At 44.4% G+C, this 1,080,062-nt stretch overlaps 5 protein-coding genes and 5 long non-coding RNA genes across 50 annotated transcripts in view; 7 read left to right on the top strand and 3 right to left on the bottom strand.

Annotated features, from left to right (window-relative positions):
- The first annotated feature begins 7,614 nt into the window (after positions 1–7,614).
- IKZF2 (IKAROS family zinc finger 2) lies at positions 7,615–123,665 on the top strand. 26 transcript variants are annotated; one of them, XM_072041287.1, is made up of 9 exons: positions 7,615–7,984; positions 9,257–9,292; positions 10,587–10,635; positions 11,360–11,464; positions 65,957–66,145; positions 76,339–76,506; positions 100,064–100,201; positions 107,628–107,771; positions 113,714–123,665. In XM_072041287.1, the coding sequence occupies exons 3-9, from the start codon at positions 10,602–10,604 to the stop codon at positions 114,436–114,438; spliced, it is 1,503 nt and encodes a 500-aa protein (XP_071897388.1). In that variant the 5' UTR covers positions 7,615–7,984; positions 9,257–9,292; positions 10,587–10,601; the 3' UTR covers positions 114,439–123,665. The 26 variants fall into 26 exon arrangements, with proteins under 26 accessions (XP_071897388.1, XP_071897387.1, XP_027316931.1 ...); XM_027461130.3 differs by having other exon boundaries at positions 7,616–7,984; positions 11,357–11,464; positions 65,957–66,223; XM_027461133.3 differs by having other exon boundaries at positions 7,617–7,984; positions 65,957–66,223.
- An 86,774-nt stretch (positions 123,666–210,439) lies between these two features.
- Positions 210,440–774,905, top strand: ERBB4 (erb-b2 receptor tyrosine kinase 4). 7 transcript variants are annotated; one of them, XM_072040460.1, is made up of 29 exons: positions 210,500–210,633; positions 416,838–416,989; positions 494,584–494,770; positions 581,636–581,770; positions 600,521–600,586; positions 607,527–607,645; positions 611,376–611,517; positions 613,089–613,202; positions 614,893–615,019; positions 619,403–619,476; positions 620,444–620,534; positions 621,980–622,179; positions 631,279–631,411; positions 634,050–634,143; positions 635,640–635,794; positions 641,840–641,914; positions 659,012–659,144; positions 661,801–661,923; positions 663,383–663,481; positions 681,863–682,048; positions 743,995–744,150; positions 746,855–746,930; positions 748,865–749,011; positions 752,210–752,307; positions 754,644–754,814; positions 770,762–770,809; positions 771,091–771,138; positions 771,766–772,063; positions 774,297–774,905. In XM_072040460.1, the coding sequence occupies exons 1-29, from the start codon at positions 210,543–210,545 to the stop codon at positions 774,731–774,733; spliced, it is 3,975 nt and encodes a 1,324-aa protein (XP_071896561.1). In that variant the 5' UTR covers positions 210,500–210,542; the 3' UTR covers positions 774,734–774,905. The 7 variants fall into 7 exon arrangements, with proteins under 7 accessions (XP_071896565.1, XP_071896561.1, XP_071896562.1 ...); XM_072040461.1 differs by lacking the exons at positions 210,500–210,633; positions 641,840–641,914; positions 771,091–771,138 and adding exons at positions 313,576–314,156; positions 641,675–641,719; XM_072040459.1 differs by lacking the exons at positions 210,500–210,633; positions 770,762–770,809 and adding an exon at positions 313,576–314,156.
- Positions 216,182–260,169, top strand: LOC140002882 (uncharacterized). Its single transcript, XR_011810467.1, has 3 exons — positions 216,182–216,301; positions 253,493–253,645; positions 255,210–260,169. It is a non-coding gene; the product is annotated as an uncharacterized lncRNA (long non-coding RNA).
- Positions 290,022–300,576, bottom strand: LOC140002880 (uncharacterized). The gene is made up of 3 exons (XR_011810465.1): positions 300,486–300,576; positions 294,019–294,343; positions 290,022–291,754 (listed from the first exon to the last, which is right to left on the bottom strand). It is a non-coding gene; the product is annotated as an uncharacterized lncRNA (long non-coding RNA).
- On the top strand, positions 407,178–408,318 carry LOC110353115 (uncharacterized). The gene is made up of 2 exons (XR_002403178.4): positions 407,178–407,402; positions 408,014–408,318. It is a non-coding gene; the product is annotated as an uncharacterized lncRNA (long non-coding RNA).
- Positions 744,147–860,525, bottom strand: LOC106017775 (uncharacterized). 9 transcript variants are annotated; one of them, XR_003498509.3, is made up of 11 exons: positions 859,749–860,525; positions 855,041–855,248; positions 846,314–846,389; positions 838,288–838,415; positions 826,872–826,956; positions 809,354–809,427; positions 791,618–791,700; positions 788,326–788,511; positions 787,120–787,218; positions 782,207–782,287; positions 780,706–780,959 (listed from the first exon to the last, which is right to left on the bottom strand). XR_003498509.3 is itself a non-coding variant. In XM_072040480.1 (7 exons), the coding sequence occupies exons 1-7, from the start codon at positions 786,179–786,181 to the stop codon at positions 754,126–754,128; spliced, it is 666 nt and encodes a 221-aa protein (XP_071896581.1). In that variant the 5' UTR covers positions 786,182–787,113; the 3' UTR covers positions 749,274–754,125. The 9 variants fall into 9 exon arrangements, 3 of the variants coding, with proteins under 3 accessions (XP_071896581.1, XP_071896583.1, XP_071896582.1); XR_011810457.1 differs by lacking the exon at positions 855,041–855,248; XR_011810455.1 differs by lacking the exons at positions 787,120–787,218; positions 788,326–788,511; positions 791,618–791,700; ... (4 more) ...; positions 855,041–855,248; positions 859,749–860,525 and adding exons at positions 744,147–746,750; positions 752,185–754,215; positions 756,463–756,501; ... (1 more) ...; positions 769,053–769,191; positions 786,096–787,113 and having other exon boundaries at positions 780,875–780,959.
- Positions 860,526–955,533: 95,008 nt separating this feature from the next.
- Positions 955,534–1,080,062, bottom strand: part of CPS1 (carbamoyl-phosphate synthase 1) — a 175,043-nt gene continuing 50,514 nt past the window's right edge. Inside the window, exons 4-43 of one of the 2 annotated variants that reach the window (XM_072040456.1) lie at positions 1,077,097–1,077,175; positions 1,068,309–1,068,487; positions 1,049,838–1,049,982; positions 1,041,724–1,041,833; positions 1,037,503–1,037,647; positions 1,036,553–1,036,642; positions 1,035,843–1,035,899; positions 1,033,369–1,033,461; positions 1,029,240–1,029,329; positions 1,028,109–1,028,237; positions 1,027,595–1,027,701; positions 1,027,082–1,027,223; positions 1,024,853–1,024,930; positions 1,023,350–1,023,448; positions 1,022,577–1,022,672; positions 1,018,872–1,019,061; positions 1,018,151–1,018,308; positions 1,017,248–1,017,376; positions 1,014,529–1,014,673; positions 1,013,941–1,014,151; positions 1,011,201–1,011,399; positions 1,008,802–1,008,978; positions 1,004,991–1,005,109; positions 996,424–996,565; positions 994,515–994,580; positions 993,889–993,952; positions 990,786–990,967; positions 985,214–985,408; positions 984,602–984,669; positions 982,422–982,497; positions 974,917–974,994; positions 973,837–973,944; positions 972,412–972,501; positions 970,975–971,145; positions 968,307–968,381; positions 965,289–965,387; positions 960,514–960,573; positions 959,437–959,549; positions 958,745–958,874; positions 955,534–957,495 (exon numbers count right to left, since the gene is read on the bottom strand). In XM_072040456.1, the coding sequence (XP_071896557.1) occupies positions 957,397–957,495; positions 958,745–958,874; positions 959,437–959,549; positions 960,514–960,573; positions 965,289–965,387; positions 968,307–968,381; positions 970,975–971,145; positions 972,412–972,501; positions 973,837–973,944; positions 974,917–974,994; positions 982,422–982,497; positions 984,602–984,669; positions 985,214–985,408; positions 990,786–990,967; positions 993,889–993,952; positions 994,515–994,580; positions 996,424–996,565; positions 1,004,991–1,005,109; positions 1,008,802–1,008,978; positions 1,011,201–1,011,399; positions 1,013,941–1,014,151; positions 1,014,529–1,014,673; positions 1,017,248–1,017,376; positions 1,018,151–1,018,308; positions 1,018,872–1,019,061; positions 1,022,577–1,022,672; positions 1,023,350–1,023,448; positions 1,024,853–1,024,930; positions 1,027,082–1,027,223; positions 1,027,595–1,027,701; positions 1,028,109–1,028,237; positions 1,029,240–1,029,329; positions 1,033,369–1,033,461; positions 1,035,843–1,035,899; positions 1,036,553–1,036,642; positions 1,037,503–1,037,647; positions 1,041,724–1,041,833; positions 1,049,838–1,049,960 (4,503 nt within the window). In that variant the 5' untranslated portion in view covers positions 1,049,961–1,049,982; positions 1,068,309–1,068,487; positions 1,077,097–1,077,175 and the 3' untranslated portion in view covers positions 955,534–957,396. Of the gene's footprint in view, positions 957,496–958,744; positions 958,875–959,436; positions 959,550–960,513; positions 960,574–965,288; positions 965,388–968,306; positions 968,382–970,974; positions 971,146–972,411; positions 972,502–973,836; positions 973,945–974,916; positions 974,995–982,421; positions 982,498–984,601; positions 984,670–985,213; positions 985,409–990,785; positions 990,968–993,888; positions 993,953–994,514; positions 994,581–996,423; positions 996,566–1,004,990; positions 1,005,110–1,008,801; positions 1,008,979–1,011,200; positions 1,011,400–1,013,940; positions 1,014,152–1,014,528; positions 1,014,674–1,017,247; positions 1,017,377–1,018,150; positions 1,018,309–1,018,871; positions 1,019,062–1,022,576; positions 1,022,673–1,023,349; positions 1,023,449–1,024,852; positions 1,024,931–1,027,081; positions 1,027,224–1,027,594; positions 1,027,702–1,028,108; positions 1,028,238–1,029,239; positions 1,029,330–1,033,368; positions 1,033,462–1,035,842; positions 1,035,900–1,036,552; positions 1,036,643–1,037,502; positions 1,037,648–1,041,723; positions 1,041,834–1,049,837; positions 1,049,983–1,068,308; positions 1,068,488–1,069,268; positions 1,070,998–1,077,096; positions 1,077,176–1,080,062 lie in introns of those variants that run through there. The other variant, XM_072040457.1, reaches the window with a different exon arrangement.
- Positions 977,426–979,115, top strand: LOC140002967 (uncharacterized). The gene is made up of 2 exons (XR_011810785.1): positions 977,426–977,719; positions 977,762–979,115. It is a non-coding gene; the product is annotated as an uncharacterized lncRNA (long non-coding RNA).
- The window catches only part of LANCL1 (LanC like glutathione S-transferase 1), a 17,678-nt gene continuing 8,746 nt past the window's right edge, over positions 1,071,131–1,080,062 (top strand). Inside the window, exons 1-3 of the mRNA XM_005021780.6 lie at positions 1,071,131–1,071,292; positions 1,072,135–1,072,252; positions 1,079,712–1,079,919. Coding sequence (XP_005021837.2) covers positions 1,071,209–1,071,292; positions 1,072,135–1,072,252; positions 1,079,712–1,079,919 — 410 coding nt within the window. The 5' untranslated portion in view covers positions 1,071,131–1,071,208. The remainder of the gene's footprint in view (positions 1,071,293–1,072,134; positions 1,072,253–1,079,711; positions 1,079,920–1,080,062) is intronic.
- LOC106017779 (uncharacterized) lies at positions 1,072,549–1,079,703 on the top strand. Its single transcript, XR_005266945.2, has 3 exons — positions 1,072,549–1,073,859; positions 1,074,004–1,074,079; positions 1,076,716–1,079,703. It is a non-coding gene; the product is annotated as an uncharacterized lncRNA (long non-coding RNA).

Below are 1,080,062 nucleotides of genomic sequence, written 5' to 3' on the forward strand. Positions count from 1 at the left end.
AAAGGAAGAAACTACTTCTTAAAGGAGGCAGTGGGAAAAAAATAAATAAATAAATAAATGGGAAGAACAGTCCCATAGAGAAATGGGAAAATGCCTGGTGTTCTTGCCGTAGCTCAATGTGCTTTAAGCAGTCGCAAATAACAGTTCATAGGGAAGGCTTTGTCTTAGTTTTCCCTCTTTCAGAACCTCCAATTTTAGGGTGATGACAACTAAGTGAGGGTTTTTCAGCAGAGATCTTTCAGCTCTCCAAAGAAAAAGCCACCGTCCACAGACAGAAGAACACTTTATTTCAAAATGCCATATGTGCAAATGTTCCAAAACCTTGCGTGAACCAGTGACGATAACCTCGCAAGAGGGTCGTGATTCTGTTGTTGGCCAGCGAAGGCAGCTCAGCACAGCGTGGAAATCGCTTTATGATCGAGTCAGTGCTAAAGACCTGTGGCTAACTTAGGATACAATGTCCATGGAAAAACATTGTATGTTAAGGATCATTTTCACTGCTATTTTTAACCAAACTTCTGAGCTGAATGCAAAATTATACCCCTGTTGAATTAAAAACCAACAATCCCCAAACAGCAACAAGCCACTACTGAAAGCATTTGACTTTCTAATGCAGTGAGTAAGCTGACACCCATACTTCTATATGGCTTCACAATAAACTCTGTGAGTGGTTTGCACCAGGAAAGTTTTCTTCTGGGAAGAAGTCTTTTGCAGTATAAGGAGGCAATAAGCTGGCCTAAGCAATTCAGGGAAGAATCCTTAACACGAAGATGATGATGATCTTAATATCTGCAAAAGTTTTCTCCCACTTATGTCCTGATTCATAATCCTATAAAATGTGAGTCTTTGTTCTTCACTTTGGTAGGCTTTCGATTGGGTCTTTTCAGCTGAAGTCAGTAAGAAAATTTCTGTTGATGTTTGTGGTGTAAGCTCAGGCCTGTGCAGCAAAAAAAAGATAGCTGATACCGTGACATCTTTAGCCATTGTTCCACCAACCAAAATCTTAATTAAAAGACTCCCTTATGTTGTCAGGAAACAGAAAGTAACATTTGTTCTTCCAGATCTCAGAAAGAATGACAGTGTTTTAGCAGAAGCCAGGAGGGAAAGATTTTATTTTTAATCTATAGACTGAATTATGTCTTTATTGATTTAAATCCCTAAAGGAGAATGGAAAAAAAAAATGGAAACACCTCCCTCTTAAAAACAAACAAACAGGAAAAAAAGAGGCATTTTCAAACCACAAGAATGAAGTTATGTTTTCTTTGCCTGCGCAGTTATGTGCGGGTAATGTCTGGATGTAGAGAAATGTTGTTCCTTTACTGGAGTAAAATAAGAATAATAAATAAAACTTTGAGAAATGAAGAAATCCTTACCACCAAACAAAACGGTCTCTGAAAAAAGGCCATGAGCCACTCGTCAGCTCTGCTGCTGGAAAGAGACAGCAGAACACGTCGCAATAAAAATTAACACGCAGCTCTAAAAGGCTGTGGTCAAACACTGCTTAATGTAACACTGAGAGCAGCATAAAAAGATGCTAATGCTTTATTTTTATGATCTAAATTGTTGCCCGGAGTTAATCAAAGTTAACCCAGCTCCACTTTAAACTGATTATGTGGCCAGTTAATTTAAGGTGACCATATTTTCACAATCAAATATCAAGACACTTGTATGATGACATGGGAAAAAAAAAAAAAAAAAAAAAAAAAAAAAAAAAGTACAAAACCCTGTTTTTTAAATGTTTTCCTCCTATATAGCATTTTGGCCTCCATCACAGCTGTATCCAAGCCTTTGCCCCTCTCACTGCAGTGTTGCAGAATTCTCAGCACAGTTGACAGGGGAGAAGAAATATCATCAGCTTTATTTTCTAGGTGAAGAGCTAAGGGATGAACGAGGATGTTCACCCACTGGAAGTGTAATTTAGCCAGCTGATATCTCCAGCCTCCCCGTGTAGTCACTGGGGAAAGAAATGCTTCTCTAGAGAGTGACTACAGGCAGGAGTCTATTTTTTGTTCTTGGAGTTGCAAGCTGGATGCATCAGTCTTTTTCCATGGACTCCAGAAGCAGCCTGGGAATACAAGGCCAAACGAGGTGCCTGTAGCTGTGTGCCCCTTGGAAATGGAGGGGGAGATGAAAATCTTTCTCCAGAGCAAGGAGCTGATGTTGAGTCCCCCACACTGAGGTTTACGTTCAGTCTCCAGGCTGTGCGTCACCTCCGAGATGACATGGTGTCTGTCAGCCCCTGGCTCAGCTGTGCCTCTTCGGGAGGTGGAGAGCTGGGCGGTTTTGTTTTCTTGGACAATTTTACGCTCTGACTTCATTACTCATGAGACTGACGACATACTGTTTCTGCAGTGATCAGCAGACTGGTCTGGATGGAAGCTTTTCAGCCCTGGTGTTTAACGCAGATGCCGTCCTGTGCTGAGTGGCACTGGTATAAGGTGAAGGCACAGGGGGGCTGATCCCTGCCTGTCCCCTGCTGTGCATGCTGAAGGTGTTGTAGTTTTTGCAAAGGTGGCAAGTGAAGAGCGAAATGAATAACCAGGACATCCCTTGTGTGTTTTGAAGTAAGGCTGTGGGACGCTGATGGAAATCATGCAACCATCCAGGTAGAAAATCGGCTGTTTAACTTCCAGGCAGGTCGGCCAGCACCTGCAGGGTAAAGTGAGATGTGAACTTAAAAGATGCCAGTTACTTCCCTCATGCACAGCATCACTCCAGCAAAGGAGGAGTGGGATGCTCAACAGCCACAGCTGAGCAGAAGCATGCACAATCTGTTTGAGCATCTACCTTCACAGCAGCCTGTCTGAAAGCTCATACCCAAAGTTGCTCGGTGTTGGAAGTTGGAGGCACTAACAGCTCCTAAGGGCCATGACCAGCCTTGGCTGGGGCCTCCACCCACACGCCTGCCACCAGGCCAGGAGCACCTTCAGCTTGTTCTTCGCTTGGGCTCTGCTGGTCTCCAGCCTGGCCCCAGCTGTGGACCTTGTGGATAAGAACTTGCAGATTGACTTTCTGGCTTGGCACCAGACCTGCCTCACCCCTGCAGGCCTTCTCAGAGACCAGGGCTCTTGGTTAAACTTGACCAACTCCCCTTTTCCCTTCCTGCGGGTTGTGGGGTGGGCCCTGGCTGATGGGGTTCCTGCCTGGGGTTTCCCTCCTGGCCCCTCAGGAGCCACTGGCTCATGCTGAACTCTGGCAAGTAGTCCAAGACATCTGTCCTGGAGAAGTCCCTTCAAACCCAACTGGGAACTTAGGGCCATTTGAGATTCATGTGAATTCTGCCACAGAGAAACAGGAGGACTACATGTACTTTCCTGACAGATTTTCAGATGCTGTAAAGCCATAAGTCCAGTCATTTGTCCCTGAATGTTCCCTGGTACTTTGCAATGCCAAACATAACAGAGACCTGGGATTTGTACTAAATTTCAGCTTGAGAAGCAATTGCCCATCTGCCCTCAGCCGCCAGTAATTTGAATAGATCCAGCATACTTTTGTATCAGCTGCTTAATGAATGTCATACTGCTGTGCTGTTCTCTGCTCAATACTGGGTGTACCTAGTTCTGTTGGTACTGAGATTTCCAGTCAAAAGCAAAACACACTTTGACTTTTAATTTTGGTGAAATATTAAGCGGGATGCTTGGTCGCGCATAAATCCTCACTGTGTTTGGTGCTGTACAAAGAAATGATCCCTTGCTCAAGGATTCTCTGCTGGTAGCTTGAGTCATAATTAAATGTTAGGACACAAGAATTGTCCCACCTACCTGGTAAGTGATGTATCCGTATACATTTATACCTCTATAATAAAAGAGAAAACCTGTATACTTTTACTGTTGATAGTAAAATGTAAAATATTATACTATTATCCAAGCAACTTGGATATTGTTAACAGCTACTGGATATAAGTAACAAGTTAACTTGGATATAAGTATCAAGCACTCTGACTATGTGGTGGGGAGGAGAGGGAATCTTGATTTCTTTTGGTTTATCTGCACTTATAGCTGTTCGCTTTGTAGAAGGAAGCAGTATTTGTTGTGAAAATTGTCTCACACGGAGCACGCTGAATTCAGGTGGAGAGTACAGAGCAGGAGCTGGTGCCTTCTAAGAATAAAATACTGTGTCTCCGTGAATAAGGCTCCAACAGTAAAGATAAGAGAAGAAAATACAGCAACCATGTGATATATTAGCGGAATGTTTTACAAAGTCCCCCACAAAGCATCCGCTGCTCTTGAAAAGCCTAACCAGCCCAAGTGAGAAACTATTCACAAATTTAGTATTCAGATTACATACTCTGTCTTTTCAACTGCTCTCTGTACAATGAATGCCTGTACAACTACAGTAACAGACACAGATCTACAGTTTCTGTGGCCTTTGAGCTATTATGAGTATTGTGCTTCTCCATAAATTACATCTGCATGTCCTGAAAATACCAACTGTTTTAATAGGAATTAATCTATAGGCTTTTATCTTGGTGAAATACAAGGGGTGCAGTATGTTGAGTCCCTTTTAAAATTAATAGGGTATGGCCTGAAAATATTCAAGGATGTTCATTATTTTCTTTATAGGTCTCTTTATTGGTGCGTATAAGCATAAAACAGTGCCTTATTGTAGTAAAGAGGAGGAGATGGAATAATGAATAGTTTAGTGCTTATATGGTTTTAGATTGCCCAACACAGTTAAGTAAAGAACGGTCTACATTTGTCCTCTTCAAAGTATATTGGGATTTGGTCCAGCCTGTCTTCAAAGTGCCCCTTCTGTGGGCAGAGAAGAGAGGATTCAGTCCAAAGGCAAGAAAGCTGATCCGGGGGTCTGCAGCTTTGTGGTGTTCATAGGCAACAGTGTAAGATACGCCTTTTAAAATTTTGCTAACTCTAAATAAACCTGGAGTGAGCTTCGGGTGTGATAAGCTGTTCTTTAGGTGAATACCTAACACAAGGTTTTTGGGAGCTAAGTCCTAGAAGACTTTGAGCTTTATAAAAAGGCCCATGAAAAAGGAGAATTAGATAATTTAAGCCAGAATTTACATAAAAGCCTGTTTGTTTTGAGTAATAATTAACACATAAATGCACGCGCGCACACACAAGAGTTAAATGCATGTAAAGTTAAATACTTTGCCAAAAACAGGCTAAGCCCATCACTGGCCTATCAAAGCATGTTACTGATGAGCAATAAGGAATTAATTTCTCCTCCCAGCATCCCCATGAGATGGGGGGAATAATGTTCTCATTGCATTATTCACTGCATTTTAGAAACAGAGAACTGAGATGCAGAGGAATAATGACCTGGCTGAAATTACACAGAGGACCTCTGCCCACGGTCAGATGTGAATGCTGTTCTCCTGATCCCTCAACCATCACTTAGTCCTCAAGATCATCACAGCTACTCCAGCAAGTGTAATTTGGAGGCAGGAGTGTGTGGTCGATGTAAATCGCTGGAGCTCTCGCTGCAGCCCGAGCTGAGGCAGAGCTCAATTTTGCAATGAAAAAAAGTGATTCGCCCCCACGCCTGTGTTGCTGTAGTGAAGATGCTGTCATCTCTGCAGTCCTTGGAGTTAACATATTGATTTTTAACGGTGAACTCCTTCACTTTATTGCCTGTCCCCTGCTTTTCCTTTGGTCACTCTTGCTTGCTTTCACAGCTTCATTTGGTTTTGAGAGCTTACGGAGCAGCAGGATTAAAACCAGAAATAATTACTGTAGAGGATGGGTCTGGCTTTTCCCATCAGCTTCCACGACTCAAGCCGGTTCCAGCAGCTTTGGGAGAAGAGCTGTTAGTTATTAAATTATTACCTGTAAGGAGAGCCAGCTGGAAGCTTTCAGCTTTCAACATTTTGATGAAAAGCATCATAAAAATCCCAACAACAAAACTTCTAGCATTTCAGCGACACTTCTTGCATTTATTCCCACTTTTCAGTGTCCTGTAGAAGCTATCAAAGTCTTCAGAGCACTGTTGAGACCTGTACCTCAGGAATTTTGACCCCCAAAAAGGAAAAAAAAAATGCCAAGACCAAAGTGTTTGCCGTTGAGTGACTTCATTTGGACAGCTTTTGGGAAGTCACCTTCCATCTGGAGGAGAATGTCCACAAGGGGAGTTATTCCGGCAGAGCTGTTATGGTATAATTACACAGCTATAGCTATGCCAGTCTATTTTCTGATGTAGGCAAGCCAAGTCTAGTTGTTGAAACGTAGGCGTGGGAAACAAGAAGTCTGCTTTCTAGGCTCAGCTCTGAGTACAGCTCTTTGTGGCCTTGGGCCAGTCCCCTAACCTTTCTGCCTCCTTCCTATGCAAAATGAGAAGAGTTAAATTAACCCACTTCACAGATGTGGCGTAATGACTAATTGGCTAAAATTTGTAGCGCTGTGGAGAGAGCTATTAACTTCACTCTTTTTGGCTCGCTGAATAATTTAATGTATTTTTGAAAGTGGAGTTAGTCTCCCTCTCTCAGGATAGGGTGGCTCTGTCACTGCAGAGCAGGATGTCATTCGATACGAAGTGGCCAAGCTAATAAGGGAGGGTTTATAGTGCCTCTTGCAATGGGATCTCAGCATTACACCTGCACATAGCTGGAGTAGGAGTTGAGGATGTAGGTAAGATTTTGTTTGAACGCAAGACTTGGAGATACCTACAGCCTTGCCATGCTCATAAATATGCCATAAATACACAGAGAATATGGCTCTTTAGTGGTGGAGGTACTCCAGTCAGGAAATGTTTGAAACTCTGGCAAAATGCGTGGTATTCCCCTTTGGTGACCAGCGTAGGTGAAGGATAACTCCCTGTCAGCTCCCGTTGGGTGTAATGGTGGAGTGTACGTGCAACCTAAAGTCTGATGCTTCCTAATGCTTGTGCACTTGACTTTCCAAATTTAAGTGGCTTTAATATTTGTGTATGTAACGCATGAGACGCAACCAGAGTGCTTGAGCGTTAACCCAGGTGCTTTCTGGCACCCCACACTCGCCCGCATCCCTCCCTTCAGCTTCGATGTCGAGGGGCGACCCTGTGGCACTGGACCGAGAATTTATGAAGGCGGTGGGGTGCCTGTGGTGACATGATGAAGGTAGAGGGGTTCCTGTTGTAACGTGATGAAGGCAGTGGGGTGTCTGTTGTGATGTGATGAAGGCAGTGGGGTGCCTGTGGTGATACGGTGAAGGCAGTGGGGTGCCTGTGGTGACATGACGAAGGCAGTGGGGTGTCTGTGGTGACACGATGAAGGCAGTGGGGTGCCTGTGCCCCAAGTGTTCACCACCACACCTCCGCCTGGGCCCTCCATGATGCCCGGCATGTCACTTGCGACTCGGTGTCCTCAGTGGGGGCGTGAGGTGGTGTCTTTGGGGTGGCTGCTGGGGGAAACGCTTTATTTCTGACTGAAAACCGCTTGGAAACGCATTTATTTCAGCAGGGCTCCGAAGGGAAACACTTGAAAGAGGGTTAAAGCCAGAAGTGCTGAATCATGACTCCGACGACAACCCACCCACCATCCCCTCCCTCACGACGACGGCTGAGGAGAGGGAAGGGGGGGGGGGGGGGCGCGCCCCGCTTGCCGCCGCGCTGCCCTGAGGGGGCGGCGCGCGTGCGCGTGTGCGCGCCTCCGCGGCTCCTCGTCCCCTAATCGATTGCCGAGCGCGCTGAGCGGCCATGCCGGCGCGGGCACGCGCGCGGGTCCCCCCCCTCCCCGCCTTTCCCTCACCCTCTCCCCTCACGCTGCGCGCCCCCGGCCGGGCTGCGTGTGAGCGTGTCAGGGCGCGCGTGAGGCGGGAGGGGGGGGGGGGGGAAGCGCGGCGGCGGTGCCGGCCGGCGGCGGATCGGTTTCTCGGGGTTTGACCAGGCGGTCCCGGGCTAACCCCCGGCTCGCTCGCCGAAGATGGAGGCGGCAGCGCCCGGCGGCTCGCCCCTAGCTACGGCGCCGCTGCCTCAGTTTCCATAGCCGGCCGCCGTGCCCCGCACAAACACCCGCACACACACACAAGGGGGATGGAAGGGACTCGCTGAGGTAAAGCCGCGCCTGCCTTCTCCTCCTCCTCCTCCTCCTCCTCCTCCATTCCTCTTTTTTTTTTTTTTTTGCCCCCCTTTTTCACCTCCCCCCCCCCCTCCTCCTCCTCCCCCTGCCCAGGGGGTCCCCCAAGTGCCGGTCGCTGAGGGGGCGACTTGTTGCTGTGTGTGTGTGTGTGTGTGTCCCCGAAAATAAATAAAATACGACGGTGAAGCAGAGGAGCGGTGGCCGTTCCCCGGCCACAACTGCCATTTCCCTCCGCCACCTGCCTTGAGGAGCCCTCAGGGGAGGGGGGGGCGATAAATAAAATCCCCCCGGCAGGACTTGGGTTACTTTGACAGGTCGTGCTGAGGGCTGCCAGAGGCAGGGATGAGGACCTGTGGTGGATTTTTTTTTTTTTTTTTGGTGCTTTTATTTTATTTTATTTTATTTTTTTAAAAACGCTCCGGGGAAGTTGGCCTGGGCTCGCAGGGCGGGGTGCGGGCGCTGAGGCGCTGAACCCCCCCCCCTCCCAAAAAATAATAAATAAATAAATCCCCAACCCCTCAAACCTTCCCCAAAGCCTCCCCAGGTCCCCCCCTCGCCTCCCGTTGCCGTGCCGATCGGGAAGGAACCGGTGGATCAAGTTTTTCTCTCTCTCTCCCTCCTGGTTAATCGCATTGCTGTAGCACCGGCTGACCTCCCTCCCTCTCCCCTCCCTCCCTCTCTCTCTCCCCTTCCCTCCCTCTCCCCTTCCTTCCCTCCCTCTCCCTTTTTGTTCTTCATCTTCCCTCAAACTATGTGCCATTCCTGAGCGCCTGTCCCCGCCGCCTCACCCCGGGCTGCCCGGCTCCGCATGCCCCACCTGTAAGTGCCGGGGGCGGCTTTCTCCCCCCCCCCCTTTCCTTATTTTTTAAACTTTCCCCATCTCGCTGTGTCCTCAGCACACCCAAAAACTCTCTCTCCGTCTCTTCCCCCTCTCCCCTCCCCTTCATTCGTCGTGCAAAGGAGAGCTTAGCAGCCGGGATTTGCCATCGCAGCCTAAAAATGGTGACCGAACTTTTTTTCCCTCTCCCCCCCCCCTTCCCCTTCTCCTCCTCCTCCTCCTCCTCCCCGCTTGGAGAAATAAAAAATAAAAGCCAAACCGTGTTTTAATTTTGGTTACGGATGTTTCTGTGTTTCTTTTTTGCCTTCCTTTCTCTTCCTCCTCCCTTCCTCCCATTTCTTTCCTTCCACTTCATTGGCTGGGATGATCTTTCCCTGTTGCTTCTGATGTTTCTTTCTTTTTCTCAGTGTGTGCCTGCCTACCTGGACTAGGGGGAAGATAAGGTAATTTTGAAGGGCTTTGAGGAAGCGGCTTACCTGTTTTGGAAACTTTTTGGAGATTTTTTTTTTTTTTTAAGTCATGTGAAAAATCAGTAACCGAAGAGAGTTTGGTAGCAGCCGGGCAGGTTGAAATTTAAGTGTTATGTGCTGAATGCCTTGGGAATTTGATCTGCTTTATACCAAGGAAGAACAGAGAGAAAAGTATTTATTTATTGGGGGAGAGGCGGGGGGGTCGGGGAGGGAGGAAAGCGGGTTAAGGGAGGGGGAGGGAAGTGGTTTTGGAGACAAGAAGTGAAGCTGCCTGTTTTCCAGTAAGTAATGGAGAAATTCCAGGAGCCAGGGCTAAATATACTTGGCGATCAATACAGAAATGGCTCATTGTGAATAATTTAGCTGCCTGGTGCAGTGAGAGTTTTGAAACTAAAGGCAAAAAAGAGGCCATGGAGGGAGAGAGGAAATAAAATTCTCCTCTGGTCATGTCAGTTTCTTAACTTTTCCACTTAAAAGAACATAGTTATGATTATTGATCTCTCTCTCTCTCTCTTTCTTTCTTTTTCTCAATATATATCAAATGATAGCTAGGGGGTGTCATTCTATACAGTTACTTGGGTTTCTGGAAAGTAATAGCTTGTTCTGTGTCAGCAAAGTGCTTCCAGAAACTTTAAGATTGCTTCATGCCAAAAAATGCATGGTCTGGGAGCATCCAGTGTGACGTTCAGCCCCGTGCTGGGGCAGATCAGTAAGGTTAGAAGGAGCAGGTGCGTGTACAGGTGTGTGCGCTGGTGTGAGGGTGGTGGTGTGAGACAAAGGCTCGTGAGGACCCTCTCGAGGGGGCATGGGCACAGGAGGCTTTATTTCGTTCAGAACAGGATGGAGTCTCCCGGAGTACGTGTGAAAAGAGCAATTGTTAAGAGTAGCAATCTCCTCCAAGTCTGTTCTGGCTGTGAGAGCTGATAATTGATAAAGAATTGCAATCCTGTCTTGGACAAAACAAGTGGAAAGTCTGGGGAGGGAAAATTCAAATCAGGTAAAAAGGAGAGTGGGGGACAGCTCTTGGTCAGACCAAGAAGATCCCAGCACAGGCTGCCCAGGGGACAGCTGGATTTCTCTGCTCAGATAATTTGCAGTAAGAGTTCAGTGATTCGCAGATGAGCACATGCACTACACTTGTGTGTTTCTCTAGGCAATGGTTGCAACAGCAGTAAAATGGGTAACTACTTAGGGCTTTAAGTAAGTTTAATCATTTAATGGTTGATACTGACAGGCGTCTTTGAGGGTGTACTTTTCTGCCTTGCAGCACTGCACTTTGACTATGGAAGCAGAGGCTGCTGATGGATATATAACATGTAAGTAGTCATTTTATTTGATTATTCTGAATTACTTTCCTTTTCCCACTATCTTTTTGTCATGCAGACACCTGAAACTTTAGCTTGCTTCTGTATGGGCTTTGCTTTGAGATGCCGCTGAATTAATGGCATTTAAACATAAACTTGGTGTATGGCTGAGAAATGTGTGGGTATGGGCTCATGGGTGAGTACCTCGCAATTTAAATATTTGCTGAGGATGAATGAACTTTACAAAAGAGAGAGAGAGAGCTCATTTTCAGAAATTCACATTGCAGCCAGAAACTTTTAATGCCTTTCACTGTGCATTTCTCTTGTTTTCTGTGTCAGGGCAAAGCGTCTTTGAGTGCGTTGTTTAACTGTCAGTTAGCTGGAGCCTCTGAAGGGAAAGTCTGTCCTGTAAAGTAATATTTCAGCCCATTCCTGCCCCGTCCTGATTCTCAGTGTTTGCAAACAGAGAAGCAGTCCTCGCTTCTGTTGAGGCGAAGCAGCTGGGGCAGGAATTTTCATAAGAGACTGGTGACAGTAGGTTTGAGGGGGGTTCTTAAAATCAGTCAGTCAAATATTTACTTGTGGCCACTGAGAACCCAGTTCGCACAGGCTTTGGAAGGCTCCCCTCGTAGAGGGAGGACGGGCAGGGGCACAGCGAGGCATAGCTCTTAATCAGGGGGTCTCTTTGCGGGACAGCGGGATGGAAACTCATGGGTGACTTGTTTTGTGAAAGCAGGTGACAATGAGCTTTCACCCGAAAGGGAGCACTCCAACATGGCTATTGACCTCACCTCCAGTACACCCAATGGGCAGCATACCTCACCAAGTCACATGGCAAGCAGTAAGTCTCTTTTAAACGTGTTTCTCTTGAGCAGCGTGTTTGGGTTAGTCCGGGTCCTCGGCTTGCTTTCTGTGTCTTAACTGCCGCTCTAGGCTTTGCTAATAAAAGAAGAGGACGGGGTAGATTTTTTTTTTTTCTTGTTCATGCTGGTGTCTCATCTAAACATGAACGGGATTACTAGTCTGAGCTATCCCAAGGTGGCATTTGAGAGCTGGTCCTTACCTGTTCCAGGTAGGAAAACGCTAGGCTTGACGTGTGCTGGCTTTGTTTCATCAGGGTTTGAAATCCAAATGTAAATTGTTGCTGTTATTATTTTTTACTATTTACTGTGCTTCCAGAAACAGCTTGAAGTAGTTTTATTTGAAAACAAACACGCTCTATTTACAAAAAGGCTTTACTCTGGCAAAAGTATAAAGTTAAAATGTCTGGGTTTGACGGCAGGTTGTGTTTTACTGTTCCATATAGAAGCTTCAGCATCCTATTCATTACCGTAGCTTTGCCTTGGCGAGTCCAGGGATGGCTGGGATAATTGGAAATTTATGGCACTCAGTAGCTGACTCGCTAACAAACTGAGAGGATTTTGTTTTAGAGTGTCGAGGAAGAAACTGAGAAAATGCGAAGAGATTTAGGAGCCTTCTGTGAGTGTCAAGTGCTCATAATACTTTCATAATTATTTTTCATGCTGTAGTACTGAGGCGAATAAATGTAGTTTATATATGTTTCGTAAACTAGCCTGCTTTCTTCTTGTGTTTGCTTGTTTTACTTCTGGTAACAATTCTGCACTGAGATACTTACCTTAGAGTACCCCAGTACTTGTATTCAAAAATAATGTGGTGTGCTTTGCTTACAGTATACTTTCAGAAGGTTCCTCTCTATAGCATGTGATACTGATTTTCTTTTTAGTCTGCGTGCTATAGATACGTATTTATCTTTTTAAACTGCCTGTATAATACCCCATCAAAGCATGCAAAAGAAAGAGAGCGCACTTAGAGTTGCTTGCTTTAAAATACAGTGCATTGCCTTCAAAGTCTTTCTTACTGAGAAAAAGATGTTCCTTTCCTTTAAGAATTTCTTTTTTCCTCCTGCAAATTATGAGTAAAACGCAGTTTTTATGAGCCTTTAAAACTGAGGGTTATAATGAAGACCTACCAATTATATACATGTTGCTAGAGAATATGATTGCTAATACTCTGGACTGAACTTTATATGACAAGCTATCATAATTCAGCATCTTTAGACAATTCCAATCCTGCTGCACTGGGATTCTGATATATTTTATTATGTTGTAAAAGTTTTACTACTCACTTTCTTCATTTTCTTTGTTTCCTTTTTATTAATGGGAAGGCTTCATTGGAAGGGGGAAAAAAAAGCTCCCTGTTTTAAATCTTCTTTATAATCTAGACTAAAAAACAGAGTCAAATTAGGGAATAAAAAGATCTAGGATGAAGTCATGCAAAAATACTCTAACGCATTCAATATTTTCATGTTCATTGTGTTAACGTTTTCAATGATTTTTAAGCATCGTTACTTCATGCAACACACATGCGTTTACAGCCTTGGTGAATATCTTTTTTTTTAATGTGTTTTGTGGTATCTCGCAGGTGTCTCAATTGCCTTCGTCGCTGCTGCTTTTTGTTAAGTACATGCTGCTGTTGGAAAATGATGGGCTCTGCCTGGGGTTCTTAAGCCATGCAAAACAAGAGCATCTTAAATTTGTTGTCACTTAGCTGTTCTTTGCAGGCATGGGAATGTTTTGGGGAGAGGCAGTTTCTGTGTTAAACATGGAAGGTATCGATTAGAGGTTGTTGGCTTTTGTGGCAGCTGTTAAGGTGGTTCACTTAAGGGTTTGGGGCAAATCTTGAATCTAGCGTGCACAGACTAACTCACCAGGCTGTGCTTCAGGAAGCCTTTTTAGAGAGAGGAGAGTAAGGAGGAAAGGCAATTCGTAAAACTAAGTATGACTTCAGTTACTGCTACAGGAACGAGCCGTCGTCCATCCTGCTGTGGTGCTGCAAAGGAGGCCCGTGAAGCAGCGATGGGATGTGAGGGGAGGAAATGGCTGTGCTCTACGCAGTGCCCCTTAATTTCTAGCGGAGCCACTGCCCTGCTGTCAGCCTCCCATTCTTGGCAAGCCCAGGGCACGCTGGCCAACTGCGTAGGGTTTGCTGCTGGAGGAGGTGGTATGAAGATGGGGCTCCAAAGGCTTTGCTCCCGGTTCTGTTGCCAGCTGTCCCCAGAAGGTGGATGGCCCTGTCTCGCCGAGCGCTCGGGATATGCACCTGCAGGGCAGAGCTCGGAGTTCTGACCTTTGTTCTCGCGTTCCATTGACTCGCTTTGAACCACAGCTCTTAATTTAGCTTTAATTTGTGTCTGCCTCAAACAGAGACAAAACCATAAGAAGCAAATTTCTTGGATCTGTACCGAAACAATTGAGCAGTGCTCTCCCAGCAACAGTAAAATTATGTGCTAGGTAAAGAGTTTTCTATGCTCATTAGCCCCTGGCAATTCCATGTTAGTAGGAGTTCTGGCTGGGCTACTGATGTTTTCAGGTTCTATTCCAAAAGGTTTCGGGTTAAATATTTTGGCTCGCTGTGGAGAGTTGTCTGCTGCATCCTTTAACCTATTATCATTTTCAAGTATCTAGACTGCATGTATAGGTTATGGATGGGGCCGACACTCAATTTTCCTTGTGAATGAGGTGATCCTGAAAGATAAATCACAGCAAATCGCCTGTCATAGCTAACTAATGATCTTACATATACCTTACGGTATGCATCTGCCTTTAGCAGAACGTTGTATGCATGTTGGCAGATGCTCTGTTCTAAAATACTTTATTGTAGTTTTATGTAAGCAAAGATTTAAAATATGTGTAAATAGTCAAACTGAATAGGTTGATGGATCATCTCGCTTTCTTGTATAGCAAAAGACAAATTAGTGCTATACCTGCCGATTACAGATGATGTATTCACATAGCCCCGAATCTGGAAGTAAAGATTTTCTTCGGACCTTCTGTAGGAATACTCCTTCAAACAGTGATGTGAGGAGCTGGGTGCCAAAGGGCTGCTCAACTAACTCTGCGTTGAGTGCTGAGGAGCTCCCTGGGTGCCCTTAAGCTGCCCGCTGGACCCCACAAAGCCCGAGGGAGTCAGGCTTGTTGCCTCTGCTTGGTGTTGAACTGAGCTGCAAGCCATCAGGAACCTCAGAGTAGGAACTGGTATGCTAATTTAAAGGCTGATGGGGGGTCTCTAAAAAAAGAGGCTTTTATAAGGAGGTGTCTGGAAATCGTTTATTTAATACCACACCAAGTTCTTACTACAGTTATTACCTTTTTCCCCCCTGTAGGTTAAAATGGGCTCAGGGGGTCCCGTGTAGAAGCCTCAAGGCTCTGTTATTGGATACTTCACTTGGTGACTGCTTGTGTAGGGCAAAGGCTGTTCCTCGTAAGACCACTTGCTTGGTGTGCTATGGAAAGTAACAGCAGCTAGTCGTATCTGACAGTCAGGGACTGAGGAAATTTCCTCTTAAACTAGAGACTTTACAGTGGGCGTCCTAGATAACTTTCTTATCTCTGCTTTCATAGACAATAGGAGCCCTTAAACAAAATGGAGGCAGAACAATCATAAATATCAAACCCAACATCTGATGGTTGGAACTGATTAAAATTGTGGTACGCTTTCAAGATGTGTTTATAATAGCTTAGAAGCGTTACTAAGTTATGAGGTATAATTTATAAAGAAAATAGCGTTGTTGGCTGACTCAGTTACCGAACGTAACGAGGCGATTCCATTTTCTGCGTGGTGGGGAATGATCGCGCTATCTGACAAGAGCGCTGATGGGACAGTCACGTTAAGCGTGAGTGGTTCCTCTATCAGTATTCGCGGCCAGAAGCTGTTGTAGGGAGCTCAGGCAAGGTCTCATGATGAAGCAGCAAGTGCTGGATTCCCAGCAGTCAGGGTGGACTGTGGTGGACTCTCAGTTGCTTTTTATTTTTTTTTTTTTTTGTAGCTTCAAAACCCCACGTCTTTCTTGACTACTTTCGGTTTTCCACTGTGAACGGTCATACAAGCCCTGTTTTGTCACACTTGTGTTGCCCCGAGCAAAATATTTCATGTGCCACCGCTGTATCAGCACCACATCTGTATGGATAAAGAAACATAACTACAGAGGCCGCCTTTTGGGATGAAACCGGGAAAAATTAGAGGTTGCTTTATGCATCAGCTATGCGGCAAGCAAGCCTTGCCATCGCCAGCACTACTGCCCAGGCAAGTGAGGCTGGACCTCGTGCTAGGATTCCTTTTGGCTCAACAAGTGTTTTTTCTGTGCGTGAGGTGGCTGAGCCTCTGCAGGAGGATTTTCCTTGGGGCTGGTGCCTGGGGTGTCGGGGCCGGGCTGCAGGGGGAGGAATCGAGTTGGTGCTTTGAGGCAGTCGCTCCCCTGACACAGGCACCGCTGCGTGAAGGATTCTGGCAGCCCGACTGTCGCGCTCTCAACTGGGGATTTGGGTCTCCAGTTCTTCCAAATACATGCAAAGTGTGAAACGCTGCATATGGTGCTAAAAACTCGGGCTGGATTACCTCATGGTGCTGAGGAATCTCTTTCCTCGGAGGCCTTTTTAAGGAGCAGGGTAGGCAACATCTGCTGGTCTGGGCTGTCAGTGCAGGGAGGTGGGCTTCTGACTCTCTCGACACATCCTCCAGACCTTTGTGTCTGCCTTGCCAACCTTGGCAGGGTGACGTTCAGAGAGGTCAGCTGGGGAATTCCACAGTGGTGCCTAAATTCAGATGCACCTGTGGCTTCTCAGGTTGAAGGGTGGCAAAGACATGCTACACCAAGGCAAGCTTAGACATGAGAAGAGCTCGATAAAAGTGCGGCAGGGAATGGGAAGAAGTGAGCTGCGTTGACGCTTACAGGAGCATTGACTTTACTTCAGTCTTGTAACCTCAGACTCCCTGAGAATTGCTTGGGGGAATAATATTTATGAAAGCTTTAGCCAATTACCTTTCTTGAAGTTTAATGGGAGGGGGTAAGGTGAGGATGGGGCTTTAAATATTTGTCCACATATAAGAAACTGAAGCTCTCCAAAGTTGTGTTGAACCCATTTAAATTTAAAAAAAAAAAAAAAAGAAAAAGTACCAGGAAATGAAACGTTTGCTGGGATGCTGTCTGGGCTGTAGTTTCATTCACATCAGCTTAGATCCTTCACAGGGGTATGGTTAAAATCTTGACAAAGGTTCTGCGCTACAAGCCCTGCGTGTAGGCAAACAGCAAGGAGCTGCTGAAACTTCTTTGTATTTCTCGTCTCTTCTGTCAGTGCGTCTCTGGCATTCCCGACGGGATCAGATACTTGGCTGTAAAAACATTCCTCCCTCTCGGTGAGTGTTATAATGAGGGTGGAGTGAACTGATCAGTTAATCTCATTAAATAGGTTTTTATTCATTCTGATGGAACTCTCTTGAGAGGTCATCTGCCAGGGCTTTGTTGCAGCACACACCTTTCTGAGGGAGCTTCTGTTATTCTCTGGGACTGTCAGGTTCGGTTAACTTTCCTCGGTACACACCCTGTTACAACACTCGCTCCTCTGGGTAGCTTCGTAGTCAGCATGTTTTCAATATCTGCTTCTGGAATTTCAGTTCCTTTTCAGACATGCCAACGAAAAGAGCAGTCCTCTTCCTTGAAGCACGGCGCTTTGACAGCGGCTGAGTGACTTGATACCCGCTACGGAGCGCTCCGTCCCTCCCATCCCCAAATCTGGGGGAAGGTGCAGCTCCTGTTGAAATCAGTGGGTATTTTCTCTTAGGGAAATTGGATCAAGGCATCTTTTCCCATTCCTGCGGGCTGTTGGCACTGTCTCCTTCATGAACTAAATGCTGTTTGCTGGGCTAGGCTTTTCAGGTGGCAGCGCAGCTGCCTGTGTTGTCCTTACACATCGCTGAGGGTGAGCAGAGCTTGTCCTCCTACTGCAGAGAGGGAATTTGGAAGGAGTGGTGTTTATCCAGGCGGGAATGATGTACCCCTCCTCTTCATTTTCCTCGGTGAATTGTGGCGAAGGGAACTTGTTGCAGGGGGGCTGCCTTGAGGCAGCTCCGGGAAAGACTTGAGAGCGCGCAGCACGCCTGTAGGGACGAGGCCAGTCGCCAGCCTGTGGCACTGAGCCTGTGCCATGGCGTGTTGTCCCTCGCCCAGAGCTGTGCCGTGCTGGCAGCCCGCTGCTCAGCCCAAGGGAGGGGAGCACAGCCAGGGCTGTCAGTGAGGAGCAGCGAGGCTTGGCGGGCACGGCTCAGGGCTAGGGGATGGGGGGCCTGGTTTTTCTCCCAACTCTTGTCATCGCAGGGGACTCCTCTCGTGTTCTTGTGTGTCCTTTTTCCTGAATTGCAGAGGCCATATATCGCTCAGGGTGGAGGTTTGGATGGCACCTGTTAGACCTCATCAAAAGCAGGAATTCTGTTACAGCACCTCCTTTGAGGTGTTGATTTAAGTTTCATTTCTACAGCCTCACAATTAGGCACAGATAGCTGTACCTCAGTACCCGTGGAGCTTATTTCCTGTCCCACACAGGAGTAACTGTGATAGTCCTAAAGCCCCCTGTTCCAGTGTGCGTACATGGCAGCAGCCACAGCATTTTAACTCTTCTCATCCAGCTCAGCCTGACCAGGTCTGTGCGTGGACAGACCCCAATTACACTGCCCGGCAAAATGTGCCCTTGATCCGGAGCCAGCTCCACATTACCGGCCTCTGCTGGCACCGCCGTGTCAGCCTGTGGCTTCGGAGAGCTGCAAATCCCCCAGAGGCAGAGCGGTGCTGGCAGAAGCTCCTGCTGCGAACACGGCCCCGGCTGGCAGGGTCACCTGCGAGCGCTGTTACAGGTGGTACGCTGGAGCCTGTCGTAAAGCAGGAGACGCCGTTCCTGGAAAAGCACGGGGCTGATTCATCCCCCTCGCCTGCGTGCAGTTCACTCAGCTAAACTTCTGTGAACTGGAACCTCCTGGTTTCTAACTGGCTTTTGATTTCTCTGTACCTCTTCTTTTAGGCTCTGTACTCCAGTTTTGGGGTTTGTGTTCCATTACTCTGTAGACTCCCCCGCTATGGCCAAGCAGCGCACCACCTGTGTGCATTGCATTTGCTCTTTTAGCTCATGATTGCTCTGTCCTCTGCACATCCGGAGAGGTCCCAGAGCTCTTGGTGCCCCTGCGGTGCATGTGGGGACACCTCCTGGTGAAGCTGAAGTTGCTGGGTGGATCCCCTTGTGCCCTAGGAACAGGGCATTCGTTATCTGGAGGCAATTGGAGGTCAGTCCTAGGGTCCCACAGCTCCAGGTGTGGAGCAGGTGAAATTCAGCATCCCCCAGCTGGTGGTGAACAGAAGACAGTGGAGTTGAAGTGCATCACCTCCCCAGATGGGTAGGAATCCCTGTCCTCGGCAGGCTGCGGGTTTTGCACGAGGCACGGGCAGAGAAGCGTGATGCTCTACAGACCGTGGCTTCAGGTTACCTGGAGAAGCTGGGAAAAGACCTTTTGGTGTTTGTTTTTGTTATTTTTGTTATTGTTTTGTGGTTGTTTTTTTTTTGTTTTTTTTGTTTTTTTTTTTTTGTCCCCCTCTTTCTACTTAAGCATTGGTACCACCTGTCCTGGCCACAAGTGTAGCCGCTACAGCAGGGGAGTGAGAAGGGAAAACTTGACATCTCTCCCTTCAGTGTTACTGGGCTGGAGACAGCACTTTGAGGACTCAGCTCTGCTGTCCGAACTGCAGCTTTGTGCAGACCCGGCTGCACCTTGGTGCTGCTGGTGTCACCCTTTGTCCTGCGGGCAGATCTGAAGCAGTTCCCAAAGAAGGTAGGACGCAGTGAAGCGCAGCAGATTATCGCCCTATCTTCCTGTTCCGTCTATCACCTTTTTCTAATGAGGTTTCTTCCCACGTGAGACAGCAAGACAAGTCTGTATTTCATTGCTAGCTATGGAAGCTCTGTGGAGGGCTTACCATAGGGGTGATACATCTGCACTTAAAGCACAAACATGACAAAAACCTGAGTCTCTGAGGAGGAATATTTTAATTTTGTTTTTTATCCCCTTTGTTGTCTTCCCCTTGAACAACAATAAAAATGTTATCCTGAAGATATCTGTGCTCTGACCTTCATCAGTAGGATGGATCCTTCCTGGTTCATTGTTGGCCATGTTTCTGTTGCATTCCCTCAACTTCTGAAAAGCCCTAATTGTATCAGAAGTTGTTGCCCTGTTTTTTCTCAAGGTATGTCTGTTCCCTCAGTCCATGAAAGTTACGGGGGTGAGCAGCACAGCAAGCTGCGTGGAGAAGCCTCTGATATGCCCAAGTCCATACTAATTTTTCCTGTAATTACTTTTAGGTGTGGTGTGTGTGCGTGTGGTGAGAATTCACACCTACTGTCTCCTAGTTCCTAACTCAGCTTCCAGACATTTTGTGATTACCTCTGCAAGCAACGGTGCTCTCTTAAGTAACAGTCCAGGGGTAAAACACAAACTGAATTTTTTGTAACAGTATCTGGGCATCCTTTAAAACCTAGCAGCGTGAATTCAACACCCCCTTCTGTCCAAAGAGCAGCGAGTGCGGTGGTGTGAATTCCCTTCTTTTGAAAATGAAAGAGGTTGCTTCTTTCTGTATGAAAACAGCAAGTGTTTTTACACAGAAGAGGCAACGAAGTCTATTCATCTGAGGAAGAGTAGCTGTTCTCTTGAAGTCATGGATGATTTAAAAAGTTTCCAGGAAAGAGTCGCAGTAGAGTCAAGACCATACTCAGGTTAGCAAACCAGTTGTGTGACAAAGGGAGAAGGATCAGGCAAAAGCAGGCAACCGGGTTTGGTTTTGGTGCTTGGTGGTGGTTTGTTTTTATAATCTCTTAAACTTACATCGTGGTTTCTTAAGAAATTGACATCCTGCAGTGTGTGTTTTGCTTTGTCCAGGTAATGAGTTGAGAAGGGGAGCAAATCTTAATAGCAGTTCTGCAAATGTCTTCTAATTGTCTTTTCCTAGGTTTGGTGTTGTATTTCATGTGCAATATTGTGGTGAGGGGCCTCTCTCTCTGGAGAGTCTGCAATCATCTGGCACGTGTGCTGCGTTTCCCTAAGTGCAGAAATATTTTGAAATACACCTTTGTGCCTTATATTCATATCGTGCTTTAACCCTCATCACTTTCAGATGCAGACGTGTTCTAGACACAGCATGTAATAGTTTCATGGTTGTATCTCCTCAAATTGGGTCATCGTTACCAGGTGTTTTGACCTTGAACCAGCACAGGTGGCTCCTGGGTGAGACGAGTGCATCTCCATACAGCTGCAGTGGAACAAGCTGTGGTATCAGCTTTACTTGAAACACCCTGCTTGAAAATTTCCTCTCGCTTAAATACACAGGCCTCTCCCTCCAGCAGTGTTAGGTATTATCCTTCGGATAATCTAGTCTTTCAGAGTTTAAGGTAATATCTCCTCATTATATCATGCCTTTTCAACAATAAATCTTGCAGAGCTTCACAAAGGGTGCCAGTTTAAGAGATACAAATGGGCGAACAAAATTATAGGCTGAAGAGGTGGAGATAAATTAGAGAAATTAGTGTTAGTATGAATTCAGCTCCTATGGGTGGGAGGCAGTCAGCTTCATCATTCGTGTGTGTGTGACTTTAAAATGGCAGATTATAGGTAGCTCTGGAGTTCAGGAGAAGGATGTGCTAGCTGCCTATCAAAGGGTCAAGTACTTGAGAAATGAGTTTATTCCTGTGCCCTCTGAAATTTGTATTCTATCAGCTGCACGATATCTGTATTTCTCCAAAATTCCCACATGCTCGTATATGTATCCCAAGCCAGAGCACTCTCAGGGTGTAAATGCTGTCACCAGTCAGCTGCCCATAAATAACTAACACCAGGTAGAGGAGCTGGCAGGCAGCTGGCGAAAACAATCTGCAATGTGTCCAGCCCTGGTTTGTGACAAGCCTGTGCATGTGTGATGTGTGTGAATCCACGGTAAAAGCGCTTTTAGAGAGTCTCGGTCAAATACAATAGAGATGTATGGGCTTGAAAAACATTACAATCATGCAAGCCTTATGAAATTATGAAGCCAGAGAGGAGAGATGTGAATTCTGCCTCCGCTGAAGGAAAAGCTATTAAGCACCACCCTTTTCTAATGTCAAAGGATCTTCATGGGAAAAAGTTGCTGGAAGCCAGTCTCTGCGAAGGCTGCTGCTCGCAGAACCTACTTCTGGTGAGATGTTTGTGCAAAATCACCTCGCTGGTGGGACTGTGAGACCAGACATGAGTCAGCCCATCAGCACGTAACATGGTTTCAGGTTGCTGTCTTGCTGCTCTTGGGTTAAAGTCCTGGAAAAAAAGTATTTTGCTTTTTTTTTTTTTCTTTTTGCCTTGCACTTTCAAAGCGTCTCACTTATTTAATGTCATTAGTGCTATTGTTATTTAAATTTAGCTTGTGACTGGTAACCATTAAATATTTATGACGAGATCGATAGCAGTGAGATTTTTGCTGTAGTAAATATATATATCACATCTGTATTCAAAACCAAAGCGAACTGCAGTGCATTCCAGGAAATAATCCATAACGATGCTCTGTGGAGCACTTGCTCATCGTCACGTCGAGACGCTTTAGCTGTGTCCCAAAAGCAACCCCTTCTGCAGCAGAACCCTCTTCTGGGCCGCGTAGCCTAGCACAGCACTACCCAGTGCCTTGGGAAAGGAGTGAAAATAACATTTTCATTGAGGAACGTGAACGAGAGCTGCCATATCCCATGTTCTTTAGTGATTATATGCGGGGAGATCCCTGAATTCTGTGCCGTGTCTGCTCCGCAAGGCTTCAGCGATGGGCTGCCGTGTGCTAGGGTGTCTGCTCCGCTTTGCTGATGCTGATCCTTCTCTCCTGCTCTGCTTTCTGAAGTTCTTGACTGTTGCTTGGTTTGCTGTGGCATCTGAATGCCCTTACGAAACCAGTGGTGTAAGAGATTCCCTCCTCATACACCAAGGAATTTCTGACTGGTTTCCTGTGGTGGGGTCAGAACTCAGATTTGGGTGGAGGAAGGCTGGGCTTGCCAGCAGGAAAGTGTTTTCGAGGACATGCGGTCTGACTTCAGGCTCTCCTACTCACCTCTGGAGGGTTCTTGCAAAACTTCCCACCTGCCGGCCCATAAGGTCTGCCTAATCGCAGGGGAAGCCTGGACACATTGAGAATGTGCAGCACAAAACTTAAGCTGTAAATCAAAAATTGAAAATCTTTTTGAACCAATGCCTGGTTAAACATCGAGGACTTCAAGTGGCCTCAGAGGCAGACTAGGGTTCCTTAGGGAGAAAGGTATGAGAGGTACAGGACTCATGGGGAAGGCAAGTAGCCCATTTCTTCTCCAGCCTGGGCATCTGTGAGACCTCCTCGTGCAGCTCCAAGGGGAGTAAGTCTCAGTAGGTCAGCGAGGGGATGACCTGAATCAGTCGTCCTGGGCAGGTGTTTTGGAAGGGAGAAAGCTTTCGTGGGAGCTGGCGATGAAATGTCAATTTCTAATTACGACGGTAGTTTATAATAATAATTCTAATTATATACATAAATAGTTTAATCTAATGTAATGTGGTAACATTTGCTGAGCTTTGGCTGCTTTCAGATAGTGAAAATATGCTGGTGGTTGTTGGCTAGGGTTCAGAAGCGTTTTTCAGAATTTCATGCACTATGTGAACAACAAAATTTTGTGTGGATTAAGCAATTATTAATTCTCCCCTATTATCCTTCAGATAAAACTACAACTAACTCATTAACCCAAATTAAATGTAAATAAAGCTGATCTGTTGTTGAGGAGGCTAATTAGAACAGTAATTGTGTAATGATGATGCATTTTAATTTCAAAACGCAGCTTTGAAAGCTACCCCTTTTGGCAGCGACAGAGCAAGGTGTAAAGCAGGATGCTCGTTGCTGCCATTGTCCTATTAATTAATACAACCAGGGTTCCCTGTGCTTTCAGCCCTGCTTCTGTGCCCTGTAAAGCACTCAGAAATGTCCTAATTCTGCTGACAACGATGCTGGTGGTTCAGCCGTGCTGGGACTTGGATGGGAGGACGGCGCGGTGTGGCAGGGCTGGCGCTGCGTGTGCCTGGGTTACTGCTGTAGCAGCGCATCCCCGAGCGCAGGGAATAGGGGCCGTGCTTTGGGATTTGCTGCGGGCTTGCCATGGAGATGCATCTGGAGTTTCAGGCCAACAAAACTGAATTGTGAGTCATGTTTTAAAATGAGTGAGTAATTTTCCATGCAGTTTCATTACGGTGTCTTTTGCCCCAAGGATTATTTACCATAGGTTAACTTCCAGCAGTTTTTCACTGTTGTACGTAACCTGGAATTTTAATAAGAAAGGGATTGTTTAAAGCGGTGCTTTTATCCCGAATTGCCCGTTCCTAACGGTAAAATTAGCATCAGTAGTAATCAGCAGTTGTACCTGCTAGCCTGCACACACAGTTTGTTGGATTTTTTCATTTGTTCAAATGTATTAAATACTATTTTGAGTTGCTTTTTAGCATATAATGTGTGTTATTTTAACTATCATTTGAATCACTAAAGAAATAGACATTGGATACAGAGTACATGATTTACCTTTTCTCGTTGCTCTAATCTCTACTGATTTTTTTTATTTCTTTGCTTTAGAGTACCTTCAGTTCTGAAGGACTGATTTAATCTTAAATGTTCCCAATAATCAAATTTGAGGAAGTAAAAACACATTTTCCCTGTTTTCTTTTTAACTTTTCCTATGTAATTTTTTTCCTGTGCTTCCTGGTTCACAGGGGGGAAAAATCCTACAAGCATGTTTTAGTTGCATCACTAATATTAGAACTGAGTAATCGGGTGGCTTTGGCAGCAGTCTCGTTTATAAATTGTTGGTGAGCAGATGGCTCACCAAGTTGGCATGCCAACTCCAAACTTTCACAATCATGAGTCAAGTTTTAAATTGCAAGATTGCCTTACATGCCATGAGATTTTTTTTGTTTGTTTTAATAAATGTGATTTTCAGTGTATCTTCTCGTCTCTGAGCTGCTTTCCACTGAGGCATGGCTATTCAGCAACCTGTAGGGCTGGGAATGCCTTTTTCTTTTTTTCCCCTAATTTAGATCATTTTTATAGTTACTTGGCGCTAAGAAAAAGCAGTACCTAGCGGTCATTGAAGTGAGACTTGGCAATCCTGGTTCATGTCAGACAGATCAACTGCTATGATCATTGATAATTTTAGCAATTCCTGGTTTGTAGGAACAGTAACTCGCTAGAAATTCACTGTTGGTATCTGTAATCCTCAATATGCAAATCTGTGCCAATTTGTTTGTTTCCTGAGCGCCCGGCTTAAGTCGTTAGGCGGCACAGAGTACAAATCTTATGTTTGGAAATGCAAGAGTGAATATTGTCTGCAGGCAAAAAAGTAGCAATAAGAAAGGAGAGCCTGAGTGCTCAGCTGTTCCCACTACCAGCACGGCAAAGTTCCAGAAGGGTCAGATCTTGATCCACTTGAGAATTTGGGCAAATATTAATGGCAGGATTTAAAAACAAACAAACAGCAAAAAAAATATTCCCTCAGCTACGATTACCATGGTATATGTGGGTTATACTGCAGTGTGGGACCTGCTACAGAATGGTAATTAGAAGTTATTTCTAAATGATTCCCCACAAAGTGTGTTGTTGTAAATGCTAAACAACTGTGTTTCATCCGTAATCATGTAATTGGTGTGTGCAGCTAATTAGTGCGTGTGCAGTTTAGGCCCAGATTTTTTGGAAATGTCTCCTGTTCTGGTCCTGATTTAGCAAAGCCCTTAAACAGCTGATTAACTCCCATTGGCTTTAATAGGACTTAAGCACATTCTTAATCAGGGCCACTGTGTCAAATCATGTCTCTCGGTGACAATGAGAACAACCTGCCAGAGCTGGGGGGAAAATATCTCTAGGTCCTCCTTAAATGCAGATTAATATTTCTCGTGAAGCATTTTACTTCAGAATCTGAAGCTGTGTAGATCGCTTTTTTTTTTAAAGCAAATGCTTATTGTCACAATCTAATTGTATGTATAAAGTTTAAAGATTTTAACTAGCTTGGCAGGAGGCTGTTTACATCAAATCTGCTCAATACACCTTTGAGATGGAGAAGAAGAAAATATGCATCTGAGAGTGCCTCACTGGAATATAAATGTCAGCGCTGATAGATATCTGTGATAGAAAATTTGTGTGGGAGTAATAATTTAGTAATAAAATAGGTCAAATTAATTCTTATGCTGAAGGGGATACCTTACAATAACCATTTTGTAATTTTATGTTTGACAGTTTGCTCTGCATTATGTGGATAGGTGGAGCTGAGATAATGTAATCCATTTCCAATTGTAAACAAGATTGCTTTAAGAGCTGCTGTAGTAAGATGCATGTTGGCTGACTTTAAGCTGAAAGGTAATTGCCTCTGAATATTAATGTGCATGTGGGGATTTTGTTTTTAATTCTGGGATTTCATCTTTGCCCTATAGCAGCTCTGAAGAGGCCCTTGTTTTCCCAAACCCCACTTTGCTGCTAATTGAAGCTGATGGCAAGTGTTGCGCTTTGGGCCCTTTGCTTTTATTTTATGTGGCCTGTGCACCTTGGAGAACGCTGCTTTCTGTGACTTTTTTTGTTCTGAAAGAGTGGTAAGCAAACAAACATGATGTGTGTTGGAGATGTTCTTGCTTTCCTGTGGTGGCTGTGTCTGGGTCCAGGGTGAGGGGAGGCGAGGAGAAAGGGGAAGAAGTTGCTGCACCAATTGAATTGTAGCCTTTCAGGTAAATGGGACTTGAGGTGATGATCCTATGCCATGTAGCTGGAGGGCTTCCTCAGGAGTAACTGAGGATCTGATCCCAAGCCCATGGTTAGAGGTTCTCCATCTGTTTCCACCCGCTTTGGAGCAGACCCACACCATGGAGGCAAGTTGTAGGTAGTGACAAGCTTACTCTGGGGGAAACCTCAACTGGCTATGTTTGTATGTGACATTTTTAGGCACAGAAGGGAACAGGCAGATTACAATCAGGTCCTACCTTGTCGTTCCATTTCACTTCTGCCACTTGGCTTCCCTGGGCGTTACCCCTGCTTGCAGCAAGGCTTGGCACTGGGTGCAGTGGGCCTGGTGCTGCACAGGGTGTAACTGGGGCAAACGGTGGTCAAACAGCATGGCAGGCACTTGAAAATAAGCTGGTGTGTGCCAGGGTTTAACCTATTTTAATGGCACCAGACTCGTGGGCTGTCACTTAGTACTTTGAGCAATTCGTCTAAGACAGTTTGAAGATGTTATGGCTGCCAGGTGGCCTGTATGCACTTCTAGCAGAGATGACTCTCCTTAAGGCTTGCATTTAAGGTAAATGCAAGGTAAAATGCCTTGCTCTCTGGCAGGCTGGCTGGTTTGGTTGTTTTTAAACAAAGAAACAGAAATGGGGTATTTTTAGCTCGAATCAATCAGTGTCCTGTGTGGTCTCACAGGGACAAGGTGATGTCTGAGCAGGGCTGGGAGCTTCTGGTGCTGGTGTTTCTGCAGAGGGAAAGGTGGCTGGATGGAGCTCAGAGATGTCCCTGTGGGGCAGGGAGGTGCTGAGTTGGCTGCTCTGCTCCTCTGCCCACTGGGGAGGGGTGGTTGCTCCTTGCAGAGATGGGGCCAGCAGCAGGTCAGCACTGGTTTCACAGCCAGCCCTTTGCAGGTCACTATCAGCCCGGGGGCCACAGGTGGGCTATAACCTCGTGTGATGTCTCTGGTTAAACAGGGGGCGGGAGGTAGGTGATATTCATAGTGAGATCTTGATTATTATTTTTTTTGTTTTAGAACCATTTATGAATTTCTGTAGTACCTGTTTCCAGTGGTTTGCTCTGTCCTCTCTTGAATTTGATGGGAGTCCTTTTGATAATTCAGTAGTTTTTGCAGTGATGCTGCTTGTAGCAAAGCTGTTCCATGGGTGCCTTCCCTAAAAAATACATAAAAAAGCTACAGAAACATTTAACTGTAGGCTGGCAAGCAGAAAAAGTGAGTGTGTGTGGGTTTGTGAATGTATGTTGCCCATTAAGGAGTCTCATTCTGTGCTGTGGCTGCTTCATTACTATGGTAAAAATAACATAAAAGGATTCTAATAACTAATTAAGTTGTTCATTAATGGATCAAGCACAGTCTTAAGGGCAGTCGTTTAAGAGAGTCCGTTTAATGAAAGTTGACTGGAGGTGTGTCCTGTGGCTATGGCAAACTTTGTTTTATAGTGGCATGTATTTTTCAGTAGCTCCTGACTGTGCTGTAATGTGGTTGGAGCGGGAGAAACAGAAAACTGGCCATTTCCCGGCAGATAGCGATAAGTTTCTACTCAGTCAGAAGGCTCTGTGCCCCGTGATAGGTTTATAATTATTATCCTAAGATTGATGTTTTTTGGGGGAGTGTAAATTTGTGCAGCAGTAATCCATTAAGAAATCAATAATCATTCCGTCCTGAAATGCAGCTTCTGTACGACGTTATAAATGCGCACCAAAGGTTTGAAACTAGGCTTGTCTGCCCTTCGCCGCCCCCTCCTCTTCCTGAACTCCAAGCTCGATGTCCTTTGCTGTGTTGGAAAAGCAATTACACGGTGGGACCCTTCTTTCCCACTGGAAGACCGGGGATAAGAGTGGCATCACCCTGTAAGATCTGTAGCGTGACCTCTCCTTTACTGCAGCACCCATTTGATCTTGGGAAATTCCCCAGTTTCTGCCCTGGTTTCATCCCTGCGAGGTGGGGATGATGAAGATTCAGGCGGTGCTCCTCTGGAGAGGAAATGTTATGTAAGTGCAGAGCCGTGGTGTGTGCACACTTCCTTTTCCTCGCTCCCCCTCCTCACTCAGTCTCCGTTTAACATGACATGGGTTGGACCATCCGAGGCCACCGCGTCCTGCAGGGCTTCCCTTTTTGCTCCGAGTTGCACCCGGTTGGGCAAACGCGTTTTGAAAACGCTGTTGTAAGTTATCCTCTGATCTCGAGAGCTGGAAACCCGCTTTATCTCAGAGTACAGGTGCTTGTAGCTGATAAATAATAGACTCTGTAAGGGACGCTGGGAGCAGTGTTTTTGCCTCGCTGTGGAAGGCTGGGCTGTACAGCACGAGGTGCTGAGCTGGTCCAGTTTTGATCTTGCAGAAGAAATTGTGGATGGGGCAAGAAGATGCAATTACACCAGTAAGAAGGCACTTACCTACTGACTTCGGCAGACCTTAGCTAAGAGCTACAAAGCATCGGAGTACTTTAATATTAAATTTCCTTGTCCTTTGTTTTCAACCTTTCTCTACTTTTTGTTAGAACAAGTTGAAAAATCAATTTTAATGGAAAATGCCTCCATTTTTCTTTTGAGTTTAAATTACGATTATTTTTAGCCAGCTCAACTGTTGTTGCAAACAGGAACATTCCTTAACGATAAGCTTTGTGTCTTACATCCATGGTGTTTGTTGTCCAGCTCTAATCTCCCCGTCTGCTTTCTCATCTACCCCAGCAAAAGCCCTGTGTGAGGGGAGGATGTGGTAACTTGGTACCTGCTTTTTATTCTGACACCATCATCGTCTAGCGCGTGACGTTCACCAGCCTTTTCAGCTTTTGGAGGGAGATCAAGACCAAAGTGTTCATCACCTTTCCTTTGGAGATAAGAGTCTCAGGTTGTGGCTAGAGGCTGGCACGTGCAAAGTGTGAGTTTTGGCCTTTGATCTGACTCATGGCTACCTTGGTTGAGCAGAGCAAGCCACAGGAATACCTACGTGGGGAGAATTTTTTGTGTATTTCAGCGTTCGCAGGCTTGTGTCCTAGGTGAGAGATGTGTGGAGGAGCTGCTGGTGAGAGAAACTGGACGTTTAGAGGCTTTGGCTTTTTGTCTGTTGAATTACATATTTTTTTTTTCTTGTTTAAGGCCACGAACCCTGCTCTGGGCTGCCTTCCATCAACCAAGAATACTTCTTCATTTCTGCAAAGCTCTCCCTGATGCTCAGCTGCTGGTGGCATATGCGTTTAGCAAGGGCTGGCACTTTGCTGCGGGTTTTGACTCCCCTTAGTTCAATACCTCGTAACTCGTACCGCTTCTCTATTGGCCCATGTACCGATCAATGTCTTTTATATATCAACACGATTCTTACTATTGAAAATTGCCTTATTTATTTTTCTCCCCCTCTGGTCAATTGGTGATGCAGAAGCAGCAGCTGATTGACAGCTGATTTTTCTGCAATGATTTGCTCCAGTGCTCATGCAAATGACGTGCGGCTTTTCAGCGAAATAGGAAGACTTTATCACATCTTTTTGGGTTTTACCCATGACCATTTTTTTCCAGTGGTTGCAGAATGGTGAGTGCTAAAAGCCCAATATCGGCTCACAGGATGCTGAGTTTAACAGATAGGGCTTTATTGGCGCTCAGCTGCATTTGTCTTTACTTCACAAGTCTCTATTTAGAATTACCTGCAAGGGTTTATTTTCCAGTGTGGTTTTCTGAGACAAACCTCTTCTGCTTCTTTTGTTGTTGCTATTTTTTGAACTACTAACAACTCACCACCATCTATATGACTGCTATGACTGTGTGTGTCCACCTGTAGCTTGAATGGCAGCTCACAGAAATTGGTAAAAGTCGTTCTTTGGAACAAATTCTCCAAAGAGAAACATTTAACCAAGTGAACAATTAAGAGATGTTGTCTCAATCAATAAGTTAGAGTTAATTGGCTGTGTACAAAGCATTTCTAAGCCATTCCCCTGAAGATTATGCATATTAGGTTTAGAGTGCCTTTCTAGTGGACTGTTAAGCTACTTTCAAAGGCCAGTTTTGAAAAACAATTATTTTTCTTAATGATTATTGAAATAAAAAAAATAATTCAATTTTCCTCAATTTCCTAAAACGTTCTGCATTTCAGCTATGGATCTCACAAACTGAATTTAAGACTGTTTAATAGCAGCTTTGCATTATTTTTTTTTCTTTTGTTTTGTGCCCCTAGGATTATTCCATGCTCCGGTGGCTGCAAACTGCTGCTCTGGAGGACAGTCCCCAGCCACTCTCAGCCCGTGGGCAGTAAGAGGACTGCAGATTTAGCATATTCAGTGCCGTGTCACCTCATTTTTCAATTTCTCTTGCTGTGGGCATTATCAAAACCTCCCAAGTGCAACACATTGACCACAGACTGGGGGTGAGGACCAGTGGTCCTACACTGCTAATTGAACGTTAAGCTTCTGTGCGTGGTTTAACAAACCACACTGGAATCAAGAGACAAAGAAGCCCCAACTCTCACGGCAGTGTGAGCAGGCGCTGGTTAGAAAGGGCCTTTCACCCAAAGGTCTCAAAGGCATTGATGGTGAAAGGGCAGTAGCCTTGGTGCTTTCAGCAAAGAGAGGTGGGAACTGAGCTCTTTGGGCAAAAGCCCTTGGTTTTGGGATGCCTTACCGGGGGTGTTGTAGGCTTCCTGAGGTGGCATGGGTTGCTACAAGGTCTGAAAATGGGTCAGGAACACATCAGCCTGGACACAGCTCCTGAAGAGTTGGTCCAAAGTGGCTTGGTCAGTGACATGCCACATGAGTCAGTGCCAGAGCCACAAATAGAAGCTGAAATGCCTGTCTGCCAGCCAGGAGTTGGCTTCACCAGACCAGCATTTCTTGTCCCGTGGGCTGCACACACGTGTTAAATGTGTTTCATAGAGCTTCCTCCACTTTTTTTTTTTTCCAAATGTCACCTCTAAAAGTCAAGGTAAATTGTAAGAAAGAAAAAAAAAATCTGTAACATAAAATCAATAGAATTAAGTAGTTCAAAGCAAAATGCTTTTTCTTCCTTAAATGCTAGTCCTGGAAATTGTTCTTCCAGTTCTTTCCCACCACAGGACTCGTAAGGCAGAGGAGGGTAGGAGCTCCACACCAGATGAGCAGTGCTGTTCGGATGGAGGCATCGTAACCAATCTTATTCAGGCTAATTCTCGCCAGCTCAGTTGGGAAGAGGAGGGGGGAGTAAATCATTGAGTAGGTATATCTTCCATTCAGCAGGAGCTGCACATGATGGGATTATTAGTATTTCTAAACTAAAGCCCCTGACAGATCCTTGGATGCTTAAAGCTGTTGTGATGCTTTACCAGATGGTTCAGAAACTCAGACTGGAATATCTCATTGGCTGGTGCTGAACAATGACATTTCAAACCCACACGTTCATTTGGATTTTAATTTTCAGGAGGATTAAAGCTTTTTGGGATATGGGCTGTCTCTTTCCATATATATGCTCAGCACCTTATGTAGTTGAGATGCTTTTGCAGTGTCTTTGTAATTCGTCGACAGCCGTGTTGCTTAGGAAGGAGCAGTTTGGACAGTCGCACGACACTAACTGGGTACCTGGTCCAGCAAAACGTGGACGGGGTAAGCCTGCGAGTTGTTGGCTCGTCTGATGCGTTTGGTGTGACTCCTGCAGCTGCTTCGTCTTGTATCGGCTAACTGCGAACAGGTGACTGTGCTACGACATGGCATTTTGGTGCTGCATCCCTCTGTTCCTTCCACTTCTCCAAGCTTGTCTTTGAAGCCCCAGTCCTGCAAATGCTGACACATTTGCCTAACTTGGTACAAGTGGGGTGTCAGTGTTTCTTCCTGCAAGGAGCTGAGCTCTTCAGTCCTGACTCTGAGGGAGAAGATCAAAGGCAGTGGGCTGGTTTTAACTCCCTTTCAGTCTCAAAGCATTTTTTTAAAGCAGAATGGAGAGCCCCTCTGGCAAAATGTGAAAAATAAATCAATTCTCGAGCCTGCCAAGTCAGGCAGTCCGTCCCCGGCTGCCCTCGTGGCTGTCCTGTTAGCACAGGGACCTTTCTGCTACTTCCCAGCTGCCTGGGAGAAGGAATGGGAGCATTGCTGTTAAATTCCCTCGTAAACTCCTTAGGGCGAAGATTGCTTTTTGTTGTCTGTAGGTATGCTGGGTGGTGATAGGTTACTGCGTAGAAATGCGACTGCACAGACGATGTTGGGATCAGGGAAAAGGGATTTGAGCTTAGTATTTTAGGAATGCAAAATTTATTTATAACACGTGTTTAAACAACAGTGCTAACTCGCGTTCTGCAGAGCAGTGAACCAGGATGCTTTGCTGGCAAGTCTGGGAGGTTTTGCTTTCTTTCTGCCCTCACTTACCCCCTAGATCTCTACTAAGATAAAAGCATCAGTGGGGAAAGAGTTGGGCTCTGTTGAGAGGAACAAGGACATTTTATGTAATTATTTTGGGGTGTTAGACTGGTACATTCAATCCCACTGCTCTTCACATGATTCATTCTATTTGTACATGACGGCTGCACAGAATTAAATAATGTGGGGGGTGTTTTTTTCTGTTAAACAAGTATTCCCTTGGCTTGTCACAAAAAGCTGACACATGTTCGTTCTTCACTCAGGGAGTTCTGCATCTGTCGACACTTCAGACATAATCAGTTTAGATTTCAGCAGCTGATTAGTGCTCACCTCTAACCAAACTGAGAAGCTGCTCCTCCAAATGGTAACAAATAATATCCTAATTAGTCCTCTGCATATCGCTAGCGGGAGTCTTAGCTGAAAGCGACTGATCTCGGAGGCCTTTCTGTTCAAGTCCGCTGGCTGTACAGGCTGTTGTATCAGCACTTAGCTGGGCTTTTATTCCCCCTGCCTCCCGGTGCCTCGCTGAGCAATTAATTATGTACCTGAAGGTAGGCATTAGGCACGCAACAGTATTCCACGTCCAGTTACAGGCGTTTCATTAGCGCCAGTTAATTTATGGATGCTAACGCATGCGGGAGCAGGAATGCCGGGCAGGGCTCCAGGATTGTCCCGTTGGGCTGGTGGGTGTTACGTGTCCCTGCAAAGCCGGCTGAGCTGACCACCCGACACAGCTCGTGCTGCCTCGAACACCGCTCTGCTCAGAGCAGGATCCTGCACCACGAGGGGAGTAGAAACGCAGAAGGGAGAGCGACACGGGAGCAACTCCTCCGTGCACCACTGCCTGCCTGCTTGTGACAGCACCAGGAAGTTTTCCATGGGTTTATGCTCTTCTGAGTCTGATTAGCCGGTTAGCAAAACATGCCCATCCCTGCCTATTAAACTCTGTGTACTTCCTCTTAGCTGATAGTGTTTTATACAACCCTCTTGTGTTGCTTTTTTTTTTTTTAATTAATAAATGGGGATGAAGGCGTAACTTAACAAGTACCATTCACAGCGATGGCACAGTACCCATTGTCATTTTGCAGAACAGAAGTGAGGTGGGCAGCCTCAGGTGGATTAGTTTGACCACAGTAGGACAAAGAATTGGGGAAAGAAAAGAGGGGGAGAGGTCGCGGTGCGGGGAAACGCCTCAAGATGCCTTCAGCAGCATGCACCCACAGCTGTCCAAAGGCAGGCTCTGAGCAGGCCAAATGTTACAACAGATAAATATCCAATAGTTCAAAAACAAATTTTAAAGTTTAGTTTGGATTTTCAGGTTCCATTCGATAACTTTTTTAAACCCCGCTTAAGTTTGAAATGGAGATAACCTAATTATTTCTAATAAATCAGATCTAACAGAAAAATCACATAAATAACTGTGGAAGTGCTGCTTAAATATTTCTGGCTGAAATGTTTAAGAAAGTCTAGCTGCTAAAAGTAGAGATGCCACGAAATCAGCACGTAAAAGCAGAGCTGGCTGCTGAAAATGCTTTATTATTGTAGTTGCTGCTTTTTCTGGTGGTACAGGGGTATTTTCTTGACTGTATTCAGAGCTCAGTTGAAGCAACTGAAACGGTTAGATTTTTAAAAAAATATATTAAAAAAAAAAAACTGGTTTGAGAGGTTGAGGCCAATTCAAATTTGTGTTCAGGAGGAAGACAACATAAGTAATGAATTTTAAAAATCCTCTAGGAAACATTGTTAATTAATTTTAATGCATTAACATGTAAAACAAATGTGTGACTAAAGGAAAGTGAAGCTGTTTAAATGAGCACAAAGTGGTAACAAAAAGAAGTCTAATCTGCTATGGAGCTGATTTACTTGCAAAATCATTGGTTTCTGTGGCTAATAGTTAATTTTTGTTTAGAAAACAACTGAGAAGCCCTAATGGGAGGCGAGGTTATGCTACGGTATTTAAACTGAAGTTTTCTGCTTGCTTTTTAATCACCAGCTTTAAAAGGTGACTCAAATGACTTGATTATGAACTGATTCATCAGGTCTTTTTCTTTAATAATATACATGTGTGTATATATTAGAAAAAAAAAAGAGTATAGCTAATCTATTAGGGTTTCTTTAGAGCAGCTGATATGCTATTACTGGGAAAGCTGTTAGTTAAACTGAGAAGATAAATTGATGCAGCTATTATAAAGTGCAGGAGAAAATGCCTAAATGGAAGATCATGGCAGGCTCTGATAGACGGGAATTATCAGGCGACAAGAAGGTTGCAAGTTCCTTCTGGTTCAGTCTCAGAACTGATTTATTTCAAATAGTCATTAATGATTTGCCATTACAAACAGTGAGTTACTGATCTGACTTCCAAGTCAAATCAGAAGGTGATATCGGCATGAAGGAGAGTCAGAAAATTGCACGGGAAGAGTTGAGGCGCTTGGGCAGTGAAAATAAGCCGCAACGTGACCGTGCAGGGCTGCAGACACTGGGACTACAGGAATCTGTTGTAACCTGCGTGCCTGGGAGCTGGAAATGAAAGGAGCAGAAAGGTTTGGTGACTTGATACGTCTGCCAGGCGCTGATACGATGCTGTTAGGAAGAAGGCACATGCCGTGCTGCGATACCGCAGGTGAAGTTTTGCAGCGGGGATGGGAAATGCTGACGCTGCCGTACAAGCCTGGGAACCAAGGTAGCCTGGCCCACGCAGAGGTCTGCGCCGCAGTGACTAGACATCTTCCGCTTCGTGAGCTCCTTCTCAGACTTGTTTGGGAATCTCTCTGCTCTGTCTGGAAATGGAGATGCGTTCGGTCAAGTCCTGTCAGCCTGGTAAGGTCAGCCTTGAGAAAGGGCAGGGGGTTGTGCCTGTTGAACAACACAGGAAGGGGGAGATGTCACATCGAGGCACCCGTGCTCTTTATAGAGGTCACCAATCGTGTGGCCTGCCTGGAGCCATGAGAATGCCTTCCTCATCTTAAATTCTCGCTTGAACACGGCTGGTGTCAGCCTCTTGCTACTCCTCGCCCAGGCCTGTGATGCTCGTGTGCTTACACGAGGTCTCGCACAGTTTAACTGTGCAGCAACAGGGCCACCATATTCACATACTTCTCAGGACTTCATTCAGCTCTAGCACAAGTTTTCTACCCTGTCAATTGATGTGAGCACCAGCAGGAAAACCTTATGGCAAAAACTGCACCACGTATATAGAAGGGAAGCAGTTGACTACGAAAAGTGCTGGGCTGCCTACAGGCATGGTTATGAGCTCCCTTCAGCTGGATGACACATCCCATGTTTTACTCCAGAGCTGGAGGAACTCAGGACTTAAGAGTTGTCATTTTATTTATTTTATTTTTTGTTGTGTCATCAGGCAAGGCAGTGCAAAAATGGAAGTCTTCAGATGCTTCTATTTCCCCTTTGTCTTACTTAAGGAAAGTCATCTTACTGAGCATCTGTGACGAGTCTAAACGAAATGCTGCTCTTTTGGTACCACTCAGTTCTTCTCTTTTGTTAGCCACTTCGAGCAAGGTGGGGTGTGACTTCACTGCTCTGTAATAACCCATGTTATTCAGACTTGCCATGCAGCAAGCGTTTTGAGGAGGGGAAACAAGAGAACAACATTGTTTTCAGCAACATGTCTCTTCCTAACAAATGCCATTAAAATGCAGAGATTTTAATCTTTTTTTTTTTTTTCCTTGAAACTTACAAACTTAGTGTTTTATGCCCCTTATGCATGTTTTAGGTTACTTTCGTGTTATTTCCTGTATCCCTCTACTCAGAACCTCGTCTCGGGTACTTTACGAGGAAGAAGTTAGATCAAGATACTTCTCACTGGTGCCCCATGACAGTAGGTGCAGGTTCTGAAAACAGTGCGTGTCCCTGTTTCCAGTCCACTTGGGTGCAGGCTTTTTCCCTGCTCGCTCTGTGAAGGGCAAGGTTAGACCTGTCTTTGATTTTTAAATGTATGAATAGCTGCAGAAATCAGGGCTCAGGAGCACTGGAGATTGAACTCTCCCTTGGATAAATGAAATTCTGGAGTCCATTCAACTTTTGGCCAAGCCATATACTTTTTTTTTTTTGTATATATAAACCTGCTGTAAGCTGTGTGTAAATATTCTGGCAGATTTGCTTTGATTTTTATGCAAGATGTCCGTACAGAACCAAAATGTCAGCTGGTGCCAAATTTTAGCTGATGTAAACTGCCATAAGTATAGATCCAGCAAAGGACTTGTGATTTAGAGCACCTGACTTTTAGTGTACTAACTTGACATCATTTTTATGGGACATAAAGCTCCATAATAAATGATTAGTTGGTTTCTTTTCCTTTATATTTCTCACGTGGAACGGAATTCCATTTTTCTATTGTGTTGGAAATTGTGAATTCACTCCAATGATCAAAATTCAGTTTAACAATCTACCTCTCCTCTGCTGTGAAGTCGGATGCTGTAGTGCCACGTCTGGCAGACAAACCAAATATGCTGCCCAGATAGGCAGTGAGACGAGGGATTAATTGAGGCTGGCTAACTGGATCTTTGGACAAGAGTTTTATTATAAAGAATTAATTATAATGTTTTTTGAGACTTGTATTTATTATTATTTTTTTGTAAATGCTAGAACGCTCTGGGATATATTTTCTAGGTAGTGTTTGCTAATCCTGTTAACAAATAATGGGATTTGTGTGTGTACCTCCCACGGGCTGATATGAAAACATACTTTGAAGTGTCAGAAGTTTTTTGGACGCACGTTTAAGACTGACTACATTCTTTAAAGGCTAAAAATAGCAATTTCTCAATGCTCTAAGTTTTGATCATACCTGCATATTGGGAGAAACTGCTACAGGTGGTTGAAATAAATGTTAGACTACCTCAAAATTACCTTGTAATGCAGAGTCTTCGTGGTTCTGGGCTGCCTAATGTGACAGTGGAAGAGCCTGGGCTTTTCTAGGAGGTAATTACGTTCACTGTATGCATTTAGGAGAAGTTATCTGTAGTGCTTTTCAGAAGAAAAGCTATTCTAATCAGCCTTACCTCAAGATCTTGTCTTTCAGACCTGAACAATAAGAAATTCTGCATGCATGTGTGTTGAATATAATTTTTTTATTTTTTTTTTAAGGTTCACCACAGGTTAGTACCTGCTTGCACTGAGGTTGGTCCTTGGGATATGGTAATTCAGTGTGTCACTGACAAGGTGACAAAAAGGGTTCAGTTCTTGGAAATTTGTGTCCAAAATCTAGCCTTGTTTCCACTGCTGGGCTACTATCTCTACAAGGCCTGCCTGACAAGGGGAAGGAAATGTACATTTTGGTTAAAAACTAGCACTGAGTGAGTTTTTGTCCATTTCCTTTAATAGGAAAGGTGAACCTAATGTTGCTCCTTTTTATCAAGGAACTTTGTTGCTGGAGGCGAGCTACGAAATGGCGTCTGGGGCCTGTGGGGCCCAGTAGGCCTCCGTTTAATACCGCAGCCTTTAAATATTGCTTTAGTGATAGGCAGGTCCAGGATTTTCTGTGCCCTAGGCCTGCGGTAAAGCTGGAGAACAGCAAAACAGTTGACTTAAAAACAAAACAACAACAACAAAAAAAAAAGTGTGTTTGAAAGCCAGGAAGTCAGGAGAAGTGCCTTCCTCTGCTCTCATGGCGGTTCTGCTGAATAATCACTTGGCAAACTGCAGTGACGTGTCGGAGAAGCTCACAGTTGCAATTTAGGTATAGGGTATTTTGGGAGGCTTTGCTGGCTTTTAGCTGGATGTTAGAAAAGCTGTGTGATAAGGACATAAGTTTCCTATTAAGCCGTGTCAGTGGTCTGCAGCGTTTGAGGCTCTTAACCCAGTGCGAATGAGGAAAGTTGATGCTTTTTGTCTGCTTGGTAGTGGTGGTGGAACTGCCGGAACAGAGGGAAGGAGACAGGCTTGGCAATAGGGCTTTTTTGCACTTTTTTTTTTTTCCTGAAGAAAAAAGTTTCAGGTGGCTGGGTGCTCTCTTATATTCTTTCTGAGCCGTTGGAGCTGGCTTTTCAGAAGAGACTGGTCCAAGAGCAAACTGTTGATCCAGGAGCTTAGGTGGATTCAGCCAGACCTGCTCTGTAGTAAGTTGTCTCTAAGCGCAGTTAAAAACTTCAGTTCTCCTCTCTGGGTTACATTTGCCTGAGTTAAGCAGGCAGTGAAGCTAATCTATTTACTTTTATTTTTCTTTCTGCACTGCTCCTTTGTTTCCTAACCTTTTACCACTGTGAAACTGTTGGCATGTGAAAGGTGTGTGGCCCTCCTGTACCGATAAACATTTCTAACATGTCCTAGAAACCTTCTCTTTCTGTGGGATTTAAGCTAGCTCCTTCAATTGTTTTTCATAACATCTGAGTTTTGGTATTTGGCATCTTCCTGACCTGCTTCTTATTGAATTGTTTGAAGGATAGTGATAAAACATCCTCGAGGAACTGACAGAGATGTATACAAGTTCATCAACCCAGGTATTCCTCAAATGTCTTAGATCTGAATTCAGCAGCACAGAGTTTAATTAAGCAGTTGTGCACTTGTTCAACTTTCAGCAATTCTCCCTTTGAGTAATTCACCGTGGGTCTGTAGGTGCTGACAAACCCCTTTGGTGTGAACAGGATTTGAGTGTGCACCCAACAGCCTTGTTGAGTGAAGCCGTCTAGAAGAATAACCAAATACCTCGTCTGCTTTTTACTGGTTCCTGTGCATCACGCTGGAATTTCTCAGTCATGCATCTGTCATGAGCCCTAGTTAGGAACGGAGGAGCCTTTCTGTCTCCTGTGCTCTTCTGGTTGTGAAATTGTCCTCAGCTGTTGTGAAGGCAGCAGTATCTCGGTTTCCTTAAGCTCCACACTGAATCTGATGAGGCTTTTTGCTCCCTCTCCTCCCCAGCATATCTAGAACTTGTGTAGTTTCCAGCAGAAATGTCTTCGTGCCTCATGTACATAAAGCTTCATCTATTTTGTTGACCGGCATGCTGGATTATGGTTTTGGGTGCTCGTGTGTGCACAACTCCCCAGGTATCAGGGGGTTAGGCTCACGTAGCTGTGAACTGATTTAACCGTTTCAGGCTTGCCTCTGTCAAACATCATGTGAGGTACGATGGTTCTGTTCCTTCACTGATCTAGTCCTCTTCCAATTTATTTGTATTATTTTTGCCTTTTAGTAATGGTAACATGATGTGCAGATGTAATGCACTGAAACATGGAAGGGAAGAGCAAACCACAACCACTTCTGCTTATATCAAATGCAAAACTATGTAACAAGAGCCTTATTAAGAGATTTAAACTGACCTCTGGAGTGCCGTACTGTTGATTTCATACCACCCTGAAGTATTTTCACTTCTGGTACCGTTTGGCTCCTGCTCTTAACTCTATTTACTGTATAGGCTCCCACTTTAGATCTTCTTCCAAAGCTCTTCTCCTTAGCTGCTGCTGTCTGGTGCAGAACCTTGTGAAATGCTTTATAACACTGAGTATACAACAGCCCCCGAAATTCCTTCACGTCATTGCAGTGCCGTCCTCGGGGAATTCCAGAGGCTTTGCTAAGCGTGACCTCTTCTGCCTCCGTCCAGCCGGCACGGTCTTGGGCAAGTTGCTTTCCACGTTTTCCTGGTGTATCATTCTTCTGGCATGCAGCTTCCAAAGCTTTCTCCCCGCAGTTGATTTTCAGCCTTCTGGCTAGTAATGCTGCTGCTTACTTCTTGACCTGATACAAAGTGGTACTAAAATGAAGGCTTTTCTAACATAATTCACTAAAGATTAAGTCTGCATTGTAGAAATCTTGATACAGGGTCATTTGTGCATTATTGCGACAGACTAAGAGGAGCTCAGCTACTTTAAAAGAAATAGGAGCCTTTCTATATAAAAGTTTGACATGAATTAAAAAGGTTTTGGCTTTTTACTCAGGGGGATGCAAGTTTGTGGCATTTCTTCATTTTTTTTGGATGGTATTATCTGAAAGCGATGTAATATGGTTATTTCTGGTTTGCAGAGAAGGCATTTTTAGAGCAAGCTGATAGCGAGCCAAACTCTCTGAAACCTTAAAGTTGTGGTTAGCAGAAAGACAGTTTAGGAAATTAGGTCACCATTACCTCACTATTCTCTTATTATTTTTTTTTTAATTTTAAATCCTGTAGTATCTCCTGTAGTTGCCACTGTTGCTGTTTTACTGGTAGCACCAAAGATGGATCGGGTCCCAAGCTGGCAGCAGGAAGGAGGCTGACGGCCTGAAGCTTCGGAGGGGTGAATTCACTGTGTGAAGGCAGTGCCAGCAGAGGAACAGCAGGACCAGTGGGTTATCTGGGGAGGAAAGCCAGAGTACAGACTCATCTTTGACACTGGAGGAGTAGGATGGATTTTAGGGATCAGGTGGGAGCTGCTGCCCTGCTGACAGGCTAAGCACCGAGGAGGCCAGGCAAGGTCTCAGCCCGGGGGGCAGCTGTGGGCAATCCGCCTGCCTGAGTGGGTATTTGCCTCTGCACCATCAGCTGTTACACCTCCACTGCAGCAGAAACCATCCCTGTGTGGGCTGCCGGGATGAGGTGGGAGCAAAAGTAACTTGAAAACCCAGACCTATTTATATAGGCATCAATTTTTATTTATTTATTTTTTAATTTTTCTCCTCTTAAAAAATGCTATTAACAGAGTCTGGGAATAGCTGAAAGCTTTATTCCCATCTGTTACACTGTGCGTGGCTCTTTTAAGGTGTGACCTTATCAAAGCTGGAATCAAAACACAAAGTAAAGCTGAAGGCAGGCTCAATCTAGTTGAGATTCCCTTCAGTAGACCATGGCGATGGGGAACAATGGAAGTGCTGCTGAAGTTCATTCTTTTCCTTAAGTGTGGTTTTATCAGCAATTAGTGTGTAAAAATAGCCCTTACTGCCTTCAGGATCCTTCCCCTTGCTTGCAGACTGGCCTTGGCTTACTTTGCCTAAGAATCAAGGAGGTTTCTACTCCAACCGGAGTATTGACTGAGCCAGTGCAGCCACACCTGCCACACATTACAGGTATTTGTTCCTCATCCCTGGCATTGCTTGTTAAACTCCAGCTGCAGAGCCTTTACTGCCGGGTTTTCTTCATGGGCCGGGAGGAGACCAGTTTATATCTTCATCTTCCAGGCCCAGGGAAATGAATCATTTTGGAGAACACCAACATAGTATTGTGCTGTGCTGGATTTTGGTTGCTTTTCAGGTGTGTTTGGAGTGCTTTTTGTGGTTTTTGATGAGTCATTGGGATTATTGTGACTAACCTGGTCATGATGTATTGTATGGAGAAAAGAGGCTGAAAAGGAAGGAAAAGGAAAGATCCAGTGGGCAGATATTATTTGTATTTGTAATCCCCGAACTCTGGCAAAATAACTACTCAGCACTACGTAAGCAGGTAAAGGTAAAATTGGCTTCTCCCCCATTAGCCCTACTTTCTCAGCCTGCACTTAGACTCCATGCTTACCCCAGAGGTTTGGGTCTGTCCTTTTTGTGAAGGGGGTTGTTACACGTGGAGGGGTTGCAGTTTGGGAGCTGTAATTTATATACTGTTGAATTAGCTTTCAGGACCCTAAGAAACATCGAAACCTCATTCTTCCATCTCTTTTACGACATCACCTGTGACAGCTTCAGTTTACAGACTCCATTCTTTTTGTGGAAATTTTATTGTGTGACCATTTCCTTGTTTAGTAATACAGTGGCTTGGGAGGAAGCAACTTTATACTTTTGATCTAATTTTAAAGCCTCAGAATAGGTCATTCGCTCCTCCAAACAATTTCTAAAGATTTTCAAATAAGCCATAACTTGATTTAGAAGGCGAGGAGTAAAGTGTCAGGGCCAAAACTTTGAAGGAGCTTTTATGTGTAACCTTATTGGGATTTTTAATGGGCTAAATACAGCATTGTAGGCAGAAGCTGTAAGCTGAGAAGCCCTCCATCTCAGCAGATCCTTGGGGATATGCCCTTGGGAGGGTTTCAGACTGCAAGAAAATGTGGAAAAACAAGAAGATTGCTCTGCAGGGATGGACATAATGCAGGGAGAGGTTGGGAAAGATAAATCCTTCTGGCCCCCTTCATTATGAGAGTAAAACGACACTTTTGGCTAGAGGCCAGTGAAACCTGGGAGATCTCGGATGGTGCAGACAGGACTAGCAACAAGTTTTGTCAGGGAATGGATTGGATGAGTGCAGATTTGCCTCAGCCTTGTGGTTTTTGTTCTGAATGCATAGCGTTAACCCTTCCTTTCCTGCTGCTTTCCAGAAGCAGAAGCAAGGCAGACACTCAGCCCTCATGACAGAGCAGGGGAAAAGTGCTGTGGATTTTAATTAAACTTGGAAAAACAAGTGGAGGTAGAGGAGGAGCTGTAGGATTGTCGGAGGAGCTGCCTGTTGCGACTCTGACCCAACGACACAGAGGTTAGCAGCCATCCCATCCTCCCCGTGTAATCAAAATTGGGCAGTGTTGTGGAGAGGAGGGCTACCAGGCAGATTGGTTTACTCACATTAAAAAAAAAATATTGTTTTTTTAATTAAAGAAACTGAAAATGATTTTCAGCAAGAAATCTGCTGTTCTGAAAGGCGATGGTTTTGATGTAAAATTTTGGCATGCCCTTTGGGTTTTAGCTACGTTGGCTCACCAAGATACGGCTGAGGTGGTGTTTCAGGGAATCGAGGAAAACGCTTGTCCTCTTTAACGTCTTAAACTAAATACAGCACCTTTCCTATGGCAATGGGACCTCAGTTATTTGGCTGTAACCTTAGATTTTAGTCTGTGATAGGTAAAAATGTTACTATTTGAAATTAGGCCATTAAGGGCTAGTTCTTTGAAGGAATTTGGGGTCCTCTGCTCCCTTAAAGCACACCTGCAGTTGGAGGGGTGACAGCAGCTGCAGGTTTGCATGGGTTACCTTTAAGTTAGCCCACATATCAGCACAGAAGGGGACAGCACCATACCCTGGCACTGCTGTGATGCCCGCTGGAGCAGCTCGGTGCAAAAGGAGCCGTGGGTGCTGCCGCCTCTCTCCGTAAAGCTCCCAGGCTTCTCCCTCCAGTTGGCTCCGGTCAGCCCGAGCGCGCTCGGGAGGCTGGGTGTATTTGCAGGATCTCGTGATCTTCAGGGGACAGCGTTTAATTTTTTTATAGGAGTTGCGTGTAAACATGGGAGGGTAGAGCTTGGCCCGTAAATAGGATCTATTTGGGAATAAGCCTTTTCCAGAGCGAGGCTCGTATAATGATAGTTTTCATTTCTTCAGTTAGACATAAATGAGGGCCACGAGCCTAAAAAGGCTTCCATGGAGGCTTTATTTTAAGATTCACCAAGTACTGAAATTAGCCTGTAACTTCAGGGCTTGTAAGTTAAGCATGCATCGCAACTTTTTCAGCGCCTCCGGCCATACCGCCTTTCACCTTGGAGTATTTGTGCTGTTCCAACTGCTCTAAGTCTAGGCATGATAGCTTTCTCTTTCCAGAGGCTGAGACTTATTTTCTAAGTCCAACTTGGTGAGGCTGGGGGAGATATCGCTGGAAAGCAGTGCCCCTCGCTATTGAGGTAGAGCAGGGCAGTTTAATAAAGTTTCCTGTTTCTAACTAGGAGCAATTAGCAGTTGTGTTTTAGGAGGTCAGAACCAGGACAACACGCACGAAGGGTAAGTCTGAGCTGGCTTTTGTCACTTGAACCTTTCAGTGACCAAAAACCCTAGGAAATCCACTATAAAAGACTTAAGGACAATAGGATTTAATTGTACATCCCTTGGGTGTCTGTGCTGGCTGTGCCCTAAGGAATGTTGCCATTAATAAAGTTGTTTTTTTTTCCCCCCCTTGAAAATCCTAACTGATCTTTGGCCATGGAGAGAGGGTGCCGAGTTGTTAGCTGGGCATGGTACCAGGGATTTGTGAATGAAATGCCAATTGCCTTGTGTCTGAAGGCTTCTGAGGGCACTGGGGAAGTGAGAAAAGTTGTTTGCAGTCAGGTTGTTGTGCTCAGCCCAGCACCTCTGCCCCAGTCCTCATTTTCTTCTTTTACATACTCACTTTCGAGTATCATCAGCCTCCACCGTTCCCAGGGTTCTTAGCTGTAAATCACGCCAAACCTTTGAATCCTTGAGTCATTTCTCGCTATGACTTTTCCTCCTCTGTGGTATGAAGTACACGTGTGTTATCTGCTCACCTGGAGCAGATCTGAGAGGTGCTGTGGTCTACAGGAATGAAAACAGGGTTGGGAGGCAGGAGGTGGTGAAATCTCATTCTGGCTCATGGGGCAGACTTCAGCGAGCTGCTTCACCTTTCTGTTTCATTTTTCTCGCCTCTGCAAGGAAAGGGGTACGAGTGTTTCCCAACCTGCCTCACATGGCGAGCACTGGATAGAGTAGTTCATTAAATCCCTTCCAAATCTTTGGATGCATGGCATCCTACGGGACATAAATACCTTCTGGTGGCCGTTAGCAGCAGTCTGATAGGAAAGCATGGATTGTCCTCACTCACTCCGTAGTTGGTCCGGAGGATGTATGTGTGTTCTGTGCTTCCTTTGCTCCCAAATCTGTTTGCCTGCAGCTCTGAAGAAGGAGATACAGCAAAGGTCAGCCATCTGTGCCTGCCACTGCAGAGGGACGGGAGCCCCGTTGGCCAGCAGGTCTCCTTTTGCTCGGACACACGCTTTGGTCACATGGCAGAAACATTCATGTCCACCGAATGTGGGAAACTCACTTCAGGGAATCCTGTCTCTTGCTTTTTGCTTTTCTTCTGCAGCGTTGCCTTATTAGCACCTTTCCTCCACCTGGGTACAGACTGGCAAACAAACACCTCACCACCTGCCAGCAAGGACCACACCTCGGGCTTCCTGAGAGTCACAGCCGTCAGTTTATTGCAGGGAGCATGGATCTGTTTTCCAGCACTGAAACCAACTGGTGGTAATGCCTATTAGAGTAGTATCTAACCTAAGACCAGCCATTCTTAATATAAGCCAAGTAGTCATTTTTTTTCCCCTTTAAGTAGCACAGAAAACCTGTTGCTCCATCACATTTTATTGTAGGAAGATTTTTCTTCTAGATTTTTTTTCATGCCCTAGGTATTGATTAGATATTTTCTATAATTCCCTATGTGTTTCTTTAGGACCCTTTTTTCTCTTTTTCTTTTTTTTTCCCCTTTAAGGAAGCAGATTATTTCTTCTCTATTCAGTTTATGGGTCCATTCTACAGGGTTGCTGCTGTTGGGCAGGGAAGCTGTGCGAGCCAGCTTGCAGGACTTGTGCCCTCGCAGTGCTGGTGGAGCTGGGAAAAAATCCAGCTCCTGCTGATGTGCTGCTTTCCAGCAGCAAGCTCTCCTCCTCCCTTGTAGCCTGGGATTAAACCTTGCCTTGCTCGGTGTCCTGGGTGGAAAGTGTGGTGGACAGCCAGGAGCAGCCACAGGCTGGTATTTTCGGGGTGGGTCACACAGCGTGCCTGCAGTGAATCCAGAGCTGACTGCCGTGGTTACACCGTTAGAGCTGGGGACTGTCCTTGGAGGAGCTGTGTACGTAACCTGCTCGTCATTTACAAGGGAGGGAAGCGAGTTGGTAGAAACCTTTGAACTACCTGCGTGTGGCACCGGAGTGGTTTGGGGAAAGGTGACAGCCAGCGGGCTGGGGCTTCTGGGCAGGCACGGGTGGGAGAAGCTCTGTGGCTAGGGAGGGCAGGCGAGATCACAAACACTTCTTCTGACCTCCATGTGTCTGAGTCCTGCCTGGCTCTGGGCTTCTCAAACCACCATACCCGCTTTGATACTGGTAGTTTGCCTTGTGCTGTTTCACAGAGCACTGATGGGAGCTTCTGTGCCATCATACGATGTGTGGTGTGGATGCTTGTAACCTCGTTGTGAAGTTGGAGTATACCAAAGCTTTCCTATGAGTGTGTGCCTCTCCATGGCTTCTCACTTCTGTTTCTCTGTAGTTGCTTCTCTCATGGAGATAGGGAAAAGAAAAGGGTCTGGTTTTTACTTCTGCAGAGCAGAAGAATAGACCTCAGGCATTATTAAAACTAGCATCGCTGGAGGATTTGGCTGTATGTGGAAGAGAAGTGCACATTACCTTTCCCTAGTCGCAGTTTGAGGTAGTTTTTATTTATTTATTCCTCAAAGAATCAATAAAGTAATAGAAATAAGTACCAGATATTTTTTTTCTGTCATAAATTCACCCTGATACCTAATAGGGAATCAGGAATAGCCAGTTCTATTAACATAAAATACTCTGCCTAAAACTTCCTCAAATCTGAAGAGGGCTTATCATAAGGTAAGAAAGGCTTGACTTCAGCATCACATGCAAAACACGGAAATGAAGGTAGGGGCGAGCCATGTCCTTTAGGGTTTTTGAGGGGACGAAATAGGGAATAAAGTAGAGGAGAGGTGGTGGTGGGGAGTCTCAGCCACCTGGAAGGTGAAAAGGCATAGTGATGTGACCCAGCTTTGCTCGTTGTCTAGTGAGGATGGCTTGCTCTGAAGGTGATTTAAGGCTGTTGTTTTAGTAATAAAGGGCTTCAGGTGACACGATGAGTGGAAGATTTTTCCCCTTTCTATCTAAGGCTCTGTGGAGTTGTGTGCTGAGCTGAGTCCTGTCTGCGTTGAATTTGTCTCCAGGAACCTCAGCGGTGCAGAGGCTAGATGGCTGGTTCAAACTAGTCGTTTCATCAGCTCCGGTAGGCTCCTCCAGAAATCATCTCGCAGATTAGGTGGGATGAAATTATTTGCCCTCTGGAGATGCGCATTTATTTGGATTGACTTCACAGGGAGCCTAGAGAGTGCTAGGGGGGACTTGGCTAACCGGCTGTTAGATGTGTAAAGCGAGGTGGCATAAATTTGCCCTGGCAGCAGGGAGCGGGGAGGTGATGGTTAAACTCACCATGGGGAAGGACAAAGATGGGAATGCAGGCACAAAACCCTTCAGGAATTTGAGCGTGGTGAGGCCACCTCTCATGTTGGTAACTTGAAATACAGCGGTTGTTTTGATATGCTCGTTGCTCATAGCAGTAACCACCTTCACAGCTTCACCGGGCGCTGTCTGCGCGGGGAGCTCCTGCGTGTGATGGAGGAGCACGGCCAGATGATTGCACCCGAGATGAAACTGGGGATCAAGGTGACAGCACTCTCCATCATTTCAGGTGGCAGAGACACAGTCAGGGGTCTGGTCGCTCTGGCACACTTCTGCAAGGGGCAGGGAGGAAGACCCTGGTGCGGGTTGTTGGTGCAAGCTTAGGGGATAGCAGTGATGTTGGAGTGGTGCAGGTGGGCATCTCGCCTACCAGGCTACTGCTGCACAAGTTGGATGATACTGCTTTATTCCTTCTGCTTTTGCTGTGGTACAAACAGTCCTTACCAAGGATCAGAGTTGTGAGAGGTATTTAGTGAATGTTATAAAGAAACACTTCTCACTGGTCTCTTTGCTGGAACAATGAACTAAGCTGACCAACCCCACTGAAGCCCTAATGCTCCTTGTGCAAGTACTTCATACCTCTGCCATCTCCCATTGCCTGTTTCTGTTCTGGTTACTTGGTCTGTGGCCTTGGTGGAGCTTTCAGTAATTTTTAAGAGGGAATGCCAGTAAGAGCCCAAGTGTGAGAGGGTCTTACACCTGCATTGTGGTCAGTAACATGCTGAGGGTGCTCCTCATTCTCACCTGGCCCCCAAGCACGGGCTGTGCCAGCTTTTGTCTCCTTCCTGCCTGGGCTGGCAGCACACCCAGCTGCCTCTGGCTCGGACAAAGCAGAGATCCATTTACAGCCGAGTCGATTCAGGAAGGCTTCAGGCTTCATCTGGAGCGAGGCTTCAGCTCTGCCGCCGGGTCTGTAGCTAGGACAGCACAGCCACTGTGCAAAGGGCCGCTTCCACCGACAGGCTGTGTGCTGGTGAAGATCCAATTTGGCGTTTAAAGATTGTTGGGAGGAGGCCTGTAACAAGTAATAGCACAGCCTGATATACAGCAAAGAGCTTATCAGAGCTTAGCTGGAGTGGTCTGCTCTAGATCAGGTGCAGACTTCAACATTTGAGTTATTAGGGCTGAAGCTTCTCAGGTTCACCAGCCTGTAAGTGCTGAGGAGCAGTTTCATTGCAGGCAGCGTACACAACCTGCCACGGCTGGGTCTGCACTCGTGAGCGTTGGTACGATCTGGAGAGAGAGCCTTCTTTTTATTTTTTTTACTTTATTTATTTTAGCTCCTAATGGTGTCCTGCTGTCTGCTGCCAATAGCTACTGGCCTTTTTTTAGCGGAGTTTCTGCTGAAAACATGAAGAGATTGAACAAATAACGTGAGGCCGGTCTGTAAGCAGTACCTTGCCCACTATCTCTGCTGCATCTCGAGACATGCAGTTTTGCAGCCTGGATCTTTCCCTCTTTCACCCCCCAAATTCCCTCCAGCTTTGCCAGGTTGCTGCTGTTCGGAGGTTTTCTGTTGTCGCTTGGTTGTTGTTTTGTTAATTGGGACAACTCCATATTGTCACCAGCAAACGCTCTGCTATTCAGCCGCCAGAAGCCTGGCTACTAGTTCCGTATCCCTTGCTGTAAACTGGCACGAAGCTCCCTCCCTAGGTCCACGCTTCCTCAAGAGAGCAGCTGCTGGTTAATCCTGCTGCAGAGAGCAGAAAGCGAGCGGAGTTTGGTTCCAAGAAGCTGCTGCAGCCTTTGGCCAGCAGCGAGCAGCCCCGATAGCATCGGTTACGCGAGGATGAGGATTGGAAACGGCGAGGCCAGTTTGGGAACAACTGCATCCTTGTTTCTCTACCCTTGAGGACAAGGGGGACAAGTGCCTACATGTGTTGGATTTTGTTAGCTGGATCCAGTTGCTGTGTTGAGTTAATGAAGGTCACGTTAGTGTGTGGGATGCTGGGAAAGCAAGGGAAGCAGAAACCCAGCTGGCCCATCCCCAGGCGAACTGGTTTTAACCAGGAAAGAGTCAGAGAATGCGAAGAAACTTCTTGTACATCACCTCAGGCAGTTATGTATTCTGTTTCCTAGTTACATTTTTTTTTCCTGGTATCAATTCCAAAACAAACAAATGGAGAGGGGGGGAAAAAAGAAGCATTCCTTAAAATAACCCTTTAACATCTTGGGCCAAATTCTGAAGATACAGCCTGTCTGTGCTGATATTGATAGCGAGCACCCCAGCTCTGTGCTGGAACGAGCATGCCATGAAGCTCTGATGCTTTTTTACTAATTTTGAAATAAAGATTGGAGCGGTAGGGTTATGTCATGTATTGGCAGCACAGTGAGTAACAGGATGGATAAATGGGCAGGGCACCGCAGGTACAGACCTCCTGCCTTGCTGCTGCTGCACTTTTTCCTCCTGCTCCCTGAGCAGGATAGGAGCCTGGCCTCGTTTGGGGGCCGTAGGCACAGCTCTGATGGAAGGGGTGGTAGCACGGCCCTTCAAACAGCAGCTTTGGTGTTCCTGGGTAGTAGCTCAGCGCGAGAGTTTCCTGTTGGGCTTCTTTGGAGCAATGGCACAGCCAAACGCGGCTCCCACAGGGCTTCTGTTCGCTGGCTCACGTTGTGAGTGCTGAAACCTTGGGCCTCCCGCATCGACTGCACATTTTCACTTCGCTGGGGCATTTGCAATGCATGATTGTCATACTGCAGTGCTTGTATAAAGCTGCTTTTTTTGTCTCTGGGTGAGCACATCCACTTCCCCCTCCTACTCCGTGTTATTCTAGTCTTTCAACTAACTTTTGACTCCAAAAATTTAGGGAGTTTATCATGCCCCACTTTCCAACTGACCGTTTGATCTTCCTGACAGCAAAAGCAGAAGACATTTCTCAACTTCCCTGCACCACTGCCCTCTATGCCATCCTGTGCAGAGCTCCCCTATACAGCTCTTCAAGTGCTATATAAGGTTCTGAAAAGTATCACGTTGCTTGGCTCAGTGCTGAAGGCAGTAGGGCACACAGTCTCTTTGGCATGCTCCAGCAGCCAGTGGAAACAAGGGTGAGCCAGCTCGTGTACATCTTAGCTTTGGCAAGGATGATCAGAGCCATAGCTCAGCAAGAAATCAGCATTCCCTCTGCGAGTGAAAGGTCAGGAATGCAGAAAGCTCACTGCCTTTTTAAGAAGGTTGAAAGTTTGCCCTCCCTTTTTTCCCCCCAAAAAGAAGGCAGATAGGATAATAATCCCATTTTCTTTTGCAAAGATGGAGCGTTTGGCTGAATGAAGGTTGGTAACCTCTGGTCGAACCCATTTCGTTCAGTCCTGCCTTTTGCTTGACTCACCAGTGGCCGATGGCGTCTGCCAGGTACCAAAAGGCAGCGCTCTGGCACAAACGTCTCTCGCCAGCAGATGAAGATGTGATAGGAACAAAGCCCTGGGGCAGCACTTCTGGTGCCACCAGGGAAAGTAACTGGCAGCTCTTCAAGGCTTGTGTTTTCTGATAACGTACATTGGCAGTATTCCTCTTGATGGTAGCGGGCGGGCTGCAGGAGGAGACGCCAAATGAACCATCACAGGCATTTCTCAGGAAAGCCTGCAGTGCTGGGCTGTAGGGTGGACGGTGCTCTGATGGGTACAGGATGCTGTGATGTTTTCAGGCAGGGACAACCAAACCCAAACGAAGGAGAGATTGTAGCTTCACCAGCAGGAACATGTGTGCATGTATATAAATAGTGTGTGTGTATATATTATCTATCTATCTATATATAAAAGTACCTTTTCTACCCAAAAGCACTGGTGAAATGGGTCTGTTACCAGCCATTCTGCTTGAGTGGGTGGGAAACCACTCGCAGAAGCTTTTTTCCTGCAGGAAGCCTTTGGTGTCTAGAAATCAAAGCGTCTTGCAGATGTGTGCAAGTCTGGGTGAGTTCTAAATTGAGAAGATTTCTAACATCCAGATGGAATTCCTGATCAAAACGCCCTTGCCAGCTGAGAAGGTAGGGGGTGTAGCAGTGCCACGGAGAGCTTGGGCTCGCTCAGTCTGAGCGAATGCTTCAAGTGTCACTGAAGACCCCAAAGGGGGTAGGGTTCTTCACTCTGCTGGAGCTGGGGCCTGCCTTACATCTTCAGGATTTTCTCAATGACAGCCTTGACATTTTCTGTGTAATAAAACCCCCGTTTAAAGCCAGCGCTAGTCGTGCCCTGTGTTTAACTAGAGGGAGAGGATAAAATGTATTAAGGACTAAGTAGGATTTTGTTCCGTGTCTATTGAAATAGATATTTTAGCAGACGTAGTGTTTTTTTCTTGCCAAATTACTATTAATGTCATATTTTGTCTTAAATTAACATCCAGATTCTGTTTTTTATCAATATATTCTGTTTGCAGTGTAAGAAAAACTCGCTGTAGTGACACAAATTAATTTTCCTTCGCGCAGTATCTGGCCATGCTTCCAACACTGGAAATAGTGACTTGTGGATTCAGCACGGTCTTTGTGAAAGACATTTCAACGGGCACGGTCATGTTATAAGATGTTAGTGTTAGAAGATTTTTTTTTTTCCCACTTATTTGAGCAATTTCTCTTTTGTGCAAACATATGTGAAGTCCTGCCTTTCTTTCTTTTCCTTGCAGCCTGTGTTAAACTTCAGTTGTCGCAAGAATTTACATTCCAAGTTGTTCATCAATTCTGTTGAACCCAAGAGTGGAGAACTTAAAGGATGTACAGAGAGATTTTTTTCTGAAGGGCTCATAGGAGAGGCAGGCTGCTACTACTAGCTTGAGCCAAAATATATGAAATGAAAATTGTGCAAGTTTCTTTGCAAGCAGATGTATCTCGTCTCTGATGGAGAAAGCACTTGCTTTACAAATGTTGGGATTCCTGTAAGCAGTGTGTGCCACTTGGGCTGCTTTAGGATTTGTTTCTACTTCCAATGACTTCAGTGCACAAACATTAATCTCCACTGTTAATCAGTTTGTCGCTGAACCTCCATAAGGTAAGGAGTTACAGCCTGTTTTGTAGATGAACTGAGTTGCAAAGAGATCTAGATTCTGGTGTAAAGATTTGTTTAGACATCTCAAGGGGCAGCTAGGTGCTGAGTAAGGCTTACAGAGGTGCCTTAGCTGACTTTCAGTGAGGTTTAAGGTTCAGAGAAGTGAGGGGCTTTCCTAAATGCAGATACTACATATCTGTGCCATGGTCATCATAGTTGAGGACACAGAGATGCTTCACATGTCTGTTTTTCAGTTTGTGGTGGCTTTAATCGTATTTCTGTGATTTTTCTTTCTTTTTATTTATTTATTTATACGATGCCTGTTCCAAAAATTCCTAGACTTAAACACATTCCCTACTTCCTGATGCAGGAGACTAGCTTGAGAGTGGTTTGCATCCTTCCAGCCTGCTGTGGTAACTGTTAGGTAGAAACAACAAGCAATCAATGTGTCCAAAAAGGCAGCCTGCGAGCGGGACCAAAATGAAATTTGAGTCAAGTCTGATGAAAATGTTGGGGGAGAAAACACTTCCCTGACATTGAAATGGCTTTTGCTGCTTAAAAGTAGAAAATGTTTCCATGTTTGCTTGAAGATGATCTATTTGAGCTCTAAAGGGCCAGCCCTTGAAAGGGAGGTTACACAATTTCCAAAATGTTTTATTTTCTCTTTGCTCAAATAAATGTCTTGAGTCAACTCAAGTTATTTTAATAGCAAACTAAATGTTTGCTTTAACCCGTATGATTCGTTCTTTCTTTTTGCCTTCTGTGGTCGATGCAAAATCTCCTCTTTCCTTGTCTCCTACCAGAACTGAAAGTTGGAGACTGGGACATTACCCCCTCTGTGTACACGCAGGGTGCGGGCGCCTAAAATAAACCTCTGAGCTTTAAGTGTCTCAGACTCTGCCTCATGGTGGATGCTTTATTCTTTCCCTTGAGTGAGAATCCCCAGTGGGCGATATCTTTAAGGAAGCCAGTGCTCCCAAAACCCCAGGCAAGAAACAGCAGAGTAGTAACAAGGAATTGGTTATATGAACAAGTCACTTTCTGCAAAGAGCCTTGAGCGTATGCACGTGAATAATAGTGGTTATGAATGTTTGGGAACATTAAAGGAAGTCAATGAATCCGATACACACATGAAAGCAGATAAATGAAGCATCACATTTGATATATAAAATTATACGTCCTACCTGCGGGTATGCGTGCTGCCTTTCTGAACCCCTCTGATCGAATCTGGCACTGAGCTAGCTGGGTCTGGCGTGGTTCTGGCCGTAACCTTTGCAACTAGAGTTGTGCAGGTACCTACGCTTGATGAGAATGTGACAAGAGCAAATTGAATGTAAAGTCTGCTAGACAGCCAATAAATCTGTTTTATATCTTTATCTCATCCTTGCTTGGCAATTATTTCAGCAGGCACCGAACTCCTTTGTGCTCGCTGTGAGCGAAGGTGCTCAAATGACCTACTGTAAATTCTTGATATTTCCTGGACTTAGGAGAAGACAATCACCCGAGGAACTTGGATATTTAGTGCAGGTTAAGAAGAGTTTTTAAATAACGCGTTTTTTTTTTGTTGTTGTTGTTTTTTTCCAAGATCAAGACTGGTCATGGTCATAACTAATGGTTGGTTACCTAGTACAATATAACTGGAAAACATTCATACTGTCACCAAGCCTCTGTGATCTATTTTTAAGAGAGTGGGGCAGCGTTGCCACTCAGGTCCTTCTACGTTATTTGTTGTAATTCAGCAGACCGTTAATGACAGCATATCACTATTAGGTTATAGCCCTCCTAGGTTATGATTTTTAGGACTGTAAAGCAAGAGCTGCAGGATTTCAGGGGTTGGTTATAGAGATAAGTTTATTGTTATTTTTTACACTTAAATCTGCCAGGTAAGTTAAAATAGGCAAGTAGATGCGGAGTAGAACAATGTGCAGTTAAACACACAAAAAATCTCAACCTCCCCTCTGCAGGAAAGCTATTAAAAATGTTTATTGTACGTTAGTATTGTTTGTTATCTGAACTGCTACTACAGGCAGTAGTTCGAGCAGGCTATTACCACCTCTAGCTTCATGCTGCAGTGTTCTCGCTTGTCTGCACAGTTGACCCGATCCTGTATGTCATCAGGGAGGAGATGTTTAACTTGTGACACTACTAATCCTTTCCTCAAGGCTTTTCGTTCTTCCTGCACAATGTCCTTTCATTGCTTTTGTGAGCTGGAACATGCCTGCTCAGCCCAGTGATGAATTCATGTAATTACCTATGTATGTACCAAAGTCCTGTTGACTTTAACGTTAAAGATCGGTGATTGCTTAAGTATTGCACTGAATCAGGACCCCCCAGGCACTTTCACATGTACGAGCTGACTTGGGAATTGGTGTGCCTTGCTGCTTCTCTCTTCCGATGGGAACAAGGCGCTGCTGCAGCCGAGCTGTCTCTGCAGGTACCTGGCTGGGCATGGGGACAGCTGGGAGCTCAGCCCCCCAACAAGGGGTTTGTTCCACCAGGTAAATCTGCAGGCCACGGCTGGCCTGTCTGCATGTGGTTAATCCAGTTGCAGAAAGCTTCATCCCTCTGTGTGCAGTTATCCAAAAGCACACGTCCACGGCAGGAATCTGCATCCCTGTATAGGGATGTGTGTGTGTGTGCACACCTGTGCACAAACCCTGTTTGCGGGAGTGCCTGGTGCAGAGCCAAATTTGGAGCAAATTTCTGTCCCAGCCAAAGTTTCACATGAGGGCACGGATGCTTTTCCACGTGCCTCTTGAAAATGTGCTCACCTCTGCGTTTTTATATTGCTGGTGTCAGTGTGCTGGGGGAGCGTGGTGTGTTGTGGAAAAGGCGGCATTAGTGTCAAGCCCAGAGTCTAGGTTGGTCTTGCTGGCATCGAGCCTTTGTGGAATATCACAGTCCTCAGCTGGAAGGACAGACAGTCCTGGGAATCTTATCCAAAATGAAAAAGGAAAAAAAGAGAAAAAGCCTTGCTCTCCAGCTCCGTTGGCATAGCCCAGCAGGCACGTTGTATATTCCCCGTAGAGGCTCGTTGTGATCCTTGCTAGTGCAGCTTGCCCTCGGACAAGCACTCGCCCTTTGTCAAGGGGGAGATGTTACTGCTAGAGCAGTTCCAGTCGGCGCTTCTGCTGGAGCCCTGTGGCATCGCTTTCTCATGTTGATGATGGAGGAGTGGACTTGTGCTTTCTCCATCCCTTCAAAAGCCATCCGTGCTGCTTCCTCGCTGCTTTGATATTCTGCCAGCCGAGGGAGGGAAGAGCCATTTATAAATATTTCTGGTAATACAGTAAGTACTCTCACATGTTTTGCTCACTCATTTTCCGTATCCAGAAATCTATCCGACCAGAATCGGTTCACTCTCTTTTATTAGCAGAAATAGATCCACAACAATTAAAATTGATTTATATAAAAAAGAAGAAGAAAAAAAAAGAAAAGAAAAAAGAGAAGCAGCAGCAGCAAGCACAACATCATATTGACTTACTGTGCGTATATTCACACTGGCTTCCAAGCCATGGATAATTACCCCTCAGAGATTGTGTGCTATGTACAGTACGGTGATGGAATTATGCACTTTAAAGAGCTTTAGCGAGGCTCTTAGGATGCCAAATTCTTTCCTTTTTTTCCCCCCCCTCTTTTCATTGCAGCGAATAATGATTTTTAAATGCACATGACCCATCCTCAAAAACTAAGTAAGGTATGTCGGTGGCATTTCGTGTCTCTGGACCTCGCATTTCTTGCGTTGATAGAGTAGAAGAGGCGTAATGGTGAGATGAGATTTGGGGAACGGTCAGAGGATCCCCTGGGAGTGCTGGCCCTTGTTAGTGAGGGGAAACAGGGTAGGTTTGGATGCTATTTGTTCTGTCTGGTAGCAGGTACGTGAAGAGGGATTGGTGCAAGGTAAGAGGGGTTGAAGGAGACTGTACAAATCTGTAGAAATTCATTAATTTGGCCGGTCATGGACCAACTCGCTTTAACTGAAGAGCCAGCGGTGGTGTCTGCTCCCATCTGGTCAGAGCCAGGCGAACTGTTGTGATGGCAATTTCACGCGCACAAAAAAAAAATAAAATATTTCCTACAAATTTCAGCCTAAATCATTTTTGGCAAAGAGAGAAGCAAGTAAAAAACAGGGCCTTATCGTAGGAAGTGTCAAGCAGTCTTAATTTTAGGCAGAGATACCAGCTCCTCCTAGAGGAAAGGAGCCAGTACGTAAATAGCTTCCAACAGATCCTTCACCCGGGGAGACAAAAGGTTGGTGTGCACAAGTTGCAGCTAATGCCAGAATGGAGCTTTTGTTGCATTCGTCTGCAAGATGTGGCTTGATGTTTCGGCAGGAGCATTTCCTGGTGTTTGGGCTGTTTTGGAGGTATTAACAGTTCTCCAGATCTGCTGGAGACCTTTGGAGAACAGCTCCCAAGGTGCTATCGTGGCAGGTGAAAAAGGAGGTACCTTATAAAATAAACCAGTCGGGAACGAAGTTGTGGAGCTGCCGTGCTCCTCTGGGGCACGGGCTTGTTCTCTGACCATCCCTGTGGCTGTTCGTGGATTTTATCTTTTGATCAAGTTTTTAATGAATCTTTAGCAACAGTTGATGGTGCTGCATCTCGTTTCACCGCCCTGTGCCAGTGGGCTGTCACATTAAAGGCAGGGATCCCAATGACAGCTCATCGTGTCCCAATGAAACTCCCTTTTGGGACAAGGTCCAGGCTGAACGAGGCTTTACTTGCCACCTCCCTCCAGCCCCTTCCTTCCCGTGGCCCCACCACCCTCTTCCTTGCTCATTCCCTTAAACATGTGCAGCTGATGAACAGCAAATCTTCTCGTAGAGTTCTTCGGGAGTATTTACTGTAGGGTTTTGCTTTTGTTTGCTTTTCTGGTGACTTGGAGATGGCATGGTGAGAAAAGAAACATGTGAGCTAAACCTGTTGGTTTGAACATTGTGTCAGAAAATATCCATAAATTGCAAGTTACTACACAGATGTATAGATTTAATGAGACTGTGCAATGCCATTTATTTATGCTAAAGAATCTGACACATACGGTACTGAAAAAAAGTTAATACTCTAAGAGTTATTTTATATTTTTCCATTGCCATCTGTCACTGCCTACATAATAATGATACAGGTGAAAGCCTAGCATTTCTTTAAAAAAAAATAAATAAAAAAAATTAGAATGAATAGTCATTTAAATATCTTGCTGCTTTAATAGCTGGTGTGTTTTAAGTTGTGGGAAGGAGGCACCAGAGATACCCTTCCCCCCGTGTTTAATATATTAAATTTGGGGCTTAAACGGATTTAGATTCATAAAGTGACTTCTGAAAGGGGAAATTGTAAAACGCTCTGTCCTTTAAATCTGGAAGAGCCAAGGGACTGAGCTGGGTCCTGCAGTCCTTATAATACCACCGGTGGCTGGCTCTAGGAGCAGCCCTTTGATGTGCACCCTCGGATGGAGGGGAATTGCGTGCTCCGGGTCCTGCCTGCATACTGCTGGGGGCTCGGGATGTGAGGGGGTCCCGCTGAAAATCCTGGGCCCCGCCGGGTATCTGAACTGGCAAAGAAGAAGATGTAAGGGAAAGGCACTTGATCGTGTGTCTCAAGTGAAAATACCCGGCTCAAAGCAGCACCGTGCTGACAGAGCGCGGCGCTTACAAAGGCACTGCTGGCTTTTAAGAGTTTTCATTCAACTTCACACAGTCACAGCGTGCTCAGGCAAAACTGTTTTCCCTCTTTGCTTTTCATCGCGGCGGAGCCCAACACGGCAGTGACTGTGAAACACAGGGGGAGAAGTCCCTGTGTGGTGCTTTGGGGCTGCGAGGGGTCGTGGGTTCCCGTGCCTGGGGAGCTGCCCCGGCTTGGCAGCAGTCACCTGCCTCCAAGGGCGCAGACAAGGCTCTGCCTCAAATAAATAAATGAGACAGGTTTCTTTGTTAATCCCCTTTTTACAATTCGGTGACAAAGACAGAAAATATTTTTGTGACAGGTGCTTATCCTATAATTTTCCATGGGCTGATGAGTCAGGGGAGGCGCCTCCTTTGGAGGAGGAGGAGGAGGACATGGCTAGGTCAGCTTGCATTAAGATGATTTAGAGCTGGTACAATTAAAGACAAATGCATCTTTTCCTGAAAGCCGTGAAGGATCCAATAGTGTAGCTGTGTAATCAAAGCCTTTCTCTTGTTTAAAGTAATGTCTCTGGTGCTAAAAATGCAGTGACAATGCCAGAAAATGAAGCAAAGGGCCTGGTCCAGACCCTGGAAGTCATTGCATGTGCTTCAAGGAACTTTGTCGGCTCTATTTTCAAATCCAGTGCAGATCCCTGATGGAAAGTTCCTTATAAACGAAAGAGCCATTACTGTTATAATTACTGCTCCGTGCGTATGTTGGAAAGCATCTTAGGAAGTCGGGCACTTTTTGAGAAGCAGAGATGACAATGAGTGAGCAATGAGGTTTTGGGCGCTTTGAAGGGATGTTGTAAATCACTTTATTTGTGTTTATACGGGATGATCCATATATAGCCGGAGTTTGTCAGCATTTTCCATGACAAACTTCCAGGTTTGGGTACCACGCAGAGCTCTCAGCAGGCTCTTAGAAAATCCTCTTAGAGGTGAATGCTGTGCTGCTGCTCAATGAGTGTGGGTTTCTTCTGCTCCCTCGGCAGAGTCTGAAGCAGCCTTAAACATAAAAAGGTGTTCATGGTCTTGATGCTTTGAGAGACAGAGTTTCACAAAAGGGCTGAGCCTGATTTTGTTTTTTTTTTCCTCCTCTCCCTGCTTTCCAGCATACTTTGGAGGTAGTTGTACTGCAGGCAGAAGGAGCAGTGCTGAGAGAGGAGCCCAGCTTCCAGCATTTATCGTGCGTGCCGCGGGCAGTAAGGGACTGGCTGTAGATTGGCCAGGGGAAGGGCTGTGAGAGACCACCCACGACACTGAGCCCGGCCTCCCGCAGTTCAGCCGAGCTGTGAAACCAGAGTTGACAAAGAAAAGGGGCCCCGGAGAACACCTGCTGCGCACCGCAGCCCCCGTGCCCCCCAGCCATCACCTGCCTGCCTGTAGCAAGCATCAGGGCAGCGAGACAACGGCAGCAAGTCCTCGTGGCTGCGGTACGCAGGGGAGCGCAGGCACTCACCAGGTTTGGCTTAAACGCAGAAAGTTTGCTAGGTGACAGTCGACCAGAAAAGCATGTTTCATAGAGAGAAGGAAAAATAAAATCCCTGTCCTCTGTCCCCACCAAAACAACCCCAAAAGGAGCAGAGCAAACAGGCATCCAACATTTTGACCTTAGGGAAAAACCATCCACAGCTCCAACCCTAGTAACTGGCTGAGCTCAGGCACCGGCAGAGGACGTGGCAGCTTGTAGCCGAGCACTGCTGCGTCCTGCTTTTCTTCCCTGGGGATCAGGTTCTGACATTGCACAGGGATTTACAAGGGTGTGGGGACAAGGAGGCTCTTCCCTGCACCTGAAGGCAGGCAGCAGAAGCCTGGTGTTGTGTTCAGCACAATATTTGTTGCGCCATAGTTACTTGGGAAGCAGAGGGAAAGGAGGGAGGGGGAGGATGGGTCACCAGAAGTGCTTTTGCTACCCTGGGATATGAATACATGACTCTCACTCGTGTAAGTACAAGTTGCATAAGTGCATTTGCGGGTGAAATTTGGCCCGAGGTTCTTCTGGAGAGGAGTCTTGCGACACGGAGCAGCCGTATCTGTTCGGTTAGCAGTTTGTGCCCCTGCCAGGTGCAGGTATGCAGCAGGGCTGGCTCGCCGTGAGCAAGCAGGCAGTCATGCCTCAGCTCTGGCCATCTGGGGCAAGTTGTGGGCTAGACACCGCCGTCCGCACTGGTACCGAGGTGCTGCTCAGGCAGTGTCTCATCCTTTGGACTGGAGCAGGGTTCTTGCTGAATGAGGCTCAAATCATTGAAACCATCAGGGTTTGAAAGTCCCCAAAGCCCAGGTGGGCTCCCCCTGCCCTCCCACAGCCCCCCTCTCCCGTGGTGGCACAGGAGCCCCGCTCCAGCTGAAGAGAGGTGGCTTCCTCGGGAGGGTTGGTGTTGGTTTACCGCCCAGTTCCCTGAGCACTGGTGCCAGCAGAAGGGATTAGCAGGGGAAGGGGTGGGGAACGGGAGCGTGGCAACCATGGCTTGTGTCAGCTAAAGCCTGACTGAAGCTTGGCTTAGCGAGGCAGCCACATCCTAATTTAAGCTCCACTTGGGTGTAACAGACCTGTTAGTCTACACTTGGTGCACGCAACACCTCCAGAAGACATGAAATAACTACTCAGCCGCGTTCTGCGAAGGTTTAAATGGGTTTCAGAGGTAGCAGGCTTAAGCTGAGATCCTTCAACGTGGAAACTAAAAATTTCTGAGGTTGCCTAAATAAGCCGATGATTTCTCGCTGAATTTCTGGCACGTTAACCAGCTCCATGTGGGCATGCCTGAAGGCTCCCATTTGTAGCATGCAGAAAAGGACTCGGCACGGTGCTTTCAGATCTTTGTGTTCCCCCTTCCTCCTTTTTATTAGCTGTGAACTTTTTGGCTCAATCTAACTGTTAGGAGCGGCCGTAGCTCTGCTGCAGTCAGTGTGACAACATGGTGTCACCGGCTAGGATTCACAGTAGCTCAGTGGCCAGAAGCTCGATCTTTTGGCAGCTCGTGACAAACAAATTTGACACCCAGCATCGGGGATGTCCAGGTGTAACGTAAGAGGCCCTGCTCAGGCTTTTGTCACTTGACTCGGGTAATTCCCCTTCCTTTTGCAGGTGACATTCACCCTCATTTGTTCCATCCAGAGACAGCTTCACTTCTGTAGATGTGTCGGTGCTCCCTTGTTTATACATTTAATAGCTCCCAATATGAGCAAAATTGACTTGAAAAGCCTCATTAATTAAGAGCCAAATTGTACCAGCAGCAAGGAACTCAGCGACGGAGTTTTCTATTCCCTGAGACTCCTTTGTACCCTTCCAGGAGGAAAATATGTTGAAACATGCCTTGAAGTCTCACTCCTCTCCTAGAGAGGTGTAAACACCCTCCTTAAGGACCCTTTTTGCTACTGGAGTGCTCTTAGAGTAAGAGTCGGGGCTCATTGTTTCCAGGTTTTGGCATTCCTTACCGTGAATTTTCAAAAAAAAAAAAAAAGTGCTTTTAGTAGTGTGGAAGAGGGGCTGTGTTTCTGAGCGTCGCCGTGTTTAGGGACTAGGTACCCAGGTTGGAAAAGAGGAAGAAGTTGGGTCCTTTTCTGTTTGTGTTGAGCTGCCAATTAGCCGTGTGGTTAATTACTGTGTAGGAGAAGTTTGTGAATGGAGCAGCGAGGCTGGCTGGCCACAGGCAAGGCGATGTGCAGCAGGTTGTGCTGTACCTGCCTCTAGCTGCTGGAGCCTGGTCCCATTTTCCAGAGGGACTGAAATCAAGGCTAAGGGCAGACCCTGGCTGCAAACGTGTTTTTTTGTGGAATCTGCAGCAGCCTCTGGAAGAGCTGCTGCACCATCTGCCCCCTGTGTCCCAGGGGGCTGGGCAGAGAACACATCGTGTCCGCCTGAGCCACAGCCGTCCTTCGCTGCCTTCGCCCACAGAGCCACCCCAAGGCTCTTCGGGGGTGGCAGATTCGAATTTTGCCTCCTCAAGGATGAGGATCTGAAGCCAGGCCAACGCTTTGTTTCCTGCTGGTGAGAGGAGAGGAGCTGGGGAAGAGGCAAGGGTCAGGCTTGCTTTTTCTGCTGCTCTGGGGGCAGCAGGAAGAGGCCGGTGGCGCGCTGCCACTGCCAGGAAAGCTAACCTCCAGCTGGAGACCACAGTCCCTTGGTGACAGCGGCCAGCCTGCTTCTCCGAGCCCACAGACAAAATAAGCAACGACCTAGGACAGCAGACAGCGGAGGAGACGGAGGGGCACAGTCCTGCTGCGTGCGTGCTCCCTGGTGTGTTGGACAGATGGATTTTTGTTCCCAAGCAGGAATTGCCCTCTGCCTTGCTTGCTTAGGACAAGGTGACCAGAGCTGTCCTTTACAGCCCATCTGGGCATCGCATCTCTCAGCAAAGCTGGGAGGTGGTTTGGTTTCCCCGCAAACATCTCACTTTTGACTGAAACAAATTTCTAGGATAGAGGACAAAACACGAGGAACTTCTAGCTTCTGGTGTGTAGCTACGCTAATTTGTGGGTGAAGGAAATAATTTTGGTACTGAAAACTTGCCAAAATGCAGTTTAACAGGGAATTGCAGTTCAATTAGCATTTAGGAGACATTAACAATAATTGTTTTCAATTTGGCCACTCAGGGTAAGGTGTGATTCAGGATCTGCTTGCTGCTCTGGGATAGGAAAAAAGAAAAAGGAAAAAAAAGGGAAAAAAATATTGCCGTGTGGTTTGCTGAACGTGTGCCACTGGCCTCTTATCCACAGGTAGAAGCTTTTGAGACTGCTCGTCTCTCTTTCTGTGTGTTTTCTGTGAGATGTTGCCTTGGACAGGGGAAAAGTGGGAGGCACTTGCATTAGCTGGAGGGAAATGGTTTGACTGCAAGTTCATGCTTCTGCAGCAAGCTGGATTAGAGTTCATCCCTGCTATCTCATTTGCTGTGATTTTTAGGAAAGGTGCCAAAAAATTTTTAAATTTTTTCCATTTACTTATTTATGCTTTGCTCTGCCAAGGAATGAGAAAGCCTGCCACTTTTAGCAAGTGGGTGAGCAAGAAAGGCAAGGGAACCCGGGGTGAAGCTTGACGTGGAGATAGCGAGCGATGCATCGTAGCCGTAAACATCGCTTACATATTTCTTCTCCCTTTGTAGCAGGGTTCATTCCGCTCTCTAAGTTTGCGGCTGGAGGTGCAAACAAAGGCAGTTCTATAAAAACGACTAGTTTCAAAGGCTGGCTGAGAACAGAGAAAATAGTGTGCGCAGTTTAGGCGCCCGTTTGTGTACAGCCGTGCACCAGTGTGATGCAAGGCGGCGGGGATGACCTGATTAGCCAAGCCCTGACAAAGAGCCGAGGAGATCCTGCTGCACCAGCGATCCCCTCCTTGGAGACCTGCGAGCAGTCCCAGCCCAAGGAAACCTTCGCGCAGCAACAAGCTAACAGAGGGCTTTTGAGAATGGCAGAGGCAGTGCTCGGCGTGCGGGTGAAGGTGAGGGGAGGGAGGACGGTAACCAGCCTGCAAAACCTTGCAGAATAGCTGGGATATTAAGAGAGGCGCTTCAGAAGCTCCGTGGGCTTTTTGAGCTCAGTCTGCTGGATTTTGGGAGCGCTGCGTGTTTTTGGAAGGTCGTATTGCAGCAAACGGCTCGCTCCGCTTTGTTGTGCTGCTTGTCCTGCTGGACGGCCGCCAGCATTCGGCAGCGGGAAACGCTGGGGCAAGATAAAGTAAGCGATCTGCCAGTTTTATAAGCTCTTACAGCCTCCCTTTCGTAGGGGCTGAGTGGCCAGAGGTCCACAGGTTTGCATGGGAGCTAGTGGTGCTGGGCATGGCTGCAGGCAAGTGATTGTTATTCCATGTCAGAAACAGAGCTCAAAATCTCTGGAAGTAATGCAAGAAGACACGTAAGATATGATGCTTTCTCTCTCTTGAGGGTACGTATAAATATACACAGTTGGTATGAAGTATTTTGGCTATTTTGTGCGTTACTGTGCAAGGAGAATGCCCGGTGCTGCAGAAGCAAGCCGGGATCTCGGGTGAGCAGCGCCGGCGCTGCTCCTGGCCCTACTGTAGCTACTTGTGTGGCCAAGTGTATTAAATCCTGCTCCTGAGGACAGCGAAGCATTTACTCAGGCTCCATTCTCCGATTTGCTGAATACCCCAAAAGGCTGCTATTATTAGAGAGAACTGCCATTCCTTAGCTCTAAAGTCAGGCTGTCCATAAATCACCAACACGTGCTTCGTGCGGGGAGACAGGGTGAGGACCTCGGCTGCCTCCCCGCCAGCGTCCTCCCTTCTGCTCGGCCTCCTGGCCAGGAGACCAGCGGAGATTGTGCCCGGCCTCCCCTTGGCCTGCTCCAGAGCTTTGCAGTTGCAAAGTGCTGTGATGACGGGGCCTGTGCTGTGATCCGCGGCCTCTTTCGGGCTGGGCTCTGCTGCAGTCGTGCTTCCATTCCTGAGCTCCTATTAGCGCCTCAGTGAGTAGTGGAAGATGCATTTCAACAATTTTATGATTAAAAAGCAGCATCTTAACGTCGTTTGGTCTCTGGTGCCTTCGTCCCTTTCATTACGCTCCGTCTGGTAGTAAGAGCCATGGTTTAGAATTGCAACATCGGTCTCTGAACCTTGTGTTTTCTGTAACCATAAATTTGGGGGCAGGAAGGAGAAGGGATGAAGGAGCAGCTTGAAGCAGTAGGGTTAGTTCTTCCGATACTATCAGGCCAGTTGTTTGAAAGTGTGATGGCTCGCAGTGATCAGACACACTTCTTTCTAATTCTGCTGTGTATTTCTCAGATGTGGTGGGTGCTGCTCTGGGGCACTTCTAGCAGGGCTCTGGGGGACACCAGGCGCTCCCAGGCCACGCGCCTGCCCTCAGATCCCCTGCTGCCATCGGCTAATGGCCTTAGCACCGAGGTCAGAGGCTGCTTAGGTACAAAGGCTGAATCACCTCCTTTTTAAACCCCTCAGCAGGATCAAGGCTTATGGAAAGTGGCACGTGGGCTCGCCTTCTGGCTGGCGGTGCGGGTGGAGAGTGTGACTGTGGGGCAGGCCTTTCGGCAGTTTCCACCGACCATGGAAATGTTGAAACGTGGGTGGCTGGGGGTGGGGGGGTTAAAACGCCCCTGCACTGAGGCCCCCTGCTTAAAAAAAAAAAAGCGTGATTTTCCTCCAAGACTTGCTGATCCCATGAGCTCTTGCTAGTTGTAGGAGACTTGCCCTGTGACATGAGGGTCACAGAAATCAGCGGGGCGCCCATGGGCCTGACCAGGCAGACAAGAAAGCTCTTGACTTGCACTTAATTTCACAGATATACGTAAGGCAGCAGTGTACGTCTCGCTTCAGACCTGTTTGCCTTGGCAGCGTCCCATTTAGGTGAATCAGAAGATGGTGGCAGGAGAGCACTCAGGGCTCCTGTGGCGATGCTCTCCCCTCCGTCAGGAGACGTGCCTGTGCAGGCAGGGTGCTGTGGAGATTACTGCCACGGCCCTGCTCCCTCAGGTCCCTGCATTTTGAACAATCCTGTCTGCAAAGTGTGCTCGTTTCTGTGAGCTGTGGCTTTGGGAAGGTTGGGGCTTGCTGCCCTAACTCGGGGCGGGAGGCATCTGGCTCCGTCCTGCCCGTGTGATTGCGTCCCTCGAAGGGAAGGGGGGCTCCTGTGTTTCATGTTGAGCAGCAGGAGGTCAGTTTTTAAGCCTGTCATGTCTCTGCAGCTTCTGGTAGGTTTCTGGGTCGCTCCGTGTCTTAGTCTCTAAGCTGTAAAATAGGGGTAGAAAACCAGGAATTTAATTTCTTGAGGAAATATTCGGTCACAATGTGTGCAACTGTTACCACCGCAAGGCCTGCGTGTTGCTTTGAGCCTTCAGCCTCTGCTTCAGTACTGGTAATAGTAGCAACGTACCTTAATTGGGAACTTAGAAAGTACACATTTTTAATGTTTTTTATTTTTATTTTTGTTTTATTTCAGCAAATTCAGTAAAGCTAGAAATGCAAAGTGATGAGGAATCTGACAGGAAGCCCCTGAGTCAGGAAGATGAGGTCAGGGCTCATGATGAAGGAAGCAGCCTGGAAGAGCCCCTCACAGAGAATAACGAGATGGCGGATAACAGAAAGATCCAGGAGCTATCGAGCGAGGGAGGAATCCGGCTTCCGAATGGTAAACTGAAATGTGACGTCTGTGGCATGGTTTGCATTGGGCCCAATGTGCTAATGGTACATAAAAGGAGCCACACTGGTAAGCAGCTGAAAGAAAATCTGATGACTGCCCGTGGCGTCTGATGTTGATGTTACCTGACAACTCTTCTCTCTTCCCTTTCCATTCAGGGGGTAGCAGGTGGCTGGGGAGGGGAAAGGCGGGCTTGGTTGTTTTGCTTCTCCCTCTTCTCCTCGGATGCTGGTGATGCTTCCTGATGTCGTGGTGCTTCCTGATGTTGGTTTCCAGCCTTTGGTTCTTAAAAACACAACACAAGTCTGGAAATCAGTCTTTTTACTGTTCTTGACTGGGGGAAGATGGCAAGAATAATTCTCCAGCATGGGGTGTGTGTGTGTGTTTGTGTGTACAAGGTTATTGACCTTTTACAGTGAGTCTCAGAGCTTTCCCTTGGAGCTGCTCACAGTTGGATGAGGCCAGCAGCCTGGGGGACACACACGTCCTGCACGAGGGGCTGGGCTTGCTGCTGGGTGACCTGGCCAAACCCAGGCTTAGCAAACCCGTGGGTGAACACGTTACCTCATGCTGGGGCTGGGGTGGACTTGCTGCTCATCGGGTGACAGCTCCAGCAGGGAAACCTCACTTGAACCACTCTCATGGGCTAGTGCTTCCTCCCCCTGACCATACAGATACCATTTTTGTGGCAGCTTTCAGTGCATACATTCTCTTTTTGCTTATTTTTATTATTAGTACTACTATTGGTTGGAAACCAAAATATCTTACTAGGTGTAAGGGTTTGAGAAGTCAAGTGGCAAATGAAAACCTTTGCCATATGATGATTGAGTGGGTCTTTGGGACTGGAGGAGTTCTGGAGGAGTTTGGGGCTAATCCAGCAAACTGGTGTGCCCAGGGGCTGATACACACTCACCTCTGCTGCTGCTCAGGTGGGAGCAACAGCTGCCTCTGACAGGACAAAAGTGCAGGCATTGCCTCAAGACAGCACTTGGGTCTGGTGGAATCTGCCTGGCCAGAGCCTTTGATGCAAAAAAGCACTTACCCATGCTTAAACCACATGAAAAGACATGCTTAAGTCACCTGAAGTGCTATAATATATGCTTAAATTGAGACCCACACTTAAGTCTTGCAAAGGTTAGGCAGGATTTTATGTTGGAGCCTTGGGGGGTGTTTGTTCTCCATGTTTTTGTGGACAAAATGCAAGATTTTTGTTTTTTTTTTAATCTCTCCCTGCTGTTATTTACTGGGGTGAGTGGCTCCCACTGTAACTGTGAGATATCTGCCAGGATACAAAAAGAAAAGTGGGGTTTTAAGGTAGAGTAGGAAAAGACTTTGTCTAATCCCTTTGTAAACCTGGCAGTTTGCAGTCAAGTAGCGTGCGCTTGATGGGAAAGAAATCAATAGAATTTCTGTACGGAGGAATAATAAATATATATTACATAGTTAATGCCCTGTATATAAGCTGTATTGATAATAACTTAACATAAATGTATAATGCAAAGCATTGCAGTATCGTTTATGATGCAGTCATGATTTTAGACAGCAATTACGACAGGGGAAACGCATTAGCTGTAGGAACGAAATCTTGATTAACAATTTGACGTGCTATTACGAGGAGAGGGGAAGGGAGCAGAGAAGGCAGCAGACTGAGTCCCAGCTTTCAACCTCCTGAAAAGTTTTTCATTGGCGCTCGCATCTATCTGAGCATATGTATTGTAGGTGCATCAGAGTCCACGTATTTGAACCTGAACAGATAAATTAGGCCTGCTAAATTTATATTTAGGTACTTAATTAAATAGTCTGCGTTTTTTGGAGATAGCTTTATCTTTAAATACCGCTGAGCTGCCTTTGCATTTTAAAGAAAACAAGCAAGTTCTGAACGAGTAGGACAAAATGTCATCTGCGTGCAGGCGATGACCACCAGAGATGTGTGAATTGATAGGAATTGCGTAACCAGGAGCTTTTTCCTTCTGGTGGCACTTCGTTGAGCCATGACTTTTCCCATCTGAGCAGAGGAGCTCCGGTGCACTGCTCTGTACAGATGATCTCAAGCTTTATAGAAGTGGCCTCCCTTTCCGTGTGCCGCCTGCTGCTCTACTCTCAGTAAACCAGTTGGCAAATTTTGCGGGGGATTTTTTTTTTTCCCCCGCTTTGTTTGTTTGTTTTTTAATACATGCTGCTACTTCACTGTCCACAACAGAAGGAGAAGCTTGCTTGGATTTCCACATCCTTGATTTTAAGGAGTATTTTTAACCTACTGGTATCTCTCTCTTAAAGTGCAGTATTTGAAAATACATCGCCACTTCCTCAGCAGTTGGGCTCAGCGGGCTGGCCCCAGCTCTGGAATGAGCCCTGACCTGTGGGCAGTCTGGTTTTGCAGCCCAGGGGAGAATGGTGGAGGGAAGGGAGGTTGTCCCTGGTGAGTGCGAGCGGATGATATTCTTTATCAGCTAATGCAACTGGCATGTAAATCTGTACCTCTGAAGCCAGTTCATGGGTGTCTTGGGAGCTGGATCCTGCCTCGCTCTCCTCTTTATCAGCGCACAGCCGAAGCACGGTCTGGCCAGTTGTTTGCACTGGCAAAAAACGAAGTCCTTTTCCCTTCCCCAAAAGCCTGACAGCATTCTATGTAAATCACCCAAAATGCTGTGGTCACGGTAGAGGTTGTAATTTGCATGTATGCTGGGACGAGAGTGTGGCTTCCTTACACCAGGGACTGAGGCTTTGTGAAAAGCTGTGCCATATGGCTTTGGCTGTGTTGTGCATATAAAGGGAGATGGTTTTCTGCAGACGTTATTCATCTGTTGCTGAGGAGCAGTTGTCTTTCCCCTGCCACATTATGATAGTTCAGTCAAACGCGTCTACGGATGGAAAAAATAACCTCTGCCATGGGTAAGGTCAGAGCAGATGAGTTCAGTGTCCCATCTTTCATCCTCATGTGCTGGAGCATCCATTCCCTTGATGCCTGTGGCCGCCCCTTCCCATAATGGAGTCAGGGATTTCCTATTCATCCTTCGAAGCATTGGGTATGTGGTGCAGGGGATGCTCTGCTCCCCGGCCCCTCCGTAGCAGAGCTGCTCACCTGCTAGCACAGAACACATTTCTCTGAAACGCTGACACTTCAGGTGAAGCATTTGGTTAATCTACGTGGCCATCAGCAGAAGGCCTTTCTATTTATTTGTCATCGCTGACAGGAAATAAATGAAGTGCTCGATGTAGGAATTGTGTGATGCACTCCCTGCTGTAGGGAGCTGGGTAACTCTGCATCCCCTTCCTCACGGGCTCGTGTTGGAAAAACAGCAAGTGTCAGGTTCAATTTACTTTCCTCCTCTCCCATACTATCTCCTTTTGGTCCAGTTTTCATACTCCACATCAAGTGCCCCAGGTTGCAGCATCTTTATCAGAGTTTTTTGTTAGTGCAGGAGGTAACGAAATCAGTAATATTGCCACTGGATACTCCAGGGGCTTGTGCTGGGGCATGTTGAGGAACGGGGAGAGAAAGAAGTTCGGTTCAATAATCCAATTTGTCCGAGGTAATGAAAAGGAACACCGAAGACTTCTCACTTCTTTAGGCTTTCTACTAGTGGGTCTGAATTAAAATTTCCTCATTTTTGGCAAAGCAGCAACTATTTACTGTTACAGCCATGCTGTGGCCATGAGAGGTAAGCTCCACATGTTGCTGTGTCAATAGTGATTTTTCTCCAGCCCTTTCTTGAGTCCACTGCTGGATTTGGAAACACCTTTTATTTCTGAGAGGGTTGGGACCATCCTCATTGTTGTAAGATTTGGGAGTGTTAGACACCCGGAGGTTAAGGGATTTGTTGTGCTGATGCAGCAGGACAGCCACTGCGCCCCAAGCCTCGGGGAGAGGACTTAGGGTGCTGGACACGACGCAGCAGGCACAGGTGGTAGCTCTGACTGTGCTCTCTGTTTTGGCTGCTGTTGTGTTATTTTTAAGCTTTTGTGGGGTGCTAACGGCAGGAAGATCTCAGATTTTTGCTTGCTTTCCACATGCATTTCAGGACCATCAAGTCAGTGAAATGGGATTCAGTACGTGCCAATGAGGAGCACCTCCAGGTTCTACCTTAACATTCATCGTGTTATAATCAAACATATGCAACACTGGAACTCTAAATTAAAAAAAATAATAAAAAATCATGTAAAATTTTAAGTCACCATCAATAATGAGGAAAAACCCAGTCATACCTTTCAGGATCAAAAATTTTTCTGCCTAAAGCAGCTAACCAGGAACAAATTTAAACAAATGGTCATATTAACACCTTACGATTAACTCCCTTAAACTGACTAATTCTTCTGGTTGAAAAGTTTTATTGGCTTTAATTTGTGATTTGTAGCCTACTGCAGGTTCCTACCTCTTGCAGTACAAATTGTTGGCACTGAATCAAAAATCATAGGGCCAGATTTCTCAATGTAATATTTTCTACTTAAATTCCTAAATGAATAATCTAACTTTTCTTAAAGTCTCATTTTGTACTTCAGCATAAGAAAGAAGAGCTTAGGTTTCCGAAATTTCTCTCCTCATAAGGATGTGTTTTTCTTGCAGTACTTGGTAGCTGAACCCTTCAGATATTTTTGCCCATTCACTTAAAGGATTTCTCTCCCGTCACAATGCGGTCATAAATTTGTGTACAGAGGACGCTTGGAAATCACCCAAGATTTCCCAGGAATTTTTCCTGAGAGATTCGTCACTAGCGTTTTATAATAAATTGCCCTATCTGGAAGCAGTTTTTTCCCCAACAGCAGCAGCAGAAAAACTTAGTAAAATCCCTGATTGCAAGTGAGGTGCAGCCTGTTAAGTGACTCTAAAAGAAGAGTAAGTAAGTATTTAGACGAGACAGTCCCCAGCATAACAAACACAGAAATGGAGCCAAGTCTGGTGCTCTGTATTTCGTTCGGGTGAAGGCACGATGCAACTCATTGCCTGCCAGGGTGTTAGCAGTGCAACTAATATTTCATTTGTGCTCCTGGGACAGAGCATAGTCCTAACAGATGCAGCATCTGAAGAAACGTTTCCTTTTACCAGAATATGAACAAAAAAATCTGCTACAGAAGGGTGAAAATCTCTGTTGTTAGTATGAGCAAATACTTAAATACTTTCTCATGGCAGCATGAGCATAGTAATGGTGCTTTAAGAGGTTAAAAGAAAATTAAATTCCTGTCTTACAGGTGCCTAAGTTATATTTTATGTATCAAAAAGTGCATGCCAAAAATAAAGGACCACGATCTTAGGTATATATTTAGCTAGGACAGATGTTAAATATAGTCCCATTGGACCTGGTTCTTTTATTTATAAAGACTTTATCCTGGCTTTCATACGTATTGTGATGAGTCTTTAAAAACAGTGTTTTTTTTAAATTGTAATTAAAACATTCATAGGAAAGAGCTTGTGCACTGCTGTGAAAGTGAACAGGCCTATGTTCTAACAAAAATTTGTATACTAATGTGTATTAATCTGTGAGTCACTCCATTTGATTTCAAAGGAACAGAAGTTATCAGGTGAGGGTTATGAAAATCCAAGTCTTCTTCCCTGGGAGGTCTGTGTGTTTGAAAAAGTGGCTCACTTTCCCAAATTATACCTTTTAAAGGTTTTAAGCTGTAGAAAGCACAACAGGACACCTCTGATGCAGGAAGCAATTCATTTAAAATGGAGGTAACTTCAAATATTTTCTCTTTCTTAAAAGAGTTACAAGGGTTTTTTTTGTGCAGATTTTGCCAACTACCTGTAATAGTTGCCTTAGAAGTGTTAGAAAGGTTTTGGACGCGCTTTGTCCTCGCTTCGATTTCTGTTTTGATACAGAAAATGTCACTGGTGTATTTTGCAGCCGTACGAAATTCAGAGAAGGATAACTCATACCGAAACTTCTACGCAGCGCTTCCGTGCTGAGGCGGTAAAGGAGAATCAATGTACAGGGAAGCTTCCAATTAAGCAGAAAAAGGGCTTGGTTTGCTTTTTGAAATAACATTTGACATATACATGGTAAAATATGGCAGCTATTAATAGGAAGTTAATGAGTTCATTCGCCTGGTTTCAGGTTGTATCAGCTAGAAAGCACATGCAGCTATTGCCCTGACGTCTCCAGCCAGGAGCCGTATATTAAAGATACTTGCCAAAGGACCACGTCTTACTAATAACCCTGACTCTGTCTGTCCACATCATTTTTCATCTCAGTATTTGTTTACACCACAGCAAGCCAACTTGTGTACTTTAGACACTAGTGTATCTAAAGAGCAGTGATATTTCATTATAATTTTTTTCCAGAGAAGAAATAGCTGTAATGGATGCATGTTAAGCAATGCACTGTGAAGTTTCATCAGTATTTTACTGTAACTTAGATGTAAGTATGTGAAATCATACCTGCTAATTAATACTTTATTTAACTACGAAATGATAAACTCCCTTGGGTTTTGTTCTGTTTTTCTTTTTAATTATCAGCACTGCTTCTTGGCACAAGCCTTTCTTCCTAAGCCTTTAGGAAAGGTAATACTTGGCAGCTCTGCCTTACCTTGCCTTGTCCATTCCTGAAGTAGCTTTAGATAATTAAATTCTCTGTGCGGGAGAAAGGGGCTTTTTAGGCATTCTTGGTTTTGTCTGACTTTAAGGTCTTAAATCTGGAGCTGGAAAGGAAACATCTTTTTTCTTTGGTTAGCCGTTCTTCTCAGTCTCACAACTCAGTCTTTTTTAATCACTAAGGTTTCGGGGGGGGTTCAGCCATTTTAGCTTTAAAAGAGAGAAGATTTAGTAACATAACAGTAGACTAAAAATATTTTGCAGTCACGTAGTTTCCAGTGTTAAAAAGCAAAAAGCTCATTTAGTTACATTTCAGTACATGCACTTCTTAGGAGTTCTTATTTTAATAAATCAGTACAAGTTTATAGAGTCAAAAGGCAAGTACATAGATAGCTATAAACGGTGAAACATACACCGTGCTTATAATAGTCCATAGCCTCTTGTAGTCATGCATGCAGTCTGTTTAATAGGTCTGTACTTTCTAGTACGTCTGTGCTGCAGTCATCCCTAAGGACTGGAAAATACCTTAAACACAGTCAGGGGGTGCAAAATAGAGAGGAAATGTATTTAGGTGAAGATTTTTCATGAGTCAAGTTTTTCAAGTGGGTGGTGGAGCTGCCCAGGCCAGCATCAGATAGGTTATCCCACGCATCATGCAGTGCCCGTGGAGGCTTGGGGCAGTGGAATCGGAGCGACCCTGCTGCACCAAGATCTCTTGCTGCACAAACCAACACCTCAGGGAGACCAGATTGCTGCTGTCTGATCCTAGACTTACAGCTCTACCTAAATCTGGTTTGATAATCCTTCACAAAGGATGTGCTTTATTTATTATTAACTGAATCTGGGAATATAGCAGAGTTATTATCAAAGTTATTATAAAAGTGGACGTTTACGTAAAAAATTTGATCAATTTTCAGCTTAGAAATAAACAAACCTTATACAGAAGTGTAAGGGAACTGAATAAGGATGCCAGGATTTTTTTTTAATTAATTTTTTTTTTTACTAGGAAGTAATAATAATGCTGGAGAACTGTTAACAGATGTGATAGGAGAAAGCGGCAGGAAAAATAAGGAACAGTCTTCATAAGGCAGTAAAGTGATGACGGTTGGTTTACTACTTATCTGAAGTGGGCATCAGACAGCAGAGTTCTTGGAAAGGCAGCAACATCTGATTATTCAGTTTTTACTTTTGGGGGGCACTTTTCTATTGGGTAATTGTGTCTCAGATTAACTGTACTAAATGTAAAAGCTGCTACTTGACAGCATGAATGACTGAAATTAATGGTCATCCCAGAAGCCTGCAGTTTAATCAAGGAGCAGAAAAGAAGTGATTGGCTGAAAGTACAATAAACAGATCAAAGCAGTTATTTACTCAGAATTAAGCCAATAAGGCAAATGAATTCATGCTGGTTTTAAATAGATTATTGAAGGTTATTGAAGGTAAAACGTGCTATTGTAGCAGACTGTGTATGTGGCAAGAAAGAAACAGACTATTGGTGGCTTTGTGAAGGATGTTCTTGTGTCATCTTGGCCACTGAGCTGTAGTGCAGTGGTTATTTGAATTCCTGACTGAAGGCTTTCAGCACCTCCTTCAGCTGCCTGCTTATTGAGGAATAATAATACCTGCTCTTATGTGGCCTCCAAGAATATCAAAGATCGGTTGGGTAAAACACATTCACTGCATAGCTTTAAATGCAGCAGGAGTAAAAGGCAAGTCTTTAGACTTGGTAAGAAACCTGCTGCAGCCTTTAATGTTGTCATCCTGAAACTGAAGCTATCATTCCTGAGAAACGTGTCAAAGGAAGGGGTTTTGCCTGTTTTCTCAGACAGTGAAAGCAAAACAGAAAAGAAAAAGAAAAAAAACACATGTATTTGTCTACTGCAATCTCTTTACATATCTCTGTTATGGACATTTTAAATGATATAACAGAAGATAATAGCTAATCAGATCCTTTAAGTGTATTGTGGGAGTTTAAAAGGGAAACCACAAACTCTTTATCAATTCCAATGAGCTCGTGTTCAGTATACTGGAAGAAAAGCTTTATGCCGTGATTTTTTTTTTAATTATTATTATTGCTCCATAATATTCTTGGCAAGAATGTAGGAACCTTAGCATTTTCTGCAGTGCATCTGCAGTGGTTTCAGGTGTAGTTTCCAGCTCACGCACATGAAATGAAGTTGCAGAGGGTTGGTATGTATGTGGCACACCTACCTATGGTGCCCTCCTTGCAGGACCACACCGCTGTGGTTTAAACCACTGCAAAGAATTGCTAGAGGACATCTGTAAGAGCTCCCTTCATCCCTGTTTCCATATGAATCAAAAGGCAGATGCTGGAGTTTACACTAGACACGTGAACTACTTTGATAAAAACATAACATTATTTTTGTGCAGCAAGGGAGTAACCATTTTAGGGCAATTGAAAAAGAGTTTGGAGAGATGTGACGGGTCACAGAGCATGTTTATTTTTCATGAGAACTGTGCTTCAGGCCGGTGAATTCAACCTCAAAGTCCCACCAGGATTTGACCGAGGCTCCATGATAAGTGATGTACTGAAAAAAAATGAATGAAAAAATGAATTTCTGCTTACATCTGAAATGTGATGTTCAAGACCTTGTTGAACTGGGGCCCTGGTTGGTGAAATGATTTCAGCATTGAAAGCCTGGCTTCGGTAAAGCACTTGGGCACATAGCAAGTGTGAGCATATACTTGGGCCCTGTTGATTTACACTGCACCCCCCAGTGAGGTATAAGTAGGTGATTACGGATGACTGTGGGCCTAAGGGTCTGGGACAGACCCGAGTGTCCTCAGCAAATGTTGACGTAGAGTATGGTTTTAATATTACTTTACAAAATCTGTGTCAGCTTGTTTTGCCTCTTTAAATTAAGAAATTTTTGCCTCTTTAAATTAAGAAATAAAAATAAAAAATGGATGCTCATGGATCCAATCCCCACTGTCAAGGGCAAATATGAATGATTAACATCAACTTAATCTGTGTGTGTGTGTGTGTGTGTGAATGCTTGGGGGGAAGGGAACAGGTAAGGGGTAGAGTTTCTCTTAAAACTACTAATGATTTTTTTCACCTAGCAAGTCTTTTCCATTAGTTTTACTTAAAATACCAGTTTTCACTTCCCAAAGCTTGTGGGCCTGATCCTCACTTGCATTAATTCTCCTCATGCCACTCCAGTGAGGGAAAGCAGCCTTTAAGAGGGGATGTCAATTAAATTGTAATACAAGTGAAAGATTTGGTTTGAAGCGAAGACCTTAATATCTGTCCAGGTCAAATTGTCATGATGAGTTCTAAATACTCATCTAGATCAGACCGATACTAAAAATAAGTGGAAAACCATAGCGATGAACACCACAAAACCCCAGTCATGGATCTAAATTTTGAGCAGAGCTCATCATTTACGAGGGATGGAGCCTCTGAGGTGGAGAACTTGAGGAAAATCAGGCTGTGCTGATCACCTCGAGTGCTGCAGTATAAGGGGGAGAGCCCCGAGTCAGTGCCAGAGGCTTTGCCTGTTGTAGGCCCGCAAGATGGTGGTGGTGGGAGCGGGCCTGGGTGAGGAGGTGCTGTTACACAGGGTGGGGTGACGGGCTCCCTGCACCTTCTGGCGTTTCTTGACAGCTTTCTTCCTTCCATTTTCCCTTCCAGGTGAACGCCCCTTCCACTGTAACCAATGTGGAGCTTCTTTTACCCAGAAGGGGAACCTGCTGAGGCACATCAAGTTGCACTCTGGGGAGAAACCGTTCAAATGTCCCTTCTGCAGCTATGCCTGCCGACGGAGGGACGCCCTCACAGGACACCTCAGGACGCACTCCGGTGAGCCCACCGTGTCATTTCTATCCTGTCGTTTCCTTTCTTGTCACTGTTGAAGGTTGTGAAAATAACTGTGTGTTCCTGGTGGCTCTGTACCTGCCTCTTCACAGAGCGTAGCTCTGAACTTTGGAAAAGCCTCGATGTGAATCAGTGAAGTTGTGGTTCGGCCACACCTCGCCTTTTGTGTAACTGAGCTCTGCTGATGCTATCGCATTTCCCTTTGAACGTCTCCTTGGGTGTATCCAGACTTGGCTGGCAGATTGCTCTGACACTGGGCCCCAAAGTGGCTGTGAAATTCCAGAGATCTCTGAGAATGAATTTGTGCTTTTGGAAGCCTGCTCTGCAGTTTGTACCCGTTTCTTCATCTAATAAATGCCATATGCTGGTAGAGTTCATACTTGTTCATCTTTCAAAATCCTCCTAATTGCATTTTTGGTTCGGTTATTTCTCGCTGTGAAGTCCTAATTCATGGCAGGCACAGCACTTACCCGAGAGCAGAAGGTGGGGAAGAGAGACTGGGTTTTCCTTGCCATGGGTCTCCTTGGTATAGTTTTTTGATGGGATCTAAAAAAATACCTGTCACATAATTGCATGTTAGTAGACACGTTGATAGCCCTGATGGTCAGGATCTGGGGTGTTTCTGGTCTCTGTATGCTACCCCAAGGTGGGCTGCATTCTGTCTGCTTACTCATTTGTGTAGGACTTGAGTAAGATCTTAGCTTGCTGTGTTTTTTTTTCCTAGGATGTTCAACTTTTTATGTCCAGACCATTAATAGGGGACTATGTTTTTCATTGTTGAATGAGCAGAGATAATTGGACTGGTTAGAAGTGACAGGATTATAGATGAACTTTTTTTTTAAAGGTGTTAGCAAATGTGTGACTACTGAAACACGGTGGTTGAACTGCAGCTGCAGGCAGAAACTCTGCATGTGAAAATGTCATTGTGGAGCTTCCTGACTCTTTATACACATTTCTTCTAAGGGTCAGCCTCACTTCTGTGGAGCTTTCTGTTTTACGAGCATTAGGTTGGTTTTAGGATCCAGAGTTGCCTTTACATTTCTGAGAAACATAAAGCATAAGCTAGTAAATTTCTCCAGGTAGACTTCTTCTCCAGGTAGGCTTCAGAGTATACAGGAGGCTGCATTATTGCAAACCTCCTTCTGACGGAAAACATGAACGTGAGTGCAAGCATGGGACTCGGCTGAAAGAGCATTGCCTGAGAGCTGTCAGCTGAGAGGATTTGATCTGAAAGTCAGAAGGGAAGATGTCTCTGTGGAACAGTGAGTTGTAATTTTCACACATCTGACCATAACTGTAGTTTCAACTTGAAATTTAGTAAAAAAGAGAACACGATAAAAATATTCACAATTAAATTAAAAAGGGAATCGTGACATAAAATAACCCACATTACAAGACACGAACGTTGTGGTTGAAGATTGTTTTCATATTATGAATATAGATTTTTTGTTACCTAGATACAGCCATTGATAGCAATTTTTCACTCTTCCTGTGTGAAAAGTGCATGGCTAATCTTTCTGCTTTTTGCATGAGGATGAAACACAGTTAAGGTGTGGGATTTTCAGAAGGCATCTAAGCTGCTTTGGCATACAAGTCCCCCTGGAGCTCCTTCCCTAACTGATGTAGTTGTGTTCACTTGTTGATTTTTATGTTTTATTTCAATGGAGAGAGAGTCATCGCTCTAAGTTAGAACTGTTTTGAGCAGAAGCCCAGGAGGATTTCAGCTCCCACAGTACTCTCCAAGACAATTCTCAGCATATCACTCGCAGATGAAGAGTTAAAAACCTCGGATATTACCCCCAAACCTACAGCCACCTATACAAAGCTGAAATACCAGACCAATGTGAGCATGGACGCTAAGGTGTCTGCCCATCCCTGACATGTAGATTGGTTAGTTTTATGCCCACATCTGTCAACCTGCTTCATGGAGATGTGTAGATGTTCCCTAGGGATTTATACTATTTCTTATCAGTGTACTATGGAAGCACTTTCTGCTTTAATAAAACACACATCAGGGTCTGGCAGGTAAATCTTGAAGACCAGAGCAAAATGTAGTAAACTTGATCGAATGTGTACATCTGCTATTTCTGACCAGAATAGAGGATATCAGGTAGAAACACTATTAAAAGGGTGAGAACTGTTTTGAAATATGAGACTTCAATCCAGTTTTAATCTGGTACATTTATGTCTGAATTGAGGTGAGTCTGAATATGTTTTTATATGTATAAAAGGAAAGCTCTTTAGATCAGATACTTAGCTAATATAGATTGTAATTACATCTCCCAAGCAAGGCAAGTAGCGTTATTTTGCACTAGCTGAGAATCTGGCACATGATTACATAAATGCAAGACTAATTCATTTTTTGTTGTATGTCCCTTTCCATTTTGAGAGTGCTATTAATAAAATAAAAAATCAAGAATTTTAAGCTGCTCGTCCTTTATGTAAGGCAGAGTATGCAAGAAAGGAATCGAAGAATTTATCTTTTTTTCTGCCAGCTAGTTTGATCTGTGAATTTGAAAGCACTTTGTTTGTGTCACCACTTAGTCAGTTACACCCTCTCAGTACTGCCAGTTAGTCAATTTTTCCTCTGCTTAGTGCAGAGTTTTCATACAGTGAGACAGGGAAGGTGAAAAACTAAGGAAATGTAATTGTGGAGAGAAATTAGCAGAAACATCTTGGAGAGATTTGAAATAGTTGAAACTACTATTAGCTTACGAAAAAAAAATAATTTGACAGCTTTTTCTTTTTCTTTTTTTTTTTTTTTGCTATAGAGGGATTTTTTGCTCATGCTGTTTAATACTATTTCCTACTTATTTCAGGTGTTTCTAACCATCACAATCTACATTTTGCCTACCTTTGTCATACAGAATAGTATCTTTCTATGTAAGTGTTCCCAGGATGAGTGGTTAGCAAAATATTACTTTGCATCTGTAATGCTGCTGCTGTTTAACCCTAAATAATTAAGGACTTATCTTGCAGTTATTTACTCCTGCGATTATTTACCTTTTACTGACATATGCAGTTCTGATGAACTTTGTGTCTATATTTTCCTCCCACATGCAGCTTCTTTGATTTCAGCAATATAATGATGCCTTCAGGACGTCAGCGGGATAATGCCTGGGGAGAGATTCATGCACAGAATTACACTAAGAGTGGGCTTGAGCCTGGAGGTACTGACAGGAATTTCAGATGTTGTTTTCAGAATTAACTCTGTAGCTCCACAACACAGACGATATTGGAGAGGTGCTTGAGTGGGCTTCCAGGACGTGAGCCAAAGGACAGGCTGTAGAGGGCAGGGGCAAAAGCTGGTGACCCCTTTGAGCAGGGTGTGTGTGACCAGACAGCAGGCATTGGCTTCACCTTGCCTCACGTCTGTTCTTTTAGATAAATATCCAGACAAAGCCACTGTCCTGATGGAAGTCACAAAATGCCTGCCGTCTCACTCTGAGACGTGCCTATACCCTCCATCATCTCTAGAACTGCGCGACTGAACGACGGCAGATAGAACACAAATGAGACAAATTCTGCTGTAGGCAACTAAGGAACAAAATATAAATTTTAAGGAGGACAGTTGTTCTGATGGATGGATCTGATGGTTAAAGCACCTAGATGTTGACCTCTGTGCTTTGAAAGATGTGATGTGCAACCTGATGTTCTTTTATCCTGAAAAGCCAGGCATCCTCAGGTGGACACGTACAATTATCAATTACATTTTGACATGAATTTCTCGTGTCTAAAATGGAGCCAAGTCAGCCTTTCCCTCCTAATGCTATTGTAAACAGAGACGCTTTGATAGTTATGAAAAAAGTCAAGGCTGCAATGATGAGCAAACCAGAAAAGCCCATTGAAAACATTAGTGCATTAGTTTTCAGAGCAGGGCTTGGGCAGTAAGCAGTAAATGAAGGATACGATCACTTGCTAAGGGGAAAACAAAACACGGAATAGGTTTTCATGAAGTGGGATGCATCCATCCATCCTTTGCAATAAGCAAGGGTGGTCCTGTGGGCAAATTATTTTGTGGTTTTTTTTGTAATTAAAAGACCGTGTCTCATCATGCATACACAGACAGGCCAAATGAAGCCTTCTCAGGCATCCTTAATTCTGGAACTTCCTGATTTTTCTGTCTTTATCTTGGCAACCTCAATCACATTCCCTTACTGTGGGAGTGTGTAAGTGTTATTCATATATGAAAGCAGTTTTACTGTTTATTTTTTCCTAAAAACTGGGTAGTCAGATCATTATTTTTTTTCCTGTCACAAAAGCTTTTCCTCACAATACATTTTAAAATTTTCTTCCAAGCTACTTCTTCCCTGTCTAGAAAATGATTTTTCCCTTTTCTGCTTGTAAAAAATATTTGCTTTCTCTTCCCTCTCTTCTTCCTGCGTTGCTGCTGCACTTCGTTACTGCCCAGCTCTTCAGTAGCACTGAACTAATGGTATCACTTTATTTGCAAAAGAAAAGCAGTGAAGCATTTGTTTTGAAAAGCAAAGCTTAGGCAAAAACTCCCAAAAGCACAATCTTAGGAGACTATGTACAGTGCACAAGACGTGTCTAATTAAAAAGGTAAATGCCCTGTATACGGAAAGGTAATTGAGTAACTCCTTTTTATATTTCTTGTTTTGCAGTTCTCATCTATAAGGGCTTGCTTCTCAGCTCCTTGTGTTGTAGCAAGCCACGTGAGGTGTCCTGTATGTCTGCAATTGCATGGCTTGTGTCAGCAGATCCTTTTCTTAGGGAATTGGAGCACTGATATTCGTGCATGTGGCTGCTTAGAGGCAGAAGGAACCTGGTTCCTAATTATTATGAAGCGCCTGACTCAACAGATGTTTAGGAGAGACATCCCACCCATGCTTGTCTCAGTCCAGCTAAAGAATCGGATGAACAAGCACAGTGCTGAAAAGCTGTTGTGCTTGAGGCACTGCCTGGCAAAAGCCAGTGAGAATTACTGAAAGAGTGGCAAAGGTGGCTATTGAGAATTGTAAAAAGTCTATGTTTAAAATTGCTTTTTTCATCTTAAAAAGACTTGTATCACTATTAACACCTCCGCTCTCAAAAGACCCAGGTAAAGTCAGTATCTATTCTGTAACCATATTTTTGATGATGAGAACATCATAATTACAACAGTCTTGGGACCTGAAATTCTCATTATACTCTGAGCTGGACTGACTCAAGCACATCATGAATGGGGAAAAAATTTAAATGTGATCAAGAAGGACACTATCTGAAAAATGAAACAAGTATGTGAAGGGGTGGAGGCGATATTTTGCATACAAATCCCAGTTGTGCAAATAGGCTAGCAAACAGCATCTTTGCTTAGATGTGATGAGCCAGTGGGCATTTGTTCTGTTGATCCAATACTTAGAGCTCTATTTAATCAGGCAGAGCTGCTCTTCCTCTCAGGTTTACTTACACTGCTTCAGTTAAACTCGGTGGAATTAATCTCGTCACAAAATCATTTGGTTATTTTCTTATCAGACTCCACATTCTGAAGTGCTTTTAGCATGTGGACAGTACTGAAGCAGCTCTGCTTTCTCATTAAAGCCTCCAGTACCTAGAGGCCTTCAGTCCGTGTTGTAGTCTCTGAAGTCTGCAATATTCTGCTTTCCATGTTGTTTATATGTGCAACACTGGAAGGTGAGAAGATCAAAATACATAGAAGGGTAGGAGTTTGGTATGCAAGGTCTTTCATCCCCTAGGCATCCTCCTTTGAAGCTTAATCTTCTGCAGAACCAACTTGTATCCCATGCATCACTACATCTGAAGCTGGTCCTTGAAGTGGGGGGCTCATTTTCACCTCCAGAGTACTACTTGGACCAGTATCAGTATAAGTTATATGAAAAGATCATCCTTTATGTGCTCAGAATTATCGTAGTGTAGAAGCTTGGCCATGGTAAGCCCTTTCTACAGAGCATAATTATCAATGAGAAACTCTCTTTGATTTCAAGATGCTGTAAGATCATCACGCTCTTTCAAGAAAAAGTACATTTGGACTTTGTGTTCAGGAGGAACTACTAAAAAGATAAGGTTCCACCCAAAGCAAGAAACGTTCACTTTTTGCTAGTCAGACCTTTAAAAGTCTTGAAATTCCATAAAGATTCCCTCTTATCTGCAGCAGTTATGAATCAATCTTTGACTGTTCAACCCAAGAGATCTGTTTCCTGCAGATAAGACGGAGAAATAGGAGAAGTGGTCATGGTAAGCAAAGGTGAACGTGCTATATACCAGCATCACGAATCTCTCTTAGCAATGGGTATCAGCTTTTTCTCCTTTTTCTTTTTTTTTTTTTCCCCAGGGTGTGCAATTGAGATGACAGGGGAACAGATGCTGTACAGCTCCCTGCTTCTTCCGTGTGTAAGCAGGGGATGCCCTGTTCCTGTAGTGCTTTGGGGCTGCTTGTAAAGTGACTGGATAAAGAAAGGCTCACCCCCCTACACCAGTACCGGGGGGATATTCTCATTCCACATGTCAGTTCACAGTAAGATTACTAGATGCTAAGATTTGTTGTATCTGTGGGATGAGTCTTGTGCCTCCTGGCATATCTTGGTGGAGCATGGCCATGATAGGTCTCTGCCACCTGCAGGTTTCCCAGCAAGCCCTCCTTTTTTCAGCAGAGAGAAAGTCTGGAGAGAAGTTTCCCTGTCTCGTCCTGTCACTGATCAAGTTTCCTCTCCTTAATGAGCCAGGGTTGCAGAGTTGTACATGTGGTGTCAGGACCTGTAAGTCTCTGGCCCCTTAGCAAGGAAGAGTTACTGTCAAGGTAGGAGATCCTGCACCCCAAATTGGAGAAGAAAATGGAGTATTAATGTCCCCAGGGCTTCAGGTTCACCATGAGGGAAAGTTCCTAGGGCAGGTTTCTGTTCTGCAGTGTGACAGGATGCTCACAAGGAGGAGACTGCATGTCCTTTGCCCTTTTTTTCAGACTTCCTGAACCTTCTATCAGCATATTCAGAAGGTCAGACAACACCACGGTACTTGGGGGTTTCAAGGTCCTTGTTTAGACATCTTCAGCACAGTGTAAGATTCGCGTGGCATCATCCCTCATTAATTTCAGTTTGTTCCTTCTTCATGTGTAGCACCAGTGCCAAGATGCAAGTGTGTGTTTGGTACAGGACTGCTGATGTCCAGTTTTCTGCCTGTTTTCTGTCTCCCCTCCGTGCTAGCAGTTCATATCCTTCTAGAGGGACAGGCCAGCTTTTGTGTGCTCCAGAGAGAAAATGGACGCTTCTCCACTGCTGAGTGATGCCAATCTTTATATCAGTCATCTTGAATTGCAGCAACAAATGCAATGGTGACTTTCTCTTTCCTCTAGGCATTGATTGTGCCACAACACCATGTGGGATTTCACTAGCACCAAAAAGGCAGATGAACATGATAAGGCTTCTGCTTACAGAGCAGCAGCGCTAAGCAGCGCGCCTAACCTGTTCTTTAAACATCCAGGGAGGCTGTGTTTCTATTGCCTCCCTAGGGAGACAATTCCACTTCCCATCTGCTTTTTATAGCTATGACTCTCATCCTTATACTTAACCCAAACTATCCTTTCTTCTGCTGCAGATTATTGCTCTGGCTAACACCGTCTTCTGTGACTGAGTAATTCCTGTATTCAGTTTATACTGTGACAGCATTTATAGTCTACAGTCATCTGTCCAATATTGATTCTGTTCTAGACTGTCTTTATTTTTCTAATTCTCTCATCTTTTTTATTACTAATTTTGATTTTATTTTTTTTTGCTACTCATTTGTGAGGGACCTAAATTGTGAAGTCATTTTCCTCTTGGGGAAACAAAGATGAGTACAGATGCAGACCCCTTAACCTCATCTCTGCCTCAGTTGCCTATCAGTGAAATCAAAATACGAGAACTTCTCAACCTGGTCGTGATGGGGAGAGGGCAGGATGCACGAGAGATTACAAGGCTCAGGCATATTGCTGCAATGAAGGTCATGTAAGTACATAGCAGAGTACTCCAGCGCTGCTGGCGCCCCTGCTGCATAGCATTGCGTATTATCTCCTTAGTTTTACGTATCCTTTGTTCAATAGTGAAATGAGATAATTACAAAGTGGAAGGAATAATAACTTTGTATTGTTACCGTAACCACTGAGGTATTATACCCTGATACCTGCGTGATTATCTTAGACACAATAGTAAGGTGATTATTAATAATACTAAAGGACTTACTACTTAGCCTGCAATTTTTGCGTCTTGTTTCCTTTATGAACCCTATCTGTTTCATCAGCCCAAAGCCTGTGTGAAGTGGGTATGTGTTGTTGCCTCGCTTTTCAATGATGGGAAAATGAAATAGGAAAAAGCCCTAGGAGACCCAATTTGCAAAATCAGGTATCTAAGCACTGAGGTAGCTTAATTTAGATTACTTGTCTTTCTGCACCAGCACTGCTATGGACAGGCTGTCAGGTGAGGGTCTAATAGCTGAGATGTTTAAAGATAGGTAGTCCCTTAGTTCTTCTAAGCTCAATCTCCAGGGGCCTCTTTTGGGCCTTGTTTTCCCTGTCAGCAGGGATTACTACACAAATCCTACATTTGTAGGCTCTGATTGGCAAAACTGGAATTGAAGGTGCAGCTGTAAACGCAGGCATTGCACAGCCAGCCTCCAGACCTCCTCTGGGAGCTGGGTGTCTCATGGCACTGCAATACCCTTGAGGGACATGGCGCAGTGAATCAGGAGTCCACCTGCTCCAGAAGCAGCCTTCTGAGGTTGTTTTTGCAGAACAGGAGGACCAAGGGGTGACAGAGCTTTCTCGTGCACTTGAGAACACGGTTTTTGACTTGACGAAGCCACATCGCAGCAAAACCAAGACCAACCGCTGCTTGCACGTACTCTGTTTGAGCAGCAAAATACCACAGCAGCCCTAAGGAGGAAAAACCTATTTTTCTTTCCCCTGAGAAAACTATTTTCAGGGGTGAGAAGCTTTTGCATTTTGCCTCTGAGGAAAGGAAATGTAGCATTTGGAAGTGGCCTTTGTCAGTTCTCGAAGGAGCTTGTGAAACCCTCCAGCTTAAGAAAGTTGGAGCTTGGAACCACGGACTGGTTTGAGGCCATCTTTCATTGCTATCTCAGATTTTTTATGGGGCAATGTAAAATGGAAAACTGCCACCAACATTTAGAAAATATATGAGTGCTTCAAGGTGTAAGAGATTTTTTTTTTTTTTTTTGCCATCTGGAAAGGAAGCCAAAAGAAACTGAAGGGGAAAAAAAAAACAAACGTGGTTAACACTGTACCACGGCAGAGCTGCAGAGAGCTGCTACTGCTGTATTCTTCTGAGCTCTCAGCAACCTGTAATTATGAATTGGCTTACAGCTAAGATATTGATGGATATCACTCAAGAAGGAAAATGAGAATGTCTACTTTTTTTTATAGTGAACCTGTACTGAACTCTGAGTGACTCTCCTCCTATTTATAACCCTGTATGAAGTTCAAGGAAACTTGTCCTGGAGGTTTCCCATGAGAGGGAACTGTGTTTTTACCTGACTAAAGCTCTCTGGATATTTTCCCATTTTTTATTTGATCTAAGTGTGAACTTTCTCCACCCTCTGCCCCTCCTTCTTTGCTGGAGTAGTTAGCGAGGCTGATTACAGCGAGGATTACACAAGAGATGCCAGTTGCACACATGTTTTGCATAACTGTGCTGTGTTGATTTCAGACAGGGTGCCCCAAGTTCCCTCCTTGCTTTGTAACAGAGAGACAAGATCTCTATCTTCATTCCTGAAGCTGGAGAAATGCTGCCGAGGCCCTGCCTATTGAAACTTTGACAAAGAGCACCTGGCTGGGACACTCCCCGGCCGCACAGTTATCTGTGTGCTCACAAGCTCTTGCTTTTGGGAAAGCCTCTGCTTTAACGTTGTTCCTTCTGTTCATGTTAAATCTGCAAGAGTAGCCGTACATCTGTGCTGTGAGTTGGTGGGGCAGTGTTATTCAGGAGGCTTTTTGGTGTCAGGCCACAGATTGCCTCAGGATGCTGCTGTCCCAAGACTCCTCATGCCCAGGGAGCCAGTATGACGGCCGGGGCAGCGTGCTCCTCACACGTGCTCTGAGGGCCTGTGGTGAGGATCCTGGCTGGGGATTTAAGAGAAGCTCAGTGCCTAGTGCTGGTTTTGGGGCCAGTTCACCTCAGCCATGGTTTGTAAAAGCCCTGAGGTCTGCTTGTTTTCTGTCAGATTCAGGGGCTGCCTGTGCCTTCTGACAGGCCTCAGACACGCGGGACAGAGCTGCTCCCGCAGGTGGGCAGGGCCTGGGCTGTTTAAGGGCTAGAAAATAAACCACGTATCAAGGACCTGCTGCTGAGAAGTGACGGTGAGATTTTTGTGAGGAAAAGCGACACGGGCCACAGGCTGTCTCTCACTTGGATACCCTTCATCTGCATGCGCTTTGCTCGTCTCCTTGGAGACAGTGGCTCGTCTGAGAGCAGCTCGCCTTGGCGAGGAGAGGCCTGGCGTCTCAGGTCTGGGGGGCGAAGCTGTGCTGCTGAGCTCTCCAGAGGCTGTGCAGGCATCATTTGGTAACAGTGTAAGCGGTTCTGTGTGAGGTTATCGAGTGAGCATCTGTCCCCAGTAGCTCTCTGGGGACACGGCGCGAATCCCTGGTGTGAAAGCCTCGAGGAGAGTCCAGCAACCTCGGTCCCTCAGCAACCAGAAATGTTTGTGAAATTTCTCCCTTCCCTTTTCCTTCTTCCAAAGAGCTGAGTCAGCTGGACTGGCACGTCTGGAACTCGGTGGCACTGCGAGCGGGCGGCCTGCCAGCTGCATTACACACCGCATCCACAGGAACACGTCACTCCCCCCCCCCCTTCTCTTTTTTTTTTTTTTTCCTTTGTAATCTCCACCCTCTCCCTTTTTTTATTTTTCCTTGTTGATCCGTGTAGGTGAGTCAGAGAAACCTGCTCATCCACAACCTGTTCCTTCTTGCCAAATCCTGGAGCAGCACTCCCAGTTCTTGTTAGGTGTCAGGAATAGGTTATGAAAACAAAAGCTGATATAGGCAGTGCGCTGGGTATAGAGCACATACTGTAAATGAAAATTAAATGCACAGTAAATGTGCCACTTAATGCGTTCCTAATAGAGTGATGTCTTTTGTAGGAGGCACTTTATTCTGTGATTCATTTATAAGATTAGTTTTCTTCCTATAAAACACCAGGATGGAACAGGGAAATGATTTGAGGCATAAGTAAGAGCACATTTAGGGAGAACGGCATCTCAGCTGCACTGGATTTTAAAACAACAGGAGAGTGGAAAATTCCAGCAAGAAAATAGGTTGTACACAAATGTGCTTTTGAAAGAAATGGCAGTGCTTTGATACCAGTTGTAGCTGTAGTAATCTGAAGGAACTCCGCTGATATTGGCAGAATTCCTCCGAGTGTACATTATTGATGTGTTTCTAACCCCAGGAATTAAAAAAAGGAAAAAAAAAAAAAAAAGATGAATCTGGATCCTCCAGGTCACAGAGGCTTATAAATGAGAAGCGTGCAAGGTGCTAAATTGCCCTTTTTATTCACCTGGAGACCCTTACTTCATGAGTGGGGGGGGAGGGAGAAAACATGCAAGCTAACCTTTCCCTTTGGTCAACCGACTCCAGGAGGTGGAAGCTGAAGGAAGGTAGTGTCATATCTGACTTGGAGAGGAACTGCAGGTGTTGGTAACGCTGTAGAGTCAGATCTGTATCAATATCCATAGCTACGTTACCACTGAGCAGTTCCAAAGGATGGATTTTTGGCATGTTTTGTTGGAATGAAGCTGCTCAAATTCAAAGAATAGATCATCCACCAGAAAAAGTGCTTCGTTTGACTTTTATGTGCCACAGTAAAATGTCCACGGTAGCTATATTGTGAAAAATGTATCCATTATGTTCATGTCATTAGTCTTCTGCAAACGATGAGTTTGTCCCAAGGGCTAATGAGGAGCCAACTTCAAGAGACTGCAAGTGCAGATTTGGTTCAGATGCATGAGATTTCTGCCTTCATCAGCGTAAACTCCAGGATGAATTTGAGCTGGCTGGCATGCAGTTGCTGGGACAGGATTGCACAGTTGGGAAAGAGACAGGAAAGGACCGCTTTGTGTCAGGTAATCTGTAACAGTTAATTCTCAGAGTTCAAGCCTGAGACAAAAAGACAGGAAGGCTTACTGCCCGACCACATTCTGCAGAGGACAAACCTAGAATACAGGCGAAAAAGGGACTTGCCAAAGACATTCAAGATATCAGTGCTGCAGATGGGAATGAACCCAGATGTCCTAAATTCCCAGTCCCTGACTCTGTTACAAGGCTCTCCACACACCAAGGAAAAAATAGTAGATGTAAGAAAATGAGAAAATTTTTTCTTCCAGGTATTGTGCAATAAGAAGTTTTATAGCCTTTCATTCTTGTTTCAGATTTCTTAGAGAAATTGCTTGTTTTGAATAGTGTAGTGGAGCCGTCAGTATGATTTTTTTTCCTTTCATCAAAGAATGCAATTAAATGTATTCAGAGTTTCCTAAACTCCCTGTTTTTACAGGAAACCTTTTTAAAGCATTTCTGGATGTTTAGAGAGCTGTGTCTTGTGTTTTCCAGCTTTTCTGTCTACTTTCAATCCAAGTAGATGCTTTTGCTTTCATTCTTTTCTTTTACTTTCTTTTGGTTTAATTTCACACCCATATTTAATTTCCTTTCATTTTGCCTGCCTTTCTTTCAGCCAGGATACAGTTTTTCAATCTATCCAGGGCTTGTATTGCAAAACTAATCACACCAAAAAAGAAACACCCTAAAACCCCAAATCTTTCCTTTCTTCCTCTCCCTCCTTTCTCATTCTCTCAGCTGACCAAACCTTCAAAAAAAAAAAAAAAAAAATCAAGGGAACTGCAAGTGCTCTGGAACTGTCATTATTTATTTTTTTCTGCTACATAAAAAGACTAGGGAAGATATCAAGACTAACAGGAATTGCTGGATTTTAATACCCAAAAGAGATTAATGTAACTTCGATGTCAGATGCAGGCATTTGATGTATAGAGGTTTGCAGTAGAACAGAAACTGTCCAGGAGCCTCAGTTAATTTCTCAGCTAAAGGATCCATTGTCTTTTAAAAGGTATTTTAATATTTGTTGTGCTGAGAGTTGTTCTCATAAAGAAATGATCCTGATTCTCCCCCCTGCTAAATGCTGTGGCTGGCTTGGAACGTGGAGCAGTGACCACCACGAGTGTCAGCACAATTCCAGATCTCTGTGGTGGTGGCAAGCGTGGTGGGAGAGGAGCTGCCTGTCCAGCCCTCATGGCATTGAACTCATTTGTCTTAATGAAGCTGGAGTAAGTGTTCTGGGTGTCGGAAGAGTTTTTGAGAGCAGTGAGCTGGAAGAGCCTTTAGCACGTGGTTTTCAGCACCATGCAGCACAGCTGGGCTTAGCACTGTCTGTTTTAGGAAAGTCTCACCCCCTATTTTAAGCTCCTCTGTAATGCTGGTGTTAAATATATATGTTGTCAGGTACGCTGGCAGAAAGCAACACGAGCCGTAGGAAAGCTGCATAGGTAAAAGGAGTCGGTCGGCTCATTTTCGATTTGCCCTCGTTTGACATCTGTGCTAGAGATGACAAAACCTCTGAACAGCAGCTCTTTACAGGACTCACACAGTGGCACTGGTTCTTGGGCAACAGGGAAAGTATGACTAAAAATCTTCATGTCCCAAAGGAAACCATTAGTTTTGCTTCCTGACCTGTTTTTTGGAAGCAAGGTTCATTTCGTTGCTGGCCTTGATCAAAATAAGTGAAAACTCCCAGCTTCAATGGTTAGGAAAAGCAGAGGAGCTGTCAGTATTATTCCTCCCTTGTCGCTATTAAGTTCACAACAGCTTGCTGTTAATGGGCTGCTTCCAAGGCTCTGGTTAAGGCATTGAAAAGAAAAGAGAAAACTTTAGGGAAACGGGAATTTGTCTCATATTAGGATATAGGAAGAACACAAAACTAGACGTCTAAAAGAAATAGATTTCTCTCATATAGTAATGTATAGGTGGAAATCATTGCCATGGGATGAGGAGTTGGCTAGAGTTAAGGGCTCATTTGGTGGTTTTGTGCAGGAAAAAAAGCTCTGTAGTGCTACAGTGCAAGGTAGATGTCGTGTATTCCCTATCCCGTTGTTTGTACAGTATAAAATAACCGGTAACACTATGTTTGGCACTGCTTGCTTCAAATAATTCATAGCTTGTGTTGACTTTACAGTCAAATGCTGAAGGGCTTCTGCAAGATATGCAAAGGGGCTGCACTTGTAACAACTATAAACTGTAAGCAGCTGATGTAAATTGGCTTCGGGGAATCACTTCCATTTACACCACCTATAAATCTAGCCTAACGTCTACGCTTGTTTTCCCCAAAGGGGGGGAAAAAAAAAAAACAACAAACGAGCACTTCTCGAGGGAGTGTTTGTCCAGCAGCATTCCTGCTCTGAAGTGAGGCATCCCCACCCTGTGCTGCGTGTGCAAGCTGCTCCTCTCCCCTCGGAGCCGGCCGCTGCCGAGCGTGACTCGCGGTGACGTCTGGGTCCCCCACCTTCGGCTCCCGCTTCGCTGTGCCGCTGACGGGAGCGGACAGGACAGGGCAGAGAACAACAGACCCACCTAAACTTGTTCTTTTTTTTTTTTTTTTTTTTCCTATTTGCTGTGTCGCTGGAGCAGGTTGAACTGAAGAGAGTGTATTTTGGAAGGCTTTTGTTGCGTAAACGGATTAACACTCGGCATATCAAGTCAACTTTAACATAATGGTAAAGGTCCATAGCAGAGTGGAAAGTACAGAGCCCGTAAATGCAGTTAAGATTTAACCCCCACCCCACTTCCACCCACATCCAGATAGAGGGGAAGGCTCCTGTCCTGAACAGACCATCAAACTTGAGGAGCCCCCCTCTCATATTTTTTACAGGGCCTCTCCCATAGAAGTAAGCTGCAGCAAACCTCATTGCCTTTAAGCAATTTTGAAGCTGGCAAGGTGATAAAAAAACATCCAGTTATTTGTGGACTTCCTGGTTTTTGCTATTTATCTCACCGCCACACTGCTCTTTCAACACAGTGTTTAACCATTTCAGAGTTGCTGTAACATTCCTGGGGACACCCCCCCAGTGCCAGGGGTGCCTGAAGGATTGGGACATGCTGGTGGGGCGTGAGGACAGGGGGCTCGCAGAGCATCTGTGCTGAGATTCCCAAACAAAGAGGGGACCTTAGAGCTCCATTGCCATTAATAGCAGCTAAACATGTTGGGTCCTTTCTGCTAGCTTTGAAGCTCTTATTTTGAAGGTAAGAGAGGTAAGCCAAGAGAAATATGTGAAGAGAGCTGCTATCTGTTGCAATAGATGTTTTATGGGACATGAATTCAGAGCAAGTAACTGTGGATTACATCCTTTTCAGAACTTAGTACAGCCCTGATGTCCTTATCTGTGTTTTCCTTGATTTACTGTGTAATTTATTTACATGGTTTCACTTAGACAAATAGACTTTTCTTCTGTTTTCATACATACATTTACATAGATGCAGCATACAAACCTGCAAAGTAAACGATTTGTCTTGTGCGTTGCAAAGGGAGAAAATGGGGCACAAGCTTTTTGCTTTTCTGGTTTTGATTGATTGAATGGGTGCTGAGAGAGTGTGACAGGAGCCCTGTAAGCGTCTGGATGGCTAGGGAGATTTCAGTAATTATGTGATGGTGCCAATGGAACAGGAGTTTGTTTGTTTGTTTGTTAAACTCCTGGCACAAAAAATGCTGCCTACTTATTTATAACCCTGGTGGCAGATTGGAACATTGTTTTATCTGTAAAACTGTGCAGATCAGTTAATAAATAAACACAATCTGATGAATCAGATTAAACAGTAGAGCCAATAACCACCAGTAGCTGTGAGATAAATCGCAATGAACTAGTGAAGTAATAAAAAAGCTGCAGACAGAACCATCCTGAAGGTACAAATAAGGACCCCAATGCCGTAGCTGTCGGGCGCTGATTTACACCACATTCTGGCTGGCGTGCGTTATACGTAGAGAAGGTATAGTTGCTTCAGAGTTTGCACTGACTAGTGTGTTTGCTTGTCCTCTGTACGTGTTTTCTTGGGTTCCTTCTAGCCAGAATGTGGCATGGATGAAGTCTTTGGAGTTTATATATAATCAGATGTTTAACGCTGCTTGCCACAGGAGATTGAGGAAGAGCTGGATGGCAGCGCAGCACTGCACTGCTAGCCACTTGCTTTACAATACCATAAACAACTGGCAGGTAGGTGCAGGTGTCATGCTGCTGTTTTGTGCCCCGGAGATATTTATAGGAAAGGCAGGCGTGCCTAGAAAACAAGGGGTGTGTAGGTGTAATGTTTTGCCATTGTTTTACTGCGTGCTGACGTACTACAAGCATCCAGTGGTGTTTCACTGCTAGCTGGCTGGGGCTGCCGTAATAGTACGTGGTGGCTGTCGGCAGAAATAACTTACCCTTGGCTGCTACTGTGCAGAAATGCAGGGCGAGCTGTTTTGTAGTTGCTGGGAGGCTCCCAAAATCTGAACAGCCATGTATGTATCAATAGGCAATTGATAATAATCTTTACTAAGAGGCATTGGGCCATGAGGTTGTGAAGTGAGTCAAATGGACTATTTCAGGTGCCAAGTCAGGAAGGTACGAGTTGCTGAATGGTGTGTGTGGAGGCTTCTCCTGTCATCCTGCTGCATTGTGTTTCTTGAACCTGTTGAGGCTTCGAGAGTATCCCAAAATGTTTGGAGGTGCAGATCTATCTCTATGGGCTCTCCTCTACTGCATGACTTGGTGAACCTGGCTGTTAGCACGTCCTCACAAACCCTCATACTTGGCCCAAAATATGATAATCTTAAAAAGCGCTTAGCAAACAGATGTCAGAACTCCGTGAAATCCAAAAGGGAGTCTGCATCTCATTTAGAACAGTGAATCTTTAAGATATAAAGCTTGCTTCTGTTTCCAGAAGTCAAAGAAGCAAAAAATCAGGATTGAACTTCACCAGCTGTTAAAGGTGGGGAATAGTTGGAAGTAGCAACCCCTGTTGTGTTACCTGTAATCAAGTTATTGTTATGTTTTGTCTTTCTTCCCTTCCCCACCCATCACACAATAGGAGGAGGCTTCCTTCCAGTGGATCTACAGTTTATTAGTAAGCACGGCTTTATTTCTGAGCCGTGATAAGGCAAAGTATCTCTGCATTTAGCTGCCACTCAGGTGCTGAGGCATCGACACATACCGCAAGAATTTCTGCTGGTTTGGACTGACAAGCATTAAAAGGTTAAAGCAAAGTTTTTGTAGTATGAATAGAGATCGGGTTCTTTCTGAAACTCAGGCTGCGTTAAGATGTCACAAGCTGAGTGCTCAGAAGTGGAGGTACCTGACATTGTCTGAAGTCTGTGTGTTTGTGTGCTCTGGCAGCCTGCAGACTTGTGTGAGATGTTTACATGTTGTGACTTCTGCATGCAGGTTGTCTTGGACAATCTTGGTTTAGTTGTGGGACTTGCTGTTATTTCTGAACTTGGGTATAGACTGATTATTTTGTGCCTGTACGTTAAAACAAAAAACGTGTTTTTTTTTTTTTAAAAAAAAGCAAAAAACAAAAAACACACAACAACAAAAAAACAAGACAAAGAGCCCCCATGAATTTCAATGAACACATTTACAGTCATTAGGCACAGCAGTGAGATACAGCATTGGAGTGGGAGGCAGTTTCCTTTGTAAAGCTACGTGCTGCTCAGAGCCAGCACGGGCTCACGTCTCACTTGATTTTTTCTGATTAGTTCAAGGGTCTATTCCTCATGTAAATGTTTTTGTGTGTCGAGCTTTGGGATGGGCACCTAGAAAAGCCAAGGTGTGCTGTTTCATTGCAGCTGTGACCCGGGGGACCAGTTGTTGCCCTGTCTCTGCTGCCTCAGTCCTCCTGCCGACACCTTAGTACTACCCCAGCACTCTTTTTTTATCATTTGTGGTGGTAAAAGACACCAAGCTAAATGGCATTTTTACATTTCTCCAGGCTGACCATTTCACAGCCCAAAAGGACACCATGCTTGCAAATTGCTTAATATGCCACCTACTTTTTTCTCTGATTTGATTTTCTTATTCCCACTTGATCCTCTACTCTGTGCTATCCTAAATATCTCCTCCTGCTCTTTAATGTTCACTCCCATATCTAATAAAATCAGTGTATTACTAAGTCCTTAATTTCTCAGTAGAGATATGGGCCATATTTTCCTGTGTCTACCTACTTGTATGAGCTCCACCGAATTAGCCTCTGTGCATCTTGCAAAGTGCCTGAATTCATTTACATGCTGCAAAGAAGGGAATTATTGCCTTAATCATATGTATGAATAATTGAAGCACGGGAAATCAGAGTAACTTGCCTGCAGTCACAAAATTTGTAGCCTAAGAATTGAACCCTAGGCTCCTGAGTCCCAACCCAGTGCCTTAATCATATTTCCTACTGCTGCGTTAAAACTACTCCTGGTATGGCGAGTCCCATTGAAGGCTGCTTTGTGGTAGGTAGTGCACATCCGCAGGGCATCTCCCCTGTCCCAGGCAGCTTCCAGATGTAGGGAAGAAAGGAGAATTAATGAATCAATATTAGTTATGGTTGTGACAGTGGATTCTACAGCCTCGCTCTTGTGTGTCTTAGCCCCAAAGAACATTTAAACTACTTTGAAGCTGCTTCAGAAAGTTGCTTTTGGGGAATATGGAGGTTTCTTCCAGCCCTGAGGTGTTAGGGGCAGGGTGGGAGTTCAGATTTTACAGACCTGCGTCAGGCTGGGTGTGCTGCCATCAGGAGGGCTCCATCGGGTGCAAAGATGGACACTTAGTCCAGAAAACGGGCTTTCCTTCTGAGGAAAAAAGTTGAAAAATACTGATACAGAGCTCAGTGTAAAGGTTGGAAGATGCTTTAACAGCCCTTCAATTGGGCTGACCCGCACAAGACAGCTGTAGTAAGGCATTTCCCTACACAAGCCAGTGCTATTAGTGGTTGAGCTGTTGCAGGGACTCAGGACACGGACAGATGGATGGGAAGGAGTCCTGCTCCACACTGCTGTGGAGAAGCATGTGATTCCCAAAAGAGGGGAATGTGGGAGTAGTTAATCCTGGTTTTTGAAACCAGTGAATGTTTTGTCACTGGTGTTAATGAAGGCAGGGTTTTAGCTTAGTGAACGTGTTCTGTAAGCCTTTCTCACGTTGTCTGCTCATGGCAAGGTATTACCTGGGATGCCTTGTTATTTCCCTTTGACTTACTTTATATTCTGCTATGTGCTCCCGTCTCTTTTGAGAACAAAAAGCTGCACAAATGCCTTACGGGCTCTTCTTCTTGCGCTGACCTTTTTTTATGACTTAAAAGCAGTTTCCCTAGGCCCAAGTCTGCTTTCTGTCTTGAATATTGACCTGAGAGTTGCACCATCTCGTTGTCACTGCTTGCAGACTTCTCAGCTATCAAAGTTCACCCACAGGACTCAAAGTATTCCTAACTCATGAGCACTTTGCCTGTTGCGTCCTCCTCCTCCTCTTCCCCCTCCTCTCTGCACACGAACATTTTAATTTCACGAGCAAACTCGGTTGCTCTGTGAATTTCAGCGAGTGGTTTACCTGTTTCATGGTAAAAATTCTACTTCAAATTGAAATATCTTTTTTCACTGTGACTGTCATAATATTTTCCACTTGAGGCTGAGACTCCACTGTGGGTTTTCTGTGCCACATTGTCATCTGTATGAATCTGAGCTTAAATGCATGGAAACTCTGACATTTAAGAAAGAAATACGAAGTGTGTTTTTTGTATTCTTAAGTCAGCTGTTTCATAGATATGGCCGCTGGGTTTTGCCCGGTGCCCTGGTCTTTCCCAGTTCAACAACAAATCGAAGGTTTCTCAAGATTGCTGGGTTTGTTTGCCTTCGCTGTATTGTGTCATTTTTATGAGAATGAGTGATGGTAATTTTTTATCTGATTACTTACCCTGAAAAGGTGGTATAGGAACAATTGCCCCAAGCCAGGGATTTCCGAACTGTGTTTGCCGACGTGCCGCTGCCATTGGCAGCAGCAGTGATGTCCAGCACTGAACGTGATGTCCGGGCACCAGGGTCCTCAGTCAGGAGCTCAGAGGAGGCAACTAGGTACCAAGCAAGCCAAACCAAACGTTGGGTGGCTCCATAAAGACATGGTTGAAAGAGCTGCCTTCAGTGGGGCTCAGGGAGGTTTTTGGTGGGCTCTGAGGAACTCTTTGCCTTCAAGGCAATGGCCCAAAGACCAGGACCCCCTGAGCCCAGTAGCATAAGCCTTATGTTCTGGGGGCAATTCGTGCCCATTAGCATTTACTTACTACATAATATACAACAAAGGCTGAAGAATCTCTTAGCAGCTATGCGGTTTCATTTGGTGGTTTGTTACGTGGAACAAAATACACTTTTTGTTGTTGTTGTTGAGGAGATCACCAGAACTGAATTCTCTAATAAGCTTTTACAGCTTTCTGTTGGGTAACACAAAATATGGAAAAATGTACACCCACTGGCGAAGCTCATATTCACAAACATGTATTTTTTGTCGCGAGCTGCTTTGATGAGAGCGTGAGGGGAAATTTGCAGCTATTTCAATGTCTTGGCATTTGTCACAACGACCAGGTTCCTAAAATCTAGACCGCAATTGCTTCCACTGCTAGCCACGCTTCTTACCGACTGGATTGCGAGCGTGGCTGGTGACACAACCTGCTGCTACTCAAACCTACTCCGTTGTGATCTGTCTTGATCAAGTGTACCATGGCCCGAGTTGCAGACACTTTGTGTAATTTTATAGCGTAAATCGCGTTTTTCCCAGTGTCACATGCAGTGCTATGGTGTGATTGCATCTATAGAGCCAGGGGACCAACTTGGCAAGTGAACCCAAGGGAGTTATATTCAAGTCTACTGAACTGGAATGCACAAACTTCGCTCTTCCCTGTTGTGTTTGAGCAACTTCCAGTTGTGTATTAGGCAACATGACTAATATTTGTCACATGTTGTTTATTCTCTTATCTTCTCCCCAGAGGAAGGAGCTTGTGTGCTGGAGTATTTCTTTCCTTGGGGAGTTACGTTCCTCAAATCCCATATTGCATGTAGAAATCTTGCCTTTATCATTAGCTTTTATCATCGCCTATGAACCTTGAAATTTGATGGAATTTGGGTGGCTGGCTCTCCTAGATACCACTAGAAAAGCTCAGTGTTGTTGTCTGTGAACAGTTCGTGAAATGGTTGCAAGGCAAGGAACAGACATTTGTAGAGGTAAAATATCAGTTTTTTGTTTTTTTTTTAGTGTTGAATCATTTTTTTTGTACTGCAAGTTTGCAGGAGAATATGTTTCTCTGTGCTAAGTAATCATAGAATCATAGAATATCCTGAGTTGGAAGGGACCCTTAAGGATCATCAAGTCCAACTCTTGACACCGCACAGGTCTACCCAAAAGTTCAGACCATGTGACTAAGTGCACAGTCCAATCTCTTCTTAAATTCAGACAGGCTCGGTGCAGTGACCACTTCTAATTAATAGCAGCTACCTCTGGAAAAACTGAGAGCAGTCATCCATTTCCCTTGTGTCTTACAGTTTGTCCAAGTTGTTTGAGAACCTGGTGTAGCCAAACTGGGTGCGCTAATTCGGCCCTTCTTCAGCTCTGTTAACTTAATCCCTCCAACTGCTTTAGATTTCTTGATTAGACATTAAGCTAGCTTCTAATAAAGGCATCAGACTGACGGATGTTGAAGCCATCTGAATGCATGACGAAACATTTTAATTGTGATGATGAAAGTTTTTCCATTCCAGGGAGCTACCAGTAGGTTATCCTGAAGGAGCCTGCAGGATGAGAAAGATGGTGTGCATGTAAGAGCTGAGGCTCGATCTTGTTCACATCAAGGGCAATTACTCTGGGAATGATAACGAGCCTCCCGTCCTTGGCCTCAGCTGAGTCTCCCAGTAACAATACCAGTTAGGGCAACAATGTGAGAAAAATACGGACCGCAAGAACTGTTTTGGTCTGAGACACATTGCTTCCCTGGGGGTGAACTTGATCTCCAAATAAAGAGAGAGAAATCCACAGTTTGGCTGCTTATTAAAAGCAGCTTTTTCTCCCCTGCGGGGGGAAAAAAAAAATTTCCCTGCCTCTGGGCCTTCCATGTTGAGTGCTTCAGCCCCACCTCAAGAAATCCCCTGTCCCATTTGCTGTTGGTCATGGATGTGTCCCCTGTAGCTCCCATCCCAGCAGGGAATCACCCCCAAGCTTTTTGGGTTGGAAGCCCATGGAGAGCAGCGTCAAGGGGTAACAGAGTCAGCTTTTGGCTGGGTTGGAGGCTCTGGGAGCGGTGTCGGTCCCGTCGTGCCACCGTGTCCCGCAGCAGGAGGAAGGGACCGGCTGCCCCTGATGACGGTGCCTCTTGGCTGCTGTCAGTGCAGCTTGGGTTTCATTAAGTAAATAACAGCGAAAAGCTTTCAGGACTGGGACAAACCCCAGTAGGAACATGTATAGTATCCAGCAGAGGATATTCTCGATTTCTTTGGCTGGCAACTGAAGTTCTTACCAAAGACTTGCAAAACTCTGTGAGAAGTTTGACCTTCCCCATCCCTCAGGCAGCTCTGAAAACCTCAGCCTGTGGTGTTTTACTGGACTTGCAGCGCTGACTTAATAGCTCTTTAGTTATTAGAGAATAAATGCTTGTGTTCTACGAGTTGGAATTATATTAAAAACCTTTATTAGCATGGCTTGGCAACCTACACTTCTGGCTAGCTTTCTGGCCTTGGGTTAGGCCATTCTTGTGGTTACTTAATGACATGCTATGAAAGGGATATACTTTATGGGGATCTGGTGCCAGGTTTTGCATGTATTAAGAGGCATTTGCCATTTAGTCGTATTGCTGCTGAGTGAAACACACACACAAAAGAATTGGAGTTATGTCTTGCGTTCATCTGGCTCGGTTTTTGTTGTACTCGGCCTTTTTTTAATATTATCCGGTCTCTGTGAATTACTGGTGACAGCTCAGCCCTGGCGTGTAACGGAGGCCGTTACCAACGTTACTTTCTGTTGTCTCTTCTGTGTTTTTTTTTTTAAACCTTCCCTTGGTAATTTTGGCCAAGTTGCCTCGATGAAAGAACCCCTCTGTGCCCCGCGATGGCTTCTCCCGGTTCGGAGCAGAATGAGGCCACTGGGGCAGCACGTTTTTGCGAGGGCAGCCGCTTGTACCGTGGGCAAAACATCTCAGAAGTCTCTTTCCCACGAGGCTTGGTGACACACGGGCAGCGCTGGGGTGTGATTCAGCTGTTTGGTTTGCTTTCCCCTCTTGCAGTCTGTTTGTTTGCTTTGCGACCAGCGAGTTCGCCTCTTTTGGCTTCTGCCGATACCGGGCGTTAGTGTGAAAAACTGATGGGGCCAAGTACCCGGCGGGTGGGAGGAGGTGTGTGTGGTGGGAAAACGGGGCTGGAAAGAAGGCCTGGGACTTGAGTAACCTTTCTGAGGTGTCTTTCCATCTCGAGAGTGGGTTTGTTGCGAAGATGCCATGTCGATAGCACAAGTGGGTTGCCGTGGATTTGACCTGAAGCTCTCGTTCTTTCCACAGTGGGGAAGCCTCACAAGTGCAACTACTGCGGCCGGAGCTACAAGCAGCGCAGTTCGCTGGAAGAGCACAAGGAACGCTGCCACAACTATCTGCAGAACGTCAGCATGGAGGCTGCCGGGCAGGTCATGAGTCACCACGGTGGGTGGAAACCGCGTTCTGAGGTCTCTTGGACTTGGAGCATCTCTCGCGTTTTTTTTTTTCCATCTGTTTTTCTTCCTTCCTTTGCGCTTTGCATCGCTTCCGTCTTATAGATTGCTTGCACTTGGATATGCAAGAGGAAAAAAGATGGGCTGAAATCCCCACCCTGATTTAACAGCTATTTTTTGCTGGCTTTTTGTTGTTGCTTTGAAGTCAGTATTTCGCTTTTTTAGTTGTACAAATATGCAGACTTTCAAGTGATCAAAGTCACCTGTGCAAAGTTACTGTAAAAACTAAGGCATGTATAAATTGTCTTCCCCCCCGCTGTGATGGTGACTGGTAATTTTAAGAGGTAAGGATGGTGGAGGTACTCAGAGGTCATTGTTTCTACTCCTTATAATAACATATTCCATCAAGGAAAAAAAAAAGGAGGGGGGAATTGGATGTAAAAACCTACAGAGCAGCATGGAAGTCAACAGTGTTGAAAGTAATTATATATATAAAAAAATGTTTATATGCATTTACATGTGTTGGTATTAATATGCTAACTAACACTACATGTGTTAATATACAGAAAGACTGAAGATTGCCAAAAAGATTGTTGAAAGCAAGAAATGTCAAACTCTGTGAATTTGTTTTCAGAAATCTCTGTAGCTATTGGTATGGGTAATGAGCATAGCATCTCTGACTGCAGGGTTATAGGTGTATCTGTAGTGCTAAATAATAGTAGCTGTCCAAAAATTATCTTTTCATTCAAAATTAGTGTTTTGGAAATTGAACGTCTGTTTAACTTTTGAAGATTATCTTTATTTGGTACTGGAAGTATTTTAAATTTTCACGTTGAAAGAAATATAAAAATGACATCCTTTTTCCATTTTGAGTAGAAAATGATTTATACCTTAGAATATCAAAAAGCTAAAAAGCTAAAAGCTAGGTAAATGAAAAAGGAGAAAACTTTTTCATTTTGCTTTTCATTGTAGAGTGTAGTCATCTAGCATCATTTGGAAATTAGGTAAAAGCTCTGAGAGGTACTTTTTAAAAAAAACAAAAACAAAAACAAAAACAAACTAAAAAACTAAAAAGACAAGCTGAAACAAAACCTATCCGACATTTCTAATGTTCGGTATTTTTTTGATGAAAATAATCACCAAAATATTTTAAAGAGTACCTTTATGAGAAAAATTCAAATCTGTAAAGGCATTCAAAATACATGCTTTATACTTTTAGGTAGGCTACATACTATACTTTTAGGTAGGCTGGGGACTAAAATCAACCCTTAAAATGTAATGGATGACTTCAAAGTCCTTGAAGGTAGTGATTATCTACTTTAGGCCTTACTTTATGCTTGTAAAAGTCAGTGGGAAGACTGATTTTAAGGCTTCACTATTTGGAGGGACCTGTTGCACGCTTCATCTGTTAGACAGAGCACTTCAGGTGGTAGAAGGAGTTTAGCCACCTACTCCATTCCCAACAAAATGTGTGCTCTTTGCTCTGCACGGGTCTGCCTGTCTTATTAACCAGCTAGGTGATGGTATCAGCCAGCCTTTTCTTAGGGAAATAACAGTCGATCAACAGCGTTGCCACAGCCAGACTCTTTCAGAGATCACTTTATGGAAGTTGTGCCCAAATTCCACTCAACTTCTAGGTTTATCGTTAAGTTATTTATTCAAAATGGGATTACTGTTGTTGATAGTGTACTTCTGAGGGAATCTAAAGCTTTTCCCAAGCTGCTTAATGCTGTGACAAGAGGGCTAAGTCCCTAACCTTGTCCACCCAGAGAAGCTGGTATGGCTGACCTTGCATTGATTTTTCCACCGGCTGAAGTTAAAGCAGTGTGAACCCCATGTGGACAGTTATTTTATTTACAGCCTGACTGCCTTTGCTGGGGCTTAAAATAGAAGCCTTCACACAAATAGTTCACTTTTCTCAGCAAAATTAGCTTAAAACAGCACTTCGAATTCCACTAGTGCCTCTTTCTCCCTTTGGTAAACATGCCTAAATGTCCCCTGGTGAACGTTTCAGGGATGTTTGATCCACACTTCGCATCATGCTGCTTAGAGAGGGCAGAGTGAGGATGGGCAGCGACAGGGAGCCGCAGGTCTGGCTGGGCACCGGTAATAAATCTCACCTCGCATCCCTGTACTCCCGCCTGGGAAGCTCTGTGTGTGCCAGAGGGTTGTGAGCACCATACCGTACGGATCTGTAGCCAAGTCCTTCCTCTGGGGAGTATAAAATCACCAGGGAAGGACACACAAATAATTTCTCTCCTGAAAAAAAATCAAAAATGATTTTTCTGCTGAAGTTGGGTCTCAGTCTGACTCTGAAAAATGCCTTAATTTCCTTCTCTCCCGTGTCACACTTTGAAAAGATATTCCTGAGGCTGAGTGAGGGTGTGCCTTAGAGATTTCAGCCGTTCCTTTATTTTACATCATACGAGCATTAAGCTGGCCTTACTCTCTTTCCAAATTCTTTTGAAGAATCTTGTTTTCACGGAGCTCTCTGAGCCCAGCTGGGAGCAGGATGTTCTCCAGCCACTTGAAACGATTCCTAGAGTTGGATTACCTGGATCTGTACGTTCACACCGGCCTCTGAACACACGTCAGTGTGATTCCTCTTCACACCTTTACCACCGTGAAGCACAGAATGGGTGAACTTGGGGATTTGCTCGTTCCTACCAGCATTCAGCTTTAAGAGTGCAGGCAGCAGTGCTGGGTCCCAACCATTTCAGTCAACGTTTAACATCAGCTAAATTATTCTTGTAGAGATTCATTCCGATAGACTTGGGGCAGCCCCTTGAGCGTTAGGGTTTTTTTTCAAGCACTGTATTCTGCTTGGTCAAATTATAGGCACGCTGCAAATATTTACTTTGATTTCAATTATCTTTGCCTTGCAGATGGCTAGATCACCTGACCAAAGCCACAAGGGGAAGCAAGAGGCAGGCAGAGAGGCTTAGTTTCAGCGTGTGGGTAGGAATGTACAAGTTTCTGGCACCAGGGCTCTCTCCATCCTTTTGCAGGGTGCCGGCTGCTTGCTGAGCTGCCCCTACTCGTGGCTGGGTCCTGGTCCCAGCTCAGCACCGTGGCTCGCTTGCGTGCTGCCTGCTGCAAGAGAGCTCTTGTGACGTTGTCGGCGGCAATTCTCAGCTAAGCAGCTCTGGCTCTTGGGGTAGAAATTAGTCTGCAGTCTACGAGCTAGCGGTGTGTTGGGGGTGACACAAGTGACAGTCTCTGAAGGCAAAGAATGTGATCTTTGCATGAACAAATAGGGAAAAAAGGTGAATGCCAGCTATGTTTATACTCAGATATATATTCATCTTCATCTCTACAAAGCAAAAAGTCCAGGGAAATTCTTAAAACAAAGTGGAGAAGAATACTCCTTTTAGGAGAAGGAGAAAGGAGTTTAGCCGTAGGGTGTGAAAGGCTCAAAGGCCAGCTCCACATAAAACACACGATGGCTTTGTGTCCTTCCCTCTTACATACTTGCTTAAAATGTAGTTAAAATGCTAGTCCCACAGGATACTTCACACTAGGGTCCATGGGATTATTGCCTGTCATTTCTCAGTGCGTGCGCACACACTTTTTAAAATAGCAAATATTGTGAGCTTAAGAAAGGAAACTGAGGGTGGTGGAGTAATACTAATTTGTACCAGCTGAGATGTAGCCCAGTGTCTGTTGTCTGCACACAAAAATGTTTATCAGCAAAACACACGCTGGGTAAGTTTTGCCTTGTTTTTTCCCTATTCTTTCCTCATTGGAACAGCATAAACTTTTTTTTTTTTAATAGTGCGTGTGGTTTCTTTTAAACGAGGAAGCAAAAACTAAAAAAAAAATAAAAAAATCCAATTTGAGCACTACAACCCTGAGACCAATCTCTTCAGGAAAATTAAGATTTTGTTCTGAAGACCACCCATATTTGTGTATGGAGACTTTGAGCTTAAAAACCCTGTTTGGTGTTAACTGCAGTTGAGGACATCAGCACTGTCAGTGAAAATTTGCACAGGCAGTCCAGGAGTGCCCCCTGATAAAGGAGGAACATCCTTTAACAGAAACAGGCTCAGGCATGGGTTTTTCATGGACTAGACACTCTCTTTTTCTGTAATAAAAAAGCCCTCCTGAGCTGAGACCGTAAGTTCACAGGATAAAATAAGTTGTTGCATCAAATCTAGTTATAACGTGTCACTTGTTCTTCAGTAGCTCCCACTACCCAAAGTGATGAAATACAATAAAATGCAATGCAAAAGGAATTGCATTTACTGCAGAGTAAACGTGTGCATGTGAGTTTCCATCACAGAGCAGCTGATAAGTGTTAACTGTTGGTTTAATGCTTTTTTTTTTTTTTCCTCCAAAAAGTGATGCAGGCTGGCCTGCTTGACCTTCATCTGTATATTTTGGAACTGAAATGAAAATTAATGCATGTGGAATTGATAATGTGATCTTTAGCTTAACTCTTTGGGTTTATAAGTTGTGACATCTCACCTGTTTGGTCCAGGTTTGCATGTGCTTTAAATAGCTTTGGAAAGTAGCCTATTTCCATCTCTCCCTTATTCCAGGAAATCTACATAACAAGATGCTTTCTGGTAACTTATTCCCATCCTAACGCAAATATTGGTGTGATTGAGCAGTTCTTTTGCAAAAGAACCGTGCCCTGGATTATAGAGTTGAGTTCTGAGGTGGGAAAAAGAGCTTGCAGGATCAAATACAGAAAAGAAAATGATTTTATTGGTGATGCTTTTACTTTTAGAAGTCCTAGCAGAATTTTTGCCTGACTTAGAGAAGAGCAGATGTCTCTTTTAGCACTACTCATTTTTGTGGAAGAAAGGTTTCAAATTCCATCTAGGAAATTTTGCACACATATGCCCAACAGTCAAATTATTCAATTATTAATCTTTATAAGACGTACAAATGTCACTACATTTTGGGCTTAATCACACAGCAATGAAAGTAATTAGGAGGCTTTCAATTGATTTTGTGGGCATGCAGTGCTACAAAGCCTGCAGGTCTTCATAGGAAGGATTTAGAGCCCTCTGCCTCTCCTTATGTGCTCGCCACAAGTCCTGTGCATCCCACAAGGGCTGGAAATCCTTGACGTGGTCCTTGTGTACAAATCTGTCCCATCACAGCGAGGACAGGTATTGCCACTGAGCAGGAATCCAGGGTTTCACACGGAGCGTGTGTGCATCTGCATATGCTGATTTTTGTTAAGCCAAAAAGACAGTCAGACACCAGTTCCCAGTGGAAATCAGCAGATGTAATCACTCCTTTCTTACAAATCTCCTCGGTAAATACTTGAGTAGGGCTAGCGCAGAGAGCTGTGGCCCAAGCAGGGCGTTTACGTAACCTTAAGAATTTAGCCATATCTATTATAATATTTCAGACCTCCCAGACTGTGTGGGGTATTAATTAGGTCACTTGAACACTGCATCCCAGTTTGTTGCAACATTAGATTCATTTCATATTTGTGCTTTTTCTTCCTCTCTTTCACTGATGCCAGCAGGACTGCCTTGTAAATGAGAAACCATTGTGTTTCTCAGGGGGAGCATCCTGTACAAATAAAAAAGCAGCAGAGTAAATCATTTTATAGCATATGGGAGATTCTAAAACTCCAAGTACTCAGCTTTCCCTAGCAGCAGAGGCACAAATGGAATCAAATGAATAAATTGCCATGTTTTCTTATTATGAATGTCTGAACTGAGAAGTTCACCTGAGCAGATATTCTTGTTTTGTGATTGCCTGGTATTTGCTCTTCCTTACTAGAAAGAAGGCAAAGACAAGGCTTTTATCACCTCATTTTTCATATATTATGTGCTAGCAAACAGCTGCATGTTCAAGAACAGGCAAGTGATTATTCCCTATTAGGATCCTAAAGGCAGCCGAGTTCCAGGGGAGGAAAGCAGGCTGGCGGTGCTCACTTACGGCACCATCTCAGGGATAAGGTAACTGAATGAGAAATGACATGCGAGGCTGCTGCAGGAACAGCAGGGAAGAACTAGCAGAAGATGTGGTCTGTCTTCACTACCTCTGCAAGAGCACCTGTGACTTCACTGGAAGTTTGACCTAATAGAGAGAATGTGATGGGAGGTTCACAGCTTAGAAATGGGAACTCTTTGCCACATTATCCCAATTCCTATTTCTCTGCCATCCATTCTTCTCAAGTAATTTTCTTATTATTATACCTTGACCTTCCTATTAGCACGCAGACCTTAGTGGATGATCCCTCTCATGTTTCTCTCGCTGCTTTCTGGAGATGAATGAGGAACGGTCAGGCCGTGTATGAAATTCCTTGCTGCAGAGTGGTGGGAATAGCTACACTTGACATATATTGCAAATGACTCAGGGTTTCTGAGTTTAATCCTCAGCATGTTACCACTGACTCTTCTGGTGTTTATAAGAGGATGCTCAACAAAAACAATATTCTGTAGATATTTAGCGAACAACATGTCAGCAAGTGACAAAAATAAAGTGCTGTTTGCACCCTAGCTTGGTTGGTAGCCCATGGAATTCCTGTACTATTTTTTTGCACTAGCACTTTATTTTCTAACCCAGCAAGCAGTGAGGAGTGAAATGAGGAGACAGAAGAGGTCATTAATTTCTTGTTATTGTTTCAAAGACAATATATGAGCATTCCCCAAGCACAGGTGGCACAGGGATGCTCTCTGCTGGTCCCAAACAGCAAGAAGACAGATGAAGAAGAGTTGCATTTCCCAGCTGTTAAGTCTGCATGTGAAGGGGAAAATGCTAGTTCAAAAACTTGTTAGTTTCTTTCCCTGATTCTAGAGGGAATCTCCATATAATGTTAATCCTGCAATTTCGGTATGGTGTTTGGTGAATTTTTGGTGTCATGTCTAGAAAAAGGGAAACACACCTTAAACGTTGTTCATTCTGTAAGCCTTTGTCTTGGGGAGTGCAAAGCCAGGCCCAGGAAACTCATATCACTAATGCCTTGTATGTTTTCTAGTCATTGAGATTAGCGCGATAAGGAAATAAGATGGGTAAACATAGCACGTGATAAGCTTGATGTTAAATGAATGCGTGAAGAATGTTACTGGTGTAACTTGAAGGCTGTCATGGGACCATACTGGAGGGAGAATAACAGAAAATGGGAGATCTGCAGAGGGAATTTTCAGAAGTGCCGTGCACCATTAGCTCTCTTCCCACCTCGCTGGGGATCTTCGGTATTCAGAACAAAATAAGTTCTTTAATAAATGCTTAAAGCTGGGCTTCTGCAAAATAAGATGGTCCCAAAGAGAGGGAATTGAAAAGCTTGGCTCTGACTGCTCAAGGGTAAATACTGTCTTGATGCCCGTTGTGTTCTTGCACCTTGCTTTATTTTGCGTTGCACTTGTTGCGTGATCAACAAGGCTCAAATGATTTGTCGTCTGTGAAGTGTAGACCGGACTTCTCTGATACGATTTTTTGGTTTTATGTAGTACCTCCTATGGAAGATTGTAAGGAACAAGAGCCTGTGATGGACAACAATATTTCTCTGGTGCCTTTTGAGAGACCTGCTGTTATAGAGAAGCTGACAAGCAACATGGGAAAGCGTAAAAGCTCCACCCCACAGAAGTTTGTGGGTAAGCTTGAGATACGCCTTTTATTATTTTTAGCCTGTAGGTATAGGTTGCTTGTAACTTGTGAACGATAGCCAAAAGAACAAGGGGAAAAGTAGCACTCTCAGAACTTGGATGTGATGGGTAGGGGCAACAGCTGAGATGGTTAAATCACAGCAAGAAATTATGCAAACAACAGCATTAGTTTTGCCAGCCCAGGCTATTCAAAATTGAGGTCCTCATAATCACAAAAATGGATTAGAAGGTCTTGAGCTTTTCCCTGTACCTTAAGTCCATTTTTTTAAACATTTCTCTGACCCTCTGTCTTTTTGACAAAGACTTGTCATCTTTTCCCTCTCTTCACCCCAGCAAGTAAAATATAAAACTCATATAATTACCCATCTAAGTGTGTGTGTTTTAAAAAAAAAAAAAAAAAAAAGTATCACAAGACTTGTAACTTGTATTAAATTCCTGAGAGTTGGAAACAACTGGTCTGATAATATCAGCATGGGGAAGCAAAATCACATCACTTGTATTGGAAGAAGTGCTTGCTCCAAGTGCAGTGTTGTGTACCTGATAAACTTAATGAATATAAAACAGCATCGGATTACTTTTGGTTACCAAATTTAGAATCCTAGCCCCCAAATTTGTATTTTGCTTTGTATCTTGACATCTTAAAATTGTTCTGCTAGTAACGGGAGACAGTATTGACAATTTTACTTTAGGTCCAGCTAAAGGTAATTTTCACAGCTATTGAGGCAGTGTTAAACTACTTATGAGGGGAGGTAGGACAGAGAATTATTTGGGGTAAGTGTATGCTGCTAGACTCTGACCTAATGTAATGTGTGTTTTCCACACTCACTCCCTGTAAGGACAGTCATACAGATTTTAAAGGTGTTGAATACTCATTCTGCCTACACTGAGGACGCTTATGGATAGAGGATCCAGAGGGCTGTAGGCAATTAAGACAGCAATTTGGGAAAGTCATTGCCCCTCAGTTAAATGGAGATTCAGATGGATTTGTTAAATCACCACTGAGGGTGATGTTAAGCTAACCCACATGGTTTTGAGTTGTAGGGGGCTAACAGCATGCAGCTCCTCACCTGAGGGGTGCTGACACACTGACCTGGCTGCTCTCGGTCATCTGCCCATGCCAAAAAATACCAGTGCGAGGCTTCTTTCATGCACTGATTAAAAATTTTCATGTTCTTTCTTTTCCTTATAAGCCTGGCTTAGGTCAGGAACAATCCAACCCACACAAGAAATGCTAGGAGGGCTCATTATTTTTTTTCCTATATTGTTACTAGTCCTCCTGAGATAAAAGCTTAATTCTTATTTTATTGTCTTTGAGTGCTCTGAAGTGAGTTACTGTACAGCTAGTAAGAACCAGAGGATGCTTTAATCTACTGCTGTAGCACTAGTTATGGTTGAAAAGGGTGACAACAGGAGTGGGGCTCTATACTGACAAGCCCAATCCAACTATGTGATACAGTAAACATAGCTCCATCATAACAGATCTCCTTAGTGTTGTCTCAGCAAGTGCTGTACTTTCCTGCATATTGTGATCAACAGTGAAATAGTTAACCCATGCTGACTTTTAATTTATGTACTAGACATCAGACCCATTGCAGCCTTGGAAGAAGGGCAGTTCACACCTCTCACTCTTGCCTTTTTTCCCCCTTTTTTTCCCTCAAGTTGTCCACAGATGTAGACATAATTGTATTTACAACACCTCCTAAAAGTTACCTTTTCTGGGGCTACAGAATTCATCTGGGAGGACTGGAGACCTCTCTCCCTTCCCCCTTAAATTTTGGAGTAGCTATGCTGCTGTCAGAAGCAGCATAGTTTTAGTTGTTAAAGTAAAACTTTAACAATGTCCTTCACAACTGAGGATGATATAAATCCAGTCAATTTTTGGAAGCTGTAGATGATGACCTCTTTTTTTAGACCAGGAAGGTTATTTTATTTGTCCACTCAACGTGCATTTGGCCATATGTTGTTACTGTCTTAAAAGGCAAACTTACTGCTCAGAAATCCTTGTGTGAGATATGCTAAAACTTTTTATTACTCTCTTCAGTATGGTATATTTCTTTGTTTTAAGATGAACCTGTTTCATTTATAGGCATAACAGATGACTTTGTTATTCCATTTTTCTGAGGCTAGGAACTTGGGGTTTCACGTGGCATGCAGCTTTTTATCCAGATTCAGCTGTAGGGGAAAAGTGTCCTCTTTCATATTTACTGTATTGTATTTTTCTGCAATTTCTAATCTTTCCTGGCAGCACTGTCTGAGCTGAAAACCAGCAGTCTCTCTGCTTTGCTACCTTTGTTTTTCACCATGACCTCACTTTTCTTCCCGTTTTCTCCCCAATGAAATATTGTTCAACTCTATCAGGAAGAACTTGTAATGGTTCTCTTGCTTGCAGGAAATTTTCCTGTGCATACTGCAAGTATGGCACTTGTCCAAAACAACTTAATGGTGTTTATGAGAAGGTCATGTAAGCGTAAGCTCAAATCTTTGCATGCTACATCTATCAATGCTTTACTGCTCTTTCTGATCAGCAGTCTCCAAGGGACCTTGGTTATGGACCACAGTCTCTACTCTTCGCTGAAATTTCGGGAGGAGAGGAAGCAGCATACGGCAAAGAGAGTTAATTTCTGATTGAGGAACTTGGTTATATATCTGTCACTGAGGTACTAGTCCTGCTAGCTCCGTTGAGATAGTGGAGGCAGAAATATAACTTAAGATACGCAGCAGTCTGAATACTTTTTGCCTCTCTTTCTATGGAGAGCCAGGCATTTAAAGCTATCTTCAAGCTGATCACATGAAGCAGATTCACGTATTCTTAATTTGAATGTTGTACTCACAGTCCCAGACTGTCATTGAGGTTAAGAACTTGGCAGGATACAAAAGAAGACATTTATACATCTTACGATAAGACCACAGTTGTTATAGTAAGAATTAAAAATGTGCAGGCATCTCAGAACAGATGAAGATCAACCTGCTTCAGAGTTGGTCAGCTTCTAGTTAATGGGGGTCAGGAAGAAATGTACCCAGTGGTAAATTCTGTATCTGATTTCTCCAAGGTTTCTTACAGCTTTATCCAAAGTTTCTGACACTGCAGTTGCTGTAGATACTTGACAAAATGGACTGCAGGTACACAGGACAGATGTGTCTGTATTCCTTGATCTAGCTTGCCATATCTGTTTTGTGGGGTATTTTTTTGGATGTCATATGGTAAGATGACCACAGTAGAGAATTTCTGCTTCCATTTCCATAACGTAGGATAAGGATGCGTAGAATTTGAGCACAGTTTTGAAGAAATTAAAAATGATGACTCTGATTAGTTAGTTTTAAGTCCAGCTTTGGCTGAAGAGGAGCTGAAATAGAAAACCATGTTGGATTGGTTTGCCAATGTTTCTTCTGAGCTCTGTGTTTTATGCCCCCTTCTCTCCATGTTAGCATTTATTTTACTGTTGTGTGTCACATGCCATTTTTAAGGCTCTGACATCTTTGAAGCATAATTAAAGGAATGAATAATTCAGATCACTGTCAACTTACTATTTTCTCTACTCTGCTGTCTGGTGGAGTTGCTAAATATGGAAGGTAAAAGGAATCAAAATAAGGTCTGCATTGTTCATCCAAGTTGCCCGTAAAGGACAGGTGCTATTTCTTCATCTATCTAGCTTACAAAGGACTGACAGCATGTTTGGAGACTGGATTGGACCCTTTTTCACCAGATCCAATTACCTATTCATCACAGGGGCGATACAGTTGGCCTGAGTGGGTGTCAGAGTGCAGCAGCCTCTTCCATTTCCTTTTCTTTCTCTCACTGTGCCGGAGGCATCCCACATCTCCTGCAACTCTCCTCCAGTCACACTTCGGCCCTACCTGGGAAGTAGCTGCTCCCTTTTGAGTGGGGCCGTACCCACCTCCCATTAAAGAGTCACCCAGCCTATCTGTGGCAGGACAGCCGCAACTGACAGCAAGACAGAAATGCTAAAAGGGGATGTTGGATTACAGGAATCATCCTTAAGTCACATTAGATAACAAAGGCCATCACTGCAATACAGTATGGTTCTTCCTTCCCTATTTTTCTCCAAATGTCTAATGTGCAACAAAGGAATGGTTTTCTATGTTATGCTTGCTTTCATTGAGCTATAAGTGTAACACAGCTGGCTGTAGGGAACTATAATGAGATATACAAACGTGGTCCCTAATCAGAAGCACATGAACAGTGCTGCCAGAGAGTAGGAATATTCACGTGCCTCACTTTAAACTTGCATTTAATTACCTTGCTAATCAGGGCTGAGTTCCCAAGCAAAAGTGATGCATCATCTCCAAGGATAACCTGATTGTTCCATGGGTAATGTGAAATTATTTCCCTCTTCATGCATCGCTTTAAGATAAGCCATACTAAATGGGATGAGTTATTATAGTCAAAAATAAAATGCTGAATGATAGCTATGTTGAAATGTACTAATGCTATTTGGAAGAGATTTGGGATTACAGTTCTGTTTCTGTCTTATGTTGGTTTATACACATTTTGTTCCAAGCAATTTTGGCAAAAGGTAACACAAGATTTTTGAGTTTTTGTAATGCTTGGATAGCCAAACCTATTGTATGTAGTGACTCCCTGAATCAATTAGCTTACACTATTGAAGAATAGTGTGCTTTTATGTTCCAAGGCACCAAAAAGTAACAAAGGCAATGAAAACCCACCAAAATTATTTATCAGACTTGTAAAATCAGTTTCAAAAATTAACTCTTAACAATTAACTAATATTAATGCGTGAACATGTGAGTGTGTATATCTTTTATGCATGCAGTAAGCATATAATCTTTTATATTTAGTTAAGAAGAGCTGTTAAATGAACTTTCCTTGTACTAACTAACACACTAAAGCCGTCACTGGAAAAGCAGTGCTGCTAAGCTGAGCCCTGATGTAAGTAGCTGTGATTTTGTAACTTCAAAGGAGATCTGCCATACACAACGTGCCCTGTGACTAGCATAATTTACCAGTTTGTGGTTCTGGTTTTGCGTATCTGTAACGCCATTGATTTTAAAAGGCTACAAAGATTTAAATTTGGATTCACATAGTAATGAATCAGCCAGCTTTCATCATCATTATACATTTATTTATCCGATGTCAATGAAAGATGCTTTTGCCTTTTACTAAATGAAACTAAGCTGTACATGTGGTTTCTCTATTCTGTTTTCCTGCCTAGACAGCCACTTGAAGGTTTTTTTTTTTTTTTTTATCCTTTTCTTCATCCCCAAATGTTGGGGAAGGCTTTGTTTCTTGTTTTGAGGGGGATGAGCTGCAAAAATGCTTTACCCTGAACGCAAGATGTGAGGTGATCACATTATTTGCTGCATTCTGTCTTCAAGTGTAGTCACATTTTAATATTGTTTTTCTGTTGGATGAAGGATTTGCATAACTGTGGCTCTAAAGGTGTTAGGTCCCCACCTTACCAGCCCTCTGTAGCTGTTGCTTAAACTTGTGATTATGCAGCTCTGATGTAAGGTAGGTATGAGGCACTGTAGAGTCGGGGGGGCAGGTGTTACTGCCTCCTTTAATTTGGGGAGAGTATGTCTAAAGGTATCAACTGGTAAAGCTTCGTTGACTTCAGCATTACAATCCCATTTTCTCCCTATTCACATGTGTTTTCTAACTGGAAGCGTGAGCACAGGGAGGCCTACTGGAAGGTTTGGAAGCGGTCTGGAGGTCACTGCAGCTGCTTGCTTCACCCAGAATAACAATAAAGCTGTAGGTGATGGTGCTGTTTTACCCATCTCAAGACAGAAACTTTGTACGAGCTCTGTTAACAAGAAGGAGGCAAATTTTGGGCTCTGGAATGAATTCTACTTCAAGCCAGGTGTTTCTGTCCCTCCCCACCCCTTGTACAGTAAAACCGTGGAGCGATTGCATTGATGTTTCTCACTGATTTGCTCTTGTCCCTTAGGTGAAAAGCTCATGAGATTTGGCTATCCAGATATTCACTTTGATATGAACCTACCCTATGAGAAGGAGGCTGAGCTGATGCAGTCTCACATGATGGACCAAGCCATCAACAATGCAATCACCTACCTTGGAGCTGAGGCACTTCACCCCCTGATGCAGCACACACCAAGCACAATTGCAGAGGTGGCCCCGGTCATCAGCTCAGCTTACGCTCAGGTCTATCATCCGAACAGGATAGAAAGGCCCATCAGCAGGGAAACAGCTGACAGTCACGAGAACAACATGGATGGCCCGATCTCCCTCATCAGACCAAAGAGTCGAACCCAGGATAGAGAGGGCTCCCCCAGCAATAGCTGCCTGGATTCTACTGACTCAGAGAGCAGCCACGAAGACCGCCAGTCCTACCAAGGAAACTCTGCCTTAAATCCCAAGAGGAAGCCAAGCCCGGCTTATATGAAGGAGGACGCCAAGGCTTTGGATGCCACCAAAGCTTCTAAGGGCTCTTTAAAGGATATCTACAAGGTCATCAATGGAGAAGGGGAGCAGATTAGGGCTTTCAAATGTGAGCACTGTCGCGTTCTTTTCCTGGACCATGTCATGTACACCATCCACATGGGCTGCCACGGCTACCGGGACCCGCTAGAGTGCAACATCTGTGGCTACCGAAGCCAGGACCGCTATGAGTTCTCGTCGCACATTGTCCGAGGGGAGCACACATTCCACTAGGCCTTCTCATCCAAAGGGGACTCTTATGAAGTAGAAGAACTGCACATGAAGAAATACTGCACTTACAATCCCACTTTTCCTCAGACATTGATGCGCCTATTTTGTTGTTGTTGCTGTTGTTGTTGTTGCTGTTGTTTAATTATTATTATTAACCTTTTTTTTTTTTTTGTGGACCCAACCTCATTTGCTCTGCCCAGCTTAAGAATGGAAAGAAGGAAGGGAAGGGATAAAAGAAGGGTTTGTTGTTGCTGTCACTTCTTGGTGAGTGACCTGACTTGCTTTCTGTGGGAGTTGAAAGGCAGTCTGTTTCTGTCTCAATCAGCTGTATATCATGTCCTATTTTGGGATGTTGCTCAACCCTGCTAGGTGCTTTAAAGTCACGATGAGTTGCCGCTCATTTATAATTTCAGACAAATAGGTAGAAACATTTCAGAGGAGAGCCTTTTTCAAATGTGCAGATACGGTGGGGGGTTTGGTGGTTGGAGAAGACTGGGGGATCTTTATTCTACAGAATGAACAATTGCATTTAAAGCAAAACTGTTTAGGGATTTAGGAGCACGAATCAAAGTCAATATTCTTTTCAAAATTACTTTCTAGGGTGAGCTGCTTTTCTGGGTTCAGTGTGTGTTGCCCCTCTAGAAGGTAAAGAAAAAAAAAAAGGAAAAAAAAAAAAAGAAATGTATGTCTTAACACTGTACCACGTAACAGCAGTTTAGTTTCATAAGTCCTGAGGGCCTTCTGTGGTAAGTCTGAGGCTCTGTACTTTTATTTTCCTTAACTTATGAAGCACCTTTTTTAGAATTGTTGATTTGCCATTACTCCATGCCTATGTGTTGACTCACTGGCTTCTTAGAGACCCTTGGGAGCCTTACATATTTAGTTGCACCCTATGGTTTAAGAAATATCATTTGCAAATAACATTTAAAGTTGCTTCTAGGACAGTAAGTGGCCTAGGAGTGGGCGAGAGAGTCTGTAGTTTACTCAAGAGGTTCTGCTGCTCTTCTAAAATAATTTTGTTTTAAAATTACAGATTTTAAAATGACAAAAGTACTGGTAGCAAAGTGTTCTTTAAATATAATTATATATCTATATATACCTGTATAAATACTTTCTCATTCTATTATCACAGTGTTAACCTCTTGGCAACAGCCTAAACTTGAGACTTGCAGCTGAGAAAACGCTAGGAGTCAGATCGTCAGCCAGCATTAATCCTCTTAGCTCCATTGAATTTAATGGAACTAACCCAACTATTTCAGCTACGTCAAGGTCTGAGCCTCGATTGTTGTTTTTTTTTCTCTTGCTGACATCTTATTTGCTGAAACAGTGATTTCCCTTTGTTTTCTTGTCATCAATTCTTCTTTAATTTAGGGGTGAAAGTGCAGGTTTTGCTAGATAGCCTTTGCTCCTGGAGAGCCCACAAGCCTTGCAAACAAACAGATCTCATATGAACTTCCCTACTTCTTTAGAAATTGATGCATGGAGATATGCAGGTGCTGTGCTTTTGATTTCAATTCACAGACTTCATTTTTATTTATAATTTATTAATTTCGCTGTAGAGAAAACAAATAAAGAAACAAACTCCAGAGCAATTCCTTGAGCTACAGACTGGACAAGAAAAAAAAAAAAAAAAGAAAGAAAAAACACCAATCTGTTTTGTTTCCTTTCTTTCTCTCCCAAAAAGTAGCAAAGCCAGCAACCACCCAAGTTGCAGGTTGCAGCAGTAAAAACTGGGCTTAAACCTACGTGACAGATTGCCATTGCAACCCAACTGTTTGTACCAATCACAATTGAAATGTTGTTGTTTGGCAACAAGAGCGCAGCTTGAGAATGGAAAGAAATGCATGGGTTTAACCCCCTCCATGCAAGTAGTCCCCATGCACTTGGCGAGACCTTTTCCAAAGTATGAAGTTACTGAAGTATAAAAGAAGAGAGCAAGATCAGGCCATAATGAGTTCCCATCTGCTCGCTTCAATCTGCATACGCTATGCACATGCCAGTTTGCTGTTTGTTTTGAGGGTACTGGGTTTTTTCTTCTCTTCCTAGACCTGGAGCGTTTGAAAGTAAGGAGCTGAGTGGTATCGATTGAAATCTTTTTATGGTGACATTCTTGGCAGCTAGAACCTGTGTTTAGAAAGGATACAGTAGATCATGGCCAGATTACCTGATGACTGCTTCCCAGCACTGAAATGCTATTAAGTAGGAGCTGGTAAAGTCTTGCAGTAGCCTATTAATTATAATACAATATGGAGAGAAATGTCATCTTGTGTAATGTGAGAGCTATCAAGGCTGGGAATATACGGGCTTTGGAGAGACAGATTTAAAGACCTATTCCCAACATTGTTCTTAATGTCGTTGGGTTCCTCCCCCTCCTTCTTTCTTCTTTCTAATGCAGAGGAAACTCAGGCAAACTAACCTCCAGCCCTTTCTCCTTTTCTTGCACTTGGTGTAACCAAAGGAGATTGTGCCAGAGAAAAAGGGGTACGTGCTGGAGGGCAGCGCTTAGGTTTTGTATGGGTGTTTGTCTAGAGCTAGGAAGGTTGGCTTAGGAGGTGGCTGACTGCGTTCTACATCATCCTGGTTGGAAATCAAAAAAAAAAAAAAAAAGGGGGTTGCTTTTACAGCGTGTCACAAAACAAGGGTTGGGGAGAGGGAGGGTGGTTGCGACTTCTTCCGAGGCAGCAAGGGTTTTCTAAGAACCATGTGCAAAGGGAAAGGTGCTGGGCTTGAAGGTCACTGGGCTTGTATGGAACTCCAGATAGCCCCATGTATGTGCAAGAGCAAAGGGTGGCCAAGAATCACTTTAAGTCTCAGGGGGATAACAGTTCATTCTTCCCTCTGGTCAGTGGAAAGAACGGGCTTTGGTTTCTTGGAATAGCTAGCATTAGGGAGAAAGTGTTTAAAAAAAAAAAAAAAAAGCCTATGTATGGAAAACCAGAGGAACAGGGAAAGGAGGAGCATCGTTTGTGTATCCACAAATAAGTTGACTGTGATTATACCCACAGTTTGTGAGTGTGCACTTTCAGTTGCTGATGATTCATTGATACCTCCTGCAGTGTATATGCTGGAGATGTTTAAAAGATGAGACAGGGAGGCTCGGTGGTTTTGTAGCTGGCTTCAGTCAAGCCCAACTTCTTGTTCCAATGGCAGCACTCAAGATCGGTTTGTGAGCAGTGCCCTTTCCTAGTATCACGAAAATAGAGGATGGGAGACACAGTGGGGAGGGCACTCACTGTTTGTCACCTTCCAGAAGCTGTATTTTTTAGAGAGCAAGAAGCTGAATGGTTGCATTAATTTCTAGTATCAGTGTCCTTTTCTTAGGGTTTTCTTAGGGCTCACTGAAGTTTTTCTTCCTAGAACTAGGGAAGGAAGAAAGACTAAATTCCAGTTGAAGTTTTGAACCAAGCTTTCAACTAGCATATCTAGTATATATTTTTAGCATTGAGTTCCCACTTGGCTTTTTTGTTGGGAGAGAGGAGTAGGGAAAAAAAGGCAGTCCTCACTTCTTCAAAATCAGGTGCCTAGTTGATCTAGGTAAAATTAATAGAGTTTTGTATAAATCACTTTGCCCCTACATGGGCGTGTGCAAATCTGGGGCCTTTGAGTTGGTGTTTTTTTTTTTTTGTTCTGTTTCTTGCTCGTTCTCTGCACTTTGCTAAGAAAAGCTCTTGAGTTTTGTCAAATCCATTAGTAAAAGTGTACTAGGAATTCGAGTAGATAAGCCTTGGCCTGCAGATCCATTTGTTCTAAGTATTTGGTGTTTGAAATCAAACCTGGCTGATTTTTACTGGACTCTCTTGAAATTCTTGGAATTGGGTTTCCAGTTAAAAACATGCATTTGCAAATTTAGAATTGGCTTCCTGCAAACATTCCCCATTTTCATTATAAAAAAAAAAAAGCCATTTCTGCAAACATCCCTGCCAGTAAACCCTTTCACTTCTTTTTACATCCAAAATGGCAAGATTCTGACTCAATTTAGAGTAGTACAAGCCTATTAATTTAAATAGAAGTGTGCCTGCTTATTCTCTTCTTGATATGATCCATGTTCTTGGAGCAAAGGGCATTATCTATATATCTGCTGTTATGGCCAATGAATTTTACAGCCACCTTTCTTTGCAATCAGTTAGGAGTGCACATCAAAATATATAGCGTTTTTCAGGAAAGCCAGCTCTTTACTCAGTAACTTATGAGATTAAAACAATTTTTTTCTCCTTAAAAAGTGCTTCCATCTATGAAGTGATGTGAAAGGTGTCTAGGCATTAACCTCTATTGGTCTGTATTAGAGAGAATCTAAATTTGTAAATTGGCCTTTTTTTTTTTTTCTTGTGGTAGTAGTTTCTACAGTCTGAGAGGACAGCTCACATAATAACCACGTGGAAATAAAGTATATTTACTTAAAAGTGAAGAAATTCTCAATTTTAAAGAGTTTCAAAATTTCTCTGTTTACAAGGGTGTTCTTAAATTGCAGCTGTCAGGCAGAGGAGGAGGCCATGAATTCAACCAAACCCTTCAAAAATGATCTTTAATAGGATATTATTAGTGTTGTCTGGGTCCTGAGCTGTTTTTTTTTTGTTTTTTTTTTCTTCATACTTGTGAGTACATTGAAAGAAGCCAGAAAACAATCTTTCCTCCTGAGAGAAACTTTGGAGACAATTTAGGGAAAGGTGCGTATTTCAGCCAAGGACAGGAGCAGCAGTAACACGGTTCCTTCATTAGATGATACTCCTTTACTTACCTGTTTCTGTGCATTATATTATAATGAGGGAGAAGGGAGTCTGCACTGTTACCTGAATCACCTAAACTCAACTTGAGGTTTTTAGGAAAAGTGTGATGAAATTGGCTTTGGCGCTAGAAATGTGCATCTTAGCTTGGCTTAGTGTCCTTTCAGAACAAAGGTGGATGGTAGTGATGGCATGCGGTCAAGAGCAGCTGGAGATTTTGAGAAAGTATATTTATATCTATGGTATCGTATAATTAGATATATGCTTTATTGTATATGTGCCTTTTTCTAATGCATTTTGAAAGTTCATGATGTCATTCGTGATATCTTTCCCTGCCCTTTCAGAATGCACGACAAAAACCAACCCAAAGTAAAAATCCCTTCTTGTACGACTTGGCAAGGCAGATCCTGGTCCCCCCCTGCACCCTTTTTTGCAGCTCAGCTGGGAGGGAAGGCTGTCTTAGTATTTAGCTATGAGATTTTCTGCAGAAAGCTGGCGTTAGGAGTGGGAAGGGCTGGCATTGCCCTAGCGAAGTGCATTCCAGCCAGAGCTGGTCTCGGCGCTGGTCCCAACCAGCACAGCGTTGGACTTTGCTTGACTGTGACGCTGCCTGAATCATTGACATGGAGCAAAGAGAAACCCGCCAGGGGGTGATGTTGTGGGGCAGGTTCACCTCTGAGGCTGGGGTGAGCTCGTTCTCCTCTGCGGGGCTTTATTAGCTGGCACGCTTGGGTGAAAAGTGCAGTATTGTTTTGGTACTTTCCTGGCAGGCTGGTGACCTACTTTCAGGTCTGGTTATTTACCCTGCACGGGTGCAGCATCTGAGGGTGCGGGCAGGGGAGGAGGTCCGGTTCCCAGCGCATCTCCCACGGGGTCCAAGCCACCCACCATCCCTCTGGGCTTGGGGTCACGGCGGCCACAGGGAGGACATAGGAGCAGGAACTAGGAATAGAGGAGGCAGAATTTGCTTGGCCACAGATGTGTTCCCATTCATCCCGTTAAGAATTGTGCTGAAGGATAGGCCAAGGAGAACATTACCGGTTTCTATTCTAGGCTCAAACAACAACATTCCCACTTAACTACAGTTCACTTCCAGCCCTTCTCACGTGGATCCCCGTCTGGGAGTACAGCTGTCCATGCACCCCCATGCTCTAAAAAGTTTAGATAAAAATCATGGGACTTCATTGATGGGAGGACAGCAGCAACCATTTCAGCAAAGATGTACACTGCTGTAGTAAATCCCAATATTATTTGCAATTAAAAAAAAAAAAATACTGTGGTGTAATCACTATCAGTACATGAAGTATTTTACAGAGTGAATGATGATGAAGTTAATCAGATCATGTCTTGAGGGTGTTACATGTTCTCCACTGGGAGAAGGGCAGCAGCTTGACCCAAAGCTTGCTGAAGGCAGCCGACGTTTCCTTCCTGCAGCAGCCATTTGACTCAGCCCACTGCACCAAGCAAGTATAGGAGCACACCATGAACCCCATGTGGACCCCTTCGATTCAGTTTCGAAGTGCATGGCAGCTTTACCATTAACCATGTGCTTAATTTGTTAAATCAGGGCCTTACTTGCTCCTTGGTACAGCATGGCAAGGTCCAAGGTTGATAGCACTTGGCAGTGGGGTTTGGCGGTGAGCATGAATTCACATGCATTGGTGTAGCAGCCTTAATCCCTCGTGCTTGGCAGTACGCGCGTACCAGTAGCCTGTAGTCTGTATTATCCATCAAGGGTAAAATACGGGAGCCTCCTGCAAGGCAGAGGGGACAGCATGACTCCACTGTTGGCACAAAGAGGCCAGTTGGCAGTAAATTGGGCCATTTAGTTTTACCTCAAGTGACATGGAATAAGAAAAGCTTCTTGAAGGGGTAGAGGTCACTGAATCCCCGACTATGCACTTACTGGGATTTGACATTACTTACTGGAAATGGATGTTCGCTTCTGAACACGCTGTAACAAGGGAAGGACTTCTGGTTATTTTTTGTAGTAGTTCAGATTCTGAAACTGTGATCAATTATTTGACTAATTGTCAAGTGTTCTCAGAGCTTGAACGTGTTCACTTCCTCTGTCATGTAGCAGTTTCCTCTGGTTTCCAATTGTTTTCTCTTTCTCCCCCTTTTCCTTCTCTTAGCTTTAAGTCTGGGCCTGCTCTTATCTCCTGTAGCTTTGGGCTGTCTAGGGTTTTTTGTTTTTTGGGGGTTTTTTGTTCATTGGCTGTACAGTCTGTTTACATATTTTTGTACTCAAGTGTAGTTTTATATTAAAAACAGGAAAAAGAAAAAAAGATAGTTGATTTGAGAAAAAAATATTAAGGTACATACTCTTTGTAACACTTTAAAGACCTAGGGTACCTTCAGAGATGACTCCACAGTGATGTAATTATAATACTGTATATTTGCCTTTTTAGTTGGTTTTATTTTCTGGTTGTATTTTTTTTTTCCTAAAATGTATATCTTTTTATGAGAAACTGGAAACTTTTAATGCAAATGTTTAGAAAGATTTAAAAATTGTAAAGTTAAAAAAAAAAAAAAAGTCATATAACTTTTTTTTCCTGTTGGAAGAAAATGCTTTAAAAAGTTTTACTACTGTTGTATTCCAGGGTGGGGGTTACCGACCCCAAATTTCCTTCGTATGCTTCATTCTTGGATCTTGCTTTCTAAAGATGCTCATTGCAGACATGGATGATTTGCTTACATTAGTTTAAAAAAAAAAAAAAGACAAAACCACCTTTTGGGGTTATCTTTCTGTTCAAGTGCAATACTTTCCCTGACGTCTTATTAATGTACAAGGGTTTACTTTTTCTTTCCTCAGTCAATACAAATCAGTGAAATGAAATTCTGTATCTTAAATACATTCAAAGATAAGCATCAAGTAACCATGTAAATTAAGATTGACTGACAAAAGGTGAGAAACTGTAAGTTAAGGCTAAAGCCCAGACCTTAACTCTGGTTTTTATTTGACATTGAAACACATCCAGTGGTCTGAAATAAGGACAAATGTGTTCTTGCCTCTTCCTTCATTTTCTTTTGTAATTGCAGCTTTTTTTTTTTTTTTTCCTCTTAAATAAGCACTTAATATTGATGTTTATTGAAAATAACAAAAAATAAAAAGATCGGTTGGTCTGATCCAAAACCCACTCAGTGGAGACTCTTGTGACTTTGATGATGGATTTTGGATTAGGCCTAAGCTCTTAGCTAGGGCAAAACTGCCATTTACTCTGATGGGAGAGATTTGCCCGCGTAAGAATTACAGGACTCGTGTCCTTTATCTACCTGAGAGACCAGAAAAGCTTCTTTAGAGTTGTCCTTGTCTTATATACGTTTAGATGGGACTTGTTTTACATATCATACATATTTATATATAGTGTATTTTTAATGCCTTTTTTTTCCACCCCAGTAGATTAAAACCGCTGTTCTGTAAATATGTATTTAGGTACGTAATAAAAATCCCATTGAGATTCTTTGAAAGGCAGTTACTGCGCATGCACAGTGGCCACTTTTGTCTTCTAAATTTCTATTTAAGATATTTCTTTTTAATAACATCAAAGGTGAGGAGACTATATCCCATTCTGACAGATTGCCAAAATATTTTCCCAGGTTGGACTGTTTGAGTTCAAGTAGAAAAATGTATTCAGTGGGCGACTGTCGCAGTTGCCCGCGGGGTCACACTCCTAGGGCCAAATTTCTGGCAACCTCCCGCAGGTTGTTCAGGTCCTCCCGCGAACGGGGACCGCACTGAAGCAGTGGGATCGTAGCAAAGCATGTGAGATCTTGTGAGCACTATTTCAGGCTGTCAGGTCTTGACCCATTTGTCAGCATCTTCGTGACTCGTACGGGGATGCACTCTGCCCGCTCTAGTGCCGAACTGGACATCGGTCATTTTCTGGAGCAGGATAAGATTTGGTGAGTAATCTGGCAAATGAAAAACAACAACAACAAAAATAAGTTTTCTCCCAGGTTATGATTTTTAGTTCTGCAACAGATGTTCTGAACTCAAATTGAGGAATCTAAAAGAATAAATATCCGACTTTATTCCAAAACCCTTGGAACGTGCTGTTAAATTGGAGTTCAGAAACAATCACAGTGGTGCATGTGAGCAACCCCAATGTAAACCTGCATCCCCCTGCTAAAGAGTTTTGCCGCTGTAGACTGAACTATGGGACTTGTTATTTTTTTCTCCTTAGCGTACATGCATACATATGGTTCCACATCTGTATGTGTGTACTCTGTACATGTGTGAGTGTTGTACAGCCATGTGAGAGTGTGAGTCTGTATGTGTGTATAAATAAAAAAAGCTGCAGAAACTTTGTAATACTTTGTGAAAAGGATTATATTATAAAGGTTTGTACTGTCTTGAGTGCACAGCTACTGGAATAAATGTAGGGAATCTCAGGAACAAGCATATAATTTGTCCAAGAATTATTTCTTCTCAGAAGTGTAAGTGCAGTTTTTAATTCTGTATATTATTTAATATTTTACCAATAAAAATAAACTTCTGACATGAAAGGGTTTTCCATTCAAGCTTTCTGAAAACATTGGTGTATGCATACATTTTTCTTTCTTACAGCAGGAACCGTGAGTGGTAATTTTGCACCTCGGAGGAATCACATTTCTACCTCGTAACAAATCCTATTAACTACCTAGAGAGGCTGAACGAGTTATGAGTTGGGGTTATGAGTATGCATTAGGAGGCTGAGGAATGGGGCCAAGATCCACTTTAAGAGTATGTTGAGACTTAGGATCTTTCCACCAGCTGAGCACATCAAGTTTTTCAGCATGAGTTAGAGTAGTATTCCCTCTAAGGTGCTGTTACGTGAAATGGTGGCATCAGGTACCTGCCACTTGGTCCACCCTGGTTTTGAAATAAATTAGTGGCCTGAGGTCCAACTTGTGCTGAAAAGTGCTCAGATCACGTAGGCAATGACTTTGACCCCTTCCCTCAGCTTGGGTTTTTGGCTGAGTTCCCTTGTGCCGTGTCCAGGGGTGATCTTAGCCGTATGGATTTATGGGGTAGTTCACGTTGCCCAACTCATTCTTTCTTTCGTAACACAGCCATCAATCTGGTGGTGTTCATGGCTTAAAGGGAGGGGAAAAAGAAAAAAGAAAAAAAAAAAACACTCCAGAATAAAAAGAAGATCTCATGAAGCTTCTGAAGTTGTGTTGTTTGTTTTAAGAATTGTAAATTCTTGGTTAAAGATTAACCAGCCTCTCCCTGGTAATAAAAGTGTTCATCATTGACGTGAGAATGGAAACTCCTTCAGATATCATCTGAATAAAACTTAATCTTTCTTTAAGTTGCTTGATGTATGTTGTTTCTGAGGAATGCCTCTGCTTGCCGGGCAGAAATTCCCGTTTTGCTTCACTCGGGAGTGCCAGCTCACTGGTTTTGCTACAGAAAGACCCAAGATTCAGCTAACGTGACAATCCAATTATTTAAAGCATAGACAAGACATCAGCTCGTGCTGTTAAAGTTTTAAGACTGAAAAGATGGACTTGACCCACTTGAGGTCCTGCCCTAAGACTTACTGCAGATGGTGGTGATCTTTTCCTTGACTTCAGACTCTTCAGAGAAGATTCAAAGACAAGGAGGGGAACCATAGGCAGAAGCTAAATGAGCCATAATTATTAGGGCTACCAAGCTGTTTGTTTGCAGGAGTAAGGTTCTGTGTATGGTCCAGGTACAAGTCACACAAAGGTGTACCATTGCCTGTGTCTCAAGATCACCCTTCAAGCAAAGGGCAATCTCACTCATTTGGCTCTGTTTAGGCAACAGGAAATCATGCATAATCCTTTCCCTGCAGTACTTTTGCTGGAAAAGCCCTCGTTCTATTGAAAATAGCCCTTTCCTGCTTTATTAGTAGCCAGTGTCTGCATGTTCTGCAATTACCAAGCCTTAATTTGGTATAGGTGAGGCAGTTTCAAAATATTTCATGGCTTTCTGTGCATCGTCTTTACTGGATCAGATGCTGCAGGTTAGAAGACCTGCTATGACTGCATCATCACCCTCTGTTCATTGACTGGGTCAGCCTAGTAGTGAGGTAAGCAGTGTGTTTCTGACCCACGTGTCCAGCACGCTGGGATTAAGCTCAAATTCACCTTGTCACCAAGAGGCAGTGACAGCCCAAGTGAGTTTTGACACGTGCCTTCTGCAGCTTTACTGAAGCCAGTATCACCTCCCTGGTTAATAAATATCATGTTCCTGGCTTTCCCCTCAATAGCTCTAATATCTCCAGTTTTATGCAGTACTTTCAAGAAATTACTGAGGCTCTATCTGAGGGTGAATTTGTGTTCTTAGAAATGGGTGAATCAAAGCTGGCTTTCTCCGTCTCTGTGCCTGGATGTGCGATCCCAGCCCTCCAGTGAATCACTCCCCGCTAAGACACAACGGTGCTCGCGTGCAGGAGCGGCAGGCCCTACAAATCACATTATGAAACTCACAATAATTGAGGGGCTAAAAATAATTTTTGCTCAGATTGCACTTTGAATGTGCTTGATGTTTTTTTATTATTTCTTTTTAGTCAATCCTAATGTAGTTAGTCCTCAGTAAACTCAGCTCTACCCTCCTGCCCTTCGGTGCTTATTTTTGTCTCTCCTGGTGCATCGCATAAGCATAGTGTAATTTCCAGCATGCAGTTATTAGTATTTATTCTTTTTTTTTTTCACAGCAGAGCACCTTAGGAGCCACAATGACTTCTGGACACGATGAAATGCAAGGTGAAAGGATTACTGTGTAAGTACTTCGGTTGCTTAAAATTTAAGGCTGACAATGAAAGCTCTTTTCAAATGAATATACTCGTGAATTAATAGGCCTGTGTCCTACTAATTCCTGCTACAGAGATTACGGATGGAGTCTCAGAATACATTTCCCAGAGATTTCTGTTAGTAGAGGAATTGAGCCCTTCTAATGAGACGACATGAATGTTCAATATTATCTCATTATTTTTCATTAATCCATGCGCGCCAGCCCGCCTCCACATGCTGTAATTCCACGTTACCACCCGTGTTCACATTAAAATAGGAACAGATTATTCAAGACTCCCACACAAATCGTGAACCTCTATCCCTTCTGAGCTGTTCCTGCAGCCAAGGCCATTCCTGGGACGGAGGAAACCTCTCCGCAAGGCAAGAAAAAGTCCTTAACCCCGTCTGCCTGGCACTTGGGCGCTCAAAATCCCATTTCTATTCCTGGCAAATGCTCCCCTCGCATCCAGCATCTGAGCCTGGATGAAGCTGCCCTGTCAAAACTGATTTTTAACAGAAAATTGCTTTTTTTGGTGAATGCCTTCTCTATGGAAAGTGTCTGCTTTTCATAGATTTGGGAGGATTTGGGGATTCTTTTCGCAGGAAGAAAGGCTGAAACTCTAAACCCTCTGAAGGTTTCTGGGTTATTTTGTTTGGTTTCAAGAGGAAATACTTCCCTCCCCTCAGCTGTTTTCATATCAGTTCAAATAATGCTAGGACACAATTTGCTGCTCTTTCCCATTATTTTTGTTACTTTTCCTGTTTCAGGCTGCCTGTGTGTAGTTTATAGGGTGTGGTAAGGAATGTAAATTATTATTTTCATGTAGGTGTGGTAGCTATTCAGTTGTAAATCCTGTTTTCAATCCTTCTGACTATTTTATTTGTGATCTGTAATATTGATCTGTCTTCAGGGCAGAGAGCACTGCAATCTATCAGGAGCAGGGACTTTTATTCCTTACTAAAATAAAGCATTCAAAGCAGTCCCTGAAATCTATGAGGCTGGGGGTGGGGGGAGATCTTGCTTGAAGCTTTTCTTTTATTTATTTTTTTCCTATTCTTTGAAATGAGTAGAGGAATTTGTTTCTGTGGTTGATTTGTTTTTATCAGTTCGTTGCAAAATGTGACTGGCCTCTCTTTTCAAATTCATCTCCGACGGTAGCCTGCCAGTGGCTGTCTCTTGATAACTGACTTTATATATATATATATATATATATATATATAAAAAAAAATTAAAAGCTTAAAGGTTTGCCTTTGGACGTGATTCATGACGGTAAAGAAACAGGGATAACTGAGCTCTGTGCTTGTTACTGGGCTTGAGCAAAGCTGTTGAGATGGTCGTAGTAGACACGTCTGAAGCACCGCTGTATTTCGCGTGAACTGCAAAGTGGCAACTTCACAGCCTTCTGTCAGCGATACCTCCAAAGCTCTGGCTCTCCAAAATCGTCTTTCCTGAGCGGGTCTCATCCCACGAAGTACAAGCTGTTGTGTAAGGCACACTTGGGGGTCAGAAGCTCTCCTGGGGCTGGTGTACAGCACCAGATTCCTGGCTGCTGCAAATCTGCTCTTACTGGAGCTAAGCTGATTTATGCTGTGTGAGCGCTCAGCCCAAGGCTCCGTGAGGTGTGCGTGCTCCTCTGAGCCCTCTGGGCCCTTCTTCAATCATCTGCTTGTCACAGGAACTTCATCTTTCTGCGCGTGTTCTTGTGGATGCGCTCTCATATGTGTATGCTCTTATGCACAGGATATGCACGTGTGTCTGTTCTGGTGACAGCCACTATAGCTACCAAAAGCTGGAGATGGCGTCGGCTGGTGTTAGTGCAACTGGACTTCTAGCGGTCAGTTCAGTCCACACCTCCGTTTATGGATAAATCCTGGTGTAGATTTTTGTGATCATTGTGGTGTGCTTGTGCTTGAGGTTGTGCCTCGTGTCACTTTTGGCTCTTCTTGATATCTAAATTCAGGTGTCGCATGGTGTATGTTCCAGACTGGTGGCCGAGCTTACCCATTCTGGCCAGCATGCAACCTACCTGTCCTTGGCAACCTCTGCATCTTGTCGTGCAGCAAAGAGATGCTTAAAAGATGTCAAACATCAGCCTTAGAGAAAAATGCAGGAAAAAATAAATAAATAAATAAAAAGCATTGCGGGCACTTGTCAGTTATAAGTGCATGACCGCACCAGGTTGTATGACCAAAAGAAGAACGGGGTAACAGCAGAGGCTGGGTCACAAGCCAATGAGCCCACATGGGTTGATTCACTTGCCTGCAGACAAAAGCTGAGCTGCATCTTGCTCTAATGGCTGACCTGACAGCAAGCCAAGTCCTACCAGCCCGAGAAGCTGCTCCTTTTGCTGAAGTGGGAGAAGTGTGTAGTGTTTGGGCAATGGTTGCGTTTCCCAAGCAGTGAATGCACAGTTCAGCTGCCTGCAGGATATAGTGCTGCTTTTGGGCCATGATGAGGCATTTACAGTGCTTTTTCTTGGGAATTCTTTTTAAAGAATTAATTTCTCAGTCAAACATCTCTTCATTTTTTGTTCAACTTTTTTTCTTTTCCTCCAGTAAGAAAACAGCAAGTTGTCTGCGGACACTAGAACAGAGCAAGGTTTAAATCAATCCAGGCTGATATTTATATTTGCCTTATGTTAGTTCTTAGAAGGCCTTCAGAGCTAGGTGGTGTACTAGCACCGAACAAAAAATAGGTCCCAGCTAGCACTAAAGGTTTTATAATCTAAGTATAAAAAGAAACCAAGTTCCTTCCCGTTTTCAGAAGTCAAAAGATAATTTTGTAATGCTATTCCAAATCCTTTATCTGTTAAAGCATGGATACTTGGCTTGGAAACAGTATGCCAGTGACTGTCCCTCTAACTAACATCTTGCTGCTTCTTGAGACTATACAGAAATACGTTATATATATACATAATATATACAGGTATATACAGAAATACAAAACTATGGAGAAATCTCTTTGTGTTTCCATGAATTACTTTTCAATTCTTGTGTATCAGGGCGCCGTGCTTTCAATCACATGCCACGTGTGTATATTTTAGCTCTAGGCTTTGCCTTGAATAACTGCTTTCCAGAACACAACCTTCCTCCTTATAAACGTGACCTACATTTCTGGACCTTTGGCGCCTGATCTGAAACTGAGATGTGCTGAAGCACGTGTTGGTCAAATGAGTCCTGCTGCCCAACAGATCTGGATGGGTTTGGATAACTGACTTATCCTAGTCTTTATCATGTTCTCTCAGATCTGTCTCATCTGCGAACGTTGCCAGCTCTATTTCTCCATTTTTGGGTAGATGTTTTGATAAGATACTAAATGATCTGGGTCAAAACCAAAGCTAAATGGGACTCTGCTAGAAACACTGCAGCTGGGTAATGCCCTTTGCAGTTCCTATTGAAAACTCTCAGGTACAGAGAAGGGCTGCCATCCATTTAATACGTGAGAATTGATTTTGCTTTCTCCAGAGGGAGAAAGCGATAACAGTGTTGATAGAATACCATTTTTATGCCGGTCATATCTGCCGGGAAGGAAGTGTTTAACACGAAGCTGATGTGATGTATCCCGTACAAGACATTTCTGCCACTCTTAGGAGACAACCTTCGGTAACAGGTGAAAGGTGAAGGGCTTTCTCTATTTGGGACAGACCGAGTTATAAAAGAAAACTTAAGCTCTTATGGAAGGTATGGTTTTGAAGATAGCATCACTAGCCGGCTCATTCAGCTTCATGTGAAATTCCTGATCTGTTAGTGACCTCTGACTCTCCTCTCCTGCCAAATCCAGGTGAAGGCACTGCTGTGCTTCATTTCACCCCATGTATTGCTGCATTGCCAAGACTACTTTGACACCTGGGCTGCTAGCAGGGGAACCTTGCCTGTTGCTTCAGGCTGACCTGTGCAAGCCTAAGCTAGGCTAAATGAGTCGCAGAAAACCTCTGGTGTGATTTTGTCTTCAGTCACTTGCCCCATTGCTCTGCTAGGCTTGCAGATGGCCAGAAACCCTCATCAAAAAGTTTATTTTTAGGGAAAAAATGATTCACTGCAACATTTGGCTCATCCCGTTGCGTGCAGGACCAAAAAGCAGTTCAACACCGCGAATCTGCCCAGGGAGATGTGTGGGCAGGGGTATTCCACAACAGACATTTTGGGCTGTTTCCCCACGTAGAGAAGCTCTAGCCCTTATCTAGATGGAACGAAAGGCAGGCCTGTTCTTCTAGATAAAATGTTTTCCCTTCTAACTGCCTGATGGCTTATCTCTGGTCTTGCAGCATCTGTCATAACCCTTCTCCTGACCCACTTAACTTCTTGCTTTTAGCAGAGCTGTAAGGATCAGGGTGGGGGTGGGGATGTGATTCATGATTAATATTCGCTTTCTTTTAATGTGAACAACCCTTCAAGTTTTCCCCACTTACATAATTAGGAGTGAAATCTCTATACTTAATCAGATGATAAATTATCTATGGACAAAGCTTTGAGAATGTATTTCTGATGTGGCTGGCATTGCTGGGTTTTAAGATTTTTTTTTTCAAAATCTCCCAACAACTTTTTGAACCCTTTGACACTTGCCACCTTGTTTTCTTTGCCTGTTTAAAAATAATAATAATAGCACCAGGATTGTGTTCTCTTTCCCATAGCCAAAGCAAATTTCTAGGAGATCAATATTTTAGCAAAAATAGCAATCGACTACTGCTCACCTTATGAGCCTAAAAAAAAAAAAAAATAGATAAGGAGTGAATATAGGTAATCAAGGCAGTGAAATACTTTTTCTCTCAAATTTCGGTTTGAACTCAGCCCCCTGGTAGCTACAGCCAGTGCAGGCTTGTTTGTTAATCTTTTTAGAATTAAGCTGGTACATTTAAGCCATTTTCTAGTGAATGATTATCTATCAAAATGTTTTTATCAGCTGTAGCTGACTGGTGTTAATTCTGATAGCTTCTTGGAGAGATACCATGTTCGTAGTTAAGTAAAAATCAGTCCAGTTTCCTATCTGACTGTTAATTTTATGTATTAGTTCTTAGCTCTACAAAGCGCGGTTGGGACCACTCAGAAAATGTTCTTCTGCAAATAAACGCAGTGGTGTGATAGAGATGGTTCTGTTAGTGCATCGCCCCTGGATGGCCTGGCAAAACAAGGTACGATAAAAATTCTGGCAGTTGTGAGTGAGATTATTGAATTGCAGGCTCTGGACTCTCCAGGATAGACTGCTGGGACACAGCCATGGAAACTCGAACATTTGAAGACAGAGTTATGAAGTGGGACTAACGCAAGGGCATTCCCTTTCCTCCCAAAATTTAAGGGGCTGGTGGGGTGGCTGCCAAGATGCAGGTGACAAGATGCTTGGTTGGCCTCTAGTTTCAGCTCAAGGGAGAGGAAGGAGTTGGATGCAGTCATGGGCACGTCCAACTGTAAGGGTTGTCGCCAGGTTTTGCTTTGGGGAAATGGCAAAACAAGCATTTGGTTAGTGAGCATCTTTACATGGCACACAGCCTTTGGCGTTCTTGCCTTTACCTTCATTACTTCGGTAATCGTATCAAGCGTCACCATTACACTCACTGCTTCCCAGAGAGAATTTCACCACGTCATCTTTGAGTTTTTTCCATGTATTCATTCATTCTTGGATGGAGGGGAAGAAGGATACCTGCTTTATTTAGCTAGCGTGGAGCTATGATTTTGCTAGGCTGGCATATTGAGTTGCAGTTGTCACAGATTTTTTGCTTGTCACCTCTCATGTTCTTGCTATTCATTGTCACTTTAAAATTAATTTGTACCTAATTACTTGCTCCACCCAGAGATCTCCTGCTCACAAGGCACCACCTGATGGGTACGATGGAGAGGGAAAAACAAAACCAGACACTCGTGCCAACCAGTATGATTAGTATATCCCATCCGTGACATTTAATTTAAACACTTTTATTAATGAAGCTATCTCTTTAAGCAAGGCATTGGTTCTACACTTATTAAAATGTAATTTGGTCTGTACGAGCGAGTAGAAAGAGGAAAGGTGTAAAATCTTCCTTTCAGAGTTTGTACGGGGTCTAGCCCTCCCAGGTCATGCTGGATGGCTGAGGTGGTTTGGCATTAAAACCATGGGTATGGTGATTATGTTGAAGAGGAACCACCTTCCCTGTGGCCACTTTTGGCAGCTGTGCTCTGAGGCAGGCTGGAGTCCTCTGAACCATGATGTGGTTGAGGTGGGCATGAGGGGGGCGGGCCTTGAGACGGCCTGGTCCAGCCCCACTGCTCGAGCTGGGCCACGAGGGCTGTGTCCTCCTTGAGTATCTCCAAGCTTGGGGACACCATGGCCTCTCTGGGCACCCTATGTTTGCTCATCCACACAGTAAAAATAAAAACAAAGGGTTTCTGGTGAAAACCGAGTGAGCAGAACCGGTCACGCCGCCTCGAGGGACAGGCCTTGATCTGGGAGTGACTCCCTGCCTGTGCTGGAGTTTCCCTCCCAGAGGCTTAGCAGGAAAAGACCCTCCAGGACCACAAACCTCGCGTGAAGGAGAAGGCTGTGAGGAAATAAAACCACAGGCAAGCAGGGCACTGACAGAGGCGGGTTGGGAAAGAGGACGGCCACGAGGAGCTGCACGCGCCGGCGGGATAAGATCAGGGCCGAGCTCCTCGTGTCGCTCGGCGCCAGCTGAGGGGAGAGCCGCAGCGCGCAGCCTTGCTCTCGGCTTGCCGTGTGGTAGCGACCGGGAGCCCTCTTATCTACGGGCCCTGAGCAAGAAAAGCCTCAAACCACAGCTGGGAACGTTTTGAAACAGATTTTTGTCACCCCCGGAGGAAGCACAATAGGAGAGTAACAGGTCCTGGTAGCTGTAAGCCGGTGATGACAAGATAAAGGCACCCGGCTCGTCCCTTGCACACCTCAGATGCTGTAACGGCAATTAATTTTAATCCCCTTATTTCGGGGTGGGAAGAATGGGCTATCTCTATTTCTCTCAGCTCTTCTCATTGTTTTGTTTCCTAACCTAATGTATGTCTACACCTATTATTTTTTTAAGTATATATAGATATGCAGGAAGCCTGGGGGGTCTGTGTGCACGCTGAGAGAAGCACAGTGCACAAAAATAGTGGTCACTGGGGTCACTGGTATGGAAACACAGCCTGAGAAGTCAAAAGAAGTATTTTGGGTGTGTGGAGCACTCTGGTACTGCTCAGGATCCAGAGACGCGGTGCTGAAGGCTTAGTTGGACTTGTTTCACGTGTCACCTCAAGCTGGGCACTGCACAGCAGTGAACTCCAGCCAAAGGCAGCACTTTCCTCTGCTCTAAGGATGCCTTTTTTTTTTTTTTTTTTTTTTTTTTTTTTGTGGAGGAGTTATAGAAAAATGTAGATGGTGGAAAATGCCCGGAGAAGACAAATTGTGATCCAGAAAGGGTATTTCAGAAGAAAAGCTGGACTGGGCTGGACACGCGTCATCAGGCAGTTGGCTGCCATCACTGCTATCCTCATCAAAATAATGGACTGAGCATTGAATCTCTGTGGAGGAGTGAGGGAAGGAGAACCAGGAAACCACCCACAGGTAGAATGGGTTAATCTAAAAAGCTACAGTAGTCCAAATAAAACTGATTTGCTTTACTTTGTCCCAAATAAGCCCCTGAATCAGAGTAAATCAATACTAATTGAATCAATAAATGTATCTTGGTTTAGCATAGTTTAAAATGTATTTCAAAAGAGAACCAAAGGCAGGCATTTTAATACACTGATGCATGAAATACTGCCGTCAGAGAAGTTCAGCTTATGGATAAGAGCAAAACCAGGCTGCAGAGACACACACCAAGTATCTGTTAATGCTGGTTTCATGGGAGCTGTCAAGAACAGTGAAATGAGAAGTGGTGGTGTCCTGGCACCAGGTGACATTTGTGCTGCTGCTCTTTGCTCTGTTCTTCAGAGGTGGCGAGGGAGCGCGGTCTCTAGCAATGCCAAATAACATGATTTTGTTTAAGTCTAGCTTCTACCAATAGGTGAGAATTATGTCTTCTTTTCTTCAAAACTTAGTCATCTCTGACACACTTGGCTCCATTTTTATTTTGAATAAAAGGTGGTATCAATTTCCAAATCGTCACGTCTCACAAATTCTTCGAAACCTAACTGTGGAGTACCTCAACCTGATGTTTTTTTACAGTATTTGCTCATGCAAATTGGTATCTGTGCCTGTTTGTACCTGGTTTGCAACGTGTGCCACCCAAAGAGACGAAGCTAATGTGACAGCCAACCAAAATCAGGATTAATGAAAAGGTCAAATATATTATTAAGCATTAAAATTCTGAGAAATCCCTGTTGTGCAGGAGATTGTGACAAGAAGAGGAAACAGCACAGCGCAAGCGATCTCTTGTGATAAAGATCTCGTGAGCAGTGAAGAGCAGAGGAAGTGGGACATATGTGATGATTCCTGTGGTGGTACGTGCCCCTCCTCATCAAGTGATCTGCTTGGGCCTTGGGCTGAAATAGGCTGGAATTTGGTTAAACTTGGAAAGAATTTTACCTGTCTATTGATTCCATCATGTGAATGGGAACTTGTAGTTGTGAAAAGGCTTCTCAGGATGAAGTGGTCCAATCCCAATAAAACAGCCATTACTCTTCTGGTCCCTGAATGCATCTGTGTTGGGAAGTCAGCCTCACACCTCTCCAATGCCACCATCTCTGTCACATGCCTAATGTGTGACTTGGACCCCTGTTTTCTGAGAACTGGGTTGGACAACAAGTGTTGTCCCACCTGGGCACCAAACAGGTCAGTATCAAATAATCCTGGTGACAAACAAAGACATGATTCAAGTTGCTCTTGTAAAGAACTTTAAAGGTTCTCGCTTCCCTGTTGTAAGGCTTGAGTGGGTCTGCAACATTTAGACGTATCATCTACAGGGTAAACAAAAATTCGTTGAATGACCTCAAATAAAAGGAAATAAATTATTTTTGCGGTTTCTCAGTATAATCTGCTGTGTAAGTCTCCCAGTGGAGGCTTATTTTTTGGATCAGTGTTCATCTGATAATTAGCCTCTGCTTTTACCTGCAGGCAAGCCTGATGAAAAACATGATAATGAAGAGGTCTACCTATGTCCATCTGCACCATGGCTGTACTTCGACCAGCAGCTGGCAGATGCCAAGTCCCAAAGGCTGGGGCGAGATGGAGCCACCCCTGAAGGCATCAGCCTCTTCAGACACCACGCCTTGGGCAGGACCTGGGCTTGGCTCCACAGGTGAGTGGATCCCTAATTTCCTCCTTTGACCAGGACACGCACCAGAGTAGAAGCAGGATGCCCTTCCCTGTGCTGTTAGGTTTGCTGCTGGGGTTTTGCAGCCCTGTTGAATTTTAAAGCAGCAGTGGTGGTTTCTTTTTACTCCCCCCAGGCAGGCACAAGCACACAAGAAAGTTGAATTGAGGAGAGGAGGAAAACAGTCAAATTTCACAAAGTTCACCAAAGAGCTGTAGGTGATTAATAGCTGAAGGTTGCTCACGGCAGACTGGGTGGGGTTGGCTAATTCACCCATGCATGCAATTGCACTCTCGGGTGAGAAGAGGCAATGGTATGGCAGCGTTTCATGAAAGGCACAGGGGAGAGCAGGCAGTGAGGGGAAAACCTGCTCTGTGCTCAGAGAGGAAAGGACTCGACACATCTATTGCATCCGAAAGACCTACGGCGCTGCTGTATGCAGAGGTGCAGGCGTCAGCCAGGGACCTGGGTTGGTTTAGTGGAGATTTTGATGTGAAATCATTTTAAGACTAGTCTCACACACACACACCAAATAAAATAAAATAAATAAATAAAAAGTGACAAAAGTTGCTCCGCCACCTTGCCTCCCCACGCAATTTTTTACCTAGCTCCAACAGTAAGTTAGAAGCAGAGAAGTTGAGGGCTGAAACGGACTGCAGGAGATCGAGCAGACCAACACCACTGCACAGATGCACGAACAGTTTTAACCCTCACAGTTAAAAAATAAAATAATCTGGAAAACATTCAAACCTTTGTTCAGTATGGCTGCAGTGGAGGGCTCCTGTGCCACAATGGACAAGGCTCAGGATACCTGAAATGGGTACTTTCAGATGCTGTCTTGCTAATTATATTCAGCACTCACCAAAATAGCTAGAAAAATAAGTTTGCAGATTGCAGCAGATTAATCTGTAGTTGGCTTCAGCTGGTGCTTTATTCTACAGGGGTTAAAACGTGCAGCAGTTTTAAGGGCCCAGGTTTCTTAAAAAAATGGCATAAAATTTTTTCTCCATCTCTTACTTTCCTTTCCATTCATCACAGAAGGAAAACACAAACTAACAACAGCCTAATTACTGCCTGTGATTTTCCTTTCTTCCATGGTTTTATTTCTCCTTTTTGATTGCTATCTAGTGTTTTCCCTGCCTTTAGAGCTGTGGCTGAAGAAGTAGAAGGGGAAACGAAACTCTGGTGATGCAATATTTTCCAGGTACATCGAAGTTCTGCTGTGGGGAGATGAAAAGAAAAACTCAAACCCCGTTTCACTTTTAGGCCTTCAGATAGTATTCTAATGCCTCTGCGAGCGCTTTAGGAGAGGAACTCTGTTGATGTGTGTGTAGATAGCAAAGACACAATCCTTTTCTGATTGTACTGTGGAAACCCCTCACATTACGCTGCCCTAACAGTCATGCAGCTGTTTTGAAGATCCATGTGGTTTGTCGTCCTCTTTTTTTAATATCATTTTTAATATCTTTTTTAAAAAAAAAAAAAAGTCTTTCCAAAAACAAAGAGCTTCCTTTTACCTTCTTCAGCAGCCTTTCTGGAGAGGGCTGGTTTTAGGTCAAGAGCCTGCCTCTGGTTTCAGGTGGCAGCCTGTCAGGCAGGATTTGTATTTTTTTTTGCCGCCTGGATGAATGATTGGCCTAATTCAGGAATTCCAAAGCTACCATTATTATTCTCTCTGGGCATGAGAAACACACCTGTAATTTCTCACGGAGTACTCTCTCTGGCAGAAAAAAATTGTGCTCCCTCCCGCACCGAGGCATGAGATGTGTCCTTATGTAAGGAGCAGCCGAGCTCACCTGCTTGCTGCTCCATCAGGCCGCGCGTCCCACTGCCAGCCTGCTCATTTGTGTTCTTCATGCTCATTAAGCACCAGGGCTAATAGCACTGCCCAGAGCTGTGTCAGGGTTGGGGCCATCTCCTTGCGCCCCTCTGCCATCCGATGCTCCTCCTGGCCATTCACTGCTCCATTTTCTTCGGGTTTTGCTGGCTGATTTCTCCCCCACCTGCTTTTTGTCTCACATGTGAGGTGGTCATTGCAGAGCCAGTTTCTAATGTTGGTATTTTATCAGTGTTGTCTCGTTCGTGCTTGGCAAGAATTTTGAAGGCTCATCTTGTTTGTGACAGGAGCGATCACAGGTGTGTGGTGAATGCTGGCGTCTGACTTCAGGCAGGTGCTGAGCATACGGGAGGTGGCCCTGAGGTGCTGTGCATCGCTTGGGACTGAGGGAGAGCTTTTCTCTAAGGTTGTGGGGCTCTTTAGAGGGGGAAAGATCTCAACTCTGTCAAGAAAGTCTCCAACAGGGTGGTCAAAGACCATATAAATGAGGTTTGAAGGGGTTGTCCTTGCTGATGGTTGAACAAGTGGTTAAAATGGGGAGTGTTAATGCTAGAAAACCTACACGGTGCTTACAGTCTCCATAGGGTATTTCTATGATAAGCTGTAGGTGGGATGTACGAAAGCCTATTAGGGATTTGGGCACCACAGTCTTGCTCATCTTGTCATCTTTGAGCTTCTCAGCCTTCTGCGAACTTTATTATAATTTGCCTGGATGATGAGTACTTATGTTCAAGTTATTATCCTCAGATAACTTCAAGTCTCACTGAGTGATGGAGGCTGCATCGTGAAAGTTACCTTTTCTCCTGGATGAATTATCCTTGAGTGATAATTTCACTCTTACAATGTACCGAAAAGATGCATCTGATCTTCATTCAGAGGTTGAAATTAGGTCTCATATTGGGCAAAAATGCTTTAACCGGTAAGATACTGAATGACAGCTTCTTTCTTCTCCTTTGCAAGGGAGAGTTACTCTGCTCAAATTCTTAAACTGGAGGATGGAAGTGCTATGTTGAGGAGTGAATCTCAAGCAAGACAAAATCCCAGGAGCATGGAGCTATGGCGAGGCGAGATGACAGATACCTCCATCCTCATCATTCCCCAGCGCAGGTTTCCTGTTCCTTTTGTTGAGCTGGGGCAGCTGCCCTTTGGTGTGATGCTTAAAAGGATCTCATTTTGAGACAAGCAGCTCTTCCTACCTGTTTGCAGGACAGAGGATATCTCTGTTTCTGGTATGGGGACCAGCCTCTTGGAAGCTCTCCCAAAGGCTCATGGTTGCAGCCCTTCAGTTCCTTTGTCAAAAGCTTGACACCAAGTCAGTGAAAGTGCAACCATTGCCTCTGGGAACTGGAGGACTCATCTACATGTATATCTAGGAGTACATCCATTATAACTGATGTACTGAATGCAAAATACAATAGCCCTCATTATATGGAAGAAGACTTGATTTATTTTAACTTGACTTAATTTATTTTCTTATTCTAGTTTAAGAGCATCCAGAAAAGCTCTTCCAGTCAATTTTCAAGTGTCAACAAGCTGTTTTTCTTGGTCTCACAGACTCATCTTTGAAATGGGAATAACTTAGTCTCCCATATGGTGTTGAAAGCTACTTCATAGTGGAAATCTTCTGTATATTCATACAAAATTTTAGAGGAGCAGGTGGAAAATATCTGGCAATTAAAGTTAGTGCTATGGAGCTAGGACTTGGGATGACACAGTCAACCTATTCGAAGTTTGCATCTCCTGCTGTCACCAGTTGGTTACGTGACTGTTCATACTGCAGTGGGGACACAGCCTGTGAAGAGATGGCAAAAGATTTCGGCTGACTTACGATAAATGCACGTGAGCAGGTGATCGCATTTATCAGAAAGGAAACGGTTAAAAGCAGTTCTTCAGCAGTTCTGGCTCTGACAAAGTTCTGCAGACTTATTGGGGTATTAACAAAGAAAAGGAGCTTTCTGTGAATGCAGGAAGTTACCTCTAATAAAGTTGACAAAATTTCACAGAAAAACGGACATAAAAAGGTCAAGACTTTCCTCAGTCCTTCATTTGTAATTTTATTTCGTGCAGCAGATTTCTCAACTCGTTTGAAATACTCAGGCCTGAGCCAGAATATAGGACTGCTGCCATCATCCTGAAGGGGAGGCGTTCGTCATCCTCTTGCAGCAGCAGCTTACGGTGTATCAGTCCCCATTTTTCAGAACTGCACAGTATTTTCACAGCTCTTTGTAGATGATGTTAGATCGCCAATGAAACATTTTTCTCGACTGCAGAAATGGCAGCCTTCGGGATTTTTTGTTTCTCTGGCTTTTTTTTAAATATGTGCCGAATTAATTATTCTCCAAACTTCCTGAAAGGGTTCACTCAAACTTTCCAGGCTAACTTGACTGGAAGCACCAAGGAACTATTGCAGCTCCACAGCGTGTGACTTGTGGAGAGGAGTGAGCATGTGTAAAAGCTGGTTTGGATGGAAATTGGTTTACGATATTGTTTCAAACGATGCCCACAACAGCTGGAATCACCTCTAAACAGCTGCCATCCCTGGAGCACAGGACCACGTCAAAAGGCCCAGAGGCACGATACTGCACAGGAAGCAGGAGAGAGCAGACCAGCACAGACCCTGTGTTTCCATGAGCTGATTTTATCCAGCCCACTTGCAGGAAATCCCAGTGATGGAGCTCCTGCAGCCTCCCTGACCCATCTCCCACCCTGCTCCTTGCTAGAGGAGTTTTCCTCATGCCCATCCACCATCTTCCATGCCGTAATCCAAGTGCATTCCTCCTTGCTCCAGCAGCAGTGGATGTGTGAGGAACAAGTTGTTCTTTTTATGTAATTGTCTTTTATGCTGGGGGGTGGTGTCAGTATAGCTTTCCTATAAGCCACATGGCTGGTGTGAGAGAAGTGCTTTGGGGTTGGCCAGGAGGGTTTTGAGAATGACTTTTCTAAAAACACAAAGCCACGTGCTGGCTTCTCCAGGTGAGTAACAAACTGGGTAGGACCAACCCAGGTGAGACCAGTTCCCCGGGGAGCAGATGCTGGCATTTGGCATGAGCAGGCCTGGAAGGAAGAGGGGATGAGCTGGCCTAAAATGAAGCACTGAAAAATAAAAAGGAGCACAATCAATCTCAGCTGGAAGTTGTTTCATGTTAAATACAGACTGGTTCTTTATTGCAGCCTGTGTACGGGTTTGCTAATGCCCTTGATTTATTATAGAAGCTGAAATGACTTTGCACAGCAGGATAACATGCGTTTGACTTCATTCCAGGTGTGACAACAGCTGAGAGCCATCAAAACTAGGGAGAAAAGAGCTGCCAATGGCTCTGTCTAACTCAGATGATGGGGATTTTCTACATGCCACGTCAAATCCTGCTCTCTTGTTCTTTACTGATGGAGCTGAGGACTGGATTTCCCTTTGAGAGCAGCAGTTTTTCCTGTCAGCATTAACAGCATGTTCTCTGCGGGATATGAAGAGTCCAGGAAAGGAAACTTTCCTCTGCCTCCTTTTGCTTCAACTGCAAGAGCTGCAGGTACTGGGAGGACACTTAGGATGGAGAGGTCTGACCTCAGGGGACCACAAGGTTCATCTTTTCAAAGATTTGCCAGTGGAAAATGCTAAAGGAATACTGTCCCCTGCTCCTGGCGACAGCAACTGGAAATACCAGAATGATTTTTTCCTCCCCTCTTCCATGAAAAGGACAGCGAGAGGCCAGGTAAGCCTTCAGCATGTCTTGGTAAGGAAACATTTGAGGGAAATTGTACGTGTGGAAGGGGTGGATGCTACAAGATATGTGCCGGTAATTAAGGTATGGGATGCTGGTCTGAAGCACACCCAGACCCTGACTGTCTGAGGTTTCCTGCCACGGAAGATGAATAGATTTTTGTGGCTGTTTTCGAGGGGAGCTCTGTGTGTGCTGTGCATTTGCAATGACTTATGCAGACTCCTGTAGCACTGCAACTGGAGTTTTAAAACTTCACACTTTAATAAATCTTCAGAGAAAGAGGTGATCTGGGGCCAGTTTAGGCTCTAGTGCAACATAAATAGAGGAAAGCTTGAGGTGATTTTTATGCAGCTTTGTTCTGGGAGGGGGGGACGCCTTCCCAACCAGATAAAGGACAATTGGGTGACCAATTAGATAAGGTGATGCATGGGGAAAGAACAAAAAAAAATGACACGAACTAGAAAACCATTAATATCAGGCATTTGGGTGCTTTCGTAGTCATTTAACATAACTGGAAATTGGATGGTTAAAATTTGGCTAAGTTTATTTACCCATTGTCACTGGTTAAGCAAAACGTGTATTTATCCCCTTTTTCCCCACCAGGCTGTACTTTTGGCTATGAGTTTTCATGCCTAATGTGAGCTGTGCATTTTTGTTTTCTTTTAAAGTGTAAAATAATTGGATTTTGAGCTACTTTGTAGATTGGAAGCTAGTCAGACGTGTAAGTGATGGTTATGAAACATGAAGGTATTTCTCAGGTAGAGATGAAGAAGCCGATAGTGCTGATGTCCACCACAGGGATCTGTGCAGGTGTGTAACTCGGCGCTTTTGCACCTGAAGGCATTTCTCCATGTGCTCCTTTAGAGACTAGGGCTTAAAAATGCCACATCCAAGTGCAGTAATAATGTTATTTAGGGAAACTGAATGTAGCCTGGCCTCAAAATCCCGTCTCCCCGTTGCTAGATGCTTCTGAAGGCGTGTGTTGTACCTGCCCTTACAGCTGGGTATAATTACAAGCTACATATGGTTATAAACTATAGCTGTAGGTAGTTACAAGCTACTCAGGTACCTTAAAAGTTGAGGAGGTGGAAAAGATGAAATATTTCAGGAGGGCTTGGGCAGGAATAAGAGCCCATGCTTGGGGACGTGTCTCCTCCATTGTGCACAGCTGTGCACAAGGGGGAAAACCACCTTGAAGTGGCATCAGCACAGAGGGCGAGAGAGCTGCTGGGCTTCATTTCTCAGGAGCTTTCCAGGTCTGTGACTCTCACTGGTCAGGATCTATGGTGCAAATCCTATTTCTCTTTTTGCAAGGGCAGGCCGTGTTATCTGCACGGTCATGGTCATTGAGCGCCGTTACCTGGTGGCAGAAATGAAGTCAGCTCGTTTGGGTTTTGTAGGCGGCCATCCCTGTCACCCCAAGACCACAAGGTATGGGAGGAGCACACGCAGGAGCATGCATTTGATACAGATCTAACCCAGCTTTCAAGAAGAATTCCCCTGGGGGTTGCAGTTCCCACTTGACGTTCGCCACTAATATTTATTTTCACATGCAATACTTTGGCTTGAAGGGGAGGCTCCTAATATGGGAAAAAAAAGGAGTCCAACCCCAGCAAATGCAACATTTGATCTGACCTGGATTTCTGGCCAGAAATCCTGCTCGGTGCCAAGCAGCCACCCTGACATTCTTGCTCCCCAATTAGGGGGATGTCAGCGCAAGCACGGCTGAGCAGCAGTCTGGTAAACAGAGGAATGTTTTCATTAAACAGCTTTGGGATACAAAATTATTTATACTGACCTTGTTTTCCAGCTCTTCAGAGGCCCAAGGAGAAAGCTTGAGATTCTGTAAGAAGTAATGCTCCTTCATTATACTGCTTCCCATCTGTCGGGTTAGTTTTTAGGATTTATGTGTATTCATCTCTCGGGGAGTAATGGGGATTTCACAGACCAGGAGAAAAAAAAAAAAAACATGAATGAAACTTTGTTTATCAGTGAAGGGTCTGAGAACGATTTTGTGTATTGTCTGGGCACAAACTTAATTGCAGGTGAAAGGGCTGCTGGCATGCAGGCAAGGTCAGGGTTGTTCCTTGCTCACGTGGCTGCATCCAGCAGCACAACCAGAAGTGGGGTGCCAGGTTCACCTGCTGAAAAGGGTCAAAACCTTTGGGCTGCGGGTTGCAAGAAGAACAGGAGGAGGTGAGGTAGCCTCTCCCCTCAGTGTCTGTGAGGATAACTTCCTAAAGGTGTTGTATGACAATGTGATTCCCTGGCCTGGCTGCGAGTTGTGCCGGGCAGCAATCAGCCTGAGTGAGCCCCAGCCCTGCGCAAAGGCTGTGATTTTCCCAGTTGCTTAAAAGGCTCATCGACATGTGAGTCCTGCCTACTTTTAGACTGAGACACCCCCTTTTTCTGATGCTCCAAGTCCCAGTGTCATTTCAGGGGATGCACCCCCCTTTTTAAAAAAGATTTTGAGTGCCCAGTGAAACGACACAACACCAGCAGGCGCCTGGCTGCTTGTGTTCCCTGTAGTGGAGCTATTTATTACCTTTTGGAAAATGTAATTAAAAGTGAAATCACCCATTTTGACATATGGTTTATTGGGCCCCATCTAATTAAAGCCTGCCTGGGAGAGAAGCGCTGCAGCGAGCGCAGGTGGGATCCCAGGGAAATCCGACTCCTGCAATGCCTTCCCAGGGCATGCAGAGCCGGGGGGGAAAGATGGAATGAAAATAAATGATGCTGGCTGCAGGGAGCAGGTGACACAATTTCCTATTATGCCCAGTGTCTCTCTCCTCATCACTACCCCTGGTGAATAAATGCAGGTCTGGGGCTTTGCGTGCGTAATCCCCAAGCTGGCCAATTTGTGACGAGTTTTTTCCTGTCCTTTTGTGCTGTAGAGGACCCTCTAGATGAGTTTAGACAAGCACATTGTGGATTGGGGATGTGGAACCCATCTCTTACCAGCCTTCTCCTCAGCATCCTATACCTGTCTGGGTGTAAATGCTTAGGTGCCGCTCTGGAGATAAGGGACTTATCTCTGCAACATCCCAGAACAAACTAATTTTTATTTCCATATTGCCCTCGCGTTTGGGCAGTGGGGTTTCCTTGCTGCTCTGTAAGCTTTTGGTGTTTCATCCCAAGCTTGACCTCAGGAAACTGATGGAGCACATGGAGGACTTCTGCTCCTGGTGGAAGCGTGAGCCTTGCCCCGTGCCCTGCGGTGCCAGTGACTTCCTTCCCCAGCTCCTCATCTCCAGGCCAGTGTTGGGGCTCACTGAGGAGCATGTGGTCAGTCAGCAATGGAGCTGCTCGGCATCGGTGCTGCAGCGAGCCTTGGGAGGAGATGCCTTCTCCGAGCTGGCGAGCGAGGGAGAGCTGTGCCATGCTGCTGCACCGGGGCGGGGAGAGCTTTCCTTCTGCTTTCTGCAGAGCTGGGCTCCTTGGCACCCCCCGTTTATTAACCCTTGCTCTCACACCTGTTCTCGCTATCGCACCTCCGGAGCTCCGGAGCCACTTCTTGCACCTCCCACAAGTGCACATGCTCCTGCTCCGAGAGCCTCCCTGGATTTTCGGACCTGTGTGTGATCAGAATGAATTAGACTTGGCTGAGGCATGGGATTATTGCAGACCTGTCACTTCACAGCATGTTCCTGTTACAGCCCACACTCGTGTCTGCTAGTATTTTAAAGTAAACTTTAATTAGCATCTCCCAAAGAGTGTGAATAAATTGTTTTGTTGTTGTTTTAGGTTCGGTTTTGTTTCAAGGAAAGGAGTGTTTACTCACCGAGGACGTGTTTCCAAACTCTCCATCCACTCTAGCCCTGGTTTTCTGGTCTCTGGGTGCACGTGTGCCTGCGCAGCCGTGCGTGGTGCTGCTGCTGGGGGCCAGGCTGCTCAGCAGCAGGCTGGGACGTGCTGCGGAGGCACGTGCAGGTGGCGATGGAGCATTCTAGGGACATGGTGAAGCAATGCTGTCTGCTCTGGACATCACCCCTTTACTCACAAATTGTTCTAGGAGAGTCACTCCAGGTTTAACACACCCATCTTGGGTTAGTGTAGCAGCCCCTTTACCTGAAGTCTGCTGGGCATGGCTTAGGTTTGGTGCTCTCAAAGGTCTTAAACAGCTTAAGATGCTCTGAAGAGCAGTGCTGTGATCCAGGGACACCGGAGGCATCTCCCCCTTACTGCAAATAATGTCTGGTCTGCTCTTGGCAAGGGGTGCAGAACATGTTTTCCTGCCTTTGCTCCAGCAAGGCTGACTTAGGTATCTGCTGCTGTCCAAAGATCTGCTCCCAGAAAGCAGAGGGGTGCCAAGGAGGCTTCGTGCAGGGCTGAATTCCTGCAGAATTACCTCACTGCTGACATTAGTTGTATTGATGCCGTGCGAAGCGATCTATCACTCAGCCCATTTTTAGACCGAGGTTGTGCAAGGGGTGGACTCGTGGATTGGCAGGGGACGGGCAGCAGACGTGTTCGCCCTCTCCGTGGGCTGAGGCATCGCGCCGAGGCTGGGGCGTTCCCTCCGGGTGCTGGCACGGAGCCGTCCCCACCCCATACCATCCCTTTTAAAAGGTGGCGTGTGACACGAGGAGGGTAACCCACTGCCTGGGATACTGAGAGCAGGAAGAAGTGAAATAGTGAGGGGGGTAAAAGGCTAAAATTGAAGGCCTCGACGGCAAGCAATGATTTTTTCAGACGAAATTAGGTGTTGAGCTGGGCAAGCTGCGTGTACTCCATTAGTTTTTTTGTCCTGCAAGGAAATGTGCTTGTGCAAATGTGCTAGTGTGAAGCAGCACGGCACATACATCGCCTCCTTTTAGCTTCATCCATGCATGGCTTCGGTTCCACCCATCTTGTTAAACAAACATACTTGGTTGGGGATAAGGCAAGGAAAATCCTGTTCTCTGCTTGTGTTTGTTCTTCCCTCTGCTCCTCCAGCAGGGACACTTGAAACACAGATGGAGCTCAAGGCGTTAGGTTTTAACAGATCCAAATCAATTTGATGTGCCCTTAAAAAATCCCACAGCCATTTCCAGCGGCATCCACAGAGCTGCTAACAGCCAAGCATGTGCCCAGTGACTAGCTGCTGCATGTATCGGTTTTCTGCTGCCGAAAGCCATTCTTTTCCTGCCATGTGAAGGCTTGAAGTACACCTTTTTAGTGGCCTCAGCAAAAGAGCATCCTTAGGAGTTACAAAATGGCATAATCTGCAGCATCAGCGTGGGGGCAGCAGGGCAGTGGGTGGTCGTCTTGTGCCTCAAAACAAGTTGTTCCCAGAGTTTCCTGGTGAAACCTCTTAATTTGCTGAGTGCTGCATAGAAAAGGCTCCCTGTAGGTGGTCAGAGGAGGATAATGGCTGCAAAGCTCCACTCCCAGCTCTGTCCTTCTGACCTGCCAGTGGAGAAAATGGGCTCCCTGCACAGCTCAGCTCCCAGCTCCTTCCAGCAGCTCCCCGGGCACAACCCTCTGCTGGAAGGGGTACTCTGTGCCTACTGGGAGGAACTGGAGAAGAGCAGACCCTGTTGCTTCCCAGGATGACAGCAGGAGAGGTGCATTTTTTTTATATCTTTGTGTCCCATCTGCACCTTACCAGCCACAAGAAGTGGTTATCACCCCTACCAGCCATTACCAAGAAGACTTTGGCCATCATCACAGCAACTTCCCTTCAAGTCATATGGGCAGGAGTTTGGGATTTCCTTTTTTTTTATTGTGTTTGTGTTCAAGAATGACTCTTTGCAGTCTTCAGAATAGCTCTCAGTGGGGAGAAAGCTGCTTCCTTGCAAGCCCACAGGGCAAGCTCTTTAGCTGAAGAAAAATTCCATTTCTTTCAGGAATACACAACTCAGTAGCTACCAGAATTGATTGTGAAGGATTACAAGGAACAGAGCTCTCATCAGGAAGCCCTGACACAAATTTCTGTGCTGCAGTGAAGTCTTCCCTACTGTTTTCCCCCTGTTCTGACTCACCTGGCTCGTTTGCTACGTGTTGCTCCATCCTGGGGGAAGCAGAGCGCTCAACACGTTGCTCACCTCTCCTGTGACCTCTCTGCTGCCGCACCTTTGTTGGATGACAGCAACAAAAACAGCACAGAGAATTCCCAAAAGGGTGAGGACGCCTTAATCCCTTCAGAAAACCAACCTGATACTTCATGGGTGGGTCCCTGCTCGCCTCAGAGTAAATTAACATCTCCTTCCTCATCCACAGCTCTCTCCCTTGCAGGTTACAGTAAATGCAGGTGCCAATCCCATGTGCCCGTGGCCAACCTGCCTCCTTGGTTGCATAGGCAATGCCTCATGGGGACAAGGGCTTTATCCTCATCAAATCCCAGCTGCTTTCCCTTCTCCGAGCTCACATACAGGTACCTTACTCGTGGCTCGAATTGCCAGTGGAAAAGCCAAGCCATCAGCACTGGCTTACATCAGCTGGCAGTTCTGCTGCTGCTTCGGTGGCCTCCCTTGGTCTGTTCCACAGATGTGCTTCTCCTTGGGCTGAATCCTTCAGCTATTTATTTAGCATATCTCTTCTGTTCCTTGCACAGCCACATCACCATGGTTTCAAGACTGACTTTGGTCGGTATCAGTTCGTTAGGTCATTGAGAGAATTTACCTCCATTTTCAGAGGAAAAGGCTAAAATCACACAGAATCACACACAGAATTTCTAGGTTGGAAGAGACCTCAAGATCATCGTGTCCAACCTCTGACCTAACACTAACAGTCACCACTAAACCATATCCCTAAGCTCTACATCTAAACGTCTTTTAAAGACTTCTAGGGATGGTGACTCCACCACCTCCCTGGGCAGCCTGTTCCAGTGCCTAACAACCCTTTCGGTAAAGAAGTTCTTCCTAACATCTAACCTAAAACTCCCCTGGCGCAACTTAAGCCCAGCTTAAGCCAAAAGAAGCGAATCACCCAGGTTATGTGAGAGTTTGCAGGTGGGACGGGACTTCTGGGCCCCACTGCTGTCCAGTGAGACCATCCTTCCCATGTGCTGCTCCCAGAAAGACGTGCTCCCTGCTGCAGACCTCCAAATCCCCACGTCAAGAGATGCTGAGACAAGCCTTCCTGCCTTTTTCTGGATTTGTAAGGTTGTGATTTATCTAGCAGGAACACAGCAGGCCAACATCTTGTTCTACAGCTTCACCGCAGGGGTGATTCACATGGACTACTGCTGGCATCTGGCACCAGCTTCTGGCTGCTCTGGTAGAAATAGTGAATGCTTTGTGGATATCTGGTCATTAGATGATGAAGGTATTTTTTCAGTTCATTCTCACCTGAATTTAATTTAGACTCAGGTGCCACACATGTTCAGTAATCCTCTTAGCCATGATTTGGTTGCACCCTCTTACCTGGAAGAAAGGAATTTGATAACGCACCGATGAAATGAGCTGCAGCCATCTGATGTTCAAACCCAGACAAACAAAATTCTCTTGACTCACTTGGAAAAAAAGGATAAAAAACAACAACCCACATCAATTACATTGTCAGTTGTATTTACTTTGCACAGCCCTGAACCATTGCAGCGCTGGGACATGTGCCGCCAGCGTCTGCGGCAAAGCCTCCGTGGTTAGGGACACGCTCGGGTCACCAGGATGGAGCCGGGGCCCTGGAGAACCCAGGGGCTGGAAGAGGCTGCAGGAGCGGTGGCTCACCAAGTCTTGGCAAAGCATGTTTTGTAAGCTGGGTTTGCTTTTTAAAAGGGAAAAAAAAAAAAAAAAAAAGAGAGAAAAAAGAAGGAACTTGCTGGAAAGGAGGGGTTTCCCAAGTTTCTGCTTTTTATAACAGGGTGATCTGGCTAGAGGACTAGTGGCTGGAGAACTGCTCTCCTTGTGGGGTTGGTGAGCAGCAAGCAAGGAGGTTATTGTCCTGTCCTGCATGTTCAGTGCCAAAAGTTAAAATAGATGCATGAGCAGATTAGGTGTCAGAAAACGTCTAATTATGGCTTATAAAATTACCAGCTCACTGGTTTATGAATGGAAATGTACAGGTGAGCTGTGTAGCAATGTTGTCTCCAGTCCATCCTTAAAAGCCTTATCTGCAGAGAAAACGGAGAGGAGGGAACCCGCCAGTGCTGTCCTTCATGCCCATGGGAGCTGCAGGCAGTCCAGACCCTCACAGCGTCTGGTTCCTGGGAGCAGCACGTGAATTATGTTTCAGAACGGTCCCTCTCCTGAAGTATAGCAGAAGATACGTTGCTGTTCATCCTTTCTGCCTGCCGTCAGCTCCTCGAAGTGCTAACGTGGTTTGTGTTGTCTCTTTTGTGTCTCTACCAGCCCCTGGTAAGGACGGATGCTGCTTGTTGCGCCCTCACAGCACTTGCAGCCTGTGTTCATGTGTGCAGTTCTTCCAAAAACTCAGACTGAGGCCTTCATCCCTCCAAATTTATGGTTTTGTGGTCTAATGGTTATGGTTTGGTTATGGATTAATGGCACACGGTGATTTAATGCTCCTCACTTGTGGCGGTTTTCCATGAAACCTGTGGAAGTGTATGAGGACGATAGCCAACTACACTTTGCTCTCCGTTTTGAGCACAAGACACTTTTTGGTGCAATCAGTATAAGAGTACAGTTTATACGACAAAGCCTGTCCACAGAGCTGTTTGCCAAGGCTGGGCAGAGATGTGACTCACCAGTAGGTAATGACTTGCTTATCAGAAGGTATTGGGACTTTTTGATGGACTTTGTGTGTGTGTGAGGCATGATCACGAGCAGGGACTCTCAGCGTCCCTCCTTGCAGCAACAGCAGGAAAGGAAGACAAATTTTCTCATAGGCTTCCTGCAAGGTAGCCAAAATCTGTCCTTTAGTAACACACCAGCTGCATCCTAAACTCTGAGAGCATCTGTATCAGGAGCTGACATCCTCTCTGTTTTGTTATATCGATCTTCCTGTCCAACTAAAAGTGTTTCTGCAGAGTCCAAGGAACAGTTCTCGGGAACGAAAACGTAGCTTGGCATCGTACAGGCCGTACATGCAATGACTTTTCCTGCTGGTGACTCATGAAGAAGGTGTGCCCTCGACTTCTTTTGGAGCATCTAGGTGGAATAATTCAAATGGAAAGGGCACGCCTTGTACCCGGCCTTGTGTGCTTGGGCTGGTCTCGCCACAGTGAGGGCCAAGACCCAAGGTGTTGGTCCTGTCCTGAGAGACCCTCGACACGAGGCTGTGGGGCAGGTGTTCAGAACAGGTTCTGTTGTATGGGAAATGGTGTTTGGCTGTTTCACCTTTGAAAATGGATTTCCCTGTGTATCCCTGGGCTTCAAATCTGAGTATTTACCTCTGCAAACCTAACTGTGCTTCGCTTAGCTTTTGTAAGCAACTTCCTATAATGCCTGATTTATTTATTTATTTTTTATTTAAATATATTTTTTATTTAAATCAAAGTAATTTTCCCCCTGACCTACCACAGTAGGCATACATCGCAAGCCAGTACCAACCCTTGCAGCAACACTTCTTGCTACAGAAAATCATAGTAACTTCAAAAAAATTAAGTAAGGGGATGGATAGGGACACAAGGCTTTCCAGTAGGAGCTGGTTGCCCTGAACAGGTTGCTCTGAGGCCTGAGATGAGTGGGGATGCGTATAAATAAAAAACGCATCGCCTTGGACTTGTCTGTTTTCTATTTCCTCTCCATATCCATTACAGATTCGCAGGTTTTAAGAAGTTCATGATGTGAGAGCAGCAAAATGTAAACGTGTTGGTCCTAGTTGTAGTTACGTCATGAGCAGGTTGTGGCGGAGTGCAGGTTGTTGCACTCCACTTTGCACGTGGAGTGCAGGTTGTTGCACTCCACGTGCAAAGTGCAACAAACTGGAGGGACAGCTCGATAGCAGAACTTTTGGTGAGCACAGAGCAGGGCTTAAAATCCTAAATGTCCTGATGTCCTGAGCCCAGCGTGGTGAACAGCAAACATCCCGTGGGGCTCAAGCATCACAGGGACTCACCCAGACGTATAGCTTGCAAAATTTGTGGTCCAACCTTCTCTTTTGTTTGGGCGCAAAGTTGGGTTTTTGACTAAAAGCGACCTTTTTCACGCGTGCATCTGCTTTCCACCCCGTATCATAGTGTTTGTATTATCATACTGCTGGCAACCAGGCTGTTCTGGCTGACAACCAAAGTGTTTTGAGGCACAATGGCATTAGCACGTCTCGTGGGAATGGTGCTTTTCAGTACCTTCTGCTTCCATTCTCCTTTCTGGGCCAGGTTTTGTTGCCACCTGCAGCTCCCAGGATGCGCGCGGACAGAGAGAGGCTGTGTGTAAGCTAGAGGAGTCTCGTGCTTTCGAGGTCTGCTGAATTCCCATGCAAAACCTCAGGCTACAGAACAAAATGTGGGGGAAAAATAATAATAAAAAAAAAAGCCTTAAGGGACAAAAAATGAGACACAGTGACACAGTTTTGAGTCATGCTGTTTCATTGCTCGAGAGAGAGATTTCACTGAAAAATATATTTATTCTGTGGAAAATTCTGATAAAACCCAAATTGCAAGAAAAAAGTTTTGACTGTAGCCGGCTTATGTGGGATTTTGAGAGCCCACCTGAATGCTCTAAAAGCCAATTTCTTAAGAAAGAAATCTCTCCAGTTTCATAATCTGAGGGCTCTATCTATAGCTCTGTGATGCCTGCCCAGCGCTCTAAAACTTGGATATACATTTTTATACCTGGAAAGTTTGTTAATTTGCAGAACCACAGGGTAATTGGGGGCTGCTTAGCACACATTGCTCGAGCTGCTTTTATTCATCCATACAGGAAAAGCGGCACAACAGGGCTGGGACTGTTTATATAGATGTGTTTATTTCTATGAATGAACAGGGTTTTGTTCATTTTGTTTGGTTGTTGTTTTTTTTTTTAATGTAAATATGTCGGCATTAGTGGTTTGCTGATACTAACGACGTTCTGTAAATTATAGCATCTCTGCTGAAATACCAAAAGCTGGGCGTATGTTAGTCCCACCTGAGAAAAATGTGAGATCTTTTTTTCTTTTTTTTTTTTTTTTTCAGCCAAAACGTTCAGAAAGCATGTTCTGCCTGTGGTGATGAGCTGCTACGTGAATCCATGGAAATCACCGCCTGCTCGCTGTGTTTGCACAGCAATTAAAGGGGGATTACAGGCAGGGGGGAGCCCGGTTCCCCTGCCCTGCACGCACCGGGAGCCTCAAAGCCACATTGTTCCCCGTCGCCGGTGGCACTGCTCTGCCCCAGCGCCGTCACCGCCAGCCTGGGGGACAGGGAGGGTTGTGCAAACGGGAGAGGGCAGTTTCTGCCTGGGAGAGCCCTTGTTCTAAAAACAAAATAAAACAGAAGAAAAAAAAAAAAAAACAGGGCGGGGGAAGGAATGCGGTTAGGTTTTTCTTCTCAAGGTGTATTGAGTGGTGTTGAGCGTGTCCCGGCCTTTGGGGGATGCGTTGCAAGCAGGTCTTGGCTGCAGCGGGATGCCGTGGGATGGCCGGGCACCAGCAGGGCCGGATTCCTGCTCCCCATGGAAACCACCTCCCAGAGCGCCCATCCCTTCCCAGCCAGCCCTAATCCTCCCCTTGCGGTCACCCCAAGCAGCCTCCCAGCTCTCTTATCAGCGAGGATCTCCCTTGAGCAAATATTTACGGGAGGCTGCTCCTGGCGGCTCAACCAGAGGGGCAGGGAGCCAGGGGACACGAGGTGGCCTCGTGGAGCCACCAGCCTCCTGTGTTTGGTTGTGGTGGGTTTGTTTGGATTTAAGACCCACCAGAAAACAAAATCTAGTTTTTAAGCTATCCACAGCAGCAAAACCCCCAGGAGATGGATGGGGGGCTGCTTGCAAAACTCATCCTCCCAACACAGCAAGCAGCGGGTGAGACCTCCATCCCTCTCCCATGTGTGGTGCTGGTCTTGAGCCACCTCTTGCATGTTGGTGATGATTCTAGAGAATCTCAAGTAAATGCATTTTTACTTGTCTGTGGGCTAAGAGGTGTCTTGAAGGTGAAGCCACCTGAGCAAAGTGAAGGTGTGAGCTGGGCAAGCAGCTCCTGGTGGGATTTCACATTCTTTGGTGGCATCTGCAGGAAGGACCTGCGTTGTTAAAAATGATAAAGGGATGGCTATGGTACTGTCCCGAAAGCAGTACCCACAGGAGAAGGTCTGGGCTTCAGGGTCAAGGATATGATGCACACACAGTGCTGCTGAGATTTGGCAAAACCGTTCAAAGCATGAGACTGTGAGAAAAGCTTGAGCAGCCGATGAAAGATGGTTCTGGCGGTGCTGTGTTGGGCAGGCTGGCGAGAGTCAAAATTAGTCACCAGGTGCTTCCTGCCTCAGCCTCTTCATCCGCGGGAGGTACGTGTTGATACAGATCAGCCTTCAGATCCAAACCCCAAATCTCAGTTGCTGTAAGTGCACAGAGCCCGGTGGCCGGGTCTGCAGCTGAAATTCACAGCGAAACCCAGGGGTGCGAGGCACCGGAGTGCGCCCTGCGCGAGGGGGAGCAGGGTGTGTGCTGAGATGGTCTCTGCAGAGAATACAGAGACCCTCAAAGGAATTGCAGAAAAATATTTATTTTATTAAAAGAAAAAAAAGGGTTTGGGAAAGCAGCAGCTCAATGTGTGGTCTGGGGACAGCCTGTCCCAGCTTTGGCACAGCCTTGCTCCCGATGATGGCAGCACCTTGGTCCATAAATACCTGTGTGTTTAGGTGCTCTGCTCACTTTTCCTTAATTTTTCTTCTGGAGCATGCAGTCAATCCTGCCTAATGGAGGAAGGTGACAGTTAAAGCTGGAGGGGCTTTGTTACCCTGCAAACGGTATGGAAAACAGATGGGGACCTGGGAACCATTGAGTTGAAAGTAATCATCAGTCTGTGCTACAACATCATTCTCCCTGAACAGGCAGCATCGAGAGCGTCTGAGGAAATGAGCTGATGCTACACAGTGCAGCACAGTAAGTAAATGACACCCGGAGCCTTTCACAGCATGAGATGGGTTTTTGCATGTCCCCATACCGCTCTTCTGCACCATACAAACCAGCTGGTGAAAAGGAAGACATACCTTCACCTGTGCAATAGCACAGCTACTGGTGCAGGTGAAGGTGAAGTGCTGTTAGGATTTCTGGTCTATTCTGAAGTCCCCTTGCACGAGCACCCTACGTCGCTCGATATAACACAGCAGTGCTGGCTAAATGGGCACTGCTCACTGTCCAAAGCCCTGGCAAAGAAAAAAAAAATCCACCTTCTTCTCAGGTTGAGTCTCAGCTTTGTCTCTTCTGCCTGCCAAAACGCACACTGTGCCCAGAAGACTGTGTGGCTTGCAGGGGCATCTAGTGGCTGAATAATATATGAGTAAGTGTGGCATTACAACGCGTTTCATACACGGTAATCTCATCAGCATAAATCAGCCTTCTTGTCTCAAACAGGTTCATCTCCATCATCACACAAAGAAACCCACAGGAGCAAACCTGGAGGTCAGAACCACTGCCAATAACCCGATGTAAAAGGTATCTCTCACTCCACTTCCTCCCCTCCCTGTCCCCAAATAACAGTTTTGGATAAAAAGCAAAACTTTGCTGATGACTTCATTCCTTGTCCTGTTAAATATGTGGAATTAATTCTTAGTGGGGGAGCATAACTTCGTAAATCAGCCTGTCTCCCTTGAACACACCTGACTCCAGAGCTGCTAAGGGGAAGCCTGGAGGCAACCAAAAGTTTGGAAAAATCTTGCTATTACTCCCAAATGTTTGCTTGCATGATTTATTTAGCTCAGGCATGTCTCAGCTCAAACAGAGCAAAGAAATCACAGAACTGGGCAGGAGGAAGGAAAATCTTTGCACGCTGTTTTGCAAAGCCAAACGTTTGTAGCTTGCTGCAGGGATTCAGGACAAAACCTGCTGGGGACAGTGCAGTAATGCTAAGCACTGCAATTGCCTGGGCATTAATAGAGAGGATTTCAGCTCGGAGGTCTGTTAAACTTCATTGACAATGAAAGCCTCCAGAGTCTCCTCAAATGAGACTGAACACAGCCCCTTCGCTTTCTTTAAGCCTTCAGAGGACAATACCTATGGCAAACACTCCCAGAAAGTAAAAGTGCAATATAGCATAGTGAAGGCTGATAAACAAGGCTCTTTTGTAGGGACTAATGACTCATGTCTCCTGGATTTATAAGAAAAAGAGCATAAAAGCAATTACTGGGGTGTGAATTATTTTGTTTTTTTTTTTTAATGGCCTGACAGTTTTGACAGCTCCGAGCTTGTTATCTATCACAAACTCTCTTGATCTTCCAACTTTAACATGACTTTTAATTACACTTTCTTATTAGTAGAAGGACAAACAACCTATAGTCTGGTTTTCGTTCATGTCCAACGTATTTAAACAATAAGGGAACCTTTTCCTCCTAGTAGGGCTAAAAGTGTGATTTGGTTGTCTAATATGGTAGCGGTATAAAAAAAAAATACAAATAGTTCAAGGCTTGTTCTTCACATTAACATTTTGGTATTGAAAGAGCAACAGGGACAGAAGCAGTCCTTCCGTCTTTTCTGTTACTTAAAAACGTGTATCTGCTTTTGCTCAGGTCATTTTCCCTCAGTCCTAGAAGAAAATAATCTGCAAGACTGTCCCATGCCCCTTCTTTGCAGGTGTGTGCTGTGACCCAGCCATGTGGGCTTTCAGCATCAAGTCCTTCTTTGTGCCAGAGCTCCCTGACGGACTTCAGACAAGGCTATGTGAAAGGCATCTCGTGGAGGAGAGCAATCCTGTAAGTGAAAGCACAGCCCTTAGTCCTCAAGCATGATTTGAGGGTGACTTTCTAACCTTAGCAGAGTTTAATGAAGAGGATGGAGTCACTTTGTTACAATGATTTTCTATTGCCAAGGACCTGGAGCTGACAGCCTTTGCCCTGCAGAAGTTGGCTGGAGTTTCTCTTCCCTCACCTCCCTTTTCTTGCCACCAGCTATGTGGTGGGGTTTCTCCTCTTGGTGGTCAACCCGATTTGGCTTTGCTATGCCTGTGTTTGCTCATAGAGATCTGAGTTTTGTTAATTAAAGGTAGCTCCTGACTGGGGTGGGAAGGAGTAGGGGTGCAGAGAGGACATGAGGTGCCCAGTTCTGTGTTGGATGTGTAGGTATGGGTGGTCCCACAAGGCTAGGCAGGCTCAGAGCTCTCTCCAGAGACAGCAGGATTATTTTCATGGTGTGAGAAAATTGCCTTTGGTGAACTTGGTAGGTGTTTGGGTTTCTCACCCAATCCCAAACGTGTGCGAGGTTCCTCGATGTAACAGCAGTTGCTTCCCATAAATCTAGCTCGTTAGTCTCCAGTGATAAAAAGAAAAAAAACACATGAAGATGTTCTTAAAAGACCTTTGATGTGAAAGGAGCAATGTACAGGTCTTCCCATACCCCATGGAGTCCAGCTGGAGTTGTTCATGGGCTTTTCCTACAACAGCTGGACTCCACCCTACTGCTCTGAAGCACAGATCCAGTAAGGGGTGATGTGTTCCCCTACCACTAAAGTAGCATAGAAAGCTTTCAACCGGTGGTTAAAAGAAGTATTTGAAGTGCAGCCAAGCACCATAAAATCCTGAAGCAGCATTGATTTTTCCCTAGTGAAAAACGAACAGAGCGGCCCGCCCAGCCCGCTCCGCTCCCAGGTACCCTGCAGTGCCCACCCCTCCTGTTAACTCACTCCAGGCAAGTTGTTAGCTAAAACCCACTGCTTAAAACTCAGGTTTAAGCCCCAGGTATCTTTCCCAGCCCTTCCCCACCATACAGGTCCTGCTAAGGCTTAAAGTATCGGGTTCTTCTAGGGTCTGTTTAGCACACAGAGAAAAATCATCTCATTAAAGCTATGATGTATTATGTCAAAGACATACCCAGGGGCTGGTTCCAAGTTAATCCGATAAAGTCCAGGCCAAAACCATGTTTCATTTTCTGTGAGATCAGAAATGAAATGTCTAATGAAACAGTTTATCCTGTGCAGGATGACACAGCTCTTGAAAGAAGAGTGAAGGGCAGGAGAGTGTCATGCAGAAAGGTCTGGCGCTTGGTTACCTTATGCTTATGTGGATCAGGCAGAGAGCTTCACCATGCCTCAAGTTTCCTTTTCCAGACCACATGTCCATGCTTTGGTGTTCTGGGGGTGTGGGCTCACTGATGGTGATAAGCCTACTTCAGATTCTTGATCCTGTTTCTATAATTGACCAAGCTAAAACACCTTGAATCATGGGCAATTACTATTTCACCATGACATTCATTTCCCAAAATCTAAAGCTTTGACACAAATGGCTTTTTCCTTCCCAAAACACAGGCTTTCTTTCCCATCCCTGCTGATTCTTGGTACCATTGTGCTGGTCCTCACATTCCTCTTGCAGAACAGGTAGGAGACCAAGTCCATTAAGGGTTGCAAAGAACTTGGAAACCGTGGTGATGGACAGCGTACATACTGCAAGTAGTAATATGTGAGCTGGAAATAAAGTATAAGTAAATGTTAGGAAGATTACAATAAAATGTTGATATGCACTACAATGAGCAAAGTTACAACAGAAGTAGTTTACTGTGTTCCTCCGCCTTTTAAAAGTTAGGAGGAGCCAGGGCCAGGACTGCTTGTGGAACACCTCTTTTTTTTTTTTTTTTTCTCTCTCTCTCCTTGTGTATGTGCATTAAAACATGTTTTTAATGCTATCATTATATACTATTTTTCTCACATGACCAGTTATGGGCATCTCTTAGAGTATTGGAAAGCAACAACATATATGTCTAGAAGGCCTCTGGAGTTGCAGAGATATTAAATAGATCCCATACATCAGTTGTTTGTTTGTCTGTCTAGTGACAGGCCACTGTTTATCTTATGATAAAATAGCATGTTAGGGAAATGCCTATCTCAACTGCATTTCTATAGAAAATGTTTTTGTAAAGAGAAAATATAAGGAAAAGGTAAGATGAGAAAAGTTTGAAAAAAAAATAAAAACTAAAAAAAAAAAAAGTAACTTGAGAAATTCAGGGGCAATAAATCACCACACCAGATGGTATTCATCTGTGAATTCTGTGCAGAGCTATCAATTTAAAAAAATTGCACAGGGAAAAAAAGGCAGGCATGATATCTGCCCGTTTCCACTGCCCATCTCCGTGGTGCCTTTGCAAGTCGCAGGTGACTTGGTGCCACGCGCCAGCACCTCTGGGTGCCTCCAGAGCCGACCTGGCAGCCCCACCACAGCCTCTGAAAATTTGACTCAGCGGATTATGTGTGTATTTACTTAGTAATTCTCTTAATTATAGTGAGGAAGTGCAACTAAATAGGTGGATTCTGAATAGCATTTTAAAAATCCATCAGAACTGATTAACTCTGATCTTTCTGCCAACTTAAATTCCTTCAGAGAAGAACACATTATGTTGAGCTCACACACCTTTCATCCTAGGTTTTAGAGGGCTTTTGGCCCACATATGTGTGAGGAAACAGCTCGTGTTACAGCTGCAGATCAAGATGAAGTCTCCTTTTGACACAAAACCCATCCTCATCATCCTGAGCGGGGCCTTGCAGGTAATTCCCATGGCTGGGGGGACAATGGATGGAAAAATAACCCATCTTTATCTGGTCTTGGGTATGCAAGATAAGAGTCCCATCAGGGAGAAAGCATCCCCAGCTGATGGCTGGGTACCACCTGCTCTCCCAGAGAAAAATGTTATACAGGGACCCAGCTATGAAATGCCAGGAGGGTGTAACCAGCACGTAATCTACAGGGTTAAGCCCCAGCTTTATTGAACTTGGGCAGTTTTGTGTTGTTGTTGGTTTTTTTTTTCTTTTTTTTTTCCTAGCAATTCCCTGAAAGTGTCAGAAAAATAATGAACGTTAGGGAATCCAGGAAACATCACAAGGAGGTGGTGATATATGGATTATGAAGCTTGCGTTACGAGCTAGGGAAATTACAGTTGTAGTGCCTGCATGAGCTGGGACTTCGGTGACAGCAGGAAAAATCCCTGCATCTCCTCAATCATATCTTCTCCCTTCCCTGCCTCGTGGATTGCAGGGCGAGGATAAATTCAGTGGGAGCTTATAGAGTTCTAGCAGTTATTTGGAGATATGAAATAAGGGAGTCCATGACCTCAGTAACCTGAGGTGTGAGCTGCTGTCATTTAAAGTTTGGTAAAGAAATAGATCATAGAGGCTGCTCAGGAAGCCATGGTTCTGATTACAGGGTGAAATTGCCAATCAGCCTCAGCCGTTCCTACCAAAAAGCTGTGCTGCTGCCAGCAGCATTTCCACAGGTAAGAGCTCAGCATGTGCCAGCCTCCCTGAGGGGTGAGCAGCAAATGTGGGTATGGCATCTACAGAGAAGGACACTTTGTTAAAAAATGCACTGTTTTATTTGCCAGTCCTAAAATGACGTTTTGCAAAGAGAAGAAAATTGATTTAAAGGCCACAGGAACAAATCGAGGGGTCAATTTTGACTTTAATTCCAACAATTAATTAAGGAACTCTTCCAGAGAGGTTTGCAAAATGAATATTGATCTCGGATCTCAGGCACTCTGCAGTCGTGCCTCGGTCCTGGTTCATATCCTCGCACTCTGATTTACGGGCTGCGTTTGGCAGCAGAGGAGCCGCTCAACAGGCAGCTCAGCGGAGATGTTGGGGTGCTTGTCCTGAGCACATCATCTGCACCCAAACAGCAGGATGGGTCTGAGCAAGGTGGTGATGGGTGTGCAGTGTGGGATGGGCAGGAGTCACCTTATGCTGTTCTGCTGCTCCTCGCCCTTCTGGCTTCCAGAAAACATCACAGAATGGGCAGAAAGAAATTGTGGGAGGGAAATCAACCCATGGGTGAATTTTTCTTCATCTTTTCTTTATTCTGCCTCTTCCTCCTCCTCACTGGGAGCACTTGTCTGAAGCCAACAGATTGCAGAGTCACAGACGTTTGGTGAAGGGTGTAGCTGCATTTGATGTCAACCTCTGAATGTAACAGAAAATCTTGGGATGAGTTAATCTGGACCATTCCTCTTCATGCTCTACCTGTCATCCCTCTTCTTGCAGATGCACTTTATGCTGACTGCAGAGCACAGCTTTGTGAAATGAGTGATGCCAGCAGAATTTGCGATCATACAGTAAGTGAAAACATCAGACAAGCAGGATTTTCCAGTGCTACCTGAACCTAAAGCAAGCAGCATCAGGGTTAACGCTGCTGCTGCATTTAGAAACCTGGGAAGTGAATTTCCAACATAAGAAACCGTTTCTACCCACTCGGTACAAAAAACGTCCCCTCTTCATGGGAGCATAATCAGATTAAGCAGGTGAGAGAGAGTCAGCATAACTTGGAAAGATTAGGTGTGAATTCTAGTCACAACATAGCTTCAAAAATAGAAATCAGGGTTTTTAACATTGAGAATTACTGCAGGGCTGAGAAGTACCCCTGATGATGAAATACAGCTGATATTTAGATTCTTATTGTTTTATTTACTGCCGCATTTAGAGCGCGCCCAGCTAGTTTGCTAACTACTTACAAAACATATTTAATGTTTGGAGGCACTCAGTATGGCCATAAAATTATTTCTAAGGGCAAGCAAGCACAGTGTGTTAACAGCATTACACGCACTCTGGTTCCCAGTGGAAGGGAGAAAAAATAAAAAGAAGAAAAAAAACATTTTCTGCGTAGGCTCAGTCGTCTCATCCTCAGTTTGGTGGATGGGCTGCACAGCTCAAGCTGGTTGACTTCCCGGCACTCGATGGGAGCCACTTAGAAGGATGAATTGAAGAGATCAATAACTGTTACATGCCATAAGTGATGTAGCACCGAGTACTTCAGGGCCGTTAAAAATTCTGCGATAAAGGATGGCTTGCTGGAAGCTCAGAAATTAAGGAGGGCAAAGCACCCCATGCGGTGGCTGTAGGGATGGAAAGTCTCCCCATGCAGAGATGGGGACAGGCGCTGGAGAGAGGCACCCGTGTGTGTTTATCCATTTATGAAAATCAGGAATCCAGAGACAAATGCGCTCAGCAGTCCCCCAGTGCAGGTAATTGAAAACGAGAGCTGAAAACATGAGCTTTCGTGTTATGCTCCAAGGGTTAATAGTCTTTTGGGGCACTTAAGATGAAATCCCTGCGAGAGTCCACACCATGTCTCCTGCCTGTCCCTCAGCCATTACTTTGTTTCTTCTTTCAGTAAATTTTTATTATTTAGGACAGAGTGATTTTTTTCCCTAGCAAATCTCATGCTGGCTCACCCTTCACATATTATATTCATCAGGAGACTCTACAGCTTTCTCTAAGGATCCTTGCTGCTATTTTTCCTGGTAGTGTGGGGAGGGCTCGGGAGTCCTGGGAGAACCATTAGTTCCTTTTGAAAGGATTGATATGGACTTGGCCCCCTTCCAGTCCTCTACTGTAGAAACTGTAATTTATCACTAAAAAGCATACATTATTTTTGCGAGCCGTTCAGCTACTTCATTCTCTGTTCCTTCAACTTTTCTGGACGGGTGCCATGGAAACCCAAATGATTTATTATAATTCAGTGGTGGGGATTGAGCAGGCTCCTCTTTAGTGCTATCTGTACATCTCCATCAGCAGGAGCAGCCCAGTCCCACGTTGGGTGCAGGAGGGACAGTGGGATGGGGCAGCGTGATCAGCATCACCCGCTGGAGGTGCATGGCTGTGGAATGAAGGCAGCAAGTCAAGGTGAAGTAGGGAAGCTCTGTCTCTGCTTCATGTCTTCCTTAAGTGTGTTGGGTTTATGGGTTGGAGTGGTGAAGGTGTGAGATACCTCTCCTTTCGTGTGCTGCCTGACGAGCACATTCATGTCTGTGGTCACACAACGGTACTCTTGGCATTAGTCGTTTTGGTATCACGCTGAGGTGCCCTCAGTGCCCCATGTCTAGCTGGCTCTGAGCCTTCCCTGTAAAGCTGACATAGGACCAGGTCTGAAACTTGTTTCCCATCATCTCCACAACCCTCACTTCTCTGCTCTGGGGGCCTTCTTGCTGTCCTGTTGGCATGGGAGTAGGAACGAGAGCAGAGAGGGGCTGATTGCACATCAGCTTCTTCTCAGCGAACCCTCCCCCTTCACTGCTGTTTACAAATCTTTTCTGGTCACCTCTGACATTTCCTTCTACTCCTCTCAGGACTATTTATTTCAATAAAAGGCTTAGAAATAACAACTGGGTGCTACCCTATGGCACGTAGGAGTGCTACACAAGTGATATGCTAACAAACGAGCAAGCCGGAGTAGTGCACCAAGGCTGCTGCTGCCTCACATCTGCATGCACCTATGCAAGGTAATATATAACACAAGTAACGCTGCCTTATGTTAACAGCAGGATGGCCAAATAATGTAGGACAGCAAACTTTCTCCCCTGAGATTATTTTGCTGGTGCAGACACCGGGACTGAGACATTTAAACGAGAAGATGCAGATCCCTGAGGCTGAACATAAAATATTTATATGAAGAGACCGTGGACCAATAAATTTCAGTTATAAATGTTTACAGCTGAAGGTAGTAATAAATAACCTTCCAAAAGCAATATTTCAGTTTGCACTTATTGTACTTGTACTACACATTACATTTTCAGGAAACAATAATAATTATAGCAGGACATAGAATTAGCTCATGTTTAATGAATGATTACCCAGTTTACTTGTGATCGTTATAACATCAGGACACAATTAAAACTGTGAAATGTTGTTTATTCTGGAGAGATGTGGGATTGTTTTCTCCATGGCTACCATTTATATGCCCAACCAATGCATAATATGTTCATTAAATTGTGACAGGTGGGTAAGCTTTAATAAATTTGTCAGACAACTGCTAATTCTTGAATTTCCAGACATCTAACTTTAGCCATGCGGACTTCACATGGGCTTTGGCAACTTTTGGGTTGCCTGCCTGACGCATTAACCTCAGACAGGGAGAGGACAGGGTAACTTCACAAGTTAATTTACATGCATGCAACCTGGAGGACTCTGATGAATCCTGATGTGAGCCTTTAACAGGTGGGCTTCATTTTTCCTAGTGGGAGCTGTCTAAAACCACAGTGTCTGGTCAAGCACAGTCCTTAGGCTCCCATGGGCTGTGCACAGAGAGAGAGGCACCTCCTGTGGAGATTTACCATGGGGTGATGCCACAAGTCGTCTCCTAGGGAGGCTTAGTGCTTGCTGTTGGCTATAAACCCCGTTCCACAACAGCCTCTGATTGATCAGCTTTCTCTGCACAACTTTTCACTATTTTTACACTTAATAAATTTATTTTCCAGGCAATCTCTAGATCCACGTGGCAGACGCTACTGCTGTGCTTGCTTCTCTTGCCATTTAGCAGCGATGGGAAGGATGTTTGGATGCTGGGAAGGGACAGTGCAGGACAATAGTGAGAGTTAACTTTTCCTGAACACTCCTTGAGCTAACGCACTTGGTGAGCTACCTTCTTTTTTTCTTTCCTCTCTCTTCTAAGAGAGTACGAGAACCCTGCCAAATTTCCCCCCTGCATCTCCACTAACAACTACCTGAGATAAATTTAGCCGGGGAACCAAACCGGTTGGTTTGCCTTTTGGGGGAAAGCAACCAGTTTGCAGGCTTTGATCTTCACTACAACGCTTGGAATGTGCAAGGAGAGCGAAAAGGAGAAATTGGCAAATATTTGAATGCTGCCCTTTGTGACAGCTCCCCATAGCAATCCTCCTCCAGGAGTCCCCTTGGAGATTTGCGTTGTTTCAGGAGCAGACCAAAAGTAATGATACATGTGGTAAGGATGCAGAGTTTCTGTGTTCCCCTCCACACTTCTGAACAAGCTATTGTATGAAGTTGTGACCTTTTAGGCTGCAAAAACAGTATTTCAGACAATTTTTTAGCAGATAGGTTGGCAAAAGCAGAAGGAATGCTTCCAAAAGCTGTGGTGAGAGCTTGGACCAGGCTCCAACGCCCAGAGCACGAAGGTAGCTCTGGTGAGCTGCTCTTGCTGCTAGAGCCAAGAGTGCAGATAAATGCTTTGGTGGGCTGGGACCTTGGGATAAGGCATGAGCTGGGATGTTCTGCATCTGTCCTCACATAGTGCATCATTTCAGGTCCATGCATGGCTGCCCTGCAGGATCTTTGCACAGCTATGCAGATGGGAGAATGGAGAAACTCTGAACAAATGATGAAAATATTAATGAAGGTTAGAATTCCCATTAATTATTGAACTACTAATTGAATTATTGAAGAATAATTATTAATATTCATAGCATCCAGATTGGTGGTGATAGATTAACCATGATGGCATAATTTAACAAACATTTTTTAAAATAAAACATTGAACAAATAATGTTTCCACCATTTTTCCATCTTAAAAAAATGAAGTGTGACGGGCTCATGAATATATGCAGCCTTTACTGATTTTGAGGCATGCTTTTGTATATTTTATTTTATTATGAATTGTGTTATGGTAGATTTTGTCCTCAAGTTGTTTCCCAATAAACTTCTACACTTCCTGAGACAGGAAGAAACCTATGACAAAATAAGCTTGTGGTAACAGCACTATAAATCCATGGCATAGGGGTAAGAATCATAGTAAGCAAGCCTACAATATGTCTCTATTCCTTTCTACTGATTTCTGTCTGATGCCTCTATAACACAGTGATTGATGTATATGAAAAACCTTTTAACACATATTAAACTGGGAAGTGAAACGTTCTTTTAAAGTTTTCCAAGATATGTAGATCCAAATTGATGCCAGAAACTCCTGAAAGCTTACATCGACTTGCGTTTTGCAATAGTCTTTTTTCATTAAATAATTTCTACATCAGATTTTTCATGGCAGTGGTATTACATTAAAATATAACTTATAATTAAAAAAAAAAAGTTTCACAATTGAATACCAAAATGCAAAACTCTGCAAAGAAAATTTGCAGTTTCTGCAAAATGTAAGATTTTGAAAAGCTTGTTTGTGCTTCTTAATCAAGAAACGATTTGCTGATATTTCCAGTCCAAAAAGATTTCTTCTGTTGGAGAAAAAGGTTTTAGGAGAGACCACTCCACCGGATCTGACTACAAGCCCGTGCCTATCAAATTCTGTCCGTCTCCTGTAGGAACTCTTTAAACAGATGTGTTTGCTGTCTGTGATTTTATCATCTTTTCTCTAAATTATTTAACGGCACTTCATAGGGAATAATGGTTCTTTGACTTCCTACACAATATAACATCATGTCAAAAATAGACTTGAGATCCCGTTATTTATATTACTGAAGTACTGGATGGCCTTGCCTGGGAACAGGCTGTTCCAGCATGAAGTAGAGTACCAAGTTGTGACGGGAGATGGGCTTTGCTGTGAAGAACTGACACTCAAGGCAAACAAAACTAGGAGTAGGGGACATCCCAAGACCACCAGAAGGAAGTGGTGGAATACGAGTGACAAATCTAAGCTGTCTTCCGAAGTATCTCACTGTTTTTTGTTTATTCATCCCCATCTTTCCCTCTCTGGCCTGGGGACGAGAGGTAGAAAATTCCTGCTTTACTTCAGTGGTTGTACTGAGAAATGAGCTTATTAAGGAAGCAGATCCAAAAGTGCCCCGGGTTGTATGTTGCAACTCAGCAGAAGATGAGCCAACAGGGAATGGGGATGACTAAATTTATTCATTTAGTGGGTGGACATTCCTGTCTTGCAAACCACAATGACAGATCCATCATAAAAAGCTGGGCTATTAAATTGTTGTTTAGCAAATACAAACTGAAACACCTCCTGCACGTCTGAAATGATGCATCTGTGCAGGGTTCGAGGTCAGGCTGGCCCACTGACCGGGTGATGGCTTTAGTTACCCTTTTTATAGGCAGAGCTAGTGAGGCTAGTCCTTTAGGGATGAAGCTAAGAAGGCAAACTTACAGGCTCGTTTTATTTAAAGGTGTCTACCATGTTTTATTTATTTTGGGGGGAAATAACTGAAACTGTGCAGTTTTTCCAGAGCACTGGAGTAAGTTTCAATATGTTATGCTATGTTTCTTTGTGAGGATGCACACCTAGCACTGGGTCTGCATCTGTAGCTGTCATTTTATTTATTTTCCATTTCATTTATTTGTTTGTTTGTTTTATATTTTACTTTTCAGCGGAATACAGCCGAAGTAATGACCAAGATTTGGGCCGCAACCTTGAATGGGTTGGCATGTGGAGGCAGAGGTAAGACCTGGGGCTGGTCCTGCTGAGCACCAAGGTGCAGCTGTGGCCCTCACTGGGCTGCCCCCAGCCTGCCCTCGGATTTTGCACCTTTAGGGCTCTGCTGCCTGCCAAATGCCCAGAATTGATTAACATACTTCATCATTTCTCCTCATCAGTGTCATCTTCCAGATGCCACCCTGTGTAAGTGCTCTGGACTTGAGTTTCTTCTGCGTTGCTTCATGTTGCAGCTGGAACCTCCCTGCTATGAACTTACTGGAGAGCTTGTACAACTTGCAAGTAACGTGTTCTTGCCTAAAAGACAAGGCAATGCTGCTTTAGCAGACACTGTTCTTAGAAGTTATCTGAAGTCTTTGTTGGCAAGTAAGCTCTCTTCAGGACTCTTCCTCTGTTACATTGGAGGCTGTTACTTAGTACAAAGCAATTAGAGGCAAGGCAGTTTTGCAGTGGAAGGCATGGGGATGCTGGCTAATCGCAGCCTCCTCAAGTACTGTGCTCTCTGACAAACCCGTCCTTGCTGTTGGGAGTTGTGTTTCCTGGAGCAAATCAGGTCACTGAGATCTGCACTCTCCATGGACAACTTGGGTTGTCGATGGAGAAGCTGCTGGTTTTATCCTCCATCCCCGCTCACCCGAAGGTTGTCAGTGCTCGGTTTAGCCCTGGAGCATCGCAGATTGATGGAGCTGTCTTTTGAGGTGTGCAGCTGCTCAAGGGCAGATGCACGGCAAGGCAACAACTTTCTTTGCCAGGAGGTGTGGGGACAGAGGGAACTGGTGGCAGTAACACAGCAGGTTTTCCTGCTTATACTTTTTCTTATTCTGCAGGTTAAATACCTAACATTTATGATCTGACATTCTCTCAGGTGCCAGATCTGGTGGGTGAGCAGTGCTGATCTGAGCTGGTAAAACAGCATCTTACCCCAGCTGGACATTTGTCCCCTGAGATGGAGGTGCTGGGGACGCCTGGCTTACTAGAGCTTGGTGGCAGGACTAGGGACACGGAGAGGGCAGCGCCAATCCAGCAAAAATTGGTGAAAGTCCAAAACGAGGACCCTGAGAGCACCACGAAAGAGGGGCTCGAGGAGCAGCACAGCACAGGGGCGGTGCCTTATCCTTTGCGTGGTGAGCTGGCAGGGTTACATCTGGAGAGGGGAGGAAACCACAAGAATGGTTTTCCTGGAGAAAAACTGTCTTCCTGGGCAGATGGCTCAGCCAGCCAGCAAGAATTACAAACCTCTTTGGGAATCCTTGCTTTATGGCTAGTGAGAAGGTGATATTGTTAGTGACAGCACAGAAAGATTGGCTGAAATAAAATAAAGAGGTTTCCATGGTGATCCCTTCATATCGCAGTAAATTTCATCCTGCAGTCAGCTGGGTTGCGTCTCTTCCCCCGGAGGAAGAGTCCTCAGCTCCCCCCCCCCGTTGTTAGTTACTAGTTGTGCTGGGAAATGCCGGCAGATCCCAAGCAAAGATAGTGACAAGGATCTCTGCGATGGCCTTGTTGATGATCCCAAAGAGGTTGGGTTGGCCAGGCGGTGTGCAACTGCCTCAGAATAATCCTGCCTCCTATTATAAATAGATAAAGAATAGATATTGAGATACAGATGTGGCTAAGGATAATAGAGGAAAGCAGGAGGCTTCTTCCCGTTGTAACGTGGGGAAAGGAAGCTCTTTGCACCGGGGTGACCGATGTAGTGTCAATATTGGGAGCGTAGCAGGAGCAGGAGGCAAGGGGTCTCCCTGGGTTGGGTGCTGCCAGCCCACTTTGGGACACGAGGATCCCCTCCAGCTGCGTGCTCACGGTGCCACGTCCGTGTGCTGTCTCTGGCAGAAGAATTGAGCAGCTGCAAGATGTGCTGTGCTGCGGGCAGGCTCGGTGACAAGCTTCCCCGCTCGTCACCCCGGGATGACGGCATCTCCTCGTCCTCCCCGTCTGCGTCTGAATTCAGAGCTGCAAACGCAGTGCAAGTCAAGCTTTGCCACCCGAAACATGCTTAGTAAGAGAAGCCTTTCCCTGGGAAGGTGTGGCATTGAATGCAAATGAACGCTGCCTTAGGACTGCGCTAATTTATGCTACAGAGCAAATCCCTTTTATCTGCCGAATGCACCGTGCAACCAAAAACGTGTTGACCGATGCGTGGCCATGCTCAGACCTCTCTAAATGCGGTGTCTTCAGAAGCAAAGAGGGATGTGCAGAAAGGGTGCCCTGATTATTGCCAGCTGTAAGGACTCAGGGTGTGCGGGGACACTCGGGAGAGCAGCAGAAAGGTTCCCCGGGCTCTGGTGTGATGGTGAGGGTCCTCCAGCCACCAAACCAGCTGGTTAGACAGGCTGCTGCCCTGGGAGGTAATTGCACGGGACATGTTACACCCAGAGCCTTGGGATTAATCTGCCTGGCTTTGTTTAGCCCCAGCTGCTTTCCAAGACAACCTTTCATCAGATGGGGCGCGTTTAAAGGAACCTTTCATCAGGTGGATGGGAAAAAAAATGCAGCTCTGGAGCTACCAGGCTGCAAAGAAAAGCTATTTATAAAAAAAAAAAAAAAAAGAGAGAGATCAGGATACATACTGCCTGCTCGAAGAAGCCTTACAAGGCAAAATAAAAAGACCCTGGCTGTGGCTGGAGGCTGTGACTTTTACCCAGGCTCAGCACTGGGGAGCTGGGTGTCAGCCGCTCAGGGTGAGTGCTCGCCCCGCTTGCTCACATCGCCCTCCCCGGGAGTGGCTTGTGTGCATTGTCGGGGTAAATTTGCTTTGCAAATCTACCTTTGTGTCTTCAGATTAGCTTTGTTTGCTAAGGGATTTTTGGAGGTAATGTGGGGGAATATTCATGTTTCTATTAGTTGGAATTTCTGCTTTTCGTTAACATCGTGCCAGCATGTCACTCAAGGCAAGCATACAAAGTGGGTATTTTCAGGATAGCTGACACATTGTGTTTTTTATTATTTATTTATTTATTTATTTATTTATTTTTGCTTTTAGGTCCTTTCTCTCAAAGCTAGTGACCCTGCTGTGGGCAGGTCTCTGCTGCTCAGTGCCCTGACTGCTGGCCATCAGACCCTGCTTTGGCTAGGTGGGTGCTGCTCAGCAGCACTGCCAAAAATTCTCTGTCTTATAGGTAGAGGAGAGTCATCCAAGGACACGTGCAACCATTGCACCCCCTCAGCACCCCCTGTGTGGGTGTGCTCGTGCTGTGCAGTGTGCTGTCCTCTGCTAGCGTGGCTGGTGGTGCACCCTCTGAGCTCCTGCAAGCACAAGTTTGTCCTACATTGAGTCTGATAACGTGTGATGTGTGGCTGTGAAGGCTAAAGTATCATTTCTTGCTGCTTGCATTTATATGTAAGCCAGCATTATAATTTGGGGAATGAAGCAAGTAACAGAAGCTGACTACCTGCCCTGTCGAAGCTTGGAGGGAGGGAAGCAGGAGGTCCCTGGTCACCCTGTGCCGGAGGAACACTGGGAAGCTCTCCCACCAGCCAGTTTTATTTATTCCCAGTATAAGATACTGGTTCATCATAGGCTTCTTCATTTAAAGCAGAAAGAGACTCCTCTCCATAGGAGGTTTTTGCCTCAGACCAGCCCTCCCCATGGGGCTGGGAAATGAGCTGCCCACCAAGCCGCAGCCAAATGACCTCAGCACCTTGGGAACAGGAAGGTTTCAGTCAAAGACCACGGGCAGATTCAGAGCATAGTCAAGGGCCATCTTCAAAGGGGAGGAGAACAATTAATGGTTTTCATCCCATAGTAAAATAATTTGAATTTGCATAAAATGATGAGCTGGGATCTCAAAGCAACATTTGGCTACCTGGAAAATCAAGTTTCATCTTTTCTACCAGTAGCATTTCAAAGAGAGATGCTAGAGATGGTAGAGTAGAACAAGAGATGATATGGAGTGGGCTATTGCCATGAAGGCAATACTGGGCACCACAGAAACCTCCTTGGTACGGTGAGGTGAGGCCGTAAAGGTGTGTGTGTGTTGTCCTTCTTCAAGGTGCAAAGATCAGCGCTCCGCTGGGTCTAGTGCCCAGGATGGGCTGGCTTGGTAAAACGTGCTGCATGGACAGCCTAGACTTTAGGGATTAACAAGAGTTTGTTAACAAGAGTTTCTTTTCAGGCTCAGAAGTTGGGGAGCGGCCATTTCACCTGCTCTGCTGGGTTGCAGGACTCCACAGTTCACAGAAGGAGAGTTGCACCTGATTGGCGTTGGCATCCATCCACCAGAAGGCATTAGCAGCATGCTCAGAAATCACACCAAGGTAGGCAACCACCAACTCCAAAAACGTGGCATCTGCAGGAATTTGTTACTCTTTATTTAAAAAAAAAAAAAAAAGTGTTTTTTTTTTTAATTTTTATTTTTTTACAATTCCCATTCGTTAGGAATGTGCAAGCACCTCATTAACTCCGATGGTATGATATTTTTGGCTAGCCGCATTGCTAAGCATGTGTTAAGCTCTGATGAAGTGCAAGAAATTACCTTTGTAACAGCAGTGGTGTCTTCTGAATGCAGTTAGCGCCTCACCAGTGCTGATAAGGTGCGAAAAATGATCTTCCCATCTACAGTTGTGTCAACTGAATGCAATTAGCACCTTTACATGTGTTTAAAATCATGACCGCAGGTTATACATTTCAGCAGCCTGCAATACATTAGCACTTAATCCTATCTTTGTGAATCAAGGGGAAAAAAAAATCGCTGCAAAACCAGCACAATGCATACAATTAAGTGCCATTAACATTCCATTAACTATTTTTAATGAACTAAATCCCGTCCCGGATTGGTGAACAATGGACTTGGGACTTTGCATAGTTCACTGACAGGAGTTGCTGGCTCTGTAGGGTTGTGCTAAGGGAAGATCTGCTTACCCCTGCTAGACTTTAACTGGCTCTGTTAAAATGGAGTGGCAAAGCCCTGCTTTTGCTTTCCTGGGTATTTAAGAAATAGTGGATGCTAATGTGGAGGACGTGAAATGGGGCAAGGAGCTTCCAGCAGTGGGCTAAGATGCACTGTGTTGGTCAATCCCATGTGGCTCTCAGGATATGAAGCTCTTCTCCACCTGTACTGAAGGTGATCTGACCGGTGTCTCCATATGGAAATCTCTCTGTGTCCAAATAACTTCTGTCAGCAGTCTCCAAGCTCCTCCCTGTTCAAACTTACCAACCCGAGGATGAGTGTGACTGATGCAAGAGCTCCACTCATTTTTTCACGCAGAGGGTGTGTACAGAGTGGTGTTATTCAGACATCACACACTGACCCAGGAGAAGCTTTCTGTGAATATTTGAAAACTGTAAATAAGGAAGTAACAGAGCTACTTCAAAGGTAATTCCATCCCAAGCAAACTTTTACAGTAAGGATTGAACTCACGATCAGTCCGAGCCATTTTCTGTGCTGAGACTCACATTGCCTCCTTGTACAAAGCCATGCTTTTCAAGCGGTTTTACCAAAATTGGTGGTGACACCTCCACGGGAACAAGCATCCCCGTGCTGGGGCTGGAGGCTGGACACCACAGAAGCAGTTTCTGTATTTCACCTTTAATCTTTTTTTTTTTTAAAGCCAGCTATTGATTTTTCACTTCCAAGAGGAGTCTGCAACAGCCATGAGGGTTGTTTGGTTGTTGTTGTTTGACTTTTTGACTTTTATTTCCGTTCTTTGCACCACTTTTGTAATTGCAAGGGAGAGATCCACATCTGAGAACCTTGACAGGGGGTGTTCAGGACTTCTGTCACTGCTGACAGCAGTCCCACAGCAGTGGAAGGCTGCAGGGAGCCTGGGGATTGCCAGGGTGAAGGGAGCACCACGCTCAGCTCGTTGCACTCCTTGCACAGCACGGGACACAAAGCTTCAGTCGAGTAACTTGTGGCTGAACCAGAGCATATCTTTGAGAAAGGCACACTCTAGCGTGCTGCAATTTATTCCTGACTGTCCTTTTTTTTCCCTCTGTATTTCTACAGTGCATGGGCTCTGTATGCAAGATTAACATCTGGAAAGAGCAAGATTAACATCTGGAGAGTTATTTGAAGGTGATGTTGTCCTGTTTCTGAACCTAAATTCAAGCCCTGTCCCTGCTAATAGAAATGTCTACCGGGAATTTAGATGTTTGTTTTGTCGTCTTAAAATTTTAAAACTTTTTTTTTTTTTAAGGTTACCTTTCAACACCAGTGTCTTAAAGCACCATATGAATGTGGGTGTCTAACAGCCTCCTGGGCCAACACTGTTAATGGAAAGGGGCTTGAAGCCTGCTGAAGTAGGGTGGGTGGGTGGGTCTGGCTGATGTTGGCTTTGCTGGGTAATTGTTTCATGTTGTGGTGGGAACTGTATGGGATTTACAGGACCCAGTGAGGTCCTTTACTTCTTTTATTAAGCCTTGTCTTTTGGGGTTTCCTTTACTGTGCTGGGACAAACATCTCACTGCTGTGTGTATGCATGCATGGTGTTACGCCAGAGTCTCAACCCTAATTTTCTGCTCACTGCACTCATTTACAGAGGGCAATCCCTGACCATATGGGCAGCAAGCCCTGAGTGGCCAAGGGTGGGACGAAGGGGATTTATTTCCCTGCTGCTGCCCAGGTCCTTCATCCCCAGGGGGACCCAGAAGCAGTGAAACTCTTCTGCAGCTCACTGAGGGCTGGAACAGCCAGGCTGACTCTGTTTTAAGGGAAAGATCCTAAAACTGGAGGTTAAAAAAAAAAAAAAGAGAGAAATCAGCATTGTTAAGTGGATTTGATGCTGTGTGTGCTTAGTCTAGGCAGGGTAGCACTGCAGCAGCATCGTGCCTGGAGCCAGGGCGTTGTGCATCCCTGTTGGGATACAGCTGGGTGGGACATGATGCTGACAGCCATCCCTTCTGGAAATTAAATTTCATTCCCCTCGGTTGTCCTCAGCTGGCAGCCCTGCTGCTTGCTTGCCAAAGGATTGCTGACTGTGCAGGTTATCATGGGCTGAGGCCAAAACCTGTGAGATCAGTGAGAAGGGGCTCTGGCAGGACCCCAAAGAAAGGTCCTTCTCCCCTGGGAGACACGACAAAAAGCCCAAACCCTCTGAATGCTCAAGGGTCCTGAAATGAGCCGAAGGGTCGAGTGTTTCTCCTTGAATCAGGGTGCAGATCCCCGTTACCATATCCTGGTTCTGGGGGCTGAAGTCCATGCAGGTGGAATGAGTGGAGGAAAATTTGAGCAATAACTGGAGATGGGAGATCATTGCTGAGTAGGCAGGGTCTGAGGGGAGTTTCTGGCCTGAGGAGCAGAAATTAAAAAAAAAAATAAAGGTACAATGCTTGCTCCTGCCTCTAGGTGATTCCTGCTGGGTTTTCCAGTGATGTGCAGAGGGAAAATAGCCTGTGCAGGCTACTGCTCAATGCAGGTGTTTATAAAATTGTATCTATTTAAACAGAGGAATACGCTTTTTCCTGATGAGGTCGCTTTGAAAAAACAGCAGTGTGTCGCTTGACCCGAGCCTTTAACTGGAACTGTCTTGGCAATTTAATGAAATTAAATGGCTTGACTAGGGGGAGTTCATTAGTAAGTAATCCAAAGGCTAAAGCTCTCTGAGCTAGTTCAGCTCTCAAATGCTTATTTGTGTTTGCCAGGTTCAGTAAAGCGAAACCCCTTAATAGGCGCTGGCAGCATTTACGACGTGCTCTCCTCTGATCTGGGGATGGCAGCACACACACGGGGGTGACTTCACGTTTCGGCGTGAGGTTTGCAGAAAGAACCTCGGGAACGGGCACGCAGCCCCCTGCATTTAACCAGGCAGCCTCGGGTGGCTTTGCAGAGGCCGCTCCGTGTCTCAAACTTCTTGCTCCCAGCAGAGCAAGCCAGGGAATCTCATTTATTTCCAACGAGCTTTCCGAGACGGCTGCTGTTGGCAGCAGTGCAATGCTGAACCTGCAAGGGGCTCTGTCTGTCTCATTGCTCTGGGCCACGGATGGGATTACGATCGGTTTTATTTCATGCCAGTTGCCCAAAGGGGACCAAGGATGTGAAGTGTCTCTAGGATTTTGGTGTGCTGTAAAAAAAAAAAAAATAATAATAAGTAAAGGACACCAAATTTATTTCCTTTGAGAAGGGATTCAGAGGAGCAAGAAGGGTAAGGAGCTTTCTCCTGCTGTGTAAAGGGAGCTGGGAACCCAGAAAACAAGTGAATGGGATAAAGTTGAGCAGTGCTGAATTCACCAGGTGTAAACAAGATTTACAGGTGAGTGAGCTGCAGCACCACTGAAGGTTTGGAAGGGGAGCTCGCTAAAAGGTGCCTGAAACAGCTGAAGGAAAATCCTGAATATATCTGGATGTATTTTTTAATGTAGCACGTGAAGATCAACCAAACCTCGTGCTGGTCCTTAGGGAGTTCTCAGCCCTGAAAGTCCCTGGGGAAGGATCTGTATGACACATCCCAGCAGTCCACTCAAGCATTAAAATAAATGAATACATAGCTCGTTAAAACCTCTTGATGTGAATTTAGTAGAAGTCCAGTGCAATCTTGCAGTCAGCCCTTGTGCTGGAGTTACAAACTCTGGATTAGATCCATGCAGAAAAACTTCCCTGACCTGAGTTAAAGCTGGTGACTTCCTGGGAGGAAAGAGGTTTTTCTGTGGTTGAAACCCATTTTATGGAATAATTATTGCTGGGCTTTAGCCTAGCTGCTGTACAAATTCTTCTAACAGTAACTAATACCATCTGCCAGGTGGCTCTTACAAAGAAATTCTGGTATGAATATTACAGAGGGAAAAACATCAATATGACTAATAGATATCCCAAATACTGTCAGATCTGCAGCGGTTTCGGCTGCGTGGGTTTTGCTCTGAAATGGGTAAAACCCCCTCCTGGCGGGCGGGTTTTGAGAGGATGGTTGCTGCCAGGGATTCAGGGGACCTGTGTGGTTTTTTTTAGTGCTGTCTGAATTTACACCACAGGGCATTGCATCCCAGAAAAACCTCGTGTTGAGCACTGCCAAATACCACTTACATGGATTATATTTATGATACGGAAAAAAATGAGATTTTATCCAGAGGTAGGACATGAAAGGTCATAGGGCAGCTACAGGAGACTGTAAGCTCTGCAGAAGCTTATGTAGCAACCCTGTTTTTTCTTCTCTGAGCTGAAGCCAGCTGCCAACCCTTGTGGGCACCTCTTTTTTCCCTTCCAGACTTCCCAAACTGAGCAGAAGCTGGCTGGCGGCTCTCGGGGCATGCGGTCTGTGCTGTAATGAAGTGCAGTCCCTGACCCCTCTCCGTGGGCACTGTGCAAACACGGGCATCCACCCTACAGCATCCTGCGCTGGGATGAGCAGGGAGAGCAAACAGTGGAGCTGGGTGATCCCTCTCTTGAAGGCTGGCTCTGCAGCCAGCCCCAGCCTCTGTCTAGCACCAGCACGTGGGTTTGTACGGGAAAGGCTCCGAGTTTCCCTGCGAGGTGTTGAGCAGGAGGGACAAAAGTGGCACAGCAACGACATCTTGTGCTGCACAGCCACTGCTGCATGTGCTGGGAGCACACCGCGGCTTCCTCCCCTCCTGTGGCACCTATAGCAGCCATACGGGCACAGCTCTTGGTCTTACATCCCTGAGCCTTGGCTGAGCCCAGAGGGAGGGTTTGGGCCCTCTGGGGAGCCCTCCCACCTGGCTGTGACACAATAAGCTCCTGATGGACAAACTGTGCATTTCTCTGCAGTGTGTGGCACTGGGAAACCCCATTTCCCCTGCCCAGCTGGAGCACTCAGCATTTCCTTTGCAAAGGGGACAGGGGAGGGGGAAGCTGATGGACAGGGAGGGACCGGGAGGATTTTTGGCAACAACAGAACGGGGTTGGAGTGAAAAGGATGAGATAGAAAGTCCTGCTTGTTACATCCAGTAGCTTTTTCTCTTTTAGTCAGTGCTACAAAGCACTGAAATCACTCCAGGCTGCACTGTGGAAACCTGCACTCTGCCCATTTTATCTGTAGAAAAAGGCACACGAGTAATTTATTTATTTATTTTTAATAAGTATGCAAGTGTAAATGGTCTGTCTTACATCCAAGGCTCAGCGTGCCTGAAGATCAAGTCTCAAGATGCAGACTGGCATTTTGTCCCAAACAAGGGCTGCAGTATCACCCCCTTAGCTGTAGCCTGAGTTGAATTATGACCATTTTTACACCAAACTCCTGCAAAATCAGCACGTTTCGGAACCGCGGTGAAAGGGCGGCAGCTGAGTTTCTTTCTGAGTCTTTGTAGGGAGCAATGCTGCAGTGCAGGGCTCACCAGACGGAGGCTGTGCTCCGAGGTGCAGCACAGATAAAGGAACTCTGCATGAGGCCCTGCAACATCCATCTGCTGAGCTTAAGGTAATGGCGAGCAGAAACCAGGAGGCTGAGCTGCGGGCTCCCGTCCCACCTGTGTTGCTTTATTTCTCTGCACCTAAGGCGTGCAGCAGCAGAAATTGCTCTTGAAAGTCAATGGGACTGTTCAAAACAGCCTCAGGTGCTTTTTAAAGACCTGTCTTGTGTGGAGCTCTAAAGGCTTGCAAATTACAGTTAATTCATGTTGCTCAAGTGTTTTAGGGGAGCCCAAGACTTCAGTCCTGTCCTGCTTAGGCTCCCACTGCTGGGGTCTCTTCCTGGACATGCTGAGTTGAAGGGCTGGTGGGGCTCAGGAGCAGTAGTTACTGCCTTCAGCTGCCCGAGAGAGCCAGTATTGCTCATGTCCCTGGAAAAAAAAGCAGGGCAGGCTGTGGTCCTGCTCCAGGGCACCTCGATGGAGCCCCAGCACAACGACCAGGGTGTGAAGGCTTGAGCTGCACTAGTGCTTCATGGAAAGAGCTGCGTGGCAGAGGGGGCCTGGGTCCAGCTGAGCAATGCCACTGCTCCTAGGGCACCCCTGTGAGAAAAACAAGAGCGGCTGTGGTTTTGCATGGCTTGTGATGCTGACTTCTGTCTTTCATGTGGAAAGGGAGGGCCCCATTGCACTCAGAATGAAATTAATAGCAGCGAGGAGCATAACTAGGCCACCTGCCTACCCAGCCATCGTGCCATTACGCATCCACGGGGGTTTCCTCATTGACTTGGGTTTCTATTTTGGGTCTATCAGCCCTTCCTGTGCTCTGCACAGATAAGCAGGAAGAAGTGTCCCCCTGTACATGAGGTAGGAGCTTGTCAGGTTTCTCCTCTGACCCTTTATTCAGGTTGGAGAAACTTCTGAAATTGGCTGCAGCTGGCGAACCAGACACAAGTTTTAGTCTGCTCACCTCTGTCTTTTCCAGCCCGGTCTGATCACAAATAAAACCCAAGAGCCTGGCTGAAGCTGTTGGCTCCTGGCAGGTTAAATGATGTCCCATGGGTCTGACGGGTAAAATGTGGAAATGATAGAGGACTGGGAATAGAAGGTGGGGAGGGGAAGACTGATAACAGTCTTTTGAAGAAATAAATGCTGGTTTTGTCCCAAAACCACTGTCATAGCTCATAAATGTTGTAGGCAAGGGTTGGTGCATTCATTTGGATGTGCCTGTGGGGCCATGGGGTTGGGGTCTGGTGCTGGATTGCACCAGAAATGAGGCACAGCTGCAGCTCCGTGCTGGGTCTGGTGGGACAGTTCAGCTTTCAGTGGCAACCTGCGGTATCATGGCAGCATCCCTCAACTCTGAAATTTCACAGAAAGTCCTCAGGAAAACCTTAGCTGCCCCAGTAGCTCCATGGGTAGGTTCAAAATGAAGATCAAGGTTGCCTTCTTCATGCATGCTACGATAAAATACAAATTCCAAAAGACATCCAGGTGGTTTGCTGCTCTAAGTCTTCCTCTGCTGGAATGGAAATGGCCCATATAATTTAATTTGGAGTATCCCAGGGGGTTTGGGGTGAACGGAGCTGAGCAGAAAATGAGGCTAGTGCCGCGGAAAGGGGCTCCAGCCTGCGCCTTGCCTTGTCGTGCAACTCTTCAAGAGGGCTGTGGAGTTTTGTGGGACTTTCCCAGTGTTTGTCAGAAGGTGACGTTGTGTAAGGGTGCTGCACGCCACACTCAGCATGAGGTCTTGGTTTAGGAACAATTTCAGAGGCTGCCTGATGCGCTGCCTCGGTTGAAGGAGAGGGTGAGCAAGAGCTGTGGCTGCTCCCCTGTCCTGTGCCTTTCAGGAGGGTGCTGGCTTCAGAAGGTGGGCTGGCTCAAATCGTCCCAGGGAAGTAGGGTAATTAAAAGGTGAGCCGTGTCACCTCCTTGTTCGTAATCCCTTTGGCAGAAAGCCCAGCTGCTGCTGAATCAGGAAATGGTGATTCATCATGGAAAGGGCTCTGGCACCCAAAAGAACCCGGTACTGGGTCTGCAGGGTGCCCACACTGAAGACGAAAACCTCTTCATTGAAACTGGAAAGGGCAGTCGGATTGTTCTTAGTCATTTCTAATGCCTGTGTGGATGAGGGTGGAGGTGGGTGGTGGCTGGGATTGTTATTTTTATTTATTTTTAAAATTTCTTTGCTCCTACAGATCGACGTGCTGCTGGTGGTGCCCTCAGATGCTCAAAGGCCACCAGTGCTCTCATCGGAGAGGCCCCCCGAGTGCTGAGACTTGCTCTGGGGACTATGAGAGCAGCAGAAATACACGAATGAAGACAGGAAAGGAAAAATAAAAGCTACAAATCAGCCTCAGCACGCAGGGTGCTGTGTAACCAAGTGGGGCTCTGCTGACAGCAGCACGCTTGTCGAGGAGATGTGTATCTGGGTGCAGTGGAAAAAACTTGCCAAGTGCCCGTGAACTATTTTAAGGTTGCAGCCTCGTTCATTTTACAGAGATAACTTAAGTGTCAAACTGCTTGGTGCCTTTGGGATTTTTTTTCCTCTCTTAAAATAGATTTTAGGTGCTACATTTTCTGCTGACGGATGCACACAATGGTGTTGTGTCAACGTACAGTGACACAACACCAGCTACCACAAAGCTCCAGCTACCACAAAGGAGCGGTTGTCCATTGAGCTACAGTGTTTGGGCAACACCTGCTGCTAGGATTTTTGTAAATAAAGAAGTTGTTTTGTGTCCTTATGCAGCCACACTGTCATTTCTTAGGAAGGCTGCAACCTGTTGGCTGATTTCTGTCAAAGCCATGGTTTCTCCAGGCTGTGTGACAACAGTTTAAATGAAGCAGCACTCCCCACGGAGGCTCCCAAGGTGATTTCACCTTCTTTAGCTTCCATGAAGTTCAGCAACGCACAACAACTTAGTAACGGAGACTTGAGGAACCTTGCTGCTTGTGGAACAGGCTCCTCACCTTGAGGAGCAAACTGTATAACTGTACAGGAGGAAAAAAAAACGCTCAAAACCTCTTTGTGTTGATTGCCTTCTATAGAAAGATCTTGACAACCTCTCCTGTAAAAAGCTCTCACGCCTCTGCTCTTCAGCGAGCCTTTGATGCTCAGAATGGGTAGTCCTGGGGCTACTCCACTGCCTTGCCTTTCTCTCCTGCACCGCTTGGCTCCCCTTGGCCTGTGGACAGCTGTGCCCCCTCCGGGCCCTTGCTTCGTTCAGGTGTGAAGGCATTTCTTCATGCTTAAGAAATATCAAAGGCTTGGATCCTTCTGCTTCTAACCACTTGCCTATTCTGGCACTGTAGAGAAAAAACAAACAGACCTCAGTGGGGTATGCTTATCTCAAGCCTCACCCTAAAGCCTCGAACTTGATGATCTTTGTAGGCCCCTTCCATCTGAACTCTTCTCTCGCTGTTAATGACACCCAGATACATTGCTGTGCCTCTGGGCATCTTCTCTGACTTGGTTTGGAGTGGCTGATAGTCTCAGTCTTCCTGTAACTTGCATTGCATTGAACTTGTTCATGGAGATGGCCCCTCTAGATACACCAAGAGCGCTCACCGCTGGTGGTGCAGGAGCAGGAAGGTGCTTGCAGATGTCCTTGTCTTGCTTTGGTACCGCAGGTTTCTTGGCTGCAGTGACTCCCCAGCAACTTTGTGCAGAGCCCAGCATGTCTCACCTATTTTATTTTTTTTTATCCCTTTTGTCCACCTTTGTGACACTGCGATTATGGTTTGTGAGTATGCAGCTAGGGCTTTCATACTTGGTGGTTTTATCATTACCGTTTCCTCTTGTTGGCACTGCCTGTGCATCAGTCTGGAGCTGGTGTGTCTGGCTGGCTTCCTCACAGGACAGAGCTGCTTACAAGCCTGTAGCTGGGGGGATGGAAGAAAGTATTTAGCACTGAAACTAAGCCTGGGCCAGACTCTCCATCCTTGTGTAAGCAGGGGCTCGAGAGCAATCCCTCCTCTGCTCCTCGGCTCCTATTTCACATTTGAGTGATATAAAGGAAGCCTCGTTCCCTGGTGTAATGGGATCATGGAAAAACAATGAGACGTGAAATTATTTTCCTTCCTTTCCAGATAAATCCCTTGTTGTAAATTAAAGCATTTACCCATTTAACTACAGGTGAATCACTGATGCCTGCCTAAGTCTGCTGTTAATAAGGAAGGAGATTATGCAGGACAAACGTTCAGATCTCCTGGGTCTCCCTTGCTAACGATAATGTAATGTTCTTCGCAAGTTATGTTATCACCAAGATAACAGGGAGGCTGGGGGAATGAGCAGAGGGTAAACTGCTCTCAGCATGAGAGCTGGATGGATCCCAAGGGCTGGGTGATATCCCCACGCATTCAGTGTTATCCAGTTCTCCAAGCACAAAAAGACGTTTCCATTGAAAAAGCACTTCTGATTAGCATCAGATCAAGTCGTGCAGGCAGGAAACTTTGCAAAGGGTGGAAGGACAGCTTTCACGTGGCTCTCAGGACATCCCCTTGCTGAGCTCTGCCAGCGGCAGGGCTGTGCGTCAGCAGGCTGCAGAGCGAGCTTTGCATTCATTACCCTGCCTGGTGAGATCTGAAATTACATGCATATCACGGCAAATGTAATCAAGTATAACTAAGCCAATAGGAAGACAGGACTCATCCTATTTTTCACTTAATTGTCTTTCGAAATTAATTGGAAACACTGTTTGTTTTACACAGTGGATACCAATCCTCTTTCAAAGGGCTTGAAGCTTGATGTGTTTTATCCCCGTGTTTTGGGGATCAAGGATGCTGAAATCACAGCCTCGCCAGGGTCACCCCCTCCCTTTCTGCTGAGGCAAAATCAGCCACATAAAACATCTCCCAGAAGAAGGTCTGATGAAGGCTGCTCACCATCCCCAGCCACCCCGTGCTTCCTCCTTCTCCTCACTAGACATCTGTTTCCTAATGTAAGTTTAAGCTTCTCATACTTGTAACCACCTGCAAGCACCTTGAAGTAATTCCCTTCTTCTCAACAACAGTTATGTAAGGATTTTTTTATATCATCTCCTTTTCTTCAGATCGCATCTTCCACCTTCTTCTCATGGATCCTGTGTTCTGGATGCCTGCTCCTGCCTGTGCTCCTCTGCAGTCCACGTCTTTGCCTTCTACTGCCTTAAATTCAGCGCAGAGCTTATCCAAGGACTGCTTTGTTTCTCAATGATGATACTTAAGCTACAGTAATCCTGCAAGAGCTTTTTCTGCCTGATATCACAGTCAATTTGTTCAAATTGTGATCCTGTTGTAAGGACTAACCTACCTCTTTCACAAAAGCTGGAGTCAGCATGAAAGATTTAAGTTAAGCAGCATTTTTCCTGTTACCTAGGACAATTTTCCTTTGGACTGGGAGTAGAATTGCTTCCATGCTTATCACTAAAAATGTATTGTTTCTGCCTAAATTTGCAAAAAAGAATGTGATTCATGCCCTTAATACTCCTGAGTGCCTGTAACTCATGTTGGTAGCTGACAGTGGGTTTGGATCCTGCTCCTGGACAAACTGCAGTGGAAATCCTACCCCACTGCCTTTGACTGCTTTCAGATCATTCCCTGCATCTCAGGTTTAATTTGACCTAACTATAGCTCACTGGCAAATGACAATTCATAGTTAGACAATTTTCCAAGTCTAATTGCACCAGAGTTTTCTTGGTACTTCAGAATTTCTTAATTGTATTAACCAAGGTGAGGATAATTGCTGCTTTCATATCCTTGAAACTTCTCATACAAAAGAGGCTTATGCAAGAATATGCTCATTCTCTCCAATAAATGATCTCTCTGTTATTAAGGAGTGTGCATTGGGGGACTGCTGGGAAGCATTCCACTGAACCATTATGTACTTGAACAAAACCTGAAACTTGCAGATACAAGACTAAATTATAGTCTGGGGCAATCATCAGAAGACACTTTTTTTTTTTTTTTTTTTTTCCTAGAGGTTGCTCTTTCAGAAGAACAAGCCTCAAATCCGTGAATAACCTGGTATTTTACATATTGGGGATGTTCTGGGTGGGGGAAATCTCCTATTTATAGGTCGCTGCTGCTCTGGCATTGCTCCTGGTAACAGGTACCAACACGGTCCTGTTTGAACTGGCTGGTCTGGGCTAACAAAGAGGCCTTATTGTTTGCTTTGATCCTAAACTCCTGGAGCAGGGTCTTTTTTACCCTCCGGTTCAGGGATCTCAAGGTGTATGTGGGGTTTCTAGACATCAGGATATCATAGCTGTGTGCTTGTGTGTACAGTGCAGCAAGACCACTCCAGCAGAAATACAGACATTGTGTCTTTCCTTAAGCTCCAGCTTTAATGTACACGCACATTAAAATGCCATGTACCACTTCTGAGACTGCAACTGCTGTTAAAAAAAAAAAAAAAAAAGGATGAACTCAGTGTTTTCCAACACCAATCCAACAGAATGAATGCAGGAAGGAGGCATGCAGTGAGTCAAACAATCCAAGAAGTAAGTTCTACACAAATTGCTGATAAGGTAGACACATTTCACAGCCCATTCTGGGGAAAATATCACATTACATGGTGCTTCGCAGAGGAGGAGAAATCCTATTAAAATCCTGAAAAATTATGTACGCGAGTTAAACATGGATATTTAAAATGATCCGCATTTTGGATGCAGGGTAACAAGTAAAATGAACATCTCTTAGGGATAATAGCAAGTGCCACGGAGGTTTTACACAGGGTCCTTGGTAAGTAGTAATCTTCTTACAGTTACAGAACCAATTTCTCTTGCGCCACATGAAATAATGCTCAAAACAAGACTAAGTATTTCTTTCAATTGCTAGACAAACTAGGAGGATAAATAGGATGGAGACCCTAATTACAACTGTCTGAGCACTGCGAGGACATCAAACCTTTCAGGTAAGCTGTTTCCTCACTCCAGGGCTTTAAATCGGCATGGGCTGTGTCATCATTCTGAGGCACCTGAGCTATAATTTAGGAGCTTTTTCCACTTACCATGGCTGGCTGAAGTACAGCAGTATGAGTTTTGCTGAGTTTTAAATGACTGAGGTTTAAAATCGGATGCCAGTGCTCTGGCTGCTAAGCTACACTGATACAGCAGACCAGAATTTGCTGTCTCCTGTGTTCCCTGACCATGGGCATGAAGCGGATCCACACCCATTTGCACCCACCTTGGCTGGCATGCATTTTGTGTACCAAATTTTTGTTACAAATATTTTTATAATCTCCATTTGGATTCTGTCTCTCCAGAACCTGGTAGGTCTCAAAGTTGCTCTGAAATTCCTGGCTCCAACATAAAGTTTGTTCAGACCAGGAACAGGCTAAAAACCTTGTTCTACAAATACTTCAGTGTACTTTCCGCTACCGTCTTGTGTGATTGAGCTCGGTTGGTCACCACGAGACTTGCTGTCTGGAGTAGCCCTTATTCTCCTGGGAGTCAGTGCCACAGAATAACCCAACAGAGAAGCTGTGCGACTGAGGGATATGCATTTGCAGAAGCCAGGGGAAACATCTTCGGCAGCCTTCCTGGTGCTCTGGACAAGAGGATAAGCATGGACCCAACTCAGCCGTGCTTCATTTCACTGTTAGAAGCTCTGCACTGCTGAATTCCTGTGGGCTGAGTCCCTGATATCTGCTTTCATCAAACGTGACACTTAGAGAAAGAAGAAAATACTTCAAGGCGTGAATCTCAGTGGTGTGACAAAGACCTTAGCGGATGAAATGGATGGCTCTGTTGGCCATGGAAACCAGAAGAGCCTGGTTTCCTTCAATCTCATTCTGTGCCTTGGCATCTCAGCACGCTCCAAAGTCCAACCAGGAGCTGTTGCTTTCCTGTGACCTAGTATGAAACCAATAGTCTGGAGTAATTGGTCTTGGAAACTTAATGCCAACTTATTTGCTGAACTTCAATGAGAACAATCACTTCTTCATGACAGTTAAGTACTGGGAGGTGCTAAAATGGTCATAAGTGACCTTCTCTAGTGAAGGATGACAAATGATTAGCTTGTGGAGGCTGTGTCACTTCTCAAACACCCAGAAATATCCGAGGGGAAAAATTGCCTCCAAACACAGATTAGTTTACTAAAAATAGCAGCAGGAATGAATCTTATGTCAGATGGTCTGAAATGATGTAAAAAACAAAGCCTTTTTGAGAGCCTCTATTACAAGGGATGTATGGGATGCTGCTATAACAGTCATTTATATGGTTGCCTGCCAGCAGGTCCATATATTTGTTACTGGCAATGAATGTCCACGCTCTTGGAGGGAAAAACGTTTGTCCTCAGACGTTGACAAGATAGGTTATCTACTTTGGATGGGGGGAGAGGCTCCCGAAGGAGAATTATATTCCCAGTTGTTTTCTCTGCTTCTGGAAGCTCTTCCCAGAGCATTTCATGACTGTGCTACAAGCAGGCCCAGCTCCTGTGAGGTTTTTCCATGGGCACATTGACTCTGGGAGTAGGAAGCGGGTTTTAAATTTTCAATTTGACTTTCGGGATTCGGATGGGAAATTCTGGTCAGTGAGATGAGTCACAGAAGCCCACACAAATATCTTCCTGGAGGGAAATTCAACCTGGAAGGACAAATGAAAGCTTTCTATCAAGGAGAAGTGAAGCTGTGCAGGGTAGTGCCAGGGTGTGGAGAGGAGATGGAGGTGGCTTATCCCTGATGTGTTGCAGCACCAGAGAAGCTAGTTCAATGGCCAGTGCCAGAAGAAAAAAAAAATAATATGATGAGGTACCCAAGTACATATGTATGCATTTACTAATGATACAAGAAGCATGTAAGAAGGTAAGGCTTGGAGAAGTCAGTTTTCCTGGGACTGAGACCCCTACATTTTCATTGGCACATCCCTGGAGGTCTTGACAAGTCTCCCAGGTGCAGTTACCTGCTGGAGGGGCACTCCTGGCTCCCAGCCCTGGAGGCTGAGAGCTACTTACGTGGTTTCAATAACTTGCAGCTGCCCTGCGTTGCAGGCATTCAGGACTTTTTCACACACAAATTCGCCTCTTGCCGAGGCGATGGGCTCCGGGGCAGACGCGGTGTGCAGCACAGCGGGGGATCGAGGCGGGCAGGGCTTTTTTTTCGGCATCGAGGGAGCCGCCGGGGCCCGGCAGCCCTGTGAGGGGGGTGGAGGGGCAGCGCGGCGGCCCTGGCGGGGCGCCTGAGGCAGGGCTCGAGGCGGCCATTTGCGCGGGAAGGGCGCGCGGCGGTGGCCGCCTCAGGGCTCTCCTCCAGCGGTCCCACCCACAGCTTCCCATAGGATCCTACCGGACAAAATGTGCAGCATACGGCTAAACAAAAACATCGTGCGGTGAGTGAGCAAAGGTTCTTCGCTGAGAGTTTAAGAAGAGTTTAAGACTTAGCTGTTGGTGTTTAAGAAGCGTTTGGGCTATGATCTCAGTCACATGGTCTGAATTTTTGGGGAGACTTGTTTGGCGCCAGGAGTTGGACTCGATGATCCTCATGGGCCCCTTCCAACTCAGGATGTTTTATGGTTCTATGAAAACCAAGCGCCCTCTCTCCAACAGCGCTCCTGAGCCCCTGGGAGAAATACTGGAGAATTTCTTGAAGCCCCAAGAAGGGCTCACAGCCTTCCCACTGAACCTTTTAATGCTGCAGGTGCCAGGCTTGCAACTAACCAGGTCTGTAGTTGCAGGGAATGACTTTGTCAAGGGTGTTTTCTTTTGCCTTCTCTTTCAATTGGCATTTTTCTTATTCTGCTGGATGTATATCTGGTGCCCCATTAAGTCTCCTGGACTGCCGTGCTCCCCAGGGTGAGACAAGAGGATGGTGAAGAAACCAGGGATGCATGGCCCTTCAGGTGACAGGAGACTTCTGTGACAGGAGAAGGGGAGGAAAGGCCAGGACTTCTGACTGGGAGCTGGCTGCAGGAGAAAATGGTTTGCACATTACCTGATGGGAAGGGTTGTGTGTGGATAAAAGGAGGAGGAGGTGGTCATTCATTCACGTTTGCCTGTGTGAGTTTTAGGTTGGGGGATGTGACTGAGTATTTTTTCTAGACTATATGCTAAGATTTTCAGACTTTTATATATTGCTTCAAAGCTATAAAAGAAAGCAAAAGGTCTCTTCAGCTCTCTCAAGCTCTTTTCAAAGAGCTTGCTGAAATATGAGGCCCTTACCTCTTAAATCAAGTCTGCCATGCCGTAAAGGCATCTCCAGCTGAGGACAAGCTGATACGGAGCCAGCAGCCTGCTCAGAAGGTATGACTGTGAGACAGGAGACATCTTCTTACCTGGTACAAGGTAGGTCTTATGCTAAGGCTGACAGAAATATTACATTATGCCACTGTTGTTGGGAGATGAGCCTCTATCCGCCCACATGGATGTATCCTGGTGGTGCATCTTAAGGGGCAGGGAGCCTACTGATGAGAGCACCCGTTCATAACACTGAGATTTGCAGTGTCTTGCAATGTTTTCTGGAAGTGTTTAGATAACTTAGTGGGCCCCTTATGGCATCTGAGGAGGCAAGGCTTGACATTCCTTAGTCAGTGCTTCGATGAGAAGAACATTTGTATTTAATTAAGACTGCTCCACAGTAATGGGTATGAGGCTGTAGAAAACTGAGCAGGGATGAGAACAACATTGCCCGAATCTACCAATGCAGAAAGAAATTATTAGTTTAACGGGGCATGAAATTATCCATTTTGTTTTCTTCAAAATTAACTGTAGTTTGCACTATAGTCTGCTACGGTTGATAAAACTACATCAGGGTTGCCCATGCAAGAAACCAGAAAACGTTTGCCTTGGCTGTAGGACTCTGATGTGTAGCTCCAGGAGGACTTTGAGAAGATTATCTACTCCTGGACATCAAAAAGGGCGAAACTCACCAGCTTATTCTTTTATAATGCTTTACCTGTGGCAGAGCATTTGGGAGACTGCCAAGAATAAAGTGTATCGTCAAACATGTGGGTTTTGTGCAAGTGGAAATGGCCCCAGGATGTGTTTGCTGCTTGTGCCTGGTGGTGGCTGAGTGGCAAGTGGGAGGAAACGCTTGTTGCTCAGCGTGAGGGTGATAGAGCCAGATGGAGAATCTGGAAAATGCTGAATCTGTCCCCTGCAAACACCAAAGCGTAAGGCATGGGAAATGAGAACCTCCTCTGCTCTCCTGAAGCTGATGGATGGCAGCTGGTAGTAAATTGATTGGTGATAATATGATGCTATAAGAAACTGTTTTTAATATTTAGAGAGGAAAACTAAGTGGCTGGGATGCTGGACTGTTTTGAGCATACAGAAATGGGAACGGTACGATATTTCTGTAAATACTAAAAATACTTCTATGTCTGCATCCTTGTTTTGTCCCATTCAGATGGTTGAAAATTTGCCCAAATGCAGAATTGTTTATGTCCAAGAAATCTTAAAATGTAGCTGATTACATGAATATTTGAAGCTCTGATATTGGATGAGTTAAGAAACAATGTTCTCTCAGTTCACCCAGTCCAATCAATAGTGAAATCTCAGACTCTTGCAGTCGATTTGTGACCGAATGTGAAGTCAAAAGGTGTTCAGGCAGAGTGTTCACGGGGTAACTCCCAACCCAGGTCATATCTGAGGAAGTGATAGATATGCAGGAGACGTGTGAATTAAAAAGGAAAAGAGAAAAAGTAAACTTCAGTGGACTGTTAACTTCTGTTGTGCACTGGAGTGTGCATCACTGGAGTTTGCACAGGGTGTCCATTGCCAGCCCTGGGAACGTGGTGCAGGGATGGGGCCAGGTGATGGTGCTCTATGCTGCAAGATCCTCTTTGGGGTCAGGTTGCAGCAAGGTCTGTAGGTCTTAGCCTTACGTTATGCAGTTGCCCAAAAGGTTCCTTTGCTCCAGGTGAAATGAACACCAGCAAAGCTAGTAGGAAAGAACACATCTGGCTCTGTTTTTAGAATAAGCTGCAGTGTGTGACAGTTGCCAAAATCAAGAGCAAATGAGCTGTACAAAACACACAGGTGGCTTTTCAGAGTGAAATCTATGTGCGTATTTTCAGGTAAACCTTGCATTTACAGGCACCTGATAGTGAAAGGAGAACTGTATAACAGGCTGAAGGAGGTAGGAGTGTGTATGCATCCTGCAGGGAGGTGTGCATGTAAGGCTGGAAACATGATCCCTTGCAGCCAAGTTTTGAAACTGAAGAGCTGAAATTCTTCAATGGCTGATGCAAACAAGGCTGTTCTCCTAAGGTTATCTCCTCTGTTGGAGACTTCATTAGAAATCCTTTGCCATGGGTTCCCAAAATACTCAAAATAAGGTAAGGTCTTGAAATGAGTGCAGCAGGTGAGAGCTAACACAGATGGTGGGCTCCAGCCAGAGGACTAGCTGAGCACTGGCCCTTTGGAGACATTTTCAGAATACTGGTTTTGAGCTCAGCCTTCTGTGTTGTCCCTTTCCCACCCTATTTTAAGCCCCCATCAGCCATTCCTGACTCAACATCTTCTACCTCTGTGGTCTTGTGTGTGGTGTCAGTGGGGTTTCTCCAGCAGAAATGTGTAACAACATGAGAATTGTTCTGCTATCGTGCAGGAAAAATGGCTGCTCATCCAGCGTTAATTAGCTATGGCTACATGGAGAGTGGCCCCTTTCTGAAGTACTGCAATAGAGATGATGTTGAATGTGCTAGAAAGGGGAATAACCTTTAAAGTTAAAATACAAACATAAAACTCTGGCAAATACATAGCAGTTAGCTGAAATTACAGCTGTTAATGGCCCTATGTAAAATGATTGAGAACCCATTGCTTAAGCAGCCTGTCGAGCCTTGCAGTAATTGTTCTCTCATTGAAATCAATGACAAAATCATCAGTGATTTCCCAGGGACCAGGCATGAAGGAAAACACTTGCTGTTTGCCACAAGCTTGAACTGAATCTTGAGTAACACTTTGAAAGGAGAGGTTAATATCCTGGGGCTGATGCATATCTTTTTATACCAGCGTAATTTGAGTTGCATGGAGCAATGCTGATTTTTACCTTTTGCCAACGCAGGGCTTAGTAAATTCTATTTCTTCTATACTTTAGTGGTCTCCAGACTAGGAGATGCTTTTGCAAACAGTGTCTGTAAGTGGTGGGATGGCTGAGCTAGCCTGCTCACAAGGAAAAGCTTATGACAAGCGAGCAACCTGCAGATCAGTTCTGCATTGCCTGCTAGCAGTGGCTGCAAAACCAAAGATGCACAGCTGATGGCTCACTTGTAGGAGGTCTGGGTCCTTTGGTTTAAAAAGAAAGCTTGATGTGGTCACAGCTTTCTTTCAGCAGCACTCTGCTTGGATTTTTGTGTTTTTGGTTGGTGGCGGGAGTTGCAGCAGTAGCAAGCCACGGGCTAGGTGCTGACAAGCAGTTCCCGACGTGGTTTAAAAATAAACTCCCTGTGGATTGTTAAAGTCCTGCAGTATCTGTCTTCTGGCTCTCTCTTTCTCTCCCGGTAAGCTGACTTGACTGTTTGAGGAGAATGGATTTCACCAAAACAAATGGACACTTTGTCCTGCGATTTTAGGTTGATTTATGGTGGATTGTTTGATTTATTGCCTCCAGCCGATACAAAAGTTGAAGCACTAATTTATATTATCTTTCCTTCAAACCTGAATTAATAGCAGCTCTTTGAGACTCTGTTAAAGCTGCAGAACAAAAGCGGCCAGGAGCCACCTCCAGCCACCTGCTGCAGGAGCTGGGACGTTGGGCTTCCAACACAGCGATACAGCATGCTTTTTGGGGTGATCATCCACGTCTTTGGAGAAATTCCCTTGTGTCAAGAGCTCTTTAAATCAAAAGCAGTGCTCTCTGTTAAAAAGGAAAAAAAAAATACCATTTTGCTGTTGCCTCCACATTCTCCTGCCTCTGTATCTTGTTTCCTGCCCAGCATAGGCTTTCCTCTCTGAAAAGCCCCTCTGCTAAGTGTCAGTGATAGGTGCCAAGCTCCCCCAACACGTGTCGGGATATAATATCACGCAGGGTGATCAGATTGGGTTTGACTTGTTCATACTGCACTGGTTCAAGGCCTGGATTCGTGAGGCTGGAGGAACACTAATGAGCTTTCAGCGCTTGAGATGGGATGGATCATTAGATGGTCACTGATAGGGGAGTTTTTATTCTTCAGGAAGTAGACCAGAAAATTGGATTTTCTTTAATTTTTTCTCCTTTTGGCTAGGCTTTATCTAAAAATAAGCCGTAAGTGTAGCATTGTATTTGGTTGTATCATTACCAGCTACCTCTGAAGTGCAAAGGTCCTTGATATATTCTTCTAGAGGGCAGCTTAGCCTGAGATTTAATTTCAAATATGAGGCTATCCCTGTTCTTTCAGTAAAGTTTTCCAGTTTTCTGTACTTGCTTGGAGTCTGGATGACCTCTGCAACTCCTTGTTTATGAGTAGTGACATAACAAGATTAACATTGATCTTTCTGCAGCAAAGGTAGTCCCCTACCTTTCCCCTGAGGGCCTTGTGCTGCTGCTCAGTGCTAGCGCCACATACTTGATGTTCCATATTCAGCATAATGCATAGGAGTCCTTAAAATAAATAAATAAATAAAAATGAAGGGGCTTATTTATTTTGTCATTATATTCACTGGATGCTGCACTGTTCATTGTTAGATCAACAGGTGCAAAGCAAAACAGCACGTACACATACTGATGGATGCAAGATAACACAAGCTGCCCTTGAAATTGACATGTTTTCTTCACTTTTCGTGGAGTATTTTTGTTGGTTTGCAGCTCATTATAGGTCCTACATTTTGTCCAACATCTGAGTACTCAGTGCTGGTGGTCTGTGGTGCTGGTCCAGCACAGAGTGCCCTCAGCAGTCAAAGAGGGAGCTGAAATCCATCTCCTTCAGCCCTTTGTTGGGGAGGAAAAGTAACTGGGGAGAGGAACAGAAAGCTGACGTCAGCTAGGACTGCAACCCACCTGGAAGCCCAGGGGATCTGCTAATTTCTGAAGTTATTGGTGTCTCAGGGGATTGTACAGGTAATTTATTTATTTATATTAATTTTTTATTATTTATAATAGCCTTGGGCTGAAGTCCAGCCCCTAGTCTTAAAAGACTGCGAAATTTGTTTTCAGGAGGATGCGACTTGAACTGGTGTAAGACAGCCATACGCAGGATGTTCTGCAAGGAAAGTGTAATTAAGCAGTAACCTCATGGTGGGTGAGCATCGGTAGCTGCCAGCTTCTTTTTGATAAGAATTTATAACTTTGGACTTAGGCTGGCTGCATATATTTGGATTCCAGTTTGATTTTGTGCCCCCAGGTGCCATTGCTGATGCTGGCTAATGGCAACACGCTTAGCAGATGGCACACATCCATGGATGTTTTTTGGGGTGCTCTTCATAAGGGAGAAGGTCTTGGTAGACCTACCTTGGAGCTCTGCATGGCTCATGGTGGCACAGGCTCTGTTCTGCTGCTGCTTTCTGCACAGAAGCTCACATGCAGCTTCTTCAAAACCCTGCCTGAGCTTCCAGGTGGTGAGTGAAGACATTTCCTTTCCCATTTCCTTTCTCCCAGGCAGGGGGCTAATGCAGTGCTTCTCCTATCTGTAACTGCTATAAATCTTGGCTGAGACCTGAGCTGAGCAAAAGTGGGATGTGCTCCCAAGAAGGGGAAGGCAGGGTGGCAGGTGTGCTGATACATTAATTAAAAAGTGTAAGGAGTAGTTAGTTTTTGAGATAATGGCACAGGTTTGGTGTTGCTAGAGTGTTTTTCTTCCTTTTGAGACAGATGCAAAAGGATTATGAATTATTTTTTTTCTTCCCTTCCCCTGCTTTCCCCACTTTTTTTTACACACAAGTTTCTTTGAAAGCTGGTTGCACCGACAGACCATGTGTGCATGAAAAGGAATAGGACTATTTTAAACCAGCTAAGGTAGAGCTAATCTAGTACTGAGATGATGGTGGGCTGCAATATACTTGGCTTAAAAGTTTTGGATTATTTGGGTAGGGAAAATATTTGTTTTTCTAATTCAATTCACATTTAGAAGATATCAGCTTCAGTTAATATTTTTAATGGCTTTTTGAATCCGTATTCTTATCTGAATTTAAAAGCAATTTCAGGTCTTAGTAAAATTGCCTCAGGCAAAATTGTGGAACTTCTTCACAGAATGTATATGTATATTGACTTTGTTATTCTAGGTCAAAACTTTAATGAATATAATATCATTTCTTTGATTATTTTCTTTTAATTTATGTTACGTTCCTTATATTAAAATATTTGGCTAGATCTGTTAAGCATTTCTTAGCAAATACATGCTTTTTTTTTTAGATCTAGATAATATTGGCAGGTACTCTCTGAAGTAGAATTAAGACACCTTTGGGGTCATGCATTTGTTTAGCTCAGCTACTTTGCTTTAAACTACTATTTACATGCATAAGCAAATTTGGGGTGGGGAGAAGTACTGTTCAGTTCTGGAAGGGAAGGTGGGTTTGTTGCAGTTTCGATGGGGCCTTGGTACAAAAGACACTTAGATTTTTATGCTTAGGTTTATTTACTAGTGATCCTCCTTCCACTCTGACTGGAAATTTCTATAAGTGTAGGTAAAACACTGACATCTAGTGCCTAAAACAAAGCATCCAAACATGCACAGAGACTCCAGTCCTGTTCCTCCCATCACAGACAGGGTTGGCTGTCCAACAATATTCCGGACTGGACAGTGGTATTACGGATATATGACTATGGGCTGGCTCTGGATCAGCCAAAGAAGGGGTTGGTTTGTGCACTCCATGGGATAAAAATGCAGCTGGAAGGTGGCTGGCAGAGAAGGGATGAAAGGGGAAGGGAAGGTCCCTGCCTGCTGGGAGCTGGTTGCTCTGCGATCCCAGAGATGGGGTGTTCAAACAGGAAAGCCAAACCTAGGTGGCATCTGTTGCGGTGCTCTCAGATTCCTTGTGTTAAAAGACTGAAATATAGCACGTCTAAACATGGGATATAAAGAGGAAGGAGGGACAGTGCTCAGGATGATGAAATTGAGCCAGATGCAAGGGAGTTACAGGTCAGGTTGCTCATCAAATCTGCTGAGGCTAATAAGTGCTGAGGTGCTTAACCAAAAAATGGCTGTAGTTAGAAAATAAACCTTGACGTCTAGGTCTGAGAGCTGGGAAATCCTTGCCTGGTGCAGGGAGGAGTGACTTTGAGGGGTCAGCAATGCCCTTCACCTAACCGTGGGCAAGTCCTTATGGTTACTGACCTGGTGGTGTCTGTCATCACCCATTGCAGTGGTGAACATAATGGAAAAAGGGGGGTTTTATTTTTAAAGCAATGGTGGCTCTGCTGATGTTCCTACTTGAACTTTTATTTTAAGGCAACCAAAATGTCTCACTTTGGTTTCAGCCCCATGTTTGCAGACCCCTTTGAGACAACGCCTCGCTGTATGGTGGTTTGGGTGCTGGTGACCCCATGTGTCAGAGGCTTTTCCTGAAACATTGTGAAATTTGAAGTAAAATCCCTGTGGCTGCTTTGGGGAAGCCAGCACATAGGAGAGAGGTGAGCCTGAGATACAGCATCCTAAGCAGCGTATCATTAAGGACACACAGTGCTGGGCCTTGATATCCAGGCTGAAGCATTGCATCAGCTCAAAAACTGGGGCTGGTTGGAGTCACTTCCAGCTGGAAGTAGCTGGTGTCCAACAAAAGACAAACTTTCTCCAGTTCTGCAGCCTTCTTCCTGTATGCCAGTCCCTCAGTGCAGGAGGTAAAGCTGGCTGGGTCTCTCTGACCTGCTCACGTTGTGTGCTGGGTCCCAGGAGCAGGGCAGCTCTGGAAGGCCTGGGGGTGGTGTAGGCAGAGGGAGGTTTGAGTGGGATTTCACCTGCAGGTTGGTATTTGGAGAGAAAAGGGATGTCATGGCAGGGGGAGTGCTCCCCCTTGTTTATGTATACATATGAAGAGGTGTTTTTCATCTCCCAGAGCTTAGGACCTGGCAGTCAGTCTCCAGCAAGCGCTTCCTCGTGGGGCTACGTCCAGCTCCATATAAGAAGTGGCTCTCCTCTGTCCTGTGTTATTCCTCTTAGAGGGCTGCTCCATAAATAGATGCTTCTCATGGCTCTCTAATCTGTTTCTAAGTTCGGGATTAACGTATTTGTGGCTGTGTATGTGAACTTGCTCTTGTGCCACTGCTAATCTTCACTTTCTACAGCACACAGAAGGAGAAGCTGAGCCAAATATCAGCTGATAGACACAGTTCCTTAAAGGGACTTGATTTTACCTCATCCTTTTTACTAGATAAATAGCCTAACAAGTTTTCTTCAGATGGTCTTCTCCTTTCTGTCTCTTCCTAGTAACTGTGAATGCGTGCTTGTTCATCCGTGTGTGCATTTCCTAATGCTCCTTAGGAGGTCTCACCGGGTTTCCCCTCTCAGTTGTTACCAGCTGATGGGCTCCTGTTAGCAGCAGAGGTGTCAGTCGTTACTAAAATCGTAATAATTTATGCCTTTACTATTACATGGGTCTTTGGAATCGCTTTTTTCTTCTGTTCCTGCTAATTTGCCCTAATGGTGCCTTCCAGCAAACCCTTCCAAAGAATCTCTCCAGCAGTGCCAGGGACCAAGGCTTTCAGGATCTAACAGCCCTGCGAGCAGTGCTCCTCCTCTCAGCTGCATTCCTAACACTGCCCATCAAAAAAAAGAAATCATCCGTAACTACAGCTATGCTCCTAGATTTGGTAATTTCTCCTGCTACAAAAAAGCCTGTGTAAAGTCTGCTAAAAGTGTTATTCGTGTTAAGTGTGTCATTTAAAATGCCTTGCCTTTTTCTTGTGTTTCTTTTGCTTTGCTCTAGCTTTTTCTGGTTTATTTATCTGAACGGAAGGGTCATGTTGAGACAGCTTAATAGTAGGAGGGAGTTCACAGGAAGTGTCTCAAGTCCTCCCTTTAAGGTGGGTAGAAGTTTGCCTGTTTCTGGAGAGCCAGTTCCTCCTCCCCATGTGCTTTCCCCTGCAGAAACCAGTTCAACTTATCAGAGACTCAGGCACCATGAGCTGTTCTTGGTTTTGTTTGGGGCATTGGGAATGTTTGGAGAGCAGTCTGTGCACAGATATCTCCCTTAACCTCCTGACTACGTTTTAACCAATATTTTAAATTTAACTTTTTTCTTTAATACAGCATCTTTTAAGGGTAACGTTAAAATGGCAGAAGAAATCTCTGCTTCGCTTTGGTACCACTTCCCCTTTGTGCCCCTGTTTTTATCCTTAATGAGAATTTTGGTCCTTCTGCAAGGATGATGGTGCAGATACACACAGCTCAGTCCAGCATGGGAGAGAAAAGCAGGGGTTTTCAGTGCTGTTTCTTGTAGGTTGAGTTGTAGTGAATGAACCATATAAAAACACTTCTTCCCCTGCAAAAGACCCCAGATTGTAAACCATAATTTGAAATTCACATTCATGCTGATAATACATCTTAAATATTTTATTACAGCTTACATTGCAAATGCTGAGTGAGGCAGAAAAAAATATCAAGTACTTCCATGTACAGAAACCATCTGAAGTTGGTCTTAAAAGGGCTAGTTGTGATGTGAGTAGGAAATTACAGGGTTCCTACTCTTAGAACTTCAATACCATGTATTCTCAGCACAAGTTTAGTTGACTTTTGCCAGTCCTTGCTGTTTCTGCACGATTCTTTCAGAACTGCCACCAGCTTTGTGTCCCCTCCTGCACCAGTGCTTCTCACCCAGGAGAGGATGCAGGCTCCTGAACGGGTGGCTATGTCTGAGCCAGGAGAATGTTAGCTCGGGTGTTATTCCTACGGATGACTGTGGTGTTTCTGGTATGATGATGAATGAAGCCAAACTCCTTTTGTGTAGATGCTGTCCCCCAAAAAGGCTCACCAGACCTCACTACATTACAGATGTCTCTCACCTTACTTACACTGTGCTGTGCTGTTGAGCTGTCAGAAGCAGCAAGATGAGGCTGTAGCATGGGCAGGGAGCCAAATTTAGTGGATTATTCTCATAAGTCTATATACCCGTAGTTAGCTATACATATTTCTTCAGGGGAGGTGGCTCAGTCTTTAAATCAACTTAGGAGCCAGTGTAACTGCCTGGAATAATTACAGTGTTTGTCACTGGTTTTCATATAATCCATTAAGTACATCCTAGATTTCTCTTCGTGCATCTGCAGTCATCTGTCACTTGCAGTTTCCAGTCTAAATAACTATATTTATGGGATTAGCTGACACATAAGCTGCCCATCACCTGAGATTTGGTATCTGGGACCGAAGCTCAGGAAAAAGGCCTTCTTTTGGTCTGCCATGAACAACCCCCTTTGGATTCGTTTGCAACTATTACTTGTTGCATAAATGAAATAGGGAATATTTGCTGGGTATTCTTGTTCTGGCCACTAAAATATAAATTATGGAAACTTTCTGTGCAAACCTGTCTTCTAAGAAACCTGAAATCATAGCTGAGTTATTAAAGTTTAATAGCTAGTGGAGGGGGGAAGTAATTACTTCTCATAACATCTTTCTCTTTCAAGAATTTTGTTGTAACCCTTGATGCAAAATTATTCCACTGGCATTATAAACTGCGGCGTAATGTCTTATAATGTCACCTCTTACTACCACAGAGAAACCTTTATGTTATGACTTAGATTATACTACAGAAATGAAGATGAATATAATGGAAGTAGATAGCTAATGTATCAAGGTGGCATTTGAGGTAAGGACTTTTTTTTTTTTTGCAATGTGTCTCGGAACATGAAGTAATTAAGCATGAATTTTTGTCTCGGCAGAAAAGGAGCCAAACATGATTGTCTTCAATGGTGTTTTGCTCATTCTCTGTCAGCTGAAATGGTGCCAGTAAAGCTCAGATTTGCTTTTGATTCCTTTTGCTGCTGTTGTTGTTGATTTTTTTTTTTAATAGCATCTCAAGCAGGTGTGATATAAAATGCTGTCTGATGCGTCATTGAGAAGAAAATTGAGTTGGTATGGGCCCCAGCAGTGCTCCTTTGGATAGGAGAAGAGCCTGAAGTTGAGTTTGCCCTTCAGTCGTGGGGCTGATGGTCACTGATTTCAAGTCTCCCTTTGCTGTTTTCTCTCTACCCTTCCTCATCTTCCCTCCCACCAAAAACCTACCAAGACTGGAGAGGAAGCAGAAGAGGTAGAGCACTGCAACAGCCTCTCACCCTCATGGGGCTCTGTAGCATCTGGTACACCATAGGGCTGTGCCCAGTGGCAGATGTTGCCCTATTACAGCAGATGTCTGAGAGCAGCTAAAACAGTGACCAATGTCAATTGAGACTTTCTTGCTTTCTCCTTCTCCTAGTATCTTCCACTGGACCACAGAGGCTTTTGAGTGTTGTGGGGCCGTAAGCAGCTGTCCAAACTTCTCTGAATAGGATTTTATTAGTAACTATAAGGAATCCCTTCAGACCTTATTCCTATGAAGTTATGTCCCATGGGAAGTCATTCTTGAGGAAAAAACGTTGGGAATAAGTAGCGTTTATGGGTGTCCCTCAGCATCAGCGTTGACCCCTCCAGAAACACAGATCTAGATTTGATCTGGTGACTCCTGGTGTGTGAGGTAGGTGGTGGTATAGCAAAAGCCACTACATGGCCACTATTTATCTCCTGGCCTGTTTTCAGGAAGCTGCTGGTCTTCAGCTGGCCAAAACCAGTCCGCTACTTATTTTTGTGCATGAAGAGGGCAACTCCTTATCTTACTCCCTTGACTTGTGTGACTTAGGGAAATGGAGCTAGAGTCTGAGCAAGCCTGATTTAATTCTAAAATACTTCCCTTGGCTGATCTGGGGAAAACCAGCTCCTGGCAACCCCCTCGTTTTTAATGGAAGACAGTCCCTGCTGCGGTGACTTGGCAGGAGGGGTACAGGAGATGTTAGGTCCAAACTCCTTTCTGTTTTGCTGGTAATGACGGCGCTGTTCTGAAATCCATGTTGTTCCTACAGTGTTTCAGTGTCTTCCCTCTGAAAAAAATGCTCTCATTGGGCACGGGTGGGATGGCAGTGAGGAGCTTTGTTTTGCTGTTGGAAACAATGGTATTTGTTCAAATAAAATACAACACGAGAGTGTGTCAGACTAAATAACAGACAGGCTGGAGGAGCTTGCATGTTTGACACTCTTCGTTTTCTTATCTGTTCATTTTGCTGTTGAAATGCCGTTCTTGAACTTTCTTTGATTTAGTTTTGACTTTGTGCTTTTAGTTTTAATACTAAGTATAGGATATTACAGCGAAGAATTCATGGGGTTGGGAAATAGGATGATCAATATAAAATTACAGCATTATTAAAAAGGAATGGCATTATATTTTTGAATTAGACTATTCTGTGGGTTATTCCCACTGTCTTAGATTTATCCTCTAATGTTATATTCCTGGTATGGAGAGTTAATTTCTGGCTTCTTTGTGATAACCACACCCATATGGGAGCTGAATTACTTCAAGGGTTTCAAAATGCATCAAATTCAAGTTCTTCAGACCCAAAGCAGCTCTCAGCTGTCAGAAACAGGCTTTTTTTTTTTTTTTTTTTTTTTTTTTTTTTTTTTTTTTTTCCTTTTTATGGCAGGAGTCATATTATTAGAGCAAGGTTGTTTGCCTCGCCAGAACATTTCCTAACTCCCATCAGCAGAGGCTGGTTTCTGACACACGGCGGCTCTGCCGATCGTATTTCAAGTGACCCTTGTAATTGGTGAGCATCAACCGGCAGTGAAGTTCCAGCATTAAACTTTAACTCCTCTCATTTAGGGTCTTAATTGTGCTTTGAAATGTTTGATGGCTTGGCTGACCTTTTTTTTCTGGGTTAGCTGAGGCTGAGATTTGTCTGCCAGAAGAGAAGCCGTGGAGGAAACCTTGAAGCATTGCACCTCATTGGTTTCAGTTGGGTAGCATGGTCTGGTATCTCTTGTTTTAGAAATGTCCCCCAGCTTTTATTGATCGTGAACAGAGCTATGGGGAAAATATGACGCTGTAAATGCAAAGAACTTTACAAAGAGTAGGCAATGAATGTAAGCTGAAGAGCTACCGACGTTAAAAGCAGGAATTGGATGTTGTCATCTGTTTAATCTGGTTTTGCATTTCTAAGTTAGCTCTAAACCTTACTTTCCCTGCAGGGAGTCTCCCAGCGGTACAGCAGATTTCTCTTGCTGGCTGAGAAGTCCTGTGCTAACATTTACACCAAATATTTCCCTGTTCCAGAGACCTGTGGCTTTCTCCAAAAGCAGCAAAAATGTTTTTTCATTAGATCCAATTGAACACCTCCTGTGTAAATGGGAGAGCAGGCGTACCATGAATACCTATATTGCACGTGTCATCTTTTCCCTAACCCCACGCACACTTGACTTTCATGGCAGCCCCGTGGCTCTGTGGTGACATTTGTTCTGCTGCTCCTCGTGGAGCTCGGCACCAGCGCCGTGTCCCACGCGCCTTGGTGGGGACGTTGCCCTCGTCACCGTGTAATTAATCTGAGAGCTGCAAGATGTCAGGAAAGTCACCTGGCCCCGTTTGTGCGGGAGGAGAACAGCAATGTCAAACACAGAAGGCGAGCAGTGGGGCCAGGCAGCCAGATTTAGTCTGAGGAATGGCTGGGGGCAGTGCCTGGACAGGCAGCGTGACTGATGGGGTGGCAGCATGAGGGGGGGTTGCTTGAGAGGGCTGCAGGAGACAAAATTCCCATCTTTTCCCTTTGGATCTGTTCTTCAAATCTCCATTCCTGATGCTAAAAGGTTATTTAATACCACAGGGCTTCCCAGCCTTCCCGGAGCAGCATCCTTGCACGTTCAGAAGTCTCCCTGCTTTGCCTGACACCTTGCTAAATATTGGTCTCTTGCAGTAATATTTTATCACGTATTTATAAACCCGGAGAGCTGCAGAAGAAACACAATGATGAATACAGCCAATTACCTTACCTTCATCCTCCAGAGCATTGGGCTAAACCCAGCCACTGAATAATTACACCTGCAGAAGAAGTTTTATTGGAAAAAAGGAGTGGGAGGACTTGGTGGCTGTGGGGTGGGATTGCAGCGGTTTGGCTGCGCCCCATGGGGTGCAAATGGTCTGAACCCCCCAGATGCAACCTCCAGGAGCTCCTCCATCCTTATCCATCACAAAGGGAGGTAGAAAGAGGATTGTCCGTGTACTAAATGGAAATGTAATTGTGAAATTGATTGCCAAATGCCCCAGTTCTGCTCGGTTTGGTTGCACAGAGCTGCTGTCTGCCTGGTGGGAGAATTCTCCCACCAGCTTTCTTTTTTTTCAGTATTACAAGATTGGTTGCCTTTGGAAAATGCTTCCAAGCCACTTTGCTTGAGGCAACGTCATTAGCTTGCATTGGTGACTTATTTGTGAAGTAAATATTGAGTGACAGCCTATTTATCATACACCCTTCAGCTCACAATCCATTTTACTGCCATTGCCAGCGTGTTGCGTGGTCGTGGGTTACAGCTAGAACTGAACAGGCTGTCCCATGACTTCTTTGCTCGTGTTTTGGTTTTAATCAGGAATGAGTCTGGGAGATCCTACTCTTACCAGCCCCCTCTGAGTTGTTCATTCAGGTGGGTGCTGGTTCTCAGCTCATGGGTGATGCTCCACCAGCACCGTGGCTTGAGCATAATCCAGCTGGAGCCATTGTGGAGAGGACAGTGACCACGTCTGTCAGCTGTTAGGGTCAATTTTAAATAGTATCTTGCACCTTTGCTTTGGTGAAAGCATCTGAGGTGTTCAGGTTGTTTTTTTTTTTAGTTTATTTCCTTCACAGCCAGCACCCACCAGCAGCAGACACCTGCTCCAGACACAAGTCCCTGCTGACCCGGGCTTAGTGCTGGCTCGTTGCTACCAAGGAGAATTTTTTAGGTAAATTAAGAAAGAAATTAAGGAATTGCACCCCCTCTACCCTGCCTTTGCTCCAGGGAGCAGCTGGATGCCAAATCAGAGCACGAATGCCCGTGGTGTGCTTGCCCCCCATGCAAAGTAGGGTGGAAAAAAGGAGCCTCCCTCTGCAATGCCAGAGCAATGGGGGGGGTTTACCCCGGGTTTTGGGGTCGGATTTGCACGTGTGCCCCCGTGCATGTGAAGCTTTGGCAGCGGAGGAGCCGTGAGAGGGCAGTGTTGTATTGCAGGAGGAGGAAGCTGCGGAGGAGGGGGGGAAGCACCTGCAAAATCCCTCAGGCTCGGCACCCCCGGAGCCTCCAGCAGGGCTTTGGCTGCGTTTTGCCGTGCGGGCATGTTTGTGTGCCGGGGCAGAACCTGTGAGAGCTGCGGGAAGGCTGTGCTTTGCCCGGCTTTTCAAACCCAAGTGATGGTGATCTGCTCTTCCCTCCCTCCCTTTAATTAACTGGAACCCAAAACTTGCAGTAGCTGTGAAATACGGGACCTGACCGCACGCGGTAGCTGGCTGCCTTCACCTTTATCTGACATTGCAGGACAGATGACTCCATGCCGCTCCGTAGCACTCGCAGATAATTACCTTTCTTTCACAAAAATTTACTTCTCGGTACAAATGACATCTCAAGTCAGGGAAACAGGAGCTCAGGTACTTCACCCTTCCTTCACAAGGTCGAACAATGAGGAGCTGATGATTTCTCTTGTACTATTGTAGCAAAGCCACCTGCTCATTTTAGATTTCTACTCCGTATGACAAGAATATTAAGAGTGAGAGGGAAAGCTCAAGTTTTGCTGTGCCTTGCAGCAGCTGGAGAGGTGCCTGCCAGGCAGGTGGAAGAGCAGGTCTCACCGAGGTGGATGGTCTGACCATCTCCCCATGTTCCCATAATGCTACATGGGGACCTTAATATTCAAACCAATCTCATCTTTCCCTGCAGCCATCTGTGTTGTAGAGGATTTCTTTAATATGTCAGAAAAAAAGAAGGATTAAACAGCCCCAGAACTGAAGAGAGGGTCTAAAAGGTGCTTCTCATCTAAATTATACCTTTCTGCAATGGTTGTCTGACAAAGTGAAGTGAATGACCAAAGCAAAATGACTTCCCTCCCGCCTTGAATTTTCTTAGGTTAAAGTTTGGAGAGGATAAGGGCTGTTTTGGGGCTGAAATCTTGTTTTTGAGTTGATTAACCCACTGCAGAGAGGGTGCTCTGGAAGGCTGGGGCCGCGTCCAGCCTTTGGTGCTTACCCCAGCCTTGCTCCCATAAGAAAGCTCACTGAGGGCTCACAAGAAAAAGGATGTGAAGCCTCATGAAGATCAGAAGCAGCTCTGAAGGAAGCCCCTTCCAGCACCAAGTTATACATCAGCCCCCTTTGCTGGCAGGTACGGGTTGTTCTACCTGGACTCTGATGCAGAGGGGGAAGGAAAGCTTGGTTGTCTTCATCTTTAAGTCTAGTAAATCTTTCAGAAGAAAGTGATCTGCTTGTTTGTGGTACAATTGTTTTGTCAAAAAACAAAACAAAACACCTACCTCAAAATAAAATGAAGGTAATATCTGGTCTTCAGAGATGCTAAACGGGCATTGCAGTGACAGTGGAGTTCAGCCCTGGGCAGTATTTGCAGGGCGGTTGAAAGAAACAAGGTGGTATCAGAAACATATAACGTTCATCTTAAAGCTTGAGCCTGTGCAGAGAGGATGGGTGAGTTTAATGGTTCCTGACTTTTATTGAAATCCATCTTTGTTGGGTATGGAAGGATTTACAGTGGCTAATGCCTTTCCGTAATGCATCCCTCTATCAACAGAGACAACTGTGTTTGGAGAGCAAGATTTCTCACCTGCTTGTCAGGCAACAACAAACCACAAAACCTCCTTTTGCATCCCGCAGCTAATCATTCACTGATTTAAAACATCATGTGTTGTCAGGAGTGGTATGGGAGATTGGTTGTCACCATTAGGCTTTTGCATACCCACGGAGAGACGCTGAGTGTGTGTAAACAGAGGTGCCACCAGTTAGAGGGAAACACTTCGTGGTAGGCTTTTCCCTGGTGTTTAACCATAGATACTTCAATACATCCAGCTAGCATTTCTTTAAAAATTATGAAAAAGTTGGTGTAATGTTGATGCTGGTGCTTTTCTGCGTAGTGGGAGGCGTAATCTGCTTAATGTCACACAGCAGACAGCCTTTAAATTTACATCTGTTTTATACACAGTGGCAGCAGAGGTTCCCAGAGATGCTTCAAGCTTCATGTTTCATTTCTGAGTGAGTTTTATTAATAATGAAGGAGAAAAATTGATCGGCAGATCCGCAGAAGGGGAAAAAAATCTTGCTAGTGGATAAGTCATAAGAATTCAGACAGGCAGAGAGACTTCTGCAACTCTTAAATGTAAAACCTGCACGTGGTAGGCTCTAGTTATGTGGAAGCTCTCGTTGTTCTGGTTGTATTTCTCCAAACCACAGGAATATTTCTGTTCTTTGGGGGGGGGTGGGAAACACTTCATTTTTGATAAAAGCTCTATAGTGACCCAGTTACTTTTAAAGAAAAAAAAAAAAAGGAAAAAGATGTATTGGCAAGTCAAAGCAGCTGCAACCACCGTCATTCTCAATAATGCAGCAAGTCACTACATCTTAACAGCCACTCATTTCTCCCCATGGCTCAGACTAAATTGTTTATTAGAATTTTTGTGCATTATTAAAAAAAAAAAGGGAAATTGTAGCTCTTCATTTTAAAGAGTGCTGCGATCAAAATTCAGATTATTCAAATTTATCATGTGCATTGTATGAGGTAATAACGACTGCTATTTTTCTTTAATACTGCAAGATATTTGCTGCTTTTTTTCTATCTTGTTTGTAGTCATAAATAAGCAGGCTGTTTACATGGCATTGCTACAGGGGGAAGAAATAATATAAAAATGAAAATTTGATCCAGCCAATGGCTGGAATTGCAATGAAAGACCTGAGTAGGGAGTAAACAAAATTATTGAAAATAAAGAGAGGCTGCCCAAAAGCATGCCAGAGCTCTGCGTGGATTTCTTGTGCCACTTCAAGGGAGGATTCCCAGTATTTCCAATCGTGTAAATATGTTCTGGGGCTGTACTTTTTTTTCCAACTCAGATGCTTGCCAAGCAAATTGAACCTTACAAACATAATTAGCCAGGGGCTGAACGTTTAATCTTAAATTCTGAGTCTTCATTAAGACTTAATTTAAACCTTAGGAGGGAAGTGTGGAGCAATTCCCCGCTTGCAGAGATGGATGCATTTGTGGCAGGATTTCACCACGGAGGAGGAAAATGTCTCCGAGCTTTGGGCACGTGCTGCGTTTTGGCAAACTGGTGTGGTCGGGGTCTCAGAGCCTGGTTTGTGGTAGAAGATAAAGGAAGAAGCCTCCAAGAAATTGCGCTGTAAGTGAATGGGTTGTGTGATGGGTAGTTAGGTAAGGTCTGGGCTCGAGTCTCTTCTTACATGATTAAGGTTGGCTGATTAGGAAATGAGGAGGGTGGTACTGGCGCATTGTGAGGTCTCGCTTTGCTCTAAGATGCAGCCTGCAACACAACTGCCTTGGATGATTTATTAAGTATTTTAACACCCCTTTTTATTGCCTGGCGAAAAGTGTGGCATGGAGCACATTGTTTGGGCTGGAGGGTTTGGTGAGTTGAAACATAACAAGTTTGGGAGTTTTATTCTAAATCTGGGTGGTTTTTTTTTGGTTGGTTGTTTTTTTCGTTGGGCAATTTTCCAATGATGGCATTGCTAATTGTGTTTTAAAAAGGAAAAAGTGTAATCTTCTGAATCTGGCTCACGTGTTGTCTGTCTATTGAGATGAAATAAACTGCTGTTACTAGTGTTAAATTTCTAAGCTGAAAAGTCGTGGAGAAAGGTGATAGGCTCTGCATTATAATAAAATAGTTGGTAAATGTGCAGCACCTCTTTGTCCTGGGGAGGATATCGCTCATTTGCTTTGGTCTGAGTCCATTGCTGTGGCTAGAGGCAATCTCAGTGGGGCTACAGTAAGTCAGAGATGATGTGAGCTGGAAAACCATCTCCACCAGTCAATCCAACGTCCGCTTTCCATTGCCAATGCAATATGCACACAGCTGGCTTTGCTGTAGTCAGTTTTTCAGGTTGTGTGTGGGTTTTTTTTGTTTAAAAAAAAAAAAAAGGCTAAATGACAGGCTTCCTCTTCATGTGAGCACGGGAAGGTTTGTTACCAGACCATCCATTACCTTATGAGAATGTAGCTGGCAAGTTCCTGCTAGAACACCAGGTACCCTCGTCAGTGCAAAAAAGATGCTGGAATTACCCATGGTCGTACGCCTCCCTCTCCTCTTTGTCAGGGATAAGGCACAAAGCAGCATCTCTCTAAGGGATGTGCCAGGATCTCTGTGCACAGGATGAGGCCCAAACTGCAGCAGGACTAATGCTGGTAATGGCTTGTTCCAAGTCTGTTCTGTTGGGTGTTGTCAGGATGGTGGGACATTTGGCATAGCCTGAAGTAGCACACTTCTTTATTTTTTTCTTGCTAAATGAGCAGACAAGCAGCAGAGGATGTGAAATAATAATAATAAAAAGTAGTACATAGTGTTTGCTAAAACTTTTGTTTTTCTAGTGCCCTCAAAAAAAAAAAAAAAAAAAGGCAGTGCAAGAAGAGAGCATTCACCTCTCAAATGGCTGGATTCCAGGAAAAAAAGAAATTAAAGAAATTCGGGAGGGGATTTGCACGGCTGCCTGCAGACAAGGAGCCCCACTGGCCTCGTGCCTGCTCCTGGACTGCCAGCGGAAGCTTTGCCACGGCCTTGGCAGCGGCGTGCCGAAATCCCCCTCGGCTTTGTGCTGCGGTTCCTGGTGGGCTCGGGCGACGGGAAGATGCCGGTGGAGGTGCTCTGCATGAGCAAGCACCCCGCATGTGAGCCGCCTGCTAAGCAGCACCTCGAGGCTGCTGCCGGGCTTCACTGCCCGTTTGCCTCGGCGTAAGTCAGCCCGGCCGCGTTGCCTCTGGCTTGGCCACCCTTCGAGGACAAGCGATGGCACCATCCATGGCAAACCTATAAGCCCGTTTTGTGGTCCTCCCCAGGGTTGTTGGCGAAGTCGCTGGGTGTTGGACTGCTGCTGACTGTGTTCAGCAGGTTCATGATGTGAAAAATTAGGACTTGATAGGACTGCTTGGAACAACAGCCCAGAAGGATGGGGCTGGTCAAGGTAGCTCTTCTTTGCCGCAATTAAACTCAGCCTTGCTATAAGCAAATGGGATGGTCCCCTGGAAGCCACCAAACGCCTCATCCTGGGCAGCTTTATGGCCAAACTTGAAAGAAGTGTTTTTGGCAGCTGGTTTTTGACGATGAGGATGACATCTGTAGGTATGCTGAGCCAATACAGCTGCCGAGGTCCTGGCAGCACCCTTGTCCTCAAGCACAATGGAGAACTCTTTGTGGGATTGCTGTAGCAAGCATATTTGTTGGGCAAATGGTACCACCCGGCACATTGTGCCCAACCAGCAACCTGTGCTGATAGTGCCCCGTTGTTAATTTCCTCTACGGTGCTCTAAGTGGAGCTCACCTTGTCTGTAGAAACGTAAAGATGCCGGTGAGCTGGAGTGTCTATTATTTATAGACATGTTCTGTGCTGTATAGATGAATTTTTCATAGGAAAACTTTGTATGGGGGGGAAAAAACATCGGAACGCTTCATAAATAAGTGACTGGGAGCTTCAAATGTGCGTTGGGGAATTGGCGAGTATCCTTTAGGTGTCATCCCCTCCTTTAATATGATCAAGGTGCAACACTGAATGTACTGAGAAAGTGGGTGCTTTGACCCCAGAGGAGGAATCTCAGCCCAGCTCCTGTCAGTGGAGAGCAGCAGGCTTGCAAAACGCTGACTTGCAGCTTGTGTTGGCTTTGGTTGCCTTGCAAAATTGAGGCCCCCCTGAGCAAATACAGATGCTGTTAGTATGTTGACATGCTTGTGATGTATCACTTCAAAAGTGATGTGTTGGGACCGGACTGAAGTACAATCCACCAACTAGTGAGCAAGGAGAAGCTCTGCTGTTGTCAAGTAGGTAACCTCTGTATTGCCTATACTGCACTCTGAAGAACAAAAAATGCTTTTCTTTTTTTTTTTTTCTTAAAAAAAAAAAGAAAAAGACATGAAGTATGGCAGGGAATCATTGGGCTGCAAGGGCAAGGAGTTGGCAGGGCTGTGAGTAACACAGGCTCACCATCAAGCTCAAGAAGCAGGCAAGGGAGGGGTGGGAGAGGAGGATGCGTGAGCAGTCTAGATAAGAGGATGCTGCGTTTGATCCTGGTGTGAGGAAAAACCCAGCACAACTTTCTGTATGTGGACAGGGATAAAAAAAATGCCAGCATCTCTTATGGAGGTGAGAAGCAGAGAGGAGCTGTGAGGTGTGAGCGAGGCCCTGGTAAAAGCAGGCTCCCAAGCTGACTTACACATGCAGGAGGGAAAAAACAAACCATGCTGCCCTAACTCAGAGAGGACCTCGTAGACCTGTTTTGGGTCTCCTTAAACCAGGAGTGTACTTGAATCCTTTTGCAGTGAATGTGATATAAACAACGTTAAAAATCAAGCGTGGCCTAAAATGCTTTCTTCAGCTGAGTCCTTCCAGAAAACATGGCTATTAAGCCCGTGTTGTATTTGCTATCTACTACTTTTGAAATTTCATGCTACTAGCATAATTTTTTCCACGGTCTAGCTGGCTGGCGTGTCTCAGGTTCCCAGCATACATCCCATGCTCTAGGGGAGTTTTTCTTCTCCCTCTTCTCTGCAGCTATTGTTTGGGGACGACCAGCTACTGTATTGCTCATCCCCTTGGGGTGTGAGATCATCTCCGAAGCCCTGCGAGCACAGCTGACCCCACACTGCTCCCTTTGTGGGTCCTCGAGGCGCACGTGTGGGCTCTGGGGACAACAGCCAAGTGGGGGAGCTTCTTTCCTCCCCCAGGAGGGGGGTGCCACGCTTCCCACTTTTTTTTTATTGTCTTTTTTTGTGTTTTTTTTTTTTTTTTTTTTGCCACCGTTATCCACAAGGGTGATGTGCCTTCAAGGCACTGCTCATGTGGGTATGTGCGCGTAGGTCCTGAATTTATTGTCCTGCTTCCTGGTGTGTGAAGGACAAGGCCTGCGCTTATTAAAACCCCTCAATAATTAACTGCCTTGCATTCCTTCGAGGGGGTCTGGTAGTCTGCAGCAGGCTGCCCGCTTTCAGCCCCACGCTGCCCCACATGTGCTGCCTGGTGCTGAGCCCTCCTCGTTGAAGGAGGCTGACAAGGAGCGTTTCTGTCCCACAGCTGCCACACGCCTGCTTTGTTAGATGACACAGGATGCTGCTGTGCAAGGCACAAGTTCTCTCCCATGCTTGCAGCTGAACAATTTGCTGCTGTGACTTTACACGTCCTCCTCCAGCCCCGTGATGGAGAGGAACCCTGCCTCCTCCTCTGGAGCTGGTGCTATTTTTCACCAGCGTGGCCCTGTTTGTGCCGCTTGACATTGCAACAAGTGGTGAGCAGAAGATGATGCCCTGACCCAAGTACCACTCAGCTGTACTCCACAAAACATCTCCAGGAGCTGCTCTGCGCTCTCAAACTCATGGCCCAGTGCAGCGTGTTTGTTTCGCTGCCTTGTGCCTTCCGCAAGGCTCAGGGATGTGTCTCTGCGCCACTTTGGGCACGTGCAAAGCCAGGGGGTTGGGAAGGGTGTGTGTTTTTGCGGTGTTCTCCTTCCCAAAGCGTGGCACCCTCTGTAAATCTCCTCCTCATGGGCAGTGACACGGGGTGGCACTGGGGATGCGGTGCTCTGACCTCTTACAGGTACTGACGAACTGATGCAGCCCCCCTGAGCTAGATGTCTGTGGCTGAACACGCTAAAAGGGGAAGCAGTAAAAGGCTGATTTATGCTCTGAGCCACAAAAGACTTTTATTGCTGCTATTTTTATTTTTCAGCGTAACCGTCTTGCCCTTAAACGTCTGCTCCCTGTGGGTGCCACGGGGCTCAGGTGGTGCTCTGTGGGTTCCCTGCGCTGCCTTCCAGGAGCGAGGTGTCCACCAGCCCCCCCCAAACCTCAGCATGGGAAGGGGGCAGCAGCAAGCTCCCTGCCCTCCCGTCGCTAATCCCTCAGGACTTTTGGAGGTTTCCCCACTGCCCACACTATTTCCCATACAGTTCTTTGTGTCCTGCCCTCCTTCAGGGGAGAAAAAAAAAATCCCAGGCTGCTCTAAATGAAATGTGAATTTAGGAGCGGGACCCTAGGCATACACGTTTAAAGATATTGCCCAATTATTTGCCCAATTATTGCTTCATTTTTATTAATTACCATTGGTCTTTGAAATCATTTATGGCCCCTTTTTAATTTAACCTCTCAAGAATATTACTTTAGGAAAAAATGTCATCCCATGAACAATTAGCAAAAGCTACAGGAGTGCAATAAAAGGGAATTATGTGGAGCGGGGGGAGATGTTTCAGACGGGCAGGAGCGTGTAAGCTTTTGGGTGAGAAAGACCTTGAAATTCGGATAAAAGTGGAACTTGTATTTAATAAGCACCTAGAGAAAGCGTGCGATGAACCAGAGGGAGCGTGCTGCTGGCAGCTGCTCGGGAGGCAGCCCGCTGCCCACCGGATGCCACTGTTGCTCAATATTAAATCACACGGAGAAAACTCCTGTGGCGAGAGAATATTTGGGGCTTAAGGACACCCCGGCCACCAAACGGAGCCGCGCCGTAGAGCTGCGATTTCTCAGCCGGCTGCTTTCGGAAGCCCCCCGCTAATAGGCGTACGGGGAGGGAGCCCAGGCGAGGTTCAGAGAAGGAGCTCCTGCAATAAATAAACATGAGGTCAGGATGGGCAGCGCAGAAATTGCTCGGCATGACAAGATGTGCATAGCGAGCATTAGTCATTAACGCACCCGGGGCGTTGTGGAAGGAGCCGTCGGTGTGCGAGCTGCACCTTGCAGCCCCAGCAATGCGGCCCAGGGCGAGCAGGGTTAGGGCAAGAGGCTGGCTCCGGGCTGGGCTGCCCCAAACCCTGGTTGAGCTGCAAGTGCTGGGGGGCTGGGGGCTGCCAGCACCCCGCAGCCGCTCCTCGGAGGGGTCCCGCTCGGTTTTTTTCCAGCCGCAAGGTTGGGGAAAGCGCTGGGGTTGGCTGCGGGGTGCGAGGCCGGGGTTTGGCTGGCGCCGAGGCCGCGCAGGGAGGGTGGCAGCAATGCCTGGGGGAAACTGCCCAGCGTGGGGGGGCTCCGAGCATCTCCACAGGGGTTGCCCGTGCTCTGGGAGCACAGCAGGTGCAGGGCGAGTCCCACCTCACCCCGGAGCCGCCTCCCAGCCCTTTTAGCCGGGGCGCCCCTATTGCACACCGGCACCTTGGGGAGGGGGGGGGGGGATGTCAGATCCCCCCCTCTCCCCCCCCAAAGCTCCGTCCCGCCGCCGCCGCTCCTCCTCCTCTCTACCTCCTCCTCCTCCTTCCTCCTCCTCCTCGCCGTCCTCCTCCTCCTCCTCCTCCTGCTGCTGCTGCTGCTGCTGCTGCTGCCGCCGGCGCTCTCGGTGCGCTCCGCTCCGCGCGTCCCGCAGCGGCGGCCGCCCCGTCGGGCCGCGGAGGGGCGGCGCTGGGGGCGGCGGCGGCGGCGGCGGCGGCGGCGGAGGGGCCGGGGCCAACTTTTGGGGAGGCTGCGCGGGGGATGGCGGCGAGGCTGAGGCTGAGGCGGTGCTGAAGGAGGAGGAGGAGGAGGAGGAGGAGGAAGGAGGAGGAGGAGGAGGAGGAGGAGGAGGAGGCGGCGGCGCGATGCCGGCGGCGGCCGGGGGGCTGCTGTGGTGGAGCTGCTGCGTGCTGGCGGCGGCCGCCGGGGCTCCGCGGGCGGCTGCGGCGCAGGCAGGTGGGTGTTTGCGGGCTGTTTGCGGGGGCTGGAGGGGAGCTCCCAAACTTAGCGGCGCAGCGAGGCTCCCAGCCCCCCCCGGCCAGGCTGTGGGGTGCCGCTCCGGGGGGCTGTAGGGCCGGGGGGGCTCGCCCCGAGCCGAGGGGGCGCAGCGCGCTGAGGGGACCCCGCGGCTCGGCCCCCGGTTCGCGCTGTCCGCCCTGTGCCGCGGGGTGTCCCGGCCGTCGTTGGGGTTGGGGGGGGGATCTGGGGGAAATTATGGTTGTTTTGGGGGGGTTTGTGGAATTTCGGCCCGCCGGGCGGGCGCGGGGCGCTGAGGGCGCACGCCGGGCTCGGCTTTATGTAAGCGGCCGGCCCTCGCCTCCCTGCCCGCGATCGCTTCCCAATTCCTCAGATCGGCAGGGGCTGAAGGCTGCTTTCCTCTTCTCTTGCTCTTTTTCTCTGTTTTTCTTTTTTTTTTTTTCTTTTCTTTTTTTCTTTTTTTTCCCCGCGGTGTTAAATGGGGAAACCCCGGCTGGAGGAGCGCTGCGTGCCTGCTTCCCCGAGCCCCGCTCTGGCTTTCCTCCCTCAGCCCCTGACCCGCTACCTTGCCCCTCTCCTGCTTTCCCCATCCCCTTTCCCAGGACTTCCCGCTCCGAGCGAGCCCTGCTGGATTTACACCCCACCAAAGGCAGACAGCATCAAGCAGGGCGAGCTCGGCTGCCAGGATCCCGGTCACGGCACAGCCTCCGGTCCCTGCGCCACGCAAAAAGCCGCCCCGTCCGCAGGGATGCCAGGGCTGGTGTGACCCTCGGCACGGCAAGGGGCTCAGGGCTGCTGCTCGGGGTGACAGCGGCTTGTAAGGCTTGGCTCATGCTGCTTGGTGCTAGCCAAAACAGCAGCGTGGGCTGGACAGGTGAGCTTCGATCTGGGAGCATTTAGGAGCCCCCCAAAAATCTGGGCTCCATCGGCTTTCGGGGGCCCGAGGATGGGGCTCTGGCTGCCGCCTGCATTCTCAGCACATCGAGGGAGATGAGGACCACTGCTCTCACCCAAACTTTTCATTTCCTTCTCCCAAGTCTGTCGACCAAGGCGTGAATACATGTTTTTTTTTCCAATTTTTGCTCTCTCCGTGCTTGGGCATATAATGTTTGCAGCGCACAGCTCGGGGTCACGTGAGCCAAACAGCTTGGGCTGTTACCTGGAAGCTGGCGAGTCTTTGTTCTGCGTGGAAATAGCTGATAAATTAACTCCTTTTTCTGATATATGGGGCTGTTGAGTCGTTAAATAATTACAGCCAAATTAACTTAGCGCCGTTTGAAGTATTCAACTGCTCTGAGAAATTAATTGTACTTCAAATATTTTGGCAGCGCACTATTTTATTTTATTTTATTTTTTCCCCCTCTCCCCCCTCAGCCTGGTCGGGCTGGTGCGTGTGCAGGCTTTAATTTGGAGCCGCTGCTCCTCGCGTGTGCCCTCGGCGAGGTGCAGCCGCCCTCCTGGCACCCCTCCCGCCCCGTCCGCCACGATGTCTGTCCGGAGGTTAAAATTAGGCTGAGCTCCGAGTGCCTTTGCGGAGGCACGATAAGCACTGACCGGGAGCTCCAGCCCGACACTGCCACCGGCTGACTCGGTCCCTGCACAGGGGACATCCCGCGGGACGCTGTGGGGACCCTGCGTCATGCTTGGGGGTCCCCGCTCTGGGGGTCCCTGCGTGGTGGCCAGGCCAAGCTGTCACTATCCCCAGGTGTCCCCCGAGGGTGCTGCCGGCCAGTGCCGCTCACCGCAGGACATCGGGTCCGGCCCCACCGTTTGGGGCATCCCTGGGGACTGGGGACACAACCGGCAGCCGTGCAGCCTGCCCGCGTGCGCCCGCCTCGCCGGCACCGCATAGTGCCCCGCTGACCTCCTCGTGACTTTTTTTTCTTTTCTTTTTAAGGAGACGGTAATTGATGTATATGTGTACGGATGCTGGCACTAAGAGCCGTGCTGGTAATTAACATGAAAACAGTAATAAGGACCTGAAATACATGCCTACGAGTGAGCAGAATGAGACTTGGCAGTAGCAGCTGGCAAAGGGAGAAGCCCTGTCTCTGCTCAGAAGCAGTGCTCCCCTTCTAGTTTTTAGGGGATGCTAGAATTGCCATTATTTTTTAGTTGAGTAAATCTAAGCAAACCACAGCAAGCTCAGTTGCGCCTAGAAAGCACAACCTGTTTGGCAGCATGCATGTGTTCAATGGGTTTATGGAAAAATTCCCCCAAAAGTCACTGTTGGTGACACAGAGCCGCTTGTATGGGTGGCCAAACTTTGTAATAGGGTGCTGTGGGGTGCCGTGGGGTGCGCGGGGCGGCGTGCCCGCAGCCGTGCCGTGCGAGCAGCTCTAGGTGGCAGCAGCCCCCAGGAGCTCCCCGGCAGCGGGACACGCAGCCCGGAGTTGGAGATGGGATTTCCCGGGCCCTGATTCCCCCCAGATTCCCTGTGCTGGGGCCGGGGGCAGCTCTGGGGGGCTCAGCATGGAGTAGGGGGCTCAGGGAACCGGGCATCCCTTGGGGCCGCATCCCCACCGCACGCCCATGGAAAGCATAGCTCCGAGCTGGGAGGATAATTCAAAGACTGCTCAGTGCTTCGAGTACGTGGGAAAGGGAGCTCGGGTGGCTGTGAGGACGGTGGGTTTTATCCTAGGGGACATGAACTGCCCCGTAAGTCGGAACCAGACTGGTGTCTGGGTGCTGAGGGCGGGCAAGTTCACATCAAGTGCGTGCTCTTAGTGGTGTAATAACTCCTGGGGCAAGCTAGGAAAGGGCAATAAAAACGCATGCACTTGCTCAAAAGGAGGGTATAGCTTTTTTTTCCCTCCTTTTCCTTGTTAAATGCTCGAAGTGGTCCTTTGCTGGAAGGGCAGGTGCTGTGGCACCACGAGGAGCCCTCTCTGCGGGAGGTGAGCCCTGCCAGGCTGCACCCCTGGCACGTACGACGGGCCCTTGTTTTTGTTGACTCAAAGACTTCTCCTGCTGCACACACGCGCAGGCTGCTGCTGGGCTTTGCGTGCCCACGCAGCTGAATTATCCCACAGAAGGACCAGGGTCTGCCAGGAAGATTCATCGTTTCAGCAGCTTCAGGTGGTGTTTGTTCAGGAACTCCTCGGTTTGGAGGAGCTGTGTATAGGCTGTGCTCCGTGGCAGCTTCCCTGCGTGCCCACGTGATAAACGAGCGGTCTCGTTTCGGCACCTCTGCTGGGCACACGGGCAGATGCCAAGCCTCCTGAAGTCTTTGAACAGCTGCTGCTATATATATATATCTCCTTTTTTTTTTTTTTTTTTTTTTTCCTTCAGCCTGCCAGGAAAACTCTCCCTACTGCGTAAACGGGATGCAGAGTCCAGGGCAGATGAACATTCACGTGTGCGTTGGTGATACCAGGGGTCTCACGCTGGCAGGCATTGGGGCAGCCAAGTCTGTAATTCAAACCACAGGAGCACGTACGAATGGCACTGTCAGAAAACCAGAATAAAAATATGACAGTGGAAATGCTAACTGTAAGGATTTCGTCGTGTGTTTGTGCTTTCTAGCGGTACCTGCTCTTTGTTTCCATCTCTGAAGCCTATCGAATCTAGCTCCTGCCAGAGCAGTGGATGGGCAAATGAAGCAAACAGCGGGAAAGCAAGCACCTGAGTTTCAGCAGATGCAGTTCTCTGAGCTATACAAAACGTTCAGTCACCATATCTGCTTTCTTTAAGGTCAATGCCAGAGATTTCTAAAACATACCGATTTTGTTTCCTCTTTCTCCTGATGTCTGTGCAGCTGGGTGTATGGTACCCGAGCAGGCATTTATAACTTGGTTGTCCTTAAATTTCTCCTAATAAACCAGGAATGTGTCCCATGCTCTTGTCGCATGCTGATGTGCCTTCTGTAGGCATCTCCCAAAACCCAGCTGGCTGTGCGTGGGTCCTGAGGACTGGCTCGGGAAGTTTTCTCCCAGAAATAGGGGTGTGTGGCCATGGGGTATGTGTGCAGCATGGCATTTAGGGGATTTCCTTGTTGCCCATTGCAGGACAGGGTCCTGAAGGTTGGGGCACGGTGCAAAGCTCCAGGACCTGCCCACATCCCACTGATACCGGGAGCGTGGCGTGGCTCCCGCTGCTCCTTCCCAAGCGGTGTTCCCACACACTCCCATCTGGTCTTCCCGGGACCTTCAGGATGGAGCTGCTCTGGCACACGGACAGGAAGAAAAAAATCATCATGCTTAACTTGATACCCATCCTAATGTTCAATTTCCATTAATTTAAATTACACTGAAATATCGAACGTCTTGGGCGTAAAAGTTTATGGAGCATGGTTAGTACACTAATGGAGTATTTCGGAAATCTTTAAGGTTAGTGTAGCAGCCAGAGAGAGATGCAGGGGTAAGCGTTCCTGAGAGTTTCTTTGCTTTAACCCCTTTCCCAAGAGCTTCCATGTACTGGCGACTCTTTATCCATTGTGCTGTCGCCACCATCCAGCTACAACTCCAAAATCCCTGATCCTCTCTGCAGAGTTGCCCTGTGGATATTTTTGCTCATTACCTTTGGCAGCAAAAATGTATAGATCTAAATTTGAATTTCTGTTTGCTAAGGATATGTGACAGTATTTAGAATTCAGCATTATTTTATTATCTCTTTGAAAGGGTAAAAAAAAAAGGGGGCTCATTTATTTCAAGAGATATTTCTGTAGCGCATAAAAATATCAGTGAAGCAGCGAGCGTTTTCCAGTTGTTGTTGACTTCAAATTTAGCAACCATTGTCCCCGTTGATATATTTGATGCTCTAAAAATGTGCTTGCCATTAAGTAGGAAGCTGAAGTGATTGGTAGGCAGATAATATTCTTTGGTAGCTATTAATAATGCTCAGAGGATGTATGCACGGGAGAGTATGGAAAAAGCCATGGAATTGTGTAGGAAGGAGGCAAAAATAATGTGTGTGGCTGCTTTATTTGAAAGCCACCCGTGTTACTCTGTCTGTACGTATCGCAGCGATTGCTGCCCGAATTAGCTCGTCGCGAGTGGCAGAAACCAAATCCTGAGCAGCGTGGTGTGTGGCTGCTTCTGCTTGGCAAGCAGGGGTCTGAAATTTTCCAAGAAAACAAAAAATTTCAAAGTCAATGGGGAGCCAAAGTCAAAATCTCTCCTTTTGTCTGTTCCTCGAGCCCATCCTTTGTGCCGGCGCACCCGCATCGCTGCGGGTTTCTCTCCATGTTTCACAGCACGAGGCCACCTCTTTGGTTTACAGATTTTAAAGCAGCCCTTAAAATCACGCGTGTTTGGGTGCTCCCAGGTAATGTGGCCAAAGCCAGGACCAGCTCGCACAGCCACGCAGCCCTAGTGTCATCATCCAGGGCTGTATATTCTGCCGGGAAGGTCATATTAGAAAAATATGACATTATTAAAGTCTGAGGAGTGGCTGTAACTTTTGCAGCACTTTAATTGTCCCGGCACTGCCAGACACACCTGAGGTCAGGGGCTGGGTTTGCTCCTAGCAGTGCATCCAGTGCTGCTGTGAAGGCTCGTTACACCGCGCTGTAAGGTGCAGCTGCTGTGGTGTTAATGGGGTGCATGCAGTGCAGGTGGGATTTTTCTTTTTGGGAGTTGCTGAGAAGGACAGGGATGCTTTGTTTGCTGTTCCTTGGTCCAGCACCCCAGAAAGGAGTTGAAATCAGGTCTGTACCGCATCTTTTTGGCTGCCTGAGGGTCTCGGTGTGCAGCTGGAGCCCTTGATATAGCAGCTTCTCAAATAGCCTCTTATGAGCAGGTATGTTCTTGTAGTAAGAAAGGATTGGGGACAGTAGGAGAATATGGTGTGTGTTTTTTTTTTCTCCCGTCTCATTTTGGAAGATTTACAAATCAATTCACGCAGCGTTGTTGGCTGCAAGTTTCTTGGTGTTAATTTTATCCTAAAATCTCAGGGCTGTGTGAATCTCATCCTCCCAGAGGGGAAGAAAAGCGAAGAGGAGTCAAAGCTCCTGTAGCTTAAGAAACAGGAGGGGGAGAGTCCAAGAATTACTGTTTTTGTAACCCATGGTGTTGAACTCATTCACAGGATTTAATGCAGGGGCCGGTTGTCTCGTGGCTTTCCAGCGTCTGGCAAGCATTGCTGGTGACTTTGGGGATGGAAACCTGGGTTTATTAGGAGCCTAAGAGCTGTAGTCTGCCTGCTGCCCCGATGTGTGGTTAAGGCATTAAAATATGTGGGTTATGCCTCGTGCTACAGGAGAACAGTTACCGGGTGGGTGTCCTTTAGTACCGGCAAGTGATCCTGCCGAACTTCTGTTGTCAGCTTGAATCATCTCAGCCATGCCGAAGGCCCACAGAAATGGGGTGGGAGGAGGCATTATAACTAGTGACCTTCTCCATGTAGGGGCTGTCCTGTGGTGCGTGGGTTCTGTAGGGCCTGTCTATCCCAGCCTGGTCCTGTCCCTTTGAGTAAAAGCTTTTTGGCCCTTCCCCTGTCTGCCCTGGGCTTTTCCTGTGTCCACGTTGTCCAAGACTACATGGGAACTGCTGCAATGCTCATTTCCATTTGTTGTTTTGGGTCTAACCTGACTGATGCAGTGATGTGACAAAGTGACATCAGCTGCTGGTACATTCATGGCATCACTACTTGTAAGAGCTTCTTTTTGGCTCATTGATTTTTGGCTCCTTCCTGCAACCAGGGAACTTCTGCATTGGGTAGCGTGTGTTGGGTGTAGGTCTGCTTGCTTGATCTGCTGGGGCCAGCTTAAGGGTTTGCCTTGTGGGTCCCAAGCCTTGACGATGCCAGGGTTTCCTGGCACGTGATGGTGTTTAGTGGTGGGTCAGAGTGCTGGGGCGGTGCTGGGCAGGGAGCAGGGATGGATGTGTGCTGCCTGCCTTGCTGCTCGTTGACTTAGGCAGTGCTGATGTGTGGGCCAAAGTGCTGCGGTGGTGTGGGATCTCATCTCGCTCTCACAGATCACACCTAGCATCACTGAACCTTGTGTTTTCTTAACCTCATTTCTGCTGAAATTCTCTGAGAACTTGGATGAACGCGAGCACTCCTGCATTTCTAGGAATATCTGGAATAAGACCCGTGCTTATCAGGTGGCACAGGCTCAAAGTCTTACTATGCCCGGTGAGATAAGGCTTATTTTCAGGAGTCAAGAGCACAAGGTGCTGGAACAATTTCCCTTCTCAGATCACAGCAGCCTTCTGTTAGGAGGGTGTATGTATCTGGGCACCAGGCAATACAGGGCATCAGCGGCTTGCGGAGGTGCAAGAGAAATAAATGGAAGAGGCAGGAACCGAAGCAGCAGGGAGGGGTGCACAAAGGAGCAAGCCCTCCAAAGAAAGCCACGCAGACGTTTGCAGAAGAAGGGCTTTAAAGCATGCTGCCTTTACTCAGAAATGACATCTTCAGGCTGTAGCTGGAAGACACCTGCCTGGGTTTCCCAAAGAACGGTGCTGGAGTACCACGAAGGTCAGCACACGTTGTCCTGGAGAGGTCCTAGTTCATGGTCTGCATTGCTGCCGTTGAGCTCGGTGGTCCTAGAAACCTGAAGGCTTTGGGGTACTAAGCTTGGAGGGGCAGCAGCAATGAGTGGGATGGCAAAAAAAGTGCCAGCACGGGTGGTGTGAGCCCAACCCTGGGCTGGTGGGTGCAAACCACGTGCAGCCATCCCCTGGCCATCTCTGCCTTCCCTGCCAGCTGTGTTACATCTCCTCCTGTTGCCGTCCCACCGATTTTCTCTCTAGCCTAAATACAGGTGTGATGGCATAAATACAGGCTAGAAAGTATTAGTCACTTTTTATTTATTTATTTATTTTTTTAAACCTCTCAGGTTTCAGCAAACACACATGTGGCTCGAGGACCGTGACACCAGGTCTGGTGCTTTTATTTTCACCACCATGCATCCCGAGGGAGCTGGCAATTACTGAGCTGGTGTTAGGCTTTGTTTTTAACGCTCTACTTCATTTCTTTCCCACCAAGTTTGGGTTTCCAACGATATGATTACTTATGGATTTGTAAGCCAGAAATAGCCTAGTAATTGCTATATTGCTTTGCCCGCAGTAGCAATGAGCGTCTTAAATTTAATGCATCATCCACACAGAAAATTGATATTTGGCCAAAACAGGAGGCCTCTGACAGCTAATCTTAAAGAGCTTGTGCTTGACATGTAAAATAGAGAGTTGTGGATGACATTCACGAGAAAATTGGTGGTCTTCAGGATTATTCCATGAAAGAAAAGTACTCCTTACGTTGGCTGGAAATACTTGAGGATAATTAAGTTTGCATGGAAACCTTTCCTCAGGGGTCAGCAATGCAAAGGCCTGGGACGTTAACCACTCAGATCACATGCCAAGAAAAAAAAAAAAGCATGACGAGTAATAATTCCAAGCCTGAATTTTGCCTGATCTTCAGGGGTCACCTATTGAAACAACGCTCATGAGTTGCTGACCCCCACAGCTAACGGGAGGTTTCTTTTAATGTGGTTTTACTTGAATGTCTCTTCTCAAATACTACCGAAGCAGCAGGAATGCCCAAGAACAAGTCTTCCACGGAAAAAATTACCCACAGCAAGAAACTTCCCAGTGTTTTGGATGAAGGTACCTGCTTGTACAGATACACGTGCCTACGTTGGATTTGTATTTTGCTGCCAGTCCCGATGTGAAGGCCCAGAAGTTTCCGCGGAGATGTTTGCAGCTCGGTTTGTCAGGCGTGTGCCGCTCCGTGCCCGTGCGACATGATAGGCTTTGGGTAAAGACACGCTTGAACGTATTTCGTCAATATTTGGTTTTGAGTCAGTAGGTCCTCGTGATTTTGCTTCAAAAGTAGTCAATATCTATCTATTAAATACAGCACTCGTGTTCAACAGAAAATGTAAGACCCAATTTCAAAATTAGGCCCACACAATTATGCAATCAGGTAATCGCGCGTGTAATTGCTTGCACAAATGGTCAGTTAGATGTGTAACTGTCCATTTGCATGCAAAATTAACCAATTCTGCAAATTGGGTTCTGAATATTCATGGCAGAAAACGCAGCTTTCTGGACATGGCTGCCTTGTGTCACGCCTTCTCACCTTCCTCTAACAGAGGTGTCCTCCCCAGCAAGCCTTGTGCCCTTCTCCTCACTGAAATGCTGGAGGCAAAGGACAGAAAGGCCGTGTGCCAAAGGCTTCCAAGCTTAAAACCAAAGAGCAAAAGAAAAATCAGAGATGCCGAGGAGTGAGGTGGCACAGCCATGGTTGCACAAGCAGGGGGCAAAGCCCAAAGTAGCATTTGACCAGGGACATCTCCTGGTGTCCGGTGCCTTTGGGGTTTTGCTTTCACCTTGGCATTGTGGTCTGAATCTGTGATGCTTGCTTAAAAAGGCCCCGAAGGGCGTGTGTCTTAAATTGAATACACAGGCACAGGTGTAAGACCTGCTACCGCACGTGTAACTTATTGTTCAGGAATTTACTTACTTAAAAAGAAAGTAATGTGATGCTTTTGTCACTGCAGAATTAGTTGTTTGAGGTGTGTATGAGCACTTGAGTTATTGGGTTTTTGTGTTTGTCGGGTGTGAGTCGTATAACTGGCCCATGTGTGCATGCTTTAGCCCCCTGGGATGAGCAGGGATGATCTGTTACCAGAATTCGGCACTGCTTCCAGGGAGGGGGTACTCGTCCGTGCCTTTAGCCTAAGGCAGGTGCTTGCACATCTCCTGGCTGGGCCGAGGGAAGTGCTGATGCCCAGTTCCCACAAAGCAGGGCAGGAGGAGACCTTCGGGAAGGTGAAAGCCTCCTGCCCAAAGCTGGCTTCTCCTCCCAGAGCAGCGCTGCAGCCCAGGAAGGATTAAGCAGGAGCATTTTAAGGTCGCTTTTTATTCCCGAGCGAGAGGTTTATGTCCTCTGTGCATATTAATTTCACAGCTTGGGACGTGGTGGGAAGGAGAGCAAATGCATGTGGGACTGGGAGAGAGCCTGGACTAGAAAGCAGCCTTCCCCTCCCACACTGCATTAACACAACTGCTGTGAAATCGGTGAAAAGCTCCGAGCCTGAAGCTGCAGTGAGCAAGGTTTTTTTGCTTGGTGGTGTATAAACAACTCTCAGTTTTCCCTGGCAGTCGCTTTGGGATGTGATTTCCCCCACAGCATGCCTCGGTGCTTCCTGGGTGCTGTTGGGTTGCATGTGCTGCTCTCCTGCACCACTTTGGCTTGCTGAAAATCCAAGCTGCAACCCTGTGCCGTCCCCAAGTCACACTTGCAAGCTGCTGTCCTTTTAATTTGAAATGTAAACAGAAAGGCTCGGCCTTCCTTGTGGCTTATTGATTCTGCCTTTGCGGGACCAAAATGAGTTACCGCCCGGCTCCCTCCGTGCAGTCAGCACTACAGATGTTATCTGCAAGGCTGGCTTTAAGCCGTGGGTTGCCTTTCCAAAGGTAATTCTGTTTGTTTATGCCAGCCTGCCATTTACTTCGTTTGGGCTGGCAGCCGGGGGAGGTTCGGGGGAGGACTCGCAGGGAGTCGCAGGTTGCTGTGAGCAGAATTTGCATGTTTCTGGCTTGGTGTGCATAAAAGCCAGAGCTCACAAACGCTTCCTTGTGTGTTCGCAGTGGCTTTGATGGTCGTGCGTCCGCAGGGGGGTGAAGGAGATGGCATCAGAGAAGCACAGTTTGCAAGCCCGGTGTGCAGGTGAAGGTTTGCTGCTGAAACACAGGGCAGGTGGGAGCAGTGCTGGGGTGTGTGAGCCTGCCTGAGGTCTGCCTGAGCACCCCATGCACCAGCTGCTCTGCAGGAACTGCTGACACACGCATACATCTACAGATACTGTGCAGGTGCTTTACGAGACAAACGGGGTGTTTCCAAAATCTGATGCAAGGGACTGGTTTTCTTCATTTCTCTGTGTGGAAACCCGTCATCCTGCCCTGCTCTGGAGGGGATGGGGCCTTGGCAGGGGATGTGTGACAGCAGCTGGTGGCTCCCCAGTGGGACACTGATGCTGCTGAGAGCCTGTAGACGTGGCTGGTGGTGGCCGATGAGGGAGTCCCGAGGATGGGGAAATGGTCTTGAAGACTCACAAGCTCTCCAGAGGTTCAAGTTCTGGTCCACAGCCTCGCTTCAGGAGTGGCCCAGTGAGGAAGGGTATAAACTGGGGAAGAATCTCTGCATAGGAAAGGATAAAAAACCGTGCTGTGTAAATTATGCAGCCTGTATTATCAGTGGAAGAGCTGAAAGCTGGGAGCTGTAGGGAGAGACTTCTTGTGTTAATGTGCGAGTCCCTGCCTCTGCCTCCTCCGAAATCACCGCCACAGCTCCCAGCTGCAGGCATGGACTCGCTTACCTTCCGTTCTGGCTGTGAAATGAAGTATTAGATGTGATTGTTAATGATTGGTATTCTTTTCCTAAGGTAGTTCTGGCATGCCATTAGTGGCCTGGAAACAGAGTGTGGGTATTCCTGAATTTCTTCAAGGCATTAGCCTGCCTTTAAGGACAAGGGATGTGCTTTATAGGCAGCTCTCAGCACTGTGTGGGAAAAGAGAAGCGGGCTCCAAAGCTCAGACCAGGAGAATTGATTTATCATCAATTTATTGCTCGGAGCTCTAGGCAAACTCATCTCAGGACGGAACAGAGATCTATAAAATCTTTTCATCTGAAACTATGAGTTAAATTGGGAGGAACTGCTGATGAGAGGCCGGAGCCAGCCCTAGCAGCAGGCAGGCTTTCGGGAAGTGGGCTCCTGCTGCAGCCAAGGTGGTTGAAGGGACAGGAGCCCAATCCCCTATTGCCCTCTTTCTTTCCCTATTATCAGCCTGGTTAATGCCGGAGCGAGCCTGCAAAGCTCCCCCCGCCTCCCCTTTGATTTCAGGGTAAATTTCCCTTTCTTTGTTGGTGCCTCCTGTTAATCTTGCAGTTCCTTCCCCCGGCGCGCTCCTTTCTTTTATTACGTTTTATTATGCGTGCGGCTTCTTAAACCTGATAATGCCGGGGTAGCGACTCGCCTCCTTCAGCAGGAGGCCTCTGAAAACACGCTGATGCATCGGGGTTGTCAGATCACTATATAAATAAATAAAACCCGCTCATATATTCCCTTCAAAGAAGCCGGTAAGTGAGACAATGCTGAAGAACTCTCTCCGCTGCTTTTTTTTTTTCTGGTGTTGGAGGGAGAGGGGGGGGGGGGAAAAAAAGCTGTATTATGTCAGCGACCTGTAATAAATAGCACCGCAATGAGAAGCGACAGCCTCATTCACCTTGCATCCATGCAGAAATAACTAAGCTCTCTTCCCATGCCTTGAAAAAAAGGAGAAAGAAGGGAATTAAAGGAAAGAATTGACCTTGGCTTGCAGTTGCTCTCGTACTCGCAGGGAACAGGCTGCCTGCGAGAGATTGAAGTTTCGCTGGCTGTTCTTGCAGGCGGCGTGTTGCCTGTGTTACTCCGAGCTATTCAGCCCGCAGAGCATGAAGTACGGTCCCCGGCTTTCTCTTGCTGCCTGAAACTGTATTAGCAGAGCTCTTGATTGGCAAAAGACAGAGGCTTGGAAGGCTTAAATATTTTAATGGAAAAATAAAGAAAGGTTTTCACAATAAGGAGGCATAGTGTGGTCAGGCTGCTTTGCTGCAATCTATTTTTTTTTATTTCCTGGAGTAGTCACGTTTTATTAGGAAGTTAAAATAAAGTGGAAGCGTTCTTGCAAATTGAAGTAGTTAACAAACTAAAGGGGAAAAAATAAAAGGCATTTAAGAGAGCTGGTGGAAGACAGACTGATGGAACTGTACTTCTGTACGTTTTCTTGCAAAACTCTGTTAAATCTGTGGCTGGCTTTCTTCCTTACTTTCTCTTTGGAGCATTTGATTATTGTTTATGAAGTTCCCAAGAGGCACTGAAGGAAAAAATCTTACTTTGCCAGGGTTATTCTGCACTGGCTTTGTGTCAGCAGGTGCCTCCCTTCTGCCTGTCTGTTTGTCTTGCTGGGACAGAAGGAAAAAGGTGCTGGGGGCTGGGGACAGGGGGGCAGGAGGAGAAGCAGCACCAGCACCATCACTTCCCTGTGCTGGGGGTGCCGTGCCTGCAAACGCACATTGAGGTGGATGCGAGGACGCGGCAGGGGTGGGAACATGCACCAGTGCTCTGATCTGCAGCAGGTGGTTACAGAAATTGATGTGTGCACCCACCAACCCCCAGATTTCACCTGCAGGCAGCCCCAGTGCTCGAAGTGGTGTTTAACCTTCCTTCCTGAGCTTTCCCAGGCGCAGGAGACCGCAAGGTGTGCGGTACAAGCCAGCCCCCTCTGCTTCTGTTCCCTTGCGGGGCAGTGCTTCCTTGCAGCAGCTCTTTGTTCTGAATTCCTTCGTTACTCAGTCTGTAAGCAGTGGAAAATAATGAAGCCATTTAGCATTCCTGGGGATGCCACGTGCACTTCTGGAAGTGTTTTATTACAGTTCAGCGTTAGTTAATGCGCGCTCACAATAAGCTGTTATCACTGGGGCTGCCTCTCATTTCTTCCCACTGAGTGTTTTTCTCATAACGCAGGGTATCGTGCTGCTTTACCTGGTGGGAGACTTCAGACATGGCGTGGTGGCAATTTGCAGGGAGTGCAGGGTGAGCGCACAGGGCTGGTACTGGAGGGATGCTGCTTACGGCCGTCCTGTCACTGTGACCTGAGAGCCCCGCTCTTCCTCACCCTCTCCCCACTTGGCATCCTGCTGGGCCCCCGGAAAGGAGCAGAAGAGATTCTTTATGTCTCCCAGATCTTTATTATTTATTTATTTGGGGCTCTACAGTGTTTTTGGCAGGTCAGAACCCTGTTTTTGTTACCTATCTCCTCTTCTAGCCCTCCATTGTTGAGCGTTTGTTAATTATCGCTCAACAACTGGGCTCCGGCGGAACTGCGGGAGCCTTATCTGGAGGCACAGCAATTGGCAAACGAATTCATTATGATCAGAGCGGCTCTAATGAATGTTAAATTAATTCATAATAATGTGACACTTAAAATCAAATGTTAAGCATATTGTTAATAATTACGCATGCACTTTTACCTTGTCTGCCTTTAATATTATTTCTTCCGACTGCGCGTACTGGAGGAAACCTGGGATGGGCCGGCTTTCCCCTGCTTATCTCCTTACACCACTAATTCCAGACTCTTATGGCTGCAAATAGCTTAATTACCTATTTGTCTGGTTCGTAGTAAGTAGATACACAAGCGTGAAAGCTAGTAAGTTGATGTGAATATATGTAATTTATAGCGGAGATCCCGTAACTGCAGGTTATTACGGAGAAGTGACAGTAATTAATGAGGATGGGCTCTTGCTTGCCATCTTTCATGGGAGAAAGGGGAGGGGAGAAATGTCAAATATTCCCACACTTATGCTTAATACAGTGTCTATGGTTAGTTATTACAGCTATTTGAGAATACAAAGTGATTTCATTTAAGTAAAACTGTAAATTTGATACGTCTGTTTTGTTGTTTTAAATGCCTGAAACTAGCTTTGCACATCAGACCCCTCTGAGTCCAGGTTGGTGTCTTTGCAACCATCCTTTCTTTTTAATTGAATTCGTTATCTCACCTTTTGTCTTAGAAATGGGAGCTCTAAGGGCAGCAGGGGTGACCTGGGGTGGATTTGTCTGGTGAAACGATTGAGGCGCAGAGGCATGGGTTGTGCTGTGGCTGTGCTCCAGCAAGAGCATAAGGGTTTTGTTTTATAAAAAGAAAAAACAAAACAACAACAGCAACAAAAAAAAAAAATACACTGAGCACCCACAGATGCTGATTCTGTTGATGGAAAATAGTGGCGAGTGGTACCTAATTTGCATCACCTTGTTTTTCCCCCTGTGGTTTGCACGGCCGCAGCGAGCGGGAGATGCTGTGGAGCTGCCTCCTGCCCGGGCTGCTCTTCCCTTTCAGGCTTCAGCAGCAAAATCTGCCAGGAACGTGGCTGTGACATACCTTGAGCTGCAGCTGCTGCCAGGCAGCACCTTGGGAGGGGTGGGTGTTCCTGCTTTTTCTTTTATTTTTTATATATTTTCTCTTTTGAAAATGCTGGCATGGAAGCAAGCGGGAGGGCTTCTTTGGGCTGTGCCTCCAAAGGTCATATAACACTTTCTGTTCTCCCCGACATGACACAGCGTGACAGAACAAAGTATTTATCTTGTGTACTTGTCAGCTCCATTCTGCCGGCTCCCAAATGATGAAATACTACAGAATATGCTGCTGCTTGTTTCCTTTAGGGACTTGCGCTGATTTGTTTAAAGTGTCGTCTGCACCCAGTAAACGCTTCATTTATTACGGCTGACACCTGAAAACGTCTGAGGGAGATGTATCAGGGCATCACACAGATATTATTTTCTTTATTTGCTGCTGTTTACCTGTGTCCCGATATAAATGCAGTCTGTGCTGATGGGTCGTGCTTCTTGGGGGTGCCACCCGTGTGGTTGTGTGCGCTGAACCTGCGTGGCTTCTGGAGCCATGCTCCATTTCCATCAGAAAAATGTGTTTTGACTCCTGATGGGGCCAGCTCGACTGTTAATTACTGCGGTGAGTCACAAATGAGCTCTTGCCTCGGGAGCTTCGCCCGTCCTCTCCTCAAACTTTTGCCCATTACTTGTTCTGATGCTTAAGCAAAAATAAAAATAGACCTCTTACAAAGGGTGGGGTGAGCGTTTGGGACAGTGATGTGACAGTGGTAATTAAAGTACCAGGTGCTCAGGTTTTAATTCTGAGCTCTGTGTTGGATTTCTTGGTTGATTTTATTTATTTCTTTATTTCTTATTACACGATTGTTCGCATCCAGCTGTGCGTGCATCCCTACAGCATCTGTGTGTCAGCGTGGCAAGTGATGGGGTCTGCGTTTGGGGTGCTTTCTGTAGCTCTGGTCCTTCAGCTTCCCACACGGGATAAACCACAGAGGTACAAACCCAGGAGGAAACAAAATGGTTGTAGTTGTCGATTTTGCTCTCCTGAAGTGAATAAGCAGCACTGGGGAAGAAGCGAAGACTTCCTGATTCGATGGGAACTTGTAAATGGCAAATCTACTGCGTGTTTTAATGTTTTATTTTACAGCCGTTGTTACAGTTTTAATTAGCGAAATTAGATTCCTTGCTTGAATAGCATCCTTGCTTTAATTTACTGCGGCGTGCCTTCCGCTCGGTGCGTGCAGGTTGGGCAGGGGGTGAAGAGGAGGGGGGCCTTCCTCCCGTTTCTCGGCACAGCACCTTTGTGCTGATGCTCGTGAGCTGGTCCTCCCAGGTCCCCATGTGTCCCAGTGTCCAGTTCTCTGCTGTCACCATAGCAGTCCTGGCTTCAGCTGCTCCTCACATGGGTTTGTGAGGATTTGGGGTTTGGCCACCAGCTGCTGGAGTGGTCAAGTTGGTGCCCCGGGTGGGGAGGGGTTGGCTTGGGTGGCGGCTGAAGGCAGGTGATGACTCGCTCCAGTCCTGTGGGCCCTGAGATGAAGAAACAGTGTCCTGTCTTCTAGGTGAGTGTTTGACAGTTGGATGGAGCTCAAGAGCTCCTTAATCTCCTAAAATTTGGTTAATCACGGCGAATTAAGAGGTGACCCCAGGTGTCAGGCTGCCCTCGTTGTGCACAGGGCCATCCATCTCCCTGGCAGAAGGACCTGTGCCCTACAGGAGGGTCGAGTGCTTGTTCGAGGCCGTGAGAGCTGAGGATGCTGATCCCAGTAACTTTTAGGTACTGGGAAGGTCCAGTGCCAGCAGGCTACTGGTTTTATGCTCCGTAAAGTTTGGTGACATCCATATCTGAGTGTCTTGGAAGAGAAATTGCCTCCTGTCATGGGGGAGGCTTCAGAGAGGTGCTGAAGTATCCTCTGCTGAGGCGACCTCCTTAGAAATAATTGGTGTCAGTCATTTGTATGTTAATATTTCAGTGTGACTAATTTAACAGACAGATGGTGGTCCGTATTACGGTGTATGAGCGGGACTTTTCCCTGGGCCAAATGATTACCTACACAGTTTTCAATTAGCAGAGCCTGCCAATTACCTGGAGTGGCTTTCCTTTTAATTACGCAGCTATTAGGGCAGCCCGGTGGCCAGGCTGCGGGGAGGAGGAAAGCTCTGCGGCATGGGCAAATCCTTGCTAGGAAAACCCATAAAAACAGGCCAGAAAAGAAAACCTGTGTCATAGGAAAGGCTCACGAGGCATGAGCCCTTCTTCTGGTGGTGTGAGTGATAATAAATAGCTTGAAAATGCCCGGCTGGCGGGTTGTGGCGTGGTTTGCAGGTCTGCTGGCCCCATGCTTCTTGAATGGTGCACGTGTAGGCAGGGCTTCATGTAACACCAAGGAGCTGATGGATGAGGTCTTCAGTTGTCATCTTGCTTCCTGTCCCAGCTAATAACAGCCCAGGCAATGAAAAGACACTTCCTTCATAATGAGACATCTCCCGCTCCCTTTGAGCAACGCATTTAAATCATCAGGCCTCCTCTTCATCCGAGTTGTCTCCTCGAGCTTATCTTCCTCTGTGGATCGGTCTTTTATTGTATTTTATTTCAACGAGACCGTTCGTCTTCCCTCGGCTCTGCTGCTGCCAGGCCCGGGTTCCCTGTTGTCCTCGAGGAGTGGGGAAGGAGATGGAAGAGGCTTTGGGCTTGAATTAGCTGGTGATGAGGTTGGGTCCCCTTTGGGATGGGGATATTAATGCAGCATCATGAAATATGAGGCCTGCCTTCACTTTGGGTGGCTCTGATAATGAAAGAACGTAATTAATCATAATTGGCTCTGCAAAGGATATGTAATCTGGGAAAAACACCTGCCCTATAGGTGGTGGAAGTACGTGATAGGAGCAATGAAAGGAACAGGAGCTGCAGCAGCCCAGGCTACTTCTACAGAAGTATTCAGGAAAGCTTTGGGGAGCCTTTAATGACAGTGAGGATTTTGTTGTGTTTTGATGTTGCCTTGTTCCACGGCGTGCTCAGTGAGGGTGTTTTAGGTCTTAATAAGCTTGAGAATAACAGTTGGGCAGTGGCATGCACACCAGGGGTAAAGCAGGGAAAAGAAGGGCTCTGCAAGTTACCTGGGAAGGAGGTCATACACCTGCATCCCTGCATAGCCTTCCATGTTGGGGCACTTAGCTGGCTTGTTTTTTGTTTTTTTTTCTTTTCCTCTTTCTAAGCCACTTCAAGGCTATGTGCGAAGCCCTGGCATGTTGTAGATGTCTCCCAAATCCTCAGTTTGTTGTTTTTTTGTAGCACTGGGTGTGTCCTCGAAATCTCCCCTCAACAGCAAACAGCTGTTAAGCAGTGCAATTTACCACTTGTGAAAAGTGATCACTTTGCTGGTGTGCAAGCTTGGGGTTATGCGTTTGCTCTGGAGGCACGGTGAGGACACAAAACTCTTCTTCCTTGAGAGCTGGGGGACACAGACTCCACGAGCCTGTCTGTCTGGATAAAGCCAGGATGTGGGCTCCTACCGTCGCTGTTCGATTCATTTGCTTTCCCTGGTAACCTGGGGTTATTCATCTTGTCCACGTTGTGCAAGGAACCATTTGCAGTGGAGCAGGAGCATCCTGTGCTACGGTGAACTTAATCTAACTTTTCCATTGCAGAAGTGCAGCAGCTCAAAGCAGGGCTCACGTTGCGTTGTCATCTTCAGCAAGGAAGACTGCCAGAATGGAGCTGAACTCATGTCTTGGGATTTAAATAAATCCGCATGCAAGGCAACCTTTTTTTTCTGTCTTTGGATCTACAGCTTCTAACGGTTGAAAGTCTTTGACTGGCTTTGAATTTCTAAGGATTAGTGGTATACAAGGCTGCCAGGGAGACCTGAAGGTAGACCAGAGGGGCTCTCCAGAGTAGCCTGGCTGTAATTCCAGATGGAAATGTGCTGGCCAATGTGGCAGGGACTGTGGTGCTGCAAAATAAAGGAACCCGTCTGGCTCTCTGCTGAATCAAAAGGAGTTGTTCTACTTACAGAAGTAGCCAATTCAGGCCTGAAATAATCATCCTTTTATTTATTAGCGTGTTAAAATTCCTTTAATTAGGTTTTGGTGCAGTGTCTTGAATCCTTTGACTTGGAAGTTTTCTTGTTCATAACTTACGCGTCGAGCCTTTGGTGTTGTGTTACAGCTCCAGAGATGATGTGCTAAGCTAATTAAGTAATAATGATTGAGATGCAGGGTATTTCCTTGGGATTAATGACTGTATGGGAGGAGTTGATGGCCCAAGGTGTAGCCGAGGGCCATTAACACCAGCCAACTATTAATTCTAAGAAAATGCCACGTGCCAAGGTCATCATTGCTATTAGAAGTTGAGGGCAATGAGGAGGCAGGTGGGGGGAGAGATGAAATAACATGAAGAATATGGATTTCAAGAAAAGGTAATACAGTTTTAATGGGTGTCAGTGTGGTATACCTGTTGATTAGCCGGTCTACTTCCCTTCATTTCTCACTCTTCTGTCCAAAGCTTAATGACAAGGATCACAGTGATGCTTTTCTCATCTAGTGCCCTGATTGTAATGGTGCCTCATACATTGGTCCAGCTCGAAGGACACTTCATGTGTATTACTAAGTTAATTCCTTTTTCCCTTTACTAGAGGGCTTAACCCAACCTAGCAGCAACTAAAACCATGCAGAGTGTTATCCCTCAGTGGGAAGAGATGCTGAGTTAGTTGTCTGTATGATCAGGAAGGAGAAGGGGCTATTGGAAAAACCCACACATGACCAAGCGCTGGTTTGGGCTGCAGCAACACAACGCACTGCCCTTGGTGGTGAAGGTGCTGCAGGAGTCCCCTCCCCACCCGTGGGTGCTCATGTGATTTATTACTAGAGGGGTTCAAGTGGTAGGCCCTTGCTTCTGGGTGTACATCGGCAAAATTGCAGTTGCTGTGTGCGTTTTGAGTTGTACGGGGGGGGAAAATAAACTCTTACTTGGAAAAGAATCAGTCAACTTTTAACGTGTTTTGATGCAGTTGCCCATTGTGTCTGTGCAATGTGTGCTCAATATGGGGTCAACAGTTGAGATTCCAGAGTGTGTGGTGGGGACGAGAGTTTGAAGACCCTCAGATCGATCGGCCTTCCTTCAATAAAGGTGTGTTTTCTAGGTCGTGCTTGCCAAAGTGGCATTAAAAATGGTGTCATTACCTTGAGAAATGGTGAATAGTGTGTTAGAGCACCTGTTTCTGTAGCAAGGGAATTGTATTTCAAGGCTGAACTGTAGTTGCCATGTGGTATACCGTGTTTTGGGATTCTGGTGGAAGGCTGAACCGAACTTGTCCCCCAGGAACTAAGTCTTCAGATAACTGCTGTGTGTATGTTCAGTTAAAAGCTTAAGAGACTTGATTTACAGAACTCTCATTGTCACAAGTGATGGCTGTAGCTACAATCTTGGGATCTCTGACACACAAAGCAACTTGCATGTACTTTTTCCTTAATGTACTATTCCCTGCACCAAAGGACTGGGGCTCGTGGCTACCTGCAGGTATTACTGAGCTCCGTCGAGTTTCCCTTCTCAGTGACATCGACCCAGCAGTGAATTCCTATGGGATTCAAAGCCTGCTTTGGCTGTGATGGCTTGAATATTACAAGGGAGTCATTAAAAATAAATAAAATGGAGGGGCTGCCTCAGCTGGTGAAGGCGGGAGGGATGGAGATACCTGGGATCTACTGTATAAATAACTGACGGCTCCCTTGGGCGAGCCCTGGCCTTTGCCAGAGCAATGTATTTGCCACAGTTTTAAAATTAGGTCCGGGATGCCTCTGCTGATTGTTTTACTGTTGTTAAGTCCTTGTGGAAGCTGGCTTTCCTGTGGCTTCTTGTTTGGCTGGAGTGCATGAGGAATGAGTCTCGTGGAGGCAGGACTCGTGGGTGCCCTTTTCAGTGGGGTTTGTGGAGGGGCTCAGGTGGGCCTGGGGGAGTTGCAGGCAGTGAGCATCCTCCCCTGCCTTTGTAGGCACTGCAAACCCCCATCAGCAAACTCCTCTCTGCTGGCATCCTTCTGCAGCCTTCAGTCAAGTCTTCAAATCAGTGTGACTTGCTGATAAAAATAGGTTGTATTTTATTTATTTATTTTTTAAAGAATTGTTTCAGGCATTTAAGAGAAGTTTAGACCAGTATGGAGATGGAAGCAATTGAAAACTCATGTTTTTCATAACTTTGTAATTTTCTTAAACGTCGTTGTAATGTTAATAATGATAAATAATCTGCTAAAAGCAATTATGGCCTGAATAATAATCCTAACTAATAAACAGAATGTACTGTGTAATTTTGGTCGTTTTCAGCCATCTGGCTCTGGTCTCCCTAATTGACTTAAAGCATAGTGACAATGTCAGCAACACACAGTGTTCAGCTCAGCTGAAATTCCTGAGCAGGCATTCCTTACAGAAATGGAGATTTCTTTTTTTTAAAAAAAGGAAAAATAAATCAATACATCAAAATTATTACTATCTCTATTACAACAGCACAGATCATGAATCCATCAGCGTTGTCTTCCACTGAGCATAAAAACTTTATTTATAATGATTTGATTGTGTACGCTTTCATTATTTCCTGGTGAAACCGAAATTGGAAGACTCTGAATGTTTCCAAGTATCTAAATTCAGGCTGGCACTCGCTTCTGAAGCTGCCAGAATGTAAATGCCTTCAGTGTTGGCCGGGCTGAAGGCGTCTCTTAAAACTTCGGCGCTCCTTTCAGCCAGTTGCTATTTGTGGCTCGCTTTTTGGGCTTCCAGGGCTCGTGCTCAGTATCTTAGCCCCTCGGTTTCACTTGCCAGCAGGATGCAGCACCTCTGAGTTTTTGAGTTTTTTGGTCTTTGATGTGCCCCGCTCCGAGCGAGTGTTTGCTCCCAGGGAGGACGCGTTTTATTGCCTGGATTTGCTTAATGGAGCACACAGCCTGCGCTGCCGTCCCAGCCGCTGCCGTTTTCTGCTTAGTTTGCTGAATTTGATGATGCCATTTGGACAAGTTTTAATATTTACACACTTAGAAGGAACAATGTAAATGGCTTTAAGAAGCAGCAAGGTATGAAACGTAGTTTCTGCCCTTAATTCTGGGGGGTTCTGGTGCAATAAAGCTGTGGTTAAAGTAGTTTGGGCGCTCCTACAGGGTACACAGCAAGGTGGCTTACAGCAGCGTATGTGAAAAGAAATAAGTACAGTCATAGCTACTCTCAGGTGTCGGCCCCTGACTCTTGACGTGAAGTTGACCAAGGTACATCATCAGGGTTGGGGCTGTAGGTTTTGCATAGATCATGAGCTGAAGGGTTCATGATTAGAAAACACAAATTCTGTGAGATCTGGTGAGGTCAAGATCTGAAGTTCGGGGTGTTCTCTGCAGTCTGATCCATGCTTTGAGATGTCTGCTGATTTAGGGCTCTACACTAATTGGTGACGCACCCAAAACTTTGCAGCCCTCTGAATGGGAAGGAAAAGCTGCTTCTGTTAAGTGAAGTTGTTGGGTCACGGCTAAGGTGGGAGCTGTGCCAAAATCTGGGATGAAAGTCCATTTATTTTGGGCTGAGGCACTGAGCTGCTTCCTGGCAGGATTTTAGGTGGCTTGTGGGTGAGCCGAGGAGAAGGGAGATGGCCACTAAAATCCTCTTCTGGGTTCGGTTGCTTTTTTAGCAAGCCCTGCAGAACTGCTCTCTGCTTGAGGAGCAGACTTTGTTGGTGTGTTTCTGATCAATGTAAGACCAGAGATCTGCTGGGAATACTCTAAAAAAATGGAAAAAAAATGCTGTATTGGCAGTATGTGGTGCTCAGTCCGTGTCTTGTGGTAGCTGGCAGGGAGATGTAAAGCCCTTGGTTAGGTTGATTGCCTTCATGATGTGCTCAATATGAGTTAACTTGTTTTCTCTACCTTCTACCATTTCATTTTGTGGTAGCAAATAAAGCCTCGATGTAGTAAACGTAATGTATACTACTGCTTGATTTTACAGGCCAGTGAATAAATGAACTTCCTCTGATATTCCATATCTCCTCCTAATAAACAGCAACGCCGCAGTGGGATTGCATGCGAGTGACTGGGAATCACTTATCGCTAGCTCGTCTCCGTAAAGTTGCTCTCCTCATGCACTCGCATGTTTTGCAGTTTACCAGCAAAATAATTTTGGACATAAGATCTGGGATTAGTGATTTACAGCTAAATCAAGGCGCTCAGCCACGTGATTGTTGTTGCATCCAGGTCTGCAGCGCTGTGAAGTCGGAGGCATTTGAGAATGAACAGCTGATTGAATCCATTGAAAGGAGAAACAATGGGAAGATGTTAGGAACTTTCTGTGCTAATTGGTAACAAATGATGCTTACAGGTGAGCTGTGGGTGCCCCACCTTGGTGCTGGTGAGCTGCTAAACCAAAAACCTCAGCACCTGCCTGCTCAGCTCCTCGCTGGAGCAGAGCACGGCCACGTTTGTTACCGACACGTGGGTTATGGCAGGAACCCTGTGGGGTTATGCTAAAAATATTCAGGTGGCCATCTGAGTGCCTGAAGTCCTTTTTTCTGAGGCACGGCGAGGAAGGTGACGAAGACTCCTCGTCTGCTGGCTGTCCTCACAGCACAACCTGCCCGCTGAACTGCTGAGTGACAGGCAATCTGGCCTATCCATATGACCATATTGTTTTCCTCCCCTAATTAGCCTGGTCCTTACTGTGCTGATGAGGAAACAGATGCACGGAGCAGCAAATTACCTTCATCTCGCCTCCGAACAAAAAAGACACAGCACTTAATTGACTCATTTGATCTCCGGCAATTCAAAGCAAGGAAAGTGGAAATATTTGAAGGTGGCACTTGGTTTCTGAAAAGTGCATATACGTGCACTGGGGTATGCGTACGGATTTAAAGCGTTGAATGCAAGGGAGATGGTGCTGCTTGTGGTGTAGCTATTTGGTGCCCCTAAAGAGAGCTTCTGACTGTAAGAAAAAAGGTGGAAAAATACTGTATTGCTTCCTTTGTCACCGGCAAACGATTTGCACACCTATTTGCATCGCTATTTCATTACAGTTCCTTGGTAAACATCCCTTTTCCTTGCTGTGTGGTGTGCTGCACCTACCCCATGCTCTAGGCTCTGCTCCTGCCTGGGGGCTTCTCCAACTCTCCCTATTCTCCTTATTTTTTCTGTCTCCTTTTCCTCTTTGGTTTCTAAAACAATGTAAGGTACATGTCTGTCTTTTGGAAGCTGCTGGTGGAGGACTGGTCACGTAGCTGCGTGGGGCTGGGTTTTCCCCAGGTGAAAGCCCCAGGTTGTGGCACGTGGTCACTCCTTGAATTCAGGGGGCTGTCATGGCTGGACTCGCTTCAGAAAACAGAAATCTGTTATTACAGCTGTGGTGGTGTTCATCTCCTTCATCTGGACACTTATCTTAGCAGATCGTAGAGCATCCTTATGCTGTGGGTTGTCCCTCTGCTGCACTTCACTAAAACTTGTCACCCAGACCTGTTGCATGCTATTGCAGACCTTTTCCTAGTTGCTCCCCCGTTTCATTTTCTTATTTTCCTCCAGTTTATAAAGCACAAGCGTGGAAGGAAGCTTTGGGGCTGTTTGGGATGGTTCAGTCGGGAGAGCTCTCAAGTGCGCATCAGATCGAACGCACGCGCCTCGCTAATTTGCTGATCAAAGTGCATTGCGCTGCAAAGAGCGCTGAGGGTTGGCGTAATTGGAAGGACTATTTTGGTTTCGATGTGAATTATATTTGCTAGATTTGGCCATGATAAGAATCCTAACATGCCTGTTAACTTGGTGGTTTTTAATTGCGAGTAATGATTGCTTTTTTTTCTAATAAAAAAAATTGGATGTGCTTATTCCATTTTACTTGAGCGTAATCTTTCCAGGGGGAAAGACGTGGTCTCAGATGCTAGGGTAGGGTTGTGTGTCAGCATTGCACATGGAGGTGGATTTCTCAATCTGTGTTCTCCTCTGATTATCTGGTGTGCAGTTTCTTGTATCTGAAAAGCAGGTAATAGCCTAAATAGAGCCTGCACGTGCCACTGGCTGTTAGCAAAGAAAGTAGAAGCAAACGGGTAAGCTGCAGAATACAAAAGCTATGTGCTTTACTAGAGCAAAGATAACGATACTTATAAAACAAGAATAATGAAAAGATTACTTTAATTACCGATACATTAAGTGGCTCCCTTTTACCTAGCGTCGTATTGCTCATCTATTTAATCATCTGTTGCTTTTAACATTGCATGTGTTTTAACAGAAATGAATAAAGGAAAAATGCGTTTGCCATTGAGTCAGCCCGTTACGTTCATTATGGGCTGTTGTTTGGATTTTAAATAATTTGCTAGAGCAATACCCTGAAGTTTATAGTATTGTTCAGTATTCTGAATCAGATCATCTGAGATATGGTGGGTGCGTTATGCCTGTGCACGCTCCACGCCTTCTTGCAGCAGAACCAAGATCACAGGCAATAAAAATAAGGCTCACCTCTGTTAGCACTGGTTATTTTGGATGAATTTATGTGGTGGCTGTGCTGTGTTCAGTGTCCGTGCCCTGGGGTGATGTATGTGGCTGTGTGGTGTGCCTGGTCTTGGTGCTACCCCGCAGGCACAGGCATTTATAGGGCGGTTCTGGCTTTATGGGTAAGAATCGATAATGCACAAGTCAATAATAATGCACAAGAGTCCTTAAGAGCTAACAGGAGCTTCCCACTGAGAAATGCGTGCAGCTCCTGGGAAATACCCAGAGCCATGCTGCTCTTGTCCATCGTGAGACTCCAGTGATCTGGTGTTGATTAGAGCAGGGCACTGGGCATTGCCTGGAGACTGGTGCCGTTGGCAGTCAGGGCTCTTGTGTCCAAAAGGATTTGCTGTGCTTCTGAACACAGCTGTAGGTCTGGGTTTGGTTGTGCTGGTGAAATGCCAAGGAAAACCTGTGGCTACAGGCACCCAGTGCTACCAGGAGGGAGAAAGCTCAGCCCAGCCCCACTGCTACTCCAACATCCAGCCACAAAGCCTGGGAGAACTCAAGACTGAGTTCAGTCCTTGTTTTTTTTTTCAGGGTTCTTCTCAGGATAATTTTTTTTTGTTTTCATTCTTCTGCTGTCTTGGCTGCCATTGCCAGAGCTAACAGCTCAGTCCATGTCACTGCTCCTAGGCGAGGTGGCTCTTGGCAAGGTCCTCCTGTTCCTCAGTGCAGGGGGAAGGAGTGCCCCGAGCATCCCAAGTGCCTTTCTTATCAGAAAGCTCCCAGATACATGTGTTTCCCTCTGGGATGGATAAACAAAGGAAGAAGGTTAAGAAATCACCGAATAACATAGCAAAATCTTGAAGAAAAAAACAAAACATTGCAAGCAAGAAAAGTGTTACTAGTCTGAAAAATTAGTCACTAAATGTTTCGAATGCCACTGAGGATTGTGGAGCAGGGACCGTCCTGAGGATGCTGGCTGGGCTCAGTGCATCTCCAGTGCCCGCTGCATTGCACCAGGAGGTTAAATAGAGGGGGTTTTCAGCACTCTTCTGCTTGGTGTGTGGAGTGCTGATGGACAGGTATTTCTGTGCATGCCACACCACCCTGCCAGTCCTCACAGAGTGGGAAATTATTTCTTCTGCAGACAAGGTGTGAATGCCGAGTGCCTTCCTCCTTCCCCTGCCTTCTTTCTTTCAATATTTAGTCGAGGTGGTTGAGCCGAAATCTAAGATTTTCCCCATGTCTTCGCATACATCATTGTGCAGCAGTGATTCCATAAACCAGAACAGGCCTCAATTAATCACCTTCTGAACTCGGCGGTACAGCTAATTGAATGAAACTTGCTGGGAAAGACACAAAATAATTAGTTTGTGTCTGTTAGGTTGTCAATGTGTGGCTATTGTAACTGGGCTTCTTCTTTTCAATCACTTTTTTTCCTTCTGTGGCTATGTTTTACATATTTTTAAAGTATAATTAGCAAGGAGAGCCAGGAAATGTTTTCTTTCTTTGTGCTGAAAATGGCTAGTTGTCACTTGTCAAGACTTTTGGGGTTTTAGAAATGGGGAGCGAAATGCTGCATGTGCAGAGGAAGGGCTCATGTTTTGTGGAGGGCTTCCCAAAGGTGCTTCCAAAGCAGTCTGCACACCTGTGGCTTCTCGAGGGCTTAGATGAAATGTGGAGCCTTCATACCACTCTTACCTGTTGGCCTGAATCCTATTCTCTCATAACTCAATTTCTCCGTTCAGTTTTTATAGGAAAGCAAATCTAGGCGACTATCCCAATGCTGTGACTGTGTGTGGTAGATCATCTTGTGGTGGCTTGGGCTATGTGCGGGCTCTGCTGAAGAAGCACGGAGGTGGTGTGCACCTGCAGGCTGATAGTGGCAGGAAAATAGTGTTTCCCTCCGTTGAAAAGCAGGCACTATGTAATTTCTGTGTTTGCCAGCGCTGCTGGAGGGTCTGGCCCCTCGCAGTGCGCGCTGCAGTGTGTTTGCTCATTTGCCTCCCAGCGTTTTGGTCCCCTTCACCTTCCCTCAATAGCACTTTTCTTTGCAGCATGAAAGCTTTGCATAGTAAGGACCTCACAACACAAGAATGAGTTACTTCCTTTTCTTTCTTTTTTTCTTTTTCCCCCCGTTCTGCTCTTTGCATCCATCCAGTTTTGGCTGTCCGCTGCCAAGCCAGAAGCTCCTTTGTTGTATCAATAGGGCTGGCTGAGCTGAGGGGCTCTATCCCGCTTTTACCCATGACGGTTCACTAGGAGTATGTGTGTGTCTGTGTGTGCCTTTTTCCCCTTTTTCTTCCTATTAGCCTCTTGGAGTAATTAGCGTAGCTTTATGCCTCATGTCAGTGAAGAGAGTAGCAGTGAAATCTGTCCACAGTCAAGCACAGCAGAGGCTTTTATTGAGGTTATCAAGAAGAAAAAGTCAAAATGAAAAAAGTAGTGAATTACAAGCAGCAAAACAACTTGCTGTCCCTTTCATTTGTGTAGGACGTGGAGCTGCAAACAGGTGGGGGATCCCAGTCTCGGAAGCATCTCTCGTCCTCAAGGATTCAGGGCTGCATCTCATGGTCCTTCAGACCTTCCCCCCCACTCCCAAATTAATAGTTCACATCCTGAGTGTTTATTTGCATTAATTTTGATTCAAAGCATTGCGCAGTGAACTGTTTTCAGGTACTTTATGGAAAGCCTCGTGCTGTATTGAAAAAAATAAGAGATTGTGGTGAGAGTGGTGGTCTGGAAGACTTTGGCTCGCTCCATTTCTTCTACATGTGGGAGCTTGCTCCTGTGCGAATGCCAACTTTCCCAAGTTGTTGCTGCCCCTGGATTTGAAACCGGATGCACTATTTAGTTGACTTTATGCTTAGATAATTTTCTTGTAAAATACTTAATTTTCATTAGCTTTCTGATTAGACATTTTTTTTTTAAAAGCCTGGAGTTTCATGTAATAATAATTGGACATTAGTTGAACAAAGTGTAAGTCAGCAGTTTTCAGCCTATATAGCACTTTTTTATGGCAGATGAGATGGTTTTTGGTAGAGAGAATTTTTGCAAGAGGGGTGTGCCTGAGTAGGACCACTTGCTGCTGGCTTACCATGGGTCCATGGGATGAGAGGCAGTGGGTTAAGTATTGAGGGTACTGAGCATTCAGGTTGTGTATTTTCATGACCTTGAATAAGTTGATGTCCATAAATCTGTATTTAGAGAACGCTGTCTGCTTTGTTCACTCATTTCAATGGTCTGTTGCCATATTTTAATTGTTTCTGGAGCTGGTCAAACTTCTTTGCATGAGTAACTTCCCCTCTAAGGATATCTTGTTAGGTTTAAATTATTGTCTTCTAGGAAACTTCTCTTCTTGCGTTTGTTTTTCATTTTTTCCCCAACAGTTGAGTTTTCAGACCTAGTTTAACAACTGGAAGGGAACTACTGATGTTTACCCTTTTCAGTCAACTTTGAATCTTTATTCTTAAACAGAAGTGAAATAAGGCATCTTTACATTCTGAAATGGACATCCAAATCTTTCACGAAATTGGATAGCGAGTGGTGTTTGAACATAAACTTAGGTTGTGAAGACACCTTTTTCTTTTAAAAGGGGGGAAAAATAATTTATCTTTCTAAAAGAAAATTCCTTGTGGAACACAGCTACATCTCTATGCTTCACACATGCTTTGAAGCTTAAATTTAAATGCTTCTCAAGTTTGAGCAAATAACTACAACCCTAACCCAGAATGACTTGTTTAGATGTGTGTATTCAGTAAGAGTACTGAAATGCCATGATGTCAGTGTTTTGTCAACGGGATGAACTTGCACTATTTGACTACTTACCTTTTAATTTAAAGGTAATTTAATTTAAAATCTGCTTGTTTGTTCATTAGCCAGGGGCGTGTATCCATGCAGCCTGCATGTGGCTATGTATGATTTTCAGTGCTCCTGTTTCTAAACGATAACTTTCATAAAAGGACAGAAGTTATTACAGAGCTTGCTCTGTGCATACTTAGAAAAAAAAGTAAATAAAGAAGTCTAACAACCCTCATCAGTCTGTAGGAGTTGGGATGAAAAGAGCTAACGATTGCTATCTAAGTGATAAATGGAGGAGCGGCTGGAAGGGCTTTGGCAACAGGAGAAGACAGATGATGGCAAAATGGCTGCTGTCTGCCTGTGTTTTGTTCTTTGAAGAATACTATGATTAAAGCATATTTAGCAGTCTAGCTCCTAACTTGGGTCTAAATGATGTTTTGAATGAAATGGCGCAGCAGTAATAAATTGGAGCAATTAGTGACTAAATACCACTTCGTCGTGTAGAAGCAGCGTGCCAGAGCTTCACATGGAGAGGGACGACCTGTCTTCAGCGTGAGATGAGCAGATACCCATGGGATAACCCACGCTGGGGTGTCTTCACTCTATGGTCCTGCCCTCTCCAGTGGATGGACTTGAATGTTGTTGTGCACGAGATTGGGATCCGTGAGGTTAGGAATAGCCTGCACGGGGCACTCTGTTGTGCTAGAAGGTGTCTGAAAGCACTGGGACAGGACATTGGGGATTTATCTTGGAGAAAAAAATTGATCATATCGAACTGCACACATCAGATTCTCTGAGTTTAGGCTGGTTCTGCTGGTGGCAATCCTTCTGGGGTTGAACATACTCCAAACCCATGCTCCAGCCCAGTTCCCAGTTCAGTCAAGGACCAGTTTCTCCAGAGGCACCTTGTGAAGCCTCCATGGTACGCAAGATGGTGCTTGAAGCTCAGCGTAAGCGCTTCGTATGAGCAAGGATGTGTTTAAGCGTGTGGAAAGGCTTTAGGGGATTGGGCTGCGAGCAGAAGAGGGACGTGTTTTTTCTTCTGTGCTTCTCCTGGAAAGGTCACGGAGGCAGTGGGATCCTGCCCTTGCAGGGACTACAGCTTTTCCCTTTTTCAGATTTACCTGAAGCAACGTTTCTGAACAAAGAGGTCGGATGAGGCATTCCGGCGCGGTGTGACATTTGGGTTGTATGCTCTCTTGTCCTATCAGCACCAGTACGTGGCGTGTGGCTGCACTGGTCCTGGAGGAGAGTTGTGTGCTGTCTCACCTGCTTTGTCAACAATTTGGGAATCGCCTCTTACAGGGTGCATTATCCACAGTGGCTGTTGTCCTCAGTTTGACAGAACTGTGCCCGGGCTTTTCTTCTCCCTTGCTGGAGCCTGTAAAACTGACCTCCTGGCAGGGAAACGCAGGTGTGAAGTTCTGGAGCTGGTGTCAGGAGAAGCCAGGAGCAATGGTAATCTAAGAAAATAAGTCTTAATGAAGAGGTACCCCTTGTTTTTCAAGAAGATGCAGAGCTTATTTATGTAGCCTATAAAGTTTAACTAAGAAGTGGAACGCTAAATTGAAAATGCAAATGCCAACTGAATAGCTGCAGCCTCAGCTGACAGTGGGCTTGTCCTTTAAACTGACTTGATTAAGATTCACCATTCTTTTCCTAAACAAGCAGTTATATGCTGAAAATAGTACAGTGGGGTTGAGTTTTGCATGGTAGTTACTAAATTTCGTGTTCATACACAGTGATACATAAGTTACAAGATCTTGGGGAAGATGCTGCTAGGAGTAGCTGCAAGCATGGTCAAACTCGATGGGTTTTGAACCCGTGTGGATGGGAATGTATTGTTCAAATGGATTTTCACTTATTAATTTTGACCTCCCAGAGGACAAATGGTGGGTCAGAGCTCATGTTACAGCCATGACCTTGCTGGTCCCATAGGGCACGGATACTGGCAAGTTGCTGTCCTGCCCCACTCCTCTCTCCAGGGCTCTGCAGCCTTTTTGGGAGGGAGGCCATCAGCGAGGGCAATTATCTCCCTGAGGGGGGTCTGGTGAGACTCTGAAATGAGAGGCATCTGATTAGCCACACTTCACCTGCCAAGCATTACGTATAAAGAGATGCACCTTGCTGCTCAGACGGAGTGATTAATTTGCAAGCCAGCGAGTCGTTAGGTTGTGCTAACAATTACCAGATTTAATAGATTAAAGCCCGCACCAGGGTATCTGTTGCCTTGGGAGTTTATTTACAGTTCCTGATCTGTGGCAGGCAAAGAACTCATGGTGTGACAATTACTATATAATGTCTCGATGATCCCGTCACGTTTAAAAATAATGTCCAACCAGAAAATTGTGCCCATCTGTTTGTTATGCGGGGACCCAGCCCCGCCAACCCTTCCTGTTGAGAAGCTTAGCTTCTTCCTACGAGAAGTCGTCGGCCAGATGCAAGTCTCTGCAGAAAATCTCCCTTCTGTGAAATGAAAATTGGGAAGCCAGAAAGCCCCTGCTTTGCTCTGAAAGGAAAATGTGGTCTTTTAAATGATAACTAATGTATATACATGCACAAATGAAATGTATATATTTACATGTATGTATAAAGGGGAGAGAGCTCGTTTTTGTACTGTGCACAAGGAACTTCAGTTTCTTTTGTTGGAGCTGCTCCAGTTTGGCACCAAAGATGCTTGATACAGATAAAGAGCAATTTATATAGTCCAGTGGTTTGAGTTTCATAATCTTCCTCCAGAACAGGCTGAAATGGTTGGGGGGGGGGGGTGGGGGTGGCAAAAGGCAAGGGGAAGAAAGCCCGAAAGGCTGTCCTATAAAGTACTGCCAATGAAATTCCCGTTGCTTTCTCTTTGCAGCCAAATAACCCCTCTGCCCAGAGCTGTTGCCCTTTCTGGGCCCGACGTGAGCAGGGTACCTGGTGTTAGCAGCCCTCCCTCCGTAGCAGCAGGCATGCAGACGTGCCCCGTGCCTCCCATCCCTTCAGGAAGCTTTTGACCTGCGTCCTTGCTTATGTAAAGTTCCCATACCTTTCCCCCCCACCCCTCTTTTCCAAACAGCTTTATTCATTCTGACAGGTGATCAGGCCCTGTTTTAATAACTCATGAGCCTGGCACTTTGTTTTTGCCTCCTCCATCCGAGTGGAGAGGGGAACTTTGCCTGCCAGAAACCTCCACCAGCGCCCCAAAGGTCATGCAGCCTGTGTGATTTACAGACCCGGGCCCGTCCCTCCTCCTCCTCATTCCCCGCATACCCTTGTGCCCATGTCATTGCTGGGCGCTCTCCCTCACTCCCCCTGCATTGTTGTTGTTTTATTTTATTTTTTTTAAGTCGAAATGAATGACTGTAGCTGCCCCCAATAACCAGGCCGGGGGAAACAATGTCCCCCTTGTCCCGTGCTCCCTCTTGGGCGGCCGCGGGGCTGGGAGGAGCCACTCCATCGAGTCGGTTTTGGGGTCGTTTGGTGGCTTACTTATTTATTTTTATTTATTTTTTGGTAGTCCTGCAGACCGGGCTTAACGAGATGATTCATAGCCGTTTAGTCTCCAGCGCCGTCGTATTGATTCTGCAATCATCGCTAACACATCTCTATTACTATCTTTTTGCTTTGGCTTTCGGTACATTTTCTGCCTTCCTCCTGGTACAGCCAGTAGCAGATGACAAGAATGCTTTGAAATTACATTACAAGGACCGCAGCTGGTATAAATAGATTTTACTTTGATGGAGCTGCTCTGATTTACATTACCTGGAGATCAAACCTTAACTGTTTGTTTAACTCCTGTACTTCTGTTTAAAAATAGCACTTGGTGATAAATTCCTGTTCATTACAAGAGAAGAAAGGAAATGAAAAGGACAGCATCCTTCCACCTTTGACATTTTGTAGACAGAAAGTGTTTTTTTCCCCCTAGTTCTAAGCTGCATCATTTCTCACTTCTTTAACAGGCGTTAAAATGGTTGTCTTCAGCTTGCACTCCTCTACAGGGAAGGGAATAAAAGGAGCTCTTCTCCACCTGGGTACCTGTGCTCAGCCTAGCAGGTAGTGCCCAGAGGGCACTTCTTGTGCTCTTCCTCACCCATTTTTGCTACCTATAAACAATATATGCCTTTGGCAGGGCTGGCAGGACCCCATCAGTGGGTGAGATGATATGTGAGGCAGCTCTTCAGGAGGAACATGAAAACCAGCTCTGTAACTCAGCATAGAGGTAACGTGGTAGATGGGGCGGGTTGCAGTAAGGCAGTTGTAAATGAAGGAGCAACGTGTCCATCAAATGGAAGTGATAGAAGAGCAGGGAATCAGCACGTGAACACAGGTGGAAAGTGTTACTGAACAACTTGTGGAGAAACAGAAGGGAAAATTGCTTGGAAAAAAAGACGTGGAAAATCAAGTGGGATTTTCTTATACTGCCAAGATGTGGAGTGAAGGTAAAGGAGGATAAGATTACGTTGTTACTAAACTTTAGCAATACCTAAAATGCCATCCTGAGCACAAGCACTCGTTTCTCCTTTGTGCACCAGAAGCCTCCGGTGCTGTCACAGTCTTGTGCTGGTACGGGGTGGGCATCCAGAGCAATTTGGGGAGCGGGGGGAAGGTGAAGATAAAACTGCTATTCTCACGCAGGAGATGCCTGAAGAGATAAGTGTCATATAGATTTGGGTATTAAAAAAATGTTAAGGTGGTAAAACAAGACACAGAAGTGACAGAGAGCTATCACCTCAGTGGCCATATGTTACAGGGGGAAAAACAAAACAGGAGGACCAGTGAAGTGCAATATAAACTGCGAGCCTTCTGCACTGGGCTTAGCAGAACTTAAAATAAGTGGGAAGATAATAGTGCAGCAAATAGATCAGAAAAGAAAAATACTCCAGTGCTGCTGAAGAGGTCAGCCCGTGTCTGCTTTAAGAGCCGTGACAAACAAACTTCTGTCTTCTGAAGTCGTGGTTTTGGGTCCCTGCTCTGTGCCAGGACGCAGCACACACCATTTGCATGCTGCAAAACCAAGAAAGCTGAGGTCTGGGAGTGAATTTCTGGCAGCTTTAAAGTCAGTAGAAAACATCTCTTGGGCTAGATATCGCTGTGTTTTCCATGAAAGGGGAGGGTTTAAATTAGAGGAGCCCGTGGCTCGGTGCCTGGGGTTTTACTGGTGCAAGCAGGAGTGACTCAGTTTCCCCATCTGTAAAATAATACAGGCTTCTTGAGCAATGGGCTTTTGGATGCTTTCCCTAACAGACTCGGTGGTGTTGCTGCAGTGAGACAGAAGGAAATACCTGACTGTACCCATCAAGGGGAAAAAAAAAAAAGAGAAACATCTGGGAGTGGAGCTGAAGCCCTCGAAAACCTACCCCAAATGCCTGTGCTCCTAGAGTGGTTGCAGAAGGAAAGCTGTGCCTTTCCCAACACAGATCATATTCCTGGTAATGCCTTGCAGGGTGCCTGGCAGCGTTTGCAGCATCGATGGGATGTCTGTCAGAGCAGGAAACAGGGGGCTCTTCATTGTAGGTCCCTTTTCCTCATGGTTTTGCTCGGGTCCTCAGTCGTTGTATCGATATTTAGCATTTATCATGAGTTCCTTTCTCAGCTCTGTCACATTTGTGTGCTTCCTCCTTGCCCTGTTGCTGCTTTGAAAAGCACTTGCAGAATCAGAGGGATTTTTCTGGCTTTGTACAGATCTGTGAGTTATGTGTTCTGCGAGATTTTCATGCATCATGGACTATTATTATTATTATTATATTTTGGCTGCAAGTCAGGAAAATGTTCCTGGAGATGATGAGAGTTCACTTTTTCACCGATTTGCTTGTCTCCTAAATGCACCAAGAAGCATTTCTGTCGAGCAGCTGATCCCATCCTCTTACTGGGTTCCAGCTTTTTTTTTCTTTTTTTTTTTTTAAAAAAAAAAAGCAATTATCCAAAATTCACACTTACCTTGTCACCCAGAGACAAGTCGTCTCTTGTGCGTGGTGCAAATGCCTGCCCAAATAGCTCTGAAGTTGGGGTCTGCCTGGCACGGGGCAGTGCTGGCAGCTCAGGGCAGCCGTTCTCCTGAAGGCAGCTTTGGTTCGACTCACTGCAGTTTTGGCTCAGCTCTTCCAGTGTACCAGAGGTCAGCTTATGCCCCGAAGTGCAGGCGTTTGTATTTCTTCCAAAGCTTTTAATCATCGTGGTGGTAACCCTGCGTGGTCTCCTTTTAATTTGTAGATTATTCTCATGTAGGTAGAAAAGGCAAAATGTTGAATAAATGTTTCATGATTAATGGTTTTGTCAAGAATTACTGCTGATGATGATGCAGGCGTACTGGCAGTATTTTTAATTTTTTCTTGGCTGACATAAAAGCAAGGAAAAGCCAGAAATATTTTTTTATTTAATATTTCAGAATCTGTCTTTTAACTGCTATTATTTTTGGGCATATAGAAGGCTGTAAATTGTGAGTAATTTAATTTTAATTAGTTCTACTAAAACCTTTATTACTCTTTTTCCTGTTCTCTTTCTGCACAAGTGATGGCAAAGCTGTGCTGTGTAGTGCTCAGCTCTGTCCAGAAAGGCTGCAGCAAGCAGCACTCACGCCAGGCACTGGGGAGAAGGGGTCGATGTTATTCAAGAATTGGTTGTTGTGGTTATTTTAGGTGTTTTTTCCTCGAGCCTTGTTACCTGAAGCTCAGCAGTGTCCAGTAGCAGGGGGGCTTTGAAGCTGTTGCTGCCCCAAACACAGGGCTCAGCCCTTACAGATGGCACCAAAAAACCCAACTGACCACTTGTGTTTAATGAACCTGGTTGTAGATGATGGCTTTGGAAGAAAAACAATGGAAAAAAAAAATCCCTAATTAGATCTTATCAGGTAATCTCCCAGTGAAGCAACACAAATGCTAATTACTGCTATTGGTGACAGGTAGAATTATTAAAGCATAATGCTGCTTTCAGGCTTAAAAAAAAAACACACTATATTTACAAAAAATAAGTTATTTAACACTCAACAGGGTGCATCTCAGATAGCGTGGCAATGCACCTATTAAATTTTTAGTGCCAGATTATGATTCACAGCCAGGGTACAGAAGTTGGCGAGCAGCATAAGCCAAGCAACAATTATTAATTAATCAGGTGCTGAAAGTGCCTAAAGAGAGAGCAGTAGGCAAATGATAAGAGCCTCCCTGGGATGCGATGCTCTTTTTCTTTTCTTTTTTTTTTTTTTTTAGATTGCAGATTAGTTAAAGCATGTATCATAATGTGATGTCCCCGTAGCAGATATTGCATCCATTATTCTTTCCACCCGTATTAATAAACCTATTGATGAATGCCCTCATTCTTTAGACTGTTCCCAAAAAATGATTTGCAATTGTGAAACCATTTAACTCGGCAACCGTGCGTACTGCGAGGAAACTTTGGGAGATACCGTAAATTATTTTGACAGATCTGAAGATGCTGTTTATATCCATTAGCCGCTACAAATGCCAGGATGTTGTGATTTGACTGCCTCATTCTTCCTTGCCGAGGGAAGATGTGTTAGATCATTTCTGAAGTCGGTGAAGAAGGAGGAAAAATTTCTTTAGGAGGAAAATACCATGGAGTTGGTAGCTAGGTTTAGTTTTTCCCCCAGGGTTATCAGTGAGGTTGCCCTCTGGGGTGGGACCGGCGGCTCTCAGGAGCATCCTACAGAGCACGTGGTTTGGGGACGGGGCTGTGGGCTGAAGCTGGTGGCATGGGACAAAATGGCACCCTCGTGAGCGAGAAATAATGCGCCTGGTGAAGCTTATTAGTGCACCTTCAGTGGTTGTTTCTGGCGTCACGCTGCTTCTGTTTAGCTCATCGTTTCCAGTGTAATTAGTTTGCTTTCTGGGAGCCCTATTGCTTGCGCACTTAAGAGCGGCTTGACTTCTCAGATTAAGGCTTCTCATTTTTATTTTTTAAAGCACTAAATCAAGAGCATGCGTTGATGGGCAGGGCACAACCAGCAGACCAAGGGGAGAAAGTCCTGCTGCCGAGGAGCAAAGCAACGTCTTTGTGAGGACGTAGGAAAACGGCACTGGTGGCAGCAGCACTGCTGAGGCAGAAGAACAAGCCTGAAACCTTCCTCTGTGCTGTTTTAAGCCATTATGATGATCTTGAGGTCTCTTCCAACCTAGAAATTCTGTGATTCTGTGATTAGGAAGTAGGTGGTGTTGTTTTAGGGTTAAAAGCTGGGTTTGGTGGTGTTTGGGTCTTCAGTTATCATGCCATTGTGTCCATGGGGCTGCTCTGGGAACTTGGTGCATGAGCTAACTGGGCTGAAAAAATAACCCTTTTTTTCCTTCTTTGTTTTACCACATCTGTTGCAAACAAGCAGCTCAGGGTAGGGATGGGTAAGTCCTTAATTCAGCGTTGCCATTGAACATCTCCTGCTGTGGAACTGAAGGTGTTTCTGCCCCTGCTCACTTGTGGCATCTGAACCTGGTGGTTAACACCTGCTTAAGCAAGGGTTTCCTGGTGCTTCTCCCTGTGCACAGTCAGCTTTTGTAGTTGCTGTCTGCATGCTTCTCTTCGCCCATCTGCTGTGCCTGGTCTTCTGAAGGCATCGTGTAGCTCCTGGGGAGGGTTTGAGGCTGAGGGCTGGAGATGGGGCATACCTGTGGTGTTACTGGTGGTCCCTACAAGCCCCCCAGCCCATGCACAGCGTTTGTTCTGCATCATCCCCATGCTTCTCCTGGGAAGCTGTGGCCTGATGGCATACCCCACAACCTGGGAAGGTAAACACGGAGTTTCTTTCAGTCAAATTTTTCAAGTGTCATCTTGTGATGTGGATGAAACGAATTCAGAAAGCTTCTAGATGGAGCTGGGGCTGGGTTGGGTTATGCACTTGGTGTCTTACAGGCAATTTTTGGAGCCTCGTCGGGAAGCAGACAGTGTTCAGAGCAGACAGCCTTTATGGTGGTTCGGTAGGTGGGTTTGCTACGTGGGGGTCCTGGGAATGGCAATAGGATCAGTGGTCATATCTTTAGTCTCCAGCTGTCATTCTTGCTTTTCATTTGCAAATGAAGATGCGAGTAACCTGCTTTTTAGCATATGGGCCATTAGCTACCTCCTCCTATTCAGATGGTAATGTGGTGGACCAGTGGTGATTTATGCTCTGACTTGTATGGAAAATAACAGATTGTTTACGCTGGTAATTACGCTCATTTCCATCTCAATTGGTCCAGCTAGACCAATGCCTTCAAATAAAAACTTGTGGCAGGACGGTACTTACCCAAAGTGGTTAATGGAGAAGCTTTGTGTTTGTTTTGGCTACTGCTCTGAATCGTTGGGGAACCAGACAAAGGGAGGAGGAAGGGGCTGCAGATGAATCACATCTTGAGCGAGGGAAGACTTGGGGTGAGCTACCAAGTCCCAGCAGCACAATGGGTGCGAGGAATTTGATGAGGCTGAAAACAGGCATGACTTTGAAGGATTAGTCAGAAAATGCTGTTCTAGATCGCTAGCAGATAAAAGTCAGCAGGGGACTCTGGGGATCTATATATTTTTAATGCCGGCGAGGTTCTGGCCTCTTGACTTCCCTGGAGTGGCAGTGATTCATACCAGTTGAGTGTACGACCAGCTCCCATTAATTATTCCTCGAGTAGCTGTACCAGGAGCAGCTGAGATCCTGCTGCTGTTCTTGGTACTCAACGAGAGCTTGGCATCAAAGCAGAAGCTTTTTATTTTTATTTATTTTTTTTAAGAGGATGAATGATAGGAGTTTAATGCAGGAGTGCCAGACCCAGGATGGGCAGTGACCTGGTGGCTTGTGAAGCCCCACCTGGTGCCGATACCCTCGTGGATTTTGTCAGGGGGGTGGTCAGACCCTGGGGGCTCGGGGATGGGGGCAGCAGCTGTCAGCTGGGGAGGTCAAGGCAGCCGTCGTCTTGGTGCCCCTTCCAGGACTGTCCTAAATTACTCTGTGCCCTTGTTATTTAAGGCTTAGAGGGAGTAATACAGAGAAAGGTGGAGATTTATCTTCAGGCAGCTAGGGAATGTTGTGGGAACAGCAGTTTCCTGGCACTTGGTGTTGGATTTCTGTGGTGATGGGATGCAATTTAAGCATTACTAACAGATGAGGAGAGGTGAGGCGGGGAACTGGTGAGTTGGTAGCAGACTAAGAAAGCAATCCCAAAGGTGGCATTAACGAAGAGCAGAGCAAAGGAGTGGCACGTGTCTCGGGCTTCGTCTGAGCAAACCACCCCGTGGAGCTGTGCAGTGCTCGATGCACCAGGGGAGGTGAGCTTACTGCTGCAGGGCGTGCTGGGCAGCGAGCTGCTAACCCATGCAGTCAGTGAGTGGTAACCATGCAGGACATCTTGTGATCAGAATCAGAGAATCCAGTTCCAAATGACCCAAGGAAGCAAACAGGGGCAAAACAAGACAGAAAATAAAGATGTTAAGGTAGAAAAGAGAAGTTGTTGCTGTGACTTTCTAGCACAATTAATTCCCCAAGATCCCAGGGCCATCTTTACCATGGGTATTATTTGTTACATGCTTTTTGTACAAAACACAGAAATTATATACATATATATATTCCAAATGTGATGGGAACATTATATTTTGAAATGGAAATGATCTAGAGGAGAAATAACACAGAACAAATAGGTATTATAGGACAACTATTATAATTACTGTAACATGCTGTGCGGAGCTTTTTCCTTTTTCTCCCCCATTTGGCTTCACAGCTCCTTATGTGAACAGGAGACAATGACTCAGTGTGACTATTACTGTGAACGAAATAAACATACTTTGTTATTAAAACACCCAGTGGAGTACAGTTGAAATGTCAATAAACATTTGTCCTGTGGTATAATGATACAGGGGGGTACTTCTGAAGCAATGTAGAACAGAAATGCTATTTGCCATGGCAAACATAGGAGCCCGGCCATGCTTCTCTAGCTGAACATGGAGTCTTTATGTGTATCCTCAAAACCAACATGAAAGAATTTGATCTTTTCAACCCACACACTTTCTTACCAAGTTACATTCATTTCATAAGCAGAGCATTTGCTTTTAATCATGGTTTTTGTTATAGTTGTTTAACTACGTTGTCCCTTCTTCATGTTAGTACAGCAGGACTGAAAGGCGGTGGAGTCACACACAGGCTCCTTTAACGCCTGATCTGTTCTGCACATCAAACTGAGGGTGCCAAGCTGCCTGTTTTTTTTTTGTCTTCTTTTTTTTCCTTAAAGAAAACAAAACAAAAAAAAACAACCACCCAAATGTGACCTGAAAGGTGTCAGACTCAAAGAGGTTGGGTAAATCACTTCATGGCCTCTTAAGCAGGTGAATTTGAAGGATCTTGTTGTGGAAGTACCAGAATTGGGCAAGGGCTTGATATATAACAACTTGATATAAAAGTTTTCGTAAACTGCATCTAACGAGGTAAATACCCGACCCACAAATGCTGCTGCTGCCTTGCACCATAGATCTGAGGTCTAGAACAGAGAGAGGGAAGTAAACGCATTCCTTAAAATGACTTGCTGAATAAATAAAAGACTTCATTAATCAGGAGGAACCAGGACAGTTGCTTAAATTTTCTTCTAAGATATATTTTTTTTCCGCCAGTTAGCCTACTGCTTTTAGTAGGAAAAAAAGGCGGATGAGAATTCAGCTTCAGCAGCGTTTGGATGGGGCTCTCTGTGGTAGGCAGCGTGGTGGGGAGAGATTAAACGGGTGCGTTGAAGAACAAGAGGCAAATTATGCTGTTTAATGAAAATGAAGACAAGTAGTGAAAAAGACCAAATGTGCACGTAGAGAGGAAAACATCTGCACCCCAGTGGAAAAACCTCATCCACGTATATAAAACCGATGTATTCCCTCACCTTTCTCTTAGCTGTGGGTCAGGAGCAGCCTGGCAGTGACTAATTGCTCACACCACGTGCATCTTCCTCCCTAAAATCTGCTGTAACCAAACACAGCACTCTGCAGAAACACCTTGATTTCAGCATCAGTGAGCAGGGACTGCTAGGAAGGAGTTTATGGGCTGACCTGCGCATTTCTCTGCATGTTTAATGGGGTTTCCTAGGAACAGCTTAAAAAGCATATTTAATATAAACCATGCATCTGTTGTAACTCTTTGGTGGATGTTAGCAGCAGGGATGCTGTCTTTTAACCCAAGATGGGGCGTAGGACAATACCTGGATCAGGTTTAATAATCCTTAAATTGTTATAATGCCAGATGCTCCTTTGCATTGCGTACCATGATTTTTGCAGCAGCTGATCAGACACCTTTGCTACAGGAGTAGCATGTACTACAGGAGTAGTAGTAGTTTGTAAGGCCATACAGGAAAGAGAAGGAGGTGCAGTTGACGTTACTTTAGGTCTTGATAACCTTTAAGCCACAAATGCGTGGCTCCCCATGTGTTTAGCAGCTCTCTGTGTCTCCGAGTATGTTCCTTGGATGTTATCTTGTGAGAATTACAAGTTTTTAATTTTCCTGTTAGCACAAACAACGCCGTATTTTTCTCTGGCAGCCTTGCTTTCCCTGCAGGAAAAATAATCTGCAGTAAAATCTTATCGGGACTTTTCCAAGCAGTGCCTGGGCCAGAGGAACCTGAAACCAATCCAGCTTTTTATTCCTGGTTCAGAATCAGTGAAGCGCAGGATGCCAATATGCCCATTTTTATCTTGTGCATTAAAGAAACTCAGAAATGCTGCTAGAAAGCAGATCCTCTAGCCATCGTTTAGGAGTTGCATTTATTTCTGCTGTGACTGAGCATCACGACTCGAGCTGTCGAGGAGGGGGCTTCCCCACCACCAGCACACCATTTAACTACAGCATTTTTCAGCATCAGCCCAGCCTGCAGGTGTGGAGCAAAAGGGGTGGAGGGCACTGTTTGCTCGTGCAAAGGTGTTGTGCAGTGGGGTTAGCAGGATAGCTTCAAGCCAATTTCGGATTACATTCTGCTGATGCTTTTGTGGAATTATACGGATTCGTATTTGTCAGTGTAGCTGCTGGTATTCAGATTGCTGACCCCATACGAGAGGTGGTAAGCTGGAAAAACAAACATCTGGCAGGAGAGGTTCCCTTGAAAAGACTGAAGTTCTGTTGAGACCCCTCCCCAACACATACTTTACTGTTTTTATTTTTATTTTTCATATGTCAGACCTGTCAGGGCCTTTGGTTTAGGGCTCCTTATACTCCCTTTCTAGGAACCAAGCATTTTCAACTACAATAAGACTGTTTTTTTCCCTTTATTTAAAAAAAAAAAAAAAAAAAAAAAAAGGAAAAAACAACTTTTACAGGATGAAAGGCTTGGCGGAAATTTTCTTCTCAATCAAGTAACTATATTTTATGGTAAATTAATACCTGCTGTACGTTCCCTGTAGGTATTTATATAATCTCTACCAACAAAGGATTTGGGCAATTTCTCCCACTTTAAGCTCCGTGTGTGTAGGTATTTTTACTCAGGGATTAAAATAGATACGTGCAACTTGCTGCGAGGCTGAGGCTGAAGAAGAGCCTTACCCTGGCAGAGAGTTCATCAGGAGCAAAACCTCAGCAGATGGCACTGCTCAGAAACACGACTGCTTTCAGGGGCTGCTCCTAGCTTCTGGAGCCTCTTTTATGCCGTAATAGTCTTTTTTATTTTTTTCCCCTTTAATATTATTAACTCTTGAACATCTTCTTGGTTGGTTTCTCTGGTTCTGAACCCCCCAGGTCACTTTGGATCTCTGGTCTACCAGCAGCAGCTGCGTCCTAATGGAGAGCATGGGAAGCCTCCTAGTCCAGGACGTTATGAAAGGTTTGTGTTGTGTCCCTCTGTATTTCCTTTGCATACAGCTTGGCAGCTCTGTGCCCCATGGGATCCTCATCCTGCAGTGCCCACCAGAAGCCCACCAGCCCCAGGAGGGCTCTGCCTTGCCACTGCTTCAGTCAGTGTGTCCTGCTGTGTCCTCCACCAGGCTCCTTCCCTGGGCTTCCCTTACCTTCCAGGTAAATCCATTCAATGTGCTTCTCCCTTCCCAGCCACATAAAGTCACTGGAAAATGGAGTGAAAAATGCTGCACTGATTTCCAGTAACTTTACTCTGTGGGAACCAATTTGGAGGCTTTTGAGTGCTTCATCCGAGTCGGAGCGCTGCAAGGTCTTGAGCGGTACATTTCCTTTTAAATACTGTAATTGGAGCCCTGAAATTTCTTCAGGCGCTTTATTTTAGAAATGGCTGGGGTTTTGGAACGCGGTCCTATAAAGTCACATAAAGTTATTGCAGCACTTTACAATTTTAGGGGACTTTTAGCCTGCCAAATTGGAGTTCCGGTATCGGTATGCACGAAGGCTCTTCCTCGGCTCAGCAGCAATCACACCGGCAAACTGCAGCCCCTAAATCACGCCGGCTGTTTTAGCTATCGGTTAGAGCACTGGAAAATGAGAATACAGGTTTTTATGACCTTTTGTGAATAGGGCTATGAACCTGTCACTCGTGAAATTTTACAAAATGTACCCTTAAGAAAGGAAGTCGTGCTGGTGGCGTTTGATGCAGGCAGGTATCATTACTGAGCTCAGCTGCTGGGGCCCCCTGGAAAACTCTCCTGGTGCTTCACATAGAACTAGATTTCACCGAGAATCAGGGGTGTTTTTTCCCTCTCATCTTCCCCTCTTACTGCTTAGGTAAAAGCTCTGGAAAACAGGGCCACGGAGCTGGATGTCTGCTCTCCTTGTCCTACCCTTCAATTCTTTTATGGTTTTAACTTTTGCTTTCTTTTTTTTTTTTTTTTTCTGATGGGAAACTAGTCCTTACTAAGAGTTGTCCCTGGCATTGGCACTCCCTGGTGCCGCTGGCTGGGGCTTGCTTTAGGACTGGGATTGACATAGCTTGGTGGGAGGTACTGGGCAGAGCTCAGCACTGCACAACATTTCCACGTATTTGGGTAAAAACAAAGGAAACCCTTTCTGTTCTGCTGTCACTTAATTCATGCGATGATTCAGGTCTTCATAAATTGGAGGGGAAAAAAAAACAGAAACCAAGACTCTGAGAGAAAACAAATGAATTGGGCGCACCGTTCGCATCCTTTGGTTTCGGCTTCACGAGGAGCAGAACAGTGAATGAAGGCAGTGAAGGGCCAGGCTCACACGTGTCAGTGGTGCCTCTGTATCCAGAGGAGTTTTCCTCTATGGGAGGGGAAAGCCAGAAATGAAATTGGAGAGAAGGAGAATCAGCAGCTAAAATATATATTTTTAATAAAGCAAAAAAGTAAAGATACCTTTTCAGCTCGGAGGATCATTTTGGCTCCATATTTCTGTTTTGTAACGCGTTTGGGTCTCTAACGACTTTGCAAGCCTGTGTGCAGCTATAAATCTGTTTCCTCGATGTACTTGGTGAGCCCGTTTGGTTTTCCTGCTGTGCTGTAGCTTTCGGCTTACATTTTGCTTTTTACACCGCCTCCCTGGTTCGTATTCCAGTAGCGCTTGGGGTAGCATTTTGGTTCAGAGCAGAAGGATAGTTGTAAGGCAGATCCTTCCAGCACCTCTGCTTACAGCATGCTAGTTTGTTTCGCAGCCTGTCCGTGGTGCACGCATCCTAAACTGCTTTTGGAGGCAAGAAGCTTTGATGCTCCACTTTGGGACCCCCCCAGAGATGTGCTCTGTGATGGAGAGAGACCAAAGCCGTCCTGCAGGCAGCTGCAGTCCACGTGCACAGTGAGACTGATGGGTTTGAACCTACTGATCTGCTCCTCTTGTGCCCGACTGCTGGCACATATGGCTGTGACCTCTACTGTCCAGGCTGGTGGCCTTCGGTTTCTGGCGCCTGTAATAAAGAGAGGAAGAGAAGAGCTAGTATCATGCCTCTTCTTTGTTTTATAGGGTGAAAGCATCTCCCAGTATGCTCTGTTCAAGGCACTCGGTGGATGTTGTGATAAACACGGCGCAGCATTTACAACCAGCCGAGATTTTGGCTGAAAGAGCCTTCCCTCTCTCCCTGGTGGCATCAGGCCAACTGCCTGTCAGAGGGGAACGAAACGCCTCAACATTTTATAACCAGGACTCTTCAGAACTTTTGTTCCAAGAAAATAATTAGTGTAATTTGACATTGCGGTCTCTATCCAGGATATACGCCCTGTGTCTGGCTGGCTGGCTGCAGCACTGGAATTTGAGAGCACTAAATTTTTATAATCCCGTTTGCGCGTTCTCTGAGTGTTTATATGTGGGGAGCTTTAGGTGGTGTGGTCTGCATATTTTCTTGATGAAAATTTCTGGTGGTAGGAGGAAGTCAAGTCTGAATTACACTTGACATCTTAAAAAGTAGCCAGGAAGATGCCTCATCACATCATTGTGTTTCTGGAGTATTTATTTTGTGGCAGCATTGTTTATTTTATATGCATCTCTTTTTTTTTCTTTTTTTGATCCTCCGTGTACATAACATCTACTTTGGTGGTTAAAGAAAAAATGATAGGAATATATTTTTATAATAATACAGATGACTTCTGGAGCTTTTTATTTTTTCTAAACAAAACCCAAAACATTTAATTCTGACTCTCCCTTCAAGAAAAGCATGAAATCTTTATATGTCAGACCTTGGATGCCAAGATACCCATTCTCCTAGGGTTAGAAGCCCATGCCTTGCAATCAGAATGATGTTTTTCGGACTTTGCAAAGGTAAAAAGCACCCCATATTTAGGTTTTGTTTAAAATGAGGAAACTTGGGCTCAGCAGGGTGAGGCTGCTGGGTATAGTGGCAGGTCCCTACAAGGTGCTGGCAGGAGTGGCAGAAACATGTATTAGTACGGCCTGTGCTCATTGCCTGGGGGATGCTGCTGTGAGCTGCGGTGGGATTATAGAGTGATGGAATCTGCTGGGTTGGGAGAGGCCTTCAAGATGGTCCCGTGTCTCAGATGAGACCCTTTAATAACTTTGTGAAGTCATTGACACATTAACTCAGCTCCTCCTTCAGCATAAATCTCATGCCCAGCTCTCACTGTACACACACACACACAGAAAAGAGACAAAAAGCACAGTATGCTCATTTAAAATGAGCAATAGCCCTTGGGCTGGGCCTTTTGATCCTGGCATGGTGCTGGGAAGCATTACATGAATAAATTCGCAGTCCTTTTGTGGAAGGCTGCAGTCTCAGTGCGGGTTTGGGGATCCCACTCGGATGTGCCTTAAGACAGAGCTCGCTGCCCATCAGCCAAGGCCATTTTACACAGGATGCCCATGTACATGTCCAGAGAGCACTGCTTCGTTTCACTCTCGAGACCCCTAAGAGGTCTTTAAATCCTTTGCTGTTGATTTTATGCTTTCCTGTTTCTACCTTTCGGTAGCCTCTACATCTTCAGTACTTGTCAAATAGCAAAGAGAACTGCCTTTTCCTGGTGCAGCCCCACACTCGGTTATATTTCTTCTTAAAAAAACCCACAAAAAAAACAACGTAGCATGTACTGGATAAAGCTGAGGAGCTAGAGCTGGCAGAGGGCTGTAGTTTCTGCTCTGTGATATGTATTTAGATATTAAATGAGGCTTCAAGGTTGGAAAGCAAATGCAGTATTTTTAAAATACACAGAATAGCAAGTATTAAAAAAATAATTTGGAAATCATAGGTGTGTATATAAACGGAACAGTATTGAGTAAAATAAATAGAAATATAATTCAAGTAATGTACTTGTCTAAATAAAATGGCAAAGTTGAAACAAAGCTGCTCTGTTCTTACTGAAAAGACATGTTTTGACAGTAGGGAAATGAAAAAGTAGAAACAATGACCTTGGACTCCTACCCGGTACGTTTTTTTTCTTGCTGAGGTTCTATATACCACTGAACTCCTTGCGTTTTGGTGAAGGTGCGTTGTTTTCCGGTGGGTACAATATTAAAATTCCAACAACGTCGGTAGGATTTTAAGTATTTTAGGCATATTAAAGTTCTGCTGCAAGTCTAATAACACTGTGCAGGATTGCCAGTGAATCTCTGCCATTACAAAACATGAAATACAGTTATCATCGTATCATCAGTATTTTCAGGTAGCAACAAGCGTTGGACCTGTAGTAACATTTACCCAAGTTTTTGGAGACATCTGGATATGGATCAGCATCCCTTTACGTCTTTAATAATGTTGTTGATTGAGGGAGAAGTTTTAAGAGTCGAGTGCTACCCTTTTTCCATAAAGATTTTAATGGGACATTTGAAGTTTGTCTTTGCTACCTTGAGATGCAGTCAGGTACTTAATGGGCTTTCAAAGCATGGTGATTATCCTGCTGTAGGTATATCTGCATCCTTGGGCATCTGAATGTTTTTAAAATCTAGCCCTCAAAAATGGAAGGAAGGAAGGAAGGAAGAACACTTTCCTGAATCCTACTGTTGCTGAGTGCATTCTGCTTTAGATCTTAACTTCCTGTGGTCTGAACTTAATTTCTGATTCTGAAAACAAATTCTGAACTAAATCCTGAATGAATCAGGTTGTGTTTCACATTTCCAAATCCCTCCAGTGCTGGTGCATCCTCGCCCGGGAGAGCTGGTGCTGGGGGAGCTCCCTGGGAAGGGCCAGCAGTCAGCAACATGTTTTGGCTCACCCTTGCTATCAGTTCTGGGTGCAAAAGGATTTCTGAACTCCAGTGGTTCAGCCAGGAAGTAATCCAACGGGTGATTCATCAGCGCCTTGCCGGTGTGAAACCTCGCCTTGCTAATATGACTTTTTCTTTCTTTTGAGCTTGACTTTCATGGGATCAATTAATGATAACGAGTTCGAAAAGTGGTTGTTTTACAGAGTCAATAAATGGTGTCAGCGTTGAATGATTGTGTTACAAACCTCTCATTACCGAGCTGAACAAACAATGCAACTTCCAGTCCTGACATTTATTGGCACCGGGGACCCATGGATAACCCAGTATACGTTCTGCTAACAGAAGAGGTATAAATAAAACATCGGCAACGTACAAAACCATGCAGGCAGCGTGATTTGGACTAACCCAACTTGGGACAGCTTTTGAACAGAATATACTAAATTAAAGCTGTGGCTGCCTTCGGTCTGCCTGCCTTCCCCTCCCAGCGAGAAAGGCCTGAGGGCCCCGGGGTGCGGAGGCGTTGGCGTGTGCCTTTCGTGTCGGTGAGTCAGCCTGTGGTGCCAGGGGATCGCCACCTACACGTGTTAGGTGTGTGTGCCAACTTACACAGGGTCTGGTTTACTCATTAGAAACAAATATTAGTAAGAAGCGAGTGCTGGTGGCGCAGGCAGTGAGCTGGTGCATCCGTTGTGTCTCGCCAGGTACTCGCGAGGCTTGGTAGCTGGAGAGTGCCATCAGATGAAGCTATCCAGGGAAAGCTGTCACTTAATGGGGAGGAAAGTTCTTTGTCACTGCAGAGAACTCCTCCAGTAGGAAGCATCCCCAGAGCATTTTGTGTATTTTCATGCTGCAGCCTTTAAACAGTGCACCTGCGATTGCAGGAGATGAGTTTGAAGTTGGGTTTTGTTTAGCGTGGGTATCGGATAGCTAATCCTGTGCACCTTGTCGCTTACGCCTAGGCTGCTGGGTGGTGATGTGCTCAGTGATACATCTGAAAAAGCTGAAAGAAAAAGGAGGAGTTAAGCAGTGCAGAGGCATTAATTGCTATCATATCCTCACGGTGTGAGCCAAGTGGTTCCCGAACAGGCACGCGTTTGTTTGCTCTACTTATGCGCTAGCGAGATGCTTTCGTATCTTTCATTAATAGCAAAGGAAAACAGTTGGTTTAACTGTTTGGGGAAAAGGGAACAGTGGAGGACCAAGGTCCAAGAGCACTTGCCAAATTTCTTTCAACCGAATCGGCTGCCAGTGTGTAGTGTGAATGAAGAAAATTGAGAACGGCAGCTAAGGCTTAAGTAATGCAATCCTCTTTGGGGCTGCAAACAAAGACCTTGGCCTCTGTGAACAGTGGCTGACCTTCCATTTGCGGACTGAAAGCTAAAGGGCTTGTGGGCTTCAGTGCGACCGAGAAAATACCAGGAGAGCGAAACAGAAGCAGGAGCCCCGGCCAGGTGCTGCTGAAAGGACATTTTGTCTGCGAGCAGAAGAACAAAAAGCTCTGTCTCCACATGCAGGTGTGGTTTCTGAGCGGGCTGAGCAAAATCCGCCAGGATTTCCGTCCATCTGATGCCATGGGCATGCTGGGCTGTCACATAAGCCCCAGCCCTTCCAGCCTGGGGGGTTATTAGCCATTGCCACCACTCGCCTCCGGCTCGGCCTCTCCAGGGCATGTTTTTCCCACCAGTAGCTCTTCACACAAAGAGCTCTTGGGTCTTGTCCAGCGTTAGCTCTTCTTTTTCCCTTTTGTTGGATGCCCAAGGAGAGGCTCTCCAAGAGGGGTCTTCCTTTGCTGTATTCACTGGCGCCTCTTGGCTGATGGGCTTGGAAATCCGCAGACAGAGCGAGCAAGCCCATCTGTTCCCTCAAAGCAAGTGACAGCAAGAGCAGCTGCCGCAGTGAAGACAAAGTAGAATGGCCCAGCAGCCTCCAGGTATGGCCACAGCCCTGCAGATGCACCTGGGCTGCCTCCCAGTGATGCTTCTACCTGCTGTGACCACGCTTAAACCCCTGGGGAAAGGAGAAATAATAATTTTCTGGGCATGCCCCAAGGCTGGACCACAGTGCTATGCCTCAGTTCTGGTGTTGGGACTGACCTGAAGCAGCACAGCAGATGGTTTTAGCAAAACATCTGAGGGTTGTGAGTGCTTTCCCACCCTCTTCTTGCTTAATGCTAAGAAAGCCAGAAGTGTTTTGTTTGGAGCGTTGCTTTTAAGAGATTTGCGATTGTAAATTCAGAAGCAATTAATAGCAGGAGTGTGTATCAGGTCCTCCTGCTAGCCAAAGCCTGAACTTACCAAATGTGAAAGCACTGAAACTATTAAAGGCAGCTCTCTTTTTTAGCCTTTCACGAAGCTTTTGCAAACTACCATGATGTTCTCCGGATGTCTTGTAAGGCTGTGCACGTGAGGTTATTCAGGATATACAGGTAGTCCATACTTTGCTGCTGGATTAATGACGCCAAGAAAGCCATTTGCTTACCTAATGACAGCTAATTGCTGCCTTGGCAGCACCACAGAGCCTGTGTCGTACCTGGTGGGTGATCGGTGAGTGTTTGAGGCTTTGGTCCCTGGAGACCCTCCTGTGGGCTTCCTTGCCTTAGCTCAGGTGGGTTGAATGGGACCGATGGGGCTGTGCAAACCCATGTTGAAGTCTCAGTAGTTGGGTTTCAGGGTGTTTTTGTTCTTTATTTCTTTTTTATTCCAAATAAGCTGTCATTTTCCAATGTTTAAGCATTTTTTTTTCCCTCCAGAATGTTTTCCTTTTAAAATGAAAACAAAAGCAAAATGAAATCTGTTCTGACAGGAGAGGGAAAAAAAAAATTGGCTGACTGTATGCGCGCTGGTTTTGATTTAACACATGGAAGATGAGCTTCTGGGCGTCTCCTCAGACGCCCTGTGTGTCACCGGAGGATGCCTGGTACCTGGAGATCACGGCGGAGGAAGCGAGTGGCAGGCACTGGGCTCTGCTCAGGGTACGAGCCGTGGGTAGAGAGGTGAAACAGAGGGAATGCTCCTGGTCCTTGCTCAGGGACGGGGGGAAAAGCAATGGAGAAGGTTTCTTCAGGCTGTATCCAAACTCATTCTTGAGGTAGTGAGGCAAGGCTTTATGTCAAAATGAGTTTTTTTTTTTTTTTGATTTCTTTTTCTTTTATTTATTTTTTCTTAAGAAGCATAAAAATGTAAAAAGTTTCAAATTTGCGTTTTATTTTTATATAGCATTTCCACTCATCCTTTCCCCGGAGATAAAATTAAGAAATATGAATAGTGAGAACCTGTTTAAGAAAATCAGTATTTGATATTCCAGGTAGGAAACCACAGAAAACGCTCTTTAGCTTCCTCTTACTTTCCAAGACATAATTGTGAAAAATTACTCAGCATTTCTTAGTCAACTTAAAAACCTCATGCAGTCCCCAATACCGATGTATTTGGGCATAACGTAGGACATTCTCATTTCCCAGGCCCACCAGGAACCATTTCATGCAATGAGATGTTTGTTTAACTGTACCGTGCTTACTTCATTTGCTACCTGTTTTTTTTTTGTTTGTTTGTTTGTTTTTTTATTGTTTGAAAGGTTTTAAATAGTTGGTAAAAGCACACAGAGACGTGCATGTATGCACAGACACCAGCACGCCAATCTGCTTTCTACATGCTTGCCCGTTTAATGTTTTTTTTTTGTTGTTGTTTGAAAAATCATGTAAACATAATGGGGATAATTAGCTTTGACTATGAGCAAATCTGGCAATAAAACACATTAGCTACAGCTTTAAATCGACATCTCAGCCTGCAGTCTTGACTTAACTCGTAGTCCCGGTAAAATCTAATTAAAACTGAAATGATCATCTAGGCATTTGATTTTAATTGCGTGTGTGTGTGTATGTGTATGTGGGGCCTGTACAGCTGATTTTCTTGAAGTAGCTGAGTTTGCTGGGAGCTGCTTTGAACCTCACGCCGCAATCGCAGAGAAAAGACACAAAAACTGAACAGAGACACGGCTATTAGGTTCAAAGCCGCCAAATGACATTTCGAAAAAACTCCTCCTGTAGGTAGCATGTCTGAGTTGCATTATTAGATGCCTGGGAACATTAGTTATGCATTGGCTCAGACTTGCGGAAATCGGGAGCGTATTTATAAATCCACATTCCTAGGTCAAGAAAAATATGCCAGAAACGCGAGCTGAAACATACGGTAATAGAGCCTTAGATTTCTGCTCCTCCTGAAAGAATAGCTCTGGGTTGACTTCAGCTATGAAAAGCCATTTGTAATGCAGATTAAATCTGTTCACATAGGGAATTTGCGTGGAATTACAAATGCATGTTCAATTCCTGCGCTGACTTACCCCGCGCTAATTTCACCTTGTAGACGAGCTCGTGCCACTTGGAAAACCTTGCTTGGGCGCCTGCCCACACCCCCTCCCTTACCTCCACCTGCTGCCTTTGCACAGACGACCTTAGGTGCTCGCCTCCCCTGGAAGCAGCGGAGCCGCGCTGATTTACTGTGACTGAGAAAGTGACCTCGGCAAACACCCAGGGAACAAACAAACCCAACGCCGCTTGTCCGGGGGGTTGCAGGAGAACAGAGCCAAATGCTGCTCGTGCAAGGCTCTTGCGATGGGGTGGGTGTCAACGGATTTGAGTGAGGTTAATGTTGATGTGCCTTATTCCTGTTTCATTTCCCAGTGCCACCCAAAATAGACAAGAAGATGAAGGAAATTTCCGTCTTTGGAAAAACAAAAGATGCAGCATATTGTACAAGGCGGTGGAGGCAAAGCAGTTCTGCAAAATGTGGGAATCTGGGCTCTGCTCTTGCAATCTTGTTCAAGCACAACTTGTCTCCATTGCCAGTCTTGGAAAACTTGTGTTTTGTGTGAAACATCTTAAAAGCAGCACTGTGATTTTGGCTTTATTTCCTTTTGGGTCTAGGAAGGTCCAAAATGTGGTGCTCCCTCACTTAGGAGGAGCTGATGGTGTAGGACCGTGCGTGGGGTGCCCAGCTGGGAGCGCTTGGTTACCGGCCAGACGTGAATTTGCATTCAGAGCTGCTGCTCTGTCTCCCTCGCGCTCGTTAGGCAATGCTAATCCCTGTCCCTGTCTCCTTGCTGCCTGGCTGAGTGACCTTGTTGAGCTCGTAAAGCAATTTTTGCAAGTTCAACAGCTGTTGGTAGCATGTTGCCCTTCCCATCTAAGGGTTTGTGGGCTTTCCAACCCCACTGGGCTGCAGCCAGGATTATCCAGCTATCAGATGTGGGACCTAGATGCATCAGCTGGTTTGGCCAAGCAAGCGGGGTTGACCTGTCGCTCCTAGACTGGGTCCCGTGTCCTACAGGGGAAAGTTCAGCCTAAATGAAGGGACAAAATGAAGTTGGGTTTGTTTTCCTTGTTATAAAGCTCAGTCACGCAGTTGGTTGGCAGTGCTGCAGAAATGGCACTTTCAGAAGATGGGCATTTATGGGCAGGGGAAGAGTTAGCTTTTAAAGTTAATTTAACAAAGCAAACCGTTCGGTGCACTTCAGCTGATGGTGCACGGTGTTCCCCAAAGAAATGGTAACTTGTTGCCTAAAGCCAGCTTCAGTATGAGTGCTAGCGATTAATGCCTGGGGATCCCAGTGGTCTTGGAAGCAATATACTTAAGTAAAAGGCAATGGGTTGGATAAAAGGTCTTAAATCAGACTAATGTTGGCAAATGTCACTTGAAAGAGAGGGATTTTGGAGGGGAAAAAAAAAAAGGAAAAAAGAGAGCAATTTCAGAATAGATTCAAAGGAAGAAAAGCAGACGCTGCCACAAACTAATAAAATCTCCACAAATGGGAAAATGAACCTTTTCAGAGTGAAATTTAATCACAGAACGGATTTTATTGTAACAAGGAGAATTGTAATTACCACTTGAACAAGGAGAGGTTTTCCTGCCTCTCAGCCGGCGCACGGCTGCTGCAGCCCAGCACTGAGCATGAGAAGATGGTGCTGGGGAGGGGAGGGAGTGCCACAGTGTTTGTCGTACCAGTAATTAACATAGACCCTGCCAAAAACAAAACCAGGTTTGTTTAGAGAGGCTGTTGTGGATGTTGCATGTGTGAGCACTGTGAAAGCATTGACCTGGGAGCGGGCAGGTACCTTCCCCAGCAGTACGGTGCTGTTCAGGGATGGTCCCCGCTGGGTTTTCATGGTGCTCCTCTACCCAAGCTTGTATGGGTGGGTTTGGCTGCTTGGGACAGATTTTGGGGATGGGTGTTGGAAACCCATGGGCTTGTGCCACAGCTGTAGTTATGCTTTTGGATGCAGTATTAGTACAGAAGCATCAATGGCCATTAACAGAGTGCCAATTGCACGCATTATATTTCCTTTTGAAAATTAGTGGGGATTGGTATTTTTGTTCCAAGAAAGAATCTGAGCAGAAACGATGATAAAAATCCCACCTAACGTTTGTAGTTCAGAATTACGAATCCATTCAGGAGCTAGCTGACCATGCAGTTGGGCTTCCAGCTTTATTTAGAAACAATTACAGCCTCCTCAGAGCTCAAAATACGTCTGTAGCTTCTCTTTAACAAGTCAATATTTTCTCAGCTATTCCCCTGTTGAATATGTTGTTGTTTCCTTCCTTATTTTTGTTATAGATGCAGTTCAAGCTGGGTTCGCTTGATTGATATGTTCTGTTTCTTTTCTCTATTTATGGTATTGAGCTCCTGGATTCTCCACTGACTTCATTAGAGTATTTTGGAAAATAGGTATCCGTGGTGTTATTTTCTCTCCCTGTCCCACTGAAAAAAAAAAAAAAGGTACAGTAGAACAGCATATTGAAGTGCTTTAAATGAAAAGGAAGCTGTTGGTGCACACAGTGGCATGGGGAATGATGCCAACAACATGGATCAAGCTGCCATTTCAGTGTTCTGTCCACTGAAAGTTTGTTTTCTTTTCTTTTTTTTTTCTTTTTTTTAAATTAAGATGAACATAATATTTGACAGCTTTTGCCGCATTTAAAATTGCTGCTGAAGTGCTCTGTGGCAAAACTCGCATTCTGCCTCCTTAATTTGGTTCCTTAATAATTATTTTACATCCGCTTTTCTCCTGAATTGTAGAAATGTTGTTCACTTCATCGTGAATGTTCTCGTGGCTGAGCACGTCAGAAGGACGAGATGCATTGCAAATGGCAGGGAACATGCATTAGTATGCGGTCGCACCAGCCACCTGACATGGTGCAAGATAGGAAATGAATTATGATCATTGCTGTCAAAATACATATAATTCCACATTGGTTGGTGCTTGAGTCCTCCCTTGAATGCAGTGGTTTACATCCAGAGGAAATCAAGAAAATGTGTCTCCCCATCGAACCTGTCACGTACTATACAGTCCACAAAAGAACAGTTTTTTTTTTCACGTCATAAAAATTTGAGCTGAAAGTTTGAGGTAGGAAGGTGGGTGCTTTCCCTTGCTGGTTGACTTGTCACCTAATTGGTGTTTCAAGGCAGTTTTCTGTGTTTGAATTAATTTCCATGTAAATATCGTGTTTGGAGCAAGGGCAGTAGACACCTTTTACCCTCGTGGGGGTGGGCAGCACGCTCCCTTTGTCTGGGTTTTCAGAAGAAGAAAGACGCTTGGTTTTCTTGTGGGCAGATGTTCTGCTTCTGCAAACATCCGCGCTGGTGGGAAAAGCGATGTTGGATGTTGGCCTGTTGAGATGGTAACAGGGTGGCCAGCGGGCTATTTGAAGAAGAGCCAGTTAAGCTTTAAAAAGGAACATTTAATGGGAATATATGTCTTTGTGTCAGCACTGGAGGAGTTAAGAAGATGGGGGTTAAAAAAGGAAAAAGATGAAAATTCTTTACTTGGCAAGAATATGCAATGTAGACACAGTCTGTGCTACAGCTCCAGTTTTGTGCCAGCGGAGGCATGCGGCTAGTGGGAATTAAGCAAAGAATTGTGCAAACATTGGGGAGAGTCGCTGAAATTATTCAGCAGTCATTTTTTGCTACTTTAGGATTAATTTGTAAATTTGCTCTTGACAATCATTTGTAAAATAACCATAACCCTGAAATATTTCAGGTCGCAACAAGATGGTAGTTTAAACACGTTGAGCCCGGTAAAATGAAAAGTCAATCAGAATAGAAATGTGATTTCTAGTATTTTATGTTATTCTGAAAAGGATGGTTTCAGAGAATTACAAAATACAAGTGAGTCCCTGGCATTTTCCATGTGTCTCGTGCTGTTATATTCTCTAAATTGTACTTCTAGGAACTCTCTGAGAACATAAATACATGATTTTTATATTTGGAAATACTGTCTTTTTTTTAATTATCTCAACTATTAAACAAAGAGCAGTGAAACATGCTTTTATGCTGTGTATTTTTACAGCAAAGTATTTAAACCGGCCCGTTGAATAATTTCACGGTGCGTTAAGTTCAGTAAGATCTTTTCGTATACATCATTTTTAGTGCTTTCCATATCTTTGGCCATAAGCTTTTTAATTACCATATGAAGAAATGTAATATGAAATTTAATAAGAAATAATTTTTAGGTCGTTTGGCTTCATCTGATTTAGCATTTTTTCACATCACGTAGTCGTCATCAGTCGCGTGTTTTGTTTGGCAATCACTGGATCCCCTTTAGGATAACACCGTCCATCACTCACCAAAAGACACCAAAAGCAGCAGCCAAATGAAGAAAAGAGGTTTTATGAGTGCAGAAAGTTTAATCTCTGGAATCAGAAGAGCGGCACTCGTAGCAAGTCATTAAATCACGATGTTAATGGTTTCCCCTTGGGCGTTGCTTGCAGTGCCGGGGTTTCAGAGGGGACATGTGGGCTGGTTTGGGAACTGGTACCCCAATAGCACAGGGAGCCCATGGCCTGGAGCTGTCTCACCTTCATTTCCTGCAGCAGGCATTACTTTTGCTATCCCACATCATTTCTTGGCACGCAGATGCTTTTCATCTCCACTCTGGTTTTGACCACACACTGCAGTACTGAAATTATGGGCTTTTTCTGATGAAGTTTTCCTGACACCCAGCGTGCTTGGGTTTTGAGGAATCTGCACTTTCAGCAAAAGGAAAAAAAAATGTTTTGTCTAAAAAATTCTTGGTCTAGTTTAGAGCTACAGACTGAATCTTGGCAGCCCTGGGACGCTTTCCTTGGAGGTGTTCTTTAGGTTAGACCTCTACATCAATACTTCACGAGCTGCGTTTCTGAGGCTGACTTTCCTGCAACCTTTATGAATACAAATAATGTGCTCATAAATTCAGCAAAGGGAAACAAGAAATTGAAGCTGATGAGTCTGTCGTATGTCTTAGAGAGGAAAAGGAAAATAAAGGCAAACTAAAGACCTGCTTTTCTCAAGCTCTCAGCTATGCATCTCCTTGTGCCCATTGCCATGGCTCTCCCAGTGGCTGGTGGTGCAGTCCCCTTCCCTCGAAGCTGCTGACGGGCAAAAAGAAGTCTTGAGGGGCTTAATGCTCATTGACATCCAAGTCTGTGGAACAGGGCTTAACCCACGGCTGTTTTCATGTTAGGTTAGGGCTCTGGCTTGGTATTTTGCTATCAACTAGCTTCTACCCCATTTTAAAGATTTGAAACTCAATACTTATACACTTTATTATTATTATTATTATTTTTTTTTTTTTACTTTTAAAATGATGATAATTTGAATGATGATCCATTTTATCCAATTTGTTTGGATCAGCCCCACAGTATTGAGATTTGCATGCATATCATTGATGAATTATACCTGGTTGTGAACTCAACCCGCTGTTATATCAGGAAAGCCTTTGCTTTTTTGTAGATTTTGGTGCTGCAGATCAAATGTACTTGAGAGGTTCATTTAACTCTGTCTTGAATTTGCTAAGCATTACTGTGGCATCTGGTCCTGTGAGTGGTTTGACATGCCCTAGAAGTTTGTGCTCGAGGACAGATCTATTTTTGAAGTCCAAGGCAAGTACCCTTCAGGTGAGCAAGCCTAACTGGGTCTGGGAATGTTGGCTGGGAATGGGCTTAAGCTTCTGTGGATTGTCCTGGTTGTGAAGATACATGCAGATGGCTTCCCTGTTCTCCAGTTGTGTTTTTAATTGGATGATAGCAGAGGGTTCTCATTTGAACAATGCATTTGTTAATTGCTGAGCACTGTGGCGGGGCTGATTAAGATATCAAATCTGAAAGAACCAGATCCTCCCCAGGCTGAAACTGATGTCAGTGGGTGCCAAATCTCTGCTTCCATTTCAGAAGGGAGTTGCTGAGCCTGGAAAAATGAAATTCCAACTAGGATCTCCTCATTGCTCTATATTTCCTTTTGGGATCTGCAGCTGCTCTGAAAGCATTTTGTCAGAGACACTAGCTGAGAGACTTACTAGGGTTTTGGGGATCGGCCTAGTCTTTTATTTTAGCCCTTTATATGCTTTGGGGTCTAACCCAATCCTAGAGGTCTATAGTTGCTGCTCCAATACTACCCCCTTCTTATCAAATATCGATTAGGGAGGAACTTGTGGCAGCACTTACAGTTGAGTTGTCTGCTAAAAATAAAAAATAATAATAATAAAAAAAAAAGGCCCGGTTTGGTGAAACTTTGAGACTTGAGCTTGGAAGTCATCACCTGAAACATAAAAAAGGAAAACTGAACCCTGACTGTGGCTGTGGGACTGGGAGGAGGCTATCCAGAGTAGTCATTTGGTGTTTGGGAACTCCCCTTTTTCATGGCACAAAGGTCCACAGACTCTATATGAGCCCCAGGAACTTGAATTTCTGCTGCAGTATTTTTACCGTGTTTTCCCAGTTTCTCATGGTGTGCTCTTCTGGACATCCTGTATCATTACTGTGTCATCATGTTAGTACCTTATGAGCAACGGTTTAAAAACAAAGCAAAACAAAATGTTAATATTGGGGAATCAGGTTGGGGTTTTTATTACTTATTTATTGATTTATTTTTGAGAGACCCTTTCATAATGTTTAATTTCAGAGGCTCTTTCTTAATGTTTCCTGTCGTGACCATCTTTATCAATAGGAATGTCCAGGCCTCTCTGGTGTCCCACTTAGCTCATGGCGTAAAAATTCTTCTGGGTAATTAATGCAGAGGTTGGTTACAGACTTGCTGGACAGGTGTCGCTTCGTCTTTTAGTGTTGGTAGGTTTTTAAATTCTTATTCAAGTAGGTGGAATATTCCCCATTTTCTTTTATTATAAGGTAAACAAAATTACTATGATCTATCTTCTCCAATTTCAGTTAGGATTGTGCTTTGAAACTAAAACTCTAATCTATTTTTAGCTGAAAATCCTTAGAGAAAGTCTAAAAAAGCAAGAAAATGCTTTAGTAGGAAAGTGATATGTTCAAATAAACCTTACAGAGATGGTGCTCACCCAGCAGATGAAAATATTAAGTCTGGGGATTGTTAGGCGGAAGAATATCTCTGAATCTCTCTTTTCTTTCTATCTATCTGTAAGGTAACCTGATTATCACGGTAATCTCTTTTGCTCTGTCAGTTTGAAAAGACAGTATAATCTGTCATTCTGTAGGAAAAAAAAAAAAACACACAAAACCCTCAAATAATTGTAGGCAAAAGCAAGTATTCCTTATCTGAGCCTTAGTTTAAAAATGAGAGTAATATTTATACAGCCAGAAGCGTGTTATATATGTCTATATATATTATATAGATATCAATATATATATAAAAGAAGGTGGCACTGATTATTCTGAGCAAATACAGTGGCACATGGTTTATGTTCTGTGCAGTTTCTGCAGGTGATTGCTCCACTGTTGGGCCATTACCTATTAAATGCTTTATCTTCTTAGCAGGTATTGTCTGCACAGGGGCATTGGCACAGCCTGAGTGTGACCAAGCATGTATATGCCACTTGGTACATTTATCTTCCAGGAGTGGACCCTGAGCATGCATAGGACTGATCCATTGCAGAGCATTCAGAGATGTGAAATATTTCACTCCACCAGCTAAGTTGTGTATGAAAATCAAATTTTGTTTGGATAGACAATAAATGAGAGGAATCCAATTATTTTTGGTTTGTCAGTCTATCCCGAGAAGGCTGCCAGTAAGGCAGCAATAACCGATCTGCTATAACTTATTTAGCAGAGAACCCATTTTCTGTCTACCGAGTTCAGGATATCTGACGGATTGTATTAAGTAAGCATTTCGTCAAGGCGGCCAAAATCAGCAGCATGGTGGCACCGAGTCCTCTACCATAACCAGGGGGTGTGTTAGCAAGAAGCACACACACATACACACAGTCTGTCCTCCGTGAGCATCCAGCTGGTGGGTGCCAGGTCTCTCCTGGACCTCCTGCCACTCACGTCCCACTTGCAGACACCTCCGAGCATCCGTAAAGCACCTGATGCAGGTTTGGGGCTGGTGAGGCTCAGGGTTTTCTTTGGCTGTGCCCCCGTGGGTGCCAGGATACCTGCTGCAGGACTGTGGGTCCTTGGCCAGCATCAGCACAGCTGGCACCCTCTGGGCGGTGATGGGGGACATCTGTGTGCCCCTCTGAATGAAGGCAGCCTCTCATGTGGGACAGATCCTGCCGATTTTGCTGCAGCAGTGCTGCCCCAAGTGGGAAAGTCCACTCTGCACATTTCTGCTTCAAATACAGCGGGGCAAATCCTGGCCCTGTTACAGTGGGAGCTGGATGGCACGGACTGGGCTTTCCCCAGGACTCCCGTCAGGAGCTGGAGCTGATTTTCAGCCTGTGCTCAGGTGGGCTGGCATGCCCAGCAGTGAGGGAAGGTCAGGGATAATGTCTTGCTTCATCTCCCGTGTCCAAAATTAACTTCAATGGCCAAGTCTAAGCCTGCAACTACACCAGCAAACCTCTAAGACAGCCCTTTTTAGGTGTTACTTGTTTTTGAAGTCATGCCTGTTCTTTCAGTTCAACAGCTCGACAGTACCAGAGCATACAGAGAGCAATGATAAACGTAATTAAGCAAAATCTAACTTACAGGAGGTTAAAAATTAAAGGATACCATTCCTGCAGGGGATGAGATTATAGCTAGTTCCGTTTCGGCTTGGTAGTGAGTGTAGCTGGCGGTCTCTATAGGCTACAGATAATAATGTCACAGATTTCGCTGGCGGGCGTTGACCTCTAAAGACAGAAAGAAAGCTCTCTGGGCCACCTTTAAGCCTGTATAGTCTGGAAAATGGCTTTCAGCAACACTTCAGACAAGTTTTCCTTTTCATTCAAGTCTGAGTCTCCCAGTAAACCACCTGCCTGAACGTCCAGATGATGTACTGGGGGGGAATTAGCTACTGAATATTTATTTTTGTTTGACCCGACTGTGTTTTACACCTTGCTCAGCCACAGAGCAGTTCTGCAGACTGTTTCAATGGATTAAATCTTGTCATAGCATGCCTGAATGTGTGAAGCCATTCTGCAATTTGTAATGACGTGCACCAATTACATGCATTTCCTGAAGGAATCCTCCCAGTTTTGGAGACTTGTTTGTCCTCTAGTTCTTACCCCAAATCCACAGGATCTGGGAACCGAGTCCCAAATACCTAGAACTGGAGCTCAGTAGATTTGGGTGAATTTAATCAGCCAATAACTATTTCTCATTCCTGCGTGATGGACTAGGTGTGAATTGCTTATTTCTGGTCTTGGTTTGTGTAAAGGAAAAATAAAGAGGTGTCTTTCCCAAGATCACGGCACTTTTGCTGAATATTTGCAATGCTTTTTGCAATGAATTAGAGATGAATCAACAATGTGGCATGAATTTAATAATCAAAAAATATCATAGCATGTCACACTACCCTTGTTTTCTCCTTTATTTTGAAGGCCTGGGCGGACTGGTAGGATTGGCAGCATGCAAAGTGTGAAAGAGCTGGTTTTTGATTCAGTGCGTACAGCTTGAATTCCTTCATGAAGAATGTTTTCTCTTGTTTTAAGCTGTCAAAACAGCACCTGACTGAGCCTGCAGTTAGCACGAGCACTCCACAGTGATGTGGAAGCTGTTTTGAGTATTCGAGTCAGAGACATTTCAGCTGTCTTCTCCTCAAACTTCTACATGGGAATCCTCAACCAGGGTTTGCCTCCGTCCCTCTTTCCCTCTAGTCTTGCACCAAGGAGATGACCAGTCTCTCTGGGAGTACTGGGTAAAGTCCTACAAAGGTTGTCTTTCTGGCTGGTAGTTTAATGTGTTAGGTGTGGTTTTGTGCTCTACAATAATGAATTGATGGAAATCCTTTAGTAACGCCCCCAGATCTACTCTTGTTTGCAGCGAGATGCATGGATTCTCCCATAAGTAGCTGGGAGAAAACCCGGGAGGCTCAGAGCCCTCGGAGAGCTTCAGCTTTTGGATGGTGAAGGAGTGGAGCAGCGGTGATGGCCCTGGGGGTTTGAGGTACAAGCTGGGGTTGCTCCTGTACTCAGAGTAGTAAAATAACATCCTTGGACAGGACCACAGGACGTCATCTGGTCCAACCCTGGCCCTTAGTGGGGCCAACATGGACCTGGCATTGCGTTGCTTGGGTCCTGCTGGTCACTGCGTAACTCTGAGATAAAGGCAGGTCTGGGGATGCGTCCAGATCCAAGTGACTCCTCTAAACCATAACATGGACATGATTACTGTCTGGTGTGCTGGGTAGTTTCCTGTTTTAAAAAAAAATAAAAAAATAAAAAAATGTTTTTTTAACCCCCCATTTTAACCAGCTGATGGCTTTCGGGTTGTTGGCTGAGCCATGCAGTGGGGACCATTGAGTTGGTCCCAGACCACATGTGTTAGTGCCTTTTTTTATTATTTATAAATAAATAATTATTCATAAGTAAAGACACATCACCATCTCCAGTGTAGTTTGCCAAGGGCATCCTCAGGTAGTAAAGCAAACAGGGTCTGTTTGTGCAATTGAAAACTAGGTAAGGACAGAAAATCTGTACTGCTAAATCTAGTCTGGGCTGTAATATGCCAGTGATCAGTGTCTGCGTTTCCTAATCGCCTGATGTGAACTGCTGATCGTGTCCTTTCTAAACTCTCTGTGTTCAGGACTTGTGTTTACCTGAACAATTCAGCCTCTTTTTAGTGTAGTGTAAGCACAATTGCAAATCCTGTGCTTTGCTAAGGAGAACAGGGTGAAGCAGAGTGTGTGCTTTCCTCCTGTGTTTGTAATGTAATTACGGCTAGCTGGGATGCAGGGCTGAGGCTGAGGTTCAGGCTTTTCCCAAGGAAATGGCAAGTCGGAAACTCTGATTATTGGTACTTTTTTTGTGATCTAAGTTCCTAACTGCTGTGATTTTCAGGGTGTGGAAGTCAGCAGGAAGTCAGTCAGCCCATCATGGAGCAGAACAATCCTGCTAATGCTGGAAACAGAGAGAAGCTGGTGCCGTAACCCAGCCCAGCAGCCATCCCGCAGACAGCCTCTTGTCTTGGCTAATTGCAAATGCTGCTGCGGCTCTTTCTCAGCTAACTGAATCTGAGTTCCCTACAAAAATACAACATGATGATGGATTTTTTTTTTTGGGTTGTGTTTTGGTGGTGTTCATGAAAAATGTCACTTTAGGAAAAAAAAAAAAAAAAAAAAAAAAAAAAGGTTTTGCTTCAATCCCTCAGTGGTTGTGAAACTTTGGAAAGTTTTCATAGTCAGAATTCTTTCTTTAATCCAATATGCATTGTAAATCAAAGCTCTGTTACTATTCAAACTGTGTCTGTGTTGACTGTAAATCCGAGTTTCACATGGTATCCCTCGCTGCAATAGATGTAAAAGAGCTTTTTCAGCCTTTGGACAGTTAACACAGAGGCAGCCATGCTAGATCAGAGTATACCTCACTGCTTTCTATGTTTATTTTCTCCCTGTGAGCAACGTCAGATTGATTGACTCGTTCCTATAATTAATCCAAAAAATGTTTTGCTGGCATAGTCGCTGAGTTGAAATCCTGTGTGACATTTCCACAGATCATACCAAGTTATTTCCGAAGGATAAAGCTGATTTAATTGCTCACATTGTTGTCGCAACAAGTGTCTTGGATCCTGTCATCTTGTGTCAGCCACAAGATTTGCTTTGTGCTCTCAGAAAGCAGAGAATCCCCAAAGTTGTTTTTTCAATTGTTTTTAATGTCATCTACGTTCTTGACCTTGAATTTCCATGCCTGTATGACCCATATGCTTTGATAGTTTTTTGACCTGGGAAAGGTAACTTATTAAAACAAACCTGTTGTCTGTGGGCTTTGAGGTGATGCTCCAGATCAAGATGATACAAGTTACGCTTATCAGGAATCTGCTGGCAAGGACCTTTATGCAGCTGTTAAGGCCAGAGGAGCCCAGTGTAGGATTTCCCTAGGAGTCTTGGTGACTTTCAGGCAATTTCCAATATTATGCTGCCTGAAATAAGTGAGAAATGCTAGATTTTCTTTTTTTATAAGGAGCCAAACCCTTAGATGCATGGAGGGAGTGCTGCAGGGATGTTTGGGATGGTCTAAAAACAAAGAAAAAAGAAAAGGGGGAGAAAACTGATTCAGACTTAAAACTTTTTATACTATTTTTTTCTGAGCAGTTTTTAGAGTTCTTGAAAGCCCTGTATGCAGTCTGAAATCGGCAGACAGGCAGCTTTGAACTGTGCAGTGGATGCGCCAAGAATATTGATTCCTTTCAGCTTTCTCTAACCTTGGTAGTAAAACACTACAGAGTCCGGATTTTCAGCTGGGTGCAGTGTTCTTGAACAGTTTCTGCAATGTATTAATCACAAACTGGTGTTTCCTCAACAAAAGGCATCAAGACTTCTCTTTCCAGCAACCTCTTTTATCGGTTATGACTGTAGTAGAAATGGTCTTCCTTCATTGTGGCCAGGCTTGAGGTCTTTTCTATGTCCCTTTTCTGCTTAGTACTGTTTATTTGGCTATCCACAGTATTTGCAGGGTGATACTTAGAAGAAAAAATCTGGTACACTACTGAAACTTTATCATCTTTCCTCTGCTTGATGTGGTTAGCTCCCTGGCTGTGTCTTGTGCTGATCTCTGTGCCACATCTGAGTCTCTGTTGCATTTCTCTCCTTCCTGGACTAAATTTGGGAGGAAGGCTGGCGAAGCGAGCCGTGTTTCCCAGACAGCCTGTGAACAAGGCTGTGGCTGCCTTTGCCCCTGCAGCAGACTTCACCAAATCTCTCTGCAGTCGTTGCATTTTCTTAGTGCTGAGCATCTCTCCTTGGATTTGCCTGCCAGATGTTTCCCATTCAAGCCATATTGGTTTCCATTACCACCTTGAAAATTGACTCGAGGTGGAAATGAATATTGCAATTATATCATTTACTTTCGCATAAATTAGTGTCATTTTCTCTTAAATACCCTGCCATTTTGGACAAGCGCAGTTTATTAAAAAATAATAGTAGCAGTTCAAAAGCATCGCTTCTGAATGCAGGGAGGGAAGGGATTTTTCATGGCTTTTCCAAAGTGAAGTGGAAAAAAAAATCAAGCAAAAATCGAGGCAGAAACCTGAACTTCCTCAGAGGGCTGGGAAGCATCTTGCAGGAGCAAGCAGGGCCAGCCCCACAGGTGCCCGAGGTGCTCCTTGCCTCCGTGCTCTTCTGGCTGCCCCTGGGGTGGGGAAGGAGTTGTGGAGGGGACCTGGAGGGTGCTGGGGTGCCTCGGTGGGGGCTGCTCCTGTTCATCAGGGGCAGCCTCAAGCTGCTGCGAAACTGGGTGAGAATTTCGATGAGGTGCCGCAGTAGCGTCGTGGCTCCATCTGTCTGCAAAATGTGCCTTAAAAGAGAAAAGGAAAAAAGTAAAAACAAAAACAAACAACTGTATGTGGGGTCAGAATGGCTGTCACTTGCCTTTTAAGATGTTTTTGCTTCGTGGGGAAGGAGAGGCAGCTCGTGCATTTGTTTAGAGCTTGAAGCTGCCAGGGTTGGGCAGCGCTGTCCTCTGTGGATCATTGGATTAAGGATTGCTCGGGTCCAGGGTTTGATGGAGGCATTTTGGGGGAAGAACTGAAAAAAAGTGAGCAGAGGGCGCAGCTTTGCAATATGCAGATGGACAGCCACTGTTCATGGGTGCCTAGTGCAAGTGCACAAGAGTTAAATCGAACTATGTAAAATCCCTAATACAGTACTGGATGTTTTCTTTAGGAATCATGAAGCATGTAACATCCTTATGTTCTCCAAAGGGTTTATTTGGCAGCCTGTTAGCATCTCACTGTGAAATGACTGAAGGGGGAATAACCAAAATAACAAGGAGGGGGGAAAAGAAGAAAAGGCAGCAGTCTCCAAATTGGAATAACAACTTGGTAGCACAGCACCTTTGAACCTGTGGCTCTTTCTTCCCTTCCCCTGAGAGGGCAGCAGGGCTTAACGCCCTTGAAGACAACGCTATGCCGGTCAAACTGGGACTGGGACTTGAATAATTTTGCCTCAGGCTTCCAGTTGCTGCTGGATTTCAGCATGTTTGAGGATAAGCCAGCCCGTGTAATCCAAGGCAGTGTTTGCTCATTCACTTTGGTCTTCTGCAATTATCCGGATTTTGGGCTGAGGAGCATCTTTGCAGCTAACTCGTAGCAGCAAGAAGTTGCAGGGTAAATACTGCAGGCAGCAGGAAGGAGATCTGCTGTGGCAAAGATTGCTGCTTGTGAAGAGACAGAAAGTAGCTAGGGTAAGAAAATAAAAGAAAGGGGGTGAACAGTGGAAAGGATTCGGGTATTCAAGTAGCTGGTGGATTAACAGAGCACAGTGCGTACCTTTGGGCCTTCGCTCTCTTGATTTGAAAAACAAAAAAGCTTTCAGCTCATCTGTGATACTAGTTCTTATACAGATACCTTTAATCCTGGAGTTTCCATTTTTGGAGCAAACAAAGATGTGTTTGTTTTTCTTATAAGCCCTTTCCCTATGCTGCATGCCGTATTTTTGAAGCTAATGACCTAGATACACGGAAACCAGAGGAAAGAAAGCAGGATCAGGGTGCTAATGACAACCTGCCAAAGGTGTCTCCTCCCGACGAGGAGCTGCAGGCTGGGTGCCCTGCTGGGGGAGCATCCCTGCCCGGCCCTGTGCAGTTTTACTCAGTTCCACTGTTACCTTTCCGTTTCTCTCTTTACTGGGCTGTGGTAGAAATTCACCACATATAGATATAATTTTCAAGTTGTTTTTTATTAAGAGGTCAGCAATGTGAAGCTAAGGGGTATTTTTATGTCTTTTGTGGTGCCTTGGCCTCTCCCCTTAGCTTTTAGGCTGCGAATGTCCCAAGGTGCCTTTGGGAACCCCTCAGGTTTGGGAAAGGATTTGCATTACAGAAAGCCAAAATAGCATGCAATGCAGTGACAGTGATGCTACTATCATGAAAACACAGTAACTGTTTCACAGAGAAGTTCTAGAAACAAGACCATCTGTACGAAGCTTTGGGAACCATGGAAAATTTTCCAGTGCTTCCCCAGTCCTGCTATTTTCTTTAAATATTTTTACTTGCTCTGTTTTCCCTGTTTAGTACTGATCCACCTTTCTCCCTCTCCCCACGGTTGTGCTTTTCCTCTCCTGTTGCCAGAAGCAGCCTCCTCGGCGTTACTCATTGTGTTAAAGTGCAGCCTCTGCATGCAAGTTTATAAGCCTGAAGCATGCAGTCTTGTTCTGCACTGTAGCTGTGCAGGATGGCTGCTTTGGGGCAGGGCTTCTGTGCAAGGGAGATGCCATTTCTGGTTCTCTAAAATGTGGAGAGCATCTGTGTGAATGGATGGCAAGAGGACTTCCAGATTCAGATGCCTGGGTGCTGGATGAAGAGAAAAGCATCCAGATACAGGCCGTGGTCAGGGAGCAGAACTGCAGGGAGAAAAACGTTACCTAAATGTCACAGTCCTCCTTTTGAGCCTATTTTTTGAGTGGTTCAGACCAGAACAGTCTCATGTTTTTTTAGTTTGACTCTGGGAATAAACCTTCCTGGTGACTGAGCATCCTCTGAGTTACTTAACTTGGGGGAAAGATGCCAGCCATCCACTGCAAGCCTTCTCTGTCTCATATATATTTTTCCATGAGCTTTACCAGGAGGAGTACCTAGCGGTATCCTCAAGTGACAGATCGGTGCAGAGGGCTTAGGGACTTTGCTTTGCAACACACTGACCTCTCTCCACGGCAGACCTCGGAGTCGTGGCTGTCCAGTAGCCGTGAGATCAGAGCTTAAATGCTGTTGCTGAGGTTGGGGCGCAGGTCCCAGGGGTGTTGGGGAAGGAAAGGCTGCCCCACTCCCAGCGTGTCTTGCTCCATGTCCCAGGATATCACCGCATGCAGCAGGACTTTTTCTGCAGGTGTTGGTAATCACTGTCATGTCAGTTACTGCTGGAGGGCATTAGCCTTGGGTTTTTGTTTGCTGTTTCTGTATTTTTAAAATTAATTAATCTGTTTATATATATATACAAACTGTTTATATATAATATATATATAAACTAAAATATATATATATAAACACAGTGTATGCATGTGCATTCTGTATATACATCTGTTGTTTCAGGCAGAAGTCTCAGAGATTGATCACTGGAAAATAAACCACCCGACTTTGTAATCTGTGCAACTACTCAGGTTAGCAATAACCATGTTTATAGCATAATAATTAACCGTCCCTTTCCTCCCACCCAATTATTTTATACAATGCTTCAGTTGATTTAATCAGTGCCCTTTCGAGCAAGTGTGTCCTTTTTAAAACTAATGGATTTCCAGCAGGATCGGATTTTCTTTTTGACTCTTTTGTTGCTAGTTTCTTTAGAGATGATTTAATCTCTGTAAAACTGGCATCCATACTTGCCATTCTTGATTATATTACTACTTAACAAGCTGAATTAAATTTGTGGGGAAAAAAAAATCAAATCAGAAAATTGAACACTAGGCAGTAACAAGTAAAACATTTTTTTTTTCTAGTACTGTTTCCACTGATGGGAAGTGTATCTAATCAAGTTATTTCTGAATTATCTTCAAGCTAGGAGAATAAGAAAACTTAGGATAATGAATCATTTGGAAGTAACTACACAGAAACGCCACTACGAATGATGGCCCATAACTTCATCGTGTACAGCACTGTCCTTACCTTCTCAGCAAACCACTTGGTTTTGCTTTTGCCTGCAGTGGGACCTTATCGAGCTGGAATCTGTCACAAGGTGGGCATTTGAAGGTAGTCTGAAGGAAGATGCTGCAGAAGGGTACCGCTTGCTCTAATTTCAGCCAATCTTGTCCAGAAACCAGCCCACATGCAGAACCCAGAATTGATGCTGTGGAGCTGCTGGGTGAAAGCTTTGGGTGGTTTCATGACCTATGAAGTGTCAGAGACCAAGAATAGCCAAGATGTGTGGCTACAGAAGAGCAAGAGAAGAGAGAAGGGCTGCTCCTGTCCCTGGGGATACAGTAGGTGCTTGTGCCTCAGGGCCAGAAGTGAGGGATGTGCTTCCTACCCCTGGGGCCCAAGGCAGTGACAAAGCTTTTGGGGCTCCCTCAGGATCTGTCCAGGCTGGAATAACATCAGCCTCTGGGGGCTGCAGGGTCTGAGCTGCTCTGTATAAACACTGAGTCCTCTGCCATGATTCCTGTCACGATTTTGAGCCTTCCTCAACCCAAAATACCCCCCAGTAGTCTCCTGGGAGGCCAGGCCACACAGAGGAGAAACCCCCTCACAGACCACCCCAGGGCCTCGGGGTGAAGGCCACCCTCCTGTCCCTCCATCGAGAGGACCGCTGAGGCCTTCGCACGGCCCTTGCTCCCTTCCTAGAAGGGGAGAGGAGCACAGGATGCTGTGCCTGGGGATCCTGCTGGCCTTCCCCAGGGAAGCAGATGACGAGGAAGGACCGAGGCCCGTGGGCCTGGGAGGAGGCAGGCAGCGCGAAGCAAAGCCATCATTCTGGAAGCAGGAAAGCGTGCAGCGCCGTGGGGGTGCAGTAAGTTGCTCACCAGAAGAAGTTTCTCTCTAATGTCCATCATTTAATGCTTGGCTTATGCCCTTGAAGTGAGATGTCTTCTCTCCGTAATACAGCCACGGTAATTTCGTTCTAAAAGTACCCTATTTGATTAAGAAGCAGCCATGAAGGCAAATATCAAATCTCTAGGTGGACACTTGGCCCGGCAGCAGTCAATGAGAAGCTCCCATTAAGCGAGGCCAGGCCGGGGTGTCCCCTCCGACCAGGGCACGGTGCTGCTCGGTGCTGCACGGCCCATTTCTCACAGCAGGAGGATAAAGTTGTTTTCTATTACTGACATATATTTGTCCTTTCCTTTATTACCGTAATAATTTCTTCAAAATACCTTCTTCAAAAAAAAAGAGAAAAAAAAAAAAGAGAGAGAAGTGTCGAGAGCATCAAAGTTTAATCTTAATTTTGTCCTAACCTTTTACAAAATAGATGAAATTACTCGTGAAAGTGATACCAGCAGCCTTGTTCACACCGAGCTGCTCCAGCCAGCCAAGGCGAGCTGTGCACCTTGTAATATCTGCTAGCGCATGAAATGTGAGGAGCACCTGACCTGCATGAGGCGTGCGGGCCTTGGGTGCATTTAAACAACACGAACGCGGTGCGGCGTCGTAGAGGAGCCCAGAAAAGTTAAAACAGTCCACTTGTTTTACTAGGCATCCCTGCCACCGCAGTGGGTTTTCTTTTTCACTTGTAAATTTTTACGCTGCTGTCTAAAGTGTGGAGATGCTTTATTATTATCTTGTGGCATCAAATTATCAGGGAACGTGGAGGAAGCAAGGTGTTTTACGTCTGGGATAAATAATTGCTTTTCTCAAAGGCAATTTTATGGGAAAAAAAAAAAAGTCTGGCTGCCTGCTGGTGCTCAGGACAGTGTTGTGTAAATGCACCTGTGCTTTAGCTCTCCTGCTATGGCAATTTTATGTGGCAACCTGTACCCATTAAGCTGTCCCCTGGCAGCAGTTTAGGATGTTTGCTCTTACTTTAAGCTAAGTGAGGGCAAAATCAGGGAATTTTTGTCATGTTGAGGTGTCTGAATCAGCTATGGACTGAGTGCTAACTCAGGTGAAGGCTTTGCCACGTGTGGGGGTAAGCAGCATGAATGGTCAGGCTGTTCATGCCTGACTCATGTGCTTGTGCCTTAAATTTTTACTGGGAGCAGTTCATCAGCTGCTCTGGTGCTTTCAGACAAGACATCCAGCCCCTGCAAAAATAGAAGGGATAGCCCAGCTGCTCACAGGGTCTCTGGAGGAAAAAGGAAAACCTTGTCTCGTTTCTAATCTCTTCTGCAGAGGTTGAGAGCATTTTTCCCAGCCCGTGTGATGGGGTGGCTGTAGAAGTGGTGGTCTTTGCAGGCAGGCGTGAAAAGCTGCTGAGCTTCCCACCCTCCTGCACCTCGCTGCCTGGCAGGAGAAGTGAGCTGGCGGGCTGAGCAGAGCCTGCTCCCAGCCTTGTAATTGTCATCGTGGTCATATTTCAGCCCTGTCCCATCTAAAAAGCCACGCAGCTCTTCTCTCCACGCCTTGTAGACAGTTAACAGTGTATTTTGCCGTAATAAATGGGGGTGATGCACTGGAGGAGCTGATTCAGCTGCAGAAAAAAATAATTGGTTTTGTTGGTTCTTTTGTTCTTCTTTTAAGGGAAAAAACAAAAGAGGAATCTCAGGGGAGGATATATACTTGTTTGTTCATCTGCCTTTTTAGTCCTTCTTTCTGTTTCTTCTTTTCCCCTCCATAAAAGCAGGCTGCCCCAGCCTGCAAGGCTGCTGACGAGGCTGCTTTATTAGCAGGAGTCGGGGGGATTGGGACAGAAATGCGTGGTGGTGTTGTGTTTAATAAATAGAAATAGGAGGTCTGTTTGGAAACAACTGGGAAGGAGCAGTCCCTGGTGCCAGGAACGTGTGAGGACAGCAGGCATGGAGCGGCAGGAGCCCAGGACCTGGTTTTTGAGCCCTCCTTTGAGATGCACCATGGTGCTGCTTCTACTCCGTTGTTTTAGAGCCTGGTTGAACTGTTTTAAGTGCTTTCCATATAAAAAGTCAAACTGTACCTGAGGTGCTAGTCATTAAAAACGTGCCACCGGCAAGTTCGACAGCAGCAGGATCTGGTGGGTCTCCTTTCCTGCTCATAACCATTCATCTTCAGCTGCTCCCCTTCAAAATACAAAGCAAAAAGGCTGCTGAGGTCTGTGGAAGAGTTACCCTACGAGCTGCTACTGCCATTGTGCTGAAACCTGCTGCGTGTGGGCATGCAGGCACGTGCAGCCATGTTGCAGGAGGGTTAAAAACATGCATACACTCATAGGACTTCGAGGGAGGTTTCACCAGCAGAAAAATCCCAGCCCTCCAAAGCTGGCAGTAGACGGGCAATATTTTGAGGCTCTTAATCCCTGTGGTGTTCGCCCAGTGAGAAGCTGTCTGGTAGCTGGCGTGTAGAAACTGGCAGTGATTAAAAATATGTTTATGTAAAACGTCCCTGCTGTTGATGCGTAACTGTTCCTTTTTAACTCCTTTACCAGGGAAGTTAATACGTTAATTATTCAAAGAAAGGTGCAAAACAAGGGGAGTGAATAGAGAAGAGATTTAGAGACTGGTTTCTTCAGCCATGGTTCGTTGACTTCTTCCAGAGTTTTGTGCTGAAGTCTTCGTGTTCTCAAGTGGATAAAGGTGGGACTGCAGTGCGACATGCAAAGCAGTGCTTAAGCATCTTTCAGCATCCTGTAATTGAATGGTTAATTGTATCATCCAAGCAAAGAGGTCTGTGGAATAACTGTCCAGATCTGTGCAAGGAAATGGCTTTTCAGTGAAAGCCGGCTCCTTCCCCAGGGCCCCCTGACTTTGTGGGGTGAGGAGCTGCAGGCTGGGCAGCCCAGGAGCTCGGGCTCTGCCTGCCAAAAGCAAGGTTTGACCTCCAGGCATGGAAAGCCACGAAGTTCAGCCGCTTCTTGCAGGAAAGCTGGCTTGTCTGTCTGCGGTGAATGGCATGGGCCAAATTAATCTCTAACAGGAGTAGGCACAACTCATCGCTGGTATCAATCAGTTATTTGTGTTGGTGACAGCTTTAAGCCCGAGTTCTCGAGTTCATTTAAACACCACTCAAATCAATGACATGTTTTGAAATATAGCAAGGAACACATTCATAGAAGAAAAATCCATAGAGGGTTATTAAATGTGGAGAAACTACCTGTGGCTCGGGAGCTCCCTCAGCACGAGCTGCTGGGGACCAGGAGAGGATCTGCAGAAATACAGCATTTTTGACCTGATTGTGTAGTCTTTCCTTGGGCCTCTCCCAGCTGTAATATATAGTGGAATTATGTTCCTACATTAACTTTGATTCCTTCCGTGACGTGCCCCTGGAAGGCCTTGCCAAAAAGAAAACATGTTCTTTTATTTTCATTTTTATTTTTTCCTTAGAAAGAGATGAATGACAATACCTGCTCCAAACGCGTCCCCAGTGGACTTTCATTGACTTCAGGGTCATTACAACAGGGTAAAGCCAGCCAGTATTCCTCACACACCCTTTTGCCACCTTTTATGCCCATTTTGTATTCCTTAGGTGGGCTCTGCTGCCTGCCCGGCTGGGCTGGTGCCCTGTGCATCCATCCCGCGGCCGTGATTAACTGGTATGCCCCTGAGGTTTCCCCCCACAAAACCCTCTTTCAGCAGATTCCTTATCTGCTATCAAGGGAGTGTTTACAGCAGCTAAAGCTCTTAAATGCCTTGTCTCTGAGACTGATGGCGATAATTAAAGCAGTGCTTTCCAGCCCTCTGCTCTTCTTCGCTGAATTGCTGGAAAGTGGGGAACGGGGTTGTGCGAGCCAACAGGAAACCGTGGAAATCCATGTTCAGCAATTTGGTGTGTATTATTTCTTTGGCTTGTTAGCGTGTCCTCGCTGCTGGGTGCAGATACCTAGCTTGCAGAAACCTCCAGGTAGGGGAGAGAATTGCCCAGCAATTGTAGGCCGTGTTTCGACTCCTCCTGTGCTGAAAAAAATCCATGGCTACGTGTTGTAATTTAATCAGTGTAAGAGACCTGTGTCTGTGGATTTATGAAATGATGGGGAAGAGTAGTGGGATATTAACTTTGGGAATAAAAAAACAGACAACAAAACCAACAAATAAATAAGTGAAACAACTGATTTCTCTTCTGCTCCAATTATGGATGAAATAGCAAAAAAGCAGCATCCAACTAAAACGCCAGACGCAGAAATCATGGCTGGTAATCATAGTGACACCAGGACGAGTTTTTCTAGATGTGCTGTGAAATTGTGCAGTAAATTAAGTTAGACGAGATGTATTATTCCCCGTTTTAGTAAATAAGTCTCCTGACAGGAGGCCCCAGCGAGGAGCGGCCACAAAGAGCTTTGCTGCTGCACGGGGCCGGGGCTCGGCGCGGTGCGTGGGGCTCAGCTGCTCCGGCACTTTGTGAGCCAAGTGCTCCAGGAGATGCTGCCCAGGGCTCCTGGGCGCACACAGCTGCTGTTGTCATCTTCTCTGTCTTTTCCTTTTGTCATCTTGTCAGTCATACTCCTTGCTTCTGTCTTCTGTAAAGGCTGGGGTTGTTTTATGGTCCTGCATCGCCCCCGATGGAGGCAGAGGCTGTGTGGTGCCTCGCGTGGTGTTGCCCAGGAATCAGGGTGCCCTCTGGCAGCATCCTGCAGGTGAGCGAGGACCACATGAGCACCCCACGACTGCTGCCCCAGCTGGGAAGCACCTCATCCTCAGTCCTCGGCTGTCTCATGGCCCACATGTGGTAGGTGTCTCGCTCTCTGGTCCCTCAACCTGCGTGTGGCACAGGCTGATCCCCATTCAGAAACATACCGTGCTTGCACCCCTTCCTACAGCAGGCAGGAGAAGGCAAGTGATTTCATCTTCATTCTTCTGCGGGTCAGTCTCTGCCGTATCTTCTGAAAGCATCTGCTTGATTCCATGCAGCAGCCCCAATCTGGAAGGTGTCATCCCTGTCTGCAGTGGAAATGGTGCTAATTTTTCTCGATCTCTAGACCTAGCTGTGATAAGTTAGCTGCTTTGCAGCAGATGGGCTACGTGGCCTGCTCACGTGTGCCAAGTTGTGATCTGAAGGGAGATTTATTTAGCATGGCCAGCGGCACACGTGCTTGTGTACCTGTAGCCATGCTGTTTTCAGCTGGATGTGTGTTGAAATGAGGAACTGCAGAGCAGGTTTGGATGTGCAGGGGGGTGAGCCTGGGGGCTGCTTGGCACAGTGTGCCAATATCCAGGCTAAACTCAGAGAGCATGTTAAAAAACAACTAATAATACAACTGCATCCTCCTGCACCTTGTAAGTAGTGGGCCACAGCGGTCGTCCCTGCAGAGCACAAGGGCTGTGGGGGAAAGGCAGCACTTGGCCTCGCTGCTTGCAGTGTGGTTTTGCCTGGGTTGCTTGTGGGTAGGACAGAGCTGCTGCTCCTGACTGCATCTAAGGCTGGATCCTAGGACTTGGCTTTGTTTTTTAACCCGAGAAGCAAGGAGTAACTATTAGAAAAAAAACAACTGAACTAAGGCCATCAGGGTCTGACCTCTGTATAAAAATAAGCCAATTTGTTCTGAAAGTAATAACGCAACAGGAGCACCCAGAAAGTCAGCTCACGCGTAAAGCCACAGAGTGCATCAGGTAGAAGCTGCTTCCTAAGCCGCCGATGTCTGTATCCATTACCCAAATTAGCACTTAGCAAAAGAGGGGCTCTTCCCCTGCTGTGCTCGCGCCGGGAGGGGGTAAGCGAGCGGTGCTCTGCCTGAACCTGTTACGTGCTGGTGTGTGGGTAATCGCTGGCAATATGTGCTCTGGGAACCCAGGGTAGTGTTGCAGTGTCTTCAAGAGGTTTAACAACAGCATAAAAAATGTGATCAATATTCAGTTGACTTAAAATTTCAGCATTCGGTTGTAGTATTTGATTACACGTAGCAGCTTTCTTACTCGCGCTTGCTGTCAGCATCATTGGCTGTGGCATCCTCTTAGTACAGCGCAGAAATCCTGGGTGGTAGCTTGCTGCCCAAATTGTATTTTCGCTGAGACGCCCCCGTAAGCAATGAAAATAAATGTTCTGAAGTGTTGATTTGGAGATTTCTTTGGTAAGGAGGTGTTTAATAAGTACCTACCAATGTAAACAAATTGAGTTCCTTGAGTCACAGCTGGAGCTGCAACTTTTTCTCCCTTGATTATCAAGGAATATATTCTGCATGGACGAATTTGCATCTTACAAAGACATCTGGTTGCTAAATAATATAATTAAAGTAAACACAGAATAGCAGAGGCCTAATCCCATGTTCCTAACGAGGGGAGGATAGTTTTTGGGTGAGTGCAACGCATTGGCTGGCTTGTGCTGGGAAGAGCAAGGGAAGAAAGACAGAGCAAGAAAATCTATGGGGAGAAAACTGGAGAAGAGGGAAGGGGGAGAAACAGAAGAGAGGAGGGTGCAAAAAAGAGGAAATAAGAGGTGCCTCTGCCAGACCCTGGACTGACGCGATGCCAGAGGCTGCGTGTGCTAAAAGGGAGATGAGCAAGAGGCAGATCCTGGAGAAGTCACTGCTGATGGAGCTGCGACACCCACAACAGATCCTGGTTGGTGGTTCCTCAAAACTGGCACAGCACCTACTTGTGCTTTGCTCAAAATTTAGAGGCTTTTTTTTTTTTTTTTTTTTTTAGTCTTAAGTGATTGCATAAAGGGCATTTTTCTTCCTAAGCAATTGGCTTTTCCATTTTGCAGTTTTAATAATTTTTGAGCACGGAAAGCCAACTGTCGACAAATCTGTGCAAAGTTACTATGTTTAGTTTTTGACGACAAAACTGCTCACAGGAGCATCTAGGTGGAAAGCAGTTAGTTGATCTCAGCTGTCCTGCTCTTTCCAAGCCATGATGGTCCAGTAGTCTGCTTGGGGCACACCAGAAAGGTTTTTTCCCAAGCCTTCAAGCAAAGGTTCGTGGTGGTGGCTGTAATGTATGCCATCGTCTCCTGAAGGTGCCTTCTCCCAAGGACAAAACCCAAGCACTGCTGTTTTCTAATGCTGCAGGAAGAAGGTGCCCCCCATGTGTCCATGTCCCTTTGCTCCATAGCAAAGCAGTGTGAGTGATATTTGGGAGGGTTTTCCTGTAGGGTCTTGTCCCCACATTTTGGCTCTTTTGCTGGTGCATGGCTATCTTGGCTTTGCTGCGTGATGGGCGTTGCTTGTGCTATCAGAGCTTTCATTCCTCTTGCTTGTCAGCTGCAGTACTGATGGTGGGGTCCTGCTTCTATAACTCATCTCCATCGAGCAATTATTTTGAAGATGTACTCTGAGGTGGTTACTTTCTGGCACTACTGAAGATCTACAGTGAAAGCTGTTCAACCACAAGGGTAAATCTGTGTTTTTCCAGAAAGTTGTGGGGGAATTGTCTGGCCGAGGCTATTTTTCATGCTCCAGCATAGACCTGGCTTACTTTGGCAGAAAAACCTGTTTGGGAGATCCTGGCAGGGCGGAAGATCCCTGGGAGAAATTTCAGGCACAATTTGGAGAGTCTCTGCTGGGCCAGTGAATCACACGTCTGTTTGCCTGCCGGTCACGGGCTGCCCATTCGATCCTCATTGTCTCTAATATTTTGCCCAGCAGGAATTAAAGATAGCGCTAACTTACCTTGCTGCTGGCATCAGCACGTCTCAGATGTTCCCAGCACAGAAAGCATTCGCTGTTGGGGTGTGCTTGCTGTGATTTCCATCACGTTGGTTTGCAAAGACGGAGCACAGGCAGGCTGTCAGGCAGGGCTGCTGGAGGAGATGCGGCATGGGGGTAATTGCTCTTCCATTTTCTTTACTAACTGTAAACAAAATGGATAAAAACTTGAACGCCGGTTGGTCGCATTCTCTTATTAGCTGCTTCTACCACAAAGGCATTCAGCAGCTCCTTTGTTAGAAACCTCTTTGTAAGAAAAGATAATGGAGTTAAATGATGTGCCAGCTGGGAAGAAAAGTGGGTGAGATGATAGTGTCGGAACGAGGACTCTGGTTTCATGAAAACCAGGCAGTATCTACCCTTACCTTTTGTACGTGAGTACATAAACCTTTCATCTACTCAGCTCTAAGGAAGATTTTCCCATCTAACGCCCCGCTAACAAATATATTTTCAATGCAACCTAAGATAATGTATTTCTTTACTTAGTGTATTTTATGATACTGTATTTTTGTACCTCTAGGTTGTGTTTAGTGATGTACTGGCATTGCTCTTAGGCAGGGGTTCCCCGGAAAAGCAATGTGCAGGTATGCAGTAACGTACCAAAATCTTTTTCCTAACACTCTCCTGGGAACTTTAGTATGAAAGGCAAAAAGAACAAACCAGACGCACAAGCATCCAAATAACCACCGCCCAAAACGTTTCGTGGAGGATGTTTTGAGTGTTGTCCCACTGTTCTGGAGTTGATATGGGATGTAAAGATTTATAAGATCTGTTTCCCCTAGCAATATGTGATTTGGTCTGTACCTGAGAGAGAACTTCTCAGCCTCAGAGCTGGGGCAGGAGCAAAGCAGAGATCCCACCGTTTCCCTTGCCAACGTAGTGACCGTGCTGCCGAATATCATCCTTCCACCAAGCTAATATTCCCCAGCACCACGTGCCCTGCTGCTGTGTAGTGCCAGTCCCCGAGGGAAGCAAACCATGGAAATAGAGCCTGCTTTGGCATATCTTTGACTTCAGAGACCCTGTGCTAAGTAAATTCTCTATTAGTGCGTTCCTGCACTGAAACCTCTGTGTGAGGAACGGCCCAATTTGATTTATTTGCTTCTTGAACATGCAGGGCGGTAGCATATGTGAAAACATATGTAAGAAATGTAAGGTGCAGGGTTCTGTTGTTTTTAACGGGGTTGGTTGCACTCGTAATGGAGAGCATTTGTTTGCATGTTGTTCTGATAGCTCGGCGAGCTGCGTGGAGAAAACAATGTGCCTTTGGGGACAAATGTCTTAGGATAAATTAATGTCTTTGTGGTGATACATCTGTATTTTTTTCGAGGGAAAGGAATTTGCTTGTTCCTCTTCCAGGTCACATCTGGAGTGTCTTTTTTGAAGCAAATTTGCAGGCTGTCCCCGCTCACTGTGCGTTGGTTGGTATCACAGAGCTGGGACCAGGTGCTTGTGCTGTTTTTTTTTGGGTGAAACTCCACCAGGTGATGTGCTCTGCTCCAAATCTCCCTTATCTCCCAGGTGATGTGCATGAACTCTGGGGTCAGGTGCTGGGTGCTGTTTTTTGTTCCTGCAGCCCAGGACATGCGGTAAGTCTGGAGTGGCTTGGGCTGTCTCTGCCGTTCTTGTGCTAGGCATTTCCCTCTACTGTGTTGTGGCAGGATGAAGGAAGATCTTTTTATGCTGCCTTTTCACTGTGGGCGGTGTTTCACTGCTTATTACTGCTTTCCTGCAAGATCGTAAGAAAACGTCCATATTAAATCCATCTGGTTTGATTTTGTTTGGGGAAAACCAACTGCTTCCCCTCTTACACCTCCATCTGTTTCTTAAGCCTTTCTTTTTGCTCAAATTTTTAGTTCTTACAGTAGCAAGATAATCACATCTCTGCTTTCTTTCCTCTTCTCTTTTCAACCCACCATGATTCTGCTGCTGCTGTCCTGCCTCATTTGTTTCTTCCTCTGATTCTCCTCATTAAATAAATTGCAGCTGGAATGTCCTGTCAGATGAACAGTAAATTGATATATTGCAGCCCAAACTTCAAAAAGGAAAAAAGAATTTAATTACAGTGACCCGCGTCCTTATTCTACCATGGTCAGTGATAAAATGGCTATCGACTTAATTGGGAACAAAGCACTGCTCCCCCTGACTTCACATTGCTTCTTTATTATCATTAATAACTGGGCTTTTGCAATTTATATGAGGAGCGGTCAGGCCAGTAGGCCAAAACCTTCCCTTTTTGTTGGTTTAATGGTTGGGGAGGTTTTATGGCTATGGGCCAGGGACCTCCTCGATGGAGCTGATGTGGGGAAGCACCACCTCCAACAAGGGAAATAAAAAGAAACTCTGCAATCCGAGATGGGAAATAACATACCGAGTGGGTATAAAATGCGTTCATTTGGCTATGACATTTTTTTGTTTAAGTTCTGAGGAGAAAGCCATATGGAAATTACCTTTCTGTTTTATATATTGAAATAGAGGAGCTCGGGGGCAGAATTGTAAATGATGTGGTTATGAGTTTACTCTGCACTCATAGGTATGTTCCCTTATCTTGTTATACGGCTGCTCCTAGGAATCAAATATTTAAGTTTACATTGCACTACTTCTGATGGCTGGAAGCATTCGGTTTTGTAGATGATGCTATATATCAGCTTTACGGTTCTCTTGGTAGTTTAAAGGAAAGGGAGAACATGCTCTCATGACTCCCTCAACAAGACCTTAAAACTCTCTGGCACTCTCTTTTCCTGGAGGACAAGATTTATTCTGGTCATCTACAAGTGTACATTTTTCAGTGACTGCAATTTTTGGTGCTGTCTGGAAAGCAAGGCTACTTATGTTGATCGAGGGTTTCCGTCGTTCTTGACTTCAGGAGAAAAAAGAAAACAGAGCTTTTGGTTTTCTTTTCCTCTTCAGCATATACCGTGTCATTATGCAGTAATGTGTTATTCGCTTCTGCTCCCAAAACACCTTTCCCTTTCAGTTGTGGAAGTGTTTTTGGCACTCCACACTAGATCATCTTTGTTCTGAAAACAACAATGAACGTGAGGCAACGCTGAAGCTGAATTGTAGACTCTCGGGTAGACAAAGGAAAGGGCAAACCTTACACTTGTGTATTTGTGCAGCCATTGTGATCTGGAGCACATCACAGATATTTTTTTTTCTCCCTAGCATGCTTCTTGACTTTGTCATGTTCCCATGACCTCATCAAATAGAAAAGAAGAAGAAATTGTGTTGCTGGGGTGCTTCGTGGAGCACCTCATCACCCACTGGGGATGCCTTAGCATCTCTTTCTGTGCCGTTTCTGTCTTTCGAGGCATGTCAGCCAGGTTTCTGGATGTCGATGTCACAGCAATCTGGGCTTTCCTTTGCTGCCCTGGAGTGTTCAAATGAGCCGTGTGGGGCGTCTGGTGGCAGGGCAGGGGAGTGCCTACGTGACACAGCACAGCGTGGAGCATTTATTTGTTTGCTGAATGTGATGTAAGGTCTTTTCAGGTGTAAGATGCTTTCAGACTACGTGGAAAGGTTTTTCCCTCTTTCCTCTGTGCTTGAAAAATTCATCCTGCTTGGGGGTGCTTGAGAAATGGAAAAGCCATTTGCTCACCAGCCAACAGAGCCTCAGGGCAAGGGAGTCCCAAACCCACCTTCTGCTGACCCACAGCGGGGGGGCTGGAAGCCACTTGTCTGCATTGGAAATGCTGGGCTGGTGGGAGGGAGCCTCTCTCTCCCTGTGCCATAGAGTCAGACCGTGCTATTAAGAAGTCATTTTGATTATTCAGAGATGTTGCACAACACTGCAAAAATGCGTGTGCTCCTGTCTGCGCCGTGTTTTTGTTTGGAGCTATTCGAGGTACAAGAGAAATGGTGCGTGCAGCTGTGGCCCAGGTTGGATTTCTTGCTGGGGACATGCTGTGCACCCACAGAAACCAGAACCCCCTGAATTGCAGCAGAAGGATTTTTTTTTTTCCAGGTGGGATGGGCTGATGTTGTGGAGCAAGGAGCAGTGCACCTCCTGGGCTTCCCCTGCAGCCGTGGTCAATGTCTGTGTGGCTGTCACCCCGAGCCTGAGCCTAAGGAGCGAGAGGAAATTAATAAATGTTAATATATGCTAGTTTAATTGAGAAGTGCTGTTTTCATCAACTGCTGTTTGAAGAACAGACTTAAGTATGTTTGTCAGCTCAAACAAATGTTGGCTTTTTAAAGCTGTTGCACAAATACTAGGCTCTTGCTGCCTTTAAAGAGGGTTAGAGCTGCGAACTGTGCAGAACCCAGAATCTGGGGGTGAACACTGTGCCCGCAATTCAATAAAGCTTATTAAAGGTAATATTTTCTACTCAGTAGCTTAAACCAAGCTATAGACGGCCTTCAGATCCTGACCCATGCACCTTGTTTTGTGGTTAGCTCCAGCACTGCAGCATTCAGCGTTCTTGTTTATTTGGAACAACCAGGAGTGATTTTGGTCTTACTCCCTTGTTCACGTGTACAAATGTGTTTTAACCCCAGACCTTTTGAAGGCTTCACCTCTGGTTTGAGGAGCAGGAAGAGCTGACCGTACACGACAGTGTGCTGCTGAGCGAGAAGGGCCATCCCTGACCTTCTTCTCAGCATCCCCAGCCCAAAGAAGTCTCATGGCAATAATTACCCAATGTGGAAATGTGATCTCTGTAAGTAAAACTGAGAGACTTATGTTTAAAAATGTTTGAGGATATTCCTTTTCTCAGGGAAACCACCTGAGCCATTCTGGCATTGTAAAGCTGAAGTGACATCTGCCTTACACATCTTTTTAAAATTATTTTTAAGTGAAATCAAGGACTTTTCTTGAAATTAATTACAGCTGGGAGGTAAAGGGCAAGGCAGTTTGAAAGTTAAAGACCTGAGCAGCTTCTCAAGGTTGGTGGAAACGTTTGAGGGCTGCAGACTTGTTTTTAGATATAGCTGTGGTTATTTGGCTCCTGTCTCATTGAGAAGTTGGTGCCTAATCCACCAGGTAGGAAGGAAAAATAAGACCTATCGACCACCAGGAGCAGCTGGAAAGCCTTCAACAGGCATGCTTTGGGAAGGAGTGCACGCTAATAAACTAACATTACTTTGCTGGGCGTGAATTCTCTTCCTAATGTGTATGTCGAGTATCACTGCCTCTTTCTGCACATACCCAAAATAGACTCATTTCTTCAGAGACTTGGTGGTCAAGGCACAGGAATCAGGATGTCCTTGAGTTCAAGGAGAAATTGTTGCTTGGAAGCAGGGGTCCTGAGTTCTGGTTAATTAATTCTTGTGATTTCCTATAGAAATGGCCCGTCCCTTATTTCATCGGTAGCAAATTAAAACGTGTCCCCTTCGGGGTAGTCAGAACAAGAGGCTCATTGTGGTATTAACCTTTATGTAGCACTAACCCTTCTCAAATATGACCACAGATCCAGATCTGTAATACTAGGAATAACACGCAGGCTGAGACCTTCACAAACCAGTTTTCTTGAACCGAGATAAAACCTGGAAAAACAGCCCACCCTATAGCTGTAATCTCCCACGGACAGGAGACAGGCATCCCTTGTCGCGGGGGCAATGCACATATTTGTGTAGTGCCTGCCACCCTCCTCCCTGCCTCAGCCAGGCTCTGTTTTAACCTCCCTGGGGCTCAATAGTGAATTTGGGCTGACACAGGCGCTATTGATGTGGCCAGCACAGATGCTGATTCACGTGGAAGGGGCTGGATGTGAGCCGGGGAGAAGCCCCTTAGCAGTGCGGGTGCACCCGCCCTCGGTATCATCCCCGCTGGGAAAATCCTCTTCAAAGGCCTGCACATCCCACCGCAGCTGAGGGTCAGGGAAACAGAAGCCCCAGTATGGGGGTGTTTGTGTTTTAAAAGTGTGCAAGAAGGGTTTCCTTGTGACTCCGGGCAGATTAATTTCACTTCCTTGGTTTTGGGTGGCATTTTTTTTTTTTTAATAAACCAGTGTATTTAGCGAAGTCAAATAAAAATGCCAAAGGCAGCTTGATGTGGTCATGCTGTTTTCAGATATTTCAGGCAGCCACGTTCCTGGCCAAGAGCAGCAGCGCAAATCTAAACTGTGCAGAGCACCCTCTGTTTGCAGAGGCTAATGGCATCCCTCTAGAGTAGTCTTGTTCAAGTAAATCTGATGTAATTGTTTGTTTTCATCACAAACAGCATCAGGAAACCTTAGAAAATATATCACCCTCATGTCCCTTAGGTGCTTTGAAGTGCAGGATGCAGAAAGACCAGGAGGTGGAGAAGCAGTCGGATGTGTGAGTGCTCTGCAGACATAGCTTTTCTTTCTTTGGTTGCATACGTTTTGAGTAAATATTTTTTCCTTACTAATCTCTTAATGGCTGAAAGAAACACCCCAACAAAGGTAGACCGAGGGCACGGTGCCTTGACAAGGGCAGGAGGGCTCGCAGAGCTGCGTTGTCTCAGGAGTTCTCGACTCAGTGGTTTCTGGAGAGATGCAGGGTGCTTGGCACGAGGGGCTCTGCACCTCCAGTTTTCTGCCTCATATATGTACTTCTCGTATATTTATTCTATTCCTTATGGAGGCATGTGCTGTCCTCTCAGCAATCTTACTTTGTTCCCCGAGTTAAATTAGTGCCATGCTGTCTGCAGCACGTCTCGCTTTTCATGTGTGGTGCAGCATAACTTTAGTCTATGGAGAAATTCAAGGGAATAAAATGTCATATTTTTCCTGAATACTTCCTGAAAAAAAAAAAAAGTGTATATTTTTTTTTTTTAGAAAGCTGTCTTGCAAGGATGCTGAGTCCTCAGCTGCATTTGTGAGAGAGGCAGGAATTCCCTCCAGGTCGATGTTTTTAGCTTGGCTCCTATTCTAAGCAACCACACGCAGCGAAAACAAAAGAAGCCCAAACACATTATGCAGCTGCTGACCTTGATCAGGTTCAAAATTATTTTAACCATTAAACAGTAGCAAGAGTGACTTTTATTGTGGGAAGTATTTTACGCCACATTCAGGCATGATTGCTGGAGTCCGGGGTCTGGCTTTAACTTTATTATGCTCCACGTCTCTCGAGCTAATTTATCAAAATGACATACAGCTCTGGGGGCAGCGCCGTGGTGTATGATTGACTAAATAAGACTCTGCATTTCTCAAACGCTTTTAAAGTTCACTGCTTTCACACGAGGTGTTTTTGTTGTTCCAACACAGGGCATTTCCTCTCGGAGCTGCCCCATCCTCTGAGTGGCGCAGTGAATTTTCTAATGACAAAAATAGGACTGCAGGGCCCACCAGCCACATCGTACAGGCTATTTCTTGTCCAAATGCTGTTGAGCTGGTTGTTTGGACGCACACATCCATTCTTATATGTGATCAAGAGATTAAACTCTGAATTTTGGTGAGTTTTGTAGGCAGTCGTCTGTTTGAAAAAATGCTGCGATCATCATATTAGCCCTTTTGCTTGCTCTGAAATTTACCTGCAGTTTTCAGTATAAAATGAAACAACTTTTTATACTTTTTGAAGTATTACTCATAGTTTTAATTGTTGTCAGTTCCTGGCTGCTAATGAAAGAGCATGAAATTGGAGTGTCCCATTATGAACATATTTGTATTGCAGAAGAGCACTGAAGAGGAAAGGTTGAAGAGGAGATTTAGCCTGGGCAGCGCTGATTGCAGCAGGGAAGTGTGGAAGCCCACGCTTATCATTCAGGTGTTCTGTCCTCAAAGGCATTTTTGATCAAATTATAGTTTTTAGTTTTTGTTTTGTTTTGTTTTTTAGAAAAACACCTGTTTTTTTGTGTTTTTTTTTTTTTTTTTGAAGCCAGCTGTTTTGTGGCAGGGCATTGCTTCTGATAAATTCCCAGCAAAACAGAGGTCTGTCCCAGGGCAGCTGCAGGTGATGGCTGTCCCATGGCCAAACCTCACACCCTGCCATCCCAGTGGGTGACAGGGACCCTGGATCTGGAGCCTGCACAGATGCTTGGATATCGGGGCTTTGGATTTAGCAGACAACAGGATGGGACTCATTTCTATTTCTTCCTAAAGAAAACCAGCATTTTTCATTTATTAAGTGCCAAAATAGGCCTTTAGGAAGAAATTCCACTTTTTGACAAATCTTTAGTCTTTACACTTGAGAAAAGACAAGAGTTTTCCTGTTGTCTTAAGGAATCTCACAGGGTTTCTTCTCCTTCCCTAGCGGTCTGTACTTGGCTAAGTGATGATGACAGTCATATGCAGGGATTTCTTCTTTCCAAAATATATTTCCTAATCTTTTTCTAGCATCCCACATCAAATGAGAGTAGCATCTCACAAATGTGCCAAAGGCAAGGACCAAAGGGAGTCAGGGAACAGGCATCCTAGGAATGGAGTAGATTAGATGGGGGGAAAAAACATGGAGAAAAAAGCTGTGGAGGAGAACTGGGGCTCCCGAAGCTGCAATTTCCTATTTGCTCTAAAGCTGAGTTCACCACCTGGTCTGAACCACGCTGTGTGCTATGTGCTGTATTAGCAGACAACGCTCTGCAAGCACTGGCTGCGTACAGTCGAAGGTCGACACGGCTTGCTGACACGGTGAACAGCTGTATTACTGTACCAATTTCTATTTCAGAAGAGATAATGAAGCGTTTGTGAAGGCTCGCAAACAAGGTTGAGAGGAGAAGCTGTTGGTGCCAGGTGATACGCCGAGTGATAAAGGAGCCGGGGGTAGGGTGACTCGCTGCTTTCAGACGTACCCGGAGCCAAAATGAGGTGCTGAGCGTGCTTGGCACCGAGGTGTCATCGCTTCGGTTTGGAGGTAACTTGTACGTGAGACAAGGCGATGCGAGATCATCCCCGCCTTGGTGAATGTGCCCTGTATTTTGTAACCTGGGTGTGCGTACGAAGCCAGAATTGCGATCATTTGCCAACACAATAATCAGGGGAAAAATATAAGCTGAGTAAGAATCGTAGGAGTACCTCTTGAAGACTGTACGTGGAGATTAAGCCAGCTCAAGCTGACATTAATAGGAGGGGTGTAGTCATTCTTTTCATCCCTTCTCCTAATTACGGATGCTTTTTGAGATGTCTTGACGAAGATTTTTGCAAACCTCCCGACGGTGACATCTGCTCCTGGTGGGAGGCTCCTAAATTGTAGGTTTCCTTTACTGCAACTGTTGTAGAGTCTGCTAAATCTTGCTGCTTCGTTGAAAATAGGAAGTTTTAGCTAGGTGACTAGAGAGAGTGTGAAATCAGTGATGTCACCGAAGGAGCCGTACGTTGTGTCAACCACACAAATGCCTTTGACCACTTTTTCCTGCAAACTTTTCCATGTCTGTGCCTGCTGTAAGTCTAGAAGTCAGTGCCCGTGATGTGCTCCACTTAGGGTCCTTTGGCATTTGCATTGTCTACAACTGCTGTAGTAGACTAGAGCGTATGCTACTCAGCCAGGGAGCGGGGCTAATCTGACAATAAATGTATATTTTTAAGTGTAGCTGTTGCATTGCATTAATGTTGTTTATCCTGCATGTGTAGCCTGCATTGGCACATGACATGAGCAATGTTAATGATGTGTGAAAGGCAGGGCTTTTTTAAGGGCCAAGCTGGTGCAGAGCTGAGTGTGGTATAATTACCAGCAGACCAGATACAGCTCGAAAATACAGGCAGCCTAATTGCCAGCATTTTCACTTTCTGAGCCTCTCTTATCATCAAAGACTTTGCTCAGCTTGGGCCACGTATCCCTCTCAGGATAAGGTGACTCGTGTGAAAGCATTTGCAGGATTAATTTCTGCTTATTCTCAAGAAAATCATGGGAGTTAACAGGAATCTACACAGTTGTTTTACTTTTTTTTGGTGTATTTACCCACTGGGGCTGTTCCTAAGGTGCTGAAGCAGTAGGCAGCGCAGTTACAGAAGGAGAAAATCTCGAAGCTGTCGAAATACAGATGTGGGAATTGCATCACCGAGGGAGGAGGGTGAGCCCAGGGGACTCCAGGGGACTGGTGTCGAGCACTACTTGTGCTGAGACGAGCCCGTGGGCAACTGGGCATCGCGGGAGGCCGGAGCTCAGCGCCTGGGTTGGGACAGACAGTGGCTGGCACCCGGCAGGGTCTGGGAGATGTGATGCCAGATCAGGGCAGGGATGCTGAGATCAGGGGAGGGATGCTGAGCCACGGCAGCAGCCACCTCCCGTTGGCACCCCCTGGGCAGGCTTGACCTCTAGCTTTTGGTAGAAAATAACGTACGGCACACCACCGCGGAAAAGCTGCCAAGCTGCAGCGACCACAGGTGCAGATAAGGAGCCCGGGTGAATGAAGCCTCTGTTTTTTACGAAAAAAACATGCAGTGTGTTGAACAAAGCCGATCTCTTCCCACGTAAAAGGCCCATTAGGAACTTTTCAGCTATTATTTGCTGAGGCAGGAAGTATATTCTTCTTTTACAGTAATTCACTGGCGGGTTTATAAAGGTTGCTAGTTGAATTTGTTGGAGTGGGAGGACAGAAAAATGGACATGAACAAGCAGCTAGCTGAAAAGCCAGCCCTTCTCTCAGCAAACCGTGCTCTGTCCTGCTTTCCAAACAGGAGCATTAGTAACAAAGTCGGTTATTTCTGGGTGTTTTCCCTTCAGCTTCTTGGAAGCCACGTGATCCCTGTGACACTCCGCAGATTTGTGTGAGATTCTGGAAACCCTTGCAAGTTACTCAAAATTTTGAAGTCAGTTAATGTTGTAATTGGAAGGATTCAAAAGCTCGGGTTCGAAAACTGTTTAGAGACACGGATTTAGTAGGCTAAGGAAATAAGGATTATAAATAGAGCACTGTTATGTGACACTCCATGGATCTGTAAAATCAGTTCGTTCCTTTGGAAATAACCTGGCAGTGTTAGCATCTTCCCTTAAGATTGATGCCAAGGATCTGTTATTTACTAGATTTTTATTTTATTTTATTTTTTAAGTTTCAAAGACATTAGAATACAGGATTTTTGCCAGCCTGTGTCACATGTAAGTCTATTAAATCCAATTCCCTGTCTCTCAGAGACAGCATGCCAGAGGCTTGGAGGAAAGCGTTCGACCTGTGGAGCTGATGTATCAGCTAATATCTCCATAGGCTTCGCCCTGATCCCTAATAGCAAGAGACTGGCTTCGCTGCCAAGGTTTGCAGTTTAATATCCCTTCCAAGATGTGCTGTCATTAGCCATGACTTTGGAACTAAATCTTGCGTCTTGTTTTATCTTCGGGACACTTTGAGGACTCTCAGTGTTTGTAGGCTGGAAACCAAAACTTTCATGGCATCAGAGAGATGGCATTTACTTCAGGACATAGATCCTCATGCTCTGTCAGCTGGAGAGAGACAGGGCAGACCTCCTGCATTTCTACTGCACTGCTACTGTATGAAACATGAGTGAAAAATGAATAGAGCCTACTTACAATTAGTGACGTGGGGAAAATGACACTCTTTTCAGTAGCCAGTGTTAAATGTGCTTCTGGGGGATGCAAAATTTCTCTCTGCTCAGCATCTTATGCCATGGTACCGTGAAAATTGATGTTCTTGATTCCTTGGGTTGTCTTTCAGACCTTGTTCTGTGATCTCGGTGGGCGATTTCCTGCACTAAGGCTTATGTACAATTTACCTGCTGTAGGCTCTGATCGCCCATTGGATATGTCAAAGAAAATAACAAGGGTCATAGAGTGTTATGGAGCAATATTTTCTGTCTCTGTGGAGCCTACACGACAAATATCCCATCCATCTTCTACCTTTTTGATCTCAAGAAATGTAAGAGCAAGGATCATGTCATTCAGAGGGGGAAACCAGGTTTGAAACTGTGAGGACAATGTGCTAGGAGGCGAAACGGGGCAGAAGGTGAACAGACTTTGGAAGTGGAGCTTAGCTTTCAGCCCACCATGGGTGGAGGACTTTCCTGGCGGGGGGCAGCAGCCACAGCTGGTGGCATACCTCCAAGAAAAATGGATAAGACCATTTTGCCCACATAAAAACAACTGGTGATTGCCTTTCGTGGACCAGGAGTGGACAAGGCCAGTTACACCCAGTAATTGCTGGACTTAAACGTTCCTGCAAGCCTTCCGAAAAGTCTCCCTAAGCGACTGGGGCTAGTCACATAAGTATGCAGAAGCATCATTCAGTCCAGAAGAAGAAATTCTGGCTCAGCAGAACAATCTGCATAATTACCTAATTCCATCCAGTTTGATACTGAAGTCATTATGTTTTATTTGAATTCATTTACAAAGTCAGTGTATTTTCTATCTGCAGTTTGAGTATGCCCAAGATGTTTGCAGTGTCCACACATGACTACGTGGTAGAAGTCCTTGGTCATGGTAGTGGGACAGTGGCAAGTTGTTTCTTAAGCAGAAAGAAGTAATTGCAATGGCATCTTAATCTCTTCCAGTAATTAAAATGTGAGCCTACACATCCAGTGCCGCTACAGGCAGAGGAGCGAGGCACAAGCTAAGTGATTTCCCAGATGGTGAAGGCAGCACTATCCTCATACAAGAGGTGCTCCAGGCCCCTCATCATCTTCGTAGCCCTCCTCTGGACTCGCTCCAGCAGCCCCATGCCCTTCTTGTACCAGGGAGCCCAGACCTGGACACAATACCCCAGCTGTGGCCTCACCGGGGCTTAGTAGAGGGGCAGGATCACCTCTCTTGACCTGCTGGCAGCACTCTGAATGCAGCCCAGGATCCCATCGGCCTTCTTGGCCACAAGGGCACGTTGCTGGCTTGTGGTCAGCCTGCTGTCCACCAGGACCCCCAGGTCCCTCTCTGCAGAGCTGCTCTCCAGCAGGTCAGCCCCCAGCCTGTACTGGTGCTTGGGGTTATTCCTCCCTGGGTGCAGGACCCTGCACTTACCCTTGTTGAACTTCACGAGGTTCCTCTCAGCCCATTCCTCCAGCCTGTCAAGGTCCCTTTGGGGTACCAGTGACTCCTCCCAGCTTTGTGCCATCAGCAGACTTTCTGAGTGTGTTCTCTGTTCCATCACCCTGGTCATAATGCCCCCCGAAGGTGTGTGAGGCTGGCACTGGTGTCCCTGAAGCATTCAGTGGGGGGTGAGGGAGGGGTTCGCTGGGTATTTTGGCACTGGGTGGCTGTTGTGGGGTGAGAACCTTACGTGCAGACCGACTGCTCTGAGCTCTCCTGAGTAGCCCACAGGATGCACTCTTCTTGCCAAGCTCCCTTCCTTGCAGCCAGTCCAGCGTCCTCATGTAAGAAAAAAGGCTGGAAAACCACAGTTTTTGGCACAGGGAGTGATTGCTCTTCTAAGAGGGTTGGTGCTGCAGTACACCTGCAGCAGGGCAGAGACCTAGGCTCAGCTGGGGGCAATTCCTGTGACTGTGGGAACCTTTTAACTCAGCCCAGTTGTGCCAGAAGCCCTTGTTCCGAGGCTGTGGGCAGGCTGGGAGATGTTCCCTAAAGGAACGGAGAAAAAATATGGAGAAGACTTCATCGAATCACTCTGTGCTTTGAAGCAAAGGGAAATTATCCTGGTGGAAAGCATGGAAAGGAGAAAGAGGCAGCAGACTCGCTTGGAGTGGAGGTCCCAGCTGCCGCGAAGCTGAGAGCTCTGTGGGTAAGTGGGAGATGTTTGCAGACCTGAGGAAGAGCTGTTTTCTTGTTCGGCTGTATGGTGATGGACTGTGATCACAGACTGTTTGTGTTTCGTGGTATGGCTACACCTGGCCTCTGAAGTGTAGCTCAGTGGGTGATGAAACTGGGGGCAGTGTTAGAAATGAAAACAAATTTAGAAGGTCCTGCTTCTTGTGTCATTAGCCTTGATACCTATCAGCAATTAAACGAAGAACCAAGCTCACCAAATCCAAAGAATTTGCCTCAAAGTAGGCGCTTGCTGTTGAGTAACTTCACAAGCAGGCCTTGCTCTCCTTCTGAGCTGGCCCCTGCATTAAACTCCTCCGAGATCTCTCATGGCACCCTGCTTGAAGTCTCAAGGCTGAAGTCATTTTTTCCTGCAGTAGGAAATGGCAGGCAGTGATGCAGTAACCTTCAAAATGTATGAGTAACACCAGTTTTTTGTCAGAAAGCCATATAGCCGAAATGGCTCGGTCAAACTACCTGCAGTCAGAGTGCAGACAAAATGCGGTGGGTCACAACTCAAGTTTTATAGGGGTGTAAAAAGAATAGAGCGCTCTCTGATGGATTTTAAGGGCTGGTGGAGTGAGTTACTGACGAGTCTGCGTGGTACTACAAAGCCAAGTCTGGAAAGTGTCTCTGGACGGGTGATGTTGTATTGAAATGCACTTCTGTTTTGACCAGCTGTGAAAAAAACAGGTGCTCAGTTGTGTGCCTGGAAGCGTGATAGAGAGAAGATCATCCAGAAGGTATTTTTAAGGAGATTAGCTGCATTTTGAATAGTAAATCGTGGGTTTCTGTATTAGGAGTTAGTGGGCAAAATTACAAGGCAGAGAGTTTGCTTTCTTCTGTGAACAAAACCCAGGTTATGGTGCTAAAAATGTATTTACGTATGAAAAATCTGAGATGTTTTCTGATGCGGATGGACCAACCATAAGGCTACCCAGTTCGAGTTGAAGTTTCCAGCTGTTGTATCACTCAATCCCTTCCACACGTTCACTGTGACTTCTTACAGCACTGGGCTGCCGGTTTTGCTTTGTCTGGTAGGAAAGTTCAGGGGTTCCTGGGATGTTAGGAAACCCTTATTTCCAGCCTGGGCGTTACTCTCACAGCCTTACTCTTGTTTGTTTGTGTGAGAGGATTGTACTAAACAACTACTCTGTTTCTGTCTGGTAGTTTTTTGGAAATACACATTTTCTTCTTAATATCTGTGTAGTAAACGCTAAATGTTCCCTCAGCCTGTATTCTCTGAGGCTGAATGAGCTCAGTTTCTGAGTGTCCCCTCTGAAAATGGGCTCCCCTGCTACCTGGGTAGGCTGCCTCTGAGCCTCTTCTCAGCACTGATCATGCCATGCAGGTAGGAGCCTGTGCCTTTCTCATCAGGATAAAGGTCTTCCCCCATCTCTGGAGAGTCACGCTTTGTGATGCAACTAGGTTCTTCACAGAGTTCTTGTAGGGGAAAAAAAAAAAAAAAAAAAATGCTTACTTCACATTGACTTTTCAGCGTGCTCTCCTGTGCAGCCAGCTTGCTCCTCAATTCAGTTTCCCATTGCCTGGATGGAGGGAGCAGGGGACTGGTGCTTTTGTTTGTTTGTTTTGCTTTGTGCCACAGATATTCTGCTTATCTAGTCTGCACATAAGTACCTGCAGGTCTCCAGTTGTCCACATTGCCTCTCTGCTGTTATAGCCTTACTCCTACTGTCTAAGCTCCAGCGTCGTTCCCAGCTGTTTCTGTAGTCTTCATACTTCTTTGATGTTAATCTGCAAGGTATGCTTCACGCGTCATTTCTGCCAGATATTTACTCAGTATGCATCCTATAGGCTCTGTATCCTTTCATGTCTGCTGTAATTCTCAAATGTTTTCTCAATGCTATCATCTTTTTCTCCCTTGTGGTACTTGCTTATCTTCAGAGAGAAATTGAACAGAATCCTCAGATCTTTCCCCTACAGTGTGTCCCATTTTGCACTCTGAACAATCCCAAGCTTCTTGGGCTTAAGCCCTTTTCTTCTTGCCCTCGGTTCCACCATTTAAGCTCATCTCAGCACTGTAACATCAGGCAGTACAGCCGTGCTGCTCGCAGTGCGGCCAACACCTGAACTCACCCAGCAATCTGCAGGCTTCCAAAAGCAACACCACCAACCCTACAGCAACAGAAACATGCTAACATGCGTCCACACCAAAGGAATACAAAACGGGAAAGGAACAAGTCCCAGGCAAACTCCCTTGGTGATTTTTTGTTGTTGTTGTTCTCTACTTTTTAACTGCTCAGCAGGGATATTGGCTTTTTGCATTCCTGCCTGAAAGCCAACAAAATGCTTTGGTAGCTTCGGTTTGCTGTTGGAGAGCCAGCCCCTGGGTCTGATAGTAGTCCTAGAAATCCTAGCAGGTACCATCCTTGCGATGTGTGTGTAGCTATATGTCTGAGTTCATTTCAAAGTGTCTTCCATAATCCAGATAATAATCTACTATTCACAATTAGATGTAGTTCCAATTTCTGAATGCTCAAGCAATCATTTTCTTTGGTAATTGAGTTCCCCATAGAATTCCAGTATTCTGATCTCCTGCTCGGAAAACTAAGCATATTAATTTGAAAAGCTGCATGAATGCCTGGCCAGGATAATGGCAGCAGAATAATTGCAAGGAAATCTCTTACAACAGGCCTATTTTCATCTAATAAAGCCTTCCCCAATGGTTACGCTGCATGCCATGAATATGATGCGAGCTCTGTAGTGTGCATCTGTGTTTGCGTGTGCAAATATTAATTTTAATGTGCTAAGATCTCTTGTTTATTTTTTTATAAGTGCTTAAAGATTGTTTTTTAACCGTTTAGCATTCTGTATCTTTTCTTGTGACAATTTTGGGTGGTAAAGGCAAGGGGGCTGAGAGGAAATCTGACAACTTCTGCCCACAGGATTTGTGTGTATAGTACGTATTCACGCATGTTAGAGTAAAAGTTGCATTTCATTCTCCAAATGAAACCGAGGCCTTCTTCTGCTGGCTATAGGGCAAACACCAGCAGGCTTCACAAAGAGCTTACAGCTCAGAAAGGCAAGGAGAGAGAGGTGAGAGCTCCACCAGTGTCACCCAGCAGGCTGGTGGCAGAGCTGAGTTCCCACCTTGCCAGGTCGCAGTTACTGGTGTTTGATAACAGGGGATACAAACCTACTGGTGTTTGATAACAGGATATAAACTGTGATCCATCGTGCCAGGCTGTAAAGCTGCAGCGACAACCCTGTCTGGTTTAGAGCAAGAGTCTGGCTTGACTAGGTATTTGAGCTTAGCAGTTTTGGATGGCATCAAATATTACTATTATTTTTTTCCTTAAGGGTGTTGCCTACAAGGAATGTCTGTGTACGTGCAGACCAAGTAGCAGATGCTGCTATCATGTGAGGTGTCTAGAGAACGGTTTTCAAACCTTGAGCGTTACCTTATTAATTAGTGCTGCTGAGCTCTGGGCCTGCAGCTGGCGAACGATGGGCTTGCTGCGTTTCGGGTTGCTGGAATTCCTGTCCCCATTCTTTTTGTTGTTGTTCCTCTGTCACTTCACCTACTGGAGTCTTTGGTGAATTGGATGCGTAAATAATGGGAGATGTGAAGTGAGATAATTAGCAGGGATCCCTGATAGGGAGACGGAGTTGATACTTGTCTCATGTATCTAGATAGGATGTTTTTCTTCTCTTAATAAGGTCAAGTGGCATAATCTTGTGTTTTCAGAAGAGCTGGGTGGCCAACTCCCATTGAAAATGACTGGATTGTGTAAATAAGCATCTCTCATGATCCCAAATGGTGTTTTGGGCCCATTCTCGTTTCATGTGTGTTTTGTAGCTTGATGGACGTAACGAGACCGAAGGATACAGAAGAAATGAAATGACTTGAATCAACATAAGGGATAAGACATTAAAAGTAGGGCCCACAGTGGAACTGAAGTACTGTAGGGCTGCAGAGCTAGTTGACAATGAAAGATCTCTTCAGACATGCTGCACCCCTGTTTTCTATGAAGGACGGCACAGTCTGTGGATGCATGACTCCATAAATAGTTGGTGTATGTCAACAGCTATGCTGCACAGCAGTATGAGCGTTTTGTTATTTACAAGTAGTTGCTGTAGAGGTTTCGCACAGTAATCCAATAGCTGGAATGTTTCATACAGCACTGACTTCTTGACACTCAGGTAAGTGATATTTTTGGGCATCAGGATTTCCTAGGAAAATTGGATGTGCAAGTCCTTGTTCAGGATGACTACTACCTTCTGCTTCTCTTTTCCCATACACACACCCCAATACTGAGTAGCTGAAATTTTCAGTCAGTTCAATCAGTCCTTATTAAGGAAAGAGTCTTACTTCCATAGTAAACATTTCAAGCAGCAGCAGGGGAAAGTCTTCTTTATCAACCTGTTTTTAAAGTCTGGCACCTAGTGCATGGGAAAAGCAGGTCCAGACCCCTGTGCTTGCTAGTCTTAATGCCATTTCTTCATGGAAAACGCTGTCTAACCCCTTAGACAGGGGAGGTAGGATTTGGGTCCCCACCTAGAGTCTGTGCACAAAGAGTAACAGCACTTTGCCCTGTAACACAGAACAGCTTTCTTCAGAGTTCTTGATGTTTGCTTTTGTACCCTGTGGAGCTTTCATGCAGTGGTGTGCATTCATCTTCAGCTGTGTTTGCAGCGATGTGGAAGCCGCTCGTGTTTGTTTGCTGATGATGTGGGGTTTTGCACAGCAAGAAAGCAAAAGGGATGTCAGGCTGTGTGGCTGAAAGGGGTTGATTTCCCCCAAGAAAATCTGAAATAAGAGTTCCCTCAGTTTCTGACTGAAGCACAAAGAAGTGATTCAACTGTATGCAATGGCAAATCTATGCCTCTATACCTAACGCCCCTGCCTGATCCCATGTAGGTCCCTCGGTGTATGAGGCGCAACAGGACGAGAGGCTGAAAGCCAAGGGCAGAAAATCTGATATGTAAAAATAAAAGCAAGGAAAATACATTACAGGTACCTAGCCACCACCTTGCTATTACATTTCTGCTTGATAGGTTGGATTAATGTGATACAGTGGTGAGCGGCTGGGTATCGAGGCACTTCTCTTCTGCTCCTATCAGTTGAAGTCGCCTTCAGTTTCTGCGTTGCCTTTCTTCTGCTGGTCATAAATGCCCTTGGCAAGATCACATTCATTTATATATACAAAAAAATATAATTATATATATATCCCTGGCATATTTATTTTATGTTTCCTGCCTCACTTTATTGGATGGCAGAACAAACTCCTGGCGTCTCCTGTGCAGGTATGTGTGTATGTGGGATCATAAATATTTAACTAATATCAAAGGTAGCACTTCATGCAAAGCAGAGGGTAAGCTGCAGAAGCCAAGCTGCAGTTTTTCCCAACGGGGGCTTTCCCTCATTCTCCCTGTCAGCGATGCTGGTGTTTTTCTCAGTGTGTGCCGTGGCTCCTGTCTGTTGGTGTAGGCGATCCATTGCTACCAATCTTTACAAAATGGTTTTGTGGAAGGATCGACTTTTTTTTTTTCAGTGGAATGCTTGTTTTTTTTGGACAAGCGTCACGTGCTCTGCAGGAGCCTTTGAAGGTGATGGTGATCTTGAGGTTTCTTCTGCTTTTCTGTGCACTCCTCCCCCTCTCAGGCCTTGCCTGGGGAGGGGGCAGTGTGCCGAAAATCCCAGGGACCTTTCCATCCGACAGGGCGAGACATGTGAGGCAGCTGGCTCCATTCCTTCCCCGCAGTCACCTTCCTCCTGTGGCAGGAGACATCTGGGCTGCTTGGCTGTTCCGCTCTGCACCAGCTGCTGCCCCAGCCCCAGCACTGCCACCCCCTCACCCATGGCAGCACCCCACAGCTCTCGTCCCCTTGCCAGCTCCTTGGTTGCTGCTTTCACGAGAATTAACCTGTCATGTGGCTGTAATTCTGGTTCTGCATGGATTGCAGTAACATGCATGTTGTGCAGACATGCATCCACCTGTACCTGTGGGTTTGGACTCTGGCTGGTGGCTATGCAGTTTAAAACTGCCAATAATGGGCTCAAATGCCACCTGGAGCAGTTCTGAGAGAGTAGTCCTCGTGTTGAAATGGGAGCTGGCATCCTATTTAGAGTAACTATCTTTCATTTTGTATGAGGGACTTCTGTGACTGTCCCAAATTAAGAGTAAAAGGTTTTCATGTGCTGTGTTTAACTCAGAGGTCGTGATAGGTTAAGAAGACTTTACATTTCTTGTGTCCCGTCTCTGATATATTTATCCCCAGTGATCAAATGAACTGTGGCAACAGAGTTCTCTAAAAAGGGGGAAAAAAAATCTTCTGCATTGTTCCTAGAAGCTGGATGAAGTGTGTGAGGTAGAAAGGGACACAACAGAGGAAAAATAAAGAAAAAAAAATACATGTGCTGAAATAAAGAGGCTAACTAGATGAATTGAGTGAGCCAAGAATTTCTTGGTGTCTGTGGATGTGTCAAATCTCTGCATAAAACACTTGAACTTAGTGATGGGCTGTGGAGCGGTGTGTGCGTTTGTTTTTTTAACACTGCTGTGTTCTTATAGCAAACACCCGAAACTGGATATGCTATGTCAGCAGGATATATTTGTTAATATATTTTAACATTCAGAAGTAATCTGTGTCAAGTATTGAATATCTGCTTTCCACTCCGCTGGCAAGCCCGGGGAGATGGCAGGACATTGGAGAATCATTGATTTTCAGCGTATGTCATTAGAAATGCATTATAGAGCTTGGCACAAGGCTCGTCTTAGTCCATCTTTTCATATTCTTTGGGGAAGACAGAGGTGAGTGTTGTCAAGTCACCACGTGCCCCCTCTGTTCAGGGCTCCCGCGTTTGAATGCCAGGGAGCCCAGGCATAGCTGCTCTTCTGACCTCGGATCGGTGATGGAGATGGAATTGAGACACCCTTCTTCCAGCCGTCTGCTGCGTCCGGAGGGGTGAAGGGTGGCCATCAACATGGATCTTACTTCTTGCGTGATAGGGAATGTCATCGGCTTCCCTAATGTCAGGTAGAGGTTGATTTAGCTCACTGTTTGCTTTCTGTATGCTAACAGTAAGCACTACAAGCATGATGGAAAGAAGTACGGCAGTAAAAGTGAAGGACAGAGTGGAGTGGGGCGTTGGAAAAAGGTGTTCATTACTCTTCAAAATTCTCTTGTTTTGCTTTTGTTAAATGCGGTTTAGTGGGATAAATCTTACAAGGTGTAAAGAGAAATTCAGAGAGCTGCTGTCGTCTTGGTCCTGCCTCAAATGATGTGCACAAACTTAACCCTGCTCAGTTATCTGAGGCAACTGGGTTTGTTTTTTACCTGATTTTTCAGATTTGTTTTTCTATATGAAGTTCTTTCGTATTATGCCTTGTGATTTGCAAGCTGTTCCTTTAGAGGTCTGACACTTTCAGTCATGTCCTGCTTGGTATGTAGTTGTGTATTCCACGTATAATTTTCCAGTTTGAGAGAAATGACATTATATATCCCTTCAGCATTCGTCTCCTTCATGTAAGACAATCAGTTGTCTTCTCACTGTGGCAAATAACTGAAATCAGTGAGCTTATGTCTCAACAAGATTATTAGCTGCACTGTTTCAGTACCAGCAGTAGGAAGATGACTCTTCCATACACATGTGCATTTTGTGTGTATGTATATATAGAATAAATGAAAAGGTGATTAAAAAAAAAAAAAGGCAAAAATTGCAGGTAATGCTCCTTGCAAGGGTTCTAGGCAATTCTAATTATAAAGAGACAATAAGCTGTCACTAGTTAGACTTGTGCCCAGCTGACATGGTAACCTTAATCTTTAATACTCCTGTAACTCAGCAGCAGCTGTAACTCCGAGTTAATGCAGAGACACGGGTCTGTTGTCTCAGTGTGTAAGGTTAAAGCTCGGCATTTCTGGAATGCCACAGTGAAAGGAAAGGCACATTGAAGCCACCGATAGCTTGAAAAATAATAATGCCTGCAGCTACATAACCTGCTAAACATCACCATCCGCTTTCAAACCAAAAAGAAAAATCTCCTGCGCCTCTTCAGAGAGGCCAAGCTGGAATGCTGAAAGAAAAATGTATTTTTTGTTTGGTGTTTTTTAAAAGGAACCAAATGGGCCTGCATTCTTTTCATGACACTTAAAAATTATCCTGTTTTTTAAGGAGAAGCTTGTTGCTCAGTTCCTGTCCGTCAGCTGATGCTACGCACTCCAAGCAGGCAATTTCTTTCAGCGCTTTATTGACAAACCACTTTTATCCAAATGCCAGGGGCAGTGTGGGTGCAATTCTGAGAGAGTGATTGGGAACTTGCTCACAGTCACGGGGGACTCCAAGGTAAATTCACCTGCAAGCTTATTTCGGTGTGAGTGAGAGTTGCCATGCAGCTTGTGTACATGGAGCAGGAGAAATCTAATGATAAAGGAAAGAGTGTGAACTGGGAATTGGAGCGAGTATTTGCTTGCTGCAAGTGTGTAGTAGCTGAATCTGTTGAAAGGCAATGCTGAGGAGCCTTGATGTTTGTCATAGCAAAAGGCTGGCCAGCTGACTTCTGTCAAGAGAGGTGGTGCTGGTGTCCGAGCCAGAAGGGTTCTTCTCACCTGTGTCTTGCTTAAAAGTTGAGATGTGGTGAGATTTATTTAAGCGCAGTAGTTTGCTGAGCAAGGCAGTGAGCACAGCGTTTGTCAACTGCTTTTGCTTATTTAAAAAAAATTGTCATGGCGGTAAAAATAGGAATTCAAGACCCGAACTAGAGAAGTTGAATCATAAAATATACATAGAGCCCTCAGGGGACCTCTCATCCCTTGTAAAAGCTGAGCCCTGCCAGTTTGTGCATGCTTCGAGTTGATTCAGCTTGTTGCTAACTGGTGTACACGACTGGCACTACATTAGGAGCATTAAAAACTATTTTTCAGAGCTTGGGTGACTGCTCCAGGACTTGGAGCTGGGGTCAGCTTAGCCAAGGCTCCCTGCAGGTTGGAGAAGCCTTGGGTTCAAGTCAGTCTTTTACATACAAGTGGCATGTCATGCGGATAGGACTTTTTTTGTACTGGTTACGTGGAGAAATAGCATTTGGGTTGGTTTTGTGCTGTTTAAATGCTCTTGACTGATGAGTAACAATAACTCCAGTGAATGATGGTGGATAAGGCGGAGTATTTTCTTGCTACATCAGATATGACTCTACATCCTTTCTAAAGCTTGTATTTGCATTGCAACATTGTGTGTGTGGTCTTTTCTTCTAGAAGTCTTGGTAATGGCTTAAGGAAACACATGCAGAAATATAGCAGGAGTAATTCTAAAACGCATATATATTAGTGGTGAATTCAGACTTGAGAAAGAAACTGTCAGTTCAGATATGGGACACAACCCTTTGTGGAGAAGTTTGCCTCTTGGGCAAATTTCATACCCTAAACTGAAGCCACCCAAAATAGTTAAACACGGAAAATTTTTAAATCTCGTTATTAATCTGGAGAACTGTGAACGTAATGATTTCTCTTGAGAATTACAGCCTTTTTAACAATTTCATTTGAGGCTCCAGTATTAGCTGACCAGTTGCAATTTTGCTAGATTTATGGTGGATTAATTTAACTAGTTTTAAAACTTCTGGAGTCGAACAGGAGTCGTAATCCTGAATGAAACCAAGCTTTATTCACATGTGCCCTGCTCCTTCCCTTTCCTTTGTGTCAGCCTCTTTTGTGACAGCTTACAATACCTCCAGCAAGTGTCCGGCTGTAAAAGCTGGCAGTGTGCTTGTATAGATTAGCTAGGTGTTATGTGACTGTCTCCCCAGTGGCCAAGTGCATAATTTGATCTATATACTCATTCCTCACAGGCCCAGGGCATCTGATCCACATCAGCTCCGGAGCTTGTATCTCCCAGTTAGCAGTTTACTTGCACAGTTGCCTAAAGACTGGGGTGGTCTTGATCATTTTAATTGTGCTTGAAATATTCTGTGTTTTTGTGCATGTGTGACTTGTTCATGTTGTTTTCTGGAAAGCAGCTGTCTCTTGATATGCAGGAAGCAGTCAGATAGGTGAATAGACAAGGAAAAACGGGCTGTGTGGGGAGACCAGGAAATGCTGAAATGGAATCACTCTACCATGCTCCCAGCAGGGAAATTTAATTTCTGGCAGTACTACTTTACATTGACTCCAGCTACTATCCAAGGCCTGTTGCCACTAAGAAAGTACTTTTGTGGCAGTGGGTCCTTCAATATCCGGCTTATTCTCTTCCTGCAATGCCTGTTTTCTCATTGGCATGCATGGCTAGATCCTGTGACAAAGCTGGAAGCCTACAAGAACACCTCCAGCCATAAGTAACCCCTCAAAAAAACTGCACAAAATTAACTCGGATTTCCTATCTAACTTGGATCATTAATTCATTCTAACTCTGCTCCCATCATACAATTAGAAATATTGCCAGTGTCCAAAAGCGTGATTACTACATCTGTTAGGAAAGGGAAGAAACAGAAGAATTAATGTTGATGATAATTTATACTGACACACCGAGGATGAGGAAAGCACTCAGGGCACTGAAGACCTGGCTGGAGACTTCAGCTGAACATTTGGAACGAAGCAATTATTTGGGCATTGTTCTTCTTTCTTGTTCTTCCTTTAGTTTTTCTCTAACCCTTTTTTTCCCACCTTACCTCCATGGCACAAATGAGTTTTAAAGTGCCCTGACACACTAATGTTCTGTTTACACATCACTACTGAAAAATAGGAGGCTTGTGCAAAGATTTGGTTAGCAGGAAAATCTTTCAAATGGCTTTTTTTTTTTTTTTTTTTTTTAAGCATTTAGGAGGATCTTACAAGGTCCTTCATATAGCGCTCTGCATGTCCATCGGTGTGCCTGCTGAGTCAGACCAGTGATCCAGCCAGCCCACTTTGCTGTCCCTCAGCATGTTAAAAGGGATGGTGCTTTGGGAGAGCTCCTCAGTACCACCCACAGGTATTGTGGGGAGGTCAGGTCCCTGCCTACCCTCCCGATATGTGCCTGTTTGAGCCATTTTGAATCCACTGGCATTGCCTGTTTCCCCAGCCTCATGGGGCAGGCAACAAGTCCTAGGTGTTTACCACCTCCTGAGCAAATCCATTTTTTTTTCTCTTTTAGAAAATCAATATTCTAAAAGTTTTTACCAATTCCCCTCGCTTCTCATTCTGTAGCACTTGGCAAAGTGTAGTTCCTTAAGCTTATCCACTGTATTCATGATTTCTGTAAACCTTAAAACCACAATTCCACTTCAGGTTTTTCCTCATATAATTCATGTTTCTCTTCATGTAATAATAAAGAATTATTCTCCTAATAATTAATTGTTAAGCTGGGTAGCATCTCCTCGCTCAAGCCAGCAGCTCCATTGCCTTTACCACATCAGTTGCCCTTGGCTAACTGCTGCAACCTTCCCGAGGCCAGGACTGCGTGCAGGATGGGGGCATGCGGGGGGTTTGTGAAGTGGCAGAACAACACCTGGCCCTTTCACAGTATCCCTCCAGATGATTCACAGCATTTTGTTGACTTTTTTTTTGGAGGCCACTGCACAATGAGCTGGTGATTTCAGATAACTGTCAGAGATGACTCCAAGATCTGAAGGTGTGACTGCCCTTATTTTCAGCATCACATAAGCATTGTTTAGATTAAAGGTAATGCACATAAGGATTAATGACCTTATCCAGTCAGGCTCAGCTGTTTCCTTCTTGCTCACTCACTCAGCTCTGGGTTTCTGCTGGAGTTCCTCACTGTTGGTGCAGCATTTCATTACCCAGAATGGTTTAGTTTCATCTCCAGGCCTTAAGATTTCACAGTTTACTTCCTTCTCCATGTCTCTGATGGAAGGTGTTGAATTAAGTCCTTGCTAATATGTATCCCTGGAAACCACAGTGCCAGCTTTACTTTATCCCAAAACCTTTTGCTTCTTAACCAGCTTTTAGTCCATAAAAGAGTTTTTCCTTCAGGCCCATGCTAGCTTAATTTAATAATATGATAAAATAACATATAAAATATTTAGAAACAGTTTGAAATTAAGAAATATTTAAAATGATTTTTCATTTGGGGCTTTGTCAAAAGCCTTTTGAAAATTCCTTTCATCTATACACCAACTGATCATCTCATATGCATCCAGGTTCTTAAGGCAGAATTTCCCGTTTTGAGAGACAGGAAACTTGTTTCCCCACAAGTTTCTTTCTGTGTGACCAGGGTTTTATTCTTTACAAAGAGCTCTACCACCTCAGCAGGGCTCAGGGCTCTCCAGCTCCCCGGCGGCCATTTTGGAGGAGGGGCTTGTTCTGTCCAGCCGCCATTACGTGGCCCGGCAGCTGCTGGTGCTGGGGCTGCACCCTTTGGGCTGCTCTCGTGTGTTTTCCCATTCAAGTTCCTCCACAGCTGTGGGGTGAATACCACCATGGCCTCAAGCTGCCTGCTGTAAACTCTTTCTGCTTCAAGGTAGCTTTTCTGATCCATCTGCCACAAATTAGATGGTGGGTGTGGGATTTCCCGTAATATCTTCAGCGGCTGTGGACGATGCAGGGGCTTTTGTGAGCTCTTTTTGGCTTCACCATCCCTGAGTGCAGCTTTTCCAGCCCTGACCTGGCCCCACCATTTTCTGCAGCTTCTCCCTGCCTCTGGGGAGCCCTGCTGAGGGGCTGCCCTCAGGGACAGTGCCGGGCTCTCCTCATGGAGGAGCTGGGAGGAGGCAGGAGGTCTCCGCCTCAGGGGCAGCACCCCGTTCTCCTCAGAAAGTATTTTTGCCTCAAAATGTTGACAGAGAGAAGGGGTTGTATCCACCAGTGATGTCTGGCTCATGGGTGATGCTCGTGTTGAGTTTTTTGGTGGGCATGTGGGCAGCTCCCCCAGCCCACCGCAGCGACCCCTCAGCGGTAATCACCAAATATTTACATACAACGAGGCAGGCCAGGGCCTTCCACAGACTTTGGGAGCATTTGCAAGATTCCCTTCTTCTTCAGGTATGTTGCTAGTCCCTTTTCTTTGCATTTTTTCCTGTGAAAGGGCCACTCATTAAAGTGGGGTTCTTGGGGAGGAAATGGTGGGTGGCTTCCATGCTCTCCTGGGGGGTTCAGCAGGGCCAGGGTCTGCCCCATAGGGACAGAAAGTGGGTCCCACAGCCCCCCTTCCCCTTGGAGAGTGTTGCAGTGGCCAGGCATTGGCCTCCCCTGAAGGGACATGTTGGTTTGGGGGCTTTTTTGAGGCATTTTTGAGGTAAGTTACTGAGGAAAATGTCTGTGGTGGGCAGCCCCCAGGCCTGAGGAGCTTCGGGAGGATTGAGTTTAAAACAGGCAAAACTGGAGCCCAGTAGAAAAATCACCTTTGTTGGTCCACAGGGGAAGGAAATTGTTTGAATCCGTCCTGGAGAGTTTATATTGATGGAGAAAACATGGTGCTGTCACTTTCCTGCCCTTGGTGCTACTGCTTGCTTCCCCCTCAGCCAAAACCCTAATAAAATCGCTACTTTTTTTTGCAGCCCGGATACCTCATGGTAAGGTGCCTAAGCATGTGATGCTGTGGTCAGGTACTGAGTACCTGAAGTTGGGTTCACAGGCACAAAGGTCTGCCGTTAGTTGAAACAAACAAAAAAATATAATAAAGAGCTTTAGAGATGAGATCTTTTTCCCATGTAGCCTTTTCTATAGCTCAGAGAAACATGGAGGGGACGTAAAAAGGGTATGCAAAGCAGGAGCTGCTGCATCTCTACAGCTTTGGAGAAGCCCTAATGAATTATTGCCACCGCTTTAGCATGATGGTTGTCAAAAAATTGAAATGTGACAGGTCTCGCATGTCAGGAGCTCAACAGATGCTACTGTAAATGTGATGTCCCAGACAAAACCATGTAATTAACACCGCTTAACATGATGGCATTTGGGTAAATGCAAATTGAAAAAGCATTAAAATAATGTCATTATTAATGCATTCTCTTAATAGCAGGGGGGGAAGATGTCTCCTGAGATTGCTAATGAGTTGTGTGCTCATACACAGTCAATATGAAAAGGGCTGGTGTGTGTTATTTTGCTGCCCTGCTCCATTGCAGTCTTTTAAAATATTTGGTAACAAGATGGGTTTGTTGAGAGCAGGTGCCTGTTTTTCTTTACCACAGACAGAGCATTTTGTTATCCTCCCACTCAAAGCGGCTTGCTATGTTGTGCTCAGCCGTGTGTAAGCGCTGTCCATGACGCTGCCTCGTCATCTTTGCTGAGTTCATGGAGCAGCACCAGGGAACTTCCCACAGCGTTACCTGTGCAGTGTTGCCTTCTGTCTTACTGAGGTGCTCTCAGTTTGCAACCAGAGACCGAGGGGAGAATTAAAGATGCTCCGCTTTCTCTTTGATTTTTCATTTCTCCTTATCAATAACTCCTCACAGTGCTCTGGCGATATGTATTCCCTATGAAAAATTAATAGCTATGAGCTCGTTGCTACTGTGGCAGCTTTCTGATGTCCTGACAAGGGAAAAACGTAGCAGCTAACAGGCACTGAAGCTGCAAGTCAGGATCAAGGCATTCCTCTTGATACAGAAGATGGCTGCCTGTCTTGCTCGTTTTTTTTTTTCTTCTAAAGTGTAATTAATGCATCAGTGCCATACACTTCTTAAACAATAATACAACTTTGTCTAATGGCGGTGTCATAGATCCTTCATGAGTTGGTTTGTGCATCAAATCATTTTCTTACTCCTTACTGGGTTTAATTAAAGTGGACCTTCTAAGGAGCTTGTCTGATTTCAGGAGATGATGGAGGTTTTGGTACCATGCATGCCTCTTGAGAACATGCCAGGCTGTAGTTCTGGCCACGATGAAGACTGTCATAAGCTTCCCATTGACTACAAAAGGGCCAGGTTCTTACCTATTGTTATTACAAATTAGTATGCTGGCTCTTCACTGTAGAAACGTACAAATGTTCTTTGATCATGTGCATGTCCTTTGCCACTGTATATACCAATACACATAATAAGTCAACTGTGTCAGGTCTTGTAAATCAATGATATAGCACTGTCTGCTGTAGGGATGTATTAATGCTGCGTTGGCTTGGCTGCATTATTTGCTGCATAGGTGAATTTGTTACATTCATAGCTGAAGTTAAGCTAATTGGAGTAGATTTAATTGGGATAATTTCCTTCATTTTTTTGGTTCCTTTCCTGAAAAAAAATATAAGGTAAAATAAATGGGAGTATTGACACCACAGAATACTTGTTTTCTCAAGATCTGCCAGATCAAAGCTTTCGGGGTTCTCTCCTTCCTTTTGAAACTGAATCTGAAATTGATCCATAAAGCATGTTTGCTGTCGTGGAAGCAGAAATGGGTGTCTTTATTCAAACAGAAATTCTGGTCCAGAAAAATAGTCTTCATTTTAGATGGAATACCATTGATTTCAGTGTTGCACATTGCTTCAGTAATAAATCAATTGCTGAAATGCAACCAAGACAGGGTAGGCACATCTCTGTAGGTTTTCAAGGATTAAGAAAATATTTTCCCTCTCACTGGTGCTTGTTCCCTTGTTCCCATGGTGATGGCTATTAGTGGATAGACCAACTCTGAAGTTGTAAGTAATAATAACTGAGTTGTGTGTAATATGTTGCAAGATAGAGTAGTTTAGTAACAGATTTTAAAATGTATCTGCAATTTTTGGGTGGCCAGTTGGAGTCACTGCAAAGAGACATTATTTGCAGAATCCTCGATGCTGTGCAGATTTCCTGAAAGAAAATCCTTTTAAAGTTTCTTAAAAAAAAATCAAACCTTTTAAATATGCCTATTTTATTTTTATGATGTAAGCTCACAAGCAGGCTTGTATACAAGTTTTTTAAAAATCTTTTGCAAAGAGGCAGCCTTGAGTGGAAGATGGGCAAAGGGAGGAATTATTTAGAGCAAACATTTTACACATCTATCACTGTATGTGCTGCCAGACAAAGCAGCTATTTTAGAAAGGAAGCATTTTATTAATCTTAAACAGATCTACAACCTGTCAAATACAACTGACTGCGAACTCTGTTGCTGGAGAGTCTTTCAGGAACAGCAACTCGTTGGCTGTGACCATCTCGCTAGAAGTGTTCAGAGCACTACCAGCTACTAGGAGGGTAAGAAAATAAGTGGGCACTGTCTAACACGCATGAAGAGTGAAAATTATCCCGAAGTACTGGATTCTGTGCAGCGGAAGCAGGGATAACCTAGCCACATGGGAAATGTCCTTTGCACAGTGGCAAGAAATCCCCTCTGCAGTGTTAGATGCAGGCAGACGCCCGCCCCCACCCCAAACACTGTGTCGGTGTTGCGCTGGCAGGAGGTAAGGCTGTGATGGATGGTCGCCTTGCTGGAGGAGTCAATTGTGGCTGCCCCTCACCCCTGTTTCATTATTAATTACATGGTGGTCTGAATGCCGGGCAATAAAACTGCATTTTCACCCATAGCTGATTTCCATTTAGTCTGTCATGTTAATAGTGAAATAAATTGCTCTAATTGCCTGCAAACTTCATCAAATTCATATTTCTTCCCTTTTTTTATTGAATATTTATTAAACTTCATGTCATGTCTTGCTTGGCTGGTAAAAGTGGTCCAGTCCCTGCATAACATTATGCTGTAAAATACAGGGTGTCATATTTTCCTTCTCCTCTTGAATTTTAATTTAGGCTGTAAAGTTTTGCATTTGTCTTCATATTAATCATGCCATTTGGAGAAAGAGGAACCAGTTTTCAAAACATCCTTGTCTTTACATAGACTATTGTTCTCCTCGAGCCTCTTGTCCAAGCAAAGAAGCAGCATCGGGGCCAAATCTGAGCCTGACATGAGTTTGCCAGCAGGGTTTTCTGTTGGGATGCAAGGAGAGGAATGAGAGGCTGTTTCCTGAATACCAGAGTTGGTTTAAATTTTTGGAGTGCTTCTCTTGTTTGAGGTTGTTCAGGTACCTTTTGACTGTGGACGTGTACGAGTCAAGAGCAATGTGTGATGAAACAGGTAGCAGCATCATCGTGACTCCTGCAGGAGCTTTAAAAGAGAAGTGACGGAGCCTGAATTGGTTCTGGATTTACTGCTGGTTTAATGCTTTGGGGGAGCAGTGAGAGGCGATTGCCACTGCATCCTTGACAAAATTACAGTGTCATACAAGTGTTGTTGCAACTAAGTATCAGTCATACGTAATGCTGTTACTGTTTTCCATTCTGTCTTTTTCCTACATCTCGCAACATTTAATTTTCCTGGAGATCTTTGCTCTTGGATTTGTTTCTCTGTGTGGCAATCTCTGCTTCCACTTTTTTTCTCTTGAAACTCATTTCTGGACTTTGTGGTTATGGGGAAAATATGACAGATGAAAATGAAAGGCTCCAAAACCATACGGCAAAAAAGGGAAAAAAAAAAAAAAAAAAAGAGGGGACTAATTGAATATTGTCAATGATGTTTCTAATCTCATCATTTTAGGGTCAGTTTAATTTTATTTTTGAACAGCTTGACTACTGTTTTGCAGACTATCTATTTGTAAGACTGTGCCTTTAGAAACCTCTGAATAGTAGCATAATTATTGCATAATATTCAGTAATATCTGCAATTCTTCCAAAAATTCAGGAAGTTAGACAGGGATAGATGCTGAGGGGGACTTTCAGGTACTCTATTTCCTTGTTTTGCCTAGGGAGAGGAGAGCAAAGTGCCTAGGCTCTCATGAGAGTGAAGAAGAGGAAAGATGTTCCAGTAGTTAGAGCATCATTTGGCTGCTTTGTGAACTGCCATTTTTTTTTTTTTTTAGCTCTTTCATCATTTCTCCTTTTCTTTTTCTTTTTCCTTTTCCTTTTTTTTTTTTTTTCTTCTGCTCCTGATCATCTAAGGTGGCCCTCTTCTGACTTTATTAAGAAGTTTAGCACTGCCTCTTATATCTCTTTTAAGTATTTGCCAGCTCCTCTGTAATTCCCTGGTTTTCTGCTTCTAGGAGCAAGGGTCGAATGCCTCAGACCATGTCCATCGACTTGGTTAGGACCGGGACATGTGGATGTCTGCATGGGGAGATGGTCCTCCCTCTGCTCACCTTCTTAGGGGATCATGGAGCAGTTGTTGGAGCAGTTATGTCTTTGTGCTCTATTCTTTAGATAAATCCTTGCATCTAAGTATGTATTTGGATTGCTATATTTTGCCTTTCTTGTCAGCTCTGCCAGTTACAAAACTCACGGGAGGTAAAACTCAGCCTGCTCGGACTCAGAGGAAAGCAGAATCGTGCCAAGTGATTTCTTCTTCCAACTGCTTTTAGGTTTTCAGTGCTGCAGCCCTACTTCTCTGTTCTGCCCTCTTTTTTTCCCCCCCCTCTTCCCTTTAACCACTGGAAACTGATGTCTTTAAATATTGGAATAAACTATGTCTTGCTTGGGTTATTCTTTTTTTTTTTTTTTTTAATTTCTGCTCCCTAAGCTTCTAACCGTATATTGGTCAAAACTGATATTCTTTATGGGTGTAATGAAAAGCATGGGTTTTGTACATAAACAAGGTGCTGAATGGAGAATGCATATTCATTTAAAAAATAATAGAGAATTAACCAGTCCTTTTTCAACCCAAGTAGCAAATGCTCTGAAGAGGGTTTATCCCTGCGTGAGAGGCTTTTATCAAAATGCTAGTGGAGTTGTGTAGTGGTTTTGTGTACCTTTTCATAGTTGAAGTTACAATGGCATAGACTTGCTGAAGGAAACCTAGCCCATTTAATAAAAAAATAAAAAAAAAAGTTAAAAGTATGATTTGTATTCCAACTAAAGAAATGAATGTGTAAGTACTTATCAACAGGCACAGCTTTCATGTTTATTCATCCAAGGACTAGAGCACATATTTTAGCATCTGAATGATTATAAATATGTTTACTAGCTATCAAAATCAGAGCTATTTAATTTGAGAATGCCAATTCATATTCAGATGTGTTTTGCTTTTCACTAGTAGTGTTAGTTATCCTGTTCAGCGTTTGCAGTTCTGGCGTTCATCATTTTTAGCTCACAACATATTGAAATAAAACTGAGGACCGGTGTCAAAGAGGTTAAGGGACATCGTTGTATGTTTTGATTACTCTTGCGTCAATGCGTCTTGTCAGAGGAATTGGATGGATACGTCGTGAATATATGTGGGATTACTCACCCTAGCAGAAAGGCAGCATTTTTCAGTTTCTCTTGTTTTAAGTAATGTGCATGTCCAAGGGAAACTCAAAGTACAGAGTCAATAAAATGAGCCTGACTCAATTAAAAATGATTGATGCTTGCTTTGAAATGCCCGTTTCCAAAAAGCACCTTCTGTGGCTGGAACAAAACCAGTGATGATGGCTGTGATATAAGAACCCACTGGAGTACATTTGCACAATGCTGCATTCGTTTCCTATTTTGTCTAGCCCAACACCGTGGAACGTTAATTCACTCCTTAATTACCTAGGCTCTCCTTTGCAAAAGTTAGAGGCAAAACCCTGAAGAGGTCTGTTTGGGAAGTAATTTCATCCTTCTCTCCTGCCTCAGTCCTGTCTGATTTCTTTCCTGAGCCTTATTACAGGTTGTTCTAAACTACCGATGGATATAATAATAATAATTAGTGGCTCACTTTCTCCTAAACCACAGGCTTGCTTTACAAATCAGTGCAGAAATCATGCTCAGATGATGGTGTGCCCATTTGTGAACATCACTTCTCATTTCAGCAGCTCTCTGTTGGCATCTGAGCTGGAGGATCTTGGGCAGTTTGTGCTGCTCTGGTGCTGATCCTCCATTTTCCGGGGGAGCTAGTGAAACTGTGAGAATTCGGGTGAGTGTTTATGAAGTTTACCATGGGCTTCCCATTCTGCCTTGAAGAACAGCTGGAAACAGGCTTTCCTTGTGGCTCCAGCAAGCAGAAAGGTCACTCGGAATGCCTTGCGAGCTGGCAGCTGAGGCTCAGATAAAGCCTACAGAGCCCTGCTGATGTTTTATTGCTTTCTGTGATGAATTACAATGATGAGTAAAACGCAGCTCTTTTCACCTGCCGGTGCTAAAGTTTTTTTGTCTGTTGTAGTTTTTTTTCCCCCATTAGGAGCATTTGGACTCAAGTGGCGTTTTCATTGCCCTCGCTGTTTCCTGTAGTAGTGTCCTGCTTGCTAAGTATGGCAAAACTGTTTCTGTTTCCCAACCAGCCTTTCCCTGTTTTTTCTTTCCTTTCCTGTTTCCCCTTCCCAACTTGGCAACTTGTTTTTCCTGATGACTGATTCTTGTCTCAAATTGTTATGCAAATGGCCAGCTCTGCTGTGTTCTCCAGCAGAGCTTCTATCTGGACCTCAGACATAGCATTGGGTCTTCCCTGAGCCCTCTGAGTAGAGCTTCAAATAAACTTAACACGCAACAAAATGCTTTCCATGCAGTGATGTTCTGGCCAGAACTGCTGGTGTTGTTTCCAGACTGTGGTGTTTCCAGGTTGTCTACCATTTCTTGCTGGTCTGAAAGATTGCTGTGGTGACACACTGAGTGGAGGTACAGTGGGAAAGACAAAAACTGAGAGACGAGTTGGGGAAGCAAGTTTTTCCCTATCGTGTAGTGAAAAGTCTGTAGTTCAATAATTTTTCTTCATAAGTTATTTTTTTTCTTACCCAGGTCCCACATTAATCATTTTTGTGTGCAATAGCTTCAAGACGTTTCTCCCTTCCCCTCCATCCCTGGTTCACGTATAGAGTTTTTATATTTTGTGTGATATCAGCAGTCGCTGCAGGCAATACTATTAATTTGAAATCCAGGTGTGTTGCACAAAGGGAACGGGAGGAGAGAGGAGTTTTCTAATGCATTTGCTTTTGAAAACATATGGTTGTCTTGGGAAGCATTACTGCCACACGTTTGTTTTATGGACTCTTGGGAGTTCCTGTTTTAAAGATCTGTCTGGCACTTGTTTGGGCTGGATGTCCCAAAGCATTTGGCATCGCCCTGCTCCTGCTGGGATCAGTGGTGGGCAGAGGGGGAGAGGAGTCCCTCTGGGGCCAGCAAGAGGGTCAGCAGTGCTGTCTGTGGTCTCACGTATGGGATGAGCCTCATGGTACAGACTCCATCTAGTAACCTCTGATGGGTGCTGGATTTGATGTAAAACACCCTATGGGATAATCCATTTAAATGGCTGCAACTGCAGTGATCTGAGCCACTGGCACAAGCCTACTGGAGTCCAAAGAAATTGCATTAGTCCATTATAACTAACTGCTGTAATTTCAATATCCTAACAATATGTGAAATCCCTGTGCTGTTGAAACCTCTGGGTCAGAGGAGAGCTTATGGGGGAAGCTTTGTTGGTTGCCAACAAAGCTTTCAGCACATCTTGCAAATTCCACCTGTCCTTTAAAATCATCTTCAAACTGTAACAGTACTTAAGGTAGCATTGCAGTAGTGTCTTTCCCAGAAAGTTAGCTATTTCCAGAGTCTTGGCGATCAGTGAACAGGGAAGTTGCACATAATGTTGGGGTTTAGCTTTCTTCTCAGGTGAACCTGGTGGTTTGATCTGGTCAGTGGTTCTGAAATGTGCGAATACTCCCAAATGCGGCATCACCCAAATGCGGAGACGTTAAGAAAATGTCTGCTTTATTTTTGTAGGCAGGAGATCCTGAGCGCTTTCTGAAGGCTGTGTCTGTTTAAGTATCACAAGTTGCTGCTACTATTGGAAAAAATCCTTCTCTTTGATATTGCCATTTGAAAGCGAGTTTGCATTATTGAGCTTTAGTTATTTCCCACTTTATTTACCCTTTTTAGATGGAAAATATGGGAGAAAAGCGTCGAGCATTTCTGGAGAGACACTTGTGTTCCTCTGCCGGATGCACAGGAGTGAAAGAAAGCATTATGCATAACAAGATATTCTCAGGAGATCTGTTTAGAGAAAGGGCACAGTGTTACATGTAATTTGTTTACTGACAGTTTCTAACAATGGTGCAATGGACCAGGAAACATCACTAAAGTAATGAGTCCTTTCCTTTTTTAGAGCGATTATGTTTGAGCAGAGCAAATTAACCTGCTTTTTGAGGCTGCTATTTAGGGGAAACAATTTGCTGATGTAAAGACAACCCCCAGCTTGCTCCAGCAGCCAAGGTAGACACAGAGTATGTATGCGCATAGGAGAAAAGTTGTTACCTGTAAATCAGATGTAAGTAGCAAACAAGCTGATCTAATCTAGGACCTACTGTAGCTAAACAGTGAGGCTAAAAACAAACGTGTAATGCTGGGTATAAAGAAACTACTGTAAATAAAGTTAGCTCAACTGGAAGAACAGCATGCTTCCTGGGGGAAGAAAAAAGAATTACTGCAAATACTCCCTGATCTTTTCACACAACAGAAACGTCCGTCAGCTCTCCCTGCTCGTTTGTGCCCGGAGTCCAGGATTTTCACAGCCCATTGTTCGTCCTCGTGGCCTGCTGCACTGCTTGGGCACAGATAGTACTGGTGATGTTATCTCAGAATAATGCCGTGTCATTACTGCTGGGTATATAACGCTGGTTCAAGTAGCTGGCAATAATAAGCCCTGATTTGAGCTCTCCAGAGGAATCACTCAGTATCTTGGGAAGGGCGTGCAATTAATATGAGAACATATAGCACGTTTAGGCAGGTGCTGTTGGCTATTCAAGCCTGACCACAGCAGAGAAGCACATTATAGTGGTTTTAGGTGAATCTGATTTTGAACTGCCTATAAAAGGCCTGAATTTCTTCTTTATTTAAATGTCTTTTTTTTAACATAGGCCTGATTGCCTGATGTGTGAGTGTGACGGCAATGAACGCAACAAAACCCATAAGCTCCTCTGAAATTTAATGGGAAAGGAAGTAGTGGTCCAGCATAACAAGTCATGTGGGAGAGCATCAAGCTTGAGTGGTGGTGGGAACTCAGTGCCCAGCTGCCATGGCTCTCTTAATAGAATTCTTTCCCCAGAAACAGAGGTTGATTACTATTTGCTTGATAGTAAGTGAATCTTTTTTCCCTCTGGTTAATTAAAGGCTCCTCTGAAAGAGGAGCGCAGTTTGGCCTCTTAACAAATCCTTGTAAAATGATGGGATTAGGGTTATAGTTCTGATTTCCTTAAGTACTGGAGCAGACTAAAATCAGTGTGTAGTGGTTTCTGATGTGCTTGAGCCCCTTGATGTAACTGTGCAGCTCGGATCTACAACACAGTGTTTGGTTTGAAACTACTGTGTCTACTGGTTATAAAGCCAAAATATACCATTCACTGGTATATATACTACCAGTGGTAAATATTCTACCACCTCCCTGGGATTGCATGTCTTCTGGTGAAACCTCCTAATTTGAAACAATCACCTGTTTCAGAAAAATTCATCTGCTGTAATCATTTGTGCTATCTCTCGCTTACCTCTTTCATTGATTCCATTTGGGTGACTAATGCCATTAATAACTAACCAGAATGTTTTTGTAATGCCATCCTCTGGCATAACTATACCACTAATATTTTGGTTTTCCATTATTCAATATGTTTTCTGTATCAAAATTACATACTTCTCCTTCCAAAATAGAACAGAGCTCTCCATGATTTAGCACTACGGCTTCTGCTGTGGTGTTAGCAAAAGCCAAATATAGACATTCCCTCTTCTGCTCCTCTTAGTTGTGCCACACAGGAGAACTTGGAAAGCATTAGTTAACCTCATGTGAGCGAGCCTTTGAAAAATGTTCTGCTCAAGGCTGGACTCGGTTTCTTCTACCTCCTGGCATACGGAAGATGATGATGACCTCTCAGCAACCTTTGGAGTATTCAATGACATTTAATTCTCAATTAAAGTCTTTGTGGTTTTTCTGTTTGCCAGCAGATGACGTTACCGCAGATCTCTGTGCTTAGCCTAGGGGCTTGCTAGGGAATGCCAGACAGCATCGTAATGTTAGATCTCTGGAGTGATTTTGGCAGTAGGTGTTGTAAGCCTATACAGCCATTATGTTCTGTAAACTCATCCCTAATTCTTTTTTTTCAGATTTTTTTTTTTTTTTGCATCTTTGTTAAAAGGCCTAGAGGTATGAATTAACTCTGCAAGGAAAAACAGGAAGCTGGCAGAAAAAGCACAAGGGAAAATAGGAAGATAAAGTGAAAATGCACATTCAGTAGATTAATTCCAAGTCCAGCAGCGTATTTTGAGTCTGTTGTGAGCAGACCAAGCATAGACAAAGAGAATAAAAGAAAAGAAAAATACTGTGATATGTCCATCGACAGTTAATAGATATTTTTTTTTGTTCTGCTGATATCTTTTATTATGAATTTCCCTTGGTCTTGCCTTTTGGTAAGAAAATATTCTGAAGCTTTGCAGCTCAGTGCACAGAAATGGCACGATTGGAGTCATCAGGTGTATACTGTACCTAAAAGTTTGTTTTTTCTTTTTTTAAATTCATTGTAGTTAAGGCAGTGGCATCTCATATTTATTTTGATGTATGCTAAATTGCTTCTCTCGGGAGATATCAAAGCTTCTTCCAATTAGAGATGCCACTTCTCTTTAGCAGTAGCTCATGACAAAGCAATATACAAGTGGTATATTAATCTGCACTAGGGCTGGTTAGTTTCTGAGGGTCTGAAAAATGCGCTTCTTTGGGTGATCTGCTTCTTGCTTCTGTGTGCAGAGAGATGAGGATTAGGGACCTAGTTACAAAATATGTCAAAATATTTCTTCCTGTTAAAAGCAAGACTTAAGTAATACTGCCAACTTGCTTTTGAACTTCTTTGTGTTGTTTCCTTATTTAAAAAGGGCAACACAAGATCGCTTCATGTTTTCTATCAGCAACTTAAAAGAAAGGGCATATTAGCCAGCCATTCAGATACTCAGTACCTGCAAGTTGAGGATCACTGATTTTGGTCCTGTATTTTATGGCGTTGTCAATTGCAAGGGCAGTGCTGTAAAATGTGCCTTGTTCTGGGTGTCAAGGCTTTGTTATCTACCTAACGTACTGCAGTCAGCAGCTGGAAAGATAGAAGTGCCTTGTTTGCCCAACTTGGTAGCTGTTCACTGACTTCAGTTTTTGCTTTTTCCTCCTTGTTCTTTCTATTGATAACTCAAAGTGAATCCCCAGCACTTCTGTTCAGAAATACCTGTGTATCTTATTAGCAGTGATGCCAGTTACATGCAGTATGAGTTAGGTGGAAGGCAGTGATCCCACAACGTAACATAGCAATGACAAATGAGTACAAACCCACGTCTGGCTCCAGAGCTTGGGGCTCACTGCGGGGAAGGGAGAGCTGTGTGCTTGCCATGCTCTGTTCTCTGTAGGCATCTGCCTCATTGTGGTCAGAGAGAGAAAGGCTAGCCGGCCCTTTCTTCTGGCCCTTTCTTCTGACCCACAGCACAGGGGCTGCTGTGCAGTGACAACTTGAGTGTGTGGTGCTCGGCCTCTGCCGTCGTTGGTTCCTCAGCTGCACTGCATGGTTTGACCTGGGTTAAGGACTGGTAAGGCTTTGGTGGAAGAATGCCATGGAGTATGTGAAACCCAGCTTACCTGAGTTGTTCAGCCTCAGGGCCCCGAGTTGTAGGACTGGCAGCTGCTTCCCAAAACACCAGTTGTGAGAAGGCAGCTTGGATGTCTCTACCCATGGCTATAGTTAGAAAGATTGAGGTTTTTTTCTACCTACTCTCCTGGGAGTAAGGGAAACACAGTAATGAAGTCTATAATAATTTGTTTTGCCATAGATGCTGCTCTTTTTTCTTCCCTCGAGTTGTTAAACCAAATGTGTCTGAATGTTTTCCTGGATGGTGGCAAACCATGGACCTGTCACCAGGGGAGTTGCTCAGGCTGCTTTGGTGCTTCAGGTTTGCAGCTAACGACCTCTGCAGTGGTCATACCACCAAATGTCACACTCAGAAGCCTGGAAGTCAATGAAGCATCTAGGCTGCTCAATATATCAGCATTTAATTGACAACGCGCAAGACCTGCTTGTGATTTACAGCCCGATAAAGGGACACACTTTTTATGTTCTGCCAACGCAATTGGCAGAATATTTTAGGCACAGATGGCACATTAGCCTTGGACAGCTGGTTCCCTCTCTGCTGTCACATCCTAGGACCATCTAACTAATACTGTCACACACGACCCAGTTGACTGGGTAACCGAGAGAGGTTCTCACACGTGGCTTTGTGTCAGCCTGAAGGCACATGAAAATCAATCTGCTAAAGGACTGCCTTGAAGAGGTTTCCAAGACTTAGCACCCTACCATGCCCTTCTGGCTGTTCACTTGCTGACCGCTCTCTTTGAGCTGCGTGAGTATAACCAAAGAGTTTGCTCCTAGTCGTGCGCTGTGCACATGTGCAGCTTGCAGAGTGGGGTTCTCTCCTTGTAGTGTCCTCTACTCTCTGTCTGCGCAAATGTGGTTTAAAAAAAAAAAAAAGGCAAGATGTAAAATGCCTACATAGCGTCCATTTCTTAAAAAACGTAGAATGGGTAGGGATCACTGAAAGGTGTCTATTTGAAAGGTGTATCTTTAATAGCAGAAAAAATTAAGAATGCATGGGGGAGAGACAATAAATAGTGACATTGTAAATTATACGTAGATGATAGCAGGGATAAAAGAATAGAGAATGAAGTAGGACTTCAAATGCTTGCTGAAAAAAACATTTTCTGAAATGCAGTCAGGCAGGAAAGGTCTGGGGTGGAAAGCTAAAAGCTATGTTTGTTGGTAGATGAAACACATTTTTCACATCAGAAACTTAGTATTTCAAGGTATGATCCCAATAAAAATACAGCAGTTTTATTTTTCTGAGGCATAGGAAATATGAGGTCCATAATTTCTTACTGTTCTATCAGAGCTTCACTGACTTCACTACAAACAAACTGCTGTGTGGAAAGCCTTTAAAATGTGTTTTGTTTTATGGCATCAGATACAGAGTCTGAGAAGTCTTGATGGGATTAGGACTAGCTTTTATTGATGCCAGGCAACTAGACCAGAAAAACTGGAGTTTTGAGTTTGTCTTTAAAGCCATAATTTAAATAAGATAGAATGCAGTTTGTCGTAGAACAATCCTCTTGGATTGTGGAAAGGTAACCAACCGGGGATGTGTGTGTGCTGGAAGGGAGGAAACACCACTGTATCAGGGTGTGCTGAGATAACATCCGTTTGCGTTATCCCAGCCTGCTTCTGGAAGAAAAGCTTCACCCTCTGAGGGTGCAGAGCAGCTCCCTTTGGTCCCAGAGCAGGGAACGCCCAGAGGGCCATGTATGAAACGTGATATTCAAGGGATGACTGGGAAGGATGTCTTGATCCCTTAAGATTTCAGTGAATTGGAGCCCCAGACTGTTTCATCATAATTTCCTAACGTTTTGTACTAGTTTAGAAGTAGTTAAGAACAAGAGGTAGACCAAAAAAACATTCAAATTCCAATTATTTTCTGAATTGAGATTAAAGAAAAAGGCTTTGATTTGGACGTTTCTTACAAAATTATCCCCTGTGATCATGAGGGCTTACACCCAGAGGTGAGCATCTCGTTGGACTGGATAAATGTTTAACGGAGACAACTCCTGCCTGAATATATGATGAGTATCTTTGCTTAACATGCCAGGGAAACAGAATGTGGTACTTCAGCTCCTCTTCCAGTGACTTAAACACTCAAGTTCCTTTCTGCACCGGGGGAACAGAGTTGGGAAGTTGCAAGCTTCAATTTTTATGGATTCTTGAATATTTCTGTGCAGGAGGTAAACAGCATCCAATTTCCGTTTGCAGAACAGCCACTTGCAGGGAGCTGCAGATGGGATAAGAACAGCTTTTCTGTCTGCTTTTAGGGGTAATATTTCTCTCAATTCCAGCATACATCTCTTATATGTGTTACTTGGCTAGTCTTGACTATAACGTTTGTGATGGCTGTGTCAGGGTCAGGTAAGCTTTCAAAGACCGTACTGTTATAGCATGGCAAAGTACATCATGCTGATTTAGTATCCCGAAGGATTTGGTAATCTATAACTAACAAATTAGTGCCAATCAGCGCCCTGTTTGGCCATTAGTGATCAATTAGCATCGGGATTGACATCGTGCTTCTGAGTCCTGGTATTTCATTTAGCAGCTGAAGGCCTTCGTGCAGCAGAGTTCCCAGCAAAGTGGGGAGAGTTGTAGGATTTTATCAGTAGCTGCTTGTTCCCAAAACTGCACTGGGGCAGCTTTCACTTGAATCATCTGTGAAGCCTGCGGCTGAGGTGACCCTTCCCTCCCGTTTCTTTTTTCTGTTTCTCTCCCTCCTGCTTCCCACAGTATAAACAGTGGGGAAACGCTGATCAGCTAGATCCATCAAATGTGAGCTGTAATTTCAAGCCAGGCCATTATCCAAAATTAAAGCATATGTGGCAAAGAAATTAGCAGTCTGCCACGGAAACACACACTCGTACCGTACACCTGGAGGTGTTATCTGCCTCTTGTGTTCTGGGCTTTCAAATTAGGCAGTGAGTAGCCTGAAAAATGTGGACACGGGCTCAAAACATCTTGTTGAGCGTGTTCAGTTATCTTCGATGCTGGAATGAAATATTTTGTCTGCATTAAAAAAAATCAGTTTGTATTTGGTTTAACTGCACCACGGTACATCTGGTTGCATGCAAGTCATAGGTGAAAGCCTTAGCCACTAGGTACGCTCTTCCTTTGTACCTACTGCCCTGGCGGTTAATGCTTCAAGTCGTATCATCCTCCTTTCAGATAATTTAAGAGGTGGCAGAGATCGAGAAAGCACTTGTTCTAAGCTTTATTCAGGAGAGGAATTGCGCTTCTTACCCTTGATGAAGGTCAATCACAACTGTGCGTCGAAGTGCCATAAACCCTACTTGAAAATACCCGTGTCTGAAATGCTCACTTTGCTACCTTTCGAGCAGGAGGTGGGTAATGGAACTGCTGTGCTATGGTCAAGGAGAAGTGTACTTACTTTTAATACTGGCTTATTTTCTGATGCAGTTTCATTTTGAAGTTACTTGGTCCTATCTTTGTTTCTTAAATATGTCAGTTCCTAAGGAAATCAAAAAAGCAAACCCGTTTGCAAATATTTTAATGCTTCAATATTTAGAAAATCAAAACTCATGTACTTGAAACACTTTGGCAATTTTACAATTCCTTCATTGTATTCTTCCTGTTCAATTAATTCAACCAGAAATTGTGCTTTTTTTCTGTATCTAATTACAACTTCTTAAAATGTTTATTTCGTTGGCCACAGTAAAACACTTTTACTGAATTTTGCAATTAGAAGAGACCATAATCGGATAGGTTTGCTTGTTTTGTTCGTTTTCAGGTGGAACTAAATCACAACTGGAAAAAAAAATATTGTGCTGTCTTTGGGACTGAACTGCATTTCTTAGCATGCTGAACTCGGTAGCTGTCTATGAATATTTCTGTCTCTAGCTACTTCTGAGTTGTGATTTGGAGGTTTGAATGTGAGTAAGAAGTGTTGATAGATGAAACCAGTTCTCCCAGATTACTCTGAGGGGAATACTATTGCTGTTTGGGCTTTGTGCTTGCTGAGCCAGGTTTCTTAAATAAACTGTAGTTCCATTAACTAACACTGACTTGTCACTGCATAAGACTTGCATTTTTTCTCTAGTATTAGACTTAGCAATTTTCTGTGCTTTTTACCCTCTCAAGGGTGGCTTCTAACAGAGGAAATGGTTATAACTAGATTGGTTTGGCGTTTTGGGAGTACCCTGGATTGTCTTGGGGGCCGGCAATGTTTCTCTTCCAGAGGCAAAACTCAAGGAAGAGTTGACTCCAGCTGAGCTTTTAGGACTTTTGGCAAGAGGGAGATTAGGTTCTGAATGAGAGTTCACCCCAGGTGAAACTTCAGTCCCATACTGATCACCTCCAAGAGTTTCATACAGACTTTTCTTTCCTCGTGTTACGGTAGTTAGCTGAGGAAAAAGAGCGATGTGTCGGGGTTTGTTTTGTTACAGTTGGGCAGCTTACTCGAGCATTCTTCTCAAAACAAAAAAATGAAGTAAAATCCAGAATAGATGTAGAGCACTCATAATGACAACTTTAAATCAGTGCTCTAATTAGTGAGCACTCCCTGGGGACTCATTAGAATTATAAAAGCATTATTGTCGGTTATGCAGTGGTTGGAACATGTCGAGTTTTGGGCAGTCCAACAATGCTACCTTGAAGAAAAGAGTTTTGCAGCCTTTAAGAATTTTCTGTAGTTCGGAAGAAAGCACAAATTGCAGTGTCCTAGAAATCCTTTATGAATTGGGCCTTATGTTCACTCTTGTAAATAAGGAGGGTTTGGAGTTTATATGCCACAGTCTAATAGGTACATAGTGACTGCTTAATGGGATTTACATTCACTCAAACAAAATTAGGTTGGTAAAAGACAATGCAACATGCTGTAATGTAAATGGGACTGACGGCAGAATTAAATGTTTGTGGAAACAGGGCAGCAGATCTATCAAGAGCTAATTAGACAGAGTTCAGAGACAGACTTGGGAGTAAACATCACCAACAAAGAGAGAAGGAGAGCGAGAAAGAAAATGGGATCTTTGTGTGGTGATGAAAAGGAGTTACAAACAAGGTTATTTAAACTGGAAGGTCTGATGGAGCCTAGCCCGTGAGAAGGGCTTAGTCTTATCTGAACCTGTTGTCTAAGGCAAGTTGAATGGCAACTTCTGATAAAGCCCTTTTATGTGTAAATAGTTCCTCTTTGTTGCGATTTGCTATTCACGGTATCTTCCTGGGATAGACTTTTCACCACAGTATGATGTTTCCATCTGCCGTCCAGCCTCTCTCAGATACCAGTTAAAAACAGGCTTTGGCCAAGGTGTTTCAGCAGCAGGAAGGAGTCCAGAGAGCAGACGAGGGAGGAGGAGAAGGATTGGGCCTCCCCAGAGGAAATATCCCTGTGGGCAGCGATGGGGTGAGAACAATGTGTCGGTACGAGGGCAAACATGGCACGTAGAGGATCCTGTTTGCCTGTCGTGCAGTCAGGTATGGTGTCTGCCATCATTGCTGTGCCTGGCACAGCTGCTGCCTTCTGTGGGTTCCTGTTGTCGGATGAAGGAAGCTATAGCTGCTTGAATACGACACAAAAAGACTGTGTGTAATTCATGAAGGCCAGTCCCTAAATTCAGTGGAACCAAAAAGGGATTAAGATTGATTCATTGCAAGGAAACATGCAAAAGTATTAACAGACTTGAATAATAACAGTATTTCAGTAACTTTTGCTTAGTCTTAACTTCTTTCCTCAAATGCAGCTTAAGAAGTTCTCCCTCAGGGCAAGAGATAACACGGTAACTCTGTTGTGTTTTACATTTATCGAAGGGTAGCTCGGAGCAGGCCAAGGCATTTCTGTCATCTTTGGCAAATCCCAGTTTGGGTTTATTATGTTCTATTTTTTAAACTTATATTTCTTGACGCTGAAAATAGTTGTGCCTTGTTGAATTTTGCTGGTGGATGTTGTGCAATGATGATTATACCGAGAAGGGATCAGAAAAATCCCAGTACTTTTTTGGGTTTTGTTTAAAATGAGAGAATCATCCTCTTCCTTCCAACACCAGATCTGAGACTGTAAGCGTGTACAAATGTGGACCAGAAGCCATGCTGGCTGATCTGACAAAGTGTCATTTTGTGGAGGGAGCTGCAAAACCTTGTTACGAGGGGTTGGTGAAGCAGGAAAAGGCAGCGCCGTGTCTCAGAGCTGCTTCCTGAAATGTGCACATGCTGCCTGAAACCAAAGCCAGCCACTCTGGAGGTCGGATCAGGTTGGAACCGGGCTCTCCGAGTGCGTGAAGCATCTGACAGCGTAACTCCAGTTTCAGCAGAAATACACTGGAGCCTTGCCTTGTTTGCTCAGATGTGCTGACTCTGGGAGGCAGTGTTCTTGTCCCCTGCCCGGAATCTCTTTGATGAAACAAGTCCAGGTTTGTGCCCTTGCTGGGTCCCTGAGCCATGGGGTGGGGAAGGCATGGGGTCAGCTTGGGGCACTCACCCCACAGGGCTCCTCCAGCACTTTGACCTGCATTTCTTCCTTTCACCTTAGAAACAGGTGGGCAGGAGCTGCCTGAACACCAGACTTCAGTTAGCAAATATTTCACTGGAAAATACTCGAAGGAAGCAGCACTCTTATGGAAGAACACTGGATTTGGCAAGCTCACTTTGGGCTGTTTTGGTTGGGCAGGAAAGCAGAGGGCACATTTCACTCTCCTTTCTCCATCCCAGTAGTACTTCTGCGTGAGACCAAACTGGGTTATGATGTGTGTACCATAATGAACTGGTCTACAGGAGGTGATTCTGGAGTGTTATATTTGTTTTTAAGTAACTTAATATCTTGTGTTGCTGTACACCCATGCTGTCGAGAGGTTCAAGTTAACCAAAATGCTACAACCATCTTCTGTCCCTGGTGATACCACTTCAAGGCTTAACATTAGGTTGCTCTTATTTCACCTGCATGAAAGACCTCCCCAGGGAAAGTAACGTTGCTTGGGCATGGTAGTTATCCATCAGAAATCGATTACTTTCTTTTCCCCCACTAAGTGTTCTGACAAGTACGGGTCACAGGTAGTTTCCTTTACCTTTACTGCACGAGAGCAGCGTCCTTGCACTTGAAAAGGTCTGTGAGAAACTATCGACTTTCACATTTTTTTGATTGCAGTTAAAAAACAAAAAGTCTGCATTTCAGCACCAACAATAAAAGCACGTGGACACTTCTGACCATGTCGCTTTAATGGAAGAAGAGAAAGGCAAGCTGGGGTGTTTGAGATGCTTGATGGGACCAGGCTTTCATTAGGGAGCCGTGGGGGTACGAGTGCCCTGCCTGAAAGGAAGGTGGGGAGGAGAAAGGTCACTGAGGTAAGGCAGGCAGGCACTTAGATTTGCCAAGTCCTTGGGCAACCTTGTCCGAAGAAGCGCCATTTGGGAAGTGGTGTCTGTGCTCAAATAGCAAAAAAGAAAGAATCATCAGGTTAGAAGCTGAAACTTACTACGTGGTGAACCTGTGAAAGTGGACAGTGCTAGTTGTGCGGTGTAAATTTGGCAGAAGCTTTAGCATAGGCTGTTACTGAACTGGTGACTGTCACCCAGCCTGTGATTGACTGCAGAAGGATGAAAATCACACACCCTTTTATCCTGTTTCAGCTGGGGACAAATGATTTTCTTTTTTTTTTTTTTTTTGAGGGTATTTCACTACAACTACATTTTTTCACAGCAATCTGCTATTGTTTGTTGGAAAGATGTGGATAAAAATATTAGTGCCTGGTGGTTTTCATTTCTTTTTTTTTTGGAAGAGTGAAAGCTCTCTGATGATGATTTTTTGGAAGAATTACCATCTCTGAACTTGAGGTGCAATGACCACTTCGTCTCGCTATCCCCTGCTGGCCTTGCTGTCCGGACATGGCATCTCTTGTACCGTGTTGCCCTGTTCTGTGACTGTGCAGGACCATACGTGTTGCTCTTTGTGTCTGGTGGGAAGCATAAGTGGTGACTGCAACTCTGCTCTTTGCAGCTTCTCATCATGTGCTGAATGCCTTGTCTGAAAGGCTTTACATGAACAGTCTCTTCTGAAGTCTGCAAAAGGACTAGCCAAAATAAAGAGCAGTATTTTCGTAACCTTCTGGCTTTCAGAGCCCAACTTGAAAACTCTGCTTCAATGAAGTAGGTTTGGCCTAGGTGTCCCTGGTGGTTTTACCTATTGTCTTCTCTAAAAATGCAGCATTTAATCTTGGGCCTGCTCTGGACAGACACTCTCTGGGACTGAAATAACCTCTTGGTCAGCTCATTCTGTGCAATGAGAGGCATGTGTTGTTCTTGCAGGGAGCTGCGTCGAGATCTCTGAGCTTTGCCCACAGCCCCTGTTTGCAGCCACAGGCGCTGGCTATGGCAGGTTCCTGGGGACTCTCAAGTTGTTTTACAACAACGCTTTGAGGTTTTATATGGACCATTTCCATGGGAAGTAAATATGTCCTAAAGTTTCATCCTCAGTTTTTGTACTTTTAGCACATCATGAAAAGCATCAAGAAATATATATGTATTTTTATTAGTTTTGTGCTGCTCTATACACTATATAATTTTCATGCAGAAATATTTTTCCAACATGAGGTTGCTATTTTATGTGCAAGATTCATTTTGCCTTCTGATAGTGAAACTTTGAAAAGTAGGAGTAAATTCTTGGGTGTGAAATCTGACAGTTTGAAAAATCTGCCCACTTTGAGGCTCGACCTCAGAAGGCCGTGATGTGCCAGAGGCCGGAGTTGCCCTGGTGTTATCTGCAGTGGTGGTGTAGCAATACAGAATTGCATTGATTGATTGTGGTTGCCAGATGCAGGTACTGTACAGGCATATTCCTGTTTAAAATTTCACTTGTAAGCAGATTTTAGTCCGTGGCTTCTCATCTCCCTCCTGGCTTGTTTCTCGTCCACCCCCTCCCACCTCGCATCCTTGCCTGCTCCCTCACGTGATAAATAACACTGTCTTATCAAGGTCAGTCAGAGAGGCCCTTTTTACATATCTCATAAATTTTAGCCAGGTGCCACCGATGTGAGATTAATGTAATGGCACTACAGCAAGCACTCAGGCTTGTCTTAATTATGCTAAGGTTGCCGGTTCACCGTTTCTCTTCATCTGTCTCCCGCTTTAGGGAACACTAAACACTATGTCATTAGATTGTCTGTTCCACAACATTGGCCCTTTGCATTTACAAAGTCATCAGATGGCTTATGACCTAGCTTTTCTAAGAAATTAAACTAAATAAATAGTAAAACCAAAAAATTAAGCAGAGACCGAGTCCCCCAGGGGCGAGGGTAAGGGAAGAGCTGGGAAGGGCTTGGGGCAGCTCTTTGGGGTGGCTGGCTTTGAGAGAGCAGGGCTGGCTGGTGAAGGCCCAGCAGTGTGGGGATGCCCTGTGGGGCTGGCTGGTGCTTCCTCTTGAAGGGTAAGTGCTCGCTGCCTTGACGCATGGAAGGTGTGTGCTGGTAAAGGGCTGCAGGCTCAGGCGCTGGCTTTGTTGTTAAAAAAAATCCTCTACTGTACAGGAATGTGGTATGCACGTGAGTTCCCTGAGGCTCAGGCCAACCTTGGATGCTTTTTCCCTCAGCTCCAGGAAGGGGAGAGAGGAGAAGAGAGTCCTGCGGCAGCGTGCCGGTGCTAGCTGTGCATCCCAAAGCCCCTCTGCGGTCGGGGAACTGTTCCCTGCTGCATCTGGGAGGTCACGAGGAGAATTTCTTGGACCTTGGTTTCCTTCTAGCTATAGGCTCAGTTCATTAGCCTGAAAAATGCTGACCTTGATTTTTGCTTTTATTTGTCTTGTGCTGTCCGGCCATGCTGCAAGAGATTTCAGTTTCCTACCTAAGCGTCCTCGGAGGGCTTTTTGGTGAGCAGAGCCTCCTGCGATGGCTCTGTGGCCGCCTGGCTCAAAGGCCGGTGATTGATGCACAAATTCTGAGTTCAGTCTGCATACAAAAAAAAAAAAAGTCCCCAAAAGGGCTGAACAAGGCTTGTGTCGGAGCAGTTGTGTTTTTGTTGGCTGCAGTGGGAGGGGGGAGTCTCAGACTTGATAATAATGAAAAGAGAAAGTGGGTATCTGGTATATTTTGGTAGTAGCTACCTGAGAGCTCATCAGCCAGCTGAGTCTTTATTTTTCTAGCAGTATATGAAAGTTAATGTGGGTGTTGCAGATGAGACAAGCTGATCTGTCAGTTGTGTGCTCAGAATACCGTCAGGTTTTACAGTTGAAGCAAGCAAGGCCTGTGGTAGAGAACTGTACTCCCCCTCCCTCTTCTTCCTGGTACTCGAAAGCATGCTTTGAAAAGAAAAGTGTTTTTCATGAAGAAAGGCATTATGTGAGGCCCAGAAGCCAGCCAGCGCGAAGCGGTCATGCTCTGAATAACACACAGGGCCCACTCTCTCCCAAGCCCACTAAGCAAAGACAAAGGCCCTGCTGAAGAGGTAACGCAAATAATTGAATTTTTTCCAGGGTCGTACATAGAGCTGCTGACTGTTACGGCACCCATGTGTGTGCGGTGCTGGCCAAAACCCTCCGTCTAATTAGGAAAGAGAGGAGAGACTCTGCTCGTGGCACAGATTCAGACAGGAGAGAGCGCAGAAGCACCAGTGCGACGTGCTGACGGGGATGTCTCCTGTCAGCAGTGCTGCAGGGAGAGCGTGGTCCTGCACAGACACCTCCTCTGACGTGTTTCCCAAACTTCCCTGCTGCTGTCGTAGCTGGAGTATGGCAGCTCTTGCCAGGCTCGTGGGGGTCCCTGCCTTGGTTTCTCTCCTGTAGGTCATAAATACAACTGCTACATGCAACACGAGGCATGAAACAGGCAGGCGCAAGCAGTGTGTATCTGGCCTTTCAAAAACCAAGTGCAAAATGCCTTTTAAAATGTACCAAAGCTAATCTGTTCAGTCTGAAACTGGAGTTGTTAAAAACTTCTCAGTATAGACTGTGAATCAGTGCTTACTCCGTCAGCTGTCAGTGACTTGGAGGCACAGATCAGGATCTGTCACTGCGGTATCTGAGTTCTGGATCATACACGAGGCACGGGGTGTTTGCAGTGAGCAGAAATAAATGAATCACTGCTGTCATTTTCCTAATGAAAAAAAAAAAAAAGGCAGATATGAAGTTCTGTTAAGCCAATAGATTTCCCATAGGAAACTATGGAAAAGAACAAGATATATATATTTAAGAGTTCCGTCGAAGGAACTCTTAAATATATATATTTTAAGCCTTCAATATTGTTCTAAATGAATCTGCGCTCTGCGAGTAGGCAGCTTAATTGGAAGTGTTTTGAAAATAACAATAATATCACCTCTGCTCAGGTTCAGTCTCCCACCAGCCTAAGTCCAGTGAACTAGTAACTGTCTGCACTGTTGCATTATCACAGCATTATAGGGAAAATAACGCCTGTCACCACTGTGGGAAGCACATCTGTGATTTCTTCTCCAATATCTATGAGATAAACGTAGCTATGACAAATCTAGCTCTAATGGCACTTGTCAGGGCATGGAAGGTCTTGTGGTATCAGCTTGTTTTAGCAGCAAAAGTTTTGGTTTGGAAAGTGATTTATTAAGGAAAAAATATCTTCCTTTGTGGTTTGAATTTGAGCTTTGTTTCGTTTGTCTGCTAAATCAGGAGAAATGCCACGCTCCTGTTTCACCATGTAACAATATTGCAGAGACATTTAGGGACAGGTTTAGATGACCGTATTCTGGCAAGCACTCCCCCAGCAGCCAGACCCCTGTGCCAGACTATCAGAAATTGGGGCTGGCTGTGTTTTTGTAATAATTCTTCTCCCTGTACTGCAAAGGCTGTGGATAAGTATGTGAGTATCTCTTCTGGGCACCCTCGGAGGAAGGGCCAAAACATTGACTTTGTTGCCTGATCTACCTGCATTTCTTGGAAATGAGTTAAAGGGATGAGAGGAGGAAAAAGGCTAGACAAAAAAGTTGCAAAATGAAAGCGAAATGATGTTATTCCTGGTTTTTGTTGAAGTCAAACTGTTCATAAAAAAAATCAAGTGCTAAGGCAGCGGGGACAGATGTGCTTTAAAATGCCATTATTCTTCACTTAAAGTTGTCAGTCTTGTGGGGCTTATGTCTACCGAACTAATTTACAGCTTTGATTAAGTGCGCTAACTGCATGGTAAAAGAAGAAAATTGCTTCATTTCAACTAAAACTTGCTCTGTGTCAAAACACTTGTGAACAAACCAGCTGAGTCTGGCTCTTCTTGTGCCCCAAAGCACGTTCCCATACTGACCGGGTCTCTCAGAGCTCCTTGCCCTAACAAATGGGATCTGATCTTCCTGCTACCCAAGCCCCTCAGTGCCACGTCTTTGTTTCTAAAGGGAGAAGACGCGGGTAGAGAAGCCTCTGAAGTGCTCTCTGCAGTTCTTGCTCTTGCAGTAGTAGACGTATCCAGCTCAAGCGTTTCAAGGAAGAGGAGAGGAAAAGAAGGAAGGAACTGGAAAGGCCACCTGCTCCGCGTGACTTGGGGTGTGAAACAACCTCAAAAGCACATTGTTCATGTTGAGGGTGTTGGAGTTAAAAAGTTCAAATTGCTTTTGCAGCAAAGTGCACCCTAAGGCCTGCAGGGACCGAGTAGCACGATGGCTCTGTCCTATATAGTAAATGCTGCTTCAGTGGTTACTGTAAGATGGGATATGAAGGTGAGAGAAGTTGAGCTTTGCTTGAGCTCCTGTGGTTCGCAGTTATAATTATATTAAAAGATAGCAGAGCTCTGGTTTTACTTAATTGGCAAAGACAGCGATCGATCAATCAGGCAGTTTAATGTAGAGGCTCCTTTGTGTTGTTGTTGAACTGCTCTTAACTTCATGTGGCGTTTTTATGCAGCTGTGACACAGGAAACTGCTTATTTTCCATTGACGAAATGTATGGAGGCAGAACTGCTTGGATAATGGTCTGCTTTAGTCCTCCCCCATAGTGGGGGGAGGCAGAGGGAATGGGGTGAATTTTGAATCACTCGCAAAGGGGGCAAAGGTGATGGGATTCTGGGTGTGGATGGGAGATGCTGTGTTCCCTGCAGGTAGGGATGGCATTTAGTTCAGAGGCTGCCTTAATTCCCACTGGTGCTAGAGCGAGCCCTCAGCTTAGGAACAACCAGATGACTCCAAATCAGGCCCAGAGCATCCCTGCTCACGTCTTTGAGGAGACTGGAATTGTCCTTCTGGCATCTGGCATCCTGTTATTTCAGAGTACTGATGTTGACTTGGATGGGAATTTTGCACTCAAAAAGAAACCTTGTTTATTATTTTTTCTGAAACAGTTGTCTTGTTTAGCAACACAAACCTGATTTCACCAGTGATCATAAAACAAGAGTTAAATAAGAAATACTGACAAGGAGAACCACCTTTAAAGTACTCATTTAGGTGGTAAATAGAGGCTTTGAACCAGTTGGAGAGCAAAACTCTGGGGCAGAGTCCCATTAGGAGCACTGGGAGGAGGAGTCCTGGCAGGTTTCAGAGGAAGGTAGATATGTGTGAGGCAGATCATCTGCTCCACTGGGGAAATTATTCATGCAAGCACAGGTTATTTTTGGTGCAAGTTACTCAAGGTCCAGGTGTTTCAGGTGGCCTGAAGAGTCTCTTGTCCTCCATCCTCTTCTTGCACCATGGCTCAGGGACATAAGGCCTGAGCAGAGCAGGAGCCAGATGTGCAGGGCTTCCACAAGATGTCACCTCAGGGGAAGCACTTGGTCAGGCACTCTGTGCCAGGGAGCTGTGTCCGCCCACACCTGTCGGAAAGCTGGCAGCTGAAAAGGGGACTTGTATGTGCAGTGAGATCATGTGCATCTGAGAAACATGGGCAGCTGTGGGTCATCTCCCTGAGCAGCCCCGGGTTTGGGCAGGACCTGCCTGCAGGAAACGAATCCTATAAATGAGTTTGATTTTATTAGCAGAGGGGCATCAGAACATATATGCAGAAGAGGAAGAGATTGTGGCTGGATGCGCTACCTTAATTATACTGCCTCGTGACCTGACTTTAGCAAAATGTCTCTTTCAGTCAGGAATATTAGTAACGCATGCATAAAAACACAAGACATGAATGCAAAAACACAAAGGAAATATATGCATTTATACTGCAGAAAAAGGCCTGCTACTGCTTATTTACTCTGTGCAGGCATCACAGGCTCTGCTTATGGGCTGTTTTTGGAGATTTCACTGACACAGAGGCACGTAGGCTCTGCTCAGGAACAGACCTCCTTGTATTTTCCGGGTCACAAAGTCAGTGACCTGATATATGTCAAAAATAACCCAAACCTATACAGGGTATGATGGTGATACAGATAAAATGATATCAGGAGCATGCTGAAACCACTAAAATGCCAGCAGAAGAGGCTCAGATCCTTCCCATCGCCTCCCTCATGTTTTAGTGGGCTGTGTGGTAGGTGCCAGTTCCACCAAGCTGCTGGATCCAGTCATAGTCAGTGTGACGATGGTGCAGGCTGGTATTTGCTCAGCTATAGGTGTGTCAAAGGTGTGAAACTCAGCGTTAAATACTTGAGGTTTTGCTGAGATGGGCTTGGGATGCAGAGGATGCGTGTCTCAATACGTGCTTGGGAGGTTAGATGTTTGTTTCCTTTTAGTCTCGGTCAAACTGAAATGCTTTGAGGAACTTCTTGTACCAGACTGGAGTTACCACAAGCAGCTGAAGCTGGCCGTGCTGAGCTCTTGCTGATTTATCCAGACTCAATAATTGCCTCTTGTTTTCAAGAGTTTGCATGTGCCTGCAGATGCAGGCACAGGAAAGAAGTTGCTTCATTTAAACTGGGGAGGAAAAAAAAAAAAAACACACAACAAAACACCCTTTTTAAAAACTATATGTAGAGAGCCATCCATGTTGCTCACTCCTTTAATCATGCAACTTTTTTTAATCTTATTTTGACATTTGTGCTGGAATTAACGTGATTGGCAGCAGAATCCAATAAATGAGAATTTCAGAGGTGTTTCTGCACTGCTAAATGAACCTTTCCCTGCAGTTTGACTTGGCAGCACTTGTGGAGTTCTGCATCAGCTGGATTTTATTGTGTGGGGAGATGGATAATCAAAAAGGGAATCGCACGTGCCTGCAAATTAAACATTTTGTTGAGTGCTTGCTTGCCATTGAACAGCAGTGTAATGTCAGGGAGAGAGCGCAGGGGCACATGAGCACAGTGAGCCGAGCGCTAAACGCCTCGTCGTACAAAAGCACAATGGCAAATGTTCAACAATGCGGTCGTGTCAAAACAAATCAGATCGTGAGCAGCGCCGCCTTGCTTTGCTTTATTTGTAGGGAAGTTTTTATCATCCCTGCCTCGTGATTAATGCTTGTGATAAGTGCAGGGGGAGTTACTGTATACAGCTCAACGTGTGCTTTAATCCTTGTTTGTGTGCGCTAGGAAATTAACATTCAGTTTTGACATTTAGCCTTTCGCAAGCCTTCCAGAGTAAGTTGTGATGCTGCTACAAGATCCTGTAGCTGATTGCATGGCCCCAATATTTGCTTTTAAAGAAGATGAAGGTTGCTGCCCGTTGTGTCCTGAAGGCGCTGCCCTGCGTGGAGGAGCGATGCATCCAGCAGTGGACGTGCCCTCTCTTGTGCCAGATCAGGAGTGCCAGAATCAACAGAGCCAGTCCTGCTGGAGCGTGCGATGCAAATTCGTCTGAGTATTGATAATACAGTGGGAGAAATCCTCCTCCTCCTCTCACTGCCCCATCTCAGTGGGCCTATTGATCTCCTTGGATTGATCCTGTAATTTATAGACCCCTGCTCTGGCCATTAGAGAAAATTATCTGTGAGCAAGCTGGTTTTCAGTGTATGCTTTTAATTGCATGAAAGAGGGGAAGCAACCTGAAGCTACAGCAGGTTTCAGTCATGTGCAATGGGAAACGGCACGAGCCCCGTGGCTACTGAGCGGGGTGTGATGTGTGGAAACTGTGCGGTTACTCAGCTGGGCATCTGCATGGGAGTGAGGCACTTGGTTTGTTTAAAAAAAAAAAAAAAAAAGCAGGTGGTATCAGTTTAAAGCAATCTGACTGAGTTTTGCTGTTCATATCAGTTGCACGGAGGAGTTTCTTGTGGGATTTGCTGCTCGTGTTTGTCTGATGTTCCCTGGATGCCTGCGGGCCCCAGGGCTTTTCAGGGAGCCAATGCGGAGCCCAAGGAAATGGCACTTTGTAGCACGGCACACACACTGCCTGCGTGCAGGTGCTCTATCCGGTCACATTATACCATGAAAGCAGGCAACCTGCCGGGCTGCTGGTGTGACTGAGTATGGCACGAGGTTTGTGGGGTGTGCTAATGTGTCAGGTGGCTGCTGGGGGAGGTTTTGTGGCTGTTTCAGAGGGGCACATCGAGGTGCTCTGTGCTTCAGCTTTGTCCATGTTTCTAATCAAAGCTACTCATTTAGAAAGAATTAAATGTTTCGGGGTAGTTCAAGTTTGGCCTTTACTTTCTGTCATTTCTACTTAACAAATTGGCTAATTATTAATAAAATTAACAAAAGAAAATGGTTGCAATACCACAGCGCCATGAAAGGCTGCAGGGCTTAAGATCTTTGAATAATTTAGGAGGTATTTGGCTGAGTTGCAATTCCTGAAAACAAACCATATTTAAATTTTATTAAAAGGCTGCGGTCCAAGGAGCAGCTCCTCCTTGCTGCTGCCATGTGTGGAACACTCCGGGGAAATGCCGACGCCGGTTGTTTTAACCCCCGCACCTCCCTCGGGACCCGGCCAGAGGGATGAGTCACCACTTCCACGGCTTGGGCTGGTAGTGGTCAGTCTGTAACCAGCTTTTTACTTTTCCTTAATTATTTCTGGGCAGCAGTACCTCTTTCCCTGAAGAGCCACCCTTTTGCAATTGCTTTCCAGAAAAACACAGTGCTTTTCTGTGTGACAAGCACATCGGAAAATGGTAACATGTTCCTGGCAAACCTCTGGTCTAGGAGGTGGAGGGAGAGACTTCTGTGTTGAAACTCAGCTTCCCCTTGCTGCTGCAGCACCATCCTCTCTGTAGGATGTGGGGAGGAGCTCTGTGCTGCTCAGGTGGATGGGGGTTTGGATGTGCAGCCTGGTAGTTGCTTTGAAGTAACTCGTCCTGGTTGTGGTCTCACCTCGGGGTGAATGTGAGGTGGGGCTGCCTCTGCTCTTGGGTGCTCTGAGAGGTGGTGCTGGGATCCAAGCGCCCAGGCTCCTTTCCCCTCCATGTGGGTGTGGGGGCTTCCCAGCTAGCAGGAAGGCAACGTGGAAGTGGTAACGGGGCTGGTCCCATCGCGTGCTCTGAACAGGATGGAGCTGGGGGAACGAATCAATGAATCGTGCCAGGACGGTTTTTTGCTTGATTTTGTTTAAGTGAGTGGAGGGAGGATGTGCAATGGAACAAATCCACCCCACGAACCTTATTACAAGAGCACTAGGGCTGCGGTGGTGAGCGTTTGGAAAATATTTGAGGGACTGGATTGACCGTGAAGTTCTAATTTTTATTTTTTAACGAATGCAGTGTGAGGTGGTTTTTGACTGCGTGAGTCTTGTCTCTTGAGAAACTTCTTACTTGGGCAGGCTTTAATGTAGCAAGACAGAGAAAATTACTGGCAAAGGCATTGATGAGACGACAGCAGATGAAGGAGCCTGCTGAAATAAGTACACAAACATCCTGATGGTGCTTGACCCCTTATGCAGGGTCTGTAATGGAAAGTGTTTTTATAAGGGTTGTGGTTCCTCGTTTATTTACATGTGCTGTTAGACACGCGTGCATTCTTCCATCAAATATTGTGAAATGATTGTGGTTAATCCTTTTCCCAGTCCCGGCTGGAGGCATCTCTTGAGTGTTACCAGCAGGGATTTATCACGTTACCTGGGGGCTGGTTTTCATGGTGTTTTCTCTGGTGCTTTGCCATCTCCAGCATGTTTCTCAATGGGTAAAGCAAAATAAAATAATAAAACACAGACCATGGATTTCTTCAGTAGTAACATTTTGTTCAGAGGAATAATGCTGAATATAAAATTGCAACCCTGTGTTGTTTTAGCCAACGTGTTAATCGCATGTGATGCAAGGGGATTGAACGCCACTTTTCTTGCTGCTTTCTTACTTAAACCTGCAGCAAAACCACAAATGGCACATGGTAAAATATAAACTGAGGCGTCTCACTGTGTATACAAACAAGCAAGAAAAACAATCTCAAGGCATCCTCGTATGTGTAATCTGGATTTTCCCAACAATAAATAAGTGCCTTTTGTCTGGCTGTTGTGACCAGGCAGTTCAGCTATAATGGGCATGCTGGGATGAGCTGATGGGCAGGAGGGAACAGATTAGACATGGAAATGACATGAGCTGCAAAGAGGATTTAATATTTTCTGGGGAAAAAATAATAATCCTTCATCAAATGTGTAAAATATCTTTAATAACTAGACCTGGCAGAGAAATGCACAGAGTTCCAGCGGCGTTAATCGGTGCTTAAGCTCCCTGCAACAAGCAGCGAACCGAAAGGTGTGGGTTTACCTGCTGCCTCCAGCACGTGTACGAGTGAATGTCCGGCACCCACGGCCCCATCCCTGGGAGAAGGCTGCTGCAAGAAGGAAGGTCAGAGCGTGCCTGAGCTGCAAGGCTGAGCGAGCTGCAGAGCCCAGCACACCTTCCTTCCCCACGCTGTCAGGATCCTCGCTGGGAAGCCTCCGTGCAAATCTTTGTACTTCACCGCAGAACAACAAGTATAGCAGAAATAATTACTCACTTCTGCTGCACACGGTCTCGTGGGTCCTCGGGAAGAGAATCGGCAAGGAAATTTTGAAGCTCTTGTACAAAGAGTAGGAAGTAAGAGTAGACCAGACCTCAGATTTAAAGGCAATTTAGAGCTCCATTGACTTGTAAGATAAAATGGTGATTTGAGTTTATTTCAGTCCTCCCGTGACTAAGGGACAGTGAGCCACTGCATGGGAAATAAGGAGTGTCGTAACCCAACCTTGGTCTTTACTCAGAACTGGAGTGTGAGCCAGCCCCTTGCTGTGTGTGAGGAAGTCACCTGCCTTCAGGTGCACCACGAGGGCAAGTCTGTGCTGTTGGAGGTTCTGACCTGTGCCAAAAAGCACGGCTTGGGATGCTCAAGGGAGAAGTGGAAGTTTACTGGAGAGTGGTGCTCCAGGCTTGAAATACAATTGTGGAAACAGGAGGATGATTAAAGAAGTTGCAGATGCTGTGGAAGTGGTGTTCCACGCCACATTCTTGGTGCTTCCCTCACTGTGGAGTTGGGAGAGTTGGGTTTCTTTCCTTCTGCTGGTGCTGCTGTGTTTATATTTTTCTTTCTCAGGACAAGGAAGAGTAAACTCCAGCAATGACTCCAAAATCCTGGGTTGTTGAATCAATAGTATCTCTGCCCTCCTAAAAAACACGAGCAGCTGGATTTAAAGAATTGAGACATTCAGAAGGCAGGCGAGCCTGCGTTTCCTGGAGCTGCACAACGGGACTCGGAGCAGCACGCGGACACACTTAATTAGGCAGCCTGGGGTTGGGCTGGGGAAATGCTGCCTCTGCTCAACCTGAGCATGGGGCTTGTGAACCTCTGCAAGAAACCTCCTCTGCTTTTATCCAGCCTGGTGCTGGCGTGGAAGGGAACCTGCACCAACCATGAAATGACCCAGGACTTGGTTTGCCACCTTGCTCTCTCGACTGGCAGAGGAACGGGGCTTTGTGTACAGCACTGTGTGACCTTCGCTTCTGTCACTTGGGGAGGTTTGTGCTATAGGTCATTTGTCTTGATAATGAGGTGTTTCACACATCTTCAGACAAGCACAAATGTGGAAACAAATACAATTAGGGAAGGAGGAGGATCTGCAGGCTGAAGGCTTCAAGAGACAAAGAGGATTTTTTTGTTTGGCAGTACATGGAGGTCTTTTGTTTTGGTACCTATCAAGTAGCTGCTGTCCTTGCTACCAAGGAGGAGATGCATCTTGTCCTTCTGCCGCTCTTTCAGACAATGTCAGATGTCTGTGGCTAGCTTGGAAGGCTGTGAGACCTGTGGGGAGGGTAGGTCTCAACAAAATCTCATCAGTTGGATGAACAGTGCCCCAAATCAGGACTCGAGAGAGATGGAGCATTTCTCCTTCCACCCACAGCCCAATGTGCTCAACTAAAGAGAGCCCACAGTACTTCCTTGGATTTTATGCAGTGGAGTGTTTTGGAGACCCCAGTCTGAAAAGTGAGAACTCCTGTGGTGAGGAGTGATGGAGCACTTTCTGGCTAAAATGCAAGCGCTTGAGCGTGTTTGCTGTGAGGCAGGCTGCTGCTGAGCACTGCCGGAGGACAGCTGCTGCTCCTGGTGCGCAGAGAAACTTTGGGGGGGAAATGGGCAGGAAGGGGTGGTGCAAAGCCCTTGTTTACTCATGATATGCACTCACCTTTTCTCTCTTAAAAACAGCGCCAGCAGCTTTACAGGAGGACAGGAGCTGCCAGGACAGGGCTCTGCAGGGAGCCGGCTGTGCCTGCCAGCCCCTTCCCAGGAGCAGCCGTGTGCATTTTGGGTCCTGGGAGGTGCCCCCCCGGGAGGGCATGGAGATCGTGGCCCCCCCGTGTGGCTGCGAATGCTTCTGCCAGCGCCGGGCTCTCCGATGATGGGTTTCTAGGAAACCTGGATCATCAGTCTGCTTTCATTGCGCTCTTTGAAGCGTTCATTAATCTATTTATTTTTATGGCAGCAGGCTTCTGTTGCATTGTCTCTGTCGGACTGTGTGGCAGGTTTCGGTGCTGATGCCTGATGCAGCGCATCTTTGTTCCAGGGCCCAGTCCTCTCGGACTGAGGTCTTGCTTACACTAGTCCCACAGTGACACTTAAAGCTCTTCGAGGAAGGAGTTTATATATGTATGTGTGAATGGGATATACCTGTATGTAACGGGATACGCAAACAGGAGAGCCCTGTCTGTAACATCAGCGTATGGCTGTTAGTGCAGTGGCAATCAGCTCCCTTTCTCCTCTTAGCCAAGCGAAGGCACGCACAATTAGGAGGTCACACAGGGTGGGCCTGCTCTTGCATCTTGAGCACCACATTTACGTGCTCCTGTGTGCAGCGGATCACAGGCGCACCGCTGACAGCGAGCGCTGGGGGTGGGCTCTGGCGTTTGATTGCTGCCTGCGCCTGGTTTCTGCTCGGAAGCTGCAGGGCTGGCTGTAGGGTTTATTTTGGGAAAGTTGCAAAACCTCTCTGGGCCTTTGTTACTGAGAGAACAAGTGGCTTTGTGCTGTCCCAGGGGAATGGCCTGGCAGGGGCTGCGAGCACTGAGCCGCTGCAGGAAGGGAGGCTTGCAGGTGCCGCAGAGGTGGATCGATACTGAGTGCCAGCCGCTCTGCAAGCTGGTCGGTGTCGCAGCTGCTGGAGGTATTGGACATGGACAGTCAGAGCCCTATTTTGTCATGGGTGGTACATCATCCTGAAAACAACCCTGTGGGTTTCCAAGCGAAAGCTGGGCCTTTTTAGGAGAAAATATGCGTGTAGTATCTCATTTTATTATCTCATTTTATTGACCCTTCTTGCTTTTTAGCACTCGGGCTCCCTTTCTGCTGTCGAGGTGGTTATGGGTTGCGAGGAGTCTGTTTTCCACGCAGTCCTGGAGGTCCTAGGGCAGAGGAAGCTTCACTGTTCTCTCTCTGTGTGAAGTGGCCAAGTAAGTTTTCCTGGTGTTTGTTGTGCTCTTCCAGGCTGCAGCACAGAGGAGGAAAAAGCACCCTGTAAAAGCAGTGAACCGTGAACGTAGAAGTCAAGCTGCTGACACCCTTAGTGCCTCAAACCGAGTAGTTTCAAGCTGAGGCTACGTGTTTATTTTCCGTTTTGTTTTCTAAGGGTTGTCAATGTTAAAGATAGGATGTATTCTGAAATAATTTCCTTTTTTTTTTTTTCTAGTAAGGCTATTAGCTGCTTCCTTTTAAACAAGCCATTTCAGAGTGATAATCTCTCCCTATCAGATGATGATTCTGAGCGATTGGTATCTCTCATATTAGCTTCAGCCTTTACTGCATAAGCTCATTAAGATGGAGAAAACACACACAGGGGAAACCGCACGGTTCTCAGCTTTCAGCAAGGAGTCCTTCGTCTCTAGAAAGAGAAACTGCTCAGCCGCTGACTAAACGAGACTGTGGATTCATGAAAAGTCAGTGTCATGTGCCGCGTTGGTAGCCCTGGCTGGCTCAGATGGCACCTGCAGGCTCGGGATGGGGCTGGTGGGCCGTCAGCAGAGGGGCCCGAGCCAGCAAAACCTGGCAGAGCAGGTGGGGGAGAGGAAACAACGCAGCAAGGAAGAGCAAGATGTTTGTTGGTACTGCTGAAATGCTGATTTTGTTTTTTTTTAAAGACAAACACACAGGGCTTTTGTTTCCTTTGTGCCGCGATCTCTGCAGGCAGATCCAGTGCTGCTGTCTGCGTTTCACCCTAATCTGTGCAATGTTGATCTAGATGTTTAATGAGTGGATTGGTGTGAAATCAGGCTTCGGGCTCCCAGACAGCGGCTTAGTAAATACAATAAGCAGCCGCTCTTCTAGCCTGGAGGGGTTGTTATGAATTTTTTATCGCTGATTTTTATGACATGCCATTCAGATGGCATTTGGATTTGTAAAAAGAAAAAAAAAACAACACACCACCACCACCACACTTTCTCAAGAAATCTCCATTTCAAAGGTTCACACAGAGCAACAACAGCCACCTAATTGTTTGCGGGTAAACCCTGGCGTAGCAGCCGGCTGCGTGATTGTGCGAGCCAGGGAGACAGACACTTGAAAAAATCATCCCGCTATTCCCCCTGACAGGCAGAGAGAGAGATGCGGGGAGGCCGATCAGAGGGTGTCAGGCGCGCTCTGACAAACTGCCGGAGCAGCCCAGGGACAGGCGGAACTGGCTGAAGCCCACGTCAGTCCTCAAACTCCTTCTGTCAGCTGGCGGCTGGCTTTCAGCGGAGGCACTTGCGCTATCCGCACTATTTAGCGATGCCGAAACGCCTCCCGGAGTAGCAGGTGGACCGATCCTGAAATTTGCTCTTTAATATGGCTTCAAAACCATTGTCCTGCAGTTAGCCTCCTTGTGAAGACCGAACACCCAGCAGAGGACTACTAAAATGAAAAGCAGCCCCTCAAGGACAGCCCTGCTGCTGGAAAAATAAATCGGGGGTGAAGCCTTTTCAGCAGGAGAGCTGGAGGGACTGGAGGCAGCCCGCTTCTCCAACTTGCACACCATGGCTGCTTGCACTGCAGGGGCACACAGCGCGAGGGCTGTGCACGTACAGCCTCTGTGCCTCTTGCTGGGGGCCTGCCCCGTCCCCAGGGATGTCCGTATGGCTTAGCAGGTCCCAACCAGGCTGCTGCAGTCCCAGCGCATTCATTTAAATTGGGTGAGAAACACAGCAAACTCCATTTGCAGGGGCATAAATCGCTGCCCAGAGGAACGAAGCAGATCCATAACTTGAGAGCACCTGCACCCAGCTGCCTGGGAAAACTCTCCTTATTCCCTGCAGCCAGTGCTGAGGCTCGGGGCCAGCGAGCAGGGGCTGTGGGAGAGCCGTGGGGCTGCTCCAGCTCCAGCTCCCGGCCATCACGTGAGAGCAGCTCCACCAGGCGAGGCGGCCGCCCGCTATTAAGAACAGGTAATGGGCCGTGACGTCCACCAAATGAGGTCTTGTGATAGTCACAACAAATGCGGGGTTTCAGGCAGATGAACATAATTCTGTCAGTGGGATTAAAAGGGAAATGCTGCAAAATTACACAGATGGTTTTCAAGAAGTCGTAAAAAGTTAATTGAAACATTTTTTTTATTAGTTGTGCGCCGTGTTGCCTCCAAGCACTGAGTGTGTGAATTAAAAGGCTGTCTGCGTTTTTGGGAAGGAGTCTGGGGGACCTGCAATAGAGGGAGAAGGGCAGTTTTTTCTTGCCCTGTAGCTTTGTATCTGCCCAAAAGGAAAGGGATGCTCCTGTTTAAATGCTACATTGGTGCCAGCTGAGAGGGAGAGGCATGGGCACAGCGTGCTGGTGGCGGTGGGGCCAGGGTGGGCATGGCTGCTGGGGTGCTGGGGGCAGTGAAGGAAAAAATCCATTTTAAATCGTGTTTCTTTGGTTCTCGCCTGGCCGGTGCCATTTTGCTTGTGCTGAGACGCCGGCCAAGTACACGGCCTCCCCTGGCAGCTCGCGCGGGAGGCAGCAGCGTCCCCTTCTCCCGGCAGCCTGACGATGAAAAATGAGCCCGAGTAAACCTCAGATGCACACAGCTTCCTTGGCCGAGCGCGTCAGCGCCAGCCCTTCCAGCTGAGCTGCAGGCCCTGGCTTTCAGCCTTCGCAGCCAATTTGGCTCCTTGAAAATTGAGAGCATGTCATATTCAGAGCAGCCTGCAGGAGAGCAAGCACGCGACTTTGCTTATTCCTCTCCGACAAGGTGTGCTTGTTGCAGGGGTCTGCGCGAGAAGTTCAACGCTCGCAGCTCCTTGCAGAGCAGGAATCTGAAAGCCCATGGGGAATTTTCCTCTTTGTTGCGGGTCCCAGCCCTTAAAATGGCTAATAATGGTCTAGAGCAACTGCGCTGCCTGTCTGGAGGGTTTGCAAACCTGACAGTTCAGCAAATCAAGGCTGGGTTCTGGAAAATCTGTAAGATGAATGTGAAGGATTGAAAAGTACATTACCTGTTCTAAAAATCCCAGGCGAACACCCTAACCAAGGTGTGGGCTCCTAGCACAGACAGCCTGTATTGCTAAGTGCCTTGCAGACTGGTTGGAAGGAAAACCGAGAAGTCGATGCCCAAAGTCCAAGCAGTTTGCTCAGTGTCACAGGCAGTGTTTGCAGTCAGTATTCGTGTGCCCAGTGCGTGGATGGAGTTCCTGCATCCCATCTGCTCACAGGTGCTCGTGCTGTGGTTGGTGCCTCACAGCGGTGCTGGGGGGACCAGGGCTGTTTCTGCAGTGCTCACCAGCTTCCCAAGGGCTGTCCTGTGCCATCCACCACACATGTATGACTCTGGGATCCAGTGCTAGTCCTGTCCTCTTCCTCTCTGCCTTTAGCAGAGACCCCAAAGGGGAAGATCGTGGCTCTTGAGTCTTGCAGACAGAGCAAAGAGCCAGCTCTCCGAGCTGAATGCCCAGCACTGGCGTTGGTGAAATGCCACTATTGATTTTCTGGATGCAGTTAGTGAGGTGACTCTAAAGCAGGAAAGTTGGGAGGGCAGTAGCACAGAGAAACAAGCTCTGTGTGGCAAGGTTTGGCTGAAGGGGGATGCTAAAAATGAGCAGCAACATTTGCCGAACACCAACAAGGAGCTCTGAAACATGCTGCCTCCATCAGCACCTGCTGGGTCGGTGGCGGCGCAGTGCTGTCTCTCCAGGGACCAGTGAGGCAGGCCGTGGCTTTCAGCACAGTCCCCTTTGCCTTGGGCAGATGTCTGGGGTGAGGTGAGGTGGTCCAGGCCCTCAGCATGGGTCGGATGGGGCCCATGGGCCAGCAGGCAGCTGGGAGCTGCACCTTGCGCTTCAACCTAAATCCTTGCGCTTCAACCAGTGGTCAAGGTACAAAGAGAGCCCAAACCCCAGTGCCTTGATGGGGAGAATGAACAGCGGGTGTAGTGTGGGTGGGCAGCTCACCTGAAGCTGCTTTGTAAGTGTCAAAGCCTAAAGGAATAGAAATACTGCTGCTGCTTGTGAGGGATTATCAAGGAGCCCGAGCTCTGTCTCCATTCAGATGGGCAGCACGGGCTTCTGACCATGCTCCTGTGATGGTCGCAGTGAAGGCAGCCTTGTGAAAAATGTCAGTGTGGTCAGTGAGATGTCTCCCTCCACACAGCTGCATTTTTATTTTTTCTTTTACGGCGACCTGCTTGTGTGCATTGACTTTCTCTGGTCTGTGAACCCCTGTGTGGTGTGTGATGCTTCATGGGAGGGATCTTTGGCTTTCAGTGCCTGGGTCTATTTCAAAGACTTCCTAAACATTACAGCCTTCAGCTCCTACCGTGTCAGAGAGTTAATTTCTTCTTTTAATCCGTACCTGACATTGCTTTGCCTGGCATACAGCTGTAGGAAATGCCAAAGAGATTTGCATCGGATTTGTTTGGCCCTGCCATGTGGCTACCGGGATCAGATTTTAGCGGGTTTATCAGCCTGTCAGCGTGCATCATTTTCTCTCTGGGGAAATACGTGATCCGCTTGCCTTCCCTGCATATTTCACGTTTGACTTGACGCTCCCACTGTGGCAAAGCAACTCTGAACTCTTTTAATCGTGCTCCTTTGGAGATGGCAATAAAAAAAAGTGTGCTCTCTGAAGACGTTTCCTCGGCCTGCGGGCTAATTGGGGCCACCGGTGAATTGAAGTAAGCATCCCTGTAAATGAGCCTCTCGCCAGGTTTTGCATTTCTGTCTCACCACTCTGTCCTTATGTTTCAGGGATTTTGATCATCAAGACCAAGTCTCTTGTCTGAGGTACACGATCTCAGTCCTAGCTGTGTTCAAAGCAACTCTTTTTATCTCTCTAAGCAAACTCTGCTAATTATAAGCAGATAAGGAGGATTAATGCTGGTTAGTAATTTGTCTCTTGCTCTTTAATACGCTTGTAGCCCTTTGGGAAGACACACCGGCCCCAGTGCCTCAGAGGAGGCAAATATCTGAGCGAGCAAGGCAGCTGGAGCTGGAGGTCACAAGTGGCCCTTAGGCAAGAAATAAATCCTTGTCCTGAGTTCAGGTAGCCAACCAGCCTTCCCTCTGGCTCGGTAGCTACAAAATCTGCTCCTGCAGCCCTGCAGCGGTTGTGCTGGAAACTGCTGAAAACTGCAGCCAGACGCCATGCAGGATTGTGCTGTTTTGTCAGAAATTTGTCCTTGAGTGTTCCCCGCATCCATGATGTACCTGGGGGATGAGCTTCAGAGGTGCCATTGTAATTTTGTCAAATTTGCTTTACGTGACGTGCTTTGAGACAGAAGTGGAAGACGCGGCCTTGTCAGACAACTTGCTTGGTGATTTGGGCTTGTCCCAACCTCAGTCTGGAAGGGAAAATGTCCTGTGAAGACACCAGACTTGAGGTGAGCACCTGAAAATGCAGACTTGACTGGTCCCTTCTATGAAGCAGCATTGCTTCCTTTGCCTGTGCTCAGCAGTGCCTTGGGAAGGTTTTCTCAGGTGACTTCTGTATCGCGTACCGCATTAAAAGCAGAATGCAATGCAGGAGAAGTGTTCATGCCAAAATCGTGGGAACATCATGGAATAAATGGCCTTCTGAAGACTGAAGAGGACTTCAGTGGTCTGAAACAATAACAAAGCACTTAGCTGAGTAGGAACATGTTGAAAGAAAGCCTGGGGTTTGCTTCCTTTTTCTTTCTCACACACAAGCACTGACAAAATGAGAGGTTTCATCCTTGCAGAAATTCAGGTGCCAGTGCACGTCGTCGCAATCAAAATACTGCAAATGAAAAATTGCCACATTTAATTGGGGCTTTATTAAACAAGAGCAATTGGCAGCTACCTGCTTTGTTTGAATGATTTTATTAGCATGAATTAGCCTGTTTTCTTTCAATTTCTTCCACTAATGCTTTGTGGGTTTATGCATAGTCTCCTTCCTATACGTTCTCGTCTATTTAAGATGCCTAACGTGGACCTGGAGATGGAAAATCTGTCTCAGTTCCTGATGACTTCAGTCACAGCACAAATTAGGCGGAAGCAAAACTTTTTCCCTTGTCTTTGAGTGACGGCAGGTGAAGGTCCAAGGTCAGTGGCCTTCATCCCTGGTGAGAGTCTGGCCTGCTGGGTAACTCCGCAGCAGAGCAGGGAAAACGACACTGCAGAACTGAGATGGGACAGACTGCAGGTAGTGAGATGGGTAATTCACTGGGCTGGTTGGGGCTCTGGTCAGGGAGCCGGCCTTTCTCAGAGGAGAGCTTCCCTGGTGGGTTGTGCTGACCCGTTGCGTGCAGGAAGGGCTTTTACAACCCTGGTTGTTACAGTTTTCGTGTTGCAAAGATAACTTAAAAGAAGCTGCTGTGCCTTCAGGACCGGGTGGGGGATCCTGGATCAGCCTGAGCAGCCACCAGCAGGCACTGCGGAAACAAACCTTTTCTTTTGAGACCTCCTGGGAAGGGGCATACCTTGCACCCTCCGTGTGCTCTGGCCAATGAAGATTTGGATCCTGAGTGGAGATGTCCCTTCATGCAGAGTCTATTTCTCTTGTAATTTGCTGGTAAGGAGAAAAGCCCCTTCCTTGGATGTAGTGACTGCAGGCTCCTTGTCACTCAGACGTCTGCTGCTGGTGCTGAGTTGCTTCATGTGCACGGAGTAAGAACAGCGGAGGTGGATCACATCTGAGAGTCCAGCTGGCCTTTCATCCCGTCCCTAAACCACATGGAAGCAGGCAAGCAAACACACAGCGTCCTGACGATGGCAGTGCCTCAGGTTATCCAAGACTCGGGTGTTTTCCTGAAGAGCAAATACCCGGGCTGGCAGCTTCACGCTGTTGCTACTGGGAACGAGCAGGAACGGCTGAGTTCCCTCGGTCAGCTCTGCAAGCTGCAAGAAGCTGACGCTGCTAATTTAGGAGAAGACCCTCCTTCTGTTACAGTTTTTCTTAACACCACCAACATGATTTGGAAATGTCTTCTTTTTTTTTTTTTTCCCTCTCTTGGTACTCAGAGTACTTATGTTTAACTTGACTACTCTCTCTTCCCAAAATTTTAATCTTTTCTGCTTTCCACCATAGAGCTCTTGCCTAGCAATAGCTGAGCTGCGAGAACACTTGAACGGCTGCCAAGAAAGTTGAGTGACAGCCGAAAGCTGCGTGGAAAAACATCGTTATGGATGCTGGGTATTTCACCGTGCTGCCTGATCCTGTTATTTTGCCATGATTTTTGAGATGACCCTGTTGTAGCTAAGCTGTAATGGAGCGGTGCTGGAGAGCCCAGGAGGCTGCGAAGGGGAATCAAAACGGCTCAGATGGGCTAATGCGAATTGAAGGAGGAACAGCCAACTGATAGCGATTACCTTGAAGCAGCAATTAAGTTGTCCTGGTTTGCTGTTTTGGGCCAGTGCTTTTTCAGATGTCAGAACAGGAGCTCGGCAGCCCCAACCTCAGGTTGTGTCACTGTGATCATTTTTCTTCCCTTCGTGCTGTCAGCTTCCATTTTGGGTTGTGTCGTGTTCAAGCAGGCAGGGTTCCTTGTGAAAATCCTTGCCCACATGTCTCATTAGCCCTTTTTACAGTCTGTGATTTCTGTTTTTTGATCAAAGACAGCATTGTGAGACATCATCTCATCACTTGGCCATCTTTCTCCAGTGCTTTTTTAGGCTGTCCACTGCCTCAAGGTGCTCTGGGCTTCACCTGAGCTGATGGGCAGTGCTCGGCTCCTTACCTGTTTGTTTCCTGCTCGGAGCTAGTGTTTTTAGGAGGTACAAATTCGTGTCGTCTTCTGCTGGGGGTGATGAAGGGTATGATGTGGGTAGGGCAAGCGGAGGAGGAAGAGCGGGGGGCACTGCTGTGGCATCCTTGAGGGCACTGTGCTTGCCCATCCAGATGTTACTTGTGGCTGCTTCACCCCTTGTAGCTGTGGCTGCTTCTCCTTCGGAAATAAAACCAGGCTTTGTATGCATCAGAGGATGTGCACCAGGTCCGGCTAATGGTGGGCAATTAGCTGGAATCCTGCATAAGCTCTGCTGTCACAAATTGCAGCTTAGCTTTCTTTCCTTCATCCCGCTGTCAGCAGCTGTAATTGGGTCAAACACTGCCGCATGGATGGGACCACGGGGCCTCGCATCCCACTTGGCCGAGCCCCCCTGAAGCAGGCAGGACTGCACGTTGCACCGACCGGTGTGAGTTGGCTGTGTGGCAGCCCGAGGAGCAGGAGGGGGAGGATGGGGCACCAGGTCCGGTGCCTTTATTTGCTCTTTCCCTTCTGTGAAACAGCACAAAGACAAAAGGACGCCCGTGTCATTTGCTATGGGGTTTCTGTGTAATTATTGTCTGTCCCTGTGCTGAAAAGTGCATGGGTTTGTATCGGTGAAGTGGGAGAGAAGCACAGATTGTTCCCATTTTTCCCGATGGGGGAACTATGAGACAGAGCAGTGTTTGACCTGCCCACATCGCATTGCTGACATTTGGCAAAGCTGAGTATTTTGCATGTGGATTTCTTGAATGCCAGGCCGGTGCCCTATAAACACAGGTTGCCTTTTGTTGTGTGCTGGGCACCACTGTATGGGAGAAGCCATAAAGCGGCTCCGTAGGCAGGGCGCTGAGGAATGCTTGCTCAATTTGCATATGAAAACATTTATCCTAATACTTGGAGCTTACATAGCTACCAGTGAGGGGTTTCCATGGGCCTCAAGTCTGGCAGAAAAGAGGGTCACACCACCCTCTTCAAATGAAATGCTTTAATTTTAATTAAGTCCACTACCTCCTGGGAAGTTGCAAGCTCCCGGATTTCTTAATTACCTACTGTGCAGCTGAAGCACAATTGTAATTTAGGGTTTGGAGTTTTTTTTCCTTCTCTTTCCATTTTTTTTAATTGTAAACAGCAGCAGAGCAGGAGCGTGTTCTCCAGTAGATGCACTGGCGTTGATAGATGAGCCAGAGCAGCGACAGAAATAACGTGGCAGATTGGCTGGGGCTTTAGCTGTCGAGGAACGGAGCAGAAGAGCTCCCCGCGCACCATCTGGCCGAGGCAGCGAGAGGTGGCGAGCTTCACGTGAGCGCAGGAAGAGGAGGGTGCTTTTCAGCTGCTGGAGATCGGAACTGACACTCCGATGTGTTCAGGGTGCCATCTACCCTGTCTAAATATTTATTTCTTGTGCTGTGCTCAGTCTAATGCAATCAGACTACAGTGTGGAGTGCTGCCATATCCTTTTAGCTCTGAATTTGTCTTGCGGTAACAGGCTCTGCTGCCCCCAAACTCCGTGCGCGTGTTGCAAGCGAGAAGGGGAGCCGGAGCACCAGCTCGTGTTCTAGCACCTCGTGCGTTGCCTCTTTTAGTGCTACCAATTAGATCCGACAGAGCTTTCTGTACGGACTACCCTAGGGTCTGTCGCGTACAGCTGCAGAGACACTAACTGAGCGACGTGCAAGCTTCGTTCCCTTTATGTTAGTAGGAAGATAAACAATCTAGTGTCTTTCTTAAAAACGTAAAAATGTAAATTGACCTCTACTGATAGTAATTAGTTTCAGTATTTCCAGCAAATATTGAATAATTGATACACGTTCTCCTTGTATTCCTACTACTTCAGGAGCCCGCAGACGCAGCCCGTCAGCGCAATCTCTGTGCTAAGCATTCTGAGCACGCCAGCTCTAAGTGAAATTATCCGTTGTGCACACATGGGCTGTCCTGCGAGGTAGGCTGGCTTAGGAGAATTTAGTTTCTGAAAATCTCTTGGGCCTGGGTGAGAGATACTGAGCTGCTTTTGGTGAGCCTGCCGCCCACTGCTGCGTTATCACCAAATAAATTGCATAGAGGACTGACGTGAAGCTTCTCGCTGTCGAAGAGCTGAGTCAATGAGGAGCCTTCCTGTGCCACATTGTTGTGGCACATGGAGGGGAGGAGCGGAAATACACTTAAGGACCGGCTGGATCACCCAACATCCCTGGCAGATCTGATTTTTGGGGTTTGGAGAGACTGAGGAGGCTAAAACAAGCTTCTGCTGCCTGCTAGGCATCTCGGGGTGCCCAGCCACTGGCAGAGCACCCAGAAACATGGCCCAGGACCCATAGGAGGCCTGTACATTTCTGCGGTGATGGGGGAGGCCAGGCCCAGTGTCTGAGAGCACCTAAAATGTCGCCACGTGCCTGTATCCATGCACCCTGCTGTCACCTGAACTTCGCAAGCCACTTTGTCACCATGTCCCCACAGGGTTGTGCCCATGTGCCTCTTCCCTTTGCCCCCTGGAGTGCGGCTGGGCTCTGCTCTGAAAGCTCAAAAATGACACCAAAATGAGGGAAGTATTCTGATTTTTATTTTTCATTTCTTTTTAAGTAACGTTTATATCCGTTTGTTTTTATTATCTATCCTTATGACATCTTGGAAGCATTTGGTTTAATAAACTTAAACAATGATGGAGGAGAGAGACTCTCCAGTTTTACAAGGGAATGACAGAAGGAATTCCTGAAAAAGTAGTTTGCATATGTGCATGTATAAATAAGGTTTTATGATCATATATAATTTATATATGACTACACACACTCACCGTGGGATTTATAGCATTCACTTCCTAACTGTGCTGAACATCCTTTCAGTTGTGCTTACAACTAAATTCCAGCTAAGTAAATATGCTTGTGGTTTAAGGCACCCTCAGCTGGGTGGGAAATGTGCTTTGCAGGGAGAAGAGGGGATGTCGGCTGTGAACTTGACACCTGCCTGTGTTTTGCTAAGGTGGTGAGTATTTTGTGTGCGAGTGATGCAGCCGTGAGGGCTGCTAGCTGAAGGGTGCTGGGTGCCAGCTTGGCCTTTTGCAGCACTGTGGTCTCACAGCCAGCCAGCCCCAGGAAAGTTTTTAGGGCTTCAGGGGCTGTTTGATCTTGGTGTTGGAGAATAGCCCCTTTAAAATCATCGCACAGGGGGCTGTAAAAGACCTCCATAAGACCTGCATAAAGACCTCCTTCGTCTTTATGAAGTAGCCAAGTGGAAACTAGGTGTTGAAGGAGAGTGGGAGAGCTCGGTGGGTTGTAGAGCACCGGTCCATACAAAGAGGCTCGTGTTGGCCCGCTGAGTGTGTCCTGCCTTGCCAGCACCTCTGCAGGACGAGGTGGCCCGGCTCCCCCAGCCAGCAGGAGGTGGACAGAGACTTGCAGGATGCTCAGCACCGCTGGGGCTTTGCTTGGTGCTTGGTACTTGGGGCATGGCATCCTTAGCAGAGAAGCTGAAATACGGGAGCAAGGAGAAGGAACAGGGCCACGTATACAGCTGGGAAGACTTAGGCCTTGCTGAATGGTCCTTAGGCAGTGGCTGGGTGTTCAACCTTCAGATGTGTGGGTGGACTTGGTATGGTAGATGTGGACGTCTGCATGTTCACTGTAAGTATCCTTGAGAAGTTTATGCAGTTTACCCATTGCTTCAGTCTTACAGAAGCCCAGACCCCCAGCAGATAAAGCTCTTGTGCTCTTACAATTTGTTACCAGAGCCTTTTGTGTAACGCCTAAAAGGTGTTCAGTTATTTTACCCTTCCATCATCTTTGTATCATCTTTGGTTAGCATAGCCCTCAGAGGTTCTTTATAATTTTTACTCTGTTTGCATGAGGGGTATTAAAAAAAAAAAAAAAAAAGCCTTACTCCTTGCTGTGCAAGAGATGTCTGTGCTTATGAAATTGTACCAGCTTGAGACATGATTATCACAAATAATTGCCAAGAGTGCTTGCTCTGAAAGCTAGACTTTCTGGTTATTGTTGGCAATGCTTTTTACAAACTGAAATTGGCTATTTAAGACTGAGAATTACGTGTTTATACTTGGCAATCAGGCACTGAGACTGTGCGCAACAGCAAGATTTTATTATCCGTAAGTGGCATTTTATTTAATCGAAGGAATGGGAGGAACGGAGTTCTGGCCCTTCAGGCGTGGGGACTGGGGAGTCTCCACCGTTGTTCCCTCTCTGTTTTTTAAAAGCTGCCAGACATTACTGCCCCGTTCAGCAAATCCTGCCTGCTCCGGTGTCCTTTCCAAGGCAGCCAGGCAGGTGTCATGGGGACAAGGACTCTCTGGCCAGAGAACCCTGAATTTTTGGACAGAGGAAACGTAGGGAGGCACAGTCCTGTAGCACAAAACCTTCTCCAAGAATTTCTCAGCTATGCCCAGCGCCGCTGCGTTGCCCTACAGCCACCTTTTCCCTCTGTACCATGGCTGGGTGGTGCCGTATGTGCTGGGAAGATCAGCGAACAGCCCAATGGTCTCGATAGCATTTTGTTATCGTTTCCCTCAGTGCTTTTATTTTTAGATAAGGGGTGCTGGTGGGGTCCTTTATCTCACCGCTCCCTTCCCTCTGGAAAACCTTTCGGCTTGTCAGAAGCGCTGCTAAAGCCAGGGTTGGCCATTTCCCACGGAAGGGGATCTGCCCTGAGCTGTGACAGACGAGCAGAGCTGTCGCTGGAAGTGCATGGTTTTAGGCAGGATGCTGAGGGGAGTCGAGGAGAGCAGGAGAAATACCGACTGCCACTGGTGGTTGTGCTGTGTGCTGGGGGACCTGGCTCTTACAAAAGGAGGCCCTGCCCATCACAGAGCTGACATTGTCACTTCACAGCCAAAAAAGCTACTGCTTTTCTGAGGAAGGACGTTTGGATGCAGTGATGGTAAAAGTTTCTGTAACTCTAAACAGCCATGAAGTACAATGCCTGTTTGCTTTTTTTTTTCTTTTAAAATTATTTCCAAGGTACCACATGGCCTCTTATTTAACCGCATGGAATGGTTGCGTAAGCTGTGCTGTGGCAAAGCGCCGGGTCTGATACTCGGATGCTAGTAGCTGCAGATTCCCCTAACTCCAGCTGGTGTTTTATTTCATCTTAAAATCAATGTTGTGGTGTTTTGCATTCTTAAAACCTCAACGCCGGGAACTGTGTGATTTATGAGAATCTCAGCTTTGATAAAACAGAAAATCGCAGAGGAACAAGAAAATGTAAACATCAAATGTCTAAACCAAGCCAAGAGAAACTCCGACTTATATGTGCACGTGGAGTAAGTGATGCTGGGGCACCCACCCCGTGGGCTTGGATCCCGATGTGGGCAGACTTTGCCTCTGGCAACTAAGATGCAGAGATGCTGTGGGACATCCTTAAGAGTAATTCCTGGGTGAAGAGTGACTGGGTTTGCTGCAGGAAGTGTGTCGATTACTGTCTGAAGCCAGGCGGATTCAGAGATACCTTTGGTTACTGAGGTGATTGGAGGGATTAAAGGGTGATCCATTTGGTGCAGAGCACTGGCCGTGGGTCAGGCTGGGCACCCTGTGCGCTGTTCCTGGAGTGAACCTTAGGTGTTCCTTAGTGGAAGGGCCAGAGGTCTTGCAGAGCTGGACCCTCAGTGCACGTTTTCTGGTGGTGTTTTGGAGTTAAATGCCTCGAGTCATTGTGTTTTGAACCGGGGGATCACTTAACCAGTAATTTATTAACTGTCAGGGTTTCTTCTCTTTTCCAAGCTTGCCCTATGCCTGTTCACGTCTGGCTCCCACCAGCTCCGAGGTATTTGTGCATCTCTAAGCATGTGAGCGGCTCCCTGAAATCAAGGGCACTGCTCACGTGCTCTGAATATTTACAGGACTGAGACCCGAGAGGAAACCTGGTCTGGGAAACAGATATCTGCTGCTGCTGCATGCAGTCCTGTTACATCGCACAGGGTCTGTGTGGAAATGTTAGTGCGGGGTGAGGCCCTGGAGAAAAGGGGGGAGAGATGGGGAGTCAGCTGGGGAAGAAATACAAGGGAAAAAGAAAGGAGAAAAAAAATACAGAAGACACAAAGGAATGTTTTTTCTGCTAGTTTTTAGGCAGATCAAGTGGTGGGCAGTTTCCTCTTTTGCATGCAGCCCCTCGTCAGCATAAGGGGGGCCTGGCAGGGAGCCACCAGCTCCCTCTCGTCATCACTTGGGCAGCGCGATGTCAGAGGACGGGGGTCTCATTGCCACAAATCCCGCTATTTATCCTGCTCTACCCTGTGCGGGGCTTCAGGCAGAAGTCATCTTCCGTAAGGAGTTTTTTTAGATACTGGCCAATAATCCACGAGGTCTGCATGCGCTCTCTTCTATCCGCAGTCAACATCAAAAAGAAGTCCCAGCGCGATGAATGGGGATTTTCGCTTCCACCGCGGTGGGCAGGGGCATAGCGATGGGAAAACAGAGCCCAGTTCAAAGCTGCGCGGTACCGAAATTGCCTTGTAATGCTTTATTCATATCTCTGACACTGCCTGGCAGAAGGCAGATTTATTCACTCTCTTGCCTGGCTGTGATAGAGAGCGTCAGTCCTAGAGTGAGTTCACAGAGCCACCGTTAAAGCCTTTACCTCCTGGGCTGCAGGGGCGCAGCGGTGCCACCGCAGAGGCCCTCTTGGGACTACCTCATCCCTCGTCCCCTGCCCAGGGGGACAGGTCTGGGGGCATCACCACGTCCAGCAATGGGTGAGCCCAGGGCTCCCTGGTCCCCCCGTCCCTCCTGCCTTTCCCCAGCTGTCGGAGACCTCCCCTGACCCCTAGTTGTTTTTTTCCCACAGATGATTTTCCTGTTTTCAGTTTTACACGTTTGGATTTATTCCCTTATTTTTGTTGGGTGAGTGATGCGACAAGCGCACAGGGTGTATTACAAGCTGGAAGGTTTTAGGGGATATCAGGAGGGGAAGCGAGCAGATCTAGCCGCTGGCAGCCCGTATTTAAAATGAAGCAGGCTTAGGGAGGATTATTTCTGTCTTTTCCTTTGGAGAAATAATCTCCATTTAAAAGTTAGTTACTAATATGCCCCATGACTGTACATTCATCTTTACCCCTAATAATGGATTTTATCATTAATATGCATGAATTTTCACTTATGTTCTAATCCAATCAGCAGCAAATCTCCTCGGCTAGGTACAGGTATTCGGCAGAGTGGGGACTCTGAAACTTTGCTGTTCAGTAGGACGGCTCCAACGCGTTGGAACAAGTTTAATTTTTGCGATCCTATCTGATTCATCACAAACCTCCTCTCACCAGATAATTTACGTTTCCACACATACAGCGTGTGCACGGGGAAGGAAGCACACCGATAGCCTGTGAGGCCTGAGAGGTCAGGGATTTCTCAGGTAGGCAGAGGGACATGGTGTGGGGCAGTGGGTAACGGGGCGTGCCGGGGAAAGAAAGCAGGCCATGGCCAAGCCAGAGACCTCTGGGGAAGAGAGTGCTTCCCTGCCCTTGATTTGGCTTATCTCGTTATCACAGTCGCGTCCTTGTATTATCTGCATACTTGCCGTGAGCTGCTCTTGAACCTCGGGGTCTTTTAGAAGTACTGATGGAGATTTAAGTGCTTGGCTGGGTGGCACGGGGAGGTTATGCAGCGTCCCTTCTGCTCGGCGCAGCCGGCTTCAGCTCTACGGGGTCAGCAGCACGTCGGTCCTCTGCAGGAGGGACCTGCTGCATGGTGCAGGGCTCGGTGGGAACGTCTTGGGAGGGGAGGTTTCCTGCTCCCAGTTGGAAACAGCGTCTTTCTTTTCTTCTTCTTCTCTTTCGTTTAATGTTGATATGGTAACATAATGTTGATGCGGTAACATCGATTTTTTTAATTATTATTATTTTTTTAGTTTGAATTTCTGGTTTCACCATGACTTTTTTCCAAGTAGAAACCAATTGTCAGCCTGGGCATGGGTTTGGGCTTGTCAGCTCTTTCTTGTATGCTCAACTCAGTATTTTAATAGGTGGACATTGATACTAAAGCTTGCTTATTTGACTTGATGATGCTGGTTTTTTTTCCATTATTCAACATTTTTCCCCCCAGTGTTTGTTCTTAATAAGTCATTAAAACAAATTTGGGATTTGCTTATTGACACAACTGTCTGAAGCGGCTTTTCTTTTTCTCTGTTCTCTGTTGCTCTGGCATTCCTGGCGTTTGAATCCTGAAATGCAGCTGGTGGAATAGACAAAGCTCACACACCCATCACACTGGGAACTATGCTAGCCCAAAGTTAAGGATAACACGGGGGGCAGAGCACATCTCAAATGATGAAGCGATGTTGCTGTTTTTCTGTTTTCAGCAGTTCAGACGTGGTGTGCCCTCAGGACCCCTGTAATGCTTTGGAGTCTCGGCTGTGGTTCATTAAGTGGTGCTAAAGGACAGGAGGAAATGTTGTCCAGGCAAAGAAATACCTGCTTTTGTTAGGGTTTGACCTTCTTATTCCTGAATTAAGCTAAAGGAGACCCACGCAGAGCCAGGCTAAAAGCTGCTTCTTTTTGGGCTTTACCCACAGGGCACAGACATGCTGCTGGCAGGTGTGGTAGCAAAACCACTAGCCCAAAATAAAGGGCAGGAGGTCACGATTGCCCCAAGCTTTGCTCTTTGCCCATGCAGCACGCACGGAACCCCCTGCCACCCCTTCCCTAATACATTTGCATCTTCTTCAGGGCCACACACAGGTGAGCCATCCGTCACTGCCACTTCCTGCACCCTCTGGATGGCCCTCGCCATGGTCCCTGCCTCTCCTGGTGCTGTGGTCAGCCAGCCCTGGCAGGACAGCAAGATCCGAGTGCTTGTTTTGCCTTTTCTTTGCTTGCTCTTCCTTGGAAAGAGGTTAACGCTTTGGACTATGCTCTCCCCAATTTTTATGCCCCCTTGTGCTGAGTTAGCGATTGAAGGTCACTTGATTTTTATTTCTATCGACAGCCTTGGCTCTGTAAGTTGCTCTCCATTCTCACTGACTCACAGCTCGGGTAGAAGTGTTGCTGCTCGGGTCTTGCAGGAGCCTAACAGAGCATTATCTGCGTACTGCGAGTAACTGGCTGCCCTGTATACTTGTTGCACAAAGGCTCTGTTTTAGAGCCTCCGGCACCTAAAGAGTGCAGAGCTGGTACCAGACCTTGCTCACAGGCACCTGGGTCACAGGCGCTGTGATTTCAGCAGCATGCTAGGACATAAATGAGAGAGTATCATGAGCTCGCAGTGAAAATCATTTAAATACACAGCTGTACAGAAGCATTTTGGGGAACTCATCCTACAAAACCGTGCTCTTACGTCTCCTGTTGAGTTGTGTGCCTGGGGTGAGGGTCTCTGTTCATGCAGAATAACCCAAAGAATCTCGGGAATGAAACAAAACTGAATTCCCTGCCAGACTGTAAAAGCCTCAAGGTTTGCACTGAAATGCTTGTGGTGCCACAGGGGCATTGGGCCGAGCTGAGAATGACGGGGTTACCAAGCTGTTTAACATGATGCTCCTTTTAAATCGCTTGTGCCATGCTGATACCTTTTACTTTGCAGAATTTAAGAGTCCTTCAACATTCCTTGTAGTGAGGGCTGGCGACTTACAAATTGAGCACGAGCTGTGCTAAAGTCAGATGGACTCGTGCCATTTTACACAATGGGGTCAAGCTGCACGCAGTGAGAGCATTTAGAGGAAGGTAAAAATAAACCCGCTGAATATTTGGATGAACCTGTAGCTGTTTAAAATGACGATAGCTTGATTATTTGCCTTTGTTGAGTTAAATGCTTTTTTTTTTTTCTTTTTTTTCATGTTTTGCTACTAAATGAGTGATCTCTAGGAGAGTTACAGTAAAAAATACAGATTTGGCTTGGAAAAGCTCTTGCAGGGAGGGAATGTATTTTTTGCTGGTTTGCACAATAAAAGGGCAAAACACTTTTCATTCCTGCTTGATTATTTTTTTTTATTTTTTTGAACTGGAAAAGGCAGCTTTCAAAGACAGAAAATTGTCATTTTGCCATGAAAGGCTGTTTTTGCTGACACAATTGGTAGTTTAGCTCAGCTTTAATTTCCTATTCTAAATATGTTGTAAGATTATAGGGTACATCGTTAGAAATATTCAGCATATTTTTCCTTTTGAATTGCTTAAAAATTAAGCGAATGATTATGAACATGGCATAAGTCTGTGCAAGATGTATTTTTTTCCTCTCCTTGACATTCAGAGTGTGCGCTCTTGGGATGGTGTTTTATTACAGGACATTGATTCCAAGAAGATATTTTCAGTACATTAGCAAAGAATTGAAAAATAAATGTGTGGCCAGATCCTCAGCTGGTGTAACGGATGGCGCTCCTTTGAAGCCAGGGAAGCCGAGCCAGTTTATCCCAGCTGCAGATGTCCCCTATGGGTATTTCTTCTGTTCTGCCATATTTCGGTGGTTTGCCACTAACCCAGCCACCTCTTCCAGGTTTTTGCCTGCAAGCAAACGGTGTGCTCAGAAAGCAATGAGTTTATAGATAGGCACAGGTTTCCTCTGCGGGCTTCTCTGAGCATTGTTATTTTTGGTTGTCCCATATGCACTTGTGTTTTACCTCCTCATGTCATCCTACTGCAGTAGCACTTGGGGGGCTGCCCCAAAGCAGCCCCATTATTTCTGTTGGACTGTTTTTCTTTGTAAGTACGATGGTCGGGCTGGTGTTTGCCACAGGACAGAGCTGTCTTTGCTACTGTAGGTACGAATCTGTATGTGTTAGAGGAAAGAAGAAGCTCAGTGATGTGAAATGGGAAGGGGACTCCAAAAGCCACCTGAATATTTGCCTCTGCATTGTAAGGTAGCGTTGAGGGCGACGTTCAGGAGTAGCTTGCTGCTGCTTTTCCCCCACGTGTCTCTGAGTTAATAATGATTATTCGTAAGAAATCAAGATATCATTTAATGAACTGAATTAATGGGTATTTCCTCAGTGGTTTCCCAAGTGCTTATTATGGGATTTATCCAGAATGCAGAAAAAAATAATTACCTAGCTTGCTTTTTGTGTTGACGGCAGTGGTGCTCATGGGGATAAGGCATTTCCACCCGCCTGTATTTAGCAGGTGATGGCTTGGGTAGAAGCTGTGCCCAGCCAGGGGGCAGCAACCCCTTCCTCCTAATTCTGAGCATCCCCCTGGCAGAGGAAATGGGTCTGGGACTGTGCTGCTCACAAACCCGGGCTTGTACGCACAAAAGTGACTTGTCCCAGCCCCGGGCAATGATTTGGTACCACCATCTCTTCTGGCCCTGTTTATTCCCTGCTGTGCTGCTCCGGGAGCCTCTAATTCATCTCCCCTGACTTGGTGCATCTTTCCAGCAGGCATAGGTCATGCTGTACAGCGTGGCCAGAATGATTTCTTTAATTGAAAACGCATTGCTGGCGCTGCAGTGACCTCTGCGCTCCTTCTGTGCCCTCCCTCCTCCCCGCTTTTAAGGACCCGTTCCAGAAAATGGATGTGGTGATAATTTTTTTTTCGTTTTTGCAGTGAGTCGGTCATAAGAATTATTTTTACAGGTGCAAAGCATATTTTTTTAAGTCTCATTCTTGCTAATGACAAATCCACTTTGGCATTTCCACCATCACCTTTCCAAAAAAAGAGGGGAGGGGTGAGGGGGAAGCAACCCCTGTTGGGGGCATACATCCAGCAAGGGAGGTAGGATCCTGAGTGATGCTGTTTGATCCTGTTTTATAACAGGAGATGTTGCCTTAAAGGCAAGGTAGAGATACTGCCCCATCGGCAATGCCTTTATCACAGTGCTGTCAAATTAACCTTCAGCTTTGACGTGTTCATTACGTGCGCCTGTTTACATCCGCTTTTCATGAGTGTTTTTGTTCAGGAAGAAATCCCTGGCGAGTACTATTTTTGTAGACAAACGGCCCCTCGTGCAGGGTTGGGTTTCTTTCGCCTAGTTATTGATGGCAAGAGCTTGCAAACCTTGATACAGATCGAAAAGTCCAAAAATACAGCTTTTGTGTCTGCGGAGTCACTATTGCAAATGTCATGTTTGCATATTTTTAAATTAAAAATCAATACACCATTACATATCAAGAAAGAGTGTTTCCTCAGCATCTGCTGTGGGAAGGTTATGGATTTCCTCATTAGCAGCAGTTCGTCACGGAGCTGGCTGGGAAGGAGCGGGGTGCGGGCTCTGGTGACTGCAGCGCCCTGCTTGGGGGGAATCGGGCACGCACCCACCTGGGGCTTTGTGGCTTTCATTTTTAAGGCTGTGTCCGAAGTGTTCGTTCTTGTTGTATGCTATGTGCCATGTAGGGGATGTTTTTTTCTTACAGACTCCAGTTCTAAATCTTCCAGGATAACCCTAGGCAGGAATGAAGCCTAAATGCATTTAGAGAAGAGCGGCACAGACTGGAAATTAGAAAGATAAAACTTAAAAAAAAAAACAAACAACCTTCTTTTTTATTTTTTAATTTCCCTTCTGCCCTTGTTTAACCAGTCAAGGCAGCTTAGGACAAGCTATTTCTCTTCCCAGAGTTTCCCTGTACATCGCTACGTGTACGTGGTACTGATTTGAATATTGCGTACAGCTCTTTGGCGTGCATGGATCTGTGTGCATGTTTTCGTTAAGATCGTACACAAACAGCCCTTTTAGTGAAAGAGAAACAAAAGTATGTGCTTACTGGCTGATGAATTATTCTTCTTGAGTTGAGGTTAGCACTAATGTATTGAGGTGAGACTTCCCTTACTGCTACAAGAGTAGTTTGTTCGGGTGGGTAGCACCTAAGATGGATGATAACGATTTGGCTATTAATTTCTTTGGTTATTAAGTACACAAATTTTGTAAATGAAGCCCCTGTAAATGTGTAACTCCCTGGCCCAAAGTTTCCCTTTAGATGAATGTATATGTGACTAATTCACCATCCAGGATGTAGGCAACCCACTCGCTTCATTAATCACAGGCTCCTTATGGGCCACCGGTTCCAAGTGATCTCATTTTTGCTTGCTTTATGTATCGGCCGACTCCAAAAACTTCAAGGATATCTGGAGACAAAACGCTGGATTAGGTAAGCCCTTGGGCTGATAAATTTGTCGCACAGCATCTGTTTGAAGTGATCTGGGGTCACAGTCTGGCCTTTCTTTTCAACCACAACATACCTTATCAGTCTTCACCAATTTTGCAGTCTTGCCCAGCACCAATCACCCTCTTTTCATGTCTGTAAGAAACCAGTCTGGAGACTCTCTGTGATGTGTTAAACGAGAGAGAATGGAAACTAATTAAGTACCGTGCTTGTGCAGTATTCTGAGCAATAGCCAGCCTTGCAGATTGCTCGTCCAGTGTGATTTTAAGTGAGGGGAGGGCTCAGAGGCCCCCAAATTACAGCTCAGAGCTGCTGATGGGCAAGGTGGAGAGCATAAAGACCCATGAGCTCTGTTCAAAGGTGGTGCACTATATGTCGATAGCAAACCGTATGCTCCCTCACCAAGAATGGCTTCAGCCAATAAATCCTGAAGGTCAGCTGTCCTTAACGTACTCTGTCTGGGTGACGGTGCTTTTGAAAGACTAAAAACAGTTTGCAAATATTCTACTCTTTTAAAAATATATATATTTTATGTATACATATAAAATATACAAAAATCTCAAAATAGCTAAGTGGAAAAAATGAATTGTTTCTTTTCTACTGGAAGAAAACAAAAATAAGGGTCCCAACACAATTGGTTTTATCCACACACAGCGCTTGGAAAAGTAGCAGTTGGGTAAAAATGCAAATGACCATTACTCAAAATACTGCTAGAAAGATAAAATGCCTGCGTGTGTTCAAATGGATGGTTGCAGAGCAAAGATCTATTGTGCGCTAAGCTGTGCGGCGATAAAGCTGGGCAGATAAATGCAGGTCAGTGAGAAGAAGATAAGGCAGGCTGTGTAGTGACGAACCCTCATTTGAGGGAACGTATAAATCCGTAAAGCCCTTTACAACAGATGACGCGAAAACTTACAACACAAGTATTTTACGCGCAACACCAGAGCAAATCTTTTTTTTATTAACTGAGTTGAACTTTAAAATTATGTTATGACCAAAAATCAATAAAGAGAAACTGATTTAAGTTCATCCAAGTGTGAAGGGGTTTATTACCAGCGCTACATCACTCTAATGATGTACTCTTAAAAATTTGTTTTTGTGATATATTACATCTATTATTGCTAAAAGGATAAAACTGCAAAGCAACAGTGGACATTAATAAATCAATTTGAAAAAAAAAAATGGGCAGGTAGCCAGGGGAGAACTAAATCCAATTTGCAGTTTTAAAGGTTGTGCAATTGCAATATATGCAAACGGCACCCGCAACAAGGCCACGGGTTCTCACTTGCTAATGGGATTCTCTCCTGTGCTGATGTTGTTTGCTCGGCGCAGCGTAATCCTGCTCGGTGGCTGCGCCGCGGCAGCGCGCTGAGCAGTAATATTTCTAAAGCTCATTTTCTCACTTAACCTTCCAGATAGATCTACACTATAAAAACAGCCCACAAGGCTTTGTTGATCGGGTCGCATGAAGCATTTCTTTGAGCTGATAAATACAAAACATCTGTCTTCCTGTCCCCGTTTCTGTCTACATTTATTTTCCTGGTTGCCAAGTGTATGCCATTCAGACGGACGGAATTAGCGCTGTCTTTGTGCTTGTTAATACAGGAGTCGAGAAGCAACCTCTGTCGGTCTGCCTTTGAACAATACGTTGGCAAAAGTTTCAGAAAATGTTCCAAAAACTTCGTCCTCACCTAGCTGTGACAAATAATTGTTACAGTGGAATGAATCTGTTTTAGCAAAGCAAATTTGAATTTCTACTGGGGAACATTCAGTGCCGCATCCCCTAACGCTTTCTGGTCGCAGACTCTGTTCTTCACAAGGAATTACACGAGATCCCGCTTTGGCTCTGACCTTTCTTATTCTAATGGCACCTGACAGTGAAAAATGCTAGGATTTTCAAAGGAGCCTGGGAATTTAATTGGACGTCCACCTCTTTAAAGCTCCTTTCGCAAGCCAGGCTTATTTATTTTTATTAATATGCTCACAGTTCTGGGAGAGGGTGATACAGTTAAAACTGAACCGCATACATAATTACAAAGAATTTACAAAACGCAGAGATTAAAATAAGGCAGCGGGGAATAAATACGCTTTTGTCATCCCCGCTCTAGAAACTGCTCAATCAACGTTAAGTCCAGGGGCTTCTTCATTAAAGTATGTGGAAAGGCACCGGTCTGATGGTGGCAGCATCAAGCTCAATGTTGATTATTTCTGAACGATTAGCGTACCTGATGTACCTGGGAGGGGAGGAGGCAGGTTTGGACTCGAAAGTGGCAGAGTTTAACCTACTGCTGTCCCGCATCACCTTTACAAGAGGTGCTGAGTGTGCTGGCATCGCACCCTTGCGGCTACCTCTTGCCTTGTGGATGCCTGGTTCTCGTAGAATGGGCAAAGATGAAAAATAGTAATACTACACCTGTCATTCTTGGTGCAGGGGATGAAAGTCAGAATATAGTGGTGTGGGGCAGGTCTGAAGATGGGTATCTTTATTTACTGAGTGCTAGGCAATATTGTGAGAGGGGTCAATGAAATTCTGCTGTTAGGAGAGGGGTTTTATTTCAGTAGGAGCTACGGCTGTACATAGTGCTCAACCAGCATGTGTTCAGATCAGCATCTGTAGCACCTTTCAAGCACTTCCTCAAAGCTTAGGGAAAGTTGAATATGAGAGGGATGCTTTTGGTAGTCATTTTAAGGAGTCAGAAGTACTGGGATCTTTGCATCCTCATATTTCATGTTGCTTTGCAAGGTTGAACGGGTAATACCAAGCTTGGGAGTAGCTACAGCAGCGACTTGCGTATCTTGTATCAGTTTCTAATTTCTTACAATCTTGCATGATAGATACTATGTAAAGTACAGACTGAACAGGCAAGTTAAAAGGCATTTGTACTCGGGAATCAGATTGAGTGACAATCTTGGGGCAAGCGGTGGTTCAGACTCCTACACCGTGCCGATTACCTTCCTGAAGCTGCAAGGTAAATGAAAGCCAGCAGTAAACAGAGACATTGCGACGCTATTGCAGAAGGATCACTACAGTGATACTTGAGCACACATCATTATTAATATTGAAATGTCAATGGTATTTTTAGCCTCGCGTTTATTACCCCTTAGAGCAGGGCTCCTAAATGAATCCAAATGTCTTGATAGATGTCTTTCCTTGGTGCCTGCCCCAGAATAGTTGGGAACCAAACAATAATTACAATCATTTCTATACAGGCGAGAGAATGATAATCTCGGATCTTGCAATTTTCTTCTGTCTTTAGCTATCATGCAAGTCTGTCATTCTTGCAAGTTTTAATTTCTGGCATCTGCTTGGCAGGGATAAATTAGCTTAATTGCTGTAAGATTTTTCAGAAAGTCTTCCAAGCGTAGCTCCAGCAGAAAAATTGTGTTTGCCTCTCCACAAAGAGAAGAGCCGATAGTACGTGTCCCAGAATGTATTACATCCACTTACGAACAATTTCACTGCTAACCTCACAGTCAGAGCACTTCTGAAGCATGGTGCTGCAGAGTGGCAGCAAAGTTACCGAGCAGAAAACTTCTTTGTGAGTAGTGATCTCTTAGAAAATCGTGGAACACGTTTCATTTGATTAAAATGGGCTGACACTACAGGTGGTGCAAGGACTAGCTCTCAAACCATGTTTTCCATTGAGATATGCCCAGTGAAGCGTTGGACCCCCACTTGCAAGCAAGGGTGACTCATTCGAGACAATTCTCAATCTAGTCTTTCCCAAACTGTTGGGGCATTGAAACCTCTCAGGGGCACGCCAGTGATAACATAGCAAAGAGGGTACCAAAAGTGTCCTTGTGGAAGCAGGCACACGCCCACTTACCTGCAGGAAACTTGAAGCTAAATTTGTAAAAACTTCACAGGCTTGGAGGGATCTCTGTTCCCTTGTTCATTCAAATTACTGACAGGGATAGTTGTTTCAAAAAAAGGGTGCTTTGTCCCTGAATCCTTGGCATGATCTCTGACGTTGGGTAATGAGAGGAGGAAGCCAAAGGAATGTCACCATGTTTAGGATTATTGCTGTGCTGCTCCCTCTGCCTCCTCTGGGAGGATTTAACAAGACAAAAGTGGTAAGATGCAAGCTTTATTTTTTTTTTTTATGCCTTAGTGAAAAAATAGATGTGAAGAGGGGGAGAAAGTAATTTTATTTAATTCACAGTTTTTATTTACCTGCTCCTTGTGGCTGAGTTTTCTATCCACCAGGGATCCATTGATGTGTTTGGTTTTTCTTTATGATAGAAACAACTTGGTTATGAGAGTTTATTTAACACAATGTCAGAAATAAATACTGTGCTGTTCAGTAGCATGGACGGGGCCTCAGTGTTCTCTCATTTCTCAGAATGTGCTTTGGATTTCAGAAAAATGCTGTGGAGCTGATGGGGAGCACTTTGGAAATGTCGCCTTCACACTTCAGAAATGCTTGTGTCATTTGTGTGCATCGCTGGCTGTGGACTGCATGTTTTTACAACTGATAAACTCATTTTCATTCATTTAGAAACTGTAAGTTCTGAGATAGGATTTGAAGCATTGTCCTGAAGATACATTTTAAACACTGGTGGAGCTTCTCGACCTCTGTGCATAGTGGAACCGTGTTTCTTTTTTGGCTTATGTTGGGGTAAGTCTTCTCATAGCCCACGTGTGACTGCAGCTGGCAGGATGCTACCGACTGTAAGTGATCAGAGAGCAAAATATGCCTTGTCCTTCTAATCCATGTGTTTTTCAACAGTTTCTGAGAGCTGCGCCTGAAATCTTTGCCTTGGTAGAAAAGACGACACTCCTGGTGTTTTGAGTGAGGGCACATTTTGTGCTGCCTTTCAGAAACCCAGAGCAGCCAACAGATGTCAAGTGATTTTGGCTGTGCTTGAGGATTTGTTAAATTTTGAGCCCTATGGTCCTTATGTCATCGGTCCTTACTGTGTAAGTAGTGCCTCTGAGTTGTCGATAAAAGGGAAGTGCCTGAAATGGTGAGATAATTGCCTCAAACAAGACTGATAGTCACTCTGCTTTATGCAGGCCTATTTCTTGATAAAGACTTCTCTTCTCTCTGTTTGTTTCTGCAAGGACATATTGAGTGAGAATTAAACGGAGCCAGTTTGGCTGGATTTATATTGGCAGGAGATAAATACTGTAGATGGGAAACATGTTTGTCTGGGCCAGAAACCTGGTGTTGCGCAGACCAGTCCAACAATATTCATTGACGTCCAGTTTTCTTGGCATCAATCCGTGCCGTTCCTTCTTTCAAGGCACCTTTTCCTTCCTGTGGCAATTCAGCACGTTTGCCTGATGATAGCTGTTTAGCATTAGCAGGCCTTCAAGTTCAAAGTCGTTAGCTGCAATGAACTCAACGGAGAGTCAAGATTTATTTAACCTGTGTTCTGCCAAAACTACACGGTAAAAGGTAACGTTGTCCAAGCAAGCAAGCAAGCATGCTGCTATTTGCTGCTGTCAGATGAAAAACCTGGGGGTTCTGGTGGGCAATTTAAATTATTCTGCTCATTTGGTCACTTCTGGAAGGACCTGGCCTCTTGTATCAGCAAAACTGTTCAACATCACCCCTCTGAGCCACAAAGCTTTCTTCTTTCTCTGTTGAAAACTCTCCTAAGCTCTTCAAAAGCTCCTTAATGTTGTGTTTAGAAGTAGCTCATGTAGGTAGAAGCTGCTTTATCTGTCATTTTGTTTAAGCCTAAAGACTTTACGGAGACATAGGACTTACTACAAAACTATTCTGAAGTAACTGTGCCTTCATAACCTGAATAATGATCTGGGATAGAAAGGACCAAAGTTCAAGTTTCTGGCTTGCCTGATTCGGCAGCTTTTAATGGAATTTTTGTGCCCTGGGACTATGTAGCTTGCCATTTCCTTGGGAAATTCCCCGTTGTCAACCTGTGATGTTTCGGATGAAATGCTGGGTCTTTGGGGTGTAAAGGTCTTTGTCCAAGTTAGTCTGACCGGTCCTAATCAAATGTGTCTAGAAATGGGTAGTTACTTCCCCAGCCCTTGCGTGCCGTGGCTTATTGATAGCGAAGTTGATGGACACGTGGAGGAGAAGTGGTTGTGTTTGTACGGCCCCAATCAGAGACCTGGGTCGGAGGCCGTGGGCTCCAGACCTCTGCAGGGAAGCCCCCAGCACTGGAGCAGCCCCTCAGCCCTAACCTCCGGAGTCCCACGGACACAATTTAACCGCTGTGCATAGTTCAGGTGCCCAAAAGCTCCATGAGTAGCACGGTTAGAAGCAGCCTTTTAAAACACCAAGCAGCAGCACCTGCCATTGCTTATCCTGACCCATCCCTCGCCTCCTGCCCTGACTCCTCTCCAGTTTTATATCCCAATAAAGCACCCACGCAGCTTTACAGTTTCTGGCTGTTGCTGCTGCTTCGGGAGGTTTATTAAGGTCTTTTAAAGGATTTATAGTTATTTCTGGAATGACCTTTCCTGGTTCATTGTTGATTAGTTTTCTGGCCTGCTGACCAGGAGGACAAGAGCCTGCGGTGTGTTTTCTGCCTCGCTGGCACACCAGGCCAGTCGTTGTGGGGATCAGTTTGGTGTCCAACGCACTAAGTCTGTTACAGTTTCCCATCTAATTTTTCTTCCCTTGGTATTTGGCAGGCGATGCCAGTGCGTGCTCTGATTTTACTTAAATCTTTTCGTCCACAAATTGTGCTGCATTAGAACATCCTTAGTTAGGGTGGCTGGGGTGGAAGAGTTTATATATCCCTAAGAAGAAGTGTGCTCCCACACTTAACCCCTGGCCCCTGAGTTCAGTGGTTCTTGAACTGCAGTAGTCTGAGTGTCTTATCTGGCAAGGTAACATGTGAAGAATGCTGTTTGAAAACAGCTCGGCGAGGATTTCACAGTTGGTTGCTTTTGGCCAAAGTCTGTTGACATAGGTGACAGTATTTTCATAGAAAAGGAAAATAAACTAAAAAAGCAGAATGAAAGGCAAAGTCGCTAATACCCCACAAAGTCTCGTGTGTGATCTGCGTGGGAGTTTTGCTTGTTTTCATCTGATTAGAAAAAGGCAGAAATCGTCTGCGTATTTTTATTTTTAAGCTGGTACTACATGGCAGAAAAACAAATATCATCGTGCCTTGATCTCAAGGCCGAGCAATGCCTTGGCATGGAGCCAGGCCCAGTCCTGCCAAAATAACCTGGCCAGGACACCAAAGGCAAGGCCCGCCACGTATCTGAAAGCAGCTCCGAGCTGGGAGTCGGGATGATGAAATGGTGAGGGCTGCGCGACTGCTGGCATCTTGGCACTGACGTATGGTTCTCGTGTCTCCTGTGCTCATATTCATTTCTGTTACTCTGGTTTTCTTCTGGGCTTTTGGCGAGGTGGTTGTGGAGACTGCCGTGGACTTGGCGAGGTGGAACGGGGAAATTAATCTCCCACCAGCCACCGGGGAGACGGATCCAGCGAGCTGCAAGCCTGGGAGCAGCAGTGCTGCTGGGCAAAGCTTTGTTCTGCCTTCGAGGCTGCTTCTGAAGATGTGTCTACTGTAGCTTTACCCTGACTCAGATGGAAAACTGATGTGGCTTTATTGAGGGTACTGGTTGAGTCTTTATGCACAACTTCTGCTCTGTGATGCACAGGTGGATTCACAACATAGGAACTGCCCAGTAGTGTGCCCTATCTAACATGGTCCTTGGGTGGCAGGACATCAAATGCACTAGTCTGGGGAAATAAAAATGTAACGGCTGCCTGCAGACATCTCAAGTTCATTTAAAATGCTCTCATAAGATAATCAGTGTTTATTATATTTATATATATATATATATAAAATATATGTGTGTGTGTGTGTCCCCAAGACCTTAGGATTGTGCCACTCTGTTGCATGGTGTCTGCAACACTTCTCCATGTCTGTGGCATAGTCGCTGGGATACGATACTCGTTTAGATATATTACAGCTTTACTACTCTCTTTCCATAAGATGTGCTTGAAAATAGATCATATAGGTAAATAACTCTTTTCTGGTCTTCTTTAACTACCAGCAGTCTTGGAAGAGTGCTTGGTAAACACCTGCATATGTTTCTGCAGATCAGCCAGATTGTCTGATAATGAATTACAAACTCTAAAGGAAAAGACTTATCAAGTGCTATGCCATTTATTGATCTAGTAAATCCATTAGTCTTGGAATACAAAAGCAGTGGAAAAAATGAGAATATTCAAGGTTTTATCTGCTAGGATGTGTTTAACTCCGTATTGATGATGGCTGTGTGGCTCACTCATGCTGCGGAGAACACGAGGCAGAGTGAGTTGCATGCTGGCAGTGTTTGACATAATGCTGCTGTTTTTCCTCTTGAGAGAAAAGCTGGGGTATTTTAGGGAAACTGCACGTTAACAGTTTAGTGCCTTTTTTTTCCTGTGAAAATCTCTCTTAGAAGGCTTTTTTTTTTTTTTTGACTTTTTTTCCCCCCCTTTCTGGAGCTGTCCGCTTATCCTGTCGGGGTGTACTGCAATCCCAGCACTGCTCAATCCCAGAACTAAGGTGAAGGAGCCTTGATTGTCTGTTGTTTCCGCCCCACCCCCCCGTTCTCATAGCCCTAAGTCATTTTAAATGCGCCTTTATATCTGTTGTCAGCAGAGTAAGAATGCATATCTGTCGCATAATCTCATTAATAGGAATATTGCTGCTTTCTAATCTCTTTTAATACAAAGCACCACAAACAAACTCCCTATTTGGGCTGCGTTACTTTTCTCTTCTTGCGAATTAGTTGAAATAGAAGAGTTAGCATAATAACTACATTAGTTATGGTCAATTTATCTCATATCAAAACAGGGTCTGCAGTGCTGCAGCTGTTTTGCAGCAAGAACTCTCTGAAATGTTGCTGTCACATGTTGTGCAACGAATTTTCTAACATCAATATATTTATTTCTGATTTACTTGAAGGACTTAACTTAAATCTGAATGACATTATGTGATAACGTGCACTATTTTGCTTCTGAGAGTGGTGAAAGAGAAAAGGAACTCAACTTGAAAAACTTTGTCCAGGCTTCTGTGGTGGTGATTTTCTTCAGTGATCATAGCTATATGATCTAAATGCTGCACTTAGTGGTGACCTGATGGTGCTGTCTGCTCAGCAGAGGGCGGTAAGTTTGTGGAGGGAAACCACTTGGGCCTCAGGATGCTCGAGAAGTTTGGGCCAAAGGCTTTCCAGAACATGACCATGATCGAAATGTGTAATTGATCCTTTGCACTGGGTGGCTATCTCCAGTGTCTTCTGAAGTTGTTCTGATATTGTCCTCAGGTAGGATTTCATGTACTGTAAAGGGGAAAAACAACACACTCCATTGATTTTAACCATTTTAAGGTAATTTGGCATAGTCAGTGCTGCATGTTGATTAGCTGATAATAAAGAGGGAAATTTATCAACAGACGCTAGGTAATTAAACATTATGACAAGTGAAGAGAGACAGGAACTTAAGGAGGAAAGTCAAGAGTCCTCTTTCCTGTGCCTTGTGTTGTTTTGTTTTAATTCCGTCTTCCTGTGGTTGCTTGTTTCTGTTGAAAACAAACACTGTTGATGAAATTAGATTAGATTAAAAACATGCAACCCTGAAAGCTTATTTTGTATGTATTACAGAGAAGTATCCCCTTTAACACCGAGCCTATGTAAGTAGTAATGTAATTAGTATTTAGCAATGTGGAGCTCCAGCTTTGTTTAATTTAGTCCTGGAAACCAGGTAATTTTTGCCCATTTCTGCATTTGTTTTCATGGGAATGGCACTGAGGAGCGTAACAGACATGGTTTCAGGCAGACACCCATCCAGGTGGAGAGCTGGTGACTCCTGCTACCTTTTAGCTCAGTCCCCAGCAATTCAGAGAGGATCCGCTCCTGGAGAAATGCTGTGAATTAAACAGAGACACAGACAAGACGTAGGCCAGCTTAAGACAAGGAGGATGCTGTATGAAGGCGCTGCGCTGTGCATTGGCCATTGTGGACCAAGCTGCCATGAGGAGCTGGTGTTGGAGAGGACGAGGTGTGATGTTGTGCCTCATTGTGCAGTTACCCTATGATCAGTTATCTGGTTGTAATGCCGTGTAGTGTTTCACGCTCAACATTTTTGAGCCAAAGTCTGTATTTACTACGGGACTATGAGCTTCATATCCTTGAAGCTCTTTGAAGCAGTAATCTACTGTTGCTGTGTGTGTAATACGTGGTTTTGTGAAGCACTAGTTAATTTGCCATTTAACCAGCCTGTAGGCAAAATAATGGTATATTTAGATATTCAAACACTTCTGGGCTGGACGCTGCTTTCTTTGAAGCCTGTTTAAAACAGAGCAACGCAGGGCAATCATTTAGTGGGGAGTAAGCAGAAGGAGGGAGGTAATTTTGCTTGTGTGTGTGGTTTTTGAGAAGCCACCGGTGATTTAACATGACCTAGAGTCACAGAATAAATAACAAAAAAAAAAAGAAAATCGAGCAATCTTTTATTGGCGTGGTTGTGTCATTTTTATTGCATTCTTTAGCTGTGCATTTATATGAAGATCTTGAATTGAGAAATGGAGTTTGACTGGCACTTCTCAGTGGTGTCAGCCAAAAGGAGGGAGCCAGAAGCCCGAAAGGCACTGCTGCATGGCAGGGCTCGGCGCAGGGATTTGCACAGCTCTGGGGGCGCTGACCTGAGGCCAGTTGCTCTTGGTGGCGTCTTGATTTCTTACGTGATTTTTACATACAGATATGCAGCGTAAATAAAATGTAGTCCTTTAATTCCCTAGTTCTTTGGTGCCTTCCAAGCCTTCAGAATATTGTGATGGAAAACAAGCATGGGAGTGCTGAAAAGGATGTGTAGTCTGTGCTGCGCCATTTCCTTAGCAGTCCAAGTGCATACACGTTTTTATTCGTGTACATATACACAGAATTTGAAAGAAACTCAGGGACAAAATGTACTACCCATTCACCTGATGAGAGCCTAAAGCCTCGGAGAAACCCTGCCTGGTGGGACTGCTGCGGAGCCACCCTGGATGTTGACTTGTCTCAGCGCAGGTCTGGGGGCCTTTTGAAGAACGGGGAGGGGAGAGGAACAGCTGTAGACATCCACGCTTGGCCAAATCACAATACCAGCACGTTTTTCCCCCTCTTTTCTGAAGGAAGGAAAGGTGAAGGAAGCACCATGGTGGAATGGGGGCGTTGTGACCACGTGAGTGCCCCTTTCAGTTAGTTTTGTCTTTCCCTGGCAGCATACTGTGTGTGGCTTGAGATACGGGGTGGAGTGGTACCGGCGGTGTCAGCAGGGGGCTCAGCAGAAGGGATGTTTCATCAGGCTAATGAAAAATTAAGCTAGTTTTAGGCACAAGTGGTTTTCAGCCAGATTTGCATGGTAGGTGTATGAGTTGTATGGAGACAAATACCCGCACAGTATCTGCAGCATGTTACGGTTGGGTTGTAGTTGGATGACTGCAGGGGAAATGTGGAGTAAAATAATCCCGTTTAACTCGTTTTCATTGTGAAATCATGAATGTGCTAATTCAGTATCAGATTTGGGAGCTAATTGTGATGGCTGGGGGCTATGAAGGGAGCAGTTCGAGTGGAAAGGGGACAGCGTTTCAAGGGAGCCGGAGTACTTAGAGGAAATGGACTCAACTCGGGGCTGAGCCTTCCTTTCCCAACTCACTGTCTACTTTTTCCTCCTGTTATCAGTTGGTCCATTAAAGGCACCGCTATTTTTACTGTTGGGTAGAAGCTGAAAACCTCAGCACACACTTTTGAGGTCAGATTGAACAGCTACTCAGCAGCCATTAATTCACTTAAACGAGCTGATTTTTCAAAATTGCATGGCTCTCAGCAGTTCCCAGATCTCAGACAGCTCTCTGCTAATAAGGACTTTAAAAAAAAAAAAAGAAAAAAAATACAGCTTTTTACTCTGGTGCCCAAATAGGCATTTATCCTGTCTGGGGATGTGTCCTGGCTTAGTTCTTCCTGGCAGCATGGCTTGGGCTGAAGCAGAAGTGTGTGCTCAGGGTGGGACGAGAGGGGTCCCAGCGGCAGCAGAGCTCTCCAGCCCCCGAGAGATGTGATGAGGAGCTGCTAGCATGTGTTGCAAACCCTGGAATCAGCAAAATTTCCTCTGCAAAAGAGCTTTGGATTGTGGTTTACAGCATTGCTACCTCCTGCAGCAGAGAGGAGCTCTTTTGATGCTGGATTCTTGGTCTTCTCTGTCTGGGGCTTTGTGAGGTGCCCATCTGTGTGCCACCTGCGCTACCGAATGAGCATGATGAGGTCTTTCAGTGCTGGAAAGAGTTTCTTGTGGAGTTTTCCATCTCTAGTAGTAACATGTTTTTTGCTATACTGGATGAGGTGCTTCAGCTGACACCGCAGGGAGGTCCCAGCCCCTGCCAGAAGCAACCCAAAAGCACCACGAGCTCATCTCCCCGATGAATTTCTCTAGTTGTATTTCTGGCAACTTGCCTTGCTCTTACCATCCTAAAGGACAGCAAGGTTTGGAGTGCCCTGTCCTTTGCCTGTTGTCACTCCGCATTCCCAAACAGTGATCCAGCAGACTGTTTGTTCCCTGAAATATTCGTCTGTAAATCCTTCCAATCCCAGTAAGTCTGAAGCAATTACAATATTTTCCACTCCTCTGCTAATTAAATTCGTTTGGAAGCAGACGTAGCAGTCCCAAAGGGCCGTCCTTTTAATTTCTTTCCACGTGTAGGAATTAGATGGCTGTTGTTAGTGGCTGAAACAATGAGCACGCTGAATAGGTTGGGGTGTTCGGTACAGAAGGAAACTTGTAGGGCTGTAAGGGGGTAGCAGGGCTTTCCAGGTAAACAAGGCATGGAGGAGCGCTGCCCCTCCGGCACCGTCTGCCGGGATCCTGCTTTAAGCAGCTACAAAAGGAAGAGTCAACTTAGTATTTTTATTTATTTTTTTCCTCTTCCCTTGTCCTCACAATGTATCAGATACCAATCCCAGATTGCCCTGAGGAGACAAGTGTGTGTTTTTTCAGGGGAAGGGAATCGCACAAAGAATTGATATGGTGTGAGTAATTTTTGCATTGTATGGGCTATTCGGTTTTTCATCTTAAAACTTAAATCTATAGACTTTTTAATGCCTTTTTTAAGTCTTTATCACTTGGCAGGGATATAAAAAGTTAATAACAGATTTATAATTTTATTAGCATTTATGCTGCAAATGCAAGAGAGCTCCCCGATGCAAGTTTAATGCATCCTTAAAGTCCCTTTTATTAGCTTGTTAATTCCCAGCCGTACCCTTTTACTGAGATGTGTGTTACATTTGCTTTGGAGGCGAAACAGTGCTTTAGGTCTGGACTAGGAAAACTTTTTTTTTTTTTTTTTTTTTTTTAAGGGGGAGAGGGTAATTCTTCATTTGTACTCACCCAGACGTGACTTCTGTACTTGTCTTGCAAGTGTGTTTCACAGCTCCAGGTGACAACAGACGGTGACAGGAGCAGACGCTCAGGGTCATCCTTTTTTCAGCACAGCCCATGCCTGAGCACTGGGCAGACATGAACATTGCTGTGCACAGTGAGAACGAACAACAAAAAGCCTTTTGGTGACCCAGACCTGCTCGTTCTCTTCTGCTTTCTGCCCCAGCTCGGCCAGGTTCGGGCGTCGTTTTGGAGTTGGTGTGGCCGCTTCAGCAGCATTTGGTTCTTTTTGCGTTGGTCGATCCATCAGAGACGCGCTCCTTTCCCCGTGCCTTTACTTTGGCAAATGCCCTTTATGATCACAAAATACTTTGATTGATCTAAACTTTTTCACGTTGTGAGGGTGAGAAATTATTTTTCAAATGTCTTTTTCCATTCCATCAGCAAACTGAAAACTAAGTCATTTTTGTGAGGAGCTACCTTCCAGCCCTAAGGACATGATAAACAGGGTGTCCTTTTCCCTAAGCACACAGAACAGCGAGAGCATACCAAAGACAACACCTGCTCTTCATTAATATTTTCAGTATATTTGAAATGCCTATCTAATTCTTACTGGTCATTTATAAGGTGGAAAGGATGGCGTAAATGAAAGGCACGTGCTAGTCTGTAGCTGTTGCACTCTTGATGAGCTCTCTCTATTACATCTGTAGCAGTCCATCCATGCTTCCGTGCAGGACGGACAGATTTTGTGGCTGTCAGTCTGTTTTGCACGTAGTAGCTGGCAGCAGACATGTACAGTAAAATAGATTTCAAACATTTTCCATATCGCTAATTGTAATTTCCAAGGTTTCCTCTGTGACTGAGTGAACAAAAGGGAGTTTTAATAAAAACTGTCATTAGCCTTTGGATCAATATGGTTTAGGAAATACAAAACAACTTCAGTTGTTTAAAAATAGGAAGTGCCAGAGGGGGTTCCCACCTCCCTGCTGAAAGCAAATCACGGCATTGATCTGTCTGCAGTGTAACTGCAAAATTTGCAGAAACCAGGTGCACTGGCTGGGAATATAAATAGAGCCGCTCTGCAAGCTGCTACCTGCGGCGTTCCTTGGCCCTCCTGGGCGAGCTGCGATGGGACCTCCGCAAATGAGACAGTCACCTGCTTTTGGGGTAGGAGGCAGGGAGTCGATGACAGCCAGTAGATGCCTCTCCCAGTGCAGTGCTGTTGCGTTTCTCTTTCCATTAATGTTCTCTTCTCATTTCTCTTGCACTCTCAGATAAGAGCAATTTCTCAGGTAAGTCAGAAGCTGATTCCAAGAAAGCATCCATGATAACAGCACAATTCACATTCAGAGAGACCCAAACTGAAATGACATGGGTAGCCTAGCCCTAGATCAAGGAGAAAGTTAGGAAAAAGGGGGACATCTGATCTTCTGCATGGTTAAAACACATGGAGCACTTAAACGGGGCTAAGAGAAATGTTCCTGAGGTATTTTGCTTTGGCATTTCTGGAGTAATCTTTGTGTGTTTCATCTCCACTTGCTCTTCAAGGTTAGACTTCCTCGTACTGCTGTGCGTTTCCCCTTCTATCATTGCAATCCTGTTTCCGAGAATACTGTAGGGTTCAGTATTTCAGTCCGATAGTCTGTCTTACATTTTGAAATACAGACTGGTTCAGAAATGGGTTATTTATTGCAATGTGACTGTTTCTCTGCTGCAAAGGAGCAGAAGGCCCACAGAAATGGTTCACTCAACCTGTCTTTGACAGTCAGATACAAACATTACATCTGTGTTCACTAGCAAATGTACGAGTATTTGTTGCATGCACTTGTTAGCACAGTACCGTAAGAGCCTTCCTAGAAGATCCCAGCCTTGCCACTCATTGGGCTTCTCCAGGAAGGATTAAGGTCTGTAGACTTCCTTTCTGGTACCTAATTAATTTAAGAAGACAAACGCATAAGTCCTCAACTGTTGACTCCATATCATAAGACATTCCTTCACAGCGCACAGATGGTTTTCAGGAAAAATGTGTTGAGGTAAGGACGAGAGCAATACTGATTTTGCTTCGTGAATTTGGCTTGTGGGAATTGGTGTGGTCAGTTGTAGGTGTGTGAAGAAATGTGTGAATTGCCTCGGTGGCTTATTTTTTAATTAATTTATTATTTATTATTATTGTTTATTATATATTATTTATAAATTGCTTCCAGGTAAAGAGGATTTTCTGAGAGCAGCATCCAAACCATGTTGAACTTCTTTTATTTCTATCTCAGCTTGCCAGTGCTGAATACACCGCTTATTTTAATGGGTATTGCCAATAGGATCCCAAATGAAAATGTCAGGGTGATGAAAGTGGTCTTTTTCTTGACCGGGAAAGAAACTGTGGCATCCCAGGCCTAGAAATGTAAATGTCTGTGGGCTGAGCACATCGGAGAGCATGCATTTACTGAAGCAGCCTCCAGGCCTCTGGATGTGGGATTGCTGTGGGTCCTGTATCGCATGGCAGAGCAGGGTGTTAAATCAGCTTATGGGGAAGCTATCACCGTTCAGCTGCGAGTCCGTACTTGGAAAGTGCTGTTTGAAAGATGCTAATTAATGGTTTGCAGCGAGTACAAAGTTAATTACAAATTACTACTAAGTCATTAAAGTGACCTAACTCGTGCAGCATTCGTTTCCCTGTGCAAATTGGGGTGGTGAGTCTGGAGCTGGAAACAATGTAAAAGCTGTCCCCTGGGCGCAGCCTGTCCTGGCAGGGCCACCTTGCTCAGGATGAGCCCCCTGCTCCCTGTTCACCACCTGGTATACTGAGGAGGGGGATGAAACAGGTAGGGTGCAGGGGGATGCTGCAGGAGGATGGACTTTGAATCCCAGCCTTTACAGCTCATGAGGATTTTTGGCAACTTCCTTTCAAGGAAAAGCTGCCATCTACATAAACCTATATTCAAAAACGAGGAAGGCCGAGTTCAATTATGTGTAGAAGATGCTGAAGTGTAATTTTGCTTATGTACTTCAGCTAAGATAGCATGCCTGGCTCCCTCCCTTACCTGTTGATACCTCTAGGGGTGATTTTATCTCCACTAAACCCATCATTTTAAGTTGAATTGTTCACTTTTGGTAGCTCATGCCCTCCCAGACTAGGCAAAACTGACTAGCAGAGCTGTTCCACGTTTGGATGGCTAACACTGGGCAGGAGGAGTCCCACTCTTCCTCCTGTTAAGATCTCTGCGATTGTATTATTGTGTTTTAAGAATTACTAGCCTAAAGATACACGAGCAAGCATGACCGCTTAATCCATAATTAACCTCTTTACTGAAGGCTTTGTATGGATTATAGTAATATATTATGGGTTTCTGTGGTTTCTCAAGGCACGCTTAAATACTGCAGAGTAATCTGCTGGTTTGTGTGCAGTGAACTCATTGGCATTTGTGCAATAGGGTACAGCTGAGGGAAATACCGTCTGAGGCTGCAATTTAGCATCATTCACTGCACGCCAGTAGGGCTTACGTCTAATGGAGAGACATCTTACATGACTGTTTCTTTAAACCTCCTTTTCTTTGTCATGCGTGTTCAGCCCAGGCTGTCGGTGCATTTCTAAATACTACAGCACGCTATTTCGAGACAAAAATTCAGGCTTCAGCAAGCCCCTGAGAGTGACACGGGTAATAACTTTGGCATGCCACTGGGAAAGATGTCATAGATCAAATAGGCCTTTTATAAGTATCACTGATCTCGCACATATTTGGGCCTTGAAAACGATGGACACAAGGACATCTCACACCTGAAGATCCAGTTTTGATGGCATCACTTTCAGAGCGTTGTTTTAAATTTGAACTCTTCCTCTTTATAACTTCGCCTTTAATAGTGAAGGCAATGTAATAAATTATTTCTTAATATTCTTTTCCTTTTGTTGTTCTGAAGTGTCCCTTATGTTCTCAGTTTCACCATGGTTTTGCAGAAGAAACCAAAGTGACAAAACTAGTCCTATAACTTATAAAGTTTTTATGTCTTTGTGGTTATTGGCTAAAAAAAAGAAGGGGAACAGAAATTCGAGGTGTATACCTTTACTTTCCGCAACAAATGAGGTGGTGGTTTTGGGGAAATCCCCCCAAATTGGACATGTTTAATTTTTGCTCAAACCTGTAATTTGAGTTAAAATACATGTGGATTTAGTTTTTGTTGAAACAAACAAAAACCACTTTTAATAGGTAACGTTTTCATAGTGACATCTGAACACAGGTGTGTGAACCACTACTTTTTGCATCCATGCTCTGCTCTAATGCTGCGCCTGAGATGCAGAGCAATGTTTTTGGTGCTGTGGTACTTGATGTGTCTGCAGATCTGGTCCTAAACGTCTGCCTGGTTTAAAGCCACTATTTTAAAGCCACTTGGAAGCTGCAGAAACCACTCACATAGTTCTATGTAAGCATGTGCTGACATACTTTACTGCATCGAGAGGTCAGTGTATGGAGTCCAAGTTTGCCCTCCTTTTCAGTTACATTTGGATAGCCAAATTCTTCACTTATCTCGAGTAGCCTGTTTCTAGTGCCTGCGATGCACAAATACAGTGTCACAGAGAGGAAGTAATCAAACTGACATCTTTAGAAGCTGCTCACCAACTGGAGGGGTGGCAAACATTCCTGTTGGCGTGCTGGTTATTGTAGCAGAGCACGGGGAGAGACAGGCAGTCCTAATATCATCATCAATGGCAGAGCATTATCTGAAATATTCTAAGAACAGCTGTGTTGTTTTGGCTATTGCAATCTCGATGGTGTCAGCATAGATGGATTTCCTTCTGTTTTCCCGAAGAACATAATAGTCAAATGAAACCTTGCTAACTACAGCCTTGGGGCTGAGTCTCTATTCTTTACCTGAGATGTGATTGCAGTTTTTGACAGGAAGACTAATGCATGTTTTATTGTTGTGTATTTAAATTTGATTTGAGGGTAGAGGGGAGAGAACATTTTATTAAAAAGGAAAGGAAAATAACTTCTTAAAATATTTCATGTTGATCCTCAGACAGCTTTGGAAGAGCAGGCAGGAGACCCAGGCAGTGCTTTCATTTGGGGACTTGGGGCACCACGGAAATGTTTCTATAATAATTCCAATCCCACACAGACTTTGGTTAAGCAGCAACATCTCAGTGCTTAAATCCATCCTGGGTCAGCAATTCAATGAAGCTCCAAAGCACCTTTACTATGTGGCAGAGGGGTGTGGGATCACAGTGTCCCCCTTTCTGAGCAGCTAGGAGCTGTGGAAGGATTTAGGAACATAAATCTATTGCACGTGAGGTTTGTGGTGCTGTCTTGCTGTGTTCAGTGCCAGCCAGGATGAAAAACCTTCAGAGCTCTCACCTGCTGAACATGCCTGCCCTGCTTCACTGGCAAAACTACTGCAGCTTTCCTCCTGACTCTGCCTGACCTTTGGTAATGTATGGTTTTGTGGTTTTATTCTCTTAGGTGTAGAGTAAGAATGTGATTAAACCATATAAAGACTTCCCTGAGTCTTACTTGTTGCAGACTGAGGAAGGGGAGATGATTTCTCCCCTTGAGCTGGAGGGGTCCAAGGCATCCAGCGTTGCCACCATCCAGCATAGTACTCGGAGCTGAGCTTCTGTCAGCTGAGAAAGTTCAGGGAAGCTGTGGGTAACAGATTTTGAATTTGCTTGGAGTTCTTTTCTTCTGGAGAACATCTGGCTTCAGAGAGAAGAATGGGATTCAGGGTTGTATGCTGTAAAATAAGCACTTGATATAAGGGTTGTATATATGACACACAGTACATACAGGACAGTAGCCCTGTAAACAGCTGAGGATCCGTCTACAACAACATTTTCAAATTGTGGCCTGTCTTTGTAGTGCCCCATCTGTTATTTCCAAGGTGGGGCATTAAATACAAGTAAGAGCTTTCCTGTTAACAGGCAAACCCTGTCTGTGACTGCAAACCTTCACTGTGGAGTTTCTGGAGCCCCCAGACTGTAAAAGGTTACACCTGCTGTTTTGGCAGCTTTGACTTCTGTTGCCAAGCCTTGTGAGAGCCTTGGGCTGGGAAGTTTGCATTTTAGTTAGCAAACATTCATGTTTGTAACTCACCTGATTTCTTGAAGCCCTTGAAAATTGGTGGAAAAGTGAGTCTGGCAGCACCGTGTTGCACAGGTCTGAAGCTATGTCTTCCCCCCTGGTGGCAGCTGGAAATAACAGAACTAGCAATAAAAAACTTTGGGAAAAGGGTAATGAGAGGAAAGAACGAGCAAAGCAAGTCTGGCTTCACAGCTTGGTTTGTGTGTGGTGGGGAGCAGGTGGGCTTTGCTGTGGGGGTACACACAAACAGGAGCTGCATATATGTGGCACCAGCTAAAAGCATGGAAGCATTTTCTCTTTTTAAGTCTCTGAAGCTCCTGTAGGTCCAGTACAAATAAAATCGTGTGTCACTTGGCAAGACAGAGGCAGCCTGAATCATTGTAGAGCCAGACGAGAGCCATCCGAGTAAATGGAGTTTCCAGCAATTTACAGCTCGGCTCAATCACCGGCGTGCACCCTCAGGTCTGTAAGGAGCACTGTGGTTCCCCAGGCTTTGTAATAACTGCGGGAGCGCAGGCGGCTCGTCTGCTCTCTTTCAGAGCTTGGAGCCCTAGCATTTGTCACGGAGAAGAGTTGTGAACTTTTCAAACGGATTTTTTTTGTAAGGGAGAAGGTGGGCAAGAGTGGACAGGGAGTACTGCATGTGCCATTTCTGTTGCGCTTTCCAGGATTTTCTCAGCCCGCAAGGCAGGGTGACCTTTAGCAGCCTCAAAATGAAGGAGCGTCAAATGATTTTTCATTTTTTTTTGAGATACATAACAGAGCCGGATAATAAATATAATAGTCTGAATGGCAGGGAGCTCCTCTGAACGTCAGGCTGGTGAAGAGCATGCTCCCAGCTGGGAGCTGCGACCTGGGAAGTTGGCTGCTGCTGGCGATTTCCCCTATGGGAGGGGACTTGGTAGTCACAGGAGGTGAGAAGTAGAAAACAGAGCATCGCTGCTGAAAAGGGAAGGGAGCCCCAGCTCTCAACAGGCTGAGTGCACTTGGCCCCTCTGTCCCTGCTGACCCCGTTAAGCACTGCAGAGAGCGGCTCCCTGCTGGTGACACCCCAGCACAGGTGGGAACAGCCCCGCAGCTCCTGCCTGGCAGGAGCACAAGGCAGCAAATAAGGGGAGGTTTGTGGGTCTGTTAGGAATGGAAGGTGAGATTTGATTCAATCTTGGCAAATTTCTCTCTGGTCATTATTTTTCCCTTTGTAAAAATCCTGCAGATCCTCTGTTGATCTTCTTGGACTTGGTCTTGGAACTAAGTCTTCTTGGACTTGGTTCCCAGGCATGAATGGTAGCATTTCTCACCCAAGAAACTACCAGCAGTTCAGTTTCGTGGCAGATAAAAGGGATTTAGTCACTTAACTGCTTTGAACTTGTAGGGCTGTGAAGCTTTGTGATGCTCAGCTAGAAACCGTCACTCCTGTTATAACTGAAGACAGCAGAGAGGTGACACCTGACAGGTCTGGAAGTGAGACCTTAAAAACTAATCATCAGAAATAGTCACTAGCTTTTTAGGGGAAAATTAGTAGACAAATATGAGGGTTACCATTGCAGATGGAGAATGGGATATATCCCAGATAGGGTACACTTGTGGGTGTGATGGTTTGAAAAGAATAAATGTGTCCATTAGGTATTGAAACTGTGGTACAGAGCTGGGTCCCTTTTCTGGCTGTTATTTGGGAGCCCACTGTTTGCTATTTTCCTTCAGTTCTGCTTTTTTTTTTTTTTTTTGCTTTTTTTTTTTTTTCTGAAACGAGTGTGGGGTTTTTGGGTGCTTAAGCTGTAGTGTCTGGGATAATGTTGCAGACTTCTTGGGAGAAGAGTACCACTGTGAAAAATCCTCTGTAGGGTGTGCCCTTCCCTGCTGCTTTCTGTTTCCCTTCCATAATAGTGATTAATGAATAGCACAACATTAAATTAGTTTTAGGCTTATTAGTGGAGCTGGTTGAGTGCAGAGATGTTTAAAGGTGTATCAGCATTCAGCAATCAAATTTACCATCGTAAATTGAACTTGCATTGTCTTTGGAGTTACGTGCCATCCAGTAATTTGCTTAAACTTGCTGGTGCCGTGTTTCCTGCTCCTGCGGAGCGGGTGTCTGCTCGTTGTGTCGCCTCGTGCTGAGGTTACAACAGCCTGGCAGGGCATGAGGGCAGGAGGCTGGACGTGCTTACAGCAAGGGTTCAGTTCACATGTCCATGTTTTGGATCCCACAAGTACCCGCGGGAAAAGCCAGGAGTGTTACTAACCATGGCAATGTGCTCTGTGTGTGTGTGGAGCTCTTAAAACCAGTGGCTCACACGGTCCCACCTAAAGACGCCAGTTCACGGAGAGACACTCAGAAGTCAGTCTTCCCTTTCGGAAGTACACGGAGAAAAACAACTGAAAAAAACACATTTTTTCCCTCCCTTCCTTCCTCGTCTCTTACCTTGGGAGCCTGCAGGCTCTCAAATGAGTGTTAGCTCTAATTGGAAATTGAGTCCCTTGCTTTTAAAATCTTTTCATAAGGCTCTCTCCTACTTCATTAAATCATTAAATGAGTTTAGCAGGTATTAATTTTGAGCTTTATTAATTGTGACTTGTTTTTCATTATGAGATAATTGTCAGTCACGAAACATAACTGCTGTAACACATCTGAGTAGAGACAAAAGTTTGCAGGAGGCAGGGAGAGAGGAAATGCAGGAAGGTTAGTTGTGTAAAAACTTCTCTGAATAAATCCTCGCTGTAGGTATTTAAGGATTCCTGGAAGGTACCGCTTTTGTTTGGATGTAAAACGAGCATATAAAAGCTTCTCTAAAGCATCGGGACCTCAGGAAGGAATTGGATGGAGAACATGATGTATTTATGGGTTGGATTGATTGTGAATGTAACCAGTCCTACCCTCAACAGGAAACTTTCCTGATTTCCAAGCCAGCTTGGTTAAAGTGATTTATGGGCATGGCAGAGCTACACAGCTTCTTGGAGGCTGTGTTTACTGGGGGCTGCAGGAGATGCAGTTTCAGCTTTGGGACCTGGGGCTGCTTGCAGCCAAAATGTTTTTTTCTTTTTCCTTCTTTTTACAAGCTGCACAAATTCAGTGTCCTCTGTAGGTCCTCCCAAGCTGCCCTGAGTGCCCCTGAGCCGCGGCTGCCACCGGCAGGGTGGTTCGGTGGCAGCGAGGCGGGTGCTGCGCGGCAGGGGGCTGCCTGCCTTGTGTTGGCGAGAGCAGGGCAATTTATCTTGAGCTACTTTCCAGGGACTTTGGGGAAGAAAACCATGCATCATCCTAAGGATGCTTCTATGAAACAATTAGGCTGCGTTACGTGATTTTTGCTTTAGCGCAGAAGCCGTGTGAAGCGTTCCCTTGGCACAGACGGGCCTTGATGCACAGTTCCAGGGAACGGAGGACAGATCCAAGCCACAAAGCGAGTTTAACTAACGCCCAGGAAATGCACTTTAAAGTTCTTTGGAGCCTCAGTTGTTAATCTAAATGTAATTCATCCTTCTGCTCAGAGAGGAATTACCGTTGTAGCGCCACTATTTGCAAGCAGTAGTGATACTGGTAGCCTCTGAACACCCATTCTTTACTGAAAATAGATTTGCCATTGCAAGGCGATAAGATAAAATCTTTTCTGCAGATGATGGCTTCTGAAATACATAAAAAAAATACAGTTGCTGAGAATCCTGAGAATAAAAGAAACATGGCCTGTTAAGGGCTGTGTCTTGGAAATCACCCTGCTGCTGTGATTTCAGTAGCCTAGTATTTCATCTGTTGTTTAATGGTCTAACAGAGTAAAATATCACCCTGTAATGATTCTTGAATGTGTGTGGGTTTCTTTATAGCCTTTCACGGAGACGCAGGCTTCAATTTTGTCCTGAAGAAGCTCCTAATATAAATGGGTAATAGATCAGTAAATCAGATAAGACCTGCTGGTGGAGGGATGGAGCCGAGGCAGCAGCGGACAGAGGAGCCGAGGCCGGTGGCGGTGAGCAATGGCAGCGGCCGCGCCGTTCCCTCCACTTTCTGTTCCCATGCTGGCACCAGGAGCTCATTAGCCGCAGAGCAAGGGGAGCTTCTTGGCTCTTAGGTGAGGCTGGAGGGAACCGATGCATCATCTCTAAATTGGGTAGCTTGAACTAGTTTTTGAAGCACCCACGAGGGGATTCACCCGGTAAACTCTTTACCTTATAGCCTTTGCCGTGTTAATGGAAGCGGTTCCTTGAGGTACTGCTGCTGCAGGTGTATTCAGCCTGACAGATCAAAAATCCGTTATACAGAGCAAATTTCACAATTGGACCAAATCCTGTCTGAGGCAGGACCTTTCTGTAAAACACCTGGCACCTTGCGTTGGAATGGGTGAGAAAGCAAAGGGTTTCCCTCTTAACAGCCACTGTGAGCAGGGTGGCTCTCGCAGATGGTAAGCAGAAAGCTGGTCACATCAGGTGAGGACAGCAGCATTTAGCTCAACAGGGAGAGGAGAAAGCAAAGACTGGGTTAGGGTTATTGTCTGAAAGATTACCTAACTGATGTGGTTTTAATCACATTGCATGAGAGTGAAGAGAGGTCTGGCAGAAGCCTGCCACAAGGGCTTGTAGTAGGGCTACTGCAGTTAGTGCCAGGTGATGCAGGCAGCTCTGCTTCCCGGTGGCCCTTTGCAACAACTGTGAGGGATCCCCCCAAAATATGTCCACCTTTGGCTGGCCATCAAATACAAAATGGAACACCTGTATGCAAGATAAATTCATGGATATGAGCACTAGCTAGGCTTCTGTGGCACCAACACCTGCCACTTGCTATGAACTTGCATTTCTTTGTGTGCGTATTTATTTTAATGCCTTTTTGCATCTTTTTGAGCCCTCTCTAGTAAGGGCTAAGCAGTATATGAATGTATGGTCTGTGCACAAGGCAGTGGCAGGGCATGGGACTTGTATTCACTCGTTGGTTGTTTAACTTGAATCTAGCCCCCTTTGGTAGCATTTCAAGCAAGAGCCAATGTTTCTTTTGGACTTCCCAGCTTGAGTTTTGACTTGGGGAGCTTGGGCTCTTAAGGAGCCTTAAAACCCTTCCCTTCACAGGCACTGGGACAGCCAGAATGCCAGTCCCCTCTACAGAGGGAAGATTCAAGGTTAATTTTGATGGTACTACCTCATTTTCTGCTTGTGCCATTAGCGTTCACAATGGAGACTCTGTTGCATTTCAGTACTTACCTCCCTGCAGACATATAGAGGCTCTCCATGAAGATGGGATTCCGTATGCACCGCTTTCGGTGAAATCTGTTTATCTACGCAGTTGGCCAAGAATAAATAAAGCAGCCTGATGGTTCCCGTGAGTATATGCTATATGGCTCAATTATTGGTGCATTATATTAGCAGCAGATGCTACATTCCCTCATATAAAAGGGAAGAAGATTTCTGAACAGTAAAACCAATTTTTTTGCTTATACACAGTAATTATCACCATTCCTTCATTTCAAAGGCATCTGTCTGGCGTAGCCACATTGTGATGTGTTGTATTACCGTTTGCATTGCCTTTTGTTCTCTAAAACAACAGTAATTGTAGAGCTTAGGGATATGGTTTAGTGGGTACTGTTAGTGTTAGGTCAGAGGTTGGACTCGATGATCTTGAGGTCTCTTCCAACCTAGAAATTCTGTGATTCTGTGATTCTGTAATAGTGACTTCCAGAGTAAAGGTTGCAGGAAGGTTTCTGCTCAGTTCAGGTGCTTTAAGCTTTGCCATATTTTTCTTTTGAATTTCCTTGAATTGCTTCAGGCATTTTTCTCAGGCAGGTCAAGTAGCTGGTAAGGCCTCAGGAGAACCTGCGTGGATGCAGACCTGTGGGCATAAGGCTGAGTGGTTCGTGCTGTTTGGGAGCTGCCCCAGGGCAAAGGGCTGGGCAGAAGCACAGCTCCGGCATCTCCAGAGCTTTTCTGACTTGCTTTTACCTCTCTTAGATGCGTTGCCACGCCACCATGTATTTTGTCTCTGTTGGGAGCTTTGGTCAACTGAGTTGATGAGCTTGTCCTCAAACAACACAGCAGAAAGATTATGGCACTCGCCACACAAAAAGAAGGCAAACAAGCAAGATGTGAGATTGGGATGGGCATTTTTGCTGACACTAGATGCTATGGTATGAGATCAGACTGTGTTTCCAATAATCCCACCAGGCTTTGTCCCAAGGGGAGTTAAAACTTGCTGGTTTACCTTAACCCTATTCGGTGTTTGAGGTTGCAGAACCAGCATGCCAGGAGTGTTACCCCTCAGCTTTTGCAAGGTGAGGTCTGCTCTGCAGCTTCCCCCTCTTGTATTGGTGGGCAGTGTGATGGGAACACCAAGAAAAGGTATTTCAGCTCTCGGCTTCTAGCACTTTTCCTACTGTTTAATGCACAACTGCCTCCCCTCCATGTGCCAACGTGACGCTGGCAGCTTTGCCAGGGGCATGGATGGAGAACAAGGGGCTTGAGTGGCCGCAGCTTTGCTCAGCCCTTCCCCAAACTGCCACATCAGTGTTGTTTCCCCGAAAAGCCTCCTGTGAGTCATCTTTAGAGCCGCGCTTCACTCTGATTCCCTGCCCTACCTGCAGCGTTCAATCAGAGCGGCGGCAGCGGGAGGCTGTCTAATAGCAGACCTTTACAGAGACAGGCAGTTAATGGGAACAGTAGCAGGCCCCGAGGTGTGTTTATACAGTCGGTCTCGCTTCCTCCGCTCCTGTGATATATTAACTACTTCGGAAGTTTCCCAGCTGTTTCAGGGGATAAATAATGGCAGTGGGAGCCCATATTTAACCTTCACCGTTCAGGCTGCGTGCTTTGTAGCTGTCGTCTTTTATCTCCCTGGCTACCTGGGAAAGACTTCAGACGCTGCTCTGCGCTCTCGGCCGTGCTGTTCCCCCTCTCTGGCTGCCGCTGGGCATGGCCACGCGTGTATCTGTCTGAGCACAGCCTTCACCCCTGCACTTGTTCACGTCCTGCAGGCTGCGGGTTTTGCTCCCCCGGCAGCTGACAGGGAGTTTCCTGAGGCTCTCCCAGCTTTTGCATCTTTCATCTCTGAGTTATTTGCTTGGATGTAGCCTGTTGCTAATTTCTGTTGTGTGTTTGTTTTCCTCTAGGTCAGTGACTGATAAATAGAGGTGGTTTGGGTAAATACCAGCAAATGTCAGGTTCTCCGTGGCTCTGACTGCCCAAAAAGGCTTCAGCCAAGAAAAATTCCTTCTTGGCACAAAATAATTTCGGGCATTAACTATGGTGGAGTTGCACCAGGCTGCACTTGGAGGCAAATGAAGCTATGACGACGCCCTTGGTGATCCCTCCCTGCACCCAAATGTTACTTAACTGGGATTAACTTTAAAGGTTCTAAAATGTGTGGATTGATGCAAAGAGGTGGGCAGTGTTACCGTGCACATCAGAGCAAAACCTGTGGCACCTTTTGTCCTCAGCTGCTGTCTGGCGGGCAGGAGGGAGTCACCAGCACAAAAGCCAGGGATCAGAGAAGCAGGGGAAGGTTTTCTCACTGTGTCTGCCGGTAAGAAGGTAGCTGCAGAAAAGCGGTGCGGTGGGGATGAGCAGGTAGCACATCCTTCTTTGTGCTTACAGAAGGGAGAACAGAAATGGTTTGGTTGCCAATGCTTTCACTGCAATGTACTGTGATGCATTACAGATCGAGGGAATAGGTGTTACAGGTGCTATGTGAACAAGTAATGGTGCTCCCAGTCCTCAGCAACCTGCAGAGTAGCAGGTGGGGCAGCAACAAGGAAATAGGGGCAAGTGCGATGGCCAGCAGAAGTCGGCAGGGTTGTGACAGAGAGGCATGGGCTCTTAGGTTCGTTTAACAGTGCAGTCAGTGGCCTCAGGTACTCACACGGCCTGATGACGAGATGTGTCCAGCAGTCATCATGATCTTCAGAAGTATGTATGAGTACACAGGTCATTTCAGGTCATACTGGGGGGCGATTATGTAGCTGTGCATAGTGACCTCCTGGGCCCCCTTCTGGACCCGCTCTTCTGATTCTGTGATGAAAAAGCTCCTGGGAGTTATTGTGCTGCAAAATGTCCTGGTTTTGCCTGTCTTGCTGTGCTCTGTGTGCTTCCATGTCCACCCAAGCAGCTTATTTAACCTTAGTGCTGAGTGGCTCCCTCTCCGTTATTTCACCAAGTTAGCAGCTTAAGGATCCACAGGCTGAGATGTTCATATTCTTGTAGAAAGCGTGTTTGAACTTCAGGATCGTTCAGGAGATACAGCAATCCTGTGCTTTATTTATTGTCTGAATCTGAATTTCAGAATGGAAAGGCTTTCCTTGCACCAGTTCAAGGGCACTCACCTTTGTTGCAGTCACAGAATGGAAATACATGCTGGTCCAGCACAAATTCACTTCTGTCCTTGCAGTGACGAGCGAGATATTATTTCCTCAGTGCTCTGACTTGGAGGCTATAGACTTATTGCTGCTGACTGTAAACAGCACCGGAGCAGCTTGTTTTAGAGTGTCAGGCTTGGAAGATGTGCAGTTCACTCAAAACTCTTGTTGTAAACCTGATTTCAGCAGTTCCGTATGGACACTGTCCAGCTCAATGGCTTCGTGCTTACTGATGGGCAGTGTGAGCTGTGATTTGCTAGGAATTAGTCCAAAGCAAGGCTTTTACCCACTCTGTGCTTGCATTGTTCTCTCTTTCTCCCTTGAGCCTCTCCGTAGCATCTGATAAGGGAAGTTCATCTCCGAGCGACTCGTGGTCAGAGGTGTTTGACCCAGTTCCACAAACCACTCCAACAGGGTTGGCTCTGAGCACTGCTCCGTTCCTAGCGACCTCAGCGCGCTGGCACAAGCACCGAATTATTGATGGAAAAGAACTTTTCTCCCTCGTTTGCAAACACAGAAAAGCATGCATGTTTTCAGTTTGGGAGCAACTCTTGAAAAACCTAATTTCAGCTTATTTGGTCCCAGTCCTCCTCTAAAGCAATATGTGTAAGAAAATCATCATCAGTGTGCCCAGCTCATTTCAGTAGCCCTGGCTGATGCCTAACGGAGCCTCAGTTCTGATTTTTCCATATCACATCCCCTCCCAAACAGGTGGACGTTGGCAGGTGCTGTTACATCTCTCTTTGAGATGTTGGTTTTATTTGCTTCCAGAGGGGCTGCAGTCAAGGCTACCCGCTCTGCTAATGAGCAGTGCTCCAAAGGCATTTCAAACCCCTTGAAAACTCGCTAGCCGAACAGGTAGACCCTGCTGATGTCTGCAAAGCCGCCGCTGCTGCATCCTCCCTGCTGCGCCTGGCGATAAGGCACAGCTTGAAGCTTCAAATGCCACCGCCAGGCTGATCAATCTCTATCCAGCCCTGTCCTTCTCTCTCCCCCAGACAACTTCTGCTGAGGACAAGATGAAAACGTAAGTGGCTGCTTTTGGGCGTGGGGATCTCGGAGGTGGTGGAGTTGAAATCAATCACCACCGACGACAGAGGGCTCGCAACTTAATCTGAGGGCGCGTCGCTTCTGTGGCAGCCCAAAAGCAAGCAAACAGCAACAACAAATCAAATTGCAGGCATAGGCAAAGATGAAATTTGTCTATTTTTCCTGTTATTACCCTCAGTGGAGGAAAAAATGTATATTCCATCCACTCGCCAAACAACCTGAAGTTAAAACAGGGTAGTAGGGATGCTGCTTACCTGGTGACAGTGACAGTGCTGTGCAGATGATACAGAGCAGTGAGTTCACAGAATCCCAAACAGAATGTAACCTTAATCCCTAAGAAATTTCTCGCTGACATGAACACAAGATTCTGTATATTTCAATCAGGGACTCTTATTTTTTTAATTTGTAGATATATATTTTTCTTCCTTTTCACTAATTTCATCAAAAAGAACATTTTCAGGCATTTATCCAATTCCATACCCTCCCCAAAATGAATAAGATTTGATGGTTTTCAGCATTTTTTTTTTTAATTTTGGGAAGCAGTTGACTCAGATTCTCTCAAAGATCTCCTTCCTTTCATTGAGATTTTCTATCACATTTGCAAAATGCTTTTATCTGTGTAACTCATTAAGATCTGACACTCTGAGGCAGGTATTATAGGACCTAAATTCTATGCTTTCTCTTGCTTTCCATCAAACGTATTTTCAGATACGCCACGCTTCAATCAATGGGACACAGCTTTTTTGCACTACTTGAAATCCAGACAGTGATTAAATGCCTGACTGCTCCTTAAGTACACACAGAAAGGCTTCAAGTTTTAAAATGAGGTGTGAATTCTTACAGGGAGGTTAATTTAGTTGATGTTGTTTAAAATAAGAAAAGAAACCCTGTTGTTATCACTGATTGCCAGGTCACTGAATAAAAAGCTTCAAAAACAGTAACTAAAATGCCTTCATTTCAGATGTGGTGCCAGCCTGCTCTTTCTCAGCCTTAAAGCCACCTCGCTGGTCCTGCTTGCTTTCTTATGGGGTTATTCCTCCATGGATTGTTTTATTTTCCTCCTGCGTAGACACCCCACATCTTTGATGGCTTGTTACCGAGAATACCAAGTCTGTCCCCTGAACACTTTTCCAGGGGGGATGTTTTTGGACCTGTGATTCTCCCCTTGGCATTAGCTTTCTACTTCCTCTAGTATTTCGGAGATTTCTTGAATTCAGAGCACTTGAATGTGGGGTTTTGCCAGGGTTGCCCCAGGAGCAGAGGTTGATTTCAGCACTCAGGAGACAAATTTGAGCCATCCAGAGAAAGGGCTTGAATTCAGCACAAAATTTGGTCCCAGGTGAGATGCTGTTGTTGATTTTTTTGTGAAACACATCCCTGCTGAGACAGCACTCCTCTATTTGCACACAGGTAAGGGAGCAGTAATCTGTAATCAGGTGCCCTGAAGGCAAAATACCATCAGTAGATACTGGTACCCCAGAATACACCTGAAGTGATAAATGTGTTATCAGAGATGATTTCCCTGCAGCTGCATACTATTGTAGAATGAAGTGACATAGCCAGTAACAATGATCGGGTGGAGAAGACAGCAGAAATGTCTGCATTTCAATTCAACTTTCTTTGGATTAAGTGCAGTGGTCTGCAAAACGTGGAAACCTCTCTTCTTGCCTTTACACCGGTACAAAGACTTATCCTGCCTGTGCTCCAGTCTGCTCTTTGCGAGGTGATTCATCTGTATCGAGTTTGCTGCATGTCTATAAAACCAGCAGTCAGGCTGAGTAAATTAGAGCTGATGAAAAGTTTTTAGTCTGGGGACCAACAAGATAAATCCATCATACAAAATGAATCTGAACTTTTGCCGGGTAGTGTTGCTCGGTGTTGTTTCGCATTATTTCTTACAAGACTTTATAAGAATTATAGCAATTTCTCCCAGCTGGGAAAAAAAGAGATTTCCTGAAGTTCATACATTTCTTTTCAAGACTGACTGAACCTTTTCAAATAACGCAGTTATCTCCAGATCTAGAAATCTTTTTTTTTTTTTTTTTTTTTTCCGTGCTGTTCTGCATGTGGCCACCTGTCTTATTTCAGGAATATTAAAAAGTACACGCATTCCCCTTGCCCACCTGCTTTACCTCTATTGCATCACAGCTCAGACAAAACATTAAGTGCGTTCTGAGCATCTCCCAGTAGAAATACAAAACACAACCATTGCTGTCAGTTTAATTCTGATTTATAAAATAATAATAATTTCTTTAATGCAGTTAGGATTTGAGATAATGCCACAGTTTGATCTCTGGTTTCTTTAGCGATGAAACACGTTAAGCAACTCTCCTCTGCTTTCCCATTTTATGGCTGAAACTCCCATTGATTTATGCAATTACCACGTTGGCAAAATTTGACCAATGTTTGCCCACTAAGTAATAACAGCCTGTAACAGAGGGAGAGGGAGGGAGATGGTATTGCACAAAATCAATCCTTTCAGTCACAGTTCACCCCCCATTAGCTGAGTCTTGAACACTTGCAATTGAATATATGCTTCTGTAATTTGCGGAATTGGTGCCTCGGAGCTTGCTCCTGCCAGCACAACGAGCACCAGCGGGTGTTTGAATTTGCATCCTAAGGAGTGGGGCTGCTGGAGGAGTTCTCCGACCCGACAGCGCTGCATAATTCGGGTGCCTTGGGTCGTTGCTGTTGCTTGCCAGATTTCTTTCTTCACCCTGGCAGATTTGGCTTGATGAGAGGAGACGTGGGGTGTTGGGAGGGGTGTGATCAAGCGGGGCAGCCTCGTGTTTTACAGCTGCAGAGGATTCAGATGGACCCAATGCTTGGGCCTCACTTTCTAGAAAGGATGTCAGTGAGGAGGCAGGTGGGGAAGGAGAGGCATTGTCTTGAGAAACCTTGAGGGCGAGGACTGGGCGGTTGCACGGGGAGGTAACCCTCTCCCTGGGGTGCTGCACTCACTGGTAATGCATAGCAAGGGCACGAACCCCGGGCAGCACGTGAATATATAACCAGGCAGTCCAGCCCCACTGGTGGAAATTATCTGCTGAGCTGCCAGTAAAAGAAACTTGCAAGGTCTTCAGATCCTCTGTGAATAATTCCAGTTTTCTTTTCCCACTGCTTCTGGTGGTGCTCAGTGCGAGGCACTACGGTAAGCAAAACAGCTGAGAGGACATCAAAAAGGCAGGGCAGTCCTCAAGGGTGCGCACACCATGCTGCAGCTTTAATGAGGCACGAGTAAGCTTTCTTTAAGAGAGGGATTTGATTTATTCAATGGTATTGGATTGGAATTTGTTGATATCTAATATCCTGCGGGCCAGGAGTAGCTGGTGCAGGAGTTGCAGCCCCAGCCTTTTTCCAAATGTGATTTTGGGGGTGGTTCTGAGGCTCGCTTACTCAAGGAGAAGGGCTGGATGAGAGAGAATTTGATTAGTGCTCCTCAGATCTCTGAGAGGCCAGGGTTTTTTTGATGTTAACATCGAGTTAGTGCCCTAGTAAATGGCAGAAGAAAATCACAGATACGCTTCGAGTCACGAAGCAAGATTTTCCCCTGGAAAAGTTCCCATCCATAGGCAGGCTTGGCACTGGTGGAGGGAGTTTATCAGAAGAAAGTTTCCACGGACAAAAAGAGATTAGAGATGGGATAGTGGCAAAGGAGTTTGGTTTCTCAGCCCTGTGTTTCTTATACGTTCATGACTGAGGTGTCCGTGTGTTGTAGGGAAGGGGAGGTGGAGTTATTGATTCTCCTGGTTCGGTGGTGACAGGCCCCCTGTATGCAGATCCTCGATGAGCTTCGTTCCCTTTGTCCCCAGCTGCTGAGCCTGGCTGAGGAGCAGGCACCGGGGCAGAGACGTGCACGAGCCCCTGTTTGTAAACAGGATGCAGAGAAGATAAAAAGGAGAAGTAATTTTTCCACCATCACTTCTGCTTCTCCCATTAGGAAAAAAAAAAAGTCATGAACAAGATCTGCTTTGAAATAAAAAGCAAGCAGCTGTATAATATTACTACAAAGTACCCAAAGGAAGGATCATGATGGAATCAAACTGCCACAGAGAAAAGCAGTTATGGCTGTGGAAAAATAATCTTGGTGCTTTTCCTACTCAGATACAGGTATGTGGAGGAACATCACAGCATGGCAATGAGGTGATACTTGTCATTTGTGTGACAGAGACAAATTAGAATCCAGCCATCTCGGGGTGGGAATGATTTTTGTGAAAATTAATGACTTGATTAGAAGGAGAAATGAAGCTTCTTCAAGGGGACATGCAAATAAAGGAGGAATCACTAAAACTGTCACCTGATGGAAAGCGAACATTACAAAAAGAAAGATCGGTGGGATATTATAAAAAGACAAATTTGATGCGATATTAATCATGTACCGCCAGCCTGAGCAGGAGGAAGAATTCAGCTCAGTACATCCCTGTAGGACTTGGAAAGTGTCTTCTGCTTTTAAGGACGAGATGAAAACCCACTCCCAGGTGAGCCGGGCACATTGAGCTTGGATCCAGGCTGGGGTGCCAGTCGTAGGTGGGCTTCTCAGGTCCTTAATTCCTAGCTGATGCTTCCAACTGACTCCAGGCCCTGTGGGAGACGTTTGCCTCCCTTCATCTAGAGATCATCTAGAGACAAGGGCAGCAGAGAATTAGTCATTTCTGTAAGTGCCTGTAGTTCCCAGATGGCAAATTTGCAGAGCACGGTGTCTATACTGGATGATTTCTGCAACCTTTCAGGAGGATTAGGGGCTCCGTATTTTAAACAACAAACAGTTGTAATCTCTGCTGGGAAGAAGCACGTCAGGCTAAAGCTGAGCAAGCATTAAACCTGATTTTGAACTTCATCTGTTTCATTAAGATCTGAGACCGCAGGGGCAATTAGTTTCAGGTTCAGGCCCGACCTTTCCTTTCCTTGTCCTCTGAGGACAAGCCAGTCAGCGAAGCCGAAAGCGATGCTTTTCTTAAGGAGGAATACCACCTGCATAAATGTCTGGTGATGTGCAAGCAGTATGTCGAGTTGGAGGAGTGCCTGAGAGCTTTTCTTGGGATCTCTACATCCAGATGATCTGTAAGGGGTATTTTTGTTTCACTCTTCCTCGGGTCTGGAGAGCCACAAACGTTTCAGACCGATGTAGGTAGTGCAGCGGGGTCCAAAGCTGTTTTTCAAATGCTGCGTTTCTCATCCCACACGAGCAGTGGGAAGGGGGCCGATGCCCCAGGCAGCACTCTTGATGACCTCTCGTGTCAAACTTCAGTTTGGTGGCAATGTGTCGTGGCCAAGGGAGGGGTCTTGCAGATAACCCACAGGAATTAAATACTGGGGGCCACGCTCTCACTGCATGTGACCCAGGAGCGGGATGTGTTCCCACTGCTACAAGTGTATTTTTGGCCCATCTGTCTGCAGGCTCTGCCAGAAACCCTGAAACAGTTTTCATACTTTGAGATGCAGTTTTCCAACAATATGGCTTAGATTTTTTAAATGTGAGGGCAGTGGATGGCAGCGAACGTGGCAGCTTCTCCTGGGGGGTGGTGCTCTGCTGGGGCAGGGGCCACCCGCCTTCATCTCCAGTTTTAGCCCCCCCCTTTCCAGGTCTGCCTATTTTAGAAAATGCCAGTTTTGCTCTTGGCAAGGAGCCTGAAACACTTGGTTTTCGAGTGGCCTCACACCTGTACCGCGGCTGCCTCCCAAACTGCGTCCTGGCCCAGCATCGCAGCCGGCTGTGCAGCACGTGCCAAGCTCCCCGGGCTGCTCTGCACAAACGGGTTGTGTGCTGACAACAAGGTGCAACTCTGGATGGATCTTCCCACGTCGGCTCTTTTCCTGCTTTTAAAACTTGCTTTTAGCTTCATTTTGTCCTGATGTGTTTATTTCTCAGCAGGAGAAAGGCAGCGGCGGTGAGGCAAGGGCACCCTTGGTGCCGCGCTCCCTTCGTTAACAGCAGGCCCCATTTATTTGCCAGCCAAGACCTTCCCCTTGTTCCCCTCGAACACTTTGAAGCCTCTACCTTTCTCCTCTCATTTGAAAGCAGGCGCTGGGACTGTCTTCGTATTCCTCGTGTATATTTAACCATAAATTGCATCTGACTGCGGTGACACTAATTACGGCGGAGGCGCTGGGAGGCAGCCCCCCTCGCAGGGAGCGTGGCCAAGAAACCCGCCGTGACTGGCAGGTGCTTCGACCGCTTCAGACAACTGCAATTTCCTACAAGCGTCCTTCCCCTTCGCGGGGGCCTCGTGGCTTCGGGGGGCACGGGGCTGGCCCCCGACCCTTTGGCGTCGGACCCCTGGGGCATCTTCTGCAGGCTGTCCTCTCCCTTTGTAAGGAACAAAAGGGATTTTTCCCTCCCTCGGGAAATGTGGACGTTTCCCAGCGACGTGCTGCCGAGGTGTTTGACCAAATGTTATTAAAACTCGGCAAGGGCTGATAATCCCAGAAGCAGCGCGGCGCGTTCCTGTGACATTGAAATCATTTAGTAATTTTACAGTACATTTGAATTTCGGCGTTGCTCAGCCTCTCACTTTCCATTAACTTTGCCCGGAATTTCTTATGGCCGTGCACACAAGCAGAAGTGTCAAGTTTCTCCTTCATGCTCCAAAACGCCACCTGAATCACAATTGTGCTGCAGCTAATTGTTATTAATTAAGCTGTTCCTAGCGGTCCTAGCTGGGCTTTTTCTCTTTTTTTTTTTCTTTTTTTTTTTTTTTTTTGCCTGTAATAAAAAGCAAACACATTCTGTAAGCGCAGCAGTTGCTGGTATTAAGGAGGGAAAACAAGGGAGCCCTGTTCCCAGGAACTTCTCCGCACCCCGTGAGATGGTTTTGCTGGTTTTGGGGTGGGCGCGTGTGTTTTTAAGGGGGTTTTGAAGCCATGCAGAGCCGGGCTCTTTGCTGCCAAATGAGATTCGCTGACCTTCCGTGCCATTTACCCGTCACAGGCAGGCAGCTCCAAGGGCATTTCGCAGCGGGTAAATTTGCACTGAGCCGCTCTCCCCGCACGTGCTCCTGCATCACTTAAGCGTGCGGCCGCGGCCAAAGCCCCGGTCACAAGTTTTGGATGGGATCACATGCCGGGAGCCCTGTGCATCCCACCGGGCTCCCCCTCCCGCCTTCCTCGCCTTTCCCAGGTTCAATTTAATGGGATCATCAAGTGGAGTGAGCGAGGAGGAAGGTATTAATGAATCGGGGACCCCGGGAGCGGTGTTGTCGGCGCTGGAAAATTGCTTCTTGGCCTTTTCTCCTTAATGAGGCTGCTGATAACGTGCCCGTTGCTTCCCACCTGGCCACGAGGAGCAGGGCGCTTGTCACTCAGCCGCCTTTCTCCCTGTTTGTTTGTGAAAATAAAATGGGGTGGGGAGAGCTTTGGGCAGAAACACCGTGTCGTCTTGTGGGATACAGGAACATAAAGCTGCTCTCGGGCTGTGGGAATATGTTATCTGTGTCTTCAAAAAAAGCAAGCAGACATCTGCTGTGCCTTTCCTTTTTTTTTTTTTTTTTTTTTTTTTCACCCTTGCGTTAGGTTAAGAACCAGAAAACAGGTTATTTTGGCACATCACTGGGACATGTTATTTTAACAGAGAACTAACAGTTTCCATTTGCAGGGTAAAGGTGCTTGTAAATGGCCTCTTATGAAGTCAGAAATAGGTTTGGGATTTTTCCTAGCTGTAGTTGGAAAGGATCAGGGGAACAGCTTGTGCACAGAGCTAGGAGATTTGCCCAGGGGTACGGGGCGGCGGTGGCTCATGTTTAGTCTGTTCCTGGAGCTGCCCCAGGTGTGTACGAGGCATCGCCTTGCCTTCATCCCAACAAAGCTCTGGATGTTTTGCTGTGAAATGCCCATTCTCCTGCTGGAAGCATTTGTGGAAAAGGCACTTCTCATGGGAAGGCAGTGGAAGGCTTTAAGGCCACTTACCGGGACAAAGGCCTCACTCCACTCTTCTCCAGAGCGCTGTCTCTGACTCTCTCCCCGGCTGCAGTATGGATCCTGGGGAGGACTGGCTGGTGGATTTGGGCTGGTTGTTCCCCAGGCAAGGTGTGTGTGCCGTCTGTGTCTGCTAAAGCTGCTTTGCAACGTCTGCAGAGGAGACCAGGAGACCTGGATGGCCCCTGTGGGGTGAGCATCTCGGATAAAGCGAGGATCAGCCCTCCACGGGTTCCTCATTTTAGGGAAAAGGGCTAGGAAAAGAGAGAATCACAACAGACCAACTTTATTATGTGTGTGTGCATACATATATGTCAAAATACATGCAGGGCAAGGAGCACGGGCTCGTGATTTTGTGCCTGCGCAGTGTCTTCACTTTCCCCTGCCTTCCCAAGGCCCTCCCGTTATTAAGGGAGGCGAGCTCCAGCGCTGATGCCTCTGTTGATGAAACACTCCTACTGCTGTGGAGCGGGGGATTCAAGCTAATGGTGCTCCTGCTCCCAGGATTTACCATTTGGAAGGTATTTTATTGCTATCTTGTGACATTTCCCTGCACTTTTATGCTCATTTATATAACTGTTGTCCTTGATTTATGGCCAGTTTTCTTCATGGGTAGCAGTGACATAAATTGTGCAGCCCTACTTTCGGAGGTTATAAATTTGAGGAGTTCAGTAAACTATGGGATGGGGGAAAAAGGGCGGAAGCCTTTTGAAGAGGCTTTTGATCACAGCCCCAGACAAAATAACCAGTTCTTTCGGTGCAAATCCGAAGCGAGCATCCCAATAGGTTGGTGCAGCCTGCTTCTTGCATGCAGCCAGCTGTGGGGCATTTGTAGGGTGAAATGCGAGGTGTTGGTTTCTGGTAACAGGATGCACAAGGCCAAACCCACACGGCGGTGGCGTTTTTACAGCAAAGCCTTGGAGCTCTGTTAACCAAGGCCTGCAAGGGGTTTTCGGAGGAGCAGCAAATTAATGTGCTTCTTTTCATCATAGTTCTGCTTGTTCAGATGATGTTGTTTAAAACCCTCAAACAAGCTGAGGTTCCCGAGGAGCGGTCGGTGGCCATCAGAGTTGCGAAGCCTATCAAAGCCACCGGTCAGGCCAGTGAAATAAAGAGCTCAGGTTTTGATTTTCTTGGCATCTCTCTTTGTAGAGGAAGAGAAACAGCTCATTTAAAAACTGCTTTCTGAGTTGGGCTGTCAGAGCAGCTTTCTGTTGACCTTTACAAATTGATACCGGCACAATCAATGGCCAGAAGTTTAAGGGCAGTCTCTGGGGGGGGGTGGGGAAGAAACCCAGACCTTTATAAAATATATATGGAGTGCATTTTAAGAAGCCCAACAGAAAGAACAAGCAACGTTAACAGAGAACGTATTGGAGAAAACTGATCCGTAAAGAATTCATAATACACAGTTTTGACTACAGTTACTTAGAGCTTGTCTTTTGGGATGATTTCTGAAAGTACACGAGACAAAAAAAAATAATAAATGCGCCTTATAGGAAATCCAGAACAAATGATATGTTGGGCTTGGAAAACAATTGGAGGTTTTGAAGGTGCTTTGCCTGATTCGACAACAGGTGAAGTACATTTAGGGAGCAATTTCCCAGCACCTGTGACACCCCCGCCTCCTTATAGCCTCAGAAAAATGAAGCTGCTTGAGGAGACTCAATAGAAATTCCATGAGAAGGGGTAAGTCAGCCCGACTGTGATTTCAGGAACCAGCTTGTGTGTTTTCTGAGCAGTCAGGGAGACAGAGGGAGGAGCTCATCCAACACAGCCCTGCAGCCCTTGCTTCCCAGGTAAAATAGGAGGAAGCTTCAGCCCTGCGCTGAATACGCTGCTCTTATACAAGGAAGTCATAAATTGAAATGTGTTCCTCTGTACAGATATAAAATTAAAAACCAGTCCCTTTACTTCTTACTAGGGACAAAGGCTTCTCATCAGTAGCGGTAAGGTTTTATACATTGTGTTTGGCAGAGCTGAAGCCCTCAGAGGTCTCAAAAGACCTGACTGGGTGCTCAGCACATCTGAAGGATAGGTTGGGGGGTTGTTTAGCTTTTTATTTTGATTGTATTTATGTTGTGGGACCGGGCTCTCAGTTCCAAGCATGCAGGTGTGAGAAAGCAGGAGCTTGGTGAGTGAGGGTGCCGTGCAGGGGAGGCGCAGCAATGCATGTGAAGCTGTGCGCAACGTGCGGGAAGTACAACTGGGGAAGGGTGCGTGTGCCAGAAGACATCAGCTTAAAACACTAGCTTAAGACCAGGCTGTGTGTTTTACATATACAGTATAGGGAAAAAAAAAAAAGGTTCTTGCATGGAACCATTACTAAAAGTTTGTTTTTCCTGCCTATAAACTGATACTTGAACTTGGTTTAATAACATACGGTTTTTGTTGCTCTGTGTGGCCACAGGCAATTAGGAAAACACAGCCACCAGTTCAAGGAAGGCTTCTGGAAGGAGCCCTTGAGACCAGCGCTTCAACTTGGTGACTCCCCTACAGCCAGGGTCCAGCATTTTGTCTCTGGGTAGTCGGTGCCATCAGCCCCCGCAGCTCCCCAGCATCAACACAGCGAAACCTTCCCTGCCTTGCAGCTTTCAGTAATTACCATTTCATCTGTCTTCCACGAGCTGAATTCTCCTGTCTGTTTGACAAGGAGTTGCTTGAGAACCTGTTATTTTCATCAATGAAAATAAACTGTGTGCAGCTTCAGCTTAATAGACAGGTGCATATTTGCTAAAATAGTGTGATTTTTTTTGGTTTAATTGCACTCTCCTGCATTACCCCGTCCCCTTGAAGCAAGCTGGGCTCACTTTTGCCCCTTGGATGGGGGCTCCCAATCCCAGCACACTTCTGGGGGGTGCTGGGTTTCCTTATTCCCCAAATGTTTGTCCAGGGGCTTTGTTTAACCCCCTGTTGTGTTTTGTCCTGGGGAGTTGCCAAAATCTGGGGAGGTTGATCATTCCAAAGCAGTCCACTTTGTGTGCTACGATTCCATAGTTACCTTAATAATTTTGATAGGTGGTCTTTGGATTATGCGATAATTCCCGATGCGAAGGGAGAATGACTTCAATGGGAGATGTCAGGGGAATTTCCAGGGAGATTTCAGTGGCTCGTGCACACCCTGTAACGATGGGGCAGTTGCTGTGTGCTTCACTGGTGAGTAATTGCCCTGCTTACATGGGCAGATATAAAAGCACCCGGCCCACCTACCCGTCCTGAGCGTCATCTTTTATACAGACAGTGCTTAAGTAGCAGTAAGCAGGACCTGAGGGCTGGTTCCCATTTGGCCGAGTGTTTCAATATCCTACCGGCAGCAAGGACCGAGATCCCCTTCTCATTGCAGCGGCTGCCAGGGCTCCTGCTGGATTCCTGGGGATGAGGATCCGGCCGACGCTGAATGAATGCGCTCCCTTGTGCCCGCACCAGCTCGGTGTGTTTGTACAGCGTTAATTAAAATGCATTTAAGTTGAGCGAATGCTTGTGGCACTCGGGGCCCCTCTGGGGAAGGAGCAGGCAGCCAGGCGAGCGGAGCCCCCGGCTGTTGGCGAGTCCCAGCAGGGCAGCCGGAGCTGCCGGCGAGGGCGGCTGCTGCTTAGCAGCAGGCACTGCTCTGTGCCAGCCCCCAGCCCCAGGAGAGCTCCTGCATGTCCCCACACCATGGGCGGGGAGGAGGTCTGGGGCCAACCTGGCAGCAGATGGCTTTGGTGTACCTAAATCGAGTTGCGGTTAAGGCAGAGGCACAAAACCAGCCCAAATGCTTCCCTCCCTTCAGCTCCTGCCCATGTGCTTGCGCTCCATCATCTCCCCCTGCCGACCTGGCCTTCCTCTAGAAACCTACTAGCACTGAAGAAACGCCCCAAAGCCTTCCTGCTGCTGTGAGCTGGCTGTGCTGTAGACATTTCCATCATTTGCACCGCTTTGCTTCGGTCAGCACAAGGCTGGGAGGGCAATATTTGCAAACTTGTGCCTTCAGCCTGGCACCTCCCTCTGCATCCAGCTGCCCCGGCATGCCTGGCCTTGTATTACTCAGGATCAGTTATCTGCAGACTCCTTCATCTTGGGACGCACTGGTAACAGGCTGTGTTTTGGTGCTGTAGGGGAGGATTTGGGTTCTTGGTGTTAGAAGCTTAATTTTGGGCACTGCACAGAAAATGAGGCGGGAACAGGCAGGCTGTAGATCTAAGACCAGACTAAGCCTGGCGCTGGAAGCAGAGACTGCTCAAACCTCTCTTAGATAATGTCTATTAATTGCTCGTTTTGGCCCGGTGCTTCATCAGGAGAAAAACTGTAAACGCTGAAAACACTCAGTGAACTAAGTTATTTTTTGCATCCTGCAGCTGGTAAGAAAATGCCACGCTCCCTCTACGCCGTGCATTCATCCTCACTAGGCATTTATTTGCATGGCTGTAAAAAGAAATCTTGAATTTTAAATGCTTTTCTAACACAACTTGCCGGTTTGACGGCTGGCGCCAGCGAGCTGCTTGCAGCAGGGATGGGGCTCCTGGACGGGGGTGGCAGCAAGCGGCGTGGGGCCACGTGTCCCCCCCGTGTCCCCTCTATCCCTCAGGCTCCCGCCAGCTTGGAGGCTTTGCTGCTGCCTCCTCGTCGGAGCAAGCGCTTCCAGATTCCCAGCAAGACCTCAAGGAGAGCCAGATGATGGAGCAGATGGCAGATGACTAATTTGGCAAAGTTAGACGAGTGGAAATTGTTTGCTTTAATTGCTTGTCAAGTCCGGTACCTACATTATAGTTAAGGAGCAACTATTTACCCTGGAAATATGATGAAATGAGGAAAGAGAGTGTGTGTGCGTGTGTGTGTGGATGTCTGTGAAGAGCAGGGAGAAGAAGGGAAGGGGAAGTACCCAGGGAAAATAAATGGGTATGCACCCGTGGAAAAAAACAACAGCATTGGCAAAGCCTCGTGTATTATTTTTGGCTTTTTTTGAGTGGTTGCTGCGTGACTTAGGTCCTGCAGCACATCTTCCCCATGTTGTCCTTCCTGATTGCAGCATGGACACGAGGAGAAACAACGCTGGAGATGCTAGCATAAAACAAGCAGCTGACAGTGGCTCGACACGGTCGGCACAGGCAATTATCCTTGAAATGCCGCAGTATCAATCTAGTCAAAGTTTTGATGCCATTTTTTGGTTGATGCAAATGCTACATCAGTGAAATAATGCTGCGTAGCAGCAACCAAACAGATTTTGGAGAGCTCGGTGCAAAGACAGGGTGCCACCAGCTCAGGAAGGTGTCATCGCACATAAATAATCCCTCTCGATGAAGTTACAGTCCCTGGCAGTCTCCACTATGCCTGTTCAATTCTGTGCTTGTAACACTGGGAGAGATCTGCCCGTTGCAGATGGCTTCTGATGAGTCTCTGTCGGAGGTGGGGCCACCCTCATCAAGCACGGCCCTGCTCCTTGTGTGACAGCACCATTGGACACAAGATCTGGGGGCTTGGAGCACGTTTCCAGACCCGGGGGCCGTGCTAGCTGGTGGGATTCGAAGGGGATGGCCGTGTTGTAGCAGGCCTTATGGAAGGAAAATGCTTGTGTCAGCTGAGCTTTTAATTAGGAGTAGAGAGAAAATGATGCTTTCCTTCATGACAGCCTCTCACCTAGGGAAGGGAAGCTTCCAGTTTGAAGATGCTCTCCGGAAGCTGATGGGGTCAAAGGAGGAGAGGTGGCGACCTCCAGTCGGTGTTTGCCTTCTCCCAGGAGCCATCTGCAGGGCTGTGAGGGCAGGCAGGCCCTCCCTTCATTAGGATGTGCCTAATTGCAAGAAAATGCAGGGCTTGCAGCTCGTTTAAGGAGAGCTGTAAGGTAATGAAAGGATTAAAACTGTTTTCCCCTTCTTCTGTGCTGGGCGCAGGGCACCCAGGCTTGTGCTGGGAGCAGGGAGCCGAAGGAAATGAATGGGGGCTGCTGTGAAATTGCTGGTAATTAGCTGTTCGTTAAGGGGCTCCAGTATTTCCCCCCCAGCTGGGGGGTCTAGCAAGTTGCCAGGAGTGTTTGCAATTATTAATAAACAGTTACTTCAGCTGTCCTTCAAGAAACCCTGGTAATGGTGCCGTCTGTATAAAGACAGCTAATTAAGTAAATAAATGAGAGGGAAGTACAAAAAGGCTGCATTAGGAAGAGGTGCTAAATGTTGTTAGGCTCCTCCTGGCTGTGATAAAGGAACGTATAATTCCATGCTACTAAAAAAAAAAAAAAAAGCGTGACTGGGAGCGTTTAAGCCTTGTCTCGTGTTTTTGGCCCGCTTGACAAATGCATCAACAAACAGAGGTCGTGCCGTGTGCAGGCGGAGATGCTCTCCTGCCTCCTCGCTCAAATGTCCTGTAATTGGGAAGACTGAAAGGCAGAGCTTGGGACCATGGGGTGTGCCGGGGCGTCTGTGATGACTGCTGACATCTAGCCGGGTGCGCAAGGTGATGCCTCCTTGCTGCTTGGCCGAATGCACGAGACACCGGGGTGGCTGGGTGGAGGTGACAGTATTTTCTCCTGGATAACTCAAACTGTAGGCAAATCCAGAGAGGGGCTGCATAAAAAAATGAAACAGGTTGCCCTCCTTCCAAAAGTTAGCTCGTCTGTTGAGCTGGGAGGATTGTAAAATCAATTAGAATTGCAAGAACCAGAATTAGACTGAGTCGAAATGAGTTTGTAATATAACACAGAGATTTGTCATCAGCAGAGCTGAGCACAATAATGGCCTAAAAAGCAGAAACTAAAGGACATTTTTAAATGCCTCCACTATTTCCTGCCTCTGAGTGAGCATCCAAATGGTGTGGCTTCGTTAGGAAAAAAATGTCAATGGGAAATTAATTTCAGAGTCATATGCATGAATATTGATGAAAAATGTAAACTCACTTCAATACGGACAATTATGACTGCTGTAATTGGGGCCATTAGGAGCTGAAGCAGTTCTCTGTCACTTGAGGTAGCTGGGGAGAAGGAAGCAACTGAACCTGAAGCACGAATGTGTGGGGAACGCTGGGGGCCCAGCGCTGTGATGACCAAGAGTGCTGTGCCCACCCGACATGCCCAGCCCTCCCGGCCGCTCCCTTCTGCACAGGTGCCCAAAGGGGAGGGGTAAGACAGGGAAAAGCCATCACAACAGTCAGAGTGGGCACAAAATAAGAGAGATGCTGGTTTTTTTTGTTTGTTTTTGTTTTTTTTCCCTTTTTAAAATACCCTTTTCAGTGAGAATTAGTGGCTCTGCCAATGAGACCTGCATATGGGAGGAGGATGCCCATTTCTTTGGGAGCTGGATGCCCATTTCCACCCTCCTCTGCAGGGAGGCAGCTCTCAGCTCCCTAGCTCCTACTGCAAGATGAGTTGGCTTCTGGATTGCAGCAGAGCATGGGAAAGGGTCCTCAGAGTTAGAAGAAGTCAATAAAAAGAATTAGGATGAAAAGCCAGAGATTTACTCCAGGTCACCGGGAACAGGAATCTGTAAGTTTTCTGGTTTTGTTTCCACTGGCTGCACTCTGCACTGCAGGACGGTGCAGTTCCCCAAACCATCCAGGTTTGGGGGTTAGGTGAGAAGCAGGCACAAGGCTTCCCAGATACAAAGGTGCACTGCCTCAGCTTTCGGATGATGATAGTGGTGGCTCTCCACGCCTGTGTATGAGCACTTGGCAAGGTTTGTTACCATAATTCTAGGAGAGGGCATGGCAAAGGGCTTGCAGATAGCATGTTTGGAGAGAAATGTACTTGTGAGCATCGTGGCACTGGGGTAGCCCGGCACAGGTCAGCTGCTCCCTGGGTTTCTGTCTGAGAAAATGTATGGGATTGTCAGGTTTTTCTGTGTGCAGCACTGAAATGGCTCTGAAGGGCTTTCCTCTCTGAGCTGCCTGTGCAAAATTTGAGCAAGTTGGGAGCGCTCCTGCTCAGAGGCCAAGGCAGATTTACGTTCACATTCCCCACTGGGAGAAGCTACAGGCTGGAGAGGCACCTGAGCTAGTACTGTGCTGACCCTGTTAGAGACAGGCCAATTAGTATTTTTTTTGTGAGCCAAGAGAGGATCCGGTGCAGGGACTGCTTTCAACACGTGGTCTTTGTTTTCGTACTGTTCATCAGGTTCTGGGCCCATATAAGATAAGCAGCGTACAACCAAGTGCCTTGAAGAGGTGCTTCTCTATACAACTGAGATGACAGTGGTTTTGTATGGCACAACAAGGCACATGGCACGATGTTCTCTTGTGCTCATGTTTCTTTTGGCACTTTGTTTTAAAGAGCTGAGACAACACACGAGTGCCAGTACTGTTTCAAAAGACTGCAAAGGCTGGAGGTGCTCTCCCAGCTCGGGCACATATTGTAGGATATTAGCTCTGTTACATCCCCCTTCCATGCAGGAGGGTCTGTCTGGTACTGCTGCTTGGTTTGAGGCAGTCTGTGACCGATTTTCCTCCCTTGGCAGGGGAGATGGACACCTTTTGCCATGCATCTCCCAGCAGCAGAGGCCCAGGTGTGAGCTGGCACAAGGAGAGGCTTTATGCACCAGAGGGGATTTCTTTTTTTCTAAGAAATTAAATGCTTGGAATCACTGCGAGATAAATTTAGAAGAACAACGTGAGCTCTTCTAAATTTGCTTTTAAGATTTTATTCATCTGAAAGAATTGATTTCCATAGCATTATCAAAAGCCAGCAGTAGTTACTGCAAGGTTTAGTTGTACAAAATTAATCTTCCTCTAATAAAACTTCCAGCCCTGGTTTACATCTCGGCTGGTTTCACTCCTGTTGCTGCAAGAGCAGGCTCCAAATGTTCTGCCTCCTTACAGCAAAAAATGGCTAAATTAGCTTTTGTGAAACATTTAATGTGCGTGCGACATGAAATACCAGTGTTGCGGTGGATAGCTTTATTAGCTGAGCTGCTGGAATTGTTTTCTGAGCTATGTTGATCCTTAGCACCGATTGCGAAATGGAACAGAAATTATTTATTAGTCCTCAGGAGCCTTAAGACAGAATAATACTTATTTGGCTGGAAACACAGTCAATCTTAGTGTTATAGATGCTGCTGCTTTCAAGGAAAAAGCAAACAAAGTGATTTTGTAATCGGTAACAAACATTTTCCGAAGGCTTCTGGCAGGGACACGCGGGCAGCTTCCTGAAGGGTTTTGATGCCTGTGGCAGCGGGGCTGGAACTTGATGGTCTCTGAGGTCCCTTCCAACCCAAGCCACTCTCCGACTCTGTGACCCCTGGATCTGAACGAAGCTTTACGTACGCGCTAGGATGGGGCTTTGTATTTCAGAAAGGACGATGCAGCAGTGGTTGATCTTTCTGGCTGTTCATACTTACCAAGCTGGGAGTCCTCAAAAATACCCCTTAAATGTTACAAACAAAATCCTGCCTTGGAGTGTTTTACTCAAAGGGTAAGGTTTTGTGAGAAACCGGGAATGTTCGTGCTTTAAATCATTGCTTGAAATCAGGTAGTGTTTATTTTAAAATCCATGTAAACCAGACAGTATTTTTACTTTTCATTTTGCAGCGCATTGTAATGTATTTCAAACATTTCAAGTTTATAAACCTGGTGGGGACTTCGGAATTGTAATTTGAGTAAGTCACAGAAAGTGTTAAAAACCTACATCCCGTGCCTTATTTCCTTTGGTAACGAGACCACACATGTACATGGCGAAGCAGTCCCATGTAGTGCCTCTTCTGCTTTCGTCTGTGCTTCAGCTGCTAGGAACGCAAGAGAAGAGAATTATCTGCTAACCCCTGAGCCCACAAACGGCTCAGAGCGATGCCAGCCTCAGGATTGCTCCCCGGTGGGGCATTCCAGCTGAGGAGGAACAGCTTTCCGCTGCCATTTGGAGGGCAGGGGGAGTTTCCTTGGGAGCAAACTTGGAGCAGTCGGGGGGCTCTGGGCTGCCTCCCGCAGCCCTTCGCCAGCCGGCTGTCTGGGGCTCGCATCGCCCTGGCACCGGAGCAGATTGCTCTGCGGCAGGCGAGATGCACGGCGGAGGACGCAGATGAGAATTGTTTCTGTTAAAAAAGCAAAGCAAAAAGGGTGTAGTAAGTAAATACTCGATAATAGTAGTACTCCAAAATCTAATCGCTTTTGGTCTTTTAAAGGAAAAAGGACCTGCATCGTTCAGAAGAGCATATTTTAGCCAATTTTACTGATTAGGCCTCCAGTCATGGAGGGTTTTGTTTGTATTGATCTAATCCAGCAGTGGGAATGGCTCCAGAAATGCTCTTCTGGTCTGGCTCATGTTTTGCATAATATAATGCCCATTTCAAAAGTTCGGGTAGATTCAGATTAATTTGTTCGCAGATAAGAGCAGCCCACAAGCTGTCAGTAGAGAGGAAAAGTAAGTGCGTGCAAAAAAAAAAAGCCCAGCCCCATGCTCAAACATTTAAGTAGCATTGCTCTTATGACAGGCTGAGAGCTGCATGAAAAAATGCTGCTGTAAAATCCCGCTTCTGTGTTTCTTTCCCGGATTCATTTTTGTCGCTGCTTGATGCACGGCAATCTAATAGACTGAGCAGAGCTGTGATTTGGCACTGGCTTTGAACGGGACTTGAAGATTCAGAACAGAGTACTGTAATATTAAAGAACATCTTCTGAAAACTGACTGTATTTGGCTGGTATTTCCTAACTCATCTGACACAGCTCCCTTGTGCATTCAGATCACAGTCTGGTGACTTGCGGAAAGACAGTAGGCTTTTGCTCTGTCTTTTATTATTTAATTGTGCAGAGCTCGGAAGAGCTGGGGACTTCAGGAAAGAGGAGGAAAAGTGATGCTGGGTACAAGCCTTCTGCCAGGTTGTTCTTGGTTTATTGACAGGTCCTTCTAGGTGTCAGATGAATAGGAAAAATGCTGGATTGCACAGGTCAGCTGAGATACACAGGTCTCTCTGGCCTCTTATCCTTAAATTTGTAAGCACTCAGTGTTCAGCATCCTGTATCCAGGGACTTCACATGGTCCTGGTTTTTGCTCTTAACGTGCTGCAGTCAACTTGTTTTCCATTTGTCCTACATGTTTGCATTTTCCACATTTCTGGATGTTCAGTGGTAAATACCAACACCTGGTCCCTTTGGTAAGAGATACTTAAATTGCTGAGATGATCATGGACCTTCGCACATCTGCTGCTGATACCCAATCCTGTAATTAACTCAGAATTATTATTCCAGATACCTGTATCCCTGGATATAAATCTTCATTCCTTCTCTGCTCCTGTTTTCTTCCTTACTTGCTCTGATTGCACTTGTCCTGTGGTTTCTTGCAGTGTGTGCTGGCACCGAGAACAAGCTGAGCTCCCTCTCGGACCTGGAGCAGCAGTACCGGGCCCTGCGCAAGTACTATGAGAACTGCGAGGTAGTTATGGGCAACCTGGAAATCACCAGCATCGAGCACAACCGAGACCTCTCCTTCCTGCGGGTAAGCAACCTCCTCTTTATTTCCTCTCCATCTTCTGTGTACAGGGGAGTAGCCACAACGCTGGGCTGGAGGATGGCAGGGCTCCTGCCCACCAACTCCCAGAGCCTGCAGGAGAAGAGGCTAATAAAATGTCACGGATGCACAGAGCACAAGAGCGATGTCGTGGCTGTGACAGGTGCTCTGAGTATGGCATTTACATGCGTCCAGGACGTGAGGGAGAAAGCTGTGTCACGCCGCAGGAGGGTGACACCTTGCTGGCCTCTATGGCTGCGTGCTGCCAGCAGATCTGGAGCTCTTAGGGTAGTGCGTAGGGAGGTTGGAGCAGTGCAGGTAAGCACTGGTGGCTTGGGCAAGCTTGCCCTGATAAAATGTGATGTGTGGACTGGTTAGTAGGGTAAACAAGGGAAGAACTCTGAAACAAAAGGTGTTTATTGAATTAACATAAAACCCTCTTCACTGTGGAGCCTGGGTTGTGTGATCCCCCAGCTTCTTGCTTTAGAGGTTTTCCTATTTTGTTTAAATACTGTGCTTCTAGCCTGTGTGTTTGGGAAGGAGTATTTCGATGTGGTTTGTGCATTACCTGTTAACTTGGTAGCAACTACAAGGAGTAGGAGGTGAATGCCAAATGGCAAGAATTTAAACCCATCGTGATTTGGCATGCCAAAACTCATTATGTTTGACAAAAATGCCTGGTAAAGGAGTGGTCCAATGCACATAGATGAAATTGGTGCGAGAACCATGTTTGAAAACAGCCCGCGGTGGTGTGGTTACAGACTGCACGGGTCGTGCTCTCAAATAGAAGTCAAGCCGTGACACGGATGAGGATTTGTGCTGCCTGTATCGTATGGTATCACTCGCATATCATTCTGCAAAACGTTCCTGTCACGTGGCAAGATACGTGTCTGCATGTAAGTCGCATTTTCGTAAAAAGCACGTAGGGGAGCAGCGGAGTTCTCATCCGGCAGCCCCGCAGGTTGTGTTACACTCAGGCGTTCGGTTTGCTGGGTCTCGGGAGAGCCTCGTGCTCAATTTCAGTTCACAAAAACTTGAACTTTCCATTACGGCATCTAACAAAGGCAAGCAGAGCCTCTGACAGCGTGCTTAACATTTCTTCGTGTTAAATTTGTTGGGGGTTTCTCAGGATTTCTGCTCTATACATCAGCCTATATTTACTCGAAGCGTACACCAGGCTGTGAAAAGATCTGCAAGCAAAATTCAGCTACCAGATACGCGTCTGGAGTGAAGTTTGGGGTGCTAATTGCACTCAGACTAACAGGTTGCCTGTTAATTTGAGCGACGAATGCCTAGGAAGTAAATGCTATCTGTACATTTCACAGTTGTGACAGGTGGGGAAAACACATATGTGCCTGAGCTCCGAAATAGATAGCCCTGGGGCAGCTGGACTAACGGTTCCCACTGTGCTGCACAGGCAGCGGAGTCCTTGTGCAAGGGCAGGGTCCCTGCGCTGCTTTGGGCAGCGCTGGAGTTTCAGATGCTTCCTGAAACTCCCACCGGGGCCATCGTGCATGCCTCTGAATTGATTAAATTCATCGCAGATAGTTCACCCGCTTCGGCTTCCCGTCCTTCTTGCTCTGACCAGCAGGTAGGTGGGGAGAGCAAATTAACAGGGAATTAAAGTCACTGTTCCTCGTGGGGAGCTGCTGCAAGCAGAGGGACATCTTAGCAAACAAGAGGGGGTAAAAGCAGAAAATGAGAGCAAAAAAGGATCCTGTGTAGCAGAGGAAGGTTGTCTGGTTACGCTTGCTTCTTGGAACAGTTACCATTGCGTTTTCATTAGCATTATTGCTTATTTTACCTAGGACTGCACTCTCACTGAAATCTCAGCAGAAAGCAGAACTTGAAACAAACCCCAGCAAACTGCAAGTCTATGTAATGTGATAAATTGTGGTCATTAAAATAGAAAACCAAACAGAGGAGAACGTGTTCTCGGTGAGGCAAGTAAATAAACAAATGTTGGCATATTTATGCCGATAATTCAACATTCATTAGTTAGGCAATGTTACTTGTTTTATCATTTTAAAAGTGATTTTAACCGCCAAATGAAGGTGGCAGATGGGAGATAACTAAATGAAGGGCTATTTATCTCTCCTAGACTTCAGCGTGGTGAACTCATCCTGCAACTCGTATGATGCTCCTCTGGCCTACTCCCCTTTTTTCCCAGTTTCTTGCAAAATGTGCCCTCTTTCTCCACCATGTCGACTTTGAGCAGTCAGTTGCTAGTTTGTGGGTTGGTGTTGTCTGTACATCTGTCTGAGGAGTACCGTGTCTCTGTGCCCACCTGCCTTCTCGGTAGCCCCCAGCTTAGAGGGAAGACCTAGCAAACTAGGCCTGCTCACCTTCTTATCATGCAGTCATAAATGAATTCAAGTGGGGGGGGGGGGGGAACAGATAATTTTATTTGTGCCAAGGAAGATTAAAAGATCAGCATCCCATCTTTCATATTTATTCAGACATTTATTCCCTAAGTAAATTTGCTTTACGTGTACGAGTTAGCTCACTTCATGTGCTGATTAAGACTAAAAAGGGCTGCCTGGCACCTGAGCGAAACGTTCAGCCACCACACTTTGAAGCCTGACAGCGTGTGCATGGCATCGAGATCGCAAGCAGTTTCACTCACCTAAGAAGGGTTTGCATATTCCCCCAGTTTTTCCCAAGCACTCCTGTATGCTCTCATCCTGCCATTTTGGGAGCTTGGTATCCCCTGCTTGTGGGTGGCCAAAAGGAGGGAGAGCAACTGCAGCTCGAGGTTGTCCTTTGTGTGTGCCAGCCTCCGGCTCCAGCAGCTCTGCTCCTTGAGTCTTGCTGAGGCCAGAGTGGAGATTTACCTCCCTGGTTGGGATTTCAGAAAAGATAGCTGTGCTCTGGTTCGTGTTGGAAGTGATGGTTTGGTTTTGGAGACGAGGACCTTATTCTATTTTCACGTGGCAAAGCTGACAGCTTGTATTGTGGGCAGTTCTTACTTCTTAATGGCATCTCTGCATTCAATTTTCTGAATGAAAAACACAATTAGTATACCACAAAATCATCTTCTGCAGGCACTCTTCTTCTGTTAAACACATTTAGTAAACAAGAGTTATCTTAGACTAATCCTCAGCCTTTTAGCAATTCGCAGGCAGTAAATTGTTTTCTTGTCCCTGGATTTTATTTAACCAATTCAGATTATTTATTTTTGACGACATGACTGAAGTTCTGCGCTGCTCGCTGCCATAACTCTCCCAAATGATTATGAAACTTATTTCTAACTGCAATCAACGGCCTTCAGAAATGATCTACCATCGTTTGATAAATTCCGTGTTCATTTACCTCTGTAGTTCCTTTACCCACAGCAGCGTTAGCAGTTATATCTGCGCGTCGATTAACCGAGCTCGGCAGGCAGCTTGATAGCTGCTCTGGGTGTGCAGCAATGCACGGCCACGTTGTCCCTGTGTTGACACACAGAATGGGGTGGGCTGTGAAAACCAGGACCCTTTGACTTCATGGCAGGTGGAGTGTGAGGGTTTGGGTGTTATATCAGGAATATAGATACTTTTTGCTTCTGGCTTTGTTGCAGTCTGGGAGGAGGATTGGGTCAGACAGAGCCCCTCCAAGGAAGGGAGCTTGTGTAAGCAGGCAAGGGAAGAGCTGGTTGCAAACCTCGCTACCTGGCCCCTGGGTATTTGGGACTGCTTCCGGTTAAAAAATGAGTATTCTGTATTTTTAGAAAGCTTTCTGGTCTCTTATAACAAATCAAGTCCCTTCTGAAAGCTCTGGCTGCCTTGCTGAGCCAGTGATGGAGCAGGGACAGAGACTGTGGCCTGAGCAGATGCGTTGGGCTGAGGAACGCAGAGACAGGAGTGCGGTGCCATGGCCAGGTTGCTCAGCAGGTCCCAGCAGTGATAGATACGGCTCCCGAAGGCCTGGCAGAACAGCCCGCATCCTCTCCTGCAACAAAATGGTATCTTAATTCCCAGCTGACAGGCTTGGAGGAGGTCCCAGCTCAGCAGAAAGGGAGCAGGACAGGGAGTAGTGCCTAGTAGTCCCTAGAAAGGAGAGGCTCTAGGGTGGCTCTGCCTATATGAAGGGGGATTTTCCCCAGCAGCGCTTGGGAAGTATTGCACGATGGCCCTAGTAGATCTGGGGGGAGGAGGATTTGCTGGGCAAAGCCGCCCCACGGCACCTCTCCCGCAGTGAGCTGCATCAGGACAGCCTCACCAGCACGCGTTGTCCTTGGCTGGACAGTACCAGGTCATTGCAGACCTGGAAGTCAAATACACGTCCTGATTTATTTGTAATTGCCCTCCCAGGACCTTACCCATAAGAAATAAAGCACAAAGAGCCCAAAAGTGTGCCGGCAGTGGTGTGATGGGCAGGGCTGCATGTGCCACGCACACACTATCTCAGAGGAAAGAGGACACCTCCAACTTGCTGCTTAAATCTGGCCGAGGCGTCCTGCGCACGCGGCAATAAAAGCAGCTGCTGTGCTGGGGGGGTTACAGGAGGCCAGGGGCATGCCAGGCCGTGCTCCTGGCATGGACAAAATGTTTTATACCGGCCGTGATCAGCTGCCAACTGTGGTGGATGAACCCGAGCCGTGTTTGAAGCGAGTTGGATCCCAAATTCAGAGGGTGGAGTGGGAGCAGAGGCCAGCTGCGCGGTGCATCTGTGATCCAGCTCGTCTCCGGGAGGATGCCTTTTTCTTCATTTCCCTTTGCTTTTGCAGAAACCGTGGCTTAAAATAGTCTCGGCAGTATAAGCTGATCTCAAACCAGCCAGGGAGTATCGATTGCAAAGGGGAGGAAGGGCTTGAGTTTGTGTGGCACTCCAGACCCATCCTGCCTGCAGAAACTAGTGGTCAAGTGGCAAGTCCGTGCTGCAGCCACTATGAAGAGCACGGTGCAGTGTCTTGGTACAGTAAGGAGAGAGGTGATAAAAAATAATAAAAATTTAGTGCTACCAACCTCAGGGGAGGGATTGGCATTTCCAAAGCCACGCTCATCCCCTCTTGAAGCACCGTGCTGTCCTGCTCCTGTCCCTTGCCAGCCAGCAGTGTTCACGCTGCCCCTGTCCCTAGGTGAGTGAGCCAGCACCTGGGTGCTTGCTGCCTGCTCCAAAGACCAGTATTACAGCTGTGTAGTCCCTGACATAACTTCTGCCAGCTCCATCCCAACCCCACCGCTCCTGGAGCCTCACCAGCAGGTAGGTGAAGGCACCGGGTGCTCTCAGTGTGCACAGAGGCACTGTGTTAGTCCTGTGCTTTCCCCCCCTCACGAGGTATCGATAGGTGAACATCCACATCCCCGCAGCATCTGCTTTCCCGTGCTGTCCAGGCCAGGTGTGTGTCATACAGGTACAAATGCATTCGCTCTGGCTCCTAACTCCATGGCATGCAGCTATCCCTGGCCGGCTCTCGCATAACCTTTTCTGCGTGTTGTGTACAAACCCAGCAGCTCCGTCTCTCCACGTGGTTCATACTGTCGGTAGTTCCCCCCAGCCAGGTTTTAGCTCTGTTTTTATACTCCTCCCATCTCTGTTCTTTTATTTTTGGAGCTGTCCAGGGCATTGCAGCAGGCAGAGTAATGAGCTGGGAGGATCGCTTCTCTTCCCTACACAATCCAACCTCGCGTCCCTACAATGAACTGAAAAACCCACCACTGGAACCTCTCTTTCCTCTCTCCTTTCCCCACCAGCAATGCAAAACCCAACTGGAAGTGCTCTGCAGTGTAGTTCTTGGCTTGGTGTTGAGGCTGGAAGTGTAACTTACAGACTGCGCAAGCCGGTAGTCTTCTGTTTTGAATTAAAGTTTTAGCTTCTGCAGAACAAACAGAGAAGAGAATTAATATACAATTAATTCTCGAGCTGAGTTTGCCAAGCCATAACCAAATATATGTACATTTGTTATTGCCCCATTAATTTAGCAATTACTTTTGGTGGCTCCGTCTGAAAGATACAGCTTGAAATAACCACTTGTTTGCAAGAAGAGCGCTGTGCTGCATAAACGCAGGCTCCTGTTCTGATCCAGGGACTGTCAAGCTGCCCTCCTTGGCTGTGTGTGCATCAGGTGCTTTGCAGCTCCCTGGGCAGAGCTTTTTGGGGAGGTGCAGGGCTGCAGGTGGTGCCTCTCCAGGGGCATGTGGCCCTGCTGAGGATGGCACCATCCATCGGACGACGCTGCCACAGGGCTGGAGGCCAGGGCGGTGCCGTTCGCTTGTTTCTGCTTTGCTGGGACCAATCTGCTGTACGAGGCACGAGCTCCGTGTGGAGCAACTAGCAGCTGGCATCTATGAGCCTGTCAGCAGCACACACACATCTGCTCGTGGAGGTTTTGGAGAGGCTCCGGGAGGGCGCAGGGACAGATCTGAACCTGGGGCTTTGTTTCCCCACCACCCGTGTTGGTCGAGAGCTTCCCCAGCTCTCCAGCAGCTCCTGTCTTTGTGAAGCCTTCAGTTTGGTGAACATCTTTCAGCTGTATCACACACGGAGATTTGAAGTCCAGGGTGATTATGGAGTCTCTTTAAATTTTCTGTAGCTTTTCCCTTTCGGCTCCCATTGTAGTGGAGGTACCCCACCTCCTGCCGCCCGGGAAGCTTGTCTGATTCATGTGCGTGGCAGCGATAGCAACTCTTGAGAGATAAAAGAAGCCTGACTTAAATTATTCAGAGTAACCCAAGCCCACGTACATGCTCAACATCAGTAATACCTTTTGCTCTTGCTGTCCTGTTCTCGTGGCTGCAGCGAAGCCGCCCTTAGTTACGCAGAGCACCGGGGAGGCGATGCAGGGCAGCATCACCCTTGTCCTTGTCCAAATTCATAACTCAAACGAATGCAACCGTTGAGATTCATCACTGCTCAGGCTTGTTGTTATTTTATTCGCTATAGACTGCTAATTTATTTTTTTCCCAATTGCTTGGTGTCTCGTCACACTCTTCTGCCTCTCCTTGGTGGGTTTTGATGCTGTCAGCTCCTGCATATCTGCAAAGTGCATTTGGTTCAGCCAGCATCCCAGCATTGCTGGGACAGGTATGACAAAAACACCAGTGGTAAAAGGAAAACAGTATTAAAAATAAAACAGTGCAAACCTTCTTAATTAGGTGGTGTTTCTTTTAGAAGCAGATCTGCCCTCTAGGCAAGTGAAAGCAATTATGCCTTCCCTTTCAACCACCTTATGCTGCTAATGATCTTACTCTTGTAAATGTAAACCTCTCCCCTAGCTATGTGCTGGGAAGTGCTGGCCTCATTGAAGCTGGACGAAATCAACCAAGGAGGTAAAGCTAAGCTAACTAACAACAAAAGACTAGTTGCAAACACTTTTAAATTCTAAATGGATTTATTAGGTTATAAAGCAAATGAATACTTATCTTCCAACCACAGAAAGAGGTTATCTGCATTTGGCATCAGTGGTGACTGTAATGAGTTTTCAAGTCTAATCTTAACCCTAATTTGGGGCTGGAGTAAACTCCGCCTCTTCACACCTTTCCCTGATGAACTCTGCTCAGGTGTCTTTAAGGTTTATTTCTTCTCCTCATTCTCCACCCACTCTCTGAGATCTCCATGGAGGCTGAAGTCAAGAGAGACTCAGACAAGGTATGTGTAGGTACAGACATATATAATTGTTTTATAGTGGGATGCTGTAAGTGAAAGCATTCTGTGCTTTCCTTTGAGTGATATGTTTCCATTTTCCTCAGCATTTAGGAAATGAATTGCCAATTTTTCCTTTAGTTCTCCCTCCCTCCCATCCCATTTTACTATGGAACAAAATGAAATTTAACCAACTGACTGTCAGAGAGCTGAATAATCTTGCATTGTAACACACCAACTCAGAGTCCTGGATCAATGGGCTTGAATTGCCGCTAAAAGCTATATGAAAGGGAAAGCAAAGTCTTTTGCTGTAAGCTGTGTCAAGAGGTGGAGGAGCAGAGGGATGGATGGAGGCTTAGCCAACAGTTTTTGTACTAAACCAGATCAATTTTAAAGGTTTCCTCTGTAGATGCCTGCCGGAGGGCTTTTATGGTTCAGAAATGTCAGCACAATTGTGCAGATTGCAGCATTTAGCGGCATTAGCACTCCCACCCCAACCCCGATATGAGCACCAGGCCACCTAATTGCAGAGCCACATGTGTCGCGCAGCATCCTGCGTGGGTAAGGTGTGGGTGGAGGGAGAAGCAGCCTTCCTGATCGCCCAGCCGGGGCATTTCGGGTGTTCCCAAGGTCGTGTCCTCGCAGTAGCTGCTCCGTTGTGCTGGGCTGGTTTGGGGAGTTGGGGGGCTGGAGCTTCCAGGGGTGGCAGTGGCTCTGCCTGCTGAACCACGGGGTATGAGGTGATGTGCTTCTGAGATGAGACGTCCCTGGTGGCAAACGTCATCACAGAGGGGTTGAATTGGGAGGTTTTGGTTAACACACTGAGGATCTAGTGCGAGGCAGTAGTTGTGCAGGTGGCTAAGCACAACCATCCCCGTTGTCTTCTCCTGCTCGGGTTTGAAGTTTAGTAGGAGGCTGGTAGTGCCTGCGTGCTGTAGTGGCTACCAGGTTCCTTTTCCCCCTTTTGCGGTGATTAGTGCTGCCAGAGAGGAAGAGTGAAGTGCTTTGAGGTACTGTGAGAACATAATAAACGGGAAAATGTCAAAAGGAGGGTGGAAATATCATGCTGATTTTGAAACACCTGCACTGTTTAGTGCAGGGAAACTAAATGATCGCTTAATGTTGCTCCATGGAAGGAGAGGTTATCCCAAAAATGCATTTCGTAAAAGAGTTTATGCTCACGCGCTAAGAAGACAACCTTAACAAGCCCAAAACGGAGACAAGAGACCCTTGAAGTAAATGCTGTTTGGTTTGAAAAGGATTGCAAGAGGTAACTGAATGATTCAGGAGCTTGAATAGTGGCCAGAGCTCCCTCTGATGTCTGGTGTTTTGGGACTGATTCAGGTCTTAAATGCCACCAAGGGAGTTGTGAAACAAGATTTATTGTTTTTATAAGTCTGGGTAATCCGGGTGACCGTGGTATATTGCTCCCTCAAAATGGGAAAGCTTGAGATGCTGGCTACTGCTTGAAACTCCTGCTTTAACACCCCCCACCCCCCCCCTCTTTTAACCAGCCTTGCCTACAAGTAGAAAGACCCCTCCTGCCTTGGGTTTGGAAGGGGGCTTTTGCAAGCAGAATCCTCTCCAGAAAGGACCAACAGGCAGGGGAGAGCAGAGGGACGGCAAGGCACGCGTCCTGTGGCTGCTATAAATCAGAAGCCGCAACCCCGTGTGATACATACCTCAGGAATAATAATGGCAGTTCATCCTTCAAAAACACCGTGCAGAGTGAAGGGCCGAGAAAGGAAAATCTATAATGAGTATCAGGGAATTAATAGCTGTCTCTGCAAAACTGTAGAATAACCTCTTCAGGAAGCAGACGATGTTGCTGGATTCCTTTCAAGCCCACGGAGTGATCAACTAGAAAATGTGTCTGCTGCGAGGAACAGCCTGCCTTTGATAAGGGTGTGGGAAACATGACCTAATAGGCCTTAGATTGCTCTCACTTTTAAAATAACATTTTTTAACTTCTCTGGAGACAGGGGAGTTTTTAGGTAAAAGAAGGAAGGGTATTCTCCAGGTGTGTTGCCTTCCCACTCTCCTTGCCAGTGAGCTCAGAGCGAAGCTCATGTGCTTCTGGGACAGCTGGGCTCTGCGAAAATGTTTATATCTCAGCTGCTGTGCAGCCTCGGGGATCTGCAAGTGATTGGGAAAAGGCTCTTGTAGTTAGAAGTATAGAAGGTGATTAAGGAAAAATTTCAACACCTGTAGCCCCTTGTCCTCCTTTTATTTCTGTCCCTTTCATGAGATACTCCGGTAGGGAAGTGCCTTACCTGAAAAAGGGAAGCCTATTGCAAACAGCTACTGCAGCCATCTCCACACAAGGACGGTGCAGCAAGGGATGGGACGAATTGCAGTGCTCAGTAACTGACAGAGATGTGCGAGCAGAAAGAAATACGAAGGAAATATTAGCAAATATTTGTGCTGCCTTTAAACCAACAGAGAACAGCGACAGCCGCGCAGCTTAAACCCGGAACGTTTTGCTGGGCTTTGTTGCCGTTGTGGTTATCTGCCTGCTGGCTGATATCCTCCTGCCTGCCCATTGCCTGAACATGCAGATATTTGTAATTGAGGCCAGGTGAGGTCTGTCCACTTAGCAAACGGCGAGCCGACCCCAGCCGTGCCGTCGATGAGCTCCGGTGCTCGGCGTCGGCGTGGCCGGAGGTTCTGGAGGCGATGCCCGGTAATGACGGCGGATGCTGAAACACGCTCCCTTGTCAGCTAATCAGTTCAGTGCCAAAGCAATCATTTGATCTCAGCAGAACAGCTGGTTTTAAACTACAGATTATCCACCACTTCATCTCCTCACTTAGCTGCGGAGCTGATTTGTTTCGGCTATAGATCAATTACACCCCAAAAACAACACTCGGCTCGCTCGTAGCATGCGAAATGAAGACAAAACCGATGGAGGCACTAACGATAGATCTTCCATTACGGATCCTCCATCCAGGCGCATAAATATCCATCACCGGGGAGCAAGTGCTCGTTCATTCCTCCAGCCAGTCATGCTCATTTCATTAGGATACAATGAATTATTTTAACAGAACAATGCATATATAAGAATAAAATGTGGCTAAAAGGACATTTATTTCTTGCGCTGCCTATAAGTGTCCCTGGTTGGGTGACACCAAAATCACTCAAACTGATCAAATGCAGAATCAAATACGTATGGTTAGAGCCTGTTGGGAGGCGATGTTGATCATCTTTGAGGCAATTCAGTCCTACCAAAGAAAGTGTTTTCATTATGTTTTTTTTTTCTTTGTGCTGTTATGACCTTTTAATCAAAAATATCTTCCCCCAGCCCTCAAAGAGAAAGAACAGCTTGGGAAGCTCTTTGGGAGTTCGGGAAGGTGTGATGGAAAGCTGGTGCTAGCGAAGCACAAGCTCTGCTCCGCTCCTTTTTGCAGCAGGCATTTCCTTCAGGGTCAGGGAAGGGAGGATCTTAGTTGGCAGTTGTGCAGTCCTAATTAAGAAGAAAAAAATCATCCTTTCTGAAGAGTTAGTCTAATTTTTTTCATCCTCCAACCCCTTGGTCTTGATCCCCTTACCTTGCAGATCTATCTGTCTGGCACATGCCTAGCCTAGGCTGATGAAATGACAAGTTCCTGAAATGTTGAAATAACGTATTGCTACAGGTGTCCCTAATAGGCAAGCTGGTGTTTCTTGGGCAGAGAAGGCCTGGCAGACTTAAATCCACACCCACATCAATACGTTTGCACCCCCCGTGGCAGCCCTGCCTCAAGATCAGTTCAGCTTGTGTCGGTGTGTGTTGGCAAGGCAGAGTAGGGCTGAAGAGAGCTGACTGCAGGTATTCAAAATGCAGATTTCAGGTGAATTAATAAATAAAAAGGTGTTTTGCTTTGGCTTGTAATACCAAAATGTGGAGTTTCCCAATCACTCTCTCTTTAATAGAAGAGGTAACCACTGTTCGTCCCCTAACAGGTTGTGGTAATACAGCACATCATGTGCTGATATATGCATGAAAAAGTTTTCCAGGCTTTCAGCCCCAGTGAAAAAATAAGGTTATGTCAATGGATTTCCTTATACATGCTGTACACCGAGAGCATCAGAACCGGGCACCTGCAGGTCACCTGCACTCTTGTACGCGTGCTCTCGCTTCTGGAGCAAGGTTCCCCTTCCTGCCCGACGGGGCTGGCTCCTTATGCCTGTCCTTTCCTCCGCTGTTCCTGAGATTGGATGAAATGCTTATTCAGCTTCAACGGCAGTGCTCTTTTTATGTCTCATTTACCTCGGTGTTATGTATTCAGTAGGCAGAGGTTTAATGAATGTAGTTCCTGGCCTTTCTGCGCGCTCGGTTCTGCGTACTTGTGATAACCTTTTCCTTTTTCAGCTTCTGGTGGAAGCAGCGTGTGAGGACACTGAAGGGTGCTACAGGAACAAGAAGGTGTTCACACTGCCCTGAGAGCTGGCCTGTGGGGTCTGACTTCAGTCGGGCAATAGAGAGCAGAGGGCTCAAGGCAGGAGTTCAGGACACATCCTACTAGGGAGTACAACCAGCCTCTGTTAATTAAATATATATATACATGTATAAATCCCTCTCTGTCGCACTGTTTTGCACTGGTATGATGTTCTTAACACAATTTCTTGGTTTTGTTAGATGACCATCATGGCAGTGAGCCCCCTGATTTGTTCAGCAGAGATCCAGCAGGATCAGTGGCTGCCACGTGCACGCTAGGGAGATGTAAAAACCACCCTCGGGTAGATTGGTTTTCTGAAGAGGGATTTCTCAGGTGGCATTTGAAGCAACCTGCACTGGGAGTTTTTCTCTCTATCCTTAGGCAGAGTGATGGGAGAGGGGAGTGTTTTAAGGGTGGTTTCTATGGTCCCATTTCGGGAGGTGCTGAGCAGCTGTTTACAGGAGACCTCGTGGTGCTGCTCAGTCCTGGGGCTCACGTCCTCCCCTTGGTCAGCCTGACAATGTGCATGTGGAAGGACCAGCACTGGATGGAAATCATTTCAAATGAGGTGAACTGAGTGCACAGACACATCAGAGCCAGCTAAGCCTGCAGCCAGGAGTTATAAAATTCCTATTTACTAAAATGACTTTGAATAGAGTTCATACATTCCCCGAGACTTTGGCTTGAAAAGAAATAATTTGGATTGCAGTTCTGCACCTTGGCTCCTCCCATAAAATCTCACCTTCCTCCAAACATGCCTCCAGTTTGAGCCAGAATCTCATTTCTTGTTTTAATTTCTTCTAAAGTTTTGTTTTGCTGTACCTAAAACGTTGGGTTGTAGCTGCGACCTCTGCAGAGGAATTACACAGCACCTTTTTACGTCTGTTAAGTTTTGCTAGTCATTTTACAGTGACTGCTGCCTGTAACTGTTAGAGCAACCGTGAGGAGTCCAGAACCGACAGCTCCTTGAGCAATTTTTACATTTTTTCCCATGAAATTTTAATGCTGCATCACTCTGCGAATTCAAAGCCGATGCAAATATTTGTCGTATCTGCTGCAGCCGGTGTCCACTGGATGTTAATTTGCCAGAACGATGAATCCCGTTGTGCCTGGTTAGCATGAACTTCCCAGAAGCAAAAGGAGAAGGTTGCGTTTTGGATTTCAGGGAAGGTATCAGCGAAGGCTCCTCTTGTTCCCTTAAATAAACATCTCCGGCTCCATCCTCCAGGCACATCTCTCAGTGCCCCTCTGGGGCTCTCAAAACAAAAAGGTCTCTTGTCTGATGGCGCTTTTAAGAGGCAATGATTTTTCTCAGCCCCCACTTAACTGGCGGGTAATCGGCTGCCATCTCACTCAATGCAGGTCTTTGTTTTTATTTATTTTTTAATTGAGCTAAATGTCTCTTCTGCCTTAATGCTGCGTCTGATCTCTGCTGGAGAGAGCAAATCTTAGCAGCGTGTAACATCACACGTTCCTCTGATGGCTTTCGTCTCCCATATGCTCTGGTTCAGTAACAGTTTTGGCTGATCACTGTGACAGCAAAACACCTTTTTTATTTAAGCTACAGCTTTCTGAAAATATATCTTTGGGCTTAATCAACATAACCTTCAGCGCTTCTTTGAAACCCTGGATCTAAAAGCCATGAATGTCAGAAACGCTTCGCAGCTTGTGGGAGCCTTCAGCGCTTCTGACAGATAAAAGCGGAGGAGGAAGCCATCAAAAATACACCAGATCCAGGCTGGAACGGGCTTTCTGCTGGCTGCTGACGCTTGGAAGCCTACATTGGAAAGGACAGGCTACCTATGAGTAAGAAGCCCAAGGGTAACACGATGCTAGGCATAATATTATGAGCAGCCTGGGGGGGTTTACACTGGAGATGCTCCACAAACTGCACTTAGTCACTGTTTACCAGCAGAAGTGGTCCTCTGCGGAAAGGTCTTTCGGACTTGAGAGCTGTTGGTTTATTGTTAGAAGAGTAGCAGTGGTGTTATTTTTAAGAAGAAGAGGGGAAAATGAGAATAAATTACAGCAAAATGTCAGCAACTGCTGAAAATAGAGGAGTATCAACAGGGTCTCTTTGGTGTTTTTGCAGCCAGGCAAGCACAAGCAGCAGGAATGGTGCCAGCATGCAGTTTCCATCAGCATAACTCATTACCTTTGCCTGTTTTTAAATATTTCAAGTTTAATGGTTAATTTTGGATGACACCGGCTAACAAGAATCAGACTAATAAAATTCACATTAAAGTACCAGTTGCAGAAAGCATGTGTCAGTAATACAAGCAGCACAGGACAGAGCGGCCGTGGTCTTCCAAGAAATCTTTTCCATTTCTCATGTTCCCTGTCTGGGTGAGATTTATTAAACGATGCTCTAAAGGGAATGTCCCTCTTCGCTACCTTTTATTATTGGTGGGAGCCAATTTGAAGCTTGCTCTGTTGTGCAAGGTGGGCAGTGTCCCCAAGTGACTGACGAGCCGAACTGGAAGGGATTCGAGTTGTACAAGCCCGTGCTCCTTGGGACAATAGTACCAGGGGAAAAAAAAAAAAGCTATTCTTCACATTTCAGTGCCTATTACTTCTGAGCTTCGCTTTTCCTTTCCTTCCCCACCCCTCCTCTTGGACTGCTCGTTTTTCTGGCTTGCTTCTCAGGATAAAGAGAGAGAAAGCTGAGAAGGCAGAAGGTCTGCGTGGTGCAGCTGGTGGAGGTACTTGCAGGAAGAGTTGCCAGCTGTTGTGGGTAGCCATGATTTTTTGCTTTATTATTATTTATGATGGAGACTAATTGCAATTTGATCCGTATGCTTCCCCAGAGGTCTGCTGCCTTCAAGGAGAGGCAGGAAGCCGGGCAAGCTCCAACAAGGCTGGTAGGAGAACAGTAGGGCAGGTAGGATGTACATGCTGGTTCCCCAAATACAAGAGGAGTCAAAATGCAGTCCCTTAAGCTGGTGCTGTCAGTGCGAAACTGCTTTGCCCTCTGCTAAATAACATTTACTTGGTTTCTTCATGGTTTGCCTGGGATGGTGGCCAAATGCAGATTCCTCTCTCAGGGATCACAACAAATGAGATATCTGACTGTGCTTCAGACACAGCTTTGGTCCTGCATGTATTTGGGGTCTGTGAGGACTTTTCAGAGGCAGAAATCCAGGTCTCACTGTCTCGTTCACCTTTAGCACATGATGATTTCCTCTTATATTCAGACCTTTGATCCTTTCAGAGTGCCCAGAAAAAGATTTGCATCCTGTAAATATAAGAGGGCGTCTAATCATCCTTACGTTTAAGATCCCTAATTTAATTCCTCTTGTTTTCATTCAGAGGTTTCCACCTTACTATTTTTTTTCCTAATCCTCCTCAGGAGACCTCTAAAACTTTTCCACTGGAGCAATGGCAAATTTAACCAGAAAGCTGTTTTTCTTAAGCACATTTTAGGAGCCACTGATGCAGGCTGAAATAGAGAAGTGCTACAAATACAGCAACCAGATATTAACATGAGCAGGGAAATCCTGTGCTACAAGTCAAAGGAATGATTCCATTTTAGCTCTGACTCTGAGCTCTCCATGAGCACTCCAGAGCCTCGGGGGACTGTCAGGGCTGTTTGCTGAAAGTTGTCACTGTGGCCAGACCAAGGCGATGCCGAGCCCAGCACCACTGGAGAGACAAGTATGAGTACCAGTACGTGCTGGTGAACTGCAAAACAGTGAACACCTTTTTTTTTTGAGTGCATTTTCCCTCCCCTTCCCAGATGGAGCCGCACTCAGGATGAATATTCGATTTCCTTCGGTCAACCAAAAATTGATCCTTCTCTCCCTTTGCTGCTATGTTTATTCGTTGAGAACTTTCTCCAACCTAATAAGGATAGATTTTTTTTTTCATGATATTTCATCAAATCTGCCTTCTCTTTGCTGGGCTGCGGTTTGACGGAAACAAGTTACTCACAGAAATGCAGGTCAATCCTTATTTTACTGAAAAGATCTGTTGCCTCCGTAAGAAATATAATAAATGAAGCCAAACGAAGATACACAGATGTTGTAATAAAATTAGTAAATTTGTGTATCACTGAACTTCATTGAAATTATTGTAAATGGTGCTGTTACATTGTTTAATTATGTACAATTAGCACTGGAATTGCCAACTCCCTGCTGGAGCCTTTTCTCTTAGATTTACAATAGGTCATGGTAGAGTATTTTTCTCATTACTGTCATGGAGGCACTAATTGAACTGGATCCGATCTCCCACATTGACTGGTTTTATCCATAGAAGAATAATTTATTTACGTACAAATAGTTCTTCTTTGCTATATTTAACTGGAGCCTGCAGCAGGCATAGAGGAGCTGGCAGAATTTATAGTCCATTAAAGCATTTTCCATCAAGTGTCATCTGTGAGAACTGTTTTGGGCATATGAAGCACAAGTAAGATGAATGTAGTTTTGGTAAGTCTTGAAAATACTTTTCGTCTGGCCCACAGCCTGCCAGCATGGTAAAGCTCTGGGGAGTTGTACAGAAGAAATCAGCAACATTCAATTTATGTATACACGCGTTGAGAATCCTTCTCCTGACAACCTGGGAAAGGCAATATTTTGGTCTTGCTGTCGGAAGGCTTCATGGCTTCTCTCAGAGAGCTGAGAAAGAGCTGGGAGTTGCTTTGCGGGACGAGTCCACGGGCAGAAACATGCGCAGTGTCCTGTCCTTGCGAGTCACCCCTGCAGGAAAGGGGGCAGGAAGCACAGGAGATGGGAGAGGTCTTCATTTATTTCCTACCTGAGATCTCAAAAGTGCTTGAGTAGAATCCAGTCCTTCAAAGGCTGACACGGACTGATCCGGCAGATCCACGGATCTTGGCTTCTTGAGCTTTTCAGAGCATTTGGGGGTTTCTTTGCATTGATCACCCGAGCCAAACCCGTTCAATAAATGCATAAATAATGTATTTGCTGATGCTTTTTCCCAGCCTGCTCTGTATGCACCTCATGTAGGTACAAGTGAGAGCTGAGTGCCTGCTTCCCCGACGTCGGCTTTGCAGATGGGGAGGGCAGCAAGGCACAGATACCACCTTCAGCTGGAGCCTGTCCTCCGAGCTTGGCTGCCTCAGGCGTGCACCAAGGAGGTGAGAGCGGATCTGTCGCAGAGCCTGGAGAAGGCTGGGGATATCGGGAAACCTGCCTGGGCCATAGCTAGGTGCACAGTGCTGCGGGGAGGAACCAGCTTGTACCTGCACGCAGCAGCTCTTCGGTGTGTCTGAGCTTCAGCCAGCTGGGATTGCAGGTTTTAGACCAGGCATAGCCACTGCAAATCTTTCTCTGCCCATCTGTAAGCACAAACTCGGCACAATTTAATATGTGCATGCCTATACACATGGATGTTGGTGGGCAGGAGGTGCAACGTCTCACCTCTGCAGGCCAGCAGGCCTCTTTGCCTGGGGTTCAGCTGCCTCACACGCCCTCCTCCTTGCTCCCTAAAATCCCAGACTTAGCATCAGACGGAGTAACAGCACGCCCAAACTCCTGTCGGTGGCTCCTGGCAGGCACCGTGCCTGGGAACGTGGTGGAGCCCTCTCAGCAAACACTACCAGACGTGTGCAAGTTTATTCAAAACTGTTTCCATCAGCGAGGGGTGCATTATTTATGATTCCATTTTCCTCTCTATATGTTTGAAGAGCATTTATCGAGTCAATCAGAGAATTCATTAGGTAATTATTATTTTTTCATTATTTGCCTAAGCCGTGGTGTATTTACCCCATACAAACATGACAGCCACGTAGTAAATGGGATCAGGAACTTGGCATGCCCATTTTCTTCCGCGTAGCACAGAGGAGGAGCCCGTGAGCAGCTTCAGAGTACGGCAGCTAACAGTGAAGTTAGGATGTATAAGAAGTGACGGGGTGCTGTCGCGTGTCATTTATCATCATCTGCGGACCTGAAGGAGATCCTCTGCTCCGTGCTGGTGGATGGTCAGAGATGATTTGTGCCCCGTTCCACATGCATGCAAGCCAGGCACCACGTAATTGTAAGTCAGCTCCCCTGGAGCAGCTTTGGACCCCCTCAGCCCCTCATTTCCTGGGGTCTCCTACACCTTGGTTAGCGTCCTGTTGCAGCAGGTGTCCAGCTCCAGCTCCACCACCCCAGAGGTGGATGAGGATGGAGAATCCCAGGGTGGCACTAGCCACTGTTCCTCTGCGCCTTTCTCAAAAAGGGTTTGGGGGCGTTTGTGCAGGCTGTCTCCCGTTTGCCCCAGTAGCAGGGCAGCAGGGCCTGACCCCATTTTTGGGTCACAGTGGGCAAGGGCAGAGGGGCTGGGCAGGAGGCCAGAGTGACAGCAGCACCGTGTCAGAACGACTCGGAGTGCCCTACAGAAAGCAGCGGCTTCGGGAACGCTTGAAGAGCATCCCAAGGTGAGGCCCAGGGTGGGTTTTGGGGTATTTTCAAGACACTGACCCAGGCAGACTAAGAGGGAAGGCCATGCTGCAGCTGCCTGCGTGACCCTGGTCCCCCAGCCCTGCTCCTTAGCTGCTTTTATTTTCAGGTAGAGGCTGGGTTTCATTTTTCCAGCTGCTCACAGCATCCCAGGCACAGCCTTCGCGGTGTTAACGGGACGGGTTTTCCATGCAGCCTTTCTCCAGGTGACCCAGCTAGGCTGCAAGGCACTAAGGGCCACTGAACAAAAATGTATAATGTATAATTAATGCAATAATTGTGTAATTTTATTCCTCTTTTCATCAAAGTTGCTGTACACAGTGCATGTATTAAATATGACTACAGTGCTGTTTCCCCAGACAACTGCTGAGGATGAGTTAGGAAGACCTCAACAGGCTATGCCAGTTAAACATTTTCTTTGCAAAATAAATACAGGCTGTCTTGTGAATAAGAATGAGATTAGTTAAAGCCATTAATTAGTACGACTTTTTAAAAGGAAACTGTAAATGGAATAATTCACCGTGTATGGCATCTTAATTTTCTTTGCTGTGAAATAGGTTTCTTTTTTTTTTATTGTTTACTCTCCGTTGTTGTTAAAAGCCTTTCTGAGGCTCAGAAGTTGTTTTTTAGGGGGGCACTCTGGTTTTCTAGCTTCTCTGTTTGGCAGATGTTTCTTGCCACTCTCCTTTGTTGCCCGGTCGGGTGTTTTGAACACCTCCAAGGGTATAACCATGCCCAAATCATCCCCGTCTCCCTCTGGCCCCAGCCCTCGCTGTTTCCCATTGCTGTAGGGTTTTGCTCGGTGCCCAGCCTTGCCCTGGAGTTACCTAATACATGAAAAGAGATTACAGGGCTGGAGGTCTCTGAAGCAAGGAGAGCTTGGGATTGCCACTGGTTTTCTATTAGCTTGTGAGCACCACCGGAGCGTGCCGTATCGTAGCATCAGCGCTCAGAAACCCTGGCAGTGATCTGGAGACCCGAAACCTCAGCTGAAGCAAGGCACAGAGAAAAGCAGAAGTCCTTTGCTTTTGGTCTCTTGTTTGTTGGTTGGAAACTTAGTGTACGGATTGTGGGAAGATTGAAATGGCCCTTAGGATGGATGGAAGGGGTTAAAATGAAGTGGAAAAACAACTTTTGGGAGAGTGTGGTAAAGAAATTTGGAAACATAGAATTGATTGGTTTATTCTCGTAGCTTTTCCCTGAAGCTTGGAGCAATTTGTTTTAACATTGATTTTAACATTTATTTTCTGACTTTTTTTTTCCAGTGCTTTAATTTCTATTCCTTGTCTGGTGTGCCTGTTAATTTTGCATGCTATCACAAGCCTAATTCTTCTCTGTTTCAAATGAATATCATATAAATTAATTGCCATATGATTACCATGTAATTACATTGTGACTCATGACAGTTTAGACAAAGTATCATAGCCACATTTTAAGAAATGATAAATGTTTGACTAATGTGTCAGAAAAATGTAAATATATTGTGATTACTCTGGCACTTTTATACACATTAATTCTCTCCTTAGTTTCTGTAAGCTGTCAGTCATCCCGTGGTGGAGAGCAGTCAATCTGTGCACCTAAATTTATCCGCATTTAGGCAACATTTAAGATTTGTGAAGCTTTTTGTGCGGGGTGTCTGGGAGCAGGTACTTGGCTTGAGTCACACAGAGGGACCCTACACGATGCTCCTGAGACCTGGATTTTCTCACTAAGCTCCGTAGTGAAGAAGTTTACCCTGTTACACAGCTGCAGCTCCCTTCACTGTACTGCACAGCGCCTGCACAGTTTTATTTCAGCTCAGCACTGGGGGCTCTGTGTGTTCAATAAGCGAAGTTTCACCTTCCGTGGAGCGTCAGGGGTGTTTTTCATCACCGTAACTTTCTTTGCTGTGTCCTATGGGCAGAGCTTGTAACAGCTGCTGCGCGGCGTTGCTCTTTTTGATTGTAAAAACACTTTTAACATTGAGCTGCTTGGAATAGCATCTTAAGTTTAGATTGCTCTGTGAAGGTATGAGGGAAACCTAACAGCCGTGCCAAGGAAGGCACTGAAAGCCAGATAATGGATGTTTGGTTTCAGTTATGAATAATGTCACCACTGATCTTGTCTTATCACTTAGAGTGAAGTGTCCTTAGCAAGCTAGCAAGATTAGAAAAGAGCACTTCACTGTTCTCCAGCTCGCTTCTGGGCTTGTATGTCAGCGCTGTACAATAAGTCAGGATAAAGCCTGGTTATCTGGAGACCTACAGGGATGCCGAGAGCTCTGTGTCTGTGCAGGGGCCAGTGCACAGTCACGGGGATTTGGCCGTGGCATTGGAGGGGCTCGTCTCGTCCTCCTCTGTGCCCTGGGGCTGCCTTTGCAGCAGAGCGTGCGTGGTTGTCCGGAGCTAGGGAGGCTGTCGGCATTTCCCAGCCCCTGTCATCAGGCAGTTGGGACCCGAGGTCCCCGTGCCCTACAAATCCAGCTCAGGAGAAATTGCCTTAATAATGAAGTGTATGATCAGAGCACTTAGGGAGCGTGGCAGAGCCATGTGTATGTGTGTAGTGCAAGTTTAACACACCGAGCCCTTAAGAAAGAGCTGAGAGCCATCAAGGAGTCCAGAAAAGAAACGTGCCTTCTCTTAACTCAGAAGCTCTGCTCTGATCGCCTTTGCTGTGACCAAAACCAGGTTGCCTTTGTCCTCCCAACTGTAATTTGTGCTGAGATTGCTAATTCTCTTCCATCTCCCACATGTCACTGCAAATCCAGCGATTCATTCATTTGTCCCCCTGGCATTTTCCTGTTCTGGTTTTCCCCGGCTCCTTCCCCAGAGGCGCAGCAGCGTCACGCTCGCACCGGGGTGGGCTGAGCTCAAAGTCACGATCCCAATTTGCTTTTTGGTGTCATGGATGCCCTGCTCAAATGTCAGGGTTACTGGTGGGCTGCCAGGGAGGCCAGAGGGGCAGATCCTCGGCTGGTGGCAGCGAGCGCAGAGCCCCAGCTTTCTGAGCACGGACCTCACAGGAAAGGGATAACTCAGATTGTCTCTGCTCTTTGATAGATAACGGGGAGAAACTACGTTTTCAGTACACCCATGCATTACCCTTTCTCAGCTACTGTTTGCACATTGACATCTTTATATGCAAAGGTATTTTTAAGACTTGCAGAATCAGAATGGTTTGGGTTGGATCAGCTAATTCCAGCCCCATGTATGGCAAAGCAGTCGCTGGCATTAATGCCAAGTGGCTTGAAGGGATTTCATTTAGATAAATCATTAGCCAGACATCAATAAGTAAGGAACAATAAAGCACAGAAAACCAGCTGTTTCAGCTAAACGAGGTTTTCATATATATGATTTTTACCAAAAGGGAAAAAAATAATATTTATTTATTTATAAATTAAAAAGGTGGTGCTAAGTCACAGGAAAAGTTGCAGGCCCAAAGGTTTGCTTGCTTATTTTTTTGTGAGCTAAGTTTTAAGTTTTTTTTTGTTTGTTTGTTTGTTTTAATCTGTGCATTTGACAAAGACGCAACTGTTCCAGTGAGTATGCTGAAAAGGTGAGTTTCCAAACAGTTGCCGAACTTCCCTGCTGAATGTGGTGTGCAGCTTCTTGAAGGCTTAGACCACATCCTGGGGTTGATGCCTACAAGGCTGTTTCCATTCCAGTTCACTGCTTCTGTTTCCTCCCACGAAGTGGAGGGTTGGGGATTTATTTATTATTGTTGTTAGAAAATATTGGGCTTTTCTAATTGACATCTTCCACATAAAGCCTATCAATATGGGCTTGGGATTTTGTGCCAGTGCGAACTGCAAACAGATGTTTTTGGTCTCCAAAAAATAGAAACGCTGTTTTCCAGCCAGGTTATAGGCACATGGCAGCCCTAATATGATGTTAAAACATAGGAAAAGGCTGTAACAGTTAATTCAGTGATGTGTGCTGAGTAGGTATTTTGAGCGTTGCCGTTAGCTGGCATGACGTGAAATACATTTATTTCTGACCATAGATGAGACCCAGAAGTGGATGGCTAATAAGGAAGCAAAATTTTAGATCTGTGCAGCATATTCCTTACTGGTTAGTCACTGTTTCTGTAGAAATTTTATTATTTTCCCTGTGTAATAGCTGAGCTGATGGTCTTAGCACAAAGTCACAGTTCTGGGGCTCTTTGTCCCCAGGAAAGCATCAGCACTGTCTTTGGTTACGAGCATGGCTCTGATGGTGAAGGCAACATTTCTGCTGTACTTCTCATGGAGGTAGCTTGCCATTACCAATATTTCCTGTTATTTCGTGATTCTGGGCACTGTCAGTTCTCTCTTTTTCTGCTGCTGAGTTTTCAATTCCAGGTACGTGTTGGTATGTGCTACTTGAAGAGCACTGTTTGGGTTGCTGGGGGAGTTACGCATAAGCAGGTGTAAATGAAGATGCCATATCGAGTAATCTGACATTCAAGTGCCTCATTTCAGATTTATGATGATGAATGAAACTAGAAGGGTTACAGAGCAGAATAGACCTGGGAGTCATCTTAACCACAAAAAAATACTTGACACAATGGGTAAGTAGGGAATTAAAAGTAACGTGCTTACCTCAAGCACAGTGCTTTCCGTGCAAGAGCTAGCAGTTGTTTAAACAGAGGGAAGTTAAATTATACTGCTGTTTGGCACAACAGTACTCAGTCTAATTTTATCAATTACAGTATAAACCCATCAGGAAGAATGCTGATTAGGGTGCAGCGTTTGACTAGGGACTGACATGGCAGGTTCAGAGAGGTGCCAAGCTCCTTGTTATTAGCTTCATCAAGTGGAGCGTTTTGCTTATAACGCTGCCCAGAGGCTTCCTGGCGTAAAGCAGGTGGTGCTTTGTGCGTGCCTCAGTGTGCACCCCTGCACACCAGCAGCTTGCTCCAGGAGATCCAGCTGAAGATAGGCGTTTAGGTCTGGAGGTGCCAGGAAAAAAGGTGTCCGGAGCCCAGATTTCTGTCTGGTGATGCTTTTGTTCAAGAAGAGAAATAGTTCTTGAAGACAGGCATGTATTTCCTGGTTACATTTATCCATGTGAAAATGAGAGAGGGTTCGGGCAGCCCTGCTTTGGTGTGGTTTGTTGCGCGGAGCTTTAAGCCATGTCCACCAGCAGCCTGGTCCCTGGGCTGCTTTGTTGGCTGAGCCGTGAGCTAGAGCCCACCTCCGCTGGCAGCTGAAGTCAAGCACCCGCGGTCTCCTCCTGGGAAGTGTCTGGGCCACGAGCTCTGGTCCCCGGTCACCTTCTGCTGCCGCTGCTGCTGCAGGGCCGTGGCACAGAAGGGCAGGCTGGACGCGTCCAAAGCCTCCAGCCACCACAGCAAGGCTCGCGAGGGGCCATCTGTCGCTGCCCAAAGCCCCGTTCCCCTGAAGGCGGGAGAAATTTCAAGCTTCAGAGGAGGTAATCGCTTTAGTTCCTCTTCCAAGCTTCACCCAGCAGTCGCTGCTCAGCCCAGCACGTGCTGGCCTTGCGTGGGGCCGGGCTTTCTCTAATTACAGGGGCTCTTTTCTGGTATTTCTGCTTTCTCCTCGCAGCCAAGACACGCCTGCCTGCGCCTTTTGTTTCAGTCAGTGGCATCTGCTGCGCTCCGGTCGCCGGCCCCAGTTGGTTTTCCCGTTTATCCCAACGGAGGGGAAGCGTCTGGCCCCACCGCTCTCGGCATTTATTGTCTGCAGACCTCTCGCCTCCCGTGCGGTGGGGGCTGGACACAGCGGCAAAGGCACGCTGCCATACATTAAATGGCAGGGGTGGGAAGAAAGGCCCGACAGCTGCCTCTATCTGCAGCTCCCTGCACAATCCGGAGACCGAATGGGCGATGAATTCCTTCGCCTTGGAAAATAGCAATGTCTGGCACACTGATGGGGCCTCGATCTGGTAGAAATAATGCTGAATGTTAAGGGAAGGATGGAGTCAAGCCGTGCTCTGAAAGTCTGGCTGTGAAAGCCGGATGGGAGCGTGCCCATGCCAGCTGCTGCTTGTGGGACAGTGTCAGTGTGTAGGGGATGGAGGTGCTGCTCAGGGCACTCAGCAAGTCTTGGTCACTGGAGAAATGGCCTGCAGTGGACGTGCAGGTACTGCTTGTGGTGTTAGCTCTGTCACATTTGGGGATCGCTCCCCTTTCTGGTGAAAAAACTCCCAGTAGAACATAGGTGTCTGCGTCAGGGTGGCCGAGGTTTTGGCATCTGTTTTCTTTTTAATTGTCCTGGGTAAAGGATGAGATCTGGGAGTGTTCAAGGCCAGGCTGGATGAGGTTTTGGGCAGCCTGACATAGTATGAGGTGTCCCTGCCCATGGCAGGGGGTTGGACTGGATGGTGTTTAAGGTCCCTTCCAACCCAAACCTTTCTGTGTTTTCTGTTCAAAATGAATAGCTCTGGGAGATGGCCTCAGCTCTAGGGCTGTATCTGTGAGTGCTTACTCCAGCAGTGCCTTGCTGGCTACGTGGCCCCAGCCAGCTGTGGTGCAGGAATTGCATTTGGGGTGACACACGCTAAAAGCTGAAAATTTACTGTTTCATCGAGATCCTTTCAGGATGAATCACAAGAATTGAACATTTCCTAATTTTATTTGGGTGTGTAGCAACCCTGATCCTAGTAGCAAGCATGTTAACCCTGTCCAACCTAAATAATTTCCAGAACAGCAAAGGCAGGTGTCCTGATTTTACTGGGATGTGTTACAGCCCCTGTCCTACTGTCGATACCAGGCACACGAGCTCTGCCCAAACCAAGCGATCGCTAGGATTTCAGCAAATACCATCAGGTGCTAAAGGCCTGGTCTGCTGCTAGTACAGATTTGCTCAACCAATGCTGCTGGTGCTGTACAAGCTTTTATCTGCTCAGCAGATGGTTTCTTGGAATTGAGACCCCACAAACTAATCTTAGGTGTGACTTCACAGGGACCGTGGTCACACTTCATCTATGAGTACCGACCTGAACTTTCCTAAGTGTCGTGTCAAAGGGTTAAGTAAATGCAGAGGCACATTTCAGCCTGCAACCTGTGTATTTGAAGAGACCTATCTTGAAACTACCACCAGGTTCAGAGGAGCAAAATCCACAGCTTTGTGAAATTCAGTGGAAAATTGGCTTCAAGGAGCATTAACTCAGGTTCTTGGTGAACGTCTTTCTTCTTTATTAACATGGGGGGAAAAAAAATAGAAAAAAGAACACCTTTAGATGCTAAAGCCACTTTTTTATTCTCGCTCTGGGTTTAAACTTGTCCACTACCTGGAGTATTTTACTATTTTATTTATTGCCACTGAGGCAGAACTAGATTTCGGCTTAGCGCTAGGCTCCAGCTGGATTTTAGAAGGTGATCAAATTTACAGTTACGAGAGCTGTGCCTGGCTGTCTCCCCCCTCGTGCCTTACAGCTAAACCCAGCTCCCTGCCACACATGCTGCTGGGAATGCTTTATGGCATCTCACAGCTCCTCCCGAGGAACAGAGCTGGTTTTCTGCACTGCCTTGGGCACAGTCTTTGCCTCCACCACCTTTCCTCTTGCTGGCATAAGATGGCAGCGAAACTTTTCCCAGCACAGCCGTGCTATTTGGTGGCACAGGGGGTGACGGGCAGCCCTGTGGCCAGGCCCAGCTTTGCTGTGTGGTCCGTGGGGAGGTGGGAGAAGCCAAAACATTCTCATCCAGGCCTCCGGGGGCTGCTGACAAGCCACCAACACCCCATGTATTGGGTGTTGGGCGTCATGCCCAAAGAGCAGGCGTGGGGAGTGATGCCATTCAGAGAGTTCCCTAGGGTTTGGTCTCGTTGTTTGGATTGTGTGGTGTTGAGATGAGGCTTTTTGTCCCATGGGGTTGGCTCGGTGTCAGAGGATCACATAAAAATGCCAAGGACCCTCTCGTGCTTCTCCATGGAGAGAAGCCACCTCTGCTCAGGTGGCTGCTGCTTGGCTGGTCCTGCCTCGTGTGTGGGGCCCCAGCTCTTACATACTTGGCTTGATACCACGTGTGGTAGTTTTATTTTAAATGGCACAGTTTAGAAGATTTAGGCTACCAAAATCCTACAGAATTCAGTACAATTGTGGAGAGCAGCGCGAGGAAGCACGTCTCCCTTCACGTCTGCTTTTCAGACCCACTTCTGTTAAGCTTTTTCAGTTTTTGCATCTGCTATATTATTTGGCTTTCATTTTTAAAGTGTTCTACATACAACTAAATCCACACGAGGATGATCAGTTTTTCTCCTTTTTGTTTCTTTCCAAGGCAATAAGACATCTGGCTGCTACTAGTGCGTATTAGCAAGTCGCATCCTTTTAACCCTCCTCATCATTTTATTTGTAAAGTGCTCCCCTGCTGAGATACCGGGGGCCATGTGCAAACAGTTTAAAACAACATCAGGAAATAAACAGTATGGGCAGAAATGATGAGATGGTTTTTAAAGCCAAAAAGCTGCGATGGCTGAACAACAAGCGCGTTGTGGGGAGGGAGGAAGGGAGGGAAGGAGGGAGGAAGGCGGGATCAGTCCTGCAAAGCAGCAGAGGTTGGAGCTGGTGCTTCTTCCAGAAATAAGGAGAGGTAAAGTAAGGTTAGGTAAAGTTCAGCCCTTCGGCTGGCAGGGGTACCTGTAAAGATGTCCCCGAATCGAGCAGCTACCAGAGCAAAAGCCGAATCTGTGACCTTGTGTGGGAGCAAGACCCCAGCCCTGCAGGAGGATGCTCAGGGAGGAGATGAGAAAAAAATGTAAGCGAGGAGAAAAGCTCCACTGTGTAGGTAGCAGGGAGGTGTTTGCATGAACGTCCTGGCTCCGTGGGCAGCTCCACGTATCGGGGCAGTCCCTCTGGAAGCTCTGCTAGACACAAAATTGGGGCAATAAAGCCTCACAGGCTGAGCTTTTGCTCTTGCAAAGCCCTTGGAGGACAAGGAAGGATTGAGGAAAAATGAATGACCTGGCTGGCAGTGCGTGTGCATTGCATCTGGCAAAGGGCTTTTTTAGGGGAAAAGTCATGGCCAAAAAAAGCCCAAAACAACAAGAGGTTGCCAAGATGCTGGGCTTTCTGTTGCCGCTCCAAGCAGTGGAGATAGCACGTGATGCCACCGCTACCTGCTGCGTGAAAACGGTGGGGAAAAAGGTCATTCTGGTGCTGCCTTATTTCTGTCTTAATCACACAGAGCAACGCTCTGCAGCCCTCTGCAGAAGTGAAGGGCTGTTTAGCACGCCCATTTTAGACCCACTTCCTCCCAGATAATCCTCCCAGGGGAATACAAAATCAGAGGATGGGAAGCGTCAGCCCCAGTGCGTTTCTTTTAAGTTCGGTTTGTTGTCTAGCAGCTCTGTGCTTTCACGGTGTCTATGCAAAGAACTTTGCAGAAAATAAATGGGAGTTTTCTTGGAAAGTAAGAGGGTGATTAAACAGCAAGTGCTTGATACGTACAGTTTAAAATACCTTAAATACAGGAGAATTGGCAATAGATGAAAGTTTGAGAAGTGCTCGTGTGTTTCCGTGGCTGCAAGACCCGAGCTGTCAGTCCCTTTGTCCGGTGCTAACACAGCCTGCAGCGAGCTCTGCGGGAAGCAGCAGCAGCAGGGATAAATGCTGCCTATCGGAGAGGATCAGTGCTGACTGTCCCGGCGTTTTCCCATCTGACAAAGCTGTCAAAGTCTCGCACCTCACCCCAAAGTGCTAGGACTGCCACAGGGAGGAGAACCTGGACGCCATGGTGTGGGCAAGGCCACTTGCACGGAAACCTGGACCTGCCTTGGAGGGAGAAGAGCAGGAGTCAGGGGCGGAGGCTGGCAGAGCCTGGGCAGAGGGTGGAAACTGCCGAGTGAATTATTGGCAGCGAGGTTGGTGCAGGTATTGCAGAGACAGGGAGCCGTCAGGAAAAAGCCCCAAACCCTTCCTGACAGCTTTGAGTCCTCTGGATGTTTGTTTGGGTTCCGTATGTTTTTAGTAATCCTCACCAGGACAAATTTAGTGAGGTCCTTCAGGGTTTTCTTGGGTAGAGAGGAGTGTAAGCAAAGGCCTGAGTGCCTTCAGGGATGGTGCGGACAGCAAATGAGGAATTTTGCCCAGTAACAGCTTGAGCACAAGGATGGGAAATTCAGGTTTGCTGTGGGAGGTGGCAGAAGATGTGGTGAGTAGCTCTGAAATTGAGGAATTTAATCAAGTAAGTGACAGGTGGGATTCATCACAGTTGCCACTATCTTCAAATGCAAACGGAGGGGTTCTGATACTAAAAATAAAAGAGCGAGGTGGGGAAAGCCCCCATGCAAAACTTAGTAGATAGACGGGGAAAATAGGGCTGCTGGGCTGCTCCCCAGCCTTCTGGGGTCAGACTGCGTCACCTGGGTCAGTCCTGCTGTCGTCCCGAGGCATTTTGCTCATCTTTCTGTGTTATTACATGGAAAGAGCCGTCTGATTACAAAGCATTGATTGAAGAGCAACAGCCACAGCAGAACAGCGTGGAGAAAAGAAAGTCAGAAATAATCCCCAGAACCAGACAGCCCAGGGCTGTGTAAAAGCGATGGGCCCGGTGTTTCCACAAAGGCAGCGCTGTTGATATTTTACAGCCATATTAAAATGATTTTAGCCAGGAGAAGGAGAGGGGAAAGGGTGTCTAACAACCCAAGAATCGCCCGCACTGATGGGAAAGCAAATGAGCGATTTTCAGCCGCAAAAACCAAGTGAGAGGACAAAGCAAACGAGACCTACAAGGCAGGCTAATAATCAAGATAAGTGCTAGAGATAAAAAAGTCTAGCACAGCATTATCGTGTGCTGCAGAGTATTTGTAAGGAGATTTCCTATATGCCAGGAGAATTCGCTGCTGCCGCTGTCTAGATTGAGTCCAGATCCTCAAATAGTTACGCCGAGCTTATTACCACCATTTTTCTCTAGGATGTTACCAAAAACAGTGGAAAACTATTTCTGATCTTTTCCTTCAGGCATAAAGTAACATAAATAATGTGATTTTCTTCCCTTTTTCCTTCTCATTAGCATAATTCCACGCTGCGGCTCTAAGTGTTCTAAAGGAGCGATTAACGATTCATTTATTTTTTGCACAAATATTTCTCTGACACGTTCCTCTTCTAGGCAGCTTTTGAAAAACAAAACCAGTTTCGACTTGAGTGGAAAGAAGTTTAAAATATTTTGAACAAATTAGCTTCTTCTAGGACCTTAAGCACAGCACTCGCTTGGAATTTAAAATGAAATTGTTTGAATAAAGTATATGAGGTCCTTTTAAAAAAAAAAAAAAAAAAAAGGGAAGAAAAAAACAACCTCTAAAGCAAGCCAGAGAAAAAGAAGATAATAGCGCTTGGAAAGCAACCTCTTGGCAAAGAGGAACAAGAGCAGTGGAATAATTTAATTGCTCATCAGCTAATTATACGGTATTATAATGTTAATGTGTCTTCATCATGACAATGTAATAGGTATAGATTGAAGCATATGAAAAGGAAAGTGTTGATGCAGTAATTATAACTAAGAGTAGAGCTGTTAGAGTAATTATAACGCTTCATCAGGTAATTAACGTATTGTTCAACTTGAGACGGAGAACAAAGAGTGAAGAAGTTAAATATTGAAGGACATGCCTTCCACGCTCTGGGGCTGCCGGCCCGCGCTTGCGGCAGAAGGTGATACTCCGTATTGATACTGTTATTTTCTTATTTCCTTTTCGTGTGTTTTAGCAGGTGGGGGAAAGGGGCCAGGCAGCGTGCGGCACGGCGGTCTGGCAATCAGTATTTCGAGGCATTTACCCTACGGACCCCGCCGGATCCTCCTTGCGCTGGAGGCAATCGATGCGCAGGCGGCTCTCTGGGACTAGAGGGCAGCGGCTGCTGCTGCAGATTAACCTCCCATCAAAGACACCTCTTCGGCACAGTCAGAACTCATTCGCGGGAGTACTGGAGCGAAACCGCTGCCCAGAGCGTGTACGGGTTTCTCCTCGCTGTGGAAATGCTCGCAGGGTGCTGAGGCTGTGCCTGCGGGGCTCCCGCGGGGATGCTGAGCTGGTGCCCTGCACCTCTGCTCTTTCTGTGCCTGCATCGTGCTCCTGCTGTCCCCAAAATCCTGGGGAAGAGTGGCGCTGGCTTGGCTCTCACTACAAAGTTCTCAGCCTGGAGATTTTACTTAATCTGCTTCAATCCACCCAGCATCAGGGTCTCAAGCCGGGCCGCTGCTGAGCTGCCGCTTGTCCCCAGCACCACGGGCAGTAAGGAGTGCTGCCGATGTGCTGTTGATGTGCCCTAGGGAGGGATGTAAGCTCTGTCCCGCTGGCTGTGTGCTGTAGTGAAAAACCCCTCGGGATGAAGGCAGGCCAAACAGCAGTGTCCTGGGGGGAGTGAGGGGTCTGGGCTTGGTTTTTGATGTGCTGGTGAAACAGCTCGAGTGTTGGGTTCAGCTTTGTACAGGGCTAATAAGAAGGGCCTTTGTATCTTGGGGTGGGACTCCAGCTTGTCACAGCAACATAAAATACTCGCTTTTCTGTCTTTTATCCAAAAGACAACAAACATATTAGGAGTTTCTACCTGTATTCTGCACCACTAAGGAGCACTTTAGGTACTAGAGCAATGCCATATGTACGCAGCTGGGCTTGACCACAAACATTTGTCTTCATAGTATGCACATTAACTTTGGAAGAGTTTATTCCCTTCTCAATGTGAAAATGTTGCTGTCAGTAATTTTGGTCAAGGTGTCTCCCAGTCCCATCTAAACCCAACCCATGGCACATGAAGAAGCCACTGATGGCACACAGCGGGCTTGACCACTGCCCTTGGTGCAGGAGGACCCCAGCGCCATCTGCAAGCCTGCAGCCTGCCTGGCTCCCCGCAGAGCTCATGGTGTTGTTAACAACATCTTTTTTTTAATTATTATTTCTTCCATTTTTAGTTTAACCTACCTTCTTCACCTCAGGATAGTTTCCTACTGAAAATGAAGCCGCCTCACACTGATTGGCATCATCAACAGCGCGGTTTCTGATGAAATTAGGGCAGCGGTGGGGCTGCTTTGGTCAGCTCATGTAGTGACCTGCTGCTATGCCATGCATTTAGGAAATCATTTATGAACTTCCCTGCCCTCCTACATTTTATTTATGAGGGTTGTGCCCTTCTGCCATTTATAGGCATTACGGGCACGATGGCATAGTGTCACATGCACCAAAACATGGAGATGAAGAAATGAGGATGGTAAACTATTATTTTAATGCGAATAATGGCATGCAGCAGAATGAAGGGTGTAGCAGTTCTGGTGAAGGACATGGAGATAGGTACTGCGTGGTAACAGAGATGGAATAAGCCTAAACAAGTGAGATTTGGATGAGTTGAGCTGTAAGGAGCTCAGAAGTTTGAATGGGCCGAAAGACAGGCAGTGTGCTGTACATGGGGAGTGCAGGCTGGGAGCCTACTGAGCTGAATTCAGGTTACTTCAGTGCAGCGCAGAGAGGGCTGAAAGGAAATAAGATTGCTGGTGCAGGAGAAAGAGTTAAAAAAAAAAAAAAAAAAGACTAAAAGGGCAGAGTTTGAGTAAGGGTGCAAAAAAAGATTTTAATATACTCTAGCTAATATTTTGGGAATATGCAGAAAACACATTTATTGAACAGAATGACATATTCTTTTGTTCGTCCCACTCCTGCTCGAATTTTGGGAGGCTTGTTTTCTGATACAAACCTATTTCTGTCTTGAACAACTGTGTTGTTTGGCTGCGAGCACCTCAGGTGCAGACACAGAGAATGTGCTATTTTAACAAGTCTGTTTAGGCTGTGTGTGACGTTAAGAGCACTCTAGAAAAGTTCTCTTCAAGTAAACGAGGAACACCGTAGGATGTCGCGTCCTGTCTAGGCTGGTCAGTGTCGAGCTGGAGCGAGTCTTTGGCTGGATTGTGGCTGAAGCTGTGCAGAGAGCTCAGGGCTCAGCATATGCAGTGTTGCCGGTAGTGGGAATCCAGTTCTTTGCTCAGGATCTGGCCCCTTGAGGACTGCCCTGGCTCATGTTGAGTCGAGGATCTGCTCTTAGTCTGGGGGTCTGTCGTGTTGTGACTGGTTTGGCTGGTGTAGCATCCCTGTCCCCATCCAGGACTAGATAGGTATTGCAAACTTCCCAGACTTAATCCAGTGGGTGCTTAAAATCTTTGTGTGGTTTTGGCCATTTTTGGCTGCATTCACAGAGCATTTTCTTCGCAGGTGATGGCGATCAGAACACTGTCTTTTCCCCAGTACTGCTTTGTTCCAGCCTATTTTTTTTTTTCCTGACTGATCCATATGTGGAGTTTAAAAGATCAGCCAGGGAGCTTTTGTGTTGAGGCAGGAACACAAACACGTTGGCGGGCATTATTTCCCTCTCTAGAAGAGTGTTCATCTGCTATTGACACCAAAGCAGGGCTGAGACTATGCCTTGCTGAATTAAAAGCTAAAAAGCAATTAGAGGAGCCCCTTTGGAAAATGTCATCTGGCACAACCGTGGCCTAATATTCATGTCCTCTTCCCCACTGCCACCACCATACACCTTTTTAATTTCTTTTCTTATAAGCCATCCATTCAAATTGCCTGGGAGTGGAAAACAGAGTTATTGACTGTCTTTTCAGGAGCTGTCACGAAGCAGTAAATAGAAGCAAAAGATAAATGTGGGCACATCCAGGGAAAGAAAAATCGTAATTAATATTTCAGAAGAATAAAGTGTCTCTATAAGGACAAGAGTGGAAATAAAAGGAGAAAGAGATATTAGCTTGACATATATCAAGGTTTTAGCTATATGATATATATTCACATAAATCTATACTGCATTTGTGCCTAGTATGCACGTCCGACTAATAGGGAGCATAAAGGCAGCAGGGGAGTGAAGCCTCTGAATGAGGTCTTACGGAGTTTCCAAAAGTCACAGCTTTGGGGTTTCCACAGCACTGTCAGGACACAGTGCTGGGGACTTGGGAGATCTCCAGGCTGTGGGTAATTCACCTGCAGGTTCCTTGGGTCCTTGTCATCGTGTTTTTCCTCTGACATAGGTCTGCTCTATGTACCACCAGTACAGTTCAACACCAGCTCACCCTGTGCTCCCAATCGCTTGGAGTTTCCAAGGGTTTATTGTTTAAAATCTTTGTGTATGCTTGCACTCTGCTTTTAAAAGCTTTTCAGGAAGAGTTATGAGCAATTTCTAGTGGAGGTGGAGGTGGTTAGAGAAGTGTATTGTTGACAACAGAGGATAACATCTCAACTGGCTCTAAAAGCCCAAAAGGTGTGAGGCTTGCAGTGCACCGACCAGCCTGGAGTATTTCAGAGGTTCTCACTGTAGAAGTGACCGTGGTACCCCTGGTGAGACCCCCCCAGGTTTCTCAGGATGGAAAGAAGTGTCCTGGAAGCCACAGGTCTCTATGCAGAGCCGAAGGTCTGGAAGATGAGGGGGCACAAGGTAAACTCAAAACCTGAAATGTTTGCCCTACGATTTATGTAGGTGGTTTGAAAGCGTAGTCCTGAGGCAAAGAGCAGATAAATCGCTCAGATGGTATCCAGTAAGTCACAGCCACTGTGTGACTACTAATAATTGTGTGGTTTTTGCAAGATACGTGCCTTGCACAAATACAATTATTGCATTTTACAGCAGTCAGTGCAAATCACTCATTTCCATATTGCATACCAACTTCATATCTGATTAGTGGCAAATTCAATTTGTGTTAATAAGCCTAAGGCAAAATTAGCTTGATACATTACCATTTAGCAGTATTTAGACACGAAAAACAAGTTGTTTGGTTTAGCTTTGCTTTGGTTTACTATAGTATGATAAACAAGTTGATCCACAGTGTTCACGTGAAAGATTTTCTATCAGGGAAGGATCATCTCCATGGTCAGAGAGGCTGCAGGTACGGACATCGACATTACAGGAGGTGTGATGATTGCAGACGTACACCCCTGGGCTAACAGGAGAGTGCGGATGGGAATAATTCGAGAGTATCAGCAGAATATTTCTTAGGAGTCCAAGAACCATTGCAAGCCCGTGCTGCAGCTTGATGACAGTGCCTTTCTAAACGCCAACAGGAGTTCCCTTCGGTGGCGCATGGGCTTAAGGACTTGCTGCCTAACGTGATCTAGAAAATATTGTCAAAGTGTAGCCCACAACACGGAGATGCTGTGAGGAGCACTTTTCTGCCTCTACAGCCAGTCAAATCGTGCCTTGGGTTATACCTGTGAAATCTCATTGATGCAGGACATCATCGTGTTGTTTTGCCAAGTCAACTGCTCTCCGCAGGAGTAGCCATGGGTGGACTCCAGTCCTCTAAAGCTGCATGAAAGGCTTTTAGGAGGGTAGTCGTAATCCTTCTGGTGGCAATTTTTGCATGTAAATCCCTTAGGAGCACGGATCCCCCTTGACTGTCTGTGAAACCCCGAGCCACTGCAGCGTTTTGGTAAGGTCGGGTTTTATTTTCCCCTTGAGCTGCCCTTGCTGTCACTTGCCAGCCCACTGGTGCCACAGGGCTGATGGACCCGGCTGAGAGCAGTACGTGGAGCTGTGAGCAGGTGCTGCCGTTTAGGTGGGAATACTTGGGTATTCTGAGAGGGGAAATGTTTGGAAATGATTTGTGTGTCTCAAGTACTTCCAGGGGGGCGTCCTCCTGCAATGTGTCACTCCAGATCTTTCATTGAGCTGATATTGTCCCTAAATCCAGTGGGGGAACGCAGTTTTACATGGGCTGAGTCTTTGCCTGGATTTCAGGAGCTTGAAGAATGAGCTTCCTCCTCCTCTTCACCTCCCTATGCCCATAATTGAAGATCACACACCATTAACCCTATATAAATGGTAAAAGAAACCGGACTAAGTTGCTCCTGAGTAAATCAGCCCCCAGCTCTACTTGTTTTGGTAGCAATCTGCTGATTTACACGAGCTGAGGATCCAGCCTGGACTTCCACCAGTCAGATGGGTGTGAGACTGCCTGCAGGACCTCGATTGTCAGTAAAAAGCCGATGTTAGCAATTTTCATCAGGCAGCATGGAAATTAATTAGCCCAATTTTATGGAAATCAGCTCATTATAAATAATTTTAGCTGGCCCATTCACAAAGCACTTTTCACATTAGAAAAAAAAAGGGGGGGGAGGGGGAAGAAAAAGCAGAGCTCTGTGAATTGGATACCGAAAAAACTCTTTTCTCCCCTTCCCTCTTTCTAAAAACAAATGAATTTCAGCAGCTGTGCCATTTGCAGGGGAGGGGCAGCACCCACAGATTGAGCCTGTAGACTTCGCTTTCCCACTCAGCGCCGAAAAGAGCAGCAGTGAATGATTTGTTCAGCTGGGTATTGTTCGCGGCTGCAGATGGCCCGCGTTGCCGGAGCACGCACATTCTGTTGCTGCTGCCTTTTGGCTTGGCCAACCGAGGTGGGGAGAGCACAGGCATCTCTGGAGCATCTCCACAGGGCTGCTGGTCCTGGGGGTGGTCAGACATAAAGCAGCTCGGTCACAGATACGGGAGGCAGCTGCAGTGGGGATTATGGGGCTGTGAGCGGGTCCGTGTGCTGGAGGAGCTCTGCTGTCTGCTCTCCCGACAGGTTTTGTAGGCTGCAAAGTCTTGCTGTGCACAGCAGAAAAATGGGACGTGATTGCTGAAGTGTCCATGTGTTCTTGTGTTCATCTCGACCCCAGAAGGTCCTGGGGATCAGCTGTGACAGGTGAAATCTTCAGGTCACCCAATCCAGGGGGTGCTGTGTTTTGATCCCCGTCTTTTCTAGGGATGTGGTGGTCCTGAAGAGGATGTAACACAACTTCTGTTTCCCACTTCTGTTCTTGCTTCCTTCGGTGTTTTTGCCAAAGGGATTTTTAATGCAATCTGTCTTTAGATGTAATAGATGAAATACCCAGGTCATGCAAGGGGAGAACACCTTCCCCTCGTGCTCAATCTCAGCTTTGTCACGTCTCATAGGAGTTTTGAGGATTTGCTGATCTTAGGGGTGTCTGGAAATTTTCCTGTGGCTCATTGCTTTCCTCTTTCCCTTATTTCCCAGCCTGGACTGGGTGTCCAGATGAAAAAACACTTTCCTTCCCTCAGCCCCAATTTCTTCTCTCTTAGGGTTTGGGGCTCATGCCTTCCCTTTCCTGTGCAGGTGCTCTGCTTGAAACCCCTGAAAAGGGCCTGGGGGGAAGGAGCTTGTTTTGTTTGGGGTGTGATATGTGCTGTGTTTCCAGGCAGCCAGATCTGCTCTGTGCTCTAGTTCTGCAGCCAGACAGCACGATTCAAAGGCTCCTCCTCTTTCCTTGCTGCCTTGACCCAGACAGCTCAGAGTGAAAAGGCAGTAAAAGAGGCGCATGGGTGATAAAAATGGGGAGAGTTCGGAGGGTAACACCAGGTGCAGGGCTTTCTAGCAGCCTGATTTCCAAGCCCACGTGCTGCCACATCCATCAAGGGACATCTTCATCCCTGTGTGTGGCATCTCCCCGTGCCCAAATCCTGCTACCAGAGGCACGTGGTGGCTGGGAACAGCAAGGGCAGCAGACAAACCGTGCCCAACCACCTCCAAAGAGCATCGCCACGGCCTTCCAGCAATGCAGGCGCGTCTTCACTGACACAAGGAGCTGTGGCCCTGAAGGTGCTGGATTGATTTAAATGTGGGCTTAAAACAGAGCTGAAAGCATGTTTTGGAGGTGAGAGAAACCTTCCTGGCAAGTGAAGAGATCCGTTTTATTACTCCTCCACAATTTGCTTAAGCAGTTACTATAAACAGCTACTAATCAGGCTCCCTCGGTGCTTAGAGGTATCAGTGGATTGATTTTAATTAGATTGGCACCTCTTTGTTAATTCTATAATGTTTGTTTGCTTATAAGTTGGAGTATTTGGGTGCTGTGATTTTGTTTGTTTAACTTCTTCAGGCAAATGAAAATTAGCAGGCTCTTAGGCACGTTGTTCCCTCCAGTAGTGGGGTTTTGCAAGGAACAGAGTGTGGGCTGATGTTTAGACACCCCTAAGAGCAATTTTTAACAGCATTTTAGGCACCTCCATTGAATTTACCAGTGGTACTGAGTGAATCACAGAAGAAAAAGCCCAGACCAAAAAAAATACCACTGTTTGGCTGTCTTAAGAGATTTTTTAGGGTAGTTATTCAAGAACAACAGGTTAATACTGTAATAAAGAAGCTAAGGAAGGAAGAAGCAGTGCTTGCAAGGCGTTTCAGGCCCCGTACCATTAGCCCCAGGTGTTCCCTGCGTGCCCCAGCCCAGGGCTGTGAGCACCAGCTGGAGCCGCTCTGGGGCCCTGTGCAACTCAGCAAGAGATTTTGGTGTGATTTGGGGTGTTTTATCCCAGATTGAGGAAAGGTTTCAGTCTGGGTCAGCAGTTAAGATGCTGAACCCATACAAACTGAATCAAATCTTTTAAAGTTGGAGGCTGTTTTTTTCTTCTTTAAATCTTCCCTTCTCTCTTTCATTGGCACGAAATAGTTTCTCTACAATAATAAGAGATTATTTCTAATCTGAATCTTTTATGATTTTTGTTGATTTACCTTGATTTGAGTTTTGTGTGTGTGTGTGTGTGTGTGGTTATTATGGACTTTAGGCTACTTCCCACAGGTTATCAGAGCTTTTCCTAGGCTGAACCTGTTTCTTTCTGATTAACTGGGGGTGTCCCTGATGTGATCCTGATGAAAAGCAGGTAGGGGGCTTGTAAATTGAAAAATGAACTTTAAAACAAACTCCCCAAAACAGAGCATGCTCCGCACGACAAGAATATTGAGCATTTAAAAGGCATTTACACTGTACTCCCTTTATCAGCCCAGACAGAGCACATTTCATCACCGATGGAAACGAGCTTTGCGTAATCTCCTCTGCGGCATCCCGGGTGCCAGCAGGGTGGATCTGTTTAATCCAGCCAACCAAGTGACTTGGGAGAAAGGGAGTAACACGGCTCTTGTGGTGGGCACGGCACCCAGCTGCACCTCTGTCCCAGCCATAATTGCAGATCCCTGGGGTGCCGGGACGAGGCCACCAAGGAGCAGCACAGGAGAGGGGTGAGAAGGGGCTGGTGCCCAGGAACCTGTGCATCACCTCGGCACGGACACCTGATGAGGATGGAGCTTGCCAAAATGAGAGAGCTTCAACGAAACCCTTGCTCAGGACGGGCTGCCAAAGGCAAAGGGGAGCTGCTGCTAGAAATCCCCCACACTGTAAATCTTGGGTTAGGGCTGGGGCTGAGCAAGCTGAAGCTGGCACTCGAGGCAGGGGGTGTCCGTCCCAACCTGCCCAAAGGATGGAGAGCCCATGTGGTGGTGCCAAGCCCAGCACTATGGAGTTATCCGTGTTTTCCTCCCAGCGCCTTTGTGGAGTTGTTTTGAATCTTTTTGGGTTTCTGTCTTTCATCTGGCATTTCCACCTTTCATCCTCAAGCATCCCATCTCTTCTTGGTCTCAAATCTGATGACAAAAAACAAACCAAACTTCCTCACACTGCAGCAAGCATTTAATTCAAAGGCTATTTGAAGATCGAGAGAAGGAATTACAGTTTTTGCTGAGCTAGTTGGTCCAGACATCCAAAGAAGGCTCTTCCTTTTTTGTTGTACAATTTTTATTGTGAGGAGTTAGAGGTTGAGTGGGAGAACCTGGATTTTTAAAATGGGAAAAAGCATCAAATAATACTTCGGGTCTGTAATGACTTGGAGAGTTTTCGCATGACGATGCAGTCCAAAGAGCCTCACCTATGTATCGTTACTGGGGCAAAGAGCTGTTGTATTCAGTTACTCCTTTGTTTCATGATTTATTTTGTCTATAGGTGAGCGTGTGCATGCGAGTGCTAGGGAGGGTCAGAAAACTCCGGGAGAGGACGGGCTGAACGCTAGGTAGGTTGAGCAGGAGGGTGCCAGCACCGTGGCTGCAGACAGATAATGTGCCAAACGTGGACAAACATGGCTGTCGTGAGGGTTAGGATGGACAGACACACCTCAGCAGGGTTACGGGCTGCAGCGTGACAATTCAGCAGCAGTCAGTAAAAGAGGAGGAAAGGAAAGGGGTCTCCCCGTATGATGGTTAGCAGCAGAGTGCCCTAGCAGGTGTACCTGGCTGTGGGACATGTATGCTCCCTCCCACTTGAGGAGATTACATTCAAGGCAGTTGTAAAAGTCTGCCTTAAACCTCTAAATGCAGTTAAATCCTGAGCTAAGCCTGAAAAATGTGACCTGACATTCTGCCTTTGACTCATCCCATCATTACGTTTTGGTGCTGCAGTACATCACCCGCTCCTGGGAATCCTCTGGAGAAGCCAGGGGACAGCACGGCGAGCACAGCGGGCTGGGTTTCCAGTCTCAGATATCAGGTTGGGCTTTGTTACGTGCACTAATGCCTGACAGCTGAATTTATATTTAATGGGAGTTTAAAAACAACAGGTTTTTGGTCTGTTAGAACAACGTGCTGTGTGAGAAGGTGCCAGGGCTGCCGCTTAGCTAAATACTTTAGAAGAACTAACGCACACCAACGCCAAGTAAGGCTGGAAGCCAGCTCGGGAGCAGGAGAGATGTGGTTTGCTCCATCCCAAAGCATTGCCTCTGCTGAACAGGGAACCCCAGCCTTTCCAAAGGCTGGAAAGCATTTAATTAACCTCCCTTTTCCCATTGCTTTTCACTTTACTGTGCTTTGTAACCCACCAGCCCTTCCATCCGTATGTCCTTCAGGTGCTGTCTCCCACCCTCTTGGTGGCAGAGGAGCTCTTGGTGAAATCCCCCAAACCTGCAATCTCACCTTAATTCTGACCCCTCCTTAAGGCTCACCTCCACCAGGAGGCTGGCAGGGAAGTTCCCTACACATGGGGGCATGTGGGTACTTTCTCCCTGGCCCTGGTGCTTTTTGGGTTCATCCCTGAGCTTTCCTTCTGCTTCTCTCGAGAGATTGCTGCATCTCCTGAGTTTGGCTGTCAGTTGCCCATGGGGGGGGACTTTTTGGGTTGATGTTGCTCCCATCCACTGCTGCAGTGCAGGTGATAAATAGCATCCAGGAGAAATACAGAATGCAGCAACAGGCTGGAGTAGGTTTTTTCTTTTTTTCTTCTTCCTTTTTTTTTTTTTTCTGCCCCTTTCAAAAATACCCAGTACAGTAAGAACTGTCAGGAGCAGCAGAAAATATATCAAAAATTGCTCATGAAGAGCTTCTGCTGCAGACAGCAGAGGCCAGGGTAATTCAGGTAAGCACCTAAAACACAGGGATCTCTCTCAACTTTGAACCTCACAGAGGCTTAACTGCTATTGGTGTGAAAGAGCCAACATTAGATTGCAGTAGACTGAACTCCTCCCTGCTGTAAGAGCAGGAGCTCACAGGCACCAGAGCTGTTTCTTTAAAGCTATGGTTTGCCCAGTGTGCTGGAGATCTGCGATGGTTTCCAAAATCTGGAAGGATGCAAACTGAGAGCATTCCTCAGTGTGAAAAAGCACAGCAGGTAGCCCTGCGGCAGCTGCCCAGTGCACCTGTTTCAGTAAATATTGGGTGGGGGGGGAATAAATAGGTGAGTGGAGTGAGGTGATGCTGCTCTGCTATCCCATTTCATGGTATAGGGGCTGATGCCGTGCATGGCCTCAGTCCTGGCTGCTTTCTCCACTAAAATTACAGCAGCGTTGGAGCTATCCGGGGGAATTTCTCCATTAGTTTCCTTTGTGCCTTCAGATATCTTTTCCTTTGCTTTGCCTCTGACTGTGACCAAGCCAGCTGAAATCCACTTAGCTTCGGTGATGGGCTGGTACCTAAGCAGGCACCTGCATGCACCCGCAAATAGTTTGGGAAAATGGTCGATAGAAGCAACGGCGAGCTGGGCACTACCTGAGCCATGGGACTTGCGTGCAAATGGTAAGCTGTATCGCCACTCACCTCAAACATGCTTTTTGTGGATAACTCCTGGTATTTCTCCCCCCCAGCCAGCTGTGTCTGTGTCCTGCAAAGGCTGGGAGGGACATCAGAGCTACTCCACTTGAGGATCAAAGAGGGCTGTGAGTGGTCCTTCACCAGTGGGCACCGTGTCCCCACAGACCAGTGACACTTTGTTGGCTTCATAAAATGTTCCTTTGTCAGGGTCAGGGCTTGCAAAACTTACCAAATAATACTGCGGCCATCAAACCTAGCTTTTGTAGTGTAAAACAATAACTAGTAATTGCAAAGAACGTGCAATTTAAAAGCCAACATTTTGCAAAGGCAGAGAGGAGAACTTTATGGAAAGATGAATGGTGAGGAATGCTTCGTAGCAGCGTAATGTAACAGAGACGTGATCATCTTCTTCTTTCAAGCACCTTTTTCTTCGTCTGGGTGGGTAAGAAATACTTATCAAAAGCAGTAAATTTGATAATTTTCTTTGCTACTGTGAGAGGACACGGTGTAATAACTAAAATGGGTCAGTTAAAGGTTCAGAGCGGTCAGGATTCAGCAACCGCAAGCTCTCTGTTCGCAGAGGAGGCACTTAGAGGATGCTGAGCACTGGGGAAAAAGACTTCAGGGTTTAATAGTGCAGACAGCACTTAGTGATCCTGCTTGTTCTGTGTGATGCAGAACGCTTTCCTTGGTTCTCAGCTAAAGGGTAGGGAAAAGCTTTCCAACTCGTCCAAGGCACGGGCCAACTGCAGGCAGTGTGGGGGAAGGCAGCGCCCTCACCTCTTACCTGGCTCGGTGTCCCCAGAACCAGCCCTGGGCACTGCACATGCTTGAAGCTGATTAAGTGATCTCTAGTTGAAAAAACAATGCAAAATAGAGACTATCCACTTGTTTTTTTTTTTTGTTTGTTTGTTTTGTTTTTGTTTTTGTTTTTTTTCCCTCCAGATGTTTTAAATTAAACTTATTTTTTGGAGGAAAACAAAGGTTCTTACCAAATCCTCTTTCGGTGCAGATTTTCTTTTCACCAGGAAAATATTGCGTTTTACTCTTCCTTGAAGGTCTTTGTGGTTTACAAGTCAGTGTTTCTAAAAACCGGCATTTCTTGCTCAGTTTTCTGGCAGTGTGTATGTTTTTCTGTGGTTAAATATTGCTTTTACCTTTTTAAACCTCATCCTGTCAATCCCTGGCATTTGCCAGGAAGTGTTGCATTTTGAAAATAGAATAAATGACTGGTTTGGGTTGCTTTTTCAGGAAACTACTCCAAATGAAGTGTATTTACATCAGTTTCTCCAGTTCCACTATTTTTTTCCGACACTATGCTGTGAACAGGCAGCATTTAAGGGAGGATGAGCAAGCTAGGCTTTGTTATCAAGAACCTTGAATCAGGATGCAGAAATGAAACTTTCTACAAGTGCTGAGATTTTTAACTCCTCTTTTTCTTCCTTGCGTCAGTGAAACCTTCTGCAGGGCTGTTTTGCCCAGGATTTCACAGTGGTGTGGGGGACACAACTTTCCACTCTTCCTTCTGAAATTACAGTCTTAGAAATTGTAATTCCCTGAAAGCTGGCAGAGGAGCAGGAGGCAGGGATCTCAGCCATCACTTTGGCACAGAGTCACAGTGCCCAAACTCAAGCCTGCCCTCCTACAAATAAAAGCATCTATGTGAGGATTTAACATGCTTTAACTGAATTTTGTAAACTGGGTGACTTTATTTTCACTTTCTTTGGTGTCTTCACATGCAAGCCTTCGTGCTACAAAAAAGTTTCTTTATAAATGCTGAGAGTTTAGTTATCTCTGTATCAGGTCCATAGAAGACGCTGTTAGGGGGTTTAGGAAGGGGTTAGAAATGTGTCTGCTGAAGATATGGGCAATGAAGGAGTCTCCAAAGAGTCTGTCTTTGAAAAGTCTGTTCCTGTGGGCACAAAGAGATCTCTACATTATTAAAGAGTGGAGCAGATTAGAGCTTGTGTCGATTGTAGTGATCAGAGAATGGATTTCAGTGAAATCAGTGAATATCTGAAAAGTCTGAGTGATATATACCCTCTTTAAAAAAAAAAAAAAAAAGGCAAACAAAAGCACTGAAAAAAAATATGAAAAGCAAAAATTCACCACTCAAATCTCCACAGATTTTAAAGCCAAGAAAAAAACTAGGAAACAAACCCCAAAACCTTGCTTCAGTCATTTTTGTTTTCTTTTTAAAGCATTCTAGTTCAGAGTCACTAATTTCCAAGGCAGGCACAATTTGCCCAGGGAGCAATAAAAACGTTTATTCAAAACTCTGGTTAGCAATGGAAAAAAATCTTTGCTTGACTTTTTTTTTTTTCTTCTTTAAACTAGATCTGTTTGCAGTTTTCTAATCCATGCTTTAGTGTTTGCATCAGCTCTGATAATTCTGTTGAACAGGGACCTGTGGTGCTCGTGTTTGGTGCGTATGAAGACAAAGAGGCTGCTGGTGGCAAATGCAGATTTGTTTCTGCATTGGAGGCTGAATTCCTTTGGAGGAGGACTCGGAGTAGCTATGCTAGATTGTGTTAGGCAGCTTGAATAACCTTATAAATGCATTGTACAAGGGGAAGCTTTTTTAATTGATTTTATTTTTTCTTCTGATGTTTCTTTGCCTGATGCTGCTTTAATTCATTCTCTAATTAATTCGTGTCATTGTAATTCATTGACTTAGGCATAACTGTTACTCCAGTTGACACTAACAGTGCAAAAGGTGTATTCCAATCAGGGAGATAAAACCAGCCTATGAAAAAGTGAGCTTTGTTCTTGGGCTGAAACCTCCCCGGTTCTGTTGCATTTCCATGTGCTGTGTAAGCCTTGGATGAGCTGTTTGCTCATGGCAAGCACCAAAATGCCTTCTGTGTTTGTGCTCTGTGCATGGCAAATAGCCAGCAGGTCCGAGAGGCCCGCGGGTGCACGTTGGCCACGCTGTATCCATACCAAGGCTAGGCAAACAGCTAGGGTAGGCGGGGAAGGCCTGTCCTTGCTGATCTGAGCTCATGTTGAACTTTTTTGGGGTTGTAACAAGTGAGATGACTTATCTTTACCTCCGGATTCTTTCCGGGAGTTGGAAGTGATATGACAAGGTGCAAAGCAAACCTCAAGTGCTTATGGTACTTGTGCACCCAGGTACAACTACAGCCTTCCGGGTCATTCCCTGAAGAAATTTGGAGAAGACTCTGCCCTTGTTTCACTGGTAAAGAAAAACTTGAGAGCAGAGGAGGTGTGTGACTTTGAATGATGTGGGGATGTAGCTGACTGCCAGTGCTCCTCTTTATGCTCTTGTAACAAGTTAACAAGCCTAGGAACAGAGTAAAATGCAATTCCCCGTGTTCGTTTTTCAAACTGATGTAGAATTTGGGAAGAGAAGGGGCAGTGAATCGTGCAAAGTCATTCATGTTCACAGTCAGATCGGCTCTTCCCAAAGGAAAGCATCTCCAGACTTTCCGGCAAGACCAGGGAGAAGATGCATGGTGCGGTGTCAGCCCCGGTCTGGCTGATTTCAGCATGCCTCGGTCAGGACTTGTGTTGTACGATGGTAAATCAACACAAAGGAACCCAGCTCTGACTTGGCTTATTCATTGGCTGGTGCTTATTTTTGGTGCTTGGAAGGAATTGAGCACTGGAGTGACCCCTGTTGTTTTAAAGCACGATCTTTCCCCAAAACTGCCAAAGGGGAGCTGGCTGCACCTGACGTGACTTGCTGCACCGTGCCAGACGTGCGTCCCGGGGAAGTTGCTCGCCTTCCAGCCCGGCGTTCACGTCCGAGTGCCTCTTTGCAGCGCTGAGATAACCACCGAGCAGCTCGAGTTAGAGGCACGGAGCAGAAGATAATGCTTAGCATGGGTGATGCTCTCAAACCGCTCCAAAGGGATTTGGGCCTCGGGAGCCTCTGGATATTTGCTAAAAGAGCATGACAAGCTGAAGTTTCTCCGGTAGGATTTCATGACTTGAGGGAAGACCACATCTATCAAAAGCTTCTCAAGACTGGCTTAGTTATTATGCCTTGCATTCAAAGCTTTTTCTGATCAACTTTGGCTTTGAACCTATGCCAGCCTCATAAATCCAGTTGCTGTTGGTGGATCCTTTTTTTTTTTTTTAAATATGCAAAGACTTTAAAGCTGCGCTATAATGACACAGATAAACAGTCTTTGAGTGTTTAATATCAAAACATTTAAGACAGCTTTCTTTTCCCATAGATTAAAACATAAAGAAAAATGGGAAAGAAGATTCAGAGAGCAAATGTAGTGCCTTGCAATATTTCAAGGAACCTGTGGGCAGTGAACATTTCCCCAGTCTGTGCTTTCCCCTTGCACTGTCTGAAAGAAATGATGGTGTTGAGAGGCAGTGCGAGGCACTTAGGAAGAGCTGTGGCCCTAAGTACGAGTCTCTGCTGGCTGAAATTGGTAGGATTGTTTCTTGCTTAGGAATGGGCCACATCCTTGAGAAGCTGGGAGGGAAGGCACAGTGTGGCGCCAAAACAGGCATTGTTAATTCCATTCCAAATGAACCTTTTCCTTCTGACAAGCTACAGTACTTTGTTATTCGCATGCTAATTTTTAGAGAGAACATCTATTCTCTAGAGCAAGAAATCTTGATGCTTTATCCATCCTGTTGAATATTACTGACCTTTGCAAAGCTTCTTGAAATGCTGCGTGAGATCCCTGCTATGGGCAAGGAGACCACAGGAAATCCAACTTGGTAAGGCTCTACGTTACATTAAGGACTTGGGCATACGTGTCCAGAAATGGAAAAGTAGATTTGAGGAAGGATTTTCCCTGGTTGCAGTTATTTCTAAGGTGGAAAGAGCTTTTCTGTTGCAGCATGTCGGCTGGACTGCCTAGCCCATCTCCTCCCCAAGTTACTGAAACAAAATGTTAAACAGAGGACTTGCTGAGGTGCCAAGTCTTGATCTGCTATACTTCTGCAAGGCTTCATTAATTTGATCCCAAATGTTTTCTGGGCAGGAGAGAGTTGTATCACTTGGAGCTAAGGCTTCTGTATGAATTAGATCCATTTTAAAAATGAGTAACGCAGTAGAACAGATAGATCGCCAGGAACTTACCCAACACATTTGGTTCTTTGACACCATTTTCACATGTTATCTCCACTGCTGCATGTATTTGTCATCATGTTTCTATTTCGTATCTCTGGTCATACCACAAGTCCATCTCGTGGATGTGCTGGCCATTCGTTCCTGCCTGGGCTCAGTGGCAGACCATTCTGCAGAGTGTTTTGACATTTATTTAACCCCGAGCCTGCAGGTAGATTTCTTTGTCCTTTGGGACCCAAGAACATGCTTCACGATGCTAACTAAAGATGAATTTAAGCACTTGCTTATTACAGAAGATCATTCCTGAACGGTCTGAGATTTCTGCTCCTGATGTGCTTAGCAAATTGCTGATGGCCAATTCCATATTCTTTACACATTCCTGGTACTTATACGAAATTGCCACATACCGCATTTTGGAAAAATATTTCATGTACTGAGAGTTGGCAACAATCTATTCTGAGGGATATTTAACTGTGGCTTTTTTTTCTAGCAAGGTGTGTTCAGTCACACCAATCTTTGTTGCTGTCTACATATGCCTTCCTTTATCATTTTTGTTCTCTCCCCGGAGGACTGAAACTGTTTTTTAAAACAGTTTAAAACTGTTTTTTAAAACAGTTTTCATAAATTGCTGAAGACAAATAACGTGTTTATTATGTGAATGATCAAATGGAGACTCATGTGCACTAAAACGCATGTAACTATTGAGTATGCAAATAGTTTTTTGAGCATTATTCAAATGCTCTTTAAACTTGACTCAATAAATGAAGGTGAATCAAACTCACTGTTATGATTCACAAAATACACGGGAACCTCTCATTACATTTTAAAACTGTGTCCGCCGTTACGGATAGAAATCACAAAGCGGGTTTGCAAATGGATTTCCAGGGAGCTGGGATGGAGCTGGAGGCTTGCCCAGGCGGTTGCGAGGGGATCGGCAAAAAGGCGCTGCAGGTTGGCAAGGGCTGGGCTGGATTCCTATGGGGCTGCTGGTCTGGGGAAGGCACCCTGTGTCTGTATCCTCTAGCATATATTTTTGGTATGTATTTCAGTATATAAATATTTCCAGTATGCTGTGGAGCACAAGCAGTCTCTACCTGGCTGGCCTGGTGAGGCCCCGGTTGCTGCCGGGAGTGCTCATGTAGGTTGGTCGATCTTCTGAGTCTTGAATGTAAAATTCGGGAGCTTTTCAAGTTGTTCCGCTCCTTAAATTTTCAGTCATTTTCTAGAGCCTGTAAACGTAGATTTAAATGCCTCACACCATCTACTGCAATATAGAGTCTGTGTTTTAAATGGTCCCATATGGGCAGGGGAATGGAGCCCAAGAGAAGATGGCTTCAAGCTTGTCCTTCTCCCTTGAACAGAGGTGACTTAGCCTGTCAGACTTCCTCTGTAAATCAGTCTGCGAAGATCAGTGTTTAAGGGTGGCATAAATAAATGAATGGCATTCACTTGTTGCTGTCTGGTAATATTAAACCTAAATCTTAACACTGAAAAGGTGAATAAATTATGGACATGTGAATTCTGTGATGTTTCCAAGCTTGCTAGTAGCATTTCCCTCTTCTTTCACAGCTCTCCTGCCTTTGTCCTTGCTCTACCTATAGCGTGCCATCCAGTGTGTCAGCTGGTTATATTCCTTTCAATCTCTCTCTCCCTTTAGCTCTTCTTAATTATTTCAATACATTTCAATTAATCTGGTGCAAAACGTGGTCTTCCTCGTGTATTCTCTCAAGATGCAACATAGCTCAGCCAGTGCATGGTACAGGCTCAGTAGTATCTGCATGGCCCCTACTCAGGGCTCCCTGGTGACTTGGTGAGAGCCTTCTTGAAGAAGGACAGCTGAGTAAGGCCCAAAAATGGCAATTATTGCTGTATTGCTTATTTATACATTTTTGGTCGGGAAGCTGCGTGAAGGGAAGAAGACACAGTGTCTGTATTATTGTCCTGATGCCTTTTTTTCATGTCACTTCTGCTTGAAGGAAGAGTCTGAAGTCCATTCATTTCCTGTAATCTCATTAAAGAGTAGTTTGAAAAACTGAAATAAGGAAAGATTTATTTTGGGTCAGTCCGCAGTTAAAATGCTTCTGTTTGTTGAGCTGGCCAAAAGCCCTCCATTTCAGGTCAGTGCATCATTAGTTTGTGTTTCTGTATTTTAGGCAGTCAGGGTGGAGATGGGGAGGAAAGCAGAAGAGAATTATTCTTTTTTTCTGACATAATAAGCCCTTGATAATTCTTGCGTGAAGCAGATTTTATTTATCTCCTTGGGCATTTCATAGATTTTCTCCTATAACTAAGGGAGAGGTACTTTCTCATCTTGTCACAACTCATTCCTCCTTCCATCACCTTGGTGTTGATTTTCACTAGCTGCAGGGTCAGCAACACCAAATGGCTTTTTTCTTTCAGTTCTTTGGTCTTTCAATCTTGGAAGGGTGATTTTTTTTTATTTTTTTAAAGTACGCATTGCCGAACGATTTTGATATAATGAGATATTGAGCAGCAGCAGAAGACTTCTCCACTAACGGTGGCAGTGTTAGCTGCAAGGCTAAATGCAGCATTGGTATTCCAGCCTAATGGGGAACCTCGTCTCTCTCAACGTATATGGTGATCCTGATTTGGGATGACAAATTAAAATATGCAGAAATGTGGCAAAACGAAATGCCCATACAGAAGCGTACTGACAATGACAAAATAAATTGTGTTGCGAGGTGTGATGGTACCCGCTGCATCACGATGTTGTTTAAATAGCGAGTTCAGCATAAAAATGAGCAAAGCTCTGGATCTCAAATGCCATGAGGCAACACGTTGGTCAGTTAGGGGTGAACGGAGCTGAAGCAGGGTAGTCCAGTCCAGCTCGTCAGAAATATTTCAGGCTGAGTTCAGCCAGAACATTCATTTTCCCTTTGGAGTTTACAAAATTACTGCAAAAGAGAAAAATGTAGAAAATAAAGGTTATCAGGTAAATAAAAGGATAAAAGGGAGAGAAAGAGACACAGCTGAGAAACTAGATTTGGGTCAGTGGAGCTTGTTTGGCTCAGAGCTTGAAATCCACCTCCCCTGCCTTTTCCTTCCTTAAGGAAATGGGGAACTGTCATTTCTGGGCTAAATACGCGTGACGTGGTTGCTGCAATTTCAGGGTATGAGGTTCCTGTCACTTTAGCGCTATTTTACATAATCTGTAACAAAGTGGGAAGAGGTTTTATACTTGTCGTTCACAGGAAAATTTGGGAGGGAATCAAAACTGAGCAGAAAGAATTACAAAACTGGAAGGTGAAATCATAGTTCTTCCCCCTGCAAAATGCTGAGAGACCACACAGTGCCAGGCTCAAGCCCTTTTCTCCACCCCCCTCTGCAGAAAGTCAATGCACATAATGAAGGAATATGAAGCTTGTGGCACAAAGGGCAATGGATTTCTCAGTTCTGTGTAAATCTGCCTGCCTTCATGATGTCGTGACTCGAAAGTGCCCAGAGCCTGGGGTTTTGTTCATCTAAAATTGCAAGCAAATCCTTTGGGCTGTGAATTCCTTTGTCATAAATCTGGATGAAGTTCTCCAAGACAGCTATTCTGAAGATAACAAGTGGTTTTCTGAAGGGGACAACTTTTTGAGATGCGTGGGTACAAGAGAGCTGGACACAAACATGAGGGCATTTTGAGAAAAGCAGTCAAAAAGGGAATTTATAAGGTGTGTGGAAAGACGTGAGTTGGTGTGAGAAACAGTGTCCAGAGCAATTATAATTCAGCTTTGTGGTGTCAAAAGTTCACAATAGTGGGCAAAGGCAACTCTAGATCTAGACAACACACCAAAATGAAACAGTAGAAGCTTGAAAACAAATTCTTAGAATATACAAAAATATGCAATAAAATTAATTGGTAAGGTGGGAGAACAGCTAAAAGGAAAATGTTTGTCTTCTGTAGGAGAGAGATCTATCTAAATGTCAGTATCTACGTGTGTGTCTTCCATTCCAAAGGTACCAAGTCTGTTGATGAAATGAAATCTGTGGTCACACATCATCACAGAGAGAAGCAGAGAAGGGCAGTAACAGTCCAGATTTCCAGTTGTAATGGAGATTATAAAGAGGGAGACTCTAGGCACTCTCTTTGAGCTATACATGTCTTTATAAGTTATTTTTAATGAGCCCTTTCTAAAACACCAGGTATTCAATCAGGGCAATCAGTGCAGCAGGTGAGAGAACCGCAAATGCCCTATTACAGCCAATTAGTCATCTCCTGGCTTTCACAAGCTGTAGGGCGCAGTATCAAGAAACAGTGCGTGGAGCACCTCAGTTCCCTGTCTCTTAAATACCTGCTGCATTCCCACACCCTACCAGTCTTTTACGTAGACGGTCCAGTGCCAAAATCCCAATTTAGTCTTCTGAGAGCTAAGAGGCACGATTGCCCTCGCCAACTTGTGTCCCCCTCACTCGGTGCCAGCGGGGTGGTCAGCACCCCCATCCGATGGTGCCTCCATCTCTTTGCACTGGGCAGACTGGGCTCCTGTCCCCACCCCATTTGGGGCCGCAAGTTAGTGTGTGTTAAAATGGAGCTGGCTGAGACACCAAGGCAGCTATTCTGAAGACGGCACGTTGTTTTCTGGAGACAACAGCCTTTTAAAAACATCTGTATGCACGGGGGTTGATACCAGCTTCTGAAAACTGCGAAGTGCTCGCCATGGTTATTAAAACTGTCTAGAAAAAAGTGTGGGAAAAAGTGGCAGAAGAATAAAATCTCCTTTAAATAATTTGATTAAGCAGTAAGAAGTTGCACAGTAGTGAATTTGTTGCTATGCTTTATCCTACTTAATGTTTTAAAGCACCGAGTTGCCGTGTAATTGTGGAGTAATGTGCTGGAGAAAGTGTTCTACACGAGGGATGGGATTGAGGTTTTCTACGATCTGAAAATAACAAGCTTCTTTCTGTTTTATCTTGGAGGAGGAATGTGCAGGGTACCGTAATTTTACCGTAATGCCTAAATTTGTCATTTAATTTGCTTTGCTTTTAGGTAGCTTGTAAAAGATGGGTCTAGGGGCCAGATGTGGGTGCTGTCAGTAAGGGGCCCACAGCCACCCCACCAGTCTCTCTAAAGAAGCAGCTGCTGGTGGGGCCAGCTCTATTTATTCTCCATCCTTCACAGCCTCTGGGGCAGCATTTTTGGCAGTGTTTTCTCAGTGGTTTTTTTTGGCAGTGCCATGGGGCCTGGTGATGCATTTAATTCCTTCCGCTGGTGACTCCGGGGGCCAAGGGCTGTTTGGCACCTTTGGGTCGCCTGCCTTCTTCTTCAGCACATTACAAGTTTTGGAAATTTTTGTAGTACGGTGCATCAGGGTCCACAGGTACCAACAAACTGGCTTCTGAATATTATTCACGTTGGGCATCGTGGCAGGTGCAGGCACATCTGCCTCGCTCACATGCGTGTGCAAATACATGGGGTGTGCAGCTCCTCTTGCCAAAAGTGAGCAAGAAGCTGGAGTTCAACTCTAAGTTATAGGTTATTTGGGGTGGGACTGGGGATTTAACTCTGAAAATAAGACACTGGGGAACATGTAGTCTTAGGCTCGTAAGAAGCACTTGACATGAGCTTGCACCGTGTGGTCTCTCTTCAGGAGGAGCCTGACGTGCTTAATAGGGATGCTTGCTTCATCCGTGACTTACAGTGCATATACTGAAGTGAAGGGCAGGGAGAGAGAAAGATGCTGGGAGCAGGGGGAAGATTACCTTCATTTTATAGCGCGTGTATGATTTTCTCAATAGGCAAATGATTATAGTTTAAGAGTAGGTAATTAAAATGCAGTGTCTTAGCAGTTCCTGGGCAACGCATCTACTGAAAACCTCTCCATTTCTTTCAGAGAGAGGTTGGGAAACTTGCCTGATGAGCACTGGATAGAAACACAGATAATATTTGTGGATGATGCAGGAGTGATCAGAATACCAAAGAGTGCTCACAAAAGGCGCTCGGATGAGGGGGAGAGATTTGCTTCCTCTGTGGACATCTGGATAAAGAAACTTCGCTGTTTTACCTCTCCTGCCCTAAGGGCATGGCTTCTGAGAGGCAGAAAATGACAGCTGGAGGAAAATTACATCTGCTAATTACTACAAAAATGAATTAATTGCTATTAATTGTTTTATCGCAAAATCAATTAGCATTGTGCGGCGAGTCACTTTAATTAAAGGGGTCGATAAAATCAGATAAACTGTAGATACAGCACAATGATGGCAAAACTCCAAAATTAACCTCTGGTAAGAACTGAAGCCCCAAATGGTTCAGCACCAAGACTGAATTGGCTGTTATTTGTATGAAAAAATCAGAGCCCGCAGCGAAAGCATGAAAGCAGAAGCTTCTTTGCAAAAAAGAAAGCTTTTTATATATATATATTTTTGTATCTGTTTACATATTTCAAAGATAATTTTCACCTTAATTTAAAAAAATCTCTTTTTCAGTTTTTTGGTTATTCTGCTTTTAAAGGGATGCCATAAAGGGACATTTACTCTTGCCTATTTCATCATCCCTTTAAACAAAAACGCGCTGTCTTTATATTCTGCACAGCTAAAGAGACTTACAGGCGAGGCGGTTCATGCACCTTTGGTCCTAATCTTGGAGTAATCAGGTTTCTAATGGCAGAAAGAAAAGAGAAAGCTCACAGTTTAACAAAAGTTTAACAAAAATGCGTTCAGTAGAAATCTGCTTGAAAGCAATACGCGAAGCCATGGGGCTGGATCTTGCGGGGAACATCTCTGCGCGGCTCTCCTGGCATCCGTGGTGTTTCTCCGTCGCCCGCCATCTGACAGACGCAGCCATCCCCTGAAAGAGGCTTTTTTCGAATTTAGGGATGCCAATCTTTTGAATTGGATAATGGTGAGAACAAAAAATGTAGAACATCAGAGGCATAATTAATCCGGTGCCTTTGCTTTTGAGTCATTATGTGTGGTATGTGGGTGGGTGGAAGTTTGCATTAGAAAGGAAGATGTTGTACTGCTGTCTAGAAAAGGACGCGGATGTCTGTTGTGTGTCAGCAACATGCAGGTGTTGGGGACGCTGGTATTTTGTTATCTAATGATCTGCTCGAGGTTAATGACGGCAGCGATGAGAAATGGATACAGACCTTGCGGCGTTGTTGTCGCAGGGAGATGGGAGCGTGCCGTAATGCCCGCGCCTACCAGAACTCCAGGAAAGCACATTTCTGTTCTGACAAAAGAGGCTGCAAAAGAAAAGTTATCTGGGCGGCATTTTTCTTACTCCTGAGCAGAATTTAATGTTTGGAACTTCATTGACTAATGCACAAAGCAGTTTGAGTAATGAACAACCACTCTTTGTAAAGCAGGAAAACAAGAGGCATTGATGGAAAAGCTAATTTATTTACTCTTTTATGGAGAGGGCATGCTTTGCCCGAGTTCAGAGCTGCCTGTGCAGCTCTTGATGAGTATTCCTGCGAGTAAAATGGCTAATGAAAGCACTGACACTCTCCCCGTGTCTCTTTTTTGAGAGTTGAAAGTGCAGCTTCATTGTACAGCTGTCAGGGAAGGAGTCGCGAGAGGAGAGCAGGTTGTTCGGCGAGCCCTTGTCCGTGTTGCCATATTGTAAAAGCTCGTGTGCTTCAAGTCTCCGGTGCTGGAAATACCGTGCTTTCACAGCGCTGACTGTGGACGTGGCTGGAAGGCGTTTGGTGGTCACCAGCCCTGTCCTGGCCACCCCATCCCTCCCAGCCAGAGGCGCCAGGCCGGCCTCTTGGGCTCTGCCTCTCCTAAAGCCCTCTGCTCACCTCTGCAGCAGGAGCAAGGAGATCTGCTTAGGGGCAAAACAGAATCTGCTAATTTTTAATCTAGTTGACAAATTGAGTACTCATTAAAATTTGCCATACCCAGTGTCTGACAAGCAGTTCTGGCACCATGACATGTTTGTGGGTCCCCACCTCAAGTCTCAGTCCTCATGTGCAACCTAGGAGCAATTTGAGTCATAGTTCCTGATTTTAGATCCCTGTAAAATTTAGCTATTTATAACCAGTTTAACTGTGTGTGTGGAACTACCAGGTGAGCCGTGTACTCTGGCTGGCAAAACTCCAGCCCATCTTCCTCTTCAGTAGCAGTGCCTGGGTGCAGCAGGCTGGGAGCCTGAGCACGGTGATGCTTTGTAGAACCAGCAGTGTAAAAGCAGAGTACAAATCGGATTTTTGCTGAAGCTTCCCTGAGGATCTAGGGCTCCCCTCCTTGTGCCACAGGAGTGTACATTGAGGTTTTCAGCTGCTGCTTTTGTGCAAAGCCATTCAGTGGAAGATGCAAAGGGAAGGGAAATGCTGTTTGGAAGGTGGGAGAAGAGAGGGCAAAAGGCAAAGGCCTGAGGCTGGGGCAGTTTGAGTTTGTTCCCTCCCACCATGCCCTAATGACTGAAACTTGAATCCTCGCCCGATCCCCTCCATCCGCCTTCCTGCTGCATCGCAGCTACGGCTGCTTGTTGCTGTTGCAGCTTAAGGAGTTCTGTAGGGTAAGCAGGATGTCACACTTACTGTATACTGAAAGGCAGCAGTTTCATAGAAAGACAGAGGGGTCTTTGAGCAGAAATCTGAAGATGACAACCCTTGCAAAGCAGGCTGTCCTTTCCCTGAGTCCAGTGGGTGGTTTGCCTGAAGAGAGTGGAGGCTCTGGTGCTGTAGAAATTAATCTACCCCTGTACAAACTCCTACGGCCACGTACAGAAAATGAGTGCCAGCTGAATGGTATTCACATTCCCATGCAAGTATGCTGAAGTGACACTAATGCCTACAGTGTAAACTATGTTAATCCCACAGACATTTTTGATGGAAATGTATCACACTAACCCTTCATGAATTTCTGCAGAGCTCTGCAGGGCGCTGCCCACACTGGAAAGCCACACTGATGTTTACTGGGGGGAAGCTGTCCGGACTCCTACACCCTGTGCGGTGAGAGACAGCTGACAGTACTGCAGGGATTGAAGACAAAAGTGTCTGAACGTCTCAGTAATTTTAATAACACAGTATTTCTACTGACCTAGTTAAAGATAAAATTGCAGTGTGAGCTAACAGGCATCAATTTAGGGTGATGGGCCTTCAAAACAATAGCAAAACCATCTTATTTTTCCAGTGCCTTTCTAATTTCGTAGCTGCTATAAAAAGAACAAGGCAAGTCTCACTCACCCACGTCCCTGTCCTTTTCCACCGCCAGCTGCACGAGCCCACACCAACCCGTGGCCGCTGTCCCGCAGCCTTCCTCCCGGCTGGGATGTTGCATGCAGGTACCAGCAGCAGGAGTGAGCAGATCAATGTGTGCCTAATTCCTCGCCTCCATCCCGAGACCAGCTGCCGGCTTGCTCATACTCGGGGTCGTTTGGGCTCACCCGTGGGTAACACCCGAGTCTGCCACTTCATTCCACCCCCGTACTGCGAGCAGGGGGCATCAAATTTTTCACATTGCTTCCCCGGTTTGTTTTCATGCCACCTACCCAGAGGTGGGAAACCGCTCTGTGTTTCAGTACCCCGAGCTCACCACTTTCTACATACAAAAGCCTTTGGAAAGAAAGATGCGTTTAGAGCTTTCTCATTTTGTTTTACACTTCACATCATGCTGTTATCGATGTCTTGTTCCATCATGTCACGGAGCGTAATGCAAGAGGACAAGTGCAGTAAGGTGTTCACTGTGTAGGTGGAAAATCTGAAGAGATGGAGTTCTCTGAAACATATGGTTGGGCTTTAATCAGAGATTTTTATATATTTTTGAAATGCTTCACTTTTTTTCAAAGGTCAGTCTATCTGCAGGAAAGTGACGTTTCTGTGGCAGATGCAGTCCCGTAGAAGGCAAGTACAGCAAAAACAAAGCGCAGCACAAACCAGATCAGCCCCACTCGTGTTCTTGAGTGAATAAGCCCAGCCTCAAGAGCCTCCAAATCAGATCCTCTGTACAGGTGGGCCATGCAGAAGTCATGATCCTGTTTGCTATGTGCTGAAGCATCCCTTATCCGAAGGTTTAGGCTGTTATACCAAGTTCTCATGTTAGGAGAAGAAACAACGCAAACAGAGACTCAGTGTTTTGGCTGTTTGGCAGAAGTGGGGCCGTGAAGTACCACGGCAGCTTCCTGGCTTTCAGGCCTTGCTAGACAGCCTCTCCAAAACGTGTGTCTAACCCAGGCTCTTCCTGAAGGAAGACTGTCCTCGTCTTCAATCGATTTTTGAGGAGCTTTGTGCAGAGGGTGACTCATGGCCAAAACATGAGCACATCTATTTACTGCTGAGGCCTGTGTGTACTTCCCAGAAGGGTGTTTGCTGTTTCCATTAACTTGGCAGGACTTGCTTTTATCTGTGGAAGTGTTTGTTCAAAAGATGGAAGGTTCCTGGGAGTAAGAAGTCAGGGTACATAACTTTTTTTTACTTATTATCAGAGCTTCTCACGCTGGTACTTGGAGGGTCTTTATCATCCCTTTCTGCATTACATCAGATTAGGATAGAAATAGACAAGCTGGGAAGAGTGCAGACGCTGTGCACCACCACAGGGGTGCTAGCAAAATGGAGGCCAGAGGTTGTCCCCAGAGCAGGACATTTCGTTATTGCTCTTGAAAATAACGTAGGGTGTAAGCCTGGGCCCAAGTCAAGGCTGCAAGGAGCCAAAGTGATGTTGTAGGGCTTGCTAATTGTTTTACGGGGGCTTCTGTTTAGAGCTGCTCTGCAAAATTGTCCCTGATGACCTCTTGCTGCCTGGGAAGTCGTGTTCTTAGGGACACCTGGGGCGTCTGCCGTGCCAGGGCCCAAAAGCTGCCTGCTGCCATGCATTTGAGAGTAGGCTGGGAGCAGCAGCAGGAGCCGCGAGCCTCTGCCCTGCAGTGGCCCAGGCAGCCAGCCTCAGGACCGGCGCTGGTAAAATGCTTCCTCGTAAAGGGAAAAGAGGTTAGAGAGCTATTTTCTAAGAATAAAAATTGCTTTATGGTTTTTTGAAAACTATGTTTTGCGAAAACGATCACTTAGCATCTGGCAGGCTGGGCTTCTGCCATGTGTGGCAGAGGATACAGTTTGTGTCGTTGCAAGCAATCTACTCAAAAAGCTTTTGTGTAGTCTTGGAGCCCAGGAACTTGTTAATTTTGAGCAGTCATTTTCCACATTTAGCCCATTAGAGACTCTATTTTTGGTGACCTAGTTTGAGCTCTTTAAAAAATAATCAAGCAGCATTTTTCAGATCTGATTTGTAAAGGGACTGTGGATAGGTTTTGCAACTTGAAATGAAAGTTAGTGGGGGGGATAGAAACTGGTTTTTATCTGCCTGCTCCTTCAGAGCTAACATTTACAATTGATTTTAGAAGGCCTCTAGGAAGGTTAATCTGACAAAGACTATGACTTGGCTTCACCACTTCAAGGGTTATTGTTCGATGTGCTGCTGGGAAAATAATAAAGTAGTTAGTTTTAAATAATACTTTCTCTGTGATAACCTCCAAGAGTGCTCCCAAGTATTACTGGGCACGATCCAAGCGTTTTTAAAGCCTGTGGATTCCCTTGCTCCCCAGCGAGTACGGCGGGATTTGGATTAGAGAGCGTGCAATTTGGGGCACAAGCCAAAACAGCTTGCCTTGGGTTACGGCAGAGCTGGGTTAGGGCTCAGGCGCAGAGATCCTATTTCCATGCTTCAGTTCGGCCGAGGGAATTAGTATCTCGCGGGAGAAGGACCAGCCTCTGGCTGCTTGCGAGTGCAGGGAGGGCCCTGATGGTTGTAGCCCTCCAGTTTTGCTACAAGAGGAGGCTTACAGGCAGGAGATGGCCAGGCTGGTGAGCCAGCTTGTTCAGAACAGTTGCGAGCAATTCCAGCAAAATTAACGAGAAGAAAAATACCTGAAAGTAAAAAATCTCTTTAAACTTTATTTATATGAATTGTTTTCACATTTTATGGCAATGTAAAATTACATTCTTAAATGTAATGTCCTGGAAAGGCATTGCGGTGGGAACCTACTATTTTCATTTCTTTGACCTTTATTTTCTCTGGACACCCTTTCTCACCCTGTGGCTAGCAAGCTGCCTTGGGGAGTATGCCCAGACTTCAGACTCCCCCCGCGACCAGGGAGAGCAGCCTCACATAGCTGGTGCACATTTATTTATTTGCAAGGAGCAGCCCAGAGTGGACCTCTGGATCCTTCAGAAGCACCTCTGTGATATGTGTAAGGATCTGCAAATGTAGGGATTAAACCTGCTGCTTCTGTAGGAAGGGAGAAGACAGCCACCCCTGCAGGAGACAGCAGTGGGAGTGTCCCTGCCGTGAAAAAGCTCAGAGGTTTTTGAGGTAACTGTAGGAAAAAATGTGCAGCCGCAGCATGGCATGGCTATGTCCTGCTCGTCCTGTTTGGAAGCTCCTTCAATGGGGAGAGGAAGGAGCGGAGCCAAACCATGCAGAATTACAGCAGTGGTTTGGAGCCACTGCAAGATACCTGCTAGGACCAAGTCCTGCTATTAGGGAGGTCAAAACCAGTCCTCACCCCCCATGGTCCCCACATGAGGTTGCTTGGTCTGGAGCTGACCTGCAGCACCCGACTCTGCCTTGAACTGAAATTTCTTGCTACTGGTTGTTGTTCCAGGATGCTCTATGCCTCTCTTTTATCTCCATAAATATTATTCCAGGGGCTGGAATTTGGCAAAGAAGATCATGTAATTCAATTGGAATCAGATTGTTTGTAATTAAAAATATTTGGCCTATTAGAAAATGAGGATCCTATATTTAATTTATATTTGATTTAAAAAAAATAGCAGGAAATTAGTAATTTACCATATTCTATTGCCATTTTTGTGTTTCTGTAGCTCAAAAGTATCTTGATCCAACAAATGAGATATGGCAAATGTTCTAAATACTGTTTAATTTATTTTTTTTACTGAAAAAATATGTAAATGCCTGAGAAATTATACTTTGAAAAGTGGCTACTGCAAATTAACAGCATTTCACATGGATCTTACTTTGCATTTTTAATACACATAATGCGTGTCCTAAATTACATGATTTGCATTATAAACCAGAACAGCTCCTGTGTCGCTGTTGCGGTCCAACAGTTGAATAACAAGGCTTTTCTTTCCAAACTGTATAAATACATATTTACCCAAATGATGCAATTTAGGGCTCTTTTATTTACATTTTTCTGGTCAGTCAATCACGCTGACATTTTTTATAGTCAACGTGTTTTGAAGGCGTCCAAATAAATCTGGCATTTGAGGAATGTAAGGGCCAGGCGTAGGCTAGAAGTAACCACAGGGTTGTTGCGCTGACACCTTGGCTCCAGCATTGCATGATGGTGTTGGGCCATTTTCAGCCCCACTGCCTTTACCTTTCCCCTCTGCACCCGCAGCGTTAGGCTTAGGGTCGGGGACACCCTGGCTCCTGGGGCCGGTCCTGATCCAGAGGTTATTTTGTGGATGGGTTTTTATGCTTTTATGGGCTTTGATGATACAAGAGTGTGTCTTGCCACCATGTCATCACGACTCCAGCGTGTACTATCGGCAGGTGCTTGTTGCTTTCCAAGTATTTCTCCTCCAGGTCCTGCCTTGTTTCTGCAACCTTCCGCTGTCTGAAGTGCCTGCAGAAAGAGCTGGATGACCTCCATCGCATAATTGCATCACCATTGACACTGTCAGTTGCTCAAAGCCTCGAGTCAGGTCATCTGCATCTATTTGCAGTAGTTTTCCGGGACTGGTCATCCTCATTGTCCAAGGAGATTCAGTTTATGGGTTTAATATTCCTCGTTGTTAGCATGGTATCACTGCTGCTTGAATTTCATTCCAAGCTGGAGGTCAAGACCGTAAATGACCTTGAGTCAGCTCACCCCAGTACGTGTTGGCTTCTGGCCATGTGAAGAGGGAGAAAAGTAAATGGGTAGAGAAACTCATGCCTTCAGTTCTGCTTTCCTTACCCAGCCCCTCGACAGCTTGATTTCTTAAGGGGTTACAAGCATGTGTTATTCAGTTTCCATCCCTTTTAACTTCTGTTGTCTGGTCTCAAGCACATTTGTTGGACAGGCAGAGTTTCTGGTGGTACTGTGTTCTGACAAGGACTGTGGAAACGACCACCTGGGCAGATAAGTCAGTGCCACTCTGCTTTGCTCTTTTTAGAGGGTCCCTGTTACTCCGTACCTGCCCAGCAAGTAAGTCACCAGTGCCTTCAGTAATCTCATGTTTCTGGCTCCGAAGACAGCGTGTCCTCTTGGTGACAGCCGCATGGCACAACACTGCGGGGTGGTCCGGTGCAGACCAGAAGTGAGTGCAATCCTTCTGTGCTGCTGCCAGGAGCTGCCGTGCTGCAACTCAGCACAGTCAAGTGTGGCAGCGAAGGAGCTGTCGGCTGTGGTGGTGAGCAGGGGATGGCCAGCGTGGCTGCCAGCCTCAAGGGATGTTCAGAATTTACACCACAGAGGATCAAAACAGGTTTTCCAGCACTTTTCCCCTGCTGATAGACTGCATTATGCAAAGCAAGCAGATTCTCAGCTCGCTCTTTGTAAGCATCAGTTTGTTTTTTTTGGGAACGAGATGTGTGCACTGTTCTAATCAACATTTTCACTGCATCCTTTTTATTGTGCTGAGCTCCATGCAGCATTGCAGACTGGAGGGATCATGATTCCCGTTTCCTTTTGCTACTTTGATATTGCATTGGCATCACCTCCCTTTTTCCCTTGCACCCCTCTCCCTGAAACATGTTCCCCACCTTGCAGTAGTTACAGACATCTCGTAAAAGGCTACATACTGCATTTCATGGATGTGCTAATGGTTGTGTCCTTCTGGAGTGTGTAATTAAATCCTTAGCTACCAAAGTGGAACCACATCATGGAGCTATCTCTAGTTACATCAGTATTTCCAGACTGGTAGGAACTGTTCACAGTTTCCAATACTTTCTCCCCAGCCTGCGGCCGTGACGTGATGAGCAGAAGCTTATTTGCTGAGTGATGTGCAGAGAAAGTACAAAGGAGCAGAGTTGTCTCAGTAGCATCACGTGTGCTGTTCAAAAATCATCTCCGAGATGAGGAAAAGGTGGGAATAGCAGCAGCAGGATACTGAGAAATTGGGAGTTGAAGATGCATTACATAAACAGCTCTTTTGCCAGCTGAAATGCCAGCAGGGTGATGATAAAGTGCACAATGTTTATTGATATCTGAATGACTATTTGTTGCCAAAAAATGTATTTTAGAAGTTAGCATAAACTCAGTTATCTGATTCTAGCATGGTTTAGTATTTATTGGGAAATCTATGGCTTTTTTTATAGCTATTGTTCACCTTAGGGAGAGAATAAAAAAGGAAGAAAGCCATTTTATTTTAATAGCCGTGACTTCCTAATCTAAGCACTCTGTACTAGCAGCTTGGTTGCAGAGTGGAAAGAAATGGTGGGCATTACCATTTATCCTTTGTTACGGAGCTCTATCACCTCTATCTCCATCAGCAGAGCCAGGCAATAATTTACTGCAATGGACACTGCGGGATATCAGCTCCCAAGCTGCTCTGAGTCAGATACTTTGTCATCGTGAGTTTTCAGGAAAGTAAATAAGTTGATTAAGGGGGAAGATTTGTCACGTCAGCCTTTTTGCCCACCTAGAAGGCAATGTTCTTCCCCTCCTTCCTGATCCTACCCCTGCCTTCCTTGCAGCGGGTTTCCTTGCGTACACAAGTAGCTTTGATAAGGAGATGCATTCTCAGCTGTGCCTGAGAACTAGCAAGTGTTATATATATGGAAATGTAAATGATGCTGATTAGCCAGGTGTCATGGTTTGAGGAGAAAAGTTCAATCAGAACAGGGAGAATTTTGGCAGCCCCATGCACGATCAGCTCTTCAACAGCTAGCAGAGAGATTCCTGCTAATGCTCAGAAAAGCAGGACCAGGAACAGCAGTCAATAATTGTAAAAGATGAAGACACATAGGCAGTATAGCATCTTTCTGGTGCCCGTGTTCATGCTTCCTAAACCTCATCTGGCAGTTTCTGGGTTCTCTACTTTGTCTCCATAAATTTCTAAGCATGCTGAACGGGGTAAGTGTTGGGAGCCAAGGAGCAGGCAGCAATTCAGCACCCTCATCATCCTTCACTATCTCCTGATTTTCTGTGATTAGTGTGTTTAGAGAGGTGAATGTTTCACAGTGATTTCTAGAGCTGATCATATTGGCTTTGAACATGCCTTCAGGCAGAGTTGTGACCCTGATAACTTGCTTACACCTTGACCCATAGCAAAACTCGACGCTCGTGGCCTGGAGCCTGGTTGATTATGACCCACAACAATGCACTGTGCTAGGCTGTGATTAACAGTTAAATTTCAGGGAGTAAAGCAGTAGTTCTTCTGCTGCACAGGCCAAGTTGGATTCTTGCAGTGTGCGACTTGGGATGCTCCAAGCCTAAAGCCAGAGCTGCCCTCCAGACTCATTCCAGGCAACCACCAAAAATTACTTCCCAACAAAGCAGGAGGTGTGCTCAGACAGGGAAGAGACTACCAGTAGGCTAAGGTCAGCCCTGTTAGATACAAAATGCAAATGAATCTTGGTAATATAGAAGGAAGGCTCTGACGTTTTTTTTTCTCCAACCTTTTTCTTGTTGCCTATTGGCAATACAAGGAAGGGCTAACCCCAAACCTCTGCACCATGGCAGTCTTCTGAGACATTTGCCTCCAAAGCAGGAGTCAGCTGGAGTTCAGCGTTAAAGCAGAGCTTCAAAGAAAGGTATCACAAACTTTTTACCCAAAGATGCTGCTATTCCAACTAAATCATTTTCCCTTCAAAATGCTGTTAGCTTGGAAAGGCTGATGGAGTTTGACATGCTGACATCACCCAGGGAGGGCATCCTGAGGCAGAAAAGAAGACATTTCCATCTGCGTTACGACAGCAGCAGCTGCGTGTGGTTATGTACCTTGCAGAGCAGGGACAGCCCCAAGACTTGTGTGGTTTGGAGCACGTTTTTAAAGGCACAGCTGAACCCAAGCCCAGTGCTCAACTGAGAAAGCATTTAAGCACATCCTTCACCTTACAAAGACTTTCCAGTCCATGCCAATGCTTCATTCCTCCATCCCACAGTACTGGAGGTTCAGGTCCACTCTTTTCCTATTGAAAACCTCAGCTGAAGTAATGTGGCTGTAGCTGGCCTTAATGCATTTTTTCGTCCTCCTACCCAATTTGAGAACGAGATGTTGCTGAGAAAGACAAATGTCGTTGTGGAGCAGCTGGCTACAGCCTTGGTAAGTGCAGCAAAGGGCTGGGGACAGGCAAGGGGGTTCCTGATTTTACACGGCAGTTCAGGAGCTCTCTGGATCAGCCCCAAGCCTGGTTGCTTCTCTGAAAGAAGAACATCTTCTTCTAATGACATGCCATGTAACTGCTAATACTGAACCACAAATGCAGTGTTGTAGGTACAGCTGAAATTAATCCTAGCATAATGTTCCTAGAAGGAGAATGCCTGCTGTGTGGAGCAGTGAAAGCAAGTGGAACTCTTTTCCAGCTACCCGTCCCGTAGCGCTCCCCTTCGCAGGCACACCAGTGTGGACACGAGTGATCCCATTGTCCGCTCAATCCAGTCCTGGTCCTGCAGGTATTCTGCAATGCCAAACAGTGATGATTTGCTGGTGGAGATGGCAGCGGTGAAATATTTCCAGTTCCATGAAAGGACATAGCATGAAGCTAATTAATTAAAGCTATTGGGAGTTCCTTTGAAGCAGCCTGTGATTAAACATAAGGATTTATTGTGGAACAATTAGGTAAATTTGGCCTCAGGTATCTCCCCCTGCTTCTTGGTCCCTAGGGGAGGAATGATAAAATTCTGGCTTAGAGCTATGCTTTATTAGAGTTCTGTCTGTTTTAATTGATTCGGCTTTAGTTATATATCTCATTGAGAACAGTTAAAGTAAAGGACAAGTGTTAATTTGTAGGCATCCTGTGAATTAACTTTGTCTCCTGCAAGGAAAAGGAAAATGCAGACTGCCGTACTGGAAACAGCAGAATGTGAAATGGTGCAAGAATGAGCTGGAGGTTTAGCCTCCAATGTCTTCCGGATCTTCGTATCTCATCTGTATCTTCAGTCTAATATTTGCAATGAGAGTGGCAAAGGCAGCTGTAGTGAAGTTTCTCCAGCAGATGTTATCCTTTAGATTACAGCGCTGTGTCGAGAGCCAGGGGGTCACTTTTTGTTCCCTGAAATTTGCTGTGAATCTGGTCTTTTGGGTTATTGGAGTCATGGATTACCATTTGTACCACTTTGATCATATTTTTAAATGCTGGTGAGACAAGCTGATCTTACTCTTTGGGCTCCACATGAGCCCAACATGAAGGGCTAGAAAGACAAGATGGGAAAGCCAATGAACTTTCACAATGAAATGAAATTGCGGAATTGCTGGCATTTGTAGTACAGGGTGTGCAGGCATCATGGTAGGCTCTGTTTTGATGAATAATTTGACATAAATGCTTATACGGAACTGCCACTTTCCAGCTCATTTTACTAAGCTTTAAGCATTGACTTGCAAAGATCACGACTCTTTTTCTGTAACTACTGATAATTCGTGTTTTACTCCTGACTTTGCAACTTATTTTCAGCTAAGAATTTCATTATGTAGTGTAAGGACATCATATGACACAGATCTTTCCCTTTTACAGCCTAAATGGACAAGAGAGAGGGAAAAAAAGAGGCAATTTTAAGCAGTGGATATGTCGTGAATTCTTTTTCATAGATGGGGAATAGAGAATCAGGGAGATGAGCTACTTGGCTGATTGAATGGAATAGAGAGCCTCTCAAAGAAGAGACTAGAAGGACTAAGCTGGGCTTGTTTAGTTAGCAAAACAAGACCCCAAATTGTGTCTTAATTGCTGCATGTACTTGGGAGCAGTTCAAACTAAAGGAAAGTGCTGGCACACAAGCAAATGTCAAGTAAATTAAAAAACCCTTGGTATTGAGAAGGTGTGGGCAGGTGACAGTACCCTACTTTCTCAAGCTCTGGTTCAACAGTAGCCAAAGCCAAGAGCTCTTGCAATGACATTCACACTGGCGAATGTAATTAAGGGCTGCAAGGGTAGCATCCTGAACAGAATTTATCTCGTGGTTTGTAATGCTTTAATTTAGTATCAAATATTCATGGACTGCCAGGGTCAAATGGGGATAGGAAAGTATTATAACAAACATGAGGAAAGTGGGATGTCAAAGTATTCAGCTGAAAGGTCAGCCATCCACGGAAACCTGTTAGGAAAAATACTGTGAATACATTGCTGCATCTGTGAGTTACAGAGCTAAACGCAAGCCACTTCTGCCCCCAGCATGTAGGATTTTGGAAGTATCAAGTGCAACATGCACAAGTGCTCACGCTCAGACACACGCAGTGTTTCGGATGAGCAGAAAACCAAACATGCCAGCATTTGGCTGGTTGTAAAGTTACATATATAAACTTGCCCAAATGTTAGAGCTTGTGAAGTTACTTCCGCAGCCTGCACTGCACAAGTCATATCTCGTGGTTATAAGGGAAGGAAAAGGCTCTTTTGAAGACCTCCTGGAAATATCGATGCAAGGTTGTTATATGATCAAATTTTTTTTTGGGGGGGAGAAGACCTGGCCAATTACGGGCATGATCCAAAGCTTATGAAATGATTTTTACTGACTTCCAAGAGTCAGGACTTACACCGTTCAACTTAATGCTCTCCAAATATATGTAGTCAATAAAGTGATTTATTGAACGAACTCAGTTCAGTAAAATAGAATGGTTTTATTCATTCAGTGAGAAGTTTTGGAGGCCTAAGGGGTGTCTGTGGTGCATGTGGTAGGGAGTCTCAGTTTGGGGAGATTGGGCCAGGAAGCAAAGCACAGGGTGAACAGAGCCCTCGACTAGTGGGGCCATACAAGAAGGCAACCAAAATTCAGAGAAGCTGTGAACAAAGAGCTGTTAGAAATCAAACCATTTCTTCTCTCAAGGGCCACATGAGAAAAGAGGGAGGATCAAAACTGGCTAAAAATAATGGGGTAAATGGAGGCTGTGGAGCAATATGGAGAGAGCAGTTGTCTGGCTGCATCTTATGGAATCTTACAGTTATCTAGGAAACGGCATGTATGGACACGGGGCTGGCACCGACTGTGCTCAATATGTGCTCGTGTTGCATCTTCAGGAGTAAAACACCCTGACCTACCATTTTCTGTTTTCCCAGTTGGCATTCAAATGCACTGGTTGCTACAAGTTAGAAGAGAATTGGGTAAAAAGAAAAAAAATAAAAATCCTTTGGAGCCAGAAATGCCTGCAACTTCAACTTGATATTATACCTGCCTATTTAGCCTTAAAGTCAGGCAGGGTGCTGTGAGAATGAGAGCTGGGTTTGCTCAAGTGAGAAAAAGCTGTCGTTTTTATCCAGGATTTTTCTCGTCTCACAGCAGCGTGCAGCTCAGTGAGGAAACTACCAAAGGATTGCATTTTTAGACACCCAAAATATCTGAAGAGAAGAAATCCTGCAGGAATGCAAACACACTTTTTAAAAAACATATAAATATATATGTGTAAATGCATATAAAAGCTATATGTATGCACATACATGTATGTCCTGTAGAAGCTCTGAAATTCATAAAAACTCCAGAGAAACAAAATTTAATTCTGCAAAATCCTAAGGCACTTTTTAGAGTTAAATTAATACTAATGTAATTAAACGGTAGTACTATTTGTTAAGAGTATTTAAATAATTAATTTTCCTACTGGTTCTACGGAGTATGCTTAGGTTCGGCAATTATATGCTAAGTGAAAGCAGTGTTGCCTTAATGATTTCATGATAATCTGACCTTTCATGGTCCTAGTTTACAGCAGCTGGCACTTTCTGTATATTCTATGGACTGTAAAGTATTTAATAGCTATGAAATACCATTCTGATGTAGTCTCCACTGTGTATGCTTAAGCCTGGTCTTGGATGACCACTTGGATGACCACCCAAGTCCTCTTTCCGGGGAGGATATGTCCCCAGTGTGCTCTGTGGGCTTAAGTGGCCAAGTTCAGTCCACTCAGCCCAGACTTTGCTGGTTTTGTGGATTTTGGACATAGCCCGGCTCTCTCAGATGCTCTCAGCATCTCAGGGTCACGAATGGAAGGAAGGGTTTTGGGGGGTCTGTCTGCAGGATCTCCCCTGCTGGAGGGCAGCTTCCAGCTGAGGGGTACACGGGAAACTGCCCTCAATTTAGGGGGTAGATAACTATTTATCATTAAGTACAATAATAGCTCTCGAAAAGCTGCCTTTGAGGGAAAGGTAATAAGGGTATTAATAAAAAACAGGTGAAGAGAGAAGGGCCCTTTTAACTTGCAGCATTATTTTATCATTGTCAATCACCTGGGATCTCCTTTGAGATTATTCCTGTGCAGTTTAATAACATTGTTTCTGTGATGACTTTAATGTCTGAACCTTTCTTCCATCCTTAGCTATGACAATAACCACTCTGCTTTTTCTCCTTCAACAAGCTATTGTGTGTGGTTCAGTACATTAAGGAACATTATTAAATATAGATGTTTCCTCTAATTAAGCCGTTGGAAAGCAATTGCTGGTCTAATCATTCGCTGGTGATAAGTATTGAAAGAAATTATATCTTACATTGAGTATTACACTTTTCCCGCCAGGCTCCAAGAAAAAAAAAAAAAAGAGAGAGAGAAACAAAAGAACAAAATGATACAAAAATAAAGCAGTAAGATTGCAAACCCAAGCACTCAAAAATAGATAATGCCAGAATTATGCCTACCTGAATTTTCCTGGCTTGTTATGAACCATAAATTGTCTCCTTCTCTGCTCCTGATCACGTGCAGTTCCCCTTCCGTCTCTGTCTCTTGACCTCTTCCCCATAATAAAATTACAAAATTTTAAAATCCCAGTAATGTGATGGTAAAATTACCATTTATTCTGGAATCCCAATGCTTATGATGTTTAGAAATTTTTATGTCAAGAGCAAACGATGTTTTCCGCTCTTGTTCCTGACAAGAGCGAAATAATGTTACTCAGAATTTTTCCAGTGCCTTCCATCCCCATAAACTCACCTGTAATTTAAATGAAAATGCTATTTGTGAACCTTGAGGGAAGCACAATTTCTTCATTGTTTCAATAACTGTATGTAGTAATAATGGTATATTTAAGGTATCTGGTTATTAAAAAATTGGACATAGCAAAAATAAAAAATAATAAAGATCCCCATCGTTTCTAAGGTTATGCATCTTGCGTTGTTCAGGAACTCATTGAAATTACTGAGTGGGAGAAGTCTGTAACGTGCCCCCTTGAATACAAGTAGTGAAATTAATGCAGACAAATATCTTATCTTGATAGTTTGCTCAGGCACTGAAGATTAGAGGTTGTTTTTCTGGTTGCTGTCACCCTTCGTAATCTCAAAATCTGAAGTTTACATGTCCTTCCTGAAGAATACTTCAGAATTTGAATTCAGTTGCATTTACTAATTCCTTACCTCACGGAAATTAGGGATCTATCCTTGAAGGAGACTTTAACAATCCATTAAAGCCTGAATAACAGAGCTATTCTCCCGCTTCTAAACAAAACAAAGCCACGTCTTTAAAAACAAGAAGCCTCTTCACTTTTTATCTTAATGGAAATAAACCTAATCAAAAGCCAGCGATTAATGGATCTCTCCAGGGTTTCTATTCTTGAAGATTAGAGAGTCACAAAGGCTGAAATAGTTTCAATAGGAAGGTGTGATGCTGAGCTCAGATTGTGTTATTTGTATGTGCTCAGCTAGAAACAGAGTTGCTAAAATCCAATTTTTGGATGAAGATTCTCTTCTTCGACAAAACGAGACAAACAGCAGCAACTCCAATATTTGGTAATTTATGTGTGCAAAAATGTCCTGCAGTGCCAATAAAGTTGGTTCCTCCCAGGAAATGCATTTAAAATACTCATTAAGGGGTGATTGTTGCACATAGGAAACATGCTGAAAGCATGTTTTTAAGGAAGTATTTTCTTGGGAAAGAAAAGTAAACCTCTCCAAGAAAAAGCAACTGCTTTTTTGGGATTGGACAGCCAGTCGTTTGCTTCTTGCAAAAAGCCCCAGAGCTCAGACTGAGGATGTTTTAGCTGAAATTTGACAAGGTTGCCACATCTTCACTACATGCAGTTGCTTCCTGTGTTCAGAAATAGAAACAGCGTTTTGCTTTGTGGAGTGGCCTGGCACCTTCGCCTGCACTCTGAATAGGAAAATGTGACAGACCTGTTGTTCAGCTCAGGGATGTTTAATTCACTCTGCATCGGTCCAAGGAGTGGGAATCTTGCCAACCAGTGGCTCCTGTTGTTTCCACAGTAGGTGGTGGAGAAATTTTAATAAATGTATTTAATTTATCAGGCTAACTATAGCCTTGACAGTAATTCATACCAACTAACCTGGCTGTATACAAGGAAAAAAAAAATCACAATGTCTGATGCACAAAGCCTGTTGCTCATCATCTATTAGATGAATAAATAAAACCACCTTCTACTGTTAAATGCACACAAAACATTTCTTGGATTTCTGCAGGCAGCTTCCATTAAGGACCATGTAATTCTGGACACACTGTTACAGCCTGTACTGTATTTGTTTTGTGTATTCTTCTCTTTGACTTCTGATCAGTACCTTGACCTTTCATAACCATCATGGGAAAAACATCCTTTTTCATTTCTTCTTTTTATTGTCTGTGTAAAATTTCATCCACTTGCTGTGAGGGACTTTGTGAGCATTGGTCCTCCTCCTCCTTCTCTGTCCTCCCGCTCTTTCCCTGGGAAGGAGGCTCGGGGATGCCAGTTGGATGGGCTCCCTGGTGTGCTTCAACCATTTCCTGACCTGGAGGACCAAATACTCAAGCTTCTGATGATTAGTTCAGCTTAGACACAAGCAGAAATCTCATGGGGATGTATAGCCTCATAGTTAAGAGCAATGAGGAATCAAATACTTATTTTTTCTTCTCTTTTTGTAGATGACATCTTGTTATGCCAAAATAAATACATCAACCTGGTTCGGTGCACTGACATCATCTTGAGATACCTGTAGCAGTGCAGAGAGCACTTGGTGTAAATGCAACCATGAAACCTTGTATGGTGAAAGTTACAACTCTGGTTAAGGCTCCTTGTATTGTTAGGAAAATCCCTCTGCTCTGAGGACTGTGCAGTCCAACTGCAAAACAGGAACGTCAGTGCTTGTAGGGGATGCAGACCTCCCAGTGCAGTGCTTGCTCTGCTAGCCTGCAGTGCCTCTCTAAAGCAGTTTCAGCCCATCCGCTCAGTGAGCCAGCCGTCACTTTGTCTTTCCTGGTGAGTGTCCCAAGACCCTTGAACGTGCTCTCAGCTTCCTATAGGCTCTAGCTGTCTAAGGCAAATGGATAAAAGGCAATGTGTTTTCCCATGGTTATTACTTTCCTAAAATCCTTCCAGACTGTTGGCATTATTTTGTTTATGAGGTAGTAGTTTGTGCACATTTATGTTGCCTCGAAAGCAAGATTTACTTGATTGAAGCTCCCAAATGCAAAGAAAGCAAAAGGCATTAATCTCTCCAATTGGAAATTCTGTAACTGGGCAGCTATAAGCTGATGTGCTTTGAGTTTCTGCAAAATGTAGCTACTGCTAAACAGCCCAAATGGTAAAGCATTTTGTAACAGTATAATGTTCTCATTTTAATCTTTCCGATCTAATTTATGACTAAATTTTCCCTTGGGAGATGATACAATAAACTCTCCTGGAAACCACTTCGCAAATATGTTGAAGGCCAATCAGGTATTACAGATATAATGTCAGAATTCTTATTGACTTGCTAAATACGTAGTCATCCTTAGCTTTCCTCAGGACAGTAAGATGTTAGCTTTGAAGATTGGATTGTTACAGAGTGGAAGCTTTGTCTTGGTCATAATGTAGTTCAATTTAAACAGCTTAGAATTTATTGTATGTGCTCAGGCAGCCTGTATACCTGAAAGTCAGATGCCTCCTAAGCAGATACACTAACAGAGGAATTGTGTTTTAGACAGAAAATGTTAGAAAGACACTCAGATGTTGATGTAAACCTAATCAGTTTCTTTAGTCATACAATATTTTTAGCTGAAAAATAGATATAGACACATGGTGACAGCTGACATGAGCTTAAGTCTAGCTCAGTCAATAGGAATAACATTTGACTATGTCTCTAGAACCTATATTTAAAAATTTAAAAGCTAGAGGTTTTTTTAATCATGCTATTTATCTGTTATTTAGATTTACTGTTCCCATTCCCACATTACTATTTTGTTATTATTTTAGCTTTCCATATCCCACATTGTTTTCCCAGGAAAGCTTTGCAAATTGAGTCAAGGTACACATTTCAAAGGCTCCCCCCTACATTTTTATCCATGACTGTTGCTTATACATTATTTATGGAGCTTCCTTTCCAAATGCCAGATTTGGACATTGATCTGCAGTTTAGTGGATATAAAATTGGCATTTGCTTTGTGTCCAAGACCTCCATCACCTTTTTTGTAATGTATATTAGCTCAGTCCCAGCCTCACTTCCTTCACGTATGCAGCAATGTGATTTCTCTCTTACACTCAATAACTACATAATGACCATACAGTTAATTCTCCAGTTTTTTGTGTATGAAGAGGCCTACTCCTGAAAAAAATGAAATGTTAAGACCAGCCATTCAGAAAACAAAACGTCAGCTGAAACACTCCAAGGGTGGCTTCTATAAGTTGTCGCAAAAAACTTGACTTAGAAATTTCCAAGGACTTAACAAAAGATGCTTCTCACTGACTGCCACTTTAAATTTCAAAAAGGCTGATTTTACTTTCAATCCACTGATTTGTTGCTCAAAATATTATTATGCATATTAACAAGGAAGTCTAGGTGTCTGTGAGGACATGAGTGATTTAAAGTTTCTACCGTCTGTCTTAAATGTTCAGTCACAGTTCAGTTCTGCAGTTATGCAGCAGTACAAGGCTCCTCAGGTACAGCTCTTTTCAAAATTACAGCCAAGCCCATCCTTTTCCTTTAGTACAAGTTAAAGCAAACTAAAAGACTACTCAAAGTTTTTTTTTTTTTTTTTTTTTTTTTTTTTTTTTTTTTTTGTGTGTGTGTGTAACAAATCTGAATCTAAAGTGCAACTTTAGTGTTTGGACAATAAATTTTCTGCAGCTGCCAAGGCAACTCCGGTTGCAATACACTACTTGCTTCCAGATCAGGAACCAGAAAACTGTTTTTCACTATCCATGTTCTGATACTTGTCAGTATGCTCAAACTTGAGGGATTTTTGTCGAAGCTTGTACTGCATATCATAAAAACCACCGGTGCTCAGAAGGGCTTAACACCTCAATTTCACGAGTGTTGACGTAATTGAAGAATACAAGACGTGGAAGGAGACAAGACATTAGCTTGTTCTGGAACAAAATTCCTGACGTGCATGCTCTGTGTTAGTTTTGACATTGTCTCAAAATGGAGTGTCCTCTTAGACATGAGAAACATCAGTATGTGCTAAATATTTCTCATGGTTGTGAACGGCTTTGAGAGAAGCTGGAAGCAGCCGTGTGCCTGAATCCCATAAAAGATGTCTCCTGAACTCTTTTGAAAATCTCAGTTTATCTTGCCATTAATATTTATAATTGTCAATGAGCAATGCATGGAACAGCTAATTGAGCTCCATAAATTGCAATAGGCTGGTTATTTCCACATGGCTACATTTCAGTTATTATTTTTTCCCTTGGAGTTGGTACTGTAACTGCTGTAGCTGCTTAGAGACCACTTTTTGCTAATTCAGTAAATGCTAATTTTTTTAATTGTCACAATGGAAGACAGTGCATTGCATCAGTGAAAATGTATGGGGAAAAAAAATTAATTGATGGCATTTCAGGTTATCAGCACACTCACTAACATGCTTGACTGCATTTTGTGAACGTGGCTGTTATGATTGCCCTGGGAACTTGTTTAAAGTTAAGCGAGTGTTCTCTTTATGGCACTACTGAATTTCCCTGTTACAGGAAACAAATTCATGCTGTTTGGTTTTGTTCTAACAGATATAACACTTACCTTTTAATTGATCAAAAAGAAAAATGTGGAATATGCTGTTCAAGTTAGCTTGAGATGTGAAAAGCTTCTGAAACAGATGATGTGGTAACTATTCACAGTAGTTGTGCTCACAACTCTGCTGCAGCATATTAACTGTGATTAGCATGGAAAAAAAAGGTCTCTGCACTTAGGAAATATTTTCCCCTTTGTGTCACTTAGAAATCAAGCTTTCTTGGGATTTAACATAATGTGACAAAATGCATGGGCCACATTGGAGGGTCGGTCAAGCTCCTTGGACCAGGCTCAGCAGACGTCTGTTGTCTGCTGGCAGCTGAAGCGTGTGAGGAGCCTTGCCGATGCGTCATGAAATGGATATTCCCTCAAAATAGAGCTTACTGTACTTGGCAACTGATGGTGTTAAAAGTGGGCCCTTGGCTTATTCCCGACATATATCTCATTTACAGTTATCCACCCTTTCTATTTCTCCCAGTGGAAAAAAAAAAAACACACAGCCTCCATGATAGATGTTTAAAGGCCATGGTAGCATTTATGAGAAGCCCCAGGTTCCTTCATCAGTCATTGATCTGTGTTTCTGGGCAGAACAATGAAGTTACCCCTTATTTTGCTGTGCTTCACTCAGGTTCATTTGACTTGAACCAGACGCCAATTTAAGATCACTAGTAACAATTGTGGCGTTCAATCCCTGCTGACAGGATAATTCTGGCCTGGCTGTTGGGAGCTTAAAATGCTTTACCTGTGCTCAGCTAGTATTATTTGTAATTAAAGCTCCCAGGTTATACGTTGCAAAGGAACGGGTTGTCTGGAGCTCATTTTTACAGGTCATCCTCTAGAAAGGTACCTCTGAAAATAACCCTGTGTTTTTCATTTTGAGATCCCATTTCTCTGTTCACCTTGTGCATGGTATAATGTGCCAGCATTAGCTGCTGAGAAATTAAACAAGACATGCATGCGAAACTGTCCTTGAAGGGAGCCAGGCTAGTGTTTCCATGTGCTGTCATTGATGAAAAGACCCAAATTCCAGACAGTACAACCCAGAACTCACACCATTAAAGCTGTTTAGCTTTTCTTTTTTTTCCAGATGGAGGAAAAATCTGTACATTAGAGAGGAAAAGCTGTCCCCTGAACATACAGCGGCAGTGTTTGCTGCAGGCTTTCTTATGCTTTGCTGGGCCTGGCTGAGGGGCACAACAGCTGCCATCTTGGAGCCGCCATCTTGGAGCCGCCATTGAGATGGGGCGGCCGCCATTTTGGGGCGGTTCCTGAGGTGTGACGGCCGCCATTTTGAGGTGGTTCCTGAGGTGTGACGGCCGCCATTTTGAGGTGGTTCCTAAGGTGCGACGGCCGCCATTTTGAGGTGGTTCCTAAGGTGCGACGGCCGCCATTTTGGGGCGGTTCCTGAGGCGTGGACATTGTCGTTTCGGGGCGGCCCCTGAGGTGTGGCAATTTGCATGCTTGTTGGAAGTCATTATTCTGAGAACTGGAAGGATGGCAAAGAAAGGCAAGGTAATACCATCAGGGAATTTCCGGCTACAGTGATGCTGTAACGGGGAAGAAAGGGAAAATTGTGCAAAATCAAAGGATGGGATGTTCAAAACATGCCTGGGTTTGGCATGACTTGCAGGCAGGGCAGGAGGTAAGGCTTGGAAGATTCTTTCTGACATGAGTCTGTGTGGAGGCCAGCAGATACCTTTGCAGTGACTCCAAAAGTGCCTGCAGTGAGCTCCAAGCAGGCAGGTGTCCACTTTCAGTAGGCGTCACGTCAAAACTAGCAGCGACTGCAAACTGACAGTGTCGGCAAAAAGTGGCTAAACCCTGGGCCGCCCGCTGCACTCCCAGTATGTTTTTTCAAGCTGAACCAGTCAAAAAAACAAAACATCCTGCAAAGCATGTAATTACTCTTTTTTATTCAAATCCGAATACAGAAAGAAACCCCAAATTGAAACACTGTGGCTCTAGACTTAGTCAGAAGGCTGCGTTCTAGCAAATACAACCTCCCTCCACCTTTTTTTTTTTTTTGCCACCCTTTTTTGTATTTCCCCAAGAATTAAATTAATATGGCTGTTTCTCCAGCAAATACGTTTGTTGGGGAGAAAAAGGTGTTGTAACACTGATGGGTTAGGAAAGAACCCTCTGGCTCTTGTTGAAATGCTTGCCATAATTTGTCATTTCAGTTGGATAAACCAAATGGGGCAGTAGGCCACAAATATCAACAACAGACCTTTATTATTTTGTGCTCTGCTTTTTATTTTCCAAACTTTGTGATGAAAATTGCTGGTGAGTGTGTGTGTGTAACTTCAGTGCCATGTGAAATGAGTGTCATTTCAGGTGTGCTTGTTGTGTGGAGGAAATAATACATAACCTTAAAATAGAAAAGATGTTTGTAAGTGACAAAAATTGGCAGGGAGGACTTGGTCAGATTCAGTTTTAGAACTGCTTTTATTTTTTATTTTGAATTCTATTCCAAGTTTAGAATGTCCCTTTAAAATAATTAGAATAATCACAGTATCACTGGAACATCAATGGAGAAATTCATGTCTTGAGTATAATTTTAATATGTCCTGAATTCTGAAGAGAAGCTAGAAAAGCTAGCTTACGGAAATTTTTGTATATGATGAAAACAAACTCCTGACCAAACTGGCTAATCTGAAATGTCTGAAAGTAAAAGAGCTATCATGAAAGTGCTAGAAAGCTTCTGATTATAATGGAATCAGTGTCCCAGGGAATAATGCAGCTCTGCATTTAATATTGAGCTACTGAACCGTACATCTCAACCTAGCTAAACTCGCTGGGTTCTCATCAAAGTGCTGTAATGACACTGTGCTCTGTTTAGATGCCAAGCAACTCTTGAAATAGCTCCAGATCTTTTTTAGCAGCTTCAGCTGAGTAGAGACATCAGACATTAGAAGGACAGCTACTGCCACGGCATATATATATATATATCTTTCATTATGTATACTGCCACACTCGGCAATAATCTTATGAACTTTTATAAACCTAATTAAAAGGTTCTTGCACACTTCCAGGCAAAATCATGGCAGCAGTGCTGAACCAGCAAAACAAAAGCTGTCCTTTGTTCTGCAAATCTGTTGTCTTTCCTTATTAACGATACATGCGCAACACGTTTAATTCAATTCTTGCCATTGTTTGCCTGTGTGTTTTTTGTTCTGGCATTGACTGGCATCCCTGTTGTGTTACTCATAGTTCAGGCATGTTATTCTAAGTAGAATTTTTTATTTCTGTGTATTGTTTAAGGTATTTACTTTGCTGAAGGGAAGAAAAAAGTGCTTGCGTCTACTTAAGCAGGCGGGTAGTTATGTCAATTTCTGTCCATTAAATACACAAACACACATAGGTATATAAACATATGCAGTGATTGCAAGGTGTTGCAGGTATGGAGTTAAGTGAGCTATGAAAACTGTATTTGAGAGACACTCTCTAACACAGAGGTTTTGTTTCTGGGAGCAGCTCTGGGCTGGAGCATCCTCCAACCTGTCCCTCCTGCTACGGACAGTGAGCCTCTAGGTGAATGTTGAAGTGACACTTCTCAGATTTCTAGGCCATTTATTTGAATTACTTGGAATAACTTAGTTTTCTAAAACATTTTTCTTTTTAAAAAACATCTTAGTACTGTTAATCTTTCGGACTCTGAAAAACTGTGTTTGTTTGTTTTTTTTTTGTGCCTTTACAACCTAGACAATCAAGTCTTGAGCATGAGCAGGAGAGAATTGTATAGCTTATCTAAAGCAAACAAAGTGTTCAGCCAGCCCCGAAGTGCAACAGTAATTTTGCTAATGGTTTTGATACTACCTTTGATCAAAATCTGGGTATATCTGTGATACCAGCACTTCAAAATCCAACTTGAATCTTTACAAATGTTTAGTGATTGATCTGATTTATTTGGAAGTACCAGGTGGTGATATGACTTACGTGCTTTGTATTTTCTCTTTCAAACGTGCTCTCCATTTCTATCATGTATTCCTGTTCAACGGTGAGCTCTTCCAGTGGTCTCTCCCTTACCCCATGTTGTGTCCTTCACTCATACCCTGGAATATCCTGTACAATGGAGTTACTCACAGACTACCTTATCTGACCTGTGGAGTTGCTATGGTGGTTTCTGCTCATATATGCTAAAGAGACCATTGACCTGCTGCCTGCTTTGAGTCGTGCAAAGTCATCCTTTCGTGCATCTTTTATGCTTATTGTGAATTTCTGCTCGAGTTTAATAAAACTGGAAAGAATGGCTACCCCTTTGTTCTCTACTTTTCAAGCCAGTATGTCTAATAAGCTCAGTTGCATGTTGCATTGAAAGAGAAACGTGGTTAAATTCAAGAAGTTGAAACAGAATTCTTTGGGGAAGTTTTGTTTGTTTGTTTTCTGATATGACTGTATCATACTAAAGCAACTGCTATGCGAAAAAATCAGAACAATTAAAAATGGACCGTTTCTAATGTGTTTGTTTAATTTTTGTCTTTCAGTCTATCAGAGAAGTCACAGGCTATGTTTTGGTGGCTTTGAATCAATTTGAATACCTGCCATTGGAGAACCTGCGCATCGTTCGTGGGACCAAACTCTATGAAGACCGATATGCTTTGGCGATATTTCTTAACTACAGAAAGGATGGTAATTTTGGACTCAGGGAACTTGGCTTGAAGAACTTGACAGGTAAGTGAAACTTATAAATGCAGTGGATTAGTCGGGAAAAAAAGAGCTTGTTGAACATGTGCATCAATGTCCTCAGTCATTTTCATTGTGCAAATAACAGGTACCATGAGAGGCTGGCAGTTCTACACTGTTTGAAAGGCTCGTTGGTACTTAATTTCATTCCTTTTCAGAATCACAGTTGAACTTTTTCCAGTACTGTTCAAATGCTATGTATGAAATTCATGCCAAGAGCGTATTTGCAACAAAAAGAATTGTTGAAAGAAACTACACACTTTTTTCTTAGTTTTGAGAACACAAATTTGGTTATTATTATGTTGCTTCAGGTGCTACCTATTTTCTGGCAAGTTAGCTTTGGCTTCCTCAGCCTCAGCTCTTGCTGCTCTGTCAGCATTGCTGCTGCTCTCACAGAGGTGGGGGAAAGAGAGGTGGGTGAGAGGGGACACTGGATCTTTGGTGTATTTAATTTAAGACCTCCGCTTTCAAATAAAAAAGTTTATTACATATAGTGATACTTTTTTGAGGCAAAAATGTAAACTAAGTCTATGTTTCCGTGGTCATCTGTAAGTTCAGGGCTGGATGGATAATGATGTGGGGTAGGTCAGCATTTCATATGTCCCAGATGAGGGTCTGCAGTAACTGGTTTGAGAGATTAAATGCTGGCTAAATATCATATCATATATTGCACTGTAACTTAATAAAGGCCAGGCAGTGGCAAAGTTTCTTTAGGGAGTTCACAAGAAGTGTTTTATTTGTACATGGTTCCTTGTGAAGGGAGGGTTGTCTGCTATGATCATTTGTACTTTTAAGTTTTGGAGTTTGTGAAATGGCCTTATTTCTATAAGTGGCTACATGCTGAGTGCAAACACTGATGTGAGCTGGACTTGAACCTGAATACAGGGAGGTGGGAGCATTTTGAACTGTATTAAGGCACCCTTCGCTCCTGACTTTTTTTGTGTTGGTGTATTCAGTGATACAAAAGTGCCTGCGGTTCCCTTCTGTTCAAGCCTCTCTGGGTTGTACAGAGATGCTTTCAAAAATAGAAAAGAAAAGGAGATTTTGACTATTTTACAGAATAAAACACAATTTTAGCAGACTTTCTGATCAGGTTCATTCTTCTGGTCAGACTTCTAACGCTTTTGCTCACTGAGGCCATCATGCTGATACCAGTGCACTTCCCAAAGTCTCTAAATCCCTGCTGTGCTTCTCTCTATCATTGTCATAATCCAATTTTCTCCTATTCTGTTCCCACATTTTCCCTACACTTATGATTTAGGGTATTCATTATGGCTGCCTGTGCCTTCACATAGCACAGTTACAGCATCATGTACTAATTTTCTACTTCTTTGGATACTTTTCTTGTCTATGAGTCTCAAAATGCTTTGTAAAAGACACTAGGCTGGGTGAAACCGAGACTGAGAGGTGATGTGAGGCCAAGGCCAGGAAAGGACTGGAACCCTTTTCTCTTGGGCTAGAGGCTGTTCTGCCAGGAAGCAAGGGTTGTATTTTCAGTGCTTGTTTATCCATGGCTTTACTGCTCAGTAACATGAAAAACCTTATCTTTTAGGCCCTGGCTCAAGATTTTGTTCATGAACTAGCTGCCCTGTGCCAATGAGCAGTTCGTCTGACTCCAGAGGTTCTCTCTGGAAGCTGTTTTTATGTGATAGGCATAACACCAAAACCATCCAGCAAATAGCTTGACCATCTTTTCAGGTGTTGTGAGAAAGTCTGCCTTAGCTCAGCCTTTGAATCTTCCCTAACATGAGATCATCACAGCCACTTCATCTGATTTAGGTGTTTACAAAGCCCTCTGATGGGATTATTTGGCTCAAAACCTATTGTTGTCTCTTGGAAGAGAAGTTCCCTAATAACACTAGCTTGTCTCTGCTGAGTGCTTAAAATAGCTACCGGGTGCTGCGTATGAGCTAGTGTGTACTTAAAAATACTCTAATATTTTCTAGATAGCATGTGCCAGGGCCCTGTGAGTCCCTACAGCAGCTGTTCTTTGACCATTTTATATACTGTTTAAGATGCACCTGACTATTTTAACCCACAACCTGCTTCTTGTTGCAAATGCTCTCCCTGGAGCGTATTAATAGTTAAGTCATTTTTGTAACACAGCCTTAATAACTACATAAAAATAAGTGGTGGTTGCGGGAGTCAGTGATGTTGCAAGGCCACAAAAGATCAGCTGTGTCTGGGTCTTCCCTGTGCCTACCAACCGCTCCATATTTACATCAGAAACAGCCAGTGATTTGCACTGAATTTAAGGTGAAATTTATGGTTCCCATGAACTTGCATCCATCAAGCTTCTAGTCCACTACAGATTTAAAGAGATCGGCTGTGAATGGTGCATTCCTTCCACCAGAGTAAAATATAAACGTAACACCTGCCTTGCATGCCCAGAACTATCTTTCCAGGGCTTACGTTCACAAAAGCTCGGGAGGTTCTGTTCTTATTTGTGCATTGTCTGGATGCAGGGTTCCTGATGCTATTTCAGTCTGTTACTGCACAGTGTTCAAATACAAACGCTACCCCTGTGTCAAATAAATGCAGAGGCTGTTCTCACCTGCAGGTTATCCTATGACTTAACTGGAGGCAGGATTTCATCCCCTTGTGACGTACCATTGCATTATTTTTAGTGTGTTGTTAACAGCTGTGTTTTTATTGTCAGATATGTCTATCATGCTTTCATATTTAAATGTAACTTTAAATGCTTGAATTTTTCCCCTTAAGCTATATATGTGTATATATAAAAGACAACTGTGAAGGCAGTAAGTTTTATCTTGCACAGAAAGCACGATGCAGTTCTCACTCGTGATGTCTGTCATCCTGAGAGGGAGTTTTGTTTGTGCAGCACAGGTCAGGAGCAGATCCTAAAATTCATGTGACACTTCCAGCAAATCTTGCCTATAAAAATCAATTTCTCACTTATTATAATAACTTAGTCAACGATTCCACAAGTGTCAAAAACAAAAAGACATTGAACTAATGAAGAGGCTGCTGTCATCTCAGCTGGACTCATCTCAGCTTGCAGATTCAGCTGCCAAGTAGCCTTAAAATAAAATGCAGTTTTGACATACTGAACGTATTATTCAGGCTGAGATTAGCAGAATAACTGATGCTGAGGGTATGCCACCTTCTTCCATTTACTGCCTATGAGCTAGTGCAAATCATTCCTGTCTTTCCCATGTAGCTAGGCAGTCAACCTTAACTTATCCAATGAAAGGGCATAATCATTGTTCACACTTTGAGTACTCCAAATATAGAGAATACCTGATGGCTGCATTTCATTATGGCATTTATCTTCATGAGCTGGGAAGGAGGGATAACTCACAAGTGCCAGAACCACTTATGAAGCATCCCATATTTTCTTCCGAGTGAAGATGAGTAGCAGAGATCTACAGCAAATGATGCATCTTTGAATGAGCAGAGATAACGTCATCATCTCCCCTATTGGCCTTGGAAATAGAAGTTTCCCTGGAATTCCTTAAATGTATTAGACTAAAGCAGATTGAGGAGTGCTTAGTTTGATAACACATAAAAGCAGGAAAATTTGTAGTTTCTTACTTGATAGCTTTCAGGAATGGAGATAAAAGCTAAATTAAGGCAACTGTGGTTCAAGTGGCAAATGTTGTAGCCCAAAGGATTTGGCCAGTGATAGCCAAAGAAATCTCATTTGGTTGGTAGGAAAGTGATAAGGGAAAGGATGGTTTTCACTGAGTGTAGAAAGTGATCCATTGTAAATTTTCCCTTCTCCTACAGGTCTTTGTAATATTTTTGTTTGTTTGTTTTAAGTTTTGATTACATTTTTAATTGTTCTGTAAAAAAAATTTGAACATTCTGTGATAATTTTCAGTATATTTTCAATATATTTTTTCCTCAAGAAATCAAAAATGCTAAAGGGTGCTTTGGTGGGGGGAGAAAAAAAGAATGACCACTTCTCTGATAAAGGTTACTTGTCAGTGATTTTCTATCTTCCTTTTTTTTTTTCTTTTTTTTTTTTTTTTTTAAACAAGGACTGTTCATTTACTATCATTACACTGCAGCTCAGTCGAGATTGAGGGAAGGGCACGGGAGGAGTCATATTTTCTTTTGGTTTTGTTGACTCTGCACATCTGGGACCAAAGGTGCTTTTGGGAATCTTACTTAGATACCTGCCCAGGGCCTGAGCTCCTTTAGCTCCATGTGACTGCACATCAAGCGTTCTTTCAGAGGGGTAAGACCTCTGCCTTTCTAGTGCCTCTCCTTGGAGCACATGCACGTTTCATGAGCCACTGCTGAGTTCACAGTGCTTAGAGGTACAAAGGCCTGAGCATGACACCTGGCCTGAGCAGATGAGGCTGGGGTGTGCTGGTTGTGGTGTACTCCTTAATTGCTGCAGCTTCCTACTAGCTGGGCAAGCTGGGAAGAAAGCAATATGTAATTTGCCTCAGGCTTCCTATACAACAGGTGGGCAAGGCATCGCATCTCTAACCTCGGAGAGGTGTTGCTAGGATACGTGAAGGAATGAGAAATTTGTTTAAAAAATCCCTTTGGTACCCTCTGCAGTCAGGGCTGCTGCAGGAGTTAAAATGTTTTGCCCAGAAGAAGCTGCAGTGGCTCAGCGACTGCCCAGGCATGCTGCTTTCTCTGTGGCCTTGGAGTTGCACAGACCACAGAGGCATTTGTATCCCAGCACATCTTTGCTGACTCTCCAGCAGGTAGAAGAAAAGAGAGGAACACCTTGAGCACGGCTGTTCTTCCCCTGGGAAAGGAAAGCTGTTCAGTGCTGCGGCACAGCCCCTGGGGGCATGGTGCAGGACCTGCTACGGGTTCCCCTGTCTCACCTGTATGGAAAGAAGGGCCAAGGCTTGTGACTGCCCTTATGCTAATAAACGTGCCAGCTAGCAAGCAGCCGTCTCCCCCGGGACACTGTTAGACTGTCTTGGAAAAAAATTGCCCCACTGCAGGTAGTGCTCTCCCCTGACACTGTCGCATGTAGCCAGGGGAGTCTGGAGATGGATCTCTGCTGGCAGGAGCGTGCAGGCACCTCGTGCCGAGCACAGAAACTCCGACCAGCGTGGATCCAGCCTGTGCCGTGCCAGTTGGCATCAGTGCCTGGCAGCTCTTCCAGGCGCTCCTCGCTGCACGGCTGCAGACGTGGCCCCGAGGAGTCCCAGATAAGGGACCCACGGGGCTGAGGTGTAACCCCTGCAAGCCAGCAGAAGATGGCTCACAGGTGCTATCGAGGCACATAGGCATATTGGACCCGGCCAGAAATAAATACTGATTTTGAGCTCCATGAGATTTATACTCATGAGTTGACAATGTTCAGTAACAATGGCTGAGCTTTGGATTTTTAATTTCAGCAAGGCTAGAATTTTACAGTCTCTAAAGGATTCAGATATGCTTTTGTCATGCTAAATGGTATAACTAATGTCTGATTTTTTGCAACCTGTTGTTCGCTAATTTATGCTCAGCTTTATTTCAAAGCACTTTATTGTTTTTAGTTCTGTCTCTGATGTTAGAAATGTGCGACCTTGTTTGGAATGATTATGGCAAGGAATTAAAAGAAAAGTAAAAGCTTAGAGTAATGATTTATTGGTAAATGTGTTCTGATCAGATGCTCAAAGGATTCCACTGACAGGATTATCTTAAACTCCTGCCTTTGCTCCCTGAAAGCTGTTTGCTGCTTCCCCCCAGCCCAACCAATATTTTCACATAAACTGTGAAATGTACATTGTGTGTTGTAAGCAGGCTAAAACAGTTTATTGCAAGTCGTTTGCAGATTGTTCCCTGCAAGTCTCCGGTATCACACAACAGGGTAAGGTCACATCACACAGCCCCTCCTGCAGCCAAAACAGGGCTTAAAATTATGGGGAGGAGAAGCTAGGCCAAATCCTTAGCTGGTGTAAAGTGGCATGGTTCCTTTGACTTTGTAATGAAATGAAATTCAAATTGCCCCTTGCTTTCTTCAGTGGATAATTTAATTCACACTTTAATTTATAAGTTAACTAGTGCCTAACTCCCACTTAAGCCCTTTTAAGGATGTTGTATTCAGGATGCTCTGTCAGGATTAATACCAGCTAATGATAGCTGACTCAAGGCATGTCTGCACCATGCCGCGGAGCTCTGTGTAGGACCTGGAGCTAACATCAGGCTGGCTGGCTTTAGAATTAGCGTAGCTGCATCACTGGGGTCCTGTGCCTGGGCTAAATAACCCAGCAAGGTGGACCCAGCAGGTTGCTCCTGCCTGAGTATGGTCCCGGGAAACAGAAGCACCTTGTCCTGGATCTTAATTAAATGGCTGCTGCGTGAAGGGGAGTGGAGTGGGTAGAAGGATGGGGAGACGAGAGCAGATAGAGGAAAGCCTTCCCAGTGCTATGGTAACCTGCACCTCTGCTGCTTTCTGTTGTGAATCACCATCTTTACAATAGAGCCAATAACATTTGCCACTTTAATTAGGCTGCTTTTGAGAGTTTGGTATGAAAATGTTAGTCAGGGAGGACCTGAGGTGATGTGGAATTTAGCTGGTAACACCATCAAATGCTAGTTTCAATGTTACTACACAGTACATCCAGGTGTGCTGCTATTGTCACCTGAAAATGCCATGTAAAATAATAATGTCATTCGTTCCGTCTTTCTTGGCAGTTTTTCCTTTTTACCTCTCTGCAGTAGTTCTCTCTCTGTGCGTTTTTCAATTATGAGGTAAGAAATTCTCCAGATTTCGGATGTGTGAAACACCCTTTAGCTTTTTTAGAAATATGGGCAATCAAGATAAATCCAGTAATGCTGAAACCTTCTAGTAATGTAGTAGCTTTGCCTGACTTCAGTGACTTGAGAGCTTTAAAAGCACAGGGACTTCTCTGGCCACATGCTTTGCAGGGAGTTAAACATCTGAACAGAGTAATCCCTCCATTTCAATCACACAGGTCAGGAATGGGTGGCATTTCAAAACATCCAAGTTTGGCAGACAGATCTGTGCTGAGCTACACTATAACTTCAGTAAAATGCAATAAGCATTGCAGACAGGAAGGAATTGTGTGGTTTGTGTGGCAGCACTGCTGGAAAGATGCATCCCAGCTCCTGCGTGGGACAGAAAGGAGCTGTATGCCACAGCTCAGGCCAGGGTCTGGTCTAGAAAAGGTCTTTTGAAATGGAAATCCTTGTCACTCCAGTGGTTTATCTTCTTCAGTTTGGAGAAGAAAAGAAGCATTAATTTCAGCGCTTTAATTTTTTTAGTAGTTTTTGTCTTGTTCTTTTTTTCTTCTCCCTACAGTCTCTTGAATTCATTGATTTTCTTATTTCCTTCTGACAGGCCACAGCTGACAAGGAATTTGGTGCTTCTGTAGCATAATGAAAGCGTTGTGTTACGTGTGAACGTAACCTTCTGGCACTCCCTAGCTAAAGGGCAGGTTGTAGAGTAGGCAAGTTCTGCTGCCGCTGGGCTGTGAGCTCTGAGCCACTGGTGTGGCAGTGGGGCTGTGGGGTCTAGGGCTCAAAATGGGAATGAAGCTCTGGGAGTCAGATGCCAAGTTTCATGTATTTAAGTAAAGATCTGGGCCTCAGCAGAAAGCATTTCAGTGGCGTTGCATCATACAAGGCAGCGTATGCCTACAGAGCTGGATTTAAACCTGGTCCAAGAGTGTGAGCTCCCTTATCTAGCTTCTCCAGGAACCTATAGGAGCCGGGGCTTAGGACACCATTCTTTAAAGCATTCATCAAGTTCAAAGAAGATGGAATTGGGCCCCTAGGTTTGCAGTGTGGAAATAATTGATGTTCCTAGGATCAGAGTCTGTTTATTTTCTTGTCATTTACCGAGGGAGGTTCCCTAGAAACTTTATAGGGGAGGGACCATAGAGGTGATGAACAGAAGACTGTTTAATTTACTGCATCTAGCTCCCGTGAAGCCCCTGCAGACAGATGAGGCAAAAAGCCCTCCTGTACACTTGTACAAGGACGAGGCTGTCATGGAGCCTGCACTGGTTGAAGGAGGCAAACACTCACCTTCTGCTTGGCCAGCTCCATCCCAGGCTGCTTTTTCCTTCCCTGTGCACACACCTAGCCCATGCAGTGTCACAAATCTCAGCCTAGGACTGGTCTTGTCTAAACCAGTGGGGAAGGTTTTAACACGGGTGGTTCTGCAGCAGCCACAAAGTACGGCAGCGCAGGGGCAGGAGCGAGAAGCAGGTCGTTAAAAGTTTATCCAGCACTCAGTTTGATCATACAAGCTTTGGATATTGGGCTGCAAAAGGCAAATGCTGCTATTAGGAGGTTGCGTTGTGTAACTGACAGTTACAGTTGTTTCCAGAGCCCCTTTTTGGCCTGCCTCCTTTGTGTTCCCCGCCCTGCACACAGCAGTGGAAGGCTAACAGGGGCAGCAGTTCTGGACAGTTTGGAGTGCTGTGGTTGAGGCTCTGCTTTCTAAACACTGAAACACAGAGCCAGCTGCCCTGCACCTCTGCAAAGCTGCTAAGACAAATGCAGAGACGTCCAGGAAAAGATAACCTCGAGGGCTACATAAAACCAGAAATACTGTGGTGTAGAAGAAGGGAAGTCACCATGTGAAGAGAGGTGAGAAGGTGGCAAACACCCAACCGTGGCCCCCACAGCCTAATGGGGAAGCAGAAGCACCCACCTTAGCAGTAACTGCGTTACGGATGAAGGAACAGGCAGGCTGCACAGGAACATGGCTGAGACAAAACTGCTGTAGTTCTCTGGTACCCCCCAGCTGGTCCCACCTGCTTTGTGAGGGCTTCTTTCCATGCAGAATGAACCTTGATTGGTGTGGGGTGACAGCGGGAGGCAATCAGAGCAGGAGGCAGGTAATGGGTGTGGATGCGGAGCTGTCGGGGGCTGTAGGGACCCGCCTGCAGGCGGGGAGGGAGGAACAAAGGTATCACATGAGGAGAACACGCTGGAGGCCTTTTTCTTTGATGTTTGGAAATTGCTCTAGGGGCTGTCTTCTCTAAAACCCTTTTGCTTTCTTTTTTCTTCTTCTTTTCTTCTTTTTTTTTTTTTTCCTTTTCCTTTTTTTCCCCCTTGGTGAAACTTTCATAGATGTGCTTTCATTTCTTTAAGGTTTAGAAGAGAGGGTGTCCATCCAGCCGATCATCCTACAAACACCGTACTTATGCTGGGGTTCCCCTGGGAGCTGGCTTCTGCTTCTGCCCCTCAGAAGTAGCGTAGCCACATGCTTTGAGTTTGAAACCACAGGTACCCCTGATGTGGGAGCACGGAGTGAAGGGCAGCATCAAACACGGTTCTTTCTGCCTTGCTGGAGAGATGAGATTGTGTTGCTGGGTGGTTTTTGTGTGTGTGTTTGTTGTTAAATGGATCAGCTAGGCATGCATTCAGATGGATGGTAAAGGCTGCAACAGCTCTGGGAGCTGGTTCTGTCACCAGTGTCTGAACGGAGTGCTGCAGTCAGTCAGCTTCAGAAATGGGTAAGGGGCCACGGGTAGCTGAGGGCAGGACGCAGAGGCTGAGTGGGCCTGGAGAATTCAAGATGTTTTTGCCAAAAGTATTTTTGGACACTTTTTTAAAAAATAGAAATCTGTTATCGGGGAAGTTTTCTGCAAGAATGGAGGAGCTTAGAAAGGAGGGAAAAATGATGAAATAGTCAGACACCATCTTTTGTTTTAAAATGAGCACACATGGCTTATGATAGTAAATGGCTTTTCATGCTTTTTAATATAGCTTAATTTGCATTTTCAACCAAATTTAAATATTTGGTGATACTTGAACAAAAGTAACTGAATCTTTTGTAAACTATGTTTTCTGTCAGATTTCAGCTTGCAAAAGTATCTAGTGTCGGCTTCTTTACCTGGCTTAAGGAATGAAGGGTTTTTGCAATCCTTGAAAGCATTTAGAGACTGGAAAAGTGGTTTTCTGCTCATACTTCATCCCAACATCAGTCATAAGATCTTCGCTTTCTTGTAAGAGTGTGTCCAATGGCACAGACATACAGAGCACGTTTTAAATGACTGAGTTTGGCCACAGGTTGTGGTGCTGGTGTATTGACTTGGAGTTTTATGTGAGCTACCTGCTTTTTGGCAGGGATAATTGTCTTTTTAGCAGGGCTGCGTGCTGTGGTGTCTGAACTTACCCCAGTGTCCTTGCTTCAGACTACTGTGGTGTCCCTAGAGCGTGCTGTAATCACTCATGGGGTTACTTGTGGATGCAGAGCCCTCATGTACGTGCTTCTCACACTGGGATCCCAGTGTGTCTCTGGTTCTGGAGTAGGGAGTGGTTGTTACTGGTTTTGTTTGGTTTGGTTTTAGCCGAAGCAACATCAGAGAAGTACCCTTGAGATAGTGGCAAACTTTGTGCTGAGATTTAGGTCATGGCTGAGTTTATTTCCTGGTCTGAGGGCCCAGTCCATATCCTGCTGAAATTGTTCTTTACTTGTTTTATACGAGAAGCTAAGTGGAAAAAAGAAGAGCCAGGTTTCTCCTCTCTTCTAGAGCTAAAACAACTGTGTTTCATTTCCATGAAATAATAATGATTCATTTCCCCTAATATTTGAATTCCTTACAAGCTTTAGTCAGTTACAGATCCTTTGCACACTGTTGCAAGCAATGGTAATAGTAATTAAATAAAATATACTGCAGAAAATGTTAAGCACACTGCTGGCTCTTCTTACAGACTACAACACTGCTTATTTATTTCTTTAACAGAAGGCTATGCTGCCCTACAGGTAGGTGTAAAAGCCCTGCTACCAAGGGTTGTCTCCAGCTGGCTTTTGCTAGCAGTTCTATGCAGGGACAGGCAGCCACCTTCAACCAGCGCCAACAGTGAGGTTGTCTGAGCTCTAGCTCAGTCTGTGCCAGGGAGAGGTGGGGCGGTCAGAGGTGGAGGGGATGGTTGGTCAGAAACACTACAAGATGGATTGAGTGGATCAGGACTAAACTTGTCTTTTTTTTTTTCTTTTTTTTTTTCTTCTCCTTTGCCCTTGCAGGGTTATGTAGGAGTTTTTAAATGATGCTATTATGGCCACGGGGCAGGGGTTTTCCTCTCCTGTTGAGTTAATGATTACTTACGGAAACCATGCTTCTGGTGGCCACGCTGAGGTGGTGATCCAGGCCAGGTGCAGGTGTGCACTGCAGTGTAGTTGTGAGGTAAAGGTGATGGTGATGAAAAGCTTTAGCAATGAGGCTGATCTTTAAATGAGACTCAGAGGCTGATCTTTAAATGAGACTTTAAGTGAGACTTAAAAGAAAGCACTGAGCTAAAATATGCATAGGGTAAGGTTGCAAGGGCATCTTCCTCCTCAGTGTATGTGGGAAGAAGAGCTGAGAGGGATATTTTAATGGCTGTGACTACATAATGGAGTAATCCCAAGGGCTGTACGGTTAGCCCCATGCGAGCTCAGTAAATCTCACTGCAGCCCCAGTTTCATTCAGGAGCAAGACTTCTGCATGTACAGAGCTGAATGGTTTTGATTTAATATTCAGAAGCATTCAGCTTCCCAAATAAAGGTAATATTTTTGCTAGTTGAGAGATTTATTAATATCTTAACTTGGCCTTAGCTTTAGCCTTTTTCTTCTTCCTTTTCTTTAAAAAACAAATCTTACCATAAACCACACTCAAAGTTTGGAGAAGTAATCAAAGCTCTGCTGAGCAAATTTAACTGTACTGATGGGTTGAATGAGCTATGACCTCTGCCGACCTCATTCTGCTCCATTTCCCCTTCAGGATGGTAGCAGCGGCTGGAAGCAAACATTAATCTGCTAATGTAGCTTCTGATATAAATAGAAAAAACATATAATTGCAGTCACTGGTTTACCAGTGGGCCTGTCCAACCATACTGCTCTGAGAAAGAAGTGGCCACGAATCCCGTGTGTTTCTGTGCTCAGGCTCTGTACATCCCGCAGTGTTTGGATGGGACAGATCACTGCTTGCTTGGCACAGCAGGTGGGTCCAGTGGGGCACCTGCTTCCTGGCCATGAGGAATGTCCTCCAGCATCCCTGTTTGATAATTTTTCTTCTTTCTTGCATCCTTTCCTGGAGTCCACAGTCCTCCATCTTATTTTTCTTCGTGTGTTTCTGGAAAGAGAGATGAAGCTTGTACGGAGACACATTGTCACAGGTCACCTTACTGTTTCAGTCCTCAGAAAGAAACTAAGGGATGTGGAAGGAATGCTCTTATTGAGAAAAGGAGGGCTGGAAGGGGCAGGTCAGGTTCAGATAAGCATTGTGTCATCTACAATCCCTTTATAACCTTCTCAAAGGCCAGGCGTGGATTCACGGAGGGGAATAGCGAGCCAGGCAAAAGGAATTGGAGCCTCCTTCACACTTTCAAAAGGTGGGGATGAAGAGTTCATGTGCTATGTGGCATGCTGACGGCTCTGTGCTTGCAGAGACCATTCAGATCAGTGCTGAGTCCCTGTGAGCAGCAGTTTACAGCAAGGTGGGGGTGTTGGTTGTCCACATGCCTTACGAGGCCATTTCAAAGCTCTTGTTCCTATCTGTTGTTGGTGACCAAACCAAGTACGAGGCCTTTTCGAGATCAGCATGAGAAAGCTGCTGCCTCCTGAGCTCAGATAGATAGCCTCAAAGAAGGAAGCTGCACTGTTGGTGGCATCTCGAAGGTTGCTGGAGGAGGTTGCTGGTTCTGCCCCAGTGTTAGCATGTGACTGGTGTTGACGTGCCATGCTGCTGCGTGGTGGTGCCTTTGCTGCCTCAGCAGTGAGGGGTTGTGCTACAAGGCTCAGATGGCAGGTTGTACATCCACCTTCCCTGGGCTGTGCTGCAGAGACTCGGGGTAGCCTGCTTGGAGGTGCAAGGGTTGCTTCTGCTGTGAGAGATTAGTGTCATAATCTAGGGTTTAGCGATAGCCAGCAAAGAAAATTTACCTGGATTTAACTAAAATTGCTCCTTAACACAACTTGCTAAATTGAAACAAGCCCCACATGGATGTACTTTTATATCCATTTACAAGTGCCTTGTATTGATTTAGCCTACTTCAGTCACTCGGATGAGCTAAATTGATGTCTGTGCACTAAGTTGAGTGCATTCACTTGGGATTTCATACCTACTGAACTGACTTGGCTTCAAAACTGATTATAGTTAAACCAGTGCAAGCCTTGTGTGAGGAATCGGCCTTTCTTACTTGTTGCTACTGCTTTGACCAAGAGCTATGTGACAACTTAGGGGAAAATTAAATGCAACTGAAGGGGAAAAATGTGTCTCCTGCCCTGCTGACTGTAACACTCTGATGCCCTACTAACCTTGTCCCTTATTTTCAACTTGAAGTGGTGCTAGTGTTGCCCACATGGCTGAGTATCAGCCTTCTTTCTTCAAGGCAGCTATTGGAAAAAGACCGTTTATTTAATCCTTTTGCTCTCCTGTGCCCCGTTACCAAAGTGCCTGGAGAGAGGAATGGAAACAAAAACTTGCAAACCTACTTCTCTGCAGTCTTACCTCATGCCCCTGAAGCCAGGAAGAATAGTTAAGAGCCCTTAAGCAAATGTTTCTTCCCCTTGCCATACAATGTCCTTCAGCTTTGGTGTGCTTATGTACTCCTCATCCTATATACACCAGAGTTCCTCCAACCCTTAAGCTGACAGGCTGCTTTTATCTTGGCCACCATGAGCTAATCTTAAGTGCCCAAACTGGCGCTTGAGAAGACTGTGACCAAAACTGCTCCCCTGGCAGGGAACTGAAAACTAACCATAATCTTACTGAGCTGGCCACTGGGCCTGGAGCGAGGGTCACGCTTCCCCTTCATGCTGCTCGAAGATCAGATGCAGAAGATGGCTGCAGGTGTGCAAGTTATCGCAGGTTCACAAGGTGCTTGCTTTTAAGTTATCTTATGACAGCTTGCTTTTAAGTTATCTTATGACAGCTGAGCACTGGTAACAGGTAATGTATATGCTCTTTGCTCCCCAAATGTCTTATAGAAATGAGTTTTGCCTTATTTTTGCATAGCTTTATGACATTACCAAGGCTTGATGATGGGATGGTGTTAAACTGCAGCAGTACAAGCTCTTGAAACTACTCTGATAAACACTGAGTTTTCTTTAACCTACTGAAAAATAGTGTTTCTGTACAGACATTTCTAAGTTAGGGACAGTGTTCATATTTTAAGTAACAAGTCCATAAATAAACATAAACTTCTGTAAATATTAATCTATAGACCTCTTTTTTTTTCTTTTTTTTTTTTTCTTTTTTTTTTTTCTTTTTTTTTTTTTTTTTTTTTCCCTGGAACACAGCTCATCATTTAGTTTTCTGTCTGTAAGCAGCACGTAATTTCCCAGTCATGGCTCATAAACTTACAGAAGAATGACAAAAATAGCTCCTGCCCTAAATAGCTGAGTGTGATTAAGGCTGGTGGCCACCAGTGGACTCGGAGGGGTGGGCCAAGCAAATCGAAGGAGACAGAGCAGCTTCTCAGGGTAGTATCAGATCTGCACATCCACAGCTACCGAGGCAGCCAACTCTCGCTTCTGTGTGAAGGGAAAGGTTTGAGGGAAGTATTTCAAAGAGGTCAATGAGATAACTTGCTGGCTGTCCACATCTTTGTATAAGATACAGCACAGAGAAAGAACAAAAGATGTTTGAAAATGTCTTGTGTGTGATGAAAGGTGGCATGACGGGCTTATTGAAGGTGGGAGAAGGCATAAATAGTGTATGAGAGAATGAGAGGCTTTGGAAGATCTGGGGAGTGAATAAAATTCACTTTTATTTGATGTGATGAGGAGATACGAAATGGGGGGAGAAGAAAAAGGCAGAGTTGGAGTGGTGAGCTAGAGAAGTGGAATACAGAAGGAAACTGAGAAGGGTAAAAACCATTTTTTTAAAGCAGAGCTGGTGTTGTCAATACATGAGAAGAGCCTGGACAGGAGCTGTAGATGCAATGACAGACAAAATGGCCATGATAGAGCAGAGGTGGTGTAGACAGGATTTCCCAAACTGAGAAAAGGTCAAAAGAAAAAGTGACTCCGGAGGGCTGGCTGAGGCGGTGGGGCAGTTGGCAGCGCTGGTTGCTGAGGCTGCAAGGGTGAAGCAGAGAGCGTCGGTGGGACGGGGGCTGCAGAGCTTGGTCTCTGGAGCAGGCATCTGTGGAGTATCTGTGCTTAGACATGTACGGTCCGGCTCTAATCTGTGATCACAATCTCCAGGTGTATTTCCAAACTCACAGTACCTCCAGGGAGGTTTTGTCAGGAGCTGCAGATGGTGAATGTTTGGGGAGGATTGTCCAGTCTCACCTGCTATCTGAATCTGTGCTTTCTTATGTCAACAAACTGTCATGTTCACTGATGTCACCAGGAAATAAATACTGGCTTTCGGAGCACAGGCCCATTTCTGATGAAAGGCATGTATCCCAGAGGGGAAAGTTTCAATAAATTCACAGGGAAGCTGCAGAACTTGAAGTGTATATTGTGATTTTCTTGCTATCACATTTGTTGTATTATCTAAAGAGATCTGTGAGTGAGGTGGTAAAACAGGGCTTTTTTAATTATACATCACCCAGCAAACTGATAAAGGAAACAAAGCAGGCAACCAAATGACACAGGCATGAGCCACTTCAAAATAATGATACAGCAAGAACAATAGGGCAGTAATTCACAGCTCCCTAAGACATTTCTGCAGTTCAGAGGGGGTGATACAGCAAGCAGCTATTGACTGTTCTTCTTTCATGTTTTCCACCTGTCTGTTGTGTGATTGAGAAGTGTATTACTTGGATCCTTGCGAGAGGCTTTTGTGCTATCGTCTTAAAAACCTCGCTCTGCAAGAAATGATCCTAATGGAAACTGGGGTGCAGTCAGAAATATAGGGGCTATAAAGAGAGTGACACCTGATTTAAATATAGTTTAAATCCTTTATAAATATTCTTACATTTGATGTCCAGGGATGGCTCGGCACCTGCCTGGCCCCTTTGGGCAGCTGTGGCAGTGATGAACTGGCAGCTGCCCAGCACAGCGGAGTTCCCTTTGAGTCGGATGCCTTCCACCAGCACCAAGGAGGGAGAGGGAAGATTAGTGTTGAGCAGGCAGTGTCCTTGCAGCACAACCACCACGTGTTCATCCAGCACCATGCAAGGCTTGTCCAAACTGAGACTCACTGACGTGTGCGGTTGACAGAGGTGTTTGCTCACGTGGAACATTAGCATACATGACACAAAGCACATGGCCAGGTTAAAGATGGGAATGGTGAACTTGGATCCCATGATAGCGAGCAGAAGAAGGGCATTTGTTGTTGTCTTTCATGTATGGAAGATCTTGTATTTCTGTGGCCTGATAGTTGCAAGGTGCCTGTGTGCTCTGTCTTGTCAGCACAAGTGCTGAAGTGCACGTCTACGCTATGGAAGCCAGGGATTTAAACCCCAGCTAGCTGCCTGGCTCAGTTGCTCTTGCAGTGGAGCAAGGGAAACCAGCACAGTTCACAAAAGTTTCCCCAGATACTAAGTAAACATTTGGGCTGCTGGCCTAAAGCCATCCCCAGGCTACCCAAGTCACACTGTTCACAGTATGAGATCTAAGTGGTCTGAAGTCAGCCCAGAACATCTACTTGAGATACTGTGATTGCAATACAGAGGTAACCTGTAAATGAGAACAAGGCATTCTGAAATCCTAATCTGCTTCAAAGTTCTGTAGCAATTCACATTTGATCTGCAGTTCAAGCCGAGGAAGAAAAGACAGCTCTCACAAGCTTGTCTTTTGTCCTTTCGGCCTCAAGGTGAATGAGGAACTAAAGCAAAATCAGCCCCACAGTTAAATTTCTTCACCTTTAATTTTAGCGTCTTTCTTAAGGAAGGAACATTTACGTGCTGGAGAGGTTTAATAGAGGTACTCACTGCAAATTCGCTAAGGGCGATGTTTTAACATACCAGGTGGAGTAAGAATTCTGACTGGCTTGTGTATGTGGAGGCACACTGTCCTTGTTTTTATCACACACCAAAGAGGATCGATCGCAAGACAAAGCTATCACAGCCTAAGATTTGTAGGGGTAAGCTGTGCTATTTGCCTGGTTTAACTTCCTGCCATTTGCAAGAGTAAAGGGCATTTCTACATCTCACTCTTTTAAGAGCTGAGATGTACTAATACATGGAAGGCTGTTGTTACACTTGTGGAATTTGGTTCGATTGTGTGAAGCATTAGGAAAAGTTAGGGAAATATCCAGAACTTAACCAGAGACTCTGCAGGTTGGTGTAGAAGCTACAGGAGACTTGACTTCTGCTTGAAATCCAAAACAAGAACAAATTCTGCTTCTCTAAGACTGCTCCAAACACATGCACTAAATTTAATCAGTGTAAATAAAAGGATGGGAAGAAGAAAATGTTCTGTTACTTTTCTAAATATGCCTGCCTGTCAATCCTTCCAGTTTAACAGCATTGTTCTACTTTATTGCTAATGTTACAATATTTTAGGTACAACTTTCAAAAGCAGCCAAAGACCTAAAATAATACACTCTGTTTTCAAAAGTTAGTATGCGAAGTATTAAAAAAAAAAAAAAAAAAGAGAAGCAGCTACTCAGTAGTAGGATTTAGCCATGTAAATATCTTTTAAAATAGTAGGCATTCTAGGAACACAGATCCAATTTGGAAAGGGTGGGATACACAACCCTAAAGTCCTGGATTCCTATGTTATTCTGAAAAAAAGATTTAATATCTTAAATTATATAGACATGCATTGTCTATATAGACTCATTTTTTGTCAATTCTTCTTAAAGCCTTAGGTGTTCAAGTTTTGCGATGGCCTGAGAATTTCAGCTTCCGTTAAGAGCAAATAACCATTTCCAGCCACTGCAGATGTGGATTGAAAATGAAAAATCTGAATCCTGAATTCTCAGAAGCTAGGATAGACATACAAAAAATAACATTGATTATTTTTAACATCTCAGCATTTTTTAGTCATGACTTCTTGGGGGTTGACTAAGACCCTGGAATGCTGGGGGCTGGTTATCCCGCATTTTTAAAAATAGCACAAGTCTAGCAAAGGCAAGAACTTTGCACACAACCTTTTATTGTGTGCTTGCATGATGGTGTAATGCAACATGCTCGTGCTTCACTTTTAGGAGGTCCAGGTGCTTATTAGGACTTGCACAAGTCATGTCTATTTCTGTGAATATTTCATAGATGATGAAACTTTCCAGTTGGCCACTTTCCAGTCAGCACTATCTGTTTATTACAGGCCATGTGTGGGAATGGAGTCATAAACAACCCCTCACTTTGGCAAAACCAGAACACTAATCACTTTTGTATTAGCTCCAATAAATCCTGAAAAAGTAAATGTTGTGGATTAAAAAGATAATAATGTGCTAATCCATTCTGTGGTCACTGACCATTTTAAGCTGTTCAATCTCTCATCCCTGAAGGATAAATCCTCTGGCTTTTGATGAAAGGCTAGATAATAAAGTATGTATGCACATCAAACACCGGACTTATCAACAATGCATTTGTCTCACTGTTGTAGATATTTTTGATCCACGTTACCTTCAATCTGAGTTCTTTCCTTTCCTCCTAGCCCACCCACAGGTCTTCTGTCACCAGCACTCCTTCATTGCATACTGATGTTGTTGTCCTACAGAAGGACCTTCCTCAGGCTTTGGATCAGGCCCTGCTGGGGTGGGCTGTCTCCTCTGGGAGTGGAGTTACCTTACACTGCAGCTAGAAGAGGGGGAGACTGGGTAGTGCTATAGCTGAGGACTTGCAGGTGATACAGTTTTCAAACTTTCCTTCTCCTTTTCAAAAATAAAATAAAATCACAGCTGGAAAGCTCTTGTGGCTTGCAGAAACAGGGTAGCTGGTTGTAGAAGTTTGTGCTGCATATGCCAAGCAGAGACAAGGTGAAAACATCCTTGAGATCAGTTTCTGCTATAACTCTCCAATAAAAATTTGTAAAGGTTGTAGCAACCAAAGGCACAGCAAGTGCCAGTGTAGTCTGGAAGCTGTTCGTTAGGAGATGGTTCACATTACACGGCAGCCAGTGCACTTCTGGTTTTCTGTGGTTGGCACTAGAAAAGGCGTTTTTCCTTTGCAAAGTGAATATTGTTCTTCTCACAGACAGAAACACAGGAAGCGCACAGTGTGTGGAGCAAGCAGTTGATTAAAGATGAGAATAGTAATGAATATTTTAAAATGGAATGTACTCAGATAATTGATTAATTGATGCAGCCTAAGCTACTTGCAGAGCATTACATTCATTCTCCATTAAATCAATCTCTGTCTTCTGTCCGCACCTTGTGACTAAGAGCTGAAAGGCATGAACAACTTATAAAGTCATCCAGATCAGTGGCTCTGGAACACGGGGAGCTGGACTGTGTCCAGGATCCCATACGCAGCCTCTTGCTTGTGCTGGCTCTCCTGCCTACATTGCAGTAGTATCGCGGTATTGCAGGCAGGTGAAAGATGTAATTAGTAATGCTCTTATCATCCCGTAGCCCACTTTTGCTTTTCTCCCACCCTGTTGCTGCGTGCTTCTTACAAACAAAACCGTGAGCTCACGCAGAAAGAAATGTCACAATGACATTTTAATTAATGTGTTTGTCCAAGGGAATATAGGATTGTTGTGAGAAACTGTGGTCTAGGATAGGAACCATACATTCCTTAGCAACACGGCAATGCCAGAAAAGGACCCCCTTATTACGATTACAAATTGCATAGCAACTGAAAGCCACAGACTTGTTGCTCTGGGATGATACCAGAGCAACAAGCTCCGTAAAGCAACAACACCATGTCCAGGCCACGTTCTTGAGGACAGGAGGGAAGAATGAGATGGGATGGGACTGGCTTCCTAGAGAACCTGCTTTATGGAAAATGTCTGTTTCCTAATTTTAGGAACTGTTTCTCGGGGGTGCTATTTCGCAGGCATTTGAAATATTGGATATTTTGGATATATGGATGTTTTAACTACTTTTAGGGCCAGGGAGGACAGGGACACCAGAAGGTCAGTGAACTGTTGAGGCTCATAAAATGGACAGCAGACTTGGCACCTTTTGTGAGCTTTCATGCTTTACGAGGTCCACGCTGTCTTCTCCTTTTCTGTTGCTGTGCCAGTTCTGCTATCATCTAGTGATTGACACTGAGCCAAATAGACAAAACCTCATTGTATGTGCATGTACAGTGCTTGTTTAAAGGGTGTAGGGTAGTTCCCAGCCACTCAGATAACACTCGGATCTGTCAAATATCCTAGAGCGGTAGGGAAGCCCTTCCTATGGGAGCACTCCTCTTCTGACCTTCTTCTGACCACCGTGAAGAACTGCAGGTCTTTGCTGTGTGTGCCATCCTCCTCCCTGAGGATTCTGTCCCAAAAGGACATGTCAGGCATCAAATCTGATTTATCCTGCTTACAGTTTGTTTAAAGTGAATCTTTTCAAAGCATTTAACAAACACAGTCTGGAGGAATGTGGGCCTTTCCATTTGTAAACAGGCCATAAACCCATCCCCAGAGAAAATAGCATCCTCTTCTGTTGTTTTGTTATTTGCTTAGGTGTATTTGAACTGACTGTGGGGCTAGGGTTTAGAAAACTGAGTGCTGAAAGCAAGGCACTGAAATGCAATAGTAGTTTCCCAAGTATTTTATTTTGTTTATTTTTAAACCCTACAAATATGTGGTTGTTTGTATGTGTGGCTGGGTGGTTTTTATTTTGGTACCTAAACGTGACCTGTTAAGTGGCTGGCTTTCAGTTACTATTTTAGAAAAGGATCATGTGTCTAGCTTATTATTTCTCATGCAACATAAAGCATTGCCAAAACCCAGTGATGCTAAGCATCAACTACAGTTAACATTCAAAAAATATGGCTTAATTTCTGACCATGAATATTCAGAGTTGAGAGCCTGTAACACTGTAATATGATAAACACCGCGGCTGGAGGCTGCAGCACTCACTCGCATAGGAACAGTTTATTATCAGCAAACATGGTTTTGACAACCACTTTGAGGCAACACTGCTCTATATCAAATATCAACAGAATTAGCGTGTGTTTTCGCGTTAATTACTCTAGTGCACCGTGCTGTGCGATGGCCAGGGAATGCAACAGGGAGAGCTGAGCTTTGCCAGTCACTCACAATGCAGGATTCAGCTAATGCGCGTTTATTAGCTCTGAGGAACAGCAGTTAATGAGCTGCTAACCTTGCGATAGGCTTGCTTTCCAAATGGTTAACAGGGCCTGCCAGCTCCAAAGCAGTGTATGAGAGAGAAGGAGGGCATGGAGAGGTTCCTAGTGTTCGCTGAGCAGGCTCACATGCGTGGCAAAATGGGTGACCCTGGGGTAGTCTCTTAGAAGTGGAAATAAAGTGTGTATTCCACTGGCATTCTCTTGGGCAATTACGTTGACAAGCAATAAAACAAAATGTACAGGAGGGCAATATAGACATACTTTGTTTTTAGGCACCAGGTTTTTCCTATCTTTGGAAACTTTGTGAAGGTGCAAACATCGGTGTTTCTGTGGGAGGATACTATTCTGTGACATAGGGGTAATTGTGAATTAATAAATTGGGTAATTCATGCTGTTACAGAATGCAGGTGGGGAAAAATACCCTTGATGGTCTTTTCTTCCTTATCAGGATGGTCTAAAAATGCTTAATAGTGCCACTGTAAAACAAATTTCAGGACTCCTTGGTATAACATTCAGGGTAGGCTGCTCCTTAGTGCTGCTGTTACTTTGAGTTATTTCTGTAGCACGGCTTTTAGTGTTGACTGGCATATTTACTTCTCCATTCTCTTCATTGATCATTGTATTGGTTTATTATTTTAATCAGGACGCTAAGCTGCACTGAAAAATGAAAACGAGCCCATTTTGTAGATGCAGACGGTCAAATCTTTTATCTCTAGTTTCTCCAGGCGGATGTCTTTAACAGTCTCTTTGATGCTGTAACACTGATTGGCAAGAACAATTTACCATGAAAGCACAGTAACGGAAAACGTAATAAAATGTCACCAGAAAATGCTCATTTGCAGTTGTTTGGCTAAAGGACAGGTTTTATAAAACCTGTTTTATTTGGAAATCACCTGACCACATTGCTTCCCAGATCTGTGGGCTGCGTATATGCTCAGAGCTACTCCAGCATACTCTGCCAATTCATCTCGCCTGCGGCTGAAAACTGTGCAGGGGCTGGCAATCAGGTGTGTCAGGCAGCAGTGCCCAGGCTGCTGTAGTGGGCATGCACCCCCATTTTCTGTACAGCCTTTGGCAAGCTGCCTCTCTTTATTGGGCCTTCCATTTAGCCAGTAGAGTACATTTAGCCTGTGTGTTAATTAAAAGCAAGTTTCCTGTGAGGTTCCCGCAGTACAGGTGTGTACCAGCATTGTGCAGGCACTGACCGCCCTTCTGTAGGGTTAAGTGCTTAATGACAACAGCGTGTTTCTTCTCTGGTTCTCCTAAACTCATGTTGACAAATAAAGGTGTTACACTGGGTGGGAGAATGCCTATTCCTGCAAACAGATTGTGGCACCCAGCTCTTGGGAGAACCCAGAGTTTTCCTGAAAATATGCAGCAGTGTACTAACCCTTCCTCGATTGCCAAAGCAGTGTGAAGAAAGGATAAATATGGCTGTATCAAAGGGATTACGAATTCACAAATGGCTCAAAACTAGTTTAATCCAGTGCGGTCCCACAGCCAGCCTAATATATTTTAAAGCCGGTATCTCAGAGTATAGACTTATCTTCAAAAGAGGGACAAATGTATCATCCCTGCTCAAGTAGTCTGCTCAGATTACTGCCATGGAAATTATTTGCTGCATGTCACCAGCGCTATTGCTGAGCACTACACTCTGTCCCAGAATAGCAGTGAAGTTGCACAGAAGAAACGAAGAACTCTCTGACTCGTGTTGCAGTTCCAGACGCGTGTAGCACTGCCTTTGCCGGTAGCAGGATTATGCCTTTCTCTTTTCTCTCCTGCTCTAAAGAAGCAGTTTCTCAGTCCTATCTACTTGTCAGCTCCCGCAGTGAGATGCTGTCCTGCCTGCGGCAGGAGGAACTCAGTGGCAGTACCTCGGTTGTATTCCCAGGGTATGAAATGGGTAGCAGAACCTCAGCCCAATACTTCATAACCATCACTGATTGTGGAATTCATGCTCCAGAAGAGGAGCTTGCTGTTAAACCTGCTTTCAGTACATATCAAGCAGATTTCTTGCATGTTTCTGGCCTGGTGTTACATTTGTGTTAGAAACGGAGATCTCAGAGCCTTGGGGCATTTCATGCTCAGAGGCATGATTTTCTTCTGATCCAGTCTTTGTGATCTCTGGAGTGTTTCAGTGTTTAGTAAAGCTGTGTCCAGTTGACCACACCATTTGTGTGCACAAAGGACCTCTTGCTTTCAGGATTGCATCTCTTCCTGTCGTTATCTATTATTCTAAACTTTCCCCAGCTCTGTGTAGGGTTCCTACAGTCTCTGGGACTGCAAGGTCCCATCGTTAGTGTCGTGGCATATATATGGGCTCATTTTGTTGCAGGTCTCTGTGCTTACGTTTGCTTTCCTTTAAGGAAACCCATCTGAGCTGGGTTGGTTTCCATGTCAGGAACACTCTTGCTTGCCAGCAAGTCTTGCCTGTGAATGGCCTGAGCCCAGTTCCAGCCCCCTCCCATCAGGCCTTGGCTGCTGCCACCAACACATGCCCAGCCCTCTGCTCTGCTCCTGGTGGCAGTGGGTCACACCTGAAGCAGAGTGACACGTCTGAGATAAATGCAAAGCAAAATGAAATCAACTGGCTCTTTCATTGACTTCGGGTGAGACCTTTCATCATTAGTCTATTATATATTTGAGTTCCATAAATTGTTTTACATTTCCCATGTGAAAAGAATGATTTAAAATGAACAAGAAGGATGTTCTTATACAGCCTCACATCCTTCAGTGATGTGCTCTGTGAAAATGGGGTGGAGTTACAGTGTGAAGCAAGGCAGGCCAATATTTGCGCCAAAGGAAGATTTGTGTATCTACTTACACACTTTTAAGTTGTTTTTTTTTCTTACTGATAGTACTTGCATAAAAAAAATCTAATATCTATTACAAGTATAGGTATGCTTTGCATGCATATTTTCCCTTTTTTGTATATACACTTCCTGAAATCAAAAGACACATGAAATGTGAAGGCTCTAATTAAAAATAAAGCAGTATTCCGAAGTGCCCTTTGTTAGAGGTAGCCCGTGTACCATGGCTTGTTATGGAAAACCTTGCTGCTAGTTTTTAGTCATTCTCCTGTGAGGAAGCTGTTTCCTCTTGTGGTTTCTGGGTGCTGCGCGGTGGGCTGTGTCTGGGGCTGCGTGATGCCCACATGCTGTGGAGCTCTGCCTCCTGCAGCACTAGGCAGGGACCAAGCTTTTCAACTTGTAGCTCAAGAAGGCCTTCTAAAATCCGATCATAGGAAGGGAAGCATTTATTTGAGCCTATTCCTGGAAAGATATTTTGAATAGTCCCTCAATGTGCAGTTCCATTATATTTAATGTAAAGAGAGGGAAGAACAGAGAAGACTGCGTGCTGGCTCACAGATGCAGGCTCATGTTGCTCACACAGCAAGCTGAAGGGGTTGGATTTAACTGTTTGGTCAAGCAGCTTCATATGAGGCTGGCAGGAATTTCAAGAGCGTGGGGCTGGGAGATGCTTGCTTTGGGTTCCCACCTTCCACGGATGTACTAGTGTAGTTAACCATGCACAGCGTGCTGCTCTGCTGTAAATGTGATCTTGGTACTTGACACTCAGCTCGGAAGTAAGATTTTGCAGGGCGGCGACTGCTGTAATTTAGATAAGCTTTTAAATTATTGGAGGTAGACTTGCGTAAGACCATACAGTCACTGCAATTTCAATAGGAGAGGGGCTTGTTTAACAGATAAAAACGGTTCCTGATTTCTTAAATACATAGTGAAAGATGCTACCTGTATGCTCTGTAAGACTATCCATGGTGACCATGCTCTGCTTTGGTACCACGCTCACTTCACTTCGTAGTTCAAATGGAGCTAGCATATACAAACTGAGCGTATACAAACTCTTGCTCAGGATGCTGCCCTTGCCCATGTGCAGTGGTGCAGCTCCACTAAGCGTTAGTTTTTAAGACAGGTAAAGCCTTTTGCTTATAAACGAGGATTACGAACCAAATGGTTGGTATTAAAGCCACAGCTTAAATGATTTGCAAAGTAAAATACCAGATGGATGTAAGGTACAGCGGGCTTCAGACACAAGGAACTTTTCCTGCTGTTCTCAAAGGTTTATAAATACTGTAAGCGTGAATGGTGGACCGCGACGAGTGTAGCTACAGCCCTGTCAGGAGCTGAGGATTTGATTCTGGGGCTCAGGTGCTCAGACAGTCGTTTGGGTGCAGACTCAGGGTTAGGTGGGGTGAGAAAGTCCTGAGAGAATCTCACATGGAGATGTTCCTGATCCGTTCATTCCTCTCTAAGATGCACTAAATAATTGTCTTTTTGATCTAGGAATAGCGATTACAATTTACTGCTGGTCAAGGAACAGTTAAGCCTTTCTCCAGGGCTATTTTTAAATGTGGCAACAACTGTCCTTGCTGTTTGTAATCTGCCCAGAAATAGATGCCACTTAACAAGAGTGCTAAGCCAAGAGAAGGGTCTTTTTCAGGAATTCCCACTCTTCGCAGGCATTTCGTTGGTGAGATCGCTTTCAGCCCAAGGACACTTGTGGCTGCTGGCGGTCAGGATGGTGACCCCGGTGCGGAGCAGCGGGCACAGAGCAGCACCTTCTGGAGCGCAGGCTGAACCACAGCGGCTCGGGGAAGGGATGAGGGATGGAAACCTGCTCTCACAAAAACCCAGGGCTTTGCTGAGGTCGGGGGAGCTATTTCCCAGGCCAAGCGGAGTGAAGCTAAGTGTGCCTTTGCCGTGTCTGCATGGACTTCTTTGCCACCGTGGAGCATGCATCCTGCTCATAAGCAGACTGAATTTGTCTGCGTTTTATCGCTCGTGACATGTTAAGCCCAATCACTTACCAGGTGATTCTAGTGCGAACAGCACTTTTGTACTTCTTTGACAGGTCCTGCTAAATTCAAACCAGCCCAGCCGAGCTCATTGTGTCAGGGAGAAGAAAAAATATCTCCACAACTGTAACACTTCCTCAGCTTTCATACCTGTGTCAGAGCTGTTTATGCTGTGGCTTTTTGACGACATGTGCAGAAAATGCATCCTCTTTTCCTGTTCCTTGTCACAGACACTATGTTATTCTTTGCATTGCCTATGGAGTGCCACTGTGCTATGTATAAATATCAAAATAGGAAATGTGTAAGCTCAGTGCCCACCTGGTTCCTTGGTCACTGCCTATGAGGGGAGAGGCTGTCAGCTCACACCTGGGTAGCGCAGTAGAAAGGGCCAGCCTTCTTGTCCCCACAGCATCTGTGTCAGTATCCCCATGTGCCCCTGTGGCTGAGCTCTGGACCTCTGATTTTAGGCAAGCCAGAGACCTGCGTGTGGGCGTGTGTGGTACCTACATGAGGTGCAGTTTGAATTCTGAAAGTGGCGTCAGATGCTTATGTAAAACCATGTGCTTGAAGGGAGGTGCTTGAATCTGAAATAGGGCATTGTATGTTCTGCGTGCAGGGAGCCTGGTAGGTTTTCAGGCTTGAAGCTCTAAAAAATACTTGCATTGCGAGTACAAAATCATGAATTACTGTCCTCAGCTCTTCCAGAAGCAGTTTGGAAAGGAGCCATGCCCACCGAAGAGCTGCCTAGGAATCAGACTTGTACTCCTTTTCCTCGTCATGCAACGTTAGTTTATTATGGGGTGCTCCCCCCTCCTCTTTGCAGGCTGGAAAGCTCCGTGGTGGTTTCTGTGAATAGGACTGGAGTATGTCAAGGTGCCCTTGTTACTTGCTTCTATGCTCCTTGCTTATTTGCAGGTAACAGCATTTCAGCCTTACTCTTTGCAAAGCTTAAACCACAGTGGTGATAGATGCTACATGAAGCCAAGGGACCCATCTGTAGCTCCCCAGGTACAATGTGAACCTAAATATTAGAGGCTTTCTCTCTACTCCATTGAATGCAATGCATATTTTGCCTTCTTGAGCAGGATTAAGCCCTTTAAGGTGTGATACTTTCCTCAGACATGGGAAGCTGGCAAGTTTTATTTTAAAATAGAATGAAAAACAACTTGGTGTGTGGAAGACAGTGCCACAACCACTACTGGAGCGCTGGCAAGGCGTAGTACTATTGGCAGGAAATGAAAATGTGTTTTTCTTTCCCAGGGGTTGAAGATTATAGTTGGCTATGATTTCAGTGTCTGATAGTACTGAGCTGTGGAGGAACAGTTCATTCTCAGCCAGCTCTGGTATGTGAGAAACCTGGGATCTGGTGTTTGAACATCCCTGAAAGCTTAATTTGCGACACAGAAGTTCCAACACCTTGAGAGCAGTTCAGCAGATGGAGCCAGACCTGAATTACATGGATCATGGTACCTGGCTAGCTTAGCTGCTCTCTTCTTAGCAGGAAGGCAAAGATGTCACTTAGCAAAAACTGGTGGCTTGGTTCTGGTTAACTTAAGAAACAGGTACATAATAATAAGTTTGCAACTTTTTCCTTTATGTTGCATGACAGCATTCATCCCAGTGTTTGTCAATATGACGGGTTGCAAATGGAAGGACTGACATTTAAATGAACTGGGCTTCAAAACCAAGTTGCAGAAAGTACTAGGGACTGGTAAGACATTTGTGAAACCTAATGCACCTCTACATCATGACCCTGTTTAAGAAAAAAGACAAAGTCTTGTCTGGATTTCACTCTTCTGTTGTGTAATGATGGGTGTATAATGAAGATGCAAGTGGCTGGCTGTGAGATGAAAAAGTAGAGCGTAAGAGCAAAGGAGAGGAAGTAGTTACAAATTCTAGTCCTATGAATAGGTAGCTATAAACTGGATAATAATTTACTTTTCTCACCTTTACTGTTTTATAATTTAATTAAAAAAATGCTTTATGGAGTGGGGAAAATTGAGGAGAGGAGTGTCACCATGTCAAATGAGACTTGATTTTACTCCCCATCTTATCACTATAAAGTGATATTTCCCCACGTAGGGTATCTGTCTGTGCCTCGAGACAATGCGTAGTGGTGAGACTAAGCTGAAGCCTGAGAGATGGTCCTTGCTCCATCCATCCATGCAGCTGAGGGAAGGGGCAGGTGGTTCTTCTGTCTTGCTTTCCTGCACTTTCCCCTATCACTGTAGTCACCCATACAGTGAGGAAATGGGACATACACAAAGGGCTCGTGGGGTTTTCCTACCACACACATCAGCACATTTAGGAGATTTGACATTGAGGGAGTTGTGCAAGTTAAAAAAGGTGTGCTTGGTCACCAGAACTTAGGCAGAAACAACATTGCTATTTGTAGTGGCTGGAGAAACTGCTTCCAAATAACTTGGGGTGAATTGCTTTTGACAGCCATTTGTTACTCAATTTCCATTTATGATGATGCATAGGCACTTTAGAGGTAATCTATTATGCGTCTGCTGGGATGGATTAAGCATTGATCCTTGGCTGAGGAAAGCCAAGTGCTGCAAGCACAGCCGGGGGGTGTCTGATGAGTGCACTAAATTTTGTTCGCAATGGAAGTTACGATACGTTCAGTTAGTTTACACAAGATGGTTTTAGCAAAATGCGAAGATGGTTTGAGATGAAAAATTCACGCCCCAAAGCTGCTGGCTATTAGCAGGAGTTCACGTTGACTTTCTTCACCGGCTCCAACCAAAGACCTCGAAAGAACAGGAGAAGTAAGTTGAGATGAAGAAATTACTTTTGTTAGGTCAATATGCTATACCATTCATTTTTAATTAGGCCATGACAGTGAGTCTCTGCCTGTCTTGCAGTGATCACATATTCAAAGATCATCTAAAATATGCTAATGCAAGGCTTTTAGTATCCTTTTAGGGATACATTTAGCATATTAAAAGCATATTCTGAGCATTAGCAAGTCATACTGTACTGATGGTTCACTGTCAGCCAGACCTGGAGTTTACTTAGGCCATGGAATGCTCTGTGTCCTGTAAATTATTGCTATGTATATTTTTTAAATTGAAAGCAGGTCACTGTTTTCCTTACTAATTAAGACTGGAAGCTTATTTCATTATGTCCATCTGCTTTAATGTGCTGCTCAGTAAAATCTCTATTCTTAACTGACTTATTCAAAGCATGTGAATGCTTCTTGCATGCTTTGAGTTGTTTTTTTTTTTTCCATCAAGGCAATGACTAAGTAGTTATAATTAGTGAGTTTATCATTTAACCAGCGTTAATTAGAATTTGGACTTCACAGAAATCAAGACTGAAGGGAATTGCTCTGTCCACTGGTCTCTGGCTGCTGGACATGGAGCCTCTCCCAGTGATTAAGACCAACCCATTGCAGCAGACTGGGGCAGCCCCCTTCATTCGTTCTTCTTCACAAAAAGCAGGTAGAAGTTTCCACTCCTTGCTGAGGGAGTGGCATTCCCCTTGGACTTCCCCAAGTCCTGTGTGCTGCAGGGAGGGCTGCTGAATGGGGAATACAATTGGTATAAGTAGATCTGGTTATAATGATAGACAAAGTACAAGTAAAAGCTTCTGTTACAGACTTCAGTCCAATCAAGCAAGAGGTGAATTTAGTTTTCTTTCTTTTTTCCAGAGGAGTTAGGAAATCAGTGGGAAGAGGTGCAGAAAAGGAATTTCTTCTGTTAGAGAAATGCCACCTTGCTGTGGCACTGGTTGTGTGATGACAGCAGACAAGTCACTGAGCCCTGTGCATTCCTGCTCCCAACTCACGGTACTGCTGCTCTTCATTTCTCTTATACTGTGGGACCCTAAAGAGCAGCTGTGGTTTCTTCTCTGCTGGAAATGCTTTGGGCCTCCCTCTTTGAGGATGTGTTGAATCTTCTTCCTTCCCTCACTGCTTCTGCAGCATTGTGTGAGGCACTGCGCTGCAGGGGTGCTCACACACCTTTGCTTGTTCACGCCTGGGGAGAAGTGTTTTGAGAGCCAACTCAGAATGGGACACTAAAAACTCCAGGCATTTTATAGAATGAAATGATTTCAAAATTAACATAGCAATTTGCATAAATTAATGTGTAATCACTGCAATATTTTTTCAGGCTCTCCAAGGTAATGTTTTAAGGCATGTTACATAGTGAAAGCAGGATGAAACAAATTTATGTTCTTGCAGGATTTTTGAAGCAGATCAGTGTTGGTGTCATAATGGCAGGATTTTGCTGCGCTGAAGTCCCTGGTGAAAATCTCACTACATCCCTGCTAGGAATGCTGCCCCTACAGCATGGGGATCTATGGCACAGGAGTCGCCCTCCAGCCACCCACAGCCTCTTGGGATGTAGTCACCCTTTTTAATGAGAGGGTAGAACCATTGGCATCTTGAAGGACAAGATTAGAATAAGTATATCAGGTGATTTGTTGTTCTCTTGACTCCAAAAGCAGCCTGTATTTCCCTTCCCAGCATAGATGCAAACACCTGCACAGTGATTGCAATGGGGAAAAGAAAGCAACTTCTTGCTGTGGTTGTATTTTCAGGCATGACAGTTCCTGTGAGACCATATTATGGGATGTAAGACTGTTTTGTTTTTTCTTTGTCAGGACCTCTCAGCTCCTTTCTACCCTAACGAGTCTTGCTCAGTAATCATCTCCCTTTGCAGCCATAGTCCTATGGGTCAGTCCCTTAAATATCACCCTTCAGACCACAGCAGCAGTATTAGAAAAAATAATTATTGTATCATTAGCTTCTTATTGCAGTAAAGGAGCTGGAAACAGAGAGGATTTACGTGCTGGCCCCAGTGATTCCTGCAGGGTATGAGCACAGTCTAGCAAAGATCTGCCTGTAGGAGCAGGACCATAGATTTCCATGTTATTTGTGTATTTTGTTTCAAATGCTTAAACGCTTGGACTTCTAAGCCCCATTTCCCCCCATGGTTCCCAAGGATGATCATATTTGAAGCCTGCAAAGTGTGTTTGGTTATGTTACTAGATCTTGTGGATGAACAGTCCAGAACACATCTGTGGGTGTGCTGGAGGTGGTCCCTCTGCCTTTCACAAGCAGGCATCCTCAGCAGAGTGCTGCTACAGCCTTGGCCGGCTGCGTGGCTGGTCAGTAGCTTGTCCTGTTTGGAGCATGAGGAGTGCTTCTTGTGCGAATTCCTGTAGCGTCACTCATCATGTCCACGATGCTCGTCTGCTAGAGTGTGAAGAGCCTTTTCTGACCAAGTGCTTGTTCCCTGTGTTCGCGTGCACGGATTGTGATAAAGTCAGTGCTTAGCTCTACTTGAGAGACTAGATGGAGATCCAGAAGCCTTTCACTATAAATTGTGCTTTCTAACCATTATGGCTTGTTTCTGAACCACTCTGTCTTTATTCCAATTTGGTCACCAGAAATGAGCCCAGAGCTGCAAGGACCCACTGGGCCGAGCCCAGCATCTACTCATTAGCTGTTTGAAGCAAAGCCCTCAATGGAGAACTTGCCTTTGGCTCCTGTGTGAGCCCTCGATCATGCTGAAAGCTTGGCTTCCTGCAGCCCCCTCTGTGCACAGAGCCCTGTTTCTTCATCCTTTGACATTTTGGGCTATACTAAAGTTGTTTAGGGAGTGATCTGTCAGGTTTTTAATGTGTGTTTGACTGGTAGTCTTCTGGAGCCTCAGCACTGTGCAACCACCTAGTTAATGTCCTCTTTGGGGCAAGCAAAATTTAACACAGCTCTGCTTGGTGCTATCTCCTTGTGCTTGGTTGGTGCCATGTATTTGCTCCCTTCTTTAAATTGTTGCCGTTGGTTTTGGTCTAGCTCAAGAAATGCATCTTGAGCACTGTAAAAAAAAAAAAAAAAAAAAAAGGAAAAAAGGTTCCTGTATGCAAATTTGTTTTGGAAATGATTTTGCTTTGCATCACAAGAGTTATTGAAGATGATCAAAGTCACGCTAAGCATTAGAGAAGATTACAACAATTATTTCTTCATTTCATCTGTCAATCTCTTATTGTTCTTTGTTCTAGCTGCCTTTATTGAAATCTGTACAATTTCAAAATGGTTTCACCATTCTGTTACTGAAGTTTCAGCTCTTTTAGTAAACCATCAAAGATTCTCTTACTGACTTTCTTTCCATCTTGGCAGAAGAAGCGCTTACCTTTCAGCTTCTTCTGTGTATAACAAATGTACTTTATTTTTTCTTTGCTAGGCTTGAATAGCGTACCTTTTGGTAGGGACTACTTTGGGGTAAATTAATTCCAGGCTGAAACAGAGAACGCTTCCAACAGGAAAGAAATTGTAAGAGAGATCCACATTGGTGTATATTCCTCTTCCCTCTCTCTGTTAAGGCATGGCTTGATCTCAGCACTGCATGTTTATTTCTGTTTCAGATTCAATAGAACTTTCTATAAAATAAACTTCCCACGCAGCCAGGTGCATGCACATACATGGCGTGTATTTTTTATGATACTTACAAACAGTGCTATTTAGGTTTAGAAGGAATCAGTGCGTAATGCATTTCTCTTGCTTATTTTTTCACAAAAGGAATTAGCATTAGAATGATTGTAGGCCAAATTCTGACAATTTTGCTTATGCTGATGATATTTTGCATTGTGAGGATTTAATGCATGATAGGTAAAGTATTTTTTCTTTAGTGATTAGTAAATATGATGTGAAATGGTTTCCATCTAAATTTATTTTTAAACACAGGTAATGCGAGTGTGCCAGGGAATCACTTCTGTTTTACTCTGTTCCGACCCACCAAGTTCCTTTGGAGAGATGGAGCTCCCTCCTTAGTGGAAAGATGCAGCTGCTTCAGGTTGTCTCAGCAGCAGGGCCTCAGCTGTAAACCCGTAAAATCCAGTCTGCAGCAGTCTCCATACGTTGTGTAATTTTACGCAGTAGACTACTTTCGGACAAAGACCCATACAATTTTGAGCATTCCACAAGTAGATAGGACTCAAAAATTAAAATGTGAAAATATTTGTTGGAGAGAGAGACATAGAAATAATACGAGATAGGTAACTAATTTGTATGAGATAGTTTTTTGTTAGTAACTGAAGAAGGGACCAGTGGGGAGAGGAAACTGGGGAAAATCTGCAAATAAAGAAATGGGAGCTTTTTGAAGCATTTCCATACGGACTTGATTTGACTCCTATGAAGAACTCAGACTGTTCGTATATGCTGTAGCCCAAAGCCTGCCAGAAGGAGCACACATCTCCTGCAGGTTTGTTAGTGTGTGGTACTGCCACTATTTTAATGTATTTTTAAGGAAGCAGTAATTATCTTGTGCTGTTTCATCCCATTGCTGCAGTTCTTTTGTGTAGCCCCTGCTCATTAGTTGGTCAGTTGCTGTGTCATTTCTGGGAGGAGACCAAAGAAATGTTCTTGGCCCCCCTTTTTTTTTTTTTTGGTTAGGTTACTTTTAAATCTGGCAAATATAATCTCAGGGGAAATAGGGTTTAAGTTGTTGAGCAGTTTGATCTTTTCCTTTACCCCTGAAAGAGCTGCTGCTTTGGGCAGCGCTGAGCTCAGGGTGAGGTTTGCATGTGGGCGAGGTGGCTCCATTGTCAGCCTTTTGTGCCAGGGAAGTTTTGCTCAAATCCCCCAGCAACCCTCCATTAACTTACACAGGCGCTTTCATTCTTCTTCCAAACAAAATAGGGGAAGTGGGGCAAAATTAGAGAAGTAATTAAAATGACAAGACAGGAAGCGAAGACCTCATAATCATCAAAGCTTCAGTTTATACAATTCTTTAAATTAAAGCTAGGGCTCGCAAAGGTATAACACCAAGGTAATTAAACTTGTTTTGCAGTTTGGTCACTTTGCCTGCTATCTTGCTGATATGGGTGGTATTTTATTAATGATCTCTCAAGGGAGAGCTACTGTAGCTGGGAAATTAATGAAATATTAATAACAACCAAAGCGATGTGTATGATTCCACTTTGGAAAAACCTGACCTGAATGCTCTGCACTTACTGTGCTCTGCGAGCAGAGTAGTCAGGGCAGAGCGTGCGTGCCCCGCGCTGGCACGAGCGTGCCAAGCCCAGGGCCCCAGGGAGGGATTTTTCTGGGTTAGCAAGTACGAATCCACAGGTAGAGCAGAGTCAGGTGTGGGCAGTGGAGCACGATGTGCAAACCTGCTGAGCTGAAAATGGACCTGAAAGAGCACGCCAGGCAAGATTAAACCTAAATGAACAAAATCTCCTCCGAGGTCTGGGGGAAAAGGGAGAGAACTGTAAACACGAGTTGAAAGAGCTGGAACTGCCAGAGAAGCCTGTCTCAGTCCGGGGAGGACGTAAGTTCAGTAACTTCTGCTTGAAGCACCTTCCCTAAATATTTAGAGTTCTTTCTGGGAACTCAATAACAATTGTACAGTTAGGCAAATATTCATTTATTGATCTGTTTACTACCCTTGCTTTTGCATTTTTGGGCTGTACCTTCTCCATCTGCTGTTGTGTTTTGTTGTGTTTTTTGTGTTTTTCTTTTTTCTTCAACTTTTTGAAAATTGAAAAGTCTTTATACATAACAATACTGGAGCTGCAACGAGGCTGCCCTAAATTGCAGTCCAGCATAGGATGAGTTGCAACTCCAGGACCCGGGAAGGTGCAGAGGTAGTTTTTGCTTGTTACTGTCCACAGGCAGAGCTTAGAAATGGTCTGCCCCCCCAGAGCAGCCAGCGCCCAGTGCTGTGCAGGTGAACAGTTGCTGTTCCAGGAGACACTCCAAATCCCTCCCCCATGGGTGTGTTTATCTCAGTACTTCTCTGGCCTTGGACTCTTAACATAACTTGAGGTGAAAGCAGCATCTTGGATGTGGTCTTGATTGATAACGTCAGATCATTTGCCCTGGTCATGATAAATAAATGTTAAGAACCTGCTACTTTCCTGGAGACTTCCATAGGCTTGATACAAACATAATACAGTAACAGTTAACGTAGCCCAAACAAGGTTCATGAAACCTGTTAGTTAATTTTTTTTCTAGGCCTCTGGCAAAACAGGAGTGTTTCCGAATCATTCAACCTCATTAGCTCTGTAAGTGTTTATATACTTTCACATATGTACAACACAAGCTGTTTAAAAATAACAGCATTCAGAGGATGCCCCAGATTTTTGAAGAATAACAAGTCATTTCCTATTCCTCTGAACCCTTCCCCTCTTTTACTGAATATACAGCATTTTCTTAGTTTAGAAGCTTTTTGATCATTTAGGAAATTAACATTGCAGAGACTCTGAAGAGATGTGTTCATCAAGGAAAGCAATTCAGGTAACAAAAAGGTGTGATTGTTAGTTGTCTCTGCCTTTACGGGGGAAAAAAAAAAAAAAGATCCTGCAAGCTGATCCCTGGCTGCTGGCTCCCAGATACCACCTTCTGCCCTCTTCTCCCAGCTCTCTCTTTCCCAGCAGCTGTGTGAGCAACACCACCATGGAGGTGCTTCCTTATGGTGTACTGGTATGTGATAGGAAACGTGACATTGGTCATTACAGAGCCATCTGGGGTTCCCTCTTGGCAAAACGCAGCTTCCAGACAGCCACACTCCTGTGGATGAAAGGAGAGGTCGGAATATGTGTGTTGTGGAGAGGTTTCCCTCCCTGAATTGTGTAAGTAGGTAGGAATATCAAAGGAATCATGCAGCTTAAAAGGCTTTCCTTGGGATATCTGGACTCAGGCATCACTTCTGACTTGGATAAGTTATCTCCACTATCGTCACCTTGCTTCCCCATCTGTAAAGTGAAATGGTGGTACTCCTCTTGTGACTTTCCTTTTCTTTTCCTTGTCCTCACTTAAGCTTGGGGACAAAGTTTGTCTTTTCTTCAGGGTTCTTGCAACAGCTGTAGGCTTGGATTGCTGTGTAACCAGGAATAACCACAAGGGTGAGTAGTTGGGTTTTTCCCAATTTTGAATATGAAGTCACGAGACAAAGGGCAATTGAACAACAGATACATTAGTGCAGGTCTTAGCACGTGCACATATTTGCAGCACAGTCAGTCAACAAAGTTGCTGCAAATTAAGTCAGTGCCAATACTGCCTCTTACGTATCTTACACCCAAGTGCACACATCAGTGTTATTGACTGGTGATGTGGAAGTGTTCTTTCAAACTAGGCATTCATAATTAAACCAAGATCAAATAGCCATCCTTTACACCAGTGCTAATGATGTGGAATATCTTCCTTTTCTTGTATTATTTTTTCATGTTTGTGTGTGTGTGCGTGTATTTTTGCAGCAAGCTGGAAATGATATTTTTAGTCAAGAGGACTAATTAATAATTCATTCATGAATAATGATGAAAGTAGCTGATTAAAATGTATGTCTAGCTTCAAAAGGAATAATCTTTAGAAGTTATAAGTGTTTATAAAGTCCATCTTCCCTCCCTCCCTCCCTTTTCCCTTTCCAGCCTCTGCGCAACAGCTGTTGTTATTGCCATTCAGAGGTATCAGGTAATAATTATATTAGGGAATATGACGCAGGGCGTTAGAGCCTGGGTTTCTGAGGAGGTGGGCAGCTCACGCTGCCTTAGTGGGGCTGGTGCTCGGCTGCCTGGGGCTTGGTGGGAGGCTGGGCTGGATGTCCTGACGGCGGCATAATGCGGAGCTTCTGAGGTGGAGTACCGCAGCTCCAGCGCCGGTGCTGGGCGTGTTGCACAGAGATCAGAAATGCACGGGGCATGCCACGGATGTGCACTCAGAGCTCCCCCAACAAAAGGGCTTACTGGAGGTTTCCTGGAGATGACTCCATTCGGTAGAGCTGTCCTGCCTGTGTTTTCAGCCATCCTGACAGCACGTGGGAGAGCCTTGGACAGGTAGCAACATTATTCTTCCTCAGAGGGATTGGCTCCTCTCTTCAGTGCCTTGTGACCTACACGTGTCGCACTGAGGGTCCTGGGCAAGCCAGTCTGCAAATGCCCCTCTGCTGTTTAATGGGAGGGGATGCGGAGGGAAGTCCAGCTGCAAGGCTTCCTGTAGCCTGTGTCTCTTGGTTTAGGTGGACTGTGTTGGGTTGTGTCCTACCTGCAAATTCCTCAGGGTCTGCTTTTCCCACCTTCAATCTGTCTTTGGAAGAAAAAAAACACACACGCGCACAACAAACTCACAAACCCATAACACAAGGAGAAAAATTTAAAGAGAAGGGGGATCAAAGTCTTTTGTGAACAGCGTGTGTGTAAAACCACCTGCAGGGGCAGATTTGTCATGGCACATTTTTGCAAAAATCATTAGCTTGTCATGGCAAAATGGAAAAAGTAATAAAACAGCAGTAAAAACAAGTTAAATTTTGAGCCCGGAGGATCAGCTTGTCTAAAATAAATGGCACTTTTTTAGGGGTCAGCTTTTACTACCTTCAGTCCTGTGCGACCGTCACCCTTTTCCTTTTAGCTTAGCCCTTTTCCAGGCCTCAACATTTCTGCAGGATTTTGTAGTTGACGTGTTAAAGAACCCTCATTATTACCCTTTCCCCTTTAAATGATCTTTTTTTCATCCCAACGATGTAGTGGTGGCAGTACATGAAATTATAGTTAATTCCACAGGTCTGGCCCTTTCTGCTGCCCTCATCTTATAGCCTCTGTTTAGAATTACAGAAAAAAGTTCCTACAAGGATTTAGGCAAAAGAGCACTTGCTTGTGAGATTGCTTAATCCTCTTCCATTGTATCATGTCTTTCTGAACTGTGAGTCCTTATTTGTGTCAGGGCAGATATGCTTATTACGCCTTGTGAAACAAAGTCACATTACATGCACAGTTGGCAATATTCAGCTCCTAATAAGTCATTTGTGTTTGCATTCTGAACTAAATGACCTGAAAAAGTGTAGGTTAAAATGGAAGGGAAGTGGGGGGGAACGCGTTAGAAAGAAGAGACGTTTGGGAATGCATTCAGAACTGAAAAATCTGAATTTTGCAGCACATCTGAATGTGGAAAGCCACTGAAAGTGTAGGACAAGGTATTCATCTGGTGTGAACTGACATGGTTTGCTGATTATAAGGGGACTATGCAAATTTATGTCTGCTGAAGATGCAGCCTGTAACTTCTAAAAAAGAACCTGCGGAGACCAAAGGAAGGGTGAGAGAGCTGTTTATTTCTCAGCAGTTGGATCACGTTCACCGCAGGTCAGCAGCAAGCAGAAGGTCGGTGCTCTCAGCCAGTGCCTGCATCTTCATGGCCTTATTCCACCAGATGTCCCCAGTAGTGTTCATGCTTAGAGAAGGCTGGCTGCTGCTGTTAGTCCTTCCTCAGGCTGACAGGCAACGAGCTGCTGCTGTGAATGGCACCTCTTCTGGTAATCCAGTTGCAAGAACCAGCTGAGGCACCCTGGGGGCACTGCCCTTAAGGCAGAGGCAACATGGAGGTGGTGGCAGCATCGGTGCCACCTGCTCTGTGCTCTTTCCCTAGTGCCAACCTCAATCATGAGACAGCCACCAGAGGCACCGCATTAGCTTGTGGAGGTGAGCATGCTGAGACTTTAAAAGGCTTCTTGACTTATGTCTCGTGCTCCATCCTGACTGTCGTGGGGCAGGCTGGGTGGTATGTGCAAATGCAGTATGGTCCCAAGGTGCATGCTGATTTTAAAAAGCTTTTGGAAGATCTCAGGAACAATAGGAAATTTGAAGCTGACCTGTGGTGTTTTGTAAGTAAGCACTTTGTTAAAAGCAGTGGACTAATGCTTGACATCCATGTTAAGTTGTTTTTCTGTTCCTAGCTTAATCGTTTGTATTCTCTTCTTTCACTTACCAGGCCTGGCTTCAATCCTCAGCAGCCTCCTGCCCGTTTCCTGCTCCTTAAGCTAGCTAATCTTAGCCCTCTACCAACTTTTCTGTAAATATAGTACTTTGTCAGTTTCTAACTCAGCTTTGCTTCAGCTTTAGTACCCCCTGCCCTGTCTGTTAGGCACGTTGGCTTTCATTTTCATTTTCATCTCTTTTTCACAGTCTCACTAGTGTAATAGTCTTGCTTACTGGAATAGTCCAGTGGTCAAATGTGGTTTCGATATCCGTCAGTCCGGCCCGCTCTCTAAGCGAAAGCTGTAACCTGCAAAATATTGCATTTTCTCTTACGATAAGAAATAAAGCATTTAGGGATGTACTGAAAGAAAGCACGCCCTTATGTTTAAATATTTAAATGTTTAAAGCAAAACTGAAGCATGCTCTGTATCAGATTAGCTTTCACATTTCTCCTTCAATCACGCTGCCGGATTTTTCTTTTATTACCTTGAATCAATTTTCCCACCCTTCTCACCATCTCCGCACTCTGCATTTTCACAGCTTTGCTTCTATTCAAGCTCCCATGGCCACCAAATTTCCTTTCTATTCAGTGGTGATCCTTAGGTGGCTCTAATCTGGAAAATGCTGCTATTACTTGGCATTGCTTTAATTATTAATATTTCAGTTGTTAATATTCAATAGTTACTCATTATGCAAAGTTTATATCATCCTTCAGAACCACAGCTTTAGTAGGGTCCAAAGCACTAGAGGTTTCTTCTGAGAAAATAAAAATTTATGGTATTTACTGTCAATAAACTTTAATTGTATCAGCAAGGGGGCAGAAAAGCAGAAAATTGCAGACTAAGATCTGTGAAAAGCTTACAGAATAGAAGGGCTAGTTAATTATTTATCTTAGATAGGTAGGATGATGTAAAATCCACAGATAACAATAATTGGGGTGATTCATTCTACGTTTGCGTTGTTAACACTTAAAAAGAACAATCTTTTTTTTAATGGGAAATTTGACACAAATAAACTGCTTCCATTAGTTTAATGTAAAAGAAAACAAAAAGCGATGAGCTCGGCTCTTCCTCTCAAGGAGGATGCCACTTTAATTCCTCCGCTCGAGATTTAAGGGGTGTTATTCCGGTCTCGCTTGGATCACTAGTATATCAGAGTATCCTCCGACCGTCTCGCTAGACGTAAAACAAGAGGTAAGACCTGTGCCTGCTCACTGTAAAGCAATCAGCAACCTGCCAAACTATCAGGAGGTAATTTGGGTAATTGAGGAAAAAACTGTGGTATTTATCAAGTCGCGGAGACACTGGGAAAAGACATGATGCTTTTGTCCACTGCGCTGAATCCACCATGTTAGATCGGTGTTATCGCAACAGGCTGCTTTTGACAAGATTATGACATACACAGACAATTGGTCTGTGCCTCCATATTTACTGGAATGGGGATCCAAATTGGTTTTTGACAAATCCTTAGGAAGCCTGCCAGAAGCCTCCTGGCACACGCTAACAACCAGTTTATGGTTCTGCACAAATACACAAACTCCTGACAGAGGTTAAATATACTGCATTAGCAATTGTATTCTATTTTATCATATGACAGGGGGAGAGATGTTGTGATGAATTAGTAATTTGCTTGAGAGTAGTTTGAAAATATTACAAAATTGACAGATGGCAAAAAGCTAGCTTAGAAATGTTGTATTATTCCTATTGTGCTTTATTGTTTAACACCTTTGCTCATTGCAGATTAAAAACAAAAGGAGTAGACCAATCCTTGGCATGGCTTTTTGCAGTGGATTTGTCACATACAGAGTTTCTCATGTGGGGCAATCTTACCTTCAGTTCCATCCTAGAAATCCAAATAATCCCAATGCTGTTTTACCACAACAAGTCTGAAGGGAGTACCAGACTCTGCCTGTGGGCATGGTTTCTGTTGGGTGCCATGGGGCAACCAGGAGCTTCAGTACGATCTTTCTTCTTCCCTGCAGCTGGGAGCCCGGTGGAGAGGCAGGAGAAGTGGTGCTGGGGAGCAGGGGGAGAGGCCCCTGGGCTGAGCAAGGGTCAGGCACCAACCCAGCTCTGCTGCTGTCTGATGGCAGAGCAGATGAGCATTTATCATCAGAGTGCCTGTAGAGTTACTCCAAGAGTAATGCTGAAGGCACTAAACAAATGCTGAGTGCAGAGAGGGTGGCTCAACTCCATTGATTTCAAAGGTGCCAGAAGAACACAACTACTACTACAAACTCTGTGGTAGTAGCTTAAATGAAAACTTAGAAGGTGGTGTATGCAGACAGTATATCTCATAATTACGTGCTCAGAAAAGGATTTCCCTACACATTTCAATGTGGAAGGCTTTGAAGGTGTGCCAGTAGAGCAGGGAGTCACATAACAGTGTGGTTTGGTGCAGGATCCTACCACAAAAGTCTATCAAGTATGCAGGCATCATGGCAAACAGCCCTAAGGCGAAGGAAGGAGTGGCAAGCTGTCAAACTAGCCCCAGTACAGCCAGGGACAAGGTGAGGCCAGGCACCACTCAGCTGCCACTGACTCGCTCTTGGTCTCTTCTGCCCATTTCCAGGTAGCTCAGTGCCCAAACTGAGGAGGGAGAGAGTCCCAGATGCATTGAACTACATGCCCCAGTGCTGTTCCTGCCAGGGCTTTCTCAGTCCCTGGGACTCCTCATCTACTTCTGCAAGTGCAGCTTTAAACATCCCAGGCAGAAAGGGCACCTGGAGAGAGGAGGATCTGGTCCCAGCTGCCACCAGTTTCACGCAAGGTCTCATCCTTTGTCCTCTTAATCGGAGGTATAGAAACAGCAGGGTAAAAACAGTAACTCCTTCAGAAAAAACGTTTATGTCCAAAAGCGTGCCTGTGGTGAGGGGGGAAGGGATGCGTAAGTGTAACTTTCAGGCAAATTGTGTTTCCTTTTTTCCATTCCTGACGGGTTGGGTGTACCTTGCACTGTGTTTGAGCTCTTCCTCCCGCAGTCAGGTAGCAGCTCTGGTTTTCTTAGACCCAGCAGATCTGCACCAAGCTGGCTCTGAACTCTGTTTGTTCATGGGTGTGGAGCCGGCTGAGGCTCCTGGCAGTTTTCCATTCCTAAAGCTAATAGTTTCTATAAGCTATGTCACCGTGCCTATCACATTGCATTTTGAGATCTGTCATTCATCTCTTCTCATTCTTTGTACTTAGTCTTGGTTTTGCCAAAGGAAACATTTTCTTTTCTCCCGTACGTGGCATTTTCTGCTCTCTTTGCCGCCCTTTTCTTATTTCTTTCTTTTTTACACCATATGAGGCAATGCTAGTAGTTCTCTCCTTGTAAAAAATAAATCCTAAAAAGGAAAAGAAAGTATGTTTTGGCACTTTGTGTTATACAAACTTACTCCTCAAGACAAGCATATTTTATCCATGAAGGAAGAAGATAACTTTATTTTACACTGTGACTTGCAAGCTGCTGTGGGATGATGGAAGAAGCAGTTTTCAGATATGGTAAAATCATCAGTGTGGAAGACCAAGGCTGTTAAATGTTCCAGAAGGGATAGCTTTTCAAACCCCTGACCTGCAGACCAGTAAACAAGCAGCCATTCTGGGACCACAGGTTGTTTGGTGGAAGTGTACAGCACCTTCTTGCCTTAAAGGGACGCTGGGCCATGGAGATGTTGCAGGTCCCCGTGCAAGGGCCTGGGAGCTCCCAAACTCTGATGAAGCTATTCATTTTAACTTGGAACTGCTGCTGCTTGTCAAGGGACCAAAAGAAATAAAAGCTGCAGCACAGGTGAGAATTTCCTGAGCTGGTTGGTATCTCAGAGGCAATGCTGTAGAAAGGAACACGCTGCTGCGCTGCCAGGAGCTATGGCCCCTGAGGCTCAGCAGTGCCCAAGGGCACTGAGCCCAAGCATGGTCAGCACGTAGGGAGCAGCAAAGAAAGGCCAGGTGCTGCAGGGCACTGCGTGAGGGCGGCCAGCAATTACAGCAGTCAGACGGAGCAGGCCCTCCCTTTTGGCTCCCCAAAGCTGTCAAGGAGCAGTGGTGTAGCTCAGCCTCATGCTGCTCCCTGCGCGGCAGGCGGTGAACAGCAGCGCTGTGGTTTTTGTGCCCCAGCATCCTTTTCTAGCGCTTGGTGGTGGAAGGGGAAGAAGAATCAGGGCCTGAGGGAAAGGAGATGGAAATGTGGTGTTGCCTTACAGTCAGAAGCCACTTGTGAGCTGTGGTGGGAAAAAGGAAGGGGTCTGCTCCACAGTGTATTTGCTGTGCACTAGAAGAAAAGGGAGATTCCTTGGTATTTATGGTTCTTCCTTTTTTGTTCTTGTGCATGTGCCTTTTCTGAGAGGCTGCAGTGGTGGGTATGTCTGTGCGTTAGAGCTCAAGTGATGCTCCAAAGGTGTTTAGGGTAATATGGGAGGGGGATGCTTTTTGGAGGAGAACGTCCTTCTCTCTTTTTATGCCTGGTGTTTCAGTAAAAACGTGGTAGAGAATTAATCAGACTTGACTTCTTAGGAGGGGATCTGCTTACGCTGCTAACTGTGGGGTTGCTCAAGTTATGTCTGCAGTCTTTTACGGGTCACTATGAGTTTGCTTCACTCATGCCTGCAGCCGAGTCTGAGCTGTCTCCCTTCAGTAACAGCGTGCTGAGCTGTGCGTCAGAATGTATTAGCCCAGCTTTGGCACTGTGCAGCTTTTAGGGGCCTCGGAGCATGGGTAAAGCTTGCTCATCTGTATTGGGGAGTACTAAGAAAAGTGCATGAACTAGCTCTAAATGAACCAGCTTAGCTACCAACCCCATCCCATTTGAAGCGCCTGGCTGTGCGCCGGCTTGCCGTCTCGCAGTCCCCCTGAGCAAGTTCCTCCACGCCAGCCCCAGGGAGCCGCAGGTGTTTCTCAGTTCAGGGACCACACGATCTTTTCTGATGTTGTGCAGCAGTTCGAGAAACAGCATTCTGTCTGTACTATGCTGCTCTTTGTGGATACAGAAGACAGGCATTTTTGGGGGTTTCAGTTGTCTCTTGAGGGGTACATCCAAAGGCAGTGTTGCTACTGCCACTCTGACCACCGTGCGATGCTCTCCTGTGCCTCTGTGCCTTTCTCCCCTTTCATTGCCATTCCCTGTGTGAGCTGTGCAGAGCAGAGTCTGTTCTGTGTAACTGCATGTGCAGGAATCAGGTCCTTATGCAATGTCGAGGAGACGATTTTATGCTGTTATTGATGATAAACATCACAACACAGCTACAAATTGATTTTTTAAATCATTTCATCTTTTTGTCTCATTATTGAATTGGATTATTCTTTCTTAACCTTTAAAGCTATGGTACTAATTTGCTTTATTGCTTAAAAACTAATGTGAATTTCCCCGAGGCTGTTGCAGGAATCACTTGCTTTGTTATCAAAGGATCAACAATTCAGTGAAGACATCCGTGTTGGTTTTTGTTGTTGTTTGCTTTTTTTTTTTTTTTTTTTTTTTTTTTTTTTACCCAAAGCTATTCTAAGGGGAAAAAAAATCAGGACGTGTGTAAAGAACATCTACTTAAGTAGTTCAGAAAGCACTACAGCTCTTGTACTGAGCTGATTACAGTGCTGATCAGTGGCTGTACCATCCCCAAGTGGTCACTGTTACCTAGAAAGGTGTGCGTTGTTCCAGGCATCTCATACAAATCCGGCCACGATCCAATGGAGACTGAAGATTTGTATTTTGTTCTGTTTTATATTATAGGCTGAGTATAGCCAAGAAACTTGCATGGAGGGAGGCTTCCTCTGGAAGTACTCGGGTAATTCTTCGATTTAGTGATGGACCAAGCAACTAAGACTACTGAGCTCTGTAACACTCCTAGTCACAATTTTTTTCACACTCTAGTTGAGAAAGAATTATACCACAAATATGAAACAGGGAATAATAAACACTTTTGTAGACAAATCACTTATGTATGGAGCTAACTGCTGCAATGCCTGCTGCAGTCCAGACCGTAGCAGGCTTGAAAATGGGGCAGCCACTGGTGTCAGTAATAACCAGTTTTCACCATTAAAGTGCTCTTCAGAGCATGAAACTGTCACAGCTCTGCTTTTTTTTTTTCCCCCCAAAAAAATGTTATTTATTTGGAGCACAGTGTAACAACAGTGTAACATCACAAGGAGGAAGGACATAGGAGAAAACCTAGTCAGTGTAAGCTGTGTTGACTGCTTTTGTGCTCGTATACATCTCGTACTCTGTGACCAAATTTTTGTATTTGCACCTGTTTGACCTTCTGAGAGTATACCTTTAACTCAAGCTAGGTTGTTTTCCAGGGGTAGCTGCAAGAACATTGGTTTGGGTACAAACTATTCTTCCTGCCTTCAGATTTATGCTAGACCTGGTGTTTTTTGCCATGAAATTCTGTCCCACGTTCATTGAAGGCATGTTGTAATTAGTTCATTTGTTTGACACCATACTTTTAAACTACCTTCCTGTGATAGCTCCAGTCTGCAGTCATCGTCACCTGCTCAGGTCTGCATTGGTTATGTTGCTCTTCCTTTTGTACTCTCTCTTTTTTATGATTTAATTGGAATTCAGCAACGACCCTGACGGATATGAAGAGAAAGATACAGGCAGGAGAAAGCAAGGTTTGTGAAAATGAAGCACAGTATAAAGGAAGTTTTGTAAATTGGATGCCACAGAAGGTGAAATGTAAGCAAGTTAGTTTGCCAGGGAACATCTGATTTCATTCTTCAGCTGCTTACTAAATTTTAACAAATGTGATTGTCATTAACGCTGAAGCTATTTTGCAGGGCCCATTGTGTGTATCGTAATACCTCTGAGTGGTAGAAACTTGTCTGTCGGGGAGATGAGACTCTTGGAGACCAGCTTTCAGGAGCACGGCAGAATCACCCTCCCAGTTCGGACTCTGTGGCAAGAACAGCATGTTGGGTCAGGACTGCTCCTGCCTGCATCTTGTGCAGGGATTTTTGCTGCCGGTGAATTAGGTTAATGTGAGTTCTACTTCCCAGGTTTAAGATCATTTTCCAGTTTGCAGGGGCTGTGAAGAGACTACAGGAGTGAAGGTCAGAGAGCAACTGAGCTGTGGTGTGCGCGAACGCTGACCTTGTGTGCATTTAGACCTCACTAAAACATGAAGGGGGCCTGTAGCACTGCCTAATCGCTTGCTCTGCGATCAGTGTGGAAACACCTACAGCAGGGTCAGGAAAGTGGGAGAGCTCACCTCCTGATGGACCTTGATTGCCTCCTTATTGAAGTAGCTGTAAATCAACAGGGAAGGCAATGGTGCAGGCAAAGGTAAAATGAAGCAAAGGGAACTTGCTGCATCTTGTAAGGTTATGCAGGTGAACAGCTAAAGCTGTGCTGTAGGAAATGTGCGTATTAAAAGCATTAGTAATATCTGGCTCCACGAGGCAGGCTGATTAGCAAACTGGGTTCTGGTGCACCACCTCTCACTGAACTCGGATGATTACCCCTTGACTTGACGCTGACATCTAGTAACTTTCACTCATGTTTGAGACTGGCTTGAAACCCAATACAGAGGGCGATGATTCACATCATGTGAATCCTTGAATCTGAAGCGTTAGCTGTTCTAGGACATCCTTATCTCTCGTAACAACGTCATGAAGATTTGCAATTTGTTCTGCCATACTGGTGATCCACCGACCTTATCGAAGGGACCTAGTGTAATATTCATGTTTCTGAGATGGTATTTTACATATGCTTTTCCAAACTCTATGACCTTCTTCAGTTGCATTCATGGAATATATATATATATATATATATATATATATATATATATATATATATATATAATTTAAGACATTGTTTCTGCAAAGCAAGTTTTTAAAAGCAACAAGTGCTGTACCACATCTGTAAATCCGGAGTAGCCCTTTCCATGTGTGACAGTAACAACCTACCAGCTGAAAAAAGAGTTAAAATTTTCATTATAAGAGAAACAAGTCAGACTCTCTAAGCTATTGGTTTTAGCTGAGTTCATTTTAAGTCTACTAGCAACTAGTTTATCAAAGAACTCTACTCATATTTAACTGATTTTCTGTTATACCGTATATATATTCTCCAGCATATTTATAATTAATATTATTTTTTTCTGTGTTTCACACTGTTAGTGATCACTAATACATCTGTGTTGGAAAGCAGGCATTTTCCATCTTCTCTATGTATGAGTTCAGCTATGAAAAGAGAAAAGCATCTTTATTATGCTCCTTGCAGAGCTATTTGTTTGGAGACCTAAGTTCTTTTTCTAATTCAGTGTCTTTGCATCTTCTGGAACAAACAAAAGGGGAAAAAGAGATAAACAGAAGAGAATTACAGAACAGCAGTAGTTTCTTTAACTGGAAGCAACATACAAATTGTTCCATCTGGCTACACTGACACCTTTTTATAGTTTATCGTTCATTTGGAAATGAGACTCACAGTTCCCTTGTGCAGAATCTCTCATCCTTCTTGACAGAATAGCTGACAAGGAAGCCCAGGTCTCCCAGGGCTTCAGGGCAGCTTTGGGCTGTAGCAGCTACGACGTGGCCCTGCCCTGCAGCCAGGAGAGCAGCATGCCCAGCAGCAGGGGGATAAAGTGTCTCCCTCAAAGTTGTCAATGTGACCAAATCAAAATTTTGTGTAGGTTAGGGTTGATTTTGATGGATTTCCCTCATTTAATTGTTGTCAACAGGAAATTTAAATGGAGAAAATTGTTGTCACCCAAAATGACCCTTCTGTTTTGAATGAAAGTTTATAAAGTAGATGAACTGGAAATGCCAATTATCATAGTTCAGGTTAACAAAACACTTGGTATATTCATTTCAAAACAATTTATTTCAAAAATGGTCTTGCAGATGGCACAGAATCTTCAATTTTTAATGGCAGCAATGATGTATTTTGGGATACCTCTAAAATCTCCAGGAGTCTTTACCCGGTTCCCCTTGATAATAGAGTTACAGTAGGCAGCTATGAAGAGAAGCGCAGGTTGTCTCAGCTGGAAGAAGGTACTTCAGTGTGCATCTGGAGAGTTTAAAATACAATTCTAGAGCTTTTTGAAGGAGCTTTTAGGATGCTGATATCTTGTGCCTCAAAACTGCTGATCGGTGGCTTGTACAAAGGATGGAAGCAGGTTGGTGAAGTGTGCTCAGACACAACTGATTCTCAGAGATCCCTGTCCCTTCTGTGGTGCCAAGCTGAGATATTATAGACGCCGGACTGTGACAGCTGCCAGTCAAACTGAGATGAATGTCAGCTAGTAAAACACCATTGTGCTGTGCTGTATGTAGCTGTACTGAATTTTGCCCACCTGTCACAGAAGACAGCAACTTTCAGCCATCTGACAGCATCACAGCATAATTTTATACAGAAACAGTGGGAGGGCAGCATGCAAAGCTCACAAGGCTTTACAAGTTACTGCCTCTAACTGCAGCACCTCTGCGCCACTCAAGGCTCAGTGGACTTCTTTATGTATTTGCAGGGGGAATCCCACCCATACTTTGCAGGATGTTGCCTAATCCAGTAATAAAACACCAACCCAGCCTGTCTCAAAGCACTGAAGAGACCAGTGCAATGTTAATTAGATTAATTTCTGAGCCCTAATTTGCAGATTATCCAAGTCATTAAGCCAGCACCATCCCTGGCCTTCTCTTGTCGTGCACAGCAAGCTATTGAGCACTCAAACCTCTTTGTTGATGCACTGAGCATGGCAAAGAGCTGCTGAAGGTCTATCAGCTAGCATGGGAGAAGTAGTAGTGTCATCAAGGCGACCTGTGTGCATTGATTGATACAAAGGAAAACCAGTGATCCCACTGTCCTTAGGAAGGAGGTAGGTTAAGACCTGGCCTGTGTTTCCTCTTGACCCTTTCCAGCTGAGATGTCTGAGTGTGCCTTCAGTTGGGTATCACAAACCCCAAGGAGGAGTCAGGTCTGCTAGCCACAGGCAGCTGTCAGGGCTTCCCTGGATACTGAGGGAAGAAACAGTGCACTTCAACACCAACTTTGCGGGATGTTTATAGCCCTGAGGTAGAGCCACTTCTCTGGGAGAATGCTGCTGTTCAGCCTGGGGATTGACTTCCTCCTCCTGGAAATCTAGAGCAGATTTTTTTCTGCAAGACCATCTATTCTGAGACACTGTTGAGGTGAGAGGAAGATGTTTTCCTTTTTTTTTTTTTTCGTTTTGTTTTGTTTCTAGCATAGGGGTTTGGTCATCCTTTTTACCTGCAAGCTTTTGGTTGTGTTTGAATGCCGAGGAACTCAAGTGCAGGACGGGCAAGCAGCTGTGTGTGTACAGCAGGTTGGGGCTGGCTGCGCTGGAGGCTCTGCGGGAAGCTAATGGTGACAGCCTGCAGGGCATCTGTAAATGCTTTCCTCCTCAGGGACGGGAAAAGACATTTCAGGCTGTTGTTGGGAACTCTGCAGAGTTCTTTAGCTGTAGATTCTCAAAGCGTAGAGCCTTCCCAGTGCTCCTGTGTGGTAGGAGGAATGACGGGAGGACGGGGCAGGAGGGGAAGCGAAGGCTGATGTGTTACTGCCTGCTCCCCAGATAGCTCTGTGTCCCAGCTGTGGGTCTGAATGTGGGAGCACTGTCCCAGGAGAGGGGGCTGGGTCCCCTTGCCCTCAAGCCTGAACCCAAGCTGCCTGTGAAGGTACTGCCTGGGTAGGGGGGGGTCTCTGTTGGAGCTCCCTCCCAAGTCTGAAGAGCTGAAAGACTTGGTTGGAGTTGTATTTTCACAACAAGTTCTGGTTTAAACAGGTTGGCATTTCCCCAAGAAAAATCCATTGGGTTGGAAAATTTCCAAACAGCTCGGGTGCAAAACAATGTGATTAAATTTCAGAACTGCTTTAAAACCATAAGAAGGGGAAAATGTGCACAGAGAGGTGCTATCAGGCACATGGATTTGCTTTGAAAATGGAGTTAAAGAAGGAACTCATTTGACAACTACTTATTAAAGGCATAACTGCAGAATCTCAGATTCTGAAATTAGCCTCCCTGCTTCAGTAGAAATGTCTTTGCTCACCATCTTATTTGTCTGTATCTTACGCATCCACTGAAGCGGTCTTGTGCAGGAATCTCTAACCACCTCTTTTTTTTCTTTTTTTTTTCTCCCCCCCCCTCTATTTTTTATATATGTTTTGGGCAAAGAGGACTTTAGCCTAGGGATCAGATGATTTACAGAGTGGAAAAATATTGCTTTATAATAAAAGGAGGATATTGAATAAAACCCAGATTTAATACCCAACCTAACAGAACACCCTGATGAATGTAATTGCATTTTAAGCATTCTGATTGAATTTTTGATCCATATTGCATTTGTTTTGCTTGTGAATCTTTTATAGGAAAAAAAAAAAAAAGTGTCTGGAGATTAAAGGATTACTGAGTTCTTAAGAAGCCCAGGCAGCTGCTAAAGCATCTGAATATTCTTGCCTAAATTTGGTAGGAAAGCTATATTAATCTTGTCTGTTCTAGCAAGCGATATGTCTTAAGTCAAAATAGCCCAGGGGAAGGGGGGACAAGAGAGAAGAGATCTAAGGGACAATTGCTTCTACAGGTGAACAAACTGCAGGGTATTAGCAGGAGCTGGTACAACACAGTGCTGTAACTAAAAAAGAGTTCATCTGCAGTGATTATGGGGGAGGACAGAGGTTTTCCTTTGTTTCTTTTCTCTCTGGCTCTTCTGATGAGGTTGAAAGTGTGAGCAGTAACTCATATGCACATGGATCAGGAGAGTCGATCCCTTCTGTTCTCCTTGGTGGTGAGGAGCGTGAACAACACGCTGGAGCCTTTACGCACAGAATCACAGACTCCTAACCCCTAAAAGTGAGGCTCTCACAGGAGCCCTGGAGACAGCAGCTCCATTTGCATGGCAGGTTTCAGCCATGCTCCAGCAAGCACCTTCTTTACAGCACAGAGTAAGTGATGGGTTTAGCCAAGGGGAGTGACAAAAATCATTTTAGATCAAGGTGCACTTTTAGGGACGCCTTTGGTACGCAGGGGGTAATCTCAGCAGTGCTAATGGGGAATGTTTGGCTAATGTTTTTTGATCTGTTAAGCAACAGGTCATCACACGCTGTTAGGGCTGAGATGTGTGACTCAGCCAGGTACAAAATAAAGTAGTAATTGTTTTGTTGTTTTGAGATGATACGAACTATTTACTCCCAGTGTTCCAAAACTGTAAATGTAATATTTTGTAGGTACCACCGCTTTAAAGTATGCTTAACATAATTTCTATGCTAGTCAAAGCTTCACAAACCATTAAAAGTGAGAACAGAACTAAAGAGCTGAACAACAAAAGCAGCATTAGAAAAAAATGCCTGGGGAAAGAACTTTTTAATTTCTTTTACTTCTATCTAGTGCCTTTGATTAGACACACAACATGGGGTGGGGGAAAGGTTTTTTCTCTAAGACTAGAGTAGGTGTATCAGGTTGGCTGCTATTTCTAGATGCCAGCCTTTTCCAAATCCATAGCAGGCAGGTGAATTCCCCCTGGAACGCTGCGAAGTCCAAAGGGATTTCATTCAGGGTAAAGAAGCCCCGAAGACCTGGGGCCTGGGGGTGGGTGTATTTAGATGTGTCTTGAAATTTGGAGTTCTCTGTATAACGGAGACATCTGGAGGAGTCATTCCAAATACACTTGACTTGGAGGAAATCTCATATCCTTGGCTACATTATTTGGGCTCGTTCATTGTTAGATACAGCCTGAAAAAAGGGACTGCTTTGGTTGTAACTGGAATCTTAAATGCTGTAGTCGTGGGAAGGTCTTTCCAAGCCAACTGCGGGAATTTAAAGTGGGGTTTTGTGTGCTCTTAGCCTTGAACCAAGCTGAGCCTGTGCTGGGAATGTTTTTCAGCTGTCATTATATCTAATCAGATATCTTCTGTTTGATGAAGTGCTCTGGCACTTGGAATCTTTATTTGCTCTTTTTATCCATATACAGTAGGAAGTGGTGGATGCCTTTGAAACTGTTCACATGGAGCACTGCACCAAATGAAAGGGCTAAAAAGGCCTGGCTTCATCTGCCACTCTCACCCGCAGCACTTACATCCTGGCGTAAGAGATGCCATCTTCACTAACCACGTTTCTGCCATCTGGGCCTGGTGGATCAGCCCCTTGCAGCTGGTATGCACAGGGACCCACAGGAACTGAGTGCATTTATAATCTTCATTTCTGAGGGTGTTGGTGGATGTAAGCATTCAACTCAAAAAACTTCAGGCTTCGGATGCAGAGGCTGTCATTTTTCTTGTTGGTAGAGTGGAAAAAATGCCATGCCATCAAGCCAGTGGTAGCACCTGGGCAAGCCATTTTTCTAGACCCATTCATCAGTCTTGCCTGTAAACAAATGGAGTGAAGTTTGTTTGTTTGTTTCAAATCAGTAATTCTTTCATCGCTTTTTTTCCCCCCATCATTCTGTATTCTCCTTCCATCACAGGGGTGAAACTGTCTGCTTTTCCTGGCCAGTATGCAAGGATAGGGCAGTATGAAGTCAAAGCTCTACAAATCACTGAGAATGTGGCCGGGGACAGCCATGGTCCTCTGCTGGGCTCCAATAATTCATATTTGGATTTGCTTGTGTCTGGCATTGCTTTGCTTACAATAATAGTGCTTATGGAGATGGAGCTTAGCGGTATCTTTTTGTTAGAATAAAAAGATCCTTAAGCCCCTTGTATTTAAATGAACTCGTGTAATTCATAGGAGCTAAAGATTGAAAAAATACAGGAGCATAATTATTTTCGCCTGGAAAAAAAATCCATTAATCCTGCCATCCCTTCATTGCTAGCAGCAGTCACAAAAGCAAATCACTGAGGTCCTTGGGCAATAATTTTCTAGCGAGAGTTTTACATTTTCTTGACCTCTTCTCTGCTCTGCTGTGATGGGAAATAAAGGGCAGAAAAGGGAGATAACTGCGGGTGTTGTGCTCAGCCCAAAGCTAGCCCAGTGATCCCGCTGCTCCTGGAGGCAGAGGGGCCAGCCTGCTCTGAAACTTCACTCTGCTTGCAGCAGCGGCTCGTAGCAAACCAAATCAGCTAATTCCCTAATTCTGATGGGTCAGATAGGTTTGCTTTTGAAACAGCCAATTCCCTTAGCGGCAATTCCCTGATAATAAGCAATTTCCAGTAGATAGTGGTCAAATGTGAGAATTGTACTGCTTTTCAGTGTGTTCAGCATAATACTGCAGGTTCTTTTGCGGATATTAATGCCGTGCGGAATAATCACTACTAGGTTGGGAATGCACAGCTGGCACTCTGACATGCATTAAAAATTAAGATTTGCCCAGGCTAATGTTCAACTTTTCCCAAATATAATTAGATGCTTGCATTAAACCAACAAGTAAACCTAGTGTGTAATTTGGAGTTGCAAATCATTGCAGTCAGGCAGTGAATGCATTTTATTAATTTCATATGGAAACATGAAGGGGGGAACACGGGAAGGGTGCCTGAATTCTGCCATTTTTAAGCAGCGTGATAAATATTCAAACCAAAGTTTGTCTGTGAGGGAGCTGTGAAGTTGGGTCTAGGGGTGCTTTCCAAAAGCAATTCCCCCCGCTTGTTGCCCAGGCCCCATGATTTTACACAAGTACCGTGCTAATGCTGGTTTGGGGCATGGCTGTAGCCCTGGCGGCCAGGCAGCAGTGTTGGGGCCCTGGTGGTGATGCTTGGTTTTCGTGTTAAAAGCAGGAGCAGGCTCTGTGGTGCAGAAGAAACAAAGCAGCATATATCTCAAAGGCTCACAAACAAGATGACAAACACATTCTGGCTGTAGTGAAAAGGCAAAAAAAAAAAAAAAAAAAAAAAAAAAAAGAACAGAGCAAAGCGCTCCTAAATTTTGAACCATTTCTGGGAGTTTGGGGGCCTTTTTACACTGCAAAGTTGAGCTTGGCCTTGCTCACCCTGTTAATGGATATTGTTGCTCCCCAGGCTTATCTTGTTTAGCAGGAAGGGAGGAAATGAAGCGGGCCAAAGGAGAATATCTCTCTAGGAGAAGAGAAGGGAACTACGGTCTCGCTGGGAAGGGAAGAGGTAGCAGTGCCTATCAGTTCTCTGCAGATTTGATGCCTGCCCTCACATTTAGTCTGAAATCTTCAAAACATCAGCTTGGCAAAACAACCTTTCTCCAACTGGCCTTCTCCTCAGCTGTGACAGGCCGTGTGGTATTTGTCCTTCTCCCGTCTTTTTATTTCACAAATTATAATACAGTTAGGGTGAAAAGAAGGAAGAACATTTAATTACTGCACTATAATAAATTTCCAGGAATCAGAATATTTTAGGAGTTATGGGGACTGTTATACAGGAAACCAGTTTCTCCTTTAAAGCCTTTGTTGCTCCCATAGATACGATTAATCAGATATCTTACTTATATGCAGGTTCCTTTTGCTTCTGTAATTTGCTTCAGTAAAAAAAATGTATGAATAACAGCTCCACAGGTAGCATATTTCAGTCCTAAATGCAATTTGGTTTACAGGAAGGATAAAAACCTGCTGCTGGGAGATGAGGTGTTGGCACCGGGCCCATGTTTTCTGAGGGGGCTAGCCTTGATCCCCTAAAAGGGTTCACTGCAAACAGCTGAAATGGAGGGGGGAGTTGTTTGTTTACCTCTGCTGTGGAAGAGAATCACACCACGTGGAAGTGCAGAAATCCTCTCGAACAGAGCGTAATCAGTGGAGGGGCGGGAGCGCGTGGTAATTCTGGGTTGAGGGAAATTGCTGGAGGATTGTTTTTTGATGAAGGTTAATTTGCCAGGACCTTGGGTTTTCAAATCATTTGAAGGGCTATATATTTAATACTTTTGTGCTAATATATCTTGTAGCCATTGAAAATGAGTTTAGTTATAAACATTTAACAGCAGAAGGAAACTAAAATGCCTTTTTACTAGTCCTGTATGATTTACTTCAATTACTGTGCCTGAATAGTATTGTGATACTGCTGTGCTTTGTCCCCGCTTACCTCAAGCTGGCTTGTTTAAAGGAATGGTTGCAGAAGTGTGATTTTTAAAATTGTTGCACTTGGAATATCAGTTGTTCATCATTCAGGATTGAAGTGAGGTTTTCAGTAGATTTCCTTTCTTGTTTAGGCATGTAAATAACAGTATTCTTTGCAGAAACATTCAGCAAGCGTCTCCTGTCACAAAACAGGTCTTTTCAAATAACACACTGACCTATTTTGGGCTCCTGTTTTCCTAAGGTGCTTGCATTTTAGGAGCTTTGCATTTTAGGCTACTTTGAGGAATGCCAATTCCTCAAAGTAGCCTAAAATTATTCCTAAAATTATTCCAAAAAATATTCCTTTTGAGGAATGCCAATTCCTCAAAGTAGCCTGCTAAAAACTGGTCCCTCTCTCAGTGCGTCAGCTTACCCCTTCCACTGTTATTTATCACTGCTGAAGCTTGGCCCAGTGGCATAAACAAGACTTCTTTTGAAACCTTGGCTTTTAATTAGGGGTACTAAACAATATGGGAAATTTAGCCTTAAGCTATTCTAATTTCAAAAGAGATTAAGGAAAACAAATTAACCAAGCAAATAATAACTAATTGAAATTTGAATAAAGTTCAAGGAAGAAAAGAACCCATCACTGCAGGTGGCTTTGAAAAGTACTCTTACATAAAGGGCTTGTAACAGTCCCCCTTCTGCTTGGTGACTGTAACCTTTTGGGCTTGTTTGTGCTGAATGAAGCCTTGCACTTGTGGTACGTATCGGTAAGGGGCATGAACTGTGGGCTGCAATCAGTGCCCTCCTAGGGCCTGCCGCTTGTCTCCTGGCTTTGCAGAGCGGCTGTCTGGATTTGGCGATACAGTAATTGATAGCTGCCAAAAAACATCTGAAGGTTTTGACAAAGCATGTGGAAAAAGCTACCTTAGCTATACATACATTATTTTCTTTTTTTCGTTTATTTTATTATTTGCAAGTATGGAAGACTCAAGGTAGAACATCCGAGTTTGCCAACCAGGTTTGTACTCTTGTTATTCACAGATGACGTGATTCATTCAATTTCAGTCATTTGATGGGTGAGGTTTCATTCACTGGGAGCATTGTTTTTCTGTTTTGCATTAGTTTTGCATCATTTTAAATCGAAGAGGATGGGAAGACAAGTGTTTCACGTCTCCTCAGCTAAGAGGTCTGAGTCTCCTGGCTAGAAGTGGGCTGAGGAAGCATCTTGTGCAATTAGCAGTGATTTAGCAGAGGTTGCATGGAGGAAATCACCTTGACAGGGGTACACATGGAAGATGCTCGTAGATCCCAGATGATTCCTCCAGGCCAGCAGGAGATCATCTCAGCGCTTCGCTCTTCCTGAACCCTTCTCTCTGCTGTCGCTCTTTACTCCATGTCTGTCCACGGAGAATGAGAGGAGATAATTCTCTCCCTCAGCGCATTCTTCAGACTTCTTATCATTTCCTTAGACCAAGCTATTCCTTTACTTCCTACCTCCCCTTGCAGCTCTCCGCTCATTGCTTTCCTCTAAGTGCTCTCCATGAGTCCACCTTGTTTAGAAGCGCAGTGCTCAACCTCCGCCTTGTATTTGGGCTGCAGGCTTGGAGGGGCCGAGCAGCATCGGAGCATTAACTGGTAAACACTGCAGGCTCTGTGCCTCTCTGGGTGCTGCAATATGGGCTTGGCTGATTTTTGTGACAAGGTGTCACAGCTGGCTCGCAGCAATACTTCAGGGCTGTCCATCAAAATCTTCTGAAGAACTTCTTCCTGTCTGTTTTTGTCATTCAGTGTTTGTATAGTGGATTACTTCTGTCTGAGGATAGTCTCTGGCACTTGTCCCGTGGAAATTTTGTTCTTTTCAGATCGTTTTTTTCAATTTGTTGGGACCATTCAAATTCTAATTTTATTCCCCCATTTACTTGAAGTCTCTCACAGCTTGACGTTGTCTGCAAACATATGAGCATACATTGTCATCCATCACTTGGGCTGTACTTGCAGAGAATCGGACGGGCTCCACGACATCGCTCAGTTTTGACCTGAAGCCAGCAGTAGCTATTCTCTTTGCATAGCTATTCAACCAGCTTTCACTCACTTCCAAGTTCTCCCAGGACTGTTTTTCTCTAGCTTGCTTATGAGAATATTATGCAGGACAACTGTATGTTCCATCTGGGGTAAAAGAATGTATATTTTGTAAAAAAGATGCTTGTGTTTTTTCAAGTTTCAGCCTTCTGAAACGAGCCACTAACTCCGGAGGTGAACACCTTGGTGATGTTTTGCTCTCTCCTGCCGTGCTGGCTGGCGGGAGGCAGTGCTCCAGGCACAGCAGCTCTTCCCTTAGGTACTTACAGGGAATAGAAATGCTTTAATCAAGGCGGAAGAAAGGAGCACGTTGGTAGAGCGCCAGTCTGGAATCAGTGCTTCTGATCTCCCACAGAGCAGCAATCCTAATTGAGGTGGCGAGCATGATTTGACAGATCCAATGGTCCTCAGAAGCGTCAGTCTGTGTGAAAAGTCAAGCTACAAGCGTTGCTTCTGTCTGCACTGGGAGGGCAGTGTTGACACCAAGCTTTTCTCACTGGCTTTTGAGAGCTTGAGGCACCTCTTCCCACGGCTAGTACACGACCACATTGGAGCAGCCAGAGCTGATTTTCTCCCAGCAAGGGACAACACAGAGGCTTCTCTGTGGTAAATATTATTGTCGTAAAGACTTTTTGCATGGTAAGAAACAGAAGAAGCCAACTTCACACAGTTGAGGTGAAGGCCTGCTACTCCATAGTTCCTACCAGAAAATTGAGATACTGGCTCTGTGTTAGAAATTGTGCTGCAAACTTTGTAAACACAGGCAGGCAGGCTGTTAACTTCACTGCATTTAGCCCCGGTAGGAAAAATTGATTATTTTGGTGTGTATGGTACAATGCTGCTGTGCCAGCTGGGTACTTGAAGAAAATGTATGTAGTTGAAAATATTAGGTCTGTGACATGCCTACTTCTGCTTGCTGGTTTGCTACTTCTGTTTGATGGTGAGTTATAGTTATCAATGCTGAATTCCTTCAAGGGGGAAAATATTTCCCCACTTTAGACCTCGTGAGGCTCCAGAACTGCTCCAGAACTGGATATTTCTCAACGTTGGGTCCTGCATATGAAAAGTGTCTTTTGTCAATAGCAGGTTAAGGAAGCAGAGCTCCTTTGGAACTGTTGTACGGGGAAGAAGCTGAAGGCAAGTAATGCAGCCCAGCCACTGCCTGGTGTTTGCTGCCTCCCAAAGTGCTTTTGTGCTCTGCCACTGTCAGTGTAAAATGATTTATTTGTGTAGAATGCAATTATTATTATTTCTTAAATCCTTAGGCTAGTAATTTCAAGGAATGTGGTGGTTCTGATCTGGAAGCAGAGTGAGCATTGCTTCTAGCCAGCTGCTGGTGAAGATTTTGCAGCTGGATTTGCAGAGCTGTGTTGAGTGAGGCATGCAGCAGTCCTGCAGACATGCATCTCATGGCTCACCAAGCCATTAGCCTACAGGATTTACTGTCTTGCCGTATCCATTTCTGATGGTGACACTGAAATATGTTCATCTGGTGAGCAAGTTTAATTGCAGGTGCTTTTTGCTTTTGAGGGATACCCTCTGGGTCTTGCTACTGTGGTTAGAGGTGGGGAAATACAGAGGTGGTGGCTGTGCAGTCTCCAGCTCTTCTCAGCATCCAGACCTGCTCATCAGCACTGGTGCAGCAGTTCCAGTTAGTTCTTGTGCATATGCTGTCACGGCACATAGAGGGCTTTTCGCATATGCTGCTAGTAAGGCTCTGGTAAGGAAGCAGGAGAGGAGAGGAGTAGAGAGATTTTCTGTTTGGAAGGGAATTCACTTCCCCTTACATCTAATAACGTTGGTGAATACTACTGGAGCAGCACACAGATTGTGTGCTCTTACTAATGCAGCTGATGTTGTACTGAGCTACAGCAAACAAACTGTAGTTATTTGGCTTTGGGGGTTTATTTTATGTTTTAGTTTTAGTTTGAGTACCTTTTCTTCCCTGGAGTTTTTTTTTTTTTCTGTTTCTGATTAGTCTTGATTTTCTGAAGAAGCAGCAGAGGATTTCCTGTATACAGCAAAAAAGTTAAACAATCTTAGTAAGATTTAATTACACTTAGTAAGATTTAATTACAGGTTGGGAAGTCAATGATGTTATAAATCATACACATACAATGTGAGCAATTTTTGTTTCTTAGGTAAACAATTCTCTTTGACCTGTTGGGAAGTTATTCCTGTGTTTCCAAATTCTGTTCTAGTGTTTTCTGCTAGAAGCAGGGGAAAAAAAGACAAAAGCATTAATTTCAAACTCTAGCCTATAGGGTAGATACGGAATATTGTCTTCAATTAAAGAAGAAAAAGTTCTGAAATTCCCAAGGGGAGTTTCAGTGGTTTTTGGACTGAATCATTGAATTGAGATACTGAGAAATACGAATCAGTCGTCATTCTGCTTTAAAAAAAACAAGAGCTCAAAGCCTTCAACTAAACAGAAATGTGTTAAATGTGAAAAGGAGTAGGGTATATTATGAAACACAACAGTACTAATTTAAATCCAGCGTTATGAAAAGAATATTTCCTTGTGTATTTTTTATTTCATTACCTCTTGCTACAGTAAATAATCCTGCATTTCCCCACTTCTTGTAAGAACATCTTCAGAAACGGAATGTTTATGCGTATATTGGATTGCAGCCTGCTTTGAGATGGAAATTAGCCTTTGAGAAAAACTGCAAAACATTTTGCTGGGTGCCTATTTGGCAGAGGAAGTTAAGGGGATATTGCTTGTTAACTAAAAGTGCAAGAGGTGCATTATTTCCCATTATTGGTATTGGGCAATAACTATCTCATAGGCTGTTTTATGGTAACTTGTTTTGAAAGGTGTTGACTGCTTTTTCTCTTTCGATTGTGAAAATTTGATAAGCCCTGTACTGAGTAAGTGGAAGTATGGTTTCTAAAATTGCTTGCCATTATACTCTTCACAGACAAGTAATCAACATATTTAAGAAAAAATAAATCAGTGATCTTCCTGTAATGGTAGTTAGCTTTAATCAAAACTTCATAACATTAATGTTATATTAAAAGCAATCACAATTGCCTTCCCAGAACAATGTGGGTATGAATAAACCAGTTTCTTAGGGAACTGAAGACAGCAAGAACCCCTGGGGGGAAGGAGCCAAGGTGCATATTAGTTGTTTAGCCAATGAGCAAACTTGCAAGTTAATAAGACCACTTAATAATTCTGTTTTAGTGCTGAACCTCTGTTGCACTTGTGGGAGCACCAAGGTCTCGAGGCGCTGCGGTACTAAAGCCTCTGCCCTCAGAGGAATATACAGCACTGAAGATGAAAGATCTTCCCCAGAGCCACTGTGATGTGCACTTCGAGAATGGGAACAATAAATAATTAGTAGGTGCTTGGTGTAGAGATATCCAAGTGCTTCATAAAGAACAGGAGATAGATTTTGTTCGCCCACCCGTCACACACACAGTGAGGCATATTTCTTCTTCCAGATCTTCGGTAGCCTGTGGTACAGCCTTCCTACAGCTCGAATGTAAAGGAGCACTTGACGATTTGAGGTTAAGATAATGTTCTTTGTTCTCCAGGCCCCAGGGAGCTGTCCTACATGTTTGACAAAGGGTTTAAAATGGTCTTGTAGACAGGAGGTTGCTCCTTGCTTCTCCGATGAAGCAGCTGTGGTGTTTTTTTGTTGTTGTTTGTTTTTGTTTTTTAATGTGCTTGTATGGATTTGGCTAATGGAGGGTCTTCCAGCAGTTAATGTCTGTGGCATTACAGTATCCTTAGGAGTCAGGGATTTGCTGCTGTCTCTGTTGGACAACCAGGACAAGGTTGGCTTGCCCAAGGGCACAGAATACTTTGTGGGCTGGCAAGGAAATTACATCAGGATCTTCTGCGTCAAGACCTTCCTCCAGCCACCAACACATTCTCTTCTCCCGATTACACATCTCCTCTCCTCTTGCAGCATGATTTCTGGAGCTGCTTGTTGACAAGATGTGTAGGGAAGCAAATGGAAACAACAAAAAAATGTCAAGGCTGTAGGGGGATTGTGATTGAGATCTGCAAAATCATGAAGGCTCTGTGTAAGTTGGATGTGGAACAGTCGTTCACCAAACCCGAAGCAAGGGGCACTTGGTGAAATGAGCAGGAGGTTGCTTTAGAAGAGGTTAAAGAAGAAATTCTTTACTCAGGAGGTGACAAACAGTTGGGGAGACAGGCAGACCCGGAGGTGGAGGCTCAGAAGGGCTTGGACAAAGTCCTGGAGAGCAGGTCCCCAGGCAGGTAGGCAGGGAGCTGGCAGCCCCAGGAGAGTGGCTGTGGCGGGAGGGCAGCCTGCAGGCCACGCTGTTAGTCATGAGTAACATTGTGAATCCATGAGCTACTTCCCATTTTGGTTTCTTTGGGAGGTTGTACTATTCGTTTTGCTCTGGGAGGGAGACTGAAACTGTTCAGGAATTCTGAAAGTTCAATGATTTTCTGAGTAGGGGTTTATTCATTCCCGAGCTCATCCAGGAAGCTGCTATCCATTAACCTCTTTTGGCAGAAGTGTTCCAGCCACCCGCTCGGGGAGCAGGAGTTACTTACGGCTCTCTCAGGCAACTTCAGCTGCCAAATCTGGCAACTGCAGCTCCCATTCATTTAGTAAAAATGGAGGTGAATTTACTGGTAGTGAGAACAAGTTACTCTGCAAGTTATGGCCCAGAAGGCATCATCACATGAGGAACTCTCCTTAGGTGTCATGACAGCTATTCTGGCGTCTCTCCTCACTTCAGGGATAACGAAGACGTGTAGTAATGTTCTGAAAACGGTATCTTCTTGATAACTCGAAACCTTGCTGTGCAAAATTGTTGTGTATTACCTATAACTAGCAGCTTGGAATTTACCCAGAGTGAACATGCCCAACTTCACAAAGATGCAAAAGTTTCAGGCAAATATCCCGAACAACATGTTGAAAATAAGAATTTCTCATACAGCACTGCCTTCCCTCATTTTAAAGGCTCTGGAAAGCTTTTTCACGACCTCTCTTGTGAAGGTGATGAGGTAAACATTTCCAGGCTTTTTATGCAGTTCTAATTGATCTGATAATGTGAAAGAGTAGTTGACGCTCTTCTAACACAATTTACTTCAGTCATCTTTGCTACTATTATGCATTTGCTAATATCCTGTTCATCATCACATTCTCTTGTCAAGATTTCAAGGCAGGAGGGAGCTTTCTGACAGCACAACTTTGCTATTGCCTGGGGAAGCATATTTTTAGGTTCCCTAGATAATACATGTTTTCTTCTTAGATTCTGCATATTTCGAGACAAGGTTTTAATTAGAATTATTTCTGGACATGATGAAAATGTAAAACCTGTTCATTTCAGATTTCATACACTGCAGTCTTTTGCAAGACACTTTGAGAATTAAAAAAAATATATTAAGAAATAGTAGGAAATAGTCTTCTAATTGCGTAAGATATTTAGTTCTTGCTTTACAGTAGCCCACTTTAGAAGTTACCTCTTTTGTTCGATCTTCCCTGGGAACGTGTTCTGCTGTTCTTCATTGTGCTCTACGGAATGTTTTTAGCCTAACTGATGGAAGGACACATCTTTTCAGAGCTCGTCCCATGGACATTGTAAATGCCTGGGATGTGTCTAAGTGGGACTTTGTTGGCAAAGCTGCGGCTGAATCACGTTGAGTGTCAGAAGGTGCCTCCATCAGAGCCCCAGTGTTTTTTTAAGGGCGGCTGTTTCAGCAGAAGTAACTTTGGGGATTTCCTGAGTCTCTGGAGATAGTTTTGATGAAGTACTGTTTCAACTTTTCATTTTAAAAATACGGATAGCTTTGAATATTTTCCTTTGTAATATATTCTAAATTTTTCCAAGGGCAAATCAAAAGGAAATATTTACATTTTCTGAAGTGAAATGCTTTAAGTAGTCCAAGACAGAGATCTTTCTGTCAGAGGAATTAAAATTTTTGACTTTTAGCTTAAAAGACAATGAAGTCTCACTTCAGAATTCCAAATCCTCTGAAAACGGGTCTTGCAGCCTTCACATAACGTGCTTCTGTAATGCTTTGCCATGTTTCCTCTATGTTGCAGCTCTAGAGCTGGATTATTTTCTGATCTAAACCAACATCTCTTCACTTACTGGTTCAGAAAACTAGGCCAGATAATGATGATGATTTAATCCCAAATCAAAATATCACTCAAAGATTTATCTCCATCCTGCAGCAGTCCTGTGCAGTGGATATTTCATTAGCCAAACCCGTTAGCATAGAAAAAGTAATGGGCAAATAGAATTAAGACAGCACTTTTGGCATTGTCTGAATGCAGCAGGATTTGTTAAAAGAGCTTATAAATACATATTACAGTAAAAACAGTTTTCCTTCCTTTGGGACCTTGTGGTGCACCACTAGAGTTCGTTGGGGCTTTGGCCAACTCTGCATCTCCCAGCATTTTTAAATCAGGTGCCCTTCATGTGATTGCACAGTGCTGGTAACAGTAAAACTCCGTATTTCTTGCTGGGATGGCCAGCCTGGGAGTTCTTGGAAATACCGTGAAATAAAGTTCCTGCACTGGTTTATTGCTTTGGCCAGATCCTCAGAGGTGTTTGTATAAACCTCCTTGCTTTCTGCTCCCATGTTGCAGCATCTAGCAGTCGGTGTTGACCTGTGCCTGTACAGATGGGTCTGTTCTTTCATTATAGCTTTACTGTTTTCACTGTAAAGCATCCAGAAAATGTGATATGGTGATTTCTTTATTTGTACTGCAGTAATACCAGAGATCGGTGCTACATACTGAATATTGGTAGATTGCTGATGAGTGCTAGTGAATAAATTAAATACCAGTTACTGGTTATGCTTATGTTAAAATTCACCTGTCCAGTACAAATGAGTGAAACTTACTTTGCAATTTACCACAAGGGGATAAGCTCAGAAAGAACAGTTCATCTGGCTTTTTTTTTTTTTTTTTGTTTAAATCTCACGGGTTTTATACTGCACTCAATCGATCAGATCTTTCTGTGCTTTGATCTGATATTTCTGAGAGAGGATCTAGACCTCTGTGCTTCTCTGCTAAGCATCTAACCTCATGGATGTAGGTATGATTATGCCTCTTCTATCAGCTCCTCCTGCTTTTCTAACCTGTTGTTCATGTAAGCATTTTTCATTTGCCTCTGCTATTTCTTGGTCTAGGAGAGAAATTCTCCTCTAAGAGTTTCAATTTTCCTACATCCTTTTTCTTTCCCCCCAGTATTGTAATTGATTTCAGGAATTAATCATCTCAAGGGTAGTTTGTCATCTGAGTGATGCGGTGGATTTGAATGTTATGTGATGTAACATTGAAGAAGTTAATGAGGAGTTCATCCCAAGTGTGCTCCCTTCTGCCATGAGAAGTGAGCACGCAGGCAGCATACTAATGGTGATATTTCCCCTTCCTCTGCAGCACGTGGCACACCGCTGGAGCTTGGAGAGGCCTTGAGCAGGCTATCCAAGCCCATGGCTCCTCATATTTCGCAGAATTGCGCTAAATTCCAGTGGCATTCAAAAAATTTCATTTTACCAGGTCTTCAGCTTTTACCACAATGCTCCCCTCCCTCCCCAGCCTATTTCCCTAGAGAAAGCTACAGTTAGGCACAACACACACAGCACTTAATATTTTCAAGGGGTGCTCATCAGCTTTTTGACTCTCAGGAAGCTGCAGTTCTGACATTCAGCACGGATCCTTTTTGCCAGCGACCTCAGCTCACCTTAGATTTCACCTTTGTCTTCGAAACTTCACAGGGGCAGAGCCTCCAGCGGTACAGCTTTCACTCTGGTTGGTCCAGGGGCTTGTTAGAGCTGAAACATCCTGCAGCACTAAAATTAGGTATTTGTGATTACTTGACAGGAGCAATCTCTCCGCTGGTTTATTTCTGACACCATGTCATCAAAGCTCTTCTGAAACAATATGCACTCATGTGGGAACAGCAGCATGTTCTCAGTACATGGGCAACACTTCTCGTCCTGACGTGCTGTGGTTTTTGTTCTGCCTTGTTATAAGGAACTACAAAGGAAGGAAGCCTGCCATTACAGAAAGGGGGTGGCAGCAGGGAATATTAGAAAATGCTTCATGTTGGTAGAACTTTTCCAGCTCAAAAAGAATCCGCATTTGGAAGGTCTTCAATTTTGCATGAATTACTGTGGAGGGCTGTGAATGCCGCGGCAATGAAAGCTGAGCTTGTTTCTTCACTGAAATTCAGCAAGATAAAGCCTGGGCACAGGGAATGAACTGTAACTAGAAGTATCAGAATCAACTGGCCATGAAAATATCTCAGTAGGAAAAAAATTTTCCAATCATAAAGCCTGCTAGGCAGTGATACAGACTCCACAAGTGTCAAAAATTCTTTGTCCTGATTCACTTGAAGTTAACCCAGAGAAAGCACCTGGGGAGTGGGTTGTTTTTTACCAGTGTCAGCGTGCTGCAGACTCCAGCTCCTGAACGGCCTTTCCGTACAGCCCAGCATCTGGAGCCTGTGCAGATGCAAAGCAGGAACTTTTTGTGCTGAGTGGTGATGAACGGTTAATGTTTGTTCTCTAAAAAAGTGTTTTTATGAACCATTAGGTTGACACTTATTTTGTGCAGCCCATTCAGTTGTGAAAGAAACAGAAATCAAAAGCACTGCTTGAAGCATAACATATTGCGAGAGGTATTGGTAAATTGCGTTCAGCGCTGCCTCTGAGGGGCCCAGGTGTCGTGTTGGGCAGTCCTGAGTCAGAGTCCACATCTGGACCGGAGCTGGGGAACATCCAGCATGAAAGCTGCTCTATGACAAGTACCTCGGCTGGCGTACGGGAAGGTGAAGGGTAGGGCTGCCCTGGGAGTGTTATGTCACACGAGGAATCCCTGTGAAAGAGGACTCTGGTATGAGATAACAAACTCCACCAGGACAGCCCTGGCAGCCAGAAGTGTTTAAGGGCGGCCTGGACACAGAGCAGAAGGTCTTAAAATAACTCTCCAGGCTTTGTGAGCCAAAGTTCATTGCTTCCCAACCTTTGGATGTCAAGACCACAAAGTGTCAACTTGAACTGCAGTTCAAGTTGCAAAAGCAGGCGGTGAGGTTTGGAGCAAAAGCCAGTCTGTTATTGATATTTTGCTATCCCTTTCCAATTCTACCAGCGGTACCTGCTCTAGGGCGGACGGAGATTAAGAGTGCGACAAGGGTCTTAGTTAATTTTTATTCAAACTTTGTTTTACATTAGAAAACGTCGTTACTGAACCAGGGCATAATTTCTGGGAGAAACTTAACACCCCATGACCCTCAGAGGAGTAGAAATCTCAATTAGAAGCAATGATATCAAGAGAGGAAATTGAGAATGCAGTATCACATCTTCCAAGTGGCAAAGCACTGAGACCAGATGGCTTCGGCTCAGTTTTACTAGTACTCTCAAGAACATCTGGTTCCGTGGCTGCATCAGCTGTTTCACCTCTTCCTGAGCTGCAGAAAGTTACAAATTCTGGTGCTGCTACCTTTCCTATGCCTACTTCTGAAGAAAGGATAAAATCAGTGTACAAATCATAACTACTTCTGCCTCTTATAACAAGAAATTAAAATCATACAAGGTACAACCGGCTTTATTTACTTCAGACAGCTGTACCTTTATGAAAATACTGTACATCACCCGTTAATAAAACTTGCCAAGAGGGCCTCATTTTGAGTCTGGAGGATGGTGGAGATGGCTTCCTCACTGCATGCACGTTGATATTGGCACTCCAAGACGGGTTCTTTTAGAGGCTCTTTTACTTGCCTTAGAGTATAAACTTCAGTCTGAATTGTAGAGGGAGAAGGGAAATACCATGCAGAAACTACTCTTTGTAGAATGTGTTTTCTTCTCATGATCTCATTGTGATCCTACAGCTCTAACTTCTTCTGTTGTTCATTAATGTGTACTACTGTGAAATCATAGAATCATAGAATCATAGAATATCCTGAGTTGGAAGGGACCCTTAAGGATCATCAAGTCCAACTCTTGACACCGCACAGGTCTACCCAAGTTCAGACCATGTGACTAAGTGCACAGTCCAATCTCTTCTTAAATTCAGTCAGGCTCGGTGCAGTAATGTTAGAAATTGCTTCACAGTGGGTCTTCTCACCAACTTTTTTGTGGCCTTTGCACCAGACCCACCACAGGTAAATGGCTTCTAGTTTAGCTTTCTGGCCTAGGAAGTCTGCCCAAAGTAGTGTTAAGCAAGAAGTGTTACAATGCAGAATGCAGTAGCTATCGCCTTCCAGTTTTAAACTTGCTGGCTTAGGTGATGCTTGGAGGAATGGATTTCAGATCCCCTGGGCTCAAGTTTTGCTAAGTGAGTGTGTATAAGGGAGAAGAAGAAAAGAGGACGTGTAATGGTTTTTGAGTTTTATTTTCTTTTGCTTCACTTTATTACCTACAACCGTTTGGTCATAAATAAGTAGGTACAGTGTTTGATTCAGCAGCCTGTAGAAAGTGGGAATCAATGGGAGCTTCATTCTGGACGTGTGTCGGCGAGGCACGCAGGGAGAGTTGGCAGCGCTTGCAGGGTGAGTTGAAAGTACGGCATGTTACTGATGGGGAGAGGGAACTGGTCCTCTCCTTATTGACCGCAGTATTGATGCCAGCTTCTGGGATGTGCTTCAGAGACCTCAGGTTTCATCTCAGTCTTTTGAAGCTAACACTTTGCATCCGCTGAGGGAAAGGGAGCTTCCCCAGAGAGCAGAGCCTGTGCACGGTAGTGTTTCAGCACTAGCCCATACAGCCCAGCTGCTTCAGTCGTGCGGGTATTTGCTCCTGCTGCTGGAGGCGCAGAGTGGAGGGGGGACTTGAGCAACTCTAGAGGAATGTCAGGGCTCCTGCCTCTGGCAGCTGAGTGATGGCAGGAGGAAAAAAGATACACAGATCATATAGCTAATGTGATGGTGCTGCATATCCCTGTGTTTTTGGCAGACGTGATCTGAATGGATCCTTCCTGTCAGACGGTGTTGATCGTGTAATCTGCCTGGATTACAGGAAGGGCCATTGTTAGTTTGAATCCTTTGGGTTTGCTCTGTCTGCATAATATAAAGGTGGAGTATTTCAAAGCTCTGAGTGGCTGTACAACTGCTCTTTTCTTTCACAATTTCTTTATTTTTTTTGGTAAATACATGTTGCTGGTTATGTTTCTGGATATAAATAAATTAAAGAAAAGGGTAACATTAGATTTTAAAAGCTTACGTGACATACTTGGTTTACCTACTTGAGAAAGGTATGAGTTTGCATCCTTTGAGGAATAAACTTTCAACAGGGGTTATGATGTTTGGGGGGGAGTTGAGCAGTGGTATTTAATCTATGAATATAGCAGAGCACTAGATTATTAATAAAACCAGAAATGAATCCAGCAATTTAGGGAGGTAGCAAAACAGGAATGTGCGTTCCATCTAGTCCTTTTATTACAGCAGGAGTGACATCTTAAACTAGAGAGCTTACCCAACAGTAGGTGTTTCTCTATTTTGCCATTATTTCTCTGTTTGTGTTTAATGACAATGTCTGGCACTCTGACAGATGCCGTATGTTTGCTACTCCAGGGAGCAGGCATGGCCCTCGAGAGCTTGGCAAGACAAGAAAGTGGGTCTGTGACAGGTGCTAGAGCAAAGGACACCGTATCTATACCAAGGTTATCTCTACAATAAAGAACCCCACACAGAAGCAAAGCTTTGGAAAAGACCACTTGCCTGCGCGTACCAAAGATGGGCATTTAAGCGCTGTACTAAATGAACCAGGACTCATGTCTTCTCGTGTCATTGTACATCTTTGACAACTGGTAAATTAGATCAAATCCATTTATCTTTTTTTACTTGCTTAGACTTTTTAGAAGAATGATTTTTCATTCTTCTCAGACAGCTCAGCTGGAAGTAGACTTTTGAAGGATGATGGTCCTGCAAGTGATGGAGAAATATGAAGTGACAGGGCCTGGTGACTTATCTCCCAGTTAGTCCCCTTCTCCTGTGGGAAGCTGGCAAAAGGCCAATTGCAATAAGCCCTGGAGTAGTCAGCAGTAAGAATCTACAGAAAGTTCCCATCCCTGAGACCAGGCAAGGGTTAAAACCCGTTGTAAATGAAAATACAGCAAGCTTACAGAGATTTGTGGGTGTGCTAAGTTGTCGGAAATATTTGGGAACAGAATTTGAAGTCACTGAGAAAAAGGGACAATTTCCAGAGATGTCATTTTGACTTATAGATCAATCAGTGCATCTTCGATCTCCACCAGATCCAAGCATTTCTGAAATTCTGGTCTGCAAGCTGATTGCCATCAACTAGTCAGCAGCGCCTTGTAGGGAGAGGCAACCAAAATTTTCTGTAAGTCTCATCCCATAAACTTGCAGATTCTCTGGGATTTATCATTAACTAAGTTGGCATTTTAATGGAAACTGCAGCGTGCATAAATAGATGCAAGTCCCTATAAAATGAAGCACATTTAGTAAACATACTGACGCACAACTGAAATCAAAACAAATCAACTCTTTTGTGGTGTAATAACATACTACCTACACCCTTTCTAGGTTTTTCTCCTTGATTATAGGCGTTATCTGCTTCATTAATTTAAGTACTGTTATTGTATCAATCAAGTACTTTGCCAATTTCTAATTGCCAGTCTGGGAGCTGAGTCAGTAAGTCATCTTGGCTAAGAAACAGTTGAGGAATGACAGTTATTTGGGTATTAATTTGTTTTCCTGAAAGCCTTGATTATTTAAAAACTGACACAAGTTCCTTGTATCTTTATTTGCCTTGGTGTGTTTTATTAGCCTTTAAATGGGTCCACCCATTTATTGGTCTTTAAGTCCATTTTTAATAAGCAATCCATTAGTACAACACCTAGGCAGTGATACATTTCAGCAAATGAAATCTTCATTGGTGGTAGAAGTATTTTTAAGTTACCCAGGAGTTTTTTATATTCATTTCAGATGAAAAGATAAAGGGCATTTAAAATGGGAAGAGGGGTGTGCCTGAGCTGTGCAAGCAGGCTTGAGACCCCCTGATCAAGAGTATGTGAAGATATGATGCAGCTGTGGCTTGGAATAGTTTACATCCAGGTTGATGCCCTGTGATGTATCCCTGTAAAACTTCTTTAAACATGATTTTATCTTCCAATTATAATAACACATCAGATTTTTGCTGATCAGGTTTAACTAGGAGGTGCTAATGAAGTCATTGTGCTTCAGTTAAATCTAGCAGGCATTTGATGGGCGTGGGGACTGGTCATGTTGGTCACGGCATTTATTTCTGGTGCTTGGTGGTGGGATCGTAAGTCCCATGAGTAGGAACTGGCAGTCAGTGACATTTGAGGGCAGCCACATGAATTGCTGTGGTTTAAGCCGAGACACAGGCTCTTTTATGAGGGTCTCTGTGAGACTATCTGGTTTTCTCTGGAGCAGAAATTTACTTGCACAAACAATCACAACAAATGAACGAGAACATTTGGGAGCTACAGAAAAACATATTCATAGTCTTTGAGAAATCTTACTTGCATGGGGAGTGACGAAACTCTAAGCCTAGAAGTTAGTTCTTCATGCAAGAGGATGGGTAAAGTTTGTTAAGAGTTTCAGCCACTGTTGAGTACCACACAAATGCCATACTCAGTCCTAAACATTTCCTCTAATAATTGGTATAATTAGGCCAGGCTTTGGTTTCCACTGCAACTTGTACAATACCATTTAAGAACATTGAATGTATTTTAGTTAGCAAGGCACTTTCATATCTGCAGGATTTATTGCAATTCAGTGAATTGTAAGCAGAAGGTTAATTACACAAGGGTTCAACAACCAGAAACTTCAGAGGCCAGTACACCTTTCTGCAAATATATAGCGAGGTTAAAAGTTGAAGATTCCTCTCTCTTTCTTAGTATTTTCCAAGCAGTGAAGGCAGAGCACAGAAGAAATACTTCTTAATATCCCGTCCAGTTCCTGCCATGCCTCCTGTCTAGCCCAGCGATACGTTCATCCCGAGCAAGCGCTCACCGTACCCCCTTGGCACTGGGAAGCACATGAAAGCTCTGAGGGCAAGTTTACGCTGTTTCTCTTCAGGGTTTCTTTTTAGTTCCGTTGTCTTACTCTCTCAGGTAAAGAGTATCGGTTATTTAATGAACAATTCAAGATTATTGAAAAAAATTCTGAGGTATAGAACATCATCCTTTCAGTATCCCTTATGTATATAGAGTGCTATCTACTCCCACTTCCCCACATCCAGGGTGCCTGCACTGAATTAATTTCTGAGATAGTTATTACTGGAATAATAACACAGCCTAGGAAGTACCTTAGAGGAAAAAGATCTCATCCTTGAATTTGCTTGTATGGAACATGATTCTGTATTATATGGCAATAATGACACATGCTGCTGATAAGCAAAACTTTCCTACATCAGCGGGATGTTTTTTTTTTTTTTATCATTTTCTGATAGGCACAGTCAATTTGTGTATCCATGTTCATAGCAGACTGATAGACTTCTGTAACAGCTCTACCAAGGGAAATCCTTTTGCCTATTGTGGTTTCTTCTTTATTGGATTTTTAAGTTACAAATTTAATAAATCTCAGTTTTAATTAACAAAGTAAATATAAAACTGAGTTATGTGTTTAAAGGGAAAACGTACAGGAATCCCATGCTTGAACAGAAGCATATGATTTCTTTTCAGCCTTGAGACATATTCAATCTCCTGTTTATTCTTGTCTGGCAAGAAGCATTTCATATGCTGGGAAAGGTTAATTATTCCTGAAAGGGAATCAAAATCACCAAATTAAAAAACAACTAAATTCGTAATTAAAGGTTTCATCATCATAAGGTTGTTCTCTTGTATATATGGTGCGTGGCTATATTCTCCTCCTGCCTTCGTATAAATGAGTGCAGTAAGTACCTTTGTGTTTTTTTGTAGCTGAGATTTCTTTAAGACCCTTCAAGTGTCCGTGTGCCATATGGCAGGTTTAATTTACAGTGCGGGATGCTACTGCAGCCTGCTGGTGCTGCCCTGTTGGAGGGTGTGAGTTTAAGTCTCAACAGGGCACGCCGCGAGTTCGATGCTGCCAGGACTTGCGATGTCTGTCTGCTCTGCCAGAGAGGTAAAACAGAGGATTTGGCTCCTGGCAAAGAGGCAGCTCCTAGTATGCTGTGTGGTGCACGACGAGGTGGGCAGCGCTCAGGAGGGTTCAGCCTGTTGCAGTTCGCATCCAGTATGGCACACGCTGGGCTTGGGGAAGGCAGCTGGTGCTGAAGCAGCTGCGTTTGTCTCTTGAAACAGATCTCATCTCTTGTCAGATTCAGGGAAATGCAAACAGAAAGTTCAAGTTCAGGCTTGCTTGGACTTAAATCTCCGTTTCTTGTAACTCAGAAGCAGGCAAAGAACAGCAAGTGCAAGTGGGGCATCAGTGCCTGTGGCAGCAGCCCTTGGGTCCTGATGATGCTGACAGCCTATGCTTAGAGCTGCTTGGAGCGGGAGCTGTGTTTTGCAACCCAGGCCAGTAAATGTGTGAATCCAGAGATCTTAGAGTGCCTGTCGGAGCCCTGAGTACTTTGTCCCTCTTGTGACAAGTGTTGGCAGGCAGTCAAGGACTCTTTCTCCTCTCTCTTCACATTATGGGAAGGAGAAAGGCTTGAGATGGCTCGGGCTGAGCTGACATTCACTCAGTTGGAGTGCTTCATGGGCTCAAGGAGAGACACAAACCTGGGCTGAGCTTGCATTGTCTAAATTCTTCTTGTGGTCAAGTCCTCCTTCTCCAGCTGTCCAGCCTGTCCCCGCAGAGACAGCCTTACTCAAGGCAACTTGAGGGGAGAGATGGATGTGGTGGAGAGATGGCGCTCTTCCCCTTTTGCATGTCCTCAGCTGGGCTCGGCTTTGGCTGCGCCTTTGCAGCACTGAGCTGTGTTGTAAAGAACACGATCCTGAGAATCTCTTGGTCTTTCCTTGGGAAGGCGGGGAGAAGAAATCCTGTTTGTTGCTTGCAAGAACTCCTTATCCTGTTAGCAGCAGTTCTAAACTCCCCTGGAAAGCACCTGGCAGCTTCCGAGTGACAAAACAACATCTAACAGCTGCAGAGAGAGATGGCAATGGGTGTGCACCCCCTGCGGTGCCCACAGGGGAGCTTTGTGGGGGCACTGGGTGGTGTGCTGGTAGAAGGGTGCAGAGGCAGGAGATGGACAGTCATGAGTGGGTAGATTTTCTGTGGGAGAAAATGGAAAAAAGAAACCAAAAAGAAAAAGAAGTGCTGACCTTCCAAACCTGTAACTAAGTCCATAATACCACGGTGGTTGTAAGTGAATGTTGGGCTAACTCACCTGAGGGTAGCTGGTCTTTCCAAAATGCACACATACCAGCAGTGTGCTTTCCAGAGACCATCCAGAGACACACCCCCTCTTATTATTTGCAAGGAGAGATTTTTATTTCTTTTTTTTTATTTTTATTTTTTATTTTTTTCCAGACTAGGATTTGTGCTGATGGCACAGCCCAGAAAACCAAGGTCAGATTTAATGGTGCACCTCTTGGACCCTTTTTTCCCAGTCCTGCAAGCTGCTGCATGGTGCAGATGCGTTGTCTGCTCTGTCGGGGGACAGCAGCAATGCTGTGCCATCGTGTTCATCACAAGCTGGGCTCCCGGGGGGATTCCTCCACAGTGGCTCGTGTCTGAAGAGATGTCAGGGCTTGGGGGATTGTTTGCTTGTCACCAATCAGGAGATGCTGGTGATGTACAGATGTTTCCATCCAATGCGTGGACTGTTGGCAGGAGCCTTCTCTGCACATTTAATTCTCGAATGGTGGAAAACAGGGAAAAGGCAAGGGCAAGATCCTTCCACATGTTAAAAAATGAAAGCTAGTGAAGGAATGAACAGGCTTACAGCCCTGAAATGAATTTAGCACAGACCACAGCGTTCAGCCTCACTGCCCTTTCCCATCCGTTCCCTGACAAATGCTTCATGGAGTTCAGGCTTTTGTCTGATGTGCTTGGCAGCGCTGGGATTCCCCAAATTGCCATAAGGTCCCTCGCCCTGCAGGAGCGGGATTCCTCATTAGAGAGTGGGACTGGAAAACGGCAGCTCTTAGCAGAGCAGGCGAGACACCAGCGATGGCTTTTAGCAGGCTGCCTCCCTTTGCTGTGCACCATGGAGATGGGCTCTGCTGCCCGCCCCTGTTCAGCACAACGCCCCCAATGTGGCCCTGCCTGAGAGCTCCAAGTGCCCCTGGGCTGTCGGGGGCGGCGTGGAGCTTGTGAGGGAGCCCCGAAGCCAGGAGAAGGCCCTCAGGAAGAGCAGGGAGCTAGTGTGCAGCGAGATTTGGGATGGGAAAGAACTTTTCCTAGGAACATAAGGAGGTGCTAGGCTAGAGCTGTTGTAGCCACCAAAATTTGTTATATCCAGAGGCAGATGGGCAGAAAAAGCCTTCTTGGTTAGGAACTGGCCTCCAAGGTGGCGTGGGGAGGTGCTCCGGGATATGTGCTGTGCCCGTGGGCATCTGCCACGGGGCTCTGCCTGGCTGCTCGCACAGGCTGCCCAGCACAGCCAGTGCTGCCATGTGTCTGAGACTGGCTAGCAAGCTTGACAGGCTTTTTTATTTTATTTATTTTCATTTAAACATTGACATCACATCTCATTACCTTCTTTGGCTGTAATTAGAAATCCTGTGGAATTAAGAACCATTAAATGCATTGAGATTTCAGCCTTGGGAATTTGCCCAGAGGCACACAGCTTATAGGCCTTCACAAAGCTTGGCTTCCCTCGAGTTGTCTCTCCCTCCTCTGCTCCATCCAAGCCTTTGTACAAAAGAACCATCTTTTCCCTTTCACTAATTAATTGCTCTTGCCAACCAACAGATGTTTTGTAGCCTTTGAAGACCAGGAATAGCCAGGTATGTAACTTCTGCAGCATTACACTGACTTCATGTGCAATTTGAGCAAGAAGCTTGAGAGAAAGAAAAGCTATTAATGCCAAAGAGGGAGTTAAAATATCTCAGAAGAATATATCCCTTCACCCTGAATTTGATTAAATTTGACCAGAATTTATGTGGTTCTGGGCCACAGCACTCAGTGGATCAAGATATAAACTATCATTCAGGATATCTCTTCTGCTAATTTATTAATTTCCAATTTGCGTCTGTGATGCATTGACCTTAAAAGGCAATGGGAAGAAAAGCCACAAAGCTACACATGGGCAGTGCAGGGTGCAAAGAGTCAGTCTGGAACACCACGGAGCCGAGCCTTGAAGGTAGGAGAACAGCTTCTTTAATCAGCCCTCAGTTCCTCTCTGCTCAGCGCGTCGTCTGCTGGGAAGCTCTTTGGCAAAAAATTGCTGAGACTTGTTCTTAATGCTAAGGATAGCAGTTGTAACGACAGAATTGGTGGGTCTGGGCACTTACTCTTCCCTCCTGTTGTCTACATTATTAAAAATGATCTCATTGAAATAGATATCATTAATCAGTGCCAGGCGCAGTTTAGCTAGAGTGGAGACAAGGACAAACGGTGCACTTCCGCTGCCTGCAGATAGAAACTGGTTGGGCTACTTTAACTGCAGAGTGGGAAAGTGCTGAAGGCAAACCCATCCTTTTTCCAGGAAGAAAGCGCTGCTCTGCTATCAAATATGACAACGAAAGCAACCCTCGGTACTGCCAAGGTTGCATAGGCACAGAGCAGAAAGAAATGAGAAAAGGAACTGTCTGCCATGCCACAAGCCGCTGCTGTGAGCAGAGGATGTCCTCTGCTAATGCAGGCACACATCTCGCTGCGGTTTTACTTCCATGTTGCTCTGGGCCACGGGGTCACTTGTGATCTACTGCATCGTAACGGAGAGCAGGTCGGGTTCGGCGCAGTTCATCTGCTGCGAAGAGTAAAAGATGTGCTGGGAATGGCTTCAGCCACATGGGTTGCAGTCACAGTATTGGTGGGGGGAAAGAAAGAAGAGGACAGTTTCATTGTGGCTTTTAGGAAGCTGGATAGGTAGGTTGAGGCGTTCATAAAAAGGACTGGTGGGAGGTGAGAAGGGCCCTTCTTTAAGAGCAGGCAGAAGAAATGCAGAACGCTCTAGGAGAGAGACGGTAGTCTTAAGAAAGTGAATGAACTAACCCTGAGCTATCCTTTGTACTGACAACCTTGTCACCTGTTGCTGTATCTCCTGCTGACCAGAGGGTTATATAGGCATGATTAACATGCTTATTTGCCTCCCCTAAGCATCTGGTTTATGGTTAATAGTTTAAGGAAAATTAACCTGAATTCTGTGTATTTTTTTTCCTGTAACAGCCACAGTTCAGTTGTTGCCACTGTTTCGCTATTAGATTCCCACAGGTACACAGAACATGAGTGTAACTGAGGTCAAAAGGGCTGTGGCCAAATGTGGCGATCCCAGAACGCCTGTGAGTTCTGGGGCTGGAGGAGGGTTAGCAGGAACACGTCAGCTGCATGCCCGCAGGGTCGGTGGCTCAGCAGCATGGATGGGTTCCCTGATGGCCTGTCAGATTCAAAACCTGAATTTAGTGTGTGTGCAAAAGCAAGGAGCAGGGCTGACAATGACCTCTTAGCAATTACAGAAGCAAAAGAGGAAAGGGAGAAAAAAGAGTGAGTTGGGATACTTGAGGCTCAGACCTTATCAAACTCATTAACTTACAAAGAAGGCTTTCCTGATTGCTGTAATTAATGTTCGTGTTCCTCAGCTTACAGACTTTCTCTCAGCTACCTGCCTGTCCCCAGTCCCAGCAGTGCGAGGGCGAATGCAATCCAAGGTCCTTAGGGCTCGTAGGAGCCACGCAAGAGTCACTTGGCAGCCCTGTGTGCAGGAGGAGGATTGTCAGCATGTCATTCGCACAGCTTCAGCACAGGAAAGCCAGGAAAAGGCACAGGCACTTCCCACCTCAGACAGATTTCAATTAAAATTCCTCTTCGAAGAGTCGATGTTGTATCTCAGGAGAGGTTAACAACGTGGCATAGAAATGTGAGAGCATACTTGAACAGATCCCACATAGAAATTTTAAGCTCAGTGGACACAGGCTCCTCTTCCGAGCCCAGAAAAAAGATTAGTTAGGTTATGCAATTGCTGTAGCTGGCATCAAACTAGCTGCATGCCAATTACCAGCCCCTATGCAAATGCATGTACTGAAACGCAGGATGCAGCTGGACCCGGGTCTGGGCACTCTTCCAGGATTATTCCAAGCCACATTATGACAGTTTTGAAAGAGAAGGGCTCTATGGAGCCAGTAATTTTTTACAGCCTTTTAGAAAATGGCGGAAATTACCACTACATCCAGATCTTAACTATTTTTTTTTGAAGGGAGAAGGAATTTCTGCATGTTGATGCCAATCAGGATGTACTTGAGGCACTAACACTCCAAGACAGAAGGCCATCAGTCTGTTTGCCAAGCATGCGGCCTGAGTGCCAGATGTGCTTGGGATAGAAAGCAAGCTTCTTGAATTTGTCAGTGGTTGGATGAAAAGAATTGAAAAATATACCACCAAATAATGCCAGAGTTGAAGCTTCTGGGGATGCTTCAGGGAAACCCTGCTGTGTTCAGATGCCCCTGGCCCTGATGAAGTTTCTGTTCATGCTACTGCACAGCTTCCCCGTGAAAAGCACGCTTGGAAAGGGTGCAGCAGTGGCATACAAACTGTCATGCAACATTTACTCGCAAGATGCCTCCTATAAAGAGCTGATGCCAGGAGAACAGGGACGCGGTAGTCTCACAGTTACACATCTCTGCAGATGGGAAAGATAAATTGAGAGCTGCCACCAGCAGACATGAAACATTTCAGGTTTGATCAAAATATTATACACCAAATGTCCTGACAAGGAGAGGCATTTAAAATGCTTGTGTCTGTCTTGGCAACACAGAATTGAATCAATCAAAGTACACATCCTTATCCTGGGTGGAGAAATGATATGAACATCCTATGCGTAGAGAAATTTGGAAAAAGTTTAGGGAAAAGAATAAAAGTAAGTGCTGAGTGCTGTTTCTCAAATCTGGTTCACATAGTTGGTATGAAATGAAAGGTAATGCTCTGAGCAGCAGCTGCCAGTTTTTCTGTCCTGAAATAGGACATTCTCCATCACTGCCCCCCATTTCTTCAGGCTCCCTTCAGCACTGGCAGCCTGCCCTTGAGAAATGGGAAGGGAGGATGTGGGATGAGCCCCAGGTGGAGCAGTGGGGCAGTAAGATTTTGGTCCCAGCATCATACACCATGGCTCTGAATCAGTGAAACAGTGGTTGTAGGTGAAGGAGGATGGTTGGAGGATCAGTCTGCAGTCTTACCCCCAAGCAGTCTTGACTGGTGGCTCTCTAGAGTTTGTGAGTAAATCTCTGGCTGCTAGAGAAACCCTGCATGCCTGTGGAAACCCTTCTGGGAGCCACTCCTGAGTCTTGTAGTGTTGTTGAATGAACGTACTGCCCCTCAGGAGCAGAAAGCATTCATCTGCAGAAACGCTTCAATTGCAGCACAAGCTGTGGAGAAGTGGTGAGGAGAGATGGCCGTGGAACCAACACGGTGAGGCAGGAGGGGTGGCTTGGCCATGGACTGCCACTGCACTGTCAGAGGCTGATCAGGGTGGCGGAGGAGGGAGCTGATGCAGCTGGACAGCCTCTGGGCACAGGTCACATTTCTAGAGGGCAGAAGAAGAGACACTGGGGTCTGCTCAGGCTTCCCTTTGGAGGGTGCCTGACACAAAGCACGGGCTGTGTTATGAAAGGCAAGCCTTGATACAGCTGCTTTGGGCCATTACAGTAGATTATGTCCCACAGGACACTCCCTGTTAAAGCTGATCAGGCAGCAGAAATTAATTCCAGTACTGGGATATCCAGCAGAGCCTCCTGGCTTTCTGGAGCACACCGAGGCAGCTGGGGCACCAGGGAGGCTGGTATTTGCCCTGGTGATGCTGCCAGCACTCGGTACAACATCCTCCCTTCTGCGCCTTCTGCTGGCTTTCTGCTGAAGAGTGGGGAGGAAGGGAGATTTATTTAGGATTCTGCAGGTTTTAGTACCTTTTGAATCATCACATGCCCACGGCTGTTCCCTTGCTGAAATCCAAGGTAAGGCTTTCTGAACAACCAGAAGGCAAGAGCTACCAAACAGTGGCACATTATCAGGCTGTGTAGGCACATAGCAGTGCACTGCAGGACTCGTCACCTCTTCCTGAGCACACAGTCACTGCTAATCGGGACGCAGCTGTTCCCATCAGGGAGTGCTCTGTCACCTGCGTGTGCAGCCACGGGTTCTGCAAGCGAAATGGCTGCTCACTGCTGACCGCTGGGTGTAGCTGCTCTCGCTGAGTGCAGGAGTGTGTCTTCTGGGGTGAGCCAGCAGTGTGTCGTTCCATAGACAGTCATTTGAAATTCATCAGTAATTCAGTATGGTGACTTGGTGACTTAAGTGAAGATAGTCTTCTTTTTCTTGCTAACAAATCTAAAAATCAAAGGGCAGCTCTTCTTTTGTAACGAAAACTAAAATGCGTCCAGGTCCAGATGTCCCCTCTGCATGAAACGGGGCAGGTGACACTGGCATGGGTTCTGTGTTTCAAATACTGTAGCACTTGTTTATACACACACGTGGCGTGCTTTTAAATACATGGTTTACTCTGGATGGGTGTTTTGCATCATCATGTGCTTTTTCATCAGTAGATTTTCTTGTGGAACAGTGTAAGGATGGTGGTAATAGATGGCTAATAGTCATGGAATGACAAAATAATGAGGGTTGGAAGGGGTATCTGGAAATCATCCATTCCACCCTTCTGCTCAGAGCAGGACCGACATCAGACGAGGATCAAATGGCTCAGGGTCTTTAATCAAGTTCCGAAAATCTCCACAGACGGAGAAAGCACCACTTCCTGGTCACTCTGCTCCTGTGCCTAACCAATCTTGCAGTGAAGAACTTGTTATTCTGATGTCTGGTTAGTGTTTCCTGTGTTGCAGCTTGTGCCCAGTGCTTCTTGTCCTTTCACTTAGCACTTCTGGGACGAGCCTGGCTCAGTTTTCCCCTGTAGCCCTCTGTTACGTAGAGGCAGTATGCGGGCAGGTGTTCTGCCTCCCCAGTTGCCTTCTTCCAGCCAGACGAGGTGAAGTCCATTCACATCTCTTCATATGACAAGTCCTCCAGCCCCTCAATATTGTAGTGGCCCTTCCCTGGGCTCTCTCCAGTTTGGCAGCAGCTGTGTAGTGTTGGGGTACCCCAAAATGGCCCCAGTGCTTGAGATGAACCTTTGTGAGCACCCAGCAGAGGGGCATAACAAGCTCCCTCTCCTGCTGATGCACCCGCTGCATGGTTACCCTTCATGCATGGGGGCATTGCTGACAAGTCTGCCACAAAGACCAGGCCCTTTTCCACCTCTCTCCCTGATTTGGTGACACCACAAGAAGTTGTGTGATTTGTTACAGTGGTATGTTTTATACTGTAAGTCTGCTCTCCCCCGAAATTATATTAAGAAAGCAGTAAATCAAGCACTTGGCTGCTAACCCCACGACTAGGATTTGACTGGACGGCAAAGTGATGCAGTTATCATCTCCTGAAAATTAATATCCTTGTAACAGAGTCAATGTGCTCCATTAAAGCTGCTCACCTGCAAAGTCAACAGGGTCAAACAGCTTTCAGAAGCGAGTGATGGGAACAGAACCAAACAAGTGAGGTGGGTAACATCGTAAACAGCTCCCGCTGCTTCTGCAGATAACATCTGCAAAGGAAACGCCAGAGCTAAGGCTGATCATGCAGCTTTATGCCTACCCTCTTGTGAGTTAGCATCAAGGGCAGGTACGCGCTTAAGGAAAGCTGTGTTGGTTGGAGTCAGTACATCCTTTTATTCTCCATTATCAAAGCCAAGAAATGATTACAGGAGCAGGATAACTCCTCCAGAATGAAGGGGAAGGAGTTGATTTAAATTTAAACTTGGGTTTAAACACTTTGAGGAATCGAGATCAAAGTAGGCAGAAGCAGCAGTGATCATTGTGAAATGTATTTAATTCAGCGGCCACTAGTCCAAGTCAGTCTAGCTGGATTATGGAGACGTACCCTTTCTTTTAGCACAAGACAAGTGTGCTTAGTAAAGCAAATTATACCTAAGAACAAGACTTTTACTTTTTATGAAAAAAGGACATCTTAAATTGAGATTATATCCAAATGTTTTCTTTCCTTTTGAATAGATGAGTTTTTTTTGAGTGACTTATTTCATTTAGCTCTTTCTACCATGCTCCATGGGTGCCTTTCTCCGTGCACTGAAGCTCTTGGGGCCATCAGGCTGTGTTTTATGTGCCCAGTGGTCAGTGGCTGCTTAGGGCACAAGAAAAGATGCAACCCATCACGCTGACACGGAGCCACACGCTGACTTGTGGTTCCCTGGGAGTAGGGTAGGCATGGGACGTTTGTTGTAAATCCGGTGTGTTTGCCCCCAGGGGCTGGAATAATCTGCACTGTTGTTTCCTTTTAGGAAGTAACCAGTTATATGCTATGACGCTTTAAAATATGTAAGTCTGTGAGAAAGAAGAACTCGGAGCATGCACCAAATCAGGAATAATCTGAGTTGGATACAAATGTCTTCTTTGAGTTGGTTTAATATGGTTGAACCTGTTAATGAAAGAAACTTGCTTTGGGGAGATTGCTAAAGAAGAGTTGGCCAGGCCTGTTCTTAAATGAAGTAGCTAAATGACTCACAAGGACTATATGTATCCATCGTAACACACTTTTGCAGTGAAATGCTGAAAAGGTACCCCATCAAACTCAATGAAAAGGAATAAGATTACCCCATTCTTATTTCTGTAGCAAAATAGGTAGGTAGATTTTGAAGATTTATGCTCAGGTGCTACAATCCAGTGTTCTTAGTTATTGAGCACTTAGAAGTACAGACCCGCAGCCCGCACATAACACCAAATGCTTTTGATAGAAATAAAGAGTATTTTGCTGTTACCATCAAGCCTTGAAACTGACTTCCAGCTAATGACCCAAATAATCTTTGCTTGAAATTGTATAATTGAGATCGAAGGCTGTCTGGGGCTTCTAGCTGGTACACAGATTCTACATCCCCGAGCTTTTGAGTATGGTCATTGAGCTGAAATGGAGAAGGTTAAAACTCTCATTTTCATTATCAAGCTCCCCCCATCTCCCAATACAAATGTGACATTTCAATTTTACACAGTCCAACTCTTCTTAAATCATCTGTATAAAAACTTCAGATCTTGATTGATGATGGATGAGCTATTGTCTGCTAAAGCACCCAGTTCTCATTACCCTTTAAGACATAGCTTATTAATGAGAGACCTGAAGTGCCTTCCCAGTGGGTCATCAGCGCAATCTACTGTGCTAAGAGATCAAAAGACTTGGTTTGGCATGAAATTTCCGGGCCAAAGCCATTTTTAGGTAATGCATTGAGCATCCAGAGTGAAATTTGACAGTGTTTTGAGAGTGGTACAGTATCTGACAAGAGGTCCCTGTCATCTGGCTGCTGGTGGGGAAGCACTGCCAGCATGCAAAGATGTCTCAGCTCTAACAGAGTCTGACCTTGGAAATTAAGGTATCGCCAACGTGCCTTATATTATAGGTATGTGCAGGGTACACCTGTGTACGGTGTAGTGTAACAGACAGCTGTTTTCTTAGCAGACAATCACTGTGGAAAAGTGTCAGGTATCTTCTGTTTTGCTTTTGAGGTAGTTATAGTGGATGTTCATAACAGGGCTCCTTATCAGCTACTTCCCCTTTCTCTGCCCACCTTGGAGCTAGTTCTTTTCCCTCTCTCTGTGCCTTCTTCCAGTTCATGGTGGCTGCTGGCTTCATACCCCTGGAGAGGAGCTTTTAATTTGTAACCTTCAGCTGCAGTAGCAATTTTATAACCAATTTTAGAACAATTTTAGAACCAGATTATGTTGTGAAATAATTGCCAACAGCCCCCACGTCAGATCAACGTGCAAGTTATTTGCACTTAAAGATACATTGCAGAATGTGAACATGTTTTGCCAATTTAATCCACGTTAGAAGTTAGATAACAGACCCTGAGGGATTACACTGTACAGAAGAAAAAAGAAGCTGAAGAAAATGCCCTTTTGACAAATGGATGAATAAAAGTTTTCTCCATGTCTGGTCTAAACAGACAAAGCACATGCAGAGCTACTGTCTTTTTGTCTTATTTACAATGATCTTAAGCTTCTGGTGGCTGATAACCCCCGTTTCACTGACCCCACCCAAACCCTTCATCTCATTGCAACAAATGCTATGGGCTTTGCCCCTTTTTGAACTTAGCAGACTAAGTGTGAGTTGTACATGCTGTATCTCTCCATGTTGCTTGTCACTTTATGGGAAATGTAAGATACTCATGTTTGATGACTGCCAGAGACCTGTATGTATCACTGCTCTGGTGTCAGTATTTTAGGTATTGTATGGTAGGCTACCACAGTTATGTGGTAATAGCTCTGCTTCATCACTTGGCTAATGGAAGCATGGAAATAACAGATAAAATAGTTAATGCATTTCTGATTCAAGTCTCTGGATAAATGACCATTTAATAGAATTCTAATAATATGCAGATGTAAGTTCCCCAGAATCATTTGGCAGCTCTCCACACAGTAAGCAAAATAATGGCACAAGTCAGTGGCAAGTGCATTTGCTGCTTTATTTTCACATAACTTGGGTGACAGAATTATACTGCTTTTAAGCCAGGGAAGTAGCTCTAATAAGGAAGATGATAAGATTTTACATTCACTTCAGAACCAAGTGGCAAAAGACCTTGGAGCTACTCCTTTGTTCAGAGCACCAGCTGCAGCTTCGGTGCCAAAATGGGAGGTGGTGAGACTCAAGTGTGGCTATCAGGAGCTTAGAAAGAAGGCTTCCAGAATCATCTGCCACCTCTGGGAGCTCCTTTCCCAATGAAAGCCAGTAGGACCTGTGCTTCAAAACGCCCCTTTATAACTCTATGTCCTCAAGAAGTGAGGAAGCCCTAAGGTAACATTTGCAGACAGCAGGTGGTATTTCAGGCAGCAGTTTCTAGAGCTGAGTGCTCTGCCTGCCGTCCATCCCAGGCAGCGGTGGTGGACTTAGATTAGCAGTCCTCCAAAGTCACAAAAAATGTGTTAGAAGACAAAAATACTGTCCCTAGAATGATACTTAAGGTATATATCACTGCAAATTGTTCCTTTTTTGTGCTTCTGGGCAGGAACTGGCTTCTTTCTTTGCAGGAGAAATCAGAAAATCCAGTGGTAGATTTGTTCTGGTTCCTCCTGCAGCGTCTGAAGGCAGGAAGGCTCCTCTGCTGTTGTGTGAGAAGGAAGTGCTCTTCTGCTGGCTTTGTTCCCTAGCTCAGCTGCGTAGTCAGAGATCCCTGCCTTTCTCCTCCTGTTTATTGTTTAACTTTATCTCTCGCTTGCAGTGCTGTAAATTAAAAGGAGATGATGACTTTATGATGATGAGTTCATTATACAGTAACTCTATTGTATATTGATTACATTTGTGCTTCATTTGCTTAACATGTAATGGGGTTTATTAGGTCTTTCCAGGCATTGTTCTTGCTAAGAGAGGGCAGAGAAGTGCAAAATGCATTTGAGTTTGTTAATTCAGTGTAGCCAATACATCTGTGCTGATTTACACATGCCGAGGACTCTGCATAAAGCAAAGTGGAATAGCAAGTGGGGAAGGAAGGCAGAAGGAAACTGGATTTGGATCCAACAGAATGGGAAGCGTTGAGCAAAAGCACCTTAAGGATTGTACTAAACGTTGAGTTCCTGGTTATTTAATAAATCTGTAAGAGCCCAGGTTTCTCAGAACATCACCACGTGATTAGACCTGTAAACTTTAATCCTGTCACCTGTAAAAAATGGTACTGTTTGGGAAAAATACATCACATCAGGTTTTGTGACTCAAACAACAGGTACGATGCTTCTTAGTCAGTGATGAGGGAAGTCAGAGCATTTCCCATGTGTGCTCCTAGTAAACCACAAGGAAAGCTTCCAGTAAAGAGGGGTCAGTTTCTGGTCACTTTTATGCTGAAAAACATATTTCTCCACAAACTGAAACTATTAGAATTATTTTTAGAGTGAGATGGTGCCTGATATACAAGAATACATCAAAGTTCCTTGGAGAAAAGAGAAAATTTGATAGGTATTGTCATGAGTGAATGCTCTAAAAAGCAGAAATTATGCCAGCGGCAGGTGTTCAGATGTACCAACTGATAGTGACACTATTTGGAATCATGTGCAAGTGGTTAAGAAGCTCTGAATGTAGATTTCTCAGTTTTTCATGGCTTGTTAGATGTTATTTTTAATCAAAATCTGGGCCATCATGGATTAGCTAATCCTGTGTAGCTGGGACGACACAGAGAAATCATCACTAATCATGTTTTCAAGTGTGCTTCTGAGTCCCACTTTTTCCCCTGAGCAGAATTGCGAACAGATGCTGTACGGGGTTGTTTTTTTTTTTTCTTCGGGGATCATAAGAATATCATACAGACAGATCATTGCTTTATCTCTGATGTGGACTCTCTTCTGTACGAGATTATTATTATAGGTTTTGGTTTTAAGCCCCTTTTCAATGAAAAGCCAAGCTTTTAAACCAGAGGTTTCTCAGAAATAGGTATTAATGCTGTGAACTGATTAATATGGTGGAAAGATGTATTTACAGATGATCCTTTATTTAATAATTCTTTTCTTAGGGTCTAACTCCTCCACATGCTGTAAACTCAAATGTTAAAAGAAAAACACAGTCATTCCTTACTTGTTTGTCAGTGTTGGTATTCGGTATTCCCTCTACAGCTTTTAAAGGTTTTTGTGGGAGGTGAGGACTATCAGACAACCTAGTCATTGCCACTGGTAGTCAAGATTCACTCTAAATGTCTCTGTAAGAAGTGTGACACTCCTGGCTGTATAGCACCACTTAATGTCATTGCAAAGTGCCATTAGTAGCTAACCTTCAACATTTCTTAGCTGAGGCTGGAATCTCTGACACTAAGTGGTGTGTGAGGTTTTAGCTGCATTGCTCCTGTTAACCTCAATGAAAGACACAAGGATTATCCTCTGCTTTGGAAGTAAAGGAGCCAGGTTAAAAAGAGGAATGCTGAATATGAACAAGAGTGTAGAGGGTGAAGAAAAAAACGTTACTGCTCCGAAGGAGACCCCAGTGCTACATCTAACAACCATAAGATCATTTTTATGTTGAGATTTGACAAATGAAGTCTTTGAGGTAGGGCAACAAGCCATTTTTTAAAAGCCAACTGATATAACCATGATAAACATGATTTAGAAAAAAAAGGAAAGAAAATACACATTGAAATAGAGGAATGGTCACTAATATCTTTCCATATTTATCAAATTTTAAGATTTCCTTCAAAGAAACCACCCCAATTTGTGATGGCCTACACCTTTCCAGTTAGGGTATATCATGGGAACTTCCATCTGCTCAGAATTGGTCTCCCTCAGATGCAAAGCTCCCAGCAAGATGTGCTAGTGGGGGTTTGGGATCACAGTATTTGGGAAGAGGGAACTTAAAAAAAAAAAAAAAAAAGAAAGAAAAAAAAGTTTTCTTTGGAAAACAGGCATTTCATGTTTAAATTTGAGTCCCTTTTGCAGTTTTGAAACTACTCATGGTCAGTCTTGGCATTCAGAAAGTAGATTCATGGCTGAAGAGGCAGGAAATTGAAATGCCTGCATTCTGTGAAGAAGGAATATAGATGCTGTAGCATTAAAAAAAGTTAGGATGCGAGTTTGGGTCCTGCTTTGGCTGTGATTGTCGCCCTGACTCGCTCTGTCGCTATTACCTGCATAGATGGACGGCTGGGATTAATAAGAAGAACATGGTCCCTGTACTGACTTTTCAAATAGGATTTATGACTAAAAGTTTGATGAGAAGGGAGTCCTACGAAATTTTAAAGGTTGATAGTGATTCATTGATATAAAAAATTTGTGAGCTAGTGCAGAAGAGAGTAGACTGCAGAGCTGGCTAGCAGGGCAGTGTGGTCAGGGAGGGTGCTTTCCCAAACATCCTGACAAATGAACCCTCCTTACTTATTTACTCTGAGATCAGAAAATTCCTACCCCAGGAGAGCATATCAGTTTACTGTGTGCTTTAAGTATCTATATGTATTAATGCAATGCAGCATGGTGCAATTGACTGCTTGTGCTTTTTAAAGTCAGTTAAATCTTGAGAGTTATTTTACCCACGAATAACAATACCCTTACACACGATTACACTGGAGCAACAAGTAAGCCCAGTAAATCATCTAGCAGTTGTGTGGCTGTCTTCATCAGGTTTCTTTGGTGTATAAATAAACGGTTCCTGTTTACAAATACTGTATGTTACTTGCCATCCGGTTTTCAGAGTCTTAGGTGAGGTTACCATAAGAATCTTTGCATTTGAATGTTGTGCCCTCTCTCTCCAGTACACACAGCAGCAATAAACCTAATTAGCTGTACGTCTAAAGCTTTATAACCATGTTCTCTTGTTCTTTTGTGCAGAAATACTGAATGGAGGGGTGTATGTTGGCCAGAACAAATTTCTTTGCTTCGCAGACACCATTCATTGGCAGGATATTGTGCGTAACCCCTGGGCCTCCAACTTCACTTTGGTTCCAACGAATGGCAGCTCGGGATGTAAGTACCAGTTTAATTCTTTGTCTTGTCATCAGCACAGCATGACACGGTATAAATATGACCACAAGTTTTTCCCTGATACTCTGTTATGGAGAATTGTATTTGTAAATTTCCCCACCTATTGCATTCTTTAAAGTTTGTGTGCTGCATATAGGGAACACTTAGTCTAATCTTAAAAACACTTTGTAGAGCATGTTTGTGAACATCATGCATTTTCTGAATTTTCTCTCATCTGCTTTCTCTCTTCTGCAGATTCTTTTTTTCTATTTATTGCTAAAGCCACTGTGCTACTGTGGTAGCACAGACGTTATTGTTTGTTTTGCATTTGTTCCTGCTGCTCAGTCTGGTCCTTGAGTCACAGTGTTCTGCCTATGGCATCATAATTAGCTGCTGGAGTAATTATGGTACAAGCTCACGGCTATTCTGACTTTAGATAAGAAATGAACCTCAAAGGAATAGCTAGCCTGTTGTGTTGTGTGTATTGGTAAAGAAACAGAATACAGCCAATATTTCTGGTTTTAGTGTGTTCTCTGTTTTAATGCTCTCTTTTTCAAACTCCTAGTATCTATATAATTTCATTAATCTGTTTGGTCTGTTTCCATTCCCTAGAGTTACTCACCTCCAGTAGTATTTTGCTGATTTTTGGAGCAATAGTGAATTCATGAGTGATCCAGCAATATGAAGTGTTTAGGTTAAATATTCCCTGGTACAGCAAAGTGCATTCAGAATGATTACCATGCCATTAAACAGTACCCTCAGGATGTATTGAGGTTGAAGTTCAGGTATAGGCTGGGAAGAAGTTTGTATCTGATGTCAGGCGTGATACCACAGCAGACATTGTTCTGGGCATTCTGGCTAAAGGAACATTCTGGCTTGCTTGCAGTATCCTGAGGTGTCCCTCAAGGATGTATGAATCGCTGATTGTGCCTCTAGCTGCCACAACAACCAAGAAAGAATTTAAATCCTTCAGTACTATGTTTGGAATTCAGCAAAAACATAAAACGCTGGGTAGAGGCCATCGGATGAATCCCCATAATTTATAAGCAGCAACTGATTTTTAACCGATTGTTTGATGGTATAATTGTTTTCCATAAGGACAGCTTCCTTTTGTATGTCTCACCTGCTACCCTCAAATAAGGAGCAGAGCTACTTGAGACACAGCTTCCTGCAGGAGCCTGCCAAACTCCACTTGTCCTGGGTCTGCCAGCTCCGGAGCTGAGGCTCAACTCCTCTGCCTTCTGGCTGGAAACCTGACATAGTTGTAACACAGCCAGATATCTTATTTGCATATTAAAAATCTCATCGCTGGTGATGATCAGTTCTAAGCAGAACTAATAAAGCCTTTGAAGGTTAAGGAATGCTGGTATGTAGCCTTTTATGAATCATTACTTCAACACGAAAAAGACTTGGTTGTTATTCTGTTTTGTTCTGTTATTGGGTTTTCTTTTAACCTTTGCCAGCTCAAGACAAATGCTTTTGCAATACCAAGGTAATAAGCTCTTTTAAAAAAGCAACCAACATCAATACTTTCTTTCTGAGCTAGCAAAAGTTTTGCTGGTAGCTCCAGAGGAATCAGAACAAGGTCAGCGCTGAGTACTTTTGGAATCACAACCAGAAAGTAATAAAGGCAAATGCTAGCTCCCCCAGCAGGATGCAAGAATGTATGTATCTCAGTCCAGTTTTCTGGAGACAATTTTTTTTATAAATCATTCCTTTTGAGCTGCTTTGAAACATAAGGAGCAACATTTTGTGCTTTGCCATTTGTGTTTGATAATCCTGATAAGCAGCATTATTTCAGTGATGACTGAGGGCTATGTAGTAAGGCAACTTCTTTAAGACAGCTACCCAAATTTTATTTACCTTATTTGGGATCGAGAAGAGCCCAGTTGGACTGTATTTAATTTAATAAGTAAAAATCTCTTTCTCCAAGAAACTGGATTCTATTTCAATACTATTCAAGAGTCATGTGAAATTTTATTTAATTAGCTTATCCAAACTATTTTTGTCTTCACAACTTACATAGGTGAAAATCTAAACCCTGTTACACAGAAGTCCAAAAATGGGTAAGATGGTTTAACAAAGTTGTTAAGGCTTTGGGAAACAAAGAATTTAGGCACAGGGATCACCATTTAGAAACACCTAAAATTAAATAGCTGTCCATGTGTGTGCGTGTATTTCTCGTGTGTGTGCATTTATATATACATGTATATAATAAAGCCTTCAAATAAAATCACTCAAAGAGTGGTGGAACCTTATTACTACCTGTCAAGAAGTAGGAGAAAGGGAATACGTTACAATGGTAGTTTATGAAACAATAAAGGCAAGTAACTTTTGCTGGTACAGAAAGGATTTAGAGAAATGAACATTGAATTATAACCCTAGAATGGAAATCTCTATAGAGTATCATTAAGTAAGGTACATGCTTTTCAAATTTGGCTCACATGTCACTTTTCAAAATCTGTGAAGCGGTGTGGGTGCTTGCTGAGCCCAGCCTCACTATTTTTCCACTGCAGCAAGTGATGCTCAGTGCATCACAAAGTCTTTGGTACTTTCCTACATAGACTGTGAGTCACGCTTTTTGGATCCAGCATATAGTTTTACTGTTTATTTTACACAAACATTAAATTGCCTGAAGTCTCAGGTGCCTCTATCAAATGCAAATCTTGACTAAGTCCGCTGGAATTTAGTAAGCACATGTTGTTTGGTGTTACTGAGAATCACTAAGTGCAAAAGATGTCAGGGAAGGCCCTCTGGGGCATTCTCTGTCAGAGTATCTTGAAAAGAATGTTTTTTTTTACTGCTTTTCTGAAAACATTCACAGGAAAGGGAAGAGGTCTGTCAGAGGGGCTTCATCCATCTGTGAATGTAAACCAGCCAGATCTCGCGCGTCAAGCTCAACAAAATCAGTACTAGTAGTCATTTAGGAAAGTCTTTGTAAACATGTGCTGGCATAAGATCCGGGTAGATGGACCAACCTACGTGTCATGTTTAGCCCTGTCTGCTATGAATAGAGGAATATCATTTGCCCCAGAAATTGTTAGGGCAATTTCACAGTGACTATCTCTGTAGTCCTCCCTGGCAGAGAATATTGTAGGGACAAAAGGATGCTAACTGGCATGAGCATCAGAGTCAGATGCTTAATACTTTGGGCAGGTCCTAAAAACATGATTTAGTGTTGGAGCGTTGTTAGTTTTGCTTCCAGCCATAAGTAACAGACATGAAATCTCCCCTGAGGTCCTCCAGAACAAGGACTTGCCTTCAGAGAGGAGCCTGGCAACACCTGATGGGTTTTCTGCTTTGCCAGACTGGACTCCAGTCCTACCAGGAGCACTGGTGCACCAGCCTGCATGTGCCTGGCCTCAGCCGTGCTCCTTCTGCCTCATCCCTGCTGTGGCAGCCGGTGCTGCAAGCTGCCTGCCGGTGTTCCCTTCCCCAGCCAAACGAACAGCTGATAATGGTCCCACTTCAGGGATAATTTCACTTGCAGCCCTCCCTGCTGCTCCACAGCAATCAGCAGAGGAGGAAGACAAAAGGGTGGAGAGGAATGAAAACGCTTTGAAATAAAATCAGTCCCCTGTCTCTGTGCTTGTTTCATACCATGGATCTGCCAGCTCTCTGGCACTCCCCTTCATTTAGATCAATGCTAGGCAGAAGAGGATATGGCCAGTGAACTCCAGGGATACAGATTCTTCCAGTTCCCTCCTTTCATTGTCACATCAGTGTTAAGAAGCCAGCTGAAAAGGCCTTAGTGTCTTATCCACAATAGTAGAAGTGCTGTAGACGTCTGAATCCTAAATGCTGCTTCGCCTTTTTCTTGTTCTTTAACCCAAAATGCATTCTACACGTTGCTCCATGTTCTGATCAAATGCATGCAGAAAGGCTCGTGTTAGAAGCCCTGGAATTTACACGGTCTTACTGCTAAGATGAGTAGAGCCGGTGGCTGCGGGCAGAAAGCTCAGTGTGTACTGCTGCAGTGTCATAAACAAATGTTGTACCAGGGACCACGTGTACTTCAGCTCTCTGAGGACAGGTTCCTCTGTGCCTGGCATTTTGACTCATATTACGAGTATTTACTGTTTGCAGAGACTTTCCAGACTGGTATCTTACAGATGAAGCTTTTACAGTTAATTGTAATTGAAAATAGCCTTCGCTTCTATTTACTGAAATCAGTGTTTTCAACCTGAGGTTTCTAAGCTAAGCACGCATGGCACTGGGAATCTCAAAAATGCTTAACAGTCCACGGAACAAAGTCTTCCTGTTAGGCGTATGTTACTCAGTTTGTTTCTTCAGTGCAGAAAATCTGTCTTCTCTCCTTCCAAAAGTAAGCCATGAATTCAGGCATTAGACAGGCATGCTGAAGCCACACTTCCAAGACCATGTTCCCCTGTTACCACATCCAGATATTGGATTTGGTCCCGTAGTTAAAGAGGTAGGGATCTGCCCTTTGGAACTGGAAACCCAAGGTGCAGCTTACCCGCGATGGTGCAAGAAATAAAGCAGGGAATAAGGAGTAAACTTCTTGCCTGAAATGACTCGAGAGTGGTAGAACTCCTCCTCTCTGATCAGCCTGAGACTAAGCGCAGCACGTCTGAAAACTCGGCTGCTTTGATCCGTGTCCTCAGTATCCTCACTGACCTCCTTGGTTGGCTTGGAGCAGGACGCGCGCTAGAACCCCGTTGCGCCAGCTGAGCTCCTTTGCAGGTTTTGACAGGGACTGTAGTATTAAATCAGAATTTTCAGCACAGCTTTACGTGGAGCTCTTGTTTCACAGAAAAGCCCAGAGGGTTTGAATTACCAAGTTGAGGTCACTGGGTGTAGCTAATAGCATAGATTGAAATAAATCAACAATGCATTTAAAAATACTGAAATCCATGGCTGCATATTCATGATGGAGCTGGTAACTGTCTGGGTAAAAAAGATTAAAAGACTATCTGCCATTTACAAGCTTAAAACTATTTCTGCTTTATAACAAACCGTTCAGAAAAACGCAAGACAAAAGTTAGCTAATGTCCAGCTTCAACCAAATTCTGAAAATTGGGCCCAGTTTCAAGTATTGACCTGAACTGGAGTTTCTGCTCAGGTTCTGAAGTGCCCTGAGATGTGCAGAACTTTTTTCAAGCAGAAACCTCAGTCACTTGTTATTCATAACATCGTCCTTCTCTGTCACTGCCTTCTAATTCCACCTGATACCATAAAACCACAGCTTCTGAGTTATGCAGTAGTAGTTCTACATTCTTAACATGATGCATGGGAAGAAAAATCTTAGTCTTCAGCTGTGTACCTGTGATTCAATAAATCCCATGTTGTATTCAAGGGAAACACTCCTTTAAAATTTCTCTCCTCTCTTTTACTTATTGATTCATAGATTTCTTAAGGGCAAAAGAAGCCTTCAAACATCACTAGCTCTGATTTCCTTTCTGCAGAGGACCTGGAACGCCATCCGTTTGCCTGGCGTTGAGCACAGTAGCTTTCTGAAGCCCGGCATAACTTCCAACCCGGCTTTGAGTTGCAGCCCCAGCCCCAGGAGGTGCCAAAGATCCCACAGCCCCTGGCTGCACGAGCGTGGGGCTTCAGCCCTGTGCATCCTCCTGGCACTGCTCTGAGGCTTTGCAGAAGTCACAGTTGTCCCTCAAGAAGTTTATTACTTCCCTACTGTTAAAACAAATAACACTAGGTGCCTTTATGTCTGATTTGAACACAGTTTTAAGTTCCAGATGTTATTGCTTGTTACACCTTCACTAGCTCAATGAGTCTCAAGTACCCAGCGTTTTCTCCCTGCAGTAGCGGCATGTACAGCATAATCAGCTCACTTCTTGATCTTTTTTTCATAAGCTAAACAGATAGAGGGTCTCGTGGCTCACACTGTGAGGAATTTCTTTCCAACTCTAGAATAATTTCAGTTGCCCTTCGATGTAAAATATTTTCCAATGTTCTTTCAGAAGGGGGAAAGCAAAGCATGCAAAGTGTTTTATTAGTGATTTAACCAAATACCCTGTGGAAGTTAAAATTGTATCCTTTGTGTTTGAGCTTCACGTGAGGATCCTGACAGTCTGTTGTGATACCTGTGTGTTTTAGAGACTCCCTATTTTCCAGAAAATGTAGCCTGTACACTTCATTCTAAAATGTGCAGGCTGACAGTTGGCTGTAGGAAATACATTTGGTGTGAGGGACCCCTACTTACCAGCAGCCAACCTGGCTGCCTCTGCAGGACTGAATGCTCTTCACTGTCATTTGCTGGGCTTTCGGTTTTCCTGTCACCTGTATGTTTTATTGCCTGGGGTTTTCTAATCATTTCTGAACTTTTGTCTGGAATATTAAAAAGCATCAGTCCTGTGCTGGGTGATCCCTGGGGAACCACACCCCAATTGCATTGTAATTGCTCATTTACAGCTACTTGTGGAGAGTCCCCAATTAGCTGGCTCTTAAATGCATTTTCACGTGTTTTATTAATGTTGAAACATAGACAAAAATCTAATTAGATGTTTACAAGTTAGACAGTGCTTTGCATTTTAATTAAAGGAACAGAAAATGGACTAGCCAGTTGCACGGTGGCTTCTGAAGTCAGCTCTCCGTCCTCCTGCAGCAGCCACCCCAGGCTGCGACTGACCTTACCTGGGTGCACGTGAGTTTGGCAGCAGTACAGCTGTTTGATGTACCTGGCTCTGTACAGGGTGCATTCAGTTGATATCAATCAGTGCTGGCTCCATAAATATTTTTTTTTCTTCCTTCCTGTTTTACTCTTTTCTACTCTCTTTGTGAGTTGTTTTATTTAGGTTAACCTGTTATGTCATTGGCCTTGATACCAGAGGGTTTGCTGGACCACGTTCTCCTGTGAGTTTCCCACATGCTAGCAAAAAGAGTAATGCAGCTTCAAAAGGATACCTAAAAATATTGCAGAAATGGGGAAAATGGTGTAAAAACTTAGTTTGGTAAAATTGTCTCTCTATGCCAGCCTACTTTGAGGCCAAAAGTCCTGTACTGTTTTTAAATCCATGTAGGAGAAAATCAGCCATGTAGTTACTGTACATGCCTTTCAGCATACATTGTGTATTCTATAAGGTGTTTCAGCAAAATGCAGGAGTTAATATTTGCATGGGATTTTGTGTAAGTGCTAAAGCCCTGTTCTCCATCACGTAATAAAAATCACTGTTTGGAGTGGCTGGCAAGGGAAGTGGGTGGATTTGTGTCCAGCCATGGCATAGTGTTCAGCAGTGGCCTTGTTGGTTACAGGGCACACTAACTCACTTTTGGTACAAGTAGTCTCAATGTTAGAAGAGGATTATTTTTACCTCAGTGGTGTATCTGGAAATTTATACTTGGTTCAAACCATGGGGTAATTAATTCTGAATTAATTATGTGATAGTTACGAAGAACAGGAATGCCTCAGATCCTTGCAATCTCTCCCAAAATACCGCCCTTCCACAAGTTCTCAGGTATGTTGTGGCTGAACTGTGTGACAAGTTAGATGCGTGCACACCAGCTTTCCCAAGTGGACCATCCAGAACGCTCTCGGGCAGGACCAGTCCTCATTCAATGCCAGCTGGAAGCCACCCTGGTAACCCTGGGAGCCAGGTGTCAGTGCGGGAGCAAGGATGGGGCCTATTTCCTCGGGTGTCACAGCAAAAATGCTGTTGGTTAGTAAAGACTCGGGAGAGCTGAATGCAGTATAGATAAAAGAACGTGGAAAGCTTTCCTTTAGACCAGGAGGTGCCTCATGTTCGGTTGTGAATTCATGTAAATCAACCGCCTAGCCCTTGGTACCGAGGCACACGTCAGCCTTTTGTCCAGTCAGCCCTGCAAGGTTTTGTGTTCTTCTTCGAAGCACAAGGATTTTGCTCTGAAGGCCAGAATAACTGCAGTATGTTTGTGTCCTGGCTAAAGGAAGGAAGGGAAGTGACTAATTCATGCTTAAAGCCAGCTTTCAGAACAGCTAGCATATCATTTCTGGTGTACATCTAAATTGGAAACTACCTACAGAGTAAATGGCATTCCAGAAAGTATGCGCTGAAGACTTTTGTTACTGCGGAGCTGGTTAAATTATAACCTTTCACTGAGGTTATTACTTGAAGTTCAATTAACATTTTAAATGTATGTTTGGAGACCAGCGAATGGGGCCTCTGCAGAGAGGTGGTCTCGGCACAGAATACATTCCTTGCCGCAGGTGTCACCAGGGCAAAGCCAGGAGGAGAAGCTGTTCTTTCAGGTAAAAAGCCACAAATAACTAAACCGTTTTGTGAAAGCTCCTTCTGTGTGGAGCACGCTTCAAAGGCTTGCAACATGGCATTTAAGCAGCAGTTACAGTTTCATGGATATCTCAGCTGGAAAGAAAATTTAAATCAGAGCTGAATGTAGGCAGCCAGCAAGTCCTGCAACCACTTTTTGTTTGCTGTACATGGAGGTTGCTTTTCCTACCATTAAGGAATCTCTACTCAGAACAGAATTTGTTTATTTACCTGGAAATGAAAGACAAATATAGTAACAGAAGGAATTTATTTTAAAGAATAGCATTTACCAGGTTATACAATTGAAGACGGAGGAATACATGAGATGTAGGACTGGTTTTGCTTTGGTATAGCAAGCTGAACTGCCTGAAGGTGATGGTAATGTTTTCATCAACTCAGAACAGTGTGTTTTGAATAAAGGGAATCAGTTTAGTTTCCTAATAAATACCTTCAGCCTGTGTTTTCAGAAGGGATTTGTCAATTGGCGAACGTCCTTGAAACAGATTTGAAAGGCATGCCGACATGGCATTTAATGGAAATAACGATGCCTCTAACAGTTGAGTCGGCTGAATAAGAAGTAACGAACACAAGCATACCTGGCTAATGCGAATAAATAATGCCATGAGGGACAGCAGTCCTCAGGCTGTCAGAGCCTAATCCAGGGATCTAGCAAGGGAACTGCTACAAAGCCAGGGATCTTAAGGAGTAATGGGCGCAGAAAGGACAGCACTGAGAAAGACACAATTAACAGTTTCTGAAGAAGCTCTGACACAAGCATCTCTTTGCAATGAACAATCTTCCCTCCTTACCGCAGCTGTGGGGAGAAAGTCACCCATCAAGCGGGACAGCTTATCATGCCACTGTATAAAAAATATTACAAAGTGGTACTTGCTCTGTAGCTACAGACTTTAAGTAGTGCTCCACGTAGTAGCGTGTGGCAACTCTTGGTAAATACTTATCTTTTAAGGGCAACCTGTGTGTGTTTAACATATTACTGTATGCCACCTGTTTGTAAGCAGATTGGCGTTTAAACACTGTATTACACAAGGGGGAGACTTTCAGTTTAAATGAAAGCATCCCTTTCCATTATAAGCAGCTTGCTTTATCACAAACACCGGTGTTTCTTGAAAGTAGGAAATAAACCCCAAATACTCGGAATAGTTAAAATAGTCTAATTGAATGGTAATTGGCAGATTTATAGTGAGTGGGTGGGTGGGTGGAATTGGTCTTTCACAGCAAGCTGCAGCTGCTCTAGCTAGCTGCCTTTGAAGAGCTGCTTAGGGAAAGAGGAAGAAAAGAAAGTCTATAAAATCAGTTGCTTAATTGCATCTACCAGTTCTTGAAGCTGCTGTGCGCCTCCCACCCTTTTGAAGTTGTCTGTTGTTCACTGAGCAAGATGCGTGTCCCAGCCACCAGCTCAGCCGGCTCGCTTCATGCTGCTGCGCAGGGCGCCAGGAGAGGCGTGCTGGTCGACGGCACCGGGGGGCTGCCATGGGGGCTGGCCGGCTGGCCTCATGATGGCCATCTCCTGGCAGGCTGCTGCTCACATGACACACATAAACGCCCCAAGCTTTTGCTGCTGTCACATTTGCATTTTTGTAGGATTTTGTCCCATGCGTCTGTTTTAGTAGAAGTTCTCAGCTCTGTCACTAACCTTCCTGTCCAGCCTTCATGGGCAGCCTGGTTCAAGAGCTTGGACCAGCCGGCTGCACAAACCCATGGCTGTTTCGGGAGGTTCCTTCTGATCCGCTCAGCCTCCTGCAGGAAAGTGGGCAGTGCTGTGCATTCACATCCTGAGTGACTTGGAGGGAAGTTTGTGTATAAGCAATGGGCACAGTGTACAAAGGAGGAAAGGAAAAAAAGGAGTGTATTTTGTGCTCCTGCAGCCCGTCACACACACTGTGCCTTTGTGTAGGAGCTCCATGTTTGCATCTCTGTGGGCCTGTATTCAACAAGTCCTTCACAGCTCTAAGTCTTCTTTCTGGTCCCCTTGTAGGAACTTGTAATTTACTTTCAAAACCTCATAAAAGGTATCATTAGTGAAGTGTTACAGTATAGTCAAAAAGAGTAGAATAGTTGCAGAATAAGATAATTCAGGGTTTTCAAGTTGTTTTCTACAAATGGCTATGTATAAAGTCTGGCTTCCTACCCAATTCATTGCGTTTCATCTCTGTGACAGTTGTAGGATGTCCACAGGGTCACCTCTGTGCAGAGCTCTGGTAACTGAAGATTATCCAGGAAACTGCAGGCTGAAATCTGTTTGCATGATTATTTTCATTGTACATTTGTGGATTGCAAACACTGAATGTAAATAGTAGAGTATATACCCAAGCATTGTTTTCCTACAAAGAAAGGGCTTCTGTTGTCCAGTTATTGTTTTGCAATAATCACTTTTGTTTAGACAGCCAGCGATACAGTTTGAATAAACAATGATGTTTGAATAAGCATACTATGATATTTATCCAGAATTTGTCTAAAACTGGACTCCAAATTTTGTGGGACTGGGGACTTCCTTTGTAGTATTTCCATCTGGCTGAGTCAAAAGTTAGTTAAAATGTCAGTGCACCTAACTGCCCCCAGTCAGACTCTCCAAGTATTACATGGCATCAAGAAAAAGTAAAATGAATTTTAAAAGCCAATTCAATTCTAACTTCTCATTTCCTTTCTCCGAGGTTATTACTTTGTTTAAAAAATGAAAGCTGTATGCCCCTCTGTTCAAACTTTATTACTGCTTTGGCAGCATTACAGGAACATTATTACAGGGCATTATTTTGATTTATGCGGTATTGACTTAGTTGATCTGTTTGAGGGGTGGAGGAGTTGGTATTAAACAAGCACTTGAACACCCCCAGCTTTGGCATTTACTTTTTAATGTGTCTTGAGTTTGCTGAGCACCTCCTTTGAAAAATCCCCTCTAACAGCACCAAGATTTCTCTCCCAGTGTTACGCACTGCATCCAAAAAGAAACCTGTATTTGTGTCCTTCAGCTTTCAGCCAAGATTAGGCAGCAGGCAGCAGGTCTGCTGCTGAACCTGAAGAAAGAGATCTGGCTTAAGATTTATTACAGACGCTAAGGTAGGCACAAGTGGACATCATAAACTTGCACCTCAGCTTTCCGTGTTAAAATGGTGTAAGAGTGTGATGATGGGCACACGTGATTGCTGTCAGTAGGAGTCTGCTGCTGCCTGGCTTGTTTGTGGTTCTTAAATCGTGCCTTGCCGTGCCACAGACTGAAGCAGCCCTTGCTGTGGGCCAGAATAAGAAGCAGCAGGGCTGCGAGCCACCGGGTATATCTTGGAGCAAGGAGGGGTGAGGGTGTCCCAAGTCAGGCATTGCGTTGGATGCCTTGTAGATGGGCAATCTGTGCACGTAAGGACTGAGCGGCCATGTGCTGTACCAGCTCCCTGCTTTTGGGCCAGTGAGGGTAGTGGCTGCAGCCGCAGGAACATCACCCTCCTTCTGCACAGAGGAGAGGCAAAACGAGCAATCCCCCTGGGTTTTGAAGGGATCCACGACTGCTGCTCCGTGTGCTGAGGGGTGGCCTGATGAGGGGTGGTGCTGCACGTTCATCCCAGTGTAGACCCCTGTTAGCCAGGGATGGGGCTGCCAGGTCATTTAGTAGCAGAAGTCCTGCTGCAAGTGTGCAAGGCTCTTTGTCTATGGCTCACGGAGGGGAATATATTTTCTTAACAGTAATGATTACAAGGGAAGATTCCTGAGGGCTTGTTGTTCTTGATGAGCCTGCCAAGCAGCAGGTATAACTTGACCTATCCTTTTTGCCTTCTGGCTGTGTCTCCCAATTTGCTCGGGATCCCTATGTGTGTGTTCAGAAATGCATTTGATGCTGATTGGAGCTAATTCAGCACCACAGTGGGGGGAATTCACTTACATTGCTCTGTGCTAACAGCTATAAGCAGTGATAATTAATAGCTCCTAATTGCTTAATCAGTGTAAAGTTTTACACTATGTCATATGTGAACGTTTTTATGTTGTGTGGATGAATAAACCTCCAATTAATGCATCAAGTTGCACAGCCTTACCAGCGCTGTCAGTTCCAGGCGGAGAAAAATAACTAGTGTCTTCATTACCCCCCTCAGGTCCCTTCCTGTAGTCGTTACTGTGGCCCGAAGACATTTTTCTGTAGCAGCTGAAGTCACATTACAGAGAGCTTGCTATCAGCTCGGAGCTGTCAGTGATAAATACAAATTCACTGGCCTGAGCCCGTTCAGTGCTGCTGACACGCTCTTCTTGGCTTTCCATTTATTCCTTTACCTCTGGTGGCCAATCTCTCTTAAAATCAAAAGTGCCTGCCACCAGCGTATCCAGCGATACTCTGTAATTTCAGAGTTCTCTACAGATTCCCAGTCCCTGTGCGCATGCGAGCATTGTCTCCATCAGACGTTACTCTTGAAAATGCATCCCCCTTCAGAGGTTTTGTTTTCTTCTGGGCTGGTTCGTGTTTATCTCTGCTTCCTCCCCCCTGCCTTCCCTTGTGCTGTCCCCATATCTCTCGCCGTGCTCTTTCAGTGCCTATCTCTTGGACTGTTTTCATTTCGCAGACCTATTTCCCATGCCGCTTTCTTTTCAGCTGCCTGTACCCGAGTCCCTCTCCGTTTGTGTGCATCTCTCTTCCTATCTGCAGAGGAAGCCAAGGGAAAGATAGAGGTGTTGAATGGGGCTGAATGGCAGATTTGGAAGTCCCCGGTGGAAATGATCGTTAGCAGTTTGCTTTCAGCTCATGGGTCCAAACAAGTTTTCACTGTAAAGGGACGCCTCCAACATTTGTGCAGGGTACCTGTACTGGGCATGAAGACTTTGGGGTAGAAGCAGTGATACAGCTGCGAGATGGAAAGGTCAGTCAATGTGCTGCCATTTACCACAACAAAATAACAATTTCAGTGCAAGAACAGCTTGTTAGAGAAAAGCCTGGATTTTAGGGGATTTTCTAATCCCGTGTTGGAAAACTATTAGTGGTAATACCCCGAGGTGAGCTCATGTGAAATCAATGAAAGCAACATAATTTGATGGCAGTAGAGGATTGGGCCCTTAGATTTCTATATCCCATAACTCTTCCACAGAGAGGAGGAGAAAATGAGCGCTAGATATTCCTATCAGATGCTTTCTTCTTTTACTGAAAGCTGTACTTTCTCTTACGAGGCATCTCTCTTCTGCCATAAAGGAAGGAAATCCTGAAACGTGTGAGTCTGTGTGAGGTAATTAACTTTCAAATCAATAGAAGAGATCTGATGGCTAGCGTAGGGCTGGTAGGAAATGTAAAATGATTTTTACTTAACAAAGAAGTGTGAATGAATGAGCGTGTGACAATAGGAATTGCCAGACAAGGACACGGAAGGCATTACAGCCTGATAAAGGCAGAACAATCCATCACAACAATAGTATCTTTAATTCTTGTTAATGCTGTGCCATGGTGTTTGAATCATATTTTGATTGTGTTATCTTTTCACACATAACTGAGGAGTTTTAGCTGCTTAGAAATACAACATGCGAGCCTATTTAAACCCTCTGTCCCACCTAAGCAATGGAGAAAGGAGACTGGATCTTACTGCATAGTGTACCTGGAACTTTGTGCATCTTAGAGGGAGTTATGTCCAGACGCATCTGTGGGATGTCTCTAGCGTTTTTGCAAAACCGATTTTTTAGGTTAAGGATGAGACTACAAGTAGCTTACAGAAGCTAATAAATGATTTATAGATGTTTTGATAGTTAATTATTTTAGACTGCTGGATGAGTAAAGAGCCTGCTTATAACCATGGCTTATAACCATGGCATGTAACCGTGAAAACCAATTTATTTTATTTTATTTTTTTGGCCTGTTTATTCACACTTCCAATATCAGTGTGTTACAGATATGCTAACATCTATTAATGATTTATTAACCTGGTAGAAGCCATCCATAGATGCAAGCATTGTACAAGGTGAGACCATTTTTTGTCTTACTTATGCTTTCCTTCCAGGCCTCTTGACAGAGGTCTGCTTAAAGCAGCTGGGATAGCTGATGAGGAAGAAGCAGCGTTCTCTGTACTACACTGAGCTAAGAGTTAAGAGGAGGACTTCATTTTTCTTGTGTTGTCAGTAACTTAATCCTCTGCGGTTTTACTGTTCCTCAAATAATAAAGTCAGTCTGGAGACAAAGGAAAGCCGTTCTCAATTCTTAGGAAAGCACAAGGATAAAGTAACCTTGGTCTTTCCCAGCCTAGCGAGCAAATGCTTTCTGCTGGTGACTTTCTCCAGCAGAGGCAGGGAGAGTAGAGGCATCTTTCACAAATAAAATAAAAAAAATAAAATATCCTGAAAGTTACAACTGGTAGTCTGCAATGGACTCCACAATGAAGGTAAGTCACATTAGTATCGGCCAAGGGAAGATGAGCCCAGGAGATGAGCCATTGGTTGTCTGCATGAAATTTGCCAAAGCAAAACTAATTCTTATGTTCCAGTGGAAATTTTCCCTTTCTAACTTTAGATTTCATAACAAAGTCTGTAAAAATTATGTAAGCCTCCTGTTAACTCCTTCCCTCCTCCTCTGCATTCTATTGAATCAAGTGTCATCACGTATTCCAAGCAGTGCTACTGTTCAAGAGCAGAACTGTACTCTAGCATTGCTTCTGTAAAGAGGGCAGGAGAATGAGCAAGGTTCTTCCTTTCCGTATGTCACTAGGAAAGAAAAAAATTCTTTGCTTATGTGCCTTCACTAATGTACAAGAATTTAGCAAATGGGTAAGGTTGCGCTTACAAGGTAGAGTCCATTAGAAGTCTGCCTTTGGGCAAATTCCAGTTAATTCTTGACTCACTATTTGATTGTAGTAAGACTATGCATGAGGAATTGTTACAGGTGAACTCGTACTCCTTTTGGGTGGTTTGGGCTGCTCCACTACTAGTGGTGAGTGTTCCTAGGTCCCCCTGGTTGCCATTAAGACTGCAGTTTGCTCAGCATCTTGATGCCAAGGACCAGCGGTGGAAATCGTAGGAAGGAATCCTCTGTCTTTATTAGCTGTTGTCTCAAGATGAAAGGAAAAATACCTTTGCAGTTTGCCGTTTCTTCATTATTTCTTTCGCCTACACCTTGCTTCTATACGTTAGTAGGTTTTGGCATATTTTAGAGACACAAAGAATAAAAGGAATCATCTATTTTATGCCAGGAATTGTTTGATGTTCTTTTTCTCAAATCTCTGTTGGCTTGCTACAATCTAAAAATCAGAAGAAATACATATGGAAAGATTTGTGAGAAGTAGTACAGTTTTTGTAAAGACTTTATTAGTCTCGGAGCTGATCGATTTATTATTGTTTAAGCCTGGCATATAGATCTCATCATGAGAACTGTTCCTCACATGGATGTTCCTTATGCTCCTGGCTACTTATGTTACTTCCATGGGATTATTTTTGTGATAAGATTTACAGAGTTGATCTTTAATGGGTAACAATCTGTCCTTATTATGGTGGGAAAGCCAGGTGAAATAGTGAGTTATGTGAGGGCAGAATCTGGACCAGTTCGTGCTGAGAGCAAAGTTATTTTTCTTTTTTGAACAAACAGACCAATAAAGAGACACTGTTTGGAGGGAGTTTGTTTTTTGATTTTAATTCTCGGTATATTTGACCTTCAAAAGGACATGTAATGTAATTCGGAGGTGTGCTGCCTACAAGCTCAGCTCCTTGTTTTGTCTGTGCAGCTGAGAAAAGTGAAAACAATGAAGCACAGACTTTGAGTTCCCAATGAGAAAAAGGAAAACTGGCAGCCTTTTCTTGCTATTTTGTTAAATATCTCTATTTAAATGCAAATGATCATCTGACACTGACAAACAAAGTCATGTACCAGGAAGCAGGCGTGCAAGATTTTAAATAAAAAAATAATGATTATTGAAGATGCTGGATCACTTTTATTTCCAGGAGGAGTAGAGTTGGCTGAGCACATTTTGGTTGCCTGCTGAGGATCAGCTCAGCATCTAGGAGTTTGAAATGTGAAGATTTTCATTTTAAATGTTGTTTGTGCAGAAGTGTGGGAGGCCTCTCTAGTAAGAGGTATCTTGGAAGTATGTTTGAAGTATCTTCTGTTATCTCAGTGCACAAACTGCAAAGGAAAGCCCAGTGCCTGCAGTAAATTTTGGAAGAGGGCAGAAGTCTGGGGCAGAAAGAGCTGAACTGGTGCCTTCTTCTGCCTCAGGAATACGTGGCTGCGAGTGGTCTGTGCAATGCTTTTCCCTGTGTTTGGCTGCCAGCCTTGGAGCTTTCTCCCTGAATCCCAGCCCCCTTGAGCAGGACAGATGTCAGATTTGACCGTAAGTTAGGGTCAGGCATAAAATGGAGCCTTGCAGGAGGTGGTAGCTCTGCTGTCCTTGGGTTGTGGTTCCTCCCTACCTTCCCCCAGCCATGATGCTCTGGTGAGGGCCATGCTGCGGCAGGTACAGAAATGTTCGCTCCCTGCCGTGCTCTTTCTCCTTCCCACTTGTTCGGTTGGTCAGGGCTTATAACAACCCAGTTCCTGGGCATCATTTTTATTCAGCAATTTTTATTTCACCAAACCCAGCAAGCAAACTGTGTCATTTCAAGGCTTTCTTCTGTGGAAATTCTTCCTTGAATTTGTTGTTTACCTCACCTGTTGTTTTTTTTTTTAAACTTCCATTCTTATAAATCAATATGGATGTGTTAGCTTTCTGCACGGAGCTCCAGTAGCCTCTTAATAATCATAATAATCGTTATTACTGATTAAAGTTGCATTATTCATGCCAGATGGAGTCCCCTCTCTGTCAGCCAGAATGAGTTTGCATTAAGTAGTTATAGTGTATCTGTGAACTAAATAAACAGATGGCAGCATGTGACAGCAAATTATGTGCTGGTGATGTCAGCACCAGTGCTCCCCCAGTATAATTGCTTTAAACGAACACAAGTACAGTGAGGAGCCGGTGGTTTTAACAAGGTAGTTGGCACACAGCACGTAATTACTGCACAACATAATCAATAGCACCTTCAGTGCTGCGTGAGACCCGAGAGGAGAGCACTGGCTTTACAGAAGTAGCGACACAAAGTCTGACTTTACGCTACTCTAACTGTGGTTCTGTTTAACTGTGTAACATCTGGTAGGTACACTCGTCTTTTGGGGTGATCCAACCTTTGCTTTTGTGTTTTCTCCAACCTTGTTTCCCAAGTGGGAGCTTGTGGGCAGTATGTGGTTTAGTGCAGGGTGCAGCAGAGCAGCATTAACGGCTACTGCTGCTAGTACAGGATTGAAAGGTTCCTGATGACTTCAGTAAGCTTCTGGATCAGGTCCAAAGTGGAAACTCACTTAATAGATTCTCAGCAGTATTCAGTGATGAATAAAAGTTTAATCCGAGGCAAGGTCAGGTTACTGAGGTCAGAAGAGCTTCAGGAAGGGCTGTGTGGCGTCGTACCCAATGCTTGTGTTAGCTTTCTCAGTTCATCACTTCAGGTCTGGTTCCCTGTAAGGGGCTTTGCTCCAGCAGCACCCATGTTATAGCCGTTGGGACATGCGGTGCTGTAAGGCTCCTGCACTTCAGGAGGGAGGAAGGAGCATGGCTGAGCTCTGGCCATGGAATTGCAGGATGAGATCTCCTTCGCTCACCGTCAGAACTGGCGTGGGACTGGCTGGGTGTTTTCTCAGGTAACAAAAGATGCAGTGAGAGTATGTGCCAGTCCTTCCACCGCTTTCACTTCCTTGCACAGTGGTTAGTGGTTAGCCATGAAATGGAAGGTGTGAATTCCTCTCCCTCCTCAGTGCAAGATTACCAGGTAGTTTGTAAAAGTTTAGAAAAGGTACTGTTGCTAACTCTTCCTCCCCCATATGTATTTGCAATGCAGGCACTTTCAGTTTCCTTTTGTCTTGAGGGACTAAGCCTGTCAGCACGTGGAAGGACGATGCAGAGCATCTCCTCCACGAGGCTCCTTCAGAAGCAGAACCACAACCACAGGCAGCTAGAGACTCTGCAGTCAGAAAAGTCAAGGTCCTGTGAGTTTAGCTGTCACTGTGGAGAGGTGGCTGCACAGAGCAAATTTCCTTCACGGTGATTTTGGACATGAAGACTGCACAGTCTTTTAGGGGGAAGGATGGGTTTTGGATCACTTTCCTGCCAAGGCACTGAGTTTATTGCCCCATTGTTCAGGTGAAATTGAACACAAGATGAGATGGATATTTGCTCAGCCTTTTCTCATCCTATGGGAGGAATGAGCGGGTCTTATGGAGAATGTACAGAGCAACAGCAATGGGCGGTGAAATTGTTCCTTGCTCCTCCACACTTCATCTTTTTTGGTTTTACAATGTGCCAGCCATTATTTGTAGCACACAGGGATTTAGGGTATAAAGCACTTAGATAAGTACCCATACGTTTGCTACCCGTTCTGGCTATATATCTGGACTTTTTTACAGGCATGGTTTCAAACTTAGTAAAGCATAGAAGCTCTCCAAAGGCAAGATGGACCCTTCTCTTCAGTGGTTGTCGAAGGGTAAAGAAATGAAAGGAAGCCACATTTCTAATCTCCCTGTTTTCTTTCATTCCCAAAGGTGGTCGATGCCACAAATCCTGCACAGGCCGATGCTGGGGACCCACAGAAAATCACTGCCAGACCTGTAAGTATGCAAGACCCTGAGAAACAAAGGACTGAAAAATGATGTAACAGGGATCCTACTTTTTTTTATTACTATTATTGTGAAGAGATACTATACATTTTCTTTTTAGTGCAGTTCTGAAACATTTCAAGGTTTTTTCTGTATATTTTTGCCAACTGATGATCTTGTTTTTTTCCCCCCATGTGAATTTATGTTTTTCTTTCCTCCCTTGTGCTTTCTAAAAATGCTTAAGCTAACTTGAATTTTCTTTTCACTTCGTGGCGGCAACATGGAGCATGGCTCCTGAGAATATTGATGGTTATTTTGGAATACACTGAAATGAATACTGCAGGAATAGAAAAGTCTACAAGGCGGATTTGGAGATGTTTAATGATGGCCTGATGCTGCAAAGTTCCTAATGCCAGAGTACTCTGTTTATTTCAGTGGGAGCCTGGGAGTATTAATTATCTTGCAGAATTGTTCTCTTTATAATAACTCAGAACGTAGTTGAGTTATACTGAAAGAGAATAATGATTTTTTGTGAAGGAAGTAGCAAGTGAAGGGTTGTTCACAATGTCTGTCTGTCCTCTTGAATTTAGACAGCATTAAAATGAATAAGAAAAAGAACTATATTGAGATTCTTTGTGTGCTTTCAGCTCCTCCAGACAGGCACTAAGGAGTTAGAAGTGCAGTTACAATATTAGCAAATAGAAAAGAGGAGAAAATTGAGAGCTGTCTTTTCCTACGTGTTTCTTCCTTTTTCCTCTTGCAGCATTAGAGCTATCCTTTACATTTTCCTTCTTTGAAATTCAGGATGGTGAAAATTGGTTGGGTTTACTGGAGTCTCTCCCCCCAGGAAATGAAATGGTTGCTGAGACCTTCACACCCCTGAGTTAGCACTGCTCTGGCTTGTGCTCATTTTCTTGGCTGTGTTGTAGCTGGGATTTAACTGATACCAAGCAGATGTACCAGCTAACTCTCTGAACTTATGATAGCCCAACATTAGCCATCTTTTTCATTGGAAATATTGGAAACAGAGCAACAATGCCTTTTTCCCCCACTATTCAGAGGAAGAAATTGTGGGAAACCAGAAACAGCAGAGAGCTTGACATAAACATTTTAGGGTTTACCACGATGAGGAAATCCAATCTGACCTCCTGCCCGTGACAAAGCACAGGGTGCGGGTGACAGAGCTGCGGTGCTTGCTGAGGCTCTGCCCCCCTGCGCTCCTTTGCATTCAGGTACATCAGCTGATGTTGCTGGCAAAGCTGATGACAATTATAGCTCTGCTAAAGCTAACATGTTCTTATATTGCTCTTTCATATTGAACTTTATCTGCGGGTGTGATTAAAAGTGCTTCAGGACAGGTTGCAGGAATAACTGTATAATGAAGTGTATTCTTGTTTGTCTGAATTGAGCTAGTACCTCTCCTTTCTTTCTAGCAGTCTATGAATGCTGCAAAGAATTCAGTGGTGAGAAAACCTCCTTACAGCAAGGTTATGTACTGAAGCACATAGAGGAAAGGGACGGAAATCTAGTTGGCTGGAATTATTTTATATCATGGCCAGATTAGAATTAATTAATGATGGTTCTTAGGTCTGTTTGTCCATCTCTGTAAGGACCTGAGTAATTCTTCCCAAGTTGGACAGACTTATTTGGGCCTTATGTGGTTATCTCACTAGGGAATAGTGCAAAACCTTGGCGATTCTGCTGGATAAGGATGATCTGATCCTGGCTCAAGCCTTGGTTCGTGCAGGCTGAGGCTCCAGCCGTATGCAGTGTTGGACAGCCCAGCTGGACTCCGCGTGGCTGCAGAAGCCCACGTGGCAGGATCAGCTCACATGGCCTCAACCTCCCCAGAGCGCTGCTCTCAGATAACCAAACTGATTTGGTGGATTAATGTAATAATACCAGAGAGAGCAAAACTTATCTGCAGTGTTGCAAAGTCAGAAGCTTAGCAGAGCTGCACAGTAGCTTTGCTCCCAGAGTGACAGCTCTCACTTTCTTCACAGTGACTGCCCTCTCATATCCAAACAGTGGGGACAGGCTAAGGCATGACCATGGATTAATAAACTATCAAAGACATATGTTATCTAAGTTCCAGGGAGATGCACGGATCACACATTCCTAATTTGAAATAGCTACTTACAGCCTTTTACCTTGAAACACACTGTCAGTATAGTTCCCGCAGCAATTGTCAGGGACAGGAGTTAATTTTAGGTTGTGTGCTTTCCTTTTGCCTACCTGACCTTGTGCTGCCTTGGGTAAAGAGCAGGATTTAATAAAAAGAGTGAATATTGGGCTAGCAATGAGCATTTCTTCATCACATTTCCACAAAACTTGTTTTTCTAAAAAACATTAAAGCAAAGAATTAGAATATGAGTAGGAAATCAAAACATAAAAATCCAAGTGGTGTTAAACTTTTGCTGCCTTCATTTCTGACTTGTTCTGCCCTGGCTTTCAGTCTAATTAATGTGATTTTTAGACACAAGCTGGAGACAGGAAGAACAGTATTGCAAACAGCCTATACCTTCACCTATTCACCTTGAGGATGGGCAGCCTTCAAACACCTGCAGGAAAAGACTTTGGCCTTATTACTTCCCAGCATCAAAAAGTTTTGTTCGTAGAACCAGAAGGAACATAAGCATGTTTGTATTTAATAATTTCATTTTTTTATCCAGTCACTGAAGCAAAAAATTCTGATGAGCCCCCCTCCCAAGATAAGATTTAAATTATTTTCCTAGGAAAGGGATAAAAAATGAAAGATCTTAATCCGTGTCTTTCATTTCAAATTACATATGGAAAAAAAACAGAGATCGTTTTGTTTTTGCATGAGTATTATCTACCTGTCTTCTTATGTTGCCTTCCAGCTATGTCTCTCTGTATGTATAACTCTGTCTGAAACACCACCTGCATCTAACTCTATCCTAACATCTCTCTAAATGTGACAAGAAAATTTATGCATTTAGGAAGGCAATTAATGGGAAAATTTAAATAAGCTGTTCCATTAGGATTTAGAACAGAGATAATTTCAGGATACTGTATTATGCAGCTAACAACCCATTTTTCTTTTACAGTTAAAATATTAGTAAATATTAATATGAAACAAAAGCTAGAGAGTGTTCTTTGTTTTAGTGTCAGGAAAGGCTAACGTGGAATAGCTCTTAAAAAGAATGTTTTTCAGAGTATTGGGCACACCCACTATGTAAACCACTTTTAAAAATAAGCACAAGAACAAAAGCTTTTGGAAGTTACTAGTCAAATTTGAAAATCTGTGGTTAGACTGTTACTGCTTTTGCTGTTGATGTCTCTGATAAGGGTTTTTTTCTTTTTCATATGAAAAGAAATTGAAAGCTTTATAAATTGACTGCATTATTTTATTAAAATGACAGATTATGCACTTTGTCCTAGAGGAATGAAACTGAAAGAGAGCAATTTAAATTAAAACTACAGGGAGGCAAAAAAAGGGAAATAACCTTTAAATCAGGCCCCAAACCTAAGCATTCAGCAAACATAAAACACCGTGTGACTGTGTACATGTACAGGAGATTGGCCTGAGCATTACTGTATTTATACAGTCTTTCTGCAGCTGATGTTTCTGAGAAAAAGAAGGTGCCGAGGCAGGAATTACCCAATTAGAGCAGCAAAAGGCAAGCGGGAGCCTGGTGGGGGAGATGGAAAGAGCTGAACCAGCAGCTTAGATCAATCAGGGTAACCCAGCATTTTTGCTTGGAGCCAGCATCTTTAATTAAAATCCTTGTATTTCACTAATAACTTTGCATGTTCATAAGAGTTTTTCATTGATTTCAGTTACTTTCCATTTTTTCCTTCATAGATTTATAGTGCCCTGACATAATTAAAGATGAAGGGAAACAATAAGAGAGACTGATTAATTGAACACACACACTTGAAGTGTCCATTCCACCCCATGCCCAGCACAACTTTTTGCTACTGTAGTGAAACACCGGTGAAGATTGGCAGTCAGCATTCTGTTCTTCTCTTCAGAAACCAGCCCCAATGCATGGCACATTTTGTCATGATAGGTCTTGAGCTGCAGCTCTACAGTAAATTGTCTGTGTTTGGAGGCAGTTTTTGGGGAAAGGTTGCCATTGTTTTAAATGTGTGCAGCAAAGTTCATTTTCTGCAGGGTTACACTGAACAATCAGATTATTATTATTATTATGACATAGTATTGCCTTGTAGTTGTTTTATTTTGGGGAACACCCTTTGCTGTGAACTGTCTTGAGTGAGTCCTTCAAAAAATTCAGAGCTAAGGTTGTGTTTTTTTTCTGTCTTTGTATGTTGCCACTGAAGATGCCCTATGGCTCCTTCTCCAAAAGATAAATAAGGTGTGCTGTGGCCTTTTCCTATAATGAAATGTTGGCAGTTCTGTTGGCACTGTTTGCTTTCCCAGTCAAATAAACATGAAATAAACAATTAGGGAGAAGCAGCAACAAGCCTTCACAACTATATATTTTGCAAACCACTTTATATCTTTGCAGTGTTAAGGAAAACTCAAAACGTGCCCTATCCTGAACAGCTTGCTAGAGGCTGCGTTAAACCAGTGCCTGCTCACACGCAGAGGAGCAGAGTTCATGAGGGCACTCTGCTCCTGTCCTGTGCTGGAAAGGGGCTGTGCTCCACCACATCAGTCTTTGTGCTCCTCCTCTTCTTTTTAGAAGGAAACATGTTCTGGAATAAATTGTAGTCTCTTAAAATGCTAAGGACTGTAAATAAATAAATAAATAAATAAATAAAACAGTATCTGGAAATTTACACGTGACAGAAGACTTACGGGGGGCTCTCGAAGAGGGTGAATAGTTTAGGTGAGCCTAGACTAGTAGGTTAAAAACTGCTGAAAAGGTGCCAGTAAATTGCTTAAATCTATTGCTGTTACTGGAGATCACTTCCTACTGCTGTTTAAACTACGCAGCCTTGGGAAGCGCTGGGACCTGTGGCACAGCTTGATGGAATCGTGAAATCCTTTAAAATGCAGATCTGGGCTTGCTCAATGTAGGAGCCAGTGAGCTGACGAGTAGTCTAGATACACTGCATGGCATGGTAACAGGACACCTGGCATGGCCAAGGTGGGGATTCACCTCCTCCCGGCCTGTTTTGGGGTGATGCTGCAGATTCCTGGCACTATCTGTAGCTGACAGGGTGGCACTTGCAGCAGCCCTTGGAGAAGCCAGCCGAGAGGCTGTCTGCTCAGGGAAGCAATGGCTGCGGAGTCCTGGTGGGCATCCCAACAGCAGCTGCACTCAGGGGAAGAAATTATAACTGAGCTAATTAGGTATTCAAAATAATTTTTTACACAGAGGTACCATACACCAAAACTTTCCAGATTTAAACAAAACATTAAATTGCAGTGGAGCAGCAGTGAGGAAAGCAGCCGTGCCGTGCCACGATGTCCTCTCCTTTCCAACTGGGGGGACCCTGGGACCCAAACAGTCTCTAGCAAACACGGCTCTGTGTTAAGTCAGGAGGCTTCACCTCCCTTCGAAGTTAAGACAAATAGAGCCTAATCCAGTCTAAACCCAAATGCAATAGACCAGGTTCTGAACTAACTGTCTGAACAATGTGCAGACGCTGACTTACTGAGTCCTTAGTTTTCATGAGGAGAGTCTGTGTCTGTCCTGGTTACCTTATGATACTGTTTCATATCAGTCCTAACATTGTATCAGTACAGTTATTAAGTAAAAGCCTTCAATCTGTTTCTTTAGTAATGTTGGCAGTCAGTGCATTTACAAAAAATTCCCTTACTTTTAAAATCTTACTATGTGAGGCATAGAAGTGTCTTCTAGTGCAGTCTCTGGTATCAGCAAGTTGGAATTACTCTTAAAGTGCATTACTTTATTCTGTAGACTATAAATGATGACTTCTCTTCCGTTATTTACATTTTTAATCTCCTAAATAAATACTGTGTATATTAAGAAGCTTTGGTGGTACCTTAAGTACTTCCAGCAAGTGGTGGAGGGAATTCAGTTTGGAAGCATTAATAAAAAGGAATCACCGATGCATCACGTTAGAATGGAGCAAGAAGTTGGACGAAATTTTGTGTTCTTTGGCCTCTTGAAAAGTGTTTTCCATAGAGAACTAGTGAAATGCTTTTAACAAAATAATTGGTTAAGTTTAATTACAGAAGTGTAACTTCCTTGCTCCTTATCAAAAGAGCTGACAGCACAGCTTCCTCAACCTTCTTTAGGTTGGTATAGTCCTGCAGAAACTTTTCATTCCCTTTCCTGTAAAATAAAAACTGAAGATAAAGATGGCTGAGGGGAGGAAGTTACTCCACTTGCTGACCATTCTTTGTCCAAGACTAAGCCCTGAGGTACAGCAGTGTGGTTCCACTTAGATTGCTGCACCTGCCAGTTGGTAGACTATAGTTGTTTACCTGTGAGTGAAGGCTGGATTGTGTTACTAGAAAAAGATGAGTGGTATTTCCAAATATGTTCCAGTCTGAAGGTTGTATTCTGTTCTCATTGCCAATTTGTTCAAATTGATTGCCATCAAGAACAGCTTTTGGCTCAGAGATTGCTAGCCTCATTGAATTTCTACATGCTTTTTACTCAGTGTTGCAGTTTTTCATGGGGAAAAACTCATGTGGAACTGGTGAGCTCTTCTGTTATTATTATTATTTTTCTCTCCATAGCTGTCCATCAGCTATTTATTAAGCTCCAGTCATTTGAAAATAGTATTCTACATTATGTTCCAAGGGTGAAAATAAACACTGTAAAAAAAATCTTCCTTTGCAGTCTTCTGGCAACGGTACATTCTTGAAGAAGGTATTGTAAAGGTATAATGGAGGAAAACAGTTACTACTGCCATTGAAAAAAATTGCCTTAAAGCTTGTATTTTTTTTCAGTACGGCGTTGTTCTGCTTGTTTTCCTCAGTGTGCAGCTGAAAAGCTGTCTCCTTGGTTCTGATGCTGACACGATAATTTTTCCTTTCTCCTCCTAGTAACCAAGACAGTGTGTGCAGAGCAGTGTGATGGACGGTGCTATGGGCCCTACGTCAGCGACTGCTGCCACCGGGAATGCGCTGGAGGCTGTTCCGGACCTAAAGACACTGATTGCTTTGTATGTGTGAGACTTCCCATTTTTCTTGTTTCTGGCAGTCACAGTGAAAGTTCTTAATGCTTTAATCCATGAAATTCACAGTTCTGCCCCTTATAATGTATTGCATGCACACTCCCAGATTTTGACTGTGAACTCTAGCATTTAATATTTTTCACGTTATATTAGCATCACTTATCTACTTAATATTCCCCATTAAAAGATTTATGAGATTTGTAAATATAGATTGGGAAACATTAATATGCTAATCTCTGTGATTTTTATCTTTTGCTTTCCTAAAATTAACTTTTAGAGGTGATAGGGAATTTTTAGAAGTATTTATCATTACATTTGAGCATAGCTTTTATTGCTGCTCGGTGTGCTTTTTATTTGAAAGTCAAGACTACAATTTAGCTTCTTTGTGAAAGATGTTCCCTATTACTGCCAGGCTTGATTTAAACTCAGTTTTTTTTTACTAGCCATACTGGGAAGAAAAGCAGTTCCCAAAATACTCTACCCCAATGTATGTATTCTACTACATGTGCTTAAGATTAAAAAGAAAAAATAAAAGGCTATTTTTTCCTTAAAAAACAAGCATTCTGTACATACAGGCCTTTAGCCATATTTATTTTGTTTACCATTTGTATTTGTAGTAGTGTCAGCAGCTTCAGCTCCCCACACTGATCTCAAAAAACATGCAGCTCATCTCTGTGTTACAGAGGCAAGTTTTGCTCATGTTTTCAGGGGTAGCAAACCTAGGTCTGAAGAAGCCAAGAACTAGAATGGGTTCAGAGAAGTGGATCTTTGGAAGTACCCAAGTGATTGAGGAGACAAACATCTACATCTACCAGCTTGGGTGGGCTCCTTCTAAAATCTGCCAGATAGGGCTGGGAGGAGAGATCATATGGTTTGGACAATTGCAAATGTTTTGCTACTCTAGGCAAGAGGATCGCAGCGAACAGGCAAAAATGAATCTTCTTCTATCTGTAACTCAAACTTTCTCACTATTCTGATACCGTTTGATAGTGGTAGGTGCTGTGCTCCCAAAACACGTTCTCAATGGTATTCTTTTACTGCTGAGGAAATGCAGTGATGGCCTTCAGTCACTGTCAAGTCTGTAATTGGGACTTTACCATATGTAATCAGTGTGTGTTGTAGGCTTGATTCAAAGCTTTTTGGAACTTCTGTAATGGTTTGGAGAAGAGATATGAAAACAACATCCTGCCCATGTCATCATATAACGTCAATACATGTATGTAAAGGAAAGAGGTAAAAATGCAGCTACTGCTTCCATAATGACAGCTGAGGAGCATTTCCAGTGCTGAAGTGTTGAACCCACAGCTTGTGTGTCCATGTTCTATAATACCCCAGCAGAAAAGGAAATGAATTAGATTTCCTGAACAGTGGCAGCTGTGGAAATGTGTATGCTAAAAATCACGCTAGTGTGTTTGTTCTGCTCCTGCAGAGAAGTACCCAGGGCATCAGTCTCATAAGCTCCTGGCCCCAGAGCAATGTAAACGAAATTCAGCAGGGGTCTTTCAAGACTAGCCATTACTTGCTTACACCACACTGGGTGAAAAGTGGAACCCTTTAGGCAGTGAAAGCTGTGCTTAGTTGTCAGTTGAAGGATACAACTCATTTAACTTGTTTTTCCCTATGTACATACTTTCATTCACATATTAGCAACATCTAGCACCACATCCTAGAAGTTTATGTTAATTGTAAAGCAATTACAAATGTGTATGAAATATTATGGTCATGAATTAAAAGTTCTCCAGTCTTCCACGTGGGCTTTTCCGGAGAAGTGCCATCTCTGTGAAGAGCACTGACGTGCTTGGCTTTTTGCATTTGCTACACCATCATCAGAGGATTGTCATGTACTTGACAAAGCACTTCCTAAGTCAACATGGATGTAAAGTAAGTTGAGGAAACAAACTAAAATAATATTTATTAATAGGCAAAAGCACAGCTTATGAAACGTTAAAAATCCTTCAGTGTATGGCAGCTTGTAACAGCATCCTGTTTTAAATGTGGCTTTATTATTTCTAAATAAAATTATCTTCCTCCTCCATATGCTGCGATGCGATCATTTGGATATTCAGTTATATAAAAGCAAGACAATAATCATCCAACATAACTGCAAGCAAACATGCTAAAACAACGTTTTAGACATGTTTTTCTATCTTGTATTCAAAACCTAACTGGATCTAAAACTTGAAATGCATAGCAGGGCCTGGCTAAATACTCAGAAATCCCTATTCATAGAGTGGACTTCCTGTCTGGTTCTTGATGAGGAAGAAACTGACTGTGTTTATCATAGTTCTGGTTCTCTGAGGAACTACTATTTTTTTGAATACAACTTTTAATGAACCAGCAAAGACAGGACTGGTTTGGCCTACCTGCAAGCTCCTGAGGACAGTGGAAGTTCATATTCAGGCTAGGATGGTGCCTTCATCATGGAACTCCCTATTTGTCCCGTTCTTCAGCAGTGTGTGTCCTTCTCTTTTGTTACTTTGCTAGCCTTAACTTCCTGAAATCTCCTGACCTGACAGGTAACCTCTGTCATGACCTGAATGGAGATAAGCTGAAGAACAGGGGAATTTTTTCACTTTTCTTTAACTTCCAGCCTTTGGTGGGGTGGGAGGGTCTCACTGGTGTGCTTGCTGCCTCTTTAAAGATTCAGGTTCACCTTGGTATTTCTGACGACCAGGAAAATTCCCAGATTCATCCCCAGACTGAAATTTCTAAGGCAGTGTGGCTGCTAGAGACTGGTAAGTGGGGAGGCAGAATCCAGTAGCAGTGGTTGCTTAAAATGCTAGTGGGATGCAAGCCAGGCTACAGCTTTCATATTCATATGAGATTTGACACTAGACATTTGCAGTTTGCTTTGTGATTGCTACTCCCAACAGGTTTTTTTTAAGCTGTGGTTAAAACCATAGATACGATTCACGGTGATAAGGAATGTCAAAATCAGTGGTGTGTGTGTTTGTTTTTTTCTTTTTTTTTTTTGTTTTTTTTTAAATATTACTAATTATCAACCTTTCACAGTCAATTATTTTCCTTGCATACCATTACTCTTTTTATCCACACGCTTGCCTCTTCATTTGTCAGGGCCCTGTCCTCTGTCAGCTGTGGGTGGCTGAGCTTGAATGCTAAGTGATACAAAGTCCTATTTTCCTTTCCCAGTGTGTGAAGCAACTGACCTTGTTAAACTTGCCACTTAGGGAAATGACCCCCTCCTGTGCTAGCTCAAAAGAAGTTCTTATCCCTCTTGCTTTCTAATTGGGAATTTCAGTTTTCAGCTGGACTATGGACTCATGCTGTAAGAAATCAAAAGGTTGGACCTCTAAGGAAAAGCCATTAGCATTTGTTTAGACTGACTAAGATAAATAGCTGTTCACTCTTGGCAGTTTTAGAATGTCCCATCGAGTTGTGAATTAGTTGATTAGTAGTAGTAACAATAGTTATGAAACAAATTACGGTTCCGTTATGTTTCTGTAGGAAGTGCTGTAACAGGCAGCAGTGTTTCAAATTAAGGGGTCTCTGTGAGCCCTCCTTTATGTGCCATGTATTTGCCAAGGTCCTAGCAAGAAATCTAAGTAGACAAAACGGGGGTTAGAAAAACATGCGTCTTAATTCTCACTGTCGCAACACTTCTGAGTAATCAGGACTGTTAAGCTAAAAAAACAAAACGAACCACAACCAACTATATGATTTAATCAAGGTGATTTTTTTCTTCTCTCTTGCTTTGCAGGCCTGCATGAATTTCAATGACAGTGGTGCATGTGTGACGCAGTGCCCGCAGACATTTGTGTACAATCCCACCACCTTCCAACTGGAACATAATCACAATGCCAAGTACACGTATGGGGCTTTTTGCGTCAAGAAATGCCCACGTAAGTGCTGTGTTATCTGCCTTTTCCTCCAGGGATGGAAAATTTTGAGTTGCATTTCAAGAACCTCGCAAAACAATGAGAGAATGAGAGCTAAGTGAATAGTCTTAAATAGCTCTGCGTGTGCATGCAGTCTTTAGTAACTCAGTCACATGTTAACTGAAGACAGAGATGTTCTGTGTTGCTGACACTTTCCAAGTGTCTTATACTAGAGTGATTTTTTATTTTTTTTTTAAGAAAGGGAATTCACTGAGTTTCTGTCTGCATGACTATTTGTTATAGTCATGAAGACAGAACTATTTGTTATAGTCATGGTTTTGATTAGCCCTTGTATGTTTAGAAATGAAGTGTTAAAATAGTGCCAAATGCTGTATTTATTAGTGGGATTGTAAAAGTGTAGAAATCACAGTTTCAGAAAAATAACTAGTCCACCACCAGTACTACCTGGTAGCAAATGCTTTCATGATGCTGATGCCCTCTTCTTGGAATGATGATGGACTGACATCAAGTTACCATAAACATTTTCTGCAGTTCTTCCCAGTGAGGAAGAAGACATGCTATACTAACAATGCCACAAGTAAAATTACAGTAGCAAGGAGGAGGGGGGTGTTTAAAAAAAATAATATCCATGCATGTGAAAAACACATGCTTCTGAATTGCAAGCCAGATGACAAGTCCCAAATACTTACAGAGTTGATTGATACAGTCTGATATAGACATTTTAGTTAGAAAAATAAGGGAGACAGTGTTCTTGCTCTCCCTTTAATTTCCACCATGATTTCTAGTTGTGGTGTGCATTGCTTATGTGTAATTTATCTGTGAGAAAAATGGGTGATATATAAAAAAAAATAGTGTCATAATTCAACACAAAGCTAAGTCCAAACTTCGAATCTCTGTGACAAAGTTCTCACTGACAGTAGGGTAAGACTAGGACTGTCAAGGCTTAATTCTGTCTCTAATAATAGTGTTGAACTTCTAAGCAAGCCAAATTTATATTTATTTTTAACAACACTGGTATATCTTGTACTACTTAAGGGATGTGATCCTTTGTCTAAATACGTCATTGAACTTTCTGACTTATTTTTCCCTCTTGACATTAAGCTTTCAATCAAGTAGGATCAGTCTAAAGCCCCTTTGGCAGTTGTTTGACAAGGCAAAATTGAAATAGTTGTCATTGTCCCATGGAGTGTTACCCCAGACAAATAAATATACTTGTGTGTGTGTGAAAGAGGGCAGAGCATCTTGTTTTATTTCTCTCCAATTCCCATAACTTCTTTTTTTTTCTTTTTTTTTTTTTCCACAGATGATAATAAAACCAAATTGGGGGGAGGGGGAGTGGACAGGGGGGTATTATGAACTGACAGTTCATAGATTTTCGTGAGTGACCAAAGCCATGCCTAACTTCCTTATTTAGATGCTTTTGAAAACACTGAATATTAAACGTTGGTGTTTATGTGGAAGTGCTGAGGTAAATAAGAATATGTATTGACATAGTAGAGTCCAAACCCGTATGTTCCAGTATTGTTTAGCCCAGTGGTTCACTTTCTACCAATATCTTTCTTTTTTCTGCTCAGACAACTTCGTGGTCGATTCCAGTTCTTGTGTTCGTGCGTGTCCGAGCTCTAAGATGGAGGTTGAAGAAAATGGTATTAAGATGTGCAAGCCCTGCACTGACATTTGTCCTAAAGGTAGGCAGTAATTTGGTATAAATTTTCTTGAATGTAGTCTATACTCTAGTAGACCAAAGCAGGGTGTTAGTTTGGGATGAAATATGTATGAGTATGCTGTAGAATACTTGATATTAATAGCCTTTGGATATCCACAAAACTTTGAACTGTGTAGGCTATGTGTGAAATGTGTTCCTAAATACAACGGAATGAAAATTTATTCAGTTATAATGGTAATATAACTAAGCCAATTACTTTTGCTTAGATAAAAATGAGGGGGATTTCTTCATTGGTTTTAGAGAAATCTGAAGGAATTCTTTATTATATCATTTTAATGACTTGTATTTCCTGGAGGAGTTTCGGAGCTCTCCTTTTGTCATCCCAAAGGAGGCTACACTAAAATTTTGCCTTCGGTGTATGGTGTGTCTCCCACTTGTCACTACAGCATTAGGTTTCCATTTACTTTGTCTGTTCTCTAAAAATATCTCTGTTTTCCCAGAATATCTATGTTTACCCAGAACATCTATGTTTTTCCCATATCTTTCTTCTCCCGGAAAACAGAAGACTGTTTTCTAGTCTTTCGAGAGGACTAGAAGTTTTTCAGTGACAGGTGTCAGTCCTTATCAGTACTACAGATTACTTTGCTGTCCTGAGCTCTAGGGGAGGCTTTCTGCTCCCTGCTTGAATGTCTCAGGAGCAAAACACCATCACTTTTCCCGCATGGGCTTATGCTGTTTTTCAGTCCTAGTGGAAGCCCTGTCTGAAAAGGAATTCACAATGAAGCTATGAAAACCCTGTAAATCAGCAGTCACTCCACATGGCTGAGACAGACAAACACAGATATTTCTGCCAAGGCTGGGGAATTACACACTGAATTCTAAGTGTGTGTAGTGTTCTATCCTTCAACCTAATTGCAGTAAACAGATCCACCCCCGCCCCCCTCCAGAAAGGTCCATGTTCATGCACGTCAGTACATATGTATTGTTCTTGCCAAGCTCTTAGCCTTGCTTAATGGGACAGAGGAAAGCTATTACATGTGTGTAAAAGGTTCAGGTGTGGTGTTAATAGTTGCCATTTGAAGACTTCATTAGAGAGATAGATGCATTATCTTACAGAAGTTGTAAAGGTTTTATTCTTTCGTGCATCACGTGTCCCAGAAAATGTAATTGAATTACCTTTGAAGGCCAGACAGAGATCTGTCACACAGTACCAAAATTTCTTCAGGCCTCTTAATTTATTTAATGAGCTGATGAGGAAAGAACTTTTCATACTTCCTGTATAAGGCGCTTTCTAGCGTGTGAATGGTGAAATTCCCAGGTCCGTCAGAGCCATGGGACCCGCTGAGCTAGCAGTGTGGGACCCCTTCCATTTGCAGTGAGTAGCGTGCAGATAGACCACCCAGCCAGCTGCTCTAAGCCAAGTCCTCATGCCTCTGTTCACAGAGGGCTCAAGAGGGAGTTTTTGGGGTTCATACTGGCCTTGAGAGCACTGTGAAACAAGGTGTTTGCCGGGATGCCCTTCTGTGGCAGGTACTTAGACTTATTGTTTTGAATGGGCACATGGTTTGGGGGAATATGGGTGGAGTACCATTTTGACACATCTCTTCAGCTTTATCTCTGAAAGAAACGAGGACTCGCATTTACAAGACCAATGTGTTCTGGGTCAGTAATCGTTTTTCCTAGTTGTTGACACCAACTCCTTTTTTTGGCAGCATGTGATGGCATTGGAACAGGGAGTTTAGTGTCAGCTCAGACGGTGGATTCCAGCAATATTGACAAGTTCATAAACTGTACCAAGATCAATGGCAACCTTATCTTCCTCGTTACTGGGATTCACGGGTAAGTGACAAAATGGAAAGATGTTATGGCATGGTGCCAGCCGAAACCAGGAGCGTACACCTCTTACTTATGGCTGCAGGCTTCTTGTGCTGAACAGCAGATCCAGGGTAAATAAGTTTTCTGACTTAGTTAGGAAGGGAACTGTTAATGGCGTTCTTATGATTCAACCTATAGGAAGAGAAAGGATGAAGTAGATGGCACTAGAAGGAGAAAAGCCTACTGTGATCTTTGGGTACCATAAATTGTCAGAGCCTGGCTGGTGGTTGTTGCTCATGTATGAAAAAACAGTCAATTGGTTTAAATTACATATATGAAAGGTTTGATTGCAGAGATGTGCAAAACTCAGGGGTACTTAACTATGGTGTTTCGGTTTAAATATCTTTGTATGTTGAGTAAGTCTTAATTACAGGTCATGTGGAGGTACAGAACCATTATTTGGAAGTCTCACCAGTGTCTCTTTTGGAAAGAAAGAGCCCAGCCGAATACCCAGCCTCTTGCTGTTTATAGTTTGCACTTTGTGTCATTGTATCAGAAGTGAATGCATGGTACAAATTCTGAAAGGATGGGATGTGTCCAGGGAGAGCAGGGTTAATTTATTTTGATCAGGGGAGGCCTAGTGCAAGCAGCCACTTTCTTGCTTTGCATTCTTTGTCACCGAGATCACACATGCGACTGCGTTTTCTGACTAATTCAAGCCTTCATAATGTAATTGGCCATGGTAAATTATATGCGATGCTTTGAGGTATTCCAGGTCCTTTTAAAATGGGCAGAATTCTCAAAACATGCTAACAAGATGAAACCCTTTTTTTTCCTCCATATGTAATAGGTTTACACGTCTTGTTGTACACTAACAGTACAAAGTATTCCATTACTTCTACCACTGTATTAGCCTTGAAGTTTTACCATGTTTTTTAGGCTTCTCAGAGCTTTCTGTACTGGTTGCAATTAGTTGTCCAGCTTTGTGATACTAAATAAATTCCCAGACTAACTCCATGTTTGCAATTTCATGGCATAGTGTGAGAGTAATGAACTGAACTTCTGCATGCAGATCTTAAGTGGAATTCTGGCAGCAGATCTTTTGTTGGTCTTAAGTTCAGGTGTGTTAAGGTGGTTGACACTAGGTTGTATGGCTCAAATTTGCCTACTAGATGAGGTGGAAAGAAAGGTCTCGTTTCCTAGATTTGATGTGGTGATTGGTTGTAATGCTTCTTCACCTACAGCTTGACTCCAGCCATGTGAAGGTTGAAAATCTGCTTCAGTGGGGGCTCTGCAGCTCGCTCATTTTCAAAAGGCCAGCAAATGTGGGCTTTGGCTGTATAGTTGGCCTTCTCATCTCTCCAGCAGGGAGTACAGTGTGGAAGGTTAATGTAGCATAGTTTGAAACACTTTAGTTTGAATGGTTTAAGGAAAAGCTGCTTTGGACCTGGGGAAGCCTGGAGAAGGTCACGCAGGAGTCAGTGCTTGCACCTTAATGCTTCCTCATCTGTCCCGATGACTGGCCATGAGGTTGGCTGTAAATCTGTTGAATCCTACCTGGCAGGAAGTACGCAGTAAATGCAAGGTAGGCAGCTGGAGGAATTGAGCAATTCTCCGTGTACTAAGTGAAATGCAAGTTTCAGAATTAGATGAGCACTTGTTGCAAAAGTTGCATTAATTGTAGAGTTACAAGGTGGATCACATTAACAAATCTGTTGAAATTAAAAGGAGCAAAACCAATCTTGAATAAAACCATGTCCCTTGGGAAAAAAAGAAAAAATAAATTACAGACTATAAAACAGGGAGTTAAAATATGTTGCTGTATTTTAATAGAAGAAAACCTTTTAGGTCAGTTAATATTGAAATTGTGCAGAGCTTTGTCTCATTCTTCATGAACAAACCTCACTCCAACCAGTCTTAAGCACGAAGACACCAAGTTCTGCAAACCTGAATTGTTCCACAGCATAAATTGTGGTAGTGTGTACTAAAAAAAATATGAGTGCTAAAATAACTTTGTATCTCTGGGGCAGAATTTTGTTTAATATTCCTGTAAATTTTGCAAATGAGTAGTACACAAAAGAAATAAAAAAGCACTAGCTACCGACAGAAGTAGTTTATTATATAGATGAGCAGATCAACAAAAACAATAATTTTTTTTAAAAAAATATGTCCATTTGAACTTCTAATTAACTTCTGTTACAAAGTTGTTTACGCAGTGAACTGCCGCTTCTTTGTGTGAATTTTCAGCATTTCAGATTGTAGGGACTTCAAGTCTAGCTGCCTGGGGAACTGAGAGATGTTTTGTAGTAGCAGAGAAGTCAGTGAAAGATGCTAAGAGTGGATTTTGTTGTTTTGATTCGTAACTTTGTACTTACAATTGATGCTGTCATGTTTTTGATCCTATCATTTTGTAGCCTTTCTGTTGTCTGAGCTCTTAAACTTAGTCTCTATGCCTTTGTTACAATGTGTATGCAAACTATGTGTTTAAGTAGCAACTGTTTCCAGGGTTAACTATTTATGGTTATTTATGTAGAAATTATATAATTCTGAATTGACTTTAATTAGAGTCTAGATGTGAAGTGGGATAAAGGTAGGCCTTAAATTTTGGTGAGTTAGTAGTGCTCGTTCTTTTGAGGTAGTACTCTGCCAAAGCGTGTGGATGAAGGGATCTTCTTAAAGATCCACATCTCTGACCCGAGACGGAGCGTGTTGGCTAGAAAATGGTGAGGAACCCTACAGCTCAGGTGCAATTTTCTTTTGATTGTTTTTTTGTGGTTGGGGTCCTAAAAAGCCAAGCTGCCTTTTGGATGTGCTGCTGCCTGTGAGGGGGTGTAGTTTGGGGACAGACAGCCTTAACTAACAGCAAATGCTCCTTTTTGCAGCAGGAGCAACAAGCCCTCAGTGCTAGCCAGCTTTTTATCTTCCCTTTTGTTGTCTGTCTACAGTTCCACAATCAGCTGAAACGCTTATTCCTGGAGCTGTGAAGTCCAGCTGAGCCTGTTCTACTGAGAAATCTTGTCTCTGCTAATAAGAATGGTAGATAACTGCATTAGTCTGCAGTTTTAGAAGTTGATAAAAACATGTCAGGCATTTGCCTGTTAAGGAGGTTTAAATTTGTATCCTTAAAGACCACCTTATCTTAGGATTTGGAGGTGAAATTCAGCAGCCTCAAGTTCAGTACAGTTGTGGTGTTTCCTTTTTTAGTAATGCATTTTAAAAGCAAAGTGTTCTGTTTCTGTTAGGTAGTACAAATTTGTTACCTACTTTTGAGAGCCCCAAATTGTTAGAATTACATTTATATGATGCTTCTGTGGTCCACTGGACTTTGTATTGAGGTTTAAGAATTTATTTTGTTTTTCACTATCCTGGAGTCACCTCCACAATAGTTAAAGTGACCCCATCAGTCTGCCACAGCACAGTCTCGTGAGACCTGTCCCCAGAGACAGCTTGGCTGATTACCAATGTGTTCCAGTTCCAGGAGTTCTGCTCTTGGAAAGCAGAAGGAGGAGAGATGGAAATGCATGTTCCACCTTTACTGAAGATGTTTGCTACCCTCACAAACCCTATAAAAATACCATAACACTGTGGTATTGAGTTTTAAAGGAGTTTTTTTGTTTGAGTTAGGCTTTTATTCCTTAAATAACGGGAGTGTCACAGTATGTTTCCTCCTAGTGGACGTTGTCCAGGCAAATGCTCTTTGTTCCTTTAAAATTTAAAACAAAAATAAACAAGAAAAGCTAAATAACGTCACTGTCAAATCAGTCAATTTCATCTTTTCATGTTATAGCATGCCTGACTTAGAGATTCTCATGTTTGATGGGGGTATTTCAGTTCTCTAATGACCAACTAGCTTGGCAAAGATCTGTGTGTGCTTCTTGATGTTCCATTTTACACCTTCTAAACAGTGCATCCTTGTAATGTCCAAGGTCAGGCACTGCCAGCATGCTCTTAGTTTTCTTCTGGTTTTAGCTTGTTACTTGTTTCAGTAGCGATTTTATAAGTACAGTCCTGGCAGTGCGGTATTAAAACTATCATTTAAGTTTGCCTTCCTGGAAAAAATGTTGAAAACATGCATCTTTTCCTTTAGGGATATCATCCATAGTTGTTCAGAATCCATTAATTTTCCAAGAGCATAAGTATTTACTCAAATATTGATGATTTGATCCTTCAAGATAGTGAGCACCATTATTTCCCCTCAAGATGACTTAGGAGAAGTTTCTACAGATTCTGTAGAATCAACAGTCTGAAAAAATTGAAAACAGTGGAGAAACCTGCCACATCTGCTACCAAAAAGCCAAATGTTGACTTCCTTTTCTGAAAGAATAATTATTTCTACATGGCATAGCTTTGTGAACATGGCTTTTTTGTTTATTCATTGTATCACATTTTGTCCGTTTAATCTTTCAGGGATCCATACCACACAATCGCCGCTATTAATCCGGAGAAATTAAATATCTTCCAAACAGTGAGAGAAATAACAGGTAACAAACACTTCTGATTCGTACAATCTGAATTTCTTCTCATTTTGCATTTATGGTTGTGATTTGGTGTCTTTTCTGAAGATACCATGCTTTTTTCTTAAAAGGCAGCGTATTGTCAATTTAACAAAGCTTAATACAGAACAGCTCCAGTATCACATATTATTAACAAGTGCATTGTCCTTTTCTAATGAGTACAGAGTGAACATTGCATTTGGGGTACACAGACACCGGAATACCAAGACCTTACTGTTGAGTGGGCTGTGGGTCTTGGCACAGTGCTAGCAAAGTGAGACAAGTGTTGCAGACACCAGTTGTGACAGCGTCTGCTCTACCACTTAAGTGGCATTATCCCTGTGCTTACAGATGTACTGCATTTCAGTCCTGTACTGAAAAATCATAGGGAACTACGCGTATAGATGTCTTTGTAGAACAAAATATGTAGTTCCACTTTCTGCCTATGCAGAGACTGCTTTCCAGGGGTGACTGGTCCTCACGCACACTCAGAAAGGAATGCCAAGTTCTTTGTTTCAGGGAAGTCTTATCTTTGTATGCTTCAAAAAGGATCTCTCAACTTCTGTCCAAAGTATGCAATACATTTTAAACTGATCCTTCTTAATTAAGGCAAATCCTAATTCTGTCAAATTCTAAGAAGTGGCTGGCAGGCCTTGCAGATTGCAGCTTGTGTTTAGGCTGTTGAAAGTCTGGCTGTTGGAAGTGGACTTAGTGCTATGACACTGCTGCTGTGACACTGCTGAAGTCTTCCTTTGCCTTCCTGGAGGAGACAGTGCGGAGCAGGCTGATGAATTCCCACACCATACTGTGCAGCATTCATTGCTTATTTCTTTCTTTTACTCAGGCCAGCACTGTCTTTCAGTTACAGGTTAGGCCTGTCTTAATTCATGTACGTGATCAAGCGGTCTTTATGTCTGAAATGACTGATGTTCCTGTTTGCCTTTACCTCCTCCAGGGTATTTGAATATACAGTCGTGGCCTGAGAATATGACAGATTTCAGGGTGTTTTCTAACTTGGTTACAATTGGTGGAAGAGCTCTATATAGGTAAGGTACTCTCTCTGTTTATGGAATATTTTTTTTATTAGCCTTTTATTTGGTAGCCCAGACTGCGACATCCTTCTGGAAAGGCATCATAAACTGGTATGTTTTCTGTGTTACCAAGTTATTCGTTAACAGTATCTTTGATAAGCACTTGTTTATAATGGTTTAAAAAAAAATAAAGACAACAAAAAAAACTTAGAATGTCTTGGGTCATTGTTGTAGCTCTTAAATCATTGTCCAGCAAATACTTCCTATGATATTAAAATATGTTATGAATGTGAAATGTAAACTGAAAGAAACTACTTAGCCTCATTATCTGGAAGATTCTGTGGGTGCGAACGGAGGTGCAGGCTCACGCGTCCAAGGAACAATCTGCTCTTAAGGAGCCGTAAAAGATAATAAATACATGGAAGAACACTGAAGTACTTCACAGATGGGGCACGTGTTAGCTGTGTAGTGCCACTTTTACCAGAGATGTTTCAATATGAACACTCGTACAGAAGAATTGATTTTGAAGAGAAGAAAATGCAGTGAGAAGTAATGGAGGAGCACAAGATAGCGGAATGATGTATAGAGCAAACTCTGGTTCCCAGTTGTGTAAATGTAGTAAATCAGTCATGGGATTCTGCTGGCATCTTAAACAGCAGGCCAAGCAGACTATGAATAGCAGTGAAACCTTGAGATTGAATTACAGCCCAGCATTTGTTTGGAAGCAGCAGTTTTTATTTAGAACAGCTGGAAAACAATTACAATCATTAAAATACAATAACTTAAAGGTTGCCCAGAAACTGGCTGTTGTCTTTACTCATCGTCAGTCATAAAATATGTGCAGTCATTCACAGATTATACACACAATCATTTGCCTCTTCCTTTGATGAAGAAAGGAGATAACCATATATTACAATAAAAGAAAAATGAAATGTAGAAAGTGGGTGGAAAAATTTCCTTGGAAATAACGGTTTCTGCCTGTATTACTATAAATGACATTAATTTGATGCCTGACAGAAGATGTTAATACATTTTGCATGACTTTGTCAATTTTTCCTTAGCACATAAACTATCACAGTATTAATTCTGTTGTCTTGGGGGAGGAACAGATTTTTCTAAAATTTTCTTAACTGCACTTTATTTAAAAAAAAAAAAAAGTTAACATACAAAATCGAACTGTGTTTGACTTAATCGAGTGGTTTTGCTGGCTGCATCCCGAGCCTCACAGTTTGTGCTATCATGATTCTGACAGGGCTTGTAATTTTCTGGGCAAAAAAAAAAGGGTTTTGACTCACAGAATGTTTATGTCACCCCTAAAGAAATGTTTTTCTGACCAAATTTCAGCTTTGCAAAAAAAGGTTATTCTGCCGTTAGAAACTAATTCTAGTGGGAAGTTCTCAACCAGCCTTTGGAAGTTCCACCTCCTGGGGCTCATTCCTGTTCTTTTGTTTTTGTCACAGTGGCCTTTCCTTACTCATCCTAAAGCAACAAGGCATTACCTCTTTGCAGTTCCAGTCCTTGAAGCAAATCAGTGCTGGCAACATCTACATAACAGACAACAGCAATCTGTGCTACTACCACACAGTCAACTGGACCAGCCTTTTCAGTACGCCCAGTCAAAAGACGGTGATTCACCGAAATAAAAAAGCAGAGAACTGCAGTAAGTACTGCCGCTCAGTGCAGGCCTTCTTGCTTATAACTGGCTATGATTGGGGTGAAAATGGTGGAGCTACTGAGGATAGGCTGTTGTGGGCAGGCCAGAATTCACCTGGTGTCACCTGGCATGAGCTCTGTGAACATCAGTGGGTCTGTGATCATTACACAATCTGTAAATATGGCCCAGCCTTTCTGAGAAGATTTATAGGCAAATAAAGTTTTTTTAAGTATGAAGGAATGAGAGGGGAGGGAAAGCACCGCTTCCTTGCTGTGGTGTGAACGTTGGAGAGAAGAGATCCAGTTTCCTAAATGGGGATTCTGAAGGCTATAAATGTGTAGCAAATATGGTGTTCATGGAAGGCATTGATTTGACAGTTTTGAAAATTATAGCCCTCTTTTTATGGGGGTGAGTTTAGCATCTCTTGCTTCTCCTACTCTGCTTTGTCAGAGTGGTGCTATCTTACTCCAGAAAGGTGACTTTTGGGACTCTTTTTGGTAATTGAATTCTCCTTTCTGTACTCAGCCTATCTGATACTGGATTACTAGCAGACTTTCAGCTGGGGTAGCTTGCCTTGGAAGGCTTATGTGCTAACACCTGGCCTAAGGTCATTGTACTGAAAAACAGTGCTGTGTAGGAGATGAAATAATTTGAAACGACACAGAAATGACACAATGACTTGCATTAATGCAGTCATGTTGTAGCAGCAACGCAGTTCATTTTGAGCATCTGTTAGGCTGCCAGAGAGGAAGTTCATTAAATTGCTGTATATGTATAAATGATATGTCTGTTCTTTGGGGTTTGGCCAGCCAGAAGTGTATGCTTTGGGTTTTTTTCAGGCTGTGGTCTTACTTTCAAGTTAACCTTTTAGTTCTTTTTTATTTATTTTTTTTTTTTCCACCCTTTGAAGTACTATTCTGTTCTGCTTTGAAAGGCTTCGTGGCTGTGCTTGTTGCTGTAGTATGAGGCTAGGTTCCAATATCAATCGCCTCTGCTTGGTTATTTTTCTCATTTCTTCTGCCGGGTGAGAGCTTCACGAAGCGTAAAGCCTTGTTTGGTATGTCTCTACGTGGGATTTTGTTGGCTGTTATTTACCATTTTTTTCTACCGATGAGTTAAATAAATGCCTTTTGCTGCTGAAATATATTCCAGTAGGATCTTAGTAGTCCAGTCTTGCTGTGAGAGATAAGAATCTATGAACCTTTCAGAGGAAGGTGCAGGATTCCTTTCCACCGTGTGAAAAACTGCTAACTAGGAGAGAAGCGTCTTGTTCCTGGTGCTTTCTGCTGTTTTCACATCTTTGCTTGTTTATAGCAAGATTGGCGCTAGCTGTCTGATAATGATGCATCATTGAAGGAAACAACAAAAGTGGCTCTCTTCTGTCCAGAGAAATTCAGTATGAAAATAAAGCAGTAATAGAGTAGAGCATAGTCTTTGTGCCTCATACATTAGCACTTCCTCTTCGCTTCAAGTTCTGTACAGAACACATGTTAGAAGACAATGAAAAACTACTCAGAAGTGAACTTTGTACAGTGCTTTTCCCTTCATGGAGCAGTGTTTTACTTGACTGGTTTGGAGAGCTTGGAGACCTAGCTGAAAACAACAGTTAGGAGTATAGTCCTGTACTAGTTGTCAGGATTGCTTTGTCAAATATCTTTGCCCTTTACTATGATCACTAAGTTTGGGTGTCTCTGAAGTGCCCCCAGCTGTTGAAACACAGACTTGCTGAGCAAATGGAAATGAGAAGAGACTGTCAAATCGTCCTCTTACACTGTGTCTTGTCAGTACAGTTGAACACAAACGGAAAATGTAAACTTTATTTGACTTTCAGCTTGTTGAGGATTTGCTATAGTAGAGGCTTTTACTTGCTAGGAAAAAAACTACTACTAAAGATGTTTTACGAAATTTAACGCCAAGAGAATCTTCCTGAGGAAAACAGATCTCTTTTATTTCTCCGTAAGAAGCCGTAGTGTAAGCTACACTACCAAGGGATTAGTTCTAAAAATGGACTCTAACCTGTGTTTATTAAACAGACTGTATTTAATGAACATAGGCTGCAGGCCAGGCTACTCAGGTCAGAAAGCAACGTCTTAGACTGCTTACTTCCTGAATCCTAAAAGGGAGCAGCGGTTCTCTCTGTGAACGTCTGTGTGAATGAATTGATTAATGTTTTGTGGCCTTCTGAGAGTCAGCAGTAGATGAGAAGAGCTATCCTGCTGCTTCAACTCCGCCTGTCAGTCAGCACCTCTCTGGGGTTAAATAGGTTCTGCTGCAGGTTAGATGTCTAACTAAAATCTTCACAATTACTTTGAGTAAGACAGAAGTGTTCCTTAGAGCCAGATGCATTTCTCCAGCATTCTTTGAAACATCTGTGGTTTTCAGGGTAGGGCAACAGACTGGGGTTTTGGGGAGTTTTCTCCGAATCTTCCACTGCCTGAATGTTTCTTAGCTGAGGGCAAGCCGCTAGGGTTTCCATGTCTGCCTTCTGGTTGTTTTGCCTGTTTCAGGCCCTGATCCTGCATGGGTGCTTGTGCATATGCATGTGCTTCTCTGAGTGACAAACAAGGCTAATCAGAATGGGGGGGGGGGGGGTAAATGCAAATGTAAATCTCTAAGTATTTGCAGGATTAAAATCTAGCTTCTGTGGTAGAAATGCTGTCTGTTTGCGTGGTATCAAGCGGTGTGTCAATTATTTATAAAAATAACTATTAAAGATTGTTTTTCATATGGTTTCCCACAAAACAAACCAATCCAGACCATGTTAATTATTACAGCCACATTTTGGTGTGCTTATTATTAATCCTTTTTATATTTTGAGGCACTGTCAGCTTGTTACTGCTTTCCTCACTGCCTAGTGATTATTACTGCCTTAAAACAAATGACAGCAAACATTTAATACACATGTAGCTTTTCTTAAAACCCATGTGAGAGCTCCTAAGATCACCTGCTCAGCCTCATATAGTAAGTGGCTTTTATTATGCATCACAAGATGGTGATGCATCTTTTTGATACCATTTAATATTGTGTTCTGCTGAACACTGAAGAATTATTGAGGAAGTTAAATATTCATATAAAAGTTCCGTCTACAGTAGTGCTTCATCTGTGAGCTAACGCTGGCCCAACAGTTTCGTGCAAGTCTGATTTCTTTCGATCAGAATGATGACAATGGACTTCAGTGAGTGGAAAATGCTGCAGGGTGTGATTAGCAGTGAGGGATTTGTGAACTACATGGACCTTGAGAGATTCCTAGGCATGGAGGCTGGTTACAAGAGAAGAGGGAAGGTTAAGTAGAAACTTTGACAGCCGTTGTGCTTCTAGCACAGTCTGACAGTGTCTCCCAAAATTGTTTAAGAATTCATATGGCAAATGGGTATCTTTAAATGGATAACCATAGAGGAAATTATTTGGAATGTATTTGTCCAAAATACAGTGCACGGAGCTCTCAGAGAAGCACAGAATTTCTCTGGTAGGAAGGGACTTGCACGTAATACTGAGTCTAACTCTTGGCTGCATACAGGACTACGTAAAAATTAAACCAGGTATCTGGGAGCGTTGTCCAAACACTGCTTGAACTCCATCAGGCTCAGGGCCATGACTGCTGCCCTGGGGAGCCTGTTCAGTGCCTGGCCAGCTCTTGGTGAAGAACCTTTTCCTCACACCCAGCCTGAAGCTCCCATCACAGCTCCATTCCATTCCCTTGGGTCTTCTCATCTAATGTGTAATTTTAATTGTTTCCTGCTATAGCCTGTGATGTTCATAAACCTTATTGTGTTATGAAGATAATTAATGCGGAGTTAAAGTTACTTGTTAGGGAATGTGCTCTGGTGGTTAGATTTTACTGTTACTTTGTGCTGAAGTCAAAAATTGGCCTTTTTTGCCCAGCATGGTTATTTTATGGAACAGTCAGAGGTGACTCATGTTAAATATGAGAGCATACAAAATAAACCCAGAAAAAATGTGTTTTTTTACCAAGTTATTTAAATAATTGCTTTCAGCTCCGCTGACACCTGCAGTGTGTGGAGAAACCTTTCCAGGCAAAGGTTGTTACAAATGTGGTTGTTATGAATTATGTCAATTTAGCCACCAATTAACAACTTGAATAAATGATTCCACTCATTGTCAGGCTTGATGCAAAACTAACTGAAGTCTGCAGGAATTTTTCTGTCGAGTTCAAGGAGCTTTGGATCAGGTCCCTAACTATATAGCCAAATAACTTATCTTTTTTTTTTTTTTTTTTTTTTTTTTAAGCTGAATTTCTTCAGTTCTAACTGGTTTGGTGAAAAAACAATGAGCCTTTTTAATTCTAACCTGTGTGACCCCGTTGATAAAGAATGAGCATTTGTTCTAAAACTCCCAATCAAAATGAGTTCCTGTCAAAAGCTTTATTGTTCTTTCCTTGCACCTATGGCCGTGTGATATGCTGGAGCTTTAGAACTTTCTCAGTGTGTGAAAATGCCAAATAATACATCTAAAATTGGAACATCTCTTTAAGCATATACTTAAAGACGAGGAAGAAAGCATATCCGCAAGCATAGTGCTTGCAAAAAAAAAAAAAAAAAAAAAAAGATTTCTAAAAGATTTAGAAATAAGCAGAAGGAAATAGTGTTTTCTAATTATTATTTTCTACTGTTGCTTTTTTTCATAGACTACAGCTACTGTTGGCTAGATTTCGATAGGATAATCTTGATTTTCTTTACTGAATAGCTCTCGTTTCATTTGCATAACGTTCACTCAGTATACTTTGAGTGATCTTGTAATAGCATTCCTTGCTATTTCAAGGAATATTTTAGTGCAACACTTCGTAAATAAATTCTTGATTCAGAGTACTCTAATAGTCGAGGGGGGGAAAAGAAATGGCTAGTAATAAAAACATGATTTCAAGTTACTAAAAATTGAGAAAAATAGGAAACTGCCTTTTAATGACAAGAGTTTATAAAACAGTATTAGAACTTAAATTATTCTTAGGATTAAAAAGGAGAACAAAGGTATCTCTAAAGCAATTTTTTTTTTACTTGCCTGACTACTACTTAAAGCCAGTCATTGACTGAAAAATGAGACTATTTTTACAAAAGGTTTGCTTATTTTGAATTGTGATAGTTTCTGGGCTCAGGGCAGGTGGGGGTTGGATTGAGCAGTTCCTTTTTTTCTGCAGATTGAGCCTGAAGCTGTCTGGTAATCCCAGATGTCCTTGTGGCAGACAGTGTGAGGCAGGGCTCATTTCTTTGTCTGGTCAGGGTCTGTCACACGTCACCACCAGCCTGTATGAGATCAAGGGAGATGGGCAGACCAGGCATGAAGCCCTGGAGTCTACTCTAAGGGAGACCTCGAGTGTGCCCGAAATCCCATGGCATGACTGGGGTTCCCCTGAAATGACCAGCTGCAGCTGCGTCACGTTGAGCTTTTTGCTGGGTGCTTCTGCAGGCAATGAACATGCAGCAGGACCAAACTGGCCTTCAGTACCAAGTCAGTGCGTGTGCGGACCAACTGTACAAAGCCAGCATCAGACTGAAATGTCTAAAAGTAGGTGAAAAAGGAAATGTTGGCTAGATGTAGCATTTACAGATGTAAAACTTTTGCCAAATGCCAGCTTCTGTGAAGTTCAGTCAGAAGCAGCATAGTGGAATTATTGACTTCTAGTTTCTATAAATGTTGTCATGCTGTAAAATAAATAAATAAATGGTTTAGGACAGTATTGTAAATCTGCATTTTTCATCTGTGCTCACACTGGCTTTGTGTGGTTTGGTTCCTTTCACTTCAGCAGAAGGACTCCTGATTTACAGCAGAGTTCAGGCAAAGAGAACGAGATGTCTTTATGCAATGGCATAAAGCTAAATAGCTCCGGTCTCTTGCTGTGTTGCTATCTCCAGGAATTAGTTCAACCCAAAAGAAATTAAATGACCACCTGCAAAATTAGTTACTCATAATTTTTTTTTTCCTTCGGCTATGACAGACTTGAGTTTTGATGCAAAAGAACAACAACCAGAAAACATGCAGAATTATCCTTTTTGTTGTCATTAAGAAAATGTGATATGTATTTTGGCACCCCAGCCTTGATATTTATATTTACATGTGTATCTATATATATGTGTGTGTGTGTGTTTAAAGGACAGGAGTGTGCAGACTTGTCATATCCTAGGTTACTTGCGGTACTGTAGTGACCATGTAGTAGTGTTCATCTACCTGCTCAATTACTACATTGTGTAGCAGAGCTCCAAAGCGTCAACAGCAGTGCTGCACAAGTAGAAAGTATGAATCTGCTTTTTTTGGGTCAGTTTGCCTGCAAGGGCCAGAGGACAACAAATCTTTGGGTTCCTATGCTTCTTTCTACAAAGTAAAGGTGAGATGTCCTTTTTGGCACTGAACTATGAAAGTGTTCAGGGAATAAAAAGAAGAGAGAAGCTGGCATTCTCAATCTGTATAAAGCAAAATACCCGACTGCAAGATTAAAGGAAATAAAGAAGATGCCTCTTGCCTACTTGCTACATGGGCTGCCAGAGAAATACTTAAATGTGCCACACATACAGTTGTTGTGTGTTTCTTCCTAAGAAGTGCTTTCCAGTAAATTCAGTGGTCAGAAGCAGGGTGACAGTAAGCGACAGGACAAGTAGTGTATATCAAAAGAGAGCATCCCACCAGTGTTACATGAACTTCTTGCATCTCAGCAGGCCAAAGAAGGTGTACGAGTTCCCTTGGAAGGAACAGAAGAAGATAGAGGCATGCTGTATAGATCAGAAAGATGGGCCTGATGAACCTTGTTCCAGCATCAAACAATGCTACATGATGAAACACAGCGATTAAGGAGCAGTGTGCTCTCCCATACAGTTAGATGCTATGGCAGGTATTCAGTTGGATCAAATGTGGTATGTTATACACCATAGCACAGAACAACCAGTGTGAAAACATGCTGCAGAGTGTAGAAAGCATCTTCTGCTGTTTCTTTAATGGTCTATAAGGACGTACTGTCTCTCAGGTAATAAAACTCAGTAAACTCTTTAATTGTTAAGGTAGACTGCATGGCCAGCTAGTACTTACCTGCCCTATTCCAGCCTTGACACAAGACCATCAGGTATTCTGAAATGAAAATAGGGTATTTTTTTTCCCATCACCCAGGTGTGCTGCTATACTGGAAGAAGTGCAGAGAAACAGTGTACAAAAAGACTGTCTTTTTATTGAATACAAGGTGACGGAGGGCTTTCTGTCTTTTGTGAGAGAAATTGCTGTTGGTTATGCTACTGCCCCACTGCAAAGGCGTGCTGTGTGTATGTTGTTGCTGTTTTATAGGTGTATGTGTATTTGCCATCTCTGGTATTTAGGAGATTTTTATATCTTTAATCTACTCAGTCTAGTATATAAGCTACTTGCATACAACACTACCTCATGGAAGAGTAAAGTCCAATTAAGACGTCTATACTTCCACGTGCTACTGTTTTGCTAAACGGACACCCAAATTCTGCAGAGAGAGAGAGGGTTTTGCTTTTGCTGTTTGCTCATTTTCTCAGTCTTTCATTTTCAAAGTTTATATAACCACACAATTCTGTTTGAAACCACCTTTCCCTCACCCCTCTTTCATTTTGTTTATTTAAGCTAAATTTTGGTTTTGAGACAGGGACAATTTTGTGTGTGTGTGTGTGTTTAATATAAAAAGCTCTTTGCCTATTCAGGTGCTTTTACACTAAAGAATTTTAAAAGACACAATTAATAGTGATACTTCAAATTCTTCCCCACCATCCATAAACTTAATTTCAGGGTGTTCCTGGTTCAGCTGTAGTGCTTTATATTTTAGTTTAACAGCTTTTCTGTGGACTTGGATAATTAACTTTTCAAATCTTGCAAGTCTTTGGCATTTACCGTGTCCTGTGTCAGGGAATTCTGCAGCTTGATCTATACTTGGTAGTAAGAAAAATCTCTGTTTTGAACCCTATTGGATTCCTGTCTTTTTGAATGTTCCTGAGGGACTTGGAAGAAGCAGTGGACAATTGTTTTGTGTCTATCTTCTTCTTGTTCGTGTTTTCATAGGGCTTTATTATGTCCTTGCTCATCTGTGTTTCGGGCTGCTAGTCTGTTTATTCCTTAGTTCTGATCAGCCCTGCAGCGCCCTTTTTCTCACTTTATCCTTTCTCAAAGGAACAAACCATAATGGGGTGTAGTACTCAGACTGTGAGTGCACAGCAGGTTTTTGTAGTGGTAAGATGTTAACTTCTGTTTTTTTTTCCTTTTGTCCTGTTTCTAGAACATGTGAACATTGGGTATGCTTTACTGAGCATGGCGTATCAGATTGGTGTTTCACAGCACTATTGATGTTAACACGAAATTCTTGTGTTCAGCTGTAGTAGTCAGCTCAGAGAAAAACATTTAATCTAGCATTATTCTGTATGGAAAATATCTTTTTTTTTTTTTTTTCTTCTTCCCATCTGCATCAGTTTGCATTTACCACTCTATACTAAGCAGGTCTTCTTGCCTATATGACTGCTTCAGAGAGCAAGTTTTCTGTTTTGTGAGGCATGACTTCTGATTACTGAAGTCGTCACTATTTTTCTGTGATATACATCCATGTGTCCCTCAGCCTTCTCTCTAGAATCATTTTCTAAAATTGCAAAAACAATGAAAACTCATTTTCTGATGGATTGTCAGCAGACAGCTTGAGTTAGAATGGTCACTTTAATAACAGTGGTGTTGACCCATCATTGCTCCTTTATTGTAAGGGTTCAGTGCTGAATAGTTCTGCTAACTTTACTCCAGGTCTGATTTGAGAAGACTGTTCATCAGGGCAAAAGAAAGATTGCTGCTCTGGAGGAACATTGATGCGGTTGGACGATGTGTTTCCTTTTCAGAGACTGAAATTTAGTAACATCTTCAAGGCTGTTGAAGTCAGAGGCTTTTTACCCTCTGCAAACACAGTCAGAATCCAAGTGGAATTTTGCAGCATGTCTGTGTACTGTGTGTACTGGCTTATGCTACGCGCAGGAAGAGTTGGGTCTTGGTTTATGAGGGATTTTGCTGCCATGTTTCTGAGGGGAATATCGTGGTTTTTTGAATGGTGGATGAACTGTCCCTTGGATTTTAGAGGACTATGTAATTTAATGGCAGTATCCTCTCTCTCTGCAGCTGCCGATGGGATGGTGTGTAATGAGTTATGCTCAAGTGACGGCTGCTGGGGACCAGGGCCAGACCAGTGTCTCTCCTGCAAGCGTTTCATCAGGGGAAGGACCTGCATAGAGTCTTGTAACCTGTATGATGGGTAAGATATTTCCTTTTATTCCCCTTGCACTTTTCTCTGAAGCTGCTTGATTACATTGTTCAGGATTCTAATGTGTAAGTTGACTTGTTTGTACAATAAGCAGTATCTGTTCCACTGCCAATGTTGTTGCTTGTGTGTGAAATACACTATGGGATAAGTTCTAAGTATTTCATAATGTGAACTTGTGTAGAAGGATTTATCTAGTATTGTGCTTCCTCAAGTTTTCATACAACATTAGTTTGTTTCACCTGTCACACTCCTGATAATGTGAACAATTTGATTTAGATGAAGACTTAAAACATTTAGCCCTAGTTGAATATTGACACCCCTATTCAGAAAAACATAAGGTACGTTCTTTCAGATGAGTTAGATTTGGGCATGTAGTCAGGAAATTCTGAGTAAGGACCCCAAAGTAGGACAACTTTTCTTTTCTTTTCTTTTCTTTTCTTTTCTTTTCTTTTCTTTTCTTTTCTTTTCTTTTCTTTTCTTTTCTTTTCTTTTCTTTTCTTTTCTCTTTTCTTTTCTTTTCTTTTCTTTTCTTTTCTTTTCTTTTCTTTTCTTTTCTTTTCTTTTCTTTTCTTTTCTTTTCTTTTCTTTTCTTTTCTTTTCTTTTCTTTTCTTTTCTTTTCTTTTCTTTTCTTTTCTTTTCTTTTCTTTTCTTTATGAAACATTCTGTATGCTACACACAAATAGCAATAATACAACCAAAATGAATTCTTTTTTTTTCCTTCCATTTGTGCACGTGCACCATCTTTTCCAAAGGGTGGATAGTCTACACACTGCACAGACAAAGTCGGCAGAGTCTGCCTTAAGACAGGGAAGTAGAGCTAAGCTGTTTATGTGACTTGCAGCAGAATAATTTCATAATTAGTTTGTGGGGGGAAGCAGGTAGAATTTGACTTACCTGAATAACAGTATACCAAGGTCCCTAGAGTTTCTTTTATAATAAAGATAAATAAAAAAGAGAAAAATGATTGTAATTACATCTTTTCCTTCAAGGTGCTAATTGAAAATAATATCACTGCATGGTTTCTTTCTTTTCCTGCCTTGATTGCCAACTCATGGAACTGTTATGGGGAGAGTATTAAATGAACTCCCGTAAATACATGAAAATAATCTAAATTCTTCTATCTAGACAAGGCATGCAAAAAGCATTGACAGATTACCATTCTATATGCTTAAACAGTTTCAGATCGCAAGTGTGTTATATGCACCAGAACATATTTGAGCACAAATTCTGGGGCAGTTGGAGGCTGGTCCTGCCATGGTGCCTGTCTCGCTAAGATTGCAAGGAGGCTCTGTGTTTGGATGGCTTAACCAGCCCTTTAGTTGGGATGTTCTGAACTGTATTGACTAGGGAATGGTATTTGCACTTCACACAGGCTCAGCTCCTCAGTAAATATGAGATGTGTGACCTGGGCTTGGGGAGAAGTATTCTTGTTTGATTGAGAGCTCTGCATGTTCATCTTGAAGGATAACAACAGTATTTCAGGGTAGGGTCAAATGTATTTAACTTCTTTAAGTCCTCAGCAGGAAAGCCCTGTCTCCAAAGCTAGAGAAGGATGAGTTTAATCGGAATGGTCAAGTGAGGTTTTCCTTAGCTGTATTGGTGCAGTAGATCCTGATGGTTGTAGAGGGGCAGAGGGAGGGCATCAGTAAACTAAGCACAAAGGCCTTCACCCATGGGCATGAGTGGGCAGCACATCTTTAATTAACGCAAATGTTATAAATGGATAGTGCAACAAGATGGGATCCATCTGTAAAGCTTAGGTGTCCTGTCTGAGTTTATCACGTAGGTTTTCTCTGCGATTAGTGGGGAGGGAGGCTACCTCTCAGGTGTTACTTCGTTTCAGTCTAGAATAAGGTGAGGTGAATAGTGTTGAGAAGGTGCTGGAGCTTTTTGTAAAAGGCAGCTGGCAGCTGAATTGAGACACCTGATGTTTGATGGAAGAAATCCCTATCCAACTATTAGCAGAACATTTTCTTTTCCCCCTTCTAAGTGGTTAATAATAATAATAATTTTAAAAGGACAAAAAAAGATCCCTTAGCTGATAGTTGTGTCTGAATGCATGAAATAAATGAGCAAAACTATTTTTTTTTGACACTTTTAGATTCAGACTTCAGTCTAGAATTGTTGTTTATGAAAACCAAGTTATGAGCTTTTTGGAGAAAGGCTTTGAAGTATGAGTGTTTGCAGAGACTTAACTAAAAGAACATAAAGAGCACTGTAATCGATGCACTTCCTAATGTTTTCCTATCTGATAGCAATGTCTTACATGTAACGAATATCTTCCTGAACCTTAGATAAAAACAGAAATGAGTTACTTCATATACTACATTCCCTAGTGTGAATGAGGATCTTATTTCTTAAGGGAAAAGGAGAAAAACACTGAGGTTTGATACTGGTAAACAAGATGTCTACTGTTTCACCTGCCTGTGAGTGATGTTGCTGTGAGTGATGTTGTGCACGATTTTCAGCTGTTGTAAAGCAGCAAAATGCAATTAGAAGTGATTTCAGCTGGTGTAGTCCACTGGCCTTAGTGAAGCTGTTTTCTACCAGGTGAAGAGGCAGCCATTTTAGCTCAGTTTCTGTCTCACTTCTGCTTTTTCCTAACCTGCCTGCAAAATATTTCTCTAGGGAATTTCGTGAATTTGCAAATGGATCTGTCTGTGTGGAGTGTGATCCCCAGTGTGAAAAGATGGAAGACAACATGATCACGTGCTACGGGCCGGTAAGAGCAACCTTTGGTGTATTGTGGCCTAGCTGGTTGTTAGAGTGTGCTAAAGCCACAGGCATTTTTTTGCTTGGAGGATTTAGAGTGGCTGTTGAAAACCAATGTTAACAAAAGTAAAATAAATAAATATAAATGTACACACTCTGCTTGTGGGTCAGAATTCTGCACATGTTAAACAGATGCTAGGAGTAAACTCCCTTGACTCCTTAAGATGGTTTAAAAATGTGTGCCCTTTTCTTTCATGAGTTGTTTTAATGCCTTAGCGGTGTAGATGCACAAGGTCTTTAAATGACAGAAGGTATTCAGCTGCAATTTGAGCGTCCTCTTTTATCACTGTTTTTATTCGTTATATTCAATTCTGTGCTGTTTACTGTAATTTCAGTTGCCTTTTTTCACGAAAAGTGTGGAAATCTGTCACAATCTCTCAGAAAGCTTGAGCGATGTGTTTTTTTTCCTACACAGGCCAGCCTTTGACGTTGTTTTGATACAGCTTTCTTTTGCATGCATCCTAAAATGAATGTTAACTGCAGTTGTCACCTTTATATGTCCAGTGAGTCCTGTTTCAAGGACTACTGCTCATTTTTAGACAGAAATTGTTCCTTTCTTTTGGTCTTCTGTATATTGCCAAGATTAAAAGAAACATGCAGGATAGTGAGGAGTTGTATTTTAGGCTCTTCATCACTGAGAAAACTTAACCTGTAGCTTATTTCTTTGTTTCCGTGGCTTAACCTACAGATTAGAAACAAAACAATGGCATTACACTACTAATTATTCTCATCATCATTTTTGTTGCACTACTGTGCTTTCTGATACTACAAAGCAAGAAGCTAATGTTGCAAGTTTTCAGCCAAGGAGGGGAATTTGGGTTTGTAGTAGGACTTCTGGATGTAAAATCATAAACCAGTGCCCAAACTGAACACCAGATTTGTTTCATTCCACTGGCTTAAAATGTTCAATTTACATTGTTCCAGGGACCTTGGTTTATAGCTTTTAACAGTCCAGTCTATGTATGTATTAAGAAGGAGGCTTTGTAGTCCTTCAGCATTGTTGTGACCAGATGCTGCAGGGAGAATGCAGTTTGGAGAATAATTCTGGCTTGCAGAGGTAGCGTATCCTACTGTAAGACCACTGCACTTGCTTTGCAAGCACAGTTCAGTACTGATTAGTGTTGCAGGAAACTTTTCTCATGTAGATTTAAAGTGGGCATGAAGTTTGTTGTGTTAAGCACACCGGTAATGTGGAGAAACCTGTTCAGAAGCTAGAATTTAAGTCTTAAGCTCTACAGAATAAGTTTCTGTCCAGAGCCGCCAGGATTTCCGCGTGCTGCTCCTGAACTGTGACTGGGGCCATGCAGGTAACTCACTGTTCATTGGGAAAGAAATGCTACTGGAGTTACTGCTGAGTGTGTTGTCATGCTAGAATCTGTAATTCTAGTGCAGCAGGAGAAGACAGAGTAACTTGAGCATGTGCTGCATTTCTTCCATATTCTCCAGGGACCTGACCACTGCACAAAGTGTTTCCATTTTAAGGATGGTCCGAACTGTGTGGAGAAATGTCCTGATGGCTTACAGGGGGCAAACAGTTTCATTTTCAAATACGCCGATGAGGATCGTGAGTGCCATCCGTGTCATCCAAACTGCACCCAAGGGTAAGTACAAACTCTGTGAAGTGAGCCATCCTAGTCACTGTTCATAGACCACTGATTTAGCTACAGTTTGGCTTGTTAAAGTACTTGTTCCACTCCTGAATATGGAGTGTTTACAGCAGTGTATGTAGCTTGATTTCCAGGATTTCTCATGACATTCAGGTTCCAGTCATAAAATTCCAGCAGCTTATCAGAAAATAAGTTTACGCCTCTCTGGAAAACCACACAGAACTTTTTTTTTTTTTTTTCTTTTTAAAGCAATGCACAATTAGCTTTCCTACCAGCTGGCTCTGCTTTGTAACAAATGCTTCCATTTGCACCTAAGTGTAGGCATGTACAATTACTTTACTTTTAGTATTTGTTTGTAGATGGAATTTTCATTTCAGTTCCTTGGTATTGCTGAAATAACCCTGCAGCACTTCCATGAGACTGAAATGATAGTGTCATCTTTTTTCATAGGGGGACTGATGAGATGGGTTTATTGGAAACCTGAATCTGATGATCAATTTCTCAAGTCCTGTCTAAGTATCTCCACCATCACTTTTTTACACTTGGAAGTATATAGACCACATATCTGAGCGAGAACTAAGAACGTGTAACAAAATAACACTAGTCGAATACGTAACCGTTGTTTTGCATGGGCTGCATCAGTAAGAAGTGTCTTTTTGATGAGATGGTTAGTGGTGTCCAGCATACAAAGAAAGCAAGAGGCAGCCAGAGGGAAAAGAGAAAACTTCAACCAGTGAAATAATCTTCCACAAGAGGCTCTTACTGTTTAGCAGCTAAAATTAAACCAGTAAATTATTCAATGTAATCTTGATGTCAACAGCTGTTGCCATTCAAAATGAGACCTTTTGCTGGTTTTGCAAATCTAATTACAATAGAGCCATTAGGGAAATGAAAGTGAGATCGCAAAGACACAGCCAGGATCTGTTGCACATTTGTCTTCCCCTCAGACCCTTTAAATCAGTTACGCAATAAAAGGAAAATGCTGCCGCTGTAGATGAAGAGTGTAAGAAGAAACTATTTGAAAAGATGAGCTCACTTCAGGAGCTCTGGTCCTGGCTTTAAGAGGTGGTGGAAATGCCAGTTCTGAGGGAGTCTGACAGGCCCAGCTATGAATGACAGATTTACTGTCTGCCCTGCATAAGAAGCACCTTGCAACTTTGCTGGCCTCTCAGAAGAGTAGGATGTGACTCTTCTTCCCGTTCCATCCTCTTTTCTGGGGAGATCTAAATGTAATTAATGGTCCAGGAGTAGCTGTGTTTCCTGGAGACCAGGAAGGGAGCAGAAAGTTTTCCATTCATTATCGCTTCTTTATATGCATCAATATTGTGGTTGGTTTTGTCTCACTGGATAGAATGGGATCAAGAAGCAAGGTTTATACACATTCTGGTGGAAGTCTGACATTCTCGTTCATAGGGTTCCTTTATGCTAAGCTCTGATATCATATAATCCTTGAACTTTGTTTTCCCTTCTTTGTGCAGAAGTCTGGTCCAGCTGATAGGTGAAAGAATGTCTCATTTAGCTTAGTATGCCAATCCCCAGAGAAATGACAGAGGTACGCTGGTAATAGGGCGAAAGATTTCTCCTGGGTTACATACGCAAAAATGTAGTTATCTCCCAGATGAAGAGCTCTACCTTTACTGTGAGTCACATACCATTCCTCACAGAAATCCTCATCCTCTTTACTAAAAGGTTGATGGGTCTGTTCTTAGCTGTTTTGTTACCCCTCATGAAAACAACACACGTATGCCCCAGTCTGGATAAACACAGGTATTCTCTTCCAGTATTTCTAAAGACTTTCTGGCATGTGATTATGTTAATCTGTTAATGATTGTCCCAGATGCTTGGGGTTTATGGGTTTTCCATCTTCTTGCCAAGGTTGTCAGGGACTGAATGTGCCCACAGAGAAAAAGGAAGTCAGTCTCTCCTGCAATGCTGCATTCTCGAGTTTCATATCCTCTTTTAGAAATTAATATTTAAGTTCCCCTCAATCAGGATTCATCAGTGAAATAGGTTGCGGAGGGAACATACCTTGATATTTGACTCACAACTGAATGGTACAGAGAAACCATAAATTTACTTCATCTACCGTGTGCGTTCTCCTCTGTCAGACCAATTGCTGGAATAAAACCAGTGCCCTAGCAGTACAGGCTAGGTACTTGTCAAAAAGTCTTGAGCTGCTGCAGAGCACTGCTGCCAGTGCAGTGCTGTCGAAGTCCTGCAGTGCTGCTCTGTGAATCAGGGTCTTTGCTAAAATGCGTAGTTAGTCCCCATAAGATTTTTCTGTCGTCTCCAGCTGTTGCTGTCACAGGAAAAGATACCTGTCCACCTTTGTGTTTTCTGTGAACGTTTTGGCAGTTTTTTAGCAGTACCTGCAGATGATCGTTCACTAGAGCATGGAATTAGGTAATACCATTCTCCTCCTTTATTCAAGTATAATGGCTGCTCCCATTAATAGGTGTGTCATTATGCAGTCCTGTTAATGATCTTACATTGACTAAGAAAACTATCGAGGAGTGACTTCCTTGGATGCAACAACTTTGCTTTTTTGGCTTTGCATTCCCATGATAAACATCAGCTACTCTGAAGCCAGTTTGGAGCAGATCTGAGGCCCATAGGACAGCTATCCCATTTAATTCAAGAGAGTCAGAAAGCATTTGGCACTTTTCCTTGCTGAGCTAGCCAAAATGGAACACTTTCACAGAAATAAAATACTAATTATATAATAGCATCTGACAGTCTGCTTCCTCCCTGGGCAAGACACAAACAGGAGATTTCACTGGACACCTCCTCTCATCAGACATTTTCTTCCTCTGTTTTATGGAAGGAAAGGTATTACTCTTCACCAAGAGTTTATTATCCCTCGTAAGCCAAAACTAGAGAAGTCATGGGAGCTTCAGTCAACATGTGCACAGTCCGGAAGGGATTTGAAGGCACAAGGACCATCTTGCCCCAAAGGCGTCGTAAATTCCAATTGGCACCATAGTGCAAATTCAATGGCAACAAATTCTAGCTAAGACGCTGTTACTATTTTGTTGATGAAAATTCTCTCCCTCTCCTCAGCCCCAGTTCAACTTCCTTCCTATCACTGTCAGCATATACTTACTCCCTGTTACCTAAATCAGCCCATGGTTTTGATTCATCCAGCTTTATCCATAGCAATAGTTGGATGAGCAGGTCATTGCCATAACTAAGGTTTTCTTCTGTCCAGAGTTAATCCATTTATATTATCTCATAATCAATTTTGTTTGTTTTTAATAACACGGATTTTTGAGAATTCACCTGACTAAAAATGGCTTTGCTACTCCAAATCTGAGAAAAGCTAAGTCCCTACCTCAACGTTAAGGAAAACTGATGAGAATATTTACAAAAGTTGGAGATAAAAAGGGTTATTTTAGGAAAAAATGATTGTTATTCTCATTTTCAAAATGGCTTTAACTATTTTTCTTTCAGAAAATGGTTTTGTAAAGGTAAGGTGAGCTCCAAGTGTAACTTTCTTCTAAGCTGTATTGGACTGTTGTAAGTTACTGAGTATCTCGTTAATAAATTGTAACATGTCAATTAACCAGTTCATTTTACAGAGAGAACTTGGAAAATAAACATTCCATCCAGACTCCAAGCAGAAGGAGGAAGCCTGGGGGTCAGTGGAGCACCAGTGTGATGCATGATTGTGTCACACTTGTACTTCCATGTGTCAAAAAGCCTGAAACCAAGGAAATTATTTCCAGAGGAAAAGTAACTGATGACTTCATGGTGAAAATTAACTTGTTAATAGAACTAAACGTCTGCTGCCATTACTCACATTGTATTTACTGCATTTAAATCAGGACAGCCAGAATAGAGTATGTAGCTATTCACCATGACTAGGAGTAACAGAAATTGCACCTGGACGGAGTTTTCTGTTTGAGGTTGGGAAATCCACTGAAGATGATTACAGGTTTAAATAAAAATCAATAGTATTTCAGCTTTGGTTGGCAAGGTCCAAACACCTCTCCTCTTCTAGATTCAAGTCCTATTCTCCAAAAGTCTGCGAGAACAAATGTGCAGATGTGAAATGACTTCAAGACAATAGGCTCTTTGAATCTGCTAGTTATCTGAACTAGTAATGGGCTCTCCGACCTCTAATTTGAAGAGGACCTTCTTTTTATTTATAGCAAGAGTCTGAACTCAGCTTCTCATGACATGCTAGGAAATGGAAGATCTTGAACAACTTTTTCTGCCTTCTTCATTTCTGAACTGGTTTTCTGAAAATTGCTGAGAATGCCATAAAGAAAGAATGCTGGGCATGTCTGAGAGTGAAGTCAGACTTGTAAAGCCAAGAACAGCTGAAATTTCAAAAAAAAAAATACCTGTCAAAAGTTCTATGTTTTTGAACTGTCTTTTAATCTACCCTTTCCACTTCATGTGTTATCTGGCCATGTGGGTATTTAACAAATCCATTTTGCCCACGCATTTGCTGAAGGAAAACATTATTGAGGAAATACAAAGTGTGTTTGCATGTCTCAGCTTTTATGTAAAAATAAAAATTCAACTAAACAAACAAGAGGTAAGGTTCACTATTGTTCTGCTCTCCCTGATGGGCAGATTAGGAGGGGGAAGATGGTGAAACTGAATCTGCTGAATTTGTGTTGTAAGGGCAGAGTGATAGCTTAATTTAAATGCAGCAAAAGCTGATGAGTGGCAACTGATGGTGAAGTGGAATGGAGATCTCTCGGGAGCATATTTGAACTCTTAGAGATTCTGACATCTCCCTTTATCAAAGCCTAACTGGAAGCGGGAGACATTAAAAAAGAATTGGGGATTATGCCTTAAATTCAAAACGCCTCAACTGAAGGGAGTACCCGTCTTCCACAGGAACAGGTTATCTGACACATCAGTAGCCTCACAGATGAAGGTCCTGAGATCTTGTTAAAGAGTTGAAATTAGTGGTTTGTCTTCCTTAAAATTGTGAGGGCTAGATGCTTGCTATGGATAAGGGGGGACTGGCTGGGCATTCGGCACTAAAGGGTGTCAGTTTGTCTCAGACCCTGAAGGTTTAATTTCATCTGTCTTTGATAATCTTAACTACTCTGTGAAAGGTATAATTGGCTTTCTCTGTGAATGCAGAGCGGGCCTAGCACACCATTTCAATTACCGTTCTTCATGAGAGCATGGAAAGTCCACAAATACCTGAATACCTGTGTTTTGCACACAGGCTCTTTTCCCCATGGCTATGCTTCATTGCTGCTGCATGAAGTGATTCCCTGTAATTCCATTGCCTTTGGTGAGCACCTGCTGAATTTGCAGGTGGAGGACTTCTGGCAGCATCTACAGACAGCAGAATGAAGTGCCTAAATCAGCACACGGCATTTTGCTCTGATGTTCTTTGTTGATTTTTTTTTTTATGTGAATCTTCAGCTTCCTTGATGAGTACAGTCAGTTTCCAAAATATATGCCCTAGCTGGAAACTTAGAACAGAATGAACAGTTGCATCAATTACAGAAAGAAGGAAAAAAAAAATAAAAATTTTGCTTTTTGCTCCCAGAGGTCTCTTGTTGCGAATCAACTGCTTCTGTGCAGTAATCACTGGTTTGATGATTCAAAAAACATCCAGAAAAAGCAACTCTATTGTCAGGCCGCCCATGTATGCAGGTGAAACCTACATTAAGTATTGTTTGAGTCAAGATTTGTCCAACCTTGGAATGCTGTTTATGTTGCTATTATTGTTCCCATCACAAGCTTGTTTTTGTCACAAGCTATAATTTAGTGGTGACTTGGGTCTGTCTTGAGAATTATAATTAAGAATGTGGCACAAAGGGGATTCCTGCTTCCTTGTATTTGCAAATAACAATATTTTTTTCTCTTTCTCTCCTTGTTCTCAATTTGGATTTGCTGCAGGTGCATAGGTCCACGTATTGAAGACTGCATCGGCCTGATGGATAGGTACTTGCTGAGTGATCGTTCCCTGTGTGTCTTCCATCTTCCACGTGTGGACAAGGGCGCATGCGTGTGCATGTCCTTGTGAATGGCAAATGACGTCTTTTGTTCTGTAATTGCCTGCAGGTGTAGAGGTCCCGCTAGTCATGACTGCATTTACTATCCATGGACACGACAGTCCACTTTACCACAACATGCTAGGTAACATCCACCACTTCTCCATTTTTGTACACCAGGTCCTTCCCTAGTTACCATAGGAACGTTATACTGTCCAGTTTGTTCAGAAATGAGGAGTATGGGATGAATATAATGTGTTCTTAAGTAATTTATGCCTCTGAACATCCAAATTTGCTTCTCTATTTGAAAGCCAATTGAATATCTTACATGTTTATCTTAGCATGTATTTTTTTTTTTTTTTTTTTTTTTTTTCCCCTAAGGTTAAAGCAGAAACAATTCAATTCTGGAGTTTTAAGCAGAAATACATGTTTCTTGATGAAATTTTACTAGAAGTTAAACACAGTGAAAACCTCTGGTTAAAGTTAATTTATTTTTTTTTTCTGTTTGGCATTTTTTTTTAAAGACAGAACTTAACAGAGCTTTTTCTTCCATACTTTCCTGTGGGGGAAAAAATAAATGTTTAAGTAAAACTTAATTTCTCCCTCAATTTATGTAAGTCTTGATTTTTTTTCAATTTTCTGTTTTCATATATATATATATATATATATTTATATATATAAAAAAAACAAAAACCTGTCCTTGCAGCAATTTTGTTTTCCAGTAATGATTATCAAATTAATGCAAGAGGAATCCCAAAGCATTGCATTTATATTCCACATTCATTTTTTTGAAAGCCACTCATTGCCATTGAGTTTGTTAATTTTTAAAATCAAACTGGGTAGTATGACTTCCAGGCTTTGGGGTTACTGTCATGAGTTAGGATTAGATAAGAAATATGTCCTTTCAATCAGCTTCATCTCACTGAGCATTTTATTTTGTTTTTATTTTCTTTAAGAAAAGATTTTAAAGTTACTTTTCCTTTCTAGTTTCATACCTAATGTGAAGATACCTGTTTTCTAGTTGTTGAGGGAGAACATGTTTAGGCTTGAAAAACAATCTAAATGCTATCAGGTGGTACACCTGTGTAATTAAATGGGTATCAGTTCTGACGAAATTCTTAGACCAATGATTAGGCAATGGAAGAAGACTGAAGTTTTTGTTTTTTTTTCTTATTATAATATTTTTTTAATCGTTCTGTTTTGGGGTGTCTGGTTTGAGATGCTTCTGTGGGGGACTCATTTTCGGATGTACTCATTGAGTATGAGTTACTGAAAACCCGCTATCAGTTTTAAACGTCTTCACCTTGTCAACTTTACTCAAAGCACAAATATAGAAAATGTATTAATTGTGTAAGTTTAAGGGGTGTACCATACTATAGGGAATGAGGACCATGCTGACAATTTTTGCTTTAGTAATCAATTTAAAAACAGCACGTATTTCATCAGTTGGATTTCAGTCAGCTTTTGAAAGAATATTAAGGGCTTAATACTAGGAAGACAACATTTTTGTAACTTAGTGTTATGGTCTGCTTGCTCTAGCTTCCTTTGTTAGCCCCAAACTAGTGAGAGCTTATCCGCTGTTTAATTCCTCTGATACAACTCCAGAACTTTGTTCTGAAAATGGTCAGGTAGCAGTGAAGTCTCTGGGTGCCACAAGTATTTGCTGAAGTTAAGGGGAAGACTCCCATTAATCACAGTGAATGTTACCTTGGCCCTTGGGACCTTGGACACGATACCACAAAACTAAAGATAGTGTTGGCTATAGGGTTTTAGGCTGAAGCCATGTGTTAACAGACAGGGTTTGTTTTGCATTTTATGTTGTGCAAATTCTGGTTTTTGTCTTGAATCTGCTGTCCAGGTAGGAAAGCAAATGTTTTACTCTGCTCAAGCAAAGCGTTTCCTGCTTGATTCAGTATGAGAAGGGAGGGACCCTCAAATGTGCATTTAGATCTCATGGATTTCATTTGTTTTGACTTTGCTGAATTTATTTTAGGAAAACTAGTGCACTGTAAATGTGACTAAATATTAGTATGTGTGCATTATTCCCTTTCAGAACAATGAAGGAGGTTTTCGGGCTTTCACACTTCTGTATTTATTAGATCTGTAAAATTTCACAATTTTGGTGAAAATGGTTCATTGTGTTTGGGCTGAAAACAGGCAAAACTGCACTGGCAAAAGTGATACCTTTTATTATGAGTGAAGGGATGTAAATCAAAAAAAGGATATATAGAATATAAAAGGATATACTTAAACAGAATGTTTTTTGGATCCCTTTAAATGTTGTGGGACCTCCCTAGACTAACAGACTTTAAAATTAATCATTAGTTTCATCCGTGTCCCACTGATTAGAATTTCTTCCACTTTTCTTTTACAGTTTTGCACTTTGCAAATTGGTTTTGCCATGATCCATGGACATGAGGGCTTTTGTAAGAGCATGGTAGAATAGCAGAGGAATTTTTACTGTCATATTTAATGAAGTTTAATCAGATGTGCATCACATGGCCTGTTTCCAAATGACAGGTGAAACTTGATTTTTTCTGCTTATGTTTTGTCTGTTATATGCTGTAGAAAAAATCCTTACTTTTGCTATTCCATGTCTTCCTGCATAGCTTTTTCTTTTTTAACCCTTAACAACAGTAGAGTGCAGTTCACAGGATGAAGAAACCCTTTTATTTCCCTATTTCCACGTTAGTGCGATTTATAAGGGCTGTTAGACCTTGTTTCCTCTACACAACGTGATAGATTTCTCAGATGACTGTTAGGTGACTTGTCAGATCTCATGCTCTTATTTTTTCCTGTGAGAACTCGCATTTACTTTTGGTATAAGTTTTTCATCACAAAGGCTTTTACCATATTCTTAACTGCCTGGAAAAATGCAAACTGTGAATAAGTAAAAGTCTTCATAAGAGAACCAGTACATGGTCGGAAGTGCGGGACAACCAAGCACATCGTTTGCTTGTAGTTAGTTGCAAATTCCAGCTGTTGTTACACTCTTGGTAGAGAAAACCTTTGCTCACATTTGTGGCGCAAAAGGAGCAGGTGGAGGCTGGGATCTCCCAGGGTGCCCAGAGGAGTTAGCACTCCTCTTTTCCCACCCGTCACTATTCTGACATGCCATTCAATACCTTCTGCCAGTTGCGCTCAATGGTTTCTCTGAGTGGAATAGCATAGTTGTTAGAGGCTCTGGATACAGCATGAGCCACAGTGAGTGCAGCGCAGAGAACAAAAAGAGGAGTCTGCCTCAAAGAGCTGGATAACCATTGTCTAAAAGGAAGACTGAAAAACTGTTAGTGCTCTACCATCCATTAAGAAAATGACTGTAGTTGCTCACATAAGGTTGGTTCTTCTGTGCACCCCATATCCAGAAAATTGTCTAACTTGGTTGTTTAAGCTGGGCTGTGGACAGTGTTTCTGACTTAAAGTATGAATTCCAAATATGTTTATCCTTCAGTAATTCATAGAACTTAAAGCTAGGAAGAGACTATTAAAGCAGGAGTAAACTTTTTTTTTTTTTTTTTCTGTTGTGTGTGAGGTTGTAAATCTGAAGGCATAATGGGAAGCATGTGGTGGTTATGATGGGAACGAACTAGCACCTTAATGACCCTGGTCTATGTAAGCTGATGTCTCTATTGATTCATGTCCCAAGATAACTTCACGTTTTGTTTTTAACTAACAGAAACTTAATTAGCCAGGACCACCTTTGTCAAATGGTTACATAACATGAAGTGTAGATGTTAACTCAAATTGCAATCCTAATGCTAGCTTTGTATCAACAAAGGACGTTCTCTAAACAAATCATCACTTCCTAAGCAAAAAAAACACGTGTGTGTGTACAAGAGCTAATTAACAATAAACCCTATGTAATGCAGGCAAATCCTTTCATAGCTGTTTTGTACCCACGCACAGTATGACTTCAATAGAATTTTGCAGCCGTTCTCACTAGATGGTGGGGAAGGGAAACACCTCTAATAAACTGGTAATGCTCATTGCTTTTATGGAGCTCTGTTCCATTGCTTGGAGGAAAGCATCCCATATGCTCTGTATTTTGATAGAATAATTATAGTAACTTCTGGAGGGGAAGAGGAGGAGAATTTCTGTATAAAATAAGAGGGAATATAGGATCTGTGAGTACGAACTAAGCTGCTTTACTTAACTTGAGTGGTAAAAGATGCTGCTCTTTAGACACTTGTAATACAGAGGTCTCTGCTGTATCAGAACAGAGCAGATAAGAAAGAATTTCTATTTTTTAAAAACTATATTTTTTTAAGAAGCAAGACTAGAAACATTACTGGGTTTTGTCTTGTCTCTCTGGGTTGAATAGAGCTCACAGTTGATCCATATGAGACAGTTGGATAGAGAAATCCCTCTGTTGTATGAGAACTGCTGCTACTAAACTGTTTTTCAAACATACCTTTGCTGTGGGCACCTTCATTGTCATCTCCCCATGTGAAGGAACCAGAGGCAGCTGTCATCATGCACGTGCCTTTTAAAATCCGTTCAGTGGCTCCTGTAGTTTGAGGATCCTGTTTAGACTGCACAAGATGGAATAAGGCAAGAAATTCAGTGTTTGTTGTAGTTCTACAAGCAATAGAATATGAGTGGAATGCTCTTGCTGCCTGTTGAGATTTTTGCTGCCAAAGTTCAGGTTTCTCAGCAGCAGAGCTGCTGTTTAGTGGGTTTGAGTAATAATTTGTTAATGCATAGTGGTGCATGCCAAACAGAAACACTACAGTGAGGGTATAGAAGTTGTCTTAGTGTGTCACTTTGTGGGTATAGGTAGAGCAGTCCTTACTGTATCATGCGGTGCATCCCAGCATTTGTCTTCTTCAGCTGATGAGCTCTGAAAGAACATTAAGTGCACCATTCAGTCTTAAAAGCAAGCAGATTTCTTGCAGAAATGTACAGTGACACGCATTTGGTCTGTTTCAGATGTGGTGGTATAGTGGTTTGTGGTTTTTTTTGTTTGTTTTTTGTGCTCTTTGATTATACTACCATGAGTTGCAAAATATATTATAAAATACATTTAAAATAAGGAAAGTCTTTGTTCTAAAAACTGGGCAAATTACTGTACTGAAACTTGGAGCAGAAGAAATAAGAAATACTAGACCAAATAGGTCACTGCTGAAAGGCAAGCGTTTAGGGAACTCCAGATTGCAGATGGTTTGTTAGAATGGAAAACAATGCACAGTCCTATTGCAGAGATTTTTTTTTATTTTTTTTTGCCTGTCGTACTCATCAAGCTACGTAAGCTTTGTGTGGTGTCTGTACTGGCTTGGCTCTGCAAATAATATATGATGGAGAAATAAAATGATATGGTGAAAAAGTGACCTTATTATAGAGCAACAGTATATATGTCACCACTCTCCAGTGGATTTCTTTTATGGCTTGAAATGAGGATTTAATTTAGATTTAATGTTGTTATAAATTAATTATCTATTATTAAAAATACATTTGTAGAGCTTTAGAAATATGTAAGATGTAGAGTTGTTTAAACCTCAGTGAATGGTTTCTTAATAAATCATTAATATTTAATATATAATAAATTAGAACTAAAGCTTGCGGTCTTACTTCCAATCTACCTGCATAATGCAGGATTTGTCGCTCTTTCATATTTAGACAATTTACATGACAAACGTATTTCAGTTCAGAGTCCAGACAAGACTTAATTCTTCTCATTCTGGCTTACTCACCGTGCCCCATCAGGTAATAAAGGAGCTGCAATTCTTACAATAAATGGCTGAGTCTTGGTAGGGGTTCTTTAGGACAGTACGCTGGTGGCGCTGTACCTGTGTTGGAAGCATGCGTACAGTGAAAGTCTGCTTAATAGCGTCACTTCAGATCAGTTAGTAACTCCTACCACATAATCCACTGTAGGAGGGGGTCTGTATTTGAGCTGGGGAAGATTTATTCCTTTCTAGGAATTAATTACACCACATGCGCACTTTTCCATTGCCTATTTAAAACCAGTTAAGTACTTCTTGGAATGATCAAACCTAGAGCACTTAATGCAGGTGACAATTTGTATGTAAAGAAGTTTGCAAAATATGTCACATGTCACTTTTTTTTCTTACACAAGTGTATGTTCTGTTTCTCAGTTAATTTGCAAGAGCTTTTCCAGTGCAGTATCAGAACTAGTGGATACCTTGTCAGTGATGATAGCTCATAGTCCATCTTGTTCATTTGTGCAGAAATGGAAATGACAACACATTATTGAGGGCATTGTCCGAATGTCTCTTGAACAGCCTGTTGTAGCATTTGACAAACCTCAGACTAAAGGATTTTTTCCTTGTATCTGGTCTGAAGTAGCCCTGATGCAGCTTTGTGCTGTTCTTGCACATGCTGTCATCAGACACCAGGGAGCAGAAACTGGTGCTTCCCTCCTCAGGACCTGGCAGAGCAGTAAGCTTGCATCATGGCCATCTTTTCTCCAGGTTAGATAAACCAAGTGGTACTAGTATATAAACCAAATGGCACTAGTCTAGAAGAGGGAAAAGGACAGGGACTCTGTGAGAAAATAAAATGGCTGAAATCTGAAGACAGACGCGTTCAAAGTAGCGACATGCCAATGTATTTTTATTAAGGATTATTAATCCCTGGAGTGATTTTTCCCTGGTAGCATTCAATTTTCTAGCATTAGGCTTCTAAAATCAAAACTAAAGCTTTTCCTTGCGGGTGTGTGCTGTTGGAAAGAACTGATCTGTGCCAAGCCTGTAGGCTGTGCAGGTATCAGGGTGGAGGATTTGTTTCCTCTGTTTCCGCTGGTTCCTTCTGTCCTTGTTTACAGCGTGTGCCAGGACAGTTGCAGGTATGCAATGATCGCTTCCTGCTCTGCTTGTCTCCTGGCTCGTGTTCTAAGCCTACCACCCAGGGTTCCTCTTTGAATTTTGATTGCTGGAATTGGCAGCTCTAGCTACTGAATGCTTCGGTTTGATTCCTGTCAGCTTTGAGGCACAGAATGAGAGCTCCGAATGACTGTACACAGGGTTTCTGTTGTACTGGCCATCTTCTTGATGATTAACAGTTAGGTCAGTTAAAGGACTTCTGACTTTTCAAACTAACCTTTGCTAGGGGAGGGGAGAAATTGATTGAGATGGTCATTGACTGAGCTCTCTTGCGTTGTGACTTTTCACTTCAACCGTGAGTTTATTTTGAATAAAGGTAGTAGTGTTTTTACATGCTAGTGTTTTGGCATTTTTATATAGTGTGGTACAACTGAAGGCAAGTTGCTTTCCATGACTAATTTTTGGCATTAATAATATAGATGAAGGAGATCTTCACATTTTTATCTCTTATCAGGTTTTCTAAGCCTTAGATGCTAGCAAGCTACTAAGCATCTAATCCTTCTTTGCAGTACAGACTTCCCCCTCCCCTCCCCCCTTTTTTTTCTTTCTCTTCTTGACATCTTTCCCCACTTTTTCCTGGAATAGATGCTTTGTAGCATCTTCGGTAACGTGAAGTTTAGGAAGAACAGCATTTAGATAATGGATTATTTTTAGTCTATATGTAACTTATGAAAATGAAGCTTCCTTTCAGGAAGACTATACTTCTGTCAAAACAAACAAACAACAACAAAAAAACAGCTTGATGCTGTTTTCCAGTATGACAAATGTTAATGAAATCTTAACGCCCTGAAATTGCTTCACACAAGCAATAATGTGATGTTCTTCAGTTGTTTCTGCAACATGGTTTCTATGTGCTCTTGTTTCCGGTCAGTCCCTTGCAAAAAAAAAAACTGCATTCAAAAGCAGCATTAGTGGTGTGCAGGTTTCTGTGCATCTTGTACAGGGCTTTGAGTGTTCATGCAGATCGCTTTTTCCCCAGATGCTGGTGTGCTCTATTCAGGGCTTTTAACAGCTATTGGAAGAGAAGTATTTTAAATGTTTGGAAGATGCATAGATAAGGCAGTATATGCAATAAATTCTGCAATGTTATATTGTAGTGAAATTAGGGAGAAAGGAGAGCTGTTGTACTAAATCATCATTGGCCTTTATGTGGGCCATACTGTACTGCAAACTAATCATAATAAAACAGCTGTTGCAGAGTCTAGGTTATGCTCAGCAGTATCCTCACCATGGACACAAGCTGTTTTTCTAATCAAGTCACATCTGTGACTATCAGGGTGATAGGAGGTTGCTGTGTACATGGACACAAAACTCACTGGTAGGGCTGAGAATAGAAGGTAGGGATAATATTCACAGACTGGTTTCCCTTAGCAGCCTTTACAGACAGTGAAGTGAAATAGATCCCTTTGGGTGGCTGTGCAGACGGAGCAGATAAGTGAAGATGGGTGGGTTTGGAACTTCTAAGCTGAACTTTTTTTTGTTTTGAGTAGTCTGTAGGGAAATGGTGGTGGTGTGATAATGACTAGAAGAGGAGTTGCAGGTTTTACTTGTTTATCCTTGTTCCTCTTGACAATGGAAGAACTGGAGAGGGCTGGTATGTTATATATCCTGGTGTAGGGGGTGGTCCTGTTTAAGCCTTGTGTCAAAATTAGGATCTCGGTTTTCTTCTACCACTTTTTCCTCATAATCAAGTGGGATTTTCCAACGACTGATGTAATTTATGTAGGGCATTTAAACAGACATGATAGTATCCTTGTAATATTACTGTTATAAATCCCAAAGCAGCATCAGGAATATTCAAATAAAAATTCCTTATGCCCTGATCTTTATCTACCTTGGATTTTGCTTGATATTTATGAGCACTGGCCGCATTTATTCCCTCCTATGCTCCACAAAGATAAATTTTGCATATTTAGAAACTTTAATGAGGAGAGGCTAAAATAACTTGTTCAAGTTAACAGCAGGAACATGGCCATTTTTGAGGCATTTTTGCCTCGAATACGAGAGAACATTTATGCCAATGTGGAATCAAGTGTTAGTATTTTGCTTTAAACTTTGAAGGAAAGTCTTAGTCCTTTATATATGTAATACATGCACAATATATGGGTGCAAATTTCCAAACACAGTTAAAAAGGAACCTACAAATCTTCATGCACTCTTAATTTCAATCTTGAACATAGGTTTCAAAGATGATCTAATGTCATCCCTTGTTAAAAAAAAGAACTCAGCTGAAACCCATGTAAGCTCTCCATTTATCACAGAACAAGTGATTGGATATGACATGATGCTTGAAGATCAGGAACACAGTGTGACTGTTCTGCTCTCATCAGTTTATCATGTCCCATTTTGTTTTGACTTTTTTCCCCCTCTGCCAGTGTCCAGTGCTGAGCTTAGTACTACCTCAGTCTGCTCACTCATGTGAAGAGGCTTGCTCAGAGAAGTGTAGATGCACTGCTGGACCAGAAATGGTCTGGTGGGAGTTGGGGCTGTCTTTTATGAGCAGACTCTGAGAAACACGAAGTCATGAAGTCTTCAGAAAGAGGCAATCAATGACAGAATCTCAGACCTGATCCCCAAATACAGTCCATAAAAGTTCGCTGCCATGAAAGGTTCTTGCAGCTTGTGTAAGCAAACACTGCCCCAGATGATTCAAAGCAAAACAGGAAAGAGTCTGCTGTGCACAACCGCTGAGCCAAATACCTACTGAAACTGTGCTGTGCTCCTTAAATCTTCTGAAAGACCACTGCAGTCTTAGAAGCAAAATTTCACTTTGTCGTGTATGTATTTGGGTATTTCATGTATTGAATGGCTCAATTACAGCTAAGGTTCACCTGGAACTCCACTTACCAGTGGAATTTGCAAAGTGTTGAGGAAAAATACGAGCACAGTATTTGTATGGGTTTACTTGTCTTGGTTAGTTAAAATACTCTCAAATGTTTCTTTTTGGTCTCTGGTCTTTACAGTTTGAGCTACCACCTAACTGAAGTGAATTTCTCCTGATGGGTTCCAGATATTGTAGAGAATCAAGTAGTGAATGACTAATTCATCATGAGTGCATGTCCTCAGGGATCTCTTTTTTTTTTTCTTTTTTTTTTTTCCCCCCACGCATTGTTTCCCACATATTTGTGTGAGCAGACACTTCTGTGATTGTTTGTTAAGTGTAAAGATGAAAGAGCACAGAAGAGTGAATCAAACTATCACCTGAAATACTAACGAGTTGCTGTTAGTGCTGGCTGCAGTATTCAGTCCCCTGTACTGTCACTAGCAGAGCAAAACTGAAAAGCAGGCTGAGATACATTGAGCTCACCAAGGCTTGAGTTTAGCTGTCTGCTTGAAAAGTTGTACAGGTGTAGGGTGACAGTAATGGGCCTCCAGTGTCTGCTAGAACATGCAATAGGTACCAAAATGTAACCATGATACAAACATGATAAAATATGCCCTGAATGCCAGTTGCACAGTGAAGGAGGGTTCCTGCCTTGTTTCAGTGGCCAAATTTGTGCAACGATTTCTATTCTCTGTCTGACCCAGCCAGCCCCTGTTGAAAGTTTGGCTACCTACTGATGTAATGCATTGTATTTCTCAGCTCCCCGAGCCATGTGGCGTGTTTGGCTTCAGCTCTGTGGTGCTTTTAGCTTTGACAGTTTGTGAACAGAAAGCAGTGCTGCCAGACAGACTGGTCTCTTGTCATACCATGCAGGAGAATGCACCTTATGCTTCTGTTTGAGAAAAGCATGTGTTTTTATTAATAATTGTGTGCACACAGAAATAATTGTAGAACCTGTTGACTACAGCCGGTTGCAGAGAAGCCTGTGTGCTGCTGCCTGAGTTTATTGCCTCTAACAGGAATGCTTTATGCAGAGAGAGACTCCTTAAGCTAATGTTGATGGTTTTACTTTCAGAGCAGTCCATCAGTGCCCATGGTCATTACAGGTCTGGTTTTCTTTATTTGAAGCAAAATATTACTCTTTGCAATGAAAATGGGAAATATGACAAGTTTATAAAGAGGATTGTTCTTTTACTTGATGAACTGGCTTCACCTGTGAGTCCGGTCTAGTGGATTTAACCGGCTTTCTGTCACAGATAAATCAATCCACATTATGTGGGACCTGACTTGGCATATTTTACAAGGAACATTAATCCGTTTACTTAAAGCACAAGCCTCAAAACAAAGTCACCGTGCAAGTTCCTAACAATAGCATTCCTTTGTTGTTGTTGTTGTAGCAAAAGATAAAAATCTCAGGCTGAAAATATCAGGGATGCAAGCGATGTCAGATAGACTTTCAGTCATAGGGAGAGAGAAGCCCACAAAAAGCCTCCGTATTAATACTGCAGTTAGAGCGATCTCAGTATTTATTCCCGGTCAGCTATATTAACAGGGAGGTAAAACAGAGTTCTTAGTAACTTAAGGTGAAAACAGAAACATCGTTTTCTCCTAAAATACTTAAATCACCATTTGGATTTAACTAGTTTTCAAGAAATGCAGTGTGTACTGTGTGTGCTTAAGGATAATAAAGATGTCAAAAAATTATTCTCAATACACGAGAATTCTCAGAATACACTAGAATTCTCAGAATTCTAGCCTGAATTCATTTTAAAAGCTATCCTCAATTTTTATTTTTCCACCATTTATTTTGCTGAGTGAAATAAGGAATCCTATCTTTGCTTAAATGAAATAAAAACACACTGAGAATTGAGTACAGGTAGGATATACTTTTACAATTCAAGGAATTGACACATTTATTTACTTGTCTTTTGACTGTCATTTCAGCAAATGCTTTCTGATAACCAAAATATGCACAAGCCTTCAGAAAATTATGTCACTCACTGCATTAAGCATTTTGATACATCCTTATATCTCAGTTGCTCTCAACAAGACACCTTGATCTGTGGCATGTCTGTTCTGCATGTGGCTGAGAACTCTGGCTCTCAGCTGAAAAAGGTGGTGACAATTTTGAAGTGCACGATTTGAGTGATCTAGAAACATGCAGCTGCTGAATGGACCTAGATGGGGACTACAACATTGTGCTCATGTTGAAAAGTCTTGGGTAAAACTACCTGGCACCAGAGTTTAACTACAGCTAGTTGATGGTATGATGGAATACATTTAGGCCATATCTAGATTTTAATATCTACATTTAAATGTCAGATTGGTAGTCATCCTGAGATCAGCTGTTATAATTTGTGTTTACACAAGATAAAAGCTAATCTGAACATAAGAGAACATTTTGTTCAGTGTTTAAACATCCTCGGATTACACGGAGAAAGCGAGAAGTGAGTCTTGTTCTTGGAAAGGAAAGATGTAAAGCAGAGCACATCTTGATGTGAAGAATAGTAGATGAATTCTTCCTGCCCTGAGGAGCACTGTTTTGTGAGCAATTGCGGTTGTAGAGGTCTGCCAGAGAAGTGCTGCACAGCAGAGAGAAGCTCTTAAAACATATTCAGATTTGCTTCTCACTCAGGTTGTTTATCTTGTATGTTTTAAATACAAAGATTATCATTCCAGGATTAACAGAATCTGTTAAATCTCTGAAAGTGCAGCTTGAAAGTTGCCTGAATTCCCTTCTGAGGGAAAGGGAGAGGAATGCAGAATGTGTGAATTGTCCATCAGAAAAAAAAAAAATTACCTTGAAAAAGAAAACTTCCCAGCAGCAACCACTTCACAAATATTCAAAGGTAGAATGATTTCTGTCTGGATGTATAGATAAAAAATCTTAAAGTGGGGAAGGCTGGGAAGGTTGAGGTGGGAACTGAAAGCTCTCTAGCAGCTTGGCTTCCAAGCTCAGTTCATTTACATGTTGTATTACATGGGTTAATGCCAAAGGTACAAAAACAGGTGTTCTTTCTCAGCTTTATTTCGTGGACCACAGTACTGTTTCCTTTCCTCCTGCTGCTGTGTTCTCCAGTCTAGAGTATGAGACCATGTACTCATCGAAATCAGTAATTAGGCTTTAATACCTGACTCTCTGTGCTTTGGGAATTGCAGATGTCTTGATGTTTTGGAGTAAAATGATACAAGCTCCCCTGTTGAGCATCCTTGTCCATCTTGGAACGCTAACTTTGAACTTCTTGTCTCAAATTTGATGCGCAGGAGTTTATATTACATGCTTCTAAATATGAAAACACTGTGTACGTTTAAAAAGAAAAATATATTATTTATTTCTCCTAAGGGAATATTATAATCTTACTTTCAAATTTCAGCCACAGATAGATGCGGCTTCCAGTTGAGAAGGCTGAGTTTTTCACATGTAGTGATTTTTTTCCCCCTCTCACCACCTCCCATGCTGCCTTCTTTTCCAGTCTTTAATTGGGTATTCTGTCCTCAGCTGGTGGAGGGGTGAGGGATAGCAAATCATGTGGGTTTGAATTGCAATTCAGGGCCCTGTTTCTTGGACTTCTAAGTCTATTTTGATGAGCATAAAATCCAGAAACACTTAGCAGAGAGGGTTTTTTATGCCCTCTGGGGTAGATTTTCATTTTGTAAAGGAAGGTGGCCTCTGTATCAGCAGTTTCTGTTGGTGAGTCCATAGTGAAGCTGAAAGAAACATGAGCTAGATTCGACCTCTGGCTGTCCATATCCATGCTGGATGGGCAGGACCAGCAAATGACTACTCCCTTTACTTGATTTTAGACTTTCTGAGTCCTAACAGAGAAATATGACCTCTCTGCTTTTAAAGGTGACTTTAAGAAAATGTCTTTTTTGACGGTGATGCTTTTGTCACAACATTAACATTGCTCCTGTAAATTTTCATAGAAGTAATTTTAAGTGGAAAGTAGTTAGCATTGGTCTAACGTAGCCGCTTGGATTCACAGAGGTGGTTGTGGGGCAGTAATAGTAATATAAATGGATTAAATCCTTAATGCCACTGGAGATAAGGAGCTTTGTGCGTGTCCAGCTTGTTTGTGAAGCTGAACTGATGGTTAGGTGCATGTGGAAAAAAAAAAAAAAAGAAAGAAAAAGATTGGATTTAAAAAAAAAAAAAAAAGAATGGGAGAAAGGTTTTGTTTCTTCAGTTGTCTCTCTGGTCAGTAACACCTTGCAAGGATCCATGTTAAACAACTTTAACAGTTATCTAAAAGAGAAGTAAACAGCATTTTAATGAAATACAGCAGGGTATTAAACGTGAGATACTGCACACACAAAAACACTGGAGAAATTATACAGGAGAGCAGAAAATGTTAGCAGAAAATATAAAAAGCAAACTCAGCCTAAGTAACATAAGTAAAAATAACCCAAATGGGGAAAGTGACAACTGAAAAGCTTAAATGCTTAGAAAATAATCTCTGTGTGTGGTTGGAAACACCAGTGAGATGTGGTACTGAAGCGTGCTGATGATACCAGAAAGCTTCAGGCCAGTGACTTGACATTTGCTAGTGTATCAAATAAAATTCATGGCTGTTGACTTTGGGACTTAGCTCAGTGTTGGTAGGGTGAGGAGAAGTTGCATGGTGTACGATTGCATCCCTCTAGGTCTGTGATGTTTGTATGTGTCATGATTTTTATGTGAGGATGGTGGACCTAGGAGTGAAGGCAGCTGATCATTGTTTGAGCTAAACATAGAACTTTTTTGTAGTTCTTCCAGCATTGAAAAACATCTTTCCTGATATGCTGTTTCATTCCCGTTTTGCTGCCTTTTTAAGCTTAATAGTGTGTTTAGATGGTAGCTCCTGAAAATTCAGATGCAATAAACAATTAGAGCATATTTTGTGTTAGTGACTAAAGATTTGTTTGTTTGAAGTTTTGTGGTTTTTTTTAAAAAAAAAAAACAAAAACAAAACAAAACCAAACACTAGCTTTTTTTCAATTCACCATTAAAAATAATGATTTCCTTCTTAAGTCAGCAAGAATTGACACGATGGATCATGAAAGATTCATATTGAACTTTTGTACTTTATAACAATAAAAGGGATGCAAGAAATGTGTAACTTCCTTTTATTTTCTTGACTAGGCATTATGTCCTCTTAGGAATTGTTTATTTATAGTCTTTCATTTAAACATTGTTTTGGAGCATTTTTGGTGTATGTAGTATCATAAAACTAGTTTTTGGCAGCTGGTACGATGGTTACTATTAATGCACTTCAAAGTCAGGAGGTCTCCTGGTTTTGCCACTCTGTGGTTTGGTAGTGTTTAAAAAAAAAATCTAGGATTGTTCATACGTTGTTTGAAAAGAATGCTGCTCAAGAGCATTAGTAATAGCTTCATAAAAGTCTTTTGGTGGCCTGTCTTGTTCATATTAACAAGTTCCTGGCATCAGTATCATGGAAAGCAGATGCAAAATGAAGAGAGGCATGCTGTTTCGGGTGGCTATACCAAGACCTTTAACCTGGGTTCTGCACTCCACTGGCAGAGTAATCGATGAGAGTAAAAAGGAAGATGTGTGTTAAGGCCAGACTAGGTGAAGAAGCAGTGTCTAGCAGTACTGTATTTGTACTTCCCAAACATCATCATCTGTTTTATACCTAAACAACATTCAGCTTCCATATTTGCAGGCATTACAGTTTCCGTAATAGTCTTGGAACTATAATAGGCCTTAAAGCATTCCATGTTGCTAATACATTTTACCTGAGAAAACGTGGTAATGGTGCTTCAAACAGAGTGTTTTAATAACTAGGTGTGCCATTATAAGGCTTTTTCTGGGTTAACGTGAAGTGAATGCCACAACAGGATTGGATTTGGACTACTAAACAGGTGGTCGACCGAATCTCTAGCCTACATTTGCTTCTGGGCATGTTTCTTTGTGTAAGCTCTAGTTGGATCTGTGGGCTTAAGGGCAGTTAGGAGTTGGAGCATGTTAAATACACTCCAGAAATACGTTTCTGGTTGGTATCTGAAAGGAATCCAGGTTGAGGGCTTTGAGATCTCTCTGAAGCAAAGTGCAGTAATGACAGGCAATTAGGACAGTTCAGACGTGGGCTTCAGAATGGTCTGCAGTGGTAATGCACCTTCATAGAGCAAACCAGGTAAGATGGCTTTGTGTCCCACTGCTCAGCTGTGTGATAGGACATAAAAAAACAATAAGGGTCAGGTAAATCAATTTACTATTTCCATCAGTGACTCCTTCAAATTTTCAATACCTGTGTGCTACTTTTTTTTAAAATATATTAATAATCTATAATGTATCTTTCGTCATCATCCAGGCTTAACAGGGGGAGGCTGTTAAACCACAGCAGTGATACTTCCACAATCTTGACAATTGTTAACCTCTTTCCTATGGTTAAAAGGCAGTGATTTCTGCACCACTTATGTTCTGCAGTTGTCATACTGTCTCCTTTTTAGCCATCTTTTCAGCTGCTGTCCAGCCATCGTTGTTGGGATGTTAAACACTAAGTGTTTATGTTAGTAAGTTGCTGGCATTCTGTGAAAATGCCTAATTTAAGGTGTTGATTTGGAGGCTGCTGTACAACCTATAGAGGAAGGGGAGACAAACAAAACTGAGAGCACATGCTGCTTTCACTTTTTCTTTGTCAGGAGCCTGTTCTTTTCCACTGATTGGGGGGGGGATTTCCAAATGTGCACGACTAAGTCAGCGTGGATCTCTGAGACGGTTTTTATTTTGTGTTTGTGGAGTATCTACCACCGTGCCAGCCTATTATATCTTATGTCTGGGGGAAAAAGAAGCTAGTAGTTGCAGCTGATGCTGCTCAAGGTCCTGGAGAGATGAAAGGTGTTGAAGGAGTTGTGGGGGGATAACTACTTTTTTATGGGAATGCTGACCCTAGCTTGTTGTTACACACAGAAGTTTTTTGGCTCCCACGCAGCTGTCTTCTGATATGGGATTTGGCTTTGCTAATAGCAGAACCAGATGGGTGCAACCATCACCAAAAATAGTCCTGTGCAATGGTAGTGAACTGAGGGTGTGTGGTACTAGTAATGAATTACTTTGTTCAAGTGTAAATATCCTCCATTTGAGTAAAGGGTCTGTGTATGATGCTCCTTGCTTCCCTAGACTCAGGAAGGCACATCATGTTTTTGTAGGTTAGGCAATTTTTGTTAGTTGGTTTTTGGTTTTCTAAATATACAATTCCATGAGTTAATCTAGTTGGACCCGAAAGTAAGCATGGGTAAACCTCTTGCAGGAGAACTCCAGATGCTTGTATCCTCATTTTGCCATTGCAGATTTGCGTTTGCCATCAAAGTGCATGTTGTGTCTCCTTGTCCACACAACTCTTCACATGTGCATGGCAGTTTGAAAAAAAAGTGAACCTGGTATATAGATTAAAAAACAAGAATAGTTGTAACACATGTTAATGTGTTTCCCCTGACTTGCTATTTGGACTGACTAAGTAACTGTTGTAAAACAGTTACAACATAAGTTGTTTTCTGAGTGATTATATTTTATGTACCTAGCCGTTCGTTGGTCCGTCACCTAGCTAACAATGAAGTCTCTGGTTCTGATTGCTAGAACCCCTCTGATTGCTGCTGGAGTTATTGGTGGCCTCTTCATCATCGTCATTGTGGGCCTGACATTTGCTGTGTATGTTCGGCGCAAGAGCATTAAGAAGAAGAGAGCGTTGCGAAGGTTCCTGGAGACTGAGGTGAGCATGTGTTCCTTCTCACAAAATACTTTAAATTTGGGAAGGTGTGCAAAACTGTTCTGCTTCTGTACTAAGGATGTTGAGGTCTCTAATCCAGCTACCGTAAAGGTCTGTAGAAATCTTTTGCTAATTTGTGCAGGACTGAACTGATGAAGTGAATGATGCTATTTCAACGTGCTAATTTTCTGTACATACATGGATCTGTGGCTTTGCATATCTAAAAAAGATCCACATGATCACATAGCCATGTTCCACCAGATTTTTAAGCTCTTATCCTACTCTCTGTTGAAATTCTATCCCAGTTCGTCAATATATTCAGTAGCTCTTATGCTTTAAAATGACAAGATTTCATCCAGTGCATACTGAAGTCAACTTTGATTGAAGTAGGTTACTTTAATGATGTCTGGTAATAGCTTAAGTTCATTAGGAATGCTTAGATGCTGATATTGCCACTCACTCTTTGCTCCACTACTTGTATTGCCTTTGTGGTCCAAATTTTGTCAAAGCCTCTAGTTCTGTTCAGTAGTAATAATGCGCTTTAATAAGCCAAGACGTTTTCCAGAGCATAACCAAGTAAGATTCACAGTTCTACTGCCAAAAGCACGTAACAGTTCTATAGGACAGAAAGCTGCGTCCATTCTGTTCTGCTCTTCAATTTGCAGGTAGTGGAGGAGGCAATCTAGGAAATACTCTTAACCATAATACTTAGTCTTTGTCAGTTACAGCAAAAGTGGTTACTACCGTCTACACAGTCCTGTGCTTTGAGACACTTTGATGATAATATTAAATAAGGGTTCCTGCCTGTGAGATGATAAAACCTGGAAATACTATTAACTACTGATACTTCAGTAGGGCTTTGTTAACAGTGCTGTTCTCTTTTATTTTAAGGGTCCTGCTTCCACTTAATTCCACTGTAGTGCCTTGGAGCAAATGATTTATGCATCCCTAATCTGTTTTCCTAAATACCTTTATGCCTGCCTAGAATTTGTGTTGTTTGTTAAATACTGTTCAGGTTTATGGAAAGCTTAACTAAGTGCTTTTAGATAGGTAAATGTTGACATCATATCAGCCCCTATTTAGGCAAAAGCAAGTAGACTGTGTTGCATAAGTGAGGTACTGGCTTTGAAGTCCTTGTTCTCTGATCAGATAAAAGCTGTGGCTGACAATGTTTACTGAGGGACTACGGTCTTCTACTGAATTTGTGGGGAGGCTGCTGTCTTGGCTTAGAAATGGAAAATTAAATCAGGAGTATCCTGAAATAAACACACACAGCTTCAGCTAGAGTCTCTGTTTCTAGCTGCAGGCTATGACAGACCTATCTTTCTATCAGTCATTCTCAGTAATACTCTACAAGGAATTCTTTTAGGGCCCACAATACTACTTCTCCCTGCCGTACGTGTGTTGGTGGCCTGTAGCACAGAAGCTGTTTTCACTCTTCACAAACTGAAAGAACCAGTCTGCCTGGTTCTCTTTTATAGTGAGCCCTCTTTCCTTCATTGCATTAGTATTGGGTGTCTAAACAGGAAGGACAAAAGAGAATTATTTTATTTATATAAAAAAAAAAAAGACAACTCAAAAAATAATTTCTATGATGACCTGTCTTGTTTCTGTTTGGGTTTGTTATGTTTCCATACTCCAATAATTTCCAGTTAACAGTCTTCCTACCTGAGCCAGAGTAATCTGGTCAACTGATGAAGTAGTCCATGATACTCAAAGATCCATAGCAGCAGTTGGAAAACTGCAGAGCACAGAGCATTTAGCCTTGTAAACAGACAACTTTGAAATACTGCAGCAGTGTGAAACCAATTTGAGTAGGAGTAGCCCTGAATTATTTTTCTCATCCTGTAAAGGAACAGGCTATTTTTCATTGTTTAGAATGTTGTCCTTTTCATTTACTTTTAATTTATTTTTAAGAACCATAGGTTGGTGTTTTGTTTTGTTTTGTTTTTTCCTGGCAGACACGGTACCATGTTGATTTCTGAGAGCATTTTTATAAATGAACCACAATAGCACATTCAGTTAAAGGTTTCTTGGGACATGATTGTCATCTTGGGCAAATTGCTTAATTGTGCCTTCCCCCCTTCCCCCCCCCCAGTAAATTAGTGGTTGTTACAATTGCTTGTCTGCTTTAAGTTGCTTTCTCCTTAAAGTTGTCCTCTTATACAGTACAGCAGAAGTTCAAAAGAGTAGTTCCTTCTCCAGAACAGAGTAAGAATGTGATGATCCATTAAGTCAGAGTTATTTAGAAGAAATATGGCCAACTTAAAAGGCACTAAAATAGGCAAAAATAGAATGTGGTGTGCTGATAATAAATGCTGTATTTCTGTCATGTGGAAAATATTTATACTGCCTCCATTAGTGAAAGTCCTTGGGTGCATTACTGTGACACCAATTCAATTTCCGGTTCATAATTCCATCATGCAATTCCTGGTGGAAATTATCACATGGTGAGTGAGGACTTTCTTTATCGTGTCACTCAGTTTCTTAGCATTTGATTGATTTACTTTTAAAGGTGAGAGACTCCTGCAGAAGTTGGCAGATCAGTAGTCCTCACTGTCTTATTTCAGTGTTAAACTGGCTTGATAGTTTTCAGTGTAAACTTCTGATGGGTTTTCACACTTTCAGATACTTAACATTGTAGGACTTCCTTTCATAGCTTGTGGAACCCTTAACTCCAAGTGGCACAGCACCCAACCAAGCACAGCTTCGTATCCTGAAGGAAACTGAACTGAAACGAGTCAAAGTTCTTGGCTCTGGAGCCTTTGGAACTGTATACAAGGTAAGAGACCCCTCTGTGCAGCGGTGACTGGCCTCATTTAACTTGGGAACTGTCAAGTTCTGCATTGCAGCAAGGCATCTTCTATTGTGGGTGGATTCATGAGCCCTATGTATTTGGGAGACTAATAGAACAGTGGACTTAAGACTTCAGTGTTAGGCAGGCTCATGTACATGACTGCTTGGTGAGAAAAGGAGTGTCAGCCATGAGCATACTTGCATGCAAAAGGACCACACAAGCCAGAACATCTTGCTACTGATTTTAAATGCAGTATTGATGTTGGATGTTCTGTTCTTACGTGATGGCTTTACAGTACAGTTCTAACAAGGTAGATAAACTTTGTCTCTCATTTCACAAATAGGTCATGTAATAGCTGTTATATGATGTTATACAGTATTATCTAAATTTTAGTACCTTCTGTTTCTTCCAATTTCGTAGGAAATACTAGTTATGTTAATGCACTCCAGAACAATCCGGATAAAGGAGCAGAACCCAAAGAGAAAAATACAAAGGGAAAAACACTTCATTTATTTACTTTTTTTTTTTAGATCTGTTGGTCCTGTTCAATTTCAAAAGGCACGAAGTAGGGCTTAAGGAGCAAGTCAAACCGATCACTAAACCCTCTGGGAGCAACCCATACCTGTCAAATCAAAGTGATAGTCCAGTGCAGTGAAGGAGCATAGATACATGTATGGTGTCTGTCTCCAAACTGGGGGCAGCAATGGAAGAGGTACAGATCAGATGACTACAACAACGTCACCACAACACTTTTCAAATAATAAATTTGAAAATAATAAAATGATAGAGACAGGTAACACAAGATTCCCAGGAACACAGAATAGATTAGATAAGAGCGATGGTAAAGTAGCCCAAGAGACAGGCTGAATTGTAATTACAAGGTTTGCTTCTTAGCTATCTCAGCTTTTAATTCTTATATAACAGTTACTTAGAGAAATAACGTTTAACTATTTCAATCCAAATATATTGTTCTCAAGGTGTCCTATTTCTGCATGATGGCATGACCTAATTGCTGGTGATACTCACTAGTGGGAGTTTGCAATAGCTTCAGTGGGATTAACATCAAACTCCAGAACAGAAAATCAAGATTCTTGTTCAATTTTATGGGAAGTAATAGGCAGTGCAAAACTCTTTGACATGCTTATGTTGCTCCATATAAGGCTGGTTGTGGGCAGGAAAATTAAGTGGGCTAAGAAGGGCATTCACTGGCATAAAACATTCCACTTTACGTAAGGGTTGAGTTTTGGTGTAAGAAGTAGTATTGTGAGATTTTTTTCCTTGTTTCTTTTATAGCTTGTTTTGTGTATTCTCAGTCCCAATGTTTGCAACTGAACTGCATAATGATGCATAATGTGACAAAATACATCAAAAAGAAATGTAACTGAGTGAAATCTTTATGATTGTTGTCTTATTAGTCTTCTGTCACTTTTCTGTGTCTTTCTAGGGTATTTGGGTCCCCGAGGGAGAAACTGTAAAGATTCCTGTGGCCATTAAGATCCTTAACGAGACCACTGGTCCCAAAGCCAATGTGGAGTTTATGGATGTAAGTAGGAGATGATCAGCTACTTCGAGTCTTGGGGGGATCTTTCTTCAGTCCACAGAGGTTGTAAAGAAGAATTCCTGTCAGTTCTTTTTCCTTATATTTAAATATTACAAGGAGATTTGTACACAGTACCAATATCGTGCTGATGTTTAATGAGTGCTACAACACAGTGTCCCTAGAAAACCAGTTGCTGGGATTTTTCATGTCGTCAGTCTCCTTTCTTATGTTAGTCCTTGACAAGCCGTGTTAATGCATATCCGTAGCATTTTCTGTGGTAGCAAGGCTAACAGAAAAACAAGGTTACACCTCATCTGGTCAGTGCTGTTTCTCTGAAGTTGAAGAACTAGACAAATCAGTATAAGGCAGTGCTGTGCCCTGTTTGGCTTGCTGCATGTAGATCATCGCATTCCAGAACCGCAGGTATGTGGACTACCAGGGTAACTTCAGTGCCAAAATGACGTAGGGCTGGATTTTTCAGTGTGCAAGGCATGAACTTTCCCGTTGGGAATTTTCTTACAGGTGGCCATCCCATCAGTGGAAAGCTGAAACAACTATGTCTCGTGTGCCAGATATTTTCCACTTCCGTGGCAGAGTTTAGAGATGAGAGCAGTTGTGGGAGAAAATCTTGCCATCTGTAGGTCTCCACTGGTGCAGGGACAGAAACTTAACTGTTTTCTGCTTCAGTTTCCCTGGGAACTAAGCACTGAGAGTCTGGGAGCTGTCAGCAGAAAAAAAGCATAACAAGGAGAAAAAAAATATGCTGGATATAAAATCCCTTTTGCCTTACTAATCTAAAATACTTTTTAACAAGAGGTCAAGATCATTTTCTTGGATGTTTTATGTTGAGTCCTGAGCTCTGTGTCAAACCCAAGCCTTATTGATGCTGAAACTTTGTGTGCTATTCAGTTTCAGTTTCTAAACAATTCAGAAATTTGTACTTTTTTGTAAATTGCTCTCATGAACTTGAAAATTACATAGGACTTTCAAATCTTGAAGGTCTCTTCAGTGTACAGGCTTAATTAGATTAGCATTAATGAGGGTATAAAGCACAAGGAGACAGTACTCCCATTGTATAATCTACTCCTACATCTAGAAGTTAATAGGAACATACAGCTATGGCTTTAGCTGTTTCAGGTAAATGATCATACGTGAGTTCTCAGGCAGTTGACCTGGCGCTGTATAGATCAAGGTGCTTCCTCTGCATTTCACAGAGCTCTACACATTTATGTTGATAACACTGAATAATTGTGCACAAATTAAAAAATGTCTCTGTTTGGATGAGATGAGTTGCCCTAAAGGGATAAAGAGGATTACATATATTTACTTAATGGACAAAATAATGGTGAAGAGCATTGTTAGTGGTAGAGCTCCAGATAGAGAACTGGTATTCAGCAGTCTGTTGAAGTGAATGTGCAGGGAGTAGAAGACCACTGACTGTGAGCTGTGATGCACTGTGTCTGATGGCAGCGGACACTGATGCAGAGGGAATTGATGCCACTGTATGAAAGTCACTGGAACTGTGCTGTTTCTGCCAGAGGAGGATCTGGTTCTCTGATCGAGGAGTTAGTAGCAATGGCTCCTTACTTGATATTAATGTTGATGCACTGTACGGAGGAAAGGTAAGGTCCTTGTTAAAAGGCACAGTTGCTAGTGTGAGGTTTCGTAGCTCAGCTTGATCTGCTGACTTAATTCACTGGACCTCTTTTCCCTCCAGTTCATGCATCTGATGAGCAGCCCAGAAATGATGTTTTTTTTGGACACTATGGGGATTTTAACTGTGTAACATACAGCTATGCTAGGAGAAGTTTCTCTTTAAATTAACATTCTCTCATAAGCCTCTGATCCAGTTGTAACAAGTTGGGGGAATAGTGAAGTACATTGTGAGTCCTACAGGTTAATAACAACCTAGAGGTTATTTTGATAATAATAAAAGAGAATTGGACTTCATCATCAGTTGGTGTAAGTGACAATAAGAAGGAATAAGATGTTTTGTATCAGTGCTGCATTTGATATATGTGCAGTGGTCTGTAACATCTTTTGCTGTACAGAACTGATGAGAGGGCAGATTTAATTTTATTCTTTTGAAATAATTTTTCATGCAATCATACAGAAGTTTCTGCCTTACTCACCTCCTAACCCAGTCATATATTTCTTGAAACAACCATCATTTTAAGAGATAATGTTTATGTAAAAGAAGGGCCCTGGGATAGTTGCTTTCAGTGTGACCACTCCTTCCTGTCCCAGAAAGGGCATAGTTTTAAATTGATGAGGTACTATGAGGCGATGTCTATCATTCATTGAAGAGTAAGGTATAGCAGGAAACTGTTTTATACTGACCAAAGCCTCGTAGAAACGATGCATAAGTATGCTTGATAAAACTTGAAACTGTTCATTGGCATTGTTTTATTAGGAACATTCATAAGTACATGTGAGAACAAAATCCATCGGTTGTGCTTCCAGTAAGACGAGTGTTATGAATGGTCTTTGCTGGTCAAAAGCAGTTGTATCAGATTCTTGTTAAAGGTGTATAGGTGGCTAATGGTGCTTAGGAGCACAGTGGGCGTTGACTTAAATGTCTGACACAGTTATTAATAGAAAGGGGAGGTCATTGGGAAGGTGTTATAAGTCTCACTCAGTTGGCTTTCATTTTTTTTGAACTTGTCAAATACCGATGAGCTTTTGTTGGTAACTCTACCCAGTTGTATATGTCCTTGTACTTGCAACTAGAACTTGGTATTGCTTTCAGAGAGGCTCTGGAAAATGTAAAGGCTCTTGTACACACCAGTTTGCATACATGAAGGGTACTTGGGACACTTACTCTGCACCATCTGCAGAAATAGATGGGAGAGAAGTTTGTGGCATAGTGCATAGGCTCTGGTTTAAACTTGTAACATTGGGGAATTTAAGTGCTTAAAGTGCTCTGGGAGCTGCTGAAATTCTGTTAAATGTTATGCTAAAAGAGTAAAGAACAACAATTTGGCTACTGGGCTGTCATTTCAGCACCTTGAACGCCCACTAATGGATCTGTAATGACTATAATGATACAATGCATGATGTTTGGCCTGCTATGGCCAAACACCTCCCACCCTCCCATCAGGGGATGATGAATGGGCCGTCATCAAAAAGTACATCCCCTATTTGGATTTTTTCTTCACAGAATTGCAGCAGAGTCTGTTTTCCGTGCATTCTCCAGAAACCCCAACTACATCTTGCTTTTACTCTGTTCTTTGCCCTCTTACATAGTGTTGTTTTTTTTTTTTTACTGTAGTTGTCTGTTAAAATAAAGCAGTCCAAAGTCTACTACATAGCCTGTATTGCCTTCTCCAGGGAAGAAACAGAATGTACATGTGATCTAAGAGAAATTTTTTTTAGTTTTACTTGTGTGGTTTTTTTTAACCTTGCCATTGTTGTTGCCACTGTTCTGTATAATTTAGGCCTGTGTTTCTTTCCAATTCCTTCTGAAGTTGTTCAAATCTGTGGTCATTTAGGTCTGGAATAATTTCACAGTCTAAAGCGTTTCATTTGGGTGTCAAAATGGTTGGTTGCTTAATTTGTGAGGCGTTGTTTCTCCTAACTGCCTAGCTAATCACACTTCACGGTCCCCAGAAGGGCCCTGGAGTTGGAATTCAGAGTGCAGCCATTCTTGCTACTGGCCTGCCTGCAAGCATGTTCGCGAGGAGATTCATGAGTGGATGGATGCAGGGGTATCTGGAGGGAAGGATATCCTGCTCCTTACCCTGAGGCCTGCAGCTGTAAGGAAAGATGGAAGGTCCTGGCTTCTGTGGAGGTATAAGAGGATGCTTATTGTGAGAAAAGTCAAATAAGCAGCTAAGAGGCTACTTGACGGTTGAACAGGGAGTTGTAATTTCACTTTTGAAAATGACTTCTCCTCCTTAACCTCAAATTATTTGGCTGTTACGATTATCTGGTAAGTCAAGTAGCCATTGGCCTGATCAGATGGTTTAACATCAAACCAAATGCTCAGCTAATCATGTAATACATTCCAGAGACATGCAGCAATTGGAAAGTGTAGCAAACCGTCTTTGAGGCTAAAAAATATCCTGAAACTAACGTGTCCTGGGGAAACAGACAAGTGATGAAGGCCTTTCTTTTGTAGCCCTCTAAGCTTGATGTTTCCAGGAAGTAATCTTGTGAGCTCTGATTCTGTCCAGGGTTTTGATCCACTTACAAGTTTAATCTATTCTCTCTGAACTTAAATGCTCCATTATCTGTTAGAAAATAATTAGAGGCTGCAAGCACAAGTCTGCATACACAGAGTTCCTTGGGAGTCCCTGAGCTCATTGAGATGAAGACAGTTTGACTAATGGTGGTCAGCTGATACTGGGCCAGAAGCTAATAATAGCAGGCAGTGCTGCTTAGCTAGGTGAGAAAGTTAACTTGGGAAAAATTAAACTGAAGGGTTTGGGATTTATGGTTGGAAATAAATTTCCCATTCTCATTTGTTTCCTGGTAGAGAGCTTCAAAGGCAGTTGGTTTCTTTTATGGTTTTATAATTAAGATCCAGGGGGCTTCTTGACTTCGCCTGGACTTAGCGTAGTTCCCTGCCATCCCTGGTAGCAGCGTTCATGGAGCAGGAGAGCATTTGTCAAGCAAAGTATAAAGGTAATAAGTGACAATGACCTCCACCAGGCGCGCAGCAAACAAATTAAAGCTGCATATGTTGGGCTGATACCCACATCTTTTATTTCATTGTGTTTGTATATATGGCCTAATTAACTAAATGAACAAAGCAGTCAGTCTTCACATACTGCACAAAGGTAAAGTAGCTTTTCCTAAATTGTGAGCCCCTCTTAAAATTAAGACAACTAAAGACATACCAAACTTACCTATGGCTCAGAGGCTTCAAGAGAACTGGTCACATAGCTGACCAGCCAAAAAGGTTCAGCTGGAAACTGGGTGAGATCTGGGTAGGTTTGGCTTCTGATGTTGTTTCATCAGGCACGTCTGGAGGCCTTGTAGAAAGTACAGCAGCTTGTCAGGTGGCGAAGGCAAGAGAAGACTTCCCTTGGTTTCTGCTGTGGCTGTCAAAGCAGGTTTCTAAGCTGAAGCTCCTGGTTCCCTTCCCTGGCCCTTGGCAGCTTTCACAGAATTATCAGGGCCCCCCCCCAGACATACCAGGATGTGAAGTTTCTCTGTCAATACCAGTGCCTTTACACTGGGGACCCTTGTATGGTCCTATCTTTTGAGTATATGAGTGATGGTGGAAATAGTCTTGTCTATCTGCTGGATTACATTTAATTTCTTATATGCATCTCTTGCTGCCTAGCAAAGTGTTTGACCCAAGTCTTCAACAGTGCCTGTAGGGGCTTCAGAAAGACCAAAAAATTGAGTACAGGTCATGGTGGTTGGGTGGTACGTGCAGACACTCACTCCATAGTCATTCTACTGACTGCAGGGCTGCTTGGGAAATACCACTGAGTTAATCTTGAACCTCAGTTTAAAGGGCAGCTTTAGGATCAAATGAAATTCTTTATGGCAGTAGCAAGACATTTTTCCTTACTCTCCTCTGCTGTCATTTATGTAAACATCCTTCTTTCCAACTGGCATAAGGGGTCTCTGTAAAAATAGCAGCTAATGAACAGTGGTGTTGCTGCACCTGCCTGGCAGTGTGCTTCAGCTGCAGTTCTAACAGTTTCCTCTCCATCACATGAAGTTGCTGGGAATGGGGGGGCAAAAGGGTGACCTAGCTCATCTGATTGTAGATTCCCTTTTGTGCAGTCTCCCCTCTTCCTCTCACTTAACGTACACTGTAAGTGTAGCCTCTTAGGAGGGGGACCTGCCTGCCTGTCAGTTCCAGGCACAGAAGCTCACTGTGATTGCAATTACAATTTCCAACTTGTCCAGAGATGCCAGAAATCAAGCTGTCCTTGAGAACTCTGCATACCGTGCACAGGCCCCGAGAGTGATCAGGCTCCACAGAAGCTGGAAATCTGATCACTACTGAAGGTTAACTGCTTTTAGTCATCTGAAGTTTAACTGTTTCAAGACCACGTTAACTTCAATTTCCATCTTAAGTAACAATCTTCTGTTTAAGTATTTACTTCGATAATTTTTCCTTCCACAGTATGTGAGGGTAAGATGTGTGTGCGTCTGTGGGGGTGTGTGTTAATTTTCCATATGCAAGAACATGTGTCAGTACAGAGAAAAGATGAAGTATAAGCACAGCCAGACAAGCTGAGCTTATAAGCATAGCCAGACAAGCCAGGCTGTTTGGAAACAATCCTGCTGGCATAACACCGTAACTGAAAAATGCAGTGAGAGGGGGAGAGTTTGCCTGCTCCTGCTGATGGGGGGAGGAAGGGAGCGCAGTTGAAATGAATGGAGCTGTGAATTTGCCGGTGAATTCAGCAGGGCCAGGTCTTGGCCTCTGCAATCATCCTTCTGAGAAGGCTTCCAAGTTGAAGGGAAAATCACGTGCTTTAGCGAGTGGCTGATGTTACAAGGTATTCCTGAATGCCTTCGGAAGTACCTTCAGAAGGTTTTGGTTGATGGCAACAGCAGAACTCCTTATTTAATGTTTGCATTGCAGAATAACTTGGAAACCTTGCATATGGTTGGGTAAACGTGGGAGTAGGGAGAAAATAAGGAAGGCATGCTAGTTTAGTTTATTTGCTGAAAAACACAGATGTATGTTAATTGAAACTATTAAAAATTATAATGAAATTCAAGTAGTAGTATTGTCTATAAAGGGCATGTGTGATGGAAACATTTTGTAGTGATGTCTTTTAAAAGGTAAGAGGTATGCCAGTAACATGTTGCTTTTTTTTTTTTTTGGGGGGGGGGGAGTGTATGTTTTCCTTGGAGTGTACATTAAAGACAGTTGTTTGCGTAGCTGCATGTGTTACGAAAATCATGAGAGGAGACCCTTCTGGTAAAAAGCATTTTAAAATTGAACAAAGTGGGTGTGTCCAAAAAAAATCAGCTTTAAAAAAATATACTTGCACATGTGCAAAGCAGCCTGCCTTAAAGATACGCAAAGTGACTGGGACCAATGTAGTTCTTTGCGGGGCCTTTCAGACATCTTCAAATGCCAAGTGCAGAAAAAAAACTATGACAAAACTTGGTAAAATAGAAGATTATTGAATAATGTGATATGTTATTAGAAGCTGATCCACCTAGCAAATTTTAAAGCAGACTTCGGTACCAAAACCTGGCCAATTAATGCTGACCTAAGACTAAAAGAAACTGAAAGCTTTTATTTAAGATGCTTCCTGTTGCTTTACGTTTTTTTCTTTGTGCCTCCTGCTCGTTAACAATATAAGACAAACACACATTAAGTTCTGAAGTGCAGTGCATGTGTCAGAACGTTGCCACACTGATTTAAAACAAAACAAAAACACACACATAAAACCCCCCATGTATAACCTGGCTTTTGTAGGACCTCTGCCAATAAAAAGGAGGTACTGCTTCCACAGACTTAACTGTACTACTCCCTCAGCAAGCCATCTCTAGCTCAAGGTTAATAGTGAGCCTAATTAGGTTTGTTGGAAAGACTGAATAAGAAATATCTCGAGATTTAAGTCAAAGGAGCCGGCTGTAAAACTGTATGTATATGCTGGTTGATCATTTTTGAAGTATACTTGTTTGTGATTTACTTCGGTGCCAGATGGGTAGGCTATTACATATCAGACTTCTCATGAAAACTGGCTGATGAGGCGGTGTGAGCACTAGCACATGCTGCAACTCACAGATCAGCAGCAAGGCACAACCTGAGCGAGGGCTAAGGGCCCTGAAGGATCAATGCATTGTATTTGTCATACTTAGTTTTATACTGCCAAGTCAACTTTAAGTTAAGGATTAACAAGGTGTGTTTGTTTTTTTTTGCGATGAAGTGAGGGGCAGGAGGAAAACAGGACAGTTTTATAAAAACAAATACTCATGCTGTGTCCGTTTTTAATAGAAGTGTAGGAGTAGGGAAGTGCAGGCTTGTAAGAACTGAACTTGATGTATCACTGATCAAGTAAGTTTTGTCTTAAAATCTGCTAAGAAAATCAAGTTTGGAATTTCTCCTTTATTTCTTCATTGTAGTTAAATTGTTAAATTGTTTTCCATGTCTCAGTGCTGATCCTGACACCTCAGATACATCAGCAACTGTCACGGACTGACAAAAACTGAATAATTAACATCTGCTCATATTAATATTCTACATATTATTTACAGGAGGTAGTCAACTATCCCTGTCGCTGCTTGTCACATAGTTGTATTGTAAGAAATAAGATGAGCAAATCCGGTGCATGACTGGGTTGTTGATGATCTTTGTAATATTCAGTCAGTACCTTTCAGACTTCAGTGCAATAACTAGGATAAACAGAGCTGGAGCTAAGGTCGCAATGTGGCTGTGAGATCACAGAGCAGTAATTGCTGGCTTGAAACGCTTGGTCCTCCAGTACTGAAACTATAGTTCCAAAAATAAAAAAGATTTTACACAGCAGTATTTTCTATATTAACTTTGGCATTGATGCTTATTGCAACATACAGCCTTGCTTGGCCCTATTAAGATCTGAAACCTTTTGTGCTGTGAAACCATGGTGAGCTTGTCCCTACCCTGAAAGACTTTGAGTCAAGATGGACAAAACAGATAACAGGCAGAGGAATGATTATTGTTATTATTATCCACCATTCATAGATGGGACTCTGTGAATTGCAAGATAGAGCTCACAATCTCAGAGCAAATTCTTTAATGGTTATTATTATCTTTTCTTTTTAATTAGATTCTGGTTTTAAATTGGCTTGGATTGTTTGCCTAGAAAAGCAGATATGAGGTTTGTTTTCAAACAAAGCTGTTTTCTCTAATTACCCACCGAGAACGTGTCTGAGATGTTCTTTTGAAATGCCTCTTGTTATCAGTCAGTGCTTGCCAACAAGTCAGGTATTTTAAAGAAGTTAGATTACACTTGATAGAAGGCAAATCATGTATTAGGAACAGAAGAGAAATCAGGTATTCTCACCTCTTAGTTACTTACAAGGTGATTACGCTTGTTTCATAAAGGATTCTGCTTTATATAGAATATGAGGTTTTAAAATGCATAGATAAATCAGCATTGCATGAAACACAATTAGTGTTCACATGGACCAGGGTTTACTATTTTCTTAATGCTTTGCAAGCCAGATGATCTACAATGTTTGAGGAAATAATTTTGGCAAGTTTTCAGCTATGTTAACAAATGGCAGCTGTGCTGAATTTGTTCAATACTAGCTTCAAAAGTGTTTGTTGATTGACTTGCGGAGGTATATCCTGTGATACAGAACAGTATCAAGGAAACAGCTGAGGTGCGGTCATGCAGCACTTTATCTGAAGGAAATGTGAGACTTCAGTGCAAGAGGGGTCCGATGAACAGGGACCTGCTAAGGACAGTTCCCAGGCATTAGTACTGACTGGAGGTAACGTCAGCAGATGGGTAACCAGGTTGAATCTGCTTGGAAATGTTCCTGGTGTTGAGGATGCTTTTTCTAACTAGGCGGTGTCCTAAGGAGGTTGGTGGGATGATTTATATGTAGATATAAAAGTGGAATTTAGCTTTTTGTATGTTCCCTGAAACCAGGCGAAACAGTTGGTTTATAAATGAACCTTCGGTAGTTTGGATGAAAATATAAGGAACTTCATCGGGTAAGTTACTTAAGTAATACAAGTGTTTGGGGGATGTTTGGAAAGAAAAAGCGTTCAAAATGGGGCAAGAAAGTGAGTTTATTTGGTGAAATGTTTTCTTGGCAAAATTAAAAATAAATAAATTGGGGTTTTAAAATACATTAAATTGCTCAAACTAAACATAACTGTTTCTGTTGAAGCTTTTCAGTCAGAAATTCCAGTGAATTCCTCAGCTAGAAGTTGCTTTAGAAATATACCACAGTGATTGAAAAAATGTTTTTGACCTTTTCTGAATGAACCCTGGTGGATTTCCCTTTTGCGGTCATCAGCTGTTTCAAAATTAAAATGACGTATATTATAAAGACAAAAATGTGGTCAAATCCAAATTGGAATGTTGAATATTTTTTCTTGTATGAATGAGTTGTGGACAACAGGGAGAAGTATGGGGGGTATTCATGAAGCTGAGTAAGGGATGGGAGCTGTTTTCAGTATTAGGTCACTTTTAAGGATATGAATGTAGCATCCTGTCTGATTTTAAGCAGAGCCGGGAGATGCTTCTTGTCCCTCTCTAATTCTGTTCTTTCAGTTTAGAGGACAATTGCATTCTTGACAGTGCTGTCATTCAGATGAGAACATAGATGCAAGTGAAACTGTAGACTACCAAAGGTTACCAATGTTGATGTTTACGTGATGGCTTGGCAAGATCTTAGTGTGTCCTAAAGCTTCAGAAAGTGTTGTGTAGCACATTGTGTCACCATAAGCTCGTTTCGTTGGGTTAGTGGAGAAAAAGTGGGTGGCAGTCCACACATGGCTCCATGTGGACATGAAAGTAAGACAAGAAGTGTGTGTCAGCGTTTGATGAGTTTGTGGTTCAGTGATGCCAGGATGGCCAAAAAAAAAAAATCATTACAGTGAACCAAACAGTCTATTTAAACCTTTTTTTTGTTTGTTTAAATATCATCTTCCTTTTGCAGCACTTGAGTCCTGAGTGTGACGCTCTTACACAACTGAATACAGACGAGGGGGAAACATGAAAATGAGTAGTCTGTTTTGAATTCTCAATTGTGATCAATGAACTACCTTGGTTATTGGTAAAATGTATCTTTGATTAAAATAACTCTTACTGTTGATAGTACACTTGATGAAATTAGGTTTCAGTCTGATGCTGTCCCTTTAAATTGATCCTGAAGGAGGAAAGGGCTTTGAGTGCGTGATTATAAAGTCTAGCTTTGCAGTGATATTAGAAAATTTCAAAGCGATGTCCTAAGACTCTTCAGAAAGGAAAGAACTTGATTTTTTTCGCCCTCTATCACTCATTCTTGAGGCCTTGCCATCAATCATCTTGCATCAAAAATGAAAGCAATAACTCCCTTCTTCTGAAAGGAATCTGTAGTTAAGGCTGGAAATGTTTTTCAGCCGGTCTGTGTTTAGGTTGATTTACCCTCCTGTTCCAATAATGCTGAAATGATTATTTTTTTAGTGTTCTTTTAAAACTACTTTTTTTTTAGTTGCATGAAAATAGTAAGAAACAAAACACTTTTGACAGATTATTCTCAAATAATGATGCGTGTCATAAGCTAAGTAAAACATGTCAGAATGAAACGGTATCCGTGCAGAGAGGTGTGCGTGCTGTTAAACCACTTGCACGTGATCTGCCGAGAGGATTGCTAGTCTGAAATCCGCTGTTACTTCTGAACTGCTATCCAAGGAAATTTTTAAATAAGGGTTTGTTCAGGTTTCTAAGGTCTTGAACTCATGGCCATCTATGCATGAAACTCAACTGAAAGCAGGCAAGATTTTGCTTTCTAATTGCCAGAAATAAACGTTTACAGGTGAGGCTCACAGAAAGGCTGGTGGGAGTTGTCTCCTGACCAGATGTTAGATGGAAAATCCTCACTTAGTTTGTGCACAAAGAGGTCTGCTCCTTTAGGCTCGAGATTCCTCCTCAGCTGTCTTAACACAGGCTCTGATGAATCGGGAGACTTAATTGGTACAAAGGCAGCAGGGAGAAGTCAGAAGCATATGGTGTGTGGGTTTTGCAAAATGTATCTCCTACTCTATCAAACATTTAAGCACGCATATAACTCTAAGCACTTGAGCCCTGTTGGGATCAGCATGGTTGTCCGTGCCCTCAGTATCAGCAGGACAGGGATCGCCGTACTACTTTATTTAATTTCTGAAAAATGTGTAGTGAGCCAGATTGGCTTCTACAAACACGTGAACGTATCTGTTACTGCAAGGATGGGACCTGCTGCTCTTCTGAGGCAAACACAGAACATTTGACCCAGCAGTCTGTAATCATCACCTTCAGGAGGGAGATACTTCTGGTCCCTTTCAGCTCAGTGTCTGGAGGCAAGTGGGGCATCTCTGCCATGGGTTTGAATTGCATGGGGTGATCAGATGCATTCGTCATCAGCAGTGCAGTTGTGGCAGTAAGACTATGTATCCTCTCTGCTGTGCGAGAGTGCTATCGCAGGAGACTCAGAGGGTGTGACTGCACTGAGAAATACAGCACACATAGGCACATATCACCTCCAGAAAAGGCTGTGCACCCCTACAGCAGTGCCCCAGCTGGAAACCAGCTCTGCTCCTGGACGTAGGAGCACCCTTCCTATCACATTGCACAACACTGCGCCCCCACCCACGCTGCAGCACTACCTTGGTCAGGGCCTTGGTCAACTGAGCAATTCTTGCTGGATGCTGTGTTTCCATCACATTGCTGTGTGGTGTACTGCACTGTGTGGTTCCTGCTGTGCTTTTTTTTTTTTTTTTCATTGTTAATTTTTACCCTTGGAAGTTTATGGTGTAATGACAGACCGGTCAGCTGTATTTTTTGACTTTTCTGAAGGAGTAAGTTAATCTCACCATTTTGTGGTGTGATACACTTGTCCTTCGGTGTGTGCTGCAGTTGAGAGAATTTGTTTTACTGGCCATGTGTTTTCACCATTTCTTCAGGCCAGAAACTTGTTTCATCGTGGGGCACAGGACACGCCACTGTACTCGCATGATTCAAGTTAAAGCATGTAGCTTGGTCCTGCCCTAGAAACCTCAGGGCTTAGTCTGCCCTCGAAGCATTGAAGTGCTGTTGACTGTGTCATGGAGCAGTAGTGTTGGTTATATAAGCTGTTGTCAGGTTCCAAATAAGAGTTTTTGCCCCAAAGTGCCCTGTTAAATGCATCTGTTTCTAATGACTGTAGAGCAGTTCCTGGAAAAATAGCTGTGGCAGTTAATGATGTTAGTGTGCTCCCTCTGCTTGCTACTGTCCCTCCGTGGGACTCTGACAGCCTTTGTTGGTTCCTGTTGCTGCATCTCTGATTTCATTTTCAGAACTGGCCGAGGTGTTTCGACAGGAGCTTTGCAGAGAGGATTTACCTGACTGGTGAAAAACGGAAGCCCAGGGGTTGGATGTGTAGCAGTGCTGCAAAGGAATTGAAAGCTACGTCTGGCATAGGGGAAATAGAATAATGGGTATCATTGTCAAACGATAAACATGGGCATATATGTTTTTGAACATATGTCTGGTGCTGTCTCTCAGCTTAAATATTTGTGCAAACTGCATATGCTAAGTTGGCTGTAACCTAAGAAATCTGTGAGGCCTAGCAGACAAACAAAATGCATTGAAAATACGTTGGACTGTAATTGGATCTGCCCTGAAGCAGGTCAGACGTGCATTCCAGACAGGTTTTTGCTCTAGCCATTAGAAGCATTGTAAAACGAATGGAAAAAAAGCAATGTATTCACAATAGTATCTCTCCTGTTACCAGAGCACAGTTTATGATTTCAGAAAAATGCACAACACAGTAAGAAGCAAGCTTTTAAGTACTTCTATGTACTCAGCGATGATGAGGAAAACCAGGGGGTGTTTGTTCTTTTTTTTTTTTTTTTTTTTTTTTAACTTGTTTTCTTTTGGGGCATTTTAAGGCAAGAACAGTTAGAAGGAAACCAAAGATTTCTTAGACTTTGGCCCGGCTTACCAAACTCCATTGGGTGCATGTGTTCATCTGGAGCAGTAGAATTTGCTCTCAGCTTGCTGAACTTGGGGCAGCACACCCCTGACACTTTTTTGGAATGGGGACCGTGTTTCTCCTGCACTGACCCAGAGGGATGGCATGTGGTGGGTGTGTGTGGAGCACTGGAAGGGGACACGGGCTCAATGCAAGTGAGCTCCTCCCAGTGCTCTGGATTGCATGGCCATCAGCACTTAGGAAGCTTGTGTTAAAGAACAAATCTCCAGAAAGAATAGCTTTTCTCCTCTGTCGGGTATTTAAGTCTGATATAAGGAAACAAATATTGCTTCACCTGTGGATTCTGTTTTTAGGTGAAGTCTTGACAACCAAGAAAATAAGGTCATCAAGCATTGCATTAGGAAGTGCTGGGATCCACCAAGAGGTGCAAGGCTGTCTTAATGAGGCAGCCTGTTTACAGGATTCAGACCCTCCCCAAGCAGCTGAGGGGAGGTCTTCTGACTTACTAAAATGATCATATTGCCTTCCAAGCCAGATTTTGCACTTGATAAGGGGTAGCTTGCTGTCAGCTCTGCATGGCCTTTATGGCATCTCTAGCACCTTGGGAACAGTCTGGCTGGGGATGCCCGACCATGTAGTGAGCTGCTTCCTGGTGTACTAATGGAGAAGTTAGTTCTGGAGGAGGTTTGTGTCCTGGACCACTCTGGGTGGAGAATAAATCTTCAACATCGCTATGAGTATGGTATTATTTTTACCACTAGTGGCCCAGGGCAACTTGCTGAATCATTGCTTTACGAATTCAGAGGTCAGAGAAACAAAGCCAGTGGCAAAGCATGCTCTTCAGGAGGCAGTATGCTGGCTAGTACTTACAGTTACTTGTGAGCTGCAAATGTTAACAAAAACACCTCAGAGAATGAAAGGAGGAAGTTAAATAATGTTTTGTAAGATGTCCTGTAGGTGTTGGCACACAGTGAAAATACCTCCTTCCCACAGTCTCAAGAATTGGTCTTCCTCCTCATGGAAGGCCAAAATAAAAATCCTTTAGTTGCATTTTCAGTTACTTTTGTGAAATGGCACTTCAAACAGGACTGCACCGTGTGGATAGATCAAAAAAACATTTTAGCTGGGATTTTCAAAGCTATCTAAGGAATGAAGGTGACTTGAGTGACCTGTGAGATGTGAGCAGCTAATTCCTTTCATCACCTGTGTTGACAGGTGCTTTTAGCCTGGATGTAACTATGCACTATATCCTTACAGTGATGGCTGGCTCGCGTGACTTAAATAAGCTCTACCTGTCTAAGAGTATTTTGGCTGTTCTAATGACATGTGCTCAGAGGGCTGCTTCTGGCCTCTGTCCATGAGCAATTGCCTTCCTCAGACCTTCACAGAGAAATCAGGCATAGGTCTGGCGATGGCTCCCCGGAGCCTACGTGCTCACCTTTCTTGTTGGGTACTACATTGTGTTATTGAACGCGTGTGAGAGACGGAGCAGTGTAAAGCATTAAAATAATGTTTCTGTAACTGTTTAATATGGGCTTGTGAATATAAATCATAGGAGCTGAGTTTAATGCATCTGGTGGAAGTAGTATAAACACATTCAAAAGGGACAGAGGACAGGAATGAGCAACATGACCTGAGATTTCTTTAAAATACCATAGCTACCTGAGGCCTTCTGCATCAAAGCCTCTCTTTATCCCCCTTCCCCTCAGATACATTTCTATTGTGAGTAGAATATACGTACGTAGCCTTGGTGGTAAGTAACTTACCTGGCATATTGCAGTACTCTAGTCTCAGCTGGTTGGGGCTTACTGCAGAAGGCAAAATGCATCTTAGAGGTAAGGGCAAGCTGAACTCCGCAAGTGCTACCTGTGTCCAGGCTGGCTGGCTTACAGCTGTCCTGAGTCTGACTGCCACACACTGCTGCGATAATTGATACCTAAGAAGGAACAGCCGTGAAAACAATCTCCAGGAAGAGATCTGGTCTGGCTGAGGAGTTCCTCTTCTGATAAGATTTTGTGCATCTGCAGATAGAGAGTGCCTGATGTCTGATAGGAGCCTTTCAAAACAGTCCCCTCTCCTGCCATTTCGCAGATGCTGATGCAATGTTAGAAAGACTCTGACTTCTGGAGGAAATATAAAGTATTTTTTATCATTTCTCTCCCCTCACCCCTTCTGTATGTCAAGCTTCAAAGGTTTTCTTTTTGTATCAGGAAAGAAAGATAAAGTGTTCTGGGGCTCAATTTCCAATTCTGCTCTAGATTTCCTATGTGACTGGATAGTAGGTTGTGCTTTTTTGTACCTCAGTTTCCTCTCCTTTAAATTATGTTATTAGGTACAGTTTTCAAAATCGTTTGTGCAATTCTTCCAGTTGAGGAGAGAGACAAGATCTGCAGACAAGGCTACCAAGAAATACAGGAAACCAGAGGCTGGTTTTCAGAGGTGCTGATGTCAGGCAGCCAAGTCTGTGAGTTAGGTGCCTTACCTTATAACTGTTTTAAAAACGTGATTGGGAACCACGCTGCAAGGTGCCTAAGTGTCATGGAAAACGTGGTTTTAGGGTCTTCAGTGTCCAAAAAGGGGGACTCTTACTCCCTACTTGATGAACAGATTATTAAAATGCTACTAAGTCATAATGTTTCTATTGTTGTTTGTAATTTTCTCCTAGAGTCTAATTAGACAAAACAGACAATCTCTCTTACTTTGTGTTTATGCTGTGCCAGATAGACATAACCCTGAATTTAGTTCTCTTGTAGAAGCTAGTGCAATAAAAACAACAATACTTTTACTAATGAGAATGTGAACTATGTGAAGCCAGGATTCATGCTAAATTAATACCCATTAGTGACTTAGATCTATAATGAAGGTTTCGCTGCTCTGTCGTGTGTCTTAATTTATTACAGAGCAGTGTATAATATTTTATTAATGATACACGTATTTTGATTTTTTTTTGTGGAACTGTTGCCCGAAACTATTGGAAGGGATATGTGCTTTCCTGTATCACCAGAATGAGACAAATGGCACTGCTTGCTTTTATTATTGTACAGAAGTGGCTTTCCTTTGGATTCAGATAGACTTATAAATGGCAAGTAGCTGGAGACTAATGGAGCACATGCTTCAAAGCTTTCCATCTGGTCCCTTGGTGAGGAAAAATAATATATTGTCTCTGTTCTAATCAGTCTTCATTATAACGAAAAGTGCTCCCACTGGAAATTCTGGAGAAACTTCACTCTGAGGGAGAGGGCAACAAGTGCTATCCCCTTATGCATCTGCAGGGTAAAAATGGAATGAATTAAAATAAATAAAAAGAGGCAGTCATTCTGCTCTCTGAAAATGGATAATGCACCTGTCAACACACATTTATGCTGGTGGCCTTCACTGACACTTTCTGGTGATCACAGAAGAGGCTAAAACTGCTTGAAGGAGACCCCACACATGCTACTTGAATAAGACAGGACTGTATTAATTTGAATTAGAGCAAAAGTTCTTAAATGATGATTCCTTATCTCAGTTTCATTGGAATTTTCCTCAGAGCTCTTCCTCCAGTCTTCCAATCACATAGCTGCTATTGATTGATTTACTTCTTCACATATGTTTAGGAAGAAAAACGAAAGAGATGTTCCCCCAATGGAGTCCATCTGCTCTTTTCTTATCGGGCGGGGTGGGGGGCGAACCTACAATTAGTGTCTCGTTCATCTTTTGGTTTTAAGAAAAAGAGAGAGAAAGAAAGGCAACTATTATGCAAATACTCTGCAATTTGGTTTCAAATATTCTTTGTACTATGATGAGCAATTTCCTTTAATACAAACTCAGCCTACTTGCCAGGACTTTTTTCCCCTTAATACAGGGAAGAAAAAAGAGACTTAGGACTTGGGGAAGATGCTGTGTTCCTCTGATGCCAACTTTCTTAGCCTTTTTTTCTTTCCTTCTTTGGCACTATTATAGCTGTTAAATTGTCAGAAGGATGTCACATAGGTTTTTTTGGAGAAAGAGAACCAAAATAGCTTTACAAAGCTGCAGTTTCATCTCACTTTTCATTGTTCTGTTGCCATGATGAAGTGGTCTTGAAATGGAGGACTCAGCTCTGTGAATGAGGGAGAAAAACTTTCCCCCTGTGTTTTTTTGCAGTGCCAGTTGTTTGTGATGGCAGCATTACCTGGATGAGCAGATGTTCATTTTTTTGTAAGGAGTTCCTGTGCCACTTGTTTGTGGCACTTTAGGACTCTGCATACCTTAGACAACATTAAGTGCTTCTAGTTAAATGTTAACACTTAAGCCTGTAAAATACTAACCACTAAAATTTCTGATCCTGTGGAGCACATCAACGCAGCTTAATCAAAAGCCTTAACAGAGAAGGCCAAACTGGGGATGTAACTATATACGAGTGGTGTAGTTTGCTTGCACAAAAAAAAAATAAAATTGGTACCTAATACATTGACCATCAGTTGGAAAAATAAATTCAAGAAACTAAGTGGGAAATAAGAAAAACGAGATCTTCAAACAAAGTCAAGCGTGTCATACATCTTTGATTCTGGGGCTGTAACAGGATGGGGAATGTTAAGGCAGTGCATAACTTCTGATCTGAGCCTTCCCTGGATCTGTCTGGATAGTCTGAGCTCTATCACTTGGGGCTCATTATATCAAGCATACATCACATTAGACTGGATTTTGTCTAGGTATGCTTCACACTGGATAGACAACAAACATTTATGGTGTTTAGAGGTCACTGATCCCTTTCAGGTGCTGTCTGGGAAATCTATGCGTAAGGTTTCTAAGCACACTGGAGTAACTGGGTCACTTTTGTTGTTACAGGAAGCTCTGATCATGGCTAGCATGGACCACCCCCACCTGGTGAGACTTCTGGGTGTCTGCTTGAGCCCGACCATTCAACTAGTCACTCAGCTGATGCCTCATGGCTGCCTGTTGGATTATGTTCATGAACATAAGGATAATATTGGCTCCCAGCTTCTGCTAAACTGGTGTGTCCAAATAGCCAAGGTATGTAATTGATGATGTTTTTTTGTTTTTCTCTTTTATTTTCATAACTAGCCAAATGGCATACCATGGGGGGGAAAAAAGATTGTTTTGTTCATGTGTGTATAGTCTTGGAAATGTGTACTGTTTTGGCTGCCTCTACAATATTGTATATTACTCATTAATACATAAACCAAAGTGTTTTTCGTGACTGCCTTTCCAGCTCAGTGCTAAGGGGACCTTTGAGGAAAAAAAGGTGAGGAAAGAAATCCCTGGTATGATGATGTCTGGGGTTGAGCACGGAAATATTTTTCAGCCTCTTATGCTGTTGATTGCTTGTAGATACTGTAGTATATTGTACATTGTAGTTTTCAACCTTTCTGAATCAGTTAAATTCTGATATGCCATCTATTGTCTGCCCACACACTGCTGAGAAGATAAACAGTAACTTCATGTCAGTCCTTAGGGAACCACTGCGGTTCTGCTGTGTTTAAGACCTATTGCAACAGCTGAGGCTGGAGGGTAATATCACTTGTCTTTGCAGAATGGGAATGCTTAGGGGCCAGATCCTGCTTTGCGTGCCCTAGCGTAATGTTCTCTGCCTTCCTGGGGAGTTTTAGGAGTAAGAGTTCAGCTGTTACCATTCAGATAGAGGCTGTACACCAGCTGAGGTGGAACAGCAAAACAGGTCACAAAACCAGTCCTGGTGTAATCCTTGCACAGACTTCAATGTGTGTTTTTGTGTATGTTTAGATACTCAGTGCTGTACTAACAAGTTACTGATAATCAGTTGCAAAAAATGACAAGTTCTGGAAGTGTAGAGGGCTGCGTTTTTTATCCATTTTAAAGGCTCTGCTGTCCAACCAGAATTGCATACAATGGAGTTACCATGAATGGAAATCTAGAACTCACTTCTCACTTACAACTGCTTAGAAATCACTAATATGTTTGGACTGCTTTGGTGAGAATGCTTGTTCCATGCAAACATGCCACACATTGCCTTCATATATTAAATCTGTGGCCTTAAGTGAATGTTATAATATCCATTAAGGATTCTTAATTCAAGTTGTAGTGTTAAGCTTCTAACACTGGAGAAAAAAATGGAGATAGAGTAGCTGTTTTGCTAGACAGAGTGGTAGCTGTCAAGTAAGCATTCACTTTTTTTAAAAACTTCCTTACAAAAGGGAAAAAAAAAAAAAAGAGAGAAATTCAGCCCTCTCTGAGGTTTTGCTCAAGAGGAGGAGGTGCATTTGAGGCTCATTGTTAATAGGTGTTTGGGGTTTTTCTTTTTTTTTTTTTCTTCCCCCCAGGATTACACCTTATTGTCACATCCTGAAGGTGACAGTAGATTAAATGACCATAATGGTTGGTAGAGGGGTTGATCCGTAGCAGTGGTCTGTCACTAACTTGTGAAACTTTCAGAGTTTGCGTGGGAAGATGGAAGATAGTAATTCAGGAAGAAAGAAACGCACTGAAATAAATGAATAGGGCAAAAAATGCCCCCATTCTGAGGTTGCAGCATTTTGTATGTGTGCTCTCTCTGTGATTCTGCAGTGCTAGGATGGTAAAGCAGCCAGAGTTGCACGGTATGTTAGGACATGGTAATGGGGATTGCATGTAGCTGGAGATGTGCAAGAGCAGACAGAAACTGTTACCAGAACAAGGAAGGTAGGGGAGAAAATACATACTACTGTTTGAGACCTCTCCTGCAACACAACCTCCTTGCCATCTGTTCGCTGCTGTCTTGATGGACAGTGGCCATTATTGTTTATTTCAAAACATTTACCCAGTGCCACACACGAAAAGCTAATCCACCTTTATTTGCCGTTTGTGCATGCATACAGCCATTGACTTGCTGTGCTAGTAACTGTGCTAGCTGTGCTCTGGACTTTGTGGGCAGCTGATCAGGAAAGGAGAGAAGCCCTGCTATATACTAGAGGCTTATAGAGCCAACAGATCTGTGGTTACACTCATTTGTAAATCTGCCTGCAGGTGGTCTTGATCTGTGTGGGCTGTGAGTGAAGCAGGTGAGGTGTTAGAGATGTTTGAGTTTTGAGATGGTGGGTAACCAGATGGTGTGAAGAAGTGAGATTGCGTGCCTAAGACCAACTGATGGACTGTCAGGATGAGAAAGGGAGATGCTTTATAGGAAAAGGTGGCCTATTGTTGAGGGGAAGTTCAGTGAAGTTCAGTTAGCTCATTGAAATTCAATTAAGTTCATCTTCTTCTGCATCACAATAGTCTGGAGGTTAATTCTGTCTTGGCCTTGCGTTACATCCTAAAGCTTGTCCCCAGCTACCTGGGGACAGCACGAGTGACTGTGTTACTGAACAATACTTGGGACCTATGGCAGGCTCCTTAGTTCTGGACAATCACAATTGGGGATTTTTCCTCAGCTTCTTAATGTCTCTTTCCCTTCTCTTATTTTTACTGCAGTGGTCTGTAGTGGGCATGAAGAGAATCAGTACCTATCACACAGGGATGTTCTGCTGCTTTTGCATACAGATCAGTGATATTTAGTGGGGCTGGCTTGTTAGGGTTGACAAGGTCACCACAAGTACTTGCACACCGTGATACAATCTTATTGCAGAAGCAGACTTCAAAGAATGAGTTCCTTTATTTTATTCTTGTCTTTGGAGACGTTAAGTGACAGTTGGGTGTTGAAAATCTTCCCCATCGTGTATCTTTATGTATAGATTGAACTTATTTTAATTATTAAATAGGAAGCTATCGGTGAAGCTAGGAAAGAGATAGGGATGTACACAGAAGGTTGCACAGAATTCTCTGCATTACATTGCACTTCCTGATGGGATACAGGGATGCCTTTTCCCTTGCTAGCTCCCAGACTGTAATATGGATTGGTGCTACAGTAAGTCCGTGGAAAGGTGTTTCAGAAGGAGTGAGGAGAACAGTCTTTGAGATCACCAGACAAGGAGTCCCCTTATCCCAAAAAGTGGAATAAGCATGCTGGTTGGAGTCTAGCAGCGGGGGAGTAGTAATGCTTGATTCTCCACTCATCTGTCACAGTTAACAATGACTAGGAATCACTTTGCAGCCTGCAAATAGGAAAGACTCGATTTGCCCGCAAATAGACCAGTCCCTACAGGAGTGAGTGCAGGAGATGGTGGTTGCGTTGAGCACAAGTTGTGGTTTGCTGAGGGAGGGGTCTGTGTATCCTGTGTACCTGTCCTCCCGGTGCTCACGTTCTGGTTTCCAGTATTTGGCTTAAGAATGCATCACCACATCTTGCTTTGGGGAGTTGTTGGTTGTAGCTTTGAGAAAGGCACCTAAAACGTGGTTAGCAGCATAATAAGAGGTGAAAATGATTAGTGTTCTCCCAGTTCTGTTCTCTGCTTCCTGAAACATCTCCTGGTACCTGCCCTTTGTTTGAAACGTTGTTCTACCTTCCCCTTCCCTCCTTTTCTGGTGAGAATTTTCCCCAGCAAGGGTATGATGGGAGGAATTGGAAATGCCTTGTTTCTGAAGTTGAGGTTGATTTTTTTGTGAATCATTTAAAATCAAGTTGCTGCTGCAATACAGTTCCTCCCTACTGCGCTTTTCTCCATCTGCCAGTGTGCAGGCTTTTATTTATCGAAGTCATTGCTTCAGAGTTCACTTGTTCTGCCAGGCTGTTCATTTCCATATGTCTCTACTTCTGTAAAACTAGATACAAAAACTAGTTAGGCACTATGCCTGGTTGCCAACCTGCATATGGCTCTGGAGATCATTTCTGAAGGTTGACGATAGGGCAGTTATTAAGTATTATCTACTGCCAATTGAAAAAAAGCTTGGGTGACTTTTTCATTTTGCTTATACAGATTGTGTTGAATTTATTCTGACTGTTAGATCATTGTAGGGTAATTGTGTTCTCTTTCCAGAAGCTTTAGCTTCTTATTTTATGGATGAAAGTTATAAAAATAGAGTAGCCCCCAAGCATTCTGCATAAAACGTGGTTGTTAGACAGAAGCTGTGTCTGAGGGGGTTCTTCCCTTCTGCTTTGCAGGGACACAAGGCATCTCCGTGTGTCTAGCTTGCATGTGTAGCATCTAGCTTAGGAACTGAATGTTTAACCTTATAGCTCAAGAGTTTGGCAGAGTTTAGCTCAGTTATTTTGTCTGGAGTTGGTGTCCAGTAAGGCAGTAAGCTACCTGTGCAAATCAAGATGACCCTTAGAGTGAGAGTAAGAGTGACAAGTTTGGTAGCCTTAGGATACAGGAGGATGGAGGAATGCTTCATGAACATCCATAGTGTTGGCTGCTTGAGAAACAGATAGAGAATCAATTCTTGCAAGGTTAGTGAATTCTCAGTAGATAAATTCTGACCTTGCCATCCAGTGTATGACAGATGCATGCAAATCAGGAAGACTTTAAACAAACAAACAAGCAAAAAAAGAGAGAAGTACTTTATGCATTCATATTTCAGTGTTTGATACAATTTCTGTCAACAAGGGCTGCCTAAACCCTCTGCCTAACACCTTGGTGCAGTGAGGTGGTTCTCAGAGAAACACATTCCAGAGTAGATGAACTTGGGGTTTCTGGTCAGAAAGAGTTGGTTACACCGTGCCCCCAAGGGAGGTTACCTTTAAAATGCATCTGTTTAAGCCTATATCCTCTCACTGGTATTCTAATGGCAAAATAAGCCTGTGTCTGTTGTGATTATTATAGTGGGCCTTTGTGCTGTGCTAGACTGTCTCCCGAGCAAATAGAAACAGATTTTTGGTACTGTAACTTGGCGTGCAAAGCCTGCTAAATTCAACATAGGAGTTCAACCCAGGTAGCCCCATCTATTGCTCTACTATTCTTGTATGGCGAAAATTAAGGTTTTGTTCAGCTGCTGGTGACTTACATTACATGTGCACCAGTTCTGCTGAGCAGTGTTGGAATGCAGAGGAACTTTTTCTGCCCTGGGAGAAAGGAAGCAATGTTCCTAAAACAAAGCAGCACACCTAAGGTCACCTACCATTTGGAAGGAGCTCAGCTCTCTTGGGTCTTAGCCGGTACCCCATTCTGTTAGGTCCCGACTCCTCCTTTGGACTGCTAGATCTGGTTTTGGTGCTGTGAGCTATTATAATTCATTCACATCACCTCAGAATAGTAATGAGGTAAGGCAAAAGTAGGTTGATACAGTGGGATGTCATGGAAAGAAAATCAAGTACTTAAGGGGGATTACTTTTTATACTTTTTCAATATAAAAGAACTCTCAAATTACCTTAACTAAAGCCCTGCACGGCATCACTTATCCAGGTATGCAAGAAAACAATGTTTGAAAACACTGTAGGAAAGGAGGGAGGGGAACTCAGGGATGGAGTTTTAATGGTGCTTATGAGGGGAAGTGCAGATGCACGTCTGTGTCTGCTGCGTGTTATTCCAGCACGCTTGCACTCATTGCTCTCTTCAAGGATTTTCTACCAGCAGTGCAGATCTGCTGCTGGGGGAGCAGTCTACAGGAGCCATCCAAGCAAAGGCACTTGCAAAGCTGCCTCGCTGCTGCTTTGTGTGCCTCTCTGTTATCTCTCCCTTTAGCTGGTTCACATTACAGGCCTCTGTGGCCTTCTGTGGTTCTCTTGGCAAGAAGGATAGCCTGTCTGCTCCTGAAGCCTCTCTCCATGCCAGGCTTTTTAGAAAGGCGTACTTTATTATTGCCCAGGGCAGTGCTTCTCAGCTGGATGTAAATTCGCAGGCTGTGTGAAATTCAAAGGATCTATGCTGATTTATGCAATTGAGAAGCTGCCCCAGAAGCTGGTGCAGGGCTCACCTCACATCCTAAATTAAACTGGTTCCAGCCTGCACTCTTCACATGCAGGGGGAGAGAGGCTCTAAACAGGGAGAGCCGGAGGCAAATGAGGTCCATTCAGCCACACTGCAAGGAGCAGAGCCTTTTTCCTCCATCAGGCCGTGATGGATTAGGAGTGACTTGCTGGAGACAGCTTTTGTTATTCTCCTGCAGACGGGGCGCGAGATGGAGTCTGCGTGAAGTGGGAGGCAATGGGGATGGCTGGACAGGTTGGGAAGAGGTAGAGGATAGTGGCTGTGGTTCAAGGTCTTTCTTCTTCATTAAAGAAGCCTACCCTAGAGCTCAGCGACTACTCCATCACGGAGTGAACAAAGGAGCTTAATGACAGTCATCTATCAGCTGTCCACATTTTAAGCTTCAAGATGTCTCTATTCCCAAAGCTCCGTGCCATGACAAGGCTAATTGTATAATTATAATGCTATACCAACCCCTCCTGACGTGCTCACACTGGCAAGGACCAGGGCTAAGGGCTGTGATAATTATCACTGCGAGCAAGTACATTAGCATAAATGTAGTTTACTAATGGGGCTGCTCTATTAGGAAGTGCAGTGCATAGAAGAGTAGGATCTAAACCAAGGAGTATGAAATTAAAGCCATATTGAGACAAGACTTTAATTGTGTGGAGGAGCAAAATCAAAATAGGTGGGGAAAGCATGATTTTACCCTCCTGAATCTCTCTGTGCAGTTTCCTTTCCTTTTCACTATTTATCATGACATTTTCATGCTTGCTGGAAAGCTTGGATGCAGATGGCAGATTGAAATTGAGGACAATTCTGGTGTTGCTGGAGAGCTGTCACTGAAGGAGGATCTGTCATCATGGCCCAGAGGGGAATGACCCCACCCTGTCCATTTCCTAGGCCTTTTTTGGTACACTGCTGGGTCGCTCACTGGGTTGTAAAGATTCATACAAACTTGAGAAACCCTTGGAACAAAATTCAGGTGGACTTTGCAGAAGTGTTCTGAATCCTCTTAGCTTGTGACTGGTAGAAGGGGACAGATTTCTTCCCTGCTGTGGTTATTTGGAGTACCTGGAGTTTTGTGAGAGGCTGAAGAAGTTCCTTTCGGTCCTCTTAGATAATAAAGTGCTTTGTTTGTTTGTTTTTAATCAAAGACAGGGAATAAACATATGGACTTAAGTAATGGTGTCCAATCTGTCATGCTCAGATGAATGTGGGTGGGCACTGTGTGCAGCCACTGCTGGTGCATGGAGGCGTGGGCTTAAGGCCTGGTGACTTCACGTGACTGCTAGCATGGCTGTTTTGCATTTCTTCTGGAAATAATTCTCCAAATAAATCAGGGAATTGGATCCCATTAAAAATAATTACAGCATCTCTGCACTTTAATTGCATGTTTCATTGGCCGGCACAGTATTCCTCCTTTCCCTGCATGATTATGTACATATTTATGGAGAATTTCATGCAGTTCTTCCACTTTTTCCCCACCAGTTGTTTCATTGAGCTTATTGAAGAGTTTTAAGCCATTTTAGAAACTTCTAAATGTTTTTTTAACAAATCTACTTGTCCACAGGACAAGTTCCTTGTGAAAAGCCTTAAAACAAAGGAACACTCAATACAATTCAGTTAGTAAATTTTAGAGCACATTTTTTTCCTTTCTTTCCCCCTCCATCTCATACTGTCTGCGCACCAAATTCACTTTTTCTCTGTTTTTGTCCTTCTGTTTGTTACTTCTTTGCTCGGCTTCCACAGTTTCGTATCAACCTGTTTGCTGTTGCTCTTTCCATAGTGTCATCACTTCTCCCTCATTCTCTGGCTGCCTGGCTCCCTCTAACTGGTGGCCATTCAGTGCTCTGAAACAAGCACAGGAGCAGCATGATGTCCGCCACCAGTTTCAACGTTGTCACGTCTCATTAGAGGGTTAGGAGAGGACCTAAATTTCTTCATTTCTTTCATAACAATGCTTTTGGTTTTCAGGGTTCGGTGCCAGCTAGCTGATGACTGCAGCCTGTGGGGGAGGGATATTTGGATCTGTAAGGTTGCATCAGGCAAAAATGAAAGATTGGGTTTACATATAAAAAAAAAAATAAAAATTTAGAGACATCTTTTTCACAGCTTTGTGCTCAGACATCTGACTCTCTAACACTGTACTGCATACTATAGTAACATCCGGACGGTGGTGTTCGAGTTGTTCATGGCTGTGTGTATAATATAGACACATATATATTTGCTCATTAGCTCCAGAGGAATCTGCGTTGGGTGGAATGACTCAACCTCTGAAGGTGAGTGTCTCTCTCCAGTGACTACAGAGGGAGTCTAGGAGACAAGCGTGGGCTAACCTTGCAGCTCTCCGACAGCTTAATTTGGGGGGGATAAATGTGCAGGCTGATGAGGATGACAGGAACACACAGGGAATCTGGGACAAGGCAGGTAGCAGAGCACTAAGCTAAGGTCTGAACTTAGAGCCAACATAAGAGCTGCTGGATTTCCTTTCTGCTCAGTGTGGTAGATACTGTGTTAGGGAGCTGTACCCAGCTGTGCTGTGTAAGGGCCTGTGAGGAGCAATGATGTCTTGCTTTCAGCTTGCCAGTGACTGGAAGGGGTTTATAAGGAGCAGCAGTCATCCTGTTTTCAGCCCTGATCCGACCCCTTGTGGATTATTGAGGCTTCCCACTCCCCTGAAATTCCCATGTTCACAAAAGCAGTTCCACAGTTCATGGTTGTTAGAAAAACAGCCAAGAGATTTTTCAGCCATTTACAAATCACATCAGCCATTGCAAAGGCACAGAAATGGGCAATCTATTGCACAGAGATAGACAATTTATTGTTTTGTTAAATGAAAGGTACACTTAAGCACTGACAGTTATAGGGTCTCTGATATTGGGGACCTGACAGCTGCAGGCTACAAAAGCCCGAAGGCTGACTTGGCCTGACCAGATGAGCACTCTCATCAAGTACATTCAGCTCCACTGGGGAAAAAAGGAGGGGAAAAAAAAAAAACAACAAAAAACAGCCATTAGATTTTTTTCCTAGCAGTCCCCAACAGACCGGCTTGGGAAAGCATTATTGAAAACCTCTCCTAAATCAGATTCAGGATATTATAGGAGCACCTACTAGGGTCTGTCAGGATTTCCATTATAAAGCCATATTTTTCAGGTTTATAACTCAACCATAAAATTCTGCTCTGGACTGTGACTTGGCATAAACTGTCTCAGCCCCAAGCATATTTTTTATTATTATTCAAGAAATATATGTATTTGGCTATTTTTAAGTTGGTAGAGTTGAGAAACAAAAGCTGGGTCTCTTTCTTTTTATATACATAAATTAAAACTCCTTTTTTCCCCTAGTGAATGCCTTTCTTTCAACATCTGATTTTATAAAGTAACTTATCCTGCTTGGATAACTACAAAAACTGAATGGCCAAGGCATTGATATTTAAAGGTAAGACACAGTCACTTTGTTTTTACAAAGTGACACAGTGTGCACATGCCCCACAAAAACAGTACTGTGCTCCTAAAACTACTTAAGAGTCTTGAGGAAGCTCTGCCAGGCCATTTGAAAAAAGTAGTGGGGTTGTGCAGTATGTGCCCACATTTGAGTGAAGGCTAGCTTTCATGAGGAGCTGCATTTCAGAGTTCTCCTGTGCAATCCGGTGCTCAAAAAGAAGGAAAGGAAAGGAAAGGAAAGGAAAGAGCTGGCCTGTGGAAAGGGAAGGGAGACGCCCTGAAGAAGCCAGTCCATATGAGGGCTGCAGTCTATAAACGGAAGATCAAACCTAGCAGATGACTGTTAGCAGAAGACTGTGTCCAAAATTCAGATGTCTTAAAAATCAGAAGAGTGGGAGCCAGGAGTAGTAGTGGCTGAAGCCTGTTGCCCTGCCCCAGTGTGACCTGCTGTATCAGAAGCCTGTGACCGAAGTACAGGAACAGCAGTCACACGCTACCCCTTCATGAAACCTTTCTGAGGCACATCTCAAGCCGTGGATGGGTTCTGAAGATGGCACCTTATGTCTTGGTACTTCTGCGGGTAAACTCTTTCCATCCCAAAGTAAAGTTCCACAGACACACCAGAGCAGGATGCGTCCATCCTCTGAGATGTGCTGGTGAATCCAGCAGCAGCAATGAACGGCGCTCAGTTACACAGCTCCCCTACGAAGGGGTAGCATAGCTGGATGAATAATACGCTTCCCAGGATGCTGTGTGATCTCTGTGCAATGCAGAGGACCAAGGTTAGTCTGTTTCATGAAATGTGAGAGGGGAGAGGGCAGTTCTGGGGGCTGCTGGCATGGTTTCAGATGCCGTGCCAGCCTTCAAACCTGCAGGGTCATCTGGCAGTCGGGTGTCATTAGTCAACAGTCTCCCTCTTTCCCACTTCCCATCTGTTTCTGTCCAGCCTGTTTGTGCAAATGAGCTCTCAGTATGCAGCAGTTCTCACTGTAGGTTGGTTTTCTTTCTTCATCCTGTGACCTTCTTGGTTCCTCAGACTTTACCCTTGTCTGTGTGCCAGAGGAGAATCTGTGTTGCTTCTGTTTATTTACTAACTGCCCGTGTTAGTAAAGAAACACAGGGGATCATATTCTGCCTAGTGCACAATTCAGGCCTGCAGTGCTTTAATATCTTCCGATTGAAGGAGGTGATAGAAGATGGGGTTATCTATCCCATAAAAAAAAAAAATCTTGTGCTTTACAGAAAGAATGAAATGCAGTGCCCTGAACTGAAAACAGTGCTGAATAGTTTCAAATTAAGCCATTTGTCCAAAACCTTTGAAATGTTAGCTTTGGCTTCACACTTAATTTCTTTTCTTTTTTTAATTCTAAAGCAAATTGTTTTGAAACAGAAATCCATTTGACTTTCATAAAGGGTTGTGTGTGTTGTTTCCTTTTTTTTTTTTTTTCCCAATGTTAGTTTGTAAGAATATTTCAAAAAATAGCAAAAGTCAATTTTAGTGAAAGCTGCTTTATTTTTTGAAAAAAAATTGTTTTGACCAGCATTTCCTAGGAGCCTATGTACAGAAGTAAAATGCTATGCTAATAGAATTTGGTTTTGTTTCTACACTCAAGATACGTTACTTGCATTGTGAATTCTTTTACTTAGGGACCTCTCTACAGCAATGTCTCCCCTGTCAGCACTCATAACCAAATGCAAATTGTGTGGTAGCACTATATATTAGATAGGGAGAAAGAAATGAAGCGTGAGCTATCTGAATTGGACTTGAAAAGGCAGAGAGTACCTGAATTTCCATAGGTGTAGGAGTGCAGAAAGTTGAAGACCTAGTAGTCAATGAAGGAGGAGTTTGGCATCACAAGTGGGCTGGAACAGTACAGTGCAACACTACAAATAGCAGGTGTCAGGAATTTTTACATGGAAGGTTCAGAGGTGGCAGAAATAAGAGTGTGGTGCCGTGGTGTGCTACCTCCTTGAATTGCTGTGGCACCTCGGGCTGCCAGCACGCATGGTGGAGCACATGGTACTTCGCTGGTGTTGGGGCTCTGTGCACTGCCTTCGTGCGCCCTGCTGGTTCTCTTGGTGAGGGTTTTTGACATAGAGTACCCCCCAAAATGGCAAACCCATTCTGTGTTTGGATTTAAATACAAATGTTGGAGTTCCATATAAAGCTAATAACTTTAAAATATGCCAGCCAGGTCTCTTCTGATAGAGGCAGGATGTGTCATTGTCACTATATGAAGCTCTGACTCTACTTTCTCTAGATTGTCATCTCATTACCCAAAAAGAGAATCAAATTGCAGTAGTTCTAGTGCTTTGGTGGTATACCCAAAACCATATGAGAAAAAAACATTTGTGTATATTTAGTTTACCTGGATAAGGCTTTGTGTGCTGAGTGTTAGCTATAAACCTAGCATGGTCAAACACCCAAGAGGAAAACAAGTATGTAAGGCGAGGGATGACGCTGACATGAGAATGAATGAGTTTTAACTGACTATGAATCAATTTAGAATGGAGATTAAAAGAAAGTTACTAACTACTGTAGCAGTAAGGTTCTCAAACCTTCAGGTAGAAATACTGCAGACAAAATAATGGATGGCTTTTACATGTAAGATGGAGCTTGCTGTGTTGATGAAGCAGATGTGGTTGTTTTCAAGGGGCTGAGTTTGGTGACATGGTAACTTTTAGTTCCCTGCTTTGAAGCTGAGTAACCTGGCAAGAATGAACAAGGACAGGCAACATTCCCATGCTTTGCTGGGAGACAGCCCAGGCCTGAGATGTGGGACTTCGGGAGATAGAGATCGAGTTGTGCTTTTCGCTTTGGATTGTTTCTTGTTTTCTTTTTCTTATTTGCTCACCTTATTCATTCTTAATTCAAATTAAATCAGATGCTGATTCCATTAGCTGAACTGAATAATGCATTACTCTGAGTTTTCATTGAAATCAGCAAGCCTATTCATGCAATGATGATGCTATTCTTGTGAGTAAACATATCGGAATCAATCTCCTGTGTGTTCAGCCTGCTTCACCCTAAGAAAGAAAAAATGACGTTTTCAGTTCTTCTCTCCTCTTTTCCCCTTTGCCTAGGGCTTGCTATCAGTAATTCATAGTATGTGTACAGTAGGTGGAAAACACTCATAATGGAAGTATTTAATGAAGACTTTATTACTTTTAAACATAAGTGTTCTAGTTTGTGTCAGTAACTAATGACCCACAACATTTCTTTTTGCAAAACTGGTGGTTCAGGAAAAAGATTCAAAAAAGATTCAGAGTGTCTTTGGTTTTGTCTATATTGAAAAACTTTTCATTATAGTTTGGAGCTCACCCACCTGGACAATATTTTTTATTGAAGAGAGAATTTATCGCATGTTCTCCCAGTCTTTTCCTTCGTATCTCGCCTTCCAGCTCTCTTCATTTTCCTCATAAGATATTCAGTCCTACACATCTTCATGGAATACTAGCATTCACAGAATAATGACTCGTATTTTGTCTGCCATGGTTCTTACCTCCCTCCCATTAGTTATGATTTTTTTCTACTCTTCTTCTTACAAGTACACCTTGTTACCTCCTACTCTGTAATCTTTCCAATTTTGCTCTTACTTTGACTTTCTTTCCCATATACTACTCTGTCTTTTTAAGACGAAAACGTTAATAATGGTGTTGTGTTCTGTGCAGTGCTGTGTATCTTGAACTGCAAGACTAAAAATAATTCTTTTTACGTCTCATTTCAAAACCATGACTGTCACAAAGAAAAGAAATGTAATCATAGAAACAGTGAAAAACCTTTGTTTTGACAGCTCTATACTGGTATTATGTTGTGATTGTTTTGCTTTTTCTCCCAAACCGAGGTAAGCATTGATTTAATTTGTGTGATTTTTTTCATAGAGGATTGCAAATTCATTTGCAGTCATCACTACAATAAACAAAGCAACACATCCCGTGTCTTCGAATTGCATCCTGTGCTTCTGAAGCAGATGAACTTAGAGTTGAGAAAGAGGAAAATATTCCAGATTCCTTGGTACCTCACACAGACACAGCTCAGTCTTGTTGCATGATGTTACTTCCAGGGGCTAGATACAGATGCCTGTATGTGGTGGGGGCAATGTCACCTGAGGCCATGTCCCATGCTACCTGAGGGGATAGGATCCAAGTTTTGTTTTTTTTTTTCATGTGTACTAAGTAAGCTTTCTTTAAACCCGTTTCATGTAAACATAAGAAGGAAAGAAAAAGAAATGAGAGGACACTAGCAGGAAGGGCTGCCTGGTACCTGTGCGTTAAATAAACCTTATTTAAAGGTACATTTCAACTTGAATCTTAGACTCATGGTAGATGAAGATTTTTCTCATCAACCTCTGTTCTAGTACAAGCCAGGCATTGTGAGCCTACTTAGGATCATCCACATTAGAAAAATTGATAGTTGAAGAGCAACAGTACATTTATTCAAAAAGTGCCAAGTCTTGTTATTTTAATCTAATTCGTCAGAGCTTCCTTTCATTGGTGTGTCTCAGTTACATGCTAAAACAGAGTTTATGATCGAAGTTCAACCATTTTACTTTGTTTCTTTTTATACTTTATCTACCTTTGAATCATTCACTTTCCTCACCGTGCTTTAACTAATCTTGAGGTGACAGTTTTTAGGAAGTTTTTATTTTGTCTTTAGGGAGAACTGATCTGTACTATTGTAATGCAGTCCTGCAGAAAGAAGCTGCTGAAATAGTTCAGTTACCCACTAACAGCCTGCTTTTGCTTTTCCAGAGTTTTCTTTTGCACCAGGGGAAGCATTCTTGGGGTTTTTATCTCTGTGAAATCCAGCCCCACAAGCAGACCCAGCTCTGTCTCATTTCCTTCCAACGAGGTGGGATTTTACCCGCAGGAGGTTACCTTTCATACTGAGCAGTGATTCCTCTCCCTCCCCTTTATTAAAGGTTGATGGTGAAATACATCTGTGACATAGTCACAGCAGTCCCCCGACCCCCCACCTTCCCTGCTTTTTAGGTGGAGATTTGGGATCCCCTTTGCTAGGATAAGACTTTCAGCTGCTTTTCTGTATTTGTAGAGACTGGTTTTGGTTTAGCACTGTTCTTTCTCAGGGATTGTGACAGAGTTAAATGATGGCCAGCCAGTGATTTCATGAAACACACTTATTTCAGGATTAAATTGCAGAAAATGGTAATAAATAAGTCAACTGTAAAGCAGGCTTTTGACCCTTTGTCTAATGCAGTCCTACACGAGGCCTGTTTTCTGTGTTCCCTCTCTCTCTTAAAAGTGAGTTATAAAGGCCTGCTCTATGGAATAAAATGTTACCTAAGACTTAGGAACTGTTCTTTTTAAGTAGCTTGTGGTTTTATCCAGTTCAGCTGCTGGTTTGTGTTTTTATAGAAGTCTCAAAGATGGCTTGCATACTGTTTGACGTTGTTTGGAGCTGGTTTTGATTTGACTTCTAGGCTTTACCTTGGCCGCTGCATGCATGGGTTTAAAAAAAAAATTATGAAAAACATATGAGGAAGCTCCTTCCTGATAGAGCTGGCCAATTACAGCATTTCAACATTTGAATAATGAGCAAGATTACAGTTTGAAAATGAAGCTCCAAAAATGCATTTAGCATATCTCATCTTGAAATAAACTCAAGAAAATTCATTTTAAATACCTTCATTTCATATTTTTACTTTATTGCCTGGAAGGTATAATACGGTATGTCATGTGTATCGTGCAATAACACATTTGATTCTGACATAATACCTGAAAAACTTTGAAGACACTTTTGATTAGATCCTATTTTGTTGCAACATAAACAAAGGGATGCTTTGATCAAAGAAATAAGCTTTTGCAATTTGCTTTAAGTAGCAGCTGCCTTTAACGCTTGCTAATATTGTAAAATTTCATAAAAAGAAGCTGATACTTTAACTATTACATTTTATCATTACTTGATATGATACGATGTCACATTGTGATGTGTCATAGCAATGTGAAATTGATACACAATTACTTGATGAAAGGGAGAGAAATAAAAATTGTTGAAAGCGCTTAAGCATATGAAGGACTAATACCAGGATTTAACAATGATGTACTGTATGCCAGAATAGTTGTAATAATTACACCAAAAGCTGTGTGGAGCATCAAAAAACCCTGCAGTAATATTCTGAGGGAGGCTGAAGTCCTCAGCCACTGCAGAGTGGGTGCTCTGTGGGGCCAGCTCACCTCCAGGTTGTGTGAGTCCAGAAATCCTGTACTTCTGGACACATGCAGACTGCACAGCATGCCCAAGGCTGCAACACATTCCGAATGTGTCAAATCAACAGTGTTGATATGAACATGTATGGATGATGTATATGGGGCATACCTGATTTACCATATTTGTGCTCCAGAGCACATTTACCTATATTATTGTCTAGAAAATCCTGATGGACACATAGGATGCATTAGGATGATGTAGCTTATGTCTGTATCCTCTTACAACTTGCTAATTAACCGTATGTTTCAAGCTCCGTTTTTTTTTTTTTTCCTGATGCATTCATTTACTTTTCTCCTTTCCTTTAAGTGCGTGTATATGCACATTCTTCTATTAGCAAAGTGTTAGACATCTTGGTTTTTTGCTCAGCAAATGAAGAAAGAAATCACATATGACATTCCTGAACTTTCTTGGTAAGATCGGATGTTCTGTTGATTGATACAATGAATAGGTCTAAACTGGAAATCTGCAAAATGAGAAGCAGAAAAGCAGGTGCAGTACAGAACAGTTTGCATAAATGCTAAGTGTATGCTGCCTGCTTATGCTGTATCGGAATTACGCTACAAATTCATGGATAGTGGCTTGCAGTTGAAGAGTAAACCAGGTGAAGTCATCGGGCCCTTACACTAAAGGTAACCTTAGCCCATTTTTGATTTAAGTCTGTTTGTGTGCAGAACCTGTTGGGAAGTGCTTTCCAGTTTCTCATTATTTTCATGAATGAAAATCATTCATTCTGTCCAGACTGCATGCAGTGAAAAGAGAGAGACGTTTAATCTTCCACATGAATGTTTTTGCTCCAGAGTAGATTAAGGTGAATAAAAGATCACTAAATTAAAGCAGTGGGTAGCAAAATGCCATTGATTCTTAGGCAGAAGCCTACTCTAGCCAGTTGCTGGTGTTCGTATTTGGCGCTTGCCCTCAGAGTTGATTTGGAAGGCAAAGTGATTCAAATAGGAGTCATTTTGTGTTAAAAGGCAGGGCAGAGTTAGGATGGACTGACTTCTATTCCTTGCCTTTCCATAGATTTTTTGGTATGAGGTTTGAGACATCAGTAAAACTCTTTCCAGCATATTAGCTTGCAGCCCATAATGAAGCAAAGCATTTGGAGGTCCTGTCATGACAAACACTACGAAAGTGCCAGGTGTTACTGCTTGACTGTTTCAAATTAAGAGAATATCATAATATTATGGATCAGAGACCTGTCACAAGTTTGTTTCATTTAACTTAACCTGAGATAAGTGTGGTGATTAGGTTCCGTTTTTCAGACAAATCATTTACCTTTGATATTACCCTGAAGTATATGAATTGGCACATCTTCAGACATTTGTCTGCTGACCTGTTAGCTGACATATGGTAACCAACTATACGTTTCTTTACTCGCACAGCAAAGTGATTATGTGAGGTTAAATCGGAACTGAGAGGTGGTAAGTCTGAGATGTACTACTATTTGTATTAAAAATGTGGAATATGAATAAAAGTCTACATGGACATACTTTTATTTCCATCTCAGCCATTTGTTAAAATCTCATTCTCTTTCTCTGTTCCCACTAGATAAAATCAAAAATGTTTGAGCCGGCTTACAAATGCTGTGGGTAAGAACAATTAGCAACACAGACACCTATCTGTGGTGTTGCACCACCTTTGGCTTTCCAGATACAGTTGACATAATACATCATTTGCAGTCTATTGTTGGCTTATAAAGCCAAAAAACATACTTATCACAAATGGATAGCAGATATTAATAAGGAGTCTACTTTGTAATAGATAGTCTAAATTGTAGTGCCCTGAAGAGGGATTGCTAATGTATATTTTGAGCCAAACGGAAAATTGGAGGTTGTTAGGAGCAACAGGTATTTTAGCTTCAGTAGATTTGTAATACACTTATTTTTTTTCCAAGTTACTAAAAGTCAGTACAGGTTCAGTAATGAAAAACACATCTTCATGTGGGTGTCTTCTGTACAGTTTCTAAAACAGAATCCCTGGCTTATTGCCAAGTATTTTTCCTGATTGTTTTAGGAAGAAAGGGGGAAAAAAGGGTTGGGGGGGTGGGAGGGGAAGACAACCCTTCATTTTGAACATGAGCAATCTCCAGAAGAGTCACGCTTTCTACTACACCAGTCTGGCAATCCTGCTGCAAGGCTGCTGATGCGCTTGGATAGTATATGGAGCTGGATGGCTAGTTAGCAATCAGAGGAAAACTTAATCTGTAATTTTATGTATCCATAAAGCAGATTTTCCTGGCCAGCTACAATCTTTTGTAGGTGTGCAGGTGGAAATATGGTGACCTAATAGCAGGACTGGAACATAAGAGTGCGGGTAAATGTAATTTAATTAAATCTGTATCCATACACTGATGTCTTTCTACAGAGCAAGTTCCGTTTTTCATCCATCATGTTGCTGATGCTCATTTATCTTGGTGTTTGGAAAGGCTTCTTCTCAGATAGCATCACAATTAAAGAATGAGTTCTGAAATTGAAGTAGCCTTAGTGGAAACTGGTAAAAGGCATATAAAACTATTTCATTTGTTAGTACAGCGAGCCATTTAAAAGAAAAGTTGTAGATGGCTTTCCAAAGCACGTCGCTTTCAGTTAGGTTCAGTCTGATTCAGGCTTCAATCTCCTGGCTGTTATTGTCATAGAAACTTGAAATGGAATTATAGCCCCCTAATACCCCTGCAAGGGCTAAGTTATTTTTTCTATAGTTACAGGCTGTATTAATGTTGCCTAAGTGTATGATTATTGGCCACTGGCATGTGTAGGTGGTGCTGGCAAGTTAGTGACACTTCTCCAACACAGTTGTTGGAATTTCAGTGCCTAAATAGCCTAGACTTGGGTGAAAATATTAGCTTAGAGACACAGAAAATGTGGCAGCCGCTAGTGGAAGCTAAACCTGTTTGCCAGAGCTTACTTGTCTTTGTTGGTCTTAAACGCTGCTTTGTTGATGCAGCCAGTAGTTTCTCTATTTTATTCAGAGCAGACTTTGTTAGAAATAGCATGAATGCAAGTGGGAATGCTGTTTTTCATAGAAAAAGTTAAGTTCATAGAAACAGCCCACTACGCACTGACCTGGTTATATGGGATCTGCTTGGTAGGTATTGACCAGAACATAAGCAAGGCTCAGTGGTATAGCCTTGTCTTCTTTGCGGAGAAGCATGGGACTGTTCCCTTGAACACGGCTGTGTGCCTCAGCCAAGTTTCTCTGTGTTTAGGACCAGACAGAGACTGGATTATGATTTGAGCCAATTTAAGTTAAAGTAATGGCAGCAATTAGTCCATTCAAAGAACTGGTAAAAGCTAGACAGTGATGTGTAATCTCTAGTACCTTTTTTTAAAACTTATTAATGACTATATCCTTCCTTTTCGTAAAGCAGCAATCTTAGATTGTTGCTACAGCACTCAAGGAGAACACATTCCTGGGAACTGCACAGATCTCAAGGGCTTGGCCCTCGCTCAGGCTTGTGTAAGGTGAGGGCAGTATCAATGCTGCCTTTCTGGTAAAGACAATGGTAAGCCAAATTCAATGTTTTCTGAAATCTTAGACCAATATTAGACCATTCTGTGTTTGTGTAATGATAAAGGGAGGGTGTTCACTGTGCTGGAGGGTGGCCTTTCTTCAGAGATGGTTTTATTTATAAGTGTTTTACTTACCTGTGAAAAAAATGAATTGCTTATAAAACAGTGTTTGCAAATTAGTAGTATGGTCTGGAGAACTAGAGAGCACTGGTAAGAGTCGTGGCTTGAAAAGGAGATAGGAGTAGTGGATGTCCAGACCTCCCTTCTAACTGATGCTTCTATGACTTAATCGATGTTTACCACCTCTGAGCAGTTAGGAAAGAACATGCAGGCCAATGTAAGTTTTTTCAGTTGTGTAATTGCTTTTATTATAAGCCTGAATCCCATTCCCTCCGGTCAAAAATGAAATAAGATTCTGTGCAGGCTTTTTCTGAGTACTGGGTCCACATAGATACTGACTTCCAGCAGGCATTACCCATCATTTATATTACAAATAGGTTTAAACAGTCATTTCAGGTAGAGTAGCAATGGACAAGAAAGTGCAGTTCCAGGCTGAGTAATTCCAACTGCTAAGTAAAAGGCAAGCAAAAGCTTCTGTGAGCAGCACCATTAGAAATAGCCATGATAGCTACCAAATGAAGTATTAAAAAAATACTCCTCTACTTTCCCGCCTTTCCTTAGCTCTGTATACTGAACTACTAATCCTTCTTTGTCTCTATCTGACAGTAGCCATGTGCCGGAGTACAAGTTGGAAGATGAGAAGTAGGAAAAGGGCAGGGGAGGGACGGTGAAAAATCTAAGGTCTGCATGCACACATTTTTACAGATGTGATTTCCTTGGTAAGGGTGTAAATTCCAAGAACTAGCTTATAATGCTTCTGCTCATACCCGTGGAGCAAAGTTTTTTCCATCCATAGGAAGTCTTCATCTGGCTTTTAGTGATTTTGCCCTACTGTTGAAAGGGGGTGCGGTTGCTAGAATTCTCTAGAAGTTTTGTCATCATTCAACTTTTGCAAAACACAGTCTCAGCTCTCAAGAAAGATGTCCTCATGTTTTGCTTCAGGTGCCCCCTCTGTTCAGCATACAGCCTTTCAAGCACTTGCAGAACGTGCAAAAAAAAATAACCCCCTTCTCTCTACTGTCTGGGTTGTGATTACAAATCCCTCCTGTACTGAGTACAATAGGAAGCATAGCGTTGGAAAGGGAAGATAAAGAGTACTTGAGTGATGCAAAGAGCCATTTAACTATAGGTCACAAGCTTATCCAGATGTACTTGAATAGATAATGGTAGTAAACAGATTTTTCTAAAATCTCGCTAATAACTAATGGGGTCTCTAAGGTAGGAAAGTCAGTCAATTGCAGAGTGTCCTAAGCATCAGTAAATTCTCTGTTGTCTCAGTTGTTGTTTGCCTGTGCTTGATGAAAAACATACGTATATGTGCACATGAATTTCAGTTTTGGAAAGGAGAATGCACCATTCTTCTCCATGTATTGGCCCATTCTTCCCCCCAGAGTTGATTAACAACTGCAAGCCACGAGTACTCAGTAAGGGTGGCATTTACCGCTTTCCAGAACTTAGTGTGCTGTTGCAGACAGAGACTCCAAATGAAAGGCAACATTTTGGAAGCAATTAAAGCTCTGTTTTTTTCAGACACGAAGACAATTTTGAATCCTAATCCTGATTAGGGAGCCTTCTGGGTAGAATTGAGCGCAGTATTCAGACTGTATAACCTATTAGATTAATTACAACCTTGTTTTCCCACCTTTCTGTGAACTAAGAAGCAAAACTTTCTGTTCACATCATGTTTCCATCAGCAGTATAACACATCAGCTCCAGGTGCAGATAAACCCTGCAGCTCCTCTTTGCTCTGGGAGGCTCCCTTAGGTACCTGGATTTGGAGAGCTGGTTCCAGGGCTTGTGCCCACGGGAAGGGCTGTGTTCCTGGCTTTGCTGCTGGAAATCCCAACCACTGCAGGGTGTGTGTGTCAGCTGGTAGCTGTGTATCTTTACATGTGTTCATAGACTACTAATAGTTCAAAAGTAGCTGTTGCTTTTGGTTTTCCTAGCTTCTGTGAACAGTTAAGTGATTGCAATAAGGTAGCTTGCATTAGACCTTCACCTTCAATCTTCATCCTATTTTGTCATGCAGTTCCAGCCATAGCTGGTGCAGACAAGTCTACAAAATAATCAGTTTTCACTTTGCCTCATTCACCCCACCCTTGTAAACAATTCTGAGCAGAGGAAAGAGTCTGTCCTGTCATTTGCATTTATTGCATGAGTTTTAATTTACTTTCTGTTGGTATTCAGGTCACCAAAATACCCTGCTGTGTTTCTTGTTCTATTTTCCTTCATATAAAAATAAATGTCAGGATGATCATTTGAATAATCTTCTTTTTCCTAAAAGGGTAGGTACTTTCCTTTCTGTAGTCTCCTGTGTGCCTTCTTTCTGTTTAATGTAACCTTTCATAGATTAAAAAGGCAATGATGTTAATAGAATTGCATAATTGTCAACAGATAATGTTCTCCCACTGAAATATAGCTATTGAGGCTTAGCTAACGCATTTATAGACAACAAGTGTGCAGAAACAAAACAAAGATGTTTATTTTCAAAATGACACATCTTTGCCATCATTGGTATCCAAATGCTCAGATACGTCCTTCAGCCTCCGCAGGACCGGGGCCCCAGCATTCCCTGTGCAGCACTAATTACTGGTAGGTGTGATTACTTCCATTCAGTGCAGGAAGACTTAGCTCTGATCAAGGCCAGAGAGCAGAAATTGCTGAATTTGGACCCAGATCCAGTTTTCCGAATGATCCGGGAATGTCTGAGAGATCAATTCTAGTGGCTAACTTTTATTTTATTTCCATAGCAGTGTTTGCTTACAGCAATAAAATTACAAAGGGGAAAAATGGTAAAATTGGAGCAGTTAGGATCATACCTCATCAGTGGAAAAAATCCATCCAAGGCACACACTGATTAAAGGTTAGATTTCAAAGGTAGTGTGAACGGGGGCCGTTCGCTACCAGCTTAATTTCTGAATGCAAAGTACAGGCTAGTAATGGACAGTGAAAGTAAATTGTACAGTAAGTAGTGCAATATTTTGCTAATGGATTTTGGTAGCAACAGTAGACAGGACTGCTTAGAACTGAGCAGGGGACTAGCAGCATCATGGCTGGGGATTATGCAAACATTATTCAGAAATGTGTCTCTAATGTTAACGTTTGCTGCTCGCTCTGTCAGTGGTTCTTCAGCTACTGTGCCCAGGACCATAAAAAAATCAATCTCCAGTGCTACCTTGTGTAGGCAATTTGAGTAGGAAAGACATGGAGCAGTAGCAGGTAGCAGTGTGCGGGGTTGTCTCTGTCTCATTGTGTACTGAATCCAGGAAGGTGGAGCTGTGAAGCCTTTTGGCTGGCTGAAGGTCAGAGAAAGCTGTGCTCCCACCTCACGTGCTTCTAAATTCACTAACTGAAAAGTGAGCTTTGCCTTTGGGTGGGATTGAGGAAGGGGCCTTGAGCAAGTGCTCAAACTTAAGCATGTGCTTGATGTGCCCCTTCACATACAGGGTGTTTGTCTGAACTGGAATCTCTGCTGACTGGATCATGCTGGGAGTGAATGGCAGAAGCAAACATGCCAGCTGCAGGTTGGGCCACGCACATGCTGTGTGTCTGAAACACAGAAGGTGCTTACCGTTTTCCCCCTCTCAAACAGTGATGCAGAGATGCTATAACCTGGCTTATTAAACTATGAGGCACTTTTAGAGACACATTTCTGAATTGGATTTTGATTTAAAATACTGTCTTTGATACAAGGGTTTTTTTTGTTGTTTTGTTTTGTTTTTTTTTTTGTAAAGTAATAAAGCTGATCCTTTACTCAGCTGCACACATGCTTTAAGTGCTTCTGTCATCACCTTTTAGTCAGGTGCGTTAGATTTAGGTCTGGCTTTGTGCTCATGCGAAAAAAGGTGGGGTGAGTTCAGTGCTCCCTGAAATTTCTCAGGCTCTTTCTGTATTGTTGCTGGCAAGGAATGACACAGGCTGTGGTGCCCACTGCCTTACAGTGCTTAACCTTGCATCCCAAAGCTGTGCTAATGCTCCCACTAGGGGTGCTTCACTGTCTTTCAGAGGGCACTCTAAATGGCCAGAACTAGTTGCAGTCTTTTGAAAAGATTTGGTAGGAATAGCACTGTGCTATTTAAAGTGGTTGGCAAATCTTGTACCTGTGTCTCCAGAAGGGGAGGAAAGGAAATTAGGTGATGTGCTTCTGCAGCCCAGCAGCACTGCCCAGAAGCTGCAGCCACTGCAAGGCAGAGTTGGGTGTGCGAAGACCATCCAGTGGTACAAGGCAATAACTAACACCCAGCACATTTCTGTAAATAAAATCAACCTCAAATGCAGGTTTCCAGTTGCACTCAGGGATGGTTGTGCATAGCATAGAAGGGACGATGCTAAGGGAAGGGCTGCCCCCAGCTTATATTAGGAAGATTTTAAATTTCAGACAAAGCCTAACAATGATAATATGAGGTTGCATGAAGGTTAATGCTCTTTAGGCAGATGGTGAATTGCAGATTCAACCTGTTGTCACAATAATGAATGTATTTGAAAAGACATTCATGTGGCAAATGGGAGAAAAATGAAACAAAATGCTCACATGCATGCACACAGACTTAACGTTGTTGGCTACGATTCATATACGCACATGTAAATGCATTTTGTAGCGGTTTCTGTATTGACCCGTTGCCACAAATCAATATAAGAAGCAGGACTGTAGCTTCAAAAGAATGAACTGTTAATACTGATCTGCTGTAATTTTCCCTGACAGCAATGACAGAAGCATTTGATCTGAGTCAGGCAGAATTTTATAGCCTATTAAATGTAACTCCCCTCTGCCCCCTTCCACCACATGCATTTTTTAGCCTTCTCTCTTTTCTCCATTTTATAGCATCCTAGTGAAGTAGCCCACAAAATAAGTCAGTTTCACTGGGGCCTGGAGTATTCAAGATAAGTGTTTCTGCATCGTTTTGAAGCTGTCTGTTTCTTTGCTCCTGGGGAGCCATCACAGACAATGGAGTGGCTTTACAGAACGGTGAGCATCAAGTTGGATCTTCCCTTCAGTCTGGTATTTAGTCAAAATAATGCAGACTCAGGGCTTTACGTCTTATTGTAAATCCCCGTTAAAATAATGTGAGTTCCTTGTAGGTGCAAATTCACTGGAGTCAAAGCATCTGTGGGGATTTGCACAAGCTAAGAAAGTACTACTAGAGGTTAGGCCTGCCAGAGGTGTTAAAGCATGTGGCTTACTGTGAAGAACACTTCCCTGATCAGTTGTGCTTTATAAGTATTCATCCAGACTGCCTGGGCTGGCTTTCAGAACCAGGCTCGGGGCCTTAAGCACATGAATTCTTGGGGAGATTTTTCACTTCTAGGTTTAGTAATCCGAGGAAAAATGGTTTTCCTTTTTCCATAACTGGACATTCCTGGATTAAGATGAGGGTTCCATTGAAGTCAATGGCAGAACAACGGAGATCAGTGGAAATGGGCAGGAAGGTACATAGCCCACTGCTTTAGCATTTATGTTGTACATGAAATCAAAGGGAGCTTTAGGATCCTTGCAGCTTTTTCAGCCTTTATCAGTTCAGTAAGTCCTTGTCATACCTATATTTTTGTGCAGCTTTCACAGGAAAAGTCTCAGAGACATTAACATATGGGAATTGTGTGCCAAATGCTTTCTGTGTACGTACAAATCAATAATTTGTAGCTGAAGAAAAAATGGTATTTGTTATAGATAGAGGGAAAGAAAAAAATATAGAGGAGGGCCCTTAATACAGCTTTTGCAGGGATTGCAACTCTTTATCAGGCAAGGTTATGAGTCTACTGCAGTAGCAATTCTCCATTTGGACTTTTTAATAGATTTTATTATTTAAAAAAAAAAATCATTTTAACTATACTTGCAATAATTTAATGTCAAAATTAAAAATACTTGGCCTCTCTTCCAATAGCCATCAAAAAAAGTCTTGCTTTTTTCTACCCCTTCTTTCTGAATCTGCCCATGAGGATATGTCATTTTCCATCATTCTCCAAACTGTGTATTCAGCTCTTTTTAAATATTCATTTTTCCATTATATTTTTAACCTCGCTGTGATTATCTTTTGCTTAGTTACTTACCTGATTGGTTTCAGATGTATCCTGAGGGGGAATACCGGACTAAACCAGCAGTGTCACTGGATAATGTCTTGAAATTAGGAAGCTAGAGATAGCTAACAGGGCTGCATCAGGCTCCTTTGGAGAATGACAGTTACCATAATCAGTTGAGGCTGGAAAATGAAATATTATTTATTTTTTCCCCTCATTTATTCCTTCAGCATGTCACCAACATTCTGTATGTAATCGCATTTGCAGAAAAACTGCCCAGAATCTCAGAACACACCAACCCATGCTGTGTTTCTGACCAAAGGTTTGTAGAATAAGATGTGTGAGTAGCAGTACTGATCGTGAGTTGTAGAAGTGTTTGAGAAGCCCAAGTGAGGAACCAGGACCTTTTACACTGTGTAACGGAACCTGAAAGCAACCTTTTACGTGAAAGTGTTTCTAATCTCACCTTTTCCATTTTCTCTGAGAAGCAAGCTGGAATACACAGAAATAGCAATTGTTACATTTCAACTCTCAACTGTCTACTTTCCAGCCACAAATATTTACCTCCACTACAATCCAAATGAGCAGTGAACTGGAGAATCAAAGGTATGTTAGCTGTGTAGACACAACTGCTTAATTTCAGAGAGCAGAGTAAACAACCCGGAATGAAATTTTGAGGGAGGAAAAAAGTATTTGAATTGATCAGCCTCATTAGCAGACTGCTGCACTAAAGCTTTTTCTCCGATTTTGTCTGAAATCCTTGCTTGTGTAATTAATCATACCTTTTGTAAGGGGATTTCTGATATTTATACAAGTACAACTGTGACAAGGAAGATATGTGTCAGTTCTGATGCATTTCCAGTGGTTTATAACAAGTAGGCAGGGAGAGGCAGGATGGCAGAGATGTTTTTAGTGAATGTTTTTAGCAATTCCCTCAGCGAATCCTGACAATGGCCTTGCTTTGCTCTGTGGCAGTACACAGCCTCCTGCTTTGTTTCCAAGTAGTATGGAAGTTCTTTTAAAAATTCACATGGAAAAACTTCAGGTAGTAACCTCTAAGATCAATTTTATCTATAGGTTTTCAGGCACTGCGTGACAGATTGACAAAGAATGAGTATGATACAAAGGTGGCTTAGTAAAGGATGACTTGGTTCTGGACCAGCACTGGAAAACTAGCCATCACCTTGTTTGTGTTGGCCTGGAAGTACAGATCTTTTTCCTGGGCAATGCCACAGAACACTACTGCAGGGCTGCTTCTCTTCAGTCGGAGTCAGGCCTGAAACAAGGGTCCTGCATTGACTCCTCTGGCCCTTGGATGAAGGCTCTGGCTCTGCCTCTTTCTCCAAATTGTTCAGTCCTAGTCACATCCAGAAGTACCTTTAAAGGCCTTGCTTTCAGGGAATTAACCCTGTAAGGTCTTGCCTCTCTTGGTTAAGATGCTGAATTCCTTCTCCAGGAGTTTAAAATTTCTTCTCCCTCTTTAGTAGGGATGCCCACCACAGATTTGGCTTTGCCTGGTAATACGGGCTTTGAGGGTGCATGCACTTGCTTCTAAATCTAGCTTTGTTTTGGCTCAACGCACTTTGTTTGGGTTGATGTGTAACAAAGGGAAGAACAAAAGCACATTTAGCTTAAAGTGCATTGTCATGCATTCTTACTCCCCACCAAAACAAAGAGGAGAGAGAGAGAACAGGGCTGTTACGGAGATTATCATCATTCTTTTGAGACGCGATGGTATTTTCCCAAGGAGGCAATGACATTTCTTAATTACTATCTTCATGGGTAGCCATGTGTAGAGATTACCAGAGGCTCAGCAGTGCATTGTTCTGTTGAAGCCTTGGAGAATGATAATGCTGACAGCACAACGCTGCTGCCCAACGCTCTCTTACGTTTTCTCGCTCTTCATTACACCAGCTAATTACTTCTACTACTGGTGGCTGTGCAGCACTGCTTATTCCATATAACCCCAGCAGCCCTCCACTGTCAGTGTAATTTACAGTAATAGCATAATGCTCTCTTGCTGCTCGACTTCGGCCCATGTGGAATTAAAAGGTGCTATTGTTCTTCTATCAAGCTCAGCTACCAGATCAACAGTTCAAGTGAGTGGCAACCTGCATACGTGGCTGGTGAAAATGTACAAACGCCACTTAATACTGGTGACTCCTTGAAGTTGCGGTCTACCAGAAAGAGATCGAGTAATTTTGTTTCTGTCACTGCCTGATGGGTTTGTTTCTACCGTGTGTGTTTCTGCTCTAAGCTGTTCTTTTCCACATCAGTAGTAGAGTAAAAATAGGCTTTCTTTTTTTTTTTTTTTTTTTTTTAAGAGTTCCTACTACTACCTGAGTTTCATTTCCTATCAGAAAAATTTGAAAGTGCTAGTACAATGGAGGTGTTACAGACGCTGTCTTGGAGTGGCAGTGCACCTATTGTTCTTCCTAGAGCAGCTAAATAGAGAGATGTGTCAGTAACATATACAAATGCATACCTTATATAATGGGAAGGCACTGGGCAACTAGTTTGCTTTTTTATCTTTGAAAAAGCACTCTTCCCTCCCTACCTGTCTGTACCATACATATAGCTGTGCTTGCTTGTTTTCAGAGAGGATGAAAATAAATCCTCCTGCTGTCTAGCAATATATTCATATTTTGACTCCATTGACAGCACACACTGATGTTATCGCGTGATATTAAACTTTGAGCTGATAAGAAGTCTGAGCACTAGTATCAGGACTGTGAAATATGGTTGATTCCGGGTGTATAACACAAAAACTGAAAATCGACTTACAGAGAACCAAGGTCTTAAAAGCTTGGTAGCTGCAGATGTGGAGCCATCATCTTAAAAGCCTGGTAGTTCTTCAGCACTGCATTCTCCAGCAGAGTCACTCAGATCCAATATTAATATTAGAAGAACTTTGAGAGTGTAAAAATTAAAATTGAAAGGCAAATCTTCCTTCTTGGTTAAATGAACTTAACACAGAGTATTTTTGTAACATATGTTTATTTACAAAATATAAATAGTATATAAATATTGAAATTTATGTAACAGTATAATTATATATACCTGTTAACTGAATATAGGATGAACAAAATTATAAACATATTCACTGCTTAGAAATGTGTTTAAGTAGCGAAGCAGCAGCTTCTGACTCCTTTTCTGAAGGTAGTCTTGTAAATCTGTTTTACAGCAGTTTGCTTTACACGCAAGTGCAGCTTATGTCCTGCCGTGCTTCAAAACATGGGTTGCCTTTTCCCCACACTTCCCAGTAGACTTCAGGGAATAAGCCCCTTTTTGTAGCATGTACTGAGGCGTTCACTGGCTAATGAGATATTCATACAAGCAGAAAAATTAAGGCATATTTGACTTTTTAGGATATCCTGCCACACCAGGACACAGTTCTGCAGTCCTGCCAATGACTGACCAAAGGTCAGGGCTGTGGGAAACCCAGCGAAACCCAGCCCTTCTCTTCAGTAAGTGGTAGAATGGAGGTAAAGTTCCCCGTGCGAGGAAGCCAGCATCCTTTGTTGCCATCGAAATCCCTGTGATTCATGAAGAGTGGGAAACAAAATTCAGACCAACTTCAACTGGAAGCATCTCTCTGTCTTGAGTTCCATCCTCATAAATGCAGCATGAATTTGGCCTGTTACCTGCAGTCAGCTCCAACCACGTGGCCCACAGTGACACCTGATGACAGATTCCCCTTTAATCAGATGGATGCTGCTAGGGTTTGAAGCAAAATACAAGCCCGTTCACATTTCTATTCTCAAAACTCAGACCATGTGACAAAGGAGGTCCTGAAGCGTAACTCATCTCTGCTTCATTTTCAGTGTCAGAATACATCTCCGCCCTCTTCCTAAACTGAGAGTAAGGTTTATTGCTTTGGCCTCCAGGGAGACAGTCAGCTGAACATTTTTAACCAGCAGATTGTGCATTGCTCACATGACAGGAGCTGAAATGGCTGGGAATATCTGTGCTTTCTGTGTCTGCTGTCAATAGCCTTCTGTAGGAGTGGAAAGCCAGAGGATTTGGCTGGCTCCCCATTGTGCCTGACCAGTGCTCGTTGGCAGTGGTGTTGTGAGAGCATCGCTTCACTCCTGACCTGTCTTGCCAGATTGGGATGTGTTGTGGGTGGTTCTCTGTGACAGCATTTCCCCTTCACCAGGTTTGTTGTTACTGCTCTGCAGGTGGTGACTGACATCTAAATGAGGCTTGTCCTCTTGTTTGGCCCTTTTAGGGTACAGCTTTCTCCTGGGAACTTTATGCCATCTAGTTTTGACGTTAACTAATTCCCAATCAGTCAGAGATGTAACATCTAAAGTGTTTTCTAGAACTCTCCTCTATAAGGAATGGAGCATCTAACAGAAGAAGGCTCTGGGAATAAGTCATTTATAGACGTAACAGTCGTGTTGTTAGAGAGTTAACTGTCCTCATGCTTGCCATAGATTCTAATACCAAACTTGGTGGTAATGAGTGATTTTGTGGGGATAATAGCTTAATTCTAAAACATGGAGGTTGTATAAACAGCTCTGCAGTTCATTACAAAGTCAAATATGTTTTCGCATTTAAAATGGGCAGAGGTGACAGATATTAAAGTATTTCTGATCATTTCAACCAAATACGCTGTATGTAGCCAGATGAAGGAACATTGGATGATTGAAACAAGGGATTCATCTCAGTGTTTGTTTGGTACCTGGGCTTTTTAGCATGCTCTTTTGTTTTGCTCATTTTGTTGTTTTTTTGTTTTTTCAAATCTGATGGTCTTGAGGAGAACAGTAAAATCAGGCAGGGAGAGAATAGCCCCATTCCCTTATGTACAAACTTGAAGTAATACATCTGTTTGAAGAGGAATTTGAATATGCTGGCACTTGGTGAAGTGTTAGAGAAAAGGGGAAAAAAAAAGTTTACAGTCTAATTCATAATTGAAGTCCCCTGAAAATAGTACAAGCCTCCTGTTAAATACTGTTGAGCTGGTGAGTGTGCTGTGAAAGCAGATAGTTATTAAAAAGGAAATTACTGTCTAAATCAAAAACAAGGGCCGCATTATTTATTTATTTACGTGCTGTAGAGGCAGTTTTGCAGAAATGTACAGTCAGTCCCAGAGGGGTTTTCTGTAAAGCTGCTCTTTTCATCAGCCTAAGCTGCAGCAGTGAAACCGGGAATGCTTACATGTGTCTGTGTGCACGCCTCAGTACGTAGGGGTGGAGCAGGGAGGGTCGAATCAGGGCAGATAGAGCTGTGCAGGTGCCCAAATGGTACAGGAGGGTGTTGCAAAAGGTCGCTCCTAGAGGTTCAGAGCCCTCTTGGCCCTGTGTAACTGATGGAGGAAGCACACTTGGAGAGGGTCAGGAAGATCACAGGTAGCAGGGGCGTGCTCTGAGCAGTCCTTTGAATGAGCCTGTCTCTCTGGTGCCTTTGAGGAAAGCAAAGAGACAGAAAGCACTTTAAGCCACTGTCAGTTTTTGTGAGTGACTTGCTAAGTGATGAGCTCAAGGGAAGGCAGAGAGCAGCATGATGGAGGTGAGTAAGCTGCAGTCTCCCCAGGCTGGTGGTTTCACCCAGCGCTGCCCAAACGCTCCCATACACAGGAGGTGGTCTGTGCCTGAGTGTCTGAGATCACTTGGCTGAGGGTGATGGTAACACCACAGAAGCATTGTATCTGTCAAAACGTTGTCATCACCGTTGGTGGGTTCTCCCTCCTGGGAACCTCTGCTCCAAAGAAGTGTCTTCTTGGTCCAGGTGCTAGAGGCCTGGCTGGCTCTGGCCGGTGGAAGCCAGATGAATGTGCAGATGGATGTTTAAAAGGAATAACTAATATCTTCCAGTGCACTGTTACTTCTGTGTTTGTATTCTGATTGCTTAATTTTGCTATAATTCATGCATTAATTATCTCCTGGAAAAGGCAACAACAACACATTAGAACAGTAGGATAGAAAAAGAGAATGTGGCACGTTAGCAAGAATGAGCACATGAATGGAAGCTGCGGGGTCTGGTTTCATGATGTGCAGTAAAAAGCATGTGCTGGGTCGCCTACCTTCCTTACGTCTGTCAGGATGAGCAGAGGGAAAATTTGCACTCCCTCCCCTGTTCAAGTCATTCGGCAATGCCACTGAAGTTCTCTTTAATGGGAATAAAAGATTCTGTCTCAGCACTTTGAAAAGTGAAGTTCTGCTTCCTTTCTCTTCCTCAAGTGTTTCTTTACGAGCTTAAACTCTTGATGAATAAAAGGACTCTTCCTCCTACTGCCTGTAAAGATATCTGATAGTCAAACCTTACAAGCCTGGGACCTGGCTGCCCGCATCAGTGGGATCAGCCTGGCTGTCCTGCAGTGTGGCCAGGCAGGGCCAGTCAGCCCTCAGAGCCCTAAGGGAGGGGCACAGACCTGGCCGTAACCTTTCCATCCATTGTTCCAAGGTGCCAGCATGGTCTATTAGTGTCATCTGCAGTATATTTTAGTAATATGTTACCTTTTCCCAAATTGCAGAGGGCTGATTCATATTAATTTTGTTAGAATTACCATAATCCTCACATACATCCCACTCACCAGAAGCATGAGGGTATAAAATCAGTCTTTTTTTTTTTTTCCTGTTGATATTTCTATTCTTTTTCATTTTTGCACGGTGAGTGATTTTAATTGAAGGATACTGGACACAAAGGAATGCCAATGAGATACTTTAAAAAGCTCCAAGCTAGCACTGTCTCCATTTGATGCTGATTTCTTTGGCTTCTTCCTGCCCTGCTTCCCTCTCCTAAGGAATTCCCACACCTTGAAGGAAGGTACGACTCTGCGATGTAGTCAGAGAGGTCACATGTCAGGGGAGGTACAATGAGTCACATCTGTGCAGGTTGCGTTACGCAAAGAATCAGATGTTCTTTTGTGTCTTCTGTCTTGTGCTCGTGCTGTCTAGGTGTGTATGTATATTAATACACAGCTCTTTATGAATTCCATCATATGTGGAGGTAGTGTGACCCTCCTGTAAAAAAAAAAAAAGCTGGTTCTCTGTCAGAAACGAGCATAGAGATTGCAACCCATTCCCATTCTGTGCCTTTTATGCCAGCGCACCCCTGGAAATACAAAGTGTTTCACTGAAGTAGGAGTGATCTGATACCTGCGTTACACTGGGGTGGCAGCTGTCCTTTGCAGCCTCTTTTGTTGAGCCTCCATCCCATTAAGTCAGAAATGATGAGCAGATACGGCAAGATAGTCGCTGCTGTAGGCATCAAACACAAAACTCGGCATCAACTTGTGGCTCTCTCTCTCTTTAGCTTGCCACAAGCACCCTCGGCCTCCTCAGCAGCTTTACTCTGGATTTACAGAGTAGCTGGCCTGCAGAGGCAGGCCATTTATTTCCAATATAGATCAGAGAGAGTCTGAGAGTGCTGTGAGCTGACCTCAGCACAGTAGTGGGATGCGTTCAATAAGAGAAGTCGCGTAGTGTTGCTAGGATTTGGTTGTTCATTATAGGTGGTGGTGGTGAATTTGCAGCAAGGGGGAAAGCGCTCATATGTTGTGTCATACCACAAGTAGGGGAAATTATTAGCTACTGACTGTCCATCGCTCCTCTGACACCTCCCTTTGAGCTGTGCACCTCCAGATTTGCCACCAAATCATCAGCCACAGTCCCTCTGTTCCTCCACAGCCCTGAAAGACTAACATCTGCAAGAAGGGGGGAAAAAAAAAGATGTGTTGATGGGTTGTGTGGACTGCGTTCAGTTACTCAGTTGCATGAAATGTCTGTGTTTGGGATGGTTCCACAATGACTGCAAGAGATCACGTACGTAGGTACTGACTAAAGTAGAATTAGACAAACTGACTGGAGTATTAGAGCAGCTATGTTTGTTCCTTTTTTTTTTTTTTTTTTTTTTTTTTTTAATTTAATGAGGCCTAATATTCTCAGCCAGCCTGGTGCACAGGACCTTCAGCTAAAACTGTCACCAGTTAATGAGGCTTTTCCAGTGTGCTTAACCTAGGGCATAAAGGAGGAGTTGCAGACATGTCAGTATTTCCTTGATTTGACTGTATATTCTCTGGATCCGTGTGTCAGATGCTGCGAGTGCAAGTTTTTTTAATGTAATGTAATTTAGTGCTTTTTGCAGCGCATTTCTGACGAGCAGAACCCAAACCTCCCTGTTGGCCCTACCCACAAGGACGCCTCTCCCAGGCAAAGCCACCCTGGAAGGAGGGCCCGTGCATTTGCGTGTGCAGGGGGCATGCGGGAGGCTCTGGCAGACAGCCTGTCTGCTCCTTCCCGCAGCCGGGGGAGGGAGTTTACCTTCCAGCTCTCTGCAGTCTCATTACATGCGGGATCAGGTCTGTGCCGTTCCAGACTTCTGCGCAGCGGCTTCAGCCAGGGTCCTCTGGAGAGCTGTCAGCTTTCTCATATCTGCCAGTCTGGTTGACAACACAGTACATGAAGTTATGAAGCATAGAGCTCTGCTACCTTAAGGGTTGTTTTTTTTTTCCCCGTTTCCTTTTCTGTTTTGGTTTTTGCGTGGGGGATGTTTAGTGGGCTTTTTCTTTTTTTTTTTTTTTTCCCTTTTCTATTTTTGTCAGAATAAATACTTTATAGAGGAGAAGAACCTTTTTCCTATTCACTTGCAGGTTCTAAATTACCTAAGGCTTAGAAAATTAAATTGGTTTTTACTAATAAATCCCCTGGTGTGTTATGTGTTGTTAGCTTGTACAGATGAAATACTGCAATCCATCTGATTCTTTGTTATAAATCTCTTTTTTCAATCGGTCAGTCACTATCATTGACCATCTTTGTCATTTTGTGGATAATGACAGCTTCTTCCATGATACCTTTTTTTTTTTTTTTTTTTTATCAGTGGGTATCCTGGACACCTTTCCTTCCCAACAAATAATCATAAAAGCAGGCATCCATATGTTCCTTCATACCAAGGAAAATGTTAGTGCTAGCCACCAGACACCTGAAGTTGTTGTTGTTTGGAGAGTACTTCCTGCTTTCCATATGAAACACCTACTAGCACAATACTCCTTATTGTCAAAATAACCATCTCATTTGAACATCATCTTGCTCCGTATCACGGCAGGAGCCCCACACACAAGAGAGCGTTCTCTGATCCTGCTGTGTTGTTTTTTTCTCCTATTCTCACAGGCAAACATTTGATCTTTACTTCTAAATCTTAATGTTTTTTCAGCAGTACTATATTTTTCCTGTCATTCCTGTTTTTTACTTTTGAGTGTTGTCCTCTGGGAGGGCTGTGTATGTGCACACGTTTGTTATTTGCTGCATATTTTATATGTGCAACTAAATAGAATTAATAGCCTTTTGTCTCTCCTTGGGAAGTCTCTTGTCTGCTGTGTATCACTCAAGTTGCTAAAACACATTTATGTAGGTAATGCAAAGTCATTCTGCAGGGTGTTTATAAAGTTCAGATGCATGGGATCAGAGTGCAGTAATTAAGAGAGGGGAGGGGGAAATGCTGATATGAAAATGCTGTTTCATGCTGTAATTCCTCACAGAACCTGCTACTTGGATTACTGGATTAGCAGAAGCAAAACTCAGAAACTGTTTCAGGTTAGTCATCTTTTCAGGGAGCCTGCTGATAGACCAGCTCCTCCCAGAGAAAGGGACTAGCATACCCAAGATAATACTATTAAAATACTCCAGTGCATTTTTTGAATTTAGAAGTTTATGTAGGGTGATAGCTAAAAAGGCTCTGCCTTCTCCACGAAAGTGTAACTGTGATAGTGGCCTAATTATTTCAGCCTCTCTTTTTCCTGATTCTAAGAACTGAGGGATTCTGGAAGTGGGAACAGAACAAAACTTGAGTTGCTGAAAAAGGTAAGGTGAAATCCAGGACTTGTCGAACCTTGCGCTTCTGACAAGGAGATGCCATGACACCACAGAAACTGCAGGGAGCCAGTGGAGGAGCAGGCATAAGGCAAACCCGGCTGCAGTCACATCATTGCTGTACGCTGACCATGTAATCTCCGACCCAGCTGAGATGAGCTCTTGAAGTCAAGGAAGCTATGAACCTGCCCCTTTCCCTTGTGTTAAGCACTGAAGGAGCATTCAGAAGAACCCAACGTTGCAGTATAGCTGCACACAAAATACCAGCTATAAAACCATTCATATGTCATTGCAAGCAGGTATTTTCCTCTTTCAACTAAAATGTTTTATCTACTTAACTGCTTGTAGAGCTGAGGCACCTTCCTTACCTTCCACAAAAAGACTGCTGACCCTTGGCTCCTGCTAAGTGAAGGCCATTGTGTTGAACAACAATGCTAACTTACTACGGGAAAGTGATTCTGTGCAAAGGTTTTATAAAACCTTTCTCAAGGGCTGCTCAGCCTCACTTGCTGAAATGTTTTTTATTCGTGGCAAGATGAGAAGAACCCCCGCATGCTTTTATGATGACCCATATTCTCACATGTGACTCAACCTTGCAGCTTTCAGTCTTTTGCCAAATGTCAGGAAAAACATGTTTACGTAGTTCAGTACCCTGTGCAGGGGTACTGAAGAAGACATTTCCAAGAAAAGGGAATAGAGCATCAGTGGCTGAAGCCGAACTTGTAAACAGTGGCACCTGAGATCATAATGACAGAATCTTATTTTCTTGTTGCTTTTCTGAGCTCTCTTGTTTTCATATTAACAGACATTGTGTTGCTTTTGAGAATATTTGTATTTCAAGGAAGTGTCCTTCCTTGGAGGTAGAAAGCTGAAGTGCACTGCACAGTTCACATTGTCTTGGAGTAGGCCATCATTTGGCCAGTAGCTTTCTAACAGGACATCTTCCTACCAGGTTCTCTCTGCAAAGTATTGCATTACTGTTTGCAGATTACATGGAATCCTCCTGTTAGTTTTTTAATAGTATATACAAGCATACTTCATAGATATGCAAGTGGGTGTTTGGGTTATAATATTGGTAATAAGCTGATATCTTAACAGGTTTGCGTGTTGACAGCCACTCCCTATGTCAGAGGCTATAGTTTAGTTGTAGTTTCTTCACATGCAATAACTTGGGCCCTGCAGTATTTCTCTTCTTGTAATCCAGGTGGTACCAGAGTTGGCTTGTGAAACACTGGGCTTTGTTTTCCTCTGTGACCTTCCTTTTGGTACTGTAAGCGTGCAGTTAGATTCCCTCATCAGCCTTCTCCTCACCAGGGTACAGCAAACCCAGTTTCTTCGGTCTCTCAGTGTTCTCTCGAGTCCGTTCCCCAGCCATGTTAGCAGTCCTCTGCTGGACTCTCTCCTGTCTGTTGGCAGTTCTCTCGTGATCTGTGAGAGAGGTACCTGAGATTTCATAAGGAATTTCAAATAAGTAGAGAGGAATAATGTCTGCTCGTGACCTGTTGGCTGTCTCTTGCTCATACAGCCCAGTTTGTGGTTGGTTTGCTACAAGGGTGCAGTGCTGACTGGTGTTCAGTGTCATGTTCAGACAAACACTACAGAGTCCTGCTATCTGAACCAAGCATTTCCAAACTCAGTTTCGCAATTTGGCATTTCTTTGCAATGTGAATTTTCCTTCAGGTGAGAAATGTGCAAAGGATTGTGATTTCATGCCTTGAGGTTGTATGTTGTCTCCTTTCATCTGGAGGGGAGCAGAACTGTGATGATGAGGTCCAGATGGTGTTGGGACATTGCCCTGACAACAAAACTCTTGGCAGCATGTTGCTTTTCTGTCTTCCAGTCACCACTTAATATTTAGGTAAGGAACATGCTTTCGGATATATTCCTTTGGCAAAGGGAATGAAAAAACAGGGGGCTGGAATCTACTATTGAGCTGTAATGGTCATCCTCTGTCTATGGTGCAGGATTGTCTGATTCTGGGTGGGGATCCCTGACAGTCCAGTCCAGATGCCTTCCCCAGCTTTGGGCTCCCAGTCAGCATGGATCTTATAAGAGAATGCATTGGAAGAAAAGGAAATCCCCAACTCTGTGGGCAGCATTGTGTAGAGTTGCACTTGATTATATCTGGTTTTGTGGCAAATGAAGAGTTTTATAATGCAAAAATAAATGTAACTACCCCCATTACTGTGATGGATGCTGAAGGTATGCGACAGAGACTGTACATTTTTTCCATGCTAAACACTAACAAGAGATCATATTCCACAGAGCCAGCTAGGTCTGAAAATATCTTGTAAACATGAAATTTTCTTTTTTAGCTGTGATCTATCCTTCTCTTGAAGTAGTGTGCTAGGATTTACAATCTTCTGATGGTACATTCAAGCGGCTATCGTGCTGATTATTATAAGGGAGGGGAGTAAACTCCCAGTGCTTCAGAAGACAGATATTCCCACTCTTGAGTTGACATTGTTAACATTGTGCTGTATCAAGAGCAGATCATAATGTCCAGCAAGTGTGGGATGCCCTCAGGCAGCGATAACAGCACAAGATTGGGTGCAGTGTTTCTGATTAATTCGTGGACTTTGTCTCACCTTTTGCAGGCCTCCTAATTCCTTCTGTGTTTCAGAGTCCCCTCTGTGCAATGCTAGTAGCAGTCCTTATCTACTTAATTTATAAACAACAGTAGTGATGCATTGTGTGTTTTTTTATGTTCTCCTAACTCATTTGTGGAAGATATTGTAGGCATGTATTCTTACTGCTCAATGATATTATCTGCATATTTTAAAAATGAGTACATATATATATGTATATTTTAAAACTAGATACATATTTGGACCTCAACCTTAAAACTCACCTCCAAGCACACAGAAAAAAAAAGAACTTGATCCTCTGTTCATTCAGAGTGTGCCTCCCTGTTTGAATGGTGTTCGGCACCATTCTGGAACGGAACCATTCTGGAACGTGCATTCCACTCCTCCAGTGTCACTCTGATAATCCACTGGATATATCATACGGAGACTTCTCTCAGTGGTAATGAATGTCTGGCTGGCAAGGTGGCTTAGAAGAGAAGGAAAACTACATTCCAGTCCCAGACGCTCCGTTGTGTGCAGTGCCAGCTATGGCTGGTGAGTTGGGAGCTTTTACATTTGCTAAGGTCCTGGGGAGGAAGAGTACTGTGGTTATCGGAAGGGTGCAAGTGTTTTGGGGGTGAGATGCTGCTAGCAGTAGGATATTTTTAAACAGGTATTTTTGTTCTATTCTTTTTGTTCAGAAATTAGGAAAAAAATCAGGAGTATTTTTTTTTATTTCTCGCTTGACTTTGTCAGTTGGGTTTCTGTTGATTCAAGTGCTCTTCCTCAGTGACCTTCATCTTCTATGCCTGTGAGATGTGAAAGATGCTGTTGACACAAGCAAAGACTCAAGCTCCCTCAGCTCATATCCCAGACACCACTTTAACATGGCATGTTTGATGCTGCATATTTCTGTCTCAGTGACAAAGTGGCAGTGAAAGTTATTGCATTCATCTGAGAATGGAGCAGAATGAAAGCCACAGCATACAGCTCTCTGTTCCCTTTCTTCTGTGTCCTCAGTCTCTACGCTACCACCTTTGAATGCAGAGGACAGAAAAGAGGTCTGAGCACTTAAAACAAGGTTTAGAAGTGCCCTCACAGAATCTAAGGCCTAAAATGAAATCAGCAGGTATGCACCGGGAAAACAGTCACAGGTCTTCATTTGCAGGAGGGATGGCTTCTGCATTTGTACCAAGAAGTCAGTTTATACACACTTAAATTGGTAGTCCTAACCTTCCCTGGTCATGCAGGTCTTGTGTTACAGTACTTTCCTTAGCTGTATTACTGCACCACGGCAATCTGGAGGACAAAGCAAACACCCAGTACTGCTCTAAACACATATCAGCGTGACTACACATCTCTTAACACCTGTGCTGCCACATCAGCACGAACTGGGGCACTGAGGTTTGAAAAGGCAGTAGTAGGGGGAAAAGATCCAGATAAATAGGTATTGTTAAAATTACAGTTCTGGGTCTTCTTACTCTCCCATTAAAATCTGCCTCATGTGGTGGCCATTGTTGGATGTGATGTGGTTCACGGCAGGTTTGTGCTGACAGCCCTTTGCCTTGTAGTGCGGAGGTGCCCAGCAGACAGTTGCTGTGCAGCAGCATGCCTTGGTGTTTCTGGCTTTGGAACTGTATGTTCATCACCGTGTTTTCTTTTCTGCTCTTTTCCTTTCCATCCCTTCCTTTTTGCTGAGGACTTCAGTGCTCTTATCTCCATGTTAAAAACGTAGAGGTGCTGCTCTGGGGGAGCGTGATGATCCCTTGGTTACTGCCACTTGGAATGCGCATAGCAGAGCATCGGTGGGGTTGCTGCAGGTGTGCATGGGGGGGGGGGGGGGGACAGTCCCCTTTGGCTGTGCCTGTGCTGTCAGAAAGGGTCACCTCCCCTGGGGCTGTCACCCTGCCACTGGTGCTGATTTCCTAATCTGTGTCAATGCCAAGTGTGGGAGTCTTTCAGGAAGGAGGTGGCTCCCGTTCCTCTGGCCTGGATTCATCAGGGAGCGCTAGGAGGTGTCGCCCAGGTGCTAACACACAGCTCTGTGCCAGAGTGGGTGAGTACTGCAGACAGCTCGTGCCACACGCTCAGCGTGCAAAGCGGGGAGCGGTTGTCTGCTGCTCTTTCGTTCCTCACATCTCATTGCCTTCGGCCTGCAGTCTGAGTTGTTTGCTGAAAGCCAGGACCGGGCAGGAGGAGCACATCTCCGCATGGGGATGTATGGAAGTGAAGTAAGGCAGCAGACGGGGCCAGGAAAGCCTCAGAGCTCCTGGCTGCTGCCATCTACTGTAGAAACCTGCCCTGGCTGCCCTCCGGCCACTGGCACTGCAAATCTGAATGTGCATTTGTGGTGTGCGCCATCTAAATAACAGCTCTGTTGGGTGAAGTACAGAAATAATTTCCCAGAGCAGCTGGTAAGAAATCATGGCTATAAGTCTATCAGGGAATTACAGTTTAATCGCAGCCTATAGTAGAAAGACTGCACTACAGTTTGGTATTTTACATGAAAGCCTGCTATTGAAAAAATGTTACCCCCCACTTCAATAGATCTTTACCGCCAACTGCAAGCACTTTCAGCTCTGTTTAGCTGGCAGAGTTCATTGTTGACAGACTAAGAACTGGAATTAAAATGTGTGACAGTGCATTAAGGAAACACACTAAAGGGGATTTAAAAACCCGTCAAAGAGAAGCAGAGGGGGGCAGGAGAGGGGAGAGCAGGCAGCCCGGCAGCTGAATGGCTGCTTGGGAGCTGGGGGCAGCTGTGGCGGGGAAGAGGTGAAGGGAGCATGCTTTTTCCCTTTGGAAAAATGTTTTCAAACCAGCTAGCAAGCGTCAGTGGTATACTTCTGCCAGCCAGCCAGCAAATAGCTTGAGCAAAGGATGGGGACAGAGCAGCTCAGGTGGCTTTGACAAGCATTGTGAGAACTGGCTGCTCTTTCTGTTCCCCTAATAGCTGACATGATTGCTTCTGCCACTCATCCCAAAAAGCTAATGGCACCCCTGAGGATGCCTCCCCACTGCACAGTGGCATTTACCATGGTCACAATTAGAACTGGGGCAAGGGGAGAAGAAAAGGCCCCTGGAAGTGAATTAAGTCCTGATCCGTTACCTTTCCTATTGACTTGTTCGGCCTTGAAATTCTGTTTCAATGTTTGTTTGTGAATAGCAGCTCAAAACATAAATTAAGACGTGAACTGGAAATGGGCCTCTCTCAATGAATGGGCTTCCTTGTCTGAAATGGCAGGGTGTTAATGCCCGTGATAGGCCTTAGCCTGGCGTGTCTTCACAGTAGCTGTGTGACACTGCTAGAAAAGGGAGACAGGGCCTTGGAAGGTCCCCTGGATAGTCACAAGGAAAACCAGTACTCTTCATCAAGCTGAAAACTGCTTCTGAGCCCTGAGAGGGTAAATACAAAGTAAGAAAGAAAACGTGCTTTACAAGAGAAGGATGAAAAGAAAGTCTATGATTTCTGTGGTATCTTAATAAAGATACATAACTGTAACTGTTGTATCTTAATAAATGCAGTTATGAATGTATCTTTGGAAGGTTCTCTTCTGCAATTTTTTTTTGCTATTGCTGAAAAAAATAGGGACTGCTTGTAACTATATCTTAACAGCATTTTTCTATTGATATCTTAGGCTCCAGGATTTCAGAAATAGTCTCCCAAGGTCTGTTCCATGCCAGCTTTCACAGTGACTGCATGTTTGTGAACAGTGTCTCTAGATATTGTGGAAGAGAGTGTCTGTGGAAAGAGGTTTGAAATACAGCCAGGCTGACAGGGACAGCTCAAGGCCGGAACACTGTTTTTTCTTTGCTGTGGTTGGCTGGTTGGTTTTAAATTGCTTCTTTCCAAGTGTGGTGGTCTCTCTGTACAAACTATTGCTTTTTATGCAGTAAGTGTCTGTACTAACTTCCTCATCAACTGCATGTTCCATGAAAAGTATTGTCCAGAAATTGGTCTGGGCAGCAGAATTTTATTTTCTGTCCAACTGGGGATGGGTTTTGTTCCATAGTGTTGATTGGCATTACATCCATGCTGGAAATGCACTCAAATAGGCTCTGTTGGAGTCTTGGGTCTGATTGGCCTCTTGATCACATAATTACTACTAATTAGGATCAGGAAGGAGAGTAACACTCCACGCAGGAGGTAGTCAGCCCTAGCCCTCACATCTGTGTACAAACTGTTCATGTTTTTTGTTGTTATTGTTTTTGTTAGAAAACATCCCTTTCATGGCATGCTTTACTGGCAGATCCAACTGTAGTCCTACCAGACCAAGCTCTTGGCCAGCTTGACTCCAGCCAGCCTATGCTCCTGAGCCTTGCTGTTCAGCTGTGCCTGAGGCCAGAAATGAAACCCAGACCAAGGGATGCTGCTTTATGCACTGGGGATGTCTACCTGGACTTTATGCAGAAGCAGAAACGACATCTGATTTGGCTCCACCTCATGAAGCCAAAGGAAGGACCTATGGTAACTGTTAGAAGAATGTAGGATTTGGGGGCTGTTGTCCTCATGCCCAGTAGAGATTCAAGTTTCATTATGCCCACATTCCCCAGGTGTTTGCCAAAGGGGTAGGGGCTGAGTACAGAGGCCAAATTCAATTCACATCACCAGCAAAGATGCCAAAAGCCATGAAGATGCTCATTCCTCATGCAGCAATTTCCATTAATGGTTTTGGTCACTGGTGATACAGTCAAGCTTGAATGATGATTTTCATATAAGTGGTAAAGCCCTGTGGCAAAATCTACTGTGGACTTGTCAGCAAGTATCCAGTAGCAATGCAGAATTTGAGATTTTTTATTTTCAAGTATTGATCTGTCAAAGCTGAACCTGATAATTATGCAGCATTTGAAGGTCATTGTGACAGCGCATTATGCGTTTTCTCAGCTGCTCTCTAGCTTTTTCACTTTACTCACTTTAATCCAAAGGCCACAGGAGTTAAAAAGTCTTTTCACTGATGTCAGATCAGGTTCTCAAGAGCTTTTCTGTGTCACAGTAAACATTTCATAGTTGTTTGGGGATGTTTTAGCGCATATATATGAGAAAATAATTATTCAGGGAGTTATTTGGAATGGTCACTGTTGCTCCAGATGCTGCTGCTAGGACCAGTTGATCAGGAAAGATGAATGTGTATGTAAGAAGCTTTTTCCCTTCTGTCACCTGAAGAAAACTGTAATACTTCCAGTAACAGTAAGCTTGCTAGCTCATTCGGCACATCAGCTGAACATGGTGTAATGAGGGTATAAGCAAAGAAAACGTCCTGCTGCAAGCAGTTAGAACAAAATTTTATTTCTTTATCAGAGTTTTTCTCTGATACTGGTTTTGCTTTAATTTATTATTTGATTTTGCTTAATTTTTTATTATTAATGTGCATGTCAGGTGTTCTTGCTGTCCTCTTTGCTTCTGCTGGTATGCTTTTAAAATAGTCAAGAGTAAGCAGAGAAAAACAGTCATTCACAAGATCCGTTGAGGATCTTATGTATTTGTCTAATCACATCCATTTCCCAGTATTGGAGGACTTGATGGTGGCTGGAAGCAAATAAATTTGAGTCAGGTGTAACTCTCAGGGAGAAGGTTTCAGGGCTGGATTAGGAATGGACACACAAAGCATTTCAGTTTGTATCTTTCTCTTGTGGGGTTGCATGTTAGTTATCTGTGGTCATTTGTGTTTCCTTTTGGAAGATTCAGAGGCTAGTGTTAATGGAAACCTAGACATAGAGGAATTGTTGAATTTCAGTGTAACATTGTGTTTGTTTGTGTTGTGTTTTTTTGTTTTTTTCTTATTTTTTTCCCCACATTATCTTCTTTTAGCTAATTTTCACCACTTTGAAATGTGAAATATCATGGTGTTTATGCCACTTACTGCCAAAACTAAATTAAAAAAAAAAAACTCCAGCTTTTCACATGTTTTTAGATTTGTGTAGTGCATCCATCCACATCAGCTTAAGCTTCCTGAATTTCCTAGTTTGCACTCAAACTTGTTTTCTCTGAGCTACCAATTATGTATGTGCTTTACTTTAAATATTCCATTTTGCAAATATGGACCTGCGGTTTCTATGTTATGGCGCTTGTCTTATGCTTCGTTTTTGGATCCAAAAGCATTTAGGTTAAAATACTCATAATTAAGTCTGTTCATACCTATGACAATCCCATCCACCTGAGATGTGCAGCTTATCTGTATTATTATAGATGTGGTCTGCAAGTGGTGGGTTTCTTGGTTCGTCTCCTGTTGTGGAAGTACCCAAAGAAACTAGCCCAAACTAGAAATGAGTCCAGGTTCAGATCTTCATCAAAACTTTCCCCACGTTGAGGAGTTGTTTGGAATTAGAATCCTGATTCATGCTCATTATAGAAAGAGGTCTTCTCCACACCATTCGGAGCTGACATTTCCCTGAACTTTGTCAAATTAAGGTATGGGGATGTAGTTTGAACTCATTGTTAGGACAGCTTTAAGGGCTTCGTTCTTCTCCAGGCAGATGTGATGCACTTAATTTGAGAGGGTTTAGAGCAACATAAGAATAGTTTGGCAGAGTGAAAAATGAAGTTCCTACTAAATAAAATGTGTGGATCTTTACCAGAATCTTACTTTAGCAGCTGACTTGTCCGGTTTGTATTTTGTAGCTTTGCGTTAAGATTTGTATTTACAGTGTCATTATGCATAAAGTCTTCCATAGAGAATTTTTTTTCTTTCTCATAATTAAAACAGTAGAAATTAATGACGAACTGGGGAAGCTTGCTGTTTCTACAGTAATGAACTACTTTGAATGGGTAAGAAAAAAATGCTAATACAGTGATTATTTTGGTCTGAAACAAGTCATGTCAAAAAAGATAAAAGTATTACAACTGCATTAGACATATTTAAAACAAATAAACAAACAGAACAGCAAACACATTGCAACTGTGGAAGTTGTGTGGCTTTGATTCCAACACTCAGCTAATTACAGCAGAAAATACAACGATTAGTTTTACAATGGCAATCATTTAAAATGACCTTACCTGACATCCTTCGAAAACCGAAGGTGCTGCCCTTGTAAATTCACCTCCTTCTGCCTCCCTTCCCATCTTCTGCCTTCTTTCTTTTCACCTAGGAACTTGTAACCAGATGTTACAGTCTATCCTGCTGGCTGTTACTGAAAAACATTCCTGTAGCCAAATGAGTTCTGCCAAAAACACTGAACTTTTCCCCACCCCGGCCCTTCATTTGCCGTTTGCTGTTTAGCTTTCCCTGTCTCCGAAGGGACTGATGCACCTTGCAGGATAAGCAGGTGCAGGGCTGCCCACAGTAGAAAATACAGCCGTATGGCAGGACCCGCAGGAGGCTAGGCACTCAAGGTAGGAGAATAAATGAAGCTGGCAGAAAAGAACTATGATTACCCCACTTGTGTCGTCAGAACTAGAAATAGCAGTTGACTGTGAAGTTTGGGTTTGCGTTTGAGAAATCCCACACCCTTTGGCAGCTTGGGCAGTTTGTATGCAAGTGTTTCTCCTGTTTGTCTCTGAGAAACATTTGTGACCCCTCCGCCAAGAACAGTGTTTCTCATTGTGTCATGGTGCCTCATAACCTCGGGGACATGCAAAGACTGAACACTAGTAATTAGTGACGTACACCAATTGAGATATCTTGTGTTTTCTCCATGAGTATAGTGGAGAGAGATGTTCAAGTTTTTCCTAATGAGTTTTACTTGATTTTGGGAATGTATGGAAAGGCCCTCCTGCCCTGGAGATAGTCCCTGGCTTCTTCCAGTCTTGAATTCAGTGCAGAAGCAGTCATCCTCAGGTTTTCCCTTTGAGTCATGCCAGAAGTCTTGTTCTAACTTTCTTTGTCCTTCTGAGTGTCATCCTGTAGCATCCCTCCTGTCATATGGAAAGCCAGCTGGAGTTCAGGCAGTTCCATGACTCCGCGGCTATTTTCGACCCTGCAGGAAACATTTGAGCATCCTGACTCTGCTCCTCATGGTGGCCTCTGTTGTTTCAGCCGTCTGATCCGTTCAGCGGACTGAACCCCTTCTCACACTCATACTGAATGAAAGCTATTTTCTGTGCTGCTTCACGCAGCTCCTGGGATAGTATTACCATTCTCCTTTCCTCACTTAATACACTCCTAAGAACTGTGCAAAACCAACTTCTTTCTCAAAATGCACACAACGTGATGCTTCCAAAACATTTAGCGTTTGCTGGGTCTGCTGCTCATTGTGATTTACCTGTTGTTTGTCCAACACATACCAAGTCTCAGCTATTTGCATGTTGAAATGTAAACAAATGTGTTAGTATTGGCCTGGGATTATATTCTCATTGTTGGAAAAAGGCTGCTAGGCTAGGAGATAGAAACTGGAAATGGATAGCATGAATACTGCAGTATGAATTATAACAGGTTTAAAAGATGGACTAAACTTCTGGATCTTTCAAGAAGTTTGAGAGTCAGTCATTTGGGGAGTGTCTTTATCTGTGTATGTCTGCTTGCTCATCCACCCTCTTGCCAATGGTTGTGTCATACACCACCGTTCGTCAAGATATTCTGAGGCCTCTAGCCAGTCATGCTGAGATTTTCTGTTTTCTTTTAAAGTAAAATCAATCATCGGATGAGCCTGCAAACAGGGTGAAAGTATGCCCTGAAGTCTTGTAGGCCAAAGGGCAAATAAGAACAGAACCCCCAAAGTACTTCCAATACCAGGATTTTGGAAGTGTAAACATTGATTTTTTTTTAGAGGCTCTGACCCTTGGTTTTTAAGGTCGACAGTGTTGTGTCTGTTACGTTGGCTGTAATTACCCAGCACAGCGAGATGTGAAACTTACCTAAATAAGTGTGTTGCTCAACCTCCTGGAGTACTGAGGGACTTCATTCTTTGAAGGCCTCACTGCTGGGGATTTACAGCACTGCTGCACTTAGTGAAAGGATCGGGGAGCTGTTCCTGGCAGAACAAAACAAGACAACAGAAAAACAGTGGATGCTGCCCAAGTTCACAGGCCTGGACCTGCCAGAGATTTTCTGGTCCAGTCTGTGACACAGATGCTCCAGCATGGTCTCTCCTGAACAGCAGTTCACAGTTGAGATGAAGCAATGGAAGTTACCAGAGCTATGTGATATATGCCAGCCATAAAATAAGACCCCAAGTGTATGTATATAGCTCAGACTTTTTCCCTCTTGGGACAGGACTTGATGGTTATTGTAAATCTCTTTTAAAAGGACTGAAGGGAAAATGTTTTCCATTAAAAGAAAGGAAGGTCTGAGGGCTTGAGTTTTCTTAAAACTTTCTGGGCTTAGCATGGTTTTCTATGGAAATTAGCCTCATTGCAATCTCAATATCTGTCTTCAGTTTCCCTTGCAATAACTTTTTGAAATGTTGGTTGAATTTATTCAGATTTGACAAGGGAGAAAAGGTCTCAAAGATATTATCTTTGTATGAGTTTCATAAAAATAGGTATCTAGATAGATGAGACTGTGATTAGTACTCCCGCTAAAAGAAAGACAGACACTGTAGGCTCAACCACATTATTAAACAGCTGAGAGTCCACGTGGGGGACTGCCATGGAAAACCTGCCTCCAGGTGGTCTCAGAGTCCCACCTGCTCCTTCTTCCACTTCTTTTCCTATCCAGGTTGCCCAGTGGTAAGAGCAGCAGAGTTGAACGAACTTTTGCCTCTCTGTTAGAGGAGGATACCAGAGCCCCTGCAGCATCAATGTGACATATCAGGACCTTTAGATAGGCCTCACTTTAAGAGGTCTATCTAATTCTCCCAAAACTGACTGATCCCAACCCTACTAACATTCAGAAGGGGCTTTGAGCTGGCTTTGGAAGAGGCTTTGAGGCTTTTAAGGAGGACTAAATATGTGACAAGCTTCATGAAGCCTTTCTGTGGTCTGGGGATGTTACCATGCTGCAGGTCCTAAGGTCTGCAGCTCGTATCCCCTCTGCAATGTGGCAGACAGTGTAGAAAGGCACAAGTCCACATAAGGGACTATACCTTGTTATCGTAGAGCAACAGCTCGGAAAACGTGGGTGAGGATGACAAATTGCCTCATAAAGGGCAAAATTTTTCAGGAAAACTACCCTGAAAAAAAGCACTCCCTGACCCCATTGCTAGCATCTCTGTAGCTGTCCTTTGATGTCATTAACAACCGAAAGGAAAGAGGGGTCAGTGTCCTGTGGAGAGTTGGGTGCTGGCCTGCAGCTCCCCAAAGTAGGTACACCGAGCCCTAGCTTTAGTCTAGGTAAGTGTATGTAAATAGGGTTGTATTTTTTTCTTCCAGTAGAACTTCATGGAATTTGTGATCAACGAGGCCCCCTGGAGCTCTTAAGAAAAGCAGTTTTATGAGCAGTAGAGCTGCTGAGAGCTGGTTGCTTATGATTTATGTCTCATGATTAGGTTATCTGGAATTTAATATGTTCCTAGTGCTAGTTAAAGTATCCCCAATAATGTCTCTCTCTTACATGGAGTCTCAAGTGCCCGAGAAAGACTGCAGTCGCAATAGCAGGAAAACTGTTGCAGTCTTTCTTCTCTCCTTGCTTATCTGCTTTCAGGAAACTCGTAAGAATGCAAAACTTTTGAGACAAGTGTCATGCCAAATCAGGCTGAAAAACATGGAAAGCATCAAAAATTCCTGCAGAGGGACAGAGAGAGGCACACACATCGTGATGGCACCAGCCTGATTCCTCAGAGAATCAAGCTAAAAGTAGATCAAATGGGGAAAAAATTGTAAATATCAATTCACATGAAAATGGATAGTGGTCATTTCTGAGCTCTGAGAGAAATCCAGCCGCTGCATTCCATCCCAACCCATTGCTGTGACTCTCAGCAGATGTAGCGGGGGTTTGGGGAAGTTGTTGGTACTATTCATTCTATGTGTTTGGCTAGAAATTATTAAATGAGTCATAATTATTACTAGGGTCTGGGACTGGAGGTGCATATATGTCCTGTGCTATGCGCACTGATGTGTTGAAAGTGATTTTTCTTAGTGGTGCAATTTGGAGGGCTCGTATGAGTTTTCTAGAGAGGTAGAGCCTGAATCATATGTAGATGAGTTTTAATAATAATCTTACGTGCAAGGAGGCAGAAGATAGGTGTGCATATGTGATTCCAGGCGTTCTCAGTGCCTCTAGAAAAGAAGCTCTCACAATTACAATCCGTGGCACCTGGTGACTGTGCAGCATTTATTGATGTGATTTTTTAATGCTTTCCTCAGTGAGAGATGAATTTTCCCTGCCATGTGTCTGAAGAATCCTTAGCATAAAGAGCTTTTCTAAGGTGTTTCTGTTCGAGAGTCATGTTGCACCTTTGCCTCTGTTTTAATCAATGTGTTTCTGTCAAGATACAGAAACATTTTAAGCCTGGTGCCAGTTAGTTTTAATTGAAGAGGAAAAAATAAACCAGCATGATTGGGTCCTTGGGGAAATGGTGAGTTTCTACAGGCAAGCCTTCAAAACGCCCAGACAGTTAGAGAGAGAGAGGGAGGAAACTGAGGGGAGCAGCCAAGAGGCAGAGGTATGGCAGAAAAATTGGAGCCAGGAGAGATGTGGAAACTGCCCAGAGATTTCCTACGTATTTGGATCTGATGCAAATGAAACAAAACCAACAGGAGTGTTTTTTACTCACTGCAATAATTTTATTGTAAGCGAACCCGTTCTTGTGAATCTGCTCATTTCAGTAGTAAGAAAATAGTTAACGAAGAATCTTCGTGTAAAATGCCTGGCGGTATGGCAGGTCGGCAGTGCAGGAGTCCGAGCATGGAAATGCTGCTGTAGAACCGCAGGAGGAGCAGGGACAGCTTGTTAGGCTGGGTGTTAGCAGCTGGTCCCACAAGGTCTTGGTGACAGAAGTTGATTCCTGTTAAAAGGCCTTTGACTGCTTGAGGATACACAGACTCTGCAGGCAGGTCTAGCAGTTCATCATCGTAATCATACACAAATTCTTGGCTGTGGTTTAGAACGAGTGGCAAAGAGGTACAGATTTACTGCTGGGGAGAAAGGTCAAATAGGAGTTTTTGCAGTCTTCTCAGAATTTGGGACTCCAGAGGTCCCCAAGGGAGGGAGATTTCCTCTGCTTCCCTGGTGAATTACTTTGGCAGTGGTTAAAAACCACTTTGATACAGTTGGCAGGTTCTAGCTTGGTGCTGCACAGTGGGAACAGCACTGGCCCAGGGCTTGAACCTGCCTCTGTTGCAATAAAAGGCAAAGCTCCCTTTTAAGTTCAGTGAACCAGGAGCTGAGTCTTGAGACACTAGGGACGTTAGCGTCAGTGGAAATGCACCTGCTCTCATTTTGCTTCGTTCTACTCAGGTCACCTGCTTCAGCTCAGCAGCTCTCACATTTCCAATGTATTCACCCACCCACGTGCTGAAATCTGGAGATGTCAAAGCCATGAGTCTGTCTTCTTTCTTTCTGAATACATCATGGCATCCATGATTTCTGAGACAGCTTGACAAAAATGGAGTTTTACCTGAAGTACTTGCTGTAGCCAGGAAGTGTACAGAGATCAACTGAAGGAGCCAGTTCTCACTCCTGAGAAGTTTCTCGAATTTGGGAACTGAAATCTGTAGTGCTGTGTTTCACCGTAAAAGGGAATGGCTTTTGAAAGCCTGAGAGTCAAACCGCATTTAGGTATTTCTGGGTTGTAGGCAAAAAGGATAACCAATTTTGTTTTGAAGACTTTATGAAGGCTTTTTTTTTAGGCTTTTACAAGTTAAGAAGTATTTTCTCACCTGTGTAGGATCATGGTCTCCTGGTAAAGCTGTAGACCAGACCCACTTTACAGAAGCAACTGTACGGCACAGAACATTGCTGCAGTCAGTGCTCTGTGCTTCCCCATGTCACGCCGTATTTCTAAAGCGTAGAAGTAGGTTTTACTTAGTGTGAGTGAGGTATGCCAGCCGTACTGCAAGGGCATCTCTAACCTTGCTTTGGATGCTTTATCCCCACACATTCATGGAGGGGGTGTTACCGCATAGGGAGGGCTGAGCTGCCATGGTGCAGGTAAGCAGGGAAGGGGCAGTGCTTGGCTCTAGCTTCCTTCCCAAGTGCAAAGTCACTGTGCCTTGCTTTGGTAAGCACAAGGAGGATATGGCCATTTCATATAGCTCTTGATAAATTATCTGTTACAAACATCTTCCCCAGCATCCTGAAGTGAAAAGTGACAAGCCGTATTTAATGATTAACCCCCCCGCACTGTAAAGGATGCTCAGGCTGAGCGCACGTAGCTCACGGGGCACAGTGGCAGTTTGACTCACGCTCTGTGGGCTCTCATTGTCAACACAGCGATGCTGCGAAGCATTAATAATAATGTGACGTTTTAGCTGGGGGCAAATACCTGTCTCTCAAAACCAAATTTCTGTCTTCCACCCACCCCACTCTAGCATTCATCTGGATTTATTGAATAATATTAATGGATTATTTAGCAGTTTTTTCCAGCCATTATCAGCTAGCACACTCTGTTTATGTAGCTGGCCTCTCCAGTTCTGTCAGCTGTCATAAGCTTCTCAATTAGAAAAGAAAAAAAAAAAGTATGAAATAGGTAACTATGGTTACCTGTGATGTGGGTTTTTAAGAAGTGCTCAGAAACCCAGTGGCAACAGAGTTTGGAAGTTCAAAGCTTTAATTTATTCAAGAACTCACTTGAATCAGAGTATCAAAAGCATCTGCAATAAATTCAGACCATTTTCTTTTGTAAAACAATATTTGGATCCTAAGCAGAAGCCATCATATAGAGTAGTCTGACTGTTGGCTGTGCTCACGTGAGAAGAAAATGGTATCAGCAGAGGGTAAACATGCCCCGGTCCAGTTTTCTTCCTGAAGAGCCCGGCAGCCCTTGCAGGGGAATAGCTTGTGAAGACGGTGGTTTCCTCTAGAAGCAGCCCTTCCCTTCTATTGGGTGCCTGCTTATGCAAAAATGATGCCTTCAGAGGTGGTCCTACAAAGCCCTTGCAGCAGGCTGTGCTTCAGGGGCATCTCTCAAGTAAAGGAGCCAGCCTCAGAAATTCAGCCCCAACTATGCTGTGTCTGCTAAGGGGAAAAAAAAATCAGTAGGGCTTAATGAGAAGAAAAAAAGGTTAAAAAATTCCCCTCTCGGGTATTCCAGCGGCATTGGTGGAATTACGTGCATATTTGCTTTGTGCAAAGCTGGGAGCTGCTGTGTGCTCCTGTTGCAGAATTTTCGTCTGAACACACAAGGTAGCAGCGTTCCCTGTATGCTCAGTGGGCACTGCCCAAGAGATGGGAAAAATAAGTAGTTCAGCTGTCCAAAAATGTCTCATCTGAATGGGCAGAGTACATGGAGTGTAGGAAAGACCTGTTCTGTCACATATTTATTACCATAACATGCAGCTTAAGGTGAGTGCTGGAAGACCTTGCATCCAAATGATACTGTCATTCCATCAGTGCACTTTGAGTGTGAAATGATTACCTGATACTGGGTTAGTGCTTGTTTCCCAAAAAGTCTGCAAAAGGTGGGCTCGTAAATAAGGGAAGGTAGGTGTTGGACTAGGGGTTCCCAAGACCTAGGAACAGTCCCAGGCTGTGTCTCATTAAGCTGTTCGGTCTTTCACCTTCTAAAACCTTGTTTATTAAAGGTTGTTTTTATTTATTATACTACTGTGTTTATGAACACAGTTTATAATTAGAAGCTCATCTCAAGGAAGCAGGGAAAAGCTCGTGCTCTGCTTATGTGTTGCTCTTTGCTGTTCAGGGCCCCTGGGCTGGGCTGGCACTGCTGGTTTCATTACAAGTTGCTCTGTATTTTGTGCCCTGTGTGCTACCGCTGCACACACTGGGCTGTGAAGGAGTAGCAGAGGTAGGGTCCTGACCGTTGGAAACCAGTGACAAGAACGCCTTTCTCCAGCCCCTGCCCAGATGCTTTTAAGCCCAGGCAAATTCCATCCTTCGCTGTAATTAAGCACTGAGCAGGTGGCAAGGAGTAGTCCTCAGGTTGCTGGAAAAGAAGTCAGAGAGCTGAATGTGTCAGGTACTCTCGGATCCGACGAGTGACCTCCAGGAATTACAAGGTGCAGTTAGCCCTCCGTTAGGTGCTTGCTGGATCTCTGTGCTGCTGACTGTGCTTTGTGACAACCATTAGCTAGAAAGCCAGCACGGTATCTCTCAAGACTAAATGCTTGCCCCAAGTCTGCCTGTTTAACCAGCTTGAAACACATCACCAATAGTTTATTAGGGGTGCATAAAGCTGAGAATATCGCAGTGCAGCCAGACGCAGGGAGCAGCAGTGCAAGGTCACAGTCCTCGCCGTGCTGTCTGAAGCACTGCCGAGTTTCTGATGTGTTTGCGTGGTGGCTGCGTTCTTTCTGAAACTGAGAGAAGGCTGGGCTTGTACTGGTTAATGTGGAGGCTCCTTATTAATAGGCTGCACACTTCATTGATTTTTAATTAATTTCTGAAGAGACACAAAGGATAAGTGCTGCAGCCCACAGACATCTCTGTACTTATTGCACTACACATCTCTATTGATCGCCTGCCTAAGGAGCAGAAGTAATCCATTTTAAATACACTTTCTTGGAGAGAGTGAACGCACTACACAATATACTCTCCCGACTGTAATTGTATTGGCAGGAGGGCAGTGTAGGGGTGGGAAAGGCGTTGTTCCGGATGCTGCCAACTCTCCAAGCTCAGTCTGTCTGCTGCTTCAGAGCAAGAAGCTGGAGCTCAGCTAGCTCTAGCATTGGGGCCGAGAGAGAACAGCAGTCGGAAACTCTTTGAAACCATTAATGCACTGATACCTCTCCCTTTGGCTGCCCCTTTGAAAAACATCAGACACTTGTCAGGAGTTGGTGACCCACTGCGAGCTGACACCTGAAGTCTCCGAGCACTCCCCAGATCAGAGGACAGGTACATTCTGCTCCTGGCATGTGTAGCCCAGATTACCAGGATTCACTTTGGAAACAGTAATTCCCAATCTTTGTCATAGGGTCTGTGTTCCCGCCAGCCTCTTAGCTGGAGTTACTTGGCAGTGAGTGTTTATTACCCAGCAAGGGGAGTTTTGCAGTGGTAAGTTTGTTTTTAGGCAGTTCTTACTTAAAGGCTTTTTTTACAGTGAAGGATGTTGGCAACACATAGCAGCTGAAGCAGTGCTAAGTACTTCTTGGCTTGCTGGATGAAGGTGAGTTGTGTCAGTGTTACCAGACACAGCAGGCATTAAATTCTGACTCGCAGAGCCCAGGTCCTTCGGTACATCTAGGGAAGGGCATCCCCATGGTAGAACAGAAATCTGTGTCTGAGCAGTTGGTCCTCTGCTTACACAGGGACCCTTGGTACATTTGTCTTGCTTTTTTTCGCCTCTTGCATGGGCAGTGCACCCAAAGGACAGTCTCTTGAAAACACCTGACTGGTTTGTGTGGTCACCTTCATAGGCCCTTGTGAGAAGCAGATACTGCAGAGCTAGCAGGGAGGCATCAGATGCTAAGTACTTTATCAAAGTGCCGGGGTGACCCTTTACTCACAAGTCCCTGACTTTATTAAGTTTTTGCTATTACAGCTGTTGGTCCTGGGCAGTAATTGGAGGGTCAGAAACCCTCTTGGCATGTCTCTGCTGCACAGCACATCTGTGCATCTCATCTTTGTTGGCTTAGCGAGGGTGTGGAGGAGCTGCAGAGCTGTATCCACATTACCGTGTCCTTACTGGTGATACCCTTATTATAAGCAGAGCCACATCCTGCAGTTTCTCTCACCTCTTGGGGCTGCAGTGCAGTAAGCTGAGCCCTGGTCATTTTCTTCAGAGGTAAAAGGAAAACATCCCTGTCCTCTTGAGCACGTTGGGAATAGGAGACTGCTGTAGCCTGTGTCCACTCAGCCCAGGAGGCTGGGACATGTCACATACACAGCTTGCTCAGGGTGGAGGCTCTAAAACTGCTGTAGGAGAGCACCTTGGGCTCAGTTGTCTTAAGGAATCACTGCGGTGAGTGTCTGGGTCAACTACAAAACAGAGATTGGATACAACCCCACAGCTGCCTCCCTGAGGAACTTCATGTGTAAGAGTGAATTTTCTCCTAAAAGCCCGTGTAGCAGCTGTGCCTGTACATGGGACCAGAACTCAGAGACACAATGCGGGCAGTATTGAAATGCTTGCCTTGTCTCTCATTACTTATGCTGCTTTATATATTTATGTAACATCTTTCATGGGAGGAACATGAAGTGCTTTGCAGACTTCTTATGTTCAGCACCAGCTCATCTAGATATCTGCATAATTTGAGGGAGGCAGGGAGGCAACTCATACTTCTTGCAGCAGGTCAGGCAGGGGAGATGTTTGATGATGACAGTGGAACACTCTCTCCTTCTGGTGACACCTTAGGAACTCAACACCCACCCGGGACAGATAGCTTAGTTTTAAGGACACTACAACCTCAGTTCAGTGGTAACCCATTTATCTGTGCTTTGAAGGGGCTGAGAAGACACTCCTGAGATTTTAATTTAGGGTTGAAGGGGGTCTGGGCCCATCAGAATGGCTTCTCAGCCCAGTCAGTTATGCTTGGAAATGCCATAAGCTTATGAACTTGCTTCTCTTTTTTCTACCTCCTCACTCCCCCTTTATGAATCACACGTCACTGTGGAGTAGCCTGCATTTGTCCTGTAATTCTCATCTAAATTTTAGCCTCATCGCCTCTTTCCTTTCCTTTTTGCTTCTTGACTTTGTTTTGATGCGTTATGCCTTAGTATCTTTTTTATTTTGTGTGTTGGGCCATAGCTCAGCAAAGCAGTAAATCATGCTTTAGGAATCCTATTTCTGGATCAGATATACCGCAGCAGGTGCATGATGCAGAGCATAGACCTGGTATAGACTTTTCTTCCCCCAAAAAGTTTGTTCTTTTGATGCGTGTTTATACTGCCAGCGTGTTTATACTGCCACAGGTAGCATGTGACCTCCTGTGGTTGGTAAGAAGCCAGCTCATGTTGATTTTGTGCTTCGGCTGAGTTGGGTGATGTGCAGTCATACTCCTGTGTGTGAGCAGACAGACGAGAGATACAGGATTAACCTGTGTGCAGAACATCACCGCTAATTTCTCATGGCAGAACCAGCTTGAGTTAGATGCCCAGGAGTCGTATTCATACTAGTTATCTTTCCATAGGGGTAATAATCCAGCTGTGCTGGCATCCTGTCTCCTAAGTCAAATACAGATAGGTTTGAGATAGCTTTTCTGTTCTCTGAACTATGTAGTCCAGAAGCCATTTAGCAAAGCCACTGCAGGACTCTGAGAAAAGGGATTATCAGTGACTATGAATACACAGCTTTTACACTGCTTTTGTCACACAGCTTGGCATGCAAGTCTTGCAAAGTTTCACTGCCTGTTCCTGGCCATGGCTATGTCATACGCTAGACAGAAGTTTTCTTTGTCTACCATTTACCAAAAAGGCCAACAATCCAGGCCAGGATACAGCAGTGGATCTCCCTCGCCAATTTACCTGAGTTGGCTGAACTCTGGAAATTTTCAGAAAACCTTGGCACCTAATCCAGTGGAAGAGCACATAGCAGAAGGTGCGAGTCCCCAGCTCAGTCTGCCAGCTTTGGACTAAAGTTGTTAGCATCCCTCGCTTCCCCTTGGCTGTGAGGACGGCCTTCAGACCCAGCTTCACAAGCAGACCTACATAACAAATCACACCTCTGCAGCTGAGTCAGTGTATTTCAGAGCAGTGTCAGTTTTTCCCTCCCACAGCTATCTCTGGAGTAACAGCTACTTAGATGATTCTGGTTGCTCATGACAACAAAGGGCACCGCGTTTTCCTTGAAAGCATATTTAGCCCCGGGTAAAATTATACTTCTTCCATGGGGTGAGCAGGGGGAAAGATGATCATTTCAAGCTTTCTGTAGTGATTCCTGTTATTAAGCTAGCCTCAAGTTATTAGGATGAAAAGAGGGCAGTCTCCAAGGCTGGAGATTAATGTCCGTGAGATTTGAGTTGGGCTTGAAATTTTCTTCTTCGCATTACCTGTTTGATGGATCTGCCATGTGTGCTGGCTTTGGTGGGTGGAAGTTATTATTGAAGAAAGTCTGTTCTTAATTTCTTTATGCTTGCTGAAGATGGGTTAAGATCAACATTCTCTCTGTGTAGAGAGAAAATAATGTTTATTGTTGAAATCGGCAAAAAGCCACACAAAGGAAGTGTTTACAGTATACCTGACTGCTAGTATTGATTGCTACAGTTCTTGGGGTAGGTGAATCTCTTTATACTTATTTTGTTCAGTGGAACTGTCTTGCAAAATTAAATCTTGCATCGTGCAAAGCCATATGTATATGCTTAAACTTTAGTTAGTGATTCAACACACTTCAGTTCTTCTCTGGTAATTATCCCAAAGGGACTTTGCATTTAATGAAAGTACATACCTGCTTGAAATCTGTTGAATGAATGCCTTTTTTCCTGAAATGAGCCTCACGGAAAGAGCTCTCAGGCGAGGCTGTCAATTCAGAGAGTTGGACATCCCCTGAACTACAGCTGCAACCTTTGTGAGGAATCCAGAAGCATCCTCAGCTGGAGCGTGGGACTCTGAAAAGTCCAGGAAAGTGAAAGAAATCAAAAACCAGCATCTGAAACAGTCTGTACTTGCAGCTCTTAGCACTGCGAGCTGTACAAATGGAGGCTGCACTCAAAAACTGCCCTCAGGAACTGGGAGACAAATGACAGCTGCAGAAAATAATGTTGGTGGTAAAGTAAGAAAACAGCAAATTGTGACCACATCTTAAAGGCAAGACATCCTAGGGAACAGAGCCATAACTTCCCAGAAAAGCTTCATTGTGCTTTTTTAAAAAGTCCTTTCATTCTTTTATTTCCACCACTAACTCCATGTTGGTGAGTCTTCTATAGATGTCCGCAGCACTAGAAGGCCTCGTATTTTATGAACCGATTTGATACTTCTTGCTTCAGCGCAGCACTTGGTAGGTCACAGAGCTGTCCCATCATGTTTTTTTCTCTCTTCCCTCGGATTTTTTTGACACACAGTCTCCTTTCTACTGTCCCACCTCACTTTTTGCCATTTACATATTACCTCATTTTCCAGGCTGTCATTTTTCTTGTGGAAAGAGCATGGCCGTGCCTGACTGTCCTGAAATGACCATACGTGATCTGTTTGTCCACAGTCCTGGAGACTTCACAAACAGCCATAACAAAATCAGAAAGTCTTTCTTCTCCTATAGCTCTCAGTTACTAACTCATTGTCTGTTCAACAAGGCAATTTCTGTTCTGTATTATTCCTAGCCAGCTCTGAGAGTAAGCCAGTGGGAAGAGAGCAGGATTCACCTCAGCTAGTTTTACTGCTGATTTTCTCCCCTGGCTATTATATAGAAAATTATCAAGGCTGCAGAGTAATAGGAAGGAAATTCTTAGTGGAGTTAAGCTCCCAGTGCCCATTTACATCTTTCCTGTCCACCTCCCTTCTTGGAACAAAGCCGCCTTCACCTAAAGCCTGTTTTTCTGCCCCTCAGCATTGCTATTAGTTTCCCTGCTGCAGTGTGAAATGTATAACACGTGGGCCAGCCAGGTCAGGTTAGTAATTGTGCAGGCAAGGACAAAAGACCTTTAGCACTAATTGAAGCCTTGGCAAAAGCATGTGTCTGTTCCTGAAAGGAGAATTTACATTTTCACAGTTGCATTATCACATGAATAGAAAGGATCTGTGTGTTTTTAATGCTACTTATATCAGGTAAGGATTTGTATAGCACAGGTTTGTTATCATACATGACTCTGGCAGTGGGGTGCAGCTGAGGAAGATAAAAGGCTATTCCTTGTTCATACTGCAATTCCAAAGGGGCTTCCTGAACATCTATGTTTCAGCTGTTTGCAGTGACTGTTTGACTTCTTAATAGCAGTAGGTGCTGATTCAGAGAGTGATTTCATGTTAAGGCATCCTAGTAGTAATTACATTTCTAGTGACATCTTCTGCAAGGAAACTTGTGTCATGACGGGGATGGGGGAAGTACCGGCAATGGGTGGGTCATGGCTGATGGCTGCGGTTGTGCAAGATGAATCTGGCCTCAGAGGTAAGGGGACAGTTGATCCCGAATGGCTTAACACTCAATTTTTGCCTCTTGGTGGTTTCAACAAAAAAGTCCCGCTCTGCTGTGGACCCTCTGATTAATCTACTGGTGAGACATTTATTACTGTCTGGACATTTTATACTTCAATAATTCTGAGATCTGCATAGCTCTAATTTGGACGTACCAAGTCGTAAGTGGAGCTAGAGAACCCCAGCCTCGCAGATCACACTGCAAATTGCACGGCATGGTGTGCTTTGGATCAGGCTGTAAAGTGTCATTTTTACAAACAGATCCCTTTTCATTGTCTGGGTCTAAGGTTACTTGTAACTCTCACAAAGTGTCCTGTTGGTATTTGATCATGGGCTTGCTGGGTGGTGGTGGCACCAGCTGTGTAATACGGATGGTATTTTTTCATTACCCTTTCAGTGTGTCATGTAAAAAGATTACGGATACGTATAGAGCATTTTTCCTGCTAGGTTTGAAAATGCCTTCAAATGATGATTCTTGTCACAGTATATGTTTTGACACTATTGCTGCGGTGAATACTGTAAGCTTTCTGGTTTTAGATTGTTTTCATTCTGCTTGTATAATTTCATTTATTGAAAACAATTATAGCTACACTTCTCTTCCACCTACATCATCCACTTTTAGAGCTTGTTGGTAGGATAGCAGGAAAATCAAACATGTTCACAACAGGGTATTCCTAAGAGCATTTACATTTCTGCAGGTCATGGACCTGCAGAGGATTTTGTAGCTGTCAACTCTACACAGCTTGTTTTTGGCTTTGCAAATAACACAGGTGGGAAGAAGTCCCGAGAAGCTTGTTTGACAGAGGTGAAGTAAACTGTAAGGAAGATGATACACAGATATTTCTTCCCTCCTGCACAGAAGAAGAAAACCAGGTGCGGTATTGGTTAGGAACAGTATTCAGGTTGCTGATGAGAAATCTGTCTAGTTCATAACATCATATGATATTAGATTGAATAAATGTAGTTTTACTAAGGAAGTACTTAATAATAGTGTACGATTGAAATGAATGAGTAGAATAAACAGTAAAACATCTTAAAGTGTTACTCTACAGGTTTAAGATGTGCTCGACAATTAAGTATGTAAAGATGGTAAAATCAGGCTAAGAAGGCATGCTTAAGGGTTTGGTTGTTTAACTCTTTCAGTGAAGGATGTTTCTAGACTCCTTTTCATCCATTCCTGTCATTAGCTAAAGATAAAGAGGGTAAACCTTGGCAGAAGCCATCTATTTGAACAAGAGTGAAGTACTGTTTCTTTGTTTCTGCCAGAAGAAATCTGCAATATCTTCATATAATTTCAATGATGCTAGGTACAAATTAATTTATTAAAAATGTCAATTTTATTTGCTTCCAGTGTGCTCTGATATCAACAGAACTCTCTCATTAGATTCTCCAGGGTCTTGTGTCCTCATCAAGTTCTGCTCGCAAATACCATTCTACAAGTTTGGGCCTTTCATTTTCTTCCCCCTCATTTTGAGGCGTTTCTGAGAATTTTGACCAAATAAGGGTTTGGGAAGTTCTCTCAAGCCTTTGATGCTTTAGAGATACTTCTGTTCATTCTAACAATGTGAGTTATTTTCCAAACTAAGTAGAAAGGAAGTGTAAGCAGCACCTTGGACGTGCTGCACTGGGACAAGCTCTGTTGTTGCAGTGAAAGATGCCAGGCAGGGACGTGAGGCTGGGAGGCCACTGTCCTCCACCTGCCTCACAAAGCACTTCTAAGCAGTGCTGATGCTGCCTTGAGGCATTTCTGGCTACTGCATGGCATCAGAGATGTGAAACCAGGACTCATACGAATTCTCATCTGGATTTTATGGGACCACTTTTGTGGTTGTTATTCCTCTGTTACACTGTGTCGTTGCTGTTTGACCGCGTGGTCTTTTTCTGGTTGTATTTCTTCAGCTGGCAATTGTTCTGCTAAGCCATCGGTGCCTCTGGTTTCATGATGTGGTGTTTGTATAACTCACAACTGTTTGACCCCTAAGATTTGTCCTTTTCCAACAGGTTTTAATTTGATGTCAAAAACCATTAAGCTTTCAAAGACGTAGAGTTGTGATGTTCTCAGAACAGAACCAGCCAAAAGCATTGATTTGCAGTTGGCAAGAGGGCGTTTGCTTCAAAAAGCAGTGCTTTTAAAAACGTTTCTGTTTGCTGTGTGCCAAAGAGCCCGTGTCCCCTTTCAGTGAAATAGTGTTTATGCCAAATGATCTCCCACACATTCTCAAATCTTTCAGTGGTGTTTGCATTGAAATATTTCACCTAAATGCCAGAGCAGTTCAGAACTCCACTTGATGCTTTTCATAAAGACATCCACGGTCTGTCAGAACGGGCTGCATTCTGGCCTGGTGACCATGAACAGCAGCTTACTCATATGCACTGTCCTTCTAACATCTAGAGAGATAGGGATGCGTGAGCTTCTTTCATTGCTAGAGGGAATAAAATCTGGCCCATGACACTGAGTAATCTGGTTATTTTAATCACTGCCTGTGACTTTCTGAATTATCATCTGTATTACGGGCTAATATGATCTCTCTGGTATTCAACGATGACTTTTTTAAAATTACCATATATATTATACAGAGCTAATATATTAAGAGATACCTTAAGGGTAATTATCAAGTGTGTAATTTCATCTGTAGGTTCTTATAATGATGGTTAATGTCATAAATGCCTTTTAATAAAATAACAGGCTTGTAACCCTACCTGACTATCCTTTATGTGTCATATAATTAGTTAAGACCAAGCTGTGGTGTTCAACTGTGTGCCATACTGACAGTACGTGGTTTGTCTTCCATCACAGTAAGAAAAAGGTTAAAGCCAGGCATATTTCCTTACACGTACAGGCAGCTGGATGGGCTTGTTAACGATAGTACTTGTACCTGAACGTATATGCTCAAAAAAAACAAAACAAACAAACAAACAAAAAAACCCGAACATCTGTTGATCTAGTGATTTACCACACTACTACATGCAAAAGTAAAAGGAATTTAAAAAGGCAAGTGGATTGCAACCCTTGGATAAGAAATTGTTTTCCTTATAATCCACTTTGAGTACTGAAAATTTGTGTCCAGCTCAAAATATTTGGTAAGAAGCTTTGTCTTGAATTGAGGGTACTTGCCTGGAACTTGGAAGATCTGGGATTATCTCCCAGTCTGGCCAAATTTCCCTGGGGCTTTGGCTGAGTCACTTAATCTTTCTGGTCTTCAGATTTCCTGTCTGAAAACTAGGGGCTGTAATACTTAGTTCCTTTGTCTCACCTTCTCAGGTTCTAAACTTGATTGAGTAAGATACCAGTGGCTGTTTTTTGATTGTTTTGTTAGTTTTTGGCAATTACCATAAAATTGTTCAAATTGGAAGGAACCTAGAGTCATGTGATCTTACCTCCTGCTCAGAGCAAGGGCAATGCTGAATTTCTGTTTGTTACTTAATCACTGTGACCAATATTAAAGGAACCAGATCCTACAAAGATTCTATTTAAAAAAAAAAGAAAAAAAAAGAAAAAAGGAAAAAAAGTAAGATTATTTTACTGTTCTTTTTCCTTCAGGGAATGATGTACCTGGAAGAGAGGAGACTTGTGCACCGGGACTTGGCAGCCCGTAACGTCTTGGTGAAATCGCCAAACCACGTGAAGATCACTGACTTTGGCCTGGCAAGACTTCTGGAAGGGGATGAGAAGGAATATAATGCTGATGGAGGGAAGGTGAGGATTTTCCTTGTCTGGAATTAAACGTATGCCACTGTTACAAATCTGCTGAAGCTACTTGTTAGGACAGTGTATCTTTAGCAGACTGTATCTTTGTAAGGAAGTCTGACAGTGACTTAGCAAAGCCCTGTCTTCTGGCAGTGAACTGTACGTGTGAAATCTGCTCATTTTTCCTCAGTAAGCTTCTCCAGGTCCAGAAATAAAATTGTCAGAACAGTTTCCACACCCTGAATTAGCTTTTGCTCCTAAGTTCCATTTTGTATCTTGTCTTGAAGACTTCTGAAGTCAGTTCAGTGAGTGATTGATGTTCTAGGGCACTTCTGCCAAGTCCCTTTCTCTGGTCAGGATGGACTTCAACAACTTGCAGTCCCAGGTTCCCAGACAGGTTATTTTACAGAAAACAAATAGGAAGGCCACAGCCCATGCTTGTTTTTGTAGCATATGAGAGTTACATCTGCTTAGCAAAGAGCCACCCCTTCTGTCACCATGGAAGAGCCTGTGGATGCTATTTCTCATGTCCAGTTCAAGTCTGCAATACCATGCTGGATGCCAGACTACTAAAAAGCTTTCCTCAGGATAATTTTGAAACCAGGTATTTGCCCATATTACTTTTCTGCATACAGCAGAACTACCATACAGTGCCTTGCCCCAGCTTTAATGCTTTCAGATTAATACCTTATAAATTTTGGAAGGCTGAAGTTGCATACTGATGTCAGCTGCTCCCTCAACATTTTGAAATTCCACAAATCAACCTGTCACAAAATCCCAAGGGGTTCTGCCTCTCCTGTCGTTCCTTTTCCCCAGTGTTCATTTTGCTTCCTATCTACTTTCTATCTGTGTTTTTCTGTGCTCATTTATGCCCTTCTGTGAGAAAAACAGCTGTTGCCAGTTCATGTTTTTTTTCCTGGCTGGGCTGCTGCCTTATTTGTGTGGCTGCTGCCCCTGGCAGCTGTTGCATGGGTTACATCAGCACTTCAGTCAACAAGGAGAGGTTGAGAGGAGTCACCAGTGCTTCCCCATTTCCCCCAGTAAAGAGACCTCCTGGCAAGGAAGGTGGAGTTCTGGCATTCTTCCCTGATGCTTTCAGTTCTCTCATCCCCTCTTCAGTAACCCTTCTGCCTCTTCTCTGTCTCTTGCCTCCATCAGGCAGTGAATGACAGAAAATGAGCTGGTCCTTCCAAACCAGCTGTTCCCTGACAGCTGTTAGATCCTGTCCTGGACTTGTGAGACCAGTCACGCTGCTGGGCGTTCTGGAACTGGATTTACACATCAGATGTTTCACTTCCCAGTTCCACAGAAACATGCCGTTAGATCCAGAAAACACTTGCAGTTTAACATTGTATTGTAAGCATACTAAGAGAGGTTCGGCTCAGTTTCCATTCTTGGAGATTTTTGCAACTAGACTGGCTAAAGCCCTGAGTAACTTGGTCTGATCTCATTGCTGACCCTGCTCTGAGCCTGAGGTTCAAGACTTCCTGAGGTCCCTTCCAGGCCAAGTTATCCCGTGATGAACAATGCAGCTTTGCTTTTTCTAACACTTGCTCCAGTTTAAAACAACCCAACCATGTTTAATGGGAATGAAAGCAGTACGCTTCTGTGGAATTTGGTGGAGGAGGATGAACTGTCTTTACAAGTGCTGAGCCACCATTTAATAGAGCGCTATTTTTGCCATAACTGTATAGGTTATGTTCATTAGTCAACTTCATGGAAGGTGTTTTCATAAGGGTTTGAACGAAGACACATCCTCTGCTTTTACACCCACCATCTGTTCAGATTTCGCATGCAGTTACATCTCTCTTCAATTTATTCCACTACATGTTGCATAGCTCTAAATCAGAGGGGACCTGTACGGGTCCATGCCAGGTAAGATTCACTTAAGTGTCCGTCTATTAGAAATTACTGGACTTCAAGACTGAGCCTCAAAGGCCCAGGTCAGAAATAGAAAACACCAGGAATTTCATTTTAACACAAACTCCAGAGGGAGAACCCTAATTCCAAACCAGGGTTTGCATTTGCCTACACACCCTTTCCTATCAGGAAAGAGATAAGCTCCCCCCAGTGATGATTCACAGCCAGAGGCTATCTCGGGACTTCTGACTTGTTTTCTAGAGCAACAGTTCTCACTGCAGTAATGATACAGACAATTGGGAAGGCTAAGTTCCTAATGAATATTACAAGTTAGAAATTAAGCACAGTAAATCCTCCCTATTGCCTGTTTACCCTGATGATGATTATGTGGACTGTGAAGTATTATGGACGTTGCATTATTAACTAGCCTCATTAGAGAGCAATCAAGATAGCAGAGCCAGGTTTTGCAAACTGTTGGGCAGAAGAGCTTCTGTGTTCTACCTTCTGTTGCGCTTTTTAAGGGGATTGGATGGAATTTTTACATAGGTCCCAACTTTACACAGGCATGATGAAAAAGCAAGTTGTTCTCTACCTGAATCAATGAAACTCAGATGGTGTGAAAAGTTCTGCAGGTAACTGGTTTGCATTTCTCACCTCTGTATGTTCACTGAGTCAAAGTCCATTCTAGAGCCCAGGGATGACCACTTCCTCTGCTGTGGGGTAGTGCTGTTTTTTTTTCTAAGCTTGCACTTGAAAGAAAAAATGGGGAGAAAGCTGTTATGTACGTACACGATCCAGCTTTATTGTTTTAATATTGTATTTCTAAGCTTGCATTTTTCTTGTCTTTTCCTAGATGCCAATTAAGTGGATGGCTCTGGAGTGTATACACTACAGGAAATTTACCCATCAGAGCGATGTTTGGAGCTACGGTAAATCTTCACGTGATTAGTTTAAATATGTGTATCTTGTTATGTGTTAAACCAAGCTGTGTTACTGTGTTACAGATAGCCTTTTTTCTTTCAGAAAGAAGAGTTAATTCTAGTAGTTTTTACTTTTTTTTTTTTTTTTTAAATAATGTGTAACTCTAAACAGCAATTGTTACTTGTCTCCTACCTTACTTCCCTGCTCACAAAAATACATTATCATGATGTCCCTGCTGGGATGACTGCCGTAAGGTCTGGACTGGTAGAAATTTGGATGATTATTATGACAGAAGAAGGCTTCTTTCAGCTTAGCCACAGATTCATAAAAATACAGCTGCAGGTCATAATTTCCAGCAGTCCTTTGAAAATCTTAACTATAAAAGTCATGAATGTCAAAAAAATATTTTCAGACTTATGGGAATTTCTGTACCTATAGTCAGATAAAAGGGAATTTGCCATAATACAGAGCAAATATAGTAAGAGAAAGAAGAGAAAGAGACGGTATCTCCAAGCTAACTAAAACACGCATGGGTTTAATTTCACAGATAACTTTGGAATTGGTTAGTCAGGTCAGTTCATGTGAACTCCACACACACAAAAATAATATTTGAGAATTAGATGTTCATTTAATGTTGGAAATGGTGTTATCCTGATGAACTTCTATGCCGTATGTGTTTAGCTCCCTGCCTGTTTACTTCACACAGGTATTACTAATAAAATCTTATATACCTTTGTAAGTGGAATGTATCTGGGGCTTACAGACTCCTATTTGCATTTCTTGTTGCCATATCATTTTGAAACAAAAAGCCATGCAACTCCTCTATTCATTACTCACTTCTACCTGTGGGTAGCAGCAAAAGACACTGTTTGCTGTGACTGAGTAGCTGCCCTCTTCTATTCAGCTAAGAAAAATATATGAGAATTAAATTGATCATGTAAAGCTGCTGTTTCTACTCAAATTCTGCACAACCTATATCACTTACGAAAAAACACGCCTTCATTTATGAAATTCATTTTAAATGCAGGAAGCCTAGAATATTTATAATCAGAAAGGACAAAACCAAAAAGACTTGACAAGTTACAGTTATTGAACATCAGCAAAGAGGTGAATGAGGCTGAACTAAATACGTGTTTTATACATAATGTATTTTTGCCCACTGCTTTTCACATTAGTATGACAGCTGTCAAAATATGGCTACTGATCTGGAGGCATGTTTTAAATGACCTTTGCAATAAAATAAGAACAAAACCAAAGAAACAGGTGTGAAAGAAGCATTTTCAATATTTAAGATTTTGTTTGGTGACAAATTGTTGCTTATGATATATGACCTTTATTTCCAGCTCTGATGCCAAAACCAATCCTATGGCTATTCAAAAAGAGAATCTTGGTTTTGAAGCACAGCAGTATCATAACTCAAATCCATAAGGTGTTTTAAGGAAAAGTAATAATACAAGTGCCTGTGAATGACTTAGAAGGCAAAGACAATGACATAACACTATTCAGTGCTGTACCTTTGTGAGAAATTGATGCCCTGAGTTAGGGAACATCTTTGTGGTTTTTTTTCCCTTGAAAACAACAGAGTACATCAGCTATTCATTTGCCTTTTTGATATGATAAAAGAGCAAGATACATTCTCTTAATATTGCATCCATTTACTTTCCCAACATTTATTTGTCTTAGACCTTTCTGTTGTGCCTCAGATCTATCATGCTGCTTTTTATGCCAATAAAAATGAGGGAAGTTGCTTTTGTAGCCTAACAGTAAGTGCCATTTCACCACTTTCTGGAGCTTGTTAAATGGCAAACCAAATTTTGAGTATTTTCACAGGCCCTGGTAATGAAGAGACTGCAGTCCAGAACTGGGCCACAATACTGAGCTGTAAGAAATTGTGTGTCAATCTGAGTAGTATGACTTCAAATATTATCACTCTTCTGTCTAGGAGTCACTATCTGGGAGCTTATGACCTTTGGTGGAAAGCCATATGATGGGATCCCGACTCGAGAGATCCCTGACCTCTTGGAGAAGGGAGAGCGGTTGCCCCAGCCTCCAATCTGCACTATTGACGTTTATATGGTGATGGTGAAATGTAAGTAATTGTAGTTTTTAATATCCATGCTCAGTGCGAGAAGAATGCTATTTTAGAATATTTGCATCTATATTTTCTGACAGTGCTGGGTAATAGTGCAAGCTGTTTCAAAACAAAAGCTTCCCAAGATACTGTAAATTCCATTTAAATAGTGTGTACACATTTTTTTGCAGTTGCAAAATATAAGAATTCAGCCATGAAGGGTTGAGTTAGCTTCTTATTACTGTCAGATGCTATCTCAAATTCTTGCTGTGAAGTCAAAATTGTGTCATTGTTATTGTAAACCCTTGTCATTTCCATGACAATTGATTTTGATGTTAAAAAAGATAGTATTAAACATAATTATGGTACATGGATACTAAGCCAGTGAAGGTTGGGAGGAGAAATGCTAGTTCCAAATACTGAGGAAAGAAAGCATGAATGTTTTATTGTTAGTAAAGAATTGATTATTGTAATAGTAATAATAAAAAGCAAAATTAATATAAGGAATGATACAGAAAGGAGATTTGTCATTCTTAGTCCAGTATAATAATTTATGGGTATTTTTACTTCAGCAAAAAAGGAAACCAACTTGTAGTTGGTTTCTTCCTACCCTTTTTATCTTCAAGATACCTACACTAGTGACTATATTCTCTAAGGCTATGCTTCTAATTTAAAAAGAATTAGGGACATCTCTCTGGTGTTTCTGACTTAATTTAAGTGAGATTAACATACAGCTATCTCATCCATCTTCTATGGACCTTTCCCTTTTGCCTTGTACACAAAAACACAAAGAAAATAACACTAACAGAGGTAAATAAGCTTTTTCTGAATACAGGTAGAGTTGCTAGCAGTTCATGAAGCTGGTAGTGTGAACGCCCTCATGCATTCAGGAGTTTGCATTTGGAATGTGCAGTACTTCATCTCTTCTTTTCCTACCCCAACCCTTTGTTAAAGTATTGAGCTTTACACTGCTTAGTAGTAGTGAAGAATTTGAACACCACATCTATAGTATGGGCTGGTTCAGTTCTGGACATATTGAAGTTTAAGACAGTAAAGAACTGCCCATATCCTATGTTCTACCCTGTTCTCAGGGTAGTTCGAAGACTGGGGAATAATGTGACTCCATCAAACACTTAAGTAGAGTACTGTGGGGGAATTTTCAGTGTGGTTTAATGTAATTCGGGCTCTGCATACCAAAAACGGGCAAGATTTGAATCACCAGCACTGCCTGGTGCCTGCCAACCCCCTTGGGTTCCTACAGCCAGGTAGTTGTGATAGGGAGGTAGAGAGGGATTTTCTTTTCAACATCAGCTATCCATTCTGTTACATATTGATACAAGGACAGGAGATGTTTGGTAACCTCCAATGTTACTTAGAAAAGAGTTGTTTGTATTTTTTTGGGCCCCTCGCTACAAGAAGGACATCGAGGTGCTTGAGCGGGTCCAAAGAAGGGCGACGAAGCTGGCGAGGGGCCTGGAGAGCAAGTCCTATGAGGAGCGGCTGAAGGAGCTGGGCTTGTTCAGCCTAGAGAAGAGGAGGCTCAGGGGTGACCTTATTGCTCTGTATAAGTACATTAAAGGAGGCTGTAGCGAGGTGGGGGTTGGCCTGTTCTCCCATGTGCCTGGTGACAGGACGAGGGGGAATGGGCTAAAGTTACGCCAGGGGAGTTTTAGGTTAGATGTTAGGAGGAATTTCTTTACTGAAAGGGTTGTTAGGCACTGGAACGGGCTGCCCAGGGAGGTGGTGGAGTCACCATCCCTGGAAGTCTTCAAAAGACGTTTAGATGTAGAGCTTAGGGATATGGTTTAGTGGGGACTGTTAGTGTTAGGTCAGAGGTTGGACTCGATGATCTTGAGGTCTCTTCCAACCTAGAAATTCTGTGATATTAGTTAATAGATCAGTTCTCCTTCATATCACATTCCTACCCTAAAGACAATTCTGTGAGTCTTACTAAAGAAACCAAATAATTAAACCATGTCTTGGTGACTTCAGGATGGAGACTAGTACACCGGTACTTTCCTGTTACTTCTGAATAAATGCTGCAGAACCATGCATACAACAATTAGCAGTCTCGACATGTTCAGGTAGATCTGGGAAACAGAGAGGAAAGGTGCTTGAATTATCACAGACCTTTTAACATAAGTGCATGCAGGTAGGGAAATCACCAGAACAGTACAAGGGGTTCATGTTGGTCAAGTGCAAATATACTGAAGCTGGTGGGATTTCTAATGAGTATGAGGTTATTCTCAGAGAACAAAAGAAGTCCTAGTAGACTGACTGTTCTGGAAGATGGGAAGTCCCAGCTAGATGTACAGGCTTAGTCCTGTAATGCATGTGTGGAGTTCTTTATAATAGCTTATGTTGTTGTTGCTTTGGTCGCTTCTTCAGTTAAAGGCTATGAAGGAGATAAGGCCTGCTTCATTTTGCCTCCCTGACAAATGAGAACGCGTTCTTGGGGAGTTGCTGAGAGAATCTTCCCTTAGAAAAAGCTGACGCTGAGATAAACTAGTTGCTAGTAGTGACTGCCTATGCTACTTGCTTGTTTTGCAGAAAACACTTGAAGGGATTGAGAACTGTTGTTCCTAATGAATGTTTGTGGGAGAACAAAGGAGCAGAGAATCACCCTTGCACAATTAAAATAGCTTCTAATGCTTTGTGTGAGGTCTGTGTTAATGATGCAGATATATGAATGCCGAATTAACTGAAAGGCAGGATGGGAAGTCAGTCGTCCTGTCAAACAGCTCTTTGTAACGTAAACCACTGTGGAACAGTAGTTCAGTTAAAAGAAATGTGTTTAACAGTGACTTTGTAATAAACCCACTAGGCTCAGATGAGATTGGAGATTAATTATATTACAGATAAGGCAGATCCATAATAAAAGATGGTCAGAATTGCCATCTAAACGGCCAAATAAAAAAAATTTCAAGGCCTTGTTACTGACTATTTTTTGGGATGGGGAACAGGAACTCAGAGCAAATTAAGAAACCCTTGCAGTGTGAAACATCCAGTCTCCTCTGGCCGGGACCAGATGTTTTCACTTTAGAGGCATCAGAGTTCCATCCTTCTGGTTTTCCCAGGCTCCTTATTGCATTTTTTCTCTAGGAAAGAACTATCAAGGACATCATTTCACTTCAAACTTTTGCATTTTTAAAAACTTAATGCTTTTTTTTCCTTGACAAGTAACCACTTACTTTGTTGTCTTTGATCTGTGCCCAGGCTGGATGATTGATGCTGACAGTCGGCCTAAATTCAAGGAGCTGGCTGCTGAATTCTCTAGAATGGCTCGAGACCCTCAAAGGTACCTGGTAATTCAGGTAAGCAACATTAGGGGAAAAGAAAAAAAAAAAAAAATCTGCTTATCAAACTAGATTATTAAGGGGATTGCCTTTGAATTTTGGGAGTTCAGAATGCTCTTGAACTTAAATCAAACACCGTGACTGTAGTACTATACAGTAGTAAAGTAGAATAGCCAGCGTCTGTATCTCAGAAGTTAGGAGAAACAACTGAAATTCACTTCCTATGTCTGTGTTTGTGACCACGTACACAAGCTCTATCTTCACAAGTTGCTGAGTAATTTGCATTCTCTCATGAAAGTGGTGGAAATATTATCCATCAGTGGACCTACTTCAGAGCAAGGACTTGCTTGGTTCTACAGTTGCTTAGGCTAAATGTCAGGGGATTATCCTGTAAAGAAACTTCCCTGCACTGTTGAGGTTGCGTTGTGTTTGTTTTTTTGTCGTTGTTGTTTTTGCATAGCATATTTTTTTTTGCATATTTTGCCTAAACGTAAAGGTTTCTCAGAAGGCAGGGAGTTGTGTCACATGGGTGCCTCATGCTGGAGAGGCTGTGTAGGCTCTGTGCTGCTTGTAGTGCTTCACAGGCTGTGTGATACACACCAACATGCTTCATCACATACGAAACCACACTGTGACACGGCGGCAATACCAGCACAGACTCATCTGTTAACTAATCTAGCTACAACTGCATACACCCTGCACATGTGTGTAGACTTATCTTTTGCTCCCACATCCTGCAGAAACCTGGAGTTCTCTATTTATTACATCTCAATCTCAAACCATGGGAAATGAATCTAACCATTTGGTAAAGTCTTTGGAAAGTCCTAGTGTGTGAGCAGTGCGAATGGAAGTAAAGTAAAACTAAAGGAAGTAGGGTGATGCTGAAACACCAGAGACCAAAGCATGAAATCAGTTTGACACACGTACTCTTACACTCATATCACCTCCACATCATGGAGTACAGTGTGGAGGTAAGTCCAGCTGGTTCTTAGCTTCACGCTGAAGATTCTTCAGAAGCACAGGCTGACACTTGCATGCCTCCTGACTGCTTCTGGGACTAGTGGTAGTCTCATCACACAGTGTTTCATTTCACTGTGTAGGCATGCTAGCCTGCACGAGGTGTATTACTGCACAGCGCCAACATATGCTACTCTCCTGCAACTTGAGGAGAAGTAAAATACATTTGGAAAGTACAATGCTGGTCAAGAAGAATTACGGTGTTTTATTTCTCCTGTGGTATTCCCCACTGTGCTAAATTGTAGGTTCAGCTGTTATGAGTGACTGAAAAAATCAGTCTGATTTAAATACTTCATTAAAAGGACACGTTTCCCCATTCAAAATCTCTTTTCCCTGCCTCCCTTTCCCCTGCCCTTCCCTCCCTTGTTACAACTACATATAGTCTAGTGGGTATTCCTTCCCGCTAGGCTTCTTCTCCAGTGATCCTTGCAGACAATATGGGCCATGTACGTCCTGAAGAGAAACCAGGGTAGCTCCACTGCACTGGTATCTCTGCCATTGTGATTCCCCCTTCCCTCCAGAGGCCATCAAGAATGATGAGCTTGCTGTTGAGCTTTTAAACAGGTCTGTATGAATGCTGTAGTGCAGCCATGACTCCCTGCTGAATTCACACGTGGTAGAGTAATTCTTGAGGAGGGGGAGGCCACTCTTGATCCATGCAGTTAAATTTAGTATCATTTCTATGGGCAGTTAGGCGTTTAGGGCATGAGCTGCCTTTTCTGATGGTTTTTGGCACTGAGCAAAGCACAGCCATGATTTGCCTCTCCGGCTTGTAAATGCCGTTTCAGTAAAAAATACTTCTCGTTGTTGCTGCTGTTGTTACCCAGTTTGATTTTTATTGCTTTCAGCTCTGTTACGTTCCGCAGAACTTTCCATATGGATGAGAGGGAAATTTAGCCCACCGAGTCCCTAAAAATACAAATGAAAATAAAGCAAACATCCAAACACAGCAGTTGCCATGTTATTTTCCCCAACATGCAAGCCTAAATAGCTGAGATATTTCACAAAATACATCAGACCTTGACAGAATTTGGGTCAGAAACTGAGCTTGTATGGGAAAAGGAAGAAAGAATAAAAGCTTAGTCACAAGAATGCCAAAAGAAAGAAAAGAAAAAAAAAAGTAAAAAGGCTTTGCTTGATTTATGCACTTATTCCCTTTCTGTCATCATACTCCCAGTAAAAAAATCAAATGATGTGGATGTGGTGCTTTAGAACAATCAAAACAGCATGTGCAGTCCCTGCAGCCTGGCTGCTAGGGCATGAAGAAGGCCTAAGTTCCCTGTTGGGAAATTAATCCATCTCTTTGCTGTTTTCCTCTCTCCATACAACCTATTCAGGGAGATGATCGTATGAAACTACCAAGCCCAAATGACAGTAAGTTCTTTCAAAACCTTCTCGATGAAGAAGACCTGGAAGATATGATGGATGCTGAAGAGTATCTTGTTCCTCAAGCCTTCAATATCCCTCCTCCCATCTACACTTCCAGGACAAGAATTGATTCCAACAGGGTAAGAGCAAGCTCTGACAGAAAATACTGGTTATTATAAAAGCACAGGTGGAGATTTAAGTACACTAATCAAACACAGGTGAGAGTTGCCTTGGGAATTACAAGCTTCCATTGTAAGGAGAGTGACTATAAAAATGTTGTCACTGGGTTCCCTGTTCATTGTGCCCAAGTGAATTTTGAATTAATAGCTCAGCCTTGAGTGAACAAAGGCTCGACTTGAACTGCCTGTCCTGAAAGCACAGCTGAAGCTTTTGAAGTCAGGCAGTGTTGTTTCTCAGTTGTGTACCATCCTGGGCAGGAAGAACATAGCTCTCATTCTCTGTCCCTGCAATCCTTTCGTCTTGACAGGGTTGGCACTGATGTAACTGAGGGCAGCTGGAATATATAGATAATGCTGCTTTTGTGTCTCAAGCCAGATTTCAAACCCAGCCCCTTTCCCTGTTATATGTGATGCTTTCAGGGCCCGCCTTCACAAGCATGGGTTTTGGCTGAGCATATCAGAGATTTTGGCATGTTGATCTTTGTAACATCCCTGTTAGGGAAGGAAATGATCATTTTACAGGAACAACTGAGGCACAGAGAGGATTCAGGTGGAATTCAGCTTATTTAACTGTAACCATCAAAAAGATTGAGATACAATCTAAGCTCTTCACCTGAACATTCAGGGGGTGATGATTTCTGCCCGCTTTGGACGTTTACAGTGGGATAAGTCACATTCTGGAGGTGTCTCTCTCTATCCGCTGACCGCTGACAACTCCAGAGCAGTCTCAGACCTGGTGCACGAGGTCTCGTGAAATGAATTCTGTCATAAATGCCTCAGCACAGGAGAAGCCCTGCTGTATGTGGGACCTGAGTGCAGGTTTCCTGAATTCCTTTTCACTCTAGAGTTCCCTGTCTGCAGCTCTGACCTCTGCACAGTGCTGCATTTGGCTCTGGCCTTTTAATAGTTAGTAGATGCCCCCCCTTCTCACAAAACTAAGAAATGGTAAAATGTCATTGCTGATGCCAGGACATTTGCACAAGCATCAGATGTATTCAGTAATTAGGGACTTCCCTTGTTGGGTTGGATTTTTCTCTCCACTCTGCTTTTAGTGGAAAGTCCCATTTTGAACCACTAAGTGCAGTCTCATTGAAATGCTGGTATTTATTCTGTATGGGTTAGAATTCTATCAAACATTTATCCATAGTGTAGATAGTTCCAAATTCACACTCTGGTCTGAATCCAACACAAACCATCATTCATTGATTACACCACGTGTGGAAGGGAGGAGGTAAGTGATGGAGCAAAGAGTGCTGGAACCAGGTCAGTTTTCATGTCCTAACTGTACGCTGCATGATGCTATTTCATCTCTCCTGAATAAATTATTCTGGAATAAGGAAGACAAAACCTAGCCCTAAACAATATCCGATAAATTCATAAGGAAATTGCTACTGTTTTTAAAGGCAAGGAGACTCGAGAAGTGTTAGGAAGAGGCTGGGTTGTAGTCCCAATGGCTAAGCTGGATTCACCCAGTGCTTTTCCTGCATCACTAGACAGCAGTGCAGAGGGGAATTATGCATGATTTAGCAATAAACAAGAAACTTCCCATTTATTGCAACGAGACTTTTTAGGGCTGACGCTCATCTGAAAAAAGTCAGTTTTACTTCACCTGTCTCTGGAGAGGTTCTGTTTCCTTTGCTGCCAGCTTCTGAGAAAAGGAGGAAATGGCAATAGTTACCTTCAAAAGTTGCTCACTTGTGCACTGCTGTGGATCACTGTAACTTTGTTTTACACAGCCAACACTTAGACCAACACAGGGTAGCCAACACTCCCACAAAGAAATTCATGGCAAGCAAACCCAGAAATGTATTACTATTATTGTGCAAAAATTTAAATAACTTTCTCACAGCCTCTGCCCAACTTGCAGCCACACTGCTTGCACACGTGATCCCCCTGAAGTCAGCAGAACTGCAGAAGGAGACCCCACACCTTCATTTTGTCACACAGAGAGGCTCCATCACATTCTTGATGTGATGTCTCTACTCTGCAGCTCGCAATTTCCCATCTTGGTTTGAGACTGTGATCTTGTCCCACTTAGTCAGTGGGAGCTTTGCTTTGCAGTTCAATTTAATGACAGTAGCAAGTCTGTATCCTGCTTTCAGTAGCTCCTACTGCTGGGAATTTTTCTCTGGAATCATATGACAATCTAACACTTAAATCTGGAATTACCCTTTGCCAAAAGTTTCCAGATTCTGAGCCAGGTTTTCTAGCTCACAGAGGGCAGCTGGGGGACAGGAGGCTCACACTCAGCTCTGTGGCTTTGCACTCCCTCCAGCTTTGTAGCATTTTTCTTCTTTGCAGTAGCCTCCTTACGGAGGGGTAATTTTTAAGGCAGAAAGAACAGATGGGCAAAGAAGTTGCCACTGAATTCCCAGCTGATTTATAATAGCGCTTGCTGGAGTGGCTGCAGACTGACTTCTGACCTGTAACAATATTAACCTTTATAATATAGAGGGACTAGTCCAGTGTCTCAGATTAGTGTAAGTCTCAGTTCTATTTGCTAACAGCCCTGCATCTCCTGAATGCACTGCTAGGGCTGCCACACAGGCATGCACATCCAAACTGCAGGAAGGCCACAGCATAAAGTTGCTGGAGGGGCTTCGGGCTGCATTGAAAGCCCCACAGCATCTTTGCATTCATGGTTTCCTTTGCTGGGAGTTTCTTTTTGGATGTACTACATTTGTGTTCCCTCTGTACAGAAGGCTACATGCCTTTGTGTTGTTTTTTTGAAAACACTCAGTTCTTGGTATGTTAACTGTTCTTCCTGTGAAGATTAGTGTTGGTTTGAAACAAAATACCTGGTAGGTCCTATAAGGTAATTGTGCACTTACTGTAGTATATAGTGCAGTACAGGGGATGTCAGTGACAAGAATCACACAGAATTGACGTGTGGGCAGATCTCTCCACCTGCAGTTGCCTGATTATGTCTTTCTTTGTGTTTCCTTTGGATAGTTTACAATTCGTGCTTGTTTGGTATAGTGAACGTTAATATTACACAAACTCATTATGGTACCGCTGCAGCCATAAATGCCAAATGAATTGATACAGCTTAGGTAGTTTGTGTTCACTGCGTCTGGCAAATTAAATTTTATGGGGAGATTGCCAGGCAATTTGGTGAAGTAAAACACACAGAGCTACATAATCTTCTTGTCATTTTCAGAGATGAGAAGCTTGACAGATACTGTGTTTCCCATTGTAGTTGTTCTGATTGTCATTTTAGTGAGGGAGGAGCAGGCTATGCGGTGGCAGGGTGTTGTACTCCTCTGACGGCTGTAGTCTAACATTACAGGACCACAGGCTGGGGACAAGAGTTTGCAGTGAGGAAGCAGTGAGATGATGAGTCCTCCAACTCTTAGGCTTCAAAGGCCTGAGAGAGGGCATTTACTTTCTAAAGAAAGTGCTAAAGTTTCTCTGGGTTGATCTCAGCCCTAAATCCTTACAGCTTTTGCCCAGGAGAGGCGCCGCTGGTTGAGCATAAAGCACTGGTTGGATGCATAAAGCAGCGTGTGCCTGTTCCCTCCCATGTGAGAGCTATTTGGATGTGAATCGATAGCACAGAGCTGTGGCTCACAGCAAGAGGGCTGGAAAGAGGGAAGCCTCAAGGCAAGTTTCCAGCTCCACAGCAAGTGTCACATCCTTCTTCCTCCAGGGATTAGAGATGTACTGAAGGTGCAAGGTGCAGACACAGCTTCAGTACTTGTATCACACCCAGACTGGCTTTGTACCAGCATTTCTTTAGGACCTGTGCTGCTGGGAGCAGAAGCTTGCCCATACTCTAAGCCCATAGCAGTGCCCTGTGTGACAAAGTCCATCCCAAGACTGTTTGAAGTAAAAATTAGCATCCTAAGCTAAATTGAATTCTTTCATGGCATCTGAACTCTTCAGTTGCAATTTCAGCTCTTTGGCTTTTTCCAGCTTTTATTTTCCCTTGTCTAGAGATATTCTAGAAACATGGAGTTTTAGAAGGTCTGTGCTTCTGAGAGATAAACTGAATCCTCAGCAGTGTTTCCAGGAGCACGGTACCCCAGTTAGTGCTTGAGTGTCCTACATTCACAGCCATTAGATGATTCATTCAGGTATTTGTAACAAGTACTGTCCTGTGTGCGCAGAGATAATACTAATACAGAAAGCACTCTGTGTACCCAGTGGTGCTTTTTGCTCTAAATCCTTGGCTAATTCCTCCTGAAAAACGTCTATACTGTTTGTTACTCGCTGATGCTGTCTCTGTAATTCTACTCCATTCGCTGTATATCATGGAATGTCTGCCAACCCTGCAATTAAATATCAAGCTAGTTTTTTAGGAGAGGGGTCTAATTCGTATGTCCAGGGAGACTGTTCCGCTTGGCTACAGCAGTGTCTGGTATGCCAAAAGCCAGCTTTTAGTTCCCTGAGTAGTGTCTGGTATGCCACCCCAGCAGTCCTGGCACAACGCTAGGGCTGGGAATGTCTCACGGCTGAACATCTGTACGTGTCTGTACATAAAAAGATCATTCCAGAGAGAAGCTGGGCAAGGAGTTACCTTTACGATTAATATGATCTGGTTTCTGAATTTGAGAAGTAGCCATTTTCAAATTACAGAATTATAAAGGAGAAGGCTGTTAGTGATTTGTAGATGCATTTCATGTCAGTGTGGCATCTTCCCTTCCAAAGCTTATCACAGACAACAGGGACTGTTCATCCAACGAGATGGCTGCCGGAATTCAGCGGCATTAATTAGGCTCTTAAGTAATGGGTGAATTTCCAAGGTACCTGTAGTGCTCCAGTAGTGGATCAGATCTGAGGACTAATAACGGCCTCCTTTATAGACTGAAATCCAGCAGGTGGGGACGGTAAGCACCACTCTGCTCAGTTAGAGCTGGAAGGAGGGATTTTGGAGAGCAGTCAGGATTTGGAGGGGCACTTCCCAGTGTGCCAGCACAGGTGAGCTTGTATGTGGGGTACCGTCCTTGCTGGTGGGGAAAGCGAGCATCCTCTTCTCTTGGCAAAGAGAAAATTCAGGAGGGAGTCATGATTTGTTTGTGATTCTCCTTGTGCCCAGGGCTTTGGTGTAGCAATCACTTTCTTCTTAGTCCTCACTTCTTTTTCTGTAAGAAAAGGCAGTTAATTGACCCTGATCTTGAGTGGACTTTTTCTCCAGTCATGTCCTGGCCATGTGGGGCTGATAGCAGTAAAACTACTTCATCCCAAAGTCAATAGATAATTTGTGTGAAGAGGTATCAAGGCTAGATGGGGCCGTACAAGTATTTCTAACCTCCTGGCATAACATCGGCCAGGGATTCGTCTCCTAATTTCTGCTTCAAGTGCAGAAATGCTCTTTGAGGTGCAGTTTGTCTTCCCAAAAGATTATCTTGATCGTATCATTTGGGATGGAAAATACATCATAGTTTAGAAGAGTCTCAGTGGGCATTTAACACGGACTTAAGCAGGGTTTGGATCTTGAAACTGTCCACCATACACCTTTTAGTGCTAGATTAAGGAGCTGCCGGTTACCAGAAATCTCTTCTGCCTAAGGGGGCTGTGTAGGATAGTATCATTTGTACATATTTGGTGTTAGGGCAGAACACCACTGATGTCTCCTTTTTATTAGGCTTGTTTGTGTCATTTGCCATCCCTCTGCTTCTGCAATATCTTCCCCCAAATAATAACCAAATCTTTCCTTAGATTTCACGCTTCATGTTGGGTTGGGTTGTGGTTTTTTTGTTTTGTTTTGTTTTGTTTTGTTTGTTGGTTTTGTTGTTATTTTTGTTATTTTACTTCCTATCTAGTGTCTTTAATTCCTTCTCCTTAAAAGGTGATCAAAAATGTTGAAAATGTTGGTAGTCTTTCTTTAGCATTTCTGCAAGGATCTCTCTTCCTTAGGCAGGTGTTGCAATAAATGATGAGCTTGCAAATTAGCTAGAGGTTGTATCAAAGGGTTTCATAGCATTTCAGAAACTTACTCTACCTCTTTTTTTTTTTTTTTTAAATATCTGTAGTTTTCTTGAAAAACTGCTTGGTTTATTAGGAATATTCTAACTCTGTATGAATCTGTTCTGTATCTTTCAGTAAATACTATGTTTGGTTTATTTTCCTAGTAGAGCCTATGTAACAGTGTACCAGATACTGCAATTGCTGCCATCAAACCTTCAAAGTAATTCTGCAAGTCCCACCAAGCTTTCCTGGAAGATCTCATTTCTCTTTTGTGCTTCCCTAAGTTTTAATGACATCCTGGTGGTGGGAGGCTCCTGTCTGTTCTGCTCTGCCTTTTCCATTATGAAGTTCTCAGTAGCTGTTCGTGTTTTGTTGGTGCCTAGTCAACCATCACAAATGTGTTACCTACAATAACTTTCTTCTTGCAAGTATTTTCTTCTGGGAAGTATTCTCTGAAGTGTGTCTATTTCTAGTCTTTGTTAGAAATGTAGATAGCACCAGGCCATTTTATAGTCCATGATAAGCAGGACTAATACCAGAGTGGCACTAGTCAGCATTATTTCGTTGCTCATGGTGAATGAAGTAGGAAGAATAAACATGCAAAAATAGGCCGTAAAATACATTAGGTGAAAAATTATGTCAGTCTTAATAATTTACATGAAAAAGGAAAGCTTCTCTCAAAATGTGTATATTTAGAATACGAGTATTTAAATACCTGTTTAAAGCGTGCTAAGTTTGCCAGAGGAAAAAGGAAGAAAATTCATATGGAGAACTCAAAGAGAATACATGATGCCCAGCTCTTCACAGAGAAATCTTTGAAACTGTTTTATGGCAATTAGTCTCTTGCTTTGCAGCCAGACCAGCTGAAATAAGTGAAATTTCTCAAGGACCAAGCCCTTCTCAACCTGAATAGACTATCAGGACCAACTTCTTAAATTGCCTCATGATTTGGAGGTCAAGTGCCTTAAAACAGGAATTTTTAACAGGATTTTTAAAACGTGTTAGTTATTTTCTGTCAAACTCAGGCTCCTGAATACAGACACACAGAGTCAGACAATCTCAAAGTGCTGGCTGGCATTTGGGTTTGAGCATACCTTTTCTATTAATTTAATGCATGTTTAAAAACAAGTCACTAGCTCACAGTACTCCTGGTGAGACCTAATGCAAGTTAACACTCAGTGGAATCAGTGGAAGAGACGGTAGCTGTCTGTTGCTTCAAACCTTGATATCTGACATGTAAATTTACTGAGCTTCAGTATAAACTGGTTTAAAATCAGGCAGCATCTGCGTAATCCATGAATAGCTGCTGGCTGTGTTAACAGTCAAGAGAGCTCACAGCTGATCCATTTTCTTTCCCAAAAAGAAAAAAGTCAATAGATATAAAGAGAATAAGTAATAAATATTTCTACACTTCACTGATGAGGCATTCTTGGAAAAAAGCAAGCTAAACAACTCTACATAATTCAGTAGTTGGAAAAATGGACTAAGAGTCAGGAAATAATTATGAGAGCTGGGAGAAAATTTTCCTTCAGTGCCCGGGTTTGAAACAGAAACTGCTAGTGAAAAACCTCTGCTTCTGTGGAATCATGTTCGTGGTTTTGTTAAAACAATAACCACACCTGAAAATACAAGGGATTGTGATTTGGAAGTGCACCTGGCAAGGCTCCAAGAAGTTGTCATTTAAACACCTGTCTGCCCTTGATGGTTGGGGCTCATGAGCCGGAGAGCAACATCCACAGCATCCCACGGCGACGGGACTCGTGTGGTAACGCCTGGAGCATAAGGTAGCAGGAGGATTCAGGAGCGTCCTGTGCCAAACACTGTACTTTCTAAACATACGTTCAGTGGGGATAAATGCCAACACAGCCTAAAATTCCTTTTGTTAGCCAGAGTAAAGAGTCTGCCTTTCTTGTTAAATGCTGTCGTTTGGAAGGGGGGGAGGAAAAATTATGGAAGCTATAAAAAGACTCTCCAAAAGATGTGGTGGGGAGAAGTGGGAGGAGGCACAGATGAAGTTTAGATTTAGAATGTTAAAAAATGATTATTTTATCCAAATCAGTTGGATGGTTATTTCTTCTAGAGTATTATTGCCACCCGAACCTCAGCCCTGCTCTAAATCAACTCAGCATTTCATCAAGAAGCCTATTCTTCGCTATAAGAGACCAAGAGTGCACAATTATGGGTTTCTTTTCCCCCTTGCATAATAAAATCGGGAGATTATCATCAAGTTTCTATTCAGATTTTAGGGAGGCTTTTTTATTTTATTTTTAAAACCCATCTTTGTCTGTAAGAGCTCCCTGTTCAGGCCAGCATGCTGTAATGATTACTGCTGTAAAGGCTTCAGTGGAGATGTGCTCTATTTCATTCTCAATGAGGGCTGATGGCATTTTGAGAGGCTCAGAATATCCTTTGATTACTGTATAAAACAGACTGGGGAAGATGGCGATGCAGCATGCAGCATAGGAGGGGGCTGCTGCTCAGAGTGTTGCTCATCAACTTTCTTTTGTGCTTTTTTTTTTTTTTTTGGTCTGCCATATCGCAATCACAAATCATGGCCCTGTTGTCGGCTTTAAGGTCCCATTCCCCATCCTTTCCCTGTTTGGGGATTTGAAGCTCGAGGTTTGTACAGAAAAAGAGCTGCCGCTGCTCCTGTGTTTTGGACAGAAGAAGTGCCCGGACCCTTCTCTCCCTCAGGGAACTGTGCGAGTAGCAAGGCGATGGTACATCGTCTCCTCCCAATGGTGGGGAACTGGCCCAGTGTTAAAAGGGGCCGTTTACTGAAAAACATCTTGGAGTGTGTATTAAAGAGAAGGAGTGACAGAAAACTAGTCAGTGGTGACAGGGAGGATACAGGAGTAAAAGAGATTGAAGGAGGAAGACAGACACATGCAAGCTGCCTCTCTTCCTGCTCTCCTGTCTGCTTGACACTCCAGTGCGTTCATATAAAATAGCAGGGGAAAGAAATTTCTTCGCTCTTGTGCCACGCTTATGGTCAAATCGCAGATTTTGCCAGCTGAAGTCTGTTTGCCAACCCTCCTGAAGCTAAGTGCAAGGTGCAAGGTTTGGGAAGTTTGGAGGTTGGGGGATGGTTCCATGGAGGATTTTTGATGCAATATAGCGGAGCACAGCTTTTATTCACAAGCCAGGTACAGAAGGTGGGGCTATGGCAGAGCACTTCACCTACGCTTCTGTGCTGGTGTGCTAGGAAACTTGGTTTTGTGGCCACATCTTGCACCTCTTAACGGGCTATTTTCATCAGCCGTCTGCTAATCCTTGACTCCCTTACTTGGTGAGGTTTTAGACAGAAAAAGGAGGGTGTATGTCTGGTATTTTCCAGTAATAGCACAGGAAATAGTCTGTGCAGTATTTAGGTATCTCATTTCCTATAGACCTATGCCAAGAATGTTAGGCATGTTTCATTTATGATTTACACCATTTACTGTTCACAGTCTGTGCCATATTACTCCTGGAAGGCTCTGTTGAAATTTGGGCATCCCACTGTGCACGGATTGCTCTAGAAGAACCTGGAAGTCTGAAAACAGACAGATGTTATCTACGAGTCACCTGCAGCTATTAATTAAGTCAGTACTGAACTGAATCCAGGTCACCAGTGAACTGCCTGTACTGATATTGAACAAGTTCAGGGATGTCATAAACCCGCCATACTGCCTGGACATGCTTTGGCATATTTCTGTCATACCCGCAGCCTCTGTGAGCTTACACCGCCTGCACATCTCACCTTTTTTTCTGATAAATGGCAAGCAGAAAAAGCGTACATACAGAAAAGACTTAGTCCTTTTTTGTTTTGTTTTGTTATGTTTTTTTTCCCATTTCATCTCACTGATCTAAACTGGATGATTATACCTTGGTCATGGAAGGGGCAGACATCAGAGATGAGGGCTCACACAGAATGGTGCTTTACGCTTTTTTTATACTTGTAGTGCATAGATATTTAAGTTAAAACGTTTATCCATATTCTGAAAAAGGCTAATGCTGGAAAAGTGGCTGGGAACTTGTAATTTCCAACATATTCATTGCTCCCCATGGGACTTCATGACCATTGAGCCAAGGACATATTTCTGTTTGTGTGCTTGAGAAAACCGATGTGAGACATGCACAGATCCCAAACTGGTTTCGGAAGACATATGTCTCCAGTATGTTGTGATTTTTTTCTCTGTGCTAAAGTGCTGCAGGGTGCCAGTGATGACCCATACCTGGTGCCAAGCTGTGTCACCTGGGGACTTTTCTTCATGGGCCTAGAGAAAGTGCCCAGTGGGGAAGGGAGTTTTCCTAAGTACAATGAGGAGCCTGGGCTGGACAGAAGAGAGAGCATGAGGAATGCCAGACTTGTGAACTTTTTTGTCCAGCCAGCAAAGAAGTGACAGCTTCTCAGCCCAGGGCCCCTCGGTCAGTCGCATTTCACGTACCAGTTGAGCAGTGCCTGTGGTTCCACAGTGGGGGCATGGAAGGAGCAGGCTGATGAAGGAAAAAACACAGACCTCAGTGTACCCAGAACCACTTCCAACCATACCCGCAGACAGCAATCCTTTCCAGTAGCACTGTGGATTCTCTGGTTTGCCTCATGCTCCAGACTTACCCATCTTTAGAACGAGTGGTGGGAAACCTTTGTAGAACATTAAACTTCCCTGATTCAGAAGAGGAGAGGATAAACTACAAAGCTCAGTCTCATGGGTGCTCCTTAAGTCAGGGTAGTTGTCCATCCCTGTAGAAGTCAATAGATCTAATTGTACGTGAGCCCTGAGGCTTGCTTGAAGATACTAAGTGGTAGCATCCGAAGTTCAAGCACCCTCAGATCCTGTAGGACCCATACAGGGATCACCAGGGTGCTCCATCCATTTTACATGTGCACCAGCTGTTCGCCAGCAAGGGGGTCTTCTGGTGTGGGGTAAGCTGTCCTGCGTGTATTGCATTCCTGCCTCTGTTCACTGCTGCTCTGACACCAGGAAGCAAAACTTTCCTCTTGAGAAAGGTTCCCTGAACCTGTTCTCTCCAGAGCTGAGGAAGCAGCGTGAGTACTGGTGGAGCAACAAACGTGTGTGACTCTGCAAATGTGAGCAGTGTGCTGGATTTGTCAAGCCAGGCTGCACTTTACATTTTACATACAGCTTGGCTCTGAGCAGGGGCTAGGACCAGAACCTCCAGAGCTCTGCAAAGCCCTCTAGCCATCACTATACAAACGGCATTTAATTTCTGTGTAGCATTACACAACAGTCTTGTGGTACAGGGTTTTTTTTTCCTTTGATTTTCATCTCAGACATGTTTGCTCTCAGAGGCAGGGCAGAGGGAAGCAGGACTGTTCCTGAGCAGAGGTGACTGCTCTCCTGCAGTGGTCTTTCCTATTTGCATTTCAGTTCAGATCAGTTGTAAATACCAGACAGCTCCCTTGAAATGTAACTGGAGTTTGCTCAGGGCTGGTGGTACAGCTCTGCATGGTGTGCTCTGCCTGCAGCCCCACCAGAGCATCCCCAGTACATTATTCAGACCCACTTGAATAAATCAGCTGTCCTCTTTCTGGGCAAACTGCTGCAGCAAGATCTACTCGACCTGTTATGCTTGCTAGGAGGCTGCAGTGTGGTGACTTGCGCCTGGATATTGACTTGGTTTTAAATCAGGTAAACCTGGTTTGGCTTGGTTTCTAATCAGGTAAGGAGGAAAGTGAGTTACTTCTAAGTGCATGCAGAGCTCAATCAAAACAGGTGGTCACTGAGTTGCCTGAAGCGAGCGCCACAAGATGCCCCTGGACGGTACGTGTGGGGACTGAGAAGGTGGGGGGAGTGTTCTGCTCCTGCTGCCTGGTTCGGTGCTTTTTGTGTACGAGAGCAGATGGAGTGAGAGGGAGCTGGGTGCTCGTGTGACCAGGAGCACTATCTGGGTTCAGGCGTGTGTGTGTGTGCAGTTTACTAAAGCCTTGCCTTGAGTAAAGAGAAATTTGTCAGCCACATGAGCTTAGCAGATTGCTTAGAGAACAAGGAATTATAATAATCTCAGCAGGCTCAGGTCAAACATGCTCGCAGCACTAAGGGTGCTGCTGGGAGGCTATGCTAGCAAGCAAGTCGTGGGGGTGCCAGATCCTGCTGGAGAGTAGAGTTGTCACCTGTTGGGTGATAGTCCCAGCCACCCACAGTCCCACAGCAGCGCTGTCACTGACCTTCAGCACTTCCTCCAGCTGAAGTGTGCGGCGGGTGCAGCTTTGGAGGAGGCCATGGTCACTGTCAGGCTGGCGCAGGCAAGCTGCGGTGCAGGCAGGAGCGGGAGCGCGGCCCTGTGTGTCCTCCTTCAGGCACAACGCTGGTCCTGAGTGAAAAGAAGCAAGGCAGAGGCACACAACTGCGTACACATGAGCGGCAGGACCCAACGTGGCTTTGATTTCATTGCGTTTTAATAGGCAGCCAGCAATGTTATGTCCTTGCTATGAAGGAGGAAGTATTTACTTTTGGGAGACTTTAGAAGCAAGGAATTGGAAAATGCAATTAATGAATAGAAAGCAATAACACAAGCCAATATTCAAGTGTTATTTACCTCTCTTCTATCAAGGCTCATTTTACACGTGCATTAGCTGTTACAGTAGTTGATACATCACTGGTGTTTAATACCAAAGGGCCTTTAAAAAGGCTTTAGGGCACGCTTGCTTGTTTTTAATCGTTTCTCCCCGATGTCACGTTTGTGCCGAAAATTGAATCATGTAGTATAAAGAAAGAAATCTCAGGCATTTCTGGTTAGGGCTGCTCATGGGCAGTTAAAAATGCTGGGCTCCTTTTGGAAGCTGCATAGAGCTTTAGCATCAGTGGATGTGTGCACTCTGGAGCTAACAGATACAACGCATATTACACTATCAAAAGGGTGATTATTGATTCCTTTTTTTTTTTTTTTTTGAAGTCCTTGTCCATCACAACAAGCTAGAGACAGTGATCATTCAGGTCAGAATTTCAGCATCAGAGATCCAAAAACCAAGGTCTTCCCAGTAAAGGAACATAGGCTACTCTTTCAAGATAGCACTTAAAATGCAAAAGCAACTGAATCAAAAAATAAAAAAAAAAAGAACAAAGTAAACTGGTTCACACATACAAATCAAGCTATTTAAGCTTTTTTTTTTTGCTAAGATCCAGATGCATTTTCTGCTCACAGTGTGATTCATGTACTGACCAATAAAAGTTGGCTGGGGCTTTCAGTACTTATCTTGGAAGCCTACAAAATGATGACATCACGTTGCAATTAGCAAGCAATTTAAAGACATTTAAACAATTATATCACATTTTCAGCCCCACTAATTGGCACTGCAGCTGTTTTCTTTGCCTCCTCTTTTTGGAACGGTGGCCACAGGGTATTAGCTCATGGGGAAAAACGGTAGAGAATTAAAATGGGTGCAGACACCCGTGGTTTTGAGAAGAGCCAAGCTGTAAGGTTCTGTGTTAGGAGAAGCTGTTGCAAGACAGCTATGTTTAGTACAGAGCTAAAGGGGAGGCATGAAGAAAATACCATTATCCTGATCTCAGTTGGCAGCTCACTGGCTGGGGAGGGTCTTATCAGCAAAAATAGCATTAAGTGCGTTAATGCTGGTCCATTCTCTCCTGATGTCTTGGGACAGGGCTATTCTGAGAGGGCATGTTATTATGTTGTTACACTTGCATAGTGTGTACTTAAATGTTATAATCATGCCCAAGAAAATCTAAAGATAGGACGGTGGGTTTAGCCTTTTGTGATGAGGGTGGAGCAAAGAATGTCCACAGATAGATGATGTGGCCATCCTAGCACAGAATTTATTTTAAGTTTTTAATCATCTAAATATTTACTGGCAGAGGCACATAGCTCTACGTATCAAAGTCAAGGCTGTTGACAAAAGACTTGCTTTTCTAAGTTGCCTTTAAGAGATCCCTGTGGGCTGTGAACTAAACGTAGTTCAAGACAGCCTTCCCTTACTCATCCAGAACCAGTGAACCGCAAGTGGAAATTCATGGGGGTGCCTCCGTGAAAACAAGGATGTAAGCTAAAGGTGATTAAGACAGCTTGTGTAGTACCAAATGGGAAAGGAGTGGTTATATTCACTTGTTTAGCGTCTGTGAAAAGCGGATGCGTGCTAATCATTTGGGCAGCAGCAAACTCTGCTGACCTGCGTTCGATACTACCACAGCATTGCCACATGTCTTCGCACTCTCTAAAGGTCTGTAGCCACGTTGGAAATCATAGGAGACTCCCAGTCTCTCTCTGGCCATTGCTTTATGATCTTCTGCAAACCACTGTTCCCTTGTTCCTGACCATCACTGTACTTACCTGGTGCCAGCTCTTCCAGCATCACTCTTCCTTGAGAGCTTCTCAGCTCTTCCTCCTCCTCCTCCCTGGGCACTGGCAGGGGTTCTCTGAGACTGCAGGCAAGATCCTCTCCATCGCTTCCTTCCAGAACCTTATTTCCCTGGGACAAAACATGTATGGAGAGAGTCCTGTTCAGGCTTTGACGACAAGGGGCAGACAGGCAATTCACCTAACAGAGGTTTTCCTGCACTTTTGTATTTTGCACCTTGCAGCATTTTTTAGAAGGGCATAGTTTGGCTAAACACCAATGAATTTTCATGAAAATGGAGAATAGTGTATCCCTAACGAGGGCTTGTCCACCACACTAATGCCTCAGACATCAGGTGCTAGATCCAAGTAACAAAATGGCTGTGGGAATTTTTCTGATACTGGCAAATGAGCATGTTTGATCAATGGAAATGGGGCTTCAGGCAGGTAGCCAGCAAGCATTTAAAAAAAAAAAGTTTGTTTTTAAAGGTTTTCCCTGATGCAGATACTTAGCTTAAACCAGAACCCTTTTTAAATAAAGGAAGATAATAGGCACCATCATCTCCATCCCGATGTTCTAGCAAGAAGTTTATAAGGGAAAGCTTGACTGTGGACTGTGTTATCTCCCATCCTTACAAACTGAGGAAGTGTGTATTCTAACTTGGGTATGTTTCTTGTGTGGATATTGGTTTTGAAAACTTTTTTTTTTTCTGAAGTGGAGTGTTCTCAGGGTGCTTATTTATTTTCTGAAGCAGTGGTCTTTTTTTTTTTTTTGAATCCTGGCTTTTTCTTTCCCAAAGTTAGGAGATAAGGGAAATGCAATGAAGTTTTTGAAGCAAAATCAGAAACAAAGTAGTTATGAAGAACAGATCTTGTAATCTAAAAATGAGCGTTTTGTCAGTAGCAAAACACATGATAATAAAAGGTTTTGATTTACCTCCAAAAATCAGCGTTTCCTCGGTGAGAAAGAGGTCAGTTCTGAGCAGCACTAATAGATACAAATACAGCCTCTCTGCTGTTGATGTTACAGCAGTTCAAGGTCCACAGGGCATTGTAAGATGGTTCCAAAAACACAATCTCAAAATGATGATCTCTGCATGGCGACATTGATTTGCAGCCTCTATAATTCTCAGTAAAATCTGTTAGCATGTGATACAGAGCTAAAGTTAAAAGGCTGAAAGCCTGACCATGGGACATTGGCAAGTGGAAGTCCAGGGAATGTTGTGCTATTTGGGCTTCCCAAAGCTCTTCAGGATTATTTTCCCAGTAATACTCAAACTAGCTGCGACAGACTAATGACAGTCCTGTGCCCTCCCTGCTTTGTCCCTGGGATAGGAAGCACTGCTTGGAACTAGGTGCTTTCTGCACTTCTGCTGCCTTGTCCATCTGTCATTTTTTCTGCTTTTCCCAAAATGAGCCAGGAGATATTTGCAGCATATATGGATGGCTGTCAGTAGGTGATAACACGGCACTTGCTGTTACTCATCAAGGGGAATGTGGTAGCCCTCCCTGAGGCATGTGGGCTACCACATCTTGCTGACATCAGTGAGACATTTGTCATCATTTAATTCTTTGGATTTTGGATTCAGTTAGGAAATCTGATGTGCATGTTTCTCCCCATTACCTCATACAGCTCATGTGACTTGTTTCATTCATGTGATCTCTTTTTATGTATCCATCATTCCATTTTTCTCTCTTATTAGAGTGAAATTGGACACAGCCCTCCTCCTGCCTACACCCCTATGTCAGGAGTAAGTATTTCACATTCAACCTTCATCCTTTAGGTTTTCGTCCTTCCTTCACTACCTGTTGTCTGTTTACAGCTCCTTATTCCTACATACACAGCTCAAAAGCCAACAGTGAATGCAGTGTGGGTGTGTAAGCCATCAAATAGTCAGGGGTCTCTGAACTCCGCCTGGATTCATCCACAAGCTCTATGGACCCACACGCAAAATGACTGCCAACATTTCTTGAAAAAGCATGTAGGAAACACACGTGGATGAATCTGTCCGTTTTTCCTTCTTATTTATAGGTCACGATGTCAAAATTTCCTTGCACACCCCTGCTGACAAGCAATATGGTAGGTGGCGTCAAACCATTGCATCAAGGTGCCAGTGAGAGCACAGCTCACCAACCCGAAATGCCCTGCCTGATGGGATTACATAGTGTTTGGGTGGTGACTGGTGCTGCAGGACACATGAAAAGTAGCCCCCTGGGAATAAACAGGTCAACAGTGTCCTCTATCCCTGGCCCCCTTTGCAGAATATTTCCTTACCATAAGGTTTAAGGTTTTTGTTCTGGGATGCTGCCAAAATAATAGAAGAGGAGAAACTGCATTTGTCTCTTGCAGCTGTTCATCTCCAACCTCCACGTCTGGGTAGGAGACAAGTTTTCTAGCCCCATTTCCAGCCAGCTCACTTCCCTGCTGCCCTTGCTGCAGTGGTGGTGCCTCCCTGGGGGGAAGCCAGCTCAGCAGCACTGGGCAGGCAGATGCTTTGCTGGCCTGCAGTGGAGCCTGTGATGCTGCTGGTACCGCAGCGCTGGAAATGCAGCAGCCTGCAGGATGGATGGGGCTTCTCCTGCCTGGTGAAATGCGTCATTGGGCAGATGTGACAGGAAGGCCACGGGAGCCACAGACACGACTTGCTGTTGAATCTTCCCTCCCTTTGGAGCCTCCTTTCTCATGCTGTCTTTTCTTTTCCTACAGAACCAGTTTGTGTATAGAGATGGCGGCTATGCTGCAGAGCAAGGAGTGCCGATGCCATACAGAGCTCCTGGCTGCATAATCCCAGAAGCCCCAGTTGCTCAAGGGGCCACAGCAGAGATCTTTGAAGACAGCTGCTGTAACGGCACGCTGCGAAAACAAGTGGCCACCCTGGCAAAAGAGGACAGCAGCACCCAGAGGTACAGCGCTGATCCCACAGTCTTCATACCTGAGCGGGTCATCCGGGGAGAGCTGGATGAGGATGGGTACATGACGCCGATGCGAGACAAACCTAAAACAGGTAAAAATGTGTCTTTCCAGAAAAGATCCTAGTCTAGCCTGACTGTATTTTCTTTTTTTCTGTATCAGGACCTTCTCACCAAAAAATGGATTTATCAACTAACCCAGCAAGACTGAAACGTTCTGATCTGGTGAATGTTTCTTTGCAGGGGGATTCCCTTTTCTTTGCTTAATTTTCAACTTAGAAAGACTGAACTGTGCTATAATGTTAGCTTTGGTATTTCCCCCTTTATACTTTGTTTCTGGGAAGGAACGAGAGAGGAATGAGGAAGAATTTAAAAACAAAAAACAAACAACAAACCCACTTCTTATCCAAGAACAAATATTTGGTTATCTCCAAGAGAAGAATCTTTCTTTGGCCAGCCATAGTCTCCACGTTGCTTTGTTTATTGATCTTCTTTATCTTCATGGCATTGTGCTTGGTAAATGTCATGTTGAACATATCACAGAACCAATACACACAGTTGGCATTTTATACCCAGGGGAAGTTTAGGATTGAAAGAACATGATGTGCTTCAGAGAGACCATCACTGCAAGGTGAAGTTTGCCTAAATCTGTGCCAGCTCGGAGTGTTACATTTCCCACTTGGCCTTCATTCATTTCTTTCTTTGCAAATAGTGACAGCAGTCATTTTGCTGTAAGGGGATGTGTCATTAGTAATTTGCTTTCAAACATTTGCATTAGCTTTAAAGAAATTAATTAATGCAAATGTAAATGCCAAGTAACTACTGCTTCAGAATTTGGAAGCCACATTGTGTTACATGGTGGAAATAGAGGGAGTTCTGGGACTGACCCCGGGCAGTAGCAATTGTGGGAGTGCACTCATGGCTCTGCACTTCAGCAGTCGGCCTTGCAATAAGGGACTGGATGCCTGAGTTTGTTGCAGCATCAGCGTACGCAGGTGGCAGTGTACACAGAGCATAACATTTCACAGGAGCTGCCCAAGCCCCCAGGGAGGCAGTAGTGGCAGCCCAGGAGAAAGCACCTCCTTCCTGTCTCACCGGGCACAAACTCAGGGACGTCACGGTGTGGTCACGATGCTGCATGCGCTCTGCCATTCGGGAGATTCAGATGAAAGCACAATATGGTTGGCATTGCTTCAGAGTTCCTACTGCACTCTTGGCAAGCCGTATGTGCCTGTTCCCCCTTACTGATTCAGCAAAGTTTTAGCTACATGTTCAAAATAATCTTGCTGAGCCTTGAACATTGGCATTTAATGTTTCTGGCCCCTTCCCGGATAAAACCAGAGTTGAAGTGAAGACCACAGCCACCCTCTCATCTCCATGCAGTACAGCAGCGCTGTATGTAGAATCATAGAATCATAGAATCATAGAATATCCTGAGTTGGAAGGGACCCTTAAGGATCATCAAGTCCAACTCTTGACACCACACAGGTCTACCCAAAAGTTCAGACCAGTACTGTCGCCTGTGTCCTTTCTCAGGTGTTTCCTTGACCCTCTGGCCACAGTAGCTGCAGGCAGGGGTCCATTTCCTTACAGGGCAGGGCACTGTGTGGACCTGTCTCCAGAGCTTTTTGTGGTGTTAATCCACAGCAAGTGCTTTGAAGGAGCTGTATGTAACCTGCTCCAGCTCTTCTTCTGGAGCTGATGTCACTCTTATACCGCTTCCAGGACCCATCTGAATCATTTTTTTCATAATGCTTCAAGGCCCTTTGTCCTTCAGGAATGGAAGGTTTTTAATCAGGCAAATTGTTCTGTTAGAAATGAAGCTGTCTTAGAAGTTAGCCCTTGGAGATGCTCTTTGTGCAGAGAGGCTTAACTAAGATTTCTGTACAGCTTTCTGGATGGAAGACATATCCAAGGCTTCATGGAGAGTCAGCCACAAAGACAAAGTGTCTCTGCGTGTTTGGCTCTGCAGATCTTACTCGGACAGGAAGGCCAGGATCAGATGAGGCTTTGGCTCAGCACAACCTGTAGTTCAGTTTCCAGCTTTGTAAGTCATTTTGATGAGTCACTCCATCTTCCAGGGTCCTGGATCTTCACTTTAACCCATATTGTCTGTTTAGGTTGTAAATTTTTCACTTCTAGCAAGTATGTGTTCAACATAGTTGGTGCCTGATGTCATCTGTTGTTGGAGGGATGGCTGGGTGGAAGGATGCGCTAGTCCTCAGGCTTCTTCCTGTGCAGTCTCACAGTTACATAAAAATGTGGCTTGCTACATGGATGGACAACTCTCCCTCTTTGCTTATTGATTTTTTTTTAATCTTTCCTCAGATTACCTAAACCCAGTGGAAGAGAACCCATTTGTCTCCCGACGAAAGAACGGAGATCTCCAAGCTGTGGACAACCCAGAGTACCACAACACTCCAAACGGGCAGCCCAAAGCTGAGGATGAGTACGTGAATGAGCCATTGTACCTCAACACTTTTGCAAACACCTTGGAAAACGCTGAGTACCTGAAGAACAATTTGCCAGAGAAAGCCAAGAAGGCCTTTGACAACCCAGACTACTGGAATCACAGCCTGCCCCCTCGAAGCACCCTCCACCACCCGGACTACCTGCAAGAGTACAGCACAAAATACTTTTACAAACAGAATGGACGGATCCGGCCAATTGTGGCAGAGAATCCTGAATACCTCTCCGAGTTCTCCCTGAAGCCTGGCACTGTGCTGCCCCCGCCACCCTACAGACACAGAAATACAGTGGTGTAGTAACCACGGTCTTACAGAAGTGGAAAGGCAACCCCTTCTAGCTGCCTCACTCTTTTTCTCCCTCCTTTTCCCTTCTCCCCTCCCTACCTCCCTTTCTTTCTCCCATGAGCTTCCTCTACTTGCCAGTTCACTCATTTTTGATATTTCCAAGTCAAAGGATGTCTTGGAGTCATTTGCAGATTTGGGTTGGGAACCTGAAAGGAAGGAAAGAGACTGAAAGGAGGAGTGTACAGCCTGGCGCTTCTCGCTTCCCGCAGATCTGAGGGTCAGACGGTCGGAGAAAGCCAGGCGGTACCGTAAGGGCAGTGGCAGTGTTCCTGCTGTCGAGCTGGTTCTCAGTGATTCAGCCCAGCCACTGCAGGGAAAGCCGCAGAGAAGCTGTCTCTGTCAGGAGGAACTGATGAGAGTCTGTACAGCATTCCTGGAAATTTCAATGCAGTTTCCATTGGGGGAAAAACGGACATTTTTTATATCATGTGTGATAGCATAGTAATTGAGATTGAGAATCCAGTTTCTTTCTCTAACACTTTCTATCCCAGCGACCGGAAATGGCTAACCTCGCTTTTCATAATCATTCAGATCTTCATCGTGGCTTTCCAAGAAATGATGATGTGACTCTAATAGCCGGCTAAACCCTTATTCTGAGCCACACCATGATTTTGTGCCACTTCGGTAACCACGGGGACTCCAGCTCAGAACTGGTGCATGACATGACCATTTTTGTATATCTGCCAACAGGACAAACGTTTTAAAGAGAAAAATCCTTTCAGAAAGGAGTAAGAAGACCCCATCTCCAACCTGTTCTTCTTGAAGTTAAAAGACAGGCCAAGAAATCAAGATTTGTATGTAAAAAGTTTTGTTTTCCTGTTTATACCTGCTGAACATAGGTACGTAAACAGACCCAAACAAATTCTTCCCTCTTTTTCTTCTTCACGATCATGACGGGAGTAGGGGATGCTGTCAGGCAACACTGAGGACCAGATGGAGAACTGGAGAGTTTGGTGTGGGTCACGAAGCCTGCTGGTGTTCTGTGGGGTGGCGGTGGGAAGGGTCCTTCAAACTGGAAGAAAGACACTGGACTGGAGAAAACGCACATAGCAGTTCACTGGAAAGTTAGTTTGCACTTAAGCTCCGATTTTATTTGAACTGTTTTCTGGATTTTGAATGAAGCAATATGGAAGTGACCAGCAAAATACAAAATAATAATTTTAAGTTAAAAAAAAAAAAAGTGAATTATATGTAAAGGATGACTGTGGAAATGCCAAAATGAAGCAAACCGAGTCTTTGGAACAATGTCCACCAGTTCTGAGAGGCCATTGCATTGACTGCTTCAGAGAATACAGTGACAGAGCAACCACCTTACTGCTGCCAAGTGACAGCAGAGCAAGCCCTGAAAGGGATCGGTGGAGATGAATGCCTTGCTCCGGCTTGCAGTACAGCACAGAATGCTTTTTTTTAACAGGAGGCTTACTCTTGCACAGAAGAAAGCGCATACGAGGTTTGAGAAGTCAAAATGTGCATGACTTGCAGAGCTTTCAGTCAAAAAGTGTAAATAAGTATAATTCAGTCTCCTTGCACTTAGATCTGCTTTCATCAGCCTCAGTTTTTAGGCAGACACCCCGCACACACACCCTCCTCTGTTTGGAAATAACTTTCAGCCACAGTGCTGGATGTTTTTAGCAACCTGAGGCAGATGGAGCTGGGAAGGGTGCAGAAGGGGCCAGTGACACTGACGGCTGGCTCCTGATGTGCCGAGACCTGTGCATAAGAGCATTTGCATACCTAGTTCCCACTGAAAACCTTAAGGACATATTAAGTACCCCTGTAGATCTGTCTGTGTCTCTATCCGTTAAGGCTTTTAAAGGGGAAGAAATAATACCTGTTGGAGGGCAATCTTAAGCGAATAATACCAGTTGGAGAGCAGTGTTAAATGATGCAACAGTATTTCAGTTTATGCACTTCACTACTATTAAAGTCAAGACCTTGGGGTAATCTGGAAACAAAACCAGCAATATCTGGTGGTCTTGGAATTGTACCAAGTTCCTCTAGAATCCTGCCATATGAACAGCTTGCCACCTTTAACCATAAGGGAGCAGAGGAAGGAGTAAGAGACATGCACTATTTACCCAAATCTTGGTGGCTCAGGGTCAGCTTGATAAAGGTATGAAGAGATTTCAAACCTGGGTTGGTTGGTAGGCTTGGAGGTGGAAAGCAAATGTGTGTCATCAGTCAGGGTTGGTTCTGCCAACAACCTGCTTCTGTGCCACGTGTGTTGAGGCCAGCTCAAGCCAGCTGAGCTGCACTCCAGCTGCGGGGCAGGTGCTAGACCTGTAAATGCAGTATGGAGCTGGGGAGCCCGAAAACTGCAAGGGCAAGTACGGAGCTTTGAAGCTATTGGAAGGAGATGTTGGGTCAGGTGCTACCAAGGCGGTGCGTGGTGGTGGAACAAAGTGACCCGCGGAGCACTGAGGTGGGATCGATGGCCCGTGAGCATCACGCGTCCCAGAGGCCTTGTCTCCTCCCAGCGCCCTCCCGTAACTACTCATTATTTGTGATAGGAGACAGAGGCAGGGAGCTGGATGGCAGAGGTGTGGCAGGAAGTCCTGCAGACATCACTCCCGGAAGGTTTGCTGGTAGTGCTCATGGTGTCATCTGAAGTACGGCCAAAGGTACGGGAGGTTGGGCAACAATTGCCAAGCTGCTTGGGGACAAGAACCGGCACGAGCACGGATGCCTGGCAGTACGGCAGCAGCTTAGGTGATACAGGTGGGTGGAGTAGAGGAGAGAAGGCACGGGATGGTTTGTCCCGCAGCAAGGCCTTATAACAGAGTAACTCCTAATGGAGAAAGAACCTGGTGGTAAGCTTGTGTCTGAATTCAAAGAGGGGCATGCAAAGGCTACTGGGGAGACGTGCTCAAATCCCCAAAACCCGACAGGATGGTGCTAGGGTGTAGCTGCTAATGGAAGGTGAAGGCCTGCTTGTTTCTCGGGTAATTAAGTAGTACTGGTATTAGAATAGTCAATATGTAAATAATTGTGTTCTTTAACAATTTAACATGTCTTAGAAAACTTGAATTATTTATTAAATTTAATCATTGACTATGGGTATGATGTAGTATATTAGGTAGTGTGGAAACACAGCGGTTCCTTGAAGTGAGGCTGAGTAGTGCTCGATGCAGAGGGCACACAAGGGATCAATGAACACAGCAGTCTGTGATGATGGAAAACTCAACACACTGCAGCTTAACAAATGGGCATTCTTTTTCCAAGCTTTTGGTTTGAGTTGCAATTACCAAAAATGTTCCTTGCATTTCCTGCTGCGCCTGTAGTTGTCCTTTGTTGCAGTGTATGGACGTGCATGGTGCTGAGCACCTGGTTAACCATTTTCTTCCTCCCACTAAGAATAACACAGCCCCTAAGCATATGCCTGTCCATTGAAACAGGAATTTCTCAGAACTGGTAGGTTTTTGTCCTTTTGCCAAAAATTGCGTTGAACCATGGTTAAAGGAGAAACAGCTAAACTAAGAGCAAAACTGTCTTTTTTAATCTAATCAGCAAAAATACCCGCCTGGCCGTAACTCGTGTGTTTGCATTAGTGGTTATAGCTGCTATTTTGGAGCAAGGAACTCAGACAAATATACATGAAAAAACAGGGCAAACATTCAACTATTACATTGTGAAAGATGAAGTTCAGGCTTTGTAAGGAATATTCACAGGTTTGTGGGAAGAAACGGGGTATTTTCAGCCACAAACTGCATTTTGTCAGCACAAAGCAGTAGGTGAGAGCATGGGCAGAATTATTTTCTCCAGCTCTGATAAATTCTCTGGTTCTATAATGGTATCTGTACACACCACTGTCAGTTTTTATGGATTTTATAATGCAGACACCTATTTATAAATGTTTTCCTTTCGCTTATCATAGCACGTACGATGGAAGAGCAGTGAATAACTTTTCAAGAGCAGATACCTGCATGTGTATCAGCCTTTGTCCAAGGCACAAAGCACACGTGCTAAATGAAGGAGAACAACAGCTTCTTCTACCTAATCTCTTGCAGTGATACTTGTCTTAGATGTTACCTGCCTAGCTGAGGGCTATTTCAAACAGATGTGGAAGCTGGATTGATTTGCTGTAATGTAATTGACTGAAATCAACTTCTCCTAACTTCCTTTTTCAGTTCTTTTTCAAATTTTTCTGTACAATAGCTAAGGAGATGTGCTTACATGGCCATTTGCTCAGATGTAGCAGAGTATTTACAACTTGTTTTCAAACAGGTCATCCCTCCCAGGTAGCAAGCAATGGAAATAAATCTGAGTGTGTATCAGCGGTAGGAGCTACCACATGGATCTGTGTCAGGTACCTTAAGCTCAGCCCAGAGATCTTTCTACAGAAAAAAAAGGTTGTGTAGACCCTGTTTTTTTACCACTTAGTAGAAAATGTATTCTTGGCTGTGGGAGTTGTATGCAGTGATCTCATTTCTTGTGTTTCTCTGGGTTAATGAGGAGAGGTGTTCCCTTCCTGTCCAAAGGGCAACTTCTGATAAGCCCAGAAACTGGGTGCGAGGGGCAGTTGTGTTTACGTGCTGTGGGGGCCAGGCAGTCTGCACACATGCAGGCTTGTTTCCAATCGAGATTTGGGTTGGAATTACACAGGAGCATTCCTCTGCCCTCCGCCACCACTAGGCCCAGCCTCAACACAAGGAAAACGGCAGTTCTGAAAGACCAGCGTGGCCCCGACTGCTCCAAAACCTGCTGGAGCCGGGCAGTCCAGGTGGGGAGTGCCAGCTGTGACATGGGCCTGGAAATAAAGCTTGGGGGGTGGGTTTTTTGGTGCATATGTTCTTGATTGTTTTTTGTCCTTTTTTTTTTTTTTGAGGCTAGGCCTACATGGGAAACTCAGGTGTTAACAAAAAATCTGATATTGTTTTTCTGATGGGGTGTCTGTGGAGGTGCGGTGTCCTGTGTTACGGTGGTGGTGCAAACGAAGGGCCTACGTGGGCTCTGTTGGGCTGTGAAGGAGATGAGGCTTTGGTACAAGGCAGTGCTGGGTTCTCCTGGTCCTGCAAATCCCAAGGTAACAAAGCCTGGCTGCCTCGAGGAGCCCTGTGCACCCCGGGCAGGAATCTCTCCAGAAACCAACAGGCACTGTGGCACACACGTCTGTCTGTCCACCCTTTTGGTGGCAGGGAGTGGGAATTAATGTCACTGCCCCAAGGACCAGCAGCTGGAGCATCTGCTTCAGCGGGAAGGGGCGCGCCGCTCTCCCACTGGGCTCTATTCTCCCTTGTTCTGCACAAGTGGGGAATCAGGTTTTCCACCCAATCAGATTTCAGATTTTGGAAGCTCAAGTAGGTGTTCTGCTTCGAAGGCTCTTTAGCATGAGGGGGACTGGTACAAAATAGGTTTTAGCAAGAACCGGAGTCAGGCCTCAGGTTATTGGTAACCTCTTTGGCTCTTAAAGACCACCTTAAAGGAGACAGCATCACCCGGAGTTCTTCTGTATTTTCTACAAGATGTTTTTACATGCAATAACATAAAAAGACTGTTCATTTCTAGATCTGTCAGTTGTAATGTTCCCATTACCCTGGATTGTAAACCTCTGCTGCTGACAAAACAGCTCGTCTGTTACACATCCTGGATTTGGGTTCGGATGTGACTTCAGAAAGCCAGGGCTGTGCATGGGCAGGGCTTGGGGGGCTGCAGGGTTCACGCTTCCTCACGGGACGGGAAGCACAGTCATCCACAAGGGCAGCCTCTGCAGCTTGGCTGCTTGGAGCATGCCCCCACTTCATTTTTTCTCTTTTGCTAAGTGGTATGCGAGTAGAAATGGCCACCGTTACAAACCAGGAATAAATAACGAAGTCCCATAGTTAGAAGCACCACTTTGAAATGTGCAAAAATGATTTGTGTCCACCCTCATTTTATTTTAGCACAAGGTCATGCTCCTACCATTCTGTGCATTAGGACCTGATGATGCTAGTAGGCTCACTGCTCTTGGGGACAGGACTGAAGGTAAGGCTGTCTGCATTGCCCTGTGGCGTCAGCTGGGATCAGTGCGTAGGTCTGGGCAATGCAGAGCATCTTCTGGGGAAGCTGGCAGGTGTTAAAGCCCAACTGGTGATGCTGGGACACGGTGGGACTTACCTGAACTGCAGGCAGGTTCTTCTTGTGACCAGCACCAGGCTGAAGAAGCGGTCCCACCCGAGGCATCCTCCAGTTAGGGGCTGTGCTGAGAAAGGAGGAGGAGGTGTGAGAGCAGCAGCTAAGGTTGCTTCCCCAATGAGGAAGTGAGAGCAGTCAGTGCTATGTTTTTTTTCTCCTTTATTTTGAGAGAGCCCTTTGGACCTTGGTAGAGAAGGGTTTTGAAGAGAGGCTTGTAAGGTATTACACCATGTGAGTAGTTACGTCCCAGTTCTTTCCCCTCCCCAGTAAAGAAAAAAAAAAAAAGCCATGAAGTTGTGCTCCAAGCGCATCGTGCACGAAGCCACCAGGGCAGAGGTGCACCTTGCACAGCACCCTCTTGCTGACAGCTCAGGGCGGTTGCTGCAACCAGGGCACATGCGTACATCCAGCTTCCGCTGCCACCGCAGCGCCACTGTCCCCACGCCCTGCCCAGGCTTTGAGCCCTCTTAGGGACAAAAGCACTGTATTGTCCATAGCACTCCGAAGACTAACCCTTTTGGGATAACCACAGTAAGAAACTGTGAATGGTATTTTATAAGTAAGTGTAGATATGTATGCCGTTCTTTTGAGGTAAGGTACTATGACATATGTAGCATAAACTGGTACTGTTGTTAAATGGGTCGATTATTAACTGAGCAGCTGTGTAAGGGGTAGCTAACTTTGAATGCACTACAACCAGTGTTCCTTTGGAGACAGGGACTGAAGGTATTTGCTGGGTACGTGTCTTCATGGTGGGGTATGTTGAGGAGAAAATGCAGATCGAAGAAAAATCACAGTTATTTAATAGCATTTCGTGTTGGAAATTGGTGCACATTCTGTACATTATCCACAGTGGTTTTCACCTATTTTGTTTTGGCCCAGTTTTTGAAATTTCCCCAACATCCTAAATAGGAATTTCTAAAGAGGTAGCAGCCCTAGTGTATGGAGGGGAAACTGAGGGGAAAAAGAAGTCTGTTTCTAAGAGCAGACTATCCAAAACAACCTATCCAAAATAGATTTCTTTACCTTGCAGTCTCAAACTACGTATTCCTCATGGTGAGGCTCAAATTCCCAAGCCTGGAGGACGACATTGCTGCCCCCTCAAAATCCAAGGCTGGGCCCGGTCTGGGAGGCGAAGCAGGAAGAGCACAGAGTTCCTGCGAGGTGGGCGCCCCTCGCAGCACCTCCCAGACCAGCACAGCTGCCTGCCAGCAGGTAGGCGAGGCAGGAGTGAGGAGGGTTTTTAGGCAATTCTCCATGTGTTTATAGTGCACAGAGGTGTTACACACTAACTACTTCTGCCTTATGAAGTACCTTTGGAAGAAGAGAAGCATCAGCATGTTGGGGAAGACACTCATTTCGTGCAGAGTGATGCATTCAGAGTTAGCTGCCTTTCTGAAACAAAAATACAAAAACTACTGTATGTTACTTTGAAAATGTGAATAGTATTTTTATAGCTTGTTAAAGACACAGCTAGTTGCATTTGTAAATAAGGATAATGTTGCTTTTATTTTCCTTGTGGACACCATTATTTGGAACATAATTGTCCTTAGGGTTGATTTGTATATAGGTAATTTGCTTGTGATTTATGCCGCTCCTCCCCTTTTCTTTCTTTCCCTTCCCACCCTCTGGTTTTGATTAGAAATACCATTTTTGGCATTCTGTGTGATTCTGTGTTTTAGCACTATTGTGGTGTGTTCAGACTTTCTGCACTTGCTTACACAGTAGGGTATGCCAATTGTGTGTGGCGTAATGTTACTTTAACCTTTTGTTTCTCATATTTTAGCTATTGAGGATTACGCACTGTTAAAATACTTACTGACCTGGGTTAATATTAGGTACATATTTTAGCATAATTTCCCTTCTTTTCATGGTTTCTTGTTTTTTCTTTTTTTTCCCCTTCCCTCCCCTTTTGTCTTGTTTGGAGGCTGGGGAGAAGCCTGTGGATCTTCTCTTTTGTGTGGTTATACTTTTCCCCCCTGTGTGCAGTCCCGAGTTTCTCCTCATGGTCCTTGGGGTAGAGCTTTATCTGTTTGTTAAGGCAAATGTAGACTGCGACCCACCTTGCATCAACCCACGCTCATCCCAGCTGAACAATTTGAAAACTGTTCTGCCTTTTTGTTACATGAATCTGTCAGAAATATATTTTTAATTTAATATAAATGAAATTCAATAAAATATGAAACAAAACGCCTCTGTGTCCGTGTGGAATTTCTTCCCAGGGATCGAACATTTCCAGCAACATGACTCCCGTGCCCGTCCTGGCCTCACGTGCTGAAACCTTGTGCAGGGCACCTGGGCTGGGGCAGCCCCGTCCTTACCTGCAGGCGGCACTGCCTGGGGGGCTTCTGGGAGCTCGGGGCTACCCCTGGCAAAATGGAAAGGCACCCGCACACGGGATGGCCCGGAGCCAGGTGAAGGCCAGCAAGCTTCAGGGCAGCCTCCACAGCTGCAGGCAGGGACCATCTCCAGCAGCAACCCCCTTCTTCCCTGCTGCTCGGCGTCCGGAACACCATCACCCCCTTGTTATGTCAGAGGGCTCTGTGCTGTGACCATCGTGGGATGTGCACAAAGCCTGTGAATGGTTCCAGTCCTGCTGCCGTGCGTGCCAGCTCACCTGCATGGGGTCCTCCTCAACCCCAGGGCAGCCCCAGCCGGAGTCAGGTTGGTGTACAGCTTCGCTGGGGTCGAGGGTGCAGTTTACTAAAACAGAAAACCCCAACACAAGGGGCCGACCTGAGGCGCACCCCCAGCCAAGCGCCCACCCCGTAGGGTCCCACGGCCTGTTCCCAGCACCTTGCCTGCTGCAAGTGCCAGGGTTAATCCCTCGGGTTCTGGCACGCACCCCACATCAAAACGCTCTCACTGCCCTGGATCTGCCTCTTTGGCTAACCGCATTACCGGGACTCCAGAGAGCATTTTAAATTTAGTGCAAAACAGTAAAGGTCATTTGGCTCTTTGAGGCGCATTTTAAAATACTCCAGTCTCCCTGGATTGCAACTATTTGTTTCAGGAATGACCTCAACATTTTATACCCAGTAGTCTAGAAAGGTCATTTCACAGCCACGTACAATTCTCTTTGCTGTGCCGGGTGTGCACGTGGAGCCCCTCTGAATGGTCACAAAGGCAGACGAAGGCTTCAGCTGGAGAGCATCAGGAACACAGCTCTTAGTACCAGCGCTGCTTGCTGCAAAGCTGCCAGTTTTATGTTATTAAGCACGCATGCTCCACGAATTATGAGGGATTATGACCCGCATTTTCCGCAGGGACAGATTAAGTCTGGCTCCCCAGCAGACAGGTGTGCTGCCACAGGCCCCTGCCTTCCCGGGGGGGCTCTGGAGACAGGGTGGACCCTCCTGGCACCCAGTGGGGCCCCAGCACCAATGCCTGGCTGCAGCAGGAGTACCGAGTCCTTTCTGCACACCAGGACGTGCACCGACACAGACTGCGGCTGAGCTAATACGGCGCGGAGGAAATGGTGTCTGATGCGAAGTCTGAGATATGGCACTAAAAACTCCTGATATCATTGCTGTAAAACTTCAGCGATGCTTCAGAACAAATAAATTCCAGACACGAGATGGACAAGAGAAGCATGCTATTAAATACACCCTCCCCACCCCAATTCACTGTCCCCAGGTGGATTTGATTTACCTGCCCCCTCCCCCCCTCAAAAAAAAAAGAAAAAAAAGGATTAATCAACCAGCTATTTTCCTGTGAAACAATATTAATTTAAAGCCCTCTGCCACTCATTCAGACAAGCCCTGCAAAGGCTATTAAATTCAGGTGTTTAAGCTGCTGCTGAAAAGCACAATTTAGCTTTTGCAGGCAGTTTCATGCTGCACGAGGTTATCTGTGTCTTTCATGAAACAGATGGGCAAGTGCATATGAAATTATTCAGACATGAAGACTCATTTCAGAATAAAGGTTGATCGTGCTGTAAAAGAAAAGAAAAAAAACTATCTGCAGGGCTGGATGACCCACCACAACCACAGCAGCAGCAGGCTTTGGAGCTCTGCCCAGCGGGTGGCTAGGGCTTGCAGCAGCAGCCCTGGCTGCTTTGTGTAGCAGCAGCATTTTGTCCCAGCAGGGCCCAGCTGCACCCCTGGGTGCTGAGCGCAGGCGGGCAGTGCACTGCCGATCTTTGGGCTCGCCAAGAGCAAAGCGAGCAGCAGCTGCAGGCCCTGTACCACCGCTGGTAAAGTCTAGGACCACGCAGGCAGGAGAGGCTGGGTCAACATTTCAGTAGCCATGGAGCAGCCCCAGAAGTCAGACAAAGCTCTTTAAAGCTTGCACTCAGTTTATGAAATATACAACTGGAAAGCTGCAAAGAAGTCGCTGAATATCCCATTTAAAACAAACAAAACACCCCTCATGTACAGAAGATTGTACCAAGTAAAAAACCATCAGAAGATTTTTTTTGAAAAATAAACAGCAGCACTGAAGTCACGGCAGCTACTGCTAAGTCACGGGGCTGAATACATCTCGTGTAGATCTCTGAGTAGCCCAGGAAATATTTTGTACGTTGCTGCCTGACGCTAGAAAAAGTCAAACCAGAAGAGCAGAGGGCAGCAAATGAACTGCCCCTTGGCTACTTTAATCTGCCCATAATGCTCTCTCAACTAAATTCCTCTGCCAGGATTACAAAGTGCCTATCACACAGGCAGAGTCAGGCTGTGCAAAGCACTCACTCCCTGGAAATGCCTCAGCTCTTCAGCTTTTAACCAGCCTCAAATGCCAGCAACTTCAGCATTCAGTGAAGGCTGGGGGTGCTACCCAGAGTTGGACCTGGGATGGGGAGCATGGGCGCCTTGTGGGGCCCAGGAGTGTCAAGGCCTGAGCCTCCCACATATGTTTGTATTTAACCGAGAGGCTACAACGCCTTGGTGGTTGGTGGCCTTTGGTTTGTTTGTTTTTGCTTGGTTGTTGTTTTTGTTGCTGTTATTTTTTGTTTGTTTGTAAGTTTGGTTTAGTTAAAGTCCAATGAGGCCCAGGGAGCAGCTGCGAAAGACAAACCTGACTGGAAAGACAAGGCTATCTGGGGACAACACGTTAAAACAAATAAACTGAGTAGAAAAAGAGCCCAGGAGCAGCTTCTGTGGGGATCCCAGGGGAAAAAAAAGAAAAAAAAAAAAAAAAGACTCAATGTAGGAGCTAGCTGAGACCAGTGCTGTGAGAGGGCGAGAGGATGTAGCTGAGGTCTTACCTTAAAGGTTGTGGCCGGAGCGCTCTGTATTGCCCATGCCTCTCAGCCCAGGAAGGCTGAGCTGGAAACGTGTCCTCCTGAGTCATTTTTGCAACAGCATCACCGAATGTTTGCCAGCTGGAATGCCAGGAGCATTTTGGACTAACTCAAGATGTTTGATGGAGCCTCTTGAAGATTTGGTGATACGGAGGGGCTGTGGGTGTGGGGTCGTTTTAGCTCTCTCTGACCCCATGTCCCAGGCAGGCTCCTGGGGACGCTGCAGGGGCATGGTGACCACGTTCCTGCCCCTTCCCTCCAGCCCCAAGGCAGGATCTGTTGTTCTCAGCCTGCTCCTTCCTTGGGCAAAACTGATTTTGAAGGTTTTTCAGAATTGAGCCAAAAACATCAAACCAAACAGCTCTGGCCTTTGCTCCTTACTGATCTCTGGTGCTCACCTGGTGAGTGCTGTTTCCAAACCTGACCCCCAGCCCCCAGCTCAGCCACCAGGCCAGGGGCCACTATGTAACACCCAGACTGGCATGGGCACAGCCTCAACTTGTCCCAGCAACCAGAGAAACAGCAGCTAGAGGAACAAAGCGGGAGAAGGGGGTTACAGCATGATAAGATTAAACCGAATTGCATGGGCAGAGCCTTGAATGCCCCTGAGAGCAATGATGTGCCCCTGGAAGAGCCCCGGGACCACAGGGGGACTGTGCATCTTCCCAGAGGGGATGCTGCCAAAAACAGGCAGCCGGGTGCAGCCTCTGATGCACTTAGCCCAGCTCAGGGAGCCAACCTGAGTCTTTGTGTGTCTCTATTTTAAAATGATCACATGGCAAGACTTAAAACCCTTTTTCCATGTTATCTGCAACTGTCCACTCAAACCTGCCTTCCCCTTACTTTTGCAAAAGCGACAGCATGGGGCAGAGCAGGGCACAGCTGGGTTTAACCCCAGCTGACTGAGCACCTGCTGAGGTCCTCGTTTCAGGGAGCACCTCCAGAAGGGATGCCCACTCTGTGCCACCGACCTCCTGTGTGTGCTCACCTCTCCGGGGGGAACAGCTGATGAACACTCAACACAACTGCAAAAGCCTCGTTTCAGTGCAGAAAATGGCCAGGCTGAGATGAAGGCAGCAAGGTGAGGCTACAGAAACACAAGAGACACCAAGAGCATGTTAAACCTGACCTTTAACCCGGGCCACTTTCTTCCAAGTATTTGCCAAAAAAATAAACCCAAACCACCAACACCAAGCCAAGACATGCAGCAGTCCAGCCTTAGCAAAGCCCAGCTGCTGTCCTCTCTCCCTGCTCTCTCCTGCCATGGGCCAGCAGAGAAATGAGTTTAACACTGCCTTTGAGCCTCCAGCCCTTCCCCTCAAGCCCTCCGTCACACTGCATCAATCAGGGCCATGACACCAGGAGACAACATTAAGGAAGCAGAAACTGATCGTTTCATTTGGCATAAATGGCATGAACAGCATAAACTGTTTCAGGCAAGGCTGTGTTCGTCTCTGTGATAAATTCTCACCCGTTTTTTCCCTATTTTGTTTGTGGTTTGTTTTTTTTTCACCACGAAAAGCCTTTACTATTGTTATGCAAAAGAAACCTGTATGAATTGCTTCCTGCAAAGCACAGCGAGTAAACAAGATTGTAGCAACAAGGGAACAAGTCATGGTTTCTTTTCAGGCATCCCCACAGTAATCTGCTTTTGTCTCCATTATACAGGGCGTGTGTCGCAGTGCCCCATGTGAGGGCCTTGCACAGAGCTGAGCAGAGGAATTATAACAAAGGAAACCCTTTGGTCCCACAGAATAGAAATGGCCCTGATTTTTCAGACCTTTCTACCAAAGTGTGCTCCTGGCAAGGCAGGGACAGGGACTGGGGAGGGGACAGAACCAGTGGAGGACAGGAGGGATAAAGAAACAGCTGTACCGCGTGAAGAGCCAGCTGATCTCTTTCAGCTGATCTGCTCCAATACTGCTTTGGTGAGCAGTGAGCAGTCCTGAGCAGGCTCTGAGGAGCGTGGAGCAGCACTGGGTATAGAGAGACCTGGCCAGGAAAGCACAGCCTGCCCGGGGCACGCCACACCGGTCTCTGGGCTTGGTGCTGTGCCATGAGCCGTCTGCAGCAGGAGGGAGCTGGATACCTCCCAGTGCAAACTGGTGGCCCATGCTACTGCTGCAGGAGCTGGGGAACACGCAGACTGGCCCATCTTTATGGCACTTAACGGGTGACTTGCAGGGCAGCTTACCATATTACTTTTATGCGCGCTGTGCCTCCTCTACTACATGTGGAACAGCTTCTTCAGGTGTTTCTTCTCCTTCCTCCATTATTTTTTAACACAGCAGTTTGCAGGGTCGGGCTGCCCGTCCTTAGCTGCACTGAATGCCACATCGCTGCTTTAAGTTTCAAACAAGAGTTGTGGCACCCCAGAGTCCTGTCAAACCAAGGAAAATGAACATAAGGACTGCGTGCTGAATGTGGTTTAAGGCTGAGTAGCGACAAGCCCGCTATGATTCTATTCCATGGTGCTGTGAAAGCCACCCCACCTGCCTACTGGCTGTAACACGGCATGTATAAACCTGCTGCCTCGATGTTACAGGGAAACCCAGAGCTGGCAGACACCCCCAGCCTGCCTGTCAGGGTGTGCTGCAGCTGCAGGCTTGCAGGAAGGCGTGTTTGCACCTTGTAGGGTGCGCCAAGCTACAGCGAGCTGAGCTGGGCAGGAGGAAAGGGGTAATTGTTCAAGACTTTCCTGTCTGAATTTGCTGATTTGCTAAAACTGGTGTTTGATGGGGTGGTGATGGCTTCCAACCAGGAACAGGGAGTTGGGCAGGAACCGGGGGCTACAACACCTCCCAGGGCCCCAACAGAGGTGACACTACAGCAAGACTTAGACATGAGATGTTTGCATATCTGGGGCAGGCAGATTGAGTGGCCTGCCATTAGACAGAATGCCTTTGCCAGAAAAGAGAAATGAGCTAAGAACTTTCCTTCCCTACCATTTTATCTGCTCTGTGCAGGATTGCCAGATTATGCAGAAATACTGAGCAGCAGACAGTGAAATGTTTGCGTTGCATTTGCATTGTTTACAAAGAGGAGTAAAACACGCTCGTTTTGATTGAACGTATTTGTAACTGCAAGGGAGAAAAGGATCGTGCATGGAAGGCAGGAGTAACGACTGGGGGATTTTCTAGTGCTGATTGAATGCAGATTTACTATGGCTTAAACTGCCCCCAGGTCCTTCGGGAAATCAGGAGGGCTACAAGGCAGCCCCTGCTTGCCCTCAGCAACACACCTACAGGTGCTCGGTGACTTCAGGAACAGGGCCCAGGCAGATATATCAGTATGCCATGCCGAACGGTGCGTGGCTGGCTGGATGAACCTTTGGTGGGTGAAATACTGCACGCTGGTGAGCTGGGAGAGATGGAGGTGAGGATCATTTTAGCTGGGAGTGGCTCAGGAATGACAAGGTCTGCCACTGCACAGTTGGAGCTGTCTTTCATCTCACTCCTCCATCCACAGCCCCGGGGACTCAGCAGATTAGCTTTTAGCCCAACAGTGTTTCAGTATTGAAACTGGTGAGGTCCTACAGCACTTGCAGTCGTGCGAGCAGCAAGAACAATTCAGTTTCAGCAACATCACTGTTCCTGCATCATAGAAAGGCATGGGAGCAAGGATTTTCATTTCAGCCCTGGGGCATGAGCCATGCCCAGGGATGGGGCCATGGGATGAGCCTCGCCAGGCACAGCAGGGCTCAAGGCTTCACTTCGAGCGCTGCAAATCTGGAGCTTTCAATTTTTATTTCCTTACCACATCTGTTGTCCATGACCTCTGGCTAAAAGGGTGGCAGAGAGTATGTCCTGGTGGGCAGCAAGGATCTCAAAGCATCTGACTGCCAAACACAGAAGAGAGGAGGAAGTTTATCTCCTAATTGCCTACAATGATTGCGTTTTGTACTTCAACAGAATCCATGTATTGTATGGGGTCTCTGTTAGCTGAGAGGGTAAAACCGCATCAAGCTTTAATGGCCTGGAAGAACTCTACAAGGCAGCCGAAACTGCAATGGTTAAAATAAGTTAGGCTCCAACCTGTACAAGGCCCAGAATAGCAAAACATTCAGAGGTGGGTACGTCTGTGCAGCAAGCAGCTTCACTTCAGTCAAATATAGTGGCGAAACAATGGAGGATGTTTCCTGTCACATTAGAAATATTCTATAGCTTTTAATAAGGACAAAAAGAGGAGGAGGAGGAGGTGAATATTTTAGAAGCTATTGTTTGAATATTGTAGTTTTAAATGGTACCTACAGTAACTTGGGACTGATTTTGAGGATTAGGGTCCCTAACACGATGATGGCGCTACGTCTCTTGTTCCTGTTCGCCATTTGGTATAGCAGAGGAAGTCAAAGGCCTTGGATGGTACAATGGGCTCAGCCATCCCGAGCTTCAGCGCCCCTCTGAACACTGCCCCTCTTTTGAGGTCACCAGCAGAGCGCGGACAAAAGGGAAGCCAGTGCCAGAGCTGCTTGATAAATCCCGACCTCCCGATGGCCAGGCCGGGTCCTGCCGACTGAGTGCCACCCTGTACCGCAGCACCAGGTGCCACCGCAGCCCGGGGGCTTTGCTCGTCACCCGTGCAGGAGACGGGGATGTCGCTTGTGCCCTACAACCCTCATCAGCCCAGCGCAGAGTGCTTTGACTCACGGATGCCAGAGACAGCATTAATATTCAAAGATCTGCCAGGAGAATGTGAAAGGGTGAGAAATAGGTTTTCTACACTGCTAAGAAGTTATTCCAGCACAAAGGAGAAGAAACAATGCGAAATTCAGACCTCTTCACATGCCATGCTATTGTGCTTACGTTCCCTATTGTCAGACACGATAGCTGGCTGAGAACAGATGTCAGATTACCCTGGCTGTTACTTTTTTACAAACTCACTCAATGCCACAGATACGTTGTCAGTTTTCAGACCATTTTGACAAATCGTGCCTGCTGTGCCACGCTCCTTGACAAACCTGCAGCCAGCCCCAGAAGGCTGCACTGGGGTGACAGACAGCAACTGAGCCGCCACCGTCCCCAGGATGCTGCACCAGCGAAGCTGTGACCCTCACCCCCTCCAGGCTGGTTTCCCACCCGGAGACCTTCAGCACGCTGCTTGTGTTTCCTGGGAAGCTCCTAAGTGAAACAGCCCAAAGACTGGAGGAGGGACAAGCGCAGATGAGGAAGGCAAGGCAGGACACTGAAGCAAGTCAGTGGCAGGGAAAGGGCTCGGTCTGCAACGGCCTGGGCCGTGCCATCTTGCCCATCCTGCTCTTGTGCTGCTGGGAGAGGACTCAGACCTCTCTGGAGCACCCCAGAATGGTTTTGTTAGATCCCAGGCTTTGGAAAAGGGTGGAGGTGCTAATTCTAGGCCTGATAATTTGGACATGGAGACAGGAGAAGGTCACAGCCACAGCCCCTGTCCAGCTGGAGACCAGCGAGGATTTCTCTCAAACATTTGTTCTTCATCTCTAATGGCAACAGGCACTTTACATTTATTCTTACCTTCCTCTGGACGTAGACAGCCCCTGAAACCATCCGATCAGAGAGCTCTTCTTGTGGTTGTCACTGGCACAGCTTCGCCGTATCTGCAAAACACACCATGGCCAACTCGTTTCCTCCCAGGGGCCTCTGAGGACGCTGCTGTTCCACAGCACCGCTGGAGGCTTTTCTTCAAACACCAAGAAATGCATTTTTCAAGGCCAGCGGTGTATGGGACATTACCCCAAATGAGAATTTCTGCAAGGTACAGTGCCCGGCGCATTGGAGGACCTCCAGGGTGAGCTGGAATACAATCTCTCCCCAGCAGCACAGCACAAGTGCTCGGACTCGCTTGGTGACAGCGGAGGTCACCGTGGGCACCCGGGGAGGAAGAGGAATGGCTTTGTGGGGACCCTGGCGTCCTGCTGCCTGGCCGCACCACCCAGCTGCAGCACATTCATCCTCACTGTGAGAGGGGAACACACCAGGAGCAGAGAGGCTGAACGAAACCTGCCTGCACACACCAGCCTGAGGAGGGGATAAAGGGGGGGGGGGGGGGATCAGCAGTCCCACGAAGCTGAATTACCTTGAGCTGGCTGGGGACACCCCCACCTTCCCCGGATCCATGCTGTGTGCACTGCGTGCTCACGGCCACACTGCTGAGCCTCTCCCCAAGCCATGGCCCCATCACTGCCCTGCACATGTCACACGTACGTATGGATAGCATACATGCCTGCTGTGCAGCACAGAGCTACATGTTTAGGAAGCCTGACACAAAACTAGAAGCTTTCCGGTCAGACAAATTCACCGACAGCTCAGGCAGAGGAGGGGAGAGCAGAGAAAACCAACCTAACAGAGACTTTGTGCCCCCTTGCTATGCTTGTGTGGTCCCACTGTGCCCATACGGGTCCCTCAATCACCTTTCTTTTAAGGCAGGTCCAGGATCACCCTGGCAGGATGCTTCCCCACCATGAAGTCAACAAAGAGCCCTCTGTAAGGGTCTGGAGAGGGACAGGAGAGGGAGAATCTCAACCCCAAAGTTCATCCAGACCTAGACTTCTTTTGACTGGAAAGCATTTTTTGCTGGATAAAAAAAAAAAAAAAAAAAAAGGCACATCAGGCCTACCGGGAGGCAAAGGGCAGGCTATGAAAGCCATGCTTTCTCTCTGCAGACATAAACAAGGACACCAGAAGCCAAAGCCTGTGACATTTATGTTACAAAAAAGCAAAGGTGTCTATTTTCCTCTGTGCCCCACACTACCCAGTCTGAAAAAGAGGCAGAGCTGACTTTTCAACTTAATTACTAATGCGAAACCTGAGAGAGGGGCGAGCTGCGCAGAATCCAGGCGGAGAGAGATTGCAAAGAGACGAATTTGCTGATAACACAGTACTTGCAAAACAAGCTTCTGCTATTCCCCTCTTGACACAGCGTCTGTTGCCTACCAGGGCAATCATATCCAAGTGTAATTGTCTAACAATTGTTCCGCACTGAGAAAATAGTTCTGATTACAGACATTAACACGTTTAGGCATTAAGCTTCCTCACTGTAATTACCCTTGAGCTTAGTCTCACAAATGAATTAATGTGCTGATCGCCTGGACTAATAGAACCAGCAAAAGGGTGATGAATTGCTTCCAAATCAGATAAAATCAAGCGTGACATCATTTAATTAATTTCAAGGCTTGGGGGGAGGAGAAAGGGGGTCAGCATGATGCTGGTAAGAAATGTATCTCTCCCTTAGTGATTTCTTTGTAACCAGAGAAAGGCAAACAGGAGGCTGGGGATGGGGAAGATGCACACCAGGTGTGAACGGGGCTGTGTATGAGCGTGCAGCGCCCCGTGGCCGTGGGTGCACGACCAGTTCAGAAGAGCTGACATAGGTGCAATGGATGGCACTTCGTCTGGGTAGGAGCTGATGCCCTGCCCACTGAGAAATTCTCCAAGTATCGGGGCCCATGCGTGAGCCCTGCTCCCTCCTCAGACTGGGAGCCCACTCTTGGCCTCCCTTCCCCATCATTTTTTTTTTTTAAGAAAGAAACAAAAGGGGTCAATGGAAAGGACATGGCAGGGCTCTGGACCACTACTATTAAGTACAGACTCTCAAATTAAAGTCTCCCCTCGGATGGCTGCCACCTGTCAAATAAAACGGCGCTGCACAAGGAGCTTGTACCCGACGGGGCTACACACGGCGCTCTCTCCTTGCAGCCTGGCAGATAACAATCCATCACCAATTTCAGATTTCGCCTCGCACGGAAATCCTACGCAAAGAGCCACCAAGAGAGAAGGTCTTATAAATCAAAGGTCTCCAGTACAGCTTACGTCTGGAGCTGGCTCCTGCTGTTGGAGAGCAGGCTGGCTTTTCACGTACACATGCAGGGATACAGACTTTATGAAGACGCATGGGACTGGCCTGATGCCAGTTTAAACATACGGTAGCAGTGCACGTACACACACACATATATGCGTATGTGCACAGACCTATGTATATATATTTGCTGTCTGGAGATTAACAGATACTCGTCTCCTTGAAGTGCACACACCTGCATAACAAGCACATGCAGCACACAGTGCACATGCATGGACACACACAAAGAGTATTATAACAATGCCCAGCCACAATGTGCAAGCACGTGCCCCACGTCATGGCATTTCAGCAACAAGGAGCTCTCTCTGTCACGGCTGATTTCAGCAGGAACTGCATCAGTCCCTCCGTATTTTGCCATGTTCTGAACTGTATTTTGTTTTGCTGAGTTTTGGAGCAGCGGAGGGAAGGAGGCAGTGAGACCTGTGAAAGCTAAATTTTGAGACGTAAAGCTTTTCATTCTCTACAGCGTGACGAGAGGCAGCACGCTGTACCGCAGAGCGTGGCTGCCACTTGGATAGCAAAGGCAGAGGAGAAGGGAATTCGGTCCCCACCCAGTGCTGAGAGTGGTAACTCTGGAGTCCCTGTGTGACAAGGCTGTTTCTTGGGCTTTGCCAGAGACCACAGGTCTGGCAGCCCAATATCAACACCCTTTGGCAGCATTCGTCATTGTCTTGGATGTTTTAATTCATCCAGGCGCCTTGGGGCTGGTGCAGCTTATGACTCCATTTGTTTGATGCAGCCTTACAATAAATCCAGTTAGTGGAGCGGAGAGTGCAGATGACAGTCAATGTGATATAAAGTCCTTTCCTTGTTCTCAGAACCTGATCTTGCAAGGAATCAGGCATCTCCTGAGACAGTGCTAGCTCTGATTATTTGCTCTCCTCTATAAATGACAACCAGCAAACAACAGCAAAGAGCACCGCTAGCCAGGCAGTAACTTTCACACATGCAATGAGTTTGAAGGTCGTGAATTTCCTTTCCTGGTAGTGACCTACCACGTCACTGCAAGCCAGCCCTGGAGAAGGCCCTGGCCCTGCCCTGCAATCCAGTTCATCACAACACTGCTGGTTCTGCTCTGACAGCTCTGGCCATGCCGAGCTGCGGGCATTACTCTGCTCTGCTTTACTCCTCGCTAAGAAGAGCAGCTCATGACACTTGGTTTTCTTCTACTCTAATGAAAACATGGTGTGCTTGCTGTGAACAATTACTTTAAAAACAAGAACCAAAATAAAGCAAAACAAACACTAGATCCAAATGGTGCCAGATGTTCAAGTAACTGGCACTGATGGCTTGTGGAAATCTGGCCGTGTGTTGCTGGAGCTCCAGCTCTGCGTTTGATGGGCGAGCCAGCTTTAGGGCTGCAGAGAGCTGGAAGGGGAAGCAACAAAGTGGTTGGGTGGTTAAAGATTGATTTTTAAGGACAATTAAACTTCCAGTATAACCCTCTAGTCAGACGCATCCTGAAAGTCAGGTGCGCTGAACTTTGGGCTTGGTCACAGGAGATTTATGCACCTGAAGACCTTAAGGGATCTGCGGATTGTTCCGTCCTTTGGTTCTCCAGCAGGAAAAAAGTGGGAATAAAATAATCTCCTCATCCCCGACGGATGCTTTGGTGTAGAAAGGTTTATGAAATGCTCACAAACCGTGCTACAGGGAAGGGGCCCTCGTAAGCATCTTGCAGGGGCTCCTTGGCAGCACGAGAATGTCACGGTATTCTGGAAGTGCAAGAAAGGGATTTGCTTTTACAGTGTGACATTTGCCAAACAATTAAGGTGAAGAGCAATGTGCTATAATCACTTTTAGTATTAAACACACACAGTAAATGTTTAAAAGACATGGGCTTTTTTTGGTGTTGTTTTTTTACAAGAATGGGGCTTGTTGTATTGCACCTTACTGTAAGAATCCTTGCTGCTAGGATCATAAGCTTCAATCCAAAACTGCATAATTATTGCCAGGGACCTGCTTCTTCTCCCATTAAGTATTAACTGCACCTAGGAGATCTGGAAATGAAAGGATCCGAGCTCTCCTAACTTAACTGTTGTTTGGAGGATTTGCTGTGTGGGTTTCTTATTTTACTTCCATCATCATTTAAAATGGTCTGAGAGATTAAAACAGATAAATAAAAATGCATTGTACACTTACTGCCCAGTGTCTTAGAAATCTGCATTAAACTCATGAACTATAGGGACAGAAAGGAAATCACATTATGCTTCCCATAGCTCCTTCTATATTCACAGGTCTCCTTTAATCACTTCCCAGCCTACAAGTAAGGCTCTGGAGGCAGCTTCCCCTACCAGGGCTACACAAATGGAAACCCCAGCAGTTTCCAGCAAACCAAAGGGAATACAAAAAATGATGTCCCAGGCCAAGCAGAGAGGCAGGTTGGTCCATCTGCAGCGGGAAAACCAGCCTCCTGGTTCTGCCTGCAAACCAAAGCACGGCCTGGCTGCCCAGCAGAACTAGCTCCCCGAGGCAAAACCCTGTTGGCAAACAGGCTCTGGTACCACCACCCTTGGGATCCACGCAGAAGCTCAGCTGGGCGAGGTGCTGGCAGTACTACGAAGGAACTGGGTTTGTGTGCAAGCCCTGCCTGTGTAAGGCTACATTACATCTGGGGATGGAAGCATCCCCAGAAGATCTGAAAGCCCTTAGGCTGGTGTCACGCTGGATGCAAGGTCCTAGCCCTGCCCATGTGGCAAACGGTGTTTGCATTTTTGCATGCGGCACATTAATATTCATGTATTTGTGTGCTGCCAGCCCTGGGAGCACGCAGACGTCCTCTAATGGCAATTTCAGCCTGGTCAAGGTGACTGACCTCTTCCATTAAGTGCTTCCAAATTTCCAATCTATCCACGAATGTGAAAAATCTGTGCTAATTACAGGCCTGTCGGGAGGCCAAAAGTGCAGAGGGGAAATAAGGGGATCTCTGAACGTTATTTAAAGGCACAGCACCGACTCACCGGGGTTCACTGTCCTGGTCTCTGCTAACCAAGCAGGGTCTTTGAAAAATAGGGCCCAAAATCTGGGAGAGGCTGCAGTACTGGGAGCTGCCACTGCCTCTGACCCCTCTGGTCTTTGTCCCAGCTTATTCTGCATGCTGAACATCTGGTACCCATGTGCACGGTGTCCTAACACCCCAAACTGTGTGCGCGTCGCTTACAAATAGTGTTTAAAACATAATGGCTTATTAATATAACACATAACATTTGAGAAGTGATACGAGCTCTCTCCCTTTTATATCCTTTTTAATAAAGCACATTTTGAAATTCACTGACCTTTTTTCCTTTTCCTTTTTTTTTTTTTTTTTTTTTTTTTGAAGTTCCCTGGCTTTATGTAGAAAGACCCCATCAGTGTGAAGTGGAATATAATGTAGTTTATTACCACTAACAAGGAAATGGCCCATAATTCTAAAGAGACAAAGCCTCAAGTGAGCTATGAAGGTCATTTTCTTGCATCCAGAAAGAAAATGTAATACTGACTGTCTCATGCTTCCCATTTCAGAGACAATGTGGGCTGCTTTCAGTTTTATTGTATTAAAGAGTAAAAATGAAGATTTTTTTTCTTTCAGACCACATTGCAGACATTCAGTCCTCCCCGCCTTGGAGGGAATGAAGACAACTATTTGTCTACATTTTTCAGTGTTATTTATACTTCTCTGGATTCAATGGTTGGTATGTTCTCAAGCCTTTAGGAGACACAAATCCCACACTGCACACCCAGCCACTGCTTCTCCCTACCAGGCACGCTCAGGCACCTCAGGGGGTGCAGGCTCAAACATCAAACTCCCAGGCTCACTCAGTACCACAGTTACCTCTAGAGCTCTCCAGTAATGCTGCTTCAGGTTTTGGAAATCAGGCCTTCCTGTGATACCCTCATCCCTTCTTCTTGCATGATCCTAAAAGCAAGTTTAGAAGACAGCAATGCTGCGTTAAAGCCAATGTGGCTTCAGCAGGTCACTGGAGGGAGCAGGCTGTAGCTCGTATAATGGACAGGTGTACAAGGCTGAAGAAGAGGATTCAAGCCTTGGGTAACAAGTGAAATTAAACATCAGCCTCCTTCTCCAGCTGTTCCTGTATCAGAGGCAGGTCAGAGCCCCGCCGTAGAAAATGCTGGGCAAAAGCACCAATGCTGCTCTCCAAAAATGTACCTTTTCTGTTTTGTCTCTGGAGCAAACACATTTGTGTACTGCTCTCAAGTCAATGATAACTGGGCTGTGACTGAGATGAAATACACGTTTCCATATTCCCATTCCCTGGTCCACCTTTCCCCAAGCATCCTGGGGTAGGAGATGGATGGCACCTTCGTTCTCCTCTGCCTCAGTCCCGTGAGTTTATTTCGGCTGTGCTAAATGGCTAAGGTTTTGTGCTCTACACCTGTAGTAACTGGCAACATTATCCTTGGGTTTCAAACGCAGTATCTTCCTTGGGGAAACGGTGCCACAAACCAAAACCGAGTGCTTTTCCTCACATAACCACCTTCCCTTCCAGTTCCAAATGGTGTCATGTTGAAAGGAGTCTGAATGTGCTGTGGCACTACCTGCAGCTGCTCTCTGTTTTCTAAATGAAGGCAACAAAACACAGTTGATTTCGAAGCTTGTGGTCTCCTTCTGCGGGGTAGGGAGAGAGGGGCATGTAAACCCACCAGTAGGCTTGAAGGAGAAAAGCACACAGCAAACAGACGCTGAAATGCACGTTGGGCTGTGAGGGAGCAGTGAGCTCTGCCTCCAAGCACATGGCAGCCTGCAGGCAGTCAGCACTGAACACACTGCATATTCACAGCTAAGTCACTCCTCTATAGACTCTGGTCTTGCTGCTAACATATCAGGAAATAAATACTCTTTGGAGGTACAGAGCAGGTAAATTGCCTTAACCCCACTTATTTAAGTCAACAGAGGTATGCTGAGGCGGACGGGTAAAGGATTTGACCTTATCCATTTGCTTTGGATACTACCCAAACATCTGAGCATCCATTTCTTATCACTACCTAGTTCATCACTAACTGATGAACATTTAGCAGCTTCGCCAAAGACTGCAATTTGTCTTTCCTACTTGAAGTGTCAAATGTCATCCTAGCAATGCATAAGCAACAAAACCCAGGGAGCATCCTCAAGATTGATATTTAATGATGCAAAGAAAATGCTAGAGCTTGTGAACCCTGCCCCTGAACTCTGAGGCATTCTTTCAAGACCTGCTTGGCACACACTCCCACATGCCATTCCACTCCATCAACTGGAAAAGATAACGTTTTTTTAATCTCCATGTGAGAGGAAAGAGATGATCCACACTGTCCACTTCAAGCTGAGAAAGACATTTTGGAAGAACCAGTCCTCGTTTCACAGTAATCATGGCCAGAAGACACAGAGGCATGTGCTAGGGCTAACACCCCCCTCAGCTTCATTAGTGTACACAAAGCCAGGGAGGGGGGAACAGAAACTGCTCTGGATCACTGCTTTTGTGCTTTCCTGGAAGACCTGATCCAGTGAATCTGGGTTTGAATGAATTCTTCTTGTGTGAGGACTGGCAAGAGGCAAGACACAACTCCAGGCTCTGAATAACATCCCCAGAGTGTCCCAGCTTGCCAGCCCAGAGCCGCACGACAGTGATTATTTGGCTTGTGTACATGAGGAGAATAATGCTGTCAGCGGTGCTAATTATCCAGAGGCTTGGACAAAAGCTAGGCCTGCTGAAGGCAGCAGCAGCACTCCCTCCGGCAGGCTGGGGCCAGGACTGCGCTGAAGAAATGCAAGCAGCATAATGCTCTGCCAGCTCCTCAGCTTTGGCCTTTCCTTCCCTGCTTGGCCACATCCCTCACCCACGCTGTGCCTTGGGCTGATCTGAGCACTGACTATTTTCGAAAGGAAAAGGAAATGCTACAGAAACTATGCTGGGTTTCTAACTACGCAACCCTGTCACTGAGTACAAAACAATTTTGTTCCTGGCGTCCCCAGACCCTCCCTCCCTTCAAAAACCACTGTGCCTTCCTAGGAGCTCCCTGGGATTTCCCTGCTCTGTGCCAGTCCTGGCTGGGATCTAATTTTGCAGCAATATAATACAGAAAAAAGAAAAAAAAACATTTTCTTCCTACAGAATGTTGCTTGTTATGGGTACTAACCTGCCACCGCTCTGAAGCAGGCACAGGAAATATTCCCAGTACTAAATAATAATGCCAGCATTAACTTATCAACCTGCCAAAGCTGTGTATTTCATACGCTTGCTTTTATACAATGATACCCAGTGACTTCTAGACTTAAGTCTACACCCGCACTTCTATCTGCCTGCAGGAAAGTCCCTAAGCAAAGTACTGATCTGCTGCTGAAAATTTGCTTTTTTTCTCCCAGTTCTCCTTTCTTAGTCATAAACTGAATTGATGGCCTTTGGGGCTAGCAGGGAAATTTCAGCTACAAATGTGAAGGGGAAAGACAACAGTTATTAGCCCTGCTTCCCATGCAGCTGGCCCTTCAGTACAAATGCTCCCTGGCTGACTGGTTCATCCCATTGGTGCTTTTCCTTTTAATTCCCTTAAATTACTGCTACGCGACCCTGCAAACTGTCTGATGCTGAGTTTCTCCCGTTCCTCCAAGGGAAGACAGTGGGAGTTTCATTGATAGGGTTCTCAAAGGAGCTCGGAACTGGGACAATCACACCAAGCACTGCAACCGGTGTTCCTTGGGTCATGACAGGTCCCAGACAGATCTGGAGAGCACTTGTATTTGCACTTCTGTACGAGTAAAGACCAATTAAGCATCGACATCACCCTTTTCGACTGACTGCCCTGCGATCTCACAGACCAAATGCAAGCTGCACGGGTTTGAGGAGAGGGGCCTCCACCTCCCCTCGCTGCCCCCATGCTGCTCCCCAGCACCAGTCCACACAAGGGCATGATGCCAGCTCTGGAGGGCACCAGAGCAGGACCAGTGCCCCAAGATCCTGCACCAGCCTCTAAAGCTGTGCATCAGCTTCAGGGCTGCCTGGTGAGGGATGGGGTGGCCACGCAGAGCAAACTAGGGCACAGGTACTCGGATTTGGCCTCCAGTAAAGCCGTACTTTTCAGAAGACTTTGTCTAAGGACTCCGCAGCCATCCAATATTCATTCTGTTCGCAGATGTCATTTCTTTTTAATCCTATCTCCTTGGAAATTTTGCATCCATGTGGGATTCTGTGCCTAAATACAGGCTTTGCTGTGTCATCAAGGGAAACGTTTTATATTCAAACAGCGAAAGAGAACTAGAGTTTAACATCAAGGCAAGAAAGCAAACACCACGACATTCAGAAAATCCCCATGCGGGTGCAGATAGTGTGCAAGCGTGGATGGGAGCAGGTGGAGTGAGAGAAGAGGGGGACAAAGGAGCACAGAGGCAGACAGACAGCATCTGAAGGATGTTCACCACCAGGACATATTGCCACCAGCAAGGTGGGACTCAAACACTGAGCGCTGAGAGCTGCTCTGCTTGCCACTACACCCCATTGCTCTTCTCATACCCAGCAAATACCACAGGAGCTCCAGGCAGCTTTCCTGCCCGACCTACAGCATCTGGGAGGTTACATTCTGTGCCTGTTTTTTTTTTTCTTTTCTTTTTTTTCCTTCTTTCTCTCTAGGTCTTAAGAGATCATACATGAGATGCAGAGCCACTATTATTTAAATGTGTACCATCGCCCCACATTGGCTTAAGCTACCAGAGCACGGTGCCCCGGTGCTGTAAATCCAGCCTTATTTACTTACACACGGCATTTCCCTGACTATTACCATTCCGAACCACCCAAATCTGTCAATCTAATGGAGATATATGGACAGTAAAAACATGCACTGGAAAACTACTGGCAGGTTGTGCAAAATGATCAGATTTAATCAGCTGATAAATTATTCACTCCAATTGAGAGTCAAACATACTATTTGAGCCTATTTATGGATGTCCGATTAGCGCAAGTAATTTTCCATCGCTTTATTATGTTTGCTAATACATGACGAAATCCGTGCTGCGATAATGGTCTTACTTCAGTCATTTCGTGGAATGAGCAAATACCAGAAAGCTCGTTCCACCCAAGGCTGGGGACACGTTCCAGTGGGCAACAGTCAGTCACACACCGCTGCACTATTTCCAAGGGTTTCAGCAAAGAACAAGCTGCCAACAGAATGGGAATTGCATTCAAGGAAAGCCGTTGCACTGCCAGGCTCCTGCCGTGGGACCAGCACCTAATGCAGCACGTTGCCCAGTCAAGCCCTTGAGGCTACGGGCAGCCATCGGAGCCAAAAGAAAGCACGACAGACCATCATGGCCAACCATTCATATGAGTGGCCTGAGCATTTCATCCCATTAGCTTGCACAAAAAAAGCAGCAACTACAGGCAGCGTGAGGGAAGAAATCCATGGCTCCAACACTTCACAGTGCTCCACGCCCACCACTTGTCTAGAAGCAAGGTTTGCACCCCAGCATGCCCCAAATCATTAATTTTGGGAGTTTAGGTGTTGCTTCAAAGGTATGCAGCAACACATCACATCTGCAGAGACACAAGTACCCTGCCCTGGGCAGTGACACATTTTGGGAAAGGACCAGGCAGGAAAGAAGCCAGAACCCGAGAAGAGCTGGATGGCAGAGGTCTAACTGCCTCCAAGCTCATCCTGGTGCGTGATCGCAGGGAACAGGACTGGGTGGGCACTCAGTCGTATCAATGCCCCATGTCCTAAGATCCCCACGGCCGTACAGTCCCCTGCCACCGGCCTGACCCTGCCCTGTCCTCCCGGCCGCTTTCCCCACAGCACAGAGTCCCTGGCCCCAGCACGCCTCCCTTCCCTGCAGCCTACAGAAAGCACCGGCTGCTGGAACTGCAAGAGCTGCGCCAGGAATCAGCAGGTAGTTATAAATTACAGCCACTGGAGCAGGCAGAAGGCAAGGAGCCTGAGTTTAGCCTGTTCTTGGGTCAGGCTGGAGGCAATCACTTGCCTGCAGCAGGACAGGGTGGAGCCCTGCTACATGGGCAGTGCAGGTTACCCGCTGCTCAGCTCTGCCAGAAGGGCTTGCAGGTGGATCCAGCCGAGTTTTAACCTTGCAGTGGCACCGTGACACTGAAAAATTCCACATAAGACTGGGCAGAAAAGGCAGAGACGTGCCCAGGACCAGGGCCAGCTGGAGGCACCAGCAAGACAGGGACCCACACATTCCCTAATTCCTCCAATTAAGCATGACTTTTGGGGCACTGTTTTTATTGTAGCCATTTTCCCCTCCCAGCTTCTGGATGAGCATTAAAGCAGACAGATCCAGCCGTGCCATGAATGGGGATGGGGCAGATTCAGCTTGCCACATTTCAGGTAGACACAGCTCCCCTTTCCCAGCTACATCACTGCTATGGTGCCGTGCCTGGTTTTTCGAGCTTGTGAAAGGTGCCAGACTGGCAGACACCTTTTTCGGACCCTCAGGACCCACGCTCACACACCTCCTTCATTTACCAGGAAGCAACCCGATGAAGGTGAGAGGCAGCTGAGGTCCCATGAGAGACAGGCAGACGAAAGTGCACGTACAGCCCTGCAGCAAAGGGACAGGGAGCTTTGTCCCTGCCAGCATGATGCCTCCAGCAACTGCTTCCAGCCCCGGAAAGTTTGGGGTCCCCAGAATCATGACCTGCCAGCTGCCACGCTCCCCTCTTGCAGGTCAGATCCAAAGCCCCCTCTCAACATCATGCAAATGCCATTAAAGGAAGAAGGGAGGAGGTGGGAGTGGGGAGGGTGGGGGGAACCTTTTGTTAAGACTGCGGAAATTTTCAGTAAAATGAAAACAAATTGCTCTAAGTAAACCATTTGTCACAGTCTGATTACTCTGCTGCCACTCTGGGAACACCAATTTGTCATGCTAGATCAGGATAACAGCAGGCTGACTGTACGAAATGGCACGCTGCCTTCTGGCTTTCTGCTTGCAACTGGTGAGGACAGTGGGGATCTCCCGCAGCGCCTTCCCAGCATCTCGTCCCTCCTGGCAGCACAGACACACACACCCTGGGCCCTGCGGCTGGCATCGCACTGCTGATGACCCCCGAACTCCCAGCAAGCGCCTCCAGATCCCAGTACTGCAGCTCCACCTAATACACTCCCTTTACATATTCATCCCAAAGCACCTATCTAGAGTACGAGGTGTCCACAACAGGGACTAATTCTTGCACTCCTGCTGGGCATAACACTGCCCTGAACTGAATTTTGGCCCCAAGTGCCATGGCAATGCATCTAACATTCATAATTTCCCTTTAATTTCCCTTTACTTTCACTTGTGTCCAGTTTGCTACGACTTCAGGAATGCCACAGATGAGCCAGCAGCACTTGCTACCCATTCCTGATCCCTGCCTCCCTCTCCTTGGAGATACCTGAGTTTCACCAGTTTGCACTAAAAAAATAAGCACAGAGAAAACAAAAACTGCTGCATGGTTCACAATTAAACCATAGGCAGTATTACAGCAGGTACTTAAAGAGGGAAGGTTAGTGCAAGGGAGCAAGAAACAGAGATTAGCCAAAACGCATAAAGCATGGGAAAATAGCTGAAAAAAAATCCCTGTCTAAGAATTAATTCCCTTAGCTTCAGTGTCCATAGCTAATAAACAATTATCGGAGTCTCCCCTGCTTGCGTCTCTCTGGAATTATGCAGCAGTCTGTAATGCTGAAACAAAACAATTAACTCCAGCCCAAACAAGAATGATCTTTCAGCCAACCACAGGAAAAAAAATACACCTCAAAATGTCATTTTGGGTAAAATGCTCCATTCAGTCCAATGCAAAATCCTTCATCTCAATTTCAAATTATTGATCTTTTTTTCTAAACCTCTTCTCCTTGTAAATCGGGAGGTCAATATTTAAATAAAGAAATGCTCTTTCTGAAAGGAAAGCAAAACAATGAACAACTTGTGTTTGCAACCCAAATGAATTGGCTAGGCTTTTCCTATTTCTTTAACAGTAATCAATAAAAAGGGGAATATCAGAAAGACCTGAAATTTCAAAAAATTCTCCTTCCCTTTTTGGGGCTTGCCAGGTCCCCACTGAACCAGTAAATGATGTCAGTTCTCTTCCTGCAGCTACTCCGGGCAGTCTGTGGCCAGCAGCAGAAGGACCACCCGGATCTGCCACCCACTGCCCACCTCTGATGCACAGTCCTGGTCCGATTTCCTCCTGAAAGCCCTAAAAGCTGGGCAAGGAGGTGAAAAAGGATGTTATGAGCACATCACCTCTGCAGAACAGCAGAAGCCAAACCTTCCTTTCAAAGCCACCAGAGTTCTCAGTGAAAGAACCAATGTAAAAAAAATAATTAAGTATTTTAAGGGTTCAGGAATATTCCATGCTAAGAGAAGGCAGCATGTCCCCAAATTGATTAAAAGCCTTCTCGTTCACAGTGCTTGGAGCCCCCACGACTGGCACTGAGACCGTAACCACAGCAATCTGCTCTGCCACACGGGTCCCCGTGCCGCTGAGCCATCGGGAGGATGAAGCAGTTAATGGAAAACAAGCTCAGCGCAGAGACTGGCGGCACTGGTTGCAGTGCACAATGCCACCACTGGCCATTCAAAGCCCTTTCTTCCTCTGCTTCTAAAAACTGCAATGTATCTTCAATTTTAAAACCTTCTGTTCCCACTGGAGGGAAAGGCTTTAAAAATAACCTTTTGCTGAGAAAACCTGAGAGCTGTCACCGTGACTGGCAACCTCTCACACAAAGAAGCGTTCCCCATGCCAGGCAGTGCTGCTTATATAGCTCTGCACCCCACCTTGACACTCTCAACCTACCTGGAAACAGGCTGACTAGCAGCAGTGGGAACCACCCAAATCCACTTCCACGTTCTTGGGAAGAAACTAGCACATGGGGTATACGGGGAGAGACGTGCTCAGCTCGCCAAAAAGAATGCTCACAGTTGTATTATGAGGATGGAGACCTGACCCCATCCAAAAACGGATGCTGTGGTTATTCTGAATGCAACAGAAAGTGGATTCTGCTGTTTTGTGGTGCAACTTAACCACTTAACTTCAGTTCCTTATTTCGCTATCCCTCCATGATCTCAGTCACAAGAGGCAGCCAGAAACACACAGGCTATGTTCTCTCAAGCTATCCAGCCAGACACTAACGGGTCTCACGGATAACACTGGGGATAACACCCTCAGGGTATAAGGTGGGGGCTCCAGCCCTTGCCCAGTTTGCTGTGCTCCACCACGGCGTGTGTCTGCGTGACCCTGGGAGTGCGGCGATGGAGCTGGCTGGACGCTCCTGCAGATGGAGCGATGACTGAAACTCCCGAGTGAGTGAGGAGGGTCCTGGGCTGGTTGCTGCCACCTGGCCTAGTGAAGGTGAAGCCATGTTGTGCACCCCTCTGAGACATAAAGAGTTTCCAGTCTTGTTTTTCCTCCCATTCTTTGGCATAGCTGATCAGAGCAAGGGTATCTCGAGGTACCCAAAGTCCCCACTGAGGGCTGCCTTGCAGATGCGCGTCCCTCTGGGTAGCTGAGGAGGGCTGGAGGGAGATGGGGCTGCTGGGCAGCACTGAGCCACAGCCAGGGCGCACGAAGCAGAGCAGCACAGTGGCACTACGCATCTCCCCAGCCAACAGCTCACTGCAGGCACAGGTACATGAAGCAAACGTCCCCACAGCTGTTCTTGAGATGTTCGGCTAAACCCTGCCAAGGGGTCCGGACAATACCACAGCCCAACAGGAACATTACAGGGAATAGCATGCACAGGGTGGGAAGGAGGCTGAACAGAGAGCAGAGATGAGGCAGGATCACCCAGAGACCCAGTGATATTCTGGAACTTCCATGTCAGGACATTTTTTGACACACACACACATACAAGTGAGATACAAAGCTAATTAGACATGCAAGAGGGCTCTGCTGTAGCAAGACTATAGCTAACAGGCTTGTGTGGGATGTGATTCGTGCTGTAGCATTTTGGATTCAGGGCAGGCAACACGGGCAGAGTACATTTATCTAAGGGCTTCCAGGGGCTGTAAACATCAGCTTTATCTTTAAGAAGGAAGACAGCGAGATTTAAATTTTTAACTTGTCTTAGGAAAAACCTGACAGCAGCTCTACAGCGTAAATCGTCCTCTCTGCCGAGCATGTGCTTGGGGTGGGAAGGGGACCAGGCAAAACCCAGCGCATTTTGCTGCTTCAGGAGGACCCTGAGACACAATTCAGCATTAAGCCATCTGACATCTCCCGTGTTCTAAAAGCATGACCCAGCCCACTGGGATTTATCCAGTGGCAAACACAACATCCTAAAGAAAAGTGCATGAACAACTCAATCTGTTCTTGCAAGCTGAACTAACTAGTAGCCGTGGCTTCACTTTGTGCAGGGCAGAAAGGTGGCCAGCGCTGTGCAAAACGAAACACTGATACCACAGCAAACACAGACTGGGACTTGCCTCCTCCCCCAGCCTCCTACAGGGCTATGCCACACCACTCAGGACATACAAAATTGTCATCACCAACCACCCTTTGACGTTGCCATAAATGAGCTCATTTGCACGTCACCTCACCTTAAGGCATTCCATGGGGGTTTCTCAGCTTGTTGGTTAAACGCAGGCAGAGCAGGGCCACACAGTCCCTCAGGCTGCTCATGGGTGCTGAGTTCTTTCACAGCTCCTTGAGTGTTAAGCCCGGACAGGTGGTGACAATCAAAGTAACCCATTCCTCATGGTTTCACAGCTGAGCAAAGGCACTTTCTCAACACCAGGATTCACTGCCCAGCCCAGGAGCCCCTGGTTCATGCTGCAAGAGCTGTGATTCCCCCCATGCTGACAGGAGGAATAAAGGTGAATTTGAAAAGCTAGGGAACAACCTCTTGTGCCACATTATTTGTTTTATAGAGTGGAGATTTCACTCCTTGCAAATTTGAAAGCCATTTAGCTGAAAGGGACAAATCTGTAGCTATAAGTTCCAGCTAGATATTGTATCATAGTAGCAATAATGAAGTACTGAATTACTTGTTATGGCAATTGTACAAGTTGAATGCATTGTGCTTCAATGGATGGGCCAACAAACACTGAAACCACTTCTAATGAACCCATGAGAAGTAAGAAAGTAAAGAAAGGCGATCTCTACAGCAGTCAAAGCACTTCACATTTCCAAATGGGTCCACACTGCACATTACAAACAATTTTCAGGGCTCAACAACAAGTAAACCCTTACTGATTTAAGCACCTATATTACTGATTGCAAGGCAGCAATACCTACAAGGGGAATCTTAATTTCCTAAAACTTAATGGCTTTCTTAAGCCATTTTTACAAAGCTTTAAGTTGGCACTTCTAGGTCATAGGGATGAACATGAGCGATTACTGCAGCTGAGCCTTTTGTCTTACAGGAAGGAAGGTAGCTAATTACCAATAGTTGTGTAAGTCCTGACAAAACAGCAGCGGCTGGTTTCCTCATTCCACTTCTAGGTCAATTCTAGAAGACCACACATTCAAACCAACACAAGCGAAATGCTGGTGAAGCTGAGGGAGTAAATCACAGCAGTGGGAGATCAAGCTATAAAGGGGATTTCTTTTCCTCCACAGAGACCATTAGCTATATCATGTTAGTCACCAGCCTAAGCCATCAATTCACCTTCATCATATTAGCCACAAGCATCTGTCAACAGCTGAGCACAGACAGCTCTTGCAGTGAACACACCGCAAGGTAATGGAGAGAGAAGTGCTCATAATTCAAAAGGCAAGTTCAGTGTGTGCTTCTCTAGTTGAAAGGGTGTGGAAATTTTCCTCTTCATTGTGGCCCTGCAAATTCCAATTGATCTGAAACCAACTTGCATTTTCTAAATGCTGCTGCTGCGTTTGAACTTCAGTGAAAAATCCATTTGCTAGAAATGAAGGTTGCCAATTAAAATCGGTCTGTTTATGTTGCTCTGGGGAGCCGAGGGGGAGAGAGAGAAAGAAAGGAAAAGCCAAATAATTCATTAAGTGATCTATATTGTGCCACTACGGTTAGCAATTATAATTATCCTAATAAGACTTTCCCGCTTATATAAGCCCTTCCATTCAGGGATCTCAAAACACTTTGCAACCATTAATGATGTTAGCTTCATAACATTCCTGACCTCGTTTACAGGGGAGGGAATTGAGGAAAAGAGAGAAAACAGCACCATTTTCTGTAACAGATAGCATTCATTTTGTAACTGCCTGTGAAGTTTATACCTGAAACTAAATCACACTTAAAAATCAGGGTCAGTTTTGAGTTCTTGTGCTGGTAGTCCTTGACTCACAGTTTGAGTGCGAAAAAAAAAAAAGGAAAACGCTAGCGAGAATTGTGTGAGCAGGGGAGGCTATCTGCGAACCTTCTGCAAAGAGCCTTAGGTCACTCAGATTTGTCACCCATGAAATGTGGCAAACTCATACAGAGAGCTTCTACCTCAGGCCCTTGCTCAAAACCATCCCTTTTCCTACCTCAAACAGCACTGACGTGTGGGACAGGCGTTCTCAGCATCCATTCCTCCAAATCCTTGATTTTGGCTCCTTCTCTGAAAGGAAAAATGACATAGAAGTAACATGAAATCCTGGGAAAAGAAAATGAAAAACCAAACTAGAATAAATAGTTGAACACATTGCACTGTATGTACCTAGGAGAAAGAAAGACTTGGGTAGCAGCCACCATGGGTTTCTAAAGAACAAATTGTGTCAAAACAATGTAATTTCTTCCTGTGAGAGGGTGATAGGTTTTGTAGATAGAAGAACAGCAGCAGATGTCATATATCCTAACTTTAGACACTGTTTTTTAAAGCATTCTCATAGCTGAATTAAGGAAGCTAGGGAGTTTCACACTGCTGAAGAATGCAAAAGTGGTTGGGAAGCAGTACATGGAAAGCTGTTACCACTGTTTCACTGACGAAACAGCGGGATGGACCTGTGCTCCACGGGGAGCTGCCCTGGGTCTAAGACTATTCAACACTTCCACTAATGATCTGGATGATAAAACAGAGTGTGCTTATTAAGTCTGCAGATGATGCCAATCAAGGAAGAGCAACACATCCTTTGGAGAACAGACCTGGAATTGAAAATGATTTAACAAATGAGAGCTCTAGTCCCAAACACCAGAATGCTCTTTAACAGGAATGAGGGTTTGTTTTGCCTGTGAGGTACATGAAGCAATCCTTCTGCTCTCGCCAGCAGGGTGAAAGCACTGGCTGAAGCACCAGATTTGGGCTCTGCATTTCTAGCAAATAGGATGCCACCTGGGAGCGCCGAACAAGATTAAGAGGTCCAGGAAAAAATACAGGAAAAAAAAAAAAAAAAAAAGATATTTTTTTTTCCTTTTTCCTTTCCTTCAGAGGAAAGGACTGCTAGAATTTGAACATCTTACCCTAAAGGGGGAAAACAAGGGCAGGATGCATTAACAGCCTTCAGGTATGGCAAAATGCCTGTTTTCTACTGTGATGGATGGGACAAGGCCTTTCAGAGCAGGGCTGAGAATGGACAGAAGAGGCTCTGGCACTGGACTAACACGGTAACTACTGACTCAGGAACCAGTCCCCCCTGGGCTCCCCAGGGAGAGCCCACATTTTGCTCTGTGGGTGGGAGCTGAAAGGAGAACCCAAGGAACAAAGACCAGGGAAAGGAGTTCGTTGTTTAATGCCAGAGAGCCATAATGTGCCATATTTGCTAACTGCTGTTTAAAAAACCATTGAAAACAGTTGCCAGGCACATCACAGGAAGCCAGATACCCATTGAGGGCAGTGGGAACAGCGATACAAAGCAGCCATGAAACACAAAAACAGCTGCCCAGTCAGTTTGGGAAGCTCCAGAAAGAGCTGCTGTGATCCAGCAGGGACCACTTGAAAGCTGCTGCACTCATTTGTGCTGTGGTTCAGGAGAAACTGAGGCAGGGCATGGCTTGGCCCTTCCTTCACCATCCATCTGAGGTCTCTAACAGCCTACAAAAATGCGCTTCTTTCAGCAGCTTAAATTTAAATATTGAGCTTGCTGGGGTTGTCCAAAACTCATCTTCTACAAAAAGAAAAGAATTGTAGACCACTCGTGAATCTGTTGGAGAGAAGACTGATCCCATAAATTCTCCTTCGCGTGGCTCTTCACCCAGTAATATCCTTTTAAAAATGAAATTAACTTTCTTGCTCATATCATTGAAATTCCCTTCACAACCTGATAGCCAAATAATGTTAATACTAATTTTAATTCTGAAAAGCATACAAAAAGGGGAAATTTTCTCATTATTAATGGAAGAAAAAACCTATTTAGCATATCTAAATGAAAAGTGTAAGATCTATAACCCGTACAATAGCAATCATGAAAAAGCTACAAGATGGAATTATTCTCTCAGGGCTTTTATCAAGGTGGTTATCGTAAGTTAAATGTGAAATCCACCCAGAAATCACTCAGAGAATTCAGTATTCACACACTTCTCCACTGTAAATAATCCCCCATGCAATACTAAAAGTTCTCTGTTTATGACTCCATAATTCAGGTTGTGTCAGCAATTAGCACTGGAAGTTATCGCACTCTGCTGCATTCTTTAAGAGGTAGAGGAAGCTGGGTACTGTGGGCAGCCAGACCACTGCCTCATTTATCCGTGAGGCTGGCAAGGAGGCCAGCAAGTGCCTCCCAGACTGACAGACAGCAGGACAGCACGATGTGGGCCTTTCACGTTCCCTCTTATCACCTCCTCAGCCCCAGCAGGTCCCCACTGACCGCCAACGAAATGAAGGCACGAAGCTTCCCACAGGGAAAACACCGCTGCACACGTCGGGGCAATTAGGATAAGACTTCCCTATGGAAGCTGAAAGGCGGCAAAGCCTGTCCCACAGTAACACCTTTGTCAGAGGGTGGTGGGGAGCATCAGGCATCTTATGGCTTCTAGTTCAGAAGTTCTTGTAATTAGGCATTACCATGCGTTTTTCATTGTGGAGCAGCCATTTTAATTACTCCTAACCCTCACCGGGGGGAACTACTGCTGTGCAGAAAGCAAATGGGCCTTCTCTTGCCTCGTATCCACGATGGCAGAAGATGCTAAAAATACACGGTGGTATTTATCTGCTGGTCTACAAGTAAAGTGCCACACAGAAGGTCCAGTGAGCTCGAGGGTGCAAAATATCCTCCTGCATATACACACACACACATATATATATACATATATATAGCTCTTGCAACCCTGGCTTGCACTCTAGTAACTCAGTACCTTCAGAGGCAGCATGCTGCCTGAGAGAGGACAGGAGCAAATCTTCTTTCCCTGCCTGTCCCTGCCTCTCACTCATCTCATTTCTCCTTTGTTTCCAGATACTTGGTTATGATCTAAATTGGATATGATCTAAAATTTGTCTGACCCCTCCATGCCCAACATGAAGCTGTACTTCCTAAGAGATGTCTTTGCAGGTGATATATTTGTGTCCAATTTGGGCCCAAATTTCAATCTAGCTGACCATTTTCGAATTGTGGAAATGGAGAAAAAGCACTTTATGCTTTTTCATGTGAAAGATGAGCCTCCCCAAAGATGAGTTTGAGGCACTGAGAGTGAAGCCAGGCATAAAACTCAGTAAATATGAATATCTGAATAGGAACAGGCTTGAGTACTGCCACCAAAGGCGGTACCATATGCAGGGACCATCCTTTGACGTTTGTTAATTGCATTAGCAGACAACACGAGTGTAGCAGGAGACGGGTACTGATACCCTCGGACTGGTTTGTGGGGAGTTAGCAAGACAGAACAGCTGTAAGGTTCAGCTTGGCTCTGTGGGTAACAGACTGAAGCTGTTCCAATCATTTAATGCCATACATTTACCAAAGAAACCACAAGAGTGAAAAAAGGAAGAGAGAATAAGTTGGGCAGATAACACATCTATTATCCACTTCCAAAAAGTGCAGAAGTCTGACACCAGAAGTCTGCATTAAATAAATATGTTTCCATATTCATTAAGACAACTGCTATTTTCATTGCACTAATGAGGTGAATTCATTACTACTGCACAGCGTCTCTGTATGTTCCCATGAACTGATTTTAGGAAATTGTTATTTGTAGCTGAATTAGAGATAACAGGCAAATGAAATCCCCAAACAAGCTATGACAATCCTGTCTGGAGTAGACCCTGACATCCTTGTTTAGGGTTTATTTTGGATGACACGAGTTTAAATTCTGTCTCCAGCCATGTTTGTGGTTGTCATTAATTCGACCTGCAGGGCCAGAGGTGGCTGAAGCCAATGGAAACAAGGGTTTGGGTGGAATTCAGCCAGGTAAACACAGGCTGCATAAACAACTTTAAAGCTGTATAGCCTGTTGTCTTGGGAGACATAAGCGTTGGTAAGAAAGCCACAACTGAAACCTAAAATCTTAACCAAATCTTGCTGGTCTCTAACCAACTATCCAGGGGGAACATTTCAGACACCAGCAATTCCGTAACCTAGCACACAAAGACATAAAAAGGTCCAGTGGGCAGGGGATGATGCCACATAAATTCAGGCCTCATTAAGCATTATCTTCCTTTAATAGTGAAGAGTAATTAAGCATTGAAAAAATTGGACTAGGGACTTGATACAATCACCTGATGTCTTTAAAACTAGGTGGGGCATCTGCCTGTTAAAAGCTCCGTGGTATCTCAGAAAACGTTATCAGCTCAACACAGGAATGAGCACAGGACAAAATGCTACGTGCTGCTTTGTCCTCCAGGTCACTCTAAAGACACAGGGCACCACTGGTATGAGCTGTCTTTTCTGACGCCGCATGAGGTCCTTCCGTTCTCCTGCAACTGGTCCTCCTCTAGCAGCAGATGAAGTGTGCTGAAGATTTATTTCAAAGGTCTCAGGTTTTCTGAAGGCACACAAGCCATCCCCATTACATATTCGCAGCTGATTTTGCAAACCACAAGGGCAGATCCTCAGCTATAATATATCGGTGCAGTTCCACTGAAGTAAGTGGAGTTTGATCAGCTGTCATGAGATGAAAAATCTCAGTCCCTTATCTCAGGCACCTATGTAATTCCCAGTTTTCCCACATTATTCACTTAAATCTCCCCTTGATTTCCAGCTAAGACTAATAGCTGTGTACAGACATCTCTCTCTCCCTCCCTCAGCATCTTCGGTGCTGTGTCCTGGACTTCCTCTAGCATTTCCTTGATAATTCTGTTTATCCAAATTTTGCCGTGTGTACACCTTGTTTTCAGCATGTTTTGTCAGTACTTAAAGGAAATAATCAAGCCTAGTGCTAATCAGCAAATAAATAGACTTAGTGGGGTTATGGCAACAGGATAAACAGGATTAGCACTTCAGGGGGACAAAACGAATACAGATGGGCACTCAACGGGCAGGTTTCGCCATCAAGCCAAGAGTGCCGTGCTAAGTAGGGACAGGGGAGCTCTTAAGGCTTTTGTTTCTAGCCAGAGATCTTTAGGAAACTACAACACTACATTGTGGAAGCTGTGTGTTTATAAATATTTACACAGGCAGTGAATTCATTAGGAGTGATGATAATATTGCTTCAAGATCTTACATGTATTTGCCTTTGCTCAAGGGCTGTAACCATTGTCTAAAGCACGCATTACGGTAATGTGCAGCGCACTCACTGCATGCAGCCAAGTGAGCACGGAGCAACTCAGGTTGGAAGGGCCCTCCGGAGGTCTCCGGTCAAACCTCTGCTTGGAGCAGGGCTAACTTCAGACCAGAACCCGACTGCTCAGAACCTCCTCTGGACGAGTACTCAAAATCTGCGATGGAAGTCGCAGCAGGTAGGGGAACTGGGACCAATAGGTACAACAACCTGCTCCCTTGCCTAACCACTCCCGCTGTGAGCAGCTTTCTCACTGACCCAACGAGAATTGCTCTTGCTGCAACCTGTGCCTGCTGCCTCTTGTCTTGTTGTAGTGGGTTTACGTGGCAAGGTTTTGGTAGCAGGGGGCCATAGGGGTGGTTTCTGTGAGAAGGATCTAGAAGCTGCCCCATGTTTGCTAAGTGCCCCATTGCTGACCAGATCTGAGCCAATAAGCGATGTTGTTTTGCGCCCCTGTGAGAGCATATTTAAGATGGAAAAAAAACTGCGCCACACAGCAGCTGGGAGAGTGAGAGGAGTGAGGAATGGCCTTGCAGGCGCCAAGGTCAGTGAGGAAGGACAGGGAGAGGTGCTCCAGGTGCCGGAGCAGAAGTCCCCTGCAGCCTGTGGTGAGGCCCATGGTGCAGCAGGCTGTCCCCCTGCAGCCCATGGAGTACCACGGTGGAGCAGGGTTCCACGCTGCAGCCCGTGGAGGAGACCGCGGTGGAGGAGGTGGACCTGCACCGACGGAGGCTGCCACCTGTGGAAGACCCCTGCCCGAGCAGATTCCAGGCCGGACCTGTAGCCCGTGGAGAGGAGACCACGCAGGAGCAGGTGACCTGGCAGGAGCTGCTGCCCATGAGGGAGCCAGGTTGGAGCAGTTTTCTCCTGAGGGATGGACCCCGTGGTACGGACCCATATTTGGGCAGTTCTGGAAGAGCTGTTGCCTGTGGGAAGCCCACGCCGGATCAGTTCATCAAGGACTGCATCCCATGGGAGGGACCCCACAGCACAGGGGACAAGAGTGACCGAGAAGGAGCAGCAGAGAAGAAGTGCTGTAGACTGACCATAACCCCCATTCCCCCGTGCCGCTCGGGGGGAGGAGGTGGATGGGGGGGGGAGAAGGTGCTTTTGGTTTCTTTCCTTTGTTTCTCACTTCTCTAGTTTGTTAGTAATAAGCAATAAATCTTACTATCTCCCTATGCCAAGTCTGTTTTGCCCGTTACAATAATTACTGCGTGATCTTCTCGTCCGTATCTCAACCTTTGAGCCCTTTTCATCATATTTTCTCCCCGTTCCTCTTTGAGGAGGGGGAGCGAGAGAGGGGCTGTGGTAAAGCTCGGCTGCCCACTTGAGCGGAACCATGACACTTGTCGCCGTGCATGCCTAGTAAGGGTCTGGCACCACCACCTCTGTAACCGCCCTCCCTCAGCAGCAGCAATCTGCAACTAGTTGACCCTGTCCCTAAAGCCTTCTTCCCTCCAGGCTGAACAAACCCACCCCTCCAACTTCCCTGCCAGCTGTGCTCCAGCCTCCAAACACCTTCACAGTCCTCCACTGGACTTGCTCCAGCTTGGCAACAGCTCTCTTGTGATCTCCAAACCAGACGTCCTCATACAGACCAATTTCTGATGGTGTTTCCCAAGGATGGCTGAAACATCAAATGCCCAAACACGTGGGTGAGACACCTCATGATCTTTCATTGTCAAACCCAAAACTCACCAACTCGACCCAACAAAAGGTGAGAAATTCAAATAATTCTCTGCCAGTCCTAATTAATTGCCGTCTACATTTTCAAACCCTATGACCCATCTTTCTACCTGCCTAGGAGAGGAAATTTGCCACATGCTAAAGGATTTAAGATACAGAATTTACGGGCTCATCTGGGAATGTGCTCTTTGAGAAGCGTGTCCCAAAGCCATGCATTGCCTTTATGACTACCACACACAAAATGAATACAGATCTCACCTATTCCATATTGGAATACAGAGGCTGGGATAGGATAGGGTAGGTACTGGAAAATAATACATCTTTTCTTGAGCAGAAGAAGGGCTTAAGCAAAATCAAAATTAGGTTCAAAGAATGAATTATTAACCCTTCCACTAAGAACAGGACTCCTTTCGCCACAAAAGAGAAGGGTTGTTCACCCAAAGAATCCAGTGGGATTCTTCTGTTATGTGACAGGCATCTGAACCAATTCAAGAGGCATTTTCAGGCAAGTGGGACTCTCTATTGCCACATCTTCACCCAGAACCGAAGGGGAGGATCCCTTGGCAGAAGTGCTCTCCCCTTTAACTTCACAACTGTTCCAGGAATGTGAAAGAAGCACTTAATTGGAAGAAAACATGAGGCACTAAGGGACTCTCTTAACTAATGGTAAAGGGTAGAACAACGATCTGGAGCTTGAAACACCTATTTCAAACTGTAAAGAAACACATCTTTAGAACTTACAAGATTTACCATAGGAAATGCCTGGGGCAAGCAGTGAGTGGTCTTTCTGTTTTTTAATGTTTTCCAATTAATGACCAGCATCTTCTTGCAAAATACACGGGAGCACAACACGGAGCACATTATAGAGCTGCAGCCTTCCTATAGACTATTTTTTAATTAGAGAGAAAGGATCCACTCCTACTTCTACCCCAATGTTCTCCAAGTTGACAGCCTCACTGACAGCAGGAGGAAAAGCAGAAGGAATATCCTTACACCCGTAGATTTCCATATGGAAACTAAAACAACCAGCAGAAATGCTAAAGTGAGAGCATTTCTTCACACTTCATGGGAAAGAGAGGGAAAGGGAAAGAGAAAATAAGCACTTCTGGTGCACTAAGTGATCATTTATCTTTGTTTCTTAGTAGCCTTTGTGAATGCAATTGCTGTACTGAACTTGGCACACTGCCTGTAATATTTGAGGACTTTGCTGCCTTAGCAAAGTGTCTCTCCTGAATTCATTCCATTCACAGGTTGTTGCCGAACAAAGGAGTCTGTCCTTTTTTATTGTTGTCATCTAAGGAAGTTCACAAGATAATAGGTGCAGAGCCCTTAGCCTTTGAAACAAGCTTTTGTAAATAACTTCTACCATCCACTTGGGAAATACTGTAACTGCAACACATTTTGATACTGCCATAAAGGCATTTGCATCTAATTTTTAAATTAAAAAAAAAAAAAATCCTTTGGCTTACTGTCTTTGCTTGATGCCCTAATAAAATCTGAAATCTTAATGCAAGCACTGGTGCTGAAATCACCATGTCAAGGCACAGCTAATGAAGGCTCTCTTCACACTAAGGAGGAAAAAAAAATGGACTTTCTTTCCCTTCTCCACTACATACATAATTGAGGGCACAGTATTTAGTGATAATACAGTCAAACCTGTGAGCCTGATCTCCCTCTGCTTCCTGTGCTGCTGGCTGCCACAAGTAACTGAATCTATTTCTTACCCTTATTATACTTCTAAAGCTCAGCTCACCCATATCACAAGAACCACGTGGAGAAAGGCTTCAGCTGTGCCTCCCTGTCCCATGTGGCACGAAGGGGCTGACCACATCTCAGCTTGGAAAAATCCCATTCCCTGCATGGCCACCCTTGATGACAGAGCAGCTCCTCTGCACTGGTGACAGAACAGCCTCCCCTCCTGTCACCCCATTGTCCTTCCCATTTGTGGCTTTTCCCAGCTGTTCTCTGGGAGATGGTTTCTCATGACGGGAGCAGCACTGAGAGAAAATGGCCGGTTTATATCATTCAAAGAGCTGCAAGCACAGCCTCCGTTCTCAGCTGGCACTATCTGCTGTGATGGAAGTCAAGAGAGCAGCCATTGTTAACATCAGCTGGGCTCTCGCTAATGTCCAAATTCCTCCCCTTTACCCAAGCTGCCTAGGCCCAGGGAGAAGAAAAATATTATTATTCTCTATATACACCAAAATTTTTCATCTTCCCGGTGCATTCTCCTCTCTCCCCTGGAAAGCAGATGAGTATTCGAGCTTTACTGAAAGCAGAGGAGGCCCAGGCTCCCACCGACATGATGCTTTCCCTCCTAGCGTGTCCAGGCCGCTCTGTTCAACCCAGATTCATCAGGTGCTGGACACGTCTGAAGGATGGTTTATATACTACTGGGTATCTCTTATATACACAGAGCTAAAAAGTGAAGTGATCTCCTGCATTTATTTCAAACCATTTCAAGCGTATTCCTCAATTCTGAGAAGTACCCCCTTCAGGTTTAAACTAATGAGAGGAGTTGGTACTAGCTGAAGTAAGATCAAGAAACATAGGAAATCCTTTGATGCTGCAAAATAGGCAAACTACTGCTGTTTATCTAAGTATTTGGTAAATTACATTTCATAAGAAAGTACGTGCTTTAGTCAAGGCTATTTTGCATAGGCAGATGGGTTTTGATTTATTTTAGTTAGCCTTTGTGTTTCAAGACTTGCTGGTTTCCTTTATATTTTAATTGTTTGTAGGGAAACTGTCTCGAGCCATTTGGAGAAAGGCACTTTAAAGGCATATCAGTAAAGGAAAGAAAAGGATAATTTCTTTCTTCTCACAGTTCTAAACTAGACTTTGGCAGAGAAATGTATGGCTCTCGTGGTGCTGTTTCAGAGTCAGGAAGAAGCAGGTAAAACAGCCCTCTTCACACCACCAAAATACCGGATATCGAATTTAGCTGCAGCAGTATTTCCACATTGTGATGCTGGGAACAGACTGTGATAGAAATGGGTTTTAATAGCTTTGTCTCACATACGGCACAAAAAAAAAAAAAAAAAAAAAGATACATGCAGCCTTAGAAACCCTGTAGACCTTTCAGTACCACATCCTGTCGTAACAAATACTGCAAATACAGTTCTGAAAGAAGCTCTACATTAGCTCCTTAACCTAAGCACCACTACTCATGAACTCTGGGACCAGCTCTCACACATATATTCTCATCTTGGGGCCTAAAATAATTCACTCTACTTTTGCCAAGCCTGTACACAAAATGCAAACACTTCTACAACACACTGACCCCTTCTCTAAAATGTCTCAGGTCTTGCAGGGTAAATCTTTCCTGGAAAATGACCTTTTTCTACTTTTTCCCCTCAAAATGAGCAGGCCTGCAAGAAAACCAGAGGAACAGAACCATACTGGCTTGCTGAATCCCTCCTCATCTTTTCCAAAATGCCTCTGTATGTCTTCCAAAATAAATCACAATAAAAACAGATGGAATTAAAAATATGACCTGACAAAGAGATGAGGGGGATTGGCCTTTTCGGATCATCCAAAACAATAAAGTTCACCAAGAATTCAAAGTGTTCCCCCTCCCTGCCCAGCTCCACTGCAGTTACTGACCTAGCCAGGAGATTCCCTGAACAATCCCAGGTACTCAGGTGGTAATTGGTGTGGTTCCCATCAGCAAGTACTGGCAAAAAGCTGCTTTAACAATGGTGCAGCATGGGGGCATTTCCAGCAGACAGCGAAGGAGGTAGGAATAGAAAGAACTGTTCTGGCCACAAACAAAGACCTTATATTGGTCTTTTAGATGAGAAAACTTACCTCAATCTTTGTACTATGCTCCAGAGGTCACGCTGAAAAAAAAAGCCCACCTGGATTCAGAGAATAAAATGAAATACTTTCCAGAGACAGTCCCCTTAGGCTGCTATTATACTGTGGACCAAAACTCGATGGATTCAAGAGCAGTGACAAAGATGAAGAAGATGAGGTTGCCCATATAACTGCTGGGCAGTAAGGGGCCACCTGGCAGGGCTAAGGAGCTTCTTAAACATCCATCCATTTCAGTCACACTTTGCGTTAAACCTACACATTCCCTCACACAGGCTTGGTTTTGAGGTCACCTTAAAATAAGACACAAAACACTGCATTAGAAAATGTTGTGGTGCCCACTGTCACTGTGGTATTTTTCCTGTGATCACCCAGTGTGCAGCTAGCCCTTATTTCAGCTCTCTGTTAACCCAGCGCGATAGATAGCACAACTTCAGAATACAAGCGGTATGACAAGTTTTCAAAATTGTCTAAATTTATAGCTAGCCCACCGGCTGTTTATTGCAGCATGTCAAGTTTCATCTCTCCGCGAGACAGAATTTCCCCCCTCAAAAAGGAAAAGCAGAACAAACACTAATACTTAAAATAAGAAAAAAAAACCCACACACAAAATGAAAGACAAATATACCTTCCCAGCATTTCCTGCAACAGCAAAGGCACCTGAATCGCTCAGATGCAGGGTCTGGGGAAATAGGGTGGCTTCTGACGATGGGGGCTCTGCCACAGGAGGGGCACAAGAATATTTCCTCTCCCTGCCTCCGGCTGCCTATCAGCCTGCTGTGCAGGCTGCCTTCATGAGGGGACAGAGTGGGGATTTATCCAACTAAACATCACCCTCTTCTCCCACCACAGGCTCTTTGAAGCTGGATGTCTCTCCTCACGAGGCGGGCTGCCAGCAGTGGGGCAGGCACAGCACTGTGCTGGGGCAGGCGGCAGGCTGTGCCCGGAGCACTCAGAGACCCACTTAGCACCGTCGAGCCTGGGTAAGCCTCAGGATCTAACATCCAGGTTGCTAAGGAAAGAGGATTTTTCAAGACCTCATGACCCTTTTTCATGACCTCCATGCCCCTTTTTCATATCTTCCTCCCAAAGTCCCCCAGTGGAAATATGCACACCTCCAAAGCAGGCAGGTAGTACTGACTCCAGTGCCAACCCCACTTACACTGATAAAGCAAACAAACAGGGTCTGTGCTCAAGTTTTACAGGAACTGCAGCTTTACTGCGTGCAAACGAGACGGTCATTTCCCAGGGTAGATGAGTTGTGTTGGTGCTGGCTGCTTCCAAGGCCCTACAGTCCAAGGAGATCTTGGACTAACCATCTTTTGGCTATTGTGTGAGCCCCAAGCTTGATGCAAATCTAGGAATAGACGTATAAACTATATATGTGTGTTAGAATACATACATACATGCTAACCAGTACGATTCTTGTTGTATTGTGTATTATCAGTATTTCAGAGCAATAACGCCTCACTGCCTTCAAAAGGCTGCTATCTGTCTACACCCACCATGTCTATGGGAACAACATGTGCTACAAAAGGAGGTGCAGGCAAGGAGGTTGTCTTTTCACCCAGAAGGTTTTGGTGGTCTGGTTCATAGCACAGCCTCACAACTCACTGTATCAGCACAGCAGAGCAAGGGGAAACAAGTCCTCATGGGGGATAAACGTCTGTCTGGCCCCCAGGAAGAGAACGGTATAGAACAGAATATTTATTTTAATACTCAGAACCAAAGTCTTGTGAGTGCTACAGCCATTCCCAGCCCAAGGAGGTGAATTCAAACTCCAAAGCACTGCAGCTCTGCAGCACTTCCCAACCCCTCTGCACAGTGCAGCCAACTGGTTGCAGTCAAACCCCCTTCCCAGCACCTCCCTGCCTGCCTTATTTCCACCCCAAACCACTAGAAGGCACAAACACGCAAAGAATAACCAACCTCAGAGCAGCACTCAACCTGCAAGAGGCAGGACCACACAAAGGGGCTTGTGTGGCTGCAATGAACACAAGAGTGGCAGATCTCTTACCCCAGACCAAGCATGGGGCGCTCATCATGCCAGGAGTTTTGCATGTCATGGTTTCTTCACTCTTTCCTTCTCAAGACATTTGCTGAAATCCTGCATGAAACACGTTGTGGGCACCAAACTCACAAATACAGTGTAGTGCGTTTGTGACCATACCCTGACACCCAGACTGGCATCAGAAGACCAGCAGCATTTCAATGTCCATACAGCTGCTGGTGTGTAGAAAGATTCAGGAAACCTTATCCTCACTCAGTGATCAAATTGATGTCCAAATTCTATTCCCTTTAACCTCAATGTAATCGACTACACAAAGAACGATTTCTATTAAACATGCACTGCCCAAATACTCCTGCTTTCTGTTCTTCCCTTGTGGATGACATGTTTTTTTTCCTAAATTAATTAGCTTTCATTGAATAAATCAAAATTTCTCCCAACAAGAGGAAAAAGGGACCGAAAAATGTATATTGTGGAGAAAATACAGTACATATGTATTGAAAAGCCAAAAAATAATGACATGTCCAGAGACTATGGTCATTTAAAAGCTCTGAAATGTGATTTTGAAAATGGCTTCACTGAGTTAATAAAAAGAGAGCCACTGTAAAAACATGTATAGATTTGTTAAGTTCCATTTCCCTATTTTTCCCAATTGCTGAAGGTCAGAGCTACGTCTTATTTGCCAGTAAAAGATTTTCTAGGACTCTTCAGGTACATATCACAGATCACTTACCCAAATGATCATAGCCAAATGAGAAATCTCTGAAGCAGAACTGGCTGTACATACGACTAATGCATTTTGTTACTGGTAAGCAGTACCTTCTAGTAATTCAAGAAGCAACTAAAAGAGTTCTCCATCCAGAAATAAAATATATTTACCCCTCCACAAAGATGTGGTCAGATGGTACATGCTGAAGCAGGATGTGGCGCCGCTAATAAAACAGAGCCTCATCTGTGTGTGCCCTGAAGAAGGAAATGGTGCAAAAAGACTAAGAAAGTGCAGTGTGGGGAACAGGGAGAGGTGAAGTGTCCCCGAGTGCCCTGTACTGGGGACAGTGAACAGCTCTGCTCAGGGAAGGCTCCCTGTGGAGTTCACCAGCCCCTGGAGCAGCAAGCGGGGCTGCTGCTGGGTCGCTGCCCTCCAGGCTTGTCTTTTGTCCCCAAAGCACTGCTCTTATAAGAACATTCCACTTAGAAAAGCACAAGGTGCTTTCCAGATCTGTGGAAAAAATAAAATCATAAAGCTCTTTTCTTCCATCATTGTTCCTGCCCTTCTCAGCCTTAAAGAAGGGACTTCAATTCACACAGGTATGATTTTACAAAACCCTGGCCAGGCTCAAAAGCAAAATAACACCAATCAATATTACCCAAAATAACATCCAACTAGAAACCTCTACAGAAAACCAACTGCATACACTACACAAAACCACAGACAGATTTATCTGCCTTGCTCATGTGCTTTTTGGAAGAGTCCTTGCAAATTCCCATAAAACGCATAAAAAAAAGATTAAGAGAACTTTGTTGCAATAAAGGCTGCAGATGGATTCAGCATTTTTTGCAATACCTAGCAGATCCACCATAGGGCTACTTCTAACAGGAATCTCACCCAGTACAATGTGAAAGGAGGCTGAGGGCTCTTTTTCAGACCTGGCCTGTATGTCCGACACTTTGTCTCTAAACTCCTTGCTCAGATGGTTCCCCTTCAGAGATAATTTTGCAATGCTATTTGCCTCCTGCCAGCTGTTGTGGTATAGCAGGATGTAGCTGGCAGGCGAGTCCACTGCTTAGCTCCATCCTTAAGAGCCTCTCTGACCTCCAAGGGATGACGAGGACTGCTCTGATAGCTTTCTGACTCAGTCTCTATATTTCTGGGCAGGCCACGTGCCTACACTGCTGCATTGTGCAGGGCTGCCAACCTCATACACACCACATCTGTCTTTGCTTTATTCTGTCTCTGAAGCATTTATTTCTCACCTTCACTGCCCCTCTGAATGAATCTGTATATGCTTTAATTCATGCAAAACTGAATCGTCGGCTCGGCTCTGGGAAGTCTTCCAAAGGGGAAACTGTTGTCATTTCCTTTTGAAACAGGGCATAACGTTACCTTTACAACATTTATTTTTGAAATGACAAGCTCTACTGCTGCTGAGCTCCAGCAGCTTCCATTAAAAATGACCAGCATTTGTGAGAGCTCTGGATATCACAGGCTTTGTCCCCAAACCACCCTGCCCTTCCTTGCTGTAGCTCTTGCTACCTCCCTGGGCTGACACATCTGCTGCTGCTCAGTTACTGCTATTTTTTTAATGATCTCATTTCACTCCAGCACATCTCGGTGCTACTCTGCTGTAATCACGGGGATTAGGACAGGGGTGAACTCAGCTGCTTCACTGGCTTTGTTCATTGATGGACTTTTAGAAATCTGCTGCCGATGTGGAAGCTTTACTGCCTTTAAGCCTTTAAGCATAGCTGTGATGGCAAGACAGTCTGCAGGGTCTCACACAGTCCCTGCTCAAGTGTGTTAGGAGTTACTAAGCCACACTACCCCATTAATAATCCTAGAGCCAATTACAATCTAGTAAATGTCCTGGAATCAGCCCCTGGGTGCAACCATGCCACATTGCTATCGTATTTTCACCTTTCTATTCTCTGGGCTTTGCCTTTAGCTTATAGAGCAACTTCTTAGTGACTCTTCATAACCTCCTCTCTGCACACAATGTTTCTGGATGCTGCATGCTCCTACCAGCCTTCATCATGCCACTGAGCTTGCAGGGCCACACAGAGCTCACCTGCTTTTCTGTCACTTTAGGACTCCACGATAGCAGGGCAACCCCCACCTCAATGCTTCCTCCAGACAGCTTTAAGAAAGACACAGGGCAAACACACTGAGTCTGACCCCTGGGTCTCACTTAGAGTAGTAGGACTTGGCTTTCTGGGGAGAAGGGGTCATTCCCTGGCCCAGTGCTCCTGGTTCTTTATGTGCCTTGGTTGCCCAGCCTTCAGAGATGCCTGAAAGTCTCAAGCACTATGGCTTTCCTTGGAAACATACCAGCCTGGTTTTCCTCCTCTTGCCTTTTCCCTCAAAGGTGATCTGCTTCAGTCAGATGGGGGTGCCACAAACTGCAGTGCAATAGTGGGACTTACAAAAAATACAGGTGCTCCCTTAGTCCTGTTCTGCTACAAAACAACCCCAAATCCTCAAGCACATATTCAACAGAATGCACCGGGAGAAGCTTTCTACCAAACAGCCTATCCCATACAAGAAGCAGCAGGAAAACAGAGGTTTTTTTATTGTTTCTAGGACCTAAATCCTATGATACTTTTAAACCTGGCTGGCTGATATTTACTTCAAATGAAGTAAATGCCATTTACCCTGTGAACAGTGGTCCTTATCTGAACTGGGTGGAACGCTCAACTCTAAGAAAATGAAGTTTTCCCTGCTCCCTTTCTGAAACTCCAACGTCAATCATAAACTTGGCATAAGAAGTATCGCTCACGGAGCTGAATCAAAACTATTCGTTTCTTCCAATACAATTTTTCATTCCAACCATCTTCCTTTAATATTTGCTTTTCATAGTGTTACAGGTTAATGCATGTAACCTAAATCCTGAGGAAAACAAAACTTAAGTAACTACAGTTTGCAAAAAACATCACCTCGTTCAGAACTGGTACCTGCTGTGGGTCAAACAGCATCAGTGGAGAACCATTCTCCTAATTGATTCTTTCTGAAACCTGACATCTATCCTGAAGTTTGACCAAAATAAACCTGCACGGATAGTACACATAATAAAGAAAGAATATCTATTCAACCCTACAAAGCATTGTTCTGCATTCTAACAACCAGAGTACAGAAAAATGTAAGAGGAAAATTGCATGATGATTCCTTTCTGAAATCCTAAGCTGATGTGTGTGAAACTTAATGAAAGCAAACCTAAACTAAACAGTGCCTACACCAATATGAATACAAAGCCATGCACTCCTACAGATGTGCTCCCTGTCTATGAATCTATATAGACCATAAAAGAATTTTCAAGCACTTGCTACAGCTAAGAGGTCCTTTTCTAAGACCAGAAAGCTAATGCAAGCCAAGCAAACCAAAATCACAACAGTTTTGCCCCAGCAGAATGATGAAACCATTCCTGTATCTGTCCCTTTCTCTCCTCTCTCTAAGCACCAGGGCAATTCACCATTTGCTCCTAGAAGTCCTCTTGATCCAATTCCAACAGTGTCAGAAGAAAAATACTCTCCTCCCCTTTGGAAACCCCTACCCTGTGTCAGCAGAGCTCCTACAAAACCCTGGGCACAGCAGAAGTCACGGAAGATCACCTTTCTCTCAGAAAGCTGCACTCCACTGCAATCCCCAAGAAAACCATACTCAGTTATGCAGTCCCTGCATCAAAACTAATCTGAGGCTGCTTGCTCCTACCAAACACCATTTTTCTCCCTAATTCCATGGGCCATAAAATAATCAGTAGGAAACTTCACACCTCATTGCCTTCCTTCTAAATCCCTGGCAAAAAACACATCCAGGTAAGGAGTGCCCCCATAAAAAATAATATAAATGCATTTAATCCTACAAGGATTGCTCTTTCTCTAAATCGTACCATGCATAGATGAAAACTGCTCCACGCATCACATTATTTTAAAAAACTTATTTCTAATTACAGTGAAAAATGTATTCGCAATAGCAATATCTGTATCTAGACCAACAGAAATCTATTTGATTTTATTTGGTGACAACAGGATCTGTAGACAATGATCTCATCTGCTTTCATTCTAAATCCCTAACCATAACCCTAGGAAAAAAAAAAAACTCTGGGCTGGCATTGCCTCTACAAAAACGTCTAAGTCTTTCCCTTCCATAAGTGCTTTTTTTTTTGTGCTATCTTCACAGCTGGTAAACTCACCTCTAGCAGCACTCTTTGTGCACCTTGCTGGAGGAACAACTCTCCTCTTCATCCTTATCTTCGACTACATCATGACAGACAGCCTCTGAAACAACAGCAAGAAAAATGTTCCAGAAAAATGGCCCTTCTCATCGCAACTCTAAAGACTAAATGCACACCTATGAATATATATTTATGTATGCTTGAAATACATATATATAGAGAGAATTCCATATAGAAGTACAAACATACATATACGGAATAAAAATGTGCTGTTTTCTTTTAGAAATCCCACCCAAGACCTTAACACGAGGTAAATTGCACCTAAGTGAGCAGTCCTGTTTGACAATTTACTTCATATAAAGCCATTCTCTCTCAAAAAATGTCATTTCCCAGCTTAGCTTTTAGGGTCACAGAAAAAATTATTCACATTTTTTTTTCTCATTTCTTTCTTTTAGAAACCTTAGCCTTACCATGAGGGACACATGGAAAACAAACGTCTGCCATAACTTTAGAAAAAGCCTGTCTCTCCTCGCTGTGGGCTATGAACAGATTCAGAAGACAACTACTCTCTTCAGTCCTTCCCTTCTGGAATCATAAATTTACCATACTCCTGATCTGAAATATCTTCATGATCTACTTTCCACTGCAACACTAATCTCAAGAGATTTCCCCTTACATGGATTCAGCCTTACTGTTGGTTGCTGGACCCATTTAACAGAATTGGAAACCTTTTACTGAAATCCGACTTGAATGACATAAACTATGTCAGCCAAATGCTACCTCCATCGCAACTGTCCCAAGGCTGCTCCTTCCCCCAATATTCTTCATCCATTCTCATGTCCTAGCAGCACTTAAGACGAAACATCTGTTAACACTGCCTTGTTCATAGAACTTCAAACGAATATAATTACATGTTCTGCTGCAATGTTAAATGTGAGGCAACCATCTATGCTGACACCAGCTCAGTGTATTTTGGCTCGGAGATGTCTGATGAAAACTGGAAGTCTGCACCCCGTGCTTGCCATGCAGAGGAGAAAGATAACGGGAAGCACGGGGACGTGCACCTTGGAGATTTTAAACAGTCAGAAGTTCTCAGAGGCTTTTATGTGCTAAAAACAGTGTTCCTGTTAAAAGTATTTGATTTATACACTGTATGTGAGATTAAGGAAAATTAAGTTTCCTGCGTTAGTTTTATGGCCTTTGTGAATATAAAAACATGGGAATTTGTGTTGCCCATAAGTAATTTGTGGTATTCAAATTTTCCAGTAACTCCTAAAAACATCTTTAATAGTCAAAATTTTTTACTTACTTAGGTTTTGTTCCTCATCTCCACACAGGGTCAAAAGGCCCTGAGAGATCTTTCTCTGTTCTCTTCCTCCCAATTTATTAGATTTAAAAAATAGGTATCAGAAAAACAAAAAAGCAAAACCCAAATTATTTTCTTCAGGACTACAATCCAGCTGCAATTACTCCTGCATGCTCTGTGAATCAGGTGTCTACTGAGTTTTTGAGGAACTGGTTTGCATTTGCACATCAGTCTTCAAAGGTCCTATCCCACTCTGGCAAATCCTCTTTGCTCATCGCAGATAGGAGCAAATCTTGTGCTGAAACCTGAAAAATATTTTCCCAGACTAGCAAAGAAAACAGGTAAAAGATCCCATACAGCTGTATAACAGCCTATTTTACTGTAAGTCCATGTCTTGTGGTTAAAATTTTTGATGCCTATGAATAAAAGGGCTCTATCCTGAACTTTTCTCATGGTTACTAACTCCTGGGTGCCTATGAGGAATTTGCACTGCAACCATTTTTTTTTGCAATGGAGGACACTTCTTTCCTCATCCAGCTGTTTATATTCATTATGCTTGTAAGAATATTATGTTTTGAGGCTTCTGATTCCTGGGAAAATGTCACTGAAGCTGGACCACTTCAGAAGTTATTGTGCAATGAACAATGTGTATGACAGACTCCGTCATACGCACAGGCATTTTACACAAGAAGCCAGGCTAAAAGGGCAGGAAGAGATTTGCTATGATTCCATATAAAATTGGAAAGCAGAGTTGAGAGAGCCTGACTTCAAGACACTCCTTGAATCCTTAGGAAGACTGCATGCAGGTATTCGAAGCTGGGCCTGGTCTCGTTAACAGAACTGAGAAGTCAGATTTACATTTGGGACCACTTCTCTGCTTAGGAAAATGTCATTTTTTGTCTGCTGCTTCACTGATGTTTAATGGTCATTGGACACAAAATGGTTACACTTAACAGAAGGCTAAGCAACAAGGCAAGCCAGTGTATTGACTATATAGTGAATCCGTATATGAATATTAAATGCATTTTCCCTCTTTAGACCTCTTATTTTCACTTGGGTTTTGCCAAGGGGCATTGTAGATTGGATATTCAGATACATATCAATTCCATAATGGTTTTGTAGTTGAAGTCATGCATAAAAGGATGGAAAACAGCACGCTTTACTGAAATAAGACCCTGTGAGCATTGAGGAGTTATTTTTAATATTCCTAACACATGAAGCCAATGCTACAAGGCATTTATGTAACTCTTCTTTGTTTAGTACCACCTCCATCAGAACATAAGTATTTGCAGCTCTCTGAAAGCAGCTCTCTTGCAAAAGCATAACCTACCTTGAACACATTATGGAATCTGTAAAAACTTCCCAGTTATTTAAAGAAAGAATCAAAGATCTGACCTCACCTGAAATAAATTAAACAAATGCCTCAATGTAAATCATTTCTTTTTATCAGAATTTGTAACCTTGGTAGACCTTGTTAAGATGCATACTTTGCCTTTTTTTTTTTTCTCTACCTATAAATCATTCCTTTAATGTAGTCAATGTAACGTAACAAGTACTAAGCACTTTTTTTTTTTTTTTTTTTTTGTAACATAACAGGGCTTCTTCTGAGGCAGAGAACCTCCTTGTTTGGTGCCGTGTACCACAGACCCTAGGAGCCCCCAGGCCTGGTGAACTCATGGCCGGTTTAGTTTCTGGAGAACATAAAACTGACCTGGTATATATAGGCTGTGCAGAGCACTGTGCAGAACTGTACTGCAGATACTTCCTATCACTCATACTCTGATTCCGTTTGATAAATTGAGCATTTCACATAGAAAGTTCTGTTGCAAGCAGGCAGCCTCTCACTGCCAATCACAACAGGAGTGAGTGCCTGCATTCCTTACCGATGGGCTAATAAGACATCAAAACATCTCATTCAAGAAAGAGAGGCACAGACAAGCGCAGCATCTTGGCAGCAGGTAGTTATCTTACTTTCAAGCTCATCACATGTACAGCCCTGTCCACTAGAGATCCCAGCAGGCCACTTCATATTAAAATTTGTCTAATGTGGAGTCTTCAGCTGATGGTGTAAGCAAACAGAGCCAAGGAAGTTACAGTTGGTCAATGTGAGGTCTATTAGCAACTTTATAAAGGCTGGCTTTACTCCCAGTGAAACCAACAGCAATTTACAGCAAACGCCTTTATGTCCCAAGGACATGAGTTTATGCGTGAACAGTTGCCACAGGAGGTGCTCAGCTCTGCCCTTACGACAGCTGATGGACTTCTGCTGCTAACAGCAATCTCTGCTGGCTCCTTTGGAAATCTTGCTTTGGAAATTCTGCTTGTCAGGCAATGACAGATAAAGCTGTACCTGGCTGATTGTCTCCAGACCGGATTACCACACAGGGAATTTCACAATCACACTAGATTCCAATTATTTTTCTCCTTATTCTGGGTAAGAATTCAATTTTCTTCTGTATGACAAAATATTGCCAAGTACATCTTTCTTGTCTAAGCTGAAGTCAGCTTCACTAGATTGCCTCTGCTAGAGGCCCTTCTCCTACGTGCACTGCTCTTCGCAGTGAACTTTTTTCTTCTTCAGCAGCTCTTTTCTCCAAGCTGTCCCCGAGATCCTGCAGCTTCTTTCCACGTTGCACAACACCCACCATTTGAGCCGGCCTGTCATGATCAGACTTTCATGCTGCTGACAGATTTCCTCTGTCATTTTTTTTCCATGCTAGTCAATAATGTGTTAATTTCAATAACACAGCTCTTGGATGTAATGCTATTCACAGGCCTGCATCAACTCCTAGGGCTGCATTCTTGAAATTACCCACTCCAGCTACACCTGTTAATTTCCCATGAAGTTTAAGAGTTCTCCATGTGTTATGCCTCTAACACAGAGCCACTTCCCATCACTCTTCTAAGCACCTTCTCCTCCAGTTCATCTCAAAATTCAAACAAAATGTTTCTTGAAATGTATTTTACTTTTCAGCTATTTCACACTTGGGATGTGAGCAGGCAGTGTTTCCACTCTTTTAGAGGTGGTGCTCACTTGCAAGCAGAGCCAGGCTTACTTATGAGATTCAAGCAGTACAAGGAAATCTTTTCATGAGACTGATCTGAATTTTGATTATCTAATAAAAGGTGGAACAGGAGACAAAATTGGTTTGATTTGATTTACAGTCTCTGAACCATGCTGCAAATGTAGCCCTCCTTTTATGCTCTCAAACTGGTTCCAATTTATTCCTGTGTGTTATTTATGCAGATACATTTACTGAATAGTTTATCAAGTGATTTTCAGATTGGGCTTGCTGCTTATTTTACATAAATTGATCACCAGCTATTGGTTTATTAACCTGTTTAGTATACATGCTACAAGGAGGAAGATCTCCTAAAACACACAGTATTATTTCTGCTCCACCAGGTCCTCACAGGAGACATCATACTGTCAGAAGAAAAATGAAGAGCAAACACTGAAATCCCAGAAAGGTAATTCTTAATAATAATCAAGGAGTCACAGCCAAGTTTGTGAAATTTGTGTCAGTTACCCATGCATAGCAGGTTTTATATTATGACGTAAGAAAGAAATCAAAATCAGGAGAAACTGTGGTAGGCACTATAGAGGAGCAAGCTGTTCCTCAGAGAACTCAGCATCTCCATTTGCAAAATGCTGGGCATGGAAGTGTGGAGACATGAGATGGCAATATCCAAGGGTGGTCCCCGAGTGCCTGGAGATGCCAAGCCTTTTCAGCATCTTCCATGGCCGGACTCCCAGTCCCAGCAACTTGGCACTGCTGAAATCCAAAGGGGGAAAGGCACCGCCCAGCCCTGGGATCAAGAGGGGGCAGACACCACTTTACAGGACACTCCTCCAACCCCAAGACAGTCCCTAGAAAGATCCTGAGAGGAAAAGCAGAATCCTTCTCAAAGTTGTTAATCTATGAGTAGTATTTTAATTACTCAAATTTTAAGAAACACAGAAGGCAAAATACTACAGAGGTGACTCTGAAAAATATCAGCTTCTAACTCCGAAATATACAGTAAGGAACATTACCATAATAAGCTCTGAGGAGATACAATGAAAACTATTACAGCTCCAGGAAAGACACATAAAGATGAGCATAACAATTACCTGCCTGACAGAGAAAAAGGAAGAAAGGTACATAATTTAGAGTACTGCTGTTACTGGCTTTAAGACAGATATATAATGAAGAGTATTGCAGTTACCTAGTTCTGACAGAGATATAATGGCAATCATTAGTTATCTAGCTGTAAGGAGGACATGTAATGTGTAGTATTATTGTTACCTGTCCCTAAAAGAGAGCAAGAAAGAGGGGGAGAGAAAGGGGATGAGAAACCTGGACCGTTACCTGGCTTTGGAAGGCAGAAATTATGGGAAGATTTGCTGCTGCCCATAGCTGTGCTTTACGGCTACTAATTCACAGAGGGAGAGGCAGGGGAGAATGGAAAGCAGCCTGAGTTATACCGTGGTTATCTGGTACAAGGCCAGGCCTCCAGCTGGCTGCAGCTGATAAAACTCACTCACATTTGTTGCAGCTACACTGACTTTGGGCCTGCGGAGAGGGAGAGGATGGGGGATCCGGGGCCTGCCCCAGGAGAAACAAGCACCTCATCCCTCCCCGAGTAAGCACGGACCACAAAAGTTTTCCCTGGGTGCTCCATCACCCCACAGACCCCACTCAGCTGCCTGGCAGCAGCCACCTCCAAGACTGAGCCCACAGCATTTCCCTGTGCACTCCCAGGAGCAGGCAGGAGGCCCTAGGTGACAGTGAAGGGCAGGAGAAAGGCATGGCAAAAAAGAAGGGCTGTAAAGAATGGAAACATGGTCTTTGAGATCTCTGAGCCACACAACATAGAGGTGCAGTGTATCTGTACGTCTACAGAGAGAGACAGATGCTTGGAGCTCTCTGTAGACTTCAGTGTCTGTCTCTTCCCTGGATGAACGATGTCTATCAACCCTACCTTCAGATCAAAAGAACAACTGAAAAAAAAAATAAATCTGGGTGCAAAAGAGGGTAATAATGAAGGGAAACCATAAACATTGTCATAACAAGTAGTAATAGCACAGACACTGAAGCCTACCTCTCCAATTTCTACAGTGCTCCTCCTGTTTGTCCTCAATATCAGGCTTCAAATTTCATTTACAAGGGTGCAATAATGCCAGGGCTTAAGGACAACTCAAGCGAAGTCAGTGTTTCATGTCAGCTCGCTGAGTTTTCAGTCTGGTCCCTGATTAAATTCTAGGTGAAGGAATGTAGGAGAAACTTCAGTGAGAGTCAAACTAATCTTTTTATTCCTGTTTTGACCATTATTTGCTATCCATGAAGTGGAAAGATGTGAAGTTCAGCTGAAATCATTGAATCTTGTGGCGATTAATTTGTAATGTTCCAAGAAGAAAGATGTTCCAGAAACCCCACTGTTCTTCACAAACTGCATGGCTGCTCAATCAAAGTGCTTCTCTAACACCAGCCTCAGTTAAGAGGCGGAGAGAAAGGAATGGGGACAAAGAAAGAAAAGCAAGGAACAGGGCTCTGAATGGGGAGGGAGTACTTGTCTATTTAACCTGCATTCAGAGTAATCAGCACTGTCAATATTACTGAGAGAAGGTTTCCACCCCTTCCTCTAATAACACAGTTCAAACTTGCGCACTCCGAGGCAGCAGAAGTACATATCACTGAGATTTCTAGGCAGGAGCTGTCACCCTGGATCACTACACACCATCCCGACCAACATCCCCCTGCAGTGCCTCTGCCCTCTCCTCCAGCAATGCCTAACACAGACAGGAGACTCTCACTGAGCAGAAAGAAAGCCCCTGGTGCTGAAAGCCATTTGTTGCTCTTGGACAAAGACAACTGGACACAAGCAACCAGGCTAATTCATAACTGACCTCAACTTTCACTTGGAAGTCTGGCATTAGACAGATCAGTAGTGTGTTTTTTTTAACATGTACTTCTGTGAGTCCCACTAGTGACCTGAAGTGGAAAGGATGAGTTGAAACAGGCTCTGATCTTCCGACACTGCCCTGTGTGAAGGCTGACAGCAACCTCTCCTGGGGACATTTTGAGAGTGAGAGACCTCGAGACGTGCAGATCCACAAACACCCATCCTGGGCACTAAATTCCTGCCCTTAATGCTATTTCACACTCTGCCAGGCTGAAGTAGAGAACATCTGGCTTAAACTCCATCTGAAGTTGCTTCCCGCACCCGTATTGTGTGGATCTGAGTAACTTTGAGGGCTGCTACACTCTCCCAGGTTGATGTAAACAGACCTTACACTCAGTGAGAAGCAACTTCAGTAAAACTGTTCACCTGCTGCAAGTGAAGTGGCAGGATCCAGCCATCATTTATTAATAAAAAATAAATATATATGATAAATATCTGCTTTGACTATGACTTGAAAAGGTACAATATGCGGAACTGAACTTCTCTGGATTCCTTCTGGGAATACCATGCTGTTCTTTCACAGACTGTTTTGCCTAACACTGAATATTAATTTTCAAAAAAGCTCTGTTACCTCTCTCTCATCTTTCCTCAGACTTTGTTTTTTTCTCAGTAAACTTTGCTTTCTACTTTTTGTCTTTCACTGTTCTTTTCCTTTTAACCAGTAGACTTGGCTAGATGATAGGATTTCTGGTCTGCCGAGTATCTGGATATGTCAACATTTCCTTTCTTTCCCATACAGATTGAAAACGAACACATCCAAAGATTATGAGCTTCAGAATAACATGCTTCTCCTTCACTTCTGTATTTATACGTGCATTCTACAAAATATACACAACCATTACTGTCATGTTTTACTGGAATGAAATGATGCTCTATTTAAATAATTCTCTTTAAAACAATTTTTGGCAGCTACTACTTAAATATTTCAATCATCACTAAATTCCAACTCTCTACAGAGAGCTGAAAATAAAAATACATCAATTCTATTACGCTATGACACAAAGTAATGTACAACTACCTAAAAAACACACACAAAATAAATAAAAGACAAATTTCTAAGCTTTCTGGTTCAGCTCCCAACCCCTCCTCAGCAGAGGCTCTGTAAAACTGTACTTGCACATGCTTTACATTTTAAAGTAAGCCTGAATACAGCCAGCGAGAAGAGCCCATGCTCAACTTCACAGTAAACAAATACTCCTGCCACCATCAACATGAGCTATTTATTATTATCTGCTTGGTTGTTTTTCCGGACTGATGTCTTTGACTCTAGAATATCATTAACAATACCAGGAATGAGGTGATTATCTGCCTCTCTTCCTCCTCCTCCAAGCAAAAAGAAAAAAAAAAGCACCACCCACACTCACTTTGGTGCCATCACCTCCACAGCCCTACCTTAATGTTACCATCCACCGCAGGCTGCTGCCCTTCCTAAACGAGTCTCTGTGCACAGGTCCTGCAGGATCGTGTGGAGGCACTGACACTTCATTGAGAAAGAAATGATGAGCTTCTGTTCATTTCAGTTCATACTTTTTTGAGCTCAATGACTTGAAAGTCTGAAAAAGGTTTTGTGGTTTTCCCCCTAATTACTTCTCCATTTCTTTGGCACCAAAAACTAGTAAAATGATGTTAGTTCAATGCAAAGTGTTCGGCTTCAGGGAAAAAAAGTCATACCAGCTTCTTTCGAGTTGTCTCCAGTAAGAGCTGCACTCCCACATATTGCCCAAGCAGTACACTGCTCACTCATACAAATGGGGTAGGAAACAACAAAGAGGGAAGCCTGAATGACCTTGTAGAAGTAGGGGGGAAAAAGAAAAATTCAGGCACTTTTTGCAGCTTTTGAAATATAAGAACAGACGCCGCTTTGGAGACAACTGAATTAATTCATACACAAATGTTCCTTTTGCATCTTTGTTTTCATTTATTTCCTGCTTGGTTCCAGCAACAGCAATACTAAAAACTAGTGCATGACAAAACAATCAAATGAGATATTTGGCGCAATGGCTAATTTGTACTCTGTAAGCCTCCCCTACAAATTCTATTAACTGTTCTTCCTGCTTTGCTGATGCTTTTTTTTTTTTTTTTTCCTTGAGAGCACAGTGAGTCCTAAAGCCCAAGAAACATTTCAGTCTCTTTCCTCTCCCCTGTGACTGCCATGCCTTAAGCCCCAGCACTACCCACGTGGGCAGCCCCAGCAAGGAAGCCAAGGGGAATATTGTTTTGCATTTTTTTGAAGGGTGCCAGCTACTACTTAGCAAAGCCTATTGCACAGCAGGCAAAAGGAGGAGGTCAGAGGAGGATGTTGGATCTATGATTCAAAAACATAAAAGGCAATAATAAACTTGTTTTCAGCTTCCTTTCAAAGAGGCATGGCCAGAAGAGAGAGAGATTTGCAGTCTTTGCTTTTGACCCTGACAGTAGGGAGACAGAGACAGCAGCATTCATGTCATGGATGGACACCCCAGTGGGCAGCAGGTTTTGAGGCAGAGGGCCTGAGCACTGGGAGGCTGGGCAAGGAACTCCAGGTGAAACAAATCCCCCACAACTGCCCTAACTTGGAGGGTAACTCAGGAACAGCACTTATCTTCCCTTTGAAAAGCCTTTGAAATCACTTGAAAGAAAGCAACAAAAGGAAAATTCCAGAAAATATAAAAAAGGCACAAGACTTTCTGCACCCCACACTTCCTTCAGTGTGGGCTTAACTATCACTTTAATTACTTCAGCTTCCAACTTTTTTTTTTCTCTTTTATTTAGGCCACACTGGAAATTCAGGCACATTATGGATGGTTCCCTCAAAGCCACCTGAATAAGGATTCAAATGGAAATACCTGAGACCTGTGAACATTCACTGCTGGCCTCATCACAGAGTGCATTCAGTACTCATATTGCTATTTATTTGAAAACAGAATCTTCCAGATTTCTGCCCTATGTTTGTGGAAGACTTTCAGAGAGTAAGTTAGGTGTAAAGTTACAGTGAAGTTCAAGAACAATCCCCCGTCCAAATTCACATGCTTCCATGCAGAATACAGCAAGTTCTGCTGTGCCAAGGGCTAATGAGGATCTAATTATGACAGAGATTCCCCTCTTGCCCAACAGCAGAGAGGGATGGCTCCTGACAGCCCCGGCCCATGCAGGATGGACAAACCAGGAGGTGCTTTTCACCTCCGCCTCGCCAGGCGTACGGCACCCTTGCACAGGCTGTGTGGCACGGAGAGCTAAGCTGACCTGGGGCTCCACGCTGTGTGAAGCCAGGGCAACACCACTGCACAAGTCTGCCCACATTAGCAGGGTTTGTTTTGTTTTTTAACCTTAATAGATTGACACAGTGCTAACACCAACACAGAGCTTCTGGGTGGGTAAGGAGAACATTCCCCATTATAGCAATCACTTCACACAGAATGTCCAGAGTTAGTCTAGTCTCTGTTAAGGGTTAAGATAAAATTCTGAGGGAGCAAGCAACACGTTTCTCCTTGTTTCCTAAGGTTAGCTCCCTCTGCAGCAGCCCATCAGCAGCTGGGGTAGTATGACAGAGAAACTGTGACTTAGACCTCAGCCCAGCTGGTATGACCGTGCTCCCATGCCACAGGACACGGAGGGCCCATGGTGGTGTACAGCTGCCCCCCTGAAATCACTAACATCACATGGCAGCCAAGGATCGACCCCGTGACTCCTGGAGGTGTGTTTTTTCATGGAGAAGGGCAAAGACAGGGAGTGAGTCAGAGCCTCCTGCAGGCAGTCACCAGGGGAAGAGAGAGAAAAGGCAATGGAGCACCAGAGGACACCAAGGGAAGGCATACCGGATAGGCTCCAGGGTCTCATCCGGGAGTGAAAGGGTATTGCTGCCCCTAGAGTGTATTTTGACCATCAGATGCGCAGAAAACCTTCTGTTGAGGGGTACTTTGGCCATTTCCATGTGCAAATACTCATCACAACAAAAATCACAGCTTCTACAGGAGACGTCAGTTAATATTACACTGTTAGTCACAACCAAACTCTGAGAAAAAGAAGCACTTCAAACTGACCCACTGTTTAGTGCCAACAGAAGCAGAGGACCCCCAGAGGCTGAAGATGTGTGAAGGGGGTCCCTGCTTTCATCAGGCTGCAGAGATCATGGCTTATGCAATGGCATTGGACCTGTATCTTAAAGCAGTAACAATGAGCCCTCACAAACAGCCCATTACCTACTTGTTCCTCCCTGCCAGCTGCATCTTCTTAGCATCTCTTGGAAATGGCTACAGTTTCGTTCTTGGAATTTCTGCTTCAAGCACGCTACTGCCTTCTCATCAGATTTTGCCAGCATGTTTCAAAGGTTCCTATAACCAAGTAAATTGTAGTTAAAGAGAATACAATGGCATTACAAAAATACGGTGTTTAATTAAATAACATAAGGTAGAAATCCAATGTCACCTAAAAATTAGTTTGACCTTCTGGTCCTTTTTAACTCTTTAAAATGGACCATTCCCCAAAGTTTTATTTCATTCACTGCATACACATGCTGCACTAAAATGGAAACTGAAGGCCCCTTTCACAGAAAATGTTCTCCGAGACAGCTTGCTGCAGGCACATTTTCTTTGAACCACTCTGTTCTGCTACTTGTCTTCCTTGTAGAAGAAACAACCCAGATGTATGTGGCTAATATATAATGAGACGTTTTATCATCTGTGCTTCTTTACGCCCAAAAGAACTCCGCTGGAGTATATGGACAGCAACAGTAACACACACACAGTGCACAAGCAGTCCTTTAATAAATGGTTTACGAAGAGGTAACACATGCTTAATAAATGTTTTAATAAATGCTTAATCAATTGTTACAGACCAGGCCATTGCTTAAAACCATTTAATTCTCAGAGCTGTTGGACAGAAGACAAGAGGGAACAGTGCACTGTAAATACCAATTGTCAATGGCAACTTCCACAGCCCCCTCCAGCGCACTCACCACGGCCAGCATCTACCCAGCTGTGTGGTCAACGTATGGCAGTCTTTGGATGCTCAGAGGAACACTGTAATACTGATACATCTCCTACATGCTATTCCTGCTAGTCCTGAGGGTATGATTCTCCGTATACATGCAAAATGCAGAGCATGAGCCCTGGACCTACTTGCTCTGCCACTTTACTTGGGTTAAGTAGTCCTTTACTGCTCTATTATGTTGCCAGTTTTGTCTATCATTCACCCCAAGAGATTTGCAGGACAGACTGTATTACAGGAAAGGAACATATTCACTCCCTGGTGTTTGGCCTTCATTTTAACCCTATTCCTTCTGAACTGAGGCTGCCTGATTAAGAAAAGGGCATCTTGCCTGTCGTGCGAATTCAAAGCCCAGGCAGTCCACCTAGTTTGGAAAGACAATGCTGTTGCCTGGTGGTCATTTTCCAGTGGATAGATGGCCAATTCCAGGCTGACTGGCAGGGAACGCAGCATTACACCCACCCAAATTCAGTGAGGCAATCACTGAAATATAGCGGATTGCAGAAAAAGATTTTACCTCTGCTGAATATACAGCATGGACTACATACTCGAACACCTCACAAAGCTTCTTTGTGGATTAAAGTTACTGGTCTCCTTTTCGTCTCCCTCCTTAGCATGTCTTGTATTCATGTCTTACCTGAACTTCTCTTCTTCACACCTCTGACACTTTTTTTTGCAATCTCCTCTTTCTGTCTGGCCCGCCGATGTGGTACAAAACCCCTGCACTGACTGCAAGAGCTAATCCGTCAGCACAGAGGGGAAGGTCGGGCTGAGGAAGCTGTTCAGCTGTGCCAGCAGAGATTCAATACATGCCAATTTGCTTTGTGAAGGAGCTCGCAGCATAACCACCTCTCTTGTGTTTTAAAAATTAATTCCAGCTTGCAACAAATGATGGTCCTTCACATAGGAGATTCCCTTTCCCTGATGCCAGCTAATGCTGTTCATCTGTTCTTTGTTGCTACAGTATCTGGAGGTCTGGCTGTATGAAACCTATTTATTTCTGAAGTGCTCCAAGAAGGTGGGAGCAGAGTCCTCTTACAGGAATGAGTGGAGCTATGCCCACATCACTGCTGTCTGCCTATCTGTGACAATTTGGATCTGCATCACCTGTCCAAGGCCAAGCAGGAGGTTTGCAGCTGCAGGAGAATATCATCTGGTCACCCGAGTCAGGCTGTAATACTGAAATGACTAACAGTCTATTATCTTCATAGTCCAGCCTTTCTAGTCTTAGTCTTTGAACTCCTCGGGGCAGAGCTTTTTCCCATGCCAGGAAAGCATTCAAGCTTCACACACAAACAAATACCATGCTTGTTAAATAACTGTACTACTAGCACACAGAGACTCTGAGACAGAGAAAGGCTTCGAGACAAGTCTGACAAATAATACAGGCCTGAAAGGGGAAATAGTCTGAAATATGAAGAACATGAGAACTTTGAGGAAGTCACACTTGTTCCTGGGAAATGTCACTTTATTTGGCTAATCAGAAAAAAAAAAAAAAAAGAAAAGAAAGAAAAAAGAAAAAAAAAAGGTTTGGAAGCACATGTTATGTTAGTCAAAGAATGCTAGTTCAAAAATAAAATTCTTATTTTCCATGCTGACAGATGCCACCCATTTCATTAGCAGGACTTTAAGCTGAGCCATTCAAAGCTGCCAACCAGAGTCTCTCTTCCCCTCTCCCACTTTCCTTTCCAATGAACAGAACGTGGCCATCTGAGTTCACAGCGGGCTTTGAGCCTCTCCATCTTGAAATAACATGCTTTCCTTTGAGGTAGTGCTTTGCACTGTATCCCAGAGAGACGATTTTCCAGTCCCAAAGCAAATGAGGACCTTTATAGGAGCTCTGGTCTACAGTAATTAGTGTAGCAGGCATCAACACAATGCAACAGGACAGCGCTGGTACAGATGGGACAAGACAAGACACTGATGCAGACCCAGGGAACACTCTCTGGGACGACTGCCCTCACCTCAGCTTCCCTGTCAGCAAGTTTGCAATAGCTAGTGGAGGAGCTGCATTAACTTTGGCCAGAGGCTGGCAAGGAGTATGGGCTGAATTGCCAGGGGCACAGGGCAGCCAGTGAACACAGGACTTTTCCTCAAATACCTGCTTTTCTAGTAAAGAGAGTCAGCCACCCTGCTGCTTTGAGAACTGAAATAGTGTTACCACCGCAGAATAGGCAAATAAAACAAAAAAGATGCATTTTAGACAATAAGACAAAGATGCATTACTAGAATTGTGTTATACATAAGACATTAAATGCAGGTGTTCTAGAAAGGATTGTGTAAATCCTGGTGATCATCACGGAACATCCAGCACTCCACTGGACATGTTTAGCCAGAATCAATGTCCTTAAAACAAAGCTGTAGAGGGGATGAAACAGCAACCTGTGTGCAGGCAGCCTGAGCTTCCCCGCCACACAGCAGGGATGACCCCTGCCAGCCTACATGACGAGCATGTTGTGCCAACGCTTCCAGCGTAAAGAAGAAAACAAGCAGTATGTTGACCTGATTGGCTCTCTACCTGGAACGAGACGGGGAAACCATCCCAAGACACGTGTGTTTATATTGTGAGAATCCCATCCATGGCACTTTTAGTATTATACGCATCAGGCTGAATGCTTTGCAGCACTTTCCTGCAGACAGGCCTGTAAGCCAAGGCAATGTACTTACTAAAAACTCCAGTGGGAACTCTGTCTACCTTCACCCAGGCTGAGCTCAGCTTTTAATGTGTTTTGAAAAAGGATTTAAACATATAAATCTGTGGGAACTACAAGAATCATTGTAAAACAGCATGGAATTGAATGGGATTGATCTGGGGAAGTCTGCGAGCTTGTCTAGACTGCAACCCATAATGCTCAGTTCCAAGCAGCAGTTAATAGTGTTATGCTGGGGCTTTTTTTATTATTGACCAACTCTATAAAACACTGTTTTTCAGGGAGCTCAGTACACTCTAAATAGGCCAGTTTGTAGTCCCAGGCCTCCAGCCCCTTGTTTTCAGTTACGAAGAAATCCTGTTCTCACATGCAGCAAGGCTGACAGCCACGGTTTTCAGCTGCCTGGGAGTGAAACCAGGGGTAGGACCAGGCTACTTCTAAGAAGGCCACAAAAAACAGCTACTAGGTTGTAACTGTCCAGGGACGGGTCAGAAAACTGGCCAATTTTCTAAAAGCTGAAAAAATCTATTTTCAATATATCTCTTTGCTCAAAATAGAAATGGATGCTACTGTTACGGCTGGGATTAATGACCGCCCTTCTCTGCCACGCAGCCACCCAACACCCCCTGAGCCCTTCCAACGCGGGGCACTTTCAGGGAGGAGCAGGGTGCCGGTCTCCTTCCCCTCCAGTCCCTAATGCCCTGGGAAGGGCTTCTGGACCAGCACCAGTGTGGCTGCAGGATGCTGCCCAGGATGCGCCAGCAGCCCACCTGCCTCTCCAAGCACCTCATGCAGGGGCACAACGCAGCCCACCCTTGTCCTGCTGTCCTCCAAGCAGAAACACTCAGAGGGACACCTGCCTGGCCTCTGCTACAGCTGTGTTGTGTATTTGGACGTGGCCATTTCCATCAGAAAGAGAACCAAGACCCAGGCAGCAAAACTCCTGCACCTGCATGCTAAGTGGGGGATTAAGACTGTTTGTACCGTGTGGTGTGTTAAACAAGGAGGGACCGGGACTACTTAACTGGACAGAAGTCCTGCTCATGTCAACACTTAAGCTCCACCGTAGTGATTTTCACCCAGCTCTTAGCATATGACCACTGCCCTCTGTGCAATTCTAAGATGGTCCTTGTCCAAAGAGCTGTACAGATGATGAGAAAACGGGTGCAGAGAAATACAGAGGGGGAGAAAGTTTCAGCAAAACAACCTTACCAGTGCAGAAAGCAGAGTTATCTCCATCGTTACTTTGCTATTACCAGCACATGCCGCAGGGCTGGGAAGCCAGCACAAAGCTGCAAGTGACGGACTAATTGATAAGAGAGTTCTCCTGGCGCGCCAGCAGATGCAGAGATTATTGCTTCTGCCACATCAAGCCAGTGCTGTCCTCGATAGGGTTTCTGAGAGAAAATCCTCGCTTTTGATGTCTGCTAGTATCATCCAACAGATCAGATGACAGAGGAATGAAGAATACTAAGCATCACCAGATAAAGCAGTCAAGAAAATACACGGAGAATGCAGGACAAACTGACGGCGGGCTTCCTAGCCAGTTAGTTTAGAGTTAAACATCACGCAGCTCTTGTCATTTCTCTTTCTCCCAGTAATTAACTGGGAGAGGGAAGTGGGCTAGCAGAGCACCTCGCCGAGGGCCTTTGGCTGCTCCCTTCTCAGGGGAGGCAGGACCAAGTCCTACCACTTCAGCCCTCTGCCCGGCTAGGTAACAGGACTGCACAGAGAACCACCTTCACCTCCTCGCAAGGACTGGCCGAAACCTGCTCAGTTCTCATTTCATCTGGCAAAAATTGATGGGCCTTGATCCAATAAGCAATCCCAATGTTTACAAATCACTACAGCATGCCGTGAAAGTAAAGCACATCGATCACAAAGCCAGTGAGTTCACATGAGAGGACAGAATCTTTACGAATCCTTTTATTTTTACAACCTTTCAGTAGTAAACCCTTCCCACTAGGCTTACAGACTTGCACCTAGCATTTTATATGAAGCCAACAGATATGCAGACCACATTGGAAAGGAAAGGTCTCTCTTACTTCACACTGAAATAACGTTGTACACTTCTTTTCAAACTTGAAACCATGAAGAAGCTACAAGAGTCTGTAAACGCCATTTGCTCAGCCGCATGCTTTCTGCAGACAGGGATTTTTGTTTTCTCTGGTCTGCTGTTATCCAAGAGGCTCTGAACAAATTCAGACTCTTTTTCCCTGGGTGCAGCTTTGCTACCCTATACAGAATGGGGCTCCCAAGGAGCCTGCTGCAGGCAAGGGATCCCTCCCTAAGAGGTCATGAATGGCTAAGGGACTCTGCAGGCAAGCAAGGCACGTGGCAGACAGTGGTAGACGATGTTATGGATGGGTTTAGGGACACCACAACTACAAATTCGAATACCGTGGCCCTTTACTGATAGCCTGCTGAGAGATATTTATAAAAAGCAGCTACACTCTCATTAAGTGTCATACAGACAGGAAAAAAAAAACAAACAACTTCAGATGTGTTTTAAGACCCCAGTTAGCTCATATTGGGCCAGGCTATTTATCTAAAACTTTAATAAATAGGATTTATTATACAGCTGATGTTTAATCCTTTTAATGTTTTATCTGACATGCGTTGCTGGATCTGATTATCTTCTTTTCTCTTTTTTTCCCTTTCATTACTTAGAGATGTAACGTTTGCACTTCATAACATTTATAGTTTTGCAGCAAAATGGTGTTTGAGCAGCTTATTTGTGAAGGCTGTATTGAAAATATCAAATGCTTATGACTGTCATTACATTTGTTCTGTGGTTCTCTTTGAAGATGCCAGATTTTTAATAACATTTCTGCATGTATCCTACTCTAGTAGCAGATAAACTACTCTGACAACTAGAAGGTGATGATAGCATTTACTGAGCAGAAAGCTGTATTAATTTTTAGAGCCACAAAATAGAGAACTGAGCTACACAGATTATGAACTGTTATTATTCAGCACAATAATGCACAAGAGCCACATACTGTATTGATCTGCAGTTACTGAATCCAGATAATCAGTGGTTGGACCTAGACCTGAGCAGTAACTATAGTACCCCGGAGATTTGGAGTTGCCTGAAATGATGAAAACATTACTGAGAATTTTGCTACTTTGAATTTTTTTCAAATCTTTTGAGACCCTCATTCAAGAAGCATTTTAAACAGAGAAGTTTTTAAATAGTGAAACTGAGAGGACACAATGAGAGCACTTTTTGAAAATTTAGCCCCTTGACATTGCCTCTATTACAGCAGTCCTAAAATTCTTAGTAAAACCGTAGGCCTGACCATGCTAAAATACTCCAAGTTTTGCTTTTAATTCATATCCGAGTTTATGGGCTAAGAGCCACGTCAGTTTAAGCCAGTTTCATACCTTCTTGTGTTACAAATGCTGCCTGTCTTTCAGCTGGTAGCAGACACGGTTCTGCGAACAGAGATACAGCACAGCAGACTCCTCACACACAAACACGTTACATGACTACACCAACCCACATTTCCAGCCACATACAAGCCAGTCTTTCTTTGAAGAAACTTCAGCCCATATCAGTGTTTGCCTCTCCTGGGATAACCTCATCTTAAAAACAAACTACAGCCAGAACAAGCAGCACTCCTGCTGTTCACACAGGCCTGTATCTCCCAAAGCTGTAACCCAAAGCCAACAAGGCAGCTCTGCTTCCCAGGAGTCACAGCCTGCTCACACACTCAGAAAAACAAATGTAAAAACAAAGTAAAAACACCAGTTGGTGGCATACACCCAGACAGCACTAATCCTCCCATACGGCACAGCACAAATGTTTGGAAGCCGCAGGACATTTCTGCTTTCTTTTATATTTGAAGAATTTGTTTCCTCTCTTTCCCAAAAAGCAGCTTACAGTACCAGATGACAGCCTGAGCAAGTGACAGTGGGGAGCTGCAGCCAGAGAGCTGGAGGAGTCACCCAAAGAAAAGCACTGTCTGGTGTCAGAGACCAAGTCCTGGCCTGGAGCAGCATCCACCTTTAGTGTCTGCTCCCCAGCCCCTGCCTCACACAGAACTCTCTCCTGCTAACCATCTCATATCATACGTTAAACCAGTTTTACAGTTGCCTTTACCATCCTCTGCGAGCCACTGTTTTGGTACAGGTAATATAATTTTTTTCAGTAACAATTTTTGTCCCAGATGGATGAAGCAACACTCAAATTCTGCAGGCTGTGTCTTTCTGGGGTGCCTCTGATCTGTCCCAGTCCAGCTGCTGTTACGATTTCCCACTTTTTGTCCCTGTACCCTCAGAGCCAGCAGAAACTTAGCTTAGCTCTAAGTATTTCACATCCACTGAATAGAAAGAAAATCCTTTGGCACTTCACTTGATCTCCCTGGTAAATTAGAGACTAGAGCATGATCTTGCACAACTGGCCCCTCTATCAGTTCAGATCTCCATGAGTTTTCACAGAGCTCCCACTTGCTCTGTTTGTTCCCAAAATTATGAATTCTGCTACTCTGGAAAATCCTGACTGTGCCTATGGGTGACATTAGAGTTTTTGAGCTTTCAGCTCCTCATGGGCAAAATATCTCATTCAGATAACTGTTAATTTCACTCACCTCAAAATCTTTTCTGCAAGAAGCTATTAAATTGCTGACCTTCATTTTATCACTGATATTTGTCTTCAGTCCACAACTGCAAGGAGAATAGAATCAGTGAAGATTTTATTAAGAACACATATACACAAACAAGCACGTATTTAGCCAAGACTTTTCTACTGAGTCAGCTCTAGGGTCAAGAAACCAATAAATGTTTCCCTCTATCTGCATTAGGAACTGCGCCCTTCTGCATGTTACCTCAAGACAGTTGCTCCTGAGCTTCTATTCTCCTGTTTTTTTATCCCATAAAAACAGATTATTAACATACTATTATTTGCTTCTGTAACTAAATTTTAATGTTACGAGAAGGGAATAGAAAGTACGGTTATTAATCTCCAAGTGAAATGAAACCACTGATGATAGCTTCCCTTCACTAAACCTGCCCATTACCTCCACTTGGACACTGCAGTAGCAACCACTCCCTAAGGGACAGCCAAACTGTTTACCATGTTTATTTAATACCACTCCCACTCTTAGTTACGCTTTAAACAATTAAGTTAGCATTCAGAAGAGCACAGAAAGCTGAAACAGTCTCATTAGCTCATTTTGCTGAGGAAAGTGTAAGCAAGCGTCAGCAGCACAATATTTTCTGTAGTAGCAATCTCCATGGACTACCTTTCTACCACAGGCTTTTGAAGGGTGCTGTTCATACAGGTTTCTAAACATGACCACTTATTTGAAATACTCCTTCTGAGACAACAATCTGACACGCTGCATCACAAGGTTTGTCCTTTTGTTTTCTTTAATGTTTAAATACGCCTCGAAAAGCATTTCAAGAATTCCTTTTACGGCACTTTAAATACTTTAATTAGATTAGAAATTGAAATTAACATATAGAACAACAGAATCTCCAAGAAATTTAATGAACTCATTTACTGCTTTTTCTAATTTCAGAATAATGCAGATCCCTCGAATGGGCAATTCCCTGAAATCTATTCATAGCTCTGCATGAACAATTTAACTTCTTGGGTGGTGGGGGGAGCCCTTCTTCCTTTCCTTTCTCTTTCCTTTATTACTGGTTATTTTTGCTATGTATTTCCCTTTTTAAAACACCTGCCATGAATCTGGAAAGAGTTAGTGAAGTTAACACATCTTCAGTGTCAGTTTTGTGCACTGGAAACATCCTGACCCTTAGGAAACCCTAACAGGTACACCATGATTTGAGGGCAGTCTAACACCAGCCCATCTCTGCTGCCCCTGTGGCCTGGCCACCGCTGGACATGGACACGTTCCCCGCAGGCCAGCACAGGGTGCTCCAGCAGCGCCAGCTCTACCCAGTCCTTCACCATGCTCCCAAAGGAGGAAACAGAGCTCATCTTCTTGGGCATCTCTTCTCCATCTTCTCTAGGTGGGAGGCAATAGGAAATCAGAGCCTTTTCAGGAGTGTAAGGTAACTTTCATTTTATTAAAAACTAAAAACACAGCCTTTTAGGAGGCCTCTTTAAAACCTCTAGAGAAAGCATAGTTTAAAAGGCATCTTTAAAAACAGATAATTGTGTGCTATTAAAATTACATCCCATGACTCGAAAGGGACTCAAAATCTGATTAACACTGAGAAATTTTTTTTCCCTGTTGCAGGAGCGAGATTGCCTACCTGCAAGGGCCACCACCCCTCTTCCAAGCAAGAGGACAGAGGCAATGAAGAGGGCACAAGTCTGGCGTAGTCTCACTCCCCTTTCCCAGATGGCACAGAAGTCCAGGGGAAGCTGCACAACCACCCTTTCCCAGGTCCGGGTCATACAGGGATGTTTTCTTGAGGCAAAAAGCTAGCCAAGGCTGCATTTTAACTAACAGTACCCAGTGGTACTACTGGCTGATTTTTATAAAGAATTGGCCTCAGGGCTTTAGTGCAACTGGAGCCAAATTGCACAGCAGCGGTGAGGGAGATGCAAGTATTGAACTGTATGAGACTGGGAAAAAGCCAGGGGTAAAGGGAAGTGACAGCACCACTAAGCCTGAGGCACTGCTGATTTTAAAGGTCTAGCAGAATCTGTACATCAGTGACCCTGGGTGAAAAGCATTATACAGACTTCAGAAATTTTCATTGGCCACGAAACTGTGTAAAAATAACCATAAATGCATTTTTGTTACTGCCTTCTGCCTGGTGTTTAGGCAGCAGTCCCCAAACCATAACCCTTGCCACTCTGAATCAAGTTAATATGGCAAACAGAGAAAGCACAGAGAGCTAGGTTGTGCCCCCAGCTGCTCTGAGTCAACACGTTCCTCTGAGGTCAGGCATCCTCACAGCAGTTAGAGATGCTGGTGATGCAGCTGGCCTGTGCAGCACTCACTCCCTCGCAAGAAATTTGCGTTCATTTACATGTGGGAGACACAAGCAGCGGGAGAAAACAGAGACTTGATGCAGGTCTGTGGAAGCAGGGAGAGGCCGAGTGCTGATGGATGCTTGGGAGGCTCATGCCTGCACCTTTGTCAAGGAAAGCAAGACATCCCGTCACGTGCAGTGTCCTCCACACTCAAGCTACCACTACGGGTTCTGTCCTAACAGCATCCTGACCTGAAAACACAATTAAATAATCTGAAGATTTGAAAAAAACAAGGATTTAAAGGAGTGGACCAAGAGTGATACACTACAGCCTCAGATGGCTGTTTTTCTTCCTTGGTTGCTCTACTTAATATGAAACATTAAAAAGAAGTAAATGAAACTATAGCTTGATTGCATCAAGGTGGAATGCCACAAAAAGTTGTTTGGGAAAAAAAAAAGAAGGTGGAAAAAAAAAGAGTTTGAAATTTAAGTTCCTGCACTACCTACTATCAGTGACAAGAAACAGGATGTTAGTTTTATGAATGTGATGTCAAATGTTGGCTTTTCTCACCTCATAGAACAAACAGTTGCAGTGTTCAGCTTGCTTGATAACTATCTAGAAACTGGTGTTTGCAAGTATTTACATCACTTTTGTTCAGTTTATTAGTGAAGACATTGTTTCTAGTGTCTCTTTTATAGGGTCAACCAAGTTCAAGAAAATCAAACATTCCTCCCTCTTTTGTTTCACACATCAGCCCTAATAGGGATCAAAGAACTAACAGTGGATTCTTCTTGCTAGCGGGGGATTTGCATCTGAGTTCTCAAAAATGTGGACAGAAGCAGCAAGTGGAAGCATACTAATGTCTGGTAATTGCTTATTTCGATTTTTCTTTTTCCTCTTTTATTTAAATGGAAAAAAGAAAAGAAAAAATAAAAAAATGAAGAACACAAAAGCAACAAGATCCCAGAGAAAGAATAAAACCCAACCCTCTGGTTTTGGCAGCTGCAACTGCTGAAAAAGACCTATTAGCAACATGCAAAGTGAAGCGTGCGATTCTCCCTTGGACAGGGCAGCACAATGCTAAGTGGAGGTCTCACCACATCTGCCTGACGTTCTTCCTCCCTCCTAAGCCAGGCTGTGCAGTCCAAGACCTGCTCACCTCTTGCCAGGAGACTCCAGTCCCCGAAGGATTTATTTCAGTGACCGGGGATCAGGTGGCTCTCATCCACTGGCAAGTTTTTGCTCATGAAACCTGAAGAGTGGTCACTCAATTCCCCACTCATCGGCTGCATCCAAGAGAAATTTTTAATACATCCCCAAGCGCTGTTGCTCCAGCTGAGCAAAGGCAGGTTCTGCACACCACATCTCTTGAGCATGATATGCTGAGGTTCAGTTTTACTGGAAAACCTCCTGAAAGCATGAAGAAATTGCTGGAACATGCCACCAGGGACTATAGCTGCTAAAGGAATGTATCAGATCCAACTTGTAACAATACAATGCATAGCGCAATGAACAATGAATGATTTCAAGAAGTCTGACATTTTCTTTCAAATCTTCAGTCTCTACAATATCAAAAGGAATCGACTAAGTGCATTTCATGAATCATGCATTTCAAGACAGGAGCTCTGGGTCCATTTTTAAAGACCACTTTTCTTGCCAATGGCATACCATAGGAATTCATGTGCAATGCCTATGTCCAAAACTGAGTTTGAATGACCTTTATCAGTCATTTAGTTTATTGCCATTTAAACTGTAAGTCATGTCTAGTACTGACAAGGGTGAAGTAAACAGCTTTGCTCTAAGAAAAGTGCAAAGTGCTCAGACCTCACTTTGGGATTTGGACCAACTCCATAATGAAGGCCTGCAAAATAACTTCTACCCACTATCTACCGTCTATCCACTGCATACCATACATACCCTCATATGGAAGAGGGCTGCATCTTATCTACATGGATTTACAGTCGTGAGCTTTTTTGCCATCCTATGCTGTCTGGGAGCATTTTCAAGAACAGTTTGCAGAGAGTAATCCCAGGATGACGCTCAGTGTTTCTTCAGATGTTTTTTTCTGCAGTTAGATAGTGACGTTGTGAAGAACATCAGGTTAGCTTGGACCAGAGCCTACCTACTGAGCAGCCTAGTGGAGAGGAGAGAAATAACATACAAGAAAGGAGGGGGAAGACAAACTAATTACTTTTGAAACCATAATAATAACAACAGTATCTTCATGGACTCATTTCTCCTGGTCCCATTTGTCCGTTAGAGATTAAGTAAGGAGTTACACACTTCTCTGTGAGCCTGTATCTGGCACAATGCACACTTCTGGCCTGGAATAATTCTCCCGGGACACATTGAGGACGGATTATATTTGCAACTGCCATGTCCCTGTCCTGTAACAGGAAGTCTCCCTGACAACATGAAGGGTAGATAAGGACAGATGGAGCAGAAAGAATGAAGATGTAAATGGACTTTCCCACAAAACCCTGCAGAATTAGAGTAAGGACTTTTTGTATGGAAAGCAGTGAGAAGAAAAAGAGAATGTCCTGATTTTCCTATCCCACAAGGGCTGTGGGATGGGGAGGGGGAAAGCAGAGGGAACATTTAACCAGAGCAACATTGCAGCACAATTCCCTGTGGCTGAAGAGGAAGGCAGCCGCAGACTGTGAGAAGGACATCTGAGAAGTCCCTCAGTATAAGCAGCGACAGGAAAACCCTTCACAAGTGACTGAAAGAAAAACCTGAGTTCTGAAGGGCACGGAAGCAGCTAGAAAAGGGCGTTCTTATTAAAAGGTATGAAATATGCATATTCAAGAACAACAGAAATCAGTAACAGGGTTACTCCCATTACTACAGCCTCAAGGCTATAGTTACTTAAGTACACAGAATTTACCAAGATTATTTCATTGATACAGTACTTGATCAGTAATTCAATTACCATGCACAAGCCTACATCAAACAGCTACACATGCAGAAGATATCCTTGGCATACTTCCCAAAACCGAACATTCATGCATCTTTCATATGGCCAATATAATTAAATTTACGTGTACATGTAGCAGAACAAGCACTTTAAGTAATAGGACATAATCCTAGCAGTTTAAACCTTTTTTTTTTTATATATATAAAAAAACCACTCTACTCCGCAGAAGAAAAAGCAAGCATGGGAAGAGAGGAAAATAGAGGCATAAGAACATACGATGAACTTTTATGATATGATGCACTCCATGATGCTGTGAATTTCACTCCTGGGAATGAGGACCAATCCAAAGCCTACAACAGAGCATGGATATCCTCCCACTGCACTGGCATAAGGTTTTGTGTCCCATCAACAAGTCTGTGAGAATGCAATGTCCTGCGTACCCCCGTGACTCTCCCCATGGTTGCTGGAGATCTGCAGTGCCTTTGCCCTGCAGCCCTGCTCCACATTGCTTCATCCCCACCTGGTCTCAGGCACCCCCCAGCCCTGCACGTGCTTTGGCTGTACTCCTTTGGGCAACATCCAAGTCACAGATAAAGGTAAGGAGGAGCAACAAGATGCAGAATTAAGGCTTACATTACTACTCCGTTCCTCAAAATGTCAGGCCAGCATATTTCAACATCACCATGTCTTACATTCTTTATTGGGTTAAATTCTGGCCAAAAAAAAAGCATTAGATTTCCATCTAGCTGTAGTAAACAGTGATTTATTTGATACACATTTTAGTTTAGTGACACTACATTGGGCAGTTAAAATTTAATGGGAATGTTCTCCTCCAAACTCTTCCCATATGGATTATATAATCTTTAATATCAGGCCTCAGTCCACCGATCTGTGGGCCTGAAAGTGGTTACACTACTATCATCCAATGAACTAAATCTTCTCTTTGCCTTTTCTTTAGGGTTTATTTTCTCTCCCTACTCCCACTCCCTCCATAACGCTAAGAGTGAGCAGAGGGTTAACAATAATGAAAATGTGCATGTAATACTAATAAAAACCTTTGGTTTTAAAGGCCACACTTGATAAAAATTTATAAGGGCTGAAGTGCTCATAAATTTTACAACCTACTACACATTTTCTGATTTATATACATAAAAAGGGCCCAGTCATCCACGTAGCTGAATAGGCTGATGGTTTTGTATGTACAGCCCCTGTTAAGCAGACCACTTGTTCAATATTGCCTGTGACTATGGGAGGTATCTACAGTCCTATTTTTTTCCAGGTAATTACATGCACTACTGTAGTCAGGGAGCTACACCATCGAGAGCATCTTTTCCTCTGTCTTGCTTGACTGAGCCTCTTCACTAAACACAGCGTGGGCGACAGGACTGAGCTCCCAGGAAGGTCTGTGGTGATCTTCCGGGCTCAGAGGTAATCGCCACTTACACACAGGTGCCCTGGCTGTTCTGCTAATTGCCACGGGAGCTCACAAAGGCTCCCACCTCCCTTGTTTCCTGGTCTAAACCAGGACTGGAAAAATCAATGATTACACCAGGAATTTTAAACTATCTATTTAATTTCATCATCCTGCAGTAACCTGCCTCAGAGCTACTGCTAGCTGAAGAATACATGGTTATCAGGGGAACAGACGAGCTGTGCTATCTGCTCTCATAATACTTTGCAGGGGTCTTAGACAATATTAAATGCAGCGTTTTGGAGTCACACACCAGTGTATGCCCATGCAATGTTTTCCTCCAGGCAAATATATCGCGAGCTGTAAAGGCAGCAGTGCAAGGCTTTGAAATGCCAGGCCCAGGGAGCACCACTGTGACTCAGAACAAACACTGGTGGAGCTAGCACACACACCAGCTTCTCCAGAGCAAAAGAAGTGAAAGAAGTGCTGCAGAAAAAGCTGTTGGGGGAAATTTCTTCCTTACAAAGGAACACTCTTCCTTTGCAAGCTGTTTGGTAGCCTTAACCATGAGGGTTGTCCCTCCAAAATTCCCCCAAGTCCTCCCCCTTTCACTGCTGACCGTTTTGTTAACCACACAAAGATCTGATTGTTCTCTTTATCTTCCTGTGTGCTTGCCAGCCAAGACATCTGATGGCACTGACTGCTCTCAGCTACGTGAGACACCATTTCTGGCTGGCAAGCTTAAATACTCCTTTTCCCTTAATGCTCTCCTTTAGTCTCCAAGCAAAATGCTGGGTGCATTCCTGTGCTAGGGAGATATTGCTGGGAAATGCAAGGATGCCAAACTACCATAACCTCAGAACTTTTGTTAATCTACACTGCACATCTTTAGAATGGGTATAATCATTCCTTAACAGGCATAATCCTACCAGCTATTCCTGGTCTCCTCAGACTACATGTATAATGAAGACCCCTAGGTAATTAATATGGACTACCCATACAATATTTATATGTGCAGAACAAGTGGAGAGAATCACAGTAAAATGTATTTCACCTCATATTCAGCCTTTCCTGTGAAAACCCTGCTTTCAGGGGATTTTTGTCTCCAAGCTTTTAAACAGATTTTTTTCCTCCATTGCTGTTCTAGCTACTAGAAAGGCAGTAATCAGTTCGTTAGCAGGGTTCACAAGGATGACCCCAATGTCACCTTTGCTTTATATTTTGCAAGGGCATGGTTCAAACTCTGTGCACGTTGCCTCCAAAGAAGGCAAGGCACACTGTATGAAGTCTGACAGATGCAACAGCGCAGTGGTAAGACCTGTACCTTCTTTCAATTCCACAGGCAAGAGCTAAGTTAGTGGCCCAAAAAAGCATTGCAGGCAGAACAAGGACCAGATGGGGGTAACATCCTAATTTAATCTTAATCCTCCATCCTAGCCCCGCACGCCGTGCTGCTGTACAGCAATTCTGCTCAAAGTTTTCACAGAGCTGTGCTATAAACAGACGGGTGAAAACCACCCCCCAGATGGACACAAAGAGCCAGGGATAAGTAAGGTGTGCTATTTGTGTTTTCCTGTGGCCTTTGTACCCCAGCTCGGCCTGCAGCAGTGGTATCACACACACGTGTGCCAGCAAACAGGAGCAAAGAGCTCGCTGCAGCACAGGTGATGGAAACAGAGCAGGAGCCAGCAGGGACTCCCCAGGCCGATATGCTCCCTGCAAACACCAGAGTACAATCAAGACCCTATTTCTTCTTCACCAAGTGAAATCTGACAAAGTAGGAGGAGCCTGGCCACGAACAGATAAACGAGAAGACACAGACATGGTGGCATTGATAACTGTACCTGCCAAACTCAACTACAGCAACAAAATACCGCCTCCGCTCTTGCAAGCTGCTGGTAATGCCCATGGAGCCAGGGGTGCAAGCTGGTAACACATCTCCCTGTACAGCAGATGCACACACTGAGCTGCTCCTGGTCAGTGCTACCTTGTGCCCCATTGAGTGCCACCACATTTTCCAAGCAAAACTACCCCACCACATGTAAAAGGGAAGGATAGCCTCTCTCTCCTGAAGTATTTTTAAATGGCTTGCTTACCACGTGGCTTGGATTCATGCAGAACATCTGGGTGATGCCTAATTTCAGGCTTCCTCTGGGAGCTACCCACCTCCCTCCCTGTGGCAACCGCTCCACACGGATTTGCAGCAGTGTTTTCTGTCATACTCCAGGTTACAAGTGGTTGTAATGGTGCAGCAGTTTCACTCAGCAGCCTTCCCAGCAGGGCAACCAGGAGCTCTGTTGTCCCCTGCAAGAGGAAGGGGAGAAGTCTGCTAAGTGCCAGCCCCAGCAGAGCATCCACGTGCTGGAATCAGCCTTTGACAAGAGGCTGCAGAGACACAGCCACACAACTGCCAGGCAGCTGCCCAGCTGCCTTGCTTGCTGACCCTTCCAGGTAAGTCAGGTTTTACAATTTGTACTATTAGCTATGTAGCATTGAACATATGCTTCGTGCGCCGCACTGAGCCCCCCTGTGCTCTGTAATCACTCCAGTTTTGGTAGTGCAAACCTCAGCAGCTAGATGCCAGCTAATGGTTTGCACACGATGCTCAGAGATGTTACTGCGACAGGACCTGTCTCTGAGCCTGCTAACCACGTGGTCAGGTTCCCAGCAATATGCTTCAGCAAAGCACGAAAGCAAGAAGAGACTGCTCTAAAGGATGTTCTGCAAAGCACACAGCCTTATCTTAATGCTCTTCCCAGCTACCACCCCTTAAGCAGTCACTCTTTTGCTGAAGGAGCAGAAAGAGGTCGAGTCACCTTACTTCTTGCAGGGTATGCAGGGGTTACTGCAGCTCAGAGGCTGTGAGGCCACGCGCTCGGCACCTTAACCACATCTGGAGGCCAAGGATAGGACTGGCAGCCTTACGACTTAATACCTCCAGCTTCTGCCAAGCAGTAAGTGCTCCCACGATGAGGGAGCAGCAGGTAAGATGGGAGTAGTAATTCAGTGAGAGCTCCACAAGCCGAGCTGGCAGGCAGCGTGATCGTTCTGCAGTTGTATTTACCACCAAAGGCAAGGGAGCCAGGCAATAAAAGCAACCACAGCTCAAAAGGTAATTTCCTTGCCTTTTTTTAAAAGGCAGAAGACCAATTTAGGGATGAGGAGGAACTTAAACAAGTCAGCTTTTCTGGACTGGATTCAACACCACAGAGCTTGTTTACAGATATCTAACCTAACAATCATTTAAAAACCAGCTTCCTGGGGCATCCCATTGCAATGCAGAGCGGCGCCCGCGAAGCTGTCCTGCCTGCTGCAGCTGCGTGCCTCTGCTGAGCCCACCACCACATTAGCAGTCCCACGCGTGCCGAGATTTGCATAAAAGGAGCAGTTATCAGCAATTACGGCTTGCCAAGGCAAAATTCTTCAAGGCCGCTTTACAACCAGTGACAGATGTAGCATTCCCAAGTTTAAGCTATAATTTATTCTTAGACTGGGCAAAAACATAAGGAAAACACACTGTGTGTTTTGCAAAACCGCTCATTTAGGCATCTGAAAAAATAGTTTTAAAAAGGGGGAAGGAGGGAAGATGAATAGGGACTAAAGGAATGAATAGACTGCAGGCACAAAGACAGAATTTAGAATTCAGGAAGGGTGACAAATATCCAGACTGATTTGCTCCTGAACAGGTTGACTTTTACCTTTTGTTCACAGCAGATGATACCAGCATCCCATGTGGAAAAGCTGTCCTTTTCCTTCAGGGTTTAATCGCAGGTAATAATCACAGCGTGCAGGCCTTTCTCCAACTGCATTGCCAAGATCAGACCAAGCACATGGGAGGGAAAGGAAAGAGAGGCTGTACCAAAGAGGAAACCCATTCCCTACTAGGGCTCTGAGAAACACAGGAGCTTCTCATTATCAACCCCTGCTGCGAACCCGGCCCTGCAGAGGGAAACACAGGCTGTGGGATGCTCCATGGGTCTGGGAGCCAGGACATCCAGGACCTGCTGAAAGTCCCTCATACCTTGGCTACATTTCCAGTTCTCCTCGGTACGAGACCCACTCAGTATGCAAAGCCTGTGGTAGAAAGGGTGAGTGATGTGGAACTGAAACTTCTGGGATGCATGCAGCATCACAGGATCATTTAGGGTAGAAGGGACCTCAGCTCTCCAGTCCAACCCCGGCTCAAAGCAGGGTCAGCAAGGATGTGCAGTGAGGTTGCTCAGAGCTTCAGGATGCGCAGTGTCAGGTCAGCACCTCCATTCTGCATATTTTCCAGAAAGTAATTCACTCTCCCCCTCCTCAACCTAGGTTAAGTTTTCTCTCATCTGCTCCTTTCATAGAAATATGTGCCCTCAGAGGCCACCCAGCTAGCCACAAGCACGCAGTCAAGAACCCTGGCAAGTGAACCCACGGATATGGGGAATGCAATCCAAGACAAAGTCCTACTGCCCTACAGAGGATCTTTCTGGTTCTGGCACTGAGTACGGTCTGCATATTCCTGCCTTCAGGAGCTTTTCCAGCTACAGAAGCGGTGCTGGCACCACTCAGCTCAAGCTGATCTGGAACAACCAGCCCACTAGGAGATGGCAGCCAGGAGCCCATGGCAGCAATTAGCACACCCATCCCACCCTGGGGCACACGGCGCTTAGGATCCACAGTGCAAGTGTGTTTGGGTTCAGTTCAATCCATCTCCAGTGTTAACAAGCAAATCAGTAACGAACAGAAGCAAGAAGATAGAGACTCTGGACACCTTCCTGATGTCTTTAAATTTTAAGCATGGTATGTTCAGGACCTTCTCTGGGGAATCAAAGCATTCTGATCTGATGCTATAAATGATAAGTGAGAGGGGTTCAGTGGTTTCTGCAGGCTTTGGGCATCTATAATTCAAAATCCACTGCATATTTCAAACTGTTTTCCTATTTGATACAGCACAAGCGAACCCTTCTGAGAGCGAAATGCTGTACTGAAGCTGTGAGTGACTGACCCTTTTCCAGTCCAAGCTATCTTAAAAAGGAACTTTAGCACCAGAGCAGCTTTGCTGAAAGCTGACCCCAGTGCAACTCTGTGCACAAGCTCGGGATCACAGTAACTATCATTATTAGTACTGCAGTATTATGCACTCAGAGGTCACGGCACACCAGTGCTAAAGCCTAGTTTTATTTGCAAAACTGGAACTATGCAAACACAAGCAGGACCCACAAATGCAGACCCACAGGGCACTGAAGGTGGCTCCTGGGGCAGGCGGCTGCAGCATTTTCAGAGCCTGACCGAGTGCTGTAGTCCTGGGCCAGGCAGTCACTTGGTGACAGTGAACCCTGCACCCGCAGGTACTGCTAACAGATGGAAAGGGATAGCATGTGTTCCTACAGTTTCGCCTCTTCAGAGGTTTTCCCTGCTAAAACCAACAGGTCTTCCCACCTCACGCAAACTTTATTCCCCTAACACTTCATCAAGTTTAGTCTGACTTTGCACAGCAAAGCAGAAAGCCACACGCTGGCTGCCACAGCCACCACCAACTAAGCTGCTCAGAAACAAGCTTCCAGAACCTTTCAGGATGTGCAGTAGCTCAGAGCAGTATTCTCAATGCCCTGTTTTTAAAAACAGGTGAACAGCCTTGACTAAAATAAGAGGAATTTTCGAATACGAGCCTAAGGCTGTGTTTGTAGAAAAGATCAACCCAAGCAATTAAAGTCTGGCAAAATTACCACCAACTAAAAACAGCTTGTGAGTTCCAGGAAACCACAGCGAAGAAAGCACTGACACATCTATTGTAATTCACATGCAGTTGTTCCCAGCGCTCTGCCCACACTGGATAAATACCAAGCCTATTTTTGCCTATGCAAGTTTTCTTACCTCCACATTTTTCTGTCTTTCTCATTTTGGCATGAAAACAAGACAACATATCCCTTACAGGTAAGATACTCGATATACGTAACACCAAAATTCAGTCTTCCCTGACACAAGTGACAGTTGAATCCCCTTAAATTGAGAAATTATCCTCAAACCTCAGAGAGCAGGCGAAAGGAGAGCTATGAGGGAGGCATGTACTTCTTCCTGCAGGGTGGCAGGTAACAATTCTTTCCTCCTTGCCCCACAGTAACATCTCAACATGTTTCTTGGCCCCTCCAGCATCCCAGGCTATGCCACTGCCCAAGGAACAGCCTAACCCTTCCCATCATCCATTGCATTTTTAAAAAATATATGTATATATTAAAAAACAAACAAACAAAACACTGTACCCATTGTAAAAAGCAGGAAACAAATCCTTAATGAGCTACCTGCAGCTCCAATCCTCTGTTACAGGGTCAGGCCCTGCACAGGATCAGTAGCATTTAGCTTGACTCCGCAACTGGAGGCAGGAGCCCTGGAATTACCTGTGGGTCACTTCTCATCCAGGCTTTCTTCCATGGCTCCGCACCTTCCTCTTGCTCACTGCATGGTCAGATCCGATCTGAATAAAATCACTTCCCTGCTATCGTATATTCCCTTCCACTGTGCTGAGACCAGACTCTCATAACTGGGACCAGGCACACCTGGCCAGGCCTTCAGTACCATCTGTCCTCCTCCTCTTGTGATTAAAAACACCTGAGTCATCTGTCCACCCTCCTCCTTCCCTCCAAGACTTCTCTGTTCAAGTTTCACCTCTATTCACCCTTTATATTAGGATCTTCTACTCAGTTATTCTAAGATGGTAAATACATCATTAAATTATCTGGAGGCATAGAAGGAGAATGAGCTGTAAGGTTACCACGACAGTCTTTGTTCCTAAGGATGTATGATTCCCCATAATGCGCAGCTGCTTACCAGCGTGGGGTAGCTGTGTGTGAGGCTCCACTTCTCTCAGCTTGAGCTTCTTCCCAGCTCCGGTGTGCCCATTTCCAGCCACTTTCTGTACGAGCTTCTCTGAGCAGTTTGCTGAGTCTGGCTGAACCTATCTTCATGAGGCAATCAGTGTGCCTGCTCCCGTCCTGGTCTCCGTTCTGCTAGCCGGTTCCTTTTCATTCCTTCTTTCTGCTTCTTTATTGATGACAACTTCATCACAACGCGTTGCCTTTTTTTTTTTTTTTTATCTTGAGGGCAGGCTCCCCTCTTATACCCTTCTCCCCACAGCAGTTCTTTTCAAAACAACTTTTCATTGGCCAAACAACTTTGAATGTAACAACAACAGCAAACACCCAGAAACATCCAGGCCTTAATGGCTGCAGAACAAGAAACCGGAGACTGCATGGAGTCTCCTGAATCACCCTTCTTTGTTCCCTCTAAACTCTTTTACATTCCTGATGGCCTCATCATTAAGAGTCTAATGTTATCTCAACCACGGGGCTTTACAACCCCCATGGCCACACTCCCAAATCTCCCCCTTCTTTATTAATACCAACCATTTTCTCTACACGAATTACCACTCCATATATAACATCTCGGCTGTTTCCTGCTGGTTTGGGTGGCTTTTTTTGGGCCCTTTCTCCAAGACCTTTTCCCAGAGGCGTCAGCCACCACTCCGGAACTGGCTGGAACCACCCAGAACTACCCGGAAGCAACCAAAACTGAATAGAACCATCCAGAATTGCCCCAAACTGCCTAGAATTGGACAGAACCGCCCAGAATTGCCCCAAACCGTCCACAACCTTCCAGAACCCTCCAGAACCGGCGGTGGCCAGCGGGGGCCGCTTTCCCGCCCTGCGGCCCCTGAGGGGGGGCGCGTGAGCGCTCCCAAATGGCGGCCCTGAGGCGAGCCCTGCCCTCGGGGCTGCAAAGCCTGATGCAGCCAAGGGCTCGTGTCTAAATCCGTAAACCCACTTTGAATGCTCTTGTTTTGAGTATCCAACGAACTGAGGCACCTGAAAATAAACCCGGTGCTACCTGCCGTTACGATGGTGGAGGACCCTGTGTGGGGAAGGGGCTGGTCTGCTAAAGTTGTCCCAGGAGAGGACAGCCTTCAAGGAAACCAGCAGAGAAATTAGGCTGTTGGGAAAGTTAAGTGCTTGCTAAAAGCCTCTGGTGAAGAGGAGGGAAAGAAGGTGACGAAGTTACAAAACCCATCACCGATTAGAGTAACTGCTTGTTTAAAACTTCAACAAAATATCCAAAATATTTTATCAAATCTGATGCTGCTGATTAGCCTTTAAAAACAATGAATAGCATGACTGGATTTTCAACAAATTCCCTGAAATAAATAACTTTTTTTTTTTTTTCTTTAACCAATGCTAATGATGAATAATGGGCTGGAATTAGGCAAGGGAAAATGGAGGATAACATTTCTTTTCCCCCACCATACATGTACAAATGTATGTTGAGACAATTAAAATGAATGCCTTCCTGAAAAAAAAAAGTGGACTCGCTTTGATTGGTTTTAAACTCCTGCCAAGGTTTTAAAACCCGCTAGATCTGCTGCCAAATTTCTTTTATGCTGTTGATATAGACTTTGTTTATTGATTTTGGTACAGGCGAGAAGGAACGAACCTGCGGTTGTAAGCACTGTATCAAGCTGTTGGACTGCTGCGTTTTCTGCCATGGGGATCTTACGTTGGTCACTTTTTCCAAACAAGTTACCACTGAAAGCTTCTTTTGTGTCCTGCAAAGTCTCCAAGACATTAGATTTGCTACTTATAAAAATCAAAACAATACCAACCCCCCCACCCACAAAACAGCACCAAGGAATTTGGTGTTTTCATGTCACATCCCACCCTCTTCCATCTAAGCAGATCTTCAGAGTCAGAGTTGTTAGCACAGAGTTAACACCGAGCAGAACAGTGGTAGCCATGCATATACTTGCACCTTGCAGGCTGGATGCCCCAGAGCAAATCACCCCGGATAGAGCCTGGGGCATTTTCCTTGCCAAGAGCAGGGCTGCCAGGTTCCCCCCTTCTTGTGCCCCAGCTGTCCATACCTCAAAGTGCAAATCTAGGTGTCCTGAGCTCTCCAGTGCAGGCTAAATCCCAACGTGAGCACAGGTTTCTGTGTATGGCATGCATTTGGTGGACAAGTCAAGTGCTGGACACACACTTTTTCAGAAGACACCTCGCTCTTTAAAACACTGTCTGCTGATAAACATTGCTGCATGGAGCCAGACTAGAGCTGGGATAAGGGCTGCATGCAGTAAAGGGGAGCGACAGACCGTAACTTTAAAATAGCTAGGAACTTGGAAAGAGTTACACAAATCTGTGTTCTTAATTTTTTTTCCAGGAGGAAAATCCTACCTACAGCAAGTTCACTGTGAGAATGCATGCCTGACAACACAGATAATCTTTGATGTCACACGTTAATGTTCCCGTGCAAGTTATGAGGCAGTTTCCAAATCTCACACTTAATCCTGGTGTCTGCTGTTGCTGAACAATTCAGCCTTCTGTCAGCAGCTGTCTCTGCTCCAGTCACAGAAAGGCTCATATTCGGCACAGCAAAGCCATTATTTATAGCATGGCATGCTACTGCAACAGCCTCTTCATGTTCCTTTTCATAAGCAATTGCAAGTGGAGTACAGAGAGGAGGTGACCAGTGCTTGAACACACATCCGTGGCATGCTGGGAACCACCTCAGCCAGGCTGATGCTCTTTGGGCAGGCACAGGGTGCAACTTTCCAAATAAAATCCTCCAACCTACGATTTCACATCAGCTCCTCTGGCACTGCAGGAAAACACTGTGTGCCCTCCTCACACCCAAGCATGTGCACAGCCCAACATACAAAGGGCATCTTGGAGAAGACCATCATCTGGGATGTGGCCTAAAGACCACCTGAGTTTCATTGATGGGCTCCCTCCCAGCCCACCTGATTGCTCTTCAAAAAAGGAGAGAAGGTAACTCAGCTGCTTGCATTAACTGCAAAGCTGGTTGGTCTTCTCAGATGGCAACCCCACAGCCCACATTAAACAATTCTATGTGGCACAGGAGGCATTGATTTAAAATCAAAACCATACCAAAGACAGGCTGCCTTAGGTTAGGTTGTTCATGCACCTCAATAACAGGACCTTGGCACAGAGTCCAAGGGCAGTGAGTAAGGACCTATATGCACATGAGAAAAAGCTGCTGTTTGTGTCATGTGCAGCCAAATAAAGGAAACCATCAAGCTGAGAGGAGTGGAATAACAGGTCCCTGAAATTCAGATGTGTTATGAACTATCCCTTTTACCGTGACCTATTCTTTTAACATCTTTATGTTCTCCAAGTTGCAAATTAATGGGACAAGATGCCACCACCTGTCACAGTATTTTAAAATAATGTTGGCAGATGGAATCCCGTGAGCTTTCTTCATCTTAAGGAAAAAGTAGCTTCAGTTATGACCCAGGAAAACCAAGCAGATATAGGGGAAACTGATCGATAGTTTAGTAGCCCCATTCAAGCAGACTTATTTCATTAATCTATCCCAATGCCATTTTCTTGCCAACACATGGTGAAGAGCTGCAAATGCCTTCTTTGGGCTGGAAAACCAATGAAGCTCCATGGGTAACTGCTTGTCCAGCAGAGACCCCAAGTCTTGCTCCAAGGATGTCAGGGAAGTGTTTGCAGCCAGCTGACCTGAAGGACATGCTCAGCAGAGGGAAAGCAAGTGGCATCTTTCTTTTCTAATTGAACAAGACAATTAATGGATCAAAAAGGTTTGTTAGGCTGCAACAGTTAAAAGGTATCTTTGTCACTCAAGGATGCTTGGTGCTTAATTGTGCTGCTTAAAGGGATCAGCAGTTAGCCCTCAGGGTGTGACTTTCCTTGCACAGACATCTCAGTCAGGCTTTCCTAGCTTCCAAAGCAAACTGGCAAAGTTGGTGCCAATCAGAGCAAAAACCCTAGGACAATTCTGTGGATCCTCCTAGGTTAACCCTTGGTTTGGGAACTTCCTTCTCATGCTATCTGCATCAGAAGAAGTTTCTTTAGAAACTTACAGTCCCTCCTGTACCAGCCATCCGCAGTAGTCTTCCAAGTTAAAGCAAAAGATGAGGAAAGCATCATTAATGCTCAGTTCCCTCAAAGACTGGGAATATCATAGAAAGGCCACTGAAACTTATTAGTCACGTATACAATTGTGCAGAACATGTTGCTGTATGTCAGGCACATCTCAAAATACACAGTAAGTATTCTTCCAGTCACAAAAAATAACCCTCCCAAGCCCAAGTCTCAGCACATGTACATATACATCAAGTTTCTGGAATAATTTCACATCTTATGAGTCACATACAGTCATCCCTTATGAGTCAACCCCATTGTTTCTAAGCATCATTCTTATGCTTTTTCATTAGGCTATAAAAAGAGAAGAAAGCTAACACTGCTGATGCTGCCCCTCTCACTGAAATAATTGAGCCCTCTTTGCCAAAAAAAAAGAAAGGTAGGATATTCCTCTGGTCATTAAGAATGAAAAATGTTCCCAAAAGTGGGTATAGTGGGGCCTCAATCAAGCTAAAGGTGTGCGTGAAAATGTGATTTGCTTTAATAAGAGTTTGATGTGGTACATTTCCAGCCCCTCAGTTGCCAGGTGTGCACCCACGACCTTTCAAACACAGGGAGCTGGTGGCAGGACTCTCATCTGGTGCTGAGCAGTCCAGAGAGGGAGTCAGCTGCTTTGTGAGGGTGCTGTGAGTGTTTAATGAAGAGATGGTCCTGGCAGGCAGACAGCTCCAGGTAAGTGGAACCTGTGGTATTCCCTGTGGTAACACCAGAAAAAATTGCCTCAGAGCAAGAAAAGCTCTCCAGCACAGGTTTAAAATGCTCACCTGTATAGGCTGTGAAGTATATATATTTTATTTTATTTTATTTTCCTTTGAATTACACCACTCTCTGATTGATTTCCTGCATGTGAATAATGAGATAGCTCCAACTGAGTGCTTCTCTGAGTCATGTATCTTGCCCCCTTTTTATGTTAGCTACCTGTCAGATTGCAGTGACAGCTCCATTAGTTTGGGATTCTGTCGGACAAAACAAGAGCAAATGCCCTGAAAAGCAGAAACCACTGGTGGCCTGCCTGCAGCCAGGGTGATCTAACCACTCTGCTGCACACGAAGCTGTTAACCACATGCATCTCCATTCTTTCTGGTACACGTGGAATAACTACTGCCATTTGTGCTCTTCATATCAAAATACCACACAGCCTTTCCAGGAACCACTTCTGTGGTTTACACTCAAAATAAAGCTACGTGACCTTTGCAGGTAGACCTTGCTAAGAAGCTGTAGTCATTTGTGCACTTAGTTATTAGGGCCTTAAAAGAAGCTGGTAATAATTTATATACTGAGGAGGTCTGTTACACCACCTCCACGTACAAAAGTGCCACTTACCATTTCACCTAGAAAGTGAGATGTAATGTAGGCCAAGTCATTTAGGAGATGATTATGCTGGAGCCACTAGCAAAAATTCATGTAGGCAAAAGAGAGCAGTGTTTGCCCTTTCTAGTGGCTTAAATTTTGTTTTCATTATAAGGTATAACATAAGTTTAATAGCAAGTACTCCCTTCTCTCCTCCTTACAGCACATTGTACAGATTTTTTATTATTTTTCCAAGTGTCCTGCTTTTGCCTGCATTAAAATCCCACTCTCCCTGAAGAGTTATCAGGCTGCAAAATCAGTTTTATGAATAGGTGTGACTTTGCCTACACTGCAGACTTGACCTCAGGGCAAAAAGGAAATGCAGTGTGATCTGCTGGGAAGTATGCAAATATGTGAGTCGGTGAGCAGCGAGGAGGTATGTGAAATACAAAGGTGACTAAAGCCCTTTTCATCATTTGGTATTGAACGGGCCATTTTAAGCATGCGGTCTTGCAGTGTTAAGTTCATAACACACTGACCGGATTTACAGACACCCCACGTGACAGGTGCCACATGGTTTTGAAAATCCTGGCTTGCAAGAGGTCCCTCAGCACTAGCACTGTGTTTTTTTATTACCTGGACAGTTTATGCCTGCAGCCCCCAGTGAGTGCTTTGCAAACCTATGTTAATATAACATCTGCAATTTGCAACCATTTTATTTCTGGGCTGGGATTTCTGCAAGGTGCTTACATCATTTGTGTATTACAGATGAGTGTGTCATGGTCCCCAGCTGCTACCTAATACTCCACAGGTTTCCCAGCGCTCCCTCTCCAACACAATCCTTCTTGAGCTGCCACCCTGGGACCAGCTAACACGAGGGCTAACATCACCATGGTTCTGCTGACTAAAGAGCATGGGGATGATGGTATTGACAATCAGGGCTTTGCTCCCGCAGGAGTAACAGATGCATCGAGCTCCTAGTGGCCTGGGAAGCAGCTACATATGCTGCAGTCATTAGTGGCTGTGTTGAGCAACAAGGGAGACTGACATGTCTGATTTGCTTTACCTTCTGCAGCAAGAGCAATTGTGCCTCTTTGCAGGACGCAGCATAATGCACTCAACCGAAGAAGTGTGAGTAAATGGTATAATCAAACTGTAAAACCCCAGCTGTTGCTCCTGCTCAGCCCCACAGACCAGTTGTTCACACCAGGGCGCAAAAGGCAAAAGCCAGTAACAAAACGTTTTGGAAGCTCTGTAAAAAATGCACCTAATAAATAGCAGTGGGCACTTGAGCCCCACTGGAGTTGTCACCTTGAGACATGAGGTCAGTTGCTCTTTGTGTCCAATGTTAGCTGGAAGGTCCCACCGTCAGCTGAGCCCCCGCCAGCATCGCTGCAACGTGTGCCGTGCCTGAGCAGCCCTAAACTGTCAGGTATGGGGCTGCATTTCTCTGAAAGGTCACATTCTGCAAAAGAACGTGAAAACAGTGTCTCGCATAGTGCTCTTGACATAAATGTTCCCTTGCAGAAAACAGAGATGATTATGCCCTTGTAAATGACAAACCTCATTAGGAGAAACAACCTTCATGCCTTTAACCTCGCCTCTCCATACCCGATGTACCTCTCCTTAACCTCAAAACCCTGGCAGTGACTAGAATATTTAGACAAAACACAGCTGAAAAGGGACTGCTTTTCTTTCCTTTTGGCTTTTCTGACAATTAGCAGAGCTGAAAGCCAGGGTACTTTAAGCAGTATAAATGAACTTGGGGATTAGTTGGTTGTTTTCTCCTGATTGAACATGAAAACATATTAGAGGGCTGAACTTTGATGTTGCACTATGACACTGTCATATTTCTTCATAGCTTTATTTCATATTTTTTTCTACCCTCCATTAACTTTAACCCTCTTAAAAGCACAAAGGAGGAGAGGGGAAGGAAAAAAAATAATTTTGTGCAATTTTTATGATACTTTTAATGAGGGAATGTTTCTTTTTTTTTTTTTTTTTTTTTCCTTGCTCCTTTCCAGATATTTATTGCTAGGCAGGCTGCTCCAAAAATATAGTATTTTCAGAGAAAACCACACAACATTTTCTCCATTATGTTCCCTGGTCTACCCAAGAGGTGCTGAGAGCTGACATCCCAGATGGCACCTTCAAAATTGAGTATATGAATACTTGCTAACACAGTGTGTCTTCAAAACTAAGAAAAAAAGAAAACGGCAAAAATAAAATGAAAGCCATCAGTGGGCTTCAGATGAGCCCAAATGTGTTTAAAATCAGGGTCTAAGTGAAATTTCCATCTTTTATGGGCACAAAGTTCATGGTGTACCTCCTTAATTTGTGTCTGTCCAGAAGGAGAGGATGGTTTGTGTGGTCAACAGGATTCAAATCAATTCATGGTCTCTAAGAGGTGTTTCCCCATAGGACTTCAAACTAATGAGTTCATTTCATTAAGCCTCAGCTCCCAGCCAGCATGATCTGAATACAACACATCCTCTCCCTGCTCCTCATCTGCCACATCTATTTGTGATACACTTCCTCCAGGTAGGAAAACTGCTGCATCCCGCGTGTGCTGTACCATACCAAGAAGAACCAGAATCAACGCTCACAGAGAGAGGATTTGAATCCCTGCTAGAAACAATATTGACAGCTCTCCAGCCCCCGTGCTCTGCATTTCTACACCACTTAATTCCTCACAATGCTCCCAACACGACTGTGATACCCAGACCATGCCTAGCCCCGGCGTGGATCAGATGCCGTTCCCTGCCAGGCTCTTGCTTTGTGACATTTGGACTCTGACAACAAAGCGAGGGGCACAGCTGTGCATGTCAGCATGCACACACCCCTGTACATTTTTATCAGTGTTCAACAGAGGATCATTTGGCTTTGCACTCCTTATTGACAAACAATTAACACCTAAGTTCATTTTGTAGACAAAAGGATTTTGTATTCATTCTGTTGACAGAATAACTTGAAACCGTGGAGGAAACCATATTTGACAGTCCTGGCACATACTGGATTCTGTGGAGAAAATGCATTCTGCTAACTGTCCAATCAGTTATGTAGACAAAATGAATTTCATCATAATTCTGTCAACAAAATGCTAACTTGCTTAAATTATTCTCTCAACAAAATAAATTAACTTAAAATCCTTTTGTCCACAAAATAGATTTAAGTGTTTAGTGAAGTCATGTAAATACCATAGTCTGTTAGCTTAGCATGTGCAATTCAAACATGCGGCTGAGCCGAGTCAGCAGTTCCTCTCTTATCAGGCTGGGATAGTCTTGATTGTTTCAGCTTTTCCCTTCTCTGTGAGGTCAACCCAACAAGACCAGTCAGCCGGTATGCAATGCATAAACTGCAAACCAGGCCCACTCAAGAGAATCTTTTCCCTATTTTTATTTAATCAGTGCAAAATTGGCAGGAAGAATTTCACATAACAGGAATGTAGCGAGCCTAAACAAATCAGTCCTTTCCTGAGAAGAAGAGAGGCTTCATCCATAGGCCTAAAGTTTGACACGGAGTTTCCATCGCCAACATTCAGATAAAATAGCACTTTAATGAGGGACGACACCTGAGATACCTTGGTAGATTTTATAACGAGAGCATGAAAATGCTATTACTGTACTTCTAGATACCATGTGTCCAAAGTCCATTATACCTATGGAAAATTGCCTTCTTCATTTTCCGTGCTGCTCCAAATTCAAGTATAAATGTACATATTCGTGTCTTGCTTGGAAATACAAGAACCTAATGCTGAAAAACCATCAGAGCACTGGGATTGCTGTGGGGAGCAAAGTGCACTGAATTCTGCCCAAGCCGGCATAAAGCACAAAAGGCGCTGCACCAGAACCAACAGCAACTGCCTGCCATGGAGATCATGGCAGCATGAACGAGGATGTCTGGTGTGCCTTCAGCATGCCAGCCTGTGAATTCACCTAGTCCCTGTCCCATCGCACATATGCACTGGTCCCAGGCCCGCAGAAAAGCCAGGGTCAAGGCACCCTGCAGCACGACTCAAAACGTTCACACTCATTTGAGCTCACCTCCAGAAAGCGAAGCTCCCTGAGATGAGATAAGGCTGTTAATCAGGTTTTAGGATTCCTATCGCTGTACTTTACCAAGTGCTGCCTGCCCTGTTGTTCTGCTGCATTTTAATAATAAAAGAACATAGAGATAGTCATGCCTATATCTTTAGTAATGTCAGTCAAGGAATTTGGCAGGCCAGTGGAAAAATGAAACTCTTCAATCTGCTTTTGCAATATTCTTCCACTAGTATAAACAGTTTTTTTTGGTCTTCTTTTGGGAGGTTATTGTGGTTACAATGGAGTTAATTTCCAGGTGTGTGGAAAGTGTACAGTAACACAAGAAAAATACCATATTAATATTTAATATAACTTTTTATGAGCATGAAAAGAATAAAACCCATTCAAATGCAAATGCAGCCTGCAAGGATGGATAAAGTTTTATGTTTTTCCAGTAACGTCTTCATTTTGCTAAAGACCGACTTAGTCTTGAGCAAGCTACGAGCGCCTGTGTGTGTGTGCTTCCAGACACTGAAGAGCCTGCCTCTGGCCACAGTCCTACTCAGTATTTGAGACACTTTTGCAATACCGTCTTGTTACAGCACTCATTGAAATACAGTGGGTTTATTAATCCCTTCAGAACCACATGTTGTAGCCCCCCAGGGGTGAAGCTTGCTGCATTGTCTATCCTGCCTTATGAGACTTTAACAGAGCAGCCAAAACTGTGGGATTATTCCCTACAGCTCACCAGTGTCACTTCTTCCCATCACGGAATTACTCTGATGTACCCCATCTTGTGGAGCACAGCATTGGCCAAGGCCATTGCACTGAATCGACTTCCTCAATTTTCAGCCTAGTTCAGATAGATTCCTTCTTTCGTAATGGCTCTGCCATTGAACGCTGCCTCGTCTTCCAAAATGGGTCCAGATGGAATAATGCATTAAAGTGGAAAAAATAACCCTGCACTGAAGGCTAGGCTTCACGATAGCTGAGTTCAACACCTGAATACAGCGCGTAATTTGGAGTTACTTCAAGTCACATCACCAGGTCATACCACTTCACAGCAGGCTTCAGTTTCTCTCGAACACTGGTCCCTTGAGGGTGTTAGAGGAGGTTTTTTATCTTACTCCTCACAACCTGGGCTATGTTGCGCTCTTGGCTCCATCAGTCTTGCTACAAGTACAAGCAATACCTAAGACTCTGGACTAGACAGCCTTTGAGGCATGTGACACTGTGGCACAGAGGACACACACGATGGGCACCTCTCGCCAGGACAGCCCGCGGGGGAGCCAGCACTTGGCTGTTCCTGTGCTGGTCCTTGCTGGACCATGCAATGGCAGCCAAGTGGTGAAGGAGCGTGGCTCACCCTAGTCTGCGCTCACGCTTGGGCAATGCTCTGCACCCACACCCGCAAAAAATAGTTGCATGAGTCAAAATGACATCGGCAAGGGAGACACGACAGCAATAGCTCAGATGAGGATCAGGAATTGGGAAACAAGTACAGAGGGAAGTAGAAAACTGGCAGGCATGCAGTTTGTTTGTTCTTTAACTCAGGTATCTCAAACTCTCCTCCAACACCCTAACTTGGGAATTCCCCTTTGTGAAGGAGAACTTAGGAGGACATAAATAAATGGAAATTTATATGGAAATAAACATCCAAATATACATGGGGAAGGGAGGGGAGGGAAAGGAGTGATTCATTATTATGGCTTACATATCATTACGCATTCATAAATTCCAAGGCAATATATTTTTCTTCATTGCTTGGATAATAAATCATCATTCGATTACAAAAGGGGAGTACCTGGATGGAACAGCAGCCTTTCTGAAAAATACTCCTGGCAGATGAATGACAGGAAAATTTATGGAGAATTCAGTTGCCTGACTGTCCTGCCTCCAGGAGAGCAGGCTGCGCCAATATCTAAACCTTTCCTGACAATTCACACAGCAGACACTGTCCTTGATGGAGTGAGGTTTTTAGACCTCCCTTGGCTTGATTTTCATTATCCCTCCTTTGGCAGCCTGCAGAACGTCTATTAACAGTGCAAAAGGGTTAGGAAAGAGCCATCCAAGCTGCTACTGAGCCTTTGCTAGCAGGCCTGTCTCTAGGATCTATGAAAAATGTACAGCTGTGTTCCCCACGTAGCTGGAGTTGTCCCATCAATCAGAGAGATCCTTCAAGGGTCACCGGTATTCATAAGAGCAAAGACTTCTCAAGAACAAAAAAAAAGACCATCCAGTCTACTGATTGCTTGCCTTTTTCTAGTTTATCTTCACTTCATTTCCCAGCCTTTTTTCACACCAACCCTTAATTTCCTTCCCCCTCTACAAACAAAGCTATTTGGCTCTTTATTTCAGCGGGTGCCTTTGAGTCATTCTTCATTTTTCTCCCATTACAGTCACAGCAAAGGGCAAGTCTGCCAACCAGCTGAAAGCCTGGCCACCCAGGCAAACCATCCCGAGAGAGGGCTGGGCTGCTGACGCAGAATGTCTGGCAGAAAACTGCCATGTGTAGGATTGATCCTTGCTGCAATGAGAGCAGACAACAGGGAATGAGGCCCAGAGCCATACTTATCACACGCACTCCTGAAAGGAAGTTGCTCTCTCCTTGTGGAAGCACCCAGTGGGAACCCAAATCCCACCAGGTGTGGGGTCCCCCTTTGTTGGAGGGCAATTCACCCACAGCAGAGCTCAGAGCTTCTGCTGGAAGAGCATCACTGAACATCAGCCAGGCTCCTTGATGCTACTGGAATAGGCACATCTCCTCCAAAAGAAGCAAGCCTTAGAAATGTGGGTTTCCATTTGGGAATTTCCTCTTCTAAGTCTGAGGACCCTGCACTGTGCTTTGTGTTTTAGAGTGCTCCACTGCCAAAAAACACACGTACAGTCTGACTCAGAAAAGGCCTATTTCTCTGAAAGGGCCAAGCAAGATAGTGAGGGGAAGGGGCTGAACATATGGGCTAAGATCTCTGTCAGAGGAGATTAGACGCCTACCTCTGACCTCAGCATGCAGAGCCTCCCTTCACAGGTGGCAGGGGGAAGCAGTGTGTCCCACCTCCTCCTGGTGCAGGCATCTGAGGCAGATCAGATGAATCACGCTGTAGAAATGCCTGTTTCTTAGCAGAGATTATAAAGAAGGTCTGGATGAGTAACTCATCTGCTGCCACCTGAAGTAGAAGGAACTGGATGCATTGCTTGGAAAGCAGAAAGAGCAGCCTTTCTTTCCTGCTGGTTTCCAGTTTCGGGTGGCACTCCAAAGGCACAGAGTGAACAAAGGCAGTGTGGTGTCCTGACTTTCTGCCTGGGAAGTGTTTTGTTTCCTGCTCTCAGAACCCAGGTTTAAAGGGCTGCACAAGGCACAACACTGAAAAATCAAACCCGGGAGCTTCCTTCCAAATTGCATTCCTGTTGGGCTCTAGCCAGCACTAGCCATCCAAAACATTAAAGACCCCCAAAGGCACCCTGCACGAAGGAATCTGTGATGTTTTCCAGGAGAAGCGTCCAAGAATACCAATATTGTAAAATGCAGTTTGTCATTTGTTAAGCGGGAAGACGTTTTGGCAGTTCATGCAATACAGTAACTCCATCAATAACGTGAGCACAAAGCTCTGATGGGTCACATTAGTCTTGGAAAAATCTCAGTCTTCCAGTCATGCTGCCATATGGAGAGATGTTCTCCAGGGTCCATTTTACTTACTGACTCTTGCAGTACTTGCCCCAAAAGTTTAACAGCCATAATTACACTGAGGCATGAGAGTGCTTTATGGCAGCTGAAAATCTCTTACCAAGACCCTCTTCCATTTGAGGTTTTTGAATTCCCTGGACTGCTTGCACCAGCGAGACCAGCAGGGCTGGAAAAGCAAATAGGGTCTGAGCTTTTACCACTTTGTATGGTATATGGACCTTAAAATCTGCATTGCCTGTGTGCCAAGTACTAACATACCAGAAAGAAAGCATTTCACATCCACTTTGGCCTTCCTGCAATTGCATATAGCTCAAGGATATGTATTCCCCTGCCCTCATCCCCACATGAAATCATTTCTGTGGAATAAACAAACGTTTTATACATCTCTCCATTACCGTATCGTTTGGGAGGATTAGGATGCGAGTGTGTTTCACACCTGATGCAGAAAAGTATCTGTTTTGAGTTTTCACCCAGCCATGATTTGTCAGTGGATAGAAATCTCATCTCCGAAGCCCTGGGGCCTCAGCTAAACACAGTAATGTAACAGATTTTATTAGCAGTTTCAGAAAGGTAATCTAACACTAGATTAGCATTAAATGGTCCAGCAAAGTAGACACATGAAGGCACCTGTTAACATCCTCCAGTGCCCTTGATAGAAAAAATATCGGGTTTTTAGGCAAAGACAGTAGTTTATTCAGATGCTTTGAGGCACTGATTTGCTTTGTATACAAACTACTGAGTGATTAATGTCTTGGTGAGCTCTTTCCCTCATCAAAGCTAAAACGACTTGAAATATCATATGACTTGCTAATAGATGACTAGATAAAGCTAAATTGTAAAATGATCACTGTGCTTCAGTCTCTTGCTGAATACATGGATTCCCTGATATGAGAAATGTGATCAGGAAATAATCTGCTACTAAGAAGGCAATCCGAATCCCCTTCGGGGAACAGGCTGCAAGAGTACAGCAGTGAGGATGATATATTAGCATTTCAAGAAGAGCCTGAAATCAGTACAGAGAATGCCACTGAGGAATAGCTAAAATTGCTTTATCTTTATCTGTTAGTATTTCTGGGAAAATTGCAATATTGGGAAATTGCAGAAAGACCAAACACTTCACATATCGAATTGGATCTGCAACTGTGTTGGATCTATTCAGAGCCTATAGGATGTAATATTCCCCAATTAAAAGTAGGAATTGCAGTCTGGGATAGGGTTCCTTTATCGATACTACTGATAAGGTTTACGGTTTAAATTTTAGTTATCATGTAAACAGATACACTAAGGTCTTTTAGAAGCAAACAGTATGCTGGAGTGACCCCCTGGAGACTCCTTAAAGTGGCATACTTTTCTAAACAATGGGCTTCCATCACTTCCCTAACATCTCTCTCTTTGAGGGATTGAATATCCTCAATAATTTTGCCAAAAACTGCCTAATGTCTTTTTTTTTTTTTTTTTTTTTTTGATGTGCAGTATCGGTCCTTCATATGACATCTCAAAAGTTTCCCCCATGAAACAGATCAAATAATTACAAAGTCCTGCATTTGTTTTTCATAATAATGTGGAGTTTCAGGGATCTTACATAGGGGATAAAATACTGCATAATAGAGAATTTTAGGATAGTAAACAAAAGAGCTTAAACAACTTTCTAACGAGCTTGAATGATTTATAGCTTCTCGTGCTCCTGAGACCTATTTGAAACTCTGATGACTTTCTGCTGTAGGCAGAGTTAATGAAACTTGAATTTCTAATCTCGGGTTTTCCTCAAATGGAAGTTTTAACTAATCAAAACATCCAGTTGATATACCGAGGAAAGCACTACCGAGTGCTCCAAATACCTGTGCAATAACAGAGACTAAAGTTACACACAGTGGTCTGAAAAAGGCATTAAAAGCAGGTACCAAACTGTTCCATTTCACTTCTAAGTGAAAGATATGTTCGAGTCACCTGGCATATGAATAAGTCTCTTGGATGTCGCACAAGAAAGGAAATCATCAAATACACCCACACTTGCTTTCAAGCGGAAACAAACCTTACAGAAGAATTACTCTGGGGGGAAAAATGAAAGCTTGCCAAGACTTTTTAAAGTCATTTGCTGTGTTTTATACCACGGTGCTGCCGTATGTCCCAATGCAAATCACCAAATGAACTACGGCACAGGCGCGTGGTAAGATCCAGACCCTAAAGAAAGCTGACGGTTGAGCAGACAAGGCTGAGGAACACTTTACGTGGAGCTACAGACCCAGCCTGGGCGCCAGCTGGGAGCAGGCATTGGTAGAGCATGAGGTGCTTCCCCAGCCTGCCTACACGCCGCGCTCACTCTCTGCATCTCCTTCGAGCACCCTGGCAGAGCACCCAGCACAGCACTGCATCCCATTGAAACAATTATTTTCTAACTTACAATGGGCCTGGGGCCTTGCCAAAGCCCTCTTATACAAAAGCGCTGCTTAAAAATCTCCCAACATCCTACCTGATTGCATATGCAATAGTTCTCTCCCCCTCTCTCATATGGAACATACCTCTTTCGAAACAATGATTTATTATTTTAGCAATAGAAAACCGCAATAATAGGCCAATGAAAATGGCTAAAATTGTAGCCACTTTGCCTAGCAATTATACATGTGACAGTTTCATTTATCTGCGAGTCCAGCAGCTTAATTTACATCCCCACTTAATGGTTAATTGTGGAAGTGCGCTTTGCTGCGACAACAGCAGGGGAGAGCAAAGGTTGGACCAAGTATCTTGAAAGAAAAACCCTCGTTTAATAAATACCTCTGCAATTAATTACATAACCAAAACAGCCAGCACCAAGCGAGAAGAGGGAAGAGACGGAAAACATCACAGTACTTCCATGGGAAGTAAAACATCAGTCTAGTAAGAGGTAGATGATGCAGATGACACACATAGCATGCCATCCCCTGACTCCTACACTGACTCCCAGCAGGAGGTATGAGGATACCAGCATATACACGGAAATGTTTTAAAGCTAGCTGAAATTGGCTGAAAAAATGAGGGGGAGCGTTGGTGTTTGTTCTTTTCATTTACACTTTGTTTTTTGCTTCTTATAGTTCAACTGGGTTTTAAAGTTTTTCTCTTTTATGGGTAGAAAACATGCTTAAAACAAAAGAAAACAGCTCCCCAAACAAACAAACAATCAAAACCAAACAAATCCCAAGGCAATATTCAGAGGAATTTAGGTGAAGGAGATTTAAAACAACAATTACTATGAAAAAGATGATGAAAATTAATTGGAAGAGATGGCAACACTGTTTCTGCATCAGGAGAGCAGAATTTGTCAATGTCTGTAGTAAAATGATGATTTACAACTCTGCAATGAAGAAAATTTACACACTGAACAAAACTTCAGTAAGGTTTAGATCAGGTCAGGGATTTCCTGATCACATTTTACTTCTGTCAGAAAATGTTGACTCACTGAAATTGCATCTGTTATTTACTGCTAAAAGTTTGAACAGCGTTCATTGTGGTCTGCATTCCTCAGGTCCTGAATGAAATATCTGGTGAAAAACAGACAGTTGCAGAGCAGAAGCAGGAGTTAGCCTGGCTAACCAGATAAAGCACTTACCTGCTGTGTAGGAACCAAAATTCTAAGCCTGGGCTGACACAGGCAGGTAAGAAAGTTGAATTTCACTGAATAACCTTCAGGCAAAGGGCTCTGATTGCATGATCACTGGGACTGACATCTTGTTCAGGGTCCAAATGAAAGAAGCTCAATGTCCTGTTGTTGTCTGCATGCAGAATTAAGAGATTTCCAACATGCTAGGAAGTCATAAAGAATGGGAAAACAGGCCCCCATGCAGTGGTCTTGCACAGGCATGGCTTAAAAGCCACCAAAGTCAATTGTAGGCTTTTCAGGCTTTTCCAGTAACTTCAGCAGGTCAAAGATATTCAAAGGTCTCCACCCCCCCACCCCCACCCCCTTTCTTTTTCTTTTTCTTTTTCTTTTTCTTTTTCTTTTTCTTTTTCTTTTTCTTTTTCTTTTTCTTTTTCTTTTTCTTTCCCTTTCTTTATAACCATGGTTTGCATTTCAGGTTCTCTTCTTTGCAGACAGTACTAAGCATTTGTTTCTTGTATACTTTTTTTTGGCCTATAAATACTTCCTGTACCATGGAAATGCAAATGGCAGGCAGTGCTGGGATGTCAGCTGGGGAGAAGGGTTCAGGGAACAAGACCTAAGCAGGAGAGCCTTGTTCAGTCTGACAGAGAGTTGTCTAGAGCCACTTGAATGGAGTTATGAAGGTAACAGAGCCAAACTCTTCCTGGCAGGAGCAAACAGTTAAAGATGGGATGGAGGCCGCAAGAAGTAGATAAGGAGGTTGAGACTGGATGCTAGAAAAAGTTGTTTCACCAAGAGAGTAGTGCAGCCCTGAAACAGCTACCAGAAAGGTGGAGGAAAGCCCTCCCTTGGAGATTTCTACGAGTTGGCTGGAGAAAGCCAGGGCTGACTTAGTGACGGTCCTGCTCCATGTGGGAGGCTGGACTAGAGAGATCTGGAGAGCTCCCTGAGCTGACACTGCTGTCATTCTGTGACCTCTTGTTTTTTCATGAGACAGCAACAATCACACACTGTGAAGATACACTGTGCACTGAAACTGAATCATCTGAGAGAGTAAGAAAAGTGTTTTAATTTTTTTGCATGAATATGAAATTTACTGATGCAATCTAGACAGTTGATCACTTCTGGGGCTAATCAAACTTTACATATTACTGAGGGACAATTTTAAAAAGAGCCACAAAAAGGGGGCAGAGGGATGGGTTGGCACAATGAGATAGCAACGCCTCCTTATTTGCAAGCCCAACAGCCATTCCTCAACAAGAGTAAAATTTGGCCACCGCATCGGAGATGAGACAGTGCAGATATCCCCTGGAAGTTGTAGCCCAAAATCAGATCCACCTCTTCTTGGGAATAGGAATAACAGCAGAACAGTTTTTTAATGTCATGATCCAAATTGCATGGTCCTCCAGTGCTACCCAGGCTATTCTGACCCTGCACTAAGGATAAATGTTGTTCAAACAGCATATATCCTCTTTGGAACGATTCACAATCTCTCGAGATATACTGTAATTACTGTGACTCCACAATAAAGATATAATTTTGTATCTTACTGGAACGTTAAAGTTGAGGTAAACATTTACTGCAAAGACTGGAATTGGAGGGCCCAAATCTTCTCTCATGGTTAAGGCTTGACAGACATAATCTGAGATAAGATCATCAAGAACAGAGTTGCTGGAATAATTTTGTCAACATACTGGAAATTATTTTCATCTGAAATCATCCTAATATTCAGCTGTGTTAACATAGCTAGCATTTTCTGGGGGGGGAGCTGGGTATTTAAAAACAAAAATTATTAAGTCTACATAGACTTTCTCAGCTGTAAATCACTGATGCATCAGATAGTACTTTGCATTTTGTCTCAAAGTCACAACAAGTAGAAAATATCATTCTTTGTGTTATCAGGAACGGCGGAGGCAGCTGGCTCACTCTTTCTATTCCTTACTAACGTAACTGCATAATCACCTCACTGAGCATTGAACCTCGGCTCCAAGGGCTCTGTCTTCTGTTGTTAGTTTCTAAAAGCACAGGGAAGATCCTCCCCAAGTGGGATTTGCATCACTAATTATTATGGAATAATTAGGAACAACAGATGCCAACTTCTGAACTCACTGAGCCCGGTAAAATTCCCAGGGGCTCCGAGTTTTGGAAACGCTGAGATTTTACTTTTCGTTTGTGTGGGAGCAGGACTGCTGGCACTAAAAGCCGTGGGATGGCATCAGGACTGCAGTGCCCCACCACTGTAACTAGAGTCACAGTGACCTATCGAAATAGTCGGAGTTAATGCAGCTCTCCTAGTGATTTTTTAGACAGGTTCTATAATTTAATATTTTAATGGAGACTACCCCTGAGTCAATAGTAGGGCTTTCATTGGATTATAAATGACATAGTATTCTTCTGAAATATACTGCAAATAATTCTGAAGAGTGAGAATTTTTCAGTGCAGTTAGACAGTAATGGAAGGTTTTTAAAAGGAACAAGACCCTTTTAGAAGTTACAGAAGAGCTGCCTACAGTGCTTTTTCCCATAAGTGGGAATAGTATACTGCACTAAGTATGTCTTAGAAACAGGAATTGCCTCTCAAGATTTCAGAAGTTGCTTTGGAATATTTAATTAAACAAAAATTTCTGGACTCATAAGAAAAATTTAAGTTGGCATTGCTTCTGTGACAAGCCATTGACAAAAGCCCAGCCACCTCAGAAAATAGCAGAGAGCTACATGCTTTCCTCAGACATAGCTCAACTGCAGCTGGGAAATGCCAAGAAAAACAAGAGCTGAGCTTCCAAATGCTCCCTTATTTGCTCAAGTGTCCATTTCCTGGCAGAGAAGAGGGTGAAGTTTAACTGAGACCAAAGCAGCCTGGGAGGGACACCCAGTGCCCACACCACTGCCTGCACGCATCTGTAGAAGCACTTTTAGCCATGACAGCTGTCTGAAGTTGGTCAACAACTGGCCACTTGGAGATAGGTGCTTGATAAACACGAGAAGGGTCTAAGGATAGATCTCAGCTTCCAGCAGCTTTGGGACCAGCCTGCAACACTTACAGCCTGCTCCCAAAAGCCCAAATCAGCCGTTGGGACTACCAGGATGAAGGGAGAGTCATTATGATTTAGACTACATCTCACCCAAACTGGAATGTGAAGAGCTCCCTGGCAGCAAAACATTTAACAAAGCTACAAAAAATACCAAGTATATTGACATAAAGCCTGCTTGGCCTGCTCCATCCTGTACTGGTAAAACTGTTCATCAAAGTTCATGGGAAACTAACAGCAAGGAGCAGGAGAAGGTTGCTCTAGGGAGCACTCACTCAGCCTGACTCGATGCTATCCCCTGGGCTCCCTCCATCGCTGGCGGACAGAAACGAGCTTCATTCTGGGATGACTCAGCCCCAGATTGCCTTCTGGAGGATGCTCTCTCCAAAGATTATATGATAAACCTAAAGAGAAGAGCCTCTAAACTGGTCACAAAGCAGCTGTAAAAGAGGGCTAAACATCTGTGCACTTGCAATGAAGCCACGGACCCTGTGAAATCAAGTTGTCATTGATTAACACGGGAGCAATGCCTCTGGGATGTCTGGATCAATAACTCTTGACTCTCACTGCTCCAGGGTTGCTGCAAGGCAGCATCACTTAGCTCTTCAGGTTACCGGGCTTTTACAAATGAATATTACAGCTTCTTTGTAATAATTACAGAGCAATTACGAAACTAACAGCAAAATCTATGCAAGGCCAACCCTGATCCTCTCTCGGAAACATTATCAGCCCCTTAACAGCACTTGGAGAACTCCCAACAGCTCCAACTGTACCCCTAATCCACAACCCCACGTTGTTCCCAGCCTTAGTTTTCCCATTACTCGCAACTCAATACTTTTTTTTGTGTTCTTTCCTCCCTGGAATCCCACCTAAGCAGCTGCCTCAACACCCTCATCCTTAACCTGGCCAGGGTCCCACTTCTGGTCGCAAACATAGCGGGCAGGGTACGGATCCCTGCTTGCTTGGCCTCTGGGCTCCCTTTGCTGCATAAAGAGCTAAATCACAGCACATTCTGCAGAAGCACATGCTTTCAGTCTCTTACAACCCTGTATTCAACTCGGATTTACAGACATAGGCTAACAATCCCCAGGCCACCTATCCCCTTTTTTTGGAGTGCTGTAATGCCTTCCTGCAACAATAATTGACAAAAATAAAGATAAAAATAAAAATAATAAAAACAAACCCTAAGAATTAGGCTGAATTACAGACTAGCCTGATGGCTGAAAAGGAGCTAGCAGCAGTTACAGTATGGCACCTCCAAACAGGCCTGTGGGCAGGACTAACTGTGGGTCGTGCCCTGCAGGGAGCCCCCTGCTTTTCCCCGAGGCACACAGCAAGGCCAGGGAGGCAGGATATCTGCACTCCTTGCTGCAAATGCAAATGAACTAATAAACCAGTTTTGCCTTAAACCCAAAGAAGCAGGCCACTTTCTGTATATTTGAAGGGCTACTGGTTTCTCACCTAGTGTGCCAGGGAGCTGCAAACCTATTCTACAGACCGAGACTTGTGGCACGAGGTGGCAGAAGTGACCGGCCCAGGGCTGGGCACTGCTGCCGCATATGGAGCAGAGCTGCCTTCCCCAGGGACACGCTGCACGAGGCCAGCCCCAGGAGCAGGGCTGCAGTCTCCCATCCAGAGGGCACAAACTGCTCCAAAATACACTGTAAATCACCGCTACCAAAATACCCTGTCTACTGTGGTGCTGCGTGGGCCAAGCCATGTGTGTGATCACAAGCAAGTCAGATAACGGAGTCTGTGAAACTAATTTAAATTTCCACGTTCAAACACCATAATTCCTATTTTAAAATGTATAATTCTCTGCCTGGATTTTTCTGTGCAATTAACCTATGAACAAATGACAAACATCCAAAAACTCATGTTTCTATCACAGTCTTTAAGCCATCAGCATTTAGACATCTGCATACATCGCAAGAATTGCCACTGCCACCTCTAAATCACAAGCTCAGATTAAAATGATATGGTTGTTGTTTTATCTGTTTTCCCCTCCAATGCAACGGCTGTAGGAAGAATTGGCTTTTTGGTTTAGATGCTGAACCAAAAAATGCAGAGAGAAAATAAAAAATTAAACAAACAGCCCTGGATCGAACTTTATTTATTTATTTTATCTCTGCAGAACTGAATCCCCCCACCACATCATTTCACTTGACATTCCATTTGCTTGGAAATGAAATGTTTTGTTCCGCGTGCTCGCGTGTAAAGAAAAGGCAATACTACCTTTAATAAAGTGGATCAGGGAAACCTGCTGCCTGATTTAAGGCTGGGAGCCTGCTTTAACCACTGTGTGAATGACGGCCCTCTTCTGCAAGGGGCCACTGGAGAGAGTCTTCTCCACCACCTCTGGCCACTGTGCCAGGCAGCGTGATGGAAAAAAGCGTGCAGAGAGAGAGGGCATGGGAAGGATTCGCTGCAGTGTGAGTAGGACATGTCGCTGAATGCACCGACTGCAATGACTGCCCGCTGATTTACTGAAGAAACAACGCCAAAGAGACAGAGCGAGGACACCTTGCCTTAGGAAAATGAATTCCTCTGGTAGGGACAGGAAAAGGAGGATTCCCAGCAAGCTAGAAACCAACCTAAGACTTGCTGAGACTGAGTAAATATGCTAACTGCTAAACTTCCCAGCAGGTTATTTGCTCTAGAATTTTGTGTATCTAGTTCAAAGAAAAACAAACCCAAACTCAGCTTCAGGTTGACTGAAATTGCACTTAACATTTGCCCCACAGTATAGCTGCCTGCCTGTGTTAAACAGTCACAAACTATCAGAACTGAAAGTTCTGCTTCTCTCCTGCTCTAGCTTGGGGACTGGTCTACGTGATTTTTCAAGGCCCCTTCCCATCCCTAACACTGTCATCTCTGTGATTCTGTGACTGGGGGAAATTAATCCTGATGACAATCAGTAGCAAAAAATAATACATACATACGTATATATATATATATATATATATATATATATGGGAGAAGGCAATGTTGAGAGAATGAGGAAACACAGGCATGTATAGCCACGACCAAGTGGTCTTGGGAGACCAGAACATCAAGGTACCTGCCAACAGCCTCCTCTGAAGCTTCTATTTCCTTGGAACTTTTGTTCGCAGCTCTGTCACTGCTGTTACAGCAGCCTCGGTCCTCAGCTGTAGCCACACGACTCAGACAGTATGGTTTTCTTTGGTCAAAGGAAAAAGAAGAAAAAAATTAAGAATTGCCATTATGCCAAACACCAGTTATGCCTGGTTTTTCTTCTGGCTTCTTCTACTGCCTTATTTCCAGCCACTTTTTTTGCTGCCTGAGACATACGTGTTTTCAAGGCAGGGACAGCCTTTGGTTTATCAGACTGTACTATGAGTTATGCACAGGTCTCTTACAGGGAAGGTCGCTTTTTCTAAGGGCTGAAGAGGCACAAAGTGACCACAGCTCCTCGTCAGCACTCCTGATTGCTACAGACTTAGTGCTGGCTCTCAAAACAGTTTGGGAACGTCAGCTCCCAGACTCACAGGATTAGGAAATTACATTTTCATTAAAAGGTAGTTTCAAACATCCGTGATGATGAAGGAAAACCTAGAAGTGTAATTATCTCATATCCCAAGAACCCATTCCTCCACCAAAAGGCAATGAAACTAACATCAAGTTACGTCTTTAAATGTTCACAGTGCTTACCAACTAACGACCTTTGTGTACTTGCAGCAGAGAGCACAATATTACCCCTCCAGAATTTCTCCTAGCAGCCTACAAGATCGACTCCTTATCTCCTACTGCTCATTCAAACCTTTCACATGGGGAAAGCTGTCTGAATTCCCAAAGTCCATATGCAAAGCTCAGAAAACCAGGAACTTGGAATTTCTTTTCATTTCTTCTCCTGCGCGAGCCCTCCTTTCAGAGCCACTGCTGCTGTTCCCATTGTCTGCTTGCACCAGCAGCTGAAGATAACCTTTTGATAACATTTGCAACTCACACATTAATGTACCATCTATCTCTCATTATATCTCCTCACTGCATGTTTTTCCATTCGTGGCAATTATTCAGATTATTCTGTCTTGTTTTACCAGCTCTCTCTGTGCATACAAACAAACTGAAGAAATTAGCAATGCAGAATTCAGAGAGGTGTTTTGAAATTCTTATCGCAGCCTCCTCCAGGCAGTTTCCATTTTTTTTCCCCTCTCAGATTTGCCTATCATTCACAGTCTCTTATGGCATTATGCAGTGCAAAAAGGTACACCGCTGCACTGTGAGCACAGCCTTTATTTTCCATTGTTACCGTCCCTTCGGTAGTAAGAATTCAGAGGATGCTTCCAGTCAGTTCCTGACCTGCTGACAATTTTACAGGTGTTCACCCGGACCACAAAATAGCACAACATTTTCAAGGTGCTTTCATTTGGCGCCACATGAAGTTCACTTGATAAAATTTTTTCATAATGTGCTATCAAAAAACCATCTTTCCAGGACAGCGGCACTTCAGGGATAATTTTGTGGTCCAGTACGTTCCCAGAAAAATTATTTAGAAAAGTTCATTTTGATGGGAAAAAAAATATCTCAGAAAACCGCTGGCTACACTTCCTCTCAATGTACAGCATTTAGGTCAATGAGCAAAACTGCACTGGCATCTTGGGAGGCAGTGTTTAAATTCCTATTCACTGGAAATGACATAAGATGAGTTAAAAGTTATTATTACACATGCATGAATCGAGAAATGCCATGAATGAATTTAGAAATAACATATTATTTCCTAATATGTAAATAACCATTAAGCCATATTGGGCAGAGCACATCTTAATGAAAGGAAAGTAAATCCAACTGACCCCATTAAATCAATATATTTCACGAGAGGTTCAGCTTGCTCCACGGGCTCCTCTTGAACTATTTTAAATGAAACTCAGACTGGTGCTATGAAACTTCAAGAGTGCAGAGCAACAAATACTACAATGAATGATACAACAAATTATCTTTGGTAATTTCCACACCCAGCCTGAAAGGAAAACAACCTTTTTTTTTTTTTTTTTTTATTCTACAGCACAGATATCATCATCAGATTGAATTGATCTATATATTCAGCTCCCTACCTTCTGGTTTCTTTTCTGGCTCCAGGCAGGACTTCACTGCCCCAGTCCACCTCCTGCCCTGGCAATTTGCAGGGGTCTGACCATTTTCCCCCTTTGCAAATAGAGCTTGGTGCAGAAAAGCCATCTGATATGATGGGAAAGGATGAACTAGGAGTAATGTTTATTTATTACATTTATGTCTCTTCTCCCCTTTTGATAGGTTCATAAACCTGATAATCAATACACTCATTAAAGAGCTGTGCATTTGACCTAAATACTACATACAAATAAAATATATATGCAATAAAAACTAAATCATCATATAGTTCTGATAGATGATGAAGACCGAGGCTTTAAAAGGATTTCACCCCTCTCCATCTCCCAGAATCCTACGTATCGATATCCATTAGCTCTCGGGAACATTACCAGACAAAAACAGAGTGGGAAGTTGTACAACAAAAAAACACAGCACCTTGCTCAATACTTCCAGCGAAAATCATTGGTAGAAAATAATACAATGTATAACTGCAGCGTGAATTTACAGACCTGAATTTGTTCTTTTATAGAAAATGATAGTCACAGATGAAAAGATAAATATCTCTCCGGATCCAAAAACAAAAGCATTGTTAGTTTTATTCCCACAAGATCGATACCAATCATGCACTGTAGCCAACCAAGAACAGTTGATAACAATCAGGAGGTGCTAGATTCAATTCGGCTTTAGTGACAGGGCTGGCAAGTCAATAACTTCAAAAGGTAGTTTTTTTTTAAATCTAATTTTTAGAGAAGCATATAACAGGAACCCATTTGTAAGTCAAGATTTTAAGCAGATATAAAAATCAAGCATGGCCCTTCAAAACAATATTTCTTGTTGACTTTAGCTTAAAGCCAGGACAGAAAACATGCCAGTGTTGTTGGCATCTTCTTACCCCTTTCAGCCCTTCGACATTTTTCCCAAGCCAGGAATCTCCCAAAGCGTTACAATGAAAATCCTCCAAGGCAGGCAGGTTCCTGCAGCTGTGCCATGGCCTTTGTTACCCTGGGTTGAGGGTAGCTACCCTCTGCTGGGCTGTGCAAAGGGTCCTGTTGCCCTGCTGCAACTCTGCCCACTTTTACTTGCTGGGAAGGAGACCCTTGTGGGTCACCCCAAGCTTTGAGGCTTGACATTTCTGACACGGTGCTCTTAAAGGTCTGTGTTATTGACCCCAAATCTTCCAAGCCTCCAAGCGCTGGAGCCCAGACCCTGTGAAGGAGGGTGAAGCAGCATTGCCCCCTCCTTGCACTTTCATATACAATTGGATGACTCCAAGAAAATATTCACAGGCAGAAGTGTCTTGAATTTCACAGGAGCACAGCAACAAACACTCCTTGCACACCAACATCTCCATCTACCATTCCTTGGGGGAAGTTCCCTGGTGGTTATAGGGAGGCCTTCTCTGCTAGTGCCTGTCTGATTGCCAGGACCCGGTGCTGCAGAACTTGCTGAGAAACAGCCCTGTGCCTCCCAATTCCTTCACCAGCTCAATTTACCTACACGAAACCTGGCTCCTTCTGTGTAGCAGCTATGATGGGAAGAAGCATTGCAGAAGGGCCACCGGCTGCCGAAGCAGCAGACTGCTCAATGCTGAGCATTTCTGCGTGCCTCAGAAAAAAAGGAAGGACAACGAGGAAGCAGTGGGAAGATGAGAGTTTTGTGGTTGTTGTTCCCACCTTAAATTTCTACAAATTTAAGTGTACACACTGAGAAGAGTAGACAAAAGATCTGTGCCCCAGGTCTTGCCTAAGTAAAGATGGGACAAGTGAGGTTAACGGCAGAAGAGAGACAGAATTAAAGGCATCGAGCCCCTAAAAATGCATTTACACATGCTCACGTTTCTGGATGTCTTTCACCTACTCCTCTCTGTATCTCTGCATTCTAGTACTCAAAAACAGGATGACAAAATTATGTGAAGGGCTTTTTTTGAAAGGCTCAAGTAGCTAAAAAGTATTTTAATGCCTGACCCCATACAACTGAAGGCAAAGTTCACTGATTACTACTGTTATGGAAAATTTTCCCATGATATTACGGTGTCCTGATTTAGTTATTAGCTGTTCGTCTACTCCCATTCAGACTGAAGCCTTCTGTGACAGGTGCTGTGCAAGGCAGCATTTTTAGCTGGAGGAAGAGAGGGGATTTCAGTTGTAACGGTTTAGCTACTCCCAAAATAAAGCAAGGGGGGAAAAGCTGTTTTAAAGATTAAAAAATAACAGTGATGATCCTGGAGATGGTTCTTTCGCCTGCAGAAAATTCTGTCATCGCCATCGCAAGAATGTGGATTTGATATCCTGCAGACGCTGTGGCAAGGACGGACAGCTTACCGCCCACCTCACTTTGGCAAAGCTACAAGAAATCTTTGAAATAAAACTCAGTTATTTAATAGGGACCTACCTTCTAACTCCTGGCAATCATGAAAATGACTGGCTACCTAAGAAAGCCACGTCCAAATGAAAAATTTTCAACAACTTGATGCTGCCGGTACTGTAACACTCAGACCAAAATATGACTTCTGCGTTTACCGATGACTGCCTTCTGGATCTTGAACCATTTGTTGGCTTTCAGGCTTTTCTTCACAGCCCAGGGATTTAGTCTCCTTTTGTTCTGAACCTGATGTTTGCACATTGATCACTTGTCTCCAGGAGCTGAGATTTGCAAAAAATCTCCAACCTAAGTTTGCGCGTACAACTGTACAAAACCCCTCTAAATATATTTAGAAATCAAGAAAATCATTAAAGCGTCAAAAGCGGAAAGTTTGCCTTTTGTGCTGCAGGTTAAACTTTTCAGCGTAACAGCCAACTTCACCGAGTTTGTTGGCAGCACAGAAATGAAACTTCCCTTTCAAATCCTCCAAGTGAGGAGCGCTAATAGAGCCCCAGTGCATTTCAAACATTTATTCCACACCAGACAGCTGGACATGAAAAAACAGGATACATGCAGGCAGCAGCTCTCCACCCGCAATCACAAAATGGAGTTCCCTATAAACGGCTGCGGGGCCGTCATCCCGAAAGCAGCTTGTCCGGAGCCGCTCGTGTGCATATGTTATTAGTCATAGCGGTGATGAAGCAAAGCAGAATTCAAGTGTTTCCATTCAGAAGAAATATAAGCACTGAAATCAGAGATTCGATATGTCTGGGCAGCATTACTTCCCAGTCGCTTGACAAAGCAAACCACTTATGAGGCATGAAATACCCGATTGACCTTGAAGCAAGGTAGCGGAGGATTTATGCACGGAGAGCAACCAAGAACACCTCACCATGGATGAATTTTATTTTGACTCTCGGGAAATATGGCAGATCCCTCACATGTGATAGCTGCTGCCTCTGTTAAATGCTGCAACAGCAAACAAATCATTTTGGCCGCCATGAAATCCCAGAGAGAGCAATCACAGAAAATAGACCTCCATTTGCTTGTCAGACTTCAGCACTGTCAGCATGTTTTGAGCAAGTCACGGTCTCCCCGTGTTGCAAACAGTGCAGGACACAAGGCAACATCAAAATGGGCTGGGAAACACCAGGATAAGCATCCTGGAGGGTGCAGGACTGCCCTGTGGAGAAGCAAGCAGCACAGCCAGCAGCTTCCCGCAGGCTGGGCAAGCACCCCAGCAGGGTGCTGCTGCAGGTCAGGGAGCTGCAAGCACGAGGCCAGCAGTGCTCCGTGTATCGGGGATACCCTTCACGTATGGCCCCAAAACCTAGCAAACCTGCAGGAAAATCTGCAGGAACCAAATAATGTGTGCAAACAAAGCAATTACAACAGTAGGAACCAGGCACCGGCAACGTGAGATGCATCCCTACCACTCTGTCCTTGATGTTGCCATTTCAAGGAGGGCATTTCTGCCTCGGGTGGAGGGAATCTTCCAGGAACCACTGATAACAAAAAAGCTCCCTCCCCCGATCCCTGCTAGCGGGGTCCTCCTAGGGAGAGGTTATAACTCCGCAGCCAGTTTGGTACTTAATTGGCACAGGGAAATGTCAGGGGGAGAAGAAAATAGCTGTACAGAGAAGTTGCTGAAAACCCTTTGAAGAAACCTCAAAAAGAACAGGAGTCCAGAAAACAAAACCACCTGAAGAAGAGGAAGGGGAAAGGTGCCTAGCAATTTCCATGTTATTTTTCATTGTTAACGAAAAACATCCCACAGCCAGAGCTTTTGAACTATTTACTACAGCTGCAAGAAGAGACGTTTTGACTGAAGATTACACAGAGCCTGTCAGAGGGACATGCGACCCGCGCTAAAATAGCCCAATAAGGCAGTGCCATCTGCAGGTCTCCGAGAACATTTGAGCCTTTTCTATTTCTAAAGCCAATAAAGCTGTTGTTGCTGCAGGGCAGGAGCACTCCCCGCTACAGAGCCCGGGCTGTCCGACCAATAAAGCTGGGCACATCTTCTAGAGGAAATGTAGATAAATAATAAAAGAACTTTCAGCAACAACAACAAAAAAATGAAACAAGGAAAGAGAGATGCCACTACACAATGAGCATGAGACCCTTCACCACTGAAGTAACAAGTTAATTTGGACCTCAGACCATCTCACAGGTCACAACTTCATTATGGCTCTACCTGCCCAGCAACACTTACGGACCGGAGGGCTTAGCACCTGCTTAGGAAGAATGGGAAAGCATCTCCAGTCGTTGGAGCAGCAAGGATCTGGAACAACCTCACACAGGGAGGGTCAGGAAATCCACCTCACTGCCAGGAAAAGGGACTGCAACACACAGAGCTTGTATTACAAAAAGGTTCTACTTGTTGATCCAAAACCTCTCACAGACTCCTTTATTCAATTACATGCAATGTTTATGTTGTAGAACAGATTTGGGAGGAAAAGGCACTTCCCAGACGATGAAGACTTGCTAACCAGGAGGTGTGAGTATTGGAAAATGACTGGCACTGAGGATAGAGGGCTCCCAGACCCCTGAGAAAAGTAAAATGGTGGATGGAAAAGGAAACATTAACTGATGCTTTTCTTTTGTGCAATGATACGCAGCTTTAAACTGTTTGTCTTCCACCAGACTTCTGTACCAAATTACTTACCAAACAATTGCTCAATCTGCAGTGTGTTTACAGTGTAACCCCAAAAGAATGGCTCTTCTCTTCTTTCCCCAACGTAACAGAAAAATAAAGACAGAGATATCTGCTGCCATGTTGCTACCAGGAAAAAGAAAATTCTCATTCTGTATTCTCCAGTCTACTGTCCTGTTCAATTTTGCATTTTAGCTTTTTGTTGCTCTTCAGGGAATGTCTGAGATTCAGAGATCTTGGAATAGCGAATCAGGGCAGGGAGCAATTTTAGTACACAAATTCACCCAGCTGAGAGCAGTGCCGAGATTGCAGCTCGAGCCAGAAGCTGGAACAATCAGCATTCTCCAACTGCAAGGACTTGAAAAAGACCTCTCTATTAATTGCAGATCATACATTGTGCTCAGTACCACGCTGGGCTGTCCATCAGCCAGATTACTAAATAACCGATCCGATAATGCAGCTGGAACCCCTGTCATTCAGAGTTCTGCCCATTCATAAAAGCCAGTACAATGGGTTTTTTAAGCCACCTTTGTGCAAAGTAGTTTATGGTAGCTGAAGTAAAGAACAGGGGCTAAGCTGGAAGTGAGCAATGAAACAGGTCTATTGCTGTGCTGTGCAGCAACAACCCTCAGTAACATCAGCTTATTAATTCTGGCCTGCAAAGCACTTTGAAGTTGCAGAAAACCATTGCCTGAAAATGCTATTATTTTATTGAAATCAGCATCTGTTGTTTTCAGCGTGATCTATTCATTGTCACAAAACAGCATCCGAGCATCCCTGCTGCCTGTTTATGAGAGAATCACCACCTCCACGGTAACATTTGTTTACTCCAAACGCCAGAGCAACTGCGGCAGCGAGAGGTCAATACCCTGCCGTAACATTTCATCCCATCATCGTTGACTCATGCTAGGCGGTGCAAATTACAGCTGCGAGTCCTCACTGGCCCCACACATCGCTTTCACTAAATGCAGCCTTCTGGAAGCACATTTCAGTGGGCTGGGAGCAGCAAGCTTGACACGCCTTACCGCATATGCCTCTTGCTTATCTCCACAGGCAATTAATAGGATCCCTCTTGAGTGATGGGGTTTTGATGGGCTGGGAGGACGGGCTCTAGAACACCGGGCAGTTGCTGAGGTTTAATTATGGGGCCAGAGAGCTGCTTCCACGGCACTGGCACTCTGGTGGGCGCTGGGGCAGGAGGAAGGGGGTGCCAAGCAGCTGGTGCCCACTACCCCGTTGAGATATGTGCTTCCCCTCAATGCTGCAGTGCATCTCGCCTGCATGATGGGAGAGAAAACAACACACAGGCTGTTGGTCCCTGTGTTGGCTTTTTAAACTGAAGTACCTCTGAGCAGAGTGGTACCGGGCTCCTGCTGTTTCCGTGGGAGCTGAGAGGAGCTGCAACATTTGGGGCAGAAGCGGTCTTGGCTGTGCCTCTTTCCAAGCAGAGATGCGTGACACGAAGCACATTTTTTGCAAGTTAATAAGTCAATAAGTGAACAAACTGCGGAAGGACAACGGCAGCCAAAAGGTGCCTGTTCCACACCTGCCCTGAGGCCCCCCCCCCAGCTGCAGGCTATGCACCTCACCACGCAAGCAGTGTCCAAGCCCCCATCCACCTTGCATGTCCCCACTAACAGCAGCAGCTCGTTACCAAGCTAGCACAAGTGCTGAGGGCGCTTCATCTTCACCACAAGCCCTAGTGGGAGCAATGCCCATTACTTCCTTTCTGTCCCTTTTGCATTATGACTTAATTAGACTGTGCCAGAAGAGCTTCTGGGAAACACTGTCCCCATCTGACTCCATCCAGCTCAGACAACAACAGATGAAAAACAAAACAAAAGCTGGACACAGGTATTAGCTCCAACGTGTACTGCTTTTTGCTGCTGGATGAGCTGAAACAGAAGACAGGCACGCTCCTGTGTCCTACCACCTCACACCCATCTCAGCAGACAGCAAGGAGAGAACTTTTGCTGATGATCTGTGAGGATTTAGCAGAACACGCTGAGCTTAAGCTCCTGCTTGTGCACATTCTCCCTAGCCAGGAAGAAATCCAATACAGGAGTGGTGGCTGCCTTCCTGTGCGACTGAGAGCCTGCCACAGCTCTGTTTACCAGCTCTCATTTTTAATTACCTTTCCAGCAGCAAAGAGTACACACTGCCCGAGGTCACTCCAGCCCATCGTCCCTGGAGAAGGACGTGAAACATGAATGACTGAAGCCTTCTGGTGTGAGAAAAACATCCAGGCCATCCATAAGTAATGGCTGTTCATTACAAATTTCAGCATGTCGATGCCTAAGACCTCAAGCCACAAAGGTCCACGAACAGCCAGCAAGTATGACAGACAGAAGGAACCTGGCTGGAATTCAATTTTCGCAGGTTGAGTAATGTGGGTAATGAAGTTTCAGGTACAGGAAGTTTTCCGGTGGCCCTTTCTATATTTCTTTGAAATAGAATTCAAAAAAAAAAAAGTCAGTAAACAAAAAACCAACAAAACAGCACAAAGAAAAACAGAGCTCCATGCTAATTGCAAATATTTACTAGCAGTGAGACATCTCCATGCTGATCACACTAGCAATGGCCATCATATTATCACAGCAAAACACCAGAATTATTATGATTATTACTTTTTTTTATTATGTTATTATTTCAGATGCGGAAGGAACTCTTACTACTCTATCGTCCGAAAAGAAGAAATTGGTTTTGACAAGATCACACACATTTTCCTGTGTAAGGAGAATACTGGAGATTATAAGAAGGGGGAGAAGGGTGGGAAGTAGAAAGAGAAAAGAGAATAAGGTGGAACTAAATTAAAATGAGGTTATAACACATTTAATGTCAGAAAATAATTTTGGAACTGTAATACTTCCTGGTATTAAGAGTCCTCAGTATTACTTCATCCAGCCTCAGACAGTCCTGTTGAAAGGAACAATGGCTAGTAAACAAACAAACACCCTAAGGTAGATGAAAATATAGGAAACAAGCCTGGAAATTTCTTTGGAGTCCCCCACAGCAGCCAAGGAGCTGGAAGGAAAGCAGACAGCATCACATGAACACTGAGGCATCTCATCTGCTCGGCCGCGTTTCGTAAGCCTGCCACGAGCACGGCACTTTGTGGGCATGTGGGTGCGTCACATGAGGAACACCAGATGAAACGCTGCATTTAATGAAACTGCACACACTCCCACAGAGCAGGGAACACAAGAAGCAGAAACTAAGATGACCCTGCATGCAGCCTGTCCTCCCTATGAGGAACATGAACCTTGGGGGGTTTGTGCTTCTAGCAGCGGCAGGCTAGAAGCACAAATGTGATGGATGTACACACATCCATCAGCCCGTCAATACAAAGGACACCGCACGCCGCTGCAGCATTTCCTACCCATCAGTAGACTCAGGCAGTGGTTCCCCAGGGCCTGGTGGCACTGCAAACATGCTCGCATGTGCACTGATCCATGCAGTGGAGGTTTGGAAGAGGCAGGAGACCACTGAGCATCAGGAGAGGCGCTGCTGAGTGCTTTCCGTGCAGGCAGCAGGAGCCACTCACCAGAAGCTGCTGTTTCAAGAAGCTCTGCTCAGACAGGAACCTCTGACCCTAGGGCCAGCAAGAAAGAAAAAGGGAAAAAGTAATCCCAGCATTTGGCCCTGAACTGCAATTTAATAAAAAATAAATAGATTATTTTGAAAGGAGTCCACAGCCTCGCTATAGATAAAAGGCTTGATTTTGTTCCCAGTTCACGAGGGTGAACTGAAGCAATGCTACCGGCATCCATGCAGCAAGGAAAGTGTGAATCTCATGAGCAGGAGAACAGAACGCAGCCCAGAGTCCACCCACCCAGTGACTTTATCAAAGTAAGAAGAATGGAGGGGGAAAAAATGCCAACAAAGAAGAAGTTGTATCCACACTTTGAAGACGTTGTGTGAAACACAAAGAACATCAGTGGGAGACAGTCACACTGCAGACAGAAAGGGCTAGCTGACCCTGTAATACCCCCTACATCAAAATCCTCCTACACACTTCAGTAGTTTTCCTGAAATCCCCTTGGCTTACTATACGGGATGCAAATTGCTACCGTGCTCAGATCTGTACAAGGGAAGGACCAGGTGCCTGGATCCCAAACAGCCCTCCCCAGGCACCACACCGTGCAGAAGGGCTGCATCATCTCTGGTTAGCAGCTCCCTCTGTTCCTCACCTCCTCTCTGGCCTGCTGTTTGGGCTGGGAAGAGAAGCACGCGGCGTAGCAAGGCAGGCAAAAACACAGCCCAGGCAGGGGCACCAGCCATGCCGAGTACAGGATGAACAAACCCTTTCCCCTGAACTTTAAAACGATCTTCACTGATCCTCAGAGCTGGCCTTCCCCTTGCTTGCACCCTGAGGTGTGCCACCGTTGGGAAGATTTGGAGACGACAACTTGGTCACGTCCCCTTGCCAGGGCAGGAGCAGCTGGAGTGACTAATGGTATCACTGCCCATTGCTCACTGATACGTGCAGCACAGGAGCAGAACAGAAGTGCCCTGACTTCACCAGATCCACGAGGTTGGCAAAACTGGGGCGTCCCTCTGCCCCACCCCACGTCCCCAAAGCTACAGAGTGCTGGAAAGAAAAGGCAGTGGGGAAAATGCTAAGAAGGGAGGACTAAGGAAAAAACGTGTATCTGATCTTCATTGTATAACCGACTCCAAGTGACTCAAAAACCCCTACCTGTGAATTTTCGAGGAAGCTTTAATGAACATAGTCAAAACCCCCTGAAAATATCCCTCTTTAAAAGCCTGTGCACTTCCTGGCTTTCCAGGGACACAAAGGCCTCACGGCAGACGTCTGTGAAGCACTCCTGCCCTCCTCCTGCACAGAACGGCCCCAAGCACCTTGAAGTTTGCGCTGGCTTTGAAGAAACGTCCGAGCTGCAGAGGTCTGTGCCAGCTGAGCTGGAGCTGCCCAGGGCTGTGCCCAGCGTCCCGCAGCCCCTCGGCAGCACCCAGCACCCCGCCTCGCCCTCGCAGGGCTGGAGAGCGGCTCCGATGGCACAAGCGGAGCCGTGGGATTCAACCCTCTGCTTATTCGGCCAGCTCCTGGGCTCAGTGCTTTGTGGAGCTTATTGATTCCATTGTCTGCCACAGGCTGAAGCTGACATTTCCTTATCAAAACGGACTAAACACCTGCTTTCTTTCAGCCCGCATACAACTCCCGAGAAATGCCACAGTGACCCAGAAGAGTCAGCAGTATCGCAGTCACCGACTGCCCTGCTTTTGCTATACCTCACACTTCAAAATCACTTAGGACCACATCTTCATCATCCAAGTGCTGTGTTGTTTTTTTTTTTTTTTTGGAATAAATTACACATGCTGAAACGCTTGGCACACTAACCTAAAACGGAATGAAAAGAAAACAGTCCTGACATGAAAAGATGAAGCAACGTGACTCAGGACAGACACCAGACGCAGCCCTGTCGCGCTGGCTGGGCGGATTTGGGGTAAATGCACTGGCAGCTGCAGAGATGCTCATCAGCCTTATTTATGTCAGCAATACCCAGACTGAACGCAGCGTTTGCAGTTTTTGAGCCGACGTTTCCAGCCAGCTCCTCCCTGCCTCACTTAGCTGGGCCCTGCACTAGGTGCTGGCTGACACGGTGCGGGGGAAGCTCGCTGCGCCGAAGGTGTGGTAGCCTTTAAGGAAGGCCACGAGCTTCTAGATGACTTAGAGGTGCACTTGTTGTGGACTCATTTCTACCTCAAAATGTTTCCCAAGTCCTCTTCCCCCTGCGTGACAGTTTACAGGAGCAAAACCTCCCTTTGCAAACACTAACTACACCTAAGTAAATTTACTTTCAGGACTAGCTCTAATAAAGCCAATGATGCACTCAAATTCCCAGCAGTGCTCTCATTTGCAGGATCAGAAGCTTCAAGAGCCTTTTAATTTTATAAGTGAGAGGGAAGAAAATAGGGAACAGTGATTTCCCTGGAGCTGCTTACCTTAGCACCACGCCTTCAACACTGAGACCGAAAAAGCAGTGGAAGATGCAAGGGCAGCAGCCAACCCTCACCGCTCCTCGATCACTCGCTGCAATCACCGGGCACCCAGGCGTGCAAGGTTTGGACTTGTGTGCTGAGATACACTCACGTATAAGGAGAAAACAACTTGGACCTTCGCACCCTCTATCCGGATGACCAGCCAGTGCCCGAAGAAGGTCTCCACAGCATGGCTAACACCAGTAATGGGGCCACAACCAGCAAACCTCACCCTTTGGCCCCCTATCATTAACTCGCAGTGCTGAGAGGTAACAGCCACATCACCAGCACATGCTGCATCCAGTGCTGGCAATGCACAGCCACTCCTCATTATTCTCCAGTCACGGAGGGTTCTGAGGTCTCTGCTGGCCACAGAAGAACCAGCAGCAGCTCTGTCCATCCCGGCAACCCTACCTGGAGCACTTGTGGGGTCGGCACAGGGAACACTGGGGAAGAACTGTGCTAGCCATCACCTGCCAAGCAATGCTTCTAAAAGGACCTGCTTTGCCTGAGCCCAGCGGAGAGCTTGCTCCTTCTGCAGGATCTGACTGTCACAGGAGAGTCGGAAGGTAATAAAGCAGCATGTGCCAGAGCCTTGGCTGGTGCATATTAGCTGTCGGGGAGGCAAGCTGATTTATACCTAGCCCGGCATGCTCTGCTCCTCCACAGTAAATGGGCATCGCTTACAAAAAATTAATAAAGGTTAAATTTAAATCAACAGAACTGAATGCCATCAGGGTTTTCCACACCTCTCCACTTGCAAACAAGGCCCCAAGTTGTATTCCAAGGTCCAAGTCATTCTAGCCAGCATCTGCCAATCAGAAATCCTCCAACAAATTGGCAACACAGTTTTGCTCACAGAAAAGAGGACATACGAATGTGCTTCGCTTTGCCTTGCTATCAGCTCTCTGCTACCGCATCCAGTGAGGGCAGGAAAAAAGGAATGCAAAACCACAGCACTGCTTCGCTCCTGAGCTCCTGGCAAAAGCCCTCTGAGCTGCTTGGGCTACTAATCAACCTGCCATCTGGCCAGGCAGCAGGAGCTATGCGGACAAAAGGCGGCAACAGACATTTTCAAACACATACCCAAATTTTTGAAGTGACCTCTTGCTTGGATAACCAGCTGCTTTTCTCGCTTTCTTCCTGTTCCCATTAGGAATGCGGCCCATGCACCTGGGCAGGGCCCCTGTGGTACCCACACAAACCCTCCAGGGCACGAGGCAAGGGCACGAGTGCTGTACCCAGGGTGGAGAACCTGGGAAACCTCCCTTTGCATCAAACACATCCCACAAACAGCTCGCGGCCCCGCTCTCTTTTTTTGCTGTGAAGTTTATCTATTTCACCTTCAGAGCTTGCAGATAATGAGTAGTGCCACTCCATCATTTTTATAGATGTGCTCTCCTGTGGGCCGTTAAAATCACCCAGTGGCAGTCTCTCCGCTGCCTCCAGCCGGGTCTGAAACCACCACAGATGTCTGAAAACATGAGCCTCGATTCCAGACTCGTTCACGTTGGATTTACTTTATTTAAATTAAATTTACCGACTTTGATGAAGTGTTGCTCCAGACTCACATGGAGCACCAAGTGAGGCTGGCTCTGTGTGGCTTTTCACACAGGGATCCACGCTGAGAAAGGCCACTTAACTATGAAACCATCTATTTTAAATGACTAATTCCACGACAAATCAAAAGCTGTTCATCTTAACACATACAGTCTGAAAAATCAGCAGAAGCCTCTTTCTACGAACCATACTTCCTCTAGCACTGAAACAGCAGCGGACTAGTAAAAAGCCTCGCCGGTGATAGACTGTCTCCATTATGCAGTATTAAACATGAGAGTGATTGAAATTAAGCACTTTTCTCTGGCAAGCTTTGGAGTCTTTACGACAGCCCATTAGCCATATCCCTCATCTCCTGCAGCTGCTGAATGTCCCCTCAGCATCACGGCGCTGCCCAGGAATTCAGCAGGTTGTACCGTAAAGGTCAGACGCTCAGCCGGCATTAATCAGCACAGCTCTGCTGCCTTTCATGGGGGTGCAGGGATTTACTAGGGGTGAAAATCTGGTGGGAAGAGTGTCCTCGTGTTGCAGATGTTTTTCTGGTTTGCAAAGAAAGGTGCCCAGTAAACTGCATCAGCTGGCTGAAAGTAGTTCTGCTCCACTGAAGGCATTGCCAGATGCCTCAGAAGCTGATGGCAAAACTGGCAGAGACTGGTAGGGTCATACCCTGACCCCAAAATGTTCTGCTCTCAGAAATGAGTTTTGCTGTGACAACCTCGTGCTCAGTGGCAGTTTGGAGTTCACTTCTTCTGCCAAGCTTCTGGGCATGGTAAAGTATCTCTACAGCATCTCTACTTTAAAGTAGCAGAGCAGTAAATATATGTGAGTTTATCTGCTTGGTACGCTCAAGAAGAGAGAAAAAGAAATAAGACAACAACAACAAAAAGCAGCAGTGTTTGGCTAGGAATTTTGTGCAGTCAGAACCTCATTTTTCAATAGTGGGTGGCTTGGGATGTTCTGAAAATCCCTTTAATCTGAAAAGCCCTTTAAAACACATCAAACTAAGCACCCAGATTTTAGAGCACGTAGAGTAACAGTCACTTTAAAATGCTGGTCCTTGATTATTAAGGAGTACAGCTGTACAAGAAGACACAGAAGCTCCTCATGGGAATGATTTGATATTCAGATTAAAAAGGCAAGAGCCCGGCAATATTTACTTACTTGGCTTTTAAACAAAGTTTTGAGGGGAAAAAAAAGGCCATGGCTAGCAGCAGCAAGAAACAAACTTCTCATTAGTGGGCTGTGCCAGATTCTGGATCTAAAAATAGTCTGTTCAGCAGCTTTTGAAAAAACACCACCATCTTTAATTGAGATGCCACAGCATTTGCAAAAGAGCAAACAGGAATATTACATCTCTCTTCTGCGATAGCTGTATTTCACTCACTAATGGCTGGTTCTCATCTAGGTCTAAAAACACATAACAATACCAGAATTAAAGTTAAGTGCAAGATATGAGGGCAGGACGGGGTTTCCACCCATTTCCTCTTTTCTGGGAATGTCTCAGTTAAAAATGGAATCAGCACTAATTAATATTAATCTACAAGAGAAATTAAACACTGGGAGTCAGGTAACAGACACGGCAGATGACCAAAACAACCTTACCAAGAACATTTGGCACAGCTTTAGTAAATCTAGGTCTTTACCAAGAAGACCTGCAAAAAACAACCTCCCATTTTCTCAGTGCTATTCCAGCGGAGATAACAGAGATCTTCCCCAAATCTTAGAGGTGAGACTTGGTGCAGGATCTGGTTATTTCTGTGTTAGAGTCATTAGTAAACGATGACTTAATTTGTGGGCATTCACTTGGCACAGAGGCTGACATTGTGAAGTAAATAAAAATGCTCTTTAGCTACATCTTTCTGAGGGCATCAATACTGAGCAACATCAATGTCTCTTTCATTCAAGAAAAACTGCAGGTCGTATTTCAGCTGAGCAGTCCTTTCCTGACATTTCCCAGCTGAAGGCTCTAATGGTCATAAAGTGGAGGGAATATTCATACATTTGCTTTTGGAGTGAGCTTTTGTATAGAGGACTTCAAGATGTCACATAAATATTGCAGTCTCCTATTGATTTGTAGAACAGGAACTACACGGGCAAGGAGCAAGGGAAGTCCCTTTGCACCAATAAAGCCTGCTATTGTTTTGCAGCTGGATTAAAGTGGAGTCGCTTAAAAGAGAAGAACTGATTTCATTCTTTACAGCTTTACCGCTACAAACAGCTTAAGGACGTTATCTGTTTTGTTGTGCATGCACAGCAGCGTGCATGTCTAGCAAACACACCGGCCAGCATGTGCTCAGGATTATTATGTACACATGCCACGTCAGGTGTGTCTACCAGGCACACCTTTGTGGCTCTGAAGAGAGGCACTAGCAAGCACACCCTGCTAGAATTAGGATATTCTCTAGGCTCACTGCCAGTACAAATGCCATTCCCCAACCTTTCCTTTCCCACTACCCAAACAACTCAACAGCTGACAGCCTCTCAGGCTGGGCTGCAAACAAGGGGCAAATGTATGTGACAGATCAGCAGCTTTCCTAGAGGAACTCCCCTAAAGGATCCTTTACCCCCAGCCCACTAGGTTTCCCATAAGAAATGGCAGCGTGCCTGTTAGGAGCATTCTCCGGCTGTGGCAGCATCTCCCAGCTCTGCTAATTGAATTAAGCTGCTGTTATGAACATCTCAAACAGCTTCACCAGAGCATTTGCATTCTCAGTAAAATGTGTAGCATCTTTAGATGGCTGAAGCTTACGTGATTTCATAGGTTCCCTTGGGTGAGTTGGATTTTCATGCTCTATCATGAATAGGGAAAAATCTGTTTTCTTTTGTCGCAGCCATCCCCATCACTAGATGTTACAAGTAGAGCGTGCGAGAGGAGATGGAGGAGGGGGATCTATGAGATCATTAAATACTTGAGAAACATTCTCCATACATTTGTGCTATTACTGAGCTTCAGGAATGTCATCTGTGTAAGTGCTTTTATAACACTCCTAAAGAGGCCAGATTTATCATTTTCTGCAACAACACAACTGTGCTAAAGCAGTCCCCCAGCACGCCACAGCAGGTGAAGCACCGTGTACAGGAGAGCGGATAGGCGCGTACCACGGGCACGGATATTTAACGTCCCAGAGCAACAAAGCATTTTGTAAACACATGTAAAAGTGCTTTGTTGAGTGGAAAAGAATGACCGAAATGGGGTTTAAAATGCCAGGCTGATTTTTGGCACAGCACCGAGCTGGCGTGTCTCCCAATTCTGTTCAATCTGGTTCTTTATTAGGCTGTGGATATATTGCAATTAGTGATTATACAAGATGCTATCTGGTTAAATCCCTCAGCCCCTGTTTTGTGTATTATTTGCTACATCTTGATGTTCCTTCTGCCCAAATGAACGTCCTTTTGGGGAGCACCTGGATAGGGCTGACAAGCAGCTCACAGCTCAGTGACCTCCCTGGCCTCCTGTATGTGCTCAGTTCCCCTGGCTCAGTTTCCTCCACTGCACAAGAGGATCAACAGCACTGCAGGATCCCCCTGAAGTTTAGTGGGAAAAACCTGAGAAATAAAGTTAAACATCAATTTTCCTTGCCAAATTTGATGCAAAGGCATAAAGAAAAAATATCTTTTCTCCCTTTCCCTACAAAGATTTCACTACAGAACTATTGATGGAAATTTAAGAGCTCTAGAAAGTATCACCATGCAAGGAGTGGTTGGAGGCTAAAATAAATAATGAAGTCACACAATTTTGCAGAAATTCTCAGGGACTACTATATGCTGAAACAAGGTATTATTAAGAAGATAAATCCTTGCATATCAGAGTCTCCACCACTTCCTGATACACACTGTAAGATTCACCAGTCAGGTGAATCCTGGAAGAGGACACAGAGTTGCAAACCACAGGGCTGACCCCCTCTGGCTGCTGGTACCTGACATGCAGCCAGTAGCACTTACATCCTGGGACAATGTTTTTTGCTGTGGTTTTCCTTGCCAAGGAAGCAGTGCCAATGCTTGAGCTTGAATACTTGCTAAATAAATAAATAAACAATGAAATCAAAAATAACAAAACTAGTAAACAAATGCCCACCTATCTGGGCAAGTTGTAGATCACTTTTTTTAGGATGCTGGCAGAATTTCAGGGTCAATATTTATATTTATTTTTATTTTTTGCAATTCGGGCGGCAGATACTCCAGCAACCATTAAAGCATAGAGACAGGCATGCTCTTTCTGCAAGTCAACCACTTTGGGGGAATATTGTTGCTCTTTTAAAAAACCCAGCCCATTGCAAATTCTCCTGGTTACCTTTTTTTGGGTATGCTGGTGAGAGGAAGCAAAACCAGTAGCAGATTTGGGTAATTACCAATGCAGAGGACTTGCATCTCTGCTATCTTTTAGTGTAATAGTGTTTTAATGTAATTGACTTCTAATTAACTTACACGCGACCTTCATGGGTACCACTCTAAGAGTGCCTTTCAGTCCCGTTCACCTCCAGCGTACCACATTTAAACACAAACATGCCAAAAGAATGATAATTACAATATTGCAATGAAGTGTTTTCAAAAATAGGCAGATTTACTATTCTGTTTGGAGGACACGTGCAGAGAAATGAGCTCACCATACACCCGCCCATCTGAAAGCTGACTACGGAGTTTATTCATCCCACTTGCAAAAATCATAAATAGAACAGGAAGGTGAATCAGAGGGTACAGTTTTACGGCTGTAATTTTGCTTCCCTCTTCAGATCAGATGGTTGAGCTGAAAGAATTAAAGCCCATCAGACATCGCACTGCATGTGTGTGCCCAAAATGCTCGGGAAGAATAATAACCCAGGGTGAACCAAATATTTAAAGGACGATTTTGGAGGCTACTGTTTCTTATGCATACAACCAGGCTAAGAAGACGGTTTGAAGAATAAATCTTGCTTTAAAGAGTTTCTGATTTAAGTGCTTAACGGTATAGCTTTATAATTTTATTTCCCTAGAGTTGTAGTTGGGGAATTTAACTTAATAGCTCCAGTTTTGCTCTCTCACCTGAATATCCAAAAATTTGTCAAGAATATGAGAAGGAATTGCTAGTTTTGCTCAGTCTGTGATTCATTCAAGAAACGGCATACAGCAAAATCAGATTCACCAGTAGGCTACGATTGCCAGTTACTTGACAGGTGGGTTTATTACCAGAGATGGCAATTTACAGACACAATCTGACATTTTGAAATGCCTGTTCTCATACAGCTGTAAATTTCTCCCTGCAACTTACATTACATTTAGGAAACAATTCAGAAAGGTCTAAAATCAACCCGACTCCAGCTGCTTCAATGTCCCTTAAATCAAGACTATTTCACGGTAAGCAAAGAGCCAAAGAATCTGAAGAGCTGGTGTTTCGAGGAGGAGCTGTTTCTTTCAAGCCCCACAGAAAGGAAAAGGAAAGTGAGCTACAGGCCTACCTTCCAGCTCTTGTGTCCTTCAAATCTCTGCATAGAAACCAAACACAAACCTTGGGCACCCTCAAAGTACCAGGGGTGAAATGTTATTATCAGTAGTAACGGCCCCACGAACTGCAGCTGGGCTGAAGTTCACGCCAAGCAATCAGAGCAGAATGCAAACGCAATGAAGGGGCACAGTGAAGTCCTCCCCCCTCCATCAACACTCAGATCTGGGCTAATGCAGCAGTAACAATGAGCTGCTGCTTTCCCTGCTCTTGGGAAAGCACAAAGAGCCTCCTTGCTTGGCGTCATCCTGCATCACAATCCTTGTTCCTGACCTGGAAGCGCTGTGGCTCTGGCAAGGCGCTTCTGGACCCAGCTTAAGGATTTCTGGCAGTGCCACGAACCACCAGTGCCAGCTGCAGTCTTGGCTGCAGTGAAGTCACTGCAAACTCTTGCTGAGCTGAGAGGAGAAGTCCCAAGTCCTTCTGGTGCCAGCTGCCAAGCCCACTAAAAGGTGGCTCATAGTCAGATGCATGCCCTGGTGGGCTGCAGGTGTGAGCAAATACCTAAGTGTACCAATACCTGGGGGTGAAAACAGGCTGGGGATTCATGCTTGTGTCTTTACTTCCTATTCCGTTCTTCAGTCATTTTATTATATGAATATTATTTGCATTATATTCATTGTTTACTACCATACCAATAATATCCTATACTGAGCACCACTCTCTGGCACTTGCCTACAAAGAACTCCCAGCAATTATTTTCAGAAGGGCTCAGCAAAGACTTCAGCATTTCATAGTTAGGATTCACCACGTTACGTTGCCTTGTGCTCTCCCAGGCAAGAAGAGGGAGGACCCTGCCATGTCCTCCACTTCTCTGAAACCCCATCCTCAGCTGGCACAGACATAAGACCCTCGGCTCTTCATCTCCACGGTGCCACAGCTACTACCTGGTGGGTATATTTCATCAGGAGCGTTAGGGCCGTCAGCATGGCTTACCTCCATTAGGCATAAGGAAATAAACCACAACATAAAAGGAGCATCTACTGCCTGCCTCGGCTGACTGCAGGACACCTCCTGGCTGTCTCTGGATGGGGCAGGCAGAGGGGCTCCCCAGGCTCAAGGAGGAGCTGAAGGACTCCTCTGAGCCTTGGCCAATTTTAGACCTGCAGTTCTGACTCAGCTGCTGGCTCCCGTCAAGCCCGAGGTGATCGTTGTATATCTCTGCATCTCCATTTCCCCTCTATAAAACTAGGAGAGCATTTGCCTCCTCCCATGCACTTTCTGCCTCACCTACTTTACGACTCAGCTTCCGCAGGGAAAGGGCCCCCCTTTTCGCACCACAGAATCCAAATTGTGACCAGTCCCCTATTGTAAAACAAATACCAACAGAAATCTTTCCTAAACAACTGGCTGAACCCCTGAGGTACTGGGCACCCTCTGCAGCCATCCCCCAGAGCTCCCCAGACTTCCCAGCACAGCCGGAGAAGATGATGGGCTCAGAGCAGAGGGCAGTAATGGCTGTTTCCAGGTGAGAGTTAAGATGCCAAAATGTGCCTTCCTGCCAGACTAGAGGACACATATATTTGCCTGTTTTCCTAAAATAACACGTATGAACATCTGCAGTGCAAAAATCCCAGGTCCAGAGTTCCAGGACTGCAAATTAAAAGGGCTTTTCACTTCTCTTATTTTTCCTTCATCCTAAAAAAAAAAGGATTTCAACACAAGTTCTCTGCATCTGAGGTCAGCGTGTAAAACACTGCTTTCTGCCGCAGACCCAAGAGTCCCCAGCAAGAAGATCCTAGAAATAAATATGCCTCTGCAAAACCCTCCAGCTTTGATACAATAACATTTTGACTGAATTGTTATTTTACCCACAGTGTTCTCTCTAACTCCATTCCAGCTACAATTAAGTTAAAAAACATTACATCTCCAATCCTTTCTCCTGTTTTCTAACCATCATAAAGAATTTACAAAAAAGAAAGACACGGTCTTTTTTGTTCAATTCTTTTGTAAATCACTGTTAAATCTGCATTCTCACTTTATAGTACATTTAGAAGCAATATTATTAAAGTATTTATGATTATGAAGGGCATAATATGGAAATGATCCATCTCTCCTTTTTTCTTCTGATTCATAATACGAGAGCAGGAGTTCAGGCAATAAAATTACCAGCGTGCCAGAGTCAAACAAATGAAAGACGCCACTTTATGCAGCATGCGGGCACCTTATAGAATTTACTATTGTGAGATGTTTAAATGTCAAACGGGGCTGAATTGAAATGCAGTTGGACAGCAGGGTTATGAATGACGTGAGCGAGCATGGCGATGCCATTGCTGCAGCGAGGTACTTGTGGTGTTTCCTGCCCGTGAGGTGGACCTGCACTCCTCATCCACCCCGACAGCAGAAGGTTCATCGTGCTGGAATTAGAAAGCTGCCCAGTCCTAATGTGAAATTATCTCATGCGTGTGCAGTGTTCCTGTTTATCACTGCCATGATGCAAAATTGGAGTGGCTTGGCCTGAATCCAGCATTCCTATCTTTAAATGCTAATTACACTAGATATTACTGCTAGCACTACTGCTACTCCATACAGCAAACTGCGTACCACGAGGTGGTGAGCAATGAATGTGCAAGCAAATCCAGAGGAGAGGGTGGTTTTCAAGCCTTTAAACCTCAATATATTCCACCAACATAAAAGCCAATCCACAATCAGAAATGCAAGACTCAAACCGTGTAAGGCACTATTCCCTCAACTTTTACATGGAAGTAAAGCTCTCGTTCCCTAGATATGACTTTGGGGCCTCATCTCAATCAGATAAGGAAGGTGAGGCTGGTACCTGAACAACAGATATGGGGAGGTGGTTGCATGCCCACTGTATCACAGTACAAGTCCCAGGCAGAAGCTGGACACAATAGAAAGTGGCATGCTCATTCAGTGAGCAATGCACTTGACTGACACCAGCATGGAATCAGCATTTGTAACCCAGTTTTTTAATTCCTGGAGCATTTTTGCTTTACTTTGCACACAGAAATGAGAGACATCTAGTTAATTTCCTCTTGTATATTTGATTCTAGAGGATGTTGTTTGCTTCCTTCCAAAACATTTCTGAGGAGTTACACTCCGGAGTTAAAGAGGTGAAAAACCCCAGGCCAGAAGCCATGGCACCATCTGGTATGTAAAAGGAGGAACTACAGCCCCTCTGCATGGCACTTGGGATGAAATGAATTGTCATCATGGTTGCGACACGGCTCTTTGCATTTCCTCCTCCCCCTGCTGATTGCTCAGAACTCCCCTGAAGAAAGCAGAGAACTCCTGTTTTGTCCCATGGGAAACTCTGATGAAAGTCCTCATCATGCCCTCTAGAACACGGCATGCATTTTATTACTGGGTGGGGAAATTCATGGTATATTTTGACTGCAAGACTCACAAGGATAGACACATGCAAGAAAACAGAGGTGGAGCTCTCAAAGCAGGGAATCCCTCCAGTCTGCTCTGTGATTAACATCTGACAGAAATCAGGAGAACAAATGCAACTAGATCAGGTGAAAATCATGATCACAACCACACAAAGCTTTCCTCATTCCCTTAAACCCATAATATGTGTTCAGCTTCCGTACCACATTAGATTTCTTATGAATCTGCACTCTGGAAAAAGAACATAATAAATTCCTGCAGTACACAAAAAATAAATCATGATGTTTGCATGATAATGCTTTGCTTTCGATGCTTGCCATTTTGCTTTCATTGCACCAGTTTTGTTAATATGTATTTATGCACACTAAAGATTACATAGAAGTCATTCTGCAAAGATAACACACAGTAGGATTTGGAAGGGTGAAATCAAATAATCCCATCAGCTTTGCATTTAGAACCCAGCTAGAAAAAGGGACAAGATCTACAACACCCTTTCTTGTTTACCTAGTGTAATTGCTTTTGAGCTTTCTTGCAAGTGGATTTGCTGAGAAACATGCCTTTCCCTCTAGTAAGGTCTGCTTTCATCCCACTACAAAAGTTCTGTGACCAGAGCCAATAAAGGAGATAGAGTAAGGTAACCTTAAAGGCCAAAGCTCTCAAAATACCTCTGCTAGTTTTTTCCCTGTCCAAAAGAAAACCCGAGTTTCTGATTATTGTTGTAAATGACATGACCAACAAACGTCTGGTGGAATAAATGCAAAATTGTGGATTACAGGCTCACAAAGCTCATAATTACAGTAAACGCTATTGATCGAAGTGCTGTCACTGAAAGTAATTGTCAAAATGTAAATTGCCAAAATGTAAAACTTAACAAGCAGCAGAAAGCCAAATATTTCAAATAACCCACTGAACATTTGGAAAGAGGGAGAAGTGGTATTACTGGTATTTGCAAACATCCACCTTGCCACTCGCCCTACTGCCACTGCAGGATCAGAGTGCCAGCTGGGGATCAGAGGGAAACCAGACCATGCGAGATTTGCTTAGCTTTTTATAGGAGGCAGCTGGGGGAATAAGAATACTGATAGTCCACATTTCTCCAAAAATCACAAATCCCCATCCAAAGCTCCCAGAAGCCTGTAGGATTCTTTTCACTGACTTCAGCAGGGTTGGATCAAATCCTTATGCACACCGTGGTTCCTGGGGTTGGAAGTGCTTAAAGCTTACCCTGTTCACGTTTACCGATTTGCTCTGCAGGGAGATGATTTATTTATTGCCTTAAAATTCTTATTCTCTTGTTTAATACAAGTAGTTTATCATTGTATTGAGGAGCTCACTGCAGGCAAGAGGGAAGGCAACAATGCCTCCCTTGCACTGGCTCATGAAACTCCTCTTTCTGATGCAAAGAAGGTGACCTGGGGAAAACCTTGTGCTGGTGACCTGCAGTTAGATCTAAGGAAAACACAGGACATGAGAACAAAACAAAACAAATCAAAACAAAATAAAAAAAGGAAAAGAAGAAGGGGTGACTTAAGAAAGGCAGAAAAAGAGAAGCAAAGAAAAAGGAGCTAGAGACAGAGGATGAGGTAAATTTTAAGTCCTGTTAAATCATCCTATCAAGAGTACTGAGTCTATCAGCGATTCTGAGGAGATCACAAAACAAGATGCCTCTGACATCAGAGCCTTTAACCAAACATGCCATTTACGCTAAGGCTGGCACAGAGACAGTCCTTCTTTCTTGATGTGCCCGGCAATCCCCTCGTGGGCTGGTATGGCCAGGTTTGGCATCACAAAGCCTCTCTGGCGAGATTCGGGCTTCCAGCAATGAATTGTACTGATGTTCAGCCACGTAACAAGTGATCCCCTCTCCTCCAGCTAACCACATGGACTCCTGTGTGGATTACATCTCATGTTTGCTAGATTATGGGCTTTGCTCATCTTAACAAGATGCTCTTTATCTACACTGTTAAAGCAAGTGAGGAGGTTCAGGGCGGCAGCAGTTAAAAACATGCTAAGTGCATATTAGGGCTCTTCTGTCTGGAAAACAGCCAACTGAAAGAGAATCACACAGGTATTTTCCTATTGAGCCTCCTCATAAACCCCCTCATATCTGCTACATCTGGCTACATTTTGCCAGATAAATAAACTGTATTTATTCCTCAGGCTATTGCCCCTCAGGATTGTTTCCAGGGTTTTCAAATTACATGAGTAACAACGTTCTTCTAAGTCTTTGCATCCTCTTCCTAATTAAAACATCTCTCAGACTTATCAAAGCAGAGATATTAGCATTCTAGGCCAGCTACCTTTCCTGCCTAACAATTCCCTGCGTGCCCAGTGAGAATGCTAGGAGAAGGGAAGAAAAAAAAAAAAAGAAAAAAGAAAAAAAAGAGCAAGACAAAGAGAGGCAGGATTCATCTCTTATATCCAAATCAAATCTGTTTTAGCAGGTCTCTTCTAAGCTCCCCCTATCCTTACTGGCCATCACACTATTTTACAAAGCTGTCACTGTATGCGAGATATTTGGCTTCAGGGAGAAAATGATCAAGATGAAAGAATTACCTACTCCACTTCTACCAACCTCGTGAATCATTCATGTTCCTTACCTGAATCACAGCCAGCTGCAGTATCTGTCACATTCTAGATTTAAGCCATGTACAATGTAACATTTACCAATGATCATTCAAAATATTCCCTTTCCCCCCCCCCTCCTTCAAATACACACATTATATGCTGGCACACAATACAGGAAAAAAAAAGAATTTATTGTAGAGTTCAGCCTCTTGGTAAAGAGCCATAGTTTTAGCTGAAAGGTACAAAGGTCTCTAAAGACAAGGAGTGGCTTTGTTTATAACTTTTCAAAAGCTCTATCCAAGGATCAGAATACAAGTTTCCCCTGGACTTGGTTTTAGATTCTCAAGTGAAAACTGCGGAAACCAGGAGCAAAGAAGCCCATACCAGTGATCAGACTAGTAGAAGACGCCTTACCAAGAATGCGTACTTATCAATGAGCAGGTTTTGGCTATGCAAAATCACATATAAAGCTCACAGAAGTTGCTGGGAATGCTCCACATTCACTTCACTAACTATTCACATTCAGTCAGCAGAATCTGCATGAAATCTTATGTCTTGAGTAACAAAAAAACAGCACTCTGGAGCAAACTGTGTACACCTCAGTGTCCCCATTTCAAAAACAGGTGTACATTCTCACACCTCTGGCATCGACAAACAAAAATCACCAAATGAAACAGACATTGCTTCAAGGCTAATTAAGAAGTCTTTAACCAAGCTGCTGACACACTTGCCAAATTTCAGCAGTAAAGGTAAAAGTATAAAAAATAAATTCTGAACCACCTCAAATAAATTTTGAAGTGTTCCAGCAGGTCAATTCTACCCTGCGGCTTTTGTGTCAGTGCTGAACACGTTGCTCCTGCCAGCACAGGTCTCATCAAGGCACTGCAGGCAGAGCAAGGCAGTATGTATTCTGCTACCCAAACTTTTATTGCAGTAATGGGATTACAGGGAGGATTGGTTCAAAGATGAAATAAAGTGTTCAGTTAAAGCCATTAAAAATAGTTACTTTGCTGTCAGATTATTAATCGTCTGTCATAATATTCTTAGAGTTGATTATAAAAAGTATATTTCTGTGTAGTCAGAGCACCCTTCTGTCAGACACTGTGGTAAATGAAGATCCAGCAATAGAATCGCTGCCACCGCACAGAAACACTGCCATCTCTTGTTGATCACCAGGCAGACACCCGAGTGCAGCCAGACATACACTCAGGATGTGGCAAACACAGGTTAGCTGCTTTAAACCTTAATGAAATAGACTTTCTCTAATGTAGCTTTATCTCACCTTTTATGTAAGGACACATGTTGTTCAGCGAACACAGGATAATTCATTAAGCCACAGTAACCTGCTTTTGAGCCAGAGCTCAGTTGAAACAGATTTATTTCAGACACCCAATTCCAGTATTTCATTGCTGTAGCACTAGAGACTTCAGCAGTTACTCCCAATACCTGCAACACAAAAGCAGATCCAGTGCTGGGAAACCTCTGAGAAGTGCAGCATGAAACGCTATGAAGCCTAACGCATTTTCTTCATGCAAAAGTTTCCTGTAAAAGCATTGAACAAAGCAGCACGTCCTGAGCAGGTGCTGGTGCCTCTGTGTCTCTGAGTGCCGAGACCCTGTCCTCAGGCTTTCCTGCTGAAAAGCTTCACCCCAGGCCCACAGTGGCTATGGGAGTAGGTTCTGGGCACCAGCACAAACTGCGGTTCTTCTGAGACCATAAAACACAGATTTCTAGTGCAAACTCCAGCATCTCACTCACTGGAAATGAATAATTTCTTTCATAGTCTTTGTGAGCCAGTTAATAGCTTCTTTTCCCCCTGATTAATACCAATACGATCATGGTAAGGGCAAGAGTAGATTTCCTGCCTGGGCTGGTTAATTTCCATGATTATTTTGCAAGGCATCTGGGTCTGCTGCTGAGGCATCCGTGTATTCATTATACTTCAGTGGCACATAATGAAGGCCTAAATGAATACTGCAAATTTGGGGATTCTAGTTCAGTGGGAATAAGAAATTGTGTCAATGGAACAAGTGACCTGTTCCAAATTTCTGTTATGATGTATGGTAGAAATTAAAAATATGTCTATTAAGGAAAATTGAAAGACTGCAGCCATTTTAAGATGGTATGCCCTTGAAACAGAGAATAAGATAAAATCATTCATTCACTTCAGGTAAGATTCCCACTATATCAAACAAAGACTATGTTAAATCCTGTATCCCAAAAGTAAATCCAAATAAATGCCACAGATTCAGTTCCTGAAAGCCAGGGTATTTTGCTGTAACTCACCAGGCCCTGTCTGTGTTGGAAGCAGCTATCAACAAATGCTCGCAACGTTGTGCTGTTGGCCAAAAATTCACAAAGATTCTGGTTTCCAGGCCCTTCTGAACATGCACATGTGGTTCTGGCAAAACGTCAGGTTTAAAAATGTTGGGGTTTTAGGAGTATTTAACACTTGGAAACAGCGTTAGTAGGCAGATTTCAAAGGAAAACAAAGCTTGTTGATAGCAGCCACCACAGGTCACTGATGATTTCCCGAGGAAGGAAACCAACACAAACAGAAAGAAATTTACCTCTTTTGATGCCATTTTCCTCATGCCTTCGACGGCAGCCTGCTCCCGGACCTTGCAGAGCTCTGTGTTTTAATATGCACATTAGATAACCTGTCAATTCTCACTCGATTTCTTTCCAGCAGCCCTACAACCACACTGGAGTGGCCACAGACGGGGCATGGGCTGCCCAAGGTGCCCATTTACCTCAGGAGTGCCTTCCCCATGTTCCCCCCTCCTCAGACAGGCCTGGCCTGCCGCCTGCCCCTGCGTGGAGCACAAAATGGCCACCAGCCTTGTGGTGGGGCCTACCTGTGCGCAGACCCCTTCTAGGCCCAAATCTTCAGTGGGGTGCTCAGAAACCCTGACTCACCACAACCAAATTCAAACCAAAAAATGGCCTCAAGCCAGACAGAGTCCACCAGTGACCCGTGTGGGCTGTAGGCCCATGAGCTGTGGGCACGGCTGGTGGGACAGCCTGCTCACTGCTACCCAGGGAAACAGGGTGCTGAAATGTGTGAATACAAAGCGCTTGTCTTTTGTGTTCCTCTGCCTTCAGATTTTACCTCAAGGAAGCACGAATTGCTTCTTGTTACTATAAACTGCAATTAACTGTGGAAAATGACATTTTTTAAGTCATCTTTGCTGACATGTCTTAACCTCCTTAATACGCATGTAATTTTTATCTCCATCTTGCACTCCTATTAACTTGACTGACATCACAGCAGCAGCAGAGAATCCTCCCGCCTCCCGCAGCCCTTCAGACGTGCATTTTTCCACCAGCCCCTAAAAATCAACCTGAAGTCAGGGGGCTCTGTGTGAGAGGATTGGCTACAACACCATCCAAAATGGGACTGAGGATTCCCTGTCTTAGAAAAAAACAAAGAGGCTGTATAGAATAAAAGCAGTGCCACTACTCCAGGTCTGTGTTATTAGTCAAACTGGTAATTAAATACCCCGCAGAGGTCTGCTTACCTTCTCTTCTAACACGCGCAGCAAAGAGGATCCATGATTTCGGGGACCGAGAAATGATCTGGCAGGCTGAAGTTGACAGAAGTCGAACCACTTATTGAACTGCAAAGGTATATTAAGATCCACAAGCAGAGAGGGTTTGGTTCACTAAAAAAACATTTGGTTCAAAAGAAGGAGCATAATAACTTCCAGTGAAGCTGCTCCTGAAACAAAATTATGTTTAAGATTAAAATGCAGATTTCTTTTTCAATACAAAGGTAGTCAAACAATAGGAGAAATGGCCCAGGAAAGCAATAGGTTATTTGTGTCTTCAAGTCAAGAATAAACACTTTTATGGATTTATGTAGTTAAACAAAAGTTATCAGGCTCCACACAGGTCTTAGCGAATGAAATTCTGCAATCTGCAGTATGCAGAGGCAGGGGTAATGGATTGATACCACAGCAGTGCTCCAGACAGTGGCTTCCATTCAAACTCTCTTCCCATCACTTGGGCTCACTGTGCTGCGGTGGGTAAAACAGGGCATCTCCCGGTTCACCTTGCCCCAAATCCAGCTTCTGAGGCCATGCAGCAATGCGTGCTGGAACTGCATGCTTCATAAAAGTACTGATGACCACAGCTGAAATGCTCATGTAGATGTACCTAGAAACACTTTCAAAGTGGAAATGAATTAGAACTGGTTGAATTAGTCTCTGTGAATAATTTAGCCGCTATATTTTGCATTAATTGTTGAATAATTTATTCACAAATACATTTTCTCCATTATTTGACCTCTGCTGCAGAGTAATGAATGCTATTTGGCAAATAATTTACTGTACAATATTTATATGAATACATTAATTCTGAATATATTTTCCTATTACCCCATTACTTCAATATTCAGCTTTCTTAACCCCTCTTCTTGCTGTTTGATCTCAGCACAGACAGCAGTTAGCCCTTTTCTCTAAGAGAAGGGTCATTCCTATTGCATAGTCTGGTTCAATCTAATTCACATGTCTCTGTACACATTCCAAAATATTTCAGCCTGTTCTCAGCACGTTCTCTCTGGATGAAGTCTGGAGACTGGCTGCAATAAACATGGTGATGCGCGGGAGAGTGCATTAGTGGCTGGCTGGATGCGGGAAGCAGCAAGCATGGGAAATATTTAGACAGAGTTTCAGGGGGGTATTGTTTTTTTTTTTTGAAAGGCATCTTTGCATGTACAAAATCTCAGAGATTTGATAGGGACTAAATATATAATACTGGGGCTCTCAGGAAAACCATTTGCTGAAATACTGTTTTTACCCAAACACCAGGGCAGCTACTTTTGCACTGTTTCAGTCATAGTCTAGGAGAACACTTCCATCTCTGGAATTGGTCAAGGCCAGGTTGGATGGGGCTCTGGGCAATCTGATCTAATGGAGGGTGTCCCTGCCAATGGCAGGGGAGTTGGAACTAGATGATCTTTACAGACCGTTCCAAGCCAAACTATTCTATGATTATACAATGCTATGGACAAAAAATAAAATCATGCTGCCTTATGGACATCTTGTTACTTCAGTATTTATGGTAAGCAGGTGCATTACTGGCTGCAAATATCTGCTTGAAATACATGTAATAAACATACTCCTCTGAAACCTCTCTGAAAACAACCTTTGCTCTCTCCTCTTAGAAATCAGCAATGTACCAACAGCAAGAATTTAGGCTGGATTGAATTCTTCCTTCAAAACAGCTACAACAACAGAGAAGTAGCAAGGCACTGCATCGCAAGTTCAAATACAATGAAAGCGTTAAAATACCTGGACAACACATAGTTCAAAGGGCATTTGGTTCACAGATTTACACTAGACATATAAAAGTTATTTTTTCTAACCATGCTTCCATGACTTTGAATTCAGCAGTTATCTTACACAAGGCAAGAGGTGAACACACAAGCCCTGCACCAGCCCTGTGGTATGAGGACTTTATGGAACTCTTGCTGCAATTCCTAGAACCAAGCAATACAGCAGCAACGCCGGGGAGAAGTTCTGCAGGCTTTCACCACCTTTAATTTGCCACTTTTTAATGAAAAGTTGAAGTATTATAAAAAATTTTACTGCTAAATTTGCTTAGCCAAATCATCAGTTAAAGGCAGTAGTCCCCCGCTCTTTTCAATCAAAATGACAGCTGATTTTTGTTTTGTTTTGTTTTGTTTTCTGGAGGAGGACAGCATCTTGGACATAAATATTTAACAAAACCCATCACTGTAAAGAAGACATGAAGACTGGTAATTTTGAGCCACTTCTACATCTAACTAGACCAACTGCTTGTTGGGCTGGCATTGGCTGACATGATCTGCTGTGTTTGTAAATCAATCAACCACCTGGGACAAGGAACACAATTAAAGTGATTCCCCCTCTTTTAACCCCCCTTTTCAGAGTGCTATGTGAGGATACTGAAGAGCTCATCCATGCTGCTAAAACCTACTCAGTGGCCTACTGTTCTCCGCCAGAGAAGGAAGCACAGGAAAATCCCTGTACTCTGCAATTTAATACCACCATTGCAGGTTGAAACACCTCAGACTGCACCTTTGGGAAAGGGTATAAAGAAGAGACAGAGCACTGTGTACATTTGGGATGATTTCATCTCCTTCATCCAGAGAGTAAATATTGACTGAGAGAAGACCTTTATCCTGCAGGAACTGTATATATTCTCTGCCTTTTCATTACCTCTTCCATTCCATGCTGTGTCCTGACCAGAGAAAAACAAGAGTTTCCTTTCTGGATTTTGGGCTTCTCTGGCCCTGAATTTAAATAGCTACTCCGGAATGAAGAGCTCCCCCTGTTATCATTTTTTTTTCCCCTGCCAAATGTAACTGTTTTTTCCCCCCACTCTCCCATTTCCTGTGGGGAACAAAACAAGTCCTTTTGGACAAGAAGCAGATTCTGGAGAAGGCTTGCTCATACACTGCCTAAAGCCATGACACAGGAAGAGAGCCATAAAGCTGTAAACTGTCACTACAGTTCATCCACGATGATTAGATGCTTCTTTTTGGAATGGAATGGGATTCCCTTTCCATTTCCATAATAGGTCAGATAATGTATTCAAGTTCAGATGGAAAAGAAAAACTTACCTATCCCATGCAAACTCAGTGTAGATGGACTTGGTTGCAAGAGGGGTTTCCCAGCTTGCAGCCAGCTCTGAACATAACCACACGGCTACCTTGGAGACCTACCTGCAATACCATCCCTTATACATATCAGAGAGTACACAATTAGATGATGGATCTTGATCTTCACACAATGGCATTCAGGTGTATTTTTAATTTATTTTTTCTCTCTGTGCACTGTTTCTCTAATCTTTGTTACTTTGATTTTAATTCATCATGTCCATTATTTCCTTCTAAACAATTTATCTTTTAACTTATTTGTGGATGAAGGAACAGAGAAGAGGAGAAGGGATTTGCCACTCTCATTTTTGCACCTGCTTGCTTACACGTACAGGGTGCTCCTTTTTCATGACCATTCTCTTATGTCTCTTTCAGTTATAGGCAGTTTTCTTCAAAATGTCATCTCTAAGTAGCCTCACAAGGAGGGCATAGCTGCTTTTGTTCCCTGCATTCCTCTCAACCAAAGATACCGTTTAAAGGTTTCCCTTAGGATTTAGTGATGCTCTTCCCACAAAACAGACTACCTATTGTCATCCATCTGGGGGATTTCTCATTCCCCAGAAAGTATTTTTTTTTCTGAATTATAATACTCACAGCTGCATTTGTTGGAAAATTCGCACCACTGGCAAAGGCCAAAAAGACAGGTGGCACTTACATGAGATACAGATCTTGAGATAGCCCAGTAAAAAGGGATACATTTCACTGACAAAGAATTCATTTCTTACAGTTGTGCAATCTGACTTGCTGACAGTCATAGCTACAAATGATGCACTGATCTCAATTTCTGGATCTGTGGATAGCATATGAGTAGGAAGTCCTTAACTGAGATCCCTGTCTGGAACATAAAATAGTCCTTTTTCTAAACCAGAAATAACTGCAGAGGAGTGAGCCTGTTTTGGCTGGGTTTACTTGACCTGAGAGTGCACACTCGCATATTGGCCATGGCCAATGTGACATCACGTAACATCTCATTCCCTCAGTAACCAGAAAATATGCTCATCTGCTTCTTCACCTGGCACATGCAAATCACGGGCTAGGACATTCATTTAGTAAGCAGTCAGAATTACCTAGCTGTAATTTTTAACTACCTACCTCTTTTTCAGCTTTGTTTTTTGAAGATGCTGAGGACAAGCAGTCACCAGTCTCTCCAACAACTTCCTTCCTTCGGTGGAAGGTCAGGATGACCTTGGTACCAATTGGATTGACACAGGAGTCTTCCCAGCACCCAACATTTATTTCTCCTTTCCACATTTGTCTACGTCCTTCCTTGTTCTCCCATAACTCTATCACCTGGGATGGTTTTGACAATTCTTTCCTACATGCTCAATCTGATTTAGTTTCCTTATATTTCCCCGGGGACTTGAATTGCTGTTCATGCCCCATTTAGTTTTCTTTTAGAGAGAACACCGCTCGGTATAAATGTAGTGTCCCTAGCCCCAGGAACATGAAGAGGAGAGTAGAGCAATTTCAAGGCTGCTCAATTTCTTTGGCTTTTACTTTGTTCCCTTACCTACTGCTCTTTAAGAAGGATCCTTCACTAGACCTACAGAATTTAGACAGAGCACCTATTTGATTTCTCATTTCATGCATTCTTTGCATTGTCTGCATGAAAACATAGCCTAGTCCCCTTGCTCTCAGCAAGATGTCACACATTTCAACTACACAATCACTCCTTGGGAAAAAAAGGAAGAAAGGAAAAGTCTTCAGGCAAGTAAAGAGCATCAAGCCCTATAAAAAAGTAGAGATGTTGTTTCTTAATAACCAATGACTACCTGTGAGAGCAGTAGTTCCTTTTGGACTCTTACGAATAACTTTTTTATTTTATTTATTTATTTATTTATTTATTTTCTGGCCACCAAATGGTCATCTGACAGGGTAGCAATGGCTACTCACAATCTTCAGTGAGACAGATACTCCTGAAAGCAGTGGCAGCAAATGCTTTGCCTATGTCCTAGAAGCACTGAGACTAGAAATGCAGATCTTCAAAGTCCCCCTAATTTTCCAAAGGTACATGCAACTTGCATTGTTCTTTGGGCTTGCCTTTTCCTCCCTGGTTCTTCTGCCTGGTCTACTGTGTAGTTTGCTTTTGTGATATAGCAAACACCTAGAAACCCATGCAATAGATCTCATTAAAGAGGCTTAATTAGAAATGCTCTGATTTCCCCTGATGAAATTTCCGGATCCAAGAGGGGAACTCAATGTGGAGCCTTATAATAAATACCAAATCAGTAACACTGGAGTGTTCTCAAGTGTGGCCAGTCCCTCACTACTCTCAGTTGCTCTGCCAACAGTGTAAACCACTGGTGTGAATGAGCAGGATTGCAGCATTTCAGAGAAATACTTGCTTGTCTCACAGGCAGGCTTTAGAAAATGTAAACGTGTGTAGGAGGATCCACGCTTCAGGCTGGCTCCTCAAAACAGAACAACTTTTAATTAATTTTTTTAAACACTGCCACAGGCTCCTCTTAAATTGATGAGAAGTGCATTCCAATTTTCTTTACAGAAAAGCATTGTATATTACACTTAATCTGATTAGGTAGGGAAAAAAAAAAAAAAGAAGAAAGCAGCTGTGCTCCTAAAAGCTTTAAATATCTCCTTTCAAACAGAGAACACTGTTTATATCAATTCATTTGAATATGCAGTAAAACACATATAAACGATCATTTTAAAATACCAGATAACTATTTTATCATTGCAGTCCCCTTATTATGAAGACACCTTACAGAAAAAAAAAAAAAAAAAAGATCTCAGCAAAAACTGCTGTCACCAAATTGTAATTTACTGACTCTGAAAGTGTTAAAGAATTAGAGCAATAGAGATTTAAGATTATCCACCAAGGAAATGAGCCTTGAAACCTGTATCACAATGTATTTGGTTACAATTTCATTTCTGAGGGAAATGATATTAAGAAAAAAAAAATCACATAAATCTTTTCAAATAAGGAAAGAGATACCGGGGAATCAGGACGAGATTATATTCCTGGCCATTACTTCCATCCAGAGGACTTTATTTTGCAAAGCAGTTGAATAACCTTGCCCGCATGAGCAATGAAAAGCCAATTCATCACTTTAAAGCAATGGTCCCAGTTGACTTAATTGAGCCTTAAAAAAGGCCCCTGGGGTTAGACCATGATGGTGAAGGCTGCCCTGGTTATGGCGTTTGGGCAAAGTGAGGACCAGAATCCCATCCTAGCTCTTTTTCAACTTTACTGTACCACGTGCTTGTTTGCTAATGAAGAAAGTGTGAACATAAAGACTGTCATTAATGAGAGAGATGAAATTGTAACCCAGCCTTGTAGTGTGGATATTTGTCCCACACAAACAAAAACAAATCCAACATTTAGCCAGAGAGAGGAGAGGAGAGTTCAGTTGGAAGAGACCTTCAGAGATCATCTAGTCCAACTGCCTTATCAGTAAGGAAATGGGAAAAAAATAATGCCAAATGATTACAAGCATCCAAAGGAAGACAAAGTACTTACAGTTGTGTAATGCCGAGGACAACCCTTCACTTTTAGAACTGGCTGGACAGTGGCATTCAGGAGTACTTTGTCTGCTCTCTTATTTGTTTCTTGCTGGTGGCCTCTGTCACCTGATATTCAGAAAACCAAGGAAAGGTTGTATTTTGTTGCTGCTTTTATATTTTTTCCTTTCCCCAAATCCTGTGAACCACAAGACATAAGGCACTTTGGGGAATCTGGTGTCAGCTGGAGAACTCTTAGGATAAATATTGCTGCAAAGAGCAGAAAATCTGGACCCATTTCTACACTTACAGCCACACCCAGGCTCTTACTAGTTTCTTCAAAGTACACTTAAGGCAAGACTCTAAGCAGCCATGCACAGCATGGTCAACAGGTTCACACCAAACAGGCTATCAGATCACCTTATTAAGCACAATACCCATAGTTAACAAGATGTCTGCATTGCTATATACTTTATCCAGCACAAAATGATCCATCAAACCTTAACATCTTTACCCCAAAGATCAATAGGATATTAAGATAACAAGCAGCAGTAACAACAGCCTACATTCCTGGAAAAGCATGACAGTTTTTCACACTAAGCAGCATAGGCCATATGTAATCAACCTGGCCCTGCTCATGCAGTGAGATCCTCTGAACACCTACAATTACTTCTGATAGTGAAGATTTCCATTAGGTTAGGGAACTTTACATACATCAGACAGAGAAATTACAAGATCCAAGGACCAAAAAACTGAAAACGTATAGGCTCTGATTCAAAATAAGATTCACAATTTCAGCAATGAAGATAATTAACTACAGGAACACAGGAATGGGATGGATTTACCACCACTTCATATCAGAATTGGATGACTTTCGTCAGGGCCTGCTGTAGCTCACACGCAAGTCCCATGCAGCAAATAGGAGTTATCAAATGACATTTTTCGTATTGTGTTATAAATGAATGTTTTTCATATTGTGTTATACATGACATCCAAACATCTGCAATGACTTCCTCTGCTTTTATTTAAAAAAAAAAATGCAATTGTTACTATAAGCAGTCAATTTAGAGACTTTATCATAGAATAAACCTTAAAGGAGGAAATGATGTTGTTAAACAGAGCTCAGCTGAAGACACCAGTGCATGTCATACAGCTGGTTTTAAGATGAAGATGTAAAATTGGTATGTCGATATCCTACTATCATTCATGATTCAAAAATCAGCCAGTAGGACAGGAACCAAAATAACAAATGTATGAGCTGTAACTGTATCACTAGGCACCCTTTATGCCTCTAATAAAACACTGGAGCTTGGGTTTCTGCTGGGGGGGGGATGTAAGAGTACTCTGGTTGATGTTGCAGTGCAAAGCAGGGAAGCCTCATCTGCAGATAAAAGAAACATAAGCTCTAATGAAGACATGCTTAAAAAAAAACAAACGACCCCCCTCCCAGTCTAATAGCCTTAAGGCATCTTAACTAAAATGTCTGAGAATGAAAACTGATCTGTTTAATTAATGCTGAGCTCTAATCGTTAACAGCAATTACATAACAAAAACTATCTCAAGACAGGGATTCATGCACTAGGAAATTAAATACAGTAGACAAAACAATAATTAAAGAGCTTCTGGAACATTGCTTCTGGAACAGCATCTAGTACATGTACATTTCTGTAAATGCAGGACTGTATCCTTCAGCTGTGGCACAGAAGAACCATCCGGGCTGGTGATCTATGTGATGCTGCACTTCCAACACAGTCTGTGAGGTGCACTGCTATGTTTTGCATCTATGCATGCGAAGAAGCCAGAAGCGGCCATTTCCCATAGTTAAAACTGATTTGATCTCACTGGTTCAAGAGTTAGGTGACCATTGCTACTTTTGAGAGTAGCATGAGCCACAGCAGAAGGAATTAAAAGGCATCAAATGAAGTCAGGAAGTAACAAGCTTAGAATAAACAGAGACATGTACTTCAAATACTGCAGAAAGCTACAGATCCTACAACTGAAACCCATTCCAATGGTGACTGGATAAAGGGGTATCAGCATCATCAACACAAAAACATAATACTTCTGACTTGGAAGTTGGAGCTGCAAGTGGCAAAAAACAGCATGAAGACTCAGGAAGTGCTAAATGACTGCCTTGTTCCTGTGGCCTATCCCTTTTCTGTGCCTACTGCTGGCACACAAGGCACAGGGCCCTTTTAAGGCCACTCTTTTACTTAGAGATTTGGAGGGAGAGCCTGTCTTTATTACATCCCTCCAAATCTTTATTTTTGTTTTTGTTTGTTTTTTTTTTTGTTACAAGAAATCAGAATTCACTATAACGATTTCAAAAGGCTGGAGTAACACGGTTACTTACTTGGCAGATTTATGCAATTTCTTGGCAAACGGCTAGCACTGCGGCCACCAGCCTTGACAGCAGCACATTTTCATCTTAACTGCACCTTGAGGCCTTTGCCTTCTGCTGGGGCAAGTCCTGGAGACGCTTTTCACACGGCAGAGGTGACTGCTGCCTCCACAGCTGCGGCAAGCTCTGCTCTCCAGGTAGGGCTGGAACTGCTGACTGCCTGCAGCTAAAATGATCGCATCTCTCCCTTGCACCGTAACAGATAATGCGTGATTATTGGGCTCCTGCAATCTTGGCTCCCTGAGCTATTTTCAAAGGAGCGCATGGATCTGCTGGAGCAGCAATCTTCACTCCCAAATACCTGCAGCGCTCCCTGGCTCTCCCCTTTGCCTCCAATACCTTTGTTCCCAGTTGCTGTTCCCTCCTTTAAGTCTGACTGGATGGACCAAGTCATCCAAAAGCGACCCCAAATGGATCGTTTTCTTGTCTGACTCGGATTTCTGCAACGTGCGAGGCATACACCTCCTGCTGCCTGGTGTTCCCCCTGCACTGAACTACAGCAGTGCCTCCAAGAGACACATTTGATGTTACCAGGAAACTCTGCTGGGTTGCCGTGGCTGATGCACTCCCCACAAAGCAGCTGCTCCCACCCAACCTAACGCCCAGCCCAGGGTTAGCTTGCTCTTTCCCTTCCCAGCTCCCACGGATGCTTGCTCAATTTAGGTCATTTGGTCAGAATCATCTCAGTTCACTATGTAAAGAAAGGAAGAGTCCCCCTTCCCCTCCCTCCCTGGTTATATTTTCTCCCCACTTGCCACAAAAAAATGAGAGCAGAATTTGGCTCAGTCCATCTTTTCCCTTCTGTCTCCCGCTCCCCGCTCACAAAAGCTTCCCTTTGTCAGATTTGTTGGCCTGTGACTGACAAGCAATTACAATAAGTAATTTCATTTCAGTGGAAGATAATAAAACGTGATACCATAACTACCCACAGAGCCTCCAAAGTATTCATGTTCACTCTAATAACCTGGCGAGATGCTGTTAATCTTGACAGAGGCTGCCCAGCAGGTGCCGGGGAGCTGAATCTTCATATTCCTTCACTGTTTGCTGATCCTTCCACAGGGAAAGCTCCAAGCTGTTAAAATGCAATGGCCCTGCTCTATTTTTTAATTACATTTAGTTTATTAGAGGCACAGTCAGATGCATAACTAATCCTGGAGCCTGCCCTGCCTTGCTGAGGAGGGAGAGGAAGGCCTGGCGCAGTCAGGCTCAGCCTCGTGGAGCCCCTTTCCTCTGGGACACGGAGACACAGGGAAGGGAATGTGCGGTGCGGGGGAACTCTGCTGTTTTCCAAAGCTGCTGGTTTTACTAATACTTCCCTCCCCTGCCTGGAGAGCCCTTCAGTGCAGGCTGGTTTTGTTTTCCACTATTCTTGCTGAAGTACAGATCAGTGCTGCTTTGCCCCTTCCCTTCAGCCCGTCTGTCCCCTCAGAGTGCAAATGGGATGTGTGCAGGCAAGGGGCCGGGGGCACCTGGTACTGAAGAGTTGCAGGCATCTCCCTTAGGAAAGCTGAATTTACCAGTCCTGTGGAAACAACACTGCCTTTCCCTGAGATACCTCCGAAAGGTGCCCATCAGCACGAGAGGAAGGGCAAGGAGGAAGGAGCAGAAAGGCAGTAACTGCCTACAAATGGAGGCCACTGCTGCATTTCTCAGCTTTCTGCTCCCCCTTGGAAGCACAGGGGGAAATCAGGGCCTTCTGGGCAAGCACCAGGTATGTATGGCCCCTCTGCTCCCAGGTGCCTCACTGTTCTGTATGGCACACCCTAGGTCCTTGAGCTGAGAAAGCAGCACTTGTACCACGAGCACCTCAGTGTCCTGACATTAAAAGGGTGATGCCCATTCCTCCTCAAAAACCTGCTGACTTCTCAGGGCATGCATCGCTTTGGTGCACAAGCGAGCCGTGGCCTCCCCTCCTGAGCAAGCAGGATCCCACCCTGCTGCCAGAGCAGAGGCAAAACCGTCCCACTCAGCATCCTGCAGCACTGCGGAGGGGAAGATGTAATGCACGTGAGCTGCTGAGTCCAGCAAGGAGCTCACAGAGAGAACAGCACTCGGAGTGGTGGCCTTCCCAGAGAGCAGCCTGACCTCCCCGACACCATGCAATGCAGAGAGGGCATCAGAAAGAGGGCACAGAGTTTGGCTGGACATGTTTCCACAGCATCAGTGGTGGTTGTTGGCTTTTTCTGACAACTCTGTTTTCAAAATTTCTGTAACCAGAAGTGCATCATAACAGAGGTGAGATAGCAAAGATCGCTTTGGATGGTTTGAGGACTAAACGCCAGATGAGATGGGTGTTTGAAGACTAAACTGTTGTAAGGAGGTCTTTTAAAGAAAGAAAGTCAGAGGAACTGCTCCCAGCCAAGGGCAAAAAAAAACAACTAAAAGGCCATTGCTAACACTTCCAATTGCTAAGGAAGAGTCCAGCTAGAAGATAAACTGAAGGACCAGATTAAAATCCACCTGGCTGCTGTTCTGTAGTTTCTTGTTCTTGTTGAATCCACAATTGTTATTAAATTGTGTTCCAAGCTCCTGAGAAGTAAATGAAATACTTAGAAATACTCTAAAGGAAATTACAACAACAGTGATAGGACTGTCTCCGTCTTCCAAACATGAAGATGTAACATGAAGATATAACACGAAGATCTCTATCTGCCACTGAGTGGGTTCCAGAATAAAACCTGCAATATTAAGCTCATTGGAAAGAAAGCTACACAGGGCCCAGGTCTGACCTCTTCCCAAACCAGGGAGTGGAAAAGACAAGACCATCACTTCCATCTTCTATTCTTCAACCAGTACACCTCTAGACCCTGCCGAATTTGGGTGGAACTCGGTATTCGTGGTGGAGAACACTCCCATGAAGCACACTGCATGGACCTCGCAGAGAGTTAACTCCTTCACTCTCCTGTCATTTCTTCACAGCTGGATGAAGCTTTGGAATGGAGGCATAACACTTAACTTTAGCATAGCTGAGCTGTGGTTTTCTCGAAATAATGCTCAAAGCAAAAGATAGGGGATGTTCCTGGTATTGTCTGGAAATCTACTTATCTTACAACTTCAGACATCCTGCCCTTTAATCCAGAGGGCCTTCCTAAGTTTGCATAGTGAAAATGGGGAAAAAATGAAATTCTGTATTTTTGAATAGTGAGAACATGGGAAATAAATAACCTTGGGCTTTCTCTCCTCCAAGAAGAGAGGTGATATAAGAGCAAGCTAAGTGCAGCTGACTTGTCTGGATTCAGAAGCATGGTCCAAACCAACAAGAGAGCCTCTTGCATAAAATAAAAAGGTCAAGAGTATAAAGATGTGATCTCGCTGGGGGAAGAGAGCCAAGAAAACAGTTCACTATTTAAAGAGCTGATTAAACAAAATATAATTAGGGCTAACTTGGCCCCTTTCCCAGAGTTCATAAACCCACACAAGGAATCTCCTCTGGGGGCAGTACAGCCTGACGTGTGCCTTATTTAAATCAGGCCATTTAAATAGCTGACCTTTTTTAGTGTTGGCTTCTGCTTGTCCATACACCAGCACCTCTTTCTGCAGCTAACCTTTTAAACTGCAGCCTGCCTGCTTGTGTTTCCCACACCTGTAGCCACAGCACTGACGTAGCAGGAGCCGACTGAAGAAACCAGAACTACAAAAGAATGTGAAGTTCCAGTAAACCCTTTGCTGCATTTTTATTTCCTCTGTCCCATTTGCCAAGCAATGGCCTGGCTTACATAGCCTCAGAGGACTGGGTGAGCCCAGCTTTCTATAGACTGAAAATCCCAAACTGAAAAGACAAAACTAACTTTTGAGGGCAGCATTGCGCAGAGCTAATCCAGGTGGGGATCTAGCCTGTTGTCATCAAGCTTTCAGCCTCTCCAGAGCCTCATTTTGCCTTCAGCAGCCTGATGTGCTCCCTGCTGGACTGGTACCAGGAACCCACTGCTCTGCTAAACCTGAAGAACAGATTTTTAGCAGCAAATTAAATCACTTGGGCACAAACCCAGCCTAACCTGTTTCACAGCTTCCAGGCAGGTGGCTTGCATTTTATTAGCCCATTGCTCAGGTAGAGTTGGCTTTCCATGCCAGTACTGACCATACGGACATGTCATGTTTCTTTGTCCTTGGATGGAGCACAGGGAATTCCTCCTCTGAAAAGAAAAAATCACATCGGAAAAGCACCTGCGGGCTCATCACCATGAAAGCCAAGAAAAAGAATGGGAGAAGAGTGGGATGGAGAAGCTGTAACTGCTTTTCTCTCTGTCTAGAAACCTCACTATGGTCCGACTCAAAACCCTTGAAGTCAGCAAGAGTTTTTGCATTGACTGCAGGAGGCTTTGTATCAAAATTTGATTTGGGAAGGAAGAATTGCAGCTATCAAGGGCTTTCATTAAAGTAAAACAGTGATTACAGAACAAGAGCTAGAGTTAACAAAAGAACGAATGATGGTGCACTGCTTGGTGAGACACGTATGCCTATTCTGCACAATAAGTTGTGCAGTAGACACTTCCCTTCCAGGTTGTTTGGATGCTTTTACTTTATTTTAATTTGTCTCAAGGCTTATTAGCAGGAGAACGATGTAAATTCAGCAAGCGATCTCCCAGAGATGCACATAGAGAGTGTAAAATATGTCCATTCAGTAAGTCCAAAAGCTAGTCAAATATCCCTTCCCACTTTTTTACAACACTGCAAATATTTTCTGAGTTCTTGATTGAAATATATGTAATTATGCTGGTTTTAGTCTGAATTGATACTCCTCCACATATTCTGCACACACGGCTGTTTCTACACTCTTCAGAGGAACACTACTGTCAAACATTTTCAGAAGCAGAGAGTGGACACGGTCCTAAACAAACACCGATTCCAACAAACTGGTGTTGAACGAGGCTGATGGAGAGAAGGAGTGTTTGCCTTTTTGTATCGCAGACCCTGGGAAATGTCTGAGGAGCCTTTATTATCCCCATCGCAGTAGGCAGCGCAGATGGATCTGTGAGATGGAAGGCCATGAACAAAACGCACATCAATATTGTGGAGCTGCCCAAGGCCAAAGAATAACTCACAGCAGCTTTACCAGACCTGCTGGATTTACTGCTTGTTTCTCTATCCCTTCTGTATGAAATTCCTTTGGATTGTATCTGTTGCATGTCACGACCAGAATGTCCACATGAAAACTGACTCTCCTGGCTCGCAGCTTCACATCCACTTAGTCTTCCTTTCAGAGAGTTACAGCCCTGAACTGGAAACACCAGCAGAAAGCTTCTTGGAGATTTCAGCCCATTAGTTTAAAGGTAGAGTTAAGCTGAATTTAAACTCCCATTTTAGTGGCTCGTTAAGTAAACCTAGGGGTGCCAAAAAAGGCACGGACCACAGCAGTGTAAAAACAACAACAAATACCCCTTTTGCCCCATGCTTTAGCCACCAGCCAGCATGTTTTCTAACATATGAAGTGAGGTTTTTTTAATAAACAGCTGTGTCTGATCTGAAGTAATGGCCACAAGACTATTTTCCTGCTAATTCCCATACTCATTTAGATTAATGTCTAAAATATTTGTTTGTTTGTTTTTAATGTGTCATAATTAGTAACATTTTTTTCAGACTGACCTATTGTCCCTACTGAAACATTTCTCTTTGTTTTCTCCCCTGTAATACTTTAGAAGGGAGGCAATTTCTTGAAACAATTACCTAGGGTTAATAACACAGAGCCCAAGAACACTTACCCCCTCCACAGCTGCAGGAGACTGGGGTTTAACTGAGGGACATGCAGCACCCTGAACACAAACAGGCCCAAATAGTCCATTCAGGACCATTCTGATTTTCCTGAGTTTCCACGGATGCCTTCTCCATCAAGTTTTGTTTGTCCTGGTACTTTGTGACCCCAGGAGGAGGGAAGTTGCTATTACAATCATGAAAGGATCAAAAGATACAGCCCAACTCCAATTCAAGCCAAGTCTTTATGCCAGGCCCCTGTTCTGATCCCAGGGCAGTCACACAGGAGGACTGGCAGCCTAAAAACCTGCTCAAAATCCCTGACTTCAGTCTGAACCACTTTTCCATTTGTGGCACAGAAAGAAATAAAGACACGTAGGCTCTTCCCTCCCTCCTTGAGTTAACCCCGTATCCATCCTCCCTCTGAGAAACAACCACATTTCCAAACACGGACAATGATAGTCTGCAAAATGCGGATTCTGCACATTTTGCCAAATATCCCAACTTACACGTCAGTATAATGGCTTTCCTTTTCTCAGGAAAAGATTCTGATAGCCCAGATCAATCTGTTCACAAAGGTTAAGAGAACTTCTCTTTAGCCCCTTACCAAAATTATCTCGGTCATCAGATCTACAGTAGAAATTGGCTTGTGCCTAGTGAATTTGCAGAGGTTGCTTTTTTTCGCATGTGTGGTTTGTTTTATACCTCGCTTATATAACACTTATTTATCACAGCCACACAGGCTAATTCATGTATATGTATTTAGTATAAAAGCATTTGAATTAATGTTCCCAGCTTGTTTACTTTGAAGGACTGAATGCCCCCTCAGGAAGACATATTGATCTTGAAGGGGGCCATTCTCTGATGAACACTGGTTCCTGCAATATTTATGGCATCTGAAGCCTTTTCTCTACTCTTGATCTTTTGAAAAGAGATCCCGAAGGAGGGTGACAAAGCTTGGAGAGGGGAGGAGGGAGAAGAAGTACAAGAGGGGTCCCTTTGCTCCGAGTGTAATGTCGAAATGTAAACAGGACGGTGATCAAGGACTGTGTCTGTTTCTAAATTAAGCATTTAGAATGTATATTAATGAACGTGAGAGGAAAAAACCATTGAGCCAATATAGAGAATGCTAGAATGGGAAAAAAAAAAAAGATCTGCAGCTTTTCTCAGTTTTGCAGCTCAATTCTGCTAATTTAGGCCGTATAAACTGTGATTTTGAGGCCAGCCAAAAGAACTGATGTCAGTGGAAACATCAGAAAGTAACCTCTTCACAGTCTAGCACTTGCCATCTTTATAATTACTCCACATGGCCATATTTATTATTAAAAATACTGCTTGTTCTTTCTAAGATTCTGCTTCCTCACCATAAACTGGGGTAGTTTCTCCCCCTTCTAGCCCTGGGCTACCTGTAAATCTCCAGGTGCAGGAGCAGGTACTTGTTTAGAGCATGCCTAGCAAACAGGATCTTCTTTCTCAGGTAAAGCCATTTACCAAGGACAAGGCAGAGAGCAAATGGCTTTGCTGCTGGGATGCTCCCATCCATCCCCTCCTCCATGCTTTTAATTCTCTTTATCACATGCTGTACACAGCCCAACTTGTATGTCCAAGTGTGGATATCCAAGTGTGCCTGCCACACTTGGGTATCTTGGAGTGTTGGAGTGTTACCAGCCTCCCCCCTTTGTGTTCTCATGGAAAGGTACAGGCAATAAGCACAAAACCACATCTTTCTCCCATTTCTGAAGGATGTGCCATAATATCCTGCAAAACAGGTAATAAGCAGAGTCACTTGCCCTGCTCTGTTGAGTGGAAGAGGTCTGTGAGGCTGCCGACTTTGAGCTGTGCCTCCTCTCTGTATTTTGACAGGAAAATCCACGCTAACTTTCAGAAACCATGGTTGAGCCAGGCTGGGAAACGATGAGGCCAGGGGCCAAGGTTACATTGTAAAAGATGCATTTTTCACTCAAAGAGCTTTGTTGCACCTAGCTAAAAAGAATTTGATGGAAGATTTGATCAAAACAAATTATTCATAGGTGCAATGTGATGAGAAAAGTAAAGATTCAGGGATTAAAAAAAGTGGGGGAAGGGGTGGATTTTAAAAGCATTAGCTTCAAAATGGGTCTGGCAAGTTCTGATTCCTCAGAAGTGACCTGCATTTGAAACTTCCTTGCAGGGACAGTGGGTGCAGATGGGATTTCTAAGAGGACAATAAGGGAGCTATAGAGGTTTAGAGCATCAAGAGCAGGATAAAGAAGTTGATGATGACACATATGCTCTTGCTAGCACCTTTTGCACACAATACGAAGGAGATTCATCTCCCTGCTATATTAAGATGAGCTACTGAAAGGAAATTTCTCCCCATAGACTCAGTCAGTGGAATGGACTGCCCCAAGGTATTTTGGTGGCCAAGAGCAAAATCTTTTTAAAAAGCCGTTACAAAAACCATTACTCATTTCTCTGCAGTTAGAGCCTGTGTGGAATATATATCCTCAGCAACAAACCTCCTGGTGAGTCTTATTAAGAAAATCCCTCTAAATTAGGCAACCAGAAGTGTCAGTTGTCTCGGGCATCCCACACCAACCTGAAGCTCTGCATTGCCGCAGCTGTTCCTCTGCTCCACAGAGGCTGTAACACCACATATCCCAGTAAAGAAAGGTCGCTCTCACCTGGGTGAAACACTCCAGATCTCTGCGGCTGCAGGATGGGGTGACCAGGAACCAGAAGCTGCAGAGGCACAGCCTGCTGCCTATCAATGCCAGCATCAGCCCCCTCTCTGCTTTCAGTGGGTTTCTGCATTCATTTTGTTCAGATGTCGAGATCTGGTAGGGTTGTGGTGTTCTGTCAAGATTTCTACCTGAAAAATTAAAATAACCAATTTTAGGTTTGCTTTGTGTTTAGTTACTTGTTGCAGCTTGTCACCAAAGCTCATGCCTCTCTCAGCTGTGTGAGGCACATCCCTGGCTCAGTTGCGCGGAAGAAAGAAGTCGAAGCGCTTCTTTCATCCAAATATTTGCTTTAAAGGGAGATCAGAAAACTTAACCATGGCAATGACTCTACAGGAGAGGTGGGAAATCCAGTGTTCATCAAGTAGTGCAGTGCTGAAAAGAGAAACGGACATTCAAGCTCATTTCACTACATAATGTTATTAGTTATATGAAATTAGACTGTCAAATACAGCTTTATAAAACGCAAGAGGGCAAGGAGGAGAATGAACACACAGGGGACAAATCACTGTCACTCACAACGGAGTGCCTGGCAGACTAAGAATTAAGTTCACTCCTCAGGGCAAGCCATCCCCAGCTGTTATAAATACATTTTAATGCCCCTGTCAGAATGCTGAAAGAGTGCGGCAGCCTTCCCCAGCGCGGGATGTCAGGTGTTTTCTGTCATTCAGAGAGCTTGAAAAAGCCACATTTTGATGGGGGCTTTGTCACTGTTCCCTCTAGCAGTGCTAAGGTGGCTTCTCCAGTGGTCAGACAGGGCGGGTGGTGGTTTGAGAGCAGGCACGGGCTGCTGCCAGGCTCCACCCTGCGCTGCTAAGGCAGGCAATGAGTTTGTTGGGCTCCTTCAGTCCCCCTCCAGACTGTAGCGCCAAATCAGCATTGAAGAGGCTGCCTGGGCTTCTCCTTGGGGAACTGACGCAGCAGGAGGACTCCAGCCACGCTTGGGTGGTGATGGCCAGCCTCTGGGAGCCCTTGTTCAAGATCACACCATGAACTGTGGCTTCCCAGAGGAATAAGGTGAGTGCAAACAATGCCGTGCAGCCCCAAGTATGGTGTCACCTCCCTTTCCCTGCTAGTCCAGGTCCCACGCTCCTCCCTTAGCTGCAGCCCGGCTTTGTGGTGACCGTGTGCTGGGATGGAGCCAATTCTCTCTGTTGCTACTTTATTTTTTCATTTCTGAAAAGCCTCTCTGCAGAAATTAGTGCCAGGAGGGGACCTTTCCCCCCGCTGCCAGGTGTGCCATGTTACAGCTGCCAGCCCACAACACCATCTCCAGCAGAAGCAGAGCCAGGTCAGGGCTCCTGCAAGCCTCCAAAATGGAGATGGGCTCTCTTCTAGATCAGCAGCTCTCAAACACAGTTCCATCAGCCCAAGAAGAGTGAAATCACATCCCCGCTTTTGGTTTACTGCTGCTTTTCACTTCCCTCTGGAACACAAATCTGCCCTAGCTAGACTGCAGGCAGGAACCACAGGGCATTCAGCCCCACTACGAGACCGAGCACATTGACAAAATCGGAGGTAACCATGAACAGGAAACCCAAATAGGCAACTCTGGAAGAGGAGCTCATTACAAATCGAGAGCTCTTCCATCAGAAATGGGCTACTCCATCCCAGGAGCAAGGCTTGCAGGGCTAAGCACTCCTCACGTGTTCCCTTTGGGCTCATGTCAGTGTTTGATCCTCTTGCTGGCACCGGGATGACATGGCAAACCCTTCCCAGTCCCCCCAGTTATCCCAGTACAACATTTTGCAGGGTTTTCCCCAACCAGAACAACGAAACTAAAATAACAAACCTTTGGAAGTCACTGAAACGCCCCCACCCCTCATCACTGAGCTGTGATGAGTGGCGAGCATGGCCCCTGGAGGCCAAGTGGGAGGCAGCAAGGCTCACTTTTCCTGCCGGAGCAGCCCAGCCGTCAGCATGAGGCACACGCTCAGAGGCAGAGGCTCTGCCTTGCCAGGCAGACATTGCCGACTTTCCACTAAGTCGCTGCTGAGGGTGATAAAAATGAGCTTGCTGCTCTTGCACTGCTATATCTGCGCCTTTGCTGATGTGAATTTCTGACCTCGGGTCTCGACTGGTGCCAAGCCAAGCACGAAGATGGACAAGGCAGCAGCTACCGGCTCGATCCGCGGTGACGCTCAGGGCCGAGAGCCCAAGGCATCCTTTTGAATCGGGAAGCCTTTGTTTCTATGATTTGTTTCCTTCCCGTTTCATTTCTAAATGGCTCCTGTTTGCCTGCAACCGCCTCGGCGATAGTTCACGTACAGTAACACGCCAACCTACCGCAGAATGTCTCGGGGAGAGATATTTCACTCAGCTCAGCAGCCCTTGCAGGGAAGCGCCTGCCGTCGGAGGCGTATGCTCGTCACCCGCTGATGCATGGGGCTGTCTGAGCACAGACTGGCTCAGCGCGCTCCCCGCGAGAGGCAGATTTTATCAGCGTTACTGTTGCGGCACTTCTTTAAAAACCGATGTGGGATCTCATCTTTCTGGGAGCACGCGCGTGCGATTTACAACCTCGCAGCCAGCAGCACAGCAACGCAGATTACTCAATTCATCATTTCCCGGGAAGGGAAGGCAGCTGCTGAGGCACGAGGAAGTTTCAGTTGGGTGAGACCTGGTCATTATCTACTGAAGTAACGGCTTCAGGAAACATACCCTGCTTCCTAAACTTCAGCTGGAAACAAGACTGCATCCCCCAAACTGGAGCTCCCATCCCGCCCTTAGCGCCATGCAACCAAGACCCACCATTGGAAGCGGTCCCAGCACTAATTCCACTCTAAAATGCTCGTGAGACACACAGATAAATAGCGAGTCTCTAAGCCTCACCCTCCTTAGTTTAGGGACACGGCACTGGGGCCAAACTACCATGCTCCAAAACAGAAACTCTCCTCTCCTCCATCATGTGGCTTTTTAGTGTCTCCCTAACCCATTTTTTTTCCCAGTAGGTATCTTATTGCTGCCACTGATGATGACAAAACAGCCTAATGCATTTCAAACTGCTTCTCCTTTTGCTATTCTGATTAACCAGCAGCACAACGAAGGGAAGTGTTTTCTAGTTATATACTACCTCTCTGAGACACCTGGCCACAGGCCTCTGATCCAGGCAGAGATGGCTGATACCTAGATTGAGCTGTGAACATCTGCTCTTCGCTGCTGAGAGCTGAGGAAACTTCTACTTGATTCCACTGAGTTCAAGTCTTCTAAGTTAAGCTTGAGAAGGTGCCACTTCTGGTTCATCAACCGGACACTACGCTGTGTGCAAAGAACACTGCAAACAAAATTAACATCGAAGTTAATTCAAAGTTGTTGTCTCCCAGCCTCTGCACCCTACGCTGATTTCATCCTTGGAGTATCCCAACCCACAGGTGTCCCATTTTCTCCAGGAGTTTCCAGGGGTTCTGCATGCAGAGGGTGCCAGAAGCACAAGCACAGCTCTGTGACAGCCACCAGTACGAGACGTTATGTATGACCTTGCTCAGCACTGCAGAAAATCTGCCCTCCCTTCCTGAGAGAAGTGGCTTCACCACAAAGCGACACCACCTTCACAACATCCAGCACTCTGATTTTCTAATATATAACTTTTCTCTCACTTATACAGCTGAAGAAAACTATCACACACCTCTCCCTGGGCTTGTAGCCATAAGGTGGAGGCTTGTGCTCCCATCCATTACTGGAACAGGCTCCCCAGGGAAGTGGTCACTGCACCGAGCCTGACTGAATTTAAGAAGAGATTGGACTGTGCACTTAGTCACATGGTCTGAACTTGGGTAGACCTGTGCGGTGTCAAGAGTTGGACTTGATGATCCTTAAGGGTCCCTTCCAACTCAGGATATTCTATGATTCCTGCCAGGGTCCCTTCCAACTCAGGATATTCTATGATTCCTGCCAGCCCCCAGCACCAGGTCCAAAGAGGCTCCATGAATTCTGCAAAGCAACATGAAGGAGGAAATAAAAATGCTTCAGTGCCTTTGCAGCTCAGCAGATGGCATGAAAGATGTGGGGTTAATTAGGCTACATGTCCTCAGAGATGTGTCACTAGGCTGGGTCTCCCTTCTCCCAACAAAATATTATAAAACCACTGGGGCTGTTTCTTCACCAAACACACACTCTCTTACAGGAGATCCTCAGCAGTTCCCACTGGGGGAAGGTGATTTCTTCTGTTTGACACAGGATCACTTTTTCTACTTTCTAAAGTTCACCGAGCTGGTGGGCACCAGGAACTCCAGGTTACAACGTGGAAGGTTACAGGTGGGAGGGAGGGGAAAAAAGGATAAGAAATCACAACTAGTACAACTCTGTCCTTACCTTTCAGCATATGAGCCCAGAGCTTAATAAAGCCATAATGAATATATTCTTGGCTACATGTGCTTTTCCAGCAGCCTTTGCAGCTCTTGTGTAAGAACGACAGCTCTGTCTCTTGGGGCATAGCTCAGTCCCTGGGCCATTAACAAAGACCTTGAAAGGGCTCCTTCTCTTTTCCTTTTTTTTCCTAGTGTTGAAGAATTCAGAGACTCTGTGGGAGTGGGAGGAAGGAGAGCATCTTGCTTTGCTGGTTTTTAGACTTCAGCTCTTCAGAGGTGGTTCACACAGCATTGCCAACATTCAGCTTGCAGGCTTGGGGCTTAGAATGAAGGCCACAAGCCACTGGTTTGTTTCAGGGAAGGCTCATATCTGTCCCTGGCTTCCAAAGTGGGTAAGTCTTTCCTTTCTACATCCCATCTTTCTGCCTGGCAGGACAAGGAAGAGCTGACCCTACAACTGTGTTCTCAGGTAGGATGCAAGTTTGCACCCATCCATGCCTCTGGGGCTTTGGGTTTGCCTCACTTACGCTACAATATCACATTCCCTTGGCTCCTGAAGCAGGGGCTGATGCACAAGACTCACAACCAAGAGGCAGGGTTTGGTTAGATTTGTTGACTGAAAGCACAATGGCAGTTTAAAGGTGTAGGGCATATAACTATGAAAAGCAAAATATTTTAAGGAAATACATTGCAAGAGTTAATACCCAACATTAATAATGAATTCCTGCAAATAAAGCACAATATGGTCTAAAAATGCTTGCTGCAAGAACTTGTAATAAAATAATGACAAGATAAAACCGCAGCTATTTTTATTAGAAAATATTATTGAGTTCTTATGAGGACAGTGTCTAGCAGCTTCAGCTGGGGCAGGACTCAATTACGAAGGAAAGAACATTACGCCTCAAGGTATCTACATGCCTAATTCCCACTCCATCCAGCATCTTCAAAGATACAGCCACAACGGCCTTGCCAGGGAAAGCCTGCTGTCCAGTCCTGCAGAAAACACGGGACCAGGGCTACACACCTTCTGTAGCACAAGGGTGACAGCTTCCTTCAGCCCTGTGGCTCCCCAGGCACTGCCTGGTGCTGCCTTTCAGTATTCAGGACTACGCTGCAGGGTGGCAACCCGGGGTGGCAGTTAATGTGATGGGCAAAGGCATAATGCTGGAGGACATTAGAAGGCAAATCATAAAGATAATTTAAAAGAAATTACTGTACAGCTTTACAATAAAAATGAGCATATAAAAGAGGTTCAGAAGAGCTCGCTGCTTCATTCTAAAGCAAGTCTGGAAATTAGCTAGAATTTATCAGACAGCTTTTGGATCAGAGACGCAATAAATGCTGATGTAGTTGTTACAGAAGGTCTCTGATCTATTGTTCAGAATAGAAAATATAAACTTATCTACAGTTTATCTTTTCCCTTGGGTTGCTTTTTTCATTGCTTTTCTCTTTGCTCCAGACAATTAAATGATGCTATCTTTAGTGCCCACTTGATACAGATACCCCCAGCCAGAGTGGTGTTAGTCTGAATTGTGTAAAATAAGCTAGTATATAGATGCCCCATATATGTTATGTATAGATGCCCCACAGTGCTAGCAAGCACGGGTCAATGACATACAAGGGTGACACAAATTGCCCTTAAACAGTCTTAACTATGTGGGGGAGGAAGGCTGGGGTAGGAGGAAAAGTATGCAAATGGTCAGGAAAGAAACATTATCACTTTCCCCAACAAGTCATGTATCCCATCCCTAGCAGCTCATGATCTGCTTGCTCTTCTCTTAAGCTGAAGCTCTGTCTTTTGTGGGATGGGAATTAATCTCTACCTATTTACTAGGCAATATTAAAAAAAAGAAAGAAAAAAAAGTGAGCTCCACTTTCTTTTTACAGCCAAAAAAGCTAGGAAAAAGAAGATCCAGGGTGAGATTTTTCCACCAGTTCTCATTACTGTCATCCCTCTGCTCTTGATAGCAAAGGGCCAACTGATCCCTGACCTGCGCAGGGATGCTCCTGCTGCCCGTCAGTGCCTGTGTGGCTGTGAACATTAATTTTGGCCAAGGAGGCTGTTTCAGCTCCTATAGACTAAATGAGTTGATGACTTTAATATTCACATGAAAAGAGCCACCCTTTAATTTCAAGGCCCTGCCAAAGATGCTCTGTGGCAGTTAAGTGTGCAGGAATTGCTCCAGGCAGGAGCATCCCCTTGCCAGGACCCAGACTGACATTTCGGGGAACCAAGGTTTGTAGAGACACCTAGACCTTCACTCATGGCATCTGGCACACAGGGACAGATCAGGAGTATGTCTTAGCCCCTGTTAACCCCAGACTTTCTTCTAAAGCTCACTGCTCCAGAGAAAGGTGACATTTCTCCATATACTGGCTCCAGGCATCTGTGCATAGCCACGCTGGCCCAGGGACAGTGGGAATAAAGCCATGCGGAGCCTGCCACCAGTCATCTTATATCCTAATGCATGAAGTTTAATTACCATTGTCATTAGCACAGTTTGCTTCAAAAGTAGTATTTAACAGACACCATCATACAAGTTCATTATCTCCTGGCTAGATGGAAACATAAGAGATTAATTTGGTAGAAATTATTTTTTTAAAAGCACAAAATAAAACACGATACAACCATTACCCAGGGGGTGAAGCTAAATGCAGCCCTGCATTTCAAAAGGTGCTTTTGGAAGAAATGTTTAAACACAGATTTCTTTTATCCCGCTCTTAAAAACGGGAAATTGCAAGGGTTTTGAAAAACACAGAAGCACGAATATTCATCACACAGATGAACATTTCTCCGATAACAAACCTCTGTGGATGCTTTCATCCCAAGCAGTGTGTTTTGTGGTACCTTTAAATATGGAAAGCATTGCTCCTTTACTCTCCCGACTTGCACAATCTGCCAGTGGCCCCAGGTCCCCAGTACTCATTTCCCGTGGCAGTAGTTAGTGCTTCGACTGCACCACCAAGAATGAAAAATGAAAAAATAAACTGGATTTGCCAGGGCTGCTTGTGCCAAACAAGAAGAACAGGAAAGACGAAGGGAAGGGAAAACCCTTACTGACCTTTCTCCATTGCCAGGATGCTTGCTGGGGGAGAAAGGAGCCAAGACATCTCTTTTTATTTCCTCGAGATGAAGTTTTAAGGGGCAGGCTGAAAGCTTGTGCTGGTGCCAGACTCTGCATGGACAGGGGCTCTGTGCTACTGCCGGGTCGGATTCACTTCTGTGCTGCCTTGCCAATGCCCTCAGCATTTCCTCCCTCCACAGACAGACCCAAACCACATGAGATGGAGTCAAATTAAATTACCATGTGGTTTCTTTGGTTTGCACAGACGGTCTGTGGGATGGGAATAAAACAGGCCCATGGAGTCCCCCAGACGTCAAACCAGCGGGGAGCCCAAAGGCAGCAGGGCCCCTGCAGCCTTGATATAGAGCCCATGGCAAAAGCCTGGTCCCTGGGAGCCATGGGGCGTGGGAAGGAGGAGTGGGCATACAAAGAGAAGAGGGGCAGATTCTCAACAGGACAAACCCACCTTGCTGCACTCTCCAAGTCCAATTGCATCAGCTGGACATCAATCCTGCAGTCCAAAAACCACTTACAAGTGCATCGAAAAATTCTCTTTGCTTTCTGAAGACGCTCCATCCCACTCCACAAACGTACATCTCCATTTCCACTCCCTCTCCCCTTCTAACCTCCCCTCATTAAGAGTTTTTTAAATGCATCCCACGGTGCCAAAACTTAAAAAAAAGAAAAGAAAAATCCCTCTCTCCCCTGCTCCAAAGAGCAATTAAATCCCATTACCCTTCAGCTGGCCCACTCAGGCACGACGGTCACTGACAGCCTGTGAAACTGTCACTGAGCTATCAGCAGCACGGTGGCTCCAAGCTGCAGTTGCTGAGCCACCAGCATGGCTCGGGGAAGCCTTGTTCAAGGATTTGCTTCATGTTCACTCCGTACATGCATGGAGCTGTCTGCTGGGATTGGCACGGCTGTCTTCTCACTGCAGACGGGAGCAAAAAGCACACATGTGAGCACCTAACACCCAGGGGAAGCACAGGCTTACAATTACAGAGCTATCTCTGGAAGCAAAAACCAACCAACCAACCAAGCAAACAACATGGCAAACAGTGAAACACAACAGCAAGGCTGTGAGCTGTCAGAAGCTGGCTGCATGGGTGGCAATGCCATGAAACGTCCTGCTTTGCCTCTGCTCGAGTTACTGAGGCATTGCTTACCCTGCTTGTTTTACAGCTAAGACTGGGGTAATGTACTGAATTCCCTTTGACTCTTCTTGCTAGCATTTGGAGGGATTTTCAGCAGGTGCTATAGACATGATATGATTAGCAGAGACTTAGCAGCATTTCGCTGTGCCTCAGTGTTCCTAGAGGTCAAGAAGAAAGACTTGTAATAAAGACAAACCCACCTGCATGATGCATATGACAGAAAATAATGAAAACTGGATCTTAGTCAGCCAGAAAATTACCCAAAGGAAAAGGAGGGCTAAGGGTTCAGAGAATAGCCCCCAGCAGACCAATCTCAGCTGATCTATTCATGCCTTGGGCTCAAACGTGGCTTTGCTTTGAGCTGCAAGCAAAATGAAATTCAAAAAAATAATAATCCTCTCTTCAGGAGTGCCTAAGAAGAAAGCAAAGAAGCCACCTGGAGCATCAAGTCTGTTCCACCTTGTTTCAGGCCAGCTCCAGAAAAGGTATCGTGCTACCTCAGAAGCCAGGCCAGCTTGTCCAAGGGCACATTCCAGGGGCACACCCAGAAAAGACCTCATCCCTTCCCAGCTGGGCCCTTGGATCAGAGAATTTGAAGTTTATATTCCCTCTGCACTGTTTGCTGGTCCCTATGTGCAACTCAGTAAATAGCACAGTGAAGACAGGCATCACTTCTCTAAAATCTGCGGCCCTTACGATATACCAAGCTACATATCAAACAGTGACATCTTAAAATCACAAGTGTCTTCTGAAAGTGTTGGCTTCTATTTTTGGAAGGCAATTCCTTCCCTTGGAGCATCTTGTTTAAAAAAAAAATAACAGTTTTTCCTTCCTTCCATTGGTATTTGTGATAGAATGATTGCAAGGTCTCGGTTACTCTGTATTCAGTGTGCTAATCCCCTTGGAGATAATGTGTTGCAGTCACCACAAAACCAGGCACTTAATGAGATGATGGAAAATAGGAACTAGGTGAAATGCCTAACCTCTGGCTATTTGGGATTACTGACTCCAGAGGACAAGTTGAATTATTTTTCTATTATGTTTATTCTTACATCTACACAAGCTTTTTATACTAGCTTCCAAATTACATAAGCAGTGTGTTTCACTTCACAGAACTACACTTACTGCCACAGCTGAGACCACAGGTCAATGTGGCTGAAAATAAAAGCATCAAAACCCAAACTCACCCAGCACATCTGTGCTTCCTGGCTGGGAACCTTTCCTTCCTTGAATTCCTCCTCTGCATTAAGTTCACATGGTGGCAGGGAGTTGGCAGACGAATGCCCACTCCTGAAGGAGTTCAACATTCCCGTATTCTCCATGCTGATGTTTTCCCTGGTGGGAGTGACTGTGGCTGCCCTAGAGGGGAACAGCCAGCTCCTCCGCAGCCCTCAAGAGTCCTGGTTTCATGCTGCAGGAAGCATCCAGTGCCTGCCAACAGAAGAGAAGTTGCTGGCACCAGCAGAAGCAGATGGGAACCAAATCTAGTAACAGGGCAACAGCTCTGGGCCTGCAAGACAAGGTCTCCTGTCCTGAAGCCCTCACTGACATGCTGTGGTCTACAGAGTAGAAGATGTTTCTCCAACCTCCTTAACACGAGATGACAAAAGCAAAATATAAATATGAAAGGAAATGGTCTCAAAACTAGAAGTTTTTTAGGGGAAACACAAGTAAAGGAGTCTCCACCTCAAGCTTAGGCTGGCTGAGTCGAAAGCAGAAGAGAGGCAAAGATTTTCTTTAAGGATTTCCCCTGGTCAGTCAGGACTTTCTGGGGTTGCTCTTCTCCTGGGAAGACTCCACTTTTCAGGCTCCCAGAAGAGCCAGAAGCCCACGCAGCAGCTGTGTCAGCCCTCCACAAGGCAGGCCATGACCCACGGGACATCCCAGGCTCCGGATGTTCACCCACCCCACAGCTTGCCTTTTACATGAGAGAACCACCAGCAGCTCTATAAGCACTACATCTCAAGACATAAATAAGAACCTAAAGCAACCACGCCAATTTCCCCATTAAATTCATATTGCCACCATGAGGCTGAAATGAAGGCCTGGGTCTGAATGTATTGTTGACAGGAATCCATTTCCAGAGGCATCAATTATTTACGGCTGCAATAAATTATTTACATAGTGCTGTAAATTCCAAACAGGGCTGAACAAACACAAGGCTTCATCATCACCCGTTTCTCTTACAGCCAGGGCTGGGCTGGGAAGAGGTGCCTATCTTAACCAGGATTTATTGGAGGTGTTGTACTCAGGGCTTTGTACTCTGACTATGGTAAGACGTAAAACTTTATAAAATAAAGGGTAAATTAAGGTTAAACCTCGTTCCAGCAGTTCCAGGACTGCTGTGTTAACTGGTAGCAACATGTGAAGTTGGTTTGTTACAGCCAGCCTGGGGGTGGCTGGAAGAGGACCAGGTAGGGTTATTCTGCCATAGAGCCATGTGAGTGCAGAACAGGATCTGAAAACACTGAAAATTTTTGGAAAGCACTGCCCAGCATCTTCCACCCTAACCTGGGGAGTCACTGCACAGAGCTGTGACTGTGCCCAAGTCACCTGGGTAGGGACAGCCTCCACCAGGGGCATCCATCCACCAACATTAGGGCTCAGAAGTTCTCCTTCCTCCACTTCTATCTGAAATTTGGGCAGCTGCTGGGAACAAAGCCATGTGAGGGTTTCACAAGGCATGCAGTAAGTAATCTGCTAACCAGGGGGGAGCTTCTGCCCAGCATGATGGGAATCCCAGAGCGAGATGCTGTAGCCTCGCTAACCCGAGGTCGGATCCTGCTCACACTGCTCAGGAGCTCGCTGGCCGGAATCTGATCCAACCAGGGGGACCCACTGCCGGGAGCAACCTTTGCAGTATAAAAATCAATCCCCTGGGTTTCGGGAGCTTCTGCAACTTGGCTGCTATCCTGCAACCCCCTTCCTTATAAATAAATAACTAAAGCAACAGATAGATGACGCTGACACAGGAGAGCAGCAAAATCAGTGCGCCTGTTTAAATCATTTGCTGTTGGGGATATATTTTCTCTGCCAGCCTGTTACTCGGAGCCCTGTGGTTCACTTTCCCTCTTTTTTTTCTGGACCAGAAACCTGCTGCTGTTTCTCTGCGAGCCCGAGTGCTGCCGACTCCTTTGTCTGAGCCAGCTGCTATTAGTCATTTGGGGCTAATTCCTGCCAGGGTTTTATTCACTGCAAGACCCACAGAGGGATTTAAAGCCTTGCAGCAAGCCACAAAGGCCTCATTGATCATTTAGCCAAACCTAGGGCTCTCTGTCACCTACCTGCATCAGCTGAGGGACTCAAGCAAGACGAAGGGTGACGTGACACTGCGGTGGATCCAGCCTTGTGGCAACGAGATCAGAGCCCGACCCTCAGGTCTGAGAGGCCATCTGGCCCACGAAGGAGCCATGGGCTTGATTTCTCTTCACATGGGCATTACTGGAAATGCAACAAAGCAGAAAGAGGACATTTGGAAGCAATGCAAGCTGTGATCCAATGTCACAAGGCTTGGCATTGACACCCACACCACCGAGCCAGCAGTGCTTTTCCCACACAGACTTACCTTGAAAACATCCCCAGCATGCTGGCAGTGACTCGGAGAGACACACTGAAATATTCTGGACCATTGTGTATGCCATATATCATGTTTCAGTGCAATTTTAAGAACTGCAGCATCAGCCACATCTCCACAGAATATTAAAGATATAAAAGAATTTATAAATATTTCACATTAAAATTCATTGGTGACAGTTTGCGAGCCTCCTGCTGCAGCCTAAAGCAGTCGATAGGTGATTCACTTTGCTCAGTTTGGGGGAACGTTTGTCTGGTCATGTCATTTCCAGATTACCCATGTGTTGTGGGCAGTAATGGTCACCCCCAGGGGCACAGGCATGGCACACGGCACAGTACTAATGGAGCGCTAAGAAACAAACGTGAGGAAGAGCAGCAGCAGAAGAGCAGGCTCTCATGATGAACTGGTGAAGACATCAAGATGTGATTTTCCTTTGTCCCTCTCACTGCCTAACTGGAAAGCTCTGCCGTGTGTTACTTCCAGCCAGGCTGTCAGTTCTGGTTGTACCATGGTTCCTGTGGTCCCTCTGCCAAAACAGAGAGCCTTGGGCCATGCATCCACAGGCTGAGGCAAGGAGCTCCACCTCGTCCACGTGCTTCCTGCTGAAACGAGCAATCTGTGCTCTTCTAGCAAGGACAACAAGCACTGTCTGCAACAGGCCTGGGGTTTCCCACAAAAAAAAAGGTAGCAAAGAAGTTATTTTCACCAGAAAAGGACAGAAGGATAATGAACTTTGTCTGATTGACATGAAGGCATTTGAAAGACATTTTGGGTTCTCCCCGCTTCCTTTCTGTTCGGCTTTATCTGAGAGCTTGCCTTTGCACTTTCTAAGCAGGGACACTTAGTGACTTGAGAGGGGAAAAAATGCCCAATTTGCTTTGCTTCTCTAGAACCAAAATAACATCTAAACACACCAATATTCCTCTGAGAGGCACTTCACTTTCTGCATGTCCATGATTATGTGTCTGTATCTCTATACATGCATTTTCTTTCTTAGAAAATATTTGTATCACTGTTTGCAAGCAGACAAAAGGCCACTGTGACTATTCTAAAACCAGCCAAATGTCATTTACCTGTGCAAGGATGGCATTGGACCAGTACCAGCACACCCAGCACTGCTCGTGGGAAGGCACTGCCCTTGCTCAGCCTTTTCTGGCCCTCCTCCTTCAATTGTCCTGGCTGTGCATGAAAGTTACAGAATTAAATTCTCGCACCTCTTTTGATATTTTGGCTAATTATCACTACTTTCTGGGTGACCTGAGATCACACGGGTTTCAGCAGAAGTCCCGGGAGTATTTCACCTCCCTTCTGAAGCAGCCAAAATCTACAGGCGAGGAATTTGGCAGTCATCTTAAAAGCGAGCAGTGCATTCCCATGGCAAAAGTAAGCCTGCAGTCCATGCAAACAACACCATCAGATTTTGGGGTATGCTTCCTGTTTGCATGCTGACTACACACAAACACTCTAATTTCCACAACCCACCCCTGAAATCATGTCCCTTCAAGCATGTGAGGAAGTCTGAAAGTACAGAACGTTTTTTTCTGTTCAGGTCGTTCAGTGGGAACCCCAAAAGGGGAAAGAAGGAAACCAATGTTCTTGCCCAGAGATTGGGAATTTTCCAGTTGGGGCTTTTGTGGCTCCCACCCATCTGCACTAGGACAATAGTGGGGCCACGTCTGGCTCTGTGGCAAACTCACATGCAATTGGCAGAAAGGGGGAAGAGATATAATTGTGTTTCTCCAGGGAAAGTGGTCATTAGGAGGGTATTATCTGGATGGTGGTTACATAAATCGTGGCTGAATGGGCTCTATTTACGATAAGAAAAACTGCCAGAAAGTGATCAGAACATATGCGATCTGATGAAAAGGCTGCACTTGAGCAACACGAAAAGCCAATAATCTGTGAGGAAGTGGCTGTTGGATAGCTAGGAATTGTAAGCGTAAGCAGGGACACTGCTGGGGGAGGGATTTCAAGCTCATCAGACCACCAGCTTCAAAATTTCTCAGTAGTCCCAAGCCTCTTCTGAACCTTGGAGTGACAGAGAGAGAAGGCTGCTGCAGCCTAGGGGCCAGGCTCTGACCTGCTCTGTACTTTCTCCAAATCCTCAGTGTTTATAGCAGTGCATCTCTTGCTGTTTGGTAAATAACCTTTATTGTAGAGGTAAAGTCCTATCCTCACACGTTCACTATCGTGGAGGTCGCACATGCTTGGAAGAAGAAATCCATCCCATTACACCACAGTTTGCCCCGCTAGGCCAACGTCAATCGTGACATCTCTGTAATAACTCCTAGCAGCCCCAAGATTCAGGCTCTCAATATCTCTCCTCCACTTGTAGCCTCAAAGCACTGCACCAACCCCAGTCAAATTCCTCTTTCATATCTCGCTGAAAACGATTGTGAATGACTGCAAGCTACACTCAGGAGGTTTTATCTTAGATACCTGCCTTCACTGCACACATCCTAGCATGGCTTCAACAGTATTATTTTTCCTTAAGACAATACTTTCTAGAAAGAGGCATGATATTTTTAGCACTATCACTGTGAATTTGCAGGCACAGGCTGGGTTATAAAGAATCTGGCCTACTAGAAGAGCTCAGCTCAGTTTGACAGGTGTGAGACCTTATGGGGAGAATTCTACTGAGGTTTTAAGCAGTTCAGTGAAGTCAGACACATACTTGGGTGCCAAGGTTTCTAGGATTATGGACTATAAATCACCAACTTACTACACATACATGAACCTCATAGAGCAGCACAACCTCCTCTAGGCAAAGGACAAGCTCCCTCTGAGGTTTTGCCATGCAGACTTTTTCCTTCTCCTCCCTTGCTGTCAACAGTGCTGAAAACCACAAGATACAGTACAGCATACTCCGTGGACATGCAACGTCCACTTTCCCACAAGGTATCTACATTTTTGGATGTTTAGTCTCAATCTTTTCCTTCTCGCAAATGTAAAGTCTGACAAACCCTTTCTCTGCAGATCACCGAGTCTTACTGCACATCCTACATAATGGCCACCTGCAATTTTACACACAGCATACAGAGGGAGATGGAGTTGCACTTGTATGAGTCTCATTCATTCAGCTTGATAAGTCCTTGATCTTCCCATGCAGATGTTAATACATACGGCCACTATCCTCTCGTGCTCATCACACAAGCAAAATCAACTTGCTTGTAACTTCAAGGTTTAGAGTACTTCCAGGGCAACAGACCTAACCCTAATTCCCCTTCTTGTTATTTTCCTTCTCTGTTCAGCTAGACAAATGACCACTGCACTCTCTGAACTGAAAAGAGAAGCACAACAACTGTCCATTTGGAAACAAGCATCTGATTTGTGAGGAATGGAGACAGTTCTACTGGATTTATTTTTTTTTATGAATTGTTCACACAAAAAAATAACTTCCAGCTGCCCTACAAATGCACAGGGTTGTACTTACTCCATATTTAGATAGGTGACCTTTAAGAAAAGATGGAGTACCAATGATTCAATGAAGTGTCTCCTTCCCTTTCAGAGTTAATGACGAACAATAGCCTGTTCTGCAGTTGACTGGAGGAAAGAGGTTGGTTTTGGTACAGTGGCAGCGAGATGGTCCAGCTGTTCTACTTATTTGTACTGTTTGAGGATCTGATGCTAAAGCGCTAGGACAAAAGAAATAATTTTAATAAAGCTGTTGAAGATTCTCTTTAATTTGTCAGCTTTCGAAATAGTCCATCTTGCAGCACTCTTACTAAGAGATTTGAGAACTTTTCTGCTGCGTTTGTAAAACCAAAAACACTTTCCAGACCACTTTCTGAAGTTTAATGAGAACAGCAATTTCTTTTCAAAATAAGAGTAGTCACATGCAATCTCTAAGATGTTGCCAAAACTAGACACACAAAAAAGCCCTCACAACACAAATCCTATCGATCAGCCTCTCAAACACTGCAGAAGCGTTTGTGGTGAAAATCTGCTTAGCATAATTACACCCTAAGCAAACTTCCTCACAAGCTCAACCAGAAATTGGGTGCTGCCTGTCCTGTCTTAGCACAGGGATGTTTGGTAGCATGGCCACATCTTTACCTGAATGAGTACCTCATTCGTGCTCCGTGCTTCACAGCAAAGTACACTGAGCACCTACTGCACCATTCATGAATGCACTATGTTCCCATGACAGCCTAAAGCCACTGCTTACATCCTAAAATATTAGGACATACGTGTATAGACATATGTATATATGTATAGGTATATATGTTCCTGCTTCTTTTCCCAGATGCAAACAGTGAAAGGAGGGTCAGGTCAGGGAGAGAAGAAGAGGAGCTGGAAATCTGTTTGATCCCTTCATATCTGGGGACATCTCCCTCCGAGATCTCTATCAAACCCAAAGAAATTAATGGAAAATCTTCCACAGAGATTTACTGGGCTTCAGGTCAGAAACTGCATCCCCAGTATAGATATTCACAGATGCATTCTGCAGCAGAACAGGGAACACCTGCTTTTTCCTCTTTATCAGGGAGGAGCAGAGATGAAAAGACAGATCGGAATGGGATTAAGAATCCCAAAATAGCTTTTGATACAAATTAAGATTTACAAAAGTATGCAACTTCCACCGATCTGCATCTTTCGATACCTCATTTCTTTAAAATCGTGGTCCTAGGTGACTACTGCCCCGAGTGCTACCTGCTCCCGCAGTGCTTTTCCCTGGCCAGCTGACAGAAGCGCAGGACTGACTTGGCCAAGGCAGCAGCAGGGAGCTGCTCCGTGGCCACAGCTCATCCCTAAGCACCATGCGGGGGCACTGGGTGAATTGTCGGCCTGTGACGGGCTTGCAGAGATGCCACCGAGGATGTTACTTGCCTGCAAGACATTTACTACCAGAGATTAGGAATAAAGAGTAGAGAAAGCAGCAGGAGCCTGGCGGCTCAGGTTGGATTTGCAGGATTGCCAGCAAAGAGGGAGGGCACAAAGGATGCACAATGAGAAAAAATCAGTAAAACCTTCGTGCTTGTAAGCAGAGTGCGTTTTTGGTTGTGTGACTGAGAGGCAATAAGCAGAGAGCCAAAGACAATGAGCAGGAAGGTGTTTTCACAGAGCCTCTTCTCAGATTCATCTTCATTTCCCACTAGATTGTCATTACTTTGATTAGAGGACTGCTGCTACTGGTGTATCATAGCCTGAGACAAAATGCTGCCAACACGTGAGGACACCACAACCCCTCACCAAGTGGTGCTTCCAGGAAGCTCGCTGCTATTATGGGCTGGAAGCACTCTAGAAAACGCTTCCAACCTGCAAGAGGCCAGCTCGCTAGCAGGAATTAGGAGAGGTAAATGGTACCATAAATCCAGACAAGGAAAACCAGGGTAGAACTCAGTGGTGTTGGACTAGAACCCAAAAAAATAAAAATTAACTCAACTTTGCAAGGGGTTCATTGCATCAGGTGGGCTGGGAGGCTGCCCAGCATTCCCCAACAGCACCAAGGGAAACCAGGGGGAGGCCAGAAGCCAAACAACAAGGGAGCACCAGCAGCTCACTGGTCTGCTACGAGACCCCAGGGGATGCTCCAAGGAGACCCACAGATAAATGCATTTTCCTTGCAATCACACATATCTGCCCATCAGCACCATCAATCTGTTTTAAACAAGCCACAAATGACTTGACGAAGCCAATGCTGTAACAATTTAAAACACCTGCTGCCAAGCTAGCTATTCACTATCTGGCTATAAATCTTGACCTGACATATGCATGTGCTATGTTTTCCAGCTTTCTGGCTTTCCAGCCTTTGTTTTGCAATCCCAGAATGATTGCAATTAAGGAGTACTACCTCATCAAAATGCCTATCAGCACACTAGCCCGTAAACACTCATAATAAGTATGGCTAATAAAATACAGTTTATTAGCCAAGCTTGTACAGTATTTTTACAGCCTTTTCCACTCATCATTGAGAAAAATAAATCCTCCACAGCTGTGCTGGAGCTGGCATTGCTGCCAGCCTCCCTTGGTCTCACCTGTAACGAGGTGAGTAATTAAAGTCCTTATTGGAGCAGCAGGGATTTTTTATTGCCTGCCACAATCCCATCCTCTTGCTCTCCTGCCTGGCTCAGAGAGGAGCTGCCACAAATGTTGTTTCCAAAATAGCTCAGCAACGAATCTTGCTTTTGTTGCGTTGAGCAGTGGAAAAATTCAGTCTCAGCTGCTCAACGATTCTCGTTTCCAGCCCCACAACACCAAGGAGAAATCGAGTGGCCCCTGCCAACTCTGGTCCGAAATTCCTGGTCGGGAGCACCAAAGAGCTGCCTGCAAATCACTGCAGCTGAAATGGGAACAGGCAAATTGCTGGAAGCAAGCAGTGGGGGGAAAATGCCTTCGCTCCATAAAGTTCTCAGGAATCAATTAGTCTGGAGTGATGGTAGATAAGCGATGATTTGTTTGGGGTTTAAGGGAACCATAAACATTTTGCTTTTATTTATGCCGTGACCTTGCTTGTTCTCAGCCACCAACTGGGCAAATGAACCACAAAATAGGAACATTGTAAAAAGCTTAAACTATTGATTCAAAGGAGAATGTTCTACTTAGTGGAAAAACCATGCACGGTCTCCTCTCACACAAGATATTGTTTTGTAGCAGGTTTGTTTCCCCCCCCGAAGGTACTTGGTGAAGTCAATTATCATGATATATGGAGTTACTTTCCATGAGATAAACATAAAACCAAATGCCTGGCAGTAAACATAAACCTCCCAAGTTTTTCCTCCTTCTTCTGGCCTTTTATCTCTTTTTATTACCGCATTCAGAAGTATAAATTGGTAATTTATTGAAAAATGAATGGCAACATTTACTAAAGTGGCACTATTTGCTACCCATTTTGCTGTGAAGAGCCTGGTTTTAGGAGCTTCTTTCTTTATGTTTTTAAGACAAATGTAAACAAAAACGATCCTCAGAAGATGACTTAAATATTTTCCTGGTTTTCTTGTGTTCTTTAAAAACAGAGACACTGGAGGAAAAAAAAGAAAATCGTTGAAAGGAGTTAAGATTTCTGTGTGAATCTTTTTTTCCCCCCATCAGACCTGCTGTGGCATTCCAGCACTGCAGCCTAGAGGAAAGACCACAGAGATGTGCCCTGGGCGCCTGAGAACAGCCAGCAAAACAGAAAAACAGCTTTGCTTGGGGATCCTGCTCCAGGGTAACAAAGATCCCTGTGACCCCAGGTAAGAATGGAAATGTTTGACCTGCTTAAGGCAACGAAGTCATCAAAGAGATTGCCCCCTCTTGGCAGCCAAGCTGCTGGGCTGTGCCCGCTGCCCTAGGAACAGCACCTCGCTCTTTCAGCTGATGCCAGCAGTCTCTTGCCTGCAGCAAGGTTTGCAGGGAAGTGAAAGGTGAATTGCTGTTGGTGGTACAACTGACAGACCTAGGGAGGGAAAAAAAAGGTGGGAGCAAGGAAAAGGGCTGGGGAATCACCAGGGAGTGAGCTTGGAGTACCTCTGAGCTGGCCCTGAGACCTAAGTGGCCTTGAGGACACTGAGTCAGAGCCACTTCCCAACTGCCAGTGTGTTCCCCAAAGACATCAATCAGTCCATGAAGCTGGCTCATTTTCCGTGGCACTTCCATGGGTGAGGCACGCACACTCCACCAGCTACTGCATTGCAACAAAGGCCAGGTTGTCTCCAGACGATGCTTGGTAACTTCTGCAGACCTCAGTTCCTTGCAGAGGACTAGTGGAGGAGCTCAAGGTTGTCATTCTTTCCCCTCCCACAGGGATCAAAGTGATTGTGTGATGCTGCTAAATCACAAAGTGCTGTAAATACATGTTCCACATACGGCCTTGTAAGGTTCCCTACAGAACATCACCTCCTGGTCTTCCTGAGGCTCCTTCCTACCCAAGCCCCTGCTGACAGATTAGTGGCTGAACTGAGCAATTGAGGGCACTCCTCGCTGCCTCTTACACATAATTAAACCAGTTTTATTAATATCTTCACATAAGTAATTCAGTTGGACTGGAAGCTGTCCACATAAATTCTCTGTGACTACGCTACTTACCCCCTAATACTCCCATTTCTACAGAGCAAATCACTCATACCTTCTGCCGTGTCCTGGAGCTGAACAGACAGTGATAACTTTCTACAGGACAGATAATAAAATTAAATCCATTCAATTCCAGAAGTTATCACAATTCAGAGGAAGGAAGTCATTGCTATATTTTCCTTGTTTGTAACAAAGAGCCCATATAATTCCTCTAATGACAAGCGTATGAAAATTGTGTAGGATTTTTCCATAAGAGCAGCATCCTGGATTGAGAGAAAACATCTCCTTCTAAATTCATCCTCTAAAGCACTCTAACCCTCTAAAAATACAGTCTAAGAGTGAAGTCACACTGTATTAAACACTGTAATATTCTATTTTATACAGTTCTTATACAACCCCCTTCACCAGATGCCTTACACAGTGCCCTCTAATGACTCAGGCATCCTTAAGTTGCCCTCTCCGCAGTGGAGAACAACCACATGTGAGTAGCCTAGGGGTGGATTTGGATTGGGTTCTGTGTCTAAATGGCTTTGATACAGCTGCTTGTTGCTACACCTTAATATCAGAGAGGTAAGGCAAAATAGGTCCACTATGCATGGAGGGAAAGGCAGCAGGATGTGTGTTTAGGAGAGCAACCCATGAAGAAACATGAGGGCGAGGAGCCCTCCTCTTCATCTGAGCCCCAGCAGCACTGCTGCGAGCACTGCCCTCAGCCTGCAGCTTTGGGAAGCTGCAACGTGGGTTAGAGACTCTTGGACAGGAGGCTTGGGACCCTGGCCTGCCCAGATAGTGCTAGAGAGAGCTAATGCAGGATAAAAGCAAGTTCCTTCTCCAGACACCTTCCAATACAAATAGTGACTGGGTAGGAAGGGAACACGAATGCCATGCAACAGGGGAAGACCAGGAATTACAGCCTAATCCCTTCGTGCTGGCTAGAAGGGCCCTGGACACTGCAAATCAAGGGGCAGTGGGAACTTTCTCAGGCAAACCCCGACAGGCAAGGGATGAGTATGGACAAAGAATGAGATGTGGTTGGTCTCCCAAGCATACTTTGGTGCCACGGGAGGGCTGGAGGATTTGCAAGTCCCACCCAGTATCCAAAATCGAGTTTAATAAAAGGCACAGCTCTGAGGATTGGAAGGGCAGAGTCAAGCCCAGCACACTAGTGAGAAAGGGGTCTTATATCAGTGCGACAGCAACTAAAGCCAACTACTGCACTGCAGTGCATGAGCAGATATGTAAAACATCCTCTCCTTTATGCAGGATTAATCCTCAGATTAGCACCACAAAACCACTTAAAAGAGAACTCAAATATGGCACTCAGTCCTAATGTATGAGTGTGAAAACCCAGCCCATGTGGCAGTGGATTTCTCCATCACCTTCCCTGCGAAACAAAGTATTTCTGTTTAAACACTGGGAGAAGCCATTCTGTTCACTTAATCCTCATCTGTTGAAGAAGATGAATCAACACCTGTCACTTTTTTGTAACTCCTCAGAGCAATGGATTTACTCTGTGAGGAATGTAACAGAAAGGGATTGTGGTAAATGAAGGAATCCTGCAAAAAGCCACTCCCAATTTAAAGCAGATAATGAGCACCAGAGCTCGTGTGGAAGCAATTAATTCTAATCACTTATGAGACAATAAAATTTAATTATGGGTTCTTTGAAAATGAAAAACCCAACAATTATTGTTAATAGGCTTTTCCTGATGGCAGATAGCGAACAGAATTTGTTGAGGCTGTTTTTCCTGCAGTTAATTAAAAAAAAAGTCATCTTTTAGTTAAGGATGCCTACGCTTACACTGATACATGAAATGGTGCTACTGCACTCAGTTTAGATTCCACAGGACAGAAAAAACAATCTTTGACCAACTCGGCTCTTGGATATGCTTTCGTATAATTGGCATTTTCCTTTCTGCCGAGGTTTCAGATCTTTATTATGTGTTCAGAGGTACTCTCCTCCCATCTCAGAACAGCTGGATGTCTCCAGCTTCATTTCAGCTACGTTCATGCTAGTAAGAACAGAAATCGCAAGTGGTTTTTTCGTCATGCACTCATTTTGGAGCTGTAGGAGAGTTCTGGTTGGGGAGTAACAGTGCTGCTAGCCTGGAACACAGCACAGCCAAGCAGCTCCTGCTCTGGGCTGACAGGGCTGTGGCCCCCATTCATTCTGGACATGATGCCACTGCAAACAGTTTCAAATAAACTATTTCCCCTTCAGTCTATCAGTGTATCTCCTTTCACCCAGCCTGAACTGCATGAGGATATAGAAGGACCATCAGTTAAACTCTGCCTCATTTTGATGCTCCACTCTTTTCTTCTCCCACATCCCTCCAGAGCCTGACCTCTCTTGCACTCGAGGCATCTCCCAGCCCTTCCAAAGGCTAACAACCTGTAATGCTACGGGATCTATCAGAAATGACTTAGAAGCGTTTAGTAATAAATGTAAGCTAACAAATCTGCAATCTGCCCAGTAGCTTAAACGCCAGGCCTTCTTCCCCAGTACTTTTTATCTATGCCCTCTGGGACCTGTGCCTAAGTGCCCTTAGGAGTCTGCATTCTCTCTGTCTGCCTGCACAGGGTTCAGATAGTTAATTACTGTACTACACGTTACCAGTGTCTGTGATAACTCAGGTACATACCTCCTCCTCTCCACCATTACAGAACTTCTTTGCTTACCTCTGCCAAGATCTAACAGCTGCATTTTGCTGTCCGCATCAACACTGCACAGGAGACACTCCCCGTATTACTGAGGCACTGTGTGCTGGCTGTCCATGTAGCATCTTAGAAGGAGATGTCAATGATACAGGACTGCTGAGGCCTTCAGTTCAGGATTACCAGGCTAAGCTGCAAAACAGATAAAGACTGGTACCCTTATAGTCACTGGAAGAACACTATGAAGGAATTTAACACTTATTTTAGGATACACTAAGAACTCAGACCTGCCTGCAGTAAAAACACACTATGTATTTGCTTTCAGCTGGCCACATCAATACATTTAAAATTTGACTAAGGGCTCAGGTTTGATCCTCAGCAAAGGTCAGCTTTTGACCATGTCATCGTATTTCCCATCTTTACCATTCTGTCTCCAATAAATCATGAAAGGTAGCAAACATTTCATCCCATGCCATGTGATGCTTAGTCAAAATATAACCCACTTTTCCAAAAGTTTCTCTAAGATGCTTCTGTTGTAAGGGGACGGACTGCAATGCCTCACTCTCAGAGATGGTGAACAGCAGAGGGCCATTTTAAGCTCTAATGAGGTCTCATTACTATAAGAGATCTTGGAGTACAAGAGCTTGGCAGTATTTAGTAATGCTCAGGAAGTCAGAAAAAAAGAACAAGATTGTCTAGAACTGGAAGAGCGAATGTTTTTTTTTCCTGAAAAAACAGCATCTGATTCCCTTTAATAAATAACTTGGCGATCATTTACACCAGAGGCTAAAAGCAGCATAAAATCAGCACATTATGCTGGCTTTGCACTAGTGTTAGCAACTCAGTAGAGACTGACAGAAACCAGATCTGGAGTGTTTAAGAAATTTCATGCTTCAGGAGTAAAAGCTTGACCTTTAATAACAAGAAACTTACCCTGGTAAAATGAGTTGTGCCAGAACTACAAACTCTCAGCACTCCTCGCAGCTCCCTGTAAAACAGTTGGCACTTGCTGCTCTTGGATACCAGTTTAGATGAACCAGAGCATTCATCCAAGATTGTGATAACCCCAAAGCACTAGTTTACTCCCTGGCAAATGTTTGTCATTTCCCCAAAGTACATCATCAAAACGTTCAAACATAATGTGCAACAAATGCTTTGTCTCCCAGTTTCATCTTTGCAAACTTCCCTGAATTAAAAGAGTTTATCTCAACTGGTATTATCACTCCGCTGAATTCAATACATTTTAATTATGAGGATGAGGTAGAGTTTAGCCTACCTAGCTAATGACAAAATATCATGTTCTCCATTTAATTAGGACAAATTAAAAGGTTCTTATTTAAATTCTATTCAATGGTAAGAGCGAAACAAATGTTCCACTGTAACTAGATTATTCCCTATAAATTGCATTATGCAGTGTTACATATTAAGATGCAGTAGGAACAAACCCAGAAGCTTTGGGTAATATTTGGCAGCAGATCTCAACGTCCTGCAGATGGCTACAGCAGTAGCACTCACATGCTTCATATGGCATTGCAGTGCCTCCTGTCCTTGCAGAGACAACAGCAATAATTATGTCTGCTGAAAGCTTCCCAAGGTCAAGGGCTGCTCCAACTATGATTTGGTGTTATAAATGCTATAAGCAGGAGGAGACAGAGGTGCCCTTTCCTTTTACCACCTCATCTCAGCTGTTGCACGAGCCCGACTTCCTGCTCGTGGTTGTTTGCATCTGGCTGGGATGCAGGCAGAAGGCAGGCCCTGAGCTGCTGATACCGCACGCTGCAGCTGTGGGTTTTGGTGTAGTGCTAACAATCCCTTCCCTGCTTTTATGAATCGCTTTACCATACAGACACAGAGGTGGTAAGCTCCTAGCCAGACCGCAGGATGCCTCTGATGCAAGCAGAGAGAACCCATGCACAAAGAGGCTTTTTAACCCAACATCCAGCCCAGCAAAACCTGCAAGCCAAACAAAGCATTGCTCTGCTCGCTGCCAAGAGCTTTTTTAGATCATGAAGTCTTTCCTACTTGTGTACTTCCTATGACTTTCAGAAACCTGATTTTGATACTTACAAATGGAGCAAATAAGTTTCCCAAGCTTTCCACTGCTTGTTTCGCTTACATGAAGTGTACACCTTCCTCTCCCTGTCTTCTAAGTCCTCTGCCAAGAAAGGAGAAAGTAACAGCACTGAGTTGTCTTCCCTCTCTTACATTCTTTTCTTCTTTCAATATGCCAAGCTATCTTTGCTCCAATCTCCAAGTGATTTAAATGATGCTAACTGCAGAGGAGTAAATTCAGGGAGCTGAACAACCCTGACCTCCCTAAGTCGAGCCTCCAGAGCTTCCTAGCACTTAGCACCCTTGGAGAGACACAGCTCCAGGGAACAACTCATGACTACTGAGAAAAACACATCCCTGTTATTAAAATTAGGTTCCTTCTTATTTCAGCATGGCTCTTGCCACCTTTTCTTGTGCTGATCTCAGAAGTTGAGCTTCACAGTCTCTTATACCTTCGTGTGTCTCTTTATCAACCCTTTTTTGAAGACACTAAAAAAGCATAAAACGATTTGACAGCTCATAGATTAGCAAATGGCCTTTTCTTGCTCTGAACAGTATCTTCTTTCATCAGTCATTGTCACTCTCCACAAGATTAATAAGAGAGACATTTATAAGGCAGAATCTGTTGAAAGCAGAGATAAGCATGGTAGAAAAGATACTAATTGTAACTTTTTTTTACACATCTGCATTGATCCCAACAGCTGTAGGTATTTAAAAATTTTCCTATCATGTCGGCCCCTTCATTATTGCAAAGAAGAAAAGGATATAGAGAAAAAATTAGCATTCAGTGTTGGCACGAGGTAAGCATGGGGATGACTTCCTGGCTCCTCTTGACCTTTATACGAGGTACAGTTTATCTTACATCAGTTGGGGGAAACAAGAACTTTTTTCTTCAGCAGGGGAAGAAGAGGCACCAAAAGGAGATGCAGGGAAGGACAGCTCAGGATGATGTATGGGTCTGCTTAAGTGGGGAGTGTATTAGTGATGCCTGCTTTGGAGGAGCAGGGAAGGGACTGGTGTTTAGCACCAGCAGCAAAATGGTAACCCTAATGCATAATTACAGAGTACTCAGCATATATTCAGTAGTGGTGTGTTTCTCTACTAAATTCCACTCTAATTTTATGAGAGTCTATGGACACCAAAGAAACTGTGGTTTAAGTACCTACAGCTGCTGCAATAAATAACAGGACCGCATAGATAGATGTACACGTAGAGCTTTGTCATCAGTGCTTAAAAACAAAACAAAACAAAACTATTTTATTAAAAAATGAAGATTTCCAGAATGAGTGGCTGAAATCCAGGGCATTTATTTCATTTTCAGCTCATGAGGAAAGTTACAAAATAGAAAAAGAACACGAGAATACAGACATTTGAAGGCATCACTTTGTTCAGTACTAGAGGTAAAGGCAGAAGGGGAAGATGTGAGATGACACCAGTTGTTAATGGGATTTTTGCCACTGGAAAAAAAAAGTGCAGGATGCATTTAGAGAAGTACTGCTTCATTAAGCACCGTTAGTCATTCCTTTCACAGCTGAATGGGTGAGCAGTTGATGGCTCTGGCCTCTTCTGGATGGGTGGGTTTGGTTTTTGATTTTGTTTGTTTGTTTGTTTAATAACATTTCTACCCTACAAGTGCAAAAGCTCTCCCTACGCACAGCAGGCAGGATTGTGCTCACCACAGAAGTTAGTCCTGATGACATGCCCACGATCAGAGCACTTGGAACATCAACCAGATCAGGAATTAAGTCTACACCTAGCTCTAAATTTGGTCCTGGCACACATCAGTGATTGTTCACAGATTCCCAGAGTACAAAAAGTCATCACAACTTCTGTCCCTTCCTTTACACCTTTCAGTAACAGCTCTCATCAGATTCAGTAACATTCCTGAAATGTTTTAGCATTAGTCCTACTTTGAATCTTCCAGCTCCAAGGGCTGCAACATGGGGGAAAAAAGACAACCGTGTGGTCCCTAGCTGGTGAACACTCAGGGGCAGTTACACTGTCTGCTGCCTACATTTACAGCATGCAGTCCTGTTGGCCATGGAGCTGCTGAAGTCTTCTGCTATCCTACCAGTTCGTGGTAATGTGCAACATGTGGCACAGTAGGAGTCTGCTCTGTGGGCAGCATTTGCAGGCATTGCTAGCGCTGAAAAAGCAGCAGAGAAGGCTGGAGTGAAAACGAAGGGGTCGCTTGTTTGGAAGGATTAAAGCACTGCAACACTTTCACCTTATTCTGAAAAGATTCAATTTTAATGCCCACAATCACAGTACAAAGACGTCTTTAGGGAGTTCCCCATTTTTGAAGCCAGACACAACGCTGAGGGCTTTTGCAATACAGTGATGGCAGCTTGAATTCAGAATGATGAACCAGAATTTTAAAAACAGTAATAATAAAAGCCTGAAGGACTGAGCAAAATGTGGAAGAAATTCCAGTACACACACGTAGCCTCTGTCTCTCATCAGATCTGTAGGCTGCAGAAGAAGATGCTTAGCCAGGGTTAATAAAAGAAACAAAAGTAAGTGAATCATGCCCCTTAGCTAGAGCTACTGTAGGGAATCGTGGGGAATTTGTGTTCCTTTCTCTTTAAAGAGTTTCTATCACACCCCAACACCCTCAGCAGTTCTGTACCATGACAGGTGGTATCGCTGGGTAAGCTGAACAGGAGGATGTCTAATCATTATATAAAATTGTAAAATCCTCAACAATTAGCAATGGAAAGGAAGCTACACATCTTGCTATGGGAGTTTGGGGCTAGGCTCCGGCAGTCCAGCATGGGAACAGCTGGAAGTATGAACCCAAAAAAGGTCTTTCTAAGAAGGAACAGTCTTGGTTATCAAAAGAAGGAGCTACTCCCTCATAGGAGCATTTGTATCTCTTTCCATCTCCTCTGCTATGGTGGTGGCTAGATCTACCCCTCGAGTAAGTAATATTTGTTCCTAAGTGGAAATGGAGACAAGATGGTGGAAAGGCTGAGGAGAGGATGGGTTTCCAATGAACAATCAGAAGTATTCACTCGGAATTAGCTTGTGTAAGCTGGAAAGACAAACAGTGCAGATGCTATAAAATGCACAGTTAGGTGGATGATCTGAGATCCCCTCTCCCGTGGTGCCAGAAGCAGTAAGATTGCAGGCTGGACATAGCTCTTCTATGCAGCATTTCCATTGTCAAACTGTCTGTAGTGGAAGAGACTCTTGGAGTCCAATTTCCCAGAGTATTTGACAGCTTCAGCAAAAAGCTTTGTCACCTGTCAATACAAAGCAGAGGAAGACTGAGCATTGCAAAGCCTTCTGCAGAAGTCACCCTGGAACTGCCTGGAACACTTCTACACCGTCACCCTGGAACTGCCCTGGGCAGGTCCACTCCTTTAAGTCCATCCACATCGATACCAATTTCAAGGTGGCTTCATGTAGCTGTTGGCTCTAGCATGCTGGAGCTCTCCTGCCCACCTGGAGGGATGTAGAGCTGCTGGGCTTCTTTGGCAAGATGGTTCTGTCCTGGGAGAGCTGTTGTTCCCCCTACCACCCAAGCCTTTAAGAGAACACCGGGCTGTTCTTTTAAAACTCAGTCAAACTCTGCAATCAGAAGTGTTCACCTGCATCAAGCAGCTGTGGTAATAAATTTTGGCTAGAAGCCCTGTTCTGGCTGTCAGTGTGTGTTCTGCTAGGAGGCAGAGGATGGATCTTCAGTTCCCCGTTCCTGCTAATTATGTTTGGCATCATCCTGTCTAGGAACTTGGAGCTTGGCATTCTTTGCTTTCCACTCACTCCAATCACAGCAGAAGATTTTGCACAGCTGGACACCAGCTCAAGCCACTGGGTTCTACATCGGTGCCCAGTGAAATCAAGGGGAATTTGGCCGCTGTGTTTAATGAGAGCCAGATGAGGCCCTTTTGTGACAGTTGAAGCCACTTGCAAAGGAAGTCAAGCTACCACTGGCAGCAGGAGTCCTACTTTCATTTCTAAATATCCCTTCCCCTATCAGTATGTGAATGGGCTTTGTCAGGAGCTACAAACACATAACGACTTGCAACTGGGGACAACAGGACTAAATACACAGGCAGCAATTCCATTTGGATGGTAGTCTGGAACTGGATTGACCCATGGGTCATTCAAGAAAGCCCAACTATGTCCTGCTTGAAGCTTTAAGAACCATGAACTAGAAAAACACCCCACTAAAAAAATCTTTCCGTGCATAATTTAAATGTTGCAGGGAATCCTGTGCAAGGAGTTTGCTCTGAATTGAAAATGACACAGCAACAATTTCAGCTACATTACAGGACCCAAGATATTTTTTTTCCTTCTATATTCCATTTTAAGCAATGTTATTTTGCATAATAACAAAAGGAAAATACACTCAAACAAGTGTGTTGCCCTGATTTTCTGGCACATTATTATTTATCAGAAATAATAAGGGTCCAAATACACTGGCACCTAGCGCTCCAAGTGCTTCAAAGCTCTGAAGGCTCCTGTGATTAAGAACAACATGGGAAGTACCTGGAAGTTAGTGAGTAGAGCAATCCCGCTGTCAATAGCCATCCTCCGGATCATGTAATTATCATGGACAAACTTGGTGTTGCTGTTGGACAAGTTAATCACCAGATCTATTTTCCCATCCCTTATCAGCCTGAAGAGACAATGCCCAAGATAGTATCACAGTGTATCTTGCTTAACGAAAATATGTGATGAATACAAAGTCATGCAGGTAAACAACACTGAAAATTTTCATTTGCATTTAGTTTTTGATGTCAAGTCTTACACCCTGAGAAGGAAGGGGTGGGGGGTTGAGGTGCTAAGCTAGGCTTCGAGAATTGGGGTTTTATTTCTGTTCTATTCATTAACACAAAGCAATATTCAGCCTTCATACAGCTCAGCACAACTCTGTTAAAGGTGTCATGGACTGTTACTACAGGCTACATATCCAAATCCCACATATTCTTGCATGAAAACATAACGTGGAGCTATACATCCATGCTGTATTAAATAGGACTGTTCAACGAGATATTCGTTAATTACAGTAAAACCTCCCTGCTGTCGCAATTCTGGGCAAAATCAGATATGATTTTTGCACTGAATCCTGAAGTCCCATTAAACCACTATTAGTGATCCCAACAAGACTAGAAATCTGCCCCTTGTATTTGATATCCTGGATGTTAATGCAATTTCGACAAGATGAGAACTGCTCTTACCTCCTGACTGATGGGAGGCTGGGATTCTGGCTTTCCTGTGATGGCCATGCCACAGGGTTTGCTGAGATACTGTTTGCATTGAGCCAGTCAGAGGTTGCTTCTGTGGCATAAAGCTGTTGAGGGAAAAGAAAAGGTTACCATGTGCCTCATAATACGGAAACGTTTCATTTAACTTGTGTGAGTATGACCCAACACACAAATCTTGTTGTCAGAGGTGATTTCGGATGGCATTTTTCATCACAAGGGCGTCTCTCCACATAAAGAGAGACACACAGAACAGCACGACTTTCCCAACTTTCTGTTATCTATTGTCTGCTGATGGATGAGTCAGTGAATAGTAGTAACACATCCAGAAACTGGTAAGTGGCTTAGGAATACTTAAATCCCTCTGAATTTCAATAGGGCTTACTTTCAACTGCTTATGATTTTTTTGCCCTTTTTTTTCCTGCCTGGCACTAAGTTTTGAAAGGCAAAACTGTAAATCCAGTAGTTACACTAATGCCACTGAGGAAAACAGTGCTTAAATACTTAATACTATAAACCTCTCCCCAGTCTTCTGTGGTCACGTTGTTAACTTTCAGTAAGTACGTGGATTCAAAATGATGCAAGAATTACAAAAGGGATGTAAACACCTCAAATTTCCTACGTCCGCAGCTTGTGAGTGTCACTGAAGATGAAGCACTGTGAAGACTTTCTCTCCTTATAACAAGGAAGTCTTTCTTCCTCTTCCTGGCTTTTTTGTTTGTTTATTTCTTGGAAAATTTATTTTTATAGAGTGACATCCTGGCTGCTGGCTGCTAGTAGAGCCAGGGTTGTTCTTGCCACGACTCGTGACTTAGGCCTGTTTGTTCAATTAAACGATCATGGAAACTTTTAGTTGGGTGATACCTAGTGACTTGGCAGATCACTCAGCCAAAAGTCCCTGTTGTACTTTGAAAATTTCCTTTTTTTCTGTCTCCAAATGAACTCCAAAGTTCTCCTGCTCCTGTGGCAGGCTGAGTACATCTCAAATTTTGAAAACTCTCTAGCTTTATGTGTTATAAAACCACCACACTTTAAATAACTGAAACCACCTACCTCAAAGCCCTCCTCACACAGCAGTTCTGCTACACTGAGGAATTTGGGGCGGAAGGACTTCTGAAAAAGGAAAATAATTAGATAAAGTATCAAAGCTAGGCTTTAGAAACAGGATTTTGTATACCAACACAGAGCTCCTCCAGCCTGTGCAGAAACAAATACACCTTTGTGTACTCAGCACATGGCTGAATGTGCCTGTCCACTGCCACTCCAAGAAAACCGTCTGGATCCTGAAAAGCCCAAAGTCACTCTCAGCTGAGACATACCTCATTACAACACCAGCGTGTTCCCATATTAATTGCCACTGCAATTACAAAACATCCCTGTATATGAAATATTGGGGCAGTTTCTTCTCAAATACACCAACCAGATTCTCTTCTATTCTTAATTAAACATCTTTTCTAACACTGTTCAAACATTTGGCCTTCTATTCTGGCAAACAGCATGAACAGGCATTGGGCTGCCTGTGGATGCTCTGTTTGCAGATTCCCATGACGAAGAGCCTGTATATACACAAGTTCATTTTTAACTCCCATGGCCACATGCAAATGGCAAACACAAAACCACAGGAATGCCCTGTTCCCATGAGAACGTGAATGCCAGGTATTTCGGGCACCCAGGAAATATTCAGGCTGCACACCTAGATCTAACATCACTTAGAAAAAATAGAGATAAGATGACCTCCTGTAGACACCTGTACATGAGCAAGCCATTCCAGAGCAACTGATGAGCAAACATTTGATCCCAGCACAACTTTTCTCTGGATGTTGAAGGTACAGCAATGAAAAGACATGCCCTACTCACTGCCAAGGCTGGCTGAACCTCGCTTACAACTTTAGCCTCATCTGGCCATTTTGCAAGTCAGATTACTGCAAGCTCCCTTCTCAAGCTACTGAGGGCTTAACCTTTATGGCTGAGTGCAACGTTTTGAAGGGTGAACTATTTCCTACACAGAAAAGGAGTCAACAGGGTTTTATTTGAGCAGTACAGGCTTTGGAAAGAACCTCATTCTGAAGCCATCCTGCTTTCTACACTAACTGGAGAATATAAATATACAATGTGACAGGGTTGGCAGCTTCCCAGTGAGAGAGAACCGTTCTGCCTTCTGGTCAGGGGGCTGGCTTTCACAACAGTATTATAAACTTATATCAAACATGTACTGAACACTTGTGACACATAAAACAGCCTCTCCATGAAAAGAAATTACAGCTGTCAGCTCGCATCCGAGCAGCCTCAGATTTACAAGCTGACTGAGAGAACTTGTGTAAGAAGCCATTAGTTACTAAAGGTGAAAAGTACAAGCAGATTTATTTAGTGGAAGATATTTATTGCAGAAGAATTATATTCTTTTTCCATTATAGCAAAAGTTCTGTTATAACCTCTCTCTCATGTTTGCTAGCACACCTTGCTATTTGTAGAGGGCTACATCCTCAGTCCTTTAAACACCACTACGCCAGTTCTCACTAAGATCAGGCTCAAAATGAAGCCAGCTCATCTTCTGTGCTCATCTTGAATTCTGTATCCAAATCCGCCATGGAGCATGCTACGCTTTCCGTACCTAAGGAACCAAGGGAGAAGGTTACCTTGAAACAACAGACTCGGAGTGCTGGGATTTAAAAATAAAATACTCCATTAGCGTTTTCTGCATCTCGTGGTCACCAGCACAGATGTAAGACAGATGCACTCCCTCCCAGAGATAGCGCTGAATAGCCCAATCAGGAAAGAAAATAAAATGAGCTTTTCAACTCCTCTTGCATAAAATATAAATTATCTGATGGCAGACTCAGGGTTTTAGCATCACAGATTTCTCCGAATTGTGAAAAGAAAAGAGGTCAAATATGAGAGTTTATCAGCTCTCATAAACTGGCAGCAGTTCTTTCGTCTAACAAGGAAGCCATGCCCCATTTAACCTGGGAGGGCACAAGGCCTCTAAAATTCTGGGGAACCTTGATGTTTGCAATGCTCACAACCGAGGGACAATCCAGGCTGGCTGCCGATCCACTTGGTGCTGGCCAGCAGATGTGCAGGAGTGCTTGCCCACTCGATCTTGAGGATGATTGCTTTTTTAGCAATAGCTTTGAGTGCCTACTGAAATAGGATTACTGCTGGAATTGCAAACTGTGAGTACACCAGCATGGAAAGCTCTCAGCAAGGCTGGGTACACTACCTGAGTTCACTACTCTTGATCTGCGAAATACCCAAGAGCAGAACATTTGCAAGGAAGCTAAGATCTTCCTCTCTACCATTGTTACCTGCATCTATGTGACTTTTGTCCTTGCTTAGGCAGCTGCCTCCCAGCCCTACATAATTAAAACTGAGGACAAAAATGCACTACACTGAATAACTTCAGTATGTTGAACCAGACACTACTGAGGGAAGCAATATTTACCACCATTTGGCTTCTTCGTTCTCTTTCTGCAAGACCTAAAAATCCAGCCTAAGAAACAAAGAAAGCAACTAATTATAAAGCAATGAAGTCCTAAGAAGGGGAGTTTTCAGCTGACCATCCACAACAGAGGAAATAATAGCACCTGCAGCTTGAAAGCCAGGGCCTGCACCTCATCAGCCCTCAGAGCCATGCAGTTTTAAATATTGAGCAGTCATGGAGAGCAGTGTCCTGGTATCTGCCCTTCTGAACCTGGATTTCCCTTCTGAGGATGCACTGCCACCTTTGCAGTTTGAAGCATATGACCTCGTGTTTGGGATTAAAACAAGAGCCAGGCTGCTGGTGGTCTCTGCCCAACCTGTGCCTCTTGTCTGTGCAGCAAGGGGCTTCTCTTTTCTCCAGCCTTTACTGAGGGAAGACCACTCATAGCTTATGCATCAGGTCCAGGTCAGGATGTCAACCTTCCCTTCTTACAAGGTTTAATTTCTCCTCTCTGTCTGCAGAGCTGGCAGATTTTCAAGCAAACCACTGAAAAGCAGGTAGGCGACAAACTCAAGAGTGGTGAAGGAGCAATAGCTGCTTCTCAGCACTGCCTTTACACTTCTTGTTTCAGAGTTTAATTATGTAAGAAATATGCCGAGATGGAAAGAGACGTTTCATCAATTGATCTGTTGTTTTTCAGACTCTTTCCCAAGAAAATGAACTGTAAACCACTCATTACAAAAGACAGAATCTTGTTATTTTTAAAAGGTTTGTGGGCTTGAGCTTTTGGGGTTGATTTTTTTATTACTTTTTCCTTAAGACCTTTGTACAAAGAACATTTGGCTCAGTTTAAGAGACACTGACACACTGAAGCTACATAAATGCTTTCCACAGCTAAAAATTACTCTCTGCTGCCTGTTCCCTTTTAGCTGCTATCAGGAAAATAAGCTTAAATTTTAGACACTGGGCTCTTCCTTCTCCTGGCCTTTTTTTTTTTTTTTTTTTTTTTTTTTGAGTACTGCAGTGATTAGAAATACAGGTATCAACTACCCAGTCTTGTACTGAAGTTTTAAAGCAGGTAGCAAGCAAAGACTTTTATGCTAATTTGATGTAACTTAGAGCAATGGTTTCAATCTGTGTATCTTCTTTTTTTTTTTTTTTAGAGGACTAAGTGGTTATCTGTGTTAGCAGAAGTCATGTTCCTTCCTGGCCACTTTTCACACACGTCCCTTACATCCCCTGCTGGAACGGACAGCCCAACACATTTTTCAAACCTCCGCTGTCTGACAGGAGAATTCATGGGCTCTACTTTTTTGCTTATTGGCTTTATGCAATCATGGCATAAAATTATTACCAGCACAACAAAGATATGGAAGGAGGCATTCAGTTGGCTTTAAGTGGCCTAAGTTATAGTTACAGAGGAAATGTCTGGTTTTGTGGGTTGTTTTTTTTTTTTTTTTTTTGAGTAACATACATACACCTCAAAGTTTATAACTCTATCTACCCCCAGCATCCCCTACCATTGGTAACCATGCCTTGATAAGGATTTAACCCTTTTTGCTTTTCTGCCTGGCCACCTTTCCACCCTGAAATGCATATCCTCTTTATTGACACAGCACTATGAAGGGAACAGGGCTGTTCCTAAAGCTAACCCATTGGGAATTCACTCAAGTAAAGGCTCTCTGCAGTAGCCATTGCACTGGAGGACGTTCTTGAAATTACACTGTTTTAATTTGTTGTCATGTATAGCAACGATGAGGGATGTAGACAGCAAAAGATGAATCCCTAGACTCCAAGGTCTGCTCTGATATGGAGTCACTGGACCTGTAGGGTACATATCCAAGAAGCAGTCCCAAAATTCCCATCATGACTCCAATGGGGAGTGGAATGCAGTAGTGCCATACCTGGTGGTGGTCTAGTGGCTTGACAGTGTTATAGCCACATAATAACCTAGCAGCAGCAGCATATTTTTTGTACTGTGGGATGACATTACAGCTCTGCCTGGAATTAAATCTGCCATTTATGGGGATAATTTAGCAGGTCCAGCTTTGTGATATGCAAATGATGTGTTGAGAGGAAGTGGTTTCAATTGGTTTCAATGAACTGATCGTCTACATGCATTATTCCCTGCAGAAAGGTGGCTTCTAACTTTACGAAGCCTCTGCTTGTAGTGATCTGAGGGTCCTGCCCTCAGCAGTCTCCTGCAGCTCCCAGTAGAAACTACCAGGAGACAGAAGAAAAAACACTGGGCCAGCCCCAGTAAAGATCTCCTTATTGTGTTTGTTCCTTTGTCTCAATGCACTTCCAGATTGCAGAGGAACACATTCACAGACGCGTGAACAAAAACAAGACAACAATTAATCAGTTCCTCTGTCAATCCTTCCTCAACTTTGGTTTTAGGAATTACCTGGATTCCGATCAAAATTCCTTTCTTGGGAAACGTAAACCCAGTGGCAAGCATAGCTTTCTGGAAGGCAGAGTACACATCCTCCCCGAAGCACGCAACCTAGGAAAAGGCACAAAGAACAAGGCATGAGGGGGGAAAAAAATAAATACAAAAACAACCCAAGGACAGTGCTTTAAAAAACAAGAAAATATTTAAATATGCTCTTTTGACTTCTTCAGGCACAGTAAGACTGCTTTTGCACAGAGTCTGCAGGCATGGGAAAAAAATAAATCAGAAAATCATTGCAGACAAATCTCAATTTTAATGAAGCAATAACGAAGGAATAGGCAACACTTTAGTTTCAAACGGCACACCAAGGAGTAACAGCAATTGATTTTGCTGAGTTATGTGAATGCTGCACACAGCTTCTGCTCCAGTGTTTGTAAGTGCATTAAAAGTGCTTAACATTACATAATGCTTAAATACCAGCAAGTGTTCTGCATGCAGGCATGCTTCTGTGTGTGGACACAGCAAACTCTGATAAAACTGCACCTGTGCTGTCATGCACTCCTGGAAGTTTCTTGTAAAGATAAGCCACAATAAATAAAGATGTTTTTTCCATTAGAATTTCACAAACTCATGAAATTCAAGCAAAATGCCAGTATGTACTGAAGAAAATAACAGAAAGAAATGTGCCAATTCATAACATTTTTCTTTTTACAAGTAAAAACCTGATAAATCATTAAAAGTCATTTAGCAGTTCTCCATCACTCAGAACTGCCTGTGGAGCTCAGTTGCTTACAGACCATCAGATGATAATGATTTCTGCAAGAACTGAACTGTGTTCCTTATCCAAATCCAGAATTCTGATGACAGAAAGAGGTTTTCTGAAAGTTTAGGAAAAGAAAACAGCCCTTGCCAACTCCACACTTGTTGAAAAACAGGCAGAAGCAGAAAGCATCCCAGCTTTTTCTCTTTGAAATAACACATCTACACACACATACAGATGAGATAAAGAGGCTGATTGAGAATTGCTCTCCCATTTTCCTCTTATGGTCCTTCCCATCACAGAGTGAGCCCTCACATTCATGGTCTCCCTGTTACCATGGTGAGCAAAAACCAGAATGTCACGTACGAAGAACAAATGGTGATTTGCCAGATCTTCTGAAGTGGAAAAAAAAAAAAACAAAAAACTATACAAACAAAAATCCCACAAGGGAAAAAAAAAAAAAAAGTCATGACAACTTGATTCTCAGCTTCTCTCTAAAAACTCACCCTTGAGTGTTCAGTATGTTCTCCTGTGCTGATTTCCTGAGGGGTTATGCATCTCCTAGACTTTCTACATGGTGGAGAGTCCTACCCTATACACTTGGGCCAGGGGCTTTCACCCTGCCAGGAGAGGATTATCTAATATTACAGCGGGACCAAAATATCCACAAAACTTGAAGGAACCCCCAGGACTGCGTCTGCTACTGTTACAGGAATGAGACTTCCAGTAAAACACATCTCTCCCAGGTAGATGTGACAAATTCCAGCCCAAATCAAGCCATGTGTTAAAAATGTCTTTGAGGAATAATTGAGCATTTTACCCGAGGAGAGTTATTATCCTTACTTCACTCATAAGAAAGACCTTCATAACTGTCACATTTTATGGCATTTGTGAATATGGATCTTTCCAACTCATAAAAGTTAATAATCCCTCCCTTATGACCAAGGTAATCTCTGAGTCCATATAAAGCACAGAAGGATAATTCTTGCCCTTAGTTACATTTTTATTCATTTTTGGGGGGTGGATGGGGGCAAATGTTTTCTGTGTAGTCATCATTGTTCTGAAAATAAGGAAGTCACTTGGCATTTTTCTGCACATTAACTACATTAAAGGAAATCTTCCACAATACTGCTTTCCCACATGTTAAAAAGAGCAAAATAAAGTAATTCTGGAGAGATGTAGGAGACCTAAGGCTGTTCTAACCATTTATTTGGGTCCAATGATTTTTCATACTAAAAGGGTACGTCTTTTCTAACGAAAACAGCCCATGGAGACATTCCCAAGCTCATGTCAAATGAAGCTGCCCAGGTTCTGCTACCTGCCCAGCTATGGCAGAGCAGAGTTAAGCCTAATGTAATAGCTTCATGATTTAATCGCTTCCCAAGTGGGCTTTCCAGAGAAAAATCTGTTATTGCAATCTTCTCAAGAAGTAACTGAGCAAGCAAGTTTAGAGATATCTTGGATATGTCTGCAGAAGCTCTTGGAAGATCAGGAAGAACTCAAACAAACCTCTTTGTTCCATGTGAACTAGTAACCCTTCAAAAGGTGTATGCAGAAACATGTACCTCTTGCAGGGTAAGGGCTCCCATCAGCGCTGAGCTTACGCAGGAAGAGGACCAACTCTGTCCTTTACAGCGTGCTGTTTGTATGCCAGACACGTTTCAGAAACACCTCACAGCCCTGCTGCAGAAAGAGTGGGTAAAGCAGCCCCGTCTCCCCCTCGTCCTGCTGACAGCCAACACTGCAACCACTGCATTTTATTTGTTCTTTCTCACCTTTTGCGCCTTGGGACATGTCTTGATGGTTACCAGGCAACAACAAAAATATCCCCACATGTAGTTGTTGCCTTTAAGTAACAAGCACGTTCTAAGACCAAAGGCTCGTGACCTGGAATCTCGATATTGCTATTCTGGTACGTGCCAATGAGGGGCTGGAAAGCTGAACATGCGTGTCTGTCAAGAAGCAGGTGATTCATAAAATGGACTGATGCACTGAGAACCTCCCAGAACCCGACAGCTCTCAGACAAACTCATTTCAGGCTGTCACACCAACCAGGTCCAAGTCAGGGAGCCGACATGCAGGTAAAGAGGGACATCCAGTGGCTGAATCAATCGGGTTTTCCAGAACAATGTGTTTGTACAGATAAGAAAGATGTTTTCAATTTTCTGAAGAAGCTACAGATGCCATTGTGATTCAGGCAGCAATAAGATCACTTTCAAAGATTCATGTTTACAGACAACTTGTTAAAAATAAATAAATCTAAAAGATACCTCCCCAGTCGAGGCCATTTCACATCGCAGAACAGGGTCAGCATCTCTCAGTCGGGTCCAGGAAAACATCGGGGCCTGGTAAGAGAAAGAGGGTGAGTGTGAGATGGGGATGAACCATATTTAATAGATCAGTACAAAACAAAAAAAAAGAGCTACATTTTATGCAACTGAAAGACAGACGTGAATTAATCCAAAAGAAGAGCTGGTCAAGGCTGATAAGCAAAGGAGTACTTGGCAAAGGAGCTTCCCCAGCATCTCGATGGACTGGAACAAATAAACACCTATTTCACCAATAAATCTTCCTCTTAACTCTTGCAATCTTGCTCTCTCGCTCACACCCTGACGGCAGATTTCTGATCTGTGATAACCCACTATCATTTTTAAGACACATTTTGAAACAGAAAGCGTGTGAAGTGTTTAATTCATGAAACAAGAAGAGATACTATCTGAAGCAAGTCAGCTTTTCTGACAAAACATTTCTCCGGCAGAAATTTTCATCCACAGGATCAAACCATTCCACAAGAACATACTCTTTTGGTGGAAAGTAGCTGAATCTTGGCAAATAATTTTCACATCTTTTTCTTCTCTCCTCCAAAAAATACACATCACTACTTTTTTGACCTTTCATAAGGATATGTTGTAACTCCTGGTTATCTTCATGATTATTCTGAGGATATAGGACACTGCAGTCTTTGTTAGCCTCTGAGATCTCATCTAACTTGACTATAAAACAATCACACAAAAAAGCCAAAACAACTCCCTCATAAAGAGCCATTGACTACATATTGCAGACATTCCAAAACAACTGTCTGCTAGCAAATAACTTCCTATAGGGCTTCTCTATCCTAAATTACTATGGGTATTTACATTAGGACAACATCCTTGATGCTTAGAAAATATTCTGCTTTTAAATCCGGAGACACAATTCTGTGCTTGGAAGTCTCTGAGGTAATGCTGCAGACAAGACAGCTGCTGGTTCACGACACCTAACAACGACCAACTAAAACGTGACAGCAGAATTTCTCTGAGAAAGGTTTTTCGATAAACGTCACCTATCTTGGTGAATTTTAGACCAGTTTTGTTTCTCCTGTAAGAGAAAATTTTCACAGTAGCCAACTCTATGTTCTTAAGCTAAGCTCTGACAGTCAAGGTGGATCATTTTTAATGCATAGTTTGTCTTGAAAGGGAACAATCAAGAAAAGCCTTCCAACTAGTTGCCTGAACTTTTGTCTGCCACAAGCATGAACGTGAATCAGCAGGAACAGACTGGTACTGCAAATAAATCTCATTTAAAAACGTAGTCAGTGATGCTCTACCCAGGATTTAAACTTGGTCAGGCTGTACTTGTGTCACTCTGAAAGCAAACATGACAAGACAGTGGGAGTTCAAATTCACAAAGGAGTAGCTACGTCAAGAAAGAAACCAGTTTCATATTCTCCCCTTTCAGAGAACTTAAGAACTGCTGGAGAAACAAAATCCCATTTCCATGCAAATATTCCTAGCAATAAAACCGTTAAAGGACAAAAAAATATGACACTCAAATAACGAGAACAGGGTTTAACAGGAATATTTTTCAAAGTTTAGCATTTCCAAAGGCATTATCAGGTTTTTACATCTGACAAATCCATACAGAACACCAGCAGTACAAAAGCCTTTGTAGTGAAGTTTTCAAGAACATAGCTAGGTTTTCCATTCTGTAGCCCACACTCCCAGGAGAGACCAAACTCTTGACTGGTTAGCTAACAACAGCACAGGAGCCCTAAGCCTAAATAATTGAAATCTATAGAAACGAGACTCAAGAATAAAAAAAATCTCAGATTAGAATTTCAGAAAAATACTCATCTGTGGCATCAAAATCAAATGTAAAATTACTTCCAGGCTAACTGGCTTGCAAATAACCTGAGATGGTCATGGACGTGGCTTGTACTTTAATAGGTCTGAAGATTTTGTTAGCAGAAAGATGTTAGCTATTTTCTGTTTCCTCAGGTTTCACTTACTATGGGAACTATTAAAGCTGGAAAGTGTCTGTATGAACAATTTTCATTATCAATCATATTTTTTGCACTGCTGTTCTAGATTTTTATGATAAGGTACTTCAATTAATTCTTTTTCTTCCACCAAGCTTTCAAAAACATCTAAAGGATACTTTGGTATCTTGGGTGCTGTATAAGCTCAGTAATTAAGAAGAGGGAAAACTTGGCCCCACTGAAATCAAAGGATCCAAGACTTTCACCCCCTTTAACTAATTAGTCATGCATATAAAGGAGATTCTGTGCATCCAATAGCCCTAAATCTTGAACATATAATCTAGGGGTACTCGAAACATAAATTTGTGCATGTCCAAACATATTTCAGACAGTGTTACAAAAAAGCCTGAACTTCAGTATTCAATCCCACAAGTATGTATTTTTCAGGTTGTTTAGAAACATAATTGAGTGGGGTCAAAGTAAGAAATAAAAGGAGATTGATTTTGTTAATAAGCACTGGAAATTTTTCCTTTGATGTCTCTAAAATTCCAAATGTACGTTGTAACAGAAACTGGAAAGGGTCAATTTGGCCCTTGGATAATGAGTCAATTGTTCTCCAGGCATTAAAATACTATAACCTATTAATGTGGTAAGTGCTGACACAGTTTTGTTCTTCTTTTGTGTGCTTTTTGAAACCATACCTTAATCCCAATGTATTTGGAGGGAATAATGGGCTGCTCCAGCGTGGGGAGGGTTGACTCGTTAACCTCTTTTCCAATCATCACTTTTGTGGCCACGTCGATGAAATCCACACCCAGAGTCTTGGATACAAAAGGGAAAGAGCGTGAAGCCCGCAAGTTGCACTCTATCACCTGATGGGATTATAAAGGAGAAATACCAGGGTCAGGCACTGTGCAGTGAAAAAACAGATTACTTCATGGTTCTGGAAATCAGTCCTTACTCCTCTTGCCAGAGGTGCTCTTCAGATTGTCAAATAAGAGGCACAGAAATGGCGTTTGGTATTACAGACACCAATGAGGAATGGGAAGTACAGTCTGAGACAGAAGGACTCCGGGGTTCCACAGCTGAGATTCAGCTCTATTGTCTGAAAATTAGACCCCAGATTAATTTAGAAATCACTCTGGAAATTGTGTTATACACCATTCAGTTAGTGCACAAGAAGCAAGGGAATTTATGCACTGCACCTGTATTAGATACAAGCTTTAGAAGTCCATCTTCTTTTTCCATAGTAATGTCACTTTCCAAATGCCCAGGCTACCACTCATTACTGACTTTCCTTTTCAGTGGCGTTTGAAAAGGCAAACACCACTGAGGGACAGCAAGGAAGGAAAGACTCCATTCTGTCCCTCTGTGGAGTTTCTTTTGTTTCATGGTTATTCAGAAAGGTGAAGATGAGTTAAGAACATTCTTCTCAACTAATAGCCCAAACAGAATCTTTCACCAGTAACATACTCTTCTGTACCATGGCAGAATTTCCTTCCATTTGCTGCTTCCTCAGTCAAACTGTTCTCATTCCTCTGACCTTCCTCCATTAGCCACAGAGAGCTAACTGTTACCTGTAAAGGGTCAGATGTCTGCCATGCTGCTCTTACTGATAGCTACTAAGACCATACTACGTAGGAAACTATCTTAACAGCTTATATTAAAGGCTTAAGCACCGAAATTGTCTTTCTTTCTCTCCATTGACATGGAAGACTTATCTTAACAATCAAAATAGCTAAAGATCAGAGAGGATAACAGAGCTGAAAGCAATGATATGCAGTTTATAGGATGAGACACAGGTCTCGATGCTGTCCATCACATTAAACACTGATGATTTGTGGAAGGACAAAAGCCTACAGTGAAACAAAGCTATTGCTGACAGACAATGCAAGCAGACCCACTTCACTCTCAGTGGCAGCACCGCACAGGCAGGGAAGGATGCTCTCTCCCAGCCAGGCAGGGGGAGCTGTGTGTCACAGGGATGGCACAGGTGAGCCACACACCACCAGACAAGGCAGGTTAGAAACCCACAGCTGAGACTGCCACACAGCTTCGGTGCCAGGGACTACAGGAACCACGCACCAAGCTATCCAGAGCAGAGTCTGATTTCCTCCAACAATCATGAGAGCTCTTACCAGCACATCATTGCCTCGCACCAAGAACTGAATGTTGAACGGACCAGAGATGGCAAAGGCATTTGCAATCTTTTTTGTAGCAGCTTTTACCTACAAAAAAAAACCAGTATGTGTGTGGTTATTATATATGAAATAAAATCCTACAAAATAGCCCCACATCAATAAATCACCTCACGTGTATTCCTTTGAATCCCATCTCTCTGCTATAGCATAGCTTTTCACTATACCCTCATTTTGGCAAGAGCATTATCTTTCGGAAGCAAACAGTGTTAAATCTGTCTGGTAATCCAGAGCCTGGGGCTCCATTTGAGGGCAGAAGTAAAAACACAGCTTCATGTGCATGTGAGAAGGGGAGAGAAAGACAAAATAAAAGCCTGTCCTGTCTGTTGTAATTCCTGCGTTGCACACTGGAGCCTGTATAACTCTCTTTGTGAAATAATGAATAATGATGTTTTGCCATTTGAGATTAACTACTTGCTATTACAGGCATCCCAAGAGTCTTCCACCAACAAGCCTGTCCCATCACAGATAAGTGGAAGGTGTGTCAGCAGAAATACTCTGGAACAAATTGGGAGAAAACACTATGGCCATATTTTCCAGGTTGTCAAGAAACCACACCATTTCAGTACAAGTGTTTGAATAGCTTGGCTCCAGAAGATGGCTATTTTCAGAAGCAAGGCCTTGAATATTTTCACAGAGTTGGAACACAGGCAGGATGACATCATAGAGGACTGCACATTTTGTTTTGAAAATGCATGTTGACAGCTAACTCTGTATTCCTAGGTTTATTCATCAAAGAGGAACAAGTCAAAATTAGGTGAGGTTCGTTCATTCCAAAATCCCTTCCAGAAAAGGCAGGCAGCTATACACTCACACATCTGACCTAATCACTTAAAGATTGGGAGAAGTGTACAACAGCATACTCAATTAGACACTCCTCCACTGCTATGAAAGTTTGTCCTAAAAAGGATGAAACAATAATAATAACAATAATAATAACAATAATAATAACAATAATAATAACAATAATAAAAATCTAAAAGCGTGTACCTCTACTTCTTAAATTAACGGGGTACAGTTCAGATGATCAGCACAGTACAGTATGTACAGCAGAGCCAAAGGGTACACACTTAAATCCTACATTTGCACAATTTATACTGACATTGACATTATCCGAGCCTGTCTGAATTTAAGAAGAGATTGGACTGTGCACTTAGTCACATGGTCTGAACTTTTGGGTAGACCTGTGCGGTGTCAAGAGTTGGACTTGATGATCCTTAAGGGTCCCTTCCAACTCAGGATATTCTATGATTCTATGATTTAAAAAACATTGATGATTTGATTTCTCCTGAATTCCTCGAGCAAGGAGAAAGGTGATTCCAACTCTTATTTTCCTTTTCTTTTCAGTGCAAGAGCAAAACATACCTTCTCCAAGGCTCCCTGGCTAATAGTCTGTGTGGGTAACATGAGAGTGGCATCTCCAGAGTGAACACCTGCATCCTCCACGTGCTCTGAAATAGCATGCGAGATAACCTGCATACAATAATTATAGAGGAATTAGTCACCTCATACACTCCCATGAACTGTGCCCCCAAGTCCAAACCCTCTGCTGTGTACAGACCAGCAGTCTCCTGAAGAGAGCTCTATCCAGAAGTCAAAAGAGATGGGTCAAAAAGGGAATCTCCCAAGATTTTGGGAAGAACAGGCCTACAGCAGACGCAGGGCATATGAAAAAGGGAATCGTGTTAGTGTCTTTCATTCTGTGGTTAAGCAAACTGAAAATGATAGAAGCTACCACAGTCTGGAGATCCTATGACCCCCTCTAACACTGCTGACTCAGAAGGTAAGGCCTCATTAGGCTTTAAACCAGCTCTTTAAGTTCTACTTGCTACAAACACAAACGAGTTGTCATTCCCCATCATTTGTAAACATTTGCTTACTCTTTCATGGTGTTTTAATTGTGGAGAGAACCAAGTAGGGGAAACTCAGGCCCTAAAGTTTTAAGCTAAATGAATTGTACCAAGGTGCACTACCTTGATATCCAGAAAAGACAACGATCTTGTCTATTGGTTAAAAATGAATATTGAAAACAGTATTTCTATTAAATGACAAGTTTGTGTTTTTTGTGAAACCTGTATTTGATTAGTAACGACATGCAAGGCGAAGCTGTAGTAATAAAACTGTGGTAATACTGTAAAACATGCTGACAATTCTGATACGAGTCATTTGCAAAGCCAGTGATTTGTGAATCCAATAGAAGTTATATCCTAAAGGATTCAGGCATGTGGTTAAGCAATGTTTAAAAAAATTATTTAGGTGTATACAATAAGGTAGGCTGAGCTTTTCAAGCATGATGTTTTTGAACCTCAGAGGAATTCATCTTTTCTTGTTTCTCTTCTCTTCTAGGCACAAATCCATGGCTGTATAAAATAAATCATTAAAACCCACATTTTTTTTGCAATTAAAAAAAAAAGTTTAATATTAATGAAAAGCAAAAGTTCTTACTCTTCCTGCCTTGGCTACAGCATCCATTTCCACCTCACGGGCATCTTCAATAAACTTAGTGAGTACCACAGGGTGATCCTGTCATGATGACAAACCAAAAGAAAGCTTTTAGTTGAGAGTATTTGTGGATCATCCAAGTGCTCACTATTCATCACTGTAAAACCTTTGGAAGCAGAATCCCACAAGGCCAATCTATTAATATCCTTATTTCCAAAGATTAGCGATCTTTGCCAAGGAAATAATAGGGGGAAACTTGGCATAATTTCCCCAAAGCCACTCAAGCACTCCATAAAGTGTCACCATGACAGTGAATTGTTGGGGAAAAATGCAAAGAGCTTTCAGGTGAGACCATGACAGAAAGAAGATAGTGGAACACCTGCAAGGATCCAGGGACCTCTGATCTTGTCTTCTAGAGATGTTCCTTACCTCTGACATCTTCAGTTTGTCCATGAGCCTCACGGGCACCTCACTTGCCTTTTGCTATTTCAGTTAAGTCACATATTTCAGTCATTCATTCCTTTCTCATTTCTCTGCCTGGTTTCCTAAGTCTCCCAGGGAGAAATTGCCACTAATTATAGCTGGCCAGGAATGACCTACCCTTGAGTCTCAACACGTTCCCCAGTATACAGTTTTCCTTCCTCTTCCTTCTGCCTATCTCTGGGATGCCAGAGCACACTTCTCCAATGCTTTCTTCTCCCATGCACTCACTCCAACAAATGCTTAAAAATCTAATCCACATTCTTCCAGGCCAGCTTTATGTCTCAACATTTTACCTGTCCCATCCACTATTAACTGCCTGTTATTTATTAGAGAATAAAATGGAATAAATGACAGCCTATGCATGCTCAAAAGGCTCCTCTTGAAAAAATATAAAGCAACTCCAAAAGTTACAAGACACAATTCCTTACATTTATCAGTGCAAGGGTAAATTCACAGGCAAGGACAATGCCACAGCCTATGTTGTTTCATAAATTTAGTGGCCTGTGTCGTGTAACTTTCTGTCTTGCTGCAGTTTTTCACCAGGAGATTTTATATGTGCACACAACCTTATCTGTTCCAGTCTGTCTCAACTCTCACAAGAAATTTAGACGGTTATTGACAACATAAACACCATAATGAGACAACACCGTCACCGCAAAGTGGCTAAAACAACACAACACCGCAGGTCAGGCACTTTATCTGGAGATGCTTTGTTGGGTGGAGCAAAAATAGAAAAGGGTTTGTAACTAGAAAAATGAACTCTGTGTCCCACACAGATGCTCACATTCAGTTCTGTGCTCACAGGTAATTCAGTGGAACCAGTCATGGCCCATGAAGCCTTGACAAAGTTAAAAAACCTCCTTAATTTAGCAGCAAAATACAGTACTTTTTTTCTGTTGTGCTTTTTGCCTGCTTAGCTTCTACTGTACACTAAGGCTGTTGTCAGTACAAACACACTGCATGAAGAAAGAAGTCTTCCCTTTGCAGTCTGGCTACACTAGCAAAAATTTAGCACGTAAATCTAGCATACTTTTCTGCAGGATCAAGGCCAGAGTACCCAAAAATTCACGGTGTGGCCACGAAGCACAACTGGTTGTGTTTGTGTGGTGTAAATGCCTGAAGTAACTAGGAAAATAAAACTAACATTCACACTTTTAAGGAAAAGGTACAGCATTGAAGAGGCTTTCAGGGTAGGGCATAACTGCATTATCTGAGCATTCCCTAGGCTCCCAACCTTAGATGCTATCGCGCTGGGGAAACTTGGTGTGCTAGCTCTAAGGAACACCACGGAGCGTGGAGTGGAGTGGAGACACCACGGCTAGGCTCTGTAATCAGGTGGGGCCTCGATTGTTCTTGTGCACAAAGCTGCACTTTTTGCCACCCTAAGCCAAAGACCTGTCATGTTTTGACAAATGCTGTACCCTAGTGTACTTTTTGCTCAATATATTATCATTATAATACCAAAACACACCTACATCCCAAAAGCTACCCGCCTCCAAGGTGCGACCACCCCTCACTGAGCATGCGCTCCGAATTTCTCGGAGCCTATTACTTTAAACGGAAACGGGAAAACTTTACACCAATCATAACTAAGATATGCTTGACTAGAGCCACTCAAGCTCCACCTAAAAGATAGAAAATAATATAAATTGGCCCAAGAGAGAGGGGATGTTAGGGAAGATACCATCGTCAGGGGAGATACCATCCCAAGGACATACAACATCCTTAGGACCTCCTGACTCCTGGGATCAGTCGACAGGCTGAGCCTCTCTTCCCCCCCCATTGGGACGCCTTTGAGTGAGATCTGAATATTTGCTTATAAATCTCTATAGAGTCTTTGATCCTTTTAACGCGTTTATTTCTAGGCTGCGCACCTGTAACACCTAGAACACCTAGAACCCGCACCTAGAACACCTGGAACACCTAGAACCGACACCTAGAACCCGCACCTAGAACCCGCACCTAGAACCCGCACCTAGAACCCGCACCTAGAACCCGCACCTAGAACCCGCACCTAGAACCTGCACCTAGAACCCGCACCTAGAACCTGCACCTAGAACCCGCACCTAGAACACCTGTAACACCTGTAACACCTGTGTATTTCATGCATACTAGCTTGCTTTTGCAGATAGTCACTATCACCGGCAATCCAAAAGAACCTGATTATCTGTTGCTGTAATAAACCATACTTGATTGCATTGTGATAGCTCTCATTAATGCAACTAGGGTGAGGGTGGTTATCCGTGATAGTTCAGTGTTCTGAATCTAACCAGACCCCCAGACGGTTAATGCATTGTTGGTGAATGTCTGAACGGACCCCCAGGTGGTTAATACGTTTTTGGTGAATGTCTGAGCGGACCCCCAGGTGGTTATTACGTTTTTGGTGAATGTCCGAACGGACCCCCAGTTTTGGTGAATGTCCGACTGGTTCAGTACTCTGAATCCAACCGGGCCCGTAACGGTTAATCAGCTACACCCCTTTAACGCGACAGTAAAATTGGCGTAGTCGGCAGGATTGCTATGGATAAACTACTGCAAAAATATAAATGTGCCCCTTCCCAGGCAGGGAAGGAGTTTTCCCAAAAGTTTTGGAAAGATGAGGAGAAAGTGGTAGAGTACATTGAGCAGTGTCAGGCTTCACGAAAGATTGGTCAAAGAAAGGGTAAAGGTGCGATTTGTGCTGTGTTAGGAGCTTGTTTGTCTTGTGCTCGGCAAAAAGCTAAGGAAACTCCTGCTCCCAAACTGATCTCTGATGCGGAACATACAGCTTTGAAATCAGAGAATGAAATATTGAAGTCATCATTGGCCTTTGAAAGGGAGACGGGAAAAACATTAGGAATCAGAGTGGATAAACTTTTGGATGAAAATAATAAACTTTCCATTGAGAATGACAAACTTGTGAGTGAAAATGATAAACTTGTGAGTGAGAATAATCATCTTAAACAAATGCTGGAGAGGGTTAGTCATCTGTTAAATAAAGTACAGCCTTGCGCTCCGGTCAAGCAGATTCGTGGAGTGCTGCATAGTGCAGAACCTGAAAGCTGGGACAGTGATTTCTGGTCTGACAGTGATGATGGCGTTGAAGAGATTTCTGATTCTGAACCCCAATCCATTTCCTTGAGACCTTTGGTTAAGACTGAGACTACTGTTGATGATAATGATGAAATTCGCACTACTGTGCGAATGATTCTGTTGCCACCAGCAGAGTTGGTTAAAATACAGGAGAAGTTCTCAAGGCGATCAGGGGAATCAGAAGTTGAGTATGTGTGTTGAGTTTCTCTTAAAGGAGGAGATCGAATGATGTTGAGTGAGGAAGAGGTAGGAGGCTTTTGGAGACCTGGAGTATTTTTAACCACCACACCAGGAGCTGACCTGGCTGTAGCAGTACAGAAAGCAGCCTGCATTCAGGCGATATATGAAAGAGATGAATTTAGGAAATCCCCGATGTTAGCTCCTATTGATCCAATTTGGTTAACCCCTCTCATCCGTGGACTCCCTGATTGTCTTAAGATGTTTGTAGCAAACACCCAAGATCATATACTAGCTGCTTGTAGGGATGATGATAGTGGTTGTAGGCAAAATCCTAACTCCCCTATTCCCACCTGGAGTGAATTGGTACAAGACATAGATAAGTACGGACACCGAATGGGCTGGATTAATTCATCCAGTATTAAATCCCAAGACCACTCTCGGCGAGTCCGCCAAATCCACACTAAAAATCCCAGATATCCCAAATTCAAAGAGAGATTGAAACCTAATAGGGAACTAGGCGAGTTGTGTCAGCAAAAAAACTCTTATCCCCGGGGAGGGCAATGAGCCACCCTGCTCAGCAGGTATTAACAATTCAATGGCTCTCTAATGAACACTCTGACCCTATCATTGCCATTCTTGTTGAACCTCCAAAAATATTGGTCTTATTGACACTGGGACCCAAATATCAGTAATTACACATGAGACAGCACAAACCCTGAGCATAACACCTGGTCAACACAGGGTTAAATTCACGGGAATCAATGGTGTGGAAAAACAATGCCCCACTGCAAAAATTTCACTCTGGTTGCCAGAGTGAAATTAACAAAAATTAACCAGGATAGAAGTATTAGTTGGTGCTGCATATACTAATATTTTAGGATTTGACATACTGCATGGTTGTATGTGAAAACTCCCTGATGGAACTGCGTGGAGTTTCGCGACACATCAAAGGGTTTCAGGCACCATGAGACTGAGTCTGTTACAAACATCCATACCCTCATCCCCTGCTAAAATCATTAATGATCGGCAATATCTGTTGTCAGCAGCAGCACTTATGGGGATTGACGGGGTGGTAACAGAATTGGAAAAAAGAGACATTATTAAAAGGACCCATTCACCTTACAATTCACCAGTGTGGCCAGTAAAGAAACCAACCAGGCAATGGCATTTTACAGTGGAATACAGACAGCTGAATGCTAACACTACACCTTTGACTGCCACAGTTCCAAACATGGCAGAGATAGTGAAAGCCCTCTGTGTATCTAACAATAGTCTATGCATGGGAAATCAAAGATTGCTATTTCACCCTCTTTCTAACCCTGCCGGTTGAATACAACCGAGCATATTTTATTTTCTTTTGTGTTCACAGGAACCCTGAGCGAACTGTATATGGACAGCTGGAAGATGACGAATCAACAGTTTGGATTAATGATGCTATGCTTTACCCTGACCTTGATGCAATTACAGACCTTAAAGGAAACTTAGCTACTGTGGCTGTGCAAGGAGCTGAGGTGTTTCACCATGGCATTTAACCATGTATTGTCACAGTATAGCACAGTCACTGGAACATCTCAAAACAGAAAGGACCTAAATCTCTCTACTTTAGTTCTACATGGAAACAAAATATTTTCAAAAGATGAATGGAGTTGGAATGATTCTCTAAGAATGGCTGAACTTTAAGCCATGTCTGGACAAACAATACAAATTGGTTGCCAAATAACTAAAATAACTGAACCAAATTTTGATTGCTGGTAAAATTTTACTTTCACCAAACCTATAATTGTGTGCTGTCTTTGGGGTTACAGAGGCACAGAATTACTATTTGAATTCATGGTCAAAGGATAAGAAGCCTCTGCCCCTGCAGATATTTGAAAACGAACCGACTCAGCCTCCCATTGGTCTAACTCCTTCCATCTTCAAAACAGGTCCTTACATAATTAAAAATATGGGACAACAACAAATTCTCTTTGACCCTAGTTGGTCCCTAAAAAAGGGCCACAGGATGCAACTGGGTTATTAGGGACAGGATTAGGTATATTAAATAGCATTGATGCTGAGGTCTTAATGAGTAGAGTAACTGCTACTACAGATGACCTAAGGAAATTGGAACAACCAATAAAATTATCCTTATTGGCTTTAGGAGCAAATCAATGGCTTCTATCAGATGTTTTGCCCCATTGGGCAAACACCCCTTTAACGCGACAGTTTGCAGCAAGCATTGATGCCTTATTTGTGCAGCAGGACCAGCCATCCCCAGGACCCCATGCAAACACCCCCTCTTTTCCCCAGGAAAACGATCCCACAGCTCCTCTCCTTCAGCTCCCCGCAGGGCCTCCTGTGCCAGGGCTCAGACCTCTCAGCAAGGAAGAGCATCATGGCCCAATTCAAGTTTATCAAGCTGTGACAAGTTAAGCTGACCAAGGGTTACTTTCCTGGGCACTACCATCATAAACATGCCCACAGCAAGTGTTCTGTCCCACTGAGCACTGCTGTCTGCTTTGCCTCTGTGAGCACATGGGGAAATACAAATGAAGTACAGAGAGAAGCTCCGTGTTTTAGGTGGCTGAGCATCGCTGAAAGCCTGTTTTTCAGCGCCGGTTGACCCTGCAAGCCTTTCAAGAATTAATTCCATGATATCTCCCCATAGGAGTAACAAAGGTAGTATCCCACTTTCAAAAATCCCACTTTAAAATTGTTTGCAAATGATACCGAGTGGTCTTCTTTCCTCCACATTAACTTATCCTTCAGGATGTTACTACTTTGCAAGGTCTCTCCATTTGACTAGCCCTTTTCTTACCAAAAGGTTAAACTTCCATCATTTGCCTCATACATTTAAAAAACTCGTTTGTTTGTTTTTTTCTTCTTGCTCAAACTTAAGAAATCCATCACCTAAGAAATCCTCTGAGTAAGCAGCAATGTGCCTGCTGCCTTAGCCAGTTGTGTATTCAGAGAGCTCCTCTAACTACTTCACTCTGAGATTCCCCATGAGAGCAGTGCTTATGGCATTACAGCACTTTTCTGAACAGGGATCATTCCAAAAATAAAAATAAAAATAAAAAATGGGGGAGAGGTTGAGGGGAACAAGAAAACAGGCCAAAAGGCCAAGCCAGACTCAGAGGCTGCTGAAAGGTCAGACTCCAAATTCTGTATATTGCTCATTTGAGCTCAATCATTTCACTTTTTCCCTCCTCCTACACTCCCAGCTCTCCAAACATCCCTTACACACTAACAACGATAGCAAGGATAGAAAAAAAAAAAAAAAAAAAAAAAAAAACTCAGGCTTTGAGCTGTTTACTATGTTTTGAAGCACTCAGGTCTTCAGGAAATTGCTCAGATTTTTCCTTTTCTAAATTTCAGTGTTCTAGACCAAAACCTTCCCCTTGCTGGGAAAAAAAGAGATACTAAAAAAGCCAAAATAACTTTTAAAACATTTAAAACTGACACCTTTCATCTTCTGCTTTACATACTCTGCAGATCAGTAATCCCACTGGATTAACAGTAAGCAAGCACCAGTCTGCTTCTGTACCAAAGGAAACTCAGTACGTGATTTGGAGAGCTAAATGTCATAGCAAAAGCTTGCAAAGGTTCCTGCATAGAAGATCCACCCTTTAGGGAATGAACGGAGGGGTCAAACTTGAATTTCCCTGGCTCCTCCCCAGGCAAGGAAGAGAGTGGGGAAAAAGCAATACAGAAACAGAGGGAAAGCACAGCTCAGGTGGAACAAACACAAAAAACACAAAAAGCAAAAGCAGTGTCAGGACAAATACTGGTACCTGAGAGACTCTGGTGGCTTCTGCTAAGAATTTCTTCATTTCATCTTCGGTGAATACTACATTCATTGCAGACCCACTGTAAGAATGACATAAAAAAAAAAAAAAGGTTAACCCAAACCAGCTAATCTTCCCTCATGACAGTAAAGGAGACATTACAGCATTAGACACGCCAGCACAACTACCTTTATGTGACAGGCTAGCTGAGCAAGACCCTGGCTTAAGCCACCCACTCATTCTACTCTGGACTGAAAGAAAGGCAGAGCTGGTACCTCATGAACCTCCACCAGCCTTCCAGAGACAACAGGTGACCTCCAGAACTATGATGAAAAATCAAGCAACGAACTGGGGCTGTGGAGCCTTAGCACTGCTGGGAAATCCCCTTCCTGGCCCAAGCTTTTGAAGCCCCCCTAAGCTGAAGGAGGTGGCAAGTCAGCCAGATATCCCCACTCAAGACCCAGCCTCCTTTACCATATTGTCAGCCCGACTGCTCTTCAGTGGCCAGGCTGTTGGTGATGGTTGTGACAGTGCAAATGAAGGTGACAATGGGCTGCAACATGGGCCGACAGTAATTCAGTCCCTTTGAAAGGCAGGATCTTTTAAAATTTATTTCTTAAGATCTAACATTGCTCACTTCTACTACTGTCACTCGGTTTCCCCTTTGCTTTGGTGGGCAAGCCCGCAGAGGCTGTGGGGAAAAGTGAAGGAAGGACCTATCCCATGAAATCAGGCCCTCGAACCTAAGATAAATAGCCCCAAGTACCTACATGCTTACACTTTATTGGACTACAACTTCAGCTGATGTAGATCAATAGAGTTCAATTAAATCCAGGGACCTATGTCAGCTGCACCACTGAGGATGTGAACGGGTGCACACGGTACATAAACGGTGAGGAAATGCATTTAGTTTTCAAAGGCAACTGGCAAATATTAAAGGCCAGATCTGTACAAAGGATGAAGAAGTCTAGCTGTGGACCTGCTGCCGTTCTGCAAATAGAGGCCAGGCAGTATGCTGTGCAAGGGCTTTTCACTTTATATTTCTTCAAGTTTGACATTCTGCAGTTTCATCTCCCTGAAATTCCCCTAATCTGTCCTGAAGTTCCCCTAACCTTGAAATGCTCAAAATACCTTGGAAATACTGTGTTAAGAAATACTTACATGGCAAGGGGCTATGCTTAATTTAATAGAAATGGAAACAACAGGCTAAAAGGAGCGTGCCCTAAAAATCTAGCAAGTGACATCAGGAGCACTTTCTAAGTTGTCCTCCTGATCAGAGTGCTGGCTTTTAACTTTGCTTTGCAACTCCACTGCAAGCTTCAGAAACTGAATAGAAAAGTCACAATCAGCAGTCTTCTAAAAGATATTTCCTTGAAGTTGAACATATATGAAATGTTTCTTTTTTCCCCTGTTTTAAATGAAAAGATTTTTTTCACTCCCCTGAAAATGAATATTGTGTCTCCTCATTTTGATATGTTTCTTTTCATATGAAAAGGATCCTGTCTCCAATTTATTTGCACTTGTAAATTGTGCCCGGCAAACTGCCTCTTTGTGCCTAGTCAGCTATGAAGAAACTCCTCACAGAGAAGAGTGATCATTCAAAACCTGTGTGAGCACTGATGTAACTTCTTCAAAAAGTCTAGCTGTCGGAAATGTGCAGTTCTGTACAATGTCTATTTAAAGAAAAACAGCTGCCACAGCGTAGGGACATAAAACATGCCTGTAAGCAGAGAAGCTTGGCAAATAAGAAGCTGAATTCAAAAGACACGCTGTCATTTTCTGATAACAGATGCCAACCCCAATAAATGGCCTCAGCACACTGCCTTCTGTTTTTCCTGGTGGCAAACAATCTTCTGGCTTAATTGTACAGGTAGGCTCAGGAACCTGAAGGAGTATCCCAGATGGCTCCTGTTTTTGGTCTTCATACATGAAAAAGGCAGTTCAGCTAAAGAGACATTCTTAGGAACGTGTTCTGCCTTTGATCTGTGCCTGATGGACAGAAGGGAACCATTGGCTCCCTTTACTGGTACAGGCAGTCATTCAACCTGTTAAGACTGGCAGCTTTATGCTGCATGCACCTAGCACAGTGTATTCCAAGGACCCTAAAATGACTCTCTCCCTTGCCTCCAAAAGGCTTTTTTACTTCATACCCCCCAGCTTGATGAGCTCTGACGTTTGAGCCTTACCTCAGAACATAGGAAGGCCTCAGCAAACATGGGTAACTCACAGAGCCTGCAAATTCAACTGCATCTCTCTAAAGACAGGGAGGGAAAACATGCTGTGAACAAGAACATATTTTAAAGTCATTCCAAAATATCACTCTGACTGCATTTGCACTTGAAATAAAGAAAGATGTAGGGGACTACAGGCTGGGCTGAACAGAATGCGCAGCTCCGCTGTTCCAGAGTTGTCCTCCTCAGAACCTCCCTGGCCATACAGCGTCACTGGGAAAAAAAGGTGCTGCCATGTCTCTATTCCTTGGCAATCTCCACACAACAGAGTAGTTTTCAAGGCTAGCAGAATAAACCAGAGTAGCCTGACAGTGGTGCTAACATTTGCTGGTTATATATCCCATGATGTGTGAGGATAGTATGAAGCCACTTCCCTTCCACTTCCCATTCCACTCCCATACCTGAGCTACAGCATCATTCCACACAGATCAAAAAGTTTTTCAACATGGATAGTAAAAAGGCTGTCAAATGTCTTCAGAATCTCAAAACGTTATCAGTATGTTATCTCCAGCAGATGCTCACAACACCTAGGCACTTGGTTATTTCCCAGCCCATTTCCCAACTTACCAGAGTGCTGACTGCCTTCCAGGGAGCCTGGGCCACACGCAGCTCATCCAGAACAGCTGAGAAAACAGAGCGGTCTTCTGCCCGGTCAATCTGCAAAGGATTCGTGCCAAGAATCTTCACTCCACTCTGGTACAGTGGCACTGCCAAGTTATTGGGAATCTGCCCACCTACAGAAATAATGCAGCCACTGCATCCCTGTTGGCAGAGAGAAAGAAGCACAGTCACGTCCAAGTTAGCTTAACATTAAAAACTGTTATAATTAGGGAGCCAGCGTACAGATCACTCATTTTTAGATTGTTATGTGTAAAGGCAGATGACAACTTTTCTGATCCGGAGGTACCCAGACTGCAAAGTCTGGTTCAGAGCGCAGCCTCTCTAAAAACACACTGTCCTCCTTGATGTCATCAACAGGCAGCAGTAACTTGAGGTCAAATTCCCCAGGAAACCAAAGAAGTCTGCAGTGTTCACATCCCCTTTGATATCAGACCAAGGTTTTCTCGTTTCTGTCAGAGGCACAGACTACTACCTTATTTTCATGTCATGTCTGGGGTCTTCTGCTTTCCCAGTGAGGATGAACACAGAGCTGACACATGCTCTCTCGCTTTGCAGAGGAAAGGAGCCGTGCTACAAAAATATCACGGCCTGCAAGAAAACTCGCAGCTCTGCTCACTGGGGGCAGGTCTCCCTCCCTTCCTCCTGCATGTGTGGGCATGGAGACCTTCACTTCAGCTGAGCCCTGCTGCAGCCACTGGACACCCAGCACGACCACACGAGATGTTTTAGGGGGCCCTTATGCTGACCCCTTGCTGCCCTGCACAGAGCAGAGCCCAGCTCACCAGAGCCCAACCCAGCAGGCAGCCCGTGGTGGTGAGTCAGGATACATTCAGCTCTTTATTTTAATTTGTCTTCATTATTTGTGCCTAGCTCTTCATTTCTTGTAGCACACTCGACAGCAACAAATATTTCAGCTGAACTCTCACACATGCTCATTGCCACGCAGGTTGTTTGCGAGCACTTAAATTCCCGAAGCAGATGAGTTAGGACAGGTGACACAGCATCCTCCAGCCTCAAAGGCACGTTTTGTGTTTGTGGCTGGGTAACCACAACGTTTTAAGCAAGGAAATAATAAACGTCAAATAACAAGGAGACAGCTGAGCTTCCTCATAAACGTACATCCTCCTTCAGGTGCAAATATGGCTTTTTTTTTTTCCTCTCTTTTCCTTACATAAACCCCTGAAGGCTTTCAAGTACAGCAGAGTTTGGCGAGGAAATTTTCAGCAGTAAAAATAACAGGCTTTGGAGAAGCTGCAACAATTATAAGGATGTGAATTACATTTAGATCATTTAATAATTCGGGGTAATTAAATAACGGGCACTTTAATGCCAAATTAAAGCTGGTGAAACTTTGCCCAAAGGAGAATCTGGCCTGCAGTACAGCTGTAGCGATGGGCTCCTTTGAACCAAATGTGTTTTACACAGTTTCACCCACCTCCAGCAAATGAGAAGCATAAATCAACATCCAGTGCACAGTGATACACGGTTTGGCTCTATCCTTTAGAGTATCAATGTTCTTTTAATTAACAAGTGTGTTTTTCCTGAAGAAGGTTAACCCCACTGGCCTTCCTGGAAGAGGAACTTCTTAATGAGGGATTGAAAGGGATTTAGAGTGGGAGATCCGTGAGCCGCGAGCAGGATGGACTAGAAGTGACTCAGAAAAAAACAGATGATAAATGCTAGAACAAACCCTGCTTAACTTTAATGTGGATAATTTCCTACCGTAATAAGGATCCACTAAAAAAGCCTGGCATTTAAACGGCACTTATTATCCCAAGGTCTACAAGATTACTCATTTGCCTCGCATGCTAATAATCCACAGTGATGGAGCTGATGTTTGTTCCTACTCTCCATGCATTCGTTTCTGGGATGACGTACAGCTGCTAGCCAAGGGCAGCCATCTGAAGGAGCTTAGTCCTGGGAGGGAAAAGCTCCATTAGCAGAGGGTGGGGCAGGGACAGAAGCTGTTTGGTGCCCACTTGGGGCTATCCCATGGCATCAGAGCTCTCCTTCTCCAGCTCTGAAGAAAAATCTGTTCATTTCTGGGTCTAAAACCCCCTCAAGTTTCCAGAACCATCCAAAATACAGAATTTATCTCCAGCCCCTGGACTCGTCAGCATCCCAGATGGAGGAGAACCAGACTGCGAATAAGCAAACCCCTTCTCACAGCTTGGAATGAGTCCAGTTTGATAACATCCCAACGTAGCTTTGATGCCAAGGTCGACCATCATCACAACGTATCCCAAATGTATTTCAGCCACAAATGTCCCAGCTAACAGCCTCTCTTCGGCTGCTGCTTATTTCTTCCTTTAAACCAATTCCAGCCACTGAGCCCCGAAAATCGAAACTCTGCCCACGTCCAAGCTAGGATGGCATCAGGGTCTCCGAAGAGACAGAGGAGACGGCTTCTTGAGCAGATAGCAAAGAATCACACGCTCATTTTCACTCAAAAAGAACCATAAATTGAGACCCAGCTGCTGTGTATTTTTTCCTTTAAAATTCTGCTTTTCTTTCCCAAAGAATGCCTTTGCCCAAGGAGCAGCCCGTTGCCCAGGCAGGGAACGGGTCTGCACTGCTGAGGAACGTGGGCAGACTGAAAACGGACTCGGCCGCATATCACTTTGTCATCAGCCATATTTTAATTATAAAGAAAATGAATAACATCCTTGCCAACAGAAAGCCTTAAAATATACACTGTACATAATCTAGTGAAAGAAGTCTGGGGAGAATTATTTTCCCCTTTATTATAAAAATCACTCTTTTTATTACTACCTTGCTTTTATGTCATTAGTAATAGAGTTGGGTTTTCTTTTTCCCTGAGTTTGAAAACAAATTAGACCATTAAAATTGTACCTAAGAGCCTCCTTTAGTTTTATGAATTGTTTCAGAATGATCCTAGAAACTGAAAAAGAATCAGAAGAGGCCCTCAAGCAGAGAGATATTAAAATAAAAAGGGAACATCTTCTCTGGAAACAAAAAACCAATAAATCTGAGGGAAGGGATTTTTTTATTTTCTATTTTTTTTAATTGTTGTCCTTACAGACTACCACCTAACTTTGCACCTTCCCAGTACATTAAACTTCCCTCCAAGCACAGCTCCATCTGCAGAGCCCAGTCTCTGGTGTCAGCACCTATGGATGTCAACTAGAGAAGGAGAGGTGGGGACACAAGGGACAGAACGAGAAGGGGCAGCTGAGGACGTCCCTGGGACAGCACCGTGCCAAGCTACGAGCAGTACTTGGCAGGCAGGTTGGGGTCCCAATCATCTTGTTAGTCAACCCACCTCTCAGCATAGCCTAATTTGTCTAATTAGAACACAGAGTAGTTGCCCAAAGTTTGATGTTGATCCTAACAACGTTTAGTGCTGATGCATCCCCCCTATTGGGGGATGAGGGCTGTCCTTTGTTTGCTGGTGGTTTTACCTAGGGTGCAGCAATGCTCCAGGGCTTTTAGAGTATTTGCCCCACTGACACTACTCATTGTACACTGAAAAACTAGAGGAAGCTAATTAGCAGCAAAGCTTAAAAGCCTGGACTGAAATCCTGGCATTATTCCTGTGTTCCATACTAAACTGGGATAACGAGGAGGTTATTTGCAGGATCTTTGAGGGATCTCAGAATCAAATCCTAAGTTTCGAACTTGGTTGTTTCCTTAGGGACCAACTTCCAGTTGCATTTGCCTGAGGAAATACTCTGTTTACAGTGCATTAGCAATTGGCTCACTCATGTTTAAAAAATGACACAGCAAATAGTGTATTTTAGTACTTTGCTGGAGATCTGGAGTCTGCCCCCAAGTCTGCCCACATCCTTTGGCAGACTGTGCAGTCTCTCCCCTCCTCAGAGATTCAGTTTCCTCACTTGCAAATTAGGCATAACGATGCCATTCCCTGTGGCCACTACTTAAGAAGTGCTCTAAAACAGTTAAGTACTTACTCTTCTTCATGGGATTTACTAGACAGCACAGCCTAACTTTGGACGTTTAGGCTCAGAGCCTAATGTGTTTCATGTCTTCGGAGCAAACCCCTTCAGTTCCAGGTAGCACAGGATGCTGCTATTAGACCTTGAGATCCACAGCACATCCCAGCACAAGCAAGGTCAGCCTACAGACTGAGAAACCTAACTTCCAACTCACCAAACCCCGCTGCAGCTAGCAGGATGCTGCAAGCTTCAATACCCATGCATTATTCTTTTCACATATTTTTCTTACCCGACTTGCTAATTGCCAGCACTGTGTGTTCAAATGAGTAGTTGCTCCTCATCACCTATGCCTACCTTCTCTTTTGATCCTGCAGTAATTAGATGCTGTGTTTCATCAGTGTTATTTCTCTGACAAACTGTCACACCAATTTGCTCCACACCCCAAGTTCAGAAGTTCAGTTTTGGTTAAATAAACAAGAGTTCAATGTTTATAGAGCTGGGCCTTGGGGATACTCCTAAAGCATTCAAAAATTAGCCTTTAAGACTCCAGTAAGCCACCAGAGTCTTTTAACCCTCCCTAAGTCAACACTGCAGTAACTGCATCTGTCTTTATGAAAATTTAAAGAAGAGGTAAAACAACATGGAAAAAAGAAAGTATGAAGATGCAATCTAAAAATGGTCCTCCTAAAGTATTTTGCAAATGGCTTAAGAACAGAGCCTAGGGACTGGGACTTGACTTGCGATGGGCTTTTGCTTGGTCCTGTATTTGGGAATGATCAAAACATAGCCAGGTTATAAAACCTTTCTGAGAACTACCTCCCAGTCACAAAAGGGCTGAGCTCAAATTGGCTTGTGCTGGGAAAGAGACAAGAAAAATCACAAGTTTAATATAACTTGGGCTCCTCGAAGTCACTTCAGCAAGTTACAACTCACACTGAATTTCAAGGAAGATTACAGTTCCTGTAAGCACCTCTGAGAACTTCAGTTTCTGTAGTGGAACCTCCTGTCATCAAATCTTGGGATTTATCTTTGCCTCAGTATTGGCAACTCTGAGCACCTGAAAACTCGCAGCAGGCAAGGGCGATGTTTGGCTCAGGAACCAGCCCATCTTTCAGTTTGATGGCAAATCAAATGCCCTTCTGGCCTGCCTGCACGCGGATAATGTTCACCACACTGCCACCGTACTGTAAGGCCCAAGACTGCAAGCTCCTGAGCATGCAGAAGTGTTGTTCTGTTTGCTTCAGGGGGAGCACTTCTGCTTAAAGTCAAGGATATGCTTAAGTGCTAAAGCTCAGCACTGCAAGGGCAGAACAATTTGTGCGATAAATGACTGTGCAGCAAATTAAATCTGCTTGTAAATATTGCACAATATGGCATCTTGCAAAATAATTTAATATTTATTTGGCATTCATTATTGAGCAGTCTGCTAGGAACATCAACGATGTGTAAAATGCAACACTGGGATCCAAACCAAACAGCTTTAGCTAGTGTGCTCTCCCCTCCTCGCCCACAGCTGTTCCGCCAAAGCGAGCTGGTGACATGAATTTTGAAAAGTTTGGGCCACTTTGTGGCTTTTTGTTGCTGCTTCTGCTTTTCTTTACCTCATATTGGTAGATGTCCAGGATCCTTTCCAACGACAGCTCCTCGAAGTACAGTCTGTCACACTCATCAAAATCCGTGCTCACCGTCTCCGGGTTGCAATTCACCACCACGGTCTTGTTGCCAAGCTGACGCAGCGTGCGGATGCTGGAGACAGCACACCAATCAAACTCCACGCTGCTGCCTGCCAGGAGACAGAGAAGTGGGCAAGGAAAGGACAGATGCACAGAAGAAAACAAACAGACGTTCTCAGCATTCACGCTGAATAAAAAAAAAAAAAAAAAAAAAAAGAGGAAAAAAAAAGCCAACAGTGCTTCCTGTCAGCTCAGAACAAGCAACCCAATTGTCCTCCCACGGAAAGTAATCAGCCCCAAACATGGTTCTCCATCCAAGAGCATCAGGTAAGCTGGCTCAGCTCCTCCAGCTCTTGCTGCCTCTCAGCCAACACACTTTGAGAAGGACTCAAGAGGCAGAACCTAGAGGTGACCAAAATGAGCGCACATTACGAGGCAGTGCTGTTTACTTCAGGAAACACGAAGTATTTGTATAGCTGCTGTTTGAAAAACGGAAGACTGGAGTGGTTTTTGCCTCTCAGAAAAACAGAGTGTGCTTAACCAAGCAGAGAAGTTACAAGCTTTGACTTTCCCACACACTGACTCTAGGTAGGGCAAATTGATGGATGAACTTTTGGAGCCACTCTGCAATCCTTTTACCTTGGTTTAAATGCCTCAGCAGCTGTGGCATCACTGTGGCAGGCACATCCTAACTGTCCTGAGCTCTGAGTAAGCACTGTGCCTGCCTCTAAAGGAAAGGGAGAAAGAGGGAGTCAACTGGCACTCTACAAATTCCCTGCTCTACACAACTTTTGGCAATGCTGCAGGCTTCAGGCAGTGCCAGAGTCCAGACATGAGGTAACAGCCACCATCCTATAAATTTCTGCACGCAAACATCCAAGAGAGGTACCATAAACAGAGAACGATGCATACTAAAGAACATCATTAAATGGTTATGCTAACGGTCTACAAGAAAACCTTGACCTCATCGTGATGTGTTCACAGTCATTACATGATCGTTAACCACTGATATAATTTTTTTTTATATATATATATAATTGTGTGACAAGATGCATTGGAAATTCAAGCTGTGCTTAATTGCTGCCTCCACAACACCTAGTTACAAACAGATGGCTGGCACAGGTCACTCACTGACAAGCACACTATTTATTTCCCTGCTACTGTCAAACAGGGATCTCAAAACATGCCTAGGCCTCAGCTAAAACCCTGCAGAAAAGACGGGGAAATCAAATTTGAAACAGGATGTTTCCCAGAACAGTCACCGTTCACCTTTTTTATTCCACCTCCATTATTCAGGCATTCTTATACATAAGAAACCTCAAATATAGGTCAAGATGGTAACCTGCAGTCCCCAGCAGGCTGCCTTGGATGCTACCTGGGAATACAGCTGAACACGCAGAGGTCAAATCCAGCTGCATCAAGTAAGGGCCATATCCAAGCAGTGGGAAAAGCGAAGACAACAAATCCTTAGTAATGCTGGTAATGGCTGGTGTAACATAACCAGACGCTGCTCTGGAGAAGATAATTACTACAATGCAGGCCTGGTTTTGAACTCACTTTCAGGTTTCGATCGTGTTAAGTTTGAGTACATCATACAATTAGCAGAGCATTCTGCTGGTCAAGGGGCTCAGTGCAATTGTTATTTGTACTCTTTTCAGGGCTGCCTGTGACACAAAAAGCTTGATCAGGTTGTTCCCTGCAGAGGACAGGAGGTACCCTCCTGGCAGGAAGCGAGGGGCAAGCAATCCACAGCCAACGCTCAGCTGATCCCACTCAATTATGGTTGTACTTCAGAAGGTGCAGAGCAAAGCCAAGCATGCTGCTCACTTGCCTTCAAAGGATAACAAAGAAAAAGAATCAACTTGACTAGAGCGCCTAGAAAAACCTTTTATAGGTGTAAGTAATGGCTTCCCCTATTAGCAGGCCTTATTTAGTTGCAATCTCTTTCAAAGATTGATCTGATCTTCTTTCAAAGTCCTGATCTAATCAGCTACAGAGCAGATAAGACCAGTATCAGATCTGAATGGTTGATCTAAACAATTACAAGTTTTAGGCAAACAGCACAAAATGCATTTGCATAAATTCGATCAAGTTATTAAACAATACTGCCACACTTTTTGTGTTCACATTTTGCAGCCGTCGTACACAGCCTGTTGACTGGCAGAGGCACTCACAACAAAATAAGTGCAATCTTGAAGCGTTCCTCCTGATTTCACTCATCTCAACATTCACACTGGAAACTGAGTTAAAAAAGACACATCCTACCAACAGCACCAGGAGCGTACCACATGGCCCATCCATCCAAGCAAAACAAATGGATGCAGTTTGTGTTTCAGCTTTCAAAACCCATCACCATTACTTGTGAGACGCAGAGCAAAAATATTTCTGAAGAACAGCCAATCTTTTTCTTGTCAATGACAGTGAGCTATTTGGAAGGATCCATGAAAAGAAAAAAGTAGTCACATAAAGAATTCAGCATGGTCTGTCTACCTAATATCCATAGCCATTTGGAAACTCTTATGCTGCATAATCATCTGAGTGGACTGAAACAAGCTGCATACAGAGAACTGCTTACTCAAAAGTAGCTGAAGTTACCCAAATCTTTATTGTAGCCACCTATACTTACAACATTAAAATGCATAACGTACAACAACGTAGTCATGAACTGACAGAATACTTATCTAAGACGTGTGCAGCAGCAGCAAACTTCCACATGAGGTATCAGATTCTGAATGCCTTAACATTTGCCAAAAGTAAGGTTAAAAAAATTCCCTAAAAACTTTGTGGAAATCACAACCAGGTGACATGCTCCTGCGTTTCAAGTAATAAAAAGTATCCTGTTTTTCCAGGGCGTGAAATGAAGTCTCCAAGCAAGTGTAAAAAGCAAACCTTCTGCTAGGAATTGATGTCCTGTGCACTGTGCTCCAGAGGGTTTTGTCACCATATGAGAAGAGGAACAAATGAACCACAGGAATATCCAAAGAAGGCTCGAGGGTGCAAGGAAAACAGAGGAGCTGTAAGAAAGATTTACCTATGTGATACGGTCCGCAGCCCAACACCATCACTCCACAGTCATCAAATTTTACATCGTGTTCCTGAGGAAGGAGGGAGAAAAGTCATTAGGGTCTGCACTCAGCAGCACCTAACTCCGTGCTTCTCAGAACAAACAGTTTCTGGCATTCAGCCCGTACCCAACAGTCTGATCCTTCAGGGCTCATGTCTGATCTAATTTACGGCGGTGTAAATGAAGTGCTACTGCACTGGAGCTGGTGGTGCTGCACCCAAACCAAGGGAGACGCAGCACCTTTGACTTGGCTATCCGAGCAGCCCAAGGAGCTACAAGTTTTCATAAAAAAAATGCTAGAACGAGGTGAGTGAGACAAGTTCTGCATTCCTAGCACCTGACCTGTGCCCAGAGGATGTCAGTACAGGTATTACGAGACAGAGTCATAACAACACAGGAGCATTAACACCAAATGCACTGGATCACCAGGCAAGAGACAGTACCAGGCCTGCTGAAAGGGGACTCTATGTAATAGCATTGAAAATAATTGCTACAGAGAACGAGGCATTTACAAGATCTCCAGAAAAAAATGCAGTACGGTGGGAAGAGATCAAACTAGACAGCAACAGAGTGTTGTTCCCAAACACACCTACCTGCCCGCTGTAGGTGACGTACAGGTAATTAGTTACCGCAGGGTACTCTGCCGCCAGCGTATCGATCTGCAGGGCAGAAGGAGAGCAGGGGCTGTTACTTGTCCAGTGCAAGATTCTTCTTATGTACTGTTTCCTTCCCCCCCCACCCCCTCTCATCTTTTCATATTTTTGACTTACTATTTTTCCTGCTGTGCCTTTCCTCAGAAGGTGACCCTAACTGCGATGTGCTGGCAATGCAGCAAATGCCTGCCCTGCCCCCAGGCCTTGCAGTTCAGCCAACAGAAGGCTCTGACTTCGCTTTCTAAGCTGCAAACTTGGTGCTGCACCTGCTTGGTAAAACATCTTCACAGCCCAGACGTTTTTTTCTAGCCACCCCTTCTTGTCTCTGCCTTTCTCGTTCTCTGGATAGTTTGGCAGTATTAATTACAAAGACCTCCATTCCTCCAGGTCTTTTGTCTTCTTTAGCTAGGGCATCTTGGATCTCCACATTACACACCTGGCTCCATTTGTTCACACACTAACTACAAACATACACACAATAACACTCTGAGATCACCCTGTGTAGAGGACAGCAGTAAGTACTCCATAGTTATGTTACAACATCCCTCTTGCTTTGGTAATTAAACGGTGCACAAAGCAAGAGTGATTTTCAGCCACCCCTTATATGTTGTTTTCAACAATCTCCTATGTAATTAGTCACCAGAGAGTCCAGAAGAATTATTTGCCTACCAGGCTGCTCAAACTGTTTGTGTCAACTCCTCACTGCATGTTATACACAGTAACCGGTCCATCTAGGTCACCCTACTGCTCAGGTTCCCTGAATGAACAGCTGAAACATTTCTACACAGCATACTGAGCAGGGAACAATGTTAAAGCAGCCCTGACATGAATTTTTACATGCTACCACTTAAAAATCTTTCCAGTTGTCAAGTACTTTCATGAATCCCCACTGGCAGTGCAAATCCTTGTGAATAATGAAGAATGTGACCTTACGTCATTAGTGCTGTGTAAGTGTCTGCTGCTCATTACTGCTGCTAATGCTGCAACTTGTACTTCATGGCTCAGGAAGAAACATATGCTTTGATGCCACAACTGCTGCATAAGTCAAATGACCTTATTAAGGGTACCTTGGCACACAAATCAATCCCGCACCGCAGTGCCATGTGCAAGAAGGAACGCAGTGCACAAGCAGGCACGTTCCTGCAGGCCAGGTGAGGACATAGAAGGAAAACAGCAGCTGGGGAACAGAAGGAGATTTGGCATCTGGAATTGGGCCTGAGGATACAGATGGGCTTTTTCAGAAACATTGACTAGCTTGGTTTGTTTTTCCGCGCCCTTTAAGGACAAAATCCCAGCTGGTGGCAGTTTAATACCACCGTACCTTAAATGCAGCGACAGAACACCTAGCAAAGCATTTGTGACACTGCCATGAATACTAGATGAGCTCATTACACTCAGTACTATTACAATGAATAGCAAATGAACCCATAAACAATAGGGCGCTTCAAATAAAGTGCTACCCTGTAAAAAGTTACTACCAAGACAAAAGACATATTACATCTTTCACTGTCACCCCATGGTGGGCCAGTATCCATCGTCTCAGCCTTTTCCTGAAGCCAGGTAGCTGTGGTTCCACCTCAGCCACACAGAAAATGAAAAATAGTTTGTTTCTCTTTGGGGATGTTCAATCGATAGATTGATGTCACTACGCTGAGGCGTGCAGTACAGAGGTAACAGCTAGATGGGTGAAATTTGTTCTCCTCTAACATCAATGTCAAAACTCCCATTGATGACAACAGAGCCAAGGTTTTCACTTTGTTTTCCTTGACCGTGTCTAAGGGCAGATGAGCCTCCTGCTCCTTGCCCCCTTTGAAGTCCTCGCCCCAAAGAGCGAGGTTTCCCCCGGTACCTTTTTCACCCAGGGAGCTATGTTCTTCCTCAGTCTCAGCTGCCGGCACTGCAGTTCCGTCAGCCCCAGGCACTTCCCAACTTGCTTGTCTGAGAAGCCGAGCTGCTTGGCCCTCCTCAGGGTCTCTTCTGGAACGGCTTCACTGGTGTGAAACAAAGAAAAACGCATGAAGCTTTACAGCAATGCTTAGAAGACACACGAGTACTCGTGTCTCCCGTACTGCACTGAGGGGCAGTTGCTATAGGAGCATGCACTTGAAGGCAAGAAAAGAAAGCCAACCCCGCTAAGCCATGCACTCCTCATACACAAAAGATCTTTTCTTGGGCTGGATGTCCTATGCACGTACCTAGTAGGTAAAGCCCACAGGCAGACTAGTGATGCTGAGAAGAAAAGAGTTTCTTTCGCTTTGAGACAAGAGTGACTCACACCAGGCCCGGGATCTCCCCGGCAGCATTCTCCACCAAGCTACCCTAAGGTCAGCATATCCATGTCTGTGTGGTCTTTTACCATTACAGCCTCCACAGAGGACTCGCAGTGGCTCCTTTCTTGGATTCCTTATCCCCACATCTCCATGTCTAAACTTTAACTGAATCTCTCCCTCACTTTCCTCTTCCCAATCCAAATTTTAAAATACAGGCCTCACCCCACTGGGCTGGTTGGCTCCCTAACCATGATTGCTCGCAGCAATTCCTGAAGCTCTGGGACAAGCCCACTCAGATACCCCTGCAGAGATGTGGGACAACTTGCCTCAAAGCACCTCAATTCATCCCAAACACGGCCTTCTTTCTGCTCTTTGGGCTGCTCTGCATTCGGATACGGCCACTGCTTTGAAAAACCATGTCACTTCAGAGACGCATAGCAAAATGGCCTTCATCTGCTCACGTGCAGAGGTAGTTTCTTCCATTTTGCCAGTCTTAAGCAGGCTTTTTCCCCCCGTGTCATCTGTGCTACTTCTTGCATTATGAAAAAGGGGAGAGGGAAATAGGCAGGGTCAGCCATGGCACTTTTTTTGGTTTCATATCTGTGTCCAGGGTCCCTCATTACTTCATGTTCTTGTTCTCCCACTTTTTAGCACTCCTAACTTTTGCTGTTTATTTCACATGCGTTGCTTTCCCCCAGACATCTCTGCAGCTCAATGGTTTCTTGTCCGTTTTGATTTTTCCACCTTCCCCATCCCCTCTTTATTCCCTCCATCTCACGCTTTTTCCTCCCACGCTCTTTTTGTTTCACTTTGTTTTGACTCCACCTATACCCCTGGTAGTTCCTGCCTGTCTCTGTTTCTAAGCTACCTTTTCTAAGCTTAGCTTTTGGAAAAACATAAAAAGCCTATGTATTTTTATCAGCACTTCTGCTTTTCATCTTCATTGCCAAGAGCATCCTTGCCTGCCCAATAAATCAATATTTTATGAGCAAGCAAGCTCTGAATCAGGAAAAAGGAAATGATTAACAAACAAGCAATTTTCCTAAATCAGAGCTTTTGAATTATGTCCTTTGCTTGATGGTATTTTTAAATAAATAGCATTATGTTATTTGAGCAGGAGGAGAGGGGTAAGGCCGCTTTATTGGAACGTGTCAGGAAGCTGAAGCATGAAAGAGTCATTGGATTTTCCACTTTGGCTTATGGAGCAGCTCCACTGCCCTCAGTGAAGCCAGGCAAAGCAGGTGAGAGGCACAGAAGTGTCAAGCCAGCTAATTCTGAGAGCAGAACTGGGGACCAGAAACTTTGGAGTTCCAGCTCCTGGGTAGGAATTCCAACCACCCCCATCACATCACTCCTTACTCCAACAGATCCTGCTCCTTGCTGCTCTCAGAAGGAACGGGTCCTGCCTAACCCAGCAGGGTGAGCTTCCCAGGTTTGGGATCCGGTCCTAAAAGCAGAAAGGTTTACCCAAGACAGACCTGCTTTCCAGCACCCCAGCAATTAAAGCCTGCAGTTTCCACGCACAGACTCCTCCGCTGCAACTGCCCTGCTTCTCCTGAGCCCTTCCTCCTTCCTGATTACAGCTCAGAGGCATGGCTTCTTGCGTGAAGTGCGAACGCCAGAACTGAAGGCATGGGTGAGTGCTTTACAGGAGGAAACACAGCAAGCAAAATCTGCCAACTCCCTGGCAAAGCAGATGCTAGCCATCGCCAGCTGTTAGGAAGGATGCAGCCGTGTTTGATTCCTCTCCTAGATTTGGCATTCCTTAAGTACAAATGAGCAGACCTGATGATCCCCAGAAAACGAGTCAGTTCCAATGTGTGTTTGCTCCCTTGCTCTCACCTCCTTTCTGTCTCAGAAACACACATTGCTGGCTGCCATCTGATTAGCAACAGAAAGAAAATTGCCTTAATTTGCAGCTGGTTTCAACTCTTTTTTTTTTTTTTTAAAATATATCATTATAACAATATCATTCATTGCCCTCCCCATCAGCAGGGCGGGCAGATAATTTTGCAACATGATTCCCCTGCCTTGGGCTAGCAGCTCAAATTGGGTCAGGGCATTTACTGGCACATCCTAGTCGGGTCAGGGTGTCCATGCAAAAAGGGAACTGTTTTTGCACAGGACAATCAGCTTACAAGAGAAAAGCTGAGTACCTAAAGGGGAAATAAAACTGAGTTTTTCCTCTAGTAGTCCCAGTGCATGATGAAGGTAAGAGATGTGGCTTTCAACACATCCTTAATACAAGGGATGTGGTGGGAAGGTCTGTTCAAGCAGCAGCTATGCAGGAAGGGTTTCCTCTTTTCTCACTGCCACGAAGGCAGCTTAATATGGAGGAAACACACGAGGATCACCATGAGGCAGGAGAGGTCAGAAGTGACAACCCAACCCCCTGGATATAAGCAAGAGTTTTGCCGTGTAACAGTCAGAGAAAATCAGCACAAGTCAAACACCCAGCAGTGCTGCTTTCCAACTACTTGAAACCATGATCTGCCACGAGATGTCCATTTCCTAACACTGATTTTTATCATTTATAGCCCAACTTTCACCCAAAGAATAAAAAAAACCATGCAAACAGTAGGTAGGGTGATGATTATATTGCCAATAGCAAGACTAAGACACGCAGAGGTTAAGGGGTGGTGATTTTCCAGATCCAGCATTGACCTTGTGCTGTCCCCACAGCGTCCACTCCCACCCTTTAGACTTGCTGGGGACACTAAAGCCAGCAGGGGCACTATCAGCCTGATCTCTTTGATTAGAGCTCCTTCCAAGAGATCACCAGAAATCCCCCACTAAAACGAGGTGAGAATATCTCAGTTCTGGCTGTTCCCAAAAGCATCACCTAGTCCTACATAAGCGCCTCCCACCTTCTCTTGGAGCATCACTTACTCTTCAAATACAGGCCAAAAGACTTGCAAAGATTGAACTTCCTTGCTAATTTATCATTATGAAACGAGGGAAGATGAAATGGCCACCATTCCTCTACCACTTCTTCTCCTAACATCCACCTTTGCAAAATGGCAGGAGTGTCAGAGCTTCAGAACCAGATGATCGGCCTTTTTCCACGCTGCCACAGTCATCTAGTGGCTGTTCACTTCCTCAAAAAGCCAAGCCCCCCCCACGTTTCTCAGTTTATAAACAATATAAGCCTTTCCCAAACCTTGCTCATGCCCCTTTTCAGCTCCCAGTGTTGACTTGTTGGTGCTTTTTGTTTAAAATTCTACCCTGTCATCTTTGGAACGCCATCCACCCCCTTCTTCTTCAGTAACAAACGATAAGAGGAAACGGAATAAATTCCCCTTAATGAGGAAATTTTCACCTGGCACAGAGGACCTGGGGAAATCTATTAACTGCCTGGAAGAACGCTGGCAGCATTGCAATTACCAGGAGAGGCAGTTTGCTCCAGCACGGCCCTCTCTTCCACTTGACTGGCTTTCATCTGATCCACCAGTTTAGGAGTACAGCTAAATAAACGGGCTGGCAGAAAGCCCCAGCTCCATATGGAAAGCAGCGCTCTTCTTAGCCCCCAGAACAAGCTCTGCTTCATTTGAGGTACGTTGTCATGTTAACGCCCATCCTGCACATTACATAGGCACATGCTAGTGAGCCTGAAGCAAAATAAAATGAAATTTAAAAATAAAAATTGGGATCAGTTTGTGAACTGAGGGGCAAAGCCTGGGCTGTGAGCATCCCGGACACGTTTGGGCATCTTCCTCTTTCCCTCTCCACTAAAGACTCCTAATGGCTTCCTAATGACTTCCTTGATTGCTCCTGATGTTCTTACAGGATTTTGAACATGCTACAACTCAAATAATGAGACTGGTGTGTAAATACCCTCCCTGCTTCTCTTCTCAAGGAGACAGATTGTCACCACCTTTCCCCTCCTGAGGAACTCAAAAAGCTGCCAAAGGGGGGTTCAGGAAAGCAGGAGCTGTAAACCACCAAGCTTCACCCACTGACCAAGCCCCAGCACTTCAGCTCTCTGCATCTTTAACGTTCACATCTTTGGCTAATAAATCTCGTGGAGACCCTGGATGTAAGTAGTGTTACAGCCTCACGTTGTGCCCTAAGACCCGAACAGCTCTCACCTACAATTAAGCAATGTGCTGAAGCAGCAGCTCAAACAGCAGCACTGCCACAAACGGGCCCTAGATGCTTCCTCCAAGCTTGTTTCCCACCCCAGGTGAGGAGAGATCTTTGGGATGTTTGCTGGGATGCTGCCCGACAGACTTGCCACAGCAGCATGTGCAGTACTGGAAGCAGAGATCCCCCCCAGGTTTTTGGAGAGCAGCACCAGGCTATCGTGTGCATCAGGGAAGAAAATGCATGCTGAGCTTCCACAGACGTGCAGATGCTTTAAAGGAAAATACAGCTGTGAAGTTACCAGTGACTCTATAAGACAAATAGAAAGTTTCCTGCCTTGGATCCTACGAAGCACAACCAGTGTGGAATGACTGCTGGTACTGTATTCCCCTCACGCACTGACCTCCTCATTTGTTCCTCGGTCTGCCCTGCCCTCCAGTTCACTCGGAAGACAAAAGTAATCTTCTCAGTTAGTTTAACAACAAATATGTCAGTGACAGCTCCTCAAACAGCACAAACCCGTGCGGCCTCGTGTCGAGGCACTGGTACTGCTCTGCTGCGTACCCACGCCAGATCTGACCTGGGCTCTCCGACCTGTCCCAAAAGCAGCCACATCAGCAGAAAAACTGCTCCTGAGGAGAGCAGATGTGCAACACTCCCTGCGGAGCAGCACGGTTTATTGATGGCCTGTCTGCTTCTTCCTGGGTCACCTGCTGGAGCTGGGTTTTAATTCCAGCACCTGTAGCGTTGTGGCTGTGTTCTGAAATCAAGTCATGCTTTCAAAACACACCTTTCACAGACAGGGGCTTCGAACAGGAATTCACAATGAACCACGGGCCGCTGAGCAGAGCGCCCGGCTCCAAACACTGGGCTGAGGTGGGGCTCCCACTTTCCTCTGCTTCCCCACCTCCCAGCCTGCACCTCCTGAGGAAGGAGAAGGGCAATGATCGGGGCTGCACCCACCCCTTTCTAACACCCCACAGGCCAGGAGGGGCTTTTATGCCCTGTCCACAGAGCAAGGACACTCTCTCCACCAGAACCAAGCTCTGAAGTGTAACACTATAAACTATGGTGGCGTCAGCATTCCCCACTGCTAGTGGGCTAGCAAATTTGGTATCCACCAAAATGGAGGAGCTGTTCTTCCTACTAACATTCACCTGAGAAACTGAGCTTTAAGGAGACAGTTCAGCTCCCTGCTCTGCCAGACTGTCTTTGAGACTTTGGGTAAGCCTTACCGTCTGTATGCTCAGCTCCCCTGCAAAGTGGGGGTTTACCATTCTCCTCTTCTCGCTGGAATTCAGCTATACAGCCTGTTATCAATACCAAGACATTCCTTCTGGGGCGCCATGCTCACTTCTGAGTGCTGCAAGACGGCCCAACCTGGCAGCACAAGATCAGGCTTTTTCTTGCCATGTGTGTATGTACACGGCTAAGTGCAGTGGGCCGGCTGCTCTTAAGATTTCTTTACTGATGGTACGAAGTTAACAGATAAAAAAAATGCAACAATGCAACTGAAGCAACACTTCCTCCATCTTAGAGGATCCCAGAAGCAAAGGTGAACTGAAACGCTGCTGCAGCATGACCCAACCTACACAGTCTCTTAAGCACCGGGTCCAATCCTCCCTGGAAAGAAGTTTGCTGGGACAAACAGAAGCGAGGCAATGGGTGCCTTTCCCAGCCTCTGCTGTTTCTGCAAATGATTGGCCTTGCCAGGACAACAGTGAGAACGGACAAATGGTTGTAAGTTAGGTCTGTTGCTCCCCCATCATTATTCCATATAACATTTCACACATGGAAACCGCTTCCCTGCACAAACCAGCGAGGCCTGGTGCTACCTTTGAATCCCTCCATGCAGGCCTGGCCCGGCAGCACGCAGTGAGAGTGCTGCCTGCTGAACTGCTCGCAAAGGTCTCCCTCTGCTTCCAATCCCCCTTCCCCAGCTGCCTGCCAGATCTGCTTGTTCTAGCTCTGGATTTCCTCTTGGCAGAGGCCGTCTCCTTGTTACCATTTCTACAACAGCTCTGCTGGGCCCAAACCAAGACTCCGGACAGAGCTGTTCCTCCAGCTACATCCAAAATCTTGCCGCAGGGCACCCCCAAACCAACCAGGAGACAAAGAGCAAGGGATGGGCTCGACTGAACAAGAAGTGTTGCCTGTAACCAGCAGTGCCTGGGAACAGCAAAATGCTTTTGCTTATGGTAACTGCATTTCAGCAACAAAGATTTGGAGTGACGATTGTATCACAGCCCATTCTTTTCCATTGGAAGTAATCCCACAGCACAGGTAACACTCGGTGCCAGGCATGCTGGGGACTGGAAACAGCTGGCTGCAGGAGGAGCACAGGAATGCCAAGTCTCATTTGCATCACTCAATTAGCTTTCCCTCGGCTATTGCGGAGATGTGCTTCCTGCTGTGGCCTGCTGGACCAGCCTCTTAGCTCGGGTCAGGAGTGCTTTTTCCCAGCTCATTGTCTCTGTTCCAACGTGGCTTCAGCATAAGGCAGCCGGACAGTCCGTCCCTGCCTCTCGGGGCAGCCTGGGAGCTAAGAGTTTCCTTGGGAAGGTTTGGGTAGGGATGCCAGACTGAAAAGCTGCACTGACCACTGAACTACATTCATACACCTGAGCCACGCTGCATGAATCCACTTAGAGAGGACACAACACTGGCTGCGTGATACAAAGGCAGGGCTGGATACCACAAAAGGGCTTGGTGGAGCAGGTCAGCCCTGCAGCCTGTTGCTTAGTCACCAGGAGGATGAAAAACAGTGTGGGATGGCACTGGCTACTGGTCGCATTACTAGAGCTATTATTTCCTGCCACCCATAGCAGAGAAAGGGAAAGGAACCTTAGTGATAAAGAGCAGTTTGGCACGATTAGCATCTGTGGAGTAATGCTGGATTTAGAGCAGCTGAGGCTGGGACCAACCTCTGGGGTCCAGAGTGCACCATTCAGAGCGTGCCACTCCAACAGCAAGGAAATCAAACTGATTTTATTTTTCTTTTTCTTCTTCATCGGGAGCTGCGTGTATGTTTTTAAGGCATTCAAGACAAATGCAACATGACACAGATGTTAGAGGGCAAAAGCTTGTGCAGCTGAACAACAGACTTCTGTAAATAATCAAGCTACTCCTTCTCTTCGACGTCTCCCTCCACATTCATTTCTGTTTAGCTCCAGATCCAGCTTGTTCCGGGGGGCAAAGGAGACCAAGAGCTGCTCAATTAAAACCGTGCAGCTGGTTAAAGAAGCAGAAATCACAGGAGATGAAGTGACATGCTGGCTACAGTGCGCTCCCAGTGCCATCATGTGGTGAATCGTGGTTAAGACACCAAAAATGCGAAGCAGAAAAGCTGGCCGACACGCAGCCAATAACTCAGCGAGGAGGTGCTCCCAACCTCATAAACCATGAAGGGAAAGCTCAAGTCAGCAAGAGGCTGGAACTGAAATATATAGCTGAGCGCTCTAATTTACTGCTATCTTTCCGACTTAGCTTTAGATGGTCATTTTTCTTAAGGAAGGAAGATTTATATTTAAATATGTCTGAAATTATAGGTGTTTGAAAGTGCTAAAGCAACACGTACCACATGAACACGTACCACATAATCACAGCACGGCAGAAAAAAATTAAAAATCCATCAGACAGGCCCAAAAAAAGTCCTGCATTTGACCCTCGGGTGTAGTAAGCTGGTATGAGTCCCATGTTTGAAGGAAACTGTCCTAGTTACGTGAGTGCAGCCTGCTGTTATTACTGCATCCCATCCACGCCCCCAGCCCCAGCCTCAGAGATGCAGTAAGGGTTTTCCTACATAAACCAGAACTTACAAAATCCCCACGGCAGCAAGATGCCTGTACGCTCAAAGTTCTTTTCCCCAAAAGAGCATTCTCAGACACTTCCTTGGTTCGAGTGAGGCAGTCAGATGGGGTTTAAGGGAACTCCACTCACGTTGAGTGCCAAAATAAACTTCTCAGCATCAACTGCATCAGTGCTCAGGGCCTACCATGGGTTTCCCAGCAGAAAGACCCCCAGTAAGAACAATGTGTCCTAGGACAAAGCTGTTTTCTCTTACCTGTTTGCTTCCTTCAGGATCTTCTCCATGTTCACAATGCCACGCATCTTATATAGGAACCACTTGTCAATGGCCGTGAGCTTGTGAATGACATCCACAGGGACTTTGTTAGTCAGAGCCTGCCAAAAAGAGGAGAGCACCAACCATGCATGAATGCACGCTCCGCAAATAGAGCAAACAGCAGCAGCAGCCATGGAACAGAGACATACGTAGCAGCACAGATCAACAAATCAGAGGTCTGCCAAGGGTCCCCAAAATGTGCCCCTCAAGCAGGACGTAGGAAGGGACCAAGCCACTTCTGCACACCCTCTGGTAACGAGAGCTGGCTCCTGTTTGAAGAGCTGGAGGATCTGCATTTTACAGAGCCAGCAGACAAACTTCAACTGATGGCAGCAAGGCCTGGTGCCACTGAGTATGTGTCTTAACTACCAGGCACATTCAGTCTGCAGAACCAACTCCACAACTGTACCCCTTACCCCCAGGTCACTTAAATCTCCATCCCACTGTCACCTCATACCTGCAAATGTTAAGAAGGAAGGTCCAGATTCTCAGCTGTGGAGCAACTCACTGCTTGGGAGCATAAGGCTCAATTCACCTTTGAAAAACTAGACTGACTCAGAACACATGGCCTTGAAATATCTCTGAAGTGGAGAGTCCAGTCCTAGGTGACACTCTGCAGCTACAGCGTAACTGCGGCTATCCTGCTGGAGCTCTTTTATTTATTTCTACTTTTTATCCAACTACCCACACAATGGGGTTAAGAGGATCCTCATGGAGCTATGCAGAAGCCAGCGTTTGACAGGACACCACACTATTTTAAAAAATATCTCAGAAATTTGCTAGACAGTGCCCCAGCATGGATACAGTTTTATCTTCTATCACTGATACTTCCTGGGTCTCAGCAGTGGTGTATGGGTACAACTCTCCTGATAAAACAGCCATAATCAACCATGATGATAATACCAGCACGCTATCTTCGCTGAGATGAAGAAATCAGGCTCATTAATTTGTTACCGTGCTTAATTGTTTTCTTGCAGGGCAACATCCCTGGAACAAAGCCAGAGCAACGCCGCTGAAGAAAACTCCAGCATTAATGCGGGGATGAGCTCAGCCACTGCACACCAGCACCATTCCTCCCAGTCACCAGGCTGCAGACACGATGCCGTACTGCCACCACTTTGCATAGGGTGATTTTATGGCAGCAGAGAGAAATGTGGGCCACGTCACTGCTGTGTTCCACTGTGACATTAAGTGGCTAAATTTAATTTGGGATGGGGACAGTCCTCTCCCAGGGCACTGCAAAATACTGACACCACCTCAAAGCACCTTCTGCTTTCCTCTAAGGATTCCCAGGTTGCTCGCCCAGGGCTCCCTCTCTTGTCCTGAGAGGCAGCAAGCTGCTGACTGACTGAACAGCCTGCCCTCAGCACCCAGCAGCCACGGGGTGTTGGGAGAGCATGGTCACACTGCAACATTAGTGGGATTCCTTTTGCCCGCCTGGTTTCACAAAGTATGGGCATGGTTTGGGGATCTCCAACATTCAGTCATGGGTCGCTGAGCCACACACAGGCAGGTAACGTGACCACACACTTACTCTGCTTAGAATGCTTCATTTAAAAGTCCTCATGGGAAACTGAAGAAAACAAATGCCTACCTCCCTTTCAGCAGAGGAGAGGAAGAGAAACTAAGCTACCTTAGTAGTTCAGATCAGCCACCCATGCTGTCTTTAGAGCCCCTTTGTTCCTTCTGTCTCATGCCTGCTCCCCAGAGGAGGTATTTGGCTGGCTGTGGCTGGGAGCACGATTGTAAGCTAACGTGTCTGCAGTGTGGACATCTAGGAGACCGTGACCCCAGGGTGAAAGCGTGCAGATCGAGTCCACAGCATAAACCCACTTACGTACAAATCCTAAGAGTCACCAAAAAAATAAGCTATAACCCAAACAGCCCTTCTTGCCCATCAGGTGCAGCTACACTCTTGCAGCACTTGGCCACTGCTCAAAGAGCAACTGTCATCTATTTCAGCCTCTCTCCAGTGGCCTTTTTTTTTTTTTTAAAAAAAAAAAACACATTACAACAGGGAGTCTCACTACAACAGCAGTAACTCTGAATGACAGCTGAACTGCCTTCTCTTTCACCTGAACAGTTACTGTTTTCATCAGTCAAGGAGAAAAAGGAGAGAGAGAGAAAGAGCAAAAAGCCTTGGAGAGCTGGCAAGTGGGGCTTGGGGGGGGGAGGAGAAGACACAATGAGGCTCCATCCAGTTTCAAACAAAGCCGAGAGCTAATAGGGACTAGCTGTTGGCTTTTAAATGTCAGCAAGATGGAAAGGGATTTCCAGGCCCTCTGCCCCAGCTGCTGGAGGTGCCCCTTCCCGATATTGCTCGCCTCAGTTATTAATGGAGACGAATTAGTGCACAGTGTCAGACAGAGGCAGCTCTTTACAGGGAGGGATTAAGACTTTGATCTGGCTTTTTTTGATAGCTGACAGTGAAAATGCCACCAGCTGGGAACACCCAGAGTGTTAAGCGTGGCCCTAACTCACCTTTATCTGCCTAAATCCCCTGTGTTAACATGGGGCTAAGATTAACCTTTATAAAAGCCCCCTGAGCCACTCAGAGAGATGAGAAAAGATTTTCCCTCAGTTGCAAGAGAAAGCTGTAATAGAGACCAAGCGCAGCTGCTGAAGGATGTTCTACACTTATGAAGATGCATATTTCCCCAGCTTGAAAAGCAAGAGTCAACAGCTGGACAAGCCGTACACTCACAGAACATCTTGTGCTTTTCATTCAGATCATTTATAAGAGGGACAGCGACGTGAAAACCTTTTTACAGACACCACGGTACAACCCCAGCTCCCCAACTGGAGTAATGAGTTATTTACACAAGCACAAGGGTCTTAAAGACTCTGCCATGCAAAGTCAGTGACAGAAAACACAGTAAGTGGGCTTTCCTACCAGGAAATTGCCCCTGCTCTGTACATCGACTAACCCCACACTTACCCTGAGATATAGACAGGCAAACACCATGGAACTGAAGGCAGAAATAATTTCGGACCCTTGCTCCTCTTACAGTAACATGAATTCTTACCCAGAAACTTTGAAAGATGAAGTGATTTGCCTACTGTGACAGGAGACAGGTTAAAGAATGCTAGGGGAGAAGTTGAGCCTGTTTCAAAGAACTGGGGATTCCTGGATGCTGAATTTAACGTGGAGTCTTAATTGCTTTCAAGTTTCAAGCCCATACCAACAGTTGCAAAAAGACATTAGTCTCAGACTGCAGCTTATCATTCTATCACCCTTCGTTTCAGTTCAGTTCATTTTTTTCCTTCATCCCTTCCCATAAAACTAATGGCAACCCGCCAAACTGGCCAACTTGAGTGTAGCTACCGCCAGTGCAAATAAAGGCTGAATATTGGCCAGCATTTAGCAAGCAAGTGTATTATAGGAATAAATAAAAGCAAGCAATCCAGATTTCCAACACTGCCACAGACTGATCTGCCAGGACACAGGAACACAGCGAGCATGGACATGGATTGAATCAAAAGGCAAACATGTTACCTGAATACAGAAGATCCAAGAGAACACAGATGTCAGCAAGAGAAAGCAAATATATCCACCCAGCGGTTGTGCTCTACAGGGGAAATTACACGTGATAGAGATTACCTGGACTTCAAGAGCAGCGAAGGTACTACACAAACAATTCAAGTGTGCTTGACAGAGGAAAGCAAGGCAGTGAGGAACACTAGACCAGGGGACCCAAGCCGTTAGCAATCATTCAAGGCACATGGTCAAGGGCTTTTGATCTTTTGTTACCTTGGCTATTGCATATATCCGAGTGCTGGATGGCTCAGAGAGTTCCTTCTGGAGATCTGTGCTGGCTGGCCAGGCTTTATTCAGGGGCAGGCGTGAAGTGAAGCCATCTACAGAGGGGTGGCACATTCGCAGGGCTTTCTGGAAGCTCTCTTCAAAAGTGCGTCCGATAGCCATAACCTGTAAGGGAGAGCACATCAGGTACAGTGAACTGCTGCCCAGCTCTCCCCTGAGTAACAGATGGGTGCAAGTTGAAACCACAAGAATGGACAGACAGAGAAAGCTCACAGCCTTCAACCCTCTCCCTAAGATAGCCACATTGGCTTTAAAACAGGCACAGCTGGCTGAGCCTTGGGAGTGCCACTGCTAGGCCTGCCTCTGCCAGTAATCACCAACAGGGAGTTTTGGACAAGTGACTCCTATCTGGTTTTGTCTCCCTACCTGTAAAATACAGGCAATCGCTGCTCTCCTCGTAAACTGCTTTGAAGCGCTGCAGTATGGAGAGCATTATGCAGCAGCATGGGTGTAGTAATACAGAAGGATATTTCTGTTTAACAACCTGTTATAGAGAGAAACTCACAGTGGGAATTTTAAGGTTCAGAAGAAATCTGCTCCTCTTCCTGTAAATTACATTTAACAGTGACACTCCCGTGTGAGGGCTCTCTTAAAGCATTATTCCTCCTTGGCACAGCAGCATTGGGGTTTCCCACCTTCAATCTTGACTTCACGTCCAGTAAGAAAAAGAGATTTTCTCTGTGGAAATCTGTGAGGTAACAGAGCCCTTTCTCAAATTTCTACATTTATATTTCCCAGCGCAGCAAAACCCTAACAACATAAAAGTCTTCCCAAACACAATGTTGAAAAATGTCAAAGAAAAAAATAACATTGTTTTCTCTTTTCTCACAGCTCTGAGCCCATTGCCCAGCACAACAGAGCTCTGGAGAAACAAAAAAAAAAAAAAAAAAAAAAACAAAAAAACAAAACAAAAAAACAACAACAACAAAAAAGGCAAAGCCAGACTGTTCAATTAATAAAAATGCAGTAGGTGCTGCCATCTGCTTTCAGGTTCAGGCCTAGGAAGATGATCGTGACATACTAATCGAGACAAAGCTGCAAGAAGCCCTTTGCCTCACAGCCACCCTCGTCTCCTGGAGACTAATCTTTTTGGTGAGTGCCTCTGCCAGCAGTAAGCTGTCTCCTATGCTTCTCCATCCTTGTGTCAGTTCACCCCTGGCAATGGTAGACTGGAACAGTTGGGGTTCTTTCCCCTCTCTCTTTACCCAGCATCCTGTTTAAAGAAGGATGAGAAGCACGGGGGATTCACGTGGTTCTGCTTTTGTGACAGACAGCCACAGGAAGGATTCCGTATTTTCTCCCTGCAAGTGGCTATGGCCAGCAAGCAAGGCCATACGGCTGATGGTTCATAAGACAGCTGCATTTAGGAGCTCCAGCTCTACGGAACGGTCCAAAAAAACCCTTAAGCAGAAAGGATTAATATCAGTAAGCATCAGCTCACTGGAAAAAAAAGCTCATTGACATTAAAAGCCAAAACTGCAAATGAAAAACGAAGTTCTAATTAATCCTTCTAATTGTGATGAAGGCTCATTGTGTGAGCAAGGTAGAATTGATGTTAGGAAGGTCTCATGTCAAAATAATTTAATAAAATAGCTACTTGAAAAGCATTAGGAGAAAAAGGCAGCTGAAAAAAAAACCACAAAATTAATTATTTTGCTTTGGTAGCTGGTATGTAATTAACTAATTAAGAGGGTAATTTATCCATTTCCCTCCCTCTTAAAACTTGGTCTGAAAATGCTGCTATTGTTCCAGACACCTCAAAATCAGGGTTTAAAAGTCCCACTGTCATGTTCCAGACACAGGAGACTTAATCATCAAGATAAGTAAGTCAGAACTTGAGAGCCGTATCGCATGTTGTGCTTGGATTTCAAGAGCAGAAGTAGGCTAATGTTTGGCATGTGGATTTAACAGGGAGGACAAATAGCTACGGGAACAACTGTGAGCTGTTGTTCATCTACATCACTGAAAATCTTAAACTACAGTTCTTGAAGTTATACTCAAATTAACCATCACTACAGAACTCCAAACAAAGAATAACTCTGGGAGTCCTGTCACGAGTGTTAAGAATGAAGCAAACCTCAGGTGATCCAAAGCGGTCTCTTCCTTTCATAGTCAAACCATTTACGAATCCTCGCTGTGATATCTAAGATTACACAGCCCAAACTCCTTTCAGTTAAATAGAGTACTGGATACAAATCGTCTGAATAGAACTGACGTCTTCAAAAGCCATTGGGCCCAGGAAGATAGAGATCCTGAGGACTTTCCAGAAAGAGAAGTGTCTTTCCCAAGTGGTAGAGGGGAAGGGAAGGAGAGGATCTCACACTCACCTCTCCCACACTCTTCATGGAGCTTCCAATCCGGTTGGAGGTGCCCTGAAAGCGGTCCAGATCCCAGCGGGGTATCTTGGTAACAACATAATCCAGGCTGGGCTCAAAGCAGGCCGAGGTGTTTCCTGTCATCACGTTTTTGATTTCGGGTAAGGGGATCCCCAAGGCAATTTTGGCAGCAATGAATGCTAATGGATACCTGCCACAGAGGAAAGGTAGAGAACAATAGAGTGGGAAGTACTTGCTTTTGCAATTTGCTTGTACTTCAAATGACAAGGAAACTTCATAAACCCCTCAACCTGCTTTATTTAAAGTATTTGCAATACTAAATTGCAACAGTTCCCTGTTCCTGGCACATTTCTGTTAAGTGTAAACTCAGCCTGTCTTCCTAGATCAGCTTACTGGGAGAATTTCACCCTGCATGCCTTCACTCTCTTGATACAAATCAGCTGTTGAAAAAAAAGCAGAGCCCTGAGTTTAAGCTGCAGCCCTAAAGCTCAGGATGTTTGGATCAGGTTCCTGGGTTTTGCCACCAACTTCTTAATTCCCTTCTGTATCACTCTGCACATATAAAATTAGAACTATGAGTTGTTTCATTTTATTCTCCTTTCTTCAAATATTGAGCTTCTGAGGGCCTGGACTATGCTTTGCAGGTGGCTAGGTGACTTAATCCCTGCTTGGTTGCAGTCACAGGCAGTCTACCAGTAAAAACATTTAGACTCATTGCTTCAGAGTCCTAAAGAGAGACCCCTTTATTCTCCCTTCTTCTTTATTCTCCCTTTTCGTTTTCCTCAAAAGGAAAGGTGGCTTCCCCACACTGTTGCAGAAAGTTGTAGACTTCTTCCAAGCCTCAAAAATGTTACTTATCATTTGAACACAAGAATCACAAGAGGAAAAAAATGATACTGGGGGCTTCAACAGTCTACAAAGAATTAGACTTAGTTCAAGGATGGCAATAGGAACGGAGATGACTGGTCTGCAAAGCTGGCCTAGCTGGAGCAGAGGGAATGCAGTCAGCCTGTAAACCTGCCTGTTATTCTCATTTTGCTAGGGATGTCATCCTTCACAATTTTCAGTCGTCTGGAAAAGCCTCATCAGCAAACAAGATGTTTTACTCCAATATTAGAAGGAAAGTCTCATCTTGAAAAATCACCTGCAATATTCCCCACATCTTCTCCTTACACCCCATACTTTTTCATGACGGGTACTGACAGCTGAACCGCTCCATTATACAATACACACTGCGTAAGCAGCCAGAGCACTTCTGTATCAGGTGCTGTATACATCAAGCAGCCCTCAGCCTAACTTCCTAACTATGATACCGTAAGCATTTCCTTCCCCATAAATCTTCCAGAGTCTTTTGCTCATTCACTGGAAAGGATATTTGAGGTAACCAGTCACCAGCACCATCTGCAAGAAGCTTCTAGGTTGCTGAATCCAGGTATCGCGTTGGGTTACAGGCCTAATCCAAACGTGCTTTTCAGAACCTTCCCCTGCACAAACCGTACCCTCCCTCAGGAGGGTTTTCCTACAACATTTCCATCAAAGCCAGTTTCAAAATGACTTGTTTGAGGTGCTTCCAGCCACACACAATCCATCTGCAACAGCTCTTCGGAAATCTCCCAGTGCTTCATCACACCCAAAGCGAGCCCAAGCTCTCAGCACAAAGCTGCCTGGAACCCAAGTGGCTTCAGCCTTTCCAGTGCATCATTCAAAAGAGAGATCCTCGTTGTTTTTTGAGAATCCAACCCAGCTGGCTGGTGATTGTCCCTCCTCAACACAACAGATGGGTACTACTTCCTACCCTAATACATTGCAGAGCTACCTACCCAGGCCTGGATCTCTCTTTATTATCCACAAAGCCACCATTTTAAAGATGTATCTTGCCCGCAGCGAGACCACACAAACAGGTATGTTTTGCTGCGAGTCTGTCATCCAAAAAGAAAACAATGCAACGCCCACCATCCAGCATCATGGCTTATCTCCGCTCTGCTATGGCGCTTCAACAACACAGGAGTTGTTGAAAACTGCAAATTACAGATTAATTTGCACCTCTCAACAGCATCTGCAAAGTGCAATTAGGAAGCCAATTTTTAAACTGCCTGCTCTGACCATCCTTATCTTGATTAGTTTATGATTAGCCAACAAAACAAAGCAGCTAGCAATACCATTTGCATCAATCTGACAGACAGCTCGTTAATAACTGTGTCCTCTGGGTCCCAGAGATGATTTGCAGCCAACATATGGATACAGTGGATATGCTTTGTAAGGAGAGCTACTGGGCTCCCCTCCCACACACCTCCTGAGAGTTTTTCCATTTGCAGCAACAGCTTCAGCAGGCAGGAATGGACCTGGAGAGCTCACTAACCCCTTCTTCCACCTCCCTGCAGGACTGATTCTCCCATCTCATTCCTAGGAAGTGCTGACAGGAACCACCATCCTTAAAAACTTCCCATGCAGGAATCTACATCTCACTGCTCAGACTGCTCCAGAGTTGCCCCTAATAGCCACCTTCAGTCTTCTGTGCTGCAAATTAAGCTTGCACCTCCTTGTCTTAATGGCATGGACAGCAGACTCAAGAGCTCCTCTTCCTTGCAGCTATCACTTATGTATTTAAAAAATACCCCAATCCAAGTCATTGCCTTAATTCTCTTTCTGATCTTCTCCACTCAGTTTTTGTTTGCTCATTTGTTTGTTTGCTCATTTGTTTGTTTTGTGATTGTTCTTTACATAAACTTACCCTGTTGCTTTGGATGCCAAAGCTGAACTTCTCGAGAGTCTGGCATTAACTTCAATGATGTAGTACTCCAGGGAAGCTGGATGCAGAGCAAACTGGATATTGCACTCTCCCACTATATCCAGATGTCGGACAACCTTGATGGCACGATCCCTCAGCATCTGAAATTCCTCATTAGCGAGTGTCTGGCTTGGCGCCACTACGACAGAATCCCCTGTTTGTCACAAGGCAGCAGAGAAGGAAAATGAGAAGCAGTTCAGCAGCAGAAAATTCTAGCCTCATAGGTCACTTTCTTTGCTAACCCAGTGCCAGTAACGAAGTTATCACAAACATTCAAAAGTGTGGATGCAATGAAAAACACGGATAGTCAGAGTCCCAGAACTGGATTTTGGAGAAGCCAAAAGCCATCTTAAGAAAAATGAGATCACGGGGACAGGCTCAGCCTAACAACATCTGTTTTACACACTAATTGGCTGCATCAGAGACCTGAAGAGCATTTCTAGAGCCCACTTAATCGACACAATTACATGAACTACTGCATAAAAATAAAAAAGCATAATTTCCAGTGAGTCACTCTATGTCCAAGCCTACCTGTGTGGACTCCCATGGCATCGATGTTTTCCATACTGCAGACAGCAATACAGTTATCAGCAGCATCTCTCACAACTTCATACTCTATCTCCTTCCAGCCAACAACCGACTTTTCCACCAGAATTTGGTTAGTCATTGCAAATGCCTAGGAATAGGTTAAAAAAAAAGAAAAAAAAAGAACAGTAGAAAAGAAAACTTTGTTAGAATATGCTTTGTTACACCTTGTTAGAACATATTTAAGGCTTCTGTTCTTCTCCAGACAACCCAGGCCAACATGAAAATTGAAAGATGAATATAAGTGAAGTTCATAGCACCCATGACAAGCACTCCATGCTTTATTTCAGAAAAAAAAATCATTAGCTTTATTTGAAAGGCACAGAAAATATTTATGTGATCAGATGGTTAAAAAAGTAGGGCATTTGGGCTCGCAATGGCATGTAAATAACAAATAGGAGTACAAAACTATCTAAGGCTCCAATCACACAATAGACACATGCTTTTGTTTGTGCATATGGGCAGCCCCATGGGATATTCATGGGAATTCAGTGGGATAGCTCTGCAGAATGCTAAATGACTAAGTGATGGGAAGTGTGGGTGCCAGCAAACACTACTTAATTAATAGCACTAATAATGTTGCTTATCATTGGCATACTAACCAGAAGCAAGATCCGTGATTTATTCTGAAACTAATCTTGCAAGCACTCCTCAGCACAGGAGACAAAAATGAAAAATACAGTTTGTTGGTAAATGAGCATAATCTAAGTGAATAAATGGCCTTAATATTAGCAGATAGAAAACATTCATCACATCTCGCTTAAAAACTTCAAAAGTAACGGGCACATTATCAATCCATCCTTTAGCAAAGCTTCTTCTTTTAATGCAGCACATGAATCAGTTTTCAGCCTTGTCCCCTCTGCAGTCAGCTCAAGCTGTTATTCAAATGCTACCCTTAGGACAGTTGCCAAACTCATGCACAAGAAAAAAAGAAACAGTTTGAAGAGTGGCACTTCACCCAGTCTGAGGAGGCACTGAATTTGTGGTGATGTATCAGGAACACCTAACAGTGCTTGTAGAACAATCTATGCTTCTCCTCTGGTACTGTCTACTGCCTCCCCTCTCTCCTCTCTCAAAATGAACTGATGCAGGAGACATGAACTCAAGGCCAGGTTACTTGAGCTAGCTGTGCTGTGAAGAAATACACCTACAGGTGTTCAGTTGTCTGAACGTGCCCAGAGTCCAGTGTCTGATAATGTGGTTCACAGAATTACTGCAGACCATCTCCATAGCTGAAATGGAAAGAAGAGTATTTCTGCTGAGCTGCTGAAATGAGAACCGAAAGTTGAGCTAATCCAAAACCACTCAAACTGTTTTTCACTGTCAACTTTGAAACATTGTTCTTCATTCAGAATGCTGAATCTCTCAGTATCGATTTTGAAAACAAATAAAATAAAAATATTTAAAGTAAAACAGAATCAGACTTTTGGTAAAAATAAAGTTTCAGAAAGACCAACATTTTCCTAAAATATGACATTACCCCATTCCTCAAATTTTACAAAAGCAAGATGCTTATGAAAAGCTATTGCTTTACATTTGTTCATGGAAAAGCGGAGACGTTCTGAACCACAAAGAAAAAAGTGCCGATCAAAACCACGTTCTCTTACTGAAACAGATTTTTGATATAAACCTTCCTGACAGCTGCACTCACAAGCTTTCTAGGTGAATATCTGCTTCCTCTAAACAGAAGACCGTGTATAAGCTTGGGTGAGTGAAGTGTTTCCAACCTCAGCCATCAATCTGTAAGATAGGGTTACAGTACCCGCTGCCACCTCCTGCATCTGTCAGTCCTGTCCACTGAGCCTCCCGGGGACAGACATTGCCTAAGCAGATGTTTGCTAAACACTGTCTACACTGGCCCCAGAATTTGTTTGCATGACAACAATGTGAAGGAGAAAAAAAGCTATTTTCATTTACTGCTCCTAAAGCTATCAGCAGTATTTCTTTCTAGAGATACATGAAAGATTAAGGTCGTTAGAAATTCAGGAAAAGAGAAAAACAGGAATTTTAAAGACATTGGTGGAGACTTATTTCCTAAAATTCAGGATTTGGGGCAGGAAGAAAAAAGCATTCTTTTTTTTGATCTTCCCAAATTATTTTTACTTTTCACAGCAAATATAAAGAAAACAATCCCAGATTTCCTACAGAAAGTTGTTTCTTCACAGCCAGACACAGCTGGTAGATGTCAAATTATGAAGAGCATAATCCCATTAAATTTTTACATGAGCTTTTGACTTAGCAAAAATACTTTAGACTGAAATACAGCAGAGGCCCAAGTCTTTCAGCTCTTCTGACTCTGACACTACATTATCACTGAGCTCTTCAAAGGTTTCGACTTCCTTGACATCTGTCATGTGCCACTCACTCCTGAAAGCAGGTGAAAATAATTCACTATGATTCTTCCCAGACTAAAATTGCTGAAACACTTGCTCAGATGAACACTAGTTTAATCATTTTTATTACCCAAGTCAGTAGCAGGAATTACAAAAAAAAATAAAATAAAATAAGGGCATTAGAAGGAATCAGGATAATGTTTTACAGGTAAGATGAAAGGCAGGGTACGTACAATTCCAGTATCTGTGACTATCAGGTGAATACCCATTTAAAAATAAAAATAAAACTCACATGTCCAGACTATTCCTAGAGTTTGCAATCACAGACTTACCTTTGTACCAAGGTCCAGCAAACTTTCCTCATCAGGACATATGCCTGACCCCAGACCACCAAGGGCATAAGCAGAACGTATCATGACTGGGTAGCTAATCTTCTCAGCTGCCTTCAAAGCATCTTCAATCTTAAAGGAGATGGGAATACATTTCAGAGACAACGAGAACAACTCAGATGAATAAAGTCAACCAACTCAGGTTACTCTGTTAACTGGAAATCCCATCAATAAGACATTCAGCTGTCTGAAGACAAAATGAAAAGAATGATGTTGGCATTTTAACATTACTTTGTTCTGCCCAACAGCAGAAAAATGGAACATGGGCTCAAGAAGGTGACTTCTGTCCTCATCAAGGCCTTCCTCACTGATTTCTTGTGTTCTTACCTGGTCTGTCTTCACAGACTATAGCATCAAATAACCCCTCCGACAGACATCCTGCTTTGAGACTGTTTCCTCCAAACTCAAACATACCTTCCACTGAACTATTTACTTTTTCACACTCTCATCCTCAAGAGGGATTTCAGAACTAGGGATTTTTGAGGACTTGAAATCCTAAGCCTAAATGGCTTGTATAAGATTTTTTTTTTTTTTTTTTTTTTTTTTAAAAAGTGGCCACTGAAATCTTATAAACCTTTGTACTGCAGCACAGAATTCACCCAACTTGAATTTACTCTTCCATTCAATGGATAAATTAGCTTAGGCCTTCCAAGTTTTTAACTGCATTTTCATCCATTTTAAATCACTGTGAACCAGCACCAATCCCCATGAAGTGCCAATGAAAGTGTACAAGCTACAGTATCCACGGTTGTATTTAGCTTTCACTGAACAAAACTAGAAATATTTATTTTTAAATAACTCTAGCAACAATAACAGTAATCACATCTTCAAAATTGTCTGATTTACCGATTCCACTGCAAAGCTAGGAGCAATCATTTCATTTAGCTCAGTCAGTTTATCAGAAAAAAGCTTTCTATCCTCTGTAGCCATGATGGATTCAACTGATGTACCTAGGACCTTCACACCATACTGCTGCAGGACTCCTTGCTTGAAGAGTTCCACTCCTGCAGAGCAAACAAAGCCACAGCTTTGAGGGCTGATGGTAAATGAAGAAGAAAGTGTTCAGAAGATATCTGACTACCTGACCACTTGTCTGGCGTAATCAACAGTTAATATTCTTTGCCAATATTAGAACTTGGAACCACTACACAAATATTTCTTCCCTAAAATCTAAGAAACACTGGATTACTACTAAAGTTACTACTTGGCAATCATCTCAGAGACAAAGCAGTACAGGTAGGTCCTGTTGCAAGAAGGTTAAATGAAGCTAACTTTTCCTTTTGATCTCTGCCTGGGTGGTGTGAGTACCCCCAATTCAGCTACGGTAACCAGGAGATGAGCTTCCAGAATGATTTACTTTCAAGTGCTGAAAACAGTGATTAGATGCTATGTCCATAGCTTAGCAATTACTCATTCTGCCATGGTCAGCATCTCTGCCTGTGCCTCTAGGCAACACAGCAAGACACGGGTCTTGCACATTTGCATACGAGGAGTCTGCTGAATGTGTGGTGAGAGCAATGAGCTGGTCTGCAAGGGCTGCCAAGGCATCTATCTGCACTGTACTCACCGCAGTTGAGAGCTGTTTGGCCACCCATGCCCAAAATTAATCCATCAGGGCGTTCTGCCTTGATGACCTCCGTGACAAAGTGGGGAGTGATGGGGAGGAAGTAGACAGCATCAGCCTGCTTTATGCCAGTCTCATTGGTCTGCACTGAAGCGATGTTAGGATTCATGAGGACAGTCTTCACATTTTCTTCCTAAAAAAAAAAAAAAAAAAAAAAAAAAAAAAAGGAAATCTGCATTAAAGCTAGGCCTACATGGAAAAAGAGCTAACAGCAGCAGCAAGGACAGAAGGTGTTCAACAAGCAGCTTCATCAACAGCAGAATGTAGAAAGCCTGGTTCCTCATGATACTGTATGCACTAACAGATAAACTCTGCCTCTATATGCAAGAGGAAGGTTAGCCAAAACTTTATACACTTTTTTCTCTGTCACATATGAGAAACTGAGATAAAGAGATAGTAAAGTTTATCATGTTTCCTGCTATAACAGTAAGAGTTTACAGCTCTTTGGGCTGCAGATGGAATTTCACTACAGTTTGCTCAACAGTGGAAAAGTTTGAGACAGAGCTAGGCAGATCAACTCCTCTCACTCTCAAAATATCAATGCATAAAGAGGATGCCAACCAAGTTTTGCTAAAGAGGCCAGAATATGGTCATGCTTAAAAGAAAAAACAAAACCCAACCAACCCCCAAAAAAGGCCAACACACCAACCACGGGCAGATAAAGAGCAACACATTACTGCTTTGTTGAAAAGGTGTACTGGGACGCGTGCCTCATTGTTATGGGAATTCATTATAATCTCCATCAATGTCTGATAAGGCAATAAACTTCTACAGATGAACAAACCCTTTACAAACAATGCTAACTATGGATGCAAAATACATTTTAAGAGAAATATTTGCCATATAGGAATAGTGAAGGCTTCTCAGACAGAAGGAAAAACAAGAGAAGAAACTTTCAGAACAAACAGGACCTGTGAGCAGAAATAAATAAAAGAAGAAAGAGGAAAAGGGTTGGTAGATTAAGTCAGCCACCATTCCTCAAGCAAATGGTATGGAAGAGTTGCTGGGACTGGCATAGAAATTACTATTTTTCTTCTGTTCACAGAAAACACAAGAACATTTTGTGATTGCCTGACCCACTGGTTTGGGGAAACAAATACAAAGCTCACCTGGAGCAGTGGGATTCTTACTCAGTGCTCTCTCTGATTACTTATTTCAGTTACTGGATAACATTTCTTCTTTCTCCCTTGATAACTTAAAATACTGCTTTAAAGACTGACTGTAAATTTCTGTTGACACTTTTTCCCCAAGAAAAGTTGGATTTTTTTTCCACTGAACAGAAAACTCTGCTTTCCTTGAAAACGTGCATAGCAGGGAAAGGAATAAACAGAAAATCCTTACAGAAAAGATTTCAGTTTTAGACTAAGGACTCCAAACTGGGTAGTTTTCTTGCAGGTGCTGAGGGAGAAGGGTAGCTCACTGACCACAACGTTCTTCTATAATAAATATGCTCAGAAATTCAGAGCTATAGTTCTGCTGCAATGAACAGGGGAGGGGAAAGGTTCAGCACTTTCCAATAAGCTGGCGTATCTGTACATCTCAGCCTTTTCTTTCCTATTTATCTGGGGCAAGGTATCTGAAGGACCAGCTGGCAGTGATGAGGAACATAATTAATGAGCAGAATTAATGCACGCTGTGCTAAGAGAGAAGTTTTTACTGATATTACATCCCCAGGCCTAGTTATTTGGGATTCTAGATTTTAATCCACTTGGTGTTTGCCCTTGTAACCCTTTCCTTCAACTTCTGCCTTTTTAATTTTCTTTGTTGTTGTTGTTGTACGCACTACGCACAATGTCCACCCATCCTAGCTGGAATCTTTATCACAACTTAATTAAAACAGAGAATTAATAATGGAGTCTTCCTGAAGTATTCTTCCTTTTGTGCAATAGCCACCAGTACACAGAACAGCCGGGAGAATCCCCAGCCCAAGCAATCATGAAGATTTTTCAGATGACCACGAGCCACTCTCCGCTGTTCACAGATGCTTCCTGGCCTCCCGCTTCATAGGTTGTTCCCGCCTTCGATGAATATTCTTGCAAATACGAATTCACCGGCTGGTGCAGCCCCAGCTGTATGGGGTCTTACTCTAGAAAGAGGCACACGCGTAACTGTGTAGGACTGGATGTGAACTGCAGCACCTTCTTGTAAGGACCTGGCATCCAGTAGACTAGGAAGAACAGCAATGCGTCGCAGAGTGAATCAGAACATCCAGCAGTGAGAATCAGTATCGATTTTTTAAACGAAAATAAAACTAAGATGTCTAAGGGGAAAGAAATCTCTTTTTTTTGTCTCCTGTTAATTGTCCCTGTTCTTTCCCATCCATGCTCTGCAGCTTTCTCCTGGCAGCTACTGACCAACTGCCTTCTCTCCTGCATGCAGCTGTAAATCACACTGCCAGAGGCAAGGTCAGGAAGAGCAAGCGCTGCTGCTGGAATGGCTGATTAGCGTGCAGCAGATCAGAGCAGCTGGCTGATGGCCACAGGAAGAGAAAGAGCACTGTGGGAGGTCAAGCTAGGAAGATTTATCATTAAAAAAATAAAATACACACACATACACACATAAAAAACACTTATTTTTTTCCCCACAAACTGGAGCTGAGTTTGAAGGACGAGAGAAAAGGGGAAGAAGGGACAGAGAGGCCTCTTTTCCAACCCAGGTCATTATCAGCACTCACCAGCTCTGGGATCCTCCACTCCTACCTTGTCATCATCTTGACAACATGGCCACTTCAAGCTAGCAGCCAGCAATAGCAATACAGGACACAAAACACATCCAATACAAGATGTGTTGTAACATTAGGACCGATGCAGACCTACCCCAGACTGTATTTAAGATTACTGTAATTGATTTTTTCCCCTTTGCTGACTCTGGGGTCAGCACAGGAATAGAATGGCCCTGACTTCGGTTAGCTTCAGTGCAGATCACAATACTCACCTTGTCAGAGCAGCTATAACTACTCTGATTCTGTCAGACTGACCCCTACAATCTCTCCTTCTTCAAATTAGGAGAATAACACAGCCCTCCAGGCTTCTGAAAGGGGACTTCAGAAGTGGGACATTAAGTTTATTGGACAACAGTCATAGAAAAGGATGACTTTTCGTATATTCCTTTCAAAATTATGAATTCCCTCTGGAAACAAAACTTGGCATGTGTGAACTTTAAAGCCCTCATTCCATTTGAAATAAACACATTTAGAAAACCTGTTTTGATAAGGGGTTCAAAATCTTTTGCATAATGATCTTGATAGCAGCCAACTGCTCTGCTGCTGTTATTATTTGTCTGCCTTGCAATGTCAGCACTCCACAAGTTTCAGTGATTTCAGCTCAGGTGTTGCTAACCATCTTCCTCCTCTTCATTCGACCAGAGTGCAGGACGACATGACAAGCCTGGAGTGCTCAGTCACACAACAAAAATAACAAACCAGCTGACGGCTGCAATGGAAACCTCAAGAATGTCACTCTCCAGTCGCTAACTCTGAGTGGTTAACTCATATCACACAACCAACAAAGTCATAAACCAAAAATGGGTAATTTTATTATTTATTCTACCAGCTTCCCTGCCCCTGCAATAAAAGAGTTGGACAAACATTCACTGTGACAAAGGAAAATAAAATAAATAAAGTTAGCATTTCTGAAGTATCTGTCTCACCTTCATGGCTTTCACAGCCTGAGATCCAGAGTAATCGAATTCCCCTGCCTGACCGATGGACAAGCCCCCGGATCCAAGAATGAGAACTTTGGAGACCTGGAGGTGTGAAACAGTATAGAAAAAGTCAGTCCCATGGTGGTGGATAGCAAAATAAACAGAGACTGCATCACAGAACAAATCTTAAGTTCCAAAAAGAGAATAAAAGTCACCTCCAAGAACTCTGCAGTTTTTACTTCTAAGAATATTTCTACAGGAATTGTCCCATATCTCTCTGGTTAGAGAAACACAGCTCATGCATAAGGCATGCAATACATGTGTTGATTTTATCATGTGCTCATAGACAACCATGCCTCATTTTGGCTGCCCACAAAGTCCAGCTGCCTTCTAAGATAGCAAAACTGTCTGAAATTCAGCTCACGCTAGGAATTTCAGACTTATTTGCCAAGCAACAGGGCATCAATATTATGATGCTGGCACGAGATCTCATGGCTGGATTATCCCTGGGCACCTCCTATACTGCTGTGAGAGCACCCTTCTTGGGAGAACTTGAAAGAAAAATACATAAAATGTCAGATCTTACAAATTTCCAAAAGAAAAGGGAGTCAACAACACAAGAAAAGCTAGACAACTCTAGGACAGGCCTTTTGTACAGGGAGGAATCCTTTGACCTCCATGGCCTGCTTTTTATGCCATTTTGCACAGTGGGTTCAGCAGGAGTCAGCAAGCTCCTAGCCTTACTGACAGGCAGGAACAAAGAGCATCTATGCACTGACCTCCACTCTAGAAGCTGCTGCTCCAGCCTTGGGCAGGACCGAAGCAACGGTAGTGCCTTTCCCTCTCTTAACCAGTGAAATAAATGAGTCAAACAGGAACTAGGAAAAATAAACACATGAATTTAATCTCCAAAGCGGAACTAAACAAATAATATGCAAAGAAGGAAAAAAAATAAATAAACAGGCCATTTGCAAGCTCCAGCTATCAACTCTGCTCCGCTGCCTTCTGAAGGCACATTCACACCACCAGAGAAGAGGGGACCATTATTTATAATGACTTTGCCATATCTGACAAAGCTGCATTCAAGAAAGTGCGGTCATATCAGGGAGAAAACGCTTATAAATCATGTCTGTGAGCTCTGCTTATATATGGCTGGCAGCATAAGGAAAGAGCGTGCATTGAAAGCTAAAATACAGAAGAGCAGATGCTTAACTAGCTCCAGTGAGCCATGTGGAATGGAGCCTGCTACAGAGCTGGGGTCTGAACAGGTGTGTCTAAGTGTCAGCTGGTTGGTCCCTCCAGAGATCCCAGAGCAGCTGTGAGGAAAGTTTTTTCTGGCTTCCATGTGCCTCATCCCAGGCAGCAGCAGGATACAGCGAGGCAGGCTGTGACTGCACCCAACTGATGGGGTCCACAAGGGGTCCAGGTTCCCAAATCCATCCAAGCAGTGGAAGTGCACATACTTGGAGAAGCCAGAGCCGAGGGTTGTTTCACATTCTGTGAGATTTACAGGTCAGATTGGTAGGAAACGTCTTGATATCAAGAGATTTACTTGCAGGTTTAATCAACAACATCAAATTAAGAATAAAATAAGCACTTCCATGTATTCTTCCACCTTCTCAAGAAACGCTAAGTGTATTTCTGTTCAGATGTGCTTTCTCTGCCTTCCACATCCCCTGCTGCTGCTTAGTCATAGTCTGTGACTACGCAATCAGTTGTTATAGAATTTGTGCGAAGTCACAGATGGGGGATTAAAATTTCATTTCACTTAGGAGAACCAGAGTGAGGAAGTATGCATTCATTTACATAACTCTACAGTAATTATAAAATTTGAAAGTGGAACTAAAATGTATTAGAAAGTTAATGATTTTATTACAAAACATCTGGCTAGTGTTTTTTCTGTAAGATGAAATCCTTTTCCTTTTGCAATCACCCCAGGTACAAGATAGTTGAGCCTGATCCTGCAAAGCCTTAAGCACTTCAGTAACTTCCAACACACAAATAATCCCACCAGGACTCAAAGCATGCGCATCATGTGAATGGAATCATTGATCCAAAGCACACAGAAGTCAATAGACGCCTTGCTGCTGATTGTAATTAGCTGTGGATCAAGCTAAGCAGACACAAGCCTATGCATGACTGGGTCCTCTGTGAGGATTCTGACTTCTCCGAAAACAAGATTTAGGACCATCAACAACATAAAGACTTGTTATTGTAGCTGATACGTATCTGCACTCCCCAGGTCACCTAAAAGTAAGCCCAGATCAATCCTCATACAATACCTCTGTGTCTGTTGGTCCAGGATTGGCGTCTGGGTAGAACTGTGCTGTGAAAATTGGTCTGGTCTCATGCATAATTCCCTGTGGGAATAAAAAAAAATCAGCGTAGATGACTCCTTGGAAGTAGGCAAGGGAACAGAAAGCCAGATGTTATCCCTGCAAGCACTGAAGGCCAAGGGGCTGAGATGTTTTTAGTGGCTGCTAAATTGAAACCTGTTTCATGCACAATCTTCAAACTATGCCTTACTTGAGGAGCCTTACTATGGAGCCTTTTTATCTTCTGCTAATGTGTGTGCATTACCCACTGAGCTGTGCGTGGCTGAGAAACACGGTAGAGACATCACCTTCATTACAGTAGCAAACCCTATTAAATTGCATGCACTTAGCAGAGCAGATAGGCTGGTCTCCCTCCAGAGGAGATCCTGGACCAGGCAAAGAAGCAAAAACATACAGAGCAAGTAAAAGATCACTTTGAAGAATGCTGTTTCATTGTTTTTACTGCTCTGATCTGGCTCGTGCTGTTACAGAAGAAAGAAATGTTGGTCATGCTCTTTACTTCCATAACTCACTTCAAATGCTGACACAAGGCCATGCCCTGGGTCACTTGCAGGCCTGTGAGGAAGTGGGACCACTGCTCTGGATGAGCAATGGTACGAAAGACCTAAGCTGAGTTTGGAGACGGTGCTTGTATTTCTACTTGGAGCCAGGCAAAACAAATCTCTCATTTGCATGGCCTGACAGCACCAGGCAGTGCAGGCCACTGGCAGACTACATTGTAGCTGTCACTGCTCATGGCCCCTGATTCCAGATGGAAGAAACCAAGATTCCCTTAAGAGAGAATCCCAGAAAAATAGCTCAGATATAAACCTGTTTCCCTCACAAATGGGCAAAGGAGCCACAGCAGCTCCTACAGAGTAACAGTGCCATCCTGGGCTGCAGGGATGGGACAGGGACATGAGATGAGCTCCTGCCCACAGTAAGTTTCTGCCCTCAGAGTAAAGAGCATCCTGAGTCTGCCACATTTTCCCTGAATGCTCATGTTATTTCTAGTTACGCACTAACACCTTTTCAAAATATATTCACTCCATAGCTTGTCAGTATTTGGAAACCTGTGCTGGCCCTGTCCAACTGTGTTGTGTCAGGTCGGTCACAGGAAGTGCTTCTTCTCTTCCAAATACAGGACTGCAGAGGAGAGCCCATCCAGTCCTGTTCCTGCTGGTGCACCCCATGCTAGAACTGCAATGTTTCTTGTCCCTCTCCAGTGTATGGACAAATCTATAAAGGTTTAGGAGCCTGATGCTGCTTTGGGGGTAGCAGAAATGCTTTCTTCAGGTCACATGAAAGAATATCATGCTTCTAGATCCAGAAGACTCATGTCCAGCCTTACCACCTGATTTAGGCAAAAACACCATCACACTTGTCCCCAAAATTTAGCTAAAGCAAGCATGGAAGGCCTGAGAATGGAAGGGTTCCGTGTGCCAACACAGCCAAACCAAAGTCACTTCAAAAACTGAATGACACTTGTAAATCCTTTGTATTAATACCTTGTTTGGCAACATTTATCTCTGCTTAAATACACCTGCAAGGACAAAGACGACAGGAACTGATGAACAACGAACTTACTCTCAAACCATCAGCTGGAAATTACCGCTGCTTGATCCTGCAAACTATAGCCAGGATATGCCAGGACAGCACTGTCCATTCTGCCAGCCTCAGTGTGGGGCATTTATACGAAACAGAAGACCCCCCTCGTGGAGTGTTACTTGGCATGAGGCCTCTACATCAGATCCTGTAAGTTGTTCTCTAGAGGCAGTTACCTGTCTCCTCCCTGACCTTTAGGCCTTGGGATTCTATTTACATTAACAAAATAGATCAGACTCCAGTAATATCCCTTTTCTGTGCTGTATAACACAAAACCAACACATTACAGTGGCACAGGCTAGCACCCTTGCAGTGGGGAAGTCACAGAAGTTAATAAGGCAACAATTCCAGGGAAATCGTGAGGTCACTGCTGCAGTCCTATGCTTTGGGCTAGCATGGACAGAGGTAATGGTTCACCCCCTTTTTGGCTGTAAGGAAGGACCCTGAGTAAAGGAGATGGCCGTGTCATCAAGTTTCGTTTTGATGACTAATTGTAACCTGACTGCAAGCTTCCAGGAGGGAAAATAAAATGAGATAGTCTTTCTTTACTGGAGGCTGCTATGTATAGGTATCTAGAAAGTATGCACTCACCTCGTTTGTTTGGTCATTGGCATTGACAAAGAGAGGTTTCCAGCCAGGTGGGAGGGTAGAGCTGTCAATGGCATAACCGTGGTTCTGAGCAGTGATGACAGCCTGTCCATTCACTGCATTCAGGACAGGCTGGTTCTGCCCTCTGAAAGAGAAAGGGAGAAGGAAAGGGTCAGAGAACAGGGAACAGAAGTGCTGGATGTGTCCAAATGCCACAATGTAGAGGAGCTCATGGCTGAGGAACTATACATATTGAACGGCTACTGCTGAACTGCTACTGGTAACCAATCTCAAAATGATAAATCCTGGGAAAAACTTTGCTGTCCTTCAGTTTGGTGGGGGACCAGTTACTCAAACTCTTTGAGACACCTTCAAAAAAAAACAATGTACACCATGGCAATTTAAATTAAAGGAAGGAGAATGGCAAGAATGAAGAAATAACTGCAAAGCACTGTGCTGTGTGTGCAGCACTGAACTGGTCTGTCTGGGCCCTGGGGAGCAGAAGAGCTGCTGTACCTGTTGGCCATCTGCATCTTGTAGGAAGTGGCTCCGGCTGCTATTCCAGTGATTACATGCCCCATGCTAATTCCAAACAAAGGCTCTGGGCGATTGCTCTCCAGCACCTACAATGAAAAGGTTTTCAAAAGCTATTGGAGTGTCACTGTTCAGCAATTCCAGCATAACCCATGCTATGCTCCTAGCCCTGCTGCAGTTCCCTCACAGCAGCCACATAGAGTTTGGGAGCTGGGGAGGGGACGGGTGGAATGCAAGGCTGGCAACAGCCTACAAAGGACAGATTCCTCCTCTCCTCAGGGGGAAGGCTCAGAGCACAGCTTGCTGTCTTGATCTACTCAAGGGGAATGAGCAGGGGTGCTTTATATTAACACATGACATTATTTCAAATGGGAGCACTGTGAAATCAAGGCTATTCCTTCACAAGGTCACAAAGGTGCTGAAGGACCAAATTCAGACAACTTGGAAAAGATGACAAATAAACATGAAAAAATGGCCTGTGGCTATCATACTCTACCTTTCTGACATTCTGAATCACCTCCTGGGCCTTCATCGGATCCCCTGGACCTCCAGAAATTATGAGCCCATCATAGTCCATGCTGGTAAAATCATGGTCCCATGGAACCAGATGTACCTCGGCACCCCGCTGGGAGAAAATCAGAGGGTAAGACAAGCAATGAGGGGAGCAAAGGAACAAATGAATGCATGTCTGGAGGCTGAACTGGGATTTCAGCTGTTCCCTTGTCAGGAACGATTACAAGGCTATTATTAATTATGTCCAGATTATTTCCACAAGCCTGCTAGGACTTTTCATCTTTGAGCCACCTCAGTGTTTGCCAAGTATTTCTGAAATTCACTAATGAGATTGAAAGTTAGTAATTGAATGCAAAATAGGTGTGTATATACACATGTAATACATTCACTGTCACACAATGTATTCATCCTAACTGCTAACACAGGGATCTCAGCCTCTTCAACATGCCAGCAATAGTCCTGCATGCCTAGAAGGGGATGAACATACACATTAACCAGAAAACTGAAACACGTGAACCTTGTGCATCTTGAGAATAAGAGGACACCATCTTCGTTCCTCCAGTATGGCTAGAGAAGTAAGGACTGCTCCATCTCAGTGCTAACAACAGGAAAAGATTTTCAAAGAATCCTAGAATTAAAGAATCACTTTGGCTGGAGGGAGCTGAGGAGATCGTCTGGTCCAATTCCTGCTCAAAGCAGGGACTTCCACTGTAGGGCAGTTTTCAGTTTTCTTCGGGGACAGACATTCCACAACTTCTCTGGTTCCCTGTTTCAGCCATTCACCAACCACTCTCACTGCAAAATTTTTCCCATTTATTCATTTCTGGCAATGTTGGCACCACAGCTTCTCTAAAGATCACCTTTCTGGGATTCTTCAAGGCCGAAAGGTTGCTGCACAATTCCTCTTCCTCACCCCCCTCAATACCATGCATCAATTTCAGAAAACACCTCACAGTCCATAAAAATCATCCTAAAAACAAAAACACCTGTACCTCATTTTAGGAGGGAAACCACTACTGGTATGAATGCGTACAGCTGAAAAGAAGGCTACTGAGTACAGGGAAGGTTCTTACCAAAGCAGAACAAGAGAGAAGGATATAAAGCACCGACCTACCTTTACCAGCAGACGAATAACATTGTACTTCAACCCACAGTCAACTGCTACAACTTTAATTGGATTCCCTCTGCCATATACCTTGACTTCCTACAAAAAGAAAGGCCATGCTGTAAATGACAGATCACCTCCTGCCCCCCAAAACACAGGGAAGGCGGACAGCAAAGTAACTCTTCACCAACGTGCAGCAACTGGTGCTTAACAGTCAACTTACAAAGAAATCTCCAGAAGTACCACAGATGTTAACACTTCATTTTTTTGTTAAAATAAAGGTTACAACACCATTTTATATACCGTTGATTACAGCAGTAACAGCAATCCCTAAGAAACCACTTGTTTCCATAGCTAATGACAACCTTTTTTCCAGTGTTTCACCTCATTAGCAGTGAAGTAGCACGTCAGTTCTCACAGATCATTGCAGCCCAAGAGAATTGCCAGACACATGGGGAGAGGTTTCCAGCTGAAGGGAAGTCATCGCGCTGATGCCAGTGGAGCAAGGCTGCTTCACGCCCACCAGCTATGGCTCCATCACATTAAACACAACCCTGAGCTTCCAGTCACAGCAGGACCAAAGCACAGTGTGGCTGGATATGACACATTCTGTGATAGACCTGCGGTGGGTGCCACTGAGCATCACGTATGTTCACGTGGCACCAGCAGTTGTACACAGTTCTACACTTCTGGCACCTTCTCTTCCAGCTGCTGTTCCCATCCCGCAAAGTAAATTGTCCCTGCACATCCCCTGCCTCTGGACCATTTCAGTACACCCACTTATCCTTCCTGGTTGCAACCAGGATGGAAGGTGGTGGAGCCAAACCACTGTCTATTTTATGAATCTTGATACTGCAACATGGGGACATTAAGAGATGGCTCTGGCACTGATATAGGGCTCTTTATGGATAGCTTCTTTCTGAAGCTTGCTGAATTATCTTACTGGTTATGTAACTGCAGTTAGTGCCAGCATGGGATGCCGCTCATCAATAAGCACATAAGGTGGGCTTCTGCTTTCTAAAAGCAAACTCTGAAAGTTGATATTCATAAGTGTACTTTAGATAAAGTGTTCTTCCTCTTGTGCAATACTCCACTTTTTTTTTTTTTTTTTTTTTGTAAGCTAAACAACTCCCTTTTAATCGGCTTCCCTGGCATTCAAATTTCACAGCTGGGCCCCTTTATGAAGAGATGCTAAAATCCATTCCCAATATGCTGTGGTACTGGTGACAAACAATCTTTTCAAGGAAGATTAGGACCAGCCAGAAGGAAAAAACATCCCCTCTACAGGGAGCATAAAATGAAGTTTTAGCAGAATATTACAGTCCTTCCCTTTCTGTTATCCTAATTAAGTTCTTGTTTGAATTGTTTTCTACTCAAAAGAAAACAAAACAACAAGAATAGATTTTTAATGATGTAAGCAAGAGCATGTCCTGTGTGAGGACGTCTCAGATCATCATCAGGAGTGACTGCCTGCTGTTTCAGGAGCAGAGGTGAAAGAGCTGGGCTGTGAGAAGCCATCTCCCTTCACTGCAAGGTTTCTAGCTGCCGCTCATGAGCCATCAGTTGGTCTGTACTCCTCCTTTAAACGGGACAAGAATCAGCACAGAGCCAGCAGTGTTACCACTGATGTCGTGACTCCTGCTCTGCAACACTGAAAAGGGATTTTGTATTAGAACATCTCATAGCTCACACCACATAAAGCAATGGCAAAGTGCCTCACAATCCCTTTTTTGAGAACGAGCACAGTGAATCTGCTATTGAAACTTGGTCTTGAGAGGTATGACAGTACCTTCAGTCAGAAGTACAAAAGCAGATTCTCTGTGCACAGGCTGGTGGAACTGCATTGCTGCAAAGCAACTGCAAGGGTCTTCTACCTGCTGCCCTTCAAGCTTCTAGGAAGTGGAGTTCAACAATCTCAAGAGAATCAATGCACCCAGTTTTCACAGAAATTAACTTTGTGCTATGTGTCAGAGTCCCTTAAGAAAAACTCACCCACCTTTTTGGAAGGGCTTTTGGGGACGCCTCAGTTCCACACAACACCCCTACTAAAAAAATCTGTGAAACATTACAAACCAGAGATGTCCCTCAAATGTTCTCCTTGGCTGTTCTAAGGGCCAGGGAGAATTGTGGAACAAAACTTCTTTGAGTTATTTTAATTGCCTCCTCCTCAAAACTTCGCCCTGTCCAATTAATTAGGCTATGATTTGTTAACACCTTTCCCAACTGATTTTAGGTGCTGCTGTCTTCACAAGCCTTCCCCCACTTCTCACACTTACTCTTCCTCTGTACTGCAGAGCACTGACCCCTACATCTGGTAAAGAGTATGTCTACATAGAAGCTAGACCAGAAACTCGATCAGGGAACTGTTAAAAGCCAGAGAATTTCCCTCGTGTGGTCACAGCACAACCTATAAGAAGCTTCCCAGTCTGAGGATGATGCAGGAAGGTTCTGAGTCAGCAGTCAGGGAGAAGAGAAACTGCTGACAACAGTGGTGACAGCAAAAAACTACATGGGACTGTATATTTAGATAGAAGTGACCTATCAGTTTCGAGAATTTATATACCTCTCATATGGTCCAGGACCCCGAACATCACAGGCACCAAAATAAATCTCCAACAAAAGTTCCTGCGAAACACTGGCAATTTTCTACACTCCCTGCCCTGTAGAAGTAGTGTTAGTCTATAGAATCTCTATCACTAATACCTAAGGATGTGGGGGACAGGAAGAAAAAATAAATTATTAAAATCACTCCAAAGGTGCAATTGATGAGCAGGTCTTACTGTATCCGGATTAACACAAAAATAGCTGTTTAGAAACAGATAGATTATCCTGGCCAGTAACTACCAATGCTGAACAGCTTACTTCTTCGTCAGCTTCATTTGTGATGTTGCTTTTTAAGCCTACAAAATGAAGTTATAAACATAACGAGATCACCGAAGCTCCATTAATCTTATTATATCGCCCTTTTAGAAGCCATTTTCAGCATCTTTAGAGCAATTCTGTCTTAGTAATTGCCGAGTTTAGCATCAGCAACCTTACCTATTGCTGAGTTACTGCTCAAAATGACTTCACCTGCATCTTGGAATTACAGATCACAAACACCTCAAGAAGCAACTGCCATCCTTCTGTGTAGCAACAAGGACTAACTCAAAACACAGCGGAAGCATAGCATAAGTTGGCGAGATCCCTGACTTGCAAGGCTGCCTATGCATTCCAGTAGCATTTCAGGTAACCTGTTACTATTGGAAATCCAAGCCTGGCTTCAGGCTTGCGCTTCCATTTCCCACCCACGCCACTCGCACACCAGGTTGTGTGAGGAATCGTACACAAGTAATTATTTGCAGAGCTCTTCCACAGCCTCACTGATCTTAAAGGAATTGCAAGCATCACAGTAAGCATGGAATTTGCAAATGGGACTCATGCTATCCTATAACTAAAACCCCAAAGGGTCCATGACTCAAGACACTGGCCCTTGCATTGGTAGAAGAATGGTTACTGTTTTTAGTGTAAGCCTGGTTTACTATGACCTGGTGAGTTACAGTGCTCTTCTCTTGTGGTTGCGCACAGTTTGCATGCCCTGCTAACAGGAGTACAAACATAGCTGCTGTTCAGTCCACAGATACACAAAAAGCAGCTAATGCCAGCAACAGTAGAGCCAGGGAACTACTATGCTGGTCTCTTTTTGAGGCCTACAAATACCTTCTGGAATCACCTCAACAGAATTATGCCTGAGCGTAAGTTATCAAATGTGAGCCTTCCTGAAATTCATTCAAGTAAAGCACCCATTCTTTTGGTTAATTTTTTGAAAGTGTGCCACCCACACCAGCTCTAACTGTGTCCCCAATACTTATTTGTTTCTAAGACTTCCTGTCTTTGGAACAGACAATCCCCTGATCCGAGCAGTGTTCAGAGTACATCCAGCTCAACGTAGCCAATTTTACAGCTTCAGCACAGCACCTAGTAAGCCACAGGGACCGTACAAGGCCCATGTTGAGTTCACAGCCTTCCAAAGCTCTAGAAAGGTGAATGGTTTAAAAGAGGTACCGAGATTATTTAGAAAAACTGGGTGATCCCCAGAGCAAATAGGGAGCAGTTAATACCTGGAGTGTACAGACCTAGGACTAAAGGAAGTTCTCACCTTTGTTGAAACTTCTGCAATTAAGTTCTGCTTATTTGGGTCTGCAAACTCTGTGGGTTGACCTTCAAATTCAATCTTCCCAAGTACTGTGCCCTGTGGAAATACACCAGTAAACAAAGAAGCACAAGTAAAGAAGCTGTGAACACTGGGGAAAGGTGCTGACAGGCACAGCAACCTGAACAGCTGTTTAGAGATGGTTTCTTGACAGCTTATAGCCACTTCCAGCACCTTCAGAAGTTATGATCCCTTCCTAGTATTAAAAACAAGTCTCAACACCCTTCTTCTGAGGGAGAGGCAGTGCCACCAGTAAAATCTGTAAACAGCTTGGCAAGCTGTCTAATGACAGTAAAACAGGTTGCCTTCCAAGAGGATCAGGTTTCAGATCCGCAAATAAGATCTGGGAGTAATCCCCAAGGCAGTTTGCAGCTTTTTGGTTTTAGACACCCACTGTGAGGTCTTCAGCCTCATACTGTGGATAGCTATAAGGCAGCAGAGCTGTAAAGCAACGCTGTGTGGGAGGCAGGTCAGCACAGCTGTTCGCTGAATAATCTGTTAAAAAAAAAAAAAATCACCTCCAGCAAGCTCTGCTCTTTACTGCTGTTATCACCTCACAGAAGCTAGGACACCCTTGATCTGCCAGCAGCATATCCTACTCTGTGCTCTGTTCATTAAAGTTCAGTGGAAAAAATCCCCATTTTGGCTTTGCTCCACTCCTGGAATAAGTGGGATTAGCCTAGGGTTAAACTCTTTGCAGCATGGGGACAGGGTGTGCAATACAGAACTTTCCAAGGATGGAAGGGGATAGTGAAGCAGAGGAAGTCAATGTTTTGTGATAACTCTCAACACATGACACTATCAAGATAAAACACAACATTCAGCTTGCCCTGTGAAGGCTGGGACTGCTCACTGGCTTTAGTGATACTTCCTTGAGATACTTCCATGGTCGGCCCTACCTGAAGTATCCTTGCCATCTTCTTTAGAGACAGGGAAGTGTCATAACCGTGCATTGCCATGTGCACTATTAAGGGTAAGTTTTGAAGACAGATCTTAACAGTGCCTGACATCCTTCCTCACCTTGAGGTTGCACCTTACACCACGAGGTGCTCCAGAATGCTTTGTGTGCAGCAGAGCCGAACAAGTCAGCATCACCTTAAATAAGTCAGGTTCTTGGGAGCCACAGAAACTGCCAAGTGCCACTGAGTAGCCAGTCCCATAAAAGCTGATGACAAAGCCCTAAAGCCTTTCTTACAAATAGGAACTCTGTCTTACCTTGCCACTGGATTACTCAGCCAAATGCTGCCCTGAATTTATCTTTAGAGTTGCTTTAACAAGTCATTGGTCATTTCTGCATTTATCACAGTAAAGCCCCATTCTCTCCCCCAATTAATATTTCATTCCATGTCTGTTTATAAAGTGTTGTGTTTGTTTGTTTTTTTTTCCCCCAATATGACTAATAAGTCTAGGAGACAAAGCTACATTATCCACTATTTTAAAAGCCATAAACCAATACCACTCAGTCCCAGTATAATGGGCATTACTGCTCTACACTGTCTGATAAGCTACTGGATAAATACTGAAAGTGTATTTACTTTGGATGAAAGGAACACTGATCCATTAAACGAAATGTCTCAAGAAAGCAGAAAAATGTATTGCCATTTCCCATTGCATTAAACTGCACTTGTCTGCTGTCTGTAAGAGCAGGACAAACCCTTATCTTCCCATAAGAATTAATTTCTACAAATATTCCTCTATTCAGGCTGGATCATTCATATTTTGGTTGTGGAATGAATGGGGGAGTGGGCTTGCACTACAGATTGCAGACTGGTCAACTGAAGAACAGAGCAGCTTCAAATAATCCATTAGAAAAGAAAAGCCTCCGAGGCACAACAATTTACCTTCGGAATGGCTTTGATCACCGTTTGAGCAGATGTGAAAGTACCTTAACACTACCTTCCATTCAGTAATGTAATCTTGCTGATGTCCTTCAATTGTCAGCTCTCAGAAAGCAGAGAAAAGTAATGGCTATTAAAAATAATGAGAGGTTTCAGTCAAAGAAAACCAGCCTGTGTTAGGAATCCAGGTTAGGTTAATGTAGCCATTCCTTAAGTCTCTGAGGAACTGGAAAGTTTCCACTGACCAAAGCTGGTGCTGTTTATGAACTAATATGCACAAGATGTCACAGATTTGTTGCCATCTCTGTTACTACCTGAGGCAACAGGCAAGTGACACGACAGCCTGTAGTGTTTGACACAACTACCAAAGGAGTTTCATGTACATCAGCACTTGCTGGTTCACTCATGTGGAATAGGAAACCCAGAACCTTTAGTCTTCCAAAGGGGATGAGGATCTGAGCAGCACCTGAAGTCAAGGCAACCCAGCAGTAGCATTGCTACCTCAGGTTTGCTGCGCTGTTAGAAAAATGTCCCAGAAAACGGCTAAGTTAATGAAACTGGGTCGAGGAAAGGGGATCATACCTTGTCACGAATTAATTTGGACAGCATTCTGGTATCAATCCCATAGAGAGCAGGCACCTGAAGAAATCACAAGTATAAGTTAGAGAACAAGCAGCTAAGGAACGTGAAGACAACAGCCAGATCACTTTGCTGAGAACATGCTTGTTGTTAAAGTGCTTTGGCTCTTAGCAGCTCTGTTGCCAAGGCTGCCCCACTTGCAGTTCTTCACCTTTCCTCCCCACTCCCCACTCATAAATAGCTTGGTTCTTCAAGACTTCTAGTTTCTGCACTAAAGAGCTCAAAATAAAAAGCTTATATGGCAAATATTGGTCTCATTTCTGAGCCACATTTTGCCTTGCTCCTGAGCACCTAACCCTCCCGGCTGCTACAAGTCAGTTGCACTCTACGGGCATATCCTCTACTCCCGCCACTTCACGCCAGAGGGGTTCCTGCAGCTAACAGCTCTTGAGGTTAGCACTGCGGCAGTCACTAGGAGCAGCACTACAGAAACATCTGATGAGATGCTGGAATATAATCTAACATGGATCTTTTTTAATAAGAACCAAACATCCCCAAAGAATGAGAACTAAGGAACACAGAACAAGCGCAGTACAGACTGGTGAAGGCACCTCAAGAGAAAAGTGGTTAGCAACTCAAAGCTGGTTGTTCTTTCCCCTGTTCCCAGACACGCAGGCCTGTTCTCTTCATGTAGCTACCCCACTATTTCTCACCTTTTCTTCCTGCAACCACTCCCCAAGACTCCTTGTAGCCTGCCAGTGACTGTACTCATTGCTGTAATCCAGCACCAGCAAACCTGAAACCTGCAGAGAGAAGAAATGGAATTTTGCACTGAAGAATGACTCTGTACTAGCCCTGTGCCTTCTGGTACATTCATCTGCTGCAAACCGGATCACGTAAGACACAATGCCAGGCAGACTCGGTGTGGCTGCTCTGACAGAACGAGAAGACAGCAAACCTGATACTGCACAGTGGGAGAGCACAGAAGAGATATCAGGCAGAGGGGTAAAGACATCAGCAGTTTGTCATTAATGTACCCAGGCCATTTTACTTATGAAATCCATAGAATAGTGTGGCTTCCAATTGACTAAAGCTGCAAATTGCATTGAATGGAGAAAACAGTTCTTGGTAGAAAGAAAATGAAAGTTTAAGACAAGACAGAATGTTCCATTTTGATTCATTTTGTTGTTTAAGAAAGCTTTTCACTTTCTTAGTGACATTTCATTTCAAAAGTCAACTTCATTTTCCAGTGGAGTTAGATAGTTTATAAAGGAGTCATTTCACCTCAGGACAGATAAAACATTTCACTGGCTCTGCAATTACATGGGTTTTATTTCATTTTTCAGTACTGCCACAACAGCACGGATACAGTCCTGGTCTTAGCCTATGTGCCCTGTCACCAAAACACAAACTAGTTCCTGCGCTAGTAAGGGCAGCCTTCTTCACACAGCTGTCACCTCCCCTGTTTGTGGCGGAACAGGCATATAGAAGAGAGTTTCTGCACAGAGAAACTTCTCATTCTCAATAGCATTTGCTCTCCCTGTGGAAACCAGTCCTGGCCAAACCCAGACAAATATGAAGCAGATAGGAATGTGAGGAAAAAAAAGTCATCATGGGGAGCAGTTCACAAAAACTGTGTCAGCTCCTGTGTTGCCACCGTTACCTTGATTCCATCGGACTCCAGAAACCTCCTGAGGCCCATTTCGTCCAAGGCAGCTGTGTCAGGCACCCCACTGTTCCCAACAATGGGGTTAGCCAGAGTAAGAATCTGTCCTTTGTAGCTGGGGTCTGTCAAGGCTTCGGTGTATCTAGGTGAAGAAGCAACAGAAGAAAAAGTACGTTGTTCTGAAGTTGAACAGAAAATAAAAGAGGCAGTGAGAGGACAGCTCTGATTTCTCGCATGACAAAAGGCAAAAACAGTAGTTATGTGAAAACATCCTTTGTAGCAAGCACATTTGTGAATACACCTCATCCTTGCTATCTGCAATTAAGCATTCAACACAGAGAACAAGGAAAGGCTTTTGCTTCTCCTGCTTCATTGAAGAAAAGCACGAGAGCTGTTCAACTCAGACCCCTTATGATTTGACGTATCGCTTGAACCACAGATGACAGCTGGGGCTTGGCCATTCCGTGGGCACCCATCATCACCATCCCTTCCTTCCACGTGGTGTAAGAACTTCCCTCTCAGTACGGGTAGAAAGCTCAAACAGAAAAGCCAGCTGACAACACAGTTGTCTGCCCAGTCTTGCTCCCTTCCCCAGCCTGTAGTCTTCAGATGTCTGGGGCTGTAACTGCCCTTTCCGTGAGGGAACAGGTAGATTAATTAACATCTACCTTTTTCTCTGGGCTCAGGGAAGCAGCTACAATCATCCTTATGATTCCTCACTACTTCTCTGGGTTCTTTCCTCCTACCTGTTCTGCCAGCCAGCTCTGCCAGGGCACCAATTCTGCAGCTTCTCCCAGCACAGAGGCCTGCCATCCCTTCCAGGCGATCTCCTGGATCCCATCTGCAGGACACGCCACATACCACCCGACCAGATCCCTACGTGCTTTGAAGGCAGTTTGCGTCTCTCTGAAAAAGGCAGGCTGAAGACAATGCTTTGGGGTTCAGCAGCCCATGCTGGTCCCATAGCCCCAAAGCCCTCATCTTTCGCCAGAGGAAGAAGCCCCAGAGACTGCGACTCCATTCCAGCACCTGCCCGAGCACTGTTCCCAGCAAGGACAGATCTACAAGTGCAGTGGAACGTCCTCCTGCGATGGAGGACTGAACCTAAGATCTTCAGAATTTAATGGAGGATCAAACCTACAATTTTTGCATAGTCTACTGGATCAGCTCTTGATCAGTGGATCCAGTTGATCCTGTCTCACTTCCAACCCCAAACAGGGTAAATACATTCTACTTACTCGTGCTAATTCTGCAGCTTCAAAGTGAGCAGCCTTTCACTTTCTCCCTTACACTCTAGCATACTGTTGCACCAATCTGTTAAGCATTTGCTGTCTTTCAACTCAAAAGCAGCTGTAATTTAGCAACAGATGAACTTATCCATATAGATACTAAGCCAAATGCATCAAGACACTGCAGAATTAATCTGACCCATACAAAACATAATTTATTACTGTCATCACCGTTTAAACAATACATAACTGGCAACTCCAGCCGTCTACCAGATATCAGCAAGTCACAAGAGACATTTTTATGGTGCTTCGGACTTACTGCCAGCAGATTAATTGTCAAACACTGGGAAACTCTTCACAAAACCCGGAGTGGTTGCAGGCAGATACAGACAACGCAGCACAGCAGCCAGCTCTAAGAAATGACACATCGAATCAACAATGGCCATGAGATATTTCCAGGTAGGCCTCCCTTGCTGTTCAGATCTATGCTTCCTGCTGCAGGTGAACAGCCACACAAAGTGCAGTGTGATCACAGAACTGCAGCAAGCGCACGACGTGCACATTTAGCATCTCCTTCCTTCTGACTCAATTGGTTATGCTTCCCAAAGCCTCTGGTAATGACAAAGGCAATGTAATTAACCTTTGCATGTTATTTGTAATCAGCAAACAAGGACAGAGAGCCACTGGGTTTAGCTGGGCTGTGAAGGCGCAGCTCTGTGTTAAGACAAAATGCCCTTTAAGCAGGCACAACGCTCGTGGGGCAGAGAGGAGCAGATGGGAGCAGGAGCTCCAAAGATGCTGCGAGGTCCAACCCCTGCTGTGCCTGCCCAAGGCCCTGCCTGACTTCAGTAAACTCCCATCAATCAGTGCTCTCACCAGAGCATCCTGTGAGGCACACACTCAGGCACGTTGGAGGCAAATGCAGTTACTGAGCTGCTACAAGCACGGTAACATTTTATGGCTTGCAATTCTTCCCTCAACTGAAAACCTCCCCCCTTCCTCTCTCTGCCCCATTCTAAATGCACGGATTTTTTATTTCAAACCTTTCTGAGAAGTTCATCCTCGTGCTCTTCTAATGAAAATTCAACATTGCACCCCCAAAACATTGCTCTCTGGCCTCTCTTCTAGGGTAATCTGACAACATTCCAGCCAGCTTTAGCTACTTCAGCCCTGAAAGCTAGGTGTACACAAAGAGTTAGGCTCCCTGTTCTGGCACGGATCAGGACGTGGGAGTCCAGCCAAGGAGACGAGGTGCAGAGCAGGTTGTCTGCACACAGAGCTCACGCTGACCCCGCTAAGGGTCTAGAAACACCCAGTTCACAGAAAGCAGTGGTCTGAGACCTAAAACCAGCCATGGTAAGACCACCCCTGCGCTAGCCTCCTGCTGGCTGCGCTAATTGCTACGGGCCCAGACAGCCTGCAAAAGGCCCCAGCCCTAGGGCAGCACCTCCTTCCCACAGGCACTTGGCCTCCTGCTAAGGGGAGGAGAGGCAGTGGGGTCCTTCAGATACGTGAGGTCCTGATCGCTGTGCTCAAGACCACGAGGCAGAGCTGGAGGGTTTCTTTCACTGGCCAGCAATGCCATGGCTGGTAGCAAATCCTGTCACTTTTACAATCTACAGCAATGCTGCAAGCTCTTATCCTTCTCTTCTCTAAGCCAACCGCGTTCACATTCTTGGAGAGCGCTCTGAAGACACAGCCTGATGTTCTAAATGTTCTCTCCATCCCCATATGCTCCCCAGCCCAGAAGAGATCTCTCCTTTCACAGGCATCCTCTCCAAATCACTAGAAAATGAGCAAACAGCTTCTACTGACACAGAAACATGTGGAGGGGAAATTAATCCATCAGTTCCTCCTTGACTTTTGTGATGTGACAAGATTTATTGCCCATAATCCATCACAGAGAAGAGAACTCTGGTGCCCTCCATCACTCTGATCTATATTAAACAGTTGTTTGTTGGCAGGTATATTAACACAGCAAGTAATTAGTGCTGTCAAAATACTTAAATAATTGCCTCCTAATGCAAAACTTTGCAAACAGATTCCCCTCTGCAGCAATTTAACATCCTCACCAATGAGATCATTTAAAACTCATCCTGTGAGCACTGTTTTCTCCAAAGGAGAGCAGAATTTGGGGAATACAAGGCAGCTGGGCAAAGACTATTATGAAAGTCTGCAGGCAAAGACAGCTATGGATAGCTGCAGAAAAAGCTCAAGCACCAGCAGCTTCAGAGCTGTGTCACCTCCTGGGAACATATCCCTCTCCTAACCCACAGCCTCAATCCTCTGGGCAGCTTTCTCTCTGCTCAAGCAGTTCAACTTTGCAGCCCTGGGTTGCAATCCTACGCCAGCTATTAGCTTCTGTCACTTGAGAGGACACGCAGCCATGCCAGGTTAGCAACAAACCTGATCCTCCCCTATCCCTGGGAAGGGCAGAGGGCTCAAACACATCCTCAGCTGTGCTATGAGCCACCACACACCGAGAAGGATGGTTGACATGTGAGAACCCAATTTAGGAACATTAGGAGTTAAGAACTTTGCACTCAGAGGCCGTGTTACATCACTCAGGAGGCTGCAGATACTTCAAACCTTTACTCTCGATCTGGAGATGGGAGGGAGAACAACGACGCGTCAGATGAAGGTTCTTGCTGTCCTGGTTTTGTGTTACTCAGCAGCAGCTCTGCTCTGACTCAGCAGGGGCTGCATTTTGTGGGGAGACGAGCGGATCTCTCCACACCTCACTGTCACAGTTAGCTATACGAGTCCTTAAAGCTGCCCATCAGCACAAACGTGATGATGCCTGAAGTCATACTGTTAGCTGGCTCCCTCTCTGCATCCCTAGAGCACGGTGTTTTCTGCACAGCACATCATTTCCTTGGATTGGGACCCTATGATCTTGAGAAAAGCATCGGCACCAACTACCCCTTGCACACTTGTACAAGCTCCCGGAACAGTTTTCTTCCTTATTTCTCAATTGCTTTTGCCTTACCCAGAAATACCAGTGTTGAATACGACTTCCCCTGCTGTGGAGGATGGATAGCCAAAAGAATAGCCCTTCATCTTCGTTCCATCTTTCAGCACCAAGTTCGCTGTCTGCGCCTAGAGAAAGGCACATGAAGAGACTCAAACACAGGAGGAAAAGGCTTGATGTTTACACAAGTCACACCGAGGACACCTGCCTTTCCTGCCTCGTGCTCTGGGTATTTTTGCCCCTTTCCCATTCCCAGCCGCCAAGGTACCATCTCTTTTACTAGTCTAATGCTCTTTTTCTTTCTAACACTTAAACATTGTGCTCCTAGAGGTGGCAAGGAAGCTGGCAAGCCTCACCATGAGCAAAGCATGTGTTCCTTTTACTACTGGACTACGCTGGCTCTTTCCACATCGCTTTGTTCATTTCATTCAGCGTATCTTGCAATTAACCAATATTTTAACTCTGTAGGAAAAGAGCTGCCTCTCCTCAGTGTTTGCTCAAGGCTAGCTGCTGAGTACGCTGGCTCTCATCCAGCCATGGGCTTCTAGAGGTGCTTAACTTTTGTTGTAACCATACAGCTAAGCCATCAAAAAGCAGTGCATGCATAGGCGGACTGGTGTCAGGAGGCAAAATTCACGACACAAATCCATCCTGCTGTAGGCCACGGGAAGAGAGGAGCTCCCAGATCAGACGCTCATGGTCCCAGTTACCTCAGGCATAGGATTAAATTGTCCTGGCAGAAGGAGCTACCTAACGAGCAGCCTAGAGGAAAGCTTCCCATAAGCAGCAACACTTTCAAAGAGCGTTTAGCAGAACGGAGTCCCAACCAAGAAGCAGGGATGCTGGGTTCTGATGGGATAATCTGCCAGAATTTGGTAACCCTAACAAAATTAGCAGTGCTGTTGGGAGCTGAAGGCAGTAGCAGCTTTTGCTTTTTGCTGATCAGCATCAGGTTCCCTGTCATGCAAGGAGACACAGGTACAGTGCCTGAATTTAAAATAAATGCTGTGAGGCAGCAAGTTACTGAAACCAGCTCTGTAGATCACTTTTATTTATTTATTTTTATTTTTTTCCCCCTCCAGCAAGCACCAGCCAGGGAAGGAGGGGCTCAATCTCCTCAATCATCCACCAAGTTTGTCCACCAGGCAGTAGCTCTTACCTGCATATTCAGGGTGTGTCTGGGTTTCTTTTTTTTGTAGTTATTTTGTTGTTGCTGTTGTTGTTAAAAACAGAACTCCTTATGTTGGAATCTTATTAAAAAGAATCAGGTTCAGTTTGCTGTAGAAAGGAGCAGGAGAGCTACTTTCCATTAGCTGTAAATCAGCTGCACAATCTCAGCAAGGAGACATTTCAGCCCCAGCATTGAACATTTTGTAACAATCACAGCAAACATTCATCTCCAGCTCTTCTGCAGTTATAAATACTGCACAGATCAATTACTAATGTACTGCAAAATACACTAAAAAAAATCAAACTACACTGCCAAGTAATTGAATTCTGTGCATCTGGGATGGTTTTAGCCTTGCATTTTTTCCTCATTAACGTCAAACATCGAGTCATTCTCAAAAGGTTTAGCCATCACTTTCTGAGCCTTCTTGTATGATTGGATGGGACAGTCAGCAACACCACGATCCTCCCACAGTTATTTATACAATTTTGATGGCCCTAGATCTAGCCCAAATAAGAGTTACAGTTTGGCCAGCCCCCTAATCTCTTTAAAAGCCTCTCACCACAGAAAGCTGCCACACACTGAAGGTGTTACGAAGGAAAAGCACCTGGGTGCCTCAGACTGAGCTTTGGATGGGACTTCTGCCCCTTCTGAAGCCTGCTCAAAATCCAGCCCACACTACCAACACGGGAGAGCGACTGTAAGAACCAGCTTCCCTCAGCCTGGGCTTCAAGAGCCAGATCCCTCCCCTCAGCAGAGCAAATATTTGGAGCCCACCCAAATATCAGCTCCGGTTTCAGGCAAGTCCCACCACCCCGAGCCAGTCGGGTCATCGCGTGAAGCAGCCACAGCTGCAAACACAGCCTGGCAGGATCCTCAACAATGGGGGAATAGCCAGGAAATCTAAAACTCATCTAGCTCCTGAGGGCTAAAATCCAGCACAATTACCATGACCTTCGAGTCTCGCCCTTATCGTGGCAGTTCACAGGAATCTCCCGCAGACCTCCTGCCCTTCTCTGCACCAGACCAGCAGAGAAATCATTTCTGCCGAACAGAAGCCCCGCTGTACTACCACAGCCCCTACACAGTGTTCATGTAATGCAGGGGGATGTCCCTGAGCTACCATAACCTGCCTGCAAGTTCAGCTACAGAAGGGATAGATGTTCAGATGGATCCCCCCTCTCCTTGATTTATTATTCTTAATTAAGAGCTTAGTTTGTTTGTTGAGCATTTCTGAAGCAATTATTCTTGCCTACATATCCAGCAGAGGTGTTACCATATCCCTCAGCTGCCAGCCTACCTTGTCTTTTCAGTTTTGTTTTTAATGTGAAAAGTGATTTACAGGCTATAAAAAAGGCCAATTGGCTCCATCAGGGATTAGCTGGAGAGATTTTCATTTGAAACCAAACCAAAACAACAACAACAAAAAAGGCAAGAAATAAACAAATATTCCGGAGTTGCCTCGAGGTCCTTTTGTCTCCACTCCTCAGAAGCATCCCTATGTCGTCTAATACAGATCTCTGCCGTAGTCCCAATTTAAATGTTTCCTCCATGCACAGCCCCACTGCAATCCCATTTTTTCCCTACACACCAGAGGCTTGAACTCAGCAGAGGTCCCTGTTCTCCAGAGAGGCTGCAGAGCTCGTGAAGAGTTTAAAGAACAAAGGTGGCTAACAGAAAGGGGGACTGCTGCAAGATTTGGTGCATCTTTCCAAAGCAGCTTGAAGAGTTCGCTCGCTCAGGTCCTGCTTCACTAAGCACTTCACACACAAGGTAAAAGCACTGTGGCAGTTAAAAATAAATAAATAAATGAATTTAGTTCTGTTGGGTGCCCTGCTCTAGCAGCCCTTCCCATCTCCAAAATAGATGATAAAGATCTGCTGAATCCAAAAAGTTCTGCAGTGTGATTTGCTTTTTGAAGCATGTCTGCCATAAACGCCTGTTCTGGGAAGCAAGCAGGTAATATTCTTTCTTTCACACTTGCCTCACAGAGTAAACAGTCAAAGAAGTCAAGTTTTTCCTCTCCAAAGAAATCCCTCAGCTTGTCATGGCAAGGCCAAGCTGAGCCCTGAATGCTGGGCTGCTGCAGAAGATGGATCCCCGGAACAGAGGGCACTGGTGTGTGGCAGGGGAAATGCCTCCTTCCTCAGGCAGGCCACAATTCCACCCAGCACAACACCTCTGGCACACTTCTCAACGCACAGATCAGGCTGGCTGCATAACGGGCAGCAGATCAACAAGTGCAGAAAAAGCCCAAAGCCACCTGATTTCCAGCACAGCAGAAAGCTGGGGCCAGGGTTGTGTTGCACTCTCTCCAGACCAAATAACCAGCAACAAACTTAGCTAGAAAAACATCTTCCCGTGTGTACTGTCACCACAGGCTGGAGATCCAGCTGGACGTTGCTAACAGTTGGCTTCCTTTGCCAGCGTTTTTTTTTTCTCCTTTAAACACATATTATCACATTTGCTTCTAGCTAAAATTAACAAGTAGAAAGGAACAAAAAAAATTAATAAAGAACCAATTCAAGGTCTTGTATATCCCCAAGATGATTCACACCTAGGCTACATTCAGGGAGAAGCTTTGGATTAACTCCATCACTGTCCGTGTCAAAGAGAAAGCAACACCAGAACCACCCCCAAAGACACCAGGGCAGAAAAGTCACATTTCCTACAATTTGAACTCTTAAAACTTCTTAAGGCTGTTCACAACAATGCCACGGATAGTTGTTCCAGAAAAAAATCAGAGGGGGAAGGGGAACCAAGACAGGCAAGGCAGCTAGTGGAAGTCGTGAAGCACTTGAGGAAATGAGTATCCCCCTTTTCTCCCCATCTCTGGAGGAATGGGCCCCACTTCACACCCAGCCCATCAACTTTCACCTCCAAAGGGAGAGGAGCAGAATTACGAGTGATCTTTTACCTCCTCACCCACCTCTCTGCCTCCCAGTCATTTTCTCAGTTACTTTCCACCTGCCTCAGAACGTATTTGAAGCATCCTTTTACACTCATCTAAAATAGTTTCTAAAGCCAGTGCTCAAAAATTTGCTCTCTCTCATTTCTAGCTTGCTCCTGGTATGTGTTTTGTTTTTTTTTCTTTTTTTCCTTTTTTATAGCTCTCCCAATCTCTTCCTTACTGAGCCAACTATACTGTTACAAGCCACCTATTTATTGCTCCTACCGCTCTTTACATCCCCATATAACTACACGGGCCTCAGATGAGCATTAAATGATACGAGCTTCGAGCTACGGCCTCTCTGCCCATTACTGAAAATCGAAGAAGCGTGATTACCTTGAAACCAGTGATGCTAAGCAGCCCTACAGAGAGCCCACAGGGGTCTCAGCTCTGCTCCCCGTGCCCCCTTCCACCCATGGATGTGCCATCTCTCCTGCAGAGCTGACAGATGGGATGCAGCAGGGAATAGGAACCTCTGAGTCCCCGTACCTCAGACTGCTCATGTACAGTGATGTTTCCTCACATACACTGAGCTTAACTGGACAGAAAACAGACTTGGGAGAATAAACATTAGGCACTCTACTAAACCTATCACCTCTCCCTCACGTTCTCTAATACTCTACTTAGCTTATACATAGATCAGAAATATGTTTTCATTGCATTTATTTTGCTCCCTAGAATAGCCTACTGAGAAAGAGCAATCAAAGGCAACTAAACACTCATTTAAGCCTACAATAATGCAAGAATAGGATCATTACCTATACTGTCATTAGCCCACACACCCTAATTACTCTGCATTTCAAACCTTCTCCAAGTTTCTTACCTCTATCCATTACCCTTAATGGTGGCTGAACACCAAACCCAGCCCCTTGTGCCACAAGCCCAGCCAGCCACCTTGCTCCTAGGCAAAGTTAGGCAACAGGTCAGCCTTTTAGGACCACTTATCCTTAAATTCTCCCTCAGGCCTGCTGCTTTACTGCTTGCATATGTATATTAGAGAGTCTCTGACTTCTGCTTCTGTACGTGCCATAGAAGGAGGTGTATGAGCCTTAAAGAAAAGCCCTGAGCAGGAAAGGTTCAACAGTTTGTGTACCAGGTGCTGAATTCAAACACACATGTGGCCCCTGGCAAAGGTGGAGTTAGAAATAAGAACTGAGGTCTCAGATTAAACTACTTGTCAACCCCGTTGCTTTCTGTGAGTTCAAGCATCCGCTTGGGCGACACAAACTCCTTTAAGCATTAAACTCAAAAAATCAAGTCCAATATGGAAACAGCTTTCCCCAGGGTCAATGCCAAGGCAGAACACAGCACAGAACACCAGAAAGACACCTCTGGGGCTGGCTGGCTAGCACCACAGCCAGTCACTGTGCAGGTACTCCAACGGACTCAGCACTTGTAGTGCACATTAGGTCTTGGATACCCTGCAGTAGGTCCTGTCACACTCCGTGAAATACAAATGGACCCCATGCAGTCTCATGCTTCTGGGGAGGGCATTTGCTATCACTGGCACTGTGGTTAAATAGTTCCCAAGGGTTTCATTGGCCTTGTCTTTTGGTTTTAAAACATATATTCATTCTCCTCACCACTGAAATTGGTGGTGTTGGCTTTGGGCACTCACTTCACGAGCACAGAATTAGGTAGATGCTAGACCAGCTGGTGCTGTAACTCCATCAGAGTTGGGCAGCAATTTTCCATGAGCCTGAAACTTCTTAACTGGGCACCTCAGCATTACGAGGTATGACCTTGTGGGTCTGTCACTGTGCAGTCCTTGAATGAGCGACACAGCATCCACCTAACACATCAATCTGTCATTTAAGATGCCAAATCCAAACTTCACGTCCTAATCCATCAGTAGAAAAACACACATCAGATCCAGCCCGCTACAGATTCCTGCCAGGATTATCCTGGGATGTATAAAGATGGAATCTCATCAAAATCTGAACCAGCAATCCTAACCAGGGGCTACACAGCTTTACCAGCAGAAGACACCTCTTCCTGTAGCAGACTGTTATAGCCACAGGCTGAAGTGCCTTTGAACTCACCTCTCTCTGCATCACAGGGCTTCCAGCTGCTGCACTCTACAGAACACGGCAGAAGTGACTGAACCAGCTCCAAGCAGCGAGATAGCTATCAAAGGCAAGAGACAAGCAGGGATGGCCTTCCAGCAGAGCTCTTCAGTCCTGCTTAGGTGGCTAGACAGTGTCTAAAACCCTAGTGTATCTGCAGGGACTTAAGTGCATCTACATGGACACCTGTTCTGAGAGGCACAACATCAGCATACTGATGCTCTACTCTGTCGGCAGGGATAAACCAAGCTACAAAGTAGGAAACCTGGCCTCCTATACTTCAGACACTGATTTTTGCCAACAGCACCTCTCAGTGCATACACAGTTCCTCTTACCCAGCAACACTGGCAGTAAAAGTGTCTCCATTTCCTCCTGGCCCATTCCAATTTGAAGCAAAAAACCCAGAGAGGAGAGGTGGCTGGAAGTGTGTTGCTGTCACACCAACAGACATTTCTGAGCTCAGTGCTGAGATTTCAAAATGGCACAGAAGCTGGCATCTGCCCTGGAAGAGCTGATGTAAGAAATGGAACTGCCCCACACGAGAGACTGAATTGTCTTAACACATTTTTGTCAAATCAACATAGCTCCAGCAGCCCGAGGAACTGCAGAAGAACTTGCTTCCCATGTCAGAGACCTACTTCACCTTCAAATAGTGTGGCAGGGGAGACTGGTACCCACGGTGGCTTTACAGTTCCCAAACAGGACTCCTGTTGTAATCACAAGGAGGAAAAACATCCTCCTCAGCCAGATCTGAATTCAGAGGAAGGGGAAGATTACCAAGCTGTGCTTTAAGATGGTGAACGAGGTAGCAGTTCCACGACTGCTGTGCACTCTCTGGGAGGGGAAGAAGGGTCCAGTAACAAGTACACCAGTCACAAATCAGCCTCTGTCTTTAAAAGCACGAGGCAAAATTGAACTGAGAACTCACACATTGGAAAAAAAGAGATAAGAACAGGGATGCCTCCTTCCTAATTCAGTTTTTCTCTGCAGCCAGTTTTTGTTTAAGAAATAATGGGTCTTTTGCCAGGAGCTCAGAGAACTTTTTATTGCAAATCAGTGGCCATGGGACAAGCAAGAGAAACCTGAGTCCTCAGTGGACAGAAGTGATATTAATCAGTCTTCTACTCCACCAGCCAGCTAAGGTGGCACCCTCTGGGTATCCACAGCCCCAATCTCCCAGAGCTTTTCCCCACTACCCACTGAAACATCACTCCTCACGTTGTTAATCCTATTACACCGGTGATCCACAAACAGAAATGTGCAAGAGCCCCTTTTCCATGCAAAGGGCCAAAGCACCTCAAGTCCTGTGGCAAAGGAATTGGCAAAGTCCTAGCTCCCCACTATGCCATGCTGCACCCGCCTGCATTGCACTAGAAAAGCTGCTCAAATGCAGCTTTTGCATTTGAAGAAACCGGGGATGTGAACCAAGGGGTTCAAGCCCCTAAAATCAAGGGCTGATACCATGATGTGTCCAAAAAGAGCCATCTACCTCTCTGATTAAGCTGAGCCAGCTTGGTTTGCAATACACTGAAAATGGATCCCACATAGACCCATTGGGATTGCTCACATGCTTCAAGTGATGCTTGCTTTTAAATACCTAATCGATTCATGAATGACATGGAATGAAAGAATTGCTCTGTTAGCTATCAGTCCTATAGAAAGGTGGGGTGTTTGTAGAGAAAATACTATATAATAATTAACCAAAACCTTGAACTTCCACCTCTTGGTGCTATTTACCCTATAATTTTCATTCCCGACTACACAAAAGTGTTGGCTTATCTAATAGAACTGTTTAGCCAAGCAAACCCCTTGCTTCAGGTTCAGACAAATCTCCTTCAGTTTAGTTTTACATGCCTAGGTAAACCCTGTTATCTGCAGTGAGCTATCTCTCGGCATGCCAAACACCTCTATCAGACCACAGTAGCTCCCTGTTAGCAGTTACTGTTACCTTGATGCTCAACAACCTGGTACCAGTCCTTGAGAAACTCCAGTGATCAGCAGACACTTTGCAAAACTCCAACCTGCCTTTCAAAGTCTTCACCACTTTGCAAGCTGTCAAAATTCTTGTCATCTTGAGAGTTGCTGATGGGTAGCTGAAGTTTCGGGAAAACAAAAGAGTAAAAAAAAAAAAAAAAAAAAAAAAAGTCCACCTGTATGTGTTTCTTCAAGATTTAGTGCAGATAATATGCTCCTGCAGAATGCAGGGGAAGAGAACAGAGAGAGCTGGTGTGCTGGACTGACCGAACAGCACTGACCTCCACCTTCCCATTTATTCTGCCATTAAAAGTCTCTGCTGTAGACCCACCTCCTCCTGCCCCTCCTTGGAGGGGTGCTCGCTTAGAGCCCTTGCAACACTTTTCTTTAGGTCTGTCTGTGAGCAGGGGTTGCGTCATAGGCCAGGTACAAGCTTCACCTACTGGAAGACAGCAAAGCTTGCTGAGAAACTGCACCCACAGCAATGAAGACAGTCCTCACACACCAGAACTCACACCTTACATCTTGGTAAGAGACCAAGAACCTGTAACAGCCCATGGTCTGTGTAAATTCGGAGTCTCTCTCCATAGTGTGCTTCCAACATGTGACCTGGGGTCCACCGTTAGCTAGTGGGACAGCCTGGGGCTGTCCAGTTCTTGTACTGGAAGATGGAGAACAGGAAGACTAAGTCCTGCAGAAAGCTGGAGTCTTTTTATTCTGAGTACACAGTCACCAGCAGCCCCAGCGCAGGTCCCAAAGTACTGCCCCCTCTCCCCAAGAAAATGAAAAAGACATCAATGGGAAAAACAAACAGCTGCAACAGGAAAAACACCTTTTGGCAAAATGCTACTGGACAATAGCTGAAATAAGGCATAATGTTCCATCTCCTAGCCGACCACAGGCCTTTGTAACTATCATAGTTCCTATAACCATACACTGCAGTCTTCAGAATCATGGTCATCATTAGCCAGAGAGGAAAATGCCAAACGAAGACAAAGGCTAGGGGAGAAGCATGCACATTATTATTCTTTATGAACTAAAATGGAGCACCATCTTCTGAAACACCACTGATTGAAGCTTCAATTAGCACAGAGCAAGAAAAAAAAAAAAAAAAAGCTTTTTCTTTTGCATTTTATTTTCAGCCAGACATATACTGCTTTAAGGATTTAGGAAACCTTTTTTCATCGCTGACAGTACCAACTAGGACTTCTCTGAACACAGCTGAGATTAGCCTGAGCTGATGCCAGCATCACTTGAAAGCATTTCCTGCACAGCTCATTACAGCACCAAGCTGCACCATGGCACACAGAATAAGAGACAGAGAGAGGACCATGGGTTTGGGTGTCCTCAGCATACTGGAGACTTGGATGAGAAAAGCATAGGAAAAGCCTGAATCCAGATGATGGAAAGAGATGGACAGAATCTAGTTGAAGACAGACTGTAGAAGACTTCAGATTTACCATGAGCTTCACAAGTGTGCAGAGCTGAGAGAAGCAAGCCAACAACGTTTCCTGGGGACTAGAGCATGGTTTAGGAAAGAAACTTTATTCCAACAGGAAGATACCTGACAATCGTTCCGACTCATAGAAGAAGCTTGAGAGACGTGGAAACATGGAATTTATTTCTTTAGCAAAGATCTACGGGGAATTGTTTTTTTGCTAAATAGTCCTCTGCATGCCTGGCTCTAGCCTGTAGTGATCCAGGTTGGAGACGCACATGGGAGAACGGATGTACAAAGAGCAGAGGTACAGCTGTAAGTGAATGGACTGCAAAGACACCCTGCACAAGAGAAGTCAGCTTAATATCCAAACACACGTGCATTCACACATGCAATTCAGAAACTAGTTTTCTTTTAAAGCCACAATTCACGTTACGTTGGCTTTATGCTGCTACACACGGTGTTTGGAAGGTTACAATCACTGCCCTTTGTTATGGTGATACCAAACACTAATCCTGCACTCCCTTTTTACCAGCAGAGAAGTCACACTGAGCACCAGGTACACATGGATTTGAGCCAGAATCAGCCCATGCTACTAGTTTAAACACCCTGACTGCCAATTCCTCACTTTCTCCTTCCACCACAGGAGCTTTAATGCAGGTGCAGGAGGCAGACAGATCGAGCTAAAAAGCCCCTTCCTTTTGTTGTGAGGCCGTTCATGAAACAGAGGGACGGGAGTGAGCAGAAAAAGGACACAGCAGCACCTTTTGGCAGGTGAAAACAGCTGTAAGACCACATCATCAACTGGGTACAATATGTCAGGGATCCGCAGTACATGCTCAGATCTCTTGTGGCAGCCATATATTATAGCTGAAGTGCTCTATGGGGGAACAACAGCCAAAAAAAATACTTCCTTTTATCACCTCCACAGCAAGGATGCCACATTCCCTACTGCTATGGGTTCTACCCTGCTGTTTTTCCCTTTCATCAACCATGTTGTATGAGAATTGATTGATAAAGTCCACCTCAGACCTTATGAGATCAGAAAGGTTATTCCTTCAGTGCAAGAACCATGTTCCAAAGCTTCCACCACCAATGCAAGGCAAAAGGAACTTCTACCAAAACCAGGAAAAAGCATGCAAGCCATATATATCTCACTGCCAGAGCACTAAAAAGAAATTAATTTACTGGCCTTAGAGTCAACAGTTTACGTATTAGGTATTCCCAACAGAAGCCTCAGTTCAGAAAAGCCTGTCAATGTACAAGCAGGCCTTCTGTGGCTTAGACAGATCTTAAATATGTGCTGCATTTAACAAATACCTTCTGTAGAGGTTGAGCTGATGGTAAAAAAAACAAACAAACAAAAAACACATAGATGAGTGGAGAAAGGAAAAGAGAGACCAATGGTTTTACTGGAAATGCAACCCGAGCACATAGGCTTTAAACTTGCCTGCCAGTACATGACTTGAATTTGTATCATCTCTTCAGGAAATGAAGCTTGGACAGGGGCTGTGGAGGAAGGACACATATCAGAGAAGCCAGGAATGTAAAGCCATGAAGGCAGATGATCACTCAGACAAGAACAGCTCGGATGCTAGGAAATTACATTAAAAAGTAAACAAAAGTTAGGCTTCCTAACCATTGGATTTATTTGGCATAGCTGTTTAGAGAAAGGCAGACTGCATTTTGTTTCAAATTCACTTGTTCTATATCCTACACAGATAGGGAATAGGGCAGAGAGAGGAAAGTGCTCATTAAAATGAAGGTTTTTTCTTACTGTTTACAAGTGAAAAACACCAGAAATGAAATTCATCATACAGTACCACTGTACCGTAAAATCAAAGTCAATGGTCTGTAGCTTTGTAAATCCCCAAGGCTAAGATATTCAAAGAAAACTAAGTGCCTACGCTTTCAGAGGCTTAAAACCAACTGCCTGATTTCCAGAAAAGAAGTGCTCAGACAGTATTTGAGGCCCTGCTTAGGTGGCACCCCAAAAAGGGAGCTCCTGAAGCTGCTCGTCCCAGCTGGGAAGCTCTGCTAGAAGCCACCGAGCTCTGCAGGACTTCCATGCTGCACGCGCTTATCTCCTGGAGAGTAGGAAGTGTCTGGTAAAGGAAAGGAAAGGGAAGAACTTGTCACCAGGCCAAATTAAACAGCCCTCCATGGAGGGAAATGCTGCAAGCCTGCCATTTTGCAACGCTCCCTGCAGCAGAAGTAGTAGCAGATCACATCAGGCCTGGCATCACGGTGGCAGATGTTGGCAATGGGAAACAGGAGTAGCTTGCCCTCTGTAATTTTGTTTGTGCCCATCAGGGGACATCCCTTGCTGTGGCTTAGCACCGTTTTATTCCACATCGGCGTAGTGCTTTGCAGTAAACCCATGAGCAGGAGAGCAGCAAGACACTTCTGCACAGCCACCACTACAGGGATGTGCAGGGACAGCCCACTGCTTTCTTCTGGAAGAACTCAGAGGAAGTTCTCCAAATGCATGGAGATTCCTAATGCTGAAAGGACAAATTTGGATTACGACTCTGAAAACAAAGGCAGGGTGATTTTATGAATTCCTACATTTTGAGCAACTTTTCAAGTCTGTGACCGAAGGGGAAAAAAGCTGAGACTCTCCAGACCGTACCTGGTCCAGCAATTACCACACACTCCCCACCCAAGGTTAGCAATTTCTAGCTGCCTTCGCAGAACCCAGTAAAGGATCTATCCACACATCCACATCAGCTTTTACAGCCATCACAATAACAAGACTGTCCTTTCCAAGTTCTCTGTAAAGCAAGTAAATAAATAAACCCCCAACCCGTTCTGTTCTTACTGGAAGACAGGAGATCAGAGCTCATTTGTAGGCACGCTGGCCCAGCTCCACACCAGTGCAAGTCCCAGGTAACTGCCTCCAACTCAGCAGAGCTCCGGTGGCACAGATCTCCCCTGGATTGGGATCAGTGGAAACAGCAGCCCACAGGAATTGCTTGGACTTCCCTCCTTGCAGCTGAGATCAGAGGGGAGGTTTTTTCCAAGTGTCCTTCAGACGCTTTTGAAAATCTCCCCAGCCATCTGTCAGGCCATGTTTGATTTCTGACCACCCTGCCTTGCCCTGACTAAAACACACTCCAGAAATCGTGAGGGGAAAAGCAGAGTAGTTGAAGGTGGCAGCAAAACTGAAATTCTCTGCTGCCACAGGGAACAAGACAAATGCTCTCCTCCCCTCAGCTAGCAGAAAAGCCCTCAAAGTGATTTGGAAATGCTGCCTTCCATTTCAAGGGAAGGTCCAATTGCTTCCCAAGGAACTTGGAGGAAAAGTTTCAAAAGCACGGGAATTAAGCTAACATCCCAATCCATTTTCTTATCAGGTGTTTATCAAACAAGATTGGTGCAGTGGATGCAACGCTAAGTTTAAGATGGGTAACATTTTTTTCCCCCACAACATACTGCTAACAGCTCTATCAAACCCGTTACCTCAGAAACCACAACTTTTTATTTTTGGTATAGCAGAGGGGGGAAATAACCTAAAACGATCTTGTTCCCTTACAAACGAACTAAGAGCATCCAGACATCCCTTGTCACCTGTTCCTCTTGGACTGTTGCAGGAGAGAAAGCATGCTCAGTCACACTTGCAGATCTGCTGCTCTCAGCCGATCTCAGATCAAATTAAGCATTTCAAGCAAAACCCACAATGTTTAAAAACCACAGTAATTGTGATGCAAAGTGCCACAAGCCAAGAATTTCAAAACTAGGGCTGATCTTCACCTGAGTGTATGAAGAGAAGCTGAAAGGAATAAGAATCGAGTACAAGCCTTACTCCTTGGCTCTCCTGACTTCTGTTATTTAAGCCACAGCCAGAATGTTTTTCCCCCGTGTAGGTTTTTTTTTTCTTTTTTTTCAGACGAGGTCTGGGGAAAATATCAAAATATCATCTTAAAATTTAATGGCAGAAGTTCACAGTAGATCAAAAGAAAACCTTCAGATCTGGGAGCTGCATTCTGATTCACCCTTCCCAACTCACCTGATGTTTTTTCTTTTCCTGAAGTCCAGCCATACAGTATCAGTTTGTTATTAGAGAACTTAAGCCCTCATAGAAGAAATAAAAATGGTTTGTAGATGTGATAAAGAATTTTGGGACAGTTCCAACCACAGCGTAGAAGATTAATTAAAAAAAAGTTACATCTCAAATGATTGCACATTCAAGTCTTGCCAGACCCTCTTTTTTTTCTAGACGAAAATCCTGCATTAGCAGAAGCTGACGATTTTATATACTCGTTCAGGATCTCTGCACAGCTAGAAATACCAACTAAATCCTCTGCCTGCACAGAATGACCGTCTAGAACTTGCACATGGTGATTCAAGTTTTGTGGAAGCATCAGGCCTCTGCAACATCTAGGACCCGACAGCTCCTGACAACTGGTCCTTCGACAGAAGTTAATACATACAGATTAAAAAGAGAGATGAAAGTCTGGCTGTAGCAATTCCTCTTTCATTTCAGTGGCATCTTGAGCAACCAGCACACACTGAAGCCTGTGTGCTCTCTTATTGTTTCAGAGTGCCTTCATGTGGCATAAAAAATTGATAACCATTGCCTTCGCTTGCCTAACTTAGTGACAAGCCAAACAAAGCTTATTAAAATTCCTCCTGCTTGTTCCTCAGAGATGGAGAGAATGACAGTTATCCAAAAAGCCAAACATTGCTGACTGTTGACCTTTCTTTTACTTATTATCCTACCATTGACCTGACTGCATTTGGGTAAACTGTGAGCCTTCCTTGCACTATTCCAGTTTCAGCAGAGCAGAGAGTGGATGCAACAACAGCCCAAATAACCTAGGACTCTCTTGAAACTTTACTCTTCCCTGAGCTTCCTAAAGACAACCAAATTAACTCTAAATTGATTAAAAAAACACAGGAATTTACGGAAACCATGATGATTTATATTTCTTAGTTGGAAACAATTCCAGGCATTAAGGAAATCAAGAACAGGAGTTAAAAAGGGACTGCCCCTACACCTGGCTTCCCGCCATGTCCTTCCAGCTGCACTCTTGCTTGTGGGTTGTTTTCCAGCTACCCCAATTCTGTTGTTGTGCTGCTGCAAACTGCCCTGTCCTCTCCCTAGTCCTTTCAGCCCCTGAGACCTGGATTTTTGCTCTCTGCTTCCTTCTGCAGTTTCTCTGCACGAGTAACCTTCTCCCAGCTACTTCATGGGACCCTCCAGACCACCACACTTTATTTTATTTTTTTATGGGCGTTGAAAGCTGCTTTCCCTTGAGCACACTTCATGGTTGGACTAGATGATATTAGAGGTCTTTCCCAACTAAATGGTCCTGTGAGTCAGAGGAAAAAAGTCTCCCTCCCTGTCTGCAGGAATTCAGTTTCCCCAGATACTTCCCACTTACAGGAACACTACACAAAGTAAAAATGAACAAATGAGTTGTTGCCATTTTTTTTTTTGGACTTCGCCTGCATAGTGATGGCCTTGGTGCTTTACAGCACACTTCTGTAATTCCTCAAAAATCTCTGTGATCCCTCTGATCCGTTAATCAATAACACATCAGCCTGACAGGGCAGCTGATGTCTTACTTTACGAATAAGCATGCTGCCTTCACCAGGTCTAGTCTTTAAAGCCATGTATGACCATGTAAGCACAGCAGCATTTAACCATAAACTTTTAAACACAGCTTTTCACCCACAAGATTAAAACGCATCAGGGCACCATCCTCTGCAGTCCTCCACAAGTCCACTTCATTGTTTCCTCATGACAAGTGTTTTACCTTGTGAGAGTTTCAAAAAATCTGTTCTGCTCTTTTCAGTTGAGTGTCTCAGAGAAAGGCCCTCCTGTTGAAGAAAAGCAGCTACTAAATAACATGGTTGAGTAAAAATTGTTAGGGAGAACCATCTGGAAAAATCTTACTCCTAGCCATCATAACGATAGCAAGTTCAGATCAGCTACATGATCAGGTGTTTAATTTTTGTTTGCCTTTTTATACCTTTACTCTCATTTATTTCCTATCATCTGTATTTACTAGCAAAAGAAAGCTAAATATAGAGAGAACAAAAGGGCAGTTTACCTGCTTTCAAAGACAAAGATGTAAAGCTTTTATTGACAGCTGTAACTGGCTTGTACAAGTTCACCAGCAGACCTGACTCCCACCTTTTCCCCTTGTTTTCATATTCGTTTTATTTTATGATTTTCCCTGCAAGGACAGATTCCGACCACCCGTCTCTGCTGAGCAGACCTTGCACGAGAAATGGCAGGAAACCTACTGAAGCGTAACAGCTCAATGCAGAAGGGAATACTCAATATGAAAGAGTGCAAAATCCACTTTTAATAGCACAAAGAAATCTTATTCCTAAATCCCAATCCTGCAGTTCTCACTGACAACAACATGCGTATCTGAGTGAAGGAGAACTTACAGAGCCGAGCCTTGAGACAACTTACATTAATGGAAAACACAACGTGCAATTATTCTTTCAATAAGATGCACGAAGCTCAGGTTGGCAAGTGTTTGAGATACAGTGCAAAATTCAGCTTGTTTTTCCTCATAGGTCTTTGCCTCAGATGCCTTAGTCTGAGGAAAACAGGGATACCTTCATACTTTTGGATGGAAAACACAGCAACTGTAACTCAAACCATATTTCTTGTTCTGACTGAAAGTTTGGAAACCCAAAGAAACAGAGCAACAACAACAAATGTTTAAAAGGGAACTGTCACATTTCATTAAAATCAGATTTTGGACAAGCAGTTATTTGAACTTCTGCTGAACTTCTTTTCTTTTCTAATGGAGAAACATAATTTTCCTTTTAAATTAAAATTTTCCTTCCACTTTTTGTTTACAAAATAGAAGCCAAAAAAGCAAGTTAAGAAATAAATGAAGATTTTGATTTTTTTTTTTTTTTTTTTAAACTGATGTGTCAAAAAGCATCAGAACCAACCTGGAATGCAGTTCCACTTCTCTTCAAAAATATTGGTTTGGCCTAGCTGGCAGCGGGTAGTAACCTAGGTCTGCAAGGTAAACAGCTCTGGAAATGTACTCTCATGGCCAATGCATGGTTTCACAACATGAAGGAAATGTGCCTCCAAATAACCAAAGTATCCAGGGGCAGCTGCAAATAGGAAAGGGATTCAGGACACAGTCATTGATCACCAGGGCCCTGTGACACTTTCACTTAACATCTTACGTGATGCTTTTAAACAACAACAAAGACTTCTGACTTTGTAAAAGGAAAAACAAAACTGTGACAAAATAATTGAGAATCTCAAACCAAAATCACATAAAGAGACAGCTTTAACAAAACAATAAAGGGTAAATTTCTTGTTAACTGCACCCACCATGGCACCTCTCTTCTTTTCCACATTTTGCATACAAGCTGTGATCCAGACAGCTTCTGACCGGGAAGGTTTATATAATGCTCGACAACAAGACTGTTATATCTATTCTCAGGTTAGAGAAAATCCATTTTCAAGGAGATTAAACTTTTCTTTCAGGCTTGAGTATCTCAGGGCGTGCTGATCTGCTGTCTGGAATATGGAGTCTATGCCTCACCCAAACTCAGAAGATAAGGCTCTTATCTTCAGCAAGAGAAAAAGAATCAAAGTCTTGAAAATGGGTCGAATTCCATTGCCACTGGGATTAGCAGCTCCTTTCAGATCAGCTGACTTGGAAAAAAATAAAGAAAAACCTTAGAGTGACTGAAATTATTCCAAAAGGCCAGCTTCAGAAAACCCTTACTTTGCTAAAAGTGAGGGCATCCAGAAGAGAAGGTAATAATGACCATACAAAGTTCAGTTTGCTCCCAGCACCCGGCTGAGCACCACACCTCAAACACAACTCTTATTTTCATGGCAATACAACTAAGGGAGCCCAGCCCCAGGAGCCCTACAGGCACCCAGACAGGAGTCCTGCAGCATCTGACTTCAGTCCAGAGCTGAACTCAACTTACTGGATGATGTTTGGAGCCCACAAGATTTGTCCTTCCCTGACATTTTGTAAAAAGACATTTTTACAGATGAGGGCCAGGATTCAGAGTCATCCCTTTTCCCTTGTGGTTACAGAGGCTCAGCCACTCCACCGGCTTGTTCCCACGGATCACTAAAAAGGCCAAGCTGGCTTTAAGAAATAGGAACAAATCAAAAGGGCTGCACAAACACCGTCTCCCCTGCGCTACTCATTCTTCACCCAGTTTAAAAATAACATGACCTTACAACGCCAGATTAGCTACATTTGCTCAAGATCCGTGCTATGCTCGCTGCCTTCTGTGGCTGTCCCATCAGGGGTGAATATTTGATAGGTTATCATACCCCGGTGTTTGCTCCAGGAAAGGAAAACAAAACTGCCATGCCCTTGATTAGACTGTAAATAAATAGATTTTTATCTAGAATAAAGGCCACAATGTAAACAGTCCCTTAGCTGCTGATTTATGCACTCAAAATTTTGTACTTGCATTCACACCAGCACACACTGTGGGACAACACGGGACAGTTTTTTTTTTTTTTACTTGATAATCATTTTTCCTCAATTAAACAGAACTTCACTGAAACCAAAACTTTTCTGACCAAATTGTTTTCATGGACATTTTGATGTGGGACAGTCCGCTCAGTACTACCTCAAGGTGGACACCTACAGAGGACGTTGTCAAGGCCCTTCACTACCAGCTCCTGGGGCTGGGACCTCAGGACTCTGGAGGACCCGAAAGGGAAGCCAGGAATTGAGAAGAGTAAGCAAGCATCCATCAGAAGAGAGAAGCACCAGATCAGAAGGTCACAGACAGACACGTTTCCTGGAACAACAGGGCTTTGTGACCAGCTCTGAAATCCAATTCATGGGTACTGCTACTGCTAGGACAGTTATATTGCTATATTGCTTATTTAACCTAACTCATTCTAAGCAGGAAATACTCTGCTATTAATAGGTTTTAACATTTCTTTTACTGCAACAAATGTCATGTGAGAAGGTACAGAAAGCTTTCCACAAAAAGCTTCTTCCCAAAGTTGAACGGCTTAAGAGTCATTTAATCTTCCCTTTTAGAAATAGTTACTCTTTGAAAAGGAAATACACATCATCTCTCCAGCCCAGTTTCATATCTTTGTTTTTTTTCCTCCCTTTTACCCCCTTTAGCGTCCAGGCAGTGCTGGATGTTCCTGGGTTTGGTAGGAGCACAAGTTAACATCTCATAGGTGTTATTTAACGTGGCCTTGGCCTCTCACCATATATACAGCATCCCTGATCAATCAGCACTTGCCTTGTTGCTTCATGACTGGTGCCCCAGACTGGAAGGATTTGCAAAATTGTTGTGTGTTGTTTTTTTTTGTTTATTTGTTTGTTTGACTGATTTTTTTTTTTAATTCTTCTTGTTTCTACTCCCTCCCCTTTCCTATGGTTACCCTGGGGGAGGAAAAAAAAAGCTAAAAAGCTTCAAATGCTGCACACAGGGCTATGCATTGAAGCATTTGCTTCAACTTACAGATAGATAAGCACTAAGCAGATACATTTGCTCGAGGTTGGCTCTCTTTAAACAGGACAGCAAACTTAGGCGATACGGATCTATAATGCCATTGAGCAGAGAAGGAAAGAAGGAACACGATTTTGACAAACTGGAAAATTGTTTTTTAAGAGCAGAAGAGCAAAGAAGTTTGAAAAAATAACTGATGCTCTCAAGTAAGCTTTCAGGACTTTAACCCAAGATCCCCAATTCTGCCTATTCAGCTAATATCTTTATAATAATTTATTATTTTTTAATATATCTTTAATATATCTTTATAATAATGAAGAAATTTTAAGGGTAAGGGAATTAATTGTGTAATGGCATTATCATCCATGGGGACAAGAGACACTGGGGCGTCCTTGTCACTCCTTTCACTCTGGCACTAAGAAGTGTTCAGCAGGATTTAAATTAACCACCCCATGGGAAGAAACCCATTTTATACCCAAAGGCAGCAGGGTCCTAGCTCTTTGTTCATTTGAGGCAGGCAGGATCTGAAATACTCAACCATGTCGTCTCGTTCACCTTCAGGACAGACAAAGCAGATGATCACAGAGCACAACTAGGGAACACCAGTCCCAACTCATCAGGCTGAAGCAGCACGGTGCCTTTTCTCCCTCCGAGCACACAGAGCTCCCCTCACAAGAGCACAGCAACTCCTTCCACAGAGCTGGAGACATCGAAGAGGCCCACCTGTTAATGCTCCCCCAACAGCCACCTGAACTCCTTACACAGCCACTCCCGACAGTATCAACATGGTACGGTACTAGCAGGAAAAAAAAACAAAAGCTAAAAAAGTCTGGGATTCGTTCCACCTCGTGAGAGTCAAAGCTGTGGTGTGAATACATCAAATTTACACTGACTGAAACTGCTGGTCCATGCCTACTTCAGTTGAGAGCTCTAAACACAGGAGTCAAGTGTTCAGCTAGTTAACTTCGTGAACTGGTGCAATTAAACCATTAGCAGATATTAGCAAAATAAGCAATCGAATTGTAAAGGAAAGCAGAACCGAAGTAGCACATTCACTTTCCTGTATTGATTTAAGTCATCTAAATACTCAGATTTTCGTGTTTATCTACTGCCATAAATAAAATCGATTTCATTAATTTATTTCCACTTCCTATGGATTCCACCGTGCTATAACCCATTATAGCCAAAGTAATCGTCAGCTACCACATCCAATGCAGTAAGGTGACAAAATCCACAAGAGCTAAATATACTCGGAAAGTTTTCATCTCGTTAGTCCAACCCCAGAGGTCTCAACAATAGCGTGTGCTTGTGAGACCTCAGCAAAGATCAAGAGCTGGCTTACACAGGCTACACGGTTAGGAAGAGCCTCAGTTTGTGATTTCTAGGAAATAAAGGAAGGAAATGAAGGCTGAAAAATGTGGATCCCTCAGAAGTGGGAGCACTTGAATAGCAAATTGCCTACGAGCAGCAAGTCTGGGGAACAGAAATCAGCATCTAAACTAAGCACACAATATTTAGAAAGGACACGGGGGAAAGACTGCATCAGGCACTAGGCAGTGTGGGTAACAATGTCATCAGGAACACCAGCTGCAGGAGTGCTTTACACGAGTGTTAGCTCTTTCCTGTTCCAGTCAGGGAGTCAGCCAGTGACACACTCCTGCAATCACATTTAACTTTTCCAGTCAACCCAATCCTCTCTCTCCTTCTCTTCCACCCCTCACAACCCCCTGGCAGCTGTGGCACCCCCAGGAGCATGCTTTGAAGAATCTGGAAGCTTGTTTTGGGCAGCATGGGTCTGATTTCCAGCATCAAAAACAGAAGAAATTGGTCTCAAGCCAGGCTCAGAATGACCTTGGAAAAGACCCAAACTTTTTCCTCTGCTGATCTGCATGAAGCTTAGCAACTCTGCTCATCCCAGTTCCTGGCTTTGCCCCAGCCCTGCTCCTCTCCTGACCCTTGCCACAACACCTTGTCCTGGCAAAACACACTTTTCATCAGAGCTTTGCTCCTAACACATTTACCTGTGTGATTCAGCAAGTAGAACAGCAGTGCTGGTACGCCCCAAACGCTTCTAGTTTTGTGTTTACCACAGTCATCCCTCCATGAGTTTCCTACAACAGACACATGGAGATTTCGTGGGCACAAGAAGATTCAGTAACTGGGTGGGAGAAGCAGGGAGGGCTCTTGCTACTGAAGCAGCAGCCCAGAGGGAAAAAAAAATCCCAAGGATTTCAGAAGAAACAAGGAGAGCTGTGCTTGAGCATCCAGCCCAGCATCAGCTGTGAATATACCTCTACTTCAGCCCATTCAGACTGCCTTCTGCGGCTAGTTCTGCTTTTTCTAGGGAAATGGGATACATAAGATGCAGCTGAATACGTGCTAAATCTCAAACTACATTCCTTAAGTAAGGGTCACATCCATTTTACTAACATTAGCCACAGAGATCCCCAGTAAAGGTCCCTAACAACATCTTCATCCATCCTGCCAGTCAGCTAACAGATATTCTCCCCCATTTCACAAATGGCCAGGAGGGGAAGTGAGATGAATTTCCTGCTTTCCTCGCTTGCATCCCCCCAGAAATGTCACAATGCAACTTTTATTTTAGGCTTCTCCAACGGGCAAATAAATAATAACTAAAAATCACCCAAGAAAACTAAGGACTGAGAAATTCTGATTTCTCAGAAATTCTGACTTCTTCACAAGCTGATGTTGTGACAATCATCAGCTTTCAGACTCACCACACTGGAAATGCTGTGGTGTTGCACACTCCCTTTTCCCACCCTATATGTGCCTAAAATAACACGCACGGGATGATTCCATCAGATTGCTCCATGCCTGCCAGCAAAGGACCACGTCGCTGTACCTGCCTCATTCCAAAAGGAAACGATATCAACCAACCTAGTCAAGTGAACAAACAATAACCTGCAGATGGGCTCACATTTTAAGTGTCCAAAATCTGAGCTCTGCTGCCCCCTGAATCCAGGAGCCTTCTTTGGGAAGAGTACCTCCATATGCACCAGGTTTCTTGTTAGCTTGCTGAGTTGAAAACACCTTGGGAGGGATGCAGAAATCCTAAAGGAGAAATATCTTCATTACTACATGTCCACCTACACCACAAGCAGTTCATTTCAATTCATCTCCATCGTAAGAAGAGGCCACAAGAAAGAGAACTGAGATGAAACATTACTTGTGTCAGGTTGAAAGCCATGAGGATGGAAACTTTGCAAGGAAACTGTCCCTTTGCTTCAAGCAATGTTATGAGCTGCCAAATATTTTCAATCCTTAAAAGCTTAGCTTTAAAAAGCCTGTCAGAATACAAAAACATAGCAAAATACATAAAAGACGAGCAGCAAGCAGCTCTCCAGCACAGAGCAAGCCCTGTCCGTGTGTTCCAGGCAGTGACCCATCAGCAGATGTCCCGCTGGTGCTGCACCCTGGCACAGGCAGCACGGCTCGGGGCCGAGCTGCAGGCAGCTGGGATGGCCACGTGCCAGCCAGGACCAGGCCCCTGAAAGCCTCAGCCCAGCAGCTTGCTTGTCATGAGGAGAAAAACCACACGGGGTTACGGCACAGCTGAGGTATGGCCACGTTCTCCAAGGTCACGTCACAGTCAAGAGTCCATGCTGGCATTTCAGCAGTGTTTTGGTCAGGGGCAGCTCCTTCCCTGGAGAAAACCCCAGCAGAGCACAATTTTACTGATCAGGACACGTCCAGGCAAACCTATTGCCCTAGTGGTGGCTGTAGAGAATGAACATCAAGATACTGGCACGGGTGCCGAAGAATCACTGCATCAGAGAGTGCCCTGCAACATTGCCAGGGTGTCCCGGGGGGGCAGGCACTCCATATTGAAGGTTCATTAAAAACATGACCCCAAAATTATTCGCACACTGTGAGCAATGCATTATTTTACAAGGTATAAGGTATCAGGTACCTCCGTAGTGCACCAAATGAAACACCAGGGGCTTTTAGCGCTACTCGGAGACCTCAGGTCACCTGCCAAGCTTAATTTTATTGCTCAATGTCATGAAGACCCTGGTCACTGCCACCCTAAACTGTCCATACAGCTAAGCAAACAAGACAACAGTCATGCTCGTGCACTGCTCACCCTCCAGACGTGCAAAGGTGAGCACGGGTACAGACAGATGTCAAATACAGAGTCAGGCTAAGCACTGAGCCATATCCATATCATGTGTTCATCGGTGATTGTATCCAATCCTGACACTGAACTTTAAAGACATCATTGAAGATGCAAGTGCCTGATGCAGAACCGTGTGAGTCATTACAGCAAAGCAAAATAAATCTGATGTGATGTCAGTTCTGTCCGGGGAGCAGAGTCGATTAAAGCCACAGCAAGACTCACTGCCTTCCAGATGTATTTGGCATTGACCTCACCACCAAAACAGAGAGCTCGGTCCAGCTCTTGGCAGCTTTCTGCCTGCTTCTCCTTGCTTCTGCCCACACGTAGCCCTTCCTGATCTCTTCTCACCCAGGTCTGCTCTCCAAACTCTCTCCTTAACCAAGAAAGAACGGATTCCAACTGCAGCCGAAGGGTGCGCTGCGGGCTGATGCCTCAGAGAGGTGGAAAAGACAAATGACAAAATGTCCCAGAGGATCACAACCTGCGATCTCCGAAGAGCCGTGGCTCGATGCACAGAACCACTCATCTCCACTCGTTACTTACTGAGAAAACAGCCACACGAAGCAGCTGCTTTCCCGCTGCAAAGTCTCCTCCGGTTTCCTGCTTGTGGGACAGGGGCACCTAGTGGCTGAGCCCCCGAAGAGCAGGGCACAGCCGCAGCACCACAGGTAGCACCTGCCCACACCGCGATGAGGGATGTGTTGGTAGCTGGAGTGAGGGGCAGCTGCTGGCACGGAGACGTTACAGTGCCCTCAGGCTATTACCTGCTCTAACATGTAAAGCAAAATAAAAGCACACAGCATCAGGCACACCGAAACTCTCCCATAGCAGCTTCCACGCCAGATGCTCAGGGAACAGGACAGTGAAGGCACACAGCAATACCCCCTAACTCCGTGGCTCGGGACCTCCTGTGCACGGGCACAGAGATATCTTTTTACTGAACAGCCTGCCACGGCTTAACAACGTTAATAATCTTCACCTTGGAAGGCTGCCTCGTCATTTCAGCTGAAGTCTGTCAGCTTTGAAAGCCAGCCTGCCACCTTTCCCCATTAGGTCTGCAACGCTGTTCAAAGCCCACAGACATCTCCTAGACCCCTCTTTAGGTGTCTCTTCCAGTCTGAACAGCCCTAAGCACAGCTACTTACTCTGTACATAAAGCCATTCCACACAGCTTATTTTTGGCCTGCTCAGTTCTGTAATTTGCACCTCTCTTCTAGTTCTGCCATGCATTTTGAGATGAGAAGTAAATGCGGGATTTCAGAAGCAGGTGAGCCACCGACACACATAACACCGCTCTCAGATTTGTTCTCTTTTCCCTTCCTAATAAGAACTGACTTTCTGCTGAGCAGCAGAACCACCTACTACATCTCTGAGGTCTCCTTTCTGGATGTTAATCACTGCTCAAAGCCCACCACTGTGTGTGCACAGCGACAGGATTGTTTTTTTTTAAAAACAAATTCTCAGCCTACCATCTGGCCCCAATAAATGGGGGCAGGATATGGCAAGGTTTGCCCCAGATTTACTATCAATATAATTGACTAGCTTCACTCAGCTTCTCTGACCAATACTCAAGCTTTGATCTCTTCCCAGAAGCTGCTAAAACAAAATAATCAATGCTATCTGCACTCATGCTTACAGTATACTTGGAAAGAATGAACCAACAGAATAAAATATAGTTTTCCCCCTTCTGGATGTCCTTCTAAAGTGAAAAATTTTGTCATCACAAAGCCAAGATACAATACTTGCTTTACCTTCCAAAAGCAACTCTTTTCAGCTTCAGAATGGCATTACAATTTTCAGTCTCTTAATATAATTTTGAGGGTTTTACTGAGATCAAATACAGTGAGCCAGAACTCTAGTATTAAAGAATTGAATTTTTCTAGAATTGTCACTGTTTTATACACGGTATTTATACACAGAAAACAATGTCCAATATTCTTTATTGTAATTTTTAAGGAAGAAAAGGACATCCCTGGTTTTGATCTTTCATGTGTCTTTGTACACTTTGGACTCCAAGCCTAATTATGTAGTAACTTTATCCATGATGCTTAATAAATAATGTGTAAGAGAGGCTGATCAATGCAGATGGGAAGCTTTGTGATGTTACCACGTACTGTCTGAAGCTTGAGCACAAAGGAACCAATACAAAAATGAAAAAAAAAATAAACATAGATGGAGGGATGAATACAACCTTGATCCCATCCCTTAACTACAAAATTTTGTAGTGCAGTAGTTCTCCTAAAGCCCCAAGACATCCCCAGGGTGATTTTCAGCAGGTGAATGTTCTCCCACCACCCAAGTGCTTCATCTCGGCAGTTTTCTGTAATACCCCCCCCCCACACACACACAGACCATGCTCTGTGAGGCACTTCCACATGCAGCTTCCCAAATCCCCTTTTCTGCCTCAGGAGGCCCCGAAGGACAAGTTATCCTTGCTCACAGCACTCCCTCACATCCAGCACACAGTAGCAAAACCAGAACAAGCAAGCCTTGCATTATTGTTATGGGGTTACCACGCCAAGTCCATCTGGTCCACAGCAGGGAGGCCACTGTCTGAGGTCAGCCTGACCCTGACAGGAGGGGTAGATGCCAAAACACCGTTTTGGAAAGGCCACGTGCGACTCTGCATCTACTCTGCCCAACCTGGCACCTGCTGACCGGAGATCAGCTGTAGGGGAGGTTACAAACCCTACCAGCAGAGCCCCCAGGAGGAGCCATCTCCACTCTGGCAGGAGGTGGGCCAGCAAGTCCTCAGGCAGGGCGCCAGGCAGTCCGCAGGCAGCTGGAGCAACAGCAAAGGCTTGGAATTTGCATCATTGCGGGATAAGGAAGGAACACACTCAGGCACCCTGATGCTTTCTTCAGGGAGAACCATGAAATATGAATTTTAGTCACGTAACTACAGGACCCACAGGCACGCTACCAGGCTAGTAGAGACCACCAACAGCCAGGACCCTTATGCTGCGAAAATGTGGTAAAGATTTGTATTTTAGCTGTTGCAGTGGACAAGGAAATTATTACACACTGTTCTTTTCTCACTTGTAGAAAGATTCTGGGACATCTTTTCAGCCATTGATTGCAAGTCACTTCAGGAACAGAGATTTTTTCTAAGAACAACTTTGGGATGGGACTGCAAGGAAGACCAACTGAAGCCTGTTTTCTTTCCATTTCCTCTGTCTACTCTGACAGCTGCTTCCACACAAAAGTAGTTTCTAGATGTGTTGTGAATATATTTCCTCTCATCACTTTTTCCCGATGAATCCAGCATAATCTTTTACAGATGCAACAAGAAAGTCCCCCCCCCTCCACACCCAAACACCCCAAAATGACTGAAATTGCAGTGAGAACATGGAAACAGATTCCCTCACTGGCTCATTTGCTTCTTTCCTGTCCTGTTCTGCACAGACAAGTTACTAAGAGTCACTTACCTGGGCTCCAGGTGACAGCAACAGTGAGATGCTCTGGATATATCCTGGGCAAGAACTCCATCAAAGCCTAAAGTGACCACAGACGTTTAGAAAATAACACTGAAACACAATTCTTTGGGGGTGGTGGTGAGGAGAACAGGCAGTATAGTAGGGGAGAAGCATCTTTTTCTTGAAGTGATCTGAAGAGAAAAGAAAATACGGAAGGAATCAAAGACAAGGCAAAGATTCTAAAGCTGAAGTAGCGTACTTTACTATAGAAGTTTATATGGAAATGTGCCTGGGGGAAGGAAGGTAGGAAATATAATTTTGACCTGCAGATGGAAGACTAACACAGGCTATGAGCTTGGCCCCACAATATTTTGTGCTTGTTTCTCAGTATTCCCTGCAATTTATTTTTTTTTTCTTTGAGCTCTGATTTTACAAATTATAATAAGCAGGCTTATGGTCAGAAAACCAGAATCCCTAACAAAAAGCAGTTGCCCCAAACATGAATGCAACCACCTAATGAATTCCCATGGGTGTTCCTGACCACCACCAAAAGGAAAATTCTTAAAGCAGATTTTTCCCCCAACCCACGTAGATGGGTTCAGCTCCCACACAGGAGCATGCCATTGCACTTAGACCACTCTAGAAGCCCCCAACAAGTTGTGCACTGCAGCAAGCCAGATCCTAAGCAGGGCTCCCACGCTGTGCCAAAGGCCTGCAGGGTTAAAAAGGGAATGGAGCATAGCATGACCCCAGATAGAATCAGAAACACAGCATGTAAGGGCAATTTAGCCCAATTCAGGCTAATGAACACTGTCCCACACTCTTCTGCTTTACACAGCTGGTACACAGGGACACACATCACAGGAGGGCTGCAGGGAGACCCCAAACACCAGGACATTGCTTCAATGGGGCATTTGGGATAAAAAGCTGGCCGGGTGGCACTGGTCAGGGCTGGAAGTCATGGTCACCTACCCTTCCGTCACAGAGAGGAAGCAGCTCAGCTGGCACAGGCAACAAGCAGCAGCACTGGAGGTGAGCAGCAAGTGCAGATCTGTGCTGTGTCAGGCCTCACAGCCAGGTAAAGTGCTGCTGCTAGGGGGAAGCAGGGCCCAACGTGTGCTCCTGGGACAGACTCTCTGCCACCACCTGCACCAGGCAGGCACCACGTCCACAGGGCCTCCAGCTCCATTGCGTTAACTATGGGGGGCCCAAAACCCCATTGGGGCCCCTGAAACCCCACAGGGCTCAAGCTTCAAAGACAGAGTCACAGTGGGCCTATAAATCTTTCAGGGCCAGCCACAAGGGGCCTCTAAATTCCACAAGGCCTGCAAATCCCACAGGGACAGCCATAAGGGAATCCTAAACCCCACTGGGCCCCTAAAACCCAATAGGGCATGCAAACCTCACAGGACCCCCTCATGCATTTGACTATGCAGCCTAAACACTACAGGGACTCCTAAATGCCACAAGGCCTGACTCTCTGGGCCCCCAAACTCCTCAGAGCCAGCCAAAAAGAGCCCCAAACCCTACAGGGGCAGCCACATGGGGGCTCTAAGCCCTGTAGGGCCCCTAAACCACTCAGGGTCAGCAAAAAGGAGCCCCAAACCCCACAAGCCAAAAGGCCAAACCCCACAAGCCAAAAGGCCAAACCCCACAAGGCCTGCAAAATCCACAGGGCCAGCCACACAGGGCCTCTAAGCCCCCCAAGAGTCCCCTAAATACCAGGGTCAGTAACAACAGGCCCCATATACCACAGAGCCAGCCACAAGGGATTCCCTAATCCCCACAAGAACCCCAAGCTCCACAGGGACAGCCACAAAGAGCTCCCAAGCCCCCCAGGGCCTACAACCCCCCCAGGGCCTGCCACATGGGGCCCCTAAACCCCACCGGGCCTCTTAACCTCATGGAGCTATAAGCCTCACAAGGCCCCCTAAATACCACAGGATCTGCAACATAATACCCATAAAATATACAGGCCCAGACAAAAGGGGATCCCTAAACCCAATGGAACCCCCTAAACCCCTTGGGGCCAGCCAAAAGGTGCCCCAAACCTCACAGCAGCTGCAAGCCTTACACAGCTAAATAGACATTGCCCCCAAATCACATAGGTCCAGCAAAAAGGTATTGCCCAAACCCTCCAGGGTCCCCAAACTCCACTGAAACAATCAAAATATACCTCAAACCCCACAGGAATTGCTGCAGGGAACCACTCAGTCCCACAGAGCCCCTAAGTACCACAGGGACAGCTGCAAGGTGCCCATGAATTCCCCACATCCCTCAGAGAGACAAAATGGCTCCCAAACCCTCACAGGGCCCCCAAAGTCCCTTGGCATTAACTGAAAGGAGCCTCAAGCCCCACAGGAATTGCAAACCCCACAGGGCCCAACACATGGGACCCCTAAACCCCACCAGGACCCTTAACCTCATGCAGCTACCACACAGCCTAAGCCTCACAGGGCCCCCTAAACGCCACAGGGCCAGCCAAACAGTGCCCTAAACCACACAGCACCTACAAACTCCAAGCAACCAGGTAGACAGGGCCCTGAAATCACACAGGTCCAGCCAAAAGGCATCCCCTAAACCTCACAGAGTTCCCAAACCCCACAGGAACATTTGCAGGGAGTCCCAGAGGATCCTTAAACCCCCACAGAGCCAGCAGCAAGGCACCCACAAACTCCTCCGTCCTACGTCCCTCAGAGCCAGCCAGAATGGCTCCCAAAGCCTCAGAGGACCCCTAAAACCCTGCGATCCGGCCCCACACGGGGACTCAGCCCGCAACCCAAGCCCCACACATCGCTATAGGGCTGGGACTAGGGCTGGGCGCTGTGAGGCGGCGTTCCCCGGCCCGGCCTCCCACAGCCTCCCGGCGGCCGCCGCCATTTGGGCGGGGCGGGCAGCGAGCGGCGGGCACCATGATGGCGCAGCGGGCTCTGCCCAACCCCTACGCGGACTACGATAAATCCCTGGCCACCGGCTACTTCGATGCCGCCGGGCGGGTGAGTGGGGCCGCGGTGACTGGGCTGGGTGAGGGGGGGAGCGGCTGGAGGTTGTCGCTTTGCCCCGGCCGCCCGCCGAGTCCCTCCTCAGCGCGGCCCCGCGCCCGGCGGTGGCTGCGGGGAGAAGCCCCTCAGGCTGGGGAGTGCCCTGGGGGGGCTCCCAGGGTGGGCTTTATTAAGCAACAGCAAAAAATAAGTGGGCTTTCTAGCCTTTTTTTAAAGCAAAATAAAAGGTTTCGGGGTGATCTCGGTGACTGTGTTTTGTACCGAGGGGCTGTGTGGTAGGGGGTGAGAGTATGTGGTGTCGCGGTCCTCATGTGCCCATGGTAAGGCAAGAGCTCGGCTGCTGTGTCCTCCTTCAAGGTGGATGGTTATCGGAGCATCTCCCCTGGCACTGGCAAAACCTGAGGTGACAGAAACCCTTTGTAGGTTTTTCACTCTCTCTGGCGTGGTGTGGTGGCCCAGCTGTTCCTGAGAGGTTAAAGACCTGACAATCCTATCCCAGCAGAGCTTTCCAGAAAGAAGAAGGTGCCCAGGACTTCTAAGATAGCTTCCAACCTGCCCATCTCTGGCTGTGGTTTAAAGCCAGGACAAGAAATTGTCTTCCTCCAGCATGGCTTTGAGGCCTTACAGGTGCTGGCACTGCAGCTTCAGGGCAGGGCATGGGGTAACAGTCGCCGGCAAAGACTTCTTGGGTATTTGCTAGGAGATGAATGCTGCCAGCAGCTGGAGAAAATCCCTGGTGTGTGCCCCCAGGCGCTTTCACACGCGTTCAGCCATTTTCCAAGACCTTCCCGGTGTGCTGATGTTGCCTTTCTCTGGTGTTTCTTGATTCCGCACAGCTGACGCCTGAGTTCACGCAGCGTCTGAACAACAAAATAAGGGAGCTGCTCCAGCAGATGGAAAGGGGCCTCAAGTGTGCTGACCCCCACGACTGCACAGCTTACACTGGCTGGACAGGTAGGGTGGCCCCCTGGGCACAAAAATCAGCAGCCATCTAGTCAGAAGGGAGCTCGACCCCTCTGAAACTGTCCTCAAGGTTAAGCTAAGTCAGCCCCTGTTCCTTTGTAGTTTGACGACAGTAGATTCGTATTGTGAATGGCACTTCTCCCGCACGATGGTTTAATCTGTTAAACCAAGGGGTTGTCATTCAGTGACTCACCTTTTTTTGGCAGCAGAACTCAAACTGCAAAGGGAGGACCATAGCATTGCAAGGTAAGTAAGACTAGATCTTGAGTAACAGTGCCACGCTTCCGCAACAAATAAAGCGAGAGGATTGAAATGCATCTTCTTGAAAGCAAATATTGGAACCTTCGAAGAGACTGGTTCCAAATGTAGCTGTGCTGAGGGTGTTTATAACTACTGCTCTGTGAAGTACGCCTGTGTGCATAGCAGGCCATTTCCCTGTAAGGGCTTCTTGCAGAGTGGCAGGCATGACCTTAGAGCCTGAACTAATGTCCATCTTTTTGGCTTGGGCTGAGTTTTATCTTGTGACGATGTTTGATTGTCAAATTGCACCATTCCTTCTCCCCAGGTAGTGTCCCTCCGCTCAGCCAGGGCTAGTTCTGCTCTAGGAGCTGTTAGAGGGAGCAGAAATGCAAATATAACTGTGGATGGAAGCCTTCTTCGCACAAACCCTTCTATCCTAAGCTTCCAGGAGTTTGTCTTTTTCCCGTGGTGCATTTTCAACCTGTTCTTCCTACTTTAGGAGCGTGCCCTACCTTCCCCACCCTATTCCTACCCCCTGGAGGCAGGGAGGACACATTTCTTTGCCTCATCCTTTTTGACTTTTGGATTCTGCTGTGTGCTTTGTCAGCTTTCAAGGCGCTTCTTTCTGCGCTGTGCCAGGCTCTAGGGAGGGATCTTGAGATAGGTGCAGGTATTTTTGTGACTGCTGAAGGATTTTTTTTTTGCTGTCATGGCTTTTTTTTTTTTATTTTCCTCAATACATTGCGATCCTAAATGGCAATTTTCCATGCTATAATCTGGGCATGGCTGGTTTGTGCTTAGATGCAATGGAACTTGATGCCAACATTTTGCTAGAAGAATAGTGATCATTGTGTTGATGCTAAGCTAACGTTGCAGCTTGGTGAAAGCAGTGCCAAAAATGGCTGCTTGAAAATTTTGGTAAGGTAAACAAGCAGTAAGACCACTCCAACACAGTTCATAAGAAATGCTACCATGCCACTGTTGAATTCCAGCGTGGGAGAAGACTATTGTGTGTTTCTATTATTTTTTTTTTTCTTTTCATTTGCTGCTTGGCAGCACTTTGCTGCTGCTGTGTGTGAATTTCTGTTCAGTACTGGCTGAGCTTATCCTGGGAGAGAGGGGTTCAGCCTTCCCTCAGCTCCCTTTGTGTGAAGAGCACTCTGGATGTGTTGATGGCCTTCAGGTGTGATGCTGCTGCTTGGCTTGGCAGCAGAGTCTACCTCTGGCCAGAGGAATTCAGGAGGTAAAGCAGGAGGACAGCCAGCTGAAAGTCTGCAGGGGGAAGGTAAACACTTCCCTTTTCATAGGGTGGCCTTAAGGAACCTCATGTTGGAAAGTGACAGTGGCTGTGAGTTCTGGTAGGATTTCTGCTTTCTTTTTTTCTTTAATTTATTTTTTTATTATTTTGGAAAGCGGTTTCTTGAGAGGCATTTCTCTTTTTTTTTTTTCCTCCCTGGGATCATTCCTCATTGGGCATACAACATTCTTGCCTTGGCTAATAGGATTAGAAAAAGCCTGTGGACAGATTTCCTGCGGGTCACAGCCAGAGAAGTGAAGTTTGCAGATATTACGCTGTATGTGAGTCATCCTCCTTTCTTTTCTAATCCTAGCTATATTAATTTATTCAGTGCTGGTTTCCAGAGAGCAAATTAATTGGGCCAAGACAGCAGCTTTTTCCCTTAATTGCTTAAGTAGAAGAGGCTTGTTGAGTATCTTCTCATGTAAATCATTGCCCAGCAGTCTGAAATCAACCCGCACTCTTGTGGCCGCTAATAAGGGAGATTTGAAATGTGCCTCTCTTAGCGTAAACTCTGTGTGAAATGTAACATACTTGAGCGTACTACATTACACCCTGTAATACACAGCATATGCTGGCATTTTGCTTTGGTGCCTATTTCTTTCCCAACGCACTTGAGAGCCCTGTTCCCCCACACAGCCACAGCTTCTTGGCACGTGAAGTTGGAGCAGAGGGAAGGTAGGACTTGCATTTTCAGCTCAGAGGCAGTGACAGTGCACTTCGGATCCAGATTATGCAGTGTACAGCTGAATGCCCTCAAAACACGTTTGAATCTGCTTGTTACGGTTTCATTCAGTTCCCTGGAGAGATCAGGGCCCTGTAGGCAAATCCTGGTACGTGCCTGGCTGTAGAGCAGGCTCAGCTGTTGTGTTCGTTTTCTCTTATAATCAGTTTAGCTAGACTGCTGCAAAAGTTTCTGCGGTCTTAATCTGTTTCACTGGTATCAAAGTATTGACCGAGGGAAGGTAAACTGCCCGAAGTTAATTTTGAATCAGAAGCGGTTCAAATCCTTGCAGAAGTATGCCACTCTTGCCTGTTGTCAAACATGATGATGCCTAAGAGTTACAGGTATGTGGTGGTCTTCCTTGTAGTGCAGGAGGCTGTGCTTGAAAGACCAGCTAGACTGGATGGACAGATGGTGGAAAAGAAATGGAACAAGTCTGACTTCACTGCTGGCACCTCTTTGCTGACTACAAAAGCTGGGAAGCTCTCGAGTCTGCTCCCTGTTGGCTGTTGATGTCCCAAGATGATGAGGTGGTCTGCCCTCTGAAATGCTGTGGAAGGGAGAGATTGTCCTGCCCGTCCATTCTGCCAGTGCTTTTGGGATTTGTTTCCCATGCAAGCATTCCCTTCCTGAGCCGTGTACTAGCCATGGCTTTTAGAGCTTGAGGGCCTTTGAACCAAACCAGTGAGTCCAGGTGGCTTGCCCCTGCCACAGCTTTCAGCTGGCCTCTGGGCAAGTGGAGCAGAGAAGGGCTGAGCTGCCTTTTGAAAGGACTCTTCAAAGAACACGCCAGATGAAAGAAAAGCCACTTAAGAACGAGTAGAAATTCTGACTGTACCAGTTCAAGAGAGGTTCTGGAAAAATGCCTTTTGTTCACTTCAGTGTGATATCTTAGTTTTAACCTCATAACCCAGAGAACTTGCATCCCCTTACAGCTCTGTTCAGAAAAACAGAAATGCTCAGACAATCCTTACAGAGTAAAACGCAGTGGGGCTACATCTGAGGAGAGAGAATGTTTTATGTCCCCCTCGTAAGCCACATCCTGCCAGGTGCCTGCTGGGCAGTTTTTGTGCAGTCTCCATTCTTGGAGATGCTAAGTGTTAGACTGGACAAGGCTCTGAGCAATGAGGTGTAATTTTGAAGTTGGCTTTAATTCCAGGTGTTGACCTCTGTCTGTCTCTTCTAACCCAGCCTCTTCTAGGATTTGGTGATGAGGTAAAGGGTATTTTGGTTTGGGCTGGGTTGTTTATTTTTTTTATTTTTTCTCAGAAGGAGAAAAGTAAGTTTTACAAAAGTGTTATTACCAGGTTTTCTTCTCGGAGAATCTGAGGCATCCTGAGAGACACCCCATATCCCACATATCCCACAACACACTAGGAAGGCAAGCTGCAATAAAATGCACCTGTGAGCCCCCAGGCAGTTTCAAACACAGGACAATGGACCCTCTATAGAAGACAGCTCATTTTCCCATTCAACACGCCTTTGACATGAATTTGTGAGTGTGAAATAACATCCCACACCTCTGCACCAGAAAAGATGCTCATTATCCTTTGAGCTGGGCAGTAGAGCTTTTCCACCCCCTCTGTAACTTTCACCCCATGCCTGACTCATTAAAATGTCATCAGGTTTCCCACTAAAAACCATCAGGCTTTCTTGCTACGTGCAGAGATCATGTTGTGCTTCTTCCCTCTAGATTTGACATCCTGCTTTAAGGGTACGGCCTGGCTGAGTGACCCAGAAATCTCCTCCTGTGCCAACCTGGGGACCTCTGGGAAAGGCCCACGCTGGGTCAGCTGCTGGTGTTGTCCAGCACCTGAACGGGAAGCAGCTGTCAGGCAGCAGCAGCTGACCCAGCGTGGGCCTTCCCCAAAGGAAAGGAGGCACATACAGAGCAGTCTCGTGGGCATCCCCCCGCTGTTGTCAACAAGGGGACTGCAGCAGAGCTGACACCAAGCAGTGCTTCCTTCTCACCTTCATCCAGCACGAGGGGGAAGCTTTGTCTCACTGCTGTCTCCCGCCAGCAGAGCTGTTGGCAGTGGTAGTGCAACCCAACAGAAGGAACCTGGGGGCAAGTCAAGACAGAGCTTTACTTCTGTTTGACCAACAGAATGGTCATATGGTAGAGAGAGATTGTTTTTTTCAGCCTGTTGCAGCACTTTAGTTCTCCAGCAAGAACTTGTCTTCTGTCTACAGCAATGTCTGCTCTGTTGGAGGTAATGGCTTCTAAAATCAGGACCATCAGCATGACGTGATTGATGCAAACACATCTGTTCCCACTGCGTGCATTTAAGTCTCCTCCTATGCCTCCCCAAAAGAAGCCTTTAACACAAAGCAACCCTCTGCATCTGCTGATACCGGATGGCAAGAGGAGAGAGATGCTGCTTACCGTCCTAGTGAAGATGTTAAATAAAGAGGCTTTGATGTGAGATACAGAACTGATTTTTGCCTCGTGATTTTCTGCAGCCAGCAGGTGTCTCGGTCATTCTTTCTCCAGTGCATTGGCTCCCTGCACCCTAGGGATGGCAGTTTTAGTTATCAGAGCCCTACTAAAAGGATGTGCTGTCGATAACTCACATGTTCACCGCTGTCCTGCACCACCAAGTGATGTCTGATGCATTCTCTGTCACTTGTGGGTATGCAGCAAGGCCTTACACTGCAAGGAGAAAAAAATGTAGTCTGGAGAAATTATAGAGAGGAAAGACCAATGATAACTGATAACAGAGAACAAAGCCCATAAATTTTTGGCAGTAGCAGATGACAGCTGCAGTGTGGCAGTTCTGCTGGGAACAATCGGGGTCTTAGAGGTCACAAAAACAGGTCACAGGCACTTCCAGCTGTGACACTGAGCACAGACCTCCAAGGTGCATGGTAGTGGAGCAGATCCACTGTCTACAGGGTCCCGTTTGATCAGGGATGCGATGTTTGTATGGCACGGAAAGCATACCAAAAACCCATCATGTAAGCCTGCAAACCCCACAAACCTCACAGCTGGGGTGAGGAAGGTAGCGGAGAGGGCTCGAGGCAGAGTCATGGGTTAACTTCTGCAGAGCAGCACAGCTTACTTGAGCCAATTCCATCGGGGGAAACTCTTGTCTGCAAACCGCGCTGCCTCTGAAATGACCATCTGCATCTTGGCAGGCAGGTCAGTATGCAACATTTCCCACACAGGTGGCTGCGTTTGGTATCCTTCTACATGCATCTGGAAATACCGCGTTTTTGTGCGTGCTTCTGCTCTCTGCCGGTTTTCCCTACTTGTGGGCTCGCAGGTAGCACTGCCTCGTGCCCTGCTGATCGTCCTGGGAGCATGAGTTCCTTGAGGCATGAGTTGAGAAAATTGTCTTTAGATGCAGTTTGACAGCTTTTCTTTTTTAAAGAAGAAGGAAAGACAAATGATTTGGGCAAGCAAAGCTTTTACTCCCATCCCTTCACGTAGATTAATGTTTTTTGGAGTCTTTTCCTAAAGAGCGATTGTTGGAGAATGCTTGGGCTGGGAGGGAAGGAGGATGAGAAATGTTTAAAAGAGGAGAGGCGAGGAAGTCAGAGGAAAACAATGGTGAGACATTTACTTTCTCAGAATTCGGTCCTAGCATCATTCTTGGTGTGGTAGTTACGTACATAATTAGGGTGGTATGATGGTGGTGGGAATAGAAGCTACTTAGAAAGCAAAAAGTTGTATATTAAAGCAGATAACTCAAGTGTGCAAGTTGTGCTCAGACAGCTATCAGGCCTATTAAGAGCCTAGAGGCTGTGCTAGGTGCTAAATAAATCAAGGAGAGTTGCTTTGCATTTGCTGGCTGAAAGAGGAGGGTTCTCCTTAAAGCAGGGCTTCATGTCCACGTCCTTATAAAGCTGAGTGATGGTACCATGCAGCTGGGCTTCTCTCCCTGGAAATACTGACACTAAACTGCTTTGAGAGAGGACAAGGTTATTAACTTCAGCGGGAAATGGAAATTTGCCCTTAATATACATGTGAAATTGAATTGTCTGTAGCACGAAGCTTTGGAGATTACCCGTGCAAAATGAGAAAGTGATCTAAATTTAAAATTGTCCTCGGTACCGTAGAAAGTAATTGTGCAGCATGTTTCTTCCTCCCTACCCTCCTTGCAACACCAAAATCTGCAGAGGTTGGCTCAATTAATTTAGGCTTAAACACAGAATCTATGGCTTCACAGAAATAGTTGCTGGTGAGGAGAGAAAGGAGCCTTTCTCAGAGGGATACAGACCAGTAGCTTTCTCCAGTGCATGTTTGAGAATGCTTTCCAGATCAGAAGGATGTTTGAACGGCAGACCTTTCAAATGCAGCTACATACGAAAAGCTTCAAGAGCTGGATGAAGGCAGGGCAGGCAGAGCCCAGAGACAGCAATTGCTGCGACTTCTTAGTAGCAGAGCTCTTTCTGTAACTGCCCACCCCACTGAAAACATCCAGGGAAGACCACGCAGCCATTTCCAGCATTCCAGGTAGCTTATCTTTTTCAGACCAGGGCTACTCTTGACAACAATGTGCAGCCTCTTCTCTTTTGTAGGATGCACCAGCCCCTCTAGTAGGGCTTGGGACCTGTTCATCAGCAGCTGGTGTCCACAGAGGTGTAGCAGTCTTGCTCATGCTTCCCAGTGGGAAGAGAAAAAAAATAAAAAATAATAATAATAATAAAAAAAGAGCCTAATAGGATGCTTCTCAGTGCTGATGATCTGTCACTTTAATCAGATCCAAGCTAAGGGACCCAGCCCTTCACCTCCTGGCATGGGAAAGAGCAGCTGAGACAGGGAAACAGCTCAGCACCACTCTGCCACAAGTCCTGTCTTGCCTGATGTTTTCTGCTGTTTTGGTGGCTTGTTTTGTTTTAATTTCACTGTATTGCAACACAGTCCCAGGCACAGTTTGTAGGTTTAGGTGGCTTTGTCTAGGTCTCCTCTTTTGCTCCCAACTACTAAAATAGCATGTAACCTGTGTTTCAGAGGCTCTGCTGTCCTCCAGGCCTTCCTGGGTCAGACACTGCTGTTTGTCCACTTGCAGCCCACTCAGGAGTGGCATGAGGCACAAAGAGGTCACAAAGCAGGAAAAGAAGGTGTGGATGCTGCCGCCAGGGGTTATGCCTAAGATGAGGCTGAGGGCCAGGCTTTTAGTGTTGTTAAATCAACCAAGACGCAAACTTTTCTGAGGGTTACAATCTTAGTGTTCCTTTTGCAGGCATTGCCTTGCTGTACTTGCACCTCTATGATGTGTACGGAGACCCAGCCTACCTCCAGGTGGCCCAGGAGTACGTGAAGAAGAGCCTGAGCTGTCTGACGAAACGATCCATCACGTTCCTGTGTGGCGATGCCGGGCCTCTGGCAGTGGCTGCTGTCGTCTACCACAAACTGCAGAACCAGAAGCAGTCAGAAGACTGCATCACTCGGTAAAACGCGTGCTTATGTCTTCGACCTGATGTTCATCCTGCACTTGCTTGTAGAACTGGTCTGGGCTTGTTCCAGGCCCTCTCCTCCAAGCCTGAGTAGAATTTGGCAGTCTTAGAGGCAGGGAATCCATTCACATAGCAAG

Source organism: Anas platyrhynchos, chromosome 7 (assembly GCF_047663525.1).
Source record: "Anas platyrhynchos isolate ZD024472 breed Pekin duck chromosome 7, IASCAAS_PekinDuck_T2T, whole genome shotgun sequence".
Classification (NCBI taxonomy): Eukaryota; Metazoa; Chordata; class Aves; order Anseriformes; family Anatidae; genus Anas; species Anas platyrhynchos.

Excerpts from the sequence above, each read along its gene's own strand:
- IKZF2 (XM_021273894.4), top strand. Across the intron at positions 10,636-11,359 it reads TGCTGATGGATATATAACAT|GTGACAATGAGCTTTCACCC; the intron begins GTAAGTAGTCAT and ends TTGTGAAAGCAG. Across the intron at positions 11,465-65,956 it reads ACCAAGTCACATGGCAAGCA|CAAATTCAGTAAAGCTAGAA; the intron begins GTAAGTCTCTTT and ends GTTTTATTTCAG.
- ERBB4 (XM_072040459.1), top strand. The coding sequence starts at position 313,994 with ATGGGTGATGCTCGTGTTGAGTTTTTTGGTGGGCATGTGGGCAGCTCC. Across the intron at positions 494,771-581,635 it reads TGGCTTGAAGAACTTGACAG|AAATACTGAATGGAGGGGTG; the intron begins GTAAGTGAAACT and ends TCTTTTGTGCAG. Across the intron at positions 746,931-748,864 it reads GAGCGATGTTTGGAGCTACG|GAGTCACTATCTGGGAGCTT; the intron begins GTAAATCTTCAC and ends TCTTCTGTCTAG.
- LOC106017775 (XM_072040480.1), bottom strand. The coding sequence starts at position 786,181 with ATGACTCAGGAGGACACGTTTCCAGCTCAGCCTTCCTGGGCTGAGAGG. Across the intron at positions 782,288-786,095 it reads CTCCGGCCACAACCTTTAAG|AAAGGCAGCTAACTCTGAAT; the intron begins GTAAGACCTCAG and ends TTTTTGTTTCAG. Across the intron at positions 756,502-766,932 it reads AGCTGGAGGAAGTGCTGAAG|AAGCTGGCAGCAAAGGAAAC; the intron begins GTCAGTGACAGC and ends TCCTTTTCTCAG.